The sequence below is a fragment of the Neopsephotus bourkii genome, unplaced genomic scaffold (genome assembly GCF_033783945.1).
Source record: "Neopsephotus bourkii isolate Nb327-2 ecotype Australia unplaced genomic scaffold, CSIRO-AGI_Nbou_v1 NB_593, whole genome shotgun sequence".
NCBI lineage: Eukaryota > Metazoa > Chordata > Aves > Psittaciformes > Psittacidae > Neopsephotus > Neopsephotus bourkii.
Genome location: NW_026901094.1, coordinates 582313 through 1694699, shown reverse-complemented (window position 1 = coordinate 1694699; position 1112387 = coordinate 582313). Strand labels below are relative to the sequence as shown.

At 49.9% G+C, this 1112387-nt stretch overlaps 47 protein-coding genes and 9 long non-coding RNA genes across 129 annotated transcripts; 29 read left to right on the top strand and 27 right to left on the bottom strand.

Annotated features, from left to right (window-relative positions):
* Positions 1 to 12335: 12335 nt before the first annotated feature.
* On the bottom strand, positions 12336 to 31750 carry LOC133211343 (multiple epidermal growth factor-like domains protein 6). The gene is made up of 5 exons (XM_061351645.1): positions 31200 to 31750; positions 29180 to 29314; positions 25827 to 25936; positions 19331 to 19435; positions 12336 to 12974 (listed from the first exon to the last, which is right to left on the bottom strand). The coding sequence occupies exons 1-5, from the start codon at positions 31283 to 31285 to the stop codon at positions 12904 to 12906; spliced, it is 507 nt and encodes a 168-aa protein (XP_061207629.1). The 5' UTR covers positions 31286 to 31750; the 3' UTR covers positions 12336 to 12903.
* A 1321-nt stretch (positions 31751 to 33071) lies between these two features.
* On the bottom strand, positions 33072 to 33863 carry LOC133211270 (uncharacterized). Its single transcript, XR_009725167.1, has 3 exons — positions 33769 to 33863; positions 33549 to 33690; positions 33072 to 33315 (listed from the first exon to the last, which is right to left on the bottom strand). It is a non-coding gene; the product is annotated as an uncharacterized LOC133211270 (long non-coding RNA).
* Positions 33864 to 34303: 440 nt separating this feature from the next.
* Positions 34304 to 38370, top strand: TPRG1L (tumor protein p63 regulated 1 like). Its single transcript, XM_061351643.1, has 5 exons — positions 34304 to 34522; positions 34616 to 34707; positions 35429 to 35605; positions 36338 to 36491; positions 37042 to 38370. Exons 1-5 carry the CDS (start codon positions 34334 to 34336, stop codon positions 37234 to 37236), a joined length of 807 nt encoding a protein of 268 aa, XP_061207627.1. The 5' UTR covers positions 34304 to 34333; the 3' UTR covers positions 37237 to 38370.
* A 680-nt stretch (positions 38371 to 39050) lies between these two features.
* Positions 39051 to 89927, bottom strand: WRAP73 (WD repeat containing, antisense to TP73). 2 transcript variants are annotated; one of them, XM_061351640.1, is made up of 13 exons: positions 89924 to 89927; positions 52241 to 52355; positions 51629 to 51781; positions 50974 to 51090; positions 44941 to 45013; positions 43992 to 44095; positions 43303 to 43389; positions 42350 to 42484; positions 42181 to 42258; positions 40989 to 41094; positions 40308 to 40433; positions 39479 to 39670; positions 39051 to 39392 (listed from the first exon to the last, which is right to left on the bottom strand). In XM_061351640.1, the coding sequence occupies exons 2-13, from the start codon at positions 52307 to 52309 to the stop codon at positions 39283 to 39285; spliced, it is 1350 nt and encodes a 449-aa protein (XP_061207624.1). In that variant the 5' UTR covers positions 52310 to 52355; positions 89924 to 89927; the 3' UTR covers positions 39051 to 39282. The 2 variants fall into 2 exon arrangements, with proteins under 2 accessions (XP_061207624.1, XP_061207625.1); XM_061351641.1 differs by lacking the exons at positions 42181 to 42258; positions 89924 to 89927 and having other exon boundaries at positions 52241 to 52354.
* TP73 (tumor protein p73) lies at positions 53750 to 78670 on the top strand. Of its 3 annotated transcripts, none has more exons than XM_061351636.1 (14): positions 53750 to 53834; positions 56848 to 56943; positions 57315 to 57438; positions 62465 to 62710; positions 73163 to 73349; positions 73421 to 73536; positions 73922 to 74031; positions 74442 to 74584; positions 75019 to 75107; positions 75373 to 75497; positions 75692 to 75846; positions 75921 to 76053; positions 76840 to 76933; positions 78330 to 78670. In XM_061351636.1, the coding sequence occupies exons 2-14, from the start codon at positions 56885 to 56887 to the stop codon at positions 78648 to 78650; spliced, it is 1902 nt and encodes a 633-aa protein (XP_061207620.1). In that variant the 5' UTR covers positions 53750 to 53834; positions 56848 to 56884; the 3' UTR covers positions 78651 to 78670. The 3 variants fall into 3 exon arrangements, with proteins under 3 accessions (XP_061207620.1, XP_061207619.1, XP_061207621.1); XM_061351635.1 differs by lacking the exon at positions 53750 to 53834 and adding an exon at positions 56231 to 56325; XM_061351637.1 differs by lacking the exons at positions 53750 to 53834; positions 76840 to 76933 and adding an exon at positions 56231 to 56325 and having other exon boundaries at positions 78330 to 78493.
* On the top strand, positions 81836 to 84563 carry CCDC27 (coiled-coil domain containing 27). The gene is made up of 6 exons (XM_061351642.1): positions 81836 to 82233; positions 82693 to 82823; positions 82949 to 83023; positions 83277 to 83489; positions 84089 to 84193; positions 84309 to 84563. Exons 1-6 carry the CDS (start codon positions 82101 to 82103, stop codon positions 84468 to 84470), a joined length of 819 nt encoding a protein of 272 aa, XP_061207626.1. The 5' UTR covers positions 81836 to 82100; the 3' UTR covers positions 84471 to 84563.
* On the bottom strand, positions 84819 to 89961 carry LRRC47 (leucine rich repeat containing 47). The gene is made up of 7 exons (XM_061351638.1): positions 89293 to 89961; positions 88402 to 88848; positions 87663 to 87779; positions 87334 to 87449; positions 87034 to 87136; positions 86515 to 86604; positions 84819 to 86116 (listed from the first exon to the last, which is right to left on the bottom strand). Exons 1-7 carry the CDS (start codon positions 89959 to 89961, stop codon positions 85889 to 85891), a joined length of 1770 nt encoding a protein of 589 aa, XP_061207622.1. The 3' UTR covers positions 84819 to 85888.
* A 995-nt stretch (positions 89962 to 90956) lies between these two features.
* CEP104 (centrosomal protein 104) lies at positions 90957 to 104237 on the bottom strand. Its single transcript, XM_061351634.1, has 21 exons — positions 104054 to 104237; positions 103383 to 103556; positions 102950 to 103088; positions 102215 to 102280; positions 101758 to 101834; positions 101421 to 101589; positions 101064 to 101222; positions 100217 to 100465; positions 99155 to 99385; positions 98459 to 98626; positions 97634 to 97807; positions 96882 to 97058; positions 96382 to 96588; positions 95931 to 96041; positions 95705 to 95741; positions 95132 to 95213; positions 94613 to 94721; positions 94173 to 94311; positions 93858 to 93925; positions 93392 to 93473; positions 90957 to 92273 (listed from the first exon to the last, which is right to left on the bottom strand). The coding sequence occupies exons 1-21, from the start codon at positions 104164 to 104166 to the stop codon at positions 92137 to 92139; spliced, it is 2868 nt and encodes a 955-aa protein (XP_061207618.1). The 5' UTR covers positions 104167 to 104237; the 3' UTR covers positions 90957 to 92136.
* A 602-nt stretch (positions 104238 to 104839) lies between these two features.
* On the top strand, positions 104840 to 108288 carry DFFB (DNA fragmentation factor subunit beta). 3 transcript variants are annotated; one of them, XM_061351632.1, is made up of 7 exons: positions 104840 to 104991; positions 105056 to 105182; positions 105261 to 105449; positions 106109 to 106188; positions 106348 to 106521; positions 106704 to 106804; positions 107269 to 108288. In XM_061351632.1, the coding sequence occupies exons 1-7, from the start codon at positions 104878 to 104880 to the stop codon at positions 107477 to 107479; spliced, it is 996 nt and encodes a 331-aa protein (XP_061207616.1). In that variant the 5' UTR covers positions 104840 to 104877; the 3' UTR covers positions 107480 to 108288. The 3 variants fall into 3 exon arrangements, with proteins under 3 accessions (XP_061207616.1, XP_061207614.1, XP_061207617.1); XM_061351630.1 differs by having other exon boundaries at positions 105056 to 105449; XM_061351633.1 differs by having other exon boundaries at positions 105056 to 105449; positions 107015 to 107407.
* LOC133211335 (uncharacterized) lies at positions 106104 to 107067 on the bottom strand. The gene is made up of 2 exons (XR_009725179.1): positions 106873 to 107067; positions 106104 to 106839 (listed from the first exon to the last, which is right to left on the bottom strand). It is a non-coding gene; the product is annotated as an uncharacterized LOC133211335 (long non-coding RNA).
* Positions 108289 to 109132: 844 nt separating the features above from the next.
* Positions 109133 to 141900, bottom strand: CUNH1orf174 (chromosome unknown C1orf174 homolog). Its single transcript, XM_061351706.1, has 5 exons — positions 141823 to 141900; positions 134395 to 134524; positions 111720 to 112030; positions 110718 to 111200; positions 109133 to 110296 (listed from the first exon to the last, which is right to left on the bottom strand). The coding sequence occupies exons 1-5, from the start codon at positions 141898 to 141900 to the stop codon at positions 110174 to 110176; spliced, it is 1125 nt and encodes a 374-aa protein (XP_061207690.1). The 3' UTR covers positions 109133 to 110173.
* Positions 141901 to 154021: 12121 nt separating this feature from the next.
* On the top strand, positions 154022 to 164738 carry LOC133211269 (uncharacterized). The gene is made up of 3 exons (XR_009725166.1): positions 154022 to 154142; positions 159824 to 159926; positions 164287 to 164738. It is a non-coding gene; the product is annotated as an uncharacterized LOC133211269 (long non-coding RNA).
* Positions 164739 to 182159: 17421 nt separating this feature from the next.
* LOC133211268 (uncharacterized) lies at positions 182160 to 187953 on the top strand. Its single transcript, XR_009725165.1, has 3 exons — positions 182160 to 182224; positions 185836 to 185955; positions 186113 to 187953. It is a non-coding gene; the product is annotated as an uncharacterized LOC133211268 (long non-coding RNA).
* Positions 187954 to 197730: 9777 nt separating this feature from the next.
* Positions 197731 to 232243, top strand: AJAP1 (adherens junctions associated protein 1). The gene is made up of 6 exons (XM_061351629.1): positions 197731 to 198064; positions 212119 to 212792; positions 222219 to 222306; positions 225808 to 226050; positions 227019 to 227148; positions 231706 to 232243. The coding sequence occupies exons 1-5, from the start codon at positions 198036 to 198038 to the stop codon at positions 227089 to 227091; spliced, it is 1107 nt and encodes a 368-aa protein (XP_061207613.1). The 5' UTR covers positions 197731 to 198035; the 3' UTR covers positions 227092 to 227148; positions 231706 to 232243.
* Positions 232244 to 278513: 46270 nt separating this feature from the next.
* Positions 278514 to 286889, top strand: LOC133211267 (uncharacterized). The gene is made up of 4 exons (XR_009725164.1): positions 278514 to 280229; positions 281606 to 281811; positions 282276 to 282423; positions 286151 to 286889. It is a non-coding gene; the product is annotated as an uncharacterized LOC133211267 (long non-coding RNA).
* Positions 286890 to 322309: 35420 nt separating this feature from the next.
* Positions 322310 to 340629, bottom strand: NPHP4 (nephrocystin 4). Its single transcript, XM_061351652.1, has 29 exons — positions 340541 to 340629; positions 340093 to 340268; positions 339614 to 339745; positions 337837 to 338009; positions 337459 to 337523; positions 337048 to 337203; positions 336831 to 336967; positions 336170 to 336336; positions 335969 to 336095; positions 334068 to 334250; positions 333675 to 333804; positions 331569 to 331615; positions 330751 to 330965; positions 330475 to 330666; positions 329670 to 329857; positions 328919 to 329079; positions 328347 to 328527; positions 327314 to 327442; positions 326993 to 327195; positions 326695 to 326921; positions 326412 to 326601; positions 326195 to 326278; positions 325950 to 326106; positions 325630 to 325715; positions 325014 to 325099; positions 324461 to 324632; positions 323791 to 323970; positions 322903 to 323046; positions 322310 to 322822 (listed from the first exon to the last, which is right to left on the bottom strand). The coding sequence occupies exons 1-29, from the start codon at positions 340554 to 340556 to the stop codon at positions 322682 to 322684; spliced, it is 4245 nt and encodes a 1414-aa protein (XP_061207636.1). The 5' UTR covers positions 340557 to 340629; the 3' UTR covers positions 322310 to 322681.
* A 284-nt stretch (positions 340630 to 340913) lies between these two features.
* Positions 340914 to 357224, top strand: KCNAB2 (potassium voltage-gated channel subfamily A regulatory beta subunit 2). Of its 10 annotated transcripts, none has more exons than XM_061351622.1 (17): positions 340914 to 341003; positions 346104 to 346222; positions 346473 to 346514; positions 352803 to 352846; positions 353327 to 353364; positions 353512 to 353591; positions 353969 to 354013; positions 354114 to 354158; positions 354230 to 354273; positions 354380 to 354466; positions 354743 to 354787; positions 355451 to 355536; positions 355707 to 355827; positions 355960 to 356054; positions 356187 to 356307; positions 356385 to 356473; positions 356844 to 357224. In XM_061351622.1, the coding sequence occupies exons 2-17, from the start codon at positions 346146 to 346148 to the stop codon at positions 356931 to 356933; spliced, it is 1149 nt and encodes a 382-aa protein (XP_061207606.1). In that variant the 5' UTR covers positions 340914 to 341003; positions 346104 to 346145; the 3' UTR covers positions 356934 to 357224. The 10 variants fall into 10 exon arrangements, with proteins under 10 accessions (XP_061207606.1, XP_061207607.1, XP_061207608.1 ...); XM_061351623.1 differs by having other exon boundaries at positions 340971 to 340982; positions 346100 to 346222; XM_061351620.1 differs by lacking the exon at positions 340914 to 341003 and adding an exon at positions 342675 to 343094.
* A 2240-nt stretch (positions 357225 to 359464) lies between these two features.
* Positions 359465 to 382965, bottom strand: CHD5 (chromodomain helicase DNA binding protein 5). Of its 6 annotated transcripts, none has more exons than XM_061351646.1 (42): positions 382831 to 382965; positions 382006 to 382133; positions 378943 to 379119; positions 378512 to 378630; positions 377766 to 378001; positions 377558 to 377682; positions 375412 to 375535; positions 373596 to 373762; positions 373299 to 373517; positions 372981 to 373190; positions 372691 to 372902; positions 371181 to 371312; positions 370644 to 370752; positions 370171 to 370362; positions 369882 to 370082; positions 369392 to 369529; positions 368873 to 368994; positions 368159 to 368332; positions 367569 to 367710; positions 367288 to 367419; positions 366797 to 366914; positions 366494 to 366618; positions 365860 to 366091; positions 365666 to 365791; positions 365394 to 365566; positions 364642 to 364816; positions 364422 to 364508; positions 364000 to 364088; positions 363685 to 363818; positions 363443 to 363587; positions 362954 to 363107; positions 362757 to 362836; positions 362508 to 362637; positions 362177 to 362266; positions 361896 to 362033; positions 361635 to 361743; positions 361367 to 361499; positions 360726 to 360921; positions 360428 to 360591; positions 360215 to 360329; positions 360050 to 360099; positions 359465 to 359611 (listed from the first exon to the last, which is right to left on the bottom strand). In XM_061351646.1, exons 1-41 carry the CDS (start codon positions 382892 to 382894, stop codon positions 360092 to 360094), a joined length of 5844 nt encoding a protein of 1947 aa, XP_061207630.1. In that variant the 5' UTR covers positions 382895 to 382965; the 3' UTR covers positions 359465 to 359611; positions 360050 to 360091. The 6 variants fall into 6 exon arrangements, 5 of the variants coding, with proteins under 5 accessions (XP_061207630.1, XP_061207633.1, XP_061207632.1 ...); XM_061351649.1 differs by having other exon boundaries at positions 382006 to 382130; positions 382831 to 382955; XM_061351648.1 differs by having other exon boundaries at positions 359465 to 359608; positions 382831 to 382945.
* Positions 382966 to 383069: 104 nt separating this feature from the next.
* On the bottom strand, positions 383070 to 385597 carry RPL22 (ribosomal protein L22). Its single transcript, XM_061351653.1, has 4 exons — positions 385455 to 385597; positions 384761 to 384865; positions 384020 to 384144; positions 383070 to 383301 (listed from the first exon to the last, which is right to left on the bottom strand). Exons 1-4 carry the CDS (start codon positions 385464 to 385466, stop codon positions 383157 to 383159), a joined length of 387 nt encoding a protein of 128 aa, XP_061207637.1. The 5' UTR covers positions 385467 to 385597; the 3' UTR covers positions 383070 to 383156.
* Positions 385598 to 386208: 611 nt separating this feature from the next.
* Positions 386209 to 390994, top strand: RNF207 (ring finger protein 207). Of its 3 annotated transcripts, none has more exons than XM_061351617.1 (18): positions 386209 to 386327; positions 386822 to 387012; positions 387095 to 387227; positions 387305 to 387449; positions 387613 to 387694; positions 387766 to 387841; positions 387927 to 388052; positions 388337 to 388383; positions 388501 to 388573; positions 388644 to 388712; positions 388789 to 388857; positions 388927 to 389048; positions 389811 to 390000; positions 390077 to 390262; positions 390336 to 390387; positions 390460 to 390577; positions 390652 to 390732; positions 390817 to 390994. In XM_061351617.1, exons 2-18 carry the CDS (start codon positions 386822 to 386824, stop codon positions 390947 to 390949), a joined length of 1893 nt encoding a protein of 630 aa, XP_061207601.1. In that variant the 5' UTR covers positions 386209 to 386327; the 3' UTR covers positions 390950 to 390994. The 3 variants fall into 3 exon arrangements, with proteins under 3 accessions (XP_061207601.1, XP_061207600.1, XP_061207599.1); XM_061351616.1 differs by having other exon boundaries at positions 390784 to 390994; XM_061351615.1 differs by having other exon boundaries at positions 388789 to 389048; positions 390784 to 390994.
* Positions 390995 to 392247: 1253 nt separating this feature from the next.
* On the bottom strand, positions 392248 to 394817 carry ICMT (isoprenylcysteine carboxyl methyltransferase). The gene is made up of 5 exons (XM_061351614.1): positions 394593 to 394817; positions 394406 to 394494; positions 394152 to 394321; positions 393270 to 393487; positions 392248 to 392805 (listed from the first exon to the last, which is right to left on the bottom strand). The coding sequence occupies exons 1-5, from the start codon at positions 394815 to 394817 to the stop codon at positions 392623 to 392625; spliced, it is 885 nt and encodes a 294-aa protein (XP_061207598.1). The 3' UTR covers positions 392248 to 392622.
* A 410-nt stretch (positions 394818 to 395227) lies between these two features.
* On the bottom strand, positions 395228 to 400509 carry ACOT7 (acyl-CoA thioesterase 7). 2 transcript variants are annotated; one of them, XM_061351612.1, is made up of 10 exons: positions 400402 to 400509; positions 399578 to 399695; positions 399062 to 399218; positions 398506 to 398597; positions 398271 to 398385; positions 397980 to 397994; positions 397402 to 397488; positions 396746 to 396862; positions 396372 to 396556; positions 395228 to 395841 (listed from the first exon to the last, which is right to left on the bottom strand). In XM_061351612.1, the coding sequence occupies exons 1-10, from the start codon at positions 400452 to 400454 to the stop codon at positions 395737 to 395739; spliced, it is 1044 nt and encodes a 347-aa protein (XP_061207596.1). In that variant the 5' UTR covers positions 400455 to 400509; the 3' UTR covers positions 395228 to 395736. The 2 variants fall into 2 exon arrangements, with proteins under 2 accessions (XP_061207596.1, XP_061207597.1); XM_061351613.1 differs by lacking the exon at positions 400402 to 400509 and adding an exon at positions 399783 to 399817.
* A 917-nt stretch (positions 400510 to 401426) lies between these two features.
* Positions 401427 to 411830, top strand: ESPN (espin). The gene is given in 16 exon segments (XM_061351607.1): positions 401427 to 401720; positions 402348 to 402541; positions 404576 to 404762; positions 404848 to 405030; positions 405117 to 405248; positions 405330 to 405549; positions 405622 to 405751; positions 405753 to 405873; positions 407180 to 407356; positions 407359 to 407453; positions 407455 to 407600; positions 408709 to 408854; positions 408941 to 409222; positions 410992 to 411071; positions 411153 to 411164; positions 411263 to 411830. Coding segments are annotated over 16 exon segments (2547 nt in total). The 3' UTR covers positions 411411 to 411830.
* Positions 411831 to 411951: 121 nt separating this feature from the next.
* On the bottom strand, positions 411952 to 417092 carry TNFRSF25 (TNF receptor superfamily member 25). 2 transcript variants are annotated; one of them, XM_061351609.1, is made up of 7 exons: positions 416703 to 417087; positions 414254 to 414437; positions 414029 to 414160; positions 413191 to 413343; positions 413041 to 413122; positions 412911 to 412972; positions 411952 to 412823 (listed from the first exon to the last, which is right to left on the bottom strand). In XM_061351609.1, exons 1-7 carry the CDS (start codon positions 416730 to 416732, stop codon positions 412234 to 412236), a joined length of 1233 nt encoding a protein of 410 aa, XP_061207593.1. In that variant the 5' UTR covers positions 416733 to 417087; the 3' UTR covers positions 411952 to 412233. The 2 variants fall into 2 exon arrangements, with proteins under 2 accessions (XP_061207593.1, XP_061207592.1); XM_061351608.1 differs by having other exon boundaries at positions 414029 to 414437; positions 416703 to 417092.
* Positions 417093 to 417186: 94 nt separating this feature from the next.
* On the bottom strand, positions 417187 to 427291 carry PLEKHG5 (pleckstrin homology and RhoGEF domain containing G5). The gene is made up of 23 exons (XM_061351605.1): positions 427028 to 427291; positions 425119 to 425195; positions 423556 to 423685; positions 423318 to 423420; positions 423177 to 423237; positions 423008 to 423099; positions 422799 to 422935; positions 422608 to 422732; positions 421880 to 421951; positions 421036 to 421221; positions 420752 to 420922; positions 420581 to 420676; positions 420443 to 420493; positions 420186 to 420335; positions 420001 to 420111; positions 419774 to 419923; positions 419555 to 419692; positions 419287 to 419406; positions 419072 to 419204; positions 418884 to 418999; positions 418673 to 418806; positions 417824 to 418600; positions 417187 to 417743 (listed from the first exon to the last, which is right to left on the bottom strand). Exons 1-23 carry the CDS (start codon positions 427158 to 427160, stop codon positions 417734 to 417736), a joined length of 3273 nt encoding a protein of 1090 aa, XP_061207589.1. The 5' UTR covers positions 427161 to 427291; the 3' UTR covers positions 417187 to 417733.
* On the top strand, positions 421215 to 707328 carry CAMTA1 (calmodulin binding transcription activator 1). Of its 16 annotated transcripts, none has more exons than XM_061351579.1 (25): positions 421215 to 421218; positions 484917 to 485024; positions 494296 to 494414; positions 531495 to 531562; positions 547955 to 548090; positions 595917 to 595988; positions 650915 to 651068; positions 660606 to 660746; positions 663042 to 664897; positions 667384 to 667510; positions 668260 to 668394; positions 682912 to 683051; positions 683286 to 683482; positions 683824 to 683902; positions 684269 to 684584; positions 684762 to 685285; positions 685884 to 686071; positions 686468 to 686714; positions 687182 to 687253; positions 688162 to 688182; positions 691113 to 691306; positions 691472 to 691546; positions 695966 to 695996; positions 699582 to 699652; positions 703757 to 707328. In XM_061351579.1, exons 2-25 carry the CDS (start codon positions 485000 to 485002, stop codon positions 703818 to 703820), a joined length of 5052 nt encoding a protein of 1683 aa, XP_061207563.1. In that variant the 5' UTR covers positions 421215 to 421218; positions 484917 to 484999; the 3' UTR covers positions 703821 to 707328. The 16 variants fall into 16 exon arrangements, with proteins under 16 accessions (XP_061207563.1, XP_061207564.1, XP_061207570.1 ...); XM_061351580.1 differs by lacking the exon at positions 421215 to 421218 and adding an exon at positions 472286 to 472289 and having other exon boundaries at positions 484918 to 485024; XM_061351586.1 differs by lacking the exons at positions 421215 to 421218; positions 484917 to 485024 and adding exons at positions 472466 to 472597; positions 475506 to 475599 and having other exon boundaries at positions 699628 to 699652.
* On the bottom strand, positions 428968 to 434770 carry NOL9 (nucleolar protein 9). The gene is made up of 12 exons (XM_061351600.1): positions 434547 to 434770; positions 434253 to 434478; positions 433956 to 434083; positions 433738 to 433876; positions 433230 to 433326; positions 432661 to 432758; positions 431895 to 432056; positions 431436 to 431700; positions 430652 to 430763; positions 430248 to 430425; positions 429596 to 429729; positions 428968 to 429271 (listed from the first exon to the last, which is right to left on the bottom strand). Exons 1-12 carry the CDS (start codon positions 434739 to 434741, stop codon positions 429143 to 429145), a joined length of 1863 nt encoding a protein of 620 aa, XP_061207584.1. The 5' UTR covers positions 434742 to 434770; the 3' UTR covers positions 428968 to 429142.
* On the top strand, positions 434847 to 439089 carry TAS1R1 (taste 1 receptor member 1). Its single transcript, XM_061351598.1, has 6 exons — positions 434847 to 434986; positions 435064 to 435373; positions 435589 to 436356; positions 436691 to 436903; positions 437169 to 437289; positions 438125 to 439089. The coding sequence occupies exons 1-6, from the start codon at positions 434847 to 434849 to the stop codon at positions 439051 to 439053; spliced, it is 2481 nt and encodes an 826-aa protein (XP_061207582.1). The 3' UTR covers positions 439054 to 439089.
* ZBTB48 (zinc finger and BTB domain containing 48) lies at positions 439075 to 443095 on the top strand. Its single transcript, XM_061351606.1, has 10 exons — positions 439075 to 439516; positions 439608 to 439804; positions 440372 to 440483; positions 440793 to 440885; positions 441191 to 441277; positions 441500 to 441654; positions 441971 to 442107; positions 442354 to 442518; positions 442625 to 442713; positions 442790 to 443095. Exons 1-10 carry the CDS (start codon positions 439100 to 439102, stop codon positions 443078 to 443080), a joined length of 1743 nt encoding a protein of 580 aa, XP_061207590.1. The 5' UTR covers positions 439075 to 439099; the 3' UTR covers positions 443081 to 443095.
* Positions 445730 to 450968, bottom strand: KLHL21 (kelch like family member 21). Its single transcript, XM_061351599.1, has 5 exons — positions 450707 to 450968; positions 449149 to 450192; positions 447666 to 448071; positions 446354 to 446426; positions 445730 to 446097 (listed from the first exon to the last, which is right to left on the bottom strand). Exons 1-5 carry the CDS (start codon positions 450957 to 450959, stop codon positions 445804 to 445806), a joined length of 2070 nt encoding a protein of 689 aa, XP_061207583.1. The 5' UTR covers positions 450960 to 450968; the 3' UTR covers positions 445730 to 445803.
* On the top strand, positions 450817 to 453922 carry PHF13 (PHD finger protein 13). The gene is made up of 4 exons (XM_061351603.1): positions 450817 to 450996; positions 451421 to 451522; positions 451755 to 452307; positions 452683 to 453922. Exons 1-4 carry the CDS (start codon positions 450958 to 450960, stop codon positions 452907 to 452909), a joined length of 921 nt encoding a protein of 306 aa, XP_061207587.1. The 5' UTR covers positions 450817 to 450957; the 3' UTR covers positions 452910 to 453922.
* On the bottom strand, positions 457386 to 472481 carry DNAJC11 (DnaJ heat shock protein family (Hsp40) member C11). Its single transcript, XM_061351602.1, has 16 exons — positions 472325 to 472481; positions 469331 to 469460; positions 468521 to 468594; positions 467277 to 467378; positions 463347 to 463475; positions 462600 to 462722; positions 462324 to 462397; positions 461501 to 461690; positions 461076 to 461161; positions 460546 to 460662; positions 459624 to 459779; positions 459275 to 459344; positions 459108 to 459165; positions 458382 to 458524; positions 457835 to 457964; positions 457386 to 457625 (listed from the first exon to the last, which is right to left on the bottom strand). The coding sequence occupies exons 1-16, from the start codon at positions 472394 to 472396 to the stop codon at positions 457600 to 457602; spliced, it is 1680 nt and encodes a 559-aa protein (XP_061207586.1). The 5' UTR covers positions 472397 to 472481; the 3' UTR covers positions 457386 to 457599.
* On the top strand, positions 501972 to 505775 carry LOC133211325 (uncharacterized). The gene is made up of 2 exons (XR_009725176.1): positions 501972 to 502055; positions 505407 to 505775. It is a non-coding gene; the product is annotated as an uncharacterized LOC133211325 (long non-coding RNA).
* LOC133211326 (uncharacterized) lies at positions 660620 to 663097 on the bottom strand. Its single transcript, XR_009725178.1, has 4 exons — positions 662990 to 663097; positions 662101 to 662238; positions 661445 to 661695; positions 660620 to 660754 (listed from the first exon to the last, which is right to left on the bottom strand). It is a non-coding gene; the product is annotated as an uncharacterized LOC133211326 (long non-coding RNA).
* A 695-nt stretch (positions 707329 to 708023) lies between the features above and the next one.
* On the top strand, positions 708024 to 711964 carry VAMP3 (vesicle associated membrane protein 3). The gene is made up of 5 exons (XM_061351575.1): positions 708024 to 708095; positions 709451 to 709532; positions 710221 to 710379; positions 711054 to 711105; positions 711826 to 711964. Coding segments are annotated over exons 1-5 (315 nt in total). The 5' UTR covers positions 708024 to 708093; the 3' UTR covers positions 711846 to 711964.
* A 488-nt stretch (positions 711965 to 712452) lies between these two features.
* On the top strand, positions 712453 to 731131 carry PER3 (period circadian regulator 3). Of its 4 annotated transcripts, XM_061351597.1 has the most exons (21): positions 712453 to 712860; positions 713833 to 713984; positions 714533 to 714648; positions 715318 to 715519; positions 716555 to 716603; positions 717360 to 717496; positions 717867 to 717945; positions 718659 to 718765; positions 719011 to 719167; positions 720125 to 720230; positions 720702 to 720827; positions 721116 to 721242; positions 721689 to 721833; positions 722478 to 722605; positions 722981 to 723184; positions 723797 to 724048; positions 724533 to 725269; positions 726369 to 726546; positions 727106 to 727280; positions 727909 to 728059; positions 729532 to 731131. In XM_061351597.1, the coding sequence occupies exons 1-21, from the start codon at positions 712610 to 712612 to the stop codon at positions 729631 to 729633; spliced, it is 3681 nt and encodes a 1226-aa protein (XP_061207581.1). In that variant the 5' UTR covers positions 712453 to 712609; the 3' UTR covers positions 729634 to 731131. The 4 variants fall into 4 exon arrangements, with proteins under 4 accessions (XP_061207581.1, XP_061207578.1, XP_061207579.1 ...); XM_061351594.1 differs by lacking the exon at positions 712453 to 712860 and having other exon boundaries at positions 713602 to 713984; positions 723800 to 724048; XM_061351595.1 differs by lacking the exon at positions 712453 to 712860 and having other exon boundaries at positions 713603 to 713984; positions 723002 to 723184.
* Positions 731132 to 734488: 3357 nt separating this feature from the next.
* Positions 734489 to 739408, bottom strand: UTS2 (urotensin 2). The gene is made up of 4 exons (XM_061351604.1): positions 738320 to 739408; positions 735964 to 736074; positions 735349 to 735392; positions 734489 to 734777 (listed from the first exon to the last, which is right to left on the bottom strand). Exons 1-4 carry the CDS (start codon positions 738420 to 738422, stop codon positions 734661 to 734663), a joined length of 375 nt encoding a protein of 124 aa, XP_061207588.1. The 5' UTR covers positions 738423 to 739408; the 3' UTR covers positions 734489 to 734660.
* LOC133211324 (uncharacterized) lies at positions 734773 to 746454 on the top strand. The gene is made up of 4 exons (XR_009725175.1): positions 734773 to 736105; positions 737479 to 737595; positions 739380 to 740739; positions 745581 to 746454. It is a non-coding gene; the product is annotated as an uncharacterized LOC133211324 (long non-coding RNA).
* A 1908-nt stretch (positions 746455 to 748362) lies between these two features.
* On the bottom strand, positions 748363 to 750874 carry TNFRSF9 (TNF receptor superfamily member 9). Of its 2 annotated transcripts, XM_061351569.1 has the most exons (7): positions 750741 to 750874; positions 750540 to 750656; positions 750209 to 750346; positions 749440 to 749506; positions 749141 to 749277; positions 748785 to 748919; positions 748363 to 748644 (listed from the first exon to the last, which is right to left on the bottom strand). In XM_061351569.1, exons 1-7 carry the CDS (start codon positions 750853 to 750855, stop codon positions 748517 to 748519), a joined length of 837 nt encoding a protein of 278 aa, XP_061207553.1. In that variant the 5' UTR covers positions 750856 to 750874; the 3' UTR covers positions 748363 to 748516. The 2 variants fall into 2 exon arrangements, with proteins under 2 accessions (XP_061207553.1, XP_061207552.1); XM_061351568.1 differs by having other exon boundaries at positions 750540 to 750863.
* On the top strand, positions 750632 to 760152 carry PARK7 (Parkinsonism associated deglycase). 4 transcript variants are annotated; one of them, XM_061351574.1, is made up of 7 exons: positions 750632 to 750652; positions 754282 to 754417; positions 755441 to 755542; positions 756174 to 756233; positions 757060 to 757129; positions 758711 to 758797; positions 759700 to 760152. In XM_061351574.1, the coding sequence occupies exons 2-7, from the start codon at positions 754328 to 754330 to the stop codon at positions 759858 to 759860; spliced, it is 570 nt and encodes a 189-aa protein (XP_061207558.1). In that variant the 5' UTR covers positions 750632 to 750652; positions 754282 to 754327; the 3' UTR covers positions 759861 to 760152. The 4 variants fall into 4 exon arrangements, with proteins under 4 accessions (XP_061207558.1, XP_061207554.1, XP_061207557.1 ...); XM_061351570.1 differs by lacking the exon at positions 750632 to 750652 and adding an exon at positions 750966 to 751095; XM_061351573.1 differs by lacking the exon at positions 750632 to 750652 and adding an exon at positions 752040 to 752060.
* Positions 760153 to 761843: 1691 nt separating this feature from the next.
* Positions 761844 to 778454, top strand: LOC133211310 (uncharacterized). The gene is made up of 3 exons (XR_009725174.1): positions 761844 to 762714; positions 775201 to 775271; positions 778318 to 778454. It is a non-coding gene; the product is annotated as an uncharacterized LOC133211310 (long non-coding RNA).
* Positions 769000 to 779064, bottom strand: ERRFI1 (ERBB receptor feedback inhibitor 1). The gene is made up of 4 exons (XM_061351567.1): positions 778953 to 779064; positions 772361 to 772557; positions 772166 to 772242; positions 769000 to 771553 (listed from the first exon to the last, which is right to left on the bottom strand). Exons 2-4 carry the CDS (start codon positions 772480 to 772482, stop codon positions 770355 to 770357), a joined length of 1398 nt encoding a protein of 465 aa, XP_061207551.1. The 5' UTR covers positions 772483 to 772557; positions 778953 to 779064; the 3' UTR covers positions 769000 to 770354.
* SLC45A1 (solute carrier family 45 member 1) lies at positions 779031 to 835530 on the top strand. 6 transcript variants are annotated; one of them, XM_061351562.1, is made up of 12 exons: positions 779037 to 779170; positions 788261 to 788362; positions 813942 to 813993; positions 814124 to 814252; positions 827914 to 828326; positions 829252 to 829344; positions 829796 to 830020; positions 831072 to 831811; positions 832926 to 833079; positions 834088 to 834264; positions 834952 to 835157; positions 835231 to 835530. In XM_061351562.1, exons 5-12 carry the CDS (start codon positions 827927 to 827929, stop codon positions 835510 to 835512), a joined length of 2277 nt encoding a protein of 758 aa, XP_061207546.1. In that variant the 5' UTR covers positions 779037 to 779170; positions 788261 to 788362; positions 813942 to 813993; positions 814124 to 814252; positions 827914 to 827926; the 3' UTR covers positions 835513 to 835530. The 6 variants fall into 6 exon arrangements, with proteins under 6 accessions (XP_061207550.1, XP_061207546.1, XP_061207544.1 ...); XM_061351560.1 differs by lacking the exon at positions 788261 to 788362 and having other exon boundaries at positions 779069 to 779170; positions 813932 to 813993; XM_061351561.1 differs by lacking the exons at positions 779037 to 779170; positions 788261 to 788362 and adding an exon at positions 811749 to 811862 and having other exon boundaries at positions 813932 to 813993.
* A 4681-nt stretch (positions 835531 to 840211) lies between these two features.
* On the bottom strand, positions 840212 to 840842 carry MRPS16 (mitochondrial ribosomal protein S16). The gene is made up of 3 exons (XM_061351473.1): positions 840764 to 840842; positions 840424 to 840684; positions 840212 to 840354 (listed from the first exon to the last, which is right to left on the bottom strand). The coding sequence occupies exons 1-3, from the start codon at positions 840774 to 840776 to the stop codon at positions 840212 to 840214; spliced, it is 417 nt and encodes a 138-aa protein (XP_061207457.1). The 5' UTR covers positions 840777 to 840842.
* An 11907-nt stretch (positions 840843 to 852749) lies between these two features.
* Positions 852750 to 873076, top strand: NADK (NAD kinase). 5 transcript variants are annotated; one of them, XM_061351549.1, is made up of 12 exons: positions 852750 to 852935; positions 856892 to 857105; positions 860797 to 860880; positions 863795 to 863924; positions 864455 to 864563; positions 864798 to 864883; positions 865178 to 865280; positions 866075 to 866226; positions 866742 to 866841; positions 867366 to 867523; positions 868693 to 868775; positions 869819 to 873076. In XM_061351549.1, exons 2-12 carry the CDS (start codon positions 856933 to 856935, stop codon positions 869964 to 869966), a joined length of 1326 nt encoding a protein of 441 aa, XP_061207533.1. In that variant the 5' UTR covers positions 852750 to 852935; positions 856892 to 856932; the 3' UTR covers positions 869967 to 873076. The 5 variants fall into 5 exon arrangements, with proteins under 5 accessions (XP_061207533.1, XP_061207534.1, XP_061207535.1 ...); XM_061351550.1 differs by lacking the exon at positions 852750 to 852935 and adding an exon at positions 853158 to 853378; XM_061351551.1 differs by lacking the exon at positions 852750 to 852935 and adding an exon at positions 855266 to 855514.
* A 1454-nt stretch (positions 873077 to 874530) lies between these two features.
* On the bottom strand, positions 874531 to 885186 carry LOC133211307 (uncharacterized). Its single transcript, XM_061351559.1, has 9 exons — positions 884881 to 885186; positions 884504 to 884576; positions 883842 to 883995; positions 880876 to 881021; positions 880443 to 880619; positions 880182 to 880295; positions 877534 to 877620; positions 875806 to 875953; positions 874531 to 875364 (listed from the first exon to the last, which is right to left on the bottom strand). The coding sequence occupies exons 1-9, from the start codon at positions 884898 to 884900 to the stop codon at positions 875333 to 875335; spliced, it is 951 nt and encodes a 316-aa protein (XP_061207543.1). The 5' UTR covers positions 884901 to 885186; the 3' UTR covers positions 874531 to 875332.
* SLC35E2B (solute carrier family 35 member E2B) lies at positions 884737 to 894364 on the top strand. 4 transcript variants are annotated; one of them, XM_061351556.1, is made up of 10 exons: positions 884737 to 884910; positions 886398 to 886628; positions 888203 to 888731; positions 889070 to 889205; positions 889347 to 889474; positions 889943 to 890063; positions 890380 to 890433; positions 891058 to 891130; positions 891313 to 891458; positions 892062 to 894364. In XM_061351556.1, exons 3-10 carry the CDS (start codon positions 888407 to 888409, stop codon positions 892306 to 892308), a joined length of 1230 nt encoding a protein of 409 aa, XP_061207540.1. In that variant the 5' UTR covers positions 884737 to 884910; positions 886398 to 886628; positions 888203 to 888406; the 3' UTR covers positions 892309 to 894364. The 4 variants fall into 4 exon arrangements, with proteins under 4 accessions (XP_061207540.1, XP_061207539.1, XP_061207541.1 ...); XM_061351555.1 differs by having other exon boundaries at positions 884737 to 884916; XM_061351557.1 differs by lacking the exon at positions 884737 to 884910 and adding an exon at positions 885691 to 885705.
* Positions 894365 to 895713: 1349 nt separating this feature from the next.
* On the top strand, positions 895714 to 910215 carry LOC133211303 (cyclin-dependent kinase 11B). 7 transcript variants are annotated; one of them, XM_061351538.1, is made up of 19 exons: positions 895715 to 895925; positions 896089 to 896204; positions 896733 to 896857; positions 897450 to 897588; positions 898147 to 898277; positions 899434 to 899556; positions 900709 to 900804; positions 900915 to 901043; positions 901839 to 901904; positions 902472 to 902647; positions 903372 to 903462; positions 904764 to 904885; positions 905191 to 905296; positions 905811 to 905932; positions 906822 to 906929; positions 907645 to 907761; positions 908037 to 908185; positions 909275 to 909464; positions 909755 to 910215. In XM_061351538.1, the coding sequence occupies exons 1-19, from the start codon at positions 895815 to 895817 to the stop codon at positions 909845 to 909847; spliced, it is 2310 nt and encodes a 769-aa protein (XP_061207522.1). In that variant the 5' UTR covers positions 895715 to 895814; the 3' UTR covers positions 909848 to 910215. The 7 variants fall into 7 exon arrangements, with proteins under 7 accessions (XP_061207526.1, XP_061207525.1, XP_061207522.1 ...); XM_061351540.1 differs by having other exon boundaries at positions 895716 to 895925; positions 902478 to 902647; XM_061351537.1 differs by having other exon boundaries at positions 895716 to 895925; positions 900706 to 900804.
* Positions 910216 to 911911: 1696 nt separating this feature from the next.
* Positions 911912 to 928508, bottom strand: MMP23B (matrix metallopeptidase 23B). 4 transcript variants are annotated; one of them, XM_061351547.1, is made up of 9 exons: positions 927251 to 928508; positions 927026 to 927128; positions 919110 to 919255; positions 917823 to 917962; positions 916273 to 916440; positions 914343 to 914507; positions 913630 to 913740; positions 912936 to 913062; positions 911912 to 912315 (listed from the first exon to the last, which is right to left on the bottom strand). In XM_061351547.1, exons 2-9 carry the CDS (start codon positions 927086 to 927088, stop codon positions 912141 to 912143), a joined length of 1095 nt encoding a protein of 364 aa, XP_061207531.1. In that variant the 5' UTR covers positions 927089 to 927128; positions 927251 to 928508; the 3' UTR covers positions 911912 to 912140. The 4 variants fall into 4 exon arrangements, with proteins under 4 accessions (XP_061207531.1, XP_061207532.1, XP_061207529.1 ...); XM_061351548.1 differs by having other exon boundaries at positions 927026 to 927124; positions 927364 to 928508; XM_061351545.1 differs by lacking the exons at positions 927026 to 927128; positions 927251 to 928508 and adding an exon at positions 922174 to 922936.
* Positions 928509 to 928621: 113 nt separating this feature from the next.
* MIB2 (MIB E3 ubiquitin protein ligase 2) lies at positions 928622 to 965375 on the bottom strand. Of its 2 annotated transcripts, XM_061351535.1 has the most exons (20): positions 965256 to 965375; positions 964678 to 964796; positions 954429 to 954779; positions 953805 to 953976; positions 947685 to 947791; positions 945284 to 945478; positions 944346 to 944488; positions 942549 to 942656; positions 941237 to 941341; positions 940344 to 940506; positions 939343 to 939476; positions 937292 to 937440; positions 936549 to 936705; positions 935692 to 935846; positions 934993 to 935119; positions 934655 to 934885; positions 933135 to 933313; positions 931974 to 932158; positions 931197 to 931262; positions 928622 to 929808 (listed from the first exon to the last, which is right to left on the bottom strand). In XM_061351535.1, the coding sequence occupies exons 3-20, from the start codon at positions 954673 to 954675 to the stop codon at positions 929567 to 929569; spliced, it is 2865 nt and encodes a 954-aa protein (XP_061207519.1). In that variant the 5' UTR covers positions 954676 to 954779; positions 964678 to 964796; positions 965256 to 965375; the 3' UTR covers positions 928622 to 929566. The 2 variants fall into 2 exon arrangements, with proteins under 2 accessions (XP_061207519.1, XP_061207520.1); XM_061351536.1 differs by lacking the exon at positions 941237 to 941341.
* Positions 965376 to 974056: 8681 nt separating this feature from the next.
* On the top strand, positions 974057 to 1000425 carry LOC133211300 (Golgi integral membrane protein 4-like). Of its 2 annotated transcripts, none has more exons than XM_061351532.1 (14): positions 974057 to 974543; positions 980224 to 980298; positions 980483 to 980532; positions 982150 to 982203; positions 985588 to 985738; positions 987812 to 987894; positions 991048 to 991203; positions 991312 to 991596; positions 992222 to 992379; positions 996097 to 996305; positions 997522 to 997589; positions 997875 to 998039; positions 999122 to 999206; positions 999894 to 1000425. In XM_061351532.1, exons 1-14 carry the CDS (start codon positions 974357 to 974359, stop codon positions 999908 to 999910), a joined length of 1743 nt encoding a protein of 580 aa, XP_061207516.1. In that variant the 5' UTR covers positions 974057 to 974356; the 3' UTR covers positions 999911 to 1000425. The 2 variants fall into 2 exon arrangements, with proteins under 2 accessions (XP_061207516.1, XP_061207515.1); XM_061351531.1 differs by having other exon boundaries at positions 974059 to 974543; positions 999122 to 999193.
* Positions 1000426 to 1005376: 4951 nt separating this feature from the next.
* FNDC10 (fibronectin type III domain containing 10) lies at positions 1005377 to 1008587 on the top strand. Its single transcript, XM_061351534.1, has one exon. It carries the CDS (start codon positions 1005953 to 1005955, stop codon positions 1006613 to 1006615), a length of 663 nt encoding a protein of 220 aa, XP_061207518.1. The 5' UTR covers positions 1005377 to 1005952; the 3' UTR covers positions 1006616 to 1008587.
* Positions 1008588 to 1013409: 4822 nt separating this feature from the next.
* SSU72 (SSU72 homolog, RNA polymerase II CTD phosphatase) lies at positions 1013410 to 1032990 on the top strand. The gene is made up of 5 exons (XM_061351530.1): positions 1013410 to 1013638; positions 1019418 to 1019561; positions 1029926 to 1030065; positions 1031263 to 1031381; positions 1032395 to 1032990. Exons 1-5 carry the CDS (start codon positions 1013559 to 1013561, stop codon positions 1032494 to 1032496), a joined length of 585 nt encoding a protein of 194 aa, XP_061207514.1. The 5' UTR covers positions 1013410 to 1013558; the 3' UTR covers positions 1032497 to 1032990.
* Positions 1032991 to 1038926: 5936 nt separating this feature from the next.
* Positions 1038927 to 1055912, top strand: TMEM240 (transmembrane protein 240). 6 transcript variants are annotated; one of them, XM_061351528.1, is made up of 5 exons: positions 1038927 to 1039074; positions 1039344 to 1039391; positions 1040169 to 1040275; positions 1050584 to 1050792; positions 1053605 to 1055912. In XM_061351528.1, the coding sequence occupies exons 3-5, from the start codon at positions 1040184 to 1040186 to the stop codon at positions 1053751 to 1053753; spliced, it is 450 nt and encodes a 149-aa protein (XP_061207512.1). In that variant the 5' UTR covers positions 1038927 to 1039074; positions 1039344 to 1039391; positions 1040169 to 1040183; the 3' UTR covers positions 1053754 to 1055912. The 6 variants fall into 6 exon arrangements, with proteins under 6 accessions (XP_061207512.1, XP_061207513.1, XP_061207510.1 ...); XM_061351526.1 differs by lacking the exon at positions 1039344 to 1039391 and adding an exon at positions 1039675 to 1039937 and having other exon boundaries at positions 1038949 to 1039070; XM_061351525.1 differs by lacking the exon at positions 1039344 to 1039391 and adding an exon at positions 1039675 to 1039937 and having other exon boundaries at positions 1038949 to 1039074.
* A 6103-nt stretch (positions 1055913 to 1062015) lies between these two features.
* On the bottom strand, positions 1062016 to 1083852 carry LOC133211289 (ATPase family AAA domain-containing protein 3). Its single transcript, XM_061351508.1, has 16 exons — positions 1083683 to 1083852; positions 1083157 to 1083233; positions 1082925 to 1083026; positions 1081645 to 1081704; positions 1081309 to 1081378; positions 1079873 to 1080038; positions 1079065 to 1079134; positions 1077057 to 1077212; positions 1076784 to 1076840; positions 1075771 to 1075896; positions 1074897 to 1075021; positions 1072620 to 1072671; positions 1071681 to 1071751; positions 1068910 to 1069077; positions 1068239 to 1068347; positions 1062016 to 1062331 (listed from the first exon to the last, which is right to left on the bottom strand). The coding sequence occupies exons 2-16, from the start codon at positions 1083199 to 1083201 to the stop codon at positions 1062155 to 1062157; spliced, it is 1554 nt and encodes a 517-aa protein (XP_061207492.1). The 5' UTR covers positions 1083202 to 1083233; positions 1083683 to 1083852; the 3' UTR covers positions 1062016 to 1062154.
* A 3682-nt stretch (positions 1083853 to 1087534) lies between these two features.
* VWA1 (von Willebrand factor A domain containing 1) lies at positions 1087535 to 1102128 on the bottom strand. The gene is made up of 6 exons (XM_061351502.1): positions 1101508 to 1102128; positions 1095295 to 1095858; positions 1090997 to 1091275; positions 1089524 to 1089796; positions 1088563 to 1088832; positions 1087535 to 1087949 (listed from the first exon to the last, which is right to left on the bottom strand). Exons 1-6 carry the CDS (start codon positions 1101578 to 1101580, stop codon positions 1087909 to 1087911), a joined length of 1500 nt encoding a protein of 499 aa, XP_061207486.1. The 5' UTR covers positions 1101581 to 1102128; the 3' UTR covers positions 1087535 to 1087908.
* Positions 1102129 to 1112387: the final 10259 nt, after the last annotated feature.

The following is a 1112387-nucleotide window of genomic DNA, read 5'->3' as shown; positions in this document are numbered from 1 at the left end:
TTAGAGAGTGACCACTCGCAGGTTTAAAGGGAGGAATCATTCCCTCTCTCATTACCTACCCACAGGCTCCCTCCACTCCTCAGCTTAGCTGGGAACCCAAATGAACCAGAGCCTGTGCATCCCTGACAGCACCGGAGCAGCAGAAAATCCATCTGTGAATCCCTGCTCCCATCCCTGGGAGAGATACAGAAAGCTCAGCCAGGATCTGCCTCCGAAGCGGCAGAGGGACCAGAGACTGGCAGCGGGATGAGGAGCAAACCTTGCACCACATCAGCATCAGGCCATTCCATTACATTCAGTTACAGATCAGAATCAACCCCTGATTAGGAAACGCCAAGTCTGAGTTAAGCATGTGGAATATATGGGGAGGCTTCAGAAAGATTTATCAGTTGCTGGCAAACTTCTGACATTTGGCACTAAGCAAAGCACTCTAGAAATGTATCTGTGCTTCAGAAGCTGCTCCTTTTCTTGCTCTGTAAAGAAGCATTTCCTTCTAAAAAGAAAGTAGAAAAATGGAGACAAATACTGGTTTAAGGCATTTGGTCTGGAGGGAAGAATAATGAGCTGTGGCTTTGCCAGGAGCGCATGCCTCAGCCATACTGTGCTCTGTACATTTCCTTCTGCTACTGCAGATAAATCTGGGTCTCTGCTGCTCACCCAGAGCTCGCTGTCTGGCAGGAGCCAGCCCCATTTCCAGCTGCTCTTAGCTTGGAGCCCAACTTAAGCTCTCCATGGCCAAAGCCAGAGAGAATCCCTTGTCAAGCCATAGGGAAGCAGCCAGGTGAGACAGCACACACTGGTTTAGATGAGTGGTTCCCAAAGTGGGGACCACAGAGCAGTGCAGACCGCCCTGGCACCATCCATGCAGGCATGAGGACACAGAGCATCAAGGGAAATAGGACTTTAGATGCAAAGAAAAGGGGGACATGGAGCTGGGGGCTGCCTGAGCCAGCACAGCAGCACACACACGGCACTCATGGCACAGCAACCAGCAGGGATAGGGACAGGGATGAGGACAGGAATGGGATGGGCAGAACCACCGCCATGCCCTGGGCATCCACTGTTGTCTCCCAGCAGCACTTGCCCAGGAGGCATCCCTTGCAGTGATGATTCGGTACAGAACAGGCCCTAGATCGCTCCTGTGAGAACAATAATAAGAGGTGGCCATGGGTAGCACAGAAACTTGTCAAGTCACAAGGAATTAAATGTGTTACCAGCCAAGAGCAGAGTCAGAGAAGGACAGTGATCAAAACAAGGCTGCTGTGATCAAAGAGAAGCAACGTTTAATTCCCTCAGCCTCTCCTAGTTCAGCCCTGTCTGGGCTCGGAGCTCTGTAGCTCCTTCAGGAACACCAGACCGTGCAAGTGCTGCTCAGAAATCCCAGGACCTGCTGGAGCTTAGCTAAATCCCACGGGTTTATATCTGCCTAATCCCCTCCCCGCAGCCGCCGCCAGCGCTGGGAGAGCCCCATTCATTCCAAGTGCCTCCTGTAGGGCATGTTCCCGGGTGGCTGGTGGCACCCGGTGCTTCCCTGCCTCCTCTCCAGTGATGGATGCTCACACCTTGGGTGTTCACAGTGTGAACAGTAAGAACCCCAGAAACCTGAGCCAGACTTTCAGGTGCTGTGGCTGCCCAAATGCGGTATCTGTTTGACAAAAGGTGTTGCTCTCACAACTGCAAGAGGAAGAGACTCTTAAACCAGTGCTGGGAAGTAGCTGTTCATCAGTTAAAGGATCTTCTATCTGCACCAAAACCTTACATCTCTTGTCCCACTGTGAGCTGCTTTCAAGACAGATGCCAGCTCCAGCAGCTGCACTAATGGGTGGCAGGATGGATCCTGTTTCATGCGTCACAACAAAAGTGATTCTAAGTGAATCTGTGACTGATGCTCACAAACACAACAGCAAATCCCTGCTCCTGCTCTGCCCCTTGCTCCTATATCTGTTATCACACAAGTTTTCTCCACACAAACAGTTCTGGTGGATGGACACATGGACTGGGCAATGCTGTATTTCAAAGAAATGCTTCCTGCTTGCTTATGGGGAGCAGAGGGGGAATTGGGAAGTGAAGGCTTAAGAACCTGAAACCCTGATGCTTCAGGAGTTAAAAGGGCAGCTGGAGGCACTGAAACCTGTCACACTGTTAGCCAAGGGAGAGCAGTGAGAAAGGCCAATGGGTTTGAAGGTCCTTGCACAATGCAAGCAGCCTGCTGGGAGCATTCAGGGAGAACTTTATGATCCAGAATTTGTCTGTCTCAGTCCCACTCATCCCCATAATGGTTCATGGTTTAATAAGCCTCTTGCTCAGCCTCTCACACAGCAGCACCTTCAAGCTGCGCCTGTGGCACCGATCTCTTGCTGCAGAGGAGACCTTTCTGAGGCCATAAATCCAGATTATGACCTTATAAAGGATTAGACCCATAAGGGGAGAGAGAAAGAAGTCTTAAGCACCAAGGCAATTTGGGCAATCTGAAGTATGCTTCCTCGAGTGAATGCCGGCAGCAAACAGCAATGGAGAGGAGTCAGTCACTGAGCTCGAAGGGTGCTATAGCTTTGCTGGGTATGTGCTGGGTGCAGCTGGACTCCAGCATACTCGATGGGGTTTATTTTATAATTATGACTATTTTTTAACAGCAGCTTTTGTATGAAGCTCCCTTTAATCTTTAAATAGCCACAGTCTCAGCAGCCTCCCCATAGCCCTACGTTTCCCCTGAAGATGCAGCGAGAGCAGGAGTACTCTTCTCTCCACGTTCTGTAACAATAAGCACTGTGGTTAGGCTCTGCAAACACTGCTTTCCGTTCCTGAGAGCTTGCATTTATCAAAGCATTATGAAACTTCCTTCCTCCCTGCCTGAAACACGCGATTCATAAACAAAACACGGAGCGTCCTCCATCCCAACTCACCCCACACTCCAGCATCACCACTAACACCCATGCCTCCATCCTGGCTTCCCATGGAAGAGCAGCTCTGAGATACAGCCCCCTCTTGTTCCGAAAAGGGGAAGAGGCTGATGGTCACTGCTTTGCTATCGTCCGTTCAGGGTGGTTTGGCCATCCTGAGCTAGGAGACCTTTGGACAAAGGATACCTTGAAATCACAGCGCACCCCCAGCACAGAGTGGGAGGTTTATTTCGCCAGGCAGCAGTGAATCAGCTGTCACCACCAGCCACATGTCACGGGGAAAGAGCAAGGAAAGGTTGGTCCCTAAATCAAAGCTGAACCTCCCGGAGCCGCGAGCTAACCAGGAGCAGCTGTGCTGGAATCGCTCCTTGGCTCCTACGCTATTCCCGGGAGCTTGTTGTGCATCTTTGAAGCAGCCCATCAGTGCTTCAGAGAGGTGTGAGGCTGCACGGTTCCCTCACCCTCAGTGCTTGGCTCCCACCGAAGGATTCAGGCAGGGGTGCCAGATGCCGCCTAAAGGTACCAGTGCTCCCCTCTTCTCCTTTCCCCTAAGGAACAGCACATCAGGAGCCAAAGGCAGAGCTGTGGGAAGCAGGAATTGGGGCAGGTTTTGTCACTGACCTACCAAACCACGCTGGGTGCTTGGAGCAGCTTCACTGACCCAGGCTGGCCCATGTTCCTGAAATCACTGCCCTGCATCAATCATCTGCTACAGCATCAATCCTGCCTTAAGCCTTACGTTCCCTGACAAACCCCAAACTCGGTTCAAGTCCACTGAAAGGACTGAGATTCTTTCAGTGAAACCAGCACTGGGTTTGAGCAGGAAAAGAGCCAGGTTCCCACTCCCCACAGAAGCCACATGGAACTTCATGCTTCTCATAGGGAATCCAGTCAAAGCACATCATCCTGCCCAAACCCCACAGTACAAACTCAGCCTCAGGACTGTGAGCCCCACTTGGCCTTGGATATCGCACATTTCCCTACAGGACAAGCCTGGGGAAGGAAAGAACACAAGGCTGCACGTGAACAACTGAAAAGAGAGGATAACCCTGGCTGGGGCCTGCATGGGGCTCTGCTCGCTTCTCACTGTAGATTCCCTGCACACCCTGGAAACCAAGTATGGGTCGCCTGGAATCGCACCTACAGGCTCTACCTATACTTGATTTCCAAGATGATGCACAGCAAACATCAAGGAGCTCACGGGAGCCTGTTCCCTGAGAACAGCTTCTTCCTGTCCTTAGTTCCAGTTGTCCATTCACTCTGCCCCCCCCAGAACCCAAGAGCACAGGCACATTCCCATTCAGACACTGGTTATCAGCTCACTTTTCCAGCTCTGTGCCCCCTCTGGGCAGTAATCCCTATGGGCGGTAGGGTGTTGCAATAGCTGATACCCACATTCATTATCTGCCCACCTCTGCAGTGCCCAGGCAAGCCAGAGACAACCCTCAGAGTCCTGTGGTAAAACCACCACTGACCTGTATGATCCATCCCAGACACAGCCTCACCTTTGAACGTTCAGGGAAGCAGCCCATGACTTGTGGGGTGGGCTGTGGTATCAACAGAAATACATCATTTCAGTTAAAAGAAAAGAAAAAAATGAAACTCCATGTTGTTTAGCAGCTTTGCAGAGGAATACTGAGGCAGTTCAGTCACACCCAAGTAATCCCTGTGTTTCCATGAAGCTAAATGCATGCTCTCTGAGCAAGAGCTGTTTCAAACATATCCCCAGTCCCCAGCTGAGTCCAAATCCCTCCCAACATCAGCAAGGGCAGTGACCAGCTCTCCTCTGCACCATCCAGCTCTCCTCACCTGCACTCATCATCATCCTCCCAGCACCGCAATGGCTCAGAAGTGTCCTTTGAAATGCATCACGGTGCTGCCCCTGTGCACAGCCAGGACTGACTGACCTCTTTCTGCAGGACCTGCATCGTTGTGATGGGATTTGGAATTACAGGTAAACCTGGCTTAATGCAGAGCTCAGAGCCTCAGGAGCGAGGCTGAGCAGGATGGGGGTGGTTCCCATCCTGCAACCTCTGGCATTCACAAACTCACTTTGACACCTTTAGCTAGGAAAGGCTTGAGATAAACCACTGATACCTGCAGGTATTCCTGAGGAGAGCCCTCGTGTCAGTTTAAGGAGAATTCCAGCACATCTGGTATTTATGGAAGTTACACACTCCCACTCAAACCGATAACAAAAACCCCACTTTTCCATCTGCCTTCGGGCTAAGAGACCATTAATATTCACAGCCTATTGTCAAGCAACTTTACAAGGTCTTGTAAAAAGCCCTGAAGGAAGCCTACATGCCAAGAGGCCCCGGTTTTGAAGTATCTGGCTTTCCCTGGAACAATGGCTGTCCCTTTCCAGCACACCAGGAAAACCCACCGTGAAGGGACAGAGCCATCTCCCAGCTCAAAGGCACACACATCAGCTCAGTTCTGGGGACTCAGGGCAGAGAATGTGACCCCTGACAGAACAAGGCAGGGTCTTTGTATGTTATTCTGATGACCCACAGGAGGTCAGTGCGCTCCAGGCCACACAAATCATCTCAGCTGTTCCCAGCTCCCTAGGAGGGAGATCAGGGCCTTTGGTGCCAAGGTGCCAACCTCATCCTTATCCAGGTGAGGTTTTACATGGCTTCATTTCCCTTCATTGAGTAAAAGCACCAACGTGCCAGGTGAGAGGAGCTGGCAGGACGTTTCCTCACGCTCCATCGCCAGCTCTCCCCAGCTGAGGATGGCAAAGCTGGGAAGTGCTGCGGTGGGAAAGCTGCATGAGCATCACCTCCTCTCCCAGGAGGGAGGGCAGATTGGGCATCGCTCACTGCAGCTGGGCTGCATCAGCAAACAGAGCGCCAGGAAAGCACGACCGTGGGATTCAGGCTGGGAACGCGACGGTGCCAGCACCAAATTCCCTGTGGGAATTAGAAAATCATGATCAGAATTTAGGCTGTGATTCTCATTGTGACTTTTCTGCAGAGCCAAAAGCCTCCACTGTGCCGGTGGGTTTGACTCTCTTCGCTCTCTCCAGTCCTTTATGTCCATCTTTTCCCCTTTCAGCATCCAAGGAGGCTCTGGCTCTGCCGGGATTTTTCCCACGAGCCGCAAGAGGGACCCAGACGCTGCGGTCGCTTTGCCAGCAGCGGGATGCTGCACCTGGACCGAGAGGGAGCAAGCGGGAGGCAGAACCTCAACTGAAGCAGCCCAGGCTCTGCTGCCGTCTTCATTCTTGTTCCTCCTGCTTTCGGCAGCCCATTTCCTCACCTCGGATAGGGTTGGATTCCTTCCCAATGTGCATGGAATCTGCTGCTGGGACTCTTCCTTCTGCACACGTCTCAGCAGCTCACAACCTCACAGACAGTTGTCCAAGAGCTAAGTACTGGCAGCTCCCTCTACTTGTTCTTCACTGTAGCACATCCTTTGTTATAAATACAGGGGGGTGCATCTCTGAGATGGGCTGCACACTCCAAGCAAGGCATCTGTACAGCCTCCACGCTCCTCCCAGTGAACCATCATCCCAGGAAAACAGAACTCCTTATCTGTAAGATGCAAAGTTCACATCCTCAGCTGGCTCAGCCCCAAATACCTCTCAGCGATGCTGACCCGGTGTGAACACAATCAGCTGGTGGGATGCGGTGTCACAGGATGCCGGACACTTCTGCTCCATGATGCTCCAGGGGACCTGGAGCCAGCGCATTCCCTCTGGCTACAAGAGATCCAGTGCCAATCCTGGCTTCAGGAACCATGCTTATTGCACTGAATGGGTCAGTAGAAGAGTGGGTTTGATTCTTGGTTTTGGAAACTGCCTGTCCAACTTGCCAGCCCTGGGACAACCGTCAGCTGCTGTGTGGCCTGCTGCTATCTAGTGAGAAACAGCATCGCTGCCTTTTCCCATCAGCAGCTTCTCCTTTTTTTTTACTAAAAGGATTTTTAACTGCTTAATTATTTATTACTGCAGAGAGAGAATTCCCATTCCCTGAGCAGTTCAGACCCCGAGAGCTGCCTCCTTCCTCTGCAGCATGTACAACTGCAAGCAAGCATGAGCTGGCAATGCAGAGAACTCCATCGCAAACCCCATGTCAGGTGGGGAAGGGACCTCTCACAAGCCAAAACAATAAACGAAAGTCACTTCATTCTGTTTCACCAGAAATACATCAAAAAGAAACCTGCTAGAGTTTATACAGATGAAAATGGTTAAATTTGGGTGGTTTTTTTTCCCTAATTCCAAGGGGATAACCCTGCAGCTCTTTAATGGGAAGAATTCTCATGGCAGAGGAAGGATGAGGCAGGCTCTGAAGGATCTGCTCCTGAGCAGAGCAGAGAGGCTCTATCTCCTCCCTCTGGCCACAGTGCAATGTAACGGGCTCACAGCGGTTTGGGAAGCTTATGTATTTTCCCATCTTTCCACAGCTCCTAACCACATCTCACCCTTTCCCACCTCACCATCGATAAGCTCAGTGTCTTTCCATGGAGTATATCAAATGCTCAGACTGCCTACGCCCGTCTCCTCCTGCTCTGCAGTAGCAGAGCCCCAGTAGATAGCCAGGACAGGCAGCACAGCCAGGAAATCCCTCTTTCCTATTTTCCCCCCCCAAAAGAGAGCACAGCCTCTCAGGAGAACATGCCTGATGGGATCTGCCGTGGTCTGCAGGGAGCAGATTATCTTGGATAGCTCTGTAGCTTCCTGCAGTGCTCAGATAAAACTTACTCAGTGCAATGTTCATTGCTTTCCACAGGCTTCTTTGTTCACCCGCAATTTCTTCTGCGATTTTCTATCCAAACTGCCATCATTTGCACTTTGCTGCTCACTTACATGTACTTTCTTAAACACTTCTGATGTGTCTGGTCTTTACCATAGTCCTTATCTCATAAGCCACAGAGCACAGGCTGTATCTGCTGCGATGGGAAGGGCAGGTCATTTCTGCGATGCTTGTTAAGACATGTTGAGGTAGGAAACACAACAACGAGCACGAAGATTCACAATGTACGTGCACATACATCTATATTTATGTGCACTGCCTGTTTTAAGCCAAGGCTTGGAGAGTTCCAGAAGGAACAGACTGGGGACCACAGGTTCATGTTATCACAGTGGTGTCATTCCCACACATACCAACTGCGCACGTGCAACCTGAAATCCCCTGCTTAGCAAGAGCCAACTTTCCAGAGCAATTGCAATATCATTTTTGGCTCCTGTTAAACTTCTCACAGATATAACTATGTGAGAAGGCCACATTACATTCAATCAATAGCACAGTTAGGGCTTTTTTGAACTTAAAGCTGCTTATGGCAGTGAGTTGACCAACAGTGACCATAAACTTCACAGGTCTTTTTAAACTGGACAGGATGGGCTGTGCCATGACAAACCCCAAAGGATTCTGTCTGCTTGTTAAGGAACATGAAGCTCCAGCGCTCCAGTGGTTCAGTTCAGGTAAAACACAACAGAGATGCATTTGCTTCATTCCGTTTTCAAGCTGCTCCAGGACAAGGTCTTTCCAGTGAAGCAGTGACCCAGGATCACACCCGGGATCTTCCCTCTCCAAGGCTGTCCTCCCGCTCTCGAGACCTGCTCCTGCTGAAGGCGGAGGCAGCAGCCTGACCAGAGTAACCTTAGACTCCGTGCTTCTGCCATAAAACCTGATGGACTATAAATACCCCTCGGAGTGGAGAGAATTCTTTTTTGACACATTATATATAATGGTTGCAATATAAAAATGCACTGCTCTTGGCAGGCTTTCCAAGGCTTCCCTTCGGGAGCTCCGCAAACGGGCTGGTGTTTGATGGGGTTTTTTCCCTACTCTGCAGCCAAAACTGCATTTCAGGGAAAGGCGGGGAGACGGCTCTCCTGGGATGGAACCTGTATGCCTCTTACGGAGACGCTGAAGAGGCTTTCTTCAGAGTTTCCAGACCCCTGAAGTGACCTCAGCTCCATGAGCTCACGGATGCGTTCGCCAGGGCTGAGCTAGGAAGGTGTGAGTGTCAGCAGCGGGTTTGTGCTGCTCTTCGTTGCTTCTCAGGCCAGGGTGAAGCTCTGTGCTCACCAGGCAGCCAGTGACCTTCAGCCCTGTGTCCCCATGATGTGCCTCTGAACAGAGCCTGGTTAAATGGGTCTGCTCTCCTGCTCCCACAGCAAAGCATCCAGGCTAGGCCAGACCTAGTGCCACACATCTGAGGAGGTGAGGCAATGAGCAAGGCCAGGGCTCTGCTCTCACCAGTGACATTGCCCTGGTCCAAAGCCAGTGAGACCCACACAGAGTCAAGCTAAAAGTGATCCAAACCTAGTGGAAAGGTTTAGAAGAAACACTGGTGCAAAGCTGGGCTCTAAAGAGCCCAGACAGGGACTGGAGATGAGTGGAGATGTGGGCTCCAGATACACCCCAGCCTCACCGCATTGCCTTCCCATGGCCCAGGCACGTAACCTGCCACTCTGGTCTCTCCAGCCAAAGCATCAAAAGACATACCTACCTCACGAGTCCTGCTAGCTGTGCTGTTTCATGCATCCGAGTCTGTCCATGGCTTTATGAGCTGCTACAGGGATGTGGCAGAGCTGCTCAGCTGTGGAAAGCACCCTCCTGCGATGGGGATCAACACTTGTCTCTTAGCAGAAGACTGACCAGGATAAAGAAATCAAAGTTCTCCTCTCATTCAAAACAAGAACAAAGCATTCACATCAACATAATGATTCCTATTGCCTCCGCAGATGACAACCCCAGTGTAGGTACCAGGGAAATGCACCCACTGGTGGTCACAACGATGCTGCAGGGTGAGTGGAAGCAAGTGAATTTCAAGAGAAATGAACAGACAAGGTGCGGGTGTTAGGCTAGGAAGCCCCAGCTACCCCTACAAACAAACCACAGCCAACCAACGGAGAAGGCTCCGCTTCCAAAGTAGGAAGTGAGAGGTATGGGCACGAGAAGAATTGGATTGACATTCAGACATTTCACTGCTCAGGTTTAAACTGAATGTGAATCCTAAACCAAGCATCTGTCAAAGCTCTGAAGCATCGGCCATCCAGATACTGCCACTTTGTGGCTGGAACAGAGTCAGAAGTGCTCAAAGACCATAAAGCAGACTCTGACCTGGGGTAGAAAGGTTGTAACCAGAAGGGTCAGTGAACACAGTTGTTCTTTGCCCAGTCTTTCTAGGCACTTGGCAGCATTTTGACTGTTCAACGCCAACACAGAGGGTACCTCTCCCTTGGGACTTGCTCACTCAGCTCCTGATGCACAACGGGCAGTACACATCTTACTCTGAACTGGCAATGCCATGGGAAAACAGAATCCTCTCCTAGTCTCTTTGTCTCCATATAATTAAGTTCAATATGACAAAGCATCCAAGGGGGCAAGCATTTTGTAAGGTTCTCAAGAGCTGCAGTAACATTAATGTTCTAAAACTATTGATCACTGATCCCGTCATTTATATTCCACTACAAAAGCACCTCACATCCCCAGATGCACAATAGGTGTCAAGAGTAAGAACCTTGAAAAATACATTGAAAAAGTTACAATAGCAAATGCCTTGTTTATGCCATAATTGGTATTAGGCAATTAATGGTGGGATGAAACATCACATTGCTTCTGCAAACAAAAAGCAATGCTGTTTAAAGAACGTTTAATGAGCGCGTTTTATGTTGTCCTCAGCAAGTTCACTGCCAAGCCACAAAAGACATTTATACACGCTTCCTTTTGTCTCTAATGAAAGGGTCATTGCTACCGGCCTCTTGTTAGATTCACAAGTTGAAAAGGGAAGACAGAAAAAAGCACAAATGTGATGCTTGAAACTTGAAATTCACCTCTTGAAGAAGCAGTTTCAGTTCAAAGCTCTTTGCTCGACAGGGACATTCAGCACTGTGCAGGCCATCAGAATGAGAGGTGAACCAAATCAGAACCAAACACCTCCGTGCAGCTCAGTGACCACCTCACCAGAGATCCATTGTACACCTCCGGTACCCAGATGCTCCAGATATTTGACATTCCCAAGTCTTCACTATTAATGAGGTGAGATCCTGAGCAACCAGCAAAAACGAAGGTGGAAATAATGTATTTATTTGCTAGGAATAAGTATTCCTCTGTGCAGATCAGGGCCGTTTCCCAGACCGCAATGGAGGGGGATAATGCCTAAATCACTTTAAACCAGAACAATTACCTGATCTCCTGTTTCCCAAAACCCATTTTCTACATCTGTTTCTCCTACACATTTCAAACACCACCGCTCTCCATGGGCACATTTAGAAAGGACCAGGCCAATGCACTGCACAGGAATTGGTGCTGCACTTCCAGCTATGTGAAATGGTAATACAGGCATCTCCAAGTACTTCCCTTGTAGGAGACCTGAGTTGTTTATTCCTTGTAAGTGCCCAAAGTAAGTCAGTGGCAGGGTTTTCCTCATGAACCTCTTGTCTAGGTTTGAGATGAAATGACCTTACAAACCTTCTCAAGAATATACATTTCTGAAGCACTGTGCCTGGGAAACACACACAGGAAGGAAGAATCTGAAGAAGCCTTAGAAAGTGGGGAATTCCCAGAACTAATTCATACACAGACTAAGAAACTAACACAGTGTGCTACAGAGATGCACCAAACACCACGTATGAAGTCTCGCAGAAACCTCAGCTCCTTTCTGATGAACGGCCTGTGTAAAGCAATAGCATTTTGATAATGAGTTGGGAATAACGAATTTATCCCCAGATATGCCACGGTGCATTCTGCATTCATACTGTCTGCACGCCTCAATGGTCTCTTTTTAGCCATCTCTGCAGTTTAAAAATGTGTGGTTTTAAAGAGCATATCCTGTTACACTGGAGACCGTAAAGTGAAAAGCCATGTCTTACTCTCACATAAGCACAAAAACATCTCTGGCATTCCTTCAGTGAAATCCTTGGAGTTTTCTAGGGATTCATTTTACAAGTTAAATGCAGAATATAATTTTCTGGGCAAGTTTATCAAGGCGAAGCGTAACAGAGCTCCTGAACAAATACAAATCAAACGCATTATTTGCCTTTTCCACTTGTGATTGGCTTGGGCTGCTTAAAACCATTATTTATCAGTTAAAGAGAAGCCTGATAACATCTGAGATACCAGTAAATTGTGGGAATTCAAGCTTCTCACGATGAAATGTACAGCAGAGGAAGTGATGGACAATTTGCAGCTGGTAAAAAGAGGTATCCTCTAATGACATACATCTGGCCTCCATTATCTCAGCATCTGCTGTACTGAAACCCAACCCGCCTCACGAAACACAGTGGTATGCTGAGGAAAGGCACCATATCCACTGGATTCTCTTCAACAGCTTAAGACCCACCCATCCCCTTTATCCACTGCTCACCATTCCATTAAAGCAGCAAAAGGCACCCAGCAGCCTGCCCATCACTCACATTTATTACACAGGGCTGAATTATTTTGGCTCTTTGATCTTCGACGATCAGACCAGGACCACGACTCAGCATGACTGACTTCCATTATCATGGATTCAAAACAACTGCTTTGGACCTCTGGCAATGATCTATCCAGCCTTTAAGCGAGCCCTTAAATCTCTAAAGAAAAAGAATCCCTATTTTAATTGGCAAATATGGGGGTTTCTACTTCTTTGTTGTCACTGCTCATTTGTATTGCTTGCAGCAGAGTCCCACCTCAAATCAGTGCAGTAAGAGTTAAATCACTGCCACCTACAAGACCTCTTTGTGAAGCCTGGATGAAGGCATCCGAGCAAGGCAGATGCACATAGTAGGGTGAAAAACATCCACTGCAAAACTCCCAATGGCCACGGCCTGTGTGCAGCCAGAACTGAGCCAGCCGGCCAGTGACGTGCACAGGGATGTGCGAGGCAAAACTCAACAGCAGTGACAGTGTCCTAAATGCCAGGCTTTTCAGCTTGTGTTCCAGCATAAAGGGAAAAGCAAAGCAACACGATGTTACTTAAGAGAGCAGCTAAAGGCCAGCAGCCCCAGTGTCTAGCCTGTGAGAGATGGTCCATGGAGGAGCATGGAGCTTGGTGGGACTTCTTGGCATCACCATGCGGGGCCGCCTGCTGCTCTGGGGTTGAGTGGAGGGTTTCCAGATTCAACTGAGGGTTTATTAGCTTGGGGAGGCAGAAGACAGACAGTTAATATGCATTCACATACAGCAAACTAGAAACACCTGCTGGCCTTCAAATACACTTCTTGGCTGGTTTATGGAGACAGAGGGTCTAACCCCTCCATATTCCCATTTGAAAGGGGTTACAAAGGCCCCACGAACACTGAATTATGCAAAGACAAGCTGTCTGCACAGCTACATACAGCACGTATCTGCGTGTGCATGCAGAGCCACTTGGCTTTGGTGAAGTGTGAGTCTGGGTGTGCCAGAAGGGTCTGTGTGCTCGTGTATGGCCAGGATGATAAAGAAAATAGGGAAATAGTCACTGCGCTGCAAATCACTTCCATGTTTCCAATGAGGGAGCTGTTAAAATGCAATATATGTTCTTAAACAATAGCTGGTGGTATTAATATACTCTAAGCCACGTATATACTATTATATCCTACTGTTCATAAACCTCCATACTCATATATATGCACAACAGTGTGGATTCCCGTTTTCCAATATGCCATTTTTCACCTGAAGTTTGTAACATATTTCACAGTAAAAAGTGACTGTAACAAATGCCTTTGCTGGCTGTGCCACCCTTAATCTGTCTGGGGGGGATGTCAGTGGGAGATTTCCCTCCCCTCTGTTATCAACCAACTTAGCTGGGTCAAGGCAGCACAGAAAAACAAGCTTATGCCCCAGGAAAAGACCTGCATTGCACAAGAGGAATGCACAAGCACTTGAACTTGGATCAGGGATGTACAGAAAGTGTCCTCCCTTCCTCAGATAACTCTCATTCATTAAACCTCTGGAGCAGGAATCCTCTGAGCACCTTCCTGGAAAGAGGAGCATTGGTAATGACTGGAATCTCAACCTAGGCTTTCTTGAATTATCACACAAGTTCTACAGTAGCGCTGAGACCAAAGGAGAGGAAACAGACTGAAACACAACAAATGAAGCAAGAAATGAAAGGCAAACCTGCGGCTGAGGTGGAGATAAGGACTTTCAGAGGCTGGTTAAAAGATGTTATCACCTGCTAGAGAACACTGCTGTACAAAAACGCTTTGGAGAAGGCAGCACATAATGAGTAAGAAAATATTTTCTCCAACCTTTCCAAACCCAGAAATTGGAAGCACAACATTCCAATGATTTATTACAGACCGTGCTATGTATGCAAGCATGAATTAATCCTGAAAATCCCAGGAAGGTTTTACAGCAGTGCTTATCTTTTCTGCGTTGGCCTCCACTCCTCGTTTCACTCACTAAACCCCCTGTTTGGGTTGGAACCCGTTCCCTTGTGCCTATGGCCAGTGTGGATCCCGCACCGCCAGTTTTCACGAGATCCCCAGGAAACAAGGGAAGATTAGGTTAACAGTTGGACTCGAGGATCTGAAAGGTCTTTTCCAACCTAAACAATTCCATGACTATTACAGGTCCTGAGCATTAAGCTGTCCTGGGTCACTTCTCTTCCATTACACACGACAGCCAAACGCAAAAGGGTGAGTGGCCAAGCACAAGCAGACAGAAGAGGCACATCTCAGCCATGCCTCCAGAAACGGTCCTTCCCTAGACTGCACCAGTCTGTGGTTTGTTATCAGTCTGTCTTTTCGAGGAACCAGCCAGCTGGGTGAGCAGTTAGAAGCTTGGATGGCCCTTGGCTACCAAACCTGGGGGATGATCTCGTCCTCTCCAGTAACGGTCCAAGGATTCAGCATTAATTCAGTCTACTTGGCACTCAGGTATCCAATTCTTCCTATTGCCAATTACACGATGGGATCCCAGTGCTCCTTTGTGAGACTGGAGTATTTTTCATCACTTGGAAAACAGTCTGTTGCCCTATACAAATATCCCCTGTCTCGGCTCCGTGCTCTGTTACTTTCAACCGATAGTTTAGGAGAAGAAAATGCTTAAGGTAGGCTACACAGCTCCCTAAATGCAGAGCTCTTCGGACCCCTGTCAGCTCCGAGAGCTGCTTTGCAAACACAACCCCCTTTTTAATTGGTCACAGGCGGCTGCAGACATTCCCGGAAATCCTTGCAGGGAGATTAGCGCGGAGCCGACATTCTGCCATGGTGCTGGCACTGCAGTAATGAAGGATTTGATCACGGGAGGTGCTGAGGAGTTTCAATCCTCACTAAAGGGAAACAGACCCCATGCGTCACTTTGAAGATGGCATCGAGAACTTCACAGGGCTTGGTCCAAGGTAGGAATCCCTCAGAACAGAGTGGAGATGTGGTCTTCTCTGCATGGCACACCAGAAATCCCCTTCCAAGCTTTTCTTACCCCTGACAGACATTAATGCAGGAGCAGTAAAGATCTACATGGAAATTTCAAACCCATGCAACGTCAGCGAGAGGATTCCTCTCTCATTTGTTTGCCAAAACCTTAGCAAAGAGCTGCAATTCATCTCAAGAACTTAAGCCACACATTTTTCTTCCACTGAACACAATCACCTCTTTTAAATTATAATGAAATCCTTAATTCTTGAGTTCAACCCAAGGAAAGCTTGAAGAGGACAAGTAAGCCATGTTTCAAATCCAGTAAGGCCCTGAAGATTTTAGTCTCTTTTTCACCCACTATCATATTCCTTTAAACAAGCGTGTCAGTAGTATTTTGTATGTGCATACACTACATCACTCATCAGTGATGCTGGACAAAGCTGGACAACTTTAAATGTGAAAGCGTACATCCAGAGGGCTGTTCACTGTACTCCAGTTAACCTCTGGAAACTCAAATCATATGAACTATGAAGTTATTCATAGAGTAACTGCCCTGCATTTACGTCCAGGTTTCTATCCAGAGATCGTGCCAGGAAGCTTGCAAAGAACACTGCGTTGTGCGTTCCGGTCAGGGATCCTGGGCCCCAGGTTTCCCAAAGGATGGAAGTCCAAGGAAACTCATTTCTCAGGTACAACCCCAGCTATTCCTCCAGCTTCAGCACCTTCCCTCTTCCTTTAAAGACTTGCTTCACAAAAGACTTCTTTTTAACTGAATAAGCCCCTGCATACCCTTGGCTTGTTTCCTGTCACCGACTTCTTCAAAGAGTTCAGCGCTACCTGTTTGCCAGCTATTAAATACCTCGTGTTTGGCTGATGGACAAGCAGATAGCGCAGGACGAAGCAGAGCTCTGCACAAGCTGCTCTTGTTCCACTGCCTTCCTGAGCCAAAAAGAGGGAAAATCCCGGCAGGCAGAGCTGCACGGCAGTGCCATGGACTAGCAGAAACCTCTGGGCTCAGGCTCTTCTCCCCTCCACAGCAGAAGGTTAAACCTTTGCATCAGGAGACTGCTTATAAAAGTATCCAGACTTGTTGGCTGTTGGAGAAACGCTCTGCTTAATTTAGCCCTGGCATCGTTAAATGTGTCTTCTCTCCAATAAACTGACACCCGAAGAACCATTGCTGCTATTTCATCCCACAAATGGGCTTTAAATCAGCCTCATGAACTTTAAATCCATGCAAGACCAACACAATATCTCACTAGTGTCATTCTGGAATCAGCACTGGGGTCTCCCTGGTCCAGGGAAGTCACCTGAATCCAGCCAAGCATTGTCACCCATTCACGCTCTCTGGGGGCATCTTTCCAACTTGGAAAGAGGCTCCTGGGACCAAGTCTACAAGGTGTTTTCCCCTTTGCTCCCAAAGACAAAACCTTTCCCATTCCATCTCTGTGTGCTCTGCAGGCCCCTCTTTGGACACCACCTCTAGCCACAAGGCTGCTGCAAACCCTGCTCTCCCCTGCCTCCACCCAAGCAGCCCATGCCCTAACACATTGCAAAGGCTTCAACTGAACAGCTCCAGAGATCAGCAGGAGAAATAGGGTCGTTAGTCAATCAAACAACACGGAGGGCATGTCAAATGCTTGTGTAAATGAGGGCAGTGCTAGGAAAGAAAGAGACAATAATGGTCTCCTGAAGCGGTGACAAAGCCATTTGAGCTGCCCTTGCAAAAGCAGACACTAATCACGGGCCCTGCTTGCTTACAGTTGACCTCTCCTTTGTGCACAGCTAAAGAAGATTTGGGCTGGCCGATCCTTCAAAACGCAGCCGGGCTAATTAGGAAGGGTCCTGTCCCTGCAGCAACATTCCCACAGGGAGCCCCCGAGTCTGAGTGCTGCTGAGAGGATCCACTCCACCAGGAAAGGTTCCATAAGCAAACGCTGAAGCCGAGCAGCTGATTTGCAGCACGAGAGGCAGGCAAATAACAGCAAGCTTTATGCTCCCCATCCCTGCCACGAACGTTCCACCCCCCCGGTGAGTGAGGTCTCGGGCAGCACCGGAGCTGCTCCGCTGCTCGGGAATGCTGAGTTCACCTCAACCGGACCCCGAAGCCTCGGGTGGTCTGAGGATCCCTTGGGAAGGCTTGGAGCAGAGCCCAGGCTCCCAGCACCCCCTCCCTCCCAGCAACCAGCCCTGTGCAGAAAGGTCATTTACATCCAAGCTCAAAGAGGGGAGCTCCTAAAGAGAGCCTCAGCCCAAACCAAACCTCAAACACTCCATTTACAACCCTTTCATCTACCAGACATGGAAGATAACCAAGGAGTTTGGGACAACCCAGCTGCTCCCTCCATTCCGAAACAGTCTCTGCAGTCACTGTAATATTGCTCAGCTCAACCTCCTCTTTTTTACTCCACTATGGCAGGTTGGCAATGCCACACTGGGGGGGAGATAAATCCCAACAGTGACAGCACTTTACTGGATCAAAAAGCCAGAGAGGCAACAGAAAAGGTGTTGAAACCTGGATGGGTAAACAAGAAGTAGTGCAGACCTGCCTGAAAGAGCTCTCATGGCCCTATCAAGAGGTTTGCCTTCACAGTGAGAGGATTTAATGCAGATGGACAGTGCTCAACACTATCACTTCCAGCAGCTAGGGAGCCCAGGAAGGACAACGTCTCCCCCCTGGGAGCCAGACTGATGGGGTTCCGCCTGCTCTCCAGCCAGGGTAAGCACAGGACTGCTGCTGCTCTAGGCTGGCCAGTAAAAATATCCCATGCTGAAAGGTATGATAAGAGCCTGGCCAGAGCAGAGAGCATCCTGCCTTTAAAACAAACACACCCCTATTTCCTCCAGGAAAGAAAAAGTGATACCATTAAGATCAGACACTGAGATTTCTGGAAGATGGATGACACCACAGAATATCACCATGGAGCAACTCCATTCCCTCTGGGTTATTTTCACACTGCTTATTAAACAGCCTGTTTATCAAAGAGCCCCAGTTCAGCCCAGTAAATGCTGCATAACTGTTTTGGGGAGCTGTTTCTCAAGCAGGCATCACCACCTCCAATACCAGGATGGCTTCTTTTAGAGGTGGCAGGTGACAAAAAACCTCCCATCCTTAAAACCCAGCACAAATGCTGGCTGGCACCACAGAAGTTAACCACCCTGAGTCCTTTGAGCAGTGAAGGAGAAGATGGGAATGCAGACAGGTAGGTTTCCTCCAGGAATGTGTTGAAAAAGTATTTACCAAGAAAAAACATTTACAGGAGTCAGTAAGAAATGAAGCGGAAGGGAAGGATGAGTTTGTGGCAGGGATCTTCCCGTATCCTCCATCATCACATTCCCTGTGGCAAGGACTGTGGCTTTTGGAAAATGCTATAACTAATGGAAAGCCTTGCAGGGGTTGGACTACCTGACCTTCGAAGGTCCCTTCCAACCCAAACCACTCTAAGACCTTGCATCTGCCCTCTTACAACACAGTGCCAGGAGGCACAAGTTCCCTGAGCTGCTGAGCTCTGGTGGTGACCTTCCCACCCTGTGTCCTGGTCACTCTGGGGCTGGAGGGTTTTCTCTGACCCTGTGTGCAGCAGAGGGAACCCTTCCAGCTCTCAGGGGCTGTTTGCTATAGACTCTTATGGTACCAAATCAGAACATCTGTGAACCACCAAACACGGGAATCTCAATCACCTCCGGCAGAGCATTTGTATATCACATGAAGGTTAACTAAATAAGGCTTAGCCACCCCCAAATGAAGGCTAACCAGGACATCACTGATCCACCTGTGGCAGCCCATCGCCACGCTCCCCCAGGCCGAGCTTCACTCCGTAGGCCACGACCCCGGGGTTTCTTTGTTTGACCCAACTTTAATCAGCTTCCTTCTTGGATTCCAGCAAATCCCACTGCTGATGGCAGCCAGGAATAAAGGCTATTGTACAGTGTGGGGCTATGCTTCACAGCAAGTCACAATAAGCATTTCCTTTCCAAACATCCAAGCTCCCCAAACGTTACAAACAGTGGCCAAAACCAGGAGAGAGCAGATTATTGGAGTTCTGCAGATAAAACAGCGGCCAGGATAAAAAACACCACTGGGGCATCCCTTGTCTTTATCCTCTCCCCTTCCACCTGAAAATGAAAGGAAGAACACGCAAAGCCTCCTTACCGTACTGACAGCGGGGTCCTTGGAAGCCAGAGGAGCAATGACAGAGCTGCGATGATCCCTCTGCGCAGTTCCCACCGTTGAAACAAACCCCGTAGCCGCAGGCAGCTGCAGAGAGGAGGGATATCAGAATTCCCGAGATCAAGATGGGAAGCGTACATGCTCTAATAAACACCCATTCCCTGATGAAGTTCCCACTTAAAGTTCAAAGTATAGGAGGTAAAATACCTTGGGCAATGTCTAAGGGCTTTTTTTACAGTGCAGCTATGTGAGGATTAGCAGGAAAGCATCAGCAGAGCGGCAGGGCTGTTGATGGAATAACACTTTTCCAGCCAAGAAGTGGGCAAAATAGTCAGAAAATGGCTTGTGCAGAATCATATCAGGTAAGTTATTTAGTTTGAAATGGGATATACCTGTCAGGAATAAGCCCCTGGAAGTTGCTTCCCACCTCTCCACTGAGCTTTCCCAGCGACCCAAAAGCGGCGTCACCTTCCGAAGGGATGAGGGATGAAATAGAGCTAAACTGTAAGGAAGCCTGAGCAGCCACGTTTCTCTGTTCTCACCAAGTGAAGTGTAAAATGTACACAGAGACAGAGAATGCCCAATTAGGCTTCTGAAATCCACCTTTTCAAATCACCCAAATAAAAGCACAAACAAGGATGTGTTTTTCCAGTGAAATGTCTATTTCTCGTAACTCACACAACGCAGCCGAAGGTTTCGATTTCCACTAGAAAATGATCATCTTGGAAGGAGAAACACTGTGAACAAGCAGTGCTGTCATGTGTGCCGTGCTTTGTCAAAGTGTACGGACACAGAACAAGCTCCTATCTTCCTTTTTCTATGGGGAGCATGTGAACATGGTGCAAGAGATCCCACGGTACCGTCCAGCACTTCTCACTGGGAGCTGGTCCAGCAGTTCCCAGTCACCTATCCTGAGGTGCCTGTTCAGCCCAGGCTGCATTGCAGACAGCTCTGGTCCAAGAGCAGCAATGGGGACTGATGGATTACAGCTTAAGCATCCTGGCAAGGAATATGCTGCAACTGCCGACAGCATCACGGTCACCTGCGTGTTATTGGGGCCCTTGTGTCCTATTGATCCAGCTGATGGATCCAGAGAACACAATTATTTGAAGTATCTGAGATTACAAAAGTCAGACCAGGCAATCCAAAACCTGTTGGCCCAGAAACACAGATTGAGGAGGAGAAGCACAGAGCAAGCACTGATGGAGCTGCCAGTTACGGTGACTGAAGATGCTTCTGCCCTGCACAGAGCAACCTGCCAGCAGAGTAAGCCAACCATCAACCTGCAAACACATGCTGCATCCTTAGGAAAGCATCCTCTGCTGAAGCAGAGATGAGATTTGGCTTTAGCTTTAGTGGAAATAATAGGGGGAAAGATGACAGCAAGGTTTGTCTCCTGCTAGGAGAGTCAGGGTTATCCCAGTCCCAAGGCACACACTACTGGGAGCCAAACTCCTCAAACTTTGCACCTTAGATGCATTAGAGCTGAAATACTTGAGCCTCAGCTTTGGCTCCTTCAAGAACCTGATGATTTTTCAAATCCTGCCTCCAAAATAAAAGGATTATTTAGTAATACAAAGGTAGCATTGAAACTCAAACACTCACCCCCCTAAACTAATGAAACAGTGATGAAATGCTGGTTCAGAAACCCACTATCTTCTCATCTAATGTTTTAGTCTCTCCTCATAGCCACATATCCCTGGGGACCGTGGTGATCCCGTCTCAATCCCGTGCTGGGCTGCTGGTACAGAACACTGGAACCTGGGAATCTCTTTCCCAAGCTGAGCCATGCACGTGATGATCCCAAACCCTTCCCTGTGCCTGTCCTCCCACATGGCAAAGCAGAAGGAGCTCTGGGCAGTGACTGTTTCATTGCAACTTCCCATCTCCAGATGTGCACCAGGATCTGCTGGAGCTGCAGCCTCAGGTGTTGCTGGCTGTAGGCTTGCAAGAAGGGCTGCCTTCTGCTTTATGCCTTTTCTTCAGGCCCAAACACCGTTAGACAGAATTGACTCTGCGGCCAAACTTCACAGTGAAGTGATTTGGTTTTCCCTGACTACTTCACCTTGATCCCCTAAGAACCAGGTTTTAGGCAGGGGCCCAGGGAAGCTCAGCCTGTCTCCAGCCCTGTGTGCCAGCATCACTCAGCCCTCTGAAGCAGTTCAGTGAAACCCAAAGCACAACAATGGAAAATATGAGGAGCAATTGCAGCAACACAAACCAGGGATTAGAAGATACGGGTGTTATTCTTGGCTGTGCCCCAGAATTCCTGAATGAGCCGGACAATTCCCTGCTCTGTGTTTCAGGCTGGCACAGCCAGAGTGGAAATCACAACAACCCACTTCCCAGCCCAAGGGTGCCTGGGGGCCTGCGAGTCTCCCTCTCTTGTGTCCTCCAAGCCTTCTGCAAATCAGCTCCTAATTCAGAGCGACAGAATTTAATGGAAAGAAATTTGGGACTAGGGTAATGGCACTGTTGTGGGAAACAGGGAAGACAGGATAAATTATGGAAAGCATCACCGCCTTCTGCTTGAAAGGCCAGACAACACCTTTTGTGAGGAGTTAGCAAGGTGGGGATCTTGGGAAGACAAGAGATTGATTTAAAAGGCAGAGTGATGAGGAAAAGCACTTTTCCTTCGGCGTATGGGCTCCCTGAGGTACAACGTGGCCATCCTCTGCGTGGACAAAGATGGTCTCTTAGGGGAGCACACGGTAGGAGTCCAACCAACACCGAGGTTCAGAAGTTCAGGCAAAGCCTTTCAGCTGACACAACAATGAGCCTCCAGGAGCCAAGAGGTGAGACACAAAGGGAAGCCCTAACAGGGAAATTAAATGTTAACCCAACACGTTTCCTGCCGAGCCTTCCAACCTGTCCCCAGGAACAGGGCTGCTCCCCCAGCACCGGCTCCCAACAGCCCTGCTGCAGGCTCCTTCCCTAAGGAAGCCCAAAGCTAAGCAGAGCCGGCAGGAAGAGCCTCGGCTCAGTGCAGGGCCCTCGGTTCCAGAGCCTTTTAATGGCCCATTTGTGACTACTGAAAGTTTCTCTTTCAATGAGGCATTAAAATGCAGCTGCTTTCAGGGATGCGCGGAGGGGGTTTCATTGTCTCTCATCCTCCACGTCCCCACCAAAGGAGCATTAACTCTCTTTCTTTACCCAGGGCCAGGCTCTACCCTTGCCTGAGCTACAAATCAGAGCAGAGCCTGATCTGAACAAAAGACAACCGGGAACGGTGACTGAAGCCTTAGACCAGCAGCTCAAACCAAGCTTCTCCAGCAGCTACATGGAGGCACCAAAAGAGCAAACTACGCTGCTCCAGAAGCAGCTATCCAGCCACACAATGGCCAAGGTGCTTCTTGGCCAGGCTGGGCTCACTTAGGCTGCCCCGTTTCCTTCAGCCTGCTCATCAGAACTGGGCTTGGGTGTTCCCACCCACCTCTGCAGACACACTGAAAGGAGAGGCCACAAGGATTGCCAGACATGCAGGCCCCTCATCCTAATCAGCAAGGGCTTTAACTGCATTATTGAACCCATGTGGAATTTAAGTAGCATCTCAGAGGCCACTTGAAACTGAGAAGCTTACTCTGGAAGTCAATCTATCAGTAATCAAGCAGGGAAAGAACCTGATGCCATGCTAAAAATGCAGAGGGTGTCTTGGCTTCTGACCTTTTTCATTCCCAAAAGGACCGAGAGGATGAATGCTCCAGGACAGAAGGCAATGGAAGTGCAATAAGCCCTCACGCTCCTACAGAAGGCTCAGCTGGCCTTGGCCAGCTACACACAAGTCTACAGTGGTGAAAATTGCCCCTAAGAACACATGAGATGAGTTGATTTCTAAGTATTTTAAAGGGAAAGTGATGAAGAGGCCACAGTTTGGGGTGAGGAGAGCGCTGCAGTGATGGGATGCCAGCCTCCGAGGGAAGGCAAGATAAGATGTCCTTACTGGAGCGATTCCATCGTGTGGCCTCCGACAGCTCTAATTAAACTGTCAGCAGCAGCAGCCTTCCCCACCTTTGTACTCCTGGAACACGATCAATGATCTCTGGAGACAGATAGGAAGGGCCACAAATCCTGCTGACATATTTTGGCACGGCTTCGCTGCGTTCAGCACAGCTACACCAGTGATCACAGGCTGCCTGGCGGCTGCTGTGTGCAGAGTAGAAAACCCTCTAACACACATCATGCCCTGGGCCGTGTCCCTGCCTCAGCACTACACTAATACTTGGTGACTCATTTCCCCAGCCAGTCCTTCCTACACCTTCTTCTGGCCCAGGAGAACAAGCTGGTCAAGGCCACAGCAGGAAAAGCCATCACACCCCTGCAACCCGAAAGCTGGGAGCTCCTCGGGATGGGGGTTCAGTTATGCAGAAACCAGAAGCATTCCTTAGGAGAGTCTGAAGATCGGGATAGAAACTCCTGCATGGGCACCAGCCAGCAGAGCCATCCCATCTGCTCGGTCCAGGCTGTGGGATGCTCCTCCAGCTACGCTAGAGCAGCGCTGTCACGCTGTGCCATGGCACGGGATGCATCCGTGTCCTTCCTCCTGAAACACCATTTAACTGATCACATCACCCACATTCTCACTTTGAAGTATAAGGCTGAAAGGGTGGAAGCAAGGGAAAAGCCAGGACTTTGCAACCTGGCCTTCAGCTTACTCTGCAGCTGCAAAACATCCACTAGTTTGCCTGCTCTTGGGAGTAATACACAGCAGTGTAAACAAGACCCATTTAAAAGAGAGCAGCAGGAACTACCGACAGAGGCACGACAAGAAAATGAACACCAGCAGCACATCAGCACTAGTGTGACATTAACTGGGAGACTCAAAGAGCTGCACCTCCCTCTTGTCTATTCTTCCTCTTTCTGTTCTGACCCTGCAGCGAGCAGCCTGTGGAGACCATTGTCCAGCTTCCGCGTGCTGGTCCCAGTGATGAGGATGATGAGTTAAGAGCGTGCCCTGAGCAGCTTCATTTCCTTTTCCCTGCTTCCTTCCTGGATGGAATTACTCACTTCCTCAGCAGGAAAAGCCATCACAGCCCGCACTGGTCTGAGTTCATCTGAGGTGGTTATCCATGCGCTGACAGCGGGTTATTGGGCACCCATGGAGCTTCCTCCAGCACAGTGGGGTTGCTCTCCTGTGCTGCAGGCTTTTGAATAGGAAGAATAAAGATTGGCTGCTAGACACACCTTTTTCTTCTTGCCTTTCAAACCTTTGCTTCAAGCATCACAGCACACGGAAGGCATACGCAGCTTCTCTATGGAACAAAAGGTGACTACCCGTGGGAGACATTTTCCTACATTGTGGGTCAATTACAACCTAAATCACCTTTACAATGGAGCTGGCCACAGCAGCTTTCATCCCCTTGCTGGCAAGGCAGGTTGGATCCCAAACCCTTTGTTGGTTTGCCTGCCTATTACTTAAAAAGAAGCTGCTTTTCTATAGTGCAGGCAGGAGCACACCTCCAATAGTGTAATTGAGAAAGGATCAGAGCTCTAGTATGCAGCCAGGCAGAGAATTAATAACACAGCGCAGGGAGCCTGGGTGATTCTGCCTTGATGGTGACATTTATTCCTACACACATGCTCAGATAAGCCTTTGTTTGAGTCAAGAGAAGATTTTACTTTGCTCTCCACACCTGAGAAGAAAAGACCAGAATTTCCCCAGCAGGATGTGGCTGATGGGATGCCTCAACATCCCTTGCTGGGTCCCACAAGGACCAAATGCTCACCCTTTGGCTATGGAGGGAGCAGGTGATGGAGAGGACAAGGTGGGTCTCGAGTTCAGCGAGTATTCAAGTAACAGTTATAGCACCCAACACCCCTCCCTTTCCAAAGTAGCTGAGGAGCCTCATCCCAGTCAGTTAAGAGATGAATCCCCCTCTCACCCATGGTTTGGAGTGGGAATGACCAGGGACCAGGCTCCAGTGAGGAACCAATCCTTTGGGAGTGGAGCACCGAAGCCAAATTCCCCAGCAATTGGCCAAAGGCTGCCTTTTCCAAGGAAGCATCTCTAATGAATGCTGAGTAAAACCAACCAGCCGGCACATCATCCGTCACCGGCACGTTCAATCACACAGACAGCAATTACTGGCTTTTATAATGACAAGCCCACTCAGGGCTTGGAGTAGAGCTTTCCAGAGCTTCTGCCAATGGCACTACTTGAAGCACCAGTTTGGGCCTGATTTTATGCATTTAGTAGCGTTTGGCAATGGGAGGAATGAATGTGACTGAAAACCCTTCCGTGCTGCAATGAGGAAATGGGAAAACCAGGAAGCAACACACAGCACTTCCTGGGAAGCCAGAGAAAACCCCCCTGATGCACAGGTGAAAGGAATACAAACAACAAACCGCCCACCCCAGCTCTTTTTAAACCCTTTTTTATACCATTTACTGCAGGGATAGGGCTTGGACTGAGCATCCTCAGCCAAAACCCAACCCTGCCAGCAGCAGATGGAGACTCGCACCCGAGGAGCACCATACTCACGGTAGAGGCAGCCGGCATCGCCTCCAAGCTGGGACCACCCTGGACAGCACTTGTACGTGGTCTGGTACGTCACCTTGTAGACCTGCCTGTAGCCCGTGTAATAGCCAGTTCTGAAAGACAACAAAGCCAGATTCCACCCGGCCAACGTGAATTCCTGCGGAACACGGGAACGGGAAGGCTGTAACTCTACCTGCGGGTGCACACAGAGGCAGGAATTAGGTTTTCAAATGTGCTGACATTTTTGTTCCACCTGGTCTAGCAACAACTGCTGATGCCAAGGAAACACTTATTAATGTGCTCCAATTGGGAAGAGGAGAGATGAGCGGCCAGGTCCTATAACACCCCTGACTCTTCTCCTTTGCTAAGCGGTTTCACAGCTCCGAGCTCCTCTCAAGCTACTCATTCGTAAAGGAAATGTAAATGTTAAGGTAGTTCAGTCCGTTCTGGTGAGCACAAGGGGGTGTCTGAGCTAAAAAAGCATCAGAATCCTGATGGAGATATGAAAGACTATGAGGGTGCTGAGGAGCTGGCACAGGGCGCCCAGAGAAGCTGTGGCTGCCCCATCCCTGGCAGTGCTCAAGGCCAGGTTGGACACAGGGGCTTGGAGCAAGCTGCTCCAGTGGAAGGGGTTGGGGCTGGAGGAGCTGTAAGGTCCCTTCGACCCAAACCATTCCATGATTCCATGACTCAAAGCTCATCACTTAGTTGTGTTTTCCACAGCCAGGCTCGGCAGAGCCAGGACACTGCGCTCCACTGGGGGCTGGAGGTCCCTTTAACAACTCCTTCCAGTGACTTCCAGGGTGGGATTTGGGGCAGGGAAGCAGGGATTGATCTGAAGCACAAATAAACAGACGCGACCCTTTCCCCTCCCCGGAAATTCGCTGTTTTGTGTCTGGGAAACCTGAAACAGGGACCACGTTTGAAGCTGATTCTCAAAAAGCTCCTTTGGCACAACATGAAACCGAGTGCACCAAAGCGAAGCGGACAAACAACAACAGCTCTTGGGTGCCGCAGATGTGTTGTACGTGTCCACTGGAAGCATTTACCCCAGCTCAGTCTGGCTCTTTGGGTTTGCCTGGATGCTTGCACAAACCCCCCCCACTAAATCACAGCGAACCATCAATCCCCATGCAGCAGCCCTGTGGCTGCTCTCCTGTGCCAACCAGCACATGGAAGCACAGCTGACAAACAGGAGCAGATACCGATGCTTCCCTGGACGAGCTGTTAACTAATTCAGAAGGAAATAGTTGTGTCCCAGAAGCAGCTGAGAAAGCAATTTGCAGTCCCTCAGGCACCAGAGCAACCAGCAATTGGGCCTGGGTCCATCTGGACTCACATGGGACTCTGAGTGATCTCCCAGCCCAGCCCATTATGGCAAACACAGCATCCTGGGAAGCAGGAATGGACACAGTGGATGCCACAGGGTGAAAAACACCATTCTATCCATGCATGGCAGTGAGCAGCCTGTTCCATAGCCCTGTGTAAGGTCAGAAATGAGGAGGAAAAGGTACCGCAAGAATGCAGCTCAGCTCAGGGCTCCCTTCTGCTCCCTCACACCCTCATCTCCATGAGCATTTGGACACTTTACATCCTTAACTCTGCCCAAGTGGGTTCTCGAGGAGATGCAAATACTTTGCCAGGCTCAGCTGCCTGCAGGTATCCGGATGCTGCAGACTGGAGAGAACTGCAGAGGTTCTTTATCTTCAGTGGTTCCGTTTTCCTTTGTGCTTTAAGGAGTCCCTGGCACAGAAAACACTGAACAAGCCAGAACTAATGGAACCCAGGCTTGAAAATCCTGCTGCTGGGAAACCGGCATCCAGCCCCTCCGGGGCAGTGCTGCTGCTCCTCCAAGTTCCATTACTTCAGGGGGAGCAAAGCTACCTCCTGTCATTACCTAATTCAGGAAGACTGCACAATCAGTAGCAAACCCATCACATTCCCAGGAATAGCGGGATGTGCAGCCCAGGGGATGCTCTGTTCAGCTGCCGAGGAGCAGACAGGCAGGGCCCACATCCTGGGATGGTGCAGAGCAAGGTCTGTGCTCACTTTTAGGTAGCATTGCAATCCCATACATGCAAGTCCTCTAAAAGCAAATGCTTCTGGTTGCAGAATGCACAAACTCAATAGAAAACCACCTCCTGTCCCCAGTTCACCCCCTACACTGCACTTACAGGCACAGCGATGGGGCTATGGCAGAGTCCGCAGCACTCTGAGCATGCCCATGGATTTTAGGACACTAAATACACATAGGACACATAGCTCTAACACCTATGGATATGGCACATCAGCAACTGGTGCTGCTCCTTGCCAAGCAGCCAAGTTGGGCAGCGGCACCGAATGATATGCCAGGAAGGGAAGAGCAGATGCTGGATTTTCCTGGCTGCATCCATGTCCTCAAAGGCACCAGGAGCAGTTCCAGGCCAGCCCCGTGTGTGTCAGATCCTGAAGCTGTTAATGTGCTTCCTGCTCCCGGTGCTGCCAGAGCCGGGTCCAGCTGGAGCAGCTCCAGAGGGAGCATCCCTGGGAATGCTGAACCCGTGCTCTGCTGCCCTCGGCCGCTCAGCACAAGGGAGCTTGGCAGGAGAGCTTCCACCTATTGGGATAAGTTCAGAGGGAGGGGATATGGGACAAAGCCCTGCCTGGGGGAAGTCCTGCTCATAGTCCTTTCTATTCTAAATGCTTTTGGAATTCCTTGTGTGAAATCCCCCGTAGCACCTCCAGGCTTCACCTCTGTATTCCCACCAGGAACACAGGTTTAGCACTAGGCTGTTCTGATCTCTATAATGAAGCACAACAGAGGTTTTTCACTTCAGTCCCTTGACTTACAGCCTCAAAACCAGACATGAAAGGACCAAAGGGGCATCTGGCTCTGAAGAGTTCCCAGCCTTTGAAGCAGGAGCAGACAGGGCACCTCCCATTTCAAAGTCCCCTCTTTAAACACAGCCAAAAGAGGGACTCTGTTTGCTCCTCTGGAACCACCACACAGATATCATCACCACAGTAATTACCGGCAATTACAGGTTAGGAGGAATTCCTCAGGCCAAGACTTTAAAGCTGTCTCTAGTCCAAGATGCTGCTTTGAAACTACTACTGCAGTGAGTACTTTGGGAAGGCTTGTAACCGGCTGCTGAGGCCGGAGGGGCAGGTGGAGCAAGGAGAAGATGGGGCACAGCAGTGTGCCCACTGCGGAGGTGACAGGTCCATTATTTGTCCATTATTCACAGTGCTGCCCACGCTCACAGCCCCTCCTGCTTGCTACGACTCCTCTGAGGGTACCACACAGTTACCGGGGCTGGTCCCCCCCAGGCACACCATGGGCTCCCCCCAACCCACACCGGGGCAAGAGCACTCACCTGCGCTCGTAGCCGGCGCATCGCCGCCGTGCGCCACACTCCTGCTTCCACACCTGGACGCTGCGGGTGAAGGCCTGGACACGCGGCTGCCGCTGCCCCACGATGAGCAGCTCCGGCTCCGCGCAGACGTTTGGCCTGGACAGGGAAGCAATGGTGAGGGGGCCGCTTCCCGAGGGCCAGGCTGTGCCACGCACGGGAGCCGCCTCCTCGTCGCATTGAGTCAGTGCAGGGACAGGGAACCTGCCAGGGCAAGCGGCTGCCAAATGCAGCCCATGCACCCCCCAAGGCACTGCGGTGCGATGCGCTGCTGAGCAGGCTGCGCTACCAGTGAAGCACACAGAGCAAAACCAGCACCTCAGTCTCTCAGGAGCATGTCTTTAGGCTTCAATGAATCAATAAAACACCACAGAACCACACAGCGAACATCACAAACCCGTCCTTACAGATGGAAAATGTCCATTCCATGCACTCTGGGTTAATGAAGAATGCATGTGCGCTCTTTGCACCTAGGGGACTGGTTTCCTGACTGTTTTCAATGCAAACACCAACGACATCTGCATCTCCTGACGGGTTGGAAAACAAATTATCCTGCCACTAGAAATGAGATATTGTTTTGTTAATAGTGCTTCAGATTAGAATTCAGTCCGCTTAGATGCTTTCTCACTCATTCAGAGCTAAGGGCTGTAAAACTAATGCCATTAAGTAAGTGAACTGAGGGAGTTCAGGAAGAGAATGAAGGAAGCACCACTTGCATTTTATTTCTTTCTAAACCTAATGCTCTTTCACCATGATTTTAACTAAGAGGAGGGAAACGTTTGTCTCTGACTCTGTAAATTACGAGCCATTCATTACTCGGGATCATTCTTGTTGCTTCCAATCCTTTCACACAAATACTCCTATAGGAGAGGTTTCACTCAATGCCCTGGATGCATCCAGCACATGGGGCTGCTGCAGGGCATTCGCTGCCTCTGGCAGTGCCTGTGGGATGAGAGCACATCTCCTACTCCCCAGCACTGCTCCCCTCATCCCCATGCGTGGCCACGGCTCCACACACATCACTTGAGCAGCACAAGGGCTGCAGTGAGGCTGTTTCATGCCCCCAGTGTCTCCACACAGGGATTGCTGTGAGCTGATGCTGGGGGGGCCTCACCTCCGAGCGTCCGCGCATCCTAAACCAGGGCTGGAAGGATCCCATGGGCCCGTCTGGCAGCAAAACCCTGCGGGGGTCATTTATTACAGAGAAGAAAGGGTCCTGTGTGCCCCAGAGAGTGGCTGTGTGTGCAGCGGTGCCCTGTGGGAAGGGACAGCACTTCCCAGGCGCTGCTGCTTTCTTTTCTCCAGTGCCTTGGCACGCATCCCTAGGGGCTCATCCAAGAAGTTCCTAAAAGGAGCTGTCGAGGCAGGAGCACAAAGGGAGAGAAAGCATCTTCCTGTGGGACCTTTATCTGCTGAAAAGGGGCCCTTATCAACCAGCAAGTCAAAGCCATCCGGAGAGCAGCTTGGAGCTGGCACACGGCGCGATGCCGCTTCATTACCCAAGGGATTAGGGCAGCCCCCCCTGCACGGGGAGATCCCCTTCTTGCAGGGGAGCAGACCCACAAGGGAGCTTTCCAAGAAGCCAAAGGAGTAGCACCCAACGGTGACTGTAACGGGTAACTGAACGGAATGGGCTGCGTGCTGCTGCCGACAGCGAAAGGGGGAAGGACCATGCGTGAGGTGCCATAAACCCAGCAGGCCTGGGAGGAAAGGTCACAGCATTCCCACTACAGTCACCTCCTGCACTCACACAATAGGCACCGTGGCTGCAAAGAGCGTTACAGCAAGCAAAGACTCTGGATTCTCAATGTCTCTTCCCCATTCTGTCCATCTGCCAGCAGAGAAAGCAGCACAGGACCCCCCTCCCCTCACTCTCCTGCTCTTTCCTTCCCCCTTAGGCTGAAAGTACCACATTTAGCTTCTGCTTTACACTTCCCTGCCCTACAACCTCCCTCCCCTCAAGGATGCTCTTATTGCTACTTACATATGGGGCTGGAGCTTGCTCCCAGAAGCAAGAGAGGACACTCGCAGGGCCAGGATGAATGCCAGTGCTGCTGCATGAGACCCCATTGCACCCACAGTGCTTCCAATGCCTGGAAAACCTCGGAGCCCTCTCTCCTGCTCCTCACAGGACACTCCTGCTCCCAGCTCGCTGGTGTACTCCTCTTCTAAAGGGAATGCTATAGGAGCACACGGGAATTCTCGCACAGGGAGCTCAGGTTCATCATTCCTGGATGCTTGCTCCTGCACCGTTCAGCTCAGCAAGTTTCCTGGGTCCATGGGAAGTGATCACAGCGCAGGCTGTCACCGGGCTGTCCCCCAGACCAGACCTGGCTTCCTTCCGATGCTCATCTGCTCGCAGTGAAGGGCACAGGAGTGACTTCTCCTTCTGGCATTTGCTTCCTGACAGAGCCCAAAGAGCCGGGGGCTCACAGGACCCGGGTTCCATCCAGCAGCGAAGCCTCCTGTGGGTCTGGAGCCGGTTTGGAGCCGTGATCCTCTTCACAAGGCAACGTCAAAGTCAGCACCCGGGAAGGGAAAAGCCTCTCCTGGGCACGGAGCACTCCAGCTCCCGGAGCAGGCAGAGCTCCTTTATCCCATCTGCATCCATGGAGCCATCCCCTGCTGCTCCGCAGCTCCCACCTTCCTCTGGAGCCGGGATGGAGCCCCGCACGCACTGAGAGCAGCTTCCCAAGGCAGTAACTGAACTTCCCTCCTGCCCTTCCCAGGGCCGGCTCTGCTCCCTCACATGCTCTCTTGTTTCTCCTCTTGCTGACAGCCACAAATCCCTCCCACCGGAGAGGAGGGGGAGACCCTGCGGAGCAGTAGCAGCCTCATTCGGGCTGCTTTCTCCAAGGCAGCTCTTTTGCACTACCCGAGGCCAACGCCGCGCACACCCCCCAACCCTTGTCCAGCAGCTCCAAGAATACCCCGCAGAGCTTGAATCTCCTCCTCTGTGCTCCAGCAGTAACAGAAAGGACCAGTTCCCAAGGAATAAAGGCCATAAACGAGCCAAGGACACATCCGACCTGTGCTCGGTGCTGTTAACAGCCAGCTCTTGGGGTGGTGGGGAACACACCAGGCAAAGAGGGACTTGGGGAACAAGGTGAGATTCCTGCCTGCCTTTCCCCAGCAAACTCCCTGCTCCATAAGGAAACAGCACGAGCAGAGGCACTGGTAAGGATGTTGCTGGAGCTGGGAGACAGCCCACTGGCCCCTGTGAAATAGAGAACAGGAGGAGAAGTGCCAAGCCCAACACTGAGCTGGTTCACTGCAGTTTCCTCTTGCAAAGAACTGCCATGAGCATCAGTTGTCAGGCCTGGCAGAGGGCTCCTGCCATCCTTCCTTCCTTCCTTCCTGCATGGAGGGATGGATGGCGATGGATGGGGATGGATGGGGATGGATGGGGATGGATGGGGATGGATGGGTGCGTGGCAGCTGGGACAGCAGGATGGGGAAGAGCAGGGCAGAGCAGGGGTGCTGCACTACAACTCTCCCACCTCAAGAGCATGCAGCACCCTCTCCCCAGGGTGAGGAGGAATCAGTGCAGCTGCAGGCCTGATCTATGGCACATACAGACCCTGCGAGAGCAGGAAGGGAAGGTCTGGGTCATTGCAGTGCCCACACCACACATTTTGCCACCATTCCATCAGGACTTAATGCCACCAAGGAGCTGGGCCCAAGAGCTGGCAGCTCACAGAAGGAAGCAGGCAGCTCCTTTTTGCACCCCAACCCTTCCCAAGTCACAGGACTTGCACAGATCCCCCGGGTCGGAGCAGAGCGTGGGTAAGAGGGGCTGATGCTTCCACTTAAAGTGAAGTATCTGCCAAGCAGAGCAGATGGGAAGACAACACCGTTCATTCTTCCTAGAGAAGAAAGGCAGCTCCATCAAGATGTTTTATAACGATGGGAGAGCTCCAGGGCACAATAAATTCAGGCCTCCGCCTTCCTGTCCGGACGTTGAACGTCAGGACTCCTCTTACAGCAGGGAATGCCAGGACTGCTCCCAGGGACTCTTCCAGCCCTTACTTCTGCTACCCAAGAGGTTTCTTTGCACTCGGCCGTCCTCGCTCTGGGTCCGACCTTGCTGAATGCGGTACCTGGAAGTGCAAGAGGTGAAAGCTCAGGGCCCTGCAAGGGGCAGGGCACAGACCCTGACCAGATGCCCACCGGCACGAGGGGTCAGAGCCGTTTGTGCTCCTTGTGCTCGGAGGGAGCAAGCACGGAACAGGCAGAGCCTGGAGTGTGGCTCCCTCTCCAGGACACAGCCGGGGATGCGGATCCAGCCCCTCCTCAGCTCCCACGCTGGGCCTCAGGCAGGGCACAACTTAACCAGGCGGGTCCGGGCTGGTCTGGCTGCAAGGGGCAGTGGCGTGGTCACCCCCCGGGCTGTGGCCATCCCTCGGCCACCACCATCCATCCCCTGGGCCAGGACCGTCCATCCCCTGGGCTGCCTGCAGGGAGAAGAGGACGCTCTGATGCAAGAGCTGCGCTTTGCAGCGTTCAAGGCTTCCCAGCATTAAATCCAACCCTGTAACGCTTTTATAAGTCACCTTAAAGAAAGCCGCGATGCTCCCCATGTAAACAGGCTCGTGTGAGCACGGGCTGCAGCGAGCCCAACAGAGACCTCCTGTAGCACGCGTGAAAGATGGGTATCTGCGACCCCAGTGTCAGCGAAGTCAATTTCGCGCGTTCCCAACGGGGTACCACTTCTCAGCGCTGCGGAGGGCGGCACCCTCCGCCTCCGGGTCAAGCAGCCCTGGGAAGCGCTCAGACAGAGCACGAAGAGGGCCAGCACGTTCAGGAACGCCGGGCACCGCAGGACAAAGGCCAGCGCGGCCTCCATCCCCCGCGCTCTGAGCTGCAGGATGCGGTGGGGGATGCGGTGGGGGCCGCGGGGTTCCGCAGGGTCCCGCCGCCCTCCTGCGCTCCCCCCCCGGAGTTACCGCGGGACTCGGTGCTCCCAGCCCCGGTTCCCTCCGGCAGCGGAGCCGCTTCCCGCGCCGCTCACGCGTGCCCTTTGCGTTCCCCGGTCCCGCCCCCGGCGCGGGGCGGGCTCGGGGGGGGTCCCGGTGCCGGTCCCGCCCCGGAAGGCACCGAGGGCCCGGCACGGCCGCGATGCTGCAGCTCCGGGACGCGGCCGAGGGCGGCGAAGGGGACGGCGGCGGGGACGGGGGCAGCCCCGCGGCCGCGGTGCTGGTGCCGGGGGAGGCCGGGCCGCTGCTGCCGCCCCGGCAGACGCTGCGGCCGGTGTCGGTGCGCACCGCGACCCGCGGCGGCCGCCTGCGGGAGTACTTCGTGTTCCGGGTACGGCCGCGCCGCCGAGGGGGGGGGGGAGCGGGGGGAAGCGGCGGGGAGCGGCCCCGGCAGCCGGTAACGTGTCCCCCCCTTGCCCCGCAGCCCGGCACCATCGAGCAGGCGGTGAGCGAGATCCGCGCGGTCGTGCTGCCCGCCGAGGACGGGGAGGTGCAGAGCGTCTGGCTGCTGGCGGAGCGCTGCCCCCCCCCCCCCCCCCCATGGCCTTCCCTCCATCCTGCCCCCCCCGGCTCCCAACCCGCACATCCCCGCTTTGCTCTGCTTTAACTGCTCCTGGTTACCTGCAGAACAGCAGCCCCGCAGAGGCCGAGGCTGGCTGCATCGTGCTCCTGTCCCCATGCAGCCCAAACCCACCCAAGGGTGAGATGAAGACCCTGAGTTAACTTGCTCCAAAATCCTATGCCCCTAAGAGTTAAAACATAATCTGCTCCTGGGTTGCCCTAACATTGAGACTGTATTATAGCTGTGATGGTTCAGCAGCAAGTAGAGGTAAAATCTTTTATCCATGAAATGTGAAGAAACAGACAAGGTTTTCTGTGTACAGGCTGTTCTTACAGAGGAAAAGGCTGTCAGACCACACACGTAAAGGAAACTTTCCCCTGAGCATGCACCACTGCAGTTAATTCAGCCAGCATGGCAGCACACTAATGGTGTGGTGTTAAACACTCTAGCACTGGTGAGGGCTCATCTGCCCTGTTTAGGAGCATTTGTTCTCAAATAGCACCTCCAAATCCTCAGGCTTACTAAGAAAATCAGAGTATTCCCTTTTGTGACACTCCTGCTCCTGTCGGACTTGCTGACTCAAAGCAAAGGCCCTGATGGAATGGGTTCATTCTCCTTTGTGATTCCTCTGCCCATGACCAAGACCACTAAAGCTCAGTCCTGTTGCCTTGCCAGGATCGATCACTGGAACAACGAGAAGGAGCGTCTGGTTCTCATCACAGACTGGTCCCTCCTCATCTGCAAATACAACTTCATCAGCCTGCAGTGCCAGCACGTGACGAGGATCGCCCTCAGCGCCGTCGATACCATCTCTGTCGGGCAGTTCGAGTTCCCATCTAAGTCTCTGAACAAGTGAGTTGATGCAGTAACGCTGCAGTGGGATTGTAACTCCTGTTGTCACTGTGATAAGTCAGAGCTGTCAACCTTTGCCCCTCCCTGATTGCTGGCCATGGCTGAGAGCTCTCCTTTTGCTCACCTGACTTCACAAACTATTGCTCAGCCTTACTGTAAGACCTCGGAGTAGCTGCTATTTTGCAGGGGCAATCAGCAGTTATATTAAAAGCAAGTTGCTCAAGGACTTTCAACGTAAGATGAGCAGATTTGGGAGCAGAATTTCATTGCCATTAATATTCAAGGCCAGGCTGGACAGGGTCTAGTGGAAGGTATCCCTGCCTGTGGCAGGGTGTTGGAACTGGCTGAGCTTTAAGGTCCTTTCCAATCCTAATGTGATTCTATGTAGTGCAGGGAGTAGTAGCAGTAGTAGTACCACCTTAGCATTACTAGAAAGCCATGTGTAAATGTCAGGTCATACATCAACACAGGCTGTTACAGGCAGTGCAGTTCAGATGTTGGGTCCTGGGCATCTAACAAGCATCACCTTCTTGCCTCTACCTTATAAGAAGGTATCTTTGCGTATTCCAGAGGCCAAATTCTTCTCTTACTGGTCTAGAGAAAACACTTACTACCAAACTTGTATTTCAGCTTCCAGTTCTAAGTCTGTCTGCTTCAGACAGCACGTTTCCAGCTAAACTGGCCTCAAAGAGTCCAGTCTCACCCTGTTACTTCTGCTGTCTTCAACATCAGGCGAGAAGGTGTCGGGATTCGAATTCAGTGGGACAAGCAGAGTCGCGCTTCCTTCATCAACAGATGGAACCCGTGGTCCACCAGCATCCCATACGTCACCTTCACTGAACACCCCATGGCAGATGCTGATGAGAAGGTGGCCTCCCTTTGCCTGGTAAGGAACTGGCCCCTCCTGCTCTAGATGGGTTGTTGAGCTCCTAGGCTGGGCATAACTTGGATGATTTTGGAGAGATACAGCAGTTAGAGAGAAGCAGTTAAGCCAAAGAGATGGATCCTTCTCTGATTTACCCAACTTCTAGGACTAACAGCTAAATAAACAGTTTAATTGCTGACTGCAAACCTTCACTTAGGTGGTTCTCCATTTTACTTGCAATAGTTGCTTTCCCTTAAAACCAGAACACTGTAGTAATCTATGGTCAGCACATCAGTGATAAGGGCAATTAGAAATAAACAGCATTAAGTCACTGGTAAATCTTTACACATCTAGGCCATGCATTTCAGTTACACATAAATAGTGTCCTGGTATTAACTGTATCATGAAGGTTAAATGTCAGAACATAAAGTTTATCATGGCATGGCATATACATAATGACAGCAGTGGCATTCAGCCCTTACAAGTCAATGCAAAGGCTGATGAGCACTAGCTGTTTATCCAGCAATCTTCAAAACAAAGGAAAAACACCAAGGTGACTTTTTTCTTTCAGCTGGAGAACTTCAAAACTCAGCTCATCCAGGCTGTGAAGAAAGCCCAGAAGGAGTCTCCATTGCCAGGAAGGGCAAATGGTGTGCTTGTGCTGGAGCGTCCTCTGCTGATTGAGACCTACGTGGGATTGATGTCCTTCATCAACAACGAGGCCAAACTTGGCTACTCCATGACAAGAGGCAAAATTGGATTTTGAAACTCATCATGGGGCATGTTTTCAAGGGCAAGTGATTTGGTATGGGGCTGGGAGAGCAGCAAAACATCAGATAATCAAAGTGAGGAAGTCAGGGGAGCACGAGGAGGGTGGAGAACTGGAGGTTCATAGGAGGCCTGAGTTGTTCTGAGAACACACAGGCCAGGTTAATCTGACACAGGTAGTGTCACTCATACCGTGTATTGGATTTGCACAAGGCTAGCTAGCAGCAGTTATTTTTCATTTCTAACTATGTGTTCTTCTAACTAAATGTTAATTAAGGGCAATGGGAATCTGCAACAACCACTCTGCAGTTTCCAAGACACAGCAAGACATTCATGCCATGTTACAGCTGTCTCCCTGTGAGTGCTGTCAACCACTGCAGTGTGCTTGGGCTTGATTCACATTGTTTAAAGAGGTGGTAGTGGTCACAGTTCCAGGTACCTTAGCACTTAGATTAAGGCCTGTGAAGTCATCCTGTAGCTAAACAGTCAGCTAACAGTGTTAAACCCCCCTGTTGCATCGCTCAGAAGCAGTCCACACGAGCTATGCCTGAATAGGACTTTATTGGCTTCCTAACTTGTTGTGTGTGTGCTTGCTGTAGCCACAGAATAAAGACTTTATTGAGAGAATATTGCCAAAAGCCCTTGCCAACACATCTGCCTTCAATGCTATTATTTATAAAACTGAAAAGGAATTCTATTTTGATTAGATTTATATTCTTAGCAGTTTTTCTTAAGTCTGGGAGAACAGCAGGGCAGGACTCATCCTGGAGCCCAGTAAAACTTTGGTGCTAACCTTGATTTACACTTCACCTAATATAGATGTCCAGTAATGAAATGCAGAAGCAGCATAAGAGACTGCAAAAGCAATTGCGCCCGAGGTTACTCTGACCACCTCTTCCATTGCGTGTGACCTTCTAGGTGTGCTGTTTATCAGAGCATTTCTCTGCACAACTGCAATGCTGAATAAATGCTGTGCTGCAGTGGTAGCTTTTGGACTAAGATGTGCTTTTATGAAACCTCTGTAAAGCTGAAATCATGATGAAATGCAACAAGCTGCATGCCCCTCAATGCATTTTCTATGATACCTGTTTAATTATAATTAATCTTGCAGTAAAGTTAAATTTTAACTCAATTTGATTGTTTTTCTTCATTGTGGGGAGACTGAGCTGTGAAATTAAGTAGCAAAGAAAAAACATGCAGTAAACTCCTCAGCAGTGGGCTCCCTTCCTCTGATGGATCCACCAGCCAGCTACATGGGTTACAGAGACAGGACAGAGCAACTGCTCTTTCCCTGCCCAACCATCCACTCCTATCTGGCATTAGGCAGTTGGGTCAAAAGCTCCCATTTCAATTGCCTTTAGTGCATCATTCTAAAGTATCAGTTATGATCCCTCTTATTAAGTATAGTAAATCTATGGTAGACCAGGTGCAATTATAGTCACCTGTTAATACCTTAGTCTGGAAACTACTGCAATGACTAGAAAGGACTTGATTTGCTTCTGAACACAGAACTTGCTCTGCTTTAACACTAATTGATTCCCTAGAAAGTGTGTTCCTGGTGTATCTACTTCCGTTACAGTATTTAGTTCTAATACACCAGAAAGATCTGTTGTCTTACCAGCCTGGATTTATTGGTGTGTGCAAGTAACTGTCTTCTTGTGCTAGGATTAATCACCTCACTAATAACAGAGAAACGGATTTCAGGATGGAGTTAGAGTCATTGCAAGTCTGTAACTATTAAAGCATTTATTAGAAATTATAAAATTTAAATAGCTATACATTATATACACACAGCTATAGTTTTAGGTCCAAGAGAAAGTTCAAAGACATAAGTACTACAGTTTTCTTGCAAGCCACATCTCATTCTCTACACACAGTTGCTACATCACTTCATTCAAGTGCAATCACAGTACTTCACACACTGGAGTTTGGGTAGGCTCCTTCAATAAATAATCCATAAATACAAGAACTCACACTGGGCAAAAAGGTTTGGCCCCGTCCTCATTCCTCCTCAAGCTTGTGAGCAGTTTAATGCACAGGGTTGTTACTTTACCTCTTCTCTTTCCAAGTAACAGACACAAAAGTTGTCCTTACTTAGAAGTACCATGGAGTCTCCACTGGAATGCCAGGACAGAGACACAATTGGGAAGTCACCTACAGAAACAGATCAGCCTGATAAGTGGGAGAATAGTTAGTTAAGTGAAGGTGCTGATGGCTTGTGAAGCTCCCACAGACCTTACCTTCCACTGGGACCTGCACAGACACACAGCCGGCTGCAGACCACAAGTAGACATTACTATTCCCTGTGCATACAGCCAGGCGGGGTTGTCGGGGGTCCCACTGGAAGCACTGGATGGCACACAGCTGCTCCAGGACTACAAACAGCTTCAGCTTTTGAATGTCCCAGATCCAGACAGCATTAGGAATGTTATCTGTTGGAAAAGGAAAAGGTAATCATGTCAATACCCAAAGGATAAAAAAGTAGTGCGGTCTTTTTACAACACGGGCACTACTGATGTCTAACACAACACAAACCATTTGGGTACACTATGGGTGTAACACCACTAAAGTTTTGCCCAGCACTGCCTTCAGTTTTGCCTTGGAAATACTGCAAACAGGATAAAAAGTGACTTAGTTTGTCTTCCAGAACCACAGCTTCTGTGACACAGACACAGGCAGCCCTTTAGGAGCAGAGAAGGGAAAAGGTTCAAGTTAAATCAATGACTCTCACCATTTGAGGTAATCAACACCCCCTACTACAGGTTATGAAGAATTCTACCTTTCAGTAAACACTGCTGTAAATGGAGGAGGAAAGTTGCATCCTTCATTTTCTAATACAGCAAACTCACCTACATTTGAAGAGATATAAAAAGCAACCTACCCATTAAATACAAAGCCAAGGCCGAGTTAATGCACTGATGAGCAGCTCTGGCAGCTCACAACACTATGTACACTATAAGACATAGGCTGAACTTCCTCTGTAGTTGCATGTTTGCACAGCAGAGCTGATTTCAAACCCCACATGCAGTGAGTAAGTTCTCTCTCCAGTGTAGGGCAGCAGGAACTCACCATTTTTGGTAGCCAGGAAGCAGTTATCCGGACTGAATGCCAACATCCCGATGCCCATTTTGGGATTTGCCCGGTCAGCAGCTGGTTTGACATGGTGCAAAGAGAGCGGCACCTCAGATACAGCATCTGGAATTTGAAAGAGAAGTAATCAAGCCTGAATGGACAAAATCTTTACATTCCAACTGTTAAGCACTCCTTATTTCTGAGATGACAGGGCTGTATTTCACTCATCTCCAAGATGTTCCTATCAAAAAACTTCCTCTGTCTTGAGATAGTGCATCTTCACATACAGAGTTCCATGAGAAAAGGCTGGAAATCCAGGCAAGCCTGGGATTAAACTAAAATAAAAAAACAAACAAAAAACAGGGGATCAAGTTTTCTACCTTTTTGCTACTATTTCAAACACCAATGCAAACCACGGGTGATTTACAGCACTGCAAACAGTGAATAAAGAATACTAGTCATCCATTGCCTTCTACAGTATCCTGCTGATCTTTAACATGCCTTCAAACCACCCTGCAGAGAGCAGCCCCTCTGGCAGTGTGCAGCACTGATTCACTGCCCTTCAGAGCACCCACCAGAGCCATTCAGTACCAAAGGGGCAGAGTTCACCTATAGCGCTTACTCCTAGAAAGACTTAATGTGGCAAACTCAAGCATCTTGTAGTAAACTTTGGCTTACATTTACTTTGTGTGCTGAAGAGAGAACTAGCCAATGCTCTTGTTGGAGGGAAAGAAAGTCTCTCTGTTTCAACAGATGGGGATTTCTCCACTTCTTTATACACAATCTACAAAGAAACAAGTGAGAGTTCTACAGAAGGGCCTCAGAGAATTTGAACATGGGCTATTACCAAAGCATTCATATCCCATTATCTCATTTGTAAGCGTGTTGTGTCTCAGCACCCCCTGGTTCACCACCAGGGCTTCAGTAGGCAAATACCAAACTCAGTGAATCATCTGCTGTTTGGAACCATGATCAGGAAAACACTCCTGTGATATATAAATGAACCTTGAAGTCTATGAAGAGCGAGTCTGCCAGAGCACACCTCATCTGTTATTCCCAAGAGCTAAAATCTGGCAGCACAATAAATCACCTTTATTACAATGGGAACATCAGTTTCATTTCTGCAACAAAGACGAGAAGTTTTGCTGAGGTGCATTCAATGGATCACTCCTCACTTCTGGTTACAGGCATCACTGGAGTCATGGGAACATTGCAGACTTCCAGTCTGCACACGTGAAGTCTCCCAGGATATCTGTGCAGACACAAGCCTGGTCTCCCTCTGCAGCAGCACACAGCACTACTACACTGTGTTCTTTTTACCTTGATGGATGGGAACAGTTTGTGAGGTTTGGAACAAAAGCCAAAGCTCTCTGCCTGCTGCCAACTACCCAGAATCTGTTGGGCCCTGCACATACATGTATGCAATGGTAAAAATAAACCCTGATAGATGTTTACAGGAAATGCTCTTTAGGTGAGCTGGAGGAGCCTGTACACACAAGATGTAGATCTGACCACAATCCAGGTCCAATGCTGTTTAAAGTCATGAACAGTACAAAGCCGAGACAAATCTCTCCTGTTGTATCCCTGTCTGCCATACTCTGCACATGCACATCTGTAATGTAATCCCCATCTACATCAAAATACACTGGCATGTGACAAGGCACCTGAGAATCCGTGAGTGCCAAAGCTGAGGGGATCGTACACACGTTCTCCAAACTTGAAAGGATTCCTCTCTTACATCCCCAAATTTTAATGGGATTTTCCAAGCCCTTTACATATTAGAGGGGAAAAGCAAGGTCTCCAGAATGACATCTCTGGGATACAAACAGCAGCACCAAAGCACTGCCGTGGATTCCAGATCCATACTTACAGTCTTTGTGTTCACAACAGTTGCTGGATGCTCAAACTCTGTGATCTTCTTCCAGGTTACATGGTTCAAGATACGCACCTAGTTGTGGAAAGCATTGCAAGATAGAACCAGTATGACAAAGTTCTACAAATGGTTCAGGTACCAGAGAGAAAGTAAACTTATTTGTTACCTTTTCATCATAGCTGCCAATTGCCAGAAATTGACTGCTGGGACTCCAGGCCACTGATTTAATGCCGAGTGACCATTCATAAGCCCGATACGTGGACAGCAGTCTGCCGTCGAGGGAGTACAGCAGTATTTTATACTGAAACAGAAATGGATTATTCTGAAGACTAACAATATTGTTTAAAGTCATAAGCAGCTAAAACCATTCCTTCCAAACTCTCCCTCACTGAAAGGCAGCAAATTAAATACAAAGGGGCTGGCCTCTTATCTGTGATTTCAGACAAGAGGCTTGAGGCTCCCAGCTTGGCTCTTCTGGCTCTCTCAGACCACAGCCACCCTGTCTCCAAGAGCACAAATGCCACACTGAGCCAGAGCAGTGGCTCCTCCAGCCCACCACTCTCCAACACCATCAGCAGGTGACACTATGGAAGACCCTCATCCTCCTTCAGCATCTGCCAGCCCTCCAATCCAGGATGTTCCAACCCTGCCCATTCCCAGGGCTGTTTTGACCACACAGCCCATACAATCATGGCCACCAGAGGCTGTTTTCCTATACCCAGATATTCACCTACTCAGAGCAGAATGACAGCAACTTAGATATTCCTTGCTAAATGTTTGGGTCAGTATTTAACTGAAGTATGATAGTAGGAACCTCAGAGCAGAATTCCTTTGTTATTTCAGTAACAGCTTCTGCACCACTTTCAATCAATTTTTTTTCAAGCTAAATCAGAAAGCCAATAAGATAATTTGCTGTCATTGAAGATTTACACAACAGTTTGCCATACACTCATGAGAACATCCATTACCTATACAAATGTAGCAGTTAAAATGGTTCAAGTTCAGCTTTCACATTTAAAGGAAAAGAAATAAAATTAACTATTTTAGTTAGTGCTTTATACACAGCAGGTAAAACTCAACTTTGACCCTCCAGGAATACAACCATTTTTTTCTCCATACCTCCAGACACGTATCCCACACTGCCAGGACACAGCCATTAGGAGCCCATTCAATCCCAAACAGATCTTGGGTTTCAGTGTCAAAATGCTGTCCCCAAAAGAGAAAACACAAAGCCATTTGAAATACTGCGCTAACAAACACTGTTGCATCTGACTGAAAATCCTCAGTTTTATGCTATTAGGTGCTACCACAAATGCAAGAGAGCCATGCTAGCATGGAAACAGAAGTGTCTGCTTTTGCAACAGTATGCTGAATTCCCTGTTTCTTTGATTTCCCTTTACAGAAGAGGCAAAAACTTGTTATACCTTAAAATGAATGTAATTTCATAAGGAAGGAAAAGTAATTCCACTGAATCAGTCAAGAAATCCAGCTAGGCAAATTCCTTGTCTCAAAGACCAGTACAGGATCATCATGGAAGTGCTTGGGAACACAACAAGCATTTAATGGTATTTCCCAAATCACGCCATCAGTTTCTAAGGAGCCCCAGGACTCCTGAGCCCAAGGTGATATCAGGTACAGAGTAGATCTTATTAGGTTTTAATATCAGATCCATCCAGTCCTCTACAACATGCTAGTGTGCATCCTTCACAGCCTAAAATCAAGCTACCAAAGTGACCGAGTTCAAAGCAGCCAGCACGCAACACATGCTTGTAGTTTACACACAAGGGGAAGACAAGGATGTATCTTACTCTCAGTAGCTGCCAGTCACTGCACACAAAGATGCTAATGAAGTCCTTGCAGTCACGTCTTTCTGCTACTGCCATGTAGCGGCCATCCTTAGTGAAAGCTATCCCTGCAATGAGACAAAGTTAATTAAGAAAATGAGAGTGAAAACATGACAGAATAGCTGACAACTCCTCCAGGAAGAGCAATCACTTCCAATTCAAAGGATAAATGAAAAGAGAAGGAAAAAACATCTTCATAGATCATATTAACCAAAATCAAGGCAATGCATACTGTCACTAACTTCCTTGTGTCACAGTTCTTCAGCTTTCCATGTGCTACTTCTAAGGACACAGCTTCAGAGCTACTGCGAACTCCAGCATGCTTCAAAACCCTGTGTTTGATTACTGACAGACAGTTGTTATATAAAAGCCACAGATTTGAAATAAGCAGTTCATTAATCTAAGCTAAATGGATTAGTTATGCAACCATTGGTACTCCACAAGCTTCCAGGCATCGGTCCCCATCCGCTCTTATTTTATATGGGATACCTAATTGTTTGTGTCATACACGGGATACAAGCCTCAGGCAGGATACTGCTAACCACAGCTATGTGGCTAAACAGGCCTGACACAGCTTCCCTTTAAAATCTTTTCATGTGCAAGAGATGGCAAAAGCCACTTTGGATTAGTGTTTTCATCACCAGTGCATCCAGCTTCATTTGATGTCTTAAAAAGGATCCTTCAGAGGCAAATGCAGCAAAGATGTAGATTTGAAGAACAGGCACATGGATTGATGCGTTCACAGTGAGAGCGTGACATCCCCAGAGCACATCTTTGTGCTGGCAGCCAGTGGAACACGGAAGGGGGCCAGGGCCCACCCCAAGACCTGTTTTTTGTCATTACCCACCACATTCCTTTTCCCTTTCTGACATGTTAAACAATACCATTCTGGTGTTAGATATGTGCCACCTACCCTGCTGACAAGCTTTGGGATACTTGATGTAAGATACAGACTTGGTACACAAGGACCACACTGTTATCCGCAGCTGTCAAAGAAACAATGACAAGGAAGTATGTGTTTAGTTCCGTAGATAAAAAAAGGTAAGTAAACAGAAACCAATAAACCTACTTCAGGCACACAAAATAAATCAATGTACCCTCTGTGATTAAACTTTGCAGCTATTCTATGTAGCTTAAACAAAGCCTGAGAAGCAAGGGTGATGAATTCTCCTCTCCCAATTCCCTTCAGGTAGCAGGTTACTTATTGCAAATCACCATGACACACTGGACACAGCAGAGGGGTATACAAGATGCGGAACACCAATATGGAGAAAAGCTCTTCATCAGCACAGAAGTTACTGATAGTGGCATAAATCTAGCTACATGTATCATACATAGGCACTCTTCAGCTGGAAAAAAACCACAACAGTTTCATCTCAGGATCTAGAAGAGAGGTGAGAAGTTTCTTGAATTTAAGAGTGGATGAAAAGTTATAGCAACTTAAGAACATTGTACCTCTTGGCAAAGAGCTACCAGGTATGAAAATGTAGCTTTATTTTTCAACTCTTAGACACACTCTGCTTTGACAGCTGATTTCTTTTGCATTTTGCTCTTCCTTCCTCAGCGATACACCCAATGCATCCTACATCCTTCCTGAAAGCAGGAGAAAAGAACCAAAACATGCCACGCAAAGCAAGGCATTAAACATGATGTTTGGGGTATTTCTGGAGGCCTGTGCATCCCTAAGCCACCCAAACAGCAGAGAAGGCAGTCAGCTGCAAAAGAAGCCTCTCCACAGCTCTTCAAGGTCACAGCCCACATTCTGGAAGCTCTGTGTTGCCATCTGCAGATTATTCAATTAAAAACAAATACTTACTCTCCCTTAGCAACGGCAGCCCCACCAGACATATGTGCATTAATCAGGATGGCATGTGAATCATTTATAGCTGCAGCAACGAATGTTCCCAGGATAGTATTTTTCTTGTGGTTTCCTACATGTTATTGCACCGAGGTAAGAGATTCTAGGAGAGATGCAGGTAAACCTGTTTCTCCAAGAAACCATCTTTCCCAGAACTATTGAACAACAAAACTAGCTCAGATTCATTACACAGGCAGTGCTGAAGTCTTACCTATCACTGCATCCCAATACTGTATCAGATGAATCATCAGCTTCACCAGCACCCTTGGGAGGAAGTTTCTGCTATGCTTCTTTGCATGTTTGTCCTCAATGCGCATTTTCCTTCCCTGAAGTAATCAACATTGCTCAGTGGTGACAAGGGATTCTCCAGGGCAGCATCCTATGCCACTGTTCTACCTGGTAATGCTACAGACCATGTGTTTCAACAGCCCTCAGAGGTTCTCTCTTGCTGACACTACCATTTTGCTAGACAGCACGACTCCCACAGTTGACACGGTGTTCAAACCAAGCTTCAGAATCCTCATAAGCACTCTGAAGATGCATGAAGTCCCAAAGCAGAAAAGCTGCTCTCCCTACTGCTTTCTGTACACAGAAGACATTTCTGAGATTGTAGGAAAAGAGGAAATAAATAGTTCTTTAATTTATTAAAGGAAAGAGCAGAGTCAGGTCAGATTCCTGCCCACTTCTATCCAAAGTTAGAGAAGGTATTGCACCCTATTTCACCCAGGGTTTATTATTCTCTTTATTTCATAAGTATGAAATTACCGCTAAGCATCTACAGTGCCTTTAAGTTTATCAGGTCCTAGGGGAACCCTTGAGCTGAAGAACATTAATCAAGTTTTATCCCTGCGACTGCTCACTTCCGGACCCACAGAAATACAGCACTGTTAGTCTGCTCCTCATGCAAGATTTACTTTAAAAATACCAACACAATGCCTACTCGCATTCTTCTAGCACAACTGCAATAGTGATATGCTGCTTGCTCCTATTAATTGCAGCGTTAAATGTACTTGCTGCTGTTCCTCCCCCGACCAAAACACGCAGCCTACACAACACACATTCTGCAGCCACTTAATACAAGCTTAGCAGCTGCAAGCTTTGAATGCTGAGGTCTGCATTGTAATTTTTCCCAACAAAGGCATCCAAGTTTACACTTGTGCTGCTGCTTGGCCTCAGGATCAACTTACCTGGCCTGCTCTGTGTCAAGCACTTCTACCCCAGCCTGTGTTGGCTGACTCCGAGGCAAAACCTCACCACTCACGTCAAGCTCAACTGTGTAGGAAGAGAAGAATCTCTACAGGTGTGAAGCTGCACATGATGTGCAGAGCTCTCACTGTAACCTCTGCATTGTCTGAGACTCAATCAGAGACTGGTTTGGGTTGGAAGGGACCTTAAAGCTCATTCAGTTCCAAGCCCTGCCACAGGCAGAGACACCTCGCACTAGACCAGGTTGCTCCAAGCCCTGTCCAACCTAGCCTTGAACACTGCCAGGTCCTCCATTTGCTGCTCAGAACCTTCTCTAAAAGGATCAAGTTTTGTAATTCCCCAGAGAAGACACTGATAATGGATTCCCTGTTCATTCTCATCACATTGTACTTAAAGGCTGAGCATGTGCTTCACCAACACAGACAATCCTTTGGTAACCAAAGCACTTCATCTTCAGACTTGATCTCCATCAGTCACAGGACACTCATAACTACTAAGAAGGTCCTCTACTCCAGTATCTTTCCTGAAAAGGCTGCAAGCTGGTAAGGGAAGCGCACAAAAGCAAGGCAGATACCACCAATATGCTCTGCCCTAACATCCTTACAACCTCTTGCCCAAGTTACAGAGCAGGAGCCTGAAGGTTTTTCCTTGTGTTAGAAACACATAAAAGGAAATTGGTTTGATTCAGCAAATCAAATCCCCAAAGGATTCCCTTCAGCTGTTCTATTTGTGTGCACTTCAGCATCTATAAACTGAGGAAGTTACATTAGGTGCTTAACCTATGGACTTCACACCTATATTACACAGATTAACAACATGCTTACAATTAAACTGAGACAAAAAGGGAAAACCTTCATATTCCCAACTGGAATTGAAACATTCCATAATCTGGCCCAACATAAACTAGCCTAAAAGTGATTATTTCACAGCTATCAGATATGAGACAGAAACATATTGCATTGAGTTTGCATTGCTCTTATTTGCTTTTCTCAGGGACTTTGTGAAGAAGATACAATTGCTTTCACAGCAGGAGACCAGATCATGGCCAGCCAAGCCTGCAGCACTGAGCACTGAGGGGTGCTTTCTCTTTAGTACAGATCCATTAAGTGACATTGTCAAACTCAAATCCTAATGATAACAGTGTCTGAGAAGTTTTCAGCTGTTGTTTTGCAGTGGAAAAACAAACCAAAAGCAGCAGCATTTTTAAAATAGCCTAAAAACAGCTGAGAAATAAAAAGTATTTAGATGGTAACGTGATAAACAGTCTCCAGTGCTGGGTTCAGGACTACAGTCCAATGTTGACAGCTACAGGCAGGTGTAGGACTGGTGATTTTCAATGGATAAAAACACACTTTTAAACAACCTTGCATCTCAAATGACCATCAACTTTTGTCCCAGACTTGACTGGGTCACAACGCCTCTTTACATAGCAGTGTCTGTCAGCACTGGATTTCAGAAGATTATTCAGAGCACATTCCTCGACAGAAAGCATTTTTCAACCACTGCAGCCATTTACAGTTACTAAGGATTAGCTCCAATATACAAAGAAACACTTATTCCCCCTGCTGCTGTAGTTTGAAAGAAGCTCCTCAGTGTTCAGTACCTAATGCAGAACTGAAGTATATGTAGTTTATATTATGGCTCTTGAAAGAAACACTCAGTGCTGCTGATCTTCACACTATTTATCACAAAACATGAGTCACAAGGAAGAGGATCCATTTGCTTCCTCCACATCTTTTATCTGCAGCTCACAAAGCTCTACACATGTCTGTAAGTTCAGGCACTGTAACTGGAGAGATACATGGTACAACACCTTCCACAGAACACACCAAAAATGTGGAAACTTTTGGAAATCAACTAACTAGATATACATACACTTCTGCAAATAAGCATGGGGAAGTCCTCTGTATCTGTAACATGGTACTGTTAAAAACAGTTCACCACCAAGTGATCAGAGTCTGTGTACTCCCTCCAATAAGGCTGTACCACTTGGCTGCTCTGTGTATCATGCTGTTTATTGCAGCAATTGTGTGAAGACTTGGACAGGTACCTCTCCCATACAATATTATGTGTGTTGTGTAACAATTCTAGGACCCCAAAACTCCCACATTATTATTACAGATCCATCTCCAATAAAATGATCACATTTGCAGAGCTGTATTAATATTAAATGCCTATAGAGCATTGCTGCCCATCTCAAAAGGCTGAACAGAGACAAAATGGATTTTGGAAACATGTGCTGCACTTGAGTTGATGCACACCAGTCACATCAGAAAACCCACAGCATCATTCACTGTAACACTGACCACAAAAAAACTTGACTGCAAGTCAGCTGAAGAATCATTTCCTGAAGCATTAGTAAGTGTGGGTTGCTGGAAATAAATTAGCACAACTATATCCTTTAAAATATTCTAGGAATAGGGAAGTTTTCTGGGAGTTACAGTGGAGCTCGCATATTGACCTGAAGAATTGCAAGTATGAGTAATTACTTGTGCTACTTGAAAGCATCAGGCAACCAAAGTCTGGCTGATAGGGAAGCCCTAAGCCCTCCGAGCAATCACTGTATTCAGTAACATATATAATACACCAATATTAAATGTCCTGACAGTTTCTGTCTCAAGCACTACTCCATCTGTCCCACAAGACTATGGATTTAACAGAGAGAGAGTAAACACAACTCAGACACCAGCATAACCCAGGCAGCTGTCTGACAAAAGCTAATTTAGCAACCTGTTTACAGCTGGAAAGAAAACTTATCCCAAGACAGATGCCAACTTGGCAAAGGCTTAATGAAATCCTTTAAGGTCAAACCAAGTTCTGTTGGAGGCAATAAATACTTGCTAGTCCACCCCCACATGCACATGCCACAAGATACTCACACTTGTAGCACATAGCACCAGGCTGCAGTGGGGGTTACTGCCTACACCTCTCCCTGACTGGCAGGGGATTTAGCAACTTCAGGCTGAAGTTCTGAATGAGCTCTGAAACTCGTTTTAGTTGACATCAGGATGACTCACTGCTAGGAAAATTAAGGCCTAAATTCATCACTCCTCATAACCCACTGTCTAAAGGGGTAGGGGAATGGAACAAAACTGCAAATCTTTACCCCAGCCAGCACTAAACATCCTTGCCAGACAATTCTGCCACGTGTAGTTCTTTGCTATTCTTCAACCATTCATCATTGCACTGAACATCACCAATCACCAGCTCTAATTCAAAGACCACAAACAGCAGAGTCAGACTTCCTCTGGCCTCCCAACAAACCCAGTGCCCAGAAGCCACATCTGACAGGGATACTACCCTAGGGTGGGTTCCAGAACAGGGCTCTTCATCAATAAGCACTAATAAGCAATAGAGTCTATGATTCTATGAGGTGTTTTAATCTCCCAAGTGGTTCCACGAACAGCAGCCCAACTCCTATATGCCAAATCAAACAGTTATGAAAGTATTTCTCTAAACTTCATCTCATACATCAATAAACCTAAGATCATATTTTCAAATTACACAGACTCTTAAATGTTGATGGTTTGGAGCTTTATTTGGTTTTGCCTGAGCCTTCCCTGAGCGATGAACAACACATTTGATTTCTAAAATCGTTTTGATGAATACCAGTTACCCCTGTGCTTTCCTCAAACATATAATTTTACCTTCAAAGCCAAGTGCTCACATTCTAGCTGATCATCAGAAGCAAGAGGATAAAGTGTTAACAGAATAGCTACCATCTACACTGGAATTAACCTAGATTACATACATGGATACAGGAAATCTATATCCATGCTCTTCACCACCATCACAGCTTTAAGAGCTTTAGGTTATTTTAAGAGGCAAAGTGCAGACAGTAACATCTGATACCAGGCAGAGTAATCATGACTTCACACTCACATGGAACTCGGTTGTGTTGAGAATGTGACGACCATCCGGACTCCAGCATGAGGCCACCAATCCTGCTGACCCCTCGTCTATCTTACAGTGCCAGTCCGGCTGCTCTAGGGACCAGACCTAGGTCAGAGAGGAAACCAGAGAGGCAACACTGGGAACCAGCAGCTCACCACCCCCTCTGCTTGTGAGCACACACTACAGCAGCAACGAGGTTCCGCATCGCACATCAGAGACGTCAGGAAACCACTGCGAGCTGTGGCCATGAAGGACTGGCGCTGGATCCCACTACAAAAGTAAGCCCCACAGCTCTGTGTGCTTATACAAGTTGTAGAGTAAGGTGGCTTTTTAGCTGTGACAAATTCTGAACTTAAACCAAGTTTTAGTCCATTTAACAAGTGTGAATGTATTTATTTCCTACTGCACTGAAAGCTGGTAAGCCAGACTTCAGCTTTGAGTTTATTTTTATTCTAAAATGAATTTGTTTTCAAACTAAGGCATTTGTTTTAAAAATAACAGCATGCTTGGTTATCCTCAAACCCTGCATTACCAGGAACAAGGTCAGTTGCTGTAGCAATAACCCTGCAGTGGTTATCAAGAAACTTGCCCAGAGCACACACGAACCCCAAGCAGGAACCCCCCTGCCCTGTTTGGGTCTTACCTGCACAATCCCTCGCTTGTACATGGCACACAGTATGAACAGCGAGTCGGATGACCACTCTATGTACTGGATCTGGTCCAGGCACGTGTACACATGGAGGATCTGCAGGCTGCCCGCATCCCGGACAGCCAGGCGGTACTGCATGCACGATGCCTGGGCAAGAGCAAAGCCAGAGCTGAGCTGGCCTCAAAAGCCACAGCTCCCACTGCACCGTGCAGTGCTGTGGCTGGTTTAGGGCTAATTTCGGAAGAGCTCCAGTAGGAACAGTTAAAGCAGGGGGAAAAGGGGGTATGTTAATACATGGAATCCTCACTTTATCACTGCTCATAACTACGACTTTATTAAGTAACCGCAGTCTGGTCACCATTATAAAGGCCCCTGGCCACTAAAAGCCCCCCAGCAACCCACCGGCCCCACGCACACGCTTGTCCTCGTAGGACCAGCGGCAGCATCGCTCCCCGCACCATCCGGCCTGTGAGGACAGTGCTCACCGGGCCTCCCCGTACCACACGAACCGCGCCGACTCCACGGCTGCGGGGGGAGCCCGGCCCCAAGGCCCCGCGCTGCCGCTTCACCCGACGCTCCCCTCAGGCCGCGGTTCACGCTACTCACCAGGCAGCGGCCGTCCGGGGAGAACCGGCCAAGGAGCCCCGAGAGCTTAAACAGCTCTGAGAAGTTCATGGCGGAGCCGGGGCGGCCGCGATTCAAACCCGCCCGCGCCGCCGCCACGGCACCGGCCCGGCCCCGGCCCGCGGCGGAAGTAGGGGAACGGGCGGAACCGGACCTATCAACACCCAATCATAGCGGGACAGCGCTGGCCCAACAGCCAATCGAAGCAGGGAGGGCGGAACCCCAGGGCACGCCGGGAGTTGTAGTCCTAGTGCGGCGCGCTCTGCGCGGGGTCGGCAATTAACATGTAAATGAGCCCCTAATGAGGCGCGTAACGGTGAGAGCCCCCCATGGCCTCAGCGAGCCCCCGCGCTCAGCGAGCCCCCCCCCTCCCGGCGCTGTTCCGCGGGCAGCGTCCCGCGCCCGCCTGCCCTCGGTAATGACCCGTCCCGGCTAATTGCTGATGGCAATTAGGGGCGCAGCGAGGGCAGAGGAGCTGCTAATTGCAATAGGAGCTCACCTGTAAACGGGACCGTAACTGGATTGGAATTAATAAAGAAGTAAAGGGTTTTTTGGGGGGGTGGGGGGACATTCTCCTTTAGGGGGTACAGACACGGTCATTAAAAAATAAACTTTGGGTCAGAGCAAGTATTTGAGTCTTGTTTTCATTATGGATCATGTATTTGGGCCCCCAGAACTGGTTACAGCAGCTCCAATGTATTTAGGGGCTGGTAGATCATAGAATCATTGAACAGTTTGGGTTGGAAAGGACCTTACAGCTCCTCCAGCTCCAGCCCCTGCCATGGGCAGGGACCCCTTCCACTGGAGCAGCTTGCTCCAAGCCCTGTGTCCAACCTGGCCTTGAGCACTGCCAGGGATGGGGCAGCCACAGCTTCTCTGGGCACCCTGTGCCAGCGCCTCAGCACCCTCACAGGGAAGAGCTTCTGCCTAAGAGCTCAGCTCAGTCTCCCCTCTGTCATCTGAGTATGCCCAACAGATAATCAGAGTCTCATTGCTGATGGCTCTTGACCAGAAACACTCAGTCTTCACCCACTGCCACTCTATGTGTATCTTGTCAGGCCAGTTTTCCCACAGCGTGGTGGGACCTTGCTGATCCCCTGACCAGGCTGCCCCGCTGCTCTGACAGCCCAGTGCTGCTGAGCCGGTCACGCTGACCAGTGCAGGCACAGAACCAGCTCAGCCCATCAGTGTGGCGAGAGGAAGATCCCCCTTGGGGTCAGCCCACATCGAGTCTCCTTCCCTGCTCCTTCGCTACTAAAGCCCAGCCTCGGGCGCAGTGCTGCTGGGGGCTGCCGGAGCCCCGACAGCCGGAGTCACTTTGGTGACCAGCTTAATTCCCCGGCACGCTTGGCTGAGCATTCCCCACCCCCTTGCAACTGCCTCCTACTCCAGGAAGGAGCGCGCAAGCTTTTGCCTCACTTTTCACATAGCTTTCAGCAGCTCCAATGTCATTGCCTAGGCGACCAGGACGCTACTTGATTGTAGGGCAGTAAATAACATAGATCCTCAATCCCAGGCCGCTCCTGCCCGCGGGAGACCTCCAGGGGAACTCGAAACGCTTGGGGAGCCAGAGCAGGTAGGAGGAAAAACGTGACAAAAGGGAATCCCTTGCTGTTTGTGTGCGGGAGTTACTCGGCACGACCCTCTCGAGTGTTGATAATGCAACTGGAAGATGATTTGTGGCTGCTTTGCTTTGTAGGCTAGTTATGCAGTATTAAAGTGTTGTGGAAAGTTTGTTCCCAAGTGCCTTAGATCTGGGGTTAGAGCACTTGTGGAGTTAAAATGGGCCATGGGAATGGGAATAGGAATGGCAAGGGCAGAGGTGGGGATGGGTACGACAGGATGCTGAGACTGGATCCTTCCACACGGCTGATGCTCAGTGGCAGGCAGGGAGGGCGGCTTGGCTGGGTTCGCCTCCTGCCCATCAATGAGTCTGATTGAGCTGGTTTATATCAAAATTCCTGTTCTCTCCTTGGAAAGAAAATTGATAGGAAACTGCTGGATCCCAAAGAGGGCTCCTGAGATCCAAGCGTGCTGCATTGCAAAGAAACTTGCTCATTCTTGGTTGCTTTTACAAGCCTCGGTTTCCAGTGGGAATTCAACAATCTGGGACAAATGAGCAGTAGCACGGGGTAGTGTTGGCACCTCAGGAGTTTGCAAACGTGAAGTTATTTGCTGTGGGCTGGGGGAGCCGGATGGGTCTCCTTTTGTGGAGGACATGAGAAAGTCCAGGGACCAGTGCACAACCATCACGCAATACACAGCAGCTTGGTGTGGGAGTTGGGAATGGCTCTCACAAGTCATCTTCTTCTCTTAGGATGAGCCAAGAGTCTTTAGGAATTAGGCATAGCCGCATTGTACAGGGTCTGTGCATTTATGTTCCTTTAAGGTGGCTGCAAAATGCTGTCACATTCTGTTGCTTGGTGTTAGAGTGGCAGAATAGTGGTGAATAGGTTATTGACAGTGAAACGGGAAGGGACAGTTCTAGGTGCCTAAAACTGAGGCTTAAAGTTGATGGTGAGAGCAAAGATGCTCTTTCTGAAGAGTACGGAAACTGAGCTCCAGGCATCGCTCTCAGCAAGGCTGCAACCCCCCCATCACACCTGTGGTACCTTCACCTCTTATAGTGATGCAAAAAGGAAGTCAGTTTACACTAATTCTAAGAATATTTTCGGGCTCTGTGGTCAAACCCGTGGGTTGAACGAACCTGTGGTTGCGTACGTGTGAGCTCATCTGCTCTGCTCCTCCAGAGAGCTGTTCTCCCATCTCTGGAATCAGTGGGAGCTCAAAGGAAAGGTACTGGACACTCCTGCAGCCCCCATGGTGGCAGCCCCTGCCTGGGTGCTAAGCCCCATGGAGCAGAGGTAGTGGACTGCCTCTCCCCAAGCTCTGTATTACTACTCCCAGCCTAGTTTTCCTATGTGCACCTTCCCTGCAATGCCCTGGCCAGCAACAGAGGGAAGCAGCAACCCAGCGAATGCTGGAACTGCCCGGGGAAGCCGGTGGAGAGCGGCTCTCGCAATGAAACCAAGCACACCAGCAGCCTGCAATAAAGCCGGTGTGCATCCTGCTGCAGGCAGCAGTCCCCATGCAGCCGCACCAAGCACCCTTCCCTCAAAGAGAGCTTCACTTTAAGAAGCAGCTTTTGGTCTCTGGAGGTGTTGAATCCTCCTGGGGTGGGTTTGACTTGAGCTCTGTGGTAGAAGTCGGGGTGATAACTCCAGTCCGGCGCTGGGAAGCTGGTGACATCAGGGAGCTGACGCAGCTATGGCAGAGGGTAAGAGCCTCCAAATGGATCTGAGGGGCTGGAAGGGGCTGGGGCTGCTCTGGAGCTCTGCCACTGCTGCTGTGTTTAGCCCCAGGTTAGTCACTATAGGCACTGGGAAGGTAATTACACCCAGGCCATCTAGCACTGCTTCTTTAGCAATGTGGAAATAAGCTCTTCCCTGTCACCTTTAATTCAGCTGCGCCACAGGGCCTCCCTCCTCTCCTTCTCGTCCTTCTGCTGGACATCCCCATCAGAGTGGTTTCCCACTTTCCCTGGATGTGAATGCCTCCTTCCTTCCCTGCTTAACAGGACTCTATCCAGCACCTTCTTTTAGAGTAAATTAGTCATTGGCACATTGGGGAACCCTGTTTGGAAGCCTTTTGTGACTCTGTCACCCCAGACATCCATCTGCCAGGCTGGCATCCTTGCTGCAAGATGCTTTCCTGGGATGTGCAATGACCACAGCAGCAGGGATGTGCTTTAACATCGACAACCCGAGCTTCCCTTTGTCCTACGGCTTTCAGAGCTGGGATGTGCTGTGCCACTGGCCTGGCTTTGCAAGCACAGCTGATGCTTTGAAAGCGAAAAGGAACCTCCACAACGCCCTTAAAATAGGCAGATCTTTTTCCTTTCAACAAGGAGGGTGGCTACGTGGTTAGAGCTGGTGTCACCCATTGTGACCGCGCACCCATCGTGCCCACGCAGCGGCGCAGAGCTGCTCTCTGTGCTGAAGGGAAAGGCCTGGCTCCTTCCTGAAGCTCCTGCTGCCTTAGGGCAGGGAAAGCAGCATGGAAGCGGGGTAAGGCCATCCACAGGCAGCTCTAGGCTTTTCCTTTTCCCATAGCGGATGCGCAGGTCCTTTCTCTGTCGCACATGGGACGGGGAGGGGTGGGAGGACACCAGGCTCTCACTGTAGCTATTTCAGCCCCTGTGGCCACCCGGTCCCCATCTGAATCAGAAGGACCCGAGCACCACTCAGGCAGAAAGCGCTGCCCTTGCGCTGGCGGCTCGAGCCCCGCAAGCAGGAAGTTCTCAGGCTTTCACTCTTAGCTGTCGGGACGGAGCTGACACGAGTGCTCAGGCTGGGCTGGGGAACAGGAGCAGCCTCAGAGCGCACATCCACGTCAGGCGGGGCAGGGGAGCGACCCCGCGGCTCCCAGGGAGCGGGTAAGGGAGGAGGAGGATGGTTGCATGGCGGGGCAGAGGAAGGCAGCGCAGGGTCAAGATGGCTCCGAGCCATGTGCGAGCTGGGAAGCTCCTGCCTGTGCGGACGTGGGGCTGCACGCTCAGCGCTAACCTCGCTGTGTCTCCTTGCTCCTAGAGCGGTTTATCCTCTGCCAGACTCCCCCTCCGGGAAGATGTCCCAGTCCTCGCCCGCTGATGAAGGCACAACGTTTGAGCACCTCTGGAGCACGCTGTAAGTGATGGCCGATTGTTTGCCTTGAGGTGTAGTGGGAGCAGAAGTGGCCTTGGCTCTGCAATCCATGTTAGTATATATCATTACTGTAGCCTGAGGTGAGGCGGGTTTCTTTATCATGCTCCACTTTCCCCATTCATCTTTCCACACTGAGAATTTAGCTCCCAAACTCTGATCTCCATGCTCAGACCATTCCGTTTGCCAGAGCGCTGGTGACGACAGGCAGCTCAAATTCCATGGAGCATGTATGTCCTGAAAGCAGCAGATGGAGAAGTTGGGAAGGGGCCGAGGTTCAAGGGAATGGCAGGTTGCTGGTGGTGGTGTGGGCTGTGCTGGAGAGCCGAGGGCTGACTGTGCTGTCCCCTCTGCAGGGAGCCAGACAGCACCTACTTCGACCTCCCTCCATCCAACCACGCCAGCAGCAATGAGGTCTCCAACCGCACGGAGGTCACGATGGATGTCTTCCCGATGAGAGGCATGAATGACTCGGTCATGGTGAGTGTGCTCAGGCTGCACGGGAGGGAGAAGCATCACGCAAGCATCAAGCCCCTGCAGTGGGCTGGGGGCTCTGGGGTAGGAAGCGGGATGTTGCTGGTTCATAAACCACACACAAGCAGTACAGTTGCAGCGCTGCTGGTGGTGGTGCAGGGCTGATAACCTGTGACTGCAGCTGGATGGGGCAGGGGGCAAACAGTGGCTACTTGTTGAGAGATAAGAGCTGCATGCAGCAGCAGGGGCTCTGTGCTACAATGGCAGTGACGCTTTGGTACCTTGGGAGCAGGGGTACCCAGTGAAGCTTGGGACAGGAGGGGAGTGTAACTCGCTCCAGTACAAACACGCTGTGCAGTGAAAGCCGGTTGCAAGCAGAGCGGCTGGAGGGGCACACTGTGCTCCCAACACCCAGCTCTGCTCCCACCGCAGTCCCCTTCACCGTTGCTTTTCCTGCGGGAATCTGGTGGGCCCCTCTCTGAGGCAGAGGGTTTGACAGGCGCAGCGGGTGTGTGAGACCCCCAGGTCACTGCATGTGTTCAGTGCCCGGAGCAGCGCTGCCTCCCGGGAGCATCCCTGAAGCAGCTCCGGCCGTTGCCTGCATCTCCCTCCAGAAAGGCTCCGTTTCGCTCCTCTCCGCTTTGCATCCCCTCCCCCAGTCCCTTTTCCCTCCCTTTCCACTCGTTTTCCCTCCCTTTCCCGGCCTTTGCCTGCAGGGGCAGGAGCCTGGCAGCGGGATCAGGTGGAGGTGGCAGTGCTAATTGGGAGCTGCCCCTCGCTGAGCTTGCTGCTGCTGTAACCACAGTGAGCCCAGGCCAGCACTGGCCTCGCAGGGCGCTGAGTACAGGCAGCTCCTGGTCCTTGTTAGGGATAATGAACCATAGAAAACATTTACACGGGCCCCATGGTGTTCCCGGTGGAGCCTCGTCCAGCTCTCGCTGGCTGACGTGTGGAACGAAAAGCAGAGATAACGGGATGCCACTTCCTGAAGGGAAGGCAGGACACGGGAGCTGTGGTGGGGGCTCTGTGGGATGAGCCCGCTGCTCCCGGTGGCAATGAGCAGGTCACCCAAATGCTCTGAGAGCTGCCCTGGGTGATGCTCCCTGCATGGGCACTGCCTTGCTCCTGAAAGCCTGCTTCAGGGTCCTGCAGGAGGAGATGCTGTAATTAAAGATGGGAGCAGCTCCTCGGCCACCCTTTTGCTTAGAGATGCCAACTACAGTGGTCGATTGTGCAGAGCTTTATGTATGACACTGCTGTGGACCTCCTTGTGTGTGGGTGATGTACGCTGGTTCCACCTTTCCAGATATGCCACTCAACTCGGGTCTGGATGAAGGAACACTGTTCCCCGTCTGCCTCGAGTTGAAAGGAAATCTGTCTGGTCACTCCATCTATCTATCTATCTATCTATCTATCTATCTATCTATCTATCTATCCATCCATCCATCCATCCATCCATCCATCCATCCATCCATCCATCCATATCTGTCTAGATATCTATCTAAACATCTATCCTTATGTACCCATATCTATCCTTATTTATTCCTATCTAAGCATCTAAAGAGGGATAACTCCATATCTCTGAGATATGGAGCTGTCTTAGAGTCACTGCATCGTCTGGTCAATGCAAGTGCAGCCACCTCCGTCTGCTGGCAACAGGCTCTGGCCAAATGGGTTTCCAGCCCAGCTCTGCTGGAAGCAGCTTTCCAGCCAGGAGTCAGGTTGGATGCTGGAGCTGGACCCCCGCTCTCCCTGCAGTGGGAATGGTTGGTATCGCCCGGTCCATCACTGGGCAAGCTGGGGCCTGCCCTGTGCTTTAATGAATAGTCATGAGGGACAGAAGGGGTGGGCCCCGTTTTGTTGTTGGATGCAGCTAGTTGACAGAACTAAGGGAGATGAAAAAGGCAAAAGAGCCTACAGTTGGCGGCACTCGGGTGGCCGGCGCAGCATCCCTGGCACTGCTGCTCCGGCCCTGCTCCTGCGCTCCCTCCTTCCTCCTGCCTTCCTGCCCCGACCCCATGACTCCCGTGGCAGGACGCTTCCCAGCGCCCCGTGAGCCCCGAGACAACTAAAATGCTGTACGTTAGCGACCCGATGCAGCATTACACCACGGTAGGTGCTCCTTGTTGTTAATGGGGTTTCTCTTGCTTTATTGGAATCACCCTCTGCCGCCGAGTGCATGCTCCAGCTGGGATGCACCAAGGGCTTGTCCTGGTGTGAGCCTTTCCCCATCCCATGGCCGTCATGAGCAATGAGTTGTATCTGTGTGGGATGCTGCAGCTGTGGTGGCTCGGTCGGGTTCCTCTCTTGCTTTGCCCAGTACGGTGCTTGCAGAGCCCAAGGTATGATTTCAAGCTCTGGTGTGAAGGGATGCAGGCTCCTTCACTGCGGACAAGAGCAGCATCAGCCTGAGCATCCATTCAAGGAGCGCCCTTGCACCACAAGTACCAGTTTGTCTTTCACTGGGGACCTCCTGGGCCAAGCCCTCAGCATTACTGTGGCCCTAGGCAGGCTTCCTGCCCTGCTTTGGAGCCTTTGGGAGGCAGAGAACCTCCAGCGCTGAGGTTGCTTTCCTAGGCAGAAGGGTTTGTGTCTGCTCTCTGGCATTATGGAAGTTAGATACGGGCAGAGACACAGCTGGAGACAGAACAGAGCAGTGCTGTGCTTCCCGACCAGGAATTCTTCATTCCTCCCGTTTGTCCTATGTCTGCTGGTCCAAAGCATCGGGATTGTTTCGTAGGGTAGCGCTGTTGCTTGGGAGGTCATTGCTGCAATCATGTGAACGTTTCTCTGTGTGTGTGGATGAGCATACCTGTGTGGATGTGTATTCACAGGCAAAGACACACAAGCCTGTGCTGGGTTTGCTGACACAGACACACAAACACTCCCACTTCCCCTTTCTCTTGTAAGGGAATGTTTCCAAAATGCGGTCAGTTTTACAACAATCCGGGTGTTTTCCATGCACCTGCCTGGGGGGGGGGGGGGGGTCTGTGCCGGTGGATTTCCAAAGCCTGGGATTAGGGACACTGTCCTTGCTTTATGCTGCTGAGGATCCCGGCTGGGGTGGCCAGCCCGGCTTGTCAAGGAGATGCGCTGGGTCTTGTACCTCCTTCATGCACAAAGCGGTCACTGTTTTTCCCAAGGGAAGGCTCCCATACAGAGGTTGGGATGCTCTTGGATGTGTGGGGGTGGTGCTGCTGGTCCCCTTGTTTGCTCATTCCTAACAGAGGCGCGTGGCAGGGCACAGGGTGTGTGTGCAGTCAGGTCCCAGCAGCCCATCCCTGCTCCTAGGAGAACAAACCAGCTCAATTGGGATACTCTGGGGTTATCTAGGCTGTGGGTCAGCCCCAGTGAGCAGCAAGCCCTTTTTCCCATTGCTGTTCTCTCCCTGCTCCATGCCTGAGCTTTGCTTCCCGAAGATGACTTGGCTGCAGTGTCCCAGCTGGACAACAAGGGATCTCCATGGGTGTTTTGAACACCCATTTTGCCAGAGTTTCTCACCTGGGATTGTGGATAGTTTGGATGGGGGTGGCTTGTTTTCAGCTGGGCTATTTATAGGGCGGCAAGAAGGAATAGAGGGGTTTACGCACATATTTTAGGGGAGAATATGGCTGTATCTGTGTAAGAACAAGCCGGATCTTGCTCAGCATTCCTCCGGTTAGTCACAGGCTCCAACGACCTTGGGAGAGATGCAGACAACAGGAGAGCTTCCCTGCAGAAGGCTGAGTGCCTTGAAACCATCAGACATCGCAGCCGTTTGGGTGAGGTTGGGATCCCAAGTTAAAACACGTCTCTTGATTCCTGAGCCGTGAGCCCTTCGCAGGGGAAGGCAGGTGGCAGAGTGGGGTGGCCGGCCCCAAACCGCCTCCCGGGAGCACTCCGATCCCGGAGCTGCCAGTGCTGGGTGCTGCGGGGAGCAGGGATGACGAGGATCAGTGCAGTGACCGCTGCACGTGGTCATTGCAGAGCCCAGGCTGCACGGGTCTGCTTGGAAACGCTGCAGATCTGGGGGGAAACCCATCCCTATTGCTCTGAGAAACAATTACATTTGAGATTTTTGTTGTTTGTTTTTTTTTTAATAGTAATTTATTTCCCTACTATAGAAAAAAAGTGATTTTTTAGTTTGATTGAGGAGAGATTCAGGCTGCTTGAGCCATGCAGCTTTTGAGAGAGCACCTTAGCGTAGGCTGTGCCTGCAGGTAAAACCGCTGCCACTTTACTGGAAGACTCGGACAGTGGCTGTTCAGAAGAGGAATAGGAAAACTAAACAGCAAAAGGTCAGGATCTGGCCCAGCAGGTCTGGAATAAGAGCCAGAACCAGCCCAAAGAGGCGCGTTTGCCGGGTGACCTCCCTGCATCACAGCTACGCGCTTTGTAGGTTTGAGGTTTTCCCCAAATTAGACCTGCCTGGGTGGAAGCTGCTGACAGCAAACATCCCATGTGGGGAGCATCACCCAAACCACCATTCAGAGCCGGCTCTGCGGAGGGAAACGCTTCCAGAGGTGCCCTGTGTGTGCACATGCGACACGGGAATGCACGCGGGAGGTGGATGGAGGCAGCTCCTGCCTCGGTTGGTGGCAGTGGGAACTATGCCTCATCCAGGGTGGGCGGTCATCCTCCTCCTTATCCTCCCTGACCTCGCTGCTGGGATGGCAGCACCCATCCTGTGCGCAGGACGCGGGACGGGGCCATCTCTCCCACCCCGCAGCAGAGGGACATCTCCCACAGCATCCCTGCCTGGTCCCCTATGACAGAACCCATGCTAAAGCAGGGAATCTCAGCTCCTCGCTGCCTCCCGTGCGGATGGAGCGGGTGGAAGGGGATGGTTTAAGCTTGTCGAGGTCTCCCCTCGCACAAGTGGTGACCTGTCCGAAGCCCCAAGCGACCCGTCGGGGTGTTCCACCGCGCTCCCGCACTGTCCCTTTAAGGAGGCTGTAACAGGACACCCGGAGCGCAGCACCGTGGTGAGGTTCCATGTCTCAAACTGGCTGGTGTTTTCTTTTTTCCCTCCTCCCCTTTTCCCTTCCTCCAGTCCCAGTTCAATTTGCTGAACAACAGCATGGATCAGAGCATCGGCAGCAGAGCAGCCTCCACCAGCCCCTACAGCTCCGAGCACACCTCCAATGTCCCAACGCATTCGCCCTACTCGCAGCCCAGCTCTACCTTCGACGCCATGTCCCCAGCTCCCGTCATCCCCTCCAACACTGACTACCCTGGTCCCCACCACTTTGAGGTGACCTTCCAGCAATCCAGCACCGCCAAGTCGGCCACCTGGACAGTAAGTTGTTGCATGTCTTCTTGCCTTCGCTAGGGAGATGCTTGCCATGCCCACAGCATTTTCGGCTCGCACACAACTGAATGACTTGGTGGTGATTTGCAGTAGGATGCAGAGGGTTTGGTTGCATGGGGTGGATGCAGGATGCAGCCACTGTCCTGTGGAGACCTCACTTGCACGGGCTCCCCTGGAAAGCGAAAGGTGCAGTTCCATCAGTGCTTGCTTTCAGCGATGTTCTCTGAAGGGCTGTGAACAGTGGGTTGAACGTAACTTTTCCCACAGCAATTCCCTAAACTGAAGGTGAACACCCCTGAAAATCATAAAGTGGGAGAAATGTCCTGGGGAAATACCTGCCTGGTTCTCATGGTGCTTCCCTACCGCTGTCAGAGGCGCGGCACTGCGTGAGACGGAGCTTTGCTCGCATCCACCGGCACCAGTCTCAGCTTTGCCATGAATTGTTGCTTGTCATTTACAATCCTTTTTCCTCTCATATCAGAAGAGTAACTTAATCCCTGCAAGTCGTGGCACAGAGACTGGAGGTGTTTAATCACAGAGGGATCGCTGCCCAGCATTGCGAGCGGTGCGCAGCAGTGCGGTCCTCGGGAGCAGGGCTGGTCCCAGTCCGTGCAGTCCCCTGCACATCAGGGACACAGGATCCGGGCAGAATGAACGGGGACTGCTTTGCTTTTTGTGGTCCTAAATTCACATCCTGACTCCTGACTCAGGGGTTTCCTCCGGGGCTGTGGTTTGACACTATCATGGAACAAGCAGAGCAAACCAGGACCGATAGATGAGCCCAGGGGTGATAGCGACTTGGCCATAGGAAGCTGATGTGTTTAATTGCCAAGATGGTCCTTGCCATGGTAGGCAGAAAATGTCCTTGGATGATTTCATGCTGGCAGCCCCCAGGCTGCGGGTGCTGGGTGCTGCTCTGCTCACCGCTGCTGGTGCAGCACAGGGGGCTGCCCAGTGTCATGGGGAGGGTGCAGGGGGGACAGGCTATGGCAGTGGGTCTGTGACAACCACAGGCAGGCAGAGTGGGCAAAGCAGCAGGGAGCTGAGGTTTGAATGCAGCCCAGTTCCTGGCTGGGACAGCAGAGCAGCTTCCCGGTGTCCAAGGTTGGAGCATCACAGCTTCATTGCTGAGTTGTGCTGACCCGGCCGTTGGGACCAGCTCTGTGATTAAACACAACTTGTCCTCATAGGAGCGGTTGTCCTCACTCTTTTCCTCTGTCTTTCCTTGAAGATGCTGCTAAAGGATGCATTTCTTTAGGTATTGAATAAATAGGTGCTCAGGGTTGGATGTGATTCCAGCCCAATTCCATCCTTACCAGGGGTAACTCACTTCAGGCCACAGTGAAGCTGCGCAGGACCTGACTAGGGAAAGGAGGCATTCGTGTGCCACGAAAACAGCCAGATGGAAACTGAACCCACAAAGTCTTGTCTCAGCTCTCCAGGGGTGGAGACAGGAGAACTGGAATGTGCGATTGCCACTGTTTCTAGCTATTGGCACTGGGGAGATGGCCATGGGATGGAGCAGACACAGCTATGAGCAGGACACCCTCAGACAGTGAGACAGGGGGTACCCACACGTGTCAAAAGACATGAGAGAACACCTACTAAAGGTATGCTCTGTGCTCACTGTAATTAGCAGTAGGGAAATACCCTTCTCTCCTGCCAGACGATGCTTGTTGCAGCCGCAGAGAGCAAACTGAACAAGCCACTAAGGTCTTTGTGGGCAGTTATCCCCCGAAGAGCAGAGGGTTGTACCCCAGAGGCAGGTTTAATGCTTGGCAAGGCAGTCAGAGATGTGTAGACCCTGCACTGCAAGGCAGGGCTGATGGAGCATCCCCCGAGAACGGGCTGCCTGCAGGACCAGCACCATCCAGCCCGCATGTGACTGCAGTGGAGCTGAGCCTTGTGAACAGACGTGGGTCAGCAGCATCTTGCACCCTGAATTGTACAGGGGATGTTTCACTTGCAATAGGAATTCCTGCAGGAGTGCTGATGGTGCAGAGGGCCCGGCTCACCGTATGAAGAGTGGTCCTGCTCGGTGACAGCAGATTCACTGTATGTCCTCCTGGCTGAGGGCTGTCACAGCCATGCAGCTGCATGTTCTGTGCTGGAAGATGGGCTGCTGCCTTCCTCCTGACCACCTTGAGCTCTGCACTGTCACTGCCACGCTTGGAAGCTTGTCCTGGTTAAATGGGGAAAGGAATTCAGCAAAACCCCATCTGTTCTGTGTTGCCAGTCCATGTACAAACAATGATGTACCTACACAGTGTGATTCCACAGACGCAGTGTACAAGTAAGACTAGGAAAGCTGCTGGGAAATGCAGGCACTTGGGAAGGAGAGTTAAGTGTGTGGTGAGTAGGGCTGGGGATGGTGACACCTGACAGCTCAGTGATGCTCCAGCCCCGGGTGTCAGAATTAACCATCCTGGTGTGCTGAAGGACATGCATGGTTTGATTCAGCCCTTTGGAAGAATCCACGCTGCCTGCCTCATCCATAGCTCGGGAAGCCTCGTGGCTCTTGAACAAGATTAACTGCACCGAACCATGCGCACCGGGACCGGTGTAAGTGTTGAGCAGGGATTCAAGAGCAGGAGCCCTTCACCCTGAGGAGGACCCTGCCAGCCCGGCAGCTCCAAATGGCTCCTGCAATGTGGGATTGGATCATGGAGAACCAGCCAAGGAGCGGACAGCTGATGCAGAGGCAATGCCAAGCCAAACAGTTTGGTGCGAGTCGTCAAATGACTTGGCATCAGCTTTGGTGGATGGAAGCGAGCAGCCCAATGGACTACTGGTTTTGAAGGGTTCCGACCAAATCCCTCTGGGAAACACAGCATTATCCGTTCTCCCACGCTGAGGGAAGGAGGCTCATGGCCAGAGACCACCAGATGAGCTGGCTGCGTGGTGGCCCCCTCTGCAGCGCCTGGGCAGGGGGAACCGGGCATCACAGAGCTCCCTGCCCTCCTGTGCACATGCAGCTCTCGTGTCCATGCTCCAAACCCTCTGCTGCCAAAACAGAAAAGGTTTGGGAGGGAGATCCGAGGAAGATGAAAGGTTTGGAACTGATGAAGGGTGATACCAGAAACGTTCTGCGTGAAAGGTCTCCATGAGAAGAGCAAGGGTGGCTCGATCGCAGCCTGCACTGGAGATGGTTTCTGATAGCAGACAGCTCTTTAATCTAATAGCAGAAAGCATAATGAGATCCAGTGCTTGGAAGCTGAAGCCAGGCAAATTCAGACTAGAAACAAGATGGGATTTTTTTAGCAAGGAGGATAATTAACCATAGGCACAATTTACCAAGGAATGCAGTGAATTCTCCAACTCCTGAAGTATTCAAATGAAGAGCCTGCATATCTCTCAAAAGATAAGCTGTACTTCAGGCAGGATCCATGCAGAACAAGTAGGCAGGGACCAGCAGAGTAGGGAATGGAACCAGAGGACCATCATCTGCTCTCTGTAGCCTTAAACCGCTGAATTTCTACATTAGAAAATAGGAACATGGAGAAGAGGTGAAGCTTTGGGGTCACATCACCAGAACCGGGTCCGCCCTTGCGGAGATGGGTGACATCCCGGCTCCGAGCAGCGCACGTTATCCCAAATCCAGCAGGAAGCCCCCCCCACCCCGGCTGCCTCCACCTCCCTGTTCCTTTTTAATGGCCTCCTCATCAGCAGAGAGCAGCGGGCAGGGATGCTGCAAATGAGGTTTTCCCTGTGGGTTGGAGGCCGTGCTCCGCCGGGGCCGGCGGGAGGGAGGACCGGGAGCTGCGGCACGGCAAGACGGGGCACGCCGGCCTCTGCCTGCTCGCTGGGAGCGCGCAGGACTCCCGGGTCCCCGGCGCTGCCCGTGCACGCTCGAGCTGCGAGCCCATCCCGGCGGCTCCCTCGCGGGCAGCCCCTGGCCCCGCCGGCCAGCTGGTAACTGATGGATAATTAGGGCTGTTCTCAAGTGGGGTTCGCGGCGCAGCCCGGAGCCCTCCCCTCTGAAAGGCTCTCGGTGCGCCAGAGCCGGCTGAAGCGTTAATGGGGTCTTTGGCCTCCCGTGGCCTGGCTGAAAAAGGAGGTGGGGAATCGAACCCCCCGCGTGGGGCAGCTGCCCGGGCTCGCACAGAGACCCTGCGGCTGGGGGAGAGGGACAAACCTCTGAGCTGAGCAGACAGGGGGTCCCTGAAGCCAGGGATGAGCACAGCGCGGTCCCCATCCAGGGTTCTGCCTGCTGCCTGTGGGAGCAAACAGCCTGCAATGGAAAGGATGGAGAGGTTCAAAGAGGAGGTGAGATGCTCCTGCTGCGACGGAACAGCCATCACCCACAGCAAACCAGTCACCCACAGCAAACCGGTCTGCATCCCAGTGCTTGGCCAGTGGGAAACTGTCATGCTGAGCTGGGTCCAGCAGCTCCATTGATCTTGCAGCCAGAGTGTGGATACTGGGGGAGCTGAAATGCTTTGTCTGATGCTACCTGAATGAGGAGGGTGGGAATAACTGGTGTGGCAGGAGGTAAGCTCTCCCTCGGTCACTTGTTGGGGTAAAGGGGGCTGTAAACAGAAGACAAGACCTTTAGCAGCATCTACAGAAAACAAGCCCCTCTCTCTGGCACTTTATGATGTTTTAGGGAGGCACCCATCCAACAGCAGCAGGCTGGGGATGAGCAGGGGGATGCGTAGTGCAGCACAGAGCCACAAACACCTTTGTTTGCACCAGGGAGGCTGGGCAGAAGAGCGTGGCTATTTTGGTGTGCCAGGAGTAGGAAAGCAGCCTCAGCATCAGCGCGCTCCAAGGCCCATTGAAGCCAGCCCACTGGAGGCTTTCCACCAGCTTTCACAGGGCGTGGATGGGGCTCCGGGAGCTCCAGACACAATGGAATTAAGGAAAAAAAAAGGCAAAGGAATTCGGTGTGCAATGTTCCAACACGATCCCGCTATCAGCTCCACTATCTCAAACGTGTATGGTATGCACAGGTCAAGGGAACGACTTACTGGCAACTGCTGCTCCAGTGGGAAGGCAATGCTCTCCTGTAGGAGAAGTGGGAGAGGATGCACCAGGGAAAGGGCTGCTCTGGCCGGCTCCTCTCCACTTGGATCCAAACCATGCAGGGGAGGTAGGGACTGAGGGACCTGCTGGAGGGACTGAGATAGTAAATAGGCTGCAGGAGGAAATACATGTCTGTGCTATCACAAGTAGTGGCCCTACTAAGGCCTTTGGGAGGAGATGTCACTGCATCCCATGCCACACATTCCTGGGAAGTCTGACCAGTGCATAAAGGATGGGGAGAGACGGATGCTGCGTGTGCCCCTTGCAAACCGTGCTCTCTGCCTGTGCCCACTGCAGGCAGGGCTGTACAGGAGCAGAAGCAGCTCCCTGCTGCTTGCCAGGGATGCTGCGGGTGGTGCTGGTCTCCCCCAGGTCCAGGTCTTGCCACTGTAGCTTTTGTATTTACCTTCCCAAGCCCAATTCAGCCTCTTCTCCCCTCCCAGCTTGCTCCCTGTATCCGATCTTGACAGCGCAGCATGGAATAACTGCCTTGCTGGATTTTCAGCTTCCTTTTTGGATGTGAAGGACCTCCAGCACCGGCTTGGTCAGAGGACCCGAGTATCCAGACACACAGAAGGAGTCAGACTTACTAGAAGTGATTAAACCAAGCTCCGTGTGTGCCAGCACTGGCTGGCTGCTCGGTGACTAAGAACGGCTGCAACCCTGGCTGGCAGTTATTGTAAGGATGTGCACACCGGGGAAGGAAGGGAGAGGACTCCTTTGGGGGTGAGCAAAGGGATTGTAATCAGCAATAATAGCACGATAATAACAGTAGAAGAATGTAGGCTGGAGCACACAAGGCTTCTCTTGCTGTGTCTGCTCCAGTGGCAGCCCCAAGGCATCACTGGTGGCCCCACTGTGTTGCCTGAAGGTGACATCCACACGTGTCACCACCACGGTGCAGGCACTGCCAACATTGGGCAGCCAGGGCTGGGGCATCCCTTAGAGCTGCCCTGGGGCCGCACCTCTGCTGCCCAGCCCCTCGCATGGCTCAGGCACCAGCGGATGCTCTTGGGCATCAGCGATGCTCTGGCCGTGTTCTCGCAGTGAAGGAGGCACAGAGCAGCTTGGGGAAGAATTTCCAGCTCAGTGAGAAGTTCCAGAGGCCGGTGATTAAAAACTGGTTATTAAAGAGAAATTAGAGAGAAGAAAGGCCGAGCTGTGCAGCCGGCATGTCTTCAGGATCTGTCGTAACAGATTCGTCCGAGCCGGTTAACGGTATTTGCGGTTTGCAAGATGCTACATGTCTGAGGGAGATGACAGACACGTTATTATCACCTCTCGGCTCCGATCTGTCCGAACCTGTCCCAGGATGCAGCTCCGCAGCTGCTTGCTGGGGAGCGCAAGGAAATTAGCAGCCGGAGGCAGCACTTTTCTTCTCTCTCTCTTGCCAGGCTAGTGGCTTTATTGGGATCCATTGACTGCAGTCCTGGACACGTCTTGAGTAGAGCTAATGAGGAGACTGGAATGTAGGAGAGGAGGAGGAGGCTGGTAGGGAGGAGGGGGGGGGATTTGTGGAAAAAGTAATTGTTGAGCAAATCATTTCCTTCAAGAGGGAAAGGAGGACTTGGCTGCGGCCCTCCCGGAGCAGGCAAGTCTGGACGCCGCGGTGTCAACAGTTGAAGATAAATAAGATTTTATCAGCTCCGAATCTGTTGGGACACATCCTCGTAGCGGTTCTGCTGCCCAGGGAGGGCTGGGGGAGATGGACGTTGCCAGTCAGTCTTCCCACACAGAAGATTCACGTTGTGAGGCTGTCGCCATCCATAGGGAAAACCCATAGCTATGGGTCCATAGCGCAGTGGCCTCTTTTGGAGTGGGTGCTAAGGGTGCATCACAGCTCGCATTAGTCATCGTGAATCGTGGGGCATCAGCTCATTTGGATCTTGTGATGTGTGAAGCCCTTCCTTGGATGCAGCAGTGGCGGTGCGGGATTGCCTTGGCAAGCCCCAGCAGTGGCCAGTTGCCCCACGGGCTCTGTCTCCCATGTGGGTTTATTTCCCATTACTGGTGCAGCACAGACTCTGTCTCACCCAAGCAGTAGCTGCATTTCAAGCACAGAGGTGAAAGAAACCCCATCTAAAGACACTTTGGGGTACCACATCCCTAGAGAAACAGAGGTGGATGCTGATTTACTGCTAGTGTCTAAACAATCCGGCTTTTCCAGTTGTTCCTAGCGCTCTGGACTTGCACTGCAGGACAACTCACAGGAGCAGGGAAGGGACAGTGATGGAGATGGTGTTACTCTTTCATCCCAGCAGATGGGGGCTGGCACTGAAAGCTGCACAGCTACAGAGAAACCCAGGGGAACAAATGTGCTGCAAGTTTATGTAAGCATCATGTAGATTGCTCAGTGCTGTTACTGCTCTTTGACACAGAACCAGCACCCACAAGCCGCACAAGCACATGAACCCGTTGTGCTCTGCAAACAGGCATTAACAGACGCTCTCTGGCTTTTTCTATGGGCAGAGATGACCTTGGCATTAATGTAACTGGGGCACAGATGCTAAGAGCCCAAAGGGTAGAGCAGGAACTGAAAACACAGGCAGGAGATGCCCAGCGGCAGAACGTAGCCAAGCTCCTCTGTAGGTGTGAAAGAAGTCCTGGGGCTGAGGTCTGGATGTGCTGATGCCCCAGCCCTGGGAAGGGTTAATGTGCAGTCGGTTTTGAGAGGTCAGCTCATCCAAACACCATGGAACAGGCAGGATAGGAGTGAGCAGCCTGCAAAGCATCAGTAAAACACATTGTGCAGCACGGCCCTGCCCAGAGATGCTCACATGGAGGGGTATTAGGAATACAGATAAGCACGTAGGAGCAGAGGCTCTGTGCTCGGTGCCCGAGCAGGCCATGCATTTTGCTGTCCCCTATGGAAAGCATACATTGCCAATGGCTTTTCCTCAGCTGGGGATGCTGAGCCTCCTCCTGGGATCCTGAGGACATCCTGGGTCCATGGGAGCAGGGGCACTGCGCACTGAGGAGCCGGGAGCGCGGCCGCACAGGGCACAGCCCTGACTTTGCTCCCCCAGGTTATCAGCACTGAGCTCCTTAAGAGAATCGGTTGTTGTTGTGGAGGGATCTTTGAAGGCAATCCTGGAGCTGTTAAGACACGATAAGGTTATCAGCGGAGGCATGCCTGCGCTGAGCGGCAGCCTTTCCCCCTGCGGGGCAATCGCTCTGCTATTTAACAGAGATTTATCCATGTCATAACATGGTATAATGAGAGAATTTGTTACCAAAGAACTTGCCATAATGCACCTCTGCTCTTCCAGAGCAGTTAGATTTCCCAGGCATGTCGAGGGCTGCCCGGGAATGCCTACATGAAAGGATCCTTTGACAGGAGTTGTCAGTATTTTAACACCTGGCAAGGAAGAGCCCCCCTCCGAATAACCCTTGTTTTGCCATGTGGGCTCCTCGAACGAGGGTGTTCAGCCCCCGTCGCGCTGTGGGTGAGCAGCTTACATGGGCCATGGCCGAGAGCTTCCTCCCTCCAGCCAGGCAGAGGGGAGTAACTGTCTCCCGAGCAGAACCCATGCTTCCAGTTCCAGCACAACCCTCCTGGAGATGCAGATGGCACCCAGGAACCCAACCTAGCCATGGAGTCATCAGGTTCCAAGGCAAAACATGGGTATTTCAGTTAATGGTGATGTTTCCAAGCATCCCTTCCCCCTGGGCAAGCCCACATACCTCCAGTACTGAGGGTGATTTCTTGCTGCCAGATTGAGCTTCTTGTACAGCTCCTGATTGCAGCCTCAGATGACCACAGCCTCTTCCTGCTGTCTCTAGTGCTGAGCAGGCTCTGCCCACTGCCTTATCCCTCTGGGAGACAATACCAGCATCCAACCACCCTCACTGCTGCACTTTGCCTTGGCAGAAGCTTCTCCCCTTATACCCTCCCTGCAGAGACCACCTGGAAATGGTTTATCTCGTTTCCCCCTTCAGCTGCTCCCCGGGGCTGGGAGCTCCTCCAGACCTGCAGGCTCCAGCAAGGGCAGCGAGGCCAGAGGCACAGCTCCCTCCTGCAGGCTGGGCTCGTGGCATTGGGAAGACAAGGGATGACCCAGTGACAGCCCTGTGTCAGCCCCACAGCACCCTCCCGGTGCGGTGCTGAGCCCTGCATCAGCATCCCCTGCCCCAAACAGCTGGCAGCAGGAGCCTCGCTGTCCCCTGCCCACCCGTATTCGGGTGGCTCGGGACAAGCGTTAACATCCCAGCAGTACCCTGCACGGTGGTAGTTTGTTGGCAGCGGGCATCTCGTTGTGGGGATGAGATAAAATCCTCTGAGCAGGAACATGCCCTGCCATGCAGGGACTGGCTTCTCCCTGTGCGGCAGGGGTGGGCTCCTGTATAGCAAACACATTCCTTGCAAGATGGAAAACAGCGTGGCAGCGGCGAGGTGGAAGGGAATCGCACAGCCCCACACCTGGGCGCTGACACACGGGGTTCCTGCAGCTGAGGGGCAGGCTCTGCATTCCCCAGCTCTGGAAGCAGGGTGCAGCCCTCACTGGGGGTGTTGGGGTGGTCAGGAACCGCAGTGTCCCCTTTGCGAGCCACCCCTGCCGCTGCGGCAGCCGCACAGCATCTCCTCATGGCCAGGACAATCCCTGCCCCTGCCACACGTGCTCCATGGAACTGCACTCCCAGGTCGTGCATCATGAGCTGCCATCCTGTTAATGCCATTAAGCACGGTTCCCTCAGGCTGTGGTGCATTGGTGCCATCAGTGATGCCAACCCTTGGCTCAGCCAGGACTCGTGTGGGATAACAGACTCAGCGTGATGCTCCCAGTGATGTCTGAAGGGGGTTATGCTGATTTGCAGCAAGGTTTCCTCCAAGTCTCAGTGGAGTCACTGCTCCTGTTTGCCAGAGCACTTGGGCTGGCTGGGAACCCCTTCCTGCAGCTCCCAGCCCTTGACATGGAAGCAGATACGAGGCAGCACGGGCAAATACGGACATATGTAAGGATTTCCAGGGGAAACCCAAATACTGATCCTAGAGAGCAGTTACCATGAAGACAGGCTGAACATGCTTTGGTCACCATGCCCTATGACTGCAGCACCAGTTTGCAATGCTGAGATCCATCATGGAGCTAGTGGGATGACTCTGTTTGTCAGCACCTGGAGCAGCCTTGCCCTGGCACGGCCCCATTCCTAGGAATGGGGTTTGTAACGCTGATTTTAACGTGCCATGTTCATGCTTCACATGGAGCAGTGAGGAAGCAGGAGGTGGGTGGCTGGGAGCAGCCAAAGGGGTGGAAATGCCTCTTGGTGCAGTGGGACCATCATTTGGAGGCCGGTGTGAGCCCCGTGCAGGGAGGAAGGAGAAGGGAGCAGCAGAGGAAGCCGAGGGCGGGCAGGGGAGCATCCACCACCCCATCGAGCCCGGTGCCGCTCACCCCATGGGCATCTCTTCTTCTGCAGTACTCCCCCCTGCTGAAGAAACTCTACTGTCAGATCGCCAAGACATGTCCCATCCAGATCAAGGTGTCCTCGCCGCCTCCGCCGGGCACCATCATCCGGGCCATGCCCATCTACAAGAAGGCAGAGCACGTCACCGAGGTGGTGAAGCGCTGCCCCAACCACGAGCTCGGCCGCGACTTCAATGATGGTGAGTGCGGCTCTGCCCCTGCGCCGGCACCGGCGCTGCCACGTCCCCTAACTGGGAGCTTTGCCCTGCAGGGCAGGCAGCCCCGGCCAGCCACCTCATCCGGGTGGAGGGCAACAACCTCTCGCAGTACGTGGATGACCCCGTGACGGGAAGGCAGAGCGTGATGGTGCCCTATGAGCCTCCACAGGTACCTCTACCCAGGGATGGGGGGGCAGGACCAGCCCCTGCCTCCAGCCGGGATGCTGCTGGTGCTGAGGGTGAACCTGCTGGTGATGGGGCTGCTGGGTGGGAGCATCCCACTTGTCTGTGCCCATTAGAGGCCACCCCTGCCTGCCTCCCAAACCAATGGTGGAGCATCTGCAGCTCCCAGCCGTGGGAAGCATCTGAGAGGTCCCATCCATGGGAAGTGGGGTGCAAAGAGAGTTCCCCCCCAGTCCTGCCCTTGGGGGCCTCAGGAACCCTTGCACAGTCCCCTCTTCCCTCTGGCTTCCCCCAGTGAGGGGCCAGCCCCACACCGGGGGTCCCCTCCCTGTGTCCCCATCACTCAGCGCCTGCTTTCCCCTCCCGGGCAGGTGGGGACCGAGTTCACCACCATCCTGTACAACTTCATGTGCAACAGCAGCTGCGTGGGAGGGATGAACAGGAGGCCCATCCTCATCATCATCACCCTGGAGACACGAGAGTGAGTGACTGTCGGAGCAGGGATGGGCAACCCTCACTGCTGTGGGAGGGCTGGAAACCCTCGGGATGAATCCCCCCCTCCAGGGAGCAACCTCAGGGGAAGGGGATGTGGCAGCCCCAGCACACAGCAGGTAGGAAAAGGGCTGGTACAGAGGGACTGGGGACCAGGCACAAAGGGACCAGGAACCCCGGCCAGCATCAGCTTTTCCCGCTGCAGCTGGAACCTTCCTCTGCGCAAGGAGCCCACTGCTGCTGCAGGGCAGTACCCTGGGGATCCACTGCTCCCTGAGCGATCCATTCACATGGAGGGATGGGCAGGGTCTGGTTTCCGAGCTGGACCATGATGCGCTGGATGCGCTGTGGTGCACTTCCCAAGCAGAGGCAGGGTCACTGATCTCCTTCTCCTCCCAGCGGGCAAGTCCTAGGGAGGAGATCCTTCGAGGGCCGGATCTGTGCCTGCCCGGGCAGGGACCGCAAGGCTGATGAGGACCATTACCGGGAGCAGCAGGCCCTGAATGAGAGCGCAGCCAAGAACGGCAGCACCAACAAGCGCAGTGAGTCCCTTGCTGGAGAGGGAGGGGGGCTCAGGGAGCTGCTGTGCTGCAGCCCAGACTCCTGCCAGCTCCCTCACCCCTTTGTTGCTCACATGATGCTTCTGCTTGAACCCCTTTCCCATCCCCAAAATCACTGCACTCCAGCAGCCTGGGCTCAAGACAAGGCCCAGCCACAACACTTTGACCTTCTCGACTAAATCTGAAGTCTCATAACTAGGACCCCCTCTGTCCTGCCCCCAGTGCAAGGCTGCTTGTGCAGGGCTCTCATGTCCCAAAGTGTTTGTTCATCATTATCACTCACCAAGGGACATCACCAATACCAGAACCCAGGTGAAGAGCAGCATCCCGCATGGCTCTAGGTGCTGTCCAGCTGTGCCAGCTGTGCCCTGCCTCCCAAGGACAGCAAGCCAATGCTCATCCTCTCTCCTTTCCAGCGTTCAAGCAGAGCCCTCAGGGCATCCCAGCACTAGGGGCCGGCATTAAGAAGCGACGGCACGGGGAGGAGGAGATGTATTACGTGCCTGTAAGTGTTGGTGAGCTGCACTGGTTGAGAGCTTGGCTTGGATGGGTGGTGAGAAACACCTTGGGGATGTGGTGTGGGGCGGGATGGGGATCCTGAGGCACAGGTGATGAGAACAGGAGCAAAAGCATCCATGAATCCGTGTCCGAGGCAGTCCTGAGTAGCCCCTGGGGACAGAGATGTGCTTGGGTGGAAATAAGGGTCCATGGGGAAGGTGGCCGGGAGGGATGGGAGCAAGGCGAATCCCTGGGCTTGTTCCCTCCTGCAGGTGCGAGGCCGGGAGAACTTTGAGATCCTGATGAAGATAAAGGAGAGCCTGGAGCTGGTGGAGCTGGTCCCGCAGCAGTTGGTTGACTCCTACCGGCAGCAGCAGCAGCAGCTCCTGCAGAGGCAGTGAGTACCAGACCTGGGGTCCTGGCACTGAACCCACCCATGGGTGCTGAGCGCTCTGATCGGTGCCTGCAGCCTCAGCAGGGGGTTCCGATCGCCTCTGGGATCGTTAGGGTTGGAAAGGGCCCTTTGGAGATGACAAAGGATGGGGCAGGGCGGCTGCAGGGACCAATCCGCTGCTTGGTTCCCCCACGCAGGACCCAGCTGCAGACTCCATCCTCCTACGGCCCCGTCCTTTCACCCATGAACAAGGTCCACGGCGGAGGCATCAACAAGCTGCCCTCGGTGAACCAGCTGGTGGGGCAGCCCGCACAGCACGGCACCGGCTCCGCGCCCGGCCTCGCACCCATGGGTAAGAGCCTCATCCCACTGCGGCACCGCGGGAGCCCCTCACTGTGATGTCTAATGGGTGGTTGCTGTGCCCAGGACCCGGAATGCTGAACAGTCACCCCATGCAGCCCAATGGAGAGATGAATGGGGGCCACGCGTCCCAGTCCATGGTGTCCGGATCACACTGCACCCCCCCACCGCCCTACAACCCCGACCCCAGCCTCGTCAGGTAGGGGAGGCAGCCGGTGCCCTGTCTGTCTTGTCCTCTGGTGTTTCTTGCTGTTGTCCCTCCCTCTAACCTTTGGATCTGTGTAGTAACTGGTCAACCGGCCACTGGTCCCAACTGAGAAGTCACTGCTCAGGAAACCACAGACCATTCTGAGTCCAGAAAGCAAAGCCCAGCTACTGACCAGTTAGGAACCCCTATTGCCATCACATACCCCTATCTAGGAAAGCCAGCCCTGCTTAATTACATTTCCTTTCATTTTAATTACAATTTAATGCAAAAACTAAATGCACTGGAATGAGGCTCTTTTCCTGCACACCAAACTGGCCCACAGCTTTGGGAACTGCCCCCTTCCCCTTACCAGAAACAGCTCCACGTGCCTTCTTCCTGTCAGGAGCACATCAGCAGGTCTGCAGCCACTTCTGTGCGCTGGTGTTTAAACAGACCATGGGTGTTTGATGGGGGCCCTGCTGCTCATGGGCAGGGTAACCAGAGGTGCACGGTGTGATGCGACACCGCCTCGCTGCCCAAAGCCTCCCTCCCAGCAGCTCCATCTCCCCTGAATCATTCCAAGGAGGTTACTGAGCTGAAACCTGACGATGAGGAGGAAACCGTGGGGAGCCTTAGGAGTGAACACAATCCCATGCTTCACTCTGATGGTGGGCAGCTGAGGGGACCCCCGGGGTGGCAGCAGGACCGCTTTGCCACCGCAGCACCGCCTGGGAGCACAGCTCCCGGTTCACTGCTCAGGAGTTAACGGCACTTTTGTCTTCCGACTGTTTTCTGCAGTTTTTTAACAGGATTGGGGTGTCCAAACTGCATCGACTATTTCACCTCCCAGGGCTTACAGAACATTTACCACCTGCAGAACCTATCCATAGAGGTAAATGCTTCGGGGAGATCTGTTCTTACCACTTGTTTCTGTCGGCTGCTGGTCTGAAATCCCTTCGAAAGGAAAGGGAGACCTGGGCACCAATGTGCTCACAGCGTTTATGCCCCGGATTTACCCCTTCCAGTCACACATCCTTTGGGTTCAGTGGTAGCTCCGTCCTTGGGAGCAGCCACAATTGGTCTGCACTCTCAGAAGCAAGAAAGGTCCCCAGAGCAGAGCCCAGGTGGATCTTCCCCTAACACAGGAGAAGGCTGAGGTGCTCAGCACAAAGCCCATTGAGCCACGTTTTAAATCTGATCCGATCCTGCACCTTCCCCTCTTCATCCTTAAGTCAAGAGGAGATGAAACAAGGGAGTCAAGCCCAGGGCATCCATATGATGGGAGCCCTGGAATGCAATAGCCCAGGTCAGGCAAAAGCTGCTATGAAAACAGCAGATGGGATGCTAAAGGTGCCTGAGCTTGCACAGCCTCAGCCTCTTGGTGCTGACAGCCCCATCAGGGCAACAAGAAGCGAAAAACCCTAAGAACCTGCAACCCTTTGAGGCACAGCAAGCCCCATAAACCCAGTGTTGGTGTTTGGGCTGGAATGAAGCTCCTGCCCCATCCCATTTGCCCCCCGCAGCAGGCAGACAGAGTGATGGGACATGGGGCCATACAAGACCCAATGATTTTCCATTAGTAGCTGGGGCCAGTGGTGTGACCTTAGCCTGGTTTGGGACCCTTCTCTGAACTAACCCCATGGAGTCTGTAAGCTGCGCAAGGAAACGCTGGGTATGGCCAAAGCCTGTGCCAGAGCGTGCGTCCGAGCGGTGTTTGCAGTTACTAATCACATCCTCACTGTCTCCTGCAGTTAACGCTCCCCTGAGTCTCTGTGTTTGGCATTAACCTGGATCTCTGGCAGCTCTTTGCTCTGACTGTGCTCGTTGTGGTGCAGGGCCTGAGGCTATGGACCTCGCTTGGCTTTACGAGCTCAGCCCATGGCCTCCTAAGCACTGGCTGCTAACTCTGTACTGGGGCACGACCTGGGTAGGGGCTGCTCCAGCCTCCTGGTCCAGGACCAGAGGAGAATGAAACCCATGTGAGCAGGCAGGAGGATGCTTCACATCCTGCTCTGCAGCCTGGTCCGAAGGAGAGGTCCCATCCCTCCCATTTCACATCAGTTCAATGTGAAGCCACCCCCAATGCAAAGATTGTGTGGCCACCGGTTACATGAGAAATTGCCTCTGAGGGGATGTGCCATGGGCTTGCCATGACCACAGGGGGTCCAGCCCCACCACCACGGTCACTGGGGGCATTGGGACCACACACCCCCATAAGCACAAGCTGGGGTGTCCGGGCCTCCCTCCCATGGGTGCAGCCCCATCTCTCAGTGCTGTTGTCCCTGCAGGACCTCGGAGCACTGAAGATCCCGGAGCAGTACCGCATGGTCATCTGGCGAGGGCTGCAGGAGCTCAAGCAGAGCCACGACTACGGAGCACAGCAGCTCCTGCGCTCCAGCAGCAACGCCTCCACCATCTCCATCGGCAGCTCGGGGGAGCTGCAGCGGCAGCGGGTGATGGAGGCCGTGCACTTCCGCGTGCGCCACACCATCACCATCCCCAACCGCGGCGCTGCCGACGACTGGGCAGACTTCGGCTTCGACCTCCCCGACTGCAAATCCCGCAAACAGTCCATAAAGGAGGAGTTCACGGAGGGGGAGATCAACTGAGGGGCTCCCGCGAGCCAGAGACCCGGGGCGGGGGGGGTGAACCCCGCTGTGAAAGACATTATCCGCCTTGGGCGGCTGGAACAGTGTGACGGTGGTGTCTGGAGGGGAACTGCATCCCTGTGCCACAGCACGGCCCCATGCGGTGCTGGCTTCGGTGGAGGTGATGAGGAGGGCGGCTGATGCTGTCGCAGGATGGAGCACGGAGAGGAGGCACCATGGGTCTTACCGCAGCAGCCCCACAGTGGTGGATGTGGCACTGCTGTCCTCTTTGGAAGACCAGCCTTTGGCACCGCTTGCCCCCGTTCTGTGCTCTCCGTGGTGTCCAGAACTCAGAGGTTGTCATTGTTGTCCAAGGACTCAGCCCTGCCCCGTCCCCTGTTCTGCACACTTGTCAGCGGGATGCACCCGCTCTGCTTTCCCAACGGACTGCCAGGAAGTCCCCATCCCCTTCAGTTCTTTGTAGAGCCAACCCTGTTTGCTCCCCGATGTGTTCATGTACTTAACTATTGGTGTATATAAACAGAAGCGACTGTACATACGAACCCTCATCGTGCTCTAAGGAGAAAAGATTTATTTTCATGTAAGCTATAAAAATTGATACTTACTCCTGAGACACTCGAGTGTCAAGTAAATTAATTCCATGTTCTAGCATGTAAACATGCAGAAGATCGTGTCTCCGGCCTCATGTATTCCACAGTCAGTGTTCCCCCATTCCCTCCTTCCCTCCCTGCCCATTTCAACAGGCAATGTCCCACAACAGGCAATGTCCCACAACAGGCACAGGAGCATCTGCCCCCCGGGGTCCCTCAACATTCCAGGTGGCCTGAGGGAATCCATGCGGGCACAACGCTGCCCAGCACATCCCCACTGCAGCATCCCCTCCCTGCGCTGCCTTGGGGGTGGAGGCCACCAGTAGGCAGAGCTCCAGCTCCATCCCATCTGCCCCCGGTTGGGAAGGAGCTGGGAGACCCTTCACAAAGCCCTGGCTCCTCCAGTCTGTAAAGGGACAGAGCTCAAGTTCCATTTACGGCATTCCGGGCTCACCTCGGATGCGTCTTCCCCTCCCCATGGGGAAGCTCTATCCACACACGAAGGGAGGATCATGAGGAAAACCAGCAGGAGCCTGTGTCCTGTGGGAACAGCCGATGAAAGCACTTTAATGCTTTAAGGGGTCTGAAACAATCACTCGTGTTCCCGATGTTAACCGAGGCTTCTCCCAGCAGCATCCCAGCACACGCTCCCACCACGGCAGGAAGGGCATCTCTGGAAACGAGTTGGAGCTGTGGTTTCCCTCTTTGTCTGTTTGGTAACACAATAAAAGCACACGTGGGAATTACAGCATCTGGCAACCAAAGTCTTGCTTCTATGATAAGGAAAGGGTCTTCCTAAACCAGTGCAAACCTCAAAGGGCCTCAACCTGCTTTGCTTCATCCAACCACCACAAAGCTGGGAGCTGCAGCAATCTTCATCCTTAAGACACAGCTTTGAGTTGGAAGAATTACACTGTTAAAAGCAATTCCCAGGAGCAAATTGGCTTTAGTTATAGACGTCAACCCTCTTTCTAGCTCTAGGAATATGTATTCCATCTGTAGGAGCTGGGAACTGATTGAACTGCAGAATCCCGAGAGCCAGAAGTGTCATTTACAAACTAACACTCGAGGCAAGAACCTGATTTTAATACAACAGAAACGGCTTTCGAAAGCTTTTGGGAAGTGGTGTGTGAGGAACAGCCACAACAGCTACCTTTGGAGCTTATTAGAGACACAAGCAGGCAGCTTCCAGCACGTAGCTGGCATGAGGCAGATGGTTCCACATCCTCCCAGGGGCATTCTGCTCCTTGCATATCAAGGCGTTACCACACATTAGAATACTGCACACTGCACCTTCTCTAACAACAGCAGCTGCAATTACCTTCATTAAAACTTTGCATTTCCATTTAAAATCCAGCAGCTTCCAGGTTTACGGTTGGTTTAAATTAGTCTGGAAACCCGGAGCGTGTCAGCTTGGCACAAAGCTCAGTACATCCACATCTTTAACTGGGCTGAGATCAACAGGGAAGTGCCAGGGAAATAAGAACCATGGAATGGTTTGGGTTGGAAGGGACCTTAAAGCTCCTCCAGCTCCAACCCCTGCCACGGGCAGGGACCCCTTCCACTGGAGCAGCTTGCTCCAAGCCCCTGTGTCCAACCTGGCCTTGAGCACTGTTGCTGCTCAGAGAGAACCTTCTCTAAATGGGCCAAGTTCTGTAACTCCCCACAGAAGCCATTAATAATGGTGGGGAACTGAGAGTTCAGAAACCAAGACCCCATCTACAACCTCTTGAGAAACTCGGTTTCTGTTTCCACTGGCCCATGATGGAACACTTGTCATGGCTACCGTGGCTCTCACACACTCGCTCTTCCCAGCTGCAGTATAAAGTGCACAGGTCCACAGTAAACAATCACAAGATTGATTCCTACCTGCACGCCAGTGAAAAGAGGGGTGAAGAGCAAACAGCATCCATGCTGTGCATGGCAGCATTGTAAAGAGTTCCACCTGGAAGAAGCAAAACCGGGTGTTAAGGGCTCTACACTTAACCCTCCCCCAGTGAACAGACATCTCTGAACTGCACTGAGATTGATAAAGACGGTCCCCATAGAAACTAATACTAAAAGCAAACAGGAAAATGCAACAAAAATAAAGACTGTAAAGAAAATGCCATGGCCTCGAGCTCTATGTACAAGGTTACATTCAGTTGAGTGCTGCCAAAACCTCAGCTGAGGTCCAGCCTCAAGGAGGCTACAAGTGCAGCCCCTCTGTCCAGCCTGCTTTGAGGCAGTGGCAGCCCTCACGTAGAAGGTGGCAAGCACCAAGTGGTGACCCGTGGAGACCACTGAGTCTTCCCTGAGGGTGTCCATGCTCATGGGGGAGCTGTCGGCAAGATGATGGTGGGGAACCAGCAGCCTGTGGTAGGAAGGCAGAGAGGGAACCATGCTGTAGCTGGTGCTGGTGAGGATGGGCAAGCAGCATGGGCTCATCGCGCTGCAGGGTGGCAACATCAGGACCTGCGCAGTGGGGCGAGACAAGAGGGTTTGGGATGAAGCTCTGCGATCCCCACTGAGAGGTGCCACGGTGCCAGCACTCACCGGAGCCGGCAGCGGTTGCCATAGCAGCGGCTGGAGGAGATGCTCAAGGAGGCGGTAGCGGTGCAGCCGCAGGGATGTGCAGTTCGGAGCCTCCATCCCCACAGCCCCGCTCCCCGGCCCTGCTGCTGCACTGCCGGCCCTCAGAACTCAGCCATGCGGCCCGGCACCCTCCTCTCCCCCCGCCCATGGCGCAGCCCCGGAAGCGGAAGGCGCGGCCCCGCTGCCGTTGCCAGGCAGCACCGGGGCAGGACGCGGCCGCTGCGGCGGTGCCGGCACCACAGAGCCCCGGGGCCCTGCACCCCGGCCCCGGCCCCAGCCCCTCGGGATGGAGGCGGCCGCAGCCCCCGAGGGAGCGGTGAGGGGCAGCGGGGGCTGGCGGGAGCCGGCTGAGCCCATCACCGAGCAGGAGCTCCGTGACGAGCTGCGGAGGGCAAGGGATGACTACAACATGGCCACAGGTACCGGGCAGGCATCCAGAGCACACCCGCACCCTGCCTTCATCCTCACACCGCTCTGCTCTGAGAGCTAGTCCCAGGCCAGGCTCTCACCAGCACAAAGCTGACTTGAAGGCCACCTGCATCAAAACCACTCAGTTTCCCCCTCCTCACCCAATAAAACCCAGCCAGGAGGGTCCCAAGCACCATCCTGGGGCATCCGGCAGCACCTCTGCATGCTGGCAGGCCAGTTACCAGCTCTAGTAGCTCCCAGAGCAGCACACAACAAGATTAGTTTAACAGATACCAAAGTACTGCAGAATGCATCACCAACCAGCATCACCGCAGCTGCAGCATTAACTTCACCCTTTCCACACTGAGACGGTCACAGCTGCAGCTCTGTGTGTGCTTACCTGAAGGAAGGAGCCGTGCAGCTATGGGCAGGGATTCGGTTTGTTTAAGAGTCCTTCTCCAACCCTACAGGAACAATCTCCTCCTTGCAAAGACAACTGGAGATCAAAGAGTCCCAGCTCCGGAGAACCAGATCTGAAACCGAAATGCTCCAAAAGCAGCTCAGAAAGCAAGCAAGCCACTTACAAGACATGTCTGCCAAGGTACCACCCGAGGGCAAGGTGCCCATCCTCAGGGATTCAGGCCTCAGGCTGCAGCTCCCCTCCTCACAGACAGGAGGTGCACCCGTGAGCTGTGAAAGTGAAGGGTAAAATAACTTCTTCTTGAGTTTTGCAGTCTGAGAGAACAGAAATGTGAAGAACTGATGGTGACAATGGAGGAGGAGAACCGCAGCCTCCGACAGGTAAACTCGGTGCAAAGCTGCTATAGGGAATGCTTGTACTAGCTGCTTAGCTGTGCTTCTTTCAGGCTCGGGGGGAGTTTGCCACTTAAAACCCCTACTCAGTCCAGAAGTAACAGCAGCCACCGGTGCTGCCAAGGCTGTCAGTCTGCTGCCCAGGAGATAGAAGCAGCGTTTGGACCAGACACAGGGAAGATGCAGCCAAGCCTGCTTGTTCCTTCCTCCCAATCCGGGCTTGGTTTCTGGATCTCTTCAGGTCCTCACAGAACAAGAATCCAAGCTGGCCGTGCAGAACAAGCTCATCAGTGAGCTACAGGAGACCGTCAGGCAGCTGCAGGCAGAGGCGCGCTCCCACCGGTACCACATCCACAAGCAGCAGCGGCAGCAGGAGGCAGCCCAAAGGGAGGTTAAGGCACTGCAGCAGAAGGAGCTGCAAACGCGCGTGGCGCTGGAACTCATCACCAGCAAGGTAACGCGGCCTCCGTGTCAGCATCCTCCCTCCCTCCCTCCCTCCCAAGCAAAGAACATGAGAGCACATAGGCATTACTCCTGGGCAGAAGCACAGCAGGAGATGCACCAGGACACTGCAGTCCTGGCTGCCCTCCACAGCCACAGGGCCACAGGGCCAGAGGAGCAGGAAACTCAGCCATTTCCTTCCCAGCTTTGTAGCATGCAACTCCTACATCACTTACAAAGCAAACAGGCCTCCAATACCAGAAGCCCTTGAGAAACTCGAGTTCAGAACAGTTACATCACCAGGTTTCTAATAGCCTTCCAGATTCAAAGTAAAAGGTAATACCTTGAAGCCACTTCAGGGAGGCACAGGGTGGCAAGCACAGAGCCCAATACCTGGGTGAGGGACTCAGTCCACCCCAAAACACATCATTATCACAGCACTTGCAGCAAAGCCCAGTCAAACCACCTGTAACTTCACACAAACAGGTCTTTCATTTCACCCTTCACTAGCACTGTGCCCAAGTCCAACAGCGTAGTCTCTGTGAATCCCTGTGAACACCAAAGAACTCTATACACACACTAAGCACATCTATTCTCACCTTTCATCAACAGTTTGAAAAGTATCGAAACAAAATAATCCAGGCTACATTCAGCACAGCAGGCATCAAGCCTCCGCAGGCAGAGATCACGGACGAGGAGGTGCTGGAGGCAATGCAGGTACGTGGTTCATGGGAACTCTGCTTCCAGCAAGGGCCTGATGAGGTAAGAGACCGCTGCAGTGCTGCTCTCCACCCAGTGCATCCCCACCTCTTTACACACCCCTCATTTGCAGAAAATCATTAACGACCGGATCGAGTTCCATCAGATGCTCAAACAGAAAGGCATCAGAGTCCCACCGCTCCACGGCACCGACACTGCTGCATCACCTACTAGTAAGGGAAGGAGAAGGGGTAATGCAAGGCAGCAGCCTATCACCCCCGAAAAGAAGCCCTGATGGCTGAGCAGAGCACATCACCAACGTCAGGCTCCTGCTCCCTGGGTTTGAGGTGGACATACTAACAAATTAAACTCATCCTCCTGAAACCAAGTCCTGCAGGAATCCCTCATTCAGTTGTGTCAACCAACTCACACCACAAATCACTGTAAAACACTGGTGTGTAGAAATGCTCAACTTCACAGGGAAGCTCAAAGCACTACTAAGGACTGCTTGCCTACAGCTAGAAAGCACCGAGTTCTCATTTTTGCAGTGTTCAATAGCTGCTTGGGCAAGGTTGTATGGTTACATGATTAGAAAACTCACCAGTGCCAAAATCCATCAGTGTCCAAACACATGACAGTGACATGACTGTAAGAACTGGTTTATTTTCCTATTCATAAGCGAGTCCCAACACATGGATGTATTTGACACAGTATCTCCAAGTTCAGTTAGAGCTCTGGAGCATCACTTTCAACAGCACAAAACTCCATCTCTAGGTCACCATTGCTTATGAAGAGGTTTGCACTCATAAGGTGGTAGCCTGGATGTAGCTGCTACCCACTCCAACCAACTACCTGTGCGCCAACACTCTTCACATGGAAGTGTGGGAGAAAGCACTCTGGGCACAAGTACTTGTACTCTGGGGAGACAAAGAGCTTTAGTAGTGTCAACACTAAGCAGCATCAGCCCTCTGAGTGTAAATGAACTTCACAAGCACGAATGAATTCAGTGCTCCATCAACAGTAACTCAATGGGTATGCAACAGGGTCACTACAACCGGTGCTTCCACAGGGACGGGCGATGGCTCTGCAGTGCACTGAGACACACAAATCCCTGCACTCAATTCAACTGACTTGGCTTGGAAATGGAAGCTGTGTTAATGTCTGAACACAGAAACCATCACTTTAAAACTCACTCCTCGAGTTCTGACAGCAATTACATTGTCACAATTACTCCAGATAGAAAATCACACTGAATGAGATGTTAGCAAAGCCGTTTGGCATCCCATCCTCGGTACGGGCGTGCAGCACGTGGCTGTTTCAATGCTGTCACCGACTGACTTCTCAGTTCAGCTGCCAAAATAATAACCCAGCTGAAACGCACCAGGAAGAAGCAGAGATCCAGCAGAAAAACACGACTGCATTCACATTACAGATGCTAAGACACAATGGTTTTCTCTACAAGTGAACACATTCTGACTTCCAGCTTCTTCTCTGCCTTTCAGTTCTCCCTACCTAGTCAGAACACTGATGGCTTTCTATTAAGGCTGAAGAACACAACCCTGCGTGCCACAGCCTATCAAACGTGACAGTAGCAGGCGGGATGCACCGCATCTTGTCCTTACAAACCCAAACCACCTCAGTGCATACAAGCTGCATTGTTGAATATGGCAAAAAGGAAAGGAAACGGAATCATTCTATGAGCTCTGATAGCTGCTAACGTATTACAGTGAGGAGAGAGGACACTGTGCTTAGGTCAGTTTTTGAAGGATAAAGTACTTTCAAGTTTCCATCTGTGTCCACCACTCGAACCTGCTCCACAAGCATCGGCTGAGCATTCTGGCTGGGATTCAAAGCTGCTGGTCCACAAAGAGCATCAGATTCGTTATCCGAGCCCGAGTCTTCCTTGTTTTCCAATGTAGATCTGTTCAGTTCTGCAATTTTCTGTTAAAAGCGAAATACAGAAAACAAGATTAATTCTGTGGCTGAGAGCAACGCCAGGCTGCTTCCAACAGAATTTGCTGGCAGCAACTGAAGCCATAAGAGCACTAAGAAGAGAAGGTGTTCAAAGACAAACCCTACATTTCTAATTGTGGTAACGCAGTGTTATTTACCTGGGTGAGTTCTGAGGTCTGCCAGGGAATCAGGATATAAGAATATGAAAACCCTGTGTGATGTGGAGATGGAAGGGTGCAGGCATGGAAGCCAGGATGGGAGAGCAAGCGAAGGAGAGGGCATACTACTACTACTAAACTAAAAATCAGCTTCTGTGTTCTCCTCAATGCACGTGGGCACTACACATTCTGTCGAGAACAGACAGGATTATTTCCTGAGCTACTTACCAGAATGAGTGTGTCCATGACATCTTTGCATATCTGTAAGCTGGTATCACTTGTCACCTCCAGAAACAGATCCCGGGTGTCTTTCCTGATCTGGAAGGATTTCACAGGTAAAGCCAGTGAGGATGGGAGCACACTCGCCCACAGTCACTTGGCAACACTTCGTGCACTAACTGAACAGAAGATGTTCATTCAGTGCAGCTGGAGACAAAGTGCTGCCTTGCCTTACAAGTCAAACACCATACTCCTGCCCTTCAATAAAGCCATCCCTGCAAAGGCAGGCGGTGCCTTTGGAACAGAGCTCTGGCCAGAGGCTGCCACATCAGCAAAGGTGGAAATGGCACTCCCAGATCCAGCTCAATCTGACCACCTAGCAGGCAAGACCCAGGTTTGGAGATATGTATGTGGAATGCAATCACAACTGTCACAGATTTGGGCCTATCTCTGAATGTGGACTTCAATCCCAGAGGAAAAAAAACCCTCACTTTAATTCTGGTTAACAGATTTCCACCAACAGAGTACCTTTGTCTTCTCGCTGTTGGTTATGGGTGGGAAAGAAATCACGACGCCTTCAGCATCCACCAGACAGGGGTAGTTGTCTTTGCCATCCAGTAACTGGAGATACCTGCCAGGAAAAGTAAAGCAGCAAAGAGTGAGCAATTGAACCAGCAGCAGGATGCAGTGGCACAAGGGTGTGACAACAGCAAATGAGGGTGCTCCTGGTCCACCACGGAGCAAAGCCAGGAGTCAGAACATGGAAACTCAGTAAAGGTGTATCACGGTGATACAGCTGAGGAAAGCCACCGGATGTCACACACTGACCTATGCAATCCAGAGACATTCTGACGCTTCTTCTGCTTCCTCTGCTCCTCAGCTTCAAGCTGCAGCTGGCGGAGAAGATCCTTTGCCTTGATCTCCTTTCGACCCAGAGGTGTTACCTACACCGTGCAGAACAAACACCTGAATTTAAGAGCCGCTCAGTCACAGGGGTTATTCAAACTCCTGTAAGCAAGACAATAACTGAGTTTAAACCTTTGTGTGAGCTGCAACACCCACTGGAAAATCATTTGCTAGCACTAATTCCATTCTGTACCTTTCCAGAAGACAAAAGGGAACCAAGTGGAAAGGCCCATGGATGCTACGGGCCCTACCTTCAGCGTGTCAGGAGGTTGAACATCATACATCAGAGGAGCTTTGACCAGCTGCAGGTCATGGGTGGCAATAGTGGCCAGTGTCCGCTTTTCACAGATGTCTTCATGCAGTTTAGTCTGAAACAGAAAGAAACCTATCAAAGCAGAGCCAAAACATCCACTTGATTTCTTAGAATTACTCTCCACAGATCCTTCTGTATGTCGTGTTTGTAGCTACTCAAGTAACTCTTTTGCATTAAATAGAGCCTTTCTGCATAGTAATTTTACCTGAATTGCAACTGAAATGTAAAGACAGGGAGCGTAACCCATGACATATCTCTCAACTAGGAAACAAATGGTTTTAAATCAGAAAACCATCACAAATAGAGAGTCTTGTAATCTGAAACCACCTAACCTCTGCCACCTAATGGCTGTGCAGGCCATAAATCAGGGGTGACAGGCTGTGATTACCGTACTGTTGGTTTCAGCATAGATCAGGGAACCTGGAGCCAAACCAAGTACTTCTAATGTGGATGTGGGTTCATTAATAGCTCTCAACAACAAGCTGCTGTGACAGAGCAAATGCACTTGCGTGTGCGCTCATCTCCCTCTCATGGTAACACCTGAGCTCCTACTGGGTTCCTCAGGAAAACCAGTTCTGCTCATTCCAGAGGGACCGGGCAGCAGCTGCTGCACCCTCCCCAGCTCCTGGGTGAACAGCTCCCTCTGAGCTCACCTAACACAGGACTGCAGCACTGACCTGTGCGGACAGGAACCTCTTCAGAGCATTTCCTGGCTTTAAGTTCACTCCCCGCAGCACGCAGCACACGATGAAGGGTCGAACATCCTTGATACCCGGGCTCACTTTGACCACCAAGGGCGCCGGGTTCTCAGAGACGTGCAGAACCTTCACCAGCAGCTTGCTCGCCTCTTCCACCTCGTCCTGCTCCCCGTCCCCACCATCCTTCTTCTGCTGCTTCTCCCTCTTCTTCTTCCTGGCCTCCTCCCTGGTGCTCTCAGCCTTTCCCTTCCCGCGGCCCCCGGCCCGCAGGTAGTCCAGGATGGCTTTTGTCTGGCAGCCATTGACCATCTTCTCCAGCCGCTTGTCCTTCAGTTGGTTCCCCCTGAAGTTGGCTTCCTTGAGGCGGGGGCAGTCGGCCAGGGCAGAGGGCAGCTCCCGCAGGTGGTTGTTGGCCACGTCCAGACTCTGGAAGAGACAGAGATGGGGGGGGGGGGGTCAGTGATGGGGACCCGGGTGGGCTATGTAAGAGACAGAGATGGGGGGTCAGTGATGGGGACCCAGGTGGGCTATGTAAGAGACAGAGAGGGGGGGTCAGTGATGGGGACCCGGGTGGCCTATGTAAGAGACAGAGATGGGGGGCCAGTGATGGGGACCCGGGTGGGCTATGTAAGAGACAGAGATGGGGGGGCAGTGATGGGGACCCGGGTGGGCTATGTAAGAGACAGAGATGGGGGGTCAGTGATGGGGACCCGGGTGGCCTATGTAAGAGACAGAGATGGGGGGCCAGTGATGGGGACCCAGTGGGCTCTGTAGCAGACAGTGATGGGAGCAATCAGTGATGGGGACCCAATGGGCTCTGCAGCAGACAGTGATGGGGGGCAGTGCTGGGGCCCCGGGTACCCCTCGCACCTTCAGTGCCGGCAGGACGGCGATGTCAGCGCCCAGCTCCTCCACCTCGTTGTCCGCAGCCTCCAGGCGGCTCAGCAGCGGGAAGGGCCCGCCCGGGACGGCGGCGGCGGCGGCGGGGGGGGGCAGGAGCCCGCCGGGCAGCGCCCGGAGCCGGTTCCCGGAGAGCAGCAGCGCCTGCAGCTGCGGGGCGGCGCGGGCCAGCCCCGGGCCCAGCTCCCGCAGCCGGTTCCCGCTCAGGTTGAGGCTGCGCAGCTGCGGGAAGGCCGGGGCTGCCCCGGGAGGCTCCGCGTCCGCTGCCGCCGAAGCCCCGCCCAGCGCCGCGGGCAGCGCCTCCAGGCCGTTACCGGAGAGGTCGAGGATGCGCAGGGCCGGCAGCGCCCCGCCCAGCCCCGCGCCCAGCCCGGCGGGGCCCAGCGCGTTGCCGGCCAGCACCAGCGTGTGCAGGGCGGGCAGGGCCGCGGCCAGCCCCGGGCCCAGCTCCCGCAGCGCCGCGCACCCGCTCAGCTCCAGCGACTGCAGCAGCGGCAGCGCCAGCAGCGCCGCCGGGAGCCGCCCCCCGCCCGCCGCCACCCGCTCCGCCACCGCCGCGCCCGGCAGGGACAGCTCCCGCCGCCGCTCCCGCGCCGCCGCCTCCAGCTCCGGCCACGCCGCCGCCGCCGCCGCCGCCATGGTGCCGCGGGGAGGGGCCACGGAGCGGGCCCGCCTCGCCCCGCCGGAAAGGGCCGGTCCGGGGCCGCCTCCGAGCGCGCTCGGGGAGGGGCGGGTTTAACCCAGGGGGGTCCCCTTACAGAGAGCGAGAGCATCGCTAACGATTAACCCCCACCCGTACTCATCCCAAGCCGTGAGAGTGCCTCCGTTCCTGCCTTGGGGTCGGCCAGGTTCTTGCACACGGGGCAACGGCTGCTCCAGGCTCGCCTCTGCACCTCGGGTGGGTGAAAAGCACCCGGCTGGCGTGGGGCACAGCAGGAGGAAGCGATCATACACAGAAAAGGCCTTGAGCTCCGGCCTGCGGTCTGGTCACTGCCATTGCTGATTTAAGCTTTCCAGTCCGAGAGTTTGGAGAACTTTCCTCTTGCTAGCCAGGCCTGCCCCTGTGCAACGTCTCTGCTCTGGGATGCTTTGCAGCACAGGAATAAGCATCACTGCGTGTTTCACACCAGCTTTTATTCTCCTACTGCGGAAGACACAAAGAGTGAGCAGGCGCTGGGACAGGCAGGGTGATCATAGACTGGTTCGGGTTGAAAGGACCTTAAAGCTCCTCCAGCTCCAACCCCTGCCACGGGCAGGGACCCCTTCCACTGGAGCAGCTTGCTCCAAACCCCTGTGTCCAACCTGGCCTTGAACAGTGCCAGGGATGGGCCAGCCACAGCTTCAAGACCCAATAATACAGTGCCCTGGACGACCCAACACACACAGCAGGCTTTTGCTAACAGGGCTTTTCCAGTGACCTACACAGGGGAAAGCTCACAGTTGGATGTCCAAAAGGGAGGGTGCTCAGGGCATAGCTCACAGCCCATCACAAGTGCTGATCCCCAAGTAAGATCAACATGTGTTTTGCCTGCATAAGGAATAATCAGGTTCTCAAATAGGAACTCGTGTCACTAAAGAAGAAATGAAACCACATATATGTTAATACATATTTCTCATGTATATGTATATATATATTTATGGATATATATATTTTGGAAGAGTTAAAGAAACTGTAGAAAGGTTTCCAAAGTAAAAGCACACTGATGTACCTGTGACATCCATTCTCTTGCAGAGAGGCTGCCCGCAAACTAGAAACCAAGCGTATTACAAAATCAGTGCAGAACATACAAAATTCACTCCATGGTAGCAAAAACCCCAACCCCCCAAAAGTCTGTCATCATCCTCACCCATCCTTGTACCTGTGCTGACACAGACCACCACTGAATTCTGCCTTGGAAAGCTCTGGCCTAAGTGTTACAGGTTGAAACATCGGGGTGGTTGCTTTAGGGATGAAGCTCCACACATTGTGCCTGAGCAGAATCTGTTCTCTGCAAAGCTGTTAAATGGTCACATGCTGTATCCTACAGATGCTTATTTTAATCAAGATCTAACTGGAGAAACTCAGCATTTAGGATTATCTGGATATAATTCTGGATTTAGAAGCGAGCGAGCACACTAAAGCAGGAAAAAAGGTCGAAATGGTAAAGTCAGGCTTTCCAAGGCCCCACTAAGGTTTTCTTTTCTTTGAGGGGCCATTTCTTGGGGTATATTTTGGAATGAGCTGGGAGGTTATAAAGAATGACTTTGATTGCTACAGTAGCTCTGTGGGGCCACTCTCATGAACCAAAGGGCACGCTTAGGGTTGAACTTAACCCTGTGGTCAAAAGGCCTAAGGCACTTGGTGTGCAGCAAGTGGCCACAGAGATCAGCCACTTCATGTTCATGTGGTGGCGGGTCATATGGCAATATCCAACCAGCCCTTTGGCTTTTTCCTTTGGTGCTAATTCTTGACATTAACAATATGCCTGAACTCATCAAATTACAGACACTGGTGTTAGAAACAAGAGCAAAGTGTGTTACCACCACTCTCATCAGGGAGACGGTGTCCTATGAGGAACCGACGAGCAATGCCTGGCCTGCTTTGTTCCATTAGGGAATGTGGCAGGCTGGATCCATCCCCAAATATCTGTGTGTTTCCAGTGGAAGCATTTCTAGGAGAAAGCCACTGCTGCACAGGCAGCTGACACAGTGCTGTGGGTATCAGGCTGGCAAGTGCTGCTCAGCAGGCCCGTGGAGTCAAACAAATAAGATGATCTGAATTTCCCACACCTTTTAAATACCTACTGTAAGCCAAAGGAAAAAATACTTGTCCTGTCATCGCTTTGTGTATGTTTTGCCACTGATTTTATTTGGGCTCCCTCTTGGGATTGGGATCTTGCTTCCTACAGAGGGTGATCGAGCTTTTGCTCCTGGAGGACCTGGTTTCCTCAAACACTGGCCACCCATTTTGCCTGTGAAGAGAAAATACAGGTCGTTATTGCAAGGACATCTGGTCCCAGCCTTGAATTTTATCTACCATTTTGATTCTCAAGAACTATGAGGTCTGAATGACTGATACTGGCAACTAAAACTTGGTGGGCATCCAGTCTGAGGTGCGTCTCACAGGACAATGGTCAGCGTTCCTTTCCTATCTCTAGGAAATCACCCTGGAGCTTTAGCTGTATCCAGCCAGGATTTAAGTTCCTTCTGTGTATCCAAATTCTAAGCAGCAGCAAACTAACTAGCATTCTCACAGGCAAATAGAAGACAGATGGACAGACATTCACTTAGCAGAGCTGAGAAGGTTATGTCCAGGATGCTGGAGTAGCTGTAAAATGCAGGTATGAGCAAAGCAAATACCAGACACAGAGATTAACTCCAGCAATGACCTGAACATGCAGAGGACTAAAGAGCTCTGAGAAAAGTGTGAAGGAGGAAAGGCTCTGGATGTTACTGACCAAGAGAGTTTTAGTGCTGCAGGCAGGGAAAATAGCTTTTTTAACTTCTGTGTCCAGGAAAGAAAAGGATTTTGCTTCATAAATATAGACGAAGGTTAAAAAAAGCCACCTGACATCAGCATCAATTTCTCTCTGTTGGTGAAGACGCTGCACATCATAGATTCTGCCTAGCTCCTGGGTCTGAATGGCAAAGGAAAAGCAGTACACAGCACTAACTATTCAATTCATCTCATAATTAGGATTAGATTAGCATCCTCTGATTGGACATTACAAGCTAAATTGGGCTCTCAGTTCTCTGTGTCAGCGTTCAGGAGCTTGCCAGAATGTTAACTGTTTCCTATCACACTGGTTGTTCTATTCACACTTGTACTGTCATGCAGAAAAAGCCCCAGACTGATCAAATACACCAGCTTCCCAACCAACTGAGCTAATGCCTTGGTTTGAAACAGGATTGTTATGGAATGATTTTGAGAGTTTGCTCCCTGTGTATGCTGTAGTTAGGTTAGGTTAGGTTATGTAAAAAACTGAGTTGAACGAGTAGCAGAGTCTGCTCTCAAGGATGAAACACTCCTCTTAAGTAAAAGGAACACAGTAAAAAGCATAACCATTATTATCATAAAACAGTATCTTACCAGGCTGCACCAGAAGAGTTTTATTTAAGATGGAGAGCCTCCGCTGATTCATTTTACAGCCCATCAAGTGAGATTTCCAGCCCTGAAGTCAATAAAAAAGAAGTGATACTACAACACCAGCAAAATCAGCCAAGCTCTCAGGTAGTCACTATGTATGCACATAGATGCTGAAACCATGAGGAAAAACAGGGTTGTGAACAGACCTTTTTGTGACAGCATTTGAATCTGCTCACTCATAAAAGCATCTTATGACTAAGTGAAATAGAAATTAAGCTATGCAAATCTTGATATGATACCAATAGGTATCTTCAGCTGCTGAAAGCACATTTTAGATGTGCCAGAGATTTCCCAGAATTAGGCAATAACAGGGAACAGTTCTGAAGTCATTGGTATAAGGCAGTGTTAGAAGAGGACATGAATTCAGTCCCAGTGCCATAACATCAGAGCAGTCTGGAAGGCATCTTACCTCCTCTCCTGGAGGAAAGTTGTCATGGCACAGTGGGCAATGGTTTGCCACGTGTTCTGGCTTGGCAGCTGAAATGATGAGAAAAAGAGTGCAAGAATTGCAAAGACAGGCTAAGTTCAAATACAAAAGGAGAAGTTGCACAACAAAGAGCGTAAAACTACTCCATGGCTAAACCAGCTCCACCCCTTTTATCATTAACTGCTCTCAAAGTCCCATGTTTAATCACCTACACTGAAACAAGATCAAAAGGAACAACGGGGCTTAATCCTTTTGCTTGACGTTTGAAGTTCAATCCTCCTGTTTAAACCTACTCACAATTGCAAGTCTTGCTCTTAATATGTTTGGGCAACTCATCTTTTGGAAGGGCTTCACCACACTGTTGGCATTTCCCAAAACTGTCCTTTTTATCACAATCAGTCAACAAGTGCTCTGTCAGGCTGGGTATTTCCACCACCTGCAATAGAGCAAGAGGCACCCAGTGAGCCTTGTGCTGTGCTGAGTAAAAGAAGAGTATTTAAAACTCTGCTTATGTGATTTTTGGAAGTTACATCGCACTTTCCAAAATGGCACAGGGAAAATGAAATTTTAGTCCATTAATACAATTTATAATGCTGCTCTATTCAAAAAGCGCTACCCAAGATCACACTTGTGTTCAGCATTTGTCTGCCTTAGCACTAAATATATCATATAGCACCTTAAAACCAGAATAACAACAGTTAATGTCTTGTAGTAGCTCCAGAAAGTTTATGCCTAACCTGTTTGCAGTGCTCACATCTGGTTAACATACAGCAGTGCTTCCAGTAATGGAGATCCAAGCCTTCCTCTGTGAAGGATTCGTCCCTTTCACCACAAAAAATACATAAGCTAGGGAGAAAAGTACAAGCATCAGTAACATCACAGAGTGAAATGGACTAATACTGATACTTCTGTTAGAAGCTATTCTGAATAACAGCTACTACCTCAGTACACCTCATTTTCTTTACTCAGTGCTTATAATGCGTTAGGGCATGTACAGATACTATCACATAATTTATGGTAACTACAACTGTGAAGCATTTGCTCACATAGAAAGATGTAATTCCCCAGAAACACTGAGAACAGCTCACTGAGGCTGGCTGTCATGGCTCCAGAGTTTTCTAATGCTTCCTCTGAGCCCTTATATCCTACACTACACACGACAGCTACAATACATCTTTGATCCACTGGAAAAACATTATTAGCTTGCAGGTTATACCAAGTGCTTAAGGTGATTGGAAGCTGCTCATCTAACTTACTTATCCGAGTAATCTGCAACAGAGGAATGACTGTCTGGAATCTCCACTGTTGCAGACTGTGGGCTTTCCTTTACCTGATAACCTGTAAAAAGAGAACTATTAAAACCAAAATCACATTTTAATTCACTTTCTTGCATGCCTAGAAATATTGTTTCTCTGCATCTTCCCAGCAAAAACAGCAGAAGCACACCATCACCATCCTGGTAACAAGCACCAAAAGCCAATGTACCTGCGGGCAATGGGGAAACTACTGCTTCAGTCATTTACAACAGTAAAATATTCCAGTGGTGATTTTTACATGTAGTAGATGATCTCCCTCAGGTTGGGGAGAAATCTAAAGTGGTTTCAAGCCATATTAATTGTTATTAGAAATTAACTGGCTAGGTGGTGGCAATTTTTCTTCCGTGAATTTACTGATTTCCTTTGTGGCAGGTTGAGACTCAGCCAATCTGAAGCACTCTGGCATGTTTTTAAATAAGACAATTGTGTTTCAGAGACATCTTGAAGTATCTTCACATTTCTTAACACTTTGAAACATCTGCACATTTCTTAACAGTATTTAAAACCACCTACCTTGAGCTTTTAGCTTCGGCAAGTCAGAGTCTTTCTCCTATTGAACAAAGAAATTTAAGTCAGAAATGTACTTAATGACTGTGATGCTTGCCAGGAAGAACACATTATATCCTGATTTTTCTCTGTCATTAAAAGCTTAGAAGCAGAGCCAATGCATTACAACGTTTGTGCTTCTGCTCCTACAGCAAATCTCTCAGGTACTGAGGCAAAACCAAACCACCCTCACCTTTCCAGCTTGATCTTTTGCTTGCATCTCCTTTGCCAGCTGACCTTGCAGAACCTTCATTTCTTCCTTCTTCTGTTTCTCTGCTTCTTCTCTTGATGCCTTTCTCTGTGCCTGTCAAGAAACAGTCTTTCAGTTACAAAAGATTTTGAACCATCTCTCATACAGAAGAGACTGCAAAACACATCAGTGTGGAACAAATGGGCAATGCAGCAAGAAATATCCGTCACGGTTAAATGTTGCTACAGCAAAACCTCCTTCCCCCTGAATTCCTCTGTCCTACCTGAAAGGTAGCACTACTACTATAGTGGGTAGTACAATCTGTTAACAGCACACCTTATGATGCTCTGCTACGTGTGTCATCCAGTGCCTAATAGAGCTGGGAAATCAGTATTTTGCTCAGTTGGATGCAATGTTTAAAATAGCTATGTGGGTCTGCAATCTGATTACGTACCCTGATTTCAGCTTCAGAAAGTTTTCCATCTATTTTGCTGAATCCATCAAAGAGTGTTTTATAGAGAACAGTCTTACGAATGGTTGCATCATCTGGAGGCAGATATTCCAGTACAGCAGCCCTGTGCTTCCTGTACATGTCAAAGATAATCTGCAATGCCACATCACGGACTTCAGAAACTCGGTGTTCCAAAGCTCCTGTTGCAAACTGAACATAATAATAATAAGGCTCTATTTCCCCACATTTTTTAAGGACTTCTTTATTAGTCTATTATTTCACTGCAGTGGCAGAAATCTTCAAGCAAATAGGTTTTTACAAACACTTTCTGACACAGTGATTCTTTTTCCCCATATTGGCATCTTGCTTCCTCACAGGATTGTGTGTTGTCACCTCCAAGAGGCTCAAATTCTCTTCAGTAATCCACCAACCACTCCAAAACAGGCAGCCCCAATAAGACAGCAACAGAAAAAGCTTCCTGTGCTGTAAGCTCAGGCTCCTACCTCCATGACATTGCTGATGGTAAATCCGGAGTTTTCAGTTCCCATGTCTTTCAAGAGGCATTGCACTAATTCCACTTGACTCATTGCCAGATGTGTTGCAGAGTTGGGTTTTAACGGCTGAACCAAATGAACTGGAACAATCTGAAGAGGTCTGACCTCACTGCACAGTGCCATTTCCTAGAAACATGCAGAGAGGCAGCGTGCATGTAGGAATCCTGAACGAGGGAAGTTAACTGTCTTTGCAAAATAGAGGTATATTCTAAGTTACTTGTAATAAGTAAAATAAAATAAGTCTTCCATAAGAAGTAGCTGCTTATTTGTTACTTTAGCAGCGAGAAGCTGCTTGCAAAGGTTTTAAAGAGAAGATTATCCCAGGTTTGGTTTCACTTTTGGCAGCAGGGAGAAAGCTACTGAGAAATCAATAAAGTCTTAGACATGCTCAGATGAGTTATAGAACTGGACCATGAGAAACGTTTCAAGAGCTGATCTTACACTGAGCTATATGAAAAGGTAGACAAGAAATGTTACAGAGGATACAAAGTCCTGACATTGCTGGACATAAACAGCTGGAAAACACACTGCAAAGATGCCAAGTTGGTTTTACCACTTTGCCTTCCATATTCGACATCATCCTTCACAGCAGCAAACTGGTCTCAAAGTCAGGCCTGGTTAGATGTTACCTACCTACCTACCTGTGAGCCCTGTGAAATTCTTAATGCAAGTCAAACCATAATTTGATGTAAAACACTTACCTGAATGAAGTTATAAGCCACAAGTCGAAGACGAGATGAACGTTCTCCTGTTCTAGAAAGCAAATTTGGCAGCGTTTTTTCCACACAATGAGAAGTCTCCAGCTTTCCCAGTTTATGTTTCGGTATATACTGGGTAATGATCATTTTTAGAAGTTTCAGGGACGCTTGAAAAACCTGAGTTAAAAAGAACAAGAAAACAGTGACCAAAAATAGCACAGAGATCCCAGTGTTCAGACAGCATTGAAGACTCTTCTCCGTACTAAAGAACAGCAGCAACAGGAGCCTAGAATTACAGTGACACCCCTAATAGAAGCTACTTCAGATACCTCTCTCCCAGAAAACATCTTGCTAGGGCTTAGGTGAAAGGCTTCTTATAAAGAGAAACACAGCTCTTGAGTTTTTTCTCTTCTTCTTGTTTAAGATTTATTTGAAGCCTAAGGCTCCTTAGGCTGACTGCATTCTCTCAGGTTGGAAACCAGCGGTTACTTCATTGCTCTATTTCAACTTGATAAAAACAAACAGGATCAACCACACTACACATTTATTGTAGCAGCAGTAGCTCCTCAAGCTCATTACCCAGCCCAGGGCACTATTTTCTGTGCTGCTGAATGACAGACATTGCCCAGTCCTAGGGCCCAACTAAAAACTGATATTCCACTTGTCTGGGGGGTTTGGATGGGCTTGTTTGCTTGTTGGTTTTAGTTTAAACTTACTTAACAGTAGTTTTACAAACTATTTGTTCAAAGCATCTTAACCACATGGTTCTACAATTTTGGCTGCTAGATCTGCACTGGAGTATTGCTTACCCAATAAATCACAACGTACCGAAGGCACTATGTCTTTGATGGCTCTCCTCACAAGGAAAATAGCAGCCCTCAGCATGTTCTTTAAGTCCTCCTTTGGAGTGGTCATTGACACTTCCATCAGCTTCTTATACACAGCAAGCAATGCATCTTCTCGATATGACCAGGTTTTGGAAAATGCTCCTGAAACCTAAGCACAGAACAAGTTAATCTCTTAAAATGTCAGTGCTGATATTTCAATATTTACTCAACATTAATATACAGAAACTGCCTCAAAAGAACACATGAACTTCAGCCTGAAGTCCCCAGGTGTTTCCAACAGGAATCTGGCTTTTATTAAAAGCTCAGATATTTGAGAAACTATGTGGGAAATGGATTAACAAGTCAGGCTCAAGCATTCGTTTCCTGCACAGCAATGGCTTCTCTCCCTACAATAGACAATGGCAAGTTATGGGTATTCTGATAGGGTCCATACCCAAAAGCAGTCTACCACATACTATCTGCTTAATAGCACACCAAGTAATCAATCATAAAAGCTACAGCACCATACAAACATTGCAAACAGGCACCCGTACGTCCAAGGTCAACTTTTAACCTCAGATTTTCAAGTAACAGCTCTGAACAAGTGAACATCAGTAGGTGTTTGCTGACAGAGTGTGTATCAAATCAACTCCACACAGATCACAGTAATCTATGGGCTTATTTTGGTGTTCTTTACCAAAGCTTCTCCAAACACTTCAACAGTGGGGCTGGCCTCCCTCAGTGCCTTCTCACTTAATGGTTCTGGTTCCCCAGTAACGCTACTTCTTGGAGTATCATCAATATACTCTTCAGCCATCCCCGGCTCAAGGTACGCGATGGCTCCATCAGATTGTTTCCGGATGGCTGGAAGAGGTGTCTCATCATATGGTAAAAACTGAACGTAACAAAGAAGATAAAAGTTGCTGTTCTAGAAATGACTTAGATGTTAAGTTGTTTCATCACAAATTGACTTGATTTCAATGCATTTTTCCCCCATTAAAGCAGTATTGCTTTACAATTACATCCAGGTGTTGTAGTTCCCATAAAAACATCATGAAGAAATGGAATCAGTGCCTGTGTATGAAACTTATTTCTCATCTACAGAGTACAATAACACACAAAATGTCTTTTGTGGAAATGCATGCACGTACAGAAGAAATCACCTCCTGATAGGAAGCCAGCAAGTCATAAAGCTTTATTTGTTAACTAAGTCAATATCCTGGTAAGAGCAAATACTGCTGCTACTACAGACAACACAAGTCTTCCTTAGCTTTGCCAAAAGCAGGAGCAGCAAAACCTAAAGATTAAGCTAACCAGACACTGTGATTTTCTTCCTCTCCTTAAACACAACACCAAGACTCTTATTCCACAACCACATTCCAACAAATTCCCTTGGTACTGTAGATTCACCTGACCTGATCTCTCAGAAGGAGATTTATTAAGCCACTAATGGAGCTAGCAGAATTCAGCTTCCACTGTATTGGACACACAATCCCTGAACAGTCATTTAATGTCTATTAGCTTCCAGTCATCTGTTTGTAAATCAGATATAATCAATGCCTTTTTGCCTCAATCTTGATGAACATTTCCAAAAGCTTCCAAAGAAATTAAGGAACAGAGAAGACCATTGCCAATTAGCAGGGTTGATTTCCAGTAATGTATAAGCCATGAGAATAACCACAAAGCCCTTGTTTTGAAGGCTGAATGCTCAACCCCTTGCTCTAACAGATTTCTATAGTAACAGAGGTTCACTACTCACATTTTCTTTGGGAAACACTTCCCTAGAGGTTGTGGGATGAGTCTCAGGAGGAGGAGGGGACTGATGGAGAACAACAGGCTCAGCAGAAGCAGGATCTGCTGACCTCTCTTCCAGCAGAGGCTCTGCTCTCCACGACTCTCCTTTAGGGGGCTCTGCATGCTCACAAGGAGGTGAAGTTGCACGTTTGTTGGGCTGAAGATTGTCAGTGTGAGTTATAGGCTCCAAAGGCAATTCAGATGGTTTTTTAATCTAGAAAAGGAAGATTTTGCAAAGCAAGGCTTACAATGTCCTAAAATCAGAGTTGGCACAGCCCCAGCTCTGACAGCCACCAAGATTCTCCTGCTTTCAGGTAATTGTCAGACCCCACTCAGAGATGTGTAATCATTTCCACTGGATGCAGCTTCGTGGATCAGGAAATAATTCTGTGTGGACGCGTGTCAGGAGATGATAAAGCTTCCTGTTGCAAGAACAATATAAAACTATATGTATCTTATCACAGTAATTCTGTCTGGTCAGCCTCGATGCCAGCACAAGCCTCTTACACCCCTTCAAAATATGACAGTTTCTTACTCATCTGCATCAGGTAGCCCTCAAATTCTGCAAAACATTCATGATTCTTATGTCATTTGCTTGAGACCTCAACAGTCCAATGTAATGCAGTTTATGGAGAGTTAATCATGTTCATAAAATGCAAGTCTTTGGTTAGGGAAATCCACATAGAAAACTTAAAATCCTCACCTAATTGTCATAAAATGTCAATGTACCAACTCTTATTCTTTGAATCTATTAGGCTGCTCTCCCACTTCTCTTTACACAAGCCTCCTGAATTAGGAATAGCAGTACCCACCATCAGCTCTGCATCCAGCAGGTCATGGAGCTCCAGCTGCTGATACACCTTCAGGCGATATGCTTCCATTTGCTGTTTCTTCTTTTTAGCAAGATCATAATCCTCTTTCTCCACAGCACAGCGCTTCTCCACCTCATACCTCCCAAGTCTTTCCCCTACCTAGCAGACAGCATAGCAGGCTAGTTTGGAATCACATTACTGTACCTGTATTAAAGTTATTCAACTAAACTATCTGTTCTTAGAATTACTCTTTAAAAATATACTGGAAATCATGATGATTCCACATGAACACAAGGGTCTCCAATGGGCTGCTGGAGTACTGTTTGGCTTAAGAGACAAAGAGCTTTTCCATAATACCTTCTGCAGGTCTGCAATAGCTTGTTTGAGTTTCTTGGCATAATCATAGTGCTCGTGATGGACAGCTCCCCGCTTCTTCTCATCTAGTCTACGTATTATCTGAGCAACTTCTGGATCCTGGTACATGTCAAAAGCCAGATCATCCAGAGGTGAAATGGAGTCGTGTTTCCTGAAGATATATAAGGAATAAACTAAACTTTCAGTTCATCCCAAATAAGCCAGGCTGAGTGTATATCTTCTCTTTCCACTAGCAGGGAACTAACAAAACAGAGGGACCGAGAACTACTTTAGTCCAAGCAGATGTTTTGCAAGGGCATACACAAAAGAACATCCTTACCCGAAGTAAGTTCCATCTAAAGCAGGATCATCCGATTTAATTCCTAAGTACTGATCTATCAGCTTCTCCCTGGAAGGCTTTGCAAGGGGAAAGAAGAAATATCTTAGTGTGCATTCATCAACACCAAGTGCATGCTCAGGACAGAGATTCTGACTTGCCACAATTGACATAAGCAATGTAAATTATAACCCTTGTTTATGGTTAGGGTTATCCTGAGACAAGAGAATTTGGGCAGGCTGGAAGTGCAAATGTTCCAAATGACTGTATTTTTAATACCCACATATTAGGCTCCATTCTTGAGAACATCATTAAAACATTAAAGAAAATAAATAATTAACACGTGGCAGCTGTGCTACAGCACAAAACCAGCAGAAGAAAGATGCACTCCATTACCCCAGGAACCCTGTAACTGAACACGTGTAGCAACAGTGAAAAGACAGGGCTGCTTTGCACTTACACTGTTAGTGCTGTCATTACTGTAGTCTGCTGGATCTCCAATAATGTTTATAGCTACTAGGGCGACCTGGGATAGATTTAAAGCAAATGTAAATGCATAAGGTCATTACTTTTTCAATATCTTATGAAAACTGAAACAAAAAAAGTGGAACAAAAAGACAAAAAATAGAGCTGGTGGTCTCCAGAGTGATATGGAAGCAAAGAACAGCACTAAGTGCCAAATGTACTTCATGCTCCATTAAAAATTTATTATCAAGTCTCCAGACCACATTGCACAGCCATCATTGCTCCCTTTCCTGGTCTGGGATGAAAGGGAAGAGACTCGCTGTAGAACTGAGGTAGGTATTTGCTGTTTCTGTATCAGGGTGGCTGTATAATACCTTCACTTAACATCATCTCAGATCCTATAGACTAAGAGTGCCTTTGTAAGGACCAGAAAGCCGTTTTCAGAGGAAGCCCTTTGTCCTCAGAGCAGAGCTTCAGGTGCTGTCTGCAACTCAGGACAAAAGGCAGTAATGGAATGGGCACTTGACTTGCTTGTTCTGGATAAGTTGCATGCACTTGGTCATGATTCCAAGTCACTTAGAACCTCTTATTTGTATTTGCTGGTTAAAAGAAACCAAATATAAATCCCACTGACATTTTTAGCTCCTGTAATTCAAGGGAGCAGATTTCATTGCCTATTCTGTACTACTGAAGTGTCATCTAGCTTACCAAGTAAGGACTTGTAACTCACCTGACCATATAGGTTGTATTTATTGGCATAATTTTTATGGAAAATCAGCTTCAAGTACTGGCCAACTGCATCCATGTACACAGACTTTAACTCTCGTGCTTTGAAATCAGTCTTTTCATTGTCTGAGAGAGGAACATAACTGAGAAGGAAAATGCAACAAGTAAGCAGAGGAACCATACAAATACAGAACTGCATCTTTGCTCCTCAGGTGAGGATGTTGCTAAGGTTTAAAACTCCTAAGTGAAACATGTGCTGTGACCTGACAATACTATTCATGTCTCTTACACCTATATCTTCAGCTCTGTTACCCACCTAAGCAAATACAGAATCTCTTTGCCGCTTCCAGCATGCTGTAGTCATATTATTGCACATTATTTCCTCCTGAAGACATTTTGGTTAAGGTAATAAAACCATTTAGAGCTGTTTTACTTACCCTAGTCTGTGAAATCTCTCTGACTGATAAGGAGCAAAGTATTCAGGCAAGCTTTCGCTGATGTAGAACTCAATTTTGCTTGAAATCATGTACTGGTGAGCAAGCAACTGCAGCTTTCGTATTCGACATCTCTCTACCAACTGCAGAACAATTTCCTGCGGATACTGACAGTGTCTGAAAACACACACGATTTCTGAATCATCCTTTTATAGACTATTTCACTTCCAACTTGAGTAACAATTACAAAGCTTTCCAACGTTATTATCACTTACATCAGCATTGCAAATATCATGAAAAGAAACCAAGGAGGAGAAACTTTTCACTTCACTGCATGCATGTGTGTGTTCAGGTGTCCATACATGCCTAGAGAATATGCTGAGAAGACTAGATTTTTAATACTAAGCCAAAGCAGTTGCCAACTCCAAAACTGACAAGAATACAAACAATTTCCTTTCCTTCTTTCAAAGAACCTTTCTTTAATGCAATGTGATGCCTTTAGGTGGTAACTAAGGCACTTTTTTCCCTCCAAGATAAGGATTCCACAGGATTAAAGTAACTTCTTTTGGTGGGTTTACCATCACTTTGGCCTGGGATGCTGTGACTACCCTGACACAGTACATCATCTGCTTACTTTAAACCCAGTGCATGCATGTCCCAACTCCTTGAGATACCTGGGTGATCGCCATCCATTCACTATCGGTGCGTGAACCATCAGCTCCTTCGCGCTGAAGCCATCTTCGTGTCCTGATGAACTAACAACTATAAACCCGATCTTGTGGGGCATTCTGCAGAGGTGAGCCAGTCAAAGCCACGGTGTTTCAAGCTTAAGGTAATCCCTGGAAAGGCAAAAGAACACTGAAACGCTGCAGTCAAAGAATTAAGTCCCATGGGCCGTCAAGTCAGCAGATGATGATGGCAAATCTAAGTTTTCTTTATCATATCAGCACCATAAACCACACCATGTTCTCATGCTGAGCATTCGGCTTGCACTTAACGAGGGGCTAGGTAACTCGTGTAACAGCCAAAGTTATAAATTAAGCAATAATGAGGAACTGGGTCAATTTAGCACCTTTCCACAGCTGGGACGGCACAGGGAAGGAACAACGGGAAACACAAACACCAGAGACCACCGCTAGCCCTACCCTCGGTACCGCACCAATTTCGGCCCCCTCCCTCCTCCTCCTCCTCCTCTTCCCGCTACCCCCGGCCGCTGCAGCACAGGCCGCGGCGGCTCCCCGCCGGCTCAGGGGAACGGCCGGACCGCGGACAAAGCCGCGGGGCCCTCGGGGTTGGCTCTGCCCGGCCGAAGGGAGCGGGAGGAGCAAGGGAGAAGCGGCCAGGCCGGAGCAGGCCCCACTTGCCTCAGCGCGATCCCACCGCCGGCTCTCATGGCAACGCCGCCTCAAAGCCGCGCATGCGCGTCCTGCCGGGCCGGGCCGGGCCGGAGCCGTCTCCTGCACTCGGGGCGCCTGCGCGGCGGAGGCCGCAGCCGGGCATGGCGGAGCCGCTGCGCGCTTTCCGGGTGCGCGGGCGCTGCGCCCCGCAGAAGTTCGGGGTGGCGGCCGGGAGCCTGCGCGGGCTGCTCCGGAAGAGCTGCCGGCTGCTGCAGGTGCGGGCCGGGGGCCGCGGCGAGGGGCTTTGGTCCCGCCCGGCCTCACCCGCCCGCGGGGCAGCTTCCCTTGCCAGGCAGCCGCCTCTGTCTCTATGAGGACGGGACGGAGCTGACCGAGGGCTACTTCCGCGCCCTGCCGCCGCAGACCGAGCTGGTGCTGCTGGGACCCGGGGAGACGTGGCATGGCTGTGAGTACACCGCGGCCGGGCGGTGGGGTAGTGCCGGGGACCGGCCGCTCAGCCGGCGCCGCTTCGTCCTTATCGCAGGTGCCAGCGATATCGAGCGGTTCCTCGCCGCCTTCTGCAGCCAGCGGGAGGCCGTGGTGGAGGCCGCTCGGAAGCTGCTCAGCGATGAGCGGGCTCCCAGGAGGCAGAGGCTGCTGGCGGATCTCATCCACAACCTGAGCGAGAACATCCTGGCCGAGGACAAGGAAGAGGATGAGAAGTGGTTTGAAGGTGCGTCCGGTGACGGCAGGGAGCTGCCGTGGGGCTCCGGCTGGAGACACTCACTTCTGTCAGTCCTGCTGTTCCTGAAGTAGAATAATTCTATCATAGCTTAAAAACGTGGGAGCAATTCTGGCTGGAGCGGTTTGGTACCCTGTCAGGGGAGGAGTGATCACATTTCAAGGTTTCTGTACAGTATATGCATATTCAGCATCAGAAAATGGTTAAAACTACTCCAGTGTTCCCTGTTGCTCTGTCCAACAGAGCATCTGGAATACGTTGTTTTCCCCATTAGTACAGGTGTGCATTTACAATCTGTTAAGGATTTGCTACTAGCATCCTAATTGCAGGTACCAGCTAACCTTCCTTTACATTTTCTTTCACCCCCCTTCACAAGCTGCCCTTCCTCTTCCCAAGTCGTTGTTGTGGTTCTTCCTAACAATTGCTTTCTTTTCACAATCTCTTTAGCAAGTAACAACTGTAACATCGGCTACTGCTCTCAGAGCTGGTGCTCTGAGTGGGCTTTTAAATGCTAAGAGCAGGGTAGTCCTGACCCAGTAAAGTAAAAATAGGAACGAAAACATCTGAACATAGGGAGTTTGGAAGGAAGGGGGAAGGCAGAAGCCCTGCACTAAGCGTAACTAAGATACAACACACTTAACTCCCTTTAGGTCTAGAGTCTCGCTTTAAGAACAAGTCAAGCTACATGCGATACAGTTGTGAAAGCAGAATACGGAGCTACATGAAAGAGGTAAAAGGTTCTGTTGAAGTAGCTTATTTTCAAGATGCAAGTTAATTCTGTGATCACCTATGAAAGACTTCTATAGTATGTCATAGTGATTGTAGAAAAGAGCTTCAGGCTGCTACAGGCACCAAGGAATAATTGGTTTGGGGTTTTTCCCTTCTCTAGGTTAGCAGCTTTATTTCAAATGTTCATCCTACAGCAAGAGACGAGTATAAAAGGATCATTGACATGATGGCAGATAAACTGAAATCTGTGAAATACAATGGATGCTACTTTGACAGAAGGGAGGAGGAGGAAGCAGCCCGCCTGTGCACCACAGAGGGGTGGTTCTCTTGTCAGGTGAGTTCAGCCCTTTCTAAAGCAGAGTCTTGGTTCCAGCAAGCAGCACTCTGACTTACAGCAGAGGAAGAAAAGAGTTAGCTGGATGTGTGCACAGTACGATATTGATCCAGGCAGGGCAATGGTGTGGGTGATCTATCTTGAGTCAGTCATGATGAGCAGGGCACCCTCTTGTTTTATAGGGACCCTTCGACAGAGATGACTGCCCGTGTAAGCATTCCATCAACCCCTACAGTAACAGGGAGAGCAGAATCCTCTTCAGTACCTGGAATCTCGATCACATGTATGTACAAAGTATTAATCCAAGCTGCCCTTCATCTCAGGCAGGAAAAGAATAGCCAGAGTCTTTACTCACCCCACTGTGCAGTTAGCTCTGCCATGAGGAATGCACTGTGATAAAAGATGCTTGGGTGCTGCAGCTGCTTCTCATGACATAAAATCCTGAAGGCAGATGATAATGCTGTCTCTCATTAGCTGCTTTGCTTCTGTTCAGATTTTTCTTGTACAGAACATACCCCTCCTCACTGCATTCCCCTTTGTGGGGACTCCTCTGGCAAACTCCAGGCCTCTTTTCAGGCATTGTGCAGTCGTAAAGCAAATGGGATGTGCTATATTTCCTCGGGTTGGGAAGCCTAGTTACAGTGAAGGAATTCACATACTGCCTGCCTCTGAAATGAAGATGGATGCTCAGTTATTATGAAAAAAAGCCTTTAACAGCAATATTGTTTTCTCTTTTGTGCACTGAAGAATAGAGAAGAAACGTGCTGTTGTCCCAGAACTGGCAGAAGCTGTCAAAACACAAGATGGAAGGGAAGTGAACTGGGAATACTTCTATCAGCTGCTGTTTACTGTGGATAATTTAAAACTTGTACATATTGCTTGCCATAAGAAAACCAATCATAACCTCAGCTGTGACAAAACTAAAATTTACAGAAGAAAGCACAATCACAGGATTTGATAGTGCATCTCTGGAAGTGACTTCTGCTTCCTTCAAAATCGTGTTGGTTTTAAACAGCTCTAGTTTGCTAAAGGACTTATTTCAGAGTCCCTGCCAAAAGGGACTTGCCAAGTAATTCAGCTGCCATCTCACAAAGCATACAGGTACCTCATGCGTAATTCTGCTCTCCTGCTTTCTCACTTCAAGCCTGCCTTCCATCACACTGTTAAAATACAGATGCAAGTCAGTATAAAACTGAGGCCAGAGGCTGACAGGGATTAAGCTCTACTGCCTCTCTAGCCATGACAAACATAGGTCCAGAAAACTAATACTAGAAGTGCATGTCTCTGAACTTTAAGCCAAGCAGAGTACTTTAGGATAACTATTCTGCTCCATGCCTTTTCCAGGTGATAACCACTGTGTTTCAGGTGTGCTAAAGGGTGGTTCAGTGACAAAGCTGCTGGCTCTTCTGTGCTGAAACACCCACGCTCATGCATGACCACTCTGCTGCTGAAGAGCAAGGCCCATGGCACATCTTTGCTTCTGCCACCTTGGTTCTTTACCATCTTCCCCACTGGTTTCTCTATTCTTTCGGTTTCTGCCTCTGTAGCTTGAGTTTACTTGAAGCAACAAGGAAAATAACTGCATAATCAGTTTTACCTGGTGCTCCAGAGAATACTGCCTTTGTAAAACACTTCCTACCTCAGGTAACAAAACAGGAATGGATCCATTTTTACTTGATTTTTTAAATACCAGCTGACAGCAACTGAACTTACAGGGACTGTCAGTGTAAATGATGGGAATTTCTTCAAATTAAAAAAGTGACACCATTTTCCTGTGTGCTTATGTGGAGGCAGAGGAGCAGGAGTGGTTAATGAGGTGTAACATGGCATGGCAATTCAGGATGGAAAGGCTGAGCACAGGGAGATTGCTAGTAGAGCACTAGCTGCTGACTGTGAATAACTTCACTCTCTTTCCCCCCATATTGTTGGTCATCTTCTCTACCTGAGTAAACCCAAGCTAGTCCACACAGAACAGTGTAGAGGTGTAACTGATGGGTGATCCGTGACCTACTATGTCTTGGAAATGCAGGAGCTTTACTACAGAGAGTAGCAAGCTGCAAACAGCAACTCAGCCCCCTCAAACATTTCAATATAAAATTTAAGTAGGAGCATTTTAAATACAGAATTTTTAACACCAGTGCACTTAATCGATCCTTCCATATCGCCTTACTGACTACACATCACTGGTACCCAAAATACAAACACTCACTGCACTGGTTTGACATTGGGATGGCATCACAGCTAAGCCCCTGATGACAAAACAGTTGTCGTCTGTACGGTGCACTTCCTACAAACTGAGAATCACTGTTTTGCACAGTGCTGAAACAACCCCAAATGTCTGTGTGCGAAGCCGTATTTGCTAGAAAGAGACAGCAGCAAATAAAGCATTTAAGGAAGGGTGGGAGAGCTGCTTCAAGCTGGAGTTGTGCTGAGAACCATGAATATGCTATTAAAAAATTAGATTTTTCTGTGTTAAAGAATTAAGAGTGAAAAGGAGCCAAGAAATATCGTTGACAGAAACAATGCATCAGCTGGAGTGGAAATGTGAATAAATTAACATGTCATGCATATACAATTTGTTTGACTTACAACTTTTGAATGTTTAACAGGCTGTAGCTGTAGAAATTAATATTTATTTAAACCATCTGCTGATAACATTTTCTCTATATTTTACAGAAAAGGAGAAGAAACTGTAACAATAAAGATCTGGGAGCTTATCACATAATCAACCTTTCAAAGATGTATTATCATAAACACTGGGGGAGTTCACAGTTCCCAAACCATCTGAAATTACTCATTACTGGGTACAAATGTAGGCTAGAACAACAAATGTGGTGGGCTGCCCCCCATCCTTAATGGGCAATACTCACTCACCTACAGATCCAGCCTCACACTGAGCAGTTTTATTCCTCCTTTATCACCACTGATGCATTTGTGTACAAAATCCCTATTCCTAACCCTGGGAAGTCAACTGAAAATACTGCCTATGTTGCCACAGGCACTGCTCACAGCTGCTCTAGTGGAAGAGGGAGGCAGCCAGCTCCATGTGGTGGTTATTAAGAGAACTGACATGCAATAACAACTACTTGACTTCCAGAGATTACCATCACTGCCCTCACACCAAATCCATGTATTTAGCTTTACCAACAGAACAACATTTCAGAGGTTTAACTGGTTCTGGTTTAGATACAAACAGTGCAGCACACACAACAGAGGTGTCCCTCTTGGTTCTGGGGAGTCAACTGGCTGCATTACTAACAGGATGCCACAAAGGCAGACACCATAGAATGGATAGCAAAAGGAACTTGTTCTAACCTGGTTTCATTGGCTATTTCTGAAAAAGGAGTGAGACCAAGTGTTCACCCTAGGCAGGGCCCCAAAACCATAAGCAAGCTCTGAGAGCTTCCATTTTCCCAGGTTTTTTCCTAAACATTAGTGGCAAAACGCTAACTTAGAATTTCTTTCCAAATCACTGACAATTCAGTCAATCTTAGCCCCAGACAACTGTGGGAGAATCCTGTATCTGCCAACTCCAGGAAAACAAACCACCACCTCTCTCTCTGAGAAAAGGCAAACGCAGACACCTTATGTTAGCAACAGCCAACCAGCATCACGTGGTTGCAATGAGAAAGGGGTTATTTACACTTTGCTGTTAGACAACATCCTCTTCCTCCTCCTCCTCCTCCTCCTCCTCCTCTTCCTTTGCAATGAAATGGAGCTTTCGGAGTTCTCGCCTGCTCATCGTTGTGCTTGGGAGAGCAACTGCTGGGAGATCCTTTAAAGAAAGGATAAAAGCAGTGAGGAAAGTCTGTTGTGGCAAATGGCAGACCTCCCGCCTCCCCAAAGGTTCACATCCTGCCATATCAGATACACCAGGAACCAACACACAGTGAGAAAACACTGTGACGATTAACACCATGTTTCCATAGTACAGCTATGTATGTCTTTGGGAGTAAAAATACCTGTCTTATAGAACTGGACTAAATAATTTAATATGAAAGATTTTACATTTGAAATTAATCTGGCTGGGCAATTACTTCCAGCTCTGATCAAGGCAGTTCTATCTACGGGACAGGGATATGATGCCAGATAACTACAATTATGAGTCCTGCCTAATTTAATTTGCAGCTGTGGGACTTGAGTGGAACAGAGCTGAGCATCACCTCATCACGGAACAGAGTCGGTCATCATCTCACCTCCACATCTCCAAAGAACCGGTCCATGGGCATCGGCTGGTTGCTGTCCTCATCCAAGAAGGCGCTGCTGTCCAGGCGCATCGGCTTCGTTGGGAGAGCAGTGTCCTCCGAGCCAGACCCATCGGAAAGGGCACTCTCACAGCTGCCCTCTTCACTGCAGACACAACCACACGCATCTTCACCACTCTCCGTTTCTGAGGCAGCTGAGGCAGCATCGCTTGATTTCACCGCATGTGCCTTGGGAGACGCTTTATGCTCCTCTTCCTGTTCCTCTCTATTAGCCTCTGGAATGCTTTCACCTTTTTGCTGTTGAATTACATCATGGTCTCCTGAATCCTCTGACCATTGATCCTCATCCGCTGTTGGAAGCATCTGCACATACGCAGAAAGGACGCTACTTCTACGTAGAAATTCTAGCTCAAATTCCACTGGACTGGGATGTTCAGTTTTTAGCCTCTTTGAGGGCTGTCTCTCAGCTGCTTTCTGTGAAGAGCACCGGTAGAAGAAGGGATAAGATCCTAAAGCTTAACTGAAATAAAGAAAACCACCCTATCTCTTTAGCTGCAAGGCTGGACATGGAACTGAAGGGCTTGAGCAGCACCTTGACGCACAGCTGCATCACTACAAGAAAGAGTAGGAAAGAGGAGCAGATAGCCTGCACTAAGGCACAGCCCACCGCCAGGAGCAAGTTACTTCTTACAGCATAAACCAGCCCCGTATGTGGCTAATCACCGTTTCCATGTTTTCCTAGGGCTGCTGTAGATGGCAATTAATGTAGCAGGACGGGCTATGGCTAGGCTAACATCCCACCACCGGCTTTTAAACAGTAAAAAACCCCAGAGCACACAGGTATGATCACGGGAGTGTTAACGAGGCGGAGAGGGAGGAAGAAAGGCGACGAATTCACGCGAATTCTCCAGGTAACTCCCTCATGGCGATGCTCCGTTTGTAGCTGTTAACCATTACCCGCACCCCCTCACCGCTGCCGCCCGGCCCCGCAGCCCGCCCCGGCCGCCACCCTCTTACCTGGCCTGGCTGCTGGCTCTGGGCCGGAGGCGACGCTTCCCCCGCGGGCTCAGCAGAGGCGGCCTCCGGGCTGCGGCCCTCCAGGGACCCCTCCGCGCAGTACCCGAGAAGCCGCTCCCGCCGCCGCCGCCCCGGGAGAGGCGAGCCGGGGCTCTCCGTGGGGCTCCCGCCTCGCGCGGCGCCACCCGCCGCCATCTTGGGGAGGCCGGAGGAGCCCGCGGTCGCCATCTTGTGGAGCCGGTGGGCTGCGGAGGGGAAGCGGCGGGCCAAAGGAGGTCGGGTCGCCGCTGGACGCAAGTGGGGCACAGCCCAAGCGCATCGCAGAGGGCCTGCCCTGCCCCGCCCCGCCCCAGGCGTTAAATAGGCAATAATTAACTAGCAAATTGGAAACAGGAGTTTGCCTCCAAACCTGCCTAATGGGCTTCTGCCTGGGGGCGCAATTCTGCCTCCTGGCTGTACAGGTGATGAACGGTTCAGACCTTCCTTCTGGAGCAGGGCTTGCGCCCGCTCCGAAATGCGCGGCCAGGGTCTCACTGTTCAGAGACGCCTCAGTTCATCTCCACAGCCTTCAGGGAACAAATAATGTCAGTAACTCAAATCCCTCATTAACTGCAAGGGCTGCCAATAGCAGAGGGACTCCCGTGTGGCAGAAACATCTTCATTGAGGATGAGGATGAGGAGATGAGTGCAGTGTTTGTCCCCCTGTCCCACGGGTGAGGCTGCACCTCGAGTCCTGTGTTCAGCTCTGGTCCCTCACTACAAGAGAGACATTGAGGGGCTGGAGTGGGGCCAGAGCAGGGCAATGGAGCTGGTGCACGGCCTGGAGCACAAGGGTGATGGGGAAGGGCTGAGGGACCTGGGGGGTTCAGATGGAGAAGAGAAGGCTCAGGGGGGACCTGATGGCTGCCTCCAACTGCCTGACAGGAGGATGGAGCCAGGAGGGGCTGGGCTCTGCTCCCAAGGAACAAGGGATGGGACAAGAGGAACCGGCCTCAAGCTGCACCAGGGCAGGGTTAGATGGAGCTGAGGAACAATTCCTGCCCCAGAGGGTGCTCAGGCATTGGAACAGGCTGCCCAGGGCAGGGCTGCAGGCACCGGCCCTGCAAGTGTTCGCACCCCATGGAGACGAGGCTTCAGTGCCATGGGTTAGGGGTGGCCTTGGCAGTGCTGGGGAATGGTTGGACTGGAGGAGCTTAAAGGGCTTTTCCAACCCCATTGATTCCATGGCTCTCAAGCAGCCCAACACCTGGATTTAATGTGTCATTATCTGCACTTGCTTTATCAGGCAAAGCAGCGCTTGCCCATTGTGAGAAACATGCCCTGATGGAGGAGGGATGCAGCGGCCCCGGGGGCTCCATCCATCACATTAAACTACAGCTCTCCTCTGCTAATTCCACGCTTTGAGGACGCTGGGGGGACTTTTGTAATTCTGTGTAGCTGAGGGTGCAGGAGGTTGTTTCTTTATAGTTATAAAGCAGCCTTTAATGGTCCTGCTCATTCCGGAGCCACGAGCCTCAGTGGTTGGAGAGTATCACCTGTGCTCCTCAAGCCAGCTGAGCTGATCAAATGCTTGCCCGCTCATCCCAGCCTTAAAAAACCCATGAGCAGCCATTTAAATGGCTGAGCTAAGTGGCAAGAGCGGCCCTGTGGGAATACTCAAGTAAGAGGTTTTTGCTCAAAAGCAGAAAGTCTCCTGGTTAAACTGCGGCGCTGGAGAGCGCCTGGCGGGTTGCTCTGCAGTATCTCCTGGTGCTCAAGGGTCCTTCTGTGCTTTGTTCCCTGCCCGAGATAATTCGTATTCTCCTCCAAAAGCTTCTCGACTTGCTCCACTCCCTGCCAGTGCTGTTGCTTGCAGCCACGGAATACAGATGATTGCTTTTATTGGGCACTGAAAACTTACACTGTCTCGTAAAGAGGAGAGGGCCAGAAGGGGCTGAAGAACAGCGTTTGTGCAGCTGGAAGGCTTGGTGGTTGGTTTAATTTCCTCCACGAGCTCAAAATAGCAAGGAAAATTAAATGGTGAAGATCTTAATAAATACTTTCCACAACGCTGTACGTTCCCCATTCTTTATGCTCTGTAAAATCGATTGGAGTGGTGAGGGAAGGTGGCTGAGCCCTACAGCAGCATCATGTATGTGTGGACACTGTGTGGCAGCGCATAGCGGTGGAGATGAAGGACCACGAGCACTTGGGGCTGCAGGGTGGCCTTGGTCACTTCCATGGGGGAAGCCAAGATGCCACAGGGCTCCCTTGCACACCTCCTCTATTACCTTCACCACATTCTCCCCTATAACCACATTATTTAGGGGGAAAGCGGTGCCAATTCCCTCACTGCAGATGCCGCTGCGTTTCCCCAAATCCAGCTGATCCCTCTTGGAGAAAACAACAGTCGCCCAGTGCCGAGAGGGCTGCGAGGGCGCAGATCCCCCCCTGAGAGCAGCCCACATCCCAGCAGCAGGCTGAGCCTCCTGAGCGACTTGGAAGGCTGCGTAGGGACTGCTCCCAGCCACGCAGCCCTTCAAGGGAATCAGAGCAGCACAAAGTGTTTACATTAAGCCCACATTTCCACATAAAAGAGGACTTATTTTCAACAATATTAAGAGGGGTTTTTATTAGAATCTCTTGTCTAAGCAGGCAGCAAAAAGGAAGATTTTGAGAGCTCCCTTATTTGTATGAAAGCTGCTGGCGGGTACAAAGCGGCAGCTGAGGAGCTTATTGAGCAGGAAGGGAGGTTCAGGCTGTGAAACTCGATGTGTAAATTAGCTTCTCGCAGCTCTTGTCTCTGCGCCTGTCACTTGCACCAGTGTCCCTGTCTGTTACAATCCTCCCGGTTCATTTGGATAACTATCAGCGACATGCCAGGGACAGCAGCCAAAGCCCGCGCTGCCTGCAAACACAGCGCCTGTTAACTGGGGAACGCGAGGTCTACCAAAGGAAACAGGCATGCAGCGGGAACGCCGGTTGGTCTTTTCCTGCTTTGGGAGCCTTATTTTTAGTGAAGGGGCTGAATGCTTCATTAGTAGCACTCGGGAGAAAGCAGGAGGAGGATCCGCTTCCTACTGGCTGGCACAGGGAGCCTCGCTCCCTGCCTGGACCGCGCTGCAGCATCCTCCCTCCTCGGCACAGCCAGAGCTGCCAGGATAATCTGAGGACACAAGTTCGTAGTGGCTGTTCTCGCTGCCATGATGGTGTTGTGCCAACTCAGGTATTGGCAGCAAAGGGCCTGGTTTGGGCTCCCAAAAGTCTCCTGGCTCAGTTTCTGATGAGTTGATAGCTGAGCTGGAACCCAAGCATTCAAGGGGGTCTGCCACCCTCTGATGTGGCTGTCCTGGACAGCTTTGCACCAATGAGACCTTTGTTTTCATTACTGAGGAGCTAGGGACATGGGAATAGCAAGGAATTTATGACATGTAATGAAACTAGATTCTTGCCATGTGAGAAATCTCTCCTTGAGTGTTATTTTGGATTTCTTCCTAATATCAAGAACAAATGTAGAAAGCCAGTATCTGAATATATTAATTAACACAACTGAGCAGAGTACATAGGCTTTGCAAGAAAGAGCAGCAAGGGGAAAAACTATGAAAGTCATTAATGGAAATCCTTAAGGAACACCTTGGAAGGAGAGGATACAGAGAGTTGGGATGCTTGCCTGCAGAGCTGCATGGCCATGACCTCCTACAGGAGGTCCAGCAGGAAGTGCCAGGCCCTGCTGGTATCAACCACCCCCTCTACTGCTGCACAAACCCACTTTTCCTAATGATCTCTGGGATGCTTTACAAAGGAATGTAGGAACAGGACAAGGGAATGGCTTGAACCTGCCAGAGGAGAGACTGAGCTGAGCTCTTAGGCAGAAGCTCTTCCCTGTGAGGGTGCTGAGGCGCTGGCACAGGGTGCCCAGAGAAGCTGCACCTGCCCCATCCCTGGCAGTGCTCAAGGCCAGGTTGGACGCAGGGGCTTGGAGCAAGCTGCTCCAGTGGAAGGGGTCCCTGCCCGTGGCAGGGGTTGAGACTGGATGAGCTTTAAGGTCCCCTCCCACCCAAACCAGTCTGGGATTCCGTAACAGGCAGCCGCTTTGCCCAAGCTTTCCTTCCCTTCCAAGGCCCTGAGCTGCATTGAGCAGCATCAATTTTTCCAGCGTTCCACCAAAGGAAAGTCAATCTCTGCCAGCACAGAGCATCCCGCGGGACCGTTACCTCTGCTCCGGGAATCCCATTACACGGGCAGCGGCACCTCAGCCTCGCCGCTGCGCAGCAGCAGCTTACAGAGAGCTTTTCCGGACCTCATTTAGCAGCCGCGTTAGCTGCGGTCACGCAAACTCTTCCCCCTCTCGCTCTGCTGCAGCGCGATGCTTCCGTTCCGTTCGCACCGCGGCTCCAGCCCGGCTCGGCTCCTCCCGCTGCCGGGCGCTGGGGGTCAGTGTTCCCCCGGCGGTGTCGCCCTGCCCGGAGCCGGGTCCAGCAGCTCGGGCAGCCCGTCCTGCCCTGCCCGGAGGGACCTCGGGGGCACACAGCCTTTCCCCACCTCCCCCAGCCCAGCTGTGAGCTCTCCGCCCGCCTCAGGCAGCGGAACCACCCATCCTGACCCTGCCATCACCCACTGCGCTCCCCGAGGCTGAGCCCCATCCAGAACTAGACCCAGGCTGCTCTTGCCATTAGGTAGATTAAAACACAGCCAGCCTCCCCCAGGAAGCTCCCAACCAACCCCAAAGACCCCCTTCCTCTGTTAACCCCCAGCAAAGCCAGGCTTGCCCAGCCCTAGCTCGCTTTGCCACCAGTGACAGGTAACATTTTGTTAAGTGCTGTGCGTTATTTAACAGAGTTTCTTGAGGGAGATTAAAAATTCTTTGAGTAAATGCAACTCTTCCTCACGCACCTGACAATGATCGAAGGGGCTGTTTTACACAGGGCTCATTAAAAATAAAACCACGGTGTTGATTTCAGCAGCTTAAATTACTTAAGCCACTGTAATAGGATAAATATTTGATGGCGAAGTTTAAATTTCCACCACCATTATGTTGCTGCTAAAAAGATAAAGGATTCTTTAAAGCCTGCTTGGTGGTCTCCTTTCAAAGGGAAATGGTTGGAAACTTGCCTCAAAACCCGCCTGCAGAGATTGCTTTGGGGATGGGAATGAATTCATTTCTTCCCTCTATTGTCTGCAGGTAATAGAAAATTCTGCTCCCATCGGTAGGGGTCAGTCCCTGCTAGCAGTGGGAACTGCACCCAGCTCTGGGGAAACAGCACAAGAGGGACGTGGAGCTGTTGGAGCGAGTACAGAGGAGGTCACAGAGATGCTGCGAGGGCTGGAGCAGCTCTGCTCTGGAGCCAGGCTGAGAGAGCTGGGCTGGGGCAGCCTGGAGAAGAGAAGGCTCCTGAAGGGGAGACCTGAGAGCAGCTCCAGTGCCTAAAGGGGCTGCAGGGAATCCCAGAGAAGCTGTGGCTGCCCCATCCCTGGCAGTGTTCAAGGCCAGGTTGGATGGGGCTTAGAGCAAGCTGCTCCAGTGGAAGGTATCCCTGCCACCTGGGTGAGCTTTAAAGGTCCCTTCCCACCCAAACCAGGCTGGGATTCTGTGATACAGGGCACCCGCTCTCTTGGAGCTGGTGGTGTGGTGCAGTGTTCTGGGGTAGGGGCATCTCTTCAAGCCCCCGTCACTGCACAGGTCATCACCAAACAACACAGGCAGGGAATTCTGAAGGGCTGAAGATCCTTTTCAGTTCTGATTTTACAACACCTTACCTGAGCTGACCACATCAGCAGATGCTTCTGGACCCAGTGTGAGCTGGGACTTACCTTCAGCAGAGCTGCAGCCAGTGTGACTGTCAGAGCCCGCTCCTCGAGTGCTGCTCCGGGCATCAGCAGCACATCTCGTGTCAGAGTGCAGCAGCAAGTTTCACACTCCTGAGCCTATAAATATTTCTGTTTGCCTTTGAAATGATTGCTCTGCAGTGGCACTTTCCTCTTTACCACAGAATTAACTCCTTTTCTATCACTTACCTTGGGGTAATGCAATACATGAAAGCTTATAACACCTCAGCAATTTAATTCTTGGCTCCCAAGAGTCACCAGAGCTGGCCCAAGCAGGGGGGCTGTCCCCAGCAGTGATCACCAGTCTGACATGGAGAAGGTGGCTGGGCCAGGCAGCACCTTCTTAGGAGCACAAAAAGCCATCAGCATTCTCCTAAGAGGCACCTTTCTCCCTGGTCGCTCCCAGGAATGTTATCACAGTTCAGTAGCTCCCCAAATTAAAGAGGGATAATGACAGTTGAAGCACCCTAGAGCAGCACCACGAAACATACCACTGATGGCAGTCTGTTGTCCAGTGTCACAAATGCCTTCCAGGAAAGGAGCAGACTTCACCCAAAAAGCACTTAGATTTGGTTTTTTACCCTCCATTACCAGTGCCAGAGGTTACGGGTAAAGAGCTGTAACTGTACCTCAGAGAAGACCTTCTACCAGTGGGGATCCTCAGACAGCATCTATCTCAAAAGAGCAGGGAAAAACAATCAGAGGAGACATGTTCTGTTCATGCAACAGCAAGCAATATTGTTCCGTTGGCAGGATTCACGCTAAGACAACTGCTCCAGTGTCCTAGAATGCTGTGCCTTTATGCATTCCTTCCAACTGGGGACTTCAGAGCAAGAGGAATGATTCAGTTATCAGCCCTGAGAGACTCCGGCAATGAAGCCAGATCTTCATTACAATCTGGTTAAGTATTTCCAGCATGCAGCGTGCCTCCATCCGGAGCTCTCTGCTTGCTCTCTTGAAGCTGGTTTTCCAGCAGCAGCTCATTACACAGCACTGAAGTCACCTTGCACCTCTTTGCAGGGTCAGCTCGGAGCTTTGCCATCCGCACCGCTGGCGTGCTGTAAGGAAGATGCTGCACGACTGTCCAGGCACTATCCAGGGTGTAATAGCTGCACTTCACAGGCAGATTAACCATGTAAGTGAGCAAAGACCTCAGCCAAGAGCTCCTCCACAAGCAGCGAGTGTCTGGGGCTCTTTTCTGCATGCACTGATAGCGCCTAATACTTGAACAGACTTGGAATTCAATTAAACCAAGGAAGAAAGCAAAGAGCGTGGAAGCGTTCTGTTAACTCATATAGCTGCCAACCCAACTGCACAGCTCTCCTTGGCTCCCACTGCTCCCAGGGCTGGTGTGTGGCAAGGCAGGCTGCATTCTCCACACGGGTGGTGGCTGTCCCAGCAGTGTCTGCCTATGGCCAGGCATTCCCAGTGCTTGCAATGGCTCTGCTGGGGATGCTTGGCACAGGGCAGAGCCGCAGCACACAGAGGGGGGGCTCTTGCAGTTCCAGCCCTCTCAGATTCTAAGTTTTGCATTAGTTTCTTCCCATCACGTTTTCTTCACTAAATAACCCTTGCTGGTTATCCTTTACAACTAACTATCTGCTCCTGAGATGGCCCTTGAGTGGCCAAAGGCTGCTGCTTGCAGACCAAGGATGTTATTTTGACACTTGATTTGATGTGAGGATACACAAACAGAAAGCCACCGATGAATAGAAGAATCTCTCAGTATTCCTTGCTGTCACTCCAGCTAGAAAGCAAAGCTGGCAGCTCTTGCTCTTAGGGAATCTGAGATTATTTGGACAAAGGCTTCCCATGGGTAGCACACTGGCAGGAACAAAGCAGTAGGATTCACAGTATGAACAAGTGTCCTACAGCCAGCGGGATCAAAAGCAAGCCCTGAAACAGTGTGTAAAGCAGGTTGGGTAGGATGGATTCAGCAACAATCAGGCTGCATGGGAAATGTGTTCGGATAGCAGGTTCTGTCCTGTGCAGACAATAGCAATGCTTGAGAGGCTGTTATAACACATGGCTGTGATTTTGTCATCCTGCTTAATAGGAAAGGCCAGCAAGCTCCCTGGCAGTGCTCAGAAATGCGCCTGACCAGCTCATGGTCCCTGCACGTGGCCATACCCTCCCCAAGGCTTGGCATTGCTTCATGTCCTGCAGAAAACCAGCCACAGCATCCCCAAGGACCTCCGCTCCTGTGCTTGCCCCAGTGCATTTTGATGTCAGAAGGGTTTCGGGATAGATTTTAGTGTTAGAGCAGCCATTGGAGCTACACTACCCCCAGCTCTGACTGGCTTGGAGCATCCCACACTGCACTCTGTTCCAGGGCAGCAGCACTGGGCTGGGCACTGCCTGTACCATCTCTGGCTGCAGCAGACTCTCCCCCAGTGGTGCCAAAGCCAGCAGAGCTGCTCTGGCCCTGCTCCTTTGCCACCCAGCACCCACATCAGGGTGAGCCTCTCAGAAACTGAGTTCTTCCTGCAAGAGAAAGGCTCAGCACACAGCGAGACACTGCCTTCTCCTTCCCTCCGGGCTCTCCAGAGGCAAACTTCTCCAGCCCAGAAGCTAAAAGGCTCATCAATAGCTGTTCCAGCCCCACATCTCTCTGTTCCCTCGGGACCACATCGTTCTCACCTCTGCTTGACCTCCCTGCGTTGCCGAGGCCAAGCTCCCTTTGCTCCATGTGCACTTGACCCGTGGCACCGCTCTGCCTGTGCAGCCGCACGCCTCGCCCCGCTCCGCTCTGCGTGTTCAGTCACGCTCCCGGGGGAGACGTGCGAGTGCCTCGGTTTGGTCTCTGTGCTCGGCAAGCAGGGAGGAAAAAACCCCTCAGAGGTGCCGAGGCCGCCTCTTCGGGGAGCAGAGCCGTACAGGTGTGCACTGCCATAAACACTGCAGGAAGGGGCTGATTAGATTCTCCTAACCCGGCAAGTGCTGCATTAGAGATGCCGAGCGCTTTGGAAGGAAGCCAGCCACCAGTTTCCTAAGGAATATTTGCATTGCCATGGCACTGTGCTGAGCAGGGATCCTTCTCCTTTGAGTGCCAGTAGCTGGTCAGGGGGATGAGAGGGGCCACCACAGTCAAGTTGAAGCAATTCTTCTGCAGTTTAATCCTCTTCCCTCCTCTCGATACACAGTTTATTTAATTGCAGAGACAAGATGCATTTCTTTCTGGAGGGATTGTGGGAGAATATTTGTAATCCAAGGGCTGTAATTGAGCTCTGTAGTAATAATTATACTTCCCTTCATTAATATGTCTTAAAGCTCATTACAAACTATTTTTGTGCCAGCATCTTTGCTAAATCCCTACAGGGTGAGAGATAACTTTCTATTCCACTACAGCAGCAACTTCAGAGTTCTCCTACTCTCGCAGGGTAGCAACAACAGCCAAAGGAAATGCTTAGATTGATGCTAAGGCCAGGGAAGCCTGGTCCCAAGTGGTATAAAATGGCTTAGGAAGGGGAGCTCCACCACTTTCTACCATGCAGCCTTTAGCACCTTCAGTGCTCCTCACCAGCCACCCACTGCACCCAGACTGGGGCTGTGCAGGGCAGGGCCCTCTTGCACATCCCCACAGCACACACTGAAAACACCATTCCAAGCTAAACAGTGAATGATAGCACAAAAACCTTGTTTGAGTTTCCCGGTCCATGGTAGGGGGGTCTTTATGGAGGCATTTCTCAGGTTTGCTGCTGCAGGGACTGCTGCAACACAACCACCACCGGAATACAGCTGTGTTTCATGAACACATAGGCAGGCAGGGACTGGGACCTGCCTTTGTCATTGCATATCCTAAGGGATGGATCTAAAAGCGGATGCTTTTCAGTACAAGAATGTCTATTCCAGATCACAAGCCTGCGATTAAAATGAAGAATTCAAACTCATTTTACTTAGACAAGAGCTAGGAGGCACGCAGTGCATTAAGACAGCTTCCAGACTCCCAGATCCCATTAGTGCTAAAGTGAGGTCCCGGTGCAAATCCCAGTGTGCAGAGGGGAAAACATTCCCTAGATTTAAGAGAACGTTAAACTACTCTCTGATGCAGGGATGCTGCTCTTTCAATATTTAAGCTCAGTCTGCGAAACATGCTGCTTATCTAACATTCATTATCCTGTTTGTGCCAGCATCTTTGCCAAATCCCCAGGGCACTGGGGAGAACCATTTTCTTGCTACAGCAACAGCACTGAGGTGTGCTGCTGCAATTACAGGGGAATAGAAATTTATAGCTCCCCTGAAATCACAGCGCTCCTATTAAAGCAGCCACTGGCTCTGTGCTAAATTTGCCCAAGCAGCAGCACGGCCGGACAATGAGGGCCTGTGGTGATGCTCCGGGATGCTCCAGGTGCCGCTGTGCCTGCTTTGGGATGAAATGAACTCCTCTTTCTCAGCTCCCCTGCTCGTAGCAGTTCCAAAATAACCTGAAAACGGAGCAGAACAAGTGGCAGCCGTCACAATAGGCTTTCTTTGAAGCAATTCTTCCAGGTATGTATGAGCTCGCTCCCTAGATCTGCGAGTAGTTGTCAGAGAAATTCAATTCATTTCCCTCAAACAATCACTGCTGCTTTCCATTGAGACCTCACCTGTGACATTTTCAGTTCCTATTCCCCAGAGCTGCTATAGCCACTGGCAGCAGGAGCTGAGGGTCCCAGAGGGCTGGGGCTGCATGGCTGGGGCACAGGGACACCCCAGCCACCTTCAGCCTGCAGAGCCACCAGTCCTGGCCCTGTGAGCAAGGAAGGCTCTCAACTGGATCATCAGCTCCAGGTGGAGTTCACGGGGACGCAAGAAAAAGCAGCTGAGAACTGTGCTTAAAAATGATGAGTTTGGGGGGCCAGTGGCAGGCATCAATGCCTGGAAAATCCTTTCCACGTCCTGTTTTGGAGCAGAGTGAAGCAGAAGACATGTCAGCAGGTATCCTGGCTGCAAGGAGATCGTTCCCTTCTCTCCATCACTGAGACCTGCGGCTGCACAATCCCGAGCTTTTAAAGAGAGCCTCAAATCACACTGAGAACATCAGAAAGCCCCAGCAGCAGCATTTCACTGGGCTGAAGATGACAGCACACAAAGCAGCAGCTTGGAAATCATTTTTGCCTGTCTTAAAGCTGCCTCTGCGCTGTGAGCAGCAAAGGCAGCACAGATCTGTATGGGAGCCAGACAGCTGGGTGCAGACGGGCACAGCATCACCGAGCTGGAGCCTGGCATCTCTTCCTGAAGGGATGTGGAGGAGCACAAACCTCCACTTCTGTGGGTGAAACAGGGGCAAGTGCTCACCCGAGGGCCGTTTCCCCCCATCATTCCCCATCCCAGCCCTGATGGGAAAGAGGATCAAGCCCATCTCGAAATGGCTGCACTCACCACACGCCTGTTCTTGCCTCTCTCTTCCAAGCCATTTACTTCTCGGAAGATTTTTGCCTCTCGGTTTCACATCTCCTTCCAAAACGTCACATAGCCCTTAAACTGACTTGAGTGTAAGCCATGCAAATGCAGGAGGAAGGTAATTAGTCTCTGAAGGCTACAACTGGGATGTAGGCAATCAAATCACTTTAGCACAGTTCCACCTAACTGAGAAGGGAAGAAAGCCCTAAAGAGCACAGTGCTCTGGGGAGGGGTTGTAGCCCAGCTAAAAGCTGCCACCCTCCTCTTGAAGACCTGCCACAGACTGAAGCTGCCTTCAAGGCTTTGCAGCCCAAAGCAGGGCAGGAGGATGGGCTCGGGCTGTAGCTCAGCAGCTCCACACTGTTCCCATCTCCATCTGCTCAGCCCCATACAGACACCCAGCCCCTTGAAAAGACCCAAGTGCTCACCTCCATGCTCAGGGCTTCACCCCCGGGGCTCCGTGTCCCCACAGCACCCAACTGTCACCTTGGAGCCCTGAAAGTCATTTCCCAGCCCGGCCCAGGGGCTGCAGCTGCAATCAACTGCCTGGGCTCATATGCTCCAAATCACCCTAATGGCACTTCAGAAAAGCAAATAAAAGTGAGATTATGATATTTTACGTAAATAAGCAATGTGGCAATCCTACACTGGCTTGGCCTGCCAGGGAAATTCACTGGAGAGATATTAACATTGAAATATGTGAGCGTGTTTGCATGGAACATTTATTGTATAACTCCGGGCTCCAATAAAGCCTTATATAAATTATTCATTTTGGAACTGAGATGAAGTGCCAAGAAACCCCACCCACCAAGGGACTGCTTTTATTACTACCAAACATCTAGCCTTAGTTAGCAACTAAGCTCTTAAGACAGCATGCAAGGTAATGACAAGTGGGAAATGAAGAGTTACCTCCCTGGTGACACATACCCTGTGCTCAGGGCAGGTGCTGGCTGTCCCCTCCACTGGGCTGCTCTGGATGATGCAGAACCAGGTCCCTGCTTAACTCAGAGCATCAGCTCCTGCCCACAGGTCCTGCCTGGAAGGGAAGCAAGGATTTGCTAAGGGAAACCATAGCTTAAGTGCCAGCTTGGCTTTGGGGACCCTCTGGATGCCCTGGAGCAGAGCAGGCACCATGGGCAGAGGAGCGGGACCGCTGCGCCCTGGCTGGGCACACACAGTGCCAGCACTTCCCTGTGCCAAAGCACAAGAAACCCGGGTAGCAGTTGCCATGGCAACTCCTCTTTTTAAACGCTGCTGTTAAACATCAAACCCACCACCAGCATCCCGGGGTCCTCCTCAAGCTGTGGCACCATCCTGGCTGCTGCATGGGCTCACACTGTTCCCTGCCTGGCTGGCTGTGGCCCAGCACTGCATGGCGAGGCACAACGACAGGCTGCTGTGTTTTCTGGAGCTGCAAAGTTATCAATTTGCTGTTAAAAAGCAGGGTTTTCTCCCCATCTCCAATACCTGCAGCACCCACAGGGCCCAGGGGCAGCTGCAATTAGTTTTCCATGCACCCCCTCCCTCCTCATACCTTCCCTTCCCCAGTTCCTTGGAGCTGATGGGTCATGGGCATGAGCCGGGGGGGCTGCAAGGACTCCTTTTTGAGCTCCATGTAACAGCCCATCCTCACCTCCTTCACCTGCAGCATGCTCCATCAGCCTCCACACAGCTCACCATGCCATCACCCTCCTCACCAGAGCCCTGTCTCCCAGCTGCAGCTTTTATAACCTGGCAGCCTTACACCTGAGGTTCATCAGGCTGCTCTGGTACCTCCATTAACCCTCTCCTGCCCTCTTCAACGGCCCTGCCTTCTGCACACAGGATGGGATGCAAAGGCTCTGCTCTGTGTTGGGAGCAGTTGGGTCTCTCCCTTAGTGCTCCATGGGCCAGCCCTTCCCTTGCAATGGAGCCAACCTGTTCCATGCTTCTATGATCCCCAAGGCACGGGTGCCACCGTGGTCTTGAGCTGCACATCCCGGCTGGCACACGGCACTCCAGGGATCGGGATCGGTGGTGGCAGCGGTGCTTTATCCACATTAGCAGCGCAGTGCTTGCAGTCACTGCCACCCCACAGAACTGCATTAACTTCTCTTTACCAGCTGCAACTTTTCTCTATCAGCACCTGCCTGCGCCTCCAGTGGTGTTTTGTGGATCATAAGGAAGGCTAAGTGGAAGAGGGGATGTTTTCCTTGGTTTTGGAAGCAGATCAAACAGCCCTGCTCAAACAGCTCCGTGTGGTCCGGAGCGGGGAGGTGGGGGGGAGCTCTGCTGGGTTCCTGTGCTCCCTAGGAAAGGTCCCATGTCCCATAGCTCAGTGGGAGGCCTTGCTTGTGGTGTCACAGCAAGCAGAAGAGGCAGGAGCCGCAGAGGGGTGACTATAGCACGATGCTCTTGTGCTCCAGCCTGTGCTTGGCTTGTCTCAGCTGTAGGATGGGGAATAATTTCATTGCAGGCAATGCTAATAAGAGGTTTGTGTGTGAGAGAGAAACCCAGAGAGGTGAAGCTACCTATCACAACTGTGAATAATGAAATTAGGAGAGTAATAATTACCAGAGCATGAGATTCCAAGCAGAACAATTATCCCGAGTGCTGTATCAGTGACTGCCTTGGGTCTCTGCAGACACCTCCCAGCCCTTGGCTGGTTTTCAGCTCCGGGTGGCCCTGGTGCTCCACTGGGGCTGCTGCCATCCATGGGGCTGGAAAAGCATTTCCCTGCCCTGCTGCTTCTGCTTGGGAAAGAGGCCAAGTAACCTCTTCCCTTTGCAACCCCGTGTTTAGAAGCTGAAGACAAACAAGCCCACGGCTGCAATTAGATCTCAGGGGTGTCGGGATTCCTCTATTGGTTAGGAGATAACCCCTGCAATGCTGCCTGCTCCAGTGCTTTCACAAGCCATCTAAAGGTGTTGGGAGCACTGGGACAGCACATACAGGTGATACTGGGCTCGGATCCTGCCTGCTGCTGCTCCTGGTGCTCAACAAGCCACCAGCACAACAGCATGGGAACAGCCCCGCGGCTCCAGCTTGGGCATGAGCCGAAAGCGAACCACATTCTGAATGCATCTGAAAAGTGCATCTGAAGCTTCAGGGGCCAAGTTGTGCCATCTCATTGTGTAATGAGGGATGATACAGTTCCACATTGTGGCATCTTTAGTGGGGATTTTATTTCTTAGCCTGCAGCACTGTGGCTTCGGGAGGGCTGGGTGTTTTGTTAGGGAGATGATCAAATGACTCTGAGGACCTGGGGACAGGCGGCGGTGTCAGCCTCTCCTCACCCAGTGCGGGTTTAAAGCCTCTGCATTGTGCTGGAACACTGATTTGACAGGGTTCTGAGGGCTGCCTCTCCCCAGCATCCACCAGCGCTCACAGAAGGGGTCAGCTCTCAGCCCCTCACCTCCCCTGAGCACACAGGGGAGCAGGAAGTGGGATCGGGATCAGGGGCAGACCACGAGCATCCCTGGTGCCTGGCATCACGCGCTGGTGCAGGGGGCTGAGTGTGCCCCACAGCTGAACGGGTTTGGGGGGGTTTGTCACATCAGTGCTACTGCTGCACATTGATCATGGACGGCCACATGCTGAGGAGGGTCTCATCCCCCCCAGGCACCTTCCCACCCAGCACTGAGGCGATTCAGCCCTGCAGAAACCCAAACAGCGAGGGGAAGTTCAATAAACATACAGTTTTTACAGTCCATTATCTTACCCTTGCCAGCTCTTAGGCTGTAATTGCACCAAGCCATTTAATGCCCTCCACGAGCGGAACATGCCATTTGGGTAACGCAGCGTAATGGGACCCACTAATGCCTCCCTCTCCCTGCCACGGAAGCATCAATATCCACATTCTCAAGAACAATCCCTTAGTTCCAGGCTATTTGCACTGAACACGATGATATTGCTAAAATCCCCCTTAAAATCAGCACAGATGATGTTAACAAAACCAATAAAGTGTATTCATTAATAAGCCCTGTGATGAATGCATGGATATAAACAGGTCTCCGCATCTATCTGTAAGCTCTGTCAGGAGCAGACTGTGATTTCTTACTACAGTCATCAGAGGACATGGAGTATGTGCAGCTGAGTGGCTGGATCAAGTCGGAGCTGGCTTGCCCTGGGAGCAGAGGACACATTACTTGCTGTAAGCCGTGCAATGTGGCCTGTGTTCACTGCTGTTCCCACTCACTGACCGTCCAGAGCTAGTTTTCTTTTCACAATGATTAAATGACATTTCCAGTTCAATGCTGGTTTGCTCTGTTAGTGGTGGAATAGAAGGTAGAGTGAAAGAGCAGAGTGAAAGGAGAGCGAAACAGCGCAGTGGATGGCCTCATGAAACCCTCCGCACAGCTCCCTTGTCCCTCAGCCCCTGCCTCTGCTCTCAGCACCAGACTGAGCTGCTTTTGCTCTTCCATTGCTCCTTGTGCCATGGCTGAGGCTGCTGCCAGGGTTTGCCAGCAGGAGGGAGCATGAAAAGCAGCAGGGGGTGTGTGGTGTGTGTGTTATTTCAACCCCTTTCTGAAAGCGCTGTTATGAGCAGGGTGACACAGGGACAGCCCTCATGGTGCTGCGGGCACAGAGCTGGGATGTGCTGGGTGCTGCTGGGCGAGCATCATCCAGAGCCAAGACCAGCCCGGGGACACCGTGCCTCGAGTGTGGCTGGTGCTGGAAGAAGCCGGAGTTGCTGCGCAGAGCATGGAGCTGGAAGCAAAGCAGAACAACCCAGAGGCATCCCCAGCACTGCTCAGCACAAGGCCCAGCCGCCAGTGCCAAGCTGGGACACGCCAGCGCCGAGCTCACATTTGTAAATGTTTGGATGCTGCTGAGATGTGTATCGACAGCAGCAATTAATCCCTGGATTTATGTGCTGACCCGCTGCATAGGAGGAGTCACAGGCAATTGAGCTGCTGGAATCCGCTGTTGTTGTCGGAGGCAGCGGCTTCACTTTGTGCCTCGTGCCAGCTTTTAGGTTTTATTCTTCTGAATCTTGGCACCGAAAAGCAGAACCCCAGGCAGCACTTGAGGCTCGCGTGCGGTGGAGCGCAGAGGGAAGATCTCCAGGGGACCGAGTGTCCTGGATGGCCAGGGGTGGTTACACCAAGAATCAAGGGCTTTACCCCTTCCTCCTGCTCCACTCTTACAGAAGCAGCTTCAGGAAGGCATCTGGGGGGGTCTTGGCTTTATCCTCGTGGATTTGCCTGCTGGCACATGCAGTCCAGGGAGAAACATCAGAGAATCCAAGAACCATGGAATGGTTTGGGTTGGAAGGGACCTTAAAGCTCATCCATGGGCAGGGACACCTTCCACTAGAGCACCTTGCTCCAAGCCCTGTCCTATCTGGCCTTGCCAAGTGCATCCCAGGGGCATCAACTCCCTACACGCAGCTGGTCCCGGCTCTTTTCCGGCTTTTTCTTCCAGCACTATCACTTAAATGTTTTCTATTAGGAATTGATTCCTAATCTCCTTTCAGAGGAAGATCAAACAAGCCCTTCTGTCTCTGTTGGCCGCTTCCTTTGCTTGGTTTTAAGTCATTACCCTGGTTTTGAAGTGCGATTAAAAGGGAAGCGAGGATCCAAGCATGGAGTGCACAGCTGGGTGAAGCTGCTGGGGGTTTGAAGCACAAGACCACAGAGAGACCAGCTCCCCACAGCTCCCCACAGCTCCAACAGCCCCTGCCCCACACGCATCCTCCATCCGGCTCAGGCCATCCCACTGCTGCAGGGAAATCAGCACCCGCATCCTTGCTCTTTGTGCTCATGTTTTATTTCTTCTGAGCAAGACTCTGTCATTAGCCTTGCTCCGCTGAGGAATTAGGAATTCACAGCACCGTGGTCCAGTGGAGCTCCCTTTCCAGTTTGTTGCAGCTCAGCTGCAGGATCTTTGTGCATCACTTGGATGGGGTGTTAGTACCTAAAACCTCTCCTTGCCAAGGCAAGACAGGGTCTGCACCCTCAGTGCTCCTCCGGTCCATGACCAGTGCATCCTAAAAAGAGAAGCAGTCAGGAGCACTGCCATGTGCACAAACCCATGTCCTTGCAAACCCACCATGCTCCACAGCAGCGAGTGCTTTATGTTAGATAACACCCAGGTTTTAAACCTTTATCCCTTCCTGTATTGTGAAAACCTGATGCTTAAACAGCAAAACTGAAACGCGCTGGAATGTGAAGGGTTTGTCTGCACACGCCGTCACCCTGCACTATTGACAAGAGCTTGAGGAGGATGGTGCTGCTTTTCTCCCTTGGCATCTTGAGGAGGAGCTCAGAAAATGAATTGTCTTGCCCAAGACAATGCCCTTGATGCACAATAGAGGATCCACCCCTGAACAATGGGGGGCTGATTTGTGTTTTGGCTTTAACTCTGCTTTCCCCACACAGGTGTCCAATTTGTTCCTGCCTGTATAAATCCCACCATTGAAATGACTCAGCTGTTGGCACAAATCAACCCAGGAGAGATTTCCCTACCTGGGGAAGGCAGAAGCATCGCTCCCATAAAGCTGCCGGCTGTGATATAGTCGTGTCCTGGAGGAGGTTTACTGGGATAAACTCACGTGAGGTTACAGCAACAGCAGCTTCCTCCACCGTGCCTTTCCCTGTGGCCTCAGCTCTGAGGGAGCTGCTGCCCAAACCCCTGCTGAGTGCATGGGCAGCGGCTGCTGATCCACTGCCTGCGCTGGCAGCGCGGTAAGTGCAGTAATGCAAGGGAGTGTTTCGGTAACCTTAGGACAAGGGTAATAAAGCTGGATGGGATGCGCCTTGTTCCCTGGAATCCATCAAGCCCAGCTCCTCTTTCTCTTTCAGGAAAGGTCACAAAACGCCCCATTCTGCAGCATACAAGAGAACAAGGGCAGCGACCCCGCTGGCTGACTGAGCCTCTGTTTAGCTGACTTGGAGGTGGAAAGGTGTCGTTCATGGGAAGCTCATGGTGAGGTGATGGAGAGGAAAGCCAGGACCTCGCAGCAGGCAGCATCCCATCCCAGGCATCCCTTCAGCCGGGCTGAGGCTCCCAGTCCCCTCAGACCCCCACATTCCAAGCTACTGTTCCCCCATTCCAACCCTCCCAGAGCCACCAAAGCCCCGTGTGCATCACTTGGATGTGGTGTTAATACCTAAACAGGTATTAGCAGCAGGAATAACTTAGGGTTGTTGTGGAGATGCAGAGGAATTCCCATCATCTGGGGCTAAGGAGCAAGGTCCGTATTGTATAATTAAACACAGGCATCGGTCCTCCTCTGATGTGGCTGGAACTGGTGGTTTATTGATGGCGTTTACTCTTTGGAGCATGACCTGGACAAGTCTAACACCACTGTAAGGTTTCACTTCAAGGGTCTTAAAAGGAGAATACAAATATTTAATGAAGCTGCTTTTTCCAGTGATGGAATAAAGAAAAGCACAGCCACTTTGCTCTTTAGCGGCCCAAAGCAACGCTGCCATCCAGTCTCAGCACCTGCAGCACTTCACCTGAGTCAGCTCCTCCAGGCAGCTCAGGAAGGAGTCTGCAATCCCACATTCCCTGTTAAATGATGCATGTTGGAGCAGGCTGTTGCGTGCTCGGTCAGGCTCAGGTGGAATCCTGCCCTGCCCTGGTTCTGCTGCAGGCAGCCCACAGCTCCCTCCTGGGCACACACTTCGTAGGATCATGGAGTCATGGGATCAGCTCAGCTGGAAAAGACCTTCAAGTCCAACCATTCCCCAGCACTGCCAAGGCCACCCCTAACCCATGGCACTGAAGCCTCGTCTCCATGGGGTGTGAACACTTGCAGGGCCGGTGCCTGCAGCCCTGCCCTGGGCAGCCTGTTCCAATGCCTGAGCACCTCTGGGGCAGGAATTGTTCCTCAGCTCCATCTAAACCTGCCCTGGTGCAGCTTGAGGCCGGTTCCTCTGGTCCCATCCCTTGTTCCTTGGGAGCAGAGCCCAGCCCCTCCTGGCTCCATCCTCCTGTCAGGCAGTTGTAGGCAGTCATCAGGTCCCCCCTGAGCCTTCTCTTGTCTATCTGAACCCCGCAGGTCCCTCAGCCCTTTCCCATCACCCTTGTGCTCCAGGCCCTGCACCAGCTCCATTGCCCTGCTCCGGCCCCGCTCCAGCCCCTCAATGTCTCTCTTGTAGTGAGGGGCCAGAGCTGAACACAGGACTCGAGGTGCAGCCTCACCAGTGCCCAGTGCAGGGGGATTATGGAAGGATGCAGGCATGCAGATTTTGATGTTCTTGTTGTTTATATGGCATGAGTGAATCCCAACCTCTTTGGTTTGCTCCTACATAATTCAGACCAATCATTGCTCCTCCTAATGCAACATGCTCTTAACTTCACCGAGCCCTAAGGCATGGAATTCAAATTGTGTTCTGCTGCTGTGAAAATGAATGGTGTGACAGTGACAAGAGGAAGAAGGAGCTTTAAAGAGAGAGAAGAAGCCAAAGAGAAAGAAAGATAGTTGAAAGAAGGAGGAAGACAGGGAGAGGAGAAGATACAGAGCAGCAAAGTGGTTTATAACGGAAGGACTGTAATGTATTTTGACACTAACCATGTATTATTCATTCGGAACAAAAATAAACCTTATTAACCAGGAAAAACAGATCTCCCGTCTCCAGCCCACGCTGTGACAAGCAAGTGGCGGTGCTCAGGATCCTGACAGCCACCGGCCCTGCTCCGTGCTGCATCCTTCACTGTGGTCCTCATCCTGCGGAGCAGCACCCGTGCGTGCTGGGGCCGGAGCAGCGTGAGCAATCACTGGTGTTAGTCACTGAAGGGAAGATGGTTTGGCTGTTGGGGGGCCAGATAATGCATTTACATCATCTCCATGCCCCTTCTCTCTTAGTCTCTCCTCATTCTTTCGAGGCTATAAACAGCCTGGTTGCCCTGTCTGCGGCTGGCACCACGGTGATGGGCCCTGCAGTAGCAGCATTGCAAAGCCCAGAGGAAAATCAGACAGACTCAGGGCTCAGCAGGAGGGAACAGCAACAGCCGGTGTGAGAACTGAGCCAGGAATGCTCTGCTGGAGACACAATGGTCCCGCCATGAGGGCATGTGGGATTTGGGAAGCAGCAGGGTGCTGCCTTTGGACAGGGTGTGCAACACTGCTGAGGCATGGAGCCCCCCAGTACCAACCTGCCTGTACAACACATGGGATGGAGCTCAGCTCCCGATATCAAGCCAGCCCTCCCTGCCTCCTGGCAAGATTTAGAGTGGATTTTAAAGCGTTATTGCTGACTTACAAAGCTTTAAAGAATATTGGGCTCTGCACATCTTCCAAATCTACTTCCTTTTAATATCCCCGCTCAGGCTTTAAGGTCTAAGCCTGGAGATTTACGGGGCTGTCCTCTCTGTACCTCAGTCACGTGTGGCTTGTGATTCCAGCATTCATGCTCCCAGTTTTTGCAGCAGGGTCTCCATCCCGCGCTGGGGTTTTACTTCACCATGAAAAGCAAATTCATTTTCCTTTTTGCTGCTGTAAGAAGGTTCCTGGGGGCAGGAATGAGAGCGAGCGGCGCGTGGTGAGCAAGCGGCGCTGATGGAGTCGTGCCCAGCGCAGGCAGGACACCGTACTTAGGGAAGGAACCAATTACAAGCGGAGGTATTCGGTCTCTGGGAAGCTTACATTTAATTCCCCAGCCAGAGCTGCAGGGGAAGGAATTAGAACAATAATTATCAATTTGCTCTTTGTATCCAAGGGCAATTTTTAGCACTTAGAGGACAGAGTTGTTGCTGGTTTCTTTATTCCCCCTGCTCTTTGCAATCCTGATTAGCAAAATGCACATTGCTGCTGGAAATGAGCTATTTCTCTCTGTTTCCATGGAAGAGGTCTTGGGTGCCTTTTGCTTAAGTCAGAGCTGGGTTGGAAAGAGTGGGTTTGCCCATAGGGAAAGCTACAGGAGATTCCTGGGACCCATCCCATTGCGCTCCCTCCACCTCTGTGCAAAAGGCAGTGCCCCTGCTTCCTCCTCCCAGGAGCAGGCAAGGATAACAGTGAAGGATGCTCAGGGTCTGGCATCTGGAAAAGCAGCTTTGCCTGGAGCCTGCTGTTGCCAAACACTTGCCAGCAGCACACAGTGCTGTCCATGGGGTGTTTAATGCCAGGGTGTAGAGGAGAGGAGCCCTCAGCACTCCCCAGCCCTGGCCCCGCGCTGCCATCCCCATGCAGGACATTCCCTCCTCGCTGCCCTGCTCACTGGCCTCCTATTCCACCTTCCTCCACAGACTTCCTGCTGCACCGTGTATTCCCAGCGCGTTGTCTCATTATCGATTCCATTTCCTCTTAATAGCCCCCGCCATAAACCACAGCGACAATAATGAGGCCCTTTATGTTGATTGTTGATCTATGGGAATTTCCAGAACTGGCATTCTTTATTTATTCAGCAGCGTAATGGTAATTCAATATTGTAGCTGTGTAAATGAAGGCTTGGGTTTTGTTCTTCTGGCGGGGAGCTGGGCACAGCGTGGCTTTCCAAAGCAGAATTGCTCCTGAGCAGAGGAATGAGGGCAGGGACCCCTTCCACTGGAGCAGCTTGCTCCAAGCCCCTGTGTCCAACCTGGCCTTGAGCACTGCCAGGGATGGGGCAGCCACAGCTTCTCTGGGCACCCTGTGCCAGCGCCTCAGCACCCTCACAGGGAAGAGCTTCTGCCTAAGAGCTCAGCTCAGTCTCCCCTCGGGCAGGTTCAAGCCATTCCCCTTGGCCTGTCCCCGCATTCCTTTGTAAAACATCCCTCTCCAGCTCTGTGTCAGGCTTTAGTCTTGTCCTTAGTGCCCTGCACCCGTCTGCTCCCAACAGGCTTTAATTCATAGGTAATGGACACTTTCTTACAGTTATTATTTGAATACATCAGTTCCTGCTTGACCTCTCTGAGCAACTTCTTGATGGATATTCAACCTCTTTCATAAACGGAGCTTATCCTTCAGCTCGCGGGAAGGATGAAACATTAACAAGACATATAAAATGTAATTCAGCCTCTTCCCGAGCAGACTCATCCCTCGCCAGGGCTGGATGTGCCAGTGTTCCCACAGGAGCACAGCATGGAGCTGCTCTGCCCAGTGTGAGGATCCTGTGGCTGGCTTGGACGGGTGAAGGCAGCATCACCTGGCGCATCCTCTCTTGCCTGGGTCAGTGGCTACAGCAGGGCTGCTCCATTGCTGGTGCTGAGCTTTCCTTGCTTATCTCTTCCTTTTGGGTTGTTTTTCAAGCATGATAAAGCTAAAGATGTCAAAGCTGTCATGGGAAGCCTCCTGGAATAAGCCACATTATTAAAAATGCTCAGTTTAATTCAGATTGATAACTGCATTAAAGTAGCATGTTTTCCCTTCCATAATTGAGCTACACCTACGGCACTGAAGTCAAAATGATTTTAATCACCGGCAGTGTTAGGTGATGGATGCGAAATTCCCGGTGCCAATGCGAGTGCCGAGAAGCATCCACTGGAGACGCTGCTTCCTGCTCCCCCCTCCTCCGTCGCCGCCTAAGGCTGTGAGCCGGGGGTAGCTCGGGCTCACCAGCGCCTCCCAACCTGCTCGCTCTGCCCTCGTTGAGCTCCTGCGATGCTCCTCGCTGCCCTCGGCCGCTCCGTAAGGATTTGCCGGCAGCCTGGGAACCTCGCATGGGATCAGCCTCACCGGCTGGAGCCTACAACAGGAAGGGAAACCCCTCCACTGGGAGCTGGGTGCGAAGCTGGGGCTGGATCCCATTCCCAATGGACTCTCCGGGAAAGCACAGCCTCAGGTTTGCATCTACTGGATGTGTTTGGTGCCTGGATAGACAGCGTGGACACACACAAACACAGAGCACCCCGGCCCGTGACAAAAGCCAGACTCTCTTTCACTCTGACATCAGATAACCTTGACAAATTCTCTTATTAAATTTAATATCTTGGATCAATCACAGTAAAAACTTGAGGAGATGAATTATTAAAATGAAGACTCGCTTTGTAGGGTTTATGGCCATTGTGCTCCCTAAATTAAACCTGTAGGTGCTGTTATTTAAAAGAAAAGAATACTCCTGCTGTCCCTAAAGGCACGTGCATCCCTTGGGCTCCAGCCAGAGATCTCCGATAGCAGAAATCACTGCTCTTTCACACACAAGTCAAGCAGCGCTCTGCTCTCCTAAGCTGTGAATTACACCATGGGGTGATGCAGCAGGTATCTGGGGTGTTCCTCACCCCGGGATGGCCCAGGAAGGTCCCCACAGCTCCGGATGCTCCCTATGTCCCAGGGGATGCGTTGACTCCCTGGGGACATGGAGCTTGCAGGTGCTTGGGGGGTGAGAGCACCCAGGGCTTAAAAGCTTAACAGCTGAGTATGTATATACAGAAAACCTGAGGACAGAGACAGTAATTCCTCCACCCAGGAGACCTCAACATGGGGTTTAATCATTCCCAGGCTGATTCCAGTGTTTGACAATCCAGGACACAAAGTTCTGGCTTTTTTTTTTTTTTTTCCCCTCATTGTAAAAAGGCATAAAACAACTTAGATTTTAGGGTCAGCAAGCAAACAAGTGCCCAGGATCTGATGGATGCTGCACGCAGCTGACTTTGGTGGGGGAAAACACCAGCCCTGGGGGACAGCAGGAGATGGGGAGATGATGCACAGCCACTCTAAAAGAATCATGTCTGGAATTCAGGAGGCTGTGGAGATACAGCTCCATAGGCTCAGGTCCTGGCATCTTTCTGTGGGTTTTTTCCTCCTTAGATTGCAGAGAAAGACAATTAGGAGGGATCAAATCAAATGTGTTTTAAAAGAAGACACTATTAGGTGCACACAGCGCTGCCTTGTCAAGATGAGCTGCGAGGGACCAGCGGGGTTCAGGGTGGATTATGTGTTTAGAGGGATAAAGAACAAATCCAAAACTGCAGTTCTGCACAAGGGTATCAGTGTGTGAGGCAGGAGGCTGAGGGGCAGGCAGGGAATCGTAATCACCTGGTGCTGCTTTCCCTGACACTTTGCGACAGCAGTGATGGGTTGTTCTTGGAGAGGAGGCACTGGATGTGATGGGCACACTTCAGCCTCGGCTGCCCTGCAGGGGGGCAGAGCTCAGGGTGTGGGATCTCTTCCCAGCATCTTTTCCGCTCAGGAGACGTGGGTGATCTCATGAGAAGGAAGGACCAGCCCAGCTGCCGGAGCCTCCAGCTTCCAGACGACTTCACCAAAGCCAGCTCCTGCATTCCTCACCCATCGCCAAGCTCTCCGCATCCTCACACCCAGCGTTAAACTGCCAGGCTGCAGCTCTTTTCCTCCCACCTCTTCCTCTGTGTTGGTTCTTGCCATCGCAGGCTGTCAGCCCTCCTGCCCGCCGCTCCTGGGCAGTGATGGATGAGCATTCCTGCGGAGCACCTCCGGCTGGAGGCAGAGCCGTGATGGATGATGGGCTCGGCACAGGTTTCCCTGTAGCACTGGGCTGGTGGGAGCTCTGTGGGAGGCTGGAGATGTGTGAGGAGCTGCTGTCAAAGGCTTGTTTTGGCCCAGTGCTGCAAGTGATGCTCACAGGTGGCAGTGGCCAGCAGCAGCAGCCCCGACCTGGAGCTGCTTTCCTGAAGCTCTTTTCCTCCTTGGGTGCACCCTCGCAGTCCTAATGCTTGAGCTGAAACAGGAAGGGAGCCGTGGCCATGGGTAGCATCACCCCTTGGTGCTCCCGGCTCGTGGGATGGCAGGAGGAGGATGCTTTGGATAGATACTGAGCCCAAAGCTTGGCTGCCCTCCACCAGGCTGGGGAGGAACCAGCCATCCCCAGGAAACATTGTTGTTATATTGACTCCTCGGTTCCTTTGGCACCTGAAATGAATTCTGTGCTTGTTTGGCCACGCTGGGTTTTAGCCTGCGCTAACAGCAAGTCTTTGCCAACCCCAGGCACTTTAATAGCGAAAGCATTTGATTAAAAACTTTAATAGCTCCAGCATGATGGAGCAGCTTCTGTCCACATTCTATCAACTTCCTGGCTCGCAGATTTATATGCAGTGTAAACTTCCTCTGTATGAAACCATTTGTTCCCTTTCCCACATCCACAGCAGCACAGAATCCTCTTCTTCATTCCCAGGCACTGGTTTAATCACACATCTTCCCGCAGCTGCCACATGCACAGCAGCAGGTTCCAGCTGCAGGTATCTCCAGGAACAGAAGGGAATGCTGTGGCAGTGGCTGTGCACACGGGGTCTGTGGCACAGTTTTCCAAGGAACCTCAAAGAGCAGCTTTCCAGTGGAAAAGCTAACGGGGAGTCTTGTGCCATCATTAATCTCTCCTTGCGGCCAGCCCAGCTCCCACATCCAGGCTTGGCTGAGGGATATCCCATTGAGTTACATGTCCATGCCCCTCTCAGGAGCACTTTGTAGCAGCCTAAATAAACTCTTGCCACTGGCAGACCCCATAAATCCTCATTACTATTTGCCTCAACCAATCTGCCCAAGGTCTCTCCTTTCCCAAAGTGGCCATAACTCTTCTGCAGGGTCAAGGAGTGAATTGTATTTTATAGCTGATGGATACATTCCTTCCTCAGCCTCCTGTTTTTAGGCAGATGTGGTTGCTTTGTAGCAGAGGGACAGCCTGTGCCTGGCACCCAAAGCAAAGAGCTGGGGTTGTCCCATAGAAACCTGGCCAGGCTCAGTGAAGGGCTGAGGGATGGACTGGAGAGCAGGAAGGACGGGGTTGCCCAAGGAAGGACGTTTTGGCAGCCAGCATCTCTCAGCATGGAAGGGCACCAGTGGACATCTCCTCCACTCATGCTTTAATTTCACATTGCTCCTAATCCTCTTACTCCTGGGGACTTTGCAGGGGTGGATTTGGGGCTGTTTGGAGCTATAGCTTCATGCCAGGCAGGAGCGTGGGCTTTAGGCTCTGCTGTGCGACTTAACAGAGGGGTTTGTCACCCCGGAGGAAGGAGATGCCCCCCCGGATCACAGTGCAGTGGGCTGGGAGGATGCTGCCGGTGGCGGCTGGCTTGGGGGTGTGCGGGGGCCAGGCACAGAACCATAAATACCCAGCCCATGCGCATGTCGTACAGTGAAAGGGAATTGCCAATTATCTTCAGCAGCACTTTATTAGTGAGGAACAGTTTGTTCTTGCGCTCTTCTGACTGTCTGCCTTTTTTTAGATGAGAAACCACATGAAATACACTGTAAAATACCTAAAGTTCCCTTTTGGGATAATCATTCATAGTCTGTGTTCATGAATTCACATTTTGCTAAAAAAAAGGAAAAAGAGAAGCAGAGATTTGGGTAATTTATAACACTGTGCTGTTCCTCCCCGGCTGTCCTGGTGCTGGTGGATGCTGCATGGATTCAGCAGTTGGATCGCAGACTTTCCCTTCCATTGTTCCGGCTGCATGAGGCTTTTCAAATCTGAAGAACAATTAGGAAAACACATAAACCCACTTCTGAGAGCTGGAGGGAAGCACCGTATCCCGGCAATGGAGCTGCAGCATTTATACCTGTTTTGATATACTGGCCAATTAAAGATTGCCAACAGAACCAGGAGATTTGCATCAGGATGTCGTTTCCGTCGTGATAAACTGGAGTTTCCTCCCTATGCTCTAGCTGGAAGCCAGCCTCGTTTCATTTATAGTTAGACTTTGTCACTGTGTGTGTGGCTTAAAGCTTTCATCACCTGAGGACAGGAAGCGTGTTTGCATCTCCTAAGAAGATTTTGCTGCGTGCTGGTGCTCAGTCGCAGCCAGGACCACAAAAAGGCTGTTTGCTCACGGGTGACTCTTCCCTAGCAAGAGATATTTCACTTGGGACCACAGCACTTACAATGAGAACAGCTTTAGTTTGATTCCTACACACAAAGAGAAGGGCTGCTGCAAGGGGCTGCTGTCCTCCAGGAGCTGTGTTCCCAAACCAGTGCCTGGCATCACTGAGGATTATGTGATGCAGTGATTGAAGGTCTCTGTGCCTGGGTTCAGAAGATGCGCTCTCAGGGCAAAGCCGGCCTCGTCTCCCGGCTCTGCAAGGGCTCTGCCTTTCCCAAGGCAAACAGCAGGACAGCTCGCTCTGTTTGCTCTCTCGCCTGCTCACAAAATTGAATTATTATCCCCTCAATGATATTCTTAAGGTTAAGAACAAATATATGGAAGAACATGGTAGAAAATTGGTCCACTTTGGAGCCGACAGAAGAGCATAATATTTAAAGCTGTCTTAACAGTTTCTTTGGCTTAACAGAAGCATTTTTCATTTCATTAGTGCCAAGTGCACTCGTCAAGCTGTTATTTTAAGATAAGTTTCTGTGCAAAATCCAAGGATTCTGCACTTAAGGCCACACGATGAAGGCTGTGGATGCTCCAAAGGGCTGGAGGATGCTCTGCTCCCAGCGTACCCCAAGAGGCAAAGCAGGCAGCAGCAAAGCCACGGATCCCCCCTCCTAATAACGCTGTAATAAACCTGAATTAGGATTTATTGAGCCAAGTAGACGTTTCTTCAATACCTCAAGTCAATGACCCCAGTGTTGGTTTTGAGCTATTGTTCGATTTGTACTCATTGCAATTTGAAACCCTGCACCAGGATCAATCACAGGGCCCGGAACGTCGCAGGCCGGCCCTGGCCGGGAGATGGAGATTAATTAGTGGTGTTTGGTTGCAGGGTTCAGCATCTCGAGTACCCAGAGCTGCTGCATCCTGAATCCTGCCTGTGCTGTGTGACCATGGCCTGCTGGAGGAGAGCTCTGTCTCTGGCTTGACTGGGATGCAAATGGGGTATCAGCACCTTCACATCTGATAATGGCTTTAGGCAATGGCTGCACCCCGTGAGCTGACACCAGGGAGCCCCATCACTGTGGACTCTATATCCTTCTTCACTGAGTTACCAATGGGACCTGCTCTGACCCTGTTTCAGCTGTGGCTCACAGGTGCCCCATGTTCTGGCCGGTGTAACCAGGATGTGTTGTGTTAATGCTAGCTGCAGCTTGCCTTGTGTCAGAAATAAAACCCAAGAGAACCGAGGCATCACCTGTGTGACTTGGCACAGTGCTGGTCCTGTCCGAGCTTCCAGGGAGCTGTTTGTGCCAAGCAGGTAACTCAAACGATGCGCTGGGAGATGGGGATTCTTTAAAAGCAGTTATTCCAATGTATTTGTCATTCAGATTTGCACTTGAAGGTTTGGAAGTTGCTCTGGATTCCTTCTGCCTGTGAACAAATCCCCCTGATGGTGCCTCAGCAACATGTTTCCCACTGAGATTTCCCTTGCAGATGCTGTTCCCTGTTGAGTCAGTGCTTTGAAAAGGAGCTCAAGCAGGCACATACCCTCCTCCCTTCCAGCCCAGAGCCAGGCGTTTTGGATGGCTGGAGTGAGAGGGAGTGAAATGTGGGTATAAGGTGTAGGTTTGGGGGCTCAAAGAAGCCTTTGTTGGTGCTGCTTTGCTATAGACAAGTATGAGTTGTCTTTTCGGTCCTTGATAAGTGTATAGATGGTATTAAATGAAGTTGGTGGTGGCCAGTGGTGCAGCAGCTGGGCTGTGGGACCACGGTTCTGTGCTGTGGTGCCTGGCAAGGTGCTGTTCCCAAGATGCCTCTCACAAGGCGCTGTACACAGTCACTGGAGTCACCACGGAGGTGTTGGGAGCTGGGATGTCAAGAGGTATCAATGAACATCAGCTTCCATCCCGCTGTTATTAACCAGATACATCATGTGCCAGTGCAGCTGAGTGGGATCAGCGAGGGCTGGAGTTATGGGGAACAATCCGCTGCTTCCTGACACCTTCAGCCACTGCTCTTGTGCAAACAGGCCATGGATCTGCCCAGCAGAAGCCCCAGCTGATGGAAAGTGTTCATTTACAGGGGCTGGCAGGCACTGGGATGGAGCATGGCACCTCCTGGTGAGGTTTGCTCTGCAGGCAGCATTCCCTGATGGACATGGCTGCATCCCCAGTGCCAGGTTTGCTTGATCCCCTGCACCTCTGTTCTGGGATGCCGGTGACTGCACAAGAGCCTGATCTTTTTTCCTCTCAGCCCACTACAGATCTTGCAAGTCTTATAAAACATGAATTCCAGGCTAAGTTAATGCACAGGCAGGATCAGAGCCCAGAGGTGGTGTCAGTCTGAAGGACTTTATTGAAGGTTTAATATTCTCTTCACCTCTAGCTAATCTCTCAGTCACTGTGACTACGAAGAGGAGAAAACCAGGCTGAGGAGGTGATCAGCATGGTGCCTGGAGCAGCGCTAAGGCCAGGGTTCCCAGCATCTTCTGCCCCATTTCAGCATACAGGGGGAGAATTGTACAAGCCAAGACTGAAGGGACCTTAAAGCTCATCCAGTTCCAACCCCTGCCATGGGCAGGGACACCTTCCACTAGAGCAGCTTGCACCAAGCCCTGTCCAACCTGACCCTGACCATGTTGACACTCAGGTGGGTTGTGTTACCCATTTACTGCTGCAAATACCATTAGGTAAATAGTCCAATCAGGATGCATTGATTTGCTGACAACACCCACACCTCCAGCAGCTCCTGCAAGGACATACACAATGGAAATGGAACTGTGCAAAACCTGATTTGCTTAAAATAAACTGTGGAGGTTGAATTGTTTTGTGCTGGAAGAACAAACAAACAAAGGAGAGAAACGGAGTTTGAGTAATGAGCGCGGGCTTCGCGTGACACTTTTTAATATGGAATTATGGATGGCATCATCGCCGGGGAACATCCTATTTGTATTGTAAAACAAGTCCCCTTGTTTCAACAATTGCAGCGCACGCCGCAGATTCAGGTCTCAATGTGGGATTATTAATGAGGGCTCCAGCGTGCCTTTATTCTGCAGAATTCCTAATAACTCTTTAATAAATATGGAAATCCATGTCCATCCATCGCAGCGGCGTGCGCCGGTAGCGCCACGTGCTCTTCCCACCGCAGTCTTGTGGAGGTGCCAGGAGTTTCCTTTGCACAGGCACTGCCAGAGGGGCTGTTCTGGCCGGATCCAGGTTCTGCATCTTCTCCCCAGCTCTTCCCTCCTCACCTCCAGGTTTTCCTTGGCAAGGCAAACGTGGTTTCCTTCCACTCCCGAAGCGGAGCTGCCCAGCGGTGGCTCCGGCATCGCCGGGTCCAGTCAATAGGTGACACAATTATGGTTTCACTGAATTGCTCCAGCTCCAGGCAGCAAGAGGCTGACAATAGAAATAATTTGTCAGAGGGCTGTTGATGAAACCCTGCTTATTGTGAGCTGTAAATTCAGCACAGGCACTTCCACCTTTATTTCCCACCCAGGGAACAATATCCCTGTGAGCCAAACTGGGAGGGGAGGGAAGGATACACAGCCATTGCTCTGCTCCACCACGACCCCATAAAAAATTAAGGAATGGGTTTTATTCAGTAAAATAAAAGCTCTGTGGTTGCCAAAAATGAAGCACCAAATTGCTCCAGCTTAAGAGTCAGGGATGGGGCACAGTGATTTTGGATGCAGTGATTTGGAATGCAGCAGTTTGGTGCTGTGATTTGCGATGCAGATATCTGGGATACAGCGGTTTGGGATGAAGTGATTTAGGATGCAGTGGTTTGGGTTCTGTGATGTGGGATGCTATGGTTTGGGTGCAGGTCTTGGGATATTTTCCTTCCATGCTGTGCAGCCATAGTTGCCACTGGTGCCCATGGGATCTAGGAGCTGGCTCAGCATCCCTAACACCCTCCCTGCACCCATGGCTGGGCTGAGCCTTTTGCCCCAAGCTTTGCAGTTCTTCCAAATGACTGATCAATTGTTCTTTATTAGGTTTATTTCTTTCATTAGTGGTTTCTTCAATGCTTTCAATGTTTCATTAGTCTCCTCTCAAGTTTCAGTGGATTTCGAGCACTGTGTGGAAGAGGATAATTCATTTTATTAGGTCATTTATTTTCTGGGTACATTTTTAAAGGTCAATTAATCCATCTAAATGGAGGAGGGAGTAGAGAAAACCATACAGTGCTTCCTTCCACCGCTGCCAGCAGGAGCCTGCTGTTAGTGCAGTCACCCAGGGACGGAGGGAGGCACCAGCACGGTGAGTACCACGTATTGAGGTGGTGTTTGAACTGGGAATTGTGTTTCCACAAGGAGCTTTCAAGGGAATATTAACTGCTCCTTTTCTAGGGATGGAGGAAATCCATTCATTTTCAACCCGAGAGCTGGCTACTGTGCCCATCCTGGTGCCATTTGCATCCCTTGGGAGCAATTTGATTTGCACTGATGCAAACGCAATCAGGCCGGGGATGTCCATGGGTTGTTTTGGAAGGGGTTATATTCTCTTGAGACTTTATTGGCTTCACCCATCAGTAACACTGCCACTGATGAGGCAAAATACTGTCATGCAGGGACTCAAACCCATCCTTTCATAAACTCTTCCACCAAGGCAAGCGAGTTACTCTGTTCTAGGGCCGTGGCCATCATGGAAACGAGCTGCTCACCCCGCTCATGTGAATCATCCCCTTACTTTCCAAATGAGTAGAGCAGGGGCAGGGCAGGAGCGATGCCGAGGAGCACGGAGGGAGCCAAACCATCCCCATCAGAGCAAGGCGCTGCTGCATCAGGCGCTGTCACCCCTGCAGCTCCCCAGCACCATGGCTCAGCAGGAGGGCTTTGAAACACTCTGTGGACACTGCGTTGTTCCTTAGAGGGAAATGGAGACCTGCCCGCCCAGCCCAGGGAGCAAAAGCCAGAAAATCCATCTCTGCCGCCGCCTTTCCTGTTTGTGTTTACATTTTTATTGAAGCCTACAGCGTAAACCACCAATTATTTTAACTGGAAAATCCATCGAGCAGTCAGATAAAGCTTCCCTTATGAAAGGGATAGGAAAGCACGAGCAGCTTGGTGCCTCTGCTGAAGCATAAACCATGTCTTTTGCTCCAGCTGGGAAATACCTGGAGATCTTTGGAAAACCAAACCCTCCACATGCAGGAGCCGGTGAGGAGCCTGGACAGCGGCAATGCTGCAGATGGTGGGAAGATGCCACTTGGCCAAAGAAAGCCAGAAAAGAGAAGCTCACGCAGGGACTCGTGTCTTTGCTGTGTCAAAGCTGGCCAGGCTGTGTAAGGCAGGGAGATTCCCCCATGCAGATCAGTTTCTGCTTGTTCCATCCTTGCTCAATCTCACTAAATGCATTGAAAAGCTTTGCTGAGGGCTCCTTACAGGATCCAGAGCAACCCAACAGACCAGGGTTTGACGCCTGCACAGCTGAGGGGGTGCTTCTCTAACTGCAAGATAAATCCATTCCTTTTCCTTCTTCCAGTGCAGGAGTGATTTAAAAACTCCTGGGACCCAAGACCGGTCCCAAACCACTTCACTGAATAATTCAGAGCAAGAGCTAGAAACTGATGCTGAACTATTGCCTTTGGGCTCCTGAGAGGCCGCTCGCCTGGGCACAGCCTGGTGTTGTCACCACTGATCCAGAGCCACAAACAGTGGGGCAGTGCCCATCATCACCCATGGTTGATGTCTTTTTCTTCATCTCCTTTCCCATCCGGCCTCGTGGGTTCACTGAGGGTGCAGGAGACAAGGGAGCAGGAGGGATGGGTGGTGTTTATCAGTGGTAGCTGTTAAATCTGAAGGGTGGGGGGAATGAAACCGGAGGTTATGGAGCTAATCGGTCACTGCAAGAATAAACTTCAGATTCCAGCAGTCAGCAAGAAAGTTTCCATCAGCAGCAATGCCAACTGTTCAGGTGGAGAGCGTAAAGCGCTGCAGAAGTGAATGATAAAAGAATTGCTTGAATACATTCAGAGCCCATTGTTCGGGAAAAGAAAGCAGTAAAGAAAAGGAAAATAGGGCTCCTCAAAGTAATGAGTGGAGCAGATGAGGGAGAACAAAGGCCCGGCAGCTCCCGTATCCAGTTAATTTGTTCCTATCTCATTGAGGAGAATGAGAAGCAGGCGAGGCAGCACCGGGGTGGTTTGAGGCTGTGGGAAGGGAAGGGAAGGGAAGGGTGCTGTTATTAAAGCTTAGATAAATAACCCAGCAGGCAGGAGCTGGGGCTGATAAAGCAGATCTGGCTCCAGGAGTGGAGTTTGGTGTGTGGGCACTTCCAGAGGGGTTCAGCATCTTCAGTGCCTGGATACCTGCAGCATTCCCAGCACCTCCAGCAGCCCTGGCCAGGGATCACTCACCCTCTTATGTGGATGCTACAGGGCTGGCCCATAGCCTCCCCTGGCACACTGGATACTGTTCTGGGCTGTGCTTATTTCCAATTACAATTCAGTTTATCCCAATTAAATGCCACTTATTCTTCACTGTGGTTATCCAGTCCGATACTCTTAATTAGTTTGTAAAGTATTAGAAGTCAATTTTAATTATTTCCAGTAGGTTTCAGGGAAATCTCAATTAGGTGCCTTGTGGTTTAGCTCCAAGCTCCAGCTCTTCCTTCACCTCCCTGAGCATCGTTTCCTTCCCCACACCTCCCTTTGTGCACTGGCAGAGCCCATCCTATGCCATGGGGGTCCAGCAGCTGGAGCCACAGGGATCTAGTGGGAAGCCTGGGAAGCATGGCAGAGGTTAGGGGGGCCACACAAAGCAAACCTGACTGGACCAGGACACCCATATCCTGGGGCAGGGTCTGAGGGGAGCATCCTACAGCTCCCACCAGCTACCTGGGAAGCCTCTGATGCTGATGTTATCACAGCCACATGGTGCCTGTGTTTTGGTAATTGCTTCATTTTGCATGGAATTTAATTACAGGAATCCCCATGGGGAAATCACTGCACGGTTCAATTTCATGTGGCTCCGTTGCATCGCAGCAAAGGCATTGCTGGGGAACGAGCATCCTCCTCCTTTGGGCAGCCCCAAGCAGTCACATCCTGCTGCTGAGAGGTGACAAGTGTTGGTCCAGAGCGCCGAGCAGGCAGCATGCTGTGGGGATTGCAAGCAGATGCTCTTTGAGGGCCCTTCCAACCCAAACCATACGTGACCCTGGCAGCCAGAGAGGGACTCTCCTGGGTCCCAAACCCCTTCATATCCACTTCTTCACTCCATGCAGAGCTGAGGCTGAACTGATGAGCCCCGGCTCCTTCTCGGCATGAGCGGCACCAGCTAAAATGAATTTCATGCTTTAATCCTGCTTTTAAACCCCAGCTTGCCGAAACAAGGAGCAGCACATTAGGAACCTCGCCGCCTCGGATGCTGATGAGCAGCTGCTTGGCACTCGCGCCTCTTCGCGCACGGGTAAATGCTCTTGGAGGGCTGGGAAAGCTGAGCAGCAGAATCCCCCCTTTAGGGTAACGAAATCACAACACCAAAACAAAGATAAAGCAATTCTGAGCTCCGAGTGAAGATGAATCCTCCTTTCTGCTCATTATAAAGTACCTATTATCTCCCTTTATCTCCTAGCCAGCAGTGTTATTTCAATTTAACAGTGTATGAGAAATGCAAGGAAATATAATAAAAGAGCCATGGCTGCACTATTTAATGTCAGAATGACAGATGCTTCAATTAGGCAGACAGGGCTATTTCTCCCCAAAATAGATAAAGATGAAATTTTGATAAGATTGCTCTGTTTGTGTTTATGATACAGCACAGTTACAAGCTTTCATTACAATATAAATTAAAGCAAAAGCTCCTGTTTCAGTGGAAACCCAAATGGATTCACCAGGAACTTTGCAAAAGCCCTACACCAGGAATTTCTGATGGTCCCACCTTTATAGCACCGTTAAAACCCAAGGTATATTTGTACAGTAACTGGGTCCAGGAATAGTCAACAGCAAAGTTATATCTGTGTTTACCCTGGAATTATATATGTATAGTTTGAATTATGCATGAATTAAGTCAACACAGCAACACAATGAATACACTGGCTTGAGGTATGGAAAGGGAGATTGGCCATGCCATGGGACCCAATGGACCAGTACCACCAGTGCCAGACCCGAACTGGGCACAGGGCTTCATTGCACCTCCACACTGGTGCTTTGCTGTTGAGTTTATTTATGGCTTGAGCCTGGTGTTCATTGTTTCCATCTCATATGTTTTAGTCATTTAGCATGTGTCTGATTTGTCACATAGTGCTGAGGATGTTTTGGTAACTAAGCGCCATAGACATTATTTATTATTATATTTCAGCCAAAACAAGCATTACTCTAATTTATTTATTAATCACTTTTCAGATTCAAAGGAAACATCTGTGCAGATTTGCAATTAAGTGGGTTTATGGCTCGAGCGAGATCTCCCTAGAATTGCTATAAATAGATGCAGTGTTTATTCCTCATTGTCTTAATATTTCTGCACAATAATAACCATGATGATAGTCCTGCCAGCCTGCTGTAACCCCTTCACAGCCCTGTGCCCCGCTGCATCCCGATGCGAGGAGGGAAGCTTCTCACAGGAGCTTGAATGGTGAAACCAGCCCCATCCCTGCGGCCGTGTCTGCTCATCCCAGTGATCCCAGCAGCATCTTGGTGCTGTGAGTGCCTTCAGGCGCTGGGAAACGTCTGTGCTGCTCTGCAAACCCTGGACTTCAGACTTCTGGCACCGTGGCAATGGTACATCAGGCACATCCATGGGAAACTGTTCATGCTCCTACCTGCCTCCTGATTAAGCCCCAGCGTGTCACTAATCCAGCACAGCTTGATTCCCTGCTGAAGCACGAGGCTTTGCCAGCCACTCTTCCGCCTTTTCCTGAGCTCCCCGAACCCCTTGTACCCATCACTGTGAGCTTCCCAAAGAGCCATGTGCCATTCACCCCTGGATGTGAGCTGCACATTTATAATCTGACAGCATCCTCAGGCTCCAGCGTTATAAATGAGGTGTTAGGACTCAGCAGTTTCATCCAGTTCTCAAACGGGATAGATTTGTTAATGATAAATACGTTAATGCCATTAGCATTTCAGAGAAGGCGAGGATGATGGAGCGCAGGAGAGACCTTGGCACATCGAGATGGCTTAATTGCGAGGCAGTGACTTTTGATGGATGGCAACAGGCTGCCAGCGCTTTAACAGCGACTCCACACCTTTACCCACAGGATATCAAACACAGCCAAGGGGTTTGTACCTGCCCCTGCTCCAGCATGGGGGGGGCATCTCGTCCCTTCACATCTCACCTCAGCCTCCCAAGCAGGCGGCTGCTGCCACCCCACACCACCAGCGATGAGCAGCCCTGGCTGCATCTTCAGAACTATCACGCCTGGAGCTTAGCTGCTTCTAAGGACATTGGGAAAGCGGCTCCGGAGTTCAATGATTTCTTCCATTTCGCTTTCAGGGCTATCCATCATCATCTTTTAGCAGGAATTTCCATATTCCAGCCATGCTCTGCTCTGCCAGTCATCCCTCCATGCCGGGCTCTAACCTGGTTTGCTACCCACAGATGCAAGTAACACGTTTAACCTTTTTTATGAGGCATATTTATTGCTTTCAGGTCTACCCTTTCCAAATCTCCTCCGAACACATTTGTCTTTTAGAGGTTTCCAGCGTTTCCAGTGCAAAGCCTGGGAATCAATACAGCTCGCATCGCTTCAGCTTTCCCTGCTGCCAGATCCAGATTGGATTTAAGCTGGGCTCCGGCCCCTGTTTATGCTTTAAGCATCCCAAGACAGCACAGGGCTTTATTGACTGCGGTGGGGGGGAAGTGTGATTTATCCTCACTGATCATCAGTGTAATTTGCCCAAAGGAGCCACTCCAAGGGATGGCTCTAAGTGGGACTATAAACGTATTTTATACCCTTCTCCTGCAGTAGAAGAAGTGAAATATGGAGGAGATGGCTCTATTATATCAGCCCCTGGTTATTCTCTCCAATATTTATTTCAGAAGTCCTGTGCAAAGCCCACTTTGTGCATAGAGAAGATAACCTGCTATTGAACTAATTGCAAATCACCTTTATCAGCAGAGAAGCCATGCGAGGGAGACATCCCCAAGACAAGGATGGGGTTGGGTTAGTGGCTGCAGCGTGCAACCGCAGCATGCACCTTGTGTGCAACGACAGCATTGAGGCAGCATGAGCAAAGCATCCATAGCATGTCCAAAGCCAAGGCCACTCAGGTGCTGCTCCTGTTGGGATGCACGTTACTGCTGCTCCATGGAGGTGGCTGTCAGCCCTTCCAGTGGCCGCTGTGCCAGTGCCGGGGTCGGATCAGATGGGGACTTTCATTGCCTGCTCGCACAGAGCTGCTGCACGAAGTTCTGTTTCCTCCCAGGAGAGGGCAATACCACACACACACACCGGGGCCATCCTCCTGGGAAGGGTCCTGGCTCCTGCATCCCGGAGATGCCCCTGGGAATGGAGCAGAACGGGATGGAGCCGAGGCCACAGCGTGCACTGCAGTTGGAGACAGAAACCTCTGCTTGTCTCTGCTGAAGATGTGAAGCTCCCGGCATGGATTTGCTCTGTCAAATGAGGAGAAATTAAACCAGCTGATTCTGAGGATGCCATCTGTGTCCCAGGTAGCAGCAGCCTCCAGCATTCCCCAGCTCACAGCCATGACTGTGCCACTGGGACATGGTGCAAGTCACTTGTGTGGAGCCGGAGGGTTCCATCCGGATGAGCTGCCAGAGTGGGGATTTCAATGAGTGAAGTCCTCTGACATAATTAACCTGTGAAGAGATGGGCCCTGCACAGCTGGAGCACCCTGGGCTTCGCAGCACTACTGAGAACAGGAGCTGGAGCCCTCCAGGCCCCTGATCCAGCTGGGAATAATGCACTGCACAGTGCTGTCTGAAGGGCAGGGCAGGCTCTCCTGCATGCACAAATGGGACCAGGAATTGCATTATCCCTATGAGAACACAGGCAGAGCCTGGACAGGGTGCCCAAGGAAGCTGTGGCTGCCCCATCCCTGGCAGTGCTCAAGGCCAGGTTGGACACAGGGGCTTGCAGCAAGCTGCTCCAGTGGAAGGGGTCCCTGCCCATGGCAGGGGTTGGAGCTGGAGGAGCTTTAAGGTCCCTTCCAACCCAAACTTCTCTGGTATTCTATGGTAAAACCCTTTTCCAGCACCTGGTGCCCTTCTCCTAGTTTTGGGGCTGGGAAGGGAAAGTAGCCTCCACCCCCCCTTTGCCATCTTTCCCTCTGATCTCTTCCAAAGCAGCACAAGCAGCCCCAAAACCATTCCCTGGAGGTGTCAGTGTCCCTGCTCCCCCCGAGAATGCTGGCACTCGGAAAGCCTCGAGCCAGCTGACTCTGCAACAGCCCTTCCAGAGCTGGTTTAATACAGAAGGATTTGGGATTGATGAGCGGGAGCCCTGAAACACGCAGTGATTTGGGATGAGGAGCCTCTGGATGCAGGCTGGGCAGTTCATTGGAGCTGCCGGCTGTCAGCTCCACGCTATTCCCCAGCGAGAGGAGTTCCTTAAAGGTCCATATTAAAGCCATCATCTTGTCTTCTCTCCCTTGGTGTGGTGACAGTTTCCCCCCGACACTGCCCATTATTGGAACCTCTATTCATGTCACGTCAGGAGGACGGATCGGCTCTCAGGAGAGTCCTCCTTTACTGGGAAGTGGCATCTCTGTCGTGTAGTCCGGAGAGAAATCAATGAGCAAACTAGTCAGGGATCAGCAGGCGAGGTGATAACTCTCCACTTACACCAGCATGCCTCGCTTTGCCTTGTTTAAGGGGAGCAATGGCAGTGTGCAGGAGACTGAAGGCAGAGAAGGAGGAACCAGCACCAGGGCTTCCTTGCTGTAGCGGATCTGCTTTTTCCCATCCCACTTTCTCCCTGCCTGCACTTTGCAGCAATATATCAGTCAGGAGGTCAGGTGTGCTTGAGGTGAATTTCTTCATGCTCAGCAAGTCTGTCTCGCAGCACGCAGCGAGAGGGGAAACAAGAAGAAAAATGATCAGATTTTCTCCTCCATTGGAAGAGTTGAATATTAGCTCCTGGTATATAAGATAAAGTGGGGATAAAGGGTCACGTTTCCATTAGATCTTCTTAATTGGGCTATTTCCTGCAAGCACAAAATCAATCTTTTCATCTACACCTACCCAATATCCCATTCGGGTCTCCTTTAATAATGCAGATCTGGCCTTTGTGCGTGCAGAGCGATGGGGTACAGGCAGGGAGATGCCATGAGGAGATGCCATGGAGATGCTCAGGCAAGGATGCGGCTGAACAACACCATGAGCAAACCAAGCACTGCGATGTGCGAGGAGCTGCCTGGGCTGTGCTGCAGGGATCGGGATGTTCCATGGGGATGGGGCTGTGCCAGCCGTTGGGAGCCCAGGCAGGCACCGGCCCTGTGTGAGTGATGGGAGGCTTTGGTGTCAGAGAGGAAAAGCCAATCGTGAACCCGCATCCTGGGTCAATATCTGCCAGTTCCTGAGGAATTGCCACCTTGGAGCAACCACAGTGACAAAATAGAGACAACTGGAAAAACGAAGCTCAGGAGAAGAGGCCGCTCGGCTCACTGGGAACGTCATCTGCTCTAATTGGAAGCTTTGTTTAATTTGGCTTTGAAATTGAACTCCTTTTTCTTCCTGGAGAACTGTTATTACCTTAATTCTCTGCTTTGAATAAGACCATTTATACGGTCAAATCCAGCTGGTTTGCAGCACGGTGAACTCGCTGAGGGCAGCAGCACTTGTGCCCTCCTGTGCCAGCTGCTGTGGGCAAGCCACGCTCCTTGAGTCCCACATTGTCTCCTCTTATTGATGCATTTCCCCCCTTTGCCTTTAGCCTTTCCTTAGTAATTGTATTCTTAATGAAAAGAAAGATCTGGTTTAACTTCCCTGCTCCTTCTGAGGCAGACACCGGCGCTTCCCAAAGGGGAGCAGCTCTAGGATGGAATCCTTTGGCTGTGGCTGGTTCGGGATCTGCTTGGCAAAGCGGGTTTTCCCATCTCCATACCGGCTCCTTTCCCCAGTTTTAGGCTGCTCGCTGTGCGTAGCTTATTTGCAGAACAGCAACAGAGGGAAGACAACAGCGTAATGAAACCATTGCCTCCCAATTTCCAAGTGTGGCCAACAAGATCAATGCGGCACTTTGGAAAAATCAAGAACTTTATCTCCAATCAGCCAGCTTTTATCTGCTTGGGAATAAACACGGCTGAGGAAGCTGGTGGTAGCAACAGCTGCATCATAAAGAAGCCTGAAGCCAGACCCTTCTGCTGGAAGTAAATAATTGATCTCACAAAAATTCTGCTTAGGCAGAGCCATTTCAATTACCTGCTGGATGGCGCCGGGCGCTGCGAGAGGTTAATGGCTCTAAAATATTTAAGGAGAAGCCGTTTGCCTGGGCCCAGCGTAGTTTGTCTTTCATTTACCCAGCGGAGGGGGACTGGAAGGCAAGCGGCAGGGAGCAGTGATGTATTGGGGTGACTCACTCACCAGGAGGGCAGTGAGGGGTGAAGGTGCCTCTTGCCACTGGTCACAGCAGCCCCAAGTGCCATTGCTGGATCCTGGAGCATGGCACAAGGTTTTCCTGAGGCAGCAGAGGTAGGGAGGTGATACATAAAAGGGAGTTACTGTAAGTGAGATGCTGCTGTGCAGCACCCCAGGGGCACTGGAAACTTGGACATTGAGTTTAGTGCTGCAGTATTTCTCCGTTGGTGGAAGGAGCAGCCTCCCAAAACCACCCAGCAGGGCCGAGCCCAGATGCTGCTAGCATCACTGGACACCAGCATCCCCTTGGGATGCAGGGGGGAGTTGTCTTGATTTTGACAACAGTCAAGTTTATTGTGGGGGGTATCAAAGAAGGTGTCGGGGAAACTCTTCATTAGGGACTGTAGTGACAGGACAAGGGGTAATGGGTTAAAACTGAAACAGGGGAAGTTTAGATTGGATATAAGGAGGAAATTCTTTCCTGTTAGGGTGCTGAGGCACTGGAATGGGTTGCCCAAGGAGGTTGTGAATGCTCCATCCCTGGCAGTGTGCAAGGCCAGGCTGGACGAGGCCTTGGGTGCCATGGTTTAGTGTGAGGTGTCCCTGCCTATGGAAGGGGGGTTGGAACTGGATGATCTTAAGGTCCTTTCCAACCCTAACCCTTCTATGATTCTATGAAGCAGCAGCTCTCCATGGGTACCATACACCTGACTGGCTTCCCCCTGCATTCCCCAGAGCTGCGGTGCATCCCGGATGATGCCCATGGGAAGGAGCACCCCAAGCCCAGGCTGCCCATGGGCCGAGGAGCACCCAATGCGCACCCGTGGCCGCCCGCAGCGCGCTATCAAAGCCGCAGTGTTCATCCCGCAGCAGGGTGCTCAGCCTTCGGCTTTGGTTTCACGAGAGCTTTGATCAAGCTACCTCAGCTGTGGGAAGCGCATGGTTCCCTTTGTTTCGGTTAACTTCCCTTTCTTCCCTTTCATCCTCATGAATTATTTATTCCTGTTTGTTCTATTCACTTTCATATTTTTGTTTGCTTCCCCATTAAAATTCTGCTTCGGTGGCTTCGGGAGGAACTTTGAAGCTCTCCCTCCTCGTCCTTAACCTTTCCGGAGGAACAAATTCCTCCTCACTGGGGAGGGAAACCCTTAAACCCTTTGCTCCCAGCTGCCCTTTGCTGGGTGCTCACCCTGCATCAGCCCCATTCCCCTCCTCCTCTGGGGTTAAGAGCACCTTTGGGTGCACATGCACATGACACAGCTCTGCCAAGGAGCTGACCGTGAAGAGGGAACTGTTCCTGGCCTTCCACCACGTTCCTCTTTGGAAATGCTGGGTCAATCAAAGCCTGCTCTCAGAAGGGACTGCTCCTCTCATGTTAAAGAGATTTTAAAGTCTCAAAGCAGAGCACAGATCCAATGGACAAACCCACCCTTGTGTGCTGCTCATCCCTGTCATGACCTCAGTGCCCCGGCTGGTTTTTCCATCCCTTTTCCATACAGCAGCTTTTTGGCTGCTCTCTTTTTACAGAGCTCTATTTTTTACCTTTTCTCAGTACTTTTTCCCCACTGAGAGATAGATTTTAGTCTGTTTGCCCTTAAATGAGCCCTCCCGAACCAAACGAGGTGCATCTGCCCTCCTGCATCACGTCTCTCACACCCACATGGCTGTTCACAGGTTTAGTAACTCCACATGCATTCATGTTAGCATCTGGGTGGGTTTTAGGGTTCCTCCTCATCTCCCAAAGGGAGATCCTGCAGAGTCATGCGGCACCCAGAAACACTAGAAGCAAATACAGGATGTGTCTACTTAACACAAACTTGGATCTGCCACCAGCTCTGCCAGACTGAGCCCATTGGGGCTGATCTGCACTGATTTCTCCATGTTTTTTTTGAGCTATAAACAGGTTTTTCCACTTTGGTAATCAGGCCTCAGGCTTTAAAACCCCCCTTTGGGCAGCTCTGCAGCATTTTGTCTGAGGCATGGGGCTGGTTATGCTCTGTCACCATGCTCGGGAGCGGAAGAGAAGATGCACTGCTTATTGCTTGGATAAACAAGTCTTCAACAGCCCTTTTACAAGACTCAGAAAGGTAATTACTCGGAGGGGAAGTGAAATGCCTTTACATTAGCAGGTATCATTTGTTCTAGGGTAGCAAATTGCTCTGTGGTTGCTGTTATTGCTTTGACAGCAGTGCCCAAGGCCCTTCTGAGGAGGGATGTGCTGCTCCCTGCCTTGACGAGCATGGTGCCTCTTGTCTCCTCTGCTTACCATCACTATCTGTAAATGTATCATGGAGAATTGGGTGCACTCTCCCGTTTGTGGTGGCTCAGTGCAATAAAGGGGTAATTAACTCTTATTATCAAACATGTCAGTGATGTGACTTGCCTCAGAGGATCTGGGAGTGCTCTTTAAGCTACCGTCCCTCATCCTGCAGCCCATGGTTAAGGGAAGGACTGTGCAAACTGACTGGCAGTGAGACCTGCCCCTTGCATGCCATGAAATCAAGCTTGCAGGGCTGCCCCTGTGGAGATCTTGCTCTGATTGCAGCTCCTGTCTGGGTTTTCTGGGTCAGGATTATTAATACGGATCATTAATTGGCCTGGCTTTGGGAGGGGTGGGGACATGGGGCTTAGTGCACATCTCAGCAGCCTGCCCTGGCTTTAGTTCTGCTTCTTTATGGGTCCCCTGGAAGATGCTGGTGCTGCTTCTTGTCCTTTTCTCTGTCCCCCTTCCACTGCTGGTAAATGCAAGGGGAGCCTCCTCCTCACCCGTGCTTGTCCCAGAGCCTGCATGGCTGTGCTCAGCTCCCTGGCTATTGCTTTGGGTGTGAGCACCAATGGTACCAGTGTCTGTGTGCAGGAGGGCTTGGTGTGAATAAAGCTGGACTGGTTTTACCTTTTCCCACAGGACAGAGAGGATGCAAACCCCCCTCCCCCCATGAAAGGGCCTGTTCATTTGCAGGGAAACTTCATATCTAGAACTCTCATGACAAATCTGTTTCAAGAGGAAGGGCTTATGGCAATAATAACCCTTGGATATGTATCTCTTTCTTTACTGCTGTGGGATTTATAACAGTCAGAAAGCAGTGAAGCCCAGGATAGCACCGTAACACAGTGTGTCAGCTCACACCATGCTCCCCTCCCTGCATATTTCCCATAGTAATCGGATTTGACTGTTCCTGCACATTGACAGCGCTCGCAGGTTGGCACAAAGGCACGCGCAGCTCCTGGAATTCGAGCCAGTTCCCGGTGTCAGGGCTTGCCTCAGTGACGAGCACTGCCAGGCATCTTGGAGCTTAATCCCATGCAGACCGTGATGGTGTTGGATGGACACGTGCTGGGCACACGCAGGGGTTGGTACATGTGTGAACGGAGGGGGGTGCGCTGCTCAAGGGATGCTCTGTGAGTCCTGGTGCCTCTGATATGCCCAAAGCTCTTGTTGACTGGGGCTGGGAATCAAGGCTGAGAGAGCTGGGCTGGGTCAGACTGGAGAAGAGAAGGCTCCTGAAGGGGAGACCTTAGAGCAGCACCAGTGCCTAAAGGGGCTGCAGGAAACCTGGAGAGGGGCTTGGGACAAGGGCCTGTACGGACAGGCCAAGGGGAATGGCTTGAACCTGCCCGAGGAGAGACTGAGCTGAGCTCTTAGGCAGAAGCTCTTCCCTGTGAGGGTGCTGAGGCGCTGGCACAGGGTGCCCAGAGAAGCTGTGGCTGCCCCATCCCTGGAATTCCATGATTCCATTAAAATGAATGGGCTTGCTTCAGATGAGCCTCTGAATCCCAGAGCACCAGCAGGTGGGAGTGGGATGCGCTGGGGTCTTGGCTGGGTTGAGTGAGGGCAGGGACAGGCTGTAGCAGTGGTCCAGGCTGTGATGTGCCAGTTGCTGGTGAACAGGTTCACTGAGTGCTGCTGGAATTCTGCTTTTGCTACCTGGGAGGTGGGGAAAGGTCTCCAGAAATACCCCCCCCCAGCTGCCTGTGAGGAGGGGTTTGTGGAGGAGCAGAGCATTCCCTGCATCCCGAGCTCCAGTCCCGTTAGGCTGTGATGGGCAAAGAAAAGGCACCTCAAGAACCAGCCTCACAACTGCAGGTTTCTCCGAAGCAACGGCTGGTGTGGTGAAAACTGGGATTTTTTAGCCCTGAGGAGGGAGGGAAGGCAACAGCCCCGGTTCTGCTGAGCAGTAATCACAGGTTGAGGGAAGGAGCTGAGAAATTTAAAGCTAATTAAAAGTATCTGAGGCTTTCTAAACCCACTTCTAAAGCAGACAAATGGAAATAACCCACTGGGTGATGATGAGCTTTGAATTTCGTTAGGAACTGCAGAAGAATAAATTTAGCAAATGGCCAGGAAAGGCTAATGCAGCCCCGGAGCTCCCGCACGCAGGCGGCGCCGGTAATACCCCAAATTCCTGACAATTACCCAGTTTGGGACAGATTTCCACTTATCTTACCCCACCTTGAAACCTTCCTATTGAGCTCTGCCTGCGATTAATCCACATTCATGCCCCCCTTTCTCTGTTCTCTATTATTGCTTTCCCTTGTCACTCAGCGTGGTGACATCCATCCTCACCCATTGGCCCTTTTTTCCTGCTACTGCCCCATTTAGGAAGGATTAAACCTTTTAATTGCAGGGAGGTTTTTTGCCTTTATATTGCTGTGGCGTTGCAGAGCTGCCTGAAGCTCTTTGAGGCTATGGGGCAGCTGAAAGGAAAGCTGCAGCCCAGTGATGTCCAGCATTCCTAACTGGTGGGATGCTCCCAACAGCAGCTCTTGGCCATGGGAGCTGATGTGAATGATGCTATCTCTTCCTGAAGGAATATGGAAGTGGGAATGTTTCAGAAGCTATTTTTTCTTTGAAAGAAGGACCAATACAGGGTGGATAAAAGGCAGAGTGAAAGATGAGACAGCCCAGCATCCATGGCCACGGCATGCAGGAGATGTGGGAGCTGGAGAATGGAGGGGGGAAAAAATGGGATGGCATAGCAAGGGAAAGGAGACAATCACAAAAAGGGAAACGAAATAAACACAGGAAAAAGCCAAGCTGCCTCTCAATAGGCTGTAGGGTTCAATGAGCAGCTGGGACAAAACACATGCAAACACCGTGGCTCCTGAATAATCCAGAGACGGGAGTGCAGGTGATAAGAATGCAACCAAAGGAAGGAGGAAAACAACAGAAAGGAGGAATTACTGAAGGGAGAAACCTGCAGGTGATGCGCTATTCTGCTATGCTAATAGAGAGATGAAAGCAAATGGAACAGGAGCAGAGACTGGCAAAAGTCTTCCTTGTGTTGGAAAGAATAAGAGGATAAACGCTTTTAACATTTATGAAGTAGCAAAATAAAGCAAAGAGAGGCTCAGAACATCAAGCTCGTAGATGAGGAAATTAAAGTACATAAAATATTTATCCCTTCGTACTTAGCGGCTGTCAGCCATGCATGCACTGGAGAAATGGTATGTTTCTAGGTACAGATTTATTCTTGCTCCTATTTCTTCCTCCTCTCCTGGAGATGAACAGGAACAATTTGGTAAATAGTAGCTGAACGCTCCGCTCGTTTTTTCCATTCCATTAATGTTTCATTTCTTAATACCCTCGAAACTAAAATGGGAAGTTTGTGTAAAACATCATTCTCCTTTCAAATCATGGTAAAAAGGAATGTGGTTCCAGGCCAGGCAACAGGACTGTAAACGGGGGTCTGTATTAAAAGGGGAATGTGGTGTTGCTGGAAGAGGCACAGAAAGAGATGTGACCCAGGCTGGTTTTGTGTCACCAGCTGCCTGCAGCCCGGCCCAAGAGAATCACTTCTGGAGGATGCTCTTGGCTCCTTGTCCTCTGCCTGTTTCACCCCGTGCCCTCCCTGACACAGGGAGCAGGTTCATCGGAGCAGGCGACTTAGGGGTTACTGCACTGAAAACACAAGCAGCTTCCTAATTATGGATGTGGGCCTGAGTCGGAATGGCTGTGGAGCACAGCGTGTCCCCGAGCTCTTTGCTGAGTGCTTCTCTCAGTGGCACCGCAGGAACCCGGGATGAGCAGCACCGTGATGCTCATCAGCTCTCTGCACCAGGAGATTGGCACAGGGACAGTGCTCGTGGTCTGCAGAGCAGCACTGGCCCCAGGCAGTGCCATGTCAGCCTCTGGCCTATTGCTAATCTTCATTTGTGTGATAGGGAATCCCGGCTGCTCCAGAGACTTGGCTGCCATCGCCTGCTGCCTGTCAGATGCATTTATTTCCCACAGCAGCACGGAGAATGCACCAGCACTGAGCTAACCTGCTCGGCCTCATTCCGCAGACATCCATCTCCTTCACATCACCGGGCTGCTGGTGCTCCTCTGCCTCTTGGTTCAGTGTCTGGGAGCCTGCTGAGCTGGGGTCCTGGAGCTCCTGGGAGTCCCAAGTGCTGATGTGGCATTGTGTGAGCACTGTCTCCCTTGGGAATAACCAAGAAGCCGCTGGGCAGCCCAAGGGAATTTCTAAACCCAGCCCTTCCATGAATGATGCTGTGGGAGAGCTGAGATTGCGCCTTGGCCAGGGTGGGAAGCGCTGGAGAGCCTGGGCTGCTGCCTTGTGCATCCTTCCCAGGCTTCTGTAAAGCAAAGAGGCATCAATATTTATTTCATTACAGACCTCAAAAAAAAGCCCCTCGATCTTGGTTTTATCAGGAAAAATAAGTTCCTGGATCATTTCTTAGCCTGGCTATGACAGTTTCCAGTGAGGTACTTGGGTGATGTAAGCTAAAATCAGTTCATTAACTTCAGCTGGGATCTGCCAACCTCAACCAGCTTAAAGATGATCTTTTTTTGTCTTCTGGTGACAATTTCAGTCCAAGTAAAGCTGACCCAGCCTGGAGGAGAGGAGAAGCTGATAACCACAACAAGCAGCTTCCTGCATCCCTCACGGTGCAGGTTTCATCTCTGCTGTGGGATCAGAATTTGCTCAGAGAGTGAGGAAAAATAGAAGCAACAGTTTCTCAGTATCACCACTGAGAAATCACTTTAACAGCTTATAATGACACCCCATGGAAGGTGCGCATGGACTCCCACATTCCCAGGATCACAGGGATCTGGAGCCGTGACGTGCAGCCTCCCTGTGCCCCATGTGAGCAGTGCCCCATGGAAACCTGCACCCGGGTCCTCCCCAGTAGGGAAGTCAAAGAAAATCCATCCACAGGGAAGGATCTTGGAAATGCAGGGGGGAAATGGGATAAAGCTGTGTGTGGAGTTAACTGCAGGGAGAAAAGGGGCTGCATCAGAAGTGCAGGGTTTCCTCTGGATTCCCTCTGTCTGATGGCAGGAAGCTGTATTGGTGTGTATGATGGGCTGTAGTGGCGTGAAGGATGCTCTACCTCTTGGCTGTGTTGCACCCTGCTCTTCTCCATGGTGTGGGCTTTGTCTTTGCTGGGCTCCAAAGCTCTCTGAATTCTCTTTGTGTGGCCTTTGTCGTTGGTGTTCTGCATATAGACTCCCTTTGCACTTGATTGAGTCACTGCTTAATTTAATCCTCTAATCTAATCAATACTCCATGGACCGAGCCTTTATTTAAAAAACCAAACAAACAGAAAACCTTCCAGTCTCTTTTTTTGATTGCCTGATGCAGGTATTATTAGGTTAATGCAATCAACGGTGATAAAGCTGCCCTCCATTTAATGAGGGAGCAGTCTCATTCTGCATGCTGGGGATGGGAGCCTGGAGAAGGAAACAACACGGAGCCAAAGTTGGGTGCTCGAGACATTTGTGCTGGCATCATCAGATTCAGAGGTGACCCTTTTATTGCAGGAGGCACCCGCAAGGACTCCACCTCCTCTCCAGATGCTCCACAAGATGAGAGCGTGAAGCAGGACCGGCTCCAGTCCCAAGAGGCGAGGAAGGGTGATGAAAGGTAGGAGGATGGAGAGCAGTGTGATGGGGAATGCAGGTGGAGGCTGTCTCAGTGGTTTGCTCTAGGCTGTATGGTTCTGGTTGCATGGTGTGAAGCTGCTTTTCCTCCTTGGAGCTCCAATCATGCCATGGCATCAGCACACAGCTCCCAGTCACAGGCTGTGCCTGCAGGTAGGTGCTGGCACTCAGCTCAATGGCACAATGCGCCTGCTCTCGATACGCATGAGTCCTCCAGCAGTTGTTCCATCTTTAATCAAATTTGTAGAGCCTCAGGCCGTTCATGAGGAAAAAACCCGTTTTCCATCTGTAATAAGAGGAAAGTTTGGCTGTCAAGGGGCGCAGGTCCTGATGACAAAGTTACCCTTCTTGTTGCGTTTTGTCATGAATTTCCTGCATCGTTACTTTGCTAAGAGTGTTCTCATGTAGGAGGCTGTTCCTGGGCTCTGTGAGAGAGTTGGAAGTGGTAGCAGCAGTTTCCACTTCCAGGGCTTAGCGATGCCTTAGCATGGGTTTAGCTTTGTACACCACGCAGCGTGAAGCAGGGCTCAGGGATCCACTGGATACTGCAGGTGCTCATCCTGGTGCCTTGGGGCTGAGATCCAGAGCTCTGTGCGAAGCATGGGGAACGAGCTGTGGTTCTGCAAACTGCTTGCCGGGTTTTTCCACCCTAGAGTGTGCATTTGTGGATGGTCCTTGCCATCTTTGTCCTCATCTTTCTGGGGAGAATTGTCCTATTTTGCCCACAAGTTGTAGCACTCTGGTTGTGTTGTGCCTTTACAGAAGAGAACCAACAATAACATAGGTAGGCAGGAAATAACCCCCAGAGAAACTACCATAAGCACGAGAAAGGTGATAAAAAGCAACAGAAACATCTCTACCACCTTGTTTTTTCAAGAGAGGTCAATTGACTCCCTGGCACCTTGGAGCCCGTAACAAAATCGATGACACTTCATCTTTAATTTGATTTTTCCATTCAATAAGGGTGGTAAGCATTTGTGTCACCGTAATTTTACAGAGTACCATTAGATAACAGGCAAGTATCAAACATGAATATTATGTGCTGTATCAGTGGCAAAATATTATACCCAGCAATGATTTAGAAGAACTTTAATGTCCCAGGCATGCTATAAGAGATGTCACAAATGGGACAATAAAGTGTCTTGTTCTTCAAATAACCACTCCTGGTGGTGTCTGGCTCTCTGGGAGGCAGACAGGCACCCATGGAACACAATGTCCCATCCACAGCCCGTGACCTGCCTAGGGCAGGCAGCTCATTCTGTTGCTGATGCTGCCCGGAGCGAGGAGGGCGATGGGTTGGAGGAGTGATGGATGCGCTCGCTCCTCGCAGGTCGATAGCAGTGGCCTGCACTGATCCTGCTATTTTTGTGTTTAATTCAGTGAATAAAATGAAACAGGTAAATCACTCGGAGGAGATGCGAGCGGATGTTAATAGGCACATTTGCAGCGCTATCTAAAATTGAGTTCTGCAATTACTGACTCACGGCATCGCTTGTGCTCCGTGCTGCTGCAGGAGCAGCTTTCCCACCAGCATCCAGGGCTGGGGACTGGGGGGACTGGGCAGCTCTGGGGGCTGGGGCTTGTGGGACTGACTGATGGCAGCAGGAGCAGAGGCAGCAGCTGCAGTGGAGGACGAGACCCTCCAGGACAAGTGTGAAACTGGCTCTGTGTGGCCGTTTACCAGTAAGTGACTGGTGTGAGAAGCTGCGGCGTGCCCGGCTCCCTGCAGAGGAGGCTGGGTTGGTGTGGAGGCCAGCTCAGGGAAAGGGGGGATGTTTGCCTTGAACAGCCCTGGAGGAGCCTCATTAGAGCATCCGGCGCTCTCAGGGATGAGAGATGAGGGGGATGATCAAATGGTTGTGGCTGTATTTCAGCGCTGTTGTCATCACCTCTGGCCCTGAGTGAGACCACCCGCTGTGCTGCTGGTTCTGCAGTGGCAGAGCTGAAGAGGCTGCATGCGGAATGCCAAGTGATGGGGAGATGTTCTGCATCCCTTCTGCTGAGTAACCCACCCCACAGCACCATGCAGTGGGGTGGACTGGGAATATCCCCAAGTGCAAGGAGCCCAAACCTGTGTGAGGGTGCAAAGAGGCATCCACAAACCTCCCAGCTACACTCCTGCATGGTGGTGGTGCCTCTACCAGTTCTGTTCAGCCACCAGATCAGAGGCAGGGTTTCTTCTGTGACTAATCTCCATCCTGCCGCACTGCTGGCTGCTGCCATGGTGGCGTTGCCGAGCTCCTCATAGAGGACACGGTGCCTTTCTCCACAGGAAATGCAGAAGCTCAGCCATGGGCTGTGCTTTTTATCTGGGCTGGGATGTGGGACCTCCGGAGCATCCGCAGCCCCGACCCTGCCAGGCCTGTGGGAGGAACAGTGGAGCTGGATGGTGCTCTGCCAGCTTCCCAGAATAGCATCCGAGGCAAGGCCAGATCAGCCCCTGCAGAGCCTCGTTGTTGGAGCAGTGGGAATCTGTCCTGCAGCACGCGGTGTTCCCACCTCTGCAGCACAAGTAAAGGATCAGGGACTTGGATGATGCAGCCATCAACCCCTTTATCTCCACCGAGCAGCCTTCATCTCTCGGATCATCAGAGTCATTGTGGTTACCGAAAGCAAACCCGAGCCAACTGCTATTCGGAGCTGGTTGGGCGCTGTGGCTAATCCCATTATGCGGAGCAGGAGGCACCGGGGGAATCGCATGGCACTGGTAAAGCTGCACGAAGCAATTACAGGGAAACCTCTGGGCTGCGCACAGGGATGTGCTGGGGGCTCAGCCCCAAACTGGGGACAGGCAGGGACTTGTGGGAGGGATGTTCCCAGCTGAGCATCTCCTGGCTCTGCCTTTGCAGGGAGCCCCTTTGTGCTCACAGTAGTGCCTGGTGAAGTGGATGCTCTTCTCCAGGTCCATCCCAGCGCCTTTCCCATCTAAATGTCTGCTCATCCCTGGTCAATGCACAGCTCGGCAAAAACCTCTGCCAGAAGCCAAACTGGGGCTGCAGGACTGGGGCAGTGTCATGGTCCCATGCCAGGCGCAGTGAACCAGGAGGCATTGGGAACACAACCCTCTTGGCACTGTGGAACAAAGATGTCTGATCCCACAAGGTGTAGAAGATGCTGATGGATAACGGTGCAGGCCGTAACTGAATGGTGTTAGATAGCGTGCTGCTACTTCTTTGTTTTTATAAATCTTAAATCATTCCCGGGCTCTTGCTGCTGCTTTAAATTGTAACTTCACTGTTAAAGAGTTTATCGTGCACTAATTCATCCAGCCCGTTCATTTACATTCTGCTGACAGGGTACAAAATTGCTTCTTTTTTCATCCCGGAGAATTCCAACTTCGGCAATTTATGGTGCCTTCTTGATTTAATCAGGATATTTCCTAAACTTCCATGGCAACAATACGACATTTCTCAAGAAGTACCTGGGAGATGGCTGGGTGTTATTATTTATATCCCTGGTGAACACTGTGTTCCTGAAGGATTTGCCACCAGTCAGTGCAAGGGGGGTGCATGGGCTGGAAGCTGTGGGGTGGGGCAGGGGTCCCTCCAGCAGGAAGGACCCCAAGAGCTCCTTTTTTTGCCATTATCCCAAATGTCCATGTATCATTCTTCCCCATTCCCACCCCAAAGAAGCCTGGAGCTGTCGGGGATTGATGGGTATGTTGCCCACCCATCCCTTGGTGCCACTGATGGAGCTGTTTGGTGCTGCTCTGCAGAGCCCATACCGTACCGTGCTGAAACGCTGTTATTTCACTCTTCCAAACACTGTCAGCACAAGTCACAGGAGGGCTTATTTTTGGCTCTGCTCAGCGTAGTTACCTAGCAATTTGCAGGAGGTTGGTATTACTGGGTAGTTTCTTGAGCCGCTCTGCAGCGAGCAATTCATTTGTTGCATTTGGTTCCTTTCACTGCTCACAAACAGCCCAGACGCCAGCTTGGAGTCTTGCAAATTTGTTCTCAGTTGGAAAGATTTCAGCCCCGTTGGTTGTTTGTGAAATATTTCCTCTGATCCTTGCTTTTGAGGGCTCGACGCCTGTAATTCCCAAATCACGCCTGGGCTCGGGCTGCCGGTGTGACGCAGTGCCTCTCCTCGGCCCTCTGAGAGGAAAAGCACAACCTGTGCTGGGTGACTAGCCTGTAGGACAGCACCTGGGAGCCTCTTCCAATGTTCCGCTATCCCCTTTCCCAGGCTGGAAGGGAATAACGGGCAAACACGTTCCTCTTCCGGCTCCTGGCTGTGCGCGTTGCCCTGCGTGCACAGCATCACCGCTCTAATGAGCTGTAAATACTGTTTACATTGGGCTTATTATCTCCAAGGTAATTTATGCTTTCCTGCTCATCCAGGGCGTTCAGAGGCCTTCTGCTGCCCGCAGAACTCGAAGCACTGTGATGAAGAACTGCTATTATTCAGCTAAGAAGCAATATTGATGCTAAAAAGCAAACGCAGTCACTGCCTTCCATCCTCCCAGCATCAGTCTGGAGGGGGAAATCCCAGGTGGTGCAGAACAGGTCAAGCAACACCCAGATGGCAAAGAGCCATGGTGCTATGAGGAATTTTCCAGAATCCTGATTAGTAACAAATCAGAGATGGTTCAATTCCATGTATTGCTACCCACATGACTAAACTATAGTGAAAGATGCATGTCTTGGCTTGCAGGTGCAAGAGGGAGGGTTTATTGTCTTCTCGGTCCCTTCTTGCAGGAGGCTGGGTGCTGTTGGTGTGTGACAGGCAGTGAGAACCCTGTGGGCTGGTGGGAGCAGCCCCATCTGCAGCGTGTTCAGACTGATGGAGCGATGGCTATGGCTGAAGGGCACTCATTTAACCCCATCATTGTGGCTGTGTCTGCAGTGGGCAGCTTTGTGCAGGTACGGCCGATGCTTCTCGGGGGAACGTGTTTATGGAAGTTCCCACCCGCGGCACATAAATGTTCATTAGTTCTATTATCCCGACCATTTTGTTCTCCAAAGTGTTGCAGAGAAGACAAAATGAGAGCGATGGCTCTCTCGGAGCTCCAGCGGGTGCTGGATGTTTGCTTTAAATAGAATTAACCATGCAAATTGAATCATGTGAGCGTAAATTAGCGCTCATTCCGCCGGTGCTCTCGATATGGCTTAACCTACCATTTACCCCAAGACATCTGCTAAGTGCCATTCTTTCGAGTACTTAAACAGCACCTATTGCTACCAAAACCGTCCCAGCCCCACCGAACAACAAAGCTGCCGGAAAGCCTGTAATTATCGTTAAAGGGCTATTGTGCTTCTGGAGATGATGAAGCCTCGGGTGAGGCTTTCCAGGCTGGCTCTCCCGCTTGCCAAGGGGAGGTGGAGCGGAGCTGGGGCTGAAGCCTTGCAGCCTCCCTTCCTCTGGCTGCTGCGGCTGGGGCTTGGTACAAGGAATTGGAAGGATGCTGTGAGAGGGGGGCTGGATTCCCCAGGTTTCTACCTGTTGTGAGGAGGCCGTGTGTCTGCTGGGAGATTCTGGCTCTATCTCTTGCTGCCATCGCATCCCCTGCAGCTGATATGGAGGGAGAGGGCCCAGGGCTGCAGCGAGCGCGGTGTTGCTCCTCCAGCCTTTGCTGCAGTGTATTATTTACACGGTTATTTAAGCCTTTGTTGTCATAGCCAGGAGAATTAATGCATTAACCTCGCAGGGAAGGTGGAGTGGCAGCAGCTGGAGGCTCAGTCCTTCAGAACGGGTTGGCTTCTGCAGGTCAGATCGCAGCTGAAAGCGTGGTGGATGGGGAAGAAGGACAGAGGGGGCAGCATTGCCGGTGTCCCATGGATGGATGCTCAGCCTGTTCCCGGCCCCTCGTGGGAAACGCGGCTGTGATGCTCATTGGCTTCATGTGGAATTCCTGCCCCCTTCCTGCAGCGTGAGAAAACTCATTGTGGTGGGTATGAATAGAGTTGGGCACAATTCCTCCACAGCAGTTATGCAAATTCCCAGCCATAATGACACATTGTCTTGTGCGATCCTGCGAACAGATGGCCCGAAGACAGGCTCAAGATCGGAATTAGTCCTGGGCTCCTGCAACGTAGCTGGGAGCATACGGTCCTCATAGATTCCTTGTTTAGCCTTGATAGCCAAGTGAACTGCTTCAGATGAATACAAGAAGAGCACAGACAACAAGACAGTGATGATTCAGTGGTGCTCAGGCTCTTTGGAGAGGCTGAAACTGTCCCTTCTCAAACTCCTGTATCCTTCCAGCAGCAGAAGTTTTGCTGCCAATGATCCACGAACATGGAAGCAGCTCTTTCCCCTGCGGAAACATAGATCCCTAAGGCAGATGCCTGCTCCCAGGCACCTCCTGGGATGGCCTGTGTCATGCTAAGGTAGAGGAAGGCCTTCATCAGCAACAAGTGTTAAAGTTGGTATCAAGCTCAGGTTGCCCAAAGCCTGGTTGTAGCAAGGCCAGAGGATGTTGGTCTCATTCTCACTGTAAAAAGCAAACTGCCACCTTCTCCTGTGTGGATACCCCTGTGAGGTGCAGATGCAGAAGCTGGGATGCGGGCAGGAGCACAGCCCCACTTTTGGCCGGGGCAGTTTCTTTGGCTCCTTACAGCATCACTCCCATCTGACAGCAGCAGCCTTCAGGGATCGAGCTCAGAGCCTGCTTCAGACCTGTTATTTATGCTACAGCTTCCCAGCCGGCCCCGAGTGTACCAGCAGTGGTTTATAATTCCATTTGGCACTTTGTTTTATTGCAAGGCTTTAGGAATGGCTCTGATGGATAGCTCCGGTCTGCTGGCTGGCACATCCACGCTGCACATGCTTGGTCAGGTGCTGGTTCCAACTTGGAGCTGTCAGGAGGGGCACCTAGTTTGCAGAATGGGGCATTGTATGTTCATTGCTTATAGCTTTGTAAATTCATGAAGTATGGGGATTCTTCTCCATTTATTTCAACCTAAAGATGTTTTTAAGGCTGTTCATCTGTGCTGCTTGGGATTTCTCCAGGGACAAAATAGAAAACAGATACATATGGTGAAAGTGCTGAGCAACGATGATTGATTCTGTCAGTTAAATGTCATACCAGCATTAAACAGCGTATGCTGCTGTAACTGCCTCCCCACTCATGTCAGAGCTGAACCCTTCCCATCAGCAGGTGAGCTGCCATTGGCACTGCACAATGCAGCATCTGGGTGAAAAAGGGACTTTTTCTTCTAAAGCTAGGCTATTTCTAATCAGCTCAGTGTCTGGGTCCTAATATTTGCCTGGGGCAAGTTCTTTTGTTCTTTCAGAAGTCTGAGTAAGTGGTCCCTGAGGATTGTGGCTGAGAAAACATGTGGGAAGGGGTGTTGGTGCCAACGTGGATCCATGGTACCACAGATGCGGCCATGCCAGGACCAGGCTCTGCCCAGCTGCTCCTGTGCTTTTTGCAGTCTTGTGTGTGTGCCCCCCCTCCCAATAATAAGTAGCAGCAGAAGTTCAAACTGATGTACTTGTTCTTTTCCATGTTCTGCATTGTAAACCAGCTCGGTGGCTCAGCTGGGAATTCCCTGGGACAAGGGCAAACAGAGCCTGCTGCTGGCCCTGGATGAGCTGTTAGGATGCTATTGGAGGAAGCACAGCCCATTGCAGGGACCCGAGCGACCTTTCATTTCCTTTTAATTGCAAAGCAGATTTGAAATTAATTGATCCTGATGTTTTCTTAAAGGAGGGATGAAAAGAGGGCAATGTGATTTCAGACTGGGCCAGATGAAATACCAGGGAAGATGATATTTGCTGGGGCTTCATCAGCCCTCAGGGGAGCTCTTTCCCTGTGTTGGGGGAGATTAGTGGTTGATGACTGGGAAATACCATGGGGTTTCTCTGTCCTGTTTGCATGTGTCCTCCAAATGCTGCTAGAAAAGGTTTTCTGAGCCCCTCAGCCTCCAAGAGAGCTGGTTCAGGGCGACCTCCTCCAGCCCCTTCTGAGGGATGTGGGTGATGCTGGTCCCCCCACGCTGATTGCCAGCGCCACCAGCATCATCGGTTTCCATGGCAACGGCAAGATGCTGTGCTGTGGAGCTGGGTACTGGTGCATGCCACAGGCTTCTGCTGGTTCCTTCAGGAAGCTGGAGGAGTTCATGGGAACCTGGGTGCAGGGCACAGAGCTTAGCCAGGGCTGGCTGTGAGGGGCTTTATTTCATAGCAGAGCTTGAGCAGGGCCCCTGTGCTGCATGGGAACACTCAGAACCCTGCAGAGAGGCACAACATGCGTATGTTTTCAGCAGGGCAGCAAGACAAATGAGCCCAGCTCTTTGAGCCATCCATCTAACTCACATCCTCTGGACCCCACAGCCTTCTCCAAGTAAATTAAGTCTCGTGCCTGGCACTATTTGCGCTACTGAGCTGGTTTGCCTTGAGGCCCAGTAGCCTCTGGTGGGTTTTGGGGAGCCCAGGGTGAGACCTGGCTCTGTGCAGGGCATGATGTAAAGGGACTGGGCTGTGTGCTGTGCAAACAGGCATTTCAGCTCTATTTCCCTCTGCTGCCAGGTACTACCGTGGGCAGAAGGTGGCTTGCAGGATCCCAGGCCTCCTTCATGCCCAGCAGGCTTATGCTAAACAAGGTGAAGAGGGGAGGAAAGTCACTGACCCGTGCAGACAGAGGTGATGGCACAGGGCTGGCAGGGTGAGGAGCTATCCCAGTGTCACCACTGGTGCTACTGGGGGGGGTATGGCCGAGTGTGGGCCATTTTTCTCCCTCTTATCTAAGCTATTGCCTGTCACTTGTTTCTGTTTGCATTGGGCAGATAAGTGCTATGGTTGCTGGGATAACATCTTTGTCTGGTGCTGTCCTTGGAGTGAGAATTTAGGGGTTTATCCCCTGCTTTAACCAGACACCTCACCTGGATGCTCGCTGTGGACCATGGCCCCATGGTGCTGCCCACACTCCCCGAGCAGCACTGTGGCTCCCACCCAGGATGCTGCAGGCAGAGCAAGGGGACACAGACTGTTCTAATACAATCCTGGTTTGCCCTGAGAGCAGCCTCCTGCTGTACTGGACTCCCTGCTGCTTCCCAATCCCTCTTTGCTGACACGCAGAAGCAGACAGGCTGTGGATTCAAACGTGCTCCCTGTGTGCCCATGGCAGGGGATGCAACACTGCCTCCTCCCTTTCCTGGGAATTATTAATGCTTGGAGCCAGGGTCCTCCAGCCTCGGGAATGTGCAAGTGATGGATGCTCCTCCGTTGTCTTAATTTTCCTGTTTGTTGCACCCGGGGCGCGTGCCCTGTGCTGCTGCAGGCTCCGGGTGCTGCTGCTCTGATATACACACCTTCCTCTTCCTCTAGATTGTATCTTTATGTGTGTTGTAACTCACTCCGCTCCTCGCTGGCTCTGGCAAGGAATTCATCTCTCCTCTGCCTGAGCCTGGTCACTGCAGGCTATGGGGGAGCTGGTTTTTAAGGTATGTGGGCGCCCTTGCTCTGTGTGCGTGTGCCTTTGGAGTGAGAAGCAGGAGGTCAGCCCTCCTTCCCATGGGTTAAGGACCATGGAGCCCACTGGAGGGGTTTTAAATAGAGAGCTTTGGCCTCTGCTCATGTAAAAGTCACTCCCTGCTTCAGCAACGTTGCCGGAAACAAGCTCTTTTCAAAGCCAGGATTCTCTTTCCATAGCCACAGCCATGGCAGTGGCAGGAGGCCTGCAGGACAGCCATGCCTAGGCTGGTTGGGCAGATGTGTGGAATGGAAGGTCCAAGACCATCTCCTTGCTCAGGTGAGGTCTGTTTGACCGGCAGGCTGCTGCCATCGGAGAGCATTGGCTCTGCAGGTAGAGGCCCAGTATTTGTCTGCTTTCACAGGCTGGATAGTGTCAGACCCACTCACAGCTCAGCGCTGAGCACTCAACAGCACTAGCTGCTAGATGCGGTTACAGTCAGGAGGCTGGTGATGCTCCCCGGCTGGCCGCGGTGCCCTGGGCAGCACAAGCTGCCTCATGTCAGCCTCATGTTCATGCTCTCTTGGACTGTGGAAGGCACCAAGTCCCACCTGGATCCCGAGAGCAGAGATCCTGTGCCGTGGCCATCCATACCAGCCCTCACCGGAGACAACGTGAGCTTCACATCCCCAGCACCGATTGCTGCTTGGATATGAGCACCCCCCCCGCCTGGGGCTGAGGAAGGGCCGCTGCAGCTGCCAGAGGTGACTTATTGCTCTAATAAAAACCGATGCTGCTTGTTTGAGCATCGTGCAAACCAGGTGGGAAGGTGGGATAAATCCACCGGGTGGCACATCCCGTCAGCACTGCAGCCCTTGTGGATGGGGCTTCACTCCCCTGCCCATGCCCTAGGCCAGGCAGGACTTCCATCTCCTCTCTCCTGCTGCTGGAGGTTGGATGCTCACAGCAGGTCAGCACAGCCAGGCTCCAGCACCTTGGCACAGAGCGATGCACCTTGTTCCCTTGTAGCAAACCCACAGCCTATAAAAGGGAATGAAATACACAATGCCACGCAAACAGCATCCCTGAAGAGTGGTAAAGCACCAAGCTGCTGCTCCCATGACATCAGGAGAGAGTTTCGTCTTTAAACAAATAACCTCAGTTAACAAAGTGACTATTCGAATGCTGTAACAGCACATTGAAGGGAGAGAAGCAGCTCCTTGCAGCAGTGGGACGTATCCTGCACTCTGCAGCATCCACAGCCTTGGGCAGCCAGAGCACACGCTGATGGGGAGGAGCAGGATGCAGCCCCACTGTCCTGCTGCTGGAAACTGCTTTAATTTCTTCTAGTGCCTCATGTAAAGTAGCCAAGCACCCAGGCCTTGCACCCAGCAGGTCCAGGCACTGCTTTTACCCCTGCGTGGCAGGAAAGGCCACGCATCAGCACTCTGCTGGCATTGCACAGAGCTTTATAAATGTTATATGAAGGCGCAGCTCCTGCGCTGCACCCCTGGGACCTTCCGAGCCTTGCAAGTCTTCAGGAAAGGAGTGCTCAGCACACAAAGCCCAGAGACCTGGGACCATCCTGGCCTAGATGAAGTTGCCTGATGGAGCTGCCCGGTGCAGCGCGGGGGGGGGCTCGGTCTCCCTGGCAATGGTTGCCATGCGATAGCTGCCGTGGCACTGCATCGCCTGACTTCAGTCGAGCGCACAGTCCTTCCCAAGGGAATGCACTCGTGCCAGAGTCCCCAGGGAAGCACAGGCACCGAGGAGCCCGGCGATGGGAGGACTCGCTGCGGGATGGATGGGTCCTGCTGATGGAGAGAGGAATAGAGGGAGAGCCCTGGGACTGAACCAGGAGATGGAGCTGCCCCAGCTCTGCAGCAAAGGCACAGTGTGGCTGTGGCAGACAGAGGGAACAGCATGTTCCCAAACCATGCCTGTGTCCTCTCCTTCCCAGGTCCATAATCCTGTGCCACCATGGAACGCAACCATCAGTCACAGCCCTGCAGGGGATGCAGTTTGCCAAACGTCACGTGGCCTGCAAGACATTTGTAACCCATCTTTTGTAGTATTCAACCCCAAGCTGTGGTCTGTCTGCACAGCCTCTTCTGTGCTCCTGAAGCTGATGGGCTAACAACTTTACAGCAGTGCTTTCTGTCTCCCAGCGAGCTCTTAGCCTTGCACCGTAAGATAACGCCTGTTTTGAAAAACACATCCTCTGCAGGAATGTAAGGTTTTTATTTTACATCCAAATGTAAAAGCAATAATTGCATTCATGCAGAAAACCAGTGGGAAGAGGCAACACCCCCAGATGAACAAGCGCTTTGTCTTTTGGCTCCCCGTGACTAGCTGAGCTCAGAGCTGTGCGCCCATCCAGTGCTGTGAGCGATGTGAATTGTGTATGGAGGGGGTCTGGCTTGGAAAAGCAGTGGATCAGTGTTTAAAATGCATTGAGAAATACACACCAGTGGTTCAGAGAACATGCCTGTATCTGCTGCACCCATTGCTGTGTAGAGCTGGGTCCTGAAGGACCACTTGTGCTGGGGTCCGTGCCTGCATCTGTGGTGATGGGAGTGTTATCCTAGCAGCAATCCCCTCTTGTCTCATCCATTACCTGCATCTGATTTCTGTATCCGCTTTTCCATGTGAACAATGGCGTTGAACCGAACGCCAGTCATCAGACAGGCGTAATTGGATTTGGGAAGTGTTATATTGTGAATTAAATTGACTGATGGGGAAGTGCCAGTTTTATTAAAAGTCTTCCTTCAGATGATAATTTTATATCAGTGAGGATGAATTACAAGAGTACTTGAAGGCATCAGCTGAAAACGATGAAGTCATTTTAATAAAGGCTGACTTTCTCTTTCGTATACTTCTTTTTAAGTACTTTATCTCTTTGTGGGAAACTCTATCAAATTCCAAACCAAATCCAGTGTCCAAAATGCCACATAATCAAGCAACTACTTTGGACCCAGAGCCTGGGCACACAGAGCCAGGACTAAGCTGTCTCTGGGCAGCCCAGGTTTGGATCCTGCTGGGGTGACCTGGCTCCTGGAGGCAATCACACATTGGCTTATCAGGGTTTTCCTCTTCACACACTTGCACCCCTTGGGAAAGCTCTGCCTGGTGCAGCCTCCACAGGAAGCTCTGGCTGTGACGCCACAAGTGCTGCTCTCAGCGTGGCCCTGGGGTGATGGATTCAGGCTTCATCCCTTGATGCATCAGGGTCTGGAAATGTTTTGCTTCATTTTTCCCTCTGAGCCACTTCTGTGGTTTGTTTTTTGCATTATTCCCATGGCTGTGGGGAAAAGCAAATGGGCCGAATCCTCCGGGTGGACAAGAAGAGCTGGACAATGTGCTCTGCTTCAGATAGCCTTGAAGAGGAATTCACTGCGATAGTTTCTGAATAAATCCAAGGATTATAGCAGCATGGAAAGGCTGGAGTTTCACAGTAAAAACCTGTTTCTGTTGTATATTATGTTAAATAGCATCATCATATGCAGATAAGAGTAAGCAGTGCCCCCAGACATGGATGTGGGATGTAGTTAACATCTGAACTAATCGGCACTGAGCCAGGATCAGTGGAAGGCACTGGCATCACTTTGCATCCTGCTCCTATGCATGTAGTGGAGCCTCACTCCTTTCCACATGCCTTCGGGGGTTTGTACCATCGCCCCATCAGTGAGATGTTGGAGGGAGCAGCTTTGGGTACCAAGGGCATTGCCACCACATTGGCCGCTGCCTCCCCATCAGCTCCTCCTCGGTCTCTGCTGCCTCCTCCCATTATCCTGGTGCTGGTTGGGTGATGAGGATGGTGAGCTGTGATTCCTCCATCACGTCAATGCTTGTTGATCTCTGTTCTTGAGGCTTCAGTGGAAATCTGAACACTGAAAAAGTCTGCTTCCTTTTATTGTATTTTCCAGAAGAAAGGAGTGGGAAATGGAGCAAGGAAAGGAGTAAGAGGGACAAAACCCAGCACTTGGAATCTTCCCTGACTTTCTCTCGCTGAAAGAAGTGTATTATTGGACTTGATGATCCTTGTGGGTTCCTTCCAACTTGAGGTATTCCATGATCCTATGGTTGGCTTTATTCCATAATTTCACAGCAAGGAGATGTTTTCTCTCCTCACTATTGCCAGTCGTGGCACTGCTGAAATCAGAAGGGCTTGGGGTTTAGATGTCAGTGCGAGTGGGGCAGCTCACAGCCCTCTCCCAAAGATGCAGGTCACGGCTTCATTTCCCTTTCCTACTTAAGCTCATTCTAATTAAAAGTGTCTTAATAAATCTTTGATGTGCAGTTCAGCTGAAATGGGGCTGGAGCCGTGGCTGTACAAGCACTGGCCGATGTAGCCTGCAATCCCTGAGTCACCTCTGACCGCTCATTCATCACCAGACAGCGTCCACTTCATTATGTCTCCATTGATCAGTTAAATACTTTGTGCTTTATTTATCCCACCGACAGGAAGCAGAAGTGCAGGAACAAAGAACAATTGGGTTGGACTGATACCTAAGGAAGAAAAATGAGCAGCTAAAAGCTGCGCTACTCCTGGCTTCCTTTTAGGATGGGGCTCTGTTGGGTTTGGGATGGGGCTTTTTTTCCCTATTTATAAGGCAAAATCAGGGAAAACCTCTTTGGTCAAAGTTTTAGTGCTCTGGCCCATGGTAGAAGGGCTGGGTGCTGTTACCACTATCTGGATGACTGGGATATGAACCCTTGTGTGTGCAGAGTCCTGCCCCACTGTTAGAGGTAGAAAGGCGCTATATGAAAGGGTAGGCTCAGATCTACCCGCTCCTCACAAGAGGAATCCCAGATTTCAAAGTACAATTAGAATTGTGGTTGTTCTTTGGTTGATCTGAAGCTGTCTTCTGCCGGAATGGTTCTGTGCTGAAATGGTTTGAAGTCAGATTCTTCCGCGGCGCAGAGAGCGCGAGGCCGGATTTGCATGTGAAATGAATCATGCCAGAAATGATTAAAAACACCAGAAAAGTTGAATTTAAGACTTTTTTTGTTACTTACTATCAAAGTTTCCCAGTAATTTTCCACCCCCTCAGATGAGCATCGTTCTGATGAACTGAAGAGAAACTTTCTCTGCGATTCATTACTGAGGGGTCTGAGGGGAATTCTTTGTGTTTCAGTGAAAAAGCAAAGCTAAAAATAAAGGGGTTTCCATCAGATAAGTTTTTTCTGTGGAAGATGAGACTCTGGGAAACATGAGGACAATGTTTTATCTTGTGAATGGTTGGTGGCAAGTCATTAGGAAGGGAGAAGGGGCAGGCAGGATGTGTGGGTGACAGGAACAGTGAGTGCTGTGCCACTGCTGATCCCAGTGCTGGACAGGCACCGTGAGCAAGGTGCAGGAGGTTGGATGGGTTTGTGGTACTCCGTGTCGGTGTTTTGACATTTGAAATTCCCATTTGGAAAAGCAGCCGCTGGGCCCAGCCCCGGGATGAAGCTGACATGCGCTTTCCCAGCCATGCTGGCACCATCAGCACGAGGCTGCTGCCAGCCCTGAAGCCAAATGCAAACACATGAAGCTTGCATGGTGCTTGTCCAGCCCTGCACAACTGTTTGGTACAGATGTGCCTCAAGGCCTGGGAGCTGCTGCTGCCTGCATCCCCATCCCACTGCATCCCCATCCCACTGCATCCCTATCCCACTGCATCCTTATCCCACCTGCACCACCATCCTCAGGCACAGCAGTTAGTCCCTGAGGAAAGATTATTTGCATGATTAAAACAACAAGGGGAGCACCATCACAGCAACAAACCTTAACTGTGCTCTTACTAAACAGAGACAGGTCAGCAAATGTCTTAATATGTCTCTACTAATGACAGCAGGATCTGTCAGTGGCTGGGAGAAAAAAGATCTCTCTCCATCTCTGTAGACGTGGGGCTGGAATCGTATTTGTATGTAGATGTGGTTTCTCTAAATGCACACTAACTTCCCAGTTGCTACAGGAGATGTTGCATATTCATGGCAGGAGAGCCTTTTACCAGAGCGGTTTTCAAGAGTGCTTTGCATGATTTTTGCCTCTTTCTCCGCGTGTCAGAGTTCGGCTCGCACTGAAATTAAAACCCAGCCAAGATGGATCATGTGCAGCTCAGCAGGGGCATTATTCTCCAGCAAGTGGCAAGGGAATGGTGGAGCAGTAATGCACAGCTTTTGTAGCCCTGCCACTTTGATGAATTCCTCAGTGCTGGCAGCATGGGGAGCTTTGTGTCCCATCAGGAGGTGCCCATGGGAGCAGCAGCACAGGCTGGACTCTGGGATGCTCGTGCAGCAGGAGAGCGATGTGTTTGCTGTTAACCAGCAATCCACTTGTTCCTTGTAAGCACAAACTGGACGTGGAGAATGTGGTTAGGAGGAGTGCTGGCTCACCCTGTGCTCTTCCCCACAAGTGGTCCCTTTGGCCATAGGGCAGCCCTGGTAAAAGATCCCCGAAAGCCAGCCCATCCCACTCAGCAAGTCATGTGACAGCACTGGCTTTTTGCACAGAGAATCCAAGTGTAGGGCATTGAGCAGGGCGATCAATGTGATCAATGTCATCATCCCATTAACCACAGATGCTGTTCCCCTAATCTGTGATTTCAAGTTGAATGCAGCCAATTGGTCTGCTCAGGATACTCACAGCTTGGTTCATGAATCATTGAATATAGAGTGGTTTGGACTGGAAGGGATCTTAAAGCTCATCCAGTTCCAACCCCTGCCATTGGCAGGGACCTCTTCCACTGGAGCAGCTTGCTCCAAGCCTCTGTGTCCAACCTGGCCTTGAGCACTGCCAGGGATGGGGCAGCCACAGCTTCTCTGGGCACCCTGTGCCAGGGCTAAATCCCGATCTCCTGAAGGTGCTGAGCGAACAAACACAGGGATCTGGGTGGTCCAGGTGCACTCCTGGGATCCCATGGGATCCCGGCTCTGCTAGGGAGGGTTGGCCGAGGATGGCTACCAGGGAGAATAAGAACAACTCACACTTGGAATCATATCTGCGTGCAAACATTTCCATGGCGCATCTGCTGCTTTGAATTGGGACCTGAATATTCATCTCCAAAATGTATAATTTATACTTACAGCAGACAATTCATAATTTAAGTGTTATTGCTCTAAATTAAGTATAACATTTAAGCTGGCTGCGGACCAGACAGCTAAAACCAAGCCACCATGAAGAGGGGAACGTGCTCTCCCTGCAGTTCATGCCACAGGGTACCACTGGGATGTGGACATCGGAACGGAGTCAGGCCTGGCTGCCTATGACACCCCTGCCTGTGTCCTCTCCCTTCTCCAACCCTCCAACAGCAGCCACTGGAGAGAGAAAGCAGAAAAAGTCAGGAATGAAAAAGGAAAATTAAACATGAAAATTTAATTAAATCACCCTTTGATCGCTCTCTGTGGAATGGACTCTGTTCGGAAGATTATTTGTTGGAGAGCAATAATAGCTTCTAATTAGGATGGGATTCAGTGGGAAATGAGGGGTTTATTATTTATTTCTTTTAATCAACCCCTACACAAACCAACACAACTCCAGACACGTTACCAGCCACATAGTGCCCAAGTTATGTGTTACAGCATGGTCATTTGCTGTTGTTTATCCACCGGAAACCTGTGGTTTAACATCACCAAAGCAGCCAATGGAGCAGCGCTCTGTGCCTTCACTGGGACAAGCAGGGCACTGGGATTTCCTTTCCAAGTCCCTGAAAGGAAGGGTGCAGAGGAGCACTTTGCCCCACCAGCTCCTCTCCATGGGTGCTGCAGGGTGCGTGGGACCATCCCACTAGTTGGGATGAAGGGCTGGGAAGCAGGAGGAGCCTGGGATGTCGAAGCAGGACTTTGGGTGGGAGTCACATTCCTCTTCCCAGCTTTGGCTCCCACACAGTAAATCCCCTGAAAGAGCAGCCGTGGCTGCCTTGGCTTTGTGAATGAGGCCCTTGAAGATTTGCATATATCATAATACATGTGAGTCACAACCAGCCAGCGTTTCAAATGCTCACTGAGAGAAAGAACCAAATATCCCCATTAGAGCTTTTATCCCCTGCTATTTCATATCACAATAAAATGTCAAAAGGAAAAGAGAAGCAGATTTCTGATATTATTACTTTGAACTTTTCTTGGCTATACTCCCCTGAAGCATGACATTTACTGAGGAGAGGGAAAAAGGAAGAGGCTGGAATATCTCCTTAATCATCTTTATTTCAGTGCTGTGGCATCAAGTGGCTGGACATCATCTGCTGCCCCTATGGGAGCAGTGGTTGGGGTGGCATCATGTCCCCAGAACCCTGCCATCTCCTTGCTACCCAATGGGATCCAGCACCTCTGGATACCTCTGTCTGCACACAGCTGAGGAGACACAACAAGCACCATTTATATCATCATCATCACCGTCACCATTATCAATATCAACATAACAAATGGTGTAGTATAGCATAGCATGGTGTAGTATCACAATATAGAATCATAGAGTGGTTTGTGTTGGAAGGGACCTTAAAGCTCACCCACTTCCAACCCCCTGCCATGGGCAGGGACACCTTCCACTAGACCAGGTTGGCCAAGCCCTATCCTACAGCAACATCTAGCATTTTCCAAGGCCGATCCCATTGTACTCCTGAGAGAAGCAGCACAAAGAGCCAGTCCCCGGCACGTTGACATTGCCACCCCAATGGCTTTGTCCTTTGCATGCTCCTGAGGCCTGGCTTTGCTGTGGGATTTACACCATGTCATAAAGGTGGCTCCAGGGGACTACATACGAATTCTAAGTCATCAAAAGTTCACAGTGCAAGGAGAATTGCGGATGGATGTCATAAAGAAGTGAGAAGAATAAAGTGTTTCTTCCATCAAAAGCTTTTATGAGTCCATTTAAGAAATCCATTTTAACTGTATTTTAATTTCATTTATGGACCTAATAAAGTCAGATAGTGTCAGGGAGATTCACAAAGGTGAGCACTAACACCACATGACACTCCCATTTATGAAATAGCCCAAGTTTAGCCATAGATGGAGCTGCCTGGAGCTTTGCTGTGGGGGACCAGGGTGGCCAGGGGTATCCCACCCCCTTGGGATGCAGGAGATGGGGACTATGGAAGTAAATCTAATTTGGCAGCTTCATCTCTTGTGTGAATGTAGCAGGGTTATAACCTGGCACTGGTGCAAGGGTCCGGGTGGGATGCGGGATTTCTAACAGGCATTACAAGAGGTACCTGGGGAAGGAAGTTCTCAGAGCAATGCTTTTCCTATGGGTTCTGGGCAGCTTTCAGGGCAATTAGGAAAACCAATCCAAGCTGCAGGCACTGCAGAACCTTGTGCAGTCGGGATTTGGTTATAAGGGAGGTCCTGGGAGATGGATGCATTGACCTGATCCGGCGGGCCGGAGCGCTGCTGAGATGCCGCACGTGGGGCTCTGGCTTTGAGGGAATGATGCCAGAGGCGGCTTGACTCCTCCGAGCTTCAGACCCAGACCCAGAGCTGAACCATCAAAGGACCATGTCAAACACTGGGGGTCCTGCTCCCGCCGGGGCCACTGAGGTTTGCTGCTTGCAGCAGGGGCAAGGGCAGGGAGAGGAGCAGCGGCGCGGGAGGAGAAGGTGTTGTTATGGTAACAAATGACTTGTATTCTCCAAAGGATGCACGACTCTGGTTTAATAGGGAGAAAGCGCTGGGAAGAAGGAAAGGATAATATGTCAAAAACATTTAATGAGACGTGAATTGTCCCTGCTTGTTCTGAGGAGGGTGCAATGGCTCAAGAGGGAGGACAAGTGGTGTTCACAGCCAGCCGTGTGCGCTGAGCGGGGCTGCTGTGCCGCTGCTGCACCGCCGAGGCACCCGGCCCTGGGACACTTTGAGGGGTCTAAAGCCTCAGCCTCTACCAAAACTGGATGCGAGAGAGGGGCTCTGCATCAGGGCCTGTAGCGACAGAGCAAGGGGTGATGGGGTCAGACTGAAACAGGGGAAGTGCAGGTTGGAGATAAGGAAGAAGCTCTTCCCTGTGAGGGTGCTGAGGCGCTGGCACAGGGTGCCCAGAGAAGCTGTGGCTGCCCCATCCCTGGCAGTGCTCAAGGCCAGGTTGGACACAGGGGCTTGGAGCAAGCTGCTTCAGTGGAAGGGGTCCCTGCCTGTGGCAGGGGTTGGAGCTGGAGGAGCTGTAAGGTCCTTTCCAACCCAAACCATTCTATGATTCTACAGAATGTGCCATGGGGAATCCAGAGCTGAGGTGCCCTGTGTCCCAGAGCTCCTGCCTTCGGCTCCTCCACACGGCAGCGCTGCTTTGCCGAGGAAAGGCGGTGCTTTGATACGGAACACAATCATTAGGAATGTGCCAGAAACCAGGTATTAATAGAAGCACTATTAGAGAATTTATGGATGATTTAAGATGCAGCCCATTCTGCTAGTGAATGCCTCGTCTGTTTAAGAGCAGTAATTGCCTATTATCTAGCAGCTTCTAATGTGCTTGGCTCGTGCTGCCATGACACACGAAGATGCAGCACATATTGAAAGAACTAATGCCAATTCAAAGGACCTGCTTGTAATTTTAAGCACAAGAACCCAATAAAATTCAAATGGCACGGAGGGAGGGCGTGAAAAAGCAAACGGTACAGATTGGTTTGGGTTGAAGGGACCTTAAAGCTCATCCAGCTCCAACCCCTGCCATTGGCAGGGACACCTTCCACTGGGGCAGCTTGCTCCAACCTGGCCTTGAGCACTGCCAGGGATGGGGCAGCCACAGCTTCTCTGGGCACCCTGTGCCAGCGCCTCAGCACCCTCACAGGGAAGAGCTTCTTAATGTGTTAATCTAAAGCTCCCCTCTTTCAGCCTCAACCCATTCCCCCTTGGATGGAAAGGAATCTTGCTGAAAGGAACCTTTCGGTGGCAAAAAGCTCTCTTGGCAGCAGAGGGAAAGTTCCTGCTGTTCAGCTTGCAGGGCTCTAGCTCGCTCAGCAAAGAATAAATGCCTTTGGAATAGCAGCCGCAGCAGCTGGGAAGCGCCTTCGCCTGTCTTCTTGGCAGCCGTTAATCTATAGCGCCTGCACTTTGACGTGTTGATCTTCCTGATTGCACAAGGAATTGAATTTGATTCAGATTTATTTGTTCTAATTTGTGCCTCCTGTTACTTATCGCTGCAGCACCGCGGCCTGCCCATGGGTTTTGTTCAGCCGTCCCGATGAAAGCCTGCGAAGTGCAAACACACACAGGAGCAGCGGGAAATACAGCGGGCAAAGAGCAAACAGGCAAACAAGCTGAACCCCCCAGCAACTGCAAAGCCTGGGCTGTTTTGGTGTGAGGTTCACCAAGAGGGGTTTGGGTCATGGAATTGGCTCCGTTACTTTTCCAGGGGCTTCTTGTCCTGCCTGTCTGTACCAGGCTGCACCTCGACCTGCCTATGCCTCGATGACAAGAGGGTGATGCTGATGGGAATGCTCACGTTGCTGGTGACTGTGAAGTGCTGTGAGGTGTTTCTCCTGAGCCATGGACATCCTCCTGCTCAGGTTACCATACCCTGCTTCCCCCTTGTCCCCTGCAGCCTTAGTTATTTAAAGCCTCATATTCAGAGTGCTCAGCACTGGCAATTCCAGTGGGCTTCAATCTGCTGCTCTGCACAAAAAGGGGACAACGAGCACAGCCTCCTTTAGAGAGTGCTTGGAGATGTGCTGATCAACAGCTGATCCAGGAGGTCAGGATCAGCAATAGGGATTCGCAGTAAAGACAGGAGAGCTTTGCCCTCTTCTGTGGCCATCCCCCTGTGGCTGGTGTGTGACTTTATCCCTCTGAGCAGCACACACAGCCTCTGCATCCCAGGCTGGTGCCATCCCTGCTCCTCTGTCCGAGCCTTCCCTCCTGTTCCAGTGCCCGGCCACTGCACCTACACTGCGCTACCAAGAGCCCATCATTTCTCTCAGCATCAGTAATTGCCCATGGTGCTATGGGAAAAGAAAGCCTTCAGAGTGAATTGGAGCCTGCCTGGCTTAAACTGCCATCCTTTGATCCTCACAATGCTCCGCTGCACCTGGAAGGTCCCAGTGCTGGACTTCCCTGTGCAAGGGAGCCAGGTCATCCCTGAGGCTTCTTCTAATAAGCTCAATAGTCTGAGCTCTTTGATTTCCTTTAGGGGAGAGGATTTTCCCAGCCCCCCACCTCTTCTCCATGAAGAAATCCTGCCTTTTACCCATGGAGCGCTTGCTCTGCTCCTGTTGCCAACAGGCAGGATTTTCTTTTCTCCTTTCTCAACCCTCCTATGTTCTCCTCGCAGGTGGCACCGTAGAAATCCATAAATGCATGACAATGCCATACAATGGTTCTGGCAGGTCACACTGCTGTACCTGGCTTTCCAGAGTTCAGGAGCATTTGAGGTCTGCTCCCCTTGAGGCACTGCGCAGAGCATCCCTTACTGCCGGGGATGTAATCCAGCTCCTCAGGCCTCCCGTGGTGCCCACAAGTGACAATGACATGGCAATCAATGGCAATGATCTCCCAAGTAGCCTGGCTGATAAACACACTCTGGAGGCTGCTGTGAGCAGCCCGCTCTGAATAAATTGGGTTGGATGTGTACAGCTCCAGGTGAATGTACTCTGAATTCATCCCTCCAGCCCCTCTTGCTGCTGAGGCTCTGCTGCTGGGGTGGATGGGAGCACTGATGAGCTCTCTACCGAGCTGCCTGTGCCTGCAGTGGGGACATAGAGGACCTGGATGCACATCACCATGCCTGTACCACTGCTCCCAGTGGCTTGGGAAGAAGAACCAGTTCCCCAGGTGCTCAGCTCAGGTTTGCAGGTGGATATCTCCCCCCTTGATGGGAGGGAGCACAGAAGCAGGTGGCAGTGGTTATCCCAGCTATTTAAAACCCATCACTGGAGGTTTCCTCTCTTTGCTGGGCTGTTCTGCTGGTTGTCTGTATGGAAACCTCAAGCTGGGAGACCCATGGACTGGGACTGCAAGCGGTGAGTGATGGAGCCAGAGCTGGAGCTTTTCCCAGCAGGTGATGGGAAGGGTTGGGCATTGTGCCGAGGCAGCAAAGCCATCGGCATCGTTTGGCTGAATGTTTTCTTTGTGTCTGCTTTGTTCTTGGAGCATGCTTGAAAAATTAACAGGCAGGTGCTAATTGTGCTTGGTTCTCCCTAGGAATTTGCCCCAAGTGAATTGTGAGTGGAGGGGAAGGTTTTAAGCTAAAAGAGGGTAGATTCAGAGCAGATATAAGGAAGAAATGTTTACAGTGAGAGTGGTGAAACACTGCAAGAGGCTGCCCAGGTTGGTGGTAGATGCCAATTAGATGGAAACGTTCAAGGCCCGGTTGGATGGGGCTCTGAGCAATCTGATGTAGTAATGTCCCTGCTTACTGCAGAGGGGCTGGACTGGATGAGCTTTAGAGGTCCCTTCCAACCCAAACTGTTCAGTGGCTTTATTGAGGTTTTCACTTCAGCTTGGGGGCATGGGGGGACTTTAAAGCTTGGGTCTGAAAACTTGCCCCTTTACATAGAGCTTGGGGAGATGCATGCACACACACTGGCCCCGTGGCTCCTCTGCTGAGCTCTGTGACTCCTGCAGCAGCACAACAGGAAAGCCTCTTAAACCTGAGGGTAGGCTCTGATTTACAGTTCTATTCTGCAGAAAATATACATTAGCCTTTTGATCCCCAAAGTGGGCTGGGGAGAAGGATTGCACTGAAGGATACAGGAGGAGAATGCTGAGCTGTGGAATTGTGCTCCCGGTAACATAACAAATGGCCGCAGCCAGCAGCTCTTGCCAGGCTTCTGCGGACTTCAGCCGCCGTTTAACACAATCATTTTCTTTTCCTGGCTATAAATATGTTGGAATTCTCTGACCTCGCGAGCCAGCATTATTCTTGGAGGCAGACTCACTTCTTGCTCTGTGCTTAGCTCTGGCCTTGAAGCTCCCTGACCCCTGACGAGTGTGTGAAGCCCAATTTATAAAGCAAACCAGACATGGGCAGCAGACCATAGGGGGAGGCAGGATGAGGAGCAGGGTCCTTTTGATGTAGCCTGTGCCAGCACCTTGGGTTTAGGGGGATGATGAGCAAATGGACATCACTGCAGTGGCCGCAGTGAGTATCATTGTCCCCAGAGCCCGTCCTCTCACCTGCAGACCTGGAAGGTGTCCCAGCCCATGGCAGGGGGTTGGAATTGGATGAGCTTTAAGGTCCCTTCCATCCCAAATCACTCTGATTCCATGACAAATCAAGACTGTCACCTCCTATATAGTTGCCACCAATCGCACTTTGTCAAAAACCTCTTTTTTATTAATCACTTCTGGTTTTACAGAGCTGTGCAGTCACTTATTAGCAAACCTGCTCTGATGTTTTACTGATCGTGACCTTGTCCCTATAAACCCCTCGCTATTGCTCTTCCCTATGAAATCACTGTGCCGTAACAGTGCTAGAGTGGAAAGAATTTATGGCTTAAATAATTTATCCGGATTTGGTACAGAGAGTCTTTTGAGGAGATTCATCAGCTAATAAAGAAAATTGATTCTGGAAGCCAAAGTCAATACAGGGTTAGAGAAATGCCACCACTCACCATGGGCTCCCTTCCAGAAGGTTCTGCTGCTACACCTGGCTGCTCTGCCCACCTTTCTCTGGTGTTTAGGGAATGGCTTTCCTCTGTGCAATCCAGAAGACAAATACAATAGCAGTTGAGAGATGGATGCATCCAGAAAATGGCTCAAACTGGCTCTCAGGCAAGGAGGTGGAAGTGATGCTATGACTGAGGATGAGGGAGGCAGCCCATGGAAGATGAAAAATAGCCAAAGGGAAGAGATATAATAGGGAATTTGGCAGAAGTATTTGGCTGATTTGTCCTTCAGGTGTGTTTCTCCAAGTCTTGCAGGTACAGGTGTTTGTCTACCCCCATGCACTTTGTGTGCCAGTGGTTGCTGAGACCCACTAAGACTACTGAGGAGCTTTAGGCTTGTTGTCCTTCCCTCGCTGTTCCTCAAAGCCATTTATCCAAACCACCTTGATCACCATAAGAAATTAAAGCCATCTTTGCCCTGATGTGGGGTTTGCCCTCTCCAAGCTTTCACCTCACTGCCTGCTAAGTGTGAAGCCACGTCTCAGTGCCACCCTGTCCCTGCTGCCACCACTGAATACAGAGCCAGGGCTGCTGCCCTTGGAATCTGGAGGGGAGGTTGGGTCTGACCCTGGACGTGGAGAGGAGGGAGAATCCCAAGTTCATGGTGATCATTCCAGCTGAACACCTCCACGTGCCAAGCCTGCTCTTGGAGAGTGATTGAAGCTGAAACTTCAGAGCCATTTCCTGGTACAGATCATCCGAGCGGGATGAAGCAGTCAATGGGAGATATAATCTGCGCCTCCTCTCTGCAGCCAAAACCATCTCATCTGTGAACACAAACTCATTAGGAGTGTGATCAATGGGGTCTGAAGGCAGGAGTTGGGGGTGGTGAAGCTATCTGTAGGCTCTCTGCTTAACTGGCACTAACGGTGCCATGTTGAGAATCAACAGCCCTGCTCTGCCAAAGCCACAGCATCCGAACCCGCTCATGGAGCCAGCAGAGGGATGAGGAGCTCTGCATCACATGAGCTACCTTAATAGCAATGTGATGCTTCAGTTTCCCAACACCTTTTTCTTCCCTTGCTGGAGGGAAGATCTTTTGCCTTCATTGGAGTCAATGGGGCCTGCAGGAAAAGTGCCCCTGGCATGTTTAAGGTACAACCAACCACCAAACCGGTGTCGGAAGAGCAGGACCAACTGTGGAAGACAGAAGAAGAGAAGTGTGACCGCAGTTACTGCTGCAGAAGTTTCCTGTGCCCTGCGGTCCCTGGAGCGCAGCCTGCCTTCAGCGTGGGCAAAATCTGTATTCAGGAGGGACCTGATTCAGTTTCTCTTCTAAATTGCCTGCTTGATTGGATGTATCAAAAGTGCACTTTGAGAAACAAAGCTCCTCTCGCTGCTGTGACCTGATATCGGTGTAAGGCATGACCCAAAGCCTCTCTGCTTCCTTGCCCTTGCTCAGCAGAAGCCTGGGCTCAGTGGTTACCCTTCCCTTGACAGCATCACTTGCTGTTAAGCCCCTCTTTGCCCAGTGCATGCTCCTTTTCCCATCGCACCCACCATGAGATATCCCTGGTACAAACCCTTCTGGGATGCAGGAGGGAAAGCACAGCCCTGCTGCCTACCCAGCATTGGCTCCATTCTCCTCCTCAGGGCTTGCAGCAACAGCATGAGGGTGAACAAGGTCAAGCAGGCTTAGAGATGCAAAAAGGGGGGGATTTGGCTCAAATAATGAGGGAATTAATTCTGGAGATGCTACGATGGCCCATAAAGTTAATGAAATATTGCTGAAGAAAGGGTAAACAATTAGGACTATTAGCTGTAAAGATAAACCAAGGCCTATTGCCCTCAGAAACACTGAAAGTAATTAAATTGAAAATTACAACATGGGAGTACAAAACCAGAAGCAAATAAATAGAGAGAAAGAATTAACTGGCTTAATATCATGGTGATAATATTATTAGCAATAGGAAGTGGGGATTGTATGATTAAAGCTGTTTATTCTCATTCCCTTTTGCTGAAAGGGGGTGATGAAGAGCTCAGGGTGACAGGAGGAGACCTGCAGCTCCAGGGTGTCTGCCTGGGGTCCTGGCCCATCACTGTGGTGTATATATGCATATGCCTTAGTGCCATTCCCACTGCCTGTAAGGGACTGTCCCCCTGGGCCAGTGGATATCAGGTTCATCTGCCTGCAAACCTTCTAGTGCCCTAGGAGAGACCTCTGTAAGAGTCATTACCACTCCAATTATTGGTTCCATTGAAAGGGATTAGATTCAAATTAACTTGTGGCTTGCCACCCAGAAATAATCCTCCTTCAAGGGGACAGATCCTTCTGTAGCATCCAAGGACACTGTGAATGGGCGACATGATGCCTGAGTGAATCAGGGATGCAGCGATTCCTGCTTCCTGGTGGGAATTACCTCGCAGCACAAGTTGTGTGTTTTACAGCTGAATCTGTCATGCAACGTTTGCAAGCATCAAATACGAGCACCCAAGCTGTGAAGCTGCTTTCTGCCAGTCTTTATACTGATATTCCCGGGAAGTGCTTACAAAAGGCTTTCAGATACATCAGATGATGCTTTCCATGTTGTCTCCAATTTGCTTTCTGTTTCTAAGGAAAACTCAGGCTTTCAACTCCTCCTATCAACTGAAGCATCCAAACAGAATTCTAAAGCTCCAAATGATTCACTACTTCATTAAATGGGGGCAATAAAGCAGAGTCTCAGGTAGTTCCCCCTCCGTTGTCTCCCTGGCAGCACAGAGCAGCCCACAGAGGCCACATCCCCATCCCATAGTGGGACATCTGCCAGGCGGGATCCAGGGCATGGCATACACTGGGATCACACTGCCTCATCACCGACTGCATCCAGCTTGTTGTGATGTTCATTGACAAGGGCTCCCCTGCAGACAAGCGATGCTGCTGTGGCGTTGGTCCAAGCCTGGCTCCTCACCTCGCTGCTTTGCTCTAGGCAGGGAAACCATTAATATGACAGAAGTGACCTGCAATGACTGCTGCTGGATTATTTAATCTGGCCAGGCTCCTTAGCTGCCATAAGAGAAGACAAACTGCCTGCCTGGTGTTTAAAGGTTTGGGGATGTAGGATAGCATTGATTCGGTGTGTCTGAGAAGGTGCTGCTCCTTGGGCTTGCTGCCAGCAGGAGTTGATGACAAAGCACCCGCTGGTGCTGGTCCTCCCCATCCATCCTTTGCAACTCATTTCCACTCAGCAGTGAGTGGCTGGTGGGTGTCAGGGATAACCCAGGTAGCAGGGAAGAGGTGGGATGAGGTGATGGGGAGGAGAGCATCTCTGCTCCTTGCCCAGCCCTGCCCTGGGCTCCATGGGCCCCTCTATGACCACTGTTGCTCTGGGCAGCAACAAGCCAAGCAGATGGAGCACTTTGCCTCTCGCTGGGAAGCATTAGAGCCAGTCCTTGGCTCTGGGATGGGGAGAAGCCTCCCAGCTTCAGGCATTTAGCCAGCCTGGAGGGCAGCCCGGTCCCTGCGGTGCCGGGCTCGCACCAGAGGCACCTCCTGCTCTCCCAGCACCATCTCACTTCTTGCCTTGACCCACTGCCCCTAAAACATCTCCATCACCCCTGCAGTGAGCTCCTGGGGCTGCCAGCCTGGAGCTGAGGCAAGGCTGGCCACCAGGACCACTTGCCCCCTCCGAAAGCCACAGAGCAGGGGGATGCAGGGCTCTGCTCCTTGCAGCATGCTGGCAACCCAAGGTGTCTGCCTCTAAACCAGGGCAATTACACCTCTGATCTCGTTTACACACAAAATAAAACCAATTCCTTGTTTGTGTTCCCATCCACAGATTCCCAGGAATAGCCCACAGAGGGAAGCTCTGAAGGAAAGCGTGATTAATTCTCGGTGGCACTTTTAAACGTCGCTTTTATTACAATGCAGCCTTTTCACGCACTTTGCCCTTTTCCAATTCATTTTTGCTCTTTTGAGGTGGAACGGGGCTGATGTTCTGCAGCTCCCTTTTCTCAAGAGCGGTTTTTAACTCTTGATCTGCTGTGGTAATGAACCTTCCCTGCTGTGCCTGCAGAATCAGGGATGCTCTGGGGATGCTCCCAGGAGCAGCAGCATCCTCTGCTCCCCCAGCACAGGACTGGATGCAGTGGGGTATAAAGGGGTGCAATGGGGTGCAGTCAGCCCAGGGCCACCACCAGTCCCCCCCCAGCTGTGCCGTGCAGTGGTGTTTTACAACCCAGAGCAACAAAACCTCAAATGTACTGGAAATAATTCTACTATCAAATGCATTCAGCTCTGTTTGTTTGCTTTGAAATTAACATGGGGGATGAAATGATTCAGTGCACTACAAAGAGATCCCTCGGCTTGACAACAGTCGCGGGCAGGTTTTCTTCCCCTTTCAGTTATCACAGGAGAAAACATTTCAACATCTTGTCTGCTCAGCGCAGGAGAAGCAGTTCTGTGCTGCGTGCCTGGGAAACAGGGAGCTTATCAGGGAAATCTCTGGCATCAGAGGGACGAGGTGGCAGAGGCAGCCAGGAGGCACCTTTCCTTTCCTATGTGTAACGTGGGGAAGGAGGGTCTCTGGGGCAGCCGAGGGCTGCTCCTGTTAATGCTGGTGTCCATCATTAAGACAGTGGGTCCCAAGAGAGCTGGAGCCAAAGGAGCATCCGCATTAACAGGGTGCAGAGCCAAGAAATGGGGCAGAGGGAAAGTTTCTCAGTGGTTTTCCTGCAGAGAGGATGGAGATGGCAGGAGAAGAGTGGGTGAAGCACACGTGGGTGCATAAGCCGGACAAGTCACACAGTTTTAAGCCTAGGGGCATAAATAGACATGGGGGCGGGAGCTGTGACCTGAGAAGTATTAGGGAAGAGGGCTTCTAATTAGGAGGCAAAAGGGCCTGGTGCTGCTTAGCCTGTTTGTAGAAGTCATTCAACTGCCCTGGATGACTTCAGTGCCAAGATGATTTGGAGGATGAGTGGAGAGGCTTTAGCAAAGCTGACCGAGCGAGAGGGGAGGCCGGGCTGGAAGCAGGGATGTGCTCCTCTGTGGTGGAAAGAGCAGCGTTTGAGAGTCCCCACCAAGAAGCTGAGGGATGTGGAAGTCTGAGCTCGTTGGGGTTCATTTCTCTTTGAGCTGGTTTGAAAGCGTCTGCCTTTCCCAGAGCCAACAAGGTTACTGAAGGATCACACTGGTTCCATCAGGTCTCTTCCGCCCACCTAATGAAAACAAATGCCACCCGGGACACGGAGCATCCTTCTCATCTGTCTGCAGGGCCCCATGGACGGGCTGGCTTTAGACTGCTTTTTATAGATGCTATTTTAACAAAGGAACCAGATTACACCCTGGTTGCTTCAAGATGCATTCAATTCCCAAACCATAATGGAGCTATTGTGGGTCTCTGGTCGTTAATCCTATTAGTGTCAGGCTCTGAATCTGGGCCTGGTGTGTGAGGTTTAACTGGCCCTAAGAAGGCCTTTTGGAAGCAGAGAACTAAAGGTTCCCCACAGCCTGTGGCAGCCCGCAAGCAGGAGGGAAGCTGGGCAGCAGGAGGGGGTATTTGTGCAGGCAAGCAAAGAGGAGCTGATGAGGATCAATCGGTTTGCAGCAGGACCTTGACCGCAGCAGCTCCTGTTTCCAGCCTCCTTTGCTCCTAAGGACCTCCAAACTTTAAGCTACTTTTCCCCCTCAGTTTTCAAGTCTCTGCTTGCCAGCCCTGCAAGTACTGTGTAGTACTGTGTGTGTGTGTGTGTGTGTGAATGTGAATGAGTGCAGGGTGAAACAAATAGCAAATAACGGCTGCTTTTTATTGTGAGATAAAAGAAGACCAGGGGAGAGTGGGGAAGGGCTTAAATAAAGCCCTGCAGCTCGGGCTGGGGTAGGAGACAGCAGCAGACATGGGAGCAGGTGATTGGTGATGTGCATCTTGGCTGCCTGTCTGCAGCCTCAGGCACTCGGTCCATGCACAAGCCCTTGTGCAAGCCATGCACTGGTGCTCCATGGTGTGACTGCACCCCTGGGGATCCCCAAGTGCTGCCCTGTCCTTCCCAGCTGCCCCCCGCTTGCCTTATTGCTGCTTTCTGGGAAAACAACTGCAGGTGCAGGGGGAAAAAGGATTTAGTGATTGTTTGGGTCAGAAACCAAATATTTGGGTGTTTCGTCTCAAACTTCTTACAGTGTTTGCCTCTTCCCTGTGCTGAAACTGTCTCTGCTCTGGAGCCAGGCTGAGAGAGCTGGGCTGGGGCAGCCTGGACAAGAGAAGGCTCCTGAAGGGGAGACCTGAGAGCAGCTCCAGTGCCTAAAGGAGCTGCAGGAAACCTGGAGAGGGGCTTGGGACAAGGGCCTGTAGGGACAGGCCAAGGGGAATGGCTTGAACCTGCCCGAGGGGAGACTGAGCTGAGCTCTTAGGCAGAAGCTCTTCCCTGTGAGGGTGCTGAGGCGCTGGCACAGGGTGCCCAGAGAAGCTGTGGCTGCCCCATCCCTGGCAGTGCTCAAGGCCAGGTTGGACACAGGGGCTTGGAGCAAGCTGCTCCAGTGGAAGGGGTCCCTGCCCGTGGGGAACTGGATGAGCTTTAAGGTCCCTTCAACCCAAACCAGTCTGGGATTGTGTGATGCTATGAAAACCACGATCTGTATCAAGCAGCCAGCACAGAGGGAGGGCATGGGTATATGGAGCAGGACATGAAGACGTGTTTTCTGGCTGCCTCTGCTGGCAAGAGGGATTTACCCTTGAGCGCTTGTGTTGCTGCTGTTCTCTGGAGCAAGACACCTGCTTTCCCCACAAACAAAGCCATAAATCGTCCTGCAGGCAGGTTTCAAGGGGAACAGAAAGCGGAGCTGGGATGACAGCGATGGGGAGCAGAGCTGGGACGTGAATTACATGAAATATTACTGAAAACTTCCATGCTATAAATACACTTCTGATCAGGGCTAATCAATCACTGTAATTATCCCATAAATAAGGGAAAGGCTGGCTCAGTGGTACCTGCCTGCTTTCTGCAGGCCTCTGGAGCAAATTTGTTAGCATCTTAAAATAAACTATTTGCTCCACATCGTTTGTTTGTACTCTCCAGGCTGCATTGTCTCCTCATTCATTTTTCATCGCCTTTGGTTTGGTCGCTGAGAACGGTTTTGTGCTTTTTTCCCTGTCTGACAAAGAGGCGCTGGGGGGGAGCGTGTCTAAAAACCAACTGGAAAGCGCTGGCTTTTCTTCTGTGCCGTCAGGGGTGCTGACAGCGGAGATCAAAGTTCCCTTCCGCATCCCTCCGGGCTGGCTGACATCCGTGCTCGCCTCTCGGCTGGGGAGGGGATAAGCTGGAGAAGGGAATGTGCTGGATGAGGGTTATCCCGCAGTGCATCCCAAACCCAACCTGCCCATCCTTGCTGTTCCCAGTGGAAGAAGCCTCTCTGGGAATGCCCCGTGGTGCTGATGCCAAGCCAGGAGTGGGTCCTGAGCCATGCATCAAACACACGGGAAATGGGGAAGGAACGAGGTTCCCATCCTCTGTTTGCTCCATGTGTTTCTGGGGGAGACCGGAGCTCTGGATAGGCACAGGCTGTGCTGGAGAGCAGCAGGGGCGCATCGCTGCCTCAGATGGCAAATCCTGTTTGTGTCATTCCGTGTCTCTTCAGTGGGAAAATTATCAATCAGCTCCACTTACCTTTAGAGCAGCGGTGACAGGGGAAGCCTGTGCGTGTGCACAAACCCTTCCTGGTGCTCCCCTGTGCAGGGAAGGAGCCGCAGGATTTATGAGTTCAGTCCAAGGCCGGGAATCCCGCAGCCTCACATCACCCATGACCTGCTCAGGAGCCTGTTTCTGCAGGAGAGTTTCATAAGAGATAAAGGCAGGATCAGTCTATGATAAGGTTTTATCCTGGGCAGAGGTGAGGATGCTGACTGCCCCTGCAGCCAAGGTGAGCGCTGCTATCAATAGACATGATGCACTGGGGTCTGCATCCAGGCCCCCATTCTCGGAGCGCTCGGTGATACGGAGTCCTCTGCTTAATGTCTTTTCCACAGGGCTATAAACTCGCAACACACCATATTTTTCTTTTTATAGATCAGCATTACTAATTTATTGGCAGTTTACTATTTGGAAATGTCCTCGTATAAATTAATGGGAAGGTAATATTAAACCTCAGTCCCTGGGGGAGGAGAAAGGCAAACAAAACCCACATCCCCGGTGCTCCAGGAAAGGCAGCCCATTAAATCATCCCCTTTGCTCTGCAGGGGCCATCGCTCCAAGGGCAGAAGTGATGCAGAGATGCTCCAGAGCTTGGGCTCTGGCTCTTCCCATGGGTCCCACAAAGCCGGCACTCAGGTTGGTGTTTATGGCTCCTCTGCATCTCCTGGGTCCTCACAATCTCCCTCTGTAACTTCAGTGGGGAAATGCACTTTCCATAGTGCCTTAGAGGCTTGCAGATACCTCAAGACACTTCAACAAGCATTTAATTACCATTGTATGAGTCTATGAATTAAAACGGCATAAAGGGTTTGTGCATCCCTTCCCTGAAGCCAGACAGGAGAGGGGGTGAGGAGCTGTTAGGAGCATGCAGAGGAGGAGGAGAACTGGGTTTTTTAGAGGCATGAGCTGCTATTGAAGACTTCTCCTTCATCTCATGCGCTTTGGGAGCAAACTGGAAGTTATCTGCCCTCAATGAGCACTTCCAAGGCCAGGTTGGACTCAGGGGCTTGGAGCAAGCTGCTCCAGTGTAAGGTGTCCCTGCCTGTGGCAGGGGTTGGAGCTGGAGGAGCTTTAAGGTCCCTTCCAACCCAAACCATTCTGTGATTCCCAGTGTCTCTGGCTCACTGAAAGCTTTCCCAGCCCCATGGTGCAGCCCTGGAGCAGGAGAGGAATGCTCTCCCCGATCCTCCTTTTGTTTTATGGAACTATTGCCATTTAGAAGGAAAGCAGATTGAGTTCCATCACTTCTCTTGCAGTAAGAGAACTGCTGTGGCTCTGGAATACTGACATGTGTGAGTCGGGATTGCTTTTCTCGCTGAGCAGATGAGGAACAGGAGTGATTATTTCGTATCACTTATGGAAGAGACCTTACAGTAATGTACCTGCTGTGCACTGATAAATAGCACCTGCAGATAATAAGGGCCTTAGGCAAAGAGCAAGGCAGAAAAAAAGCTTTTCCAACGTGTGAACACAAACGCTTTAAATGTGAACTAAATTGGCCTGATCATTCCTCAGATTCGCAAAATTAAACCGTGCCAAAGTGTCAGCGTCTCTGAGATTTATGAGACAGCCCAAGCAAAGGGAATCTATAACAGCCCTGCTAGAGACCATCGGGGGGATGAAGAGGCACGGACTGCTGATGAATCCAAGTGCTATCCCTCTGTACCAGCAACGGAGAGCTGGAAAAGCCTGGGGCAATGGCAGCCAGTAGCTGTGCTTCCCAGCTTTGCCATGCCTGGGTTTGCTAATGTCGGCGGCCCCTGCCAGGGCTGTGGTTTGAAATGAGGATGTACTTGCCATGAGGTTACTGGGAACTCGAAGTTAGCAAAACTGAAATCCTCTCTGCTATTGCCCTGACTCCACCTTGTGTCCCCCAGGCCCTCAAACTGCTGCCATAGCTTGAACCCCTGCTCCTGCAGAGGTCCAAGGAGGAAATGCACCTCTAAGTGGTGTCCTCATCATGTTTGTTTCCCACACCCTTACTGGCCAGCCAGGGCTGGGTCATCTTTCCTTTCCCCATGGGGAGCAGCGTGAAGCAGCACAGGCAGAGGAGACCTCTGCTTTAGTTGCACATCTCGGCGCTGTTGATACCTCCCAGCCCCTGGGAATGGAGCCACCTTGGCTCACCTTGCAGCAGCACAACGTGAACCTGGGGAAACCATGGCTATGCTGAAGTGGCAGCACCTTTCCAAGGATGCCAGGGATTCCACAGCACCATTACCCAAGGCAGGTGCCCCTGGGGCTGTAAAGTGCCATTTCCAGCCTCCTGCAAGCTCTGTTTCTCAGGCGCTTGCTTTTTACCCCAGTCTCTGCAGTGGAGCAGAGGGACAAGGGTGTGCAGGAGCCGTGTGACCATCAGAGCTAAATGCACCTCAAAGCTGGGGGATGCAAGAGGTGACAACGAGCACTTGAGTCCAGGTAAACTCTGTGTCAGTTGGGAACTGAGGCTCCTGAGGCTTTGCATGCCCTGAGGCTGTATCAAGGGCATAGCCAAGCCAGGCACTTCTTCCCTCTCTCATTAAGCTCTGAGGCTCCAGCTTAGTTATGCTACTGGGCTGCTAAGTCAGGGCTTCATGCTTTCTAATTTTTCCTTTTGTCTTGCAAACACATATGAGACAGATTTTGCTTCCACAAGGGATATTTATAGGACATATGTTGGAGCTTGAAGAAGCTGATTAGCAATGTTTAGCTTAAAAAAAGAAGAAACTGCATGAGAGCAGCCTAGCCAGACAAGTACTATACAAGATGTTGGCTCCAGGGTGACAGCTCCCCCGCTGCCTTTGCTGGTTGTTGGTACTGGGTAAATACAGCTTTGTCACCTCTCCTCAGCCCCCATCCGGCTCCCCCACTGACCAGCTCTGCCTCGCTATACAATCCCATTGACACCATTAGAGGGGCTTGAGACAGCGTGGGGGGGGGGGCTTTCTTCAGTGAATACAAGTCTCAGAGTCCCCTAAGAGCTGCTTAGAGGACAAAAGCTGCTCAGTGCTTCCCCGAATCCTGTTCCCTGTCAGCAGTGGTCTGAAAACCCAAAGTACGTTCTTACAAGGAGGTGGAAATTGCATTATGCTCATCTCTTCTCCGCAAGCTCTAAGTAACACTCCTGCTTTTAGCTTATGAAAGGAAATGGGTAATGACAACCTCTGTCTATTGAAGGGACAGTTTTCACTCCTCCTTGGCAAGTGTAGCCGAGGCAGTGTCTTTCTTTCCACTCGGAAGCAAATTAACAGATTTTGCCTCAAAATCATGGTGGGTGAAGTGCAGCCGATGATGTGCACCCACCACAGCCAGCAGCACCCTCAGGGTGCCCACACCTATTCATGCTCATGGTGCGTGGGTTATAATGGCATGGGAAAACCGGGAAGTGCAATTGGGATCACAGGGAAAACCCCTCCCCTCTTCCCGCTCTGGGGCTGTGTGAGCATCTGTGACCTGCATCCCAGCAGCCAGCTCCATGCAGCGCTTCCAGCTTGGCACCAGCGCCAGGAACTTGACTCTCGTGGAGAGATGACTCTGAGGAGAACAAGTTCGACAAATGAGTTTGCTAATGACTTCCTTCCCTCCCACTTCAAGGGGGGGGGGAATAATTCTCAGTTCCTGCTCGGCAGCGGGCTGCTCCATCGCCCGCTCTGCTGATGGGAGCATGAGGCACAGAAAGGGATCATGATGGCCTCTTGGCTTCACTCTGCCTCACAAAAGGCCACTAAAAATGGGGTGCTGGCTATTCTATGAGGGTGCAGAAGTGAGTGCAGGCTGTGGGCAGGCAGCAGGGCTCTCCAGAGAGCAGCAGGAACACGGCTCAGATAGTCTGTCCCAGTATCATCTCCCTCCCATGAGGTCTTTGCTCCAAGCACCTCAGACCAGCCCCAAACCCAAAGAACAGCCTATGTACAAAACCTTTGCATGCATGCTTGCTTTGGTACTGTCGAAAGCCTCAAACTCCCCTTTGAGCTCTCTTATTTTCCTGGTTTGGGAATAGTCTGTGAGCTTCTGGATGGTGGTGTTTCAAGCTCCAGAAGAGCCCCAGGGCCAGGGGGATGCTGATGGCCATGGTATGGTGCCTTTCAACATCAGTGTTTGCTTGTCTTACTGACATCTGTAGAGGTCTAGCAGATGCTTATAGCTGAATTGAGCACAACTAAAGTGTCCTGTTGGCTTCCAGCCCCACTTTCTCAAGTTCAGCCTGTGCTGCTGGCCATCAGAACTCCCTGGACCACAGGACACATCCCCCAGTGCCTGTCCCCACATTGGCTCTATGCATTCAGCACGAACAGGGAAACAATACTTTTTAAAGTGGGGCTGAGTTAAGAGGATTTGTTTCAGATACAAGATAGCGCTCATTAACGTTTGCTTGTTTGGGTTTATTTAAGCCTTAATTGATTGTCTTCTACTTAACTGCATCCCAGTATCTCTCAGGCTCCAGAACAGCCTCTTGTGAGACTGACAATTGCACGCTCTTCCCTTCTTCTCTCTGAAGATCTTTCATGTTCGTTAGCCAGGTTTAATGGATGATAAAGTCAGTGGGCTTGTAGCAAAGCCAAGCTTTCCCTTTCAAGTCGCTTTCACTTTCAAGTCACATCCAGCCCCGGAACGACTGCATCCAGGTGAGTGTTGTGCTTTGATACGCATTTTGCTGAAGCTGTTGTAATGTGCAGCTGTGAACATGTGTACAGCTGAACACACGTGCAGTGTAACACGTGTGCAGCAGAACACGCATGAAGCCATGGGTTTGCATGTGATGGACACCCCTTGTGCTGGTGGCTCTCTCTGGTCAGAGCTGGGCTGTGTAACTGCCTTCATTCTGAGGAGGACCATCACCAGCCCTGCAGACTGGGATTCACAGGTGGCTCCAAGGAAACCATCCCAACCTGCCCCAGTGGGTCTGAAGCACACTTAGGGAAAACCCAGCCTCAGCCTGGTCGTTATTTAGGATGCCGTTGTAGCCCTGGTTCTGCTTGGGCCTGGGCAGAGGAGGTTTGTCTGCCCAGTGGTTGACATCTCATAGCGTGAGCTGTCCTTCAGACCAACCCCTGAGATTTCATCCTTCCCAGAACAGCTTCCTTCTGACCAGGACTCCAGCTCCAGGAAACGCGGGGGTTTGGAAGCTGAACTACAGCACTTCTAGTGGCAGCTGGAGCCCATCCACCGGGAGCACACACAGGGAGCAGGGACCTGAGAGGCTCAGAGGGACAATGGTGACCTCTCATTGCTACCTTGTGCGAAGGAGGCTCCTTCTGCTTCTAGAATAAGTTCATAGGGAGGCAGGAAAGAGCCAGTGACTCAGAAAGGCAGCGGAGGGGGACTCGTTTCTACTCGAGTCCCGCTTTTCGGCGTGCCTGCTTTGAAGGCAGCGAGCCGCGGCGGTGGGAATGCTGCCGGCTGTCCCTGTGCAGGGCTGGCTCTGCAGACTGCTCCCTGCTCCAGGAGCAGCTACAAAGAATCCGTCCCCAAATTCACACAAAACCCGCACAGAAACCATCCAGAGAGGTTTGTCTTTTCAAGAGAGACACTTGCCTTTCCACACATCAGCTACAGGAATAATTTAGCTTCTTAACTCAGACAGCATCCCCGGGAAGAGGGAAACCGCATCGGGCTCTGCTGAAACACCTCTCAGAGCAGCCGAAGCACCCCCAGACGTTCGCTCGTCCTCTCTGTGCTCCCATGGCTTTGAGCGAGCGCGGAGCACAAAGGCACGAACTTTGCGCCGGGCGCAGCGCTCCGCGGGAGGACGAGGCTCGGTGCGCGGGACCGGGAGCGGGACGGCGGCGGCTCGGAGCTGCGCCTGCTCGCTCTGCCGGCGGGTGGAGCTCGCCGCAGCCCGGGCCGCGGGTGCCGAGGAGCGGGGCAGCCCCAGCTCCGCCCGCACCGAACACGCGGACCCTTTCCCGAGCGGCCGCCGGCAGCGCGGCGCTGGAGGCACCGGGTCCGGCCAAGGCGCGCAACTCCGCGGGGGCTCGGCTGGAGCCGCGGGCGAGGCGCAGCGGGAGAGCGGAGGGAGACGAGGAGGAGGAAGAGAAGGAGAGGAAGGGGCGCTCCGCCGCGCAGCCGAAGGGGGGGTTCGTGGCCGCCGCCGGGTCCTGCGGAGGGAGCGGCCGCTTCCCGCGGGGTCAGCGCCGGGGGCCGCGCTGCGGGGTCGCTGCTCGCTGCCTCCGCGGGGTCCCGCTCCCGTCCCGCCCCGCCGCGGCGCGGAGGGGCCGCGCTCCGCCCCCGCCTCCTCCCCGCGCAACTTCCCCGAGCCGCGGCCCCCGCCCCGCGGGTGCGCGCACAGGCGCGGGCGCGCCGAGCCCAGCGAGCCGAGCCCGTCGCGCCGAGCCGCGCATGGGGCGCGCAGCCTCCGCGGGCGCGCAGCTGCCCCGCCGGTGCTGAGCGGAGGGAAGGAGGGAGGGTCCGGGGCCGCAGAGCGCCGACCTCCCCCTCCCGCGCCTTGCGGCCCCCGGGCGATGCCCGCCGCGGCCCCGCCGCCTGCCCCGCCGCTGAGCGCTGCCGCGGGCGCGGGGCGGCGCGCCCGGATGGAGAGCTGAGGCGGTGAGCCCCGCCGGGCCGGCCGGGAGACGTGACGATGTGGATGCGACGGCTCTCGGGAAGCAGGTAGGGGCCGGGGCGCGGAGCGGGGTGGGGGGGGGCTCCGGCTGCCCGGCCGCGCTCGGGGAGCGGTCGCGGAGTTCCAGCCCCAACTTGCCGGAGCGGGTGCGGGCTGGGAGCGGGGCGGCTCGGCTCGGCTCGGCCGGTCCCGCTCCGGGCACGGTGTCGGGGCCGCCCCGTTCGGCGGCGGGCGGAGGGGATGGCTGCGTTGTTGGGGAGATTAATCGAGAATTGCGGAGCAGGGGAGAGGGAGTCAAAGTGTTACGTAACACGTTTTCATTACCGCTGCGAAGTCATCTTGAGCCCAAATCTTGTTATTTCCCTGGAACCGGTGGCTGCAGAGCGCCGGCCGCACGGCCCCGCAGCCCGGGAGCGCCGGGCATGGAGCCGGTCCCGGTGGGACACGCATAGGTACAGCGCGGCGGGTTAGGCAAGTGAGACCGTAAGGAAAAGTCCGCTGCTGTGAGGTTCACGATCCATTTCTTCTCCCCCCATCCATTACCGTGTATTGAAGAAACCCTGATTCATGTGGGCAGGGGGGCACAGCCTGCTCCAGCCTCCCCCCTTCGAGCGGGGCAGCGGGTTGGGGTCTCGCTGCTCGACGGCTCCCACGCAGCAGCCCCGCTCCCACCGGGATCTGCGGCTGCTCCCCAGGGAGCAGGACTTGGCTCCCCGGAGCGCTGCTGGGTGGGTGAGTGGGGGGATGCCACCCCCCCCAGCCCTACCCCACGCAGCAACTGGAGGAGCCCAACATGGCTGCGGCTTTGGGGTGTGGGGGGAGGCAGGCAGGGCCCCCCCATTGCCGCGGATGCTGCTTAGAGGCCTTTGTCCATCGCCCTTAGGAGCTGCCGGAGGCTTTGTCCCTCTGCCTGGGCTTTGGCTGGCGGCCGGGAGGGTGAAACTTGAACTGAGGTTTTGTCTGTGCCGAGGAGCCCTCGGCTTTTGTTCCACACTCGCGTGTGCCGTGCACAGTATTCCAGAGGCTCGTGGTAACCCAGTTCCCTGTATCCCTCTCCGATGGCAGCCCGGGCAGGCGAGCACCTTCCCAGAGTCACCCGTCCGTCCGTCCGTCCGTCTGCCGGGGATGCGCTGCTGTGTGTGGGAAGGACAGAGTCTCCTGGGAGTCTGCGGTGATGTAGTGACCTTAGGGATCGCTCCTAGGGAAGGCACCCGAGGTGGTTTGATTCTGGATGTCTGGAAAGCCGGTGCCGCTGGAGGGCTGGTTCCCGAGGCGCCGATCTTGGAGGCAGAGGATGGATGCCCTCGGCTTTCTTATTTTGCAAAGAGTTTAGCAATGAGGGCAGGAGCCTCTCGGTCGCTTCTCTCCTTGGTTTTGCCTTGTGAATTTCTTTGCTGTGTACCCTGGATTCCCAGGGCCAGGCCGTCCTCTGCCACCTCCTCGGCTTCCAGCCCCTCCGTGTTTTATTTTTAATAGGAGGTAACTTTACTGCTAACCTTGCCTGCTGCTCTCGCTTCACTCTTAATTGCTTCTGGCTTTATTTCTGACATTTCCCATGTCGTTTCCCCTCATTTTCTTCAAGACTGCTGGAACGATCGCTCCCAGAGCAGCAGCACATCCTTCCAGCTCCCATTCCACCCTGCACAGGCTGTGCTGATGGTACCGTACCGCTCCGGTCAAGCCGGGTTCTTTCTCCCTGGGGCAGCCTCGCTCTTGGGCTGTGGAGGGTGAGACCTGCAGACCCGGAGCCACCCAGCCCTTGGTCCTGCATGGAGCAGCTCAGTGCCGCCCGGTCCTGAGCGTGGGCACCGTGGGGCTTGGGTTTGTCACCTGCGGGGGGACAGCAGCGACCGTGGCTCCCCGCGTGTGCACCAACATGTATGTGCGTGCATGCGTCTGCGTCAGTGCCTGTGCCTGCCTGGCAGGGCATGGCAGCCTTCTGCAGCGTGCTGTCTGCCTGGCTTCCAGCACTGGCTGAGGACTTCCCTTCCGTCGCTCCGAATGTAATACTTGAAACAATATGCCACGATTTTTAACAGCGTTTAGCTCCGGAGTGATTTGCAGTAGGAGTGAAAACACCATGTGCAATTTCTTCCCACTTGTATAAAACCGCTCGTTAAAAGCACACATCCCTGCGCGCTGGCACTGGGGAAACTTTATGGGCCTTGTAGAGCCTGCCAAAGCAAACATTTTCCATGAATTTCACTCATCAAGTTCACGCTGTCAGATGTAGATTCAGCCGCTCGTCAAAGATGCAAGCCTTGCAGTCTGGAAAGTAATGAGAGCAGTAAGCAGTGGGAGTTAATGGCCTCCACTGAGGAGTCCTTACTCATCCTGCATCCACGCAGGGGCTGAGCTGGCTGCTCTCAGGTGAATTGATTGCCACCGAAATGCGGCTGGTGTCACCGGCTATGATACTTAACAGCCACGATAATGCTCCAATAAACTGCGCTTTTATGCAGCGGTTCATCCTTCCCAACCGCAGCAGTTCCACAGATGAGGCAGCGGGATCGCGTGGGGCTCGAGCAGCCTCTTCCCTAGAGCATGAACAATCACTGTGATAACACCAGGGCCGTCGTGTTGCATTGATGGTGTCTCAGTGGGGTGACGGGTGGAATGCCCTGTGGTCATGGAGCTGCTGCTCAACTGGGGTGCTCCAGGGGCTGCTCTGTGTCATGGGATGGGGGAGCTGCCGCCCGTCTGCCCCATGCACTGCAGCACCACAGCCTGGGTTTGATTTATCAGCTGAAAGGGAGATGCTGATGTGCCCTCAAAGCCCAGCCCACAGAGGAGAGCCACAGGGAGGTTGAGAGGAGCTCCCCAGGTGGCCCCATAACCTCGTTCCTGCCTCTCCTTGCCCAGGTTGAGCCGGGAGGTTTCCCAGTGACAGTGGTGTCTGTGTGGATGTGAGCGGCTCCGCACACAGCTCCGCGGGGTGTGAATAATCCACGGGACTCCCGACAGGTCTGAGGTTCATTATGGAAATGTATGCATGCCTGAGCCTGGAAACACAGCGAACGGGAGCAGGGCTGCGAGGAAAGATTACGGGAATCAATATGCTGAGCCGGAGGAGTGGGAGCTGCGCCGCTCCGGGTCGCAGTACTCGTGATTCCCGTTAAGGGCTGGTGATGCTGAGGGGGGTTACAGCAGTTTGGGTTTGAGACCAAAACTATCCTAGCAGGATAACTCCTGGAAGCTGAGTGTGTTGGGTGGGATCAGCAGGGAGGATGGAGTGGCCTCATCAGCACTTTTGCCCCCTCATTTAAAACACAGGGTTTTTCCTTCCTCCTTCCTTGGATGGTACTGCAGGGAGAGGGTGACCTGATGAGTCTTCTTGGGGATGCTCCCGAAGCTGCTGCTTTGCCCTTTCTTCACCTCGGGGATGTGGTTTTCACCAGAGTGATTTTTTTTTCACTGGAATAATATAAAACTCTGGACCTGAACTGCCTCCTTAAAAATGGAATCCGAGTTGTTATGAATATTTCCTGTGGCGCTTACCAGGACCTGCACCTACAGACTTTGATAGCTTACATAATTTCCCGTGATGGAGATGTACTTCATCTAATTTCACTTTGAAATGCATTGATTAAATCAGAACTGCTGGGAGATTTAAACTGAGTCTCTGTGGCCTGAACTTAACTGTGGGAGGTTTACCTGCCTTCATCCTTCAACATTAATTTGGTTTTATGAGGATTCCTCGCGAAATGAGGTTTTGTCTGCCAGAGTCGCTGCTGCTTTCCGGGTTTATCAGTTTCTTCCCATGGCCCCAGTAGCTCTGCAAGAAGAAGCTGTGCTAAAGCCTCCATCTAGCATCGTGCTGGATGCCTTCGCCTGGAGCCACACAGTGAGGACCATGGGTGTTTCTGGTGAGGCTTCAGCTCTTTCCAGTGCTTCTTGCCCAAGCTGGAGGTGAATCGCCTGTGCCGCCCATGGCAGGACCAGCGATGCCGCAGTGAAGCTCTCTCCTGGGATTGCGGGGTGCAACGCTCATGGAGCACAATGGGGACCTGCAGTGGTACCAACAAGTGGAGGAGGATGCGTCCTCTCCTCGCCACCAAGTGACTTGGCCTCTCCAGTACCAATCAACAGCAGGGGAAGGAGGAGAAATCCAGCCTGGATGGAGATGGATGAGCCGTTGTGTGGAAATAAGCAGGGACGAGAACACTGAGGTCCTTCCCAGCAGAGCAGTGGGTCGTGCATCCCAAACCTTCGAGCCTGACTCTGGTTTCCCATCCAAGACCACCGACTGCCTTTGGGCCTGCGCCCCACCAGAATTCACTGTAAAAGGCTTCCCCAGCCTCCACCTTTGTTGGCTGTGCTGGAATAATTCAATAGACTTCAGAAAAGAGCCCCAGGTACATGAAGAAAATAAAGCTTGTCATTCATAAAGTGTTCATTTTCAACTCTGATCTGCAGAATGTCTCATTGTGACTTGGGAATGATGTGTAGGCAGGAGATTACTTTGACATGCGACGGGTTTTGTTGGTCTCTCTCGGCAGCTCTGTGTTCCTAGCAGCGCTGTGGCATTCCCAGTGGCACTGTGTCCATCCTGCCCTGGCTGCTGGTGTGTCCCCATGAGTGATGCTGCCGGCACTGCCCGATCCTGCTCGGTGCTCTGGTGGGCAGCATCATCCCCTGGAGCTGTGTCTCACAGGAGTGGGCAGCAAAAGCTGCTCGCCAGTTCCTACTGAAGAAGCTGGCTGGCAGCAAGGAAAGGCAGAATCCCTGCTCCAAGCCCTGGGCGAAGCATCCATGGGATGAGACTTGGCTGTGGCCAAGTGGTGAGGTGGGAGTGGTGAAGCTTTTCCTGTGCTGGCTCCCCAGTAAAGGTTGAGTAGAAGCTGCTTTGAGAACAGCATGTAGCTGGGAGGAGTGACGTGCTTCCAGCAAGAGAAATCCAAGTCTGGACCCTGGAGGCAGAAAAAATGGAGTCTACTGGGATATGTGTCCCCTAATATACAGGGAGTGCAGAGATGGGGATGTGCTGGCACAGGGATCCATGGGAAGGAGTGACCGTGTGCCTGGGGACACTGGCAGAGCTGTGCTGCACTGCAGGAATGTGGTTTTGTGGAGTTCATCTACAGCCTCATTGGGATCAGTCCCTCCATCCGCACATGGCTTTGGCGATGCCTCCCATTGTGCAGCCTCCTGGGATGTCCCGGAGAACTTCCATGGCTCCAGCCATGCCTTATGGCCCTATAAATAGGAATCGTGGCAGCGTGATGCTGGCTTAGCAACAGCGCACCGAGGCTCTTGTGGCTGGGTGTAGGAGGGCTGGGGGCTGGCTGCTCGCAGGCGGCATTTGAGGCTCCCTTAAGAGCCAGTGGCGCTAATGGATGTCACCACTTGAGTGCGTGTCACTCAGGTTGAAGACACGGCAAGGCAAGGTCGGGGGAAGCTCGGGGGATCCCCTGGGATTTGCCTGCCTGGCAAGCAGAGCCGAGCCGAGCCGGCGGCTTCCTTAGGGACACGTTCCTCTAATTGCCGGAGCCCTGGGTGTGACCCCGGCCCTGCTCCCAGTGCTTGCGGTGGCATCCCTGCCTCCATCTGCAGGACTGGAGTGATGGAGCTCCAGTTAATTGGTATGGATTAGGACATGCGCTTCAGGTGCTGGGATCCTGGCCGTTCTCTTCCTCTCCCCAGCAGCCCCAAAGCTCAGCTGGGTGCTACACAGGGAAGCGTTGCCGTGTCAGATGCTGGCAAGTGTTATTTTAGAAATTGCTCCTGAGCAGAATAAACCCATTTTCTACAAGCAGTTGCCTTTCATGGGTTTCCTTATGAAGCTTTCTCCGGGAAGGATGAGGATGAGTTACTCATCTTCTTGTTTCTTGGCTTCATAAAAGGCTCTCTGCTCCTTTAGCATCCTCCAACGTGAAGTACTCTGGGTTCCCATCGAAGTGACATATTCTCTGGCAAAATCAATTTTGCTAATTTTGATGGGTGAGGATGGAATTGTTTCTTATGGGCAGCTCCTTTGGGATGTTCTGTTCAGGCATCCAGCGGGAAAGGATGCAATTCCATGTTCTTCCCTTTCACCCTGCTAGCACATGGACCCAGCGCAGGGGTGTGTGCAGGAAGGGGAGATGCAATAACCCACAGAGGTTTGCAGGAGGCAGAAAGGGATGCGGGAGCTCTTCCTGGCAGGGAATTCCATCTCTCCTCTGGAGATAACACTGGGGAAAGTTTAATCTCTCCCGCAACGGGGATGTTTTTGTAATGAATGCAAAGCACAGTGATACCTGACTCACTGGCAATTAGGCTCTGGAGGATGTGTGCCCACAGACAGCACCGTGGTCTCTGATTGACTTACCTGCACCTCGATCCAATGGGATTTTGCTCCTGCAAGCTGCCTGGATGCTGTTTGCATGGTGAGGTGGCCGTGGCAGGGAGAGCTGCTCTCCTCTGTGGAAAAGAAGATTGTTCTGTGCTAAAGGGGATTTAAACCTCTGTATGGAAGGATCAAGAGTCTTTGCCCCGGATTTTGTTCTCGCTGCCTTTGCTTTCTATTTTGCTTTGGCTTTTTCTCCATCTTTTTGGGCCATTCTCTTTCCCATGTGGAGTGTGTCAAGCTGTGAGGCTTGGCCAGCAGTGGGGTGTCCTGCTGCGGGGCTGGGCAGAGCTTCCCAGTGCATCCGGAGCCTTGGGAGCATCCCTGCTGCACCAGAGCCTCACTGGGCCCTGAGCTCCCCTCCCTTATGCCCCAGCTCTCTGCCTTAGCTTCCTCCAAGTTTTCCTATTGACATTTCACACTTTCAGAGAGTGCTCTGCTGCTTCTATCTTCTTATTGTATTTCTTGCTCCATCAAAGCCATCTGTCCCTCTGCCTGCTTTTAGAAGCTTTGTTTCTCTCTTCTCCTCCACTTCAGTAGGAGTTTCTGGAGCTTTTGAAACCCTTTGTGCTCTCCCTGTCTCTGTTCCCTGGGATGGCTGCTGAGGTTTCAGGGCAGCCTCTGCATCCCAGGCTGCCGGGGCCACTGGGGACTTCCCAGGAGAAAGCCAGGTTTGGATCTTGGTGGGAATGGAGAGCAGCTTTACTAGGAGAGTGCATTGGTCGGATTTCCCAGGGCTTCCAGTGGGGTCAGTGCTTGCCTTCACACCTGGTAAAGTGGATCCTTCAGGAGATCATTAAAAACCCCACTGGAAGGTGTTCCCATCGTCTGTGGTACCTCTCATTGATGTTGGTGGACCCCGGTGCGTGGCTACCGCGATGCTCTGCGCCGTGTTCCAGCAGTACAATGGACCTCATTTAATTACTTGGATTTAAAGCTTGTTAAGCTGCTGTTTTAGCTGTCCCGGGCGCTAACCGGTCTCAGGTTCTTAGATCAAAGCGTTTCTGTGTGTGCTGCAATGACACGCTTGAGCACATCAATTTAGGAAATAAGATAAGTGCTGGCTGTATTTACCAGTGAAGCAGTGATGGGAAGGGGTGGTGGAAGCGGTACCTTGTACCGTGGTTTTCCTCTCTGTAGGTCCCTCCAGAGCCAGAGTGCTGGGCTGAAATCATCGCTATCTCTTGAAATCACTGCGCCTTCATGATACGGGCTTCAGAGGAGAAAAACCCTTTGTAAGGCTGCTGCTCCAGCCTGGGGTCAGGATTATCACAGTCCTGTCCTTCATCCCTCAGGCAGGGAGAGCCCCTCTCCTGCCATCCCATTCCGCAGTGCTTCTGCACTGCGTCCTTGTAGGATGCTTTGGCCAACGAGGAGGCCTGAGCATCCCACAGAAACCTGCTTTGCCCATAGGTTATACAGGGGTAATGTGTGGTAAAGGAAGAAAATTCCCAAGCAAATTGGGGGAATGAGCAGCTCCTTTGTGCCAAGTGGAACTGTGCCATCCTCCCTTGAGCCTGTATCCATGTCAGGGAGCCACTAAACCAAACCTTAGTTACTCTGTGTGGCATTAGGGCTGATCTCTAAGCTCCTGGGCTTAGTGCTCTTGTGCATCTGTCCCTGTTCCTTCCCTTCAGCAGGCTGGTTTTTAGTGTGACTGGTAAAAGCAGGAAGCGTTCCCTGCTCCTGTGGTGGTGGGAGAGTGTCCCATGTGCTTCCAGGATGATGTTAGTGAGTGAAGACTGGCAAGGATGTGCATGAGGTGGTGCAATACAGGAGGAGGTTTGGATAGAAGCTAAAATAAGGGTCAAACCCCTTAATTTCCTTAGGTTTATGGGATTATCGCCAAGAACGGAGCTCGATGCTGTGATTATTCACCGAGATCTTAGATGGGTTTGGAAATCCGAGACAAACTTCCCCGCGAGTTGCATCTGAAGCAGAGCCCTTGCTGCTGCCTGATGCCCGATGCAGAGCTGGGGGGGGGACACGAGTGGGAGAAGCCGGCGGCAGGTGCAGGTTTGGGCTGGGAATGCAGCGCTCACAAACGCCCTTTATCCAGGCGGGACAAAAGGCGAGTGTTTCCTCCGACGGGTGCATGAAGCGCCCAGTGTCCGGCCCCGCCGCGCTAAATGCGCGCAGTGTTTGCAGCGCTCCGGCGGGACACGGAGCTGCCGCCTGCCATGGAAGGGCTCGGGGTGGTTCCTTGCCCAGCCCTGCGCGGGCAGCTCGGGGCAGCTTGCCCAAGCCCTGCCTGCCGGTGTCTGGCAGATGAAGCCGCAGCCGCGGGGTCCTCCCAGGGGAGCCAGAGCACACAGGGAGCTCCTTCTGCCGGAGCCGCAGCCGGTGAATCACCGCGCGCCCGCTTCACACTGGGATGTGCTGGAGATGAGGGTGCTCGCTGGCTCCCCAGCGCTCCTCAAACTCCATCGGAAGCAATCCTGCGGGAAGGGGGGAAGCACACGGCAGCAGAGGCACTGCCCTTTTAGAGCAGGTCAGGGGATGCGGGATGCTGGTGTCCTGGGACTGCTGTGGGGCTCCGTCCTGTTGGCATCCTTTAAATCTTTGCTGACGGAGCTGAACTGGAAACCCAGGGGGAAAGGTTGGCTCGGCTTCAGCAACAACCGGGCACATCAAGCAAACCTTTTACCTTCACAGTGCTGTGTACTCCCCATCTGTTCTATCCTTTTTCCTCTTCCCTACAAGGCTGTGGCATGGGATGTACCAGAGGGGTCCCGTGCCGGAGGGCCCCAGCATCATCCCTGAGCTGCTGCATCTGGGGCTTTGCCCTTTGCCTCTGGCGAAGGACAGAGGCCCGGCAGGCGAGAGCAGCTCTGCTGCGCCAGGGCTGTTGGCTGACAGCTTTGGCAGGGGCTGCACCTCCCGCATCAGCATATTGGCGGTACCGCTGGGTATTAATTATGCCTCCACACTCACGGCTATTCACATGTTAAAATTGTTTATTTGCAGCTGGCTGAGCTCAAGACAGAGGCAGAAAAGCAAGCGGCTCCCCTTGGCTGCCCTCCAGCCCCCTGTTCCTCCATGGGATGCAGCTCCCCAGGCACAGGCAGGGGTGGATCCGGCTGCTCTATGCCAGCATCTCCGTCCTGGGGAGGATGCTCGGCTCCCCAGCCCCAGTGACCTCTTTCTGCCCTGTTTTCCTGGGAAAAGAGGCGCTGTGTGTGGCAGCTTGGTTGGGAGGATTCAGCCTATTTCACCCTCTGCTGATTTCCCTCCATGATAAATCCCATCCCCTCCGTTGTGGGAAGTGGTGTCAGTTTAATTACTTGTGGGGAGAAGGGGGAGAGCAAAGGAACTTAGGACTTGTTTTAAGTGTCACTTTTATTAGCAGGTAATCCCGAAGATCAGTTCTGTAATATAGATAGGTAGTGATGTGGCACATTTAATTTACCTAGGTGCTACTGCGTGTCAACTTTTGTGCCTTAATTCCCAATCCCAGCTTTAGACAGGCTGGCTGCCATAGTTTCACAGATTTACAGTGATCTTGGAAGAAGTCGTGGCTGTGGATGGTGCAGTGAGCAGCAAATCCCCAGTTCCCATTGGATCTGGGTTCAGAGTGGTGTGTCCCAGAGCAAAGCATCACTTAGGAGAGAGGTGCTTCAGTCTGTGGTGCTGTGGTCCTGCGCCTCTGCTGCCAGCACCCAGGGGAGCAGAGTGGGGTGCAGTGGGTGCTGTGCACCCCACTGGGGTGGTCCATAGGGTCTCCTGCAACTTGCCACATGCCTTTTGGCACTCATCCATGCTGCCCTTGCAGCCTTCCTTCCTCCTGGCCCTGTGAGGGTCCCGTTCGAGCCCCTCATGAACCAGTGATGCTCCAATGCTCTATTGCCATGGCGATGGCTGGTGGTGTCACATAAAAGGACAGTGGCTGCACTGCAGGGATCCTCAGGCACCGAAGCAGAGCTGGAGAGTGGCTGCGGTGGGCGTCAGGTCTGTCATCCCCATCTTGCTGAGGACTCACAATTACAGGCCATGTATCTACCGCCGCCACTGAAGCTTTTCCCTCTTCCCATCGCTCCAGCGTGAAAATCACCCGCTGGGATGCAGCGGCCTCATTCTCTTGCCATACAAAGCCAGCGAGTTCCTGCACGTACTCAAACCGTGCCGTGTTCCGAACGCCTTTGTAGGACACTGCCTGTCCTACTGACAAGGATGCTTTTCCTAGAGCGTGTCTCCTGCTTCCCTGCTGTCTTGCCTGGGTCAAGCACACATCGCCCCATCCCTCCAGCCACGGCTCCTGCTTGTGCTCTGGGCATTCACAGGAGTATTTTTGCCTCTGTCTTGCTCGGCGTTTGGAGCTGGGAAATGCTCCGAGTTCGTAAATCATCCCAACAAGGACGTAACCTTGATTCCCTGTGCAGTACCGATAGATCACCGAACAGGAGGCGTGAAATGGAAGAATGGCTCCATTTGTATAATTCTGCATTAAAAATCAGCCTATTCTGCATTTAACGCTGCCTGTGAAGTGTCTCCACAGTCACAGGGAGAAAGGGGCCGGTGCTGGAGAGCAAACAAGTACCTTATGAGAGGGACACAAATAGGCACCTTGTGCTGGTGCTGCCCAGGCTGTGCACTCCAGGGAGCCAGCACAGGGTTGTGTTCTGCATTGGTCAGGGATGCTCAGAGACCATCATCCAGGTTAATTGCTTGGATGGATTACTGAACCCAGGGATTCAGTGGGTTTGGGTTCAGGGCTTGGATGCAGGTCCAGGGCTGCCTTTCCCAGGCCACTGCTTCCCATGTTTTTAAGGTAGTCACAGGATGGAGATTATCTTGGGTTTTAGCAATCTGAGATCACTAATTACCAAAGCATTTCTTGTGGGTGTTGTGCTCCTCAAGCTGCTCAGGGGCTTATGGCTGTGTATGGAGCTTCATTGGGGTGGGAAGGGTTCAGTCATCCCGGCTTTCCTGGTGGAAAGGAGCTGACTGCACATGGAGCTGGTGGAAAGAGCCACAGCATCACTGTGCCGGTCTGGGATGTGGAAGTGTCCCGGCAGCCTCTTCTGACCAGCAAAGAGCACGGGAAGCTTGTGTCCTCCAGCTTCCTTGAAGTTAATGTCTTAAGTGCCAGCTTTCCTCCTCCTCAAAGCATGTGAAAGGATTTGAGAAGGGGGTTTCCTATGGGCAGATGTCTGGTATGGTGGGAAGGCTGCGGCAGCTCTGTCTGAAACACCTTTGTGCCAGTAACGTCGCCTTTAAAGCGGAGATTGGCTCAGTTGGGCTCTGGAACCCTGGAGTGCTTAATGAGCAAGATCCTGTAATTAGCCAAGTAGTTTCCCTGGAATCTGCTCTTGCACTTGTAGGGAAGCACAGGTAAATATTTGTAGGTGTTTCCCTTATGGCGTGAGAACACAGCTGCCTCCATCCATCACGCTGCGGGAGCGGATCTCTGGTTCTTGGGAGAGAAGGCTTTGGGTGCGGAGGGCAAAGCAGGGATTTCACCTTCTCAAGTACCTCACTGCTCATTTCTTCTTTAATCCAATTTCAGAGTTTTGTTGAATTTTTCTTTGACTTTGAGAAGTGTTCTGGGATACCACTCCCATTCACCTCCAAGGTGGAAAAAGGAATAACATGAAGGTTGCTCATGCTCCCCATCTCTCTTAGTGATGGAGAAACGGTTGTGTTTGTGTTCATGAAGAGCCAAAATCCTGATTTCCATAGGATTTAGTAAGCAGTGTGATCATGGCCCTGCCTGGTGCATCCTCAAGCCCCACTCTCTGGGCTGCCTTTGGGGATGTGTCTCTTGCCACCCCTTTTGCTGGGGACCAGGGCAGCAGGAGGGGTGTTGGGGTGAGGTCCGGGTGGTCCTGCCGCTGGCACTGCCGCATCCCTCCGCCGCCGCGCCGAGCACATCGCGCTGCGTTGCCTAGACAACGGCAACTCCTACACGCTGCTATTTATTCTGAAGGACACTTGCTCTTATCTGTTGTTGCAAAGCCCTCAGAAGATCGCATGCCACGCAGAATTCCTCTGAGGTAATTGGGCTCGCTGCTCCCGTCCCAAAAGCCGCTCTCTGGAGCTGTGCCTGCTGATGGGGTGGCCAGGAGGATGCTCCTTGGGTGACAGCCGCCTGGCCAGCATCCCTTGAGGGTAACCCTCACCATCCTTGGGGCGGGATGGGGTGCTGCCCGCCCTGAGCTGTGGGTGCCCACCATCAGCAGAGGCTCTGGCCTGGGGGGGATGCCAGGAGTGAGGGACACCCATGTGTGAGGCTGGGTGTTGTACGTTGCGCTTTCCCACGTGTCCTTCTGAAGCTGCAGGGAGCAGCACAGGGATGCGCGGGGAGGACCAAACCCCCATGGGCTCAGGGCTGCTGTTGCTGCAGGTTGAGAATGTCACAAGCAGGCAGGAGGGAATGGGAAGAGGGGGGGAAAGAGAGTTTTCCCTGTGAGCTGCCCCTCCTGAGTACCATCAGTTTGGCTTTTGGAAGCTTCCATGTGGTAGCTGGGATTTAGCGAGCACCAGGTTTGGGTTGGGTGCATCTTCCTGTGCCTTGTTCAACTGCTGTTCATCAAATCGTGCCATCACCATCATCTCTTGGGTGGTTTGGCTTTTTTGAAGCTTCGAAACCCTTCCTCCCCCAGCCTGAACTATTTTGGTTTCTGTTATCTGTTTCTGGCTCTTCCCTTTCTCCTTCTGCGCTCTTCCCCTGCGTCACCTTACTCCTCCCCAAAATAAATGCTGTTACGCTTTGAAAAAACACCCAATTAGGGACAAAAAAGCCAGGAGCTCCTTTGAGCAGGAAAAGGCTGGGCCTGGGAGTATCCAGGTCAGCTCCTTTAGCTCCATTTGCTCATGCACGGAAGGGAGTGCACAAATGCCTGTGTCAAGCAGATGCACGTTTTGTTGTGCTACCAAGGGCTGTGCGGGGCGCAGCGCTGCGGAGGATTAGTCTATTTAGCCATGTAAAGCTCTCATTAACTCCTGCTGAGTTCGACAAAAGTCCTTCTTGTGTAAAAGCTGAATAAAATGGAGTAAAGATTTCTGGGCTTTGGCCTAATGATGTTTTCTGCTGGGGGAGAAAGAAAGGAAAAGAGAACAAGAGGAATATGCGTACGTGGCATTTTCTTGCCATGAAACACCGTGCTTCACATGGGGGAGCATCTTAGGAGGGGGCGTGAGTGGAGCAGAGCCTTGGGAGGTGCAGAGCCCCTGAGGAGGGGAGGATGGGGCTGCTCGTCCTTCCCTGCTAGGTCAGGGGCTGTGCTGAGGAAACTGGGTCACATTCGGAGCAGGGGGATGCTCCTGCTGCTGCGTGGGTGACCGCCGTGGTGGGAGATGGGTTCCATGTGCAAATGCAGGAGTCCAGGTATCTTCTGCTTCGGCTCATGGAGGGGTTGATACCAGTGCTCACTGTGGGCTTGTACCTTGGCTTGGAGAGCTGGGGAGCAGGGAACCCCAAGACTCCTGCAGTGTAGAGACCCTGGAGTGTGGCTCATGATGCTGGCTCTGTTTGTGCCATCTGCTTTAGGGAGTTCATCTGAAAGAGCTGGGTTTGGGCAATGCAGGCGCTGGCTGTGTCTTATGGCACAGCCCATCCTCACATCACAGAGTGACCGAAGAGCAGCGAAGTCACGGGCTCGATGGGGGTCCTTGCTCATGGTGGTGGGTTTTGCGGTGGCAGGATGCCTGGTGATGCTGGTTCAGGAGGGAGGAGGATGGCATGGCTTTGGGGGCTGTGTCGGGTGGCCCATGCCGGGGTGGATCACTGGGTTGCTCCTCTGCCTTTCTAACAGGGTCACTGTCTCTCCACAGGTCAGGTTGCCCGCTCGGAAGCCATGCTTGGATTTTAATAGCCATGTTCCACCTAGCCATGGACCTCGCCAGCTGCCAGCCCCCAGCCAGCGGTGCGGGCGGGAGGCTGTCCCCGCGCCCGGCGCTGCGGCACAGACTGTCCCGTGCCTCGCTGTGGGACACAGGGAGCACAGAGGAGCTGCGGCACCCGGGACCCCCCTGGAGCTGCGCGCCCCCGACCCCGCCACAGAGACCCCGCTCCCGCCGGCCCCCCCCCGCCACCCCGCTGCCCCCCGGGCACCCCCCGCGCCGGCCACGCTCCCGGAGGGGCCGGCGGCATCTGCGCGGCCGCGGCTTCTCCCCACGGGACGGGCGCCCCACGGCGCTGCCCGAGGTCATCGTGTGGGGCCCCACGGGCGAGGAGGACTCCCTGGAGAGCAGCACCCTGCCCGGCTCCTTCACCACTGCCGCCGCCACCACCACCACCGCTGCCACCACCACCGCCACCACCACCACCACCGCTGCTGCCACCGCCGCCACGCCGCCCCACGTGCCCCCCAGCACCCCGGCTCCTGCGCCTGGTGGGGACGTGCCCCGCAGCAGCCCCGGCCGCACCAGCACCGCCGAGCCGGCCGCTGGCCACAGCAGCGGTGGCAAGGATGCTCGCCCGCCCCGCGGGCTGGGAGACAGCACAGGTAGGGTCTGCCGGGGCGGGGGAGAGACTGGGATGTTTTGGGGATCCCCGCGGTGAGGCTCATGTGGAAGAGGTGTGTGATGCTAGCTAAGGGTGCCCAGAGGGCAGGCAGCTGCTCTGCTCCATGGCTGTTATCCGAGGCGTTTTCCAGCAGTTCCTTGTGTTTCCCATTCGCGGTATCTGGCCCCATCGCCCGTAATCGCGTTCAGCGGCGCTCGGCACAGCGGTGCATCCCCCCAGCGCTGTCTGCAGCGTGGACATGGATGGGGAAGCTCCTTCCCATTTATTTCAAATTATATTTGTTATTGCTGGTATTAAACCGTGGGGTATCACTGTGGAGTTTACAGAACGCGCTCGCTGTGCAGCGACTGCTTTTAGCCCACAGTGATTTTCTGGTTGAATCAAAGAAGAGTTTTATGGCCTAATCTTAATCCCAATTAGTTTATCTAGCCCAGCCTGCTTGGCAGAAAGAGAGGAGGCATCCGTGATGTTGTTGCTGACTTAAGGGAGGTATTTATAGTGCCGAAAATCTCCCAACCTACACACCTTTTGGATAGAAGAGTGGAATTGGCTGGACAGATTAGCGAGGGAGTACCGGTGACAAGCGCTGGTGATGAGATCTTCAGCCTCATCTGCCCACCGAGGGGCACTGAGGATGTTGCTATGGAGGCACCAAACCTGCCATGGTCGGTGCCTTGGTGGCATTGCCCGGTTGGGTGCATGGGGTCCAGGGGCCTTGTTGTGGCAGCAACACGTGGCAGGTTGGCTCCCAGCATGTGCTGGTGTGCAGTGATTGGAGTTGGCTGCTGGGTTTAGGTGAGGATGAGCCGGTGCTGCCGGTGTTGGTGTCGGCAGGGAGCCGCAGCCCCGGCAGCCTCCCAGGGGACCGGCTGCTTTAATCTGCCAGCTCTTAGCTCTCATTAGGGCCTCTTTCCAGGGCCGCAGTTTTTGCTAATTAACTTCTTTGCGCCGAGTGGTGAATGCGATAAACTCCTTCCCGGGGCTGAAGGACCTCTTTGATCTCAGCCTGGCCACCCTCAGTTGGAAAGAGCCAGAGCTCCAGATCTGCTTCTCCATCCATGGCTGGGGCTGAGCACCCAGGATTGCTGCCGTGGGGAACACCGAGCTGTCACTGTGCTTTGGGATGAGCATTCCGGTGCCTGGAAGCCCGGCCGCACCGATGCCGGTGTTGCTGGCGATGCGCCCATGCATTTTTCAGGCCGGGCTCCTCTCCGTTGTGTAAGCTTCAGCAGCTGGAAGTGTTTGTTCTCTGCTGGGAAAAACATATGGCTACAAATTAGGATTAGGTAACTTGCCTGTACTTCTGATTTGCCTCAGCGAGCACTGCCAGCCCTCATCCTGTAAAGTGCTGCACATCGCGATGGGAGCGCGCGGTGCGGGCAGAGGGAGGTAAGGAGGGAAGGATTCTGAGCTCAGTGCTTGTGGTCCTTTGGCTTCCCCTCGGGTCGGGCTGGTCCTACTTCTTTGTGGCACCCAAGGGAACTGGGGACCCTGCAATCCCCAGCAGCACCCATTCCCATTGGATTGGGTGCTGCCATCATGCTGACGAAGGCAGTGCTTCACCGCCATCCCCTCGCTTCCCTGCACACATTGCCAGAAAGGGATTTGCTGCTGGTGGTGCTGGAGGGGAGACCTGGTGATGCATGGGAGGCCGTGGGGGTCTGCAGGGTGGGAGTGCATCACGAAGGCAGCAGTGCTCACTTAGACAAGCAGCGAAAGCAATCCTGCTCACTTAGATCTTCCTCTCACCCCACTCCTCCTCGCTGAAGAAGGCAGCAAAAAAGCCAAAAACAATGTGTCTGTGAGTCATGAGCAGCGAAAAACAAGCTTAGAAAAAATCCCACGGAGTAGAAAACACTGCAGGTAGGGAGGAGAGGAGGAGGCGAGCGGATCCATGCACTTTGGTATCGCTGCTCCGTGCAGTGGGTGCTGCTGGGGATGCTCTGGGTCACCCAGTGCTCAGGTGCCTTTGTCCCGGTGCCACCTCCGCCTGCCCGGCGCCTGGCAGCGTGCGGTGGCAGTCAGATGGGGATGCAATATGTTCACCCAGGCGTGGTTTGTGCTTATGCTTTCAGAAACGTGCTTCCTTTCTCGGGGGCTGTCAGAGTCGGTTTAGGCTGGAGCGTAGAAGGAGAGGAATAATTAACATGCCAGCATGCAGTGAGAGGGAAGGGCCGTGGGGAGCTTTACTGGGGTGGATGCTCCCCATGCGGGCTCAGCTCCTCCACCAAGGCTGAGCATCCTCCGGTACCGTGGGCTGCAAACAAGGAGAGAAGAATGAATCAGAGAAGGCAGGGATTGTGCTGGCTGGGCTGTCCGAGGCTTTCCTCTCAGTATTATTAGAATAAAGCCGTCTTTAATTAAACCTTTAAAGTGCTTTATAAGGCAGAAGACTTTATGTGCCGTCTGCTGCTCTTAATGGCGATTTGATTGCTTGGTACGCAATGAGTTTGGCACCGTGCTCTGCTCGGGAAGGGGCAGAGGTGAGGGTTTAATAGGTGAAGGTGCTCCGGATGGGGGCAAGAGGCTGTGTGGGTGCTGCTGTGGGCCCCAGAGCATCTTCTGGGCACATCCTTCCCCTCCGCTGTCTGGGAGCCTATCGGGAATAAATAATCCTAAAGAGACATTAGCTTCCCTGCTGGGGGACGACCCTGCCTCCAGAAAGAGGGTGCGGGAGAGGGGGCGCGGGATGCGAGCAGATACTGGATGCAAAAGGCTTCAAAGGAATTAATTAAAGATAAAATGTGTTTAAAAGAAGACCCTGGGCGGTCGGGACGGAGCCGCCTCTTTGATCCGCCGTGCAGAGGCATGGGGAGCCGGGGGCCGGACGGGAGGTGAGGGGCTGGCTGGTACCCCCTGCAGCAGCACCCACCGGTCGCCCTCGCCGGGGGTTCCCAAAGGATCCTTTGTAAGGCTGAAGGATGAGGATGATGGCTGAAGCAGGAAAGGAACGCATCCGTGAGCTGAGCTCTCTCTGGCAAGGGAGAAGGCACTGTCTCCTCTGGGATTAGCAGATGCTGTCGTGCGTGTGTGCCCTCTCCCACGTGTGCCTGAATGAGCCAGGAGCTTTCCTCTGCTGCTCTCGCAAGTATTTATTGCTCGGTGATATTTGCTGTAGCACCTGAGCAGATAAGTCCCAGTGTCTTTAGCTTAAGCCTCCAGGATCTTCATTCTTGGCAAGAATATTTCTCCGCAGCAGCAGCAGGAGGAGGATATTCTCCTTTTATCAGTCCCAACCCCAAATACCAGGAGGTTTCCAGGAACCATGGTGGGGTTTTTTTTTGCTAAAGAGCTGTATTTCACTTCAGCTCACTGAGCTGGGTCTCAGAGCTGAGCATCCTGTTTTACTGGGGGGAAAACTAAGGGGCTTTGCCAGCCCAAATGCTGCTCCAAAGGCAAGAGGAGGGAAGCCAAGGAGGTTCTGTTGGTCAGGCAGCTCCAGGCTTTGTACCAGAGCGGGGTACTCCAGGACTCCTGCAGTGTCCCCTCCCCTCTGTTTAACCGTGGTGTTTTCATAGGTGTTTGTAATTATTTTCCTTCCAAGCTGTTAAACAGCAGTAGGGTTTGACTGATCCCCCCTGGGAAAGGCCCTTTGTGGCTGCGCTTGCAGCAGGACTGCCACAAAACGCTCTTGATTGAATTTTTCTGTCCGAAGGCAGCTTTATCAGCTGGATGAAGCTTTCAGGGATCACATGCAGTTTCTGATGGCTGGGAAGCTGTAAAGCCTCTCGAGTCCAGTTGGTTTTTCCCAGCCTCTCTGCGATGCTCGGGAAGAGTTGTCCTGGTGCCATGGGAGGGATAAGGATGGGATGCTGAGCCCCATGAGAAGACCCCACTTTGGAGAGAGCCCCTTTGGCAGCCACTGGTACTGATGTCCCTGTGTCCGAAGGCAGCTGGGGACAATGCCCAGAGCAGGCTGGTGGCCGGTTGCCAGGCTCACGTGCCTCATTGACCAGTGGTCACTCACTGCACTGGCATTGCCCACTTCTGCCTGGAGATGTGGTACCCGATGCTCAGCTACTGCAGACTGGGGAGGCTCCATGGAGCCCAGCAGCCTGGCTGTTCCCCATGCTGGGATCACTTGGCTCTTCCAGCCATATTTTGCCTGCTGGGATGCCAGCAGGGAGCCAGCCCCAGCACCATGGACTGTTGCTGAATCCCCCAAGAGGAATCCCTGGCAGTGTCCAAGGCGATGTTGGACAGGGCTTGGAGCAAGCTGCTCCAGTGGGAGGTGTCCCTGCCCATGACAGGGGTTGGAACTGAATGAGCTTTAAGGTCCCTTCCAACCCAGACTAGTCTGTGACTATGTAAGTCCTTAACTGGCTCTTGCAGGCAGCAGGTACTGACCAGCCATCATGCTGGGAGATGCGGTGGGACTGGGCTGAGGTGTTGGCTCCGGCGTCGGTTGTTGGCTTCTGTGTGGGCTGTGATGCTCACCATGGAAGTGACTTAGGGGGGTATTTTGGCCAGGAACAATTGCCATGGCACCAGTTCTGTCTGTATTTTCATTATTTTCCTCTCTATAAGATCTTCAGCCACTCCTGAGAGCCAGTCCCTTTTTGATGCTCTTTGCTGGGAGCCCATTTGCAATGGTCTCTCCCCAGTTTAGTGTGATGCTTTGCTGAGGGAGAGGTGTAAATCCTGCTGCCATCACCACTTCCCTCTCCATCAGTCCTGCGATGCCATACAGCCCCCCCCTTGGTCCCCAGTGCATGCTGGCAGACCCAGCCCTGGTTTCTGTTTGGGAGATTTCCCTTCTTTTGGCATTTTGATTCAGACTGGGAGTTGTGAGAATACTGAGGCAGAGGAAGGAGCAAGGAAGGCATCCACATGGCGCGTGTGCAGGAAGGTGCAGCAGGTATTTGGAGTGCCTGTTGTTTTCTGCACTGAAGGTAACTCAGATTACACTCTCCAGAATAAAGCAGAGCTGTTTTTCCCTCTCTTAATGTTATGCAGCTCCGAGGCCTTGACGAGGGTCTTCAAAGAGTTGCGGCTCGTAGCTGTTTTTATTGGGAAAATGGAAAATACGGGCTCCCTAAGCAGGGCTGTTGAAATAAAGGCCTTGGGGGATAGAGGTTCTCTTTGTTTTTAATTAAGAGCTTATATCTCCTGTTCGCTGCCGTTGCACACTTCTGCAGCAGCAAGACATTAGCCTCGAATGGATTTTCTCATGGAATTAATTCCGTTGATGCCGAGCTGTCCGGGAGCCGTTTCCAAAGGTGGCCGGAAAGGCCAAACCCGAGCGCTTTCATCTCGCTGGCAAATAGCTGGTCTTTAAAATAACCCAGAGAACCAAGCCCCGGCGCTTGCTTGCTTTGAGGAGATGGGGTTTTTCCTGGGATGCTGGGGCTGTGCTCTGCAGGTTACCGCAGAGCTGCTGCCCTCGGGGAGCTGAGCTTGGGTTTCTCGCTGCAGGATGGGACCTGAAGTCCCCATTGAGAGCAGAGCTGGCTCGGACAGTGCAGCAATGGAAAAACCCAGCCTTCTTTGAGTGTTTGCGAGGGTTCAAAGAGCGCCTTTGAAGAGCTTTCCCTCTGGCAGGCGACACGTGAATTTCTGCTGCACCAGCAGAAGCGCAGGGGTTTGGACACACTTTCAGTTCCATTAAATACTTCTCCTGTAATTACCCTCCTGTTAAATGGTCACTGCGTCAAATTGCCTGGTAAAAGCCTGGTGAGAGGGAGCCGCTCGTGGTCCCTGTGCAGGGATGTGGTGCTGGCAGCCGGTGCTGAACGGGGCGGCCACTCACCGATGCCATTCCCAGTGCCAGCCCTGGTCCTGCTGGCAGCTCCTTTCTTCACCGCTTATTAAGGTGTAATTAAGGGAGCACCGTGTCTGTAGCTCACTGGGATCCAAGCTTTGCCATGTGCAGTGTTTGCTACAGAGATGAGCAAACAAAACCAAGCCACCGGAATTCCTGCTTCCATGTTCTTCCCTGCAGCTCGCCCTATGTGCCTGGAGCACAGGCTCTCACTGTGAGCTACACGTGTGCCAGAAGGCTTTCCACACTGGTGGAGGAGGGTAATTTTCCTTTATGAGCTATTGATTTTTTTCCTCCAGGTCCCTTTCCTCCAGACAGATTGGGCTCCTAGGGCTGTGTTTAAAATAATGCAGTGGTCTTTGGAACCATCTCTCTTTCCTCTCGCCTTCTCCCTGCGGGTGGTGTCCCAGATGGGGTGTTCCCTTCTCCCATGGATGTCCCATCCATGAACACCATCTCTTGCAGATGGGGTGTTTCTGTTGGATTTTGCTCTGTGCAGTTCTGTACATTCCTGCGAAGGCCTAGAGGAAAGGATTTGAGATATCGAGGAAAGGATTTGATATATTTGCAAAGTAAGAATAAAGACCTGCTAGCCTTTATTGCAGTGGGCATTGCTGTAGGGATTGCTAGAAACCATCCATCAGGTCCCTTTCCCTGTTTCCATCATTGCCATGGTTAATGCTGTTGGGAAAGTGATCTCCTGTCCCCTTGAAATCCCTGGGCTCTGGTGCAGAATTAATATGCGATGTGAAGGAACTTTCTTCCATGCTGGTACATATGGCAACTTATGTATGTGATGGAGTCTAAAATTATCCAGCCCTTCTTTAAACCCATGTGTCCTGCTCCAGAGAGCTGCCATCCTTCCCGGCGCTCAGCCACCTGCAATCTGTTCTGCCTGCGCCTTCCCCATGATGTAAGTGCAGGGATTAATTGCATCCTTCGCTTCTCCTGCGTCCTCGCCGTCTCTGCCTCTGCTCCTGTCTTTGCAGGTCTCATCCCGACGCCGCTCCTGTGCTCAGAGGAATCGGGCGCTGGGCTGGGTTTGGTGTATTTTTAGAGCCTTTCCCTCCCTCTTTGTCGGCGGTGTCCCACTGGGACCTGCTCCAAGATTGCCGCAAAGGATGCGCCGGCGCCGGGGTGGGCGTCACTCCTGACCCGGCACACGTGGCGCGGGCTGGGAGCTGCTGGCTGCGCTCCTCGGCTCCATCGGGACACGGCTCCTCTCGCATCCATCCTCCACGTTCCCAAGGTACAGGGTCAGAAGTCTTCTCCATGCCTCGCCTTCAGGAGAAGGCGTTATCCCTGTGAATTCCCTTGGGAAGTGGAAGCCAGAGGCAGAGCAGCAAACTCAGCTCTGGCTTTCCAGGCAATTGTGGGGAAGCTGAGGCAGCCCAGTGCCTGCTTCCCAGTGTTGGGACCTGATGGAGCTGGTGCAGGGGTGCTGGGTCCTCCACTGTCCTCTGCCACCAGGCCCCCAGTCCTCGCAGTCACATCCTGACCCACTCTGTGTCCTGACAGCCTTGGTGGTTGAGCCAATTGAAGTGTGATGGGGAGGAAATGGAGGAAATGGGTCATTTGCAAAATAGGTGCTTAAGTTGAGGAGAAAAACAACCTTGGCCTGTTCCTGTCCCTCTGTGCTCGGCTGGGCTAGGGTGCAGGTGAGCAGCCGTCCGTCTGTCCATCTCATGGCTCCCCATGGAGGGAATGTGTGGCTGGAAGCCCTGGGGAGCAGAACAAGAACCCCCAAATACATGGGGGCTGCAGCATCCTGCGTCTCCTGTGTTTTGGGCTCTTGCCTTCTGCTGTCTTGGCACTGGGACTGTGCCAGGACCCAAAAGCCAGTATTTCAGAAACGTTTGCCTTCAGGAAGTTGTTACTCCTTCATCCTGCCTCTAGAAAACCCCTTTGCTGGTGATGTCCATCGCATCCCACTCTGGACAGCATCCTGGCCTTAAACCCAGCCAGATCCCTGCTCTCTTTTCCAGCTCTTATCCCAGATCTCCATCGTGTATCCACTGGGAAAGTGGAATAAGCACTACAGGCACTACATTTCAGGGCCCCTTCTGCTTTAGTTCTGGAGGTGAGTACTCTTGGTCTGCCGGACACCAGAGCATTGTGGTCACCAGGCGGGTTCCGGGCCATCGCTCCTGTACCTGGTAATGTGGCATTCCCTGCCGGCGAGGGCTTCCTGAGTGCTGGCCATGGTTTTTGGACACGCTCCCCAGAGGTGACCTTGGTTTTGTTGTATTAAACTGTCAAGGCTCGCATTCTGGAGCGGTTGAGTTACAAGCAGCATTTCTCCCTTGATGAGTGTTGTTGGCAGCGTGGGAGCAGGCAGGGACCCGACCCCCCGGGGCACAGGATGAGCAGAGCTGGGTGAGATGCTGTAATGAATTCCCAGGGAGTGAAAACTTGTGCCCTGCGAGAGCAGCAGTGGAGCAGCAGGCGTGATCCCAGCCTTAAAATCCCATCATCCTATGATGAACCTGGCCTAGTTGGGGCTTGGGCTGCTCAGCCTCCTGCGAGCCTGCCTTGAGTGGGGTACATGGTGCTGGAAGCCAGGGAGCCGCAGCATGGCCCCAAATCCACTGCTTGGGAGTGTGGGAGGGCACTGGGCAGCATTCCCATGGGAGCATAGGGATGCTCTGTGCAAAGTCCCTGCAGAGAGTGGCGCTGAGGGCTATGGAGGGGGCACATGCTGTCCCCGGTGTGCCTCTCTCGGGAGGGTTTTCCACCCACTGTTGCTGCTGCCAGGAAGGGATGGGTGTACATAGAGCAGCCGGGTGGGCAGCATCTGCCCACCTCATGGGATCATAGACTGGGCTGAAGGGAACTGGATCCAGCTCCAACCCGTGCCATGGGCAGGGACAGCTTCCACTAGAGCAGGTTGCTCCAAGCCCCACCCTCATCCTCACCCATGGGCAGCGGTTGGAAGCCTGTGCATGCTTCCATAGGGAGAAGCAGCCATGCACACCCGAAATAGCTGGGAGTGCTGCGCATGCATCGCACAGGTCCATGTATACGTATGTATGGATGAAACTACAGATATAAAAAGCTGCTTCTTTTCCTGCCATGCCAACACGTACTTACTTATTAAAAATACCATCCATCAGGAGCTGCAACATCTGTTTGTGAAAAATAGCACATCCTTGGGCCGCAGCCAGGAAAATCATTTCATTACGAAATTGCAACTGTAAAGCAGCACAAAATCACAAACATACTGTACATCGAGATGCTTTTGTTTCCAAACTGCTCATTAGGACTGATACACGAGCCAAAATTATACCCTGTTTAAGGTGAATTAGGAGAAAATGAGCCCGTCCGACCTTCTAAGTGAGCAGCAGTTAGTGCAGTAATTATTAGCTCTGGTTAATCCTGCACCCACTGCAAGGCTGCGCTCAAGTTTCCCTTTCTGTCCCGGAGGGGATACGGCTTCACATCTCTTCCGTTCTTCGTGCCTAATTCGGGCTGACAAGGAACATACTTGAGAGGATAGGAAATGAGAAGCTGGGCTTAAAGATTCTTCTCTGTAAGCAGGGAGAGGATCGCGTCTGCCGGGGCTGGGAGGCACCGGGGGCTTTGCTCATCCTTCCTGGGATCCCCTTGGCTCCCATTCCCATTCCCTCTCGTTTCCTCTCTCCGCAGGTCTGGCGGTTCATCAGATAATCACTATCACCGTGTCCCTCATCATGGTCATAGCCGCTCTGATAACAACTCTTGTCTTAAAAAACTGGTAAGGTCCCTCCTGGGTCTGTTGGGCTGGGGAGGATGGCGTGGGGATGGGACGGGCTGGGGATGGGGGAATCCTCTTCATTAACAGCAGTGGGTGCTAACGCCTGCAGCATCCACTGGGATGGCTTTGGAAAGGCTTTACAGGAGAAAATGGGGTTTTATAGTGGGATCTCCAAGGGGGGCTGAAGCCCTCGGGCTTGCTGTGCTTTGGGGTCAGTGAGTTCCACTTGGGGCACATGCACAGCGCTGCTCCAGGCTTGAGTCGCTGCCACGTGATGCCACATGGGGAGGTCAAAGTCATGCATTTGGCCACATCAAGAGCTCCCTCAGGGTGCCAGGACCTGCCCCGTGCCTGGTGGCATCTCCTCAGCAGCCTTGCTTAAGCAGCTTTGCTGCTGCTCCTTAAATCCCCAGCCTGGCTCAGCCAAGCAGCTGAGTTTCCCGACCTTCCCTGCGACTCCAGGGATGGAAGGGCACCTTCCGAGCCCCTTGGATGCCGCCGGATTGAAGTGTGCCCCATCCCCTGGAGCGCTCCTGTGCTTCTCCAGCTTCATTTGCTCCCGTTTATTCTCTCAGCGTGGCTGGGCGTATGGCAAAATAGGTTAGAGCTTCGCTTCAGGCACTCGTGGCTTTACCTATTTTCCCAGGGAAACTGGCCTACTTTGAGGTCAGTGCTGCCAGTGGAGGGATTCGGATGCAGCCCTGGGCCGGTGGGAGAGCTGCTGTGGTGGGTTCTCTCCTCCATCATCTCCTGCCGCCCACCCGAGCTCTCCATGGGCACTGCAGCAAATCGATTCCTGCACCCAGGAGGGAATTAGAGAAGCGGCTGGAGGAAGAAGCCTGCTCATTCCCCGGGATTAGAGGAAAACCGATTTGCAGGGCTATGGAGGCATCTTAATCTGGGCAGAGCTGGAGTGCAGCACTGCAGCCGGCCGCAGCGCGGGGTTACTTGCTTTGCTGGGAGCAAGCCCATGGGGACACGTCAGGAGTGCAGCTGGGAATGCTCCTTTCTGTGTCTCAGATGGGTTCACTTGACAAAACTTCCTCACTGGAAGTAATATTCCAGTGAAGGAACAGGGGAAATACTTTGTCAGAGGGTTTTCTCTAATAGCAGTCGTAAGCCGTAGGCATCATTGATCCGGCTGACCACAGCTTAGCAGAACAGCTCCAGTAACCTCATGCTGGAGCTAAAAAGGGCAAACAAATAAATACGGCAATCAGTGAGGAACAGAAATCGTTTACCATGGGTGGGATGGGGAAAGGAGCAGGGAACACCACAGACAGGGAACCCCATGGTCTGCGTGTCCCAGGTAGAAAGCAGCACCCCATGAGTTTGCTCAGCTCTAGCATTTGCCAAACAGCTTTGGTGTTTCAGGGCACATATTGGGCTGCCTCCGGTGCTGCTGGTACAGGCAAGGGCTGGCCGGTACTGGTCCCCTTGGGTGGGAGGTGAGTGATGGCTGTGCCACACCGGTGTCCTCCTTGTTACTGCTGCAACGTGCTGGGGGAGCTGGTGGTTATTTCAGGGGCTGTCTCTTTGGGTTGCATCAGGCAGTGCAGGGCAAGATGTGTCCCACTGCTGCTGCCGCTGCCCCCGGAGCTGCGACCTTCCCAAACTCCAGCATTGCGATAGGCGCTGTCAGTCCCGCTCAGGGAAGAAGTGACATCTTAATTAAATCAGCATCCAGCCCCTTAAACAGGACCAGCCTGATCGAGGCGGGTTCCTGCTGCCTGGTGCTCTCCTTGCTCCCTATGTACTGAACCGGGAGCGGTGATCCTAGGGGAGTTAGCGGGAGGCAGTCATCCCTGTGCTGACAGGGAGCACGTCTGCTGTGCCAGGCTGGGCTCTGAGCTTATTTGTCCCCATAAGTTAAAACCTTCATGTGCCTCCCAAACGGCAAGCATTTCACTTCGTTGTTCTCCCCTGCATCTTCTCACTTAAAAGAAGGCTTTCATTTCCTGCAGGTATAAAGGAATGAGTGCTTAAGTCATTCCTCTGATGCTAAAAAGCCCGCATCTAAAATTTAAATGTGATCCTTAAAACCAAGCCGAGCTAATTGACTGCCTGATGGTGGCTGATCTTCCCAGAACACCCAAATCCTTACCTAGCACTGAGGGAGGTGTAGCTAAGGAATCCTTACCTAGCACTGGGTGAGGTGTAGCTAAGGAATCCTTACCTAGCACTGGGTGAGGTGTAGCTAAGGAATCCTTACCTAGCACTGAGGGAGGTGTAGCTAAGGAATCCTTACCTAGCACTGGGTGAGGTGTAGCTAAGGAATCCTTACCTAGCACGGAGGTGTAGCTAAGGAATCCTTACCTAGCACGAGGTGTAGCTAAGGAACCTTACAGCACTGGGTGAGGTGTAGCTAAGGAATCCTTACCTAGCACTGAGGGAGGTGTAGCTAAGGAATCCTTACCTAGCACTGGGTGAGGTGTAGCTAAGGAATCCTTACCTAGCACTGAGGGAGGTGTAGCTAAGGAATCCTTACCTAGCACTGGGCTAGGTGTAGCTAAGGAATCCTTACCTAGCACTGGGTGAGGTGTAGCTAAGGAATCCTTACCTAGCACTGAGGGAGGTGTAGCTAAGGAATCCTTACCTAGCACTGGCTGAGGTGTAGCTAAGGAATCCTTACCTAGCACTGAGGGAGGTGTAGCTAAGGAATCCTTACCTAGCACTGGAACCCACACTGGGTGAGGTGTAGCTAAGGAATCCTTACCTAGCACTGAGGGAGGTGTAGCTAAGGAATCCTTACCTAGCACGGGTGAGGTGTAGCTAAGGAATCCTTACCTAGCACTGGGTGAGGTGTAGCTAAGGAATCCTTACCTAGCACTGGGTGAGGTGTAGCTAAGGAATCCTTACCTAGCACTGAGGGAGGTGTAGCTAAGGAATCCTTACCTAGCACTGGGTGAGGTGTAGCTAAGGAATCCTTACCTAGCACTGGGTGAGGTGTAGCTAAGGAATCCTTACCTAGCACTGGGTGAGGTGTAGCTAAGGAATCCTTACCTAGCACTGAGGGAGGTGTAGCTAAGGAATCCTTACCTAGCACTGGGTGAGGTGTAGCTAAGGAATCCTTACCTAGCACTGAGGGAGGTGTAGCTAAGGAATCCTTACCTAGCACTGAGGGAGGTGTAGCTAAGGAATCCTTACCTAGCACTGGGTGAGGTGTAGCTAAGGAATCCTTACCTAGCACTGGGTGAGGTGTAGCTAAGGAATCCTTACCTAGCACTGAGGGAGGTGTAGCTAAGGAATCCTTACCTAGCACTGGGTGAGGTGTAGCTAAGGAATCCTTACCTAGCACTGGGTGAGGTGTAGCTAAGGAATCCTTACCTAGCACTGGGTGAGGTGTAGCTAAGGAATCCTTACCTAGCACTGAGGGAGGTGTAGCTAAGGAATCCTTACCTAGCACTGGGTGAGGTGTAGCTAAGGAATCCTTACCTAGCACTGGGTGAGGTGTAGCCAAGGGCCCATAAGGTGAGTTTATTCCCCCTTTGTGTCCCGCAGCTGCGCGCAGAGCGGGCGCCCGCGGCGCAACAGCCACCAGCGCAAGCTGGACCAGCAGGAGGAGAGCTGCCAGAACCTGACGGACTTCGCGCCCGCGCGCGTGCCCAGCGCCCTCGACATCTTCACCGCCTACAACGAGACGCTGCAGTGCTCCCACGAGTGCGTCCGCACCCCCGTGCCCGTCTACGCGGAGGAGGCGCTGCGCTCGCCCGGGGACTATAAAACAACCTTCAATGGAAACAGGTAAGGAGGGGTGGGAGAGCCCTGCCGGTGCTGGTTCCCAAGGGGAGATGCCCACTGGCTTCTCCCGGCTTCCTCCGGCTCTCTGAACCATGGTGCTCATTGATGGACGTTCTCAGTGGCATCCATCCTCATTGGCAGGATGAGGTCTCCACTGGCCACATAGGCAGCTCCATCCTCAGCATCACCTGAGGATATCACAGCATCATAGAATAGAGTCTTAGAATCACTGGGCTGGGCAAGACCTTTCAGATGATCAAGTCCAACCAGCAGGCCCTGACAGTGTTGAGCACCGCACGTTTTCCAGTTCCCGACAGAGCACAAAATGCTGCTGGATCCATCGTCCAGCATCCGTGCTGTCTGCTGAGTGGCATCGCAGGAGCCGCTGGGTTGGGAATGAGCAGGGTGATTAATGGAGGAGCCAAATGAGCTCTTAGTGTGGCATGAAATAATGATGCTTTAACGAGGGGCCTTGGGAGCAGCTGGTGGCACAGGGTGAAAGCACGAGCCTTCCCTGCATGCCCCATGTCTGTCAGGAGGGGTGCTCAGCAGGCCTGGCTCCCCAGGCCCATTCACTGGGTGCTCCTGGGGTTTTATCGTGCTGTAGATGCGTGTCTCCCATCAAAGGCAGAGGGGGAAAAAGGAGGAGGGTTTTGAGGGAGGAAATGAGCATGCAGTGCTCTGCGCAGCCTGGCTGGACGTGGTGGACGTGCCACCCGCAGCTGGTGTCAACCTGCATGAAGGAGAGAAGCCTGGAAGCCAACAGCTTTTTAACCGGTGTCTGTGTGTGCATGGGGTTGTGCTTTGCACCTTGCTGGTTTCCGAGGCCGATAAGCCCATTCCCAGCGTTACTGTAGAGAGGTGGTTATTTGTGCCCTCTAAACCAGCTGATTTGTGCTGCAGGCCACCGCAGCTTGCTCCTGGTGTGTTACATACCAGCACCCGCAAGCCCCTTTTTGTGCTCACTGCAGACCCTCTTCTTCTGACCGGCATCTTATTCCCGTGGCCTTTGTGTCTGAGAAATGGTTTGAGATCTCCTGCTGACTGGCCGAAACCTGTTTGACTTCTGGGGCAGGGCAGACGCCATCGGGCTGTTTCCTGGTAGGTACTGCGCTCCCCCCACGCCTGTCCCCTGCCTGCTCCGTGCCTCTCGTCCCCTGCCCACGTGCGGTTCCTCTCCTCCTGCCTGGTGCCATCCTCCTGCTCCTGCTTCTTTCGGGATGGCCACAGGATGCTGTGGATGGGGTGCTGGGTACCAAAGCGGCTTTTCCACAGAGGTGAATTGCAGTCAGGCCAGAGCTAAAAGGCAGGGACTGAGATGGATGTGGATTTAAGAGTAATGGGTCCCTGGGGCAGCCTTGAACTTCAGCCTGATCCTGTAGTTCCAGCCCACCTCGACAAGCAATAGTAATTTCCATGCTGTGAAGTGGTCTGGTCTGTAATTAACCTCTTGTTGCATGATGGACAGCCCATCTCGTTCGTGAGTCATGCAGCTGGCATGCACGCTCCCTTGGTACCCAGAAGCTCATGTGATGATGTTTGCTGTCATAAACACTGCCATGTGAGGGTGCTGGGGTCCTCCTCTTCCTTCTCATCATCCTCTTCCTCCTGTGCCTTTCCTTGCCCTGCGGGAAGCGCATCCTGCAAGCCCACGTGTGCAGTCCCTAGCAGCCAGGCTCACACCTCGGGTGCTGCTGTGTTGTGTGATGTTGTGCTGCTCTCAGCAGTACCCTGTTGGGGATTCTTTCCTGGTTTGGAGCTGCCTTGAGCCGTTTTTCCCTCCTTGCATTGCTGTTGAAGGTGGCAGCAGGAGCAGTTAGGGTTTGTTGTGTGGGGCTCACTGAGGGGCACCGGTGCCCGCCTGAGCCGCGCACTCAGGTGATTTAATGGGTCTGTCCCACATCCCTGCTGTAATGAATCATATATTCAGTGTAAATGAAACTTGCAGCCTTCCCTGACTGCAGCTTGCTCAGAATAGCCTGCTTAACATTACACTCAGCGATTGAACCCAGAAATATAATTAGATTAGAATGGAAGGGAATAAAACTTAATGGTCTCGGCTGTGCTGGGGGCTGGCGGTGTCTGGGCAGCCCAGGTGAGGTGTGCGCAGGGAGCACAAGGCACAGAGCAAGAGCTCACCCGTCGGCCCGCTGCTGGCTTTGTCCATAGCTGCCATCAGCAGCTCTTGTGCCTGAAATAGAGGGAAGGAGGATGAGCAGCTCTGAGCTCTTGCCTGCTATGGGAAGCCTGTGCAATTCCTGCCCGAGGTCCTGTGAAACCCGGTGCCAAAGACTGCTCCCTGGCCATCTCCACAGATCTTAAATAGCCCAAAGCCATCCCATCATGCCTTATTAAATCCTTGAAATTCTCATTGACCCGTTTTCATGGAATCCATAAAACGCGTATTGATGCGCTCTGGAAAAATCTATCCGAGTTGTTCCTGGAGCATTAGCTCCATAATAGGGTTTCAATTATTTATCCAGCTCTGGACGCTAATGTTTCATTTCATTAATGTTGAGATTAATCCAAAAGCTGTTCTCTGCGTGTGTACATGGGCGTGTGTGTGTTTGCAGTGGGGTGTTTAGGGAACACACAAGCATAAGTGGTACATCATGGTGAGAACTGGTCGACTGCCAGAGATCCCTCCCGTGTGTGGGGAGTAATGGAGAGAGCATCAGCACAGCACAGGTACTGCAGAGACTGCCCTCGTCCCAGAATGGGGTCATCCAAATCCTTTAGAAGTCAGAAAGAGGTCACTAAGTATTTTTTCCATGCTGTACCATTGCCTACATCTATCATGATGTGCTTGGTAGGCTGAGGACCTGCCAGGGTCTCGGTGTCTCCTGAGGGGGCTTTGCTCTGCCAGCAGCATCCGGTTGAAGGATGCGTTTTGCATGACTCCATGTGTGCCAGCTGGGACATCCCACAGGCAGAAGGGGTATTCCAAGTTGCACATGTCACTGTGTGAGGTAAAACCTCCCCAGAGGAGAAGGCACTGGGCTAAGCTCCCTGGTAGACTGTCTCCCTGTTGTTAGGGTGGCCTTGTGCTGTCACCAGATGGATGCTGCAGGAGGATGCTGGGATGAGGATAGCTTTCCAGCTCTCATTTCTAGAAGAGAGGCTGGTGGCGAGGTTGGTGCTTTGGGCTGCACCTCTTCTGGAGGGATTGATGTCTTCCTGGCTGGCTTTTCCAACAGCAGCAGCAGCACATCCTGAGGGCAGCAGTTAGTGTTGACCCCCTGTCCCTCAGCAGAGGAGGAAGGGTGCTCTCCATCCTGGCTGCAAGGGTTGTGTGCAGCGTTCTCTTCCCAGCCCCTTTCTCTTGGTGTGTGCAGGGGATGGTGGGCAGCATGAGGGGGGACACCCCAAAGCTATGGGGCAGTGCTCACTCTGCAGGCACGCAGCCACGCACCGGGAGGGGTTGGACACTGCGCTGGACACGGTGCCAGCAACCTCACTCCATGGAAAGGCTCAAAGCCTTTTACAAGGTTTAATTGATGCCCTCCACAGCTCCTAGCTGTCTAACAAGCAAATTAGTCCTCTGAACATGCAGAGTCAGAGCTGGAGGCACAAGACGGACGCAGGGCAGAGAGGGTGTGAGGACATTTGGACTCGATGAGCACCGGGAGGCCGGTTGGAGTTTAATGTGCACTTTGCAGCTGGCAGCCCATCAGCACTGTGCTGTACCTGAATGGCAGCCTGGCATTTGAGGGTGCTGCTGGCAGCGTAAGGCTGCGCGGGTGCAGGCAGCAGATGTAAGGGACAGCACCATGGAACCGTCTCCAGCCTGGAGAGCTGCAGGCAGCACTGAGCTCGTGTCAGGGAACCCGGTGAAGCTCATCTGGTTACACGGCAAGCAGATGTTGAAGTTATTTCCTGGGGTCAGATTCATCCGGTGCCAAGAGGAGTGATGGAGAGCGTTCCTGTGCCTCTGGCATGGTCCCTGCTGAGGCACTGGCAGCTCAGTGTGCAGATGCAGCCACAGTATGGCCCGGGGCTGGTCTAGGTGAGGAGTAAAGCAGTCACTTACAGCATTTGTGCCAGGCAGCTCAGGGATTATCTGCATGGGGGTTTAAGAAGCAAAACTGCCTGTGCCCTGGTCACAGTAGATGACAGAGGAGATGCGGCAGAGGCAGGACCAGCCATTCTGCAACCCAAAAGGTGAAGTTTGCTGGAGGCTCGAGTGGCTTTGGCTGGGCACTGCAGCAAACGGAGGCAGTTTTGGTTTGATTTCATACTGTCTTTGGGGCTTTCTGAAATGAAGTTCGAGATTTCGTGTTGTTCTTGTCCTTAATTCCACTCTCTTTGACTGAAAAACCCCATGGAATGAGATTATACAAAAATCTGTAAGGTTGATCAAGTGCTGACCTACTTTGCACAAAGAGAGGCTGTTTGGGATACAATGCAAATTGTACATCCCGCAATGCATGCATCAGATAGGATTCATCCAGGACTACGTAAATGTTCAGCATTGCTGTTAGGGAAGTGGCGATCCGGGACCTGAAAAATCATCCTGGCTGCGGTAACATTGATCTGACCCCAGCTATTGCACAAGGTGGATAAAATGCACAGCGCTGTGTGGTAATTCCACACTTTGAACACAGCGAGCAGCTGCTGTGATGGCCCCGTTCTGCCTAACAACAGCAAATGGTTTGTATTAACATTAACAGATAATGAGTCATCATAAAAATCCAGGCTTGTCTTGGAGGAATAACAGCAGTCCCAGCACAGCCCCGGCGTGGGAGATTAAGGACTCAGTCAAATCTGTCTCGCTAATTAAGACTGGAGGCTTGTTCTTGGAGATGGTGAATATTGGGCATCTTGCCTTAAAATAATGCTGAGGAAAGAGCCCTGGAACAAAAAGCATTCCCAGGGCTGGTAGCCAGCTTGTGTGGACCGAGGGCACTGGATGGGGATGAAGCCCACACACGGGCAGTGGTCTGAAGACACTTGGATGCATTACAGTGTGTAACACTACACACCAAGGCATATTGCATGTGAAGCAAGCGGCCACACACAGATGATGGGGAGTAATTGCCTTTGCATGGAGGTTTCAGGATTATGTAGGGAAAGAGCTTTTGGAAGGCAGCAAATAAATAGCTTAAGAGGACTTCTGTAGGATCACTGGGTTTGATGCTTAACCAGTTCTGTATTGATCTCTTTAGGGCATCTAACTGTAGGGAATTGTGTTAGTGCTCATCACTGTCTTCTCACCTGCCAGAGCATTCTCTGCTCTCAGCCCAAGTATGAACAACCCCAGGATGCAAGGGGGATCAGAAGGAAATAATGCTTTGGAAGAGGTCCTGAGGAAAGAGTGTGTGTTCAGACCCACCTCTTCCACTGCTCATCGAAAGCATCCCCGTCCCATCACGTGTGTCCTGATCTGAGGGCTGCCTCAAGGAACATGGCTGAGAATGGGCTGGGAAGGGCTGAGGCTGAAGGAGTGATCCCAGTCCCAATCCCACCACAGACTGGGGTCTGGTCACCAACACCCTGCTTCTTCCATGCCCATCGCCAAGGGTGCCATCGATGCTTGTGCTCCTGAGCCCTGTGGGGAGGAGGGGGAAGGCTCCAGGGGATCTCCAGAGCAGCAGTGCAAGTCGTGGTGCCATTCCCTTGTCGTGATTTAATCTTTCTTTTTCTTCTCGTCCTTCACAGGATTCCATTGGTGAACCTGTAAAAAATATACAAAAATAATGGGTTACCTGTACCTACCATTTCTGTTTACCAGTAGGAGACTCAAAGAGCAGCGTTCTATGGGCCAAATCTATTTTTATACAAATGAACATGCCTGTAGGGAACTGCGACGGACAAAGAGCGCGTTTGGTGGGGAAGAGGAAGGGAAATGCGTGAGCAAAGGATGCCGTGAGGAAGAGGAGCCGGCAGGGGACTGAGGGAAGGGCCGAGCGCCTGGAGCCTGGACGTGGACGTGACTCTGAACCTGTGCCAATAATACCATTATGTGCCATGTACCGATGCAAAGGCTTGGCGAGAAGCCGAAGCCGAGTCGCTAACGCCTGGAAAACATTGTGGAGGACGAGTGGGGCGTCTCTTGTGGTGGGGTCATCCATTCCGGTCCATCCGCGTACATACATGCGATACGTGTAGAGAGAAAATATATATATATATACACACACAACCACTTTTTGTACTGTAGCAATTTTTGAAGATCTTAAATACTCATTTTTAAAGAAGATGTCATGGGCTAAAAGTCTCATTTCTTTAACACGCATAATACAAACCAGGTGAGCCGATGTTTTCTACTTTGGCAGCTTGCCTTTTGAACCTATATGTGTATATATAGGTAGACATATATACATATATATACGTGTGTGTGTGTATGTATAGACATATATATGTATGTATACATATATATATATATATATATATAGTTTTGGTTCCTTTTGGAAATGCTTTTCCAGCAGTTGGGACGTGACCATGGCGGGGTCAGCCGGGGCTGCGGTGCTGGTGGTTGCTGCAGCCGCAGGAGGGATGGCGGGATGCGCCGAGGCCTGGTGTGGAAGGACAGGAGGATGGAGATGGGCTGGGATTCTAGCTAGAAGGCTGCGTCTGGGCCAAATTCACAAAGTGCATTCCTGCTGTGGGAGGTCGGAGGAAGCGGAACGCTGCGGCGAGGGGAGCGGGCAGCAGAGGAGCTCCCCTTTCGTTCATGCGGGATGCCGCCGGTGTGGGGCGGATCCTACTCCCGCTCCCTATGGACCCTGTCTTTGAGGTAGTGCTCCCACACCATCGTGCTCCCAGGAGCAGGGCAAGGGGGAAGCGAGCAGGGAGCAGCTTGAGGCGGAGGTGAAGCTTGTTTCCAGACTTGTGTAGCCCAATACATCATTGGGGTAGGTAGGAAAAGCCCCAAAGCCTCTGTCTGCCGTTGTTTTACTGAGCGAAGTGTGATGCCTTGGGGATGGCTGGGAATAGGTTTTAGGTGTGGACTCCTGAAGGATGGGTCTCTCTTGGCACAGGAGACAAATTTCAGGAGCCGGATGAGGGAGTTATGTCAGAAAATGGCTTCTAAATTGGCCATGACACCAAAGCTTTGCTCAGCCCTTTGTGAGACACACGAGAAGAATGAGCCCATTGCCTCCTGACCCATTCCAGGGCCAGAGAGCTCCAGGGAGCCTCTTCCTTGAGAAGGGAATTTTGCCCATGGTTCCAGAGGCTCCGGTTTGGTGTGTTGCTCATCCCGGTGCTCGCAGTGGTACCAGTGGGCTGTGGCACTAAGACAGCTCCCAGCTGGGGTTGGGCTGCTTCAGCATTACCTGGGTAGGAACGACAGCAGAATTCAGACCAAAGCCCTCCAGTTCTTTTTGTAACCTGCCCTTTGTCAGTACCAGCGCTTTTTGGAGTTGTCCGGATACACATTCCTACTCATCCCTAGCTGTTCAGCCCCATTCCCGTATTATAAAGGACAAAAAGGCAGAAATCCCTGGTGTTGCACATAGCCACCTGTGCAGTCTCTTGTTCCCGTATCCTTTTCTGTCCTTTCCTGATGGAATTGCGCGGTCTGGGTTATCTTTCCTGAGTTCTTGGGAGCTGCCCCAGGAAGAAGTCTTCCTTGCCAGACCTGTGGGCTTGAACCGAGCATTTCCAAAGGCATTGGCAACATTCCCTGCAATTCCAATGAGACTCCAGCATCGCCTTTGGTGCGCTCCACACTGGGGTCGCTGCCGACCGGCAGCCAGGGAGGAGGAGAGGGGTTCCCGTTGCTCCTGGCTAGGGTTTCATCCATGTTCCTTCTGCAGAGGTGGTTTCTACTGGGTGGGCACAGGCAGCGTGCGCATCCCCAGGGCTGGGTGTTGTTGCTGGGGGTATTTAACAGCGGAGATCTGCTCTTTTTGTGCTTCACAAAGCAAACCTTCCCATGACAGGGCCAGGCACTGGGCAAAGGGGTGCTGCTGTGGGGCTCATGTCTGGCTCCCTGGGACATTGGGTGGATGTCCCCATAGGGTTGCCTTGGGGCAGGAGATGGTGTTTTGCTGGGGGAGTGCTCCCCAAAGCTTTAACCTTCCTTGATACCTGCCAGGAGCATTTCCCCTTGGGGTGTCCCTGGGGTCTGCCCTGAAACGTGGGGTCCTGGTGCTGCTGCTGGCAGCCTCACATAGACAATGGGGACCTTTGGGCTGCAGTTAATAGCATAGAGTGCTACCTTGCTTGGATTACCTATGCCCTCGCTCCACAGCAGCCCAGGGGAGCTCATTGCAGTGGCATCAGCCAGAACTCCTGTGAGAAGTGACCACTCCAGGGTGATCCATCATCTCAGTATGCCAGAGCCTTTGTGTTTTACTGATGTGCCAGAGCAGCCCCTGCAAATCTCCCTTGCTGGCACAGGGTTTGAGTTCTCCTGTGTTTGACTCTGCTGGCATCAATTCACTCCAGCTCGGGAGCTGTTGTGCTGCACCCATTGATCTTCCGATTTAGCTGTGTGTGCTGGCTGCACCCAGGAGTTCTTGCGGGTGTTCCAGTGTAATCTCAATGGCAATTTGACATCATAAAACACACCTCAGCTCCCTCGTTCCTGAGCGTTTGAAGGAGCGTTCTGCATTTCCGTGTGTATGGAACTGCTGCCCGAAGGGGAGGCGTTGGGCAGAGCACAAGCAGCAGTGATGGAGATGGGGATGGGGATGTGCCCTGCCCCAAGCCTGGCACCCAGCTCCTAGGCAAGGAAGGGGAATTGTGTGTGTGTGTCTGTGTGTGTGCCAGGAATGCAGGAGAATAACTGACCCCAGACAACAGGAGCAGGGTTTTGAGAGCAGGACTTGCACGAACTTTCCACATTGCAGAAGAACACATCCTGGTCACCAAGAGATGAGCGGTGAACCGGGGAACAAAAGTAGATGCACAATCTTCCCTTATTTATAAGGACCAACAGCACTTGCACTTTATCAGAGAAACCCTCCCATCCTATGCATGCAAGCACACCAAAGGATGACTGCCAGGAGGAAGAGAAGGAGGGAAAGAAGAAGGGAAGGGCCGGAGCTGTAAATGCTGTGATTTACGAGGCAGGATCCTTGCAGCCCAAGGTCTATCATAAGACAGAAATGAACAGCAGTTATTTCATTCCCTGCTATTGATGAAAGCAAAAAAAACAGAGAAAGAAATGGAACCAGAAAGTCACTTTTTCATGGCATAGACCATGGGCAGCTGGGTCTTGCCGCTGTGCGGGGACACCAGACTTGTGCGTGTTTGGAGAATTAAGAATTAGGGATTTTAGGGATTTTTCTGCTCTTGTTCAGAAGCTGAGCCTCTTTTCCAGCCCAATAGCATTGCACGGGCAGCAGGGAATGTTCCACCATGGGACACGGCTCTGGGAGCTGGACCCTTTGCACTGCCATGGATTGAGCAAGGGCTTGCAAGGGGTGAGGTGATGGCAGAGCCCTTGTGAAGGTCCCTGCTGTGCTTGGGGCTTGCCTCACTGTGCTGGGGAGCTGTGGGTTCCTGTGGTGGCACTCAATGAATGGGCAGTAAATCCTGAGGAGCAGCCTGGACGTGGCATCAGGCAAACCCCATGCTCCAGCGTGCCCTTTCCTTGGAGAAACAGAGCCTTCTGTGTTTTGTTTCCTTGTGGTTCTGGCAGGTTGAATGAAAACCAAGTTTTGCTCCTTGCTTTGCCGTAAACTCCCAGCTTGCTGCTTCTTGGTTCTTTTTGGTTCATTTTATGGATTTCTTAGCCCAAGTAGCTCCTAAGAAACACATCAAGGCTGCCAAAAGGCTGCCGCATCCCCCAGCCATGTAGTGCTGTGTCTGTGTGTTGCTTGTGGCTCTGTCTTAAGAGAGAGGATGGTTTGGGATGAGCCCTTCTCCCCACCAGCCTGTGCCAGGAGCCTTCTCTCCAAAGCTGATCGCTCACCATCACTGTCTTCCCAGCTCGAGACAAGGGCAGCAGGGGGCCGGGTGGGAGGTATGAGGTGGATTTGGGGTTACCTCTTCTCCATGGGCAGCTGGTTGTGAAGGAAGGTGGTTCAGCTAAAATGGTAGTTAAATAGTAGATATTCTACACATATTCTATATTTTGTACAAAAAAAAGAAATAAACTAGAACAAAAATATATATCTCTATCCTATCTCAGCCCACCCATTTCAGGATGAATGTGGTTGGAATTTTCCTTCAACCAGGTCTAAAATCTATACGTGATTTTTATCAAAACCAGCAAGAAATCCCTCCCCATTTCCAAGCCCCTGGGTCCGGTCTCCAGATCCCACGTAACGCTTCTCACACATTTGTAAGACTTCTTCTCAGCGTTTGTAGGTGCATTTTTAACAGTGTCACGAGTGGAGATAATATTTACTTTGAGAAAAAGTATACGTTGCACAAAAGATGTACACTAAGGGCACAGATTTCTGACCCAGATTCTTCTATTTTAGGTTCTGAGGGGTTTATTTTTTTCCGTTTGATAGGACATGTACACTTGGAGTTTACACTTTATTTTGCCAAAAAACCCGTTTTCTAACATGAGACAGCGTTTCCTTTGTCACCGGTTCTACATCACTGAGTGCTTCTTTCTTTTCCCTGGGAAAATCCCGCGCCGCGGGACATCCGGCACGCTGCTGCAGGGGATGCTGCGGGGCCAGGACTCCTCTTCCCGAGTGGTTCTTAATTTGTCTCTGTACTTGGAAGCTGTGTACTTGGAAGCACTGTAAATGCCACCCTATACCGATCTCCCTGTGTATATTTAGTACTCTGATGTTGCTATTAAAACTGATATGAGAACAGCGCAGCTGGGTGCTGACTGGGTTCCTCTGTGGTCCATGGGGTGGGAATGGGGGAGTTTGGGGGGCTTGGGAGGGAGAAACCTCCTTGGTAGTGCACCCTTCTGGGGCAAGCGGCTGAGAAACAGCCCTGCCTTCATCCTGGGAAGAGGGTCTTGTATATCTTGGGAAGAAGGTATTGCACATCCTTGGAAGAGGGTCTCGGCATCCCCACCATGGAAACACCCTCATCCCAGCCCTGTGGCAGAGGTGGGAGCACAGGGTCAAGCAGTGGGGACCCATGTGTGTGTGTTAGGATGGTGCCTTCAACAGGGCGTTTAGGGAGTTAATGAAACATCACTAATGAGGTTTTAAATGAACAGCTATGCAGCAAGGTGAGCAGGCGCTGCAGAATCGCTTACCCTGGGTGTATGTTGTATATAAAGAGAAACCTGGGCTGTGAGCAGTTGTGTATTAAAATGATGCTTTTTGTCTGCAAATTGGGTTTGCAGTGGGTGGTGAGGGGTCGCACTCGGGCTGTCGTGTTCCAGCCAGGGCTTGCCCTGCTGTTGCTCAATGGACAGACGGAGCTGCAGAGCTTTGGAATGCCACCTGACCTAGAAAGGGGAGGAAAAAGCTGTTTTCAGTGTCCATATCAGCTTTGAGGAGGGATGACCTGGGCAGGCAGAGCTCGGCACAACCACCCACAGCTTGTATCTCCCACAGTGCCTGCTAGCACACCAAAGGAAGGACCAGAGATGCAGCCCAGCCAAATCCCCCCAAAAGCTCTCTTCTGTGGGAAAACATATAGGAAAATGAGGAGGGACAAAGTGAGATGCTCTTCATTGTAGGGCCAAATTGCCAGCTTAAATCACTGTGACACTGTGTACAAGCTAACAGGATGCGAATGGCCTCGGAGCTGCATATATCAGCCAGAGAACTCTGTTCATTTCCAGGTACAAGTGGGATTTCAGGGCATGAAATAGAGTGTTGGGATCTCATTCCTTTCCCTGCTATTTATCACAGCCAGAAACGTACTCACCAGCGATGCTGTGAGCAGAGGAGTGCAGAGGAGGAGCACTGTGCTGAGCTATGTGGTGTGGGAGAGGGGACATGGGGAGCTGGACAGCTTGGATGGATGCTGCATGGGGCAGGCAGCAGCTCTGGTGCTGCTGCTTGGGTCACTTCTCATGTGAGTGAAATGATGCTGCAGAAGCTCCTGCCGAGCCCATTGAGCTCAGCCTTCTGCATTGCAGCCAAAGGGGAGAGCCAGCCCCGCAGTGCTGGATGTCCCTGTGCCCTCGAGCACCCATCGCACCCAGCACAGAGCTGGGAGCATCCCCTCCTCCTGCTGCCACGTGGTGAGGGCCAGGGCACAGCCACCACCCTGGGTTAAGGTGCCTCAAGCGGTCCCCTGGGTCACCGTCCCCTTCTCAGCGCTGGAGCTGCCACTCTGCATGCTCTGAGGGCTGCCTCAGCCCAGCAGCGGGGCGAGACTGGAAAATGAGGCTGGAAACAAAGCGCGAGCGCACTGATGCCACAGCTCTGCTAAAAAGTGGGACTAAGCATTATCCAAGTTTAATTATTGTAATTATACCGGGGCGAAGTAATTGCTGGAGATATTTTAAGCATCAATCAACATGCTATTTTGAAAAGCGAAGCCCTGATTTATCCAGGGCTAGGTAGTAACCATCAACATGCAACAGGGAGGAGCCCACCGAGAAAGGACTTTAAAACTGGTTGTATCTTATCATTTGGGGTGGAGACAAGACGGGGGAAGGTAGAGAAGGATCTTGGCTGTGGGGAATTGGTCATGCTGGCATCCCTGTGTCCCACACTAGGAGCCAGGCTCCCAGCATCAGGCTGGGCTGCAGGAGCAGCATCAGCTTTGGGATGAGGAGCCATGTGTGATGTGGTGACAGCACCTCGGCAGTGGCTTTGAGGAAGATTGGCTGAGGCTGGATGATGTAGCGATGCTGAAATCATTTAAGCTTGTTATTGTGGTTTCTATGGCTCTCTGGCTGGATGTAACAAATTGTCTGCATCATTTTCCAGATGGATCGTTCTTAAATCATCCAGGACAGGCTTCAGGGCTCAGCACTGAAGCAGTGGAAGGCACTTCAGCTCAATAAATGCTGGAAATGTGCTATATTGAGTGCTATTTCTTATTAAAAGTGGAAGTACATCATCCAAGCTGATGGGTCGGTCTCACAGCCAAGATCTCCGCGCTTCGCACCCCTTCTAAGCGCCAAGCTCCCCACGGGGACGGGCCATGGAGGGAGCCATGTGAGGGTGCCTGCGGCTCTGCAGCGGGTAATGGGCTCATTCCTACCCCCGGCCTCTTTCTCCATGGATGGCACCAGCCTGCAGCGTGCATCCCACTCCAGGCTCATGGCGCAGCGTTTGGCCATGGACTTGTGTGCCCAGTAAATGATGAGCGCTGAGAGAGCATTTTATTACTGCCAGGCAGTTTGTGCTAATAAGCAGTTTGAAGCAGCGAAGCCTCTCAGCAGAGGGATGAATTATGATGGCAGGAGGGCACTGGAAAGGAAGAGCCCCGAGGATGCTGCACTGGGGGAGACCTGCAGCCAGCACAGCCTGCAGTGGGGCTGGTGCATGGGGGGTTTGGTCCGTGGTGGGATCAACCCATGGCTGGGTCTCTGCTGCCCGGCAGGGATGGGGAGCACAGTAACTGCCCACAGCTTGTGCTGGAGACTCAATGGGATTTGTGTTGTCTCCTGAGGACCCAGGAGACACGTGTGCGTGCGATTCACAGGTTTCAAGTGCCAGGCTGCTGTTAGCTGTGATCTCAGGTTTTACTGACACTGATACAGCCCAGGACCCCGGGACCTGTTCAGCTCTGCCGGCAGTGACATGCCTGTATGTTTTTAATAAACTTCCCAGAATGAAGTCCTCGCCGTTCCCGTTCATCCTCCGAGCATGATATTAACTGAAAACTCACATCTATCTTAGCTCCTTGTCAGGCCAGAGCGAGGACAGAGTTTCTTCAGGGTTGTTGTTATCTTCCACTTGCAAATTCACAAGTGTGCGTAAGTGATGTGATGGGAGCAGAGGACGGAGGCAGGCGCTGGTGGCTGTCATAGGAGCCTGGTCCTTGCCTGTGCCACACTGAAGGACAACAGGAGGTGCAAATGAAAGCCCTGTGGGACCTGGAGCTGTGGCCCCACGTGAAGCCCCACGCAAAGCCGAGGTCAGCAGCACCGGGGCATGCAGCATGGGGTCCATTCTTGGCAGGGTACCACTGCAGCAGCGATGCCGGGGCAGCACATCCACCTACGCTATGAGCTGCGTCCTCTCAGGTGCGGTATTTATTGACCTGTCAAAGGGCTCAGACGTGGCTGACTGCACTTTCCCCCTGCAACAATTGATTTCAGTTGGCTTGGATCAGGGAACAGTTGATTTCTTTGCCCGATACTCGCTCTGGCGTTCGATAGTGCGAGTGTTTAGAATACATCATCCGGTTTCACAGGCTAGAGAGCATCGCCCGCTGTTTCCAGTGGGCAACGTTAATGTGCATGGCCAAGTGTGGCCTTGGGGCTTTCGTTTCCACAGGAAAAGCCATAGTTAAGCAATGCTAGTTCAGCCTCTGGTTCACACTGAGTATTTGTGAGCTCTCTGCTTATCCAGAGGACTCCTCTGTTTGTGATGGTGATATGGGGCCAATCCTCATCCCATTTTTGCTTGAGGAAAGGGATCCACTCCATGACAGCTCCATGCATCTCTTGGAGCCTCCTCTCTCCGACCTCCCTGTCTCCATGCCCACAGCACATCGGGACTGGCCATGCTTAGGCTGTGCCATGAGGGACAAAACTCCTTTGGTCTCAGCTGAGCCGAGCTGAGCCGAGCTTGATGCAGGGAGTCAGTGCCCAGCATCCTGGTCCAGTGTTTCCAATTACCAGCACATCTTTCTCTTCTTAAGAGGCTGGCCAGCACTTTGCCCTCCATCTATTAAAAGCACAGTTTGACATTTGTTTTTCCCTATCTCTTTCTCATTCGTGTTTTCCTTCTCCTTGCTTCCGACCCCGCGCTGATGTCCAGACCAACAGCTATAGACAGCGCAGTGGATCCCAGCCAGTGCCCTTTATAAAACAGTTTTGTGAAGCCATGAGAAGAGCAATATCCATGTAACAGCCCATAAACCTGTACATCAGAGCAATTAGCCATGATCACAGGCCCTGGAAGAGAAAGGCCACACATTCACCCATTTGCTGCCCATCAGCCCAGAGAGCCTTTCATCTGGGAACCATCCCGCAGCCAGTGGTATCGATCGGTGCTGTTAATGCTTTGGGCTGGGATGTTTGCACTGTTGCTCTCCCAGGGATTTCAAAAGCAGGAGCCCACATAATCTGCCCCTCCTTGGCAGGGAAATAGGGAACCTGGAGCTTTTTTGTGCCTCTGTGTCCCACATCGCCCAGGGGGGAGCCGGCTTGTGCATGCCCTTATCCCACCAAGGTCTTTGTAAGTCGGGCAGAGTGGCTGAAAAACAGGAGCCAGGGCTAATATTTAAAAGGCAAATAAAGTGTTTTCCCTCGAGGCTGGCAGGTTTTAGCACTCTCTGGCTGCAGTTAATTGACTCCTGAAGGCACTGGGGCTGCCTCTCCTTGGGAAGAGGCAAGGACAGAACAGCCTGTGCTTACTTACACCTCCCAGGCCTCACCTGCCCCAGGATGTGGGGGATGAAGCAGCCAAGAGACTAAAAACCCTCTTCCAAGCCCCCATCCCTGCTCAGTGCCAAGAGATGGGGATTGCTTGTGCCAGGGACACTGGGAGCCCCTTGGAGCAGACCCCATCCGGGATATGGCACGCTGGGCAGGGACAAAGCCCAGTGACAACTGAGTGACACGGAGCAGCAGGCACCGGAGCCTGGGAGCATCCTTTCTCCAGGGGGCTGGGAAGAGGCCGGGCGGTGCAGCCAAAACACTCAGTGCATTGGCTGAGCAAACAAAGTGGTGGGACAAGAGGCCCCAAAGCTGCAGTGCTCACCGAGGCTGTCTGAGCATGGCTTTAATGGGCTGAATTGATTTGGAAGGGTTTCCTGGCCAGGCACAGCCCTCAGGTCCTGCTGGGGCTGTACGAGGGGAGTGTGAGCTGGAGCAGGGCTCCAGGACTGCAAAGAAGAGAAAAGGAAAAGTGAAGGTTGACAAGCTCCATGGAATTCCTTCCCGGAGTGAGCAGGGCAGCGAAGCATCCCAGCAGCAGCAGGGCTGGCGCCGTGATTCCCAAGGGAGCAAGGAAATAGAGGCTGTTGTTTTGAAGGAGAAAAAGATGAGAAAAGGGAAAAGAGCAGGAGAAAGAAAGGAGGAGTCAGTGCCAGTGGGGTGCAGCAGGACTGGTACCAAATGGGCACTTCTCTACTTAAGCCAAGTTTGGAAGAGCTATTAAAGCAGGAGATCAGTGAAGGGGGAAATTGAAATGTTTGGGGCTGGAACGGAAAATTAGGCACAGATAATGGCACAAGGGTTTAAAGCACCCTCCAATAATCTGTTGTGAAGAGCTGTAAAACATTCCCATGTGAGACCATCTCTGTATCCCTGTGGTTGTGTGATCTCCGTGTCGGTATTCCCTGTCCTGTTATAAAGTGCATTGGAGTAAATCATTCCTGCAGCCTAATGGGGGCTCACACCCTCTCTCACATCAAACACAAGCACTCGTGGAGAGGGGAAGTTAACACAGAAAGCTGGTGCAGACCCTTTCCCCTGTTCACATGGGTTATGGGAAGCAAAGGGAAATCATGGACATGATGCTATGATACAATTTGTTGATAATGTGCCAGCCATGGGAGCTGGATGGAGCAACCATGTGCAGGGGGGGTGGAAGCCACAATGCAGACAGATGGAGAGCCCAACCACTGCACTCGCTGGCCAGAAGGACCTGAAACACTGTTCAGTCCATGAAGCAAGGAAACCTCTGCAAAGCAAACCGGCTGCAGCATCAAACACAAATAGAGCTGGATGCATCTCTCTAAAGCAGTGACTTCTGGTGATGCCTCCTCGCAGGGGCTGGGGACCACCAGCCCTGAGAACGAATTCACCTCTGGGATGGGGGAGCTGGGAGCTGGGTGCTGGTTCAGCCCCTTTCCCAGGTGGGCAGGCACCAGGCAGACGAGCAGGCAGCTGCCCATGGGGTGGGGGCTTGATTGGTCTGCAGGAGATGTTATTTAAGACACAGATAAGGACCCAGCACTGTCTATGGCTCAGACCCTGCTTGTGCCTCCTGGGAGCCTGGTGGCAGCTCATCCCTGGCAGGGCCATGGTGGCCTGTAGGGAATTGCCTGTTTCCAAGTGCTTTTCCACCAGCTTTTCCTTCTACCCTCCAGCTCGCAGTCATAAGCCTGGCTTAGGGAGATATGCTAATCTGGCAGTTGCTATGAGACCCACTTGACGTTTTTGATGCAGCGTGGAGGCAGGTGAGTCATTAAGGGGAATATTGTGGTTTCTGGCACTGTTTGAGGAGCTGCAGAAGTTTTCTGGTGGTTGGTGGGATGCAAACACCCAGAGCCCCGGCAGCAAGGGCGTGCATGGATGGGAATGCCAGGAGCAACGGCTTCTCCCCATCGTGGTCTCTTTTCTTTGTGGCTTTCCAGACTGTCACTCTTCAGCTGTGTTAGTACTTAAGAGGAGCACATTCACCAGGTCAATTCTAAGGCAGAAAGAGCTTAATATGTGCCTTGCTCTAATTGTGGCTCATGATGGGGTTTGGCTGGTGGATGCTGACCCGCTCCCTCCCCGTGCCGGCTCGCAGCTCCTCAGGCATCCCCTCCCAGGAGCGTTAAATGAAGCATAATCCAGTAGTAATTTGCAGTCCCATTAAATGTGATTGATGAGCCCCAGGGGTGGGGATGGGGCAGTCACTTTGGCAGCTGTGATTTAAGATGGGCTAAGGCCAGAAGATGGTCCATTTGGAGGGCTCGTTGCGCAGGCCCCCCAGCTCTTATCTATGACCCCAAAGTGCTAATTCAGGTTTTGGTTATGAGGTTTTTTCCTCCTTCCCTACTATCCCTTTATTGAAGTCTGGCAGACCAGAGGTTCAGGGATGATATTAATACTCACCTTGGCATTAGCTGGGAATGGGAGGAATGGGGCTTTGCTCCCTCACTGTCCAGGCAGCACATCCTGGAGATGCCAAGCTGAGGGGTTCCTATGGCAGTAGCACATCAACCTGCGGTGTTTTGGTCCTTGAGGAAAGAGGGATTTGAGGAGGGAAGCATTAAAATAATACCTGTTGTAAAGGAGGAATGAAAGTGATGGGTGCCTGCGCTGCCCTCATTTCTGCAGCTCGTGAGGGAGGGTGCTCCTGTGATGCAGTGAGCATCCCGGAGTCCCTGGCTGAGGTTTTGGCTTCACCTGAGCCCCAGGGCATCAGTTTCTGGAGCCCAGCCAGGTTCTGTCAGTGCAGTTCCCCCTCCAGCTCCTCACCCATCATCCCCTTCCCTGCATGGGAAGCTGTTCTTCTCTCTGAGCAATCCTGCAGGAGATCTCTCCTCGCACAAACTCTTGTCCATACCATTTAGAGTTGTTATTTTAAGGCCTGCATGGTTATCAGATTTGGTGCCATTAATATACAGGAAAGGTTAGAATGGCTGGTGGCTCATTCAGATGCTGAAGTCTCCCCAATCTTGCAGCTCTGCAAATGGAATAAGAGTGTTTCTTCCTAAAGTATTCAGAATCATTTTATTTATGTAATCTGACAAGTTGTTATGCACAGCCCTTATGTGACTTTGTGATTTATGGGAAAGAGCTTCAAGACTATATTTAAAATTACTATGGAAAAGAGTTTCTTGCCTCTTCAGCTGCCATAGAAGCACCATTAGCAGCCATTGCCCTCGAGCTCAAGTGCTTCATTAGGTTGGGAAAATTAATTTCTTTCCATTAAACTTTCCTAGGATCTGATGCTATATTTGCTTGTAGCCTTTCAAGGATAATAATTAAAGTGTTCTGTTAGTTGGGATCTTTGGTTTCCTCCTCTCTTTAAAGGGGATGCGCAGCCTGTGGCTGCATTGTTTGCCTCTGGTTGAGCATCAGGAACCTTGCAAAGTGATAGGAGCATGGATGAGGGCTCACTGGGGCTGGCCTGGGAGCCGGCCCCAGATCCCGGCATTCCCATGGCTCTGCAATGCCCACACAGTGGGAGATGCTCTGGGAGCACTGGAAGTTCCCAGCGCTCCTGTGCTCCATCCATCTGCTGCTCAAAGCCTGCAGTGAGGTGGCTTTTCAAATGAAGATTAATCTGAATCAATTTAACTTCCTCTTCATAGCCCAGAGGAAATGCCAGGGACTTCTCACTCGTACAGCTACTTCTGGCAGGTTCAGGGTGGTGTTAGAAGACACGTTACTGTTTTCATGCTCCTCCGGCTTCCTAACAAAAGAGCTGATAGCAATCGTGCATATATACACGTGCATTATTCCCAGCCTGGAGCATTAATTTATGTTCAATTCTATCACATTTCCTTATGTCTTTCTAGTTGAACTTTTTTCTCCTCTTACTTGGATGTCACTCCTACATTTTGATTCAAAAATGGATAAGAGATGGGTGCAGGTCTCCTTCAGAGGCCTCTCCTGAGGCTGCCTCCACTGTTCTATTTATAATCCCATTAGAGCTGCAGAGGTGAGGCCCTCCAAATCCAGCTGAACAGGGAGGCAGTGGCTGTGTTTGAGACCCAACCTGTGCAGCCAGGTGTATGGGGATGTGCAGTGTTCTATACTTTATGGGCAGACCAGTAAATTTCCCTTTAATAGAGCCTTAAATATTCACTTGCAGTATTTGCATAAGCACTGTAACAGCTGCACAGGAGTCATTAAGGGCTTCTCATGGAGATAAGCCCGGGTTTAGAATTCCTTTCATGTGCATTTCCAGAGCGATTAGAGCCGCATCTCTCTGGTCAATAAAAAGCCTGTGCCCCTCCGCAGGGTTCGAGGCCAGACCGGGAAGGCAATTGAAAGTAACTGGGCAAAACGGGGCTGGATTAAGCTGTGTTTGTTTCTGGCTTCTGTTGGCTTAGTCTGCAGCTGAAAGCCCTTTCAAGGGAGCGCTGTGTGTTCCAGTTAGCTACTGAGCCTGGGCAGTCCCACACGCACTGATAGCATCAATCCCTGCGCCGATAGAAGGCTCTCTTCATCCAGCTCACTCTGCTGGAGTTATCTTTGCTTTGAGGGAATGAAATGGGGTTTCCAGTCTCCCTTCAATCCCACAGTGAGAGGCTTTCAGGCTGTTTCACTTGTGCTGTATGAGCTGGGGACTGCTGCTGGGGCGAGTTACCGACCACCGAGGTGTTTGCATACTGTTCTGTTATTGTAGCTTGGTTTCTTCATTTGATTTCTGATTTTTAGGCTATCCTCAGCATCTCCTGGCAAGGGTTTGTCAGTACTGACTTCTTACTGCAGCACCGAGTGCTGCCAAATCACCGTGCTCAGTAACCCTGGTTGGGCTGCAGTGCTGCCATTCCTTGTCTCTGTTATGTACAGAGTTTAATCTTCCTTCAGAGCCTTGCTCAAGTCCCATGTGCAAGCAGGCATTCTCCATGAGGAGCCTGGTCCCATCTAAGGTAAAGGAGGCAGAACTGCCAAACGCTTTCTCCCCAGCTCGGTGTTCACCACAAGCTAAACTCTGAATTCAGACTTGGAGCTCCCGACTCCTTCCCCTCTTCCAACATTTCAGCTGGCCGTCGGTGGCGAGACACTAATTCGAGCTGGCAGCAATTCATGTTCACTTTTCAGGACAACAAGGCATCGGAGAATAGGCAGGAGCTGAAGAGCCGCCGGGAGGCACGGGGGAGGATGCGCGGGGAGCTGCTCACAATGGGCTCCGATGGGAAGAGGGGAAGTGAGGCTGCTGCTCGCTGCCTGGCAGCAGGGCTGGGCTCAGCAACGCTTCCACAGGCGGCTCCGCCGGGTTTTGCTTCTTGTTTTCCTGGAGGGCAGCGGAGCCGTAGGGAAGAGCTGGGGCAGGAGGTGAGGAGGGGCAGGGATGGAGGCAGACGAAGCCAAGGGCAGGGTTTCATCTGCAGCCTCTTCCTTGTGCGGGCTGCTCACAGACCCCATGTGCCATCCGCTGGCTGCAGCCCCATGGACCTTTCCTCCTTCCCTTACCCAATGGGAGAATTTCACTTGAAATCAGGGAGAGATAATAAATATGGAGTGTGTTGCTGGATGAGTTTCCTGCATGGAGCAGCACTTTGAATTAAGCACTGTAAAGCTCTCCTGAAGGGAGCAGGAGAGCAGTTCAGGGCTGAGCTGAATGTGTAATCACCTGTCCTTTTCCTTTCAGTCCTTTCCTTCCTCCCCCAGTCCCGTTAAAGCCTGTACCCTTCCTGCTGAGGTTCATAGCCTGCTCAGCTCTGGCTGTGGCCCAGCAGGTACTGCTCCTTCTTGGATCAGTCTGCAAGCCGGGCACTGGTGGTGTGTACTGGTACTGAACCATGCAATTCCCAGCTGCTGGGAAGGAGGCTTTGCCTTCCATCAAACCCCTCTTCCTGCAGGACACGTACTTTTCCCCATTACAAGTACTTGATTTGGGCTGGGATTTTGGGGGGTATGAGCCAGTCATCGCACTCATTCCATGCGATGCTCCCCGCAGGGCTGGCTGGAGGCAGTCATGGGTAGAGCTTGGCCCCAGCCACTTGCCTGCAGTGATTACTTGGAGTTTTACACAGCAGCTTCGATCCAAATCTGCCCATTGAGAGTGATTTCAGTATCTCTGCCCTGCCTCCAAATCCACTGAAGTTTACAGAAATAAACCTGTTTGGTGCTGGAGCCGCATGGAAACGGCTTCGCTGAATGGCCCTGCTGCTCTGTGCCAGGGATGTTTTGTTTGAAACCTCTCCAGCCCAGTGAACTTCTGCTGGCTGCGAGGCTGGGGTCTGGCTCTGGCAAAGTGCCCTGCAGCAAGGGGCTCGCTTTGGAACCATCCCAGATTCAGGAAAAATCCATTGTTTCCTGCCCAAGCAAGCCTTGTTTGCTTTCTGCTTCGCTCCATGCCCTAGAAGCTCTGGTCCCAGGCAGAGATGCTGCAGTGCTGCTCAGCAGCAGCTCCCTGGCCTTTAAGAGAGAGGATTTTCATGGGGAGGTTGCTCCCTTGAGCAGGTCCTGATGATGGGGACAAAATCAGCCTGGGGTTTCTCTGGGCAGCGCAGTGCTGTGGTGCTTGGGAGAGGATGCTGTGCATAGAGCAGACCGCAGGTGGGCACTGGGATTCGGCTGTGTTCATGGGATCCAGGAGCAGTTTGGTTGCCGTAGCCTCTGCTCTAAGAGCTTTGCTGCAGGCAGCTTGAAGGCACCAGGGACATGTTTCCATGTGGCCTATTGCAGGGACTGGCTTTCCAGCTTTCAGGTCTGGCTTTCAGGTGCCTGAGCCTGCTTCCCTCCCAGCCAAACCCTCATCCCTGGCATGAGCAAACAGCACTCCATAGAAACAGTGGTTTTCCTGGGCTGTCAAATATTGTTTCGCCTGTAATCCCGGAGGAGACAGATGAAAAACTCAAAGCAAACACTTGCAAATAGGTGTAGGGGAGAGGAAGCTGCACCCTCGGGGTATTCTCCCGCTCCACCAAGCCTGTATACACTCCTTTTAATTTCAAGAGGTATTTATAGCTCCTTCCTTCCTCTCCAATTATCGCCATGAAAAGGCGATGGAAGGGAAGAGAAAGGAGGGAATCGGCTCTGAAGTCTGCAAATGGGAGCTGGGTCTGTTGGGTGCTTCCTCCCTGCCTTGCCCATTGCAGTGCATGATGCATCCCCATTCCACATGCTCTGGAGATCCCAATAGCTGCTGGCTCAGTGCTTCCTTCTCCCCTGCAAGTGGGAGCTGGGGAGAGGGGGGGAAACAAGCACCAGAAAACAAGCTGCAATTTCAACTTGTAATTTTATTTGGTATGTAATAGCTGAAGCAATAATTGTATTTGTGGAGCCGAAAAGTGAAAGGAGACAAATGGTTTAATTTGAATCAATATTAATTTTATGCAATTTAACTTTTTATCACAGCAAATACAATTATCGTGCTTGGGATTCATCAAGGAAGAAAAAAGTCCTTTTAGCTCAGCAGATGCGTGGCTAACTAGGCAGGGTGTTCTGGGGCTGAGAGGATTGTTTATTGCTCCGGTTTTGTGAGGCTTTAACAGAGCTGGTCCCTGTGGGAGCAGGCAGCAGCTCAGCACCGGCACTGCTGCGGATAGCACAGCCACACGCCTGGATGTGCACTCCCCAGCTGCCAGGAGCAGGGAACAGTCTGGAAAGAAGGAACCAGACCCCTTGCATTCACTGAGAAACGAGGAGCAAGAATTAATGCCCTTGTCTTCCTCCTGCATAGGCACCTGGGCAAGAAGTAATTAAAGTGCTGCAGGCTAACAGGGAGCCCTGTTTGCATCTCTTATCTTCTTCTTGGCCACCCCCCCCATGCAGGAGCAGCCCAGAGCACAGGCACTTTGTGACTGCCCTGGGGCTGAGCTGATCCACCAATACCCATCATGTCCCTCACTGCAGCAGCAGGCACGCCACTGGTAATAGATGGCTTTTAGTGATGGCATCTGCATCAGTGCTGGGTTTCAGAGCTGTGTTCAGAGCTAAGCTGTGTTCTCTTTCTAGAGTGTCTCTCTTCAAGCCGTGCGCCAGTCAAGGGGCTGCATTACGAATGCACAGGCATTAATTGGGAAATGCTGGTGCTGTCTCACACACAGCCAGGACAGCTTCTTCAACAATCATTGCTGCAAAGTATTAAACACGGCATTTATCTCTCTGAAAATTGGTACAGGCTTTGAACATTGATTTTTACCTTAGGGCTAACGTGTTACTTTGGGGAAATGGCTGTAGAATAAAGGATGTTTTGATCTGTTTTGCTTTAACCTTTTTAAATACATCTTAAGCACAAATGCTGACTGCTCATTCATTACCTGGGTTTGATCGCCTGCAATATTGGGGGAAGAAAGGAGGGGGATCAGAAGGACGGAGCGGTTACTGCTGCCTATGGCAGCTCTTGTCTGTGGGTTGTGGCACACTGTGCCTATTGCTTGGGATGTGCGCACCATGGGACAGGCACCAGGTACGTGCTCAGCCTGTGACCACAGTGCGGCAGGACTGGCTGCATGTGGGGTTGATTTGGGACCCGTCTCCTCTATCTGCAGGCAGACAGAAGCCTGATGCATCGCTTAGGGTCGGCTCCCTCAACATCCCCTACTGAAAGAGAAGTGTGGGCAGGGATGCAGGGATGCTCGCTCCCGCTCTGTGCTGTGGCTCCATCCCCATCACACAGAGCCCGGGAATGGGGAAAGTCTGGGGTGCACAAAGGCAGGAGAAGAATCTCCCCTTGGGCTTCACGGAGCTCCTGGGCAGGCCCCAATGGGTTGATGTGTGCTGCAGAGGGCAGGGAGGTTGCCATAGGGGACCTTGCATGGTCCCTTCCAGCCTCAACTGTTGTGCATGTCTGAGATGCTCAGGCAGTGATGTAGCTGAAGGATTTTGGCAGGAATAGCGGGACAGCTGGAATAACGCAGGCCTGGGGGAGGCTGGTCTCTTACTTCATTCTGAGAACCAAAGAAAACCCACCAAAGACAGATGTCTGAACCTTAAGGTCTTTTTTTTTCCCCTTTTATACAGTTAAAGCATTAGCTGAGCAGAAGCAATCCTCGGTAAGTGCCTTAGGACAGAAGAGCTGGTTTAGGGAATTGGCTGTGAGATACTATCTTTCACCTAAAGTGCAATAAGTAAATATACTTTCCTCTTCAAAAAACATGGGGAAGCTATGCCATGAATCTTCTGAGAAGTTAGGAGACCTTTGAAGCGTTCTGGTTTAGACATAATCAGTCATGTTATGCATTTAAAAAGCACGAAAACTGGGAAAGCAAACTGCAGACCTCTCCTTAATGTGCAGAACTTCGGGAAAGTTTCATTTTTCAGGGTGAGTGATGGGCGGGCAGGTCCAGCCTCTTGCTGGGATCTCCATAAAGATGGCATTAGGGTGGAATTTATGCTTTGAGAACATGCCTTTCACACGCTCTACTAAATCCCTCGTGTTTTACACCTCCTCCTTACGAGCAGCGGGAGGATCAGGTTGTACAATGCCAAGGCTCTGTATTGTTAACAGGCGTCTGGATGAGCTCCTGCCTGGGTGGGCTCAGCGCCACAACGGTGACGTGTGGCTGCCGGTGGCACCGTCCTCTGCTGTTGGCCATGGGATGGGGGCTTTGGCTGAGCCCAAGGAGAGGGGTTCAAACAGCGTCTTGCACCACATCCTCTTGCAGCCCAGGTTAACTCCTGTCTGGAAGGGAAGCCATCAGGTAGTTCAAACCACAAGTCTTTGTGTTGTGGTGCCTCTTCCTATGAAGGGCTGGGTGGAGGAACCACTCATGGTTTAAACTGGGTTCGGTCTCAGGAGTGGTGCCTTTTGAACCAACGTGATCAGGATGTTCCCAGTCCCAAAGCAGGCAGGGGCTCTGGACTGAGACCCTGACCCCTGGCTTGGAGCCTGTGCTAGGATGGGGACAGGGTGACTCACCCCTGATGCCACAGGCTCCCACTGGAGCTAGGTTTCATGGATGCCGTTCCCTTACCGGGTGTCACAATACTTACACTGAATGCAGAGGCAGCTCAGCATCCAGCTACTCACAAGCGTTCTTTCCCTGCATGCCAGGACCAGGAGGAACCCTGCCAAGGGTCTCTCCCTCCAGCACTGCAATCACTAAATGACCATATTCATCAGCAAACACAAAACAAGGGAGTGGAACCAACCAGGAGTTTTCTAGGACAAAGCAAGCGGGTATGAAAGGCCATTTAGAAACAAAACTTACTTGGGATTTATTGTTCCCTTGAAGCAAATCTCACTTTTAAGTTAGAAAAAAGCCTTTTGACTAAGTGCAAAAGCATGTACCACGTTCTGCTGGAAAGAAAAATGTGTGATTTGCATTGTTTTTGGTGCAAACCCCTCCCAAAGCCATAGAACAAGGCGGCAGCAGTTGCTCTGCCTGCATGGGCTCCTTGGGAGCCGTGCCCTCCAGCTCACCCAGGGATGCAGCACAGGGCAGCGGGTGCAGCCTCTACCCAATGATTCCCAAAACGCTGCATCCTGCTCGGGGTCTGCAGGCTTCCAGAGACCAGGGATCAAGCAAGGCTCTTCCCTGCATCAATCCTGTTCATCCCCATCTCATCACTGCGCAGAGCGTGTGGCTGCATGCCTGCTGCTGGCGTTTTCATTTCAAACACAGCCGAGGTCGCAGCTTCCAGAAACAAACAGCCCGGCATCTGTTTCCCATGAAACCTCCCCAAAAGGAGGCAAAGTAGCAACACGTTCCATAGGCTTCCCACGATGTGTGAGATCTGCCCTAGCCTGTGTCCGAGCTCTGCCAACATCCCACTTGGGACCGCAGGCGCTGCCCCTCGGGAGCTCACGTTGAAGCTTCCTGATGCTTTGAGCTGGGTTATGATGATGTTTGTAGCCTGAAATAGTGATGAAACCCCACATGTTGTGTCAACAGCGATTGCTTCGTGTGCTGTTTGCTGTGCTAAGGCAGCAGAGTGCACAGGAGCTCTGCAAGTGAAATGGAGCAAGGTGAAACAGCCCGTTTCCCACAGCTGGTATTTCCCAGTGAGTTTCCCTGATTTCAATAATATAAAAGCACTTCAGTGTATTTCTGACATTTTCACATCAAAACATAATTATGTTTCAGTATTCAAATATTTAGAAGAACGTTCTTAACCAGTCCTTGCTACATTAATTATTCCTATTAATTATGTATACATTTATAAATAGCAATATAATTAATATTTAACAGTATTTTTATTAGGGAATTTCAGAAGTGTGTTAGAAATCTGCATATCTGAAACGCTACCTTTTAAGTCAAAGAACAGCTTTCCTCTTCATCTTCTTCCTCACCCTCTGTCTGCTCAGCCTAAACACTGTCCACACTTCTCCCCAGGGAAGATGTTTGGGGTTTGGGGGTTTTTAATCATCATTTGTAATAGGATGTATAAATTGCGTGCTGCTAATTAGGGCTCATCCGGTGCACGCGGTGTTCCCAGGGGGAAGCCGGCTGAGGGCTGTGCCTCTGCCCCATCCATCCCATGGGAATGCTGCACCTGCGGCTATTCCTGGGTAATTAAGCACTGTGGAGCTGATTGGTTTCCTTTGGGGAGGGCTCAGAGCAGCAGCTTCCCCGGTGCTGGGTGGTGATGAGGTTGAGATGCACAAGGGGCTGTCCTGAATCCTGTCCATCCAGCTCCTCCCTAATGCACTGGGAGGACTCTGCACCAGTGCCCACCGGGGCCAAATCACCAGGCCACACTAGGGGCTCCTCAGCATGGAGAAAGGGTGATACCAAGATCTACCTGTGGCACAAGCCTTTTGTTTAGATCTGCTGTGAGTTCAGTTCCCCCCCATCACCTTAGTGTGGGTTTCTTGGCTCCCAAAATCAGTGTGAGCATTTCTCAGGCAGTGCACTTGCTCCGGCTCAGTGATGGGTCTGGTCCTGCTTCACCCATCACTTTCTGGCTCTTTTCTGACAAAAAACAACCCTCCAGGTTTTGTTGCTGATTTTATGCAGTGTGTGAGGTCCCGGGAGCAGCACAACGTCTGCCTGGATCTCTGAATTATGGTGTTTAAGTCCCTGTGGTTGGCACCCCAAAGCGTGGTCACGGTCAAAGTGATGAAGCTGTTTTCTCAAGAGAAGGCACCTTTATCAAAAGAGAAAACAATAATCATCAATTCTGCTGGCCTGGTCTGCAGGCTACAAGAGGAGAAGAAAAAAACCCTAGAATGAACTAATGGAAAATTCCAGCACAGGTTTAAGTTGAGAAGGAAACAGACTGGCTGTGTCCCTGACTACTGTGATATCCTAACATCAGGCTCCGGGCCTGATCCTGAGCGAGGGGGATGCTGCACATCTGCCTTGCGTCTTGAATCGTTCCCAGTCTTGCATCACCTTGAGAATATCTGCATATGGTGATGACTCTTGGGTCATCAAGATTAATAGCGATAGACTTCTGCTGGTGTTTAGTCAGGGAGAAACACCTGGAGCTGCTCTTTTATGACTGATTAATGAGGAGGGGGGAAACCGCTGCAGTTCTAATTGGCGTTTGAGTTCTTTCTGAGTTTTAACATTCATGCTATGCAAATATATCAATTCCTAACAATGTCTAACAAGATCATTTGAAAATGAGTCTCCCCGGGGGATTGCAGTCATGGCTTTGGGAAAGGCCTGAGCCCGTTTGTCTTCCGTGTACCTACGGGAAGCAACGGAGGAGCTGGTCCCTGCTGATGCGCAGCCATGGGGCGCAGTCCCTGTCACCACCCCAGGCGCTGGGAGTTGTTCATCAAACACTTGTTTTAGTGCCCAACTGTAAGAGCAAAGAGGAGCTCCTGGTCCTGTTTTTGGCTTCATCTTCATGCAACTCCTTTTCCTGCAGCTTGCTGATGGGAGCTGGGAGGAGCAGGAGGCTGCGCTGTGCCTCTGGACCCAATCCTCCCCGCCTGGCACCAGATGTTTCGGCAGAGGGAACAGAATTGCCCATGATTAATTCATCCTTATGAAAAAGGCATGTCCGACTCCAACTAATAGCTGGTTTTCAGGGTGTTGCATAACTTAAGGCTCTGGAAGGGAGGCCGCCGGCGCTGTCTCACTGTAAGGTGTTCCTGGAGGTCTTGTTTACACCGGAGTGAGAAAAAAAGCCCTCAACTTGTTTTAATGTGCTAATTAGGGGTTATTACAGCCCTTTTTATTTACGATGATATTACAGATGTAATACTCCGTCTCATTTTACTCTGCACTACGAGCTTTGAAAGGATGATAATTACCTCTCGTGTAAACCTATACTTATACAGAAAAACTGACGTGGGGAATGAAAGGCCTGAAGAGACGGCATAATCTGTGTTTGCTTTGCGTCGATGTGCGGGATGCGCGCCCGTGTGCTCCGGGGTGGATGCAGTGGTTACACAGCAGTGGCTTGGTAGCATCAATAACGCGGCCACCTTCAGGTACCAGAGGCAGCGAGAAGGGGGACCCATGTCCCTGCCACCTCCTTACTGTTTGCTTGATACTAAGGCAGCCTTCTTGTGAGCGCTGGCTGGAAGGGGATGAATAATTCATCACCCACACTCAGAGTGGATGGGTTTTGCCTCATTTTCCTGCCTGGTTGAAATCCCATAGGGAAAGGGCATCACCGCCCGCACCAGAGCCTGTTGCAGCCTCTGGAGGAGAGCTGAGATGGCTGGAGAGTACTGACTCCCTCTCATTCCCTATGCGATTTGGGCTCTGAAGCTGTTGGGTTTGGATGGTTTGCTGGCCATGGCTTGCACGGCTCCTGCACAGGATTGCTTCTGTGCCTGTTGATCTCATTATGCGGAGCGCAGCGTGCCGTGGCGTGGAGAATGAGCCACGAATGTAATAAAATAAATAAATAGAAGTCCAAGCACAAAGCTGTAAAAGCAACAGGTTGGCGAGGAGCAAAGGAGGGTTCCGGGTTGCGATTCCCTTGGCAGCGCATCATTTCCCTGTGCCTGCGGGAACACAGGAGCTCCAGAGCTCACGGAACTCAGCTCTTCCCTCTCGCTGCCTTTCCTGTTCCTTTTGCCCCTTTTTTAATCTCCAAGGCCTCCGGGTGATAATTATTTTCTGACTGGAACCATAAGGCAGAGCTGTGCGACCGGCAGGGATAAGTTGGGGTTGTTATTTATTGCAAATGCCTAAGCTGATTTGCTTAATGCTCATCTCTCAGCCGGGGATGCGGAAGGGGCAGCTCAGCTCGACCTCTCGCTCTGCTGCTGTGCAGGAAAGGTAAATATTTCCTCAGGCAGGAAGTTTCTCTGAGCTGTGTGAGGCGAGGGGTTGCAAAGATGTGCAAAGGAAACGCAATGGGAACTGCAGGCTGCTGCTGCTGCGGCGGTGCTGTGAGTCTGGTACAGCACAGAAGCCTCAAGGGCTGATCCCAGAGAGAAACCCCCAGCACTCAAGGCTCCCGATGGCATCGTTGTCTTCCCCTGGGAGTGCTGGCAGTGAGGCAGAGGGGGGAGATGGGGTGTGCTGGGTCCTTAAGCCCCAGGATATGAGCATTGGTGTCCCATGGGGGAGAGGGGCACACCAAAAGCCTGTCTCTGTTCAGCAACATCACCAGTAAGGGCATCTCCTGCAGGCTGCACCAAGAACTAAATTCTATCTAAATGTGAATATTTTTCCTTCTGGTGCTGAAGTTTGCCAGGAAACTTGCTAAGGAGGCTAATGGGAGGTTTGAGCCTTTTCAGAGCAAAGCCAGCAGACCCAGTTAAGTCACCTATCCTCCTGCATAGATCTGCTAAACCCTTTGGTGCTGCAGAGGAACTGCTGTGATTCCTCCCTGAGGGCGTGTGGTATTACACTAGGAACAGGAATGGGTAATAGGGAAGCATCCTGCAGGCTTCATGTGTGGCTGTGTCCCTCCTGTCGGGTTTAGTTTGGTCCTGGGAAGGATCAAGGTCATCCCTTTACCCTCAGGCTCACCCAGAGCACTGGAAGGGGCCTGCTTGCTAGTGGGTGCAGCTCTGCTCTGCTGCCCCTCCACTGCTTGCTTGGGTTTGTTCTTACTTTGTTCTCCACAAACAAGCCCCAGGCTGCTCCAGTTCCATGGGATCCTGTATCCGGGTCCAGCCGATGCTTCAAAAGCATTTCACAGCCAAAGTGCTTCCAGCATTTGGGCCGCCTGTGGGGGGGGTTAGAGCATCCCTTCAGCACGGGTGTTACCAGCGCTGTGCTGGTAACAGAGGAGATGCAGCCACACCACCCCACCCGTGGATGTTCTACACGTGCAGCCGGGCCAGGAAGCATCTCTGATGGGAGCTGCTCCCAAATATTTGCGTTGCAACAGATGTTACTTTAAACATTTCCTTTCCCTTAAGTCTGTGGTTGTTACTGAGAGGCAGGGATGCCAGGTGGGACTCTAACTACCAAAATCAGGACTCGTTCAGTGCTTTGATGACATCAATTAGCTGCAGGGTGCAAGTGCCAAGATTCCTCCAATTAAGGCAGGTAAATCTCTCGGTCTATAATAATCTCATTTGAAGTGGTTCAAATTAGTTCCGTTTCTGTTATATGGAGACGTGCAGCCATATGCACCCATGGAAGTGAAGCAGAAAACAACTCGCTGCCCTGTGACTTGTGCCGACAGCGTCTGTGTTTATATATACCATCATTTTTCAGGAAGAAACTCTCTTTTCCATTGAAATCCATGTAAGGATTGAGGCCCCAGTGAGCTGAATAATAATGCAGTTTTTGAAGTGCTTTTGTGAGTACGGAGGGTGCTGGATGCTGCTCGCTGCAGTCCTTGAAGGGCATTGGGATGATGGGTGGGCATCCATCCCGTTGGGCAAATTCCTCCTGAGCAGTTCCACCCAAGCAGGAGGAGACAGGAGCTTCAGCGATTCATGGGGAATGACTCATGGGCACCCTTGATCTGGGCAGTGCTTCGTTTAAATCTGGTTGAGAACTGGGCCCATGGTCCCAGGCCACTGCCAGCACTGGGCACGGACCAAGCAGGAAGAAGCCTTGTTGTCCTTGGTGCAAGTGTTCGGTGGATAAACAGCCCTGTTTAATCTTCAGGGCTTTTGCTCAGACACCTTTCATCAGAACTGTATTAACTTCTGTTCTTTTTTTAATGAGAGAGTATTAAATCCGAGAGGATTTGCAGCAGAAGTGGGTTTCATATCCCAATTTCCTCACCCAGGAAATCAACTGCTGAGTCCATTCGTTGTCAGAAACAGTTACCAAAAAAATAGGAGAAGAAGAAGAAACTCCAAATCTGCACAGAAGAAGAAACACGGAGTCTTTGGTGTGAAGGGAAGAGGCGTATCTCCCTGGAGAATATGATAATTTATAATGAAACATTATCTACAGACCCATATGTTACATTTTCTATTTATGGCTAATTTGCTTAAGCATTTATAATGTGCACCCCAAGGGAGGACAGTTTGTCTTTGGGCAGCTGGCTAGCCAGGGAGGGGAGGCACAACGTGCTGCTTCATCCGAGCCCGCCAGCCGCCGGGAAGCAAACAGCTTCCCGCTTGGAAAGGTGCTCGGAGATCCCTTCGGAGAGGCGGCTCCGGTGCCGTGCAGAGGGACCTGGGGCAGTGGCGTGCCCCTTTGGTAACGCAGGATGTGGTATAGGAAAATGAGGAGGCGGCTTTCCCAGGGTATCCCTGGCATTTCCCAGGAGCATCACATCCCATCCCTCCCGGCCGGACCTGCTGCGGGTGAGGCTGAGGACAGGGCTCCAACCAACCCACCCAGTGCAGTCAGGGTAAAGCCGGGAGTCTGAGACAGCCCCGCAGCAACCCGAGCAGCACGTATGGAAATGATGAATGCTCCTCTCAGCCTCGCGACGGGGCTGAGGAGATCCTGGGATATAAACATGACAGTTTATACACGGGGTCTGACTGCTCTGCTCTTCCCGGATGATACTCAGCCACAAACATTTCAATCGCTTCCTCAGCGAGGGGCGGATAACCCAGCTGACTCGCTGAATCACTGCCTGCATCACTAAAACACTTTCAGACCTGATCCTAGCCGTCTCAACACAACGGTCACAGCTCAGCCCAGCGATGCCTCCCTGCCTCTGGTGTTCAGGCTTTGCCCTTGAGCTCTCGGAGCAAGAAACATGAAGAAGGGTTTGAGGTTTCCTCCTGCTGTTTGACCCTCACAAGCACAGAGGAGCCCACCCCCAGAAGATAACAGCGCTGCTCACGCAGGGATCGTGGCAATGATGTGCTTTGGTGCCGGCTGCCTTGCAGGAGGCAGAGTGACGGGTGCTGTGCACGGACGGGGCTGCAGAGGCAATCCATTCCCAGCTCTGCGATCCCTTCCGTGCTCGTGGCTGCTCACACGAGGCTGGGTTGTTAATTTATCAGCCATCAGTGGTAGCAGTAATGAGTTCAATCACGCTTCTTTCAGGGAACAGGAGATTACAGACCTGGATTTCTGCCCCGATGATCGTGTGTGTACATGCACAATTAGCTGGAATGCGGGTCCTTGGTGAAAGGCACAGATGCTGTGTGGAATTATGTGTCTGCCTGGCAGTAATGGGTGCTCCAGGAATGAAGGAATGTGTTACCAGCTCCTGTCTTTTCTCTGGCCATCGCATCCCGGTCCAGCAGAGGAGTAGCTCACCCTCCCTCAACACCTAGGTGACAATTCTGTGGGTACTTCACACCCCTGTGGCATCAATCCAGCCCTTGGCTTCGCCCAGGTTATTGATTAAAAGCATATTAACGATCGATAGCGGCTCTAATTGCACGCCTGCTGCAATGGCCACCTCTCACAGCTCTCCACTCGTGCCAAGGCTGCGATGCTCGGGAGCAGCAGCAGTGTGCCATTCCCCCTCCCTTGCTCCCTGGAAGCTGTGCAGCTGCCTCATGTGTGACCAGGGATCTAACATCTCCCCGGTGCAGTTATGAGCCTCCTGGAGTCTATTTCAGTGGGGAAAATCAAAGTGAACTATTAAAACTCATTACCATTTTTATCTCCAATGCTGCAGATTCTATTTGCTATAATTTTATTTGAATCTGAATGCATATTGTATTTGCATAGGCAAGAGTACCCTCTCTTTCTCTGCCTCGTTTTTGTTCTAAGGGGTACTCAGTCGTAAGCAGAAGAGGAGCAGCCACATGCATCCCTTTGGAGAGAAAAGCAGGTTTGAAGTGCTGCAGCTCGGTGGGCAGCAGAGCCGCTGGGAAGCCTGGATTGCAGAGGATTGTTCAGTAACACAGGCAAACGCTGCAGCATGCTGAAGTATTTAAAACCAGTCATCAGGTGTACTCGTGGGGGGCATTTCCTCATCTTCCTGCCTCTTGTCTTTGAGCTGCATAAGGACGAAGGGGAAAGATTGGCTCCATTGGGCTGCTGCCGGGCTGCGGGAGCCCCCGCGTTCCCCAGCACTGCCAGCCTGGGCATCTTCCCGAGCAGATGCTGGAGTCGCTTCCTCTGCCAGACTCAAAGTGTAGCATCTGTTTTTACAGTAAACCCTGACGCTCTTTCCCCAGTCCCCTTCCAAGCTTTCGCTTGGGTGAGCTCTCCACTCCCTCGGGGCTCTGTGGTCCCCTTGCTGCAGCACATGCAGTGCAGCGCCAGCTGCCAGCGGGGAGCCTCCTTCCCTCTGCGCCCCTCGAAGCGCATGGACTCCATCCCCCTTTCCTCAGCCCTTGGCACAGCCTCGGGCAGGGGATGCTGGCACTTCCAGCAAGCCAAGAAACTCAACACATCCCACCAGGAGTGTGCAGAGCAGCTGCTGGGAAGGAGGCAGCTCTGTTCTGCCTGGGGTAGAGGGGCAGCAGCAATGGAAGGATCCAGTGTGGAAAGTGCCCCTGGTCCTGCCGGGGCCCCGCAGTGCCTGCCTGGCTCTCGCCTCCCCTCGCCCACCCGGGTGGACTCATTTTCACACCCGCCCGTTCCCCGGAGCAGCCGCACGTTTCCCCTCCCGTCATGTGTGAAGCACGTTTCCCCGCAGCCCACATGCTGGATAAAGTTAGAAGCACATTAACGTGATGCTAGCACCGCGATGGCGCTGCGAGCAGCACGGGGAGCTGCAGGGAACCAGGCTGAGCCCCCAGTGGCACCCGGGGGCTGCCGAGCTGGGATGGGGCTGGCAGCAGGAGCATCCCAGAGGATGCTGGAGCACGGGGTCAACCCCAGTCCCAGGGTTCCCGCAGTGGCACCACGTTTCCCATGCTGTTATAAACGACCATCAAGTGGCAGATTAATGCACAACTGTAAAGGCGCAAGGCTCAGATCTTCCTCCCCAGCTGGGCTTTGATGTTTCACTTGAAAGCACAAGGACCAGAAAGGGAGAGCCACACACCAGTACTTTTAGAGCCCAGCGTGCGGCTGTTGCGGCTGCTGAAGCCGTGGTGTGTTTGGGGTCATTACAAACAGTTTATGCTCCACCAACAGCAGCCTGGCTGTGGGGATGCAGTGATGGCAGCCGGTCGAGCAGCTCCCCATGGCTCCCATGCCATGCCCTGAGTGCAAGCCATTCCGGACCCACCACTCGAGCTGCTGCCGGTGTCGTGGGTGCAGCGATGCTGTTGGCTGTGCCAGGCTTGCAGCTTCCTCACCCACCAGCAGCCGCTTGATGGGAAATGCTGGTAGGAATGAGGATGCCAAGATGTGAATTGTGAGAGGAAACATCACCCTGGGAACTGGGACATTGAGGAAGGAGGTGAAGCAGCAGGAATGGCCACCACTCGCACCTCTTCTGACCCGAACCCCAGGATCGCTTCCCTCCTGAAACAAACAAAACCCGGTTGCATGCTGCTTCCTGTCCCCCGGTTTCCTTCTCCTCTACCCAAGGCCAGTGCCTTGCCATGGTGTTTTTCATAATGAAAACAACATATTTCAGAGTTTGCCGAAAGAGAATAACAATATTGATTTACCCACAGCAGCACATTTCATTTGCCATCAAACTTTTACGGAGCATAACAAGCTGGGATCACTCCTGAGCATTAATGTACCAGTGTCAGTAGATGTGAGCATCACCGGTATGCGTGTTCACACAAATCAGCTGCTTCGTGATCACCAGATGCTGGATGTTTCCTGGTCCCAGGAACCTTTTCTCAGCTCCTCATCCTGCTGCTGTTTCACCATCGCGCTTTATAGCCAGGCTGAAACCAGGAAGGGATTCGGAGCAGCAAAAAGAGGTTTATTCTCAAGGCAGAGACGATGTTTTGGTGCAGTTTGCTCTGGTGGAGTGAACACTTAGCCTCTGAGACAGTTTTCCACCTTCCAGCTAAATACATGTTTCCAGTAAATGCGTGTTTCCCTGAGCCACGGCTGTCTATTGATGCACAAACATTCACTCTCTGCTGCCGTACACCGGGGCTTCATCTCACTGTAGTTAAGGCTCAGGATGCTGAGGGTGGGTTTTCCAGCCCTGAAGCTCTCTTCCCGTGAGCCACAGATGTTCATTCCAGCTGCAGCCGGAGTGAGGAACAATTTGCAAGTGGGAAGAGACGGTCTGGCTGCAGGCAGGTAACTTCCAAACCCTGCCCTAAGACATTAGGCAGCTTTCTGTGATTTCCCTTGTAATTTGTCATCGTTACGGTGCCGTAAGCTCTGCCTGGTGATAGGTGCAGCAGATGGACTGTGGCCATTTATATCTTAATGCCTAGGCCGTGCGTAAAGGTACCAGATGTAAAACCAGAGGGATGGCTGTGCTGGGCCTCTTGCTGGGGCTGGGCTGCCCTTCTGCCCCACATCCCTGGGCAGGTTTGTGCAGGAGGAGACACAGGCTTTCCAGAATGCTGACCCCCCTGGTGACATCCTACCCCCTCCCCAGGTTTCAGCATGGGAATCTGATCTCTTACAACGAGCAGCGGTTTCTCTTTTGACAGCCAAATTAATATCCATTATTCACCAGGGAAGAAAACGCTGAGCTGTTTATCGTTGCTTCATTAGATTTAGCCAAATACCAGCTAAACATAATGACTTGCATAAACTCCTGTGGCAAGGCTTGATATTTGTAGCCCAAAAACACAATTTAGGCAGGAGGGTGGGAATCTCCTTTTCTCTTTGCTTATAACCAGGGAGAGAAGAGACAGGTCCCACAGCAGCTGAGGTGTGGGACCGCTCTGGGTCTGTCTGACCATGCTGCAGCTCCCACAAGGGATGCGCTGGTTTATTTTGTCCGTGCAGCGTCACAGGGAGGCTGGACCTCCCCCATAGTGTCCCCATTGGGTTCTGTGGGTGGCAAAACACAACCTGTTTGCCCTTCCCACATGCTTAATTAAAGTAATCAAGCCTTCCCCCTCTCCACTGCTGCCCTGGCAATGAAAGCAGTGCTGGGGCTGTGTGGGCCCAGCTGTGGTATCCCACTGAAGCCCTGCTCCATCCCTGCCTGCACCGGGATGCTGTGGGATGCTCTCCAGCACGCGTGGAAGGCAGGTTGTCTCTCCTCTTCCTCCTCCTCATCCCCTGGGTCCTGACCAACATTAAATACCTCTGATAGGCACCTGAAGAGGAGGCAAAGGCTCCTCTGCCTTTCAGATCCACTTGCTAATTGCAAAGTGCGTTCATTTTAGCACCCTGCTATCCCATAATTGATGTTGGATACCTCTCACAATGAGCCTGATTTAAATGTATACATGTTTCTCCTTCTCCCGAAACCCTGCTGGCTGTGAGACACCTAATTAACAGCAGAGCTTTCAAAGTCTCCCTAACAAATGCATCCCTGTGTTTCTTAGCACAAGGACTCTCATTAGCGAGGCTGTGCCTTGTGATTATTTATCCCCCTTCTATAATTAAAAATTCTGAAAGCTAATTACAATTATCCATCAGTTTTTCAACATACCGGGACTAGAGACCTTCACCTTTTCCTACCATTGCTTTTCTTCTTTAGCATCACCTCCTCAACGGGTGCACAAGCCACTTCCAGGCTGTGGATGCTCCTGCACCCTCCTCCCTGCAGCTCTCCTCCCCTGCACCTCTCAGGTGCTGCTTATTGGCCTTCCTTAGGTGCTTTGCTTTGGTGGTCACTTTAGGCTTAGGTGTTCCCATTCCTGTCACTACCCACAAGCAGCTCTGGGTGCTGCATCCCCATCCTGCTGCATCCTCCCATCGCCTGTGGCCCCATTTGGGGACTGAAAAGGGACCATGAAAAATGAGTTTCGAATGGAGCAATTTCCCTGCACGGGCTGAGTCTGGGAAGTCATAATCTTAATATGAACATCTTTAAATATCCTTACTAATGGGCTCATTCTTTAATTTCCTGAAGCAATGACAGTTTCAACAGACTCTATATCACAGCTAAGATGGGATCTGTCACCAAATGGCTGAATTATATTTCATCCTTTATTTTTATCAGCTCTGCTGACTTATTTATTACATTCAGAGGCTCGGCTGCCTTTTGTCTGGCCCGTACTTTGCTGCTGCTCGGAGAGGAAAAAGCAATAGTTTATAAAGCCATTTTCACAGCGTCCCCATAATTTCAGGCCGTGTCTGAGGCTTCATTTTGAATGAAACTCTGTAGATAAACTGTTATTCATGGTGACGCCTGTGAAGTCCTTGGCAGCCCCCAGAGAACGCTGCCTGCCTATGAAGGGCTTTCCCTCAGATTTATGTTTGAAGAACAAAGGGCAATTTTCCCATCTCCACAGCAGCATCAGCGGCAGCCCACGAGGCAGATGCTGCTCAGGGCTTCATCTTCCTGCACTTCTTCTAGGGAGGACATCATAAAATCCCAGGCTGTGTGTGGCTGGAGAGCAGGTCCTGGGAATGAGTTTGTGGCTCTGCAGGTTGGCACTGGGAAAAGCTCCCATGGGATTCCCTGCAGGCCCCACTGCCATTTATACCCCTTCTATAATTACAAGCTCCGAAGCTAATTGCAGTTATCCATCAGCATGGCAGCCGGGTGGTTCACCCCGGCACAGGGGCAAGAAGGTGATGTCCTCACCTTGGTCCCTTGGGAGCTTTGCTCCCAGCAGTTTGTCCTGAAGTGAATCCCAGCCAGGCTCTGAGCACCAGGACGTGATGGATACGGGTGTTACGGAGCCAGGAGAGCATTTGGTGGTGTTGTCCTGGATGCGTTCCCGTGCTCGTGCGCTGGCTCTGGGGTCGCAGCGAGCATCGCTCAGCCCAGACGCTGCCAGCACCACGCCAGTGCCATGGGGACGGCCGTTTGCCATCTGTGAGTGTCACCAGCATCTCCTGCTCCCCCTGTGGGTCAGGGCAGCTCCGGTGGGGAAGGGATGAGCTGCCGGCAAATGTCGGTCACCTCTATCCAGGCACGGTTTGGGGGACAGGGAATTTTCCAGGCAGGAGAGGAGAGCAGAAGGGAGCAGGGGGAGCAGAGGCATCGCACACGTGCTGCTCCAAGAGCTTCTCCCGAGACCCGGCAAGTGCCAAAGTCAATACATTTAATACACTTTGTACGCGCTTTGCCAGCTATTAGAAATGTGCTTGTTCTGTCATTGCTCTGAGGCAATCACGGTGAAGCATTTGTCCTCTGAGTGCATAGGTGGAAATTAGAGTCCCCTGAGCTGAATTGGTCAGCCAAAAATAATGTACGGCTTTATCCTTGGGAGGAAATTGGGCATTGATTGGAGGACAGAAGTTGGGCGCAATGCTTAAAGCAACGTGACGGTTCCATACATTAGGGAAGCGTGTATGGGAGGTGTAAGTAGGGGCGTGCATCACCCTGTCCTGGTCACACTCCTCTGTGTGCCTTCATGCGTGGTCAGAGGACAGCAGCTCCCACCAGGATCCATGTCCTGGTCCCCGCTCAGCACATTGTCTGGGCACAGCGATCCCATGGGAGCATGCAGTGAAGGTCGCTGCAAGGATCAGCAATTTAGCACTGCTGTCAAACCTTGAGAGGGGATATGATGGGAAAGCTGAGCCAGCCTGTACCATGTCCTGATCCCTTCCTGCCCTCCAGTGCTGCTGTACAGCTCAGCAGCGGGATGAGCTGTGGGATAAGAAGGTACAGGGAATTGCCTCAGGTTTCAGGTGGGCAGGTTTTGCATCAACAGAGTATTTCCATGTCTTTTCATAGCATCATAGATCGGTTTGAGTCAGAAGGGGGTTCCGACCCCCTCCCACAGGCTGGGATAACTTCCACTAGACCAGGTGGTATCTTATTATTATAAACCAGGTGGTTTCATGCTATTAACAGTCTCATTAGCAAGGAGATTCCTTCCGTTCCTATGCCAATAGATATTAAGGTGTGGGGGGAGAAGGCAACTTCTGTCTTAGCTAATTATGAGATTGCTTCTCTTGCTGCTAACACAACTGTGGGAGCATCTGAGCTTGATTTCTTCCTAGAGGAAGACAAAGCAAAGACCCAGAGGGGAGCCTTTGCTAAAGCATCCTGCTAGCCCGAGCCTGCACCAGCAAGTCCTGTCACGCTGCAGGCAGCAAGCCAGGAGCATCCATTCTCTGCTCTGGAAGCGTTTCCAGCCCTGTTGTGGGATACAGGAGAGATGACCTGTTGCCACGCACGAATAAAAGGCCTATAGAAAAATTCAGTGTGCAGATTTCCCTGGGAGCTTGTCAGCGATGGCAGCTCCTACAGCCCTTAGCAGGCTGCAGAGGTCATCTCATTAGTTCCTGTGCCTCAATCTGTACAAGTGGAAGCTCAGAACTGACTGGTGCTCACAGGAGGGAATCCGCAGTCGGCCGAGCAGGAGCCGTATCCCTGTTACAGCACAGTGGCAAAGGCACTTTGGGAGCCTTTGGGATGTGTTCCAACAGCAGCAGCGCAAGCGAGCTGATGTGCATCAGGGTGAGAACATGCCCACCGTGGCCTCCCTCTGTCTTGCCTCATCGCAGTGGAAACAGCCACAAAGCAGCGGGTGACCCGGAACAGAGGCGCTTGCCCCACTGCACTCGGAGCCACCCGAACGTTCTCTCAGCCCTATGAATAATGGAAGTAACTCGCAGGATCTCAAGAGCTCCCTGTCCAGCTTGCTTAGGATGGTAATGATCTCTGAATATGAAATTAGCAATAATTACAACCCATTCATCCGCTCAGTAACGAGTCAAATCCGGCGCTCCTTGGCACAGGGTCTCAGAAAGTTTTCCATCCTGTGTGAGCCGAAGCAGTTTCACTGTGGATGAGTTTGTAGCTTTTCTCCTTGCAGCACCTCGTGGTCCTCCCGTGCCTGCAGTGGCCCCTGGCTCCTGCCCTTCGCATCGGGGCTGCCCATGCACTCATTGAGCCTCTGCACAGGGACCAGGATGGTGCTGATGCTGTGCCGCGTTGTGCCCTGGTTCTGCCCCAAGGCAGGCGATTTCCACTCCTCTCCATGTGTTTTTCTATGGGAAAAGGCATTAAGTGGTCTCCTGGTTTTCATTTAATCAGTTTTGCTGTGGATTCAATTAGCAAAAGGGGGATCAAGCTCCAGCTCTCTGGTCACGAGGGCATTGTCTGTAGCTTATTTATGCTTTCCATTTAAAGTGTGTTGCTCTTTATCTCAGTGCATTTTTCCCCTTCGCATAACTCACTTGGAATGACCTGTCCTCCTATGGGTATGATGCCTCTGTTCTAGCAATTTGGGGTTTAAAAGGCTGTTAATAGGGGGAATGCCAGAGAGACTTGGCACTGTGTGACGCAGGCTGTTGTCGGTTCTGGTGAGTGCCTCCATCCCGTAGGCATCATCAGGGACCCCAGTTCATGGTTGTGAAGCCATTGAGAATGGCACCGTGCTTTTATTTCTGAGCAAACCTTCCAATTCCAGCAGTAACTTGAGGAATTCCTCGGCACGTCCAAGGACAGAAAGCCAAGCTCTCCAGTCCCAAAGCCTGTATATATGTATATATATATATAGACAACAAGAGAGAAAAGGAGCTTATGACTAAACATTACAGCAGCCTGAAGAGCACAGCAGGTTTTTAAGCTCCTGCCTGCTGTCTTTGGACTGTGACTCTCTGATGAGTAACAAAATGTTTGCTTTTTTCCCCCTTTATAGGTCTGTCATTTCACCAGCAGCATCTTGTCCTCTTGACCCAAAGAGCCTCAATTTCAGAGCTATTAAAACCTAATTTTCTCTACCATGCTCCTGAGACAGGCGCTGAGTTCCATAGAATAATTCATTTCTTCCCTCTGAAAACAAAGGGAGAAGAGAGAGGAGGAAGATTCACAGGGAATCAAGGACCAGAGCCGCGCAGCCGGGAGGAGCTGCCTCTGTGTGTGCTGCTGATGTTCCCCTCCGCAGTGTCCTTCCAGGAGGGGAGCAGAAGCACTCAGCAGATAAAGGCTTGCTCAGGAGCCGTGCCTGTCAGCTCTATTTGCACAGGACAACTGCCGTGCGCTGATAAAGCTGCAGCCGGTGCCACTGCGCTGCATCCTGCCTGCGGGCAGGGCCGGGTACCAAGGTCAGTGCTGCTGCCGGCAGCACCGCTCGTCTCTTCCCATGGGACAAAGTAAACTTCCAGCCTCCTCCTCCTCCTCCTCCAAAACCTTTGGGTTTGCTTTATCCCGAGGGCTCGGTGCTGGGCTGTGACCAAGCCTGGAGCCCTGGGTGCCTTGCTGATGGGATAGCTGCTTGAGTCCCAAGATTCCCACGATGCTAATGGGGTTCCAGGGATGTGGTGCAAGACCTTCTAGTGCTGGTGAGTCAATCCCACATGACTGCCACTTCTTTTGCCAAAACAAAGACATAATGGGAGTGAAAGGCCTGACAGAATAATGCCTGAAGTACATTTCAGCACCCAGAGGAGGGTTTGCTGTAGAGCAAAGCATGAGTGCAAGGTCTGATGCATCTTTCCAATCAATCACAAGAGCAGATGTAGGAGACTGACACCAACTTGGCAGCCAGGGATTTCCAGTTCATGGATTTCGTTACTGATCAAAGCACATGAGGAGGAAAAGGACAGTGGCAGAGAAGGAAAACTGACCATTTTCTGGGACTGGCATCTCCTTTTGGTTACTGGAACACATCTCCCAGGGAACCAGTGGGCAGATGGTGGTGTTTTGCTGGGCTGTGCTATAGTGGGGCCATGGAGATGCCCCTGCTCTCCCCTCCCACTGCAGAGGCATCAAACCCTGCAGTCAGCTGTGCTCTGCCAAGGCACCCTTTAATATTCGCAGTCGTGATAAGGCTTTGTTGGATAAGTGCTTTTTAAACCCTACAGATAGATAGAGTATCTGGAGTGGCATTTTAACAGGGAAAATTGAGACAAGATTCATTACAGGCACCAGTAAATGTCAAACATTTTATCAACTGTGTAAAGTGCCGTGTTAAGCTGTCTTTTCCCCCCAAAGCTTGATTAGAACTATAAATGCCTTTTTAATATTAATATTATTCTCTTCTCTGTGACGCTTGTTTGGTTATTTGCTGTGGCAAGACAGGGATGATGGTTGAGGAGGAGGCAGCATGGGCAGGAGAGGGGCTGTGGGCAATGGGGCTCCTGGCTTTGCTCTGCCCTGGGGGTGCAAGGCTGATTCCCAACCCCTGTTTCAGGACCCACATCAGGAGGCAGCCACCAGACTCCCACCTAGTGTCTGTCCTGGCCTGAAACCCTCCCGCATGCATCTCGCCCATACAAGGAGAGTTGTCTCTAGCAGGGCCTCTCACTAAGCTGTATTTAATTAAAAGCTGGCTCTTTGTTGCATGTGCTAATTAGCACTCTTTGCTTGGAGGCTCAGACTCAATCAATATCTAAATCCGTGGTCTAAATCTAGCACCATAATAAATCACTGCGCGGGCTGTTTCACCAGGATCCCGATGCTGCTGTTCTCTCCTGCTGAAGGACCTCAGCACTGAGCGGGTCAGTGGGGCCAGCCCAGGGCTGGGGGCTCGGACATCCCCCCAGACCCTGAATTCCCAGGAAATGTGTGGCTTTCCTCCAGAAACGGCCCACAGTTCTGGATAGGAGACTCAGCAGGGCACAGGAGCAGGGCCCCTTCAGCACCCCTCCTGCCTCACTGCAGAGCAGAGCCAGCCAAGCTGCCTTCCTCTCACCAGGGAGGATCAGAACCAGCTTTCAAACCAATTACTCGTTATAAAAATGACTTCTGTTACATCTGAGCTGCTTAAAGGGTGCAGTTCTGGTGGCGGAATGAGCTCATGAAAAACCCATGACCTGGAGCATCTCTAGGATGTTTATTTCTCCAGCAACACTTGGTCAGGACATTACGGTGCTGCTGCCCCCTCTCGTGCTACCAACCCAGACCTGGGTCTTGGCATTTGGGACTGGCTGGTGTTCCTGTGCGCTGCCTGCAGGCCAAGGAGCTCCGAGTCACGTCTTGGCCACAGGATAAACCAGAGCATGCGAACGCCATCCTGAATAGCCAATACTGGGTCTACCAACAAGGTCTTGGGGCAGGCGTGATGCCTTGCTGAGAGGCAGCAACCGCTGCGTGGTTCCTTCTGCTGCTGGATGAGGCTGATCCAGGGGTTTTCCTGGTATTTTCCATGTGAGTTGCCTTCAGCAGGGCCTTGTCTGACAGCTTCACCCTACCTTCCTTTCCCTGATGGGGTGAATAATGCCGCCCTGCTGTCGGGCGGCTGCGCTGACACGATGAGTGATGCTGGGCTGTGGCATAGCAAGAAGGCTGTCCATTCATTTCAGAGAGATTGGTAGGGGAAATAAATGATGGTAAACGAATTAACTCTGCTTGAGGATTAAGGCTGATTGTGCACAGATGGAAAGGCTCGTGCAGGAAGATGCTTTCAGGTCGTGCTGGTGCCGGTGAGGCAGCGGGAGGATGGAATGGGAGCAATGCCTGCGGGATGGAGGGTGCCATAAGAGCCCTGCTGAGCCCCAGAATGGGTCCAGCCTCACTGAGGAGCTGTGAATGGCCCTCCAATTCATGCTGCTGTGTTACATCTATAACTTGTCCTTGAGGATCAGCACTTCACTAAAAGTGCCCCAGTTAGCTGCTAGAGATCGTAACTGGTGCCTGGTACCAGCGCTTAGACTTGGCTCTGTGAACCCGTTGGGCAGAGCCACTTAAAAAGATGTGTAAATGAATAGGAAGAAGGGATGCAGAGAAGCGTTGAGGGGAGGAGGGAGGTTGCTCCATTGTGATAAACCAGACATCTAATAATCCTGGGCAAGACCAATGAGTGATTCAGTCCCGGCCACTTGCCTTCAAGCGCTTGCATTTAATAGATGAGGTGGTTGGTCCTTGGTCATCACTGAGCAGTCTCAGTGGGTTTGGGGCACAGTGGTCTCTGCCTGGCACCATCAGGAGCAGGCACATCCCCTTCGCACCCAAGGGATAGACACTGCATGGGAAACACTCTTTGGGAGTAACTTCATCCCTGCATCACCGATCCTAACCCACACGTCAGACTGGAAGCTCAGACTCTTAAATCCCACACTGAGAGCACCGTGGCAGTGAGTTAGAGCCAAACATTTGATTACCAGAGCAAGGTTTTTACTCATTATTCAGGTCTGGGCTGGGCTGGGGGCTTCAGGCGAGCCCAGAGAACTCAGTGTTGGCAGCTCCCATCTGCGCCGTCCTACAAATCACCCGTGATTCCCAGTTACATAAAGCTTCTTATACAGTAAACAATCTCGTTAATAAAAGCAGAAGGACAAGGTCCAGTGTAATCCAGCCAGTGTGACTAACTGGATTTACAGGCTCGCTCCCAGTGCTCGGAGCAGAAGCAGAAAGATTCCTCAGATCTCACAGAAACTGGTTCTAGCAAAGATCCTCAGCAGTGATTGTGCTGCAGAAGGGGCAGTGGCATGGGAGTGATTGCCCTTTATTCATTGGCTTTCCCAGGATCACAGTCTGAGCAGCCACACCAATTCCCTGTGGATGGGAGGCAGGTCCAGTTGTGATGGATGCTTCCCACCCCATGCTCAGCTCAGCAATGCGGTGCCTCCCAGCTTGGCTCCAGCACTGATGGACCCCCTGCTGCAGGACCAGCCCTGGTGTTCTCTTGCTGGCTCAGTGTCAGGATGGAAAGCTCTTTTCCCTCTGAACAAAGCAGTGATTATGGGGTGACTGTCACCTCCCGGGGTGCTATTGCAGAGATGAATGTGTTCCCGTAATCCACAGTGCTTCGTGTCTTGCCGTAGCCGGAGCTTCTCCAGCTTTCCATGTCCAGGTCTGCAGCGTGATGAGTTGGGTCTTTGCATTCCCGTGGTGGTTTTGTTTGTTGCCCCTGGGAAGGGAACAGGGAGATGTCTGGAGAGAGGAGTGGGCTCTGGGGGGGAGCTGGTGAGAAGGAGGCTTTGGGAACAGCCAATATTTATAGACTATGACAGCAATGGCATTTGCAGATAAGTTTTGATATTAAGGGAAAATAGCAGCATTTGCTTCCCCAGCTACACAAGGTATTTGTGCCAACAGCCTTCCCTGTGCCCTCCGGATCCAGTGAAGGCACCGTGCTGTCACCCCTCATGACTTTGGTTATTCCCAGAGACAGCAAGTGGGAGAGTTTCATCCTTCCCAGGGCACTGACAGCCTCAGTGCTGCCTTCAGCATTCCCAAATGGGCAGCTCTGCATGGAGCCTGCCTTAGCTCAAGTGGAAGAAACTTGGGTAGTGACAAGAGTGGACTTTAGTTCTGTACTGGAAGAACTGGAGCTTTGGCTGTGACATTGGCAATTGCTTATTCCATCACCTGGCCCTGGCATGTGCCTTCAGCTAATGGTACCAGTGGCAGCAGGCAGCATCCCAGTGGGACCAGGCGCCCTCCCCAGGGAATGCCGCTCTGCTCTGTTTTCCCTGGCCCTACCCGTGTCGATTAAAGCATCATAAGCTGAGGAGCCATATGTCATCTTTTCCTACAGCCTTTTTAAAGTGCGAAGAAGGAGACAACTGTGCGAGAGGCATCTCCACGCTCGGTACGGCAACATATGCTTGTCGTGGATAAACTCAGCCTGGTAGAATACAGGCAACAGGTAGTGGGATGTGCTGCTGGGCTGATCCAGAGGCTTGGAAAGGGCAAGTGATGGCCTCCGAGCTGGCCCTTGGGACACCAGAACCCTGGCTCCAGCCAGCCTGGTGCTGGCTGCTATCAGCATAGCCCAGGATAGCCCAGACCCAGACACTGCACAGCTCACCAGCACAAACCATCTTCCTTCCTCCCTGTGAGGGTGCTGAGGCGCTGGCACAGGGTGCCCAGAGAAGCTGTGGCTGCCCCATCCCTGGCAGTGCTCAAGGCCAGGTTGGACACAGGGGCTTGGAGCAAGCTGCTCCAGTGGAAGGGGTCCCTGCCCGTGGCAGGGGTTGGAGCTGGAGGAGCTTTAAGGTTCCTTCAGCCCAAACCAGGCTGGGATTCTGTGATCTTCCCATCTCACTTGGCTGCAGCAGCTCTTTGAGCCACTGAAATACAAGGTCCCAGCACCGTCTGCAGGCTCCCCACTTGCCTGATGTCCCCTTTCACCTTATCCTTTCTTGCGAACTTGGCTTCATGCTCCCCAGGCTCCAAAGCCATCACAGCATCCCCCAGCCCTGCTTTATATAAGCAAGGGAGGGACCACGCAAATCTCCCTCCCTTCTGAGGCTTGTTTAATTAAAAGCCAGTTTTATGGTGCAGGCGCTAATTATAACTCCTCAGCCCGGAGGATCAAAGTGAACTTGTTGCTCATCGTTCCATAATTCAGAACTGCTGCAATGAGTTTGGACTGTTTCACAATGGTTCATCTCTATAAATGCGCTTTGCTGGTGGGATTGTGTCTCACTTGAACTTGTTCAGTGCGCTCCTAGGCAAAGGGAACTGCCTGGGGATATGTTCCTTGCAGAAAGCAGGGATGCTGATTCTGGAAACTATTCTGCTAGCGAGCAGTAATAATTATCCCTGTGGTTTTTAATACCGCAGTGTAAGATATACCAGGCAACCAAGCACTGCAGAGGGGGAAACTGCCCCGGGGAAACACCGGGCTCTTTCCTCTGGCAACAAGGGCAGTGGTTTGCCATTGGGGAGAGCTGTTGAGGCTTTGATTTGGTGTTTTCCTTTTGCCCTGTGACTCAGGGTTTGTTTTCCGCTCATGCTGAGCCTTTGGAGGCAAGCCCATGCAACAGGTTGTTCTGGCACTGGTGGGTGAGTGCTTGATGCAGGGCATCGTCTCCGATCACCACCTGCGGTGAGCACAAGAGGGTGTTTCACATCCTCCTCATTCCTTACCCTGTGCTTCCAGGAGTGCCTGCCACGAGCTGCTCATTCCGCTTCCGATGGGGAAGATGATGGTTTTGCTTCAGGTCGTTATAAGTCTGTGTCCAGGGAAATACTAAGCCAGGAATTAAATTCCAGCTGCTTGCAGGATTGGCACAGGAGCGCATCACCCGAGTGCCTCCATCTGAGGTGCCTGGAGGTGCTGTACCCCAGGCAGCTGACAGGCAGCTCTGGCTCCCAGCACAGCAGGAGCTTCCCAAGCCCCTGGGCAGGGATGCTGGGTCCTGCTGATGGAGCAGGGAGCTGAGCTCTGGGTCACATCCCTGGACAACCCCTTCCTTCCCACACACAAGGAGCTTGCATTCAAAGGAGGAGAACCCAGGAAAGCTTGTTGGAAAGGTTGCAATCTATTAATAAGTAAATTGCTCATTTAATTACCTTAATCATGCTTTCACTGAGTTAATGTTATTGCCAATACAAAGGGAAGAAAAAAGGAGAAAAGGGAAATATTCTCCTGGATTAGCAAAGCCTCAATTACAGGCAAGTGAGTAGTGCGGTTCATTTTAAAGCCTCTGTTGCTCCTTGTTGCACAGGCATTACTGGAAGGGTTATCCATGGATATTGGGCTGGAAGGAGAGCAGTGCATGCATAAATGAGGTGAGCAGCTCAGCTTTTCCAAAGGACACTTCTTCAGGGCGGGCGAGTGCTTCACATCCCTGGTCGCATCTTTACAGCAATGGCACCTTTGCTAACAACAGGCGTTCTGTCTGAACGCGTGTGTGGGCATTTTCTCCTGTCAAGCTGTGGCCGTTTGCAGTTTAAATGATGATAATGGGGATTGGGTTTGGAGGATGAGTTATGGGCAGTGGGGGAAGCACGAGGCTTGGGCAAAGCAGCGAAGAGACAAACGTGCAGGGGATGCAGGTCGCCTCATGCCATGTTCCTTCCCACCTCTACTTGACCCATCCTCATCCTGGGGAGGTGAAATAATAGATATAATAGATATATATATATATCTATATCTATAATAGATATAATAGATAAACAGTAAGCACTGTGATGGGTGCTTCTGGTGCCATTAAAGAGCAGCAACCCAAAACTGGCCAAACTTTAGGCACTCTGGAGACCGCTTTGCTGGAGGGGGGTTCTGGAGTAGCCCACAGGCACCACTGCTTCCACCACCCATATTTCACTTGCTGGGAAGCTGGGTAATCTGATTTTCCCCAGCCCCAGAGAGAACAAGCACGTCATCCATATTCATCTGCTCAAATGAAAGCATGAGCCCTTGTTTCCTCGAGTGGAACTAACTGAAAAGTGATGATAGTTTTGTGAAAAATGCAAGATTATGTGCACAGGAGCGGTTCTGTACAAACTGATTCATTATGGAACAGTTTGCTAATGAATGAGCCAGTTTCGGTCTGTCCCCCCCAATTGCTGCCAGGAAAGGGGAGCCATGGGAAGGGATGGTGGGAAGGCGGCTGCGGGCCAGGCTGCAGCAGTGCACGGACCCCTGCAGCTCCACGTTCCTGCTCCCAGCCTGGAAGCATTCACTGCATTTTACACTTCAGGAAGCCTCATTAAACATCTATAAATGGGAATAATTTGATTTTCTAATGCAAGTGAGCAATTTGCATTGATGGAACACGCATGTTCCTGGAGCAGCGCTGGTGTGCCAGAGCAGCCGCACGGTGTCGAGCCTCCCGCAAATGGAATTCCTCACTTTTAATGGAATTCCCAAACATCACAGCCCTGTTACTGCTATCAGCCCTATCTGTTTTACACTGTTAGGTGTGGGACACAGCAGCGCAGGTCCTTGGGAGGTGACAGCAGTGGTGACATTTCTCTCAATACCTGTTGTGGTGCAACTTTAGAAATCATGGAGCAGTTTGGGTTGAAGGGACCTTAAAGCTCCTCCAGCTCCAACCCCTGCCATGGGCACGGACCCCTTCCACTGGAGCAGCTTGCTCCAAGCCCCTGTGTCCAACCTGGCCTTGAGCACTGCCAGGGATGGGGCAGCCACAGCTTCTCTGAGCACCCTGTGCCAGCGCCTCAGCACCCTCACAGGGAAGAGCTTCTCCCTAAGAGCTCAGCTGAGGCTCCCCTTGAGCAGGTTCAAGCCATTCCCCTTGGCCTGTCCCTACATGCACATGTTTTTCACATCATTATGATCCATGCAGAGTGCATGGCACGCAGGGATTTGGGATGAACTAAATCCAGGAAGCCTTTCTCATTGAGCTTGGTGGGAGATTTGTGCACAATGAAAGAAGTAATAAACACTGGCAAGTGCAAATAAGAGGAGGTTCATTACTTATGTTAAGCAGATTATGGATGTTACTTACAAACAGATTACATTTGTGTCAGTGGACCAGGAACTCAAACTCCTCCACATAAGGGAGTGCATGGAATCACCTGTTGAAGCACCCCCACCCCAGCATGGTCAGGGTGAGGATTCCCAGCTGGGGATGGGATTCCAGTGGGAGCCTGGCCAGGCAGGGTGAGTGCAGCTCCCTGGGGAAATTGAGCTCAGCTGCAGAGGAGCCTGCTTTGATGGAAGCTATAAATCACCTCATTAGAGGGCAAGGTGTCTCCTAGTGCTTGCATGGCCTTTCTTTCTCTCTGTTATGCCAGACCAGGGCAGCCTTTCTCTTCCTGCAAGGAAGCCCAGGGAAAGCTGCTTTTCCCCCCTATCTGCCTTGAACTGGCCTTAGATAAGGGAGGGAATATCTCACGAAGTGAGTGATAACAGCAGTGCCTCCCTGAAACCGGGTCCTTGCTCTGCCCCATTGGGTGCTGGTGAGGATGCTGTGGCCCTTGGGAATGTCACAGCCCAGCCTGGCCAGCGCCTGGGAAGCACAGCTTGGGAAAAGACAGGAGCAGCCCAGGAAACAGCAGAACCGGTGAGCACAGCATGGAATGGCAGGAGTGTGGTGGGACGGGTACTGGGTGTCGTAGCCAGGCACACGCTCTGTCTCTGCTGTGCTTCATTGCAGAGGCACCAGGCGAGGCTGTATCTGCAGGCCCTGACAAGGGACCAATCAAGTCGTTTGCACTTCACTTCTCTTTCCTCTTCAGTCAAGAGGACACTTTAAAAGTAAATGTCACATAGATTACTCAAATTTGATATCTGCTTCCAGATCTCAGAACCAGGTTGAGGACGTTTTTTTCCCCATGAGCTAATTTGCTTGTTCCTGAAGGAAGTGATGCAGGATCTTGTTAAGGGAAGTCTGCAGAGATTGTCTTTTGATTTGGGCAAACAGGAAAGCTGTCAGGCAGTAATCAGAGCAGTGGGAAAATGATGAGGGGCATTATCAGAGATGCATCAATTCCATTGGTGTAAATGGGGACAGGTAAGGGGGCTGCTGATGTCTTGGGGTTCATTACTGGGGAAACAGGACTCTGTGTCAGTCAGGAGAACACATTCCCACTGTTCTAGTGATCATCATGAGCATGACAAGCAGAGCGGATGTGACTTATTGCAGGGCAGGGACCCTCAGAGGCAGCTGCCTGCAGCTGGGTGGGCTTATGCCATGAGCAGGCATCTCCTCTTGAGCCTTCGCGTTAAAAATCTCTTTCAAGAGCTGTTGGCAGCAGGTATTCAGATGTCTCAGTGGGAAGACTTTCTGCAGAAGATGTGTAGGTTTAGGGGGAAAAAAGCCCTATCACGTTCTTGAATAGGTATTGCAGATGAGGAGCTTCATTGCGTTATCCTGTGTAAACCAAGAAAGCTACAAAGAGGGAAATTGCCGCTGCAAGCCGCGGTGTTTTAACATGCAAATGACGGCTTTTCTTGTGCTGATGGAGCTGCCGGGGCTTCAGTTTTACACTGAGTGCTCCGTTCCGCCGCTGCCTGTGCAGACGTGGCTGTCCCACAGCCCTGCCCGGCAGCTCCCCTGTCCCATTGCTGCCGAGCGGCTCCAGGTCGGCGGTAATTTGATGGACCACCGCTATTTGGTGATCTGTGGGAGCAAGGGAGAAGAATCCCGACATCCAGGGGGTTACTTCTGTGCCTGAGCACGGGTGTCTGCTTTATAGAAGGGATGGAATTTCCTCTTTTGAAGGTCTCATTGTGCAGTTTTGTTATCAGTTGTTTCCATAGGCAAGCATCAACTGCACAGGGTAAAGGAGAAAGGGATCTGCTGGATGGAGGGTGCCCAGACATGTCCCACCTGAGCAATAGGTGAAGTTGGGTCTCGCTCGTGGGCCTGCTGTGTGTCATCACGGTTGAGATCCGGCTGAGCCCCAAGGTGCCTGTGCAAGGGCAGAGGACTGTCAGAGTTTAAAGGTAAGCTGTGACCCCGCTGCTTGCCGGTGTGATGCGTTAAGGCTCTAAAAATAGAATATCTCCAGCGGAGGAAAGGTATTTTTGGAGAAGCTTGTTACTGCAGCCAATCACACGTCATTACCGAAGCCTTCCTTTCATTTCCTTCTCCACGTAAGCCTTGGGAAGTGCCAAGAAAGAGCCAACGTGCGCCCTTGTGTAGCGGCACCCCTGGGTGAAGGGATGCCTTCATCCCCCTTCCTCACCCTGCCCTGGCAGAAGTGATGCTGGTCCATGTCTGGTGTGTCTGCAAGCCTTAACCAACCCCAGACTGTATTGTGTGCCTGGGGACATCAAACCTGGCCAAATACCTGCCTGTGCCTTGGTGTGGGGGTCAGGGTGATGCCAAGGGAAGGGCACAGCATGGAGGGGATGTGCAGCACTGTGTCCCAGCTCCCCACCAGCCAGCCCCACATGGGGTGCTATGCTTCCAGAAGCACACTAATGAGCTGCCTGCAATCAGGGAGGAGGGCGGGATGTGCTGGAGCCCCAGGAGATGCAATTAGTCCTCACTTCACTCCAGGCACTGCCATGAAGCCTGATTTGAGCCATCAGAAAACCTGATCCTGGGGGGTCACGCACGTACCCCTTAATGAAGTGATGGGAATGCCCCTGGCAGTTTATTTACCAAAATCACTGCTCACAACAGGCTTCCAGAGGGACTCCAAGTACAGGGAGTGCTGCCCTAGGTTAGAAAGCTGCTCGCAGGGAGCAGGCACAGCGGGTGTCTCATTCTTTCTGTAAATGAAAAAAGCCAAATACAAAATAGGCTCTTTGTGCTCTTGGCTCCCAGCAGACAGCTCACGCCAGCTCCCCTGGGTCTCCCTGACAGTGATGGAGTCAGCCTCGGATGTCTCCTACAAGCAGTGAAATTAACACCCTTCTTCATTAGAAGGGCCATACCCAACTGCTTCCCAGAAGGTGAACATGAAGGTGCTGATTTCCTGTTGTTAGACACGTGTTTCAGCCTCACAGCTCCAAAGGTGAGGGCAGGAGGGAGGAAAGTGCAGCTCTGGAGTTTGGTACCCAGTGTTGGTGGAGGGAAGCACCTCTGGTGAGGCCTGATCCTACAGGAAAGGTTGTGCCATGGCAGCTCCTGTGTCAGATCACTGTCTTGAGCCTTTTCAGTGCCACAAAAGGGGAGAGGAACCTTCACGGGTGCAGCCTCATCATCTGTGTGGCATTTAAGTGTAATCTGTGCCCGGTGTCTCACTGCTTCCCTGGTAGAAACCGCCTTGTTGGCTCCTCAGCTTCTGTGGCAGCTCTGTCAGAAACATGGACATGAACGGGTTTGAAGTGAGTTCCCAGAGCACTTTTACTGCTGATTTATCCATGTGGGCAAGATGCTACATGAGTTACACTGGCGGGAGGAGGGGGAAGGTGAAGTTGAGGTGGCCTGGCTGCCTGCACCATCCCATAACCAGAGTTTAAGCATCTCAGCGATGCCCTCTGCCCACACTCAGGATCCAGCCGAGTTCTCTGTGCCTTAAGTTTTCCTTTTCTTTTTCAACCATGTCCTAATTGGGAAAGCAGGAAAAGCCTTAAAAAAAGAAACCAAACAAACAAAATTAATGAGCAGCACCAGGGGAGGGGGAAAAGCATTTTTTGGCCGGAGTCCTTGGCACAGGGAGGGAAGAGCTGCTCCTCTTGGAGAGCGTTTAGTCCCTGCAAGCTGCCAGCGATGGAAGTCAAGTGAAAACCAAGTGGCTGGAAGCTGAGTTCACTGCAGCCTCCCTCTGCTTTGCTCATTTAGTGCCTCAGCCTTAGCAGGGGGTACTTGGATGTTTATTCCCAGGCTAAATCGCTTTGGGAGCTGCGACTCCTTTGTCAGTGAGAGAGAAAGCAGCCTGCCCATGGGCTAACAGCCTTCACAGCTCCTTCCCCTGGCTGCTTGGGCTCGCAGCACGGAGGCCTGCAGTGAGCATCCTCAGGCACCACGCTGACCAAACCCTGCCGCAAGGACCTGGCAGCCAGGCTGTGGGTGACAGCAGGGATGAGCATCCCTGGGGCTGGCTGCTCTACCTCCAGTTCCAGGAATCCCACAGAGCATCCCACAGGAGCAGCCCGAGCTCCTTCCCTGCTCCTTGGCAGCCAGGCAGCCCAGACCTGTTTGCCAGCATGGAGAAGGGCTTCTGGTGCTGGCAGCCACAGGAGGCTGATGTGCATGGAGCCGCATGTTGAAGCCATGGGAGAAGGTCTGTGCGTCTGAGACTGTCAGAGCTCAAAGCTCCCCTGTTCCTCCAAGCAAACATCAGCGGTGCTCACACAAATTAGGATCTGTTTGATACAGACCAGAGCAAAGGAAGTGTTGGTAAATCTGCAGCAGTTTACATACACAGCTCCTGTTTATATACATGTTGTGTGTCAGCTCCTAGTACAAGCCTCTTCCCTTTGCATAGCCCCCCCTGTACAACTGGGGGTCAGTTTTCTCACCCTTGTGTTTGGTTCTGTGTGGCCAGTGTCCGTCTGGGGGCTTTCTGGCCTCTCTTTCCTGTGTTCCCTTTCCCCAGCACCATTGCATTTCCTCCCAAGCATGGAGCAGCAAACACTTCCCTTGCGGGCTGCATGGAAAACTCATCCTTGCAGGGAAAGGACTCATCAAGCCTCATCTTCACCCTCAATGGCTGCTTCACAAAGGTAGGAGGAGGTAACTCACCAGTTCTTGCTAACGCTGTGAAAGTCCTCGCTCTTGTGCTTGTGTGTCCTTCCCCTCTTTCTCTCTGCACCATCCCAGCTCTCCAGGGATACCAGCAGGTTGTTTCTGGATGCTCAATTGCCTTTTAGCAATGGCCCTTCTCAGTCGAACTTTAGCCCTGAAGTTTGGGGTAGGAAGAACAGTTTTCTTGCTCTGGCATGAAGTTAGGAGCCCAAATGGAGGCATTTAATGCTTCACAGGCACTATTAGAAACAAAAAAAGCATCGGGAAGAAACCATGCCATAAATCCAGGCCTTTCTGTAAGCTCTAAATCTGTTAAACCGTAGTCCTCTAAAACAAAAGTGACTGCACCAAATAGAGATTGTTATTGTTTAAATGTTTCTGCTGGGAAATGCTGCATGAAGAGGAGACACAATAGCTGCCCTGACGCAGGATTTATTAGAGCAAGTTGGCACCAGCCTATTTGTAGGCAGCGGAATATGCTTGTAGAGATTATACCAGATTTACAGTGATTAATAATGGATTGGACATGGCAGACTTCAAAGGGTTTGGCTCCCTCGCAGTTTGGTGGTGGGTTGAGTTGAAATGCAGCTGCAGATTCGCTCCAGTGCCTCAAACAACTGTTTTTAACTCGGAGAGGGAGGCTTTGGGCTGGATACATCGGCAAAGCCCCGCTCTGTGTCCCCTTGTCCCCCTCGGTTTACACAGGCAGCAAAACGGATGCCGCTGCACTGGCCAAAACCAGCCTGAGGCAACTGCTGGGGAAGGTGAAGCCCTTAATTATGGGCAAGGTTCTTGGAGATGGAGCAGGGAGCTCATACCGGGGGATGAGTGGGGATTTTGTCATCAGGCTGAGGGATTAAGCGCGCTGGGGAATGTAGGACATCCCTCTCGCCCGCAGTGCCGTCCGTGCACAGACCTCGGGCTATTTTTAAAGACCTCCTCTGGCTGTAACTTTTGGTATTAAACCCTTGAAATCTGCTCCTTGCCGGGGGAGCTCCCTCTCCCCCTTCACCCGGAAGCCCCCAGGGGTGAGGGCAGGATGGCAAACAAGGATCGAGGCTCTGAGCACCAGTAATAGTGTTATTAATCATGCATCGTTATAAACACACTCTCATTTGATCCCTGTCAGGCAGTTCAGTGGTGTCCTGCGTGTGGCTGTGACTGTGCTCTGCCCAGCCGCATCCCTTCTCTTTCCCTGTCTGCTCCAGCACTCAGGGATATGTGTTCATACAGGATCTCTCAGATGAGCAAAGAAAAGGCCAGGGCAAGCGTGAGTTCCTGGGGAGCCTCAGACAAATGTATTTCCTAAGTGATAAGTGCTTTGGTGTTAATCAAATGTTACTGTGTGTTATAGGTGGGAGGCATCTTGAGCTAATGGAGACGTTTCCCCTCTATCTGCTGGAATCTGGGCGCCTGGAAGCAGAGGAGCTCTCATCCCGCTCCAGGCGGGGCTGATGGGATTTGCACCGGTCCCAGTTGCCATGGAGAAAGTGTTGGATGGCTTTAATACATCTCCGTGAATTTCTCCCCGGAGTTTTGCCATGACAGGCTGGACCGGAGGTAGTGCATAAGGAGCTGTAATCTTCCAACTCTATGAAAAAATGATTGATGGAGCAGGAGGGGCACAAACAGCTTCCTGGGGCTCTGGGAGCACATGGTGCAAGGTGATGGCTACCGGCATGGACCCCTGCACCAGGGATGCACCATGCAGCCATGAACGCCCCTGCCCCACACTTCAACAGGGCTGAGCTCCCCACCTTCCCACCAGCAGGCATTCCTTAGGAGTTAAGGAAATGAAACCTCTTGTTTTCACATGGGTGTGTTTCCATTTGAAATCCTAACATTTGCATTTGCCTGTTTGCGTTTGGAGTTAATGAAAACACAAGTGATTTCTCAACGCAAAACACAGCACTGGTTTCCAGCTCTGTGTGCCAAGCAGTGATTCACTCACCTGCCCAGGCTTTCACTTGGGTTTTTTTTCCCCCCTGGATTCATTACCCTGCCCTGCCTTTAACCATCATCAGGCACAGACCGTGATGGGATCAAGTAAACCGGAGCTGATGTTTTCAGTGAGAAAGGAGACAGCAGACGAATGAGGAGGAGCAGAGAGGCAAGGGCTGGCTGTCAGAACCCACAGAGCCTTCTGGAAACACTGGGAGCAAGACCAGGATGGTGAGTTTGGGAGCCAGCCCTGGGCTGGCTGGGGAGCTGCCTGGTGTTCGGTCAGTGCCACCTCCTTCCTCTTCCTTTTCCCCTTTTGATTGTATTATTTGTACCCTGCTCCAGCCCCAGTGGTACTTGGAGCTGCTTTCGATTCTCTGAGCATCTTCCCTTTGACAGCTCGTGGGCTTTTGAAATATGAAGTCCATCAATCACGGGTTACTGTCACCTCCACGGTAGATTCTGCTTCTAGAAGCCAGGCACAGCACAGTGAGGGGGGGACTGCATGAGCGACTGCTGCCAAGGCCAAAAACCAGGACCCAGCTCCTCGTCCTCTCCTTTGTTTTCCAGGGATTTCAGTGAGGACGATTCCCATGGAGTGCCATGGGGAGCTTGCAGAGCACAGCGTGCGCTTCAGTGGATACGCTGGGGCTAAAGAGTAATTAATTAGCGAGTTTATGGTGTTTTCCCATCTGAAATGAAAAACAAGAATTATGCAGAACACAGGAGGTAATTAGGAGGCAGCAAAGCTACAACACACCTTTAAACAGGGCTCGAAACCAGCGGGTTCAGCAGCAGGGTTTTACGTAGCAGCTGATAAAGGCTCATACCCTCCATCGCGTTCCTGGAGCACTCATCACGCTTCGCCCTTCATGTGCACCCAGGAACACCCGAATTCCTGCTCCGTGATCACATTTCCCATTTAAAATCAGCTGGCCAAGATGGGAAAATTGGTTCGTGGTTTATGGGCCTAGTTTAGCTGTTTCTTTTTCTCCCCTCGCATTTACAACTGGCCCCTTGTGTTCCATCCACCCCTGATGATTTAGCTGCGCGAGACGTTCCACCAATCTATTAGAGTGGAGAGCACGGAGCGGGTCATGCATATTAAACGTGAAGTTTTTACTACAGTTGGTTCAATCAGCTGAAAGAAAAACATGTTCAGTTTTCCCCCCCTCATCTTTTACAGCGTCCCAGCTGCTGCTTTTGGCAGGGCCATTCCTCAGTGGGTGTCCAGGGATCTGATTGCAGGGCAACGATGCCCAGTGGACCGAGGGCATCCCCTGCCTGCCACTGCGCTGGTAAAGGAACCTTGGAACACGCATTGCCTCTCTGCAGTGTGATCCATATGGCTCTCCTTTGGCACTAGGAGCTGAAAATCCTCGTTTTACACTGGTTTTCCTTTTGGCCAGGTCTGCAGTGCCTGTGGGTGCCATTCCCCCTTGGTTACCCTCACCCATACCTGCACAGAGGCTTGAGCTTCCCTCCATGGTGCCTTCTCTTCTGCATGTGTTTCCAAGAGCTCCTCATTCCTCCATGGGAGATGAAGGCTCATTTTTGGGGTGGTGGGGGCATCCCTGGTGTGGGGACGTGCACGTTATTGGTTCGGTTCAGTGCCCGTGATCAATACGAGGGTAATTTTCTGTGTCTTTGGAGCAGTTTATGTGGTTTCTGGAGTGCTCGTTTTCCAGAGTAATTTCTCCAGCTTGCCCGAGCCTCTCATCGTGCCTGTGCTAAGTGACTTGAAGGGCTATTTTCTACTCCACTTTGTTGCTTCTATTTTGTTTTCTGGTAGGCTCTAAATTTACATAGAAGTGTCATTCTGTTCTGTTTTGCTGACATGGGCACAAACAGAGCCACCTTCCCATCACCTGGGCACCCCAATGAGGCATCAGTCTTCTGGGCAGCCTGCTTAGCTCCGGGGGTTCTGCTTCCTGCATCCCAAACCCTGTTCCTCTGATTGCTATTGCCCTTCACTGGGGCAGTGCTGGGGCTGTAGGATGCTGTGTCCCAGAACTGTGCTGGTCCCACGCCCCTCTAAAACCCAGTAAATCAAAGGATGGCCCATGAGTGCGAGGGAGGGAGGGAGGAGAAAGCCTGATCTTTGCAGATGACATTTAAGCCTGCAGAAGGCCGATGTATTTTCCCCACTGTCACATTTAAAAGGCACTGTGCATGCATTATACCGCTGAATAAATCAGGTTTTAAAGAACATATTTATCCAGAGATGAGCCAGTCAAGAGCTTCTCCTGTTTGGACAGAAGCTTCCAGTGCAGGAGTGAACAACCCAATGCTCTCCTTGCAGCTGGTGCTCAGGCCCTTCCACAGGAGCCAATGCTGAGGACTGACAACGCTGCAAAGTGCTCGCACCCCTCCCTGGTGATGGCTGCAAAGGGTTAAGTCGCCGAGATGGAGCTTGATAAATCAGGCAGGAAAATAATCAGCTCCCAGTTGAGGTGAGGAGATGCTTGGTATTTTACAGCTGCTTTCATACACTTTACAGAAACTAATGGTTACACAAATAATACCTGGGGGATGATAGCAGCCTATAAATAATGCAGGGTTTTCTGAACACAGGCAGGTTTGAGGAGCTCCTGGGGAAGGCTCGGGTCCTGCTCCTTCCCAAAGGTCCAGGGGGAGCAGTGGCCTCTGGCCATCCCAGCAGCCCCTGGGGCCATGTCCCTGTGTTTTCCCAGCCCTTTTTCCCCTTTGCACCCACCTCACCCCCTCCCCTGGCCGCTGGGGTGGGTACCAGTGATGCTCTTTGCAGATGGCGCTGTGAGAAGCCATGGGGCCATGCTCCTGCCTTCTGCCAGCCACGGGTCATGGCCATGCACACGCAGGGATGTGGCTCTGCCTGCCTCTGTGGCACCACTTTTCACGTTATTTGAGGCCTTCTGAGAGCCATTGTGCAGGATCCCCCATCTGTGGATGCGGTGCATTCAATTTACCTCTGCTGCTAAATGTTTTGACAGCCTCTCTTCTCCCAGCCTAGCACAGCGTGTCACATCGGATGGTAACAGTCCCTGCCGCGGCACACCGTGTGCTCCGTGCTGGCACGCTGCATGCTCCCTGCACCAGAACAGGGGGAAACATCCAGGCTCAAACCCCTGAGGTGGGAAAGGGGGTCTGGAAGTGGGGGGCTCACCCTGTATCCCCCCCAAGGATCCCTAAGTACAGATCCCCTGGCTGGTCACTGGGTACCTTAACATTGAGCACACGAACTCCTTCCTCCCTTAATGAGAACAGGACCAGCAGAGCTGGTGGCAGGACCCACAGCTCAATCAGCCAGGACAGAAAAACCTTCCACGGTGCCATTTGGAAAGGAGTTTTTCCTCGGCCCGTTTCTCAGGGAGCAATTGATCTGTCTAATCTCTTATCTGTGACTATGAAATTGTATTTCCCTCTTAATAGGCCTACAGATGTTACAGATGAATAGGTTGGGAGATGCGCTGTGAATGGCAGGAATACTAAAAAGGGACAGCAGGTTTTGCTGGCTTTGGGGTGAAGAAACCCGTGTGGAGGAATGGCTTCAGCCCCACTGCTCAAGGACCTGCCTCAAACCCCCACATCTGTGCCCAGTCTCTGCTTAACTCAGGCTGGGGAGGTCTCAAAGAAGGTGTGTTTGAGGCATCACAAAGCTGTCCTGTCCCCTTGTCGCCTTGTCTCTGCACTGCAAAGGCAGAGGAGATGGTGGCAGACCCCACTCTTGCTCTGCAAATCAGAGTTTCCCATGTGGAAAGGTACCAAAGCCTGGTGTTTGGGTGCCTCAGCCATTTCAGCTCCTTACTGGAGCAGCTATTGCTGCCTCCAAGGTGGCAGAGGGGGCTCTCAATGCCTTTGCCCTCTCCTTTGCGCTCTGCAGCTCTGTCAGTCGGGTTTTCTACTTTCTCTTGCTTTGGTATTTGGGTTGCAGAACTGAGCTGACAAAGTCCTTTTAACCTTCGTTCCTGCCTGACAGGGGCTGCCTCGCTTGGCATGGATGTGATGTGCTGATGTGAAGTGCCTGCAGCCCTGTCCATCCCCTCCGCTTCCATCACTGGAGAGGTTCCTGGGACCGAACAGACGAGGTGAAGCAGGGATGTGAAACGTTCACTGTGGGGCCCCCGCAATGAAGCTGTTTGATGGATGAATATGGAGTGGCTGAGGTGACCTTCTCAGGAGGTGATGGATGCTCTGCCTGTCCCCTGCATCCCTGGTGCCTGCTGAAGGGATGGAGCCCTTTGCAGGGCAGCGCTTGGCAAAGCCCCCACCAACGACAGGGTGCTCATCACCAAACCATCACTGTAAGTAAATACATGGGATTGATCACTTTATCATCCAAGCACAGGTGGATTAATGCCCTCTCTTAATACTCTGTTTAAGCAGCCTATTTTTAAAAAAGCTGAATAATTGAGGGGAATTACTGTAAAATCAGGAAAGTTAACAGTTTATTTCCTGCTTATTGTCAGATTTGATGGCCAAGAGAAGCCGGTAGGTCCACGCCATGGCCCAAGGGATGGCCAGGACCCGGGGGGGGATGGCAGGCATCAGGGGGATGCTGGTGCTATGTAGCCCTGGCTGTGGAAAACGGGAACACCAGAAGTGGCTCCCTCTGTCTCCCTTTTAGCTGCTAAGGAAGTGTTTGCAGTGACTGCTCCGGCTGCTGCAGCCAAGTCCCCTATCAAAACAAGACTGAAAAAGCAAGGAAATAATTAAAAAAAACCAACCCTGAGGCACCGTTATTTTCTGTGGATAAAAATACTTCTTTTGGTAGAAGTGGCAGCAGAACACTTCCATCTCAGCCCATCTCGCTGTAACAGCCCATCTGCTAAGGCAAATCTGGTGACCGCGTGCCTCGTGTTGTGGCTGTGCCCAGGGCAGCCCAATTACTCGGGAGGGGTTTGGGGCTCAGCCCCTGGCTCTGGCATTAATGGGCAAAGGCATTGCTGTAACAGGCCCTGATGCTGCGAGTAGAGGCAGCTCCTCCACGCCGTGTGGTAGCAGGAGATGCATCCTTAGGATAAAAGCCACTTCCTTGGCACGAAGGAACCACAGCCATTGCCAAACAATGGGGTTTGTGCCCTTTGCATTGGAAGGGAATGGGACAAAAAGCTGGAGCACCATAGAGGGTGAAGCCCCTGTACCCCCTTCTCAGGCAGCAAGAAGGGGATGCAGGAAGATGGTTCCTTGCGGATGCCTGCCCAGGGCATGGACTTTGTTGCTGGAACCAAGGCTCCGGGTCCACCACTTGCTCCAGAAGCCTTTTGGTCTCACCAGAACACAGCCATAGAGTGGGAAGAGGCTCCCAGAGCCATGGCTGAGTCTCCTGCCTGAAGTGAGCAGGGAAGCGTGAAAATCCCCCTGTCACAGGGAGAAGTGAGCTTCATGTCCTCTTGTTTTAATACAGGAAATGTCACCTGCTCCTCTCGTAAACAGAGAATTTATCTGTCAGCAAGCTAAACCAATGGAAGTTGAATAATATTTGGTGATTAATGTAGTCGACGGATTTCATATTTCCTTTAAAATATTTGCTGCGTATTTCTGTAAATTATTCATCTGCTTTATAAGGCAAAGCAAATATTTGTGAATAGATATGAATTACGTGATTTATAAGAATGAAATATTCATGAGTCGTTTTCATTATTCACCTCGTCCTGGAATTGCTACATAAATCTGATCAAGCAAATAGATTTGAGAAGCTCAGGCTGAATTTACAGGTATCCCGGAGCTCCTGAGGCAGCAAACCGGAGCGGAGCCGGACCAAGGGCTTGTGCTCCACCAAGGCCGCTCCGTTTGGCATCCCCAGCTTCCAGGAGAGGCAGGGATGCAGCGGTGGCTGAGCCTCATGTGGGAATCAGCTTTAACCTGGATCTCAGCAGAGACAAGGGCAGGAGGAGGAGGCTGATGCTCTCCTTCCCTGCCAAGGACGTCGGTGCTGCTGGGAGGTCGCACAGCACCGCGGGGAAGGATGCTGGGAGAGGCGGTTTGACAACTACAGCAGGAGCATCAGCCATGTAAAATGAGTGGAAAACTGGATGAAAAGCCCTGTGCGTGGCTCTGAACCTGCACTTCCAGGTGCCCTTTGCCAGCCCTTGGACTCAGCATGGGAGCACCATCATCCTCGTGAGTGTCCCTGGCATCCCAGACCCCTCTCTTCCAGGCTGCTCGGCTCATGTGGCTGCAGGGTCTGAGCTTCAGGAGGGCAGGTTTTGCCCTCTGCTTGCTGCCTCTGACCACTGGGGAGCTCTCTCCTTCCGAGAGACCAGCTTCACTCCACGTGCATCCTCCACAACATCATCTTTTCCCCCCTACCTCATGAAGGACACGCTTGATGAGGCACATTCATCTCAGCCTCAGTGAGGCGAGGACAAGCAGGGAACATGTTGACATGTTTGATCCCAAAGGAGAACCCTGGGACAGGGGGGAGCAATGGGACTCGTGGCCACAGGTCCCTTGCAGGGACAGGGGGAGGTTGGGAACAAGTCTGGTGCCAATCTTGGTGTTAAAAACTTCATTAAGCAGTTGTTTAACCTGTAAGGATGCAACAGTGCCCCCAGCTCCACTGGGACCATGGGTGTGCTTAAAGTTAGGTGCATGTTAAGCTCTGTCAGGACCAGAGCCGCCCGGTGCTTGCTGCTCCTCACAATGAGCTCTGCTTTTCGGGAAGCTGCAGAATGAGCACTCTAAAACTCCTCTTTGGGGACCTTCCTATTTTCCAAAGTGTTGATGTGCTTTCTTTTTAAATAGCTAGCTGCCACGTAGGAAATAGACTGCTCCATAGATAGCGTTATACATCTTCTGCCACTGGGGTGTTTTGCTCAACGCTGCACAGGGATGTCATAAAAGCCATGTGCTTAGCCAAGTGGAATTGCTGACTCTATTACCCTGGCCAGGGAAAAACGTCCGTCTTCTCCCTCCCTCGTATCCATCAGGAAGGGGTCCTTACGTATGGCTCATCCCACACCTGCAGCCAGAGCCCATCAGGCTGAATTAAGTGGAAACTCTTTGGGGATGCAGAACTGGAGGCTGTGGCATTGAGGGGGCACCCAAAGGACCGCATGCCCAAGGTGAGGGGTGGGTGTGTGGGGATGCCCAGGCCATGGGGCCAATGGCCACACTGAAGAAGGACAAAGGGACTTTGGATCCCAGGCTATTCCCTCTGCACTGCTGGCTCCTGGCACGCTTTCTTGCAGCGCCTGTCCCAAAGGTCACATTGCAGCCTGCAAGGCAGCAGCAGCAGTGATGTTTTATCCTGGCCGAGGCAGCTCCTGAGGTGTCTCACTAAACACCAGGCTTGTTCAACCGTGGGATGGCATTTTTCCCCTTGCTGGCTCTGGAATAGTCACGGAGAAGTCATTTATCAGCACCGTGTGTGCAGCCAATCTCCAGGGCTCTGCTTCACCTCCCGTTATCGACCGGCTCCACTGCTCTTAATGAAGCAGTGATTTTGAGGCGATGGTCTAATGAATTTGAGGAGGTTTTGACCCTTTTATTGCAACATCTCAAATATCAGGTGCCTGGAAAATAGTTTTAATGTTGCATAGACGATTATGGGCTGATGTATCTATTCTAGGCATCCTGCTCTCAGATGTTTCGCAGAGCTTTGGGACAGCAGCCAGCAAACTGGAGTAGTGGGGATTCAGCAGGTAAGGCTTTTCCTTGTCTCCGTTTGGTGCATTGGCCCCATTGGCCATGGGGCACCAAGAGCCAAAACCTCCCAGACCCGGGCTTTTGGTGGGTTAAAACCCCATGAGGTTTTGGGAAGCAGATGGAAGGGGATGCAGGGAGGCCATGGAAGCAGCAAGGCCACTGGAGGAAGTGAGCTGGAACTCCCCAGCATCACCCGGCTGACAATGGGAGATGTTTCCTTGCTTTGACTCCAGCTCAGTAACAATACATGGGTTTAGTAACAGAGAGAAATTGCCCCCTCGGGTGAGCACAGCAAGAAACACACCCGCCAATATCAGCCCATGTTTGTCTGGGGTTTCTTCCCTCTGGCTCTATGTGGTCTCGACAAAATGAAGCAGAGCACAGCAGTGAGGGACCTGAGCTCAGGCGGTGCTTTGCACTCTGTTTGGGTAACAGCGTTTTACATGAGCAAGTCAAGGGTTTGGTGAGTTAGAGGCGACCGAAGCATTCAAGGGCAAGGCAGTAAATTGTTCCTTGTTCACAGGAGAGGCTTGGGCTGTGTCTGCAGTGCATCGCTGCTCCGGGGCCAGGGGATGCTCGTGGCAAGTGTATCTCAGCAGATAGAGGATCCCAGTGTCCCATCGGCACCCACTGGCTCCCTCCTGCACCCACAGGCAGCGCAGGAGCAGCTCATGGATCTCTTCACGTTTCTTCTTCTCCCCCATCCACTTTGCCAAAGGACTTTGTTCCTCGGTCATTTATTCTTTAAAAGGAAACCAAGATAAAAATCTCCGCTCTTCCATAGGACATCAATTGCTGCTACTTTAGAGCATATAGGGCTGGTAATGATGTTTTTGTTCAGCAGCTGATAGACTGGAAACTGCGTTTAACACTGAAAAGGAAGGAAGAGGGGCCCTCTCCCAGATACCATCAGGTACTGTCCTCAAGCACTGGGAAGGCACCTGCCTTCTCCAGGAATCCCATAACAAGGGCTAAGTGGTGGCCTCAAAGCCCTGCGGCAGCCCTGGAGGCACAGGGCCTCTTCCCCCTTTCCCTCCAGAGCTGCTTGTGGCAAATCCATTCCCAACCATTCCATGAATCCTCCTGGCCATCCCTTGCTGCCTCCTCACACAGGACACTGGGTTTGCCAGCACCAAGAAACAAACACAGGCAAAGCCATCATTAGCTCTTGTCAGCCGTAATTTTAAGGTCTGTTAAATATGATTTAAATATTTTTTTACTCATTAGCAATAATTTCGGATGATTCTCCCTCTTTAGGAAACTTCAAGTGTGATTGTAATAGTTTTGTAATTTGGGGCTCTATCATTAAAATTAATGATGTCCTAATGCTCTCCGTGCACTAGAAAAGTCTGATCAGTTTTGTCCCCTTTATATATCATTACTAATAGAACATTTTAATGGCTGTAATTTCCAGCCCTGTAGATTGGGACCTAAAAATAGGAAGAAAGCCTATTTCATCACACCATGCCAGCCGCTAAATAATTCAATTACACAGACCGGAATATCTGAAGCTGGGTGTGTTGCCAGCTGCAGATAACCAAAAGTACTTGATATTACTTTTAGAGCAGGGCTATTACAAGGTCTCACTCTCTGGCCCCTGACAGGGATGCCAGCGTGCAGCCACCAGCCATGTCCTCATGCAGCCATCAGGGATGCCGTCAGCTGGAGATGCTGCTTGGGTCTGCTCACATCCTGCCTCTGGAGCAGACGGGCTCCAGAGGTTCTTGGGTGCCAAGTACATCTCTTGGATCCCCAGTGTGGCGATGCTGAAGACCCAGTGCGTGGTTCGGTTTGTCTCTCACACTGAAGTTTGGGTGCCCAAGGGAATTTGTTATCACCTGAAGAGCAGCATCTACAGCAGCGAGCAGAATAATCCATGGATTTCAAATTGGCAAGAGCAGGCTGAGTAAAACAAGTTCTGTTCCTTCTAAGAAGCTGATTTACAACGCATCAGCCCTGACCCTGCCGACACTTTCCCTGCCAAAGGAAACGATCGTCTGCTTCCAGCCCTCCGCTGAAACACAGAGGAAGGAACTTTCCCTGTGATATTCTGTGTTCCAATTACCCTACCAAAGCGCCTTGCCCGAATTCCTAAGTGATTCTGAGTGTGCTTCATTATAAAGCTGCTGGTGTTCATCAGGCAGGAGCAGGCAGAGGGGTTTTGTGGAGGGACATGAGGAGGGATGGATGGATGGATGGATGGATGGATGGATCTGCTGCTGCTCTGTTCCCACCAGGTTGTTGTATTGCTCCTTTCCCCCTTGGAGATAAGCACAAGCAGAAGGCTTTCCATGCTCTGCAACAGCTCAGGAAACCAAAGCATCCGAACAGTTGGACTTGTTGTTCCCAATCTATTGGTGCATTACAGGACAATTAATACACTTAAAGGTACAGCTTTTAAAGGCACATGTACCTAAAAGCACCAGGGTTATCTCCTTTCCTCATTTGAATGACACAGGTCTGAAAACATGGCATTCTGGCTGTCAGAGAGGAAGGATTTCTTCTTTATTCCATTCATATTAGGGTACCCCAATGCTTCTTGCCTGCCTGCCCTTGCCTCACTGCCTCCCCCCTGCAGTGCCCAGCCACTGGTGTCTCTGCATTGCAGAGTTTTCCCTGTGCACAAGGACCAGCATTTCCTCAGAAAATAAGGATTTTCACCCCACTTTTCCCCCTGGTTTTGGCACCAAGAGGTTTTCCTGCCCGGCATGGGGGAGAGCAGAGAAGAGCACATGAGATGGTGGCATGGCCTGCTGCACCCCACATGTGCTGTGAACAGGCCAGGACAGTCGAGCCATGACTATAGTGCTTTTCTACGGTGGTAAATTCCACATCTGTGCTCCAAACCGATGCACTTCCTATCTCCAAAACACTGATCAGTTTTTATCGGTTCCATCGAGCTCCTCCATGTAAGTACCGCTCCGCTATCAGCTCGGTAAGTGTTACAGTGCAATAAAAGATACTAGAACGTATTTAAAGCTGTATTTTACTGCTCCTCTCCTTTTGGAAGGTCAATTCCCAGTGGGTTGTTTCACCACCTCCATGGTGGTGCCACAGCCCCATGGAACCTATTCCCACAGCACCGAGACCCAGACCCAGCTGCATATCATGCACCAGCTCTGATGGCCCTCTGTCCCCTTTAATGGGTTCCCAGTTCCCAGCCAATGCTCTTTGAAGGAGATTCCCAAGTGCAGCCGCCTCCGAGCCCATCGTGCTCTGTGTTAACTCCAAAACTTCTTTTCTCAGGACTGCAGAAAGTGCTCAGGGCAGCTATTAAAGTGGAATCAATCAGTGTCAAATAAAAGCCATCAGAATATGACTAAGAGTCTGATTGCCTGTAACCAACATAATTAGACAGTGAGGATTTTCTTTCTTTTCCGTTCCTGCAAGAAGGCTAAAAGCCTCCAAAATTGGAGCTAATATCCTGTGTCTGCAGAGGGTGAATTCACATTTGACCTATTGTTCAAATAAAAATTCTCCTCAAATCCAGCCCAATCACCGCAGGGGCTTCAGCCCAGACCTGAGAGCCCTGGAAAAACCCATAATCCTTGAAATTTGCTTCCATTTCGTATGCGTGATCCGAGGGTGACAGGGAGGAGGGAAGGTCCTTGTCTCGCTCATTAATCACCCAGCAAAGGTGAGCATCACCATGGAAGTGTTTGCTAAATAAAGCCACGTGTGCACAGGAGGACTGCGGTAGGGGGGGAAAGGATGAGCTCTGAGAGCAGCCCCATGGAGCTGCGTCCTCTGGCCAGGCTCCAGCACACCCGCACGGTGCCGGTGCTGCCATCCCAGCCTGGGCATCTCCAGCATCCTGTATCAAAGCGGTTGCCTTCACATCTCTGGGAGCACCGTACAGATCTCCTCGGGCTGACAGAAATAGGCCGTGTTTCCATATTCCCTGTCATCACTTATCTGTATCCTCTCACTCACCAAATCCTCTTTCCATTTATATTGGCTTTAATGAGGAGCTGCTGTCCCACTGCGCCGCTGCCCCATGCACCAGCATCCTGACATGGTCCGGCTGAGCCAAAGGCAGCGTTGTGGCTCTTCTCCCACCTTTAGCACAAGGATTTCTGCCTGGTTATCCCGATTACCTGGCTGCTGGTTAGGTGGGGGTTTTTCCCTTCCAATTATTTCTTTTTTATCAGCTATTTGATGTTTGTCTCCTGTTATCCTGCCTCTAAGGCAATCTGCAAAGGAAGCAAACAAATGAGGTTCTCATTATTTCGGCCTTTTTTTCTTGGCTCCTTGAATGTTTTATTGATCCATTGTTTCCTCACCTCATTTGTCTGTTTTTTGGCATGGAGCTTGTTTGGGCAGGTTTATGGGAGCGAAAGCCTTTCCCAGTGTAATTCTGCTCCTGGTGAAGGTGATATCGCTGGCGGTGGCAGGGTGCTGTGGAGGGGCTGAGCATCCTAGTGGGTTCCCTGGGGTCAGGTGAGGTTAGAAGCCATGGGGATGCTGATATCCCTGCTTCCACTTTGTGGGACCAACCAGTGGCTTCACCACCAGTCCCCAGCATCACCCTGTGCCGAGCATCACCAGGCTGCCACAGCCAGCAACCAAACCATCCAACTGCTCCACTTCCCTAAGCTCCTGGTAATTAAAAACACAGCAAATGGAAGTAATTCCCACTTAGGAGGAAGGACCTGCTGGAATTCGTGATGGGCAGGAGGCATTCAACAGATGTGCATTAGCATAATGTGCAAACGGCGTGAAGCACGATGCTATTTTTCTCCCCAAGCCGCTTACAGTAAGCGGAGCTGCCCTCCCCTCGGCTGCAGGTTTCCCTAGGGAAAGGGAAAGTGGGAATAACTGAAGCCAGGGAATGCTGTGGCTGGAAGTTCAGCTCGGGAAGGACCAACCTTTCCCCCAGGGCTCCCCAGCATGGATGCGACCCAAGCCAGTGCAGGCAGAAGAGGTTTCCTCCGGAGGTGGAAGACAGGGGTGAGCCCTCCCCAGGGCACCAGCCCCCTGCAGCCCCCCCAGGTGCTGACATTTCTCCTCGGGCTCTGGCATTTGTTCTAATCCATCTCGGGTTTGCACTGCCTGCTCAGGATTAACCGGCGGAGCAGCAACACGTTGATACCTAAGGATTAATTCATCCCATGTGGGAGCCCCTGCAGCAGCCACAGCCTGCAGGGCAAAAGGGGAAACTGAGGCAGGCTCAGCATCCCATGCAAAGCCCAAACCAACCCTGTGGGGCAGGATTTTGTGCCTCTTGAATGCGGGCAGAAGTGGTTGAAGGCTGTGCCTGCTGCTGGCTTTTACTGGCATCGCTGGGCTCGGGGCTGTCAGCTCGTGTGTGTGCTTAGGGCGGGAGGGCACATATGTGACATGCACAAGGTCAGCTTGCATCGCAAAGTGAGACAAGTCAAGGCAAGCTCTCCCCGTTCTGTCTGGACACCAACTGTGAGGGGCACAGATGGGCAGGCAGACAGGTCATTCTGCATTGGTCCCTGGGCAGCCCTGCGGGACAGATGGACAGGCACTGTGCATGGGGCAGACAGAGAGCACTCACACCAGCATCCTCCCAGCACGCATCGTCTGCCCACAGGCTCCATCTTGTGGAAGATGCTCCCTGAGGACCACGAGTGGGAAGCCCCCCTCGGCGTGGGAGCCTGTGTGCGTGGATCCACGGGCACACGGCAGGAGGGTCCCCAGCGGGCTGGCGATGCTGGCACCCCACCAGCACCGGCTCCCCTGCTCTGCCTCCGTGGGCTCAGTGGTGCATTACCCCCTGTTGAGTTAATCAGAGGCACAAACGCGGTGGGATGTGCTCCAGCAGATGGAGGGCAATTTTCTTCTCGGCACTGAAGCGGCACCCGGCGCATCCCTGCGCGGCACGGCGAGCCGCGAGCTGTGCCATGCTATAGAGACAAGTTCTGTCTCCTCATCCAGGGAACTGAGATTCAGCAAACAGGGGGAAGGAATGGAAAGTGGCAGCAGGTCCTGCTGTGCCATAGCGATGCCTTGGGCTGTGGCATCCTGCAGCTCGGACCCCAGCACCCCATGCTGCAGCAGGGTTGTATCTTGCCCTCATTGTACCTCTCAACAGAGCTCTAGGATAAAAGTGGGTGGTTTTCAGTCTGCAGGATGCTCTGCCTTCAATGTGGTTTATTCACCATAAAATGGGACACAGTAATTTCACTGTATACCATTTAATGACACATTAGGAAAGAATTAATCATGCTGGAGTGCTTCAGCGAGGTCTGGGGAGAGCTGCCGGCACCATCTCTGCCACCTTCCTCGCCCCATGGCTCCTTGGCGATCCCATTGCTTGGTGGGAAAACAAGATACACAAAGCTCTCAGGAGCACAACCAATTTGCACTCATTAAGCCATAATCTCCATCATTTTAATTACACAAAAGGCAGATAGATGGCAAGTTTGTTCCTACTTGTGCCTTTTCTTTTAATTATTAGTCCTTTGCACGGGCCAGTTTGCAATGAATCAGCCTTTAAACAGGGTTCAATCGGAGCATGTTCTGCTTTATTGGAGTTATCTCGTTGGCCCATCATTCCCCAGAACATAATAAAACAAACATTAATTACTACTTCAGCGGGTGTAATCTTCTTGAAAGCACTCAGCACTACTCAAACTCCACTGTAGCCTCCTGCGTACCCACTTCCAGGCGCGTGGATAAACCAACTCATCCGACAGGTCTGAACATGGGAGCAGAGCAAGTGTCAGGTCTGGAAAATGAATGGGTGTGGGAAGGAAAGCGCTGAGCTGTTGTGTGCAAATAGGATGGGAGATGGGATGTGGGATGGGATGCAGCAGGGCTGGACCATGCTGTGTGCTGCAAAGCCGTGCTCCGGGCGCTGGGATGGGCTGGGCTCCATGCCGATGCTGGCGTTTTAAGCTTGCACAAGGCTTACTTGGGTCTTGCCTTGAGCGACTTGGAACATTTTGTGTTTGTGTAAATGACAACTCCTGATCTCCCTTGGTTCCCAATGCCATTTCCAGCACTGTTATTAAAACACTCCGGGTGCCACCTCGTGCCAGGGGACTGGTGCTTGGTGAGTGCCAGTGCCTGCTGCAGCCCGAGCTGATGGCTTGGGATGGGGGCACAGCCCTTTCCCAGCCTCAGGAAGGGCAGCCTGGGGGCAGGAGGATGGGGATGCTCACAGCTGAAGCACTCAGCTCGCCCATAAAGGGCTGCTGCAGAGCCCAGGAGGGCTCTTGGCTGGAGGGAGAGGGCACTGGTGTGAGGGTGCTCAGCTGGAGTCACTCTGCCTGATGAAAGCTGCTGAGGAGAGCGCTGATGGGGTGGCTGCAGGCTCCTGTGTGTGGCCGGGCTTTGAATCCCCAGGGATTTGCTGCCCTTGAGAATGCCTTTCCCACCAGCAAAGTGATCGGAGAGCTGGGAAAACCCCAGTGTGGGGCAGGGAAGAGGATTTTCCCAGAGCAGTGAGTTCACTGAACATGCATGAAGGATGCTTATGGTCATCCAGGCCAGCCCTGGAGACACAAGGTGGGTCAGGGTTTGGGTTTTCCTGGCTGGGGAGCACTGCCTTGTAGGTCTGGTGGTTTGAATTGCCAACACTGAGGTTTGAAGACTTTGGGGGTTCCTGCTCCCCAGGGAAGAAATAGAGTGAAGGGGAAGGCAGGGCTGCACCCGATGGCTGCTGTGATGCTGATCCGAGATTCAGGCCGTGCTGAGCTGGTTTCTGTGCTGCAAACTGAAGGGATTTGTTCTGTTGGGGACTTTTAAGTGCAGAGGAAAGAGGAATAAGCCTCAGTTCTCAGCACCCTTCTGCCATGCTGGCTCGCAGCAGAGCGGCCACATCCGCCTAATTAGGAGCAGTTCCTCCCTTGAAGGGATCAGGGGGATTTCTTCCAGTGGTGCCTCCTGAGAGCATCTTAAACGCTCCCTGCAAAGGGAGCCCTGGATGCTCCCGTGGTGGTTCCTGGGTGAGGAACCATCCAAGCTGCTGGTGTGCAGGGGTCGGTGCGTTTTTGCATGCCATTTCCAGCCAGCCAGGACCTGGGGTGTCCCTGCTCCCACCAGCCAGCAGATCTGGTGTTGCCTCTGGTGTCTTGGCTTCTCTGCAGGCAAGGAGGGACTTGGCTCCGTGCTCTCCGGTTGTGTTTTAGCTGGGAGAGGGAAGAGCCGTCTAAAGCCAGGCAGCTGCATGACATTTTCCAGCCGGTTTAAGTTCAACACCATTAGACATTCCTCCTACACATCCCGAGGCACAGGAACACGCAGCAAGGTCTTTTCCCTGGCAGGGATGGCTTCTGGAGGCTGCTCCCCACCTCCCTCCTGCTCTGCCACCTGCAGCCGCTCAGGTTTGCTATTGCAGTTAGTGAAACCCTTAAAACCGAGGCGGTTTTCCTTGCCCCACGGCCGCCGGCAGCGCGGTTCCAAGCGGATCTGTGCGTTTCATTGGATGCAAAGCTTCTGTCAGAGGGAAGTCAATGGTGGCCTGAATCTTAAAGGCAAAAATCAATTGTGACTCTGCTTTCCAAGCGGGGGCTTGTACGGGTACATCGATTGAAGAGGCTCAGGCAGCCCCTAGGTCCAAAGGGACCCTGCTGGACTGTCGTCTTGTCGTGTTAGGCATCGGCAAGAATAGATGTGAATGCAAAGGAAGCACAGGCTCCTCTCCAGGGTGCAGCTTGTTTAAGGAGCTGATTCTTGTCAGTGCGGAAGGTATGCCGATGCAGTGTGAAATACATCATCTGTGAGGGTTTCCATGGAGAACTCCGTGGGCATCGAAACCTACCCTGTGCCGATGCGTTCTCAGGTGTAGCTGCTCAAATACAGGTATATACCGAAAAGGATGTATCTTTCGGTATGCTTCGTATTTAGTACTTTTAAAGTCTGGGTTTGCATCTGTGCAAGGAAAAATCAATGTCAGTATGATTTTAAGTAAAAAAGTTTCATGTCATTTTGTTGATACCAAAGGGCCCTTTCGCCTCTACTGCTTCACCCAAACTGGGATACCCATGGCCAGGGTAAAGGGGCCCTCCCCACGCTCGTGAGGGAGGAGGCGATGCTCCGAGGATAGAGCCATATGTTGTCAAGTTAATAAAAGCCCTTGAAAAGCATAAATCCTCTGTGTGCTGGCTGCTGGCCCAGGTGCATCATTCCCTTGCCGTTGGAAAGGAGCAGACAGCAGCTGTACAGCTCCTGTGTTGGAAGCTCATGAAAAAGCCCACAGTGAAAGGCTCCATCCCTGGGTACCACAAGGATGCTCTGCACTCTCCTTCAGAGCCAGTATTAGTGTTGGAAGGTGTGCTCCAGCAAGGCTTCCTCTGCTCCCTATGGAGCACCCAGGGGTGCTGGGAGGCGTGGGACGGTGAGGGGCAGCTCCACAGCGCATCCCACTGGATGTGTGCTGGGAAACTGATGTTATCAGTAAAACAAACTCCCAGTGACCAGCCTGAGGCCTGGAAGGAGCAGGGAAGCTGCTGCTTGCATGCCTCAATGCAAAGTTATTTCCCTCTTCATTTGCCAACCTGCACATTCAGACATAGACAAATTAATGAGTATTATTATGAGCCTCATTAAAAGAACTGTTCTTTAGGGGGAGCCAGCTTCCCCGGTACAAGCACCGTGTTCTGTTTGCTCGCCTATTAATTGATGGCAAACTGTGAAAGTCTGGGTTTCATTACGATTCACTTGTGCTGTCTGGGGCTGCTGCCTGGTCCCATTCCCAGTGTGAGCAGCGTTGGAGCGGGATGCAGCACATGGCTCTGGAGGCAGAGCTGAACCTGCTGCTCACCAGGACCTGCTGGGATGAGCCCCATGTAGCCAAGGCTCCTGCTTTGCTCCTTGTGGTGCTGCTCCAAGCACAGCCCCACATTGCCAAGCAAATGCATTTCGCTTCCCACCACTCTGGTGAGGATGCCGGACTTTGGGGGGAATAAATACCATGCTGATGTTTTCCTTCTCATCCTCATATGGATTGATCCAAGACAAGTGCTCATCCTGGCCTTAAGTAGGGAGCCGCGGCTGCATCTCAAAGCCTCATTTTGCCTTTTGCCATTAAATTATATTAAAAGGGCTTTCATGTTATCTCTTAAGCAGGTGCTTTTCATTCCAGCCACATTCCCTCCCTCACTGCCAGGCTCCTTACAGCAAGAGCTTTCCTTGTGCCTATAGAAGCAGAAAGCATCACTGCTATTTCTTCCGTGCAGTTTTTGGGCACCTTCACCATGATGGGGTGTCAGGATGTGAGTGCCAACCTCTCCCCCATGGGCACGTAAAGAGGTGTGATCTGCTCATAGCCCCTTGCTGGGAATTGAGGTGCTCGTGGTGATGACCTGAACCAGCACCTCTGGAGTCCTGCTCGCTTGCTGAGGCTGAGATGTGCATTTTCCCTGCGCACCCCTGTGTAATAGAGGGGCTGGACATGGATCCTTCTCATTACAGGTTGTCAGAGATTATCCTCCTGGAAAAGGCTGTGCTTTCCCTACAGGCATGCACAGTGGGGTGTGGGGAAGCTGATGTGGTGCAGGAGGGTCTCCCACTGCCATGCTTTCCTTCAGATGCATCCATCTCTATCTCAGAAGCCAGGAGAAGATGCCAGCTTCCCCAGAATGCTTCCCACAGCTGATGCTGTGCTGTGACCCTGAATTCCATCCCTGTTTCCCAAGAGGCCTGTGTCAGCTGGGGGACCAGGAGCACCACGACCATCACTGGTCAAGTGGGCAATTGAACTGGAGGAGGCATGGCCAGCCCATGACCTGACAGCGGAGGAACCCTCACATCCAGCCATCCCTTGGATACCAGGACCACCACTGACTAATTAGGAGCGATGTTTGGCCCAAGCCCCATCTGAAGCCTCGAGCAGGTTTTTCTTTTACAATAGAGGGAAAAACTCAATTTTCAAGAAGTGCATCAAGTCCTTAATTGGGATTTTAATTCGGAAATGGCAGCGGGTGCAGCAGGCCTGGCTCCCCAGGCTAATGCATCCTGGTTATTAGAGAGCAGATACCCCTGGAACCAGGCAAGCGGCAGCATTTGCATAGCAATGAGGTGTTCTGGCAGCCCCCAGAGCCGGAGTTGATTTCCTTTTGCATCTAAAAGCAGACCTGAGTGGTACTTATGAATTTGAGTCCACCTCTGAATGCACTTAACGATTCAAGTCCAATTAGTTTTCAGAGTGCCCAGGTAGGAAGTAATCATTAAAAACATGTAAATTAAGTTACTGGGGAGCTTAATAGATTAGTCATTGACTTTCTAGCTTATGTTGGCTCTTAACCTTCAGCTTAAATTAATCACCAACCATTTCTCTGATCTGGTTACAGTAGGTTAGAGCCTGGGGCTGCGGCACTGCCGAAAGGAGAACCGATCCTGCCAGGGAGCAGAGCTCTCCCTTGGTGTCTCCCCCCTGGAAAAGGGGCCAGAGATGGGGCTGGAGACCCCCTCTTGCTGCCACTGCACCCAAACCATTCACTGTGTGAGAAGTGATCGTTTGATTCATTACAGAGAGCAATGCGGGTCTTGGAAATCAGTGCCTTGGGGATGAGCTGCTCAAAGGGCAGGCCTTGGACTAATTCTCTCTTGCTGGGCGGCTTTCCCTCCATCTATTTCCCATCCTGAAGAATCTCAGTTGCAACTGGGCTAACAGCTAATGTGAAGTTGATAGGAATCTCCTAATAGATAAGGTGAGAGCCCCTGTGGTGGCACAAACCTCTTGGTCTGTGATGGGGAACCCCCCTCCAGATACCTCCTGCCCAGGCCATGCACCACCTTGGGCAGCACCTTTATCATGGGGAAGAACATGAAGGAAATATCTTGTAAAATGATATCAGGCTGTGAGCGTTTGAGAAAAGCTATTTCTAAACTTGCAATTACCAGGAAAGGGAACAAATTAGCACTTCAGGGACCGTCGCACTCGGAGAATCAGAGCTTTGGGAAATAATCAGAAGAATATATTCACAGAAGTGCATTCTTTATATTGGAACGTTTTAAAGTAAAGGTCACGAGGAGAGGCTGCAGATTAGTAAATAGGAAAATGCAGGGATCACTTTGCTGCTGCAATGACTATGGTCCATTCTGATTATGTCTGCATTAGTCACATAGGGGATGATGATGCATAGGGGATGATGGATCGTCATGCACCCCTCAGCAGCAACGTTGCTTATTCCTACTCCAGATCAGCACTTGGCCATTGGCCTCCTCCTTGTGTCCTCTGGGAAGCATCACCTTCAAGAAGGGGACTTCCCTAGGGCTCCCATGGCTCATGCACTTGTGGGTAACACACACATGCGAACACCTCACCCTGCATCAAGGACTTGGCATTTACTGATAGCACCATCCACCTTGACATAAAAATCCCAGGCGTGGAGAGTTCTTCTCCCCCAAACCCAACAGCCCATACAGGTCTCTTAGTCATGTTCCCTTCCGTGCCTTTTAGAGGTCACTTCTTGTAAGACAGAGGTCTCTTTTTCTTCCCCTTTTAATATCATCGATCATTTTTAATACTGTACCAAGCTGTCAGGCTTCCCCGGGCTCCATCTAAGCTATTGCAGAGGACTCAAAACAGACATAACCTGCATGGTGCAAAAGCCTGTGCAAGGCAGGAGGCAACAGCACTGGGGTGCTGAGCAATGCAGGCAAATCCAGGGGCTTGCAGCCACTGCCTCCCTTATGCATCCTCCGTGGGATGGAAGAGCAAACTGAGCTGGACCACGAGGCTGACCCAGCCCCAGCGCTCCTCCTTCCATGCTGAAGTAGCCCTGAGAAAATATTTCCCTTTTATAAGCAGAAGAAATAGGATTGATTTACTGTAGCGACATCTCCGAGCATGAAGTGGCGTTTTTACACTCACATCACCCATTAGACATCTGAAGGCATCAGCACAGCCCATTTCACTTTTAAAGACACACAAAATGCTCAGAGGAAACCATTTGACATCCCCATTCTGGAGCTATGATAGCGTGCTGAAAATGATACAAGTGCATCAGGAGTCTTACATCGAGTCATTTCATCCCCTGCTTTCCCTTTGAGTTGTGTCAATGCGCTGCTAAAGAGCGGGATGTGTTGCTCTGTAACTTTCCTACGTGCCACAGCTGATGAGAAGCTGCCTGTGGATGGTGCATTTAAATCAATGCGGGGCTTGTGTCCACTTCTGGTGGCTGCTCCAGCGCCATGCATGGGGAGCATCTTATAGAGGGTGCAGCTGCAGCAACATCCTATGGGAGATGCTGGAGCACCTTTGGTGCTTTCTGCCATGCCTGGGAGCAGTCCCTGCAGCAGTTCAGGCAAGGAGCTTTCCTGCTCTTCCCAGCCTCCCCAATCACTGCCCTGCATGGGGTATCCCGTCTGTGTTCAAGCGTGGGGTGCAGCACCTGGGGGTACTCTAACGGTGTGCGGCCATTTCTCACCCTCGTGCTCCAGGGCTTTTCCCTCTGGACCCAGCAGCTCCATGCTGGAAATACTCACAGCTTTTAGTGATTCTAACCTGTCCCTGTGTGCCGGAGGGGAAGGAGCCTGACTGGGTTTGTGAACTGTAATAGCTGTGTAATGAATAGCACCAGCCCTGATTTATTAACAAGGAGACTTCACAGGTTCCTGGCTAGGACAGCCTTTAATAATAATTTTATCCTCTCCCATCAATACCTGTTAATCAAATCCAATTGCAAATCCAAATTAAGCGTCCAAAATAACCCCAAAAGTGCCGGGGGTGCCAGTCTCAGCCCAAGCCAAACTAATGGTGCTGTTTCCCTGGTGTCCAGCTTGGCCCAAGCAAATCCAAGGCACCACATCCTCCTGCTGGGCAGGGACCTCCTGCCTCTTCCCAGGTTTTTCCTCACTGCCCACTGAGACCCAGTGCCGCTTACAAGAACAATTCTTGTCGCTGCCTCTGCGTTGCTCTCGCGCTTCCGTCTTGTTTGTGCACCTCCCTCATTGTTCCTTGGGGTCTGCTCTATTCGGCTGCTCACGCTTCCCCTAAGTTTTAGAGCTATTTCTGCGTATGAATTATTCTCTGACATAATTTTGCAGCACTGGTTATATTTAGAGCGCTCGCTCATTGGGCGACGCTCTCTCATTTTCCGTGTGGTTGGGCGGGCGGCGCTGATTTCTGTATTCCGTATTTCAGGCTCCGGTTGATGCGCGCTAACTAATTACATTGTGGGATGCCAGATGAGGCCCAGCTCGTGCTTCCTCTGTGGGGTTTTTTCTGCAGTGATGTTTATTTGTGATAAGGCAGGATCCAGCCGTGCAGAGACGCATCCCCCTGCGTGCGTGTTACAACTGTATCAGCTCACGCTAGAGCGGCTATGAAAGGCATTTTCACTGTGGAAAGAGAAGAGCTGCTGCAGTGGGACCCAGATTACTTTATTATGCTTCCTGACTCCTAGCAGCCTTGCTTCCATTGCTCTCTGTGTGTTTTGTGGCCTCGGCCGAGTGTGGCTCTATGTAGGGCTGTCCCAATGGCTTTGCGGCACAGCCAGAGCCTCCCAGTGGGGTTTGTCCATTCATCCCCACCTGGATGGATGCTTTCCCTTCATCCTACCCTGCTTCTTATCCACCGCTCCTCACACAGGCTCTCATTTCCCCAGCCTCCTCTCTCACCCCGTTACCTTGATCTATTTTTAATGCTGCTCTAAGTTTTCTTCCTCATCCTTCTGCCTTCCATAAAGCACTTGACTTTTCACAGTGTAATTGGCATTTTATGGCTACTTCTTGCACATGCTCTCCTACCATCCATCCATCTGCTCTCAGGAGCATCCCAGCGTCCCCATTCCCACCTCCCCAGCTCTGGGCACTGCCAGTATGCCCCATGGGGCTGTGGAATGACTTTATGGCATTGCTCCTGTCTGTCCCCTGGTGACGGCTGCAGTGACCACCCCCTCTCCTGGTGCTCTGCTGTTGCTCCTCATCTGGGCCCAGCATCCCAGCGCATCCCAAAGAGGATGGCTGGAGCCGCGCCAGCCGTGCCAGCTGGAGCCTGGCAGATTTAAAGTCTTAATTGCCAGTGATAATTAAAAATCTGAGGAAGTTTCCCCAAAGCACGAGGCTGTGTCCTGGCCCCAGCCGAGCGTGCGCAGACACAGGCGGCCAAAGGGCGCCTTGTTGGTGTGTGCACATCGGTTTGGGGGTGATTTGGGATGGGTTGGCGATGGTTTGTGTTGAGTTTTCACAGACTCCTGCAGGCGACAGAGGTGAGGCTGCCGGAGCCCTTTTCCCTGGGATTTGATCCAACCTGGACCAGTGATGCCACTCAAGCTTCTGCAACTGCATCAGCATCCGGTCCAGCGGGTCCTGGGAGGAGCCAGTGATGTTCATTATGAGTGGTGCCAGCCCATGGCTAATTAACATCTCTGTTAATTAACACGTCTCTGTGGGGGCACAGGTATCCTGGCTGCCCCAGGGGGATCCAGCCCTTTGCCAGCAGTCTGGGATCCACACGCAGTTGATCCCATGTACCACAGGGAAGATGCCATCAGGAATGAGTTTAACAAGTGAGGGCCGAGATGGTGCCAGACATCCCAGTGCCCGCCTGCGCGCACCAGGACAGCTCTTGGCCACCAGCACAGGAGATGATGCAGGGAAGACTTTAATAAGCATCTCCATTCCTGTGCATGCAGTTAACCGCAGCTGTAGATTTACGATTCCAATTAATTGTGCGAGTAAATTAGAGGCACCCAGGTGAAACTATAGACAGAAGACAGCTCCTACGTGCTGCTCCTGCCTTGGTGCTTGCACATCCTTACCCGCTCCTTAGAAGGAAGGGCAGGCGGCTGCAGAGTCCTGCCCCACCGAGGAAGGTGTCAGGGATGCTGCAGGGTGGCCCCTGTGCTGCAAGCCCCTGCCCATGGCCATGCTGGGGGCTTAGGGACCAGACCAGTATCCGCAGCACCCTGCAACCTCACAGCTCTCTTCCCTACATCAATACAAGGCAGAGCATTCCTGCCGCACAGGATGACCTTGCAGTCCAAGCTCCTCCGCTCCCTGTCCTCGCCAGCCCTCGAAGCCACCACTTCCCGGGAGAGAGTTCCATCATCCCTGTCGACAGAGCATCCCAACTCCCAGCCATCAGGCAAATCTCATCACGATCCCTCCTAACCTTTGTGCAAAGGTTGTGAGAAATGCCAGGGCTGTATTTCACAAGAAATATGAGTCCAAGGGATCCCAGGCTCATAAAGACTCCAGCAGGAGATTCAGTGGGACCAGCCCTGCTGCCTGCAGGAGGAATCACCGGCTCTGGTACCCGAGTGCTGCAGCATCCATGTGGGGATGGCTCGTTTAGAAGAGGCCAACCCTCTGCATCAGGCTGTGCTGGATTAGGAGGGCCAGGCTTGCCTGCACTGCTTTATCTGCCCAGTAATTGAAGGGAATAAGCTCTTATCTCCCTGGTCAGGCTTTTCCCCTGGCAGGGCCCTTATCTCGCAGCCCTTGGAGATTGTGAGCAGCTGCCGAGCCTCTCAGAGGGATGCTGTATCCATCTGCTCCTGCTGGGCTTGAGCATCGGTGGGGACACAGCTCCTCCTCTGCCCCTCATCTTGCAGTGGAGATGCAGGTCCTGCCTAGGAGCTATCCAGAAGGATGCTCCAGCCGGTGGCTGCGGGAGTGAGGATGTTGTGGAAGGAAAGCTAAGGATGCTGTGGTGCTGGGGACTGCACGGCGGGGCTGGAGCCCTCTCCATTTGGGCAAAGGAGGAATTGAACTCTTGGAACCACATCCAGATACTTGGAACATACTTTTTGTTACTGAGCACCTCCTTGGATTGTCTTTGATTAGCACTGTTTGGTGCAGGCACCCCTGGGTCTGTCAAGCAGCTTCATGCAAAGATTTGGGGGGAGGATGAAATACTGAATGCTTGGGTCATATATCTTTGATTAGTATCGATTGCATTAGAAAATAGAGGATAAAAGGCAGCAGTGAGTGATTGCCACTAGATGGCAATGGAAATGTCAGTGTCTGCGGCTCATGGCCCTGGACTATCACTAGAGACATCCCCACATGATAAGGGCCCTTCTGGGCTGGGGTACCCCACAGCCTCATGCACATCCCAAACCCCCCCAGAAGCAGGACAGCAGCCATCCTGCTCTCAGTTTTTCCACCCAAAGCCTTGAATCGATTCCCATTCCGTGCGTGACGCCAGGGAAGAGCTTTGCCATGGAAGCAGTCAGTGCAGGGGGGTTATTTGCAGTGTTCAGAGTCAGCCGCTCGGAGGAGAGCAGTAATTGGGTCTCTCAGGTAAACTGCACCAGCTTGAAGGCGGCTGCAGCTATCCGAGCTGATGGACCACTGAGGAGACATTAGCATTGGAAATGATGACCATTAACTTGATTAAAGAAAGGACACAACACGCATTTTGTTCTTGTATCGGAGCCGCTTCTTCCCATGAATCGTTGGTTGGGGATTTTGATTTCCTTATGCCAGGAGATAAAACACCTCAGAAACGATGGGTAATTGCTTATGGGCTGAGTTTTTCTAGGCTAACCTAATCTTGCCAGGGATTTGCTTTTAGCTTCAATGTGAGGATGGATTTTCTTTAAGATCAGGCTGTCGTGTATTGGAAGCAGAATAAATGACTTCTGAGCACTGGATTTACACAGGCTTTCCTTAAGTGATGGCTAACCTGAAAAAGGCAGCACCAGTCCTATCATGGGATCCTGACCATGACAGTGACTGGGAATAGTGGTTGGGCACCCGAGCCAGGGTTACAACACCATCCAGGGCTCACTATGTCCCCACATCCCTGGAGAGGGGTGTCCAGCAGCATGGAGCATCCTTCCCTCCCGGGTCAGCAGGGATGCCGCGGGAGCAGGCAGATGTGCTGGTAATTAGGCTGCATCAAATCAGTTAGGCTGAAGACAAAGCAATTTAGAGAAAATGAAGAGGAAATGAAACGACTCGTGCTGATGCAGGAGGAATATTTTTAGTCCTTCTAAGTCCACGGCGTCTGTTGTGTTTGAAGAGTCCACGCTGAATCCTCCTGGGAATTGCTTCCTTTCAATTGAGGTTGCCATCTCCCAGCGCTGCAATCAGATGTGTCCGCACAGCTTCTGGTTAGTGCAACCAAAGCACTTAATTTTCATTAAAAAGATGACTTTGTGGGAAGTTGTGAAGGGCAAAATTGGCCGCCGGTGCCTGCATTCCTGAGGATGGACCCGGGGACATGGATGTGTAAACTGTCAGGCTCCTTTTCCGGGCTCCTTCTGCTGCTGCTCTGCAAAGATTGACTCAACTGCAGGTGTCTCTCCTGAGAGCTCTTTTTAAATCCTATTTACACTTGTGTTTAATAATTCACTGTACCCAGAGTGTTGAGCATCAGTTGCTTTATAGTGTTGTATATAATCCCCGCTCCATGTGCCTTCGCAGCCCATACCAAGATCTCCAGGTAACATCAAGGAACCTTTCCTGGGCAAACACTGCTGAAGAGAACCCCAAAACCCCTCAGAAACATTCTGTTCCTGGCAATTTCTCACACAATCTATGGCTGTGCCCAGAGTGATGCTCGGTGACCCCATGTGTCACTTCCTGCCCAGCACTACAAAGCAGGAGAGAACAAAGCAGCGCTCCACAGGAGGCTGTTGTGGGAACATGTGTCTTTCAAGAGCTAAGTGAAGGAACAGGAACTCATCTCGATGGAGCTGCTGTCTTATTAGCCAGGGCACTGGGTCACCGCATAGAGCTGTACTGGGGGCTCCTCTGCTCCCTGCCTTGCACCGCTGGCAGGTTGTGCTGTTGGATGTAGTGCTGCAGATGGAAGTGCTGAGCTTCCAGAGTGGGATGCTCCCGCCAGCAGGGTCAGGATGAGGGCCCAAGTCTGTGCCTCCCGGCTGGACCGCTATCGGCTCCTGGCAAGAGCACAGGGACTGGGGAGGGATGAGAAGCTGCTCTGCTGCCCAAACAGAAAACGAATGCTGGTTGCCCTCTCCTCGGCATTAATCTCTGTCCCTCCTGGGAAATTATGCCACAATAAATCTTTATTTCTCATGATGGCTTGCCAGCTTTAATAATGGTTTCGCTGGGGACGGGAGAAACCGGTGAGCCAGAGCCGGAGTACGGGCTGGAGGATGTTCCGCTACCCCTGCAAACACCGATGGGCCAGGACTGATTTATCCTCCTTCCCCAAGCCCTGTTTGTCCAGCCGTCATGTAGGGCCAAGTGAATTACTGCTTCCCCAGTAAATTCAGCCTCTTCTTAATCTCCAGGCATCCGTGCTTCCCTGGAATTTATTTGCTACCCGCGTGGAGCTGGAGGGCGAGGGATGCAGGCCTTCAAACCCCCGTTTTCATCAGTGTCCACCTCACTTGCACCCTCAAATGTGGGCAGAAGAGCTGGTCCCTGGTGGTGTGCTCCTGAGCCCAGGGTCCCATCACCGGCAGTGGGATGCTCTGTGCCCAGTGCAGCAATAATATCCCATTGTGCTGGCATAGGGAGGAGGACACGTTGCACTGCAGCACCTCGAAAGGGCGACTTGGTTGTTTTTACCTGGGGATGTTGAGGTGTTGGGGATCTTTATTGTTTTCTAACTCAATACAAACCATTTGCAGAACTGCGCTGGAGAAAAATGGGATTTGTTCTGAGTTCCCCCTGTATCCGACCGGTGAATGTAAATAATTGTGTTTTCCCTTATTTGTGCAAGTAACTGAATGGCCAAATCCAATTACTCCTGGAAATTCTGCTGCGGAGCAGAGCGCGGTGTGAGCCCTGAATCAGTTTTCTCTGACCCAGGGTTGCCGGTGCTCGTGCTGAGCCTCCTTTCCCACCTTCCCAATGGCATTTCTCAGGGAAACGCTGCCAAATGAGCCCCAAAATGACGATGCTGCCTCTGCAACCGGTCCCATCCCGCAGCCACCCGTATGGGGCTGGTAATGGCTTCAAGTGGGTGCCGAGATGGATGGAGACCACGAGCGCAGGCGCCTCGTCCAGCTCTGCAGCCAGAGCTGCTCGGCTCATCCCAGCAATCCAATGGCAGATCCACTTTAGCCAGGGCGAGTATGAAATGTTTTTGCAGGGAGTTACTATAGAAACTGTCTCAACTCTTCGTTCTGTGCAGCCTTGTTGCTGCTAATAAATAGCCTCATTATGGTGCAAGAAGTGCGTTGGAAACCAGCAGCACCACAGCTCGGGCCGGTGCGCAATTAATGGTCGAAAATAGCAGGGCCATTCTTTCTCCCTGTAGCTTAAGGAGCGGGGAGGCCGGGGCTTCCATTAGGGAGAGTTATGGCTCGTTTCTCCACTTTTTGCTGTATTTATGTTTTATGTATTCGGAAGTGATTTCAGCCGCGATCACAAATTGCTAATTCCCACATTACATTGAATGCCTGTGAGCGGGAACCACTCCTGCCCATCAAAGCAAACCAGTGATGGCACTGGCAGGGACCTGGCTCCTCCTCCTGTGCAGCTCCTTTGGGTGATGCTCCTGGTGCTGCCGTCCCAACCGATGTCTGGTACCCAAGGCAATGGCAACCCTAATTCCCACCATGGATTTCTCCCTTCACCACCATCTGCACTCACAGCCACCCCTGGCTACTCAAACCTTGCAGTTTTGGTCTCATTTCAAGCATTTTCAATGCTCTTCTCTTTGCCCCCGAGCAGCCCAGGAGAGGATAGTTAAAAATAATGACGGAGATAACACAACCCTCCAGAGAGAAGCAAAACCACGCACTGCTCTTTGCTAACAGGTCTCATGGTTCATCACTTTTATTGCCATTCCTCTCCCAACATGTGCTGGGGATCATATGGACTTCCAGCATTGACACTGGAGTCTTAGGTGTTTGTGGACATCAGCTTTGGTGGGTTGTACGCACCCAGATCTTAGCAAAGCAGGTCCCTGCTGGTCCCTTCAGTGCTGGAGGCTCCCGTTGCTGGAGATCTGAAGCTCTGGTGTTCCTCAGGCTCTGAGATCAGCTCCGGATCTGGATATCAAAAGCTGGAGCATTTTGATGCGTTGCAAACACCACCCGCTTGCCCTGACTGCATGCATGTGTGTGACACAGGCAGCTCCCAGCCCATGATTCCTCTGATGGATTACCTGTCCTCTGTGCTGTGGGAGCACAGCCATTCCAATGGGAAGGGCGGCTTCTGGCTCTGTGCATTCTGCACTGCCCTGCCTGTAGCTGAGTAAAGTGAATATTCCCATTCCTGCATCCAAGAGGCGAATATGGCCCAGGAGAAGCTGAGTTCAATATTTACCCCAGGGGGAGGATGGAAGCCCATACTCACCATAAGGAGCCCTCAGCACTAGCAGCAGGTTGCGGTGTCTGCAGCATCGCATCCACGCTGCCAGTTTGCAAACCGAGTTCTCCTTCCTTTCACAGGAGAAGCTGGACATCATTGTTTGTGTTCTCCTGCGGCTCTCTGTGTGTAGGCATGTTTGTAAAGGCCTGAAAGAAAGCTGGAATTGATCACACCGGTTTGCCCCTGGCACAAATCACCCCGTCGTACAAATAGGAAACGCTGCTCTCCACGGCTCTTCTTGGAGCTCACGTTAATGACTTTCCGTGGCGCAGACCCAACATCTCGATGGGAGGCAGTGAGGCATCAGAGAAAATGATGGGGAATATAATGAATCATTTGTCTTCCCTCTAGAAGGAAGAGTGGCAGTGGAAAAACAGACCCTTAACCCTTCACTGCTGCTGATGCCGGCGTTCCCAGGGCAAGCAAAAGGAAAGAGCACGGCAGAGAGATGAAAGAGGACTTCACCCCGCTGGCAGTGCTCAGTTCTCAGTGTTCAGAATGGAAGCAGGCTTGCTCTGCAGCACAGCCTGGATGTCAGCAATTGCTTTTTCACTGTTAACAAGGTAGGAAAGGATTTCACTTCCTCGATAACGCAAATAAAGTAGATTTGGCTTCTTGTGCAGGCAGCATCCTTTGTGCGAAGCCAGGGATGGGTGAGGGCTGTGGTGCCCGGCCCCTCGGATGCAGGCCCTGGGAGGGCACCTGAACTGCTGATGGATGGGAATGATTTGCCAGCTCCCATTTAATCAACTCTGCTCATCGCTTCCCGTTGAGTGCATTAAAAATCCCTCAGCAGTGCACACAGACCGCTGCCCAGGCTCGGGACTGATAAATGTTCCTTTTGAAAGGCAGCACAAAACGGGACCTGATTCAACTTTAACTTTTTTAATCATATAAATTGTTTAAAACATATTAACTGAAAGAAAAGGCAGTGGAAGAGGCTTTTCCTCCTCGTGATTTGCTTAAGGGGAGTCGCTGTTAGAGATAGATGACACAGTGCTAGGAGCTCGCCTTTGTTGTTAAAATTCAAACCAAGTCCCACAATTCGGGCTGAAAATGCCAAATTCCAGTGAAATCTGGGATTTGGCCAGGGCAGGAAAGTCTGGCAGCATTTAAGCATTATCCCATGGTTAAATGGACAGGGACCCATGGGGCAGGGCTTGGAACAGGGCACCGATGGCAGCGCTGCACCTCGCAAGGGGAAATGCAACCAGCAGCTCCCCTGTCTCTGTTGATTAAGGGATTAGAGTTGTTTCCCTGATAAACCACTCAAAAGAGACATAATCGATCTAAATCAATTTCATTAATACAGACATGATCATCCTTTTTCCTTCCAATAAAACCCGACTTGTCTGCTTGCAGGCCAGTTCTGCATGTTAACTGGGCTCATGCTGGGATGAATAAGCCCCCGTCACCCTCAAGCCTGGCAGCATAACTAGTATTTGCAATTTAAATGGGGTAAGTGCTTGTGGAGCATGGAAGGAGCCTTACACAAGGAATCACTGCCCGGCCCCGCTCCCAAGCATAAAGCCACCATCCCATGGAGCATTCCCGGCCCTATGGATGGGTCTCATTAACCACTGCACATCCCAAAGGGAATTTGCCTGTAACAACACAGCCTATGCACGCACCACAGCGCAATGAGCTTTCTGTGATGATCATTATTGCCATAATTACCAAAGGAATTAGTAATGATAAATGATGGAGAGTTAACGCACTGGAGGCTAAGGAGCCATCTGACACATTGAGATGCTGGGAAGCACTTTCCTAGTTAAAAGCCATAAAATATTTCCCTGGGATGACAAAATTGAGAGGGTGGTGGCTATATAGGGCACTTGGCATGGGAATTATTGGTAGGGCTCTTGGGTCAGAGGATCTGGGCTGCAGTCACACCGGTGGGTGTAAGGGATGTAGAGGGGCATCTCAATCTGTTTGACAACTTCATCTTTTTCTGTTGCTAACAACAATATTTGTAGTTGCATCCCTTGGCAGATCAGATGGAAAGAGCATTCCAGACAGTGCATGGAGTAAAGGGGACTGCATGGTTCAAGCCCAGTCACTTCCCCTGCACATCGCTGCAGGAGGATGATGCTCCTGCTGCAGGCAGGCCCTGAGCAATGGCTGAACTTTCCCAGCCACAGATCATTGGCTTTAAATCCAGCGGCCGTGCTGGATCCCTGTATGTCCCATTAGCTCCAACACACACAGGCACTCCTGGGGCTTCCATGCCCTTCCATTTTCAGGAATGAGGACTGGCTGAGCGGCAGGATGCTGAGCAATCGCCGCCTCCTGCGGCCTTGTTGCCATCTCATAATCAATACCCCTGCCAATAGCTTTAATTCTTGATAAATAGCAGGCGTAAAACTGAGCTATTGTGTTGCTAGAGGAAATTTAATTAAGGGTGAACAGAAGGGATTCATCACTTGGCAGCGGAGCTCTTGGAGCCGGCTGCTTGTCCAGCCCCCAGCAGTGGCCTTTCAGCTCCTGCTGCAGCTCGTGCAGGTAACAACGGGTCCCTGGGTGCTCTCTGCGTCCATCCCCGCTCCTGAAACCAGCCTGTTCCCATCACACGGTCAATGCCTCTCATTGCTGCACAACCAAGGAGTCTCCAAGACCCTCAGCATCCTCCCTGCATCACCCCCCATATCCCTCCTCACCCCCCTGCATTAGGACACATCCAAACACTGGGATTCAGCATCATCCGCAGCCGCTTGAATCCGCAGGAAGGATTTTTGTCCCTATTAAGGTTTAATCGCAGCCTTTTCCTTGGAACGGACCCTCAGTTGTGTCTGATCATTTTCCTTAGCGCATCTTGTGACACGATCAGGGTTTCCTCTGCACGCACAGGAAGACTTTCTTCATTAGTTATTAGATTTCAGCCCCCGAAGAGCAAATTAGGGGACATGAATATGCAAAGCTAATGCTTCTAAACTGATAGCACAGAGCTTCCTCCAGAGGGGATCGAAGCTGTGGTGACATTTGGCTTCCAACTCAGCGCGTTTGGCAGGGGCAGGGTGGGTGTTATATTTTCTGTAATATGTTTTTTTGCACTGGAGAGGGCTAAAAATAAATCTGCCACCCAAATTGTTCTTTTTTGCTTGCTTGGATGCGTTTGGATTGGGTTTTCTACGGTAAAACTTGCACCACGCAGACAAAGCTGGCCAGGGGCTGAGGCTTGGGAGCTGGGTGATGCTGGTCCCCATTTAAGGCCACAGCAGGCACCGTGCGGTGACGCGAGGGGCGGCTCAGGGCTGTGCTGGATGGCACGAACCTCGCAGCATCACAGATGGCTGCAGTTTGGGCTGTGGCTTCCCCAAACAAACCAGTTTCCCCCCTGCTTTGAGCTTTTCCAGGCGCTCCCATGGGAATCCTGCAGCAAAGTCAATTAAAGGAGCTGCCGGCTCCGCTCTGCCTCCGCAGCCCACACCGGGTCGGGCACTGTGGGATGCCAGCACCTAACACAGGAGGCTTCGCTTTGCAGCCAAAGGAGTTCTGCCCACTCAGGCTTCCAGACCAAGGTGTTTAACACGGAGCCAGCCAATGATGGTTCCATCCCAATGCTGGGGTCCAGGACATCCCCCCCCATTGCCCTCCATAGGGTAGCAAACCAGGGAGCGCTGTCGATGGGGACAGAAAGAGGCGGAACATCACGTTCTGCACATGGGGAGCGGGTTATTTTTAACAGAGACTCCATTAACTGCCAGCAGGATTTCATATTTCCTTTTCTTAGCATGCAGAATGCTCGGGGAGCTTCAAATGGTGCTCGGCAGCAGCTCGGCTCCTCCACCCCATCTGTGCAGGGCTGGGTCCGGATTAACAGCTACACCAGAGCATCCCTGGCCCCAGAGATTCTCCCTGAGCATCCTGCATCCTCCCACTGCTGGGATGGGGAGCAGGCAATAGTTTTCACCTCCAGCCTATTGCTTTGTAAGAGGAAAACCACCCTTTTTGTGTCTCCATCAGAGAAAATCACCCCTCTGCCTCCTGGCCTGGCTGGCACCGAGATCAGTGCCACCACAACAGTTATCAGCACAATCCCCAGGAGCAAGGGGAATTTGCAGCTTCTCCTAATGGGGACTCAAAAGTGAGCACAAGAAATGAAATGGATCCCACTGCAGTTAATGACCACCCCATTTTCCTCAACGGATGAGGGAAGGGGGAGGCTGCATTGGACATCTCACCCTCAACAGCAGAGCAACCTGGGAATTGCATTGGGAATTGGGGGCCAGCAGAAACGGAGGCAGGAGTTTATCCAGCCTCTTTCCTCTATGTTCTGTTGCACAAAGGCTCCACAGAAGCCCCCAGATTATCAATCTCTGGGAGGGAGCAGGAGCTCCCAGGAGCTGGGGGGACACTTACCAGGGTAACTCGTTAGTAAATATTGGGAATCCCCCCCGATAATAGGAACCCCAAGGAATTCCCTGCCGGAAGCCGCTGTTGGTTCAGGTACCACTGCCCAGGGCTGCGAATGCCCTTGGCTGGCTCTTGTCCTGATCTGCACCAGCCCAGCCTCTGCTAAGGAGTAATTAGGAGCTAATTAACGTTTGTATCATACAGTGGGAAACATCTGGGGCTGATACCATGCGAGGAGCCTGCCAGTGGTGACTGATGGGGTCTGGAGGAAGGAGAGCAGCGGGAGGCTCCGCAGAGCATCGTGATGATGGGGATAGGCCCGGTCAACCCCGGGGAGCTCTGGGGATAGGGATGGGGATGCCTGTTCCCACCCTCATCCCAAGCAAAGGTGGGAAAGTGACATCATTCCCCCGGGAAGAGGGATTCTCAGACCCAGACCCAGAGGGAAAGCTGGGATTTATTTTGCATGACTCCCAGTTAATTAAGTACTTCATTTGCATACCCCCGTGCAGTAACTCACTGCTGTCACCATGAAATCCAGCCATGTGCAAACAGTTAGCAAAAATAACACACATAACTCAAACTCACGTTGGGTGCAAGACTGGCCTTACACGACGCGGCTATAGGGGCCTGGTGTACAGCCCAGCACCATCCCTCCTTCCCCTTTATAGAGGGAATACATCTCTGCATTGATTTGGGGGGAGATTACTGTAGATTGTGCTGAGCTCCATCACCTCCTCCTCTGATTTCTCTTCCTGATGCTCTGCTGCGAAGCTCAGCCATGGGGGGGGAGCCTTTGGGCTCCCCACAACCACTCACACATTTATTTCCCTGTAAATTAGCAAAAGGCCAGGCTGAGGAGCCCTATGGCCCCGTGTAACCTCATGAAACCTTTCCCTTCCTCTTAAAGGTGACCATGGCCAGGTGTCCCCAGCCCGGCAGCACACGTGTCAAGCAATGAAGCAGCCAAACCTCCACGTGTGCACATAGGGACATGCGTTCCGAGGGCCGCGCTGACCTTCTGCAGCTTGCTGCTGTCCTCCTGTGCCACCAGCAGACAGATCCCTGCTGACACTGCCTGCGGGACGGGCAGCAAACCCAGCTGACATCTCCCAGTGTGACACCAAGGAAGGTGGGATGGAGCCATGGAGGATGCTCCAGAGATGCTGCGGGAGAAGCCGGAGCATCCCTGAGGATGGGATGGGGGCTCCGGGGTCCAGCACATCCTGCCCTGATGCTTTCTTCTCTCACCCGTGGTGAAGCCATGTCTAAAGCCGCATCAGCTGCAGCCACCGGTGTGTGGGTGAGAAGCCGTGCTCCAGCCTGGCATCTCTAAGGCATCCACTGAGCAGGACTCATTAAGCAGAACCCCCTTCCTCCCCCGGAGCCCTCATCTCCTTTCCTGCATCACCAGGGGTACCCACACTCATTGCTTACGGCAGAGAAAGAAACATGTCTGTCTATTGCAAGTGTCTATAAATACCCAGGAAGGTAAATGCATTAACCTCATCTTGATCCCAGAGTGTAATTACATAAAGCCAGGCTCCCGAGTAAATTAACACATTAATAACAATTTTGTTCCTGTAATTACTATCATTTCTTACATCTCACAGCTATTTGCTCAGTGAGACACGTGTGAGTGAGGGCATTTGCTATGCCAAACCCCTGTGACAGCCTGGCCTTGGCCAGACAGCTCCGGGTGATGCTCAGTAAAACTGTTATCAGACCACAATGGATGAAGATGCTGCGAGGAACCAGCCTGGTTCCTTGTGCTGGATGGGTTCACCGGCTCCTGCGGGACCCCATGGCCGTTCCCCACGAGGGTCCCTCTCCATCGGCTGGCAGGAAGAAGGAGCATCCGCTCGGATCTCCATGGAAACCCACCCCGAGCACAGGGAAGGCTTTAATTGGAAGTGCTGATTTGGCTGCGGCCCTGGGAGCGATCGGCAGGAGATGAGCTGCATTAGGAAGCAGCAGGGGTGGAATGCTACTTCGAAAATGGGTGCCAAAAGGGTATCTGATACCATTAGGCTTGAAAACCTGCTTCTGAAAGGCAGGGGGCCGGGCCGGGCCAGCCCCTGGCAGCACAGGATTGATTCCGTTCATTTGACCTCTTTTTTCCTGTGAGCAAATTATCCATGGGAAGACTTTGATTGGTTTTTTTTCGCCCTGAATTTGTTCCCTAATCCCAAGTGAGGGGCAGAGGGGCCGTGCAGCAGAGCTCAGAGCATCCTATCAGCACGCACCCTAGCCCAAGGCAAACCCCATCGCTGTCCCCATGCTGCAGGGACCTCACCACCACTGAAACACCCAGGTTTGCCAAAGCTGGACTGGAGAAACACAACACAACAGTCTCTGGTTTGGGAGCAGCAATTTCAGGGGCAAAGCACCGAGTGTCTATTCCATCAACAGCTCGTGGGGCTCAGCTGGGAGGTGAGAAGCCAGATGGATTGTTTCTGGTTTGAGTTAATGGGATTGGATGGGATGGGGTGAGGAGCTGCACAGAGCCAGAGCCCAGGAGCACTGGGGATGCTCAAGCACCCACCATCCAACAGCCCGAAAGGCTTAGCAGAGGTTCCCTGCTTCAAATGCCAGGGTCCTGGGGCAGCACTGGGGTGTAGGTGCCACTGTAGCAGCAGAGGAAGGGGTACCGGGACAGAGAGCCCGCGCCTGCAGCCGGGTGAGGGCTGGCAGCAGGTAATCCTGGCTTTATCCCGCAGGAGCAGCTGTAAATGTCAGCTCCATCCCGAGGGGAGCCTAAACCCGCGCTGACGGCAGAGAACAGCTTTTATGAGCAGTTCTCATAAACACACTCACAGCCCTGCTCCAGCAGAGCGGGTGACCTGGTCCCAAGCACGAGGTGACTCAGCAGACACTGTAAGAGACCTCCAGCCATAAAACCAAATCCCAGCCCAGCCGGAGGATAACCTGGTGGGTAACGTGGTGCCCCAGGGATGTGCACAGGGCTGGTGTCCAGCAGAGCCTCAGCTCTGGCCTTTCTTGAGTGAGAAAGGACTCAGCTTTCTGTAGGGCAAAACCAGGCAGCACAGAGGTATAAGGATGCTCCAGACCTATCCTCACTCGCTGGCATCTCCCGTTCCCATCTCCCGCTCCATTCGTGCTTTGGAGATAAACAGAAGGCCGTAGCCTCTGAGGTTTTTACTCCAGGACTTTCCATTCACTTCAATCATTGAAGTGTTTCCCCGTGGATAAGATCTGTGTGACAATTGATAAGCTGTACCTCCGGCATCGTTCACTCTCCTCACGCATCAGGCACCAAACACCCTTCCAGAAGCAAACAAATGGGTCTTAGTGCAGGAGGCAAAGCCGAAGTCCTTGGGAAAGGACCCTCAAAAGAACCATGGAATGGTTTGTGTTGGAAGGGACCTTAAAGCTCACCCAGTTCCAACCCAACACGGGCAGGGACACCTTCCATTGGAGCAGGGGCCATGGATCTGCTTTAGAGACCTCCACGCTGGACTCCCCAACGCTGAGCCGAGTGATCTGGTCCAGCTCCCACTCCAATGGGATCTGCTGCAGGAGCTGGACCCTCACCAGAGGGCACTTCCCATTGCCCACAGAACCCATATGGCTCATTGAAGAACTTGAGTGGCAATTGAATTAATGGAAAGCCCTCTCTGCTGCTGACCTTCACTAGGGTGGACGCCGCTTCCCCCCTCTGTACCATAAATCAGTTGGTAAATGAACACAAAGCCTCAATCCTTCATCAAAGGTCAAGCCTGGGCCAGGAAGAAGGGAAATGATTTAAAAGCAGTTTACAAATGCTGCACATTTCTCATTATGTAGCTGTGAGTTATTGTTAAGCCCTGCTCTGCACTGAAGCACCGCTCTATCAGGGGCAGAGGCCTCACTCCTTCACCCCACAGCTGCAGAAAGGCCCATCAAGGACCCCAAAACCCCTCTGGGCAATGTAAAAGCCATTGGACACTAAGCCCAGGAAGGAGATGAGCTCCATAGGAAGCCTCCAACCTTCCTCATGGTGGATTCTGGACTGTGTTGAGGAGCACAGTCCCCAGCTGAGCATCCTGCAGCATCCTCTGCCCAGGCTGCGGAGTGGGTCCCATCACCCTCTTCCAACAGGCCCCCACCAGGCATGGAGGACATGTTTTGATAACGCCCTTCATGTCCCATCCATTGTGGCTGAACAAGAGCACAGCAGCCACGGTGAGGATGCTTTTCATCTCTGCTGCATCCTCTGCCTGCCGGAGATGCCAATGAACCGCGCTTCCGACAGCCATTGTTTCACTTATGGAACCTTCAGCCTGGTTTTGATTGAGTGCACTTACTACAGCTGCTCTTGTTGTAGGAAGGATTTTGAGCCGGGTATTTGACAGCCTTGATCTTCAAGCAATCCATTAAGAGCAGCTTTATCTCTGGGTTCTGTAGCCGTTAAATCGTTCTTTATCAAGTTGGTGCTGTGCTTTCAGGGAGACGCATGGGAAGAGCAGGGAATAAACCCCCAGACTCCAGTGCTGGGATTGCTGCGGCATTTGGGCTACACACTAATAACCAAAAGGGGTTTTTCCCCTGCAGAACAACATCTGACCCCAGCTCAGAGAAGCACAGGGGACAGAGAGGACTGTAACCGACCATAGGAGCCTGGCTCCACGATCCGCTGTCACCTCCAGGGCCTTAAAGCTGATGTATCATCACTCCTGCTGGATGTCTTCAGCACGAAGCCCCATGGCTGCCTGCAGTAAACTGCTCTGGGCTTTCCAACACACTTTAATCAGGAGCAAGCATTTCAAGTGGTGCTGCAGGACGGGCTGCAAGCACCCACAGCACCCTGCACAGTCACCGTGCGCCTGCCCAAGAGCGATCCCACTGAACTCAGCTCAGGGGAATTAAAGCTTTTCATTTAGATTTTGACCTTTGGGAACAAAACACAAAACGCATTTCAATATAAAAACCTCATTTCAGGCTCTGGAATCAAAACACTTCCAGCTGGGAATGCCAGAGCGATGCATTACAGCACCAAAGCGTCCTGCACTGGGAGCAGGTCCGGTCCCTAATGGGAGCTGAGGCACCCCAAGAGGCTCCTTGAGGATACCCAGGAGTTTTTCCATAGGGCAGAGCCCAGCACAGGGTTTTCCCCAGCCCTGAGGCACAGTGATAGGCTTGTCATGCCCATTTGCTGCACTGCAAAGGGGGTCATGCAGGAGCAATTAAAGCACTGCAGAAGTTAATCAGCTCCAGCAACAGCCACAGCCCAATCCGCCTCTCCCAGCTGTGATCATCCCATCACTTAGCCAGTGCCAGCCCCAAGGTGATGTGTGCTCCATCCATGGAACTGTGACTGCCATAACAAGGTGCTTCATCACACTGGGGTGGCAACACTACCTGCCATAGCCCAGGCTCATGGGCAGGTTGTAGAAGCCTTTGCTCTACCCTGCAAGTGCCACTTCCAAATGCATCCATCGCCTTTCAATTTGGCAGAGGGTCCAAGTACTCATTTCAGCTAATAAAGATACCCGGTAATGTCATGTTACAAGGCTGGCTGGCTCCCAGCAAATATTATGCGAGCCTTTGTTTAATTAGAGGCTGCTCAGGCTGTTGCAATTTCATTCTCTTAATAGGAAAAATCAGCTGGGTATACAGGTTTGGGCTGGAGCCATCACCCCCTGCACCTCAGGGGCAGGAGCTCCTGCACCCACCTCCCTTTCCCCCATCTATTTCTAGTTGCCCTTTATCAGTGGCCTGTTTGGCACCGCTGAGCCAGCCCAGCCTGCTCCTGCCTCCCCAGCCCCAGAACTTGTTTGTTCTGAGGATCAGTAAAGTTCAGCTCCTGCAGCAAAGTTCAGCGCCACAACAAGAGCTCCTGCCTGGGTGCGTGGATGAATGCTGATGGGTTCCCCCATGCCCTGCTCAGGATGGGAAGGGCCAGCGCTGGCTGGTAAAGCTTATGGAGAGGAAGCATTCTGGGGAGAGAGCAGGAGCCATCCCAGTGCATCCACCCCATCCACCTCCTTCCTCACAGCACAGAGGCACAGCTGCCAGCATCCCTCTGGGTCCCCAGCATCCCTGTCAGGTGAGAGGAACCCACATTCCACAGCAGATGCCTCCAAGCAACAGCTACAAACCCCACCAAAGACACACATGCGGGGTGAAGCGAAGCAGGAATGGAACCAAACAGAGCCAGGGGTACCCAAAGCACCTGCATGATGCAGAGAGCTCCAACTGGGCAACCCACCCTGACCCCCATCAAAGAGCTCAGTTAAAGAGCCACTTCCCCATCTTTTCTTCCCTGGGCACACCGGTGAGGAGATGTGAGCTGAGATTTCCACAGTGAATTAACTGTATCATCACAAGAATCCAAATTCATTCCTGACGTGAGTAAAATGGGAAGAGAACAAGGAGCTGCCAACAGTGAGGAGAGCCAGGGCACACCAGCACATCATTTACTGGGGCTGAGGCAGCACCAGCTCCTCCACAAGCCTCAAGCAATATCACTGTATGAAAACAGAATGAGGATTATCCAGTTAATCTACTGCCACAACCCAACTCGGGGCCTCTCGTGCTGCAGACAGAGCAATCACTTGTAAAAGATCAGCTGTCATTTGCCATCAGGCAGAGGAACTCTGCAACGACTTCATCAGGGCTCCTCATGAACCAGCCTTAGACCCATGAAGCCCTAATGCGTTCCTAAGGGGGTTTAGCCAGGGTGTGATGATAGGGGCACAGCAAGGGCCAGAGGCCCCCTTCTTTTGGCCTTGGCTCCTTGTTTTCTCACCTCTTGGTGTTTCCTCCACAGCCTGGACTTTATCCCCCCACACCACTCCCATCCCAAGTCCCTGCACTGAGCCACAGGATGCTCCAGGGAAATGAGGGGGATCCAGAGGAGCCCCAGCACTCCCCACCATGGGACTGGTGCCACTGCAGCACTCGCCTCTGCAGGATGGGGACTCCAAAGGCTTCCGCCTCCCACGGAAGAAGACGCTGCCACGCTCTGCAGTGCTGCACAGCAAGTTTAATTGAGGAAGGATGAGTACAAAAATACCCAAAACTCCAGAAAACGGCCCCAGTGCGTACAAAACTCACTGCAGAATATAAAATACTTTAAAAATACCCCGCAGACTCAAATCTGCAAACTTTTTATGTTAAAAAAAAAAATAAAATCCAAAAATGCCTAAAAACGTAGTAACACTTGACAAAAATAAAGCCATCCTGTGTGGTAACAAACACATTCGCTCTCCCTGCTTTGTGTGGATGGAGCCACGTGGCACCACCAGCGCTCCCGGCAATGCCTGGGGATGCGGGTGCCCTGGTGGCTTGGAGAGGGGACCAGGCTGAGCCCCCCTGCAGAGACACAGGGGACAGAGCAGGCTCACTGGTACAGGACCTTCACGCAGAAGGTCTCCTCATTCTTGTCCTCGTGGTCATTGATGTGAATCAGGATCTCCTCCTCACCCGTGCTCTGGCTGGGGGCGAAGCGCAAGCCGATGGTGTACACCTCCCCACCGGCGACCTGCGGGACACACAGACCTGCACCACACCATGCAGGGCCCGGCTGTGTGAGGGCAGGGCTCTGGCACGGGGGGCACGTACCTCAAAGGAGTCCTCCTTGAACTGGAGCAGGTCGGGGCGGTTGGTGCACAGGAAGTAGAGCCTGGGCGAGGGGTAGGGGTTGGTGTAGGTGATGCGCTTGTTGCAGCCTCTGCCACCTCCTGCAGGCAGCGAGATCTCAAACGCCTGTGGGATGAACACCAACCATGGCAGGAGCAGCACAGGGAGCCCCAGTACAACCACAGGGAGCTGCCTCCCATGCCAGCACACCATGGAGAGTGCTCTGGAGCACACATCCCCTCCTCTCCCCTTCCACACCTCCCATCTGTCTGCCAACAGGTACCAAGAAACCACCTCCAAGCAGAAGCATCCTCCTCACGCTGCTGCTGGCAGTGCTGTACTCACAGGAGTAATTACAAGCCCGACTGACCAAGGGCCAGGGAGCAGCTGGGTCCAGGCAGCTCATTCTCTAGCTCATTAATGGGTGTCCATGGGTAGAGCAGAGGAGCTCCCTCAGCTAACCCCGCAGCACTTGGCCGTGTGCTGGGGCATCAGTTCAAACTGATCTGAGCTCCCCCCGGTCCCGAGGGCTCCAGGAAAATGTTTTAAAGGAACACATTACCAGGAATCTGATCTCCCACCTTTGAGGCAAGGCCTCATGGAAAGCAGCAGGCTGCAGCCTCCATTCACAACCGGAGATAGTGACAAGCGGATGGGACTGCCTCAGAACAGCCCAGAACACATTGTACCGGGGATTTGGGTGAGATTATACAACCACAACGGGGCTAAACATGTCCTCAGGGTGACAAGCACCAAAACACCCGTAATGGAAAGAGAGGGAGAAGCAGGAGCCTGCCCTGGGTTGTCAGCCAGACTGCGACTGCTGGTCCAGCACTAGCACTGCATCTTCCCATCATGGGACTGCTGTACCTTGGAGATGAGGGGCTGCCTGCAGGCCAGGCAGAGCAGCCAGGAGGACACGAGCTGGTGGGACTCCACATCCACCAGGTTGAGGTAGATGAACCTGCTGCCGGCCCTCCGCGGCCTCACACCGACGTACAGGTCCTGGATGCCATTGGCAGGGAGAAGGAAGGCACCATCCGGATCCACCTGCAGAAACCAACATGGAGTGGCCCTGTTGCATTACATCCAGCTTGGATCATAAACAAGATCCCATTGCTCTTAACCTGCCCACTACACTGAATCCCGCCTACGTGACTACACAACTGGCTCTGTGTTGGGAAGGACGGGAGCTGGCCAAGGAAAGCCAGCTCCATCCCAGCCTGGGGACTCCCTCCCCTCACAGGCTTCCCCATGGAGACCTTCCCTTTTGTTTCCAGGACAGTGCTGGATGGTTTGTGCCTTTTATTATTCACACCCGCTATTAGGGCCAGAGGAATCCTATAGAAATTGTTAGTCTTGACAGTCTCATTAACGCAGATAATTTGCCCTTGGGGGTTTCGTGCCGATGATCCTACACATGACAGCCCTAATCAAAAGATAATTATCACAAACACTTTGCCGCAGTAGGTTATTGGCTGGCTCCCCCAGCTTCCCAGAGGGAATTCCATGGCCTGGCCCAGCCCAGCTCCAGGGTTACCTCCAGCTCCTGCGGGTGGGAGGTGAAGGCCTGCACCCTGCGCGGTGCTGGTGTGCCGCGGAGCAGCAGCGAGAGGCGGGTGAGCTGCCCGGTTGTGCAGCTGACATCCAGGCGCTGCAGGGAGTGCAGGTAGAACTGCCAGATCTGGATGGGTGCTGCCAGCCAGGGGTCCCTGCAGCCCAGACAAAGCAGTGAGCTTCCCCTAAGGAAACCAGTTCAGTCCCACCCGCTCCTGAAGCATCGCCCGGGGCTGGTGCAGAAGGCACTTGTCTGCATGATGAGGATGCACTGGGCAGAGAGTGTTCAGGGGAAAGAGAACCTGAGCTGCAAACAGTTCATGAAGCCTCCTGCCCAGCCTCTGCAATCACAGCATCATAGAATCAGAGTGGTTTAGGTTGAAGGGACCTTAAAGCTCATTCAGTTCCAACCCCTGCCACGGGCAGGGACACCCTCCACTAGAGCAGCTTGCTCCAGCCTGGCCTTGAACCCTGCCAGGGATGGGAGGGCAGTGGAAGCTCCATATTTCTCACTGTTCTGGGGTTCCGGTACTTACGTGTAAATAGCAACAAAGAACTTCTTGATCTGCGGGCTTGGTCCTCCAGCTACTTTTAAGAAGATGTCCTGTGGCTCCCCAGGCCCCTGCGTGCAGAAGGCAGAGCATCATCCCAACCTCAGCATCGTCCCAGTAACCAGGGCTCCGGGGCTTCCCTCCCATCAGAGAAAGCCGCTATCGAACGCAGATGCTGTCTGCATCTCATTAAACCAAGTTATCAAGTTATTATAGAGCTTGGCTGAGCTCTTCCAGTATTTTTAATTACAAAAGAGGACACAAACAACTATCGCATTCCAGGTCTGCATCTGTAATCAGATTTTGGCAACGTTTCCCCAAGTTTCCTAACAAGCCATAATCCAATTCCCATCCTAACGCGTGTCAGGCAATCAGCAGCCGCCCTCCATGGCCATCTGCAAAGCATGTACCCACGTTCAGTTTCCCTTCCTAACCCCCCCCCAAGCTCCAAAGCAAGCCCAGGAAGCCCATGCTGCATGTTCCAATGCAGGGGCTGCACATCAGTGTCACTGCACGGGTGTAAGGCACTTCTCTGCCAACCAAACCGACCCGAAGTGGGAGGACACGAAGCACAGGACCAGTGCCAAAGCAGAACCAGTACCATGGTTTTGGTTTCACAAATGATGTCTGGGTCGCTGCAGCGGACATACATCTCAGGCTCGCCACCCTGCATCCCCACTGGTGTGCCTGTGGAGAGACCCAGAGATGAAGCTATATTCAGCACCTTGTGATTGCTACCTTGCACCCCATGCAGCCATAGACCTGGACCCCTTACACTGCAACCGTACCAGTGCATTGGTGTACCAGTACAGGGAATAGGGTATAAAACTAATGCTGGCAGCTCTCTGGATGCTCCTGCACCTCAATGCCACATCCCTATGAGCCATGGGTGCTGGATTAACAACAGAGGCACAGGCTCACCAGGGAGGGTGTGCCAGGGGGGCAGCCGAATGCTCTTCTTCAGGAAGGTGAGCTCGGGGTGGTAGAAGCGGAAGGTCTGGTCCACCACATGGGGCTGCGGCTCCACCTTCACCCGCAGCAGCGCGATGGGCTTCCCCCCACTCACCTGGAAGGAAACCTGTCCCAGAGGGCGGAAGGAGAAGGATGGAGTTCTGCAGGAGTGATGCTGCTCCTCCTGCACAGCCCCTTTCCCCCGGCTCCCTCACCTGGATGTGCTTTGTCTGCCCGGCCCCACTTTTCCCTATGGGATGGACGGCTGTGTCAGCACCGGCACCCAGCCCTGCTGGTCCCTGCGGGGTACAAGAGCGGATTGCCTCGGGATGCAGCATTACCATAGCTACACAGTGCTACCGGAGACAGAACCAGTGCACAGGAAAACACAGCTAAGGGAAACACTTCCTCCAAAGGGGGCTCAGCACCTACCTGTGCTGCCACCACAGCAGGGTCTGCAGAGAAGGTCTGGTATTTAAAGGGGATGCGAACCGTCTCGTTGGGGCGCAGGTAGACCTGAGGCCTGAGGTCATCGCGGAGGTGGAACATCTCCTCCTCCACCGGTGTAACGCTCTTGGTCAGCTCCTTGAAGTGCCGCCATTCCCTTGGGTCCAGTATGACACTGGGGCAGCGAGTGGCAGAGGTGCTGGTGAGGAGCCAGTGTCACCCTGGCATCGCCCCACACACAGAGAGGAGACCCCGCTTTGGCCCCCACCTGAGCTCAGGGTGGTCAACCTCAATGGTCACAGTGTGCTGGATGCCATAGGGGTTCTTGAGGGTGAACTCAAAGAACTCCGCTGTCCCCAGCACAGCATGCACGGTGCGGGTGACGGTGATGGCCTGGCTGAGCATCTGAGAGATGCTCTCACCCTTGGTGTGCTCCCGGTAGGCGTCGATGATCTGCAGGTCCCGCATGAGCCGGGCGCGCTGCTCCGGCCAGCCCTGCTGGGGAGGGAGGGAGCCATGAACCCGGTGCCCCCGCAGCACCCCCAGCCCCTGGGGTCCCTTCTCACCGTGAGCTGCGGCGTCCTCCCACCACCAGCATCCTCCTGCTGCCGCACCAGTGCCATGCGCCGCAGCTTGCGCCGGCGGGCGGCCGCGGCCTCGCTGGCTGCTGCTGGAGGGGCCACCCTTGCCTCCGGCCAGCGGCTGCGCAGCGCGGCCGCCAGCTCCGCATCCACATCCACCAGCCTCCGTGCCCGTGACACCCGCCCGCCTGCAGCGGAGAGCACCGTGAGGGACCCCTGTGATGCTGCAGGGCCAGGAAGGGGAGCAACAGAGCGGGGCAAAGCGCTGGCACTGACTGTGCCCACCCAAACCCCCCCAGGACTCACCACCGGCAGCGTTCAAGGAGACCCAGCTGCCAGCTGGGACGTTGCCAGCACCATCCGGCATGGGCACGATGCGGGAGCGGGACAGCAGCGGGGATGGCAGCTGCCCTGGGGTGTCCTCGCATGGGTGACCTGCCACAAGCAGAGGCGAGGTGAGCAGAAACCATCCGGCTCTCACTGTTACCCTCACTGCAGCCCTGTAACGGTTAAAGCAGGAGCAAACTCTGGCTGCCAGCGATGCTCTGTGAGCCCAGCAGTGCTCCCTCCAGAGCAGGTACCACCATGCAGCCCAGAGACAGAGCAGCATCAGCACAGTGCCACCCACAAAGGCCATGCCAAGCAGAGCTGGACAAAGCTCTAAACCTGACAGGTATTTCCCCAGCCAACAAATCCCATCCCCATCCTTCAGGTGCTTTTCAATCCTGTTTTTAACAGCATTCTGAAATTAAAAGGACGCAGGGGAAAGCACCCAACCAGCAAAGCGTGGCTGCTGCCCTGCTGCAGCATCTTTGCTTCCTCTCTTTCTTTCACGGGGTGCAAATTAAACCTCTCCCTGGGTTTGGATCTCAGATTCTCCTTCCCAGGAGCTTATCATCCCTTTGCAGGCAAGTATGGAAATGACGATTTCAGGTATCTCCTAATGGAGCTAATCTTTCTTCAGAAGATAAGATTTTAGTCACATTTACAGGACAGGGAATTAAATATATAAAATAGAGGCAGCCAGCAGTCTCTGGGAAGACCAACGCTCTTACAAGCATGGTTTTCCATCAGGTACAGCCGTGTGTACAGCACGCTTCTCCCTCAGCCCCATGCTGTTTGCTAGCACCTAAACACATGGTGTTGTGCCCACACCACCAGCCTCCCCACAGCCTTGTGCTGGCACTTGCAGCCGAGCAGGGACCACAGGCACAACCAGGAGCCTTATGCCCTTGCCTACGGCACTATACTGATGCTGGGACAGGAGTTACCCAGCAAGGGATACACGCCACCAGTGCAGCATTCAAGCCTTTTGGCTGTGTGAGCAGCAGGCTCTCACCAACATTGGCCAGGCAGAGGTGAAGGCGGCCCCTCACCACCACATGCACACCGAGGGGCCGCAGGGCACCATGCCGGAGAGCCTCCTGGCCCATCACCGTTGCATCTGGCTCATACTCGGTCGTGGCCACCTCCAGCTCATGGTGTGTCCTGACTGCTGCTCGGCCCTGGCGCAGGAGAGGCTGAGGACAAGGGGTAATGAGTTACTGGGGAGGTCTGCAGGGTTAAGGGGTCCGGGTAGGGGTATCTCCATGCCCTAGGTCTGGGGTTTCAGCCCTAGGATACTGCAGGAGCTCCGGAGAAGTCAGAAAATTAACATCCTGCCATCACTTTCAAGGTAAAGATGACAAATCCTGCAATCAGGGGCTTGTCAGGCTGACATCAGTCTCAGTTACACAGAGGAGCTGACAGCAACTCGATTACTGAGGACGCAAGGGAAATGCAACAGCATCTCAACACAGGACCAAAGGAAAAGTCAGGCTCTTCCTTAACACCCCTGCACACTAAGGAGAGGGTCTCCAACATCAGCAGTCCTGAAGGCTTATGGGGAAAGACCTCCAGTTTAACCAATACCTCCAGTTTAACAGCAGCAGACCCAACGAGGAGCAGGGAGTCTCCATCCCAGACGTCGACCTGGAGGCTGTGCTCAGCCAGGTACCGCAGGAACCAGCGCTGCTCCCCAGCACGCAGGAAAGCAGGATCCACCATGTACTTGAGCTGCAGGCCCGGCAGTCCTGCGAGACACAGCATCACCATGGACATGGAGCTGCCCTGGGCACATGAGCTGGGACACGGAGGCTCTTCTGCTCTGGGGAACCTGCGTGTCACACACCCCATCTCCTCTGCTTAATGAACCCGTTGGTCAATTAGCAAGGTCCAAGGTCCCCTGGGATTGGCATCCTCCCACAAACACTTGGTCTGTACAGACTCCCCCTCTCATTGCCATTAACAGCCCCACATGGAGAAAGAGCTTCACCAGCCACAACTGCTTGTGGTGTCCCTTGGGAGCAGAATTGAACAAGGCACAAAGAAACAAAGAAAAGCCTTCAGCCAGGAGGAGCAGAGCTCCTCACTCTGAGCAGAGCAGAGCTCACGTGTTGCCTTTCCTATCAAAGGAACTCGGCCACCAGAGCCAGCAGCCTCAGGATGCTGACTGCATCCCCAGCACCTACCAGTGCTTTACTTCCAACACAGGACATTCAAAACGCTGGTGTATTAGCAAAGGCTTGCTATTAAAGCAGACACCAGCCCATCCCTCAGCCCAGGGGCAAGCCCAAATCTGGCCGATGAAGAGGAGCAGCCACATGCTCAAACCAGAGCTTACCAGTGCTGGGGGTCCCATCCTGGTTCACCCGGACAAGGAGCTGCGCTGGCACAGCCAGCCCGGAGCCCGGTCCCCCTTCCCTGCTGACCAGCTGCAGCCGTGGGGTGGTGACCGGTGGGAAGCGGTAGAACTGGAATGTGAGGAAGATGGTCCTTGGCCACGTCCACTCCACACTGCCCTGAGCATCCCTTGAGGAGAGAATGGGGTTGGGTTAGTTCATGGCATGGCACTGCCTCCCCATCACGAGCTCCTTGTGTGTCTGGCATGCACCCAGAGGTAAAAGAACAAGGGATGATTGGCAGCATCACAAGTATTTGGACTCCTCTGAAGACAGCGGGCATACGGTTTGCCTTGCCTTTCCAAGAAGCTTTGTAATTCCAGCTGTCTCCTGCCATATGCTACGACAGTGGAGCCCAGCAAAGACAACACTTTACCTTCACACAGCATGCTGCCATGCACAGGAAAACCACAAGCGCAGCTTTATCCAGCCAAAGCCACCCCATAGGTGCCAACTTTCTCAACTCCATCTGCGTTTATGGAGAAGCCCTGCATTAAGCAGCTTTTACACCACATTGTGGGTAATGGACACAATCGAAGGAACTGGAGTGTGATTTAAGAGAGTCCAGGAAGGACAAGAACATCATCAAGGACAAGAGCTCTCCAGGGCTCTGCCTCCATGGCAGCTGCTGGAGGAAGCAGCTCCTTTGCAAGGACTTCTCCTGTTCAAGGAGGGCAATGGCCTGGGGGGGAGGACACTTCCCAATGGGCTCTGCCCACAGGAGGCACCAGCAGCGCTGCACCCCACCTGCCGAAGGCCAGGAACTGCAGGATTATCTCATTCCCTTGCAGAGGGTCGGCTTCCTCCAGCTGCAGGCTGACACTCGCCGGGTCCGCCGGCTCCGAGACCTCCACTGGCTCCTGGTTGCGGTCCAGGATCTCTGGGAAGCCGGCAGCGTGCAGGTGCGCCAGGGAGGCACGGGACAGCACCGTGTGGGAGCTGATGGAGGAACAGGGGGGAGCTGTGCAGAGGCAGACACAGGGGAGCCCAATGGGCTGGGCAATGGGGGCACAGGAGCATCACCTGCCTGCCTGCAGCCCCACGGCAGCGATGGGCACCTGCAGCGGGGTGAAGGGCACTGCCTGCAACTGGTCACCAGTGCAGTGCCCCGGGTCTGGCAGGCTCAGGTCAGCCTCCAGGTGAGTGATGGCACCGTCCTGCCGGGAGCCGCGGGCCGGTGGCACCAGGGACCGGCGGCCAGCCCGTGGTGGGGACACTGATAGCTGGGACATGGATAGCTGGGGAGGAGAGCAGAGAGGATGAGAGCCCTGCATTGGCCTCTCTATGGTAAAGCAGCTCTTCTGTGCCGAGAAGCAGCACAGCTTGGCCGCCGGAGGGTTTGCACCTCTGCTTCCTCTTGAGCTGCTGCGCTTTCCCTGGCAAATAGATGAGAACATGCAGCAGGAAGCTCAAACTGCTTAATGCAGACTCACAAAGCATTTCATTTCATCAAAAAATATTTGTGTGCATTGATCCCTGCATCAAGATACAAGAGAAAAAGGCATAAAGAGGGATCTCTGTATTCACAGCTCTCCTTAAATCCCGGCAGCTCCACAAGAAGAAGTCATGCATCACTGTCAGCATGTACCGGGGAGCAAGAGTACCCAGCAAATCTGGGCTGACACAAACCAGAACTGCCCTTACAGGGACATCTGGGGCATGAAAAGGGCTCAGGGAATCTTGCCCACCATGTAGGCAGGATCTGTTCTGCTGCCCTGGAGGAGGTGGATTATGAGCAGGGGTTTACTGCCTCTCGGCTGCAGGAGCCAGGGAAGAGGATGGGACTGGGAGCACATCCCCTGGGAATGCCGTGACCCACCACCTGTGTCCATGGCACTTACCCCCGGTCCCCGTGGGGAGGCCACCGTCGTCGGCAGAGCCACCAGACCTGCAGAGAGGGACAGGACTGATGCTCAAATGAACCCTCTGTCACTGCTGTCCCCTCCATCACCGAGCACCCCCCAATCTCCCACCAGCCCATCTGAATGTCGGGGGTGAAGCCAGCTCAGTAAGGCAGCCAGCATCGCTCAGCCACTGCTTTGACTTATTTTTCCAATAACCCTGTTGCCTGCAGGGGTAAGTAGCACATTTCCAGATCCATCCATTATTTTGCCGGGAATTAGGCTAACTCTGCTGCAAAAGGCAGCCAGCTCCAGCATCCCCAGACGGTGCCGCAGCTCCCTGCGGCCACGCAGCGCTGCCTAAGCGGGATGCTTAATGAGACGTGAAAGTTGGAAGATACTTTAAGGTTTTCATCGCTCCTCTGTTATTTCTTGTCACTCTCTTCAGCCTTTTGTGCCCCAGAATGGTACAGGCACCATCGTGTTTGGATCTGCTCAGCTCGTGCGACAGCGCAACAGAGCTCGCTCTGCCGCGGGCCTTCAGAGCGGACCAGGGGCACAGATGTTCCATCTCTGCATCCATGTGATGCACAGACCTCATTTTGCTTCCACTACTGTGAGTATTCCAGCTATCTCATGCAGACTGCTGTGCAAAGGAAACCACCCTGCCTTCCTTGCATCTACAACAGTGGTTTCCTTCCATGAGGATGGCTTGGGTCAGTGTTCAGAGATCACTGATGGATCCATCAGCACCACCGGCAGCTGAGCTGATGGATGATGTGCTTGGCCTCCCCTGGCCAAAGGGGCCAGATGGCAGCAGGTTTGCCAGCAGAGCTCTATAAAATGTTCACCAAGCACTCCTCCAGCAGCTCGGGGTGCAGGCTGGCTCTCACCTCATGGGATCACCACTGCACTCCCCAGTGCCACCAGTGCCCCAGAGACAGGAAACACCTCTCAGCTCATCCCCTAGAATCACCTTACCAGAGCATCTCCCCTCACTGGGCATCCCATCCATGCTCCAGTATGCCCTCCCCAGGTTGGAGCATGTGAGCCCAGGGCTGGGCTGGAAGCACACTTGTTTCTCCCTTCCTCACACTGCAACTCCCCATCCTGGCCACTGCCAGCTGAAAGGTGCCCAGCAAAACCTTTCAAGCAGCACCAGGAGGGCACCAGCAGCAATGCCACAGGGAGCCTAAAGCACAGCCCCAGACCCCTGCACTTCACCTGAAGCTTCCTCCTCTAGAGCCCTCACACCAGCAAACCCAGCACCGGCTGCAGCAGAGCCATGGTGCCACTCTGCCACCTCGTGGAAGGCGCGGCAGCACCAGGGCTGGCATGGAGCAGACATCCATGCGCCATCATCGCCCTGACCCGCAGGCTGGCACCGACGGCTCACCAGGAGCTCGATAAGCCCATAAATGTGTTTAAACAGTGCCAGGTACCTGGAGCATCACAGCAAGACCTGTGTGGGAAGCAGAGCAGAGCAATGCTGCAGAAAGGAAGCTGGCTTCCCATCGGTCACAACAGGCAGGATTAGATGGAAACAAGCCAGAGAGGATTTCCAGGAGCCCAGGCTCAGCTCCATGCCCAAACCCACACCAACAGCAGTTTTCTCTCCAACACAGCCAGCAGACCTGGCACCAGGGAGAGACGCACTCCTGCTCACACACACACCTCCAGCCAGCTTTCCCTGGAAAGGCACTGGCAGCGCCATGACAAAGTTTCTTCCCCTCACCCTATAACTCACATTTCTCCTGTCCTCATGTCTGAAGGGACCCTGAGTCCAGAGGGATGAGCAGCAGCACTGCCAGGGAGCAACTGCTGCACCCAGCCAGCTCCTCCAGGTGCTGGGCACATGAGCCCAAATGCCATCAGTGACCCAGAACAGGAGCAGGCTGGAAATCCCTGAGGATCCTGCACATGGAGCAGCACAGGGGACATGGGCAAGTTAAAGGGAGAGCTGAATGCACCTCAGTGGGAACTTGGTTCCTCCTGGTAATTCACAAGCTGCTCACTGCCCCTTACTGGAGCCGTGTTTCCCCCCCCCCAGCAGACACCAGCACCACACTGTGTGTTTTAAATGTCAGCGAACTGGAAAACACTCACTCGGTGATGGCGTGGGAGGCTTCTCCACCTCGTCCCCGTCCTTACACAGGCTCTGTGCAGCAGTTACAGCGTGTTCTTCCGAACCAGTGGAAACATGGAATTGGACAGTCCCGGACTCCATGTGCTTCCCCTGAGATTGGGAGTTAAACACTTCTTACTGTATGCCTGCAGGAACTGAAGTCAGGCAGCACTGGACACCAAGCACACTTCCACCAGTGTAGTGATCACTGGAGGTGGGGGGCAGCAATGGGGGATCAATCCTCCTGCCATCCCTCTCCATCCATCCCCAGATATGCAGGGAGCTGCCTGGGCACTTACCAAGGCCTTGGCAAAGAGCCCCCCTCACACCAAGCCTGCCCAGGCCCCATCAGCATCCCCAGAACCATCGCTCACCTTGCGGGAGCTCCTGCTGCCCGGCGGGGCCCGGTACACCAAGGTTTGGCAGGGGCCGCGGCGGGCACCCCCACGCAGGGGCAGCACCACGTCCGCCTCACCAGCACCCAGCTCAGGGCTCCAGAGCGCCCAGCGCACGGAGCGCATGTCGGCTGCCTCACCGCGAGCACTGCCAGCCAGGGCCTGCAGAACAGAGCGGCAGCAATGGGCACCCCACTGCCTCTGGGATGGAGGAAGCAGGGTCTCACCTCCGATGCATCTTCCCACCCCACAGAACCCGCTCCCCATCACCCCATCCTGCAGACATTCTGCTTTCCCCCCAGTACAACTGCATCTTTCTGCTCCCATCCCCTTCAGGCTCCCAGGAGGACCAGGAGTGCTTCTCTGATGGAGAGGGATGTGGATACACCCAGGTTTGCTTCTGTTCCCTCTGCCAGCAGAACTGGTGCCCTCCTATGTGATTTCGCCTCTGACACCTGACCACAAACTCAGGGCACACAGGTATGAACCCCACTTCTCCCTGTAAGCCCTAAGCCACCTTACCCCATGGGTGCTCTGGTTTTCCTTGCACTTACCCCCTTTACCCAGCCCGCTGCTGATGTTATTCCCTCCCTGCAGGCACCCACACCCCAAGTAATCCTATCTCACCCCTGCACCCACCTACACAAGGGACTACACCTCTAGGTTATGGATCACCACAGAACCATGCTGCTACAAGGTAAAAGCACAATACGATGCTTTTCAAAACCAGCAGGGTTTTCAGCCCTTGCAAGTATTTAGCACACATAAGCTCAGACAGAGCCACCAGCACCAAAGGGCTCTAATCCCCCACCTCAAGCATACTGCATTAAGGGATATATTCGACCCCCCCATTCCTGCCAGATGGGAAAGGCAGCATAAAGGCATCCACTTACCACAGCCTCCCCTCAAACCAAAGGAGAGGTGCACAAGAGAACCGAGAGGTCTTTGCCAGCGCCTGCAATCACCCTCACAGCCTGCTAAATATAGCACTGAGGACAAGGGGATCAGCTCCACAGCGGCCTTGGGATTAACTGCTCTGCCCACGGCACAGAACTGCAGCTGCAGCCCCACATCTCTGTGGGGGCCTCGGCTCTCAGCTTCCTACAGGAGTTGAGCCCAACACAGAGCTTCCAACAGCAAAGCTCTGCTCATCCCTCCTGCCTCGACACAATCCCTCTGGCCTGACAGTGTCCCACGTTACAGGCACCCATTTCTCCCCCAAGAGAGGTCACTTCCTGCAGTGAGCATCTTAGCAGGGACATCAGTGAATCCTAACGAACCAACAGCCATGGATTCAGTGGCACCAAGGAGGTGATGGCTCCGACAGCAAAGGGGCTCTGGAGGGCACACCTGAACAGCTCTTTAAGCTGGGTTTAGCCTCCAGCAAGGTTAAACTGAAACACATGTTAATGATCCCTAAGTAGGCATTAACGAGCCTGGCCTCCGCAGTCAATACAGAGGCTTTGTCTGGCTTTAACATGCAGAGAACCTCAGGCTGAAGCACAGGGGTTAACTTCTTCTCAGCAGAAATACTAAATTCCAAAGAAAATCCTTTTTTTAATAAAAAAAAAGCTGAAATGTTCTGAATTAGCTTCCCAGAACACGATGGGACTGCTGCAGGCCACATTTCTCCATGTACACGGCAGAGAAATGGATCCACATGTAATTAAAATGCTTCAACAGCCCATTTGCAGGATATTTGCTGCAGAAAGCACCTGGACACTTTGCAGGGCCGTTTGTTAGGCAGCAGGAGCTGCAGTGCCCTGAGGGTGCAGGATGTCAGAACAGGGGCAGAGGATGGAGTTCCTCAACGGGGATTCACTCCCCAGCAGCACCTCTCCACGTTTAATACCGGATGAAGTGCACGCACTCTGCCCTACCTTCCCACCGGCTCTCCCCGCGCTGCAGAGGACGTATTCCAGCTGGAAGCAGATCCCGAACGCCGGGTGAGGCACCATCTCACTGAGGTGGATGCGGCTCCTCAGCACCAGGGCTTGACCTGCACCCCTGCACCAGGATGGAGAGGAACTGCGGCAATGCACAAGGGAAGCAGCACAAGCAGTGGAGGGCCTCCCCCTTACCTGGCTCCGGAGCTGGGCACCCCCATGCAGCCACCCCGTGCTGCCTCTGCCTCTGGCACCAGCACAGCCACCTGCGGTGCCTGGACGAAGCACAGCCCGTTGTGGACCCCGACGTGCAGGCGCCGCTCCCGAACCACCATCCCATCGCCATCCGGAGCGGCGTTAGCCTGCGACAGGCAGGTTCTCAGCTTGGGTAGTGAGGAGGCACAGCATCCCTCCCCAGGCCGCCCACAGCCAGGAAACTCAGGCAATCCATCGGAAACTCAAAGAGCAGGATCCACCCCCGTGCTGGCTGATGAATATGAAAATCCTTCATCTTTATGGCAGAGCTGGTGCAAATCTGGCAAATAAAGGATGTGGCCAGCGGTGCTGTTCCTAAAGAGACATACTCAGTGCACGCTGCATCCTGCCTTTGCATTTTCCCAAACTCAGGTTCTGCTTATTAGTGTCTGGATGTTCAAAACAAAGCCTACAGAGAGCACCTGTGTGCTCAGCCAGCAGTAAAGCAAGGAGAAGGCTTGTACTGGCAAAGAAAATCAGGGACTTCAAGCAAAATAAATACCATTTAACTGAACCACTCCACTCCACCCATAAATGAAGCACCAACATCACTGTTCATGCATCAGGCTTGCTTTCCCCTGCTTAACTGCACCAGCAGTACCTGCAGCAAGCGATCGCTGTTCAGCAGGTCCAGCAGCTCCTCCTCAAACTCCTCCAGGGAAGGGTACAGACAGACAGACAGCCTCTCCAGGTAGCAGGTCACCGGCTTCATCAGCCGGGGCTTCTGCAAGCAGCCACCTGAAAAGACAAAGGCGGTGTCATCAGGACCAGGGGGGCACCAGAGGCAAAAGCAGCAGGGAAAGGGAAGGAGCCCTTACTCGTGTCTCCGCACACTGGCAGCAAGCCGGGGATGTTCTGCAGCCCAGACACTGGAAGGTTTTCAGGGAGGAGATGAAATATCGTCTCCAGGGGCTGGTGGGGCTTCAGGGTGTACTGCAGGTGGCTCTTCTCCATCACCGTCAGGTATTTGTTCTCTGAAGAAGAGAAAACAGCCCAAAATGATCAAAGGTGTGGAGAGAGCCTCACAGGACCACTGCTGAAGTTAATACCCACAAATGCACGTGCTGGGAGCAAAGGAAAACCTGCGTTTGCCCAGCCAGGCTTTTCCTATCTGGCAGTAAGGCAAGTCCACTTGACACTACATATGGACCACATATAATATCAACACTCATGTGGGTAAGAGAGGCCACCAAGAAAGGAGCAAGGCACCACATCCTGCTGCTGCTTACTTTCCATGGGCTCCTGAAAGCGTGGGTGCAGCAAGGCACGGGGCGTCCCATGGTACAGCTTCAGCCTGAAAGCAGAAAGCACACAGTCAGTAAATCCACCCTGAAGCATACCTCCCTCTTCCACAATGCCTCTGCTCCCCGTCAGAAACCACCTGCCTACTCTGCACCCATGCTAAAATCCTGTCCTTTAAGGAAAGGGCACGCATCACTTACAAACCCACTGCTGCTTCTCCATCAGGGAAGAACTCCAGGTTTCTAAATGCTGGCTTTGTTTCTGCAGCCCCAGGACCACCCTTCCTCCCCTCAAAGCAGCCATGCACGTTGTCACCCCAATGCCCAGTGTCCCCCGTCACATAGCAGCAAGGCAATGACACCTACACTCTGTCCTTGGTGGCCACGTCCTTCACCTCCGATCCACTGCCAAACAGAGGGATGACTCCAAAGCCACAGGAGAGATGCTGAGAGCTCCCATCCTCTTTCTTGGTTGTCGCCACCACTTCCACAACAGCAGCAATGCCAGGGTGGCTCAAGGAGGTGTGGAAGTAAATGGTCTGGGGTGGGAAAGGAGAGAGAAAGGGTACTGCAGAGCTGGTGGATCCCACTGCAGAGCAATGCCTGTGGCACTGGGACAGCCAACAGCATAACCAGAACATCCACTAAAACTTCCAGACAGAAGCTCATGGTACATGAGCCCAGATCTCAATCTCCTTAAACCTCAACCATCATCAACTTTTGTTTTCCCTCCTTTCTTTGTTGCTAACACCCGTTTTCCAGAGTAACTCACAGGCTGCAGAGCCAGCCCCACACCAGGGCAGCCAAAGGAGTCAGAATACCCCAACCCAGTGTGGGGAGCAGACAGGGGTGGCCTGGACCTGCAGGCAGGAGGGGACAGGACACAGGTCACCTCCTCAGGACAAGATTTAAGGCTAGGTTCATCTTTCTATTAAAGACTCATTACTGCAGTGTTCCAGGGAAAACGTTTACCGTAATGACCGGCTGTCAGGAAAGGATAACGGAGAGAGACATTACCCCATCAACCCAGGGAAATAAATCGCTATTCTATTATCTTTTATTGCAAAACACTGCAATAATGACCTCTGGTTGCAGAGCCAGGGAGCCCCTGCAGCAGCTCCGTTGTAAAACCAAGCTCGCTGTCCCCACTGGGAGCATCAACAGTGGCTTGTGACAGCGTAGTCCTCTCCTCTAAACCCCACAAGGGCAATGCAGCACCGGGGTCACCTTGACCAGCTGCACATGCAGACCCCGTGCCCCTGCCCTGGTTTTTCTCCATCCCTCTTCAAAAAAGCAGGGGTCAGATGAGAACTAAAGCAGTTGGGGAAGAAGTGCACACATCAATGCCTCCCAGATACTGCTACTGACATAAATAAACGAAGGAACACAGCACTAACCCATGCTGAACCCCACCTGCACCACTGGGGAGGCGGGGGCTCCCCGATAAGGGGCACCCCAGTTTGCGCTGTCAGCAGCACCATTGGATGAGTTTGGTTCCCAGGTAAGGAGAGGGAAGCGCTGTGCCAGAGGGTCCCTTCCTCCCCACTCGTGAGCAAACACTGCTCTCTGCTGCCAGCCCTGCGCGCAGCAGGCAGCACGGGGCAGCGCACCGCGGCTCCCAGGCTGCCCTGGAAGCAACCCAAAGCCTCAGCTTCCCCGTTCCAGCAAACGCTTAATAAAGCTTGCCATTAAATAACGGTTAATGAAGCTTTCCATTACATAAAGCTTAATAAAGAGTGCCATTAAAACTTAATAATTGGGCAGTGTCTGGGTGCAGCCTGGGCAAAGGATTGAGTAGTGCCAGGAAGGAAAATGGGTTGGTTCCACTGCCTGCATGCAGGAGAACAAATCACTCTGCAGTCAAGAATCAGCAACAGACAGGGGACAGAGCCTGGGCATGTTTCGTGCTCACTGCATTTAAGGACTCCTGGCTACAGCATGCTGGAGTGGGACCCCAGAGCCTCAGACTGAAGAAGGAAACCAGCACCAAAGCAGAGCAGCTCTGGCCTCAACTCCAGCAAAAGCAACTTTTCCCTTCATGCATTAAAAGCCTCCCTCCATGGACCCTGCTCCTGCAGCTCCATCCGTTCCCTGATGGATCGCTGCCCATCCCCAGGCCTGCTGGTGCTTCCCCTGCACTCACCTCATTGAACACCGCCTTGGCCAAGCACGATGGGGCAGCGTGGGCAACTCGAAGGCTGCTCCTCCAGGTCCTGCCGAAGAAGTGGTGGTAGGTGGCATCGAAGAGGGAGAGGCGCAGCTGGTACGCAGCTCCCTGCAAGGGAGGGCAGGATCAGCCCCACTGCAGAACGCCCATCTCAGCACCCCCAATCTGCAGAACATGCTTTGGTAAGGGCAGGGGGGAACAAATAATTCACTTTTAAAGTGTTATACAGAGGTTTTAGCTTAAAAACAAGACTGGTTTGGGTTGAAGGGATCTCAAAGCTCCTCCAGCTCCAACCCCTGCCACGGGCAGGGACCCCTTCCCCTGGAGCAGCTTGCTCCAAGCCCCTGTGTCCAACCTGGCCTTGAGCACTGCCAGGGATGGGGCAGCCACAGCTCCTCTGCACAAAGCACTCACCTATGCTATAGATAAGGCTGTAACTGAAGGCTCACACGTACCTGGCTGAGGGCGGCCCCTTCGAGGTGCCTCAGGCCGCAGCAGAAGGCCGCGGGGCGCGCCGGGGGCACCCTCCTGCGCCGGTCGTGCGGCGGCACGGCGAGGTTCTGCCGGAACACCCGCTCCCATTCACTGCACCGCGGGGCCCCTGTCCCGGCCGGCGTCCTCGGGGCCGAGCCTGGGTAAGGGAGGACGGAAGGAACCGGGAGCTGCGGGAACGCGGGAGCACCGCAACCCAACGAGGCCCCGCGCGGGCACGTGCAGGGCCGGGCACACCTTCACACCCGCACGAACCGGGGCACCGCGACCGAGCAGGGACCGGCCCGTGGCCCACCGCGAATAAGAGCGGAGCGGACACTCCGGTGTGGCCCGGCCCGGTCCGGTCCTGCCCAACCGGCCCCGGCCCGGCCCAGCACGCACCACCCGCGGGATCGGGCCCAGCGCACTCACCGCGCCCTGACGCCATCTTCTCGGGCCCGACCAACCCCGCGCCGGCACGGGGGGGAGTCAGAGGGGACACCGCCGCTCACTACCCCGCCATCCGTGCTCCCGCGCCCTTTCTCCGGTGCGTACCGGAGCGGATCAGCAGCGGTGTGATAGCGGAACGGCGCGGAGCTCGGCGGCAGCGGCGGAACGGCGGCGGCAGCGCAGGCCTTCCCCCCCCGCGCGGGTGGTCGCGCCCGACTCAGCATCGGGTTACTAGGGCGATGGTGCCGCACCGCGGGGGGCGTGGCCTCGCCGGTGGGCCCGGCCGGCACTGCAGCCAATGGGAGCAGCCCTGATCCTCCGTCATTTGCATGAGCCCCGAGCGGCGTTCGGCGCAGCCAATCAGCGTCGGGCGGGGCGGGGTGGGGCGGGGCGTGCCCCCCACGAGGGCGCCGCGGCGGAGCGGTGGGAACGGCGGAACGGGCAGGTGGGGCCGGGACCGGGCGGGACGGGGCGGGAGGGGAGCGGAGGGCGAGGGGGCACGGCCGGGATGGGGATGGGGGCGATGGGGGCGGCGGGGGCGGGGATGCTGGAGCCGGGCGTGGCCGCGGCCTGCGCTGCGCCGGGGGAGGCAGGCGGGAGCCCCGGCAACGCGACGCGCCGGCGGGAGAGCGCGAACGGGGGCAGCCCGCGGCATCGCGCCCCCCCTTACATGACCGGGAGCGGTTCGCTTATGGCGGGGACCGGATGGCCGCGTTCGCTGTAGAAGTTATTGGCTTCACTCCAGCGGTCGTTGGGAAGGGGAGACCCCTCTGCCCCCTCCACTGCCCCACACATTCCCCCAACAGATCCCCCACAGCGCCCGCATTCCTTGTCCTCCACGGCCCACCCCCTGCCACGGCACCCATCAGGCTTTCCTTCAACCATCCCCAATACTCAGGGGCTTTGGCCCGTGATCCCCCTCCATCCTATAATTAGGGGTGGGTCCTGTGTGATGGGGAGTGCTGTCAGCCCCATACGCATTTAACGGGGACACCGGGCTGTCATACCTAACACAGGCATCCTGGAAGCTCTGGGCCTTAATCCCAGTGATAATCTCTTGGCAGAAGAGCAGAGCTATGCTCCACGCCACTGGGAATTGAGACCCCGTCCCAACGGGCTTTGCAGGGGAAGGGCACCCAGCAAACCTTGCAGAAACCACAGGTTCCTTCCAAAAGCATCACTGGGAACATCATGAGTGCCAGAGCTGTGCAATGTCTGTCCAGTGTATATTGCCTATAGACAGGCATGTTGCATATAGGCAGTGATTTTGAGGCTGGCTAACGAGAGATGCCTCTGCTTGTAGCTGCTAATGGAAGATGTGATCGAGCCTCTTTTCTTATTAGTTGTAATTATTAATTGTAATGAGGAGGGCAGAGGGGCTGGACGTTGCTTCCCCACTCTTGGTGCTCTCATCTTGGAATGAGAGCGGAATGACTCGGTGCTGGCTTCCACCATCACTGGGTTGCAATGCTGATGCCAGAGAGCGCTCTCCCACTGGGACAGGGTTATGGCCTCCTGCCACCATTGAGCTTCTGCAGCATGGAAAGCAGGAAACCTACTGGGATCACCCACATGGGCAATGCCAAGCGGTCCCAGTCACTGCCGGCGTGGTTCAGAGCAGGCAGCATGCCTGCTGGCCCCATCACTGGCAGGGTGCTGCTGTGAAGCTAAGCAGGACTCAGCTCATGGCAAGGGACTGGGTTTTCCTAATTCCTAAATGATAAAGCACTGCTGTGCGTTCCCAAAGCTGACCCTTTTTACTGCCTTGGCCTCTGGTTTTTGTGCCACCACCACACTGGTGGTGTTATCACTGCAGGATCCCAGTGCCATGCTACTGCCAAGGACTGGTGTGCTCCCATCACCAGAGTGCCTCCAAACCAGGCTCTCCAGGGCGGGTTTGTTGCCCAAGATGGCTAGAAAGCAAAAGCCACAGAGAAGCTGTGATTGGCACAAGCAGACGGTGGCCAGCAGCATGTAGTGCCCGGGCTGGGAGGCAGCATTGCCCATGGACACCCCTGTTTGAGTTCGTAAGACAAACACCCAGTGATGTATATATAGCATGGAAACATCCTGCCCCAGGCTCCCTATGGGAGACGAGCGTCTCACCAGCGCTGCGCAGGGTCAGCCAGCAGCGGGTGGCAGCCACTCACTGCCCACGCGTGGTGCTGCCGGTGCCGGGCTGCGGCGCCGACACGGTTAAGGCACCGGTAGGATCCGGGAGCCGGGCTGCACGCCACCGGCAGCCAAACTTGCCGAGTCAGGATGTGAGAGCAGCAGGAACGGCTCTGCAGCATCCCTGGGTGCTGCCGCATCCCGAGGTGCGGAGGGCTCGGCTTTCCCCTCCTGCACCGGATGCCTCTTCCCAGGGACAGCGCGGGAATGGGGTAGGAACCGCATCCGCTGTGTTTGCCTCCGGCTGCCGCAGCCGCCCTGCACCGGCCCCGCTTCCCAAACCCGCAGAGCCGCCAGCCCCGCTTTTACCCCATTGTTGGTTTTGCCTCCTGACCGCGCATCTCCGTTCGAGCACCGGAGCCAGGTACGTGCGGTGCCGCGGCGGGGGCTCGGCCGCGCCTGGCCGGCAGCCGTGGGCACAGTGGGCTCCTGCCCACCGGCGCGCTGGGGAAGGGGCAGGCGCTGGCGGGTGCCGCACGTCGGGGACCCTGCTGGACCCCGTTCCGTTGGTGCTGGTGGTACGTGACGGCCATGCAGGGCGAGCCCGCCCGACGTGTCGTGAGTGCTTTTGGGCTGTGTCATCCACTCGGGAGCCTGCGCTCCGGCACACGCAGCACCATCGCGGGCGACCTCACGTGTCGCAGCGCTGAGCCTTGTCCTGATGCCCGGGTCTAAGCACACCTGAGCCCACCGGGCACGGGCAGAGCAAGGCATGAGGAGGGGAGGGAAAGGCTGCTCTGCAGCAGAGGCTTCCCTGGGCAGAGGGAAGGGGCAGGGCTGCTGCGCTGCGGATCCTGCGGCGCCGGTGCTGCGGGCAGGGGGCTGGGAGCACCGGGGGGGGGAGGGTTCATGGCACCAAGCAGTGCAGGGCATGGTAACTGTGCCAAAGTCACCTTTCCCGCGGCGTGCTGGGGGGGAGCTTGTGCTGAGGCTGCTGGTTGGAAACCCGGTGGAATAGGGATAGAAATACAGGGATGGGTACCCAGAGCGGGGAGATGCTCGGTGCCGTCCTCACCTGAGCAGCGGGGAAGGACACCGGGGTACCCAGGGCAGGGGTCCCGCTGCTCCCTGGTGCCTCACCCGCAGGGGCTCAGCAGAGCTTCATCCCCTGTTCGGTTTAATTCCATGGGCAGTTTGACCTCCTCTCGCTTCGGCAGCAGCATGTTTGGGATGCTACCCAGGCAGAAATGCCCTTTGTGTCTCAGCACCCACACTTGCACCCCATCGTGCTGCTGGGGATGCAGATGGAGCCCGGGGGGAGCACAGGCTCTTGGGGTATCCTCCACCTGCGTCCTGCAGAAGAAAACACTTTTCTTCCCTCTCCATCACCCCACAGAAACTCCTGCGATTGCGGACTCGCAGCTGAGTTTTGCTGTGAGGAAGCTGAAGGTGCAGGAATGGTGCTTGAGGAAGCACCAAACTGCTGGCACAGAGGGGTGCTCCAGCTCCTCAGGGTGCTGAGCCCTGTGTCAGTGTGCCGATGGTCCCGTGGTGCTTCCCGGCAAAGTTCCTCCGATGCACCCCAGACTTGCCAGCCAGAGCACTCGGGCCCCAGCATTACCCCGAGTTAACAGATGTGAAGCACTGATCCTGATGAAAACTGGGGAGAGCTGAGCCCATGGCAATGCTGAGCCCATGGCAGAGCTGAGCCCATGGCAGAGAAGAGCCTGTGGTGGAGCCAAACCCATGGCAGTGCCATGCCCATGGCAGAGCTGAGCCCACGGCAGAGCTGAGCCCATGGCAGAGCCTGTGGTAGAGCCAAACCCATGGCAGTGCCGTGCCCATGGCCGAGCTGAGCCCATGGCAAAGCTGAGCCTGTGGCAGAGCTGAGCCCATGGCAGAGCAGAGCCCACGGCAAAGCTGAGCCCATGGCAGAGCAGAGCCCACGGCAAAGCTGAGCCCATGGCAGAGCAGAGCCCATGGCAGTGCCGACCCCATGGCAAAGCTGAGCCTGTGGCAAAGCTGAGCCCATGCCCGAACTGAGCCCATGGCAGAGCAGAGCCCATGGCAAAGCTGAGCCCATGGCAGAGCCGAGCCCATGGCAGAGCCGAGCCCATGCCCGAACTGAGCCCATGGCCAAGCTCATCCCACTCGCATCCCCCGTGTGCACTCCCTGAGCCGGTCCCGAACCACACAAGAAGTTGCAGTCAGTTTGCGGCAGGGCAAGGAAGGAAGCAGCAGGGCTGCACCCTGTGCTGGGGCATGGGGGGTCCCCCAGCCCGCTCCGGCTCCATTGCACTGCCTCTGACAAAGCGACCCTGCATGGGCCTGCGGGGCTCGCAGGAGCGCGCAGGCAGCGCCGGGGCTGGCAGCTGCGCTGTTGGAGGCAGGGACACGGGCACCGTGAAGGTGACACTTGCAGCAGCCGGGAGGAGCCGGGAGCTTGCAGAGGCCCTGGGGGCTCGGCAGGGTCGCAGGGGAGCAGAGAGAGCCCCGGCCCCCCCGAGCCTGCCCGGTCCCCATCCCGTGCCTGCGGCCAAAGGCAGGAGGGAGCCGGGGCCGGGGCTGCGGTGGGCGGGCGGGTGGCTCCGCGGGGACGGGCTCGGCTGCCGCAGCCGCTGCCATTGGGCCGCGTGGGCTGCAGGGGCTGCGCCGGGCTGCAGGCAGGCCGGGCAGGGATGCGGGATGCGGGAGGGATGCGGGATGCAGGCATGCCCTGGTGGGATGCGGGCAGGATGTGTGATATGCAGGCAGGCAGTGCTGGGATGCGGGAGGGATGCGGGATGCAGGCATGCCCTGCTGGGATGCGGGAGGGATGCAGGATGCTGGCACTCTGTGCCAGGATGCAGGATGTGGGAGAGATACAGGATGCAGGCATGCTGTGCCAGGATGCAGGCAGGATGCGTGCCAGGACATGAGCACGCTGTGCTGTGCCATGCTCCCGCTGTGTCCAGCTGGGGAGGGAGCTGGAGGTCTCAGTCTCCCCAGAAAGCTGTTGGTGACCTGAGGTGTAAAGATGAGCCTGAAGGAAGGTGGCTTAAATGGAACAATTTGCCCCATTTGTGCAGGGAACCGTTGTGGATTTCTGGGGTATGGGAAACTGCAGATGGTGTTGCAGGATGGAGAATGGGAGCAGGAACACAGCTCCCTGGGGAGACATGCGGGATTATCCTGGGCACGGGGATGGGGATAGGAAGGGTCAGGGTCCCTGCACTAAGCTCCCCCTGCACTGAGCCCCCTGTCCCTCAGGGCTCCTATCTGGGATGGGTTTGGGATCAGTGGGCGTCTGGAGCAGGCAGGGCTGCCCTACCCTGCCTGCCGCTGCCTGCACCGAGTGCCCATCCGGCCCCGAGCTTCTGCAACAGGAAGCGCCGTCATGCGCGTGCCCCAAAAACCCCCATTTCTTCCTCATTTTCTCTTTCCCCTGTGGCAGGGGTGAGGCAGCGAGCGGCTCCGGGGAGCCCAGCCTGGCTCCATGTATCCCGAATCCACCACTGACTCCCCAGCGCGACTCTCGCTGCGGCAGACGGGCTCCCCAGGCATGATTTACAGGTAAGGATATGGGGCTCCAAACCCGGGGCCAAGGCACCCCAAAAACACCTCGTGCCAAAACCTCCTGGACTGCAAAGCCCCGCATGGCAGCAGCAGCGGGTCCGGGTGCCATGGGGTGAGCGGGTGCTTTCGGGGAGCGTGCCAGTGCCCCATGGGTGCCACCGACCCTTCCCGCGGCCGCCCGGTCCCGCTCCCCCTCTCTAACGGGGTTTGTGGCATCTTTCTTCTTTCTCCCCTTTGCTGTCGGAAGCGCGAGGTACGGGAGCCCCAAGCGCCAGCTCCAGTTCTACAGGTAACGCGGCCCCTTTCCCTCCATAACATGCCCCCCCGGTAAGCAGACATGACCAAAACCCTGCCTGTGCCCAGCGCACTGCTGGCACAGGGTGGGTATCACCAGCATCACCAGCACACGGTGGGCATCACCGCGTCTTTCCCTGCTCCTGGGTTTGGCACTGCGGCGTGGGGCTCTGTGTGCGTCTGGGTGGGTTGGGGCTGCCCTCACCAGCTCCCCAAGCCATGGAGCATGGCTGGAGGGCTACCGGGGTTCAGCTGCCAGAGGGATGTGGGGCTCGGATCAGCTCCGGAGCATCCTGCACCAATGCTGCTCCTGGAAGAGCCCGCTGGCTTTTCCCGAGGGCAGCTCCAGGAACCTGGCCAGCTGCTCCGCTGCTCCTTCCATTAAGAGAAGCATCATTAAGCGGTACCCAGCAACACTTCCCTGCCCTCTCCACCCTTTTACCATCTGAGGCGAAGGCGGCACTTCTCCTGTGCACTGTGCCAGCAGCAGCCTCAGTGTTGCTGGGGCTGCAGCAGCCCCAGGCCCAGCCCAGTGCTGGACCCAGCCTTGCTATAACAGGCCAGGGGATGGGGGGCTGCCCCCAAGGTTGCTGCAACCCCCCTGCTCCATCACCTCATGTGGCAACAGGAGGGGCTGCCCCGCACCAGGGTGGCTTGGTGGCACCGCGAGGGCTCCTGTCCCAGCACTGCCAAGCCACTGGTGTGTTTTGGCTGCTGCGAACCAGCACTGAACCACTGCGCCGTGGGGACCGAGGAGGGATGGGCTCCGCTGCGCAATGACCCGTCCATCCCCGGTGCTGGTGGTGCCAGACCTGTCACCGTGGGGCGAGGGTCGGCTGCGGGTGGAGGCGGCGATGCCAATGTCGAGAGAGCAGCGGCACGGCCCCGGCTTTTAGCAAAGAGGCCATGAATAATTTAGCTCCCCTTCGCGGGGAAGAAAATCCCCTAATAGGGCTAATGGAGCGCGGCGAGAAAGCTGGGCTCGGGGGGACCGGTGCAGCCGCCAATTGCTTTGGACGCTGAGCGCCGACACTCCCCTAACGCAAAACCACCCGGCTCTTAAAGCTGCCCGGGGCTGCCCACAGCGGTGCTGTTGGTGAGCAGCAGCCCTGGTGTGCGGGTGAGTCAGGCCTGGTGGCACGGGGATGGGCACTGCCTATGCGGGCAGCAGGGAGGGTGCTCTGCACGGGCAATGTGTTGGCTTGGGGAGGTTTGGGGGCTTGGGGTCTCTTTGGTTTTAGGCAGGCTGCTGGGTGCCGATAGAGTCCCAGCTTGGTTACAGCCTCTCCGAGCAGCTTCCCTGTGCATCCACTTGTTGTGCCCCTGGTGCGCGCTAAGGGTTCCCTGTTGTTGCGCAGAGCTGGTGTCCTGCTCCCATCCCTGCTCCTTTCCTGCTTGGGCTGCAGCAGCTCCTGCTTCTCATCCCTCAGGCAGTGCCAGGATTTCTCCTAACGATCATGGATGAACCCGCTCCCCCCGTGCTCTCTCCATCACCCCATAACGGCTCAGACGAAAACCAGAGAGGTGTCGAAATGAGGCAGATTCCTCAAAGCAGCCCAGACCAAACCCGGCCCTGCTCACTGCAGCCATTCCATTGAAGCTCTAGAGCAGCCATGCAGCCGGCTTAGCCTTTTCCTGGCTGCTGCCAAGGAAAGGGATCCCACTGGAGCTGGATGCTGCACCCATGCTCAGCAGGAGCTGCCCCAGTTCAGACCAGCAGCCGCAGAGAAGGGCTGGTGCCGGCAGTGCCAGCTCTGGGCTCAGCTTTGTGCCATAGCAGGAAGAGGTGGCCAGGGTTCTGCTTGGCTTTGCTGCAGGAGATGGGTCCTTTTCCCCTCTCTTCCCCACACTCCCAAGCCCTGGCTGCGGAGCAGCAGCGTTGGTGCTGCAGGAGCTGCCCAGGGGTTTGGTCTCCCCTTGCCTTTTATCTCCTTGGGTTTCTTCTCCCCTGGCGGTCCCACCTCAATGGCAGAGAGCGCTTTGCAGTCAGCTCCTGCTGCTGGGAACCTGAGCTCCACGGGGAAAGAGAACACCACCGGTGGGAGCGCGGCTGGAGCCTGATCCGGCGCAGCTCCGGCTCCAAGCGCTCCCCGCTCCCAGCCGCCGCTCCAGCACCAGCGCCGCAGCTTTGGCTCCGGTCCCCGCTCCTCTCAGACACTGACTGCGAGGGAAATCGATGCTGGTGCGATCCCAGCCAGAGCGGCGGCGAGCGCCTCGGGTGCGAGGAGCCCACTCTGCCGCAGCCTATTTTCGGCAGCCCGCACCGGCTGGGAGGTCGCTGCCGCGGCGGTGGGGAAGGGGCCGGATGGTGGCACAAGTTGCGGCATCGTGCCGCAGGCATGGCAGCCATCGGCGAGCCACAGCCCCTCTGCGGATGCCCTCCTTCCATAGGAGCCCCTTTTCCATCATGACCTCTCCCACCTGCCGGGATTCAGTGCCAGATTCTCACCAGATTCTCACCTCACCTCTACCAGCTCCCAATTGCAACCCAACTGGTGCGAATGGGAGGCTGCACAACCAGGGCATTGCCCATCACCGCATCATTCCTTGCCATGCTGCCATGCTCTCCCTTTGCGCTTCAGCTTCCTACCAAGGCTTTCCTCTGCTGAAGCGCCTGGCTTTGTAAGGGTCCCTGCGCCGCAGCTCCGGCATCATGGCGCGGGCAAGGCTTTGCCCCAAGCACCACTGGACCCCGGCGCTGTGCCGGGCGCTCTCTCCATAGCATCACCGAGCGGTCGGCAGCGTGCCCGGCACACGGAGCCCGCGCCGCGGCAGCGCGATGCTGTCCATGACGTACAGCGAGAGCCTGCGCAGCGTGGCCAGCCGGCACCCCCCGGAGTGGGGGCTGCCCCCGGCGCCCCGGCCGGCCGATGGGCTGGAGCTGCGGCGGCTGCGGGACGTGCGGGCAGCGGCGCGGGCCAAGACGCTGGAGGAGTTCCTGCGGATGCATGGGCTGTCCCTGGCCGACAGCACCGCGCGCGCCACCGGCATGAGGTACAGGTAAGGCAGCGCCGGGGCATGGGATGGAGCTTAGTGCTGGGCTGGGACAGGCGATGGTGGCTGATCTTCATGGTGTGCGTGGGGGAGGCAGGGCAGCGCCGTCGCCTCTTGCTTGCTCGATGATCTCTCAGCTTCTCACTTGCCATCCTCTTTCGCTGCTGGGAAGTTTGCAAGTGCAAACGCCCCCCGCGCCTGTGAAGAGCAGGCAGGTGGAGCAGATGGCTCCAGAAATGCTCCACCAGCCTGAGGAGCACCAGGAGCATCCCCTTGCGGAGCCGGCGCGCCGTTTGGTTGCATGCGGGATGCGGGTGCAGCACGAGGTGTATCAGGGGTTCAGGTGACTTTGGTCCTTCTCATCACCGCTGGTGCAGGGAGGATGCACTGGGCAGCTGGGCACGGGGCTCTGATGAGAGCGTGTGGCTGTTATACTCAGCACACCCTATCAGCTCTCCCCATCGTAGATGGGGTGCAGGGATGGGTGCCCCCATTATGTTTGGGCTGGGGACAGGCTGATTTCCCTGTGACAATGCAGGGGCTCTGTGGCTCTGCTGTGCCATGCTGTGCCACAGGTCAGGTTCCCCTCTGCTCACAATGGCAGAGGTAACATTTACACAGTGGCAAGAGCCCATCTAATATTCATGGGCTCGTTATTTATTGATGGGCAGAGGCTGGCACAGCACCCCCAAAGGTGCTCCTTCGGGCTGGGGCCCCTAAAATCTCTGTGCTTGTTCCTGCTGTGGGGAGCTGCTGATTGGTGCCAGGTGCCCCCGCAGCACTGGTGGCATTACCCAGCTAAGGCGCTTTGCGGCAGAGGGAAGCGGAGGAGATTACAAGATTCCTCGTTAGGTCAGGGCTGAGCACACGTCGCTCCTCCAGCGGGAGGTGCTGGGCTGGGTTTTGCCTCAATCCCCTCCACGGATGCTGGGTGAAACCTGGGGATGCGCTGCTGTGGCTGCAGCCCCGGTGGGGTGTGGGGGGAAGTGGTCCAGCTTCGGCAAACCGATGCGCTGTAACCCCAGCAGAGCCGGTGCCATCATCTCTGCCTGTGCTCTGGTGCGTTTGGCGCCGTGCAAGCGCTCCTGACGGCAGCTTGTGTTTGGGTCCCGCAGGAGGGACGCTGTGGCCGGAGGGAGCCCCCTCACCCCAAACCTCAGCCCCGCGCTGCGCCCGTAGGGGATGCCCGATGTGGCGCAGGGAGGGGGTGGCAACGGGGGGGACCCGACCCCGTGCGCGCTCCCGCTGGTGCTGCGCTCCGCCGGTATCGAGGGCAGGAGGGCTGCCGGAGCCGCTCGGTGCCCGCAGCCCCCCGCCGTCACGTTGGCGGAGCGTCGGCGAGCGGGAGGAGCTCCCGCCTCACCCGGGGCGCCGGCTAAATTTAGGCATCTGTCGCGGCTGGCGGCCGGAGCAGCATGCAGGTCTCCTTTGTGTGCTCCGAGCACAGCATCAAGAGCCGGAGCGCCGAGGACCGCTTGAACAGGCAGAATGCCGGCAGCCCCAGCCTCGGCACCCGAGGCAAGTTCCGGGCCGTGGCCATGGTGGCCCGCAGCCTGGGGCAGCTCTCGGTGCAGAACGCTCCCTCCTCCAGCGAGTCCAGCGTCAAGCAGCCGGGGATGAAGTACCGGTAGGACGCGGGCGCGGTGGGTTTGCCGCTTCTGCTGTTCCTGAGTGAGATGCGCGGTGCCTGGGGGGGTGTGGGGGGGGACCGGGTTGTGCCGCGCTCCCCTAAGCCCCGGGTTGTGTTCTCTCGGTGCTAAAAGTGCTGCCCGTGCGCATCGCGCTTCCCTCGCTGTCCCCTCTCCGGCTCTGAGCCAGTGGGATGGAGGGGGGCAGCCCTGAAACTAGGGTAGGATTAGGAGCATCCCAGTGCCTGCCGAGCCGGGGGGGGGGGGGGTCTGAGAGCCCTGGTGTGCGTTAATCCGTGGATGCTGTGGCATCATTGCCACACTACTGGAGACTTACCCCCTGCAAAGCCTGTGTGGAGCCGAAAGCCTGGATCCGGGTCCGGGTCTGGAGGCGAAGGGCAGCTTGTGTGCGTTGTGCCCCCCGGGCCAGCATCCATCGGGTTAATGTGCTCCGTGTCCCCGGCGCTGGAGCCAAGCACGGGGGGGACTCCCCCCTACGGAGCAGCTTCATGCCACGGTTGAGCTGCCCCCCTGTAGCCCAGATGTGACCGGCACAAGGCACAAAGTGCCTGGGATGAAGGCAGCATCACCACCGTCAGCATCCGCATCAGCCGAGTCCCCTTGCACAGGTGCTGGGGCGGGCAGGAACACCAAACCCCTGCGGCAGCAGCAGCACTGGGGCTATGCACGGTGGCATCATCCAGACTCAGTTCTCCTGCCCCATGGTCCTGTCCCCATGCCAAGGAGCACACCAAGGCCACCCTTTTGCAGGCAGTGGGTGACTGGCAGCTGCAGAGAAGAGTGGCACGGGGGATGCTCCATGCAAAGGGATGGGATAGGAAAGTCTTGGCACAGTGCTGGGGGATGCTCGGCTCCCCCAAGATCTCTGTTGAGCTCAGCACACTTGAGCAGGAAAGTGCCAATCACCAGCCCAGGAAGACCCCGGCAATGCTGGAATGGCTGGGATGGGGCTGGTGCCATCCCCACCAGGATTCCCATCCCGGGGACTTGAGCCACCAAAACACCAAAACCAACTCAGGGCTGGGGGGAGCTGCTGCACCTCCAGATGTTGAGCAATAACGCGGCGGCGCGGATGGAAGATGCCCTGACCCACGGTTTGCCAGCGTCGGGCCGGGTGTGCTGGGTACCCCGCTGCCGGTGGCGGTGGTGGCGGCGGTGGCGGTGCCTCCCCGGTTGCTATGCGACACCCGCGGGCGAGCTGCCGCGGCTCACCTACACTTTATTTATTTTAACGCTCATTTCTGGAGCCTTTGTCATTCTTAGCAAGGAGCTGGTTCCCCAGCGCCGGGGCCCGGGCCCCTTCCCAGGGCTGGGATCCAGGGATGCTCCACTTCGCCAGGACACCCGAGCATCCGAGCCCCGCACAAGCCCTGTTCTCCTTGCAGAGAACAGGCACAGCTCGGGACACATGTGGGATGCTCCAGGCACGATCATCTCCCCGTGTCCCATGGCTTGCTCCCCCTGGTGTGGCTTATTAACCAGTTGTGGGGGGACCATCACCGTGGGAGCATCTGAGGTGGGAATGGGGATGGGGACCGGGGATGGGGACCAGGGACCATGACCTCGCAGCCCCACGCGGATGCGTGAGATGGCACTTTGGGGCTTTCTGGTGGTTTTCCTAATGGGTTTCTGCCTTCCAGGAACCTCGGGAAGTCTGGGCTGCGCGTGTCCTGCCTGGGCCTGGGTAAGTGCCAGGGAATGCCGCAGCCCCTCAGCATCCCCTAGGTCCCCTGCCTGCTGCCGGCGCTGCTGTGCGGAGGGAAGGAAAGGGTTTTCCTCTGGCCCCGCGGCGCTCTTGAGAGGCAGCCCAGAACTTGTCGAGTTCTTTCCTCTTCTCCTCCTCTGACATGATGGGAAGTGACTGGGCGATGCTGGGAGCGCCGCGCTGCACGCGGCGGGGCCAACTGTGGTCACCGCATGCTGGGGCTGAGCCGCAGGAGCCGGGGTGGGTGGATGGGGCTGGAGGCTGGGGCAGGCGGTGCTCACCATGCTCACCATTCACTGTGCTCACCATGCTCACCATGCTCACCACATTCACTGTGCTCACCATGCTCACCATGCTCACCACATTCACTGCGCTGACCATGCTCACCGTGCTCACCATTCACTGCGCTCACCGTGCTCACCATGCAGACTTCATTCACCCCGTCTCTCTCCTCCACAGGAACATGGGTGACATTTGGAGGGCAGATCACAGACGAGGTAAGGATTGCACCCCTGCACCCCATCCCTTCCCAAGTGAATCAGGGAGCGGACGGGGCCGGCACAGCCCCGGTGCTGCTCTCGGTGCACATGGTGTGCACAGGTGCTCAGCATCCCTTCAGCTGATGCTCCTGCTCTCCCCTGCAGATGGCGGAGCAGCTGATGACTTTAGCCTATGACAACGGCATTAATCTCTTCGACACGGCAGAAGTCTACGCCGCCGGCAAGTAGGTACCGCACTTATGGTAGTGGCACAAAGAGCCTCACCCTGCACCCTGGCACCCCCGAACTGCGGCAGTGCTGGGTTTACCAGCACCAAAGCGGCTGCCAGGATGGGGCTGTGTTTGGTCACAGGGGATGCCGGCTCCCGTGGTCCCACACTGCCTGTGCCATGTGGGTAGAGCCATGTGGGTACAGCCATGCACCCTCCCGGTGCCGCGGCTGCGCTCGGAGCGCGGTGGCCCCGAGCATCGCAGGGAGCCCACACACCCGCTTAAAAATAGCAGCTCACGTGTGGGGAGCAGCTCGGCTCCGGGTGCTGCAGCCGGAGGGGACGCGGTGTCCCCGCAGCCACCGCATGCACCGACATCCCCTTCCCCTGCAGGGCCGAGGTGGTGCTGGGGAACATCATCAAGAAGAAAGGGTGGAGGTAAGGTGGACTGCATTCCTCTGTGGCCAAGCCATCGCCGTGGTGCCAATGGGCCGGGAAAGCTGGCGGAGCAGCCGGTGACTCTTCTCTCTCCCTGCAGACGGTCCAGCCTGGTCATCACCACCAAAATCTTCTGGGGAGGAAAGTAGGTACCGCACCCGCCCCGCGGCAACGGAGCCAGGGAGCGCCGGGCTCTCACCACCTTTCCTTTTCCAGGGCTGAGACGGAGAGGGGCCTGTCCCGAAAACACATCATAGAAGGTAGGGATGCTCATGGGCGCCACTGGCCACGGTGCCAGGCTGTGTGGCACCGGTTGCCCCAGCAGCCTATGGCACAGTGTGCCTGATGGTCCCATCTGTACCGCAGGGCTGAAGGCATCCCTGGAGCGGCTGCAGCTGGAGTACGTGGACGTGGTGTTCGCCAACCGGCCCGACCCCAACACGCCGATGGAAGGTGGGTGCCGCGGCGCGGTGCCGCGCTGCTCCCCGCTGCCGTCCGTCGCCATCGCGGTTGGTTTGCGCCAGGCTTTTGTTTCAAGGGCATTTTCCCTTCCCGAGCAGAGTCCGCTCCTCCGCCGCCACGGTCAGCCTGAGCTATGGTGAAACCTCTGCCCCCCCCAGCCCGGTGCCAGGGCAGCGATGGGGACGGGTTGGTGGCGCGGCGCAGGCTGCTGCCCCCGGCCCGGCAGCGGCCGCCTCCACTCTGTCTAAATCTCTCTTTTATCACCAGGGGACCCATTTAGTTCCTCCAAGTCCAGGACTTTCATCGTAGAAGGTACTCCCTGCCCGCCCGCCGCTGCCTGCGTCCCAGCGGCACCTCCCGGGGCAGAACCCCCGTTCCTCTCGATTTCCACCCCTGTCCCCGAGCAAACCCCAGCATAAACCGCACAGGCAGCATCGGCACAACCAGAACTCCCGCTGCCCCTCAGACCACCCCCAGGACAGAAGCAGAGCAGCTCCCAGCCTCCCCAGGGTCCTCGCCACGGGGCGCCCTTTGCCGCCGTGCCAGGACCGCGGCGGGTGCCTCCTCGCCGGGTGGCTCTGAGCATGCCGGGTGCCCGCTCTCCCCGCCTTTGGCTGCAGGAGCGCGCCTTGGCTTGGCCCCAGCCCGCATGGCTCAGGGCCGGCTGCCCCCAGAGCCCCCCCTTGCATGGGGTCCAGGTCTCCCTCCCGTGCCGCGGGTGATGCTCCAGGTCCCTGCACCGGGTCAGTGCCGGGAGCCTCCATGATGGGAAAGCCCCGGCATCACCAGCGGCATGCCAGGGTCAGCTGTGGTCCCCGGCACATCCCGAGCGGCTGCTCCCTCAGTCCCTGTCCTGCTCCTTCGAAAGCATCCTCCGGACACAGCCCAGCTCCCACCTCGCATGGGGAGCGGGATGCTCACGTGTGCGGCACCCCCCTAACCCCTGCCTGCCGCTCTCCCCTTCCCTCCCGGCAGAGACGGTGCGAGCTATGACCCACGTCATCAACCAGGGGATGGCCATGTACTGGGGGACCTCGCGCTGGAGCTCCATGGAGATCATGGTAGGGGCCCGGGGGGACGGCGGCGGAGCAGCCCCGGTGATGCTGATTTAATTGGGCAGCAGCTGTCGGGAATCAGGCGCTTGCAGATGCGCTTAAGCCTCATTCTCCTCCGGCTGGCTGCTCGGGGCTGAGGAGCAAAGGGGGTGCTGAGGGTCCTGGCTCTCCGGCAGGAAGCGTACTCGGTGGCCCGGCAGTTCAACCTGATCCCCCCGATCTGCGAGCAGGCCGAGTACCACATGTTCCAGCGGGAGAAGGTGGAGGTGCAGCTGCCCGAGCTCTTCCATAAGATAGGTACCGCAGCAGGGGTCCTGCCCTGGCCCCCCATGGGGCTCCCCAGAACCCAGGCTGGGGGGGGGGCAGAGCCCATCTCCATGCCGCAGTGATGGGGGTGGCAGCATCACCCTCACTCTGATCTGCCCTCAGGTGTCGGAGCCATGACCTGGTCCCCGCTGGCCTGCGGCATCGTGTCGGGGAAGTACGATGGGGGGATCCCCCCCTATTCCCGCGCCTCACTGAAGGTGAGCCTGGGCCAGGGGTCACATCGGGACAGGCAGGGCCATGGGAGCGGAACCAACCATGACCCACGGAGCCTGGGGATGCTGCGCCCATGAGAGGGCTCCGTACACCCCAACCCCGCTCCTGCTCCCCAGGGGTACCAGTGGCTGAAGGACAAGATCCTGAGCGAGGAGGGCCGGCGGCAGCAGGCGAAGCTGAAGGAGCTGCAGGCAATCGCCGAGCGCCTGGGCTGCACCCTGCCCCAGCTCGCCATCGGTAAGGGGACAGGGGGACACAGGGACATGGGGGGACACCGGGGCCCCGCTCAGGCTCTGCTCTCCCTCCTGCCCCAGCCTGGTGCCTGCGCAACGAGGGCGTCAGCTCCGTCTTGCTGGGAGCCTCCAACGCTGACCAGCTGATGGAGAACATTGGAGCAATACAGGTCAGTGCTCGCCACCGGCACGGTGCTTTGCTCATGGGGCACAACGGGGCAGGACTCCTGCTGCAGTGCTGCAATGCACGCTCCTGCAACGCGTGCGCCTGCAGCAGTCGCTCCTGCAGCGCAATGTGCAGGGAAAAAGAGGCTGCAAACGTGGCTCCAAACAGAGTACAGGGCTTGCTTCATCTGAAGCTGAGCGGAAGAGATGAGGCTTTGCTGGGCTGAGCTCGACCCAGGCTCCCTTAACTGGGTCGCTCATCCGGAGAGCTGGGGCTTGTAGCATCGAGGTCATGGGATGGAGGCGGTGAGCGCGGCTGCATCCTCCCGCCTGCTCCCACGGCACGATCCCGACGCCCATCATGGTCCCCCGCAGGTCCTTCCGAAGCTGTCGTCTTCCATTGTCCACGAGATCGATAGCATCCTGGGCAACAAACCCTACAGCAAGAAGGACTACCGCTCCTAAGCGCCCGCCACGCAGCCCGCGCCGCCCCATCGCTTGCTTACGCTTTGTGGGAGCAAAGTGTTGAGCGTGGCTCACACCACGAGCCCACCGCGCCACCCTGCCCCAGCCCGGCCCATTGCACCGCTGCACCCGGCGGGGCTCTGGCGCGGGGGCACAGGCGCTGGCGGGGCGCGCACCGGGGCCAGAGCCGCCACGGGGACCCGTTGCATGCGTCGCTGCCATCGGTGGTCGCGGCGGCGCGAGCGGGTGCTGTACGCCCGGATGAGGCCGACAACACGAAGCTGTTCCCCAGCCCTTGGCGTGGTGTAGCCCATGGGAACACTGCTCCTCCCGGGACAGGGGTGGGAGGGGGGATGATGGGTACCCCCATGGGCATAGGCACCCGATGAGCGAGCCAGGTGGGTCCCCAGACACATGTCTACATGCAGGGACACACATGCATCTGCACAGTGTGTGCACAGGTACACGTGTGTAGGTGCAGCACTGCCTGCGGTACCCGCAGCCACGCTCACACAGATGGATGTGCACACGGGGCTGTGATCACTCAGAGGTGCAGCGATCTCTGCCTACATCCCTATAGTTAAAACCAGTCTACACAGGCCTCAATGCCTATTCATACATAGACATAGATGCATGCAAGGGTAGATGCACACATCTATGAAAATCACATATTACATATACCAACATACAAATGTAGACATGTCTTCATGTATATACAGACACACCGATCTCTACCGCTGTATGTATATATCCATATAGAGAGATGTGTACATATCCCTGTGAATATATTGATTTGTATGGATATATATGCACACAGACACAGAAATAACAGATAAATAAGGAAATGTGTGTATATACAGCTACATGTGCAGACACATCGATAGCAATAGCTAGATATGTACTATCTGCTTCTTTCTACACCTCTATATAGATGTGTAACTACATATACATGAACATAATCATATTTGTAATTTAGGGCTTATAGGGCTGGGTGTGTTGATATCCTTACCCTAAAGGCATGCTTGTGTGTGTGTATGTGTAGAAACACAGGGGTTATGTGTACACACACACAAGTAAGACATTAAAACACGTGTCTGGGGGTCTGTGTACACAAACACCCACACATACATGCACATCCCTCCCTTAGATGTGCTGCTTGCTCTGTAACTATCCCTATGGCCCTTCATATATATATATATATATATATATATAACTACATAGATGTTTGTATGCATATATAAACATATATATGCTCATATATGTATGTAAAAAGTTACAGGTACATATATCTATATACACACATCTTGCACTATATGTGTAGCTACACCTCTACACCTTTACCTGTATTTATATCTACTCTTATGTGTAAATATATCAAAATTGCAAATACAGATGTGTCTGTGCATATACACAGATCGATACACCTGTGTATCCATACAGATATATCTACATATGTATATATGTGCATATACACATATAATTTACAAGTATGTGTATATATATACACACAGATACAGATCTGTGTATGTACACCGATGTAAAGACAGTTGTATACATCCATAGCTACATGTATATATGCATTTCTACCCATACCTATATACACACCTCATACATGACTTACCCATATACATATGCATAGCCACCTGAACACACAGGTACTAAAATTACACTATATACACACATGTATAAATATAGACAGTGGGTGTATACCTATAGCTATACCTGCGTACCTGCACCTTTAGCTATACCTACACATCAATACCTATTTATAGCTAACCTGTGATATCAGTGTAGATCTATACATACATACACACGTTTATGTTGCCCATACGTGTCCATGCATAAAACACCCATGGAGGAGCCAGGGCTGGGGGAGCACAGCTCCACTGGCTGCCCATGGACCCTGCACATGTACATGTGTGTACACGTGTGTGCAGGATGATGCAGGGGCCGGGACCGCATCCTTACCCCCACAGCAGGACCCCAGTACCTCCCCCCCAACCACTCACCCCAACGAGGCTCCTGCTGCGTCCTTCCCAAGGGATTTATTAAAACACAGAGAACAGAAACCAGGACACACGGAGCACGAAGGGAACGCGGGGGCATCGCTCACAGCTGCCGCCAGCCTCGGGCACCGGCATCACCACGCTCACGGGTGGCCCCATCCCAATCCCAGCCACCTCCTCCCTTCCACCCATTGCACCTCCATCCACATGCCCAAGCCTGGCACACGTGGACCCTGGGGCTGGGCCTCCCCATGGATGCACCAGTGCTCCCACTGGGCTGCCCGGGCTCCGGCCATGGGGCTGGCAGCAGGCATGCACTTGCTCAAACACACGAGGACGTGGAAATGGACCTGATGGGGAATCCCGGGAGCCGGAGCCAGCTGGGATGGGTGCCCCATGCCATGGGCTATGCCATGGGCTATCCGGCCTCCCCGCTCACACACGCACCACCAGAGCCAGCGCCGGTGGCAGCGGCTCCCCTGGCTCCGCCCGCCCTGCCCACACCAACTCTTCAAGTCTGCCATAGGAAAGAAAGTGCAAAAGAATGTACAGGAAATGAAGGCCGGGCCCAGCGGCGCGGGGGGGCCACAGCGCTTGAAGCACACTGGAAGCGGGAGCACCCGGCAGCAGCTCATCCTCACACAGCCTTCCCCTGCCCTTCCTCCGGGGCTGCTGCAAGGAGAGGGGAGGGAGAGGCGCCCATCAGGTGGGTGCAGACCCCCCCTGTGCTGAACAAGGGGCAGGGAGTGCAGGACCCCCCCTGGGCAGCAGCAGCTGGCCCAAGGGCTTCCAAAAGGATCCTGATCCTGGTACCCACTTGAGGCTGCACTCAGACACCAGCATGAGGGGGACACCAGTACAGCCCCTACCCCATCATGTGTCTGCACATGTCATAGGATCATAGAACCATGGAATGATTTGGGTTGGAGGGACCTTAAAGCTCATCCAGTTCCAACCCCTGCCATGGAAAGGGACCCCTTCCACTGGAGCAGCTTGCTCCAAGCCCGTGTCCAACCTGGCCTTGAGCACTGCCAGGGATGGGGCAGCCACAGCTTCTCCTGCATCCCACAGACCCTGGCGAATGGAACACGGAGCAGGAGCACATCTTACCTCAGCTGGAAACGGGAGCTGGGGGCAAAATCATGGGAACACCTAAATATCTGTGGAGAGAAGGGGAACCAGCCTGCTCACCCAGCAGCTTCAGCGGTGCTCCTGCCCTCAAATCCACCCCCGGGTTCCTCTGCCGGGGAGCATCTGCTCAAAACCCCGACCTACCGGTCACATAGGGCCCCAGAGGCATCTGGCTGTAGTTGACAATCCCGCCCGGCCCGGGACCTCGGAAATTCGGCCCAAAGCTGCTGCTGTAGATCTGGGATGAGCCAAAGGAGCCCTGTGGAGGCAAAGAGGGAGGAGGGAGGCGGCCCTGCGGCCCTGGCCCCACCGCTGCCCCGCCCCGAGGGGCTCCAGCCCATCCCCGTCCCCACAGACCTGCTGCACAGGGGGCTCCCCGCCGCGCGTGGCCAAGCGGCTCAGGATGCTCCGCTCCGACATCTGCAGGCGGGCGGCCACGGGCGGGATGCGGGACAGCATGGAGGGCAGGCGCGTGACGTCGGCCTTCATGTCGCTCAGCAGCTCCTCGAGCTGGTTCAGCACTGCAGCACAGCCGGGCAGGATCAGGCCACGGGGGCACCCACCGGACACAGGCACCCCGTGTCCCGGCAGCGGGGAGACAGGAGATGGGGACAAGCTCCCGGCTGCATCCCCAGCCTGCTCTGCCCGCACCTACCCTTGTGCAGGACGGCGTTGGCAGGCTTGTTCCCAGCCAGGGACTCCTTAGAGAGGTGCTGGTGGCTCTCGGCAAGGCACTCCACTTCAGCCAGCCGGGCGTTCAGGGCCATGGCCGGGTGACTGGGGTCTTGGGTCATGTTGAGGTACGCTGCCCTCCGCAGCTGCTCCTCGATCACCAGGGCCTGCTCCAGCAACTGGGAGGCACAGGAGGGGAAGACTGAGGCTCAGACCCCGCTCTGATGTAAATCAGTGCTGCCCACAGGCTCTAGGCTGCCTCTGCCCTTCTGTGCTCCATCTGGCCTTGCTCCCAAGAACCACTGGTGGAACAGGCTTAGCCCTTGTGCTTTCTCATCCCGTTCAGACACCGAGCATCCCAGAGAGGGATGTGGGCAGCATTCCACAGCAACACCCAGGCAGAGCACTGACCCATTCACAGAGAGGACCCCATGGCAGCCATCCACAGCCCATGCACCCCAGTGCCCATGAGCTCCCCGGGACCAAACTCAGCTCTGCCCCGGCAACCACGAGCCCCTGGCAAAGCCTGGTCCCAGCGGCACTGATTGGCTCCCCGTGGCTCTGCGGCACCGCTCTGGTCCCCCCCATTGGTAAGGACTCACCAGCCCTGGACCTGCAACTCGCCTTGAACCGCCGGGCAAGGAACTTGTTCTTCATCTCCAGGTAGTTCCCCTTGTGTATCTCGGACTTGAAGGGCTCGTTCAGGATCACGTAGCGCGGGTCGTTCTGGATGTCCTGCCAGCGGGCATAGCCGTGGCTGGTGCCGAGGGAGCGTCAAGGGGGGAACTGGCCAGCAAAGAGCATCCCCACCTCAGCACCAAACCCCTCCCTGCAGAGACCCCCCTGCCCTCAGTGCCACCCGTCAGCACGGCCCCCCCACGTCAAAGGCTACGTGACGATTCCTGCCAACAGCCAGTAGTCGTGCCGGCGGTGCCAGATGTCGTAGATCTTGCCGGAGGAGATGGCAGCTCTCTCCTCGTTCTGCCACAGCGTGTGCAGCTCTGTGGAAGCAGGATGGACAGCAGGGTCAGGCACTGGGGCTGCACCGCGCTAGCAGGGAGGGCAATGGCATTGCCCGGGGGGACACTGAGCTGTGAGCCAGCATCGTCCCACTGCAGCCCCTTCACATCCCTCCTGACCCTGCTGCTCCCACCTGTAAAGCCACCGTCGGCGATGTTGAACATGAACCGGAAGTTCAGGTTTCTGTCATCCTTCTTCCCGTCCTCCTCCTCCTCTTTGTCACCGTTTTGCTGAGCCTCACCTTGCTCCTTCTCCTCCGCCTTGGGGTCCTCTGCGTGGCAAACACAAGGAGTGGGGCTGTCCGATCACACCCCACTGAAAAACCGAGCAGGGGCCTCCCTTCCCGCAGGAGCTCCTCGCTAACATCGCTCTTGGGAAAGCCACTTCTTGCCCCAAAGCCTCCTCACCCCTCACCTGCTTTGACTTCTTTGTCCTCCCCTTTCCCTGGGCTGTTGTTTAACTCCGGCTTCTCCAAAGGCTTCTCTTGCTCTTGAATCCCCTCATCTGCAGAAGGAACAGCACTATGAGGAGAGCTCGATGTGGAAGTGCAGAAGGGAACAGGACTATGAGGAGAGCTCCATGTGGAAAACGCTTTTCTGGGAACAACTCACCCTTAGGGCACGGTGATTTTATTGCCTGTGTTCAACAACTGCTCCAGCACAGACCAGTGCTGGGTGCCACAGCCCCGCAGGAGCCCAGGCCATGGCCAAGAGGGGATTCCTTCATCCTAGCCCCAGACACTCACCTTTCACCAGGAGCTCAGGGGAAGGCGCAGCCCTTTCACTCTCCTCTTGCTTCTCATCCCTTGGTTTCTCATTGCCATCGCAGCTTTCTGGGTGCTCTTCACCTTCCACCTTCTCAGCACTCACAGGCACCTTAGCATCAAGCACCCACCCAGGTCAGCGCAGCCTTGCCCCCTCCCTGGGGAGCTCTGACTTTCCCCATAGACCACCATAGGGTCTCCCAGGGTAAACGCTGAAGGAAGCCACCCCACCTGGCTCTCAGACACCTTCCTGCACTTCTGCTCCGCTTGCTCCCTTTCCTCCTGGAGCCCGAGCTGTGTTTCTATTTTGTCTGCAGCAACAGCAAAGTGAGGAAGATCCTGAAGAGGCTGCAGAGGGCTCTGCCTCAGCCACCCCCTTCCCAAGCCAACCCGAAGCCACAGCCCCCAGAACCCACAGGAACACCTACCAGTGAGGGAGATGGGTCCCGTGTGCGCTGGGCTGGCCGGGATGGGGGTGTTGGGATCTGAAGACACAATCTCACTGCACTTCTTGCTGTCTGGGCCATCGAGAATCAGATCCGGCGTGCTGTACTTGCCATTGACGTGCTCGAACTCCTGGACCTGGGGCAGACACACACCATGGAGTCAAACCCAGCAGGGACACTGCAACTGATGGAGCAGCAGCATCGCTCCCAGCAGGGACACTTCACAGCCCAGCGGGTCCCCAGTGTGGTTCCTCTGTTTTGCCAGCCATTAAACACCCACTGATGCCGTGGCCCTCGCAGGAGGGAAGCAGCGGGTGTGAAAGGCAGTTTGCATTACCCCTGCACGCTGACAAAGCTCCAAGCCTGGAGACCCACTATGGGATCCCTGGGGAGCGGCTGTCAGCAGCCCATGAGCCCCGCAGGTCTCCAGGACGCACCCGAAGCAGCACACATCAAACCCTCCTCACCCACCTTCTTCCTTACGAGGGACATGACCCCGATCCGAGTGAGCACGTGCTGCCGGGACAGCCCTTCCCTGGGAACGCCATCCGCAAAGGTTTCGGCACCGTCGGCCCCGGGCTCACACAAATGCCGCATGAAGAGGGAGACGTACGCCCTGCGAAGGGAGGGAGCCCTGAGCCCAGGCTCGGGGGACACAGCAGGACAGGAGCCAGAGCCAGAGCCAGACACAGCCCCCTCTGCCCGCCCCGTACCTGAACTCCTTCTCGCTCTTCCCTCGCAGGTCCCGCACGAGCCAGTGGGAGTTGAAGGCGTCCTGGGGCGGCATCCCCCAGCGCATGATGGCGTTCAGGAAGGCCTTGCGCTGCCGGGCGTTGAAGCCAAGAACCTGCAGGGGCAGAGGCACCACTGGGGTCACAGCGCGGCCTCGGTGGCAGGCGGCACCTCAGAGCCTCACAGCTGCTATGGAAAGGCTGCACCAGGACCAAGGTGCCTGAGGCTCAGCACAGAGCACTCCAGGGCAGCCCCAGGACTGTGCTGGTCATGCTCCGGTTGAGGCCAACACTCACCTCGATGTTGCCCCCAACTCTTGCCAGCAAAGGAGGGAGAGGTTTGTCCCGGTCACTCTTGAGCTGCCTCCGGGATTGTCTCCTGCCACCTACAGCCAAGTAGCCCCAGTGATGGACAAGCCCCAAACTTCCTGCATCCACTCCAATCCCAAAGCTTCCAGTCCCCTCCACCCACCCCACTGGCCTCCAGTGCTCCCCATCGCTCCACGTAAGGACCAGATCACAGTCCTGCAGCGGACAGCAAAGGAAACAGCCCATCGCCTTCTCTGCTCACCTGGCAGCACAGGGGGACACCTCCCTCTGTATGCAGGCCCAGAAACACAACATCCCCTCCAACCCGGAGTTTCTGCTGCACTGGGGCACCAGCGGCTTCCCACAGAGCAAAACCCCATGGACTATCAAACACATCAGCTCACTCTGACCTTCTGGCCTGTCTTCGAAGTCTTCATCCTCATCCTCGGAGCCGATGGAGTACTCTGACTGGTTGTCAGAGAGCTCGTCCTGCCACTCTGCGGATGCCAAGGGAAGACAGGGTAGGAGATGGCCCCAAGCAGCAGGCCCCTGCCTGGGAGGGAAGCCCCAAGGCAACAGCAACTCAGCCAGTAAGTCCCCTGGGCACCCGGAGCAGAGCAGTGCCTGTACCTTGGTCCTCCTGCGAGGTGTCGTTGTAGTTGACCTGCTTGCGGATTCTCTTCCCTTTCCCCAGGTTCCTGGCCAGATCCTCCTGCTGCTGCTCATAGTGGTGCCGCAGCAGCTTCTCCCAGTAGTCAGGGTCCACGTTCTCCTCTTGCTTGATGATCTCACGTTCCACCTCCTCCTGCAAAGCACGAGCCAAGAGGCTTGCGATGGGGCAGCCACAGACCTGCAGCATCACCCCGCTGCCCATCCTCTAACAGCACTCCAGGGAGAGAAGGGGAAAGGCTCCAAGCCCCTGCCTGGAATTTGGCTTTGCCCAAATGGACTGACCTCAGTGCAAGGCTCTCGAAAGAGCTCCTCCAAACCCTGCCACCCATCCCACCCTGCAGTGTTCATCAAGGGAGAAACCATGCACTACAGAGACCTCCCCAAGCATCAGCCTGCCATCAGCTCCCACAACATGAAGGAAATGAGGCAGGAAAACAACTGACAGCAGCACAGTACATCAGCAGCCCCATGTGCCACCAGGGACAGGGCCTGGCTTGCACCATGGGTGGCCCAGGACCAAGACAACTGTGCTTCCTCACTGCAGTGGCCCCATCAGCCCCAGGACCCCAGGTCTGGAACGATCAACAGCAGTCACAGGCAGAGCAGGAGGAGCCCTGCCCCACGCCCCACGCTCACAAGGAGGGAAAGGGAACACAACAGAGGGATGTACATAGAGGTGCAATTGTAAGACATGATACTAGTCACATTACCACACCGTCCTCTTCTCTCACAACATACTGGGCCACTTTAAAGGAGCTGAGATACTCGTTCATGTTCTGCAGCTCTGTGTCATCAGTTGCATCCTGATTTCGGTCCAGCAGCTTCGAGATGGCAGCATCGTCGTAGTGGATCACGCTGCTGTCATCCACATCCTTATTGTCACCTGGAGAGCAAAGCAGTGGAAGCTCAGATCACCGAGTGGAGACAGCTCTGGTGCAGGCCAAGGAGGGGATGGGGCACCCAAACACGGGGGGGTACAGACCTGGTGGGGTGCCACCGTGCTTCTTCTTCATGCCAGGAGTCACTGCACCCCCTTTGGTTGAGAGTGTGTCGGAGAAAGGGGGGACAGCATCCGGCATGGCGATGCGCTGTCCCTGCGACACCATGCCTGCGGGGTCAGAGAGTGAGCCCCAGCCCTGCCACGTGCACGGCAGCCCCACTCCTTCCCGACCTCACCTTCCACATCATCCTTGAAGAGCTCTTCTGTCCCAAACTTGAGGATGTCGTCCAGCTCCTGCTTGGTCATGGAGCCCGACTTGGAGCCGAGCCCCGGGCGGACAACCAGGTGCGTGAGCATCATCTTCCTCTTGGCCACCTGCGTGATGCGCTCCTCAACGGAGGCTCTGGTCACGAAGCGGTAGATCATCACCTTCTTGTTCTGCCCGATGCGGTGAGCGCGGCTGAACGCCTGCGGGCAGAGCATGGAGCTGCTGAGGGGCTGCAGGTGAGGGCAAAGCAGGGATACACACTGCCCTTTGCTTTCCCATGACATGTGCAGGCACTGGCTGCTTGCCCACACCTGCTGACATGCAATCCTTAGCCAGGGTCTGCCCCAGGCTTTGGGAAACACGAGTGGAAGCTCCCCAGACAAAGAGGGGGCACCTGGTTGGGAATAACCAGCAGGAGAAAGCAAGAAGAGAGCCGGGTTTAGTGCCAGCCCATGACATGGGTGCAAGACTGGGGCTGCTGAGCAGAAACATGCCCCCCAAAGAGAGCTCTCGAGGGAAGAGACCGCCTGCCCTGCTAACAGAGCAGAGCCCCAGAGGTACTCACTATATGGGAAGGAAAAGGAAAAGTCAAAGTTAGAAACCTGGATGTCATTGTGGGGATTCCAGTCAGAGTCATAAATAATGACTGTGTCGGCCGTAGCGAGGTTTATGCCCAGACCACCGGCGCGGGTAGAGAGGAGAAAGCAGAACTGCTGAGCACCAGGAGCTGAGAAAGACAAACCCACAGGTGGCAAGGGGTGAGACTGGAAGGAGCGTGGTGTGCATGGCAAGGTGCAGAACTGGGCTTTGGGGATGGAGCCATTGGTGAGGGAAGGCAAGGAGTGACCCCATGGCTTCTGAACCCACCCCACCTCCTCCCCTCAGACAGGCAGAAGCACAGGTACCATTAAACCTGTCTATGGCCTCCTGGCGCAGGCCGCCGGTGATGCCCCCGTCGATGCGCTCGTACTTGTAGCCTTCGTACTCCAGGAAGTCCTCCAGCAGGTCCAGCATCTTCGTCATCTGCAGGGCAAGGAGAGCCTGGCACGAGCAGCTCCACGTGGCCTGGCTCCCTGCCACCCCCGGCAGCCCAGAGGCCAAGGTGATGGCGGCACCACCACCAACAGAGTACGGCCAACAGGAAGCTGCCCACGGAGTGACACTCGTGTCTCATCCTTTACAAGCAGCTTTGCCAGCAGGAGGGAACTGGGTCTGAACTGCCCTCCCCAAAGGCAGCACTGATACTGTTATCTCCTCTTGATCCATAGGTGACAGGGGTTTGAAACATCACTGTTGCCACCAGCTATTCCTACTATCTCCATCCACGCCAAATCCTCATACAGACAAGAAAAGCCCTTTATAAATGTATTTATGGTTACTCTTTCCCTACACTCACCTGGGAGAAGATCAGGACTCTGTGACCCCCATCCCGTAACTTCTTCAGCATCTTCTGGAGCAGCATCAGTTTGCCAGAAGATTTGACCAAAGAATTCCCATCGTAGGATCCATTGGGCAGAACCGGGGCTTCCTAAAAGGCATCCTGGTCAGAAATTCATGTGCATCCCAAAGACAAAATCCTGGGCCTGCAGACCCACACCATTAACCACAGCAAGATCATGGGCATAGCTCCCAACACAAAGCTCAGAACCACATCCACAGTGCACAGAGCTGACGTACCACTGCGGCCACAGGGAAGAGGTAGGGGTGATTACAGCACTTCTTCAGGTCCATCATGATGTTGAGCAGCGAGACCTGGTTCCCACCGCCCTTAGAATTCAGGGCTTCAAAATTCCTCGTCAGGATGAATTTGTAGTACTTCCTGCAGGGACAGGGAGGGGAGGGACACCCCTGTAACCCAGCCAGGCCTGCGACTAACATAAGCAGGGCAGCTCCAAGCTAAAAGCCACTGGAGCAGCTTGCTCCAAGCCTCTGTGTCCAACCTGGCCTTGAGCACTGCCAGGGATGGGGCAGCCACAGCTTCTCTGGGCACCCTGTGCCAGCGCCTCAGCACCCTCACAGGGAAGAGCTTCTGCCTAAGAGCTCAGCTCAGTCTCCCCTCGGGCAGGTTCAAGCCATTCCCCTTGCCCTGTCCCTACAGGCCCTTGTCCCAAGCCCCTCTCCAGGTTTCCTGCAGCCCCTTTAGGCACTGGAGCTGCTCTAAGGTCTCCCCTTCAGGAGCCTTCTCTTCTCCAGTCTGACCCAGCTCCAGCCCTCACAGCAGCTTCATTCCATAGCAGCCCCCCAGGAGCTGCACTGGGGTTACTCACTTCTGCATCTGGCTCAGCTCCACTCTGACGATCAGCTCCGTCTTGGCCGGCATGTTCTTGAACACGTCTGCCTTGAGGCGCCGCAGCATGTGGGGACCCAGCAGGTCGTGGAGCTTTTTGATCTGGTCCTCCTTGGAGATGTCTGCAAACTCCTCCAGGAAGCCCTCCAGGTTACTGTGAAGGCAGGCAGAACCACAGCGCTGAGCGGTAACGGGACACGGGAGAGCACAGACGTCTCTTCTTGACTTAGAAACAAGGGCAGAGCTCTCATGGCAAAGAACAACTCCTGTGACCGTACCCAAGCAGGGCAAAAGCCAAACCAAGGAGCTGCGCTGCTGGCCGAGGGGAAAGCCCCACTAAATGCACTAATATGAGGTGTGGTAAGTTCCCCAAAGCACCTCTGCCTGCTCAGAAAGGGAACAAAAGGCAGGGTTTAGCTCCTCACCCACAAAGCTCCTGACTGATGGCAAGGCAACAGCCACCAACAGGACCCAAAAGCTGGAGTCCACAGCACTAACTTTGGGGTCACATTAACCGTGTGCGCAGCTTTGCCACCCGCCTGCCAGTGCAGACTGGGAGCACTGGCACACCAGGAACGGGATCCAGCTCCTCTTTCCCAAACAGGAGTCCTGGGAAACCTCTGCTGAGCAGCCCCAACAGGAGATCGGGTCCCACCGCTCACCCTCGTTGGAGCAGGGAACTAAAGCAACTCACTTAAACCTCTCGGGAGTCAGGAAGTTGAGCAGATGGAAGAGCTCTTCCAAGTTGTTCTGGAGCGGGGTCCCGGTGAGCAGCAGTTTGTAATCGATCTTGTAGCTGTTCAATACTCTGAAGAACTGGGAAAAGAAAGGAGGTGAAGGGAGCTCTGAGGAGCTGCTTGCTCACGTGGGGACTCTGCAGACTGGGCACATGGAGACTGAGACATGGACCACAGCACAGCTCCCACGTCCTCCTCCAAGCCGTCCCCGGAGAGCACAGGCAGCAATCCTGAATGTCCCTGATCACCCCATCTGCCTCCTGCACTGGGGATTGTGATGGTCCCAGGGGCTGGAGGCTGCATTAACCCCAGGGAAAGGAAGGGGAAGGGTCAAGTCCCTTCCATGACAGCCCATCAAAGCCCTGTAGGGCAGACACCCAGGCTGCGGTCCCTTCTCAGCTGAAGGATATTTAATGCCAGGGGATGGTAAAGGGAGCAAATCCACCAAAAGGCAGCTCCAAATGCCTGTTACCTACTTTGGACTGGTTGTTCTTCAGCCTGTGTGCTTCATCCACCACGAGGCAGGCCCACTCTATAGAGCCCAGCACGGCCTGGTCAATAGTGATCAGCTCGTAGGAGGTGAGCAGGACATGGAACTTGATCTGCGCTTCCTTCTGGAGGAGCAGAGGGAGAGAAAAGCCAGGATAAGTGAGGAGGGAATGGGACAGCCTCCACCTTCCCTGCATGGGACCCAAGGAGAAACAGGTCAAGGCATGAGCTGTACCAGCAGAACATCAACACCCATCTGAACGTTAGAACCGAGCAGGGAACTACAGGCACAGAGAAGGGTCTGGCAGAATCCTTACAGCTCATCACAAATGCCCTGCATGTGTAACAGCACCAGCTTGCCCCTCTGGGAAAGGGCTGGGCCAGGACCTAACCAGCCTCCCTCTCTGGGGCTAATTGCGCTCCATCCCCTTCTCACTGCTGGCCAAAGCTGCTGGGCAGGGCAGACTTGGCTCCCACCTTCATTCTGAAGACCTTCTTCCCACTGCGGATGGCATTGTCTTCGAAGGAAAACTCATTCTCCCGGATGACCGACCGGCTTTCCTTGTCCCCCGTGTAAGTCACCACATAGAAGTCGGGCGCCCACATCTCAAACTCACGCTCCCAGTTGATGATGGTGGAGAGAGGGGCACTGACCAGATACGGCCCCTTCGAGTGGCCCTGCTCAGGAACACAAAGTCCAGGCTGTTCTTTCCCCATACAAAGCAGCTCTCGGCCTCCTTGGGGACCCGTCTGATGCTCCACTCACCTCCTTGTACAGGGAGTACAAGAACACAATAGTCTGCACGGTCTTCCCCAGCCCCATCTCATCAGCCAGGATTGTATCTGTCCCTTGGGCCCAGGAAAACCTCAGCCAGTTCAGCCCTTCCAGCTGGTACGGATGGAGCGTGCCGCCCGTGCTGTCGATGTACCACGGCTGCTTGTCGAACTTCACCGTAGGCTGGAAAGGACAAGAGACACCACAGAGCAGTGAGGACCAGCTCCCTCTCCTTTCTCAGTGGCCAGGCACATCCCTCTTCAGCCTTGGGTCACCCAACAGCCCCAGCAGAGATGCAGGTATGGTCCCAGCACAGCACAGCCCTCGGGCTCCTCATAGCAAAGCTACCCCAGAGCTTTGGATGAAAGAAACCAGGAACTAGAGGAGCCCAAGGTAACAGGATAGGCCCCAGGCTGCCCTCCCTCCCACTTGCCGTTGTGTTGCCCCTTGCCATTCTCACTCACATCCACGAGAGGTGTTTCTGGAGGCTTCTCCAGCTTCTCCTCTTTCAGCTTTTTCCCTTTCTTGTTCAGCTTCTTCAGAGGGCGCGTGTCCTCCCCCAGCATCAGCTCCCTGCAACAGGAAGAGGCAGGCAGGTTTCCCCTCCCAGCTCCCAAACACAGGGATAGAAATGCCTCAAACCCCACTGCCCTCTCCCCACAGGAGCTGCCCTGGCCCAGCTAGCACAGGCACACACGGCATATAGTCCTTCCCCTTGCAACATTATCCAAAATGAAGAGCAGCAACTGCATCAGATTACTGTGGCTTCCCCCCAGAACAGAGGCAGCAGCACCTTGGAGCTGCTCCCAAGTGCAGTGAGCCCATGGGGAGCACAGGCTGGAGAACAGCAGCCCTGGAAAGGCCTTCCCAGGAGGACTGGCTTCCCAAAAGCACTCGGCCACGGCAGAGGGGTCCCTGTGAGCGATGCTGGCACATTCCAAACCATCCCTCACCCTCACAGGCTGCCCTGGCTCACCCGGGCTGCGGATCCACCCCGGTACCTGTGGTTCCAGTAGAGGTGTTTGAGGTTCTCATAGTAGGGGATGTCGATCTCGTCGATCTCCCACGTGCACTGGTCGTAGGGCAGGTCCTTCCACTTGATCAGGTAATGGACATCTCCCTTTTTATCGAAGCTGTAACACAGGGCATGGGAAGTCCATCAGTGAACTGAGAGCCCTGGGAAGCAGGTATCCATAGCCTGCTGCCACAGACCTCCTCTGCCTCCACCTGCAGACCACAGCATCCACCACAGGCAGGAAAACATGCAGCAAGTATCCACCTTTCCATCAGAAACGCCTGTTAATCTGCTGCAGATGTTAACTGCTGAGCTTTACAGGCTGCTCATCCCTTCCACTGACCAGCCCCATGTTCTGGCTTTACCAGGGCTGGATGGATGCCAGCGCTCACCCTCTTCCTCCTGCAGCATTCACTGCTATGTGAAGTTCTGCTTCGTGAATAAACACACAGCCGAGCCTGACTGTATGCCCACAGGGAAAAAAGCCTTTGAGTGCCGAGCAGACAATGTAAAGCTCACATGAACATTACCCAGCAGCTTTATTCGTGCTCTGCCAAGCTGCCTTCGAGCCACTTGAAGTTTCAAGTTGCCACTTGAAATGGAGAACTCCAACAAAAAGGAGCCTCTGGCTGCTCCGTGGCAAACCAAACCACCTGCACGGCACATTTCACATGCAGGAAATTCCTTCCACAGAAAAGAAATGCAAATGCCAGGGCTCCATAAGGGAGTGAGGCACCTGCTCAAGCTCCTTTATCCTGAGCACTATCGGAGGGAGAAGTGGGAATAATGTTCCTTTCTGTAAGTGCTGTACCCAAACCCCTCATCCTTGATGGGGCTGCGGAGGAGCTGCCTGGTTTCCGAGAGGAAAATCACCGACATGGAATGAGGCTGCTGGTCCAAAGCCACAGGGCACGACCAATGGAAGCCAAACCCATCACTGGGCTGCAGTAGAAAGTTATGGAGTGATTGAGCTGTAACAGGGACCCAGTAACCTGGGAAGGGTGGAACAACTCCATGCGTCCACCTTTGGGGTAATTCACTGTATTTTGTAACGTGCAACATAGCAGAAGTGAAAATAGGCAGGCATTGACCCACTTGTGGCCTTGGCTTCGCCTTGGGAACAAACCTTTGAGGCAACAGAGACCTCAAAACATGCCAGCAGCTGAAACTGCACCAGCCTGAGCTTTTGGCTTTGGCCAAGGACAATCTGAACCCCCCAGCCCTAGGGGATAACAGAAACCCTGCAGGAGGCAGGCCCAAAGGCTCAGTGAACCATGCAAACCATCAGCGTGAGTGCTGAGAACGAAGAGAAACCTGCAGAGAGGACAAACACGCTGCTCCAAGCCTCATCTGCACAACTGTAGGCACTCACCATTGCGGTCCCCCTCCTGGCTTGCAACAGCACCACTGAGAGCCAGCACTACTGGGGGCTCTGGCACCCTGGCACACACCTCCCCATGGCCCATCCATGTGTCCCCCCACACAGAGCCCCTCACCTGTGGTTCAGGATGCGGTGGATCATCATCCACTCGGGCTTGATGCCGTAGCGGTAGAACCGCTCCTCCATCTTGGCGTAATGGGGGTCTTTGTTCTTCCTCTTCTCCCTCTGGCTGTCCTCGTCCCCGGAGCCGTAGTCGAAGGCCGGCGGCTCGTCCATGTCGTTCTTCCGCTGGTAGTTGCGGTACATGACGGTGTGGTACAGCTCCAGCTGCAGGAGGAGGGAGCCGCGCTCAGCCCGCAGGGCAGCGCGCAGGGCAGGGGCACCACGATGACACCAACCTCTCACCTGCAGTTCCTTCACCCAGGAGCAGTGCCAATAGGAGAGTCCTGCCCACTTCACAAAGAACTCGCGCTCCGGGATCCCCCCCAGCACCTTTGGCACGGGCAGAGGCAGCTCCGTGCCCGGGGCGGGCAGCACGGGCGGCAGCGGCACGGCCGGGGGCTCCTTCCAGGCCCAGTGCAGGATGCGTTGGACTTTGCCCTTCAAGGGAGGGCACTGGGGACAGAGAAAGCAAAGGGGCAAGAGCACAGCTTGAGGTGAGTCCCTGGCGCAAGGGGCAGTGTGGCCGGAGCAGGGATGGGGCAGGAATGCTGTGACACTCACGGTGCAGCGCAGGCAGAGCCATTCCCCGTTTGGTATCTCCGGCAGCGGCGGGTTCAGGCAGTGGAGGTGGTAGGAGGACGGGCAGGTATCGCAGCACAGCAGCTCCCCTCCATCCTTGCACACCCGGCAGAACTCCATGTGGTCATCCTCCTCCTCCTCACCGCCCTCCTCTTCCTCCTCCTCCTCCTCCTTCGGCTCCCACTGGATGCCCTCCTTCTCCTGGGGGAGCACAACCAGTGTAACGCTGAGAGCTCCCACAACCTGCCCGCACCCTCCCAGGGGCCCGACCTCACTCACACAATGGGGGCAGCTCCACTTGCCCTCGGGGGCCTTCTCCAGCTCAGGATCCAGGCACACGAGGTGGTAGGCACGGGGACACGTGTCGCACAGGATGATCTCCCCTCCCTGCTGGCACACCTCGCAGTAGTCCTGGTGGTCGGTCTCATAGCCGTCCCCTTCTTCCACTGCAAGCAAGGACAGGCACACGGTCAGAGGGATCGGGAGCTGCCGGCTATCCCAGAGGGAACGGGACACTTGCTCCTCTATGACACAGGCAAGGAGATAAGGAAAGCGCTTCGCCTCGGACCCCTCCTGTTACGTCCCCCTACCTCTCTGTCCCTCAGCACCACAGTTCATCTTTGCACACAGCATCATCTCACCTCTGTCTCTCTTTCTCTCTCCACACTGTATCATCCTTTGGTTCCTTCAGGCTCTCAATGGAGAATGCCAGAACCTGGAGAGGTTGCAAGGGAGGCCAGTCAGAGAAACCTCCCCAGGCACCGGCGCCACCAACTGCAGACGCACCATGCACGGGTGACACGGCCGAGGAGGACGACTCCTCTCCCGGGACTACTCTGCCCTTCCTTGGGGCTCACTGCCAGAGGCAGGAGCTCTCTCAGCTCAGCACGGACGGCAAAGGGGGGAACGAGGCCTTGCAGTGCCACCAAAGCTCATTTAATGCCGGCTCTGACACAAACTCCCAGCATCGACCTCCAACCTTCCACTCCAGCGACACGCAGCGGGAGCTGCCGGGCTCCAGCGCAACGGCAACGAGCCAGGAGGAGAAGCAGCAATGCTCCTCATATGAAACCCAGAGCCAGCCCGGGCTCACCCCCTCAGGGGGACACTGGCCAGCATCACGCCCTGACCGGCCACCAGCCCAGAAGCTGCCTTGCTGCTTCTCAGAAACAAAAACCCATCAGCAAAGCTAAGAGGCCCCAGGACACGCCTGGATCCGAAGCAGCTCATCCTGAACAAGGACACAAGGCAGGAAGGCAGCGCATGTCCTCCGTGGGCAGCACTGGGCCCGGCAGCACTTGGAGCAGGGCTCGGAGCAGCACAGCACAGGGGAGCTGCTCTCAACAGCAGCACAGGGATGGAGGTGCCAGGGCACAAAATCCACCCGCAGCCTTCCCAAGGGAAGGGAGGAAGGAAGACGGACACAAAGGTGGCCACGCAGCCCCTGTGAGACCCGACAGATGCTTTGCACCACTGTTCACGTGCCTCCCTATTCCTACACCAACACCACAGATCCACCAAAGCCTCCTGCCCAGCCTCACATCTCACACAGACAAGAAGTGCCCTGACTGATCGCTTCTTCACCCACAGCCCGTCCTGCTCCACTGGGAGCCTGCCACAAGCCATGTCCCTCCAGGGGCTGCTCCTCACATCTCTTCCCTGGAAGCCCTATAAATCCCTGCTAGAGAGCAAACGCTGGTGGGGTCACACATGCAGGTAGGTACCCCGCTGCCTGTGAGGCAGCCCTGGTGCCCAGAGCGCAGGCAGGGGGCTAAGCTGTGAGCAGGCAGCAGGACGGGACAGGGCAGCAGATCCTTTCCAGAGGGAAAGCCGACTGGACCAATGGAAAAGCCCTGCCATCAGGCAGCTCTGCCAGCACCAGCACTGCAGGGAGAGCCAGCACCCCATGGCAGGATGTGCTCACTGCCTCCAGCAGGCACAAGCCCACTGACACCAGGAAAGCGCCTCACACACCGCACACAGAGACAAGCACAAGCACATCGAGGCAGTGCCAGGCACAGCCCGGGGCTGCAGAGGCCAGGACAGCACCAGCTGAAGAGGGAAGCCCCAGCTGAAAGAACAAAGGATAGCCTACTCCTCTTTTTCTTTCTCCTCCTCTTCCCTTTCTTCCCCAGGCCAGCTGAGCACTCGGAGCGCACTGAGGAGCTGTTGATGCTGGCACTGTCGAAGTCGGATTCCTCCCGTTCCTCCTCTTCGCTCTGCAGAGGGAGAAACCAAAGCAGGGGCAGCCCAATGTGTCCCAGGAACACCGCTCCACAGCCCAACAAACCCAGCACCCACATAACCCCATGGGATCACCGAGCAGGGGCAGCCCAATGTGTCCCAGGAACACTGCTCCAGAGCCCAACAAACCCAGCACCCACATAACCCCATGGGATCACCGAGCAGTGGCAGCCCAATGTGTCCCAGGAACACTGCTCCAGAGCCCAACAAACCCAGCACCCACATAACCCCATGGGATCACCGAGCAGTGGCAGCCCAATGTGTCCCAGGAACACCGCTCCAGAGCCCAACAAACCCAGCACCCACATAACCCCATGGGATCACCGAGCAGTGGCAGCCCAATGTGTCCCAGGAACACCGCTCCAGAGCCCAACAAACCCAGCACCCACATAACCCCATGGGATCACCGAGCAGGGGCAGCCCAATGTGTCCCAGGAACACCGCTCCAGAGCCCAACAAACCCAGCACCCACATAACCCCATGGGATCACCGAGCAGTGGCCGAGCTCCTTGGGGCACCCTCTGCTCCTCAGAGCAGCAGGGTGGTGGCAGGGTGAGTGCCACCCCAACAGGTTGGGCTCATAGGAATGGCCTGTGAGGCATTAGGAAGCAGGGAAAGCTCCTTTGATCCTCAGATCCCAGGCAGGCAGGCAGTAAATGGAGGTCTGGGCTATCTCTACAGCCCAAAGGCACAGCACAGGGACAGCTCATGCAGTTCACAGCATCAAGGTGCAATCACTCATACATAAATCAATGTGCCAAGTGCCTGCTCAGCCCCTCTGACAAGAGATGGGCTCTGGGTTCCTGCAGCCCATCATCCCCACTCACAGGGTGCAGTCCATCAGGCACGTTGGGAAAGGCTCAGCATCTCCCAGGCACTGCTATGCTGCAAGAGCTCTCTGCTGTGAGCACATTGTGCTGGGTGCAGACACCCAAAACAGGCATGGGGGGGGGGACAGCCCCGACTCCCAGCCTTGCACAGTTGGGGTAGAACCCGTCTCCCTCTCCCAACACTCATTTCAGCCTGTGTCCGCCTGTTTGTGCATGTGCACAAGGGGATTCACGCTTGAACTTCCTTCTAAGATCAAAGTTATTAGGCAGGCAGAGCATCCAACAGCATCAGAACACAACACATCTGGATTCTTATCCTGGACACTTAGGCATGCAAATCCCTGTTGTGCACACTGTTAATCGGGTACGTAGTGCTCCAGCTGCAGGAGCAAGCCCAGCTCTTTGCAGCTCTCAGAAAGGCAAATGCACTGAGCAAGAGTGTACCCAGAGACAGGATGAACTTTCCGTGCTGGGTGACTGAACACCTGCAGCAGCAAGTGGCTGCCTCTCATCGCTCCTCTCGCTCCAGCCTCTGACGCACAAAATGACTTACAGACAGATTGTGTTACATGAAATGCAGCTATAGAGCCAGGGATCTCCAATAACGATGAGCTAATGGGTTTTTGATCAATAGCATTATCAAGCCCTATGGAGTCCCACCCCTAGTCAATAGTTATTTGTGAGATTTATTCCTTAAAAAGCTCTGCTATTTAAAACACAGCCGGGAGTGGTGTGCTGGCAGGAGCACAGCACCCAAACTGCAGCACGGGCTGCTGCTCTGCTCTCACTTGGAAGCTCTGGCAGCCCTGGGCTGTGCTGTGGGATGGCAATGCTGCCCAAGGGCAGCTTCACTCATGTCATTACAGCAGGATAATTCCCTCTGATAGAGGGTTCAGCTGGAGTGCAAGCCCTGAAGAATCCTCTTGCAAACCAGGTCCGAAGCGGTGGCACCACCAGCCTCACCACTGGAAGTAAATGTGGTGATTGGGTTTAGCAGAAATTGTGCCCAGACACAGCATCTTTACAGCTCTGAGCCTGGACATGGCTCCCTACCAAAGGCGTGAACAAAGGTGCTGTGACACCCCTATGCAAGGGAGGCTTCTATGGCAAGGCTTGTCCTGGCATTTCCCTGCCACATCCCCCCCCCCCAGGACCCCGCACACTTACAGAGGAGCCCTTTTTCCTTTTGCTGGGGATTCCTCCAAACCGGAATTTCAAGCCTGCCATCTTTTTCCCCTTCCCCTTTTTCTTTCCATCTTTGGAGCCCTTGATTTTCTTCTTCACGCCTGGACCTGGAGAAGCAGAACACTCATTTGGTACCCTGCAAACCCCCACATTGCCCCCACCCCAACCCACCCTCCACGCTGGCACCTACCCTTGCCCTCCTTGGTCTTTGCCTTCCTGATGATGGGGGGCAAGGCTGGTGGGGGGCTGGCAGGGAGCGGCGGGGCCACGGTGACGGTCTCCACAGCTGCAGCAATGGCTGCGGCCGCCGCGGCCGCCGAGCTGCCCTTGAATGGGTTGTTGGCGCTGAACTCTCGCCACTTGGCACCCAGCACCGTCATCATCTTGGACATGGGGATCTTGGGGTTCTTCTTGGCTATCAGGGGCCTGGAGGGCAGAGGGAGAACCGTGCTGTAACAGCAATGCTTTGTGCGTGTCCGCTCCTGTTTGTTGTGTGCCGGTGCTGCAGCCCAGGAACCCAGCATGTCCATAGAGCATGTTGATGTGGCCCACCGGGAGCAGCAGAAACCAGAGCACATACACAAAAGGGGGCACACCTCATCTTCTTCAGAGACCCCAAAATACCTGTGGTGGTTTGAACAGCTCACTGTCCCCACACAAATCCATTGCTGATGCTCAGGTTTAATGATGCTCATTAAACTTTTCAAACAGGCACACACAACAAAAGGGGTTTGGAGAGAGGGAGAGACAAATATTACAGCTGTTCTCCAGTCAATCCTGCAACTGAAATGGGACCCTGAGGACTGAATCAGGTGGGGAGAAGCAACAAGGAGCTTGTCGCGCAGAGATGACTTCAGAACCTCACCCGCTTGGCTGAGCAACACCCAAGCCTCAGCTGGGACACACGAGGCCCCGTCCAGACCTACGGTTCCCTACCTGAGGAACTGGCTGAAAGCCTTGTAGTTAGTCAGGGTATGGTAATCATCTTCTGAGAACATGTAATCTACATCGTCGAGGCCCCATTCTTCCATCAGCTGAGCTGAGCTCTTGGGCTCCTGCAGGTTTAGAGAAGATCATTAACTAACCGACTGCAGCTCTGCAGAGGAGCGACACGAGGCCGGGTCTGCCACATGCCGTGTATCAAACGCTCTCCCCAGTCAGTCACACACAGGGATCTGCTGCTGTGATTTCACAGCTTGCCAAACCCAGGGCAAACACACCAGGGCCATGCCTTATGCCAAGAGAACTTATCCACCAGCACAAGGAGACTGGACAGGAAACATGGCTGGGCTCTGAGCCAGGTAACTCGCAGGGATCTGGCTGCACCCTGAGGTCTCATGCTCAGTACCAGCCTAGGGGGAAGGTACCTTTAGACTTCCATCCTCATCATCCTCCTCTTCATCCTTCTTCTTCCGTTTTGGCTTTTTCTCCTTCTTGTCCTTCAGTTTTTTCTTCTTCTTTTTATTGGGGGAATAATCACTCCCTTCGCTCTCGGATTTCTCCTCAATCTCCTCTTCATTGTCTGACATTTCATCATTGCTCCCCTAAAAAGCAAAGTGACACTGGAGAAAGAGCAGGCCCTGTCCCCACCTCCACTCTCCTCCAATGACCCTCCCAACTAGCACAAAGCAAGTGCTGTCACCAGCCAAAGCCAATGCTCCCTCGAGTAACCCTGCCATTACACTGGGCAAACCAGCATGAAAATCAGATTCGGGAACAGGAAGAAGCACCTGCCTATGGGAGACACAGGCAGAAGGAAAACCTTGGATCATCTGGAACCATTTCTCCAGGGCCATTGTGTGAAGCCTTATCCTCTGCCCCAGGTCCCCACCTGCAAACAGAGCCACATTCCCACTCTCCAGGCTAGGAGCACTATAACCACACCTGCTCACACCAGACAAGCCATGCCTGAAGGAAGCACTGGGAACAAGAAGAGACAGTCATGCCACACAGATAGAACCGTGTTGTGGAAAAGCTCATCTAAGCCAAGGTATACGGGAATGGAGCCTTTATGCTTTTGCCTCAAGACCCGCTCTCTGAGGGGGACAAGCAAAGCAATGCTGAGTCACAGCCATGCCGCTGGATGCCAGCTCTGCCTCCACACTGTAACATGCTCCTCTGGAAGTGCCCAGTCACTGCGATACCACAGGGTGCCAGTACTGCTCTGTCCAGTGGCCGTGTGAACAGAAAACCAGAGGCCAAGGAAGAGGATGTGCGTGTTAAAAAGGGCAGTGTAGTAAATCAAGTCTGCTAGAAGATCCTAAATAGTCAGGTAGGCAACACTTTAGCAACACTTTTGATTGATATAACACAGGGAACGTATAATGTTCTGTCCTGTGTTTGCTTATAGTTTTATGTGAATAAGGTTGCAGACTTCAAGTGCAGGGTGAAAGGGTGAGAAACTGAAGGCCAAGAGAAGGTCTCTTTGCTCACGTGTAATCTCTAAGCTCACAGACAGATGTGGTGCCCAGGTTTTGCTTTGTTGCTGTTTTGCTTTCCCTCCCAGCTGGACACAGTGCTGCAGCAGAGCTGTGTGACCACAGGAGGGTTCAGCTGCCCCATGAGCCAAACAGCTTCGGTGGATGCACAGAGAGGCTGGCAATGGGTGCTAAAGCAGCGCAAGTTGACAGGAGGCCATGGGGAATCTCCATCTCCAGTGAGACTCGGCCGCAGCAGGCGCAGCAGGAGGGTGAGAAGATGCTGGAAGCCTGGTGAGTGTTGCTGCTGCCCGCAGACAGGAGGGACCGCGCTGACCGCGACAGGACCATGGACAGCGCCCGCTCAGCACCGCGGACAGCCCCGGCCGCCCGCACCGCTGCGCTGGGCACAGCCCGAGCCCCGGGCTCGGCACGGTTGTCATTTGGCAGGGTAATCGGTTGCCATGGTAACTGCTGCAGTACGGGCTGAAAGCCCCCCTCTCCGCTCCCTCATCTCCCCACGCCGAGGTCCAAACCGTGGCTTCACCCAGGTTTCATTGGGGTTTCAGCACCAGCTCCCGCCAGCGTCACCGCACACCCAGCGAGTCCCACTGCCGCTGGCGCAGAGGAATTCCCACTCCCGCCCCACGCTCCAATGGCCACGCCGCATGGGAACACCGGGCATCAGCCCGCTGTGGTGGAGGCACGGGCATCGCAGCTTGTACCTCACTCCCACCCTCCTCTAGCAGGGGGCAAGGCCATTGACCCCACAAACCTCCTGAGGAGCAGCTCAAGTAAAGGAAGCCCCGCTCGAGATCCCCCAACCTTTCATCTCCTTGTCCAAACAGCAGCCTGGGTGCTGCTGGGTGCCTCCTAACTGCTTCCCACTGGCTTTGCTGGACAAGGGAACAGTCTCCATAGGGAGGGCCAAGGTCAGTTAACACTGCCCACAAAAGGCAATTAAAGCACACTCAACATTCAGCCTCTTGGTTCCTCCCCAGCCCAATAAGGCAGCAGTCAGACTCTGCATGAGCCGCACAGGCTGCAGGGCTCAGGCAGGCTGGCACTGCCAGAAAATGAACAGAGGGGAAATTACCATGGGGGGGGGGTATTTTATTCCCCCCCACACCTTGCAGAAAAGCAGCATAGAAAAATGCATCCATCGATGGACGCAGCACAGGGAGGCAGAGGGCCTGAGCCAGCTTTGTGTGCTCTGCAGAAAGAGAACATCATCGCCCATCACCATGGCCACCAGGGGAAGAAAGCTTCCCCAGGGCCAGGACTCCTGGAAGCGGCTGCAGGTAATGCCACGCAGGCAGAATGACAAGCTCAAGGCAAAAGCAGCTCAAGGCACTGCCTCATCCAGTCAATCTGTCTGCACAGATCCCTCGGGGAGCGGCTGGAGATCAGCATCACCGAGCCCTGCTTTGGCAAGGGAAGGGTGGGAGCACCTCGGGTGTGCGAGGAGCGACTTCTCCCCAAGCACAGCATCACAAGGAAGGAAAGGGGCTGAGGGACCCCCATCCCCACACTAACTCAGCAGTGCAGCAGCCAGCCCCGCTCTGGGACCACACTGATCCCAACCTTCCAACCAGACAGTGAACCCTGCACAGGCTCAGGAAGGATCCTCCAGGACACACTGCCTCGGCTTTGTTTTCCCATGGAAGCCCCAACAGCCCTTCCACATCCCAGAAGCCCCAACACCGCCTCCCTTGCAAAACACCCTGGATGAGGGTGGCCAACACCAGCCTCTGCAGAAGCTCCAGTCCCTGCCTCGGCTGCACCCTCGGTGATGTGGTTTGTATCCCACCTCCTTAAATCACCGGACCCAGGCACTGCATCAGCACAGGATGTGCCAGAAGGATTGACTGCCCATCCCCAGAGATGACAGCAAGGAGGTGCCACTGCAAGTGCGTGCCCGAGGGCCTCAACATACAGGGATGGATGGTACCATCCATCGCTCATGGGCTGCCTCCACCCCACAGCCAGGGCATCTCCCCATCACAGCGTTACCTCCTTCTTCCGCCGCTTGATTTTGGCAGTTTTGCCATCCTTCAGCTTCTTGGGTTTCTTTTTCTTCTGCACGACTTGCTCTTCTGCAAAGAACTCCTCCAGTCCTTCCAGCACCCCATCGTCTTCTTCTGGGGACAAAAGGGACAGCTCACGCAGCTGGACCGCATGGGGACACCACCATCTTCCCACTGGGACAGCAGCTTCGGGCCACGACGTGGAGCTCCACGGCCTCTCCTGGAGACCCTCACACCAGGAGCTGACCCAGTGCTGGGCTTTTACCTTTCAGGTCTCCAAGCCCGTTAAGGGGGATGCAACAGGAGGTGAATGGAGCAGAGGAAGACCTCACATGGGAGGTGTGGCCATGGTCACACACTGCTCTGCTGTGGTTCCAGGCTCAGGGAGCACCATGGGCACCCGGCCAGGGCAGAGGTGCCGATTCCAACGTGTGCTCCCACCTTCCCACCACCTCCAACCCCAGTTTGCCCATTCCCGGCCACCCATGGCTGCCCGCAACGCCAACACCAATGCTTCTACTGGGTATTTCTACCCTTATACACGAGCAACACCCGCAGCTGCTCGCAGAGGCTCTGCTCCCTTCTTCAGCTCCAAACCATACCCCTGGGGCTCCAAAGGAAGCGGCTTTGGACCGGACCCGGCTCCACGGAGGACCCGCATCACGCCGGGGGGAAGCCGCAGCGGCCGGAGCCGCCCTGGCAGCGGAACCCGCCGCGACCACCGCCCGCTCGGGAGGCGCGGGGATCCCAGAGCTAAACCGGAGGGGGGAAGCGAAAGGACCGGACAAGCCCCCCCGCCGCCGACGCCTACCCGAGACATCGTCCTCGTTCTCCGCCTCCTCCGGCAGCTCCCGGCCGGGCGCCGGGCCCCGCATGGCGGGCGGCGGCACCGGCCCCGCGGCCCCTCCGCGCCAAGATGGCGGCGCCGCGCCACGCCCTCCCCGTGACGCACCTCCCCTGGCCACGCCCCCCCCGCACCACGCCCCTCCCGTCTCCGAAGAGCCCCGAACGGTGCCGAGTCAGCCCGAGGAGCCCTCAATGAGCCGCCGGTGCCGCCGCCGATCGCGGGCAGCGACATCGCTCCCCGCCGTTTATTGCAGGCAAGCTGTAACTGTACAAAAAGGGCCACAACGCGGCTCAATCCTCCTCCTCCTCCTCTTCCTCGTCCTGGTTGATCTGGAAATAGCGGAGCTCGTAGCTCTCCTTGCTGTTGGCCACCACGCGCAGCCAGTCACGGAGGTTGTTCTTCTTCAGGTACTTCTTGGTCAGGTATTTCAGGTACCTGCGGGGACAAGATGGCTGAACACCGCTGTGTGACCCCCACACCTCCACAGAGCAGCTGGTTTTGGGGGTGCTTCCCACCACCACTGCCTTCAGGAACACCAATCCCTTCTGCCATGGGCCTCCACTGGAGCAACGTGTCCCATCGGGCACAGCAAGGCTGCAGCCAGGAAACAACACAGGTAACCGTGCCTCTGCCATATAAGGCCTCAGCCCTCATAGGCTGTATCCACAGTGCCATACCCTGACCCCACCAGCTCCACAGGCCATGGCGAATCATGGCTGAGGGTTGCCAGGACCTGCCATGAGCAGCACCGACATGCAACAACGACAATGGGTGAAACATGGATGCTTACAGAGCTCCGGCTGCCTCACCGTGCCTACATGGATGTGGCAAAAACCACATTTGCCAAGGCCAACCAAAGGAATGGCAGTTATGAGAAGCTGATGGAGGGCCGGAGCCCAGCAAGGCCACTGACACAGGAGTGAAGAGCGAGGCTGCAGATCAACCTGAACCCCAAACTCACCTTTCCACTGCACCCCTGCCAGTCTCTTCCCCTCAAAGAGCAGTCACCAAACCAAGCGTCACGCAGCATTTAAAGAGGAGGCCTGGCATGACTCCTGCACCAAGACACCTCTTCCCTACAAGCCCCACTGCCAGCCAGGCTCCCCTCTCCACACTGGCAGCTGCAGGACACAGGGCAGCCCCATCGCCTCACCTCTTTGAGAAGGGAACCTCTGACGTGACCGTGATCTTGCTCTTGCTCCTCTCGATGGTCACGACGCCTCCGCCCAGGTTCCCTGCTTTGCCATTCACCTTGATCCTTTCCTGCAGGAACTGCTCCTGCAAGAGGCACACGCCACTGAGCCAGGGTCACCAGCTCCCACCGGACAAGGCCTCCCCTGCTGCCTCATGCCCGAGCTTTAGCGTTTCTTTAGAGCTGGGGAAGAGACCCATGTTATGCCCAGAGGAAGCAGAGGAAAGCTGCCTCCCCGCAGGCCAGAAAGCTGCGAGCCCATCAGTGCCCCCCACACCCAACCCAGCCAGCTCACTCAAACCATGAGCTTCTCCAGTCCGAATGCACAAGATGAGCAGGACAGGAACACATTTCCTGCCTTACAAGGGGAAAGCCAGCCAAGGAGCAGCTGGGCTCGGATCCTCCGAGGACACCTCAGCCACAGCTTGAATGAAATCAGGCTGAAACAGCCTCACCATTCCCCACAGTGTAACAGAGCACTGGCCCCACGACGGACGAGCAGCGCTGCGGTGCCGCAGGTAGGGAGAGCGCTGGCATTTTAACTACAGAATGTTTAAACACAACCATGAACCCACGGGCCCCCTGCTCTGAGGGTGCTTCCCAGGGGCACAGGCTTTTACGCTGCACCATGGCAAGGCGCAGAAGCAGCGCTGGGGGGGCCGCGCTGGCAGCACACTGATGGGAACGGAGCCCCACACTCACAAAGTTGGCAGCGTCCATGATGCCGTCCTCCACCGGGTGGGTGCAGTCCAGTGTGAACTTCAGCACCTGCTTCTTTTTTTTGCCACCTTTCGCTGCGGGCTTCTTCTGCAGCAGAGGAGAGAGCCGTGAGGGATGGGAGAAGGCAATGAGGAACAGAGAGAGGAAAGGGCCGAGGACAATGAGAACAGGCAGGGGGCCAGGCCAGGGGCCACAAGCCCAGGCCAGGGGAAACAGGAACGGGCTGGGGTCCAGGCTGGGGGCAACGAGAATGGGCCGAGGGCCGGGGGCCAAACTGGGGGCAACGGGATCAGGCCGAGCTGCGGGTTGGTAGCAACGGGGCCGAGCTAGAAGCCAGGTTGGGGACAACGGGAATGGGCCGAGGGGAACGGAAATGGGCCAGGAGACCGGGCAGGAGCAACGGGAACGGGCCGAGCTCCGGGCTGGCGGCAGCGGGCCCGGGCCATGGCGGAGCGGGGAGAAAGGAGGGCCCCGCGGCCGCACGCCGGAGCTCGGAGGGATGGGCCCGGCGGAGGCCTAGGCCCAGCTCCACGCGCTGCCCCGTGGCCGGGCGGCGCGGAGCCGGTGGGGACGGCCCGGAGCAGGAGGGGCGGCGGCGGGGAGCGGGGGCTCGGCGGGCCCGGCGCGGGGGTGCCGGGGCAGGGGGCGGCCCGGGCCCGCGGCCGCAGACACTCACCACAGGCGCCATGGCGGCTGCAGCGCAGGGGCAGAAAGGGAGCGCCGCGCCGCGCGCACGCGCGGAAACACCCGCGGGCGCGCAAAGCGCATGCGCCGGCAGCCGGGCCGCGCGCCGAGCCCCCCAGCCGCGCGCTGAGAGCGTCGATGGCGCTTCCGGCCCATCCCACGCGCGCCGCTCGACTGCTCCGCGCAGCAGCTAGTGCTGCCTGAGCGGGGGGGGTGGGGTCTGGGCGGGGGCATGGGGCGGGGCTTACAGGAAGGAGCGTGTCTCCTGGGGTGCGTCACTTGTGGGGGGCGTGGCTTGTGGATATGGGGTGGGGCTTGGGGAATGGCGCGCCTTCGGCAGAGGGGTCGCGGGGCTCAGCCCGGCGGGGTCCGATCCCCACCGGAGCATGGGGTGCACCGGGGGGTCCTCACCAGCCCGCGGGGACCAGAGCCCTGAGCCCCGGGCACTGCCCATGGGAGCACCCCAGGGCGCTGTGCTGCTGGTGGGGTGCCCCAGTGCTCGTGGGGCGCACGTGTAACAGCTCCCCAAACACCACCCAACGGGTGCTGCCCACCCCAGAGTGCACCGTCCCCGCTTGGAGTCCCCACCAGGCCGCGTGGGTGCCCGTGTCACCATAGGTGCCCATGTCCCCCCAGCCCTGGTCCCACACAGGCCCGTGTCCCTCACCCCTGCGCCCCGCTCACAGTCCCTGCCGCAGGCACCGAGGAGCACACAGGGGCTATTTTTGGGCCGTGGCGCGGTGGCGGTGCCAGGGGCCCCACGTCACGGGGACAGCGAGGCCCTGCTGCCCCGGCAGCGCTCTCATTCCAGCCGGAGCACGGGCAGCAGCAGCACGGCCGATCCCCCGGCTGCAGACAGGGAGAGGTAAAGCCTTTGCCCAGCCACGGTGCCCCAGTGCTGGGACAGGGACTCCCCAGTGTGTGGGGCTGGGCTATGAGGGCGGGGGATGCCCCATTGCAGGGGATGCTCCCTCCTGGGGGCACCCCTCTGCTACCCTAGGGTATGCTCTGCTGCAGGGGACACCCCATGCCTGGGGATGCTTCTGCTATGGAGACACCCTATCCTAGGGAACACCCATCCCAGGGGATGCTCTTCCCCTAGGGTCACCCACACTGGGGGACACCCCATCCCAGGGGATGCTCCTGACATGGGGACACCCATGCTGGGGTCACCCCACTGCACGGACCACCTCACCCATGGTGCTGGGGCAAGGGGTGCGTTCGGGGCAGCCTCGTGCCATGCAGCTCATAACCTAAAAATAGGCACCAGCTCACAGGCCCTGCAGGGAAGGATTTGCCTTTGCCGCGGTGCCGTGTGGGGCTCAGGGGGTGACACGGGGCCCTCCCTCTGCCCCACAGATGTCCGGAGGCATTTTCTCCCCATTGGGGAGCTGCTCGGAGCTGGAGAAGGCCAATTGCCACCCACTGGTCTGCCTGCTCTGCCACGAGCCCTACCAGCACCCCTGCCTGCTCGACTGCTACCACAACTTCTGTGCCAGCTGCCTGCGGGGCCGCGCCAGCGACGGCCGCCTGCGCTGCCCCCTCTGCGGGTACGGGATGGACCCTGCCATGGGGGGACACCGGGACCCCCATCACCACCCCTGCCCTGCAATCCCAATCCCCACCCCACAGGCACCCCTCGGTGGTGAGGGGGGGCACGGGGCTGCCCCCCGTGGACCGGCTCCTGCAGTTCCTGGTGGACAGCTCAGCCGACGGCGAGGAGGATGTGCAATGTGCCAACTGCGACCGGCGCTGCGCCAAGGCGGTGAGGGCAGCGGGGCGGGCATGGCGGGCAGGGGACCGCGATGGGGCCGCGCGTGCCAGCAGCATCCCCCCCCCCAGGAGCTGGACACCATGTACTTCTGCAACACGTGCGGGCAGCCCCTGTGCGCGCCGTGCCGCGAGGAGACGCACCGTGCCAAGATGTTCGCTCGCCACGAGATCGTCTCCCTCTCCAAGCGCACCAAAGACATCCACAAGAAGTGCCGTGAGTGCCACACCATGCTGTGCCGCGCTGCACCGTGCCGTGCCAGCCTGCCCTGTGCTGCACCGTGCTGTGCCAGCCTGCCCTGTGCTGCACCGTGCCGTGCCAGCCTGCCCTGTGCTGCACCGTGCTGTGCCAGCCTGCCCAACGGCCCCATCCCTTGCAGCACTGCACGAGGAGCCCTACATCATGTTCTCCACCGAGAAGAAGTCCATGCTCTGCATCAACTGCTTCAGGGACATGCAAGGGTGAGCAGCCCCGGCCCCATGCCCACCCTTGTGCCCCATCCTGGTCCATATCCTGACCGCTGTGCCCGCAGGGAGAGCCGAGCGCACTGCATCGACATCGAGACGGCGTACATGCAGGGCTGCCAGCGCCTGGACCAGGCGGTGATGGTGGGCACTGCCAGCAGGTCTGGGGGGTGCAGCAGGGGGCACGGTGCTGCTGCAGTGCCACAGACACCCCATTGCCCCCCGCCAGGCTGTGAAGGAGCTGCAGACCTCCACGCGTGAGGCCATCGTGCTCCTCAAGGCCATGATCGAGGAGGTGCGCAACAGCGCCAGCGAGGAGGAGGCAGCCATCAACTCCCTCTTCGGCCGCATGCAGGTGCGGGGCCGTGCACCCATGGGTGCCCAATGCACATGGGCATGGTGTGGTGTCCGTGGGACATGGGGTGTCCGTGGGACATGGGGTGTCCGTGGAACATGGGGTGTCCATGGGACATGGGGTGTCCGTGGGACGTGGGGTGTCTGTGGGACGTGGGGTATCCGTGGGACGTTGGGTGTCCATGGGACATGGGGTGTCCGTGGGACATGGGGTGTCCGTGGGACGTGGGGTGTCCGTGGGACATGGGGTGTCCGTGGGACATGGGGTGTCCGTGCTGTTTGCAGGAGCAGCTCTCCGAGAGGAAGAAGGCGCTCCTGAAAGCTGTGCAGAGGTGAGGGGCCATGGGCTGAGCATCCTCCTAGGGGTGTCCCTCACCCCCAGCCTGTGTTGGGGTGCCCTTGGGCCGGATGCTCCCTGGTCCCCCATAAAGGCTCCTGCTCTGCTGCAGCCAGCACGAGGAGAAGGAGAAGGCGTTCAAGGAGCAGCTCGCCCACCTCGCCTCGCTGCTGCCCACCCTGCAGGTAGGGCCCTGGGGTGGGCAGGGAGGCCCCTGCCCCATGGATCACTGCGATCACACCCCCCTTTGCACAGGTCCATCTGGTGACCTGCTCCGCGTTCCTGAGCTCCGCCAACAAAGCCGAGTTCCTGGACCTGGGCTATGTGAGTGGTGGCATCGCCATGGGGCGGGCAGAGCACCCTATGGCAGCACCGGGCTCACCACACCGCTGCCTTCCAGCAACTGATGGAGAGGCTGCAGAGGATCGTGAAGCTGCCGCATCGCCTGCGGCCGGCGCAGACCAGCAAGGTAGAGCCCTGCCACGGCCGAGGCCTGCCCATGGGCACCGCAGCCACGCTCACCCCATCTCACCCCCAGATCAACAGCGAGTACCGCGCGGAGTTCGCCCGCTGCCTGGAGCCGCTGCTCATGCTCAGCCCTCGCCGCTCCGTGGTGGGCAGCGCCAGCGGCATCGGCCCCGGCATCACCGGCACCAACATGTGAGGCGCTGGGAGCGCATCCTGCGGCGCGCCCCCCGTGCCCTTGAGCCGCTGAGCTGGGTGCGATGGGGACACCGCGGCTGCGCTGATGAACGGCAGGCGCGGGGGCTTCAAGTGACACTTCTGGGAAGCGGGGGACGGGCAGGGGGGCCCCGGAGCTGCTCCCGCAGCCTCTGTGCCCGCCACTATTTTTAATCAGAATTCCAGGGAAGCGCCCGCCCGTTCCTGGCCCGGGATATATTTAGGCCCGTTGATGTCACGGCAGCACCGGCGCTGCCAGACACAACCGGCCCGAGGGGACAAACAGGCGCTGGCACCCCATGGGGACCACTCCTTGCCCCCGGCCGGGCTCGGTGCTGTGGGGTGGCTGAGCTCCTGGGGGCTGCACGGTAGGAGCGGTGGTGTGGGGCAGCAGGGATGGGGCGGTGAGAGCATGGGGAGGCTGTGGAATGGGGGGAGAGAGGGGCCAGGAGGTACCCACGATGACAGAGCAAGCGGCATCCTTCCCTTTAGAAACCAGAGCGTGCCGAGCTCTGCTGCCTTCTGGTCCCGAAGCCATGGGCACTGGGAGAGCAGCCCATGGAAAGCTGACTTTAGGGTGGTATAAGGCGACCCTGTGTGCTCAGGGAAGGGTGTATGGGGCTGCTGTGTCCCCAGGCACACTGGGGGCCAGGGGCTATGGGCTGAGCCGGTGACAGCCCCCAGCACCTTGCCCTGGCTGCTGCTCTCATGCAGCACCGCACTGGCACCCTCTCCATGCAGGCTCCCCGGCGGCCAATGCTCCAAGACCCTTATGGTGCCCAGCTGCCCCCCCGACGGCGACAAGATGTCCACGGGCCCCCTGGTGCGGAAGCCGACGATGCACCGGTACATCAGCACCAAGGTCCTGCTGGCCGAGGGGCGCGAGACCCCCTTCGCCGAGCACTGCCGCAACTACGAGAACACCTACCGGGTAGGGAGCGCGGGGCGGGCGCGGCGCAGCGGGGTGGGACGGTGCCGGTGATGCTGGGGTGATGCCGGCCCCGCAGATGCTGCAGACAGAGATCCAGGGCCTGAAGGACCAGGTTCAGGAGCTGCACCGCGACCTCACCAAGCACCACTCGCTCATCAAGACGGAGATCATGAGCGAGATCCTGCAGAAGTCGCTGCAGATGGACGTGCAGATCGCTGCTCACTACTCGGCCGTGGAGATGATGCGCAGCGTCTTCGAGGAGGTGCGGCCGGCGCATCCCGGAGCAGGGTCCCTCTGGGCTGTACCACGGTGTTCTGTAACCCTCTGCCTTCCAGGTGTGGGAGGAGACGTACCAACGGGTGGCCAACGAGCAGGAGATCTATGAAGGTACCAGTGATGCTGCCCCCCCTTGCCCTCTCCGGGCTGGGGCCGTGGCCACAGCAGCTCCTCTCGCCCCAGCCCAGCTCCATGACCTGCTGCAGCTGCGGCAGGAGAACAACTGCCTGACCACCATCACCAAGCAGATCGCACCCTACGTCCGCTCCATCGCCAAGGTGAAGGAGCGGCTGGAGCCCAGGTGAGGGGCACAGGGGGGGATTGTGGGGCTGGGGGGGGCACACACACACATGGCTCACCCCCATCCCGATGCAGGCTGCAGGAGCCCCGGGAGCCCAAGGAGGAAACAGCACAGATGCTGCTCAAGATGTGCGAGGACAGCGAAGCAGCACCCAGGTGGGTGACCGGAAGCGCTCGGGTGTTGAATCCCCCCCATCCCTTTCCCAGCCAGACCCTGCCGAGGCGCCTTCCCCTCCGCAGGGACCCCTCGCCCGGCGGCAGGGAGGGGGCTCCAGCCAGCACCGAGGGGGGCTCCCCGAGAAGCAAAGATTGCCACAGGGGCCAGCAGGAAAGCAGGGCTGAGAGCGGCACCCGGACAGAGCCCGCGCCATAGAGCCCAGCACTGGGTGCATGGAGCTGCTTTGTGCCATGAGCAAGGGAAGCGTCTGCAGCGCACCAGGAGCCTGCCCTGGGGAGGCGGTGTTGGTCTGAAGACATCAATGTCCTGATGCTGTCCCTCTTGCGTGTTACAAGGGAAATAAAAGGGCACAAAGCGCAGGATCTGCTTGGTTCTGCGGCTCCGGGCACAGCTTGGGGCTGCCATGCAATCATGGGAGGGAAAACCCCAATCCCTGGTGCAGGACAGAGGCAGGAGCTTGGCCCAGGCTTGGGAGCATCCCATCACCCAGCACCGCAGCATCGGTGCTGACAGCATCCCAACGAGCAGGGCTAGGAGGTGATCTCTTACTGCAGCTTGTCCTGTAGCTTTGGCCACCGTCCCTGTGCCTGCTGAGCTCCTGAGCTTCACCCTAAATCATTCTGCAAACCCACTGGGGTATAAGGCAGGAAGGGTTCCCCGTTTGATGGCCGCCGGCCCCTCCAGAGACCCCCAAATAACCACCAGACAGAGCTTGGCAACATTTTCTCTTGGTTTTTATATAAAAAGAAGTCAAAACCAAACCAAAGCCATTTCCACCAGCACCCCCCTTTCCTGAGCCATTCCACAGCAACCTCCACCAAGGCACCCTGCAAGCCCCAAGCATGAGCTGATGAGCAGCTCGTTTCCATTCCAGCTAGGAAGAATTAACGTAAAACTCAAGAAAACAGTGATCCTCTTTGGTATATAACGACAGGGTAAGTTATACCACAACGCTCGAGTAGGAACCATTTCCAAAATGGTCACGTCTAAAACAGCATTAGCTAGCCAGACTTTATCCCCCTTGGGAGAATTCCCCTAGAAGCAGCTCCTACCGGCGCCGCCATCCCAGCTATGGCCCATAAAAGCAGGCAAGGATCTGGAGCTCTGAAGCCCTGGGTGAGCCCAGCAGCCGCCATCCTTTCCCCACCCAGACCCCTGGGAGCCCTGCAGGACGGAGCAGCCCGGCAGGAGAGGAAGCAGCGCGATTTGGAAGCGAAAGAGGGAACAGAGGCGGTGGGAACAGCGGCTCCCGATCCACAGCAGCAGCCAGGGAGGAGGGAGCAGGGCCCCATCTCCTGCTATGTTTAAGTGCTTGCAAGGGTTCTCCCTGGGAGTGCTGATGCCTGGGATGGAACCGGCCGGTGCCGCGGTGCCGGGTGCCCAGCAGGCAGAGCGCAGCTCCCAGTGCCCGAGGAGCCAGAGCCAGCTCCTGCACTCACCCCAGCAACAGCTTGTGGAACGGGGCCCATAGAGATTAACGCTGTGCCACCGGCTCACAAGGTCAGGAAGCTTTAAAATGGGATTATGCTGCAGGAAGGACCTGCTGCCCGGCGCCTTTCCTGCGTGGGGAGGGCAGAGCTGCGCCCGGAGGCGCTCCAGTGCAATTCCACGGGCAGGAGGGCTCTGCTCTCTTTAGGGTGGCTACAGGCTAAGTTATCTGAAAGATCCCTGAATGTGCAACAAAGGACTGATCTCGAGGAGAACGAAGGAGCTTGTGATCATGTATTGACCCGCAGCCCCTCGCCAGCTCCTCCTGGGCAGCTGGCATTTGCCATCAGGCTGCTCCCAGCACCGGTGCCACGCGTCCTCCCTCGGCCCGCGGCGCCTGGAGCCCAGCGTCCGCTCTGCCAGGCTGGTTTTCACCTGCATTACAGCTCCACTTTGACTCCTTTAATAAAAGGGAGACCCGATGGCACCTTCCTCTTGTACTCCAGGTACTCTTCTCCAAAGAAGTGAATGAGGGTGATCTCCTCCTCCTCGATCCGCTCCCGGAAGAAGCGCCAGGATGCCAGGGCATAGCCCACCACGCAGATGGGGTTGCAGAGCAGCACCTGCCAACAGACAGCACCGTTGTCACCGCCAGGGAAACCAGGGCTGCCCCCGTCCCCACACACTGAGCAGTTCACCCTCTGCCCAGGGCTCTTAGATGGAGTTTTCTTTGCTGTCCAGCATAGGAATGGTGTTTGGGAGGGGTAAGGTTGAGCCTCACCGCTCACAGAAGGCATTTTGGCCCTAGGGGTGTGAGGGAACACCAGATATAGGCAAGCAGAAGTTCACACCCCGAGCTTTCAAAGGTGTTCTGCCTCAAACCCTGGCCTTACCACCCCCGCATATTCCACACATAAAATCAAGGTGATGGGGTCCTCCCAACGATCAGTGCTATGTGCTGGTGGGAGCCAGATCACCCCTGCTGCTGACCACCAGTGGTCTGCATCCCATTTGGGGTGTAGGGCAGCATTAAGAAGGAAAACCCAGGTTATATGATGAGAGCATCTGAGTGTGCTGTATACAGTACCTGTGTTCCAATACTCCAGTAAAACCATCCCACATAGGATGGGTGCCGAAACCACCCGTAGACCCCGCTGGTCACCAGAGTATGAGTCTCTGACTTCTCGTTCTGCACAATGTGGTTGAAGTTGGAGCCGGCCGTGAGCATGGCTGCTTTCCTCAGGCAGTCCCCGAAGATCACCATCAGCAGCCCCACGGTGCTCAGCCAGGTGATCTGCTTCAGCTCTGCAAGGCAACGAGGACGGGTCACAGCGGGGCTGCACTGATCATGGTCGTGATGCACGGGGTGGGGTGGGCTTTTCCCCAGATCCCAAAACACAACCATGGGTAAAACACAGCCAGTGTTCCGTGTGCTGCCATCCCAACACCAAAACACACAGCAGCAGGAGCTCCTGGCACCGAGTCACCCCAACACAGTCTGTATGACCTAAAGGGTGTATGGCTCTCCAGTGTGGAGTCAAGATGTGCTCAATGTGGATACAGGGAGCTCTACAGCTGTTACGAAGCAGGGAAGGAGAACACCTCCTGTCTCCCAGGCAAAAGAAAGCCCTGCAGATTGACCAAGGTTTTGTTGATCTGAATTTATCCCAGGTCAAAAGAAGGCACCCAGATATAACTGGAGCATCCTTCTTTGTTCCACCGAAGCAGCTTGACGTGTGCAGGTGTAAAACCCACTACATGGCAAAGGCAGCCTTACACGTGAGAGCACAGGGGGTGCTCCCTTTGCCCCCCAGGTCCAAACCTGGCTTTAAGCACAGGGACACCAAGGCTGCAGCAAATCCCCGCCCTGCTGTCAGCACCGCTCGGCTAAGCAGGGCTCACGTTGCTCCCAGGCACATGGGGCCGGGCAGGCAGGAGGGGGGGGGCTCGGAGGGACACAGGCACCGACCTGGGAACAGGATCTTCTCCAGCGTGAACTCCACCCAGGAGGAGAGGGCGGCCAGGTTGTACTCGAAGCTGTGGTTGAGCAGGAAGGAGTCCAGCGAGAGGCTGCGGGGGTTGTTGATGGCCGTCACCAGGTACTCGGAGTAGTGGAACAGGGACAGGGAGCACATGTACCTGCGGCGAGCAAGGAGGCAGCGCTGGGCCGGGCCCCCCCGCACGGCCGCGCCGGGCCCCGCCGCCGCTCTGCCCGCCCCTTACCAGCCGAAGTGCCGCCAGGCGGAGCGGCCGGCGCTCAGCAGCAGCCCGCAGCCGAAGGCGAAGCCCAGGAAGCAGGCCCGGACGGCGATCTGCGGGCACACGGAAGGAGAAGGGAGAAAGAGCCGGAGGGGAAGCCCCGCCGCGGCCTGCCCCGGTGCCCCCCGCCCCGCTGCCGGTCCCCCCGCACCTTGTAGAGCGGCCGCGGGTAGAGCAGCAGCAGCGCCGCGTTGACGCCCGCGCCGTGCAGCGCTATGGCCATGCGGCCCCGCAGCCCCGGCGAGCCCAGCAGCGCGGCGGGGGAGCCCAGCGCCGCGGGCAGCGCCGACACCGACGCGCCCAGCAGGAACGCGGCCAGGCTGGCGCGGGCCTCCCGGCCCAGCCGGCCCCGCCACCCCGCCGCCGCCGCCATCATGGCGGCGCCCGCTCCGCCCCGCGTCGCCGGGGAAACGGGGCCCCGCCCCGCGCATGCGCAGTGGGCGCAGCGGAGCGGAGCGGAGCGGAGCAGGGTTGCCTGCGGGCACGGGTGCGGTGCGGTCTGGCCGCCGGTTGGCACCGAGCAGGGGGTGCCCGGGCCGGGCTGGCTGCGGTACCAGCCCAGGGGAACGGCGCTGGACCCGAGTCCCGGGCCTCAAAGCATCCCCGGCTGGTTGCGGCGCTGCAGTGCCTCTTGTATGATCCCCGTTAAAACAGGCAGATTTCCTCCTGGTCCGTGAGGAACCAGCTTAGGGACACGTGGGGAAGCGGCACATCGCTTTGGAATCAAGCTCCTAAGCCCAGTTGCTGCTTCTCAACCCAAAAGCCCCCAAAGGAACACCCGTCTGATTCCAGTCAGCAACAACAGACTTTATTTATGCCACAGGATTCCTTAAATAAGTTAGATGTGCACAGAGAAACTACCTAGAGATGTCAACGAAACGGTCCCAGACATTCCATACGACCCCGGGGCGCGTTCCTCGTCCCAAGGGTCGTACGTGATAAGCTTTGGTTCAGGATGTACCGGCACGTTTAACACAGCATCACACAGACCCGCGGCCTCGCGCGTCCCTCGCGCCACCACGCGCCTCCAGCTCACTCCAGCACGGGGAAAGGGACCTTCTCTGGTGGGATTCAACAGTGGGAACAGCTCCAGAGGTGAACGGCGAGCGATGGGAAAGGCTCCCGGGGTGCGCTGAAGCCACCTAAAAGCACAAGGTCTACGGTGCTAAACCGATGAGCGGCGAAGCAGCGGCACGGCCGCGGCGGCTCCGGCGGCAGGCAAAGGGCGCGAGGCCCGGCGCGGGCACGACACGAACAGGAACCGTGGCTGCGGCGGGGGCGCGGGGCGGGGTGGGTCACTGCAGGGCAGCCTGCTGCAGCTGTGCCTGCCGCTTGGCCTTGGTCTGCAGGTACCGGCCCTTGCCCTCCTCGAAGCGCCGCTTCTCGTCCTCCGTCTCCGTCTGAGGGGGACAGAAAGAGAGCAAAGGCACCGGCGTGAGCTGCCCGGTGGCCACTGTCATGGGAAGCCCCATGCTCTGCACAGCGCGTGTTGGGGCAGGTACCGCGCTCCTACACAGAGCAGGAGCAGACCTGCACGGGGTGGAATCTCCATGAGCAGCCCCCAGCGCCGCGCCAAAGCCCTGCTGGGATCAGGAGAGCTAAAACTAGGCTGGAGTGGGGACACCATGGGGAGAGGAGCCCCACTGCTGCGCAGGGTGCCCTCCTCTGTGTAGCAGGGGAAGCTGGAGAGCCTGCACAGTGCCTGTCCTCACCCATGGGAACGGGAAAAACCCTGGCAAGTTTCACAGGAAACGGGTGTAAAAATAGCCAAAGCAAACCCAACCAAGCCTAAGGCTCCTTCGCACATACTTTTGTGCTGAATAATTCAAGGGAAGAGGATCTGTTGAGCAGAACTGCCTGGGCTCTGCCCCGGCGCAGCAGGAGCAGGCCCGGCCCCACTGGCTTGCAGCCCGGTGCAGAGAGCTCTTACCAGCAGCTGCGGGACGGGCAGGGGCTTCCCCTCCTTGCTCAAGGAGACGTAGGTGAAGAAGGCGCTGACGGCTCGGTACCGCTCCCGGGACTCGTCCACGAACGGGTCCGCGTCCACAAAGACCTCGATTTCCATGGATTTATTGCTTGTGAAGGTCATGCGCCCCGAAATGGTGATGACGCTGCCTGCGAAGTGCGGAGGGGAAGGTCAGGCGGGAGGGCGCAAGGGGGCCCCTGGGCTTTATGCTTAAGCCTTGAGCTGAGCTTCTCCACACAAGGCCAAGTCTAACAGGGAATAAGTTCACTGCCAGAGCACCCAAGGGAGCCGGGATGTGGCACTGCGGGAGAGCAAAGGGCCCACCGCCACCCTGGTACCTTTCTTGATCTTCTCGTGGAAGTTGATGGCATCCACGGAGGCAGTGACAATGTTGGTCTTGCAGTGACGGGCAGCCACAATGCCGGCAACCTCATCCATGAGCTTCATGGTGACACCTGGGGGAACAGAGGGTTCTGCCTTAGGGAAGCCGATGGCTTCTTTGGGGAAACTTCACCTTTCCAAGGCAAGAGCAGTCACACAAACTTCCCGCTTGGAAGAAGCTCCCAGATGTTGTTTGCACCTGAAAGGACACGGATAGATGAAGAGCAGCACCCAGCATCATCCTGGCCCTTGCCAAATGCGCCTCTCCCTGGCTCACACCACACACCCTGCCCAGGCCACGGGTGCTGCCAGCCAAGAGGAAACTGCTCCAGCAAATCGCAGTCACTGTGCATGGGTGCTCGTAGTCCCAGATTTGTAACTTGAGAGACAGTGACAAAACTGAGGGATTCATGGTCTGAGCATCCCTTTTCAGGGCCTTTTTTCAGCATTGGAAAAGACGAAGCTTTTGTCTCAGCTGAAGCAAAGCTGAACTTTATGGACGGTGGAAGTGCCTTCTGGCCTCCCAAAAACACTGAGACAACAAAGTCACCCCCAGGCCGTGCTTCTGCTCAGGGGACGAGCCAGGGCAGCCACTGGAGGGGGCAGCACTCACCTCCATGCACGAAGCCCAGCAGCGTGCAGTCGGAGGGTCCCACCAGATGGATCAGGCTGGACTGGCTGTAGCCAACAGTGTGCGGCTCTGCGTGGGGGAAAGAGAGCAAAGCAGAGGTCAGAGCCGTATGCCCCCATCTTCAACCGTCTGAAGGAAGAAAACATGGAGCTAGCTTGTGCGAAGCTGAAGCATGTTTAAACCAGCGTTTAAATGGGAGCTGGCAGGTTCCAGGAGCAGACTATTCACCACCTGATGGGCTGCCGCCTCCCTCTGCTGCCCATCACCAATCTTACTGCAGCTCAGCTCTTTTTAGCTTTCAAATAGCCCATGGCTGTACGCTTTCCCTCCTCCCCAACCCTGCTGCTTAGTGGCATCTCCAAAGAGCCACGTTTCCCCCTGGGCATGGCCCCCCAGCCCTGGCACACGCGGGTGACATCCGACTTGCCACTAAATCCATCCGACAGAGATCACACTGACTGCCAGCAGAGGAAAACTGCCCTCAGTGCCTGCATCTTCTGTCTAGCGAGAGATGCTGAAGGTGTTAGTGCAGGAAAACCAGCGGCGCTGCGGAGCCTTACCTTTCGTCTGCCTGTCTGTGAGCAGGGAGAACAGAGGGGAAAAAGCATTTGAGCAACTTCCATCCCACATCACCCCCCCGTTGATCCCCACACGCCACCACCTCTGCACCTCTGCCCAAGGATCCCACCCACCAACCAGCAGGTTCACAGCCCACCCAGCTCCCCCTCCACACTCCCATCCCTGATGCACTGTTTAGAGCACACGTGCAGCCACACCTGCCCAGGGATGGGTGGACTTGCCTCAGGGACCAGTTCATCCTCCCAGCACAGGCCGTGCACCGCCTGCGGTACCTGGATTGATGATGGGGAAGATCACGTCTCCATTTCTCTGCTTAGTTTCCAGCCGATCCAGCTTTTGCTCCTCATAACGCTTCTTCCCCTCCTCCTCCTGCTCCTTTCTTGCATACTGGAAGGAAAAGCTGGTAAGAACTCACACCCTGGGGTTGGAAAAGCCACCGGCACTGCCGGGAGTGCCAATGGGGCCGGGTTAGCTCTGGTTATCAGCGACCAACACAAGCTGTCCTACCTGGATGGGGGGAACCTCAACGACCTTGTTCACGTTCTTCAGGGACAGTGGCACATACCACAGCGTCGCCTTGTTTGTCACCTTCTTTGCCCCTGGAGGAGAGGTGGCAAAGGGTGACTGTGCCAACACCAGCAGCGCTTCTACCACCGGCACTGCTGCGGTACAGGGCTGGCCATACCCTGGCGATGCCACTGGCACTGGGCAGGCCCCTGCCCTGATGGGCTCTGGCTCAGAGCGGATGTGGGAAGGTGTCCTGGCAATCTGAGCCGGTTGCCACAGCAACAGCAGGAAAAGGGCCTTGTTCAGGCCAAAGGCCTCCACGAGCTGCAAATTAGGCAGGAGGAGCCGGCAGGGATTCACTGTTCTTCCCTAAAAGCCATCAATGGAGCTGCAGTCCCCAGGGACCAGCCTGAATGCCCCTTCCCTGCGCTGCCCACAGCCCTCTCAGTAAGCACACAGCACCTCCCTCTGCCCGCTGCTGCCGGAGGACGGGGTCACCACCGCGAGCTCTGGGCTCATGGCCGGTATTCCCAGAGCGCTGGGACAGGGCTCTCACCTGTGAGAATGTTTTCGGACATGACGTTGACCTGGACCTCCACCGAGTGCCGGGAGGTGTAGGTGATCTCAGCGCTGACGTTGGCCACCTCGCCGATGCACACCGGGGAGAGGAAATCCGTCCGCTCCACCCGCGCCAGCGCGGCCACGCAGGGCTCCTGCGGATGTGGGACAGCGAGGGTAGGACCGCAGCCGTGCCGCTGGGGCCGGCCCGCGCCGCATGGAGCTCCGGCGTTTCAACCTCCGCCTTATCAGCCCATGGCCGTGTTTCCTTCCCCACCCATAACTGACACCAGGCTGCTTCCAACGAGCCCTTCATGGCTGTTAAAGTATTACCAGCAGCATCGTTTCTGCTGGGATGATCCTGGAAACCACGGCCATGCTCCAGCGGCAGCCGTGGTTTGCACTCAGGAGCAAATGCTTCCAGTGCAGGGGGGCAAATGGGAAGGCCCCCAGACCCCTGAGGCACAGCAGGGGGGTCAGAGAGTCACCGAGCCAGAGCCCAGCGCCAACTCACCCCATCCTGGGAGTTGCAGTGGCGGGTGCTGATGATGGCTCCCGCCTCCTCGATCATCTTCAGGATGATTCCCCCATGGACATTCCCAGCGAAGTTGGCATCATCCGGTCGCATGATCCTGCCAGGGGACAGACATGGGAGCTCACACCCCGCTACCATGCCCCTGACCAGGGTCAGCCACCCATAGGCACTGCCATGGCCCTACCGGATGAGCTGCTGGGCCATCTCACCACGCTGATGCCAGCAACGTCACCGGCACTGCCTGCACGTGGCTTCCTGCAAGCGGCAGCGGAAACTGCCCTAAATTACTGCTGGGAGTGGAAGGAAGCATCGCTCCTGTGCCGGGGCAGCCGGCTCGGCCAGGACAACAGCATCCCAGCAGCTGCAGCTTTTGCCAGCATCAAATAATCAAGCAAAGGAGGAAAGGAGAGACATGCTGATTATGGGGCAATGGCTGCGTGTGGGCCTAGACAGGACCCACGCCTTGGCAAGAGGGAGTCGCAGCTGGAAAAGGCAGAAAAACCGGGACACACCCTGCCCAGCTCACACGCAATGGGGCGAGAGAGCAGCGCTGCTTTGCTGTGCCTGGTGCAGGCAGCATCACTCGCACAGGCAGCGATGCTGGTGCCGGCAGCGTGGACCAGCGCAGGCAGTGATGCTGGTGCCGGCAGCAGCGCAGGCAGTGATGCTGATGCCGGCAGCGTGACCAGCGCAGGCCGGATGCAGGCAGCACCGCCGGTAGCATCCCGGTTACAGAGGCCGGTCCCGCCCGCAGCACCCCCAGCCCAGCCCTGCCGGGCCCTCCTGCTGCCCCGGGGCCGTACCTGGAGACCTGGATGGCGGCCGGGCCCGGGCCCGCGGCCCCCCGCTCCGACATGGCGGCACCGGCGCCCCGCCCGCAACAGCGCTGCGGCAGCACCGCGCCCGGCCGCGCCCCGTCCGGCTGGGGACACGCCCGCCGCGAAGCCCCATTGGCCAGCAGCGCCTGGCCACGCCCCCGAGCCGGCAGGGTGGGCGGGGCCAGAGGCGGGGGGCGGAGCGCCGGTGGTGACCGGGGGGGGGGTGTCCCGTGGGGCTGTGGCCCCGGTGCATGGATGGGGATGGACGGAGCGGGCTGGCAGAGACGGAGGGGCCGAGAGTCCCGGGGGGAAAAGGGGTGTCCCGGAGGTATCACCTTATGGAACAGGGCAACGGCAGGGCCCGACGGGAACATAGCGCTCCACCGTCCCGGTACCGGTTCCGGTAGCGCCTTTATGGGCCTGAGGGGCGGGACTGGACTGGAGGGGCGGCCTCGTCGCTGTCCGCGGTGCTGAACGGGCGGTGCTGCCTCTGTCCGCGGTGCTGATGCGGGCAGTCCCAACCCGCCCGCGCCGCTCGTAACCGGTAGTCGCCGCCGCTGCCCGCCGTCGGTTCCCGCGGTGCCGGCTCTCCCGCGGCAGGACGAGGCAGCTCATCGCGGCCAGCGTCCTTCCGCTCCCCCCCAGCGGATGCTCCCCGGGTCAGCAGGCACACGTCGGGCGGCGGATGGAGACACTCGTGGGGCAAGAGGGGAGCAGCTCCCCAGGGCCGTGGAGGGCAGCGGCGGCAACCGGGCATGGGCCGCTCCTGAGGTCCCCGGGCCGGTCCCGGTCCCAGCTGCAGCGCAGCAAAACGCGACCGCCCTGGGCAGCGGGCGGAGAGCTCCGGTCAGCGGGCAGCCGTCGGGCGGGGCGGGCGGAGGGGCGGCCCCGGGCAAGGAGGAGGAGGAGGTGGAGCCGGCGGGGCCGGGGGGCGGCGGGGCTGGAGCGCCGCGCAGTGCCAAGCGGCGGCCGGGGCCGGCGGGGCCCGCTCCGGTGCCGTCGGGGCCGGGATGGCGCTGGAGCGGGCGCTGCTGGCGGCGCGTCAGGGAGACGTGGAGGCGCTCCGGGGGCTGCGGGCGGCCGGGCTGCTGCGGCCGGGGCTGCGGGACGCGCTGGGCGCCTCCCCCGCGCACCACGCCGCCCGCGCCGGCCGCCTCGCCTGCCTGCGCTTCCTGGCGGCTGAGGCCGCTCTGCGCGGGGACGCGCGGGCCCGCAACGGGGCCACACCGGCCCACGACGCCGCCGCCACCGGCAACCTGGCCTGTCTGCAGTGGCTGCTCACGCAGGGGGGCTGCGGCGTGCAGGTGCGAGCGGGGCGCGGGGGGGGCGGCGGGGGGGCACCGGCGGCGAGGGGAACCGGGGCGACTTTCCCGGGCCCCTCCTGGGCGGGGCGGAGGGGAGGTCACGGCCAGCACCGGGCCCGGAGAGCCTCCGGTGGCCCGGCGGGGCTGAGCCCCGAGGGGCGCTCAGAGCCTCCCTCCCGGGGTTACACAACGGCGGGACCGGGGCGGTAAGCGGCTTGTCCGGGGCCGGCCGAGAGCTGAGGACATGTGACGGGCTGGAGGAAGAGGAGGTGGCAGAGGGCCGGGGATTAATCGGGAAGGACGGGGTCAGCACGCTTGGGCAGGCTCCGGTCGGCGGCACAACGGGGTTCTGCAGTGCGCTCGCACAGGCTGGGCTGCCCCACACCGGCAGAACAAGGGGGCTTTGCCCACCCCTTGCTGGTTGCGGGTGCAGGCCCCACTGGACAGCCAGCACACTTGCCCCATGGTCCTTCGGATGGTCCTGTCCCCCCGTGGTCAGCATCTCCACCCCAGCCAGCCCACCCTGCTGGGCCAGCTCCTCTGGGTGATGCCCAGCAGCCCCTCACACGCTTCATTGCAAGGGGCTCAGGTTCCGGGTGCCAAAAGCCACCCCGCTTCCTCCTGCAGGATACAGACAACTCCGGTGCCACCGTCCTACACCTGGCAGCCCGCTTCGGTCACCACGAGGTGATCGAGTGGCTCCTCCGCTTCGGAGGCAGCGACCCCACAGCAGCCACCAACACGGGAGCGCTGCCCGTCCACTACGCCGCGGCCAAAGGGGATTTCCCTTCCCTGCGACTCCTCTTGGGACACTGCCCCAGGTAACGGCCCCCGCTGCCAGCAGAAAGGGGCAAGCAGGGGCGCGGGTCCTCACTGCTGCCCCATCCCTCCCTCCGGCCGCCGGGCAAGGAGCCAGCCCCGGGGACAAACAGCGCAGCCACCCGCATCCCGCAGCTCCAAGGGCAACGCAGCGTTATCAGCGCAGGCAGCCAGCCTCACCTTCTTTATGGCCCTGAGAGAAAGGGCGAGGAGGAGAGCGGGGAGCGCTGGCAGAAATACTGCTGCCGGCCGCGGTGCTGCTGGCTCGGGCCGATAACACAGCCGCCTTTGTCCGCGCGTTATGTAAATGGATTGGGCTGCCCGCCGGGGAGAGGCCGCTCCCCGCGCCGGAGCCGACCTTTCCGCCCGCCCGGTGCCGCGGGCACCGCTGGACGTGAATCGTCCTCCCCGCTTCGCCTCCCGACGGTGCCCCCCGGGGGCGCGGCGCAGCAGCCCCCCGGGCACAGGGGGCCAAGCCTGGCCGAGGGGCCGCGGCAGGGATTAGGTGGCCCCTAATCCAATTTGCTGCTGCGGTGGGCAGAGGCCGCTAGAAACAACCCCCAGGCACGGGGGGCCACGCTGCTGCCCCACACCACACCCAGCAGGCTGAAAGGATGCAGATGCAAGGGGGACACGCGGCACCCCCACATCCACAGGGTCCCAAGTATGCAAGAGATAAACTGGGGCTCAAGAACCCCCTGTCCCTGGGGTCCGCGATGTCAGCCCCCCATCCTTCCCGCCAGGCAGAGCCCATTGCAGGCCCCTATATACCCATGGCACTCACCAGCACCACCACAGCCTCCCCAGCCCCAGCCCCGGCTCTTTATCCCCTTCCCCAGGTGTGTCAGCTAAGCCCCGGCACCTGGGGAAGGGGGGGGAATTAACCCCCCATGGCCCACAGCCCAGCCCCAGCCCAACCACAGCTCCTGCTCGGTGCCCGCTGCATTGGCCCCGGTGAGCGCGGCGCTGGCGTTGACTTTCACGCTTCTTGCCGGGGTTGCTCTGCTGCCGTTGACGCCTTCCCCCTGAATTATTTAGGGCTGGCCCCGCTCCCGGCCCCGCGCCCGCCCGCAGGCTCCGTTACAGCCACGAAATCCAATCCCCAGGAGCCGCGGTGGGACGCTGGCACTTCCAGCCCACCTTAGCACCGGGCTGTGGGATCCCAGCAGCCGGTGGCCCCAGTGTGGGGTCGAGGCCATCTGGCAAAGCAGTTTACCAGTGCTTGTCCAAGAGGCTTAACCCCTTCCCGATTAGTGGGAAACAGGACCCAGGGGCTGAACGTGTGCCCATGCCCCCATAGCTCCCTGTTCCCCAGCCCAGCCTCCGTCACCCCAGCACCGGCCCTTGCTTGTGCCCTCCCGGTGCTGTGGCACGGTGGGAAGGCAGCGCTGACCACGGCCCGTCTCACAGTTACAGGGATCAATTATTAAGGGCCCACGATCACTGCGATAACAGAGCAGAGTATTTATTGCTCTTCCTCTTTTAAATATTCAACAGGGGTTTTTATGGGGCGCTGAACAAAACAGCTTCCTGCACGGCAGGGGTTGATGCAGAATATGGGGGGTGGGATGCAGGGTTGTAGGATACAGGCTGTGCGATTTGGGATGTGCAGTTCAGGACCGGGAGCAGAGGGGGGATGCTGGTGCTGATCGGTGTGGTTTGGGTCAGCGTGGTGCAGGTCAGCCTTCCCCTGCCGGCTGCCCTGCAGCCGGTGCTGCCTAAGCTGCTTATTTAAGAACAGGGCTAAATTGCAGTGTCCAAAAAGAGCCGGAGGAAGGAGCTTAGCCTAAGCAGGCTGATTAACTTAGTGACCTCCCACCGCAGTGGCCGCTGCTGTGCTGGGACCCAGTGGGGAGCTGTGGGGTGGGTTGTTCCCAATCCACCCTGCCTGGACCAACCCAGCATCCCCTCTGTGCTCCTGCGTGTCCCTGTGTCCCGCATATCCCCATGTCCCTGTGTCCCACACGGCTCCTGCACCCTGTACCCTGGTCCCAGTGCAGTGGCCATGGGTGACTGGCCCTGTGCCCTGCTTGCAGCACGCTGAGTGCCCAGACCAAGACGGGGGCCACCCCGCTGTACCTCGCCTGCCAGGAGGGCCACCTGGAGATCATCCAGTACCTGGTGCAGGACTGCGGGGCCGATCCCCACGCGTGTGCCCATGACGGCATGACCCCGCTGCACGCTGCCGCACAGATGGGCCATAACACCGTCATCGTCTGGCTGGTAAGAGCCGGGTGCGGTGGGGTGATACAGCACTGCAGCAGGGCCTGCGGTGCTCAGCACCCGTGCTCGACCCAACACCCCGCAGATGAGCTTCACATCGGTGAGCCTGTCGGAGCGGGACGCCGAGGGCGCCACGGCCATGCACTTCGCCGCCAGCCGCGGCCATGCCAAAGTGCTGAGCTGGCTGCTGCTGCATGGCGGGGAGATCACCGCGGACGGCTGGGGCGGCACGCCGCTGCACGACGCCGCCGAGAACGGAGAGCTGGAGGTGGGTGCTGGTGACCGGCGCGGTGCCGGAGCACGCGGAGGGGGGAGCCACCCTCCAGCCCCCCCATGTGCCCCCACTCTCTCCAGTGCTGCCAGATCCTGGTGGTGAACGGCGCCGACCTCAGCATCCGCGACCAGGACGGCTACACTGCGGCCGACCTCGCCGAGTACAACGGCCACAGCCACTGCGCGCAGTACCTGCGCACGGTGGAGAACATGGTACGGGGGTGCCCTGGGGCTGAGCACATGGGGAGCGCCGTGGCTCCCACCCTGTGCCTGACGACGCGGCTGTGCCGGCAGAGCGTGGAGCACCGCGTGCTGTCGCGGGACCCCTCTGCGGATGGGGAGTGCCGGCAGCCGGACTCGGGCATGTCCTCACCCAACACCACGGCGTCGGCGCCCCAGGCGCGCTTCGAGGTGGGCTCCCCCACCAGCACCCTCTCCAACTACGACTCCTGCCACTCCAGCCAGTCCAGCACCGGCGACAAGAGGGGCGGCCCCCCGGGGGCCCCCGCCTCCCGTGAGTGCGGGGCCGTGGGGCGCGGGGCGGGGGGCACGGGGCCAGCCCCCCCTGACCCCCTGCCCTGCGCAGGGGTGCCCGAGCCGGCGCTGGCGGACATGCAGGCGTACATGGACATGCTGGACCCCGAGACGCGGCCGCGGGGACGGGGGCCCGCAGGGGAGGGTTCCCCCCCACCGCCGCCCCCCACATTCCCCCCACCCCCCCCCACCCCCCCCCGGGTACCCCGCTCCTGCGCCCCCCGCCGCGCCCCACACCGCAGACATCTACGTGCGGGCCAAGAACAACCTGCGGCACGTGGAGAGCCAGGCGCTGCGCCGAGAGGTACGGCCGCTGCTGGCCACACTGCTCAGGGGCCGTGCCACCGGGCACCCATCCCCATGGGCAGCCATCAGCTCACGATGGCACCGGGAGGGGACATTGCCCACTGAGGCCATGTGCCCGCGATGCTGGCACACACCAGGGTGCCCAGCGATGCCCCAGCACGGCACTGGGGGCCCCGCTCCACCGCGGTGCCAGGCTGGCGGCACCGTGCAGCCGCGCCCATGCGGCCCGGGCGATGCCGCCGGCACCGTGCTGGGCGTGCGCAGCCGCGCAGGCTGCAACCCGAGCGGCCGGCTCCGGTGTCCCGGTGCTGCGGGTGTCGGGTGGCACAGCCGGCGCTGCCAGCAGCTGAGAGCGCTCAGCCGGGTGGGCACAGGTAAGAGGGGTGCAGCCCCCAGGGCTGGGGGGCAGTGGGGTGCGGGGGGCTTGGGGGTGTCCTGACCCCCAACCATGGCTGTTGGCACTCCACCGGTGGCAGGAACCCGGTGTGTGGCCATGGCCAGGGTGCTGGCATAGCCCAACACTAAAGGGGACAGGGGCATATGGGGCAGGGGGCTCACAGAGCCCAGTGTAGGCTCAGGACCCCGTTGTACCCATTGTGCATGGCCCTGGCTCAGCACTTAATGAGTGGCCCCAACCGCAGCTGCCCTGAGGAGATGCCAGCCCGGTGCCGGAGCGGCACAGGCACCCCATGCAATGGGGCTGGGCAGTGCAGACCCCACACCAAACCAGGGCTGGGGCTGCTAGGGCAGGAGCCGGGCTTGGCACCGTGCCCGCGGCACCCAGAGCAGGAAGCGCTGAGATGGCGCTTGTTGACTTGGTGCGAGGGCTGCGGGCGGAGATGGCGCACGGGGAAATGCAAATAGCAGGGCCCCCGGCACGGGGCTCGGGGCTGTGCTGCCGCAGCGCCATAAACCATGGAGCGGGTACAGCCCCTGCAGCACAGCCCTGCAGCAAAGCCGCTGCGGTATGTGCCGGGGTGAGCCGGGGCTGCGCTGCCTGAGCGCCCTGTTCAGAGGGAGGTTTGGCACCAGGCCCTGGCCCTGCAGGGGATTAGCTCCCGATAATCCACAGGGCCGGGGCTTGGCACTCCTGTTCCCACAGGGTTATCCCAGGGGAGGCTCCTGGACCCAGGCTGGGGTGGGGGTCACAGTGCCAGGCACTGGTGGTGCGTGTTGCCAGCCTGGCACACAGCCCCTACTGCAGCCTTGTGCCAAGGGGAGCCCCGGGGCATGCTCCTGCCGTCGCCCCAGCCTGGCATCTGCCCCATGGCCGTGCCCGTGTTAAGCCGCGCTCCCCATTGCAGTTGGCATCACGTGAGAGCAGCCCCGAGGGCCTGCGCAGGGTCGACTCCAGCCGGCGGTCGAGGAACTTTGGCAAGCAGCCGAGCACCGGCGACTACTACAAGCACCTGGGGCACGGTGCAGCCGAGCAGCCCGGCCCCCGGCGGATGGCGCACAGCGAGGAGGTGAGACCGGGGCCCTGTGCCGCGAGCCTGCGCGTGGCTCAGCACCACCGGCACCGCTCGACGCCTGCCCCTGCTCTCCTCCAGGCATCGCCCATCTCAGCGGACACCATGCGCAATGGGGAGAGCAAGCCCGGTGCCGAGCTGCCGCCACCGCCGCCACCGCCACCACTGCCCGATGCCGCCTGCCCCACGGCTCCACCGCCACCAGCGATGGCCGAGACCCCCGCCGGTGCGCGCCGCTCGTCCTCCTCCACGGGAAGTAAGTGGCAGGGATCCCGGGCACTGTCCCATTGGGGCACCGGCACATCTCCTCCTGCGGCACCGCGGCCGCGCAGCTCCTGACGGCCTCTCTGTCCTTCTCTCCTCCGGTGTCGGCGCGGGGGCTCCCCTGCCCGCCCGCCCCTGCCTGCTCTCACTGCTGGCCGCTTCTCTTCTCTCTTGTCTCGGGGTGGCCAAATCCTTCCTCTGCCGCGCGCCCTGCGCCGCCTCTCTGCTTCTCCCCCTAGGAGGAAAGGCGCTCAGGCAGATGAAGAGTAAGTACCGCAGCCCTGCGCGCCTCCCTGCTCGGGGGTGCCGGAGGGGCCAGCCTGGCACTGTCCCATGCCAGAGCCATGGGACATCGATGACCAATGGGGGCGGCACCTGCTAGCAGTGGCGGGGCCCACTGAGCCCTCGCCACGGCATCACCAGGAGATGCCATGCGGCTCCCGAGCGACGGTGCGGGGCTGCCGAGGCCACCGGGCAGGGCTGGCAGCGCCGGGGCCCCGCACACAGAGAGCCTTTGTTCGCGCTCAGCCGGCCGGCGTGACCCCGCCACGTGAGCACCGGCCGCTCCCCCGAGCTTTATTAGCGCCGGCTCCCGGGGCCGCGGGGTCTCGGCGGCGCTGGATGGCAGCGCCCGCAGCACCCGCAGCCCTCCGAGCGGGGCGAGCCGCGGGCACCGGGGAGGGGGCTCTGCCTTGGCGCAGCACCATGGGCCGTTAGGGACCCGCTCATGGCTGGCACGGACGGTGGGTGCTGGTGGGGTGTGGGCATTGCCGCCGGCGCTGCTGTGCAGCCGTGGGGATGGTGCAGGGCTGGAGCAGGGTGCCGGTGCATTGCTGCTGGGGGCTGTAGGGTGTCCAGTTCCCCGGTGGGGCAGCACGGGTCTGTCCTATGGTGCTGGACCAGCCAGGAACAGGTCCTTCCACAGGCAGATCACTGCTCTTGCAGTGGGGGGGGGGATGAGAGATGCTGCTCTAATGGGGCTCCCAGTTGTGGGGGGGCAATCAGCCAACCACCCCTGTGCCCTGCCAGCCTGCAGTGCACCCAGGGCATCAGGGGCTGCCAGCAGCAGGGCTCTTATTGCCCACCCTGCCTCCCACCAGGCACCAAGTCCTTCAACATGATGTCCCCCACCGGTGACAACTCGGAGCTGCTGGCCGAGATCAAGGCTGGGAAGAGCCTCAAGCCGACGCCACAGAGCAAAGGCTTCACCACCGTCTTCTCCGGCAGCGGCCAGGCAGGGGCCAACGTAGGTGGTGGTGATGAGAGGGGTGCCGGCGGCGCGGTGTGGTGTGGCTGGGTGGACACCTACCACTGGGCTCTGTTTCCCCACAGGCAGAGTCGCCGGTGTCCTCCCCATCACCCACCAGGACGCCCACCCCACCGGCCACCCCTGAGGCCACCGGGCCACCGCGCTGCCTGGCAGGCAGCTCCCCGGAGCCGGTGCTCAATGGGAGCTCGCCGGTGCCGGCGGCAGGCGCCGGGGCAGCGGTGGAGGCGGAGGCGCTGGTGCCGAGCCACGATGAGCAGGGCCGGCCCATTCCCGAGTGGAAGCGGCAGGTGATGGTGCGCAAGCTGCAGCTCCGCATGCAGGAGGAAGAGGAGCAGCGCCGCAAGGTAAGGGGGGCCCTGGGTGCCGGGGTGGCGAGCACGGCGCGGGCACGGCCCAGCACCTCCAGACCTGGTGTCACGGTGTGCGTGGCACCACCTCCAGCCCCAAGGCAGGGACCACCTTACCCGCACGCAGGGGCATGGCGAGGCGCACATGGCACAGCCTCAAGAGCCCCTTTGCCCTCTCTCCCGCCGCAGCCCGGGAGCCGCTCGCCGCCCCCGTGCCGGCACGGGCCGGGACCCGCCGGGCAGCCGATGCGGGAGGAGGATGTGCGGCACGTGGAGCGGCGCCTGGGGACCCTGCGGGTGATGCAGGAGGCGCAGCCGCGGCCGCTGCTGCCCGGGCGGCTGGAGCAGGAGCTGGGGCCGCTCCTGCCGCGCCACACGGCCCCGGCGCCCCGGGATGCGCCTGCCCATCGGGATGAGCCCGCTCGGGGGCTCGGGGCGGGGAGCAGCCCCGGCACCCAGCTCGATGCCCAGCGCGAGATCCGGGGCTGCGGTGTGTCCGTGCGCAGCCTCAAAGCCAACTACGAGGGGCCGAGGGGGGCCCCTGCGCCCCTCCCCAGGGTCCCCAAGCGCAAGCGCTCGCAGCCCCCCGGCAGCAGCCGCCGGCCCGTCCTGGAGGAGGAGTACGGGGCCGGGGCGCCGCGGCAGAGCAGCCCGCGGGAGCGCGCCGAGGCGCGCAAGGAACGCGCCATCTGCCTCTTCCTGGAGCACTGGAGGAAGCGGGTGCTGGCGGCGGTGCCCGGCGAGGAGCGGCTGCAGTGGCCGGGGGCGCGGCGGCGGGCGGCGGGGCGGCTGCTGGCGCGCTGGAGGAGCATCGCCCGCCGTGTGCCGGGCCGGCAGATCCGGCGGCTGAGCCGCACCGCGGTGCTGTACTGGCCCCAGCACTTCCTGCCCCACGTCGGCGGCTCGCCCATGCCCCACGACAGCCTCCCCCTCGACCTCTTCATGCTGGGCTACTTCCAGCTGCTGGAGATGCCGCTGAGCCCCGAGGAGCGGCGCTTCCGCCACCTCCTCTGCTACGAGATGTTTGACCGCCTGGGCAGCCACAGCTGGCACCGGGTGCGCCGCTTCCACCGCGCCGCCCTGGAGCGGGTCGAGGCCGGGCACCGCTGCTGGTGCGACGGCTTCGAGGACCTGGTGCACGAGTTCTTTGGGGACAGCCCCGCCGCGGAGGCCCCGAGCCCGCCGGAGCCCCCCGCCATGCCCGCACCGCCAGGGGAAGGGGCCGCAGCGCCGGCACCGGTGCTGGAGCTGGGCGAGTTCAGCGAGGAGGATGTCTGTCGCTTCATCGACCGCAGCTTCTCCTTCTGGAAGGAGAAGGAGGTGGAGATGTTCGACACCTGAGCCCGGCGGGATGCGGCGGGCGGTGCGGCACGGGGCTGGCTGCGAGCGGGTGCCGGCGGCGGCAGGAGCCGGTGCTTGGGCTCAGCCCAGCGGTTTGCGCTGGGCGCAGGCTGAGGTTGCGGTGTGCCGCTTGCTGTGGTGCTGTGTTGTGCGGGGACGCAGCGCCGGGGCTGCGCTCCCCTCGGGAGTGGTGTTTGCGGTGCCGGGGCGGTGTGAGCCCCCGCGTGTCAGTGCAATAAAGCTGTGGTGTGCTGCGAAGGGCTGGCCACGCCGCGCACTCCTTCCTCCTCCCCGCGCTGGCAAAGGCCCGTAGCGAGGGGCAGCGTCGATGAGCGGTGCCGTGTGCCGGGTGATGCTGCTGCCCCGTGGTGCCGATGGTGAGGGTGGGCAGCCGGCAGTGCCGGTAACACGGGTGTCTGTTGCAGGAGCAGGAGGAGGAGGCGCGCCTGGCCAGCATGCCGGCCTGGAGGAGGGACATCCTGCGCAAGAAGCTGGAGGAGGAGAGGTGAGCCGGGGCCGCGGGACGCAGCACGGGGTGGCTGCATCCATGGCTCCGCTAACCCTGCTCTTCCCTTTGCCTTCGCAGGGAGCAGAAACGGTGAGTGCCACGAGCCCCTTCCCTGGGCAGGCAGGCGGGCACGGTGGCTGCAGCGGCTCTGGTGACCGTGGCACCCCGTGCCCTCCACTGCCGAGCAGGAAAGAGCAGGAGAAGCTGAAGCGGGAGGAGGAGGAAAAGGAGAAGGAGCAGTCGGAAAAGCTAAGGACTCTCGGGTACGATGAGACAAAGCTGGCACCCTGGCAGCGGCAGATCATCCTCAAGAAGGGGGACATAGCCAAGCACTAGCCACGCCATGCCGTGCCCTGGCTCTTCGTGGTGGGAGGAGGCCAGCAGGTCCCACCATGGACCAGGACGCCCTCGGCACCCTCCTCCCGCCGCGGACGGCCCCATAGCCCGACCCGGAGGAGCCCCTGCTGCCATCCATAGCCCCGTCCCGCTGCCACCAGCCCACAGCCACCCCGTGCTGCCCTGTGCACAGCGAGCTGCCACGGCACAGGGCACCCGGCTCCTTGTGTGCTGCCCGGCATGACCATGGCGCCCGGGTTGGCTGCGCTGCCGGCTCCCCACTGGCACTGCTCGCCGCTGCGGCTGCAGCATCTTCGGCTCCAGTCCTGCCCCTCCCGCCTCCGGAGCTGCTCCAGGCCGGCTCCCAGCTCCCCTCGCCCCGGCCCGCCTGCCTTCCCAGCCATTAAACCGATAAACCCCGCCAGCAGTGCCCCGCGCCTTCCTGGGGCTGCCCACGCCACCCCCTGCCCGCACCGCGCTGCCCATCACCCGCAGCACCCCAGCACCAGCATCACCCGCGGTGATGACCCTGACCGGCGGATGGAGAACGTGCCACTTTATTGGGGTGGGGGCACGTGCCGCCAGCTGCGGGCGGCCTCGAGAACTAACCCATGGGTTCAAAGGGGCTCAGTGCCCGCTCATCCCGTGAGGGGCCCGGCAGCTGGTATGCGGGGCGCGGGGTCCCCTCTGCCCCCATGAGCAGGGGGATATAAATAGGGGGGGCCGGCGGGCAGGAAGGGGACATAAAACTGACATAAAATGTCTACACGGCATAAGTAACAATACTTAGGGGTATGGCTCGGCTGAGGCGCAGCACCAGGGGTCAGGGTCCCACTGAGAGGCTCCGGCGCAGGGCCTCGGCACAGCCGGCCAGCTCCATGCGCTCCAGCGCGGTGAAGATGCGGTCGAGTGTAGCGCTGGTCTGCTGGCACCAGCGCTTCAGCATCTCGTACTGCTGGTCGCGGATGTGGGCCACCTCCAGCTCCACCAGCTCAATCTCTGCCTCCCGCAGCTCCAGCACCCGCATGAACTCCTTCCAGCGCCGCACCGGCACCGCGTTGATGACGGCGTAGAGCTGGCTGCCCTGCAGCAGGGCGCCGCGGGGCTCCGGTGGGGCAGAGGGCTCCAGCTCGCCGGGCTGTCCCCGCAGTAGTGCCTCGCATATGGGGCTCTGCCTTGCCACGCCGCTGGCATGCTCCAGCACTGGTGAGGAGCATGGCTGGGTCCAGCACCGGCTGTCCCACCCCTGGGCACTGACCTGGCACTGCGGTGTGGCCACAGGGCTGGATAGTGGGGTGAGGGGGCTGCCTGCTGGGGTTCTGTGCCGAAGACGCTTCCTCTTGTGGTAGATACCGAGGGCACCAAGGAAGAGGGGCCCAGTGAGTGCCAGCAGGATGTACTCCAGCCCTGAGCCTGCAAGGAGGAGCAGGAGCATCACTATCAGCCAGCCGGTGCAGTGTCCCCTGTGCCATCACCACCCCGGCACTGCCAAACCCTCACCTTGGCCACCACTGATGCTGCACACGCGCTGGCACTCCTTGCCACACGTCTCCAGGATGCTCCTGCAAGGAGAGGGGAGCCATAAGCACCGTGCAGTGCCACGCATGCCATGGGGAGGGTCAGCACTTACGCGTGGCACGGCCGGCACTCACTGCCCTCGGCGTAGAAGTTGGGTTTGCAGCCACCGCAGACGGTGTCCTGCGCCTCCGAGCCTGGGGAGAGGGGGGCTGTCAGAGGCGGCAGCGCCAACGGGAGCGTGGCGCAGCCTCAGGGCACTCACAGGGCTGCTGGACGAGCCGCCCGGCGCAGGGCTCGCACTGCCGGCACGAGAAGTCGCTGCAGGCGCTGTTGTGGCACTGGCGGAAGTGGCCGGGCTCGCAGCCGCAGACGACGTTGCTGGTGGCCGAGCAGTTGGTCAGCACCGTCTGGAAAGCTGCAGGAAACAGGCAGTGAGCAGCATGGTGAGGCACGGCACAGCCCGGCACAGCACAGCACGGCACAGCCCGGCACGGCACAGCACGGCACAGCACGGCACAGCCCGGCACAGCCCGGCACAGCCCGGCACAGCCCGGCACGGCACAGCACGGCACAGCACAGCCCGGCACAGCACAGCCCGGCACAGCACGGCACAGCACAGCCCGGCACAGCCCGGCACAGCCCGGCACAGCACAGCACGGCACAGCACGGCACAGCCCGGCACAGCCCGGCACAGCACAGCCCGGCACAGCCCGGCACAGCCCGGCACAGCACAGCCCGGCACAGCACAGCACGGCACAGCACAGCCCGGCACAGCACAGCACGGCACAGCACGGCACAGCCCGGCACAGCCCGGCACAGCCCGGCACAGCACAGCCCGGCACAGCCCGGCACAGCCCGGCACAGCACAGCCCGGCACAGCACAGCACGGCACAGCACAGCCCGGCACAGCACAGCACGGCACAGCACGGCACAGCCCGGCACAGCCCGGCACAGCACAGCCCGGCACAGCACAGCCCGGCACAGCACAGCCCGGCACAGCACAGCACGGCACAGCACGGCACAGCCCGGCACAGCCCGGCACAGCACAGCCCGGCACAGCCCGGCACAGCCCGGCACGGCACAGCCCGGCACAGGCTCACTTTGCTGGTCGCACTCGTAGCAGGCGTGGCACTCGGTGAGGGTGTTGGGCTGGGTGAGGAAGGTGCCGGTGGGGCAGGAGGTGCAGACGCGGTCGTTGGCACTGCTGGAGCAGGGGGTGCTCAGGAACATCCCTGTGGGGACAATGAGGTGACAAGGAGCGTGACCCCATAGGGCCACAGTCCCGGTGTGCCCCAGCCGCGCTGTGCTGGCCAGGCAGCTCTCACCTGCAGGACACTGGGTGCAGCACCGGCGAACCTCCTCGACCCAGTTCATGCCGAGGGGGCAGCGCGGTTTGGTGATGTGCCTCTGCAGCCGCACCGGCACCCGCTGCCCCCATGGCAGGGCGCAGTCCCGGCAGCCTGGGGGCTGCGGTTCGCTTGCTGCGAGCCACAGCGCTGCCAGGATCACCTGTGGGCAGGGAGAGGGCCGGGGGTCAGGGAACCGAGGCACCTCGGCTGATGGAGCCGGAGCCGGAGCCGAGCCTGCGCCTGCAGCCCCGTGCCGCGGAGCAGCGGCTGTGGGGCCGGGGATGCCCCGCAGTATCCCCTGCGCTGAGCTTTCCCCGCTGCCTGCTGGCCCCTGCAGGGGCCATCGCATCACCCCTGTGCATGGAGGCTGCCGCCGGGTGCCCCCCGGGTGCTGGGGGCCGGATGCCGAGCACGGAGGTTAACGCTGACGTTCCTGGGGTTTATCTCCCCGCAGAGGAGGCGATTTCCTCCCCCGGAGGAAGCCGTGCCCGGCTCACGCTCATCCCGATGCTATCGCGCCTCGTACGTGCGTCCAAAGTAGGTCACGGCTCCCCCGCTCCGGGGCACCGGCGCTGCAGGCAGGGGAGGGGAGCCCCGGCTGGGGGCCAGGGGGTGTCCGCGCCAGCACCCCCAGTGCTGGGGCCAGGGATTTCCTCGCCGGGGGCTGGATTTCCCAGCGCCGATGGCACCGATTGCGGCAGCTGAATCATCCCAGCAAGAACAGCAGAGGGGCAGGAGGGCTGCTGGCTTACAGTAAATATCTGGCTCCTTCCCCATCGCCTCTGCTGGTTCTCTGGTGAGCTTTGATGGTGCGAGACGTCAAGCAAGAGGAAGATGGGCAGAAAACCAGGGCTGAGCTGCCCCAGGCAGAGGCCACTTTCTCAATTGAGTTGGAGAAGAGCTGCTCCTGTCCTGTGTTTAACTGTTTTTCATGCCCAAATGGTGCCTGGGAGGGGGGTGACACTGCTCTGGCCAAGCTGCCAGCCACCAGAGACTGGTTTGGGTTGAAGGGACCTTAAAGCTCATCCAGTTCCCCACGGGCAGGGACCCCTTCTACTGGAGCAGCTTGCTCCAAGCCCCTGTGTCCAACCTGGCCTTGAGCACTGCCAGGGATGGGGCAGCCACAGCTTCTCTGGGCACCCTGTGCCAGCGCCTCACCCCTTTTCATCCTCCCACCCCTTTTCAGCTTCACACTCCCCTGCCCCAGGGCACCGCAGTGAGGGTGGTGAAGGGGTGCCAGTGCCAGTGCCAGCACCCCCGGTGCTGGGGGCGAGGGGTGGGCTCGGGGATTCCTCGCCGGGGGCAGGATTTCCCAGTGCCGATGGCCCCGATGGCGGCGCCTGAATCATTTTCCACCAGACCCACGGGCAGACTGAACCCGCGCACGCTGCGGCGCTGCCGGCACGTCGAGGCGGCTGCCATGGCCCCGGCTGCCGTCGGCACCTCTGAGTCACCACCGGAGCTACGATGTTCCCATGGGGGCCCTGCCGCGTGCAGATGCTGCCGCATTCCCAGGCACGGGAGCGGGTGCCCCGAGGCAGGAGCCATTGCAGGCACAGGAGCCGCCACCACATCCTGTGCCGCGCAAGCACCATCCCTGCCCATAATGCAGCCCTGGTGCAGCCCCGCTCCTGGTGCCTGTGTGCCAGCACCAGCCCTGGCTGTCGGCACAGGCAGCCCCTATGGCTGTGCCCTCCCTGCAGCCTTGTGTCCAAAGCCACCGCTCCCATGGCTGTGCCTGCCGTCTGCACGGGCAAGGCAGACCCCAGTGCCAGGCCGTGTAACAAGCACTTGGCACACTCAGTGCTGTGCTCATCCAGTACCCACCCCGCTCCACATCCCCCCAACCAGTGCCATGGGCTGGGAATGGCTGCACTCATCCGATACCCACCCTGCTCCACATCCCCCCAACCAGTGCCATGGGCTGGGAATGGCTGCACTCATCTACCCACCCTGCTCCACATCCCCCAACCACCACACATACCCACCCCGCTCCACATCCCCCCAACCAGTGCCATGGGCTGGGAATGGCTGCACTCATCCGATACCCACCCTGCTCCACATCCCCCCAACCAGTGCCATGGGCTGGGCATGGCTGCACTCATCCGATACCCACCCCGCTCCACATCACCCCAACCAGTGCCATGGGCTGGGAATGGCTGCACTCATCCCATACCCACCCTGCTCCACATCCCCCCAACCAGTGCCATGGGCTGGGAATGGCTGCACTCATCCCATACCCACCCTGCTCCACATCCCCCCAACCAGTGCCATGGGCTGGGAATGGCTGCACTCATCCAATACCCACCCCGCTCCACATCCCCCCAACCAGTGCCATGGGCTGGGAATGGCTGCACTCATCCGATACCCACCCTGCTCCACATCCCCCCAACCAGTGCCATGGGCTGGGAATGGCTGCACTCACCCAGCCTGCGCCCGGGCAGCAGTGCTTCATCCTTGCAGGTGACGCGGTTGGGTCATGCCGGGCAGTGAGCGCGGTGCAGGGTTGCAGTGGGGTGTCGGGGCAGCTCAGCGCCCACACAGGGGGCCCCAGCACCCCATGGGCGCTGCCAGCAGCGCGCAGTGAGTGAGCACCAGCCCTCCCCACGCAGGCTTTTAGCGCGGCCGTGCAGGAGGAAATGCTTTTATGGAAACACGTCCAAGGGGTGCAAACCACCTGACGGGAGCGCCGGGGGTGGGAGGGACCTGCCCGCCCCGGCACAGGCCACCGCCTCCCTTCCTGCTGGCACAGACCCAGTGTGGCCGGGGGGGGGGGTGTGTATGGAAGCAGTGGTGACCCCCGCCACAGGGCTCCATCCCCACCATGAGGCTGGAGCTGTGCCGTGTACCCACCATGGTGCTGCAGATGCATGGTGCCACCAGGGCCAAGGGAGAGGCGAGGCGGAGCAAGCGTGCACCAGCTGGGTTTATTGCTTGGCCGGGACACGGAGCGCAGCACGGGACAGCAGCCGGTGCTCCGGCCACCGCCGCGGCTCCCACGCTCGGGTCCCAGGCGCTGCCACCCGCTGCCATCATCCCAGCCCCATAGGGCAAACCTCGCCCCAGTCCACCGCCATCCCCTCCTGCCCCAGCCTCCTCCCTGCGCGCCCTCGGCACCGTGCCCCCGGCGCCACAGCCCTCTCAGCACCTTCCCCACTCACCAGCACCAACGTCATCACCCCCTCCTCGCCCCCCCACGTCTGATGCACCGTGGGGCAGCTGGGCCCCAACCGGCAACCCTCATCCCTGCAGAGGAGGGATTGGCATGAGCCATGTCCCTGCCCCCAGGAGGTGCAGGCAGCCCCGTGCCATGTGCCCAGGCTATGTCCCCGCTGAGGGGACTGATCTGCATCCCCATCCGTGTCCCCACTGGCGCGACCTCCCATCGCCCGGCCTCAGCGTTCCGCTCCGGTTGGAAGCGCAGCCGTACATCCATCCCCACCGCTGCGGCGGCTCTCAGACCTCCCTGCAACACAGGGAGAGACGCCCTCAGCGCCGGCACCCTGGCACCAGGGAGCGACCGAGCATCCTCCGGCAGCCACGTACGAGGCGGTCAGCGTGGAGTTGAGCAGCAGCGTGGTCCGGATGCGGTAGAGCTGCGCCAGCGTCAGCTTGCGGTGCTGTGCTGACTGCGGGTCCGAGAGGGTCCGGCGGGCAGCGGGCAGGGGGCTGTGACCGAGCTCCCTCGGAAGGGACACCGGGCGCTCCGCCGGCTCCTCCGGCTCCGAGAGCTCCGAGGTGGAGCTGCCGCTGCTGCTGGGGGCGGGCGGGGGGCCGGGGGCTTGGTGCGGGGTAGTCCGGGGGGGCCCAGGGCACAGGTCAGAGAGGCTGCGGCTCTGGCTGAGGGGGGCCGGGGGGCCGGGGCACAGGAGCTGGGGCAGGTTGGCCTCCGACTTGGACTTGAGCACCCTGGCGGGGCAGGGCAGGAGCTGCACCGGGGTCTGGCGGCGCAGCCGGGGTGAGGGGGGCCGTGGGGCTGGGGGGGCAGCGTGGGGCTCGCGCCCCTCCTCGGGCTGCTGGCCAAAGTCCCGCAGGGAGGTGGGGGAGAGCGTGCCGTAGGCGCTGTCGATGGAGGACGAGCGGCAGCCGCTGGCTGGGGAGGCCGTGCCATGGGGCAGGGGGACAGGCAGGGCACCCGCAGGCAGCTCCCGGGGGGGGGTCTCGGAGGAGGTGGGGGTCCCGGCGCTGATGGAGGGGCTGGTGCCGATGGAGGAGCCGTCCGAGGCTGAGCTGAAGGGCCCCGTGTCCCAGTCCGGGGAGGAGAGGGCGTCACCGCCGTCCGTGGCCACCACGGCGAGGGTCTCGGTGGAGCCGTCGGATGGGCTGTAAGGGAGAGGGTGGTGAGGAGGGGGCTGTGCTGGGAGGGGGTCGCGGGCTCCTCCTCCTGGCTCCTACCAGCGCTGCGAGTCGGGGCTGGCGCTGCCGCGGCGCAGGATGGTTGGGGAGCTGGCAGCCGAGGCATCGCTGTCCCCATCCTCCTCCTCCTGCTCCTCCAGGCGCCGGCGCTGCCGCAGCCGCTGCAGCAGGTTCTGGGCACAAGGAGGCATCAAGGGAGGCTCAGGGCGGCCGCAGGACCCCCCCCCGCCCAGCACTCTGCGCCCCTCACCTGGGCGTTGCGCACCGCCTCGACCCAGCCGCGGCACAGCGACTGCCCGCTGGCCTGGAATGTGTAGGCAGCCACGGCGCTCCCCAGCTCGTTCAGGTAGATGAGGAGGAAGGAGCCTGTGGGCAAGGGACATCAGCAGTGCCCAGGGACCCCCCCTTGCTGCCCCCGTCACCCCCGGTGCTGCTCACCCGGGTCCCTGAGCTCGCGGCACACCACCTTGTCCACCAGCAAGGGCTGCCGGACCACCTTGGTGCGCTCAGCCTTCTTGAGGGGCTTGGTGATGAGGAAGAGGTCGGTGAAGAGGAAGCAGTAGACGTCCATCTGGGGAGGGGAGAACGGGGCTGTGGGTGCCGGCCGGGGCGAGCGGGCAGGGGCCGGGGCTCCCCGTCCCCCTTGTCCTCACCTTGCTGTCTTTACCTTCCCGCATCCGCAGGCTGCCCTCGAGCAGGAGCTGCCGCGTGTCCTCCGGGGATGTGCCGGGGATGGGGGCCGTCAGGTCCAGCCGCAGGAACTCCTTCAGCAACTGCCGGGATCCCCGGTGTCAGCGGTGGCGTGGGGGAGCATGGCATGGCACAGGGTGGCATGACAAGGGATGGCACAGGGTGGCCCAGCATGGCACGGCATAGGGTTGCATTAGGTTACAGGGGGTGGCTCTGCCGTGCCCAACCTACCTTATCCACCTCATCCGTGCTGCCCTCCACCACCTCATAGGCATCAATGCGGCTGAGGATGGCGGCCAGGCGCTGCCGCTCCTGCCGCTGGCGCATCCGCGAGTTGACGTCGTTGATGAAGCGCTCCACGGAGCCAATCTGTGCCCGGTGGTGGTAGGTTCAAAGGGGGGGGACACCCCACAGCGCACCCCACACCACCCCGTGCCCGCATCCCCTTACCATGGCGGTGATGGCGTCGCGGGCACGTGGGTCATCCGTCTTCTTCAGCACGGACTTGAGCAGCAGCGGGTACTTGGTGAGGCGCTGGTGGGGTTTCACCAGCATGTCGCTCAGCTTCAGGCGGCTGCACTGCTCGTGCTTCTCGGCCCACTGTGGCACGCAGGAGTCAGACCCACACCGCTACCCCACACCGGTACCCCACACCGGCCCCTGCCCGCTCCCCTTACCGTCACATAGGCACGGAAGAGCTCGCTATCCCGCAGCAGTGTCCGCATGTACTCCATGCAGCCCTCCTCCTCCATGCAGTACCGCACATAGGGCTTGAAGAGGGACCCGAACTGGGGGGCACAATGCAGTCACCGCAGGGCACACCATGGCACAGCCCCACCGCGGCACGCTGTCCCCCACTCACCGTCCTGAAGCCGTCGAGGAAGTCGACAGGGTCAAGCAGCGCCCCGGTCCTGCGCGCCTTGGCCAGCACCGGGGCCATGACTCCGCGCCACAGCTCCCGGTGCAGCCGGATGATCTCCCCGATGTTGCTGAAGAGCCGCTCGGCGTCCACCTGCAGTGAGACCGCAGCTGCGTGGCGATGGCACCTCACCCTGCCGTGGCCAACCGCGGTCCCAGCCCTGACCTGGGGGTCCCCATCCCTGCAGCCCCATCACTCACCTCACAGAGCAGCCCCGACTCCTGCAGGTTCAGCAGGCAGCAAAGGAAGAGCTGCAGGGACAGAGAGGGAGCCGCTGGGGTGCAGCCGCAGCCCCAACCCCGGCCCCCCGCCGCGGCACAGCCACCACCATCACTCACATCGGTGATGACTTTGAGCTTGCGGATGTAGGTGGCCTCGGTGTGCAGCAGCTCCCAGATGGCTTCCTGCTGGTGGCACTGCCGGCGCGACAGGGCCTGCGGGGCTGAGCGTCAGCGCCATGTCGGTGGTGGGGCAGCGCCGCCGCGGCCCCCGGTGCCCCCCGGCCCTACCTCTGCCCCGTGGATGATCTGCTGCCAAGTGTCCTCCAGCGCCAGCCCGGCCTCGTCCCCGTCCTCCTCCCACGAGTCGCGGTCGAAGCGGAGCTGCGGCGGCAGCTTGGGCAGCCCGAAGGTGCCGTAGGCGTGCAGCCGGCTGGCCAACTGCTCCAGCTTCTCGCTCTCCTGGCCAAGAGCAGGGGGCACAGCAACCAGTGCCCAAGTGCCACGGACCCCTCACCCTGCGCCCTGGAGGGACCCATCCCAGTGCTCCCTCCCCATGCCCACGTCCCACCTACCCGCCCGAAGGAGCCGGCGCTGGTGCCGGAGCCGAAGAAGCCGCTGAAGCGGCTGGCGGCGCGGTTCTTCCAGGTATCGGTGCCATTGGCGGGCAGGGAGCCACCGGCGTGCGGGGACGGCTCGGGGCTGGGGATGCTGCTGTCCCCCAGGAACTCCGTCATGTTCTTCCTCCGCCGGCCCGGAGCCTGCAGTGGGGACACAGCCGGTGTCCCCGTGGTCAGCGCCCGGCACCGTGCCCAGCGCGATGCCTCGAGCAGGGCTGACCGTGAGCACCCATGGGGCAGGCAGGCACCCGGAGGGCACCCCCGGCCACGGTCCCCTGCCCGCACTGACCTGCCTACCTGCATCCCGGGGGCGCAGGGCCCCGGGTGCTGCCCGGCGGAGCCCAGCTGCTCACGGGCAAGTGGCGCAGGGGCTCAGGGCATCCCAGGGGATGCAGGAGCCCCTCCGAGCCGCCCAGCCCCGCTCGCAGCCCGGACGGTGGAGCCGGACCCGGGCAGGCTCCTCCGAAACAAAAGGAGGTGGGGCCAGTGCCGAAAAACCGATTTCCCTCCTCGGCAGATAAGCTAACCAGAGCCAAACAATTCACCGGCCGACATCAAAGCCCCCGGCTGGCCGCGGGAGCTGGGTCACGGCCAAGCGGCTCCTGCAGCCCCGGGCACCGCTGCACCGGCCTCCTCCTCTATCCCCGGGATGCGGCCGTTGCCATCGCCCCGCACAAAGGGCAGCAAAGTGGGGCTCCCCCCTGCCGCCAAGCCAAGGTCACGGCCGTGCTGCTGCCACCGCCGCCGGCACAGCCCCACGCCCTGCCACGGCCAGCACGGCCCCATCCCTGTCACTCACCGTGCGGCCGTGTCCCCAGAAGCCCCGGCTGCCTCCTGCCCCACGGTCCCCGTGTGGATGCCCCCAGGATGGCTGAGAGCCCTGCACCCATGGTTGGTTGCCCGCTGGCCCCCTCGCCCCACTGGGGCCGTGCTGGTCCCGCAGGCAGGCATTGTAGTGCTGGACACGGGAGGCCACCAGCCCTGGCCACACGGCCAGCGTGCCACGCTCTGGGGCTGCCGGTGTGGGGCCAAGCACCGCGTCCCCACTGCAGCCTGTTCCCACGGGGAGTGGCAGCGAGCCCAGCCCCACGCCTTATCTGGGGCCAGGGTCCATGGGGCAGGACCGAGCTGTGCTCAGCAGCTGCCAGGGGCCATAATGAGAGCAGGACCAGCAGCCAGGGCGAGCCTTGGAACCAGGGCGGCACAGAGTGGTTGGCATCACCAAGGGGCTCCTGCTTGCTCCGGTGCCAGCCTGTACATGGCACAGCCACAGGGCTGGTGCTGCCGGCTGAGCTGCCACACCTAGCACAGAGCACTGCCCGTGCACAGCCACCATGGCACAGCCAGGAGCCAAACTGGCTCCTGGGGGCTCCAGGGAGGTTTTCAGTGACACCACGCAAGGCTATAGGGATGACACCATCCCCATGTAATCCTATGTGTCCTATCTAACCAGCAAGGATGGCTTCATGGGGATCGCCTGCTCCACCACCCCCTCCCCAGGTCCTCCCCTCCGTGGCTGTCACCAGCACTCACCAGGCTGTCAGCGCCCTCCCGTTGTCCTGGCGCCGCGCCGGCAGGGTGCCCGATGGGCAGAGCGGCCAACCTGGCTCCCTGCACTGCCTGCTCCACCTTCAGCTCATCCCCGGGCTTGGCTGCGGGAGCAGGGGGTGGTCAGAGCCCCGCGGCACAGCCGAGCCCCCCGCCGGGCCCCGGCGCACCTCTCACGCGCAGGTAGTGCCCCCCGAAGCGGAACGCCTCGAACTGGAGCGAGAGCGGCGTCTGCGACTGCTCCAGGTACACGTCCACCCTGCCCGGCTCGATCGCCTTCCTCTCCAAGACCGGCAGCAGCACCTCCCTGCAGGGACATGAGCCCCGTGTCCATCTCTCCCCCCGCCGCTCCCCGCATCCCCATCCCCAGCGCGCTCACCCCAGGGATTTCTTCTTCGAGGCCGGCACGATCTCTGCCTCGACGTTGATGCTGAGGTCAAACTTGAGGGTGAAGCACTCCTTGCTGGGGTCCTAGGGGAGGCAGCATCACTCACCCATGCGGCCCCCCTGCCCGCTGAGCACCCCAGGGAGAGGGGCCGGTGCCTTACATCCGTGTGCCGGCGCCGAGCCTTCTTCTTGGGCAGCTTCAGCGCCGAGCTCCTCCGCTCCCTGTGAGCACAGGGCACTCAGGGTGACAGGGACAGCGTGGGTTGGGGACACGGAGGGGACACGCAGGGCCGGGGGCTCACCCTCTGCTATCGGCCGGTCCCTCCTCCTCCTCCTCCACATCAGAAGCAGGGCTGGTGCGTGGTGGGCATGAGCGTGTTGACATGTTGCGGGCCAGGATGGAGCCTGCAAACGGGCATTGGGGTGGGCTGTGTCAGCACCGCAGCCCTGTGCTGGCCCCGGCTGCTTCCCACTCGGGTCCCTGCACCGCGCCGGCCCCAAGCGCATCCCGCTGGGATGAGGAGCCGGTACCCAGCTCACCTGGCGGGGGCAGGTCAAAGCGGATGTGCCCATCGCAGTGCATGGCGCCATGCAGGCGGCTGTCACAGAGCTCACACAGGCTGAGGGGGCCGCTGCAGCTCAGCCGCCGGCACTCCGCATGGTGACACACCTGCGGGTACACCATGAGCAGCGGGGACCCCCTTCCCACCCCACTGCTGCTGGCTCAGGGGCAACACCGAGCCCAGAGCGGGCCCCGTGAGTAGGAAACGAGAGGCTCTGCCCCACGGAGCGCCCTCCCTGCGCCACCGCACTGCGCAGGGCGCTGGGGAAGGCGGCTCATGCCCAAGCACGGAGGTGACAACCGGGGCACAGGCACCTGCGCCTGTGGCTCCCGCACCTCCCGGTGCCCGCAGCCGCCCCTCGGCGCTGACGGGAGCCGCGTCCCCGCGGCAGGACGGAGGAAGCGGGTGTCTGCAGCAGAACAATGCTCGAGCCCGGCGCGTTTCCTCCCATTGTGTGCCGGCCACGGCCCCGCCGGGCATTCACAGCGGGTTATTTTTAACCCCCCGGCAGGGCCCCCAGCGCCGTGACCCCCGCACAGCGCCCGCCCCAACGGGGGCTCCAGAGCCGCGCTCCAGTCCCTGCGGTGCCAGCGGCCTCTGCAGCACCGCCCGCGGGGTGCGGTGTCACTGGGGGACCCCCATCGCTGCGCAGGGAGGAGCCAGCCCTGCCCCGGCTGCGCGGAGGAAGCGCCAGGAGCTGCGGCCACCCCCGCTTCCTGCCCCCCCTTCCCCGGGCGCTGCTGAGGTCAGAGCTGAAGCGCTCCCCGAGGGGCCACCAGCCCCTCCAGTGCACCCAGCACCAACAGCACCCAGCACCGTCCTACCATGGGCCACAAGGCAGCTCCCCCCATCAGCCCTGCCCATGATGCCCCGTGCTCCTGGCCCCAGCAATACTTCTCTCCCCCCATGTGCCCCAGGCCATCCCCATCGTGGCCGTTGTGGCACCTGCAAAACGGAGAGCGTGGCCATGGGCTCCAGGCAGCGACCACTTCCTTGGTGGGCACCCCCAGGACCTTCAGCAGCTGCCCCATAGTGAAGGGGATGCGATGCAGGACAAGCCCCCAGCCCAGCCAGGACCCCTCACCCCACGCTACCTGCTGGTCACCATCAGGAGGTCTCTGATATCAGTGCTGGGGTGTTCCTGGTGTGCCCCAAGGCAGCCACAGCCCCGTGCCACGTGTGCCCTATGGCACCGGCTCTGCCACCCCAGCCGTGCAAACAAAGCGCCGCTGCACACCTCCAGCACAGCTGGGCTGCTGCTGTGCCAGAAAGACACCGCCCGCGGCACAGGAACACTGGGACTCAGTGGGAGCCGCATCCAGCCTGGCCCTGCATCCAGCCAGCCCAGGGGGGAGAGAAGGGACCCTAAATCCGCTCTGGCATCACGTTAGCGAGGGCTGGAACAGACGGGCTGGAGAGGATTAGCCCCAATCACAGCAGCCACAGGAAACAGGGCACAGCCACCCGCTGCCCCTCTGCATCCATTCACACCAACACCATCGGCACTGCTCGGCGCTGCCCAGCAGCCCACGGCACCCACCTTGGCCGCCCTCCTCTCGCCGGAGCAGTCGGGGTTCTGGCAGCGCAGCACTGGTTCCTCCGGTGGGCACGGCTCGGCTGCGGGAGAGAGCAGGGGTCAGCGCCAGGGTGAGCCCCTGCAGCCCCACGCCCGACCCTGCCCATGGAAAAGCAAAGCACATGGGCTTAAACAAGGCTGAAAGGGAGGAACCCCCTGCCCAGGAGCCAGCGCTGCATCCCCGCACCGTGCATCCCGTGGCATCAGGACCCGGCACCCCCTGCCCGGCACCCCGAGTCGCAGGATCAGGACTCGGACCTGCCCCAGTTCCCCTGAGGCTGGCACAGACCGGGCTGCAGCAGCAACACTAAGTCAGCCACTTGCCAGCCCCCAAGGGGGCTTTAGGAGCCACTTTAAGCTTTGACAGTTAAATCGGCCTTAGGGACAAATCCTATTTTGAAGGCTTTTGCTATGTGTCGCGCCTAATCGTTTAAAAATAACAGGCTCCAGGGTGCCTGCAGCAAGGGAAGAGCAAGAACAGCCCCGATGGGAGCCAATACAGGGGCCGGGCTGCACGGCCAGCACAGGGGCTTCCCCCACCGCGCTGCTCCCCTCTCCCGCATCCCTTCTGCCAACACCAACACAGGCGGGACCGTGGCCAAGGCTGGGGCTGGACGCAGCCTGCGGGAAAACCTCCCTTTGGGGCAGTGCTGCTCCTGCCCGGAGCGGGGCTCACAGCGCGGACACCCCGGAGCGGGGCCGGCAGCCCCAGCCCGCGGCCAGGATGCGGTGCGGCGCAGGCACTGCGGGATGAGGGCGCAGGAGCATGGGGCAGGGGGAGCCGCTGCGGCTGCCCCCGCGGCGGGAGCACAATGAGGGCTCTGTGGCCGCGGCCGCCCCGCAGCGCCGCCGGCCCCCGCCGCCGTTTCACTTGACCTATCGGGAATAATAACGGGATAAAGCGAACTCCTCCGTGCACCGGGGGGAAGCGTTCCCGACTCGCCAGAAAACCGAGGCCAGGCAGAGCTGGCGGCAGTGCCAGGGGACAGCCCCACGCCGCAGCCACCGGCACGGCCAGAGACAAGGGGCTCTTCCCCAGTGGCTTGGAGCGGGAGGGGCTCTGGGTCCCCACCACGCACTGGATCCTTCCCCCATCAGCTCCTCTATGAGACAGCCACCTCCTCCTCCTCCTCCTCCTCCTCCTGCCAGCTCTGTTCTCGCACCCGGCTCTCCTGGTGATGGCAAATGAGTTTGGAACTGAACCACCCCTGCACCAACTCACTGTTTCAGGTGCCTGCCTTGGCTGGGAGGGAGCAACGCCAGTGGTAGGAGGCTCCCTGCTGCACCTGCAGCATCCTCACAGCATTCCCTACAGCAACCCCACCGCATCATCCTCGCAGCATTCCCTACAGGAACCCCACCGCATCATCCTCACAGCATTCCCTACAGGAACCCCACCGCATCATCCTCACAGCATTCCCTACAGCAACCCCACCGCATCATCCTCGCAGCATTCCCTACAGGAACCCCACCGCATCATCCTCATAGCATTCCCTACAGGAACCCCACCGCATCATCCTCACAGCATTCCCTACAGCAACCCCACCGCATCATCCTCACAGCATTCCCTACAGCAACCCCACCGCATCATCCTCAGAGCATTCCCTACAGCAACCCCACCGCATCATCCTCACAGCATTCCCTACAGGAACCCCACCGCATCATCCTCACAGCATTCCCTACAGGAACCCCACCACATCATCCTTGCAGCATTCCCTACAGGAACCCCACCGCATCATCCTCACAGCATTCCCTACAGGAACCCCACCGCATTCCTGCTCCAGCTCCAGCTTCTCCTGGCCCCTCCCGTTGATGTCAGGAGCATTTAGGCCAAGCACTGCTGCCCGCACCCCACGGGTCCCCAGACACCTACCCCCGAGCTCCTCGCTGATGTCCAGGCTGGAGCTCCAGGAGAAGCGCTCCACTGCCCCATACCCCAGCCCCGCCAGCCCGGGGGGCAGCGCCTCCAGCTCGTAGGCACCGCGCTTCTTCCAGTACAGGAACATCCCGGGCTGGCAGCCGGGGGAGCCCCCCGGAGCCGCGCCCGCCCCGCCGGGGCCACCGCTGGCACTAACGGGGGGAGCCCGGCTCCGGCTTTAAGAGCGGATCGCGGGGTCCGGACAAGCGCCGCATTGAGGCCGGCGGCCGGGAGGCGCGGGGCGGCGGAGGGTGCTGCTGGAGGCTGCCCAGCGCCCGCGCGGGGGGCACACAAAGGGCCTTTCTTCAGCCTCCTACAGACATTGCACGAATTTCACTTTCGGCCGCCTGTGAAAGGCATCGGGCGCGGGGACAAGACGTGCTTGTGAGGAGAAGAATATGCACCGAGAGGGGGCTGTGCAGCGGCTCCGTCGCCCCATGGCTTTGGGGGGGGAGGCAGGAATGTGCCGCCCTGAGGCCTGGATGCACCCCCGCAGCCGTGGGCATGGGAGAGGGTCCCCTCTGCTGAAGCCAAGCAAACCTGAAAGCACCGGAATGGGCTCAAAAACCCCATAAAGGACCAACCATTGCTCTGCCCCACACAGAACTCCCTAAACATGGAAAACCAAAACCATCAGGCAGAGACCATCCCAGCCCCAAGCCACTAGCATTGACAGCGGCTTCTTGGATGCTCTAAGTGCCCTAACACTGAGTGGGATGCTGCAGCTCCAAAGCTCCTGGACATCCCATCCCGTTGGCCCTCTCCCCCTCAGGGCAGAGCCATGGTGAGCGCCAGCAGCCGTTGTGGTCCCGTCCCTGTATCTGGGAGCCACCAGTGCGCTTCCTTCCCTGGAAAGGTCCAGAACTGGACCCTGGAGGCTTGGCACAAGCACATGGGGGTTCCTCACTTGCCCCTCAGCTCCAAGGGGCAGTGCAGGGTCCATCACCCTCACAGGAGCCCTGCAGGGTTTCACCATCACCTCTCGCCCACCTCACCTCTCCTGGTGCCTTTTCCAGCCGCGGCTCCAGCTCCCGCCTCGCTGGGATCCTCCTGCACAGCGGCCCCTGTATTTGTTTAGGCGCTGGTCCGGTTGCCAGCCAAGTCCTTCCTTCACCGCCAGACCCAGCCAGATGGGGATAATTAGGCCTAGATTAAGTTAAAGCTTTAACTCTTTGAAAGGCAGAGCCCGGGCAGCTCCATCTCCTCCCCGCTGGTCACCCCCTTCATTTGTCCATTTACAGGTACCAGGAGCTCTATGGAATGCCCTCAAAACCCAGATAAAGGCATTTTGGGGGATCACTCACACCCGTAGCAGCTGCTAGCAGCCAATACTCAGCACAAGCACAGTGCATCCCTTCCTCCTCCAGCCTCAGGTCGCTCAGGAGCACATCACTGCCCAACACTGGAAAAGAGTAAAATGGAGAGTAAAACGAATGAATGAAACTGGAGAGTTTCAGTGGGGACAGCACGGGTCAAGAGTCAGGGGGAACCAGCTCCTCCTGCTCCTTTCAGCCTCTTCCCATAGGCACAACCCATTTGGGCAGAGCTGGGCAACGCACCCGAGCTCTCCCCAGAGCTGAGCTGAAAGTGCAGGAGCAGGGCTGGCAGCCAGGGCTGCTGCGAGGCAGAATGAAGCAGGGCCATGGGCAGAGCCCGGTGGGAAGCAGCCGCCTGGCTCCAGTGGCTCCACTTAGGGAGAGAGGGGTTTGTGGTTCACTCCTTCCTTCCCAAGCACCCAGCGGTGCTGCAGGGACAGGGTTAGGGTTAGGGTTAGAGCACAAGCAATGCCCAAACCACACGCACAGAGCCTGGGGTCACACTCCTGTCCCCATGGACTGCTCCTGCCAGCAGAGCTGAAGGAGGCCGGGCTGCAGCAGGAATTCCAACCAGAGCCGTGTTTAAATAGATATTTATTACAAAACACTGACATACAAATAGCAAATATAAAACAGTATCAAAACCAGCCGTGCTGTGCATCCACAGCAAGAGCTCGGTGGCACCAGCGCTCGTGTGACTGCTCCAGGCTCCACACAGAGCACAGTGAATCCCGCAGGCTGAGCCCATGGGGCTCTAGGCATAATCACACTCGAACGCGTACTCCCTCCTCTTGAAATGCTTCTTCTTTTTCAGCTTTCCAGAGCCGAGGATGCTGTAGTTATAATCGGATGTGACATAGGGGATCTCTCCCTCAACTCCTTGCTGGGAAGAGCGGAAAACAAAACCAGAAACAATTTAAGAACTCAAGTCTTTAACAGGGTACTCGTATCTTAACGTTCTCGTTCTGGAATGGGACACACTGTCCTCTGTATAGACCGACAGAGCTGGCTGGTGGAAAGCAACAAGCTGTCACCAAATAAACCCTGCTCTGGTATCTGAAACATGAGAGGAACGCTCTCCTCTCCCTTGTTTCTATGCCTTAAGGACAGTTTCCTATAGAGATAACCATCTGCTGATGCCCAGACATGTCAGGAAACCTGCCAGCCAGCGCTCAGCCACTGCTCCCTCTTCCCATGCAGCCCCTACCTGGCCCACAAGAATGCAGTTGGGAATGGCGATACTGCCGAGGAGCAGACAGTTCACCAGTCTCAGGCTCTCCGGAGGCACCGGCGTCAGGATGTGGTACAGCTTCTTCTCCATGTCCACCCCTCGGACAATCCCTGAGGAAAACCCATGCATTATTCTCTTACCTCATCCCTCTTGCTCAGTTGCTTGTCAAAACACAGGCAGCTCCATCACCCCAACCTAGCTGTCACAACATGCCCCAGCTTTGGCTTCATTTTCTTCCTAGCAGCTGGTGCACTGCTGGGCTTTGGTTTTAGCTGAGAACACACTTCTGTGTGTTGCTCAGTAGCACTTACCCTGATAAGGAACGTCTGGGAGTCACACAGAAGGGACTGATCACTGCTTGGGTCAGGCTGGGTATCACTCAGCAGGTGCTCACTTGTGTTCATTGGTTTTCCTTTTCCCTTTTGATTTTACACTCTCTCATTTCCCTCATCAGCATTATTGTTAGTATTACACCGTACTTTAGTTACTGTTCTTATCTCAACCCATGGCTCCTACATCCTCTCACTCCTCCCCATCCCACCTGCGTGCTGCTGAGCTCCTGGCTGGGTCTCACTCACACCACCACGACAGGCACGCACAGAGCCCAGGGTTTCCCATGCTGGCTCACCGAAGCCAAGGCAGTCACAGACCGGTGTCTGTGTCAGCAGCACTGGCCCATCAGTTTGGCATCTGATCTCATCTGGTATCCTGCAGAGCCCAGCCCAGCTGGCGTTCACAGCATACATGATGTTGGTAGGAGCAACGTCGGTGTGAATAACCCTGAGGGCAACGGCACTGAAAGGTACCTGAGTGGGTTAAAAAGAAGGAAAACCCAGTCGTTGTCTCAATGGCTCAGCATCAATTTAACTGAGTGCCGAGATAAGGCAGTGCCAAGCACAGGAACCCTGGGAGCTCCCAGGCCTCTCCTCCAGGAGTTCCCTCTGTGGCAACCACCACCAATGGAGCACACAGAAGACACGTGCAGCAGATAGCCCAAGCACCACCCCAAGCCCTCCAGAGCCACCCATGTACCTGATAGGGCACGAGGCTGTGCAGTGGGAGCACAGCGCCCACGTCCGGGGCCTGCAGCTGGCCCAGGTAGCCCAGCATGGCCATGTCCCGCAGGATGCCGCTGTGCACTCGCCTGGAAAAGCACCACAGCGCGTCAGCGCAAGGCAGCTTCACAGCACAGCTCCCAGTGCATCCCCCGGGGCAGCCCTGCACCACTAGCTGCTGTTTCACACCGGTTCAGCTCTCAAAGCTTCCACTGCTGAAGCGAACACAGAGCTATGCTTTCATTACCTCTAGGAAATCACAGGGTTCAGGGCATTGTTGCAGCTTTAAGGAGGCATTAATTAGCAGAGGAGGTGGTTTGTTTTCCTTTAAACAGAGTCTGTTATTAGGTAATGGCTTCCTTTGCCAGCACTGATGCCCACACACCTTTTAGTCAGTCAGCTGGGCACCCAGCAATGCCTTTGTTCTCTTAAGAGAGCTCATTAGAGAAGGCAGAGTGAAAAAGGCACTTGAAATGGGCAACAGAGAGCCGAGGTTCAGGAAGGGGAACATTTCAGAGCTGTTCAAAGCATCAGAGAAATCACAAAATCAGGTGATCATCACGTAGGTGTGTAAAAATGGCTAAGGAGCCTCCCAGTTAGAAATGGAAACGCCATCATATTCAATGATTCCAAGTGGAAACACCAAACACAACCCCCCAGTGAGCAAACCAGCGAGCTCTGACCAACCTCACGGACCAGAGCCCTTCGGGTTTTGTTAAGCCCAATGCCCACCACCCCCCAGCACCAAACTTTCTACTTACGCTTCACCTGCAACCCCTGCTCGAGGGAATTCCGGATGGACGTACAGCAGCTTGTACTCGGGAGCCGAGGCGTCTCCCTCCCCTCCATCCGCAGCCAGCTGCTTGCACTTGGCCTGCTGCTTGCCCTTGGTGTAGAGGCCAGGAGTGAGGTGAACGTACTCGGGGGTGAGCGGAGCCATGGCCTTCCAGTCGTACACATCCATCTGCACAATGTGACTGGGTGACGCCAGCCGGATGACATCAATCAGAAGCAGCAACCCCTCACCTTTAGGGAGCAGAGAAAACACGATTGCTGCTGCCACACAAACAGCTCCCAGCACTGCTATGGAAGAGCAGCACTAGCTCCAAGGGGGAAGCTGTACTTCCTAGTTCCACACTCTACAGAAAGCATGCTAACGTAGCACTGTGACCATCACCTGCCTCTGCACCACCTCTTGTGAGCACATTTATCCTGGTTACCTTTCACCCAGCCCATGGTGTTGATGACTAAAGGCACTTCCTTCTTGTAGGAGCTGAACACGTACTTCACCACGTCGAGGTACCTCTCTGTGTCCTGCTCGCAACTGGTCTGCCCATAATACACCATCTTGCGTGGGGTCTGTTGGTGGGTGAATGGTGGACCTGGAAAGGCAAGCAGCAAACCCCTAGTAGTTCCCACAGGTCAAATCAGAAACTCCCACCCCTGCAGCACCTACAGAATCCCTTCCAAAACAAATCCATTCTCTTTTCACATGCAAACAGCCCTGCTTGTGCAGCTTCTTGATAGCTGACAAACCATACATCCTGGTCACATTTGTGACCCAAATGCACCAGACCACAACCACCAGTGATTCCTCTGGCCCTAGGGGATGTTTCCACACCCCTCATCTACATGGATCCGCTTTGTATCCCACAAGCTAGTTTTATTTATGGATCCTAACATCTGGGAGATGTTTGCCCAGAGACATTTTGAACGGGAAAGGCTGCAAATGCACCTTGCCACGCCGCAGCCTCTCCTACCACCTCCTGAACAACGCTCTTCTCCCTTTCAAGCAGGGAGAACAGCTCCATGGCACTCAGTGAGCCTTTCCCCTGGAGCAAGACAACTTCAACAGCCTTTGGTTTATCTCCTATGGGCAGCCTGCGACAGAGGCAGCGACTTCCCCTAACGCAGGGGCTCTGCTCAGAAGCACTTGTGGCAGGGCAGCAGCTCTGTGGAACGTGCAGAAAACAGCAGAACGCTTACCAAGAACCGGCTCCGTCACGCTGCTCAGCGACACGCAGCCCGGCGGCGTAAACTCCGTCTGACCTATGTCACATTCCATGTACTCAACCGAGGGAAGGCTGCAGCGGGAGGAACCCACACGTTAGCATCCCCAACCTGATCGCCATGGTTAAGGCACTGAGCACCAAACCACCACTTGCCTCCCTGCCTTTACCCAGTAAGAACACAAAGGGCTCACTTAGCGCTCAGTTTTACACTGCAATAGCTCCAAACCCAGCCAGCTTTAAGGGACACAGCTACAGCAATAACCAGAGATGGTCACAATCAGGGTCCCCCTCTCCCACATTAACTGAGACCAGCCGTTTGATGAGGAACTTCATAAGCTGTATTTGAAGCGTGCAGAGGGCAGGTGAAGCAGCTTCTACGCCTTGTCCTGCCAAGAACCTTCAGGTACCCCCAGGCTGTAACTTCATGCCTGCTTCTCAGTGTTAAAGCTGCGTTCCCTACTGAACCCTAACTGCTGGGTGTCCAGTTAGCTCACACACCCCCCAGTAACCACGCAGGACGTTCTTACACACACAGAGACTCACCGGTTCAGGAGCAGGTTAATCAGGTATCTGTTAAACGTTGACTTCCCCGTGTTTTTTGGGCCGCACACCAGGACCACAGGAACCCCTTCATCTTCCTCTGGGAACACAAGCAGGCTGTCAGACACACTGCTGCCGGTTACCCCACTTCCCAGCAGCGTGGCATTAAGAGAAGCCCCCAGCCCTACAGCCCCTGCGCTCTGATGTGCTTCAGCTACATGAGGAGCATGTCAAGTGCACCAGTGGGAAGAGAAGAGGCTGCTGAAGTGAGAAGCAAGCCCTGGCACTGCAACCCAGCCCCAGCCCCAGCCGCCCACGGTACTTTAGGTGCTGCTGGGTAAAGGGATGCTTTTGCTGCCTACAGATGAGTGCTTTGACACCAGGCCGGGAAGTGAGCGGCAAGGGAGGCCCAACCCCATGGAGGTGATGCACAGCCTCGAGCCTCCACATCACCCTCAACCCCTGCCTACCGTGGGGCACGCTCCCCGAGAGCCTCAATGCCCCTCCTCACCGCAGCACGCCTGGATCAGCTCCTCCAGAGCCAGCCCCATGCTCTCGGACACCAGCAGCCCGCGCTCGGGGCTGCACTTCACGATGCCCACCGACGCCAGCACCGCATCCTCGGCCGTGAAGCTGGGCTCTTCCTTTTTCTATGGGAGACGGGACAACGCTCAGGGCCTCGTGCGCAAGCGGCTTGTACCGGTGCTGCTGGGCACGGCGGAGCCTCACCTGGGGCTCAAAGAGCCGTGACAGCGGCGGGTGGCTCAGCAGGAACCGCGTCACCGGCGTGTCCAGGTGCTCCAGCAGCACCACGGCGCACTCGGGGGAGAACCGCGCCATCGCCTTCACCCGCGCCTCTGCAACGGGGCACAGCGCCGCGCTCAGCCCGCGAAATGGCGGCCGCCCCGCACCGCGCCTCGCGCGAAATGGCGGCCGCCCCGCACCGCGCCGCACGCGAAATGGCGGCCGCCCCGCACCGCGTGCGAAATGGCGCCGCGCAGCCCGCCCGCCGCGCCCCGCACTCACGGCGGCGGACGCGGTGAACCCGCATGGCTCCGCGGGCCGCGGCCCGCAGCTGCCGCAGGTCGGCGGTGGGAGGGCGCTCGGCGGGCAGCGCCTCCAGGGTGAGCGAGCAGTGGGTGGCCGGGGAGAAGACCGGCAGCGCCGGCTGGTGCGAGCCCACGGCGAAGCCCAGGAGGCGGACGGCGCCGTAGAGGCAGCGCAGGCGGCACTTCCCGGTGAAGGTCAGCGCCTGCGGAGGGAGACGATGAGGAAGCGGCGGAACCGGGGCGCGGGGCCGCCGTCCCGGTGCCCGCTCACCTGCCGCGGCGCCAGGAGCAGGACAGCGGAGCCCTCGGCCGCCTCCACGGCCGCTAAGCCCGGCTCCGCCGGCGGCACCATACCGGCGCGGGCGAAGGAGGCGGCGAACTCCCTCCAGGCCGCCTCCACCCGGCTCCTCCCGCGGGTCGCGGCCCGGCGGGCTCTGCGGGCCTGCGTGCTCCGCCGCGCGGACATGGCCACCACGGCGGCCGCTCCCTCCGCCTCCTCCGGGGCCGCCCCCCGGCCTGGCACCGCCTGCCCCGTTAAGAAGCGCCGCCCGGCGCCCAGCACCGCCCCGCCATGCCGCTGCCCGCCCGCCTCTGCCTCTGCCTCTGCCTGTGCGCGGCCGCCGCCGCCGGCAGCCCCGGTGACTACCGCCTGGCCGGGCTGTTCCGGCTGCACGGCCCCGCAGCGCGGCTGCTGGGGCACGGCTGCGATGAGTGAGTGCCCTTCACCCGCTTCCCACCGCCATCACCCCAGCACTCCCCTCCCTAAACACTGCCTTGCGTTCGCACAGCTCCGCCGCCCCCTTCTCCAGCCACTTCCACTGCCTGGCCCGGACCATGCGCTTCGCCGTGGAGGAGATCAACAACTCCAGCGCCCTGCTCCCCAACATCACCCTGGGCTATGACATCCACGATACCTGCTCGGAGCCCGCCAACCTCCACGCCACGCTGCGAGCCCTGGTGCGGAAAGGAGGGCAGGAGGTTGAGCTGCTCTCCTCCTTCCTCTGCTATGAGACTGATGCCGTGGCTGTCATCGGGCCGCACAGCTCCCAGCTTGCCCTCACCACTGCGTCCGTGCTCGGCCTCTTCCTTGTGCCACTGGTGAGTGTGGCCGGGGAAGGGATCCTGAGGAGCAGTTTTGTTGGGAGGACGGGGTTGGAGATGAGTAGAGCTGCATACAGCCCCTCCATGTGTGCTGGCCCTGGTGCTGTGGCTGGCTCGAGACCAGCTCTGATCCGCTGTCTGCCAGCCCCAGGTCTCTGTGGCTGTCACCGAGCGGGGAAGCACAGCCCCCTTTCCCCTGGCTCCCTTTGCAGATCAGCTACGAAGCCTCCTTGGAGACGCTCAGCCTGAAGCGGTTCTACCCCTCGTTCCTGCGCACCATCCCCAGTGACGGGCAGCAAGTGAAAGCCATCTTCCAGCTGCTGCAGCACTTCGGGTGGACGTGGGTCGTGCTGCTGGGCAGTGACGATACCTACGGCAGGGCGAGCTCGGAAGCCCTCTACACCCTGCTGACTACCAGTGACATCTGTGTTGCTTACCGAGGCACCATCCCCACCAACAAGGATGCGAGCAGCCCGGAGCTCCACAGCCTGGTCAGGATCCTCACGGAAGCCAGGGTCAATGTCACCATCGTCTTCTCCGACGCACAAAGTGCCCGCTCCTTCTTTGAGGTGGTGGTCATGAGGAACGTCACGGGCATGGTGTGGGTGGGCTTTGAGGAGTGGGTGTTAGCCCAAGCCATCTGGCAGGTGCCCGGCATCCAGCGCATCGGCTCGGTCATTGCGATGTCGGCTGAGAGGGCAGAGTCCACGATGCTGGAGCGCTTTGAGTCGTGGGAGCCGGCAGAGGGAGGCGCTGGGGCTGAGTGTGCCGGCAGCACGGGGGCAGGCGAGGGGAGCGAAGGGAGCCCCCAGCCCAACTGCACCCAGTGCTGCAGCTGGCTCACCGCTGCCCACAGCGTGTACGATGCTCAGTCCTCCTTCCGCGTGTACTCGGCTGTGTACGCCGTGGCCCACGGCCTCCATGACCTGCTGGGCTGCGCCTCGGGGACGTGCAGCAAGGGCCCCGTGTATCCCTGGCAGGTAAGAGCAACGTAAGGAACAATATTCCCTGTAGGAGAGGATCCATGGGGATCCTTGCACAACCCCTGTGCCTGGGGTTGGTTCGTCCCTCTGAAATGCCCATGCCCCAGCTGAAGAGCCCTGTGGCTTCAGCTGCTCATCAGCATCACAGCAGTAAGCACCTAGACCCAGACCCTGCCCTACATCACTTCTGTTCCTACCAGCAGCCCCCCGCAGAAACCTGGAAGGGCCTTTCTGTTGGGGACTGAAAGGAGCCAGAGCAGGGCAGGGCCCCCTCTAGCACGTCTCCCTCCCAGGCAAGGCACTCCTCCCCTCTGACTCTTCTGTTTTGCAGCTCCTACAAAAGATCAAGCAAGTAAACTTCACCCTGTACAAGAGCCACATCTCTTTCGATGCCAGTGGGGACATTCGCCAAGGCTATGACATAGTCATGTGGAACTGGACTGGCCCAAGCTGGGCCTTTGCTGTGATAGGAAGCTTCCATGTGAACCCCGACAGGCTGAGCATTGACAATGACAAACTCCCGTGGCACACAGAAGATGGCCAGGTACTGTTCTGCATCCAGATCTCATTTATTGCTTCCTGCCAAGCCAGCTACGTCCCCAGCACCACCCGTTCTGGGGCATTCCCCCATGGCAGGACAAAACCGAGGGCACACAGAGGCTGTACGGGGGCAATTTGTGCTCTGAGCTTTTGTCCTTGCAGAAATGAAGCAGGGCACACAAACCACGAGCTCTCCTACTCATTTCCGCACCGTCTCTGTTAGAGGTACAACACGGGGAGCTCAGGGGGTGTCCCACTGCTCCCCACAGGCTCCCACCTCGATGTGCTCTGAGCCCTGCCAACCCGGGGAGAGGCGGCTGCAGACCAACCGCCACCGATGCTGCTTCGCCTGCGTGGCCTGTCCCTCAGGGACCTTCCTGAACAGATCCGGTCAGTGCACCCGGGGTGTGCTCCCTCCCCTTTCTGCCCACTGGGCTCTCTTCCCATCGGCCAGTGCCTTCCCTCCCGCTCTTCCTTGCTCCCTCAGTTGGTCTGAGTCCCATTTGCTTACCCATGGGCATGCAAACCCTGTGTGCCCCGCACTTCCCGGGAGCGCTGCCCGCAGGCAGCAGAGCCCGTGCTTCTCCCGTGGCCCGGGCACATCCGGCCCGGCAGCTGCTGCCCGCACCGCATCCCCCGGCAGGGAAATCGGAGCCGGTGGTGCCGCAGATGGCACCCGGGGCTTCCACACCGCGCTCGGCAGCAGCTGCCCTATGGGAACGTGCCCTGCCCGGGACGGGCGGCAGGAATCTCCTCGCTTGGAGCCAGCAGCCACAGAGACAAACCCCTGCTAACAGCTTGTCTCCACGCAGCTCTGGCACACGCTTGGGCTAATGGGGTGGGTGCAGGTAACGGTGGGAGCAGAGAGCCCCCAGACATGGCCAGTTCTTCCTGCCCCATAGCCCAGCCTGCGGGAGGGGGCTGCTGCAGACCTTTTACAGGTTACTGCTGGCTGCATGAGCCCCTTCCCACCCACAGCCCTCATGCCCTCAGCCTCAGCTCGCTGCTGAGCTCCTGTGGGACTTGGGAAGTCCATTGGGAGGCCTCTTGGGAAAAGAGACCCCTCTACTCCTCAAGGCTGGGAGGCACAACAGGGGAAGGCGAAGGCCATAAGGAGCAAGCAGCTCTCACAGGAGCCTGTGTGCAGGGTGCTCCAGCGCAGCACATCTCTTACCGGGGTCCGTGCTGGGCGAGGTGCCTCTGTCACCACTCGTGTCCTCCGCAGACCTCTACAGCTGCCAGCACTGCGGGGTGGAAGAGTGGGCTCCAGAGAGGAGCGAGGTTTGCTTCAACCGCACCGTCGAGTTCCTGCCCTGGTCCGGGCCCGTGTCCTGGGCACTGCTCATCCCCACTGCCCTGCTCATGCTGCTCATGGCAGGGCTGGCCGTGCTCTTCGCCCTGAACGCCTCCACCCCGGTGGTCAAGTCTGCGGGGGGCAAGATGTGCTTCCTCATGCTGGGCGCTCTGGCCTGCGCCTGCAGCAGCCTCTTGGGCTACTTCGGGGAGCCCAGGCAGCACACGTGCCTGCTGCAGCACCCCCTCTATGTCATCGGCCTCACCACCTTCCTCTCGTGCGTGGCCACCCGCTCCTTCCAGATCGTCTGCATCTTCAAGCTGAACGCGCGCTGCCCGGCGCTCTACGAGGCGTGGCTGCGGCGCCGGGGCCCGGTGCTGTTCGTGGCCGCCAGCACGCTGTGCCAGGCCGTGCTGTGCGCGGCGCTGGAGGCCGCCGAGCCCTCGGTGCCGCGCAGGAACTACGGCATCAGCGCGGAGCGGGTGCTGCTGGAGTGCGTGCCCAGCTCGGCGGTGAGCCAGGCCAGCACCGCCGGCACCGTGCTGCTCAGCGCCGCCTGCTTCGCGCTCAGCTACGCGGGCAAGGACCTGCCCGCCCCCTACAACGAGGCCAAGTGCCTGACCTGCAGCCTGCTGCTGCACCTCGCGGGCTCCGCCGTCTTCCTCTGCACGCAGGACGCCTTCTCCGGCCGGGAGCAGGCGGCGGTGCAGGCGCTCAGCACTCTGGGCACCGTGGCCGCGCTGCTCGCCGGCTTCTTCCTCCCCAAGGCGTTCGTCATCCTCCTGCGCCCGCACCGCAACACTCCCGAGCACTTCCAGGACGCGATCCAGCGCTACACGCGCCGCCTGGCCGCGACCTGACCGGCCCCGCTGCGGACCCTCCCCGCGTCACATCCGGCGCGCTGCCATGGCGGCGGCCGCGGCGCACAGCGTCCGTGTGCTGCGGGAGCTGAACCGGCAGCGCGCCGCGGGGCTCTTCTGCGACGCCACGCTGGGGGTGGGCGGCCGCGAGTTCCGCGCGCACTGGCCCGTGCTCGCCAGCTGCTCGCGCTTCTTCCGCGCCCGCGGGCCCGGCGGCCCCGTGGCTCTGCCCGAGGGCCCCGTGGCGCTGCCCGAGGGCCTGGCCGACACCTTCCAGCTGCTCCTCGACTTCTTCTACACGGGGCGCCTGGCGCTCACCGCGCACAACCGCGCCCGCCTGCTGGCCGCGGCCGAGCAGCTCGGTGTGCCCGACGCCGTGGCCCTGTGCCGCGCCTTCCGCCCCGCCGCCACCCGGCAGCGGCCCCGCCGCGCCGCGCCCCGCCCGGCGCCGCCCGAGCCCGCGGTGCGTGAAGGGGGCTGAGGGGTGACGGGGTGGGGGGGGGAGCCGGGCGGGAGGGGCGCCCCGCGCGGTGACACCGCCGGTTCCATCGCAGGGCACCCCCCCGGGCCCGCAGGAGGCGGCGGCGGGCGGCGGCAGCGAGGCCGTACCCGAGAAGAAGGCGCTGCGGGGGAAAAGGAGCCCCCCGGCGGGGAGCGCGCCCGGCGGCGGGAAGGGCGCAGCGGTGCCGGTTGAGTGCCCCACGTGCCATAAAACCTTCCTCAGCAAATACTACCTGAAAGTGCACAACAGGTACCGCTGCGGCTCCTCCTTGCACCGCGCGTCCCTGCGCCGCCCCCGCATCACTGCTCTGCCCTCGGGGGGCGGGGGGGGGAGAAGGGGGTGCCCCTGCCCTGGGGAGGGTTGCTGTGAGCTGGAGGGGGGGAATCCATACCCAAACAGCGGCTGAGCAGCCCGGGCCCACAGAAAGTGCAGAGGGGATGCACTGCCTGCGGGCGGATGATGGGAAACCGGCCTTCAGTGCTGTCAGCATCAGCAGTGGGGGAACGTGCCCCCGGGTTGTGGGAGCACGGGGTTGGTAACGGAGAGCAAAGGGGGTGCCTGCAGGGAGGGCAGGAGCTCCGGCTCCTGAGGAGCCCTGTGGAAGAGGTGGAGGTGCAGTGAGCACTGACGGCTTGACCGCGCTCCACCGGGATCAGCAAACCTGGGGTAAAGGCAGGGTTTGGGTGACTGAATACTGGCACTGACATTGGCTGCCTGAACGTCCCCTCTCTGTTCCCAGTTCCTTACCCGTGTCCTCACCAGGCCTCTTTGCACATCCCTGCCGTGACGGATGCTCTCCGGTTGTATTCCCCCTAGGAAACACACTGGAGAGAAGCCCTTTGAGTGTTCCAAATGCGGCAAATGTTACTTTAGGAAAGAGAACCTCCTGGAACACGAAGCCAGGAACTGCATGAACCGATCCGAGCAGGTACACCCGGGACCCTGCCACCAGAGAGCTGGGAGGTGGCTGCTGCTGTGCAGGGCTGGAGCTGGGGCCTGCCAACCCCAAACCCCACATTGCCCCTGCACCCCACACATCCCACAGCCAGGACCCCACATCCACTGCGGCTTGCGGCTGCTCCCCCAAACGAGGATACTCTTTGTACCTTGAGAGATCCAGATCCGATGGATGCGGGTTAAACCTCGTAACCGGGTCCCAGCACCCTTGTGCCAAGCACTGACCTGAGCTGTGGGCTGCGGGGTTGCATGGAAGCTGATGCCTCCCTGTCTCTTGCAGGCTTTCACGTGCTCAGTGTGCCAGGAGGTGTTCAAGAGGCGGATGGAGCTGCGGCTGCACATGGTGTCGCACACGGGGGACATGCCATACAAGGTCAGCGGTGCCTGCCTCCAGCATCCCTACAGACACTGCCAAGCGCTGGAAGAGGGGCAAATCTTGGTGGTGTGGGGCACCCAAACCTCCTTGCCTGGTCCGCAGCAGCTCCCTGAGGGCCATTCCCCATCTGTGAGCTGGAACGTGCTGCGGGGGGGAGGCACCAAACCCAGGCACCGTAGCAGGGATCCTGTGCCAGACCAGCGCTCCACTGCCCGGTGTGCGGGCACGGTGCCGGTCCTCAACTGGTGCTGAAGTGGCTGTGGGGGGCAGCCGGGAGCTGAGCCTCCTCTGCTGTCTTGCAGTGCTCCTCCTGCGCCCAGCAGTTCATGCAGAAGAAGGACCTGCAGAGCCACATGATAAAGCTGCACGGCGCACCGAAGCCCCACGCGGTAAGGGGGGCAGGCAGCCGTGGGTATCCGGGAGGGAGCTGTCCCATGCTCAGGGTTAGAGCGGCACCATTGCCCTGTCTGGCTCTGATCAGCAGGGCGTTACAGAGCTCCTGGCGACAGTGGTTTTGGGTACAGGAGCATCCCTGCATCCCTTTGGCTGACAGACCCAGGCCGTGGCGGGCGTGGTGCCTAACCCCTGTGCGCTCTCCTGTGGCCTTGCAGTGCTCGACCTGCTCCAAGTGCTTTCTGTCTCGGACAGAGCTGCGCCTGCACGAGGCCTTCAAGCACCGGGGAGAGAAGCTGTTTGTGTGCGAGGAGTGCGGGCACAGGGCCTCGAGTCGCAATGGCCTGCAGATGCACATCAAGGCCAAGCACAGGTAGGATGCGAGCGGGTCCGCACTGAGTGTACAACCACAGTGGCACGGGCCCTCAGCCTGGCTAATTCATGTTGTTGAAGTGGGACGCGTGCACCAGCGGCTGCTCCCTGCACACATCCTCGGTGTTCTGTTTCCTGGGCTGGTTATAACGCCCAAGGGGGGGAGGCTCCAGTGTGGCAGCAGAGCAGCGCCTGTGGGCCTCCAGAATACTTTGGATTGAAATGGGTTGAAGCAGGGTTTACTCGGGAGAGCACTGGGGGAGCAGCAGCAGCAGCAGGGCCCCGCGGCGCTGACGGTGCCACCTCCCTGCCCGCAGGAACGAGCGGCCCTACGTGTGCGAGTTCTGCCACCACGCCTTCACCCAGAAAGCCAACCTCAACATGCACCTGCGCACGCACACGGGCGAGAAGCCCTTCCAGTGCCACCTCTGCGGCAAGACCTTCAGGACACAAGGTACCCCGGGCGTGCTGGTGGTGCCGAGCACCAAGCGTGTGCTGGCACGCGGGAAGGCACATTCCTGTTACCGCCATTACCCTCACGGCACAAAGGATCCCGATATTGACCCTTTGGTTGATTCAAAACTGAGCTTTCCCCTTCCGAGCCTCCCTCACCCGCCCGGCGCGCACCGACTGCACCGCGCGTGCCCCGTTCTGGAGGTGCCGATGCAGAGCTCTCCCCTGTCTCCCCCGCGCGTGGCAGCGAGCCTGGACAAGCACAACCGGACCCACACCGGGGAGCGCCCCTTCGGCTGCGAGTTCTGCGAGCAGCGCTTCACGGAGAAGGGGCCGCTGCTGCGGCACGTGGCCAGCCGGCACCAGGAGGGGCGGCCCCACTTCTGCCAGATCTGCAGCAAGACCTTCAAAGGTAACGGCCGGGCACGGAGTGCACGCGGGGCCCCATCAGAGCCCGCCCCGGTGCGGGTCAGGGTCACTGCGAGCCGCTGCCAACGGGCTCTTCGCTTCCCTTGCAGCCGTGGAGCAGCTCCGCGTCCACGTCCGCCGGCACAGGGGCATGAGGAAGTTCGAGTGCACCGAGTGTGGGTACAAGTTCACCCGGCAGGTAAGGACCCCCTGCTCCAGGCCCGGAGCCGGCACTCACCGAGCCCCTCACCGTGCCCCCATCCCTTCCTTGCCAGGCTCACCTGAGGCGCCACATGGAGATCCACGACCGCGTGGAGAACTACAACCCGCGGCAGCGGAAGCTGCGGAACCTGGTCATCGAGGACGAGAAGGCCGTGGTGTTGGCACTGCAGCCGCCACCGGAGCTGGACGTGGGCTCGGCCGAGGTGATCGTGGAGTCCCTGTCCCGCGGCACCCTGCCCGAGGACATCCCCGTGCAGAGACTCTGCTCCAATGAGAACTTCCCCCCAGCGGATGTGATGGAGCAGGCGCTGATCCTGACAGACCCCGAGGGCTGTGGCACATAGCGGGACCCGGCGCGCAGGGAGCTCGGGCTGGAGCTGCTCTCTGCCACGTTTGTTCCTCTGGAGCTCTGCATCCGCCCCTTCCCCGCGCATCTCCCAGCCCCGGCTGCGGGAGGGGAAGCTCTGATCCGGTGTCGGATGAAGCCGCTCCGCGTGACTCCTTAATAAACACACGCAGAGTGTGCGGGGTGCAGCCATGGGCTCTGTGTGTGTAACCATCGCCTCTCACTGCTGCTCGCCCCTTGCCTCTGAGCTCCTGATTAAAGCTTACCTTCCCCAGAGCACGGCTCTGCCCTTCCCTTAAACACTGCTTCCCAAAGGATTGTCTCCTCCTTAGCCCTGGGCCTGCTTTCACTTTGTTTTGTTGCACTTGTAACGGCTGTTCCTTTGCCCCATTGAAGGCAAGGCACGCCTGGCATCTCACCACCGATAACTGAGCTGTTGTGAATGGGAAACACGTTATCTGAAGGAGCTGGAGCCGGTGAGTGCTCCCTGCTCCTGCGTTTTGGGATGGGGATTTCTCTTTGTCTGCAACACCATGAGCCAGGGTCGCTGTGACCCTGAGAACTACATCCCTGATGGGGGAAGGCCATTGGATGTGCCCACAGTCACAGCCCTGCTCTCCCCTTTCCCACACACCAAGGCAACAGAATGTCTCCAGCTGGAACACTGGGCCTGGGATGAGAACCCCAGTAAAACCCTACTGCCACCATCTTCCCTTGGGAGGCGACCAAGAGGTTCATGGAAGGTGTTTTATTTAACTTGACTGCTGCAAGTAAATTTAAAACTATGAGGATAAAAATACATTATCTGTAAGGGAGATGCCTTTGTTTCAAGGCATTCAAAGCACTCCAAGAGCCGGGCACAATGGGCTTTAGCAACAAATAAATACAGCTCGGCAAGTGTTGAGCCTGTTGGGGACTGGGGGGGGCAGGTCCAGCAGCGAGCACTGCAGCACAAGACACACTGCCTTCTATCTGTAGTCTGGCATAGATAGCTGGGGCTGCAGTGCACATTGTGCCGTGCCGCCTCGAACGGGCTCCGTGCGGTGCTGCGGGGACATGGGACATGCCCCGAGTCCCTGCATTCCAGCCCGGAGGGTTTCGATCCAAGAGGCTGCCACGGCACAATCCAGCTTCAAGGCACTGTCATGGAGAAGAGCCGGGAGTCACCAGCGGCATTCCCGGCCCCGCAGCCGAGGAGCGGGGCATGAGGCAGGAAACGGCGTTCAAGGCAAACCAGATCCGTGTTAAAGCTGTGAAGCCGCTGATGCTGTGGAGATGGGGCCCTGGCGCTTTCCATCTCCAGATGAAGTCCAAATGTGAGTGTTTTCTCTACTGGTTGAAAGCACAGGAGGGGAACAGCCCCAGCCTCCAGCCCCGCTCTCCCGAAGGATGAGCCTTGGCCTTTGGCTCCTGGCTTGTTCACCAAACATTCCACAAGTAAACTGCAGGCAGCTTCTCTTCACCAAGGTAGGAGGAACCCAGCCCAAGCTCCCTACGTCCCTTGGGCAAGGGTAAAGGCAACTCTTAGGCCAAAAAACCCCGCAAACCCCAAACAAAAAGAGCAAACAAAAGAAATAACTACCCTAAAGTCCCTACTGCTCAATCCACAGCACTCCAGGCACCTCCTGCACCTCCGCCAAAACAGCTTTAGGAAAATAGGCCTTTTCCTATTGCTCACACCCCGAGAGCTGTGAGCAGGAGGCACGACAGGCACGAGACCTCTCTGAAGGTCCAATGAGTTCATTCACACAAGGGAGGGGATGGGTTTGACAGCGGTTCTGAGTCAGGGTATTAACTGCAAGCCTGCTCCCCACCGCGGCTCCTTTAAGGTGGTGAAGAAATCAGAGCTCACCCTTGCTACGTGGAGCCCGTCCCGGAGCTCAGCACGGGAGGACCGACAGCAGCAGCAGCTTTTCCTGCCCTAGTTGAGCCCTGGCACACCGGGAAGGGGGAACAGCTCCCGCGGGCAGCAGCCACCAGCCCCTTGGGCTGGGTAAGAGCAGGACTTGCTGCTCCCCTTCCCTCTGAGCTGGTGACTGGAAATGAAGCGGAGGAGCTGTCAGCATGGGATGAAAAGATAAATAAGGGTGTTTGTCTGCTGAGGAGGAAAGCGCCTTGCTAGGGAGGGCTGGAGAACAAAGACCTGCTGGAGTCTGAAATGCTCCAACTTAGCCCCCCGGAACACAGGGAGAACTGAAGTTCTGAGGCAGATGCAGCTTCATAACCCAGCCACAGCGAGGGCCTGGCCATGGGGCACCCGTTCCTCCCGAAGGAATGAACAGGGATCGAGGAGCATGGCCACAGGGGAGGAAGCTCCATGTTCTCACACCAACCTCACCCTGACAGACCTCCAGCTTCCCTTTCCCCCTCTATCCACGCGCACATGGAGCCTGTCCTCCTCCGAAGCACGGCACAGAGGTGGGGGCCCAGTTCCCTGCCCCACCAGACCCTTCTAAAAGCAGTTTGGTGGCAAAGGAAGCAGGAGCCCCCAGTGAAAGGTGTGACCAAAGCCATGAGCTGCGGTGCTGTTCGACACGGCCGCTTTGCTCGAGTTCAGCTCCTGGGTCTCTGTGAGCAGGCGGAGCCTCCTCCCGCGCGGGGAAGGGCCAAGCAGCATCAAACATCAGAGCTTTCCCTCTATGCCCAGTTCAGGTTTGGCTCCCAGCACCGTTTTGCCTCTCAAAGCAACCCAGGTTCTGGTTCATGGAGCTGCCGTCCCTGCTAGCGCAGCTCGTTCAGGTTCTGGTTGTGGAGGCTCTGGCGCTGCCTGTTCAAGTTGATGGTGTTGTCCAGCGTGATGGCATCGTCCTCCGGCGTGGTTTCCGGCATGAACTGCCGGAATATGCTGACGCTGCCGTGCCAGAAGATGGGCTCGGGGAGCCGGCCCACCACGCTCCATGCTCGTGTCTCGGGGTCATAGGCTTCCAGGACATCCGAGAGCTCAAAGGTGTTGTCGTAGCCACCGGAGACGTAGAGCTTCCCGCCGAGCACGGCCACACTGCCCCCAACGTGGACCTAGAGGCAAACACAAATGCACCCCATGGTCACAACGGGGGTTCTGGCACTCCAGGGGATGGCAACGGAGCTGGTGCTGTCCTACAGTGCTGAGCACCTACCAGCGCTGCCCCAGACCCCAAGGAGCCGGAGCTTCCAGCTTCACCGGCTCAACCCCCAGCCACAGTCATGGTGACACTAATGGGCAAGGGGTTACAACCCCAAGAATCCTTTGGGAATGAGGCAGCTTTTAGGGCGGGAGGTTGGTGTGTCCTACCTGAAGCATGGCTGGGATCTTGTCCCATTCATTCTTCGCTGGGTTGTACACATCCACCTCGGCCGAGTCGTCTCTGCCGGAGAGAACGCAGAGTTATCCCCCGTGGTCCAAACCCCCCTGCCCTGCCAAGCCCCACTTCAACAGCCTGAGATGCTACCGAGAGCAGACCATACTGCATGTGTCAGAGAGCAAAGGGGCTCAAGGCAGACCCCAGCCTCCAGCATGGGCCCCTCTTGCTGGGTCCCAATCACTGCGCAGCCCCGAGGGCTTTGTCAAGTCCGGTCTTTTTGACACCAGCATCTCCAGTGTATCACAGACCAGCTCCCTGCAGGTCAGCACTTCAGGGGCTGATCTGGCTTCAGGCCTGGAAGCAAAGTTACTGCTATTCTGGAGAGGCTTAAGCCTCCACATGCTTCCAAGTAACAGCATCCTCCTGCTTGGGGCTTTCATCAGTGCCAAATTTAGATGGGCTGAGGACGCGAGAGGAGAGGTATTTGGACAACGTGATCCCCCCAAGGGGGTGCTTTAAAATGGGTAAGGAAAAGGAAACCCTATAGAATCAGCAGGTGACAAGCGGCTGAAGACCCAAACCACCCAACCAGGTCTCAGTGAACACCAAGCGAGTCCAACAAACAGCCAGGAACCAAGACCCCAATGGGTCAAATACAAGGGCTGGAAGTTGCTGCTTCCTGCAAACCCATAGGAGATTAAACAGTGAGGAATGCGTCTGGAGGCCGTCACAGAGCTCCCTGCTTGCTCAAAGCCAGCACAACGGGATGAAACGCTCCGGCGCTCGCATGCCTTCCCGTTTATTTTTACTGAGGTGGATAACTGGAGCACTCGTGGCACCAGCACCGCCTCGGATGGGTAATTAGGCCCCAGTTTGGAACGGCGCTTAAAAATAGTGACCAATCATTTCATCTTGAGCCTCTTATCTCTGCTGAGAAGGAAGACGTCCTCTCCTGCGCCCAGCTTAACGTGTTCTTGGAGCCTGCTCGCTTATTTATAGCACCAAGGGGGGTTGAAGCCAAGAAAACAGAGACGTCTCTTTCCAAGCAGCGCTGCTGACTTCAGCCCCATTTATACCTGGCTGCTCCCAGCCCCTGGGCCAGGTTCTGGTGGTTTTACACAGTTTAAGCACAGTCCTTTGAGGTCTGTCTACAACAGAGGAGGAAAGAGGGGCAGTGGTTCACAGACCCAGCAGAGGAAGCACTGCTGTGCCTTCCCAATGCAAGGCTCTCTTACAACATGCTTTCCAGGGAGACCCTGGTCTTGCCTCACAGGGAGGGAGGCTCCCACTCCCATTACTCACCTTATGAAGTACATGAGGCCATTGAGGGTGACAGTCTTTGGGGCGAAGGACCAGGGGGGCAGATGCCCGCAGTTCACAAGGGTCCAGAGATCGCTGTCGGGGTCGTAGCACTGCATCACCATGGACTCTTTGCCAGCCAGGGAGCCGATGGCGAAGAGCTTGCCGCGGCAGGAGGTGGTGGAGCAGTTGTCCATGGGGTAGAGCATGGGCTGCAGGGCCTCCCAGCTATCCAGCGCGTGGTCGTAGCGCTCCGTGCTGTCCGAGGCGATGACGTAGAGCAGCCCGTCCAGCACCGTGGAGCTGTGGTATTCCCTGGCCTTCAGCATGGGAGACACCTCCGTCCACTCGTTCACGCTGGAGTTGTACCTCCACACGCAGTCGTAGAGCCTGGAGCCGTCGGACCCCCCTGTGGCACACACAAGGGTCAGAGCAGGGGAGCGCCTGGGGACCGCGGCACTGTCAGGGTTTCATGGAGGTTTTGCACTGTTTCCCTCCCAACAAGCCGGGAGGGTTCCCCCTGTGCTGTCCCCTGGCTGTGACTCAGAACGACTCTGCCAGGTTTGAGTGCTTACATCCTGCCAGATGACCACCTCCTCGCCTGTTCTGCAACCCCTGCCCCATCAGTGACAGCACTCACCCTCCATCAGAGGCAGCACTCACCCGTGCCCAGCCTCCCAGCCCTCCCTCTGCCTGGCCTATGAACCAACACTAACCGGAACAGCCAGATTCCCCCTTGCCAAAGCACCAGGCTCCCCCGGCAGCATCAGCACCTCTGGACCTGCCTGGGATTGCTCCCAAGGGCATCCATACAAACACACCGTGTGGCAGCCCATCATTGACACACCTCTGCCTGTAGCAGAGCCTCGTTCTGTGCTCAGGACCAAAGCACAGTTTGCTGTTTGCCTGCACCTGACCTGTCCTGCACACCCAGGGCAAGCTGCTCTGGTGCCTTCCCGGCTTGGCTTGCTCCGGCTGCCGCAGGGATGCACATCAAAGGAGGCACCTCCATGCGGATGAGCAGCCAGATCTGCGCACCCGGGTCACCTTGAGACAAGGCACTGCAGCCCCAGCGGCTGCGGGAGCAGGATTCGTGCTGGGGAAGGCACCAGGTGACTCAGGGGCACTGCCCGGCTGAGGCAATGGGGGCTCCAACACACCCCTGCCCCGAGCACCCGCCTGCGCCGTGATTCACGGGGCTCTGCACCCAAACACCAACCCCTGCCGAGCCACCCCCGGAGCGAGCGGTGGCAAAGCCCCACCAGTGCCGGCTCTGCTGCCTGCGTGCTCGGGAGCATTACTCATGACAAAATACCGCCTGGATTAAGACCAGCTGCTAAATCCAGCACCGACTCCAGGAGCCCCTCCGCCCGCCTTGGGGCTGGAGCCAGAGCAGAGCCTCCAAGTCTCCGCTGTCTGGAGAAAAGCCAAATGTGGTGCCAGAACCCGCCTGCTCCCAACGGAAACCCCACCGCCGGTGCCTTACCGGTGACGTAGATGTCATTGCCCAACGCAGCCACGCTGTAGCCCCCTCCGAGGTGCTCGGGGAACTCGGCCAGGTAGCGCCAGTGCCCGGTGCGCGGGTTGTAGCAGTCGACGGTGACGAGCTCATCGCAGTCACGGTCGCAGCCGCCGACCACGACGAGGATCTCGGCGAGGCCGGTGGAGGGCCGCGGGCGCATGCGGGCGCAGGGGCCGTGGTCGTGGCGGTCGAGGCGGGCGGCCTGGAAGTCGCGGGCCTCTTGCAGGAGGCGCAGGCAGGGCGGGCAGCGCGCCACCAGCGGCTCGCCCTCCACGTGCGCCAGCAGGTAGAACCGGCGCACGAAGGGCAGGCGGACGTGGGCCAGGAGCTGCGGCAGCAGCGGGGCGCGGGCAGCCGGGTCCGCGCGCACCCAGCGCAGCGCTAACTGGAAGGCGGCCTCCTCCTTGGGGACGCAGAGCCCATCATCGCGCAGGTAGGACAGGAGCCTCGGCAGCGGCAGGCGCTCCAGCTGCGCGCCCAGCTCCCCCACGTGCCGCAGCACGAAGCGATGCGCCGCGGCCGCCAGCGCCGGGCAGGCGAAGGCCTCGGCGAAGTCCTGCATGTCCAAGGCGTTGGCGGGCTCCAGCTGCCGCGCCAGCCAGGCCCCGCAGGCCTCCTTGACGGTGGGGAACTGCAGCAGGTCGGCGGCGCGCAGCAGGCGCTCAGCGATGTCAGGGCCCAGCCGCCCCACGCGCCCGGTGTAGGCGAAGTCGAGCAGGCGCGCCAGGCACTCGGGCTCCACGCCGTGCAGCCGCACGCGCTCGGCCCGCGCCTCCCGCAGCGCCCCGCCGAACATGGCGCGGAAATAGCCCGAGGCGGCGGCCAGCACGGCGCGGTGCGCCCCGAACTCCCGCCCGCCCGCCACCACCGTCACGTCCAGCAGGCTCCTCTCCGCCCGCAGCGCGCTCAGGCCCCGCAGCAGAGACACCGCGTGTGCCGGTTCCCCCGCCGCCGCCGTCGTCGCTGGTGCCGCCGTCCCGCCGCTGCTGCCGGTGTTGGCCGCCATGCCTAGGGGAGAGCACACGGTGTCACCACGCACGGAGCCGCCTGGGTGACACCGGGAGCGGGTCAGGGGAAGCAAGGCGGGGATAAGTAAAGGCAAGGAGGTTACCGCAAGGATAAACGGCGCCCGGGGAGGACGAGGGGAGACCCGACAGCCCCAGAGCCACCCGCGGTGCGGAGCAGCGGCCGTTGCATAACGAGCGGCGCTGGCAGCTGCCCCCCCCCGCCCCGGCTGATTCCATTCCCCGGGGCCCGTCCCGAGCTTCCCCGCACAGCCGCGACCGCTCCGCCCTTGCAGCGGGTACCTCGGCCCGGCCCCGCCGCTCCCCGCGGGGGGTACGGGAGTCACTGAGGCTCCCGGGGGGCCCGCTCGTTACCGCGGGCGGAGGCCCCGGGGGTCGAGTCTCAGGAGGCGGCCGCTCTGTCCCCCCCCCGCGGTACCGAGCGCTTCCGGTCCCGCCGGGCTGAGCCCTGCAGCGGGTCCCTGCCCCGGGGCCGCCGCTCCCCGGGCTCCGCTCACCTCCGCTCCGCTCCGCTCCGCTCCTCCCGAGCTGCCGCCGCCACCGCCCCGCCCGGCCCGGCCCCGCCCCGCTCCCGGCGGCCCCCGCTCCCGCCACTGCGCACGCCCGGACTACGGCTCCCAGCGCGCCCCGCGCGGGCTCCCGGCCGCCCCCTTCGCCGCCTCCCGCCGGTACCGAGCGGCTCGCGGGTGTCGGCGCTGCCCGGTTGCCGCCGCCGCCCTGGCCCCTCCTCCGCCGCCCGCGCCGGGACATGGACTCCGACTCCTGCGCATCCCCGTTCGCCCCGGAGGTGAGGGGGGGCCCGGGGGAAACGGGAGGGGATGGGGGGGGGGGCATCTCCCGCCGCCCGCCCCGGCCACCGGTGCCCGCTCCCCTCCGCGGGGCCGGGGCCATCTTGTGCCGGCGGGGCGAGGATCGGCGGGGGGGCGGCCGTGCCCTGCCGCGGGGGGCGGCGCGGCTGAGGTCCGGGACCGGGGGTGCGGAGAGGGGGGGGAGGGGCTGTGTGCGGGGGGGGTGCGGGGTTTGTGGTGGGGGAGGGGTGTTGTTGGCGGTACCGGCGCTGCCCGGCCCCGCCGCTCGCCGCGGGGGGTGGGGGTGGGGCTGCGCGGGGAGCGGCGGCGGGCGGGGCTCGGTGCGGGAGCGGCGGCGCGGGGCCGGGCTCGGCGGGAGGAGGCGCCGCCGCTGACCCCCCCCGCCCCCTCCCGCTCCCGCAGGACTTCTCCCCCGCCGCCCGGCGGCGCCGAACCGTGGAGGACTTCAACAAGTTCTGCACCTTCGTGCTGGCCTACGCCGGGTACATCCCGTACCCGCAGGAGGTGAGCGGGCACCGCAGCAGCATCCGCGGGGCTTCACCGCGGCCCCGCCGGTCCCTGAAACAAAAGGGAGCTGCGGGGAGGGGGGGGGGGGAAGCGCGGAGCCGGGATCGCTGCAGGCGATCGCTGCCCCGGTGGGGAGGGGATCCCCGGGCGCTCGCGCTGGGCCATGCACCCCGGGGGATGGGCACAGCGATGGGCGCCGAGTTAATGCCTTGATCCGGGCCTCGAGCAGGAAACGCCGCTGCGGAACAGCCCCAGCCCCCCCAACAGCACCGGAGGCACGATTGACAGCGATAGCTGGGATCCCCGGTTCAATGACATCCCCTCCTCCGTGTCCCTGCCCGCAAAGAGCAGGAAGAACTTCAGCCAGCTCAAGCGAGCGAAACCCTACGGTTCCCTGTTCCAGCGGGCGAAACCCGGCAACTTCCTGCCCGAGAGAAAGCAGATCGATAAGATCAGGAAGAAGAAGAAGCTGAAGAGGAGGGAAACAGAGGTGTCCGCAGAGGAGGACTACGAGGAGAAGCTGCTGGAGCTGGAGGCAGAGGACTCTTACGTAGAGACACCGATGAGCCCCTCATCCGAGGGCGATGCGCCGTCGGCCGCCGAGCACTGCTCGGTGTGGGACTCTGACACCCCCTCCAGCGGGTCCTGCCCTGCCGGTGCCCCTGAGCCGGCTGTGCAGATCCAGAGCGTGGGCAAGCGCACGGTCATCCGGCAGGGCAAGCAGGTGGTGTTCCGGGACGAGGACGGCACCGGCGACGACGAGGACATCATGGTGGATTCGGGTAGGTGGCCTGGCTGCGCGCGGGGGGGCAGTTGGTGGTGGTGATGCTGCTCCCTTTGGTACTTCCCTGTCAGGTGAGGATGATGCTGAGGTGCAGAGTGAATGGCAAGTGGGGCTTTGGGGGAAAGGAGGGGCTGCTTTTGTAATGAACTAAGTGAAAAGCTGCAGCTTTATAGAAGCAGCTGCTTCTCCCCTCCTGGATTATGGCCTCCTTTGTGTGCTGAGAGTCTATTCCCGTGCAAGAGACCTGGAAACAATGAGCAAAGTGCCTGTCTTTGAAGCCCAGGTACTTAATGTAGGGTAAATGTGGGTAAAAGGAGAGTGAATCCCCTGGGTGGGCGATGCGGTGGCTGCTAAAAATGCTGTTTCTCTGCAGATGACGACTCGTGGGACCTGGTCACTTGCTTCTGCATGAAGCCCTTTGCGGGGCGGCCGATGATCGAGTGCAACGAGTGCCACACCTGGATCCACCTCTCCTGCGCCAAAATCCGCAAGTCGAACGTCCCCGAGGTCTACATTTGCCAGAAGTGCCGGGACTCCAAGTTTGACATTCGCCGTTCCAACCGCTCCCGGACGGGCTCGCGCCGGCGCTTCCTGGACTAAGGGGGTTTGGACGGTGCCGGGGCCGGGGGGGGGGGCTCCCCCGAACTGCTGCTGCTCAGGCTGAGGGGCCGCCCGCCGGCCCGCGGTGACCGGGATGAGGAGAGGCCGAGTGGTCACAACTGCTGCTAGATACGGATTAGCTCAAGGACAGACCAAGCGGGGCTTTGCCCGCTTCCAACCATGGACTGGGTGATGGGGGAATGTATGGTACCTTTGCCACATACGTTTCCTCATCCCGTCGGGAGACTGCAAACCTCCTCCGTGCTCTCCAAAGAGAGGGGAAGAGGAGGGAGTCTGTGTGAAGAGTCTGAGAAGTAAATGGCCATGTGTTTTAATTTCAGTGTAATATTATCCCTGCCCGTTTGTCTGTACGTATCAGTCTCAGATATTCTAAGGCTCTGTAGGGGTGTTGATGTGTCCCAATGTGCTGCCTCCTTCCCAGGCTCAGGCAGAGGGGAGTTCTGGGATTTGGCATCATCCAAGTGAGAATGGGACTTTGTCCTGCGCAAGTTGTAAGGAAGAGAGCAGCCCTGTTCCATTTGGGATCAGCAGCATCGGGTTCCTCCCTAGAAGGTCTCTTCTGATGGTGCTTTCTCATGACTTTGTTTTGCATGATCAGCTCGATGTAAGGGGGAGGCTGTTTCCTCTGTTCCCTGGCCCTTTGTTAAACTCTTAAGGTGCTGTTTTAGGGCAGTGATGACTCTCCTCTTCCTCAGCCCAGAATTCAAACATGGACTGCAAAAGGGGCCGTAGTAAACCTAGAACCTGGCGGGTCTGCTCTGGGACTCTATCGTTTCCATCCGAGTGCTGCAGCTGAGCTGACTTTTCTTTTCACTTTTGGTTTTGGAGACTGGATTTGTAATTAACCCCCCCAAATCTTTAACCTCTCGGTTGCAAACGATGCAGATAAAAGCAGATGCGGCTCTGCAGGCAGCAGGGTGAAGTGCAATGAAGATCCAGCCGGTGTGGGGGAGTCCAGGAGAGTGCTGAGGCCCTTGACGGGACTTCCAGGGGAATCCTGTTGAGGAGTGTGATGGGAGTCAGGCCTGTAGGTGAGGCCAAGGTGGCAGTGCAGTCCCTCTATGACCAGCAGTGTGCACTGAGCAGCACAGAGCCAGGTTCGCTCCCCTGATGTCTGCCATAGAGCTGTGGGCAGAGCAGCACCGCAGCGCCCTGGGGCCATGCCGTATGGGGTGCCAAAGGTCTGACAGCCTGGGGCAGAGCAGGAACTGCACCCTGTCCAGCTGCTTCTGACCTGCTTCTGCATCCAAACCCCGTGCCACCAAGCTGCACCGACGGACTCCGGGTTCTGAAACCAGCTCCTGGGCGATCTTAGGACCGTGGTGTGGAGCCCTTCAGAAGCTGCACGGAGCCACCGAGGAGTTTGCCAAAGACTTGCCCCCGACTGCTCTTTCCAGCCCGCACAATAACCAAAGTTCTCCAAAGCTGCGGCTCCACTCTGCCAACAGAAAGGCTTTGGGCGATGCCGGTGGCGAGCTGCACCAGGCTCGGACCTGCTCTGAAAGCTGCCATCCCTGTGGTTACTGCAGCTCAGCCGGACCTCGGTGGAACGGGATCCTGGAGCTGTGATGGGAGCAGTGGTGAACTGCCAAGAGAACTGGCTCTTTTCCCCTGAGGGTCGATACTAATCAATGTGACTGACTCTTGTTCTGTTACCTTTCCAGATTTATCCCCTTGGATGGTGTCTGACAAGTCCAGCACGTTACAATATCAGCAGAGAGAAACAAACAAGTAACATCTCCATTCTTTTAGTTGATCACTTTCAGCCATGTATAATTATAGTTTAATTCAGAACTTTATTTTTTCATTAAAACTGTTTTAATGAACCATGTTTTTTTTTTCCCCCTCTTAACTGTGAAACAAGTGAACAATGATTCTGTTTTATTCCAAACTCAGGACTCTGCTGTTATGATTTCCCAGTGTGTGGAGCAGTTGTGCCGGGTGGCTGCAGGACGTGATGCCTCAAGCGCTCCTCCCTGAGCGGTACACAGAGCCAGGTAGGGATGGGAAGTGCTGCAGACACCTCTCATGCACTGATGGGTGTCCCCAGCCCTCCTTGCACAGGCTCTGTTACAAGGTAGATTGTGGGAGCAACAGCCCCCAGTCCTGCTATGGGGCTGCACTGAGGCCCTCAAACCACCCAAGGGGTACCAGTGCCACCTCAGCTCCTGTACATGCTCAACCAGGCATGCTCAGAGCAGCAGCCTTAGACCATGGCAAGGGTAAAAGATGGCTCGACTCCTCAGAAATGGCACTGGATCGTAGTAGAAGCCAATCTCTGGTTGGTTATAGCTTCTATTTTAATTTTATCCGTAATTTTGGGCTAAACAGAGGCCCCAGAGGAGCTGCAGCTGTAAAATGGCAGCTTCTCAAGCGAGCAGAAATGGTGGTAGTGAAAGCAGTGGTTGTGTTTTTAGAGTCCCTTTAAAACTGTGCACTGGTAGGAAACGAGGGGAGGAGGAGGTGGCTGGAGTGTGTTCAGCAGGAGAGACCGGCCCCAGACCTGGCTCCGAGGAGGAGATGGGCAGGATGGGGCACAGACTCCACGCATGGGCACAGTTCAGCAGCGCTCGACAGCCACAAACACTGTGAGGAGGGCCTGAAGTGCTGCAGGAAACCTGCTGCAGCAGCTTCACGGGTGGGAAGGGCACTCATGATACCTGAACGGAGGGGAAGAGCAAGAGCTGAATCCTTGGGGGGTGATCTGGCAGGAGAAAAGAAGCTGCATCTCACCATGTGCAGCAGGGCACAGGGGAAGGCTCCTGTTGGTATTAATTGTGAGGTATTTTACTTTAACAAGAGCTGCAAATTCAGGTGTTCAAAGCTAAGGTTCATCTGTCCCTTGCATAGAGGCTCTGGCTGAAAAGATGAGCCTGTGTTCCCTGCCCCTTGTTCAGGTACCTGAAGCAGTTCTGGCTCTGTTACAGACGGATGTGCCACCTCCCTTTCTATGGCATCCTGCAGTTTGTACCAGAAGATGCTTCTCTTACAGGACATAACGGCTGGAGCAGGAACAACGTGCTCTGCCCCTCCGAAATGTTAATGTTCAAGTGCAGAAACACCATGGGGCACCTCAAGTACCAAAGCAGCTTTCAGAATCACAATGCTGGCTCTCTACATTTTAATGCAGACTCTGCAAGCAAACACTTGTAACAGCAGAAACTACCTCCGGAAGCTGTCAGAAACAGGGACAATTGTTTTATTGTGCAAACCTTTTCCATGAGAACCCTCCCCACTGCCATTGCTCTGATAGACACGGGGCCAGGCTGAGATTCCTCTTTGTCATTAGCAGTAAATGTGTTGTCCTATTTTGCACTTGCCTATCCAAAACACAGCTCTCAGTCCTCCTCCTGGGAGTACTGTGCCATGTCCTAGTCACTGCAGGCTGGCTCTTACTCTTGGCCACATGCTTCATGCAGTGACAGGACATGGAAGAGGAATTTCTCATTCCAGTTCAGCTGTTTCACACACAAGCCATCAGAGGTCCATCAGCAGGACGGGACAGGGTGCTACAGAACTCGCAACCCTCGCCTCTCAGGACCTGGTTTTCAAGAGCATCCTCCAGATGCAAAGGGAATGTGGGCTACTTTTCAGCCGAGTATAATTTATTGCACATTTTACATTTGATTTCAGATGAACAGAACACTGGTGGCAAGCACAATAATGTCCTGCACCAGGAGCTGGTCACAACTGAAGAGTTTTGTTCTTAATAAAAACACCTGAACACCCCTTTGTTGTATGAACTTGTTCTTAGAGGGGGAGCATCTCTTTCAGACTGGCTCAAGCCAGATTGCCCAGAGCAGACTCTCCTGCCACACTGAGTTGAGCAAAGGGAACCACAGTTGCACAGAAGCAGGGGCCAGGTATGTCAGGGAATGACCTCTGGCAGTGGCTGTCAGAGCCATGCTGCACTGCCCAGGCAGCAGTAGTGTAAACTACATTCCTCTTTTCCCTAGAAATAAATTAGATGGGAAGAGATAGTTGCAGCACCAGAATCAAATTAAATGAATTGCTTTCCTTCTTCCCACTTGCATTCCTCTATTGAAAACCCCGATAGCACATGATTCTAGGTGGCAAAGGAATTAATAAGACTTTTCCAGCCGGTGTCCTTGTCTGGAATAGTGTGAAATGAGCAGCTGAAGAGCTCCTCTTTACTACAAAAGGCAAAGAACTTGATTCCAAACATACTTGTTCTTAACAAGAACATCTCAAATGCAGATTTGAGACGAAACATGATCTCTGTCCTCTTCCCAACAAAGGAATTCCAGGTGGTGGCCAGAGAAAACTCCCTCTCAGGAGCAGAAAAAGGCGTTACCTACCCCAGGAGGTATGTGGAGGAGTGAGCACAGGTCCTCTTCCCTGCTCCCTGCAAGGAGATAGGCCATGGCCAGACAGCAGCAGGAGGGGTGGTGCTCGGTGCCCGCTCGCACACCCTCAGCACAAAGCACTGCGCAGTCAGAGCCACGTTGTTTTATTGGTTACTGAGCCACAATTCAGAGCAGTATTGCCGTGGAGCCACCTGGAGAAGCAGGTTCTCAGCACTGGTAGGACACCACCTGCTATATGGGGAGTTAAAAATAAGAGTGTCTCTGTTCAAGCTTGCAGTGTCCGGGGGAGGCTGTGGTTTCCATTGACCCAGGTACTGTTACGGACACACGCTGGCACCAGATTAGCCATCAGCATCGATTCTGTGAGCTGTTGGGTGAGAACAACACATGGATACACCCCTTCTGGTGGACAAGACACCCCAGCTTGAACCCACCACCAGCCATGGACAGAGTAAAGAGGGGTCTGTGCCCTTTAGCCAGTAACTGAACCCCAGTTCTGTGTGCTTCACTGCTCAGAGCTAAAGCAATCCTCTACTGGTTCCCAAAGGAAGAAGCAAAGCAGTGCTGGCTACTTACATTGCTTTGGTATCCTAAGGGCCTCATTGTCAGCTGCCATCACTTGGTGCAGAACTCCTCGGAACTGATAAAGCACTTTCAGACTCTTCTCCTCACCCACACAGGGGTCATAGAAACCTGGCAGCCCAGCCTTGAACCAGAGAAGGACACAGCGAGCATCAGGGAATGGACTTCCACAGCTCTTCAGCTGACAGAGTCATTTATTAGTGCCAGAATGAGGCATCGTTAAAAAGGAGTTTGTTGCCAAGGAGGTAAGAAACTAAATGCAGACAGGAGCGAAGCAGGGGGTTGTTACAGCCCAGAGTCTGTACCACACAGTCTCACACTGAAAACACAGAGATGCTGTTTCTTTGGCACTGGAAAGGCCCAGAGAAACAGAAGCTCCTGGAGGTTCATACTGGTATGTGAATGGCTTCTGTAAGCTGGTCTAGGCACTGGCTTCAGCACATGGGAGAAATCCCCTGTCAGCACAGCCTTTGGTTCAATGGGAATTCTGAGTCACACACCCAAGCCCCTGAGCCCGGGCCTTGACAGAACAGCCTCGTACCTTGGATGCCTCTGTGAGGATGAGTTTAGAGTCTTTCACCAAGCACTGCAGGGGCACTGTCACATCTATTACTTTCACCTTCTCATTCTTCCTGCTGTTGTCATTCACAAACTTCCCGTACCAGGCGTTCACCACAATCAAACCTGGAGTCATGTGAAATCACAGATGTGGTGAGTGGCTTCCCATTGCCTACAAGGCAGACCCCCATGGAAAGAACACCCCAGCATTCCCTCTTGCTTTCAATGCTATCTGAGTCCTCCTTGCCTGGACCCATGCTTCTCAAGAGAGAAGAACATTTCTACTTGGCACTAGGACAGAATGACACCACTTCAGTGCCACATTGATGTGACAATACAAAGGGATGTCAGTTCACTTTGGAACAGTTTCTTGGAAACTGTCAGCAAACTGAACTTCAGACTATCACTCTTGCACATTTATACACACACCTCTCTTGTGGTGAGGTGACTCCAGACTGTTGTCTTCAGCCTGTTGGATCGACCTCACAGCATGGCCCAAGGTAAGATTCAGTGGATCCCTACTAAGCTCAGGCACCGTAAGCCGAATCCTGATGGAACTACATGTGCAACAGCAATTACGCTGTGCTTCATTAGGAGTGGAAATGAAGAAACGATACCTTGCATTTCTCCCTCTCAACCACCCAGCCTTTGCACTGCTCCTTCCTCTCTCCAAATTTATGGCACAAGTAAATGGTGGTGTAATCTTTACCCATTCTGGCTTCCTCCGCTTCAATTATCCTCCGGACAGACTCTTGCATTAACCGGACCTGTCACAAGAGCAAACAGAGGCAGTGTCAGACAGTGTCCGAAAGAGAAAAGCCAGGAGTGCAAACAGCTTCCTTGAACCAAGGGGACTTAGTTCTGAGAAGCACTTACTGCAGCTTCAGCCTCCTGCTTCTTCTGAAGGATGTCGCTGGCTGTACTCTCCCGTTGCTTCTCCAGCTCCCTGCCACGAGGAAGTCAACACACATCAGGTCTAGGCAGTGGATGGGATGCAGCCAGAGTGGCAGATTTCTGCTAGCCCACCCCAATCACAACTGACCCCCAAGCTCAGGTTTAGGGTTCTTCCCCACCTTTCAAGGTAATTCTGAAGGCTGCTCTGCTTCCAGAACTCAGGAGCACCGATGGCTCGTGAACCACAGTGCCTCAGCTGGATATCCCAACCTTGGCATCCACAAGCACTCGAGTGGGACTTCCCAGCTCTGAATTTAAACCACAAGCTCACCTCTCCTTCTGTGCCCTGAGGTAGGGTCTGATGACCAGCCTATGCATGGCGAAGTAGACAACTAGAGGTCCCACAGTGGCATAGAAGACAGCGCTGGGAAGCAGCTGATCTGTCAGGTGGACAGGGAAGAAGTAGGTCTGGCTAGCCCTGTTCAATCTGCAACAAAAGGGCACAGTGGCAGGTGAGAGGAAATGCAGTGCTTAATATGCTTCATTAGGTACACTTAGGGCAGTGTATGCTGCTGAACAACTGCTGAACTGAAGGAGTGATGACTGATGAGCTCAAAAAGGTGAAAATCTGATAAACTGAAACAAAGCGACGGTGAGATGGACAGCTGTTCTTACACCACCCCTGACACAGAAAACACCAGTTTTCATGGGCTGGATTGGGCCAGTTTCAGAGCAGTTTCAGCATCCTGGCGCGCCCTCTGTGGGCACTAATTAAAAGTGCACCCCAGTACAGAAACCCCCCCGAGTTTTGCCCCACTTTCTGAGCTGCATCCTGTTAAAAGCATAATCATCTATTAGTTAACAGTTAACTCATTAATTCGGGTATATACTGTGTACAGTGTTATAAAACAGGAATGAAATTAAACCCACTTCTACTCATAACATCTTCCACCCACTTACCATAGCACTCCTTTAAGCTGTATGTACTTTAAGCTGTGTTTTCAGAGTATTTTGATGTCCCCACACCCTCCCTGGTCCTGCGAGAGGCAGCTCAAGCTTACAGTAAAGCCAGCAAAAGGCACACATTGCTTCTTATGGGCACTACTGTTATTAGAGGGCAGCTGCGACCTGTCAGTGATTTATCAGTACTGATATCTGTATTGTCCTCGTAAGACTGGGACAATCCCAGCTGAATGCCAGAAACAGAATAATGCAGGTTATGGTCAGCCTCAGAGCTGTAAACCTGAACTGACTTGATTTTCAGAGACACTCCTTGGGGAACACCAACACTGACGGTGGCTCCTAAAATGCTGTGTCTGGAAATCTTCCTCTCTGCTCCGTACTCCACTATGGTCCCGAAGAAACCCGCCCTAGAAAGAGAGAACCAAACCCATGTAAGACAGGGAAGACTCCTGAATTGCTCTTTGCTGAATCCTGTAATTCCCCAACAAGTAAAACATGGAAATACATCTGTGTGCAGCACACGTTGGCTACTGGAAGATTCAGTGTGTACCTGGCAAGATGAGATTAGCCTTTTTAGCTTGTACAGTAGTACACACAGTACAAGACCTGGGTTTCTTACTGGTGATGATACAGAGATATCACACACAAGTTTATCTGAAGAGGCACACAGCAAAGCCTTCAAGTCATTCACTTGAGCGTTTACCAGGTTTGATTAATGAAAACCAGATCCCCAAAGACCACAGAAGCTGGAGGCTCCCAACAGCAGGAGAGGACAGATCCTTCAGCCATGAGCAATGTGAATTTCCTCTTCTGCACTTACTTGACAGAACCTTTCACTCGTGTTTGATCCTCATCCTGGAACTTATGCTGATAACTGACCATCACGAAAGAGTGGGGGATTCCCAGCTGAAACACAAGAGGCACAAACAGTGAAAATGTACCCTCATGAATGCTCCCCACACTTCCTTTCTCATCCTTTCAGTGGCACAGAAACCTAACAGTGTTGCCACCTACAGGTCACAGCCTGCAATCTCTGCAGCCTGTGTTGTGTATCCTGGCCCTAACCTGAGCTGATCTGCATTAGGTATGACAACACTGGGTGCAAAGTGTCATGCAGCTGGTTCCCTACATTACATGTTCATAGCAAACAGTACCAACTGCTCGTTTATCCACAGCCAAAACACTGCAGGGGCAGGAAAGCAGAGGCACTTCTCTCCCACCCCTGGTGTACAGCAAGAGGCTCACCTGTAACGCCATAGTGAAATGGCTGGTTTTTGTGTCCCGCACGATGCTGGTGTTCATGGCTGACTGGATGCCCCAGCGCCACTGCAAGTACCCCATCGTGTTCTTGTCGAGGTTGCGGGCCAGGACCGTGGTGAGGCCTGGGCGGATCCCTCGGGATGAGAACTGCAGCGCACAGTTTGTAGTGATGAAACTAGGAGACACAGAGAGCCTCATCAGCCATGAGACACAGCCTGGCCTCCAATCCCTTCCTGCCCAGGAGCCCTGCTGAACATGCAGACACTACCCTGCATAGAGCATGATGCCCGAGGGCTTCAGGAACAACTCAAAACCGACCACAACATGGCCCAGAAGAGCAGGCTCAGGCCCTGGTTTATGGGTCTGTAAACAGACACCACACTAGTGGCAAATTTGGCATTATTTCCTTAAAATCTGACGTATCACTTCCTCTTTTGCTGTCAGGAACTCCATCCCACACATGGAAACCCCAGAAGAGCTCCCCCGTTTTTTGTTCTGCCCCCAGAGCAAACCTCTGCTGCTCTCACTGTGAGATCATGGCTCATGATCACAAATCATCACAATTTCAAATACAAATCTAAGGATGTGGAACACAGACTTCCCTTAAACTGTAAGTATGAAAAGGGAGGACACCAACACAAAAAGAACACACATTCTGATCAGCACTAAAGAGCGACCTGAAATCTAAAGAAGAAATACCTTACTTGTAGGATAGAAAACAAATCCAGAATTAACATGGTAGGGAATTCAATCTGTTTAGGTCCTTAGTGTGCAATATGAACCATGAGACCATCTTCCTAATATTTACCATTTTGGTGTAAGATTACGGAATATCTTCAGACCGAAGAGGGGTCCCTGAAGGTCTCCTGCTCCAAACTCCAGCTGTTGAAATGCACAAGGCCAAATTGTTAGAAGAAAACATCTTTTACAACAGTGACAAAATACTTCACAGGCTTCTGAGTAACCAGAGCTGAAGTCCCTTAAAGGAAATATCCTTTATTTCCTTTATCCAAGTGGCCTCAAATAGATTGGATGTAAATCCATTTAACAGGGAGTACTCTATGCGGAACAGGAGTACTCTTACCTCTCCCCATCCTTTGGCAGATGTCACTCGTCTCAGAGCAAGATTAATCGATCCACCTCCGTTCCCATTCTGGGTGGAAAGGTTACCAGACAGTATTGCTGTGTCCGTGGCAGTCAGTGGTGCCTGAGAAGATGAATGTGTTGTCACCAATCACTCTGAGCCTGATTCACACACTGAATGCATGTTCTGCAAGGATGTAATCATGACTGCAGAGAGTGCAAGTGCAGGGACAGGTAACATTCCAGCTGACTCCTTGTTATTCACTAAGCCCAAGTGTTTGAACCAGATTTGGCCACATTTGCTCTGAATTTTGTAATCAAAGATCAAGCATGGCAAAACCCGAGATAATACTTACAGTATGAGACATCTTCAATGTACCTCCTTGAAGCCCTGACCCTGAGCTGCAAACCCTCTAATCTCACCAGCAGACTAAACTTCTTCAGCTCTCTGGAACATAGGAAACTCTCCCCCTCTTTTCCTTACCCACACCCTAAGGACTGGGTGCCATCCAGCCTCATACACTAAATACTCCACATTCAGTGAGAACCAGAGACGTGTCTTCAGTCGTTACAGAGCCTTGCTGCAGGCAGGACCCTCACAGCCAACACATTCCCTGCTGGAACCCTCCTTTTCCCACCCCTGTTGGGGATCGTGCTTTTCCACACACCAAGATGAGAACCCCCTGTGTCATTCTCTGTGGCCTCCTTAGCTTGGCCTCGCTCCCCCTGCAGCAGCATCTCCCCTCACCTCGATGGACTGGGAGATGTGCATTTTGTTGATCTCAATCTGGGGAAAGCTGCTCCCAGGCACATCCTCGTATTCTTCCTCGTAGCGGTCAAAGAGGTCGGTGGCATCTATTCCAACACTAATTGTTCCCTAAGGAATGACGAGAGAAACAAGTACTTGGCATTAACAAACACCCAACACAGGCCAAATCAGCCTTGGTTATGAGTAAATTTTTGGCGTTTTTTTCTTGTTCTGCACTTTTTCCAGTCTAAAATGCATTTCTGCCATAAACAGGGCAAACAAAGCAAACAATTACAATACCCTAAACCAGCAGTGTAAATCATGAAATAAACTGGACAGAAGACAGTTTTCCAGCAGGAATGCAGCTCATAGCACTAGCAGGTAACTCTTCCACTGTGACACATGCCAGAAGTAGGTGGAACACTTACACAGCAGGTTTCTTCTTCCCCCACAACTGACTCTGCTCTGTCAGTATTTTAAACTTGAAGCAATATGTTTTAGACATTAATTTTCTTCACTGGAATTTGGCCAGAAACCTTCTCAATTCCTTCTTCTTAGGAGTCACCTGAAACACTTTGTTTTGAGCTGCATCATTCACTCACAATTGTCCTTGTTAGCCAGAAGTTTTCTTTTTCCTAGTTTATATCTTGCAATCAGAAGAAATGCTTCACAAAGAGAGACTTTTAGCAAGGGGTAAATATTTCCTTTCTCAGCTTATTCCTGCATAAAACTAGGCCACAGCTAAACAGTCTGGCTACCTGCTGCTGTGCTCGCTCAGACGAACTGCAAGAGCAGGTTTCTTTGAGAAGGGCATGATTAGATCCTTGTCTGGGTCATATAACTTCAAGAGGCTTTGGAAACCTTCCCTGTAGACCTATTAAACAGCACCCCAGCTCATAGAAAATGTACCAATTGCAATAAAGAAACCCCTCTGTGCACAAGCACAGAATAAACTTGGAGCAATATGTATAAAGAAACCCAAGAGCTGTTTAGGTACAACCCCCCTTTGCACAGAGTGCAAGCATGGATGGAATAAATTCCTATTTCAATCCCTTGCTCCCCCCACTGTAATCAAATGCTGAACCATAAATACAAGAAGAATTGTGGAGTTGACGGGGCTCAAAACCTCCCTCTCCTTTGACTCCCAACTACTTATTTTCTGTGGAGATTCCCAACCTCTTTTCCATGTTTATTTTCTGATTCCTTAGGCAGCAACAACTGGATAAATGTTTTAACACGGAGAGGGGCAATCACTTCCCAGAGGATTCTGAACAGCAGGGAGCTCCTGCCCTTTCTGCAGAAGGCCACTCTCCAGGAACCCTCTGCAAAGTCACCTTCAAGGGATCTGCTTTCCAGACGCTGCAGCTTCTTCAGTTTCAGCCCTCTCCTACGCTCTGCTGTTCCTTGAATCAAGGCCAAAACAAGAGGGAAGCAAAGGCAAAACATCAACTGTGAAGGAAGTAGCGAGCGCAGTCCTGCGCTGCAATCCAGCCCTCTGGAAAGACATGGAGTAAAACAGCCAAAGAGAAACAAAGGCTCCAGCTGCACTCAATGAGATTCCAGCAAATGTGCTCTAGATTGGCGGATCAAAAGCATCTAGAAACAAGTGAGCATTTATTTTAACTAAAGAGAGACTATTTCCATTTTTCCTGGATGCTTCCCGATTCAAGGAAGTGTAAAATTCAAGATCTTTGTAACAGAGGCAGAGCAGAAAGAGTGTTTTCCATGTGGAACACCACATTCAGAACATTTGTCAGACAGCAACTTGGAATTCCAAGTTAAACATGTTGGAACTTGATGATCTTAAAGTCCTTTCCAACCCTAACCATTCTATGATTCTATGATTCTATGAAACAAGGGATATTAAGCAGTGTAGTAAGCATGAGGAATTTGAATGGCAAAGGCAGAAAACTCTGTCTTTTCAACTCAGAACAGGACACAAGCAGCAATAAAGCTTTCTCAAGAATTTGCACTAAAAGACCCACTGAAACCATCTTACTGTGCTGTGTTTATTGGTACCACAATGCTTATGCCCTTTGTAAAGATGCACCAAGGGCCACGGACAACCCCGGAATTCACTGCACCTCCTTTCTTCAATCATATTCAAAGCTTACAATTTCCTTTTTCACACCTACAAACATCCCTCCCAATGGAAAAAGAACACCTGAACCTATCTATGAAAGACCCACTCGGAGGAAAGGAGCATCTCCGGTCCTTCCCTGTTCCTCAGCGGGTCCTGTGCTGAGCCACCTTTGGCCGAGGGGAAGGCTGGGCTCCGTGCAGGCATCTCCCCTCCTGCCTGGCAGGTGAAGTCACCCTCAGAGGTCTATAGATCCCAGCAAAGGAACTGGCTCAGGCACAAGCACAGGAAAAGCAGCAGATGGTAAAGTTAAAAATATCCCTGGAGAACCAGAGCACCCCCCTATGCCACCGGATGATAGCGGGGGACCGCTGCTGCTCGCAGCCCCCCATCAGCCACCTGCTCAGCCCCTTGGGAATGGAGAAGCCCTCCCCAAGGAAAGAACAGCAGGGAAAAAGCCACAAAGCTCTGCCTGGAAGTCAGCAGCACACAGAGAACATGCTGTGAACCAGCCCAGCAGGGCAGGAGGCTGAGGAACAGGGCTACAGAACCATCAGAGTTATCTGGGATTGACTTTTACATGCATTTGCTGTCCTGTGAATGTGAAAACAGGCTTTGCTGATGGGATTAAGAGGTGTGGCAGAGAAGAACAGACCCCTCCTTGCCTTTTTTCTTAGGGGGTTGCCTTCGAGAAGGTGACTTAAGAGAAGCTGTGCCAGACTAAGCCCTGAGAGACCTGCATTGACCTTCTGCAGCGGGGAAATAACAGGGTTTCATTTCTCCTCACAGGATGCAGTTCTTCTCAAATCAAATAATGAACTTTCCAACCCTTCTGCATGTCTTTGAAAGCAAAAACAAAGCTCTAAAAGCAAACAGAAGACTCGATTCGAAGCCTGCCAAATTGCCTACATCTGGTTATTGCTCAACATTCCTGGTTAAAATGCTTTATTTTGCTGAAGCTGTTTTATAGACCTGACAAAATGTTGGAAATTTAAACTAACTTGCGCTTGTGTATGAAATGATCCCAGCTGCATTACCCCATTCCACAGGAACACTGCCTGGAGAGACGCTTCCATAGGCTGCCAGTCAGCAATTGCTGTTATCACCCAGATGGCTGATTTTATCCCAGGACTCAGAGGCTGAGGCTTACAGTGCAGCTCCGATTTTTAGTACCACATACAGATAAAATATCAAACTCCAAAGCACAAGGTGGAGATAACCCTGTCCCTCTCCAAGAACACCCTGTGCCCTGATCACCCTCATCTCCAGCAGAGGCATTCAACCTGGAATGGAATACTCCATGAGCCTTAACATGAGCAAGCTTTGCTGCAACAGGCTCTAGCTGTGGCATTGGCAAGCCCCCAGCCCTGCTCAGGTTCGCTTTGCTCATGGTGCTGCAGCAGAAGGGTTCTGCTCTGCAACTGCTTTGGTACCTGCCTTGCATTTTTCACTGGTTTCTAAGCTGTGTTTGAATAGCTCCCTGTGCTGCTGTGACACTCCAGCATGTCCAAGGGAAGACCTGTCAGGTGCTGCAGGGAGTTTCATTTCGTCTGGAATACTTGGAAAGAAATCACAAACATTTCAGTGTTAAGTCTGTTTTCTTGAAACTGCTGAAAGAGATATTTTGCTCACACGTCTCAACAGAAAAAAGAGCTTTCAGTAGAGGACTGCTGTTCAGAGAATCATCTGTTTTCCCTACACTGCCCAAAGAAACTTCATGTTCAGAAAAGGAAGAGTAACTCACTAAGTGTAGCTACTTACTACAGCCCCTCACCTAGGCTCGTCACACCCTGCATATCCGTAATGATTTACAGATTGACTCCTCAGACGAGGATGAAGTCTTTCCTTACCTTTGGATTAGTTCGCTGCTGCAGTCTTCTCTCTTCCCTCTCTCTCTGCAAACGCTCAAATTCTTCCCTGATTTCAGCTGGAGTTCTCTTCCTTTCCACAACCTGCTCGGAAAGAAATGAAACCCCAGAGATTACCAGAGAGAGGATGTTCGGGTATCACCCTTCTAATGGGATGAGCCCCACTGCCCTGCTGTGCTCTAGCATGTTGCCCTGCTTGTACTGTAAGCCACTCTGCACCGACCTCCATGCTCAGAGTTTGGAAGCAAAAACCTGGGCCAGATCAAACGGCACGGATGAGAGAAACCCCCATGCTTTGAGAGAGGGAAAGTGATCTTGTTATTTCTATTCCCTTGACAAAACCAAGCCAAAAAGCTTTCAAACCACAGGTACAAGATACTGCAGCACAGCCACTGCCAACAGCTCTGTTAACTTCTCTGCTAGGTGGAGACACAAAAATGAGAATGACTGCAAGTTTCTGGCCTAAGGTAACTGATGGAGAGATTTGGGATTTTAGGCTACACTGTTTACCTTACATGGCTCAGGGAACAAGGGATTTCAAACAGGTAAGGCTCTAGGTATGGATAGAAAGAATACTGGACTGGGCTTTTCAGAACAAGATTGAGCCTGCCACAAGCAGCTCAAAACTGTTACACGCTGCCACTGCTCCACATTTCTTGCTACTGACTCCGACCTTGACCTCGGTACTGACCTGACCCAATACAACATGATTCTGCAGCAAGCAGCCTTGTGCAATCAACTACGACTGGCAGAGGGTAACAAGGGGACTTAACAGGAAAGCCACAAGCGGAGAAGCTCTCTTTCAAAGCCCATAAAAACCAAATAATAATAACAAAAAACCCAACCCCCAAAAGCCCAGAAAGAAAAAGTAATTTCAAACTCAGAGGCAGCTAAGGCTGGGAAAAAAAGGATTTCAGAGAAAAAGATGAGACTCGATGGACAATAACAACACATCTATCTCAGACAAAGATGTTGCCTGTCACGGTAATATCCTATTAGGGAACTCTCAATGTCAGGCTTATTGTTCTCTTGTCAAGTGAAACCCTGAAGTATTCTTTGAAAATCCATCACGGTGTTGCAGCAGAGACAGAAATAACTGAACAAGGATGCTGCAAACAAACAGGCATTTGTTACCATCGAGGTGTCGGTGCAGCTCGATAGAATAGAATGTCAGTAAAGGTGAGTTTAGTCGATTCCACTGCCCATAAGGTGCTACATTCTCTCACCTCCCATCCTTCCATTTCCAGTCCTCTCCTCCCATATATGTCATAGATGGCTCTGGTCTGTGGATCACTAAGCACTGCAAGTTAAAATCAAAAGAGAGGAGAGAACTCAGTGCTTGGTCTTCTCAGACCAACACTCTAGCGTTATTTGCAGTCCAAGCAGAGATCCTGGAAACATGTTGCTCATCCAAGTTTTACATTAAGTTCCACGTGTATTAACAGGACACACTGACTTTTCCCCCAGCAAATTCCTGGTTTCGGGGGTTTTCTCTTACTTCTAAAATCAGAAAGTGAAGACAACACAGGAGACATGCAGACTGAGGGGGTTTTAATGTTGCTTCCTCTGACGGAAGTGGGACACAAGCCCTCTAAAATCAATAGCACTATTAGCAATTCCATGATAGCAGTCCCTGCAAACCCTGTGGAGGATTGACACCCACCTCTGCCAGTCCCTGGGCTGTGATTTCCATCGTCATCCCTGTCCACTGACCCTTTCCCACCCAGTCCAAACATGTGGGACATGCCAAACAGTAACAAAGGCAATGCCATGAAGCAGGTCATGCCTTGCCAAACACCAGCTACAGGGGAACTGCACAAATGCATGTGGAATTTGAATCTCTCAGAAAGCCATTGCCTTTGTCATGCATTGTTCCTCTGATTTACAGGGCAGGGGAGGAAACAAAGCATCGCTAAGTGTCAGCAAATTTAATTACGACTTTGGAACATGATAGATCTTCCTCAAGAAGCATGGAGACACAGCCCTCCTGCTAAACCCCTGAACACAGTTTCTGCCAGCCCCAGACTTCCACTGACCTTCATAGGCCTGGTGCACGAGGTTGAAGAGCCGCTCTGCTTGCGTCTTGAGCTCCGGGTCCCTGTGCTTGTCGGGGTGGTAGAGCATGCATAGCCGGCGGTAGGCGGCCTTCAGCTCCTCCTGGGAGGCCTGAGGAGAGCAGTGAAACTCAATTAAAGCACAACCAAAGGTACCTGAAAAAGACCATGCTCAAGATCAGCCCTACAAGAGAAGATCAGCAGCCCATTACACTGCTTTTACTGACACAAAATGAGGAACGGACTTCTGTGTCATTACATGAGGCAGGAAAACGTTCACTTATGTTCACCAGTATCGTCCACACTACTTACAGTGCAACAAATGACAGCAATAGCTCAGCAGCGCTTATCTAGGTATGAAAAGTTGAGTAAAGAGCCCCAACAAACATACCTCATTTTCATTAGGCAACTACTGTCTCCTCAGTTCAATGCAGAACAAGAGCAAATAAAATCATCCAGCCTCCTTCCAAGGACACGTGATGGAAATGCATTTGTGATGGCTCTTTCAGAATCAATGCAATAACCTTCCCTGGGCACGGGGAACAAGAATCTACTTTGCTGTGCCAGGAGGCATGCACAGAGCACAGTAACTGAAACACAACAGGGACCTGCCTGCCTCCTGCAAGGAAACACTACCCCTCTGCTACAGCAGGGCTTAGAGGGGCAGGAATACACCAGCGAGGAGGGGGCACCCAGAAAACACGTTTTGAAAGCAGACTTTAAAGACACATACTCCATTTACTCTTAATGCTCTTCAGCAATTGAGGCTGTTACAGTTCCCAGACTTTCACTGTGGAAATTAAAGCCCCAAAAGCTCGTTTCTTAAAGTAAGACCTTTTTTCCCAATCCACGGTAAGCAGAACATGGGTTTTCATCAAATAAATCCATTCATTTGTGCACCAAAGACAGAAATCCATTTGATTTTGAGGACAGCTTAGAATAAATGTTTTCTTTGCACACTTGTGCTATTTCAAGTTAATATTTCTAAATGATACAGCAAAATACCTGCCAAATTTGATGGGCCCAGGACAGCAAGGATAGCTACAGATCGGCTTTTTTCTTCTTATTACCTTGTGCTTTCTCAGACATAGAATTTAAACTCGGCTGGGAAAGCGGGGGGATGTATGGGCCTCAGACAGCCTTCTTTAATCAAATTAATGATAAATGGTTTAATGTGCTATTGATTATCTAATAGAAACAAGCAGTTTCATTTTTCATAGATGTCACGTTCAATAAAACACTAGCTTGGGCATTTCATCATCATCGAATAGCTTGGGTCACTGGTTCAATATTTCATGAGCAATAGCCTCTTAGGAACCGCTGAAGGAATCCTGACATCCTCTCAAGCTGCAGTGAAATGTGCAAGTCAGGAATAGTCACATATAAGTTACATTTTCATTACCAAAATCCACAGGCACAATTCAAAGGTGTCCCATCTGCCTACCTGGGGCCCAAATGGCTTCATTTAACACCTCAAACACACCAGCATGGCTTTAGTGCATTGGAATCTATGGAAGATGAACCATGCCATGCACGCAGAGCAGCGGCATGGGAAGGCTCAGGGCTCACTGGTATTTTAAGCTGCTGCATCACACCAGGCTGGCTCAGCACACGGAAATGTGAGCGCGCTGCATTCCACTGCTGCACGCAGTAGTACTACTGAATTTAATTAGCAAGGGGTAATTAACAGAGCAGCTACTACTACTCTCAGTTGGAATCGCTCACTTGAAGACCATTTTAACTTGGTTTCCAAGTCCCTGCTGACCAAAGCTGCCTTTTCTGGTCTGCCAAAGAACTGCCAGCTTTGATAAGTTAACTATTCAGCCTCTGCTGTTAACCTCCCAGGCAGTCCCAGCCCTCGTGGGGTTCCTGCCTCTGTTTTAACCTCCATGGCTGCACACTGCAGGAGGGTGAGTTACAGATGCTGTCACCCAGCCGCTGGATTTCAGTGAGTGAAACACAGAGTTTCCTAAAGAGAGCCCAGTGCTCTGCCCAGCATCAGGGAGTTCTGCAAACAGAGCCACTGTCGGACACTTTCCCCTTGGAAATGGGGATTTCCACAACTCCTATTACACACAGTAACAGCGCTTCTGTAAACCCCTTCTGCAGCTCAAACTGACAGAACCACAGACTGGTTTGGGTTGGAGACCTTAAAGCTCATGCAGCTCCAACCCCTGCCACGGGCACGGACCCCTTCCACTGGAGCAGCTTGCTCCAAGCCCTGTGTCCAACCTGGCCTTGAGCACTGCCAGGGATGGGGCAGCCACAGCTTCTCTGGGCACCCTGTGCCAGCGCCTCAGCACCCTCACAGGGAAGAGCTTCTGCCTAAGAGCTCAGCTCAGTCTTCCCTCTGGCAGGTTCAAGCCATTCCCCTTGTTAACATCTAGTCTGACATGCTGGAAAAGCGAAGTCTGTTTATACACACATGCACACAGTACATATATAGAGAGATATAGACACGTATATAGAGTGCTCTTGCATTCAACAGAATGAACTACTGATACATTGATACATATCAATATATTGATATACATACAGTACACATTTTATACATCTGGCTGACATTTTTAGTACTGCTATTAAAACAGTAATTACTCCTAACAGCCAAACACCTCCAGTACAACGCAGCTGCACCAGTTCACATCTCATTTAATCTCAGCCACACCGAGGACCCCGCATCCTCCCACTGCTCTGCGCCTGTTTCCACTACGGGGCATTGGGAAGGCGCAAACAGCACAGAGCAAACCGCGAAGACCACGAGACAACAGCGTCCTGCACGGACCAGGCTCCCTCCGAGCCACCGGGAGCGCGGCGAGCACCAAACCGGGGCCGCCTCACGCCCGCTGCCGCCCGCCAGAGGGACTCGCTGAGGACGCGGCCCGGCCTGCCCCGCGGGCACAGGGGTCACGGCCCGCGCTGCCCCAGCCCACCCCGGCCCGGCTCGCGGTGGAGCCCCCCCGCCAGGCCCCGCCGCACCTCCCGCCGCACGTTGAGCAGCGCGTAGTAGTCCTCGTTGTCCGGCACCTCCTCCGCCAAGGCCGCCGCCATCTTCCCGACCTCTCACCTCACGCCGCTAGCGCGGCTGGGCGTGCTCAGAGGCGGGAAAGGGGCGCTACTGCGCCCCCCAGTGGCGCGGAGGATTGAGAGAGCCTGCACATGCGCTCGGATGCGCTGTGTTATTTGCGCATGCGCGGGCTGCTCCCGCCCAGAGCGCCGTGAGGCGAGGCGGCGGCGGGCGCGGGACGCGCGGTGAGTGCTCGGCGTGGGCCGGCTCGGCCGGGATCCGCACGGTCTGCTCCGGCCGCCGGGGCTGCGGGACCGGTGGGTCCGGGCCCCCGTTGGGAGCGGGGCTGTTTGCCGCGCACTGGGGTGTTTCTCACGCCCCATAGCACCTCTGTCCCGGGTTTGGGGGGGAGTGGGTGGCCTGCCTGGGTGAGCGGCCCTTTCCCACGTTGCTGAGGTGCTGCAGGCGCTGCCCGGCACAACCCGAATGATTCCTGAGCCTTGCTGTGTCTCGGTCCCATGAGCAGCTCCCTGCTCTCACAGGGTGACTCGCAGACCCATGCAGCGTTGTCCGGTCAAATCGGGGTTGCACGGGCTAGCTCAGCCGTCTGGAGCCCGCTGGCTTGAAGCAAGGACCCCGCCTCAGGGTCAGGGCTCGTTTGGCACCAGGAGAAACGGAGCTGCTTTGGCTTTTCACTACAGAGAACGTGGCCGCAGGGTTTGTGCTCCAAGAGCGCGGTCTTGGCGGTGGGCTCACCACGAGAGGGCACTCGGCGAGTTGTGCCCAGTAGAGAAATAGCGGGAAATGCCCCAAAGCGTGGCGAGCGGACAGTTACTCGTAGAAGGGGTTCCCGATCTGTGCTCCAGCCCGTGCAGCCTTACAGAGCACGCTGGCAGGTCTCAGTGTTAACTGGCTTTATTGCTGCCATAAGGAGTTATAGCCTTTCCTGGCTTTAAAATAAAGCTGGAGGGAGGATGTTCCCTGGTGTCTAGATGTGATGTTTGTGTAGGAGATGCTAGTGATGTTGGAGTACTGCTGTCCTTGAAGAGCAGCGATTGAGGATCTCTCACTAACACCAGTGCACTCTATAGAGTGAAGCTGAAGCGGTATTTTCCCATCCCAACACTCAGCGGATCCATTTTGGATTTGATCTTCATGTAACTTTTGTTTGAAAACAGGAGCGTTTTAATATTTAGTAAGTTGTTTTCCAATCCAAGTGTAGTTAACATGGAAGTATTGATCGTGTTATGGAAGTTCCTCTCTGCTCGCAGTGAGGTGAAGGGCTGAGAACACAGGAGCTGGGAAACCACCTAAAGATGGGTTTGTCTGGTGGGATTCAGGAGCTGTGTGGCCCTTGGCGCTGTGGCAGTGTTACCAGATCCCTCCCCTGCTGCAGCACTTGTTGCCAGCTCTGCCCACTGTTCCATGTGTGCCACCAGGGATCCAGGGAAAACTTTTGGGAATGGTCCACAGATCTTGGTAGGGAGCTACAGGACGGAAATACGACTCTGGGGAGCTAAATATGAACTGTGCTTTCTAAGCATGTAGAAAGAGCTTTACATTTACCAGTGGAAATGTAATATCCATGGCAAAGAGCAATGTGGGGGAAAAAAAAGAAAGGAAAAAAAGGGAAATACTTGTTTGTGCTTGACTGCTTTACCTGGTTTGCTTCAGGGTGAGCATTCCTTTTGCCCGCATTGCTACGCGCAGGTTCTACATGTGGCACAATAAAGTGCTGTGGTGCTGTGCTGAGAATCTTGTGATGAGGGAGTAAGACCCTGGGTTCATTGGAAAGCATCTGGATGCATTGGAAGAGGATGCATGCAGAGTTCCAGTGTTTCTGAGCTCAGGGAAGTGAGCAGTGCTGTGGGGTGAGAAAGGGGCAGGAGCTGTCACTGTTCCTGTCTGGAAAACCAGGTTGGGAGCTAAAAGTTGTTTAAAGCTGCAGAAAACATCAGTGTTTGTTTCTCCAGGGTAGTGGCAAGGGGCAGAGGTGCCCAGGCTCAGTTTTGCTTCTTTACAGCCAGAACTACCAGTGAGTCCTTCCATCTCCTGAATCGTTTCTCTGAGCAGGATGGCGAATGGTTTTCCCTTGTGTTGTGCGAGTGGCCTCATTCAGCAGATTTCCTTAGGAGCTGGAATCACATAGTCATGGCTGGATTATTGCCCCCACACAAAGTGTTTTCTTGCTTATATTAACTTTAGTTCTATCTTAGCTCAGTGGAGGGAAAAACTGAAGAGTGCCATAAATTGAGCCGACCTTATCCAAGCTGTCACATTAGCACCTGAGGGAGCTCCTGCCTCCTAATGACCAGAGGAGAGTGTGCTGGGGGGGTCAGTGTAATCTGGGCGCCCTTTGGTTGCATTCACTGCCCCTCTTCATAGCCAGATTGATGCCGACTGCTGAATTTTAGCAGAGGTCGTCTTGGTCCCATTTGTTAGTGCTAGGAGTCCATAGAGATAATGTCTTTTCACGTATAAAAGATGCTATTGATTTTCTGTTACTGTTGTCCTGAAATGTGCACAGTGTGTCTATGGAGCAGTGACAATCCTCCATCAGTAGCTTTATGGGAGAAGAATGGTTATTGAATCTCTTCCCATAAAATATAATCTCTTTCTCTCTTCCAGAATTTGCCAGCTCCTGTGGGAGTCCCTCATGTTATCTCTGAGAAAATTGATTTTTTTTTGTCTCTGCTTTGTACACTTGTGTTTAGTTTTATTTTTAATTTGGTTTGTGTGATATGTGGAATGAAGGATTCCCTAACATTGGGCATGCTCTCTGTGTTGTACTCCTTCTTTCCCATACGGATTGACACTTCCTGAATGTTTTAAAATCAAATAAAGATGTTGGCTTGGCACAGGTGTCTCTTGTTGTTGCTGGGAATGTTTTCACTCTGGAAGAGTCACTGCCTTGCTCTTTCTCTCCAGGCAGGTCTGAGCTTTTCAGCTGCTTACAGGTAAATCTGGGGTAAGTTTCTGGAGTCAACACAGGCTGATTGGTTTCTGATGAATGACACTGTAGAAGAGCATGCAACTCGCAGTGCTGCTCAAGGAGCAATTGTCTTTAAACTTGAACAGTGGCAGAAATACTCTGTCAAATTTGTCCTTTCCTCAGTGCAGCAAATGACTGACTATGGGACTTTTTCCTTTCAGGGAGGAAACGGCAACATGAATTCATAGATGATGAGTAGGATGCCAAAGCCAGAGATGACAGTGCTCTTGAAGAAATGCTGGGTAGAGCAAAAAGGTAAAAGGAACAGCTAATTGAGTGCATTTTGGAGCCTTCCTGTGGGACTTTGTGGGGTAACTCCCCTTGGGAGGCAAAGGCCACCCCTCAGACCTGAGCTGAGTTCTGTGAACTTCCCTCTCCTCCGTTTTGCATGAAGTCCCAGTGGTGCCCCTCATCCTGACCCACACGCTCTGTGCTCGGGTCTGTACCTAGAACCCCTGTGGGACTCATGTGTTTCACTGTGTCCCTGCATGCACCCTCCTGGCCTGGCAGTTGTACCAGGCTCTGCTTCTGTGTGTGGTAATGAGAAAAAAGAGAGAAGGGAGAGATGCACTCATCCTGCTCAGGTGCAGCCAAGGCCATTGTCCAGAGGTGATGGTTCAGGGTCACGTTTGCTTGTACCGTGTTGTGCCTGAAGCCTGTGTGGCGGCAGCATTTGGAGTGCACAGTGATCAGGTTGCCTCCACGAGGGCTGAATTGCTTTCTGCTACTCTGATGCCTTTTACTGCATTTTGTGTTAATGCTGTTGAGATGCCCAGAGGAATCGGTGCTTATTGGCTCTTTCATTCTGAGAAATTATCTCTGTAACTGAGGCATGATCGTCCACTTGGGGACTTGGGGAAGTAAGAGGCAGATTTAATCACACCTGCAGAGAGCCGTGCGGTAGAAAGGCCTTTGCTACTCACTCACTTTACTACTCATCCAGTGGCAGCAGAAGTGGCTGAAGCCACTGACAAGCAGCAAGAAAATCCTCATTAGTAGCATAGCTCTCCTTGGGATATCTTCATGCTTGTTCTTGGAAGGCTGACTTTAATCCCCCAAAAGTCAAAAGCAAACTGCCCTTGAAAATGTTCCTGGTTGCAGTCTGTGGGTTGCCCCCTGCCCCTTGGCTCTTCCTGGCACCAGCTATAGGGGCAGAGGGCATTTCTGTGTACCAAGATCTTGGTAATAGTAGGAGCAGGAAGAGGTGTGAAGGGTGGGTAAGGTGTGACTGGTTGGCAGACATAAATATCAGTTCTTTTCTGCTAGGTTTGAAATACTTTCCTGTTGTTGCCATAAGGAGCTCTGCGTGCTACAGGACGCCCTAAAATCCTTGTTAAGTTTAGGCCACATGTCACAGGAGAGGAACAGCACCAGGTTCACTCTCTTGATGAAAGAGTTACAATTTCTCCTTTGTCCTTTGGGAAATGTGCACGTTTGATTTATTGTATAAATAACATGAAATACTGATTGTTTTTTGAGGTGGTCGTAACTGGTATAAGCTCTCATACAGATACAACACAATGAATTGATACAAGTTTTAGTTTAATAACACCAGAGCTGAGGATCCAAGCATACTTAAAATAGTACATAGCAAATTTCTGCTGCTGTCAATCCATATTTTGGGGATCTGATAGTTTTGTTCCTTATTTTTCTGCATGTGTGTTATTGAGCTATTCCTGTAAACTCGGATGTAAATCTGTTATGCTCTTTGAGTTTTGAAATCCTTCCCCATCAATCTGGAAAGCTGTAGGGTTGCTAAAACTGGAGTACAGTCAGCGTTGGCAGGGAGCTGTGTATCCTCATGGTCATGCTGGTTCCCCAGAGCTTGCAGCATTCCCAGTACCTCCTGCTCACTGGTGGCAATGCCAGCAGGGTGCTGTGTGTTAGAGCTCTGTGTCCATGTTGGTTTATGTTGGTGCCACTGAAGGTTAGTGGTGTGGTGCTGTTGCTTTAAGGTGGCTGGTGGCCATGAGCTGTGCTGAGCGTCACTGTTGCCAACGCCGGCACCGCAGCACGTGCTGCCTGCTCAGCAGTGCCTGGAATGCGCAGATAGGACCAGATTTGGCATCAGCACAATCACTGCTGCGGGTGCTGCCAGCTCCTCGCTCTTTCTTCTTCCCTCCAGCATGTGGTATTTTATATGACCCCGAGGACAGACAGTTGTCTACTAGACTGGCTTGTGGGGGTTTGTTGTGTCTCAATCCTGTCAGTGTTCAGGTTTCAGTGGCAGGGGAGCCCTGGGAAATGTGTGCTCTGTTTTGCTTGGTGTCCCGCTGATGCTCCAGCTTGCCAGGGTGAGTGGTGGCAGCAGTAGGAGTTAGTGCCCTGGGAGTGATTCAGGTGTCATGGTCTGGTAGACAGAGCTCTTGAGCTAGCAGAAGAGGGTGCTTAGCTGAGAGTCACATCCTGTCAGCCAGGATTGTAGCACTTGATGCAAATTCTCAAATGCAAGTGGAGCTTTTCAAAGCACCTAATATCATGTTTGTGTTTAGTCTGCGTCTTGCAAGCGAGCAGGAGAGGAAGGTGAATCACTGACTTGTATACTTTGATCTTAAAATTCAGTATCACTCCTTTGCTTGTAAGTGGTTTGTCAGACAAAATTTCGTAGTCATTGTATTTGCAGATCTTGACCTTGGTGTCAGAGGGATGGCAGCTGCAAGAGATATGGTTGGAACCATGACTGTGTCATGAAACATTGGCCATTGTATGGAGCTGATGCCACTATGTCACTGAAACCTCCTTGTCATTCATGCAAACTGCAGCTGTTTGGACTGTGATGGGTGCTTGAGGCTGGGGACATAATTTCATGCCCCTGACTTCCAGCTTAACTGTAAGGGCTTAATGCAGCATGCACCAGAAGTGCATTTACTCCAGACCCTGCAGGTGCATGTCTGAAACCTGCTCCTCAGGCTTGTCATCCAGGTGACTGCCCAGTTCCAATAATCCCATGCTAATTTCTGCATCCAAGATCTGTTTACTCTTTATACTTCTAGTTGATGTTGACTAATGGGTAATTCTACATCAGGATTAACTTCTAGTTTTAATATTATTAGAAATATACTTGATTTTTCTTTTAAGCAGGAAGAGGCGCTATAAAAGTTGACATTGTGCAACACTAGGTCACGAGTTTTACTGTTTAGTCAGAGATGGGAGCTGAAAGACATCATGGCAAGTATAAAAGTTAATTCCAGTATTAATAGTTCTCTTCCCAGCTAAAAAGAAGTAATTTTATGCATAGTTCTTTTCTTTAGGAGCACTTGCTAATTTTGAATGTGTCTCCCACTCCAAGGAGTCAGTGGGAGTTATTTTAAGCTGCATTTTGTGGTTACTATAGGTGAGTTGGTAGTATGTATCTAATCCCGGCTGGTGCTGTAGTGTTGCTCAGTGCACGGTAAGGGCTTTTTGGCAGAAATAGCCCTTTAGATAAACATTAAATACAGACACTGTATTTAAATCAAAGTGATTTGCTATCATTTAACAGCTTGGTAAAGACCTGTTTCAATTCATAGTGCAGTGAAAAGGGTAATCAGTGTAGGGATGGTCTGGCCTTGCCCCTGTTCTGCAGTTCTGACAGGATTACCTGCCTAGTTTTATCTGTGTGCTGTCCCAGGCTGAAATACTTTACATTTCACACTGTGGGTATTGTAAATAATTGTTATGCCTGTCTTAGCAGCTGCAGATTGTGGTGTTGTTGAATAATAGGCCTCTTTCATGGTCTTTACTCTTTTACATCTAAATTTTCACTCTACTGCTGAAAATGTAGGAACTGATTTACTCCACTTGGAGGGGGGGGGAAGGTATTACTGTTCCTGGCCTTAAGGGGAAGAAGTTGAGGGGAAAGTCAAGAACTCACAAATGAAACCATATAAGGATGGTTTGGCTGTTCCTGTGTGTTTGCTACATGTGCTGTTTGTGCAATTCTCCTGGGTCATATGGGAAAGAATAGTTTTCATGGTTGGACAAGGTTTAGGCAAATCTAGGAAGAAAACCCAGCTGTGTAGCTAAGGCTACTGAGAAGATATTAAACCAATCATTTTTGTTCATAAGGACTGCTGTGTATCCTTGATGACAAGGAAGAAAAGGTTTTGTCTAATAAGGCACTGGGCTGAAACCCAGGAGAGAACTGGAGTAGCTGCATTGTCATGGTGCTCCTGCAAGCAAAGTGTGAGTCTAGCTGTTGATACTGGGATTACACTTCCACTGGTTTTATCTATTCTTAAATAGGGATGAAAAAGTTCCTTCTTGTGAATGTGTAGCATGGTGGAGCCCTTTACAGACTGGAATCCACTTTTCACAGTGATATTCTTCAGAAGCACAAGTGCTCTTGTTTGTCAGTGGTGCTTCATTTGCTGGACACAAAATAGATCACAGGAATGTGTGAACTAGAACTTGGTTTAGGAACTCCAGGACAGGCTGTTGGGCTGTGTCAGCACTTCCTCTGGAGCAGACTGATTCACTTTGGTTTGCCTCTGGCTTCCAATTCCTGAATCTACATGGCTTTGAACACCTTCTGCCACTGCTAACAGCATCCGTTCATTGTCTTCCATTACTCATTCTTCTGTTTCCAGTGCCTGAGGGTGACATTTTCATACCTTGGTGACTAAAATCAGGCTCCTAGATCTGTATTTATTCAGTTAATATAGACAGCAGCCCAATTTCAGAGGAGTTAAGTACCCTGGAAAAGATACTTGTTTGAAAGTAAGAACAGAAATTTAGGAGCATACCTTTAGGGATCTGAGACTTCAATGTACTTTTCTGTTACTATTTGCTTCAGCTCTCGCTGGAGATCTGATGTCAAACTAACCCGGAGATTGCTCTGGCTCCTATGTGCTGAGGGGGAAATTGGAATCCCAGACAATGACATTTTCCTGGAGCGCTCTTGGTCACTGTGGGGGTTTCTGTGTGTGCTGTTGGTGGCATTCAATGAGCTGGTGCTGTCCCTGTTGTGGGGCAGCATTTCTGGGCAGAGAGGTCAGGATGAGGGGGGGAAGCATTCCCAGAGAGCAGGAACCAGGCGATACAGCTCATTATAGGATGATCACAGCTTAAAAAAGAGAGATAAAAAACAACCATTCCATGTTCCCTACTGAAGACTGCACTAAAGTTATAAGTGGGGCTACGACGCATGACAATCACATTACCTCTTTAAACTGAATAACTGGATTGTCTTCTTATACCAGAAGGCAAAAAGAAATGTCCTGAATATACTGTAGGAAATTGTCTTTACTAAATGGAGCCCAGCATTTATGTGCACTGTATATATTATTTGATTCTGACAGAATTACATAAATGGGGGAGGGAGGAGGAAATATTGTTAATGTAAGTTGACTACCAGAGTAAATCACAGCCTAATTATTCTTTTTTTTTTTTTTCCCCTGGCTAAAATTAGAATTTGATATAATGGTCAATAGACATTTTCTTTAATTTTTGAGACAGAATTTCTAATAGCTAATCCAAATGAACTGGAGAAAGTTGCTGCGGAATGATAGAAATAAATTATGTGAATTCTGTGGTGACTTACTGGTAAATCCCGTTAGTTGGAAGCTTTAATTTACCTCATATTTCAGTTTTCTTCTTCTGTAACTGGTTTATGGGTATATATTAGAGCAAAGTAATTGTTATTTTCTTAGTGCCACCAGGGTGCTTAGAGCATGAACCAAAGTGAAGACAGAACCTGGCTTGTCCTCATAGGGAAATAAAGGACTGAGGACACAGATCTGCAGCAATGTGCTGGAACTTGGCACCTCCTAAGTCAGTTCTGAAGCTGTTGGATGTGGTATTGGTGTAAATGGGGCTCCAGCACAGCAACCCCCCAAGGCAGGTATCCGCTTCCCTTTGGAGTCGGTGCCAGTGTAGAGGAACAAAGCATGTGCCTGGTTAAACAGGTAAATAGAGTGTTTCTGTCGAGACCACTGGCTTCAGTACCTACAAAAACTTTATGAGGCTTTGCACAGCAAAAACATCTTTCCTCCAGGGGCCATTAAAATGGCGTCAGCTCTGGAGTTACGCTTCGGCTTAGTCTGGCATGAATTCCCTGCAGCCAACAGAGTTTTGCCGGAGATGATTTGAATGTAGTGTTTCTATTTCGGAGAGAAATAAATGGGCTTGGAACGGCAGCAGGAGCAGGGAGAAGAAAGGATCTGAAGCCTGGGATATGGAAGATGAATGAGTTCAGCCTCCCACTAGGGTAGTATAGAGCTTCATTCGTTCTGAGAATAACCTGGTACCTTTAGTTCCTGGTCATGTCTTCTTCAACTTCCACACGTCATTCTGGGCAAGTTGTGTGGCTGGCAGAGACCTATATTGGGACTTTGGTGGCATGCTTGATGAAAAGTCCTATGTTCAAATAACATCCATAATATTCCACAGAGTACATGTCTCTGGAGAACCTTTTGTAGAAATGTGTCTTTTGGGATGTTTACCTGGTTCTGGTGAACCTGGGGATTGGCAGTAGCCCTTCTCAAGGGCAGTGAGATGTTGTGCAGTAATGCTGGGGTTATGTGCACATTGACTTGGTTAAGTCTTGGGCTCATTCCTAGGAGAAGCAGCTCTTGATTCTGTAAGTGGTGAGAGGAAAGGACAAAACCGTTTTCATTTCTGTCATTGTGAGGGATTCTTTAAGCATCTGTACTCACAGTTTTGAGAGTATTTTTGTGAAAACACTTGGCATTCCTTGCTTCTAAATCATGGAGTGACTGTGCAACCAATTCAAAGGAACCGGGTTCCAGCCTTGTCATTACAGCTATTAAAACTGCCTGAACTGTTTTGCTTTTTGATGCTTGCCATAGCAACAGTGGATGTGTAATTTGCTGAATATCCGTAACAGGGCATTTGAATATATTCCTTACAGTTTTACTCCCGCATATAAGTAAGTGTGCCAAATGGGCACGTTAACCCACTTAACCAAACCAGAGCCACAGCTCCTGGGGAATGACAATGAAGAGATTGTTTTTTAAAGAACTCTTTTATTTCACCTCTTAACAAAACCTCTCGAACCCCAGATGTGGAAGAGCAGCACCTTTATCAATGTGCTGTTATCACTCCTCATGATTCACATTGCTGAGACTCTGGCACATCTTCTTCCTTGCTGCTTATCAGCTGGTGGCAGCTCTGTGTGTGTGCCCCTGGAAAGGTAAGAGCGACCCAGTTCATTCGGAACCCCCCACGCACAGGATCTCTCTGCCTCAGTAGTGATCAGACCTTTGATATTTAAGCAGTGAGGAGCTGGGAAGCTTGAAAGATACCAGCAGCCCTTCAGTTCAAATGGTTTCTTTCTTATCATTTTATTGCACAAGGAATTAAATTAAAATATTTGGGACTTTGCTGGCACACTTGATGAACAATCCATGTTCCAGTAGTATCCATAATATTCCACAGATGCCATTGCCAGTATCACCTATATGCTACCATTAACGTTATGTATGGTTTCAGGTGTACAAGGTTCAGTTTGTTAGGGTTTTTTTAGTCCTGGTAGAGAGGTTTATATTGAGGAAGAGAAGCAGTTCATTAGCTGCGTGAAGCAGAGTTCATACGCTGCTTCAGTAGCCCCTTAAGAACACTGCTTTTGTCCTCATCCTGCACATTCTCATTGTCTTTATGGATCAGAAGGATCTAGAAAGCCAGACAGTGCTCCTGAAGACACTTGACAAAGCAGGTCACACACTGCTGTAGAGCCAAGGGAGGTTGTGTTCGATCTGGAAGTGGAGCTGCTGCTGCCCCATTCTCCTTCCCCAGGCTGCAGGGGCTGAGGGAACATTTAACAGCACCAGGAACTCATCAGCTGGAGCACGTGGACCTCGTTGCTCTCATGAGCCATGGAAGCCAGTGAGAAATGCTTGGAGAGGACAGCGATGGACTGTGTACACATGCAACTGATCTGAGTTTAATGGTGTTTCTGGGTGATCTTATGGTCCAGCCTATGTGGAAAGCCTCTGGTTGTCTCTTCCCATAGCATGTAAGGGAGTGACACAGTGAGGGCTGTGCTTGTCTCCCTGGAAAGGAGGGAAGGACATTTGTGGCAGCAGTTGCTGTCTGATGCTTGCATCAGGAGATCAGCTTCCATCTCTTCACTGCAGAGTTTCCCATCTTCAACTGGTATTCCTTGTTTGCCATGATGCAAACTGTAAGGAGCGCCAATGATGCAGTTATTTCATGTCTGCTCAGCATCCTGGAAGGATATCCAAGGGCAGACTTTCCCTAGAACTCATCAAGAGGATGATGGCTCCTTGCAACTGGAAGAGCTTCCATCATAGCTTGGACAGCTGAAGGAAACGATTGTCTAAATTGCACTAATGCCTGTGTGTGTTTATAGGACAGAGCGTATGGGATTAGCTGTGTGACCGCCGGGAGCCAGTCATTCTGGAGCCTCCTCCAATGTGCCTTTCACGCTCCATGAGATTAGCAGCCACTGAAAACAGGGAAAAGGAATTTTCCTTTCTTCTGCCTGAGGAGAGCCCCATCACCCTCCACCTCTTTCGTCTTGGCTCAGAAGTGGCGTAGTCCTTAGTAGACAGGTCTTCTTTAACAAGTTCTGCTCCCATGAGGATCGGAGGGAAAATATCCTTTTTGGTGTTTAGTCACACACATCAAAGGAGACAACCGCTTGGATCCTCATTTGCGTGGCGCAGGCATTAGATGTGGCCCAGTTACATGAGCTCTGTGTGTGAAGGGATGTGCTGGGACCGTCAGGCTCCGGGGGAGCGGGACAGGAGCGATTCACTTGGGTCTTGGGCGGCTCTTTAGAAGCCCGTCGCACCTCACCCCACCCCACCACCCGAGCGGGTCCGCTCCGCACAACGGGACAGCCCGTAACCCGAGGGGCTTCCTCAGGCTTTACACCTCGGCTCTCGTTGCTGTCACCAGCCCGTACCGAGCCTCGAGCGGCGCGTTCAGCCCCGCGTCAGGCCTCCCTCCACCGAGGGCTCCGGCTGCGGGGCAGCGCTGAAACACCGGGGAACCCCGCGGGGTCCAGGCTCGTCCCGTCCCGGCTCCGCCGCGGGGCTGCCCCACCGGTGGGGGGGCGGAGCCCGCGCGGGGATTGGCGGCCGGGCCTTGGGGCGCGCCAATCATCGCCTTTGTTTAGGGTCACAGGGCGCGGAGGGGGCGTGCGCCCGCCGGGACAGCCCGCAGCCAATGGACAGGGCAGGGGGCGGAGGCGCCCGGCTCGCCCTCCCCATTGGCCCCGCGCACGGTCACTCCGGCGGGCGGCGGTCGCTCGTTGGCTGCGGGCGCTGGCGGCGCCGTGCGTCATTCGGCGCGTCCCGCTTCCTGCGTGGTGCGATTGGCGCCGGTGCCCGTCAGTCGCTCGGCGGAGCTTCCTGAGTGGCCGCCGCGGCCGTCAGTACAGCGCTCCGCGCGGCCCGCCTCCTCATCCCGGCGCCGCCGCTGGGTGGCTGCGGAGCGTGTCGTTGAAGCGCTGCCGCTCTCCGGTTGGCGAGACTCACTGTCAATCGCGCCCATCCCCTCCGAGCACCCGCCTCCCGCCCGCCGCCATTGGCCGCCGCGGGTGTCAGTGCGGCGGCTCCCCCAATGGGCGGCGCGGGGTGTGCGCCGTGCGCGCGGGGTGGCCGGCCCGGCGGCGGCAGCGGGAGGAGGCGGCGCGCGCCTGGGTCCCGGTCGCGAGGAGGCGGAGGAGGATGTGGCGCGCGGAGGGGAAATGGCTGCCGAAAACAAGCCGGAAGGTGAGAGCGCGGCCGGGGCCGGGTCCCGCTCCGCGCAGCCGGAACGCGCCCGGCCTGCCCGCCGGGCCTCCCCTGCTCCTGCCCCCGCCGCGGGGCGGTGGCGGCGGAGGCCGGGCTGCGCCGCGCGAAGTTTAGCGGTGGCGGCGGCGCCCCGCGGGGCCGGGCCGGGGCTGTTGAGGAGGGGAAGTGAGGGGGGGAGGAAGGCGCGGGCGGGCCATGTGCGGCAGGCAGGCCGCGTGGCGCCGGGGCCGCGGCGGCCGGGCCGGGTGTCGGGCACGCCTCCCGCCGCCCGCCGGCACGTGCCCGCCCGCCGCCAACATGGAGGCTGCGGCGGCGCGGGGCGGCGCAGGGCGCGGCGCGGGGTTCGGGGCCGCCGCTTGCCGCGGACGGGGCTGGGCCCGCCGCCGCCCGGGGTCACGCCGCGCCGGGCCGGGCCTGCTCGCGCCGCCCCCGCCGGCCCCCCCCCGTTCCTTTTCTTCCCCTCCCCCCACGGCGGCGGCGCACGTGCCTCGCGGGCGCGCGCCCGTCACGAGCGGGGCGGCCTCGTCCGCGGCCCCGCACCGGGGCCTCCGCGCCGCCGGGCACGAGGCGGGCCGGGGGTGGGCGCTGCCGGGGCGGGCGGAGCGGCGCCACTCGGAGAGCGGCGGCCCGGAGGTGAGCGGCGGCGGAGGGGGGGGGACCCGGCCCGGTGCTGCCATGGGAGGGGGTAAAGGGGACGGGAGGGGTCCCGGGTGCCCAACTCCGGGCGAAAGTTACCGGCGCGGCGGGAGCCGGGGCGCGGCGTGTCCGCAAGGGGGAAGCGCTGCTCCGCCCGCGGGGCCCCCCCGGCGGCATCCCGGGACGGGCGCGGGCGGCTCCCACTGCTGTACGCGGTGCTCCGTGGGGGGGTGACCGGAGTGTGCTCGGGCTGGCTGTGGGACGCGCTCCGGGCCTGCCGGTGCGGCTGCCCCGGTTCATGGGCATTGCCCTGGTTGACGGGCATCACCCCGGCGTCGGTGTGAATGGGGGTCCGGGGCTGCCCGGTCCACAAGCGGTGCCCGGTGTCGGGGCCTCCATCTTATGGAGCAGGAGGTGGGAGGAAGGTCACGGTTTGCATCCCGCAGCCCACTGGCTGCCTGACCGAGGCTGGTAACTCAGGAATGCCTCTTGTATGCATCCAGCACCCTTGGGCGCCCCGGGGAGCTGCGCTCATCGCACAGATTCCATAGCAAATGTAGTTCCTCTTTACCGGGAAGCCCCTTCCCAGGACACGGTGTACTCATCCCATCTCCACTGGGCGTTTGCTCCCAGTGCTTTGGGAACATCAGGATTTTGGTTCATCTCCTGTTCCAGCAGCAGTGGAGGCTCTGGCTGCAGGGTTGCACCTTGTCCAGCACGACGGAGGCTGAGTGCTACAGAAATGGACATTCTAAGTAGTGATAGTGATGATGAACGTTGTCAGCTTTGTATTTTATGAATCTCTTTGATGCTTCCAAATTCATTAATTCCATCTTTCCTGTGGTCTGGAAAATGCCGGCTTCATTCTCTTCACATTTGAGCTGAAGTAGATGATGAAGTGCACCGAGGTGGTGCGAGGCCGCTGCTTGGCAAAGGGAGGGAGGAAGGAGTTGGTGTCTGTCTGGACCTCACAGCTCAAACCATGGTGTTCAGTTCTTCCATGGACAAAAGTGCTGCCATCGAAGGACACTCGGGCTCGAGTCTCGATTTGGGCTCCTTGTGCCTGTGTACAGTGACATTTTTCCTAGGTAGAGCTGTACAGAGCCACGCAGGTCAGTGCTCCTTGACTCCAGAGGTGATTTGTCCTTTATGCTCATTACTTGATGCAATATTTGGCATGTTCTGTGTTGGTAACTGGCTTTGGTGGGCGCAGACTGGTTGTGGTGGGCTGCTGGTTGCTCTTGGCTGGGCAGTGGTGGGAAATGCTGGTGTTCAGGCCAGTGGGGTTCCCGTAGTAAGCTCCTGGAGCAGCTCCTGTGCTGACCTAGTTCTGTGGCCTGCTCTCAAGGAGGTGAGATACAAACCATTCATTCCTTGCACTTACACGCCTCCTGTCAGAACCTGAATCCGGAATCATTCCAAAGCGTGATTCAGGACAGGAGTTTCAGCAGTGGCACGGGTACTGAGGAGAGCACAGGCTGCTTTAGGTCTTGGTTGCTTTCATAGTTACAAGCCAAGTGTAACTGGCAGTGGCAGGTACCTGGTGTGGAGCAGCACGGCTGTTCTTGGGGAACATTGCCCCATCCACCTGTGGGGCTGTGATGGCAGCAAGCTTCATGAGCAGCTCTGCTGGCCTACTTGGTGTTGGGGGCTCCCTGTTGAGCTGTGGTTGAGGGTCTCATCAGTGCCCTTGGTACAGTAAAGGCCTCTGCATCTCTGGAATGGGGTGAGTTTCCGCTTTGGTCCTATTGGGTGCGATGGCCAAGAGCCTCTGGCTGTCCTTGGCAGAGGGTTTGGGGCCTTGTAGCTTCTGTGTGCACCTAAAGTGAAGCATGAGGGTTTCCCCAGAGGTGCTGGCTCAGCAGCTGTAGCGCCCTGGACTCAGTGGGTTGGGGGTCTCCTTCCCATTGCAAACGTAAAGTGTTTTGAAAGCTCAAACTGGAAACAGTGTGCAAAGAGAACCTTTGTGCTTCAGGGTGCCCAGAGAAGCTGTGGCTGCCCCATCCCTGGCAGTGCTCAAGGCCAGGTTGCACACAGGGGCTTGGAGCAAGCTGCTCCAGTGGAAGGTGTCCCTGCCCATGGTAGGGGTTGGAGCTGGAGGAGCTTTAAGGTCCCTTCCAGCCCAAACCAGGCTGGGATTCTATGGTTTTACTTCTGCATGTTCTCATGGACTGGCACCAGTGATGCCCTCATGTTCACAGCATGCCAGGCTCAGGTACACGCAGTTGTGAAGTCTCTGCTGATTCAGGCTGGGGCTGCAAGAGGTGGAATGTCTCCACTAGAGCCGAGGGGTTTTGGCGGCTGCTCGGGGTTTGTTGTGGAGGCTGACCGAGGCACTGGTTCCAGCTTCAGATGTTGGTGAATGCTGAGAGCCTGTTCGGGCAGTGTGCCGCTTGAAAACAAAACAGTCCCCATTTGGTTGTTAAACAGCAAATATTTACTTCCCTCTGCGGAAGTGTTGCATAACGGTTTATTGCTTGGACAAACCTGAGCTTGTTGGGAGCGTGACGGATGGATGGGTTCTGCCGCGCTCGCCGCTGCTGTCCCATGCTGGGCTGTCGGGAGGAGGCCGGGCTGGGTCCACAGTCTGCTCGGTTCCAGCACTTGTGTTGTCAGGGGTGGCAGTGAACCCCTACCAGTGAAGGGTCTGGTTCCTCTCGGTGGGCTGGACAGTGTCAGAGAGCGGACTTCAGTCACTTCTTCCAAACAGCAAGGAATTGTGTGTGTGAGCTCAGTTTGTTTGAGTACTGGTGGTGTTGGAACTGTTTGACACGTGAGATTCCTGATGGAAGGCATGGGGCTTGTTTCAAACTCCATTGTTACATCTGATTCCACATCTCATTAATGATGTCCCCAAAAGCTGTGGCTCAAAGGGTTTTCAGGTTCTTTCTGTGTGGTTTTAAAGCTACCTCTGTAGAAAGGCTCCTACAGCTGTTGTAACTCAGACTTCGTTTCCTGGCTCAGGAAACAGCGAGAGGATTATGTACAGGTTAAAACAAATGCTTTTACAATTTAATCTTTAAGGAGTTGGTGCTAATTTTATGTTTCGTATGTTTTTAAAGGGCTCTTCTCAAACAGGAAGTCTTTGAGACCCACTTGCAAAGGTGTATGTTGTCAGAGGAAGGGGAAGCAGCACTCTTACCTCTCTGTCCAGCCAGCCTTCAGAAGGAGGCAGCTGGAATGTGACCTTCCTTTCCCAGTGTCCCTTCTGTCTGCTTCAGTAAACCAAATATATCTGCAGGGATATAAAGCCCCCAACAAACCCAAACCTTCCCAGCGTGCGAGATGAAGGGGGTACAGCACATTGTGGAGTTCTGTGCTGGTTAATTAAAGCCAACACTTCAGCAGCTTCCTGCAGCTGCGGGGTTTCCTGCCTCCCTCTTCCACACCTTGCTGAGGTTTGGCTTTTTGGCTTTTATCCCTTATTCGTGTCCTGTTTCCACCCGCCTGCACCTCATCAGCTCTGCTGTGTGTCTGAAACCCCATGGGTTTGGGAAGGTGAGTGCTGGTGTCTGTGTTAGCCCCAGGTTTTGGGGTGCAGCACATGTCCTCTTCCTAGGGCAGTGCTGAGGGTGCAGCTACATGCTGAGCTATGACATTGGGTGAGCAAGAGCAAGCTCCTGTTGTCACCAGGAATGGAAAGCCCAGCATCCTGCATCCTTCCTCTGCTCCTGTGACATCTTGGGTTCAAAGGGTTTGGGGTCTTTGCTGCCAGGTCTCTGGAGGGCTTCCAAACTCAAACTGTCCACAGCATAAACAAATCCCAAGGATATTTTCTGTGGCTGGTGGCTGCCTGTGTGTAGGCTCAGAGTAAATTTCACCAGCCTCAGCCAATACTTTGGGACTTCTGGTAAATGTGTTGTGGTGTTGAGAACATTTACAGGATGGAAAGCAGTATAAGGAGTGGTTAATTTTTACTGGGCACAGCTAGGAATACCCACCCCCCCTCAGCTTCATTGTGGTTGGTGAGGTCGATTTTTGCTGGGCCTCACTCACTCACAACGTTCATTTTTCCTTAGCTTCACTGTGGTTGAATTTGGTGATGGAATTCCAGTGAAGACCAAGGGGTGAGGGAGTCAATGGAAGGGCTAAACCAAATGAATTGCTGGCGACATTTTGTACAAAAGAGCCTGTTTGTAACGTTTAAACACCATTTACCTCTCTTGTGAGGCAGTGGGGAAGGTAGCCAGCCCTAAGTCATTACTTCATCATAATGGGCTTATAAAACTTGTGTTTGTGGTTTTATAGGCTTATTCTTTATTTCCAGTGTAGAACTGTGCACAAATCAGCAGCTGATCAACACCCATTCAGCCCATTCTCCAATTATACGTTCTATTGATAAAGTGTGCTAGTTAAATGGTCCACAGATCCAGATTCACCTCCTGGATCACAGAAGATTTAAGATCCAACTGAAGAAGGAAGGGGGAGATTGTTTGGAGAGGGGGGTCGAGCACAGACTCGCTGTGTGATTTGCTGTTGTGTGCTTTAAAGCTTTATGGCCCGTGCTGCATCCCTTGGGAGGATAAAGTGCAGGGAGCATGAAGAGACCCATAAAATCACGAAGGGTTTATGTGGTATAATTAATATGGAACTTTCCATGAACTTCGTAATAGTTGTACTTTCTTAATTTCACATGAGTGTCTGGTTTGATAGTAAGTAATCGTGAAGATTGCCCATGGAGCTTAAATTTGGGGCTTAAATACTGAATTTCTGACAAGATGCATGGCAGGCTACTGTATTTTAGCATGTAGTTTCTGTGTTGTAGTTTCTAGAGCAGGCTGTGTGTGCCTTGGGAAGTGTGTTTGAAACACCCACCCCATGTCAGTGCAGCTTTACTGATCCTCCCATGTGAGTGCAGCTCTGCTCGCACAAGCACTTTGTGCTGATGCTGGGTAGGTCACCCGTGGCAAAGCTAATACAGGAAAGCAAGCTCAGGTGCAAACCTGGCCTTTGCACACTAACTTAGGTAAGCTTTGTGGTGGTGCAGGTACTTAACTACAGAGGAAGTTTTAGCTCTGAAGAAATGTAAAGTATTGGGCCAGCGTGTGCTGGCTGCTCCAAGTTGGGTGTGGGTGCTGAGCAGTGTCTGTCTTGTCTGGCTCCATCAGGAGATGCTTTGGTAGGTGAATGGGTACGTTGGGGTGACTAAAAATGACAGACTGGATTCAAGCCACAGGACAACTACTTCTTTTTTGCTCTACCTCCCTAAAGGTGGTTTAATTGGAAGGGTTGTGATGTTACTAGTGAGGGACACGGCTCCTCTGGAGCAAGGTGAACTCTTGGTAGCCAGCCCATGGTGGGGATGGCAGATGCGGTGCTTGGGGATGTGCTGATGGTGAATGCTTTACAAGGGGAGCTGAGTGGCAGAGTGGAGGTGCTGGGTGACCACAGTCTGCTGGTAGCCTTAGTGCAGCCGGGAGAGCAATCCTTCTCCTCCTCTGTGCACGGCTTCCACTTCACCTCCATAGACCTTCCTCCATCTGGGAGCAGATCAGGAATGGTTCTGACAGGTGGAGAAGCATGATTTATTGCAAATGTATATGCATCACTTGGGACCAGGCGCTTTCTTGTTCTTATCCCTCATAGCTGGTTGGCCAACTTTGTCCTTTTCCAAGGTCAAACCTGTTTTAGAGGTCGCTCAATTCAGGATGCACTTCCTTTCTTTCTTTCCTGACTTTGTGTCATTCTGACTACAAGGCTGGAGGATGCTGTAATGAAAAGCCCATCAGATCCGAGGCAGTTGTTGTTTTCCACGTTGGGGATTATTTGGAATGAAGAAATGTCATTGCTGAACACAGGAGAGGGAAGGAAATGTGAGATGTAGTCACGTTACAGACTGAGGAAGATGACCTTCCATGGCTATAATAACATGTCCAAGATGCCGACAACAGGAGTTGGGAGGTTTGGAGTCAGCAAGTTCTGACAACTTGCACCAAAACATTTTTAAGGGATCTATTATCCATAGGCGCTTTCTGGATTAATAATACTGATAATTGATGACAGTGGAAGAAAGTTAATAAAATGAGCTGAATAATTAGAGGTCTGCCAGCCTTGCACAATAATGGAATGAGTGATAGAGGACTTGACTGATACGGAGGTAAGGGAAGTAATACAATTAATGTCAATTAAAATGTGCCCATGGAAAATAAGCTGATGAGATGTAACTGGGGATGTAGTTTGGCTGATAAAAGCAATAATGTGTGCTGTAAAATACTTTGCTGCCTTAATGAATTGAATGTAGTGCAGTGCAATATTTTGAATGAGAAATGAAAATGGAATAAAATTAACATGGGGAATATAAAGTAGGTACCACCTGAATCAGGTGGTGGATCTGCACATAGAGGTGGGAATGGCTGGGGGCTGCTGTCGTGGTGGGGCTTTGTCCAGCACCATTCTTTGCCTCAAGCAAGTTTGGGTCTTTGTGGATAACCCCAAGTGTTGCAGTGTAGGTGTTAGTGAAGCTCTGAGTGGCCAGGGTGGTGGGAAGTCTGGGGACAACAACACAAGAGGGATGTGGAGCTGTTGGAGAAAGTCCAGAGGAGGCTGTGGAGCTGCTGCGAGGGCTGGGCAGCTCTGCTCTGGAGCCAGGCTGAGAGAGCTGGGCTGGGGCAGCCTGGACAAGAGAAGGCTCCTGAAGGGGAGACCTTAGAGCAGCTCCAGTGCCTAAAGGGGCTGCAGGAAACCTGGAGAGGCGCTTGGGACAAGGGATGGAGGGACAGGCCAAGGGGAATGGCTTGAACCTGCCCGAGGGGAGACTGAGCTGAGCTCTTAGGCAGAAGCTCTTCCCTGTGAGGGTGCTGAGGCGCTGGCACAGGGTGCCCAGAGAAGCTGTGGCTGCCCCATCCCTGGCAGTGCTCAAGGCCAGGTTGGACACAGGGGCTTGGAGCAAGCTGCTCTGGTGGAAGGGGTCCCTGCCTGTGGCAGGGGTTGGAACTGCAGAGCTTTAAGGTCTTTTCAACCCAAACCAGTCTGAGATTAAGTACAGAGGTGATGGTCATGCATCCAGAACACTGACTGGTAAAAAAGATGTGACTAAAACGCCCTGAGGTGGTCAATGTCAAGCTGCAAATGCTGGAGTGACAATTAATGGAGAGACCCTTCTTCCCAATTTCTTGATCAGGTCAGTGAAGATCAGCACTGGCATAGGCAGAAGGATGGATTTTGTTGATTGACTCTAATGCAGTCGCACAGGAAAGTTCCCAGTAACTCAGGGAGCACCCAGGACTCATAAATTACAGAACAGCTCACGTTTATCATACACATCGCTGCTTTTCTTGTAAACTCATCTGCTGTGCTTGCACGAGTAGTTGATTTAACAGCATGTATATTGTTGAACTTGACACATCCAAGAGTATAATCAGGCTTTAGAAATACGAGGCTGTCTCGCTGCTGCTGCTCTGCTCCCTGCTTGCCTGGGTGGTGTGGGATGGGGCCTGGGGTTGCTACAGATCACGGGTAGTGTCTGTGTCGTGGTTAAGTGCAGAGGTTTATTATGACACCAGCATCTGTTTAATGACATGAAATGATGAGATGTGTAAAAAGAAAAAGTTAATATCCTGTTGCTGTGCACTTCCAAATGGGAGATAACTGTACCTCAGTTTTGCAGGGTAAAATGCCAGTGAGTAAGGGGACTTCTCATGTACCGTTGCCTGATGGACCTCATGTGAGGTGTGAGGATGGTGCTGGGAGGCAGAGATGGTTTGGGAAGGAGAATGAGCAGATCCCTGGTGTCTTACCCTGCTGCTCCAGTTCCCTGTTCTGCAGGGACCAGTTTGGTCTGTAAACATGCACCGTATGTGTGGATGCTCTGATTCCTCAGGTGGTGGCGGAGGGGGGATGGAAAGAAACAATCAGGTTAAGGCTTCTGGGGCTGTTATTGGACTGCAGGGCTTTTCGGGTTGCCTTTTTGGATGTTAAGAGGAACTGATGCAGTTTCTGCGTCTTTAGCAACAAAACAAGGAATAGTTTTGTGTTCTTTAGTATTTCTGCTTTTGACCCCTGGGGTACAGGGGGGTCGGGAGGTTTCCATCCCTCTACCTCATTTTCACATTGAGGAGCTCCATTCACTTGGAGCGGTCCATGGAAAGAAAAGTAACCAGTTTGTAATGTGGTACAGTGCATTTTAGTGATAAATGAACTAACAGACCTTGAGTTGCATTTCTGCTGCAGCTTGACAAAATTATAGCAGGTGCTGGGGCTCTGTGCTTATTTACTTGCAAATCCTGTCGAGTGTGAAGTTCATTTATGCCTTCCCTGGCGGGTCGTGCTGCTGTGGGCGCTGCTTCCCTGACATTGTGTCCCTATTGCCTGTGGACTTTGTCACAGAGGGAAAGAATAAGCTAAAATAAGCAGAGGTAAGCACACGCACAGGCTCCTCATGTACAGATGTGAGAGGGGTCAGCTCCAACCTGACAACCACAAGGAATTAAACTGTACTTCTATTTCTGAAATAAAGGTGGTGTTTCAACAGAAAGCCATATTCCTGTGTGCAGTGACCAGTTCCCTGCTCTCTGACAAGGGAACCGGTGGGTTTATAGGGCTTGTTGTATGCAGGTCTCCTATGGGAACCACTTTTTCTGCCGTGTGCACATCACATTTCTCCTCTTCTTTCCAGATGATCATGGGAACAGCAATGGCAGTCATGTAAAAATCTTTTTACCGAAGAAGCTGCTTGAATGTCTCCCAAAATGTTCAAGTTTACCGAAGGAGAGGCACCGCTGGAACACTAACGAGGTAGTTAAATCTCTTCTTTATCCTTGAACCTACCGGCTTGCTTGATGCTTAGGGATTGGTTCTGGAGTGTGCTGCGTCAGTAACAGAATCTGAATTCCCTGGCTCTGGAACCTGTTGTGCAAATAACAAAGCCCTAGCACATGTTGCAGGTGAACTTTAAACCAACTTGGAGGCAAATGTGGAAGTTGACTGCTAGTATAGTAGGAGTCTAGTGCTCGTGTGTGTGTATGTCACTTGTCTCAGAGTCAAATCTTGTATCTTACTGCTGTGACTCAAAACTGTGTCAAATTAGATAGGTGTTTCGGTAGTGTGTTAAACAAGGTGTTATCTTACTGTGCCTAAAGACTTGTGAGCGGAAAGCTGGCGAATGTGCTTTATCCTGGGAGAGAAACAGCTGACTCCTGTCTGAGAAACCTGGTTAGGGACAGGGGACATGTGGAATTGGGTGTTGCATACAGGAATCCCATTACCCTGACTGGCAGTTTGCACATCTGCTGTTAATGCACCATGGTTAGGTTCACTGAAACTAAACCAAAGCATTTAAAATCCAGGTGTGTGGTGGGCTGATGCAGAGCCAAAGAACAATCCAGCTAGCTGTGTCATCCCTGCCCTTGTTCCTGCTGGGCAGCAGGGCTGGAGGTTACATAGCAGTGCCCACAGTGGAGCTGTAGTTTTCAGTAGCACTGTGGGGAATCACTTAATAACAGAAGCCATCATCTTTGAGGAATTCCTGTAAAACTCCATGTAGTGTGTGCCTGTTGCAGAGCAACTGTTCTGGTCCCTCTGATGGAGTGTCTGTGACATCTAAACACGTTAACAAAAACTGAGCTTACTGACCACCAGTGCCAAGGTGAGCACAGAGTCAGGTATGGATCCGTTCATCTGTGTGTTTGCTGAGTGCAGATCAAACATGCATCGCTTTATATGGGTGTTTTCTAAAGCTGGAATCCTTTCACCCCCACTTTTTCTGTCTATGAGTTGAAGTCGAGCATCTATTTTTATCATACCAAGTCCTGTGACAGGATTCATTGGGTCTTTGGGGGAGTTGCTGGTGTTGGCTCTTTTGTGTAGATGCTTTTTGTCTTGGGTCATTCAAATTGAAATGCAAATTGTAGAAAATGTGGGTTGCAATTTGTTCCGTGATGGCGTTTATACTAATGGGAACCGAGCATGGAGTAAGAGCGATTCCAGCGGCTCCACAAAATGATGTTTTGACAAAGACAGCTGAGGAAGAAAGCTCCCTGCAGAGGTTTGGCAGAGTGATGCTGCTCCTTGTTATTGGAAACGGCTTGTTGGGTTTTAGTCACATTTCTGTAGTATTTCTGTTGTCCTGGTTTAGAGCATTGTGTTTGGGTTTATACACACGGGCTTTCAGCTTCTCTTTCTGAGCAGTGTTTGGGCCGTGCAGCCTCCCAGAGTGTGGAATGTGGCAAAGGAAGTTCATGTAGCTGGAAACCTTCATTATTCATAAGCATAATGCAGACGGGAAAGTGTAGGAGCTCGGGAGGCGCATCAGGCCAGGGGGAAGGTCTGGGAGCCTGCCTTCTGCAGGAAGGGCTGGCATTCCAGAGAGGCAAAAAGTGAACTGAGTGGCACTGCTGGAGTCACCTTAACTCTAGCTGGGTTGTTTGCTGCTAACCCCACATCACCACTGGCATGTTAAAATCCAAGACCAGCCCCCTTCTGTCCTCCTGGGTGTCAGGTTTGTCACAGCCCTTGTGTCTGTCCAGGGCCTGTCACTGCCCCGCTATGGGGACGAGGAGCTGGGTCTGTACCCGGGTTGTCTCTGGCACTGCCTCTGCCACCGTGTTAGGTGTGGGTCACAGTTGCATTATTTAGAAGGAAGAGCCCTTCTTGTGGCCAGAGTTTTGGCTTTGTGAGCTCGGAGAGAATAAAGAAGAAAAAGGCAGAATCTTGTGTCTGGATGAAATCTTGGCAAATCCGTGTTAATTACGGGGGAGGAGGGAGCTTAGCTTGCAGATTTATTTCCCTCCCCACCCCCAACCTGAAAGTTTAATTCTGTTCCCTGTTACAAAACTGGGATTTTTCTTAGGTTATAATTGAATAATAATGTTGGACTACATTTCAGAGTCATTCAGAAGGGAATCTGTTTTTTCAGCTGAGTACACAGGTGTTCAGGCTGTGCTGGTGAAGGCACGACATGTAAGAAAAAAAAGATGTGTTCTGTACAGCAGTGCTTCCAGAATCTTTGTGTTAATGCAGACCCGCTGGCACCGCTTGTGAGACATCACTGGGGAGGTTTAGTGAAAGAGAGGAAAGAAGGAAAACAAATGCAGTAACTTATGGATCTGAGTGTCTGTGACATTGGTGTCCTCAAGCCGTCGGAGAAACCTGAGTGTCCCGTCTCGCAGGGCTTGTTCCTTCCTTTACCAGGGCATCGCCATGGAATGCAGCAAATAACTTATTTCTGAGCTCTTCCATCTGCATCATGGATCTGTGCTGCTGTGGATCAGGTAATTGGGATGGAGAAGGTGTCCTCTGAGAGCCGGGTAGATGGTGGTTGACTTTACACTTAGTAAAATAACGCAGTGAGCAGCGAGAGAAATGGAGCATTTCCAAATGCTTAGAACACGTTATCAAGGTGTTTGCTTTCCGTCAGCTTGTGCGGTTTTAACTGATATGTTTGATAGAACAAGCTGTCATCTCGTCTTAAATCAAGTTTATAGTGGTTTTATATTTCCTGGAGAAGGAAGTGCTCCTTCTAATTCAGGGTTGTTTTTTCACATGAGATAGAAAATCATAAGTTTAGCCAAGCAATTTAATTACAGATGTACATTTTCTGAGGTGCCTGTGAAGGGAACGTGTGCTTATTCTTCTTTCTCGGGGGGGGAGGACACACAGGGGGTTTTCATACAATTCCTCACATTAGGCTAAATCAGTTCATTGCCAGGAAATTCTGCTGTGCTCTTGAGTGGTGCTTGTCCTTTGCTCTGACCACTTTAGTGCTTGTGAATGTGGATCTGGTTTGGATGCAGGATGCAGGAAATGCATCCTGGGTCTTCTGGGAAGTGACCGGGTTATCTGGGAGCAGCGGTGGGTGCCGGGGCTCAAGGGTGCTGGGGTAACCTTGTTTCCATACAGCGCTTGCCAGGTGCGGGATTGCAGCTTTGAGCAGAGCTGCCTTTCATTAATGGAGTTGGCAGCCGCAGTCATTAATCATCCTGGTAAACACTTAATGACACGGGACGAGGAAGAAGAAAAAGTTAAACATCGGAAATGGAAAATGCTACCTAGGGCTTTTGTTTCTGACAGGTTCTGTATTTACAGGCCCTCTTGGGCAAAGCCCAGAATTTCCACTGTAGGAAAGCCAAGTTGTAATTGCTTCGTGTGCTGAGGCTTTTCTGGAGGGGCGAGGCAGCAGTGCCCCAGTTCCAGTCTGACATCCAGCATCAACCTACTACATATTTTTAGGCTTAGCTATTGCTTGGTACTATGCAAATAAATGCAACTACAAAACTGCATGGAGCATTATTTACATGGGAAGGGATTCCATGATGATGCTGTGCTGGGCCTTGAGTCGCGTCCTCGCAGACATCTCTGATGTGCTCTCACCGTTTTGCTTTGCTGGCAGAATGGTGACATTCTCCTCTTCTGCTTGACATCAAGCTATTTCCTGCCTTTTCTCTAAAGCACAGAGAAGATGTTGAAGGTTTGGAGAATTGCCTGAGGGCTGGACTGGTTTGGGAAGCATTCACCCACACCAGCAGAGAGTGGGTGCAGGCAGTGCGTTGTCTGTCGCTTGCTACCCCAATGCCACCTCAGCCCCAGTAGCTCAGTGTCACAGACAGCTAGTGACAGATTTGTTCATCAAAGTACCACTCCAGGTGGGGACCAGTCAGTGTGACCTACTGCTACTTCAGTCTGGGTTTTTTAAATGCTTTAAAGTGCCTTTTAGAATTGCCTGTGTCTGAAGACTTAACACACCTCTGTTTTAAGGCTGCCCTGCACAGTGTGGTGTATTGTAACATTTCCCTGTGTTACCAGTTCATCCCTTACTTACTGGAGTACCGTAATGTGTTCTGAACTCGTGGGACTGGCTGTTGCCATCACCGTAGTCATGGTGAGGAAGTGTCCAGGTCACAGCATCCCCTCTGCAGCGTGCCAGCAAGATGGCAAAGCTCTGGCAAGCAGCAGCGCTCGCTAGTTTCCTGAGGACTGTAAAGTTACTCAGTGTGTTTTGTTTAATGCTTTCCATTAGGCTGGAGTTAATTCCAATGTGTTTCTCTTAAGCGCGGTTTCCTGAAGGCAGAGGCCGCCGGAGCACTTAGAGCTGGAGCCTCCTCGCGCCCGCATCGGCTCAGGGATCTCTGCAGAGCAGTGGGAGTATTTAACTCTGACTAATTGCCTGCTGCCCTTGTGATCACAGAGTAGAAAATATTATGGTGCTGTTGGGGAATGCTGTTATTAGAAGTTTGTTGCTCCACTCCTGGCACGCGGGGTTGCTCTTGGGTTTTGCTGAGTTGGGGCTGGAGCACGTTAACATCAGGGTTTGCGGGGGACAAGTGCCTTTCCCACATCCCACCCGGGTTTGTCATGAGCTCGCTGGGTGCTTGCTGCACCAGCTTAGGGTACCGCACTTCCCAAAGCGTGTCCGTCCTCCCAGCTGTCAGCAGGGATGCAGGAAAACCCAGGTTCTTTAGAGCAGAAGAAAAACCTCTGGAAGTGAAATGAGAAGGAAGCAACGCTTACACGTTACTGGGGAGAGCAGAGCTAGGAGTAAACTGTTAGTACACCTGACTGATGCCGTCTGGCAGGCGCGGGCGGCTCTCCTGCGCCTGTGATGAGGAGTTAGGGAAGGAGATGGAAATTCCTCTCTAACAGCAGCACTTCATTATGGGTTTATTTTGTGAAATTAATGAAATTCTGCACTTTGCTTAATGCACAAAGCAGGAAATGTGGCGCTGGCTTTGCTGCTGCAGCTTCTCAGCCGGGTTTGCATAATTAGTGACTGTTGTGAGCAGGCTCTGTGGCTCTGCACAATGGGAAGGTTGCCCTTCCTGGCAGTTTGAAACAAGAGCACTGATACCTGCCACTCTGTCTGTGCTCTCAGAAAGGAGATGCCTCATCCTCCCCTTAGGAAAGCCCACTTTTTTCCTTCCCTTTTGTCAGTGTTGGGACTGACTCTGTAATTCTGTAATGATAAGTCTGGAAAAAGGGCTGATTTAGCAGTTCTGTGCAGTTGCTGCGACCAAGCTGAATCCTGTTAAGCGCAGCAGACAGATGAAATGCATTGTTTTGGGTAATGTTCTGCTCTCCTGATTTGGTGGGGTTGCTTGTTGGTTTTTCTGTATCCCAAATAAATTCAATTGAATGAATTAAATTAACTTCTTGTACACTCAGTGATAGCTGAGGAATCTTAATTAGTTTTAGTATATTATACATGCAGGATAAAATGCTGCTGGTATTTAATTTGGGCTGTTTGATATTAGGAACCTGCTGAAATACCTCTGAATATGTTTAACTCTTCCTAGCTGTTGGGTTGGAGCCTCAGGCCTGTTTTGAGCTCCCAAGGCCATGTACTGGTACTGGCTTTGTGGTGAATGTGCCTGCCCATGGAGATGGAGCCGCCTGTGCTGGTGTTTGGGACATGGCTGTGCTGGTTCATGTGCTGAGTTGGTTAGGACAGTCTTTGGGATCAGGGATAAAACCTCTTGGGGTTATTGCCATGTCAGGCACCTCTGGGTTCCTCTGTTCCAGTGGGTGGGCATGTGGGTCCAGGTGCCTGCTCTGTACAAGCAGCTCTGAGCGCTTTGTCTGTCGTATATTCAGCACAAGTAAAGCACAAGGCATCATGGATTGCTCATGGAATGCAGGGGAATAAGGTGGAATATTCTTCCCTCCAGTCGATTAACCTGGTATGATTTTCCTAACCTGCATTGTCTGTTGGGGCTCATCCTTAATGGCACGGGGTTACTCTGAAGTGTAGTATCAAAAGAGAACATGGCATCTGGTGGAGGGGGAGTCAGAAGCTGGAGTTACCAGCCATGCAAAGCCTTCCTCAAACATGAGGGAGTCAGCAGAGTGCACTAACTCAGTGGTTATTGAGCTGATCATCTCCAGAACACCCCCAGCAGTGGTGGGTACCGCTGCATGGCATGTTTGGTTCTCTGCCTTGCCCAGCACTGAGTAAAACACTCACTGCTGTGCTGCACGAGTTGTACTTTGTGCTGCATTTTACAAGGGAAATGCTACAGCAAAGTCAATTTGCAAAGTCAGTTTTAGTGTCTCTCTGCGAGGGGCTGGTGTGTATAAACACAAATGAATTGGTCTCTGGTCAAATGAATGGGAACTGAGGATATTGTATTTTGTCAGTGGTTGAAATCTCGTCTTCTTAGTCTCATATTTTCTGCTTTCAGAGGTGGCTGTTTCATTTTGAAGAGAAAAATTGGGATTTAGAGGGAAAAGAAAAACTGGATATGGAGGAAAAATCAGTGCCAGTAAAAGCAAAGATTTTATGTAGGATAGAACTGAACAAAAAGGACTGAGTGAAATGGATTTGTGTTCTGCAAAGGCAGTGGGTGCTGGGGAACAAGGGTTTCCAAATTGCTTTCCTTCAGTATGAGTCGTCTCCAAACCTGTTGTGTAACCCTTGATTCATGGATCAGCCTCGGCACACGGGGGAAGTAACAGAGAAAAGCTGGATTGTGGGTTCGGGTCACAAAACCTGGGACTGGGAAATGTTGGGAATAATGGTGAGAACTTAGGTTTAACTCCAACATGCGGCGGTGACTTCAGCAAGAGAGTTTTGGATGCTGCTGCTGGGGATGTTACAACCACAGAGCTGGCTGTGGTACCAGTATGTTGGGCTTGAGATGCCATGTGCTCTGTGGGAACATGTGCAGGCAGGTCCCATCCCTTCCCCTCTGAGCACAGGGGTTTGCCGTTACCTGATGGCTGCTTTGCCTTAGGACACAGTTTTGGGGGGTGGTTTGTTTCTTGCCTTTGAGCTTGAAGCTGGTTTTGGCCAGATGAGAGATTCCCAGAGCTGAATGCCTTGGCTGGCAGGGAAGAGACACCAGAGTGAGGAGGGATGTGGTGCCCTTGGTGCTTGTCTCTTCCTAAAGTTATCTGATGTAAATATGACGCGCTCTGCATAAATTTAGGATAGATAATTGACTGCATCTCGCTTGGAAATGGGTACCAAAGGTTGTTTTATAGCTTGTGTGTAATTGAAATTCCAGGAGGAAAGGCCTTTGTCTCGGTAACCACATTTGAATTACTTTTTTATTGTAGCTTTAAACCCGTGCGTTGGGATGCTTGGGGTTGGTGTGCGTGGGGGCAATAGCTGCAGGGACAGAGAGCAAGGCAAGAGCAGGGAATGCAGCGGTGATATCCTGACCTGAGCAGCGGTCCCCTGCCCCGGTGGGGAGGTGCAAAACCTTCCCCAGGCAGGTTACAACACAGAGTAAAGCAGGATAAGGTGCAGGACGTCGGGGGGGCTGACGGCGCTGCCGGGGGCTGTGTGTGGTGCGAGAGCTGTGATGTGCTTCCATGGAAGGTTCCAGTTGTACTCACTGAAGCTCCTTTGTTTTGCAGAGATCTTGATGCAGACGCCCTTTTGGATTTCTTTTTAATAATGTGTGACCCTTCACCTTTGATCCCCTGACCTGCATTACTTTGGTAACCATTTCATTTTTTTAATTTCATTTCATTTTTAATTTTTGGTGTGCAAGCTGTTAACATTTCATCGTTTTAAACTGTAGCGTTCTGTGACCTCCCCAAAGGTCTCTCTTAGTTTTTCTTTTGGAAGCTCTGTAATGTTGGCTTTTCTTGAATAAAAACCTGTTTCAGTTGTTAAAATAAAAGTATGTCATTTCCATTGGCTTTTGTTTCTTTTAAGTTGAACTGTGTCTTTGTTTCCTGTTTATTACCTTATTTTTGACCTGTGTTCTCCAGTACTTTTAGTTTATTTTGATGTTTCTGTACATCTTTGGTTTTCATTTGCATTTCTCTGCTGTTCTTTTGGTCAGTCAAAACATCTGCTGTCCCCCCCTCCACTGCCCAGCCACATCTTGATAGCTCAGACAAATAGAGGAGCATTTAAGATGCTCTTGTGACTAGGAAATACTCTTTACTTGTTCCCTGTCCTGGAGATAACTTTTCCTGACCATCAGCTTGAAACGGATAGCTGTTTTAATAAAAGATTAGGCTTTAGACCAAAACGAAAATCTCCATTGAAACTCAATTTACATTTATTTGTACATTAGCACTGAAGCCAAAAGGCACGTTATGGATACTCCGAGCTGTGCTGTAAGCACGGGTGTGCTCAGAGCAGCAGTGTTGTGTGTACATGGGGTAGTAAAGCCCCTGAAGTTTAGGAGCTGTCTCTTTCCATTTTCCTATGGAAGGGGTACCAGCACGTAGGGCAGATTTTGGCCAGATCCTATTTTTGTCTTGTAAATGAACACATGAAACCCACAGAGCACAGCCTACTGAAGTACAGATTATTTTTTAAGTGTCTCATTATTTTATTCTCTAACATTTAATGCTGAAGTTTTAATTGCACACAGATGAAGCTGCTAAATGAGCACTGAAATGGATTTAGGTTTTCTCTGAGCCTTGTTGATGCTTATAAAAGTTTATGTCGTTCATTAGAGCTACAGATTAAAATGGCAGTGAGCTGTCCATGTGCTCCATGGTGGCTCCACTGACCCTGCTGGCTGCTGCCTGTGACCCAGAGCCTGTCCCTGCTCATGCCTTAGGGCTCATGGGGCTGAGCTCCTGGGCACTGGGGCTGCACCAGCATCACCAGGGGCTGCTTCGAGAAAAGCATCTTCTAGTTTTAGTTAGCATCCATGCGTGAGAGAATGGTACTTCCAATGGTACTCTTGGTGCTTCAACAGCGAGCTCTCTGTTTTTAGACTGCCCTTGGTTGTGTTTGCAGAGTCACCTGTTAAATAACGTGGCAGGCAGTGTTCCCAAAGTGCTGCTGAGCAGCAGCTCCTCCGTGCTGGGTGTACGTGTCGCTCTGACCCAGTGGTTGGGAGCTAACATGGGCGATCACAGCCTGCATCAGGGCTTGAAGCGTTCAGGTGGTTCTTTCCTTTACCCCTCCTCTTCCAAATTTTAGCTCTTAAGAGCTTTGTAGGCCTGGAGTCACCAGTTCTGGTGTACAAGGCTGCTGCTCCTACATGGAGCGTGTTATGGATAGCTGGGATTTGGCTTTTACTCTGGTTTTAATGTCAGCCTGAGAGGTGCAATCCTCCAAAGTCACCTCAAGCTGTTTCTCCACTTCAGAACTGGTTTTTAAAACCCAGTGGAAAAAAGTACTTATTTTGCCCAAGAAAACTCCTTGCAGAGTGTTTCCCCTCCCTGTGACACCCATTTCACAGCAGCAGCAGCAGCAGTCAGATGTGACTTTCCAGGAAAGCGGTTTTCAGCCCCCTTTTATTTCGACATCTGGAAGCCGAAGGGAATCTCCCTGCTCTGTGCACAGGGCTCGTGTCAGCTGCCTCCTGCTCCAGCACAGAGCAAGGGGGAAAAAAACTGTCTGATGCTGGGAATTGGAGTCAATAGTATAACAGGGAGGTTAAAAGATGGGTAGAACTTCTTGTTTCAGGAGATTTATCACGTCCATCCTGCCTGCTTTCCATAAGGTAAGCGCTCTTAGCGGTGGAAGTAGTTGGCTCTATCTCCCGAGGTGTCGGGGTGACACAGGCTGGTGCATGCTGCCTTTTCTCTCATCTTTCCAAGTGTTCTGTTAGATGCAGATGGTTATTCACAGAGATCAGTGTAATGAGTACAGATGATTTCTGTTCAGCTATTGCCTGGGCTCCCTGGGTGCTCGGGCTGCTGAGGAGGGAGGAGGTAGAGCCCTTGGAAAGGGAAACAGGAATTGTTCTGTTTCCTGCATAAACAATAGTAAATATTAGTAAGAAAAGCTGCTTCATTTACATGCAGTAGCATTGCCATTTACCCAAGCTTAAAGTCTGGTGCAGTAGATAGTATCAGCAACAGTTGTCCCTTCTATGGCAAGGGCTGATGGAGCCTCATTCATTTCACTGAGCTTGTTTTTCACTGAACTAAAATACATGTTTGCTTCAGACATTTAATCAAAGGACTACACAAATGCTGCACAGTGTTGGTAAAGCAAAACATTTGTCTGTTTAAATATTAAGAGAATACTGAGAGATTTGTACTTGCTTACGAGGTTTTTCTGTTATTCAGAGCCAGAATATTGATAACATCCATTCCGGAAGCAAGCCTTGGTTTTGAAATGAATGCAGTGCCTGCTTCTGCTGGAGGGGTTTCTGTGCTAACCTTGGCATAAGCTAACGGCTGAACTGAAATACTTGGGACCTTTACTAGCCTTAGACCATTGCATGTCTTGCAGCTTAGGTATTGCAGCCGGGGCTGGATTAACGTTAATCTGTGTGTGCTGTTCATTTCCTAGAGCAGTGGCACTGCAGCCTGGACTGCTGCAGAAAGCAGCTGGACCAGTCACACAAACCAGCTTTTATGTTAATAAACTCATCCAGGATGAAGTGTGCAGGACAGGTCCCCAGTGTGTGCCTGAGGACCCATGGGTTTCTGTACCCGTACACTGAGCAGAGGGGCAGCTCTGCCCCACTCCTGTGCTTTAGGGCTGGTGGCTTCCGGGGAGAAGCTTGGAGGGAAGGGGAGGAATGCTGCGGGGTGGGTTTCCCAGGCTCGTGGCCCTGCTTGTGCTCTGTGTGTGTATTGTCTGCCAAGTCCTTCAGTAATTGAGTTACTGCTCTTGCTTTAATCTTTCTGTTCTGGAAACGGGTGAAGGTCTTTGGTGGCTGAAGGGGGGAACCTTCCCTGGCTCCGTCCTGTGCTGCTGCTTTTACTCTGCTTACGGAAGTAGAACTCCTGTAGCCACCCAAACCCTGCGTTTGGCTTCCTGTGTGTGCTGGAGCTTAGGGCCCTCTGCCTGTCCTTGGCTTGTAGCTGCAGACCTTGGGTGAGGAAACACTGGGTGATAAAAATGTGTTTTTATTTCTCCTTCAGGTCTGGCTTGTCTGCTTTTCAGCTCTTCTAGAGATTGGAAATCCCAGTTTGTGTTTGTTTTCTCTGGATTCCTTCCCACAAGACAGAAGTGAATTCAGCATGGATTGTTGGGGAGAGCCTTGGCTGGGAATAAGGATAATTGCAGTCTCTGGCTGTGCCACAGATTTACTGATGATTTCTTTTTAAGTTATTCACCTGCACTGTATCTGTTTCCTCAGCTGTAAAATATGGGTAATTACCTCCATTGTAAAATGTTATGGGGTCTGCTGGTAATTATATGAATGAAGTGCTAATTACAGTGATTATTACTTGGACCTAGTCTAGATCTGGGTGATGTTCCTGTTGTGTTGAACATATGAAACAAATACTGCAACTTGTCTCCATTCTTTGTTAGGGGCTGGGGGGAAGGTGCCACAGCACTGGGATGTGAATCCCTGAGGGAAGCACTGCTGCTTTCCCACCCAATCCATTCACTTCCCGGCCTCGTCTGTCCTCGTGCGGTAGTGGGGCAGTGGGCTGATGAGAGGCGAAGGAATTACTAATTCAGAGCTTGGAGCCACGTGTCATTAGATAACCAGGGTTTGTGCTTTCCCTCTTGGGGATGTGTAGAAGAAAGCAGATGGGGAGCAGTGCTGTTGGAGATGCCGCTGGGCTGGGGCCAGGCTGTGCTACCTGATGCCCTCCGTTCCTCTGGAACATCTGACCCTGATGCAAGGAAGGGCTCTCCTTCCAGATGTTGAGGTTATTTTGCTCCTGGTAAGAGACTGCAGCTTACAAGGCTCTGTTACCAAACATTTTCTTTGCCTTTCTCTTCTCCATTTATTTAGGGTGCATTTTCTTGGTAGCTGGGAATAGTTCCACTATCCCTTGAGCGAGGCTGGGGTGTGGGGGAAGAACTGAAATTCCTTAAGGTGGAAATGGAGTGTTCTCATCCAGGAAACACTGCTGCTGCTCCCTGGGTATTGCTCTAGCTTGATGGTAATAGTAGTAAGAAATGTCTTTCACCCATAAGGATAAGGGGTTCCCACCCAATACCAGCCTTCCCTGGACACAGGGACGCCAAAACCCATATTCTTGGCTCTTGCTGTGGTTCCTGCCTGCTTTGGGTCCTGCTGGACCAATTCAGCATCAGCATTGGCCTTTCCCTACGCTGGAGGAGCAGCCATGGATCTTGGTAATGTCTTCAGAGGATGGCAGTGAGCTAGATAGAGGTGAGAGGCTGAGCAGCGCTTCCTTCCTTGTGGTTTCATCACTGCAGTGAGTTGAGGAGGGTTTAGTTCCTGTCCAGGGCCACAATGTGGAAAGGTTTTCCAGCAGTGAAAGTGCAATCTTTGGTTGCAGTTTTGCACTTGAATATTCCAAAGTCGATGCTCATCTCCAACAGCTTCTTTCTGATTGATCCTACGTCAGTCTTTGATTTATCCAATGGTATTTCAGTAGTTGGCATGTGAATCCCATTTAGTACTGCTTATTGGGTTGTTGTTCGGTTTGGGAATAACTGTGATTCCAAGTACAGGTTTATTCTAAGGTTTCTAGGTTTAAAACTTTAAAATCATAACTGAAAGTCCACCGAATATTTGTATTTTATGGCTCTCTAGATGTGGGTACACCTATACTGACACATCCATCCATATTTCAGAAAGCAAAATCTTAGTTCATTCCTACAGAAGTGTTATCTTTTAATCCTAATTCAGTGTGAGGTGCTTCAGGAGTGAATAATGCCGTATAAATTTCTTGCACGTTGCACAAGTGAATTGACTTGTGTGCGCTCTGCCAGGCCGGTCTGGTGTGAGGCATGTTAAATTACTGCCTAACCTGAAGGATAATCAATAAATCAGAGCTGAGATTTATTCGGCTCTAATTTTACAGTGTTCTTGTGGAAAGTGGGAAGGTGTTTGCTATCTGTGGGATTGCAGTATCTCAGACCCACTCTGAATGCTGTAAATCAACGTTGTAACTCACATACAAGCTTTATTTCTTTTTAGGTTGATGTTTAGCAACATAATAATTAGAAATTTGAGTTTTCCTCCTCTTAGAAATCAGGGAACCCTTTGGTTTTCACTGCGGTGGCGAAGTGTTGCATAAAACCACTGTAGCTTATGATAAAAATGCTTTCAACTATCTCAAAGTGTAGCATCACCACAAAAAGCATTAAAGCAAAGTGATGCCACGGTAAGGTGCTGTAAATGGAGATGTCTCTCGTTTCCAGAGCAGGTTTTAGAACTGACATATCCCCCCTTCGGGCAGCGATCGGTGAAGTGGTCGAGGCACGTTTCTGTTTGTCAGTGGTTACAGCAGGAAAGCCTGCTCTAACGTTTTATGATGTATTTAATTACCTGTCAGGCTCGGCTCTGTGAGGCAGCACGGCAGAGAAGCGCCTGGGGTGGGTCCAGGATGCTGGAGGAGCACAGCCGCATCCTCATGTCAGCCCCATCCCGCCTGGCGGCTGCGGTGCCTTTGGCATCGCCCATAACCCGGGGCGGCAGCGGCAGCGGCAGAGGCGCGTTGTGCTGCTCATCCGTGCTGCCATCGCCGGAGGAGGAGGATGAGGGTTTCCTTGTGCGCCCCATCTCCAGCTGCCCCTGTCTCTGTACGGACGCAGAATCCCCACAGGAGGGTGCTGTGAAGGCATTTAATGTGCGGAGTTTGCAGGGAAGATCCGAGTTTGGAGGAGACGGCGATTACAGGGAAGCGGGAGCGATGTGGTTGGGTGAGGGCAGCCTGAGCTGTCCCACGAGGATGCAGGCGGCCGGTGCTGATGCTCACTCGTGTCACCCTCACCCATGGGCTTCTGTGGGTGATGATCACAAGCTGATGTGCTCGAGCTCACAGTAACCAGCTTGGGTACCAAGCAGAGTATATTTGGATGTAGGCAGATCAGGGCATACATTGGTACAGTGATGTGCTGTGTGATCCGTGTCACCTCTGTGCCCTCCAGCTGCTTGCTGGCAGCTGCTAAACTCAGTGGCTGGGGCCCTTTCTGTATTCCATGGGCTCTCCTCCTGCCACCTCAAATGAAGAATAAACAGAGAGCTTAAGCAGGCGCCGTGCTCCATAGACGGATGAGCTGTGAAAGTGCTTCATGGGGAAATCTGGGGCGCGAGCTGTGTGCTGCAGCGAGGCTGGTGGCCTGGCACAGGAGGGCTCCGGGGGCGTTCCCAGGGAGGGATAACTGAAAGGCTCTTTCCAATGTCTGTGCATTAGTTGCTTTCCCCATATCTGAGCCGTTTCAAGCAATCCCTCCCTCCTTAAATTGATTACCTCGGCATCAGGATGCCTTGGCTTTAAGTACCTGCTAAGCCGCTCCTGTGCCGGTTTGACTTTGCCTTTCTGTCAAATGTAAAACAGGGTTTAATCTTCTCATTTAGGTGTTTTAATAGAAAGTAAATGTTTAACTTGCTTTGCTGTGGCATCTCAGTCTTTAATCCGTGGGCACATTCAGAATGGAAGGAAAACATGCTTTTGTGTAAAGCAGGAGTCCCTGGGCATCGGGGATGCTCTGAGCAGCACTGGGGGTAGGGGGTGTACACACATGTCTTGCTTTCAGTCCTGCAAAGGGCAGGAGGTGGAGGAAGCCTGCTTATGTCAGGTAAGGCAAATCACTGTCTGTGAGCTGATTCATGGTGTTTAGGAATGTGATGGGAAGTTTCAGCACAGATTCCCACTCTGGGAAGAGTCTAAACGTGCTGTATGTTAGGTGTTCATGATGACTTGCTGCAAGGAGCAGGAGCATCCTGCAGCATCCGGATTTGGACCTGATTTGTGCATCAGATATATAAAATAGATATATAAAATAAATCTATTTTTCACAAAATAGTTTACAGCTTGGGAGAGTGAACGATGGGATTAAGAGCTTCATCTGGAATAATATAAACTCAGGATTTCAACTGTTCTCATGAGCTCCTGCATGAGAGATCCCCAGACTTGACTTCATTTCATGGGTATCTCTCGCCGTGCTTTTCTCCCAGGGAGAAGGAGCTTGTGTCTGCCTTTGGCAGGGCTTGTGCCAGTCGATGCCTTTGCAGTGTCCATGTTTCGGTGTTAACACCTTCCCAGGGATGCACTCACTGCAGAGCGGTCCCTGTGCTGCTGTCAGAGGGATGCAGATGAGCTGCCTGGTTTAACATCTGGAATGTCCTGGCTGAGTTTGGGAATATGGGGGGAGGCAATAAACCGACATTTGGTCCCACATTTGTCTGAGTGCTTTTGCCATAGTGGATAAGAGAAGATCCCTGTTTCTTCAGAGATGGGATGCACTGGGAAGATGACGGAGGCTTCGAGCTGCTGCAGCTGAAGTCTCAGTGCTCTGAAAACATGCCCTGACATGGCAAACAGCCCATGGGGGGGCTTTGGCAGGTGAGGGGCTGGGGCGTCCAAGCTGGTTTTGTTCTGCACACACACACAAATTCCTGCTTTTGTTATCCTTCCTCATTTTGCTTTCTTTGTTAATGGGAATTTGTGGGGGGGGGGGGGGGGAAGTTTGGAAGTGTCTTTTTCTGCCATTTTTTTGTTACTATCAACATAAGGGGCAGAAATCTCTCTTTGACCTTAAATGAAAAGTCACATAGGCTGCAGCACAGCACATGGAGCAAAATGAAGCAGTTCCATCCAGGACTTGCCCTGTCCCACTGACCAGGGATGGTACAAACAGCAGTGTGTCAAAGAGATCCATCCATCTGTGGGCACAGGCACTGCGCCCAGGCCCCTCTGCATTCTGGATCTCATTTCCAGTGTGAATCTTGGACCAGGGTCTGCAGCATCCACACGTGTACAGGCTGGTGTGGCACCGCAGACAGATGCTCCTGGAGGGTGATGGCTCATTGATGTCCTGGCAGCATCTCAAGCGATGCTCTCCATGAGATGAGTTCCAAGGGGTTTGCACCCTTCCTCACGGAAGCAGAGCTGCTCCTTCAGTGCTGTGGATTTACAGGTTGGATTTACAGCATTTCAGATGTGTAACTGGCTGAGTTGTAGTCATTCTAATTAAACTAATTTGCACATTCAGCCTGTTTGCCTTTTTCCCTTGACTTCGTTTCCATTTTGACCAATGTCCCTCACTGGCTTACAGGTGCTCTAAGATGCTGGGAAGTGTGAGGCACTGAGGAGAATGGTGCCAGTGGGGACATCAGTGGTGTGTATGTTCCCTATAGGAACAGGTTGAAATGCTGCCTCAGACATGTCTATCACCAAAATCATAAGTATCAGGAAAGCAATCATGTCTAAGGTACCCCTTGGCATGTCGGAGGCAGCTCCTCCCCATGCAAGGCCAAGTGACTCAGAGTTCATCCCCCAGGATTTGGCTTTAAAAGGTGTTTCCTGCCAGCTGACAAAAGAGTCAGGCTCGGATCCATTGCACCGGCACCTGCAGTACGTGATGGCAGATGATGGGGATGTATTTCATTATCATTCAGTGCCACGTCTCTGCTGCCCCAGTCTCGGTGCTGCAGCTGCTGGCACACGCTCTAGTTTAAAGTCAGTGTGTTTGGGGGGACAGATCCCCCCATGTAACCTGGCTGGGGGAGCTGGGAAGAGGAATCAGTGGTACCCTCGCCTTCGCTGCCTCATCCCTGGACTTCCCATAAGGAAGCTCCATAAGGAAGCACGCTTTCCCCAAGGCTAAAGCCAGAGGTGCCGGGCAGCACCCACCCTTACTGTGCACAGGCAGATGCAATCAGTAAAAACCATGTGGTGGAAACTGGCTGCTGGGGAGATGCATCTCCAAGGCACTGCGGTTTGCAGCAAGGTCGGGGGGACAGATGTGCCCTCGCTGCAGCACAGGCGCTGCTCATTCTCCCTTCAGCTGCAGTTCTTCCAGTGTTGGCTTTCCTGTGTGTGACATGCCATGCATGGCACCGGGGGCTGTAGTGTGTATCATGTATGTAAGTCACACACACACACACATACATACATGTCTGGCCCATGCGGTGATGGGGGCTCAGGTGCTGCTGCCCATGGCCTCTTCCAGCTGCGGCCAATGGAGCTGATGAGGCTGAGGGATGGGTGGGACCGGCCCTAGCCGGGCCTCATTCACTTGGCTGGAGCATCCCTGTAGTGCTGGTGCCTCCCTTGTGTCCCCCCTGCAGCTCCCTGGGTACTGGTGAGTGCTCCTGTTAGGGCTGTTTTGGGGAGAAAAAAGGTGATTTGGAGGGTGAGCTGGGCTGTGTGTTGGCTGGCCTTGCTGCTCTGCTGCAGGATGCTGGTTGGTGTCAGTGCTGTGCTCTGGGATTCCTGGGTAATGGACTATTGTGTCTGTGGAAATTGTTGCTGTATAAAGTGTTTCTCCATTCCTGGGAGCACAGGAACACTGTGTACATGGATGGAGGCAAATTCCTTGCTCTTGTCAGCAGCTCACAGAACTTTCCAGAAAGGCCTTTGGAAAAACCCCATTAACTCCAGGTTTTAACTGGCGTGGGTTTAAAAGGGAGCTTGTTGGTGATGGATCCTCAGTCCTCTGGGTTCCTTCTCCTTGTCTCTGCATTCCTGTGGCTCAGCAGGGGCTGCTCCCAAGGGATGCTGAGGAATGGGATCCTCCACATCTCTGTGCTTTGAAAGGACAGTTACTGTCAGGGCTTCGTTATTTCTTGGGGGAAAAGGTTTTCTGGGAGTCTTAAACCATCTGGTTCTCAATGGCTTCTGAGTAACAGGCAGGGAAGGAAGGTTTTGGACATGAACCACATAGAGGGAACAGTAACTGCTGAGCAGAGGTGGGCAAAGGAATCAACCAGAAACCATCAGAAAAACAGGAGGTTTTGCAAAGGTTCAGAGTTAAAGCTGAAGTATTTTGATGTTGTGAAAGCACTTTGGCACCTTCTCTGGTTTTAGTCATGGGAAACAATAGAAGTTGAAAGAAGCAGTCTGGAAGAGAGAGATGTTTTCTTGACTGCCCTTTCACAGAGTGCAGAACAAGATGTTTGCTTCTGGGGGAGGTTTTGCCTGGCAGGAGCATCTCGCACACCAAAACTTGTACTTTTTGATGGATGAGGAGGTTTCCCCTGAGGTTTCAGCTGGAGGAGCTGATGGGTGTGTGGGGCTGTCTGGGTGGATGCTGCTCTCCATTCACTGCAGTAAAACCCACATTTGAAAGTGGAGCAATTGGCTTGAAAATGGGGGTTTTTGGTGTTTCTCACCCAAATCTGGAGTTTTGGGGGCCAGGGCATCGCTCTGAGCTGGGCTGGGGGAGTTTTGGAGCAGGTAGTGAAATGAAATGGATTTTAGTATTCATGAAAAATGCTTATGACAGCCTTACCCCCAGTAATGAGAAGCCACCTGCAGTTCGGAGCAGTACTTGATAATGCCGTAATTAGATTGGAGATGCAAAAAAGCTCATTAAAATTAAATCACTTATTTGTCACTGTTTTAAGAGGTGCAGATTGCCTCGAACCATGCTGGTCTCTTGACCTTGAGTATTTTGATGTAGTCCTCGCTGTCAAGAGAGCAAAGATAACACCGGAGCATCCCAGGGCATTGTGGCTTTGGGGTGGGGGGGTTCAGAACAGGGTTGCAGGTACTCACTTGCCCCAGTCCCATCATTTGGTGCTGTCTGGGTTTTGCTGCCCTCACCCAATGGGGCTGTGCTCTGAGCCTGGACAGGATGCAGGGGGATGGACTGGCCCTGGTGTTTGCCCACTGGGGACTGTGGGAGTGATGGGTGAGAGAAGCAGGGCATGGATCTGCTCTGCTCTCCCCCTGTATCTTTATGTGTTTCTTGCCTCATAGTCGGGGTCTTGTCCCTTGTTGGGTGGAAAGGGTCCTTCCCAGCTTATTCAGAGCAGGTGCTGCCTTTTGATGTCCAGGGTGCAAAGAACTTCCAGGGTTTCATGGAATTTGGGGTAACTGATGGAGCACTGACGGTGTTCGGGCAGGGGGAATTGCCCTCCCTTCTCTTGTATTGGAAATCGTCTGAGAGCTCCCAGTGGAGCAGAGCTGGCACTGGAGACCCTGCAGGGTCAGACACTGACTCCCTAGAAAGCCCAGCATGTAACAGGGAATGAGACTGAACCATGCTGAAGCATCGCGAGCTGAGGGATGGGGATGCAGTGTGGGAGGTGGGAGAATCCTGCAGTACAGGGGCTCTTCCTTCCCCATGGCAAATGCAGCTGCACTGAGGTGGTGGATGTGTGAGTTCAGGAGCTCGGGCTTCTGAGGGCATTTGTCTCTTCAGTTTTTGATGAAACACAATACAAAGTGTGCTAGAACGTGTGTTCAACCCCTTTCCTCCCTCCTGCCTGGGCAGGAATGTGCAGAGCCATAACGGCGCCTATTAGCAAGATGGTAATTTTCCAAAATTAATTTTTAATGACTAATTTGTCTTGTTTTCAGATGTTTTATACAACACCTATTGTTTAAACCACATTGTTTCTCCACAATGTCACCATGAAGGAGATCAGCCTTGGCTCAGGATCTCCAGCTGGAGCATCCATCACTGGCCTTACCCTCGCTCCCCAAAAAGGCTCTGGGGAAAGGCAGAGGCTGCTCTTTACAGAAGGGATTTCCCCTTTTCCCACCCCAAAATGCTGCTAAGAGTGTTCCCCTCGCATGGGGTCTCCCCCTTGCCTTGCTTCCCTTGCAGTAGCTTTCATGCAGAGAGGAGAATTGAAAACAAGAAGTGGGTTTTTCTGCCTCCTCCTCGCTGGTTGTGAGTAATCACACGTAGGTGTGTTGGAGGGGGAATGTTTACAGATATTCCATGTTTTGGGAGCGTGGGGATTTTCCCTTGTGGCGCTTGCATTGTGAAGGCACCAGCAGCACCGCAGCTGCTTGGCCTGAAGCTTGAATCATCTTAAATGAGGTGTTCCGGGTGTTTTCTTGTTTGGGAGACAGGGAAAGGTGAATGTCTCCGACCTGCCGAGGGAGGAGCATCCTTGGGGACCATTGCCCATCACTGTCTGTGCAGGAGGGCAGCTTGTAACATGCCTTCTGGAGCCTTCTAGAGAAACTTCTTTCTTCGTGATGCATCCTTTTTCCTGCTTAGGAATGACATTGGAAGGGTTAAGAATCGGCTGCTATCAGCTTGTGCTGCTCTGCAGCTGGGCACATTGCTTGGGTTTGCTTATTGCCCATCATGTCAATGTTTTCTTTTATATTCCTGGCACCAAGTGGGATTTTTTACTTCGGAGCTTGTTCTGACTAATGTTGATGAAAGGGCAAAAATTCATTATTAGAGAGAAATAGCTGCTGCTCGGCTGGTGTTCCCCAGGCGCTGAGGGAATGCTGGAACTTCTACAGCGAAATTCCTTCTGCAGCATCTTGCTGGTTGCAGACCCTGTGCCTTAAATCAAGGTGTTTCCATAGGCACAGGTTGAGGTCGCACCCATCCTGGGCTGCGGGCTTGATTAACAGCAGGATAATCCTCATCCATCTTCCAAGATGTGAGCAGACAGGGCTCACTGATAATGAGTAGTTCCGGATAACACGGGATGTGTGATTCCCATTGGAGCAGAGGGTTTGTCCTGCTTGGGCTCCAGCCGGATCCATGTGGGTCCTTTAAGCATCTTAAGAGGGAAAGAAAATCGCCCCCCAGCCCATTGAGGCTCTGTGGGGATGGTGGGGAAGCTGCTGGCAGAGTGAACCCGGGCAAGCATCCTCAATTTGCTGCCTCCTGAAATGGAGCAGCTTTTAGAGTTTGGAGCCCCAATTTGTATTCAAATGAAGGTCATTTGAAAGGTGTAACATAGTAAACAGCCATTATTTCATTTTGATAGTGGTACTAAAATTATAGTGTTGGTTGAATTATTTTAGTATAGGACCATTACCATCTCCCTAAAACACTTACAGGGATTTTTATATCAGTGCTGCAGTCCTGAAATTAGGGGAAAATTAAAAATCACACGGCTGTGGTGGGGAAGCAGTTTTTTGTGCACATGCCTGCCTTTTATTGTGCATTCTCTTCCCTCACCCCTCTGCCTGGAGGGATATGTGTCTTCTGTCAGGGATGCTGCTGGTCCTCTGCTGTGGATCGCGCTGGGGCAGGGTCTGTGCTGCTCCTGCCGCACATCCATGGTATGGAGAATAACACATCTGGGAACCAGCAACACCTCAGCAGCCATCGGGCTTCATCGGAGAAGGTGCTGTGCAACAAACAGATGGGAAAGGGTGGTGGGATGCGCTGGGGTCACTGTGGGGAGCTCCTGCAGGAGTATGTGATATCCTAAGCATCCCGATCCAGAGGTGGAAGCATCTGTGGCTGGTGCCTCCAACCACACAATGATTTCTTGGTGCATTCAGCTTCCAATTCGTCTGCCAGCCACAGTGCTGAGCCTTGTTCTGCTTCCTGTGGCAATGCTGAGCCTCCAGTGCATCCAGCCCAGAGCTGGGTGCTCAAATGCCAAGCGTGTCAATGTTCACCTTGACAGCAGCCACCATGGCCCTACAAAATGCATTTATTTACACTAAATGTGAAGTACATGCAAGGAAAGGACAGCCCTGGTAATGCACTGTACACATCAAGGTAATCTTGGTGATAAGCAGAAGACTTCAGGAAAACTGCTGTTTTTCCAATGGGAGAGTTGACCTGTATGGTTTGGCATCCATGGGGTACTGGTCCAGGTCAGCAGCTCACTGTCCCCCAGGGTAGGGCATCCAGCAAGGTCTAAAGGCTTGGTTGGAGCAGAAGGAAGATGCCTGTTCCCCCATGGGTCAGGGCTTTTGTGAGCCACCTCCAAAATGGAGATCTTTCAGTGGAACAAGGTGCCTTTGGTATTGCCTGTCTTCAAGGCTTTTTGCCAGCATGCTGTGTTTAAAGAGTACTCATTTAGGGGAGTAGATACACACTGCAAATCCCTCTGCATTTCTTTTCTGTTAGGAATACATGTAATAAAAGTCGGAGTTAATGGAATGAAAGTGATTTCCCCCATCAGGGCCACCGAGTGAGGGTGGCTGGACCAGAGCACGGCAGTTACGGCTGAGATTGGGTGGAAAGGCTGATGCTCAGGGGGCTGTGTGTGAGCAGGGCTGTGGGATGTGAAGGAAATCTTAATGGTGAGATTCCCATAGATGGATTCTGCTTCCTTCATTAACATTTTCACACTCGGCTGGCTAACAAATGAGGAGAAGGGCTTTCTGTACCACTGCATTTACAGCGCTCTGAACCCGCTCTGTGCCTTGGAGTGTGCCAGAGGTGTGCGCCCTCGCCCTGTGGTGGTTGAGCAGGAGGGGTTCTGTGCCCTTTGTGGGGAAGGCAGGAAAAACCAGGTGTCTGGGGAGTATTTTTAATGAAAATCTTCCTTGGTGATAAGCTGGTTCTCAATAAAACAAAGGCATAACGTGCAAATAGAATTCCCTTCATTTATAGTTCTTTCAAGAATTTAAGATGTGAAATTCCTGTTTTTCTAGCCACATCGTTGGCAAAGTCCAGATTGGGTTTTGATCTGGTTTTCTGATCTGTTAGTGTGTAAACCCCGGGATTTTTTTAGTTCCATGAGGAGGATGCTGGTGTTTATCCACTGGGAAAGAGCAGAAACTCTGAAACCTTGGAAGCTGTGCTGCTTTAATGGTACCAAAGCTGACACAAATGGTGCACCAGCCATGGAAGCTGCTGCTGTGGAAGGCCTCTACGTCATGCCTCCTGTCTCTTCCCCAGGCTTACCTGCCCTGGCTTGCTCCTCATGCACTTCTGGAGCGCTCCACACCATCAAAACACAATTTCATGCTGCAGTCGTGGGGCTCTCAAGCACAGGGTGGTACCAGGGTGGACGGTCCCCATCCTCAGGTGAAGGATGCTCTCACGGAGCATAGAGGTTTCACATGAGGGGGAAACAGGCAGCTGGATTGGGATGCCCTCAGAGATGAGCACAGCAACCTGTTCCATATTTATTACAGGCAACAATTTGACTAAGGGAGAACTTAGATTAATAACATTCAGCCCAGAGAAGTAATTTCCTTTGGGAAAGCGATTTACATGCACTCTGCCAAAAAGAGCCGTCACCGTGCGCTCCGTCGTGTCAGCTCCAGTAATGAAGTTGGAAATAACATGGGAGGTTAATAGGTCCTACTTATCTCCTTAGCGCCGGGAAGGAAGATTTACAGTGCAGAGCCTGGTTTGCATATTTCCATTGGAAACAGAGAGGTTTTTCCCAGCTGAGATGGATGTGGCAGGGTGTTGTGGTGTCTGTTGTGCATGGCTGAGGCTGTAAACCTGCGTCCCATGCTGGATGGAGCCGCCTTTCCATGGGTCACTGGCCATGGGCTTCATTAGGTGTCTGTGTGCTGTTCCAGCTTGAATTGTTCCCCAGCTATATCTCCTCTAAGGCTGGAAGCTCATACAGATGTAGCTGCCACATGGCTGTTAAAAGATGGGTTGAAGCCAGGTCTGTTTTCCCTTGGAGCTGCCCATAGCGTGCGAAGAGGAAAGTGATGGTGGGAGGAGGCGGCGGTGCGGAGCACTCCTGCGTCACCATCCCTTGGGCACGCAGCAGAGTGAGTTTTGTCCTGCCTTCACCCCGGGGAAGGTGATCCATGGGGCTGGGAGCTGCCAGGCTGTGCCGGTGTGTTAGCCAGGGCCCGTTCCCTTCATTAGAGCTGGTAATGACCTTGTCACCGCTGACGAGGACGCTACTGCCTTGGCTTTCCAAGAGGCTGGAAATAGCTGGAGCTGCCCCTGTAATTGCACCTTCCCCCCTGTTCCTCCTGCCTGTTCACGGATCCTGCCACTCCAAATTACTCCTGTTAAACTCCCGAAGGGCTCGTGGCACATTACGGGCTATTGCAGGAGCTACTTCCTTTCAAACAGCAAAGCTACCTGTGAGTTACAGGAGCACAAAAAGCTCTCAAATCCTTGTGCCTTCCTCCTCTCCCTTAGCTGTTTAGAAAATAGCTTTCAAAGCGCTGCTTTCTCCCAGTGGATTTATGGTTGGGTCCTTGCAGGTTGTTGGGCTCCTCCACACTGGGAGTGAAATGAGATTTAGCAACAGGATAAAATCATTCCCTCTCGACAGTTTAAGTCACAGAAGTGCTTAAAACAGTAACTCTGAAAGGGATGGGATTTCTAAGAGAAGTTGTCTAGCACAAACTGTAAAATACTCCTTTAAGTTGGTTATTTCACACCAGTGATGGAGTGTGAGAAGAATTCACTTTCTGAAGAGCTTAAGGTACAGTTCAGTAATAACCTGAGCCGTTTAATGAATGAAATATTTAACATAATTTGCATGCATTAAGTGAGGGGATACAGAGTGTGACAAATGTAACTCCAGGTCGGGGAGGGAAACTGGGAGAAACAAATGGGAATTCCTCAGTGTGAACCCACAGAGCCCTTGGCCGCAGTGCTGGGATGGGGATGGAGCTGAGCCCAGAGGCTGTTGCATGGGGCAGCCCCTGGGGTGGAGGATGGAGCACATCTGTATGGTGGGTCTCACTCGTGTCTGCCAGGGCATCCCTCCCCATGTCCAAAAACTCTTGGTGGGTGGGGGTTGCAGAATCCCAGCCTGGTTTGGGTTGAAGGGACCTTAAAGCTCTGCAGCTCCAACCCCTGCCAGGGGCAGGGACCCCTTCCACTGGAGCAGCTTGCTCCAAGCCCCTGTGTCCAACCTGGCCTTGAGCACTGCCAGGGATGGGGCAGCCACAGCTTCTCTGGGAACCCTGTGCCAGCGCCTCAGCACCCTCACAGGGAAGAGCTTCTGCCTAAGAGCTCAGCTCAGGTTCAAGCCATTCCCCTTGGCCTGTCCCTACAGGCCCTTGCCCAAAGCCCCTCTCTGGATGCAGTATTCCAGATGGAAGGAGAAACCTCAACATCTGACTTCCCGGGATGTAAGTTTTCTCTTCCTATGTACTCCTTGTGTGTCTGCAAATAGCTGCAGCCTTTCTGCATCGCCTCTTCTCATGGGGCTCTGCTCCAGGCTGGGGATTGAGGAATGGCAGCTTCTGACTCCCTTGTGAACAGAGCACATGGAAACGACTCTGCCTGAAGGCAAAGGCAGGAGCCAGCGTAGCCACAGTGGTTTCCTCTGGGCGGCTCAGCTCCCTGGTAAATACTGAGGGATGAGAGATGTAGGCTGAAGAGCGAATAGGAGGAGTTAGACAGGGCATCCCCATCTAGCTGGGAGCTCCTTAATGTCAAAGCTCATTTGTGAGATCTTTAAATGCTTAAAGATGGAGAAGAACAGAGTAATTCTGAAATGCATTTCTGCCTTTGTTAAGCAAGATAATGGTTTTTTAATGGTATATATCTTTAAATAGTTATGAAATGAGCCCACTAACAGTGAGCCCCCCGTTTCATTTAGGGGCGTAGAGCACAGACTCAGATGAGGTCCCCTCTCAGTGGCTGGATTTGGTTTTGGACTGCCTTAAAGAGGGAGGGTTGTTTTCCTCGCTGCTGCTGATTTGCCTTGACAGCATGTTCAAGTCAATATTACCCTAAACCCGTTCTGCTTTCATAACAGGCAATTTTATTTGTGTTGAAAACGCTTTGTTTGATTTCTGGAGCCATTCATTACAGGATCAAGGCTTCAAATTGGAGCCAATTAGGTCTAAGAGCTGCTTTTAAAAAGCTTTTTCCAGACACCAAGAGCTGCAAGGTTAAGATGCAGTGAACTGAGCACCCAGCCCCATGCATGCAGCCTCTCTTGGGGCAGTGGGTCCCACCCGCGCTGTGCCCTTGCGGCAGCTGGTACTATGTACAGTGCATCTCTCTTTCTATATTTAGTAAGAGACGCATCAGCATCCCTTTTCCTCCCTGAATTCCCTCTGGGAATGGAGCTCGTAAATAGCTGTCGTGCTAAAAATAACACCTGCACCAGCCCCTGCAGCCTCTTTCCTTTCTCTGGCTGAACACGGACCCAAAGGGCTCCCACCCCGGGCGCAGAGGTTTGGGTGTATGTTAGTTCTAGTTTATGTTAAGGAAAAGCGGAAAGCAGCCACTTTAAAATGTAGAGAGCATGAAACCGCCTGTGATGCTTAACCTTTGGGAACGTCAGTCGTGCTCTCAGCATCTCGCTCTGTAATAAAGCACAAGCACAGCTGGCAGTGGTTTTCTCAGCCACTGGTAGCCCAAAGGTGATGCGGGTCCCATGCTCTGCCCTGGGATAGAGGCACCATCCCTGATTTTACACCAGCCTGCTGGTTCAGCTCCTTTTGCAGGAGAAATGCAGGAAATCCTGGCACTGGCACTGCTCAGAGCTGTAAACAGCTTTTGTCACACAAATAATGTCCCTTTTTTGTGGTCATTTTTGGTCATTTTAAGTGTATTTTTCTTCTGAAGTGTTTTCTCAAAAGCAAGGAATTACTAAAATCTCAACCACCTGAAAAGAGCTTGCAACTGAATGATCCATCTGTTTACTGGGAGGGGGGGAACCAGCAAAACCACCAACCCATCAGCACCAGTGGGAACTGGAAAGTGCAGCTGGGTTCCAGTACTCCTTTTGTTTCTAAACATCAAGCAACAGTTAAAAGGAGGAGGAAGAAGTTAACAAGTCGTGAAGGAAAGGGTGCCAGGCACTCAGATCTATAGTGCAAATGGCTCAGGTCTTCACCTAGGCTGGGAACAGAGCTCTGCCTCTGATTTGTTTTGGGTTTTCTTTTCCCTTTGCTATTGTGGTTGCTCCTCATGGGGAGGGCTGGGAGCATGTTTCATAATTGGTTGTGTAATGGGATCGCTCCTAACGTTCTAGGTACTGACAGCAACCACCTCGAAAGGTCTCTTTTATCCCAGTGGCACCCAAGGTTTTGTTTGAGGTTTATCTGGATTAATTGGGCGGATGTTTGGGGAAGAGAACAAATACCTGCTGGTGTTTGATTTTGCTCACGCAGCTGTGTGATGAAGAGAAATGGCAGCAGAAGACCTTAAACTCCATTATACTGTCTCTGGGAAGATTTGTGAGGGATAAGTGGGACACAGAAACAGCATTTCGGAGCCTCATCACTGCAGTTAACTGGAGTGCTTTCGGGTCTGAGTGCTGGGTGACCCCCAGAGGCATTAATGAACAAATGGGTGCTGTGTTTTGTATCTCCAGAGGCTGCACAGCACAGAGCTCTTGGCTTCTGCTAATGGCTCTGTGGCCTGTGAGGAATGAGCAATTAATTATCTCAATATTTGAATAACCTTTGTTTCTGCCTGTGTTTACTCTGTTTGATGCTGGTCCTTCTCCCATTTAGATTCTTATACTTAATGGAGCAGTACAAGGTTATGGACTCTTACAGGCAGCTTGGTGCCTGATGATGGAGTGCATGCACATCTAGGAAGGATGACCTAAAGCTGTCAGTCTCATAGGCCCCTGTTCTTTTGGAGTCTGGAATACTTAAAAATCCACTTGGGAATTGCATCAGTGCACTGCATGGCTTCATTTCAAATGGGTCTTTGTATAAACTTCATGAACCCCACTGTGTGTGTTAACGGGGCTGTGATGCTCAAGGCTTGGTCAGTATGATTTCATCTGCTCACAATTATGAGGCGTTAAGGATGATTATAGGGCTGATAATAATGAGTAGCATTGGTCATTTTTAAGATTAACTATTGTTTGCACAATGATACTTGTGCAGTATTTACAGAGCACCTTGGAGAGCTGGAAGAGACTTCGTGTCAATAATACTACTACTAATAAATTATGATTAAGACTACTAATAAGTTATTAGTATTAATATTAGTGGAATAAAACCATTAACTGATCATTGAAGGTAGAGCAGCTCCTTTATTTAGCGAGATCTTTGGGAGAAGGGAGGTGCTCACACTTGGAGGGCAGGAGGGGGGGAGATGAGGCATGAAAGCAGCAGCATCCAGGAGTCCATTTTGCAGTGATTAAGAGATGGGGACTGAGTTCATCGCAGGACAGCGCCTGCCGAGGAAGCAAAATGTACCAGGCAGTGCTCTTTCCAGATTGCTGTGCTTTGTGGCTCCTGCTCTGACCAGCATCGTCACTCGAGCAGAGCTTTTATCATGATTTAGGATGTATCTTTTAAGAAGGATTTTAATTCCCTGTTTGAAATAAGAAAATGCCATAAATCAGGGGCAGAATCTTTTAACATTTACAGTTTTAAATGAATTCCTGTTGAGAGTCTCTTAAGCCAGATTTATATCTGGTTCTGCATTGAACTGTGTCGTTATGTGGGACTGAAAAACTCTTACAAAATTAGGCATAATGCAAAAACATGCTGAAAAGACAGTTCTGCAGGAATGTGGAGCATTATTATGTTAGAGAATATTGGAGTGAGGAATATGCAGAAAGGGACAATTACCCTGGATATTTTCCTTTTAATGAACCTTGCACAGTTCTTTGGAAGGGTTTGCTGCAGGCTCAATGCAGGATGAGGCAGATGGAGAAGGTGCTGGTATTTTCACCTCATCTGGCAATCAGCACTGACTGCGATTAGGGCTGCACGTGTGGCAGCTTAGAGAAGAACAATTGCAAATCCCAGGCAGAGTGGCCTGCTCTGACCAGTGCTGTTCACTTTATGACCATGTTTTACTCTTTGACTCCCAAAAGGAGGAAATCCCTGTCAGTTCCCAGCCAAACGATTATGGCAGCAGATTGCAAAGCAACAAACCTTAAGGTTTTCCCCCAAATGTGCTCATGGGAGCAGCAGTCCACATCCTGGCAGCTTAAAATCCACCAGCATCCTTCAGCCTTCTTGTTTACTGGAGCTGGAGAAGTTGGACTTGGCCAGTCTTGGTTGAGGGTATGGAATTGCCTTCATATGGCATTGATGGAAGGTAGTGGGAATGGCTCCATGGGTTTTCCTCTCTGCAGAAGTGGAGATTTTGGTAATTATGCTGTAATTATGCATCATAAATACATGTATCTTACTGACTTCCCTTTTTTGATCCCACTGCATACGTGACTCAGACTACAGAAGAGCAGTCCCATTGGCAGTACTAAAGCCAACAGTGACAGCAAGACAATAGTCCATGTGTTTCTTTTAAGTTGTGGGGTTTAGTCCAGGGTCATTTAAAAGCAAGAATAATAAAACAATAATGTAATGATCTGTGGGTATTTTCCAGTAACTGAAGATTGGGTGTGATTTAATATTGCTCTGTTTTACTGACTTTCCCTCAGTTTGGGGCTTAAGTGGAAGATAAAATCCATCCTAATCCCATTAGGCACTGCCTGACTCAAGGTCTGACTTCGCTGATACTTGCATCTAGTGGTGTTCTGAGCGAGTGGGTCAGGACAGCCATTGCTCAGTGTGTGCAGAATGGGGGCCCTGCTGTTACAGACCCATTGCATGTTCAGTTTGCTGTTTTCCGTGGGTATTTGGCAGGTGAAATTGCCAAGCAGATCCTGTTTAACTGTGCTGTCTGTTAACTGCTGCTTATTCACTTGATTGGGTGTTCTCCTTTCCATGTGTTTTAGAGAAAACTATTTCTCAACCCAGTTTCTTCCTACCAGGTTTACCCTTGAAAGTAAAGCATTGAAGGTGTCCACTTGCTACTTCAGGGGAGTTCAAGAGTGACCAGGACTAGCCACTTTGGGCTGAGCTCATGCTGACCTGGGAGGAATGCCTTGATTTAACTGAGCTGAGCCTTACAGATCTGTAACACCTCAAATGTGCCCGGTGCTGCCCTGGCATGACTGCAGAATGCCTTCACTCAGACGCCTTGATCGGCAGTGGGAGCTCAGGATTCCTAAATGTCATCCTATAATGTCTAATTAAGGTTGCAGTTTGAAGACATCATGTACTTTAATTGAAAACTGTAAGAGTAATCTATTCCATTTTTTTCCTGTTAAATTAATAGTGTGGACCTTTAGCAGATGGTTCCTGAGACGCTGTTGTTAATGAAAACATCCCACCGCCTGCAATCCAGCCGCACAGCTCCCCAGCCAAATGCCTTTTCCACTCGGTGGCTTTATTCTCCTGCGGTGCCAATTAGTGGTCCCTGGGCTGCCACTGAGCCTCTTTGGCAGGATTTAAACCCTGCAGAGGTGTGTTCTGCTGGGTGATGCTGGTGGAGCTGGCAGCAGCAAAGCAGGAAATGCTTTGGGCCCCAACATGTTCTCCATCCATTAGGGTGCTAGACCAGAGGGTCTGGTTCAGGCTGTTTAATGGTATTTTCAAGTGCCTCTGTCTGTGAGCATGCACTGCATTCAGTAGGGGTGAGCTCTGCCCCTCCGTCCCTGCATCCTCATGTTCACCAGTCCCAGGTTTTGGGAGCAGATCTTTTGTTCCCCCCTTTATACTTCCTCCCTCCCTCCCTCTCCCCCCTCCTATTGCTTTGCTGCTTCCCAGGGGGACACGCGGCAGCAGTGGGGACTGGGGAAAGCTGGAATATTTATCGCTCTCTCCTACTCAGAGGCTCTAAAACGGCTTCTGCAGAATAAATCTCCTTTAAGACCCTTCTGGAGTGGGGTTTGGCTTATTGCTCCAGGAATAAAGAAAAGCCTTCCCTTCGCCAGGCAGCGAGCTGGGACCCCAGCGGTGATGGCTTGGGAGCTGCCGCATCCCGGTGATTTGTGGGGTTTCTGTGTGCAGGAGCACAGGCATCTAAACCCCAGTGTTTGCTGCAGGAGCTGAGGAGGTGGAGCACAGGGCGAAGCAGTGTCCTTGTGTAGGTACCACCAGGCAGCTGACGGCAAAGGGTGTCCCAGGGTGAGAGCATCACTCCGGGAGGGAGGAGCAGAGGGATGCAGGGATCCATGTTTCCCACAGTGCCTTTATGGAGGAGGAATTTGCATTGGCTCTGAGGATGTGAAGGTCGAGTCCCAGTGAGGCAGGGACCTTGAGACAAAGCAGATCTCTGCCCCTTAAGGGTGCTAGGAATATTTGGCTCTATTCCCCTTGTCAGCTGCGGGATGTGCAGCCCAACACTTCTGCTTTAGGAAGGTGCAGAGAGGTAACACTTTGAGGCCAAAATAAGCGTGGCCTGCCAAAGGCCAAACAGCTGGGCAGATGAAATGGTTTTGCAGGTTTCGTTCCAGTGATGCTGAATGGGGTAGGGAGAACTTGCTCTCTGTGGCTTTCAGATCAGTTTGTAGTTGGAATAATCAGAATATTAATGGCTTTGAGAGCGGGGGAAGCTGGAAAATGGCTTAACCCAGCTGAGGAGATGCTCCATAATCAATGTGAATTTGTGTTTTCATTTTGGAGCAGAAGGATGATGAGGAAGAAATGGGCTGGAATTTGTCTTATAGCAGCAAGGACACAACGATACCCTCAGAGAATGAGCCATGCTTGCTTGAGAGATCACAACTGCATTAGCTCTGTGGTATAAATCCAGAGATGCGTACAAACTCTCCTGGTTTCTCTTAGAACATGCATATATTTCAGGCTGATTAATTTGGGTGTGTAGGATTCAGAGTAATAACTTGAAATTCAGACTTCACTTTTGTTTTTTAAAGTAATGATGTTACTGCTTTGAGGCCAGGGAGTGCCTTAAGCTGCCACTTCGGGTTGCGGTAAGGGTTCTGTCTGACACTGCTGGGGTGCTGGATCCCTGTGCACGGCTCCATTCCCTGCCTGGTGCTGGAGCCCTCCCCAGTGTCTGTCCGTGCAGGCACACACACATCCCACAGCGGCTGTGCAGGGCGTGCTGGTGAGCACTGTGCTCCCTGCTGCTGCCTGCGCTGCAGCGGGGCCATGGGGGTGACATCAGGGCACTGCTGCTGCAGCTCCGGGTGCTGCCCTGCTTAAATATTGAAGTGGGCAAGGAGCTGCAGTCACGTAGTGCTGGGGGGGAGCTGGTGCTGCCCAGCACCCCGGTAATGCCTGCAGCTCCTTCCCCTGCCTGCCTCTCACCTGCCTTACATTGAGCTGAGCTCTTAGGCAGAAGCTCTTCCCTGTGAGGGTGCTGAGGCGCTGGCACAGGGTGCCCAGAGAAGCTGTGGCTGCCCCATCCCTGGCAGTGTTCAAGGCCAGGTTGGACACAGGGGCTTGGAGCAAGCTGCTCCAGTGGAAGGGGTCCCTGCCCGTGGGGAACTGGATGAGCTTTAGGGCCCCTTCCCACCCAAACCAGGCTGGGATTCTGGGATGAACGGTGCGAGGTCTGCTGGAGTGAAACTGGAGGAAGAGCGATGGGGCCGTCACCAGTGGCACATGTCTAGAGGCACTGTAGCCCACTCATGTCCTGTCTAACACAGTTAATGTGGATTTGCAGTTGATGGCTCTTCACGTGCAAACTGAATCATCTTAAACAGGAGAATGCAAAACAAAAACAAATGTTCATTTATCTAAAACACTGTCAGCCCAAGCAAGAGGGTATAAATTAAACCACTGAATTATATGGCCAAGCTTAGGATGAAACAACTCACATGATCTGAATCTTAAAATACCTAATTGCTTTACAGGGTGCTTCCATTAGCTGATCAAATTAAACCTATTTCCCTTGTTCAAGCTATGAATGTAGGGCTCATTTCTGCAGGCTCTGCTTTAGGTGGGAAAGCCCTGCTCTGAGCCTAGCCATGCAATCAGCAGGCACGGTCAGAAGCAGAGCTGGATCTGCACAGCTTTCAGTATTTCATAGAACAGTTTGGGTTGGAAGGGAATAAAAGCTCATCCTATTCACTTTTCACTTTAAAGCATCACTTGCTGATGTTGTTCCCAAAGCCGGGCTCGGAAGGGACGCGGGGCTGGGTGAGACACTGGGACCAAGGGGCTGGTGCCCTTGTGCACAGAGATGCTCCTGGGTGCTCTTCGGGTGCCATGTGCCCTGACAGTGCCTCCGGGACTTGCTGATGGGAGGGTGTTTGTGGGGAGCCTGCGTGTCCCTTCATTTCCTTCAGCCACTTTATGATGACAGAGCGGAGGCGAGGACGGCGCTGGGGCTCGCAGCATGGCGCTGTCTCATCTGACCTTGCTGGTGCCACGCTGCCTTTTGTTTGTAAGCTCGGGCAAGAGGCAAAGCAAAAAGGGTTTGATAGGAGACAAAAGCAAACAATGGGCTCTCTCCAAAGATAGGATGAATGGGATGTAATTGAATGTTTTGGTGAAGACATTGACTTGACCCTCTAAGACACACAGAGAATCATTAGGGGAATTAACGCGCATTAAAATGCAGGGTTTTTATCAGAGGGCTTTTATTGTGCCTATAGTTTTGGTTTTAATTATTTAATGACTTTGTGCCTTCTAGTGATAAATCTATTTCTGCTTCCCTCTTCAAAAGGAAGGAGGATGTTGGTGTGACAGGGGGGTACATGCCCCGAGTGGCTGATGAGCACCAGCCTTTTGTGAGCAGACAGGCAGATGCCTTCAGAGAGCATCTCTTGCAGATAAAACACCAGTGTTGCTCTGACCGCTCTCTTCTGGGCCCTTCAGGTTTACTTTTCCAACCTACATATAGCAGAAGCTCTGTAGGAATTCTGTACTGTCAGGAGCTAGGTGGGATGTGGGGTTGGGAAGAGGAGTTCCAGAGCTGGGCTGCTTGGGGCGCAGCACTCCTGTTTGCAGCTCCTCCTGCACTGCTTTCAGGGCTCCTCAGTAACCTCATCAGTGTATTTGGCATCCCTCAGGTTGTGCTTTCCTCACCTCGCCAATGGACTTGAAACAAAAATAGCTTTTTTAATAACTTGAGCTGCTTGGTTTGGGCTTTGCTGAGATTTATGACATGTGTCTGTGTCATAGAATCATGGAATAGTTCGGGTTGGAAGGGACCTTCAGAGGTCATCCAGTCCAGCCCCCATCATCTCTTCCCCAAAATCATCTCCTTTGGCCTCTGACCTGGGAGCATCCACTGTGACACATGTGGTACCCAACTGTTGCTGCCAGCCCTGGATGCTGTGATTTGCTGGGACTGTCCTGGGCAATGGGCACAAAGCCGTGTAGTTACAGAAAGCAGAACATGGAGAGAACAGGATTTAGATGGGGTTTGCTGCTGACAGCGGGGAAGCCTTCTCCAGTGCATCCTCCATAAGACAGGCTTTCTCCATCCAAAGCTCCTCTGCTTCTTGTGCCCACCGATCTCTCCCTTAGAAACGCAACATTTCCTTGTGCATGACCAGTTTGGGGCTCACCCTGGTGCCCAGGATATGTTCCTGGCCTCCAGACTCGCCTGTTTGCCTGTGTCCATGTGCGTGTGAGCACCGCTGAGCATCACCGTGTCATCTGTTCCTCACAGTGCTGCTCCAGTTTGAGGTGGCAGACGGGAGATTTCTTGTTCTCCCCGAGCCTTGGTGCTCATACAGTGACAGAAGCTGGCACACGGGTGTCAAACTGCAACCAGACATCTCTGTTGTTATCCCTGCGTGGCATAGGGCTGCTCTCCTCACACCAGCTTGTGATGCTGAGTGTGCTGGTTCCTCCTCGTGGTGAAGGATGTGGCTGGTGCTCCAGGTGCTGGCATTGCAGACAGGGCCAGCAAGTGATGGGAGGGTTTCCTTGGCTTTTTGTGTCTCTTTTCCCCTATTTGTGTGCCAGTCCTTGTAATTGTGAGGACTCGGGGCAGGGAAGGCAGCGGCAGGATTCGCTGTCTCTCTGCTGTGTGTGTTAATTTATAGCGCTGCTGTGAGCTAGATGTTCCTTGTTATCCAAGGTATTTCCTCTGGAGGAGGGAAATCAGGCTGTAATATATCATTAAGCAGAAAGCCTAGGGGAGCTCCTATCCTAGTTGATGTGGATCCTTCTTTTAGCCTGTTAGAAGAATTGAATTATACGTTTTGAGTTGTCAGAAGACCCAGTGTGGAGTCTGGCTGGCTCTGTGCTATGGGAGCAGGGCTGGGAGCTGGCAGGCATCACAGGAACACTCATGTGTTTGATGGGTTGGTGTGTGCCCACAGCATCCATCTGCACCTTATCCTTTAGTCTGCCCAGATCTGCTGGTGAGGCCCAGAACAGCAGCATGGAAACAAAGGTTCTGTCTCCAGCTACTGCAGCTCCTCCCTCTGGGGTAGTTTTGGGATGGATGGATGAATGGATGGATGGATGGATGGATGGATGGATGGATGGATGGATGGCCATCTCGAGCATGCAGGGCATAGGCCAGCCGAAGGAATAGAGGGAACAAGCCTTGGGTAAGACTGACGTTTGTTCACCTGAAGTACTTTAGGTTTCTGACCTATAGCAAGATGCTTATTCAGCCATGAAAGTTAGAAGTTGCTTTATTCCATTCTGGCAGGTTGGTTTTTCATATGAAGAGGCAATATCCTGTGCTAATCTGACCCCCCTAAACCTGCCCATTTCTGCAGGGTTTTGAGGGCGAATCAGCCAGATCTGCCTCTGCATGAGGGGGTTTGTTTCTGTAAGTGCTTGTGTGCCCAGCCATGATGGTCCTGGGTGTGTGGGTGCTGGAGAGGACGTGGGGAGCTCCTCGGCACCCACTGGGGCTCATCTCTTGTTATCTCCGGAGCTGTAAGGTCTGAGATGATGCAGATTTGTAACAGACATAACGTGGGATGGGAGTAAAATTCTGCAGACCATAGCACATTTGGTGGAAATACTGTACTGGCTCCAAGGGAAAAACCCAGGGATCTTGGTTTATATTTCCTGAAGGATTTTAGTTCCAGAGTGTTATATATATATATATATATATGCATAAAATCAGCGATTGGCTCCTACAACTCGCACCCTGCATCAAGCTAGGCTCATGGAGCATCGGTGGCTTGTGTAGGGAGCAATGGAAGTCTGGGGCCAGACTTTCTTAGGCATGTAGTGTCCAACCTTTAGCACATGCATCTGGTTGAACTGTGGCTCCTGTTGAAGCCCATGCTTGGTGGGTTCTCTGCAAGGTTGTGAGTGCAGAGCCATGCTGGTGGCCCTGTGGAGGGCTGCACCAGGGCCTTTCGGTAGTCAATTTGACACTGGAATTAGGCACAGATTATAAAGAGGTGTGTTTGGAGCTCGGTGTCAGTGCTGCTCCTCCTGGCTCCCGCAGAAGCGGTGCCATTCCCATCATCTGCTGCTGCAGTCATCACTTAGAGCTGCGGAGTCGGGCTTGGGAAAGAGGGGATGCGGCGGTGGATTGTGGGAGAATTTATTTGCAGTGTAAACATGTTGGTCAGGAGTCATTAATATGACATTCACACAACCCTAATAAAGTACATAACACAGAGATCTGGCACCGCTGCAATACCCAGAGGACATTAAGTATGAGTCTTAAAACCAAGAGTATTGGAAACAAGATATTTTTACGTCTCGTTTGGGAGTAATATAATTGCATTTTGTGGCTCTAGCAGATGCTTGGGCCAGCTGGTTGGAGAGCATTGTGGATTTTTTTAGCTTTGGTACTATACAGCTACAGCCCTTATATAGATCTGTCTTCCTTTTAAACAGAAAAGGCAAAAAAATTCATCTCCTGGTCAAAAGACTCATTTCTTGTGTGATACCTTCATGGTGGTGCAGCCTGTGTGCAGTAGCACTGGAGATTAAACCACACATGGGTTTGGGGTCTAATGTGAGGCCGCTTCACTGACCTCTGCATCGCTCTGGCTGTCACAGGTCTCTGAGAGGGAGACTGGACCCAACTGGGAGGCAGTTTTCGGCAGAGAACTATCAAATCCCTACTTATTCCTCAGTGTCTCTTTGGGAGAGGGGGGAAGCTTGTTTCCAGCAGCCTGTGGCCTTCAGCCCTGGGGGTTCTTTGCCATCTCCAGGTGTTGGGATGTTGCTGATTATTATAGCAGTGGCATGGTCGTGGTTGCTTTCTAGTCCCTGGTCTCGTTGCTTGCCCCACAGCTGCTCTGGGTTTGACCCATGGAAGTGAGGAGCAGCCACCCCCTATTCCTCAGGCCTGTGTACAAGCACCAGGGTGAATTATCTCACCAGCACCAATAATTTCCTGCAAACATATCGGTCCTGATCTGGAAGTAATCGCCCGTATCATTCCTGCAAGTGGGAGCGATGACTTACGTTGATGTCACCCGCTGCCTTTTTATGGCAACCATTAATAATTCAGTAATTCTCTGCAGTGATGCTGTTCTATTTATAAATATTTAATCCTGCTTCCTGGTGGCACTGCCCTCCCCTTTGCCTCCCAACATGCCACCGGGTGCTCAGTGGTCACCACAGTTACCAGCAGTGTCTGTGCTGGAAGATGCTGATGCTTTTCCTTGCCTTCATTACATTACTTCAGTCTGGCTTTGGTGTGAACAGGAGCCCTGGCCAAGTGTGCCATATCCAAACCTGACTTCAGCTGCTGACCTACAGCTCCTTGCTGTGTTATAGAAGTTCTCTGTTATAAAACTTCCCCCTTCCCAACGTGGCCATGCAAGTGACTCTTTTCTTTCTGTGTTTCTCTTTCAGGAAATTGCAGCTTATTTAATAACATTTGAAAAGCATGAAGAATGGCTAACAACCTCCCCTAAAACAAGGTAACGTTGCTCATGCTTCAGCCCATGGACTCATTCTTGCTGGTGACTTGACTTGCTCATTGATGCATTGGCCACCTAGTGTAAACTTGTGCTCCGTGGCTGGTGATGCCAGACTCTCATTAATTGCCTTACTGAGCGTTTCATTGACTGAAATCGGGTTGATTAAAAATGGAAGAGCTGCAATCTTGACAGGTTAAAGTTGTCACCTGGTTGCTCAGGGTTTAATTGTACCCCTCAGCTGCGCAGGCTTGGAGGCCTCTGAGCGAGGTTGCGGGCTGCTTATCCTGAGAGCTCCCTGCAGCCTCCAACTCAATGTAAATGAAGAGGCACAGAGCCCTCCCTGTGCTCTGCTGCTTAACGTGCAGTCGTGGGGATTGTTTGCCTTTTGGTGTTTCTCTTGCTGGGGTTAAGTGTTTGATGGCGAGGAGATCCCAAAAAGCCGCATTAACAGACATGTTTGCAGTTTATTATTCAGTAAATGTCATGTCTTCTTCGCGCTGCCATAAATGTTTAACTCCTGTGCTCCCCTGGGACCCCAGACGTGAAGTTTTGCCTGCAGATGTTTTCCTGCTGTTCCGGCTGTGCTCGGGCTCACAGCGTTCCCATACGTTACAAAAACCAGCTCTGCCTTTCCAATATTGAGGGGGTTTTCCTTTTCTTCTTTTTCCCAACCTGCCCCTTGCCTGTTGAGCAGGGTGAGGACACTGGGTGAGCCTGCTTAGCACCAAGGTGGGAGAAAAGCCTCTAGCATCCTGCATCCCATCGCCATCCGCTGCAGGGATGCAGTGCCAGAGGCATCCCAACAGCCTGTTGCTGGGCTTGGCATCACCTCCCTCTGTAACCATCAGGGGCAGAAATTCCAGTGAGACACAAGGAATGATGTTGCACCTCATGGATAGTGCAGGTTAATTCCCTGAGTGTTTCCTGACTCCCAGAGAGGAGAGGATGGAGGTGGAGGAGGAGGGGGTGGGTGAAGGGCCCTCGGGGTCTAGCTTCCCCACTGATGGAAAGCAGGGAGTCTCCCTTTGGTGAGTGCATACGTGCCTTGTTCCATTGCCCCTCTTGGTGCAGGGCAGCAGGTAGTTTGATAAAGATTAGAGAAGGCTTTTTCTGACCTGGTAATCCCGAACTTCAGATTTAATGCAATGCAATTTCTTGCTGACCCTTTGCCATAGAAGCCTGTTAAGAGGTCAGAGAAGAGATGAACCAGTCTGGATATATATGGTGTCATTAAACATGAGATTATACATGTGTTTGTAGCAGCACCTTATGGTTTCAAGAGTTTGGTTTGCTAAAGGCAAGGCATGAAAGTAATTTTCTGATGAATATTACAGTACCTTCCCCTGTGTGTTCACACTTGAGGGAAGGAATGTCCCAGGAGAAGGAGGGTTGTAACAGCTCTTCAAGGACCTTCTTAAGTCGTGGACTTGGGTCTTTTCTTCCTGTTTTTAAATATAAAAGTCAATAGGGAGAGTTAAATGCTGAGTTCATACAATGAGGTGGTGCAGAATTGATGCCCTCGCTTCAGCGCTGAGCTGGAGCACTCCCTGGCCTTTGTTTGCTGCTGCTAATTCAGCTCAGAAATGAATAGAGGTGAATTGCACCCTGACACTTGTGGAGTTCCTTAGTGAGGTGATGGAGCACAGTGGGGTTTGAGGACCACTGTGGTGCAGTCTGAGTGGTTGGGGCTGTTGGCCAGTAATGGGTGTTGGCAATGGCCCATAGAGAAGTTCCCATGTTCATGACACAGGACAGGGCAGGGGTTGCTTTGGCCATGGATGGCGGAGGAACCCTCCTATGATGCCATTGTGGTGGCAGTAGGGGGGCTATGAGGAAGCTTTTGGCAGTCTCCAGAATGGCTTTTTTTGGGAAGCTTCTTGTGGAATGACTCTCATTGGTAAACTGTGCTGATACAAATGTACTGGGTGTTATTTACAACAGTCTTTGAGTGCTCCAGTTTACCAGCATGAATTACCAAGCGTCCTTCGCAAGACGCCGACACTGATGCTTCCTTGGAATGGTGTTTGGTTGCTGGCTGCAGCTGTGGAGTGGGACACTGATGCTTCCTTGGAATGGTGTTTGGTTGCTGGCTGCAGCTGTGGAGTGGGCTGGGAGGCGTTCTGCTGGTGCAGGCTCTGACATTTCCAACTTAAATGCAAACTGTGACACCAAACCTAAATTGCTTGACATTTGTGTATCAAGTAGAACTTAACTGCTGTTTCTATTGGAATTTCAATGACAAAGCTGGCTTTGAGTCCCCTAACACTGTGCTAGGTGAAGATGCTTTGCTGCCTGTTTCCAAGTGCCTTCTGTAATTCTCATTTCAGAGTATTTTAATACTAAACATGAGTGACCTGGTGTAGCTTTACCTGTTGTGTTTCAGAAGAGGGGCTCAGCAACAGAAAGCATGGCCATGCCCAGAAGCTGCAAGGTTAGTTTTCCAGCTGGGAATGCAGTTCGGATGTGTTTATGCTATTGCTGCGTTGCAGTTACATTTCTGCTGCATGTACAGCAAAAGCAGAGGTGTTTGGGCCAGCAGCGGGTACCAAGCTCTCGTTTCCTTCCTCAAAGCCCTGAAGATAGATGTTTCCTGGGAAGTGCTTTGGGATGCTGATGCTGTGATAAGCCATCACTTGTACTGATACACAGCGCGGCTGGGGGAGCTCCCAGGTGAGGGATTTTCAGCCCGGAAAGAGCCCCAGTGCTGTTTGTAGGCAGTGAGACTTGGCAGTGATTAATATTTCTGCAGCTCGGAGTTGGTGGCAGTCTGCCCTTTCACATCAGTAGCATTTACATACCCCAGACATGTCCTGACAGTGCAATTCGGTTTCACTTCTCCTACCCACTGCGTTACTTCTAGTGTTTTCATTCCCCTTCTCCTGACTTTGGGAAAACAAGGGTTGCTTTTGGTGTGATGGGCAGCGACAGTAGGTGCAGGAAGGTTTCCCACTGATAAATCCTAACGTGATAAATCAGGGAGTTGTCCTGGTGCAGAGCTGACAGCAGCAAGAACCATCTGAGCTCTGTGTGACTGGGTGCAGTGGAAGTGCTATTCCCTTGCTCCAGGGAGTAGCAGGCATGGGATGCAGAGGGTCAATGCATTCCTATGGTGACTTAGGGAAAACTGGACCCAGCTCAAGTCCCAAGGACGTGCCAAGGTAGCAAAAAGCAGGTCAGTCGGTGACCCATCTTGCTGCCATCATAGATACGATGTCCTGGGACAGGGCTGTTCCACCGCTCAGTCATCTCAACTTCTGCTGATGCTGGTCGCAAGAGCTTGGATACAGATTGCATTAGACTGGTTAGAAATCACTTTTCCTGGTGGGAAATGCACTCACAGCGATCACTGTGTTCCTCTGTTACTTTTTTAGTGACATATTTTTATATTTTTTTTCCCCCCTGGCTCCAGAGTTTTGAAATTTCCGGAGAAATTGGATTTGTTCAGTTAAATGTGGGCTCGTGCCGAGGCTGGAGTGGAGGGCACCGGCCCGCAATGAGATTTAGAGGGAGCAGGGCAGGAAAACCTAATGCAGTTACTGCTTCAGCAGAGCAGCCCGGGGGGATGTGACAGTGAGAAGAAACGCGCCTGGCTCCCGGGGGAGCATCACTGTGTGCAGTGAGTCTGAGCCCTGCTTCGAGCCTGACCCTGCTGTGATGGGATGGGGTCAGCATTGCCCGGTCCCTCTGACACAGGGGAGCTCCATGGGGACGGGCAGGATGAGCTGTCACCTCAGCTCCTTGTCATCCCACTGCCCATCGCCCATGGAGCACACCCTGCTTCTGACCTGTCCATCGGTCCAGCCTAAGCACCACCGTATTTCTTGGATATCTTTATCAGGGGCTTCTTAAGGACAAGTTAGGACCTTGTATATTAATTTTATTAAATAATTAATAGCAAAAATAATTGGATTGTTCCATTTTCAGGTAAAAAATAGGGTGATAAATATTCATTGCTTATTTTATGAAAGGAGTTTCTGTTTCCTATGCCATTAAGGTGAGATTAACTAACAGTGGGTTTAAATGGAGGCTGAAAACAACTGTGCTTTGGAGTTGATTCCCTGCATTAGGTGGCAGGCAGCTCCCAACGGGCTCTGTGCAGGAGCCACCCTGCTGCCTGGGTACCTGCTGCTCCCAGTGTGCCTTGGCACTTGTGGGATGAGCCAGAGGCTCTGTGTTGAGGAGGAGATGTTGTGAGCCGAAGGTGGTGGAAAGGCGACTGCCTGGAGCAAATAGAAATACTCTGGAGACTTTGTTTAGATGTGAGGGTCCTGCTGCCTTACATAGCTCCTACTGTCCATGGGGCCCAGGACCATAACCCTCCCCATGCACAGTACTGGAACTGGGGGTTTGCTGTCATTGCTGCTGCTGGAATCCCTCTTCACACGGCTGGGGTGGCTGTGACCTGTTTTTCCTTCGTCAAAGGCAATGTGTGTGCTGTCAGCTCCTCCTGGCTTAGAATGCTGCTTGACATAATCCCTGCTAAATGTGGCACATCTCTCTTTACACTTTAAAGATTTCATGACTCTCAACACTTTCTTCTCGCTGCTCTCAGTATTTCCTACTCTATTTTTTGTCTTGTTTTCCCCTGAAGAGGATAAACAGTACAGAGATGGTTTTAAGAGGCATTGATTCATATAGATTTTCATCCGCTGTGGTCCAGGGGTGTTGAAATGCCAATAATAAATTCCTTCAACAGCTCACCCCGTTTGTTTTAATGTGACCTAACGGGAGCCATCAGGATGCCTGTCCCAGAGCAATCAACAGGCTTCAAGTATTTCATGTGAACCCTTCCCATGGCTGGTCCAGGCTGGGCAGCAGGTACAGGCTGGTGCTCCTGGAGAGCTGGTTTCCCTCTATATGGCTCAGGAGAGCTGCATCAGTGTGCAAGACAGCACTGGGCAACCAAGGTGAGATGTCCCTACTTCCATTATAGATGGAATTCACTTGGTGTGGATGCTGAAGGTTGGCTCCTCCATCCCACTGACCTCTCTGGAGCCCATGTGTGGTCACCATGCATCAGTTGGGTACAGTTCCAAAGCTGTTGGCTCTATAGCTGGTCTGTGCACACGGATGTCTTCTGTCCCTCTGCCTGGCTTCGTAGGGGATGGCGGTGCTGGAATGCGAAGGCTCCCACTCCTCTTCACATAGCCTTGTCCCTTGGGGAGGCAGAGAACCCTAGAAAGCATGGAATCCTCAGAAAAAGCAATGATTTGCTAATAAAGTGGTTGTGTTATTCAGCAAAGTACTGCCTGCCTCCAGCGAGCCCTTCCCATTGATAGAAACAGCCAAGGAGAGCATGTAGAGTTTGTTTTGGACAAATCTTGGTGTTCAGGATTCAGGCAGGCTCTGCCTATTCCCACATCAGACACTGAGGGAGGGAGGATGCTCAGTTTAAGAGGCTGCTTGGTGTGGGTGAACCCCCCATGCTGGCTGCCCAGTCTGGGTGTATGGGGCTGTGAGCCAAGTGAGAGAGGAGCTGCCTTCGTCCTGGGTAGAGCAGGAGGAAGGTGAAAATGTGCCAGGGGAGATGTTGGGTTGGGGCTCCTGATGGCCAGCACCAGCCCAGCCAATGTTTTCATGTACTTTATGCTCCCAGGCAAAGGGAATCCAGAAGGATCAGGGCTTAATTGCTGTTGTGGGGCCACTTTGGAGATGCTCTTTTCCATGTAAATGGGTAGAGGCTGCAGAAGGGCTGGGAAAACTGGGATTTGTTCACACTGCTTTAAACACCAACAGAATTCAAGTCTTAGTCACATTTTAAAGGCTTTGCAACTTAATTTATATTCTGGTATGGTAATGAAGAAGCATCCTTTGTCCAGGAGGTGAGATATGCAAAACTAACCTTTAAGTTGCTCATAATTAACCTTTAATGATATTCTCACATTTTTTTCCAATGCATTCCCTGCATCAGAAACAACGTATGGGAAGAGTGCCTGAGACTGCTCGTTGCATCTTAATGGCCTGCAAATATCAGCTGATTAAAAATAAACTGTTTATGGGGATTATTTATCAACAGAGTCGTTTCCCTCCAGGGAACCTGGCACTGAGGTTACCCAGTGGGGCTGGAGCCAGGCCCTGCAGCCCTCCCCATGCTCCATCCTTGGTCAGCAGAGATGAGGATGCCTTTGGTCCAGTGGAAGGGGGATGCATTGTGTCTCCACATAGGGAAATTCTAATATTTATGGCAAATACAGTGAGATTTAAATTGCACATTGGTGGTGCCAGAAATCTGGGATTGGGGAGAGGATTTTTGCACCCCATGCATGTGAAGCCATTGCATACATCCCAGGGGTCCTGCTGTTCGTATTGGAAGGATGGGGGCTGATTTGTGTAACAAGCTCTGTGTGTGTCAGGAGATGAGAGCTGGGTTTCTGGTTTTGGGGTGTATTTTGGTGCTGGAGAGCATTGTGTTGGTAACGAGCAGGGTTTCCTCTTACTGTGGTGTGAGGAATGTTTGCTGACCTCATCACTGCGGTGTCCCTATGCACGCTGCTGGGCTTGTAGAGAAGCACTGGGGACGTACATGAGCTTACACAGTCCAAATGTGGAGGAGCCTGGGGGTGAGCAACAAATACAGACAGAGGGGCCAAGATCTTCGTTTTCCTTTGGTGTTCTCCTTCCCAGCCCTGAGAAACCCAAGTTTGCAGGGATGCGGCCGAGGCTCCCCAGGGGTTACTCGGTGCCATTCCCACACTGCAACAATACTTCACTATCATTAAATTTAAAGTTCCGTGTAGAATCTGGTGGGTAGGCAGATGTACCGGGGCGTTAAACTTTATGTCACTTCAAAATGGTGTTCAGGTACATCAGGGGGAGCCCATCCAGCTGTAAAATTATCTGGTTTATGATGCTGCATCGCAGCTTTGGTCTTTTTGTGTTAATTAAAAATGTACCTGAAATCTCGCACCGTTGGGTAATTGCCACTGTGCTTTTTGGTTTCCTGTAGCTCCCTGACTCAGTGTGAAAGGACCTGATTCTTCTGCCAGGGTTTGGTACTGTTTACAAGGGGAGAAGAGTTTGCTAATGGGATAAACACTTCCCTACTTTCCTTGGTTGGTTCAGTGCTGGGTTTGTTCTGGCCTTCCCCTGGGCTGTCTCCAGGCTGGGAGCAGGGAAATGTCCTGCTGGAGTTTGGAGCTGCTGTTTGCTGGGTGCAGGAGTGGTCCATTTCCCACTCATGGAATCCCAGCCTGGTTTGGGCTGAAGGGACCTTAAAGCTCATCCAGTTCCAACCCTGCCACGGGCAGGAACACTTCCACTGGAGCAGCTTGCTCCAACCTGGCCTTGAACACTGCCAGGGATGGGGCAGCCACAGCTTCTCTGGGCACCCTGTGCATCCACCTGCTCTTGAACCAGAACCGACATCGCTGTGCTCGGTGTGCATGGGGATCCCCAGCCCCATGAAGCAGGAGTCTGCTGAATTGCTACCATGCTGCTGCTGGAATTAAATAAGAGGCCTCGTCCTGAGGCGTCCCACGTGATGATGCGCTGAGTTTTTGCAGCGTGATTTATGTTTGGCTGTAGGATTATTGTTTTCTATTGATTCTGAGGGAAATAAAGCAGCAGTAAAAGCTCATCATGAGCCTCCTGGTGCAACGTGAGAACTGGAAGATTTCCTGCCAGAAATCCTTGTTGTCTCCTTGATGGTGATTCCTAAAGCACCGGTACAGCTGGTCTCAAAGAGAGCATCGCCTCACACTCATGCTCCTCCTCTTAGCATTGCCTGGCTCAGTCCATCAAGGATGCTCTGGTGCTGCTGTGGCTGCCTCATGGCCTGACACGTAGATGGGTTTTGAGTCCAGCAATGCTGTAGAGGCTTCCCAGGCTGTGTATCTGCAGGAGGCGATCCCTCCCTCTGCCGATGTGTGAAATTAAACCTGTTTCTCCTACGTTTCAGGGCTTCTTTTCAATTCTGAGAAATGAAGTTTTGCCCTAAAATGATTCGGTTTACCTGGAAACTGCTGCTGCTTTCCATCCTCCCCAGTGTGCTGTCGTCCTGGAGCATGTTGTTTGCTTGCTACTCACATGCCTGGCACTTGTACAAGATGAACAGTTAAATTTATCAACTCTGGCCGAGCCGTTGTGCCTTTTCTCTGCAGAGCCAAAATGTGCTGCTCTGTACCATCTGAATGGGTTTTTCCAGCCTGATTTAACAATGCCACATGCAGCTGAACACCAGGGCTCTCATTTTCACACACAGAGCACTGGTCAAGTGATGGAAACAGGAGGGCTGGTACCAGCAGGGTACTGGGGCACCTCGTTTGATGGCATTTTGTGATCAGAGATGTAGAATGAGTGGATGTGATAAATGTGGACCTTCATGTCCTACAGGCTGTTAACTTCCATCTCCATAGATGAACCTGCACACTGAGGCCAAGATTCCAGGCTGCAGGGAAGTGTTTAGGTGAGAGGGACCAGTGGATCCCTTGGGGATCCATCCGGCTCCCTCCCAGCAGGCAGCAGCATCCCTGCCTGTGCTTCACCGGAGCACGTGCTTCCTGCTGCTGCCAGCAAGAGTGAATTGTGCCCATAGTATTATTTCTGTATTTATTTTATAAATGTCAATGATGAACTAAATTAAGATAAATAAGGCTGTTCCCTCTCGCTGTTTAATTTACTAAATTTTAATGAGACTAATAACATCTGTACTTGTTCCATCTTCTGGCTGGCTGGGAGACGTCAGCGGGTCTGACAGCTCTGCTCCGCTCCTCTTCCATGAATGTTTATGAGCAGAGCATTTTACAAACGTGGCATTAAGCTGTTTGGTTTTGTCTGTGCTTCAGCTTACACCAGTGGAGAAGCTGAGGCAGTGATGCAGATGATGGATGAACACCATCTCTGTGAGTGAAATGGGGGTGTTTTCAAAGGGCTGTTGTAAAATGCAAGCAATGGGTACGAGTTGCAGCGATGGAGATGGGCAGAGGTGGGAGCAGAGCTGAGATGCCTGTCCTGGAAAGGGGATACTGTTCTCCCATGGTTTCCCCTGCTGGCACAGCTCCAGTGGGATGTTGGTGCTTTCCCTCCATTCTCTGTGGTTCATGTGGGGCTGGAGGACCGCTGGCTTATGGAGCATCCCTGTGCCATCGCGCTGGTGCCCTCTGGAAGGTGACCATTTGTTTCTCATCAGTTGAGCCTCTTGCACAGCAAATGGGTCATGCAGGGGACATCTTCCTGCTGGATAAGCAATTAGCTAAAATAAACTACTCAAAGGACAAATTATGCAGGACTCTTGCTCTGTAACAAATGGATTAATTGACTTTGGTATTTGTGGGATGTTCCCTCTCATTTACTGAGCTCTCTCTGGCTGACAAAAAGGTCGTGCCTTTCTCAGCAGCATTTCTGGTGCCAGGGTGTAGGGAACAGTCCCTGCCTGACTTCTCTATTGACTTGGCTTGGTGAATAACAGAGGAAAGAGTAAACCAGGAGGTTTTCATCAACTGCACTTGGGCAAACACCATCGATGCCTGGTGCTGGGTGCACTGGAGGGGTGTGAGAGGAGGCTTAAAAGAGGGATTCAGGCAAACTTGGATGGTCTCAAATTAGGGCATGATGGAGAAAGGCTTTTCTGTTATCAGAAGTTAGTTCAGGCTAAATTAATCTGAAAATGTGTAATTTCATCTCAACTAAAAATACTGTAATGTAATTAAATTCAAAAGTAGGATGAGCTGGGAGGGTATAAGGAAAGATAAGCATCGGAATGAGACAATAATTGAGTTTGTATTGTAAACACATTCCTAAAGGAATTTGGGATGTTTTAAGCTGCTTCATTATAAATTTTAAGTCAAGAGTGCTTAACAGCTTTGGCGTATTTGGGGAAGTGGTTGACTACCTTTGTATTTGTCTGCGTTCTTTGTTTGCAGGATTTTCTATATTGGGGTTTAATTTTCTCTTATCATCTATTGGTTTATTAACAAGTTTGAAGGCGAGTAAGGCTTAAAGTTGGAAAATGTGTGTTTCCACGTGAAACTGGTTGTTTTGTGGATATATATAAGCTTTTAATCTGTTTTTTTTGTACTAGTTGGATCTTTAATCTATAAAATCAGGAGATTAGTATCATTAAAGCACTCAATGCATTCCTTCTGAAGGACGTCACATTTGATACTGGAGCAAGTAAGTCACTTCTATGCACAAGTCATTTATGTAGTTCTTCAGGCTGGCAGCTTAGGAAAGGGGTCAGGGTCGGGTCCTTCCTTTGGGCTGTTTGTGAGAAGGATGAGCATCCTAAAGCCATCATTTGAATGCTTTCAGCTGAAAACTTGGTTATCAGGTTGTCTGGGGACCCTGCAGTTGGCAGTTTGAGAGTCATACATAGCATCTGTATCTTTGTGCAGCGAGTGTTGCACAAGGGATGCAGAGAATGGGCACTGTCTTGCTCTTGGCTTGATCCAGAAACCAAACAGCGTGAGGAAGGGAGATGCTTCGTAAACTGCCTTGTGTCTCATGGTGATAATGGCCAATGTAACTCCTCTTTGGTGATGCCGCACAGGCTGCTGTGTTGTGGCACTTTGTTCTTTGAAAAGGTTTGCAGGAAAAATGCAGAAACCTTTCCATTTGCTAAAAATCCTTTACCCTTAATTCTGAAAAATGACTTTGTGGATGTTCATATTTCACAGGCCATAACTAGATTACTGCCTTTTACTGGAATACTTTGTGTTAATGAAGACCGCCTGGGATTACAAAATAGATTTCCTCTGCAGAAGGCATTATGTGGTTATTTTTTACTGTCTGGCATTCTAGTTAATCGCCTTGTCATCATTAATTGATGGGACTGGATTGATAGAAACAAATAGATTCTATTCCTGAGGCTCATTTGAAAGAGAGGAGGGGCTTAGAGCAGGGTGCTGCAGGGTGTTTGAGCACGTGCCTCGAATGCAGTGTGTGAGTGGTGACCATCGAGGAGAGCTCGTTCACTGAGGGTGATGCTCAGGCTCAGTTGGCACCTTGGAGATCTCTGCCGTGCTGCAGCCCTTTGGCTGGAAGTTCGACTGTTGAGTTTCAGATCCCAGTCTGAAGTGGCTTGCAGTTAGAATTGATAATTAATGAGTTAGTGCTCAGTTTTCAGGTATTTACAGGTTTCCTTAGTGTCTGCAGTCACGTTTCCATGGAGCAAGCGGAAGGGCTGGTGGCACCGGTGGCTTTGAGCCCTCCGGGTGCACGTGAGCACACGGATCGATGGGGGCTCGTGGTACGGTGCAGACATTGGGATGATTAATCTGGAAACAGTGTAAAGCATTCAGGAGTTGTAAGAACTGCTTCCCAATAAATCAAACAGCATCCCTGTGGGAGTAAGGAAGGGAAATAAATGAGGGCTAAAGAAATTGATAAAGATCCTTGAGCAATAAAGAGATGAACGCCAGTGCTTTTAAAATCGAACAAAGTTGATTTAACTGTCTTTTTTCATACCTTGTACCAAGATTTAAGTCTATAGCTTGTCATTATATCGAGAAATAATTTGCCAAAAGACTTTTTAGCATTTTGTGTGCATTCCACTTAATGGCAATTTTAATATTCTCGCTTTGGTCCTGCGTCGTTACGAGGAGGTTTCAATTGCTCGGCGCACTGAGGAGTTCATGAAGATTGTTTCTAATTTCTTTTTCAAGTCTGGTATAGAGTTCAGAGCCATCAACACAGGAATTATCACGCTACTCAGTGGAAATGTGAGCAATACTATTGTTAGCTGCTTAAACTAAATACCTGTCTTTGGTACAGCGCAGCTTCCAGAGGACATTCCTGCTTAGGCTGCTCTGGACAAGGTCTGGCTTCCTGTATTGGTAGGAGGAGAAGAGCTGCTCTCTCTGGTCACATTGGGAACACCACACGTGAGCTGTAGCTGGTTTCCCAGAATGGATGGGAAATACCAGCCTTGGTCTTTATCCGTAGGGTATTAAAGTGATGCTTCAGAGGAGTCTGTGCTCTCGTGATCGGAGTGGTTCCCTTAGAGGTTATTTTGCTGTCAGTGCACCTCATTTCTAGCTCCGGGACCCTGCTGGGGTTTTCTCTTGTGTTTTTCTCCCCTCTGCCCTCAAAATGAGAAGGATTTGGTTTGCCTTTTGTTTTTCCCTTGGTTAAATAACTCTTTCTTGCTGCGTTACCCCAGGCATAAGGGGAATGGAGGTAGCTGCTCCCAGGCAGAGCCTGACAGCACCCAAATTTACCTGGGACAAGAACTCTCCCTGGGTTCCAGAGCCCCCCGAAGCTCAGGGCAGTTCTTGAGTGCACAAAAGTGATTTAAAATAGCACATAACTGATAAACTCCCTGGAAACTCCCGGCCTCAGTCAGGAAGCATTTCCTCAGCAGGTTTTATTTTCTCTTTGTAGATATGTTTATGGTCCTGAGATAGAGATATTTGAGTTGAGAAGCAGATCTGATAAATGGAGGCACAGGAACAAGCCAGGATGGCCCAGGATGTGCTGTGGCTTTGCCAATGTGAGGCCTGGCAGTGGGGCTGCCTGATTTTCCCATTTGCCTCCTCTGGGAGGTTTTTAATACTCAGTATTTTGGGCTGTTCCAGATCATTATGGCACAGAGAAATGGTTTCCTGATATAAAACAACCCTGTCTGACTCAGAGTTTGGCTGTTGATATCTTCACAAGCCTGCAGTTTCTAACTGGTGTGCCTTAAGGTGTATATCAGAGAAGGTCATCATCTAGATGATGCTGTTGAGGGAGGCACAGTGAGGAAGCTTCTAGAAACAGAAGCAGGGACGTGGGAGGATGGTCACATCTTGCATTGAAAGCATTGATGATACAGGTTTTTCTCTGTATTGTTTTTAATTGGCTCTATATGTTAAAAGTAGAAGGATTGTTAATGGTTGAGTTAATCAGGATGACTAACTGTGATGAGCAAAGATACTGGATGAGTCTTCTGTGGAGTTCACTTTTGGCAACAAAACGTGATGCTATTGAACGTGAATGGCAGCAGAGTAAATGTTTACTGAGAAGTCAAATCCTGTTATTAGTTGTATTACTATTATTAATGCTGTTATCCCTGTTCCCTGTTTTCTGGATGTGTCAAGAACAAGTATGGAGAGGAAAACCACGCAGCACATTCATAGAAATAAGCCTTAGCACGGGAAATGTGGTACTGGATGGAGTTGTTCAATGAAGATACCTCCTCCATAGCTGCTCCATCGCTCTCCATCACCACAGCCTGTGGAGGACACCACAGGGGCTATTGTCTGCAGACAAAGCTGCCATGCTTTGAACCTGGTTGCATTCTCTGCAGAGACTTTGCCATTGGGAAGATGGTTTAGGGCAGCTTTTGGTCCTGCTAAGGCAGCAGAGCCCCAGATGTTGCTTGGTTTGACCTCCGCAGGCATGCACTGTTCAGACAGAAGTATCTGGAGGATGCCCTTTTGCAGCACTGGCATCTGATCAGTCCAATATAGCCCCAGAGGACTGGTTTTGGGGTAAGACTTTGTCAGCAGGTGCCCAGTGCTTTTATAGTGCTTTGCAGGCTTCAGATCTGATCCTGATCTTAAGGAAATGCTTTACTTGGCAGCCCACAGCAGTCCTGTGATACGGTACAAAAGCCAACTTTGCACTGGCACACGCTTGTTCCGTTCTGTTTGTTGGAGCCGCGGGTAATTACTCCCATCCTTAATGAATAGCATTACTTTCACTGATGAACACGAAGGCTACATGCTGGAAGGAGGAGGTAAGGATTAAGTTTTATGGCCTACCGCTGCTATGAAAAAGAGCATCTAGGTACCAATTAATGTCCCCTTGATGGGATTAGCCATTGCGCTAACTGCAACTCTGGATGAAATTGCTAAGTCTGTTATTTTAGACTTTAACTTCTTAAATATTGTAGACACAAAATAAATGAACTTTCATCTTAAATGCAAATGACATTCAATTCTAGAGACAAAAAAATCCATTCTATTTATGTTTCCGTGTGATTTATACCTCTTCCTACATGGATAAGGCGGCTCCTGAAGTCTTTATTTCATCTCTGCAGAGTTTAAAGATGAGGTGAATTTCAGATGTAGTCTGGGTTTCCTTTGGTTGCCATGCTCATCATCTCAATGCTAAGTGAGGACAGGGGGGATTTTACCAGCAGTGGCCTCTCCCTGCGAGGTGACACATTGCTGTGTCCTCAGCAGAGGACCCATGCTGGAGTCTGAACATCTCTGTTCAGTTCATGGGAAGCTTCTCCAGCCACGCTCAGCAGGGCAGCGATCACTGTCCTCTCATAGGAGGTGTGGTTAACCAGGACTCCTGCTGTAGTGTCAGGATTAGCTGGGATGCAGGTGGGAGTGATGGCAGCGTGCTGGACCGTGACACCATCAGTTGGTCCTGCTGTGCTCCGGGATGCAAATGTGGTGCTCTGTGAGCTCTTACGTGGCTTTGGTTTCCAGTCAGGGTGTCCTCATGCTTGTCACTGGCTTGTTTTACTCCCGTTGGAGGAGTTACAGCTCTCAGGATGAAGGCATTTTCAAGGACTTCATCCTCTTTGTGTTCCTTGGGAAACAAGGGCAGAGATCCAGTGCACTGATTTCCTACAGGGCTCTGTCAGCCTTTAAGGGTTTCCTTCAAGACTCCAGCCAGTTTTCTGCATCAGTTGGTTGCTCCTTTGGGGGAGTGGAAGTTGATTTCTCGTTATGGCCATGCATAGACTCAGAAGATGGGAGGTAACCTCTTCTTGCTGTCTCCTGACCCTGTGGTAACTTTGCAGCCAGAGAAAACCAAGCTAACAGTCACGCAGGATAAAACCCACCATAATCCCGACCGTAAGCTTATGCTCCAGCATAAGTGGTAAGATAAAAGGTGAATTTTAGAGCCATGGACCTTCTCAGGGAAGGGTTCTGGCTGGTCTTATTCCATTGTCCTGGAAAAAAAAGAGTTGCTTTTGGCTTTGCAGTATTTGCAATTCCCTTTTGGCAAGCCAGGCTCCCCAGGCTGTAAATCATAGCTTTCATTAAATGATACATCTGACATTTACCAAATCTTGCTGGGACAATTCAGAAGGAGCCAGTTGCACTGAACTGCCTTATTAATACTGCAGTAACGAGATTAAGGGAAGAGCTCGGTCGTTCAGGCCAAGGGGACTTGATGAGCACAATGGAGAGGCAGATACAAAGCATCAGTTGACCAAAATGTCCTGATCTTAACTTGTTTTGTGTTAGTTCCTATGAGAGTGGCTGGGATGGGTCCGGAGCTGGAGGTGAGCATCCTCAGAGCCTGGGCAGCCCCAGGCAGGAGCAGCTCCCACCAGTGTGCTTGTTCACTTTAACAATTAGTCTGAAAATGGAATTTAGCATCCTCTTCCTGGCTGTAGCAGGAACAATTCGGGCAAAAATAGCCCTTATGCTGTTGTGGCTGTTTGTGAGAGCTGCCGTGGTAAATAACAGGGGAGAGGCAGGGAAGCATCACAACTCTCATCAATACTTAAGACAAAAGGCTTTCTGCTTTGCAATTACTCTTCTTGTCCTTTCCCATCCTTCCCCCAGGCCACATGCAAGGAACCTAAATAGAGATCAGGCAGCTTTTAAATGCCACAGGCTCATAAAAAAGGAAATTCAGCATTGTAAGGTTGCTGCCTACTTGGGTCTGTAAGCAGTGCACCATCCTGCAAGCTCCACACAGTGGGACCAGCAATAACTGCACTGCTGGTGCCAAGAGCTGCCCTTGCCTGGGGCTCCTGAGCATCATTTGGAGGGGACAAGTGATGTGCCTGGGCAAGGGCAGGTCCCCACTGTCACACCCAGGCTCATGGGGATTTTGGGGTGCCGTGTGGATGGGGCAGCAGCAGTGATTGTGCTTTGTTGTTGTGATTTGCCTTTTGGTGTTCCCAGCCTGAACTGGATAAATAGAGTGAATTATTGTACATGAGCAAGGCAAAGTACGTGTCTCCCCTGCTGCTGGGGGGTCACATCCTAGGGTTTGCGCCATTCTCCTCCTCCCGGTTCCTTTGCTGTAGTTTGCTGCCTTTTTTTGTTACAGCAGCAACCCCTTTCTTGTCTCCTTGCAAATAGATTTGAAATGCTATTGCCCTTCCTTTGTTATCCCAGGAATTGGCTGGAGGGAGAGAAATTGCCTATGCAAAATTAACAACAACCCTTTCTTCCTTAACTTCCCTTCTGCTTTTCAGCATTTAGCTGAGCCCGATCACAATAAATCCTGTGAAAATGCTGGCTTGCTCTTGACAAGATTCCCTCTTTTCTTGAAACCTGGCACACTTCCTTCATTAGCTACAAGGTTCTCAAGTGAAATCTTGCAGATTGCAAAGCATCCGTTATCCCAGCAGCAAAAAGTGAATGTTTCTATCGCACCAAATACAGGCTATTGCTTTTCCCTGGAGACTTCCACTGGCCTCTAGCACTTTGCTTCATGAACTCTCTTAGGGTGTTTGTTTTCTTTAAGTAATCCAAACCTGTTTCTTGTTTTCAGACCGCAGAATGGTTCTATGATCCTGTACAATAGGAAGAAGGTGAAATACAGGAAAGATGGGTATTGCTGGAAAAAAAGGAAAGATGGGAAAACCACCAGAGAGGATCACATGAAGCTGAAAGTCCAAGGAGTGGAGGTAGGAAACCAGCTGGGGATGGTTTGGGTGGTGGCTGGGTTGGGCTGCCCAAAACACGACACGATGGGGCTATCCACACGTTCAGGAATGCGCTGAATTCCAGCTTCCACACATGTCCCTTGTTACTGCTTTGGTCAGAACCTGAAGATGGCTTCACACTTGAGTGTGTTGCTGCTCTCTGGGCGTCATGAGGTTGTGCAGCTGCAGCATGGAAGACAGACATGGAGGTGTCTTCACCCCAAGCAGCTTCTGGCAGAACATGTGCTGGCTGTAGCAGGTACTTTGGGTGACCAAACATTTTGGGGGGGGTGTGTGTTGCTAAGATGCTTTATTATTATTCATGTTTTATACTGTGTAAACTATGTATAGATTTTCACAGTTAGTTTTTGGTAGTGATTGCCATGGTTTTCCTTATGGTTGTGAAGTGTTGGCCCTACACTGTGCAGAAGTTGAATTGATGTTGAATTCATACCAGAATCAGACTCTGGTTCAAGAACTGTTTGGAAGGAGGCTGTTGCTCTCCCCATGGTGTGTATTCATTCAGAGGGATTCGGATGGGTGATTCACCTGACAGGGGTTTTGGAATGAGCCTTTTTGTTCTAAAATGTCCTGTTTGACACTATCGTTCTTCCTTAAACTCCTTCTGTGTGAGGAAAGAGCTGTTTGAGTGCTCTGATCACTTCTGGTGTTAAAGGTCTGCACCGATGCGGATAAGAAGCACATTTACTTAACTTCTTCAATATTTTATTCAATGGGAACTACATTTTCTGATAGAAGCCCAACTGCAGAGCTTTGCCTCGCTTAGTTACTAAGGCAGTAGGACTGCATTCCTGCATTTGATACTGAATCCGGGGTCAGAATGATAACAGGGTTTTAAAATGTGTAATGGTGGCTGTGTCATCAAAACATACTCTGGTTTCAGCAAGCTAATAGTGAAGCCATGAGGGTAGACACTTGTATAAGCTGTGTTGATAGCCACAGCACCACCATGGACAGGAGGCAGCACACGGGTACATGGTCGTAGCACAGAGCATAGCATAGAACAGTGGTGTTCAGTCACAGGCAAAGCTTAACCTGGATCTCGAGGTGCATCCAGCAGCCTTCAGGCTGGACTTAGGGCTAAGCTGAGCTTTCCAGCCTCACCCCTGGCTTGTCTTGGCAGATGGTTTGCATTGCATTAACCCTTATGGTGATGGGTACCGCACTGGGGTTCGATGCCTGTGCAGCATCACCGGGAATGGGAAGCGGCCAAGTGCCTGGAATCCACCTCAGGCTCCAACTTCCTCCTGGGCAATTTGTCATTCTTACGTTCTGTCTGCTTTAATGAGGTTTTGGGGTTTAAAATAGTATTAAATGGATTGCATTATATTACACCAGAGAGGCATAACTTTGTTCCATAATTTTTACATCCAATAACAATGTTTTATTATGACAAGCACAAAAAAAAACCCCAAACCCAGAAGAAGGCAGCAGAATAGGAATTGTGCATTGTTTTGTTTCGGGTTTGCAGAGCGTGATTTCATTAACTCCTGTGAACCTTAATGATGCAGAATACCAAAGCCTGCACTGCAGGACTGAACTGGAGGGGGTTGTTAGTGACCACTGGCCACTGCACGTGATAAGATAAAGACTTTCTGGCCTGTTTTGTCAAAGCTGGAGCCATCAGCCCCTAGATCTAGTGCCTGCCCATGCGTGTGGCCATCACTTTGAGCTCAAATAGCCCTGCGCTGAGCCCAGTAATTTCTGTGTTATTGAAGTGTGTCTTGGGGAAGGTAAGCAATCTGCAGTTGAAGATACTGGGGCTGGAGAGCCTCTGCACAGCGCTCAGGGTTTCCTCCTCTGGCTGATCGCATTCGCCACTTAAGAAAATAAGTGTCCAGGTACTTGCTCTGTGATGTACCCGTGTTTGGCCATTCATTCTTGCGTTTTTCTTCAGCTTAAGAGCCCTCTAGTCCCTGGTGTTTTATCTCTGAGGAGGTACTTACACCCTCTCATCAAGTCCTCCCTCAATCTTCCCTCTGAGAAGCCAAACAGAGCCCGCTCTGAGCCTCCTGGCTTTGGTGGATGTGGGATGCAGCCAGCTCTGGAGCTGACAGTCTTGCAGCACTAACCCAGCTCCTGAGCCAGCACTGAACAGCGAAGGGCAGTTTTCAGTGGAGGAACACAGCTCCTGTGTGGATCTGTGTGTTAACTGCCACTAAGGGTTATCAAAACCTGGATAGATCATCTGCATGCTGAAAAGACATTGATGGGTTTATTTTCCTTGGGTATCAGAGCATACAAAGGAACCAGTGATTCAGGTTGTCATACCTGAGGTGTGCAAAGGCAGCAGAAGAGAAACCAGCAGGGACAGGCAAGTAGAGATTTGGGTCTAATATGTACCTCCTGCATAAACCTGGGTCTGAAGGCATTGGGTCCGTACTCTTGTGCTGAGTGTGCCTGCAAGCCTGCCCTTGTTTCCCAAAGGCTGGAGGGAAAGCAGTGGAGCTCTTACTCAGGCAGAATTATGTATTTGTGACCTTCTACACGAGTGACTCGATCAGTACCGTGCTACTTCACAGATAGCCTCATGGGGTTATCTTTCTGATATCATCCTAATAGGAAGCGATGTTCTTTACTTGGACACACAGGCAACAGATCAGATTTAAAATAATAGAAAAAGGCTTTTTTCAGAGCTGGAGTGATAGTGTAGTTAGCCACATTAGGGTTTAACAGGGCATGAAATAACTGTCTGCCTTGTGGCACTGCCAGGTCATCTCCGCCGCTCCTGCAGCCAGAAGATAAATAGGTATCATTGTGGCACTGATGGAAAAATACTTGCAGAGCCGAGAGCCAAGAGCATCGACAGCATCCAAACAGCTTTGGAAGCTGCAGCTCACAGGCAAGGAGGAGAAACACGTTGTTGGCCCATGAAGCTACTGACCAGCCAGTTCTGAAGAGGGACTTGTGCTTGCAGGTTCAACAATCAAACACTTCCCGAGCATCATCAGTGGGATATTGCTGCATCTTCCCCAGTTTTGGGTCAGGAAGAACACCCATTTTGGAACAAAAAGTTTCCACCAGATGCTTGGAGATATTGGTGTTTAGCAGTACTGTGTTGAAGAATTAAATGAGCATGGACAATGCAGCTAAAGCAAATTTAGGACATAAATAAGGAATAAACTAATTTGAATAGGAATACAGTCATTTAAGTGAGGATTAAGAGGAATAAACTAATTAACAAAGCGGACATTAAATGATAACTGCCTAAAATCCTCAAGCTGTTGTCTTGGTTAGCATCCCTGTGCATGAGGGGTTTGGATATTACTTGGTTAATCTGATGCACAATCCTGTTAGAAAATGCTGGATAAACCAGGAAGGAGAAGTTAATTTGGCCTTTCCCTTAATATACCTCTGTGCAATTCTTTGTGGAATCCATTCAAAATCTCCAGTCCGTGATCCTTTTAAAAATCCCAATTAATTAGGATCCCTGGTGATGTGTTCCTCATCAAGTCACATAATTAAAACTTTTAACTAATAAATAATAGTGATGGGGATGTTGGAATGGCTTTAACGTCATTTGGGATGGTGCTGCCCCGGCGGCAGCCGGTTGGCTCAGCTGATCTTGTTGGGTGAACCTTTCCATGTGCCTCTGAATGGGTTCATAGTTAATGGCAGCTAAAAGTGAAGTGAGGTCTTACTTTTATAGTGAATTTCCCTCTTGTCGTCTGTGGTTGGGAAGGTCAGGGCTGATTCTGTTGCTCTTTATCCTAAATTGAGGATCTTCCTGTCTCTCCAACCCCAGTGCTGAACAACAGTTGGGGACAAGGGTTCTCCCAAACCTGGGTCCTCTCTCAGCTTGAGCACCACTACCCATGATGTGACTGCAGAAGGACTGCCAGGAGCCTGGTGCTCCAGAGAAATCCATCAGCTTTAGCAGCTGCAGCACAGGGATGCTCCCATTCCAGCACCGAGTGTGAATGGGACTGGCTCTGCCAGTGGAGCAGTGACCAGCACCAGCAGCCCCAGCTCATCCATCAGCCTTGATTTAGTCTGACACCACTAATTTCAGATGGGAGAGATCAGGGGACAAGAGGAATGAGCCAGGGCTCACATATTTGACATGGCTTGTTCTCCCATATGCAGATGTATGTTACCTCAGTGCAATATGAGCATCTTTATAAATTCCTTAGGAAAAAAAAAGAAAAGGAAAACTTGATTTAAGTCTTATTATGAGAGAAACTTCCCTGTGGAGATGGAGATGCAGAGTATCAATTTTGTATGCAGGACTTGTATTTAATTAATATCCTAACAGTCCCTTAACACTATCACAGATTAGTCCACAAGGACAGGAAGGAAAATTTTAGATTATTCAGTTACTGAGTAAACCCTGGGACATCCCCATCAGAGCAGGCAGGAGGGTTCTGCAGCATCGGGGTCTGCAGACCCCATGGACCAGCCTTGGCTGCATGGCTGTAACAGTGAATTCACCCTTGGAGCACATGAGGTGGGGAGACGCATGACAAACAGGGACTTTTCCTTTTAGTAGACGACCAAATGGGCTTCTCTGTGTTGTGAAAAATAACCCATCATGGAATATTGAGCTGCAAAGTGTTTCTGTATCTCTCAATTCCCTGCTATTGTCAGTGAGGTTTACTTGTAAGTTATTACTGGAAGGTGACAGCAGCTTCTGAGGTGGCACGCTCCAGCAGCACTGATCTGGAGAGCTGTTCCTGGGATGCTCTGATCCAATTCCCTCTAATTTACACGGGCTTTGCTCGCCCTCAGAGGTGAGCTGTGTAGTTTGCAAACTAATTAGGGCTGCAGCGTTCACTCGGGCTGCTGCTTAATGCATGCCAGAGAAATGGCTTTGGAGGAGAAATGAGAGTTTAATGTGGAAGGCTTCCTGCAAATATGACACACACGTGTGCATACATAAACGCAGCCCTGAAAGTGAAGGAGAAAAACTGCTCGAGGAGTGACAGGTCTTAGATGAATCTATTCTTTCTCATCATTGGTTAACAGTATTTTCCTCGCATCTCTCTGACTATTTGACTATTTGCCATTTCTAACCAGCCTCTCCCTTAATCTCCCATAACTCATTAGAGGGCACAGAGTCCAACAGCATCTCCCCACTTGCCCATGGCATGTCCATCTCTACAGTGGGCTCATACAGAAATGTGGAAGGTGCTGGCTCCTCATCAGCTGGAGCTGGATTTTATCCTCTCACCTATTTTAGGTGGTGTTTGCAGCATCCAGAGCGTAGGGTTGTGACTGCATCTCAGTGATTCATACGTCTCTGGTAGTCCTCGGAAATCAGAGGGATGGTTTACCGTTCCTGAAGGGGAATATGGATTATCATTAAATCTGGAATGGGTCTCCTGAGAGTCTCCTCTTGAAGGGAACATACATATCAATAATTCCTTTTCTATATCAGGATCCTAATGTATTCACTTGCAGTAACATAAATTCACAGCAAATGGTCGTGGGCTTTGGCATCTTTTCCTAACGTCCTACACATATTGAGGAAGTTTTATTCTTAGCAGACCTGTAACGTACCTAATCCTTTAATTGTCGTAGCTTCTTTTACAGTGTGCAACTTCAGCAGTAAAAGCTGTCTTCGTATCTGGGTGTCTCAGAATGAAGATTCAGCTGCGATCAGGGCCACTGCTGTAAGATACCAAATGGCTGCACCCTGTTGTAGTGCATGATACCTCTGGTAAGAGGCTGGTGAAAATAGCAGAAAGGCTGAGAAATGGGAGCTCAATGATGGATACTGAGGATGTGATGTAGCATCAGGTGAGGAGCCCTCAAAGCCAGCCAGAAATGGCAGGAGTAGGGGATTCATTTGAGTGTATGTGGGGGTCCAGACCCCTTTATGGGTGATGGGCAAGTGGCCCATGGGCAAGCTCTGCACGAGGGAAGGTCACCATCCCTTCAGCACAAGGCAGCAGGTTTGCAGTAGTGGTTCAGGTAATGGCTTTGTAATTGGCTGCATCACTTATTTTTTCCCTGTTTAATAAATAGCGTGAATAAAGCTGAGCCACATGTGGTAGGATTGTAATTCAAATCCCATTCAGTAAAGCCCGAGCATTTCTCATTTAGCATGTAAAGGCAGCTTCAACGTAAATTATTCCAAAAGGATCTCTGTGGACTAACGACATTAGCGTCTGGATGGATTGAAATTGTTGGGAGTAATTGATGCTGCAACTGCACCACAGATGAGGAACTGGTGCCCTGCTCTAGTGGAAGGTGTCCCAGCCCATGGCAGGGGGTTGGAACTGGATGATCTTTAAGGTCCCTGCCAACCCAAACCAACCTGTGGTTCTGTGATGATGGGAGTTTGCACATTTGGATGAGGAGGAATCAGGAGGCTGAAGGGGTCTAAAGAAATAGGGTGAAAAGCATCAGCTCCTGCATTAGGCTCTGTGCCTTGGGATGGAGGCTGTTCCAGTTTCTCCATCTTCCTCTTGATTTGTCTTCTGCGTGCTTCTGTCTGTACCACTTCCCAAACCAAACCAACCCAAATGTAACATATATAGACTTGTTTTCTTTAGTAAGGATGGGTAAATAATCTACATTAGAACAAGTGTGCAGACACAGAAGCAGCTCACAGACACCCCTGTCCCCCCTCTAAAACAAGAGGTTTGTGTCACTGCAAAGGCTGCTCGGGGCAAATACGCATTGACATTTATATTGACTATTTCGGTTTAGAGAAATCCAAAATGAAATATATTTTCTGCCAGCTCTGTGGGAAAATCCATTTATGAAAACAAAATCCAATCGGAGATGTACAGATTGGTGGCCAGAAGTGGAATATTTTGAACATAAAATAGATGGAGATTGGATTGCTGGCACTGGGGTCTCGGTTGAACATGCTGGAGTGGAGGTGGGAGTGGAGGTTTATCCCCCAAACTTGATCCCAGTGTTTGCAATTTAGATGAGTTTCCAGCAAAGCAGAATAAGCATGGATACCTTTTGGACGGAGGCAATGGGCTGCATCTACTCTTCTGACTATGTTCTTACCCTTGTGCATGCACAGAGAAGGGCTGACTCCAAGACTGAAGCCTTTAACCACAGGTCGCTCATCCCAGGGCTCCCGGGGCGTTTCCAGTGGGATGCAGCACGGTGAGGGTGAGGTAAAACCATTGCCTTTCCTCACAAGATGAAGAGGTTTCCTCTTCCTGTGGGGATCGCTGTGATTGCACGGAGGATCCAGATGCTGAAGCAGCATGTGCCTTGTAATCTTGTAATTGCATTGTGGGCTGTGACGGAGATAAGGGCTTCCACTGGAAGCGAGGAGCCTCCGTGCCTGCGTTCCGCACCCAGGTTTTAATGTGTTTGTATGTCTGTCTGTCTTTCTTCCTCTCTTTCTTTCCCGGGGGTTGGAAGGGAAAGCAGGTCTCGTTTGCTGGATTGCTGCTAAGTTTGTGTGCAGCAGAGCTGCGGTAAACACGTTAATGTCCTGAGTTCCTGTTGGAAGTGATGGGTGCTGCTCACCGAGGTGTATGGGGAAGGCTGTGGGAGCAGTCGTGTCAAGGGTTTGAAGGCAGTGGCGTTCCTAATCAAAACCTGGTGTTGTCCCCAAAGGCAGCACAGACACAAGAGCTGGGAAAACAGGATTTCAGGCTCCGTCCTGCACATGTGTGCATTTTAATGGCCACTTTGTAGGATATTATTTACTCTTTTTATAGGCAAGAGATTGGAATTAATCAACCCCAGTGTTTGTACAGCTCTTTGAAAATGAAAAGCGTTAATGGCAGTGCCACCCTCTTGTCAGGAGTGGAAGGGAAGCACAATGGGATGGAGCTGACGGGCACAAGATTGTTGCTGTTCTCCAGCCACTGGATATACTGGGTTTGGAAGTGTGGTGCAGCTTGAGCAAACCAGTGCTTGGTTAGAATGAAGAAACTGATGTTACTGGCTTGGGTGAACTCGGTCTTTGCCATTTTCCATGGCGCAGGCAGTAAGCTCATAGCCAAAGCTGAGATAAGTCAGTTTTCCAGACCCCAGGAATGAGTCTGAAACAGGCGCTGTTCTCTGAACCGTGCCCTGTCTGCTGTAGGTCAGACGAACACTGTGAGGAGTGAGAGCTGTCTTGTCTCAGTGCTACAAGAAAGCACAAGTGACCCTGCTGGCAATTAAAATAGCAGAGCAAGTGTAAATTACTGTGTTTCAGAGGGGGAAAGCCCGTCTCTGTATTCTGTGCTTGTCTCGGGGATGTCACGGCTGTTGGGTTGCGTTTGGCAGCCGCCTCATCTTCACAGAATCTCTTTTCATTATAATTGTATGCTAATGTATTCCTCCATTCGGTGTTCCCATATTCCTGCTGCCATCGCGTGGCTGCTGGGGATTAACAGCACTGGAGCGTGCGGCGCTGTCGGACGCTGGGCCATGGCGATGCTCTCAGCCATCCCTTCCCATAGGAGCATCCCTCCGTCCTGCTCCCCTCGGCTTTTCCAGCCCTGCTGCCGGGCTCTCTGGGGTGCAGCAGTTCCAGATGCGGCTCCTCAGCACCAGGGAGGACTCAGTGTTCATCTGGAAATGCAAAGCTTTGCAAACCTGCACTTGGTTTAGTGTTTTGGTGAGCTCTTACAATAAGGTCCAGTAACCCAGACCGTGTGTAATGGGACTGGGTTTGACCAGGTTACAGATTCAGACCCATAAGTTAATAAATCATGATTTGGATCTCCAGATGGCAAGTCTGAGTGCTGGCATTGGCACATCCCCGTGAGTCGTGGCTGCCTGGCAGCACTGCATTACACAGTGCTTTTGGTAGAAGCTTGGTGAGAAGGGATGTGGTGGATAAAAATCAGTTTTGAGCATTGTCAGTGGTTGTGTTCACTTGAAATAGCTGAGGAGCATAGTCTGAAAATGGTCCATTTCTTTTCCCTTGTACTTTCATTTCAAGAGGCATGTTTAGACCTCAGTGTCTTTCTAATCCCCCCTTGTTGGGATAATGAAAAACCCAAAAGCAGGATCAATTTTTGTGTGTTACATCAGGAACTTCCTTGGGAATCTGTTCAGGTTCCTGCCCTCACTCCAAGCCTTGTGGTTCCAACCACAATCCTGCCCCATCTCCATCCTTAGGGATGCCGAAACCCCAGAGGCCCTTCAGTGCCCAGCTCATTGCACTGTGAGCTGGCACCTCCTGAGCTACAGCGATTGCATAAAGTGTATGAAAGGGTTTTGATTACAAATCCAAACCCTGAAGGTTTATTAATGGCTGGAGGGCACTGGAATTCAATATCTCTGTGTCGTCTTGTCAATTCACAGCATTTTTAAATCCAGAAGCAGTTGAGATGATTCTATATATAGCAACTTTATTTGAATAGTCTGCATAGCTTTCCAAGTAAATATTAATTCCATTAAGCTATAAACTGTTATTTATCATGGCACAAAGCCATAAACTTACTTTACTTAGAATATAGGCAGTAAATTGCATATCCTGGATGAGATACAGCACGCATTGAATTCCAGCAGCAATTCCCAACATATTTGACACGTGTCAGTGTTAAACACGCTTGAACACGAGTTGCAGCTGAAGGTCCTGTGCAAAACCCGCCATAGCTGCGACCCGCAGGGCAGTAAAGCATCACGATGCCAGGGCCAGTGAGCAGAGTGCCACGGAGCAGGAACTCGGATGCTGCTCTGTGCATGTTGTATGTTTGACTTCCCCAATTACCTAAATTACTCATTAAAAGTGCCTCATAATTGCCTGACTCCAAGGCATCGCCAGAAGTCAGGGTTTTAATTATGCTGTTATTCGGTTTAATCTGTACTGCGTTCAGTCTGGTTTCAAAAGAAAGCTTTTCACCAGTTGTTGTTCAGGTGTCTCTGCCAGAGGTGTGGGATGTGGTGGCAGCAGGCAGGACTTTACCTTCATCATAAAGCACATGCGGGGTTAAAGCGGCTGCATCGGCAGGGCTGCTTTGATGCGTGGATCGATTGTTTCTCATGCACAAGCAGCGGTGCAGAGCAGAGCTCCCAGCTCTGCAAGCTCCTGGGCAGAGGATGCATCAACAGATACATCGGGGGATGTTGCACAGTGTTACAGCTTTCAGTCGGGCTTGTGAGCACTGTCACTGATTGCAGCCCTCGGTGCGGAGTGACCTTCAGCAGAGATTAGATCTTCCATTTTATAGCAGAAAACAATATCAGGGAAACATTAATGTTCATCAGCAGTTGGATGTGCTTGTGCTAGCAGAACAGTGAAGGCTATCTGCCAAAACTTATTGACTTGCTGTTGACTTTTACCCACAAAAATAGCTCTTTCTATATGTATGTATATATATAGCCTATGCGAGCTGTGCGGTGAGCAGTGTTGGAGGAAAACCCCAACAGAGTGTTAAATAAAGTAATCAGGGTTTAATAATTTTAGGGTTCGTTTCTTTTCCTTTAACAACTCATAAATATCAGCCAGTTGTTGCCCTAAGCAGATCATAAAGTTCATTATATCATTTTCATAAATGTGTATTTGTGTGAAAAGGGGGGAGAGAAAAAGGCTTGTATCGTAAATATCCATAAGATCAACTGGATTGCCTTCAGTACCAGCCAGATTGAAGCTGTGAGGTTGTCATTGCAGGACTGTTCGGGTATCAGAGGATCTGCTCAGTGTGCAACCACCCAGAATTTGAATTGTAAAAACACCTTTGAAATTGCTCAGCTCCTGATTAAACCAACAAAATCGGAAGTGGACTGGGGATAATTCATGATTTTAACGTTAGATTATCAAAATCAAAGCCAAATGCGTAACGATTGTTGAAAGTCCATTTTAGGAGGAAGAACCCCAAGCAGGAGATTGTTGTGATAGCTGTAAGGTTTCTTGATACCCTGTATCCACGAGGGTACATGAATTAAAATATAGATTGCAAGGTCAAGAGGAACGACTGTGATCATCTGATCTGCACAGCACATGTTGGAAACTTCCACCTCCTGATGCCTGAATTCAGTCCTGATGTCTCATTGAGCCTTAATCTTTCAAATAGACATTGGTCATGATTCAAAGATAGGAGGAGATGGAGAATCTGCTGCATGCTGAGGAATGATGCTTCGAGGGGCTGTTGCTTGTACTGTTCTAATGCTTTGGTTATCGCTGGGCTGGCTCCATCCCATCTCGGTAACCCAGCTGTTGGCAAGAATACCAAGCTGGAGACAGTGTACCAGATACAGCTTAATAACAGGAGGTTGTGGAAACATCCTAATGGGAAATCTGGAAGGGATGACAAATGTGTGCCTGGGGTAGAATCGGTGGGGCTGAAGAAGCCAAAGGTCAGGCTGGTGGGTCTGCATGCAAGAGGCAGAATGATGATGAAGCCATCAGGATATGCAGATAGAAGGGGCTGGGGCAGAGCATACATCCCATCCTATCCCATCACTGAGCCATTTCCCAGCCCAGATGACCGGGAGCCACTCGAGTTTGTTGGTACAAACAAGCTGAGATGCCCTGAACACTGGGACAACACAAGAGGGAAAACTCCGGTGTCAAAGGCCGCTGACACTGGCTTTGGCAGCAATGCACATCCTGCTCGGTGCAGCCAGGGACCTCAGTGCCGGCCAGGAGATGAGTGCAGGCCATGCCCTCAGCCGTGCTCTGGGCGAGAGGCACAAAAGTGAGCCGGGAGAAGCGGCTGACACAGAACCTGACTGTTAATTGTGTTCCGAAATGCTCCTGGTGCCGCGTGGGTCGGTTCCCTCCCTGCTGTGCCACGTTGCTCCTCATGCATTATTTCTGATCTGAGCCCTCCTGTCCCTTCGCGTGCGTGAGTTGATTTTAAACATCATTTCTGTTGCTCTTTCCTGCAGACCACTGACATTCCCCTGTTCCTTGCACCAGCATGGCCTTCCCACCTTGTCCTCCCAGCAGCTGCCCTTGAGCCACTGATGCCTGGTCCTTGCCTGCATCCTGATGCTGCCACCTTTTCTTTGGTGATACCTCGCCTCTTCCTGCATCTCTTTTGGGGCCCTCTCCACCTTTACTGCTTGTAGAGTTTTCCCTGGTTAATGTGGTCTTGTCCTGATTTCCTGCTTGGTTCTATAATTCCCCTTACCCCTTGCGATCCATCCCCTTGTCCATCACCTCTTGCCTCCCAAACCCTGTTCATCTGAGGCTGGATCCAAATATCTTTTCTTCCTCTGCCCTTGTTTGCCTTCCCTGTACTACACTGCCTGTTCTGTGGGGCACGCAACGGGCCTTCATCCTTTTCAGGGTACTGCCTGCGTCTGCAGGGCTGTATAAATGATTAACCACGCTGATGATGAAATGTAGGGCATGGTGTGTTTTTGGATAGGAGCTACATTGCCAGCAAGGATGCATTTTGCTTTGAGAGATGTAAATGCCTTTCACCAAGCAAAAGAATTCCTAGGACCTTCACAAAAGTCCTATTTTTATTGCACAAGGCTCAGAGTAACAAGCAAGGCCTTGAAATAGCTCATCTGTATGGGTGAGGGGGGTTTATTATTGCACATAAACAGAAGTAGCTCTGGCTCTGGATTTTGTGATTTTCCTCCCCAAAACCCTGGACGAATGTGTTCAAAAAGCGCACTCTCAGGAGGGTACAGACCTCTTCCCATCCTCGCTTCTTTGGGGTCACCATTTGAACTGTTAAGCACATAACCATCGTGTTTGTGGTGGAGGAATTCCAGCAGCAGTTTGCTCTTTCACTAAACACAGCAAGTCTCAAGGTGTGCAAGTTTTCCACACTGGTCTGTGGTTTTCCATGCTGGATAAGAGAGAGCAGGGCTTGGCTGGGAAGCAGCCACTCAGCTCAGCTGTTGGCAATTCCCTGTGTAGTCTGGAAAATACAGGGAGCATCCCTGTGACAGCCTGGTGGGGAGTGCAGGTTGAGGGGTAAACCAGACACGGGACAGTGAAAGGAGTTGGTGCTTCCCCAGCCACTGCGGTGCATCCATCAGGCTCTGCCCCATGGATCGTGCCTGGAAGATGTGGGCTGCCTGGCTGCTTCCTTGCACCTTCCCCATGTATTCAGTCAACAGTTACAGCCTGTCAGTTAGGCTAAGTAGGGAGCAACGTGTTTCTGTCATTCCAGCAGCTTCAGTTGCAATGGGCTCCCGTGGGTCGGGCTGGAAGCGTGGTGTGGTTTCCTTCCCATAGCTTCCATCCACTGGATGGAGATGAGGGGGTCGGGTGCAATGGGCAGAAATAGCAGACCCCGAGGGTGGGCAGGAGCCACTCTCTGCTTCCGGAGCTGGGGAAGGTCCTGGGTAATGCCTAAGGGAAGTTCCAAGTGTCGCTCGCTGCCCTCGGGTGGGCTGAGGGAGAGAATCAAAGGGGAGAAGTGAGAAAACTCGTGGGCTTTTGGAACATCAAGCAAAAGCTGTGCACAAGCAAAGCAAAACAAGGAGTTCCTTCAGTTCCCATGGTCGGGCAGGTGCTCAGCACCCCCAGGACATCACAGGTAATGGTGACTTACACCATCAAGACAAACACCATCACTCGGAACATCCCACCCTTCCTCCTTCTTCCCCCAGCTTTACATGCTGAGCATGATATCCTGTGGTATGGAATATCCTTCGGGTCAGTGGGGATCAGCTGAGCCTGGCATCATTAAACTGTGCTGTGAAACACGGAGGAGCCAAGTGAGGAATCAAACCTCCCCCTCCCTCCATACTCTGGTGCCCTGATAAAGTGTTTTCTAGCGAGGATCTTGGAGGAGCATCCTTGTTTTATGAATGACTTTAGGGAAAGGAGCAATCCCCACCAGGAAAGCATCGGGGAGGCTGGATTTTATTATATTTTGCCAGTAAACAAAACCTGGAACATTTAATCCTTGCACAGGTCCTGTGGGATCCCTGTGACGAATGTGAAATGACAGTTGTCACAATATTCTGTATAAATACCCGCCTATTTGCAGGTGTCTGTTCTATTTTTAATGTGATCCCACCTTTCTTGCTGTGAGGGAGAACGGGATGATCGATGGACTCAGCACCTATGTCTATCATTTATATTCTTTGGTTGTTTATAGGATTTCATGGATTTCGATGCCCTGGCTTGCTCGGCACAGTGATTGTTATTACACAGTTCAGTGTGGATTGAGGGGGTGATGCTGAGCTGCTCCCATGGGTTACCGGGGGCTAGCACACAGGTCAGGCCAAGGATGACACATTGAGTTTAATGGGAGTGGAACTCAAAGTGGGGAAACGTATGTATCTAACAACGTGAGGATTTACATGCATGTGGGCCATGCTTGGATCAACCTACAGGCTGTTTCTTTAGCTATAGTTTTACATGTTTGATCTGGTATTAAGCAAACTTTTGTGCGTGGCTGGTACTTTCCCTCATGGATAACATGAGCCCTTAATGTTTTGATTTGCATATATGCATATCTGTTTATACCCATATATATATTTACGTTGCTATAATTTACTTGCACATGTCCAGTGAATTATTCATGAGGGATATTTTGGATTTAAATTCATCAACATCTTGCTGAACGCAGGCTGTAAATGTATTTCTGAGCTCAAAGGTAGGGAATTCACTGTTATATTGGACTTGAACACTTCCTTCTATCTATAGCAAGGGCTTCATTGGAGCCAGTACCCATTGAGCCTCCATCCACTCACTGCAGTGATTCCTGATGTCAGGAACCCAAGTGGGAAGAGCCCATCGCCAGCGCTCATGGCTCTAATGCCTGTTTAACCACAGTACTGACCTGCAGTGGCACACGCCAGCGGGTGGATTTACATCCCGCGCGGGTTTAAGCAGCCTCAGCTTTGGCTATTGAATAAAGCATTTTTGTAGCCTGCTCAAAAGCTTGGAGCTGTGTTTACATTTTAATGGGCACTGCTGCAGAATGGAACATATTTTTATTGCTTACATTTATCAGGGAGAGCAAAAAGCAAGTGCCTGGTTGCAGCTTTGCAGAGAATGCGCTCTTCCAAGTCATCAGTGCATGAGACTATTGAGGGGGAAGCACCGTAGGATCTTTAACTTGTCGGATAACCAAGCTGGGCCCGTGTTTGATTGCCAATATATATTACCAGAAAGAAATGATATTAAAGAATAAAATTTTAAGCAGTGTCCATGTGGAATGAACCAAGCAGGAAGCAGAAAGCTGCATCTCTGTGAAGGGAAACCTCTAATACCTTCACTTAAAACAGCAAAACGAAGCCACACGCACCAGGTTTTGAAATGGCTTGTTCAGAATAGGTGGCAATTGAAGGGTGGTTTGTCTTCATAACAGCACTTGAGGCGTTTTGTCTGGTACTGAGGGAAGCCTGGAAGGGAAGGCAGAGGTATCCCAGTTTTCTGGTGGAACTCCTCCCACTTCAGTGGGAGAATCCCTGTGGATGAAGGAGCAGTTCTCAGTCTGGGTGGTGCCCCATAGGGCTGGTACGAGCAGGGAGGTCTGCCTATGCCCCACCAGGGAGATGCTGCTCTATGGTGGTCCTGCCATGCACCATCAGACCAGCCCCATTCCCTGGGGAAGTCTCTCCATCCTCTCCTGGCCTTCCCAGAAGGCAGCTCATTAAACCCACAAGTGCCATGTAAAAACACACTTGCCGGATGCTTGTGGAAGAGGATGTGTCACTGGCAGCAGGAGCAGAACAGGCCAAGGGTGAGTGATGCTGTGACAAACAGCTTTGTCTGTGAAGCCCAGCGTGGAAACGTTTCAGCCCTGATTGGATGGAAAGCATGGTGCTGATGGATGGGCAGCATCCCATGAGCCACATATTGCCTTAGGAAGTTAATCAGGTGCTTCAGAAAGCTAAACCAAAGTTTTGGGATTGAATATTGAATTGTTATTCAGACCCTGTTTTCCATTGGAAAAAATGAATCTAATGCTCTCAAATCGATTTCTTTGGAAGCAAATTGACTTTGTGTTTTGCTTAGCATGACAGTTTGCAAACAGCAAACACCTATTGGCACATTTACCAAAGGAATGGATTAAATGGTAGTTGAAATAGAAGCTAGTCCCCAGTACATTGTGATCTCAGGCTGTTTTGGTAGCTGGTGTTGGGCAGCTTTCAGCTTGTGCTCCTGTGAAGCATCCAGCTATTTTGAGCCAGTCTGTGACACGTAGCGCTGCACTGTGTCCTGAGATAAATGTGTGTTCTTCACCCTGGGTAATGCACAGATTGGCAGCAGGAATTAGTGCCTGTTTTAATAAGAGAAAGGAGGAACTTAGGGTCAGGAAGTTATCCAGATTCTTCTGGCACACAAAGCACATATGGTGTTCATTGAGCAGGTGATGTCCAGCTCCCAGACCAGGAAAGCGATGGCACAGGAGGAACTGGAAGATCCAATTTCTGACAGTCCTTGTGCTCACACATCCCCATTTGTTCTGCTTCTGCAGCAGTGCCTGGGCACAGAGAGCCCTGTGTGCTCCTCAGAGAGGCCTGTGGTACATCGCCTTTCCATAGGTTTTCCCACCGGTCGCCTGTGGGGATGATTTTGCTGTTTCAAATGCAGATAAAGGGCCAGATCCCCCAGCAGAATTCCACTCTCTTTGTTCAAAAGCCTTGTCTGGCTGTACCGAAGGGAAGGCAAAGACAAAACAGCTCCCTCGGTGCTTAAATCCAAGCCTGAGTGTTTTCCCTGCCACAGTTCCAGCATCCCGGGTGGACCCAGCTCTCCTTGGACCAAAGTGACCTTGGCAATGCTTTCAGTTTGCCCTGGTTCCTCTCTCGCATCGTTGTAACTGGAAAGATGTGGGATTAGAGACTGGTAGGGAAATAAAAATATAACTTAATGGGGCTTTAAAGTAGCGGTAGCTTTGACCTTCAAGGTGAACTCAGCCAAATGACCTTGCAATAAGCCGTTCCCTTCCTGCAGGCACAGTGACATTTTCGAGGCTGTAAAGCATTAAAGAGGGGCAGCTTTCCTGTTTTTACTGTTTTAAAAGCCAAGAGCATGACTTTAAGCAGGTTTCCATGTCCTGCTGGCCGTGGGCAGCTCCTGCTGCCCTCGCTTGCTCTGTTTAGCCAAGAGCTTCCTTGCTCCAGGGGTCCCTGCCCCTTCCTCGAGCATCCTTTGTGGATGCTTGGTTGGCATTCAGTGGCTCCTCTCTGAGTGCTCCATCACAGCTGTCTCCATCCAGGAATCCTGCCCTCTCGAGGGGTCCAGAAGGGACAAGCATGGTGCCTCACACAGCAAAATGAAGTTAAAACACAGCAATCATAACAGAAGTGCTTGTTATAAATGGAGTGCTGTACAGAACAGGAGGGGTATCATCTGCATTTCTGAGCTCTTTTCATGTGCTCCTTCTGCTTCGCAGCCTTTCAAGTGGTATTTTCCCACCTTGGTAAGGATAATCCATCACGTTCCAGTGTGCCACACTGTTAAGGCTACGAGGCAGCCCTTTGAGCCTGGCGATGCCGGCCGTGCTGCCCAACGCACACATCCCATGGCAAGAGTCCTGTGGATCTTCTTCTTCTGACCTCTTTCACTGCTAAAATAGTGTCCTGTGGATAGCAAATGAAAAGGGTACAACCTTATTTCTTCAAAGATCAGCTGGTATAGCCCAGAGGCGTAATAAAATCCCCCAACTTTGCTTTTAGGAATCATCTTTTATAAGTAATATTTTTCAGAGCTAAGTGGTAGGTACACAGTTGAGAAATAAAATACCAAGGCTCAGTGCCTTGGAGCTGTGTAGGCTTTTATGTTGTGGTGATGGCTTGGTTTCATTAGGAGAGTTACATGATGTAAAGATGTTTTCCTGTGGAAGGTGCTTCAGCACTGGTTTAGTTCAGCCTTGCTGCTGTTCTACTCATCACTAGAACTGGTATATGGGTCTGCAGTGCCGGTTTCATGCACATAAAGGGTTGTGTGTTGCCAAAACAGGCTCTCACCATCTGCCTGTGGGTCTTGTGCCACCCACAGCTGCGGTCATGGGGAGGTTGTACAGCCACGTGTGTCAGGCACCAAATCCAGACTGCCACGTGAATGCATTAGGATGCTGTGCTCCTGCCTGTTAATGGTACCGCAGAATAGCGATAATTACATGAAGCACCATTTAACATCATTGCCAGTGTGCTCTGCGTTTATTTATACCCATCTTCATTCACAGGCAGCAATACCCAGGCTCTAAAAGGCTCTGGGTAAGTAGAATATCCCATGGCTATTACTCTGTTACTAGGCTGCAGGTATTGTCATTCAGCTCGTGTACCACAGACCATTTTCTGAGTTATCCAAGGGGACCCTCCGTTTCTTCTCATTTCTTGGCTCACCCTTATGATCTTGCAGGACCAGTTCCCAAAGACAGCGCCTGCTGCTGCTCTTTCCTCCTCAGGAATCCATTAAAAGTTCATTAAACTTTTTATAGACATAAATTCAAAGTGCTGGAAATTGCTGGAGTTTAGGAAATGTGGGGAGAATATGAAAAGCTTTTCTAGTTCAGAGAGTATTTAGTACTTCTTGGAGCTTTTTTAACAGTTATGGGTGAAACTGCAGTGTTGTGGGATAAAATACAACTGTTATATGTTATTTTGGCTTGACATTTATGGCAAGTCTAACATTGTGCTGTTACAGCCAAATTATAAGGCTTAGACCAAGGCAGAAGGCGTGCTGGAGCGTGTGAAGAACAGGAGCCTTTGTACAGGGAGCAAAGCGAATGCCCTGGCTTTGTACAGCCCTGGCTGCAGAGCAGAAAAGCAAAGAGCAGAGCAAGGAAACAGTCAGGAAAGCATCAGGTCAGTGCACACGTGTAGGGTCAGCACGTGGCCAGGGAGCCTTGAGTGTGTTCCTCTCAGGGATGCTTTGTGGATCCTGTGGGATGGAGGCATTGCTGCCTGTTCACATCCTTGAGCCTAGAGGAGCAGGGCATGGACTCGGATGAGTCCATCATAGAACCCAGCCTTAGCTCTTATAAGTAGCTCTTATTCCCCCATTGCTGCCAGTGTCAGTACCTCATGTGCAGTTATTGAGCAGCTGCTGCTTGGTCCTGTTGTTCTTGGATAAACACCCCCGGGTATCCCCAACAATTTGAGACTTTATAAAGTCCTGAAGATTCGTATGTAGAACTTACCCTGTCTCTGAAATGAGCTTCAGTGTCTACTTGTTGATAGCCACTTACTAAGGGGGAGGATAAAAAACGCATCCCCATCAGTACTGGGGGAACCCGGTGGTTCCCTACATGTGGTTAAAACTCTTACTGTGTTAAATGAGACAGGAGCCTGGCAGTGGGTTTGGCTGTTCTCTGGGAAGCTGTGGAAGCAGAGATTAAAAATGAACGTAATTGTATTTTACAAGGAGTCAGGACATGTCACACTGCTCGTAATTAGCAATAAACTTATCTCTGCCTGACTACTTCTGATGATGTTTTTATTGCTATAACCACACTTATGCCGGTGGTTCCTCGGAGGTAATAGAGAGCTCACTGTAACAGAAATGGTTTCTTGGTTTGGCAGTGGGATCTTCCAGGTTTCCTTTTGGTCTGTCAGTCTTTAGCAGTTTAAGTTCATCTTTCTGATTACTCACACCTAAAGCTGGTAAAAACCAATTGCACTTTGTTTCCTCCAGTAAAGAGGAAGGAGTTGTAAGGCTCTGGCAGAATGCATCTGCCTCTTCTGATTTTTACCTTAAAGCAGACTGCAAATATAACATTTGCAAAGAAACATCCTCAAAATGAAACAAAAAAGAAGCAGGAGAGTGAACAAATGGAGATGTTACTCCATGGGCTCCTGTCTCTGAGCTGTCAGCCGTGCTGCTGATGTACCCAGCCTTAGCACTGGGGCCAAGCCTGAAAGTGCAAACTTTTTGCTGTACCTGCAGGAGAGCTTAAGCCATAAAATAGCACTTTATTATCTGCATAACACTGGACCCTTGCAGTAATGCCAATGTCAGAAGGATTGTTAATAAATAATGAAGAGCAGAATGAGCCAAGGGTTGACCTTTTGTAGAGCACCATCTGTCACTGGAGCGTCACTTGATCTTTACTTCCAGTGTTGATTTCTTTTCCCATCCCCTTTGGGGATATTGTAGGTTCACTTTTATTAATAGCTTTTGTCTGACTTGTAAAAACTCCTGTAAAATGGAGAGGTTTCTGACTTCCATGGCAGACAAATACTTGGGGAGCAAAACCACGGATGTTTGTGGAGCTGCCAGTGCCTGTGAGCCACCCTCCTCGCGCCAAAGACGTGTGGCAGAGGAAAGCTCCTGGAAAACCTTCCCAGATCCCATTAGGGAGAGTGTCCAAGAGCATCCTTGGGACACTAGATCATGACCGGAATTTGCAGCTGCTGCGTTTTCCACTTTCTACATTGTCTGGCAATGGGAAGGAAACAACGAAGGCAAAATCCAGGGCAAGAGTTTGCCAAGTGCTTAAGTTAGGGCTTGCTCGTGCCCTCTTAAGACATTGATCCAGCACCTGTTAAGAGGGTACCTGGGGGTGAGCAAATGAATGGCAGTGAGCACAAGCTCCTGGTGCACTGCGGGGCGAGCATCCTGTGTCTTGTCACCTCATTTGGGAGGAAATTACAGGGAGATAAACGCCCCAGGTTTTCCAACTGTTCCGAGCTAAGTACTTGTTAAAAGCGTGCGAGCTCATCCCCTCGCATTGGGACATAAGTGGCCCCTTTGGCAATACGGTTCCGGTTTGCTCCCTCCCCGCTGTCCTTAGGAAGAGTGCCATCAATTCAAGGAAATCATAATTAAATATGATCTATATGAAATTTCCTTCTTACTTCTCTGTAATTGCAAAGCCCTGAATCATAAGAACCAGATGCAGGGAAAATCTATTAAGTGATTTCTCCTGCCTTTTGAGCCAAAGGTGGATTATGCCCCGCAGTATATTTTCTAACGTTGTGCAGAACCTGAAATGTTCCAAATGATGAAACTTCCGTCACTGGGCCAGGAGGTGATTCTAAAACATAATAAATCATGCTGCCACCACGGTTTCCTTGGTGTTCTGCTTGAGTTGAGGAAGAGTTTCCTTGTTTCTACCTGCTGTAAATCTTCTACCGTCCACAAAAACACTTGTCTTGATCCCTGGTGGTTTCTTGTCTGTGGCTTTCCAGCTCCATCCTCTTCCTGTGGTCCTAGCAGGGTGGTGGGCCGGGGACAGGCTCCTTGGGGAGGTTGGCTTCTTTATTTCTCTCTTCTTCCACGCTGGTTATTTTGAAGGTAACTCGGATTTAACTCATTTTAGCCTCTGCGTCCTGACTGAGTTGGAAGGAGGAATGTCTCTGGTATGATTCCCTATATTGTGGCTTGAAATTGAAGGATTTCCTAGTTAAATGCCTTGCTGGATCCTGTTTCAGAAGTGTCTCTTGCTTTGACTTTGCTACAGTTTGGGTGCAGATCGTTTCCTTTCCCATACATTAGCACAGGCCGATGGTTGTATTTGTAGCAGTAGAGATGCTGCAGAGGTGGGTCTGACTGCAGGGATCGCAGGAGTCCTCCCTGAATGATGTTGCTTTGGTATCATTCACCTTTTGGGCAGGCGTTTGCTAATTTAAATGTAAAAGTGCTTGAACTGGCTGGAGATGCAGCAGGACCATGGGTGAGCCAGGGGGGCTCTGACCTCTATAAGGGTCCCTTCCTTGGCTGTGCACATGCAGCATCCCAGGCTGTGCCGGGGTTGGTATTTCCAGGGGTTCATTTTGGACCCAGCCATGCATCAGTAGCTCTGTAAAAAGCACCTTTGTCTGCATTTCCCCTGTCCCTGTCCTCTCCTCTCTCCTGAAGAGTGCTGACGGGAGCTCTCTGCCTTCCTTGTCATGTTTGGGATCGTCAGGGAACCCTGCAGAGAGGTGACCTCCATCAGGAGAGCGCGGCCGGCTCTGGATGCAGCCCAAGCCAGAGCCCTCCTCTGATGGACAAGGTGACATTGGGCTTCACAGCAGCTTTAATGCAGCTCCCTCTTCTCAGAGAGCAGTGATTTCTTTGGAGCGAAAGGGCTGGGAGCCCCAGGCCCACTCCTGTGCTGCACTTCACGCTCTGCTCACATCGGTGTTCTGTGTCTCATTTTCTTGGTGGTGTTTTATCTTAACTGTAGCTGGAAAAGCCAGATTATTTTAGAGCGTTCCTACTTTGTCTCTGATGGCCACTGGCCCTTTTAATTGAGTATCTGGACTTCTGCTCAGGGAACTGCTTCTCATCAGGATGAGACATCCCCCATATCCTCCTGCTGGGCTGCGGAAGCAACTTTATTTGATTCAAAGTACGTGGAAAGATAAAAACTTGAAAGTCAATTGACTTCAGTGTGGAGGAAAAAAATGCAGCTCGGTTATTATGGCGTATGCTAAATTTTAATAGCATTTAGGAAGTGTTTTGTGGGGTAGAAAGGAGAAGCAAACCCATCAAACCTCAGCTGTGTTCTGGTTTATAGTGCAGAACACTTTGCTGCTGCCATCCAAAGGCTTTAAAATGTAATAAGGCACGGATGAACCCAGGGGTTTCAAGATATATGTAAAAAGCATGCATATAAAGGAGCAGAATAAAAGGTTCCACTGCAGAGCAGGTGGGATACAGGCAGAGGAGCTTATAGTGGAAAAGCCTCTTTGACCTGTTCTGTATTTACTAACATGAATGGCTACTTAAAGAATAATATTATTTGAAGTCTTGAAGGCCTGGCTTTCACCTGTAACTTCAGTTTTCATTGTTTTAGAGACCCTGGCCTGGCCTGCACAGATTTGTATAAGTCTTTGCATCTTTACACACTGATAATACATTGCTATGTGCTTTTTGCAAACTCCTGCAGAGAATTAAGCCTCTTAAGTCTTCCTTGGTATCAGTTGAGGGGTTCTCTCCTTTGTAAGTGCAGTTCAGTAACCTAGTGCTGTTTAGTAACCCACTGGGAAAAGAAAAGAACCCTAAAACCAAGTAAAACCAAATCCAGACCTAAGGGGACTTTGCTTTCACTTGTAGTGATGTAGCCAACCATAGGAATGGCTTTCCCAGTTCCCTCAGGGGAGTTATTCCCCAAATCTTTAACTTCAAAAAGGAAGCCATGAATCTATCTTTTCCCATTGGATGTAAATGCATGTGGCCTGCCTGGAGAATTGTGTTAACAGGTTACAGAGTCAGTGTTTCCAGGAGTTTCCAGTTAAAAATGGGAAGCAGTGGAACATGCTGATGCGCATCAAAACTAGATGCTAGAGATGAGATACTTTGATGTGTTTGTTGCAGCATCATTTATTAAAATGTAAGTTAGAACTGTGTAGATAAATCATGTTTCTCATAGATCTTATTCTTTCTGCCAGCGAAGGAGTGACAGGGTGGAATGTTGCTTAGGATTTAGGGTAATGCCTTCAGAAGCTCCTGATGCAGAAGCCCTTCGCCTTCCTCTAGTGCACTGCATGCTGGTGGTTGTCAGAGACAGGAGCAGAGGCTCAGGAGGAGTGGATGCAGTGGGATAATGTCTCTGTTGCATGTCTGCCAGTGGGTAATGCCCCATAGATTAAATTCTGAGCATGTTTCCATGAAGGTTTGTTTACAGACATACTCCAGTGATCCTCCCTTATGGAGACACACATGAAGCACATGAGGAGATGCAGTTGTCCCATCAAAAGCTGCTTTTCCTTAGACTTCCGTTGGGTCTAGCTAGGGAAACCTGTCCATTGTCTGAGGAGCAGTATTAATCCTCAGCTCCTGAACAAAGATGCTGCCCTTAATAGAGCTTGCTTTTGAAATGTAACTCCTGGAGTTGTGCAAATACCCCATCAATAGTGGAGCGGCTCATTGCATTGTCCCCAGCGCATGCAGTCTTCATTATTTGCACTGTTGGGAAGAGGCGGTGTTTCCACCAGATCCGCACTACTCCATTTAGCTGAGAACAATGATTTATTCCCCCCTCACCATCGGCCACCCTCTGTTTCCCTGGCTAATAACAAACCTTGCTGCACAGGAGGGGATGGGAAGGTTGCGGGGAAAGGCAGCTCAACACAGTTGGGAGGAAAAGCTCCTGCTCCTGTTGAATGGAGTTAAACCACGTCTGTGTGGCTTAAAGCCCTGAGTCACGTGCTGATGTAGACATTACTAAAGCAGGCTTTAATTCTGAGTAGCCTGGCAGCCTGAGCAGGGCTATGGGTGGAAGGTGCTATCTTAATGCAGGTGGTTTGGGGCCATACACTCCCTTCTTATCTACTGGAGCTGCCTCTCTCTCTGCTGGCACTGGGCTTGAATGGGTATGGCAGGTCTTGCTGCAGACTGTCAGTCCATCTTCATCTCCTTGTGTGGATGCCCTGTCCTGTGCTTGCCCCTTACCAGCTTTCCCTGCAGAAGGTTCTTTGGGCAGATGAGAGGGAAATAATGCATTGCTAGTGGGTGAAAGCAGGGATGTTCTAGTGCCTTGCTCTATCTGTTGCTGAGGTATGGAAATCATGTTGAATTTCCAAGGCTCAGCACTCTGGGCCTTTGGAATAACCTGCTGGAGAGGAAACGCAAGCTGCCACCCATCAGAGCATTAACAGGGGGTCGTTAGCTCCTCCGTGTGAGCTAATGTGGGGCAGGGCTGAAGTGCAGGCGGGGAGGCAGCTCTTCCAGCTCTCCAGGAGTCCCTGAGCATCCATTGATGATGATAGAAAGGAGCAAGTACCGGGGACCTCTGACTGCTGGGTGTTTCTGCCTTTCTGACTCCCCACCAGTGAGTTCATGTGTGGGACGATGGATTCAGGTCTCCAGCTAAGGGCAGAACTAGCCTTTGGTCCCATGTGGCTGCTCTGACCTGGTGCCATCAAACAGCTTGTGCCTGCTGAAGCATCCGTACCCCAGGAAAAGGAGAGGGAAGGCATCCTTGCTGCGCTGCTTTGGACATGTCTCCTCTTTAAACTGTTGTAAGTGCTACAGCAGAGCCGTGCAGTTGTCACTTGGGCAAAGGAAGAGATCTCTTGGTATCTCTGGCTGTCATGCAGAAACCTCCAGCAGCCACTTCTCCCCACTGCAAGTGCCAGTCATGACAGCAGCTTGGTGCCTTGGTGTCATGCACGTGTGGGCTGAGTCATTTGTCCACTCGAAAGCCTTAACTCTTCCCGAGTCATTGCTTTCCAGGGTTCAGCCTCCTCTCCTAAAGCTCGCTTTTCAATTATAGGTCCCAGTTGACCGCTGCTGTCGAGATCTGACAGCTAGCCAGCTTTTAATCCATTCAATGTGCGTGATACAGATAATGTATAGCGGTGGGTTTTTAACATTAGAATGCTGTTTGGTACTAAATCAAAGACTGTACAAAGTGTTAAGTGCCTTACAAATATGTTGGCTTTGTCAACCAGACTTTGAACCCCCTGAAAGAATGAAATCAGGTTTGCTTGACGAGCTGTTTCCCATGAAACCAGGTTGATGAGCATTAGTTGTAGTCACATCCTTTAATTCGCTATTAATTGAATCTTACATCCATTTTTCCACTGCTTTGCCTGGGACTGATGTTAGACCAGTCAGTCCAACGTGAAAGAATGAGAGGTTCGTTCTGCTTGACCTTTTTGGATATTGATTAAGAGAGGAATTATACAGACCGCAGGTATTACATCCTGCAGGTGTTCAGTGTGTGCATTGTTACCTCTGAGTCTGAGAGAAAAGTTGGTAAAATAGGGTTGGTGGCAAAACCAGGGCATGGCAATAACCGTGGCATTTGGGAGCTCTGGGTCCTTAGGTGGCACCAGGGGAATTAAACAGGTCAGTAGTAAAAGAGCATTTGGGTTGTACCTAGTAGGAAATGTGTCGAACGAAGTGCATCAGGTACATCAAGGCAGGTAACACCACTGTGGTTTCATCCTGGTTTCATGAGGGAAACAAAAAGACCTGTAAGCAGATTAAATTTTTGGCTTCATCCAGAAATATATCAGGATAAACCACCCGAGAAGCTTGCAAGTTTGCTTAATCCTAGGAAAAAATGTGGTGGGGTTTTTCTTTATTTAAACATTCTTGCTTCAAGCTTTAGAGTGTTCTTATTTGGGAATATGTTTCCAGTTATTTGCAATGTGCTAATTACCCAGTGGCAGAACCTAAGTGGGTGTAAATTGTCATATCTCTGCTGACTTCAGTGGAACTGTGGCAATTTGCACTTCGGGAGGATCTGTCACCTAGATGCCTGCCAAATCCAAAATCCCTCCGTGCTAACTTGGCTGGGGAGCCTCAGGCTCGTGGGAATACAGAAGAAAGCAAGCGTTTTGCAGGGCTTAAACCCCTGTGTGTCATTGATTTGTTAGCGCTCGTGTTTGGTATTCAGTCTGCCACAGGGATGTGTAATGGATACTTGAGCCATCTCAGGCTGATGAGGAAGGAATCCTGCCTCAGCTCGCTCCGTTGCCGTGGAAACCGCTGTGGTGGTACCCAGGCTGGAGGGGGGCACCCGGTAATTCCGTGCCGGGGAGGCAGAACACGCACAGCCTCCAAAAGGCTCTGATGAGTTAGAAACCTATTAGAGGCTTCTGCCTTTTCTTGTGTCTTCCAACGTGACCGTGCAGCCGGCCGGGACCTCGAAATGCCGGCGCCGTGGCTGGGGCAGCAGCAGTGCCCTGAGCCCATCTTCCCTCTGAGCAGGCTCGATGAGGGATGGCTCAGGGTGACGGTAAATAGCAAGTGGGGAATTCCAGGCAGAAGGGCATAAACACAGATTTGTTTGGCTGTCTAGCATCCTGACGTTTCCTGCCGTAATGGCCTTTTAATTGATCAGTCCTAATATAAAAGATTCATGTTATCAGCTCCCTCCACAGCTTTTTCAGGTCAGTGTCGTCTCAGAAACCTACAGAAATGGCTCTTGTGGTGATGAGAGCCATGGAGGAGATGGTGGGGACAGCAAAGAGGGGAGCAGGAGGAACTGGAGCCTCTGCAGCAGCCCGGTGTAAGGCACCTTACCTGAGAGCAGAGTGCTGTTGGTGCACTGGTTGGAGCAAGACGAAGTTGTTCTGCATCAGTGATGGAGACCAGGGAGGACACCAAGCTGTGACTGGTGAACTGCCCGCCCAGCCCCATCTCTTCCTTCCGGGCAGGTTGTCCTCTTGGTCTAAGCTGTTGATAGGGCTTTTTTCTGGCTGATAATCTGACCTTCCCCATAAATCCTGTGGTGCCTACGAACCTCCTGAGGGCATTTCTCCTGGGATGTCACAGGAGGTGGTCAGCTGGTTTTCTCTGTCTACCAGGGCTATAAAAATGTTGAAGTAATGATATCACTGGCAGGATGATACCCAAGAGCCTCGTGAAACTCTGCCCCTGCATCTAGATGCATCATGCAGCTTCATCTGGAATTTTTCTACTGCAACAAGCAAGAAGAGAAAGCAATCCTTGTTTTCCCTTGCTCTGTTCGTTCCTCAGTTGCATCAATGTCTTAAAAACAAATGAAGGGCTTCCCTAAAAATCACAGTTTTGTGAGTGCTTCTGAGATTTCCTACGCTGTTTTTAGATATATACATCAGTGAAGTGCTGTGATTGCCTCCTCTGAGGCATCCTTTCCCATCTCTTCTTACGCCTTCCAAGGTCTCCTGCATGGCCCAGCAGAATCCTGTCCCCATCCATCCTGTGTCACACCCGCAGCAGTATTATAATGTTATTTATAATCCCAGTGAAGGACCCGGGGCCATGTTGCTTTCCTGCATAGTTAAATAAAGGTGGGGTGAATAATGAGCTTCTCACTCCCCCTGGGCTTTAACTCTTGGTATTGTTTTTTCACCTTGTCTGATGCTAACTGTGTTTATTCATGTTAGGTGTTACCTCGAAGGCAGGTATTGAGCATTCATTGGAGTCAGTGGCCCAAGGGATGCAACCCTTTCTGCAGGTGCATAGCAGTGAGCACAGCAATCCTCTAACAAACTGGGACTTTCTTAAGGAAGATAAATCCACAGGCAGTGAGAGATTTTTCTGGATTCTTACTTATCCACCATCTGCTTGTACGCCTCATCCCTTTCCCAATCAGGGGAATTTAAAGACTCTGAGAACCCCATTTCCAGATTAGAGAGGAGCAAGTATTGATGGGGGAGAGCAGCGTGGGCTACAGGAGTGGCCTGTTGCCAACATCTGTGGATTAACCCTACCTGCCTATCTCTCACATATGAACTACTGAATGTTAAAATCAATGCGCACATTGATTCCATAAGCAGGTGTAACGTACCAGGTAGCAAATTTTATTCTACTTTGGGCCTAATTCATTAACATTTTGCTTGTACAGGCATATCATTATCTTTATGTGGTTTCTCTGGTCGGCCATATGGGTTTGTTGGCTGCATAGTATTTTTCAGCAAGGATGCAGCAAACTTGCCATCTGGGTGATGTTTGCCCGACTACTTGAAATAGTTTGGGGTTGTTTTTTCTCAAATATGGCCATAAGAAGTTTCTGTTATCCCCCATTTTTCCATGCCTGTGCACAGTTTGCTTTCCTCAGCATGGGAGTGCTGGTGGTGGTGTTCGGAAGAGTTTCCTATGTGGGGATACAACAACCTCTCTGTGTTGAGGTCTGCAGGGTCTCTGCCATGTTATGTTAAAGGTCTGTAGGAGAGAGGAAGCTGGCTTGGGAGCTAATGGAAAAAGCTGTTTCTTTGCAAGCAAATGTTGATATTCCAAAAATAAGGATGTATTTTATTGCACTGTTCTGGGATTGGTACCTTGCATAAAGTTGATTTACAGATGCAGAAGCAATAGCAAGGGAACTGCAGGAGCTGTCGGAATGGGGGATGCGAATGTACTGGGATATGCTGCAGTTGTGGGAGCAGGGAGGATGCTCCTCCTGCATCCTGGAGCTCATTTACTTCCCTGGTGAAGGCTGCGCCCACTCTTGGTACCCAGACACTGGTGCCAGGTGGCTGGTGAGCATCGGCTCCGGTCTGCATTGCTCAGCTCGGTAGAAGAGGAGGGAGCACACAATGCTGTGTGTTACTAAGCAGCATCTGGAAGATTGCCCTGAGGTCTTACATTCATGTCTGTAACCTTTGTAAAAATATTATTTCCCATAGCTGCCTGGTTTCTCTAATGTCAATGTACTAAGCTCTACCTCCCAGTCTTACATCTTACACCCGGCGCTGCCTTCTCTATACCCTAGAGCACATGTGTTTTCTAAGCTGGCTTTTAAAAATAGCTGGTTTAAAACCAGCAGAAATCAGGGGAGACGTTGCTGTTGGCAGGGAAAGAAGTTTTATCATGGTCTGGAGTGAAATGCACAGTGGATCTGCAATTGAAGTTCACCTTTAGCGTTATGGCCTCTTCGGGCTCCCATTTGAAAGCCGTTGCGGTGTATCGGAGGTGAGCTTGCCTTTGGGACCTCTTTCTGTGCTGCAGCTGCAGTGCATAGAGCCAGAACCACACACGTACCTGCTGGTGCTGGTGGTGGTGTCCGGTTTTCCCTTTATAAAGTGCTGGGTTAAAAAGCAGCATTTAGATTATGGGAAGAATTGCCCAAATGTGCACGTCACCAAAATGCGCAGTTCCTGATCAGTAGTCACAGCTCCAGTGAAGGCAATGGCAATGCAGTTGGTTGTACAGTGCCACTGGAAGTGATTGAACTCTGTGGAGTTTACTGGAGTTCAAGGAAATTAATACAAATCCTGTATAGCACTGCTAGAATACCAAATCCCAGCATCTTATGTTTTGACATGTCTATTATTTATATGCAAATTCAGTCTTTTCTGCAGAATTTCCTTGGAGATAAACATTCTATTAGGAAGTAAAGGAAGAGGACACAATATGCTAATAGAAGATAATCCACACGTTGCTTGAGACTGGGAATACAACAGTGAGAAAGAGGGAGATAGCTTTTAGATCAGTTTTACTCCTTTATTCCATGTTATTTGGAGTTTCTTAGCCTCAGACCGCGTGTACTGATTGCTGTTATGGCACGTGCAATGCTGGGATGCTTCAGAGAAGGAGTAATTGGTAGCCATAGGACACGGTGAGGCTCCTGAGCAAGGTGGCATTACATTATGTACAGCACTGTGGACCGTGGAGGAGAGCAGTGTTCAGGAAACACCAGCAGCAAGGAGAACAGAAGGCGGCAAGTTGACCTGATCAGGAAGATGGGTGGATTTCTGCTCCGTGGCAGGTTCATCCTAAGACACAGGAAAAGCCGCACCTTCCTGGGGTGGCACGAGTGATATTTAGAAGGCTTCAAAACCTGCAATTATCCCGGTACTTTATAAATACCTGTCTACATTACCCTCCAAATGACTCCATTTCAGATGCTGCTGCTGTCACCACGATGAATCATTTCACGTACAACTTGGAGATGATGACTTCTAAATTTAGGGCTTGGCATCATGAAACCTCCCTGAATGCCTGTATATGATGAAGAGGAATCCTGCTCATAGGTGCCTAGGCCGAGGTGGATGGATGGGTGCTCATCCCTCTCCAACAGTTGAGGTTTTGCTTTTGTTTAAATAAATAGTGTGTGGTTGTATAAACCAGTGGATAATCTGTACTTCATTAGCAAACCCAACCAGGCTAAGTCAGTACCTTCTGCAGTGAAAAGTGCCTCCTGTAGTGAGAAATGCAAGCTAGAAAGGCAAAGGATGTTTTCTACTCTAACACCATAATGGCACTGACAGTGTGAATTTAGGTGAGTTATTTGAGCTTGAGTTGTCATTTCTGATAGCAAATCCTGACAGCCAGAGGATGTGTTTTATAGTGCAGGTAACCAAAGGGTATGGTGGTCCTGATGGAAATGCTCAGCCCTGTTCCCTGTGCTGGTGTTTGGGATGATGCTCTTCTCCACTTGCTCGCTGTGCTGGTGCTCCTCTGACCCACCTTTTCCCAGTTGCAGTTTCCCTCAGTGCTTCTCCTGCTTAACCAGTTCTGCCAGTTGTGTTTCCATCTCCATTTGCTGGGTGTATGTGTTACACTGAGAATGGTTCTGCTGAGCTTGTTTCTTGGGTTTTGGACTGTGTACCTTGCAGGTATATTTACTTCAGGTAAATGACAAAGTAATGGAGCTCTAGCTGAGTGTGCCTTCATTTGTTTTAACTGTCAGAACCTGAAGAAGATCATTTAAATGGCAGCAAATGATGCCTGTGGTCCACAGAAGGTAGTGTGGGTCTGTGTCACATGCTGGGTGCTGGAGGCTGCAGTGTCTCCCTTGATTGGGGTTCAAATGCTCCATGTCATTACGCCACCCATGCTCTGCCCATGGTGATGGAGGAAGGAAGCCTGCGAGAGGTTGTACAACTTTAACTCAGATGTGAGGGAAATAGGGTGAAAAATACAGAGGATACTTTCAAATGATGAGTGAAAGAGGGGCTGATGCTGTGCTTGGACCATCTACTTGCTAAGGATGCAGTCCAAGACTGAGACCCCACTGGGTAAGGAATATCCACATCTCAGTAAATGCTTTTCTAGGAATTGCTTTAAGTAAAGAGTCTGGAGACAGTCTTGGATTCCTGTAGGAGTTAAGTTTAAAAACAGATGTGTAGACGTGGCACTAGACATGGTTTAGTGGTGGACTTGGCAGTTCCAGGTTAATGCTTGGACTCAATGTATCTTAAAGGTCTAAATGATTCACTGCTTCTTTATCAGTGACTGTCTTCCATGTGAGAGCATTTCTCCTCTTCCCGCAGTACTTATGCTGTTATTCAAATAATAAAGAGCAGTATTATAATTAAATAAGTAAGTATAATTAATGAATAATGGTCATAGCTTGCTTTACTGGTTTACCCTTGACTGGTCCCCCAGAAACAGATGCCTGCAGCTCCCAGGCAGGGGAAGCTTCAGGCCAGATCTGCTCAGGCACGTGGTGTGCAAGGTAATTTGCCTTGGTTATTAGGAGTGCTGTGGAGGGAGAGCAGACGAGCCCAGCAGCACAAGTGGCTGCCACCCCATCACCCTGCAGCTCCTCGTGTCCTGCCAGTGGGTGCATTCTCATTGAGGCAGAGGGAGGATGAAGGAGGCAGGACCATGGTTTCCCCTTTCATCTGGCCTCCTTCTCTTTCTGCCTGAGTCAGGTTTATTGTGACTATACAAGCCCCGAATGGGCAGATATAAAGGTAAGATTAATCAGGCTGTGTAGGTGGGTAAAGTACTGTGATGGGTGCTGCTGCTCTGCAGATTAAGGCAATCAGCCGGGCACTGATGGTGTCATCACTCCATATCCTGCCTGAGCTGATGCTCTGGGTATTTGATGAGTACCCATGGATGGAGGAGAACAAGCCAGTGACCAGACCTGTGGTCAGCCCAGCCCTGGCATTGCAGACATCCTCTTGGCACCAGCATGGATGTCCTGGTCCTGGTCTGATAGAAACCAGCTCCTGTTTATATCAACAGGGTAACCTCATGGGATTGTGTCTGCTCATGGTTCTCCTGTGCTGGCAGGCCATATAGCCTGGGCAGGGGGCATGGTCCAGGGATCCCTTCCCACCCATGATTCAGCCTTTCTCTCCCTCTCCATAGTCAAAAAACAGTTTCAATATTTTATGAGAATTCAGTCTGCTTAGAATAAGGTAATTGATACAAGCAATTTCAGTTCCTTTAATATAACAGATCTCAAGTGTGAAACCTCCTTAGTTAATGATCAGCATAAAATAAAAGTCTTTTTTTAGTGTAAGTTCTCAGTTAATTTTACAGTTCGGTTGAAGTGAAAATATCATTAAACAGGCTAGCATTAAACTTTATACTTATTGGACCTCCCCTACTCTGCAAGGGAGAGATAAGTTGGTGTCTCAACAGTCACTCTGGTGAATCCAGTGCTCTGTGGTCCCTGTTTCTTGCACACATCTGGCTCTGCCAGCATCATGAGTGTGAAGATGCAGAGCAAAGAGAGGCATGAACATCCCTCCTGGCAGGGCAGGCTCCATGCAGGCTGTGAGGGGAGTAGGAGCAGGATGGGTCTGGTTTGTGGATGTGCAGGAGGAAATCTGATAAAATTGCTATTTCTCAGCCCTGAATCCCCATCTCTGCTGTGCGTCACGTAGGGCGAGACTCAGACGTAGGAGACGCTTTGTACTGCAGGGTACATCGATGACGGCAAAACCACGTCCCACGGGAAGCGTTTGGGATCCTAAATTGCTTTGTTCGCTGGCACTGGGAGACACTAATGGAAGGGACTGGCTGAAAAATGCATGTTTGGTCTGGGACGGGCAGCTTGTGCTGAATGGTGCAGGGTTTCCGTACCGGCTTGGGTTCCAATTGCTTCGCTGACGGATGTGAACGTGGCCGCCCTGTGACAGGTCTCTGCCTAATGGTGTTCCTCACCAGCTCCCCTTGAGCCCATGGTAACAGAACAAGGTGACTGCTGTTTTGGTGCGGTGCCCAAAATCAGCTGCGGGAGAGCACTGGGGCACTGGTCCTGTTCAGAAGAGTCTCCAAGGGTACCGTATCCTCCCCAGACCCTGCAGGGATGCTCAGCTGATAGACGCGGTCAAATCCAGCCTCAGCACGAGTCAGACCCTCTCTTTTCCTTGACATCTTCAGAGAAACACCTTTTTATTCCACATTAAACTTGCAAGCAGACCTTGAAATAAAGCAATGATGCTCACACTTTATACAGGTACTGCTGGCATGGGGGGGTGGCATCCTTAATATTGACGAGGTAATGCCTAATTTATTAAGAGGGCATACTGAGTGTAAAGAACCCAGGGCTGGAGATAACCTCTGTTGATGTTCCTTTCAGCTGCAGTGCTGCTCAGTTCAGTGCTGAGCTGGAAGAAGTGCTCAGTGCTGGTTGGAGGCTGCGTGCATTCACTGTGTGAGGACGGGTGAGCTGATGAGGAGGAAGCACCCGCAGGTCCCCTGTAATTGTTTGCCATCCGCCTGCAAAGAGCAAGGAGCTTTGAAGGGTGCGGGAGCTGCGGAGCTTTGTGCTGCTGACAAAGGGCAGGGGATGTGGTTTCGGCTCCTCATCCCGCTGCTCTCCCTTCCTTCAAGGAGAGCATTAAGTACAGGTTGTGATTGATTTGCAGTGAGCCAGGTGAGAGCCAGCTTCCTTCCTCGAGGCAGGGGAGGTAAATAGCCACGTTTGCTGTTTTTAAAACCAAACTAGGCTGGAAGCTAGACCGTGTCAAAATCCAGCCTTGCAATCAATGAGCTTGGGAAAATGAAGGCAAAATAAAAGCCTTTAATTTAAAGGGAGAGTTTAACACTGAAGAGATAATGAGGAAACAAACTGTTATTTACTTGAACTCCGGGAGACACGGTTGGTAGAGAAAGAAACATGAAAGAGGCTCTGGAGTTTGGGGGGGAAAAGGTGTTTGGGAGTCAGAAGGTTTTTGAAGGAATGGTACCTTGTGTTTCCCAGTGAAGGGATGCTTTTCTGTCCTCTGAATTAACATTCAGTACACAGTGGGGTCTTGCCAGGGGTGGTTTCACACCGTGATTCTTCTTGCTAAAAGTCCCACTCTTCTGGCACGTGGCTCTAAAGCCAAATACCTCTTAGTTGAAAAGGGAGGTGATGGTGACAAAGCTCATGGGAGGCTCTGCTTGCATCTGGGAGAGTGTCCCCGTCCTTCTCCCTCACCTTAACCAAGCGACACCTTCAGCAGCCGCCCTGCTGCTGATGGAGATTAATAGAGAAAATATTCCCTAAACACTTCCCTGTGTGCTTTCATTAATGTGTGCTCACACAATTAATCTTGTGGGGCAGCCTGCAGGAGGTGGTAATTGTGCCTTCAGGGGAGGATTCATCCCGAGGTTGAGGAGGTGCCGCAGGCGGTGGCAGGGGAAGGTCTGAGTCCTGCAGAGCCTTGGATGCAAATAAACCCATGTCATTTTAAAAGCTCTTTGAAGGCATGTGTAGCCTTGGCTCTGTGGGGCCGTGTGGCCCCTTCAGGTTCAGTGTGGGATTAGAGAAAGAATAGGTGAAGAGTTGCATTAATATCCATCCTTAATACTGCATCGTTAGGTTGAAGACTGCTCAGGTGGGGAGGTTTTACTGGGTTTGGGCTTGGTTTTATAGTTACCAAGAATAGCAATTGGCATGAAGCTGGAGCCGTGTGTGTTAGGTGAGTGGCTTCGGTGTGGTGATGATTTATTGTCCACTTGAACATACGAAAGCACACTTGGTAAATTCCTTGTGATTTGTAAACCTGGAGGCAAGGTATTGGATATAAATGATGAATTGGGCAGCTGAGGGAACAGATTTCTGTCCACTCCTGGGACTCATTTGTAATGACACCTTTTGTGGTGTTAACGTCAGGTTAACATTGAGCAACCCTGAGTTTTCTGTTTGCTTTTGCTTTTCCTTGAATCCTGAACTTGGTTCCAGTGACTGAGAGGAATTGGTTTTCAGTCTTGTGCTGTGGCTGCTTTAAGTAAGACTCAGTGTACGGTCAGTCTCAGTGAAGCATTTGAACTTGGCAGTAAACCAGTGTATGAGCGTGTGTTTGTGCCTTTTGTCCCAACTGCTGTAGGACTGCTTAGACAGATGAGACAAACAGTGTTTAACTTTACACGTGGTGCTGTGGATCTTCCGTGATCTGGATGCTGGGAGTTACACGTGGAAGCATCGATCTGCTCTTGAGCTGTGTTTAGCCAGGGAAGGCTTTAGAAAGTGGAGTTTCTCTGTATGGACACTGGTTTAGTAAGAAGGGACTGCTCCCAAGGGGCAGCATCTCACCATTTCAGTCTTGAAACCAGCTGAACTGGGACGTCATTCCATGGTCAGGTAACGTTTCAGCTCTTGCTCAGATGACATCCGTAATGACATGGGTGCATCTCACCTCTGGGCCGTGGGGAATGAAGAGCAGCCCTCTGAAACAGAAACGTCAGCCTTACAGATGGGGATGTGAGGACCTCAGAGCTGCTCTTGTAAGAACTAAGCTATTTGTTGTGCTGGGCATGGAAAGAACATGGAAACGCTGTTCTCCAGCAGTTCTGTTTCCATCCCTCAAAGGGACAGAGGGTTTTCGGAGCACCTTGTCCAGAGGAGCAGGGGTTCAGCTGCTGCTGCTGCTCTGGAGGCAGATGACTTCTCTGTTTGCTTGCATCACTTGCATTGAAGGAACAAATGGGTTGGGTTGAGAAAGATGCTGATGTGCCACACGCAGTAAAACACTTTGAGAACCAGGGGTGTGAAAACAACAGACCTAATGGTGTAAAGGGTAAAAGTTTGTTTCATGCAGTCTCATGGTCTTTCCCAAGCACTGTCAGCCTAGAAGAAATCGTCTGGATGTTTTAATTGCCTGTGATGGGGAAGACAGAAGATTCCCTCTGCGTGAGCAGAGGTGATGCACTAGAAATGATTCAGCGTTCTGTTTTGTCAGATACCTCATCAGCGCTGTCTTGCTTCTATTGAGAAAACATGCAGAAAGCCCTTTAGAAGCAGAGCTGTTGAAGCTGCCAGCTAATCAGTTGACTTTCATTTGTCAGTGCCCTATGACCACCTGGGTCTCACCCCATCTGCCCTGTCCCTAGCTTCTGCAGTGCCCAGGGCCGTGCCACTGTGGTCACCCTCCAAGCAGTGAGGTCTGGGTCACCTCCGTGGATGTGGGGTGCTTCCCAACCCTCAATACCTGCTAAATGACCTGCATTCAAGTGATGCTGTTTGTAGCATTTACAGGTTCTTAGTTAAAAAGTACAAAAGGTTGAAGAAGGATGCCTAAGATCCCATCTGTGTGAGCAGAGTTTATAAGATTAATTTGTGTGAAGGCTTGCATGTAGTTAATCCATAATTAATCAGCAAAGCCCACCGGTTCTATAATTGGATGCTAGTGACAAGTTAGTTAAAGCAGAATTAAATCCCTTCGTGTCACGTTCGGGTATGGGAGACATTGCAGGTTGTGTACTCGGTGGATGCGCCCTGGCTGAGGGCCATTGCCACACCATGCAGAAGAGTGCGGACACAGCTCCTTGTGGTACAGCATGTACCTCTTCTGTCCGTGTGTTGGCTGAGCAGCCCAAAGAGCAGGAGGAAAGGGACCCTCCAGACCTGAGGTCCAAGATGCTTCCACCTTGAGGTCTTATTCCACCTGAAAGAATACAAATAAGCCTTTTGTTGGCACCGTGTAGACAGATCCTTTTTAGACATCTCTACTTTGATTGCCAGGGGTAGAAATTACTTTACAAATGTGAAAACGATTTGCTTTTCATTTATAGGTTTTGCTTGTATTCTCCAAAATATCTCAGGGCAGAGGGAAGACACTTGCTTTTACGTTCAGAGTTGTCATTTCCTTCCTCAACAGCCCAAGTGTCATAAGTGTTAAACAGTCCTGGAGAGCCCTTCACAAAGCAGAGCAATAACTTGTAAATTCTCACAGATAATGTCACTCAGGAAGACAGGAGGAAGGGATCATTGTTCAGACAGAGGATGCGCTGATCTTGTGTCTCTTCCCATAGCAGAACTCTTCCAACATTCATTATCTGCTCCAAAATCGAGCTTTCCATTCTCTGATAAAAAATTAATACAAGTAAAACACTGACCTTTTTTGCTGCTTCTTGAATGTCAGAAACGCTCAGCTGTTTGCTGGGGGTGAACTTCAGGAAATTTAAGCACATTAATCTTGAGAAATGAATGGTTTGGGGTTTTGGGGACAGGAATGAAATATTTAGAAGTTGGTTGCAAGCAGTAGGAACTTAGTATTTCTACAACAGCTTGTCCAGGAAGGCATTCTTAAATGCTTGCTAACTGTAGCTTCAGCTCTTGGTTGTGAGCAGTAGTGAAGCTCTTTGCACAGGGATGGGAAGATTTAGTATTGGCATATGTGATAATTTTAGGTTCTGTAAATGCTTTTTAATTAAGGGGTTCACTGGGAGGAGGTTTGAAAACTCTTCCAAGTTTTCCATGCACTTAGGTTCAGTTTTCAGAAGTCAGGAGTAGCTGCAGAGCTTAAATGACTTCCTGAAATGGGGAGTGCCAACTTCTGAAGCTTCTGTGCTTAATGGGGTACAGAGAGCCCTGCCTCTGTCTTTGAGATGCTCTAATGTGAGTTAAGGCACCTTTGTGAAGTGCCTGAAGTGAACAGACAGGGAAGACTGCGTGTTGATCATTGAACCACTGACTTCAGTGGCTTCTGATCTTAATGTAAGTAAGCACTATAAAGAGATGAGGTCCAAGAAAGCGGGTATCTCACAAACGAGCTGAATGTGTCACTTTGCAGGCACACTGGAGTGTGTCTGCTGGTAACCCCAGGGCTAATTCTGCACAGGGGAGGCTGCCAAAACAAGATTGCGGCTCAGGCTGCTGGTCCATTCCAGCACAAAATCACTCCAAGTTCGAGCTGTGTATATAATTAATAGCTCCCAAAAGTTCTTCTGTGCATTTATATACGTGATAGAAGTTGTGTTTGTTAGTCTTTAGGTCCTTACGGGCCTAAACCATGAAAGATGGTGAATGCATCGCACCCTCTGCCCTGTGCCCCACCGTGGTGTCTGCAAACAGCACTGGCTCAGCTTGCATTGCCCCAGGGCACTGTCATTTTTGTCTTGTTTTCCCATGCTGTAATGGTCTCTTTGTTCCTGAATGAGAGATCCAGCTGGATAATACAATCTTTTCTAACTTCTGCCTGCATGATGGCCTCAGTAAAGGCAGCTGGGCCTGAGAAGGTGATGGATATTTGACATCCTCACCCCAAGCACATCCCGGTCTCTTGTCCTACAGAGCTGGTATTTGCTTTTCACCCTCCTGCCCCCCACTGGGTATCCCATAGGATTCACTTCCCTGCTCCCTCTTGGTGTCCCTGTTGAACAGAGCACAGGTGGGAGCATCCCGACAGAATCCCAGGGTTGAAATCGAGACCCAAGGTCAGGTGGGGTACTGACACTCTCCCTCTTGATGCCTGTTACCCTGGCTCTGGGTCTTACATTCTTCAGCCCTTTGCAATCCATCTGTAGCATCAGCTCCCCCTTTCCCGTGGTGCTGACTTCCAAGGCCTGGCTGTCCCCTGGCAAAAAGAGCATTCCCTCTTTGTTCGTTCTGAGTTTATCAGACATTAATTTAATGAAGAAAGCCTTTGTTCTTTTCTTGCAGCACATGCTCAAATGCAATGACTAATCACTTTCTAAATCTCTTTATAATTGTGTGTTTGCCACCTCAGTCGTGTCTCCACTAAGACCAGCTCCGTAATCCTTCCTGTGTGCAGGGTTTCCTCAGATGGAAATGTATTTAGACCTCTACCTATCTTCATTAACCTCCACCAAATCTGTTCGGTCTCAGCTCCTATAACAGCTGAGACAACCAACACAGACATTAATGGTTTGAACAGGTGTGTATCTGATTTTCCATTTACGTTGCACTAGACATGATTAAAGCCTTTGAGTAAAGTCACAGCTAAATCCTGTCATAGCCTAGCCCATTATTTTTTTTGTTCTCCTATTAGGATTTTAGGCATTTCTTTGACGTATTTTTATTGCCAGATTAGGAGGAAAACACTTGTTTGCAGTGTTCTCATTATATTGTCTTTGTAACATTTCTAAAAGAGAATAAATATGAAATACTTGTGTGTATAGTGGTCATATTTCAGGATGACATTAATATGCTCCATGATTTTCCAGCTCACAATTCTTCTAACCTTGTGGTGACAGTCAAGAAACCTCATACCTGGGGAAACGTGCGGCTGCACAAGCTGCTGGAGTCAAGATGATGTGCAGGGACCTGGGTAATGTCTCTGTCCTGGAGGTTTTATGTATCCCACTTAGGAACTGCTGAGGATTGGGTTGGAAAACCATGGAGCCAGGCAGCCTGTTGTACCGCTTTTCCTCTTACTAACCCCCCACTGATGCTGGTGTTGTTGGGCTTTTTCCCTACCTGTGAAATTGGGAGTCTGGGCTTTGCATTAAACTTAAGTCCCCCAGATCTGCTCTTAACCATCTCTTTTTGCACTTGCACTGTTTCATCCTCTCCAGAGCCATCATTGCCCTCCAAGAAATGTTCCCTCATCTTGGAGAAATGGTAACCAAGGCACTTGTTTCCTTGAAAGCAGTTCATCTTCCCCAAACACCCTGTTCCTGGCTCCTCCACGCTCCTTTGGTCACTTGTAATTCCCGTTTGCAGCAATTCCCCGTTTGTTGTCGGATCAGTGATGCAAAGATTTAATAATGCTGGGCTTCAGTTCCTGAAGAGCAGGATAGGGAGGCTCTGAGCTTAATTTCCAGTGAGTGGCCATGAGACAAGGCTTGGCAGGAGGACAGCTCTGGCTGATTTGGAAGCAATATTGACTGGTGTATTCACAAGATGCCTGTTATCTTCATATTCATGAGGAGCGCCTGCTGCTTTGTCATAGAGCTCAGCTATATCTTGTCTGCCAGCAAAGAGTGGTACTTCTCTGTCAACTTTGCTTTCATGGAACAGAAGATGATGTTATTCCTGTGGTTCAGTTGTTCTGTAAAGGTTTTTGGTTTTACCATGTCATTTAGGGCATCCACAAGATTAGCTTCACTCTCCATGGCCTCTGTTCTAGGTAATCCTCCTAGAAGTTAGTGATTTGTGCTCAAGCTTGCCTCTTTCCCATCATCTGAAACACCTCTCTGGTCTCCTGAAAACCCTGGAGATTATTCTAGAGCATTCAAGACAAGCTCTAATGAAACCCCAAGTGGGTGTTTTGTGGCATGGGAAGGTGATGGATGGGAGCTAATTTGGAGCAGCATGCTGTGCAGGATGCCTGGCTGGGTTATCATCTCATCCAGAGCACTCATGGCCTCCAGGATGCCCGGCTGGGTTATCATGGTCATCCCCTGTGGTTCCCACCAGCTCTAAGGAAGCTTTCACCTCCTGGGAATCTCATAATCCCATTGAGGATCCCATGCATGCTCCCCCCTTGCGTTGTTCCCATTTTCCTCCTACGTCTCACAACTTTGTCCCTATCCAGGCAGCATCCCTCCCCTCCGGTTCTCACCCTGGCCAGAGTGATTAAGCACTTAAATTGATTAATCAGATTTCTTGTGATGAGAACTACTGTCATTCATTAATCTGAATGGGATTATAAATAAGAGTTGGCAGATAGGGGAGACAAACATGTTGACAGATAGACCTGCTGCTTTGAATACAAATCACACCGCTGCATCTGGAGGGTTTTAGCTCCTGGCAGCCTTGGGATATAGCTTCCCTAAAGGTAAAATTAGGCTGAGATTAAAGTTTCCCCATATTAATAAAGAAATATGCATTTATGAGCAGGCAGCTACTGCAGGTGGGTGTGTGGGGCTGCATATCAATGATCCTACAGCAGGACCAGGCTCTGGATTTGTGCTTCCTATGGAATTCATGAAAGATTTTATGAAGTTAGTTGTAGTCAGAACTCAAGGATAACCCAGTTGCAAGTGTGTGGCTAATACCAATTTGAGCAATGAAGTAGCAGGCTAGCGTGGGCAGTTCCTATTGAATCGTCTCACAGTTGACAGCATTGCAAACAACAGAGAATTCCTATTGGATTTTGTGCTTGTAGAGACGCTGTCTGATGCTCACTTGTTGGAGAAACAGCACCTTGTGCCTTTCACTGTGATTCCGTGCAGGATGTGGTGCAGGTGATTCGGGAATGGTGTTGAAAGCCTCACCACGTTGCAGTGGATGGCACAATTCCCACCAGGCAGGGTTGCTGCCACGCACACCGAGATTAAAGCTGTCGCTCCTTGCTGAACTGGCCTCCTGCTTTGCTTTTCATACATAATTAAAGAGTTTTTATTAAAAGAATTACCAGTAGAAACACTGAAGAGGCTGGTGCTGCCTGCACCGTGCTGCGGTGGTGTCAGCCCGTGGTGCAAGGTCAGGGGAAACCCCACACAGGTACTGCGAGAAGAAGCGTTGCAATCCGGTTTCATGCATCAGCACAGTACATAGAGAGTCCAAAGACCAGACCTAAAGGAAATGGTGTTCACTGGAAAACTCTAGGGAAGAAACACGTTGCTTTTTAGGGACTGCTCACCTTCCTGCAGTGAGGAAGATGCAGCAAAGTGCCCCAGTGATAGGAGGCGTTTGGGAATCATTTGAGTGAGGAGTCTGCAGGTGAAGGTCCATAGTCTGGGACAGAAAGGTGTGAGGATCAGATTGGGGAGCGGAGGGATGTCTGTCAGGCAAACAGTTTAGGATTGCAGGCATGAAATGTAGATTTTAGAATCTGGGATACTGAAGTTTGGTACTCATAGATGCAGATTCCTGGCAATTAGCCCATGTCATCAGGAGCATCATTTCTAACAGTAAGAAAGTTAAACCCGCAATCCTTGCAGTGACTTCAGAACTCCACAGGAGGAAAACAGGGTTTGGAAAAGAACCCATTAAACATTTAAATATTTCATTAAATATTGAACATCTCAAAAATTGCTTTCTAACGAGTCCCGAGGTAAAGAGAACAATATTGGGTAACAAAAGCTTCCAGAAGTGACAAGGTCCTGCAGCGAACAGAGCTTGGCTCTGGGTCTGGAGGCTGCGGTAACCTCTCCTCCTGTGATTAGCCATCAAATGAGATCCCTGGGCTCAGTCCAGAAGCCGTTATCTAGGTGTAACTGCTGGTGACATCAAGGGCATCGGGAGGGTTTGAGGCACGTCAGATAAGAGCCAGTAGGATTCAAACCAAACTCTGGCAGCTGGAGCCGCAGCCAGGCGCCGGTGCTGCAGCCCTGCAGCAGTAGCCCAAAAGGAAGGGTCAGGTTCTGTGGGACTTTGTGACCACCTAGAGATGGTGTTTGAGATCTCCTGTTAGTGCACAGGGACTCCGTGCCCAAATTGGCGAACTGTAAGCACTTGCCTAAGTTTTGTTGTGGTGGATAAAAGGCAAACAGCAGCAGCAGCACAGAGCGATCCAGCACCGAGATCTGAGCAGGGTTTCGTGCTTTACTGAGTCAAAGTTACCATCTATACACATCAGAGGAAAATCCAACCCATCTAATGTCTGTGTTTCACTAAGATCAGGAGTGAGAAAACATGTTTAGCAGTGTTTTACTTGAAGATTTGCAGCAGTGACGGGAAATTTTGGATGCCTCCTTATGTTATGACACTTTCATCTCTTTTTAGATCAAAACAGGACCTCTGGGTGCAGCCTGCCTCCCCCCCTGGGTGATTCCTCAGCGCCACACAGTTCACCCACAGTTACACCTCCCCATATTCCCATTTATAAAGCTGAACTGGGGCTGATCTGTGCGGAGGAGCATTGGGGCCGGTGTCTCCTCGCATCCCTGTCAGCTTGGTGTCACTGAGCATCACTTTGCTGTCAAAAACCTTCTTCTCCTGCGCCTGGCCGAGCCCCCGCCGCTGCTCCCCCTTTCCCCAGCCACATCTCGCTGTCAGGGGAGGAACAGGAAGATTGATGGCTCAAGGTTCCCCGTGCGTGGTGTTGGCACCGAGTCAGGGGGTTTATAGCAGCACGTTGCCTTTTCTCGCTGAATGTTGATTAATGGAGCAGGCGGGAGCCGCTGCTGTCTCCCAGCTCCGGCGGCTGACAGGGGCAAGCCTAATCTGATGTTTAAATGGATTTGGAACGTGTCCGTGGCTTTAGCATCTCTGTCCTGAAGGAAGGCCCATCTGCTGCGAGATAACCCGATCTCGGAGGGTGCTCACTTCCAGTCTGTTTGAGAAGAGAGGTGATACACATAAAATCAGAGGGGTTTCCCCAATGCTTCTAATTTGGTGGCCAACAGGCAGCTCACGTTAGAGACCTGAGGTTTTCGCTTGCCTTGCTTTTCCACCCGTGCTCTGCCCAAGTGAAAGAAGATTGGCAGAGAATTTAGTGGGTACTTGTTACAGACCTGGATGGGAAATTGCTCCTGTGTGTAAAACAAATGAATTACTACAAAGAGCTCACAAATTTCTCTGATCACAATCTGTATGAAATCCAGAGAAATCGATTTCAGGTAGATTGGGCAGTGTCTCTGCTGGGATATGAGGAAGTTGGTGACATGAATGGGGTAACAGTGGTATATATAAATGGATAATGGAAATGTCTGTGATAGGGATGGGAGAGTTGGTTTTCTTGTATTTTGACTGGTATCTCTGGAACTCAGGTTACTGCATTGAGAGCTTACAAGCTGCTTTTCCACACTCTTCTCTCCATCTGAGAAGCCTGTACCAGGGCAGCCTGAATGCTGTCGCATGGCTGTGCTGCACCTCTCCTGGTGCAGCGGTAATGGGCAGGCTGAGGGTGAGGGCAGAGCTTGATTGGGCTCAGACAGAGCTGCTAATTTAGGAGACCTGTACCCTGTCATCAGCATGATGAGAAGAATGAAGCTAACGCCTCACTCAGCTTTCCCGGGAGGTTTGATCCACAGTGGCAGTGCTGCAGCTGCAAGCTGTGTGCTGTTCCCTATGGAAAGGGGTGCAGAAGCTCTGAAGTCGCTGGTGTAATTACAGGAGGAGATCCTGAGTGGTGTGGCGGTGTAATGGGGATGGTTTAACAGGGTGGTGTAATGGGGATGTGGTTGGAGTGCACTGCTTGGCACCACAGCAGGAGATAGGAGTGGCGGTGGTGGCTTTCCTTGCCCGTGTGCTACCAGCATCCCAGGGCATCAGGGTGGTGGTGTCCCTGTTCCTGGTTTGTTAAGCATTGGCATTATGTTCCTGCTGGGGGTTTTGATGTCCTGCTCTGGGCTGTGGGGAATGTGATGCTCTGGCACCAGAACCAGGCTCCAGAGATGTGTCTGCCTTTGCTCGCCATCCATCATGGAGCACAGGACTAGGCAGAAGCCAGCACGTGTTGGAGCACAAATCCAGGCACTGCTTGGGGCATGATCCTTCCCTTGCACTGGGCTCCTTGGGGTATTTGGTGGCCATTTGTATGTGGGCTTTGGGCTCTTACCACATCTCAGGGGGCTGCAAGCAGCAGCCTTGTCTTTTGCAGGTGTATTTGCTTGATCCAGGAGCCTTTTTCTGAGGAATTTAACATCCCCTATTGTGGTGATTTCCTGCTTTCTTCTTTTTACTTTTCTTTTTCCAACATACTTTGGATTTCACTTGTCTCGTAGTCACATTCCGTTATTTGTGGCATTTTTTTACTGCTGTTGCCATGAGCACAGTGCTTTGAAAAGTCTGTTTCATGAACTCGGTGCAAATCTGAGCTGTTGGGGTTCGCACATGGTCCATGGTGCTGAGCAGGAGCCTGCTCCATCCCATGCCTGCCGGCACAGTCCTTTTTCCCTGGTAACCTGTGGTGCCTGCTCTGGCCCTGCGGGCTGATGGGGCGTTAGAACTTGAAGCCTTACACCAGAAAATGACTCCAGTATATTTGAATAATTTAGAGCCACAGGTCTTACGTGATTTGTTCTCTAAAGATTGATTTAGCTCCTTATTAAGGGAATTGGGGCTCAGTGTGAAAATCTGAACAAAATCCAGGCAGTTGTTATTTCTTTTAAATATCCACTGGGGTAACTCACTGGGGAGGAGAATTTCAAAGCCTGTCCAAGCCTATCTTGAATATTTGATTCTCTCGCTTTCCAATTCCCGTTCCCAAGGTGTTCTCGTTAAGGAAGAACACCTCAGCATTATTGCCTTATTTTTAAATAAGCCACAATCACTTTAAGGAGCTCAGGATTAAAAAAAATCCACCAATACTTTGATTCCCCCCCTCCAGTTCCCCGAAGTTTGATAACACAAGATGTGGACTGCATTTCAATGGAGGGGTGGGCAGCTGTAATTGCACAGCTCCCCTCTGCTCTGAACATGTGCAAGGACAAGCACAGCCCTCCCCAGAAGGTGGCTGCAGGAGCTGATGCTGCAACCCTGGACCACACGGCAGCAACCGTGGGCATCCCTGTCCTGCCATGGCAACAAGGATGGGAACGATCCCATGGCCCAGGATCCGCATCCCCTGGCTTCCGTAGGGGTCGGGCTGATGCCTGATGCTGGTCCCGGCGCTGGTTCCTGCTCCCGTCTCAGCTCTGTTCTCAGAGCAGCAGTCAGGCTGCTGGAGTGGTGTTTCTCCTCAGACCCCTTGGAACTGCCTTCTCTTCTCTTCCCTCCTGGAGATTTGGTCAACTTGAAAAAGGGAATGGTGAAAAATGTTCTCCCCTGTCCAGCCCATTAATTCCGGCTGCTCAGGACGGAATTAACCTTGGCAAGCCTTCCAGAGGAGAGAGTCATTCTAACCTTAAAAATCTGCTGATTAAAGCTGGTTTCAGGAATTCGATTTCACTTAATGCGTTGGCTGAGCGCCCAGCCTGGCATTAACATAGCCACAGACACGCAGCCCTGTGCTGCCTCGCCCTCCCCAGTAAAGACCCGATAAAGAAACCCCAGTTAATGAAACCCCTTCTGCCTGTTCTGAGCAAGGATTCATTTGAAGACTCCTTTAGCTAAAGGCATTCCACGTTCCCTCCATCCAGTCTCCTAAGGCCAGCCCGGCAGGTAATTCCCTTCTCCTAATGAATTGTGGTGTGGTGTGGAGCAGCTGCCACTGGCTCTTGGTGAGGCAGAGGGACCATCCCTGTCCTTGTTGGAGGTGAGGATGCACCCGCTTCTGTTAACCCACATGTGCCATGCTAGGAGATGTCATCTAACAGCCCTTAACTCATTAACCTTGAAAATCCTCCAAAACAGGGAGGCTCGGACTTCTGAGGTTTCTATTTATATCTTAAACATTTTTTAATGCCTTTTTATGTGAAAATTAATGTAGCTTTTATTGCTGCCATCACTCATTCCGTCCTTCCTCCAGAAGCTGGGTTTCTGGGGTCTCTTTCTCCCACTCCATCTCTCCACAGGCTCAGTCCACAGTGAAGAAAAACCCCTCCTGTCTCTCCAAGGCCAGGGGGTTGCTTACACGTGGATCTCCTTCATCTCAGCTACCCAAGTTAGAACATCCAGCCCCAAAGCATCAACCCAGAACTGGATTCCCATGTCCTGATGTACATTCTGTGAGCCATTAGGAGGCTTTTTGTACCGGTTTGCAGAGATGTTGAGAACCAGTTCTGTGGAGGTGGGCAGCTTTTATGTAATTCATTATTGACACCTCTAGAATTATATGTGAGACAGATCTGGAGGTAGAGAGCAGCTTTCCTACCTACTGACTGCAGGGAGCTACCAGGAGCTCAGCACTAGTGCCTGTCATTACATGTCTTAATCCTGGTGCAATGTCAGTCAGGCTCCCAGCAGCAAACAATGGGTTGCTGGTGTGTATTGATGTGCACTGTACGAGGTGCTGGGGATGTTCATGGATGCTCCTACCTGCTCCGGTGGCGTGCCCCAGACCAGCTTGCCCATCCTCGCTGGGAAGCTGGTCGGAGTGAGAGATGCTGCACCTTCCAGTCCGCTTTCCATAGCAGGGACCAGCTCTGACTCAGCAGAACTGAACATTAAAGACCTTTAAATGCAGCCCCTGGTGCCATGCAGCCAGGAGTCGCTGTCAGGGATTATCTTCAACAAACAGCATCCGCTTTTCCTCAGGCTGAGTGCTGGGATTTAAGTGTTAAGCTTTTCTTTGGATTATTTTCTGCAGGTTTTTCCCCTCTGTTTTCCTCGCTGGTTTTGTGTTGTGGATGTACCCTTGACACATTTAAAAACATTATTAATCTTTGTCATTTGTATTTTAAAAATAACTCCGTGATAGCAGCCAGCAGCCCTTAAATCCTTTTTAATTCAGGCTGACCTTGTGAGCGCAGATCTGGGGAGGAGATGCTGCCATAGCGCCGTGTGCTCACCGGCAAGTGCTGCTGCTTGACAACGCACCGGCATCACTTGGCACTGAGCGTGGGCACCCCCACGGCACCGGTAAACCCTTGATGCCACGTGTCACCCTTCACATCACTAGTGATGCTGTGGCATGAAATACCTTGACAGGAGCTTCCTGAGGTTATAAACCCTAAGTTTTCAGTTTACATACCCTGGTGATGAGACAGAGATGGGTGTGTTGGGTTTTAAAGAATAAAACCATGCTGAAGTGAAGATGCAAGTGCAGCTCAGGGGAGGCTCATGGGTGGCTGTGCTGTGGTGGACTGCTGGGAGGGTGATTCCGTAACCTGTGGTGATGCTCAAATAACTGGGGGGTGCCATAAGCTGCTGTTGAGTGTTCCCAGCCCTGGACCGACTTCAGAACAGCATCCTCTAATAGCAGATAACATGCTGCCAGTCTCTTCCCTGGTGCTGCCTCCTGGGTGATGGTTTCCTTTACTAACCCAACTTTCCTTCTCTGTTCTGTCCCTAGTGCTTGTACGGCTGCTACGTCCATTCCTCCATCATCCCCACGTTTCACAGAAGGTGCTACTGGCTTCTGCAGGTAGGATGATGACAAGTTCCTCTCTCCAGGGTCACCCCGTCAAGGCTGTGTTTGCCTACTGGAGCCTGCGCTTCCTGTTTGTGGGATTTTCTTTGGAAGGAATATGGATTTTGGTTGTTGTATATCTCTGTTCAGAGGCACAATATGTTTTCTCTAGCAGATGTAGAGCTGGTGATAGCTCAAATGTTCCCTAAATAGAGTCAGCTCAAGTGAGACTTTCTGGAGGCTTTTAGTTGTCTTTTCCTGTTCCAAAGCAAGGCAGGCACAGGAGATCGGGAAGCAACTGCGGTACCAGCATGCGATGGTGCGAGAGGGAATCAGCCCCGTGGCTGTGTCTGAATTTGGGCTGAGCCCTGTGGCCAGAGCTGCTTTCAGTCTCAAGGGAGTTCCTGGGGGTCACTCAGTGAGTTTTCTTGGCAGCTGTGGGCACAGTGAAGCCAGGTTTGGGTAGTGGCCTGATCCCCCTCATGTCTGTGAGCTGCGGTGGGGGAGCTTGGGTTCACATGAGGGAGTTTCCCTGGGGTGGGTATTTGCTGGGCTGATGCTCACCCCACCGCTGCAGAGCAACGTTATTGACTGGGTACAGTTGTTACAAAGGGGAAGCAATTTGTTTTGTTTTGTTACAAAACAGCATTTGACAGATATTGTAATGACATTATTGTTTTAAAGATTAAAACCCTGCAGTCCTGAGAGCAAACAGGTCTGAGGGAAGGGACATCTGTTTCAAGAAGCAAATGGAAAATAATCCCTTCTCCTCCCCCGGGTTTTGCAGTTGTGCTTCTGTATCAAAAAGATGATGCTGCTGTTGTCACTGCTGCGTGAAAGACACACCATGACCCTCAGGGGATGGTGCCCACACCACGGATGTAATCAGATGGAATGTGCACAAAATGTCGTTGTCCTCTGTGATGTTTATGTGTGTCTCAGCTCTGTTTGTATCCTGTGCATGTAGTTGCCATGTGGAAGTGAAGGGGAGGATGCTTTGCACCTATAGAAGTCATTAAATATCCATGGTTCAGTGCACTGAGCCGAGCAAACCCTCTGAACTTCGGGTCCTGTTTGCTCAGGGAGCAGACAGTGCTCACATCATTGTTCAGAATCCATCTCTGCCAGTGCCGTGGTGGATGCATTCAAGGAAACACAGGCATTCAAAGGAAACTAAATTCCCACTGAGCACCCTACAGCACCATAGGATCTCCTTACCTGTACCCTGAGGTCTGGCTTGTTCAGGTTCGGAGGGTGTGTGTTGATGTTCAGGCATCCTCTTTGCTCTGATAACTGCTTTGGGTTGAGATGGGTGGGTGGGAAGTACCTTTCTCATGAGGCTGTTTTTAAAACACGATGCAGAATGTTTGGGATGTAGCATACTGGTATTGAGAAACAAGGACACAGTGTGCATTTGCTGTGGGAGGAATGGGGGTCTGTGATTCATGACAGCAACTCCCAGGCATAATGGGCATCCTTCAATCATGCGCTCAAGGTTATGCAGCCGGAGAGGAAAGAGCTGGCCAGGAATAGATGATGCTTTTCTAACATCTGCACAATGTCTGTGTTCAGATCCACAGTGAATTTAGGGGGAGTGAGACCAGAAAGAGAGAGGGAGAAAGTACTTTGTGCATCTGCTTCAGTTTTCTACTTCAACACCACCCAATAAATGACTTTGATACTCCAAAATGGGTACAGAGAGAGCAGTGTCTAACATTAACCTCCAACATAATGTTGGGCTTTTTAGTTTATGGAGCAAATGGGTGATTTTCACTGGTTTGAGAGATAGGTAGCACCTTCCTGGGGCATGGGGCGCTCTGCCTGCGAGTCTCCAGTCAATAGAAAGTAAATACAATTAGTTGGCGATGCCGCCTGTGTTTTATGGGATGATCTTCCTCCAAATCCTATTGTCAGGTTAGATATTGATTAAAAATCCCCATGCAATTGTTCTTGATCTTTTCTGACTAGCAATTGCAGCGTAAAGGCCAAGACTCAAACAAGCCACAGAGACTGCCAGTCTCTCCCCTGCATTTATACTGTGCTGTAGCCATTAATGCCATTACAGTGGTATCCAGTTTCTTACTTAAACAACTTTGCACTGCCATTTATGATGGACACAACGTGCCTTCTCCCTGCAGACTGCTCAAGAGGATAAGAAATGAAATCCAGTCAGCTTGAACTGTCTGGGGGCAAAATGCAGTTTCCTGAGTCTCTGCTATGAGAAGTTACCCTGCCATGGGCAGAGACCATGGCACGGTGGCGGGTTTGCAGTGCAAGGCACCATACATGAGGTTTCCTCTTCTACATGCTGACAGGGGGTTACGTTTTTGAGACATTTTGGGTGTTCTTGATAATGAATTTTAACCGTTGCCTTTCCCCAGACACCTTTAGTGTTTTCAATAGATGTTGTAAATGCTGAGCAAGCGTTGTAGTGTCTGCAGGAGGCAGTCCAGCCCTGGGCACTGACATGGACCTCTTGGAGCTGAGTGAAGGAACCGTCACCGGGGTGATGGTGTTCTCCTACATTGGGTTCTTATAGTTTTCTTTCAATTTCCTGATACCAGAAATAGAGGATCATGCTCTGAGCGAAAGGCAGAGGAGGAGATGGGGCTGAGGATGCCAATGACCTCTCCAAGGGGCGCTGCGAAGGGCTCTTCACTAGCACATCTTTCTTTTATTGCTTTGCATTACTTTTTAGCATCCTAAAAGCAGCAGTGCCCTGGCTCTTCACAGTCAGTCAAGCGCAGAATGGTGCTGCCGAGGCCTTTTTATAGGTATGAGGGATGGCAGGTCCCCAAGCTCCTGGAAAGGCTTCAGCACACATCATGCCACTGGGATGCTGGTTCGGCTGCCAGCAGGACACGCATGTGCAAACAACCCTGTGTGTATTTAGACCTTCACAATGGCACCAGATTTTCTGTCAATGAAAAAAGAGGAAGAAAAAGCCCCTGTTTGTACTCATGATGACTAATGCAGGGAAAACGTGGAGTCTCAGATAGAGACAATTTTCAAACATTGGCACAGCTGAGTAGCACAGTGCAGCGTGTTCTTCTGCAGCGTGGTAATTGGCACCCCAGGCACTCAGAATTACTCTAGTGCCAGGCTTCAGGGCAGGCTGCTGCTTGCAGAGGTTACTGGAGGAGAGCTTCATCTTTACTAGTGATGTGTCTCTTGCTCTCTTCCACTCCTGCGCCCTACAGCTGGAGACTGAGTTTGTTGGACAGGCATCGCTTTCCATCCTGACGTTCTGATACCTTTTTAGTGCTGGTGTTACGGTGCTGGGGTTATGAGAAGTAATACATTAGAAAGGGTATTGCCCTTTTTCTTAATTATGAAGTACATAAACTGTGCTATAGGATCATACTAAAAACTTCTTGTGAATTTAGGCAGGAGCTGAATATTAGTTCTTCATGAGTGGGACAGAGATTCTCCTATCACCGTCTTCCCTGTGATTGTTTGCCTAAATGCGGGAGCAATGTGCGTTTTACACACTCAGGTTTCATTCATGTTAACGCAGACATTTGGTGTTAATTCTGTATATTTTGCCTCAAATTTTCCATTATGTCCTAAGCAAGAAGAAAACCTTCCCGTTTCCTTTTGGCAGCGCCCCGGCAGGGCAGCATTCCCTGTCTCATCACTTGTGCTGCATCAGCAGCATTTTTCCCATCCCTGGCTGGAGGAGCAACAGCCAGCTTGAGGATTTTGGTCTTTTTCAACCCAAATTGGAAGCATTACAATCTCATCAAAATTCCTGAGACTTTTGCTTAGTAATGGAGTTTTATTTTTCATGTGGGTAAAATAGAAATGACTGGGCAATAAAGCACTGGGGATCGTGCACTGCTTGCGGGCACTCCAGGCCTGTGTTGTTGGGGAGCAAGGTGTCAGTTAAGCTCTCAGCATAATGAACCTCTGCACATTTGCTAACGGGAATATAAACTGTTGCTGCTATGACAGCGCATTTTCTCAAAGTGGGTTTCAGCCTCTCTGATGAAGTAAGTGTGTATTGGAGTACAGTGGTGTGCCACACGGTGCCTAACGGCGCCAGCGTGGTTCAGCATCCTGAGCACGCTGCTGGGGTGACCCTCAGCATCACAGAGCAGATGGGCTGGGTGACCCTGAGACAGCAACTGGCTGGTCCAGGGTCCAGGATCCCATCCAGGAGTGCCAGCACTTTGGGATCTATGGCCTTTAGCACTCTTTACCTCTGATGTGTCTTCATGGCCAGTCTGTGCCCCCTTGGAGAGGCTCAGAGCTGCCACAGAAGAAGTGCTTCCGATACCCCCTCTGGCCAGACGTTGATGGCAAAGCTCTGTTTACCAGCGTGGTGAACAGTTAAATAGGTTTAGAAGGTGCCACATTGTGTAAAACTCAAGTTCTGTTTAGCACGAGTGCCCCAGGACTTCATTTTAACTATCATCAGAGATAGCTTTAACGATAACGATTCATGTCTTGCTCTTCTGTACTCCAGTGTCTTAGCGAAATAAAGAAGCAGCAAAAGCCACGGCGCTGCAGTGCTGGAAGACCTCTGTCCTTTGCCTTCAGCATCAGAAACCTGAGAGGAGCCCTTCCTCTTTGATGGGAGCCAGCTGCTACGGCTCTGCTCTTCGTCATCTCCATCCCAGTCACTCCTGAGTCTCCCCGAGGCATCCAGGGCCGCTGTCACTGCCAGCGCTGGTGATGGGCACTGAGAGTCACTCGTGGTGACAGCTGCCCTCTTCTCCCCGCACTTGCTGCCTTTGCAGTGTCTCCTGTTGAGGTTGGAAATGCTGCTCCCAGCTCGTCTCTCTGTCTCCAGCCTGTAGCTCATGGATGTGCAGCTCCTCTTGCCCAAGATGCTCACCTGAAGGTGCTTGGCACATGGAACTCCTGCCAGCTTGAGCAGCCCTGGCAGCACGGGGTTGGCCTGGGCAGGCCAAGGAGGATGGGGACAGCAGCACCCAGCCATGCCAGGGCTTCCAGAAGGGGAGCAGCCCCGGTGATGGTACTTGGGTACAGGCAGTGGTTTGCCTGGGGGTGGTCCCCGTGAATACTGTTTCCCACTTGTTTTCTTGTCCCCTGATTTGCATCCATTGAAACCCACCTCCAGTCTTGCAGTCTTTTTTTAGTACAGGCACAGAGAGGATCTGTTCCAACTGAAGGCTGGTTTTGTTTGATTTCTCCTCCCTCAGGTTGTACTTGCTCACTAATGTTAGCTTCCCATACAGTGTTCACCTTCAGTACAACTAACTTCCATCTGGCCCTGCTCATCACAGCCTCTCTTCCTTCTGACAGTCTCCTTCCTAAGAACAAAACGGTCCTGTGCAGTGTGCTGCAAGCCCACCCTGTTCAGCTTCACAGAGCATGTCCTGGGGAAGGACAAAGCGCTGGAGGGAGCAGCTTCCATAGGAGCCCTGCTTCCTGGAAGAGCCAGCAGCACGGCTGCCTTTAACATCCATCCCCACGCTCAAGACCATGAAATAAATCAGGATGTTGCTTTCCTGAAAAACCCTTTTTTATGACAAAAATCTGCAGTAGATAAAATTGAGCTTGTGACTCAGGCTGGGCCATGCCCCTTTTATCTGTCTGGATACCTTCAAAGCAGAGATGTGTTTTGACACCTGCAGGATGAGTAAGATGGGGATGCAGAGAAAAGCAAGCAATAACCCTCTGCTGATGTTCCAGCCAAGGGGAGGCGGAGAGGATTACAAATGAACTGGTATGTCGGAGGCTGGAAACATTTGAGCAGGAGTGCTTTATCTTTTGTAATGTTTGTGTAAATTATTTATTAACACACTTGCTGCCTTTTCCTGAGGAATTGGATGGGAAAGCAGAATGGAGAGCCGGTGGATTATATGCCAGAAGAAAGACGCCAGTGATTAAAAAACAATTTCCAACCCTTTCAAGCACATAACTTTATTTTCAGAGCAGCTCTCTGCTATTTTTGTCCATCTCTCCACCATTTTAAAGAAAATCCCGGATTCGTTCCCTAGATATATGAGGAGACTGACGTTAATGTGAGCACGCTGGAAAGCAGTCGGAGTGCTTTAGTTGTTGCTTAAATAATCTGTTGTCATTTAGAGGAGAGATGCGTTTCCCCAACTGCTGTGGGACGTGCTGGGGTTGCTGATAGAAGGGAGGAATTACAGGGGTGATGTGAAACAGTCCAGGACATGGACTATCATGGGAATGGGAAGGAGCTTCCGTGCGTGGGCTCTCGTGCACTTTACACCATTGATGGGGAGCATTGACCTCTTCACAGCGGCACCCAGAAGTGACACCACTGAAGCTGGATGGCTTTTGCTCAAGCATACACCCCTGTGTTCACCCAGGAGGACCCCAGACAGCAGGACCCTCCCTCCTCCTGTTCAGCTCTGGGTTGGAGCAGCGATGCCATCACCAAGAGATCCTGGTGCAGGGATCGCAGTCAGGCAACAGCGCAGCTCGGCTGGAAATTAAATCAAAGCACAGGCTCCAAGATGCTTATTAATATGCTCTGTATATGGAGGATTAGGCTTTTTGTGACACTTAAATTGAATTCTAATGCTATTTTGAAATGTGTAATACGCTGAATTTACTTCACCTCAGGTTTGAGTTAATGGTTTATTAAATTATGCACCTTGCAGGAGCAAAGCTGTTTGCTGGTGTAGGACACTGAAGCTTGCAGTAGCAATGCAGCAGTTTTGCTGATCTCATCCACATCCTCCCTGGTCAATTATTAGGTCTGCAGGTGTCGATGAATGTATTATTCCTTCGGCTGAAGTTTCACCCTCTCCGGAGAGGCATAATTGGGGATTGGGCTGGAAATTCTGTAGTGAAGCAAATTGCAGTTTGAGTTTAGAGATTTGGAGTTCGTTTTGGCGTGGGCAGCGGGGGACGTGCAGCAGATGCTGCCAAGGCTCAAGTCTCTCCTCCTAACGCAGGGTATTTTTTGACTCTAATGTGCAGCATTCTGGCCTGCAGGGATCTGCCCCATTTGTGTTTGATCTGTTAAGGCACACTTTTGTAAGTGTTTCGGATCAATCACCTCCCGGGTGCCTGCAGTGCCCAGTGCTCCTCTCGCTGTCCTTCTGCCGGTGTGAGCACCTCCCTTATTACCCCAGTTGCTTCTATTCTCAAAACCATCTTTTATTTCTGAAGGAGTATCTGACTGTTCCCTTCCTATCGAATGGCTGCCTTCAGCTGACACTGATGTCTTGTGTAGGCCCCCCAGTTAATGACCACTGATGCCTCCTGTGTCTTGCCCTGCATGAGGACCCATCCCGGTCACCTCCTGCAGATGCCGCCCATACCACCACATCCCTCTTGCCTGTCCATGGCCACTCATTCATTTAATGCATTAGTGAAGGGGCAAAAGCTGGAGGAGAAGGACCTAAATGGTTTCCCCCCCCGAACAAGTGCCGTACCTCAGGGCATCATGTTCTGTGTCAAGGAAAAAGTGCAAGGTTCTTCTTGTCATGCATTTGTTTCAGTTAAATGTCAGCCTCTTTGCATCTTCTCCTCGTGCTGCTGCAAGACGTATGTCATCTGACAGCCTGCTAGCTCGCGCTGGAGTTGTTAGCCATCAGCAGCAACGAAAGCACAGTTTAGACGCAGAAAATAGAGGTTGAGGTTTTTATCAGTGTAGTCTCTGTAAAATGGGATGGCCTCTTCCCTGGAAAGTGGATTTCCTGATAACGTAACCAGCACAAAAGAAGTCTGTTGGATTGAGCATGTCTTCATATTGTTCTCCTTTTACAACCAAACAGTGCAAACAGCTCCTGAGGAATGCTGAAGGCATTTCTGATCTCCTTTCAGCAAGTGAAACCAGTGCACATAGCGGCAGGGATGGGTGCTGTGAGCACAGCCCAAGTGGTGGTCACTTTGCCCATGACCCAGTGCCACGTGTGGAGCATATTGCATATGTATTGCCTGCCCATAGTCCTTGGGACATGCAGGACAGTATTCGTGTTGGACAGATATGTTTGGCTGGCATCACTGGTACTGGGTTTGTTAGGAACAGCGGCTGTTAAATGCTCTGACTGACCTCATGTAGCCCCCTACAACAAGCATCACAGACTAAAACCTGCAGAATAATACTTTCTGAAGCACATCAGTCAAATTATGCTCATCCTGTGCTTCTGCACTTCACACATCTGTCCTGCTAGGAATCTGCATCACATGCAGGGTGTAAAACTTTGTAGGAAAAGGAATCCGCATAGAAAATAAATCCCCTTCTCAGCCTACAGTGAAGAGAATGGAGCTGCGGCATCAGTTTTGCTGTGAATGGGTTGAGCGAGGTGCAGAAATCAGCCCTGAACTCATCCTGCAGTGCTTGGCACTTGCACAAATAGCTCGAGCCTCAAATGCTGTTATTTTTTTCGGGTTTATTGAACATTAAATCCATCACAAAAAATATGCAGAAAGAAAAATGAATGCAACATCTTTCAAGGTCACTTGTTTCCGTGGAGGCGATGTAACTGCGCGGGGCTTTCTGTACTGAAGCAGTGTCGGTGCAGGAAACCATACATTTCATACCATCCACTCCAGATCCTGTAGCAACCTGCCTTTTTCCATGGAAAAATCCAGCAAACGTGTCCTGTCACCTGCTCCCTGAGCAGTGGGGCACTCGGATCAACAGTAATTATACCTATTAGGGGCTCTCATCTCCTGTCTGCCATTTATTGACCTCTTCCTCAGTGTCATTTTCTGCTCAGGAGCCCAGGTAACTGGATATCCAGGGAGGACCAGCCATAGGAGCGTTTAGGACGGTGTCAGGGACCCGCTTGAGTTCCACAGGGTGCTTGTTTCTAGACCCATGTGATGTATGCATTATGCTGACAGATCTGGAAACCTTGGAGAAAGGAATTTTTCTCTGAGTGGGATAAGAAACTACAACTGTAGGTGCTGGGAAGCTGCTAAAACAAATTCTCTCAAATAGCTTTTCATTGTGTAATACCCTTTTAGATCCTAGAGTCCTTCCAAGCTCAAAGTGACCCACAGTCTTGTACATTGTCTTTTCAGGGAGCTAAACCCTCATTTTTGGGTTTAGAATCAAATAACAATGGGTGGAATCAAATATGAAGTCCAGTAAGGATTCAGGAATTAATGTGACTGGTGTAACTGGAGGGACAGCTCTGAGCTTGGGGAATGAAGCGGTGTCAAGTTTGGGGTTTAGCAGTGATTTGTGTGAATTAGCATCGGGAGAAAAGAGCATCAGTGGCTTTAAAATGTCAGCTTCATCATAGCTTTACTACACGAGATACAGGCCTGGGCATCATCTTTAGGCATGGCAAAGGGTGGATTATGTGTGTGTACCCCCTCCATGACCTTCAGGCAGAGCATCCCTCTCACAGAGGCTTCCCAGGGGCTCAGGTTTCCAGCCTGCTGGAAAGGGAAAGGAAGGAGAAAGTGTGGAATGGGCTTGATTAAAAAGTGTTTTGGCTTTTTCTTTTGAAGGGTATTTGCAGTGGAAACTCTACATGAAATTTATGCCCCTCTCCTATGATTTTGACTGGTTTTAGTGCCCAAATTCTCAGTAGAAAATGTATTCAATAAAAATTTGATGTGGAACTATAGCTCAGCAGAATCTTTTTTAAGAAATCCAGCTCTGGGATATTTATTTTGTATCTAGTTTCAGTTTTAGTGCCTGTTCCTTCTGCAGATGCCCTCGTTAGCCTGCTAACAGTTTATGAAGAGCTCAGCCCCTCGCATGCCTGGATCCCAGCATCCCGGCAAGCCCAGAACATTCCTGCAGTGTCTGAAGGTGAAGTCTGGGGGGAAGCAGAGCTTCTGTTGGCTTCTTCTGCAGGCAAAGCCATGCTTTTTGTTCATGAAGAGATCCAAGGGTTTGGGGCTCTCTTGAGCAGGAGGGATAAGCCTGCAGCAGGTAAAACGTTACCACACCATGGGCAGTGATAGGGGCAACAAGAGCGCAGTGCGCTTGACTCACAGCGAGTCTACTGGGAAGTAGTTTTAGCAGGATAAGTGCAGTAAATGTGGATTTATTCTCCTGTGGTGCTCAGCGTGCAAAAGGAGACTGTTTAGAGGAAGCAGGAAAGAAATCTGGGATGACCACAATGGAAATTGCAGGATAACCCAAGAGCTGTGAGCCCCCAAAGTGTCGCACCTGCTGTGGGATGACATTGGGAACAACTGGGATAATCCCAGCACCTAGAAAGAATTAATTCTGATGTATAGGGGAGAAGTGGTTTTTTTGCAGGCTTTGGAGCAAGTGCTTTGAAGGACATCCCTGTACACCTTGATTCCTGACCACTGTGCCAGGAGTTTCCGTTTGCTTCCCATAATTGCAAGCGAGCATCACTGTATTACACAGCCGTTTGTCCAGTTCCCTCCTGCTCCAGGCTGGAAGAGGCATCCCAGGGTAGTGATGGGCAGAGAGGCCCAGAGTGACTCTCCAGACATAAATCCCAAGGTTTAAACCTCTGCTTTAGCCCTTCAGAGTCGCCATAAAGATTTCTAACAGGTTTCTGGTCCAGCGTACTGCGACAAACCGCATCCTGAGCAGGGAGCTGCCCTGTGAATTACCGCCTCCTTTAACACAGAGCTGGAGGCTCCAGGCACCGAGAGCTTTCTCCTAAGCTTTAGTGATGAACTTGTGTTCTCCTGTGAGTAAACAATCTGCTTTGCCACTTCTTTTCAATTTAAACAGGAGTACACTGAAGCCCTCTTGCAAAAACATCTCTTGTGTCAACCAGAGCGGAGGCTTTGGGTTGTGTTTCTCTCGTCTTCCTATTTTTCTCTTTACTTCCAGTGTTCTCATATCAAATACTCACTCGGAAAAATACAGCCCGCAGGCATGGGAAATGGCACATGGCTCTATGAAATATCCCCCTGTCCTAGGATACACCATGTTTTCATTTGGTGACAGGCCAGGATTCAGTGCACGGCCTCAGTGTTGTGGCATCCGATTTGATTTTTGCCTCGTTGGATGGACGAGACGCTGTAGCTCACGGACAACACGACCATTTTTCCTTGTGGTTTCCCCTTTCTCTAGATTACTGTCTGTACGTTTCAGAATGGAGCAGGATTCCTCCGCGCTTTATAAATTAGGGCCATATTACAGCAGCACCCAGCAGTGCTGCTATATTTCACACGGTGTCAGGGTTTCTATTACAAACCTTATTTTTCAGAGGTTTATAGCTCAGCCATAAAAATTCACTGGATGCTGAGGCTGGGAACGTAACAGCTGCATCTCAGCCATGCAGAGGATGTGTTTGCATGGGGGTTTATAAGCAAAACAAAACAGGCTTTGTGTTACATTTATACACAGAGATCTATATGATTATGTTAAAATCAGCGTAAGTTTATCCTAGCTGTGATTGCAAAGTTAATTGGATGGAAGTTAGGAAATGCCCTGGGTTTGGCAGGTTTATTTCCTTCTGTTTGCCAGACAGGATGCTGGCTGAGGAGTAACAGGCTGGGGGGTAATTAAAGACCATCCTGGATTGCTTGTGCCCACAGAGCATCCCGGCTGGCATTGGGAAGGGCTGTGTCATCAGAAGCTAAGTCACTAATAGCTTTTGCTTACTTGGAGCGGTCAGCTGGTGGCACTGTTAATCATAATGGCCATGCTTGCTTGCTGAGGGGTATCTGGCTTGTGCCATAATGATTGCCCATAAATTCCCACTCTACAGAAAAGAAACCCTGAAAAGAGATTTGTGACTCAGGCTATGCCTCCAATAATTAGCTCCAAGGGCATGCAGTGGTAGGACAAGGGAATGGCTTGAACCTGCCCGAGGGGAGACTGAGCTGAGCTCTTAGGCAGAAGCTCTTCCCTGTGAGGGTGCTGAGGCGCTGGCACAGGGTGCCCAGAGAAGCTGTGGCTGCCCCATCCCTGGCAGTGCTCAAGGCCAGGTTGGACACAGGGGCTTGGAGCAAGCTGCTCCGGTGGAAGGGGTCCCTGCCCGTGGCAGGGGTTGGAGCTGGAGGAGCTTTAAGGTCCCAGGCTGGGGTTCTATGATTCTACATGCGTACGTGCCTTTGAACGTATATAATCATTATGTTTGCTTATGTTGACATATGAGTAAGATACCAACCTCCTCCTTTTAATAGCCTTCCATAATGCTCACACCTGCTGTAGTGTGATTTGCTGCATTTCAACAAATAGGCGAGCTCAGATGAATGAAGAATATCTTTCCACAGGGCTGCAAGCAAGCCTGTCAAAAGAAAACAAAAAGGGGCTATTTGTGGCCCTGCACTATATGCAGCCATCACACAACTGTGGTTGTGCCTCTATACGTGCAGTTCAAACAGTCATCAACACAGAAGCTGTTTCATATATACAAACAGTTAAGGAATGAAGGACACGGATTTAGTCCGAGTGTTAAAAAGAGAAACCCCTCCACAATCTGCAGGTCAGTGTTAACCTAACACTGTGTCTTCTGTGACCTCCTGGCTGTCGTCACCTTTCCAGCTGCATGAGTTTTAACATCGATGTCACATAGGCCTGTCTTTAAGCTTGTGTTTTCTGTACGTTAAGGCATTTTGACCTTAGTGCTGTTGGCCTGTGTTAATTCTCACTCTGATATTCTCACTGGTAGGAGGCACCTGACCAGCTCTGTAGAGGCACGAGGACCACACGGGCTGGTTTAGCTTTGAAAGTCTGGTTGGGTTCCTGCAGGGAGCACATCTTCACCACCTCCTCCCCAGGTGCTCCTCAGTGTTTCTCGTGTGAATTCAAAGCTGAGCAACACCACATTGCTGTGTGTGTAAGATACAGTGACAGGGAACTTCCTATTGCACAGTGATAGGGGTGTTACGCTGCAGCTAACCCCTTATCTGGCTCCCTTCCACGCGTGCGGAGCCAGGCTGCTTCCATGGACACACCTGCACAGCCTCATTAATTAATACCATGTTTTACATTTCATTTTAATAAAGCCTTTTCATTACGGAGCTTGTTCCCATGGCAGGAAGAATTGAAATTCCTTGCAAGAGCATTATAATTAAGCTGTAAGTGCAGTGGGGAGGAATTCCTGCTTGGGAAGTGTATCTGTCTAAGCTGGCTCGTTGCAGGGGTGATCCCAGCAGACTCGGGCAGGGCTCCCTTGACCTGAGCTTTGGAAGGTTTCTGTCCAAGAGGTGCTGTGTGCCCAGGGCCTTTCCTCAGAGTAGGTTTCAGGTTCAGGTCCTACTTCACAGGCTGGAAGAGATGGAGATCAATCTCTCCAGGGCAGTAGTGCCCCACTTTATGGCTTGCTGGACCAGTGCAGCTCCCGATGCGCTCGCGGTCAGCCAGGGCAGCAACATGGGAGCAGCTTTTTTGCTGAGTTTGGTCCTGCAGTTATTTACTTCCTCACTGTTGGCTGCATCCGGGGTTGTTCCCAGCCAGCACTGCAGCAGAGATATAGGCTGAGATGTCTGCCCTTTGGGGCCAGTTTGGGCTGTTCGTTCTGTTTGATAGCAAATACCAGGAGTGGCAATAGAGGAGGTGAAGTACTCTGATATCCTAGGTCTGTTGTGGCTTGCTCCTCTGGTTTAAAAATCGATACACCTCATGTATGCACAGCTGATCATAACATGGGGATTCATTTGGATGAGCAGAAGGAACCTGGGGTTCACCATGACCTTAAAGCATCACTTTCAAGGAAGGCAGCTCAGCAGAAGGAATTAATTCGGTTGTGTTAGAATTACTTGTGAACTTAGAAACAGATTACTGTTTTCTCTTTGGCAAAAACTAGGGCTTATAAAATGAGACAAAGCCTGCCCAGGAGGAACAGTTGTGTTTCTGCCTCTGACCTCAGGGATGCTTATTGACGAGCTATACAGCAAGAAGATGGAAATGCTTCATTAGCAGGCATGTTATCTGGAGAAGATCCTAATGGAGTAAATTAGGAGGGAAACATCTGTTGCTTTCTGTCTCGGGTTTTAGTGCTCAATCTGATGCTAATTCTGGCCTTTTGCGACCTTTTATATGTCCCTTCATCCTAAATGGGGGACGTGTTTTGTTCGTTAACTGTGGATGTGTGCTGCAACCTCTGAACTTGAATTGCTTCAGAGTTCATCTCTATCCTCTAGGAGAGATTGGTCCCCTTCTTATTTTCCTGCATTCCCAAGGCCTTACAGACAAAAATGTTAGTGGTGGGAGTGGGGGGAAAGGAGGCTGAGAGGCAGTAAAATCCTGAGCCAGGCAGAGGAAGAGATGTGTGTATATACACTTGTGTGTAGATAGAAGATGCCGAGTTCTCTGCCTTCTTCCCCCTTTTGTCTAATGATGTTATCATTAAAAAGTAGCTACAGCTTGTAACAGAAAATTACAGGTTTGGTTTGCACAAAATTCATGGCATTTTAGGAAGAAATACTCGTCACAGCTACACGTCTAAAGATCCAGGTTTGGAGCTCCCTGGTCCATAGGGAGGGGATGCAGACCTGATGCTCAGGTCTGTGCTGCTCAGCACCACGTTGCAGTTGCAGAAGAGTTTTGTTCAAGGCTTAAAACACTCGCTCAAATTAATGACCAAAAATGTCAAATGTGTCCGCAGCTAATTATTCATTAGCTGCATAATTAGTGTGAGATGATCATGACATTTTACTGTGAGTAATTTTTATACTCTAATAGGAATGAAATCAGGCTACGATCGCAGCACAGCAGTTTGAACTCTGCACTGGAGGTGCTTGTTGCTGGGCTGGGGTTTAGGCTCAGACGAGCTCTTGCTGCCCAAGGCTGTGTGTTGCAGCCTGGAGTGGCGTTATCCTGCCTTGCTTCTTAGCAGGGATGCAAATGGGAAGCATTGTCCTGCAGGAATTTGGGGTGAGGCCGTGGGCATCACATGGGCCGACAGCTTGCAAAAAGGGTACAAAATTACAGTGAAGGAGCTGGGATTTCATTTGAGTTTGCTCTGAAGGGAGTGGAAAGAACTGGCTTTGGTGGAATCCTCCAGCCCCCAGTCAGTTGTCACGCTTAGGTCATTTAAAGAGGGGTAGCCTCAAGTGTATTGCAAACAGTGCACAAAATACTTTGCATTATAACACACTGTGTCCCTCAACAGTATATTCTAACTGACCACCTTCTCCCTCTTCTGGCTAGATAAGTCTTCGAGGTGGCTGTGGTTTCCCTAATTGCATCTTCTTTCAGTCCTTGCTGGGAAACACACCTTGCAGATTCAGTCTTGTGATTAATTTATGTGAAGGGTGCAGTGTTGAGCTTCCTGCCTTCCTTTCCCTCACAAATATGTTCATTCCTCAAAGGACATCCCGAGCTTTTACACCAGCAGAAATTCCAGATTCTCTAGCAAGTATAAGAACAAATGAGTGAGACACAGCGTTTCTGTTAATAGTATTTGTCCATGCTGTGCAGTGCCACCATCAGTGCTGAGGTACATCTAAGGAGACGTGGATGGTTGTCTGTATCCTGGCCCCCTTCATTTCCCATCAGAAGAACGTAAGAGATAACAAAATGGGAACCTGGGCACCTTTCTGATTTGGCCAACCCATCAATCTTAGAAGAGAGTGCATGGAGGCCAGCTGCTATTAAGGAAGGGCTGTCTCTCATACATGAACTCCACTTCTTTCTTGAAGAAAGATCCCTTGAAATACAGGATTTCCTAAGCATGTGGCTTGGCAAATCCTGCTGCTAAAGAGTCATGGTTCTGGGGAACATATTAGAAGATCTATCTCTGCAAATGGTACTTGCTCAGGCAACCGGAGTTTCTTGCATGGATGTCTCTGCTGACATGGGGAGCAGCCCAGCCAAGTGAGCAGTAAGTGCCATTGCAAGCACAGTTCAATGCATTAACTACAAACAAGCCATTATTTCTGCACTTGATGTTTGGGCATTTTGTTCTGAGAAAGTGTTGATGCTGTTGGGTTTCCTGGGATCAGTTTTTAACTTCCTACCACATCTCTGCTCTAAATAGAGAGTTGTGGGATGCAGGTAGGAGGCTGAGCCTCCTAAATACCCAGCCTGGTTGTCTTCATTAAACTCAAAAAGAGCAAAGCCAAACATACTGGGTTCTGTTCATTAAGAGACTGGCGGTTTTCTGGCTTTGTTGCTTTTCAGTACACCAAGAACAGATGCAGTTGACAAGTGGCATCAGCCAAGGGACACGGCTTTATAAGGTTCTGTTGAAGCAGGGCTTGGAAATAGCCAGCTGAAATCTAATTTGTAGCCAAGTGGAATAAATTGGAACTGATAGTTATTCAATTAATGGCATGGGCAGCAAGGTGAGGTCTCCTCTCAGAATAGCAGAATAAGGCTGCTTGATGGGGAGCTTTGGGAAAACGGGGCATGGCACCAGGTTCTCAGTCAAATCCAGCCACTAATCATCTAAGTAGCAGGAGGGAGATGTGATTATTATGGAGAGGCTCAGCAAAACGGTTTGAGTGAGCGCTTCCCAAAAGCATGATGGAATCCAGACCCAGTGGACGTGCCCTGGAGCCGAGGATTTCCTTGACAGTGCTGCATGCACCAGTAACCTGTGTCCTGCAGGAGGCAGCAGTTGGGACCAGAGGTATGCTGTCCTCTGCTCCTGGGGTTCTTCATAGGCACCGATGGCATCTCTGGGCACAGAAGCTTGTTCTCTTCTGTCATTCACCTGCTGAATTAGAAGTTCCTTTTGTATCTGAAAAGGTTGTGTTTGCTTGCTGAGGAGTTCAGAAAGAATGGGCAGCTTTGCTGTCTTTTAGTCCTTTCTGTGCATCCTGTGATGCAGAGTAGGTGGTTCGCTAATGCAGTCGCCACACTCCATGCGATCTCCCGCGGTGCAGCGTTTCACATCCTTGGATAATTGCATAGTGATGAAGCTGCCATAGTTCTCTCCACGTAAGCAGACCCAGAAACGTAGAAAAGCTTTTTCTTTTCTTTTTTTAATCAAAAGAAAGATTTCTTCCCATGCAAATGGCCTCTGTGATAATATTATCAGTGTTGCCTCAGGCTTGCACAAGCTGAATGGAGTTTATGGTTTTCAGCAGAATGGTTTCATGCTTTACCAGTTCAGTTTATAAGGAAAAGGATGACTAGTTTTACCTGGAATAATGGAATTCTTTGGTTGCATTTAAGGGCAAACAATATAACAGGAAAGTTCGTATTCCTGGCTGGAAGCAACCCCATGGGTGAGCACTCCTGTCCCCGTGTGTGCTCTCTGCTGTGACCCACACACTGTGCCCATCCCTGTGCACTTGGGTGTTGATGAAGTTTGGGGTCAGGCTTTGCCTTACAATGTAGAGAGTGTGAAGGTTGTTGGCAGCAAAGGGCTGGTTTGCGGTATTCATGTGGGCCACGGGCGTCTTGTTGGGGCTGCGGGACACGTGCTGGGCTCTGAGCAGCCTAAAGCAGCAGCAGGAAGCAAAAAGCTGGTTTGAGAACATGGTTAATGCCCCCAGCCTGCGCTCTGCAGTCACTGCATTACTGAAGCATGAGAGCAGGACTTCCCTCCTGCAGCACTTGGCAGATCCCCAGTACTGCTGCATGGCAGCATGCTGCAGTTATGCATCGACTGATGTCCTCCTGGCCAGAGCCGCAGCGCACACTGGCACATGCGAGAGACAGCAAAGCAAAGGGTGACAAGGGTCTTTCCAAAGCCTGAAAGTTCACCTTTTGGTGATGTGTTGGTGCTGAGGTTTGGTTTGATTTGGTTCTGGTGCAGTGCCCTGTGCTTTGGGCTCCCTTTGCATGGAGCTGGGCAGCAGCACCCTGCAAGCTGCTTTTCACAAGAACCCCAGGGTGCCGGGTCTGAGGCTCTCTGATCTGTGCTGGCACTTCTCTGTGCTCACAGTTATGGGTGAACAAGTAATGAAACGTGCTTCAGCAGAGCTGTGGTGGGCTTTCCCCGTAGCAGGTCACATTCAGGTGATGGCACCAAGATTGTCTTGGTCAGTGTGAATGGGAACAATAGTAAATTTATGCAGATCAGCTCATATACTGAGGTCAGCGTAAATGAACCACACAGATGCAGTCTGAACTATGGAGCATTTCTCAAGTTGTGATATAAGCATAGTCCAACATCTGTGGTCTTCCATTGGAGGCAGAGCCATGAGGGTGAGGTTTCAGTCAGCGACACTGATTTGGTGCCTGCGGAATCATTGACAATTTGATATTGCAGCTTTCTCATTGGAAACTGCTGCAGGAAAGGGGAATTAATTTTCCTGTGCAGTCAGAAGTTGTCAGAGGAGATCCCTCCCTTCCTGCATAACCGGATCAGAAATCCCTCCCGTATGTGCCTTGCCCCCTCCTCTCTGGGGACCACATTAGCTGAAGTTGCACTTCTCATTAAACTGCTGCCGAAGACGAGCGTAAAAGTAATGCAGGGTAACAGTGGCAGGCCTGGAGGAGTGTGGAGGAGTATTAAGCAAGGCAGAGGGTGATACATCAGGCTGCCTTCAGATCCGGACTCCAAAGAGGAGGCTGCCCAGGGCAAATCTTCTGTGCTTGTACACAGGACGTTTTTCTGTAAGCAAGAATGTAAGGGCAGTCATAGGATCCTCTTATTGCGGCAGCATCCCGAGCTGCCTCTTGACGTGCAAGCATTTTATCATCTCGCTGGGACACAGAAGCTGTTCCAGGATGAAAAGTGGTTCCCCCTCCATCTTCATCCCTTCTGCTCCCTTTGGAGCCTGTTACCACGTGTGCACCTTCCCCTGCTCCCTGTGTGCACCTTCCCCTGCTCCCTGTGTGCACCCAGCGGTGCTGGAGCACGCCCCACGTTGAACCACTGGCGAGTAGCACACAGACCTGCTCTTGTTTCCCCATTGCGTGGCAATTTGTTATCTTCCTGACTTAGATTAATGTCTGCTCAGAGAGAGGTGTAAATTCAGCTCACCAGACCCGTCTGACAGGCACACGGTGTTCCTGGCTGCTGGCTATGCTGGGTTTGCTGATGGATGCTTCTCCCTCTTCGCATTGTGCCCAGAGCCAGTGCTTCGAATGCAGCTTCTGGTGAAAGCAAAGGAGGTTGGCTCCGTCTGGCTGGAAGTGTGTTCCCTGGGCTCTTGTCCCCCATCATAAGCACAGATAGGGCCAGCCTGCACTGCTGTCCCTCATCCATTTGTCTTTCACTTAGGATGCACATTAGCACCTCCATAAACAGAACAGGAGTAATTACGTTGTGAAGAAAGCAACCTACATAAATAGGGAAAATGGCAAAAAGTGCAAATGGTCTTACCTGTAGATATGAAATCTAGAAGGTAGGCAGGACCTGTATTCTCAACAGTGCTCCATCTTGACATAGTAGTGATGAGTATTTCTCTTTGGCAGTGTGATGCTGACAGGGGGATTCACTTTGCCTTGATTGTGTTCTTGGAGAGGTCCATGTGTTCTCTCTTCAATATTGCAGTGTTGGCCTCATGGCTTCTTGCTGACAAAACTTCCCCACTTCTTAATATCAGCCTGTCTGCATTCATCAGCTGCAGAGGTTTTCCATCCTGTCAGATACCAGAATTGCACAAGACAGAGGATGGAGAGAACCTGGGAAGCCAGTATGGTAATTATTTAATCTAACCCTCCTGTACCAGTGGCTGTGCTGTGATGACTGCAGGTTGTGATGCAAAGCTAAGAAATACCTGATGTTGTTGTAGTGAAGCCTGGGGAAATTGTAAATGCCCAATTACCTGAGCACTCTCTTGATGCTATTTTGGCACTGATGTATGACACGGTGATGGAGAGTGCAGTGAGAGCCCTGCCCTGGTACCCAGTTTGCAGTAGACCTGACCTATTGGCAGTCATCCTTTGTGAAGCATCCGCTTTGCACCATCCAAGAGCATCAGAAGGGGGTCCCAGATGCCTCAGGCTTCAATACTTGTGTTGCCACTGTATTTATTAAATAGATATAGAGCAATTAGGAACGAGTCTAAACCCAGTGCATTGCATTGTGTATCGGTCTCACTTGGAGTTTCTGGGATGTGAATGTTCTTTTAAGAAGGCATGGATGGGTTTTTTGGAACAAAGCACAACCTTCTGGTTTTCTCTAAAGCACAGTATTTAGATATATGTACACATATTTAAAGCTATGCCACTCAACTGATACTAATATTATGGGTGAGAATCAGTATTCAGAGAGAAAGATGATGCTGGTGGAATGATATAAAACGTCCTTTTCAATACACACAGAAAGCATCCCTCTGGCAGCTCAGGTGGCACCTTTCCTTTACGGTTTCACGTTTGAAAGGAACATGGTGTTAAAAGAACCTGATGGTTTTAAATGTGTTTCTGTGTCAGTGTTGAATTTACCTGATGCAGGTGATTGGCAGTGTATTATTAAATAGGAGATGGGTCTGTTGGGCACAAAGTGAGATCTCCATTCGTGGCAGTGAAGCGTGCGCTCGGAGGAAATGCTGCACAGAATGCAGCTTTTTCTGCTGCCTGAAATCATTCCTCTTCCCAGAGCCAAGAGGTTGGGGATTTACCTCCTGCCAGCTTTCCAGAGAGATCCCCATGTTCCTGTCACACGGAGGAGATCAGATCAGAGGAGGTACAGCAGGAGCTCGGGAGGCTGGTGATATATGAGCCTTTGAAATGAAGTGCTTGCATATAGTGGTGGTGGAAACAGGTAGCCAGTAACTCACACGCACACCCATGTGCTCAGCATCTCTCTAGCCTCTGGGAAAGCACCTGCCTTCTGTTTCCAGCAGTACAAGCTATGCGACTCCAGCCTTCCCCCCCCATGAAAAGCAAGGAATGAGATGACATGCACAAGCATCCGACACAACGGGAAGGACCATGGCATCCTGGTCAAGCTGGGCAAAATCATCCCATGTAATTTTTGCTATGCTTTCTGTTGGGAAAATGGGGTAGGGATTGAGCCTTGTGATGGAATAGCTTTCAGGGCTGTGTGCAGGCTTGATTGCAGCTCTTTCATTAGCTGTTCGGTACAGCTTGTCCCTCGGTAAAAGGATGCCACCAGCGGTGGGCTGCACACCAGGAGAGCGGCGCTCGGTGCCCATGGCATTCAGGTTAAAGCCTGGCATATGTGCAAAGCAGTTTCCTTCCCAGGGAGCACTGATGGGAATAAAGACATTCCCCATGTCCCATGAATATCTGCTGATCTCTGGTGCCTCGCTGGGTGTCTGAAAGCGGTTTGAAGGCGAGGTGCCCATAAAAGGGAAGCTGCATAAAACAATGCCAGCAAAAATAAATGGAATCCTTTTATCTGATCCCTTGGCAGTCCCTGGAGGATCCCGAGGCGTGGGGTGGGGGGACTGCAAGGTCATCTGTAAAGAGGAAGCTGGAAAGGCTGGGTTTGTGTCTGCATGAGCAGTTAAGTGGAGCGTGCCACAGTGTTTACAGCAGGGTTTGGGCTTCACAATGGATTAAAGACTTTCAAACCCCTCTGCAGAATGGCTTGAACTTTAGCAATGCACGCTCAAAATAGCGCTGGTCCTTTAATGTTTGATGTGCTGGGAGCCTTGAGGGGAATCAAAGCATTTGGAAATGGAAGGAGAAGGGGAGGGTGGCTCTTGGGGTCAGTGGGTCCTTCCTGAATCCATGGCATGGGACCCACTGCTTGGTGGTAAGCTCAGGGACCATCCGCACAGAGCCAGTGTGTGAGAATGGCCAGGGAGATGGAATGCTCAGCTCCAGCATCCTCAGCCTGTGCAGTGCAACCTCCTTAACAAGGAAGATATTGAGGCTGGTCTGCTCTATGAGCCGAGGCTTTCTGTAGAAGATGCCCTTGAACTTACAGCATGATCTTACATGGGAGTGTGTTGAGAAGGGCTCTGCCTATTGCCTTGTGTTACAGTTGGAGGTAGCCTGGTGTTCAGAGCATCTTTGTGTGCAAATGCCTCTTCCCTTTGGCTTTGTTGTCCCTCTTGCAGAAGACATCCTTTTCCACACTGGGTAGTGGGGGAGCTGGAAATGTGCAGCAAGAGGAACAGTGGCCTGGCATGGTTGAACTATGGGCACAATAGAGGAGACTAAGTTTGCTCTGTCTCAGGGTAGAACTCTTGCTCCATCTTCCCTGGGGCTCATGTGTATTTGGGAAGCCTCTTTTTAAACCTGTTTTCAGAATTATTCAGGATTATCATCAGAATTAGTGCCAAAGTCCCACAAAAGCAAAGTGAAGCAGTCAGAGAGAACATGACCTGGCAGCTCTCAAAGGCTCAAGTCCTGCTGCAGTGACTTGGGGCATTGGGATGTGCACGTGTCTGGTGCTGTCCTGGGACAAACCCACTTCCACCACCAGCTCCTGATGGCCTCCCCTGTCACGGGGGACCTGCCAGTACAGAGCCACGCATCTGGAGCGGTGACAAATCGCTTTTTAATTGCCTCAAGGAAGAAATCCATTAGTCTTCCCTTTACGTGAGGATCATAACAAAATCCTGCTAAACACGAGCAGATGATGCACTCCAAATCATGCAGGCTCTGCTGCTGTGCTCACTTTACATCACTGTCCAGTTCAGAGCATTCATTTTCAATCTGACAAAGCTGAACTGGCTGAGCCTCCTCCAAGAGATGCTGCAGAAAGCTCTGCTGACACGGGGGACGGCGTTGCAGTGATGCATTAATTGCCAAAGAAATTCATCTTGTCTTAATCCCAGTTCCGTGGTTTTTTCCCTTGGTTTGGGAGGTTTTTTAAGCAAATGAGAGTTGTTTCTTTTCTTACAAGTGCAGCCATTAGGCCCTGGAAGGTTTTGAGCCTCCTTTGGCTTGCCCCGTCTCATGGTGGCAGCACACAGGCAGAAGCCCCAGTGCATGTTATAATGGCAAATCCTTGCCCTGCCATCCCACTTTCATGTTACCCCCGAGCTGCTGGCGTTGTGGCAGTCACAGTCCATTTGTGCTATGGCCATTGACTGTTTCAGCCAGGTTTGTTGTCGCTTTCAGGTATCTTCTATAGGAAGAAATCCAGCTAATGGCAGCATCTGAATCTTGCCAATCTGCCATGGGATTTTTCTCCCTGGACCTTTCCCATTTGGTGAGGATTCCCTGCATCCTGGCACAACTGGAGCAAGAATAAAACCCAGGATGTGGGAACACCTGTAACACCAGCCTCTCTGTGTGCCTTTCCATTGATAGCTGGTGATTTAGCATCAGAGGTTCCCTTCATCATGCTCCTTCTTCACAGCATCTGTTGTGGGTGGGAGACCTGGCAGGCCGGTGCATGACACGGACATCCCAATCTGCTGTGAATGTTCCCACTGTTTAAATGGTTGCCAAATCTCAGTTAGAACAGTAGCAATAGGTATTACTTCCTACCACACTGTCAGGACATACAGTGCAGGGAGGACCATTTTTCCATGCAAGGAATACCACTGTTGGATGTTTGAATGTAAAAAGCAAGACCAGGAAAGGTGACTGTAATTGAATTTGATGTGTAGGAAAGGATTGGTGCTAAAGGAGAAATGAGGGGTCAACAGAGGGGGTTTGCCAGCACTCTGCAGATGTGACTCTGTTGACTCTGTTACTTAACTCTATTTCTAAGTTATTCTATAGAAACAAATGTCTTACTGCTGCTGCATTTGCTCTGCTCTTATAAGGAATATGTATCTTTAAAATTGCAGATTAACATTGCACTGAAATTCATGATTATAATGTGCTCAGGGAAATTACACTTATATAAACATTTATGATGGAGTGTAATTGTTGGAATTTCAGTAAGTAGTCCCAGTTTAGTCCCCAACCTGTAACATGAAACACTTCTCTGGTCACAGCTCCTTCTTGCTTATGGGACCAATAAATGAATTCACATCTGCAAGTTAGATAAATCCTTTGAATGTATTATTGATGCAAACAAATGAGGATTGGGGCTCTAGACAATACCTAATGAAGCTGACTCGACACAGGCTGTTCCTGCTGAAGGGTGCCAGGTTTCGGTGGGGGAAGATTGATGCCTGTTTCATCCCATAATTATCCCGTGGCTTATGCTCTCTATATACATTCCTTGGCGAGGCACAAAGCTAAGGGCACCACGATAAGTCATTAATTACTGAGGATCTGGTAGCAGCTACTACAGAAAGCTCATGCTCGGTTGATGGTTCGTGACTGAATCTGCCTTTGATCTGCTCGTAGGCTCTCTCAATTATTTTTCCTGATAAATACTGCTAATTGAGGCTCCTTCGGAGGAGGTTTGTACCTTTCTGAACATGGGTGCCTTTTTCACTGGCAGGCCCCAACTGGGGCTAAATAAACTTAGTTTAAAAGCCCTGCTCTATCCATAGACTCATAGGAGGGTCGGGGTTGGAACGGCTGGGTTATAAGTGATGTGTGCAGCATTGAAATGAATGCCAGCTGAAAGGCTGCAGCAGTACACAGTGGGAAGCCCCTTTAACCTGATGGAGAACTAGCCATTTCCCTTCCCTGAACCTGAGAGCAAAGGCCACTGTCCTCTGTGTGATTAAGGAAGGCATTGCCAGCTTCAGGACCGAATCCAGGAAACAGATCAGGTGCTTTATGCTGTAGAGTGGAGTGAAGCTGCTACATGTGCTTCAGAACTACATCCATGGGCTGCAAGAGCCAGTGATTTCCACACTGACAATGAATGGAGGTGATATTGTAAGATGGACTCAGCTCAATAGGATCCTGTTTCTCTCCAGCCATTCCTGGTCTTGGCTTGCTTCTCCCTGCTTCCATATCCATTCACGCATGCAGCATCATGCAAGGTGCAGAGCACAGCAGGCACCCATCAGCCCTGTCCCACCAGCTCCTGCTGCACTTGGGTTTGTAACCTTATTTGGAGCATGGCCATTCATCTCCATTCCATGTCTTTGCTCAGAGACAAGTACAATACCTAAAGCAGAGAGGCCAGACACCTTTCACAGTAGGATTGTTTCTCCTCCTCAGGAGGGCAAGCACGATTCCAGCAGATAAGGCTTTTCTTTCCTAACATAATGTCGAAAGCAGTCTCCATGCCAGCCAAGGCAGAGCAGCACCTTCTTTAAGATACAGAGGTCGTTTGTACATGTAGCTTTTTGGCTCTTGTGCTCTTTAACTCTCCTTTTAGCACTGTAATTCGGGTGTCTCGGAGAGGTCACATCCCAAATATCACCCTTGACGGGCCACAACCGTGGTGCTTCCGCAGGCTGTACTGCCTGAAAGCCCATTAACTGCAGACGGTGGCATTGTAGGGCTGGAGGGATGATGCTGGGGTAAAGAGAGCCCAGATGTGGCTCCACTCAGTGACTCTCCTCTGGCACAGTGTGGCAGATGGTGTTGGTCGTTCCTGTGCTCCTCTGAACTGTACCTGTGTGGTGCATGTCAGAGAAACGGGCATTTACTGGGCAGCTTCCAAGGAAGAGGAGCTCAGTGGCGCTGAGCTGGACTCTTGTGACCTGGGGATAAGGGAGAAAAGCAAAAGTTTGCTTTGAAACCCTCCATCTAGAAGTGGCAGCTGGAGTTTGCCTGTTCCTCGGCTTTAATTGTCACTGGCAGCAATCTGCATGCACAGAACTAATTGGTGGTTCTCTCTTCTGTGCAGGTGGCAACCAACTGGCCGGTTGGCAATGAATAATGCATTGGGCTAAAGGCTTCAGAGGGACAGTTACATGGTCAGAGAGGTCACAGAAACTGTTGTCAAGGCCCAAGCAGCAAACGGAGCCATAGCAACTTGATTAATGGGCTAAATTAGAGAGGCTTTGACCTGCCTCGCTGAGTTTAATGAATTAGTTGGTTACTTACAGAAAGTTGTTTCTCCACAGCAAAGCAGGGAAGGTCGCTGGTCTCCAGGAATGACCTCGGCTGGAAACAGCTGGAATAATGCTTTTCAGGCAAAATTCCACCCTGTTGGAGTGCATGAGGTTTCCAGCACGACAGAAAGGACCCTGTTAAACCCCTGCGAGTCCTGCAGTGCATGGCTCCTCCTGTTATTTTCCAGCATCCCAACACTGGCTTTCCTGTTCATGGCTTTGTTCCCATTTTCCTCCCTTCTTCCCACCTCTTCATTTGCTGCGTTGATGCGTTTGGAGAACTTGCCACCCTCCCTCCTGTTTTGTGCTAACTCTGCATTATATTCAGTAGGAAAGCTCCTTCTCATTGACAATGACCTAAACAGATCATTTCTGACCATGAATTCAAATCTGATTATATCTCCAAAAATCCCTCTATCAATAGCTGCTTATTCTTAAAGAAGGATGTCATCTCTTTCACAGCCAGTGCCGTTGGGCAGGAACTGTGAGTTGGGCTTGGTAGAAGGGTTGGTACCATGGCCCTCCAAACTGATTTGATCAATAAAGCCAAGTGCCTTAAGTGAAAATTGAACAGCAATTGTAAGCGTGTTAGACAAATAGAGTAATTGCAGCCTGTTGTACATGAAATGAAAATCCCGGTTTCCGTGTGAGTTATTAGAAAATGTTATTGATTTCACAAAAAGCAGATCTTTTTCATTTGTATTTTATTAATTTGTGAGACGTTTAAGACCTGCTTCGTTGCGCCTAAGGAAAACAAAGGAGTTGGTAGAGCTTTGGTAAGCGTGCATTGGTGATGCAGTTACAGTTTTCATTATGAAATACCCCATAGCGCTGCTCCTGCCTAGGTTTCAAGGCTTGGTGCTGATATGCACTGCAGAAGGATGCTGCAGATCTGCTTTTGGTTTGGCATACTGCAGTGTGGTGGAAACAGTCTGAGGTTAATCATGCTTATGATATAACAGCTTTATGCGGGGATGCTGAAGTGCAGTAGTGTGAGTTTGGGCTTCTGCCTGTGTTGGTAATGTTGGGGAAACGCACAGATAAAAGTGGGTACGGAATGTCTGCTGCAGCCTCAAGGGAGGCTCCTTCCCTGAGATATGAGGGGAGAGCACAGGATGGGAATGGAGCAGGAGGATGCTCCTGTTTGGGGCTGCACTGTGAGTGCTGCCCATGCTCCGACCTGCCAGTGACACAGCAATGGAATGGGATCGGGGTTGATTTGCTCAGCCCCAATCCTTCCTGGCCAGTTCCAGACCACTGCTGGGATGTAGTGGGAGCCTTTGTGTAGCTGTCAAACGCCTTGGTACACCCCAGCACAGGGAAATGTATTCTCTTCCCTCCAACACACCCAGATACAGTTCATCATCAGGAGCCGAATGCAAAGGGATTGCCAGGATTAGCTCTTTGGAGCTTGCTCATTGCAAGTCATTGCACTTTTAAAATGAGTTTCCATTTACATTTATTTTTTGCCAAAAGGCAGCTGTGAAGAAGCCCTTGGACTAAACTCTCTCCATAGGGGGTAAAGCAACCTCCAGTCTGTTTTAATGGATTCTTGTCAAATTACTGATCAGAATAAATCCGAGTGCTCTTGGAGACTGAATGTTTCTTGTTAAACTCTCCAAAAAAGAATAGGATTGATTTGGAAATGTCACTTGTGATTTGAAAGCTTAAAGGTGAGAACGCAGGGATATAATTAGCAGGAGTTGGTCTGTCTCTTATTTACTCCTTGTTGTCTGTGTGAAAATGTGATGCCCCCCAGTGACTTTCCAGCCACTCCAGACTGTTGGCCAGCACAGGCGGTAGCTGAAGGTACAGGTGTGAGCTCTCAGTTGCCTCCCGTGGGTCAGGAGAACCAAGCACATTCAAGTGTGCGATGGACACCTCCTGTGCTGCTTTGGGATGAAGCATTGTATTAAAGTTATTGCAGAGTCTCCCAAGTGGCTCCCTGTGTTTCCAGGCAGGGATATCCTCACTCTGGAGCAGCCGCTCGTCCTTCACCTCTCAACACCTCGGCTGGCACATTCAAAGCCTCTTCCCCTTTCCATGTCTCTCTTTGCAGCCCATGTGAAGCTGTGATGAGCTGTGGTCCCCGTGCGACCATCACATCCCAGGCTCCCTGTCTCTTCCCAACCACTTGGGAGCCCAGCACAAACATCTCTGCTTGGCTGGCTCAGGAAATGAAAGAAGTGGGGCAGGGAGACCCGTGTGTCCCTGAGGAATCCCCAGCCTCGCCCCTCCTGCTGTGTTCCCTGTTGTTTTCCCTTTGGAAGACAAACCAGACATGAGCCATAAGGAGTCTCAGTCACCCCCTGCTGAGGCACATGGATGAGTTCAGCCTTTGCCTGTCAGATGCTGGGCTGCCCTTCCCTTCCCAAAGGAAACCCATTAACATCTATTTAGGGACACTTGTTTTTCACCGCCTTGCACAGGCAGCTTTAACCTTGCCCTTGCTGCAGGGCTGAAACTGTGGAGCCAGGCAGGAAGGATCATGCCCTTGCTTACAGGGGCAGCTTCTGAGGCTGCATCCTACCTCCTGGTTCTGCTTTTACGTCCATGCATTGAGCAATGACCTTCTGCCTTAGTGGGCTCGTTCTGTGCAGGGGAGGGTGCACGTTACCAGTTCTTGCTGGATTAGCAGTTGCAGATGCAGTTGATGCTTTCTGAAATGAGATGTGCTGCAAGTCCACAGTTGTCGCCCTGATTTAAGAGACTCCTCTGCCTTTGGAAAGCCATCTTGCAGCAGTTAATTGTAAAATTGCATTCATGTGAACAGCTTACATCAGTTTAGAAAGTAATCCTTCTGGAAATACGATCTTTCATCACCCTAGGTAGTACTTTTGAAATAAACTCCTTTATTTCTCACAAATAGAACGACGGCCTATAAATAGAAATCATATTGTGAATTCAGATTTAAACTGAAATCACCGAAAGTACTCAAGATGCAGTCTTTGAAAACGCCTGATTGTGATAATCCCACAGCATTAGGGTGATATTGTGCAGCCAAAGGTATGAAAAGACCCAGTCTCCTTTTTTCACAAGTACAGTAAGTGCAGCCAATTGATCGGGATCACCCAGCCCATTCTCCAGCCTAGCTTGCCCTGATGATGTGCATTTCTTCTGCTCATATAATCTTTGTGGAATTTGAATAAGATTCAATTTCCTGGCATCTAAGGCTCTTTGTACCTTGCAAATTGTTATCCTTAGTTAGAAAAGAGGACACATTCATTCTGCCCTCCGATAACTGTGGACCAAAAAAGCATGCCAAAGGTGCAGCCTGTTATTAGTGTAAGGCAGGTGTGATGCTCTGCAGGTAAGTGCCACGTGCCTGGATGGGATGCTCCTGGGACACTTTAACCATGGTGTCTGTAACGTCTGGATTTACATGAGGGGGGCATGTGAATCCCACGCCGAAGGCTTGTGGTAGCAGAGGTCAAGGAAGTGTTGGATGCTGTGCCTGGAGCAGAAGGGAGAAACCCCTGGTTTTGCTGCTGCTGCCAGAGCACACAAACCCATCCCCAGGCATCCGGGGAGCCATCGCTCTACAGTTGCCTGTGCTCTCCAGATGAAACAAGAGACTGGGCAGGAAGAATTGTATGTGCAGGGCTGAAACCAGCTTTACTTCCCAGGTACTGGCAGAAAACAAGCCTGTGTCCTACCTGTGCCTTTTTACCAGGTAAACCTGTGCTGCCAGCCAGGTACAGCAACACCAAGGAGAAACAGTGGTGAAGGAAGGAGGCAACCCAGGGGCTGACGGAATCTGTAGCTGGGGGAATGCAGTGTGATGCATTCGCTTGAGCTGCGGGGCTTTGGCATCAGCCCTTCAGGGAGTGTGCGTCTTCCAGTGCCAAATTGGAGTGATTCCTGGAAACCACATCCCACTTGGATTCTTCTTTTTTCTTTATGAAGGGAAAACCCCATCTTTGAAACACGTAAGAACGACTGCGAGCAACAGGGGGAGAACGCTGATGTTCCTCTGATGGGAGTAATGCAGCATATGGATAGCGTGAGGCTCGCAGCACCTGCAGGGAGCAGACAGCAATATTAATGCCTTTTACGTCTGCCCAGGCAGTTGCTGGAAAAATCCTTCCATGAGTCCTTGCTTATTGGCAGGGCGAGGAGGATCTTCGGGGCAGGAGGGTGCTGAGCTTGGCAGAGATGCTCCACTGTGCTTGGCCGTCAGTGTCGGCTTTGCTCTGAGGACAAAGCTGAGGACAGAGTAACTCCATACACAGCAAGCTTGAGGAGCTGGGCTCCGCTGTGCTTATCCCAGGCCTTGTGCATCCCCTCCATCCCTGCAGGGCTCCATAAGGGAGTCAGGGGCATGGCCTTAGTGTAACCGGCTGCTCTTCTTTTACATGGCAAAGCAACAGATCCCACAGCAGAGTCCCTGGGCTGGGGCATGATCTGCTCAGTTCTGCTATGGCCGATCCTTTCATCCCTCCATCCTGGTAGCACGTTACCTGCTGTCTCCTTCCCAGCCCCAGCAGCATCCTATGGAGGCTCTGGAAGCATCCTTGCAGAGTCCTTCATCCGTTGGTGTTTTCCTGGTGCTGGTCCGGTGACATAATGAGCCTTTGTCGAGGAGTAAATGAGTTCAGAGGAGGAATGACCCGACCCAGCGCTTTGCAAGCGAGTAGCAGTGAGTGCTGCTGCCTGGGACGGAGCAGGACATGCCCATGGGTGCTGAACAGAGCTCCCTGTTCCACACCCTGGCCTGGCTTTCTCTGCAGAGCAGTCAGTGCAGACAGAGGGTGGGAAGCTGGAAATTCCTGCAGTCCTTTCCTTGCTAAATAAGGTTGAAGTGATTAAGAGGGAGAAGCATCTTTGGTTTCCCTGGATAAAAGCTAGGCTTTCCTGTGGTCACACGCTGACGTGTGGTTTCCCTTTAGTGTCCTTGCAGCCACCATGATCCTAGGGAAAAGGCTGCAGAGGTACTGGTGAGGAGAGGGTCTGGCTCTACTGTAGCTGCAGAGGATGTGAACTCTTGGTGCTCGCTTGCTCAGCTTCTGCTGCCTTTGCCATTTTTAAGAAGGAAATCTCCATTAGGCAGCTGTTCTCACCGTATTTTGTGGTATTTTGCCCTGGTTTGAGTGTGTGAAGTTAACTAAGCTGTTGAATTCAGCACTTTTCCTATGTAGTTGCACAGCATAACTCGGTCTGAGGTCAGCAGCGTGGAAAAAGGACAGTTTGGGGAAACTTGCTCTTCGATCTTTATCTTCCCGATAGCTGACCTGTACTCACCTGAAGAGCAGCTCAGGGGCTTGGGGTTCTTTATTCCTCTGGTCTGTGCCCTTCTGGCTCACTGGCTTTAACTTCTTCCTTTATTTCTGCGTTCGCCCAGGGAGGAGCAGCATAGCCCCAGCAATAGCCAGAGGGTTCTTAGCATCACCTCCAGGTTTGCTCTCAAGTGGTCTCTGAATGGATCTGACTGTGTTGCATCTAATATGTGCCAATAGTAAGATATTTAGCAGGAAGCATCCCATCTTTTACGCGCCCATCTCTGTATTCTCAGGTATGTGTCCAGCCCTCAGGATAAGGGCAGAGATGCACAAGTGTATGCATGCTGCTCCAGCTTGTCCATGAGCACCTCCAGAGCAGATACCTCCTGTCTGGGACTGGTAACGGTGCTGTTTCCTGGGGTGGCAACCGGTGACCATGTCTGGAGCAGCAGCAGAATCCATCCTGTTTGCAGTTCAGAGTTCAAGCTTGCAGCAAAAGCCCTTTGTTGTATTGCTTAAAGCAGAAAACAGTTTCTGTCAGTTCCTGCAGGACACCTTGGGCAGGACTGGCTCTCACATGGGCCTGCCTGCAATGAGGGGCAGCGGTGTGGTGAAGCAGGAGTGACAGCAGCTCTGTCTCACAGCAGTATCCCATCTCCTTGGGTCTGGTGGGCAGGGTGATGATGGAGTGTGCTTTGGGAAGGGTCTTCCCAAGGCATCCTCCTGCCTCCTGGAGGCTCCCTGCTGCAGCATCTCCTTCGTCGCAAAGTCTTGGTGTTTGAAGAGTAAGCATGAGGCTGCCCTGATTAAAATGTAATGAGGCTTGGTTTTACTGAGGGCTTTTTAGTGCCACTTCTGCCTCCTCAGCAGATAAATACATCAGCCAGTGGTGTGGGGCAGCGGGGTGATGGGTGAAGGGAGGGCGGCTCAGGTGAGCTGGGGCCTGGGTGGCTGCTCTTCCCTCCGGCAGCTGCTGGAGCAGGGGTTCCCTTTTATTTGTTATTTGCATACTTTAGCCATTGGAATTGAATTTGTGCCCATTAAAACTAAATTAGCACTGCCTGGAATTTTAAATAGGCTCTGGCAGAGCAGCCCATTAACTCTATCGGAGCGGTGTCTGCAGATCCCTCCTCTCCACGCTGGAAACCACTGCAAAAGGCTGGTTATTTGCACGTTCCCAAGGATGACTGGTGCTGATATTAGAGACCCTGAATTAGGGGTTTGATAGCCATCAGCATGGCTCAGAGCTGGGTTTAGCTGCCTCTGCTTAAAAAGGTACGGTGTAAAAGTCTCAGCACATCGGTTTACAGTTCCTTGGGTTTAATGCTATATTAAAGCTATGACCTCTGGGTCCATGTGCTCTGCTCTTGCAAGCCCATTGCCACCTCTTGAGGTTGCCCTTCTCCATCCCTGCCAGCTCCACTGGCACCCCAGGCCCCAGCTTCTTATCCTCATCCCCCCAGCATCCTTTCTGCTCTCGTGGGGTCTCTGTTGATGGCACACCTGAGACCTTGGCTGCTCTGACCGTGGGTTTGGAGCTCTGTTGACTGGGACCCCCGACCCCTTGCTGTCTGAAGGATGATTTGTGCCTTCCTCTCAGCCCTCATCCCCCTCCCAGCCATGGGAGCCCCATGCTGGGTCGTTCCCAGCCCTCTCCTGGAAGGCAGTCAGGACTCAGGCAGCCTCGCCAGGTCTGGCAGCACGTCTTGCCCAGCAGCTCTGGGAGTAAATGGATGCTACGTGTTGGACTTGCTATTAAAATAATGTCTTTTGTTCAATAGTCTCTAATGAGAAAAGAGAAAACACACCTGAGCAAAGCGGTGCCTCTTGTTTACAAAGAGGGGATTTAATTTAAAGCTTAGTATTTGCAGAAAGAAACCCTCATGTTCAATCAGCCAGAGCTACTAGAGCAGAGTTTATGAGACAAGGCTTGGCTCTCTGCTCCTGGTCCCAGCCAGGATCCTCAGATTCTGTTGGATTATGTATTGGATATCTTTAATGATTATGAAATAGTGAATGGAGCATCACACTGGTGTTCTTCCAATGTTACGCACTTCTCAGCAGTCCCTGCTCCAGACAGTTCCCAGGCACTCTTCCATCAGGCCCTCGTGTTGGCTTTATTTTGCTTGGCTGCGTGCGTGTGTCTGTGCATCATAAAACAACCGCGGAACCTTCTCGTTTGAGCGCAGAGAAATGGGGCAGCACGACACAGACACAGAGCCTTTGTCAGCCTTTCATTCTGCTCCTGCAGTGTCCACACATGCTTTGTGGCTTTCCAGGCTGAGGAGATCGCACAAACGTAGGGCATGTAGTCCTTGAGTACGGAATGATGTGGTTGCGCATCTGTTATTACTGCTGCATCTCTTCCCTCCCATCCTGTGGTCCTTCCTCATCTATTACACTACAGGCATCGATCTGCAGCCAACAAATTCAGCTCCTCTGCTCCTGCAGAGCCCAAGCACAACCTGCCCCGTTGCCTCTTGTCCAGGCAGCTTGGGGGGAGGATGGGAATTGGCCCTGGATCTGGGAGCATCACAAAGCCAAACTTCTAGGATTTGATATAAAGTGGCCACCATGACTCCTGTGTAATTGCTCTGAATCCAATTAATGCTGCCTGCGTAGATGTTAGGAATTACAAAGAGGAATAAGAGTCTGAGCTTGTCACCTGAACTAAGATAATATTCCTTCAAAGGAGGCACATTTGCAAACATTATTAATTACCTGGGGAACAGCTCAGGGTTTAAACTGAATTAAGGGGGGATGTGGTTTTGTGATTCCGGGTTTGATTGAGAGACGTTGCCATACGCTCCAACACTGGAGCATTTCTTTGTTACAGACCTGGCAGCAGAGGCAGGAGGGAGTTCATCTGCACCGAGTCCCCCGCCCCCAAAACCAATTTGCCAGCAAGGATATTATGCCAGGAATTACCTGGGGCCAAAAGAGCTTTTAAGTGTTCAGCACGAGCTTCTCTGATAGAAAAACCCAGGAGTACGTAGCTAGAATTTGGCTTTTGTTCTGTGAGAGCAAGACTCAGCCCCTGTTAGCCAGGGGAACACCTCGGAACTCACTTCTTTCATTCCCTATTAATCTTCCTGGTGTCCTGCCCCAAACATACAGAGATCAGCAGCTGGTCCAACAGGAAGCCATCCTGAGCCAAACCTGCCAGGCAGACCCACCTCCATCAGAGGCCTGCTTGTCTGAGGAGGCACCTAGAGCTGCTTTCAACCCCCAGTTTTTCCAGCATCGCCTCACCTCAACAGGATAGAGCATTCCAGAGATGTAATTCCTGTAATACAGAGCAGAGTTGTGTGAGTCCCTTACAAACCCTGCCCTGGGGGGGACTTGGCAGGTGCAGTGTTCCTCATTGTCCAGACCTATGTGCCAATAGAGCATCTATCCTGACATTGAGATGACTTCTCCTAAAAGCCGCAGGAATCTGGCACTTCCTCACTCGCAGTGTGCGAGATGCGCTTGAAAATACCCTCAGAAAGTATTTATTGCTTGGCTCAGCTACGAGCTGAGGATTTCAGGGATTTCTGCATGGGAATCGCATCTTCCTTCGCCCCCCGAGTTGCTGCTGTCACAGAAGGTAAGGTTTAATTCACAGTGCTGAAAGCCCCAGTGCCTTTGGTTGCATCCCTGCGCGTCGGGAGCCGGCAGTCACGTCCCTTGAATTGCTAAGCAACTGCGGCCCATTCGCTCTCCTGGAGCAAATTGAAGCATTGATTTATCTATTTGTTTTGCAACCAACACCAGGGCTCCGTTGCGCTGTTCCCTGCGGACACAGGCCCACGTGCTTGGGTTGGGAATTAACTCCTCTTACCCCAAAGGCTGTGTGGGTTTAAGCCTGAAGGAGGGTCCAGGAGTGCAGTGTGTGTGTGTTTGCATGCGACCGTGGGTTGTTTCAGGAGGAAAACATGGAGTCTCCCTTCTGTGGGCTGCTGGATGCTGGTTTCACATCCAGATCTGATCCAGGGTGTCGTCTGAGCCTCCTGTGCCATCTATAGGTCTGTGTGCACGCTGCTCACAACTGTGCTGCAGCCCGGTACTCGGAGGCGGCTGAAGGCAGGATTCAGCAGCAGTGCAGGGAGAACTTCAGGATGCTCATCCACTTGATGGAGGGAAGCAGCATCCCCAAAACAGGCAAGGAGCAGGTGAGCAGAGGGATGCAGGTGCAGGAACCTGCTTGAGAATCACAGAATCCCAAGGGTTGGAAGGGACCTCAAGAGATCATCTAGTCCAACCCCCCTGCAAGAGCAGGGTAACCCAGAGTACCTAGAGTACTGCCAGACTTTGTGCAGGATCCCTGGGAATATTTTCCAGGAATTAGCTCCCCACACACATGTGTGAATTTGCATTGTGTAGGCAAAGCACAGCAGCCTTAGCTTCACAAAGGGTGTCAAAGCATGGTGCTGCTTTCTCATGCTCTGTGAGGTGGTACCGGGTTGTAGGGACAGGCAAGCGTGGTCCATGGCAGAACAGCTCTGAGCCTTCACTGTGTCTGCTGGTTACCTTGCACCTCGTTGCAGGAGGAGAGGTTTGAGACCTGGACTGTGATCTGTTGCAACCAAGCATCCCTTCGTTTGTCTTTGCTTTCCCTCCTGGAAACATCACAGCTAAACTCTTCCCTGCCATTGTGGTGTTGGCAGCTCCCTCTCACAGGGAGACCAGAGACCAAAGGGATGCTGCAGAAGGACTGGCTCTGCTGTGCCTTTTGGGTAGCTCTGCTCTTCAGAAGTTCTCTTTTGAGCCAGAAGGAAATGGAAATACATGGGGGAAATAGGAAGAGGAGGGAGGTGAGAGGGTAGGTCAGGTTTGAGGAGTCTGGCATAATAAACCAACAGATAAAGATGCTGTGTTTGATAGTGTGGAACTCGCCCGTGTCAGTGAGCACAAAGTGGTTTGTGTTTTCTCACTGAGCCCAAACCATGCCCACAGTTACTTTTCAAAGCGTTTTCAGGGCACTAACAACAATAATCCTGAAGGTCTGTGTGAGTGCTGCTCATCCTGAGATTCCCTTCTGGACTCCCTGTGTGTCCAGCTCCCTGGCCAGGCTCCGGCTCGCCGCTCCTCGCATGCAAAATGCATTAGTGAGATGCACTTAAGCAACACACAGCAAATGGCTTCCCATCTCACACAGAGCAGAGCTGGCTGCCTCTGCTTGTACCCACGACAGTTAGCTGCTGAAAGAGGGGAAATGATGGAGTACGAGGTTATTTAAGGCTCAGTCTGCCTTGGTGGAATGTGCTTAAAATGAAGATGTTGCTGATGAATAGGAAAAGAAAGAGGAGTAGAAGGCCCTGGGCCAAGGGTACTTTGCAGCATGGATGCTTTGCCTGAAGAACTTTATAGCCAGGGTCTGAATGGTGTCTGGCACCTCATCCAGGAGCTTTGGCATCACGGAGGGCAGCACATGGTAGCCTAAGACTGAGGGGGTCCCATGCTGCGCATTTCTTGCCTAAGGCATCCAGCAACACTTGCAGAGCCACAGGTCACCGTTTTGCTGTATTCAATCTAAGTATGCAGGAGATTACTGCTGAGGGTTATGTAAGTACCATTAGGGCTGTTCTCTGGGTTTGGTGACAGTTGTCATCACAAGAGGATGCTCTGGCAAAACCACTGCAGTATGAGCGGTGCCCCCTGCATTTGGCTGGCAAAGGGATTCCCAGTAGCGAAGGGGAGGCATCAGCAATGTCTGCATGTGGCCATGCACCCTGAGGAAAGGTGAGCTTGCTTTTCCTTTTCCCCTACCCATCTGCCATCAAGTTATTATAAGGAAACATCACTTCCCACAATGGCAATTAGCCACCCATGCTCTATGTGATGCTATGTCCCATTAGTACAAGAGTATTACATGTGCTGCCTATCCCAGGGCAGCTCTTAGGAGCTGATAAATGGTGACACCTTCTGTTTGCTTTCCTTTCCCATGGGGATGCTGCAGTGCTGGTGGAGATGCTTTAATCCCATTGTGCTTTGGTCACAGCATCTGGGATCTCATGTCCCCCAAGGGCACTTCCCTGAACCATGCAGTGAAGCACATGCCTCCCTGACATGCAGAGCAGCAGCCAGAGCTGGCAGTTGCACTGCATCCGTCCCTTCTCCAGAAAACAAAACAGAAGATGGGCTGTTTTTCCTGCACTTGGAATCAGTTATCCAGTTTAATTCCAGCTGAGAAACCAGGGCAAGGAATATGCATCAACACCGTACAGACACTTTCTAAATCATGACAATCAAGCTTAAATTCTTCCTGTTCTTCACTGTAAACCTGTCCTAAAGTAGGTTAGTGGATCAGAGCAGATCTGCTCTATATTATTTATAGGTTTCCTTTTGGTTCTTGCTGCTTGGCTGGATGCTGCTGAAGAGGACTCCATGTTCAAGCAGTCAAAGCATGCTCAAAGTCTTTCATCGTGTGCCATGCCAAGGTCTGACTGCGGTGAGGGCTGAGCACGGGTACCAGGGGCAGCACTAGCACCTGCATTTGCCAGGCTCTCAGGGCCAGCATCCTTCAGGGGACACTTCTAGGGGAAGCTGCTTTTGTCTACCAAAAGGATGCTTTGATGGGATACTGCTGTACAAGCGCTTTGAGCCACACAACCGTTGAGGAGCAGTTGCAGCACCAGCAATAGAAGTGTTTGCTGGGCCACTCCAGCAGCCCGGCGCAGGGCAGGAGTCCTCATCATTCTCCAGGAGCCACGGAGCTGCTATAATTTAAAGCCACTGTCAGGTGAAGAGGCTCTGTGCAGCAGCCAAATGTGATAGGCAGGGCAGGGCTGCATAATTTATGAAAGTGCATCTCTTTTTGATGAGGTTTGGAGTCTGAATGCTCTGGGAAGGGTGCGCTGCCTTTATCGCATCTCTGAGCTCACGTCCTGTCAGGTTCTGGGGGCACAGGCTGTGCCTGTAGGAAGGGAAAAGGAAAGCACAGCCTGAGATTGCTGTGCCTGTACAAGGCAAAGGAAAACAGCTCCTTGAGCATCTCTCCCATGGGCTGCTGGGGATTAGTCTCCATGTATCCAAATGGAGACGGGCTTTAGTGGCGTGCCAGGGATTAGATGCATGTCCCCAGCAGTAAGGAACAGGAGGTTTGGGTGGCCAGGGCCCAGTTTGCTCCCAGGCACTCTCTGCTGTATCCAGAATTGCAAGGTCCAGCTATGTGCTTCTAAATGAGTTGGCTTAGATCGCCCTTGTGTTCAGTATCTTGGTGTCCCAGGCCCCTTTCATGTGTATTGCATGATCTGGCTGGAATCCTGGGTCAGAGAGGGGCTGAAGCAGGAGCCAGGATCATCCTTCCAGGCATTCTATGGCCCTGGCTTGTACAGGTCATGAGTTAACTCCCAGCCACACCATCACCCCTGAAAGGATGGAGGTTTGGGGTCACTGTCTGCTCTTCTGCATGCTGAAGGTTGCTGTGTGAAGGGTGTGTGGACAGTCATTGCTTGGAGGAAATAGGAGCACATCAGCCCAATGAATTAATACAATACAATTAAGACAAAGAGCAACAACAGTCAAATCTGATGTAGGAAAAGGAAATACTGTGAAGCTGCTGCCAGAGGTCAGTTCAGATGAGTGACTCAAAAATGGAATGCAAATATGTGTGAATAGGGAGGAGGCTGGGATTGGCCACCCTTTTGGGGCTACTCCGGGTTTTTTGTCAGTGTTTTACCCCCTGTGACATCTCCCTCCCTCACCATGGCACTTTCTCTGGCTCCATGGTTGAATCTCCCAGTCTCAGGTCCAGCCTGCTGCCATCCATCCCTTCCAGTTGGCTTCAGATTCACCTCCTGGGGCCCACAGCAGCCCTGATGTGGATGTGGGCAATGGAGGAGCATCCCTGGCGGGACAGTGCTGGATTGACCTGAACTGCAGGCCCTGTGCTCCCTGGATGCAGCCTGCCAGCCCTTCCCAATTAGGGTGATGGTTTTCCTTGCGAGGCTGGGGTGTCCCCTGGAGACCGAACTGAGCTCCCGAACCTGGTGCTGCGGGGAGCGGTACGGAACTAATGCAAGGCGGCAGCACTGAGGGTCCATCGGCATCGCTGGAAAGCGTCCAGGGGAAGGAAAACCCTGTTCAGGCGATGCTGGTGCTGGTGCTGGGCTGGAGCAGGCTCAATCACAGCCCCTTGCAGTGGGACCCCACTGCAGTGCCTCCTCCCCAGTGGCAGTGTGGGTTTGCTGGGAGATGTCCTTACTCTGTTGGGTATTCCTTGTTAACAGGAGGCATCCCGAAGCATCAAAGTAGTTTTCCTATTAGCTCTGGTGGTGGCGTGAGCAGCATCAGAAGTCATTAATGCTGAAACCTGGACTCCAGGGGACACTTACAGCAACTTCAGCCACAAACAAACCTTTCCTTGCTAATGCTTCTCCTGTTAGGAAGGTGCTGGGCTCACAGTCACCACATACAACCCTCCTCAGAAAGCAGCTTTTCTCATGGTCCCCTTTCTGCACCATCCTTCTGAAGCAGAAAGGGCAGAAGATTCCCCAAGCCCTGGCAAAGCTCTGTTTGTCCCAGGATAAAATACTCCTTCAGAGGAATATGGCAATGATGCAGTCGCCTGATGGGTTATGTCAGCTGTAATGCTCTGTTGTTTTTGTTTTCTGTTTGTGGCAGCACATCCTCAAACGTTCTTTCTAATGTAATTTGGGTTTACGTGCAGGTTCAAACTACCTAGTTGAGGCTGCCTGTTCCAGTGAGCAGCAGTTGGAGAAGGGCTTTCTGATCTGATGGCTTTTGATTATCAAGCAGGGAGGTAATACCTAATACTCAATAAAAAGCCTGGATCCAGCCTATGGAAAGGAATGAGTTCTTTCCAAAGTGCTTCAAAGTGTTGAGATGCATCTAAATCAAATTATCAGGCGAGGGGGTGGGTTTCTGCCATGGGGCGAGCAGCTTCCCTTAAACACTAACTGTGTGCGATGCCTGAGCTGAATACCCTTCAGAGCTGCTTAAGAGCTTCTCTTTTCCATTTTGGTGATATCTTTCTAAATTATACATTAAACTTATCAGGGTGAGTAATGCATCACAGCTTCCCCGTGTCAGCCTTAATGTTACTTACTCAGCTGTAGCTTTGTGTTTGCCTTTCCCTTCCGTTTATCTTCAGGCTCTGTGCTAGGATGGAGCAAACCCTGGGTCCTCCTTGCCAAAAGCTGTCTGCTGCAGAGATGCTCTGCAGGAAGCCAGGACGTGACTGATGTCCTGAGCACTTTAGGGGGGTGAAGAGCTGCCCCGTACCAAGGCAGAGCTGTTTCATGGGAGCAGGATGAAACCACGCTGTAATTTCTGTGTTCGATCGAACCCAAGCTGCTGCTCCATGGGATGCAGGCGCTTTGCTGCAGGTTGCTTTTGTGCCTGGGAGGAAATCAGCCAGAGCATCCAAAGGATTTGAGCTGCTGCCCCACAAGGCAGCGTGAACAGATACAGCAGCTTATCAGCCCTGGGAGCAGTGATTTTGGGTAACGAGGATCTAAGATGATAGCTGTTGTAATTTTAGGTGCCATAGGAGGAAGTGATTTGCTCCTTTTCCTTGCCAGTATGTCTGAGGAGGGATGGTATTTGCTTAAGTGCAGCTTTAGGTTTGAGACCATTTGAAGTGCTGTGCGTTAACGCTGGTTTCTGCTCTGAATCACCAGGCTTTGTTGCTGAAATCCCGCACCTATTGGCCCCTTGTGGAAATCATATCTTGTCTTCAGGCGCTGATGACAAGCGTGTTTCTAGGGCTGCTGCAACCTCTTCTGTGAAATGTTGATATTGCACAAGGATGACAAAGGAGGAATTCCTGATTTCAGGGGATTTTTCCTCTCGCAGGCTCCTTGCATTGCTCATGTCTTTGACTTCAGCTGGCTGCTGAATAATTCACTCCCAGGAAACCAAGTGGAGGTTCCTTTCTTCCCACGCTGCCTCTCTGTAGCTCCCTCTGCCACAACCCCCTCTTTGAACTGCCTGTTTCTTTGGCCACTTCAGTATGCAGATGCTCTGCAGGACTGATGCTGTTTCAAGCAGTCATAGAATCATAGTCCTTTCATATTGTCCCACTCGGTTTTATTCTGATGTATATAGAAATAATTGGATCCCAAGTCATACACCCACCACTTTTCCTCTGCTTTTTCCTTCCCCCCCCACCAGAAATCAGTAGGCAGATGTGGGAATTGCTCTTTTCCTAAATGCAGTCACTCAAATGTCTGTAGCACCTGAGTGGCTTTATTCTGAACAGCAGTCAGCTTTTACTGTTTGTGTCACCCTTTCACCTTACCATGTTTATGTTTCTATAGCAAAACACTGTATGTTTTCAGCAAAATTAATCAGTGTAATTATATGTGATTTCCAGTGTCAGGTTCAGCTGAAACACTGATTTAGGGTGGTGATTAGCCCTATCAGAAGCAACGAGGATGGAGAGCTAATCTGTGCCTAAAACTGTTGTTTTGAAAGATGCCATTTATACTCTATTCATAAATGGAGTATTTCCTCCGAGCCCCCTCAACCAGTTTGAATAGGAAAGGGATTTATGTTAGATGGCAGTGCACCTTGTTTGGTTTGGACTGCTGCTGTTTGCAGAGGGTGCCGTTATTCAGACAGAAAGCGGCTGAGCTAGGGGTGGGCATTGACTACCGGGACCTTTGCACCTTTGTATTTGGCTGAGGTTGTACCAAGTGAAATCTTGAGGTTATTTACATCTCGGTAGTCTTAGGGGATCACCCTAAGTAAGAGCAGGCACATCCTGAAGCGTGCTCCTGCCATGCAGAACTCCTGCAGTGTGGCTTGTGCTCTTGCCATGGGAAAGCCCTTGAACCCTCACAAGGTTCATGAGACAGGCTCAAGGCTCATTACAAACGTGAACAGGAAGGAGTGGGGAACTGTGCCTTTATTCATTTCAGCCATGCCGCCTTTCAGAACGAGGAGCATTTAAAAGGTTGTGAGCTCCAAGAGCGATTAATTTGCTATTTCAGTCCTTTAGCAAGTGCAATTAAAGAGAAATGAAGTTTCTGCATCATAAGAAGGTTCAGATCAATTAAAACTATTTACTTTGTTGCTAATGATTTCAGACCATTGTAATTTATTGGTAAACAAGGGACTTCAAAAGCACGTTCATTCCGTGAGTGCACAGAGGACATGTTAATGGGTTCTTGGATAAATTAAGGCTGGGATTTGGTAACAGGCTCTTACTGCAAACCATTTAGGGTGGGCTCCCTGCACAGCTTGATGGATGCCAGCTCTGGGAGGGCAGCTAAAGCTTCCCATGGGTGTTCAGTGTTCAGGTAACAGGGAACAGTAAAGGCTGGACTCCTGGGTAGCCAGGGTTCCTGCAGAGGAGGGATGCGCTCTCTTCCCTGCTGGCTCCTCTTGGGGATGTGCCCCTTCTCATGGATAGCAGCAAAGGATGCGTGAGCACATGTACATACAGGTGTAGTCTGTGAAACCTTTTAGATGGTCTTTCAAAACAGGCCTTTTTTTGGTAGCACTGAATGGCATTAAAAAACTGGGAATCAGTGCTGGTTTTGTCAGGGTCTCACTTATCCTGTGGACAAGTCTGCTGCAGCTTCAATTTGCCTGCTTGGTAAAATAGGCTGTCACATGCCAGGGACAGCCAGATCTGTCAAGCTCCACACAGTTTTCCTTTATTAGTTCTATTGGTTTTATTGCCTTTCTTATGCTCTGAGGGATGATGGTTGTTTAGTGACAAGAACCTGGAAAATCATTCAAGTTGACAATGCTTTTTAGATTTCGTTTTTTCCTTGTGTCTCTATCCATAAAAAGGAATGACTTGATGACACAGTGAACTTAGCGGGGAGCTTGTGCTATTACTGAGAAGCTGCCTTCAAGTTCTGGGGTCTGCCTCTGCTGCCCTCCCCACATCACATCTGCACTATGGTGACATGCAGGCTTTTACCTGTCCTACTAGAAACCCTGGCTGGTAGCTCACAGCTTTTTCTATGGCAATGATGTGCTTTGTTTCATGGCAAACAGTGACAATTTGGCTTTAATATCCTCAGGTGTGGTGATGGTTCTGGTCATTTCCAAATGCCCCGTATGCATCCGGAGGGGAGATTTCTGTGGATGTTTTCCAGGTTCTTGCAATACTGAGTCAGGTGAAATGCTTCTGACGTGATGCCAAAGCACCAGGAAGCCTGGAGAAGACAAACTTCAGGCTATGTGTGATGGAGGGGCTCCTCCAGCTGTGCAGGGGTTCTTCTCATCATTAAACATCCTCTGCCTAAAGAGAGGGATGCCGTGTTCCTAATGCAGAGCCAAAGGGAGACTCCGCAGGGAATCTGCATTCACCCACACAGCTTGTGCTGTTTGTAGTCTCATTATGTATTCCTTCACAGGTTTCTTTAATACTCCCTTATGTGGCAGGCAGACAGCACGTATGATGTGCAGTACCTGCCCTTCAAGCGGGCAGAGCAGGATGTGGTCTCCTTCGTGCTTTAGTATCACAGCATCTTCAGTAGCCCTGGGATGGGCAGTGCTGCTCCTCCAGTCCAGGGTTTAGGAGCAGCACAATCAGCTTTTGCATGTGTAGAGAACAGAATCCCCTTTGCTCTTCTGCTGCTCTGTGTCTGCCATGGGGGGAAGCAGAAGGGTGGTGATGCTGGTGGAACTGCTCCAGATGGATGGTGGTGCCAGTGGAGCCAGTGCCACGCTCTGAGCAGGCACGGGGAGAGCAGCCACTTGTGCACAGGGTGTCTGCTCTGTGGATCTGTTGTTCTGAGAATGAGCAGGCAATAGCTCAGGGAATCCCAGTGACTTCCCTTCCTGCTGGAGGTGATGCTTCTGCTGGCTCCTGTGCTCTGCAGCCGTGGTGGGTGACAGGAACGTGCCTGCTGGCAGCAGGAGCATTCCTGAGGAATGGGATAAAACAGGCACAGCTCCTGTGCCCCTGCCAAGGTGCAAATCTTTCCCACTGAACTATGTGCAAGGAGGTGCAACTGCAGCCACCCCAAATCACACTGTTGCTGGGGGGGCACCAAGTCTCCATTCTGGTAACAGAGGGTAATGATGTGTGGCTGGATGAGTGAAGGCATTCATACCTAGCAGCAAACAGGAGGCATCTGGGCAGGATTTCTGCCTCAAAAAGGAAGTCTTTGCTGGTGAAAGAGAAGTGTTCCTATATGAAAAGCCTATGCAGGATGTACAGATGCTAATTACTGGCATTTTCTGGCTATACACAGCACTGGGTAGCTCAAGGTAGGTCATGCTATGAAGATAACTGCAAAAGCCTTTTGATGAATTCTGTCTCTTAATATAAGGGGTATAACTGTGCCTTTAAACTGGAGTCTAGTGGTGTTGAACTGGTACAATTTGTCCCAGTGAAAGGGAATAGGAAGTGGAGCAAAAGAGAAGACGCTTCACTGTGAGTGTCCAGAGCATCCGTGAGGGAGGCACAGGGGAACACGGTCAATATCCCTCTCAAAAATAATCTTATCTGCAGAAATATGTGGGCACTTGACACTCAGATCAATTCTCTTGCTTTTATATTCCTTGAGGTGCTGCGTGGTGAAAAGTGACCTATATCCATGTTGAACAACAGCCAGAAACTAACTGTAGCCACCCACACCCAGTGTTTGCCAGCAGTTACTGCTGGGACCATGCACGCCTGTGGAGCAGTGGCTTCCCTCATGGCAGCACCAAATCATCATGTTCTGTTTCTCCTGTGTCCTGCGCTTGCAGGGGAGGCATTTCTAGCTATTAGTACTAATTAATAACACTAATAACTCTTTATAGTAGTGAAAAGGTTACAACAGTGTGTGAGAAATGCTGATTGAGTTCAAGATCTGAGATGTGCAAGCTGAAGAAGAGAAACCGGTGCATCCTCCTGTAAAGCCCAGTAAGAGAAGGGGCTCCATTCCTCTCCTGTGTTCTGTGCAGCCAGGAAGAATATGAAAGCAGTAAATTAGGCAATGCACAGAGCACTGTGGGGCTGGTAATGCAGAATAGTGCTGTTCCTGGCACTTTAGGACTCTTTTCATAAGCTGTTCATTCCTTGGTGTTACCTATTTCTTAGATGCTGCTTTAGATGCATCGGTGCCTAAGCTGAAAAACCCCCTTTGATGTGTGCTCGCTTCCCCCAGCATTTACCAACTTAAAAGTGCTCCTGTTAAACTTTAATTATTCCCGTGTCTGGCACTGGATGTTCCGACTGCTGCTGCTTTTTTGGGCTGTCTGGGAAGATGCGGTGTATGTAGCTGGGTCAAGCAGCTGATGGGTAAAATGAGTAATGACTTGCTGTGTGCTATAGGCTGCATCTGTTGCTGGAATTTAGAAGCTTCCCTGCTTTTTCATATTCTCTGGAGTGTGCAGTGTTATGGGCCTTGCGTGTTCCTTTCTCTTGCTAATGGGAGTGCACACCACAGGCAGCAGCACTCCATTTCCAAAACACCTCCACTTCACAGACACTTCTGGTGAGTAAACTTGGGAAAAAAAAGGAAAAAGGAGACTTTCTGTGTATAGCAGCAGATGCATTGCTGCTTGTTATGTTCTTCCAAAGGCGTTTCCAGGACTCCTCTATTGTTTATTAGAGCATAGTGTGAAATAAGATGGGGGGGAATCTCCAAAGGAAGAGGCTGAGACAGAGCCATGGGGTTGCCAAAGAAGTTGGTACCTTGCTTGTGCCATCTCTCCAAACACCCACCTGATGGGTCCGCTCTCACTGCTTACAGATCTGATTGGATGTAGCGTTGGCATCTGTCATCTGTCACCTGCTCAGATGCCAAGGGCTAAACAAAGCTCACCTTCTTCTGCTTAAATAACACAGCTTCAGAGGTTATCAGTGCCCTGTCATGAGGTGGGAAATCACCAGCCTGCTCCCATGCGTGGGATTTGAGACTGATGAATGAGGCTGAAGGGCAGTTTGCTCTGCTTTGGCCAGGCTGGAGCAGCCCTTCTGCTCATCACAGCACTTGTAATCAGTTAGCAGCCAGGTTGAGTGTTCTGCGCTGGGAGTTTGAGGCAGGATGGGCTCATTGTGCCAGTTTACCATTCTCAATGTATGGAAGAGGCACCTGGGAAAGAGAGCCCTGATTCAGGGCAAAAAGGGGCCAGGAAGGAATGTGGGCTTCTCCTTTGAATTCAGAGTTGTTTGTCCACCCTGGGAGTGCTTCTGTGTTTGTGCTCTTGTGGGACATAGAGAACCAAAGTCTGATTGTTGGATGGTGTGAGAAGAGCTCCCCAAAAAAGCCTGTGTGGTCAAAAAGGACTTGGGGTCCTCAGAAGGGTCGGGTAAGGAGATAACTCGGCTCTTGTGGCCCCTCTGAGCTGTACAGCAGTGTTGGTGGGATTCATGTTTCCTTTTAAGATGCCAGGGCATTCGCTTGGGAGTCTAGAAATACACATACAGCAGGCCTTGAGAGCTGGGCTCAGCCTAACACAGCCTGCAGCAGGAGCTCTTAGATGCTAATCTCTGTTTGTTAATCTCCTCTGTCTGGGGACATTCGAGGCTTCTGAGTGGAAGTGAAGAAGAAACGAGGGTGTCTCAATAATCTTTCCCTTGCAATTCAGATGAACTTCAAGCCTGATCCTTGCTTTGCCTTAGGATTCCATGTTTTCAGTTTCAAATGGTGCATCAGATCCCAGCTGGCTGCTGTGAGTCACGGGTAGGACACCATGCCTCATGAGTAAAAGCCAGCCTGGAGTGAGCAGGGAAGAGTCCTGCATGTCCTTGATGTGGCACTTTGGTGTATGCCTGGTTCCTGCGCCCTGGGGACAGCCCCCATGCTGCTGGCCTCCCTGAGCAGCTTTAGTCTGACCCTCACACAAGGTACAGTTGGGCTCTGAACCATGGAGCAAAGAGGAGAACTTTGGATTTGCTGGCACTGGGGGTTACTCTTGTCTGTAAAGGTTATTCAGGCACAGCAAAGCCTTCAGTGACTAACCTGGATGCTATATAGCGGTGTCATAAGGGTTATGCCATAGGAACAGAAATGTTGCAAGACTATCAAAGCCAACATTATGAAAGTGTTTTGAAGGTTATTGATGTTCTTCCCCTGGGAATTGTATTACCAGTCACTGATATCAAAAGTAACAAATTTAAAGAAGCTATAAATGACAAAGCCCTTGGAGCAAGAGCAAAGAGTGAAAATAAAAAGGACTTGTTGGCTTATCACATACCATATAAGCTGCATGGAACATTAAATAGCATTTCTCTCCTGTTCCTCCAGGCAGGCGGCACGGTTGTGCTTGCATCCTTTGCAGGCACCCACAGCCCCAGTCTCCACACTTGCTGTGCAGATGGATGGGAAGGAGCCAGGGCTGGTGAGCACTGGGTCAGGGTCGAAAGGAGTGGAACGTGCTGCGAGGGGCAGACCTGTCAAAGCCATTCCCCTGATGCAGATGCCAACCAGAAACAGGGGGTAGTCGAGTAATAGGAACAGAATGGTTGTATGTGAATAGTGAGGGATGGAGAGTCCTGCACTGTCCGGCGGTGCATGGCTGCTGGCCGGCAGAGCTCCAGCCCCTGGGATGCTGCAGGAGCGGCCACCACCTTCCAGTGCTGAGAAAGCTCCTTTTCTGGTTGGCCCTTGTGCGGACCAACAGCCCCCTGTGAAACACCAAGCTGCTGGTCTGCTCCATCTCTCATGCACATACAAAGCCATGGACACATCCTTAGTCCTGCATCCTCCGCTCCTGGATGCTGATGCTCACACACTGCTGCTATAGGGACTGTACATGGGCTTTGAGGGGCAATCAGCTTCCAGATGATTTTAACTCATTTGCATACATACAAAAATAGCTTCGAGCTTGATGAAGCTTTCTGAACAGCACCAAGGGACAGCGTGTCCCTGAGGGAGAGCTTATCAAGAGCTCTGGGTGCGTTCTCCTGGGCTTTTCTCATGTGGCATTTGGAAATGTCAGCTTCCTGTTGCTCGGTCCAGCTACAGTAATTCCAATTAAAAACATGAAAAGTTGAGGTATCTTCAGGTACACGTTGAACTGATCCTAATTCACAAAGTGCATTCGTATTTAAAAGTTAATGGTGTTGTGGAGGCAAACTAGGCCATCAGCACATGAGAGAGAAAACGCGCACCATCTGCATTCAAACCAGAAGCAGTGCATTCTGTTGATATAAACTTTGAAAGCACTTGGTGAATGTCAGTGGAGCTTTGAAATTAAAATTCCTTCTTATTCCAGACCAGCTATTGTTGCATCTCTGGCTTGGGTGAGCTGGCAAAGGATAGAAGCCACTTGGGGCATGCTTTATAATGCTGGCATTTCTGGAAGGCAGTGGGGATGGAAGTGTTCCGAGCTTAGCTCTGAGCCTGTTTGAAATGCAATGACACAATTCCCATGTAAAGGTTGTGATAAAAGCAGCAAGAGGGAGGGGGTTTGTGTACCTCAGGATGAGGCAGATGTCAGCTGAGGAATCTCTGGCTTGCACTTACTGGGGGAAAACCATGTGAATGTGGTAGCAAACCTTGCAGAGTGGCCGGCTGCAGGGGGGCTGGCACCACTGCATCAAACTCAGTACCTCCATGCTTACGTTTGTATGTGCTAGTCTGACACAGCTTTGTGTTTGCATGGGGAGCATCGTGTAGCTTTGAACTGTTAATGCAAGTGCAGGGCAGAACTCTGCAGCTTTGGTGGCCTTTGGTGAGGTTCCTTACTGACACTGTGGGCACTGTCAAGCATTTGCTTTGTTTTCCCCTAGAAAAAACTCTGGTTTGCTTTAAATCAAGTAATCCCTGTGTATAACTTCGCTAGGAAATCCTTTGAGATGTTCTGACAATGAAAAGCCTAATTCAAGTGTAGGACACTTTGAATTATAAGATGCTCTCCTCTACCCCACTTTCCATGCAAAGCAATTGCACTGTTCTGGAAGTGGGTGCAGTATGCAGGTTTTCATTAAACAGAGGCATTGTGTGAGTGTCAGTCTTCAAAGGTGGCGAGTTGGAGCAGCAGTATATGCACAGGACAGCCAGAAATTTGTATGGATGTAATAAGCCTCATTTGTCAGAAAGAGTAACTCAAATTGAAACCAAAGAGACCTTTGCTTTACCCTCATTTGAAGAGCCTCAAGGCTTTTGCAGGATGAGTTGTAAAACCTTGGGCAAGGCTTTGGCAACAGAGAGAGTGACAGAAAGGAGGAGGAGATGCTTTGGTGATTGCCATGGCGATCGATACTGGCATCCAGGTTAAACACATCCATTTCTGTTGTTATGTGGCTTTCATGAGCGCGGTGTGTTACAAAAGGATGTATCTAAGCAAGGTGAAGGAGGGCAAGTTGCTGTCTTGAAGTTTTCTCAGCATGCTTTTATCATGGTTATGCTTTTATGCATGAGCAATGGCATAGCTTTAGTTATTAAACTGACTCAGACAGCTGCCCAGGCACCTTCTGTGACTGTTCAACAGGCTGGTCTTTCAAGAATACAGATGCGCAGCCATAAAGGACTGAGTGAGCAGTCAAAACCATGGCTGGGAAACAGGGAAGAGCAGCTTTGGGTCCCTCAGCTCCTCCCTTTGCTCTGTGTTTTGTAGCTTGGAGCTGAGCTGGTCCGTGCCCCTGAGCAGGGTGTTACCAACGCTGCGTGGCCAGGACTTGGGGCTCCCCAGCCCTTCTCAGCCAAATGCTGTTGTGCTCTACAGTGGGTTCAATGCTCCAGAGCAATGAGCAGAGCAGGAGACTCCCCTGCTTGCATTTCTGTCCCCAGGCACCAGGGCATGGGACTTGTGCATCGGCACCAGTGGCTCCGCTGCATGTTCCTGGATGAGCACAAGCAGTCCCAGCTCATGCCAGCATTACCTTGTCCCTGTCAGCTGCCCGTGGGAGTTAAAGCTTCCATCTGCGACACAGATGAGAAGAAATCTCCATTGTCCAGAGGAATAATACCTGCAGGAGAGGGAGAAGTGCCTTTTGTTTTGCTGCACGCTTCTAGTTGTGCACTGTTGTCCTTCTGTTACACCTTTCATTAGCACAAGAGGTATTGCCATGGAAGATAATAAGCAACTCGGACATAAATTCCTCCTTGGAACTTTGGAGGCCAGGAATTATGGTGCTGTGTTTTTGGGGACCTGTCAAAGTGCATGTTAAATAAACATGATCCTCGGGAGGATTCAGAGACAGCTCTTTGTGTATAAAATGTCCCCAAATACATCACGTTTGATGATGGATCAGTAAGTGTTTGGTGTTTGTTCTATATTAAGACTCTCTGCTGCTCGCGCTGTTTAAATGCTGCCTGGGCTGATCCGTGTGCTGTTTGTAACCCCATAGGATTGCTGCCAGGCTCACCTACAGAGAAAAGCTTACCCAGAGACCTCATGACTTTTCCCTGGACTCTGCTTGTTTCTGGGGGTGTCCTGGGGCAATTCAAGTCAAGCCTCCTGCATTGCTAAACCCTGAGCATCACCCTAGACCTTTCTTTTAAGTGGGAGCAGAAGGCTTCAGGCCAGTTTCTGCTCCCCTGCTGCCTTCTAAGATTGTCCAGAGCAGCATCCTCTGCCTTTGGCTGTGCTGGAGGTCTGCCAGTGGCAATGCTTCTGCAGGCCTCGGGGAGAAGGTGCTCAGGATGGGGCTCTTGCTCCTCTTTGTATTCAGGTGTTGCTGCCAGCACATGGAGGATAAATCAGCATCTCAGCCAAGGATGGCTCTTAAGGACCTGAGAGCAATGCTCCTGAGGAGCAGTGGGGGTCTGACTGTGTCAGTGGTGTCATAGGGATGAGACAAGCACTGTTTGTTATTGGGAGAAGCATATGGATGATCAGGGCAGGGCAGGAAAATGGGGGGAGAAGAAAGATGGGGATTAAAACCCAAAATAACAAAAGGAAAACCTGCATTTTCCCAGTCCAAACCCTGCGGTGGCTCTCTACCCCCTCATCATCCTTTGGAGATGTAAAATGTGGAACAGAGTGCAGTTACTTCCCTGATTACACTCTTGTCTTCCCTTACCAAGCTATTGAAGAGGAACTGGGGAGCACATTATGAAGGATACAGCCCTGTGAAATCTGGATTATTCCCTTTAAAACAATCGCAGGAATCTCAATCTTGTCATTCCATGAGGGTCACAACAACTTCACAGCTTGCCAAGCCCTTCACCATCCACCATTCCCTTGTTGGGGGTATGTGGAGCTCTGTGGGCCTGTCCCAGTCTCTTCTCAAAAAACAGTGAATTTAAACAGAAACCCTCAGAAGGGTTTGGGCTGAAAAACTGGGAAAATTCCTTGTTTTGGAGTTGTGGGCATGGAGTTTGGAAGCACACACGGTACCCGTCCTGTGCCTCCAGACATGGCTGGGATGCGGTGACAGTGAGGATGGAGGGGACAACCACAGCCCCAGAGGGGATCTGATGTTCCTGTACCCAAACAAGGAGGATGACATCTGGTAACGGGTGGTGTGTATACAGGTGCTGATTTAACCAGGTTAAATCTTGCCCAAAGCGAGCATTTAGTCTCTGGAAAAGAAAAAAATCCCATTACTTGCATGTCTGGGTTGTGTATCTGTGCTTTGTACTTCAGCTATGCCGGGCTCCGCTCTCAAACCATTAAAAATCCAGAGGAAAGCCTCCAGAGAGGCACTGCTATAAATAGCAGGAAATTCTCTCATCCTCCGTGTGTCTGGGAAGGGTTTCATTCCTTGGCTTGTTCTTAAATAATATATAGATGATACACAGGCACTGTCAGTACCTGTCTGTGCATTACCTGTGGGTACTGAAGCATCACTGCAGCCTCTCAAAGCCACAGCAACCTTTTTGTATTATCTTCTTGTGGGTGATAATCTGTTGGATATTAATGCAGTCACCCCACAGTGATGGATGTGAATTACATCCCCAGGAAGCTGAGATTCCTTTTCAGCCTTTTTGGATGGTTTGAGGAATACAAAGTAAACCTTGTGAATGAACAGGAAAGAAAGATTGCTTTTATAATTTTGGGGTGAAAGGAAAGGGAGGGGGGCACAGGAGCTGCCTCTGCTCCTTCTGCCCTTTTGCTTGGTGGTTTAGCCATTAGGACCAGAAAAGGCTGATTTCACCGTGTTCTTATGATGTGTGGTACTTTGCACACAACAGAAATAAGATGGGTTTCTAGTGATGGCCAGGGTGATGGGATGCACAGCACAGTGCCTGGGCTGTATTTGGGGGTAATCTCCTTGTAGGGTGGCTGGGATTAGATTCACGGATGCTTCTGGTGCCTGAGGATGATTTCTTTCCAGTCATTCTTCCATCAGGGAGCAGGAATACAAAACTTTCAGTGGTACCTGCCATTCCTACATCCCAGCACTGGTGGTACCTGCCATTCCTACATCCCAGTGCTGGTCGTACCTGCCATCACTGCATCCCAGCACTGGTGGTACCTGCCATTCCTGCATCCCAGCACTGGTGGTACCTGCCATTCCTGCATCCCAGCACTGGTGGTACCTGCCATTCCTGCATCCCAGCACTGGTGGTACCTGCCATTCCTGCATCCCAGCACTCCTGAGGCTGTGCTTTGCTTTGCATCCTGCCCTCCCCTCCTGCCAGCCTGGCTGTTTTCAGCTTTGTGTTTCTGCTAATGTGAAATCCAGGAGCACGGGGTGGGCTGGTGGAGCAAACAATACCTGATTTACTTGGTTAATTTAAATAGTGTCTAGTGGGTAGCACAGGGAGGCTGCACCGCTGCTCCAGCAGTCACGCTGGGAGGCAGGTCTGCAGCCCCATTACGTGCTATTATTGCTTTCAGGGTAATGTATACATTTTCTTTCACTATCACATAGTTTTTCTCCTTCATTTTTCATGAGAACTGGCATTAGATTAATGGTTAAGCCATGGAAGAAACGTAACACCGTGCCAGTCTGATTTATTGACCACTTAGTGCTGATGAAGCTGCAAACAAGAGTCAGGCAGATGTTGCAGCTGCATTTTTCTTTATCAAAGCTAACAGCTTTGTGTGTCTTTTAACCACTTGTTGCACCATCTCCTGCTTACCCTACAGCACTAGGGACAGTGGAACAAATCCCTCCACCACCCTAAGGAGACTGCTGGGGTGCAGCATGCCCAGGAGCCTGGACCAGGCCAGGGATAGGCAGCAGCATCTCCAGCTCTGCAGATGCTCTGGGCACTGAAGTGATGGGTGGCTTTCCAATGGGCACAGTTCCAGAGCTGTCTGCAGCCCAGTCCAGTGCTCCCTGTAGGACTTCCCTCCACTGTCCTGGCTCATTTCCCACATGGAAGTTGCATTTGTCATGTTTTGTTTCAGTCTTTCACATTTCTCTTGTTCTGCTGGTAGGTCTCCAAAAGGAAATAGTGATTCTCTGCTGATGTAGAGTTGTCCAAAACATGCGTGTTCTCTTCATTCGTGTTAAAACATCTAAGTTCTCCAGGTAGATGGGCATTCGTGAGACTTGCCAGTCTGAGGTCAGCTTCTGGATGTAGACATAAGGAGCAAACCTCTTGATTTTGTGTTTATTTTATATGCTTTGATTTATCAGAAGTATAAACTCCAGTGCCAGTCTGCTGCTGAGGTCCATGTGCTACTGCTGCCATGAGCCCCATCGCCCTAACGTGCCTGGTGACAATCAGGCACTGTCAGGCTGTGACAAGCACAGTTAATCTGAACTGAAGGAAGCAGCATCTGCGGATCAGCAGAAGGCAAATGTGGCACCATGTGTGTGCTGACCACAGGATTTGGGGTGGAAAGAGAGGATGTGGTGTTCTCCTGTGTCCTCCTCAAGTTGTCTCTCATCTGGGGCAGATGTGCCCTGTGAAACAGAAGGTTTGGAACACACAAAGATTGAAGATAAAAGGGGACTCTTGAGAACAGATCTGATGGTTTGCTTTGCTTTAGCACTTTCCAGAACGACTCCGGAATAGGTTGTTAGCAGTTCCTCACTAGTTTCCTTGCCTCTTCCCTGTGCAATGCAACTTTTATCTTCTGGGAGATACTGCAGTCTCAGAATCTGCACTGAGAATCGCCCACTTGCAGTTTGCATCAGTAAAGGGGGGAAAATGCAAGTTTCTGCTTGCATATCTTCCTCATTTAAAAGACAGCTTCTCCAGATAAAGGGACATCTCAGGGTGCAGAATGAGGGATGGAACTCTCAGAGCTGTGTGTTTTACCTGTAGCAGGTTACCTTCCCCTGGTCTTCCTTTAGGGCAAGTGTCCATGGGCTGCTCCAGCCTTCTGCGGGTTTCGTAAGCAAGCACTCCCATTAGCACAACCTTTGCAAATGAATGACGGCTCGCCTTCCCTCTCCCACTCAGAGCAGGGCTCTAGCAGCATTAATGAAACATTAGAGTTTTAATTACACCATTATCCTATTTATTTTTATAAATAATTCCCAAGCAGTCATTAAGTTTGTGAACTTCGGAGTAAACGACTTAAGGGAGAGAGATCAGCTTCTCCATCTCGTTATTATCTATTGTACAATCTCGCTGGGATGCTGTTGGGGAAAGTAGCCGAGTTGTTGCTGTTGCTGTTGTTAAGATGATTCATTTACTCACAGGGTGGTAGCACACTGCTCAGCTCCCGACTTGAAGCGGCTGTGTCAGTGGGACGGCGCCGCAGTGCGTCAAAGCCAGCTCCATCCCTGTCTCAGGCCCCAGACAGCGGTGCATGGGGGGAGAGGGGAGCATTACCCAGCCCTGCAGGAGCCTTGCAGTCGTTCTGCAGCACTTCTGCAAAGGACGCAGTCTCTTGCAGCCCTGACCTTCTGCAGCTTGCTGCTTTCCTTGCAGAGCTGCAGGGTCTTCGCAAGACAAGGAGTGTTGGGATGTGTGGGAAGAGCCCATCCTTGGGGCACTCTGAGCCTCCTTGCCTCTTCCCTCCCTCTTTCTGCTACTATAGAGAAAGCATGGCTGTTATTGATGTTCCAGGGTGAATTCCCACTTAATCGAAGTAGCTTTATGTGGACCAGAGCTGACAAAAGCATTGGCTCAAATGGACTGCAGGTCCCTTAAACCAAAGCAAATTACCTGGTGTTTGTTGCAACGGCTGATTGCAGAGCTCCTGCAGGTCTTCAGTGTTTTATGGGCTGGAGGAAAGGTTCACCCTGAGCACACAAGGGGAGCAAGGGATTTGCAAGCAAAGGGCACTTAGGATGGGAGGAAGCTGTGTGCAAGCTCTGTTGTGCGTCCTCTTAAAGGACAGCTCTGATCTTGGGAAGATGTGGTCCATACTGGGATCTAATTACGGTGCTTTATGGCAGGTTTAGGAGAACATTATGAGGCTTTCCTAGTTCTAATTAGGAGGATGAATACAGAGAGGCCCAGTGGTGTAACTTTTGCTGTGCTCTCTCTGCAGAACCCAGACATCGTGTTGGTGCACTACCTGAATGTCCCTGCCATCGAGGACTGCGGCAAGCCGTGCGGCCCCATCTTGTGCTCGATAAACACAGACAAGAAGGAATGGGCAAAGTGGACAAAAGAGGAGCTCATCGGGCAGCTCAAGCCCATGTGTGAGTATCTGCTGGAGGCTCTGCTGCTCTTTGGCTTTATGAAGGGTTAGAGAACGATGTCTCACTGCCACCAACTGCCCCTGTGAAGGAGTCATTTGTCAAACTCACCTTGCACTGCATGCGCTGTCTTTCTCCCAGTGTTCAACACTTCTGGAATGCATGGGCTGAGGGCTGCCCAGGCTGGCCCAAAACAGGTCCTGGTCCAGAAAAGGTCCCTTCCACACACTATAAAAACTGTGCCTTTGGTCTTACGCTTCCAAAGCCTTTTGTAAGCACATAGTCATCTGCAAGGAGCCTTTGTATTATTAGGTAGGTTTCCCCCAGGGGCACTCCATGTTTGTGTCAGATGGGAAGGGGTTGCTGTTGCTCAGATGGGCTCTGGAGCTGGGTGCCTCAGGGTGGGTGTCGTTTACCACTGTTCTTTGCAGTGTAGTAAGAGGGCCACTTCGGTGTGTGCAGTGATGAGGAGGTTTGCTCTGCAAACAGACCTCTGTGCATCTGCCTTGGACTGTGTTTTCCTTCACATCACAGCTACGGTGTGTATCTTCCCCTGGAGAGCAGGTCCCAGTGTGCGTGCAAACATCTTTTGTGCAGTGAAAGACAGGTTTGGTGCAATGTGGGTCTGTAAGAAGGAGAAAATTAACCACAAGAGCCACAATACCCAATGTAGGTGCTTGCATCTGAGTCAGCAAACCCCAGGTCTGCTTTCCACCCTCACCCCTGCCCCAGCCAGACGCTGGTGTCGTGCCCAGCTCTCTGTAATGAGAGGTCAGAGCCGTGAAGTCCATTCTGATGTGTCTCAACCATCAGAGGGGGCTCAGTGTCGCGTTGTGCTGAGCACAGCATTAGTGGTCCAGGTTTGCATCACTCCTTTGTTGCATCCTGAGCAATGCAGCCCCATGTAGTCCTTTTCCATGTAAAGCTGGGGGGGTGGAGGGCAGGGAGGGGGCAGAAGACAAGCACAAGAGAAGAGAGAACATGACACATTTGCTAAACAGAGTATTGCCCCCGGGACCAATAACCTTAGACAGAGATCCAGGATGCTGAAGGTGTAGCTGAGGCTGGACAAGTACCTTACCATTAAACAGGAGGGAAGTGGCAGCCTGTTAAAAAATCTGCAGTGCATCAAGAAAATGATGTGAAAACTGCAACGAACTCCCCATAAATTTAATAACACTTGGCTCTTTTATGTCTCAGGAGGGAAGAGTGAAACTCTGCGCAATTATTCAGAGTATATATGCATGTACACGTCTCTGTTTATGGGTACATATCCTGGGAAACGCATCCTTAGAAATGGAGCTCAAATAAAAGCTTTGGATGCTGCTCAGACCTCGGAAACAAAGAGGACATGGATAACCGTGTCTGGGGAGCGCAGAGGGGCACTGCTCGCCAAGAAGCCATCAGATTTGGTTCCAGTATTGCGTGTGCCATTAAATCCTGTAGCCAAGCACATTAGTTTCATCACATTTTTGCATTAATCACATTCTTTCACAGACTTCGCAGTTTGATTGCCTCATGTTTCCAAATTTCTCTGCCCTAAAGCAGATTTGTCAGTGACTTAATCAGAGCGTTGGGCATGGTGTCACTGGGGAAGCGACAGTCTCACCCTTTTGCCTCTTCCATTCTGGGGTTCTCCTACATGTGATTCCTCTGGGCTCGGAAGCTGTGAGAGGGTTTTTTGGTGATTCTCTGGTTTTCTTGGTTGCTGTTTTTAGTGTTTCAGACAAGTTAGTGCTGATACAGCCAGGCTGTTCCTGCAGGGAGGCTTGAGCATCCTGTTTCATTCCAAACTGGGAGAAGCCAATTCCCATTCTACCTTTGGGGACAATGCAGAGGGCAGTGTCCAGGTCTCAACTGGCTGAGTACAAGTGCTGTTTGTTCAAGCCCTCCTCAGCCTGGACCACAGTCAGATATTAAAGCTTTTGACCCCTGTCAGGTATTAAAGCTTTTGTATCAGAATCTGGGCTAACAGAGCGTCTGTGGTGCGGCAGCCAAAGGCTGGGAACATGTTCTCTTGGCCGTGTGTGCCTGGAGAACTGCAAGTGATGTGGCAGATGGCTGGCAGAGAGAGAGGCATCAGTCTGAGAGCCCGAGCCAGACAGATACATCAAACTGGTTTTCCTGAAACGCAGAGAGCCCCTGCCTGGGATGAGCAGGAATCTGCTCACATTGCCCGCATCCGTAACTCACCCTGCTCCTTCTTCCTTCCCTGCTGCATCATCCCAAAGTCAGTCCAGGCCTCAGAAGGCATCTGGGACAAGCACAGGACCCGGGTACCAGACTGTGTCACCTCTGTGGGCAGAGCAGCGTGCTGAGGTCTGGGATGCTGAGAGGGGGCTCCTGCTGTCCTGGTTAGAAGGAGACCTCTGCAGAGGTGGTTTTTCCTAATGCCCTGACTGTGCTTATGCTTATGGTTATGGATGAGAAGATGCCTTTTCAGGGTGGCCACAGAGCTCTGAGAGCTTCATGGAAACACCATTAACTTGTCCTAGCAGAGCTGCTCTGTGAGCTAATTCAGAGACTGAAATTAGCCCATTTGAGCATCCATAGAAGGTAAATAGTTGATGCGGATGCTCCGAGGGTTTGGGGTTTCATCAGCATCTCCAGCTGAGACTGTACATAATGAACTGATCAGCCTGACTTCAGTTTTCACAGCTTTGGGTTTCTGGTTTAGTTCTGATGTATTTGTTACCTGCATTCATGCTGGGACATCCATGACCTCCTGATTGTCCTTTCTGGACTATCACTGGTGGCTTCTCAGGCCTCAGTTCCGCAGTCCTTGAGACTGAATCAGACGAGCCTGGAAGAGCTCTGGATTCATGACCTCCAGCAGGATGAGTCCCCTCTCCTTTCAGGCTAGGAGATAGGGCACCGTGTCTTAGTCATAGGCATGCTTAGGGAGCACACAGAGGGCTGTGAAGCCTCCACTGAAACATGCTGCTTCTGCTGGCAGAGCTGCGATAATCTGTGTGTCAGCAGCATCCTAACTAGTTGTCTGAATCAAGCGGGTCATCGTGTGCATTGCTCCTGTCTGAGTGCAGCTTTTGGGGACATTTGTGCAAAGTGAACAGTGATAATACATGGAAATTGTACAGGACCATCATCTGAGACACCTGTGAGTCATTTCAGGATGCCTGCTATGAAAAATGTGTCTCAATTTGGCCTTGCTTTCCCTTTCCCCCCCTTTTGTGCCCTGTTACAGTCTTGCTTTGAGATTTCTGTGAACAGATTTGCAGATGTCCTTAGAGGCATCTGGTGGTAAAATCAAACCGCAGCGGCCGAATCCAGCACAGCAGAATTCTGTGTATGAGCTCCATATGATCAGCAAATTGCGGCCAGCTCATGTTGGGGGTTTCTCCAAATCATCCCCTTTCGGCTTTCTCATCCCTCAGCTGGCAAAGTCTGAGTTACAGGCTCACAGCTGGTGCTCCTTGGTTCAGGTCCATTGTAATTAAGCACTTTCGTTTGGGGGGAAAAAGAAGCTTTTCTTCATTCCTCTGCTGCCTGGAAGCTGATTGCTCCCACCACAGCTGGGGATGCTGGGGCTTCACATGGCACCCAGCACACTCAATACCTTTGGGCATAGGCGGTGGTCCTGTCTGGAGTCACCAATTCAGTCTGTGTAAGTGAAACCATCGGGGATCTTGGAGCTCACCTGAAACAGCATCCCTGTTGTCACAGCTGGAGAGGGCTTTAAATCCTCCTAACCCAGAGCAAAGTCTGAACAGCAGAGATGTGCTTCAATTGAAGAATCGATTGTTGGGTATTTTTATCTCGGCTTAAATTTACATTCAGTTTCAGTGATTGTGGGTGAGGTTTGGGGTTTATAAACTTAAGATCAGTTGCACAAACCTGCCCCATGGGATGATTTTTACCGTTCCCCAACCTGTTTGTCAGAGCTGCAAAGTGGAACTGAAGTTTGCCAGCTCAGCACCAGCTGAGGGCCAGGCAAAAAGTGACTGAGTCTGTGGAAGAGTTTGGGTTTAGTAATGCAGGTGTCCAGTTTTGGACAGGTTCTGATACCCCAGTGGCCACTTGGACTTTGAGTACCTCCCATTCACATCCGCAGCGGAGCCAGGATCAGCCACCTGCTCCATTCCCATCCTCTCACCACGGTGCAGGCTTTCAACTGCAACTGGAGATACCCCAGTGAGATAATCCCAGCAGCTGAATCCGAGCGTTGACAGCAGTACAGTATGAGCTGGACTGTTGGCAGTGATGGGAATTAACTTGAGGAGAGTGAAACCAGTTCCCCCTGGAAGCTGGGTATTGAACCAGGTGCAGCAATGGCAGAACTGAGGATGCCACGGGCACACCAGCCCTTGTTTTCTGTGCCTCCCCTCTTAGCATTCAGCTCTGCTAACAGACTCAAGGCTGTGGCCTCTCTCCGTGGCATCTCACTGGGATGCTGTAAGGTTATAACCAGAGACCCTGTGGTGCAGCCCCAGCCCGGGAGGGGCTGGGAGGCCGGTGGCAGGCCGGGAATGCTGGGCTTTCTCCTGTGCTAATGAAGTTTTGTCTTTTTTTCCCAAAATCGCCCAAAGGGAGGCTTTTGCCGGAAAAAAATGGGGGAAAAAAATAGCTCAAACACGGGATGTTCCTGCGCGGCCGCGGAGCCGGCGGGCGCCGGGACCTGCGCGCGTTCCTTATCCCATGGCGCCACCTGGCGGCGGCCGGGCCGGTGCCGATCCCGGCGGGATGGAGGTGGCCGGGTACCGAGCCCTGAGGGATGGAGGTGGCCGGGTACCGATCCCGGAGGGATGGAGGTGGTCGGGTACCGATCCCGGAGGGATGGAGGTGGCAGGGTACCGATCCCAGCGGGATGGCAATGGCAGGGTACCAGTCCTGGCAGGGTGACGGTGCCTGCTGTTGATCCCAGCGGGATAGCAGTGGATGGGAGCCGGTCCCAACGGGGTGACAGTGGCTGCGTACCGATTCTGGCAGGGTGGTGGTGTCTGGGTGTCAATCCCGATGGGATGATGCTGGCCAGGGTCTGATCCCGGCAGGGTCTCAGTGCCTGTGAGCTGCAGATGAAGAAGGGAGCTCCCACCGGTGGGTGCAATTGGGGCTGGAGGAGCAGTTAGTACCGTGGTTGTTCCCTGTGGGCTGCCCAGTGTGGGACTGTTCCCTCTGTTCAGCTTCCAGCACCAGCAACACTGGAATGCAGTTGGGACCAAGCACCTTTGCCCCACCACACACAATTCCAGAACTCAACAGCAGGGCTTTTTAGCAGATCAGGTCAGGTATTTGGAGTCCTGTGGGTGGGAATGGCCCAGCCGGTGATAGCAGCTCTGTCCTGATTAATGTTATCAAAGGCAAGAACCCCCCCAGTGCAATTTGCTCTCCATTATAGGTTACCACATTGGTGGCTTAGGAGAACGATTTGCCAGAGTTAGCTTCAGCTCTGGTCTTTCATGTGTGAGCAGCCTAGAACTTCGGGTGGCTGTAAGTACAGATTGCATTAGCTGTAGGTAAGAGCTGCAGAAGGCTCACTCCAGGCAGCTTCAGAAGAGTTGTGTCCCTCTGGTCCCCTCCAGGTAACTGAACCCTATGTACTTCCCGCCTGTGCATCCCGTGGCATCTGGGCAAACCTTTAAGGAAGGGCCTTATTTGGGAAGAAAGGCTCGTCTGGAAAGAATGGTATAGAGTGAAGTGTCTGTATGAGTCCTTAGGAAGACATTAGGATTCAGGCAGTGTGATGCAGCAGTGGTGGAAGTGCAGGGTGATCTTCCTGCCCGCATCCCTGGCAGTGGGGCTAAGGAAATCTGTCCTTTGTAACCAGTGATGAGTGGAGGTGGAGGGCTGGAAAAATCAAAGCTGAATTGCATGTGGATGCAAGAGGATAAATCCAATGGAAATCTCCTCCAGCCGAGCTGTGAAATCAGAACAAGGCCTTTACTTGTGTCAACACCAACGCAGTGAAAATTGAAGGGACAAGGCTGCCATTTCCAATTGACCATCACTATGGAAACAGCCTCCCGGTGTCAACAGTTGGTGGAGTGGGATGTAGGAAGCGAGGCGGCTGTCCTTAGGGCAGTAGGACAAAGGACCAGTCAGTGCTTGTAGGTTTGTAGAGCAGCCAAGGGCAGGGCTGATGCAAGGGTTTGCACGGGGCCATCCGAGATGCAGCAAGAGGGAGAGGCAGACAGGAACCTGGCCTTGATTATTCCAAATACTCCAGCTGTGTCAGTCCAGCCACGTTATCTGGTTAATGTGGGAGATGCCATCGTTGTTATTCAAAAGGCAGGTCCTTACCTGTCAGAACAGGGCAGAGGAGCAGCACACAGGGCATAGGGAATGGCTTCATTCTGTACGATACATATATGTGTTAAGAGCTTTGGAATAGAAACAGGAAGCCTAAAAATGGATGAAGTTGCAAAAAGGGATGTCTGAGAGCATTCAGAAAGGGTGGAATGATCAGATTTAAATGTGAGGAAGTATTTTAGGGACAAGTTCTGCTTTGGGTGGAAGAAACCACAAAGAGGGAGATGGTCAGGATTTTAGCCATTGATGGTGTTTGATCTAGAGTGAAGGTGAGAGAGCAATGTAGGCTTTAGGTGATGGGGAGGAGGAAGATCTCTACAAGACGTGGTAATTGTGGAAGACCAAGTACCACCAGCAGGGACAGAAAGCAGAAATAGCCGGGGTGTTGTAAGAAACCTGGACAATTGTATGACTTTCCTTTGCCTTCTAAGCTGCCTTTTTGCTCATAATCCAGCTAGTTTTTCATTCCCATGCTCCTGATGCTCAAAGTCCTGACAGCACTCATGAACAGGGACCAACATCAGGTCATTTTAATCACCTTCAAAAGGGAAGAAAGAGAAGAAAGGTGTGAGCCCGTGCTCACAGAAAGAGGGTAGAGCAGCATTAGCATCGTGAATCATGGACCTTCCTCCAGCCTCAGTTCTCTTCTTCAAGCACCCAGTGAAAGAGCAGTAATTCTCCCCATCTCCAGTGTGCAGAGGGTGCATGGCAAGAGGAATGTGTTGCTGCTGTAATGCAGCGGCTTTTAGACCCATTTGTGGTCTCACTGGAAGGGAACATGTTGGAGCAGTTCACAGCTTTCATTTTAAATTATAAGGAAAAGCAGGAGGTGTCTGAACAGAAACACATTAAAATACTTCCCAGAATTTCTGTTAAGCTTCAGTCTCCCCCCCTCTTTGTTTGTGTTCCTGCATTATGACTATATTTAATCAAACATAGTTCTACAGTGGTTTCACTTCTTGAACCACTAAGAAACAGGAAGAACGTGCATATGCTTTTTATTAACCTCCCTTTCATAATGCACTTTCTTCCCTATAGAAATCTCCTTTCCTGCTGATTCATTATGTGTCAGGAAGCCAAGCGTGACATGTTAAAAGCCATCTTGATAGTATTTGGTATTCAGGACTAACAGCTCAGCAGCTCACAGGAGTTCTTCTTTCAAAGGGGGAGGGAGAAGATGTGCGTGTTGGATGTGCCAGGATAGTGGATAATTTGCATTAAGCATCCAGGCAGTCTATTTTTTTGCAATCTGTCACCCTTCACTGGCTCTTTTTATTTTATAACCTTTATATCATAAGGGGAGCAGAAGCACTAAAAAAACTTGCACCACGTGGACAGAAACTGGAATTGGAGCCATTTGGGATGAGCTGGAGCAAGGCTAGAGAAGGACTTTCCTCAGCAGCAATAGATCCACAATGGGACTTTGTTATACGGGAAGCACCTGAAAATAATAGGCAAGGCACTCTAAGTATCCATCTATAAAGCTGTCTGTTATTGCTTAGCTTCCAGCTCACAGCTGGATTCCGACTTAGGAACCATCATCATGAATACACAAACCATGAGACATGACTCACGTACCAGCCTTGCCCCCTGTAATATGCTGCTCATCGCAGGGTTTAGCAGCAGGAGGGTGCAGACTCTGTCAGAGTGCTGTAGATCAGCCTTTCTGTACCTAGCAGCATGTGTGCCAGCTCTTTCCTGTAGCAAAGCACTGCTGAAGTAACCAGAAATAAGTTAATGCAAAGTTTCTCGGTGATAACTGCAGTCCAGTAACTTCCTATACTGTAGCCAAAAGTATTCCAAATGCATGACTGCATTTTAATCTCCCTGGCAATGTATTTTCTTCACCAGTGCTATTTGAGCATCACTTATTAGGAATAATATCACATGTGACAGAATAATGCTCCTAGAACAATAAACCGAAAGCGAGCAGAGGTACTGAAGCAGTAAGCGTCTATAACCTTAAACGTAGACATAACAACAGGAACTGAGTGCTAAGAGAGAACTCAAAACTGTGAACATACAAGAAAGCAAAATCTGTTGGGTACGATAACAATAAATGTGGCTGTCAAGCAAGTACAGAGGGACTCATTACTAAGCTAACTGCAGCACTTTAAATAGTGATACGAGGAGGAATACTTGTAAATCTTATTTACCATTATTTCTGCAAGTTAATCCCAGAAAGCTGAAGTCTGTGGGACTTGTAACTTTGCTTTGGTGTATCCTGGTTAGGGATTTCAGAATATAACAGGCAAGGAGCCTGCTTTGATAGAGTGTGACAATGGAAAAAGCAGCTCTTCAGGCCTGAGCTGCCAGGCACAGGGACAGCTTGGAAATGATGCTGTCATCAACCATCACTTCCCAAAATCTGCAAGTGAGCTCTAATGCACACAAAGGATAAATAATACCTACGTATAAATTGCTGAGAGAGACGTTAAAGGAGACGAAAGATGCTTCGAGTCAGTTATTATGGAGAAAACATTTTACAAATGCTTTTCCATTGTAAGTCAAGTTGGGAGTATCATTGTTGTGTGAAGTTCTGCATCTAAAAATGCTGAGCTGGAGCCTTTATTCAAGTAATACATGTGCATGCAGTTTAGCATTCTTATTTAAATAGCTAACAGGCCAAGGGAGTCCCCAAGAGACCTGCAGTTTGCAGTGTGTTCTGCAGTGTTACCCCCTTGTTCAGGTCAGTGGAGGAACTTGCACAGTGTCTGCTAGTGACTCCCCAAAACGGAGTCAGTCTTCCCTGCTGCCAGCCAGGATCTGACAATGAAGACAAAAGGCAAAAGGTTTGTATTTGCTATTATCCTGGCATATCTTTGGCTGCTGATTTTATTATAAAACTAACTCATTCTGGTTTCATATTAGACAGGAAAATATTCCAAAATGCTCCTTGGAACAGTACTGTTTTACTTTAATGAAACACAAGCATTTTGTTGCCTTCAGGTTACATGCACTAGTCATAGTCCTTACAGTTAGCCTAGTTGGAGAGCCACCATTAACAGCAAACTGACATACAGCAAGATATTCTACTGAGGATTTTTTCCTCTGTATGTACTTAATCTAGGAATTGCATTTGGAAGCCCATAGGTATCAGGGAGCAGAGAATAGTAAACCAATAACCATTACTGTGGCTTTTTATAGGTCGTCTTCAGTTCTGATACCGAGCAGCAGGACTGGGTTTCTGCTGGTTTTTTGCAGCAGCTTTTGATGGTTTCTAGCATGGTTTTGATGGGAAACTGATGGGAAGTTTTACTGTTATCTTTGCAGTTCATGGCATTAAGTGGACATGCAGCAATGGAAACAGCAGTTCAGGGTTCTCGGTGGAACAGCTCGTGCAGCAGATCCTTGATAGTCACCAGACCAAACCGCAGCCTCGGACACACAACTGTCTCTGCACTGGTACCTTGGGTGAGTACCTTGGGAGGGCACAAAATGAGCACAGACTTGGAGGAGGGTTTGTGGCACTGGAGGGCTAAAAATGCTGTATCATGAAGCACTGAGACACAGTGAACTCAAAGGTGACAGAAGAAGTCTTGAGGCTAAAAAGATAGAGCTGGAACTCCTGGAAAATACGTCACTACTTGTAATGTGCAAGTTCTGATAAATGCTCTCCATATGTGACCTGCTCAAAAAGCCATGTTTTCTTCTTCATCCTCAAATTTTGTTACCGAAGCCTCAGAACTTAATGTTCACCCTCTCAACTCCTTGCCCTGCAGCCCACTTTGCTGAAGACAGTGGATACAAGTCATTAATTGCAGGGCATCACCAGGATGAGGCAGGTTTTATTTAGGTATCATGAAAATACAGGAGGTTTCTTTCCTGGTAAAGAAGGTGGCTTTGTTTTGAGTGAGTCTACAACAGCAAGAAACAGCATCCTTAGTGTTACCTTTATATGGAGAGTGGGAAGCTGAGCGATTCGCTTTTCCAACTCATCTAGCCACCCTCTCCTAGTACTTTGGTCAAGTAAAATGTATGACATGTTAATTAGTCTTTAGCAAAATGTATAAAGGAAAGCTGTCAGTGCTTCAAAGGGGTTATTTTCTTCTTTTTGGGGCAGCTGCATTATATAGTCAAGGCTTAAGTAAGAATTATGACCTCTGAAGTACCTGAGTTTGGATTAAAATTCAACCCTTAAGGCTCAGCATTTGATCCAGGCTTGCAGATCTGAACATAAATCCTTTTATTCTTCCCTTTGATGTTTTGTCTTGTGCTAAGTCTACTGCATGCTTTTTAACATAACAGTAGCACTTTGTTTTGTAACGGCTTGCACATTGACACATACATCCCCAGTTCCTTACTGTCATCTGCAAAGGCAGCAGCATGAAAGCCTCTCCCTTGTTCCTGCTCATCTCTATACCTAGGAGAATAGAGAGATTTAATATTGCATTTGGTCTCAAAAGCACTGTCCTGAACTACTTTAAGTGACCTGATTCAAATCTTGAGCACATAATAGAGAAGTTCCCTTCCAAGGGCAAGGAACAAAAGATTCAGCAAATTGCAGCAGCTATACAGAGGCTTTATGTTACCCAGAAGATGGCATTTATAATTGTAGCCATTAGCTATAAGGAGGAGGTTTCTTTCCCCCTTTAGTCATTATACAGTACCATAATTAATGTTCTTACCTCATTCGAGGGAAAATGAATCAATTAAGGAAAGAAACATCAAAAATTCATGGGCTGCTCTTTAAACAACCAAAGCAGTCCCTGCACCAGAGTTTGTGGCTCAGATGCCTTTGCAGGCAGAACTGTTTACTTTGTCCTACCTGATTTCCAAGCTGCCAGGAGCTTGGGTGATGTCCATCTTCTGCTAGGCCAGTGAAGGCACCAGCTGGATCAGTGCCATGGAGGGGTGTTTGCTGGTGACCTTTACTTGAGCATTCTTCAGTCACTCCAGTACTCAGCTCTAGAAGTACAGAATGTTTATCTGTCAGCATATGAATGCCTTAGAACAAAAGAAATCCATTGCCATCCTTATGGGAGGGAAAGCTGCTTTGTGATGGTTAATGTACTACTACTTTAATAATTTGATTGGCAGCTGTAATAGATACAATGATGACAAAAGATAAGGGTCGCAATCTGGGCAGCAGGATGTTGCTAAGGACAGGAGCATGGTATGGCATCTGTCACCTCCAGGTTACCAGTCAGCATCCAACCTGGGTCTGACAACGGGGGCTGTTGTCAAACCACCCGACATCAGCCAGTGTGAAGAGCTGAGCATCTTCACGCTGTGTCACAGGGGGCTGAGGTCTTGTCTGTGGTGCAGATGAAACGGGGCCTGCGAGGCAGAAACCCCCTACCACAACTGGCAGCAGCAGCCCTCCCTGTGCAGACTGTGCTGACATTGGCCACGTTTAAAGAGCTTTGAAGCTCATCACAGATGCTCAGTCCTCTCCTGTTGTCTGATCAGGGCAGGGAGGAAGAGGTTGGGTGCTCTGTGGGTGAGAGGAAGAGTGCAGATGTGTCTGTTTTGAGGTGGTTGTCCTTGCATGCAGTGTATCTGTGCATTAGAGAGAAAGGGAGCTGTGAATCTGGCACTGGTGAGAAACAGTTTTATTTCTAAGGTGTATTTTCCATTCTCTGTGTGCTCACTCACTCTCACACACGTGTATGTTCATAAGCACAGCTCTCCTGTGCTACAGCGAGATACACAACTGGCTTAACTTTGTTACGTACTGAGTGGCAATGTTGTTGTTCTCTGGCACAGGGGCAGGAAGCAGTGTGCATCACAAGTGTAACAGTGCCAAACATCGCATCATATCACCAAAGGTTGAACCAAGGACAGGTGGGTACAGCGCTCATTCAGAGGTACAAAATAACGATGTCTCTGAAGGCAAGAACGAGCACAGCCACGGCAAGGCCTCCAGCCGAGAGAAGAGGAATGGCAAAGTGGCGAAACCAGTGTTGCTCCATCAAAACAGCACTGAGGTTTCTTCCACCAACCAAGTGGAGGTCCCTGACACGACCCAGAATTCTCCGGTGTCCATCAGCAGTGGATTAAACAGTGACCCGGATATGGCGGATAGCCCGGCCGTCACTGGTGTGTCCAGTATGGCTGTAGCGTCGGTTATGGGAAGCTTGTCACAAAGTGCCACCGTATTTATGTCCGAAGTCACCAGTGAAGCTGTGTATACCATGTCACCCACCTCCGGCCCAAATCAACACCTTCTGTCCTCAGATGCAGCTGCACAAGGACTGGTACTTGCTGTGAGTTCAGATGGACACAAATTTGCTTTCCCAACCACCGGCAGTTCAGAGAGCTTGTCGATGCTACCCAGCACTGTCTCCGAAGAACTCGTGCTCTCCACAACTTTAGATGGAAACAGAAAAATTCCAGAAACCACCATGAATTTTGACCCAGACTGTTTTCTTAACAACCCCAAGCAAGGGCAGACTTATGGTGGAGGAGGTATGAAAAGCGACAGCATCAGTACCAACATAAGGCAGTCTCCCACAACAGAACGTAGCTTCAACTTCAATACAACCCTCACGAAAGAAATTAAAACTGAGGACACATCTTTTGAACAACAGATGTCCAAAGAAGCATTCTCCTCCTCTTCTGCATCTAACACTCTCACCCTCACTACTGGTTCAGGTTTGCTTCCATCTGGAGGAGGTCTGAGCCCAAGTACCACCCTGGAGCAGATGGACTTCAGTGCCATTGACTCCAACAAGGACTATTCTTCCAGCTTCAATCAGACCGTCCAGAGCCCTCATGTTCATCAGACCCCTTCCCCCAGCTTCTTTCTGCAGGATGCCAGCAAACCTCTTCCCCTTGAGCAAAACACTCACAACAATTTGAATGACACAAGCGGCTCATTTGTGAACACGTTAGGAATCCCCAGTGTGAAGACAGAGTCCTCCTCCCAAACCACTTCCAACTGTAACGGCACAGTGGAAACCAGAATAGAGTCCACCTCTTCTCTCCAGCTCATGCAGTTCCAAGCAAACTTCCAGGCTATGACTGCAGAAGCTGAAGTTCCCATGGAGACCTCCCAGCAGGCAGAAGGGAATGAAAATCTACTTAAATCAGGGGATCTTCAAGCCTGCAGCACAGAACACTACTTGCAGCCTGAGGCCAACGGGGGTATTAGGAATGGCAACAATCTCCCTATTCTCCAAGGAAACATGGTACAAGGACTCTATCCTGTGGCCCATCCCAGCTTAAATAACTCCTCCAACATGGAGCTTAACTTGGACCACTTTGACATCTCCTTCAGCAACCAGTTTTCTGATCTAATTAATGATTTCATATCGGTAGAAGGTGGGAGCAATGCTCTCTATGGACATCAGCTGGTGTCAAGTGACAGTGCTGGACTGTCTCAGCCTGAAGACAGTAACAGAGCAACCTACAACCAGGCTGAAATGTGCATTCCTTGCTGCAGCCCTCAGCAAGCCAACATGCAGCTCAGCAGCACAGAAAACGGAGCCAGCACCATGGCGTACATGCATGTGGCTGAGGTGGTCTCGGCAGCCGCGGCACAAGGCACTTTGGGGTTGCTACAGCAGAGTGGGCGCTTGTTCATGGTGACAGATTACTCACCAGAATGGTCTTACCCTGAGGTAAGTCCAGGGCTTTTGCTCCTTAACGTTTACTGCCTGATCTTTCATTGCTTTGTTAATAAGGGCTCCCAAGACCTGGTTTGTTAAAGCTTTGACAAGGCTTGTAAAATACTTCTCTTAGGAGTCAGAGCATCCAAGGCCATTTCCATGTCTGAGTGTGCTTTTAATTACTTCATTACCCTGACAGGCCCTTTCTTCAGTTAGGAAGCATCCAAACACAAATGTTTTCTTTCATTGTAAAGCAAAGCGTGTCCCAGGTGATGGCTTCGTGATGCTACCTGGCCACATTAGAGCAACAGAGTTTGCTTAAACCTGGCTCTGATGCTCCTGGTAGAATAATTCCTGACCTGCACTGCCTTAATGAGTTCAGCATTTACCTTCATCCCAAATTCGCTTGCATGCACCACAGTTAAAACGGAAGCAGCGCAGACTTGAGCCAGAAATGGACAGGCAGGTTGCTTTGAATGAGAAAAGTGGTCCTTTGTGGTTTTGTAAGCCTGGCCTTGAAGTGCTGTTGTACCTCTTACCTTCAGAAGGTGTCTGATCAGGAAAAGATGTAGCACACCCCAATTGGCAGTCCTGTGGTGCCACCCCCAGTAAGTGTGCATCTGACACCACTGCATGGCAAGTTTGCCAGTAGGCGAGGCAGCAGAATATGCAGTAATAAGCAGAGGAGGTGGCTTCACCTTCAGCTGAATGATGCCATGACAGCTCCGGGAGCACAGTGTGAGGTGATGAGGTGGTGTTCAGCAGCTCTAAGAGTTCACATACTCTGCAGTCTCAAACTTGGTGTGAAAATGTGGGTGCTTGCTCTGTAGATGGAAGAAAGGCTGTCAGCATGCAGGAATGGCTGGTGGGCACTGGCAAAAAGCCTCCTGCAGGAGTTTCTGCCCTCTGTTTAGCTGATCTCTCCAACGAGTCCTTTGTGCACAGGCGCAAGCACGGGGGGCAGCTGAAGGCATCCAGAGTTACACAAGCTGAAGCGTGAGCGCTGTGTGGGCACTACCAGGGTTACCATACCGGCTGTTTCACGTGCAGCAGTAATGGAGTGGTGGCTGCTTTGGCAACAGAACCCAGCTAGGCTTCATCTGGAAGCAGTGTGCTGGGGGCATTTGGCTGTGCTGGGCTATGATACTGCTTCTGCCGTGCCTGTTTGCTTGCGTGTAAGGTCCCAAAACTCAACGGAGAAACCCCACCAGCCTCTGTGGTGCAAACCTGCCTTTTTTGGGGGCTACCATGGAAACACTGTTGTTGCCCATCGCTGCTGATGAGCTGCTGACTCCCGCGGAGCTACCTGTGTCTCACACACCCCAGGGACGGATGCGTCTGCACAGCCTCCCCACAGCGCCTTCAGAGCCAGCACAGCCCCGGGGTCACTTCTTTGCCTTGGGGGGGGGGTTCGCTCCCGGAGCCTCGGTTTGCCTTGGAGCAGTGCCCGGCTGTTGTGCTGGGGAAGGGTCAGACCAGCGGCCGCAAGGAGCTCCCTAGCAGGGTCCCTGCCCCCGGCCGGGCTCGGGGTGACTTCGGTTTCTCCCCGCCCCGCATCTCCGGAGCCGGCCCCCGGCTCCCGCCGCGGTGGATCCGGCTCCCTCGGCCGCGCAGGCCGCGCTCCCGCCGGCGGCCGCCCGAGGGCAGCACGGCCGCGGCGAAGGCCACGGGAGGGCCGGGGCAGCCCCGCTGGCGGCGCGGGGTTCGGCCGGCGGCTTCTGGCCCGGCCTCGCCTCAGCGCAGCCGCTGGCAGCGCGCCGGGCCCCGCGGGCCTCCGGGAGCCGAGAGGCGGCCGCTGGAGGCCATGAGCCTGGCACAGCCCTGTCAGGGGAAGGACGGGGAGAGGCGCGGGCAGGCTCCGGGCGAAGGAGCTTCCCTGCAAGCACAGCCTGGGCCTGGGCCGTGCTGCCCTGTCCAGCCTGGTTCCCGGGACCCAGAGAAGCACAAGTTGTGTGGCTGCTGGTTTTAGCCGAGCTCTTCCTACATCACGGGCTGTTGGATTCGCGGTCCGGTGGTGGCTCTGGTTGACAAGCGGCACTTTTCAATGGCCAGGAGGCAAGCGTGGAACCTGCGCCAGCAGCAGCCATGGTGGGCATGAGGTGGGGATGGAGCGCAGGAGCTGCCTGGTGGGAGGGAGGTCTGGCTTGCAGCGTGGGTGAGGTTTGCCATCGCTGGTCACATTCCCTGAGCGGTCCCAGTGACAAAAGACAAGCAGTGAGGGTCACACGGGCAAGGCGGACACACGCTGACTTGAGCGCATGGGCAGGAGTGGGGAACAGAGCAAGTGAAGAGAAGCAGGGATGCTCCACTATGGAATACTGTTTGCATTTCTAGTGGTGGGAGACTGGGGTATCAGTGTTGACCAGTGCCAAGGATCTGTGTTAGCTTGGCACTTCTGTTAGCCCTCATGATGCTGTTTGTCATCCAGCCATTTGCATGCTTCTCTTTTGGGATGACTTCTTCTGTAATGCTTTTCTTTTCCCCTCTTTTCTTCACAGGGAGGAGTAAAAGTCCTCATTACTGGTCCATGGCAGGAAGCCAGCAATAATTACAGCTGTCTGTTTGATCAGATCTCAGTGCCTGCATCTTTAATTCAGCCAGGGGTACTGCGCTGCTACTGCCCAGGTAAGGAACACTTCTATCCTAAAACTGCTGGTTTCAGAGCAAGTTCATAGCCTAATAGTGTCATGTGTATGGCTTGCTGGACCCATTGTGAAAGGCAGTGCATAAACATCAAGAAGCTTTTCCTTTTTCTTTGACCTGTTTAATGTGAGAACAGCAATTTAGGATCAGAATGTATCACAAGAAATCTTGTTTAGGAGTTCTGAATGAGCTTTAAAAATAATGACTTAAAATAATTCTAAGCATTTCTTTAGTTTTGAAGTAGCAGATTAAAGAGCAGCTTTATTCAGGGGCATGCTCACTGCTCTGCTGACTCTGTCTATATTCTGCACTTTGTCCTTGATGCTTACAGAATGAGAACATCTCCAGCCTCTCTGCAGAGACTTCCAGTAATGCTGGCCCTTAGCATATGACTTCAAGCAGAATAACTTAGCTTCATTGTTAGGCCCCAGCTTCCAACTGGAAACACAGTGAGGCTGGTTAATCTCTAGGAGCACGCGATTCCACCTCCTGGCAAAACAACCCATTAGCTGACTCTTAAGCTTACAACCTTCATGTTTGAAAATACAGATTGTCATTTTGGACTCCTTCAGTTGTCTAGTCACACAAATATTGTCAAACACCCCCTCTCCTCTCATTGCATCTGCTCCCAGCCTGACGCTTGGCACATTTGGAGATCCATAGGATAATTCCTAGCCATGCATTTCTCTGCAGGGAGGGCTCTTGTCTTACCACATGCGCTTTCCTTTTAGCTCATGACACTGGGCTTGTGACTTTGCAAGTTGCCTTCAACAATCAGATCATCTCCAATTCTGTGGTGTTTGAATATAAAGCCAGAGCTCTGCCAACCCTGCCTTCCTCCCAGCATGACTGGCTGTCCTTGGATGGTAAGAAGCATGCAACATTCTTTAACAAAGCTCACTGAATGGTAGGAATGTGAGTGAAAGGAGCAGCTCCTGGTGTGGCCGAGGGATGTAGAGGGATGTCGTGCTGTGGGGAGGGGCTATTGCATGTAATCAGAGATCTCTTGCAGAAATTTCTTACTAGTTCTTTTGATGTGAACAAAATGTGGCTGCATTTGATGGGAAGGAGACAAAGGGGTGCTTTCCTTGTCTGAACAGAAAGCTGATTGTTTCCCCAAAACAGGGGCTACCCAGTCCAAGCCAAGCAGTTGGCAAAAGAATCCATGTTCTCAGGTACCTAAATGTCAGACCAAGGGATGGGAACATAGGCTCTGGATTTATATGGCAACTTTGTGCGTGCAAGTTTTAGGTTCAGGTTTACCTGGTCACCGTGTGCTCCCAAAACACTTTTATAAAGGAGCAAGATGAGAAGGATGTTGGAGAACTTAGGAGCCTGAAACATTCATTTCCCTTCCTGAGTGTGACTGCTAGAGAGAAGCAGCTTCCAGCTTGGACCAAGGAGATGCAGGGAAAGAGCTGGTTTGTGTGACAAGCTGGGAAAGGACACTGCTTTCATCTTTCTTCATCAGAGAGAGTCGGCTGCGGGGGCACTGCATTTTGTGCAGTCTTGACAAGGTCCCAGCACTCCTGCTTGGTGTGAGCATTTTGTTTTCTCTGCTAAATACAGGAGACAAATATGGGAAGGTCAGGTCCTTAGTCTTCACAGATTTCATAGCTGGGAAATGAATACTGATGTTACAAAGTGTTACAGAAAAGGAGTCACAGGAGTAGTTGTTTGCACAGGGCCATACTGAAGTCAAAAGACAGATGATGAGCTAATACATTGATGCAGTTTGTTCCTCAGTCAATTAACCTCATGCTATTTTGCCTGTCAGCTGCAAACATGGTAACTGTAATACAACAACACATGCTTTGGGAAATCTACCGTGGATGTTACTTCTGATACCAGCTTAATGTCTTTAAAATATTGCTATCATTACCAAGATTTTAAGCATATGTTACTGTGTTGTTGTTGTTATTTTATACCTTTGATTGACATGGCAAATCCTTCAAACTGTTTTACTGGATAAATGTTGAACAGTTTCTAAATCAGGACACCTACATGTCAGCGTAGGCAGGTGGTGGTTGAAGGGGTTTGGGTGGGCTCCCTCATTCTGTCTGGGAAGCCCTGACAGGAAAAGCTTTCTTCATTAAACCATGCACTGGAAGCTTTCTCCATACCATAGCAGTTGTGAGCCTAGGGACTGAGGACACAACGCTGCCATTGAGCATCCACAGTTCATCTGTAAAGCGTGAGTGCCATGGGCAGCTGAGGAGGAGCCATTCCTAGCTGGATTCTGGTGTGTACGCGTGCACAGCCTGAGCTGGGAGACAACTGGGGGAGAAATAGTAAGAAAATAGGGTTTCCCTCATAGTAGCACCAGACGTTACTCCAGTGGCACAGAACCTGTATCTTCAGTTGTTCAAGGTTATCCACTAATATTAGCAGCAAACTGATGCATCCTTCCCTGGCTTCCCCTCTCCCTGTAACGTAACAGAATGCAAACGTGTAGTTTGTCTCCTCTTTCTGATCTGTGGCTGCTTCATTTCTCGTGTCACATACAAGAGAGACAAATCAAGGTGTTCGGGGGGGCACTGCTTCTGATGCTCATAGACAGGAGTGGAACAGAGACACATCCCTGTGGTTATTGTGGAGTAAAGGGAGGTTTGTGACTTGGCTATAGAGGCATATTCTGTGAACAGAAATAGAAATAGCTCTTAAAAAGGAAGTGCTTGTAATCATGTTCAGCATCAAAATTGAGTTTGCTTGACTTCTGAGTATCCTAAGAGTCTGCAGGTGCTTTTCATCTGCTGCTGAGGCTGCACACTGCATGTGAACTACAGCTGATACTGATGTGATGGAGATTGATATTCAGCTGTTAGCAGTCCCTGCAGCGAGCATGCAAAGCAGATAGGTTTTAAAACGCTTGTTTAACAACTCCCTCAGTGCTGGTGAATTCGGAGGAGCTGCAGAAGGTGGCTGTGAGCGCTGTCTGTGGCGTTCCTGCAGTTTGGGTTAGCAGGCGAGCTCTCACAATTAGAGATCGTTATGATGTGGTGATGGTGGAAGGAAGGGGGACTGCAGCAGAGAACAAACTAGGGCATTGCTAACATGGAGGGCTGAAAAAAAAGTAAAAGGACCGCTGCATTGCAGAGGGCCTTCAGGGAGAAAGCCTGAATAATTATACTAACCATGCCTTATCAGAAGCCTCTGCCTTGATGCACTGTGTTCCAAAGGGAGCACATTACACTGTTATTTAAAGGACCAGAAACATCTTTCTGTTTATTCTTAGAGAACAAATGTTAGCTTAGCTAGCTAAGGTGTAAGCTAATGTGAGTTGATTCTATCAATAGAATATATATGCAAACCACTGTCTTCTCTGTTTGCTTCAATTGCCCTGATTCAAATCCTTGCCCTACTGCCTATTACATGGTCTTGAGGGAAGGTTTTCAAGGAATACTTGTAGTCCCAAAATATTGACTGGAATTTTAAATTGTCTATAATTAACTCAGTGGAACACCTTGAGTTCCTTCGCACTCCACTGTTAAAACACAGTGAATGATTCCAGCCCGTATGGCCACTGCAAGGGAAGCAGGTTTAACAGTCAGCTCCACCCCAGGAACAGCATGCTAAAAGAATCAGCAATTTCTATCTCCCGTAAATTTAGACAAATATTTGTCATCCACAATCTCTTTAAAATAAAGATAGAGGCATCCTACATTGAACTGTGTATTTCTGGTCATATTAAGACAAATTAATCTGCTGCTTTTGTTCAGTTCTGCAGGTAACTGAAAACCTTCAGTCTCTGTTTCTTTCTTCAGGGGGCAAATCTTCAGCTGCCTGTCCATGCCCAGCTCACAGCATATAGTGGCTTTGACTTCTCTGCAAGCTCCTCTTGAGAATTTACTGTCCAGTTACAGGACCTGTGTAGTTGTTACGTGCCTTTGCAGCAACAGGCTGTGCTACGCAGGGTGTAGCTCAATCATGAAAGGATATGGCATAAACAAAGCCAGTAAATAAAATAGATGTGTATATACAATTGCCACTCTCAGGGATGGATGGCTCACAGTCAGTGCTAAGGTAGTAGGCACAAATCACAACTCTATAGAAGTTTTCAGATTTTAGCAAAGAAGCATCAGAAACCAAGTGTGCAAAACCAGAGCTCCACAGTGACCACAGGAAGAAGTGAGCACAAACTTTTTGCATGGTGAGCAGCTCCCAGTGCAGGCTGAGAGCTCATGGTAATGCCATGAAATCCGAGCATATACCTGTGCAGTGTCACAGCAGGATCTGTTTCCACCTTGGTACAATGGGAATTGTGTTTCCCAGAGAAAAATGTTTAATGGAATCATAGACTTAATCAGGTTGGAAAAGACCTTTAAGATCATCAAGTCCAACATTTACCCCAGGACTGCCAAGTCTACCACAAACCCATGTCACTTCATAGTTCTGCTACTCTTTGAAGTGCTGAGCTTGGGTCAATGATAAAATCCCACTTTTCTGAGCACAGACCAAGTATTGGCCTTTGGGACCAGGGAGCAGTACTGCAAACAGCTGACAAGTGTTGGGAGACCATATCCCTCCATGCCTCCTGTGTCAGGCCAAGTGAAGGAATGTGCAGAGGGGGTTTTAAGGGGCAACACTTTGGGTGGTTGTCCTCTGAAGGGCTTCTTTCTTTTTCAGTGTCTGTACTGTGCTCTGAAGGATAGTGCATCCTTTTCTGAACTATACATAGCCACACTTGGTTTACTCTGTTTTTCCTTATTTTACCCAACAGATGAGATAGATCCTTTACAAGTGGACAGTGGACACCAGTTGCTGATGTTCTTGCAGTTTTGTTCTAGTTAGTTAGAATATTAATGTTCTTTCCTTTCAAAGAAAGCCTTTCTTCTCCCAAAGGAAGCACTCCCACATGATCCTGATCTCCTGTGATAAACTTGGCAGCCTCTTTTTTTCTCTATGAAGCTGAAAGTTTTCAGAAGCTATCGTGTGTTTCCATAGCCATTTGACGTCTGCACAGAGGTTCTCTTAGAACAAAAATCAGACAAGTGCCCTTCTGAACTGAAGGACAGAGATCTCCTAGTGACAGATGTGTAACAAACTAGAAAGGCCTTTTAGTACAGATTTCCAGTGGGAAGCACGTATGTTTGCCCTCTCCTGAAGCCTTTGCTGCTTTTAAACAGCATCTGTAGAGATGACGTTTCCTTGGCATGGGACATGACCTCAAATCCCAGGGAGACTGGTGCAAGTGCTCCTTGGCGTATCTGTTCTGCAAGTGCATGAAAGAGGCTCAAGAGGAGCAAGTGCTGCCACAGGGAGTCCAAACAAGAACTTAAAATACATGGGCAGGCAACGTGTGAACTGATGAGTCAGGCGTGTATGGGATGGACAAGGGTGTGACTGGTACTGAATGTAAGTGGTGCTGACGCAAGAGAGCATGACAGGCAGCCTTTCAGCTACTCTTGGCTTCTCAGTTCAAGATCTGGCTGTCTTTCCCAGCTGGGGTGTTGGGTGGCTCACTTGCGTTAGCATGACGTGGCCATACCTGTGGCACCCAAGCTCTTGTTCTGGCGTGCTGGAGGTAGATGGGGCACATGTATTCAGGTTGTCTGAGACCGTACAGTGTGTGCTGCCTGCGGCATTCCGTGTTTCACAGGTACGTGATTCCTGCAGTGCCAGATGCTGGATGTTCATTACCAAAATCCACGGTGGAGGTCTGCTGACCGGGAGTGGGTACCCTTTTTGGCATCAGGAGATGATGTAAGAGAGATGTGTTCAGTATCGGTGAGGTCCTTAGAGTGTTTCCATAAGAGGTAGGAAGGAGTTTGTGAGCAGTAGTGACGTGTATCGCTCCTCTTCCACTCTGGGTAGAGGTGACTGGATGCTTAACTTTACATCTTGGATTTTACCATAAAAAATATATATTATGGTTTCCTCAGGAGGAGAGATGAAAGTTCTGTGCTGTGTTACGGGGCTCACTGGGATGAGTGAGCCTTGGTAGAGGACGTGCTTGCTCCTTACTAAGAACTACACTATGAACGTTAAGTGTTCCATTCATCCTCCTCTTCTTTACCGACTCCTGACTTTGTGGAGGCTTTGGCTGTTCTGTTTATATCCCTGTGGAGATTTGTTTGGGGTTTTGCTTTCACAAGGGATCCTTAAGGACAGGCTGCTCTGTTGCCTGTCTTCTGTTGCTTTGAGTGCATATCCAGACTGTCCTTTCTATTCTGGCTCTGTTGTGCCTCAAGTGAGGAGCGTTTCATTTTATGCTCTGGATGTTGTCTTTCGAGCCAGCCTGACTTCCCGCTCACACCCCCGCTGCCTCGGGAAAGCCTGTGCTTGCTCCGAGCTGCATGACGGACCGCGCTCCGTGCGGGGGGGGCCTGCAGTTCCTCCCGGCTGGGAGCGACTGCACAGGCGGCCCCTGGAGCTGCGTGCCGGGGGTCCGCGCTCGGGAGCGATGGATGAAGTGTCCTTGTTCGCGGTGCAGCGGGATGGGAACCGTGAGGGCACGTGTTCCGGAGCCGCCCGGTGCCCGCCCGGTGCCCGCAGGGGCGGGGCCGGGTCCTCCGAGCGTAGGGCGCGCGCTTGTAAACACGGCGGCGGCAGCCAATGGGAAACCGGTGACGTCACCGCGCGGGGCGGGGCCTGGCGGCCGGCGGCGGCGGAGGGGAGCGGCGCGAAGCGGGGCAGGGCCGCCCGCCCGCCGGGCCGCGCCGGCACAGACAATGGAAGGCGGCGACCGCAGCCGCTTCCCGCCGCCCGCGGCCGTACCGGGCCGCCGCTGAGCGCTGGGGCGGGGAGGCCAGGCCGTGGGACGGGGCTGCGATCCCGCTATGGCGGCGCCGGGCGGCCCCGGCGTGGGCTGAGGGCGGTGGCGGGACACAGCACCCCCGAGGCAAGCCTGAGGTGAAGCGCCCGGCGGCGGGGTCTCGGGGCTGCACTCACACCCCCGCTGCAAGCGCCCCGAGCCCGGTGAAGTGCCGCAGCTCGGGCCGGTACCGCTCCCTACGGGTGCGAGAGGGTGTCGGGCGCGGCGATGCGCCCTGGGGCGCGCCCGGGGTAACCGACTCCCAGCCCCTCGCCTGCGCCGCCGCACGGGACACCGGTGCCTTTGTTGGCCGCCCGCTGCCGCGGGGCTCGCCCGCAGGCTCCAGCGCGGGTCCGTCCGTCCGTGATCGCCCGGGGCTCTGAGGCAGCGGCCGCCCGTGGCTGGAGAGGGGTGGCCCATCTCCGCGCAGAGGCTCCCCCGTCCCCCCATGCTGGACCGTGCCGGAGCCCTTCGGTCCTGCGAGGCCGCCCCGAGGCTCCAGTCCCCGGGCACTTGCGTGCCGCGCCATGCCCGCAGCCGCTGAACCTCCCTCGGTGTCGTCTTCCGCTGCGAACGGCCGGACTCTCCCGCTTCCGAAGCATGCCGGTGAGCGCTAGCCAGAGCGGGCAGCGCTGAGCCTCCCGCCCGCGCCGCGGTGGGCGGAGGAGCTCCAGCCGGCTGCGAGGATGCCACAGACGCCAGCCAGGTCCGTGCGGGAGCCCGCTCTGTCCGCCCCTGCCGCAGGGTCTGCACCAGATGCTGGCTGGAGCCTCCACTGATGCCTCTGTAGACTCCCAGGTCAGTCCTGTGGTGCCAGATGTTGTTTGGTTTATGTCCCGGGAAGCAGGTAGAGGTACTGCAGAGGGGTCCGGGACCCCCGTCCTATGCAGGTGGCTGTGCAGATGTGCCAAAGTACTGCTTTCAGTAAGTATTACAGGACGATGTGTTGTGCAGTAGTTCGATTTAAATCTGCATGCTTCTGTGTTGTCCAGCACCCTGCTGTACTTAGGACGTAAACGCGCGCCTTTTCCAGCTCACTGTTCCTCCCACTTCTCCCTGAGCCTCCAGCTGTGGGATGTGGTTGCATTTCCATCTGCTTGCCCTCCCTTGTTGGTCCCCATCCCTTCCAGAGGGACGTTAGGATGCAAGTTTAGAGTTACGACAGCACTTTTATTGTAGTATCACGAGTGCATCCTCAACCCTCTAGCTTCCAGTCTCTATTCTGTGTTGCTACAGTGTAGGATGAGGTCAGCAGCCCAGACCTTCCCTGGGGAGCATAGGGATGCTTGAAGCACACACCTTCTCTATACCTTGCAAAGCTTGTTTTGCAGGGTGCTTCATCAAAGAGAGTGGGACATGAAGGAGGCTTTAGAAAATGATGTAGGCCACTCCCAGTTTAGAGATGGGGTAAACATGAGTGATGTCTGAAAGCTCCCGGTAACGGAGGTCTTGATCTCTTTTGCTGACCTGTTCTAGTGCTTCACAGCTTTGTCGTTTGCAGCAGTTCCTGTTCATCTAATTTTGGAGCAAATAGAAGCTGGTTTAGATCATTCTGCTCCTAAGTCAGTGATTGCTGAATATTTTGATGCTGGAGTTCGCAGGTTTTGCAAGAGGGAGTCTCTGTGAGCAGTGGGTAGGTGAGCAGCAGCACGGCACGTCCTCCTAGGTTGTTGCTCTTCACACACATCCACAAGCACATCTTTTGTAGTTGGTACCTGTGGGAAAGTACAGCCAATTTCTGACCTGGGGTGCAGAGAGTGACCTTAGGCAACTGTTTTTATACAAATTACTAGGTAACACAGGAAGTGTTGTCTTGTGTGCCCTGCTTAAAATGCATCAAGGCTTGGCTGAAATCTCCCCTGCTTTGCTGAAGTAGCTGTTTCTGGATAGTGTGAAAATCTTGCCATCCCTAAGCTGTGGGGAAGAGAAGGCTGAAATGAAAAGGCAGCAAGTGCTTTTCGGTGTTGGTACAGAGACTGTCGCTTGGGAAGAAACCAGCCTGAGCTACCCCCATTCTCCTCTGCTCTAGTAATGGCATGATGAAAGTAGGGAAGGATCATCTTTGGAGAGAGCACTGACTGCTGGGAATGACAGGGAGGAACAGAGGAGTCCCAAATGGCATGTGAGTAATAGCTGAAGTCCTACAGCTTTAGAAGAACCATGGGAAAAGTGTGGCCAGTCAGAAGGCTTGCTCTGGTAGGTGGATTAATGGCTTATAATCAGAGACAGTGGATGTGCAGGTCTGGACTAGTTCAGTATTCCTGCCCATGCCCAGTAGTGTTTATTTCTTCTTTGACACACACACTCTCTTCAGCTGTCACTTAGGTTCACAGAGTGAATACAGTGTTCTCCTCATCTCATGCCTCAGTTGTTGTGGCATTTCTCAGTAACCAGAAGGCTTGGAAGTGACCTGCCTCACTGGCACAGGTATGCATTTGTCTTAGAATACTAAGGAAAAATGCAGAGTGCTTCCATTTGCTGGTAGAGACTATGACCTGTAATAGCTCACTGCTAAACAGCTTTTTGTAAGATGCATTGAGGTTGCCACAGCAGTTTCATTTCAGAAATGTGTATTCCTGCAATGATGACACCTCAGAATTAAGAACTAAACCACATGAAATTGATACTGCAGCCTGAAAGGTGTTCAGGGTTTTTACATAGAAAAGAATTGGGCAGGATTTTTATAGGCAAGTGACAGATGATTTATAAAATAGGAGCAGCACAGTGGCACTCAGGAAGGGATGTGTCCTTAGGCTGCTTCCATCCCCACCCACAGCTTGCACTGGATGAGAAAGGATGGTATGTCTGACTTGCTCTGCAGAACAGCAAAATGTCTTTGCACTGCAGGGGTTTTTACAGTGCTCAGCTGTTGCACTTGTTAGATCCAGTCTGTGTGTGCTCATGGAGTGACTCTGTAACACAGGCACTGCTGTTAAAACTGCACGTGCTGAGAAGCCAGTGCCCTCAGAGTGGCTTCCTATCTTCAGAGTATTTAAGCACACTACTTGGGACACGTGAGGATGCAGGTCTCACACACTAGCATTAGTTCAGTGGTTAGAAGTCCGTGGGGAAATAATTATTTCCTGTACAGATAATGCCCCTATGGAACGTGCAGGAAACCATGCACCTCATCCTTTAGTCCATCCTAATATTGTTTGTTATTAGATTGTGCAAAACCAAACCCAAAACCCAACCAACTAACCCAGACCTCAGGTGAGAGTGTAAAACAGAGCAAGTGGTCTGGACACATCACTCCATGCCTGGACCGTAGTGGTGTTCCAGGTACCCCACAAAGGAAGTGCAAGTCCTGAGATTCCGTGTGTGCTGGAGTAGCTTTACCACGTGTTGTAGTAAAGCATGAGCAAGGGGCAGTGATTTGAGCCGATTCCCATTGGGAACACTGCTTACATAGCTCCACAAGAGAAAGAACGCAGTGTTTCTTCTTCTTGAGAAGAGGGTTAGGAGATGGGAAGGGCCGTGCAGCAGAGGGGCAGGTGAAGCATTGAATGGAAAGCTACACTGCAGCAAAGCCACACCTGCTTTGGTCCCTGTTTCTCTATATCATTTAGGATAGGAACTCCACCCTGACTCTCACCAAAGTCTCCAGTGTCTTCTCTCCTAAGGGCAGATGAACTGGCTGAGTGAAGGAATGTAGAATGTCTTGTGGTGATTCTTCAGGCACTTGCGTCTAATCACATGTGCATCCATTACCCTTTCAGAGTCTCACTTAGGAAATGCAGTATTTATTAGAGGCCACTAAAGGAGAAAATGGAGGTGTGACTTCCAGAGCCAGGGAGTTCAGTTTACCTCCTCTGCTGCATGTTCTATCTGCTGCCTGCTGTGGTGGCTCATAGAGCTCTTGGTACAGCTCTGCTTTAAATTCATCAGTGAAGGGATCAGGGCTAAGAAAATGCCAGTGGTTTGAACCAGCCTGTTAATGTGAAACTCTATCCCCGTTATCTGCCTGTAACTCTGCAAGTGTGCTTGCTGTAGCTCTGTAAAATGCCAACTGAGTGAGTAACAAGGCATTAAAAGTCTTGTACCAGAACAGTTTTGCACCTCAAGAAATGTTCTGTCCAGAACCTCCTGTTGTTACTGTCATCAGTAGTACAAATTACAAGCAGCTCAGTCTGCACTCAAAGGATGGTTCATGTTTTAGGGAAATGAGTGTAAGATGCAAGCTCGTTTCTTAATACAGGTCAGTCTGACCAAGCAGCTCTATCCAGTGTCTCCCAGTCAGGCTGCCCTTGGGCTGCAGGGCAGCCCAGCATGACATGACACTGGGACAGCTGGTTTCTTCAGGAGGGCTGAATCCTGCAAATAAACACCAGCAGGAATAGAGCTGTTTCCTCTGCTTGGTTTTGAATCCGTGGCACAGCTTCTCAGCCCCCTGTGAAGGGCTGAGGACAACAGAAGTGAAAATGGCTTTGTGTGTGATGGAACAGATCCCTAAATTACACGTGATCTAGGGGTACACTTGGGGATTGCAGATTCACAGGAGGTGCAGGGTGAGAGGGGTAAAGCATGAGTGAGTGGATGCCTGTAGCTCCAACAGATCCCAAAAGCTTCAGAGCTCCCATCAGATCACAGCAGCTCCATGAGACCAGGCTCGTGGGGCTCCTCTGTTCACAAAACAAGCCCTTAGGGCCTGAAGCCACCACCTCTTCATGCTGTGCTAAGGGATAATGGTGAGAAGCAATTCTGATGTTACATTTCTGTTGTTAAATTTGAACAAGAATAATTTCCAGGGATGATTGAATGTTCAGAATGGTTTTTGTGGATTTCTGAGGTGTTTTGGAGCTGCAGGAGTGTGGTCATTTCCACTGCCTTCGGTGGAGGCAGCCTTGAAGAACAGCTTCAGAAACCTTCGTTTGGGTTTCTTAGAGAATATTGTAATGTTTCTTCAGATTTATATGCAGTGAAAAACTCAAAAAATGGAAACATTTACAAGTCTAATTTTTTGGCTCATAAATCTGGAATTTCATCGTCAAAGAGCAGTGTCCTTGGGTAAAACCTTAAATACGTGGAAATGTTTGTATCCACACACATCTTTGCTGCCTCTGAAAAGAGATTGCTTCCAGTGCAAGACATGTGCTTGTGCTGGGCTGGACATGTTTAGATTTCCTATATATAATGTGACAGGAGAAAAGCTGCTTTTGATGACAATTTGTATGCTGCTGAGCTCTCATCGTCAGTGCACTGCGAGACAGATCCTTGTCGTGAGATCCTCTGTTGAATATAGAAGACAAGAATGTGGAAACTGTGTTTCTGTAACTTCACTGCCTGCTAAGCAGCGTGGCTCTACACAGACCCCTCAAGTGAGAAGACAGGAAAGCATGTGGCTAGCAAAATAATTAACAAGGGATAAAGGGTCTTGAACTTTCCAGAGTGATACCTGTAGTGTGCAGCCCTATGGCTCTTATAGCCCATCTCTTAAGTATTGTGAGGTAAATTGTGTATCTTCAGCTTGTCTGTTTTCGTTTACACTCCATTTTCATCCTGTTTGTGGGAGGTTTTCTTCCTGCTCCACAAACAGATGTTCTGATCTTCCACTCACAGAGTGATGGATGTTCTCACTGCTGCTTCCACATGCCGTTAATCTGGTGTGCGTCCAGGCCTTGCTGTGTAGATTCCAACTCTTGAAGCACAACCAGTTGCTGTCTTCCCTTCCTGTACTTGTGATCAGTTGCTTTTGAAGGGGACTCCTTGATGTACTTGGTACCATGGAATTGATCATGGAAACAATAGACATAAATACCTTTGAACTTGCCATCAGCTGTGGCTTTGTTCTAGCTGCTTTAGGTGACAAGTTTGATCCCATGGGAAATGGGCAGCACAGAGATATTTTCCATCACTACCACCCCAGGTACCTTGTTTGCTGCCTGGAGTTTTCTAATCCTGCTGTTGGGTAAGTGGGCAGTCTCTGCTACACATGGAGAGGGCTCTGGTGCTCCAGGATGCTTGTTTCCGCTTCCCATTTTACTAATAGCAATGTATTTCCCACCTGCTTGTAGAGTGAGCAGTGATTTACAACCGTCTATGAAAAGCATCATTGTCTTGGTAAGATGCTAAAGGTACAGGTTTAAGACATTGTTGAGTTTATAAGGTCTGTCCTTCATACTCCTGTTAAGTCAAACAGAAACCCTTTACTACCTAAAATCAAGTAGTCCTGCCCTAAATACTTCATGGGAACAGTGTCAGTTGCCTGAATAGGAATACGTGGGAGCACTAGATGCTGTTTCCTAAGAAAAGTTCCCTGCTTTGCTTGCCTTGTTTCAGTGTTCCCATCTGGGGACAGTGGTGTTCGACAGCACCTTTAGTAGCTTCAGTCCTCTGACAAGAAGTGCCAAGAGGTGCTTGGTATCGGGAAAGATCAAGGCTTCACTCGTTAGGGATCACAGAGCTTAAAGAGCCTGGAAAATGGACACAAAGATGGGGCTCTCCAGTTCTGTTCCACTGGTTTCAGCTTAGAAAGAAAAAAGGGTGGTGGGGAATAGTATTCTGCACAGTGTTATTCTGCATCTCACTGGGATAGTTTTCTCCTGCTGTTTCTGGCTGTACAGAATAATTACTCTCTTTTGACAGTTAAATGGGTAGGAGTAACTCCCCAGTATCTTGTAGCCTTGAGCTTGTTGTTGTGTAACATCAGTTCAGGCCACATTTCTTCTTTATAAAGGATGCTGCTTTTGCTCATGCAAGGTGTGCTACCCAGGGTGTGTTGGTACTCAGCTGTAACACAGTGCACATGCTGGACACGCAGGGAGAGTGGCATTGAACATGCAGAGCAGCACCATGAGCCTGCATGGCCGCTGCTCTTGGTGCCCGAGGTGCAGCAGCTCTGTTTGGCACAGGCCTGCAGGGTGCGGGTGGCTCAGCGGTGCCAGGTCTCTGTCAGTCTCTGCAGTGTACGTGCTCTGCCTGGCAATGGGGAAGGAGGAGACAGCGACATGGACTGCACTGCAGCACACTGCAGCACTCCTGGAACAAAGACGTGCTGGGATAACACGGCTTCTGCTGCTGCTGCTGCTGCTGAGGGCTAACAGGGACACAGCTCCATTTCCTCATGGAGCTCAGCCGCTTGCCCAGAGGCTTGGCAATTAACAGGACAACTCAAGTATTAATAAGGGTCTAATAATAAGTAGCAGTGGTTTGGAGTAGGTAGGAAAAGACCCTAGTGAGCTCCCCTCTGAAATGAGGTGAGGCAGGGTGCTGGCTGTGCTCCTTTGTCCCTGGCTCTTGAGCAGTCAGACTGGGATGCTGCGTGACACTGCAGTGGGGCTGGCCAGGAGGGTCTCCTATCAGACCACAGCATCCTCTTGGAGAGAAGGATATCTTCAGCCAGTGGACCTGAGCTGTCTCTTATCAACGGTCTGCAATATGGGTCCTCAGTGCAGTACAGCAGAGAGATTGTCTCTCTAATACCCTCTAGTGAGCTGTGCTTTGCAGAGTGTAGTATACAAGTACTCCTGTAACCTTCCAGGGAGGATTCTGCATGGAATCAGGTCACTCAAAGAAGACTTTCTGGTTTAAAACTTAATCAGTTTGTTCATTTTGATGTGTATGACTGTCAGTGGGCTTTATTCTGTGCTTATCAGTGCTCTGCACCATCACATCAACTCCATGGATGCATGAAACCATGCAGGATGAGGGTTGTCTTTTCCCCACAGTTTCTTATACGTGCACAATAGCAAGGTTCATTAAATGTTCCCTATCCACAAAATCAGGCTGCCCAGCTGTACATGAGCTGCATGAGGCTTGTGGGTCACAATACAGAAGGAGCCCTCTGTGTTTGCAGCCACTTGAGCTGCACTGACTGGCTCTGAACACAAAAGGATTGCTCTACAGTATCAGGTTTAGCAATGTCCCATCTGAATTTCCCTGCTCCACAGTTCAAGCATTCATCACTGTTTTGTAGTGCTAGGTTACAATGGAAGGAGGAGAAAACAACTAATACAGCCTTGAGACAAGGCCCCACAGAGACAAGGGGGCTCAGGAGTTGTACTTTTCAGAATGACGTTAGTGGATTATCAGTACCCATGCTCTGATTTCAGGTACTTCTGTTTCTGGTACTTGACTGAGGCTGTTTCCCAAGAAAGGGAGTCTGTCAGTGCCTTTCTAAAGGCTCCTTTTGCTAAGCACAGAAGGAAGCAGAGGAATCTTTTCCTCCGGGTACCATTCCTGCATGGATTCAGGAGGCAAGGCAGGCTGAATTCAGCACTCTCGTCAAGTAGATTGTCTCTAAAAGGAAGAGTATTTTGCCAGGTATGACCCTGCTGAAGTGCTGTCTGAATGGTTTATACTTGCTTAGGGTTTACTTATGTTCATAAAGAAGTTGAGTTATGCTGGTGCTTTACTGTGTGCCTGCAGCTAGAATCACTGTCTTCTGCCTGCATTTTTCATTTCTCTGCCTGTTTTCTTTAAGGAATTTCTCTGGAATTGCAGTCAAAGGGCTGCTGCAGGAACTTGCAGCACTAGGATGCTGCAGGGCAAGTGTCCCTGTGCATTGCCAAGCAGAGCAAATCTCCTGTGTGACTTCCAGGATAGCTGTTAGTGGCTTCCTGCAGTAGGCTGCCAAAACCTGAGCTTTCTTTCCATGGCAGTATCATCATTCTGGCTTTCTCCAACCTAGATAACCAGTTCAGGATGTCAATATTGGAGCGACTTGAGCAGATGGAGAGGAGAATGGCTGAAATGACAGGCTCCCAGCAGCACAAACAAGGAGTAGGAGGCGGGAGCAATGGGAGCGGGAACGGAGGAACGCAGGTACAGGTACGAACCTTGCTGTGTCCAGACACGGCAGCTTTATGCTTGCTTTGGGGGTTGGTGGTGGTGAGAAGGGCTGTAGTTTTCCCTAAGCAAGCCTGGTTTTGGGTGTCTTTAGGAGCAGTTGGCTTTCACTTGCATCTGCCACTGTCTCAGTACTTCTAGGAGGGCCAGGCTGCCTGCTCCGGGCAGGTTGCGGCTCCCGTCAGTGGTTAAACTGGGATGTGTGTGGTGTTTCAGTGCGTTTCTGGGACTGGGACACTGGGCAGCTGCTTTGAGAGCCGCGTGGTGGTGGTGTGTGAGAAGATGATGAGTCGTGCTTGCTGGGCAAAGTCCAAACACTTGATCCATTCAAAGACCTTCCGAGGAATGACCCTGCTCCACCTCGCTGCTGCCCAGGGCTATGCTACACTGATCCAGACCCTCATCAAATGGCGGTAAGACCCAGCCCATTGGGCTCTGGGGTGTCAGTACAGGCATGGCAGAAGCATGTGTGTGCTCTGCTTGGTGGTACAAACAGCCAAGTCCCTGAACTCGTTCCTGTCCCTTGATCTGATAGGACCTATCTGATGGGACCTATCTGATGGGACAGCAAGTCCAATCACTGGCTGTAGCATGCTCTTAAAGTCTCTGGGGGGGGCACTATCTGTAATAAACGTGTCGTGGACATATGTGTGACCACTTCTGTGTTGTGTGGTGTGCTGGGAAAAGCTGTGCATTTAGGCAATGTTCCTAACATAGCTACAGAGCATCATTTGTTCTGTTGTTTCCTCTGCAGCACCAAACATGCAGACAGCATTGATCTGGAGCTGGAAGTTGACCCTTTGAATGTGGATCATTTCTCCTGCACTCCTCTGGTAAGAGCAGGGACTGAAACTTCTGGGAGAGTCTGAGGACCCTCTGGAGTTCTTCCTGATGTGTTACTTTCCTAATGTGTTTCACACTCTGAAGAGTGGGTGTTTCTTGTGTGTCCTTGCTGTGCAAACGGTAGGACATGGCACTCTCAGCTTCCTGGTATTTTGTTGAGAGAGACCTCTCTGATCTGAGAGACTCCTTTGCATGTGAGGCTGCTCTGTCTTTGCGGGGATGCTAGTGTCCAGCCATGTTATGGTTTTGCTTCTCAGAGGTGTTTTTCCATGAGCTGGGGTCCAGACTCAACTGCCTGAGCGAGAAGGAAGGAGAAGGAAGGCTGCCCAATGGGTCAGTTGTCTTTTCTTTTTCAGATGTGGGCATGTGCCCTGGGCCACATGGATGCAGCTGTGGTGCTGTACAAGTGGGACCGCCGAGCCATCTCTATCCCTGACTCCCTTGGGAGACTGCCACTGGCCATTGCCCGGTCTCGGGGCCACGTGAAGTTGGCAGAGTGCTTGGAGCAGCTACAGAGAGATGAGCAGACTCAGCTTGGGCAAAACCCCAGGATCCAGTGCCCTTCAAGCACAGACTCCAACACAGAAAACTGGGTGTCCCAGTGGCAGAGTGAGCTTATTGCCTCTCAGGAGCCTCAGAAGGGAGTCACTGTGATTTCCAGTACAAACACAGGTAAAACAACGCAGTGGGTAGTATCATCCCTAGGTGATAGTTACCCCCTTTGCACATACTATCTTAGAGCATGGCACAAACCTCTGCCTGTAGCTCTGTGGCAGAAGCTGTTGTAGTTCCTGCAGCAGTCATGGGTTTGCATCTTTCCATTTTGACCATTGATCTGTTTGTTTCCAGAGCTGAGACGACCAAGATCAGAACCTTCCAGTTACTACAGTAGTGAGACTCAGAAAGATTACCCTGCACCCAAAAAGCATAAGTTGAGCCCTGAGTATTTTCAAGCCCGGCAAGAGAAGCTGCTTTCCACTGCGTTGAGCCTGGAACAACCAAGCATCAGGAAGCAGAACTCCAGCTCCAAGCAATCTGCCACTGAGACAATCAGCCCCAGTGAAGGGATAAGGGACTATGGCCGAGAGCTCTCCCAGCACATCCCAGAAGTTACGGGGTACCGGAGCTCTGGCAGCCAATCGGGCATCAAATGGAACCCAAAAGACATTTATATTGGTGTGTCTGCAGTGCAGGTGGCAGGGAGCCAGAAGGGGGCTGTGCTGGGGAAGGACACGGTAACCCATCGGCTACGCCAGCGGGAGCAGATGAACGTGCTGATGATGGCTGACAGGGAGATGGTGGATGCAGAGCTCTTGTCCTATAGGGACAATGCAGGGGATGAGGACTGCTTACACCAAATGGATGACTTGCAGGTAAACATACCCATAACAAGCAGCTCAGCAGACTAAGAGAGCAGTGACTGCACAGAGGAGCCTAAGTGTGAGAAACTCTGGAGGCCTTAAGGGACTTTGTGTTGTGCTTTGTGAAAGGAGGTGCTCAGTGTATGGTTTGTTCCAGTTTCAAAGGGTGTCCTTCCAACATGGACACACGGGTTCATGGCTATCATTTAGGGTCATGCACTGGCATATACTTCAACCATGTACAGAATGCACAGAATTGCAAGGGAATTGCCAGTTCTCTCTCGGCAAAGGAGTGGCAGGCTTGCTTTTCCTTTGGAAACAAGATCGCAGTGGCAGCTGTCAGTGGCATACAGCAAAGGCCCAATGACATAAAGCTTTCACCAGGTCCCTGTGCACTCAAAGGGGTGTGGGGAATAGGAAACCTCTCAGTACTTTGTCAGAAGAGACAGAAAATGAGCTTTAGTTAATGAATTTCCCTCCAGTGCTGAGACAAGCAGTAGACTCCAGCTACCACAAGCTGGGGGGAAATGGGGCAGTCTGAAGCTGGGCTGTAACATGCGAGCTCCTGCTGCCAGGCAGCCAAAGTTTGCTCTCCTCTCCCCCTCCCCAGGTGAACATGATGACACTTGCAGAGCACATTATTGAAGCAACGCCTGACAGGATCAAGCGGGAGAATTTTGTGCCAATGGAGTCACCGCTGGTGGAGAGAACAGACAGTGCTGCCATGAGCACCACAATGAGCTGGCTGGCCAGTTACCTTGCTGATGTCGATCATCTGCCGAGTGCTGCACAGATAAGGTCAGTAAGAGCTGGGGAGTTGCTCTGGGTTTTTGAGTGGACCGAATGCTGGGCAGCATGCCCTGATTCTTTAGCCTGCAGATGCTGGTTCTCGGTGGGACTCGGTGCTGGTGTTCCAAGCCCAGCCACACTCTCATGGTCAAACATAATGCTGCCAGCACAGCCACAAATGGGAGTGCATGCAGCAGGAGGGGCAAGTGGCCACGAGGTCTGACTTGTGACTTCTCTTGAGGTGCCAAGTCTGTGCAGTGCAGCTCAGGAATGTGGGACGTTGCTTGGAGAGAGGGAGGGGAGCATGAGCTTCTACCTTGAGCTCAGAAGTGTTGTAGTCCTTATCTGTGATGCCAGCCCAGGTGCTTTATGAGCCATTAATTCCTGCTGTGATTGGTATTTCAGAAGTCTGTATAGTGAACCCCTGACCCCTTCTTCGAACACCAGCTTGAGCCCTGCAGGCTCACCCATCAGTGAAATAGCTTTTGAGAAACCCAGCCTTCCCTCGGCAGCAGACTGGTCTGAATTCCTGAGTGCATCCACCAGCGAGAAGGTAGAAAATGAGTTTGCACAGTTAACTCTGTCTGATCATGAGCAGAGAGAACTCTATGAAGCTGCCAAACTCGTCCAGACAGTGTTCAGGAAATATAAGGTACGTGGCCAACACATCCAATGTCTTCCTTGTTAGGTGTGAGAGAGTATTTGTAACACATGGGTAATACATCCTTCTGGGACAAAGATAGACTTTCTGTCATCACCTTTTCAGTGATTCTAGCATTTGCTGGTCAATATTTACCCAGCAGCTACCCTACTGGAGAGAGCATGCCATGCCATAGCATGTCTTCCGTGCTGGAACAGCACTCACAAAGTGTCTCTTCAAAATATACTCTATGTATATGGAGAGAAATTGGTTGCTCAGTTGGTGTAAAGCTCCAGTTTCCAGGGTTTGTCCCTAAGTGAATTGATGGTAGAGACATATCCTGGAAGTGCCTAGGCCTGAATGGCACTGATAGGAGAGATTTAAAAGTAGATGCTCTGCAGGATGCTGTGAACCAGTTACCATCGCCTGTCCTGGTTTTCAGTGCACTGTGCTTATTGCTTCTTTCCTTCTTGGCACAGGGTCGTCCTCTTCGGGAACAGCAAGAGGTGGCTGCTGCCGTCATTCAGCGTTGCTACCGAAAATACAAACAGGTAATGAAAGAAGTGAAATGTTAGGAAACACATGTAAGTGCCATGGACACAGCCCTTTGTAATGGGAATTATCCCACTGTTCCTCCCAGCATGCTGTAATGAAATAGCCTGCTCAGGCACAACTGAAAAGGAAGGAAAATTCATGTCCTGAGTCTTAATTTTGGAGGGAATCCTTAAAAGTATTTTGTGTTGATGCCTGCATTTTTGCTGAGACAAGAGGGCAGTGATGTTTTCCATATTGGCCTTTATGCATGCTATAACCTGGTGAGACTATTCTCTGACTAGTTGCTTGCCAAATTTCATTGTGAAATTGAAGTTGGTTTTGCCTTTGCTAAAGGTGAAGATGAAAACTAGGTTGTTTTAGTTTGCACATCCTAAACTTTTAACCTATGGGAAGTCCCGTGTTGTAGCTTGATGTGAGTTGTTCCAGGACTGAGGCTGTTCTCCAGGCTCTAGTTGGAGACACGCTTTTAGGCTGAGTTCTCAACCCCAGAAAAAGAAGATACCTTTTTGTTTCTCTGGTTGGGTTTTGGTTGGTTGGGACAGGGGCTGGAGCCCACATCCCTCTTTTCACTGTACCTTGCTAGACTCAGGCTGTCTGATGCCAGGCAGCATGCTATGTAAAATAAAAGGCACGATGCCTATGCTCTTTCATTACCTTTGGGAAGCTTTTCTAGTGTTAGGCGACTGCATCATGATTCACATTCAACCTATCACATGGCTGTCATTCTGGAGTGAAGCTTCCTGTAATAGGGAAGCTTAATTCCTTTCCAAAACTGCTTGACAGTCTGCTTTGTCCTGGATCCTGGAATCGCTTCTTTTAGAAAGAAGATGGTTTGGGGTTTTAGTTTTTCATTCTTTATTTGCAGAACTAACATTAACTGTGTATTTTTCTGTTTCTTCCTAAGCTTACTTGGATAGCCTTGAAGGTAATACAAATACAAACACTATTTTGGAAACGATTCCCTGTGGGTCACTAAGTTTCACATTCAGTATAAACCAGGAGAACCTGGCATTTAGTGCAATGTTTTAATGGTATCCACTAAGAAATCACTATAAAACGTTATGGGAGCCATGTAGGGGCTGCCCTGCCGCAGTGTGTCAATGTACAGCTACAAGAAGCTCAGTCTCCTCCTACAAGCACTCATATAAGCAGTGATGGGCTGAGGTGTGGGGAAGGTTTTGAAGCCAGTTTCCAGAGGACAAGTTTTACTTTTGGCTGCTGATTTGCCATCCCTCAGTGATCTTTGCCTTGGCATTTGGGGAACACAGGAGAACATTTATCCCCACCCATGTAGCCAATGTCCTCTGCATTCTGCCTGCCTGCTGAAGTATTTGGAACCTTTGAAATACCTGTGTCCTGAATTCCTAAGACCACCATCTATATTCATGCTTATACTGGAGGCATGACTGTTGGTGCCAGTCTTAAACTGTTCACAGCCAATCATTTTCTATTGTAAAGATGGATTTCTGTGCTGTGCAATGTCCTGCTTTCACTGGAGAGTAGAGTGAGCTGAACTCTTCTCAGAGGTACCCAGGAGGCAAGGTGTGCACTTCCTGTCAGCACAAGTGAGCTTGGGATCACTGCACTACCTGAGCCTTAGCACTTCCCAGAGGTTAGGTGACTTCTGTTTATTCTCTTCCCAGCTGGAGGGGAAAAGGAGAGGGAGCAGCTAGTAAGCTAAGTGGGTCTTAGAGGTGAATGCAAATATATTGGGATCTAGCCTGTCCAGTGACTGCTATTTTCTCTTTCACCTGCCTTATTCCTCTATCATGTACTCCTCAGATCAAGCTTATGACTAGATTGGAACAGTCATAGCTCACATCAGTTTTGTATTTGAACCCTTCTATTTGGGGGTTTGTAACTCAGCCACAGAGATCCCATCTGGGCTAAAAATGTGCAGGGTAACCGTGACCACCCTGTGAGTGGACTTATAAAATAGCTGATTTAAAATCAGAATCTGATCCATTTAATGAAAAATGACAAAAAGAAGAAAAAAAAAAAGAGGCAATTACGAATGGCAAAATAGAAGTGCATCTGCTGACTGCTTCAATTCCAAAAAGTGAAATTTGGTAAATGGTGGTCTGTGATGGTATTGGAGGGGGTTTTGCTTTGGGGTGATGTTGAGGGGTGGGGAGGTGTTTGTTTGCCTTTTGGTTGGGTTTTTTTGTTGTTCCCTCCCTCCCCCATTAGACAGAAAACTCCATTGGGATCTGTTAGGACATTACCCTGTTCAGGGCAGTGGCTGCACTTTCTGTGTCTCATCTGTCTGATAAAGGGAGCAGAAGTCATCACAGATAAAACATCCACGAACAGCAGACACATAAGTGTTGAAAGTGTTAAAACTTTCAAACTGCCATCAGTAAAGAGGAAACCTCTGCTGCAGCGTTAGCTGAGAGGCGTGAAGTCTGGACATTATTCTACATCTTGGGCTTAAAAAGGGCTTTTAAAGGCATGCATGAATGCATACAGTATCTGTGAAGCAGCCATCTACTTGCATGAAAGGAAAAGGATGTAGAATAAAGACTTTAAGAGTTTGTGCCTGATTTATTTGGAATCATGGGCCTAGAAATAATACAGTGCTAGAGGGAGATTTGGATGCTCATCCAGATTTGCCACGTCAGTGGATGCTTGGTACAGACTTCTAATGAGATTTAGCTTTGCTTGTGACTTGGGCTCAAGATTAGGCTTGCTTAACTAACTGTTGTGGGGTTTGGATCATGTTATTCCATTTGGAATGATTGCGTTTACATGGCTGTGTGAGCAGTCAAAACTCCTGCAGTACTGTGCTGTGGCACAGGAACAAGAAATGAGCTGTTTAAAAGTTATTCCTCCCAGGAAAGTGCAATAACTTGTAAATGGCAAGTTCAGTCCTTATAAAAGCAATTTGTTTAAAAGCTATTTTCAAATGAAGACACAAGTGTCTTTTGGTTTTAGTTATAGTCATTCACACTGCTTTATCCTTACAGTCACTTAGTTGGGCATATTTTACTCCTGGTATGAGTCTTTACAAACAGTGGCTGCATAGAAATGAGCATCCTATACTTTGTAAGGGAAACAAACAGTTCCTCTGAGTGCACTCAGTTGATTCATCTCTAACACAGGCCCACTACAGTGTCAACACCACTCGGGATCAGCTTCAGCTGTTCCAAAGGTGTCCATAAGTAATAGTACCACTGGATCTGGTCATTAGTGTATCATGTAAAGCCTCTGCAGACTAGGGATTAAATGGAATCTCAGAGGGATGGAGCACCTCTTGTGTGAAGACAGGCTGAGGGAGTTGGGATTGTTGGAGGAGACTCTGGAAAGACCTTATAGCAGCCTTTTGATACCTAAAGGGGGCTTTATGAGAAAGATGGGAACAAACCTTTTATCAGGGCCTGGAGGGATATGACAAGGGGTAATGGGTTTAAACTGAAAGATTCAGATTAGTTTTAAGGAAGAAATTCTTCATGATGAGAGTAATGAGACACTGGAAGAGGTTGCCCAGAGAGGTGGTAGCTGAAGGTCAGGTGTGACATGGCTCTGTGCAACCTGTTCTAAAGATGTCCCTGCTTATGGCAGGGGGGTTGGACTTAGGTGACCTTAAAAGGTCCCTTCCAACGCAAACCTTTCTGTGACTGTGAATCCTGTCAAGGGGTCAGCAAAGCAGGGAGTTGCTTTCTTGATGCAGACCAGGTTCTGCACCTGATCTCACACTTGGTCCAGTTTGCCATCACCCTTTTCTCATACAGCTCCCAATCAGCAAGTCAGAAACCTGTTTGCTTCTCAGCATGCCCTAGTGCCACAAGACCCTTTCACCACAGGAGCCTGCTGGTTTGGGTGGACTGCCTCAGCTGCTTTTTGTTTCTCTTGCAGTATGCACTTTATAAAAAGATGACGCAAGCTGCCATTCTGATCCAGAGCAAATTCCGAAGTTACTACGAGCAGAAGAAGTTCCAGCAGAGCCGCCGGGCCGCCATGCTCATCCAGCAGTACTACCGCAGCTACAAGGAATGTGGGAAGAGGAGGCAAAACCGTCGGGCAGCCACCATTGTACAGCAGAAACTCAGGTGAGCTCTTGGGCTCTTAGATGCCACCACTACCTTTATATGTTGTTTTGGCACTGCTCAGGGCTGTGCTGTAATACACAGATGGATATAGGATAATTACTCTTGCATTTAGCGTTATTCTCCCCAGTTTTGCCTACACTTCAGTGTTGGGTTTCTTGTGTTTAGAAGCAGTCTGCTTACCAAGAAGCAGGATCAAGCTGCTCGCAAGATTATGCGGTTTTTACGACGCTGCCGCCACAGGTATGGCACTATCTTCTGGTATCTGCCCTTCATTAGAGCAATGCAACAATGTTCAAGTGTGTCAGCAGTGAGTGCGGTGTAAAGGATAATAGAATCAGCTCATTACAGATCTGTTAATCAAATAACAAAGCCCAGCTGCTTCCAAGTGTCACTGACAACAATGGAATCTAACTTGGGGCTGTTGCTGAAGGAGAATCATGTTTAGATCCATTGCTGGTATGGTAAAAGAGCCCTGGTTCTGTTGGGCAGATGCAGAATAAGGAAACTTTGAGCAAAGCAAGACATATGACTTTGAAAGTTGGTCTTAAGGAAGTGTGGAAAAAAAAGGCTTATTGAATCATAGCTACAGCTTGTAAGTGCTGCACAAAGCAGTCATGGGATGTGGGAAAGTGCAAAGTGTGACAACGTCTGGTGTACACTGGAAAACCCTTCAGTTTGGTCTCCTGATCCTATGGTGAACACTCATCAAAGGCAGGTTCTTTTTAATGTGGATATGTGCCAGCAGAGCAGCAGATGAGGTAATTCATGTCAGCCACCCCACATATACCTCAGAATGGGAGCACAGACACAGACTTGAAGGTGAATCATCTCCTGCCAGCAGGGAACCTCTGCCAGCTTTGCCAGAGTGCTCCCATGTGGCAGCTAGCAGTACTCTGCTACAGGCAGGGCATTTGATGTTGCAGTGGAAGGATCCCATATATGATCAGGTTGCAAACAGGGACTTTGCCTAGACAATACAAATTCAAATGTTTCCAACTCTGCTCCCTCCATTCTCACCACACATGCATTTCATCCACTCAGGAACTGGTCAGACCTGATGCATTTTGAAGCGTGTCTAGTTCAGCCCAGTGATGTTTGAACAAGGAGAGCTCTGAGAGGCAGAGAGGCATGTGATAAACTTGATTTTAGACACAGAGTTGTTCCTTTTTGCAGGGTTGCAGAGCTGCAGCTTGCAGGAGGTCAGTGTAGCTCATGTTGTGGAAGGACTCCATACCTGCAGGTCCAGTGGGAAGTAACATGTGTGGACAAGAGAGAGGGCTTTATAGTTTCCAGGGCAGTTCCAAATGCACTTGAAACAGTCGCAGTTGTTCATGATGAAGCACGTGGCTTCTCGCTCTCAGCAGGGCATGTGGAAGAGACCAAAAGGATTTGTTGTGTCTGTTGGGCAGCATGTCCCACTGAAGCAGGCAGAGGCTCAGGACTTCTCTATCCTCTCAGACCTACTTGAGAGCCAGGCAGTCCCTGGGAAAGCCACATGCACTTTGCAATCCATGGAGGCTCTGGGGTCAACCTGCCAGAGGTTCTTCCAGCCCACTCTCACACACAAGCCCAGAGAATGCCTCACAATAGCTGTATCCCTGGGTTTCCCACCAGTTTCCAGGATGTGCCATGCACTTTAGCCATGCTCAGTTAAGTCTTCAGCTATCAAGTAACTTAGTCTCTTCCAGAGCTTAAATTGCCCATGATTCCAGCAGGTTTTCTTGCCTTCACCTCATTGCTTTCCTGTTTCTCAGCGTCTTCTTTGTAGAGAGAGATCCTCCTCATTTGCATCACTGAAGTTTGCAGGCAGGACCCTTCCCTTTGCTTGTTGTCTGTCATCTCCTCTCTCTTCAGCAGCTGTGCATCTCTGGGAGGTGGCTTTAGGTCTTGGGTGTGTATAGAAAGAAAATGAAAACTAAGGGGGCATCCATTCTCAGTAGGCTCTCTTGGCTTATGTCACACTGCACAGTATTTGAGTTTCCACAGTAGTAAAGTCCTGTCTGTGCCCATAGGCACTTTGTTAGTGGTTATGGTTATTTCGGAGCTCATCCATGGTTATTGGCTAGGATGCAGCAAAAGGAAAAGGTAACTTATTTCCACTGAAGATGTTAACTGTGTTTCAGGACAGCCTTGCCTTTCCTTCTGAAGTAACAATGATCACACATTTGTGGTCATGTGCCTTCTCCCAGCAGTTGTAACAAGAGCTTTATTCTTGGCTTTGAAGACAGATTGAAGTCTTTTGCTTGTGTAAATATCTGCAGAGGAAGAGAATAATACTGGAAGTGATAGGAACCTACTTATTCAAATAGAGCTTCTCTTGCTTTAGCATCTCAGCTGACTCTGACCTGTTTGCTTCCTCGCCCCCAGCCCAAGGGGGGGGAATCCAGGCACTTTCCCCAGCACAGCCATATCCTCTAGACCACCTGCACTCGTTCCTTTGCAAGCTTGGCTCTGCACCCCCTTTCTGGGCTGCCAATTTGTGGTGCATGTACACAGGGGTACCAGGTGGAAGATGAAGGAATTGCTTCCTTCTTACCTGCTCTCTTCAAGCATCCTGAACTTTCAGTGTCAATAATTGCATTTATTCCTTACTGCTTTTCTTGCTTACCTCCTTCTAAGGATAGAGTAATAAAACTTGGGATGTTAAGTAAGTTGAAATCCACCTCTATACAAGCCTCCTAATTATTTCTCTGCAGTCTACTGTGTGTGATGCTCACACAGGATGCTGGTGTGACTGGTGCTTAGGGTAACAGCCCCATGCACTGCTTGAGGAGTACTACTTGCTGGAATCCTACTGCAGACACCTCTTGAAACGCTCAAAATTAGCACACTGCTGCTATAGACAAGAAATTAAGAAAGCCACAGGCTCCATAAAGAAATACTTCAGCCATCCGAGCTCCTGAGCATCCAGGGGAAGCCGTAACAACTGACATCTAGTATTAAATGCCCTGTAGCATGAAGAAGGCACTGTGGAGCCACTTGTTAAAGCACAAATGCCTTGTCAGTACAAGGGATGGAAATGATGGATATTTTTGGAATATCTGAGGGAGTGAGAGAGAAGAGAGCATGCACAGGAGCATCGAGGGAAGAGGATCTTGTAGAGTTCTGTCAGCTGACAGACAGAGGTGGGGAGGGGGCTGTAAAAGCCACTTGCAGTCTGTTGTGAAGATAGTGAGCGAAAAGAAAAGACAGTCAATTCTTAGGAGTTCAGAAATTCAGCCATAAGAAAGAACAAGAGAGACACTGTTTAACCCAGGGGTTTGTCCACAGGCAGATTCTGTTGCTGGGCCTATAAATGGCTCTTACTAAGAGCTTATTCTGTAGCCTTTAGGCAAGATTTACTCAGGCTTTCCCCTGGCAACCATCTGGTTGGTTGGTTTTTTCTTATGTTAAATTAATCAAAGCCTACTTTCAGCCAGTGATGAGAGCACCTTTTCTGCGAGCACTTAGAACAGCTCAGATGGTCATCTTGTCCTGGTTTGCTTATAAGCTTTTTGGCACAAAGGCTCAGTGCACAGACTAGCGGTTTCTGTCAGCTTGAGGATCTAGGGCGTGCAGGCTTGTTGGTCTGGTGTTTTCTGAGCTCTTAGACTTAGGCTTGTTGCCTGATCAGACAGGGAGAGATCCTGTGGTCAGAACTCTCAGTAATGGATGCATAGACATTGAGAAACTTAGGAATGTAAGTTTTGGTTGAGTGTATTCTTAGAGAAGATACTTGGGCTCTAGTAGCTGAATATTATCAGGTGTCACGGAGACAAAAGCGGTCATTCATCATTTTGACAGTCAGAGCATGTATTGTTGTTTCCTTTTGGCTTTGAGAGAAATGATGTATTTGTCCATCTATGCTCATATTCCAGAAACTCTGGTGAAAAACATGCATTAGCCATAACATGGTATCAACATGACTTGTCACCAAAGTGGTGTTTGTTGAGAATGAGAAGCAGGAACTTCTCTGAGGAGAGCTTCACCCATCTTCCCATGGTGCCCGCTCCTATTGGGTGGCCCTTGACTAACTTTGAACCTCAAACTTGCCATTACACCTCCTGTGAGTTGAGCTGTCTCCAGGCATGCTGTCCTGTGTGAGACACAGTCAAAGGTTTGTGTATTTAATGGGTTTGGAAAGGCTCCACCTTGGTGATCCCCAGATGTGACACACGTAGGAAAATCCAAGAGCTCTGAAGTGGGTTTGGGTTTGCTGAGCTGAATCCATACATGGTCCATAGAGTCAGCTTTCACTGGGAAGGTAACCTCCTATGTCCTGTTCTTCCTCTGGCTCTTAGGAAGCTTCTCTGAGAGATAACGACACCATTGCTAGGCTGTGATTATGATCTGCTGTGTTTTTGTGGAGGAGCATTTGAAATAATATAGAAAACAAATGCTCACTGCAAGGGAGGACAGGATGCAGGTAGAAATGCCACAGGGATCGACAGTACTGGGCTTATTTTACTTGCTTACTACTTCCTGCCCTACAACACCTAAACACAGGACTGCTCTTCCCTGGTAAAGAGGAGGAGTCCAGTAGGCAGGAGCGGGAAGGGTTCTTTCTCTCCAGGCAAGCAGAAGTGTTGTCTCCTCCTCCTTGAAGTGAAGCTCTTGGTAAGGTACGGTTATTGCCATGTGTGTGCTAATAGCTCTTTGGTATTGTTTTGCAATCTGAAGCCCACTGGTGGACCATAGGCTGTACAAAAGGGTGAGTGTAGCTGCCTGCTAGCCAGTTCCTCTCTTCCATTTTAAATATTTTTGCTTTCTGCTTGCTTGCATGGGGCTGCAGCCAAGATATGCCAGTAAGTTTCACCTCCATTAATGATCTCAAACAGAATCCTGTATAAACTAACCCTACTGCAATGACTAACACTGCTGCTTTTGTAACAGGACAGAGCTCTGCAGTAGATGTTACCAGTGCATGAATGTGTGAAAAAGGACATGTATATTCATCATGGGCATGCTTAGGCAGCGTTGTCGGTGGGATATTGTTTCAGTATCCACAACGGCTGTTGGTGGACCTTGGAACTTACTGGGGTCTGCACTCACACACACTCTATGAGTAACGATGTCCCTTGTCGAGGGGCTGCAACAGCCTTCAGGCTAGAGTGTAGGAAGCTGCAGTACAGAGGCAGCCTACATTTAGAGTATTTGTTTGTGGGTATTTGTTTCTGCCTGAGCCAGGTTGAAGCAGAAGAGCTCTTCACACTGCTTTTCACTCCCTAAGGTGGTTAAGTACCAGCACTTGCCTTCTAGAAGTTGGTCTTCGGTAAGTTACACGTCTGGTTGCCTTACTAGGACCAGCTTCTGACAGCTGCTTCTCTCAGCTGTTTACATAGCAGGAAGGAAAACAAAAACCCTAAAATGAAGATGAAGCTGCTGTGACTGCGTTATAGTAAGTGCCACGTGAGCTTCTGTCAGGAGCTTCATTCTCAGCATACAGAGACTCCCTTTGCCTTTGTGCTCAGTCACATGAGTGGGCTGGTTTGCTGCCTGACAGCAGGGAGGGAATACTCCAAAGCATTCCCATAGCAGGTTGAAGGGAATGCCGAGGCTTTCAAGGCACACGCTTGAGTCGTCAGCAGGGCTGCTCGGTGCCATCCTGCACTTGCGAGGCTGTAGGACAGCAGGGTGTTTGTCAGCAGCTGCAGTCAGGAATAACACCGTTTGTGTGCTCATCACTACTGTTTCAACAAGGGGGGAGAGGCAGGGGAAGGGGTGACCTGGACTCCTGCTTCCAGGTAGCATTTAGAAAAGAAAACTGAGTTGCTGATCACAGGGGTTTGCTGACTTTGAATTGCACAGATGCCTTTTATGACTTAGGAGTAAGAGTATGAATCGGGCTAAAGCCTGCTCCTTTGTTAGGCTCAAAGAAGCAATAGCTGATGACATTTCTTAACTAACTCTGACTTTTGTGCTACCATTTTACCCCAGTTGCAGACACAGCAATGCTGTGAAGTTGTCAGCTGGAAAAAGAACAGCTCCAGGTCTTGGCACGTCTGATAATGTGCTTTACAACTAGCGCAGGTTTATTCAGGAATAATGGTGGACTAGCTAACTGGGTGACTTGGTTTTACTAGCCTCCTGCTTTGTGTATGACTAGGACGGATGAGTTTTGGTCTGCAGTTGTGTGTTTGGTTACAAAAAGCCTCTTGAAGAAAAAACATAATTTGTTTTTGAAAACTAAAATTCACTGTAAGTCACTTAGTCATTTGTATTAGAGCAGCCTTCCTCTGTTGTAAGGACAGAGTAAGTATCTACTTCGATATGAAGAGACGTTTGCAAGTTCAACCGTTTTTAGTCTTTGGGTCAGTCACTGTATCCATGGGACAGTAATGAATGCTGCATACAAATGACCACGTTTTAGTCATAGAATCATGGAATCAACCAGGTTGGAAAAGCCCTTTAAGCTCCTCCAGTCCAACCATTCCCCAGCACTGCCAAGGCCACCCCTAACCCATGGCACTGAGGCCTTGTCTCCATGGGGTGTGAACACTTGCAGGGCCAGTGCCTGCAGCCCTGCCCTGGGCAGCCTGTTCCAATGCCTGAGCACCTCTGGGGCAGGAATTGTTCCTCAGCTCCATCTAAACCTGCCCTGGTGCAGCTTGAGGCCGGTTCCTCTGGTCCCATCCCTTGTTCCTTGGGAGCAGAGCCCAGCCCCTCCTGGCTCCATCCTCCTGTCAGGCAGTTGGAGGCAGCCATCAGGTCCCCCCTGAGCCTTCTCTTCTCCATCTGAACCCCCCAGCTCCCTCAGCCCTTCCCCATCACCCTTGTGCTCCAGGCCCTGCACCAGCTCCATTGCCCTGCTCTGGCCCCGCTCCAGCCCCTCAATGTCTCTCTTGTAGTGAGGGCCAGAGCTGAACACAGGATTCAGCGTGCAGCCTCACCAGTGCCCAGTGAGGGCACTGACAGGCCAGTTCTCAGCACTGGAGGAGAAATAGTTGTAGCACGTTAAGGCTTTGTGTTTGTAACAACATGTGAGAAATCAGCAGGAAGCAGATTCTGGAAGTTCAGTAGTATTTGCAGGTTTTGCCTTAAGTGCCAAGTGTGGGATTGATTGGGAAATCACGGAATTCTCTGCTTACCTGCATGTTTGCAGGTAAGCTGTGAACTATCACTAAATGTCTTAGCTGCTGTTCTGCCCAACCAGCTCTATTACAGCAAAGAATCCTTTGCTGCTCCGCATCCTGATAGCAACCTATGTGCATATGCTGCTGGAGTATATGCACGTAAGTGTTTCTGATGGACACAAGCTGACGTGCATATATGCTGAAGGAACGTATGCAAGCACATGTCTCTCTGCAGTATACAGACTTGGTGAATTCTGTACACTGACACTGTGCTCAGGTAGTCTGTGCAGGGTCAGATAAATGATCACAGCATTTACTTCCATGTTTCAGTTTGAAAACCTCTTTTCAAATTGATTCCACTACTTTCAGTGTATATGGGATACATTACATCAGGATCAGGCAGGAGGGAGAGGTGGGAAATTTGTGTGAGACATTTGATGTAGGGCATGGACAGCCTTGAGCTGTGAGCCTCTCTGCTGTGCTCTTGGTAGGCAGATGATCTGCAGCCATGACAAGGAGCGAGTCTTCTCACATCATTAGGCCAGGCAGTGGCTCTCTGCCTACAGTGAAACTTCCCTCTGCTCTGGGGCAGAATAAGTGCCCTTGTTACCTGCAATCATAGTAATAAAGAACATATTAATTCACAGCATCTTTCATTTAAAATAGATTCCCTCACACCCACCCTGTTTCTTAATGGTTTGATTGAATGCTTCTCTCCAGTTTGGGGAGTGTGCATGTAGCACCTGAAGTCAGTTTCTCTGGTAAGTACAACTTTATTTCATACCTGAATAAAGAACATCTACTATATTTCATTGTTGCTTGCACACCCTTCCCTCTCAGTACTTCAGCAACAAACCCTTTCCTACTCCTGTGCACCCAGGACTTGTATTGTTTGTGTGTTTTAATGTGTGCTATGCAGAGGCCATTGCATTTGAGTACTTGGTTTCTTACAGCTCTTAGTGAGATTGAGAATGGGGGAGAACCTTAAGGGATTGAAAAGTCCCATTCGTTCGAGTTCAGGATGTGTGAGAAAATGTCATATTGGGGTATGTGTCACTGTACCTGCAACGAAAGGTTTCCAAGTAATTTCTTTCTTCATTTACCTCTTGCAGGGGCTGAATGTATTTGGAGCTCAAATGTATGTGTTAAATGGCAGACCGCATGCTTGGGGGTGTCATTCTTATTGGGCCTTTCTGTCTTTTTTGTTTTGCTGCCCAAATGAGGTATCTGGAAAAAGGCAAGAGCTCCCTTTTCTTAAATGTCCCACAGGCCATTTCAGCTCTCAGAGCAACAGGTAACTCGCCAGACAGCCGCCTCTGGCTCCTGCACCCTGTCCTCTATACGGATCTTCAGCATTCAGATTCATTAAACATTTCCCTGGCTGGGCATTATGGAGTGGGTTTGATGAAGCAGCTTTGTGTTACGCTTTACTCATAAAGCCATTGTTTGCTGTAACTTGGTCCAAGTAGGCCTAATTCATTCGCTGACACACTCCCATACGAGACTGGGGAGGGTGTGCTGGGAGAGGAGCTGCTGCTCGCTTCTGGGGCCGTTGCTTTCTACATTGCTTCAGCACATAATGATGCAAGCTCCTGTACGGTGTCCAAGTAAGTAACACACTTTGAAGGGCAGAAGCTTTGTCTGGCTGGAGCAATCTGGGAACCGGGACACAGCTCCCGAGCATCAGGGTTCAAAGCTCATTGTTGAAATCATCTTCTTTTCCCGTTCTATGTCAGCACCAGGGCTGTGATTCAGACAGCTTATCAGTGGTCATCTCTATTGCACGTGCTTTTTCCTTCCATCTGCTCTTCAGCAATTGCTGAGGGAAAGACTTTGTACCTTAGAGACGCTTAGTGTCTAGAGGAAACGTTATTTCAGGAGGCTTTTGTTGAAGGCTTCATCAGTGCACAACCAAATACGTGGTCCTTGCAGTTCTGTGCATGGTTTTAGTAGCTGCTGAAGTAGGACGGTGCTTCTTGTTGGGAGTCTTGCAACAGCCACAACCTGTTTCCCTTTCTGGGGCACTCTGGCTTGCAGACGTGTGTCACCTCCAGTCCCCATCCCACTGGAGGCACTTCCAGAAGTGATCCAACCCAGCACGAGTGCTGTGGGCCTCTGGAGAGGTTTGTGCCCAATCCATATAGTCTCACTGCAAGTCTGCCAAACTGGATTGAAACATCTTCTCTAAGCACATCCTTTCTGCTGTACCATCCTACAAATTCCAGTAGCGTCCCTTTTCTTAAAGCACTTTATTAATGCTGTAACTACAAGGGCTACACTTCAGCCCTCTTCCCCTGCCTGAATTTACGAGTGGAAGAATAGGAACCAGCGAAGATTCCTTCTAGCAGGAAGGCAGTGCCATATTGTTCACTTAAAAGCTCTCCTAGCAGCATTTACTCGGTGGATTTCTGTTTTCAAGGGTCCCAATTTGTCTAAAATTCTCCCCTGGTCAAAGTGTATTTTAATTGCATTTGAAAACCTAGTGGGTTTATTCCAGCAAACACTAATGAAGAGGAGATCTTAGCCCCAGTACAGTGGATGGTCATCTTGAAGCTGAGGCTGATAAATTCTGTGGAACGCAGGGTTTGTTTTAAGCCATCTTTCAGGAATGTACCCATGACAAATGTCAAAGTCTGTAACGCTGTTATAGGGCAATCCTGTACTAGTATGTGCCTGTGTTCTAAAGCAGTGATTATCATTGCACTTGCAACCTTTTTCAAAGGCTGAAAATCTGTAAACCAATGTAAAGCACACTTGAGCAAGGCAAGTGTGCGTGTTTCTGAATAGAATCTGTACTAGTGCAAATGTTGAGTGCTGTAGTCATGAACTTCTGTTGGCATGTGTGTTCCAGTTAAACAGATCTGATAGGTCTGCACCAGTACAGATACTGCATGCTGTAGGTTGAAGTTTGCAGCAAAGCATGTCTTGCATTCTTCCAGCAAAAGTGCTTTGTTAGCGTAGCTCTTGCATGTTGAAGTGCTAAACTAAGGTATAGCATGTGTCAGTGAAAGAGCTACCAGCTTATCTAACGTGCATGTTGTCAGTAAGAGATCTATAATAACAGGTTAATTTTACATTGCAGTGCTGAAGTGCAACAGAAAACACCTGGAAGTTGCACTGCAAATCATGCTTTAATTGATGGTGTCTTGAATGTAGCCTACCTAAGCCTTAAAAATTGCCTAGTGCACAGAGGCACACTGCTTTTTCCTAGCACTGCAGGGGCTTTGGCTCACCTTCTGCTTCTAAGTGGTGCAGTAACAGAAGTGTTAGTAATGATTTCAAGGTAGAAGCTGTTTTCCTGCTGCAAGAAACCTAAATATACTGCAGATGGTCAGTTGGTCATTTGTGAGCCTTTTCAGTTCACTGTGTTGGCTGTAATGAAAAGATGCTCTGGACTTACCCAGCAGGTAGCACCCTGATATGCATCACCCACTGGGAACAAGCAGGGGCTCACTGCTGCCTCTTTGCTATGCTGAAGCCCCAACTCCCCTCATGTCAGCAACATCTGCCAGCTTGTGTAGAGCCAGAATACCTCTGGAGAAAGCTGCTCTGTAAAGCTGTAGCAGGCATTTAGGCTCAGCACGGGGCTGCCCAAGGAGGAACCCAGAAGCAGTGATGCTGTCAGCTGCCTTGCCTCTTCCTCAGCCTGGGGACCAGAGCGCTTCTTGGCATCTGGGAGATGCCTCTGCACTGAGGCACCCCTCTGTTGGACTTGCTTTCAGAGGAGTATCATGGCTCCTTTTGGATGTAGGTCTTGCAGCTCTGAAAAGGGCATGTGCATTTGGACTAGCAGAGCCCTCTGTCTTTCCATACATGGTATTCTCAAACTGCTCAGTGGAATTCAGGTAATTAGCAAAGGTCTGACCTGCATATGCGTTAGTGCGATTTAGCCACTGATTCCTGTTTCCCCCAGTTTCACAGAGAACACCTCTGAGTGCTAGAGCTTTGAGTCAACTCAAACAAAGAGTTAGAAGCAGCCAGCTCCCTTTTGGTTGTGATTCTGAGTAATAGTATGTGCAGAAAACCTGATAAATAAAACAGTGAAGTGGAGATATATTTATAGGGAGATCAGTTTATAGCCCTCATCGTATCCTTATATTAGCAAGCTGGTGTAAGAGCCAAAGGAGGATGTGTGAGTGGAAGCCTACTACAGAAGCTATAAACTGACATTGCTGCTGCTTAGCTCTCCCAGCATCCTGTGCTATCTGTATTTACCTAGGCTTTGTTAAATTCATCACTCTTAGTTGGGTTCTGTTACACAGAGTTGCAGCTCTGGCACAGTTCTTTGTACCATACCTTTGCTGTTTGTCCTTTCAGGTTTCGCTGCATCAGTTGGGCATGTACGTGCTTTGTTAAATCACCTCCATTTAGGTCCTTTTGGGGGTCCTTCTCTCACAGTAGCAGGGGAAGGACATGTGGAGGCATGTGACAGAGAGGAGCTCCCTGCTGGGGGAGGCAGAGCCGAGCTGCTCCTTGCTGAGTCCAAATCCAAAGTCCCTGTGGATTTGCTCTGGCTCCTTTGCAGGGAGCCCTCACTGACACACAGAGGATTGCTGCTGCTCCAGCACCGATGCAGCTTCTGCTTTACTCGATGCGATTGAAATGATTCCCTTCTCTTCATCCTTTTAATTACTTCAGCTTTTAGGGATGGTTTAGTTCTTACCACTGACAAGTGCTAGAGGAGGTAATGTATTGCGTGCATTTTAAAGAGCTGAGAACTGAAGCGTTAGGCTACATTTAGGGAGAGTGACTCTTCCATGTTGTAGGCTCATCTCCCTCGTCACACAGTGTCCTTCACTGCTTGCTGGGGGAACCTGGGAATCTACAGCTAACACCATGCTAGAAAACACAGGCTCCAGCCACTAGCAGCAGCTGGAGGAAGTGTGAAGTAAATTGCCTTCACACCCATACCGGTTCTTCTACTCACACATAAACACTTTCTTATGTGAAATTGTGTATCGGGATCAATCTTCCCGTATGGCTGACTGATTTTCCCTACTGCACTGGGCACAGCATCGAGTTGGCACTGCTTCAGAGATGAGTGGAGACGAGCTCAGTGCTGAGCAGCCCCTTTGCCATAACAGCTGGAACAGCAGCAGGATCAGTTCAGGAGCCCCCACATGACTATAAACAGGCTAATTCCAGAGCAGAGTCTGACCAAGGTCAGGGACAAACAGGAGCTGGAAATAGGTATTTCCACATGCATTTGTGTCAGGTTTCTAGCGGCCCCTCTTGCGCTTCCAACTGTTTATGGTCTCAGGAACATCTCCCCCTCCTGTCATTCCTCTGGGAGCTGGCTCTTTTGCACGGGAGTTGAGAGTGAGGAATCATTTTGGTTTGTCTGTGTGGAACGAGGTTTGCAATGGAAGTGTTACATAGCTCCTCTTTGTTTTTTCAGAGTGAAAGAATTGAAAAAGGCCAAGGAACTTGAAGATACGCAGCAGCATCCCGTAGCAATGTGACATTGCTTTTCAGACTGTTTTCATTTTCTGTTTTTAGCAGAGACATGCAACAACAACAACAACAACAAAATACCCACTGCAGGTCTGGGAATACCAGCTGCAGGATTTTAACAGTAATGTTTTGGTCATTGCATTTGCACTTTCATGGACAACTTTTAATTTGTTCAGCAAGACATCTTGGAACTCAATCTTCTGTTGGATCATGGGGAAAAACAAAAGACACCAGGAGGAAATTGTGAGTTGCTTCATTCTCCGAGAAGGAAGAAGCGATTAATTATCCTTTTCATATAGGGCTGTATTAAACAACATGTGGAACTGTACAAATATTATACCAAAAATATTGTTAAGAAAAGGTGGGAATGCACAAGCAACACGAGAATGCTGTTCCTGCACCTGTCGGTCATCTCCAAGCAACTGAAGCTTTGAGAGTCTCAGTGGAGGGGCTTTAGATCAGTCCATCTTTATGGGGTCCATGCATCCTCATTTCCTTCGCACTTCTGTCCTTTGTGTTTTATTTAAATCTCTACAGCACACTTAATGCAACTTTTTTAATCTGCAGGTTTTTAATACATCCCGTGGGAACTTAGAGGAGGGGTTGGTGTGCGAGACAAACGGGTAACGCGAGGAACGGAGAGAGCAGCTTAAGCAAGTTTAAACACTTCTTGTTTTGTTCTTGTTTTACTAGAACCTGCAAACATATCAATTGTCATGTCCTTCCTCTCATGTTCAGCACTTTATTTTCTAGCCTTACTTTCATGGACTGTTGTTTTAATTCAGTTCTCCAAATGGGTTGTGAAACACGTAGCTTTTTATCTTGAGTACTCGTCAAACCTCTTGTCGTTTTGCAGTCACACATACGTTGCCTGGACATTTTATACCACCTAAAGATCAGAGTGGTGCTGCATTCTGGCCAGTAACTTTCTTATTTTGGCTACTTCATCAAAATCTGGGCAGTTTCTGTATATATAGAAGGTAGAAATGGAAAATGAGAAAAAAAAACTATTTGAAAGGGAATATATTGATTAATTACTAAATATTTTATTCACAAAGGGTCAATAACTTGGCAAGATAAAATTATTATTTGTATAGTTTTGTCTGAATGAACGAGCAGAGTGTGGATGTATTGTTTGTACATACTGTATATAATAAAACAAAGAGATATGTGCATGAACTCAAGACAAAGAAATGAACAAAGCAAAGCATTAGTGGCTATGGTCTGTACAATGAAACAAAAAAAAACTTTATTTCACTATAAAAATCTTTATTTTAAATGTTCTTTAGAAGAACATTTTTGCTAAAGCATGACTTAAATGGCAAAAAAAAAAAAAAGAGCTGCTGTATTTAGACTTAGGAAAAAAAAAAGGCAGAGCAACATTAATTAAAAAAAAAAAAAGGAAAAAAAGAGAAAAAAAAAAAAGGATCTGTTTACATTTGATTTTGGCTACCAGGACCTTGGGTTGGTTGGTTTCATTTCGTTCTTCCTTCCTCCTTCCTTCCCCCCCCCCCCCCCCCCGTCTTTTCTTTCTGGGTATATTTTATTTTGCCAATGGTGCCAAGTAATGTGAATGCTGATATCGCTTAAGAAAATTGAGTTACTTTTGCAAAGCAGATAATCATAAGAGTACAAAGAAACCTGTATCTAGCTTAACACCATACACTCACTCCAATAAAGAACACTTAGAATGAACATAAAACCTTAAAAAAAAAAGACAAAAAAAAAAGACAAAAAAAAATAGTACAAAAGTAGGAAATATGTTTCACACGTTCATCTCTCCTGCTGGAAGTCCGAAAATGTCATAAAATTGCACAAAAAATTAAAAAAAAAATTCAGTAAAACTTAAAAAAGATGCAAACTGATCTCGTAGGGGTGTCATGGTATATTATTGCTATTTCCACATAGTGAGGAGCCAAAGAAATTAGGTGGTTTGTAAATTGAACTACGCACTTAAAGCTGTCACTCACGCAGTTCTTGGCGATGGGAGCCAGGTTCTGATCTCCAATACACAGGAATGTAAGGGAAGGAACCTCTGAAGTGCGCGGCGTTGCGGTGGGTTCTGTCCGCGTGTCTGAGCTCAGAAGCTGCTCCCGTGCCTTGTTCTGCTCGTGGCAGTTGGCATGGACCGGTGTCAATTTGGGATGTTAGGTTTGGAATCGTTGTTCTTGCTTGATCCCGGCCACCAACGCAATGTGTAAATGCGAGGCTTGTTGTGAAGCCTGAAAATACTCACACACAAGAAGCTTTTAAACTGGTGTCTTTAAAAAGAAGAGTAAGAAACAAAGATTGTTGGGGGGGGGGAAAGGAAAACTGGGGTCAGTGCTCTTGGTGCCTTTTCTATAATTGTACCTGTTTTTAATTACTTCTTTTCACTGCCAGCATTGAATTACAGTAGATGTGCTCTAGCTCATTATCCGAATTCTCGTGTACATTTCTGAACTGCTGCTTTATGACCTGATTCAATTGGAAATGACAAGGAATTGGCCTGGTGCTCACACCTGCCTGTGGGCAGCCTCCGGCCTCCATTCACTGGGTGGAATTGGGACCTGAACCGCTAAATTCTCCTCTCACGCAAAAAGGGAACAGGAGACGCCGAAGAATTCCCTTTGGAATGAATTGGAAATGCTCTGTATTAATACTGGAAGAACTCGTTGACATTTTGAAAGCAAAATGTTGCTCCCATTCACCAATACGTGACAATATAGAATCGACCTTTTCCTGACAAGAGTAGTGACCTCAGTGGAAATGTTTGAACTCCCTGTCTTTACAGCAAAGTGTTCAGTAATATACAGAGCTATTTCAAATTACTCTTCCAGATCCATGGGCCTGGTGGTGTATCTACCAATCTAGATCCTGCTTCAGCCAAACCTGTAAGCGTGTACTTGCTGTTAAACATGCAAGCAATTCCATGGGCACACTGGAACTACTCGCATGCTTGGGGCTAAGTACGGCTTCGAAGTGCTTTGTTGTGTCGGGCCATAACCCTTCAGTGTACCACTGGGGAGTTAAAGACTCCCCTGCAGTGAAGTGATTCCGCTCACCCTTTTCTTGGTTGTGGAACTTAACGTTTTCATGGAAGATGAGTAAGTGCAGCTTTCCAGGAAAATTCGAATTCCCAAGTGCTAGGAGCCAGAGCTTCTGTCTTCTGATCATGGAATTGCTCCTTTGTGAAACACATTCGACAGCAGAAATACTGTGTGAAAGAAATACAGAATATAACATGAACCCCCTCTCTGGTTGCACGCTTATGGCAGTTCCACACAATAGCTGGTGCCCAATGGGGGGTCCCCAAGACTTGCATGTAAAACTAGTATAGATGTCTTCTCTTTTGTAAGTTTTATTTTTGTAACCGTGCATGTAAAGCATCACTGAATCAATGGATCTGTTGAAGAACTCAGCTGCTGGAACCATGCAAAATGTTTTGAATTGCCCTTAAAATATGGAAAATGTTTTCTGAATGCTTTATATTCTTTCTGCTGTAAATTAAAAACAAAGAAAATTTCCCCATACAAAGCGTGTGCCTTTCTGTAAGCACGTCCCTCGCATCCTGCTGAGTGCTGGAGTGTCCTGTAGACACTGTAACCGTGACAAAAGGGTGTTTCTTCTATTACATGACCTCTCGTAAGTACAGTCTAGTTTCTTATGGGTTGTAATCTGAACAGCCCACACCGTGCCCGCAAGCAGGGGAATGGGGGAAGAGAACTGAAGGGTGAACATGGATAGACATACCTGGGCTGAGATAAAGGCGGTTCAGTGAGCGATGGGGCGAAAGGAACGGGATAACGTAAGAGCAAGCGATGCAAAGGCGGTCGCACGGCACATCCCGGAGCCGAGCGTTCGCGGCGCTGCTGCACCGCTCCCAAGGGGCTGCCGCATGGAGCCGGGGTCCTGGGCGCATCAGTCCCGCACCGCACCCGTGTCCGCCCCGAGCAGGACCGGCCGCGGCCGGGGGGGGAGCGCCCCTTGCGGCGCGTACACAGCAGGGACCCGGGGCGCGGCGGGGCTGAACGGGGCGCGGGGAGGTGCCTGGCACGGCGGTAACAGCCCCACGAACACACACCCCCCCTCGTCCCGCGCGCCCAACGGCTGCGTAAGGTCCGGGGGCGTGGCTTATCAGGCTCCGCCCCTATGGGCTGGTCGCATGGCACGCCTTGCTTGGGGGCGTGGTCTCCATGCTCCGCCCCGACCGCGCCCGGGTGTGTCGTCATTTCCTGGGCGCTGCCGGCCTGCGCGCAGCAGAGGTTGGGTGCTGTCTGGGTGCTCCGAGCCGCCGGCAAGATGTGAGTGCGGGGCCGCGGCCCGGGGGGCTGCGGAGCGGCGCCGGGCCTGGCCGCGCCGAGCCGAGCCGCGCCGAGCCGAGCTGAGCCGAGCCGAGCCGAGCTGAGCTGAGGCGGCCGCGCCCGGGAGGGGGTGGCGGGAGCAGCCGCGGGCCTGTTGCGCAGCGCGGGGTAGGCCGGGGCCTCTGGTGGCTTCCGGGAGCGGCTGTGTGGGCGCTGCGGTGGCTGGAGGCCGGGCCCCGCCATCACCCGGTCCTCACGGCCTGAGGCGCGGCCCCGGTCTGTACCGGAGTGCTCGGCTCCCGCTCGGGCGGGCGGTGCCGTCCCGTCCCGGGGCTCTGTGGTGCCTGGGTGGAGTCCGGCCAGCCCCAGGCGGCTCTGAGAGCACTGGAAGCGCGTTCTGGTGCCTGGGTGGGGGCTGTGTTTGGACCCGCTGCGCTCAGGAAGAGGCTTCATTTCCGACCCTCCAGTCTGGGAGCAGCGGTGAAAGAGCGGCTTCAGTGCCAAAACAGAGGAGCGGTTGTATTGTGTTGTACGTGCGCTGCTTTTGAGCCTTGTCACAGGCTTCCTGGTTCCCTCGTGTGTGCGTGTGCGTGCGTTTATTCTTGCTAAATGTAACCTAGAAGTCAGCCTGTAAACGTAGCCAGTGCTCAGATTCGGCCCTTTCGAGTGTGCACTCAGCAGTAGGTGCTTCTGATGCAAGAGAAATGAAAATGTGGGAAAGCAAATTGAGTACAAATAAATCTGGAGGGATGCAACGAGCACGGTGAAAGTGGTGTGAGAGGCACATGCAGAGGTTCGTGCATCTGTTACAGAGATGCAGGGTGTTGTAGCTGGTAGAGACAAGTGGATGGCCTGAGCTCAGAGCTGAGCAGAGATCAGTTCTTGTCTATGCTGAATGCTTTTTCTTTCTTGTGCGTTCTCTTGTTCCGTGTTAACTGCTCAGAGGAGCAGACAGAGGCAAGCACTGTTAAGTGTATGTAGTCAGAATTACCGTTAAGCTTCTGTATTTAATATTTTGTAGATTTCTGTAGCTGAAAACTTGGGCCCTGTGAACCATTGTAGTTGTCACATGCGTTACTGCAAACCATAGTATTAACAATCCATGTGGGGCCGTCTTTCAGCATGTTGAGCAATTCAGTGGCAAGATGTCTGGGACCCTGCATGGCTTACACCTCTTCTCTGTTGTTAAAGCATCACTTCTCCAGCAGGAAACTGCCCCATATTTATTCCAAGGCTGCAAGTTCCCAATGGTCAGGAATGTCAGATAACTTGTGTACAATAAAGGTATTGACTTGAAACCAACACCACAGCCTGTCCAAAGGTGAACAGAATAATGGTGACTTTCTTTACTGCAGGTCAGCCAGCGTTCCTGGGGGCTCAAATGTGGCTGCTGGCAGTAACCGTCGTCTTCAGCAGACTCAACACCAAGTAGATGAGGTAAAAGTGTAGTCTGATATCAGCATAACTGTTTTACTTTCAGGGAACTGGTATAATTTACATTGGAGGGGATGTTTTGGGTGGTTTCCTCTTCATTATGTGAAGGAGAGGCCTGGCATCATTCAGCTTGCTTGGTTATACGCATGCCATCTTAACTCTTGCAAAGGTTAAAAAGGAAAACCCATTCAACTGGAGGAGAGGTGGAGCAAAGTTAACACAGTCAAGCATTAGCTGCAAATCTAATACTTGAGGATTTGGCATAAGTAAAGATAAAAACCTTTGTTCTTACAGAGAACAGGCTTGTCTCTCATCAATAGCAATGGAGGCTGACTGTCAAATATGACTGACACCTATGGATTTCTGCAGAGCCCAGAAGCCAGGCTGGCTACCAACAGTGGTGTTTGACGTGTGGTTGACTGTCATGTGTATATGCTTCACCTCCTTCTGATGGGGATCAGGAATTCTGCCCCATGTTCAAGGGAATGCCAGCACTCCTGGCATTTTAAAGTAGGCATTAGGGGCTTGCAGCACGCAGTTTTGTGTAAGCTTATGGCTGGGTTTACTAAAGGCAGTAGCTCCTACTTCTGAGAAAAGCACATGAAGAGTATTGTGTGTTGCTGCCTGTTGCCTGCAGTTGAGTTCCACACTGGTTGGTACAACTGATAACTTCAAGTATTAACTGATGCAGGTTGTTGACATCATGAGAGTGAACGTGGACAAGGTACTGGAGCGAGATCAGAAGCTGTCTGAGCTGGATGACCGTGCTGATGCGCTGCAGGCAGGAGCTTCCCAGTTTGAGACCAGTGCAGCCAAGCTGAAAAGAAAGTATTGGTGGAAGAACTGTAAGGTAACCATGGCTTGTCTACTATACAATACTGCAATGAAGGCTATTACTATTACAGTCATCTCAAAGGGCAGAAGTGGCTTTATCCAATGTTACTTAAGTTATGGCATCTGTTTTTTACAATGTGGCATGGTGGTTAGATAAAGTAACCAAAAGCTGGATTACCAGGGGTGCTGCTTGGTGCAAGACTGTATGATGTGGTAATGGCCAGGGGGAAACACCTCAGTAATGTGAGGCTTTGGGGAACAAGAAGAAGGCAGCCAAAAACGCATGGGTTGAGTAAAAGTGCAGGAGGTATTAGAAAGCAGAAAGAGCTCACTCTGACTTTGGAGCTGTTGGCAAAGGTTGGAATCATCTTCAGTGAGCAGCAAAGATGGTGAAAGAGACGGTATAGGGTGAGTGGAAATGGTGTTTAATAGTTCTTGACTTCTGCTTGTATGGTCACCTGAGCCAGGCTTTGCATGGAGGCACAGTGGAAAAGGACTTGCTCTGCTTTGCCTGTGTGCACAGCCTGCTTTAGAGTGCGACTTGAGCTTGCTTACTGAAGAAGTGTTACTTGCTGTGTTGGATCTAGCACTTGGTGCAAAAGTACCTTTCAGTGGCTGTGTTTTTGTACCCTGAAAGCCAGTTAATGCTGCTGCCTGCTTTGTAGTAAGTGTGTATGGCTTTTTTCACAGATGTGGGTGATATTGATAGCTGTTGTTGTCATGATCATCATCATCATTGTTGGTAAGTTTCACCAAAATGGGGATTTCTCATAGAGCTGGAATAGGTGGTGTTAATTCACTGATGGGTACAGCTTAGGTAAAGCCAGGATACTCAGCTGGAAGTATATAAACGTTAGTTTGAAATAGCAGTCAGTGGTGAACTGTGACCACTGTGGGGGCTCCAATAGCTGAATCTCAACCACTTGCACATTGAAAGGGGTGACAGTGAGAACAGCAAGGACTTGGAAAGCAGGAGCAGCCTTGGTTTTGTACAGCTGTGTGTTGCAGTAGTGTAAAGAGAAATACAATTTCCCTCCCTTGTCCAAGAACTGTTTTTTCATGTCCCCCAGCTTCTGGCTAGATAAATCCAGGGTGGCAGTTCCAAGGGTGCTGCTGTGGTGTTAGAGACTTTGCTGCTGAGTGCAGTGAGACTAATGCTGGGTCATGATAGCAGACCAGTGTTTGATCTGAATTCTCCTTGATCCCCAAGCATTTCATGGGAGGACAAAGTTTCTTTGTGCTGTAACACAGTAAGAAACACTGCAGTAACCATTGCCAACAGGTGTGTAGTCCTGGGTGAGAAATACTGGTGTGCAAGCACAAAGGAAAGCTAAAACTAGGAAAGCCACTGTGGGGCACTCTTAAATCTCTTTAGTTATCTCTAGTAGGAATCTCTTCACCTGCAGCACTGTCAGGGCTGAAGGAGACTGTCCTTTGTCCAACCTCTTTCTTCTTTTTATAGTCTGGAGCATATATTCATGAGTTACAGGAAGAAACTCGGATCCCCTGGAGGTGCCTTATCTTCAGCCTCTCCACTTGAAACCCGCTGCCTTTTTCAGCCCGTTTACTGCTGTTTAAAGCCAAACTGTTTTCATTACTGAGATGTTATCGCTAACTTCACCTTGTTGCCTTAAGACACTCCTGCCATTAATCACTAACAAGCACGGCCCGGCTCACGAGGTGCCTTGCCTGGCGCTGGGCTGGCCCCGCTCGGTGCCGGGCTCCGTATGCTGCCGTTACCGGGACCAAGCAGCGCGGGAGCCCGTTGGGGGGGGGGGGGGTTGGCACCGCCTACCGGGGAGGGGCGAGCGGTGCCGCACGTGGCGGCGGGGCAGGCGCGCGCACGGGGTCCGCGTGCGGCGGCGCGTGAGGGGCGGGGACGGACCCGCCCCGCCGGGTTCGCGCTGTCCAATAAAAGAGCGGCTCCGACCGTGGCTCCGCCTCCTCCTTCCCGCGGGGCACGCGGCCGCCGTGTGTGGGAGCGGGGCCGCCGCGTGCGGCCGCCGTTACGTAACCGGGGCGGGGGGCGGTGCCTCGCCTCACGGCGTGCCGGGGCCCGGCGCAGGTAGGACCCCGCGGCCGTGGGGCGCGTGTGGAGGCAGAGTGGGAGGGCCGGGCCGTTCCGTCCCCGCCGCGGTGTGTGTTTCCCTGCAGGCCCGGCTCCGCTCCGAAGGGCGAGGGTCCGACCGCGCTGAGGAGCGAGAGGCCGCCGATGCCCCCGCGCTGTAGCGGCCTGCGGGTCGGAGATGGACGTGGGCAAACTCCGCGGCGCCGGCTCTGAGCGCGGAGCGAGTTGGTCAGCGGAGCCTGCGGACGGGTCAGAGGAGGTGTTGGGCCCCGCCGGCAGGCCGCGGGGGGAGGCGGGCGCGGGGTGCGCCGGGGGTCGGGGGACCGGCTCTGGCGGGACAGGGTTTAATGGTCCAAACGCCAAGGAAGCGGATTTCTGCAGCCGGGAGGCGAATGGCTGCTCAGCTGGAAGTTTCGGCAAGGTTAACAGGTAACCTGACAGCGCGGAGCACCGACTGGCCTATTGCTTGAGGTGATGTCCTGACCTGAGGGCTGAAGTCGCAGTCGGGGACCTGGGGTAGCTGGGATGCAGCGTCCTCACTTACTTCAGTGCAGCAGGGAAGCCTGTATCACAAATCGTGACGCTGATGATAGCCTCACGTGTAGATCACGCATCACTGTTGCATAGCTCCTGATGTTTGTCTCGGTTTTGGATTGGCTGAATAGATAAGCCGTTGCCCTTCTGTGGCTTCTACATGTGCTTAATCTAAAGACTACATTGAGTAGAAGTAGAGCAGAGAGCTATAGTTTCTGCAATGTTGATCTAGCATGTGAAGTTAACATGCAGTACTTGAGCTCATTTACAGATTCATGCAGTCACAGTATACTAATAACAATGCCAGATGGCCAGAAGTTATTTAAACTAATGGTGTTCCTATCCAGTCTGTAGGATTAGAATCAATCAGTGTTTTGAGGATACTGGCCCTTAGTAACTGCTTATTATTCAGTTAAAAGAGGGAGATCTTGTTACTAACCTTGCTGTTGAAGCCTCCCAAATCACATGAGGAGTGAAGTCTGCATCAGGTGTATTTTCAGTACCTCACGTTTCCCTGAAGTGCTTATATTCAGTTGCAGACTTCAAGGCTAGAAGGACTTGTATGCGTATAGAATTGGCGTCTATTTGTTATTTTAATACCAGTGACATTTAGAGTAAACATCAACTTATTTTAATTGATCATGATGTGACTTTGCCATCCATGACATGTCAGAATTGGAAAGGAGGAAATCAGAGGAGAAAAGATCAAGCATCAAAGAAGTGAGATACAGCAGGAAGTGTTTCAGGTTCCTCTGTGACCCTGCAGCTAAGGCTATAGAGTTAATTTAGTGAAAAAATTTAATTACTTGACAGAAAAGAAGCTCCTATTCCAGAAATCTCTGGTAAAGTTTAACCTCTGTTTCCCAGTGAGCAGCTGAATTGGAGCCAGTCTCACAGAGATATGGTGATGATGATCCAAGAAATGAAGAGGTGTTTGCCTGAAGACAAAAGGAGTTCCAGCAAGCCCAGTACAATCAGTGCTCTCAACTATGCCTTGCGGTGTGTCCAGCAAGTCCAAGGTATGTGGAAGAAGTCTAACAGCATAGAAGCTATACAGCAGCTTCATTTGGATAGATGTGTTTGGCAACAAATAGCATTAAAACAGTTATCTGGCAAACACTTGATTTTCTGAAGCACTGAGAATTATTTTAAATAGTCATGGTATCTTTTTTTGTTGAAATGCCCACCTACTGCTTCTCTTCTTCAGTATCCTATAGCTAATAGGTGCCTGCTAATAACTTTCTGTATATGTTGAAAAAATAGCATTGCTGTTCCACTTTGAAAAATTACTGATAGCCTGTGTTTTGCAACACAGCTAAGTAGCTTGAATTGTTCTTTTGCCATCCTGTTCTGTCCTTTCTACTTCCTCATGCTCGTTTTCTGTAAGATAAGTCACTCCAATAGTATAAGCACTCTTCCCTTTGTCACTACACAGACTTTCCTCATCTCATTTGGACTTCACCAAAAAGATGACAAGAGTACAGGGGCTGTAAGAAACACTTTCAAAATAGTCTCCTTACTGACTTCCTTGTGTTTGTTTTGCTTTTCCTGTTTTTCTTCAATTTAGCAAACAATGACTTTTTCCAGGCCCTGAGTGACCGAAGAGTGTTTCAGACAGATGTGATGACATACAGCATAGAAGAGTTGGTGGCAGTTGCATCTGAACACACTCCCAAAAACACTGTAAGGAGTTCAGGCATACTTAAGGGGTTCATCACTGTTTCACTCACTGTTTAGTCTCCTTACATCAGTTTATGGAAATAGCGTCTCTTAAAAAGCCTTGAAGTTTTAGCCAGACAGACCTTTGTGTTTTTAAAAGTAGATCAGGACTGTTCCTTATCTGTGCTGACTCAAGGTACCCAACAGCAGCAAGTAAAAAAAAGACCTGGGTTGGTTTTTTAGTCCCAGAAGCAACAAATAACCTCTTTTGAGTATGTCATTTGAGAATCCAGTTACAGCATAGTGATCTCTTGAGACCCACTTAGAAAGCTTTCGAAGCTGATCAAGTCCATAGTTGTGAGGGACTTTGGTTTTTATTTGTGCTCCTGGACTTAGTTATTCTGTTGTTTGGGGTTTTTTTATAGCAAATCATTCTGGATAATTACAAGCATCACTGTAATCTGTTTCGGTTTTGGTACTGAAGTTTTATTAGCATTTGTAAATCCTGAGTAAGCTATCTACAGCATTGGAGATTGGAGTGGCTCATGCATAACTTTAACTGGATGCTAAGTTAAGAGCCCATTTTTGAACCTCTGTCTTAGGTTGTGGTGGGTTTGAGTTGATTGGGTTTTTATCCTTACAACACTGGTGCCATGTGTTGGGGGTTATTTTTAACAATGCTGTTTCTTCCAGGACACGTTTGTGGCTGTATTTTCCTTGCTTTCTGGACGCATGGTGCATATTTCTGAGCAGGCAGCATCCATTCTAAACTGTAAGAAGAAAGTGTTGGATTCCTCCCGGTTTGTAGAGCTGCTTGTCCCTCAGGATGTGAGTGTGTTCTACACACACACGGATCAGTCCCACCTGCCCCTTTGGAACATGGAAAGTCAAACAGGTGAGGCTTGGCAATGCTCTTAAATGCTTTATGTGTCTTTCTGTCTTTGCAGAATGAGGATAGAATAGCTGTTCATTTTAAATGCTTATGCTAGCAATATACATTAGCAACACTTGTTCCCTTTTCACTTTGAAAACTCAGGTAGCTATGCAGCTAGTCCTAGCTAGTCTCCCAGAGGCTTAACACTTACTTTGGGTAAGTAAAAGGCAAATAGATCATTGTTTCGTGCATCATCTTACTCATTCCAAGTACTGCTGGTTTTTAAAAAGAAACTAAAGGTCTAATTGTGAGTTTAAAGTTATTTAATCTACATTTTACGGTTGCTCAGGTGCTTTGTGGTCTGCTTGCAGCCTGCTGTGAACATAGCTCACTAAACCCAAGTTATAAGCTGACTTGCTGTTTAGTGCTGAATGTGCTTAAATTGTGTCTTTTGAGTCCTATATTATTTGTGAGCAATTCAAGTGTAGCTTGCATGCCACAGCCATGGCTTTTGCCCACCTAACCATGGGGCTGTTCTGGCATCAAAGCTGAGAAATCCAAAATCCTTGCAAGCAAAGGATGTAAGATCTCAGAGGCTGCTAACACTGACATGCCAGGGATTACACTACTTGAAAGCTAGTCTTGTGCCTACCCAGCACAGCAGTGGTGCCCCTAGGGAGGAGTTGTTTTTTTGCTTTGAACTGTTACTGAACTTTCCTCTCCCCATAACTCTTAGCTGTATATAGGTTTTGGTCCATGACTCCTAAAGCCAGGAATTTTCTCCTATCCTTCCCATAATGATACACTGGAAAGGAGGGTTTTCTAAAGATCACAGGTGTTTCCTTTGAATTTAGTTCCAGGTCAGCTGTTTCTCCAGGAGTGAATGGGGTGGATTGGAGGGAGAACACTTAAGGTGGAAGCAGACTGTTGAACAGCTAATTAAGAGCAGGGTCAGAGACTTTGGTCTAGGTCAGGAAGTCTGGAAAATGCAGGGATTCAAATAGTTCTTATAGGTCTTCATTAACTTACACTTCCAATGTGTGCTTTTCTTACTAGCTTCTCTGTATGAATATGCCCAGGTGAAGTCCTTTTTCTGCAGGATCAGGCAAGTACATTACCAGTGTGTTGAAGGTTTGTATCTTTCTTTACCAGGAGGGGGAGCTGTCAGTAATAGTTTTTATGACATTGCTCTCTAGAAACATGTCACAAAACTAAGAGTGGAATGAGAAAGTAACTTTTAGTGTGATAACGTCCAGAAAGTTATCTCAGTTCTTTGTCAGAGCTGGAGTAGATACTGAAATCATAACAGGTGAAAAGAGTCATTACAAAGGCCTGGTTGAGATCTTATCTAGGATGTTGCATGCAGCAGCTGCTCACACATGTTCTAGGAAGACAAACTCTCATGGGAAGTCCATCCAAGAACAACAGCTATTTGTGAGCTGAGGCTGGAGTCTCTCGTGGGTCAGTGAACTAAAGCTTGAGAGGGACAGAATTCTGTTTTTTTTCCTAAAAATGGTACAGAATAAACAACTGTTTAACTGGAGGAGAGCACAAAAACCAAATGGGTGGTTCTCGTGAATGCATTTCGGACTGAGAATTAGAAGGTTAGAGTAATGGCATTTCTAGAACAGCCTCTGAATGCAGGTATTGGAGGCAAAATACCTGCTTGGTTTTAAGGGGAGTGAGAGCAGTATTGCTGAATGTGTTGGCCGTTGATTGCAAAGGAGTGTGCTAAGGACCTCAGGAAATCCTGATTACCAGGGTCTGTGCTTTAGCATGACTTCTCTGCAGGGCTCTAAGCCCTGGCATAAAGTACCTGAGTCTTGAAACCAGTGCATTAATCCCTTTTACTTTCCCTCAGGAGTGGTAAAGATCAAGAAACACGTTATTACCCCTTCCGAATCACACCATACTTAGTCCATGTGTGTACTTCTGTCCACGTGGATACAGAATCCTGCTGCTTAGCTTTGGCTGAGAAAATTCACTCTGGATATGAAGGCAAGTCAGGAGACTGCAGTCAAGAAAACCAAGCCAACATTAAAATGCAGTGTATGAAAGTCTGTTGCCTTTGTTTAGAACTTGTGCTTGGGTAGGATCACCCAGGTAACTTCCAATCTGTGTGTGTTCATGCATGCAAATCCAGAGCATCCGTGCCTTCTTTGCGAGGTCCCAAAGAATCTCACTTCTTCTCACTTTATCTATTTTTGAGAGAAGTCTGTACCACCTAAAACTGTGTAGTGTGATGTTTCAGAAAGCAGTGAGCCATTAAAAAAGCTCAGGAGCTAATAACCTTCTGTCACGAGCAAAAGTAACAGGTTTTCTGCCTTAGTGCATATTTTGTTTCAATAAATATTTCTTTTTCTATTAGCTCCTCGAATCCCTATGGAGAAAAGAATCTTCACCACCACTCACACCCCTGGATGTGTTTTTCTTGACATAGATGACAGGTGAGATTTGAGTCTTAAGACCTGTGAGGTGTGTATGGAGAGGTAGCAGAAAATCCTTTGGTGATGGAGCTGGAGACACAAGTAATGTAGTTGAGCTGTGCAGCTGGCAGTAGTGAACTAAACAAAGTAGTTTTGTGTTAGTAGACTCATGGAAAAACATCTAGAGCTTGACAAATATCATCTTTGTTGACTTAACATGTGAATTAAACAGAACTGCAGTCAGATTTTGTTATCCAGGGCAGTGGGGGGTCTGTGGGAACACAGAGTGGAAAATCTACATAATGCAAAGCTCTGGGGATTGCAGTGTGGAGATACAGCTGGGCCAGATTTGGCAAGACTAAATCTGTCTGCTGCTGAGCCATGAGTGTTTTTACAACACACTTTCCAGCCTCCGTGTCAGATTTCATAGTGACACTTATTCAAGATCCTTTTTAATGTTATATTTTCTCTTTACATATGAGGCAGGCACAAAGCTGCCTGCAAATGTGAAAATCTACCAGATCTCCAGGCACAGAAATGTTTGTCATTAGTATTTACATATCTGCATTGCAGTGGATGATCATTAGAATGATCATACAGAGCTGGAAAATGTTCTGTAGGCTTAGTTCATGCCTCTGTGGATCATGCATGGGAACTTCACTGACAAGCAAAGGGTTAAGTATTTAGATACTCAAAACTGTATTATAATCAGTGATAACGTGTTTGGGTTTCAGAGCAGTGCCTTTGCTGGGTTACTTACCTCAAGATTTAATTGGAACGTCCATTCTGATGTATTTGCACCCAGAAGATCGCCCTTTGATGATTGCTGTTCACCGTAAGAGTAAGTACAGTTGTTTTAAGAGGGATTTCTACTGCTTTTAGCATTCTTTCATTATCCTATTGCTTGGCATGTGACTGATTTATAGTGCAGACAAAAAGAAACTAATGAATTAAAGCAACCAGTTTGATCAGAGCAAATTCAAGCCCAGTTTTAAAGGAGCCCATTGTTAGTGTTTGTGCTTGCACTCCTGTGTCGTAATGCAAACTAAACCTTGTTTCTTGATTGGTTGGGTTTGTTTTTTTCAGTCCTGAAGTTCGCTGGTCAACCCCCTTTTGAACATTTACCTATTAGATTTTGTACTCAAAATGGGGATTATGTCATACTGGATACCAGCTGGTCCAGTTTTGTGAATCCTTGGAGCAGGAAAGTAGTGTTCATCATTGGCCGACACAAAGTCCGAACGTAAGTCAGCTGTAGAATTGATCTCTTAAAGTGCTTTTCGTTGAATGCTCTGCAAAACAAAACAGTCTCAGTACTGAACTAGAGACCTGGTGTTGCTCCTGCAGTCTGTGACAGCTATCTAGCATCTGTCTTGCAGCCCATTCCTTCAGAACAGCATTCATTTTGTTTAAGTATAAAAATAAGTAAATTACTTTGAAGTAAAAGGCAAAGCCAACTTTTTGGGGTTTTAGCATATATTGTTGCACGTGGCTGATGTCCAAATACCCTGATAATGGACATGTCTAAATCAAATATCAGTTATAGAAAGCTGAGTAAAAGCTAAAATGCCATGTAAAAAGTAGATGACTTTAACAAATGATTAGCTTACATTCATTCGTGATTGGCTCACCAAAACAACAGCAAAAAACTTTACTTGAGAGACATGTAGCTGAAATGACCTTCTGATCTTTCTTCTGGAACATTCACTTGCTACAGAATTTAAGTATTTACCAAGATAGCCTCTTTTAAAAAAATGCAGTTAGTATTGAATGTGCAAGTTTATTTTTTACATGTTTCTCCTTAGTTTCCAAAAGATTTGGAATACGACTGTCTGCCTGCCTCTTACCTGTTTTTTCTAGGAAATGGCTTTTTGAGATGGCCTTTTGGCTTTTCAAAGTGATCTTTTATGGGGTGCGAATTTGTCTTCTGGGTGAAGGAGACAGAGGTATAGATGCTTGTCAACCTTAACTCCTGTCACTGTGCTGGTGTGCTGACTTCCCTGGGGCTTCACATGAAGCACTGCTCTCATAACACTACCTCACTATCCTAGCAGAGCTGCTAGTGGAACAGAAGACATCCCCTTGTATTGATTCAGTGAAGTAGTAAAAACAATGATGATAAAGAATCTGTTCCAACTGTTTTAGCTACCTTTTCTCATCAAATTTAAACGAGTAGTGAAATCTTGTTGTCTCTCTCCAGAAGCCCTCTGAATGAAGATGTCTTTGCTGCAAGAAGTAAAGAAACAGGCCATGTTGAGAAAGAGATAAGAGAATTGCAAGGACAAATTTACAAGCTGCTTCTGCAGGTAAGGAAGGTGAAAGACTTTGGAAACACTGGCTGGCCTCAGTGAGGGGCTAAAGCACCTTGTGGTGTTTAGCAAACTACTTTGGGGATGATCTTTTAAAAAGCTCTGAAAGGAAAGCTCTAAATGGAGACACTCTCATGTGACAACATTAGAAGTATGGCTCTGGGTAGCCTACCTGATTAGGAAAAAGTAGTTTGTTTGCCACATTTGCCATGTCTTTAACATAAAGAATAAATGTAAATATATATATGTATGATATAATTGATAGAGATAAATCTGTATCCTGAAAGAGCTTTAAGCATGGTAAGGAATTTTTCCCAAGCAAGGGGCAAAGCCCAGAGCAGTACTGATTTTTCACTTAATGTTTTTGTTTAGTTGAAGTTCTGTGTCTAAGTCTGTTTTTTTCTTCTTTTTTGTTCTCTAAGATGATGATTTATTTTCTTTAATTACTATTTTTCTCCCCTTGTACAGCCAGTTCACAGCAATGTTTCCAGTGGTTATGGAAGTCGTGGAAGCAATGGCTCTTATGAGCACTATATGAGCATAGCATCTTCAAGTGACTCCAATGGGAATTGTGCAGAGGATATACAGGAACCAGTAAGCCCATAAATGTGTCACTGCCTGCAGAGTAGTACAAATACGGTTTTAAAAATGACAGTTTTTACTGTGTGCATGTACAGAACTCACTATGGATTTAGTTTAATTAAATCAACCATGATAATTAGATTAATTAAGTTTACAAATACCAGTAGATGCTAGGCTTAGGCTCACAGTCTGCTGGAGTTTGTAGCTCCCTCGCAGTTTGGAGAATACAAGACTCCAGACCCATTTTAATGGTCTCATTTTATTCATTTTGTTCTGACTCCACGTTTCACTTATCTCGAGATGACATTGCAGCAGATTTGTGCAGATGTCAACCGCATCAAGAACCTGGGCCAGCAGCTGTACATTGCATCAAGGAGCAAGCCACAGAACGGAAACGAACAGGCTGTGAGCTCAGGAATACTAGGAGGTAAGTTAATGTAATTATGATCTTTATGGTAACGTGAACTCTCTGTAGATCGATAGCCATGAGTTTCTAGCATGGCTTAAATGTACAATAACTTTGTAACTGCTCCCTAAGGTACAGAGGAACATATCCAGCTCTTTCTAGATTAATAGAGTTTTACTTCTTTAACATTTTCTAGTGAAAATGCAGGCTTACGTGTAGCAAATGTCAGTCTACTGGAGTAGCTTCCCAAAGCTACTTTATGTGGATTCTCAAAACATGTAAATTGAGATGAAAATGCAGAATAACTTAGTAATGAGAGCTGTGCTGTCATAGGCCATATATCCCTGTATAATATATATGTATCCCAGTATGTGTGTGTGTATATATATATATATATATATGTTTATCAGTGGGGGTAGTGTTTAAGTGCCTCTGAGAGGAGTCTTTGAGGATTTCTTCTTTTCTAGGGAAGAGGCACACTGCTGCCTGTTCTCTTCAGACAGTGAGAAGTGATAGCACAGAAGAACCAGGCAATGTGTTTTATAATGATTCAAAGAACACTCCACGTGTGCCTTCCTATCAGCAGATCAATTGTGTTGATAGCATCATCAGGTAATAAACTATAAAGTGATTTTAGTGATACAAGTTTAAGAATAATTGTTGCAAGGTAAATATCTAGGCAGTTTATATTGGTCTGTACTGTTTGGGGTTTGAGTTGTGAAATAAATTTGGGATGTATTGGGATAGTTTGTAAAGTTTTCTGCCCCTCTGAGCAATCCATCCCAACACTCAATCAGTCTGAATTACACAGTAATGAAGTATTTAGGGCCCAAAGATTCTGTTTGCTGCTACTGATGTTTGCCTACTGATAGTTTCACCACTGGTGCATAGGGGTTTAGGAGGATTTCAGTGGTCATATTATATCAGTGTCTTCTCAACATACATCTTGAGAATATCCGTGTAAAACAGTTGATATAGTTTATAGAATGTTGGTATATTTTAACCCAGAAGATAACATTTCTTTTTCTTTTTTCCCCTTTTTTCTCTTTTTCTTTTAAAGAATAAATCAGAGAATTTGTTTAAAATACTCCCTGGAAAGCACGTATGTGCCCAGAGCTTCCTGCAGTGAATTTAAAATACTAGTTAACAACACGTGGATCTCCAGTTTGGATTGTTCAAATGTTTGTCTCTCCAAATGGAGAAAAAAAAACCCTCACAAAGTAGCAAGAGCTTCCTGTGATATGCTTTTATTTCAGATATCTAGAGAGCTGCAGTATTCCAGCATTCAAAAGGAAATGTAAATCTTCTGCAAATACATCATCGTCATCTTCAGAAGATGACAAGCAAGTCCAGCAAAGTCAGCAGGAAGCTGAGGCTCTGGAAGGTAACACAAAGTGTATTGACAGTCATAATAGACAACAGAATAGTCATACAAACAGCACAAATATTTTGGTAATGTGAATAGTTGCTTATTTTGTTTAGATCTCACAATTAAGCTACGATATTAAGTCTTTGAACATAGAATGCATCAAAAGACCCTATTTTTTGTTGTTGCTAAATAAACCTGTCGCTCACTCATTTTATACCATGTTTAGTATGTGCTGACATTGCTTTGGCATATGGATTATACATTTAATTGTACATAAGACTGTCTTATTTAATAGTCTGCATAGTTACTTTCTGTTTCTGAGCCACCTGATGAACTGGGAGCATTGCTTGGAATTAAATTCCATGTAGAAGCTTTGTCATTTACCCACAGATACTGCTATACTTTCAACAGTTAATTCCCAAACTCCGGTGTCTGCTGATCAGGAAGAGACACTGAAAGACAAGGCAGCTGCAGGCATGGTTGGAGCTCCTCTGGCAGACCTGACCCTGTCCAAGAAGGCTCCAAGTGTGGTGTCTGTCACCAGCCAGTGCAGTTACAGCAGCACTATAGTGCATGTCCCACACCCTGAATCAGGTACTGTGCACACTCACAGAACACTGACTTGTCTCACTGATTTTTCCATCTAAACTGTTTCCAGACTGAAGTAACAGCATTAGAAAGTTTTGCCCATTTGAGAGACATTCTCATGAATATGAGCTCTGAAATAGCTGGGGTTTATATACCTGGAAATTTTTACAGTATTTTAATAAACCTAGTTTTAACAGAGTGAACTATTTCTTTTCCCCTTTAACTTAATCACATATCTCAAACACAACACTGTGCTTTTGGCCATTGAGGATTAAAAGAAAAATGACTAGTGGGCCAGTGTTACTTCATTTTAATGCAGTAGGAGCTTAAAATGAGTGTTTAACTGCTACTGTACCAAGAAAATATGAAGAAAGAAGTGCCTCTGTAATTTCAAAGTGAATTTGAAGTTTTCCAGGCCATGCAAAGTAATTTGCTCAGTTGATGTTAGTGTAACTGTATTTGATTGTGAAGGGTGTATTCTGCCCCCACCTCTGCAGCCTTTATCTGCTCAAGTAGCTCAGACTAGATTCTTTTGTGTGTAACCCTCTGGGTGTTGTGGGAGTTGATACCAGAAGGACAGAGCAAAGAGTGAGTAATTATTTTCTTCCCTCTTCAAAGAAGTGACTACAATGGAGGATACTACTGTTGGAAGTGAACAAATTGAGCTGCCTCCTGTGCATGCTCAGAATCTCACTACAGTGCCAGAGGACTTAAAGCCAGTTGGGCTAACAAAAGAGACATTGTCAGCCCACACTCAAAAGGAAGAGCAGAACTACGTTGACAAGTTCCGCCAGAGGATCTTGCTTTCTCCATTTAGGACTTACCTTCAACAGGGGAGCAGAAATAACAAAGGACATTCCTGTGGCCAAGGTAGGAAGCAGATCTGAGACACAGAGACTTAGGAGATGACTTACAAAGACCAACCTAGCAAGGAGTTTGGTTTTCTTTTGTATGATTTAGCCAGTATCTTACTGGGGCCACAAACAGAATACTTCCTTTGAACTGCCAGGGCTTGACAATAGCATTGCCCACACAGAAGGTCTGCTCCATCTTGGATGTTGCTACCTTGGGCTTTTCACAAAGCAGATAATTACTGCAAAAACCCTGCAAATCCCAAGGAATGTAAAAGATGTGATTGGGGTAGGCCAGAACGATGGATAAGAAAACTGATTACATGAAGGATAATATTGCAAATATGTTAGCAAATCCATCCTTGTAGTGTGTGGAATGGTTATCCAGAGGAAAGTCAGCTCTGAATAAACCACACTCAATTGTCTGGGTATTTTTTCTTTCTCTCCCTCTTTTTTCTTTTCTTGTCATTTCAGTGAATGTGTCTCTTTCCCTTCCTCCTTAGGAGATTCCACTTCAAAGCAGATGAGCCCATCTACCTGTAAAAAAGGCAAACATGGAAAATTCAAGCGCCAGAAACCTCAGAGAAAATCCTCAGATAACCAGTCTACCAGTAAAAACAGAAATGGTCTTCCGTGTGTGAAGAGAACAGTTCAGAAACAGTCCTTCTCTCCCTCAGAAGTGTCCTGTTTGAGCTCCTCCAGTATGAATGTCCTTCCTCCTATGGGATTTCCTGCCTGTTCGGATCCCCTGTCAAGTTTTCCAGCCTCTTCTTTAGGAGAGGAGTTTGCCATTCACTCATTAAAACCTGAGCCCGTGTCATCATCACAACTATGCTGTGAAGCTCAGTCATGTCCAGTGTTTTATCCCCCAAACATAGGCACGTTTATGGCTGTATTTCTTCAGAGTTTCCCTATGTATGGTCAGGTTCCTCAGTATGTCTTTCTTCCTAGCCCTCAGTATGTTTATCTCCCTTTTTCATATCCATGCACTGTACTACCTCCAGCCCCACCTCCTCCTGCTCCATCACCAATAGCACCACACGCTGTGGATCAGCCCTTTCCAGTCTCTTCTGCCACATCCGTGGAGGACCGGCAAGAGGGACAGTGTGACCAGGCCCTACTGCTGAGTAGCTCACGGAGCAGCTCCCCGCTTCAGTTGAATTTGCTTCAAGAAGAACTGCCAAAACCGATGGAGCTTTCCACTGGTACTGATGTTAAAGCCCATACCGAAGCTAAATGTGTAAGTAGCATGAATTTTTAATTTAGAGACCCTGACTTTGATGGTGTTCAGTCACAAACCAGCAGTGATGATCTCTGTTTCAGGGTCATCAGGTTTTGTTAGCTGCTTTTTCCAGTGGCTGTGCTATGTAGACTACAAGGCACAAAACACAGGAGGTGGAGAAAGCTGTTGATACTTGCAGCCGTGGGATCTTGTAACAGTACGGTGTTGGCACTTAGCAAATGGCAGAAATGTGACATCTTCCAGTCTAGGCTGCTACGAGCTGCTTTGAGACAGCACTCTGGCATCAGCCTTTTCAATTGTTGGCCAGAAGTTTGGGTTTGGGGCTCTTATGCATGTGGAACTTGGTTAGTGCTGCACAGTTCGCATCCTTTTTCAGCCAGTCCCACAGTCTCTGTGGAGAACCAAAACAAAGGGAAGATGCACTTCTAATTACTCCCTCTGTCTCCCAGGGATGCAGCTAATGACCGAAGAACAGGGATCCGTGTGGGGCGGTTTCCATACTTGGGCATAGAAAAGGCCTCTCCAACTTCCGCGGTAAACTCAGAGGCAGGAATCTGAGCTCTGCAGGCAAGGAAAAAAATGCTGGCTCCTGAATCCAGGTTGGGCTGGAAAGGCTGGATCAGCTGAAACTGCAGGGTAGGGTCCTGGAAGGGGAGTTGCTGTACCTGTAGCCACTGAAGCTTTGAGCTTCACAGAGTGAATCAGGGGAAGACTCTCGTACGTTCATGGTAGTGCACCATTGCCTGGCACGTGTGACTGCTTCATGCCATCTAACAGGATGTGAAGGGAACTGACTCCTGCTCTCTTGTCAGCAGAAAATACTGACTTAATGCAACAGTACAATATCTTGACCCAGTGGGGAAGGATCTGCAGCAGAAACCAGTAACCTAGAGTGCAGGTGCTTGCTGATTTCACCATGAAGAGTTGTTACCCCCAGTTTTAGACTGCCTTGCGTTTTCAGAGTAGAAACTCCAAACCTATTGAACTGATCTGAGAACTTGGACAACATGTGACAAATTCAGTAAATGCATGAAGTTCCCTTGTCAAACTTAAATGTAATTGCCATGGATATGTTTGGTTTGATTTTTGTCTGCAGGACAATGATCCAGAAGACAGTGTTAGCAGTGCTAACCATTGTGCTTCTAGTGAATTTACTGACCACTCGCAGTATGAGGGGTCCCCCTCAGGTGCAGGTTCAGCAGCATCAGGCAGTGGATCAGCTTTGTCTGGTTCTTCAGGCTGTAGCTCCAGTGAGACTTCTGGTTCTGCCACAGGTAGGGAAATTCAAGATTTGGATGTTTGGTGCTAGATGGCTTGCTAACGTGTTGGTAATTCATAACAAGATACTGGAATGGGAATGGAAAATTTCAATAAGAGGATCTGTAGTCTTGTCACCAGTTTCGCTGTTTGAAGCCAAGTTTGTTTCAGTCACTGCAGTTGGAAATGGCAGTCTAAGCCATTCCTTTAAGCTGTAAGTCACTCTTTTGCTCATTACTACTCTTATCTGCATTAGATACTGGCTTACATCTTATTTGAGTAAAGGTAAATCTGCCTAGAGTATGACCTCTTGAAACAGAAGTGGGGAAGTTAAGCCAGTTAATTTTGAGACGAATTAATAAAGCTTTGGAGATCTTAAGTTACTTAATAGAATGCACTTTATCTTTGAATTCTCAATAGTAGTATACCACTTGCTAGAGCAATCATCTTGGGAGTACCTGTGTTCGTATTACAGAACTAGCTTGCGAGAATACACTGATGTTTTATTTTCTGTGCTGAATTATTAGGATTTCTCCAGACATCTGCATTCCTTTTCTTTTTCATGGTAATTCTCAGGTAGTGGGAACAGCATCAAGTATTTTCCCAGCAATGATTCTTCTGAAGCTTCCAAAGAAAAGAATGAGGAAGCAGAAGAAAAAGGGACAGCTCATAAATCCAGCCATGAGTCAGCCTGGATGATGATGGATCACACACCTGAGCAAGTTCTAATGACTTACCAAATGCCAAACAGGTTGGAAAACATGAAAAATTTCTGACATGTGGTTTGGAATTGTGCATAGAACTGTAGAATTTAAAATGAGACTGTGGGAACAGTGCCCATTCCAATGGAACCCCAGGAAGGGGTATTTTTGTGTATTTTAAGCCCTAGTTATCTCCTTTTGTCTGGATTTTTTTGTCTTCCTCATTTCCCCATCAGTTAAAATGTTATAACATGTAACTTCTTTGCTGAAGTGTTAAGGGGATTGGTTTTTGTCCTGTACTTTGAATGCATAAAGGGCTAAAAATACTTGCATGTTGTTGTCAAATTGCTTACAATTAGTGCTTATATTTGCAACGAGATTCCATTACAAAATCCCAACCAAACAAAACCATAAAACAATAAAACAAAAACTACACCAAACACCCAAAAACTCCAAAAATAAAAAAACAGCAAAAGAACCCCTGACAGTTAGACCACTGTTGAAAGGAGCCTTACAAAGCAAATAAGGTTTAACAAGCTCTAGTTACTTTTCAGTGGCTGATGCTCTCTAGACTTCAGCCATAGATACTGATGAAGAGACTCCCCCAAGGTGATTGTATTTGGTGCCTGCTTTGCTTCATGTAGTGCAGCTGTAGTCACAGGTGTTTGTTTCCTGCAGAATTACAGAGGAAGTTTTAAAGGAGGATCTGGAGAAGCTGGCAGTCATGCAAAAGCAGCAGCCGTGGTTTTCAGATGGGCAAAAGAAGGAGCTTGCAGAGGTACACACATGGATCAGGACCCAGACTGTCCCACTGCAAATCAGCACCCAAGTAAGCAGTTGTGAAAGGGATCTGAATCTTATTGATGCCTTGGCTAGCCAGTGGCAGTGCCATTACTAACCAGTGAGATCTTACAGTGGTGGGGTCACTGATAGTTATTTCTTCTAGATTATATAAGGAAATGAGCTCAAGTACATTAGACAGATAAATGTGCCAAAATACAGATCTTTCCATTGTATTTCTTTGCAAGATGCTTAAATTCTTTGTAGGGACCACCTGTAGCAAAGTTCCTTCAGTCAATGATTGGATGAACAGGAATAGTATTATACTGTCACATAAGAGTCCATATCTAGTAATGTTTTATTCTGTTGGCATTAGGTCTTTCACTCTTTTTCCTACAAAGCTGATTGTTGCTAGGATTGCGCAGCAGGTAACACTGGGCTGTTAGTGGAGATTAGAGCAAACACAGAGGAGGTTTAGGCATATGGTAAGAGACACAGAAATAGCTGCCTTTTGTAGGTGGATTCATTGTTTGAGAATTTTGGTCTCTTATGCCTGGTTATTTTACCTGGCATTACTTTTGGCTACTCTGATAAACTAATTCTGAGTTATATTAGTGTATGTTGAAGAATGCCCTAATCACTTTAAAGTGCTCCCAGGTACAATGGAGAAGAAAAGAGCAGGACAGAACCAGTCCCACAAAGATCTAGAGCTCCAATGATGTGTTGTACAGAGCATTTCAGGACAGAGTGGATTGTATTCATGTCCTCATGCAGCACAAAAATCAAATATCTGCTATAGCACTGTCTGTTCTATGTGCTGGGATTTTCAAATGTGGTTTTCTGAGCTGTGGTATTTATTCCTGGAGCAGAAAAACTGAGAAATCTATGTCATTGGCTCTGGAACAAGACCAGAAAATTAGTGTTTGTTTGCCCAATACAAGAGGCTTGTGTGTGTCAAATTGTGGTTAGGACCACGTGTTTGATTCGCATAGCAAACTGATGTCCAGTGGTCTTGCAGAAAGTACTGTTGAGTGTTAAGATCTCAAATGTTCTGAGATGCATTGGTATGCAAATACAAGTATTTGATAGCAGGATTTCTATTTCAGTACTTGATTTCAGTATCATACCGTTTGTCAAGAACAAGAAAAATCTGGTCTGTCAGTACACTCGGGCACCTCAGCCTTTTGTTGTCGGTCAATAGTGTTGCTGTTCAGACTGCAGTCCAAATCCTTAATGAGCATCTGGGTTGTAAGGCTGAAAGATAAGGCCTTTCAATTCAAGGAAGTCATATGCCTTTTTATCTCAAAGCTAAAACTGTGTTCCACTAACCAAAGAATTCATTTCTGAGACAAGAGAAGTTGGAGATGAAAGTGCTTCTGAATATATCTGTATAATTTCTGCTTGTAGAAAGATTTTGAGCCCGGGGTGAGAAATTTAAAGAGTTTTCAATGTGCAACCAGGATTTGACTCCTCAAAATATAAAAAGAATTTAAATTATTATGTTCTTGTTCCTTTTCAAAGGGCTGTGTTACATGTGGCATCAGGGATGCAAGTTGTGAGGCTGCAATGGCTGCTGACAATATGGAAAACAAGGGAAAATTGCCTCCGCACCTGCAACACTGAAGTCACCAGCACTTGTGTCAGTAAAACCACTTGGTGTAATTCTCATCCTCTTTTCCTCTGCCTTCACTACGTACTAGTGGTGAATCTATCTGGCTATCTCTTCCCAACATGAACAATCACATATGTGAAACTGAATCTTCCTCCATTACCCCATCGCTCCTGGCGTGACTTTGAAGACAATCTTTCACTGTGAGGCTGTTTCTCTTCCTGACCTCACAGACTTGGTGCAGAATGGATTATGTTTCTAACTTCTGATTGCTCAGTGATGAGCAAAATACAAAGGAGTTCTGGGATGTGTTTGTATATTTGGGCTTGGCAAGTAAGAGTCTGAAAAGATGCAGTGGTTAAGATCTACAGTGATGAACCTAACAGACTGGAACATGTAGGCTAGATGTGTTGAAACCAGCATTGAAACCAAGGTCTTAGTTTTCATCTGTTCAACATTTAAAGATCTAAACTGAAGATTCTGATGCTCTGAGGCTCTGTAGCTGGTTCAAGAATCCAAAAAGCTTTTTGATGAGCAGCTGAAAACTGGCTGAATTATTCTGCATCAAAATGCCTTTCACCAGCTTGTGCCCATCAAAAACTGAAGTGAAAAGAAGCAAAGCTATTCCCTATGTTCTTCATGATGAGTGTTTTGGAACCAAGTTGGTTATAACTTTTGCTTTTAAAGCTGTGTTTCTCAAGATGGGTGTTTAAAATGGATTGAGCGTAAGTGGTTTGCAGCTCCACTACAGATGAGATTATAAGTAAAAATCAAAAGAAAAAAAAAGTAATTCAGGAGTTATTTCCTTGTACAGGATCTGCTTTTCAATAAAGACACATGGAAAACCTTTTCTATGAAGGCATTATAGCCTAATTACGAGTTCAAGTAGCTAAGGGCAGTCTTTTCTGTTGCTAGTGCTCTGGGCAGCAGATTTGTTTCTTAGTTTTTTTGTTGCTGATTTAGAGTAGTTGTATGAGCTGAATCCAGATGTAATGAATAGGAAATTTTAAGCCATTTCCCTGGTTTTTGTCATGGTGATGCCAAAAAAAACCCCAAAAGATGAAAGAGATTGAGCTTTATTTCTTCTGCTTTCTTGAAAAGTCACATGTTGTGGAGCCAAACTTGAACATCAGACCACAGATTTCTTATCACTGTTGACTTCCTGTACAAGTTTTAACCTCTTTCTTTATAATGGTGGCTCTGGCCGTAGAAATCCATGGACAAAAATGTAGTTTGTGCATGGTGTTAGTTTGTGGCTCAGAAAGTGGTAACCACTTTCTCTTTCAGTGTGTAAAAGGACTTGTTCTCATGTTAATACTTCTAGCTTCAAGCTGAATGTCTCAAAGTGCTCTTCAAGCAGGACACGCTTCATAAACCTAGCAGGTTTTGTCTGATTTCCCCTTTGTTTATCAAAGCTGGATGTAATCAGATTTTCTCTGTGGAGTTCATCACCTCAGCCTTCTCAACAAACACTGTTGGAATGTAACACATGATTCATCCTTTTGTTCTGTGTAGCTCTTCTTTTTCTGCTATGTGTAGGTTTTTCACATTTTGTTTCATTTGCTGATGAGCTTCAGGTGGTCTGACTGAGTTACAAATACTGTGATCTGCAGAGCTTTGAAGGAAAACTATATTTATGTAAAGAGGTTTGTTCTTAGAATCAACTCAGTGACAATCTTCGTCGTTCAAGCCTATTTCAAAGAAAGGTATTTTTACAGAATTTCAAGTCTGATTTGACCCAGGCAGCATTCTTTGGCTTTATTTTCTAAGTGTGCTCAGTTTATGCCTGTTGCTTTCTATTTATTCTCAAGCTGCATTTCATTGTCTTTCAGTTTTTCAGCTTGAACTTGTCTTCTCTTGTGTTGTAAATCAGCAGAGGTCCACACAGGGTCAGTAGTTTTTGTGTTCAAACAGCTCCTAAAATAAGAGACTTTGATGGGTATTTACATATAGCAGATCATGTACTCAAGCAGGAAAATGTGGGCAATACCTTATACCTTTCCTAGTCTTTTTCCAGCACTTTCCAAATAGAGTATTCTGCTTTATAACCACACTGTCCAAAGTATTTGCTCTAAAACATGTAATAAGATGTTTTCTGTTACAGGTTCTTTTCTTAATTGGGAAGTTTCTTAACTAATTTAGCTGTCAAATTATGCTTATGCACTAGAATCCATTCTAGTTAGATGTGCTTACATTGACTGCTTTAATGTGTTTTGAGACTTGATGAAATAGATCAATGTGAATGCTCCAGGTAGGGATGGCTGTCTCCTTCAAAACAGGTAAAGTGGAAGCCAGAAGGGAAGTGCAGAAAAGCAATTCTTGCTGTATGGCATTTCCTGAGTATGAAAATGAGATGGTTTGCAATGTGTTAGCAGGCATACATGTCATCCACGTTACAAACAGTAGGGCTTAGTTTAGGAGAACGGTACTAATGCACCTAACAGTTGAAAGATGCTTTTCATCCATAGGTCTGGAAACATGTTGGTTGTGTAAAGAGGCAGAGAGACAAAGGGCTTGCACAATATATACCTCCCTTTCAAACCAAATCCAGGAGTATAACTTATGGAGCTTCATTCACTGTATCCTGTGCTGTCTTTGCTACAAGTGGTCAAGTTTCTGATCTTTATATAAAAACTTGATCATATTATATGTGTTTCTTGTTTGGAGATGTTAACCCTGTTTGTACCACTTGCTCCTGTAAATTTGTGCCCAGAAAGATCCTACAGCAACAGAAATCCTAGACATCCTAGTTTTTGAAGTTCTGTGAACATCATACTCTCTGACCATACAATAATGAAGGTGCATGTGCTAGGAGCTTGAATTCAAAGTTTGTAATCCTGGCTAAATCTTAGGTGCAAGTCCTTGTCTGGGGCTATGTTAGTCCTGGGTTATAGAATAAATATGGTGTGGGAGAAGAAAATAAGAATGAAGACGTGAATCAGTGCCCTGTGTGACAATGAAACTAAATATTTGCCCAAAAATCAAGTGGCGTTTGCTGCAAAACCAGATTTAGGACAAAAACCAGTTTCTCAAGCTACTCTTTACCCCACTAGAATCACATCATCTTGCAGTCAAATGCCTTATCAAGCTGTTTGGGAAGGACCTCATTTCCATAAGGTTTCAGGAACTGGTAGTTTCTATGTCGGTTTATATTACTCTTTCAGTCTCTCTAGTTTGCTGGAGCAGTCAAAGTGAGATCCAGTTCTGTTCTGAAAGATCAGTGGAGTAAATAGTGCAGCCAGATTGGCACATGGTATTTTGCTTATGTGACTTTGTCTTACCTGGCATAATTTAAACACTGCAAACAGGTTAGAACTGTTGGGAAGGTCACTTCTTTGGTGACCAAAGGGAAAACATGCAAGTGCAGTAATGATGCAGTTAATACCCCCTGTGGGGGCAGCAGCAGTTTAGAAACCCTCGGTGGATTTCTCTGGCAATTTCTTTTTTGTTGTATTCATAAAATACAGAATTCTGTTCTTAAAAGAGTTGCTGTGCAAATATTTTCATGGCATTGTGAGGAACAGGAGGGACCTGAATGTGTTTTTCCAGTGCGATGAGTATTTGCTGAACGAGTCAGGGGTTGGTAAGTTTATCTTCCAGCTGAATCAAGTTTTAAATCGCAATCAAATGAATTTTTACATCAGGAATATTTTATTGATACAATAATCAGCTGGGGTTGAATTTCCAGGTGTGATTTTTTTCGCTGTAGACTTCAAAGGAGCTTCTGGTTTTATAAATAAAACTGAAAATATGCTGCAAAAAAAAAATGTTTCCAGGGTGTGTTTACTTTTGGTGGAGTAATGTCTAGCAAATAGACTTGTACGGAAATATTCATTACCTCTTTCTGATTGTACATAGGTGCTCTTGTGGGGCTTGCTTATTTTGCTTTATGTTTGCAATATTTGAAGCGCAACTGATCAGATTTCTTTTCCCTGCACTGTTTATAGGCTCTACCCCTTTCCGTGTCTATGAAATAAATCTGTCTTGGATGGTTACTCCTTTAGATAAATTTGGAGTCTTTCTTACAGTTTTTAGTGACTGATGAGGAGGCAGGAAAAGAGGAGCTTCCAGACAGGCACTGACTGCTCCGTTGTGTAAGGATGAATGTTCAGAAGACTTCAAGTAGCTGCACAGTGCATCCAGCTGCTGTAAGGACGTTTTTCTTTGCTATAACTGCCTTCATCTGTCTTGCAGTGTATGTGAGGTGAGCAAGCTGCATCAAGCCTTGTTTAAACAGCACATTCAGAGATTTATGATGTATATTATTGCGATTGATGTATGTGTATTAAGTGAAGTTTGTTTCAAGCTTTCTTTGAGCCTTGATTGGCATGAGATCCATGCAGAGCATGTATTGAACAAGGTAGGGCTTCACAACTTGGACTCAGAATGTGCATACTGTCGAGATTGCCATCCCATGGAGGGGGATCTTTAGTTTTATTCACTGCAGATATTACTGGGAAGTACCTGGGATTGAGCAATGATTTCTCTCCAGTGGTAGTTGGAGCAGATGCTTGATCCTGACACTGAAATGTGCTGATGGTTTCCATGGTGCCTTGTGGATGTCAGGAGGGGATTGGGCACTGCTAAGCTGCCATCCTTCACTGGCTCAGCATCATCAGGGAATGCAGCAATGACCCTCTCTCCCTGGCATCCCAAAGCTAAGTCAAGAGACCAAGCAACAAAAGAGAAAGTCTTCTTGCCTCTGGACTTAGATGCAGCTGAGGCATCTTCTGAGAGGTTTCATGGGACCCCATGGGAATCTTACTTCCCCTGCCCGAGTTCTTTTCATGTTGCATGTTTATCTCCCTGTCCCATTACTTTCTTCCTGTTGTGCTGTAGTCTTAAGTAAATACCACACTGCTCACAGCATCATTGCAAAACATCAAGAATTTATTAATTTCCAAGTAGCATAGAATGTAAAGTTAGGAGCTGTCTTCATGTTTCTTCATTCTCATTTTAAATCAAAAGCAAATCTATAAACATGTTTTCAGACATCTGTATAAATTATGCAACCAAAGTCAGGGGGACTTTCTTCTCCTGCTTACACACAATATTTCCAGAAGCACTCGGAAAGATTCCCACGTTTCTTGTACTGTTTCCTATCCTTGGTCAAGAAGCGGCCCAGCAAAGCAATTCGAGGGTGATTTCCATAGGAAGTCTAAAGTCAAACACCATTAAACAGGTTACTGTTGGATGATAAATGTTCCCAGTGGGAAAGTCCATTCTCCAGTGCCCCAACTGACTGCACAGCCCTGTGTTCTGACCGGGGGAAGGCGAGGCGACTGCCCCATGTGCCCTCTGATTTAGGTGATGCACTAAAACTGGTCCCTGTCTTCTCCCTTTAATTCAGCAGGAATTATGTTCTCTATTTATCTAATGGTTCTTAACAAATATGATAATACTGTGTAGCCTATGTTGTAGTGTTGGGAGGAAATGACATGCAGCTTATACTGGTTAATGGCCTGGCCTGGTGAAGCTGGAAATTGGCCTTTATTTAGTAAAGCAGTTTTTTGGGGTGGGCTGAATGAAGAGCTCTGGATTATTTGCTGTTTTCCCCACCTCCCACTTACCTAACAGCTAAATGATTCCTGCTTCAAGAACACTGTGGCATGTTTTACTCTATACTGTTTATGAAGTCTTTGGTTCTTAAATGATAATAACAGTTCCATGTATTTTAAAATGTGGGGTCTTGTTTTTCTTGTTTCAGTGACAGATGGTCATTTGCTTACCTCTTTGGTATTTTCCCTTGGGTTGTAGCTACTGGGGCTAAGACCTGGAGAGGGGAGACATAATGAAATGTTTTACCATTTAGAAATGAGGAACCTATGCAAGGTGTCTTGTGCCAGGATGCTGAAGCCAGCAGGAGTGTGGAATGTTCAGTGGACCAAACAGAAGACCCTTTTGATGCAGCAGGGCCAGTTAGCCTTGCAGGATCTGGGATTCAGCAGATGCAAACTATATTGTCCTCTTCAGCAGGCATCTGTTGCCCCCAGAACCATCTGCTGCTGTTGATTCTGATTTTCTGCAAGTACTGATGGTTTTTAAGAGACTGCTGTTTTGTTTTGTCTGCTGGCTCCTTCTAGGCCAGTTTCTGCCTTGCCCTGGTTTTGTTGTATGGAGGTTTTACTAAACTGACTTGGAGACTTTTACAGCTAACACTGAGCTGCAAGCATGGCTGCTCAGCAGGTTTCCCCAAGGTCCCAGTTCACTAAATGTCAGCTATCTGTTGCTTGCACATAATGCTGTATTCCAGAAAATACCCAGGAGTGGGACAGAATATTTATGGAAGCTGGACATGCAGATCATGGGCACTCCTCCATATATTGTTGTGGTAAATTCCTCACCTCCTTTATTGTCTTCAGTCAGTGTGCCCAAGAGCTCTGGCAGGAACTGAAGCAGGGAAGTGCTTCCTAGGCTGCCCAGCCTCTCCAGGTTTAATCTTGGATCTTCATCTGCTGCAAATGGAAGATGACAAACAAGCATACAGTAAGAGGGTTTTTTGCTTTGAATCCCTGTTTCAGTCTCTCTCAGATGATTTCTCATCAGGTCTGTTGGCAGCCTGATGAAGACTATAATGAAATTGCTCATCCTCATTTAATGAATATAATAGGGATACTTGTGTGTTTTGTCTTGGGTTTTTCTCTTCCAAAGCTTTGAGAAGAGATACCTTCCTGATGTTAATGCCAGGTCCTCATTTCTCTTGCAGATCTTTCTTTAAGAAAGTTTTTTGACCCAACAGCACCTGCTCCCATTGCTTGGGGAGCTCACACACCAGTTTTTAGTCCATTTCTACATCAACTAATTCCTATGCTGGAGCTTTTTCATGAATAAAGACAAAAACGTCCTGTTCAAGGCTTACTAAACTGTTTGGTTTCCCAACTATTAAATGCAATAAAATGAGGTGAAGGGCAGGATAAAGGTAGGAATATTTTGGCAGCTATGCTTCTCAATGCATTTCAGTCATCTCTCTCATTTAATGTCTGTACCAGTTACAGATACTGCTACTTTCTCTGAAACAACAGATTGCCGATACCTGATGGAATTAATTTGTAGGTGCATAGAGAATTTGGATTCCTGTCACTAGGCTGTGCCCCAGGGCAGGTCTTCAACAGGAGCCCTTCGTGGTGTTACACTGGAGGTAAATAAGGCTTTTGTAATCTGAGCAGTAAATTTCATGTTTGCTAATATATAGCAGACATTCAAAACTGGGGGCAATGAGAGGGTGCTGTTGTCAAACTCCGGTTGTGGAGATGAGTGTTGTTTTCTAGTTGTACTTTTAGGTGATACTATGGCATTCTAGTTGCTTTTACCTGCAGGGTGGGTAAGAATCCCTAGCTCCTTAATAGGGTGTATAGATAAGAAAATAAGCTGCTGAAAATAATCCTTCAACACTTCAAAATCTTAGACAAAGATCAGGAACATGAAGGCCTTTGACGTCCACATTGTTAGTTTGCTCACTGTACAAATGGACAGTTGCAAAGGACAGTGGGGATTTCAGTGAAGACATTCTATAAGTTTTGTAACTTCCCAATAATGTGCTATGTGGAGATAATTCCTCTCTCTAGCCTTGTATTATTTTTTAATTCAGAGCAGTGTTGGCAGGTAAATTGATTTTGAGATTAAAAAACCCAAACCAACAAACAACAACAAAACCCAAACCAAACCACAAAGCCATAAATGACAGCCCTCTTTAATACAGAGTTCTATCTTATCCAGTGCACAGACTTTATATTAGCAAGGAAGATTTAATAAGCATAATGGATGTCTTCAAACAAATGCAGTAATGTTAGAGCCAGCTTGTTCACCCTGTGATGTGATAGATGCTATCCATACTGAGTCATGGTTGTCTGTAAATGCAGGTTACGTAGAGGAAGGCTTAAGAAGATGCTGGCTTAGTGAGTCCAAGATGTTCAAAGCAAGCTAGGGACTACTGATACCTATAAACCAGCACAACAGCTGTTGTACCTGAAAACCAGGTAAGAACAGCCACTTCTTAATAGTCAGCTTTATGCAGTAACTTTGGGTTTGATTTGCCTGGCTTTTCAGAACTCATTTCAGAAACTCTTCAAGCATAAGTCAGTTCTGATGACAGCAACCATCCCAATTGTTGTGCATCTTTACTGAGCTCTTTCAATCTTGACTTATGCTATAATGCCAAACTTTGAGGGCAGCGTTTTCAAGCCAAGATTCATTCTTCCACTGGACTGAATGGAATTTGCTTTAGCACAAACAAATAGCATGCTCAATACACTGTTTTTGTAGTATAAGACAGATTTGCCTGTTTTTGATCTCAGTAGGAATGTGTCAATCTCCGCAGTAGGTTTCCCCCTTTTTAAATACAGCTTCAGCTAAATATCACTGTACAGCCAAGTTTCTTTAAGTCACTTAAAGCCTACTAATGCTGCTTCAAAGACAGACGCTGCACATGCCAGCTTACATTCAGTTCTGGAAGGCTCGGATACCTTTGTCTCCTGGATCTCAAAGCAGCAGGAACAAATATTTAGGGCACCCAGTTTCCCCCATTTTAAAGGAAAGCCTTCACTGATGATGTCATGTGTGCTGCCAGTGTTGGGAAGAAATTCCCACCTTTGCTAAGCTGGTCAGCACAGACGAAGGCCCCTCAGAAAGCATAGCTGCTTCTCTTCTGGGTTTGCTGCTTCAGCTCCTGCTTTCTGACCATTAAAATCAAAATGCTCTTACCTGAGAGTTGATACGACATCTCACTGGCATTGATGATGGGGAGAGATGAGAGAGGACAGGAGAAGCCAATAATAATGAGACAGCAGAATACCAGCTTATGCATTGTTGCTGTGTTGAATGGATCTCGTCTTTGCCTACCCCTGTATCTCCAAACTCCTGTCTGTTGCCTCTGCTCCCAGTTTCACCGTTATATAGCTGCTCATGACCTCATAAATATCATCATGTTCTCTCCCCCCTTCAGAAAAAAAAAATCCAATGAATTTATTGCCCATTGATTCTAAATGGAAACCACTTTGCATTGATGTAATTTTTCAAGGTAACAGTTCATAGACAATAAATTTACTGTCTTATAGCTTGGTGTACAAAATGGATATTATATCAAACCAAGCACAGTAAAGTTTATAAATCTGGCATTAAAAAAAAAGTAACTTCCAGTTATAAATCATGAGTTAACAAAAGGGTCAGACATTAGTTGAAATGACCAGGGCAATCAGACAGCTGATTTATGAGCCTTAGCAGCCTTGACGCAAAGCATCTGATATGAAATTCACTGTTTTTTCTTCTTGGGAGATGGATGGATGTGTTGTGTTGTATTTGGGGTTCTTGTGCCAGAAAAAGTACAAGAGAAGGGGAGTTAAAATATCGAGTTCATTTACAAAGGGAGTGGAAGGGGAGTTTGATTTCTGAGCTCCCCAAGCCCCCCAGAGCATTTCACATCTATTTATTTGAGAAGACCTCATCCAATGTTGCCCTAGAGAACTGTCTTGGCAGAGAAAGCACAGCTTCCATCTGGAGACTTGCTTGGTACATATAAACTACTTTGGTTGATATTAAACACAGGTCCCTCGCTAGACTGGGAGACCCTTTTCCATTTTGCTTATCTTCTCCTTCCCCCATTGGAACTAGCTACCTAATTCTGTGTGTGTTAGCTAAGGATTTTTTAACTTGTTCAGCTTTTGCTTTTTTTTAATGCTAGCACAGTAGTTGCTGTATGTAATCTCAAACTTAGTTTTCATTTCCCTCCATCTAGCATATTTTGTCTTCTCTACTTACAATTTAGTATCAAAGAGAGAAGACTAACTGGACTGGTCCCTCATCTTCATTCTCTGTGAAGCATCATATCCAACTGTATAGAGCCTTGTAAGTAAGTTATGACAATTTTGTTTCCTTCAGGTGGTGAGAAGGTTATGGCTGTTCAGGTTCAAAAGAAATTAAAGTTTAGGTAATTTTCTTTCTTGCCTCTCTAATCAAACATGCCTTCAAATGCTCTTTAATATACAGTAAAATCCAACTAATGTTACTGAAGTTCTTTCCCTCTGCTGAATTATGTGATTATTTTAAGTTGCAAAAGGAGTGATCTGCTTGCTTTTTCCTTCATTAACATTTCCTGTTGAAGATTAATTTTTATGTTATAAATTCTGTGACTCCTAGGGTTAATTGCAGGTTCACTACAACCGGCATCTAGAACAGGGCTATTTCTGCTGCAAGTCTAATTCAGAGAGCACACCCCATGTTAACAGGTTGTCCAGAGAAGCTGCAGACTCTGTCAATCTGGAACTCTTCTATTCTAACCTCCCCTGCTCAAATCAGGGTCATCCAGAGCAGTTTGCCCAGGAGTGTATCCAGTCAGGTTTAACAGCTCCAGGGATGGAAGGGGACTGAATTTCAAACCAAGGCTTTGTCAAGGCCGTGGGCATCCCCATGTAAGTTCAAATGTTCTGCTTTGAGTGTAAAGGTGGGAGAGGTAAGAGAGGACCTGCTGAGGTCCTTTTAACCTAAACTTCTCTGCATCCTGTGTGTACAGAGGTCTAATACTGACTTACAGGACATATGCTGCATGTGTCTGAACTACAGATCCTGTTTCTTGGGACTTCTCTTTGCTGAAGTGAATGGATATGACAAAATAATTTCTCTACAGAATTAACCTAATTCCTATATTTTATGCACCTCTTTCCCTGTGTGTTCCTATGAGAGAAGTATCAAGAAAGGAATTCTCTCTCCTCATCTGAGTCATGCAACTCTTCATTCCAAAACTGCAGACAGTAATTAGGTCTGATTTGATGCATGATCTCACTGTTGGTGCTGGATGCCCTGTACAATGCTTCTCCTTCAGTGAACTGTCAATGACAATGGCATTGTCAATATTCACTCCGAGCATCCTCCAAGGAAAGCTAATGAAGCACTCTTCACAAGCAACTGATGTCCTTTATCTTCTGTCAAGGAAGACTCAGTCTCTTAGAGCCATCATGAAGTGCGTCATGTGGAAGTCGGGCAGCTTGCCCACAGCTTATTGCCTTTACTCAGATTTGAAATGGTCACTTAGACACTCTTTCCTCTACCAAAATGTCAAAGGCATTTTCCTCAGGGGACAGTGCACACGTCATCATGCAAAGCAAAGAAACAGCTCATCCTAAACAAAGGTACAAAGCCCTGAGCACATGGGTGAGGGACATAAGTGTGAATTGCACTTTGAAAACTTGGGAATTGACTTAATTTGTATCAAAACTGTTTCGTGGGCAAACTTAAATAAGTTTTATTCTCATAGACTTTCAGGTGCTTCAGTGTAACATCAGAGAGCAGCAGTAGTCCAGATAAATTACTGAGCAAACTCTAAGTAGTAAGTATGTGTTATCCTATCAGAAAATATTATTCTTAATTATCAGAAGAAACAGGTATTCTTAGTTTAAAATGATGGCTCGTGAAGAGTAAGTTGCTGATGAAATCACAAAAACTTTAAGACACAACAAAACCACCCACCAAAATGATGTAAAAATAGGAAGGATTAAATCTAATCTATGATGCAAAAGCTCTTTCCCCTGTTTTAAAGTGCATTATGATAAGTAAGTATAAGTTGTTGGTTTAGTCCAGTATTGTGACAGTTGGCAAGAGCAGGAATTTCAGAGAAGATGCGATTTACCAGCAGCATTTGCATGAGGGACTTTTTCCTTGGTATAACTTTTGATGTAGCTTTTTGGCTTGAATTTAGTAATTTGCAGATGAGCTTGTTTGATATAAGTTTCCAGCTCTTCCTTGAATTTTACTAGAATTTTTAACTTAACCTCTTGTTTCAGTGAGTTACATATATTGGCTGGTGCAAGAGAAAAACATACCTGTAGTATTGCTTGCTTCCCTGCTAGGGTCTAGCTTATCATTGAGGCATTTTGGGGAGGGGGCTTTGCTTTGCTGTCACTGTTGCCTTAGCAGATTGTGGCCTCATTAACACCAAAGTTGTTAACACTAACTTAAAATTTCCCATTTTAGCTAATTGCTCAGCTTTGTGAGATGATTATTAAATCATTGTGAAATCATATGTGCAGTAAGGCTTTTTGCTGCCGTTAGTTTGCATTGCTTTATGTATACTCTACATTCTAGAGTATGCAGAAAACAGCCTATTGGGAGACTCAGCAGATCAAAGGAACAAAAACAACCGTACTTTGGGCACTTGCAGTTAACTTCCTTCTTTGAAGATGCTGCTTCTGCCTAACTGTAATGTAGCCCACGTGGTATATGTTCTGAAGAATCACATAGCACTCCATGGTGTATTTGGCTGTGCATAGTAGCATTTCTATCTTCTGAGTTTCTCTGAGAGGTTCTGACCTAGGTTTTCATGCTCTCTGGTGGGCTGAAGTGCCATAGGTGAGTACGTGTGCTTCATTGAATACATACCTGTGTGTAAAAGAAGATGGCAGCAGGTCCATAGGCCTTTCTGAAGATGTTTTGCTGCAGAATTGGCAAATTGTCTAAAAGTGCTCTGGTAGAGAATCACAGCTGCTAAAACACTGCTCCTTTGTGGTGGAGTTTCCACCAGTTTGGGAGGGAAAAACCCTCTTGATTTTTGGCCCTGATGAGCTGGCAGACTGTAGTCTGGGTATATTCTCCAAGTGAAGCTTGACAAACTGGTCCTTAAATCCCTGTCCTCTCGGCACTACAGAATTAGAAAACTTGACGCTTCACACTGTTGGACATGAAGGAAAGTAAGTCTGGCATGACTGGAGCTTGGAAATACAGCACATCACATGGGAATCGGGTTCTGGATAATGCAGCTGCAAACAGAGGAGCAGAGACCAGATCCTGAAATCAGGTTTCTTCCACCAAAAATGTAATGGAACTAACTATGCAATTGCAGTTTATTTTTAAAACTGCAATTATGAGAGCAGGGAAGTGCTGATTCTTTTCTTAGTAGTTGGGATGGGGGGGGGTGGGCAGCCCAGGCTGTTTTCTTGCTCTTGTTCTGGCTCAAGGGGAAGAAGTGCAGAAATATTAAAGCAGCAAATTGCAAAAGATGGACGAGGTATAAGAGGTGTCTCCCATATCTCCCTGTTTGAAACTGCTTTATACCCTGTCAGCTGCAGGGTGCAGATATTGGACACCTATGAAGAGTTTCCCATCTCTGAAGATGGCCATCTTTCACTGTCTGCAAAGCAAGAGGCAAACAGCTTGCATCTAGAGAGGGCATGGAACAAAGGCAGTTTTGTCACAGGTGTCCTTATGCTTTTCTGTATTTTCTTGTTCAAATGTTCACCTTTGTGTACTTATTTTATTCACCACAGAGTCTCAGGATCACTCTCATACCCACAACGGATACGAGAGGACAAATTTCAAGTAGCTCTATAGAAGTTCAGTGTGTGGGCAGGAGCTATGGACTAATCCAAGAGGTATCCTAATGATCACTGGCATTTAACTGCCCTACTCAGCGTAGGCAGTAAATGAATGGCTCGCAAAAGCAGACTTTAATTTTTTACTTTGCTTTCCGAGTGCATAATCCCTTTAATCCTTCACTACTTGGAGGTTTTTTGTTAATTAAATGGAATCTCTGCAGGCTCTGTGATTCATACTCCAGGACAAATACGTGTACTTACCAGGGGGAAAGTTGGCATAGGTCTCATTGGGCACCTTTAAAGCAGTTCTTTCAAGGTTATTTTGTAAATGAATGCATGTTTCTTGGCAGTCAGCCATGTGGAATCTTCCCTTCACTGTTTGAGGTGGATTCCACTTTATCAAATAATTCCCACTACAAGCAAGAACTGGTTTTCTCTGTGGTGACTTTGTCTGATCCGACTAGAGTGGAAAGCTGTCCCTGCGGATGGGAGTGATCAACGGGATTAGGAATTAACAAAGGGGAAGGAAGCTGATAGCAGATCCTTGTCTCTGATTTGGCAAATTGAGTGTTTCTTGCTATGCTGGAACTTAGTAATGGAAGCAAAGTCCTCCTTCCAGCAAGAATTCCCAGAGCAGATTGGTGATACATGAGAGTTCTGAAGTTGCTATTTAGCTGCTATTTAGTGGTTAAGAAGATTCCTCACATAGCAGGAGGTGAAAGATGTGCAAGACCAGGAGAGGAAACGCTCCAGGTCTTTTGCAAAGAGCCAACACCCAAACTAGCTTTTTAGATGCTCTTTATGGTGATTTTAAGGGTCTTTTCCAATTTAAACAACTCTGTGGTTCCTGTTCTCATTCCATCTGTTTCTCCACTAGGCCTTGTGGCAATCCTCCTTCCTTAAACTGTAGAGGGTAATGGGGAGGTATTTCTGCCTGTTTGTAACTGCTCAGCTGTATTCTTGGCCTCTTCAGCTGAGAAAGTGGGTTGCTTTACAAAGGCTAGAGCATGCATATCATATTGTATAGCTTATCTAAAAATCCTCTACGAGACAAGCAGGCTTTATGCTTAGAAGGAAATAATCCAGTGACAACCACAATCTGTGGACGTAGGGTAGTGCAGGAAGCCTCCAAAGTAGTCTTCATTTACTGCTTGTTTCTGCCACCATACGAATGTTTTATTTACATGATGATCTCTCTGTGTCATTAGGAATGGCTGGGAGAAGGTGCAGAAACAGTTATACGAGGAGGATAATTAGTAGTGCCACAGCACAGTAAGTGCTTTTCCTGTTCTGTAATTCCCTGAGGCACATTTAATCACTTTTGAAAAGCACAGAAATGTTCCATGTTCCAGCTTCACTGTTCCATGTGAGAAGTGTTCTTATTGTAGCCTACCCTGTTGATGAGAGCAGATGTAGTGAGACACAATGACAAGAGAATATGTTATTGTCATATCCAGTGGCTTCCTGACAGCCTGTTCAGATTTTCAAATCCTCTAACTCTCAAGTTAAAGAACAGCAGGTTCATTTTCTCTTATTAGAGCTCCTAAATATGAGGGAACCATCAAGCATGTTCCCTGGTTACACTTCTGCTGTCTACAATACTGCACTTACTGAGGTGTCCCACAGTAGTTCAAAAAGATGCATTATTAAGGGTGGCTGTAATGCTGATAATGTGAATTGGGGAGGGGAAACCTCAGGCCTTCTGGTGACACTGGAGCTTGGTTAAACCACTCTGGTGCTCAACTGTAGTGTTGCAGCTCCTCTGGAATCAATGTTTCCTCCCACCACTCCTTTTATATACCTTTTCACTGTGCTTTCCATTCCAGATTAAGAATAACATGTTATGGTTTAAATACTTCAGTAAAATTTGCTTTAGGCATGTAAATGCATGTTCTTTGGGTCGCTCTAGAATTTGTATAAGGCTGCACCGAGTAAAGCAGTGTGATATCTGCCTTTGCCTGGATCGTGTTCTCTTCAGGCTAAATGGTTGTGGAAGGAGTAAAAACAGCAATGCTGTGTATATTAGAATATTTTGTTTTAAATATAGATGTTTTTGAAGTCTATAGTGTTGTAGCTAAAGGAAAGTGCCTCTTTCACCTCTCCATCCACCTTCCTCTTGTTTTCCAAGATTGTGTTTGTTCTGAACCTGCTGCAGTGTTTGTCTCCAGGAGAAAAGTGAGCTAATGTAATGGGTTAAAACTGACTTAAATGGGTAACTCAGAGATTCTATTTTGCCTTTGAAATGTCTTGTTTCAGTTTGGCTTATGTAAACTGAGAGTAGATTTAACAGGTTTAAGATCCTTAAATTGAAGTAGGTGTCTTTGTATGGGGTTTTGCACTTGGTAAATCAAATAAAACATGATTTGTTTTCTTAATACAAACAGGAGAGATTTTCCCTGATTTCAGCTGGTGTTCAGCGGGTGGTTTGGGGTTTTTTCATTGAAATACAATCCAGTTTGCTTCAGAGTATTGCAGGAATATTCTGCTGCTTTTACTGGCAGGCACCCAGGAACTAGAAGGTGAAAGGAAAGAGTAGGTGATATCATAATAAACTCTTGCCAAATTGAGGTTAGAGGGAATTTCCATTTTCTTTGTACATGGTATTAAAAGTTCTTATTTACAGTGAAGGTAATGATGGTATCCAACAACCTTTTTCATTCCAGGGATGGAAGGATGCTCAGCCATCTGTTCCTGATGCAGAGCTAAGACAAACCTGTGGGATGGAGAACCTCCTTTGACAGACTCTGAAGAGAGCACTGTATCAAGGAAGGCTTGTTCATAGCTGAGAGTAACTGAGGTAACATTTGGTGATGGAATAAGGCTTTGAATTATTTTAATAGTGAAACTTACCTTGACTTTTAGTCACCTGTTTAAAATGCAAGCAAGAGTGGTACAGGTTCCCTGTTTAATACTATTTCCCATGTGTTAATTGTCTTCAGAGTGGACCTCTTCTATGGAGGTTTTCACATTGTTAATCTTAGTATCAGAATGATTATCAAAAAAGACAATGCTTCTATGAAGGATCTGATAGGAAGACTGAAAATAAGACATATTCTGCTTTGAAAAAATGATATGATGTTTGTGTGTTTGAGAGGTTATTATTGTTTCAGTGTCTCAATCATCCAGGTGCAGAAGCATGCCTGTAGAAGAGAGGGAGGTGAGGGGCAGAAACCTTTCTGTTTTCCTTACCCACACAACTCTTTCAAGAAATTACAAAGCCAAGACTTGCAACAAACAGTTTTGATGTCAGTAAGTGTGCTAAGAAATGGTGCCAGTTCTGGAAGCAATAAAAAAGCAGCAGGCTCCCCTGCTTAAACTTATCTATAAAGAGGATTTGTCTCCTTTTTCCATGCCTTCAGAACTCCACCTGACATCACCCGGGCCTCTGCACAGTCTGGCTAAGAGGACATTTTCTGGCTTCCAAGAAAAACAAATGGAAATGCAAAAACTTGCATCTGGCCTGTTACCTCATCCCCAACCACCAGGGTGGTTTCGGAGTCATCCTGGCATTCCTGGTTCCTTTTTTACTTGCTATATAATAAAGATTATTGAGACATGCAGAGAAAGCAGACAACACTTAGACCTCAGTTAAGACTGATCCTGTGTTATTTCCACATGAACTGGTAAGTTTGTTCAGGTATTAAAGAATCTGTTCAATAAAAGCTCCTGTGAAGCCAAGGTGCACGTTTGAATTATCCACATAATCCACTGCTTGACAGGAGGATCGCTCCTGATGTTTTACTCAGAATGTATTTCCTTTCTGTGAATGACTGTCCCTTGAAACAGTTCAGAAAGCCAGTTTTGGTGTAAATGTGTCCCTTATTCTCAGAAACCAATCTGCACTACTCAGGATTATTTGGTTTCCCTTCCACAGGCTTTGTTTTGATTCATGGGAATTTTAGGCCACTCCTGAAGCTTTGGTATAAAACAGCAAGATCAAACTGTCTGGAAAAGCTGTTGTAATGAGCACCTCACTGTTCAGTAAGTACCTTGACTGCTTCAAGTACAGGAAAGGAAAAAAAAGGGGTCTGCACTTTCTTTGGAGCATTTCAAAATATATACAGAAAGCACTAACAAAATATAGAACTCCAACTGCTGTCTCTCCTTTCCAAGGAGAAAACACTGGATGTTTTGGTATTTTTACAGAACGTAGACAGCAATTCTCACACCTTATGTATGGATTAGAAACTGTTCACAAGCAGAACTATTTTATCCTGTCCTAAGATATTGTCCACTGGTGCAAAGGTTGCTTGTTTGTCCTGTTCATGTCTTTAAGTTTGTGAACTTGACATAATAGTCACTTAGTTCTCATGGTTGAAGGTACTAATGAAGAGAAGACTTGGGCTAGGGATAAAAAGTTCACAGTTCAGGCTTCAATATGATATTTTCTGACGTATGGTTTTATATTTACTGTATACAAGTTTATCAGAATATGGAAGTGTGGTCTGATGAAACTAATCTGCTGTTGTAATCTGCTGTGTGGAGAGATGGGCTGTCATTCTTCAAACCCAAGAACAGCGTTCTCCAAGCTGAAATCACACAGAGGGGAAGATCGCCCTTTACATGACACATTGGTGAGTTTTCATTCTATTTTTTTAATAACACTTTCTGAAGAAATAAATGATTTGGTTTTGTAGAAGGTCACAGACGTGAATGCCACGACTCAAACATGCATTTCTTTTTTCTCTTAAAAGACGAAAGTAACATTAATTGAAATTGATCAAAGAGATAGTGTCTGAAGTTGTAACCCTGAGGTTGGAAAGGTTTTAAAAATAGTACCAGATATGTATCACATCTGCAAGGTACAGAATGTCTGCATCGCCTAAAAGATCAGAGGGGAATGATGTAGGGCTGAAGGTGGTGCAGTCTAGCTCCACAGTAACATCTATTGGTAAGACCAAGTCAACCACAGCTTTTCTCAGTGTTTCCACTGCCTCTCTGAAGCCTGTCAGTGTAGTACAACAGGAGATGAGAGCTATTATGGAACACTTCACAGCTCTAGATCTTTATGGCTTCCTCTCTCCTACATATAAGGTGTGCAGTGGTCAGGCCAGGTATCTGCTTTTAGGGCTTATGGGATCTGAAATGAGGTCTGTTTGTTTGCACATGAAACCCAAGCCTCTTGGGTTTGAGCCAAACTTTAAGAGGAGCTCAAGCCCCAAGACAATGGCTGGAAATGGTAGTAGAGACCACAAGTGTTGCATGCAGCTCCACTATGTGCTACAGGTCTTTTCAGTGTCAAATGCTGCATGTAAATTATGGTTCAGGCAGCATTTATATGAGGGACCACAAAGCCATGGCACCTTTCTGTTACTTGTTCTGCATACAGACTTTTTCTACATGTAAATCAAGTACCACTTCTTATAAAAACAATTCCTAGTTCTAAAATAAAGTCAGCAAACTGGAGTTTGTTTTGGGTTTGTTTTTTTTTTAAAGTATTTTTTATTTGTTTTTTTGAGATATGGAGAAGATCCACTTTTCCCTCAGTGGCTGCTATTTAACCCTCAGAAAATCACAAGTTCTGATACCCTCTATTTATATAAACAGGTCCCTGTTCCAAAAGGAAATCCCAGTGTGGATGACCTCGACAGTCCAGTTCCTAGTTCACCAAAAGATCTCTGAATTCCATGGATTTGCCACAATCCTTATATTCACCTTGTTCTTCCTCAGGGAAGCGGCAGCTGCAGGCATCATCTTCCTGAATTGACTGTTCAGATACTGTATGCACTGAAGAAAAAGAAAAAGAGCAAGTGTTTCTGACTTACAAGGCCAAAAAAAACCCACAACTATTTTCAGCTATCTTTGAAAGCATTTAAAAACCTGGATTTCTGATTTCAACAGTAAAAACAGACGAGCATTTCTCTTACTTTTCTTGAAGACAGCACGTAGTTTCTTTTTCTGCCAGATACTGAAGCATATGCATGAAGGCAGCAGAAACACTATGCACAACAACCCAGCTACAGCAAGAGAAACTCTGACAATGTCCATCTGGAGGTCCTTCCCTAGGAAGCAAACAGTATTCCCTAAGAAGTGTTACAGAGCAGAATTCTACTGCCCTTGAATCAGCTGACAACTTTGTCTCCAACTCTGCTTCTAGATAAGTCAGCAACACTGGCAATGAACAGAGGACAGACTCTCGCTTTAAATGAGGTGAGGGCTATAGAATGTTTCAAAGTAAGTCATAATTCTTTAGCTCTATAAGCAATATTATACAATGACTCACCTGGCACAGTGATAGAAAATGGAATTGCAGGAGCCGTGGTAGATAGAGTAGTGACTAAAGTGGGATTATCTGAATCGTGTTTGCAAATGACATCTTTTGCTTCAGTTCCAGGCTCCAGGACTTGGTTTGCAGAGCACCTAAAAGACATTTAAAGCAAAACAGGAGGAGAGGGGGAAAAAACAACCACAAAACAAAACAACAACAACAAAAAAAAAGCAAACAAACCCACAAACCAAAAGCGTGGCAAAAAGTACAGTCCAAATGTAATAGCTGTAGCAGTTCTTTTTTACATGACTTACTTGGTCCAGTTTTTACAGGAGCCATCAGGCTGATCATTAAAAGTTCCATAGCGGCAAGCTCTGCAACCTTCAACAGACAATAGGACAAGGGGTAATGGGTTAAACAGGGGAAGTTTAGATTGGATATAAGGAGGAAATTCTTTCCTCTTAGGGTGGTGAGGCATTGGAATAGGTTGTCCAAGGAGGTTGTGAATGCTCCATCCCTGGCAGTGTTCAAGGCCAGGTTGGACGAGGCCTTGGGTGATATGGTTTAGAGCAAGGTGTCCCTGCCCATGGCAGGGAGGTTGGAACTTGATGATCTTAAGGTCCTTTCCAACCCGAACTATTCTATGATTCTATGACAAGGATGCGTAAACTTGTACAAGGTAAGCATTTAAATCGGCATGTGAAACATTTTTGCCTGCTTCTACAATAATTATACAAAAGTGGATAATTACTATTCCATAAGCTGCTCTAAGTATGCGAGGCCAGTGTGAGCTATGGTCCAGTAGGGTAGTCACTACAGGGCCAGTTTGTTGGCACAGGATGTCACAATCGTGTCTAAATCTCAGGGTTTCCAGCTGTTTCCCACATGGTGATGACAAAAGAGCCTTCATGCGACAGGAACTCATTAGTGTATGATCTGAGCTACAGTTTCGTGGGTTTGTCTGTTTCTGTGCAAACTGTTTATAGCAGTGACAGCTTTTATCTAGTGTGGTCCTTACTCTAATTGTTCCCATGCAGTGCAAGAGGCAGTGGTGCGTCTGGTGGTGGGGAAAGGCAACCTTACCACTCCTGGTGTTCTCCTGGCCCACGCCGCAGCTCCGGTCGCAGCGGGAGCAGCTGTCGCCACTGCAGCGGTACCCCTCCTTGCACGTGCATACAGCATCACTTTTCGAGGTACATTCTTTTAAATACCTGAATATTCCTGAACGGTAGAAGTAAGGTTTGGGTTACCTGCGCGCTCATGCCCGGTGTGGTGCAGCAAAGGCTCCCGACCTTTGCTCTTACAACAATTTGGCTGGTGGCTTCAGCGAGCAGCCCCGCGTTGTTTCGGCAGTGCCACTGTCACTCGCAGGGCAGCGCCAAGCTGCCGCGCCATCTGTAACCCCGCCCGGTACCTTCGCACTTCCGACACAGGGTGCAAACGTCGAGTCCCGCCTCGCTGGAGAACGTGTCGGGAGGGCACGGCCGGCAGCGGCCGCCCCGCCAGCAGTCCGTGCTCGCCACGAAGGTACCTGCGGGCCGAGACACAGAGTGGCTGCCGCGGGGCCTCGCCCGGAGCCCCGGCCAGTCCCTGCCCCGCCTGGCCCGGGCCTCACCCGCTGGGCAGGCAGCGCCGCACGGCACCGCGGCCGCGGGATGCGGGCTCAGCGCCAGCGCCAGCACCGCTGCCGGCAGCAGCGGCAGTTGCGCCCGCGCTGCCGACGCTCCCATGGGGTCAGTGCGCGGCGGCGCGGCCCCGGGCACTGCGAGCGGGGCCGTCGGTACCGGCCCTTAGGGGGCCGCCCCCAGAGGGCCCGGCTGCGTCACTTGGGGGCGGTGGGGAAACCCCGGCCTGGCGGGGGTTTCCGGTCCCGTCCCCCCCACAGCGCGACCCCCGGCTCTTCCGGGCAGCGCCCGCAGCCAGCTCAGCGCTGCCGGGCACCGCTCGCCGGTCCCCATCGGGGCTTCCCGGTGAGTCCTGCACGGAATCCCCGCCGTGGATCGCCAGGCCGGGCTGGCCAGGCCGTGCCCCCGAAAGGCGAGGGTCAGAGTGAGGGTGGCGGGGCAGAGGCAGACACGGCTGCGGCACGTCGGCCGTGCTCGGGTACCGCCCCTGGGACCGAGCGGGACCCGAGCGCTGCGGCCCGGGAAGGGGGAGGCCCGCTCATCCGCGCCCGGTGACTGAAGCTAGAGAGGGAGCGCCTGCTGCGCACGGCCCGCTAGCGGGGCCGCTGTCACCCTCCCGCTCCCGGCGGCCCCGCCCCTTCTGCGCGGTCGCGTGGCCGCGGGCGGTGCTGGCCGCTGTGGGCCGGAGCGGGAGGCGGGAAGAGGCGCTCCGGGGCGGGTTGTAGCGGGCCGGAGGCCGCACCGGGGCTGCGGCACAGGGCAGGCGGCAGGTCCGGGTCCGGTAACCCCCGGAGTGGGCAGCTCAAGTAAACCTCCCCGCGTCGGGAGCAGGAGCTCAGGGAAGGCCCCGTGAGGTCCTGGCCCATGACACACAGAGCCACTGCGGCTCTGAGGGGCCCAGTCAGCAGCTCGGTCTGTTGCACAATACTGAAACTTCCCAAAGCCGGGGGAAACTGCCCCGGAGCCACGGTCCCGGGGAATGGGTGCCGGTGAGGCAGAGCTTGGTTCAGCACTGGGGGTGCGAGGGCCGCTGAGGAACAGCAGCGGCAGCTCCTGTCGCAGGTATGTACTCGCCCTTGCTGTAGGAGGGTGACACGGTCATGGCGGAGGGCACCGGAGCGCGCTCTGAAGCGGCTCCAAGCGAACGGGATAAACGCAGGGCGCTGTGCGAACGGAGGGAGACGACAGCAGAGTGCCGGTGCCGCCGGCAGAGAACGGGGTTAAGCGGGGAGAAGGGGGCGGGCGGCGGCGCTGAGCGGGAGGGCGGGGCCGGGGCGGGGGCTGCTGCAGTCTCCCGCGCCACTGCTGAGGTGAGTCGCGGCCGCCGCTCTGGGCCCCGGCGCGGGCCGCGTAGCGCCATGGGCTCGGCGGCTCTGAGCGGAGGAGGCCCCGGGGCGCCGTGGCCGTGGCGCGGGGGGTGCTTGGGGCCCCGAGGCCTGCCCGAGCGGGCGCTGCGGCGGCCGGGGGGAAGGCCGCCTGTTTGGCCTTAAGGGACCAGGCCTCCCGGCGTGTGTGCGCCGTGCGGTTGCAGGCCCTGCAGCCTCGCTCTGTGCCCCTGCTCGTGGTCTTCTGAAATCCCCGCTACGTCGCATGGCGCCGTGTGCTAAAATAAACATGAGCGTGTAGGGCCGTGGCCTTTCCCAGGGATTAGCTGAGCTGGGCAGCGTTAAAGCCTCCCTTTCTGCGGCAGTCTGCTCGAGGCACTGCAGGGTGTGATTGCTTTAAAGCCGCCGCCTTGGGGTTTCTGATTTAACTGCCACACGTCACCCTCTCGAGAAATGTGCATGTAACTCCATAGGGGGGGAGTATGCGTACCTTGAAGGTTCGAAGTATCCTGAGCATGTGCTGGCACTGAGAAGCAAAGGAACGGTTTGTATTTTGGGTGGGTAGTTGGTTAAAACGGGGTGGCTGTTATGGCAATATAACTTGGTTCTGCCTTCTCTGAAAACATTCTTGCCCTGGTAGCGTAGACCGCATGGCAGCTATGTACATATGCACCCACGTAAAGAGCAGTACTAATGCTCAAGAATTTGCCATGTCTAGGGGCAGTAGGGAGAGACTGCACTTTGCTGGATTAGGGGAAAGAGAAAAGCTTTCAGGGTCAAGCGCCTATTTGCTTCTAAAGAACTGATGAGAGAGGGATACAAACTATGATTACAGTATTTTGCTGTGATGAAAAGCAAATGCAGTATTTCCACATTATGGCTATTGATGTCTGTTGGTAGGTAGTTAAATTCATACATATTTATGGATGAATTCAGATGTGTTCATACAAATTTATGAAAATGAATTTTGTAAATCAACATACACCTTCAAGATGAATTGCTAAAAAGCTCCATGTTATCCTGAAGTTATTGCTAATACTTACGATTTCATTGGACTTGTTTGGTTGGCCTTGTGTTGACAGTATATAAAGCTACCCTAAAAGTAGGGTTTGTCATACTGAATTAGTCTGCTTGGGCTGGTTCTGCATGTTATAGGGTGTTCTGCTGTATATTTGTATATTTGTCCTCATGGCATGGGGGTTGGAACTAGATGATCTTAAGGTCCTTTCCAACCTGAATTATCTTATGATTGTGTATTACTGCGTTTCAGAAATAGTATCTTTATGAATGAGGAAAACAGTAGGGAGTGAACCTGGAAATAGACAAAGGTGAAGCAGGATGAGGAGATGGGTTCCTTTCAAGTAGGCAACTAAATGTGGATCTCGTTTTATGAAGAGTTCCCAAGTGCTACTTGCATTTCCGGAAGGAAAGCCCCTACACAGAGAAGAAAAGTCCTGTGTCACAGGGTGGATGACCTGTAAAATGCCTGGTTAAATCACAGATGCTTTCACCGTCTTCTGTCAGAAAGTATAAGTTTGTAAAGTTACTTTAACTTAACCTGCAAATGGAAATCTGGACATTGACCTCAATTTCTATTTAGGAGCTAAAAAGAAGTCTAGTTTGTTCCATTTGCTAAATGCTGTGCTCTGCTCCCCCGTCACACATGCACTCGTGTTTCTCCCCCACAAAACTGTGACATACCCACAAAAATCTGTTACTGAGGTTTTGTAGGGTCAAGTCATTACAAGTCACAGGAAACTTTACTCATGCTATGTGGAAACTAAATACCAGATATGAGGTCAAAGCTCATGTAAGCCCTTTCTGTAAATGCTGACCTGGGTAGGAGTCAGTAGTCTGGGTATGAGTGAGGGTGTGCAAACTGAAAACAGTTCTACCACCCACCTTGAGCCCTACTCTCTGGCACACTCAGTCATGTAAAGACTTGATTAGGCCATTGGTGCTGACGTGCTGTGCTTCCCACTGCAAAATGCCTTAATCCCTCAATACCATAATGCATTCTTTGTAAAAAGATTTTTATTTAAGTGGGATTGCTATGATATGAATTGAAGTTAGTGAACCATTGAGGTGGCTTAAATGAAAGATAACACAAAAATGCAAAATACTCATTGTTAAATGTTTGGAAGGATTTGTAGTAGGGGATTTGCCTTCTTACCACAGTGTCTCTTTCTGTCTCCCCTCCCTTCAGCTCTTCCCTTCACAACCATCTCACCTAACAACAACTGCTCAAGATAATGGCTTCAAAAAGAGCACTGGTGATTCTAGCAAAAGGGGCAGAGGAAATGGAAACTGTAATCCCCACTGATGTTATGAGAAGAGCTGGGGTGAGTATGCAGACAGAGAAAAGCTTTTTGTGAGTGCCTGGTCAAAGGAAAACCTTTGCCTCAAGTTGATGTTTACTGCGAGGAGTTCAAGGTGTAGCCTGTTGTATAAAGTGAAAATGTGTCTTCCCACTGTTAGCTTATATGTGTGCCCTGGCCCAGATAAGCATGCATAACAAGTGACATTTGTGCAAAAGATGGCCTTTTAAAATACAAACCTCATGTAGAGTAGAACAGATGTCTCAAGTAAATCTTACTCTGTCAGAAAACATGGCTACTGCTATGCACAGTGGCAGGACGTGCTTTTCTTTTGTAGGGGTCTGAACAACTCTACATTACAGCTCATGATATTACATAGCTTTCCTTGAGCTACGTTTAAAATCCTGGTATTAACTGGAGTTCTGTCTGGAGGGATTCCTCATCCTCTTTCTTGCTATTGCAGCTGTAGAGGTGTCATCTGATTAGGTGTGAAAATAAGATTTAACATAAACACACCTATTTCACAGGTATAGAAATGGCTAAAATAAAAATTACCTGCTCCCAGCGCACTTGTCATTCCATTAATATACTCCCCATTTTGGCTACCATAAAAAGAACAAACTTGCCTCCTTGTTTAGTGAATGTGAGCTGTGTGATATTATAACCAGGGATCTAAAAGTCAAGGGAGAAAACTGAAGATGCTATAAGTGTGTTTGAGAATAGCTTGAGCCTGCAAAGAGACTTCAATTCATTATCTGGTCTACTTAGTCCAGCTCTCCTGGGTTTTATTTAAATCCTGTGGGATCAGATATTCCCTGAATGTCCTGTTTGAAAAGTTGAATTATTAGAGGTATTTGTTAATGTTTAGTGAAATCACTACTTACCTTGGACATTTGGATTTAATCATGGTTTGGGGAAGGTTAAGTGTTCCCGGTTCTTGACAGTTTTCAGTAATGCTTTGCTTGTTCTGTGTTCTACTTAAAAACTAACAGATAAGTACAATTCCTGAGTTCTTGAATTGTAATGATACAAATATTCTTCTGTTAGATCAAGGTGACTGTTGCAGGCCTCACAGGAAAAGAACCAGTACAGTGCAGTCGAGATGTCTTCATTTGCCCTGATGCCAGTCTTGAAGATGCCAGAAAAGAGGTTGGTCATCCTGATCTAATATAATGGCCAACATTTCTCACAGTTTCAGAGGAATTTGGAAAGCTTATGCATTACCTTTAGAAATACGGTGCATGTTATGGTAGCTCTGTGCAGTAGTGAATCACAGAGTTGTACATCCCGCAGTGCTACCCTTCAGTGATGTCCTGTTTCGTAGCATGTTAGGATCAGACAGATTTCATTCTGCACAAGTATTTGGTTTTGCAAAGCATCAAGCATAGAACTTTATTTTGCATGTTAGTCACCCCAGCCAAAACAGCTGAAAAGTTCAGATGGGAAGCTAAAGGATGCTGCAGTTAGACCTGTGCAGTAAGATTATAGCAAAACCACTTGTCCTTACAATGCAAGAGCTGCATTTGCTTGGTGAGGCAAATTCACTTGGCTTAAAAGGTGATTCTGTGACAGACTTTGTCAATAATATGCTCTCCCTAGAACAGGAAACGGTATTTTGTTCCATGACTGAAACTGGTTCTCTGATTGTAAAATGTTTTTCAGTGAAAGAAAGGTAGATCCTTTTGCTTTTCACTCCACTCAGCTGTAGTGGCCTTAAACCAGTGTAATCTATGTACCAGCCTCTCTTCAACAGAATAATTTTATCTTATGTTTTTTTTAGGGACCTTATGATGTCGTGGTCCTGCCTGGGGGTAACCTTGGAGCTCAGAACTTGTCAGAGGTAAAGTTCTGCTATCTTAAAGATTTATGGGCATCCTCATGAGTAGTGGGCGGTCTACACTTGCTTAGTAATTCTGCAGATTCAGTTCATCTTCTGAATGAAACAGGAAACTAATCGTCTTAAGCCTTTCTTGTCAACATATAGGTGGGAGAACTGGGTAAATTCTTGAATACCTAGTTAAGCAGCATAAAGATGGAAGGGTGCTCTGTATTGTGGGAAAACATCTCTGTTCATAATCATACGAAGATGAAACAGTTGCAAATGAAGATGTAATTCCATGAAATATAAACCAGGCTGAACCCACAGGACTCTGCTCAAGAATTCTGTCTCTGGTGCCAAATTGTTGTAGTGGTAGTATAAATACTTTGTGGAAGGCAGGCGGACAAACGAGTTGATCTATCAGATAGGATTTAGATGGTATCACAGAGTTTGTAAGCGCTGGAATATGAGTCAAGTGTCCCATATAAATCTTCTTAAGAGCTGTAGAGACTGGAGGTATCTCATGAATCTTTCTTATTTGCCTTGCAAAGATTTTAAGCAATGACTTTCTATAACTGTGGATTAAACTAGCTTTGTCATGGGCCAACTACTTCCTTGCAGTGCCTTCTGGTTTCCTTGCTCATGGCTTGTGGGACAAGTACTTACTGGTTTCAGTTTTTCTCCTTAGTGTTTTCATTGTTGTGTCTCTGTTGTGAGGCAGGATGGGGAGCTGTCAGCTGGTTTTCTTTGTAAAACTTGTTTAGGAATTTTCAGTGGGAAAAAAAATCAGCCATGCTTCAAATAATCAACCCCGAACAATGACCTGTGAAATGATCTCTTCATACAGTCTCCTGCTGTGAAGGAAATTTTGAAGGACCAGGAAAGCAGAAAAGGCCTGATTGCTGCTATCTGTGCAGGTGGGTTAACAGGGTGTGTTGATTTGTAAAGCATTTGGGTATTTTGAAGGGGCATGCAGACAGTTTCCTGTCTTAGAAATCAGTATTCCTGGAATTGAGTAGCAGGGATTTGTACTGTACATGCACCCATCAGCATCTAAATGTAATAGAAGAATCTCTGAATTCCTGTGAACACTTAACCTACCTACAAGTTCTGCTTGGCATCTAGCTCTTTTGAAGCAGTTGTATTTAAAATAAAAAGTAAAAGGTGACATGCTAAGATTTTGTACTAAATATGTGCTTATTCTGATGATCTTTCTGTGAGGACACAGTACTGGCAGGACATCACTGCTATAAATTTATCTCACATCTCCTCTCCTGCCCTTTAACTTCAGAAGGAAGGCTGTATATATAGAATTACAGGCTCATCCTTCCTCATCTGTGTGGCAGTAAAAGATGGAATTACCCTGAGGAGGGGGTTGTCTGCTTATATACTCTGCACAGCTGGCTATCCAGTCTATTTCTTTGTAAGATTTGTATGGAACAAAGCAAGATGAATAATTGCCAGTGCTCCCAACTGAACTAAGGGGCTGAATTAGGTACCTGTAGTTGAGAACAAGGAAAGTGGCAACGAGTGTGTAAAAGGCAGTCTAACAAAGTGTGTTTGTGGAGTGTTCTCTGGTACATTGACGGGGGTTTTTTTGCTTTCTTCAGTTAGATGAAATGCATAGAGAGATGTGAACACTCTTGACCTTGGCTGTGTCAGTCTTCTGCTTCTCTATCTCTCTCTCTCTTGCAGAACAATCTCAAATTCATGGTTGCCCAATAAAGGCCTTTCCTTGTGATCAGCACAGTTTATTTAGGCATGATTCTTAGACCTCATTCCAGCATAACACAAAGAAGGTTATTTCCCAGACTGTATCTGAAGCAAATCAAATGTACAGAAATGAAATTCCCTTTAGGCAAATCTTCCCTTCAGGTTTTTTTTTTAATTTCCGTAAGGATTTTTTGGTCAGATGACCTAAGACGTCTTGAGCTAAAGTCCTTCCTCAATTCAGGCCAAGAAGGAAGTATGAAAAGAAAAGGGAAAGACTGCTAAAATAAAAAACTTACCAGTTAGTCCACCATCTGTCCAAAAAACTGCTTGGCACACAACTGCAATATGTAAAGACTTTGTTTATCTGTTAAGTCTCTGAATTCAAGGCTTAACAGGGTCATAAAGTAAAAGGACCTTGTTAATGTCTTCTAGTTTCAAGCAGTGTTAAATAAAATGTATTATCTGGATGTGAAGTGACCAGTGTTCTTGAAAGGCAGCACAATCACATGTAGGATGCTGTGTGCACTGGGTGCTCCCTAAGCCTCCTCTTTTCTTTGTGTGTTTCTCTGCATAGGGCATTTTGTGTGATAGAACGGGAGGGATTATGCAGCTGTGTTCTCTTTGAGGCCTTTTGCTTCAGAGGTATGGCTGGCATCAGTTTTATGAGAAGTAGTTTGTCCACTGTGAGCTTTGGCTGCTTGAGGGCTTAGTGCCTGAACATGTGTTCTTAAAAGTGTTTGTAGCAGGAAGCAGTTTCTGACTGGTGCAGCTTTGTGTCCTTACAGGTCCTACTGCCCTTCTGGCACATGGCATAGCGTTTGGGAGTAAAGTCACAACACATCCTTTGGCCAAAGATAAGATGATGAACGGAGGTATGTACTGACTTTTCAAAGTCTTTCTAAACCCTTCTCAGATTTAATTTAATTTTTTTAGCTGAACCCTTGGTTTCAAGATAATAGCTTTTGTATCGTATTTTGTATCTCTGAATTGCCATAGTGCTTTCCTGAATATAATCACAATTCAACTGAATATGGTAAGACTGTATTTCCAAGTCTGTTTAACTTGATAATAGAGGGCTCTACTGACATTCTCATCCTTGGGGAAAATACACTGCTGCTGTCGTATTAGGAGCATTTTTTTTCCCCATTATCCTCTTGAGGCTGAGCCATCTCTTGCCCTTTGGCTTCTCTGCCTCCATGCTGCCAGCAGCAAACCCCAGTAGCACCTTTCCTGCTCTCCTATGAATAGTGCTTTCATGCTGGGAACAGCTCATGGGTCTACACTTCCTTTTCATACCTGAAGGAAGAAGTGGTGAAGTACTGTTAAGAAGTCATTCTGTGAACATTAACAAATCTGAAGGGGAGCAGGAGATGGCAGGGTTCCTCCAGTTCCCTCTGCATGCTTTTGAAAAAAAGAAGATTGTGAACAGCTATACAAAAGCGGCCTGACTCCCCAGAGTAACCTCACAGGAGCTGACAGACACAGTGAGCACTTCTTGAGGAGCTTGTAGAATCCAGAGGTGCATTCCCATACTGCTGTGTGCCTTTTTCCTCTGAGGACTGCAGGCAGTGAGGAGCTGCTGGGTTCCAGAGGGGCAAGGGTGCAGAACCCAAGGCAGGCTGTGTCCTATGAGGCATAATGCTTCTGTCACTGCATGCTGACTGACATCAGGGCCTACAGGCAGCAAGTGGCAGTGTCCTGGCAGGCAGGTCTGAAGCATCTGTGCGCACTCTGCTGGAGACTGACCCTCTTTCTGTTGTGTGTCCTCCCCAAGCACATTACAACTACTCCGAGAGCCGTGTGGAGAAAGATGGGAACATCCTCACCAGCCGCGGTCCTGGTACCAGCTTTGAATTTGGGTTGGCCATTGTTGAAACACTGATGGGGAAAGAAGTGGCCGAACAGGTGAAAGCACCCCTAATACTGAAAGAGTGAAATCCTAGTGTGGGCCAGGGAGTAGAATTTCAGATAGAGAATCTCATCCTTTGTGGAATAATAGTAAGATGCACTGTTGTAAATGCAGTCTAATTGAGGTGAAATTAGCAACTGTACTTCCCTAACCTGGGACACCTTAGCAAACCAGTGGTCTATATACCTGGAAAAAGAACCCGTTAGCAAAAAGCTTCATCACAAAAAAGCAGTCAGCACCTAATAATCTTAGTTAGCTCTTGGCATTTAAATCACATGGGAAAATGTTTGAATAGTAAATAAAAATGAAGCAACCGTGCTTGTGTGTTTTTTTTCTTTGCATGTTTCCTCCTAACCCAGACCTGTGAAACCTTTTTTACCACTATGGTTAGTGCTCCCTTTCTTTTACCAACTAACTCTGTTGTTACCTGGCACTGTCATCTTACATGACTGGCACATCGTGCTTACAAGGTGGCACCTCTCTGGACTACCCCAGCACCTGGAGACGTAGTTCAGCATACATCTCAAGTGCACAGTCAGAACTTCAGAAAATTATTTCATAGGTGCCTTTTATGATTGCTTATTTTAATGGGAACCAAGTTCATTCTCAATTACTGCATTTTAGTAATGAAATACATAGGTCCTTTTGCAAATTTAGAATGAGGTAATGTCTACGTTATTAGTCTCTACTGGAAGAACTGCTTTAGCTGTGTGCTCTGCCTCTAATTTGTTTAGGAAATCTTCCATATGTTTCTCTAGCTTTGAAAGATGCTCAAGATATGCAAAAACTTGTAATCTCTGTCAGATTGGACATGTTTGTTCCTTAAATCTGCACATTTAACTGGTATTGCTGTGCAAATGTAAAGCAAATGATGGAAGGATTCTTTGTCCTAGAACCTGGAATAAGCACTTTCTTTGTAAGTGGGCATGATTCAGAATACAGGCAAAGCTGCGCATTCCTGGGCTGTAGTACTGCTTTATAGCATTGTCAGGCTTTAGTTTAGGAGCGTATGGTGATTGGATATCTTTTGCCACAGAACTTTGCTTAAACTGAAGAGGGTGCATCCACTCTTCCCTAACTAGTATCTACCGCTTTGTTCCCTGACAGTTGGAGGATTTGGAGGGTGCATTGTTCAAGAAGGTAGTCCATTAGCATTGTCTGTATGCCTTGTATCATCTCTCAGGAAGATTCTGGTTGTTGTGTAGGCTTCAATGCATAGTTAAGAGTGAGCACTTTTACTGAATTGAGATGTATCATATGACTTAGGAACAGGAATATATACAAGGTGGCATAGATGCTAGTGCCAGCAGTAAATACTTTAAATGCTGAAAACTATATTCCTTCAGAATTAAGGAGTTTACAGATGAAGCAGCAGCTCTGAACCAGAAGAAACAAAGAGCAGGTGGAGAGTGAGCAGTCTTGTTCTGCTGTAGTTCTTTGGCAAGTTTCTTTCCACAAAGGAAAAGCAAAGTACACAGGATGGCACTGTGAGCAGGTGGAAATCCTAACCCAGGAATATGTCCCTCGGAGCAACAGAAAAAGGATGCTCTTCTAGAGAGAAAAGCATTGCCTTTAAAATAGGTGGAGACAGAAACAACACGTAACAGATGCAAAACAGCCTGAACTGTAGTACTTACAGCCATAAAAGTACACAATGGAATATGCTTCATCCAGTAATTACAAGCCCTGGACAGCTTGCTAGCCATTTTGAATATGCATCTTATTTGCTATGACCTAACTACAAGGCATGAAACCCACAGTGACTGTCAGAACAAAGAATGGTTACTTAATCAGATCATTTTCAACAAGAAGATGCATTGTGATGCGGGGTACAAAAAATGATAGAAAATGGTAAAAGACAGTTACCTTCCAGCAGCCTGGATGACATGTAACTTGTTTGGAAAGATAAGCATGTACCAGAAAAGTAGGAAGGTGCCAACTAGAGAATCACGAGCATTGCATCCCTACCATCACGTATGTTCACAGCCTGAAGAAAGGATGTATTGCTGTTCTAGACGTATCCACCACTCCTCTGCATGCACGGACACTCAGCAGAGCTCTGTATGCAGAGCAGGTCCAGCCACACAACCCAGAAGTGAGGGAATAGTATCCAGTTCTCTTGAATCCCAAGTACTCTATCCACTCGATCACTAGTTAAGGGAGTAGGCAGCATTATTGGTTTGTCTTTTGCTGGCCACAGTTTGGGAAGCAGGACTGACATACATTTTAAGCTCCAGAAGCAGGTTCAGGCTTGTAAAACCCAGTACCCTATTTTTTAGGTAACTCATTTCCTCTATATTGTCTAGGTGCACTGAGGGCTCCACTTATTGGCACAGCACTTAGGTAATGCTCACAACTGTGTGTTGTACTTAGTCTCTTTAGTGGCTCTAGAGCCTTTGTGCTTTCTACAGGACTGTTCAACAATTATCCCTTTGTACAACCTTAAATAATTCCTCTGTACATAGAGTTTACGGCACTTCTAGTCCTGTAGATACTCAAGTACCTTTAGCAATTTAATTCAAGGCCATTGCACTAATGGTAAAGGGAGGAGGGAATAAAGTTGATGTAGAGCAGTGACCATCATTCCTTCAAACAGCTTGGAAACAGTTTTACCAGGGTTGAGCAGCAGCTGTGGGCCCTGAGTGCTCATCATGGTCCTGATGAGCTGCTCCTGTGCCCTCTCAGCACCCTCACCTGTGGCCCAGGAGCTCTATGTAAGTTGAAGGTTGGGGCTAGCTCTGGTCTTTGATGAGTTGGAGTTGTCGAGGGGCTTCTGGTCTGGCTTTGGGCTTGCCCCTGCTCCAGAGCTGCCGGGTGGTCAGCTGTGGGGCTGCTGGCTGAAGGTGTTTCTGCAAGACATGCTCAGCTCTCCTTGCTCAGGTATGGTGGGGCTGTGCCCCTCACTGCTGTTGGTGATGCCCTGGCTGGCATCACTCTTGCTTTTGGCTCTGTTTTGCTGTTGCTCTCTGCTAGTCAGTACTGCTGTGTTTGCTATTAGAGAATACAGGATTTGGGGCTGAGCAGTACAGCATCATTTGCTGGCTCTAAACCTGGCAACAGTGATACTTCAGTTCTTACAGATTCTATTCATGGATCATGCTTCTGGAATTCAGGAATTTCTGAATTGCTGTCCTCATGAGAGGTGTATTTCTATTGAGGCTTTTGCAGCTGCAGTTCTTTAAATTAGGTGCTTGGTTTCTCTGTGCTGTTCAGTTCCAGTTAATTATTTTGGGAGACTGGTCTCTGTGTAGTTTCAGAACCGCTTTCTAAGTTGCACGTGTTGCTCTGTAACTCTGGGAGCTGCCTGCTTTTGTACATCGAAACATTTTCAAGTTATAATGACTTCTCCTAGGAAAGCGTTGCTTACTTTGGCACACACGCAGCTCTAGCCTCAGGCTCCCACTTCTTCCTGTATTACTTTGTATATGACTTGGAAAAAGCCCTCTCGTGCTGGAGTCCCCAGCTGGGCAAGATGGTGACTGGCAGGTCGGAAGCTGCCTTGAGTGGTGGCAAATCTGACTGCTGATAGACACTGCAGTTTTTAAGAGGAACTCTCCTGTTGGGTAGTAGGGAAGTGCTGTTTCCAAGAGAACTGGCCACAGAGGATGCATTTATCTGTGTTAACTTCTCTCGTTGCCACATCTGATGTGTGAATTGGTTGCTTTCCCACTGTGGTTTGTAAAGGCGTGCTTTCTGTTCCTTTCAGTCGTGCAGAAGGGGAATGAGTGCTTCCACTAGGAAAGTCTAGGAATAATGCAGCTCCAGCATCCTGTATGGGCTTATGGAGACGTGGGCTTTCCCATCAGCTTCCAAATAAACACTTGGAGCAAAAGGAAGCGGGTTGGTTTTGGGGTGTTCTCCTCCTCGGGGAGCTACAGCCCGTTAACCAGCCCATTAAACCCAGGAGCCCAGCGCCGCTGCCGGGCCCTGGTGGCTGCTCCCGCGGTGCCTCCGGTTCGAGTGGGCCCAGCGCGCCCCCGTGCGGCGGCCGCCGCACACACACCCACACCCCCCCATCCCCGGCCTGGATTCCGCGGGGCAGCGGCTGGGCCGCGGGTGCGTTACTTTGCGCGGAGCCCCGGCTGCTCAGAGCTTGGTGGATCCGCACAGCGAGGCCGTCCGCGGCCGGGCGGGGTCTGTGTGTGCCGCATGGGGCGCTCCCTTGTGCGCGATTGCACGTCCCAGTGTAAAGTTCGGGTGTTACGGACTGGACTGCTTGTAAACCGGCCGCCTTACTCGGTGTGCTGCTTCAGGGCGTGCAATGGCATCCTGGCTTACTGTGGAGACTGCTTGTGATTGTGTAGGGCTGATTAAGCTCAGATGACAGGAGAAGCGTGGCCTGGGAGAGGCAGTAAATGGCCTGTTCTGTTATAGCAGCCGGAGAGGCTGAGCAGTCATGAGCCACGTCCTGTGTGCCACGTTGTGTAACCTGAAGCTAGGACTGGACTGCTGCCTGTGCCTGCTGTCCCTGGCTCAGGGGACTTGTTGTCTGCGCCTCCAGTGGAAAGGCTGCTTGGGGAGTGATGGGGTCCTTGGTCATTCCACAGAACAATACTGTTGGGTGTGTGACTGATAAAACCTCTAGACGAAAATAGCCTAACGTGGTCTCTTCACTCCTAAAAACATGTATGTTTAGACTGTTGGTCTCTACAAAACACTAGCATTAAGCCACTTAAAGCTAGGAGCTAAACAGTTCATCCTTCCTTCAGGCTAGTCTTTCATCCTCAGCTCCATGCCAGTTCTCTATCAGCCTCTGTTGAAGGCAGGAGCTCACTGGCATCCATTTTTACAAGAGCATGTCTCAGGCAGGGCTGTCTGTTGCTGTGGCTTTTAAGGTAGCGACCACTTCAGTTCGTTGGGCTTTTACAGCATGATGGGAAAATACTCTGTGCAACGGCAGCCCTCCCTCCCAGCAGCAAAAGCAGTTCAGGCTATTTAAATCCCATGAGCAACAGAACGTGTCAGGGTGTGTGCTGTCATTTCACCTCCGCCCTGCGTTGTTAGAGGCCTCTGCATTGCCACGTGCCGTGATACAGATTCTGCATCACAAGAGCACAGTCCCAATTCAAATTGCTTAAGCTCTAAGTTCAGGGGCGTGCAACCAGGATGTAGGGAAACTTTTCTTGACTAACTTGTCAACGTGAGAGATGACAAATGAAGTCACCAAGCGCAGCCTAATATGGATGGAGTCTCGGTTTTCCTCTGGACGTTGCTTAGCAGCCAGTAAGTGACAACGTAGGGATTGCAAGGCAGTGAGTAACCTTGCAAAGGTTCACTGGCTGTTTGCTTATGTCTCTCTTGCACCTTGCCATGCAGCACTTGGACTTGACATGGCATGAGCTGATGTGGTCCTTAGTATGAACTTCCCTGAACTCGCTGAGCTCCCAAAGACCCTTATGCCTAAAGACTGCAAAGTGTATAGGGCTGTCTGTGTGTTGCAGTTGCCTTCCAGAAGGGCACTTGCTAGTGCTATCTGTGCCTTTGACATTGTGAGCGTAATAAACACATTGACAAAGTTAAAATGAGTATTTTTGATTACAGAAACATGCCTCTCTGTCACCTGGGTTAGGCAGTGGGTAGAAGATCATCCTTCTGAGCCAGGCTTCATGATCCTATGCTAGATGCAGGACTTGGTACATGGAAGAAGGCCTCTTAGTATTTTATCACCATGGCCCAATGTGCAGTGGTGAGCATCCTCAAGCAGATTCAGGGTGGTGATTGTGGGGTAACCTGGCATGTTTTTTTCTCTGGTGTTTCATGGCAGTATATTTGCTCTCTTCTTTTCTTTTGGCTTTCACATGATAACAGCTTTTGGGCAACAGTTTTAATCTTCAGCAAGAAGCTGCAGGTTTTACACACAAAAGCATCTCTTCCTCTGAATCACTTTGTAAGGAAATGAATAGCAGTGCTGGTTCCCATGTCTGAGTGGCATGCCACTTACAATTTGGAATACCTAACACCTTCTCCAAAATTAACCACAACTGGGATCAAGGTGCACACCAATATATAAATAATATAGCACCAGTCTATGAGCAATCACGGGTGTGTCTTCCATATGTGATTCAGAAAAAATAATGAGCTGTGTGGATGAAAATAGGCATTTGGGTGGGGATTATGCAAGGCCTGAGTTACAATGCAGGATGGGTGGGGGTAACACCTCTTGCAGCTTACAAATGCTAATCACCAGCTCAGCAGCCAGAAATCTCTGCAGCGCCATGAACAAGTATTAATAAGTATATTTAACAAATATTAATAAGTATAATTAAGCTTCATGTGCTGAATTTTCAGTGCCAAGGAGCTATGAGAAATTTTGCTGAATGTTTTCAATTTTAAATGAATAGAAGTGCTTTTGTAAGCAAGCTAGCAAGAAAATAAAAGATTAGGCTACTTTAAGTTTACCCCAGGACCACTCCATACACACACACACACACACACACACACAAAGTCAATGAGTTTCCTAACTGCAGTGACCCTACTAGAGATGAAATTATGCATCTTATTACCCTTAAGTTTCCTTCTTGATGGTAATCTAGAGACTCTGTATTTAACATACAGCTTGTCATAGTGTTTAAAGTGTTTATAAGGGCTACAGTCTGTAATCATGAGTTTGAAGGGTGGGAATTCCACCATGACTGATCTGGTCATCATCTTAACCCTGAGTTCCTGACAAGACTCAGTTTGAATTCCATCAGCAACTACTCCCTGCTGTAATAACTGCCCTTGCCAAATTGGTGGCTGTGTCCTGGACTAGATGGATGCTTTCCTTTAGCATGTCAAACCTACCACTTTAGAAGTGTTTAAAAACTGCTTAAGAAGAAACCCAAGGTTGGAGCAGGAGGAAACACAAGAGCTCTTCTGAAGTTTCAGTACAGGGGCAATTGCACCTATTTCAGTCTGGGAGCAAATGGAAAACAGCTGCCTCCTGGCACCCATGGATGGGTGATCACAACAGTGCTACTGAGGCAAGAAAGAGACTGCTGGGAGTGAGCAGTAACCCCCTCTTTCAGTGAGGAGGCTGAGGGAAGCTTTGCCTTTCTCTAGGTGTACATCTCTCTTCCCTGCTGGAACTCAAATTCCTTGACTCTTCAGGCCTCAGTGTATCAAGTTATAACAACTTTGAAGTGTGATTATTCCAGTCAACTCTATCTGGCAAGGGGCTTCCTCCTCAGAGGCACTGTCAGGCCTTGCCCAGGTGAGCCCAAGCTCTAAATATTCAAATGTGATCAGGCTGTTGCAAAAGCATGTTGTGTCCTGACAAGTCTTATCATGTGCCAGGGAACGAGCAGAGAAATGTCTTCTGGCCAGAACTTGCAAAGCTTCCCCCACAGCTCCACAGCATTAATTACTTGCTTGGAAAATGGAATACACTCCTTGGATCATGCAGACTTTGTCCCCCAGAGCACAGGAATCTGGTGTCCAAGAAACACACAAGTGAGGCTTTGACCTGACTTTGTCAGTGACGCCATCACCATCACCCAGAGACAACTATGGAACTGTGGAGTGAGTCCTCAGTGAAACCTTATTGCTTTGAATTGTTAAAGGGAAAACAGGGAAGCTGCTGAAATGCTCAAGACTTGCCTATAAATTACTTTCCTCATAGTGAAGAGGCATGTGAGTTCTGTAACCTGCTTGAATGTCTTGCTCATAGCCAAGCAGTTCCAGTTGCTCTTTTCAATTCAGGTTCGATCTGCTTTACTTCAGTTACAGTTGCACTAAACTTAGATTCATAGTTTAACTTCTGGAATGAGCTGTAACTGTGCTGTTCCTCAGCTGACCCAGCGGGAAAGAGCTTCCCTACAGACTAATTATATTTATTTAAATGCTCAGGACTGAGTAGACAATACCAGAACTTTCAGGAAAGGAGAATGTAGCTTTTGCTTCTGACAAAAAACTGTAATAGATTAAAAGTCTTCTGGAATTTGGAATTTTAGGAGAGGTTATGCCAGACCATTCAAAAGCACAAGCTGTACCAGGTTTTTAAGCACTGTAAATCTGAAGTTTGTACTCAGAAGTAGCTCTTATTCTGAGGAAGCAGAAGGTGTCTTGCTGCTGCATTAGCAGAAAAGATTTTAGCCCAGTGGCTGGGGAACTTCCACTGCTAAGAGAAATGAAAGTGCATTGCCAGGGTGTGAGCTGGGGAAATTGTAACAAATGCCCCATTGGATACCCAAGCTGTCTTCAGCTGTTAGTCACTTCAGAAGTGCAAGTCAGTAAGCAATACCATCAGGTGTGAAGTGCAATGAGTTAGGACAGAAACCTTATCCCATCGCTGTACTCACAAAGAGAACAGGAAGAGAGACCTGGCAGCAAGGGCAGTGGCTCAGACTCGCTGTTTTACTTATCCAAATGCAATGCCTTGTACATCCAGGAATATAGAATGCCAGGTCTGGCCTCCTTGTCTTGTCAAGAGGGGTTAATTTCACAGCGTGGCTTTTCCCCAAGCGCCTTAAGCCAAACCAATCGCACTGAGAAAGCATGAAGAGCTTTCTGTGGGGCACCTGCATAGGGAAGCTTTCTTCCATCCAAGAGTGGCTTTGCTACTAATTTGAGAGTAAATGCCATTAAGAGCCAAACTGAGATTAGGGGTTTGGGGAATTCATGTGCTTCCAGGTAAGGGGGAAAGAGTAGCCTGTTCAAGAACAGGCACCTAGGCTGAAAAAGAGGGTTCCAAGTATTGGGAATGGAGTGGGACCCAGAAGCAAAAGCTGGAATAAAATAACAGGGCAGTTGATTCGTTTTAGGCTGAGTTCTTCTGAAATGACAACTACTGAGTCTGTGCCAAGCCACAATCAACAAGGAACAAGCTGCAGCTTAGCAGTGTCAATCTGTAACTGAGAAAGTGTTATTTAAGGCATTAGGGTTAAAGCTGCTCAGCTTTAAAGGGGAAGGTTGCAAGTACCCATTTGACATTTTCCACCTTGGAATGTGGTAATGATAGGCTGAATAACTCAATCTTGCAGGATGGTTTATTGCCAGCACAAAACTATAGGCACTGTGCTGCCAGGTAGGAAGGAGGAATTAAAATGAATGGTGTGCAATGTGAGCTATTGAACACTCCTGCAGAAATCTGAATTAAATGCATGCTGAATTCAACATTTGCTACACATTTAACATCATTTAGATGCACAACTGCATTCACTGTTCAATAAAGCAAAACCCAAAATGTATCATAAATATTTTATAACTTTATTAAATTCAAGACATGACAATATTCAAAATACAAAGTGATTTTTTTTATTCAATACTGTACACAATGCAGAAATATCAGTGCATTTCTATAGCATGTATTTCACCTTCATTTAGTTTGTACTAAAACAAATAAAAATTAAGCTTTAAAATAGCTCAAACACCTCATTCAGCAGTTTAAACTGTAAACAGCTTGTTTCTTTCTGTGGAGGAACACATTCATCTTCTGCACCTCCGTTAAGGAGCACCCTGTCTCTTGTGCTTATCCGCAAGAGGATAAATGTAGTCAAAATGAGCACGAGAAACTACCAATGCACAAATGTGGCACCTCAATGAACAATGGATTGCTGAGGCACAATGAGGAAAAACTGAACAGCACAAAGCAGCATCTGAAGCAGCGAGAGATGGGACTGACACTGTTCATAAATGGAATCATGTTTTCCTCATACCTTTCTTCTCCCTTAAAATACTGAACAGAAATCAAACCACAAGACCAGCTTGTGCTGTTTCTGTATTTAATACAGTCAGAATTCCAGACTCTAGGTAAGCATGTTGGTGTTGCTGCCTGCCTAACAGCAGCTGTTGAGCTGCTCGTATCCTCTGCCACTTCCAGGCCACTTTCACACATTTTCAGGATCCAGCAGGAAAAGAGCAGCAGTAGAGGCTTAGCAATAGCTGGTCCAAGTCTCTCCTAGGAAAAACTGCAAAATTGAGCCAAGTGTTGTCTAGCAACTGAAAGAATCCACAAAACCTAACTCACTTTAGAAGTCTTAGTGTCAAATCAAGTTGTAAAATAGGTTAATCTTTCGAAATGCACTTCCAATATGCTTGCCAAGTCTTGAAGTGGATATCAGATCTTGCAGCTACCTTCTCACCAGGTTGGCATATCCTAGCCAAAGAGGACAGAGTCTGTTCTCAGCAGAGCTCCTGTGTTAAAGAACTTTTGGAAATGCCTGATGCAAAACCTGTACTGCATTATCTGCCCTGTTGTATCTTTGTAAGTGACTCATAAGCAAAGCTAGATTGATTTAATTCTTAAATACCATGACTACCAAATACGTTCATCTAGGTAGCATATAACTGGCCAACTGTGACTACTACCCCTCCATATGTTTCTATGGAATCTCTGTAGATTTTCAGCTATACATACCAAGACAAAAAAAGTCTTAAGAAACATATCAGAGATACGCAGCATAAGAGGACTTCACCATCCACTTTCCAGTTCTCAGGGACAAACTGGTCCTACTTCATTATCTGAGAACCTGAAGAACTTTGTAACATGATAAAGTTGAGCTCCATCCTGAACAACTGAGCCGAGACCCTGCTTCCAGAGACTATGGAGAAACCACATAGGACAGATGTTTCCGTTTCAGATGACCAGCTATGTCCACTCTAGGTTTTGAGTCCAGTTTTGCTGGGGCTGAAGTAGCTGTGCAGTCATCAGACCACGACTGAACCTCTGTGCTAGAGCTACTTTCTTCTGCTTCTCTGAAGAATTTCTCATACTTGTCCAAATAGGGAGGCCTCTCAGGCAGCAGGTAGTAGTGCGTTGAACTGGCCTTCTTACCATTTTCAATGATTGGAAGAATGCAGGGGACCCTGTTGGAAGATCCTTCACTATTTTGTCTTTGTAGAGCTTTGCTGCTGACATACTTAGGATCAGGTGCAAAACTCTGGGTGGGGGGCATAACCCCATTGAGGTATGATGGCAAGCTTTTAGGACTTGGCGTGCGGGAATTGCTGCGTGACAAAGGTTCTCTGGGGGGCACTTTTGGTGGCCTGTCTTCATCACTGTATGCACTAGAAGCAACTTCTGCTGACCACCTTCTGTAATCCGGTTTGAGAGCTCTTGGAGGTATAGGAACCCTTGGTGGAATCTCTGGTTTATCTTCATCAGAGTTTGGAGAAGACCTGTTTAAGTGTCCAGATAGTCTTACTACTGGTTTGTTAAGAGATCCAGCTGGCCCAGAATGGGACCTTCGCAAACGTCGATGCAGCTGCTGTGGAGGAGGATAAATACTGGATATATATCCACTTAGGCTTTGTGTAGGGTTGGCATCTTCTGGTTTTGGTCCTGTTGGAGTATCAAAGTATGCGTAGTTGATCTGTCCACAGCCCCTAAAGCTCCGCCGGCTTGGAGCACTGGATTTAAAAGGAGGAAGTTCATAATCTCCTAACAAAAAGTCAGTGTCTGAGCTAGTGAGGAACTCCACCTCCCTGTCAACCTCATCTGGAGTAAGGTCTTCAGAAATAGGCAGAGGGGGCAGTGGCCTGGAACTCCGGTCACTGGAAGATGCAGACAGAAACTGAATTGGCCCATTTTTTATTGGCATGTGAGGAGGTGTTTCTTCAGAAACACAGCCCATGGTTAATGACAGTTTACTAAAGCCAGGAACGAGATGCTCTTCATATCTTGAAATGGGCTGTTCAGTTTTGGGACTTACAGGAGGTGGACTGGATTTCTGAGATGGGACCTGGGTGCAAGTTTCAGCAAAGCTGTGGTCATTCACAGAAGCGTGGCTGGAAGAGTGCCCTAAAAAAGTGAGAAAGTCTTTAGAAACACTCTTCCAAGTAATATTCTAGTGCATGACTTTGCCACTGCACAGATAACATTTAATTCCTTCTAATGCAACAATAAATAATGTCTGCTTAACGCTCTGATAGCAGAAAACAGCTATTACGGATCTTTTCTGGTCATGGATTTATGTATTCAGTTAAGAGAGTAGCTGATTACTTTACTATTTCAGGCCAGTCCTCCGGTTAAATAATGTAGCCTAAGAGACCCCAAGCATCAGCAATAGAACAGTTACAGCTACAGAGATCCCATAAAAGGACTATGACAGAACAACTACTATTTTACTAAATGGCTTTTCTGTTTGAAGCGTAACAGCAACTCAGAGGCCTCTAAGGACAAGGAAAAGAGTGGGTTGGTTTGTTTTAACTCGATCATGTTATTGAAAACCGTTTGGGTTTTCTGTTGGGCTTGAATAGCAGCATTTTCTTGCATCCTATCACCAGAGGGCAGCCTTATATCCAGAATGAGAAAGCTTTTAGTGTGGTGAAGACTTGAGGATTTACCTTTTTTATCCCCAAGACAAATCCAATAGACTAAGTAAATACCAATGTGTTATGTCTTTATACTTACCAATGGATGGTAAATGTGGCTCTGTTGATGGATTCAAATTATACGCCACTGCTATAGGGTCCACGTTAAAGAAAGTACTAAAAGAAAAAGAAGTCTTCACTGTAAATAAACCATCGGTCAGCACTGGTATAAGTATTCGTAATGCTCATCGCATCTGTATGAAGATGCAATAGATGCAATTTTAGCCTCACTCACTTTTCAAATCCACTGTGGCTACCCCAGCAGGTTTTCAGACTCCCCATGCCTTGACTAGTGTGAAGAAATCCGGTTTTTAATGGGACTCTCATCTCCTGAGCAGCAACTCCTGCAGTTGACATTGTGCACTGCTCCCTGGTGATGTCTCACAACCCTAGAAAGTCAGTCCTTGACGGGTTTCCTGAAGTTCTCCTTCCCTTCAAAAGAGAGGACACAAATATCAGAAATGCAAACTTGAGGAGTTCATCTCTCAGCTGAAATGTCAGTATTCTGAGGATATTCCAGCTCTCTGGAAAGGCCTCTGTCCTGGTACCTGCCAAGAGGAAAACTTTGCCAGACTACTACAGCATAAAAAATAGGTAACTCTACAGAATTCAACTGCATAGAAGAAACAAAACCACGTTCAGTAAAGCTATTAATGACCACTGCACATCAACAACTTCAGTTCTTGCACATACACTGCTTAGGCAAAATTCGTCCTCCAAAACAACCTCTAACTTTCTAGTAGCCATCTATCTTTAGTTGTGTCTTTTTGCTAGCAAGTTGATGGTTTCCAGTGTAGCCAACATCTAACAGTCTAGTCTGGTTTAACCTTCAATAGCATAACAAATGGCCTTTGCTCCAATAAACAGCATTACTGACTACTTAAATCAGAATCCAAAACTTCTTTCATATAAAGCAGTCACTATTACTAAGCACTACGATCCTTAGATCATCCTTAAGCCTTTTAGCTATTTCAAACAAACTGGAAAACTAGTGATGTAAAAGAATCTCATCTTAAACTCTCCTGCTGTATTCACATTTATCTGGCCTATTTATGACAGAAAAATGTGTTGGCAACTGCTTTATATTGAACACATAATCATAGTCTAAGGAACAGGTTGACACGTAGGGCTTGCTTTGGGACATTCAGAATGGATTGGGGAAGGGGGCAGTGTAAAAGTAGTCAACGTGCTGAAGACAGGAGATGTTAAGGCCAAGACTATAAGCAAAGTTCTCTGGGTCTGTGCTTCATCTACCCAAACATCCTAAATTCAGCAAGTACAATATAGTCTTGTATGGCTGCTTAAAAAGCCCACAACCTACAAAAACCCCAACCCACCCAAAACAGTTTTCTATCTCTTGAGAATCAAGGATATGACCATTTTCTTTTTAGCATGAGCTTCCTTTTTCCTATCACCTGAAAGAAGAAATTCTACCTCAAGAAAAGTCAGTCAACAACTGAGGGGCTACACTTGTGTCAAGAAACCCCTTTCACAGTATGGTACTGCCAGAAAATGGGGTACAGAAAATAAATGGCTTATGGTAAATCTGTTCAAGACCAGGCATCCTGTGGGGATGTGTAATCCTCCTGTCCTTTAAGAGGAAGGATCCATAATACTTATTTGCAACACTGAGGGATGGGCAGACTCCTAAGCAGGGCTGGAAACCAGGTGCCCCAGGATTTAATTTGCAGTCTGACACCACTATTTGCCTTTTATAAACAATTGATTGAGAAAGAACAACTCTGCTTTGCTTTCCCAAGTGTGAACTGTGTCCAGGATTGATCATTCAAGCAAAACAGCTTCTAACTATAATATGGCATAATGTGCAAGAACTAACCACATTCTTTGAGTCTGATGGTTTTTTTGATCCTAACTTGATCCTGTGATTGCTCTTGGGTCAATGGAAGTGGGATTATACAAAGTGTTTTACCCAGGCATTTAAGAACTCTAAACAGGAGGCTGTTAACTTCCTTTCATAGAAGTGAACAATGGCTAAACTGGTGTTCTGTCTGCTGCAGCAGGCTATTACAGCCCTTCCTGATTTTAGTAAAGACTATGTTCTTCCTTTTCAGACAATCTCCTTAAAAGCTAGCTTAGCCTTGGACATTTTCACATTACCCAGTCAAGTTGGGCCCTTCCCAGAAAGAGGAATTGTAGGTTTTCATAGTAAAATGAAATACTAGCACACAGCCCCAATAAGCAATACCATAGTCCTTGATTAGCAAATGACTTCAAAATCTCTAGCAGTCCTTTAACAGCAGTTCTTCCTTCCCATTCTGTAAATGCAAGCAGAACCCTTGTTTAGGGGGGACAGAAGACTGGAGAAATGCATTTGTCAGAACTTAAGCAGCACCATACAAGCACAGCACCAATTCTAACATGACTTTGTATCACGTTAACTCACAAATAAAACATCCATCACATCAGCTCACACTGTACTGAGCACAGATTATTTTGTGCCTCACAGATACCCTATTAGCAATGAATCTTCAAAAGAAATGAAAGAGAAAGATTCATGAACTTAAGGCTGGTGCCTGTGAAGGAGTTTGTGCTTCCATTTCAGTGTATTTTTCATGTCAAATGCAAGTCCCAAGTTGAAAAATCACTGGTACAGAACACTGATCAGTCAGCAAACAATAGCACCCCATCTCAGCACACATACAAGATGGCCATGAGCAAGACATTGATTATGATATTAAAAAAATCAGATGGGGGGGGGTGGCAGCACAGCCACTCAGTTTGAGAGCACATGTAATGTGCTTGCTGTGATAACCCAGAACCCTTGCAGGGCTTGTCCTCCATCAGATCCCCCACCAAAACCACTGCTAGTAATTACTGTGTCAGCTTTCTGAATGCTGTCTAAATCTCAGCTCTCAAGACTGACAGTTGCACAATCGTGCCTCTGAAATCTGTCTTGAATGCTACGCTCGACTTCTGAAATGGACTTAAATATTGACTTTGGGAAAAGGCAATATTCAGTTATTTCAGTCAACTCTGTGTTTTTTAAAAATAGTGCCAGATTTGCAGCCATAAAACTTGCTGCCTTCTAACAATACGCTCTTTGTGAATCCACAGAAGGTGACTTGCCTCGTGAATGGCCAGTTATGAAACTGCCCTCCATGCCTTCAGCTAGGAGTATCACGGAGGTAAGGCATGTGCTCTTTCACTAAATCGTCTAGTTACTTTTGCACTGGAGTCTAGAGAGTTGGTGCTTGTGTTTTAAAACATGCATAAGCTTGTTTGAAGAACCAGTGTCTTACGAGGGAGCCATGAGGACATGTAATCGAGGAGTACAAACTCTGGATTTTATAGACTGCTCTTGCTAAAGCTAAGCTGTACATACTTCAGAAGCTGCTATTTTCTAGTAATTGGCTTAACATTTTTTCTGAAGTCAGTCATGAAGATAAAGACCAACAGTTTTCACTGTAACCGTTGGTCCAGTCCTGCCTCCCTTAAAGACTTAAGGATCTAAACTTCACCAGAAATCAAATCAAGCTATATTTGCTAAAGAAAATGGACACTGTGCAGTAAATGAAGCATTCTGAATCTCATGCTTGTTTGCACAAAATGGGTTTCCAGTTCCACTGCTTGTTTGCCCAGCTATGGATAGAGTGTAGCACTTGGAAAGATGGAAGCACTCTGAGCACTTTTGAAGGTGTTACAGCTTCAGTGTTACTCAAAAGAAACAGTTAGTTCAATCTATAGTTAGTAATTACTACAGGGCAGCTACAAGCCAGGGCAGTTCAAAGGTTTGTCGGTGCATTAAGAAGCTATCAACACCATGCACTGTCAGGTAACTGCAAAGGAGACACTTTTTAATCATTCATGACTGCTCACATTAACAAATATGGTTTATATTCTAAATACTGGAGATGAGATTGATCTTTTTAATAAGGCTAAATATATCTTCAAACTTGAACTGATGAATGATGAATAACAGGATGGAAATGTCTAAGCTGAAAATGGTCAAATGTATCCATAAACAGTAGGGTAGCTACATAGTGAAGAATGTATATGTGAATATATGGGAAAATTTTTGAGACAAAGTTGAGTTATAAAACATCACAAATACACAATTTTCATATGGATATGTGTCCCTAAATACCTGTTATAGAAACTAAGCAGCATTTAATGTATTTTAGCTCAATGCCTATCACTGATCACACAGAGACTCTTACTCTGTTCCCTGCTCTTCCAGCCCCAGTGCAACCAAATATTTGAGGTCGAGTCAGGTTTGTAATAAAGAAAACCTTTCTGGTATGCACAGTAGACCAAAGCATGCTCTAGAATGTTTCACTTAATGGCTATGGAACACAGCAATTTGCTGTACAGAATTCTGAATGCCTGCACTGATTTTGGGCAGCTTTTAGATGTCTTGGAAGAAATGGGAAAGAGAAAAGGGGGGAACTAAGACCTAATTACTGTTTTTGGGAGGGGAGGAAACGTGGCCACCTTAAATCCACCACCTATTTTTGCTCACCTTGCCACCACATATCTTTAACAAATCTCAGAAGCAATTCACAGGAGGAGGGGCACATTTTTGCACTACAAGTCATCCACTCCAGCTAGCTGTTCCTTATTTGACAATGTGATGTAATTTCCTTTTTTCCTTTGACTTTCTATTTAACGTAAGCACCTAAGAGCCACCTCTTTTAATAGTGAAGTATTTTGGACTTCTAATTTAACTTTAGACAGCCCTAAGAGCTGTTAGTGTAACTTTCAGGAACTCCATATGCTTAAAATACTTATATCTTACTTACTACACACCAAACCTCCACAGAGCAGTTCAGTATCCATCAGTGTCACAAACCTAATCGTGCTCAATACAGACCTTAGGAGATTTTTCCATGTATAGGAAATACAGTTGTATAAATGAGGCATAATCTTAAGCTTTGAGAGATTCTTCTACACGTTCTGCCAACCAGAAATAGACGGCTCTGTGGTACAAAGTTTAAGACTACTCACTTAGTAAAGATGGATAAAAATGCTTCTCAAATCACAGGAGGTTGCAAATAATATTAATTCTGCAGGTATACCCCAGCTGATGATAAGCAGAAATTTAAACAGACAAATGAGCTGAACAGCAGACAACTTACTTAGATTACAATAGTTATTTCTGAATATATTCAATGAACCGCAGTTTATCAGGGAGTTTAAGTTCAGTTAATATTTGGGCTGCCATTTCACGGTCCTACACAGCAACTGGGAGGAACCTGTAAATTGCCAGTAGAAAACTAATAATTAAATAGCAAGACAATTGCCTTGCCTCTGCTTGTCAGATTTCAGATGCATGCTTAAAGTATGGTACTTCACCCTCCTGAAAATTTTAATGTGAATATATCCAGCTTACATTCAGGAAATAAAAATTCCTGTATAGCTGACTCAGTCACAAGCATAGCATTAGCCACGCTGTGATAAGTTTTAATTCTGTTTTCCACTACAGAGAAGTGGAATTGTTTTCTTCTGGAATAATTCCCCTATTATAGGGGATGGCAGACACAGGGCTTCACACAGAACATATGCCCCCTCAAAAGATGGGTTTCTAGTATCAAAAACCAACTGAACAAAAAACTGTCCCACGTAGGTAAATTGCTAAGGAAGGATAACTAGCTCTGTGCATAAAGTAACAGGGGTGAATGAGCAGTATGGTTTCCTCTTCTTTAAAAGCTTGACCAGCTTATAAATCCAATTCAGAAATGTTTGTGAGGCAGAGGCATCATTCACCTATCATTCTTGTATGACAGATTCAGGTATCCCCAAACTGAACAAAGAGACCTTGCCCCCAGAGCCTTTCCCACCCAGTTTATCAAGGTATACTTAAGTACTGTTTATCTTTAGATCAAGCCTAGCAAGTGTTTTGCTTATTGCTTCAGCATAGGGTCCTTAGTTTATGCACTTGTGACACGAGACCACTGAAGCCTAAGAGTCGCTCTGGACTGCTCCCTCTGGGTAGCCAACACGGGGCATGTCTGCATCAGGCACACATGCTCAAGAGAGGCACTGAAAATACTTTAGGGGTACAGTGCTATCTCCAGATTTAAACACCACAGACTGGCTATTTTAGAAAATCGAACAGGAGTGTGTACTGGGGTATTAGGTCATGAAGAAATGTTTATTCTAAATTAAGCCATCCTAAATTAGAGTGCAAAGCACAGAGCCTGAGCCCGCAATGCGGTCTCTGTTTACTCACAGGAGCAGGAGGAGCAGCTCCGAGGCGAGTGAGAGAGAACACTGATACTGGGTTCGGGGCTGGCAGAAAACGCGTGGCATGCCACGTTCATTTCCAGGAATGTGGCTCCGGGCGCCCCTGACCGCGGGTCCCACCCGGAGTGGCTTCTGCCGTGCAGGCGCGCTCCCCGCCGCGGCGACCCGAGATGCGACCGCGCAGGTAAGCGGCTCAGCGGCGGGTCTGGGCCCCCGGTGCCCCTTCCCCACCCTCTCGACAGCGCAAGGGCAGAAACCGCGCTCCCACTCCTCCCCAGCGCTCCTCCTGGGCCGCGGCCCGCCGCCATACCCCCGCCCGCCCCGCGCCCGCTGGCGTGGGCCGCGCTGGGACCGCGGCTCCGTGCCAGGGGCTCGGCCAACCCTGGCGCTGCGGCCCGGGCGACCCGCAGGTCTGCACCCGCTCTTTTCCTCGGCGGCGGGGGCCCGACGCGGGAGGTACGGGGCGGCCCCGGGCCGCGGCCGAGCCATACCGGGCGGCTCAGGTGTGCGGCGGGCGGGAGCGTCCTCGGCAGGCCGCGGCGGAAGGGACACCCCACCGCCATGGCAACGGGCAGCGCGAGCGCGGAGCGGCGGGAGGTGCCGCGGCGGGGGCCATCACTTACCCCGACAGTGTCGCGCAGCTCCGCATGTCCCTGCGCGGCCGCCGGCGCGACACGCATGCGCCGAGCCCCGACAGCGCTCGGTCACTGCCGCACCGCGCGCGGACCGCGGCTCTTATACCGGGGGGCGGAGCCGCTGCAGAGCCCGCCGCGCCCACCGCGCGATGCGCTCCAGTCGGGAGCTGCCTTAAAGGGGCGATGGCCGCGCGTGGGTGGTAAAGGTGCGGTGGCGGGTTCCAGGCGGGCGCTGCCGGGAGGGTGCGGGCCTGGCCGGGCGGGGAGCGGGGGCTGCTGCGGGCTCCGGTGGCGCTGTCCACTTCTCCGGGCGCGGCTGTGGGAATGGCCGTCGGTGCGCCTTCCGGGCAGCGCTGCCGGCGCGGTGCCGCCCCCGCCTCGGCGCCCTCCGCCCGAGCCTCCGGGGCCGGACGCCTCCGGGCGGCGCGCGTTCGCCGAGCGGGCTCTGGGCGGGGGTGACCGGGGCACGGGGCAGGCCTGGGAGCTATCGCCCATGGGTTGGCCTGACGGCGCGACTGAGGAGCCGCTGGGGACCGGGGCCAGCGCAGAGGCTGCGCGGCACCGTGGGAGATAGCTCTCGGTTCCTTCACAGCGGAGTGGGGAGCACACCCCGGCCGGCAGAGGCTGTGGGGCACCGCTGGTGAATCCCTGCCGGCGCCGAGCTTTCCCCGCGGCGGCCGGGTTCCCCGAGCACCCGCCTGGTTCCCCAGCTCTTCGGCGTCCTTTCCTGCCCCGGCCGGCTGGTTCCCGGGGCACGGCGGCGGTTCTCGTCCCGCGGCCCTCCTTTCCCTTGGCTCGGGAGCCGCTCCACGCCACCCGCCAGGGGGCGCTCGCTCTCCCGCCCCACGGGCCCTGAGGTGGTGGGGAAATGGCGGCGGGGGCTCCTGTGGTGAGAGCGGCCTCGCGGTCGGTGTCAGGGTGTTTTACAGTCACAAACGTTCACAAATAGTGTTGTGTCCTTCGGTGTCTCCAGAAGGAAACAGTCACCAACGCTTTTCACTGTTCGCTGCTGTGAGTGTTATTTTTTCCTGAGCTTCACGTTGAAATAAATCTAATCATATGTGGGTTATCACAGATCTGACAGTGAATCTTGTGTCTGGACTTGGCATTTGTGGTGGTAGAACACAGTGGTAGAGCAGCAGGTTCTCAGTAAAAGCCACTGTGTAAAGGATTGTGAGTATTTGCAGAGGATACTGTTTATTTACAGCATAAACAACGTGAACCTGGTCTGGTCAGTTTTGCTGCGCAATACAATCGTTTCTTTGTTGGACAAAGGAATGTCAGTTGGGGCTCTAAAACCCCCAGCACTGAGAGCTGCTAACAATAGGATTAACCAAATGTGTCTGCTATGTGCAGTTTGAGCTGCAATAGTTATTAATACTGCTAACAAGAATGCTTGCTTTCACTGCAGGACGTTGTGTATGTTTGCAGGTTACTTCTGCTTTCTCTTTTGGGGTTTCTGGTGACTTGTGGTGAAAGTTCCCCATTTGCCCTGGTTCTTAGGGCCTGTAAGCTCTCCTACTGCATATTTGTCTCCTAAGAACTGCGGTGGTGTTTCTGTGGATGAACCGCACACGCAGCAGGAGTTATTTCATGGTTGCATAGATGTGTTAAAGTAGGGTGCTGGGGGTTTTGGTGGTGGTTTGGGTTTTGGGAGTTTTCTGCCTGGTTTAAATTCTGGTGTATTGATGTGCCCGCTGATGGTGCAAATACCGAGTGTTACAGATGGATACAAAGGACAAACTTCTTCAGAGTGTTGACATGCCTTCAGTAAGACAGACTTCTGCTGTGCCTCCATGGTGTAACGAGGAATAATAGATGTTTGGGTTTGACTTGTTTGTGTCTGAGAATCTGTGGTCCAGGCAAAGGCCATTCTGGTTTCCCCTGCAGATGCTACCCTATGGGCTCCGTGCTTCCATCAGGAGGCCTGGTTTTACTCAATTAGAGAATTTAGGAGTCAGTTCATGCGCGTTGAATTTTTGTCTCTCACTATTAAATGATTTTTGGTCACAAAAACCCACTGCCTTAAATTTCTGATTGTTCTACTGAATAAAAATGTTTAGTAATTCTGTCACTTGTTATATTTCTGTGTTGACTTGTGCACAGAGGCAGTTGAATTCTGAACCAACAGTTACATTCTTATTTCTCTCCCTTCTTTGCAATATGAAGTTATTTCAGGACTCTTAAACCAATTCACAGTTCTGCAGGCATGTGTAAACCACTCTTTGCAATTTGCTAATTGCCCTAGAGACTAACTCCTAAATAATCTTGGACATCCAGGTTGGTTAATAACAAGTCTGCTGGAATAAAAAGCACGACAGTTCAAGTAGTATTACAAGATGATTTAAACCTCTTTTATACCCTGTTTTGTCTGTATTTAATAAATGAAACATCTGAATTTCTTGAGAAAATACTGTTATGGACTTTCATTCATGATATTCCTTTGCAGAGGAAATTCTTGTGATAATGGCTGTCCTTTGATCAGAGCTGTCCTATTACTAGCTTGTTTTGCAGTGTATGCCTCTCAATAATCTCAGTTCCCTTGATACTTCCCATTTTCAACACTTAAAAGTTTTCAGTTGCTATTTCCGTGTGTCTTGAGAGTGACAAGGCACAAATGTCAGCAGTGGGTGCAGAAGTGAAAGGCAAAATCTCTTCAGAAAGCTAGAAATTTAATAAAGCAAAATTTCACACTGAAAGATAACATGGGAAGATATATATTTTAAATACAGAACGTCAGATACTGCTCTTGTACGGTCCTTCTTTAGAGTGTCATGATTGTTTTGGTGAGCCAGCTTCTATAAATATTAACTTTGTTTTACAGTAGCTGCTGTATTATTGCTTAATCCTGATTATTCACAGCAGCTGCTCTTGAGCAGGAAGCTTAGGGTTTTTCCATGTTTTCTGGCAAGCGTGCCTCTCGTCTGGTTACCTGAAAGGGAGGGAGTGAGTAGCTTAGATATTCTTCTGCCTTGTTAATGACTAGAAAAGGTAATTGTGGTAAGTCATCAGAGAGGAAAAGCTTTTCTGAAGAGAGGTAAAAGTGTAACTTGGATGCTGTGGTGGTAGTTTTTGCATGACTAGTTATGTTTATGGGGGTGATGTAGATAACGCTTCTACAGCACCTCCAGAGGTGCTTCTGCAGAGCAGGGACCATCTGTCACATTAGTTAGTTCAGATGGAGCCTTTATGGAGCCTTTAGTAAGGGATTGCTTGGGAAAAGCAAACCTAGCAAAAAGCAATGCAAAGAATGGTCTATGAATAAATATTTCCATCATGAGAATTCATGAATTCTGTAATTATTTGATAACTTAAAATTCCACCCACTGGCCTTGGCTTGGATACTGACTTCCAAAATGAAATAGTTGACATGTCCAAATTCCCTCTTTTTTTAAAAATCACAGCCTTTACCTCAAGCAGAATCAAGATGCACACAAGTTAAACCGTGTGTGATAGTTGAAGTTGTTGCATTTTGTAGGTTTTGTGCAGGTCCTTTGTTTTGTGGTAGTCTGACAGAATGGCTCTGCGTCTGCATATTGAGGTTAAGAAGTCTTCGTGGCACTCCTGCTGTGGTACTGCATGCTTTATGGCAGTATGCAGAACATACACAGGTAATAACATTCTTAGTTGCCTGAGTTTTGAACATCCATTGCCCTGAAGTGAGGGAAAGCAAGTTAATTCAAGGGAGAAAACAGTACATACAGGACACAAAGGAACTGCTGTAGTCTCACTGAACTGATAGCAAATCAGAGACTGTGGTACAGTGGTGTCAAACTCGTGTGTTCAGACATAGAGAAATCATATTGCCCAAATTAGGAGTTAAACTTTTTCCTTCTATTCTTGTTATACAAGGGATATTGTACAGTGTACTGTGGTACTTACTGCGAGGTAGGGAAGGATGTGTAGGTATGCAAGGAAGGGGCAGAAACAATGAGTTCGAGTGTAAGACGTATCCATAGATTAACAGTGCAGACTCTCATTGCAAGGGTAACAATATACTACTGTGCAGATCGGATGCTGAAATTCAGCCTTGTACAAGGGCCATTACTCAGGCTTTGTGCAAATTCACCCTATACAAGACTTAAAAGCAATTGGATAACACTAAATTGCCTCTTAAGTCATCATAGAAACTGACACAGATAGCAAATCTTTTATGCTTCAGGCATATGGAAGTGGTTTGTGATGCAAACATACTATCTAAACGGAAGTACAGCATGGCTTTTGGGAACTCTCATCTGTGTACCTTGATTACATGTCTGTCTGAATGCTGCAAATGTCCAGAACTTCTACATGGCTTCAAAAACCCCATGCAGAGAACCTGGTGAAAGAAAAATCCATTCAGGCTGTAGAGAAAGTGCCTTGTATCAGACTGCTGGGAACTGGGAGGACATTGCCCAGTGCCCTAAACATCTCATTTCCTTTTTCCCCCATGCTATAGCAGTACTGGATTTAATTGGACCTTGGGATTTGAGGCAGTACAACTGCTGTTAGGTTAGACATAAATTTTGCTTTTCCTTTCGTATTTCAGTCAGACTCTTCCATCGTTTCTTGCCTGTGTAATTTGGTACACAATGATTTAATTCTACTTACAAGATACAGCTCTGGTCTTCTGTCCTGAATCCTTCCAGGAAGGGACTCCACTGTTCTTTGAATTTGGAGACAGCAAAGAAAGGAACAGGATTAGGAGAGTGCTACAAAACTTTTTCAGTGTAAGGATTCATCATTGCTGTGAATGAGGAATATGTGCTTGCTTCACTGGTCAGATCTGTATGAATGCAGTTACACCAGGCAGGTATAGGGCAGAATGAGTGTGTTGCATTTCCAGTTTAGCCAGAAGACCCACAAAAGGGAGGAAACTCATGGGTCAGTAAAGGAGGGCTAAATTAGAGGTTAGCATATTCAAGTGTCTAGACAGCAAATACAGACATACTGCAAAAGTCAGTCTGTCAGGGAGTGGAGAGTCTAGATTAAAAAGCCATTTCAAAGGCATGTTGCCTGGATGGGGTAATCATGTGCTGAGACTTTTTCAGTACATAAGCATAAGTTGAGTGAGGGAAGAGATCAAAAAAGGACACAAAGATTGACACAGATTCTGTAGGAGCTTAGACTGGAATGGAACTTGATAAATTAAATATAGCTGGTTGTTCACACTTGTGTTCCCCAGAAATGGCTACAGCTACATCTGTTTTCTGCCATCCGTTCTGTAATAGCTGAATGCCTCGCAGAAGTGTTGCATCCATGCTGCTGCTGTAGGGACACTGTTATGCAGTCCTCCCAGGCTGAGTTCATTCTTGCTCTTAGGCATGTAACCTGGTCATCAGGAAGCTGAGCTTCGGTCTGGTGAAATAACCCAGAGTTCACTTAATCCGTTATTGGATGTTTTTAGAGCAGTGTTGAGAGCTGTTCCACTGCAGGATACTGGGCTGATCAGGAGAAACAGAGGAGCTGACTCAAAGCCCAGTCTAACTGCCCTGTTGCATCCCATCTCCTTCCTTACAGAGCCAGAGGGCTTGCTGTCAGCTGACTGGCTCCCCTGTTTTTATGCCCTTTAGGCACAGTGTTTCAAACAAGTGCAGTGTTATACATAATGACAGTTTGGGGGAAGCTCCTGGAATCTCCGGACATGCAGTGGTAGGGTCTTGCAGCACTGCTTAAGTTCCTTCTGACCCTTCCCCAGAGTGTATCATATTCTTTTACCTTTGTCTTTTATGCTCTTTCTTTCTCAGTGTGCTTTTTCTGCCATGGTCATCTCACTACACAGTCATTGTCTTTGTGGCAAAGCTAAATGGCCAGAGAATGGTAGGATATACTCACACAGTATTTTGCAGGTATCTGTGGTAGCTGTTCTTCAAAACAACTAGAAGCTATGTGAGTAGTGGCATAGTGCTCAGCTTGAGTTGTTATACCCGACCTTGTATGCTGGCTTTGATAAACAGCCAAAGTGTACTTGTATCTGAAAGCTGCAAAACACCTTCTGTGTATGTAGTGTTTCTTATCTCTGCCAGGGAAGGTTTTATGTCTCTTTGCTTCCTGAAATCTCAAAGGGTTTGCTCACTGCAAGAAGCTTATCTGATGCAGGGGCCTCTGAACTGGTCCTTGCAGGAGGTAAAGGTTATATATTACTCTATCAAAGACACACAGGTAAGGGACATGAATGAGATCAGGCAGTTTGTTTGTGGAAGGAGCCAGTCCTGGGTGGTGTGGGGCACTGCAGCCACTGAGCTAATCTCAGCCACGTTGCATTGCTCAGTCTGAGACTCATCAGTTGCTGTGGCCAGACCCTTGTTTGTCAGGACCAAACATGAACTCTTGAAAAATAACTAAATTCACTTAATTTAGAAAGAACTATAGCAGTCAGCTTTTTGCTTTCTTCCTTTTACTGTGGCTTCTTCCATCCTTTCTACTTACTAAAGGTAATGCCATAGTTCTTTTGATAAAATTGTTTTTTTATAGAGTATCATCATAGGTGCAGCTTATGATCTCTACAAAATAAATCGTAAGCAAAACTGACAGCCTAGAAATACAGCATGCCACTTAAAACATAACCCAGGGAAGCTTGGGATGCCTTATGTATCAGTTGGGTCTTTGGGAGACCTCTGAAACCTTTGGAAGGCCTCTGAAACCTTTGGAAGGAGATTTCACACACTTTAAAAGATTGGCAAGTGAAATAGTGTGTGGCTTCAATGAGCTGGGGAGTTAAGAACAGATTGAGAAGGAAGGACAGCGAGGGTAAAGCTCAGTGGGTTCTCATTCTGAACCAGTAATTTCAGTTGAAAGGTTTTATATATAGAGATGGTATTTGGAAACAGTTGTGTGTCATTGCAGAAATTAATAGTTTGGTAACTTGATTCCCAAACAGTGTAAAATTAATTTTATTCATACTTGAGATTCTTCCTGTATAGGGCATGTGGAAGGGGACACAACAGTCTGCTGAGCATCTATATTTTGAGATGTGTACTTGTATTTGCACTACTAATGCCTCGCTACAGACATCCCCAGCAAAGAGACTGTGCTGCTGACCTTGCCTCTGTTTTTTTTTTTTGTCATGTCCAAATCTGGCATATCATTCATAAAAAGACATTAAAAACACATCTTTAATGCAGACCTAATGCTTACTTACCTGAGTGCATCTTTGTGTCTACTAATGAAACACTGATTTTCCGAGAAGCTAAGCACTCTAGGACCTAATGATTTTGCTGGAAAAAAAGATTAGTCAACATCTCTGCATTTCAGCTCTTCCTTGTGTCTACACATGGAATTAAACAGCTGATATTTGAAGTATTTATTTAGAAGTACTTTTAAATTTTGGTGTCTCTGGTGCCCTGTCTCTAATTAAGGTTATATCTGCTCTTAGGAGTGAGAAACAGGAGCTTTTGAGGGTCTTGCTCTGCTGTTCACCGTCTTCACATATCACATAAACTTGGATAGATTTATGGAAATACAGATTAAGAGAATAATGTGATTCTGTGTTTCCACCCCAAGAAAAAAAAAAACCCCAACCCCCCTAAAAAACTGTATTGTCCTCCTTTAATAAACTACACTGAAATATATCGAGCACTGTTTCAAATGATCAATTGAATTCCCTTCTGTGGTCAAACTTAAGAAATTCATGAGGGGAAATGAATTTAATCAATTTGTTGGATTTACAGTGCCGAAAATTCACGTGAAGTGTTACACAGTTGATTTGAGAGATTAATATAAATGATGGTGGAGGTTTTTGGAGCAGCTAAATAGCTTGATTTTAGCACATCTTCGATTTGAACTACTTAAGTTATATGGTTTGTCCTGTCATAAGCATCACCTAACTGTTAATCAAAACCACTGTCAAATATGTAACCTTTAGTCAGTTTGGAGGCATTTGAGTTTTACATTTTTAGTGTAGACTTGTGGTAATGAGATGGAGCTGTTGAAAGTAAAAGTGAAGAGTAAAGTATGATCAAACTGAATTTGCTGTTGAGCTTAAAATATGAGGAGGAAATAAGTATTCTCATTGCATGGCTTGAAGTGCCTTTGCAGGAAGAGCAGTGGGGCTAGGGCTGGGTGTTGAGGCTGCACCTGCATGGCCTGTGGCATGGGCAAAACCAGCATCCACAAGTCCAGAAGTCACCGTCATCTTGAGACCAGACTTTGATGGGAAGGGGCTGGGAGGTGGAGGTGACAGTGGAGGTGGCCTTGGTATGGCAGCTCCTCTCTGTTTTGTTCTCCCTGTGGTGCCTGGGCTTTCTCCTTTCTTGTTCCTATGTTCTCATGAACATAGGAAGAATAATTTTCTTTGTAATTCAGCAGCTGGGAATCCTATCCCAGATAAACTTTAACATTTCCAGGAAGTCATAGGCGCTTCTCTTTAAAACATAATGAGTTTGTCTTTGTTTTCTCCTTCTCTAATTGGCACTTTCCATTCTAATAAACCAACACCCACAAACTATGCAGCCACATGATCTTTTCAGTTAATACAAATCGTCATTTCCAGTCCAATAGACTCTGTTAATTGTGTAAACCTGCAACACACCCATAAAGTGGCTATCTAGTTTGTTATGCAATGATGAATCATGAAGGAAATGTGCAGTGTAATTAAATACAGTGATGCAAAGATAGTAGTATGAAGCCAAAATCAAAGTATAAGTGATAATCATCTGTATTAAATGTTTGTTTCTGCATATTGTTTTTAGAAATTACTTAAATTATAAGTTATCTGCCTGCTGCACACATGCCTGGCATATGTTTTGACAAGTTAAAAAATTACCTGCAAATCTGTAAATAAGTTGAACCAAGTCTGCTATCAAAATAGTATTTTGAAGAAGGAAAGGTGCATGGTTCCATCTCAGACTTGGCACGAAGATGCTTTCTAATTCTGGTGTGATCTCACAAGTTTTCTGGTCTCACTGGAAGCAGTAGTTTCAAAGTAAAGGTTTCATGAAGCTTCTGCTGAGAAATGTTTTCTATTAATACAGGCCTTATGTCCAAGCTACTTTAGTATCTCCTCACACTTGCAGGGGAAGATACTGTCTGTATATTGATGGAGAGCTTTGGGCTTACACAGAGGACAGGTTTTCTGGTGATGGGTTAATGACTTTTTATAACTTTGGAAATAAGCTTTCCATACAGAAATGCACATGTGCAGAGGAGTGGCTGTACAGCACTCTGCAAATAATGGTATTTTGCCCTTTCCCAAGCTGCTCACTATATGAACGCGTTTGCTTATTTGCTTGTCTTCCACACACAGCAAACACTGGTGATAACCTCTGGCACACTGGTGGTAAACACCTTAAGAACTGTTTTCCTTGTCTGTCTTCCAGGGCAGCAGCTGACAGCAGCAGTTCAGCAGCCTTGCCTTCTGAAGTCAGCTGGCTGGCTCTCAAAAGACAGCCCATATTTGAATGGAAAAAGGTAATTGAGAAGTATGTGTAATGAAAGTAACATCCATTTGGGATCTTGTGTGTGTGAATATCGAGACAGTGCACAAACAGAAGTTCTTTATTTGAAGCTTCTGTTTGGGATGTGGATCCCCTTAAAGCTGACAGATTTGCGTGTGGGAGTAAGAATAACATGAGAATTCACCTAATGGATCAGACCAAAGTCTGTTTAGGTGGTCAGACTCCTGTGGGATCAATAGGACAGTCTACTTTGGGGGAAGCTTGCAAGCCTAGACACTTGCAGTCCAGACCTCCTGCACTCCCTCAGAAGCCACAGCTGTTGTAGCCAGGTTCACCCCTGCCTGCTCCTCTATTTTCTGGTTGCAGATCAGTTTTTCCGTGTGTTTTACCTGGTCTCATTTTGAACCTGCTGAGTGTGAGTTCCTCCACAGGAATTCCTCTAAGAAATGGCACCAGCTATTGCTTGTTTGTGATTACTGTGTTACGGGTTGGAGGGAAGGAAGATTAGTTTATTTACCTTTTTATTCAGCTCCTTCAAGCATTTTCAGTGTGAAAAGAGATAGCTGAGGGATCAAAGTGTAGTGGGAGCAGCCAGATAGTTAGTTTGGACTAAATGGGTCAGCACACTGTTATGGTACCACCGCTATTTGAATGCTAAGCTGGCAGATTCAGTCAGTTGGCATGGCAGCTGCTTTCAGGCTCTTTAGTTTACTTTCAGGGTGTTTGTCCAGGATTGTTGGAGGATATGCATTGCATTTTAAGGCTTGGAGGTGTTTAAATCAGTCTATAGCATGAGTTGATTATAGTTTATTTTAAAACAAACACACAGTATGAGGAAAGGGTGACTTTAAGCAGCCTGTGTGCTGTGTCCCAGTACAGTCACCAGCAAAGGTGCCACATTGAGTGAGGTGGTGTGCATCATGTAAAACAAATTTACAGTAGAGCATTAGAACACATTGCCAGGTTGTGATAAAATGGTTCTTCAGTAGGCAACTCCACCACAGGGCGCTTGAGGAGAAGGATATTAGCAAATATCCCAGAGAAAGAGATCCCTACCTTTCTCCTTGCTGAGGAATTGCTGTGTGATACCTGACACTCTGCCTTGAGCCCTTCATGCTTTGAAATTGCCATTGATTGTAGGATAGATTAGGCTCATCTTAGATAAGAGATATTATTTTAAGCTTTCTCTTTCCTCTTTGAGGTAGCATGAATTGCCACAGTCTCCATCAGTATCTGTAAGACTGACTGGTCTGTAATTCACTTCAGCACCAGATGGCTGGGCAAGACTGGGTAGCAAGGCCTTGTATCTCACCTCAAAGCTCCAGGATACCTGCGATTCTCCAGGATACTTTTGCAACATGGCATTTTCAGAGGCCATTTTGCTTATTTTAAAATGGAGATGCCTAAGAATATTCTGTGCCATAAAAAGTTTAGTTAAATGTATTTAATCAATTGGATTTACAGTTTCTAGGAAATTACTTCAATGTACCATTGCTATCTGTACCTGGTAGAAGCTAGAGCAGTTACTTGTACATCAGGTTCTAGTAGCTGGTGTTTATTTTGTAAAGAAGTTATCAACGATGTTCTTTGGCAAGCAAGTGAACAGGAAGAAATGTCACGAGAGTCATTATTTCTTGGTGTCAAAGTGAAAGGATTGGCTTGATAATTTGTCCTGATAGCTGAGTAACCCTGAGTCACCTCAAGTAAGGCTTGCCTGCTGAAGTCACATTTAAGGTAGTTGGGATATCCCAGTCTGTAATGGTTTTGTTGTTGTTGTAAAGTTGAAATCCTTTTTCGCTTGGGTGGGGGTGGGGAAGCAGTTTGTCAGCATTTTCCATCTGTTACTGTGAATTCACCTGGAATTCCTTCAGGGGTGGCTTGTACAGCTGGGCTACCTCTCTCATCTGCCTCAAGTTCTGTAGAAGTTAGCACGTGCCTTCGGAGTTGTGGTAGCATTGGCCCACTGTAGAAGTTGTGGCTTCATCTGTACTGCCCTGTCCAGTAATCTGCAGGGCAGGAGCTGAAAACAGGGTAGTTGCTGTTCACAGTGTCTGTGTATGTGACACCCTGAGGAATGCTGGAGAGGAGAGGAAGGAGAGACTCCGGTGCAGCTTTGGAGTGCAGTTACCTGCAGGGTGGAAAAGTCCTGGGCATCCTTCATCTTGCACTGAGGAACTGAAGCAGAAGACGTGACATGGGTTCTTTCTTTGCAGAAGCTAGAGTAAGGAATTAAATATATTAATGTAAGGTTTTTTTCTATGGTGAGTAAAGCCCTCTTACAATTTCATAAGAAATCATCTTTCCCAATGAGGAGCTAAGGTCAGAAACTCCTGAACAGCTTCTGTGTATAAAGACAGTGAGTTTCACAACTGCCAGACGCAGCTGATGATGAGATGTCCCAGGAATTTGCTTGAACACTTAAATTAACTCTTCTTTTTTTTTTTTTTGTCAGCTAGCTGTGGCATGGCTAAAGAAATGTTTATAAACAGCTCCCATGAAGTTCACTTTAGAACTGAAGTGTCTAAAAGTAAGTCTGTGCAAAGAACCTGGAGTCTGTGGGTGTGTGTGAGTCTGCAGACTCTTAACTTGGACCAAATAGTAAGAGGGAAAAGGACGTTACCCCCTTGGCTGTTCCTTGAGGTCGAGGCAGGAGGGGTGGAACAGAGTTAGCCAAAGTGGGGGTGCTGCTGAGCCCCCACCAGACCCTGGTTGAAGGCACTTGGTGCAGCAGCCTCTGGCCCTGGATATGCTGGGGAGACCAAATGCTTTAAAGATGCAGCCTAGCACCTGAGTTTTTAAGGGTATGTGCAGATTGCAGTGCTGCAGAGCTCAATTGGAAAGAGAAATAAAAAGCTGTGTTTGAAATCATCTTTGTTGCTAAGATGCTAATATATCTGAAATGCATTCTGGCAATGTGGGAGGGAAAAGGTTAAGCAAAGGTACTGCATGTAGTGTCACAGTTGCAGCCTCACCTGGGCCTCTGGCCAAGAAAGCCAGTATTTCAGGTTGGATAGGATTTGGAAGAGGCTAGCCCTCCTCTTAAGTATGTTAGATCTGACTGCTGTCTCTGAAGAAACCAGACTGGAAAACAGAAGGAAGAGAAAAGCTGAGCCTAAGTGTTACCTTCAGTGCTGTTTTTCTGTGGAAACAGGGAAAATGCAATTGTTCTTCACCTGTGTATAACCGAGTGACAAAGATTGTGCTACACACATTCTTCGGGGCTGCTGCAGACTTGGCTTAAGTGGATTCCAGGGCAGGTACTGCCACCCTTGCTGGCTCTTGGGAGCCACCAGTTGTGTCAGAAGGACAGTCCATGAGGGCTCTGTGCTGCTAGCACTGCTGAGCAGTCTGCCCAGAGTCCTTTTCACTAGGCTCTTGCAGTGCTGTGTATTTAAAGCACCATTATAAGGAGTCAGTAGAGTTCCTAGAGAAATTCCCTTGTGGGCAGGAGAGCATCTTGCTGAGCCATATTCAGTCCCAGTGTATCTTACCTGTGTTTGAGAGGCTGTTATCTAAAACCCACATTAGAGGATTTCTAAAGTACTGTTTTTTCCACCTATGGTCAGTCATGCCTCACTGCTGTTCCCCTTTTCTGGTCACCTGCTGATAGTCCTTGCTGAAGGATTAATTTTCCTCAGTTGTAAAACTACCAGCTCAGACATTAGCCACAGTTGTGAAGTGGGAGCTGGCATAAGTCTGTTGGTGGTGCTTTTCCACATCACAGAGGCGCATTGGAGCCAGGAGGATCACTTAGAGTGCAGTGGGTGTTGTAGGCCTTTTTGGCTCAAAGTGATGGGGCATGGCACAAAGAAAACTCGATAACCAGGTTAGCTCTTTCTCTGTGAGGAAAGCACTTACCTGTAGGGCTTTTTTTACATCCTGCTTTAAGGAAATTGGTATTGGCAACTCCCTTGGGCAAAACACAGAATTAGATCTTTTTTTTTGTTGTTGGCCAGAATATCTACTCCTTCATTGCTACTAGCAATGGAGAGAGAACCTCATTCTATGCTTATGCAATGAATGCAATTACTCATCGTGGTGCTGTTAGGAAGTTAGAGCAGTTATTTGCGTTGGGCTCCACACACAGCCTCTGGAGTTGTCAGAGCAGGCAGCTCAAGTTGCTTTGCAGCTTCCCCTTGCTGTGACAAATGCCTTCCCTTCAGAAATGTCCTCGCCTCGTGGTCTCTGCTGTGGTTAAGTCTTTCACAGAACCAGGAAGGCTACTTCCATTGCTCCAGCTTCTAACGCAGATGTTTCTTAAGCAACACCAAAATGTGCAGCGCTTGCCATATGTAAACTTATGTATGTGTGTGTTAATCAGAGGAAAATGAAAAAACCCTTTGTGGTTGATTCCTGTGCTTGGAATGCTGAGAGGGAAAGCTGGAGTGTTTCTTGAGCCACCAGTGGATCTGAGGACAAACCATTTCTACTTCCTACTGACCAAAGAGACTAAAGGAATGGAGAACTTTCATAAGGAGTAGTTAGTGTGAGGTTAATGTCATCTGTTGTTTTGTTGGAAGTTGGCAAGGTAAGATTTTAATATCTGCCTCCTCCAACCCTGTCTAAAATGCTCTCATGCCCACAGTGCAAAGGTCTTGATCAGATTTTTATGAAGCTGAAACACTGTCAGTTGTAGTAATTAGAAGTTAAAAGCTCTTGATGCTTTGTGTGGAGAAGAAAAGTGGAGAACTCCTGGGACCAGAAAAAGCATTTCTAGTTTTGTCAGACTAACCATGACTTGGAGCAGCAAAGGATGATTCTCAGTTTCCAAGTGCAAGGGGAAGTCATTGGCCCTCAGCAACATCCTTTGAATTCCTGCATTCAGTTTAGCACTGGGCCTGGATGGGAAGAATAATTGGAAAGAAAGAAGCCAGGGACAGAATTAACTGTTCTTTCCTAACTTGTGTGTTTCTGAACTAGTGGTAGAAGCAGCTTCAGCTTCTGCTTTCACACTAAGGGCTCTCTAAAAATCCTTTAGAAAACAGCATTTCAGTTTTTTACTAGATTCCTTCATGGAATAACGTGTTGCCTATTTCTGCTTTTACTGTCCTGTGCCTCTTCCATGAATGATTACAAAGCAGTATATGAATCCAGTTACTGTAGGTAAAGTACCATTAGTATTGTTGGTGCAGATTGCAAAAGAGCAGTTGTGGTTTCTAGACACAGAGATGGACGTTCCCTCTGCAGTGCATCCAGGTACAATTACAGTAGCACAAAGTGGAATGGGAAATTCTCTCAGAATGCCAACAGCTACCATGGATTTGGGAGGAAACAGGGGAGTTCGCTCTGCAAAGAGCCAGCAGTTTGGATTGCAGATCACATAGCCAAGGCTTCTGCTTGCCTTGATGATACACCTTGTGTTCTCCTCTGTTCTGCTTTTTTCACAAGAGCTTTTTGCACAGAGTTAGCTTGCATAAACTTGCCTGCTGAGGGTGTTGTGGGGATCGCTGCAGTCTCAGTCTCCATGTTGGTGTGGGTGATGCATGCAGAGTAACACAGCATCAGAAAACTGGGAGGGATGGTAAACTTTTGCCTTTATGTTTTGTATAAAGAGAGGAAGTTTTCTTTAATTAATTGTCATTTTTAAAGCTATAAATTCTTATGTGTGTTCATTGAGAACTACTATCTGTAATGATTACGACAAATAACCAACATGAAGAATGCTGCATTGGCAGGAAGTAAACATCTATTCTAGCTGGCATTCTTTGTCTGGTTTGGAGATGCTCATGCTCGACTCCCGAAGCAGTTACCAGGCAAACTGACCCCATGTTTTCAGACCTTACTACCAGTGATACATTCGTCTGAACACTGACTGAATCTGTTTGAGTCTGCAGTTACATACAACGGGTGATCCTGCCTTTGTTTCTTAAAACTATTAATGTTGTGTAACTGTGGCATATATTCTGCATTCCTAGAGGCCCTGCTTTCCTAGACACTGGCACTTGTCTCTAGCTGTATTTAGTGCTTAAGTGAATTGGAAACTTTCAAAAGGTTCAGTTGGCAGTTCCTGTAGGGGGAGAGCTGTAGGAAACAATTTGGTGAATATTTGGCCTTGACAAATATCCGGACACTTTGAGCAGGCCTGGTGTTAATCTATGGTGCATACTGCTGGAAGGAGAAGCTTTCAGCAACATCTCCCAAGACACTAGGGTTTGAATTTTGCTTTTAACTAAAGGACTGAAAAAGCCAGGGAAGACTGCATTGAGAAAGTGGGTAGATCTATTGGGAGGCTGGAAATGAATTCTACTGGTGCAAAACACCTACAGGAAGCATAAGATTCAACTGCTTAACTTAGACGCTCAAATGGAGACACTCAGATTAGCTGGATAAAGATCCAATGCAGAAATGTATCTATTCTATTAGATAGATGTATGTAAACAGAGTAGCAGAGATCAAGGAGTACTAGTTGATGGGGCACACTCGGATGAGTCACTGACAGGATGTAGTGGGGATGTAGCCAGCATCACGGATGTGCTCATATTATGTGCCCAGTTTGGGAAACATTGGCTTGGAGTAGAAGAACATGAGGAGGAGGGTTACACAAAGCTGTAAGAGGTGCCAAGTCTCCTTTGTTCATGACTCATAAAGGCAGTGGCAGCTTGTGCTTGCTGCTCCCTGACTAATGCAGGGGTTATTCCTGAGTGTTCAAAGAATATTGGAGGTTACTAGTTCAGATTTTTTATGCATTGCATCACTTAGGTGCAATAACTTACACGTTGGGTCAGTTTATTTAGCAGGTAAACAGTGGTAAGGGAACAGCGTATGCCTGCATTGGCTTAGCTGTCAGTACAGTTTGATCCCTGTTCTAATGAATACTTGATAGGGTTTATCTCCTTCCCTGGAGGCAGAGCACAGCAGTCCCTGCAGGCAGTCTGTCTTAAACAGAAAACCATTTGGGGGGGGGTGTGATTTATTTTGTGGATTTAAAAAAATAAATTCCATTATTTCCTGAAATCTCTTTTTCCATGGCTTTGTGTACAGGAAGCTGTATCTTTTATCGGTAAAGCAGCATGCTGTAGGCTGCATGGAAAGGAAAAAGGCCAGCCTCAAAGAATGAGGCTTTAGGTGTAACATGCACACACTGAGGCACATTTATCCTTAAATATCTCACTTTTTTTCTGAGTGCAAAGTAGGCAGGCACTGCCCAACAAACAGTTAAATACAGTTCTAATGTCTTTTCCCCTAGCTGCTTAAGTCTTGAGTGAGTGTGTCAGTCACTAGCATCAGGAACAGAACATTGCCTGTAGTAGTTAGGAACACTTGAATCATCAGGAAATACATTTGCTAAGAGATAGGATTCTGATAGGGGAAGGCACGGTTGAGAAAGTAGTAGAAGGATTCCCAGTTGTATTCCTCCAAATCTTTTAATTTATAAGACTATTCACTTCTTGTACATTCTAGTTAGGTACCATACAAGTTCTCAAGTCTGATGAAACTGAATGCTTACAGATTTTCAGTAAGACTTCAGAAATATGATACAATGCAGAGTGCTTTTTTTACCTTGGACAGAACTCTTCATGTAGAATATAGGTCTCAGGTTGTGTGAGTTTGTCCTGCATCACCACATAGGTTACAGCAGATTCTAGACACTGTTAAAACCTTGTTAAAAGGATATTTATTTAGGTATTTAAAAGCTTGCCCATGATGATACTACCAGCGCTTGAGTTTGCTGATGCAATCTGGCAGATCTCAGTGTGTTCAAGACTTAGGACAGATAAAGGTCTTCCATACGCTATAATGTGTTAAATCGTGAGGAATTCTGCTATTCTGAAGCAAAAAGAAGCTATCTTACTTCTAGTTTCACCAGGACATACTGAGTTTGATCTCAGCATGTAAAAATGTTCTATGTCCTCATGTCACTTCTATTGTCATGAGGTTACGGATGCTTTCAGCATCATGCAGCAGAAGGTTGCAATCTGGAAGGATCTGCAAATAAAGAACCATGGATCCATCACCTGGAGCAATAACGCAGGTGGAATTAGACCTTTGTAAGAAGAGAGGGTAGAGAGAATCTGGGGTATATCTATGGATTTCCTGTACCAGTGAAAAATCATGCAAGGTAAGCTTCCTTCAGAAGGGATGTGGCATTAGAACTGTTTTAGCATTGACTAGAGGAACTGATTTGGTTGGAATTGATGCTACCAAGATGCTATTAAGGTGCTGAAAGGTCATGGGCTTTTAGAGGGCTTATCTCCTCTTCCTGCCGCAGGACCCACCATGCCTTTCGTTGTGTAAGCATTAGGTGAAGAAGGCTAAGTCACTGAGCTCCTTGATTTGCAGTCCCTCAGTTTAGAAATTGATTTAGAAAGCTAGTTCCCTGCCTGATTTTAGCTCTTGTCAGGCACAGGATCTTTCTCCTGATGTGGAGAGAAATACTGTTCCAACTGGAGCCTAAGGCACTGCTGATTCATGTACCTTATCTGTCTCTTGCAGTCTGAAATCACTCAACACAAGCAAGATTCTCCTGCAGCTGCCTGCCCCACCCCAGTGAGGCCTTCTAGAAAATAGCCTCTTGTAAAGAAAAAGGTAGCCTTTGCCTTCTAATTTCTGTAGTGATACAGAGGAGTCAACAGCTTAATGTGAAGGGTTTGAACAGGCAGTGTTTCCTATGGGAGAGCCCTCCCAGTGGTAGGACTTGTGGCAAATTGACTGCCATGTTTTGAGGAGGAATAGGGAAGGCTCTGTGGACAGTATTGAACACTTGAAAGCTAGTAGAAACAGCAGAAATCTGGCTGAGAAAGGGAACAGTGGAGAGAAGCATCCCTGTTTGATGATCAGCAGAGATCAGATGCTGTGCTCAGATTAAAGAGCAGACGCTTCAAGATCTTGCTTCTGCAGACATTCAGGTCAGCTACCTAGAGTGTGCTCTATTTCCTAGTGCATATATTCCTTTTACTGCCTGTGTAAATGAAGCAGGGATGGAAAATGAATTGCTAGCACATGCACAACTCTTACTTCAGCGTAGAGTCAAACTGTGGCTGGAGCAAACACATGCAGAGACTTAGAATCACAGAATCAATCGCAGAATCAGCCAGGTCGGAAGAGCCCTTTAAGCTCATCCAATCCAACTGTTCCCCAGCACTGCCAAGGCCACCACTAACCCATGGCACTGAGGGCCTCGTCTCCATGGTGTGTCAACACTTCAGGGATGGTGATTCCAGCCCTGCCCTGGGCAGCCTGTTCCAATGCCTGAGCACCCTTTGGAGAAGGAATTGTTCCTAATATCCAATCTTGGAAAAGTTTCTGTGAATGTTTTTGTATCTATCCTTGCTTTTATTGCCTAAAAATCCGTGCAGGAAGAGAAAATTCACTGTTACCTGTCATTATGATCAGGATAGCTCTGGCAATCAGGAAACTATTTGTCATTTTTGGCCTTTTCAGTTGTTTTGTAGTGTCTGTTTTAAACATGGAAGTGCTTGAACCATCTGCTTTCTCCTTAAAGGGACCACTGAGCTTTTTCTTCCATCAGCTAAGTCATTATAAGGCTAGTGGAGAGGAGTATAGATAATTTCCTTTCAGCAAAGGATGGCCTAGTAGATCAAGTGACTGTTAAGCACCCATTTTGCTTGAAGAGTGGGAAGCAAAATTAAGAGCTTGGTTCTTGTTTTATTCATTCTCTGAGTTTACTCCCAGACTTGTTTTGTGGAGCCATGCTCTGGCAGCTCTGCATCTGGCCAGACACAGTGACGTGGAGGTGGGCACTGCTGTTTCCAGACTGAGAGGTTTGATGAACTAATATTTGTAATGAGAATAAAAAAGCATAACCTAAACATGAAGCATTTTCTTACCAATTTTGCATTAGGCTTTTGTCACTAGTACAGGAAGTGCCTGAGGGGTAGACAAGGCTTCTCCTGGACTTTCTTGTTTGTGCTTCCTGTGGTCAACTTAAAATACAGTGCTAAATGATGTTTAGAAAGCTTATAAAGAGGCAGGGTTAGCAAGAAATTACTTTGAACTTCACATAGATAATTGAGAATCAGCCTCTACATTTTTGTGCTGCTGCTGTCTCAGTGAAACTCCTACTTCATTGTAAAGAGGAAACTGATAACCACTGTTAGTGGACAGAGCCTAAAAGCTTTGATTCAAGGCTGTAGTTAGTTATGCAGGAGCTGTACTCTGTAAACTAGATTAAACAGGCAGTACCCCAACCCATTCTGCTAATGTGGTGGTAGTGTGGCATGGCAGTGAACTAGCAGCTTGAAGAGCTGTGAGAATACATGGGAGAAAAGCAGTGATATGGTAGAATTTTTGTCATCGTTTACTACATCCTTGTGGTTCTTTCCTTTGGATTTCCACAGATGGTGTGAGGCTGTTTATTGTACTTACGTACAGCTGCAGAGTTTGCAAGATGGGCAGCACAGAGTGAAGTATTGTATGTATTCCTCGAGTAAAGGAGAAGGCAGTGGGGTGAATAGGCTCTGTTCTAGTCTTGACTGCAAGTGCTGCACAGTCATCTGGGAGTGAAAGCCAAGTCAGTCTCGGTCTCTAGCACCGCACAGTGGTGTGCAGAACTTGCTCAGCACTATCTTTGCTGCTCATTGTGAGCCTGATGCTTTGGTCTGTTGGTTGCTGCAAGCCGCAGATGCTAAGACAGCTTTTCTAGCATCTGTGTCTGAGGAGCTGATTGACAAGGTGATTGGTATTTTCTATGTCACAGTTTGTGCTCCAACTCACATTGCTTGTTTCCAGTTCAGTTTGCCTTCAGCTGCAAACATGCCTATGAGGGTATGAAGTTACATTTCAAAGGCATTGCTTATCTCTCATATATAGCTGTAATTGTAGCAACTACTTTTTAAAACAGTCCTTCTCTGGCAGTTCACGCTAAAAAGTGTAACCAGACTTGGCTGATACTGTTAAACACCAGAGTTCTATCAAGAGCATGACAGTTTACTGCCATCATGCTGTGGTTTCTAAAGATGAGTAAAAGTGTGCTATGTGTGTATTAGTATTGCCACATGAACCTACATCCCACAAACATCAGAATTTGGACCACTGCATTCTTCTCCTGTGATTCATGACCATCTTTTTACAATCTGAAAAATTAATTCATGAGTAGTTTTACTCTGATTTCATTGTAACAGGAGACAATGCCCGTTTGTGGTTTCTGACAGATGGATAACGCTTCCCCTTCCTGACAATAAGAAATTAGCCCCATATGAAAACTACTAGAGAGTCTGTTTTATAGTTGTGCCCATATCCATGTGGCTTCCTCTGGGAATGCATGAATAATGCAGTGAACTCGGCACACAGCATAGCCACGACTGAGGAGCAGCCTTTCGTTTCCAGATTCCACCTACATACTATCACAAAACACTTCCTATAAAGAACATGCATTAAAAGACTGAACAGGAATAAAGCTCTGGGAAGCATGAAGTTTACTTTTAGCTTGCAGAAAATGACTGTAGCATATGTCTGTGAATTATATACCATTTGGATGATGTTTGATCTGTAGCAGTACTCCAGTACTTCAAGAAAGAAGTTTAATACTGATATGCCTTTATTAGTACTCAGCTAAGTTCCTGAGAGGTGAAAAGAATCCAAATGAAAACCCCAAGCTCATAAGGTACCTGGAAAACCTTTACAGATATAAGTAGTGTTTTAAAAATATTTTGCAATATTCATTCCTTGGTGTTACCAAATGATAGATAATGTTCATCTTTGTAATCAATAATTTTCAGTGTTTATGCTTACAGACATAACTGAGGGGGGGTATTTACTGTCATAACATCAGCAAGCTGATATTTGCAGTCAGTTGTGTGGTAATAAATTCATAATGTACGTGTAGAAGAAATATGGCCAGTGAAACAGCATGTGTGTTTGTCCTCAGTACCCTGAGCCTTACCTCTCTCCTCCTTGCAGTGTCCCTTTAATCAGCTGACCACAGAGTTTGTGTCACAAAGCAGTCAGTCTTGTGGGAATCCTGCTGAAAGACTCTTAAGGGCCACAGAGATGGTCTGGAATACGAGTCACTTCCTAGTGACTCACCCCCCAGATGAACAATTTTATGACTTTTAAATAACTGCTTATGAATCATCTGGAGGGCTGTAAAAGAAGATGTGTGGCACTTGTTTTCATGCCAGCACTTTTCTCTGACTGCCATAGGATATTAGTGAATCGTAGTCAAGAGGGAAGAGCACTTCCATGAACTGAGATCTCACAGAGCAAAATGTGAAATTTCTTTGCTTTCTTGTAAAACTTTTTAGCTTTGTGTTACCTTTTCACATCAGTATTTCTTTCCTTTACTCATTGACCTGTTATTTATGTCTTGATGATTACATTCTGTCCATAATTTTACTTTTTCTTACCTTTCATAGCTTTAAGCTTGTACACATCTTAACAGCAGTCTTCTCAGCACAACAGAGATGAGGTTACACATGTGTGCTGTATTAAATTAGGCCTTGGATCACAGCCTGAAATGCCATGCTGAGAGTTACAGAGGGCAAGAAGGAAGTTTCCGCACTACACTCTTTGTTTTAATGTGATCTGCACCATGAGAGGAGCACAAGATCTCTGTGCTCTACAGAGCTGAGGTTTCTTCAGGCTCTTCACAAAATATATTGGATATTTGTTCTGTTCTGCTGCTGCTTGTGCTCTCAAATTTCCCTTCTGAGAAGGTTCAAAAGATGAGGAGCAGTGTCCTGATGAAGCACAGCTCATTTCTGTCACTGACTTTTTGCTCTCTTGTCTGCATGAGAGCACGAGTCATTACAGTTCACTTGGTGTCATAAAGCTGTAATGATTCAGCTCTGGAAAGCTGTATTTACAGTCAGGCAAATGAAGCACACAAGTACGCATAAGTAAAGCAGAGGGCTTGTCCTGATTCTTGGAATAAAATACAGTAGTATGTTCTACAAACCACTGTGAATGTTCTTGTTCAAATTCTGTGTTAGCCAAGAGCCTGAGATAAATGTAATTCTTGAGTAATATGGCAGATGGCCAGTATTCCAAGAAATCTTGCTGACAAATATTTTACTGTGTCATGGTCTTTTCTGAGTCATTTTGAAGAAAAAGGAAATACCTTTCATGTTGTACATGAGCTTAGCTGACATGAGCAAAATGTAGATTTTAAATCCACTTGCATTATTTCTCTGACAGGAGCTCGGTACATTCTTTATGCACTATGAAATTACAAATGCAGTGCAGTGCCAGTGGTTTTGCATTTCAGTTTCCTATTCTATAAAACGGAGTGGTTTAGTAGAAGCAGAATGGAATACAGTTATGTTGTTGAAGCACTATATTATATTACCCATTTGTGAGTGGTGTATTGGTCTCCAAACATAGCTTAAAATGCTGCTTGAATAGAATAGTATGGGATATAAGATTGTATAGGGAAGTGTTTTCTCTGCTCATGTATTAGTATTGACTTGGGAATGAAAATCCTGCTGATTTACCAGAATGTCCCCAAGGTCATATGGGAACTTGAAGATTATTTGAAGACTTCTGACCATTTTGAAGTGAAGAGCCTGGTCTGGCTGCTCAGTTCTGATCTATAAAAAAACTGAGCTTTGCCTCCTGATCTATGGGAGTCAGGAGTCTGCTGGCATTGGGTTGCTGTGAATGACCAAGCTCATATCCAGTGATGGGAAGAGTACTTGTGGCCAGAATAGCTGGCCAGGGAATGTTCCTGTCAGATTTGTGAGGAAGAGTTTTGAGTCTTGTCCAGGGGTTTTCTGTGCGCCACTGGGTGATGTGGCTGACTGTTTATAGACTGGACAGTCCTCAAGAAATCCGTGCTTTTCCAGGCAGATGCGTAATCCTGCCGCCGCCTTGAGTCAGTGCTGGAATTTTCAGCCTTTTTAATGAGGCTGGGACTTAGATACATGCTCACTCTTTCAGAAGAGTGCACAGATTGCTTTCCAGTTAGAATGGGGCTCCCATGCTTTTAACCAGCTGCAGAACAAGGACACACTTCACGTATAATCAGCTTAGAAGGGGCAAGGTTAATAAATGTCTGCTTAGTCAGCTATGGTGGGGATTTCTTCTTTAGTGGGGTGGTTTGGTTTTTTACTTCCCTCTTCCCCTCCAGATTTGGGATTCCCCTTGGAAAAGGTTTGACTCTGTGGTTTTGAGGTTATGGTCTTTGAGGAAGATGAAATTTCCCAGACTCTGCAAACACATCAGTCTCTTCAGGTCCTATAGTTAATCCGTGAACTGCTTGCTGTGCTCCAGGAAGAGACAGAGCAGGAGGGATTTTCCTGTCCAAATATAGAGTCCTGCTTTGGAGCTGGTTTCCTTGGCAGGCACTGGAAAGAAGCAGGTGTTGCTGGGTATGACTCACCCCATCCAGGGCTGTGTCCCAGGGACTGTCTGGCCGCTCAGACCATCAGAAGCAATGTGGTCAGAGTTTCATCAGAGCAGGACTCATTCGTGCCAGGACTAAATATTCCACGTTTTCTTCACAAGCTCAGAGCATGTCAGCAATTAGCTGAAAATTACATGATGTTTATTTGACCCATGTATATTCCTCTTGAAAATAATGGCTTGATTACTACTGTGATAGGTTTTCATTGGCTAAACTCAGTGAGGCTTTCCCCTCATGTGAATTGGGCAGAGGAGGGAAACACATACAGGTTAAGAAAGTTTTTGGCTATTTTTAATGGTGTAGGTGGGTAAGTGGCTCTATGAGTGAATTCATTGACTGAGAGCAAACCTGCAGGTTACCCGTTCACAACAAGCCAAGAATAACAGTCTCATTCCTATTAAATGGTTGTTCTTATTTTACCGTCATGCTGTCAAATGTAACTTCTGAAGGGCTCTGAATTTGAGTAGGGTCTTCACCATTGCAAGGGGAGAGAAGTTTTGTGTCGCAGGAAATTCTGCACACTTAGGGCTCTATCTTTGGTATAGCTCTTATTTTTCAAGTGTGCCAAAAAGGCTGGTCTTCAAGGGTAGTCTCAAGAGATGAATCTTTCTCCATTAACCAGTCTTGGTGAATAAATCCTGGCAATGTTCCTCTTTCAGGGTCTTGATAGAATACTCTCAGACTTCTAATGTTGCTTCTAGGGTATGTAACTAGACAGAAGAATTGCTGGAGTGTTAATTTACTACCTGGTGTCTGTCTCCTGGAGGAAGAGGAAAAAAAACTGGAAAGCAGTAGTCTCCCACTGGAATCTTGGCTTGAGGTGAATAGATGAATGACAACATCTCTTTTCTGCAGTGGGGCCTCTCTGACCTTTTGCTTCCTGTTCAGTTGTGAAACAACAAAGTAAATATTTAACTGAATGTGGCAGCCTGAGACAATTGGCCCTATTGTAGAAGGAACACAAGTCCCTTCTCTCTCTGCATAAATTCTCTTTGCTGTCAATGCTAATAGAGCTGCAGTGGAGGAATGCCAGGCCTTTCATTGGGCAAGACCCAAGTTTAAGCAGCAGTGTGTGGTTTGGTTCCTGAAGTGTCCTGGATGAAGCAGAGCTGCTGAGGATCGCCCACAGGCAGAGCCCTTTTAAAGTTATTTTTATTTGTAGCATAGGAAATAGATTTGAGATACTGAAGTCTTCAAACGTCTGCCATGGAGGGTGGTGGGAGTGGTTAGATGTGGCATGATTTTTATAACTGATAGAACCATTCCAGAATGGAATTGCTGAGATGTGTTCCTTGAACAAAGAGGAGTCATTCTGCAAGCACATTGCCTTGATCTCATGGCACTGCCATCACTGCATTCCTAGTGGAGGTAGGCTTCTCAGTGTGAATAAAACTATGAGTTGTAAACCACTGTAAATGTACCTGAACTTATTGTTCATTCAGCTCAGATGTAAGTAACCTGTTCCCTTCTACCAGTCTCACCAGTTCATGCCAGCTTTCAACTGTGCTTTGTGACGAACTGTCATAATGTTGGTGCCTTCATAACTGACTTACATCGTGCATGCAGAGTTGGAGTATTTCAGAGAAGATGTCAAAAAAGCAACAAATAGGTGGTATATACACAGCTGAGACCTGTCATGTTGTGAATGGGAAAGTCTTAGTTGTTTTGGACTCCCTGTGTCTACTTTCTTTTTCTCCAAGACTGTGTTCACAATCATATATTTCCCAAGCTGTTTTTTAGGGGAACCTTTCAATGTCATGAACTTTGATCTGCCAGGTCCTCAGCCTGGCCAGGCAAGCCTGCCACTTCCCTGCTTGAAAAATAAAGTGCTTTAAAACTGATACTTCCTCAGTTTGTCAAACATATTTGCTCCGCTCTTTACCCTTCCAGCACCACCCAATGTAAATGAGTTCCCGTTAGTCACAAAAGCATTTATTTATAAGCCAGCATGCAGTGATGCATTCTCAGTCCAGTGTTCATTAAATGGTTGTACCTTTGTGTTCATAATATCACTGTGTATCAGTTCTTTGTCGAATGGGCACCTATAAGCTGCCTAGGAGATCTCTTGCACATCTCTTCAAATTCTTGTGACTTAGACCTGCCAAACTTCTCATGTCTTCTGTTTTGTGAAGCTCAGTTTGAATGAAGATGAACTTCAAGAGCTGCAGTTCAGACAGTCTGAAATTACTAAGCGCTCATTGAAATTCATTATTTTCAAGGTTCGTTGCTTTCTCACACTTGCCACCATGATCACTGCTGTGCTGAGCACTCCTAGTAATTTATTGCTGCCTGCTAGTGGATCTTTTAGATGGGATTGTAACTCGATGGGGTTTTGATAGGTATGTTACCAGTGGATTGTGCAGAAATACTGTCATGTGTACTGATCATAATACTTATTATTTCTGCTGTTTGACTTAAAATGGATCACTGTGCTGTCTAAAGAGGAAAGGAGCTTAAATAGCTGAGCTGCTGGAGCTGTCCGACTCAAAGCAGTGAATGTTAGAGCCTAAGGCTGGCTTTGCTGGAATCTCAGACAGGACAAAGCCATTCCTGCATGGTCTTTTTCCTTTGTAGCGAGCCGATTAATTCCTGAAGTAGAATTCAGGCTGGTCGTGGAATTCCTATCTTGTCTTTGCTTTGTGTGGAAGAAGGATTCCGGGGGGAGCTGGTAGTGCCAATAGAATGCCACATCCTGATTGATGCTTCTTCCATTATAGTAATTTAAAACTTTTTCAGCTTTATGCCGATGAGCTGCTGTGCCCTCTTGTTTTTACCACAAGTGAAATAAAGGATGAATTGACTTTAGAGGCTAGAATGTAAGAGAGGATTCCTCTCACATGGAGATAGTGAAAAAAAGTGGTGCCCTTTTGTGCCTTTGGGAAAACAGGCTCTTTGCTTCTCATGCTAAGTATTACCTGTATGCTGTGTGGGATTGTCCATCAGTGTGTGGTGACCCTTCCACATGTGCGCAGTCAGGTTGAGTGGGTTTGCTCACGTGTTCTTTCCCTGTTTGTTCCAGGGACTCATTCTCTATGCTTTAGTCTTTCATCTCCAAAATTTATTTAACTTCTCAGAATGCATGGAAGCCTGTGAAGATGGAGGGCTTAAAAACCTATTGTTCAGCTCCTTCCCTCTTGGGAAGGTTTATTGGTGTTCTCTTGGCAAGCAAAACACAGCTCTTTTTTCCACAAGCAAAATTTATGAATCTTCCTGTTTAAATTGACTCGGTCCTCCTGGAGTTCAGCCAACCCAGAGTTTTCAGGCTTGAAACAAAGCACCAGCACTGGTTTTTTTAGACCTATCTCAAGGAGGAGAGTTTTAAAGCTGGTATTCTAAAAGTCATTTCCTGCTTCTTTATTTAAAGAGTTTCATGGAACTGACTCCAAGTAATTTTTTTGGGTACACCACAGCATTCCTGCTGAACTTCTGTGTTGTCTCCAGCTTCTCCAGGAAAACTACATGTCAACTGTCAGGATCAAAGGTGAAAAGACATATATATTTTATATCTATGTATACACACAACCATGGAAACAAAAATTAACCAACCAAAAAACTCTGTGAGCCTTTCCTAGAAGAAAAATATTTCATTTGCTAGTTCTAAAAAATTATTAAAGGCAAGGTGTTTGAAAAGTGAAGAGGATTTGTCCTAGTGCTTCTTATTCTGTCATTTGACATGTCTAAACTCTGGGCTTCTCCATGAGGATTTCATCCATGTCTCACTCACTCTTTGCCTTCAGAATTGACTGTGTAAAGCTTTAGGTCTCTGTGGTGTCAGATCGCTGCCGAGTATCCCATTGGTCTTCTCCAGATTTAAATTCTAAGACTTTTCCTTTTCAAGATCCACCTGTCAGACAAGTTTGTTACTCACAAAAGTCAGCTCTGTCGAACTTTGGAGCGTGTGTAGCTTTTCAAGTGAAGTTGCAGAAACCTTTTGGAATCTAAAAACATTAAGGCAGGTCAGGAGACAGATAAAAGTCTTGCACTGCACCAGAACCTCACAGGAGTTCAGAGCTGCTGGAGAGAAAGGGCTGGTATTGGGACAGGGGAAGAGGGTTTGGATGGTAGGACTGTGGAGAGGAGAGGAAGCAATGAAAGACAGGGACTGTCCTCTCCTGCAGCTCACCTGGAGAGGAGAGAAGGTATGTTCTTCTGCCTGTGAAGTTTAACGTTTATTTTTACTCCTGCCTTTTCCCCAGTCTTCAGCAGTGCAGTTGTGTGTATGTATATCCTGCTGCTCACCAGAAGCAGCTGCTCTGTGCTGCCCCAAGGATCTCTGTTTTGTGGAACTTCTGTGTCCTGCAGCTCTAGAAAAAGAATAGCAGTTACAGAAGGTTTTGTGCAAGCCTAAAATATGCCTTATGGACAGGAGTATTGTGCTGTTATTTCTTAAGGTGGCTTTACCTTCATGAAATTTTCACAGCAGCTGCAGGCATATAGGCTTAGGATGGATGGTGTCTCTCATACAGGCTGTAAAAGACTTAAAAAGGAGTACCTTCGTTTCCATTTTCTGTCACTAACAGGGAGAAGATTTTTACTAGAAGTGAGAACTGGGGTTGTGTGAGGTAAATTTCTTTTTTCCTCAATAAATATCATTCCTTTGGATAGCAAATCCTGAGTTTCCAGACCACCTATTTAATATTTTTATATGTCCTAATATTTGCCTTCAATTGAATTGAAATATTAGCCATGAAGGTGTAATGCTTTAGTTGTATTTCATTTCTGTGTTGTGAGCATTACTTGGGAAATAGAACAAATGCTTTTTAGATGGGTATTTGAGGAGGTGAGGATGAGTACAATCCATCTATGACTATTTCTAGCAAACTGAGAAGGACTGTAGTCCTAGATTTATGTTCATACACATTTTGGAAAACAGGGAGCTGTTGTGCAAGTGCTCTGATTCAAACATTGTCAAGTTTGTCTTTCCACACTTCTTGTCAGCTGCTTTCACTGTGCAAATGCGGCATCTGGTGTGTTACTTCACAGGAGCCTTATGACAGGAAGAAGAGAATTTTATCAGTCTGAGTTGAGGACAGCAGAGAACTGTAAATGAAGCAGGAGCTGCAAAATCCATTTAAACCTGGGTTCTGCTACTACTGCTCAGAGCTGCTTCCTTTGGTAGATCAGTAAACTGTTCTCCACTAAAATGGCAGTGTAACAAGCTGTGCAGTGTGCACTCAGTATTTCCTCACTGGTCAAAAGAGCATCCTTTGCCTGTGAGGGCAAGCCAGGTAGAAGTCACACAGGAAAATCAAACTGACACAAGTGCAGCATCAGCAGAACAAAACTGGGTGGTCAGGAGAGATGCTCAGTGTTAATAGCCAGTTCCTAATACCTGCCTCTCTACAGCAAACTACATGTGTTAGAAATGCCTTGCAGTTACTGTGCTTTAGGAGCTCAGTTTGCAAATACAGGCATGCACAGAGGTAACAAGAGTTTGCCTTGGAGTCACTTCCAGTTGTGTCAGTTGGAATGGCATTCATTCACAGTGATTTCAGTGGCTCCAGATAATACCACTTCATATCCATCCTAAATGAGAAATTTTGGGACATAGAAAATACCCACAGTGTTTCCATATTAAGTGACACAAATGTCCTTAGGAGTGCTGCATTGCAGTTAGCAGATCCCTTCTGATTATTGCCCCAGCATTCCAGCATCAGCATTCTTACCGGATATACTGTGTGTCTTAATCAGCATTAGCCTTTTGAAATATGTACAAGAAATAGTGTCCCTGATGAGAAGAAACACAATTTGTTGCTCAGAAAATCAGTAATCAAATATCCAGTTATTTTTGTGGAGGATAAATAGTCTGTTATTAGGATTATGTGCTCATGCTTCTGCAAAGGTACAGATTTAATCTGCTTTATGATGAAAGACTAAAACCACAAATCCTGTTTAATAGTGGATCTCCACCAATAAGTAGCTATGTCATTTTATAGCTAATGTCCAACATGAGAGTTAATAGTAAGGACACTTTTGTACCTGTTCCAGGGTAAAGATTAACTTGAGTCTTGCCTGTAAGACAGGAATCAAATGCTTGCTTATATGTGGGGAACATGTCTAAACATTCCAAATGACAGCACTTAGTCTTGGAATGGATAAATTATTTTACACTAATTTTGCTAATTATTATCTGCTTACTTTCCAAAGAGATCTCTTCAGACAAATTAAAATGTCCCTGAAGAATGTTTTATTGTCAATTCCTGATGGTCAGTCTTGGTTCCTTTATGTTCCAGTATTTGTTTGTTACAAATAAGATGTGCATTTGAAAAGCATTTGTCAATTTGTCCAATACATTTATTTACTGGCTCGTATAAAACACAACTCCACGTTAATATAGCTTTTGAATAACAGCTTATTCTTATTTTGGGGATCTGGAAAGCTGAAGGTGGTTTTGTTCTTGTGTTGGGTTTTTGTGTTTGTCCTTGTTATTGTCCCCCATCTCCACCCTCAACCTCCCATCCCCAAGTGTGCTGACCCAGTTTCAGTAATCTATCTGTTAGGTATTACACAAATGGGGCAGAGGGAGAAGCATTGAGATGCTCTGTAAACTTTTAAGCAACGTGTTAGAAATCAAAGTGACTGAATAAAAACCTGTTATCCAACTTGTGAAAGCATGTATTAGCTACATGGGGCTCGAAAGAGGATTTGTTGCTGTTGGAATAGTCTCTTCCCCAGTGAGCATCATGAGTTCTCTCAAGGTTGTGTATAGTTCAGGAGACAGCAGTGGTAGAACCTGGAATTCTTGTGAGAGATTTCCATGAATTTGTAGTCTTAGCAGTATGTTTATTTATAACATGTTCTGCTCATAACAACAGTGATTCAGAGCCATATTTGATGGTTTCCTAATACTTGGAAGTAGAAGCACAATATGAGGGTTTGAGATTAGCTTAACATGCCCCAAAACACAATACCTTATGCACAAACCAGAAAAAACACTTTAGAATGAAATATTAATGCTATGACCTTAGCATGAAAATACAACAAAATAGTTGCCACACTTGCTGATACATAAGAAACATAGCAGTAGCAATAGGTGAATAGCTTTTTATGAGCAGGTAGTCTTAAATTTATCAATTGCTAGCCTTTCCCCTTCAGTTTTTTTCCTGTCTTTGGAGAGGCAAAGTGTTTCCTTTGGGAGGGGTGGGAAGGGGGCATATATGCCTGTTCGTATGTCTTACAAGCAGGTTCGTACAATCACAGAATGGTTTGGGTTGGAAGAGACCTAGATGACCTAGGGTCATCTAGTTCCAACCCCCTTCCTTAAGGGAATACCTTGTACTACACCAGGTTGCTCCAAGCCCTGTCCAACCTGGCCTTGAACACTTCCTTTAATTCTTCAGGAAATTACAGTAATACAGATTCTGGTGATTTGGTTTAAGTTGACATAGGGTTTTCAGAGCGAGAGAAAAATCCACGTGTAGTCTGGATTCAGTCCAAAGCATCTTTACCTCCGAACTGGTTTAGGCCAGAGAGACAGGATGTTCCACAGAGCAAAAAACCATGTGATTAAAGAGCATGAACAAACACAGAGTATATTATTAACAAAACATCAGACTGCATTTCATGTTGGGTTTTCTGGCTGGTGACCCAGGGAGTTGACTCAAAAAGTTAACAGACAAAGGTCCAGTCTCTTCTAACATAACTAATAATCACAAAAGACTCCCTGAAGCTGTTCACAGTGGTACAGATACACCACAGTTGAGACTCTCTGCTCGGGAATGTGTGCTGAGAGAATGTTACAGCATCTGCTGTGGAGGGGTTTTATCTTGATTCACCATTCTGTACGTGTCTAGCAATTAGGCTGCCTATTACCTCCAGGCTCCTCATGCTGTCGACAGCATCTTTCGTTTCTCCCTGTGTTCTGACTCACAGGTCTGTCAGTGCCGTTCTGTCTGTCCCACCTTGTGGCTCCTTCCATTTTCAGGATGTGGCTGATACCTCCACATCCTGATCAGCAGCTGTCTAGGCCATGATCTGTATGGGCAAACTATGAATCACTCTGCTTTGTGGTGAGGATGCATGTAGTTGAGGCATGAGGTGAAGTGTATACAGTGTTTGGAGACTTGTGGAATACTCGACACAGCTGACAAGAAATTTTGGTCATAAAATGAAGTACCTTTGGTTGGTCTTGTGCATGGAAGAGAATTAGAAAAAATTAACCCTTTTGTGGCTGTTGATAGCATTGGGAGACTGCTCCTGGAAATTTGCATGACTTTGACTCCAAAAGACATGATGAGATCTGTGAATCATCACCATGCAAAAGCTTCTTCAGGAAATTCAATCAAAAAGTGTTCGAACTGCTCTGTCCCATCCCGTCCATGTGTGTCCTTTTTCCTAGGAGCCTCTACTGCTCTCCTCCTCTGTTAGCAGAGGGCTGAGGTGCCAGTGAACATGTCTGGTGTCTTACAGAAACGGCTTCCTGCTCCGTGGGCAATGTATGGGGATCCCTGGAATCAGGCATTTACTGAAGGTACCTTTGTTACAAATGGACCTACATATTCTGGGTTTTCCTTTTAAGGGCTTCAGAAACGCCATCAGTTTTGCCATTTGTGTTTAACGCTTTTAGCTGTAGTTTAACTCCTCTTTAGTGTTGCAGGCTCATCGTATTTAACATGCATTTTAGCCAGGAGGGAACAGAGCGTTTGGTGCTGTGGAAGCAGTGGGTGTCCATACCCGACAGGAAACGCGTTTCTGGTGAAGCTGACAGCTTTTCCTGGACTGCCCACAGCATCACTCAGGAACATGTCTCCTCCCTCACAGAGATGCCCGCTGCCTTCCCTTGCTGTCCGTTCCTGCTATTAGTCAGCAGATATACTCCACTCCACTCCTGCGGATCCAAAGCAGAAGTTGTTTTCGCTAACGCTTCCTCTTCCTCGCTCTTTGTTAACAAACTCTCCTTTGTTACTGCTGAACCTGAGGTTTCCCGAGGCACCGGGCACGGGGCTGCTCCGAGCGCAGAGGGAGGTGCTGTGGAGCAGCACGTACCGGAGCTGCCAGGGGAGGCCCTGGGGCGCTGCCCGGAGCCGGGGGCGCAGCGTGAGTCAGAGCCCGCGGAACCGGGCGGGCCGGGGCGGCAGCGCCCTTGGCCTGCGCCACTCCCCGCAGCGGGCGCACGGCTGCGGCCTGGGGAACGCTGGGGCTCGCCAGCCCGTTCCGAAAGCGATCATCTGCATTTCATCAGCATCTTGAGTTTTCTCTCTCAGAAATGGCATTCAGTTGCAGGTAATTGGTAGTGCTTCGGTTTCCTGTGGCTTTTCACCTAGTCATTTGTGTTGGGTCAGCTCAGCTGCTCTATAAACATGGAGATGTGCTTGAAATCTGATGAGCTGGCAACACAAAAGAAAACCTACGGTGCAATTAGATCTCAAACGCCAGAACTGGTGGACTTCCTATTCCTAGCAAGCTTCAGTTCAGGTTTGTATGTAATGGTGAAATTAAAACAGCACTTTTTTCACACTCGGTTGGAGAAATCATTCCTAGGTACTGCGAACAGTTAAAGCACCACAGTATTCACTGCTTGTGGTCTTCAAAAAAGCCAAATCTGTAGGAATCCTGTAGCACTTGAGAGGAAAGAGTGGTACCAATAAGGTCAGATGGCCTGGAAACTGTTTCATGTGTCCTTGGAATGAAAAGGCAGTGAAGTTTCGCAACAAAATGGCAAACAAGGTAGTACTGTGACCTGTTTTCTAACCCAGGGACAAGATTAAATTTGAACTGGTGATGGGTATCAGAATATTTGCCTAAGCAAACACGGTAAAAGTTATGTTAAGCCTTTTGGAATGTTCACCCACTTCTGCATGATTTGCATGATAAAATCTCAAAGAATGGAATAGAAACACTTTTCATATGTAAAGTACCAATTATCAGGTTCTTCCAGATGGTTCTATCTTTATACTGAAATATTCTGCAGATTTTTTCTCTAAGTTAGGTGGAGTAATAAGGCAAATTTACCATCTCAAATGCGGTTTTCTGATTGTGTCCCAAATACATTAAGCTACGATTGTGTTTCCTTAATCCAAAAGTTTTGAAATTAAAATTGCTTCTCCGTGAGGTTCTGTCACTATTGATGTCACAGCTTTTTGTTTACTATCAGAGAAGTTGTAATCAAAGGCCATACATTACAGGCTTTTGTCTCTTCATCTGTCCTTGCAAGATCCCTCAAGTTCTTTATGACTCTTAAGAATACTTCTGTTTTTTAGTAAACAGTTTTCCATGGGGCAGACTTAGAGGTATTTTAGCTATTTCCTGGCTGTTGTTTCCAAATACTTGAGAGCTTATTTTGTCCAGTACCCTACTGCACTAGTACTGAACCTTTTTATAGCCCAGCATCCTCCTAGCTCCGTGCTCATCCGTGAACAAAACTCTGCCACCTTTGACACAGGTGCTCTGTGGAGCATCTTTGACCCAGTGCAGAACCGTGTGCAGTTCTTACTAAGGTATTCAGGGAAATCGTTGATGCCTGAGGCTTCCTGAGCAGCTGAGCAGTGTGGTGAGGGTGTGATGGGTGGTCTGCCAGGTCGTGCCTACGTGGCACCTGCTTGCTTTTGGAATGCCCTCCTTCCACAAAAAGGGAGGTCCTTCTCCCACTGTTGACTGGTAGTGAGCCCGTTTATCCTTCTAGAGATCAGCTTTCTCTCTGATCTGTGGAGCTTACTTATTTTTCCATGACTTGCAGAAACTTGGTGTCAACAGTCAGACCTTCAGCCATCGTGTAGGGCTCTAGGGTGCTATTTAAATATCAATCAGAGTTGTTGGGTTTAAGCTATGATATGATACACATTGTCTTGCAGTCCAGAGCAGAAATAACTAGGAGAAATATCTACCTTTTCTGTATTACTGTTGGCAGATGTTACTCTATGACTGCAGTAATAGACAATCTGATTATTACAGATGTTTTAGATTTGCTTGTATCCTAATGTGTTTTAAACACTTGTGATTGTCTTTACTGGAAGGTGGGTTTTGGTTTTGGGTTTTTTTCCCCTTCCTCACTGCCTCTTACTTCCGTTATCTGTTTCCAAGCTGGTTATGTGTCATATATAGTTGCTGCTATTTTTAGCTCCTTTCTGGCTTCCATTAATGTTGATTTTTCAAGATTGTCAATACCACATTTGGGCCAAGTGTTTTCTAATGAAATCCCTCTCTTTTGAACTGCCCTGATTTATAGGATTCAACCAAGAAAAGTTGTATTTTAAATAGAATTTCTGATTGCCAGAGATACACCTTTTCCTGCCACAAGTAGAGCTGGCAGCCCAAGGTTTGGCTGCAAACCTACTTGGTTTCTTGTTTTTCAGGTCAAAGTAGCATCCAGTCAGACTTTGCATGGCATGAGGCAGAAACAGGATTTTCTAGCAGGGTGAGTACTTGCAGAATCAACGGGCTGATGATTTCTAATGACCAAGAATTCAGGAGACACTGTATCCTAAATAAAAGCAAAAGGGGGTCAGTAATCATTGACCAGATTCTGTTTCACCTCTGTTTTATAGGTGGCTTCAGGAAGGAATTTAGGAAAGGAGCATGACTTAATGTGAGTGCTCATGATGATCACAAGGAGTGCTACCATGGGGAAGTTCGTAAATGGAGTTTTGAAGGAACTGTTTAAAATTCTAATATAGGTAAGGATTTAAAGAGGGCATTCATGAGAAAACCTTAAATAGATGTCATGCAGCAAAGGATGTTTTTTCCTTCAGCACTCACTGTCTTTGACTTCAGTTGGAAACTTTTTTGTCACTTTGTTAGATGTAGGCTTTTCAAACCTCCCTTGTCTTTTTCTGCTTCCACAGCTGTACACAGATTAGAAGTGTCTCCTCTACCAGTTTTTAGTTTGCTGCTTTCCCAGGCCATTTGCATTGAATAGTTCCAGACAAAGCTAGGAAAGACCTTGCAAGGTCACAGATTTCCTCTACTTCATCTCCTTGGCCCAAGGCAGGATCGAATAACCCTAGCCTGCTTCCAAGCATCCCAGCAGATGATCTTAAAAGCCTCCAGAGATACAGACTCTCCCTAAGCAATTAAAAATTCTTTTTAATAGATTTTTTTGCCCCTTGTCTAACTTACAAATAATAAATAAATAAAATAACACAATTTAATTAATTTTATTAATTGTACAGGGGCACTCAGGCTTTGACATGGGCAGCATAGGGAGAGCACTGTGAACTTGACTGTAGCTTCATTGTGAGTTCCTGTGTGACACAGCACATGAAAGAGGGCACGATTAAGGTATGTGTAGTTTGCTGCAATAATGCCCCCCCTGCTCACCTCTTGACCTCTTGGTTTGCTTTAAGGTTCTGTACCCTGAAGAGTTCTCATTTATTCTGACATGTTTTTCTGCTCATTGCTCATGTTGGCGTAATGAATAAAAATGTATTTCCTGTACAGATGGGGGAGAGACAGGAAAGGAACTAAATTAGACCCAGACAATACACAGATATGTGGTGTGCAGATTAGGGTCATATTTCACAGCAGGGTTGCCATATAGTAATGATGTGCCTCGGAAGGAATAATGCCTTAAAAGACACACAGAGAAAGTGTATTTACTAATATTGTTTAAGCCCCCAAGGCAGCAATGTGAGTTGGAAGCCTTTGGTTGGATCAGCTGTTTAGCAGCCCTTGATGTGTATCTTGTTCAGGAATTCAACAGTGAATGCCTGTTATTTTGTCCAGATTCTGGGTACTGTCCATTTGGTACTTTTTTCTTTCAGTGTAAGCTTGGGATCACTGTGATCCAAATATAGGAGTTTGGGAAAGGCACTATCCAGAAAAAGCTTCAAGTCACTTTCAAGCTGTGAGGGAAAGAAGGCAAGTGCCAGTACACGTGCAGAGAGTGAGTCAGGTTTTCTGGTCATGGATTGGATCAGTGGTGGTGAATTTATGAGTGGGCAGAGGCAGGCACCCTGGTGCAGAGTGCAGGGCAAGAACCTTTTAGAACTGAAATGTGTCTCATATTTATTCAGGGCCAGGCTGTTCCTACACAGTAGGCAGTCTGTTAGGTTACAAATACAGATTTCTCTGGTAGCCACATGTTCTTTTGATTTCTTTGAATGCGATGATATGCTAGTTTCTTGTGATCTAGGTGCCGGAAGTACACTCAAAAGTGGCTTCTGCAGCAGAAGTAATTACTTTCTCATTAAGTCTAAACAATTAGTTATAAAGTCCATCAAGTTGTACCTACCTACAGGCCATGTTCATTGTGACTGAACCCCTCTGTGCTGTGGTCTGTTGATGCAGAAGTGCCACATCCACAAGGCCCCCTCTACCCCAGGATGATCAGCAAGTGCCACTTTAATGGCATCTTTTCCACTTACTTCTTGTCAAAAGGAAAGCAATCATATAATGTTCAGTGGTGCAGCAGATGTTTCCTTATCAATGAGGAGATTATCCTGTTAGCTGAATTAGGCATATTGTAGAATTTCACAATTACGAAAATAAATACCTGAGCTGAGTTTGAATCAGCTAAGAAAGTTTTGGGACTAAATCGTGTAGTGGATCCTATGATCCTATATCCTATGATACTGACTTTTGACCAGAATTTTATGGTCTTTTATGTGTCTGATTCCTGTTCTGTCCCTAAAAGACTAGTGCAAGGAGCAGATCAGGAGAAAAAATACAATTGGCTGATGCATTTGATTTGCTATAGAGGCATCATTTACCTTTGCATTGCTTGCTTGCCTCCTGTCTTCTGATTTACTGTGACCTGCAAGGGAACATTCTTCTACCGTAGCCAAGACATTCAGGTGGAGCTAATTGAGCAATTAAATTATCAGGTGATGGAAGTAAAAATCTCATCCACAGTGGAGGGATTTAGCAATCAGACTGCTTTTAGTTTATGACTTACTGTTATGTAATGTGTGTGTTGCTACATAGATGCACACTGTGCAAAACAAAGGTTAGCAGCTGTTTTGACGTACGCTTCAGTTGACGTGGGGGTCACGGCTCCTGTCAACTGACCACAGAAGAAGGGGACAGTTGAGGTTTATGAGAATAAACTGTGAATGTGGACAGTCCATGTAATAAAAACTCCCTTCCCAATTCCTCATTTCTTGAAGTCTCCTGCCAGGAGTTTGTAGCTCTGGCTGAGCTAAAAAACACATGAAAACCCCTTTGTTTCAAGTCAGGTGCGTTTCACCTCTAAGTATCCATGAAGGAGTGTGCAAAGCTGGGGAGTGTCTCAAGTGCTGGTGGGTTTAGACAGAATTGCAAAGGGACGCAGATTCCATTTTGGTGAAGAACAACAAACACGACAATGATCTGGCTGAAGACCATTTGTTGCGGCATGTATTTTCTGAGAGCATCCTGGAGATGTGACTTCTGTCTATGCCAGTGGTCCGATGGCGATTCTGGGAATGATGTATGTAATAAAAGCACATCAGAATTCTAGCTCCCTCTTCCTGCACAGATCTACTACTACACAAATTGTTGTTTTGGCTGCAGGATCAGTGATGATAAAAAACACACCTGTCTACAGCAATGCTGTTGTTATTGAACAGGTAGAGGACAGGGCATTAGAAATGCTGTTGCAATACAGGGAAACCTGAAACCCTAGAATGGAGGCTGAAAAGGATGCAGCATGATCATGGGAACAAACTTACACAGTGAAGTTAGACCAGGGTGTAAAGGATAAAAAAATGCTGCTATTGGCTATATTTGCTTTGCTCCCATGCAGGAGTTGTGTGTATTGGTCTGATCACATAATCCCAAACCGTATTAGAACAGAGGAGTGGAGAGAGAGAGGGAGTATCTCTTTTGGCTTGGTGGAAAGGTGTGATCTTAAATCAAAGGGACATTGCAAAAGGTCATGAACGTTGACACTGCAGGTTAAAATAGGCTGTTTCCTTACTTTTTATTGGCAGTGTGAAGGTCTTAAAGGAGTGTACATCTTTCTGCCCTGTTGACATTTTCAAGGGAAGGTAATTCTGAGTGGATGTCCAGACTCACTGTGGTCCAGTATTCCTTAAATCTAGGGGAAAGATTAGCCCTGGTCATCAGTTTTGTTGGGAAGAATGCATAGTATGCATGAAGTTCCTGGGATCAACATTATAATAAGACTATGTGATCCTGTATCAGTGATCTGGATGTCCAGGCTTTGTTGTTACTATTATCCATGGGAAGTAAAAGGCAGGGCCTGTCTGAGGTTCATGGGCTAAATTGGGTGGCAGGAGAATATGATCTGTTTGAATGAATTGATTTGAGGTTATCATGTCCTTCTCTCTGACTTAAGAAGGAGGGGTTTTTTGACTTTGCAAGAGATGGTAGATTGTCTTAGTGTGGAGTGGATGTGATTTAACTCTCTCTACTGTCTTTGGAAAGAGGTGGGTTAGTGCAAAACTCTCCCTTACAGCTGTGAAGGACTATTAGTCTGAGCTCTCATATAGCAAAACCACCTTCCACCCATATTCTCTCTTCCTTCAGTTATCTCCATTTGACTGACGCATGTGTTCCACAGGACCATGCATGCCTACTGCTTCCTTTGGTACCTTATTGCAATTGTTGATCTCTTCTGACCATGAAAAACATGTATTTTACCTGTAATTTGAATTTGTTTGACTTTAGTTTGCAGCCTTTGGTTGGACCAGCTGCTTTAGAAGCCTTTGCTCTGTGTTACATTCAGGAATGCAACAGCTATTATTCTTTAATTAGATTATTGCAAAATGTTTTCCATCTTGTAAATAATTTCTGCTATTCTTCACCCCAAGGCTTTCAACACTATCTTCAGTTGTGGACCCCAGAGCTAGATTCAGGCTCCAGTGTCATTTTCATCTGTCCAGACCTAGAAGGAAAAATACTCCCTGCTGCTTTAGGTATTCAGGGCTGTGGTCAGACCTCTGTGTGGCTCAGCCTCGGCAGACAGGAACCAAGTACTCATTTTCTGATTCCTACATGTTTGGTCTTCAGACCTAAAGCTGACCTAGAAGTTGCACTAAACTTTCATAATAGAATCAAACCTATGGATTCTTGGCAAGCTCTGCTAGTCCTACACCTGAAGAGCTGATAATATTACTGAGAAAGTGACTGCATACTTGCAGAAATCACTTCTCATGGGAGAAAAAAGAAAGTAGAGAAGTTAGACTAACAGCAAGTCTGGTTTTATTCTACCAGGCAGGAGATAAATTAGATTACTTGGAGGCCTGACCTCCAATTTTGTATCCAAAGGTTATGGCTGCTCTTGGAGAGATCAATTAATATGTCAGCATATTGGCCTCAATGCAGAGATGCCGTCCAGTGTACGGGGAGTCTTTGTGTGCTGTGTGTTTGCCCTAGCAGATTGTTAATCTGGGTTACCGCTTACTACCTGTTCCATTCCTCTTGCTCAAGAGCATTAGCAAATGTTTATTTGACAGAATGTTCTGTTCCTCTCCCCCTCTTCCCTGCCTCTTCTTTTCTTTTTTTTGTCTCCTCTCCCCTAAGAAAATGCAGGCTAATCCCAGAGGAACTCCAGGCTGCAAACATCATGTTACAGCCCGGACTCTGGTCAGAGGAGTTTCTTTACTGCTGAAGGAAGAGAGTAGAAAATGTCTTGAAAATGATCTGCCAAAAAGGGAAAAGTCCTTTAACCAAATGGTAAGAAATCAGAAAGGAGATTCTTACAGCACTTTGACTTACCTGAACACACTCAACCAATTGAGTACCAAGGCAAATTGTCTATTTAGAAATGTAGAAGCAAAACTCAGGCTTGTGAATAGCAGCAACCAAGTGTCCAGGAATAGCCCCTGTTGGAAGCAGGACTGCTATCTGATCTGATATGACTGCCTTCCTGTTGGTTTAGTGGGAGGCTGTGTTTGAAAGGTGCCACTAAAAGATCTCCAAGGGCCTACATGCTAGTCCTGCAGGCATTGCTTTCCAGTATAACACTTGATCAGTTTTCTTCAAATGCTGTTCATACACTGTCCTGAAAGAGTAGAGCACTATACAAGTCAGGATACACAGCCCCTGCTTGTTCTAGCACTCTCTGGAAGCCTGCTTATGGCTATACTCTGGTGTTTTGAGGGTTGCTTTGGTGTTTTAGGTCCTGAAAGAGACTGTCAAGCTCCAAGAATGGCTTGGGGTGTCCTTTTACTTCATCTGTGCCCTTTCTCTGCCTCAGTGGATGCAAGAGGCAAGCAAGGGTGTCAGAGTGGCTTTGAGGCCATCCAGGAATATTAAAGTACTTGTCTGCATCTGTGTACCAAGTGGCTGTGCCGCACCCCAACATCTGTCTGTCTCCGTAAGGTAACTGATGGTTTGGGGTGGCACGTAGACATGCCTATAGTCTCTGTCTTGTTGCTAGACACTTTCAGGCAGAAAGGGGATGACAGCCCCTGCCTCTCTTGTCTGACAGGCACTCTATATGGATGGAAGAGGCTAAATTAAAAACAGCAGAAGTAGACTTTCTGGTTTTTCTTGGTAACTGATACAAAGGAGAGAAGGGAGCAGTCTGTGCCATGCAATTAAAATCAAGTGCTATTGCAACTCATTCTGTAATGCGATACAGATACAATCTCAGCAGAAAATTGAACGCTACACTGAGTCAGAAACATAGAGCAATGCTGGATTTTGAAGAAAGTAATTAGCCCCAGGGACCTGGTGGTTTCTCATTTCCCCTGTGGTAAACACAGGGAAGTGGAGCAGTACTTCCCATAGGCTTCCAAAGCCAATTTAGACAAGATACGGAGCCAGTTAATAAACCAAAGTTTTAATGAATGCTTAGCAAGAGGCAGGTGCACCTCCAATCTTCTTCCAGTGCCCACTATGCACCACTCAGTGCCATGCTGCTTTTCTTTGCTGAGCTTCAAGTATCTCTGCTCAGTGCTGAGCCAGCCTGAGCCCCTGCCAGTGCAGCACCTCTCTGGGGCCCTTCACCATTTCTCCCACCAAGGGTGATGCTGTGTGACAGCCCTCACCATCACCATGCTTGCCTGCAGCTGGGTGCAGGGTGCCTCACCCAACCTCCTCTTCATCAGCGCTTGGTACAGTGGTTGCCTGGCACTTCCTTGTGCTGCCCTACACTTGGCCTTCACAAAAGCAATGATTTCAGGTTTCCAGGTCTCGCTAATCACTAGTTCTGCTTTCCTTCCCCAATAGAAGATCAGAAGTATACTGAATCACAGCAAAAAAGACACCTGGTAGACAAGAAAACTTTGGTCTTACTCATAATAAGATCTACTGGCTGGAAGCTGCAGCTTACAATTATTATGAGAAGCAAGGAACTGAGCTATTCATATAATACATCAGGGATGACAGTAGTGTCTATTTATGCTCCATCTTTAAATGAGAATTTAGTTCAGTTCTACAATATACATAGCCTGTGCTTGCCCTGGGTAACCAGAAGTTCCTGCATCCAGGAAAATCACTCCTGCTTTCCTGACATGCAGCTTGTCATCTTTCTGTGGCTTGTCAGATCCAGAAAAAGAACCTGCAGGGTCTTTGGGGCATAATCATATCCTTGTCTCTTGTCAAATGCATAGTCCACTTGAGGCATCACAATGAAATGAAATACTGTACTTCAGTGGGTTTGACACACTGCTTTGTGTGTTTCTGCACCAATATCTTGCATGGTAAATATCTTACACGTCTGCAGTTAACATTTTTGTTCAGCATTTGTCCAGAAGTGCATGATCAATGTACCTTAGCATGCATGTTGCCTCAAGAGGATTTTCCTCAGCCTTCTTTCATTCAGTTACTGGAAAATTGAAGATTTTAAAGATCTTATGAAATAGAATTATTTCACTGGTTCTGTGTTTTAATGTGTTGGTTGCAGGAGCTGGTTAGGAAGTAACTGCAAAACTTGCCATTTGGACTCTAAACTGCTTGTAGGACCGTAGCATTCTGATTCCGAGCGCGTTCTCAATCTTCTGGATTCCGTTAGTGCCCTCTAGTGACTAATTCTCTGAACTGTGCTGGGTTTTCATTCGAGAGAGACATTGAAGGGGTGGGTGGTTGTCTGCTGAGGGCAGGAGACAGGTAAATGCTCTCATGGTATATTTAGGGCAGCACAAGTTTGTCCCGCAGAAGCAAGTAGAAATGCTCATCGAGCAGTAACAAATGACTGAATGTATGCACAGTGCTACTGTGGAAACTGCATGTCTGAAACTAAGCATGAGTCAAATCAAGTGCAGATCAGTCGAAGAAAAGCTACTGGGCTGTCTCTGTGCAACACTTGAATGGTTTCAGTCAAATGTGGCATTAGTGACATTTTCCTGAATAATAATCCGCTGAGGCTTGATAAGGGGCCACAGCACTTTGGTTTTCATTCGATACAGCAGCTGTAGGCTGGGCTGATAGATTACTGACATTTCTTTAGGATGGTGACAGCATGCCAGGTTTTAGAAAACCAGATTGGTTCTTTCCTAAAGACTATTCTTGTTTAAAAATCCCAAAGCAAAATAACACCCATTTTGCAAAGCAGTTTGAACTACAATCCAACACTGTGTCCTGCTGCGTCTATTATTTGTCGATAGTGGGGGCATTTCTGTCTTTTCCTATTATTAGAGCTTTACACACAACATTGTAGTTGCTTGCACGCTTGTCAGGGGGCATCCTGAAGATAATTCTTGATGGATTGTTTCAGAAGCATGGCCTCACCTTTACTTGAAAGCAATATGGTAGATTTGTTCTGTTCCTGGAAAGGATGGGAGCAGTCACAAACTTCTTTTGCACTTTTTGTTATATCCACACAAGTACAGAGTTAGGAAGTGCAGAGGCAGTTGTCAGAATACACATACTTGTTTCTTTAAAAATCATGTTCTTGTGTAGTAGTTCTATATTAAATTTCTCAATGAATTGACAACTCGATTTTAATGCAAATAGATCAGTGCTGTTACCATTGCTGTTCATTCTGCAGCATAAAAATACTGTGTTTAGTTTCCGGTGCTGGTTTTGGTGTTTTTTGGAGGAGGAGGGTGTTTGCCTGTGTTTTTCCTTCTTCTAAGTAAAAATTCAAGTGCCCTTTTAGGTGTTTAATTGCATCCATTAATACAGCCAGCGTAGGAGTTTGGTGAATCCAGGTTCAGGAACTGATTTATCTGGACTATTAAAATCTTATGACAATATGCTGAGGGCCAGATATGGAGGTGGTGTGCAAACTGGCATATATGAGACTTCTTTATGTTCTTACATTGTATTAACCTCCCACTGGCTTCCCTGCACCTACTCAGTTGGCATGTAAGGGCTGCTAGGGCGGTGTAATTTACGTGGTAAGGTCTTCTTACCATATAAGCATTAAGAACATGTAATTGAAATGCATATCACCTTGTTTGAACTCACTTCCTTTTTTCCTTCTTACTCTATATTTGTACTGACAATACCACAGGACATAGACTTTATTGGCATGATTGGCATTTATAGAAATACAAATGTACTTCTTCAACTGATATCTGTCCTGGTTGCGGCTGGGATAGAGTTGATTTTCTTCCTAGTAGCCAGTGCAGTGCTGTATTTTGGCTTTAGCCTGAGAATGTTGATTACACACCAGTGTTTTAGTTGTTGCTGAATAGTGCTTACTCTGATCAAGGACTTTTCAGTCTCTCATGCTTTGCCAGTGAGAAGGGGCACAAGAAGCTGGGAGGAAGCACAGCCAGGATAGCTGACCTGAACTAGCCAAAGGGGTATTCCATACCACAGAACATCATTGAGCATATATTAATCTTTGCTGCAGGATTCATGTGGCCTTTGGGTCTGAAGCAGCAGCCGCTGAGCACAGAACAGCTTTCACAGCGTGTCTGTTTGGTACAGACTTTGATTCTCTCCTGAAAAGAATTAAGTCATGCTTGGAAAAAAAAAAAGGTGCCAGTTCTGGGTGAATCACTGTGGTTTAATGACTGAAGGACATTGCAGAGCCACTGAACCTAACTGAGAAATGTTTACCTCGATTTCAAGATGAAAAAAGAAAAAGGAATACCCAAACGAAACTGTTCAAGAGACAGAGCAACATCCACTCTTTGGTAGCTTGCACAGAATTTCACTCAGCTGGAGCTAATGTTTATCTCAGAGAAAAGGACTATAAGGGGATAGAAAAGAGGTTTCCAAGAAACGGGATGGTCCTGATCTGAGTGAGGCAAGTATGGTCTTCTGGCAAATGAAACAGCGAGCCTAACATGAATCTGTAAACAAGCAGAGAGATGAATACGCTGTCAGAAGCTGCTGCGTGGAAAGACTTAACAAGAGAGTTCAGTGAATGAAAAACATCCTGCAGGCAGAGAAGGCAGTAGGGAACAGTGCAGATTCATAGCAGTAGGCATTCATCACCAAAACTCACTCTTTTGAATGCTGTTGGGTTAAATTAGTACAAAGTAAATTAGTATCTTTATGTTTCAATTCCAGTTTATGTGTGAGCTCACAGGGAAGAGGAGATTTTTGATTTCTGTTTTGTCTAAAGCTTAAAAGGCTGCTGATAGATGAAAGCACAACAGGAACTGCTTTTGTTCTCTACTTTGTTGCTAACCGAGAAAGGAGTAGAATGCCTTGTCCCACCTCCCCAAGCAGACAAACTGTGCTAAAATGTGTTAAGAGTTAATCCTTGTGAGTTCTAAGCAGTCAATTTTATTTAATTGAATATTGAGTGAACGTGAGTTTAATGTTTCAAAATGTTCACAGGAAAAATCAGTGTGTATGATGACTATGACTGCCTGACAGCATCAATAATGTAACATGTTCTCCGTGCCCAGGTGGAACAAAAAGTCATCCTCAGTGATGAGGAATGGGGCTCTTAAGTGTTCATCTGCTCAGTGTTTGGAGAACCTCATAACACATGGATGGTGGGTGGGACTGGGGCTGCTACAAAAAAATTCTGCAAGAGCTAAAGAACTGAGGATTCATGCAGTGTTATAACCTCTGGAGATAAAGTTAAGCATCCTCAATGCTTAATGCCCCGAGTCTGAAGTTTTAAAAGAATAGACAGAGCAGGCTGCACTACATAATGACATCTTTGTTTGAAAGCTGAGGAAATTTGAAACATGAGTACAGAATATGGCACTGTAAACCAAAACTGCCAAGTCATCTTACCCAAGGAAGGGGAAAACTTGTGGAAGAGAAAGAAGTGCAGTGTCACCTACAGCATCTACCCTATGGGCCTATCTAAAGCTATCTCCGCTCTCCCTAAAGCGCTTCCTATCCCAGCCTACTTCCCCTGCAACTCCAGTGCCAGTGTGGGATGAGTCTTTGGAAACGCGGGAACGGTGACCTGCCTCTGCTGGGGGCGAGCGTTGCTACCTCCGGCAGGCGCTGCCCGCCCGCAGGAGGAGCGGCCCCTCACGTCGCTCTTGGCCTCGCCGAGGCCCTGCGGGCTGTCCCGGCCGCGCTCCGGTGAGCGAGGGGCGGCGCGGGGAGGTGGGGGGCGGCCGTTTCCGCCGCTCCGGGCCTGGCTGCCGCCGTGCGGGACGACGTCACTGGGGCTGGGCCGGCGGCGCGGCGCAGTGCGGGGCCGGGCCGGGCGCCGCTGTGGTGAGGCCGCCGGGCGGGGCAGGGCCTGCGGTAGGTGCCGGTGCCGACGGGCGTGTGAGGGTCGGTCCGTGCGCGCCCAACGGGGGCGGGGGGGCTGCGGCGCGTTCTCGGCTGACTCGAGCGGTTGGGAGCCGCGGCCGTGGCACCGGGCAGGTCCCGGTCAGGGCCGGCCCTTCACTCCATGGCTGGTGGCTGCGGCGTGTTGGGTGCCACCGCAGGGAAACCGGGACCAGGGTCTGCCACAGGAGAGACCTTTCCCGGCGTAGGAGGTGCCCAGGCGGAGCAGTGATGGCCGGGCCCTGCCTGCCACGCACGTCTGACTGCAGGTACCAGGCGGCAGAGCCAGTGTCGCCGAGGCCCTGCGGATTGGGATGCGCAGTTGTTGGTATAACAAGCATCAGGTGCCAGAAATCACGGATAACTAGTGATGGTGTAAGCACCACGTTACACTGCAGGAGAGGTTTCCTGCTGTGAAGCCATTGCCATCACTGGGGGGATTTACCTGAGGACAGGATCAAGTCCTCTGAAGATGTCCTCTGGTGAACAGTTCCTAAACTGAGAAGAATGGGCAGTCAGGAATATTAGCCTCAGCTCACAGTTTTAGGCTGACTTGCTGCTGGTTTGGTGATCTGATACGCTGTCAATAGTAGCCTTTTGTTCTAAATAATTGTAGATCCCCATGTGTATTTTTGAGCCATTCTTCTCTTGCTAAAACATTGTCACTTACAATCTCTTTTTAACGAGAGAGGAAAATAAAGGGGGTTCTAGTAGGAAGTGAAACTAATAGCTTAACATAGGGACATCAACACTGGGTGCAAATGGTGAGGTGTTCAGGCACTGCTGAAGGAGAGTGCTTGCACAGCTGTCTTGTGTCTGTGTGCAAGGGTTGTTAGAGCATCCATCATGAATCTGATTGGGTTTTTGTTATGTTTCAGGTATCTCTCTTCTAAGTTTTAACAAATTCTGATTGTGAGGGCATTTGACCTGAAAGCTGATAAAAATACTGCAAAGTAAGTACTCTGCTTATGAAAGACATGGGTCATATGAAATTCTCAGTAATTTGTGAGATCAGTGTCAAGGGCATCTGTACAGTCTGCACACACTTCTCCTTCTGGTGGCCTCTCTAGGGACTTTGTGTCTAATGAGCTTTCCCAACAAAATGCTCCTGCTGCTGGTGCCTTGTGGGGGGGGGCATTGTCAAGGCCCATGTGTAGTTAAGAGTTATGCATTGCTTGTTCTGCTCTCTTACGTGGTATGCATCTTGGTCTGAAGAGGAGCAGTCTTGAGGAGACCTGTGGTACAATGTTAGCAATACTTCAGTAGATGTCTTCTCACTCCCACCCTTCTTTCTTACCCTCAGGCTCCAAATACAGTTAAAGTTACCCCAACTGCAGTCTTCTATGAGGTGCTTGGCATTCAGTTTTTCATTGTGCAGTGTCTATCTTTGGATGCTTACATGTACCTGGGGTTTGTTCTGTGTAGGGCATCTTCCCACAGCTGTGCTGAAGCACACTGAAGTGTGATGGTAAACGTGGGTTTATGGAGTTCTGCTTTTGATCACAGTGGGAGATAGGCAGTGAAGAATGGCATTGCATGGACTGAGTGCTACAGGAAGAGTAGAGCTTGAAATGTGCTGGAGGAAGTAGCAGAAAATGGAAATTTGGGAATTCTGTACAGCCAAAGTAGCAGAACAGGCAGGAGATTTTTCCCTGGGAAAAAAAAGCCAGATATTTGTTTTGGTGACTAGTGTGTGGCTGTGAGGGTTTTCCTGAAGAGGTGTGGGGTGATGTGGAGCCATCCTTGTGCAGCAGCAGCCTTTGGTCTTAGGACAAGAGTGAGTAAAGAAAAGATCAGACTTCACTTATGAGCTATTTCTGTTTCTGGCAATGAGAGGCAGGACATTACGTGTGGTCCATTAATTCAGCAGATCTGTTGGGATCTATCCTGCTATTTGAAGCATTTGGCTGGTTTATCTACCACAGTATGCACACTTTGGCTACAGGATTCTGATGAGACCCAAGGAGGCTGTTCAGCACTTGAATGGCACTAATCTGTGAGCAGGGAATAGTCATGCAGAGGGTGGCTTGTTCTCAGGAATTACTTCTTCTCAGGAATTACTTTGAAACTTCAATTCCTGCACTGAAATGGTATTAACTTCTGGTTCCAAGCCCATTTGTCATCAGCTGATTTCATCCAAGTGTTCAGTTTGTGTAGTCTGAACTTTGAAACCACATTCTTTGGGTGCTCCAGTAAAGTCTTGCGGAAATAGAACCCGCAAGAAACAGAGGATCAGACCCTGTCCTTGCAACATAGTGTCTCTGCTGAATTCAGGAATGTGAATAGGAAGAAAAACTCAATCATTGTGAAAACAGTTTTGCATTGAGCCTTAGCCTCAGCACAGGCAGCAGGAATGGTAGGATCAGTACTGGAAGGTGACTTCACATTGCAGCAGGGGTCTGGATGTGCTTTGTTGTCAACTTAGACTGAGGTCATGATTCATCTTAATTTAGCTTGAGTGAGTTGCAGGTAAATGTAAGCTCATTGCTGCTCTTGGAACTTCTGTGAAGTGTGACATGAGTGACTGCTAATGGTGTTAAATATTTCAGTATCAAAACCCAGTGATGGTAGGCAATGCCCAGGTAACCAAGATAGGCTCTCTGGTGTCTCATTTGTCCAAAGGCAGAGGAGATGTGCCCGTAAAACATATATGCCTTGTGTTAAGAGATGGAGAGAAAAGGTTATAACTAATACGAAGGCTGCACTCAATATGTGAAATGTTGAGGAATGGCTTGAACTTCTGTAAATGGAATTAAGCAAAGATTTTCTTACTCAACCATATTATTCTGAGCTCTTTTTCTTCCAGACGCCTACCTGTGATGATTCCACCATCTACAACAACCCCTGTCGGTGATGCTGCACTCTTGCCAAATGTGGCTTCTCAGGAAATCTGGAGGTCACAAGTGCCAGGCTATTCTGGATCGGTCACACGGCACATAAGTCATCGGGCCAACAACTTCAAGAGACATCCAAAGAGGAGAAAACACATTCGCCCTTCGCCACCACCACCACCAAATACTCCATGTCCTATTGATTTGATTGACTTTGGGGATCTTCAGCCTCAGAGGTCTTTCCTAGAACTCCTCTTTAATGGGTGCATTCTTTTTGGGCTTGAGTTCAGCTATGCCATAGAAACAGCCTATGTTACCCCTGTGCTGCTTCAGATGGGGCTTCCAGACCAACTGTATGGAATGGTGTGGTTCATCAGCCCTATATTAGGTAACTTTTCACTATTTCTTCTCCCTTGTTTTTTTTCTACTACACAAGGTGTATGTTCTTGTTTTCTCTACCTCAGCTGTTCATACGGTGTATTCTGTGTGCTCTCAAGGTTAAGAAGCACTAGCTATAATTTTAGACAGCCAAATGGAGAATAATTCTTGCTGTGTCTTGCTTGAAATGGGCTTGGTGTGATCAAAAGGTCAGTTCTTTTAATGGCTTATGAACCTTTTAGATTTTGTGCCAGGGTAAGCTTTATTTGCTCTGTTCTATATTTAAAAAGTAGCAAAAGAAGATCAATGTATCCATTCATGTCCCTAGGGAAAAAAAGCATACACAGACAGTTCCCTGGGATGTGTGAAAAAAGCACAGTGGTACTGCCTTTTCCTGTTAAACTTTTTAAAGCAAAGCCTTCTGGTAATGAAAGGTCATCAGCCACTACTGTTACAGGCCTTAGCCCACAGGCAGGGGTGGAAGCATATCTATTACTACAGGAAGAACCATAGGATGGGCTGTTACCGCTTGGAAACTTCGTTCTGCCTGTTCCTATACTTGTGCAATGTGCTTCAGGAGTAGATAGGCTTCTACTCACAGGCTGGCCCAGGGTAATGCAAGTACCTTTCCAACTTGCCTGTTTGCTTCCTGCTGTCTTCCAAGTTAATTCTTAACGGGAGTTCCCATCTAGGATGGGGTAGATGAAATAGTGTGCAAGGAACTGCCATGGCAATGAGCAGTGGCACATTATGTTATTCAGTCCCTGGCCTGGACAGTGCCAAGCAGTATGCTTTTTGTGCATCTGGGGGACTGCTACTGACTGGGGATATTGCTGTGGCATGGTGTCCTGTCTTTACTTGCCTTTTAAGGTTTAACTCCCCTGTGAAACAGGCTCATAGAAAAATGCTACTTATTGGTGATTCCTTTTTACTAGGATTTTTGCTACAGCCTTTGCTGGGAGCCTGGAGCGACAGATGCACATCAAGATTCGGGAGGAGACGACCTTTCATTCTGGTCTTAGCAATAGGTGCGTCTTTCAGAAGCGATGGGCATAACACTTGGAATGTAGAGCCAGCTTCCTTCTGTGACATCCCCTGTGGCACTAGGCTGAACAAAAAAATGTTGGATATTGTGGATCTGAAGGTGGTGAGTGGCACCAAGGTGATGCTTTGGCGGCTGGAGATCCACACAATAAAACCTTGTCTTGTCAGAGTCTGAAGAGGTGATGTTTTGAGGGTCAAGGATGTTTTTCTGGAACCAAAACCAACTCCAGACATTTGTTAAGTTTGAACAGTGGAAAAGGGTTATGTATATCCTATAATCCATGCTCATCCGCCAGACTGTATGGTCTGAACAAGGGCAGTTGTGCTTGCTGCAAAGCTGTGCAGGTAGTATAATGCTTTTAGAGCATGGAACAGTGGAGGTTTCTTTACTTACAAGCAGTCAATTGATTGATTTCAATTTGGTTTTGTTCCCAGGAGCGTTGCTTGGGCTCTCGCTTATGCTTAATGGCAAAGATATAGGAAGCACCTTGTCTGACACTGCGAATAACCACAAATGGGGTATCATTCTTACGGTCTGTGGTGTTGTCCTCATGGACTTCAGTGCAGATTCAGCAGACAATCCCAGTCATGCCTACATGATGGATGTGTGCAGCCCAGTGGATCAAGACAGGGGCCTCAACATCCACGCTTTGTTAGCAGGTATGCTTTGTTGGTGCTTCCTGGGTGACACGAGACCTAAGTAAACAAGCCCTCTGCAAGAAGGCAGAGTGTAAATCACTGGTCTTTTCCCGTATAAGCCTAATAACCAAACACTTGGAGAGGTGACACTAGTTAACTTTGAAAACAAACTCATGCTTACTGTAAAAGGCTTTTGTAACTGCCAGAAGTCAAACAAGACACAGTCTTGGGTTGTTCATCTGAAGGTCCCTCAGCATCATTTATAACAACTATGGAAACAAAATCCCTTGAGGGGAGAGGTTCAGCTTCCTGCAGGTGTGGAAAATACCTTTTTTAGTCACTCTGTTGGAGGGGAAAGCACGTATTGGGCACTATGATCCCTCGCTGCTGTCATCTTCAACTGCTGTACTGTTCTAGGCTAATTTTCGTCACCATCAGGAGACTGTTTCACGCTTGAATGTGGTCATAAAAAAGAAAGGATAGTGTCATAGGCCTTCCTCCTTTTTAATGGAGTGAGAGTGGTATCCAATGCCCTCAGAACATCTATGTTCATTGGTCGTAAATGCAGTGGCAGTTTTGTACGCTGTCAACATGTTGAATAATGAGCTTGCTACACTTCTGAAGTGATTCAGTCTGTCTTGGACACAGTTAGATCTGTGTTCCTCTAACTGAGTGAGGAAAATGGATTTTCACTTACTTTCAGGAAAACAGTCTTAGCTGACTGGTTGCAGAGCCTTGCCACGAGGCTGGTGGACACTTCTGTTTTACGGACTGAAATAGCTGAAGGTAAAGTGGTTTGTTCATGGCAAAGAAAGAACTATAGTTTTTAATTATCTGTACCATCACTTTTACAGCACTGACCTTCTCCCTCTTTCTGTACTATGTTCGTACATCAGACTGTCCTTGTGGCATGGATAACTGTGTTTATTACTGCATTTGAATTGAAAAGGGCTTGAGTAGTAAACCAGAACTAACACGTTGGATTCTACTCACTAATCATTAGACAAATAGTGCTGTTACTGACTTCCAGGATTGGCTAGGGAAGATAATCTTGGCTCTGTTTTTCCACCAGGTCTTGGAGGTGGCTTTGGTTATGTTGTTGGAGGAATACACTGGGATAAAACCAGTTTTGGAAAAGCTGTGGGAGGGCAACTTCGTGTCATCTATGTCTTCACCTCAGTTACACTGACTATCACTACTGTACTGACTCTAATTAGCATTCCAGAAAGACCCTTAAGGTCCTTTGTCAGGAAGAAAAAGGTGATGAAGAGTCCAAGTCTTCCTCTCCCTCCTTCTCCACCTTTCTTCTTTGAGGAGGGTGTAAATGAAAACTTTGCTTCTCATAACTCAGCTCACTTACATGCAAGCTTTACGAGCCCCGTTTCCCCCCTGAGCCCACTCACACCCAAATATGGCAGTTTTATCAGCAGAGACAATTCCTTGACAGGAATTAATGAGTTTGCATCATCATTTGGGACTTCAAATATTGACAGTGTGCTTATAGACTGTTTTACAGGCGGGCACAATAGTTACGTAGCACTTCCAGCTAGCCTGCCCAGACAGCCTGTCAGTGTCAGCTTTCCTCGGGTGCCTGATGGCTGTTACCAAGGACAAAATGGAATTTTGGAGCAAGGGGAGAGCAGCATAACACCGGGGCCTGACGGCGAGGTGCTGAGGGTGGGCTCACTGGATACGATAAAGCCACGGTCATCAGGGATCCTGAAAAGGCCTCAGACCTTGGCCATTCCAGATATCGTAACAGGACACTGTCCAGAAAATAGCAGAAGAAGAAACGTAACCTTCAGCCAACAGGTAAGGGCAGAAAATCAATGATATGACCATGTAAACCTGAGCATTCTTTTAATTTCTTCTATAGTTTTAAGCGTGTGATGCACAAATTTATCATTTCAGACTGCTTGTGACAGTTTGCTTATGAAAGTCATGGGAACAGCATACCTGCTATGACCTTATTGGTAAAAGAGGGGATAGGATGTGGATTATGACTGGCAGTCTGTCAGCTGCCTTTGTTAAGACAGCAGAAATGGGAGCATTCTTCTCTCACTGGGCCAACATGTGAAAGTTAGGTTGGTATATTAAGCCCTGGTTCATGACCCAGGGAGCTGCCACACAAGAGCAGAAAAAGACACATTTTTATTGAGCCTGTATCTTCCCTTTTCACAGAAATACCTGCAAGATAGGGCCAGGGATAGGATTCTCCTATGAGCAGTCATGCTATCTGATTCCAGCAGGGAGGTGAGGTTTCCCTTGCCCAGGCGTAAGACTGACCTCACCTCCCACTGTTGGTGAGAACTTGGAATGTCTGAGACCTCTGTATGCTGGCCCATTTTTTTATGATCCAGGATGAGGTAAACTGTCCTCTGTTTGGGTTTGGGGTTGTTTTTTTGGGGGGTGTGTGGGTTTTTTGGTTTGTTTGTTGCTGTTATTGTCCTTAGACCAAGTCTGTGAGAGCAGACTTCCTTAGGGCCAGGATTTTACATAGTCTGCACACAGAGATTCGCATCAAGGTTAGCAAGCAATGTGTTTCAGTTGAAACCAGCCTCTTCTTCCTTGATGTCTCCAAAACTTCAGGAGCCAAATTCACCTGGCTGTGGGTACAGCCTTCCCTATGCTAGCATCTGGAAGTGGTTGCCAAATACCCTAGAGAAATGAAGAGTACTGTTTGAAGTATTCTGAATGCTGTAGCACAGTGCTGCCATTTAACTCTTGTTCCATGGCTGAATTTACAGTTTCTAGACTGTTCTTAATCTCCTGAATACACTGTTCTTAATCTCTGAGTCAGTGTACTGCAGTAGCAGAGTTTAACTTTCAGATGATCAGATAGGCGTGTAATATTGCATAAGTTTGCTCAAAGGATGTTTGTGTTTTTCTTACTGTGTGTGTTGACCTGGGAGTTCTTATGGTGCAGGTTGCTAATATCTTGCTGAATGGTGTAAAATATGAGAGCGAGCTGAATGGATCCAGCGAGACCACTGAGCAACCACTCTCCATGAAACTCCTTTGTTCCACCATCTGCCAGATGCCCAAGGCTCTCCGCAATCTCTGCATCAACCACTTCCTAGGTATGCAGAAATTGTTGTCTTGCTTTCACTCTGAAGTACTCTACCTCGGGTGAATGCTTTAAAATGTTTTATCTATGGCTGCTATCTTGAGAGGACTTGATTTGTTCCATATACACTCCCCAGTAAGGTACTTTCTGGTATTTAGTTTCTTGGAACACTGAGAAAGGTAAAAACCCAAACAACAAATCAGTAAAGCCTACATTCCTGTATTTATTTGCTTTTTAAAACCACTCTGAAGCTGGCACTACCAAGCAGAAAGATGAGAGTAGTTGTATTTCCCTCCTTACACTTCCCTCCCTTTGACAGCATGTGTATAGGGGTCCTAGAACAGTCTGTGTGGGGGTGCAGGAGCGCTCAGAACCTGTGCATTGTTACCTTTACTTTTGCCAGTGTGTGACTGATGCTTACGAAGGGCTTGCAAGCAGTCCAGTTTACATTAAATTGAGCTAAAGGTAACAGGTAGTTAATATGCATTGACTGTGAAAGGAATCAAGATATTGCCTGCATCAGGGCATGTGATGCTTGTTTGTGAGTAGGAGGTTTTTAACTCTGTCAGAGGTGCTCTAGACGCTGCAACCATGACATAAGAAGCACTCCTTCCAGTTCTATGTGGGAGGACAACAGCAACCTGAAACGACTACATGATGAGCCACTCTGAAACTGAGCGTTGTCCTGTCAAAACCTGAAGGCAGCTCAGGCTGCTGTCATCTATTTTTCTGTCTTGCTAAACCAGTACGCTGTGGCCTACAATCAGCCTCCAGAATTCTGCTTAGGAATTCAAGGGATAAACTTTGGTCTTTAAAATCCTAATTGTCTTTGACAGACACTGTAGCATAATGCATGGGGAGCAACAGTCTCAGATAAATGTGGCTGAACCTTATGTAATACTCATGTTGTCCAACCTGTCTTCAGTTGTGATTTGTAGTATAGCTAATAGCATCCTTGTGAGCTTGCAAGGGGAAACAGATACTCTGCAATCCTAATCGGTGACTTTCTGGCTTCTTTCAGGATGGCTTTCGTTTGAGGGGATGTTACTCTTCTACACTGACTTCATGGGAGAAGTAGTGTTTCAAGGGAATCCAAAAGCGCCTCACAACTCAGATGAGTACCAGAAGTACAACGCTGGGGTCACCATGGGCTGCTGGGGAATGTGCATCTATGCATTCAGTGCTGCTTTCTATTCAGGTACTTGGTAAAGCCATCTTAGTCAGTGCTGTGAGAAGGATGCACCCATTCCTTAAGTGGTGTTTCTGCAGCAAGTAGTCTTGCATTTATGTTGCACATAGCCTGTGTGCAACTCACGTGGCATGAGTGCTGAAGCAGATTATTCTTATTCACCGTATATCTCAGCTAGTTAGCTTGTTTTGCTAAGCAGATCCAGTCAGCAGTCTGGTGAAAACACATCTCTGTTAGTGTACAGTTCCTTTCACAAGTGGCCTTTTAAATGTACATTGAATCCAGAAATACATGCAGCCACCATATGCAGAGTTCTGGCACAGCAGCATTCAGTGCCTATGTGCCCCTGGCAGAGTACCCCTCGTCGTGCACCACCCGAGTACCTTGTTGTGTGTATAGTGCATCTGCCTGCTCTGCTTCCTGCTTTTGGGGAGGAATTCCCATTTACTCCTCTGGCTTCAGCTCTGCCATGTCCTCCACACAGATAGGGCAGCAAGGCTGCATCATGGCAGTGGGATTTGGAAGGAGTCCTTGGTGCTCATGTTTAAGCCACCAGTTACTCAACAGTTTAATGGTTGCTGCTGAGATGTGGCTACCCAACAGGTAGGGCCCAAAGGTGCACCCTTTGGGTCCAGTGACAGGCTAGTGGCAGGGAGGGCTGCAGTTCACCCCAAATGCCATGCCATTGTCTTGCAGCCGCACTGGAGAAGCTGGAGGAGCGGTTCAGCACACGGACACTGTACTTTGTGGCATATTTGTCCTTCGGGCTCGGCACAGGTCTGGCCACCCTCTCCAGGAATGTCTATGTGGTGCTGTCACTATGTGCTACCTACGGCATCCTCTTCGCCACGCTCTGCACGCTGCCCTACTCCCTGCTGTGCGACTACTATCAGAGCCATGAGGTGAGCCCTGGGCCAGGGAGGGAAGAGGGGCTCCCACAGCACCGCCAGCCCCCTTATAGTGTGTCCCTCACAGTTTGTAGGCTCACAGGCGGAGGGCACACGGCGTGGGATGGGCGTTGACATCTCCCTGCTGAGCTGCCAGTACTTCCTGGCCCAGATCCTCGTGGCCCTGGCCATGGGACCACTGACAGCAGCTGTGGGCAGTGCCAGCGGTGCCATGTATTTCGCCAGCCTGATGTCCTTCCTAGGCTGTCTCTTCTCGTCCCTCTGTGTCACCTATGAGCTGCCACCCACCGAGGAGCTGCCTCCCACGGAAGAGCAGCGCCCGCTCTTGCCCCACGCGCGGAACGAATAAATGGGAGAAGCCACCACAGCCTCTGCTGCCTCTTTGTGTCACCCTCAGCCTCCCCACCGTGGCGTGTTAGGCTCTTGTGCCCCCAGCCTTGCAGCAGTGGGCCTGGCAAACAGCAAGAAGGTCTGCACTGCTGCACCAAGCTTTCCTGTGCTCACGGAAGGGCGAAGGGCAAGCTGGCAGCACGTGGCACTGCTCATCCTTCCCCTGAGGTGGCAAAGGCCTATCTGTGCCCCCATTCCCTCCACCTGTGCCATGGTACCATCATTCCTGGGGGGACAAGTGGTGGTGTCCAGCCTGAGGGAGGGGATCTGGAAGTCTGGTGCATGGGCAGGGTGACCATGGTTTCTCAGGTGGCAGCAAGCTGCAGGGCTGCACGCGCCACTGAGGGCACTGCCATGGGCAGAAGGTGATGGGCAGAAGGTGCCATCATGTGGCCAGGCAGAGCAGCCCTGTCCTCGATCACTGTGGCCTTGAGGAGCAGTGGGGCCAGCCTGCAGGTCCTGGCCTCTACCTGTGGTCAGCCTGGCTCTGGAAGATGCTTTTCAAAGCTTTGGAAGGGCTGAGGGTGACTGGTCCTGCTCGTGGGGTGTGAGCACTGCCAGGCGCCGTGTGCTCCTCAGTGGGCAGAGCTTGCACCCGCAGAACTGTTCCAGGAAGCTGCTGTGGGGTGAAACTGCAGCAGCCCAGCTCCCAAACCCTGCTCTGTGAGTTCTGGCTGTTCATGGTGTTGGTTGCATATTTCTTTCCACGTTAGACTCTAAGACTACAAGGGCTTATGATGAGTTAGCAAGAGGATGGGCAGTTGTCTGTAACCCAGCTTTGGGGAGAAGAGTTTTTGCATCAGTTTCCCTTGGGCAGAAGCTTACTCTCAAGTTGGTAATTTAAGAAAAATCATTTGCGTGAAAGCCTGCAAAACACCGTCCTTATTTTTTCATACAGTTGTACCTTGAGACAGTCTGAAATCTGCATGGGGATCAGTGACCAGGTACTCGTCAGCTGGAGCTGCATCTTCTGTATCTCACTGAAACTACTAAAATGGTTTTGGGTTCCATTTTGGGTTCTGTGAAAATGCTTATTCTGATTTTGGAAGGTGGTAAATGGGTGAGGTCTCTTACCAGTTAAGCCCAGGAGTCTTTTGAGAGCAAAGGCAAAAATGGAAATAAAGTCAAAACTATTTTTAGGGTCCCTGTTAGCCTGCCTCTCTACTGGGGTAAGCAGCCAAAGTTTACCAAGCCTCATGGGCATTTTGGTACTATCTGTGCTGTGCATGGCATCCCTGTAGAGGTTATTTTAGGTCCAGAAGAGGGATTTCTCTGGAGGGTCTCTTTTTTGGAATGAGTTCTACTTGACTTTTTACCTAAGTTCATTCTGATGCTTCATCTGTGATGCCAAGATGAAACAACTTGTATACATGTATATACAAGTATACTTCTATCTGTAGCTGTTGTGGCTTACTACACTCCAGTGCAGAAAGCATAATGCACAACTCCTAAGATTCTCTCAGTCATCTGCCCCTGAGCATTACTTTTCTTATTTTAGAAGCAAGTCTCATGCTACTCAGCATTTACTTAAGTGGAGGAACACCACTGAAGTTACAAAGTCAAGAACTCAAGAGGTAAAGGACAGTCAGATTGATGAATCTGTTCATCTTCCTTTTCTTTGTTTGGGTTTATGTAGTATATCTGCAGGAATATCTGTGACTTACCATTTCCTTGATTATGGGACAGCTCTATCCAAGACTGTTCAGGATGAAGCTGGAACAGAATAGCATAAGAAACTGCACATTTGGCACTTCTGATTTCTGACAATCTAAAGACTTGACTTTGGAAAATTGCTTTCATGTTGCTCTGCTGTGTAACCTTAATTTCTGTTTGTTATCTCACCAAACTTTTAAACTAAAAAATATGTGTGGTTTTTCTTTTGGTCCAGTGTTAGAGTGTTTTCTCTTACGTTTTGTAGCCAGCATTATTGCACTAAATGGATCGTAAGCACTTTCCTTTTCCAGGCAGCTCCAAGTTGCAGATCATTTTATTGCAAGCAAGGATCTTCAGAAGATTCTTGATGAAATCAATGTAGTTGATGGTAACTTTTGTCTTTGCTTCCATCTATAAATAATGAAATACTTTTATATAGTGATAAAACTATTGCTATGCCCCTGTGCATTGCCCTATAGGATATACATTACATTTTCTATTTTATGTGATACAGACTTTATTTTGCAGATATATTTATGTAGTGTTCACACACATAGGACTTGAAGGTCAACATCAGTGTCTGCTAATTTGGAACTCTGAGCAATACTGGTGATACCTGAGAAAACCGCCAGAGCCTGCCACCACCATGCAGACTTGGAAGTGATACCAAATCCATAGAAATAACTTGAATAAGAGGCATTACTTATTTACTTGATTACTTTCTTCCTTTTAATACTTTGTGTTTTACAGGACTGACTGTGTGCGGTCACTGTTGAGCTGCGAGTGCAAAGTGGTGTTTGGGATGTAAACGCTTCAAATACTGTCTAAACCTGTGAGCTGCTGTTTAAGATGCATGAGTTTAGGCAGGAAAGTGATTTTATGCTGTGCTGTAGTTTGATCTCTTCAGTGGTGCCTAAAGGTTAATTTTGATGAAGTTCTTATCATTAAAGGTTGCTTGGTGGTGATGATTTGTGCATGTTCATAAATGGATTTAGAACACCTGTACAGAAGTAGGGAAAATGGGACGAGGAACAGAGAAAGAAAGTGTTATCAATTGTCTCATGTAATGTAATTAAGCAGCATGTGTCTGCAGTTCACTTTGCCTCTGCCGTGTCTCTCAGAAAAGACAACCTAATGATTTTGGAACTTCTGCTGCATCTCTGAATGAAGAGAATGAGTCTTCTCCAACCACATCAAACTTGCATGACTGAATATATATAAAAAGAAAAGTTATATTGGGAACCAGCTGAAGAGAGTTGTGTAGACAGTTTATTTTCTACTAAGGAACAGTCATCTTGAGCTCCATAGGAGATGCATTTTATTTACTAAAAAAGGAATTTGTCTTCTGGTAAAAGGTGGCTTCCTTAATGTATATGTTGTCCATCCCTCAGACTGGAAGACAGAGACTTTTAGATGCCATTAACACAACACGCAATGGGCTGTATTAAGTACAGCATCTTGGCTTATGCTCACTCCTTGTGTGCAGTTGTTAGGGTTTTTAGCCCACACATCTTCTGGGGGAACAGAGGAAGGTGACAGTAACAGCTGAGTAAGTTCAGTAGCACCTTCCTATCTGGAAAGTTCTTGCTCCATTTGCACTAGCCCTTGCTGCAGGGAGGGACAGTATTTAGTGCAGTGCCTACAGTGACACACCCTTGAACCTTGCAGGGGACTTGGTAGACAGGGCAAGAGAAAAGATGAGAAGACCCCACTGTGGGAAGCACAACCTCAGCACCAGCAGGCTCTCCTCTTGGTACTTCTTTATTTACCTGGCATTATTACTGTGTCTTGCAACAGTAGTGTCTGATAATGGTCACTCACCCTATTGCATTACAGAGCACCCCCACAGCACGTCGGGATTCAAAAGGACATGAAGCAACTCCTTTCCTGCCTTCTGTATGATTGTGGGATGTTTTATTTAATAACAAATTCATTCTTTTTTCCTTTTTAATAGGAAACTGTCACAAAAGAAACCTTGCACATCTACCTTCTGTGTTGGAAGCAGAAAGCTCCAAAAAGGAAAGCTGTGTGGTACCTTTAGATTCTGACAGGAGAAACAGGGCAGATGCAAACAAGTCCAGAGTAACCTAGAGATGAACTTGCTAGAAACTCTGTACCAGAGTATAGTCACTGTTCTGTATAAAATGTGACTCTCAACATCAGCTGTATGGCAGAATGGGAGAGGGAGTATTAGAAAAGCAATGCCACCTTTCACAGCCTCACCCACTTTATAGTTTTTAAAGCAGCTTATCTTTCATCCATAAGCAGAAATGAAGGCATTCTCAGAATCGTGATGTTGTTAAAAGCAAGCAATCCCTCTCTTTAGAGTGGTTTTTCTCCTCTGGCTCTCTCAGGGCAGTTACACTACAAACCTCAGTGCATAACTGAAAACTTGTCTTTGCCTGACCTTTGTAGTTGTGAAAGTTACACCAAAGGAAACCCCAAAAAGCAAGAGGTGCATCTGAGGTGCGAGAGCCTACAGTGCATTTCTTGTTTCTCAGGTAGGTTCAAACCTGATGCAAGTGGCAAGATCTGTATCTTGCTTCATGCAAACCTTGCTCCCTCTTTACCCAAGATGGAAATCTTTCCCTTCTGCCTGTAAATGAATAAATAGGTGCAGAAACTGTCTGGAGAAACTTAAACAGAAACGCAGCTACACAACCATTTGCATTTGTTTGTGTCAGGCTTCTCCTGGACCCCTGCACTGTCATGTAATAATAAATCATTGCCAGGAGTCAAAACACTTGAGCACAGCAGGCAAATGGAAGTAATTGTGCCATTGCTGCAGAAAGTGTGATGCTGGAGCTGATGGAAAGGCCATGAATGCCCGGGAATGGTTCTGTACCTGCAGGGTAGCAGGAAAACCCCTTTTACAGCGCGCCAAGTTTTGCAGCAGGAGTAAACGTTCCAGAGCAGCACAGCGGAACAGAGCGCGCAAATGACACTTTAATGCACTCGGAGGGGCAGGGCGCGACCCCGCTCACAGCGCCCTCGGTCGGGGCCTCTCACGGTTCATCGCCGGACACAGCAGAGCCATCCGCGGCCTGCGCGGCAGCCTCCTTCGCGGCAGCCTCCTGCGCTCGCTGCCGCCGCAGCCGCTCGGCGCCGGTCACCGTCATGGGGTGGAGCGGCAGGAACCCCGCCAGACCTGCAAGGAGAGGCGGTGAGCAGCGGCCGCCAGCCCCGGGCCCCGGCCCCGGAGCCCGCCCGGGCCTACCCAGGAGCTTCTCAGCGGGGGGGGAGAGCTGCGCCCCGCAGCCCAGCCAGTGCCGCAGCCGCTCCAGGTTGAGCCCCGCCACCTTCTCGCCGTGGGAGTTGGGCAGGGGGTCGAGGCAGCCCAGCTGCTCCAGGTACTTCCCGTCGCGGGCGCGCCGGCTGTGCGCCGCCACGAGGCGGTAGAAGGGCCGGTTGGTGCAGCCGCCAAGCGCGAAGCGGATCACGACGTGGCCGCCGCGGTAGCCCTTGAGGAGGCGGCTGCCTGCGGAGAGAGCGCGGCGGTGACGGGCACGGGCACGGACAGGGCCAGGGCCCCGCGGGCAGCGCCCCCGGGCACTTACCGAGCTGCACCATGGCGGCGGCCGGGCCCTCTCTGCGGCGCGGAGTGATGACGTACGACGGACCGGAAGCTGATGCGGGGGAGGGCAGCCCGGAGCGAGAAACCGGCGGAACCGGAGCGGGGAGGTGGCGGGGGGGTGTCCCCTGTGCCGGGTGCTCGGGGGAAGCGAGTTCCGTTTCGCTGAGGTGCTTGTACATGGACGTTAACATAAAGAAGGCGCCCAACCTCCTTGTCTGGGTTTCATTTCCGAATGGAAATTTAAGTATAAATACCTCATGCCTGGTGTGGAGAATGTGACGCCCGTTATGGGGAGAGTGCCCCCCCCCAAAAAAGGGGGAGAACAGCTTAACTTGGGGGCGATTTCCCCCACAAAAAGGAATTTTTATGACAGGCTGCTGCCCTCCAGTGGCCAGAATTCGGTACTACGGGGTGGGGGGGCGCTGTGTGTCTAACTGTTCCCTTAAATACTGCCATCCAGTGGCCAAAATTCGGTACTGCATGGGGGGTGCTGTGTGTGTCGATATTTTCCCCTTAAATACTGCCATCCAGTGGCCAAAATTAGGTACTGCATAGGAGGGTGCTGTGTGTGTCGACATTTCCCTTTAAATACTGCCATCCAGTGGCCAAAATTAGGTACTGCATGGCGGGTGCTGTGTGTGTCGATATTTTCCCTTTAAATACTGCCATCCTGTGGCCAAAATTAGGTACTGCATGGGGGGGTGCTGTGTGTGTCGATATTTTCCCTTTAAATACTGCCATCCAGTGGCCAAAATTAGGAACTGCATGGGGGGCCGCTGTGTGTGTGGACATTTCCCTTTAAATACTGCCATCCTGTGGCCAAAATTAGGTACTGCATGGGGGGGTGCTGTGTGTGTCGATATTTTCCCTTAAATACTGCCATCCAGTGGCCAAAATTAGGTACTGCATGGGGGGGTGCTGTGTGTGTCGATATTTTCCCTTTAAATACTGCCATCCAGTGGCCAAAATTAGGAACTGCATGTGGGGACGCTCTGTGTGTCGATATTTTCCCTTTAAATACTGCCATCCTGTGGCCAAAATTAGGTACTGCATGGGTGGGGTGCTGTGTGTGTGGACATTTCCCTTTAAATACTGCCATCCTGTGGCCAAAATTAGGTACTGCATAGGGGGGTGCTGTGTGTGTCGATATTTTCCCTTTAAACACTGCCATCCAGTGGCCAAGATTCGGTACTGCATGGGGGGGTGCTGTGTGTGTCGACATTTCCCTTTAAATACTGCCATCCAGTGGCCAGAATTAGGAACTGCATGGGGGGACGCTGTGTGTGTCGATATTTTCCCTTTAAATACTGCCATCCTGTGGCCAAAATTAGGAACGCATGGGGGTGCTGTGTGTGTCGATATTTCCCTTAAATCGCCATCCGTGCCAAAATTAGGTACTGCAGGGGGGGGCGCTGTGTGTGTCGAATTTCCCTTTAAATACTGCCATCCAGTGGCCAAAATTAGGTACTGCATGGGGGGCTGTGTGTGTCGAATTTCCCTTAAAATGCCATCCGTGGCCAAAATTAGGTACTGCATGGGGGGCGCTGTGTGTGTCGATATTTTCCCTTTAAATACTGCCACCCGGTGGCCAGAATTGGGTACTGCAGGCGTGGGGGCGCTGTGTATCGACATTTCCCTTTAAATACTGCCATCCAGTGGCCAAAATTCGGTACTGCACGGGGGACGCTGTGTGTGTCGATATTTCCCTTTAAATACTGCCATCCAGTGGCCAAAATTCGGTACTGCAGGGGGGACGCTGTGTGTGTCGACATTTCCCTTTAAATACTGCCATCCGGTGGCCAAAATTCGGTACTGCATGGGAGGGCGCTGTGTGTGTCGATATTTTCCCTTTAAATACTACCATTCAATGGCCAAAATTCGGTACTGCACAGGGGACGCTGTGTGTGTCGATATTTCCCTTTAAATACTGCCATCCGGTGGCCAAAATTCGGTACTGCATGGGAGGGCGCTGTGTGTGTCGATATTTTCCCTTTAAATACTACCATTCAATGGCCAAAATTCGGTACTGCACAGGGGACGCTGTGTGTGTCGATATTTCCCTTTAAATACTGCCATCCGGTGGCCAAAATTCGGTACTGCATGGGAGGGCGCTGTGTGTGTCGATATTTTCCCTTTAAATACTACCATTCAATGGCCAAAATTCGGTACTGCACAGGGGACGCTGTGTGTGTCGATATTTCCCTTTAAATACTGCCATCCGGTGGCCAAAATTCGGTACTGCATGGGAGGGCGCTGTGTGTGTCGATATTTTCCCTTTAAATACTACCATTCAATGGCCAAAATTCGGTACTGCACAGGGGACGCTGTGTGTGTCGATATTTCCCTTTAAATACTGCCATCCGGTGGCCAAAATTCGGTACTGCATGGGAGGGCGCTGTGTGTGTCGATATTTTCCCTTTAAATACTACCATTCAATGGCCAAAATTCGGTACTGCACAGGGGACGCTGTGTGTGTCGACATTTCCCTTTAAATACTGCCATCCGGTGGCCAGAATTAGGTACTGCATGGGGGGGTGCTCTGAGTGTCGATATTTTCCCTTTAACTACTGCCATCCAGTGGCCAAAATTAGGTACTGCATGGGGGGGGTGCTGTGTGTGTCGATATTTCCCTTTAAATGCTGCCATCCTGTGGCCAAAATTAGGTACTGCATGGGGGGGGTGCTGTGTGTGTCGATATTTCCCTTTAAATACTGCCATCCAGTGGCCAAAATTCGGTACTGCATGGGGGGACGCTGTGTGTGTCGATATTTCCCTTTAAATACTGCCATCCAGTGGCCAAAATTAGGTACTGCATGGGGGGACGCTGTGTGTGTCGATATTTCCCTTTAAATGCTGCCATCCTGTGGCCAAAATTAGGTACTGCATGGGGGGTGCTGTGTGTGTCGATATTTCCCTTTAAATACTGCCATCCAGTGGCCAAAATTCGGTACTGCATGGGGGGGCGCTGTGTGTGTCGATATTTCCCTTTAAATACTGCCATCCAGTGGCCAAAATTAGGAACTGCATGGGGGGACGCTGTGTGTGTCGATATTTTCCCTTTAAATACTGCCATCCAGTGGCCAAAATTCGGTACTGCATGGGGGGACGCTGTGTGTGTCGATATTTTCCCTTTAAATACTGCCATCCTGTGGCCAAAATTAGGTACTGCATGGCGGGTGCTGTGTGTGTCGATATTTCCCTTTAAATACTGCCATCCAGTGGCCAAAATTAGGAACTGCATGGGGGGACGCTGTGTGTGTCGACATTTCCCTTTAAATACTGCCATCCAGTGGCCAAAATTCGGTACTGCATGGGGGGGGTGCTGTGTGTGTCGACATTTCCCTTTAAATACTGCCATCCAGTGGCCAAAATTCGGTACTGCATGGGCGCTGTGTGTGTCGACATTTCCCTTTAAATACTGCCATCCAGTGGCCAAAATTCGGTACTGCATGGGGGGGTGCTGTGTGTGTCGACATTTTCCCTTTAAATACTGCCATCCAGTGGCCAAAATTCGGTACTGCATGGGGGGGTGCTGTGTGTGTCGATATTTCCCTTTAAATACTGCCATCCAGTGGCCAAAATTCGGTACTGCACGGGGGACGCTGTGTGTGTCGATATTTCCTTTTAAATACTGCCATCCGGTGGCCAAAATTCGGTACTGCATGGGGGGTGCTGTGTGTGTCGATATTTCCCTTTAAATACTGCCATCCTGTGGCCAGAATTAGGTACTGCATTGGGGGGTTCGTCATTTTCCTTTAAATACTGCCACCCAGTGGCCAAAAATCGGCACTGCGGGGGGTCGCTGCTCGCTCCTGCCATCCTGTGTCCGGACTGCGGTACTGCAGCCCCGGCTATGCGCATGCGCAATGGCGCTTTTATATTCCGGAAGTAGAAACGCGATTCTGTGGTGCAACCGAGATGGTGTCGAGCCCTCGCTCCTGCTTCCCGGTAAAGAAACGCCGCCTCTGCCGCCGCTGCTCCATGTTCGCGACACCGGCGGGAGCTCGCAGGCGCTGCTATCCCGTTGTTGCAGCCCTCCGGTCGCGCTTAGGGTTTTGGCCCTTCTGGCGTGCCGTAGGCGTACTGCGCATGCGCATTTTCCTGGCCTCAATATGGCGGCGCCCACGGAGTGGGTTCCGGCAATGGCGGCGGCGACAGCATGCAAGGCCAGAGGCCATCGGGGAGGGTAGCGCGCACCTTCCGCCGGTGCAGGGGTGTCTCCTCCCGCTGGTTGCCAGCGGTGGGGACGGGAAACTTCAAATCCCCCGTTGCAGCAGCTCCCGGCCTGCTGGAGGCGAGGCGGGTCACGATAGCCCCTGGGAGTTACCAGGGAGCTGGCAGGAGGGAAGACGGTAAGGAGGCGGGCACCCCCCAGGGCTCTCCTTGAGCCTGCCCTGGCCATGCTCACCATGTGCAGCAGCCGCGGCTCCAGTATCCCGGGCGTTTCCCCCCCCACACTTCCCAGGAGCCTTTTCCTTTGCTCCAGGCCTCCCCCGATCCCTGAGGTGATGGCAGCGAGCTGTCGGAGGCACTAGTGGGAAAAGGGCCTCTGGCCAGAGGTAATCTGCATTAATAAAGGTTACTGCTTCTTTCCCTCTCCCAGAGGCCACGCAGAGAACGTGGGTGCCCATTCCGGGATGCTCTTCACTGCACCTACCTCAGGCTCACATGGGCCTTCACTTCCTAGCCTCACTCTGTGTGTGGTGTGGTGGCAGAGGGAGCACTCATTGGCTGTGGATGGGAGCTGTTGGGGCTGAAGCTGGAGAGGCCAAAGAAAGGTAAAGAAATCGGACGCTATCCATCCGGCAGCACCCTACTGCTGCAGGCAAGAAAGAGCCTGTGTCTCTGTGTGTGCAAGGATCCCTCTTCATAGCTCAAAGTAGGCTGGAGCGCTGAAGTGCGCTGAGGGGTGTGTATGTGTTACCTACAGCCATGCGGGACATGTAGGCATGTCTGGGAAGAGCTGTGAGATACCAGTGTATCCTCTTAGGTGGAGGACAGCCCAGTGACACGAGCCATAGAAGAGCTTTGAGAACTGGCTGCTTAGAACTTACCCTTTAGAAACAGGATCCATTGGTGAAACAGTCTGAAAGCAATTCTGATTTGTTTCCTACCCTTTCCAGAATGGCTCCATGCACTACTGCTGACTGCAGTCAAGAGAACTGTGATCCCCACAGGAAGCATGTGCATTAAGAACTCACTCACAGGAGTGCCATGCATTAGTTAGGAACTTTATGTGCATGACTGATCTGGTGCAGACTCTTCAGCTGCTGGGAACTGAAGATTATGCTGTATGTGAACACTAAATACCCCTTTTCCTAGGCTTGTATGACACTTGGGGTCTCACTTCTGACCTTACAGTCATAACTGTGTAATTAACTACCATGTTACTTCAGTAGTTTGATTTCAGGGCGGTTGGAACTTGATAATCTTAAGGTCCTTTCCAACCCTAACTATTCTATGATTCTATGATTCTGTGTTGAAATTTGAAATGTTGGTTTGAATGTCATGTTCGACAGAATGTGCATGAATTTCATGCTGTATTTCATGAAAGGAAACAAATACAAGAGATGCCAGGGCACAACCCCCTGAGGTTCATCAGAAGCTTTTTAGCTATGAATTTTGATGACCTAAAATCTTACTTGCAGGGAACTGTCTGGGAGAAACACCAAAATGAGTTATTTCTGACTGATGGCCAGCCTGCTGTCACAGGCTGTGTAAAGCAGCATTACTGAGCTTGGTTAAAAGCTCACATTTTGTGCTTGAACCTTTTGAGTGTAAGTAAAAAGCTCAGTTAAGGGCTTTGCTGCATCCCACAGACGCTAGAGGGCACCGCTGCAGCTTTTAAGGCAGCTGTTCCCTGGATTCTGCGATTTAATGCTCCTTACTCCCCTCTGTGCAGGCTCTGGAGCAGGGTGGATAGGAACAGCACCTTCGGCCACTCCCTGTGTCACAGACTTGCTTGAATACCCCTGGGGGCAAAGAGACACCTGCTTCTTCTGTCCTCAAGTGGCAGTCCCACATCACAGTGTATAGAATCCCAGACTGGTTTGTGTTGGAAGGGACCTTAAAGCTCACCCAGTTCCAAGCCCCTGCCATGGGCCTTCCACTAAAGCAGCTTGCTCCAAGCCCCTGTGTCCAACCTGGCCCTGAACACTGCCAGGGATGGAGCAGCCACAGCTTCTCTGGGTAACATGTTAAGAAAATAACTTATGGATAGAATAAAAGGTAATGGGAGTTCAGAATGTATCAAGGACGTTTTGCACTAGAAATAGCTTTAATGTAAAAGCACTGAAGTAAGTAGCCTTAATTTGCTGTAGTGTTTCTACCATTAGCAAGCCTAAATAACTGTTTTGGTAGATGTCTGCTAGATGTGACATGGATAGCATTGAGCCTGCCTTGGGGCAGACAAATGTATGTCCTGTTTGAGGTATCACTAAGTCCTATTTTCCTGTGGTCAGGAGTTGTTTAGTAATAGACTTAAAAGCATTATGTTGCTTGCCTGGTTACTGAGATGTTTTCTGGATAACTAATTTGCTGTTTTGCAATAGGTGAATACTTAAGAGAAAAAACAGGAAGTGAAAAAGTAATTTGGGATCACCCACGCTTACTGGGCATCTCTGAACGTTAGTGAGGATCACTGCCAGAACTGGAGACGCTGGAAGGCTTGTCCTCTAGCAGTAGAGGAAGAAATCAGCAAACAGGAAACTAAGACGTGTCTTGAAGAAGAAAACAGTCTTTTAAAAGAAAACACTATCCTTAAGAAAAAGATAGTTACCTGGTGGAAGAAGGTGGAGACATAGGGTGGTGGGAGATGGCAATATGCATAGATGATATTTTGATAGTTTTTTAGATATATACAGCTGCCTGACCACAGAATTGTGAAAATCATCTGTGAATGAAGAAGGAAGGTAAACCAGTGCCTAAGGGTAGCTAGTTAGTAGTCATGAGACATGAACATGCTTCATTTTGGTACTTTTCTAGAGCAAATGTATCAGGGAAAGGATGGGTTTCACTGGGGCCTACAGTCACTGTAAGCCTCTGCCTGAGGTGGTAGGATCAGTAATTTCACTCAAGCTATTGTAAATGCAGGTGCAGATCTCTTGAGTGTGGCATTCTTTGATCTGAAAAATTACCTTCTTCTTTTCTATGAAGGATCATTTAACTATAGTGCAGGCTGCTATTTCAATATGGGGTGTTTGCACAAAAGGAAATATACCTACCAAAGGAAAAGGATATCTTCATCACCTTTCTGTGGCTTTCTGTGAACTAGAACAAAGGTTCTGAATGGGAAGGTTTTCAGATGCATCTGTGATCTGAACATCTGCAAAACACAAGGGAGCTGAATACATGAAAAGGAGAATGTTAATAATGCTGGGGTATAGAGAATTCTGATGCAAATGAAGCAGCAGTTGGCAGAGACTAGTGTCATTTCTGGTTTTGACAGTTAGAAGGGTGTAAGGCTTATATTCTGACTTAATACAATCATACAGTGAAGCTTTTGGACTCCAGACTGGTTTCCTCTGCGTTTGTGTTGTACTGATCACATCAGCTGGTTTTATATGTTTCTGCTGTCTGGAATATATGTAAGTTTTCCCTTTGCATACAGTTTTGCAAGCATTAATTCTGTCTCTTCAAGTCCAGGTTGTGTTGGCATCAGCCTTAGTTTGGCTCATGTCTTGCTCAAATGACCTTCCTCAGCAAACCAGCATTCAGACACTTTGAAGTTCTTCTATCAAGATTTTAGGTTTATTAGCACACAAAAAAAACCCCAAAAAATCCCAAAGAACCCAACAACCAAAAAGCAAGTGTCATGGTAATACTAAGTCACTTCCTTGTGCTATTAGATAATTCCTAGGACAGCACAAACCTAAAGGTCAGAGGAACAAAGACCCTCAATTACAAGAAAAAAAATTACAGAGGAAGAGTAACTTTTTAATCTAGGGACAGATTTGTGTTGTTTTGGTTTTCACAGTGTTCAATACAAGAGTACACTGTCTGATAAGTCAACCATTGCAAAGGAATGCTGACTTCCAGGGACTTCAGAACCCATAGTAAGATGATGGGAGTAACTTTGCTGACGGTGGCCATGGAAGCTCTTGGACTTACAAGTGGGCTGGAAGGACATTTTTTCTTCATGAGCAAGCTGCACATTGGCTCCCTCCTGACTTCCAGAGCAGAAATGTGTTAACTCACGATGAGTTAACAATCACCATCTGCATCGAAGTCATGGCTGTGTGTGTTTGCACACATATTATCGTATGACTACTTGGTGCTTACGGCAGTCAGCTGGGATGTGATAAGGTTTTGTTGTGGTAACCTAGGTAGAAGAATGAGTTTTCCATCTACATTGGAACAAGAGCATGATATTTCATACCTGTACAACACTTAAGCAAGAAAAGCCTGCAGTGATAATTCTTTCACTTGCTTACTCTTGTTAGTGACAAGAACAGGGTTTGGCCACTTTACTTTTCATGTCACTTGTTCAACTTGTGCCTCTTGCTATTTAAAATCATTCTGTGGCTGCATAACAGTCTTTACATGTCAATGTGATTGATAATACACGATAACAAACATGAATCAAATGTAAAGGAACCATCTTACTGGTTCTTTGTTGCTGCTGTTCGAACTGTTTTCAACGTCCGGGCAGGTCTGAAAGCTTGTGACCCAACTTCCTCCTTCATTGCAACAGGGTGTTCGTGTTACTCATTTGACTTGGGTGGCTTCTGGCAAGTAAAGGACTAGGAACAACCAGCTTCCCCATTATCAAGAGCCAACTAGCAGCTAAAGTTGCAATTTCAGTATCTTTTAACTGTTTGTTATGGTGATGAGGTGTGTTCCCATGTTAGTCTAGGGGATACAAATAAAGCAGATTCCTGGAAACACTGAGAGAACTAGAATTCTATAAGGCTGGATCCTGACATCTCTTCTATGTTCCTGTCATAAATCATAGAATAGTTAGGGTTGGAAAGGACCTCAATATCATATAGTTCCAACCCCTCTCACATGGGCAGAGAATCCCCCCCCTCATATGTTCCAATGTTGGAACATAAATGTTGGACAGTGCTGCAGCAGTGTGCTTGCCTAGCAAACACCTTACTCTAATTCCTCTGGAGTAACTGGAGCAATTAGCTTTTAAATGTTCTAATTCATAAAGCTGCTTTCTTACAAATAATCAACGTCTCCTGTGAATCAAGGTCTTCCCTAAACAGAATCACCAGGTTTCCTGTGAACAGTAAAATGGTGTAATAAGTAGACCTGTTTTTTAATTCTTACTTGTATTAGGGTAGCAACTGGAAATGCATAAAATAAGGACTGTGTGCTCCTTGGGTGTGTGCCAAGAGGCATTTCCTGTATCACTCCTGTGTAGTGAGATCTCAGTATTGACAAGACTGATAGAGAGGTAAGTAATTATTTTTACTCGTTTTGAAGGCAGATAAACAGAATCCATTAGTCATGCAAGGAGAGAGAGGAACACCTCCCAGAACACCCCGAGCTGTATCCCAAGCCATTCTCCATAGGTCTGGCTCTTCTCTGAATTCTGCTATGGGATAGGAGGTAAATCCTGGGAGCTACTCCTTGATACAAACCCTTGGTACTACTCTTCACGTGTTAGATTTCTCCAAAATCTCCCCACTCTCTATTACCTAAGATTTCTTTATTGGCTTCCAATAGCTTTCAATCATCATCTGACATTATCAAAGAAGATCTGTATTGTCAAGTGGATTGAGTGTGGGGCTACATGCCAACATTCCTGATGGCTTATCTCAGCTGTGCCCAGCACAGATTCCTTAACCCTTGTGCAAGTCAGTTAATCCAGTCTTTAAAATTGGGATAATGATATTTATGTAACAACTAGAGATGTTTGTAATCAGCCCCAATAATGCAATGCTATAGCATATATTTCTCTGCCTTTATGTCAGTGGCTTTGTAGTTTGTGGCCATTGATAAATAGCTCATTTATCACACTCATGTGCCACCATTTTGATGAGAATTTAACCTTTGTGGTCCATTTTCACTCATTGTGATTCCTCAGGAATTCTGAATCACCAGAGATTGAAAGGAAGCTTGAGAGGTAAGAGCTATGTTCATCAACCTTCTTAGGTGCTAATAGAGACAATCTGATAATTGTTTCCTGTTCAACAGAAATACCTTCTGCTGAACAGGCTTGAGTTGTAGATGGAGGCTGAGCAGAGCCTCTCTCTATCAGGTCCCAGTCTTCTGTCCAATTGGTCAAACAAACAACATTTTTATAGTTTATTAATCTAAACCTAGTCAAATTATATTTCACAAAACTGAGAGCCTTAGTAGAAAAATGCAGTGTGGTTTTATGCTTATTTTTCAGTGTTTCTGCCAACATTTCTCTTTATTTTTCCCCAGTGTCTTCCCTGAAGGAAAGGAAGCACAACCTGGGATAGAGTGCTGAGCTGCACTGTTCTGATCATGCTGTTAGGGAGGACATGCTCAAAGGCAATTTAAGACTCCCCTCTCTCTCATGGCACTTCAGTTTGTGAAGGACAGAAGAGATGTTACCAGTCTGCCTCTTACATTTGTCCAGACCAGCAAACAGAACTTCCAAGGTCACTGCTGAACCTGGACAGCTCAGATTTGCTGTTATAACTGTAGCTCTTTTATAAATAGGATAGGCTCAGCTGATTAGCAGCCTTATCTCTACCGATTAATGAGGATAAGTGTTCATTATGTCACAGTTCATGCCTCTTGCAAAATGTTAAGCAACGGCATGAAGTTTGTGTGGGAAAAAACTCTCCCATTTGGAAATGTTAACATTTTAACAACCAATACATATCCTTCAGGAAAATGGCTCTGGTGGCGATTTCTCACTTTCATCTTAATGAATTTGGAAAAATCCATCCCAAGAGCCAACTCAAATGAAAACTTACTCTTTGGTTAGCTTCTGTAGTCAGTAATAGGTATGGACAGTTAACACAGGCACTGTGTTCCTCTCTGCTGGAACATGTTGTTTTACTGCAGCTCTTAAGATGAGTGCTTTGAATCTGTAAAACTTACTGCTATATTCCTTCCTCGTGTTGTCCCTTTATGGTCTGAGTATCACTTTTCAGCACGTAAAGACATTTGAGTCTCCAGGATATCATTAACTGCAAAAACCTCTGTATTGTTTCCTTAATTCCTTGTAGACAGGGCTTTTAGCATTGTCTGGAAGGAGGATTAAAGAGGAACTGGGACTGAAAAGACTTCAGTTAGAAAGTGGTGTAGCACTGCTACGGTATTTCCCACATGTAGCAACTGCTTCCTCTTTTTCAGGTTTGTGTTGCCGTTTATTGACTGATACTTCTTGGCAGCTCCCCAGTTTCCTGAAAACATGAACTTCTACATAAAGGAAGAAGGACAAAAAATAATCCCAGATTGCCACATTGTCAAATGGTGTGACTTGCTCTCACTTTGTGGGTTTCTCCTGATCTAAAATCCAGTGAGCTGCGCATATATGATCTCTTTAAAGTGCTATTGGTTGAAAATGTAATTGAGAAATTAGAAAACCTGACTGGATTTGGTATGTGTGCAGGATTTTTTTCTTGTTGGCATCTATACAGGGCCCTCAACCTACCTCTGTTGAAGTTTGTGCAAGTTCTTGATGATTTCGAGATCCAGTGACTGCTTGGCCTTGAGTGTGTTTGAGGCCGATGTATCCACTTCTCCTCAGCAAGACCACCACCCGTCAATGCTGTTACGGTGCATTTTGTGTTGCATGTTTGGGGGGGGTTGCCCTTTTCTTCGCGTTTCTTGCTCCTTTTATTGCGATTTTCTGCTGATTCAACCTCACATAATTTATAATTAAAAGCAAGAAGAGAAGGGAAAGGAGAAATCCCCTCACACAAGCCCCTCTCCACACGCACCACGCATGCGCAGCGGCTCGCCCGTGCCCTTCCGCGCTGCGCAGGGGCGGGCCGCCGGGCCGGGAGCAGCGCTGTGGCGCATGCGCACTGCCCCGCCCGCGGGCCCGACGCTGCCGAGGAGGCGGGGAGAGGACGATGGAGGCGCGTAGGGTCCGCCGGCCCCGCTCACTGTTCAAGAGCCGCCGCGACCGCCGCCACCACCACGGTCGGGGCTGACGCTCCGGCCTCTGAGAGGGCAGCGGGCGGGACGCTCCGCCGGGCCGGGCAGCAGCCGAGGGCACGGTGAGTACGGCGCGCCGGGCAGGGTGTTGCGCTGAAGGGGAAGCCCCCAGGGAAGCACGGCCGGGCCAAGCGGCCTCCAGCCACGGGTTGGCCGCTGCGTGTCCCCGGTTCATGTCCCCGCGGTGGGCGGCGCCGCGACGACCGGTCCCTGGAGCCAGCGCGGGGCGGGCGGGAGCTGCGGCGGTCCTGGGGCCGGCCCGGGCCGGTGACAGCCGGAGATCTGCTGCTGCCGGTGACTCGCTTGCAACCCCGGGATGAGGCTGCAGCGGGACTGTGCCCTCCGTGCCGCTGTTACCGTGAGCGGCGAGCAGCCCTGAGATGGGACACGTTCCCGAAAGGGTAAAGAGTCAAACCGCGTAATCTGCCCCGCGGTTTCTGGTCATACATGAAGTGTGTGCGGTCCGGCTCCTCGTCTGTTTAACACAGACATTGCTGGCTACAGGGTGAGTTTTGGGTTATTAATGCTAGTTCTTTGCTATCGTCGGTGCGTGTGTTGGTGTTTGAAGCGGCAGGGCTAACAAATGAACTTGTTTTCCCTGGGTATTGAACATGTGATGGTCATACTGCCCGGTTTTTAGTAGAAATAGCACTGGAGTATGTCATCAAAAAACCCGCTGCTAAATTTCAGCCGCTGTCAGACCGCTGCACTTCAATAGGGAGCGTTACTTTGCTGTTTTCCCTATGCGCACACTAGAATGTGAAGTTACAAACTACACCAAAAAGGAAGTTTTGCCTACCCGCTTGCAGTTGTTTCTTCTTTCGGGGGTGAGAAAGGGAGGTTAGTGCCTTAGGGGTGGAGTTATAGGCATATAACCTCTATTGGAGTTCTTTCTGCAGCAGAATACAATAATACACTTCTTTGCAGAATTAAGTGATTAAGCGAACAGGGATCTGTAGTAATAGGGCATGTGATTTCATTTCTGGGTATAACACTGTCCTTTTATGCCCTAACACAAGACTGATAAATAATGTACAAAAGGAGAAGTGCTGAATGGTTGATACAATTCCTGAGAAATTCGTAGAAATGCTGCAGTCCTGAAGATGTGTAAAAAGTGGTGTGAGCATCATACAGGAGAGAAGATGAGTTTTTGAGATGTGAGCACACATACCTCCTACCACCTGCATGTGGATTATGTGTCTATGGAAGCTTAGCAGAATTATTTCAGATTTCCTTTGTACTTAACGCTCTTGCAGTTGACCTGGAGAGTGATTCCTTAATGGCAATTGAACAGGGAAGTAAAGCTTGGGGGATGTTACGGTCCTGTCTCCTTTTACATAAAGATGGCTTGATGAAAACTCTGTGAAGTTTTGATTCATTTATAATGACAGAAGTTGAAGGTGGGAAACTGCAGTGAAAGGCTGGGTATCTGGCTACTTTATGTCACTATCACAGGCAGTTAATGTTAAATGTTAACACTTCCTCGATTGTCCTTTGTCCTGTAATGCTGAACATCTAAGTCCTTTTATTTTTTTCTTTAGATTTTGGACATGATTTAGACCAGAGCAGCCTTTTTGCTAGTTTGTTGACATGTGCTTGAAGTTTTTGGATCCAATCCTGGGAGCTGTTCAGTGATAGCTTTGTCCTTATGTCAAGTCTGCTTATTTAATAAAGGTCTTGTGAGGGAATGTTAATAAAACAATTGTAGTTAAAGCATCCTGAATTGGAAAGTATTACATAGAAGGAATATCAAGTTCTTAGGCTGTATTTAGTAGGTTTGTACACCTCCTTGCTTCCAGTTTTGTGCTAATCTGATTTTCTTTACTGGCAGCACCTGTCAGATTAAGATACTTCAAAGTCGCCTGGAAACACACCTTATTTATTGCTTACTATATCAATTATTGTTCTGTTCATCTCATAGTTATGGTGATGGTGTGGAACAGGACACACATCCATCAGCTGCTAAATTACTGAGAACCAATTCTCCATAAACTGCATTCACAGATGTTGTACTTCCATACACTTGGTTTATGGTTGTAATTTTTATTTTCCTAGGCCCAGACCAAGATCTCAGTGTTAGGATAAAAAGGAATGAGGTGTTTATGACCTGTGTGGTGGTAAAGCAAAGGAAAATTATGTAGTGTTAACTACCCGGACTTGCACATTTTTGTGTGTGCTCATTTTGCAGTGCAGGTTTAGTGCAGAAATAATTACTTGTAATTCTGACTTCAGTGAGTGGATGCATAGTGTGCATATGTGTATGTGGATACATGAATATCCTTAAAAAACATGCAGGTTGTGATAGGGAGGAGGAGATGAGACATTGCTCACTACTGATTGTCACCTTCAATACTTCTGAAACGCTTTGGCAGCAGTCTGACTCAGTATAGATAAACCCAACTGTTTTGTATAATTTCCTAGGGTAGTTCTGTGAGGATGGGGTTTCTTTTGGAAATACCTGGTTTCTAAGTCTTGCTCAAGTTTCTAGACTTGTTCAGGCCTGTTTGGGATCTGTGAAGTGAAAATGGTGGGCTAATTTAGATTATGATTTAAAGAACAAACAGGGTAAGAACTTTCTTCATGTGCACACAGATGCTGAAAGACCCTTTCCATTCAGAGATACTGAATATCTCATTTTAAAGTGACTTCTTTTCTGAAGCTCAGTTATCTAAACAACTTGTTTTCTGTAGCTGGTTCAGAAACAACCAGCCAGAGATCCATTCCTGAAGCTTGGTGAGGTTGTGATAAAAGGTAATTAAAATAAACACCTACTAAAGATAACTTATGTTGTTTGAGTCAGAGTTTAGTCTGTTTCACATATGTGCCTGCACTATCAGGCATTGTGTACATAAATCAACTAACTGGCACAATATTTATACTGAGCTTAAAGTTGTCTAAAAATGGAGTTAGATTTTTCAAATTTTAATGGTAAAAAAAATCATCAGTGTGTTGAAATGACCGTTTCCCAAGTAACGGGCAGGAGTGATACTAAGCAATGAGTAATCAACAACTACACATTGATATCTTTACAAGTGCAGGATCTTACAAATTATTAATGGATGCCAGTAATTGTACCTCTTTGTAGTGGTGTTCTCTCAGGGTAAGTGTAGGAGCAAAAGTATTTTCTAATTTGGTTAGGTGGTGGTTCTGTCTAATTTAGTAATGAGTCAGTGCTCATTCTGAAATTACAGCTTCACTTCATTGATGCTTTTGTTATCTGGAAGCTGGGATGCTGTGAAACATGAAACTTGTGAAATTGTGGTCATTATCATCCTCTGGTAACTTTACACCCAAATATCTTTGGGGGGATGGTTAGTTAAAGTTTGGGGTTTGGGGGTTTTTATGTTGCAAAATTGCTGCCTAGCCAGCTGTTTATCTTTTATTTGTGCTGCTTATTCGTGGAAGTGAAATACTTCACATTTGTCCTTCTTCCATTTTATTTGTTTTGGACCATCTCCCCAGTTTGTCCCAAATGGTGTAAGAACTTTGGTGTTGTTCTCCAGCTTGTTTTTGCCTCTTGTCAGCGTGGAAATAACGTATTTCTGAAGAGCTAAAGGTTATTAAGGTTATCTCTATTGCATTATTTTTTGCTTACTTTGGCAGGGGGCTTTCTGCTATAGCTTAGGGTATTGTAGTTTTATTTGTTGAAGATATATATCATATAATAAGAGACTTTAACTTTTCCTAAGTCTTAATTCCTTGGCAAATACCTAAAGCTTTCCTTCCTCTTCTGTATCTAAAATAAATATATCTTATCCCATTTGTAACTGGAGATGTGAAGCTGTGCTGGTTTTGAAACAGCTTTGTCTTGAGCCTCTTATGAATCTGAGAACATGTGTTTTAATTCTCATTGCTTCAGATTACCTTGAAGAACTTCTCAATTGCCCAGATCCTTTTGAGAAGTTTTTATCCAAGTGTGTAAACTCAGTGTTTAATACTTACTCTATTAGTTTTGCTGATACTGAAGGTTTTTGTTCTCTTTCCTCCCTGTCCCCTTTCTCCTGGTGTTTTTCCACAGGAATTGAATTTCTCTCTCACTGAGGTTACTTCACTTCCAGTATGGAGATGAATCGAGAAAAACTGTGTACCAGTAAGGCTGATGTGAGCTCAGAATCTGCTTATCATTGCTCAACGTGTCACGATGATGAGGAGTGGAGCAACACGAGCCGGGGACGAGCCAAGTCACGAAGTTTGTCTGCTTCACCAGCCCTGGGAAGCACCAAAGAATTCCGGTATGGCTCTTGGCTCTTCCTATTGTTGCTCCCTTTAAGAAAAATGACAAAACAACTATAGTCTGGGAGCTGTAGCAAGTGATAATGAAATAAAAATAGTGTTTTGTTGTAATAAGTAGAGAGGGAGATGATCAGTGAACCGTCCTATTGTGGGCCAAGCTGTGAAAAGAACTTGATTTTCTGTTGTCGTGACCATGTAGGTGATGGGTTCTAAACTGGTGTTCATGTAAATAGGATCTAGCTGCTTCTGGCCTGTCTCTTGTTTCAGTGTTTCTTGGAAGATCTTAAATTGCTTTTTCTAGATATTTCAGCAACATTATCCATGTGCATATACAGCTTCAGCAAGAGAGCACATTACTGATTTGCTCTGTATATGCCATTTAAAGGTTGTCTGAGCCTGGATTCAGTAAAGTGTTTGCATTTAGAAATAGGTATGTGAAATGTAATAGATCTTTTTGTTTTGAAGACGAACTGTACATAAAACTGTTATTTGTAGTGTCCTGTATTGAAAGCATTTCCTGGTAAGGAGGCTAGTTAAGAAAGTATGGGTTTATTTCCAGCTAGGGGAAGTTCTTAAAGTTTAAAAGCTTTGAAAGTTACTGTTTATGAGCAGATAAACACAAAATACTAATTTTCAAATTTGAGGAACCCACTGTGCCCAGGTACTTCCAGGGTCTGGGGGTAGATTTGAACTTTAAATACTGTGATATTTGTCATATTTCAACCTAGCTTCAGAAGTCTTTAAGTACCTTCCAGAAAGAAAATACAAATGCATCTATACTGAGCTATGTTAACTCATAGATTGATAGTAGCTCGGGTCAGAAGAAAGGAACAGTTCTGTCCTTTGTTCCAGATCTTTAATTAGTAGGGAGCCCTTTACCACTTGCTCAACAAGTTGCTTTTAAGGGATTCTTAAATTGCACTTCTGAAGGTTGTTAGTCCAAAATGAAGGCAGGAAATTAATGGTGGGGGGTAGACGAAGAGCAGACCTGTAATCAAAATGCCATGGCTGTCAAAAGAGGTATCTGTGGAGTTCATAGCCTCTAAGAAGAACCAGTCAACAGTAGAGATGCTTCTGCAGACTTCTGCTAATGCTCTAGTGCTGCGTGTTAAAAACCTGTATGAGTATCTGGGTTATATGATAACATGGGGCAGCACAAAGTAAGTTTGAGCTTGCAGATTGTTTGTTTCACAGCAGTGAGAAATGCCCATTTTTATTTTGAGCCAAATTTCTAATCTATTTGCAAGGCTCTTGTCATGTGGACAGCTTGCATGGAACTTTAGATTTTGTGATCTTTGGACCTATTGCAAATGCTGAGTAACACGCTGTGGTAGCAGCCAGTCATGATCTGTGGGATGTGTTAGCAGAATTTTACCTTACTTAGAGTAAGGTCAGAATTTACGGACAAAATCATGGAGGAGTTACTCAACAGATGAAATTCTCTTCCAGAGTTACTGCTTTGCTGGTAGGAATGCTCTTGCAAGGCAGAGCATACATGGGTGAGGCTGAAGGTCACAGGGGAAAGCTTTATGGTGAAGGGAAGCATAAAAGAAGCGTTTATCTGAAGAGGCTAAAAGGTTAGGAAAATACTTGTATGTATTTCAGAAAGTCAGTGTACTTGAATGCTTTTGGAAATGCTCACAGAGGATTGTGCTCTGACTACTGTTCTAGCTACTATGCTGTGTGCTATAGTCAATATGTAAGGCTTTATGTTGAAAGTGTGCTGTAAAACCGGTGATTTTTCCCTAATCAACTTAAACCTTCAAGAATGTAGACTTCAGGCAACCTGTGTAAAAGACCATGTTGGGTAAATTTTTGTGTATTATTATCTTCTACCTGAATAACTGCTTTTACACTAGAAATGATCTTTGTAGATCTTACCCACTGTGGGTTACAAGGTTATTTTCTTTCTCCATTAAGCTGCTGTGCATTCATTCACTAGCTGCCTTCAATTCAGTGCAGAATTGTCACAAAGCGTTTTGCAGAATGTCAGAAAATGAACTCAGGCTTGCTGTGTAATATTCAGATTGAAGTAGTTGCCTGTCTGCTTTGAACTGACACATATATTTACCTAAAAGATGTATAAGTTCCAGGGCATCGCTGCTTATTCTTAGCAAAGGCAGTCTTACAACAAATAACTTTAAATCCTGTTCACTCATTTTGCCTTCCGCTGATTGAATAGTGCATAAACTGAGTGCTAATAGAATCAGGTAAAATCTCAATGAAAATATATGCCAATTATTAATTAGAACTTGCAAAGAAATGTTGGAATGTCATGAATGTTATGTGCATATTTTAAGTAACAGTTGGAATAAAAAATGGAAAACAGGATATGCGAAAACCAAGTATCACTTCTGTGTGTTAGATATGGGAAATTAAGTACTCGTTTTCATTACTGGAATTCAACTTTTATGCATATTTTACTAGACATAGAACAAAGATGTTGCTGTTACTCCTTAATTATATTTTTTTTTAATCTGTCATCTGGTTTTGATGTTTATTAGATTTCTGAGGGGTTTTTTAGTACTGAAAGTGAATCATCAGGCTGGTCTGAGTTATTTTATGATATACACAGTAGAAGGCAGTGCAGGAACGATTTGTTACTGCCAAGCAATAGGTTATTTCCCAATTCCTGTGTTAATTGAATTAAGCACAGGAAAGGCATATTTCCTCCTTCCTTTAAATTGAATAATTCTAATAGCATTTACCTAGTATTTCAACAGTTCCATGACTTGAGCAAGTTTTACTTCTGCTTATAGATTTGCTGGAGGAGGTGGGAGGGAAGTAAGGCAGAACAGTTCTGACTTGCTCCAGATAATCTCATCCTAGGGCTAGGAGTAATCCTGTGTTCTGTCTGGGATTTATGTTTGGGGATAAATGACATTATGTTTATTTGAAGATAAAGATGGTGTTAGATAAATAAATGATAAAAGTTAGCATTTTTTTCCTACCTATTCAAAACTAAGGCCTGGAACTGCAGATGCATATCTCCATATACATTAGAATTGAAGGATATGCGTTTTATTAAGTGCAAAGATTTAAACAACCAAAAAAAAGCATTTAAGTGATCAGGACACCATTACTGTGACTTGACTGTGGCTAAAACATCTGAAGGAGTTGTTTTGCTTTTGGAGATTGTAAATGCTTGGCAAGACTTACACTAGGAAACCTAATTTATCTACATGTTTTTGTTGTCTCTGAGAGATGCATGTACTGTTCTGTACTGAGTGTCCAAAAGAGCTGAAACTAAATAGAACCTCGACGTGAATTTGCAGAACCAACTTGAGAAAACTTGACCGTATCTTCTCTGAGGCTGTGATGCTTCCTTTGTGGAAAGTGAAGGTGAAACAAATACAAGAATATGCCTGGAAAATATTTAGGAAGTGATTACTCACTGTATGGAGGGGATGTGAACTGTGGGGCTTCAATTAGATTCACTCTCAAGGAGTAGGGATGGGACGTAAATGTTAGATTTGAAATGTGTGAGTTATTATGTATAAAATTACCTTGGCTGGTCAACCACAAATGTAGGTTTAAGATGTGTTCTTAGCCCTATATTGCTTAATGTGGCTTTTTTCAAAGAAGCTGGTGATCTGAGGATTTGGTTTGGTGACTGGGGAGCTAATTATACCCAGTGTGCCATCACATTTCTTTTACTTACTGATTAACTTTTTTCATATGTATCTTCAGGAGAACACGTTCCTTGCACGGACCATGCCCAGTGACCACATTTGGACCAAAGGCCTGTATGCTGCAAAATCCTAAAACGATTATGTAAGTAATCAAATGAATGGCCTTGTGCTTATTCTGTGTGAAAGAGAAAAGCTTGCTTTTACGCTATTCACCCCCTTAATCAGCACTGTTTGTGTTTTACCTGATACTTAGAGACTTTCATGTTGCTCGATTGCCAGCTGGAGTTCTGCATTGCCAAAATTGGCAATTTATCACACATTGACCCTTTAACAAGTCAGTCTAAGAGCAGAATGGATAGCACTGCTAACTATTCTCAAGTAAAACCCTGTTAGATGTGCATTAGGTTGATCTGCAGGCTGAAGGTTTGAATATTATTGGGTACTTTTCCTCCCAAGGGATGATAAGACATAAGCAGTGTTTCTCTGTATGGATTTGTAGTGGTTTTGCCAGCTGGAATATTTCCTGCAGGGTAACAGACATAAAAGGAAATTAATTTTGCTGGTTTTACATTACTAATTCATGTCGTATTCTTATGCCCACTGTTCTACCTGAACAGTATATCTATTTTGGAAGAAAAAATAATAACCATTTCACATACAAGCACTGCAGGGCATGTGAATAGTGCTGGTAGTTTGAATTTGTGTATTTGGTCTATGGCACTTTTGCCATATGAATATCATCAAGGTAAGTTTGCCTTTAGACTGCTGATAAATTTAATGTGAGAATAAGGGTTGCTCTCTGCTTGGCAGGCATATAAACATTTTAATCTTGTAGTTGGGTGGCATAAAAGTGTTGCCTTTTACACCATGTATTTATACTTAATAAATGGTGTCTTGGTCAGACAAGGTATGTTGGGGTTCTGCAGATTAACCAAGTTAGTGGTCCGTACTAGGGTGTATTTCATTGTTCTTTCAGTTAAATACAAAGCGTTTAAGTATCTATTTACCTAATCCTTACCTAGATAGTAGCAGTCTTCCTCCAAACAGGTTGGTGGTAGCCCAGCTTTTCCTCTGAAGGCGTGGCAGAAATCGTGCAGTGTGAAGTAAGTCTGGGCTTCCTCGTTCTTTCTGCCTGTTCTGAAGTCAGGGCTTGGAGAGCTGCGGTTCATCTGAAACCCCAGCTTGCCTCACGTGTTTACCCCGTCTGGTTCCATGCAGATGCTCCTCCCCACAGGGTGGGTCAGTGTGGTACAATAAAATGATAGTGTCAAGATCAGTTGGGTGCAGAGGCTGCGAGCAGTACTTATGCACACTACCTGCCAGGGAAAGGACTACTTAAGCAGTGTTCAGAAGCTTAAGCTGGGGAGTAGAGGATGATCTGAGATCATTGAAGCAAAGAACTGCTTGAAGACCAAGTTGTGAATTATTCTTACCACAGCTAAGGGCTTTTTTCTTGTGGCTTCTAAAAGCTTTTTGGTTGGGTTTTTATTCTCTACAGACAGTAATATTATTAAACTGTCTTCACTGGAGAGATTCTTTTTAACAGAAAATTTAGGTTTTATGTGCAGGCATAAGTTAGCGAAGGTCTTGGTGTCTCTTTTAAGGTCTTGATGATTGTATTGAAAAGCCTGCTTTCAGAAGACTGTTCTGTAGGATGACCAGGTGAATTGAATGACTAGCCAGTGAAAACAGAATCAAGTGCTTGTGTTCTTGAGGAGAGGGGAGGTCAGATGCCTGTTTTTAAATTCTTCCTGGAAATGGAATTTTTCTTATGAAATCTTGCCTTTGAAGATCTGTAATAAACATTTTATGCAGGATTTTCCTCACAACTTTTTATTGGGAATGATTGAAATATTTAACTGGGCAGAAAAAAGGCTTTCAGAGAAAAATATTTCCTTCTGAGGCAGCACTTTATTAATAAGTGAAAAGCCTTTTTTTTCCCTTGGAGCTGTTACATTTGCTTGATTCCTGGAAGAAAACATGAAGATCTTAAAGCAGGTTATGAATAACCTTTCATTTAGTAGAACTACGGGGAACTGGTGAGTACAGTTGGAGTAGGCAGAGTGTTCTGTTTGAACAGAGAGATAGCATTGTTTGATAGTAAATGTTACTTGTAGTAACTACTTCATTAACCTACAGTTTCTGCTGTGTTTATATGTAGAATATAGGCGGTTTGGAAAGTAAAACGAACTGTTTTTTCCATCTCTGGCATCATCATCCGTTTTATTTTAACCCTTGCAGTGCAAAATCCAAATCTCTGTGAATTTGGCTTGTTCAGCATTTATACTAATGTGCTTTGCTTTTATGGGCTATATCTGTACTGTAGAAAATGGTGGGATACTTGTTATACGTGAGATAAAACTGTGAAATTAGGTAGCTTAGAAGTAGGTACAAAAAAAGGAAAATACAGCTGGGTATTCCTAAAGCAGCTAAGTGTATTATAGAACAGCTTGAGGGTGCTGTTACTGAACTCTATTGAAAGCTGCAAAATTACTTTAGTTCTTGAGCTTCTCAAGTCTTAGAATGCTGTCTGACAATAGGCACACAGTAGCCTTAAAATACTTTTTAATTATTTATTTTTTAAAACATTTAAAGTAGTTGTTGTGCTACTTTCAGCAGATAAACTCCTTTTGGGATCAGTACTAAAATCTTAATTGTTTGCCCTTCTCCCATGCTAGTTAGGAAAACCTGTAGAATTTGTGTCTACATTTGCAGGCTTCAAAATGCATTGAGAAGACTGTGAAGATCCAAGAGCTTTTGTAGTGCTTCTGTTAACAGCCCTTTTTGAACATGCTATGAGCATGGTAGCAGTTACCAGAACGGACACCTTCATATTGTGTTACTGTCTTAACAAAGTAAAGCATTGATTGGTTTCATGGGGGAAGAAACATCATTACAATGATTATTGCATTCAGATGCTTATTGCATACGAACTATTGCATTCTTCTTTCTGTCCTAGGACTGCAGGCAGTTAGACTGAAAGAGATATTCTTAACAGACCAGAATGTTGTCAAAGCAAACTGTAGTAACATTGTCTTTATTTTTCTGTTCTCTAGGCACATTCAGGATCCAGCAAGCCAGCGGTTGACATGGAACAAACCTCCCAAGAGCGTCCTTGTTATTAAAAAGATCCGTGATGCCAGTCTGCTGCAGCCTTTTAAAGAGCTTTGTGTGTATCTTACTGAGGTAATAAAATGTAAATTCCATTTTTGCTGTGCTTTAAAGTCTAAAATGGTTTCAGTTACTGATTTTGTTGAATATGGAATGAACAGAATTGCACAGTGCAAACAAATCTTTATACTCGCTCCCACTGAAAGTAGTAAAACTTGTTTCAGAGTTTAAGATCAATACTTAAGTACTTTAGGTAAAGAGCTTAAGGGGGAAAAAAAAAAGTAAAGTAAAAACTTTCCTTCATTCTATTTTCAGTTCTGAGTTGCAGGGAAAGGGATATAAAAAGCTTAATCTTTTAAGCCCTGAACAAACATAACAGCGTTACTGTATCATGTAATCTGTGTTCCAAAGTTTAATTAGATGATTTGTGTGCTGCAAAACTCTCATTAGAATTGACCACACATTAAAAATAAACAACCCAACCAGCAGATGCAGACCTCTCCTGTAAAATATTATTTGTATGTTTGAAACTAATGGAAATTATGGAGTCAAAATATTTTATCCTTTTAAGAGGTTATTAACAAGCTTCTTTTACTTTTCTTAAGGAGAACAATATGATTGTGTATGTAGAAAAAAAAGTATTGGAAGACCCCGCTATAGCTAATGATGAGAATTTTGGACCAGTGAAGAAGAAATTTTGCACCTTCAGAGAAGGTATAGTAATGATTTCTTGATAGTAGAGCTGAAGTATAGTGCTTATTTGTCCTTATTTCCTTACTGGTTGAGTTAAGTTTGTTAAACTAAAGTGTCTTGCAGTTTGCTGTTATTAGTTTCAGTTGGGTTTTTTATACTTGAGTGAATGTTGGCATGCTGCACTTAATTTATGGTAGGAAATTACGACTGTTGATGAAACTTAATTAAGAACTTGGATTTCAATGTTGCTTCTAGATTATGATGATATCTCCAATCAGATAGACTTTATCATATGCCTGGGAGGAGACGGGACCTTGCTTTATGCTTCTTCACTTTTCCAGGTTGGTCTTTTTGGGAAATAGACTTAAAGATCTCTTTTCTTCTTGAAGTATTTGAAAGTTGTTGGGGTTTTTGTTTGGGTTTTTTTTTTTAATTCAGATTTGTCCCTTGCTGTTCATTCAATTTTTTTAATCAAGCCTGGTTTACCTTACATATTCTGAAAATAATGTATGTGCTGTGTTGTTTTTATTATGCACAGTTGAAGTTACATCAATAGTCAAAATATTAACAGGCAATTAGTTGAAGTATGAAATGCTTTTCTTCAGTGGCTTTTAAATTCTTTTCTTTATTGATAGGGTAGTGTACCTCCAGTTATGGCTTTTCATCTGGGATCCCTTGGATTTCTTACTCCATTTAATTTTGAGAATTTTCAGTCCCAAGTCACTCAGGTTATAGAAGGTAAATTGAAGGGGACAAGTTGTGGTGTTTGTTTGTTACATTTTCTGTAGCTTTTTCCAAGGCTAGTAAATTTTCTTAACTGACTCATTTAGGTTGTCCCATAAGACTGAATCTCAAGAAATATATATTAAACTGACAGAAGTATTGCATTGCATTGACTTATCCAGTGCTGCTTTCCATACTATTTTGTAATGGAAAATGGCTAAGAAATTACTTTGTCGTTTGTGGGGTAAATGAGTATAAGGTAGTGCAGAACTTTCCTTAAATTGCAGCTAAACATACAAATAGAGAGTAAATATGAAGTCTGTGATAGTCTCTTTCTCTAAACAGGACACTGAGAAGTGGGGCAAATAAAATACTTGAGGAAAAAAATACCTTATTTCTTCAATACTGAGTTGAATCCAGACTGGATTCCTGAGAAGAGATATAAAATTCTCACATTCCTAGAATATTGTCTTAATAGGTATTGTTAATGCATTTTCTTTAAGCTTAGCTTTTGTCTTAGTGAAGATCATGTAAGCTTAACATTGTTTTCCAATCTTGATCGTGTCCACATAAAACTTTCAAGAGGAAAGGGAAGAAAGACTGAGTTCAAATTTGACTTTCATTCTGTTCATTAATACTAAAAATTAGTTTTAAGCTTTAACCAAGTGTAGACAATTATCTTGCGAATGAAACCGGGAATGTTGGGCAATAGGTGATGGCATTTCATACAGTTTGTTAGTCATTACAGGGTTATATTTACTATACCAGCATATTGGTTTTGTGAACTTTTTCCTCTGTTTCACTTCTAGGCAATGCAGCCCTTGTTCTACGAAGCAGGCTGAAAGTGAAAGTAGTTAAAGAGCACAGAGAGAAAATGACAGTACAAAATGGCATAGAAGAAAATGGAGTAGTGTCTACAAATATAGAGAAAGAAGTGGGCAAGCAAGTTATGCAATATCAGGTCAGAGGGGAAAATAGGCAAAAGAACTAATGAAGTGTTTGTAAATTGCTTTGTACTTGCTTTATTACAACTTTCCCCCTTTCATTAGTTTACTTACATTAGCTCAGTGGTGTGGGACTGATCCATATTGCTCTGATTCAAAATATGGGAACTAAATAATGAGGAAGTGGTGTACATTGCTACTTTCTGCAATCATAAGTGCTAATATTGTATTTTCCTGGAGTAATATTTTCCTTCTATTTTGTAAACGAAGAAGTAGTTCTAAAATGGGACATCCTAAAGATTTGTGTAAGTGGAAAGAAAAACCCTCCACATTGTTGGTAACCAGCTTCTGGAATGAATCTTAACATCTAAAAACTCTGCTGGCACTTGATAAGGCAGAGGTGTAAAGAGAGTCTAATTTGGCAAGGACTAAATCAGCATGATTCTTTCAAAGTCAGCATGTTTCAGCTTGTTATTTGTTATATTGCCAAGTCAGCAATAATGGACTGGTGTAATGTTTGATGTCATGGCAGGTCTTAAATGAAGTTGTAGTGGATCGTGGTCCTTCATCTTACCTTTCCAACGTAGATGTCTTTCTTGATGGGCACCTGATAACAACAGTGCAAGGAGATGGTGAGTCTACTTCTTGAGTTAAATTGCTTATCAGTTCATGTGTGGACCTTTGCTATTTTACTGGAGGATTTTTTCACATGGAAACAAAGTCTGAAGCTTCAGTTCTCTGTGACAGAAATCAGTGTGCAGTGAATAGGTGTGTGTATTCACTGGTAACATTCCACAGCGGAGTGTTGTAAGCTTTGTTTATGGACTTGTGAAGGCAAGCAACAGTTTTATGAAATACAAAAGCTGATCTTTAAAACTCTTACCCTGAAAGCAAATGAATGTCACTGTTACAATTACCTAACCTGAGATCTAGATGTTTATGCAACTTACATGAAGCCATAGAACCAACCTGCTTTGTCAGGATTAGAGGAGAGCTGCTGACTTTTTGAGTATTAGGCTGCAATTCTCCTGTGAAGTACAAATTGTGTTTTGTTCTGTGCCTTTTTTTTCCGTAACAGTGCTATTTCTTAGTTATCTTCCAAAGTAACACATTGATTGTAATGCTAATGTAAGTGAAATTTTTGCTTCTTTCACAGGAGTCATTGTCTCCACTCCGACTGGTAGCACTGCGTATGCAGCTGCAGCAGGAGCTTCTATGATTCATCCCAATGTTCCTGCAATAATGATCACCCCAATCTGCCCTCACTCGTTGTCTTTCAGACCTATTGTTGTTCCTGCTGGAGTGGAACTCAAGGTTAGCTTCTGTTGTGTTATGTCTCTGTCTAAGTTAAAAAACTTCTGTAATAACCACATGAACCAGACCAAAGCAGAAGAGGTCAGGAAATGCCGTGTATCTCTTGCATTCTTTTGTTTGTAGGAGGATCAGATCAAGTCTGGTTGAAGAATGCATCTTTGTTTAAAATAATATACCCACTAGCAGAATGCTTCACACTGCTTCCTACTGGACTGTAGTTGTGTAACATTCTGCAAAACGGGAATGCATACATTAGCATGCTGACTGTAAAAATTTTATGTCATTTCAGCTAAAGTGTATGTAAATCAGTGTTCAAGGGAATGAAGAATTCTACTTTCATGGCTAAAACAGCAAATATTGCAGATTTTGAGTGTATTGGTAGAGTTATCTGTAACTCATTAATCATTTTTAATGCTGTCTTGCAGAAAAAAAAAAGGCATATATTACCTGAATATGAAATGGACTTAGTTAATGTGTGTTTTTAACAAATACCTATGTGTAAGAAAGAAACCTTTGCTGCTGCTTGGATCTGTTACAAGCCTTCAGTCTGTTTCAGTTAGAAGAGAGGTAGCGTGCTTAGAAGCACTCCTCTAGGGACGTTAGAAGATTAGCATTAAGAAACAAGTGTGCACTGGGGCTTTACAACATAAATCAACTGTTTATTCATGGCACTGCTCTGTCTGCAATTACTTTCATGTCAGTGGGTGTTACTGGCCCATATTAGTCAATTCTGGGAATGTATATTAAATATGAACAAAACTTCCTAAATTTGGCAGTTTTGGATTCACTGTGTACTAAACTGTATTTTTCTGGATTAACTTTATTATTTTTATTGAAAGAGATGCCAAGTTAACTCATGCAACTGAATTAAAGTGTGCACTGGCTGTAACTGAAAGGTTTTTCTGGTTTATGACCTTGTACTTATAAAAGGAGGTTTATTGCATGTAGAAAACTTATGTATGCATATATATCGAACACAAAATGAAGATTTGGAACTTGTGTGGCATGTCACTGTACAGTTATTATGGACAGATTACCAATATCAGTGCAACTGTAATGTTATGGAGAGCCAATTCTCCACTCAAAAGAGAGGATGGAGGAGCTGTTTGTTCCTTGCCCCTGAAAAATAGGGTTTGGACCTGAAGTTTAGTTCTTTTTCTCTTTTTCAGATTATGCTCTCCCCAGATGCCAGGAATACAGCGTGGGTTTCATTTGATGGAAGGAAGAGGCAGGAAATATGCCATGGAGACAGGTCAGGCCTTTTTTTTTTTTTTTTTTTTTGATTGTATCATTTCTCTAGAAGTATATAAAATAATGATTCATGCACTTCTCTCATTGCCTAACATGTCAAAAGTATTGCAAACAGTGAAGAAACAAGCTTTTATAAACCCTAACACCTCTAACATCAGAAACTGCACAAAAAGTATTTCATTTCCAACAAGTTTTTTAGATCTGCCTATGAAAGCAAGTGAAGTGTTAAGATAAAAGCACATAAACATTGCGTGCTTAGCAAGGAAGATGACATGTCTTTAGAAAATTCTATATACTTAACATAAGGTGTAAACCAACAGGAGCTGCATTGTACGCAGTGGCTCTGAATAATGCCACATGGCTTAAACTGTGTGAACTTGGTGAATGGTTTTGGTCACTTGTGATGCTATTGCCTGGAGTGAGCAGAATGCAGTGGCTGAAGTTTCCTCAGTTTTTATGTGCAAAATATGATGGCTTTTCCTAATAGGAGGTGATTTGGGGCAACTGAGATGTGACTGTAGACTTGCTGTTCAGGATGACTTTTTATTCTTGGTCCATACAAGTTGCTAGAAAGGAAAATATATAGCTGGTGTGACACCCCATCTTGAGCTGATTGTATTTCGTGTGATGTTGAAAGATCTATAAATCAGGAGACTAGCAACGATTTAAACATGAGCTCTGTCCCTTTGTTAGGTGTTGGACTTAGTGCTGCTGCTTTTAGTTGAAACTTAAAGGCTGAGGTGGTGACATACATTTTTCCTTTGTCCCTGAATTGTTGGTGTAAAGACCAGCAAGAGACTGCAGGATGTGGAGTGGGTTCAGTATTCTGACTGTGTCAAAGAATGCTCACCACAGTGTGTCTGTTAACCATTTTAAGCTCTTTAGATGAGGCTGCAGGCTTAGTTATTGCTTGATTATGGAAACTTGCTGCTTTACCAACTTGGCTGAGCCTAGCACTGTGTTAGCTAGTGACTTGAAGATTATTTTTTGAACAAATGCTTTTGATTGCTCTTGACTGACTGGGGTGTTCCTGTGTTGTTGCAGTATTAGCATCACTACCTCTTGCTATCCCCTTCCTTCGATCTGTTTCCGAGATCCTGTGAGCGACTGGTTTGAAAGCTTGGCTGAGTGTTTACACTGGAATGTTCGGAAGAAGCAAAATAACTTTGCTGTTGAAGAAGAAGAATTTTGAGTGTCTACATCTAACAAGACTCATGGGAATGGAAAGTGGCAGTATCCCTTCTGTATGCTTGGATTTTAAGGTTTTTGGCTAACAAGCGTGGTCACCATCTCAGACATATATAGTGATTATAGTTTATATTTGTCTAATCTGCTGATGGCTGGAAATTATTGTTACTCCTGTCCACCAAGAGTAGAAATGGAAGAAATTAGGCTCTGATTGTTGTAATTCAGTGTGAATTTCCTTCAAATGAGCAATCTGAAGATTGATTCTTTCTGATTGGTATTGACAACTGCATCTGTAGATTTGATTGTAACCTCTAACTTACCAGTAACATGGTAGGCTGAATGTAGATACATAACAGAAAAGTGGTATTAAAATATTCTGTTTCATTTGGTACATTTGTAATTCCATTTAAGACTGCTATGCACATAAAGGCTCTAAGAAATTTTCTTGAAGAGAAAAAAGAAGCTCCTCTTTGTTAGCTTAAATACATCTTGTCCAGAACAGCTCCCTGTCAACACAGTGCTTAAAATACTTTCTCCTTACCTGCCAACGTGACACTGTGAAGAAACACCCATGAAGAATGCTTTTTTTCATTAATAGATGGAATTAGTTAAGTAAAAAAAAGTATATTTTTTTTAAATATATATACATATGTGTTTCTTCCATTTGAACAGCGTTTGACCTTGGGCTGCCCACAAATAGCATGGGCAAGCATTAGTGTGAACTGAGTTGATTATTACAGTGATCTCCATTTCTGTAGCTGAGCTAGTTTATAGCTCTGCAGTTCCTGTTGGTGGGAATCATCAATGTGTTGTTTTTTCTTACCATTGTTGTTTGATTCTCTGGAATACATAGTAGCATTAGAGACTATAAAATCACAAAAACCCAATTCTCCAAATCTTCAAGAAGAATCTGGACTTCAATTACTACTACATTGTCTAGTTTCACTACTGTCTTGAATAAAGAGTATCCTATACTAGGCCCTGAATGCCCTCAACTTCCATAGGTACCTTCCAGCTCTTGGTGCTGAGTAATAGAAAAAGGGATGCTGCATTGATACACAGGTAGATAAATGAGAGGACACATTCCCAGTAGAGTAGCAACGGTGCCTTCAGCACACTCAAGATATTCTAAGTCTCGTATTTACTTTTGTAAGATGCTTTCAAATGTTTCTAACTTCTCTATGTACATATTTTATTGTATGTGCTTTTATGAAAGAAAAAACCCAACAAAAAATCTAGTTGGGAATAAAGGGTTTGTACTGTACTTTAACTGAAAAACATCAAACCCAACTATAATGTTTACATTTATGTTCTCTGTTGGTGCAGTCTTACGATCATACTATTCAAACTTCAGCATTTTCAAAGTCTTGCTGCATTGGTCATTAAAGGAATGGACATTATCTGTTAAATCTAAGCCTGTGGCATAATACTGTGGAGGAATTAATTTACTGATTAAGGTGGGATTTCCTTGAAAGTGGAGTGAGAACTTTTCATGATTGTCTTACGTTGTTTATGTGGTCCAAAGTGGTAATGGGAAATGTATTAATTTCCAAACTCTGCCTAACCTGCTGTCCTCTGATGGTTTCAATAATGTCTCTTCCATTTTGGATGCCGCCCCAGTTTGTCTGATTTTGCTAAATCCAGGTGAGAGCACTTTTGCAGAAAATAGAAACAAAACTCTCCATTAGTGATACGAATCACAATGAAAAATGTGTTAATATAAATTAATACTCAGTTTGTAAATTTTGTAAAATATAATATTGGTTTGATTTGGTCTAAATAGATGAATTTTTGTGCTATCTTGGAGAATATCCAGGTAGCTTTTGTGATTTCTCTTTCACTTGAATATGCAGTAATTGTTTTATCACTGTTTTGAAGCTGCTTACGGGTTTCCTAGGTGAAGTATTCAGTTATTAAATAACTGTTTACTTTTTGAACTATAGAAGTGTCAGACTTTTTGCTTTGAAACTATTTTATTTAAACATGCAATAATTGAGAAAAGGAACAGGGTATGGTGGCTAGGTAAAGGTATTGTTAAGTGGGATAGCAGGCACGCTAGGAAGTGGAAATCATTTTGCGGAGGTGAGGCGAAATGGTTAATGAGCCTTATCTAGTATTTTTTAAAGATAAAATTATATTCAGCACTTTTTATTTATGCTTTTTATAATAGTAAAGCTATTATTGACTAAATTGCTGAACTTTGATTTTCAGAGTGCATAGTTCATGAGATCTGTAATCACAACTTACCTAACTACTTTCTCTAGATTAGATCTAGATTAGGAGTTGTCTTTAAATTTATCATGTACTGCAATTGCATCACTGGCTTTGAGGCTTCTGCAGTTTTGCTTGTACAACTATTCCAGCTCGATAGCAATGTTATTTGGATCATTGATCCGCCAAGTAGAGAGCTCCAGTCGCCCACTAAAGGAAAGAAAGTCACACGATGACTTTAGTCTTTGCTTTTTCTTCAAAAAGCTGTGTTGATTATAATTGTACTAGCTGCTTTATAACAAAACACAACCCAAACTGTGTTAATACATTACAAATTTATCTAACTGTACAAAGTCCCTTTTTGAGGCCTTTAATCTGCAAACCAGCAGCTCACAAGCAGGCTAGTGGGGTTTAAACAGCACCTAAGTTGTGCATATTTAACTGCTTAAAGTGTGAGTAACGTCTGTGCAAACCACAGCACAACCAGGAAAAAAACAGCTGTAATGCAGACTTGGTTATATTGGCAATAAAAGCTCATTTTGCAGATGTAGCTTACTCAAAGTAACTTGTTTAAACTGTACTGGTAACATAGGGGTTTGCTGATTAAGAGCTGTGTTTCTAAGGGTTTGTAAATGTCACTATACCTGCAAATCCTTTCCAGTCTACAAAGGGTCAAAATGGATGCTAGGAAAATAATTTGGGGTTTCTTCCCTTTAAAAAGTTATTCTCTACTAGAGAGTTTCAGAAGTTACTAACAACTGATGTAGTGTGGAATAAAGCAGTGTACTGAATTTTTAAGAGGTAAAAATCCTGTTACATATTGTTAATGCTTTGAAAACTTGTTTTAAATATTGTTGAAGACAAATATTTTTCAATCCTTTCAATAAAATCTTTTTGTAAAGTTGGATTTGTAAAGCAGCACTTTGACTGTTGAGAGTATAAAATGAGGGAATTAACTTGCTTGGAAGGGAAATGGGGGGGGGGGTGGTACATTGCCTCGGGGGACAGGAGCTTTTGTTTTCTAGGAATACACCGAAGGCTTTTTGAATGTACATGTCTGATACCAGTCTTTTCTCCAAAGTTTCAAAATAAAAGCTGGATTTGCTGTGCAAGCTGAAACAAATCTTCTATACAACCAGCTGGGCTACACTAACTGCTTGTTTGAAGGCCCAAGAGTAGAAAAAAGAGGAAAGAAAGAGGTAAGGGTAGTAATCTGCAATAATCTTTTGAATATTTGGATGCCCAGTATTTTAAGATTGAAACATAATTTAAATGCCCACTGTAACCCTTGCCTCTGCACATTGTGACCAAGTTCTAGACACTTCTTCCATGAAACTTCTAGCTAATGATTGTGATTGAGTCTTCTTATGAGTCTTCTGATTTCTTAACAGAAAATGTGAAGTTGGTTGTGTAAACCAGTTGGTTTAATGACTGTGTACATCTAGGATTAGAGTGGCTGAACAAAAAATCAAGTGCTTTAATTCAGAGTAGGCCAAAGATACTGGCTGCAGGTTGTATCAGGAAGCTTTCGCAGATTGAGCCTAGTAGCTCTTATCTGCCTAAGTGTTAACTTCAGGACCTTGTGAAAAGAACACGAAGATTTCCACAGAATTAAACAAGGCTTTAGTCAGGAGTAAGAATACTTTTCTGTGAAAATATGAAGGTTAATTCTTCAAGATATAACAATCCATTTCTCCTTTTGAGGAGATAAATGTTTGAATGTAATCTCAACCTTTTTTCTTTTAATGATTGTTTCTGCCATTTCTTTACTATGAAGATAAAAAGCATAGTACAACCTTGCTTTCTTCAGCTAATTTTGGCTAAATACAGGCTTACTACAAGATCAAAGTGTTTCCTTACTGGTCCTGCTCTAGGGAAGACACGTTTGCTTGTTTTGGACAAGGACTGAATATACTTTTAATTGCATTCCTTCATTTCAGTAACAGTTCATAGTCACATTTTGATTTAGGGAATGAAGTCACAGTCATCAGCTGGTGCTCTGGTGCTTTCTTTTGATGTCAGCAGCCTGCAGCCTGACCATAGACATTTAACCTCTTCACACCTCCACTGTGCTATCTATAAAGTAGATCTGTTTCAGGTTTAGAAGACACAGATGAGAAAAATACTTTCTTAATAGAAATTTTGAGATAATCTTTGTAAATTTCCTTAATAAACTGCAATCAACTGTTTGAACTACTTTTAGCAGTGTACAGGTATCTGCAAATTAAAGATGTAAGTGAAGAGGAATGTGATGGCAATGTTCAATGTCAATTGCTGTTCCATCCTTCCACACCCAGTTTGTAAAGATGCTTCCCACTGAACTCATGCTGTTGATAGGAGATACAATTATCTGTGTGCAAACTGTGCTTGTACTTTATTAAAAAATAGCCAGTAAGTAGCTAAAGGTTCAAATGAATAAAATACCAAACTTTTAAATTACAATATTAAAGGCTTATTTTAACAGTCACAGTGGTGAATGAAATGGCACGTTGGTTAGATACACTATAGGGAGGCATGAGATTACATTGTGTAGTTTTCAGGTGTAGCTGGTATTTAAGAAAAATAAGTATTCTGAAGTCAGATGAGGAAGAAGAGCCCCAGCCATTCTGTTGGGGTTAAGCCATCACACAACTGTGGAGTCAGGGAATACAGCTGCTACCAAAGCAGCTTTGGGGCTTGACTTCTGCTCAGCAACAAATCTGAGGTAAGAAATGATGGTAGGACGATCCACTTCCAGACTCAGGTCTGTTAGATGGTGTGCAAATTATTTTCATTATGTTTGTATATATCCAGAAAACAGCATTTATATTAATATCAGTCTCTACTCACATGCATGTTGTGAACCTCCTGTGGTTACAAAGCAACATCAGGAAAACAAGGAGTGAAAGATGCATTGTCCTGTCAGCAGAACTCGCTGAACTGAGTGGATTACTGTTAATTTCCCGAGAGCACTTTGCTTTTTAAACTAAGTTACCAGCTGCACTGTTAAAGTTCCATAGCACAATATGAACCAAGAAATGTATAGACATTTTTCTGAGCAACTTCCTCTACCTCTGTGAAAGAGACCCATTGTCTTACATCCCAAATGCAAGTACTTGATCAGAACTTCCCCTGCGATTTCACTCTGTAAGAGCTGCAGATAGGACACAAGGGGGATGCTCAGGAGTCGATCCTTCCATAGGAAGAAAACACTGTGGGGAAAAAAGAAGATCAGTCAAGAACCAGTGCCTAGCAGTATTTATGTCCTTCATGCAAAAGAAGGTTTGTGTAGTTTAAGAATAGTGGCTCTCTAGGTCACTTTACTATCTCTCTTTTCATTATTGTAAGCCAGTTAATTTTACAGTGTGATAAAGAAGAAAAATTATATATATCTTACATAGAAGAGATTTTTCCACACAGGTCTTTTTTTCTGGTTAGCAACAGTTCTTGCATAGGTTGACTATACCAGTTTGCTTCAGGGAGAAATCACATATATTTCATCCAAGCTTCTGAACTTTGTCACACCAGTAAATTTTAAGGCTGCACTAGTGACAAATTATTAGGGATCTGCCTTGGTGCGATTATCTCTATTTTCCTGGCTCAACAAGCTCTACTTAATCTTCATAGTGAAGTGAAATTTCTTAAATACTTACTTCTTTCTCTCAGCCCCTGGCCAAAGCTGCGGTAGACATGAATCAGTGCCCAAAACAAAACGGATTTTATTGCAACAGAAATGAAAGAGCCGATAATGAAAGCAGCTTCTAGGGTGTAAGAATTCCCTTTGCCCCACTCTCTTATCACCTGCAGCAAAACAGAGACATACAGCAATTAACACCTAGTGCCACAAAACCTTGAAGCTATAAAATGCAATCAACCGCTAAATCTGTGAAAGGAGTCACTAGATAGTATCTGGGGGGGAAAACCCATTCACTTTTAAACCATCTTGCTTTCCTGATGACATGATTCCCTGGCTGCAAACCGACAGGCTAAATGCATTATACCTTTTGATCTCTGCATCACTGAAGTCATATGAAACAGTATTGTGCCCAGACTGAACAAGCAGTTAAACTGGAGATAAGGAAACCAGACTTCATCTTACATCTCAGCTTGTTTCTGCTGGAATGGAGTTATGTTCCCTGGCTGTCATTGTACTGTTACTGTCATGTGTATGGGGGGGGACAGCTTCATGATCCTGTTTTCATTCCCTGCTGGCCTGATTACTGTGCTTATGATGTTAGTAATTGCCTCACCTGTGATCTGACACAGAGAAAATGGCAAATTTTAATTAAAAGCAACAATATTTATATCCTGCAGCTATCTGCTGCATTGAAGAAGGATCACTGCTCCAACATGGAGTTGGAATCCAATAGTGATTATCAGGATGAGATTTAAAAAAAAACACAGTTCTGACTCCTTTGATGTTAGCAAACCTAATACTGTATCCCAAGTCAAGATGCTAAAATAATTGGGTTTGGAGAAGTGACTATATTACAGATCTAGCATAATTGCATTGCGTGTCCATGTCCTCATTTGCTGGTCACTCCTGTGTGTGCATTAGCATGCAAAAAAGGAAGGAGACTGAGCTACTTTCAAGTTGTTACCTTATTCTTGTATCAGAAGTCATCCTCTGTGCTTTTCTTCCTAACTGCAGTACAAGTATAGCCATCAAAGACAGCGTGTGGTCCTTCCGTGCTTTGCCAGATCAAACAGGCCCATGAGTAATTGGAAGAGCCTGATTTGACTACATCCTTCAATAAATAAAACCCCAAGACTGGATGGACTTTTATCAGTATCTGGAGATTATTTATGTGAAGAATGAAAAACACTGGCTCCTCTCAGCATTCAAACCCTTGCTATGATGAACAATCTGCTGTGCCCTTGCCCTTTTTCCTTACCTGCTTTTATATGTGCTGTGGGAGGTGCTGGAGTGTCCTGGTGATAAGTGCTTTATCACTATTACAGTGCCAAAAAAAATGCCTAACACTAGAGTTTGTTTGGCTTACATTGTCTTTTGTTTTGGCTACAATCAGGATGGAGAGCTGGAGATGCTGCCTAAGAAATTCTTTCAAATATAATGACTTGAGGCCCTGCAGATGGTCAGATGCTCTGGCATCACTTCAGACCTCTTGTGAAGGAGGGGAGGCATTTTTTAGGAGCTATGTATCTTCTACTGGAAGATTTTGTGGTATCTTTCCCTAATCATTCTGGACACTTTGCCAGTTGCAGAGACTTCCAGAGCCTCTCCCTCTGACTAATCTGTTCAAGAGCACTTTGGCCTGGTTCCTATGTCGAAAAGTTGATCCTGAAGAGGTAGAACATGCAGTAACAAAGAGGCCTGAGCCTTGCTTCTCATTATTGAGCAAGTAAGTTGCATGAATTACCGTGTAAAGCAGGTAGATGAGAAAAGCTACTTCAGGTATGTTCTGAGTCAGAAAAATCCACACTAGAGGCTTCAGTTCTTTTAAAATCTGTAAAATAAGATGAGGTATATACAGGTTTATAACTTGCTATATGCTCTATAAGGCTACATATAGTTGATTTTTCAATAGCATTTGAAGTGTTGGTCTAGCTGAGCTCTCAGTTACAGCTTTGGTCTCCACTTGCCTTCCCTACCTATGTTTTTAGCAGGAAATGTGGTCTCTGTTTTCCACTGATGTACTCTTTATTTGGATTTGCTCAGACTTAAACAAACTAACATTTTCATAGCTAACAGACTGAAAGTGCTCTATGACTTTGTTTCTAACACAGAGAAGTCACTGAGAACCAAATGTGGGAGAAGCAAGAGGATTTAACTGTCAGGAAAACTTTGTTTCACAACAAACCTTGGGACCTTCCTGCAGGTAGCAGCTTGCAGCTCTCCTAAACTGGAAGGGCAGGTCTGAAGAAAGGAAAGAAAACCAGCTGAGTCACTGGGAATGAAAGCAGTGACAGCACCAGTGCTATGGTAAGATTTGATGTATCTGATCAATCACAGATTTCCCCCTAGACCAATACTGATTCTTCTGCAATGGTCAAGATGCAAACTTCTACAAAAGCATCAAGGGAATTATCCGTCCCCTAAGGGAGTTTGTTCTCTGCCACCTCTACTGTTTCCCATTTTCCATGGTACTGCATAGTGCTCCTCTTAGGATAAGACCAAAAGGGAAAGTTAAAAAAAAGGCTGAGAAACAAGAGGAGGAAAGGGAGAATTAGTAATGAATGGGAAAAGAAAGAGAAATAACAGAGATAGGAAAATCCACTAAAGTAAATGGGGGAGCACATATATAAATAGAATTAAAAATAATAAATAATCCACTTGTGAAATAGCATCAACTCAGAAATAAGGGCACATGAGGTTTAACTCTGCTTTCAGGTACTGCAGTTACCAGAAACAACCGGGTATGAGGCATTTCCAAGTTTTCCCTTCTATTATGCTTATATTTTCTGGTGGATTATGTATTTGTCCATAACTTTCTTACCCAATAACCTCACAGCAGGTGCAGCTTCTGAGAGCACCAAAATAGACCACAATGTATGTTTCTTTACTGCTGCATCACCTGCAAGAAGCTAATTGTGGAAAACTTGTCTGAACAGGGTAAGTAAAAGGAGTTCTTATTGTCACCCCTCTGTCAAGCTGTCTACATTCTCTAGTCTGAGACAGAATCTTTTACCTTGGCTGCAAAGCTACTAGACTTTCATGAAATGTATCCACCTGTAAGTTGCTGCTGCCCTGCAGTGCTGCCACTTACTGAAAAATAATTTAATGCTGTATTTAATAATTATGCACTTCCTATTTCTAGTTAGACATGAAGCTGTTAACTTCTTCCAGTAGATAAATCAGTAATATACCTAGACAGGGTAAAAAGTAGCTTTCAAGTGGTTCTAACATGAGCAGTTTTGAGCAAAGGGCAAGAATATGTACTTATCCCTAGGACATTTACTACTTGAACTATTAAGAAATACATTTTCTATTGCATAAGGAATATCTGTTAAAACAGAAGACTACATAACTAAAGCACCTCTTTCTTTAAAGAAAGTGTCTCTTTTAATGCCTAAAAGCAAATCAAGGCAAAGCAAAGAATTTGTGAATAGCAACTGGTCAGATCAACTTTGTTTCTGATGGTGGAATAAAAGTAGCTGAAAGGTTTACATTTTAATCCTAGCAGGAAAATAGACCTGGTTCTGATTCCTCCCTTCTTTCCACACATGCTACAATTTAACTGAAAGCAAAGCTCCAGTACTTCACAAAAGCATACAAGGAGCTCCTATTCACCTAACATTACCAACGTATTTGAAAAGCTCAGTGCTTTGTGCTATCTCCATTTTTAGCAAGAAAAGTCATCAAAGTCATCAATTTACCTGAATGCTTAAAGCAAATACTCCAGGAGCCTAAAACAAACCTCCAATCCCCCTAAGCTCCTTCCTGGTAATAAAAGACTGACATATCTATCTGATGTACTTTGGCCCTGCTTCTGCAATCGTTCTTGCAACAGAGTTCTCAAGATATCAGAGGAAGTTGTCTGATTGGCAAAAGAAATCCTTATGTTAACCTGAAAACTGTCACTGACCTTGAAAGAAGCTGCTCCAGTAAAAGAACACTCATCTTCTTGGTCAGGTTTCCTAAGGATGTAAGGCCTATACAGTCTCACTGTGTCTGTATATCCATCTTCTTAACAGTTTCACCTAACCTTGTCAGGTAGAAATACTGAAGACACTGTAATCCTATAGGTTTCATTAAAGTAGGTGATCAAGGACTGAGAATAAAACAATGTCCCTGAGAAAGGAATGATGACAGTGTGATGTTTCAGCCTGCACGCTTATTTGAGAGAAGCAGATTTACAAGAATCCTGACTTCCTTGTTGTTGGTGCTCTTGTTCTCTGCTGGGATCCATTCTGGAGCCCTTCTAGTTAGCAGTGTTAAGTAGAATAGGATGGCTGTGCCTTCCCAGCCTGTGGTAATTGCTCAGGATGTAGTAGTCTCAGAAGTTGACTTGACTTGCTAGTCAACAAGAAGTTGACTTGCTAGCGTTGCTGTTAGCTTAACACTTACTGCGATGATGCTGATGGACACCTTCAGGCAGGCCCAAAGAACCCCTGTTGCTGAGATGATGTTATGTAGAAGGGTAATCTCATGCAGGCTTATCAGAAGAACACACAAGCAGAGCTGAAGGAGAAGAGGCAAAGATTTTGCAAAATTACTGGTTTGAGACAATACAGCCCACCAAAAAAATATCTGACACAAACTAAGCAGTCTTAAGATATTCTCAACAGGAGAGAAAAAAAGAGAACCCAGGGGGAGAGAGATCTATACCTGCGCCTGAAGATCAAAGGTCAACATAGAAAAGCAGAGGTTCATCATGAAGTATTGTGACTGCAGGCTTTCTAGAGCACCCCCTACTCGAAAGGCCATCATGCTTTGACTCTGGATAAGGATGATGGCACAGATCACATCAAAGGAGCCAACCAGGAGGATCAAAATGAAGCGGGCCTGATGGGAGAAAGAAATAAGGATGTGACTGGCCATGCAGTGAGTAAATTATTTGACATTCATGCTACTTTCAGATACTGTCATAAAGAAGCCCATAGAATAGATCAGAGAAAGAGCTGCAGTTGCGGGAGTGCACATTTTGTTACTCAATGATAGGAATAATTCAGCCTGATTTTTATATTATCAGGTATCTTGCTTTTCTAAGATTTTTAAACCCAGAAAGTGGAGAAAAGTTAATTAAAAGAATGAGACTAACCAGGAGTTTTGGCTTTTGCTCAGCAGAGAGAACTGTGAAGTTGACAATGGACCGAAACATCACTAGCAGGATGGAAAGAACAAAGACGATGAGCTCCTGGCGATTCTCCTGCAGGATTCCTCTAGTCACATAGTACACACAGAACACTGGGAAGGAGAAGAAAGGGCAGTAGTTACCAGGTGCACACAGACTGCACGTGGTGCAATTTTTCAATGTACTCAATCCAGATGACAAAATGGAAGTATTAAAACTGTAACTTGGGCTTCTCAGGCAAGAGTGTCATTATTCTTACCAAGGAGACTGAATCACATATTTAAAATGAGTACTCCCCTGTGTTTAGCATGCAAAAAAAGCCATTTGTGCTATCCAAACTGGCAGCTATGGGATGTTACTCTTAATACTCTATTGAACATTGTGTTGAATAGTGTATTTGAATGAAAAGAAGCAACAGCGTTAAGAACTGTAATTGCATAATCCTCCCAGAGTAATTCAAGTGACTAACAAGCAATTTATTACTCGTACACGTACCTTTACAGCATTGTTTGTGTGGTTCTGACCACTGTAAATGGCTTGTGTGTTGAACGGAACTTAAAGTGGACTCCTAATAGCTTATTTCTATTGTGGAAGTTTTGAAACACCCCACCTGCAAACTATAGTCCAGAAAAGAACTGGTTCAGGAAAGTTCTGAGTTATGTTTTTGTAAAATATATTGCTATCATTGCTGAAGTCCACATTGTTTTGAGAAAGCTTAAATAAGGAAAAAGCTTTCCTTTCATAAAAGTAGGAATCAGTTCTTTGTTCTTATCTAGGATGCTCCTGCAAACACTAGTTAATTCTTACTGTAAAGAAAGTAACAATAGATTTATTTTTCCACAGGGTTACTTCCTTAATTCTGTACATCAATTTCCTTTTGCTAGGCCGGGACAAAGTATTGTAGAGGTTTTCAAGGTAACATCATAACTTGAGTCTCTCTAAACAAACCTTCCAGTGAAAGAACTTCCTTTTGGTTTTTTTTTCACTTTTATTAGCAGCAATTGAGAAAACTGCAAATGATTGGGAAATCACAAAGCAAATCATGGGATTTTTTGTCAAGCTTATGACTTCAGGAAGACCTCACGGATTTAAGTCAGTATTTCCTTGTTTTGCAAATTGAGCTCCTAAATCAGAGGAAGACTGTACAAGTAATTGGAAAATACAGCTTTTACTGAGCCTTAAGATTTTTTTAAAGACAGCAAATGCACATTTCTGAAGTCAAGGACATCCCCTTGGTTTTAGTAAGTGAACAGTTTTCAACAAATGAAATCCCAAACCCTCTTTAAACATCTCAAGTGGTAAATCCAAGAAACTCTTACCACCAGGGCCTCTGTTTTTCCTTAAAGAGCTATCATCAGTTCTGTCTGTCTGCCCCATAGAAAACATGGGTTTTGCATGCTTATGGAGGTTAACTTACACATCTCAAAATCTCAAGGTAGGCATATCACAGTTTTAACATGTTTGATGAATGATATTATCTTTACTGACTAAACTGTTGAAACAACTTCAGTTTACATTAAAGCTTTGAAATCTGAAGCAATGTGTTAAAAATACACATTAAATTTTTCTTCTGATTTAAACCAGAGGTTTGTGAGAGGGATGCATGTCCTCCTGCCTGTGCATTGCAGCATAAAATACTAATCAATGGAAGGTAGGAGGGGGAAAAACAGACTAGCAAGCATGCTTTCAACTTGCCCATTTATAACATCACAGGATTCATCTGGTTTATTACAAAGGTTCATTTTCCTTTGAAGCCCAAAACAGTGGTTGCTAACAAAACCAGTGTGTGAGAGGGGAAGCATCAATGGTCTGTTCTAACGTAGCAATTTGTGTTGGTAGGCTGAGTCCTGTGTGAAAAGCTGCTAATCAAAATGGTGTTTTGGGATAAAAGTATTGTTTGGATGTGGCTAATTATAGAATCTAGAACAAACCTATTGTCTTTGTTCCCTCTGGATGAAAGCTGGGAAACTGACTGATTATGATGAGTGTGCCCTGCTCCTTCCTACACTCCCAGTGTAGGAAGTACTCCCATAGTCTATTCTTTTCTACACTGTTTTGGCCAGCAAGCCAACAGCCAAGACCTGCTAAAGCCACTGAAGAGGACTCCTGAAAATACTTACAGGTGTACTTATTTTAATGTTAAGTTTCATTTCTGCTTAATGGAAATAGACCCAGGAATATGAACATCAGTTTCTATTGAAGCTCTAATGGGAAATATCAAAGGAAGTTTGGCTTTTGTTTCCAGTACGGCAATAATGATCAGACAAAAAGAGAGCTTTAAAAAACCAAGGTCCTTATTCTCTTTTATTAAAGTACTTCAGGTGAAGCGACATCCTTTCAGGAGCTTAACACAGAGAGATGACTTGATGTTTTCTTTTTCAGATCAAGCTATGTACGTTTGGTTTCTTGCCATGTAAGAAGGTGCCTTGAAGCTAACTAAAACTCAGTATAAGCATGGCTCATGTTGGAAGATGTATGCTCTATGACAAGCCTTGGAGCTTGGATATCTCTGAATTCCCCAGCATATTATGGCACAGACATTAAAATGGAAAATGGTAAGCTCTGAACATTCAGTATGTTTTACATGAAGTGACAGCAGTCTGAAAGCAAAACCATTGCCACATCTGCCTGAGGAAAGGCCAATGAGAAAGCAAATTAGAGGAGAACTCCCTAAAACCTGAGTATTTCTTCATACTACTCACACATGAATCTACTGTGAATGACACCACATCTATTAATGGTCTTTTCACTAAAATACCACTGGGAAAAGCCACAGTGGGAAAAGCATCTAGCTTCTTAGTGCTGAGCTATAGAAAATTCTATGTGGAGCGCATCAGGCCAAATGGACTGAAATAAGAAACTTCAGTTGCTGCTTAATGACTACCCTGGGGAAAAATGTATTTGTTTTAAAATACAAACAGTGTGTTTCTTACCAACTCCGATTAACTGAATAAGAGAAATGGTGAAATCTTCCTCAGTCTGTCGAACCAGTGTCTCTATGGTTAGCCCTATGACACTCAGCAGAGACAAGATAGTGACACAGAAGTAGATCTTCACAGGAAACGAGAGCTCTGAACAAGGCTTTATCTGTAAAGGAAGAACATTCTTAAACATGTAACACAGTACAAACTAGTTGCTGTTCCTTAAAAGATGGCACCAGGCCAGCAACGCCTGCTTTGCTTCCACCTGAGGTTGGCAGTGACAGGACAAAGGAACTGGAGTTGCTGGGAGCTTGGGCTGAGCCACGGCTCCATTGGGATCATTCAGCATTGGATTGCCGTGCTTTTCATGGACATCAGGAATGCTGCTTTCTGCACATGCAGGAGCTTTTGATGAGTTACATGTGGGCTATTGGAAACCACAGGTTTATTATCATTATTAAACAGGTTTATTTAAGTAAAACGAGCTGGTTTTGAGAACACGGCAGTGCTCGAGTCACTGCACAGTCGGACCGAGGCACCAACAGCGCCGTGGCTGTTTGATAACACCGTTTTAACGGGCATAAACGCCGTTTGCCCTCACGTCCCCACCTTCTTTCGGACTCTCAAAGTTGGCTTTACCGGGGGAAGCAGTCACCGCGGGACCGTGTACTCACTGGGCCACAGGGCGTGGGGATGAGCTGCCGGTGCCGGGGGGTGAGGTTCGGCTGAGGGGGGGCTGCGCTGCCGCTGCAAAGGAGAGAAACTGGGAATGGGAATGGGACCGGGAATGGGACCGGGAATGGGAATAGGCACGGGAACGCTCACCAGAACCGCCCACCCTCCGGCAGGGACCACTCGCGCCCTCACAAGTGGGCCGTACCAACCGGAGGAGGGGGCGGAGAAGTAGCCCAGGCCCCTCCCCTCTCCGGCTCACGCCCTCCCGGGTAACGGGGCGGGGGAGCGCCGAGAACCACCCTCTGCTCAGCGCTTGGTTCCGCCCAGCCTCCCCTCCCTGCGCCGCTGATGGAGCTCAGCGGGTTCCCGCCGCTACCTGTCCTCGACGCCCTCCATGGCCGCTCCGGTAACGGTAACGGGACCTACATGGCTGCGGCGGCCAAGCGCGGGTTCCGGGCAGCGCCCGCACTTCCGGGGCAGGCCGGGCGAGCGCGGGACGTCACTTCCCCGTCGCGGGTAGCGGGATGCGACGCTCCGTTGTGCCCCACGCTTCGGTGCGCTCCTCACGCGGAGCGGCCGCGCCAGGGGCAGGCGGGCCGGTGCTTGCGGCCCGGCTCGGTGTGAGACGTGGGCCTCGAGTGAAGCGCCTGGCGGAGCCGTGTGTGGGCTCAGCCGGCTGCACCCGGAGCTGCGTCCCCTGTAACCTCCCTTCCTTTGTGCTCACTGTTCTTTTGTGGTGGTTTTCTCCCCAAAATGGCGCCCTGTTGTCCGCATGTCGCGACAGGGCGGCAAACGGGTGCTGTGACAAAGGGGCCCAGGCCCCAGCTCCCTTCCCGGCACAGGGCGGCTGCCGGAGATGCGCTTTGCCCGCCGGGGCTGTTGCCTCCGGGGAGCGCTCCCGCTCCATCCATCACCCATCCGCGCAGCTCGGCGCTGGGGGCGGTGCGCGGCGGGGGCGCTGCCCCAGGCTGGGGGAGCTCCGCCCGGTGCGACCGGGAGCGCCGGGGCTTTGGCAGCGGAGCCCCCCGGGGGCGCTGCCCAGCTCTTGGGAGGGAGCCCCGGGGCCGGGCTGTGCTGCAGGGGAGATCCGCAGCCCGAGTGCTGTCTCGGCGGCGGCCGGCCCGGAGGAGGGGTGGGGATCCGTGCTGCTTCATGCAAAGGAGGTGCCCTCTGCAGAGGAAAGTCGGGTCTGAAGGTCGAGGTACAGCACCGCTCCCGGGAGGGGATCTGAACCGCCGTGAAGCCGCTCTCCCATTCGGGATGCTCGGCCGGCCCCGAAGGCTCCGTGATACGGAACAGCCGCGGGTCTGCCCGGTGCCCGGTCCGATGAGGGCAGGGAAGGGTTTAGGACTGAGTGACTGGAAGTACAGCTGGACTGCGAGAAAGTACTGAGCTATTTCCATCTTTTAGCATATTTCTCATTTTATTTTTCACTTAAAGATCTGTTTTAGTGACAAGATAATGGGGAATGGCATTAAAATGACAGAGGGGCGATTGAGATTAGTTATTAGGCAGAAGCTCTTCCCTGTGAGGGTGCTGAGGCGCTGGCACAGGGTGCCCAGAGAAGCTGTGGCTGCCCCATCCCTGGCAGTGCTCAAGGCCAGGTTGGACACAGGGGCTTGGAGCAAGCTGCTCCAGTGGAAGGGGTCCCTGCCTGTGGCAGGGGTTGGGGCTGGAGGAGCGTCTTAATTTTTGATAATTTCTTTAAAAACAGGGTTAAATCTGCAGTTTCTTATGAGAAGGAAGTTGAAGTGAATACCATTACGAGGTTTTTTGACATGTGTCGGTGATAATTACACTGAAACAGTTCAATATTGAGTAGGGTTTATCTCTTGCCAAGCTTATTCTCTATATTTTTCCACCTTTAATGCAGCATTCTTATTCCTAACATAGTTAAAAGTTGGAGAAGATACAAGGAAGAGTGCAAAACACGCTGCAGGCTGCTGTTCTTTTGAGCTGCGAGACTGATTCTGTGTGTGTCATCCAAGAGCCAACCACTGCCACGTTTTCATCTATTGGTAAACATCAGCTGCGAGTTGGTCTTAAGGGAGGATGACTGAATTGGTTCCAGATGGAAAACTCTTTCAGCTCATTTAAGATCTTCCAGTTGATTTCAGACAGCAGGTCAGTAATTCAAGTGTGTAGTGTTGTTCTCTTTTGCTGTTGTGCTTCCTGCCACGTGTGGTATCAGTGCTATCAAATATGATACCAATGCTGCTGAGGGTGGGAGTTTTATTGTGCATAAGTGCTTTTGGTTTTGAGTAGCAGAAACAGTAAAAGTATTACAAAATTGTGATAACTGTTCTGAATGTGGAGGGCTTTTAATACAAGTATATGGTTTTAACATGAGTGTGTCAGAGGGGCTTGTACCTCAACACGCTGCTGCCTTGATTTCCTGGTAAAATGTCAGGAAATTAAGGGGATGGGGTGGAAACCTTCTGTGCACGGCTGTCATACCAGAAACAGAACCAGAGGGATGGAAAATTTCAGTGTAAAGTAGCTGCTGTTTAGGAAATCAGAAGTGAAACACTATGTTTAACTCTTTAGTACACATTTATGATTTACTTCAAGATGCTGTGTCCTGTTCACATGCTGACAAAATCAGCAGCAGCTCTTGTTATAGCTCCTGTATTTTTGCTTGCCTTTGATTAGTTCTTATGCTGCCACTGTATGATGCACTGTAGTGCTATGATCTCATTTCAGGCAGCTTTTCCAAGGTGTTCAGTGATCCCCCTCCAGTGATTACTTTTTAACTGCATAACATTCTCCATCTTGTTTATCCAGCAAATTTCCTTCTGGATGAAGGTATTTCAAGTGTAGTTTCTCCTAGTGTGTATTTGTTGAGGAACAGAAGAGGTCCTGTCCATCCATTCTTATCTGACTCATCCTGTTTTCTTTTGCTCCTAAAACATAGACTGCAAAATAGGAAGCAGGAAAGCCAATGGTGTGTTTTAGTGTTGTAGATAAGCTGCTTGCATGCAATTTCTTTCTTCCTTAATATGGACTTTGAATCTGTTAGCATCATGATACCAACCAACATTACATGACTTAAGAGTAAAGGTCACCATATGTTTTTGTTAGTCCCTGTACTCTTCTACTGTAACTGGTCATCCTTCAGGTAATTTACAAAAGGAGAAACCCGTGGTTGGAAACGATTTGATGCTTTTTCATCTCAGATCTTTTAAAAAGGCTTTAAGAATTACTGCAAATACTAATACTGAATTACAAGCTCACATTTACCAGGATAACTGTGGTTATGATTACTAGAACTTACAGTCCTTGATTATTGACTCCAGTTGATAACAGGGTCAGTTAGTGCTAAGGGAACAGGCTCCTGCCCAGGTTTTCTGGGTTGTGAAGATTTTTCTGTTGAGTGGTTATAAGAAGACCTTAGACTGAGATCAAAGAAACTGTAGAATCTTGAAGAGGAGCTAACTGTAATTGAAAAGGCTGTGTTGATGGGTGAAGCCTTCTGTGTTTGTGCATGCTATTTTATATCTCCCTTATCTAAGTTCGTGCTTAGTCTTGGTATCATATTAGGAGTGCAAACTCCAGTCTGACAGACAAGCTACTGAAGTCTTTTTTTAGCTTGTGTAAACTGCAGGTAAAATGTGGTATCTTTGCTGCATCAGGAATTTCAGATGTCACTATGTTCAGAGCTACATGCTTTTTTACTTCTTTGGTTTTTTTCATTCTAGGCAGAAAAAATGGAATAGACCACACAAAGCAGCATGTGAAGTTCACCTTTATGCAAGATGTAATTTGGAGGACCAAGTACACTTCTTCAGGCCATGGGAGACGAAATACTGAGCACATGATAGTTTTGTTTCATCCAAGTGCTGTTCTGTGCTGAGTCAATGTTGGTTTGTATTAAGGACAAGTACTGATTTCTTCAGGTCAGCATGTCGACTGTGACGAGTGCTCAGACACCAGAGGAACCTAATCCTCCTCCCCTTGAAGAAAAGCCAAAGGGAAAATCACTGTTTCAATTGGGTTCGCTCTTTGCTAACAGGAGTGAGAAGTTTGTAATTGCTAGGAGTGACAGTGTGCCAGAGGAGAACGTGCTGAAAATAACCATCACAGAGACCACGGTCATTGAGTCGGACTTGGGCATCTGGAATTCTCATGCTCTCATCTACCTCACTTTGTGGTTTTTCTTCAGCTTTTGCACCCTTTTTCTTAACAAATACATTCTTTCATTACTGGAAGGAGAGCCCAGCATGCTAGGTAACCGTATCTCTGTTACGCTTTAATTCCAATGAGATATTTGACAATACCACCTCCTCCAATATAAAATTGAGAGACAGAATGGTTCAGCTGAAGTGAAAGAGACCTAGTTAGGAGGTGTGGGTTGGATCTCTGGGCTGGGAACTCAAGAGTTGTGATCTCAGCCTGTGAAGGGGAATCTGACACTGTCCTTTCCTCCGCTTCCTGAAAGATGGTGTCTGAGAGCTAAGAGCCATAAAGCAAAATGCACTTTTTTTTCTGTGTTGGAGGGTAGTGTGGGTTTTTACAGAAAATAAAATCTTGTGATTTATGCTTTTTTCCCTCTCATCTTTCTTTAGGTGCTGTTCAGATGCTTTCAACCACCTTCATCGGCTGTATCAAAATGTTTGTTCCATGCTGCTTATATCAACACAAAACACGCATCTCTTATCCACCCAATTTCATCATGATAATGCTGTTTGTTGGATTAATGAGGTGAGTGGGTAAATAATTCCTAGAGATCATTCTTCTGAACTAAAGAAATCATAATGCAGTTCTTTTTTCATTCTAGATGTCTAAGAGTAGCTCTTAAAGCATTGCTCTTTCTGCTTCATTTCATGTGGTGTTCCACTCCAGATTTGCAACGGTTGTCTTGGGTCTTGTCAGCTTGAAAAATGTGGCAGTTTCATTTGCAGAAACTGTGAAAAGCTCTGCACCTATTTTTACTGTTATCATGTCTCGGATGATACTGGGGGAATACACTGGTGAGTACTTTTACATTGAAATGTGATTTCCACTTGCAACCTCATGCTCTTTGCTTGAAGAGATTTTGCTTCTTACAAGATATAAGTCATAGAAGTAATACAGAAGCCACATATAGATTGGTTTGTGATGCAAATGGCAGAAGGCCGGAATGAGCCAGAGGAAGAAGAGTTAATTCAGTCACAGAATAAGCAGGGAGATTGTAATTTTTTCCTGCCATTTGGTGAAAAAAGATCCGTTTTCTTTCTCCAAGGGAGATTTATCAGAAAGCACATGTCCGTATCGTTTTCAGGAGCACCCTGCTCTTGGCTAAGATCTCTGTGCTTTAAAATTCAGTCGCATAAGTTGCTCTTTCTTTCAACTAAAGAAATTAAGGTGGAATATAAGCTTTCAAAAACTACAGTATCTGGTACCTGTAACTGGAAGTGCATGAATTAAACTCAGATTTCAATTTTTCCTTTCCTTTGCAGGATTGCTGGTTAATCTCTCCCTGATTCCTGTTATGGGTGGGCTAGCTCTGTGTACAGCTACTGAAATCAGTTTCAACATTCTAGGTTTCTCGGCAGCTTTATCTACTAATATCATGGACTGGTAAGGCAGTGATAGTTTCACATTGTAGAATAGAAGATAATTGTTAGAAGACAATAGTTGCTTGTAGTTGGGTTTGTACACTACATTAAAGTCATGGTATTTAAAGTTATTTTAACAGAAGATAGAGTTTCTCTATCATGTCTGCTAGCATTAATGTGATTAAAAAATAGTACAACTCTTAGTTTAAAGGAGTTAGACCAGACTTCTTTCTGTAGTTGTATAATGTGTGGCAAACTTATCTACCCATCTATGGGAAACAACTTCCTGATTATTTGTCCTAACTAAAATACAGGTAAATGGTGTTTGTGTTTTCCAGTTTGCAGAATGTCTTTTCCAAAAAACTACTCAGTGGAGATAAATACAGATTTTCGTAAGTATTAAAAGTATTTCAGGATTGCTTATAGATGGAACCTGGGCTGCATAAAAAAGCATGTCTTTATGATTATAGTGCACCAAGATTTTCTTAGACTGTTTACAGACTGTTTATCATTTTATTAGGGAAAGAAAACCCCTATCCTCAGATCCCACTGCAGCAGGTTTGAGTTTCATAGCTGACTAGAACTCTCAGCATACCCACAGTGAGTTATCTTTGCACAGAAATAACTCAGTACTCTGTTATCATTAACCATCCCTTAATGTTATTAGGCATGTAGAAATGGACTTAAGAACTCACTTCATGTTTTAAAACATAGGAAACTTGAGCCAAGAGTCAAAACTTGGGGTAAGATACACCTATAGCTGTGTGTATGTACTTTAACACAGGATAAAGTGCTAGTTTTGGTCTTGAAGGCACGTGCCTTTTATCTTCATCTCGGCCAACACAAAAAGCAAAACACTATCTTTGCAAGAGACTGCTAAATTGATTGTCCCCAAAGCTTGGTAAATGGCATTTATTACTTTTGATACCTGTAAATACAATAATGATGCAGCTTTCTTCAGCTCTAAGAAAGAGGAAGCTTTTAACCATTTAATGATTGTTTCTTTAACTTTGCAGAGCCCCAGAGCTTCAGTTCTACACAAGTGCTGCTGCAGTGGTTATGCTTATTCCAGCCTGGATATTTTTCATGGTAACATAGATTTAGGTTTTCTTTTTGACTTGTGATCAGAATGTGCAACTGGGGTTAGGTTTTGTTTTGCTGATATTTAACTGTAAAACTCTCTGCTTATAATAATAATGAGTTGAATGGGAAATCACTTTTAGATTTGCTTATAAACTAAACTCTTGAATTCCTCTTTTTTTGTTGTTCAGGATGTGCCTGTGATTGGGAAAAGTGGGAGGAGTTTCAGCTACAACCAAGATATTGTCATACTTCTCTTAATAGATGGCGTCTTGTTCCACCTACAAAGTGTTACAGCCTATGCCCTGATGGGAAAGATTTCTCCTGTGACTTTCAGGTAAAACTGTTCCTGTGTCAGGAACACTGTTTTATTTTCTCTTTTTCTTGCTTAGTATTGCTCTTGAGAACTAGGCAGTAAAAGCATTGTGCAAAGAAAGAAATAATGGAAATGCATAAATGCATCAAGTGAAGAAGAAAACTTTTCACATCTGGATGGCAACACTTTGTGATTGCTCCCTCGCTGTGAGGAGAGCAGCATTTGAGCCATGCTGTTTTGCTTATGGAACAGGGATACTCTATTCAGGTTTAACAGCCATTCCTTAAAGCTGGTTAATAAGGAACCCTAGATCCAACATTGAAGCTGCCATTTGCTTCAGTACAGAGTATGAGCAATTACTTCTGCCTTCCTTTTTTCTGAAGCATGACACGTCTCAAGCTGTATTTACTGAATTATGTGTAATTTAAAGGCAGCTTCCACTTACATTGTCAGATATCAGCAGCTTTGTTAGGCTGTTGCACAATTCTGATTCAATAATTGCTCTTCTGTATGGCTAGCCCTAGGGCATCTGGGGTAACCCTAGTCCTAAGCTCTGAAGGTCTTAAACTTGTATGTGGGATATGAGAGCTTGCTTTGGGCTTAATTTCTATATTCCTTTTCTAGTGTTGCCAGTACTGTGAAGCATGCACTGTCGATCTGGCTAAGTATTATTGTGTTTGGTAACAAAATCACAAGCCTCTCAGCCATTGGGACTGTTCTAGTGATAATTGGAGTTCTACTATATAACAAGGCAAAGCAGCATCAGCAAGAGACTATACACAGCCTGGCAGCTGCAGCCCCACAGTCGGCACAAAGTACAGCTGAAGATACTGAGCCACTGATTTCCAAGGATTTGGAACCGTATGATTAATGTGGCCGTTCATTCTTTCAACCTAGCATAACTCAGAAGAAGGAACTCTTTCTGAAAGTGGTTGTTTCTTCAACTGTTGATGCTGATTCAGTACCTTTGAGTTCATGGCAGGTCAAGCCTGGGACTTGAAGCAGAGAGAAAACAATGGGAAGAATGCAGTAAACCTGGATATACTGAGAAACTGGTGGACCAAACAGAGGACCTAATGTCATATAACGTGGTAAATGTGGGCTTTATTGTCTGTCTTTGACTGCAAGTAACGTACAAGCCTTTATTAAAGAAAGAACTTCAGTGTCTTGTGGGAAAACCATTCCTTTCTCCCTCCTCATCAAAATACTGTGAAAACATAGACCCATCACTGTAATTTACTTGCAGTGGAATGAGCTCGGTACAAAACTGATATTCCTAGTTGGGTGTTACTGTACTTTGCCTGCACCCTCCGTCATCTGTGTACGTCATAGAGCTGGAAGAAGGAAGCTCCTACTCTCCCAGCAAGTGACTTATTCTGGTATACATTTAGTTGAAGGGAACTCAGGCAATGAGTCCATGCCCCAAAGCAGTGACGAGCAGCTATTTCTGACCACAAAGCTAGGAATGAAAAGTGATTTTTCTACTGAACTATAACATGGAAATATTGCATCCTGGTTGCATTGACAATATTGAAATGCAAGTGTACACACCTATACCTACACTGTATAAATGGAATGTGGAATATCTGCAGTTGCTTAGAGGTAAAAAACACTGAAAAATTGTGGTGACAAAGGAAAAAGGATCTCTGCATTTCCACAAGAAACCATTTTACTATTTTAATTTCTTGCATTTTATTGTGTATTTCTGTTATGAGGAAATATCTTGGTATTATTTCTAAAAGTGCAACAAAATGCTGCCTTTTAGAAACTCAGGGTTATAATTGTCACCTATGTGCGAAGTATTTCTGTCATTTGTGCTTATGTAAAGAAGCTCAGAGCTATCTGTGACAGAGATGCAAGAGGGGTCATGAAAGGGAGGAACATTAACCATAAACTGAGGCTGATCTTAGTTTCTACTGCTCTTAAGTTTTCTTTTTGAAGGAAATTCTGTTTTGTGGTAGATTAAAGTTTAACTTTTCAGTAAAAAAACCCTTAAGTATTAGCAATTAGGTCTGGAAAAAAAAAAAAGCACAAAACCAGTCAAATGGACTTTTTTGGTGACAAAACTAACAACTAAAATGACCTGGTTCTTAGTAATTGCCACTCTTCTGACTGCAACGTGGAGTTAGAAGCATGGATAAAATGGTCTTTATGGTAAAAACAATTTCTAAGGGGAAGTTACCACTGGAGTTCCTGCAAAGTCTGAAGCTCAAGCTTAACATTTCCACATGTGAAACGTTGTTAGCTGTAGCAAGCTGTTCCTGTGGAGCAGAAATGTGTTCCTAGAGTCTGAAGAAGCCTGTGTTCAATATTGTGTGCTTGTTTTGTCTTAGCCTACTTCAGGTCACATTCCTATAGGTGACTGGTTCCCTGGGGCATATCCCTGGAGATGTAAGCGGGAGTGAGATGTCAGATGTTTTTCATCACTGTGTATGTGATGCCTGTGGATATTTTGTTTCTTTCTATTCCTGTCCCTTCAGTAAAAGCCCTGGACTGTGCGGTGGAGCTCTGTGGTTTGTCTTGTAGTTAGGCTTTCAAAACTCTCACTGTAGTTAGCAGAAAACAGAGGGGTTTGCATCAGGTTCCTCCTCTTGCTGAAAGTGAAACAGAGGTGGTTTCCGGGTTGCCCTGCTCCATTCTCATGTAAACCCCTTCACCAACGGATGGAGCTTCATTTTGAAAGCTCACAGGCTTTTGCCTTTCCTATTGTGGAGAACTTTGTGTGACCCTAGCAGCTGAGAGGATTTTAACTTGTTATTTCTGACACATGTCCAAGCTATTAGTGGCTGGTTGAGCCCCACCTGTTCTGTGGCAGCACAGTAATCCTCTTTCACGTGGAGTTTGTTTGCACAGGGTTGATCTTATGTACTTTTCTATGCAGTATCATTGGTCTTTATTAGATTAAACAAACCAACCTCTTCATTGTCCGTCCACTTGTCAGACCTTTCCTTGCTCCAGTCACAAGAGGAATTCTCTGTTGTTGTTGTTCCTGTTGGGTAAATGAGGGTTTCTGTTCTTTGTATCTGCCTTCCTGTTGCTTTGCACGATGGCAGTAGTGCTGATTTCTTCTGGAAAACAGTCTCTTGGAATGCTCTTGGGATTCTTTCAGTGTCCTTTCTTGCAGCCTCACCCCGATGCTCGAGCAGTGAGCCCGGAGCTGCACCTCTGTGGGTTATGTGCTTTACATTTGTTAAGTGCATTCTCATAGGAACAGCACCTCTTTCCTGAAGAATTCCTTGCTGAGTGGCAGCCTTGCAAATGTACAGTGACTTGCAGCAGCCAATGCTTCTGAAATGGCATTGCTTCCCAGTAACGAAGTAGCTGTATGTGATGATCTGTTCTATGGCATGCTGCGTTGTAACCTCTGGTCACCATTCAGTCACCTCACCCCATTCACAATAAGCGTGTTCATTGAGTTCATTCAGTTCTGTCTTCATCCTCCCAACTGATTTTCCTGTATAGGAGTTGCCCTTCTCACACTGAATGTAAATTGCCCCTCACTTGTGTTGCCATTCCGTGACGTGTTTAAGCGACCGTTGGGATCCTGCGTTATTCAAATGAGTAATAAACGTTAACTCCGGTTTCTCTCTGTACTTACACGGGTGATCCTATGGGGTGACGCGGGTGGGGGGGGTCACGTCACGTCTCGGGCGCGGCCGCTAGCTCGTTAATTACGGCACCAGCTCATTACCGCTATCTGCCACCGCCTGGGTGCCTGCGCCTGACGTCATCAGCCGGCTCCGGCGGGCGGAAGTGACGTACTTGCCCGGCGCTGCCAGTCGCAGTCTCCGGTAGCGGTGAGTGGGCCCGGCGGCCTCTGCCTCCGGGCGGCGGGGCCCGGGCAGACCCTGAGCAGCACCGGGGCTGAGCGGGAGCGGGAGCGGGGCGGGGAGGGTCCCACAGGTGAACTCGCTCTTTGAGGCGAAAGCGGCGGTGGGCCGTAAGGCTGTGTTATCGCCGCGGCCGTTGACGATGGGCAGGTTCCGTACCGGGCGGAACGGGGTCTGCTGGGGGGTGTTGTGTCCAGCGTTCCGTGCCGCAGCCGTACGGACAGGGATGGGCCGGCGCCTGCCGCCGCCGCTGCGTGCTCCTCGGTGGAGAAACGCCAGAGCCTGCTCGTAAACGGCGTTTGTGGTTGACTGGCGCAGGCCCCTGTGCTCAATAGTGAGGGTGGTGGGAGCTGCCGGGGGTAAAGCGTCTCTTGTGGTTCAGGCTGAGTCCTGCTTCACTTGACTTGAATCAGGTGTATTCATAACCGAACTTCCCTGCGTACGAAAAGCCAGTGTAAAACTGATGTAGTTGTGTCGGACCGTGTGGCTTGTGTAGGTTTCATTGACGTTGTTCTCTTTTTCAGAGGTTTTTTTGTTTTAAACTCCAATGGGTGATGAAAAGGATTCTTGGAAAGTGAAAACTTTAGATGAAATTCTTCAGGAAAAAAAACGAAGGAAGGAGCAAGAGGAGAAGGCAGAGATAAAGCGCATGAAAAACGTAAGCTGCCCTTTGGTGTGTTTGGGATGAAACTTGAGTTTCATTCCACGTCTGTATCTTCATGTCCTCATGAGAACAGGGCTTCTGAGTGTTGTTTTTTTCACTGTGTGGTATAACAATTAATTGCATTTTGGTTTCCCCCTTTCTTGTTCTCCTGTGGCAGTCAGATGATAGGGACTCAAAGCGGGATTCTCTCGAAGAGGGGGAGTTGAGGGATCACCGCATGGAAATAACCATCAGAAATTCACCTTACAGGAGGGAGGACTCTATGGAAGACAGGTAAGGCTAAGAGCATCACCTTGTTGTCTTGGGAAGAGCTACTGAATTTAACCTTAGGAAGCTGAGAAGAGGGTTTAAAAATATCCGAAGGGAACAAGTCTAAGTTCTTTAGCAACACAGGTGTGCCATGTGCTGCTTCTAGAACATGCCAGGATATCTTTTGAGGTACTGATTAAGGTTTAATGGTGTATTGTGTCCCAGTTTTGGCCACTGCCTAGTAATATTTCACTTAAATAAAGCTTAAGTTAGACCAGGCCTGCTAAGTTCTCTTCAGTGCTTAATTCACCCCTAGTTGCTTGTGTATTCAGAATGTGCTTATAGTAATAGCTTAACTTCTCCTCTATGTGACTATGATTCTCTGTAACATACTGTTAATGCCTTGCTTCAATGGCATTATGGAAATAATATAAATTAATAAAAGAGGGAAAAATGTATTCTTTTCAAAATGGAGAAGAGAGGAACTGACCCCCACTGTGCTTGAGAGTCCGTGAAACCTTCCTGAGTTTGTTACCTTGCCTTGTGTTTTAGGGGAGAGGAAGACGATTCCTTGGCTATAAAACCACCGCAGCAAATGTCACGGAAAGAAAAAACCCATCATAGAAAAGATGAGAAGAGGAAAGAGAAACGCAGACATCGCAGTCACTCAGCAGAAGGTTCTTATTCCTACTTTTGGATAACATTCCTGGTAGCTTCCTGAAGTGAAGCCAAACAGGGGCTCTGTTGGCAGTAAATAACAGTGACTACAAACCAAAGAAAACCTGACAGTGGATAAGGCAGAGGAGTTTAAACTTGTATTATTTCCTTGGTTCTGTTTAATGCCCTTATGGGAGCGACAGGGGTTTGTGTGTGTTTGAGAGGACAGAAATCACTTTGGGATAGGGACACCGAGTCTACTTTTACTCTTTGAAATCTGTTAAGCTTCTTTCCTGGCTTCACTGAGCGAGTGAGCTGAGGTATGATCTTTCTACCTGACTATAACACAGAAAACACTCTTTCTGGGAACATCCCTGTTGTATTCCTGTTATTAATGGCCTTTTCCTATTTTAATGTCAGTATTTGTGCAAGATCTTCCAGTCTTTAAATTTTCCAACACCCTTTCAGATCAGGTTTTTTCTATTAAGAAAATAGCAGAGAACATGACAAAAGGTTACCGTAAGCTTCATCCTTTCTAGTTTTGCTTTCTAAAAATAGGAGCACTCAATATTTTGAATAGTAACACTCCAAAATTCGTTTTTGTTTGTTTAGGGAAACATGCCAGAGTGAAAGAGAAAGAACGGGAACATGAGCGTAGGAAGAGACATAGAGAAGAGCAGGATAAAGCCCGTCGTGAATGGGAAAGACAGAAACGGAGAGAAATGGCAAGGGAGCATTCCAGGAGGGAGAGGTACATCCATCCCTCCCTGCCCTGTGACAAAGCAGCAGAGATGAACAGCTTCCTTCTCTTAATCTGTCTCTAACCTTTCCTTGTTCTGAAATGACAAGTTCAGAGCAAAAGCTTGCAAGCTGTGGTGCCAGTGCCATGTTCTTTGAATGTGTTGCCTAATGACGATGTGTTCTTGGCTTTAATGACCTTTGTAAGTGGCTTCATTACAACAGGTGAATTCATTGCCAGTGGTGAATTTGTAGGTGAACTCATTGCCACTGTTATAATATAATGAAAAAAGTGTGAACCAGGGGGTTTATTAACAGAACTTGCTGAAGTTCTGTGTAAACCCTGGGAAGGTGCTGAAGCTTTTGTGTTAGAGTTCATGGACTCTGTCTTTGAAATGCTGCGTTTAAAGCATCAGCTGAAAAGCTGTGTGTCATTTTGACTGATACACAGTCAGTGTTATTGTTGCTAATGAAATCAGATGGCCCTGTAGTTTCTTATAGCAAGAAAGTTTTCCTTCATAAGCTGAGTTTTTAGTGAGCTGTAGTGTAACAGCGGATAATTGTGTTCTAGAGATCGCCTGGAGCAACTTGAGAGGGAACGAGAGAGAAAAATCCGAGAGCAGCAGAAGGAACAAAGGGAGCAGAAGGAACGGGAAAGGCGAGCTGAAGAGAGACGTAAGGAACGGGAAGCCAGGAGAGAAGGTAAGTGTCTGTGTTAATGTAGTTTGGGCTTAATATCTGCTGATACAGTGGGGAATGGAGGTGTAGAAAACATCTTTTACTTAGGTGAGTGCCAGAGTAAAGAAAGAATGTTAAAGTGGAGGGGGGCCTTCTATGTTGGAGGGGAAAAACCCCAATCTGTTAAGTTGTACAGTATCATGTACCTTAAATGTTGCAACATAACGATCAGTTAGTGGGTCTTTGCCACTCTTTTGGCCTGGTTTCCTATGGAAACAAGCTTTAATTGACATTGTCTCTGTGTGTGTGCGTGTGTGTGTGTTCATCCCAATCCCAGTTGCTTCTGAACTCTTTGGCTGAGTCTAACCCAATCTGACAGAGACTGAAGTCTCAAAAGTAAGTGTTTTAAGGATTTGGGGAAATAAATTACAAAGGGAGGGAGAGAGATCATGTAAGTACTCCAGCCATGGAAATGGCTGCAGTGGGAGTCAAGTGGGAAAGATCTGGTAACTGAGCAATTTAAATCAACTTCTGTGTTCAAGCCTCGCTTTGCATAGCACAGAGGATGCTTGCAGTCTAAGTTCAGATACATTCTGGTCAAAGGATCTCTGTCCCAGCTTTCAGAGGTAAAAATCAGTGCCCATTCACATGGTCAAGTGACAGAGACTGTTCCTGTGGAGCAGACGAAGCCATATTATTGCTGCTATTTCTTGTTCAGCTCATACCAAACAACTCTTTGTGCTTGGTATTTGCACTGATACTGCTCAATCTACTTAGCCTTTCATTTTAGTCATTCTTATTGCTCTAAATGTTCTGTCAGCTCCTTCTAAACCTGGTTTTATTCTTTTATGCATTTTCCTGGTCTGTTCACTTCTCTCTTTGGCACTGATGGCTTAGTTTCAGGGTATTTACTGTATAATATGTAGGGCATCTTGCTTCCTTTTCCCAAGTATGGCAGCACCTTCCTCTAAGTAGTACAAACCCATGGATTTTTGTGCATGAGGTAAATCATATTCCTTTACTCTGCTACATCTGGTTAGGCTCTACTTCCACACCTCTCCATTACCCTTTAGTTGTAAGGAAAAACCTAAAGGGTGCAAAGCAGGAGGTTGTGGCAGACAGAAACATTCTGCTTAGGGCAGGGAGATGTAACAATTTCTTCCGGTTTTGTTTTCACTAGTTTCTGCACACCATAGAACAGTGAGGGAAGAATATGGAGACAAAGTAAAAATGAGACCCTGGAGTCGCAGCCCATTACGACAGCAGAGAGACAAGCTTGAGCAAGGAGATAGCAGGAAACCAGGTAGCATTTGCCACTTTATAATGTCTTTGCCTGGGGGCTAGGAGGTGTAGTGTTTAATTTCTAGTAGCAAACACACATCCTTGGTACTCTGCTGAAAGTGTTGCCACTGCATTGGTGGTAAAACTCTGGACTACTCATAAACTTGTACTGCCTTCTAAAGCAATGCTGGGTTTGCAGGTAAATATGCAGGTGACAAATGGAATGAATCTTTCCTTAAGTAACAGAAGTAGTAGTGTAAAAAGTTTCCAAGTGAGTTACTTTGTTCAGTGATGAAAGAAGCAGCTGACTGCAATTCTAAATGTTGCAGTTGGATTCCCTTGCAGGTGAAAGGGATTTATACAGCTCCAGTTGGGTTGTTGTTAGGAACTAAGCTACCTAAAAAAGTTACCTTACTGGGATCAGTAGAGTTTAAGCATCACTGATACTGTCATCTTGTAGAACACAGTAAGTGTTTAAGGCAGTATTCTGGTGAGATGGTGAATTTTGTTTTCTAAGCCAGAAAATGGGCCTTCCCATGCCTAGGAGGTCCTGACTGTGAGTAGAGAACTTGCCTGATTGACAGTAAAGTGTCTTTGGTTAAAGAGGAAGAGCTCTGTGTCTGCCCTCTCCATGTGTGTAGCTGCAAAACTAAGTGTAACTGTTTCAGTGCAGCTGATTGCAGAGTGTAATGAGCTGCAGTTCCAGGTGGAGGCAGAGGCAGCAAGTCCTTGGAAGCTGCTGTCTAATCGATCAAGTTATTCACACATCCTGTTTCATGGTGATCCAGAGGGACTGCATTAGAATAGTAAGCACTGATAGAAGGGCTCTGTGTACACACATTAGTGAGACTGTGTTGTGGTGATACTTGTTACCATATTACTTTTTAATTTACTTTTTATTTTTTAATCAGTCTCATTGGAGCTTTGGCATATATCCTATTTAAAATCCCCAAGGGCAGTATTCCATGGTTTTGGCTGTTGGTTCTGCTCTGCTGCAATTCATAAAAGCTGTTTGTCTTCTGAGCAGAGTGTAGAACTTTTTTAGCACTCTGTATGTCCAATACAGCACCTTCAGCACCACAGAAAGTAAAGCAGTTATCTGGGTGTTCAGAATCGTGTCAGTAGAAGCGATCCTCAGTCTGCACCCTGTTCTTAATTTTTGTGCTCTCAGCAGTAAAAGAAGAGAAACCAGAAGAGAGAGATCCTCTTTCAGACTTGCAAGATATCAGTGACAGTGAGAGAAAAACCAGCTCAGCCGAGTCTTCATCAGGTGATGAAATGCAACTTAGTAGATGTAATTAATTGTACCGTTGTCTGCTGAGGAAGCTCTGCGCTAGAGTGTGTGCTTACTTAGTTATGTGTTTCATCATCCCTGAACAGAATCTGGATCAGGCTCAGAAGAAGAGGAGGAAGAGTCTAGCAGTGAAGGCTCTGAGGAAGAGGGAGAAGAAGAGGAGGAGGAAGAGGAGACAGGAAGCAATTCTGAGGAAGTGTCCGAGCAGTCAGCTGGTGAGTTAATATGAGACAGGCCATAGAACGATGTGTTATGATTTTGTTTCTCTGCTGTATTGTTTTATTTGAACATTTCCCTTCTCTCCTAGCCTAGGATAGGCTGAGACCTCACAGGTCAAGATAACTAAAAAGAAAAAAAACAAGTACAAATAATATTCTCTCCTTTTATATAGTGGTAATACCAGTTATTTGATTAGAGAACCGAAAGCCATTCTCGTCTTCCTCAATGGTGTTAGGCTACAGTTTGAGTGATTTTATAACATAACCATTACTCTATAGAGAACAAGTCTGCACTAATTTGGGGGGTGGTGAAATACAAATGTCTCTTGTCATTTTGAATTATTTTCTGTTGCAAATTCCACTTTGTTTTTGTTTTCCTGCCAGTACCAGTAAATGAACATAAAAAGTTTAATAACAAAGTCTATTTACAGCCATTTTTTAAATTGATTAGTAAAGGCACAGAAATGTGCTCTAATGGCTGGTATTTTTCTTTAAAATGAATTACAGTTCATAAGCAAATATTCATCAGTTTCCTAATTTTATTTATTCACCTGCCCCCTCCCCAAATTCCCAGATAATTGGCAAGAATTGTATTCCCCTTTGGAAGCTGAAAGGTACAGTTTTCTTGAGTTAGGGGAAGCATTTAAGGGAAACAGAAGTATAAGGCCACTAACTAGATAGTGAAGAAGGTGAAGGCCTGGTGAGTTATAAAAGCTTTTCAGTAGTGATCTGCCTTACAAAGAACCTCAGAAGTGTTGAGTTTATTCAGTTGAACTTGTTTGTGTTTTGCAGAAGAGGTGAGCGAAGAAGAAATGAGTGAAGAGGAGGAACGGGAGAATGGAAACCACATCCCAGTTGGTACAATGCAAACACTGAATGTTTAAAGATGGGTTGGGCTGAATTTTTGCAGCCATAGAAATCTTTCTACAAGTATTGAAAACTACTTTGAAGTTATTTCTTGTTGCAGTTTTGCCATCATTCCAAAGCAGAATGAGAAATTCCTTGCAGTCTGTTCCAAGGTCTATGTTAGGAGGAAATCAGTTCTTAGTCTAATGGACTAATGTTTCCTTCTTTTTTATCTGGGTCTCTTGTCCTGTCCTCTCATCAAAAAAGCTTTGCAGTCAGAAGAGAGATGCTGGGTCAGTTTTCTCTTTCATTCTGTTAGTGCAAAGGTTTATTCTTCTGACTGCTGTATTTAACACTGGAAGTTGTATGTACATGACTCTAAATGAGTTATTAAAAGCATCACCTCTGCAAAGAGGAGAAATTTGGCTTCTTATTGATCTTTATTGTTACAGGAGTTTAAGTTGCAAAAGTTGCACACCTGTACCTTGTAATCAGAGTTTTACTATCTTTAATTGTTTAAGGCTGAGCCTAATTGTCCCAAGGGCTCTCTCTTTCCAGAACTGATTCTGACTTTTAAAGTTACAGAGTCGAGATTTGACCGAGATTCAGCAGGAAGCGAAGTAGAAGAGGAGGAAGTAGGGGAGGGGACCCCCCAATCCAATGCAATGACAGAAGGAGACTATGTTCCTGACTCGCCAGCTTCCTCCCCCATTGAACTGAAACAAGAGCTGCCCAAGTATCTTCCTGCACTTCAGGTAGAGAATAGCTTGAAGGATGCTTGAAAATACCATAAGCAAATGGATTTCTCTAGCTGCTTTAACAGCATAAACACCTTCGTGCCTGAGACAGTTTATGGGCAGAATATGCCTTAGTGATTGAACATCACAAAATACACATTTCCGTGTGAAATATTGCTTTTTTGACAAGGTTAAAAGTGTGATTACTCTCTTAGATAGTGCTAAGAATGTGACAATACATTTGACACTGCTATCTTGGTAATGCTCTCTGAAATTAGATAACTTGTGAGAGGAGAGGTTCTGTTAATGTGGATAGAAACTGATGGGTGGTTGTTCTTTTTGTAGGTAACAACCAAGTGTAGAAATAGGAAGAGAAAGCATGTTTTTATTAATTATGTGAAAGGTGTCAGGCTGAGGTGCTGAGCTGCTGCCTTTGCCATTGTGGCAGCCTCTTTGTGGCAGTTTAGTCTCTGCAAAAAGGGAATGAGTGATGAGTTAATGAAATGATTTCATTAATGTACTAAACCACAGACTCTGTCTGGGATTCCTTAAGACATTAAAGGCATTCCTTAAGTAAAAATTAACCCCAAAGACACCTTTCTCATGTGGTATAGCCACATTGTTGGATTATCTTGGTAAATGTTAACTATTTCTGTGAAGGTGTTGAAGTTTACTATATGTTGTTTTAAAACACCCAGGCAGATGCTGGAGGAGTAACTGGTGTCCATCTGTCTGTTTTCAGGGATGTCGTAGTGTGGAGGAATTTCAGTGTTTGAACAGGATCGAAGAAGGAACGTATGGTGTGGTGTACAGAGCAAAAGACAAGAAAACCGGTTAGTACAAGCGGACTCCAGTTGTTGTCTTCATGGTATTTAGGACTGCAAGTTAGCTCTGCATTTTTCACTGATGAACAAAATATGTCTGTAAGATTTTCTTCTTTATCAGGAATAATCTAGGCTTCTTAATAGGATGTGGACTTTGACATACAGGCTTCACTAGCAGCTCTTTGAATTCAGAAGTGATCTCTGTGTTGGCCATTGTGGTGTAGGATACTTTCTGGCTCCAAAGGCAGTTATTTCTGGATTGGGATCTGCTCTAGATAGTCACCTGGCTGGAATCTTTCATAATTTGCTCTAAGTATTCCACCAGGAGTCACTGTGAGCGCAGCTACCAGTTAGAGAAGTCATGAAAGCAGTGAGGATACACTGTACACTGCAGTGTTTTGTTGTAGAAAGAAATTTCACTCTTCTCAGTTTTAAAGCTCCTTCTCAACCACTTTTTGTATATACAAGTAGATTTCTATTTTTTTAAACTCAATCTCTTTGCTTATCAGGTTTGTAGAGGCAAATGTCTCGATAATATCTGCAGTTTGGCAGGATGGTAAAGAGAGTTGTGCTAACAACTATGTCCCAAAGCAGGCCTAGACAGAAATTAGGGTTATTGTCAGGTTCCAACTGACAAGCTCGTGATTCTGGTGGGAGGTTTAATTAAATCCTGGATGCCTTGGTGGTTCTGTTTGTTTTAGAATAATAGGACCATTTGGTTTCTTCTGGGGAGTGGAAGCACACAGCTGGCATTGTGGTTTCTCTGGGTTTACTTGTTTACTGGACAACTACCATGAGCTTGTTTTTCTTGTCCCTCTCTGACTTGAGGTCTGTTCCAAGACTAACACAAGCATTATTCTCCACAGTATCATGCATAAAGCAGGTATTTAAATAATGCACTTCAGTAATGTTTTGAGTAGCACCTTTTGAGTTGGGTCTTTAAACAGAGTTAAACTACATTTGAGGCATTTCTGTCTGCTCTGTCCTTCCCAACTATGGCGAGGAGTTTAGAGTTAAATATACTTTTAGTTCCTTTCCTGGTGAATTGTATTGGAATACACTAAAATGCGTTGGTTGTGTTGTTGGATTTTATTCTTTAAACTTGGCAAACCTTTGGTGGTTGTGGTGGGGTTTTTTTTCTGCTTTTACTTTGCTAATGTGAGACTGACTCTGCTTCTTGGTTCAACATTATGTCTTGACTTAATGGTTTTCATTCAGATCAACTTAATGAGAGAGCATTGTGGGACCTTATGAAGTGTATTTTATTAACTGTGATGGGAGAGCTGCAGTTAATTCTGTTTCCTTTGCAGATGAGATTGTGGCTCTGAAGCGACTGAAGATGGAAAAGGAGAAGGAAGGCTTTCCCATTACTTCTCTGAGAGAAATAAACACTATTCTGAAAGCACAGCATCTAAATATTGTCACCGTCAGAGTAAGGCTCAAATCTTCTGTTTCAAAAGTAGTTTTGTTCTTGGCTTTTAAAATGCCCTATAAAGAAGGTAGCATCCATAGCAGAGCTTGTTTCTGTAAACAACTGTATACTGTCTGTAAAACCATATAGACATGACTCTATGTAAATCTGAGGTTTAGCAAAAATGACTTGGGTTTTTGTTGATTTTTCTCTGGATTTCACCAGAGGCAGCTCCATTTATCCTCCTGCCAGTAAATCTCTAAACCTCAGTTTTGCATGCCTTAAAATCCTGTGTGCTTGTTTTGATATTTGCTTCTGCGTTACAGGAAATTGTCGTAGGCAGCAATATGGATAAAATCTACATTGTAATGAACTACGTAGAGCACGATCTCAAGAGTCTGATGGAAACCATGAAGCAGCCATTCCTACCAGGTACTGTTTGCCATAGTCTCCTATAATTCTCACAACTGGAAAACTGGCCAACACAAACCTCAGTGTCCTTGGGCTGTACTGACATCAGTGAACTAGCTTTGTACAGTGACGTGTATTGCCTTGGAATGTCCTATGAGTGCTCTTTGGAACAGAGATTTTTGTTGCTTTTTCTCCGTTCAGTCTGATTTTACCAACACAAGATAGGGTTGTAGGTGGGGAGTGCTGATACTCATAGTGACACTTGGCTGATGAATCCAGTTTGCTTAGGGTGGAGGTTCAGATGTGAGATCAAGGGAGTTTCCCCTGTGCTAAACTGGAAAAGAACACTGGGGTTTAAATTTGGCCACTTCCTGTGTTTTTGAGGCATTGATTTCTGAGCATTGTTTGGAGCATTCCAGTTATCCAGATGAATTCTGCTTTATTGGCAGCTCTCTGAGTTTAACTGCTTTTGTTCTGTGACATACTCTTATATACTGTGCTTTTAAATGCATTTGGCTTCATGTCACCATTTCAGGTGAAGTGAAGACCCTGATGATCCAGTTGCTGCGAGGAGTCAAGCATCTGCATGACAACTGGATACTTCACCGGGACCTGAAAACTTCCAACTTGTTGCTCAGTCATTCAGGCATTCTAAAAGTAAGAATTACATGAGATCCCACACTTGTACTGCAGAATTACACTGCATTAGAGCTAGGTGAGGAGCTGGGCGGGATGTTTTGCATTAATCTGTAGGAGGTTTGAGGTGTAAAACATATGGTTGTGAAGAAGTGAACTTCACTATTGAAGAGACTGCTTTGCCAGCTGTAAGATCTATGCTGAGATGTCACCAATAAGCATGGCCTAGTGAATACTGAACTCTTTATAGTGTGGTTATAAAGATCTGTGGTGTCTCTTCTTGGTGATGCAGCATGTGTGTGACAAAATTATTTACTTTTTCTGTATCAGCATCACAGTGTTTGAACTGGGGTTGCTCTTTTCAGCTTGAGAGATTGTAAGGCTCAAAAAAGAACCTAAGTCTCTACAGTAGTGCTGAATTGTGCAGTTACCGGTGGAGGTGGAGATTCTAAACCTTCACTGACTCACAGAAATCTAAGAGAAAAGCAGTACTAAGATGAGGACATAACATTTCAATTTTTACATCTGAGTTCTAGATGCCAGTTGTATATTGCCATTATTTACATCTTGCAGCTGCTGTTAAGCCTTTCCCTTGCCCAGGAAAACTGGACTTCGAATTTTTCCCTTGCTTGCAAAATTGAAGTCGGCATCTGTTGTTGGTTTTGGCTTTGTTCTTGCCCTCCTATGCAAGCTTTCTGTTGAGATGATCAATAACAGGAGCTCTTACTTGGCCTCAGGCAGGGAAAAATGTTTTTTCCCCAGCAGTGGAAAAAGACAAGGAAGGGCCATAAGAAACAGCAGATTCTGTGTGGCTGTTTCTGGAGGCTGGAAGCTCTGCAAGAGCCAACATGGCCAACACAAGCTGGCACTGGAATGTTGGAAATGTTACTGATCACCAGTTTTCATTTAGGTTGGAGATTTTGGACTAGCCCGAGAATATGGATCTCCACTGAAGCCCTACACACCAGTGGTTGTGACACTTTGGTACAGGGCTCCAGAGTTGTTGCTTGGAGCAAAGGTATGTTTCTCCTTGTTCCTCTGGCTGCTAAAGGAATGACTCTTCAGACTATGTAATTTATGAACAGAGTATGCTTAATGCTTTATATTGATTTAGAGGTGGAAATTCTGGAACTTCAGTGTTATTTTCCTAATAACACAGCTAAAAAGCTTCCATCTTCCACAGGCAGAAGGTGGGTGGGTGACAGATGAAGTTTTCTCTGTTAGAGTGCTGATGTGGTGGTACTGAACTGGTGCAAACTGTCCCTGGCACCTTGGGCAGCTGGATTTGTATTTTTAATGCTAGTGTATAAATTGTGACACTGGAGAGCAGAACAAGGTAACAACATTCTGACAGTGTTCCCTACTGATTACCTGTTTTATAATGGAAATCCAGATGAAATCTATGGGGCTTACAATGGTGATTTTAATAGAAATTGTTGCATTTAAGAGATGTACCATGGCGACCAGGCTTTTCCCATAACCTGAGATTGCTGTTGTGGCAAAATAAGGGGTAAAGGTCTCTGCAAGAGAGTGCAAGTTAGAGTGTTTTGTTGGTTGTGATGTTGTGATGCCCTGTGTGTGAGTGAAAAAGAAAGGCAGCATTGTGGAGACTTGTGTTTCATCCCGAAGTGTTTGTGTACATGGGTATTACTCATAATTCACAGTAATTTTAACTTTCAGATGCAGAGATCTGTGCCTTGGGTATGGGAATGTCATATATCCCTTCTTTTCAGGAGTATTCAACAGCGATAGACATGTGGTCAGTGGGGTGTATATTTGGAGAGCTCTTAACGCAGAAACCCCTGTTTCCAGGGAAGTCAGAGATCGACCAGATTAACAAAGTTTTTAAGGTAAGGTTTTTAACACCAGTGGGTTCTGACTGACTAGGTTAGAGACAGGTACATGAGAACAGTAAGATATAAAAAGTGCTTATTGCTCTTTTTAGATTCAACCTTAAAGAATGACTCTTTACTCTGATTCTTGTTTTACAATATACAGTCAGACCATGGTTTTTGGTTTGCTTTGTTTTCTCTGAATATGTAACCAGCTCCTATAACTACCTAATGAGTAAATAGAAGAGTTTCCCTCTAGAATGAGTTTAATAAAGAGGTGTCTTAATTGGCAGGACCTGGGTACTCCAAGTGAAAAAATCTGGCCTGGTTACAATGAGCTGCCAGCAGTCAAGAAGATGACGTTCACCGAGTATCCCTACAACAACCTGCGCAAGAGATTTGGAGCCCTCCTCTCTGATCAGGGGTTTGATCTGATGAACAAGTAAGTAAGTGCTTCATTGCATCACTGGGAATTGTACCCATATGCTGTGACAGTGATAGAAAATGATTCATAGTGAAACATGGTATTTCAGTGCATCTGACCTTGTCAAAACATGCTGATGTTGCTGAAGTCTGTCTGAGACATCCCTTGCAATGCTATTCCTCACTCTCTCTCTCACAGCAGCTTTATTCAGTGTACCATAACCTGCTGTTAAATCTCAGTCCAAGATTATTCTTGCACATCTATATCCTAGAAGAACAGAAAAATGTTTTAGTAGTAGTTTTAGTTCATTCACGTCATGTTTAATTACATGGTGGGTCTTCTCTTATGGATCTTGTTAAAAACAATTCAGTTGTTTAAACAATTGTTCCACTTTCCAATTACAATTGGAAAAAGAGGAAAAAAACCCAGTACATTCAGAAATTTAACAGAATTTCCTAATTCTATTAAAGAATTAGGAAATAGCAATTTTGGGTTTGTTTCCTACATTTTCACAAGTTCTTGAGTTCCATCATATCTGATACTCTGGCAGTTCTTTCTAACTCTGCTGGTGCATTCTGAGTACATTTCAGTTTTTCTTTACAAGGTTGACAGTGGCTTGAGAGATTTTTATTCTCCCCTAATACTCCCTTTAAATTTCAAGACATGAAGTAAATGATTGTTTCAGATCTTAGAACTTTACTAAAAAAATAGAGATGTTTCACTCTTCCCCATTTTTAAGACTGAGGTTTTAAGGTTTTTGACTGAGTTGTGAATAATTTATTGGCAGTTAGATTTCCTTTCAGAAGGTCCAGGTCTTCTTAACAAAGACAGACATAGCCCTGTCATAACCAAAGCAATTAAAAAGTAGATGACACTGATGTGATGTCTATCTGTCTTCATTAGTTTGGGTAAGAAAATAGTGTTGAATGTGGGTCTGGAACTTGCAGAAAGATGTAAGTGTAAAATACATTGCTGTGTGGAATGAATAGCAGAGTAAAACATGTTTCTGTATTGCAGGTGGTTTAAAATACTCAACCCCAGGGTGTCCAGTTACGTTAAACTGTGTTTCAATATTCTTTTATGACTGTCTTCCTAATTTCTTCTCAGCTTTTTGACCTACTACCCAGCACGAAGAATTACTGCTGAGGATGGGCTAAAGCATGAGTATTTCCGGGAGACTCCACTTCCCATTGACCCCTCCATGTTTCCCACCTGGCCAGCAAAAAGTGAACAGCAAAGGGTGAAACGTGGCACCAGCCCTCGACCACCTGAGGGAGGCCTTGGATACAGTCAGTTGGTGAGTACAGCAGCTAACATCAACATCACAGAAAGGTTTGGGTTGGAAGGAGCATTAAAGATCATCAACCCTCTGCATGTGGACTTGTGATGTCCTTAGACATGTCCAAATGCTGCTTTAGGAACAGTTCACATGAGCTGCACTGGGCTGTGTGATGCCACTGAATCAAACATTTATTTCTCATCTCCTAAAGATACTTTGATGGGGTTTTTTATTGTCATTGTTTAGATTTTGGGGTTGAAAAAGTAACAGACGTTTAGTGATAAATGAATTGTGCTTGGTGTTCACAGGGTGATGACGATCTGAAAGACACAGGTTTTCATCTGACCACCACCACTCAAGGAGCATCTGCTGCAGGACCTGGCTTCAGCCTCAAGTTTTAAACTCGATGTGAAAAGAGGATTAAAAAAACAAAGAAAAGAACCATTCACGTGAGTGGATTTCTGAGGGCCCCAGTTCAGTTCTTCACATCAGGGAGACTAGATGTTTTTCACAGGGGAAAAGTCTATCATCACAGATGCAAAGGCTCTTGCTGGGTGTGGAGTATGACTGCTGCATTCCATTAGAGGACTGGAATTAACCTGAAAAGCCAAGGATCATTACAAAATTTGACAAAGCAAAACTTGAAGTTCAATCCTGGAACAGTCTCTGGTTTATTTTTAAGTTTTGTTGGGTTTATTTTGTTGGGTTTTTGTTTTTGTTTTTTTTCCTTGTAAATTTGTAGAATTAAAATACATTTTTAATTGTTTAACGGTGGGAAAGATTTCATTTCTTCACATGCACCAAACTTGGATGGTGGTGGCATTAAGTCTTCTAGAACTATTGCAGCATATTGTCAGCCTGGACAAACAACCCTTTTGTACTGTGTTTGGTGTTAGTAAATTGGAGGTGTTTGAATATAGTTCAGGACAAAAACTCCATTCCAGTCCTGAGGTTTCTTTCCTGTTAGGCTTTTGATACTCCTCCCTGGCAGTATTTTTGGGTGCTCTGCTGAGCTGACTGTGGTTTGTTGTGCTGTATACATGTATTTACAGTGGCGCTGGTGCAAAAGGAGTACTCTATTGTTTTGTAAATCAAAAAGATTTAATATGGAGACTTTGAAACTTTATTTTCTATAGGAAGTTCTTTTAAATACACCCCTTTTTCATAAAAAGAAGAGCTCAGCTTTACCAGTCCTTTCTCCTGAGGAATCGCATTGGAGTATCACATCCTTTTGAGTATCTGATTTACAATGCTGCTGTTCTTTTCTGGGAACAGGAAGATCTGGAAAATACTGAGGTATTTGTGCAATCAGAGCTAGGCACCAGTCCAATAAAAGGATTAACTTAAAATGTACTGAAACTGATAGAATGTTTATAATTTAAGAGGTTTTTCCTGGGTAAAGGCCTTGGAACTGGAATTTGGATGTACTAAAACTGTGGTAAATTTTGGAACTAGTTGGGTTTGTTTGGTTTGGGGTTTTTCCGTGGAGGAATGCAGAACTGTTGTCTCTTTAGACCCAACTGCTTGTCTGGTGCTGAAGGAAAACCAGTTTATTACTGGTCTGTTAACTGAAATGCGCATGATTTCAGCAAGATTTCCTCCTAGGTGGAGATCAGTAACACCTACTACGAAGCAGGGTGTTACTGCAACATCTCCCAGAGTACAGGAAAAGAGAACCCGTGGGCTGTGCTAAGAGCATGTGTATTTTGTGTTTCAGGCTGTGCATCTTTCTTGCACTCTGTGAAGTTATTTATTTCTTTCCTAGCTTCCTTGGCATTGCTGTGGTCAGGGAAAAGGCTGAACTTAAGGAAAGAGCAATGCAGGTGCTTTAATCCTGCTAAATGTCATGACTGTCAGGGATTCCTTACTGTGAGGGAATGCTCCACCACTCCACTGTGGACACTGGAGTGCACTGGGTGTTGCCAGCCAATACTAACACAGTTTTCCTGTTGGATGTGGCACATTTAGTTCATGGTTTGGTGACTGGGGGAGGATAGTGATGGAAATTACTTATGGAAATTACCTCATCTCTGTTGCACCTGAAGGATATGTTAGAGCTTTCAACAGAGGTAAACAGCCTCAGGGATGAGATTACATGAGTAATAAATACAAACCACAGGAAAGTGGGTGGAGGGACAAAAGGTGTTCTGTGGATACTGGAACTAAGTATGTCAATATGTGGAATGGCATCATTAGAAAGGGTTTGGGGACAAATAAAAGAAAAGGTAATACTGGATCTTATACTTTTTCTCAAGTTCTGCTATTGCTATGTACCAGGATCTAAAAAACAAAGGTCAGCAAAACACTTACAGAGTATAACTGATTGTTTTCCTTCCACAATACCTCTGCCTCCATTGCAGCAGCTGGGCCAGCAATCCATCCATCTGTTCCTTTGATGAAGTGACATTCCTATTTTCCAGCAGTCTGTGGAGTTCCACACTTTAACTGCAAAATCTGACACTTCATAAAAAACAACTCTTTTAATTCTCTGTACAGCACATACTTGATAAATTCTTTATCATTAAAAGTAATTTGGAAAAGTTTTACATTCCAGTAATCGAGTCTCTTTTGCCCAAGGTATGGAAGCAGCTGATGTAGAATTTCAATTGCACAACTGGAGATTAAATATAAAATGCCAAAGAAATGTTCTGAATTTGAAACAGAACAAGCAGAATTGAAGCTCTCAGTCCTCTGTTAATGCTTCAGTCTGATCCTCCAGGAATAAGTAGTCAAGATTCTTTCTTTCTTCTTTACTATGCAAGTGTAAGTTCCTTCATTAATTGCATTTGCAATGATGCTCATGTGATCTTCATTTAAGGATAAGTAACCTGGATATGAGTATTCCAGAAGCTCCTTATCTTTATACCAGCTGTTGCAAGGAAAATAATAGAAATTAAATTAAACTCCAGAATGCATTCTACCAGTTAATATGTGGGAGTGGTTCTTATAGTACATTTTGCTGAATAAGTGTACAGCAAAGATGGGACAAAACAAGGTCAAGTTACAACAGGGCACTAAACTGAGTAATTCAGGAGCTTGAATCTTACTGAATGTTAATGGGAATTTGGGTCCTCAGGCTAAAGTAACCCATGGACTTCCAGTTTTAGATGCATCCAGAAATAACACACTTGTTCATCAGTTAACAGCTAACAAACTATTAACTGAAAGGGTAAATGTAAGACTTACAAAATACAGGCCAGGGAATTTGAACAGTTTTTAAGAATTACCTTTGTGCTATAGGTAAATTGGATCTTATCCTTTTTCAACCCAGCTCTGCTTTCAGACTCAATGCTTTGCAATGTTGTGATGGTATCTGTAAGCTCCCTTCTCACAGTGAGCCTCTCTACTCTGGTATCAGATGGGACAGTGACATGCTCCAGAAGATAAACTCCATTCTTATTTACATGGTTTTGCTATCCTTTCTCCTCATTTTTGGTATGTAAACTGTAAAGCTTCCTAAAGGACTAGAAGAAATGACAGAGCACTTACTAAACTTTGCCTTTCTTATGAATGATCTTCTGTCCACAGCGGAAGGTGACGTTCCTGCCTTCAGAAACAGTCTTGGTTTTTGTCCTTGGGGGGGGCAGAGTGGGGGGGACTGTTGGAAATGGGAATTCTGTCCACCAGAGATGAGAGAAAGAAATGGTAAAAGTCAGCATAGCTCCTGGCTGAGCTCCTGGCATTCCAGAACACTCACAGTTATGTTATCACCTAAGGAACCATAGAAGTATCAATTTATAAATATATATATATATATATATATATAATTCCTACTGAGCAGTTCTTGGGCAGACATGTAACATATTCATGTGCAAAGGTAACAGTTTTGTGACATGTAAAGTGACAGAGGTAGATAAAAATCGACTTGCCCATTTCACATATATGGAAGAATATATATTCAGTGTATGAACAGTTCTGTAGACTATATGGTTTGTAATTATATGACTGCATCTTTAGCATTAGTCTGGTCTAAAATAATACCTCTGTCCTGGAGAAAGCAGTGCTAGTTAAATGATCCATCTTCTTAAGGTGTGTAGGTATTATCTGAAGCTGAATTGCCCAGATGTGCTCTGAGCTCATGTGGAATTAAGATCCTTTCTACCCCTGCAGCAGCCACCACTTAACTTCCCCCTCCTCCCTCTGTGCAAGCCCCACCAAGAACAGCAGAAGACAAGTGCCATACCATAGCAGAAGTCACAAGTAGATGGACAGTGCTTTTTCATCAACTTCCTGCGCTTCTCACAAAATCCTTTTTGTGCCCACGATGGGCACATAAATAATCTGTCTTTACATCCTGAAACAGGAGGAGACAAGGCATTGGAGGGACTAGGGTAGACTCTTCCTTCTGAGAAACAAACGGACATTTCACCTAAATCAGATTGTTCAAGGTAAATGGTAGAGCTGGGACAGGAAAGGATCTAAACCAGGAGTACAATAATGAATACAATAACTAGCTAGAGCAGGGTGCCATTATGGTATGCATAGCAGTCTCAATATTGAGCAGTAGCATCAGTGGTTGAAGAATATCCTTCTACATCCTACACTAGGTAATGTTTGAAGAGTAGCAGGCAAATATGTCAGAGCTTGAGAGAATCTTGCCACAGCCAGTTTGGTTTACAGATAGTTTTATCATCTTGTATTAATAAATCTAAGTCCAACCAAAAGAGAACACAGAGTGGACTGAAACCTCCTGTCCATCACATTTGGAGTGAGCAGTGCTGGAAACAAACACTACACCTCCTTTTAGCTTTGCATAAAAAGAAGTATGCTTGCTGGCTTAAGGCCTAGTCCTGCCAAATGCTGAGGGTCTAACAATATGACAGCTCCACAGGATGCAGCTGACATCAGATGAAACTTTACACAGCACAGCCCAGAGCAGAACCCTGCTTTGCTTACCATAAAGCCTGTGAATTCCCCAAACTTCATCCTGAGAGATGGTCTTTTTCCCAGTCAACGTGGCATTGATGTGCATGAGGGCATTGGGGTTCAGGGAGTGCATGAGACCCAAGGCATGTCCTATTTCATGTGCTGCTACATGCACCAGATCCGTAAGCCAAACACCTGGAAGAGACATGGAAAACCAGCTGTCAGTGTGTGGTGAAGTACGTTTGCCAGTCCTGCTGTAGAACCAAAGGAAGTATTTTAGACTAGAACCATACAGTCTTATCAAAGGTCACCCAGGTTTCATCATCTCTGTAGCTGTTTGGGTGCAAGCAGACGAGCCAATTACTTCCACATGCTTCTCATTTCAAACAGCAGGACAAAAAGCAGCACTGCCAGACTACAGGAAAACTGCTCCAAATGAGCCATGTCTGATATGAAAGCAAGTGGCCTGTGTAACACTTAACTCTTGTCAGCTTTCTGCTAACTCTGCTGTAACTGGAAGTGGCTGGTAGGGAATGAGATTCTTAGCTGGAATATTCCAGTCTGAAGGAGCCTCCAGTTGACCTCTGCATGCCCCATAGCCTGTAGATCAAACTCGAGGTTTGCAGTAGCAGCTTGAAGCCTCTTTCCAGCAGAGAGGGCTCTTAACTGAAGGATGACTCACAAGAGGTGCTATTGCTGACGTCTGTCTTGGTATCTTGCACAATTATAGGCCATGAGAATCTCACATGATTGGGATGTTAAACTGCTTATGGAAAGATATCATCTGGAAGGGGCAGCTTGCACATGTAAATTATCAGTGCATTAAACAGGAATCCCCAGTGGGTGGATTTTTTAGGGCTCTTAAACACTTCTGCTAAATCTCTCCGACGTGATTTAGAAGAGCAATGATTTTGTTCTGCTTTGTTCCCATTCTCTCCTTCATGCCAATAAAAGAGCCTAATTCAGTTTGGAAAGAGAATCAGGCATTGTAAACAAGTAGCAAGGTCTGCCACTGGCCTTCTGAAGTCAAGGAGCAGTGTTACTGTTTCACAGAGGTGACTGATCAACTGCATGACTGTCTCCATGTAAAATGAATGGAGTTATATTGCCACAGGAAAGAGGATTCTGATTCATTTCATAACCTTGGTAAAACTTGCCCAAGAATCAAGTTTTGCAGCTGCTGGCAGAGCAACACAGCCTAGGGAAATACACTGTCCCCTGATAACTGTAACTTCAAGGCACAGGTTTGTTACCAAACTCCCTGATTTTTATTATCCCTGACAAACACTGATTGCCACTTGATATAATGAGCAGACTTCAGGAGTCTGATGGAGAAGGACATCATTTCAAAGCTGAGTACTTACAATATGCAATCTAATCAGTTCTTTTCTTAACAGACACTGACATTTCCTGCTTTAAGAAATCATCTCCTAGGTCTTTGTCCCTAGATCTTACATGGAAAACAAGGACAGGAGAAGTCCCTCTGTGTCACCTAAAATCTCCTCTCTGTTGAAAAGCAGAATTATCTTCCTTTCAAACAAAGTACTGAGTTGGCTGTACAGTATGAACTTCATTTGCTAGTTAGCCAGGACCATCTGCTTTTCATTTAGAGTTAGTTTTGATACTGCTTTAAAAAATAATCAAGAAGAAAATAACCCACCAAGCTGTGATACAGACTCCAAGATGTCTATAGACCCAGCAGAACTGCAATGCAACAGCCATGCCAGCCAGCTGAAGTAATAGAACACGGGGCTTTCTGAGAGATATGTCAGGATTAAGTCCACTAAACTACTCAGAAATGGCACTGCCACCAGACATGGTTCAATCACAGAGACAACTTCCAAAACTACAGAAAATCACAACTCTTTCTGCTGTGTCTTTCCCAGATCAGGTAAATCCCAGCACAAGAACTCATCTAAATCCTACAGGCATTCATTATGTGCTCCAAGACATGTGTTACCTTTTTTCCAGCTGAAGCGGGTGTTCCCCAATATCCAGTATTCGTGGTCATCAAAGTGGATTTCCCCGTTGGGTGGGAAGAAGGCATGGGCAAGCTCCCCCGTTGTGCCATCAAAGCAGTGGTGAATGAGGGACTCCAGACAGTCCGTGTGGTTGATAGAGTAGAAGCCTGTGGAAGATGAGGATTTAGTGTATTTAGCAGGGTAAGCCCAGCAGGATACAACATCTGTAAACCTGTGGTTTACTAAAAATCCCAAGCTGATATCCTGTATGTTTTCCAACCTACGGAGCCACAAAAGGAAAAATAAATGCAAGCCATTGTCATTGCTGTGATGCAAACTGTACTCAGTCCTGTGAGACCCTAGACGTAGGTTTCCAGTGGTCACAAATGAGGCTGCTTTTCCAAAAGGAACACTGAGCTCTTTTTGCAACATCACTTGGAATTATTTTTCATTTGAAGAGGAGTTGCACAGCAAGATGACAACTCCAGGGTGGAACCATTCCCCGTTTACACGTAGATAAATAGATAGCCATAGAGCCATAGCTGCTTCCCATCTTTTTAATAGCACTGTGATAGCATCACAGTGTACCATGCATCCACTGGGCTTTGGCCACCTGGACTCACATGTGGCAACAGGACAGGCCCCTGGGAAGGCAAATCACACATCTGAGGAGCATCACACAACATGAGAGTGAAGAGTGCATTGCAAAACAACAGTAGATGTGCTGGTTCTGTCAGTGCTGCTGCCATCTGCACAGGAAATCATCATTTCACACAGACCATAAATCCAGCAAGAATTTACATCTGGGCTTGAGACTGAGCAGATAATTTTTCCTAGGCCCGAGAAACTTGGGAGTAACTACTGGATAGCAACACAGGGGCAGAAGGAAGGGTTTAGATTAGGTGTTAGCTAAAAATTCTTCCCTGTGAGGGTGCTGAGGCGCTGGCACAGGGTGCCCAGAGAAGCTGTGGCTGCCCCATCCCTGGCAGTGCTCAAGGCCAGGTTGGACACAGGGGCTTGGAGCAAGCTGCTCCAGTGGAAGGGGTCCCTGCCTGTGGCAGGGGATTGGAACTGGATGAGCTTTAAGGTCCCCCTGAACCCAAATCAGTCTGGGATTCTGTAACAGATTAAAAATGGTGCTTCAACAAGAGCAACAAAAGGGAGACTGAAGCCATAAAGAAGCTGTTCTTTGGCTCTGTGCAACCCTGCATATGTCATTCACCTTTCAATATTCAGCTTCCCCACCTGTGGAATAGAGATAAACCTGTCCCAGTGGCAGATTCTGAGAATGTCTAATGCTTGTCAAACATCTAAAGCTTCCTGACTGCAGAAAAGTGGTAATTCTGATACTAACATTTACTCAGAGCAACTGAAAGTAGCTTCTCTACCTGACTGAGGGCAAATGATGCCCCAAACATTAGCCAAGTGGCCCTGCTGAATCCACACAGCAAAGACAGACCTCTCCTGCCTCCAAACTTCTGGTTTATGTACTGAAACCCTACAATCCTTGGTGGAGTTAACACACACAGTGTCCCCAACCCAGCCTTACCTATTTTCAAGTCACTCTCCACGTGGCGTGGCACCTCTCTGAAGCTGAAGGGTGAAACTTCACTCCACATTCGGAAAGCAGCCGCCAGTCCCCTGCGTGTGTCCCTGGCGTTTATGAGGTTTCTTGGGAAGGACAGGATTCTGTAGGGACATACAACAGCTTCAGGGAAGTGCTCTTCTCAAACATCAAGGCAATCAAGGCTTTATATTCACTTTAATAGGTTCAAAACAGAAGTCTCTTGAACTCAATATTAAGAGGATTTAATAACCCCCCCCCCCAAGGACTAATATATTAGTGATACTCTAATATCACATGCTCTGGACTACGGCTTTTGTCCCTCCTCAAGATCATCATTTTAGATTAGATTCTTCTGGAAAACTATCCTACCATCTCCTGTCTGTTGTGCAGTGCTGCTAGAAGAGGAAACAACTGCATGTCAGCAGCAGGGAACTCCTGTTCATAACACTGAGACTACAATGAGAGCCATGTATGTGCACACACTCAATTGTAACACACTCAGGCAGAATATCAAAGGTCTGCTAGTAAAATAAGTTACTTTCTTTGAGACAAATTGGGAATAATGCTCAAGAGAGGTTTTGCTTAGGCCACAGGTATAGATACAGCTGAACCGTAAGAATACTACTGGTACAGGGTGGCAGAACCCCTGTTTGTACCACGGAAACATACAGATGGCTCCTAGAAACTTACCTTGTCCCCAGTGAAGATCTGCATTCAGGAAACTGCCTGAAGTGTAGCAATTGGGAAAAGCTGTGTATATTCTGCTATCCCCTCTGGTTGTGTTTTAGCTATGCTCTTTATGCTCTCCCTTCGGCCCAGCACATCCTAAAGGGAGCAGAAGGTTTCATATCAAGCCAGGCTGTTAATGAGTGTAAACCTGGACAATTCAGATGGGATGAGTGTAAAGGGAGATATATTCTCTGCTCGCTGTGAAGGAGTTGGGTTCATGCCAACCACTTGTTCGTCTTAGAGGCAAAACTAACCTCTGCTGTCCATAGGAAGGTCAACATGTCCTGATCAGCACTGCAGCATAGAATCATAGAATGATTCTAGCTTCTAACATGGTGACAATGCTTCATGTGATCCACAGCTGAAGTAAGACGTGTAGCACTTGAAATTACTCCTACTTGAGAGTGGCTTTAGCAACAACCCATTCACTAGCAAATGGATTAGCAATACTCATCTGGTTAATATTTACACCCATGGCAGGAAAACTCAAGACCCCGGCATCGCTTAGTGCTACCTCTTAGTGCTAATACAAATCCATACTTATATGTCAAGTTGAAGTGGTCCCATTTCAAGTGTCCTGGGGTGATTGTGTATCGTTTTCTCCGTGCTGGAGGCCGAGGAGGGAAAGCTGCACTGTGCAACGCAGAGGCACTCTCTCCATGAAGCCCAGGTGATGTGGCATCTTCCTTAAAAGACAAAACAGGAGGATTGAGCAGTTCAAAAGAGAAACTACCAGGTATGGGGCATGTGGAGGCTGGGGAGAACAACTGGTACTCCCTTAAGGGTGTCTAAGGGACAAGACTAGTGCAGCAGCTGGTAGTGCTGTGCAAAGTGTGACTGTTCCAAGTGTGCTGAATAAAACCAAGGCAGGAGAGACAGACAGAAAGGAGGCCTCAGTAGGTTTCTGGCCACAGCCAGTGCTGCAGCTCTTCCTGGAAAGTTTTCATTTCCTCTTCACTTTGCTATTGCTCTCCAGCTTCACCACAGGAAAAAATGAAATACTGGATAAATGAGGAAAACAGGCAACTCTTTGTGCACAGAGTTCTTTATAGAGCTACACTGGTGATCTGAAATGCTTTCAAAGTAAATCGGAAACCTGGAAACCCTGGAGTGCATTTAAAGCCACCGTACAGTAAAAGACATCAAATTTCATGACACGTCCAACTCAAGCTATAAAAGCCTTTTTGCCTTGGGTAACAGAGGTTAAAGAATGGGACCCAACATTGTTCTCTGGAAGCCTACCTGCTCTGCCTCCCCTCTTCAGGTCTAAGACACTGTGTATCTCTGAGTCATCTTTGCTCCAGAGGCACCAAGACACCTACTGATACATACAGTGCCAACATTACAAAAGCTGCACCAGTATGAGTTTGTTCAGCCTCACAGCACATTCTACAGAAAGCAAGAGCTGTCTTTGTGTTACTCATGGAAGAGCTGAGGCTCTGAGAGTCAAAATAGCATCTCTCTGGCCTCACAGCAAGCCAATGGCAAGAAAAGACAAGGAGCCCATAGCAGCAGCTGCCAGGTACTGCTCAAATCACTAGCACCTCTCTGTGACTACAGCTAGTCATCACTGGCAACAGCCTGAGGGACTCCAACAGGCCACCAGGCTCCTTTGCTCCCATCTCTGAGCTGCACTAGTTTCTACCTTGTTCTCATCTCAGTATGTTTCTTTTCTAGGACAGTCTTAGTTTTTCTTCCAGCTCAAGCTGTGATTCTGACTCACAACGCGAAGTCAGCAGAGCCCTGGAACATGAGGAATGCAAACACCATAGAGCATCACCTATGAAACAGAGAGATGTTACTTAATGCCTTGACTTGTAAGCTGCAAGCTTTTGGCAGAGTATTAGATCACATTTGTGGGAGCCTTCAGATGCCAATTTGCTCTTGAAAGAACACACAGGATCACTTTTCCCTTTTACCACTTTGCTGTATTAAGGGATCTGGCTGAGGAACACATACTTGTAGGTCTGCTTAGCTCAAGGCCTGGCCCCTTCTTCACCAAGGCACACATATATGAAGATAAACTGCCTGATTCCTCTTTCCCTCCATTCCAGTGGCTTTTTACCTCTGATTCTACTCTATGAATATCATTTTGCCTTGATATGAAAGGAAAATTGTGGAGCACAGGCAAGGTGGTGAAGGATCAGCTAGTCTGTGTCTCAATGATCTGCTGGAGCCGAAAGAGAAGCCATTGACCTTAAAACTCTGAGGCCATAAGTGCTGAACAAGTGAGGGAGAGAAAGTCATGTGTCCCTCAAATACAGACCAAAGTAAGGGTGACCCAGGGCCAAGAGCAATCACTGCAACCTGTATCTGACCCGGTCACTAGATCAAGACGGTTGAGTTCCCTTGCTCAAACATTCTGTTGTTCTCTAGCCTTTGTTCTACCTCCCACTGGTGCAAAAGGATGCTTTTAATTAAGGAAGTCTTGCAAACTGAATTGGGAAGGGGAGCAGAACCACACATGCTGCAGCTCAGATGTAGGATTCAGACAGAAATGGGATGACCTGGTTAAAAATTTCACAGTGTAGTTTGGATCAAAAGGGTCTGCCTGGATGCCAAAGAACCAAGATTATGGAAATACTGGAGAAGAGGTCAGCTGCTCCCAGTTGGAAACTCATGTGATTGTGGGTTAAGGTCTCAAACATTCACAAAGCTTAGAAGGTACTAAAGGATGTTTCGATTCTCCATCTCAACCACTGCAATAAACACCAACACATATAAAGGCAGACACTGTCCAACATCCCTGCTCTACACTATTCACCTTGTGCAGTCAGACCTCCAATAATTTACTTCATGGAGTTGTGATGAATGCAATTCATTCCCCTCTCCTCCCCCAGTCATGCAGTTCCACTCAAACTAAGCAGTAATGTAACTGACTTAGCACCAGTTAATAAAAGTCCTGAGCACACAGTACAAACCAGGGGTGCTATTGCCAGGATCTTCATCGACACCAACAGCAGGAGAGGATGTGAGCACCTAAAGACTGGGCTTAGTTTTTTTTTTAAATCAAAGGTAAAATTAAGCTAAAAGCAGAAGTTAAGAACAGTTTCTGAGAGTCCCAGAGCTTTAGTACAGCTCCTCCTGAATCCCAGTCAGTCTGTCCTGCAATCTCTTGCTGAAGATGGACCTTGAAAGAGAGTTAGTATCAGTTAATGGTCTCTGTAGGCTCAGCGCTAACTCCCAGTTTAGATCTTAGAGCATGAGTCCTGCCTCTGGAGTTCCTAGGAACTGCTGCTGCAGATATCGGAATACATGCATGCCACATCACACCAAGCTGGGGAAGCAGAGGTACTCAGAAGAATAGCCAGAGCTCTGAGGAAAAATATCCCAAATCTTTTGTGCATTCACTGTGTGGCTGCCTGCAAGCTGCACACACACCTCTAATGACCTGGCTCTGTTTAGATGCATAATTACCTTTTAGGATCCTTTGCAAAAAAGGGACTCAAACAGCCACAAACAGATCCTGTTGCCTTTAGAGCTATTTATATACTGTTTAGATTGCTTCCTGAATGTATCCATCTTCTAAAAGAATACACATGCACATATGTTTGATATCCCCACTCCCTTTTCAAGCATTTGAGAATCAGATCCTTTCTCCTACCTGACTTTCCTGAAGCGCAGCTCCAGCTGGATCTCCCACAATAGCCAGCAAAGCCACCACAGGGAATATGCATAAAAATCCCACCATGGTTTTACAGCCATTACTCTTTTTCTTGTCAACCAAGAGGAAGCTCTTCCTTCTGTTTGCAGAAAGCTCTTCTACTTGATCCATGTCTTTCCTCAATGCTTCTTAGAGGGAGATGTGACAGATACTAAGACATTCTCTTCACAGAATGCACTGGTAATCCTTTTGCATTTGAAGCATTTGTGAGCAGTCCTGCAGTGACTGTCAAAGCTGTGCAGAAGCACTGGAGTTTCAATAAGCTTTAAAAAAACTAAGAAATAAGAGAGTAGACTTTACATTAAGGTTCTTTCCAATGTGCCAAAGATTCTCTCAGCCTCTGCCAAGTGGAATCATGTTACTGCAGCTGAAAGTTGGGCTGGCGGAGGAGAAGCAGCAAAGTGAAACAAGCTGGGATGGATATGAACTCTTTTCTTTAACTGACTGTAATCAACAGAGGACAAATGTGCAGTTGCCAGCTTTATGTAATGAAAAGAATTGGGGGAGGGGGTAGAAAAAGGAATCCAGAAGCCAGCATCACGCCCCTGGAATGTTGCATTAGGGATGCTTAACACTAGAAGAGCTGTCATTAGTCAAGGGCTGTCTTCTGGAGGGAAATGAAAAATGAGATGCTGTGAGGGAGCAGGGAGGGCTTCTCTGCTTGGGACATTCTGCTCAGGGAGTTTACAAACTCAGATAAAAGTAAACATGAGGTTTACAGGCTGAGAGAGTTGTACTTGTTCAGCCTGGAGGAAAGGCAGCTCCAGGGAGACCTTATTAACAGTCTCCCAACACCTAAAGGGGCTGACAAGAAATCTGGACAGGGACTTGCTACAAGGGCATGTAATGACAAAGGGGAATGGCTTTAAACTGAATGAGAGATTCCCTCAGTTCAGGACTTCTTACAAAGCTTACTCAGAACTTGTCAGGTTTTCAGAAATAGCATCATTTTTCTGTCTGGATGCTTGGTGCTCCTGAGGGGGGGTGTTCTCAGCTGAGCATTCAGGCAGAGGAAAAGGAACTGTGCAATCTCCTGGTTTCACAAGCAAGTGGCAGGGAAGAAGTAGCTCTGTTGCCAGCCACTGTAAAACATTCCTAGGGAGTATCTGAAGCATTTGGGAGGTTTCAGAAAATTCCTGCACTGTTAACAATGAAAAATGGGTTGATTTATTTCCCCTAAAACATAACCAAGTTTGCAACATTTTGTTGAGAAACTGGTAACACCAACAAACCTAAACTTACCAATGTCTCAAGTCCCCTGAACAAGTTTGTCAGTCTCTGATGAATGCAGCTACTAAAGGTGAGCACACCAAGCTCTTTCCCATGAGTTACTGAAGTATTCTGAATGGGGAAAAGGACAATATTGTACATCAACTATTTACCTTCTTGTGCCACATGTGGTGGGTGAATGAGAATCTTTACCTGTAGAAATGATTCATAGCCTCTGTGACACATTTAGGATGCTGCTTTCCAATCAAGATATCAAGCAAAGGAAGCAGGTTAGACCTTGATGGATCAGAGTGCTGGGTTTCTTGGAAAGCACAGTTTGCTTCCCCCCATAAACTGGGAATGCACTGTGCCCATCCACACAGAAATTCAGCGCCTCTGCATCCAACTTCACCAAACCCCTGGCTGCAGAATGCCTCTAGAACTTTAAAAACTGAAGCCAAGTATTTGCTCAGAAACCAGCTCAGCAGTAAGGCCAAGATAAACCTCAGTTATCGTGGCAATGAGAGTCAGATGAGGAAAGCTCTTATGCTGAGGTATTCAGAACTTACAGATGCAACTTGGGGAGCTAAGGGAGACACATGAACTCGATGCTGTGCACAGTAACAATGCTTCTGATAAAGTCTCTGTGCATGTGGATTCCTTGGTGTACAAGCTCTGGCCAGAATCCTCAGTGACATGCTGCTGATAAAAAGCAGAATTTCAGGATTACACCTAGCTCATTAATACTGTGGTTGTTAAGTTTCAAGCCCAGCTCTTTTCCATAGATATTTTAAGGATTACTAGGACCAGAGCGCACATCTATTGACACTTCACCCCTTTTCTCTGCCCTGGGTTAAGAATCTCATGGCTTTCCCAAGAGATACTTGAGCTTAAAGGACTCTCAGATACAGCCACCAGTGGCCTCAAATCTAGAGCACTTATCAGCATTTAAGCCTCTCTCAGATGCTTCAGACATCTCCCAGGAGGACACTGCTGCCCTGTGCCAAGGGCAGGTAGTTAGTCAGAACTCTAAATTCATTTCATCTCTGTCTTTTCCAAGAGCTGACAATACCCTCCATGAGGGCCTGAAGGCACTGCTTTTACACAAGGGCAGAGAACTGCTGCTGCTGTGACAGAACTGAGTTCTGATGGCTTTTAGAGGTCTCAGGTTCTCAAGTACGGATATTTGGTTTGGACTCCAGGCGAGAACTGTCATCCTGACTATATTTGGACAGAAAAACATTCCTGGCTTGGGTTTCTGCACAGTGTCTAAAAGCAATGGAACACATTACACTTTGAGGGAATCCATATGGTGTAATGGGGAACAGGAAAGGAAGGCAGGGTGCAGAACTGACTTTGCTTTGTCTTCATGCTGTTAGCAGCAGTGACCAGGACCTGGATATCATCTGTAGGGAGATGGGATTTTCTAAGTAGTCAGGGGGGCATATCCTGAAATCCCTCTGCATGCAATAAACATCACATGAAAAAACAGACTTTAACCAGCTGTCAGAAGGGAATGAATGCTACATAATGCTGCATAAAACCTACAATGGTCAACTAGAGACTATGGGGAACATAAAGCATTGGATCATTTGCACAACACAATATGCTTTCCTTGTTAAATCACCTGAGTCTTGTTTTGCTCCTTTCAATCTTAGTTGCTGAAATGTTTAAAGGGGGGCTGCTGTATAACACACAACATGTGGCTCCATTCCCAAGGGTAAGCTTTAGCTCAAAAATAAATACTTTCCCCCTTCCATGATGTATTCTTAGCATTTCTCCCCTTCCCTATATTCAGCATTACTAACAGTAAATGTTATTTTCAGCACTGTTTCTAAACATCTCTGCTGTGTTTGCCAGATTTAAGAGCAGAGTTAGCCCTGGTGCAGCAGGTCAGGAAGCACACGGGCACTGCACTGCTCAAGTTCCCCAAACACCACAAGAACAATCTATTACAATATATATACTCATGCTAAGAGGTGCTACACAGAGAACAACCATTAGTGCTACAACTGCAGCTGTCTGACTGTCTAAAATCAATCTTGCCTCTTACGAAACCTCTTTATTCACAGATTGTGTATTGTTCAGCATTGGAACAAACTGCTCCCATTAGCTTCCCCTGTTGTGAAGTGGGCATTCTCCATGGAGGTGGGCAGACAGGGAAAGAAGAAAGACCTAATATCTCATGGCTCAAGGCACGAACATCAGCATTTCATCTCTAGGGCACCAGTCCAAATACAGGCCACAGGCAGGGGAGGGAGAGTGCAAGCAGCTGAATGTGATTTACCACATATTGGCTCCTTGGTGGCCCATGTGAAAAGAATTAGCAAATCCTCATATAGCTCTTTATTTTAAAAAGCACTTACATATTTATCCTCTATCTCACAACTTGGGGGAAAAAAAAGGCCCACAACAACCCAACATTCCTGCATGGTTCCTGTGGGAACAGCGGTTAAAGCTTGTACTTTCCTCAGTGGGTCATGGACTAAAAAGGATTGTATCTGCTGTAGCAGGGAGCAGCACTCCCTAGGGAGAGGCACAAGAAGAACGTTCTTTAGCCCCCAAGCATTCTCCCACTTTCTATCATGCAGCCCCTCGTGATCAGCATCTGCTGGTGTTCCTAGAAAAATCTATGGTCTGCTGAATAGCAAAGGAGCTGCAAACAAGGGCTAGCTCCAGCTGGCAAAGAAAACGGAATATTTTGCTTAACTGTCAGTTTGGAGCTGCAGCTCACACAAATGCCTGTACTAGCCTGACCCTGTGTTACCAAAGAGACATGGGCTTGACCCTGCCCTGAAGTCTGTCATGGCCACGTAGCGAGTAGAATTTCAGGAATTAAATGAGGGAGAATTTTTTTCTCAGCTCTCCTCAGGAGGAAGAATTGCTTCCCTGGGTGGGAATATCTTTGTTGTTGCTTTTTGGTGGGCTCCCTTCATGATCTGTAATTCATTCGTGGATGCACCAATCCTCCTGAAACCCTGGGAGCAGCAGGGACTAGTGGGAACATAATCAAAGGAGAGATGGGTTCTTTTCCTGACTCTGCCTTTCAACAAGCCATCTCCCTCCCTCTACTCCCTCAGCCTCATGCTGACTGTAAAACACAGAGTTTTGGCCACACTTCCAAAGGAAGTGCTTTAGAAACCCTGGTTCTGAGCATGAGATGAGCTGCTGCCTCATAGTTAAAGTTTTAACCAGAAAGACTCAGCAAGAGCTTCCCCTTCCAAAACCACTGCTGCATATTGCTGCAAGGAACAGAGCTGCATTTCAGATGGGAGAAGTCCCAGTGAAAACCAGGAGCTCCCCAGCTCACCTGCAGAAGACCTGTCATTTGTGAGAGAACAACTGTTAAGAAACATCAGGCAGAAAGTTACTGGCTATCCACAGACCAGATTAGACATGAACCAAGCAAATTAGCAAGTAGGCAAAGCTAATCACTCACTGTGGTACTCCACTGGCCACAAGTCACCCCCTGATCCTGGCTCTCCACATAAACAGGCTTATCAGGAAAGATAAAACAGCAGATCCTTCTTTATTTTCCCAAAGCCATGGAGGTGAGCCTGTCATGGGCTTGTCAAAAACATACCTGGCACATATGGGCATCTGCTTGCCTTCTGTTATCTCTTGTTCCTGTAGCTCCACTGACCATCTTGCTTCGCTGTTGTGGTGCAGCAATTCCCTTCTTCTTACTAGGAAAATGAATGGGTTAAAATAGGGCTTAACAGCTCAATTCTTGCTCCTCAAAAGCAACCCTAGCAGGCAAAGGGAAATGAAAGAACACATTCCCAACCCACATTCTATGTTTACAAACCATTTCTGTAGGTCTTCAGCTGGTATGTTACACTGTGCAAAATCCCATCTTGATTTTGGCCATACCGTGAATTTCAGAGATGAAAGTAAGATCAGGAGATACTAAAATGGAACTTGCCTTTTAAAAAGAATTACAACATTAAACTGAGGTGAACTCTTGGTTCCCTACGAGAATATCTTCATTAGCCAGAGGGAGGAAAAAAACAGTCTCCCTTTTCTGCAACAGCTGCACAGCTTGGAAGTCAAAAGTTGGTCTTCCTACAACTTCTTTCCTTTAGGGAGAACAATCACTTGGAAGCTTCCCTTCATTTAGTAGCCAAAGAAATCATTAAAACCAAATGAAGCAGATGCTCCCTGATGGTTTTTCCTGAATAAACTGACACCTTAGGCAGATCTAAAGAGATGAGAATAACATAACAGGTACTGAACAGTTTGTCACCCATGTCCCTTCTTCCCCAAGTGCCAGCACACATACACGTTTAACACACATGATGAAGCACTGATCAGTTTTACCTTCAGTAAACTGCTTCTGGATTTGATGTAGAGCCTTGGGAGAGAACTGTATTTCAAAAGGAATGCTTAGCATTAATACGTTAGATGGGGTGATCTATAATCTGGAAAACAACTGACTAGCAACAAATAGTGGTTAAAGCAGCTCTTACGATATTTGTCTATTGCTGCCCTACAACAAACGTTTTGGGCAAATGTCTGCTTTATTCCAGAGGAATTTACACTACCAAGAACTTCTAGGATATAAGTATCTGCCCCTCTGATAATGGATTAGATGCCTCAGCCTTGCACCTTTTGAAAACAGCCTTTGCACAGTAAATACTTGGTTAGATTGTATTTAACACCCATGGAACCTAAAGCTGATTTCAGAATTAGCTTTGGTAACAATCAGAGATGCAGATAAAGACTTAAATCTGATCTATTTTCATAGCTCAAAAGGCCACTGAAATTAAACAGCCTCAGGTGAGTATGTTGACAAAGATTATCTATAGGAGTCAAGGGCTGTGGCACAAAACCACACCAAGGGACTATGAAGTTGCAAAAACCACTCCTGTAACTCCCATATATTCCACAAAGTTAAACATTTCTTTAAAAGATTTGCCACCTCTTTGCTAATGAACAAAGACAGGAGAGAAATCCAATGGTTTGTTTTAAACAATGCTTGCAATATGTAACAGACAGTATGCTTGTGTATAACTGTGTCATTAAAGATGTTCACCACACACAAACACCTATGTACGTACACACACAGCACGCTAGCCCTACAGGTTGCCTCTTCCAGCAACACATTACAGGATGGACTCAGTGGATAATATTCCTTCAGCCACACAGTTGGAAAACACAATACAGCTGGATCCATATCTCAGCTACTGTTTGTACATTCATTTTAATGCTCAGGAAAATATAGATTTTATTTTATTAAGTTTTACTGCAAAACCAAGAAACAAAAATGAAATCCCTTTTTCTCATGTCTTAATTATTACTATTTATTTTCTTTACACTTTGATTGGAGTATTTAACACCTGCCTTTGGCATTATGGATAGAAAGCTCAGGAGTCTCTGAACACATGGTTGTGCCAAAAGAAAAACTAAAAATGGAAGAAGAGTGTCACTTAGAGGTTAGAAATATCTGTTGTAACATTTTCTCCAATCAGTGTTCACTACTTTATCTCTAAGGCACACACTCTGTCTTTAGGACCTCATTACATCCAAGATCTTGCAGAGCCCATATGTACTAGTGCAGAGAGCATGCTGTCCTAGGACATTACCCCCCTACCACTGACAGGCATCTGGCAGAACTGATGCCGTGACTATCTCTGGCATCTCACGTGAAGTACAAGGGTATGCTTTGCCATTGCCTGCCAAGGTATAAGGTACATCCTTCTACAGCATCTCCCTTTGGAGCAGTGCAAGGCTGACACTGCAGGGCACTCAACACGATGCAGTCACTGGAGCTGGATGCCACTGAAAAGATCTGCGTATGGAAGTCTATTTGCATCCAGTCTGGAAGTCTCTTACATCTTCAGTGAACAGGCCAGTGTCCTTTACTTCAGGTCTCTGTGATGGATCAGCAGCAGGGGGTGAGGGGGCTGCCTGCCCTCAGGCACCGCTCCTTGACTTTTTGACATTACATGTAGAGGGGACTCCTACCTCCACCCAAGTACCATCACTTCTTGGCTTCCCTCTCTTTCAGGATGGCTTTCCAGGTAGCCAAACACATCAGCCTGACTAGCAATTCTCATCTAAAACGCAAACAAAAAGGAAGGAAAAGAGGGAGGTGGGGATGAGAAGGGAAGCAAGCGTATCCTTAGACAAAGATCTGAATCCTTTCCCGGATAGCCTGCCTGCAGATGGGGCAGACAGTAAGGGCTGTGCTGCAGTCTGGGCAAGAGCCATGTCCACACTGGAAGACCAGTTTGATTTGGTCATCGATGCAAATGGGGCAGGTGATGCGCTCTTCCATCTGCCGGTAGCGGCTCTGCAGCTCCTCCATGAGCTTCTTCTGATCTGTGGATTCAGAGCTGGGGCTGCACTCCACCTCAGTGCTGTCTGCAGGGGTGGAGAGCAGGAAGAGAGTTAGTCCCTGTGTGCTCTGCCTCATGCAGTGTCTCTTTAGACTGCCCTTCAAAAGCAGCAACGAGTTCAGGCTAAACTCTCTTCACTGAGCCTTATTCAAAGATTCCTCAAGTAATAAGCCTGAGATGATGCTTTCTTGAGTGTTGCTTTTGTCCATTTAGATGCTCAGCTGGTTTGTGTGTGTGTGTGCTTTACTTTGAGTTTGTGTTTCTTAAAGAAGCTGTCTGAAGCGTCCTGCCTTCCAGAATATCCTGTGCTACCTGCAAGTCAAAACACTCAAAGCTGGTTGAAGTGCTGTACCATACTAGTCCAGGAATCCTGACAGTGCTGTGAGTACTACGTGTTCTCAACCTCCTCTTCACAGTTAGGATTCAAATTTCTGGTTGAGTCTTTCAGGACGTACATGGTAAAACAAGAAGAAACTATTTTACATCACTTACACTGACTTTGTGTATTCTCATTTTGAATTCCCACCATTACCTTGTTGCCAGTCTGTAGCCAAGACAAATGCTTCTGCCTACTGTCAGGTAAACGTCCTGTTTTTTGCATTATGGAGTTCTAAAGAGGATTTCTGGTTTTGTCAGCTGTGTATGTCCAATACTATGAGAAAGACCCTTGCTTCCCCTATGCTTCTGTACAGGTATCAGGTCACAAGACTGTTGCCTGACTCCAACAAAGGAGTCCACAATACTAAGCCATGAGCAGCAGGACATCTAATTCATTTCCACATGCACTTAATCCAAGAGTGACCTCAGCTAGAAAGAGATCAGCTCTCATAGCTGCTATAGAAAAAGCTTCAGTGGGCAACACACATTAATTCTAAGGCAAGTACAAACCTGCTTCTGCCTCCTGACATTGCTCATTCTGGACACTGACTGATGTGGATAAAAAACAATCTGTTTAAAACCAGGCTAAAGAGCTTTATGAAAACAGTCCAGTCTAATGATTCCTGGCTAGCTGGTTAATGCCAGCCCTGCACAGGCACTGCAATTCCAGCCAAGGGAGAAGCAAGATGTAGTTTTTCCTTTCTCATAAATTTTCACTGTTTAATTACCAGCTGTGAAAATGGTTACACTGACACATGGAGAGCCTCATATTTGCTTTCAGTACACAAAATAAGCCAGGCACAGGACAAGCTTCCTCAAATGCCCTGTCTATGCAGCTTGAGCTTGGTCCATGACACCCGAATCTACCTTTTCCTCTCTAAAGGTGGTCAATGCAACAGACAAAAATAAAACCTCAAACCAAAACCAACCAAACTCCTTCCTTACGCTTATCTCACTGGGAACATTGATGCTGCTCAAACTAACACTGTACAGGACCCTTCCCACAGCACCTGATAGTAGGAATGGCAAACATACCTTGTTTCAGTTTTTTGGTTATTGTCACTTGACATTTGATGCACTTCTTCATTCTCCTGGAGCATTCTACCATGAACGATACAAGAAGAGATTACAATTAAGCCCACTGAGCCAGACTCAAAGAGGAAGACAACAAACTCAAGAACATCACCTTTGAACAGCCTGAGACCTTCCTGGATGATGAAGAGATTGTTTCTGCATAGAAGTGAGGACACTACCTTCTTTTTGATCTATGTCCTAGTCTCTTGGTTTAGTCTTTCCTACACTAGTAGCAAATACAACACTTATGTCCTCAATGATCTGTGCTACTGCAACTGTGGATCAAAACAGCCCTTTGCTCCGAGGGAAGAAGATGCAGCTCTGGCACAGAGTCCTTACCAAATTCTCTGTGATCAGACTGTGAGTGCCGTGCAAGATAAACTTGCTGACATGTTTGAGCAGGCTGCCATTAAAACAATTGAAATGCAAACGAGTAACAAAAGCCAGAGAAGATGGAAATCCTTCTCAGGAGGCTTTTGATGGATAAAGCACTGCCAGCTAGAACTGAAACATCTGGCTTGCCATCTGAATTATCCAGGGCATCTGTAAGCACAAGTAAAGCTGCCTGAGGTAGTCAGACCATCTTGCTTTTCATAGATAGCTTTGGACATCTTAAATAAGATGGTGGCACTGAAATCATGCTGAGGTTGTTTCAGGACACAAACAGCACGGTAGCTTTGTGTCTAAACAGAGCTTGATTTATGAGAGTCCAGCTAGAGAAGCGAATGATGGACTTACCTTCACACACAATACTGTGCTGGCATGGGAAGAAGTGGATGAGCAAGGCCAGCTCTGAGCAGACCAGGCACTCTGTGGGGACCGCCACACTCGAGACACTAAGGTTGGTCATTGTGTTGGGGGTGGTGTGCACACGGCGAAGGCTGCAGGTGATGGCAGAGCTCTCTGAAGAAACCTGCTGTTCCCTGCAATCATGAACACAGAATAAGATCTGAGCCACACACTCCAGGTTGTCCTTCAGCAATCACATAACACTGTACTGATCCCTGGAAAACAGTACATGGAGAGCAGGAGATGCTCAGGTAGCAAAGACTCGTGAACCTTCACTGCTTTGGTGGGACCAACTCAGCCTCTAGTAGCTGGGATTCTGACTGGATCTATCTAAAAAGAAAGGAAAGAGCAGGGATGACTGATACTTAGACAAGCTGAAACTGCTCTTTTGGAGGGGTAGTTTTGGGTCATTTGATACAAAGTCAGTAAGTTTTGGGGGGAGGGAAATCTACCGTGCAGCTTCCTACCAAAGCGGAAGTAGCAATTCCAGCAGTAATGTGACTGCGGGTCTGTGCCCTCAGATCAAACAGAACTCTGCCTTCATGTTTGCAAAGTCAAAATCCAAACAAGTGTTTCTCAGAACCAGAGATAAAGCCAGCTCTGACTTGTTGCTCTCCCTTGGGCATTTTCTCAACAATCTCTTTATCAGTTGAAAAACAAGCATTTATCCAGCTCTGAAATGAACTCTGTGGGTTTCGGTGCCACTCTTTTGTCGCACTTCCTCTCTGTTTAGACTTTAAATATCTGTAACTGCAGAATCCAGCAAAAGTAAAACAGAACCCAGAATTACTCTGCAAGAGAGAAGCTGCTCTTGGCTTCAGTGGCCCGTCTTCTCAGGGCTCTCTGTAAGTTTAGAGGCCAAGTCTGCACCGAGCAGTATTAATCTGCTTTTCCCAACTCTTTCAAATGGCACTATGCAGCCTTAAATAACCCCTGGTCAGTAACCAGCTCCAGATGACACAGGAGGTGCCCAGACTGACATCCAAAGTGATTCCAAGGTGCTTCATCCCTCCTGGAACAACAGCTGCAGGAGTGACACCCGCGTGCTGTGGGAGTACTCTGTATTTGCAAGGAACTACCTGTAGCCAGTTTCCAGAGGACACGGTTTACCTGAATTTCTGTGAGAAGTCCTTGACAATCTGGACAATCCTTCCATCTGTGATGAGGTCTAATGGAGCCTTTCCCCTGTGGTTTGCATAATTGATATCTGCTCCTTCTTGTGCTAAGTAACACGCAATTGCAGTTCCAACATTCAGTTCCACATTTCCAAGGAAGCCAGAAGCCTGCAGCTAAAAGATGTGGAGAAACATTCTCTGTTAATGGAAGTTTCTGTTATGGGCTTTGATGTGTAGCAAATTCTAAACAACGTCTTAATCCTGGTACTTACAATTTGAAAGTGCACGTTAGTGTTCTTTAACGCACAGAAAGATCCTTCAACATGTAAATAGCAGATTAAAATCTTGCCTTCAGGACCAAAAGTGCCTAAGACTGGTCCTCACTTGTACCAATCATTACTAATCACAGTCATAGGTATTCACTTCTTCAGGTAGTGAAAAGGAAGTACATTGAAGATACCACAGTACTTCCCAATAGATGAACAGCTGGTGTATGGAGCCCTAAGGGACAGCTAGTTAAAAAGCCAAGTTTGTGTATATTATCCAAACAAACATCTTCCATTGACTTAAAAGCCCAAGGCATGTAGATCAGGGCAAGCAAAATCAGACTGGAATGAGCAGAATGGATGAGCTTTTCAAGCACCAACAGGTACAAAATAGGACTGGGTAGTTTGGCACAGAGTATGCAGCCCTTCAGAATGGATCAGGATTTATTCTGATCAGTTTAAAATGCAATAAAACCTACGCCAGGTTTTCCAGTGTGCTAAATCATCTCTACATGGAATCATTCTCACTCCATCCATAAAGTATAACCAATGTTTGCATTCCTGGTTTGCGCTGGTGTGTGCACATGTTGGTATTGACATGGATGGCAGAGTCCACTTTGAATGTCTAATTTCTTTGCCAAAAAGCCAAAGTAAACTCCCAGTCCTTGGCATATCATGCACTGATTTCTAGATCAAAGGCATTTCCTCAAAGGCCATATGTATCCATGAATACAGAGCAACATAGTGAAATCCCCTTCAGGCTTTATAGCAATGCTCAGCCTGATGTGTCTCACCTCTCACATTCTGCTCTACATCTGCAGATAACTGGGCTGTTCGTGGTTAACTCTCCTCATATTTTCCATACCATCAGACAGAAATGAATTGCTGTGGTTCTGGGGCATGAATTAAACCCAAGACTCTTGGCTCTGCAACTGGATTCATGACCTTTCCCATGTCAAGAAAGAAGCACACAATGCTAATAAAAAAATATCAGGGGAGACGGTATGAATTGTTGTCTGACTATGTGAAGTTTCATGCTATAAATTCAAGCATACCCTCAGAGGCCTCAGAAGCATCTGTTCTTGCTTTCCAACAAGCAGAAAGGTTTGTTTCCATGCTCCCCATCTGGATTGGCTTTAAACTATTTTCCTGCCTTCCTTTGCCCCCTTAGATCCCGCTATCTGCTGTCATTCTAACATTAAGTGTTTTCCTGCCCTTGGTGCTGGAATTTCTCCTACTCCCAGCTCACCTTGGAAAGGAGGGTTAGCCCCATCTCCCCTTCCCGCTTCTCCATCATGACAGACATAAGCTGCTGCCGTTCCAAGGCAATGTGCATGGCTGTGTCTCCGTCCTCATCTTCAGCATTGACATCACTGCCCTCACTGACCAGCAGCTGCACCAGCCCTACGTGTCCCTGGATGACAGCCAAGTGCAGCGGGGTCTGGTTACGGTTGTTCTTGAGGTTGACATCACAGCGACCCTTGAAGAGAAGAATTACATCAGTGAGCTGTTACTGCTGATTTTGGCTGAAGAGCAGCCTTGTTATAGTGGTTTGGGTCCCCTTGTGGTGGTGATTGAGGTTTTTACCTCTTTGATGAGAATTTCTGCCACTTCTTTGTGATTATTGAGAGCAGCAAGGTGCAGGGCAGTGAAACCATCTTCCTTCTTGGAGTCAACCAGCTGCCGAGCTCTTGCTAGAATCTTCTTTATGGCTCTAGAGTGTTGGAGTTTAACAGAGACAGAAGAGTTATTTTATCAGGCCTGCCTCTTCTCAGTAGTTCTGAATGGTCATGTTTTAACAGGCAGCACGATGAGCTGGCACACGACAGAGTGCTCTATCTCTCAGGCTGAATTGCAAGAATAAAACAAAAGCCCTCAGTTATAATTTAATAACGTAGGGTAAACTCAAACTACTATGAAAGTAACAAGCACATTTATTCTTGGAAGAATTCCCAAGGCTCTCAGACAGTCTTTTCAAGTACTGTTTACTACAGACCTTACGCTGTCCTCCCATGTGTGAACCCAGACATCTAAGAAGACAGAAGCAGACAGATTTCTTAGCCAAGCTAAGGAGGTATGAGAAAGGTGGGATGTGGAAAACAGGCAGCAGTTTCCTGTAAATGCATGAAGGAGGGCAACAGCTATACCTAACCATACCTAAACCAAGGAAAGTATAACCAACCATATCCTTTCTAGCTATCTAGAAGTGTATCTGCTCCTTTCTTGCTGTTGAGACAGCAAGCAGGAGTTAACATCTGTAAAAGCAGTAAAAATGAAGTCACTTACAGCTTGTTGCCCTTCAGAGCAGAATAGTGGAGCAGGTTGAAGCCTTGACAGTTCTGGATAGTGAAGTCTATGTTGGGTACTTCAGTGAGAATCTCAATAATAACTTTGTAATCTGCAGTGATAGCATAATGCAGAGGGGTGTCTCCCTGGGAATCCTATACAAGGACATCAATGCAGAATATCAATGCAGAATATACGTTACCTACCTCAGAATATCAAATCAAACAGCTCGCCCTGAGAGACAGCTCAAGACAAGAAAATCTGCAGTGTCACCAGGTCACATCAACTCTAGATCAAACATCCAGATGCCACTGCCATCCATGGCAGTTGCAGAGTCTTTTGAAACCATTTCCCCCAGGGCTTGAAACCAGCTGCTGAGTTGCCAACATTCCTACCTAGCTTAGAGACTGACCCAGCACCGTCCAATCCCACCATCCTACAAGAACACCCTAGAAAATGGGCTGGCTCCAATTCCCTATCACTGCCCTTCAACTTCCTAAATGCCAGGCTTAAAAATCTCACTACTCCTCACTGCTGGGAACAAGAGTGTTGCAGCAACACACAGGTCAGCTCTCACTGGAAGCCTGAGTCCAGTACAACAGTGCTACTGAATTGAACTGAGCAGGCTGATGAGGATGAAGGAGCAGACCCAAACCTGGATTTTCAGAGTACTAAGTTGGAGGAATATTTCCTCTGTGTAATGCACAGCAGTGCATTTTAAGGGAATGACTTCGAAATTGTAGAAAGCAGCAAATAGTGTAGGAAATAAAAAAAGCACCTCCCAGCCTCAAAAAAACCAACAAACCCAAACAACCCCAAACACACACATCCCAAATCCCACAAAAACTAAAACTTACTGGGAGATTGACATCACAGTTGAGCTCACAGAGGGTCCGTACCACCTCTATGAATCCCTGACTGACAGCAACATACAACGCTGTGCACTTTGCGTTGTTCAACAGGTCTGGACTGGCTCCTTTACCAATAAGCAGACGGGCAACCTCAGCTTGGTTTCTGATTTAAAAGCAAGGAATAAAGCAGATTAGATTCAAGCCTATGCAGACATTAAGTTCTTCCTTCTTGCAAGTCAACAGAACTTCCTGCATTTTGTATCCTCTTGACCTCATCTCACTTCCTCTTAGCAATAAAAAAAACCCCAAACCACACACCAAAACCTTCCTAATCTGTACTCAAGAATCTGCTCTCTCTTCACTCTAAATCAACAAGAACCTCCTGCTCTTAATGACAAATTCTTCTCTGGTAACTGATGACACAATTCTGTAACTGCAGTCCCAACCAATCAAACCACCCTCCCAACCCCCTGGAAAAATCTGATCACCAAAACCTTATCATTTATTCTGATCCCCCCCTCCCAGTTCCTAACATGGAAACCAACCCAGCTGTAGAGGTTAAATTAGTGTACTAAGAAACATACCTGTGGCCCTGAAGCTCCAAGGCCAGTTTTTAAACATAAGGAAAATCAGAGAAAAGCCTCCATCAGCCACACATCCTTCAAAACAGACTGCCCATTTATATCTAGAAATGTCCTTTTGCAGCCCTTCAGGTCTTGTATTCGACAGCAAGAGGAAAAATATCTTACCCAAAAGCTGCATAGTGCAATGCCGTATCCCCCTCTTCATCCCTTAGGTTGACACTGGCATGTGCCTGCAGCAAAATCTTCACAACATCCAGATGCCCCTGATAAGAGGCAATCTGCAGGGCAGTTCTACCTTGGTTCTTTGCATCCACCTACAGGAAGGGCAGAGATACAGCAAACAGCTTGGTTAGGAAAGACCTGGCCTTGGGTTCACGCCTTAGCTCTGTTCTAGAGCAGGCCTAAAAGGATGGAAGTCACTACCTGTGGAACAACTGAAGGCTCAGAAGTGCTTAACAGTATCTGTGCCCTGTTGGCTCCACTTTATGCCCATCAACGACAAGGCTGACCTTGTCCCAGAATATTTCTGAAGGAGGACAGCACATGTAGCCAAGAAGGGAGAAGCAAACAAACAGAGCTAGAAGCCAGGGCTCTAATTGCAGCTCTGATGCCAATCCCTGTATGCCTGCAAGCAGAATACTCTTGACATCTCTGCCAACAATTCCTTTCACAATAGGAAAATGTGTGAGGAGATCAAATTAGCTTTGCATACAGCTTTGAAGATGCCAAGTCCCCGTTGTTTATGTTACTCCAGGTACTTCACAGAGCACAATGGCTGGAGGATACATCACAGCATTGAAGTGCTGCAATGAGTTTTTGAGAATTAAAAAGGACTGAAGAACAAAGAAAGGCTGCATAAAAGGCAAGGGGAAAAGAAAAGAAGAAGCTACTGAAATCAGTGGGAGGTTAAGGAGAAGAGATGAAGGAGGCAGCAAAACCAAAGCAAACTGTCAATGAAAACAATGGTTTTTCCCCTGCAGCTGGTTCTGTACAGCAGCCAGAAGAACAGAGAAGGCAACACTTTCCTTGCTTCACCCCAAATGATGGGGAAGTCATTTAGGCAAGGAGGCATTAGAGGACACTGCGTCATTCTGCCATTTATGCAGACAATGCTGATAAGCTGGAAAGACCTTGGGAAGCAGTTCCAGCTAAGTGAGTCTTGAATCCAGGCTTCTGATGCTGTAGATAACACTCTAATAGACATGATTTATCAACAGAAGTACTAGAACAGAAACAGAAATCTAATAAAAATAACTAACAACATAATTGGTTTCTGACTCCTGGCACTCTTATCTGGGATACATCTGACAACTGCAGGTATTTGTCTATTCCTCCCATCTCCAGAGACCCCATTAACTTTGTAAATGAAGGCCTATAATAAACACCAGACAACAAAGGACTGAATCAGCTTCACAAGGGTCCCTTCAGAGTTGATTCTAGTTTTTCTGGTTCACACATCCCGCTGCTCTTGCCAGCCATGCAGACATAACCTCAACAAAACTTATGTTTTGGAACCAATGCTGAAGTACTTTGTTCTCTGCTTCTCCTTTTTTAACCTGTTCATAAACCTGCATTGAAGGAGCCTGAACCTTCAAAGAGGCAGCCTGAAAGAGCAGTGATCTCAGTAGATGCGATCCTAACAGTCTGGCACTCTGCAAGCACATAAATTGTTCAGCACAAGTCAAGCCCAGTTCCCTGCTCCAGTCAGACATGAGATAAGATACTGCACAGACACACACAGGATCAGGATCTGGGCAGCTTTTCTTTTTCCCGACTCCAACATACCATTCTGCAAGGGTCATCTAAGGACAGACACATTCAGCCAAACACAACCCGTGGCTTTCTCTTCAAACAGGCTGGATATTTGGACATCTTGCTACTGGTTTAATATAGATCAATACCTCTTCTCCCAGTTCTAGACACCTCTAGCAATCATACAAGAAATCTGGGAAAAGCCAGCTCTGGAAATGTGTGGTAAGGACTTAACACTAGTCAAGATGTAATGCCACAAACTGGTGCCACAAAGTAGGCACATTTAACACATATTTAATCTTAAATTGCAGCAAAATAATTTTCCAGCTGTAAGAAGCCAACAGGCCTGAAAAAAATCTGTTCTTTTTCTCCCATCCTTTCCCCAGCTTGATTGCAAGTTTTTATGACAGCATTTTAAAGAGGAGTAACAAAAAGTACCCATTCAGGGTGGCTTCAAAACTCACCTTGTCTGGGTATTTCTGCAGGAGCTCCCGAACTTTAGCTGCGTTGTTAAGTGCTGCACAAATGACCAGGCAGCCTGCATGCTCTGACTCTGCCTTCTGGGACAACAGTTTCTCCAGTACAGTAATCAAAGTACCTGGTAGGAATGAGAAACAGCCACAGGTTAAGAGGGCCAAAGAGCATATGTACAGTTGGCATACTACAGCTGAATAACCACAGTATTGGCCTGCTTTACCTGTAATACTTAGCTCACACAAAGAGCTCTACAAATCTGTGGCTTACACAGAACTTCTGCTTCACAAGTCTGATGTTTTGAGAACATGAGATCATGCTACAGCAGATCAACACAGAGCAATCACTACTAAAAGGCAACTGATCTGAAGAGGAATGCATGGGTTTGGAAAGCATGCTGTAAAGGGCCCATCTGAAAAGACCCTTAATAGAGTTCAAGTGCTTGACAGGACAGAGGTGTTACAGTCCTCCAGATAGAGCAAAGTTTAAAAGTTTGGGCTCATATGAAAGTTCTCCCTGAAATCTAACTTAAGCAAACAGTTTAAGATCATACCATATGAGCACATGTACAAAATCTCTCAACACATCTTGTGTCCCAGATTCAGTTTTGAAGTCGACTGGGCAAAACAATCGTTGGTTTGACACCACTTCCATACAAGGACCTGGGAATAATCCATAAGCATTCAAGAACTGGTATATTCCTACAGGAAATGCAGCAGGGTGGAAGAAGAAACTGGGACAGATCAAGGCAGCAGCTAACACTGAACCTAGGGCCATGCTAGAGTTAGCATTTATGAGCCCCAAGTTTTGTATTTTGCTGCTGAGGCCAGCTTTGCTTCCCCAGTAAGGCACTGCTTGGTTCTGAAGCTCTGCCCGAGGAAGAACAAGCAGCTGGAGTTTAACACTGTCCAAAGAGTGCTGCTGTTGTTACAGTAAAGCAACCATTTCACAACCCCAGAGAGATCAGACATCTCTGTTCTCACTATCTCACTTTTTGACTCCTTTGCATTGTCCGTTGTCATGAGGTTTGCCTCCTCATCTCTCTGGTAGGCAGTCAGGCAAGCTGGGTTAAATGTCCAGGACTGCCCTCCAACTGACACTCGTAGATCTCCGTCTCCATAGACTTTGATCACTTTGCCAATATGCCCAAGGGTCTGCAATGGAAAGAGAAATGATTTTTACAAGGTAAGACGCAGTAGGCTTTGCATCTCAAGAGCCAATGCAATGCTTTAAGAGTGGCTTCGCAGGCGGCACTCCTGCTGTGTGAAAAGAAGCACTGAACAGTGACACACTCACAGACAGCTCCCAATTCAAGGACACCAGAGGGTTCTCAGGAGTTTCTCTATTACTGGTTTTACACAGGAAGGGTTTTCCAGACTCATTACAAATGTCTGGAGAAGGTGATGAAACAACATGACATGGTCTGAGAAACCCTGAGAGAACTGATAAAACTGGAACTAGGAAAAGGGTCCTGTGCATTTAACTGCACCAGAGAACACCTGCATTCTGCTTTTTAGCCATATTGGTCTGATCAGGCCATTTTTCCACTTGAATACTTTCCTGCCTTGTTCCAGAAAATTAGGGGTGGTGTAAGAGGACTTTGGTTTTCACCTTGGTTAGTGAAACTTCTCGTCTGACTTACTGGTAGCCAAATCCTTTGTCAGATTCCCCATTTCCCCACTTTGCTTTGGATGCTGCAATAGGATTGCGTTATTGCAGCAACAGCACTAGGCAACGTTCATTTTGCAAGGCCTCAGCAGTCCTGGAAAGGTCTGTGTGCTCACTGACCAGCAGGAATGCTGGAAGGCAATGCAAGCCCAGTCACTAATTGCTTGGGAAAACTCAGGAAGTTACTGGACTGTCCTGGAACTGGCGCGCACTCACAGGTGCCATTTCATCTGTCCACTCCCCATGACCAGGTTGGAATCGCTTCACTGTTTCCATATCATCTATCACTCGGACAACATCACCAACCCAAAAGGTGTTGAGCTACAAGAAAAAGAAAGTCATAAGCTTTTGGGGGATGAAGCCATAAAAAAAAAAATAGCCATCAGCCACTCCACATCACCCCCACCCTCAGAAACCCAACCAAACAAGAAGCCCATTGACTCAAACACCGAGACATTACAAAACTTAAATACAACCACCAAGAAATCCGTAAGCACTGCCCTACAAAGTAAGTGTAGCTCCAGGACTGGGGTATTTTCATACCCCAGTGCACATTTAAGTAGGGAAATAATTTGGGACAGAACTTCTTTGTTCTTTTCTTTCTTCTTCAAATCATTTATAAAGAATACCAGTATCAAGTGCATATGAAACTTTCCTCGCTATACCTGACTTGGCACAGGAGATTTTAATTCACTTTAATAAGGAAGTTAAATCTGTTTATTATTAAGACAGAAAAGAGAAAACAGTTTATCTGTACTAGTAATTTGGCAGATGTTTCCTCTGCTCACTGAGCTAAGAAGGAAGCACTGTCAAAACATACTTTTCAGAGCAGACTAGTTCTGCACAAAACAGTCTGACACTGCATTTTCCATTGGTGTTGGAAGCTTTTAGCACTGTGATCTTGTTCAGGTCTTTCTGAACTCTGTCTTCCAGCAGCTGCTTCTATACCTATTAGCTCTGTTTCTAATCATCCGTCTTTCAAGTCCTGAAACCTCTGGGGAAAGCCAAAACTACAAGCTTTAGAAATGCAGACACAAAATTAGAAGAGCTGGATTAAAGACTCGGGTCACCCAGAAGAATTAGAGAGAAGCGAGACAAAGAAAGATGTAAAAAGGAGCATAACATGAAGACACAAGAACAAGGAAGAAAATCAAATGGAAATGATGCAGAAGTAGATTCATCACAGATGACAGGTAGCTGCAGAAGGATGAGCTACTGTAGGTCTACTGGTACCACTCTTATCAAGCTGAAATTGAGAAATGGAATTTACCTTAAGAACTTACAACATTTCAAATGCAAAGGTTCATATAACTGGTCAGCCTAATAGCCCAACTTCACTGTCTGCAACCATCTGTCTTAGCTCTGATGGCATGCAGGAAATTCTGCCTTGAACTACTGCTTTTAGAACACCAGTTTATTTCTTCAGCACTTGCTAGGACACAATGTGTCTCAAACACAGCAGGTTAGATTAACAGCTACTCTCTGAAGCATTTCCAGTCATGGCCAAGCTCACTCATCAGGCACCTACCTTAGTCAGAGCTCCAGGATGGAAAGTCCAGCGCGTTTCACTGTTGAACTGGACCCTCACGTCCCCTCTGTCCGTGATTCTGTGCACAGTCCCTGTCTGGCCAATGAACTTTTGATAGGGAAAAAAAAAAAGTAGGGGAAACCCCCTAAATAAATCACATTGTTTAACAGTGGGGAAAGCATAGATGGCTAAATCACGCATCATTTCCAATTCACAGACTAACAGTTCTCCCAACCCTGCTGAAAATGAGATGCAGCCATTGTTTTTCTGCAAAAGGAGGGAAAAGCTGCTTAAGAAGCCCCCTTAAAATAGCAGCACACTGGGGGAGTAGAGTGATAGGAATACAAAGTGTGAAAACCCTTGAAAATGCAGCACAAATTGTCCTTCTCTTTCCAAGTGACAAAGATGGGCAGAGATTACAACATTGTTCTGCAGTATAATATCAGCAAGGCATGCTTTGAGAGGGAAAAAGGAGCATGGCAGAGGAGACTACAGAAAACAAGTATAGTTGTGTAGTGCTCTGTTCTATAGCTGTGATTCTGGCAGGTCCTGAGAGTACTGAAGGAGACAAAAAGTACCTATTTCTGAGATGACAGGCGAATCCCTGCCTGCCAGGCTAAAAGAAGAGGCTGATGCTCAGTTAATAGATTTCCAGATTGAAACTGAAATGATAAGAGTTTGTCTTGATATTTTAAAGTCTTATTTCACAAAGATTGCTCACCTACAGGGTGGGCTTGGATAGAATATATACAGAAGGTATCCTTATCATTTTACAGCATTGCTTCATGTATCAAGGCTTCAGACAGCTGCCTCAGAATCAGACCTGCAAGCTATTCATTTACTGAGTCAAGTGCAGCAGGCATTTGGGTCACTTGTGGCTATGTATTTCCTTCTCTCTCCAAAAAGTCACTTTTATACAAGTTACTAATACAGGCTTAGAGACAGGTTTTATTACTGGACTGGTGAGTATCAAAATGTGATTTGATTTTGTCTTGCAAATCTACTATGTAACAGCAATAACGCCTTTTTCAATACGTGAAGGTAATTTAATCTATTTGGGGCAGTATCTGAAGTCTATGAAAAGCAAAAAAAAAAAGTTGACTTGTGGAGAAACGAAAAGCACAAACCTTTTAAATGGCAAATTTATTCATTTACCTATTATTATTTCATCTAGATATAAGCACATCCCCAGTGTTCACAACCCCTTGAGATGCTCCACTACATTAATAGGCATCATTTCTGTCTTTACTTCCTCTACTTTTTAGATAACAGGTGACAACAGACTGACGGCTCTTCAAACTAAAGCCAAGGTAACAGGCCAAGGTCCAAGAGACATTGTATGGGATGAGAAATTTTAGCCCTGGCTGGGGATAGAGCCCACTATTGACAAAACACATAACTTTTATTAGCAGCAATGCCAAAGCAGTGAATGGATCCAGAACTCCAAAGAAAAGATCCATGGCTCATTGCAAAACAAACAAACCAGCCCTTGCTTTTTATATACTGACTTCCAAGACTTTTGAGCAACTCTTTAGACGCATCAGAGATTCTTAGGAATTAAGCAGGGCTCCCCAAGGCAATTCTCATAAAACACAGACTTATCTGTGCCCCAAAATAAATCCAACTCCAGTGTCCTATCACTAAATTTGTATTTGTGATTCAGTCAATACAATATACATGTAAAAGGTAACAATTTACACAAAGATGTTCTGCTAACTTCCTAGCCAGGGCCTACTTATGTAGGCTGAGATAGTGACTATTACACTGCTGAGAGAACAGAAGCAAGCAGAAGCATACCTCAGCCATTTTAGGATTCCAGCCACCATGGCCTTCCTGCATCTCCCGCAAGATGTCAATGTCCAGAAGGCATTTCACTTTGTCCCCATGCTGGAAGGGATGCCTGTCTGTGCTCTCCTTCCGCTGCAGTTCAGCTGGCCTTCCTAAAGAGAAGGACACCACCACCCATAGAGATGAAGGATGCAATAACACACTTTATGTCTCGTTTGGCTTTATAACAAGGGTTGCAAACTAATAGTCTTAACTGGGGCAGAATGGCTGTGGGGCAACCTATGTAAAGAGTTCAAGAGAATTTAGCTCTCACTAAATATTGGTACGGTTAAGGACGAGTTAGCTCTTACAAGACAATTTTATCCCTTCTCAGACAGAGGAATGCCTTTGAATGATGCCTCTCATGTCATGTCAGACATCAGTAGCTGTTCTTAGCAATCCAGTCACCCACACCAGTTGTTGAGCAGGCACACCCACACAGGACTCGAAGTTCTCTTCCATAGGCAGCCATATAGCCTGCTTCATCCTCCCAGTTTCCTGTGTAGCAAGAGGCCATTCCACTGGAAATAGGCTCCCCATCCAACCCTTCCCTTCCCTCATGCTCTTGCCAAGCTGCTCAGGGAGAGAAAAGAATGAGAAAGACCTAATTCTGCTGCTGCAAACTCAAGAACAGACCTCCCTGTTTTCCCAGGGGAGCAAAAGATGGTCCCTGCACCTCATTAAAAAAAAATTACAACTAAATTACACCTTAGTAAAAAGAATCCAAAACCACAAGTAATTTCCTTGGTGTCATCAGAGAAAGGTGAATTGCAGCAAGTTGCCCATACAGACATCACCTTTTCCCATTACTTTTCCTAACAACCCTGCTGGACAAGTATTTGGGAGCTCCTTTCTTAGACACCTCCCTTTTGTCACCATTTCTCAACAAAAGACTTATGTCTACGTACCTAATTTTGGGAGATGCTCTTTGTAGTAAAAGCCACCAGATGCCTCCACAGTACATTTCAGGTCCACTTTTCCCTTGTGTCCAACTCTGTAGACATTGGTGGTACCATCAGACCACGTTACACTGGCCACGCTGCGTCCGGTCTCTACATCCCAGCCACGAATATCAACCACTCGTCCAACTTTACCTTCTCCACCTGATGGAAAAAGAGGGGGACAAAGTGTTCAGTTTGCATTTTCACTGAGACCAATACACTTCCTGTATCACCTGACACCAAGATGTTTGCTGAGATACAGCTTAATGAGATTTTTACCTTAGCTAACTAAAAAAAAAAAAGGAAAAAACGGTCAGTTCTCCAACTATTCACCACAGAGGAGTAGGTACAGAGCCACAAGTCAACAGCTGGGAAGACAGTATTCTGACAAAGAGGATGCCACCAGGAAGGATTTCTGTGGGGGCCTGTCCTGGGCCAGTTTACGTATTAAACAGTAGCACACTGCTGCCTGAAGCAATGCCCTGCAGTCAAGTGTTCATATAAACAAAAGGAAACCACACCAAAAATACCCTCAAATTATTCAGCAACTTATACAACTTCCTCAAAGCTTGCATGATTCACCTTGATTTGCAGAAGGCACAAGAGATCTTAGTCACCTTTTTAATTAGGGAAATTACACCATGAGACAACTCAGTTTGACCAACAAGGACAGAATCTCTGCATTAAACTCACTGAAAGCCAGCCAGCCATTTACTTAGGAATACAAGTATGGAAAAGGTGAATTCTGTGTAGGAACAGCCATCCCTCAGTGTACAGAAACACTGCCTAGCTAGACAACACAGAGTCACGGCACCACGCTGTGGCAAGATAAAAACACAGCAGTGGTGTAAAATCCACCCAAAGTCTTTAATCTCTCCCCAACAGTGGCCAGGCGGAGGAACACCAAGTTTGTCCTGGTTCTTCTCTTTATCTGCCCAAGCAAGGAAGTGTACTACTGAACCATCTGGACGTGGCTGGGCATGGGGAGCATACATCCAATATGCAGTTATTGACCAGGGGAAGGAACAATCTCTGGACAGTATCAAGGTTCAAGTACAGGAAAACACTCATCTTGCATCAACACTGTGTTCATTTGACCATAATAACATGGACAGGATGTAGTAGATGACTGTCCTCTCCCTACTCTTTCAGTCTGTAAGAAACCTGGTATGCATCACTGGCCTCAAGTTAATGCTGACAGAAACTTCGCACCAAAATAACTTGAATGACCAAAGTGACACAAGAATTTATGTTTGTCTGTTGCAGCAGGGATTCAGACTGAACAACAACAAGAAGTAATCTGCTTCACCCTGTTCAGATGCTTTTCTTTGAGAAGGGCACCAGCTTCCACTTCCACAGTGTTTGGACTTTGGGAAGCGGTAGTAAGGAAAAACATGTATTCAGTGAAAAAGCTGAAGTGGCTGAAAAGCAACACCATCTGATCAGATTTCTCAACTAGCTACTATTGCCCCTACCAAGTACACAGATTTACCACGACCCTATCACAGAGTTTGTAAGGTTATTTATTACCAATCTTACATGTTACCTCCTTAAATGTTAACAGAGCTGATGTGTTAGTGCTACCAGGAAGCTAAGTTCAGAACAGCAAATGGCTGTGGATGGGGGCAGCTCCATCAAAGACGAGGCAGTGCTCATCAGAGACCAGCTGAGTGGCTGACCTTATGCTTCCTCACTTGTCTTGCACATGTTAACTGCTTTCAGGTCACAATCATTGTAAGCAACACCAGTCTCAGACGTGTAAATGTTGATCTGATCTCAAAAGGATGGATAAGCTGTACTGAGCATAAGCTTCTTTTGCTCTCATACCCTGCAAGTGTCCATATGCCCTGCACTAAACTCGGAGCTGCAATAAATGGTGGAGTCAACACTGGAAACCTTTGGACTTACAATGTAATTATAAAAGGGAAAAAGAAGCTGTAAAAGGCTCTGGAATAGAAATGGACAGTAACACGTCCTTAACCCTGCAGCACTACACAGAAATTGTCATCAGCGAGTTCAACTGAGTCATACCCCAAAAGCAGCTCTAGAAAAGGCATCTTTTTTCTTCTTAGATTTTCAGCCTGAAGTCACAATTCATGCAGAAAGCAGAAACAATCCACCAGCAACCACAGCAAACAGTTCTTCATTAAAGCTCCAGGGGAAACACTCCTAGATCATTTCTCTTAACTGTTCTTAAAAGTGTGCAACTAAGGATATTCCAGAGAACTCCAAAGTTAAAATGGAGTACTGCACAGGAAGGCAGACAGAGCCTGCTCCTCCTGTGAATGGAAGCCTTTCCAGGAAAAGGTGGGATGCATACAGCTTATGTCGCAAGTTTGTTTTATAGGACACCTCAAAAGCAGCTTACCGTCCTGGTTACCCCACTCCCAGTCAGGGCCACGCACTACTTTAGCCCCCTGGAAAGTTCCTTTGAGTGTGATGCGAGTCAAATTCTGTCGAGGGCTCACAAGGACTCTGGAAAAACAAAGAGAAAACACATGAATTTGTTCCCACTTCATAAAGCTCTTTTCCAACCGAGCTCGTGAGGACCAAGTGTACCACACACAGAGAAAAACATGGCTTGAGTTCTGAAGAGCATGTAAGAAGTGAAAGAAAACCATAAAACAGAGGGTCTTTGACCCTAAAAGCTGGTCCCCCAGGAAGGTCAGAATATTCAGGCACTGTTCCACTGATGGCAGCAAGACAACTAACGAATAATACACTGGGCTAAGGATGACACAGGTTTTATCTTCAAATGTTACCAAAAATTGTGAGATTCATGCTACAGAACTTAAAAAAGCTGTGTCTCTCTCAACTGTGAGATGCAGGTATTTGGGGATGGAGGCTGCCATGAGGAACAGGCACACTTCAGTGACAGTCTGTGGAGACCAACACAACCTATACACAAGCAGCAGGGCTGTGGTGGGGTGTCTCTCTCATGCTGGTAGCCACCAGAATTGCATCTTGCTGATTCAGGAAGCTGAACACATACAACACCACCCAAGTCAATTAATTTGTTTCGCAATTAAAAACCAGAGCCTCTGAGAGGAAGAGAAAGAAAAATCAGAGGAATAAGAAAAAGTCATTTACACAGGAAGTCTGACATCATGTCATAGAACAAAACTGGCACTCAGCTGCCCTTGTATCCCATTGTTAAGTTTAATGCAACAATGGACATCACTAAGATGTACACAGCATGGAAGCATTAATGGCTTAGGCAGTCTCCTATTTGATAAGGAGTTCAGCACATTTCATAATCTAACCTGCAGACTGCACAGCCCAGTTCACTGGCTGAAAAGCAGAGCAGATTAGAGCAGCAGTGTTGTGGCTAGACTGCTTCCAGGATAACAGAGACCTTTCTGTCTGCATCACAGACACACACTGACCCAGATAAAGAACAAAGACAAGAAATACCTACGTGATAGTAAACAGGGGGTCTGATGTCCTGTTAAAGCAGCTTCCAATTCCCATAATGTTACAGCAGCTCCTCTGCTGGTTTTGTGCGTGCTGCTCCTAGTCCCTGTTCCCTAGCAGAAAGCTGTCTCATGAGACACCAAGCCACCAAATTCCTTATGGACCAATTTGTGTTGCTCACTCAGGTACAATCCACTTTGCCAGGTGACTGCAGAGGTGCCACAATCCATACCCATAACCATGCACCTCCTCCTGACAGGCTCTTGGCAGCTCCCAGAGCAGACAGTGCAAACCCAAGCTCAGCAGCTGCTCCAGCCCAGGGAAGGGGAGGGGAAGCCTGACCTCAGAATGCTGTATTTATTTTCCATCTAATACCTAGAGAGAGAAGGTGGAGACTCAGAAGGATAAAAAGCTTATGCCCGAACTGTTTACTTATCCATCAAACGCCTATGTTTTTTACCTTCCTTAACTTGGGAACTGTGCTTTACAACCTAATGTGTTTTTAAAGAGGGAGAGATTATTTACACATGTTCTTGTAATAGCTGAATGCTTGTTACCCAGACTGTAGCTCAACAAGAGGAAGATGGAGATCATCTTCTGAATGACTGCGATTTTGTCTGTTTTAAACACCATCAAGGCTGGCAGTTGTTATGAAAGAAGATAATGAAAGAGGGCCAGGAAAAAACTCAGCTAAAAAGAAACACTGATCAGCATTCATTTCATCACAGTGTCATCCCCTATAGATTTGCTACAAAACCCAGCATGGATCTGTGTGCTACAGCTGAAGCAACTCAGCTGCAACATCCTATTTTCACAGTATTCTGCTGAATGCTTTTCTAGCAGTTTATCAAAGATGTCTTAGTCGAGCCCTGAGACAAAGTGATAAAAATACACTTCTCCTCCAAACCCTACTCTCACAAGGGGTTTCAATGCAAAGATTTTCAGTGACAGTAAAATAAAGCAGCAAGATGTTTCAACTACAAAATAACCACCATTCCTTATATTCCAGCACCATTTCCCTTTGTGTATGAATCATATAACAGCAGCAATCTCCTATCTCAACAGCTCTCATATTAACTTGCCACTTTGAGTGGAATTTGTGGGTAGAAACCAGGAAAACAAAGGTGCCCAATTCAGAAAACTGATCCTTAAAGAAGTGTAAGAAACTCCATCTCCCATTTTACTTACATGCTGGAGGCACCCCACTGTAAGTGCCTTCTTTCCTCAGCCTCACAAAAACATTGACCGTGGGCTGAACCACACACCGCTGATCAGCAACACCAAAGAATGATGAGAGAACCAAATGCCCTCAGCCAATACATCTTTGGTTTTCATCTAATTCAGTATGTTTTGCTTCAAGTACTGGCTAACAACCAAAGTCACCAGCATGTTGCAAAAATACCCAAGGGATAAACTTAATCATTGCAGTATTGCTTTTAATAACAACTTCAATTATGACAGCCAAAGTCTGCAGCCACTGCTGCCCTACAAGTTCCAATGGTATTAAATTACTGTAGAGTGCAGAAAACACTTAGGAGTATGTGCTGGACAGAATGAAGCTGTGTCTCCCCTCAGCATGCTGGGAACCACCCCATGGGGATATTCTGCCTGTGTTCAGTTTTCACTAGGTGCTCACCTAGCCTTTCACATCACTGAGATCTGTGCTCCAGCCAGCTAGAAAAATAGCATCATCCATGCTTTACAGATATTGAGACCCAAAACGACTGATCTGGAGTTTAAAAAGAGTTGTACAGCAACAATCTGAGGCCGTGCAGAAGGCAGAGCCTCTTCATATCACACACACCTAACATATTTTATAAGACAGAGACTTCCTCACTGCAGAAAATTCTTATCTGAAGAAACAAGCACAACAAACAGGACTAGAAAGTCAAAGAGATGGACACCCTGCAAGGTAGCAGCCTGTAAATACTGTGTCAGTCTCTTCAGAAAGGCACTGCTGTAACTAGAATCTCAGCTCATGGTGGGTACAAACTCCTGGAATATATAAAGATCTACACATGCTACACCTCAAGCCAACACAATATCCTGCAGAAATTGTGGGTATAACCAAGCTCAACACTGCAAGAGATTCCAGATTCTCTAATCCTCCCTAGCAAAGCTTTTACTGAAGCACTTCCAGCAAAGGATAAAGGAAGGAAATTCTGACAGATGGCAGGCGGATGCTGATTGCTCAAGTGTGAACCAGACTAAGACAAGGATGCTGGTAAGCGAGGGATCAGGATCGCAGGAACCTATTTCAGGAACTGGCTTTACCAAGAATTTCCATTGTCAATCCTATCCTTCCTTGCCCAGGCACAGTTCTTCACAAAACCAGCTACACATTTATAGCTTACACTGCAAGGCCTGAGCTGGGCTAAATGCTTGTTGTCTTTTTTGATAACCTCCAAAGCTAACCTGTGTCAGACTCAGTTCTGAAAAGCCACATGGGCAAGATTTCAGACCAAGGCTACTAAATGTGTACGAAAGCATGTGTGTGCACTGAAGACTCAACACCCTACTGCAGACAGAAGGTTCTCTCAACTATGCTCTCACAGAGGAGTTCTCTTGCTTGAAGTTTTGATCCAGAAAAGACAAAACACATCAATGAAATTTAATCTCTAATTCCACAAATCAAACAGAATATCCCAAGGGAAGCCTAGTGTGGGGACATTCTCTAGTGTTCTACAATCTATGTGGATTTTAAGGAGGCACATTAGGTAACTTATCCAGTAAATCACGGTGGCTTTTTTAAGAAGTACAATTATTCATTAATTCATACTGATAAATTCATTAATACTTACTGTGCTTTTCTTTCCCAAAAAGTTAGGAAACAAGCACATCATCACATAAGACAGATCTGGTCCAGGATGTTGCTCATCAACAATTCTTGGTCTAGCAGCTTAAATGACACTGCATAAATAACACACATTCAAGAGGCTACTAAAGTACATAAACCTGCATCCTCTATTGACTAGTAGTAAAACAGCAGCAGTTATCACTCAACTACTATATTAGTTCACGTTTATAGTAGAAGCCATCACAGATGGCATGCTGCATTATTAAAGCTGCCTTAGATGGATCTGCACTGCACATGCATACCTACATGGTACCATGCATTTGTTCTTGTATCTGATTCAGAAATCCTACTGGTAACTAGAATAGACAGAGCTGGTTTAAGAACTATGGCTGAAAATAACAGCAGACTCTGTTCTGAGTCCAGTATAAAACACAACACATACTGAGAAAATTCTTGAGTTTCTTATGCTTGATTACACAGAATGTTTCCCTGTGTGCTTTGCTGGCTCCTCAAACTCCATTGTTCTCCAGAAAGAGAACAGGACCTTTTCAAGTGTTAAGGTTGTGATTTATTGGTGAGAGAAGTCTAGAAAACAGCCTGGTAAAATGCACCACATACCCTACTGAAATTCAACTTCGCATCATCCCTGAGAAGAGGAAGCATGCAAAATGCCACTGCTGCTTTTGCACTTCAATATAATGCTATTAAGATTCTGGATGACAGAAAGATTATCTCAGACCTGATTGAGTGTGCCTGGCTATTCCTGCCCTAACCCTGGTAAGTTTTGCTTTGCACTCTGCTTACAGACATTGATTTACCTTCCAATTATTAAGTGTATATTTAGCAAATGGATACACAACTGCCAAGAAAGGTCTTCAGTGAAATTGAGCAGTCCACCCTTTTAAACTAAGGATGGGAGCCTCTCCCAGAACAGCCATTAATTTCAAAGCAAACAAGACCAATAAAACACATCAGCAATTGGCAGATGGCAGGAAAAGATGCCTTCAAATGGCACAGTACAAAAAACACAGTACTTCCAAACTCAGGTTGAAACTCAGGTCACCGAAGACCTGAAATAGCCTTCAGGTAAAGGTGTCTTCAAAGCCTCTTTAGGAAACTGATTGGGAACCCCCTGCAGTGGCTGTCTGGGCTTAAGGCCATTTAAATCCTAGGATTAGTGAGCAGTCTTGAAAGCAACACATTGCTGCACTTGAGGATCATTGTGAAGTGAAAGATACCCATTCCCTGTCAGAGAAAGGAGAGAATCTCAAGACTCATCCTGTGTCACAGCCACTCAAACAACAGCAGCTAGCAACAACATCTCAAGCAAACCCAGATCCACACAGCAGTTACCATGTCTTTTTAAACACACAGCTTTTTTTGGTCCTTGGGGAACTGCCAAAGGTTTTCTCTTCTGTTTTATTAAGCTAGAAAATTGAGATGAGTGATTTAAGTAATAGTCCTAGTGAGTCATAAGTATGCAATTTTTGTTCTCAAAAAAAGATGCTGCATTGCCTAAGGCAATGTAACTTTACAGCTCAGACCTCTGTTATTCCAAAGAAATCCTCTCTGTGGCATTGTTCAAAGGTGATCTCCTTCCATGCCCCTTGTTTCACTTCTTTTTAAAATCAGAACATTCTTACATATTTATATGTATTATTTTTGTATCTAGATATGAAATCACAAAGCTCATTTCACAATAGGATCTGGCTTACTTGTCATACTAACACAAGCTCAAGGAACATCTTAATCCAGTGGATAAACATAAGGCTCAATGAGCATTCTCTGGACAGCAACATCTATCCCTTTGCTAGCACCAAGAATTCTGGCACAACCACACTGACAAAACTGTTGTGATCAACTTCAGTGTGAGCATATGGGAGGAAAACCAGCTGCAAATCCAGCACCACTGTCTTTAGCGAAGTAATTACACTTTTCATTCTGCAGATGGATGCAATGCACAGTGATGTTCTCAAGGGGAGGGGTAGGAGGGAAGTAAAATATAAGAGACAGTGACAAGAGCTGATTTCCTATTACTTTTCCTAAAGGCAAGAGGATTACAAGATTCATCTTCATGTCTACCTTAGTAGGTGGAAATTAAACTGCTGTTTGAGACTGCTTTTCAGTTGTTCCTCAGGACAGGAGAATAGACTTCAATGTCTTGGCACATCACCAACCCCTGGGGCATACACACCCCATTTTGGAGACCACTATGACAGAACAGTGACCTCCAGATCCCAACAGGATTAACTGGACTTCCCCTGCAGCATCACTTACGGTTGTGAGTGCGCCGTCTCGTAGCGCTCGAAGGAGTGGGACAGATCATGCTTGTTGTTCATGTAACACTGTGTGCACAAGTCGTAGTCGAAACACATTTTGCATTTCCACCGCATTCCCCGTATCCCATGCTTCTTGCAACAGTCACAGATGATGTTAGGGTGACGGACACCTAGGAGAACAAAAGCAAAGGAATAGAAGATCCAGAGAAAGCAGGCTGACCAGGCCCTTAAGAACTAAATCAGCATGTTTTAAAGAAATAAAATCAAGCACTGAGCATTGAAGATGATGCAGCAACATAATATCAAGTGATGTGTAATATGAATTATCCATTTCCCAGCTTAATGGACTCTGATCCTAAAAGCCATGCCAGAATTCAACAGAATGACAGTCAGCAAAACCGTTAGGCTCACAGACATAACAGAAAGAGGAAAGAAAAGCCTTTGCATAAAGGCAAACAGGAATTTCATTGCATGAATTGGCGGAATGTACACTGCTGCTCAGCATCAACCCAAAGGCAGCTGCCAAAGGCTTAACATTCCAGCTAGCATATGAGACCGGCGTATGCTAGAGGAGACGGGTTTACAGCACTAGTTTTGTGCTTCTTGTCTGTGCTATACTTACCTATTTGAGCGTTATCATACAGAAGAAGGTCGTAAGCCCCTTGGAATCCAGTCCGATAGTTGGTTCTGTTGCCTTGATCCCACTGCACAACCACAGTCTTGTCTGGAGTGGTTGGGCTGCCTGTCCGACCAATCTCAACCACAGTCCCAACATTCCCTTCTCCGTTGTCCTGGTTGCCCCACTTCCAGTCCACTCCACGAACTACCCGCATTCCAACCTGCATGCTGGCATAGGGGTCCACGTCCATCGATCTGCACAGAGAGCCCTACAGTTCTTCCACGTAGAGGGTCCTGGAGACAGGCAGTATCATCAGCAACACAGTCAGCATCGCCAGCAGCATGGTCAGCACACCTAATAAGGTAACACAGAACTAAGTGACGCCACTCAACACATCATATTTTTCCCACAAAATGACATGCCTACAGAAGAGGCCTGACCTGCTGAGCAGATAAATCTGTACTTTATCGAAACGGGGATCCTCACAGCTTTTGCAGATACACAAACTAGCCAGACTTCCATGGCACGGAAACATCTGTATAACAGCCAGGACACTTATCCCAGAGCACTGGGCATGAAAAAAGAGAACTGGGCAAGAAATCTTTACAGAACTCCAGTACCAGCCCTTGGTTTCAAATTCAGGAACGTGTGCCCAGAGAAGCTGTGGCTGCCCCATCCCTGGCAGTGTTCAAGGCCAGGCTGGACACAGGGGCTTGGAGAAAGCTGCTCTAGTGGAAGGTGTCCCTGCCTGTAGCAGGGAGTTGGAACTGGATGAGCTTTAAGTCCCTTCCAACCCCAACCAGTTGTGATTGTGTACAACAGCTACTAGAGACACAATGGCAACAGAAGCAAAGGAGCACAGTAAAGAGAGTTGAAAGAAATGACCAGGAAAACACCAGCAGCATAATTTTAGCAATGAAAAGCCAATATCAGTCTACTTTTCAGGAAGACTCTCTATACACATCACATCACATGATACTGCAGTGTTGAATTTCACTTGCCCAGAAAGTTAGTTCTAGGTTTGATTTTGGGATACAAGAAGTTTTAAAGATGCATATGGGAAAAAAAAAGTTTGTTCTCCAAAAGTAACAGCAGTTTTAAAGTGCCAATGTCAGAGAAATGTCAATTTTTGCTCCTATTTATCAATGGCAGGAACAGGGAAGTGGAATCGCTTACCTGCAATAAGCATTGCAGATTTTGTGCTGGCATCATTAAAAGCTTGCAATAGCCTTTACAGCTGTTGCCATGACAGGTAATAAATGAAGTGATAAATAAAGTGAATACCACATGCATGCAGCATGTCCACCACTTGGAATTAAATCAGAGTTTCAAAGCCTGGTTTACCTCTTTTACCAGAACAAGACACAGTGTGGCTTTCAATATGTAGGACCAAAATGCTGGTTTGACTTCTGGAAAAATCTACTGCAGCACCCCTTTATTTTTGGGCATCTGTAACATGAAGAATTTTCTGCACATTTGAAAGAACAAGACTCAACAGAGTGCCAAGGCTCAAACAATGCAGATTCCCAAGGTATAGCAAACTTCCCAGAGCAGGTTCAAACCAGGCTGACCAACCTGGTTTAGGTGACAAGCTAATAGGATGTGTACTCAGACCCAGCAACAGCAGCAGCTCTGTGCCATGTGATGTGTTTTTAGCACCACCACCTACCAATAAAGCAACTGAACCCACCGAGGCCTAAAAATAAGGCTCTTTCTCCAGCCAAACATTCTCTTTTAAATGTATGGAGGAGTAACTGGATGCAAAAATCAAGTTTCCAGCATGCAGAAAGAGCCTGATTTCTGTCCAGCTTTAGCATCTCTCTTTTCCTGCTACTCATCCCTGCGACATCCAAACACCAGCCATATGAGAGCAACATCAAACCCAAATGTCCTTGTGAATTTCATGTCAGCTTCATTCTCATCATCACTAAAAATGCCTCAGGCAACACTTGAATTTAGGCTTCCTTTGTGTAGGTGGATGTGAAATTGCCAAGTTTAAGGTGCACCAGTGTTTACTGTCTTTATGAAAGCAAAAGGAAAGAATATGCTTCTTAGAAGGCACTGCAGAGCCTAATGAGTTGTACAATCCCCTCTCCCTTCAGATCAGAGATTAATAAAATGGGCAATTTATTGCTTTAACTAAGAGGCAGAACTGCTTTTTCAAAAGGCTGCTATCAACCAGTCAAGATAAAGCCACTGCAGAGAAAGCAAATGCAAACATTCAGCAATACAAAGGTACATTTTCCACACAAGAAGGCACCAAATGCAGCCTGCATTTCCATCTAATACGCAGGGGCGATGCGTAACAAGAGCAAAGAACCATTCAAAATCCTGACAAGATGAATTACAATGCTCATGCAGGCTGAACCTTGCCAGAGATCAGCATTATTTACTTCCTAAGTGGAAATGTTTCACTCATTGAAGCAAACACTCCTCCCTCAATGTTTTCTGGGTCACAATTGCTCTGGAGAAGGATAGGTAGAGCTGCCAGAAATGATTCACAGAGAAAAATGTCAGTTTCCCATGGGATTTTGAAGTAACTAGGAACAAATAAACCACTGTGACCCAAGCATGTTTCTGAATCCTGACCTAACATTTTGACCCCATCGACTGTGACAAAGGAAAGAACAGCCCAAGTGTAACCTAGGAGTCCATTCTTAGGAAATCCCAGTAATATTTAACTGGAACAAAGGGAAAATACTTTAGTGCCTTCAGTTCACACGTTAATTGCAATAATTACTGCCATTTTCTGCCAACATTCAAACTGATGCTGGTAAAAGGGTGCTCTAGAGACAGCCTGGCATCTGCCTGGCAAGAGGCAAAGGTTGCTGCTGCACTGGATACACAGCAAACAGAACCAACCAGTGGTGCAAGCAGTGACAAAATCAGCACATGTCATTCAGTTATCACGTTGTTTGAACAGTTCAACAAACAGAGAAAGATGCAGGTGATTTTGTTTCTTTTTCTTTTTTTTTTTAAGCAATGCTGTTTTTCTATCTCTGAAAGTGAGATCTGCAGCATCCAACAACTACCGAAGAGCTCACGTTGTCTACTTACAGAATCCCAGAATGGTTTGGGTTGGAAGGAACCTTAAAACTCACCCAGTTCCAACCCCCTGCCATGGGGTTGCCAACCTTCCACTAGAGCAGGTTGCTCCAAACCCCATCTAACCTGGTCTTGAACACTTTCAGGGATTCCTTCTTTCATCCTTTTACTCTTAGGTGGTTTTCCAAGGAATACAAAGCTCACAGAGGCTACAAGCCCCTAAATCTGATACAATTCAATCCTCGGGATGCAGCCCTGGTACATACCCAGCCTTACCCTTCACCTTTCTTTCTTTTCAGCAAACAGTAAGCTCCCAGGACAGCACAGCAGCAGACACACAAGTAGTCTCACTAACAGGAGGCAATGTCATTTCTCACAAGGAGACACCCAATTCCTCACAAATACAGTCACTATTAAGTGAAAACAGACCAAAAAACCCAGCAAAGCACACAGTAAATAATGCTTTTTGACTTACCACCACACAAAGACCACTTTGTAGCTTTTGTACACTCCTGGCTCCCAGGTAAGGCCAGGAGTTATCATCAGCTTTTATTGCTGCCTTCTGGAACTGCAATCCCAGAGGAGGCCTTGGCTGCCATCACACCTGAACTTGATGTACTCAACCTCCAGCTCCTGGTAGAGGCCCCATCTGGAGACTTTTGCCTATGCCATGGCATTTTACCAACTCCAGTTCACATCAGTTCAATGCCAAGCTCTACCATTTGCAAATCTCTCTCCTTTTGCCTTTCTACACAGCCCAAAAGTCCTTCAGTGGAAGTTCATATTCTAATTCGCTCTCATTTCTTCTGAACCAAGTTTATCTACCCCACACCTCAGTCAGTCTCTTACTTTAAACTAGCTCCCCCAGCACTCAAAACCCTTACCTTCTTTAGCAGGCCTCTTAAGGAGCTCCCTGGTAATAGTGCCTTCTGTTACCTATACATAAAACCCTACTAAACGAGAAAAAATTAACATATGACAAAGGAGTTTTTTGCTCTCAGAGTAGTTTCAGTAAACTGTTAATTCACAAACACTAAGCTTTCATATTACCTCATAACACAGCACTAGTACAAGCCCCGCTTCTTGATGTGGAAAAACAGGCAGGCAGGCCCATCTAGTTGTTCATTGTTCTCCAGATCTCATTCCACAGCCCTTGCTCATAAAAAGAGCAGCACAAGTCAGATCAGTCACTGGGACTGAAAGTCTGGTAAGGTCCCCCTCTCCATTTTGGAGAAAGCAGATTCCAAGCTCAATCTTTCATGGCTAAAACAAAAAAGGCTTTAAGAGCCCAGCCCCATTGCAAAGCCACAGTGCTGAATTACAGAACAGAAGACACAAACTCCTCATTCCCAAGCACTAGCAGATCCTCTAAGGCACAGGACTGACACTATCTCAGCTACTCTGTGACAAACTTAACCACTAGAAATTAGACTAAACCCATGAAATCCCTATTCCTCTCAGCCCACCAAAGGATTTGTTGCCCTGACTGAATAGTTTAACATTCCACTGCGAAGCCACAAGGTCTCAATGATCCTTTGCTTCACTTTTTCTTGTGCTGCCAGGATTTCTGCTTAGTCTAAATTTTACGATATGGCATCACTGGCACAGAGGAGGAAAGAGCAGATGATGTTTCTGGGGCTTAAATATTGATAGCAGATAAATGAAGCCATTCTGCTGACAAATTGCTCCCAGAAGCAAGAAAAATAGAAATGGGGCAGCTGCCACTGTTAAAACCAATCAATCAAGAAAAAGCCTGCATGAGGTTAAATCATTTCCATGCCCCAAACCTCACCTGCTCTCAGAGTATATTTAACTGTATTATATAAACAGAATAAAGCAGGTGATTAATATGCCTTTGCTCAGGGATTAATATCTTGTCATCTCAGCTTTGCTGTGTTAAGAGCAGGCACACGTCCTGAAATACTGGGACAGAGAGTGAGCAAGTGCTAAAAATAACTAGCCAGGCAGGCACTAGGTGCCATTGGGTGCATTTTACCTCTACAATCAACACTTGTCCTTTACAAATGCCAGCCCATTGATCTGTTTTGCCTGAACTGAATTTTACATTCAGTTCACACCGAGTGTAATCTAGCACTGAGTTGTTATGGTGAGAGGGGAAGGCTGCCTTCCCTTTCAAGTCGCAGACTCTCAGTGGCTATCACGCTGGTTTAGTATTTATGCTTTCACCTTATTAAAGGATGAAGGCCTAAGAAGCTCCAGCAAATGTATTAATATTCAATACCATTAGATCTGTGCAAACCCTTCTGAGAAGCTTGACCCCAGCATTCTGATTCCCTAAAAAATGTCAGACGATCTCAGAACAGACTCTAAAGATGGAAGAAGTTATAGAGAAGTTACACACTTTACATTTTTGGGTTCATGATGTGCAAGTAATCGTCTGGACTGCAAGGAGGATGCACTAGGACAAAAATGGCTCCATAGCCCAAGAAGGTCAGCATCCCATAATGCTTCCAAAGGTTGAGACGGTATTTAAAAACCTCTGCAGGTTTATCTTCTATCTTCCTTGTTATAAGATTTAAATGTCTTGAGTTTAAGTACATGGGATGAGTATTCTTTGTGGTTATACCTGAACACTGTGAAGTCCTCTCTACTTCTGAGGTTAAACACACAGGAAGTACTGCTGACCTCTGGATCCAGGAGCACCACAACTGAAATCTCAGCTAGAAGACACCTCAACCTTTATTTTAATCACAGATTGGATCCAGAAAACCCCACATCTTCAATATGGCTGAAGTCTCATGAAAAATACTAATCACAAAACTTCCTCCAGTTGGGTACAAAGGCATACAAAAAAGCTTGTAGCCTTCTAAAGCTATCTAACCAGAGCTGAGCTGGCCTTGAACCTTCAATTCTCACTTTACTCAAACTTCAACCCACCTGTGATGACAACAGAGACAGAAGAGCAAACCTGTTCCAAAAACCAAGCACTCATCTGCATAGCCTCAATCCAAACTGGTTTTGTCACCAAGTTCTATAGACCAAAAAGGGATTTTTGTCAGCAACGAGTAACAAAATAAGTTAAATAGAAAGTGACAGTATCAGGCACATGATCTACCAGGAGCAAAGACGTAGCACAGTATTTTTAATGAATCAGCTCCATGTTAACTAATGGACTAAACCCATGAAATAAACTGGATTGCAGAGTAGGTCAATATTTGCTTTAAACCATACAAATGCAAACACAACCTTTGGGAAACACCACCAGCAAGCCAAAAATAGACAGCTGTCACAGGCTTCCAACAACAGAGGTTCTGGTATACTACAGTGTGCTGGGTTTGACTGGGACAGTGTTAATTCTCTTCACAGTAGCTTGTACAGTGCTCTGGTTTGGATCTGTGACCAAAGCAGTGTTGACTGCTGATAACACACTTGTGTTTTAGCTATTGCTGAACAGTGCTCAATTTGACCCTTCCAGTTCTCCTCCCTATGCCATGGGATGGAAGTGAGCTAGCAGCTGTGTGGTGCTTAGCTGCCCACCAGAGTTAACAACACACAGAGAGGTGGGATAACTTCTGCCAGGTCAGGGATGCTGAAAAATTCAGATTTACAAGTCAACATCAGTCAAGCCCTACAAAAGAACAAGTTCCTTCTACCACCTTCTACTGAATACAAAAGCTTCAGGCTTTAAACTGGTGAGATCAGCACTCATGTGCCCACTGGAGAATTAAGAATAATTATAAGTGAAAGTTCACACTGGGCATGTGGTGGATCTTTCTTATTACATCCCACAAGATAATTGCTCATGATCCCAATGATATTTCCTTCTGGCTCTTGATGAACTGTGTTCTCTCCAGGAGGGAGAAAAACAGCTCCAGCCATTTGCTTTAATTGGACCTGACAGCTTGCAGATTGCTGCCTCAAGCCTTGAAAAGCTCAGCAGCTGGGACTGATGAGAATCCACTTTTTCCTCAACAGAGATTTCAGAGTTAAATTTACATTGCATTACAGTAAACACACACACACCCTGCCCCAAAACACACAAAACCACCAGGTGATGGTTTAAAAAACAAACCCCAAACAATTATTTGTTAAGACTGAACTAAGGTCTTTTTCACTTTACATGGAAAAAATGGTATTTTAACTTTCCCATACCCTTCATGGATCCCTGTGGCATAAGGAAAGCAAACAAAAACTTGCTGACACTGTGTTAAATTGTGCTCTTAGACAATGCTCCAATATACCTCTGAGGCCAGATCAGAGCTGGTGGTATTGAACCCTTAAGTAAAGCTCAGGTCTACATCCCTCACACCAGCTTTCAAATCCTATTTACCATGAAAATCTGGGATAAATCACTTAAAAGTTTAAAATCCTCCGATCTAGTTACACAGTTGCCTTGTCTGTCCAGAAAGGCAGTAAGTTTCCCTACAAGTCATTCCAAAGCAGAAGACTAACATCACTGCAGGAGTGAAAAAAAGTCAAGAGGAATTAACACTAATGTCCTGCTGGTAGGCATGTGGTTGGAGAAAACACAGTACGGTGGTTCTGTGATAGGCTGTTCATAGGAACTCACACAACAGGATTATAAATCAGCTGAGTTAGGAACACAACTTCCTTCAACTTTTCGAAGTGAAAAGTAGCTACTTCAGACTCTGGCATAAAGCAAGCTAGAGCACAAAACCTGCTGAAGCTCCTTGATAGGTCATCCTACCAACTTTCAGATTCCCCTTCAGGCTTTCAGAATGGTCAACACCACACTCCTGTCATTTTCCAGCATGGAACTTGCCCTTTCTGTGCTCTGAAAGCAGATCAAAAGGTTTAAGTCTAATCTAACCTGACATGCCTTTGGCTAGAGAGACATCAGCTATATAGGAGCAGAATGAATTGAGCTCTGCTGTTGTTTTCCTCCCTGGTACTTAATGAAGGTTTGAGGCTCAGCATGCACACCAATTCATTTACAAAGTCTGTACATTCTAGAAGTACAGATGTTATCTTTCAGCTCTGGATAGCAAGTAGAAGGTATCAACCCATGATCCAGCGTGCATCCTTGCCTTTGTCTCCCTCCAAGCACACTATATTACAACACCCTGGCCCCTCCACAAGTGCCCTTGATAAGCCATGAATCAGAATCCTTGCAAACCAATTAAGATTCAAATAGTCTGCTTCCAGGACTTTGCATTCTATTCCTGGATCCCTGGAAAACAGCAAATCAAAATGAAAAGGCACGATCAGCACTGTTGCAAGTGCTATGGTCACATTCAGCATGACCCTGAATTCTACCAGAGCCCAGGAGCAGTTCTGCACCAGAGATGATGAGTGAGGAGAACAGATTTGATGGGAACAGGCAGGCAGGGGCAACATGACCTAGGAGAGCTTAATTACCAAGTTGGAGAGAGCCTTCAACTTCAGAGAAACCATATGAAACCAAGCATATGCATGAGCAGCCAATACTAACGCTAGACAAACACAAGGCAAGAGACGAGCTCTGAATAGCCCATGGTGGTCATGTAGCCACACACTTGTTGATCAAAGTAGCCATGAATATACCCTTTTCCAAGTAAAAATGGAAGGAGACAGTTTCCACCTCCACACTTGCAGTATTTCCACAGTTCTTGCAACTTCCAGGATATTTGTTGAAGTTTTAGTGGTAAGAGGCTATGCATGGCCTCCCAGTTCTCCCAGACAATCCCAGCAGTGGATCAGCTGCCACTGCCAACCAAAGCAGGAAACTAACCAGTTCTTTATACACTAATTGAGCACAGGATAGTCACAAAGCTTTAAACATACACCCAAAATAAATATTAAAACATAGGAAGCTACAAGCACTATCATAACAAGCAAACAATTAACCCAAATATCATACAGGTATGAAGATCCTTCTCCTGTCAGTGGCTCACAGAGGTATGCTGTACAAAGAGAAAGGGATGGGAAACATCTTTACCCTTCTGAAGCCTAAAAAGAGAGGAATGATTCAAGAAAACAGAAATGGTGGTGACACTGTTAAACAACAACTAGGTAACTGTTTGCTGACATGCTGCAGGCACTAAATGAAATCATGTCCTTCCACCACAGGAACAGACAAGAATAATATGGAAAACAGGTATAAGGTACTCAAGATACATCAGTGGTAGAGCTGGGAGTAGAGCATGAATTACCTGGCACCCAATCTACTGCCTTGTTAGTCAGCTGAGTTAAGGAGGAACTTCTTGAAGGGAACCAGCATCCACCAAATGGAAGTTAGCTTCTCCAGACACAAACCTAGACACCTCTAACTCATTTTGAGCTTTGCTTTCTGCTCTGGGCAAGAGCTTCCCCAGCTCTGCCGAGGCTATTGAAGCTTTCTTTTTGTGATTTCTATTATCAACGTGACACACAGCATCATTCCAATCATAACAATGTGGGTAATTTAGGGTAACTGCATCCCTTGAGAATTCACTTGTCTTTATCCTGAAACCACAGATGAAAAATTCAACAGGTAATCAAGTATGGAGGAAGGACCTAGAAGGATGCACAACTGCGTTGTTCTTCATAGGAAGCAGGTTTAAGAAACCAAGGAGCTGTTAAACAGACAATAAATACAAATTGTATCCCATTTGAGCCAAATAAACTCTTCCTATAGCAACAGAGAAGTGCAGAGGATGTAATGAGGCTCTCAGCCAAAAAAAGAGAGGGTTGAATAGCAAAGCCAAGCCCAAGTGACCTCCATGAAGGTGAGCCAGAGCTCCCTTGTTTCGAACTGCGTCAGAAATTAGGATTTGCTACGTTCAGAAAGTAAGTTCTGGAGTTGAGCGTCCGCAGGGAAATCAGAACAAGCACACGGACTGCTTCCAGCGCGGCTGTACCACCCGCTCTACGTTTAAGTCTGCCCCTTGTTTGACTGATTCTCAGTTCTTGCACAGAAACACAGGAGAGAGAAAGCCGCATGTGCTTCAGCTCCCTCTGGACCTGAGCACACCTGCCAGCGATACAAAATGCCCGGCAGGAATCACTGCCAACGTTTCAGCTCTCACCTTAGCACGCAAGGACTGACCTGCAGTACCTGTTCCAGAACAGGAAGACAGGATCTGTGTTTACACCCTCCCGGGTACCCAGCACTCGCCACCCAGAAGAAAAGAACAAAACTGGAGCAGGACCAAGCAGACGCACCCTATTACAGCCTCAACCATGGCACCAAGAAAACCGGCCACTTCCAGCAGACCTTGTCACAGCTTAGCCCAAGGGAGGAAAAGGATAAAAACCAGGCACTTACCTGACAGATATGAGAGAGAACGAATTTCGGACAACACTTCACAAAGCCACTGTCCTTAGCCAAGGGCTCTGTCTGCTTCCTCCCCTCATTCATCCTCAGCACAGACCCGCTACAGTGGCCTAGGGAGAAAGGAGAAAACACAAGCAGCGGCCCAGGTGAGCACCGCAGCTGCAGCCCATGGCCACCGGCTCCTTCCCTCTTCAAGCCCTCCGCCGGACGAAGACACGAACCCGGCACCGGACCCCACAGTCGCGGCTGCTCCGGCCCGGCCGCAGCCTCCCCCGGGAGGAGGCGCTTCCCCACCGCCGCCGGCAGCAGCAGCAGCGCCGCGGCCGCCCTTCTCCTTCCCCCCACGGCCCCCGGAGGTACCGAACACCCCGGGCCCGGCGAAACCGCGGCGCCCAGAGACCCACCAAAGGGACTGACAGACCCCGCGGTGCCGCCCGGGCCCTGAGGCGGCCCCGCGCCCGCTGAGGCGGCCCCGCGCCCGCTGAGGCGACCCCGCGCGCTGAGGCGGCCCTGCCCGCGCTGCCGCTGCTCTGCCCCGGCCCCGTTCCGCCCGAGGCGCCCCTGCTTACCCCCGGGGAAGCGGCCGAGGAGCCGGGCCGCGGACGCCCCCCGCCCCGCGGGTGTTGCAGCGGCGCCGCTCGACCCCACTCCCCCGGGGCCGCCCGCGCGCCCCGCCCAGGCCTCCCGCAGCCCGGTGACAGCGGCGGGGCACGCTGGGAGACGTAGTCCTGGGCCTGCCCCGCTCCCCGCCCGCGGGGCGCCGCCGACTACAACTCCCAGGAGGCCCCAGCGGCGCGGCGCGGCCCCGGCCCCGGCTCCGCCCCCGCCCCCGGCTCCGGCCCGGCTGAGCGTGGGGTGGGGTGGGTGCTGCGGCTGACGTGCTTGTGGTGCCGGGGATGATCCAGGTTTGGGAGCGATGCTCAGCGTGAGGGTGCTGAGGCGCTGGCACAGGGTGCCCAGAGAAGCTGTGGCTGCCCCATCCCTGGCAGTGCTCAAGGCCAGGTTGGACACAGGGGCTTGGAGCAAGCTGCTCCAGTGGAAGGGGTCCCTGCCTGTGGCAGGGGTTGGGGCTGGAGGAGCTTTAAGGTCCCTTCCAACACAAACCATTCCATAACTGATTCCTGTTTCCTCTGTGCCATTAAAACCCGCTGGAATGAATGCACTCCTTTTTAAACACTCAAGTGTTCCATTTTTGGGGTGATCTTAGGATAATGTAGGGAGTTTCGGGAATGCAGTGTAACTCCTTGCAAGGTGCCATGTGTCTTTACTCAGCAAATAGCCAGGAAGGCTTTGAAAGCCTCTGCAGGGTAAGATCATAGCTCGGGTATTGCCTGCATGGGATCATTGGTGTGAGAATCTAACAGCATAAGGTAATACTACTCTATAATGACTTTCTCCCCAACGAGGCAGAGGCAGGTTAGGAGTTTGTATCACACCTTAAACCACTCTTATTACCCTTGCCTGGTCCATTCTGTTGCTCCGTGGCACATCAAGCATGGCTCTGTTGAAGCTAATGGACTGGAATTCTGTTTTACATGGAGTCTTTGCTAATGTAGACTGGCAGAGCAGAGCAAGGGTTAAAAGTGCCCTGTGTTGATAGCGAAGAACAGCAGTGAAATTGAGTAGTGTGTTTATGGCAAGCCCCGGCAGCCTCGGAGTGATAAGACAAGAGAACAGGACTTGCCAGTGTCAGACCCTGCACTCACAACAGCAAGATGGCAGCAAGGCCATAAAAACCTCACATGCCATCCCTGTTCCCACTATCCCTTTGGGAATACTATCTAGAGCCCTAGAGGAGGAAACAAAGACACCAGGCAGCAGTTACCGAGGGCTTATGAAGGCTGAAGAGAGCAAAATTCTGCTTCCACTCACCATAACTCATACCTACAGGGCACAAGGGATGGGTCCAAACCCACGTTTGTCATTGTCACTTGATAAAAGCCAAATTGAACGACTCCGTGCCCCTCGTCCTCTGTGTTGCACCAAAGTGATGTTGCCCAAACCGCTCACACGCATGCATGAGGGGGATTGGGAAAACATGAATGTGAAATGAGTGAACTGAATGCGCCCTGGTCCTGAGCAGACCTGCAGTGCGTTTTACCCTTTGGCCAGAAGATGGAGAATGAGCACTGTTAAGTGTTTGGGAATGTGGTAAGCGGATCTCAGCAGGCAGTGATGCTTCCTCCCTCTGCTTGCTTTTTACCAGGCAGATTTATATGTTGGCATAAACATAGAAATACATTGGAGCCAGGGGAGCCCAGCCAACAGCAACTGTCTGAAAAGAGCCTTTCACATTTAAAGTAGCTTCTTTTGTGCTCACTCAACAAATACCAAGGTAACTTGGGCCTTACTTTTGACAGTGCTTGTAAACGTGACCTTGCACGCCCAGACCAAGTCATACAGCATCAGCAGCTTAGTCCATGGGCAGCGTAAAAACTTCACTGTGATTATTCTGATGGGATTTTGCCTTTGTTTGAATGTAACCGCTTTGGAGAGGGGGTATTTTGGTTGTACTGAGCACCAAAGGTACTGCAAACAGCAGACCTCTCCGGTGTGTAAATAAGCGTGAGCTCCAATGAATCCCATCTTGTGGGAAACGTTTGTGACAAGGAATGAGCCATGCAGGGATGTGTAACCCAAAGGCAGCCTGCGAGATGTAAGGAGTTTTCCTTCTGAGGCTTACAACTGCAAGACAGATGTAGGAAGTGCTGCATCTTAGAGAAGGGAGGACTTGAGAGTACAGAAGTGCCCTCATGCACTAGGCTGATACTGAGCAGAAAGAAAGAACCTGGTTTGTGTGCTCAGGGGGTACACCAAGAAGTAATGGGTCAAAATGCAGCCATGAAAACTGAGGTGGGATGCTAGGAGAAGCAGGTTGTCCAAAACGTGTCTTTAGGTGATGTACAGATGGACATCTTCCTCAACAACTCTGTCCTGCAGTGCCTGTTTTGCATGCTTAGTACAGGAATTTGTGTGTGGAAAGACTGTTTCCGAGGATTCTCTCCCTAAAAGCAAAGCCTGGAAGTAGCTTTCCCTAGCTCATGCGCTGCAGATGTGCACTGATGTTACAGTTACACCTTGTGGCACTGCCTTCAGACGCAGTGACCTGGATACAACAGAAGGGATACGTGTGGATTCCACTTTTTAGGGAAAACTGAACAGTATTTCCAGCTCAGCTGAGCCTCAGAACAAGCAGAAAGTGACCTACATCCAATACCCAGCTTTGGGAATTACCTTTGAGGAAGTTCAGTTCCATATCTAGGTCTCCTCTGGAGCAAATGGAATCACAGCCTAATAGAATCCAAACCCAAGGGAATTCCTTTTTCTTCCTTTCCAACAATTTTTAGCACTGAAAAACAACTATCCTGGTTTTTAAATCCGTATTTCTTGTTGGAAAAATGTATGATTCCAAGGTAAAGGAAACCTTGAATCCTTCAGATTGTAACAACTGAACTGTCCCCTGCTGTCTTGAGCCATTGGCCTTTCAGGAGCTGCTCTGAACAGCAGGAGATGTGAAATAAGCCAGGAGTTGTGGCAAAGATGCCGTGACAGTTATCTAACAGATGTATACACTAAAAGGCCTGCGTCTGGGGGCACCATCTGCATCCAATAAACATGACAGCAAATATTTAACTGATAAATAATAGCAAAGCGCGAGTCCAGCTTTGTGTGACTCCCAGGGGTGTGAATCCAATCACTTTGGAGTTCAGTGGAGTCTTTCCCCCGAGCCATTCTTGTGTGTCTGCACAGGCTCCTGAATCCCTCAGCTGCCAATCCCTTGCCATCTTGCTCTTTGAAGTGTGATGAAGAGTACTGGCGACAGCTTGGGTCTTCACCCATCAATTGGAGCTCTCAGGGGGAGCTTTAAAACACTTGCTACCAAACTTTGGCAAAGCATCTGCGGAATGGAGCCTGCCATCAACAAGGCAAAGGGCAAACAAATACACTGGTGGCAGGTATTCAGCCTGGGGGCTGCCAGAGGTGTCCAGAGGAGCACTGCTTTCTGCTTCTGAAGCAGCCCCTGTCTTGGTTTCATCTATAAAATGACGTGAGTGGGATCTACCCTCTTATCCCATTCACTTCCGAGTGGCTGAATAGACTGAGTAGAGGATTCTAATAGGGAAGCTCTTAGTGAATTGCCAAATAGGGAGTTCTTCCCTTGCCTGCTGTCCCATTTCGGCATAAGCACATGGAGAAGCATGAGGAAATGAGATATAGATACAGATATATAGAGATAGGGATAGAGATACAGAAATATAGATATATAGATATATAAAAGGCAAATTTCCATTGATTTCTTTAATATATTTCTAACTTTAGGCTTAAGGAATTTCAAAATCACTTTAATATGGTTTATTTATTGTGCCTAATGAATATGGCATATGGAATTCTGCAAGGGAAGTCTGTCCACACTGCTCTAAGTAGCTAGCAGTGGTGACAGCAGGCATCTTTGCTTCATTAGTACTTTAACATTCTCAGTGCTGTATTATGGGATGAATTTCTACCCCATCAGAATGTTAATGCTTGGGAAAGCCTCCATCCTGCTGCATTAATGTAGCTTTCAAAATCCCAAAGTGATCCCAAGTGTGACTGCAGTGAAATCAGCAGGATTAGAGCAGTGATGAATCTGGTCCCAGCCAGAGAGCAGACATGGAAACTAATCCTCCTTTTTTCTGCTGCTGCAATTATTTAAGCAACTTACTCATGTACTGGGGGTCAAGTTGTTTGTGGCTGTAAATGAAGGTTTGGCATCGTAGCTCCCTGCACCAAGGGGAATTAGGTCCTTAGGCCTGTCTGGCTGTGCTGGATACACAATCTTGTTATGGAATAGTTCTCTTGCTTTAAATGTTGCCAGATCCTGTCTTAAAACTGTATTAATCTTTAGAAGTAAACAGGCACAAAGCAACCCCACCCTTTCAGTCCTCAAACAAAGGCCTTTTGGAAGTCCAGGTTTAAGGATCTTTGCACACACTGGCTCATGCAGCACACGGAAGCCCAGAGCATGAAATCCCGTCATACACAGGGAGCTTGATCAGAAGGGACAGTACCTCTTTGCTGTAGGACTGCCTGACTTTTCAAGGCTGTTGAGGAAGGAGACCTTGTAACACTGAACATTTGCCACTTCTCTCTTTTTCCTACCAGAAGAGTAGAATCATAGAATAGTTCGGGTTGGAAAGGACCTTAAGATCATCCAGTTCCAACCTCGTGCCATGGGCACGGACACCTCACACCAAACCATCTCATCCAAGGCCTCGTCCAACCTGGCCTTGAACACTGCCAGGGATGGAGCATTCACAACATCCCTGGGCAACCCATTCCAGTGCCTCACCACCCTCACAGTAAAGAATTTCCTCCTTCTATCCAATCTAAACTTCCCCTGTTTAAGTTAGAATGCGTTACCCCTTGTCCTGTCACTACAGTTCCTAATGAAGGGTCCCTCCCCAGCATCCCTATAGGCTCCTCTTCCAGCTGTGCATGGGGGGCAGCTGGTGCCCAGGCTGGGTTGGCATTCCCTTACAGGTATCTCTCTTCCCTATCCATATGCCAGATACGAAGCCTGGTGGGAGAATGCAAGATGCTGCAGTGAACCTTTGTGCTGAACTGGAGGTAGAGAGGCCATGCCAGTGGGAGCCAGAGAGCAGGCAAATAAAGAGGGAAAAGGGAAGTAACTGGCAGACTTGCAGAGATAAAAGCTTGAATATCAGCATAATTGTCCTGTGCTGTTCTCCTCGGGGTGTTCAACAGTGCACTGTAGAATGAAGTCTAAGAGGCAGTGCACTAACCATCATGCTCTCATCATCTGGAGAAGAGAGGCTTGAATTGCTTTGCCCTAAAGGGGCTTTTTTTCTTGTCTAAATCCTATAAAGAGGGCCAGGAGAGTCACTTTCTATGAGGCTTCTTGTTTAGTGCTATGTAAGAAACAGAGTTTATGCTCCTTGAGGTTGGGCTTTGCAGGCAGTGCTGGCTGGAACAGGCATTTTTGTGCAAGAGCTGAGTGCCTATGTGCCAAAGTGGCTGTTTGTGCTCACAGGCACAGCAGCTATGAGAGTACCAGGCACTTCTGCAGGCTTTCTGTACAAGGGGGGGCTCTGGTATGTGTGCAGGGGGGCAAATGAGCAATAGGACTTTTAGACTTGTGGGCTGGTCAGGCATGTGGAGCTGGAAATGGAGGCAGGTAAGAGCCTTCTGTGTTTAAAGGTCTCTCTGTAATTAGCTTAGTGTCAACTTGATCGTTGGCCATGCAGAGGATTTTTGACAGGTTAATATAGAACAGGAGCTGATTTCCATCTTTATAGCTCTGGGTTGTTCTCCCTGTTGAATTCTTACTATTAAACATACCCATTCCATGCTAGCTGGAATACCTGGAAGGAGGCTGCTGAGGGCAACTACCTTAGAAGGATTCCCAGGTAGCCAATCTGGGTGGTAGATGAGATACTCATGTCACTGTTCTGCAAACAGATGTGGACCTCAGAATCAATAGAGCATCTCTCTGGCAAGGCCATTTAGATTATGTTCCCATTATCTCTGTGCAGGAGTAGTGGGACACTGAATGAAATTTGCAAAACCAAAGACATGATTCAGGGAAATCTATTGTGTTTTAAATCAATAATTTAGAGAATCTCAGCCTAAATCTGTATCCTGTCTGCTGATGGGCACAGCGAAGAGACAGTGGCAAAGCAGAGATGACGTAAGCTCTTGGCTTATGGGGGTATTAAAAACCAGATTGAAATCTCCCTGGCTGACACCCAGTGTGCAGGGATGCCAGCTTAAGTTCCTCATAAATGATCTTTCCAGCTTGACGCTCAGAATGCAGCATGGACATCTGGATAGCATAAAACCAAACTTAAAGTAAAACAAAAAGGCCCTGTGTCCTCACTGATTCCAAGAGAATGCTTGTGCAGGCATAAAGCTTCCCCTGGAAAAACACTGCACTGTAGAAGAAGAATCCACCTCTCTCATTCCAAGATGCTGCATGGGGCAGATAATCCCTGTGGCACAAAGCATTTGGAGTTGGAATTGAAGAGAGCTGCCACCTATGGTCAGTTTGTTCAGCTCAGGGCACTTCTCTGTTTAGGCACAATAAAAATGATCGCTCTGAAGATGGGGTTTGTGCCATGGGTCCCAGAACAGACTTTAGTGGTGGGGCCCTTATATTGTTTTGATGTGGAAGACCAGGAGCAAAGTGGAGGGGTTTACCCCTGACTGCAGGGGATGTGGGATCAGCTCTGTTTCCTGGGATTTCACTAGCAGGCCACATAACAGAAATCCTGGCAAAGCATGAGCAAGAAGCAAACCCTTTGGCTCTTTGCTGGGCCTGTGCTGTTCATCTGGCCCTAGATGTGGTGCAGAAATATGGAGCTAAAGCTATAACTTGAGTTTATTACAGCATAGAAAAGTGCTAGATTGCAGAATCTTTGTCAATCAGATCTCTCTCAGATAGGCATTCCCTAATTCAGGATTTTAACCTTTTCCAGAGTCAAAACCACAGAAATTCCCAGTATTTCTCAGGCAGGAACCAGCACATGAGGAAGTAATTAATGAGAGCAGGAGGGGGAAAAAGAATGTCCTGAATAGAGGCAAAACAGACTCAGAATCCTCATCCCACAGGCTGCCTCCTCAGTCCTTGAGATGCAGACAAAAGACATTCCAGCTCCTGACAAACAGCCTGGAAAGATGCTGAAGCATCCAGCAATCCCCCAGGACATTTAGGTAAAGAGACAGTCAGTGTCTGTGTCTGTAGGTGGAGTGTCTCTTAAACTGGATATGGGAATCAGCAACAAGATTATCCCTGTCCTACATGCAATGGATCCACAGCAGACACAGGCTGCATGAAGCATCCCTTTAGTGTTATTCTGGCTTTCAGAAAGAGCAGAACAGGGAGCCTGGAATAATCAGTTAATTCATTAAGGAGAACCTATAATGATTTCTGGAAGCTGTACTCTGAGCCAGGACCGGTGGCCAAATCACCCGGTTTCCAGTAGGCTGAGTCTCCCCTTTGGTCTGGCAGAGACCTCAGACAACATACCCGATCCACTTAAAAGGCTTGGGTTAAAAACCCCACCATAAAAACCTGCGTTACTCTGGATCCTTACAGGAATGCTGTGCCTCAGTTTTCCCATCAGAAAACGAGGGGGACAGAAACGCCATTCAGCTCATTCCCAGCAGTACTGTACTGCTCATTGGATTAACATTTATAAAGCCATGCATGATTCTTGGAGGGGAATTGCTGCTGAAGAATTAATTGTTATGATTTTTGCTTGCTCCCCAGATGCCTGAAATACAGAACTTGGCAGAATTCCTGAGGAAGTGTCTCTGTGCGCACAGATAAGAGATGAGCCAACCTGACAGCCAGGCTGCTGGTGCAGGCAAGATTCATTACAGATCTGGGATTCTTCCATAGCGGATCTGAGCTCAGAGCATGAGCAGGGCTCCGGAAAGCTTTCTCTGTCCCATGCAGTATAAAATGATAAAATGGTTTGGGTGGGAAGGGACCTTTAAAGCTCATCCGAATCCAATCCCCTGCAATGAGCAGGGACATCTTCCACTAGACCAGCTTGCTGAGAGCCTTGCTCAGCCTGGCCTTGAACACTGCCAGGGATGGGAAAGTAGAACTAACAGCTTTAAAGTGGCAGAGGGTAGATTTAGATTAGATCTTAGGAAATACTTTACTACGAGGATGCCCAGAGAAGCTGTGGCTGCCCCATCCCTGGCAGTGTTCAAGGCCAGGTTGGACACAGGGACTTGGAGCATCCTGCTCTAGTGGAAGCGGTCCCTGCCTGTGGCAGTGGTTGGAGCTGGATGTGCTTTAAGGTCCCTTGAAGACGTCCTTGTTAATGTCCCCATTTGTTACCGCAGGTGTCCCCAGCAGCAGCAGGTGCCAGCAGCGGGTTTGTCCGCTGCTTTGGAGAAGGGAGGGGAAAACAAACACGTGGGAGAGCCTGGGGGGGGCTCCGCTCTACCGGCGGGGACACGGGCCGGTGCGGCGGGGGCAGCGCAGGGCGATGGGTCCGGCATCCCCGTCCGCTTCCCGAGGCGCTGCGGGTTGGGTACCCCGGGCACTGCTCCCATCCGCCGGTATCGGGTTCCCTCGGGGGCTCCCCCTCGGTCCCGCCGGATGCCGCCGCCGGTTTCCTGGCCCGTCTCTCGGCCCCGGTGCCGCCGCTTCCTCCCGGAGCTGCCGCGGGGAGGGGGCCGAAGCGCTCCTGGTCCCGACGGGTTATTTTTTCCGGTCGGTGCTGCGGCGAGGGAGGTGGGAAGAGCCAAAGGCGGCGGTGCCCCCTTCCCGCCCCCCCTGCGCTGCAGCACATGGGAAGCAAAAGTTTTCCTCCTCCTTCTCCTCCTCCTCCTCTCTCCCCTCCGCCCAGGCGGCCCCGGGCCGGTTCCCCGGAGCGGTTCGGAGATGAAGGATGCTCCCGCCGGCTCCTCGGCGGCTGCTGTCGGGTACCGGCGCTGTGCTGCGCTTCCCTCCGCTGGGCGATGAGGAATAAACCGCTGCTGGAGCGCCTGAGCCTCCCTGAGGGCTGGGAAGGAGCTGAGAGGAGACTTTGATCGCGCCTTGCCGAAGGATCTGCGGATCTGCGGAGGAAAAGGGCTGGTGGGCAAACCCGAGCAGATGCTTTAGCAACGCCGGAGAGGCAGCGCTACAGCATCGCTGTGCCCGGGGCCCATCATGGGCACCAGCATGTGTTCGAGGAGGCAGAAGGGGCTCCTGCAGACCGGGTTTTGCCTGGTGACCGTGGCGTGCCTGGGCTCGGGAGTTTTCATCTACAGCCACTTGCAGCAGAAGGTGCAGAACGCTGAAGCCCTGGCCCAGAAATACAAACAGCAGCAGGAAGCGCTGTCTGCCCAGCTCCAAGGTGAGTACTGACCTGGCTGCCTGAACTTCCCTCCTTGTGCCTCTCTCCCAGCATAGCCTGCTGTCAGTTCTGCTGCACAGCCTGCTGACGAGCAGGGTGCCTTTGCGGTTCAGCTTTTGGCTTTAAAAAGCTCCAAAAAGATGCTGTCATGTATTTTCTTTCCCCCTTTGCTGTCTACAATGGGAAGAGCCTTGAATCCAACTCGCTGCTCACAGCAGTAAGGGGAACAGAGGGTGCTGGATTGGTGAGTTCAGCTGCGTCACATCTATTCTGTTTCTTCTCCCTGTACTTCTCTTTGGCTGTGAGGACTAGTCCTGTGTCACTGCCAGCAGGACTTGGGGAAGCTGCTTAGGCAGGCTCCGAGATGTGGCTCTGCTCTCTGGCCTGCAGGAGTGTCAGGAAAGGGAAGAGACAGGCAAAGGATCCTTTCAGAAAGTTTGTCATCATGCTGCCTATTGCCTCTGCAAGGAGACAACCCTCAACAGCCCACCTGCTTCTAAAGAGACTGACCTGTGACTAGGAAAGGCTTGCCTGCTTGTTTGGGGCTGGCACACAGCTCCCTAAGAAGGGGCGAGGAGGAAGAGGAATTGGCTTTTTTGAGCCTGTTAACCAGCACTTGGTTCCTCTGGCAAGAGCTGCCAAAAGGGAAGCATAATGTGTACATTCCCCCTTCCTTTTCTGCCCTCATTTGTCCTCCTTACAGATGTGTTTAACTGTGTGAGAATGGCATTTAGGCCATGGAGAGATCCCAGCAGGGAAGGCTGAGGACATTACTCCCTTGCTGAACTCTTCTTTGTCTTGTCTATCATCCCAGCCTTACTGCATCTGCCAAAGTTTCCAGCATCTGTCACTAGATTTGGAGTCTCCAGAGGGTTTTGCTGAGGTCCCTGTAGAGAGGTTTGGTGGGAATCAGCTCTTTGGTAGCCAGTGGTTGTGTGTGGAATGCTGAAGGTTCCGGAGTGCCCACAGGATGGATTCTGTGTGGACAAAGTATGTTTGCCTGTGGGTCTAGTGAGTCAAGGTCAAGAGGTTCTTACAACAAGTGGGTTTAGACCACTGTGCTTCAATGCAGAGCTCTTCCTTGTGCTCAGGGCTGTGTATTTCTATCTGTAAACTGGGAAAGCAGTGTTGTGTATGTGTTTGGTTTGCCTCCCAAGGAAACATGCCTTAAAAGAGCCAGTCAATCTTGTGGATCGATGCAGTGTGTGTATAGATCACTGGTATGATCTTATGTCTTGTTTCTACTTCTTGTTGCTCTATCACACAGCAATCAAACAGCTACAGCTCCTAATGTGTTGCACAGTCCCAGCCACAGCAATTCCCACCTGCATCCTGTGTTTCCGAGATGCGAAGATCAGCAGGGCTGAAGTTAGCTCACATTCCTTTCTGGTGTGTCAGCATCTCTTGCTCCTCTTGGAAAGAGGGGCTGGTTCTTCAGAGGATAAGCTGACAGTGGTAGCCCCTGGGTACCCCAGTTTTGGGAACAGCAGGCCCAAGCAAACAACTGAGAGAGGCTCCTGTGTTTTTGGACCCAAATACGTTGGAATGGCAGAGCTGCAGCCTGTTGCTGGGATTTCTAACCCTCTCTCAGTCCTCCCATTCCTAAATACAGTTGTTGCCATAGCTACCCCCTTTATTTTGAGAAGACACTTACTTGTCCAACAGTTTTAACAAAGGCAAGGCTTCCTTTTGGATTTGGCTGGTGGGAGACGCCTGGTGACTGGCAGACAGGAGCCACACTCATGGAAGTCTCACTGTGCAGTGGCATCTTGCACACATGGCCATGGCTCTTGTGCTGCTGGTCCTTTGGTGCGGGGAGTAGGGGCTCTGGGCTCTATCCCTGCCCCTGTGCTGCCTCGTGGCCTGATTTATTGTTGTGTCTTCTGCATCCCATTTCTGTCTTTCCAGCTCTACAGAGGGAGGATGTGCTGTTCCAAACGGAATTCAGTGCTGTTTAACCAGTGCTTCAGGTGTCTCCTTTTACCTGTCAGCTATTTCCTACCCTTCTTGTATCCGAGTACAATATTTGTGAAATTAGGGAGGTTTAATTTGGTCAGTTCACTAACCAACAGCACTCCTTGAACACATGGGAAGGAAGGTGCAGTTACAGTGCACTTCCATCTGACATTCCTGGTGGGGCTTGACAACATCAGACTGCTGTCTGGATGGGGCTTGGAGCAGCCTGCTCTAGTGGAAGGTGTCCCTGCCCATGGCAGGGGGGTGGAACTGGATGAGCTTTAAGGTATTTTCCAACTTAAACCAGCCTGGGATTGATTCCATGATTCTTTGTCACAAGAGGCTATCATTGCACGCTGGCTGAGCCTGAGAATGCAGCACTCCTGTCCTCACCAGCGGGTGTGTTGTATTCTGTCCCTGTCCTTTGCTGTCTCTCTGGATCAGAGAGGGAGGTGTGATGAGTCTGGCTTTCATTCTGCTCCCCTTGTCTCTTGCTGTGGATGATTCTTGAGCCTGAGTGACTGATGTCCATTGGTGATAGCTGTGATGGGACTGAATGGAGACTGGCAGGAGTATCTGATGCTTCTAACAAGGAGAATAAAGCTTTTTCTGAGTGATGAGCTATGGTAGGGGAAGGAGCACGGTGCAGTCTAGGAGTTGGTGTGGATCTCTTTATGCTGAGAGCTGCTTGGAGCTGTGAGCCATGGGCAGTGTGGGGACTCTTGCCACAGCACATATTGTTGGCATAGAAGTGGTCTAACGAACTATGTGCATAAACTAGCAGAACCAGAGCAACACATCTGATGCCTCTGCTGCCCTGCTCCATGAAAGCAAGGAGCTAGCACATGCTCATGGCTTACTCAGGCAGGGGTAAATTGAGGACCAGAAGAGTAAAACCTGAGACTGGTGGCAAGACTGGAATCGCCCTCTCTTTATGGATCAATCAAACATCTGCCAGGGAGAGTTCATCTTAGCACTGTGGGGGTTAGGAGGCAACCCATACACACAATCACCCTGTGCTCTATGAGAGAGTGAGAACAAGTCAGTGCAAGACCTGACCTGTTCCTTCCCAAAGGCAAGGCCCTGTCTCAGCAGACCCAGTTCTGCATTTCAGCTCCTTTGGCAGCAGGTGACGGGGCGTTAGTGCTGAGCTCTGGCTGAATTCCAGCCTGGATTTAGGCCCTGACCACCCTCCATTCTCTCGTGTAATTGAAAATTGTTAAGGACTTCCTGGCTTCCTGTCCTCTGAAGCCACACTGGACCATTTTGCTGAGCTGAGTTGTTGCTCTATTCCACCACAGACATGAGCAGAGAGAGCGCTGACTGCTTTGTGTGAAGCTGAACCCACCTTTTCTGGGCCCTATCAACCTGGAGGAATGGCAGGAGAGAGGACGACTGCATTTCTAGGTGCTGGAGGTAACTTCAGCTTGTCCTAGTAAAAAAACAAGTGTCAGGGAGAGAGATTTTGTCCTAAACTTTGCAGTCAACAGCTTATGGGATGGAACTGTTCTTGATGACTCCTCTGGGTTGTGATGCTTGCATTAGGATTTGTGGTTATGGGTGTGTTAGCATCTACAGCAATAGGCTTGTGCTTTCCTATGCTTTAGTTTCCCATTTACTGTGTGAGACCTTGTGGCTTGGGGTCATCTCAGCAGATATTTCTGCACGCAGCAGTTATTTCTTTGCCTGGTCCCTGCTGGGGGTGCTTGGCTTGTTTGAGTGAGGCTGTAGCTGTTGAACTTGGCCCACTGTGCACTTTGTTCTGGGTGCCACAGCCACAGCTGTGAGGCTGGTGCCTGCCCCGGTTCTTCTGGGACCTGGAGGGGTGGAAAACCTGCTCCTGCCGGGGGGATCCCTAACCCTGCTCTTCTACCAGAAGAAAACAGAGTCTACTCAGGCGACTGGGAAACAACATGGAATGCTTGCAGGAGGAACTCCTCCAAGCCCAGGACTGCTGGGGCAAATGCAGACTTGAAGCTTGGAGTACATGGAAGGGCGTGGTAAAGCCTGGGAATTGCTGGGCATCCCCAACAATCCCAACAGCTGTGACTTTTCCTTGCTGGTGTGAGGTCCCCATCACATCAAAGGCTTGTCCTTGGGTGCTCTGCTAGATAAGACTGCAAGAAAGCGATGCGCTTGGGGCAGAAACAAGTGCCCAGAGCCCACAGGTCTTTTGGGAAGTGGCTGATGTCCTCAAGATGACAATTTCATGGAGTAAAGCTTTTTATCATGTACTGAAGAAGCACCCACAGTCTCTTGGGTGCTTGCTGGGCTGGGAAGCTCTCAGGGTGACATCTGAGTAGTCCCATGGGAAGAGTGTTTCTAAACCTGAAGCTGTTATGAAGCAGACACTTGGGCAGCTGCAGTGATGGGTTTGCTGCTTTGCAGTGTGCTCAGCAGGGGAAAATGTCCTTCCTGATGGAAAACAAGTATTTCTGCTCTAGTGGATTGGAGAATATGGTAGTTTCCTCACTATACACTGAGTGCAGCATCTGCACTACCATTAGTGCTACTGATGATCAACACTGTGAATACTAGATATGCATAAGGATGTCTTGTGTCTCTTATTTCTCCAGATTGAAGTATCTGCTCTTAGGCAGCAAGCCATCTGATAATGCAGGACATGCACTGGCTTTGCTGCTCCCATATAACCTGAGTGGAACTGGCTCTCTCTCTAGATTCACTTGTGAGAGCAACAAGTCACTTGGGGCTCCTGGAATGGGTTAACACTTGTTTTATGCATGCAGATATCATCCCGCTTTGTTCCTTTTCCTGGACACTGCATCATGGCATAGCCTGACCCCAAAGATCTTGGCTCTGGAGGCAAGTTTCTCCCATTCCTCCTCCCCTCTGAACTGCTGCCCGGTGCCATTCTGGCATGGTGGCAGTCTGTGGAGGGGATGGAGGAGCCCGTTGCGGCTGAGTGCTGTGTCTCTGGGAAAGCTCGTGGGTAGCATTCAGCCATCAGAGTGGATTAACATCACCATCCATCAGGAAGCTCCTCTGACACTTTCATTTGTCATGTGGCTGCTGTGTGGTGCAGCCTCATTGCTCTCCCTTCCCAGCTCCTGTGTGGAGTACAGATGCTCTTTTGTGTGTAATGGGAGAGGGAGCTGCTTGGCTCACTTTGCCTTAGTGGCCTCAGGGCCACTGAATGGCTGGGTTGTGGAAGGGGAGATGTCTCTCCTGAATGCTGCATCCCTGGCAGTGTTCAAGGGCAGGTTGGGCAGGGCTTGGAGCAAGCTGCTGTAGTGGAAGGTGTCCCTGCCCATGAAAGGGGGTTAGAACCATGCTATGGTTGTATGATTTCTCTGCAGAACAGATGACCTGAAAGGCTCTGACTGTCTCGAGCCTGGCAGCGGATTTGTTCCACAAATACAGAGTTTAGCCACTGGCCACTAAAGCCAGGTTTGCAGCTTTGCAGCTTAGGCTCCAAAGCAAAACCCAAGCACAGATGCTCACAAGATGCACCTGACCCTTTCATTGTCTAGAACATCAGGTATCTGCATGTATGGCAGGACTGTTGCTTTCTTGGTGTGGATTTTACACATGAGCTACCGCATGCTCAAGCCTGGAAATCCAGAGTGATGCAGGCCATTGGAAACAGGAAAAGCTCCTTGGCAGTCCCAGGCAGGATCTGAGGTCCACTTATGCCCATTTTGGGGAAGATGTGGGAAGAAATCTCAGGGTTTATCTCACGCTCTGCCTCTTTCTGCTTCCCTAGTTGTGTATGAGCACAGATCCCGGCTGGAGCGATCCTTGCAGAAGGAGCGAGGGGAACACAAGAAGACAAAGGAAGGTGAGCCTCTTGCATGGGTGGCAGAGGGGTGGCCAGCCAAGCCGCAGCTCTTCTGTGGGGAGGTGTGTGTTGTACACAGAGTGTTTCCTGAGCTGCAGCTTTTTGCTCAGCACGAGGCTGATTTCCTTATTCCATCCCGTTAAATCCCAGCTCATTGAACTGTTTTCTCTTCTTCCCCCTCTAGATTTTTTAGTGTATAAGTTAGAGGCTCAGGAAGCTCTCAACAAGGAGAAGGTAGGTTCGCTCTATTCCTCAGAGTTGTGTGTGTGATAATGGTAAAGATCCTTCTAGTACCACCACAATCATGAGGCCAGTGGTGTCTGGAATGTGTGAGACTGCGAGTGTGTATGGTACAGGGTGAACTTTGGCTGACTCCACTTTGCAAGGCTGTTGGTGTGTGAGGATTTACTTCATCTTGGGGCACGGCTCTGTTGTGCTAGAGCTGTTCTGCCTGTTCTCCCATGCGTGACAGCAGAGCAGCTCGTGGGGTAGCAGGGAGTCCTGTGCTGCAGTCTGGAAAGGGAATTGCTGTTCCATGGTACAGAAGAGTCCTGGGGAACTTGAATGCAAGGCACACCACAGGGAGCATGGAGACAAAAGGCCATGGTGGTGTTGGGAAGCATATCCATTGTTTTCTGTCTCCAGGGATTGTCAAATTCTTTCCACCAGCCTGTGGCCTTCTCATTCTGCAGGAAGAGGAGGCCTTCCCAGTGAGGGTTAGGAAGAAACATCCCTGGGTGACAGCCTGTCCCCTTCACTTCAAGTTATAAGGCTGCTTATATTCCTTTCTCAGAGCATCTGTTGATGAGATGCTGGAGGAGTTCTTTTAGCCTGCTCATCTGTGAGTGAATGTCATCCTGTTAACAGAAACTCATGGATGAATATCTGAATGCTCTCACGGCTGGGCAGCTCCCTTGCAGTTTGTGCTGGTAATATTTCATGCCATAGTGAGTATTTATCCTATCAGTTACATTGTGGGCTGTAGTGGAAATCTCTGCACGGTGGTTAGTTTGCACTGCCATGGTGCTGCTTAGTGTTTCAGCCCTGTTGCTTTAAGCTACTCAACCACAGATCCCAGCAGATGGTTGTGAAACTGCCTGTAACAGGGAGAGCTGCAGTGTGTTCTCTCTGAGGTGGGTGCCACTGCTGCTGTGGGAACTTGCCCTGTGAGTGCTGGTGGCTTTCACACCTCCTGTGTTGAGATGCGACAGTGAAGAATGGTACCCTGGGCACAAAGGAGATGAACGTGACCGTTAGCAAGGCATAAGCACATCCATTAAACTGGTGCAGACCCATCTGCTCGTTTGTGTCAGTTGAGCTCAGTTTAACTGTACCTGGTGGCAGGAGCTTCCTTTAGGCTTACCCAAGTGCTCAGTGATGGGTTTTGGTTGAGTGGTGCAGGTTGTGTGTGTGGGGGTGAAAGCCTCAGCTCTGGTGCTGGTGCTGGTGCCTCCTCCTCCTCCTCCTCCTCAGCTGCTGCAGAGACTGCTCAGCCTGCTTTGGGGGGAGTTTACTGTGCAAAGCTCTTTCAGCACTGGGCCTGTCCTAGATAAAGGACTGGGGATAACTACTGGGAATGTGAACCAGGGGTGTGCAGTTAATTAGCTCATTGTTAGTTAATTGGCTGGGTTGTTCTGAAAAGGTTCTCTTCCAGCTGTGCCCAGCTGCCTGTTCTGCTGGCCACCCTGGTTGGCTGGTCCCAGTCAGTGTGTGTGTGTGTGTGTGTGTGTGTGTGAAGGACCAGCAGGAAGCTGCTGGGGGTGCAGTGGCTGGGCAGGTGCTGGGCTCTGTTGTTTCCTGTCTTAGGTTTTCCTGGGGTTTAATGACACTGTTGGATCTTTTTCTTTCCAGCAAGATTCTATGAACAGATACGGGGCCCTCAGTTCCCAGCACAAGATACTTAAGGTAAGGGAGGAGTCTGGTGTTGCATCTGCATTAAGGAATGCTCCCTGGAAGGAGAGTCAGTGCCTTTGCTGACCAGAGGTGCCTAGGAGAGACCCAGGGTTTCCTGCAGCTACTGCCAGCACAGAGGGAGGAGACCACACCATGGTGTTGCTCTACATTCCTTCCTGGCTATTCAGGTTCTTGGGAGTTTCCTACTTATCCTGTTGGGCTTTGTATCGGATTACAGCCTTCACCTATACCTCATTTCAATGGAAGTCTTTGTGCAGTTTATCTCACAGGAGTTCTGTTGTTCAGAGTGTTCTTTTCTGGGTCTCTTTGTGTGAAAATAGGTCTATTCATTGTAACTTGCCCTTTTGGGCTAATACAGTGTATTCCAGGCCTTGCAAAAGGCTCAGAGGCAGGCAGCTTATAGCATTTGATAGCTTATCACATGCTATATCTTGATGTTCTAAAGCATATCTTGATGTTAAAGTTTGCTTTTGTTAGAGCAGTGCAAGTGTGCCTGGTGATGGTGGGGGTGAGATGGTTGCAGTTAGAGCACTGGCAGTGAAACGGTAATTTAATTCTGGGATGGAGAAAGAGGGCTATGTTCCAGCAGCCCTTAGCACCACTGGGTTGTATTTCCTGAGCAGAGCTGGACCTCCAGCTGCCTGGCTTTTGGATTCAAGCGTCGGGAAAAGGGAAGTACAGTTCTGTCTCTTGGGTATTATCCAGCACTGCGGATTCTGGGAACGCTTTGCAATAGTAGTGTTCCTCTTCATAGCAACTGCAGTCTGAGCAGAATGCTCTGGCTTGCTTGTCTCAAGGGGACACTGGGAGCCGTTTGTCCTGGATCCCTTTCTCTTGCTTCCTCCTATTTTTTTTGGGGAGAAATCTGGGGTTTTAACTGTATTTACAGCTGCTGTATTTACAGCCCTTGGGACTGCAGGGAGGGAGATTTCAGCCTCCTCCCCAAGCCACCCCCCCCCTCAAGAAAACCAGTATTCAGCTCAACTTCCAGCTAGTTCTGAGCCTGAGTAACACTTCTGTTACTGGAGCATAGGTGAAAAACGCTTCCCACTGGTGCTGCCTTCCTCAGGAGGAAGACTGCTGCCGGCAGTGGCATCACCTAGGAAGCAGGCTTATGCTGAACAGAAGCATCCGATTCTATTACGCTTCAGGTCCCAGATATGACCAAAGACATCCATGAAGCCACATCAGCATAACTGGCTTTGGTGTTTCTGGCCACTGCTCTTACTCTGCTCTGTTCTGAAGTCATCTATGTCTGATGAACATCTCTGCTATCTACAAAGCTGCTTCTAAATCATGGCAGCAATACATGGTTTTGAGGTACTCTTATTATCTTCTTTCTCTTTACCTGCCCATTGCCCCAGAGATCTCAGTGAGATAGAGCTGCATGGCTCATGCATCTTGGGCACTACATGTTGTCTGAACAGCAAAGGGGAGGTGGGATGAGAGGACAAGCTGGCCTGAATTCATACAGCTCAGCTGAAGGACTCCTGATGTTTGGAAGATGAGTTGGCATCCTGGATGAGATGCTCCTCTGGAGGAAACCCAACACAGAGCATGTTCCAGACAAAACCCAGCACCTGCAGAGTCCTCCTAAATCTTGCATCCATTGGTCGCATCCATCCTTAGAAACCAGCAGAGTGAGGATGTTCTGTGTGCTTAATGAGCTGCCTGGGCCTCCGGTGCTTTGTGTGACCTTGGTCAAGGCACTTCAGCTTCCTGCTGCTATCAAAGGATGAACATTCCCTCCCTTCTTCCCGGCTGTGAGCAGTCTGGGGACAGGCATTACGCACACCCCTGCCAGGCAGAATACGGGCTAGAAATTAATTGACCTGAGCTGATGAGGACTAAAAATGCCTTCAATTGTTTAGTTTAAGAAATCAATTCTCACTTGCTAATGCTGGTGGCTTCTGAGGTGTTCAGTATCAGAATGATTTCAGGGATGTGGTTCCTCTGCAGTGCTTTCTGCCAGTGGCTCTGATGAGAACAGTAAGTACCGAATGTCTCTGAAAGCCGAAGCAGGAATCTTTTATTGTCTCTTTTCCCTCCTGATCTGGTGATGTGATTAACCTGACATCCCCCTCTCACTTCTTTGTTCTGTCTCTGGGACCCCTCCATACCGATAGCTTTTTCCTCTGCATTGCATGTATTTTTGGAGTACAGTTAGTTCTTTTCTTTTAGTGGAGGATAATTGCTTCAGGGGAGAATGCCTGGGCCACAGATGCTTTGTTTTACTGGGGATAAATGCAATCACTGATAGCACTTAGAGGTTTGGGGCTTCTAGAAAAGAAGATGAGGTGGTTTTTACAGGAATGCTGCTGGAAATCGCAGCCTGAGTCCTGAGGAGCTGCTGTGTGGAAGGGCCAGCGTTCACCTGCAGCCTGTCCATCTGCATACATGGTTGGTGTGGACAAACTGAATGTGGAAGGACTCTGGGGGTTACCATGGGAACAAAAAGGGAGGTGAATTCTGGTTCAGTGGGTCTGAGCAAAAGGATGTCTCAGCATGTTTTGTTCTAGGGCTCTGCAAGAGAGAAAGGGAGAAGAGAACAGCCCTTCAGCCCACTTCTGCCTGGTGTATTCTTGGCCTGCTTGACATAGTCTGTGGTCTTGTGAGAGTCTTGTTATCCTGGCATTTTATGCCTGTGAGCCCCACGTTACTGGGTGGGATGGGAGCTCTCTCTGGTCTCATTATGTGAGAGGATGTGATATCCTTGCAAAAGGTTCCTCCCTCCTGTTCTAGCAGCTTGGAGTGGTGGGTGGGAGAACAGCCAGGCGAGCAGGAAGCGAGCCAAACAGGGAGAACAACCAGAGTGGTTGGGTGTCCAAAGGCAACGGGAATTGGACCTTAGCCCTACTTAAAGGTGAACTACTCCTGTAAAGAGATGTGCAGAATGATGCTACACGCACCAGGGAAACTCTCTTGCAGGCAGTCTTGTCCTTCAGCATGTCTGGGAGTCTGGAAAAGACCTTGGCTTTGTGCTGGATCAGCCTAATAACACACACAGAGCAGGGTGTGCAGGGAAGTTGGGAAGGAGTAGGAGTAGTTCTTGGCTGTGTCCCAGAATCTCCATCTCTTTTTCAGGCAGGAGTGGACTTGCCATCACGTTCTGCTTCCAGTTTAGTAGCTTTCAAGAACACCTCCCAAACTGTTTCACGCAGCAGAGTTTAACTGGCATTTCACATCCCTCCTGAACCACTGAACACAAAGACTTATCTCACTGTATCTGGGGTTTCTAGCTACCTCATTGGAGGAACAACCATCTCTTCTGCCTCCCCACGCAACTTATTAAACAGGCACTCGAGTAGCACTTGGCAATAGCTAAATCACTCTTCTTCACCTTGTACTGACTTTGTGCCCTCTTTTCGTATTCAGAACCAGCATGAAGATGTCAAGAAGCAGCTGCTTGACCTGCAGCTGCAGCACAACAGCTTGAAACTGGAACATCGCAAGACACTGGAGACTCATAGCCAGAAATATGCCCAGCTGCAGCAGGAGAAGGACAGCGAAGTCGCGAACTTGCAGGGTGAGTGTGATGGAGAGCTGAGAAAACACCAAAGAACTGGGTTCAGGAGAGGACAGTTTCTTCTACAGGCCCCCAAAAGGTCTGTAAAGAGTGTAGGAACACTGTAGGACTATGAGTGTGCAGTGCCTTAGCCCTTCTGTACCCCAGTTGGAGCTCTCTGGGGTTCAGAGGTGCCTGTACTGTTAGACCACATGGGGCATCCCTGGCTCCTGTCAACACCAGCTTTCACAGTGTTCTTTTAAAAGCGTGGTTGACTTTTGCTGTGCTTACTCATAGTACGTATTCATGCTGCTTATCTTGTGTAGGATTTGTGTAGAACCAGGTAAGAGAACAAATCATTGCTCCAGATGTTGATGGTATTCAGCCTGTGAAACAGTCCATGTCCCAAGGAGGTCACACTCAGGATAAGGTAATCCCAAAGTAAAAGGCATGAGGCTAAGGTAGAGGTGCATGCCTGTGGTTCCACAGTAGGCTGGAGAAGAAGCAAAGGTTCATCCATCAGATAATGCTGCCTTACCCTATCCTTTCTCTGGTGGATGAGTGTAACTAAGCAGGCATGGGGCTCTGTGGCACAGATAAAAGTATTGTGACATTTAGGTATCCCATCTGGTTCAATATACATTTCCCACTTCTCTGTACATTTTTGACAATAGAAACCAATTTCTACACTACTAGAATTCTGTAAATGCTAACATTGAAGCAAATTAAACGTACTTTTTGTAATTAATGGTGTAGCTCTATAAAATGCATTTACTATTGCAAATATTGCAGAGAATGCTGATCCCTGTAATTCCCAAAGAGCAGTTTCTATTTAGTCTGCTCTTTAATTAGATTGGGGGGGTTAAGGTTCACATCTGTTCTTACTTATGCTAGGTCTGGGAGATGGAAATCGGCTCCTGTTTTGGGTGTTTTCTCTGAGCACTCCTGGGTTCGAAGGGAGGAACTGAACACAAGGAAATGAAACCTAAATATTTGATTGTCTCTTTCTTGCAATATGCAGCCCCCAGTGAAGAAGGAAAAGAAATTGTGCAGAGGAAGGAGAATAAGGATCAGAAAAGGAATTCCAAGAGGGAAGCTGGTTGGGAAGGTTGGCTTAAGGCTGAGATACTAACATTCGCTGTCCATCTTCCCAGGCACCCAGCCTCAATGGCAGAATGTCCTGTCTCAGGGATCACTAGTATATAAAAAGATGTACCACTATAATCAGAAATATCTATAATCTAGAGCTGGAATCTTGCATGGAATTCAGCATATGGCAAAGTGACCATCCTTTTTACAGGGAAACATTCCCATCCCTGTCCATAGTGGCAGATGCAGCTATGTTTGCAAAGAAATCCCAGTGCATGCAGCAATGCTGATATTGTGAGAGAGCTTCAGCATCCCAAATAAGGCTGATATTCTTTGACAGTCCTTATTGGAGGATACACAATTATGTTCCAGGCAGTGAAATGTAAGCGCATTGTGTGTCTTGTCACTGGAGTACTTAGTGTGCACAGAGCTTGAAAGGAGCCCAGCCTGGGAGCTGCAAGGCACAGGCTTGTTACTTAACAGCATAGGGAATACATGTGCCTGAGGACCAAGCTGTCTTGTGATTGCTTTGTGTGTCGTGGGTCTTTGTGCCATCCTTTCAAGAGGCAGCTTCTCTGTGCAGTAGGGGGGAACCTGCTTGGATCTGCTGTGGGTTCAGGAGACAGGACAGACCTCTCCTGTAGTTGCTCCTCAGCCTCCCAGTTACCACAGGTAGGGGCAGTGACTGTTGCTCTCCTGGTATTCAGCTGCAATGGGTAAGGGAAATGAAGAAACACTGATAGCAAGCACAGCCAGAGCCTGACCTGATGGTGATAGCAGAGACACTCTGGAGATGAGGAAGTACCTTGGATGGGCAGGACTCCTGAGTGCTGACAGGAAGGAGGATTCAGGTTTGTCAGTGTGTTTGCCTAGTCCCTAGCTAGTGCTTCACTGTAATCCCTGGGCTTGGAGAGATCAGTGAGGATCAAGAGGAATTGATCATAAGGAAGAGAGACACTTGCAAAAACAGCTCTCTTAAGTAAGTATCTTCTTCTCCTCTTGCAGATACAGTGTTTAAACTCAGAGAAGAGAGCAAGCTGCTTCGGAAGGCCCATCAGGAAGTTCACTCTCAGCTCCTTAATGCCCAGGTAACCAACAAGGGGCTGTTTGTGGCCACATGGGACAACCTTTCACTGGGGTCTGGATGCACCATCAAGTATTCTCTAAGTAATAAATCTAGTTATCCACTGTACCTCAGTGTGGTCTGTTGCCAAAATGGTGCTGGTTTTAAGATAAAGTTCTCCATCCTGGAATCTATCCCAGTAGCTGAAAATATGGATATGCTACACAAGCCACTGGTTCAAGTGAGTGTGAACCAGCATATTCCCAACCCTTGAATGCCTCCTGCCACTCACACACATCTCAAATACTTCCACCCCGAATGATGATGAAATGTCTCTGTTTATGCCCATAAGTAATTGCAGAGAGGATTAGCAATGCAGAGGTGCTTGCTGAGACTACAGACACTCAACAACCCTGGCAACAAGGTTCCTTTCTACAGCTCCATAGTAGAGAGGGAGCTCTATAAGGAATCTGGAAATTGGAAAGAGCTAAGTAAAGAAGCTGGTGTTCAGTTAGTAAGTGTTGGAGCAATACAAGTGGTGGTGGCTTAAAGCTAGAGAGGCAGAAAGGGGAAAAGACAAACCTTTGAGCCTCTTCAGCACACTGCAAGTCCCAACCTCACTGAATTCTGCTCATCCACCTGAAGCTGGGAGATTTGGGAAAGGGAGAAAGGGAGTATGCTGGCAGAGGTAGGAGGATTTAATGTCTTTACCGTGCCGGAGGCTCTTGAGCTGAGCCAAGACACAAGCAGCTTTGTAAATATACTGTACAAGTCACTTTGCAGTCTGAATTAGCCTTTTCTGTTGTTAATTAACAGCCTTCTGTCAAGCACTCCCTGGGATTATAGGATAAGCCCAGAAGCAAGGAGCTGGTTTTGGTTAGATGCTGTTGACAACTCATTCCTCCCCTGAACTGGATGCTGAACTTGAACTAGAGGTGGAGGGCGCAGTGGGCTTTGACTCCAAGATTGTTCTTGAGTTCTGCCCTGCAAAATAGGAGGGATTTAAATGGCTCTGACAGCTCTCTGGCTCATGTCAGATGTGGTTTGAGGGGTCTCGGGTGCACCATCAGTGTGTGTGACTTGTCTGCCTTAGTGCCTTAGCACTGAATTGCTCTTTTACCCTGCTCCTCCACACGGCTGCTGGGATTCTCTGCAGTGATGCTGCCTGCAGTGTACTTGCTGGAAGCTAAACAAAGACTTCTAGTCTCTGTAGGGGTCAGTCCAGCGAGCCCAAACCAGGAATTGAAGCAGCATGAGATGATAAGCTTCCCCGGTGCCCCTGGCAAGCCCACATTCATTCACACCTCCTCAATTCCACTTCAGCAGAGTACCCTTAAAATGCTGTTTGCCTGTGCTGTGTTAGAGAAAGCAATCAGCAGTTCAGCTGGGCACACTAGCGCACACTGGGAAGGAACAGCATCAAAACCCCTTGGGCAGAGGTGGTTGAGCCTAAAACATCAAGCACTTCAGACTGGGAAGTGTGGTGGCAGCTTTTAGGCCCTTCAGCGGTGAGCCCAATGGGAAAAGTGGTTTGTAAGAAGCAGCTCCCTCTCATTGCTTGCCAAAGTTAAGAATGAGTAAAAGGATTTGCCCTGGGTGAGGGAGACAGGGCTCTGTTGCCTGCTCTGGGTGTACCAGACAGTCGTGTAATGAAGTTGTGCTCCAGCCATCTGTCTGCCTGCTATTTCTGGCTCCTACAGAAGAGGCAGTGGTTGATCCCAATGATTTCAGAAAATTCCTTGGATCTTTGGACAAAGAGCCTAGTGTTAAAGCATTCTGTTTGCGTTTCTGATGAGTCCTTTGTGGCGTGTAATCAGTGATTCCTATCACAAAGACGACCGGAATCGTGGTTGCCATCAGTGGGGTGAGGTGCCATGTGGAGGAGCAGACACCTACAAAGGCTCCAGGCTTCTCTTTGCCATGTCAGTTTGCTCTGTATCCTGTCTTGCTTCCTGCTGGCAGGTGAAAGTTTAGAGGAGTAATTTGCATTCTAGACAACACATTCCCCTTCCAAGGATTCTGACACGTTCCCCAAGCCCAGCCTGCAGTAGCTGTTGCATCAGTTGCTCTGCCAGGTAAAATGAGGCACGGAGGCATCAAGTGATACAGGCACAGCTTGCTGTGATGGGGTGCAAACGGCGTGTGGGAGGCTGTGCACTAAGCCTGGTTTGTAGCTTTCCCTCTGGGCTGACCACCGTAACAGGCTTTTGCTGGGTACAAGTTCTGCTTCCATCTGGTTTGTTCTGACTGGAAGCAGTCTCCCACTAGCTAGGGCTATATGCCATGAACTTGGCTTCCTTTTCCTTTCCTCATTCCTTTTATGTTAGTGTTGCTGAGTGGTTTTGTTGGGGTTTGGTTTGTTTTCTTCACGTTAAGGTCAAATTTCAGGGGGAAGATCACAAATCAGCAGAGCCTGCTCAGGAATTCATTTCCTGCTGCACTTTCCTTGCTGCTTGGAAGCTTTCCTGCTCTGCCCAGACCCTAATTTGGTCCCTTTCCAGGTACCTTTGGCAAGCATATGAAAAGCTTTCCCCGTCACTTTCCTATAAATAGCTGGGGTGGGAGTGAGGAGCTCTTCCTGAGTAGCTTTCTCAAGCCCTACTTTTGGGGGTTGGAGATGGAAGAAATAAGCTGCAGTAGAGAGAGAAGCGTTGCATTTGCTGAGGAGTCCCAGAGAATCGGTCCTCATTTGTCTTGCAAAGTGAATTGAATTGTCAAGGAGGATTGTGCCAGTTGTTGTCAGCCCTGCTGAGCTGAGCACATCCATGGGGAAATGTCTCCAAAGGAAGGGAAAGAGAAAAGCTGACTTGGAGGTACCCGTGTGTGAGCACAGGAGGAGACGGAGCCAAACCTAACAGGACCTAGGACACAGCTCTTGTGCAGAGGCGGAGTAGTGTCAATGGCTTAAGCACTAAATGCATTGGGCAAAGAATGGGTGTCATGGGCCAGCACTTCCAGAGTATGCAATAAAGTAAGATGCAAGACTGGAATCTGGAGGGAAAGCTAAAGACTAAACATTAATGGTGTTATCTCCAGCCTTTCATATACATGAAATTCTATCTTCTTTAGCAGTGTATCCATGCTGAGCAACTGGCTATAAAGAGTGGCTCTTCTCAGCAAGGAGTGGTTTAACCCTGTTATTGTGTGAGGTTTCTCTGTACACTTCTCATCCCCTCAGGCCCAGATGGAAGAGTTCAGGCAGCTCAAGGAAGCTCTACAGAAGATGCCAAGTTTCAAAGGAGGAGGTGCTGGGAAGGGGCAGCAGCAGTTTCAGGTGCTGAAGGAGCAGCCCATGGTGCCAGCCAACAGCCAGTTGCAGCTTGTGAGGCAGAAGGTGTGGTATTCCCAGGACACCCCAGGGAGAAGAGTTCTACAGGGGTTTGAATGGGAGGGAATGGAGCTTGTTCCTTCAGAGTTTGTTCTCATCCTTTCTTCCTTGCAGGCTTTTCCAGTCAACCAGGAGAGCCGCCCCTTTGGGAACCCGCTGGCTTCACAAGTGGCCGGGGCTCAGAAGCAGGCAGATGGCCCTTTGCTGCAGGGCCAGAACTCGTACAGTAACGATGGCCCAAGGCCACAAGCCAACGTGCTCTTTACCCATCCACATCCAGCCCCAAGGCAAGATGCCAACTCGCTGCCGGATGCTCTGCCAGCCTGGCCGGCGAGACACGGGGATGGGCACGTGGTCCGGTTCACCCGCACCATGAACAGTCTGCCAAATGGGAACCCTGTAAGTCCTGCACCCTTGTTTTGTTAGCCCTTGCTTCTGAAGCTCAAAGCTCTGGTATTTGTAATGACCTCCATGTGTGCATCCCACTTCCCTGATGTGGAAACTGTCCTGGCCTCAGGCCTCAGACTCCTGTGCACTCTTAAGGGTTTGTGGTTTCAGATGAACGGGTTCTTGTTCTGGATCCTGCTGGACCTGCAAAGAGTAAATCGTAAAAGCAGCTCCCCTGACTCCTGGGGTGATAGAGAGGGAGCTTATGGAAAGCAGATATCTAAAAACCAGACAATTGCAGTGTGGTTCCACTGGAATGACAGTAACTTTCCAATGGGAACCTGTAGGATGTTTTTTAGAGGCAGTTTTGTTGTTCCTCCTCTTGGAGATTCACCTACCCAAGGAATGCTTGGGTCAGATAAATTCCAAGTTTTCCTCTTGGCTGTGTGGAAGGAGAAAGACTTCTCTTACTGCAGGCCAGCTGGGTAGGGCTGTAGATCTGCTTTGGAGCACTTCTGAATCTGTTATTCTCTGATAAAGGCTTGCCCTGGCCCATAAACCTGCCTGACTGCAAGGGAGATGCTCAGGTATCACACTAAGAGCTTGTGTGTACCCCAAACATGTGTCTTTTCTGCAGGATCTGAAGATGGTGATGCGCATTCATGTTCAAAGCAATGAGGAAAGCCGGGCTCCTGGATTGGCACCCTCTGACCTGAAACAACCCTCTGCAGCAGAAAAACCTCAGGCACCAGACAGCCACCACTCTCCAGGGAGCAAACAGGTCCAGATGCAAAGGTTGGTGAAGTAAAACTCCCTTCTATTGTAGTATTCAGGCTCAGAGGTACATTACAGGCTCATCCCTGACTTCTTGTGCTTATTGTGGTTTCTACTTGAAAGGTGGTTAAAGAAAGTGTTTGTTCCTGGTTCCACTGCCATCTAATGCTTGTAACCGACTTGCTGCCAGGTCTTGATCTCAGCTGAAGCAGAACACTACATGTTGCAGGCAATGTTGTGTGGTTGAGCGCACAGACTGCTGTGGGTGCTGTGCTGCAAAATAAAAGGCCTTATGTTGACGGTGCATGCTCTATTGGCTGCCTTTGTATTTGAACTGTTTAGTGAAGTGTGTGTGTGGGGAGGAGAGAGAAAGAGGAGTTCCTGCTGAGTGAGATCAGGTCACCGTGCATTTCCTGCTAGCTAGAGGAGAGAGTGGGATGGGAGGCTGAACTCACTGGAAGAAATTTCCTCCCTTTCATAGATGGTGACTGAAATACCCTGTTTTGTTTAGCAAACTGGAGATACTCTGCACCATATGCAGCAGCAAGGGTGGCTAAAAATTCCCTCTGTTTCTATGAATGAGAGGCATGAGTTGTACATTAGAGCTGCGATCCATTTTTCCCACTAATTAATTAATCCGTAGTGTGCCAAGCTCTGCAGGAACAACCAGACCTTGAAGATCTGAGAGCTTCTCATCTCCAAGGTTATTTGGTAGTCTACAGGCAGCTGGCAGCCAGCCCCAATTCAGGTACTAGGATGTTTTCTTTGCTTCTAGGACAAAGACATCCCAAACTCTGTATTCTCTCTCCTTTGTTTTCTTTCCTCCCAGGGAATGGAGCTTGGCTTCTTGTTGCCAGTGCATTTCTGAGGGATGCTAGGGGTTCTCCTTCACAGAGCACACGAAAAATCACACAGGTCTGAGACCTCTTGTCCTGAAACTATTGGGTTTTATCCAGAACGGGGTAGAAGAGGTTACAGCAATAGAGGACATAGCAGAATCCACACGACAGCCCAGGCTTTCATCCTGTCTGTGTTCCTGCATATCTGCAGTTGAGATGTTCATATAAACTTTAGCTTCATCTAGACAGGTCAAACAAACCAGTTCAATCATATCAATACAAGGATCAGGGTTTACAGTAAGAAAAGACTTGGAACTGGTACAATCTTCTGAGCTTAGCTGAAGCCTTGGCATTAAAATTCTCTGGGATTGTTGCTCCTATCTGGCACCCTCAGCACAGTGTGTTCTCCAGACCTGTTCTTAGTGCAAGAAGAGAGAGCTCTGTGGAGGTGAGTCCCTTATAAAGGGCAGAGGTTTAGAGAACAGCGTGAGCCATTCCACGCAGGTAACAGAGTGGATCATTCCTACAGTGTACTTGTATTGCTGTAGTACTTGGGAGTCTAGTCAGGGACCAGGATCCTGCTGCTGTGGATGCTGTACAGGCACAGCAGAAGCTGTTTTGCGAAAGGAAGAACATGTCTTTCTCAGGCTGCAATTCATCAAAGCCTGGCCATGCTCCAAAACCTGGCTCTGAAAATAGTGCTTCCTTATTTAACTTGCTTATTCCCTGTTTGTGTCCAGGCCATATCTGTCCAGTTCACTGCAGCAAATCAGATTTCATTTCTGTTTTATCCATAGAGGAGGCTTCTGGATTTAATTCTAGATTCAGCCTAATCCTTCCCATTCTTCTCTGTCACTTTTGTTTGTTCACTTAACCTGAAATGTTCCCAGGTCAGAGATCGTGCTTTGCATATTCCTTCAAAGGAATTTGCATGGACCCAAGGACTAACAGCACAGAGAACAGTCTGCCTTTTTATAGGGAGAGACTGGTGTGGGTGCAGCTGAAGGTGAGGGTTGAAACTGTGATGGCAGAATGGCCTCTCCTCAGCCGTGTAGAGCCTACAGACGATGCTGTCCCTCCTCTGTGAAACAGGAAATGCAAGTGTTGGATTTGTTTGGCAAGGACAGAGATCATGGTATGTTTGTTTGATGTGCTTTTCTGTGCCTGGATCTATCATACCGAGCAGCTGGAGGCTGTTACTTAACACTGCATGAGCTTGGTGATAAGGAGTGCATAAACCAACCTTCTCCAGAAGGTGTCAGTGCCAAGAACAACAGCAAACCACAGCACAGTACAAAGGAGACCATGCAGCCAATGCCAAGAACCGCTGCATTGGGTGGCTGAGACCAGCAGATTCCAGATGAGCTCTTGATGGCCGGTTTGCATTTTGATGGGTTTGTAATGGGGAAAACTGGAGTGAAGGTTATGATTTTTCTCACTGAGGGTTTGGTGTGGTAGTATGCTGGCTTTGAAAAGCTGCTAAAGCAAAGGCCACTTGTTCTTTCTCAGCACTTCAAAACTCAGGTGTCTTAGGTAGACTTCTAAATCTCAGCTGGCTGAGGCTGGGCCAAGCAGTAATCCTGCTTGAAACTGGTGGTAACTTACCCAGGTTAAAACTTTTTGTTTCAGTCACTTTTGAGAATCCCCATTACTGTGATTTCATCCCTTCCTTGATCCTTTGTTTCTAAAGGTGTCCTTGAGTAAGGATATTTGGGAAGAAAACATTCCTTGTGAGGCAGTGTCTGGGGCTTTTCAGGGTTTCATTCAGTAGTATTTGTTCTCTGACCTCCAATCCATTTCCATGCAGCAGAATGGTGCTAAGCTGCAGAGTCCTCTGCTGCTGAGCCTCTGGGTATCTGTGTGAGCGTGCCATTGCTGCAGGCAGAGAGGCATTAATGAAAGATGTGCTGCATTTGGCAAGTATCTTGATATCAAGTACTTGTCCCTCTGGGGCACTCCTGCTATGAAGGAAGGAGGCATAGATATTGATGTGGACAGCAGGAGAATGTGAGGTGGAAGCGTTACAGAGGAAGCAGTTCCTGAGAGTGGCTGCCTGAAAGGGGTTGCCTGAACTCTCTCAGATAGAGCTGTGTATGAATAATTGATTTTTCAGGTCAGTAGATGGATCAAAGTACTTGAGCAGTGGTGGTAGGAGAAGCAGGAAATCACACTGGAACGTGGCTTCCCTCTGAATGAAGCAGTGAAGCATTTTTCCCATGTAAATCAAAGCAATATGCAGATGTTTTCAGCTGGTTCAGTTGTCACTGTTTGGGTTTGTACAGTGCACAGATGCTGTGGAAGAGTTTTATAAACATCTGCTGCTTTAAGTATATGCATCCCAGTTGTGAAGTTTTGTGAGGACATTGTAGCTTTGAAACAAACATCATCAGACAACGGAAACTGTCAGCTCTGCATTGCAGCTTTCCTGGTTATGTGGAAAGGGTTTTCCTCCTTGCAGGCCTCAATTCTACAGTTTTCCTTTAGCATCTTCATTTTAAATGAAGTTGGAACAGTAAAGAGGACTTTTGGGTTTGGTATTTTTTCAAAGACATCATTTCTGTACTGAGGTATGTGTGAGGCATGAGTATCTATTTGGAACTGGAGCTTATTGCTATGGGGATGTGTTATTGTATCATATGAGTAATATTAAAGCAGTTCTACAATAAATCGTGTTTATAAGGCATAACTTTGTACTTCTGGCATATTAAATACTCAGTTTCAGGCAGTTATCACAGTAACTAATGCAATCTGCTAGTCCTGCCAAAAAGTTAAATTAAGGCAAACTTCTGCTTATGATGGAGTTGTTTTTTTCCTCTGCCATAATAAAACAGCAGCATTGTGAAATAGCTCTTGATATACTGAAGCAGAAGAATTGTTTTGTTTCATGCCCTTGTTGCAGCTGGAAAGACATTGTTAACAAAGTGAATGCCCAGATGGATGAACAACAAGCGCACAGTTACCCCAAGAGCCTTCATTTTGAGCCCAAGCCTAGGCAAGAGATGCAGAAAGGCAGCTCACAGGCACCCAAGCAGAAGAGAGGGGAAGAGCATCAGATAGCTGATGAGGAAGGCCAGAAGGAAAGGACAGATGATGAGGAGCTCGAAATGGGTATGGTTTCCCTAACCCTGTGCTGTCCAGTACTAACTTACTGCTAACCGAGGTGGGTTATGTATGTCTATGAGTGGAAGAGGGAAGCTGCAGATTTCCTTGGGAAGCAGATAAAGACATCAAAAATGTATTACAGTAAGCCAGGCAGGCAGGGGAGAGCTAAATTGGGCTTTGAGCAGAGGCATCCAGTCTGAGACTCTGTGCAGAGATGCTCTGCTGTGCTCAAGGGGCCGGGATACAGTGTGAACGCTTTGTAAACAGACTCTGCCATCAATTTCTCTTGCACATGTGGAAATAACCTGTAAGATCTGGAAGTCAGCTAGTTACCTTTGTCAAAAAGACACTGAAATGTAGATGTGACTAATGCTGTTCTGTGTGTTGCCAGGCTGAGGGGGAATGACTAAGTGCATGGCTTTTCATGTAGCTAACATTTTGCTGCAGTCCTGAAGGCAGTGAGACAGGGAAGCTGAGAGCTGAGGCTCCTGTGAGGATCTCATTTGAAATGCTGACTTGCATCCTATTAAACATTATAAAGATGATCTCAGCCTGCTTTCTCGACAGTTGATTTTTAGCTCTGGATTTGGAACCATTGGCTCAGTTCACTCTGTGCAGTGAAGTCCTCCCCTCCAGAACAGTGACACTTAGGTGACAGCTATGGTGTGTACAGATGCCTGTTTGGAGAGGAGGTTCTGTATCCCCATGCTTTCCCACAGCTGTGTTTAGTTGCTATTTAATGTTTTCCTGACCTCATTTTCAACAGGCCCCTTTAGAGGAACAGAACTAATTGGTTCACATCAAAGTGAATTCTACCCTTAAAAGAAAAGGCCTCATGGCAGGTATAAGGGAGGGTGAGGACCCATAGCCCTTGAACTCTGGATCCTGATTGGAATGAAGAACTACAGTAATGGCTCAAATGCCCTGGCTGTGCTGCTGGCCCATTGGAACACTGCTGTCACACAGATGCTGTAGGGAGAAGCATACAGCCCGTGGTGGCAGGCATATGAGTACCAGAGCTGGACATGTATCATCAAGTTATGGGCAGGCTTCAACATGTGCTTATGCCCCAGCCTTAGGGACAAGGAAGCAGCTTTGGCAGCTGTAGCAAGCAAATCCTTACTTGGCATAGAGTTATACAGCTGTTCCCAGCAGTGGGAATCCTGACTGGTGACACTGGCTTTTGAGAGAGTACACTGGTAACTGTCCCTTTTCCTTGCAGATGCAGGAGTGATTGAGAGGGAGGAGAATTTGCATTCTCAGAAAGAGACTGTTGTCCAGGAACCAGTGGTGAGTAACACTGTCATCTGGATGCAGCCCTAGCTTGGAATAAGAATCCAGCTGTCCCATTTAAGTTGATGCTTTCCATAACAAACCAAACTCCTTGGCTCTGGAGGGATTCAGAGGGATAGCAAAGACTGGGGGGGGTGGTTTTAGAATCACTGACATGCTTGAAGAGAGGTGTGACTGAAGTGTTACCAGCCAGCGCTTCCTGCTTGCTGGGGAAGGCAGCAAACCTTCTGTCTCTCAAGGGGATATGCTGCTGGGCATTTACAAGAGGCTTTTCTTGTGCAGATGCCAGATGATGCTGCAGATCCTGCCCAGGATCCCAATAACCAAGGTGAGGACGAGTTTGAGGAAGCTGAGCTGGAGAGACCTGACTTTGAAGAGAAGGTGGGAGGTTTGGAGAAGTTCAAGGAGCCCAGCGTGAAGGAAGAGTCTAAGGAGAAGCCACCCAAGGTGACTGACATGAGGGCAACCAGCAGGGGCCAGGGAGAGATCCCAGCTATGAATGGGGGGAGGCAGGGAGCTTAAGGACCCAAAGGAAAACATCATGTTCCTGAATGGATCCACAGTCCCACTGCAAGGATATGACAGGCAAGAGAAACCTCTTTCTGAGTGAGAATCAATGGGTTGCTCAGTACCAGAACTTGTTCTGGCCCTGCTGTCTGCTTCTTGAAGCCAACCCTTGCATTTGCAGCGTGGCTGGAGAGACATTGAATAGGAGATGGCTCACTCCACAGCTATTACCTTAGAGGTGCTGGGTCTCTTCAAGCACTTGAGAGACCAAAACCAGAGACAATACCATGGCCCTAAGCTCAGGGTCTGGTCAGTGCAGCCAGTGCTGTTGCTGGGCTGGGTGTGCAGCAGTGATAACGTGAGAGCTCTGCCTCTTTGCTTGCCTGCTTGCAGAGGGAATCCATTTATCCTGCTAAGTGCTGCTTGCTGTCTGAACCCAGCCTCTGCATCAGGGAGATGTTAGCTTGTTTTGACAAGCAGCTGAGTGTTGCTTGTTTTTAAAAGGAGTGTTTTATCTGTCAGGCTCTAAAATCATGATTAGTAGTGAGGTTTAAAAAGAACAAAAAGACATGCAGGCCAATGAAATCAAACAAGAGGAAGATGGTGGCACCAGCTGAGCAGCACTGCTTGAAGATTAGTGAAAATGGGGAAAGAATTAGTGACATAAATACCTGACTTTCAAATAGGGCTATGCTGTGATCCCTAAAGCTCTACCCTAAATGACTTGTATATTGCCTGCAGTCCTAGGGCTTGTTGCAACAGCAGCAAGTGCAGGGGCCCTGGGTCCCTCTCTCCACAAAGGAAGGAGCTGGGCAGTTGCTGCCGGGATGTGCGCACAGAGACTGGGTGGAGAAAGTACAGATGGAGTTTGGCTGCCTCATTGTCTCTGCTGTCCCCTGATTCCTGATCTGTTTCCCAGTGTTCCAGACCTGGGGCTCTAATGCAAGACAGCTGTATCCCCGGCAGGGGGTGGGAGTGGGCTGGGGCACTGTTAGCAGTGTCTGATTCCCTGTATTTTCCAGGATGCTGGCAGACCTGCCAAGCCCAGGGAGGACCCAATGGATGACTATCAAGAAGATCAGGAGCAAGAAATTGTACGACACCAAGGTTCTTCCTCTTTCCCTCTCTGGTGTGATTGTTACCTGCATATGTTGGTAGCCAGGAGCTGAGCAGGACTCAGCTGTCAGGAAAGCAGATGTGAGCCCTGACTTCAGGTTTGTCTCTGCTCAGTGAAGGGGGATCTCCAGAACAAACCTGGACCCATTTACCTCTGCTCCCTTTATTGAAGAAAGGTATTTGTGGCAGAAGAAAGTGATGTCCCACTCCTGAGGCAAACAAACATGGGAGGTGGTGTGCAGGTTAGGCCACAGTTGTCAGATAGCAACTGCTCCCTCTGTTTGACTGAAAACCAGGTATTGTTGCTGTATGTCAGAGCTCCAGGACTACTGTAGCCAGTGTCAAGTTGACAATCCCTCTAGGAGAAGGACTGGAGGCCACCAAAGCTTGAGAGCATAAGTACTAGAGAAGATCACCCTGGTGCCTTCTGGGCAATAAGGGATGGAGCTCTGCCCGTGCCCCCTCTGTGTCTTGGCTAAGTAGCGTGCTGATAATACCTAAAGGTCCCTGGCAGAGATGGACCTGGTTTACTTCCTGATTCTTCCCTCTTTTCCTTCATTTCCCAAACTGAGCTGTGTAGTAGAACAGCTATGCTCAGAAGCAGCATAGTGTGCTGCTTAGGGTCTCCTTTTCCAGCCTTTGCTGATTTTTCCTTCCTGGCTGTTTGTCTGCACGCAGGAGGATCATGGAGGTGAGGTGGATGATAATGATGACCTGGAACTTGTCCAAGACCAGAAGGATCGGGCAAACATACAGGGAGCTGATGGCAAAAAGGATGACTACTACTGAAAGACGCTAAAGGAAAGTGGAATAAGCTGGGAGTGAGGGGTCAGGAACCCCTCCTGGGAACTGGCTCCTGTACTGAACACTGCCCAGACCAGACAGAGGCAGGAGGAGGTAACGGTCTTCGCAGGCACTGAGCAGGGTGCTTGCAGATGTGCATCACACCTGCACGTGGGGGGCATTGCTGCCTCTCCAATCAATAGCATGGAAGTGCTCTCAGACTGTAGGGATGGGTTTTATCCTGCTGCTTTTCTTAGAAGCACTTTTTGATGTGTTGTGTTCTTCACCTTCTCGTTTTCCCTCTCCCCTCCCAAGCTGGAGAGTTTTTCTTAAGTTTTTTAACCCCCTGGGCAGCAGAGGGGAGCCTGACCTGGTCCCTGGACTGACTCGACTGATTGCTAATACAAAGGAATCTGTCTTCATAACATACTTTGCTCAGTAGTGTTTCTTTAAAACATCCTTTGCTCCCCTCAGAATAAGGTGGAGAGGAAGTTAGCTTGCTTTTTGTCTGGAGTAATGCAAGGGTGATAACTAACCATGAGCACCAACAGAAATGACCACGTGCCAGCCTGTGTGTGTCTGTGTGTGTGCATGTGTGTGTATGAATGACTGGATCCTCTTCCTGGTGCAGAGATGCTTCCCAGTGACTTGGAGTAGAACCCCGTAGAGGGCTTTCTTTGCCTTTGAAATGTCACTGTCCTGCTGGGCTGCTTCAAGTCTTCAAATGCAAGCAGCAGGATGGGAGCATACATCCATTTCTGTGATGGGTATGCTCCAACCTTTCTGCTATTTATGGTGCAGCTGCAGCATCCTAGCAGAGCTGTACCTCCTCAGGCTATCAGCAGAGCGTATCAGAACATATCCAGCCCGCATCTGCCTCTGAGATCCGTAACCTCCTCCCTCCTTATCCTGCTGACATACACTCAGCTTTTGGTACCTCTCTAAGTTGTTAGCATCAAGCAAGCATGTGAGGCTTGCTAAGGATGGAATTTGGTGCACAGGAGGCGGAAAAAAATAAGGAATAGTACTCATGATAGTATGGAGGAGTATTTGGAGCCCAACTAATGCAATTCCATCCTGTTCAGCTTCTTTCCAGTCTCCCAGCATTTGTCAGGGAGCTAAGATAAATCTTGTTCCTTCTGGACAGGTCTGGTTTTTAATCAGGGTATTTCTGGTGTTCTGTTGATTCAGTAGATTGAAATCTGCAGGACTTGGACTTCAAGGCAAATCTTGCCTGACCTCAGAAAGAAGGAAAGGAGGAATGAGTCAGCTGGAGTCCCTGGCATTTAAAGTGGAGGCAGCTAAACAGAGAATGATATCTCAAAGCCTGGACTGGCTTAGTCATATGAACAGGGCAGAGCTGTCACATCTCCCACCTTGTGCAAGACCCATGCATCTGAACTGCCTCCTCCTTACTCATCACCATGAGCTCGCTCATCAAACACAGCTTGTGGTTGAAATGTTGTGACCTGATAAAGGACCAGGGGAGAGCTCTTTGTTCTCTCTCTGAATTAGTTATGCTTCTTTGAATCCCTTGCTTTGAGCATATTTTGTAAGCGCTTTTAGACACTTGGGAGAACAGTATCTCCCAATAAGCTGGTGTTTATTCACTCAGATAGTATTAATTATCTTTCTTCCACTAGTTCTAATGGAGCTTGAAGTTAACAGGTCATAGCGTGTTTTGGTTCTTTGTTTTTACTCTGCTTGTGTTTCCTACCAACAAAATGAGCTCTGGGCTGAAAAAGCAAAGGTGCCAGAGGCAAAGCAGCAGCCAGAGGCTGTTCCAGTGAGTCTAGGAAAAGGTCTCTTAGCCAAGTGCCATAGCTGCTCACATAGCCCACTAAGGAGCTCACTGCAAAACTGTAATGGGTTTAAGACATCCAGAGTGACTTGAAATGGTTAATGCTGCGTTAGTGCTTTCTATTGCCAACCTTGCTGTATGATGCAATCCATCTCGGCCTCCACTGTCTGCTATAAATAGCACACTCGGGATGGATCAGCTGGAGTTGCAGTTATCATTTTGGATGCATCCTGATCAGAAATGCCTCCAGTTCTCAGCTGGGCTGGCAAGATGCTGTTGTTTCACAGCTCAGTGCAGGATCAATGACCAACAGTCTGTGGCATGAGCTTCAAACCTCCCTGCCCAAGCTGCCCCAGTGGGATATGTGGTACAGCTCTTGGTCTGCTGAACTTCATTCACTCCTCTTTCGTGCTTATCTTAGCCTTTGAGTGTCAGAGTACATAAGTTCAGACCTTACTGGAAGTGAATCAAGGGCTGGAAATAGACCTCCAGTGGGGGTGAGACTGCGTGCTGACTCAGAGAGGCTGCAAGCAGCTAGCTAAATTAGGAGGCAAATGCTCTGCTTTTGCATGTCTAGGATGAGTAATCCTCAAAGTGATGACTTGGAGGCAACTGTAGCAACCCGGCCCTGAATGTAAAGCTGCCTGCTAGGAGAATGCTTTAGCAACCATATGTCGTGTGCTGCCCTTAGCTGAGAGCTGAGCATCTCTCCTCTAGGGAGTCTTTGCCCTGGATGTATCCAAGACTAAACTTAGCATGGTGTTGCATAAATGGTAAGCTGTGGGTGGTCAGTGCTGCTTTATCTGCCCTATAGCAAGTTGCCCCCATTTTAATACTCTGTCATGGTTTCCTCTAACAGGAGATGAAACAAGAGACAATAAACCCAGTGGAGGAGAACCAGAAAAAGCAGAAAACCCATGGTGTTGTCTCTGCAATATGGGCTGTTACTGAGTTTGATATGCTGCCTGGGGGTTCACTGCTTAAAGCAAATAATAGTGGTTTTCCTGAGCAGTGAACTGTTGAAGCAATATATGTGAGAAGTCCAGGATGAGTTTTATTGCAGGCTGGGGCACTGGAGAAGGTCTTAGAAAACAGCTGGATTACTAAGAGCAAACAGTAAGACAAAGTACTGTCTGAAGCCAGTGCTGGCAGACTGACCCAGCCAAAGCATGTGTTTCTGGTTGTCTCTTGCATAAATAATTGTCTTTTGCTTAGAGACTAGGCCAGAGGACACAGGGTAAGTTAACCTGTAGTGGTGTTACAAAGGTTGTGATGGGTTGCTCTTTCTTTTCCTTTGGGTTCCAGCAAGATGCTATAGCTGAGGGTTCTGCACACAGGGTTCACATGATGTCAAAGTATGAAGGGATTTGGCCACATCTTCAGCTGGATAATTAGAATTAATAAATAGTACATGCTGTGCCCTCACAAATAAAGGCACAGATGAGGAAAACATATGCCTGTTGATTAGTTAAATGGAAGCTCTGTCTAATGAAGCCTACTTCTCTGTAATCCACTTCTTGGAAGCCTGTTTAGGATTATTAAGCCTATTCACTTACATGGCATTTTTTAGGGGTTAAAGTGTGACAATCTAATAGGAGTTTAAGGAGATGTTTTTCTCTAAGACAGCTGAAAATAGATGGAGGACAAAATGCCCTGAACCAGTGTGAACTCTCCCCTGGAGTGAGCTGTTCTGAGCTCTGTACTACTTTAGTGTTAGAGAATATCAATATCCATGGAAAAGATGAGTTATGTGTTAAGTATCCCTGACAGGGGTTGGGGTGTTCACTGTTCTGCTCAACAACAAACCTGCTCCAGCCTGTAACCAGAGAACCAGTTATTCTGACCATATGTAAACGGCTAGATAGAAGTGAGTGCACAGGTATACTACTGTCTTAGAGGTTCAGGATGTGAACCCAAAGGGAACAATGTGATTATTCTGATTTCTGGTAAACTTGGCAGTCATTCTGGGAAAGAGGAGGCTCTCACAGCTTCTGGTTAACTTGGTTTTGCCTCTTCTGCAACTTCAAATGCAAGTTTGGAATGAAGTCCAGAGCCAAGTGATGTGGCATGTGCCATCAGGTGCCTTCCTTCACCGCCATGCCAACCATTTTCCTTTCCTGTACTAAATGCCAGACCCTGCTGGTGGATCTCTCGAGAACTCAAAGCAAATCCTAAGCAGCATCAGAGGCTGGTGTCAGATCTCGCCCCTGATCACTGAAACAATGACAGCTCTGGAGTGCAACTTGCTCTTGGTAGAACTGCACAAAGTTCAAGGATGGAAACTTGTTTGGTTTGGCTCCATCCATCTCCTCAACATCAACAAGTTTCTTGGGAAGGGCTGTCACATCTTCAGTTTTGCATCCTGGCTGGAACTTCCACAGGTAAGTTTGCCTCAGCCACCAAGAAGTGCCTTCAGCAGCACAGCACGTCCTGTTGTTGTGTGATAACCCAGTGTTTTCCGAGGAGAGCAGCCATTACTACAGCTTCAGGGTCCTTTTCTATGTTGATCCTGGTTTTTCTTTGATTCCTGTTGATGCCTTCTGGTATCAAAAGAGATTTCTAGCAACTTTATACAGGCAAATAGACAACCTCCTCCCCAACACTGTATCTGGTTTTAAAACTACTTGGTATTGTTAAATTATGCTTAAAGATTTCCTTAAGCAAACCATACACTTTTAAAAGGAAACTCTTTCAGACAGGAAAAGATGTCCTGACATGAGACTGTTGAGTCATGTTCATGTTCAATGCATCAGAAAACAAAACTTAAGTAAATTCCTTATTGCTGCAAATTACACTTTGAAGGTGTTATTTGCATGTATGTAATGAAGTGTGAGGTGTATGATTTGGGTTTGGGTTTTACTATTTAGGCTATGAAATAAAAACCAGGCTTCAGAATCTTATTTTTGTTATATGAAGGTTACAATGTAAGCCAATAAACACTTTTGAAGAAACTTACACAGTCATCTGCACATCTTGTATTTCCAAACAGGTAACACAGTGAAGAAACAGTACACCAATGTGTTCAGGCACGCTTCTGGGAGTGGTAAACATGTAATGTGATAATTGGTCTGCTTTACAAGTCAAATATAGATAAATGCTTCTGTTCTGCTATAAAACCTACAACAGGACACTATGTAAAACCTGATCAAAAGATAAACCAGAAAGAAACAACCAGAAGAGGTAGGACTTAAGACAGCTTTTGCCTATTTAACTGCTCAGAGACTCTTCAAACATTGCTTAAGTATGCATTTTTACTTTTATTTCATTAGAGATCTCTTGTGCCACATTTAGACAAGTCTGGTGTAAATCTTTCAAGGGCTGGGAAAGCGTTATGGTGTAATGCTGGGATGGAGCACTGCTCTATCTCCTCCAGCCCTCTTCTGTGCTGCATCATGAATGGCTCTAGAGCAGGTGGATGGATTATGGGTTGGTCCTGCTGCAGGGAGGGGAAAACGGCATGTATTAGAAGAAGGGGACTATCTTTTTCCTTTGGTCTCACAGACTAGTGCAGCTTCCTCGCTCCTAGCAGCAGTCCTCATGGGGGACTCAAGCCTTTTTCCTTGTATTACATCCTTGCAGAGTTTCTGTGAATTCCTGGTCTTAAGGGGTTAACGCAGCCTCGGTCTGTAGCCTCACCCATTAAAAAAATCCAGGTGCCCCGCAGTTCTTTGACCACACTCGGTGACTTTCCCCAACCCTGTCCTGGACCAGATCCCTGCCGGTCGTGAGATGCGGTGGCCCGGGACCCTTCCGGAGCACCGACGTCCGGCATCTGTACGCAGTGCCTGGACCCGCGTTAGCCTGATCCCCTGAGGACGCGGTCCGGGGGGCTGCCCGGCACAACGGGGAGGAATGGGGGGAGCTGAGCCGACACCGTTCCGACCCTTGCAGGCAGCGCAGCGCTCGGAACCCCCGAGAGCCGCCCGCCGGGGGCTACGGGCCCCCCCCGCACGGAGGGGCCGGAGCGGGTGCGCGTCCTGCGTGCGCTGCCCGGCGCGGCGGGTGCTCCGCAGCCCAGCGAGAGTTAACGGCGGAGCCGCCTCTCCATTGGCGGCCGGCGGAGCGGCTGCGGAGCCCGCGTTTATAACCGGCGCACGGGACGCCGCAGCCCTCCGCCGGCACCGCGGCTCGGCTCCATGCCGCGGCAGCCGGCATGCCCAGCCTGCTGCCGCCTTTCCTCGCCCTGCTCTGCCTCGGGGCGCCGGCACCCGCCCTGAAATCACCGCCCGCCGCGGGGCCAGACGGGTCCGGGTCGGAAGAGCCGTGGTGCCCCTACAAGGTGGGGGCCGAGGGAGCTGCGGACGGGCGGCTGTGCTTCCGTCCGCCGGCCCGCGGCTTCCAGTGCCAGGCGCGGGCCTGCCGCGCACACCGCTCCCCGAGCGGCGCGCTGGTGGCCAACGTGCTGCGCAACGGCAGCGTGCTGCTGCAGTGGGGGCCGCCGCGCCCCGCCGCCGGCCTCCGCGGCTTCGCGCTCAACTGCTCCTGGGACGGCACCTACACGCGTTTCCCCTGCGACAGCGTGGAGCTGGGCGCCGCCTGCCGCGACTACCTGCTGCCCGAGGCGCACGGCAGCGTGCGCTACCGCCTCTGCCTGCAGCCGCGCTACGCGCCGCCGCGCCCCGCGCCGCCCGCACAGTGCGTGGAGTTCCGCGTGGAGCCGGCCGCCATGCGGGACATCGTCGTCGCCATGACGGCCGTGGGGGGCTCCATCTGCGTCATGCTCGTCTTCATCTGCCTCCTGGTGGCCTACATCACCGAGAACCTCATGAGCCCGGCGCTGGCCGGGGCCGCGGCCGCCGCTCCGCGCCGCGCTTAGCCCCGCAGCGCTGCACGGGAGCGGAGCGGCTCCCCCTGGAGCTCGTTCAGAGGACGGGGGGACGGGAGGGGGGTGTGTGGCTCCAAGCTGTGCTGGGAGCCAGGGCTTTCCATTCCCAAACTTGCAGGATTTGGGTTTTCCTCGCTGTTCGGAGCTTTCCTTCCTCGCAGGGTGGCTTTTCAGCCCTACGTGGTTCCTGAATCCGGTGGATTTAACATAAAAGGTCCACAAGTGCCAGGGAGATGCCTGTTTTTAAAAGCAAGCAGCAGATCTCACAGGGGGCCCGCTTGAGAAGACAACAGAACACCCCAGTTTTAAGCCTGAATCTCCTCGCTTGTAGACGTGCTTGAATTTTTTCTTGAGGGGGAACGTGTGAAGGCTGTGAGAGAACAGACCGGTTCCCACACACAGCTAAGTGTGTGTTTGATCCAAAGCCCACCTAAATCTCGTGACTTAAGTGGGTTTTGTATCGTGCCTTATGCTGCTCACAAATTCTGGGACCTGGACTGGCTGCTGTCCAAAACAACGGGGGTTTTCTGGTCAGCTTGAGCGACCATCAACATCCTACACCGGCTCAGCCTGCTTTTCTCCCACTAGAACTGTCACAGCGGTAGTTTCCAAAAAGGGCAATGCTAAAGGGATAATTTTAGCCTGAAAATTCCGTTTTGTTGTGCAAGTATAAGTTGATCCTTAATTATAAAGTAAGTACAGTGTAAGTGAGCACCATCACTGAACCCCGACATCCCACCTTTCAGGAATGCTGCGTGCAGCTACGCTGAAGTAAAGCGTCTTAAACACAGAACTCACTGATGTTGTAGCCCAGCGTTTTGAGCATAGGAGCACTCCCTGTTACCTGCTCACCCAATGCTGTAGTAAGTAAGGTTTTAGCCATACTCTAGTATTAATTCTATTGTGCCTTAGTGCTGAGAATTTGTCCCCTTTATAGCAGTATCTCTGTTCTTGTAGTCTTCATAGACAACTGTATCTCCCCTGGTGTTCTTGTCTCTGAAACTAGTGGTTGTTGGTTGGTTGTTCAGTTGTTTGGGTTTTAAAACCCACAAACTTCGGCTGATCATTACTTGAACTTTAATATATACACAAAAATAGAGCCGGTTACTATCTGAGAGGTGTTTATTTAGTGTGCTAATTTTTACTTAGTGTTATTTGTGTGTAGTTGACTGCTGTAACAGAAAATGACTTTATATCACCAAGCACCTGAAGCTAAAGTAGGGGAACTGTTCTTCTGTAAAGGGATACTGTTATTAAAATACTTCAGTATTATATGCAGTCTGTTTGTGTAAATGTTCATCCCTGGTGAATGATCCCTGTGCTTTTCTTTGTGAAAGTAGTTTATGAAGTAGAAACTTGCTAGTAGAGGGTAAATATAGAAAGTGTATGGAATCCTTCACAAAATGCAGTATTTGTACTAATAATCCCTTCAATAATGTGAGAGTGGCTGAGAAACCGAAGGTCTGTGTTTCATCAGGCAAAACCACCTTTTACTCGTGCATTATTCTTACTTCGTTTTCTTTCTCACATGCAGCTGACTCTTTAAATTCAAGTGTTCTCTCTGTATTAACTGCCAATGTACTTGATTTAAGCAATATCGAGCAACGTGGCAACAGGAGGATGGTGTCATTTGTTGATACTGAAGGACAATGTCATCATTTTTACATGAAGGCAAATTGTACCTAGTGGTTTTGTTCAACTAATTTATACACAGAGTAACTCTGGGACAGAGGTCTTGGATCAGTCTTTCCTGTAGCCAGTTCTTCACAGGGCTATTAGAGCGGCACTGATTTTGTATATCTCTCTCCGCTTCTGTCAACCAAACATTACTCTTCTGTTCTTCATCTTGTTGTGAATTGCCAGATGTGCGAATGAAATGTATAAACAATGAGCCTTGTACCACCTTGGCGTTCACCTTAATAAATGAAGAGAATAATGGAAAGAAATTAAAACATCACAAATATGTACTGGTTCAAGATCTTGTGTGACTCGAAGTGACCAAATCTGCCTAAAGACTGATCATAATGGAATTTATTCCATTGCCTACTGTAAAATTACAGCATTAATGGGAAAATGAGAAGAGATTTATTCTCTGAATACTTGATTTGTTTTTGCGAGAGGTTTAGGTGATACTAGTTCAAGGTGGAAGAGACCTTTGGAGGTCACCTAGCTCAGCCTCCTGTTGGAAGCAGTGTCAGCTTGGGCTAGAGAGATCCATCTGGTGCAGCTTAAAATACTCCTGCCAACCAGGAGGTCATAGCACCTGGTACAAGAAGCTCATGATTTTATGTGTCAAAAAACAGGGGAAAGAGGCACAACACTATTATGATCACTTCAGTCTTTCACCTATTGGAAGCCTCATGTGAAATTTTGTATGCAAACTCACTGAGCCAAACCCATTTATTCCATGTCTTTGGTTGGAATATAAATGATCCCTATTGGACCTTTAGCTCCTAAATCCATCTTTGTTACCAATTCAAGCTACTTCCTTTTGTATGCAGCCAGCACTGTTCAGTGTGGTAATATTGATGTAAGTCTGAGGAAGCTGAGCACCAAGTCTAATTTACAGTTCTGTGTGTCACTACAGACACCTCTGCAGGTATTGGTAGGGTACAGTTACCTGCTAAAACAGCAGCTAGCAGATACAACAGAGATGTTATTTGTAGTCATCCCCCATCTTCACACATCTGTCTCTGGATTGCATTGCAACAGCATGCTAGGCAAAGGAGAGACGAGCAAAATAGTAGACAAGAATGTAGATCCTGATGGAGGAAGTTCTGTAATTCTCTAGAGGATTATTTTTGTCATTTTTTCCCCTTATAAATGCATTATAAATGGGATGTGGGAAACACTATCTCATAGTTTCTCATTCATTTTCGGTGGGTTAAGGTTTAATTGAGCATACCTTGGTGTCTGGAAAAGAAAAATGAGAGTATTCCCTATTTCATTTTATGTGTCATTAAGCAAAGAATTTGCTGACCCGTTGATAAGAGGGTTTTTCCTTCCATCACGGGTATAGACGTTTCAGCAATAATGGGGAAAATTCCACGAACACAGACGTGCTGTTAATTTGACTCCCACAAGCCATTGTGAGACTGCATAGTGAAAGAAAGCTTTATCCAGTGTTTGTAATTCCCCAAACATGCAGAGTAAGTACCTATGGGGTTACAATCAGATCCTGTAATCTATCAATCAAATGGCAGTATGCTGATCCCTAACTGCCAAGAAGTCAATGCTTTGGGGAGAAGTGGAAATAGCTTCTAAGGCAACTACTACATATACAAGTACCTGGGTATTAAAAATCCATCTGGTACACTCTTATATACATATGGTTCTGTGTTTGCCTAGCGATTTCCAGCACAAATATCAAGCCCTGCTTCTGCAGGAGTACAAATCGAGGGATACACTTGTTAACAAGCCTTTTTTTCCCCTTGCTTTGTGCTAAATAGGAGCAGCCAAGTTCAGCCTGACCCCAACTTTGAATCTTCTGGAGGAAACAGCCTGTGCCTCAGGCAGAGCATCTCTCTTAATTCAATTATGATAGTGCTCTTTGTGGGACATAAAAGGCAAGGCTGCTCAGCTTGCTTTGGAGGTGCAAGTGAAAGCTGGTGTTTTGCTTCCATGGAGACCTGGAGTCTTGCAAGACATCAAACTGCTGCTCTCCTTTGGCACTGCGTTCCAAAAGAAAGGTTAGGAAGAGTGGGATGAAAGGAAGAGAAGTGGCAGGTAGCAGTTATCTGTGTCACCTTCCTGTTAAAAGGCTTAGGGATTATAGCAGTGATGCTTGGATGGGGTCTTTTTAGCCTGAGTGAATCTACCCTGACTGCTCTTGTTCCATCACGGTTCTGGTCACTGCATCTCCTGTCTTTACACACTGATCTCATCTAGGAAAAAATTGCTCAAATCCCTTGTTTCATTTTATTTTCACCCAAAAGGATTTGATTTTGATGCAGAAATTTTCATAGCACATATTTGGCCTTTAAAATTCACTGGCAGTATTTTCAGCCTGCTTTGCTGACACATACTTACATTTGATTTAAATCTGATAGCGTTTGATGGCACAGTATAGTACGGTATTTATACAATGTGCCTCCCAAACTGATACTGGTGGAAGACTTTTCCAGGCGACATCTCTGGACCTATAGACCCTTTGTAAACGTAGATACGCACATTCAGGCAATTAATTCAGGTAACTAATTCGCTAATTAAATTGTTCCAGAACTACCAGATGATTCGCAGGGTGCCTTTGCAGAGTAAGAAGTGAGGAAAGAGCCGGCACTGCAGCCAGTGGGGCAGGTTTAGCGGGAATGGCCGAGGGAGACCTGAGGTGAGAGGTTTTTGCAGGAAGGGCCGGACAGAAAGGCAGATTTCCATGGGGAATGCAGAAAGGAGAAGGATAGGTGGGTAATGTGGAAAAGCAGGGAAGGAGAAGGAGGAAACCCGACGTTTATCCGTGCGGGAGGCCGGCGCTGAGGGAGGAAGGGGAAAGGCTTTCCTCATGAGGCTCTGAGGGGGCGCGTTTAGGCGGGAAACGTGAGGTGGGAAGAGGTGAGGGGAGAGGTTTGCCCTAACTTCTGCGGGGAAGATCCTGTCGGGAAAGTCGAGGAATGCTGAGGAAAACAGCGGGGAATTCGAGGGGAAAGCGGGACAGGTTTTCCCAAGCGCCGGGGAGGGCCAGGCTGCTGAGCGCGGTGCTGAAGGGAGAGCGGCGGGTTGTGTGAGGAGGTGCGGAAGGACGGGAAGGGCTGAGGTGAGGGACAGAGGAAGGAGTCGTCGGGAAGCGCCGGGTGTGTGAGGGAGGAGAGGTTTGCAGGGATGTGTCAGTCGGCTGTGGGGAAAGGCTTTCCGTGCAAGGTGCTGGAGGGGAAAAGCTTTTGTGCAAAGCATAAGGGAAGGGAGGAAAGAATTAGCTGGGAAGGGGGAAAAGCATTAATGGGAGGGCAGAAAATAGTGTTGGGAAGCACTGAGGAGAAAGCACCCCTTCCTGGGCACAGTCCTGCCTTGTTTGGTGGAGTTCAGCTAGGCTAGGAGTAGAGTTGTTTCTTCAATGTCCTGATCTTGTCTTCTGTATTTGTCTTGCTCCCAGTTTTTGTATACACCAAGAGATAAGCTTTCACCTCACCAGGCTGCTGATGTGCTCTCACTGCTCAGAAGGACCTTTTCTGGAATGAAGGAGGAAGCTTCTGCATCCTGCTGAAGCCTTGGCTGCTCATCTCTCCCGTTTCGTTTCTCAAGCACTGCAGGGAGTGCAGAACTCCATTATTAAGCACAACGGAAGGCATGTCTTCGTTTGCCTCATCTTCACAGTCCTCAGAACTGAGGTTTTTTTTGGGAACAGACATGGAGATGGGATTGATTCTGGGTGTCAGATCCAGTTGATTTCTTCTTAGGGGTGATTCAGCTCTCCATCCAAATGCTTCTTAACCGGGATCTGTCGTCTATGGCCCTGCAAAAGGGACCCACTACAATATTCGGTTGCCATCTAGTGCCGAGAAAGAAAACTGGCCAAAAGGCCGTTTTTCAGGAATAAAGACGGATTGCTTGAATTACATACTTCTGAAAACAAGAACGTGGCTTACATTGACGGGAATTAACTGCTGTGAAGTATGAAAATAGGGCACATTTTGGAAGAAGATGGGAAGACCCAAGACCTTACATTGTAAATTTGGAGTAATTTCTTCCCAGATGTTGGAAAATTGCCTATATATTTAAGTGACACAGGGTTGTCTAACACCTAAATTAGGGGACTTGGAACTGGGAGCCGCTAGAATGTACAACATGAGGTCACAGCAAAATACTGCATTCCTGTGTCTGTGTTTGGCATGTGCAGATGAAACCTAATAGCACATGAATACGTATACATATGCCTGAGACTCGGAACCACAGAAGTACTAAGCAGGAAAGCTGCTATTGTCTCTGCTGGCATTGTTTAACTGTTGTAGTCAACGTGGAAAGAGCCACAGGCTGACAGCAGCAGTACAAGGCTGTGGTTAGTTGTGAAGACACTACTCCAGACAGGTATGTCACCAAACATTTCCTACATCCCTATGTTCGTGCTTGATTTACATGAGATGTGTGAATGTATATCTAGTAAAATATATATGCCCTTGTGTACAGCAGAGTCGTACAAATCTACAGCATTTAATGGCAGTTGATAGCAAAGCTGGACCTTTCCTCACAACCACTCCCTGTTGTGCACCAGCCCTAACGTAGTTTCATACGATTGCTTCACAGCTGCACGCGTGGAAAACACCCGGTAGCTGGATACTCCCTCAGGACAAAGTTTTATCATTGAAGGATAAGAGGCTGTGTGCTAATAGCGGGGCTGTCCTGCGGGAAATCAGAAAGTGGGTCAGGAACCGTTTGTGGAGCGCTGTTTCCAGCCTCTTGCTCCACTTAGAAAACCGGGAACGCGGTTGGATGGGAGGAAATAAACTGAGTCGCGAGGGAACAGCCGTGTCGTGGCTGTTCTCTCAGCAAGCGGCTGACAAGTCAGGTGGTGGTTTCAGTTCAGCATCAGCAAGATCCACGAATTCAGACTAAACGATCTGCTTTTTTCGATGCACCCTTGAGCCCGCCGGTTCTGCCTGGGAAGCTCCGGGGAAGCAGTGTTAACTGCGAGCAGCCCGAGGCCTGCCCATCGCTACTGGGCGCAGGGGGACACGAAGCCGGTTCCGCAGACGATCGGGGCCGGCCCGGAGGCGACACCCGCCCCCAGCCGCCCCGCCCCGCCCCGCCTCTCGCTCCGTGCGGCGGCGGCTCCCGCCCCCTGACGCCCGCTCCGCGGTTGGCCGCGGCGGGGCTGCGCGGCCCTGGTGACACGTCCCGGCACCGCCCGCCGCCGCGCTCCCGCCGCCATTTTGTGCGAGCCGCGGCCGGGGCCCAGAGGGTTTGGGAGCCGCGGGGAGGGAGCTGGGCTCTTCCCTGCGCCGCCATGCCTTCCTCGCCGCTCCGCGTGGCCGTGGTGTGCTCCAGCAACCAGAACCGTAGCATGGAGGCGCACAACATCCTCAGGTAAACAGAGCCTGCCCGACCGCCCTCCTTCCTCCGGCCGGCTTCGGCGTGGCCTGATCCTCTGCTGCTGGGCCCCGCGACTACGTCGTAGGCCCCCTCCGGCCGCCTTCCTTTTCGGGCCGCCCTTCCGGACCGTATCAGAGCCGCTTCCTTGGCCCCACTGGTGCGGACGCTGGCTGCTGTGCCTGCACTGGAGCCGAGCTCGAGTGGGTTGTCGGAGCAGTAGGGCGCCGTGCCGGGTGCGGCCCGAGCGTGTGCTCGGGCCCCGCGCCTGTCCTGCTGGTCCCATGGGCTTGGGGACTTGGTCCTGTTTACATCCGGCCTCCTCCGGACCCTGCTTCAGGTTGGGTTCGCCGGAGGGGTCGGGGCCGTGGCCGTGGGCTCTGCTCCACCGTCGCTGGCACAACTCCAGATCCAGCGCTGCAAAACACGAGCTGGGGAAATGGACACGCGCAGAGCAGGCCTCGTGTTTCGGCATCTGGAAACAAGTGTTTAGTTCAGCGTACTAAATATCTTTGAGATTATGAGGGTTCATCTGTTTAGCACTGCAAGTATTTTCAACCTGGCTGAGCTCAAAAGAGGGGAGGCTGGGGACAGACTGATGGACAGGAGAGACCTAAACCTTGTTCTTAAAGCTTCCATATACATTGCAGGAACACGGTGAAGATGTTCTGGTTTTCTTACATTTATGCAGCATACCATTCACATTAGGCGATACATAGTGCTAGCATAGTAAGCTCAACCACTGCATGTAAATTGTGTGCTATATTTAAATAAAACCAGCAGCGTTGAAAGGAATAAATAATAGAAGCATCTGGTTTGGCAGCCATTTTACTGTGAGCCGCGTATGACGCTGTTAATCCTTAAACTTGGCATCGGATGTTACCTGTGACAGTTCGTTGAAAACATAATGTTACCAGTGGCTCTTTGGGGGGGGGGGGAGGGTGCTCTTTTTTTGTTGGTTTCTTTCTGCTAATAATACTGGAGCTGAGTTTTAATCAAAACCTGAGTAGTAAGGACAAAATTACATTTACTTCTGATGTCTGGCCTTTTTTCTTCCTCTGTTTTTGCAGAAGTAATAAATCACTTCCGGTGTGACTGTTTCTTTGGCAAATGTGACAGGGAAATGTGGTGTTCTTTTTAAAAGTCTCTTCTTCCGTAAGACTTTAATTAAAAGGAGCAAAACATTTGCATTCAGAAAATTTTTATTTTGAGTGACATTCTATGTAATTATAGCAACAATAGCATAAATAGCAAAACAGATGAATTGCTCTTCTAAAGAAATAACTAGCCCACACAATGAGAATGGTCATTTGCCAGTGAATCTCTGGGAAAGGCAGGCTTTGAGCCAATGCAGGCTTCAATTCAGGGTAATCTCTTGCTCTATGTTGCACTGCTGTTGGAAGGAACACTATTAAGGAGGAAAAAGAGTTAGGAAGAAATGAATCTTAAAGGCATTTCTCAACAGATTACAAGACTTTAAAAGATATAAGTCGTGTAGAACTGCAGGTAATGTTGGAAACAGAGTCTGGAGTGCAGTCTTCAGTGTGAACATCTTAATGAACATTTATAAACAGTGCTTTCTAATGTGTAGCCTAGGGTGTTGCAGAAGTATTTTATATAGGCTTTTATTTTTGCACATATTTATGCTAGAGTATGTATAAAAATCAGTATTTTTGTTGAAGTGACTGTCTTGAGTCTTTTACATTTCTGTAATGCTTTAAGCCAGAATTAACTCCTCTGGTCTATTCAGTATTTTAATGAATTACAGGTTTTAGTGAAGCCAGAGTTTTCATGTAGAATTTTTACAGTAACTGTGCTTAATCCATTCCTCAATTCACAGAGAAAAATATTTAGCAGTAAGGTGAGCTTATTTTACTTTCCTAATATTAGGCCTACCTAATGCCTACTAGAAGTTGCACTGAACTGGATGCTAATGCCTTTTAAAGCAAAAATGGTCTTGCAGAAATGTCTGAATTTTAACTTCTGATCCATTTCTAAAATATCAAATTTAGCCCTCTACATAGAACATCCAGGTGAAATGTTCCGCTTACCTGGTAGGCATCTCTTGGAAGTACCTGCAGTCCGTCACTTCTTGCTTTTATGCTTCTTCTTGGTAGTTTATCCTCTTGAATATACAAACTTATGAAGTGGTTTAAGCAGGCTTGATTTAACATCTTGATGAATTTACATTTTACAGTGTCTTTACGGTCTTTCTCCTTTGGACTCAGAAAAGCAAACCTGTAATACTTTCTTCACACACTTCAGCAGTTTGGGGGCTGGTGGTGTGTATTTAGGTTTATTTTTCTTCTTTCAACATAACATATAATAAGAGTTGCTTTTTTTTGGACACTTACAAACTTTTTGTCTTTCTAAATTCCACTGGTTCATTCCAATAATGAGTCTCATTTCCAGTCTGAATTTCTCACTCATCCATTCTGTACTTGATACTTCCATGTGGCCAGTTGTGCCTGTGGAAAACAAGCACATGTGTTGGATCTCTTTCATATCTTCCAATTTCTGGTGTTATCTTGGTTCAGTAGTTCTCATGTGCTTTGTAGTGTGTTTACATATTTTTCTAATTAACCAGGTTTTAAACATTTCATTCTAATCTTCCAAAAGAATTCAACTGAAGGTCTTTTGAAGTTTGTTGATAGAACTGTTACCATCACCATAGGGGTATTTTGAGACATTAAAGCACGGGGAAAAGAGGAAAAGCTGTAAGGACTGTGGAAAGGCATAATCCTTCCCTTTTTAAAAGCTGTCAAACTGGATGTCTGTCTGTAACTAGCCCCTAAGTCAAATCTTACTCACCCAACATTGCTTGCTTTTATAAGTAACTGTAATCTCTGTATAGGTTTTGGGGATTTTTTTGCTATAGATTATGCAGATTTAGGCCACAGTTCCTCGAGCATAGAGGAAGGTGAAATGCTAACACTTCTCATTACCAGTCTTTATTATACATCAAGTTTGACATTTCTGGTTGTGTATATTTATTTGGTAGTACACTGATGGCCTTAAAAGGAAGTTATCATTTCAGACTCTCCCAGTGTATAGGAGGTGCTCTGATAACTTTGTATTTTCAGGCTGTTAAGGTACAGATACTGTATCTCGGTCTTCTGAGTTCAGGGTCTGTGTGTCACTACTGATAATGAAAGCATGAAGGGTACCGATACATGCTCAATATATATTAATGTTCCTTTGTTTTAGGGAATGAAGTGTGTTAAGAAATTAGGAGTGTGAATAGGAGATCTGTAGTGACAGCAACTAGATTTAAATACTGAAGTCCTCGTAGCTGAAACTTGTATTTCATATTGGTGCCAGGATTTGTAGTTCAACACTGACCACATAACAGAAGTTGCAACCCTCACAGTTGACGTAAGTCACTAGACAGCTTCTCTACTGACGTTATCTGTCAGCAGCTGAATGCAGTGAGGTATTGGAATTTGCATTCCTTAATTTTAGAAACCTTAAATTGTATTAATCAACCCTCAAGAAGAAGGAAATGTTTTAACACTTCTATATATTAAAGCACTTCAATTTGACAGCTTATCAGTGATAATGCAAATTACAGCAAGGTCTTAATGTTTTAAAGATTTCATAGTCAAAATCAGTTAGCATTGCTCCTGTTTTTGCTGTTCAATACTATGGGTTTTTTTGGGGGGGTTGTTTTTGTGTTTTCATTTGTTTTGTTTTGTTTTGTTTTGTTTTTTACATTGGTAACACAAGGTATTTTTTAAGGAGTCTACAGTGAGAGGGGATTGATGCCAGTTATTTTCCTGCTACATGTTATGGAAGGCGATGTATTAAAATTAATTTGTCCTGAAGATCCTCACCGCTCCCAGCTTTGGTGGTCCTGCAGGGTTTACTGCATTTGCTTTAGTGTCTAGTAATAGTTATTACTGGCTATTATAAGAAAAGAAGCAGCTCTGTCATGTGTTAGTGCTTTGTTAGTGTAGGTCCTGTGCTGAGCTCTGCTTTCAGCAGCAGTTGTGTCCCACATCAGAAGCACTCTTTGCTGTGAGATTCTCTGGAGGGTAATGCAGTGACTGTTTACAGGTTCTTCAGTTAAAAGTCTATAAACTCATGAGCATGTGAGTAGTGCGTGTGATCTCATTGCAGTGAGGTGAGTGTACCTGCTGAAAATGAGATCTGTGTACTGGCTTGTATTTACTCACTGTGTTGATAGTTTACACATATTGGTCTTTATCAGGTTAATAGAAACACATTCCCAGAATCTTACAGCATTTACAGATCATTGTTCAAGCTTCACATTTTCAGGAGTCAGTGCTAGGACAGGATAGCGGTATATCTTATCCTTTTTGTGGTAAAGTTGATGCTCATTATTTTCTATCTTCTGGATAGTTTTGCTAGGCCAAGAGGGAACACCACATAAACATTGTCTTGTAGAAAATATGCATTGTTAAAGGCTGTGTGCCACAACAGATACTTAATAACTCGCTAAACTAGATCTGTCCAGCTGCTTAATAAGAGCAGGCTCTGTTGAATATGGTTCTGTGCGTTCTTCCCTCTCCTCCGCCCCCAACTGTTGCAAGAAATGTGTTGAAACATCTTCAGAATATTTCATAATAGTACAGCTAGTGCATAAATAGTGTAAAAGCTGCACCCTGGCTCCTGCTGGTGTCAAAGCATGAAATTCCACATGAGAAATGCATATCAATCAATTTGAAATAGCAGTTTCTTCTGTGCGTGTCACGGCTCTTTCCATGTCTACACAAGCAGTAGAATAAAAACTTAGGTCTGGAAGTATTGCAGGGAAAATAAATGGATTTTTTTTGGTGGGGGTTAGGGGCTGTGGGTTGTGTGCTTCTTTTTTCATTTAACGTTGCTTGCTCTATTCAGTCTGCTAAATTACTCAAAGTGTGAGTCTAAAAAAATGAGATTAAACTGTGGTGCTGACCTGTTTCAGAACTTAGATTATCATTACAAAGGCACATGTTTTTTAACGTAATTTTGTCCATTAGGCCACCAGAAATAAGTATCATTTTTGTCCTGTTATTTAACAAACATCGTAATGTTTTTTAATGTTACTGAAGGATTTTCTGAAGGTCAAATAAGTGTTTATAGGTTAATCAAAAATTTTGTCATTATCCTTAAAGGCAGGCAGGTTCCTGCCTCTTTTTTAATTATAATTATTAAACATACAGTTGTTCATAAGAATGGAATGAAGCTCTCCCTGGCCTTAGCTACTAGCCAGCAGAATATCTGCCCCACTTCTGTAAATGACATGGCATGTTTTTCAGTCCACTTGAGGCACACACATGTTTGTACTCAGCTAATTAGATGACATTAGAGGTAGTTTTGGCAACATAGTAAGGGGAATAATGTAGTTAGTCCAGCAACTTAGCAGAATAATTAAGTATTGAGCAGTTGGTATTGTTACTTTCTTCTATGGGGACAGAAACATCACTGCCTATAGTGTATTGTCTGAGAGTGAATACAGAACACATGGTTGTTGGAAATCCAAGATCCCTGAAAGGAAGAAGAACTAACTGAAACTCTATGTACAGTAATTCTAAGAAGATTTAATATTTTATGTGTTTTCTTCAGAAATAGTTTAAATTGTAACTGCAAAGAAATGTGCACACTGGCTACAATTGGCAACTTAGCTGATGAGTTGCCCATTTGCTTGTTTGTGACTTGGCTGATTGCTAAGAGGTGTATTTAAAATTCAGTCTGTGTTTTTCAGCACTTTGGTGTTTAAAGTCCATCCACTCTAATTGCCTCTTCTCTCCCCCTTTCCCTTTCTGTCTTCCAGCAAACGAGGATTCAGTGTCCGATCCTTTGGAACAGGGACTCATGTGAAACTGCCAGGACCAGCACCGGACAAGCCGAATGTTTATGATTTCAAAACAACATATGATCAGATGTACAATGATCTGCTTAGGAAAGACAAAGAACTGTATCCCTGTCGCATGGCCTCTTTAAAAAATCCAATATGGTTCATCCTTGAAAGGTGTAACTCATTATTTGGCATTATGCATTAGGAATATATAGTTGCTTGACTGGAGAACTTAAAATGTTTTAAGTTTATAGGAGGGTTTTGGGTTTTTTTTCCTTACAATGGGCCTCTAGTGCTCCCTTGCAAATTGCTATTGAGTTACAATGCACACATTCAAAATGCTCTTTTTGTAGTGTGTTACCATGTTTAGCTCTTGAATGAAAGCACATTAATACCATCACAGATTGTCCATTACATCCACTGCACTGTGGATGGTATTTTCTCAGTGCAAAGACTGCCCTGAAATGGATACGTGAAGAGCGAGCCACCTTGCCGTTAGTGTTGTATTTAGCTCAAACTGCCAGGTAAGGTTTCCTGTATACTCTTCTCTGAGAAAGAGGATACTTTCATTAAAGAGCTCACCCTTCTCACTGAGAATTTCTTGATACATTATTTGATTTGTGCACTGAAAAAAAATCCCTCTAGAATATGATAAAGAATGGGCATAGGAGAGCTCAATAATGTGTTTAATCCTGACCAGCAAAGTGATCAAGGTTATTCACACTACTTAAACCCATGAGTAGTGTCCAGCTGCATGTTTTGCAGTTGGATGCTAAAAAAAAAGAATCAAAAAATTTAGAAATCCAACTTGAATTTTCATTTGGTTTTAAGAAAACCCAAAGACCCACTAACTTGGGGGACTCGTTCTGGATACTCTTTCCTCAACAAGGGATCTGATTTAAATTTTTTAGTGTTAAATATGATGGAGAAAACTTGCCCAAAATAAGGGATTTGGGATATGCTGAATTTATACTTAAAAAGATAGAAACCCTTTAGAGTAAAGAATCCCAGAAATGAATCTAGGTAGTTTAATAGAGCAGTCTCTGCACTTCTTAGTGCTGCAAGTTTTTTTCCTAAAATCTTAGGTATAGCCATCTGGAGATCAAGCAAGAATGTTAATATGGCTTAAATGTCTTCTTTGTGCTCAGATAGCCCAGTTTTCTCACATGGTTTTGGGGAGGAAAAAAAAATGGAGTAAAACTAAACAGGTTATCAGAGACTAGAAAACTCGTCACATGGTGGAAACATTCAAGCTCTTACCCAAGGAGTCGACAAACCCAGGAACTTTTGGAAAGCTAACTGTACAGTTGTTGGGTAGCACACGTGATATTGTGGCTTACTACTCCTCAGCAACCTGTTGTATCTGCTGACCAGAAATAGTCAGTTTGGCTCCTGATACTTCAAGGGTGGTGGAGGGTTTTCCACTTGGCATCAAAAGGCTCCTGTTAAGGAGGGCTGGGCTGTTTGATTAAAGCTGTAGAGCACAATGAGAACTGGTAGAACATTGCAGTACCTTTCTGAATGGTGTTCCACACAAATAGTGTCCCTTGCAGGGTGTTTGATTCCTAATATGTAGGTAGAAGTCTTTTTAAACAGAAAATCAAAATGTAAGGTGTAGTCTTAATGAATCCTATGTGATGTGCTGGGTGTTTGGGGGTATTTATCCCTCTGCCTACAAAGAAAAGGAAAACCTTGCAAACCCATCCTGGTCAAAAAAGAATTGCTTCAAGATAAAATTATTTGAATTGAGAAGTAATTTTGACAAGTACTAACAACTTGTAAATTCCTTGTTGCATTCCTCATTGCTGCTGTATAGAATACAGTGATGCTTTGAGAGAAAACCATCAGAAAAACTACCTACTCCCGCCCCTTTCAGCATATTTTTGAGCTACCATTTTTATTCTGCTCCATGCTGACATATGTATATGCAGTGTTACAGTTAAACCTTTTCTCAAGATAAAAGACAGCAAGTTCAAACAACAGCTCTTGCATTTTTGATTCTCAGATAATATAAGTTAAGGTTTCCAGAGTCAAAACTCTCAGCACAGAAAGCAGCTCCATTGCCAGAAACAGGTTTTGGGAGCAAATACTTCTGTGGTAACCAAAACCAGGCCTACTCTCATCACGGGGTTGTGGAGTAATTTTTTGTGAACCAGGGTCGTGGGGAGCATTCCTTTCTTAAAGGTGATGGGCAATGCAAGTGCTACTTGCTACTGAAGGGTGGGAGGGTCTGCTGATGGGCTCTGAGTGAGATGGAGAAACAAAAGAAGGTGTGCTTTTCTCATACAGTTTAGCAGCTTGTTCTGTTCCCCACCCTTGCTTCCATCAGCTCAGTGAGATGACTCAGTTGTAGCCCTTCCATGGGGTATGAAATAGTACTTCTTGGTGACAAGCTGTCTGTGCTCCCATATTGCAGTGGGAGTGCTTCAGGAGTGATGTTCTTCCTCCAGTTCTGTATGCCAGTAGGGGCCCAAAGATGCTAGATACTCCATGAAGTTGTGGCTGTGAGAAGCTTTGAATGTTCTCTGGCCGGCCAAATGAATGACCCCTGTTGTGGGAACCAGTAGTCTCTAACAGAAAGGAGCTTCTGCAGTATTGGACATAAGTCAGGGCAAGGTTAGGGAGAAAAGATCCACTGGAACTCTCCTATTCACTTGTGGAAATGGGGGAGAACTGAAAATCCCACTCTGCAGAGACTAAAAGCACCTTCATTGCAGTAATTAGTGAAATACAAGCTGACATATCTTGAAGGCATATGTTGAATTTCAGAAGCACAGGAATAAGGAATTAATGGAGCCAGGCATACAGATTCAGTTGAGTAGGTGGTTGCAGTGTATCTAAAATGGAATTACTTAAGCAATTTAAGATGTGGTAGTTAAGCCTTACAGTTAAAATAAGTATCCACATCTACCACTGCATCTTTAGAATACAGCATTTAAATTCCCCAAGTCCTAATAGAGGGCTGTGACAAAGCCATTTAAGGCTGTTCTGAATGTGACTTCTGGATGCTTTTAAAGTCCTCCTTTTTTATTTCTGTATCAGCAGAGGGTTCTACTCACCTGCAGGAGACATGACTGCACTGTGCGGTTATCTCTGGAGTTCTGTGTGCATAGTACAGATACACTACATTGTATTTGCATGTGTAACTGGACCTCTCAAAGACAGGCCACTGTGATCACTTGGCCCTTAAAGCTCTGTGAAGGATTTTAAAGACTTGGTTCTAGTTATATGGTGGGGACTTTAAACAAAAATAGAGGAAAAACAGGTGAACTTTGCCTCAATTGAATGCAAAAACTAGTCAGGGATGGAACTTCCTAAATGCCACCTTAAATCTGCAGCAGCAGTTGCATTTATCCTCAGGGACAGGAGCTGTTCAAATGGTAATCTGTCCAGAATTCTGCAGCAGGAGCTGCTGGATTCTTTATTAATATTAACTAACTTAATGATTGATTGCTTCTATCCCTTACCCAACACTGATCAATCTGTGACCCTCAGCTGGAAGATCCCGAGTGATTTCTGTGGGTAGGGGGCTTTGTTAGGATTTGTAGGCAGCCTACCGCTTCACGTTTGGCCTCCTCCTCTGGTTCCTACTTTAACCTCCTCTTTAATTTCACCTGATCTCTTAACTGTAGATAAGATTCCAGTTTTAGCTCCATAGTTACATGATGATACAAAATTGGAGGGAGGGGGTTGGAACATGCCTCCAGAAGTTACTAAAGGTGTGCTTCAGTTAGCATGAAAATGTTTAGGAAATTGAAGAAGCAAAACTGGCTTGGTACATCTCACTTGATATCTAGGTGATTCAGATCTGGTTTTCTCTGTGTGAACTCCATGTTTAAGCTGGATGGCCATATGGGAACGTTTGTGCTATTGCTGATGTGTGGTGGTTGGTTGGATTTTTAATAGTACCCTTCAGGTTCAGGACAAGTGGAACCATTTTTCTCTGCCATATACAGACCTCTTTGCCAGGAAATATTTGTTTGCAATATTGCATAATGTTATGGTTTTCCCATAGCTGATGCTTATCCTTGGTTTATCCCAGCCTTCCCTGCCCAAGATGATATGCTTTATTAACTGATGTATTGTGGTAGAACATTAGTAGAGGAAAATGTCTCGGCTTTGGAGAAAGCGTTAGCTTGAGGGATTGTATACAGCAGTTCCAGAATTGAGGGGAGTGGGAATCTGAAGTATGTTCTGATGCACAGGATCTTCACTGGGTTTAGGTGAGCAAAATGGGAATCTTTATTCCCTACAGAAGAAGAGGAAGGCCAACAGAAGTGTATCATTGAACTAGGTTGGCCTTGCTGTAGAACTGTGTGGGAGAGATTCTATGCCTTTCCCAAAACTTTTCAGTCCAACTTGAGACACCATCTTCTGTGCCCATGAAGAGGAATAAACACAAAGAGGATTAGGACTAGCTGAGATGAGGGGGCACCCAGCAGCAGTGAGACTGTAGGAAGGAATAATTTTTCTGTCTTTGTAGAGTGGTGATGAAGGAGGATCTTTTGGTGCTGAAATCTTGGTCAGGCACCACTGCAGTTAGGTTTTTCTTGCAGAGAAACTGCATTTCCTGTCTTGGAGCCAAGCTTAGCTTTTAGCAACAGTTGGAGTATTAAGTCATCTCTTCCAGAAGGTTTCCTCTGCTTTCCTTTAACATCCACTTCACATCTCTTAAGTTCTTTGGTTATGTAAGATCTTTCTTCCACTGGTCTTAGACTTCCATTTCCTTAAGAGGGTTGTAGTATCAAATAAGATCTTGGGTCTTGCTTCTTGGTTGTGCTTTTTTACTTTCAGAAAGTGGCATAAGATACTGCTACCAGATGATTCATGGCCTGAGCTAATGAGCGCAGGCACTGATGGGGAAAAGCTGTTGGAAGGAAAGTGGGCAGTGACAGGAATATCTTGCTCTAAACCACTTCCCGGTTTCTTTTGAACACCATTTGTTTGTTGCAGAAACTTCTGCCACCTGTAACAAAAACTCTAGGGTCCATAATACTTGAATAGTAATTCCTGACATTCTGAATCATTGAACTACCCTTGAGTTGCTTGATGGGGGAAGTCACAACACCTCCTGTGTTGTGGGGGTACAGGAGGACTACTGAGATCTGTGAGCATCTGCACGCAGCTTGTTGGGGCTATGTAGCTCCATCTTGAGGAGTAACTTAAATGAAATTCTACCTCAGGTAAGCTCTTTATGCATGTATTTATCTTACATTTCCATTTGGTTTTCTTTGTGGATTTTGAACCGATGAACAGTTGTCAGCTTCTGTTCTGAGCTGTCATGCCAGTGGCCAGTGGGAGAGCAAGTGAAACTTTGATGCTTCGTCAGTTTTGTTTAATGATTCTGAACTTTACAGTTTCTCAGTTCTGCCAAAGATACAAATCGTAGAAATGAATTGAACTGTGTCAATCTTCTCTGATAATCTACAGTGGAGATGACTTATGTCACCTGCTTTTATGAAGCATTTTGAAAGCTCACTTCTCTGTAGCTTGCCCACGTAGCATGGCAGAATACATCTCTCAGCAGCTTACGGAGGAGCACTTTGAAACCCCCTAACAGGTAGAAATGAAAGACTGTTTGGATGTGTTTGGAAATATGCTCAATAACCCACATCTAGATAGATGGAAGATCAGGAAAAGGTGAAAGGTAAGAGAAATCCAAATAAGGTGGCTGTTACCATTTTACATTGGTCATACTCCTTGTACTCTTAGATTACACAGGAGTGCGCAGGCACATGCTTCAAGCATTGGCAGAATTATTTGGGTCACTGTTCTGTGAAGGACAGAAGATCTCCTCCTGTATTTCAAATAGAATTGTTTTGGCAGCTGGGGAGCCAGGTGCCAGATTTATTCAAGTGGAGTAAATACAGCCAGGTTTCAGCAATGGCCCAGCATATGAAGAGGCATTTAGCAGTGCAAACTGGAAGTTTAGCATGGGAATGGCAGGAGAGGTCTGTGCCAGTTTCTTGTTTTCCATCTCAGTAGAAACAAGTTGGCTGACACAGCTGTATTTATAAAATCCCACTTGATGTAGAGAGCAGTTACTGGCATGGAATGCTCGTTGGAAGATCTTGTTTATGTGTGCTGCTCATGTACATGCAGGAAGTGTCTGAAGAGCTTGATATCCCAGGTAGAGCTCTGGCAGCCCTGAGAAAGTCATATGCATGAGAGCTCTTGTCAAAAAAAGCCTCTAGTAAGTTTCTGAAAGTCAGCAAAAGGTGGAATTTACTAGAAATATGCATTTAAGTGCTCTCCAAAAGTGATGCTGCTGCTTTATGGGATACTTTATTTTGACTGATTGGGTACAAGGTAGTAAAAGTAGTGTTAAAATCAGTAGTATTAATTACTGAAGTCCGCTTACAGGATGTGTGCAAGAAATTCAGACTGTCTTGCTGCCATGTACCTCTAATTGACATAGCATAGAGATCATTTAGTGGAAAACCCTGAAGTGCTTAAAGTACTGTATTTCCCATAGGTAGTAAGTTGGGGTGGGGGGCAGAAGCTGTTACAGCTTTGTTGCTGGCCAGTGACAGAACTGACAGCCTTCAGGATCTTTAGTGCAAGAACAGAGACATCCTGATGACCCCTGTAAGAAGTGTTTGCCCAAGGCACACAAGCTGTGTGTGTGTAAGCTTTGCAGAGCTGGTTGGTACTCAGACTGTGGATTAACCACATCCCTCTGTTCTTCAGTCCTGTTTATAGTGTTGCACTAGAAGACCTCATCCAGCATGTTTTTTGCTCTGCATGCTGCTGTTTAAAAGTGGTCCTGCTGTCTTCATGAATGTGTTCTCCAGGTTCCCCAATGCGTTAAATGAAACGGCTTAATTGATTTCAGTTTGTAATGCTTGTGTTTGGCTTTATCAGTTACCCTCTCCACCACAACTGTTATTTACTTCAGAATTACCTTTGAGTTTTGCAGTACAAAGCAATGGCAACAACAGAGACTAATTTGAAAATAGTTGTTGCAGACCCCGTTTCTCTGAGACATGAAATGCAGTGACTAATGTTTTTCTCACAGACATCTCACAGCTACCTCAGTACTTCCCCCCACCCAATCCTACAACATTTGCTGCTCATCTTCTGAAATCTGGCACTTGTTTCTAAGACTGAGAAGAGTATCCAAAAGCCAAGTGGGATACTTAGGAACCCTCTTAGGAACCAGCTGGCCTGCTGGTCCCCATAATGATTTCTGTATTCCTTTGTTACATGTTTGTGTCATGTGCTGGAGTTCTCAGTACTGTGAACTGTCTTGCTAAGTGACCAGACACTGTAGATTCCAGCAATCTACAGCAAGCTCCTCTTTCACACTTGGATCAAGTACACAAGGTTTGAATGGCATAACCAAACACTCCACATCTTTGAGACCATCTTGTGTTCTGTCTCTGGTAAGTCTGTTCTGTCTTCAGTAAGTCTGTAATACCCCTTCTCCAGCTCTTTGGCAGTGGACTTAGCCATTGCTCCCGTTCTTTTCCTCTTTGACAGCTTGTAGCTTTCCAGTTTCATCCTCAACTACGATTTCAGCTGTTTGGCAGTGACAAGTCATTGTCTATCTCTTGAGCTCTAGGCTAAACTAAGGATCTTTGCTGCTTTCAGTGATGTGTGGGTATGTAGCCTCCAGCTTCGGCCCCCACCAGACTTGAGGAAAAATCACAAGTTGTGAAAGCCTTAGGGTTTTAATCTAAACACACACATACATATTAGAGTAATATCTTCATCAGTACATTATTATGTGATATCCTTAAGTAAATGGAGAGAATGCACAGTCAGTAACAGTAGAAATAGCTGGGTGTAGCTGTCTCTGTAAGAAAGAGGAACAATGCCATGTCTGTTGGCAAAACTCAACTTGAATTACACCATCTCCTTTTTATACCAAGTCTTTCCAACAGTGAGTTGTCATGCATACATTTCATTATGTTGTAGGTCTGTTAAGCATAGTTACTCCAATAAAGGTGATACCTGAGTTGGACTCGGTGTAAAAATTTGACTGATTTACTATACTAATAGTTTGCAGTAAGTGAAGGCCTCCTAGAAAAATGGATGCATTTCTGAGCATGGTAGTGTTAAGAAGGCTGCTGTGGCCAGACAACAAAGCATCACTGAAAGCCAGGGGAAGATTTAGTGAGTACCTTCTGAAGAAATGACTGCTGAAAGAAAGAGCAGAGGTGCAGGAGGCAGGGAGCATGGAGCAGAAATCTGTTGGAAGGAAAGCAGAAACTCACTGAAATGCCTCAACATCTAGCACTATGGTGGAAGCCATTAATAAGTTGTCATATCTTCGCATTCACCTGAGCTCATGAAGAGAAAGAACTGGGGTTATGATTATGCATTGAAAACAGTGATGCAGATCACATCCCCTGCTTGCTGCAAGGATGGTATGCTGTTCTTTTTCCAGGTGGAAAAAATTCCAGAGAACCAAATATGACAGTGTCATGAATCTTAACTGCTTATTTCAGTCTCCTTTTATAGGCAGATGGACCCTTGGAGGAAAAAAAATAGCTGTAAGTTGGCAGCAGCAAGCTTGACTGTGTGAAGCAGCAAGCTTGACTGTGTGGGTTTGTGAATATGCGTAATCCTGTCTCCAAGCTCAGTTGGAAAGCTGGGGGACAGATGCCAGCAGTGTTATATCCTAGAAAGGGAAAAAAGGAACCCAAAAAACTGTGTGGGACGCTGTGTAGTTTTTTTTTCCCCTTGAGCTGCATGATGTAGAAATGAGGCCTGTAGAGCCCAGGGCAAGGCTCACCTTGAAAGTGAACAGAGCAACAGAACCAGATGTTTGTAAATGGCTCTTGCAGTCACTTTCCTGCTTTGCAAATAACCAGAGGTCTGAAATGGCTACATTGAAGTGGGTTTTCTTCCAAGTATGACAAACCCAGTGAGAGTTTTACAGGGGTGCTGGTGTGCAAGAGCTGCTTGTGAGGTAGCTTTGGGCTATAAAAGTTACATAGTTATACAGGGAGAAATCTTTTGGGAAAGAAGAAAAAAGGCTTGGTGGGGACCCGAAGAAAAGAAACACAGTAGTAGCTAGTTGGCTGAGAGAATTGACACCATATTTGTGATAAACAGTGTATCATTCAAAACTGAAATGTCCTTAAGAAGTTTAATGTGTCTGCACCATTGCACTTCAAAAGCTGAACATATTTTCCATCAAGTAGACTCTTCCAGGTAGAAAAAGGGGTTTAATTTTGAATGGAGCTTAAACACTTCAAAGATTTAAAAGCTTTGGAGGCAGTTTGCTTGAAAACTGTCGAAGAACACCTTGAAGCATATAGATGGGCAGGGACATATCTACCCAGGGCAGTAGAACTGAGATACGAGGGGGACTGCAAACAGGGAGACAGAAAGTTGTTGGCATTTTACAAAGGGTTAGGACTGTTCTCTGAAAAGAATTAAGATACCTGCTAGGTATGTATATGGCCTTTTCAACAAGGAAATAAGCCAAGATGACCTCTTACATATGTGCTACTAATGATGAAGGTTTTTTATTCAATTTCCTTCTGTTATCTCAAGAAATTAGGCTGTTATCCTTACCGCTATTTTAATTTAAAACTATATACTTAGATGGCTAAAAATACTGCTGCTTCAAAGCAAGGAAGAGATGCATCAGTTTCCAGGCTTTCTTTTTCAAAATCTTTCCTGCTATTCCTCATTTAACCATAAAACTTCGCCCTTCCAAGTTTGGTTTTGGTCAAGTGAGCAGATTTATGTGACAGTAAACCCTGGTGTGCTCCTAATGAATCTGCATGTCGTTGAAGGCTGAGAAATGGTGGGATAAGTGAATCCACTTGGAAAGGGGGATACAGCATGTGCATTTGAGCCTCAGGGTTACAGTACCAGCATAAATATAGCTACCAAGCAGCATAACAGATTCCTTTCACACAGTGACTGAAGCTCTGACAGGCATAAAGTCAGTGTTTTTCTTCATTTCCATTTATATGTATCTTGGGATATTTTTAAGGGACTATGCTCCTGTGATTTATTGAGCTTGCTTTGGAAGCTCAGTTGCATAAACCTGAGCCCTGAGCAGGACTTGATGCAGATGTGCAGTGGACAATAGAAACGCCATAGAATTGACTTTGAAGACAGAGGCCCCTGGAGTGAGGGACAGTGACTTAAATGAATGTAGGACATTCTGCTCTGACAAACAGTGAAGCCTGCATTCTAAGCGTTATGGATATAAAAATAGTTGCCCAAGGAAAGTTGTTTTTCTGAGGAACTCTGCTCTTATGAGTTCCGTTAAAGCTGTCTCTGCTATTGTACTAATGCCAGTGACAGGGCTCTGAAACCCAGAAGCTGCACGAATTACCCTGTGGGGATTGTGCTGCTACCTTAGGAATCTATTTTTAGCAGTCACTGATCTTTATATTTGCAAACATAAATGATCTGGTTTTAAAGATACAGTAATGATTTGACTTGTTCTGGTCATTTGCTCAAAAACATGACTTTTCTTAAAGTAAAGGTACTTTACTTAACCCAAGCAACCTCAGATACACACAGAATGGGATTTTACACATGTTGGACAGAAATAAGAGAATCAAGCCACGACCAGAAAGATTCCAGAACTGCAAAGATGTTTTTGATTTGATCCTAACGTGTGAAGAAAGAGTCTATGATCAAGTAGTAGAAGGTAAGGACCTTGAACTGATAAACCAAGTTAACTTTGAGTGCTTTCTCCCCCCTCCTCCTGGAGTGCTTCACAAATCTGGAAAGATCTCTCTCCTCTGACTACTGCTGCTGAACACCAGCAGGGACACGAGCTCGCCGTTCACTGACGTAGACTTTATGTACCAGAGAAGTGGTGGCTGAATACTTATTTCTCAAAGATGCTGGTGTTGGCGGCTACACAGAATGGCAGTTTTAAGGGATGGCATAAGGAAATAACAAGCATTTGGAGAAACTCAGATACAGCTTTGTTTGGAAAATGCTCACGGACTAACAGGTTGTATGTGATGAGCATTTTTCCACCCTGGGTTGATGGAGAAATGAAGTCTAAGCTGTGTTCCTTATGCACTTTCCCTTCTCTGCAGACTTGTGATCTACCAAGCAGTTTATCCATGACAAAATCCTCCTGTACAGGTGGAGAAACTGTTATTGAGTGTGCTTTACACTCTGCAAACATGCAGCAGCTTTGCCCTTATGAGAGTCAAAGCGAGATATGCTAGAAGAATCTCAGGGTTTGGGTTCTGCATGAAGACAATGCAGCAACCTTGATGTGAACTCACTGAAAGTCATGGGGCTTCAGCAGTGATTCAGCTCCTGGGCTTAGAAGCCTTTCTCTCTGGAAATACAGGCTTAATGTGAGGTTTAAGGTGTTTCCTTCACTTTGGAAGTCTAACCAGCTGAACTAGTATCATACACATGCTTTAAAAGGCGGTTACCTTGCCTTTTCCGTCCTTAGTGGTCACATCACAAGCAAGAGAAAGCATGATCCGCTTGGGCTTCTGCAAGCTGAGCAATTAGTGTTCTGAATGTTTAAGTGGAGTGTTTGAAATGTATTAGTAAGTTCTGAGGACAGCTGCCCTGGTACTTGAACGGATCTTCAGCAAGGTGAGCATGTCTCACATAGAAAGCAGCTTTCACTCGAGTGTTTTAGGTGAATATCCTGAGTAAGAGAGGTGAAGAACAACCACTTGCTAATGTTCCAGTGGTGCATCTCTCAACTTCATGGTAATGCCCAGTGAACCAACGAAAGGAAGAACCTTAAGTGGTTCTTCAACTGAAGAAGGTTTACACAGTGTCTATATACTTTAAAAAGAATACTCTCTAAAATATGGTACCATTCCACTCAAAATTTTGCTGTTACATCTATTTTGTTTTCAAATAGATTTAAATTCCAGAGAGCAGGAGACGTGTCAGCCAGTACATGTGATCAATGTGGACATTCAGGATAACCATGAGGAGGCAACGCTGGGTGCATTCCTTATCTGTGAGCTCTGCCAGTGTGTAAGTAGAGAGGGCTCATTGCCTATGGGTTCCTTGGACCCAGCTGACTGCACAGAGGTTGGGGCTTGCTTAGTAGTCTTTGAAGATGCTGCATATTGCAAAAGTTAAGCAAAATCCTTGTCAAAAGGTGTAAGTTCCCAAATTCTTTAGGTTATTTTTGGAGCTGTTGTCTACACAGAGGAACTGTGATGAAGCTCGTGGCTTCCAAAGTGGATTCTGTGTGTGTGTGTGCATTCAAACCAAACCACTGATGAAAAGCAGTGTCACAGAGCACTGTGTGTAACCATTGCACAGGTTGAGCCTGTACTCAAAACACTGTTTATGGGAAAAACAGTGTTTCCAAAGCAGTTGTGATACGTGGGGTTTAAGCATCAGAGTTGCATTCTGAATCATGATACACTTGGAAAAACATCCTATGTAGGTGTATTTTGTAGTACCACTCTGTTGCATGTATGATGTGGAAGAGAAAAATGATACCTTCTGTTATCCACATTCAGGGGCCTAGTCCTTTAAGACTGAAATAAGCTGCACTCAAAGCAGTTGATAAAACTGTCAGGAGACCAGAGGAAGGATCCGAGTCCTTTTACAGCGTGCAAGTTGCTGAGTTCACCTGTTCCAGTGTGGCAACGGGCTTTGGTTTTTTTTTACTCTAGCCTGTTTGATCTATTCTGGTCTTAAATCCCTTCCAGATTCGAAAAGCCTAAAAGGGTTCAAGGACTTGCAATTTTAACCATCTGTTCAGTGTGCTTGTAGCTATTCTGAAGCTTCCATTTGTTACCTAGCGAGGATGAATGTTGCCTACTCAACAAAGTACTAGTTAAGTGCCAGTTCAGTGGGTTGGAGGAGGAAGGATATGCAGATAAACATGATGCAGAATATATGTATATTTGGGAATCACACTAAAGCACCCAGTTTAGATGGCACAGTAAGCCACAAGCATTGAATTATTACAGTTTTCTAAGCTACATCATGTCCTTGGAGTCTGGTTGCTTAGTATTTTTTTTCTTTTCTAGATACAGCACACAGAAGACATGGAAAATGAAATAGATGAGCTGTTACAGGAATTTGAAGAGAAAAGTGGAAGGACTTTTCTTCATACTGTCTGCTTTTATTAAAGCACATCTGTCTCTTAGGCCTTAATAGAGATGAGGGAAGCATGTGTTTCAAGTTCTGACTATACTGTATTTTCCTGGAAAATGACTATTGTTCTTTTTTTGGTTTAAAAGCTCCTTTTCAGTGTCTTTTTGTTTGTTTCAGGTATTCTGTCACAGGGAGGCAGAGATACTGGTTGGCATTGTACATATGAGATGATTAAAAGTATACGCAAAGGCCACCTATTTAAAAATGCAAATCAAGTTTTTCTTTAAATCCTACTTTAGTTATTACAAAGTAGGGTTTTAATTATAAAGAGAATGTTTCCTGAATATTAAGTTTATAATGAATTTTTCCAGCCTACAAATTTATTTTATTTCAGTTGTGCTTTTTCTGTTTTTTATTTGAATGTGACAGAATGACTGAATTACGTGAGGATCTGAATGGAACAATATAAAAATGAGTATCTGTATATTATTAAAGTTGGAAGCATCCAATAAAAGTGAAAACCCTGGAAGTCTGTCTATTTCAAAGCAGCAGTGTGACCGTTGTCTGGGACGTAAAACACAGTAGCTGAAGTAGCACAAGAATGCTTGGTCAGTGTCTTGGTAGTGACAAGAAGATCTTGATGGGATTCAAAAGACCCAAACTTCATCTTGTGTTCAGAGGGGCTGGGTGTTTGGGCAGCTTCTAATGGTTTCTAATCCTATATTGAACTAAAGTGAGCTCTTTTCTCTGTATGAATTTTAGGGCACTACAAGGAAATCTTGCATAAATGCCTTCTATAAGGAATGTGGGGAGAAAATGGCAAAATCACTGTCAATAGAAATAGTTTAAAGGGATCTTTACAGCTTTATCTTTTTAATAGAATGATTTTCCTCCCATACAGCAACATTAAATGTGCTTGTCACAACTCCAACTCCAGAAACCGAGTATGTGTATACAGAGCAAGAGGTCAGATTTGTATTTAACTGATGGAAGTTAAAAGTGTAAAAAAACCAAACCATTAGACATTCAAAATGTGGATGTTAAAATGTTACTGCTTACAGGCAAGAGCAGATTTTACAAGTTTTGTTAAAGGAACGTGAAAACAGCATGGAGCAGATGAGGTCTGTGTTCTCTTCAGTACTTGGATATGCGAGGACACCTTTTTAAACATTGTGTTAAAAGCGAAGTAGCATGAACTTGGGTTTGAGCTCCTGGCTTCTCTCTCCCATTCTATCACAGGCCTCTGACAGATCATATGAATCACTTAATTTACCTGAATCATTGTGCACATGTAGGATGGTAATGTGAAGTATTTTGCCTCGATTTAGGGCAATGTTACCCATCCATGTGGACAACTGCTGCTGTGTATGCAGTTAGTTACATGGCAATGCTGCTTAACCTCTCATTCAAATCTATTAAAAGGCATCTGCTTCCCATCTGAAAACTGCAGGTCTGTATCTGAAAACACTTCTTTGCAGTTGCAAAGCCTGAAGTCTGTTGAGTCAGGCACCCAAAGAAACCTTGTATGTCTCTGCCTCTGAGATCTGGGGGCTGGCTGTGGTTTCAGCTGCCTTGTGGGAAACCTTAGACCTCTGCCAGCTTGGTCTGTGTCCTGAACAATGTCCAGATGGGTTTTTGCATCATACTTGGGTCCCAGGAATGTTTAATATCCCTAAGTTACCTGTGCTCGTTTTCTTGTCTGTTAAAAATACTTAAAGCAGAAAATTTGTGTAGAATGTATGACTGGATTAGAGCAGTTAGGGGATGGGGAGCTCAAGCAGCAGCTGTGATAAGGTTTGCAGAGTTCATGTTTACTGGGTGGCTTGTCCTGTCCCATTTTGGTTCTGGAGACTCCGTATTTGAAGGTTTCCATTCAGCCTCCTCTGCTTCTTCTCATTTGTCTGATAGCATTGCTTGTTTCCATGGGGATATTTACAGCCAAAGGAAGAAAATGATTCTCTAAGGACTGACTGCATTAGTTGATCTCTTGAAAAAGACATTTCAAGCAAGAATGATACAGAGTATTTTGAGCAGTTTTCTTTCCCTGTACAGTGTCAGTACTGAAGTCTACTTTGTGGCAAGGTGGGAGTTGGGGAGTGTTTGAAAATGTTTTCTGCTTCCAACTTAATCCATCCTGAACAGAACTCTTCATTGTTATTTTACAGAAATGCAGTAAAAAGCCAAACGGGATGTTTTAACCTGTCTATGTGGAGATTTACAGCAGTGTCCTTTCTGTTGCATAAACTGTGCTTTTCATATGTGTAATTGGCAGAGGATTGTGGTTGCTGTAGTGCCAAGTAGGGATTCATTAGTAGAACTTAAATTCACTGCATCTCCTCAACTGAAATGAGAAGTCTTGATCTAAAAACATGATATAACATACAGGATCTTACAGGATTGTTCTTTCCATCCCAAATACTCTGTTCATAAGCAAAACCAATGCTCTTGGAGCTGGTAATTTGTCATTTTGTTTATTTACCAGTATGTGGAAGGATGTTTGGATAGATGGATGCACGGATGGACAAGCAAGTATTCTGGGTGATCTACAGTCCAAAGCATTTCAAACTGCTGTGAGCAAAATTACTTCACCTAAAGCTGTTGTTATTCTGACACATTACTTCTTGTTTAACTTGCAGGTCAGTGAAAAATATATGCATTTATATAGTGGCTTTGTCTCTATATGCTTTGTTTGTATTGAAATCCACAATGAAGCTCAGTTTATAAGGAATTCTGTGGGGTCCTAGTCTTGTTTGGGATAAATACTTATACACACAGAAATACATATGTGGGTATAAAATGAAGTTATTTTCTGTGTCAAAAAGAAATTCCAAGAGAAACTTTGGTTTAAAGGAAATGGGGGAAAAAGAATGTACTTTTCCTTTAAGAGTGGGGTGGCATATATATCATGATGGTTGTTTATCCCTTTCTTGTAGATACACTGACACTCCTTTTGATGAGTATTAGTACTGAAAGATGGTCCATTTCTTTTGAAGTCCCTTCATTCTGTCTAATGAAGGAAGGAAAGCAATGAAGGGTTTAACACCTTGTGAATAGAGTGCGAGTATTCAGAACTTGGCTGTGATGGGAGATTGCTGCTGTAAATGAGTTTTCAGCTGTCAAGGCTGCTCTCCCATTTCCCGTAAAGGTGGCTTTAAAATGTCAGTATTTCACTCATTTTTTGACTTTCTATGAAAGGCCACATTGATTACCAAACAAAGTGTGTTTGTAAGGTTTTGCTCGCTTGCTGCCACTTCCTGAGCGGGCAGATCTTTGCCAAGAACTTCTTGAGGTTTCCATCTCACATTCCAGCCCTCTGCTGATCCTATCTATTCAGTATGGAGCAGTGGAGCCCTGTTCACTCCTAGTTTGCAGCCTTTTTCTTTCACACAAATCCACTCTTGACTTTGTGTCAGATTTCTGCGTTTCTCATCTTGCTTAAGACCTTCATAACACTCATGAACATTCTTTTGTCAGAGACATCAGAATGTCTTTAGGTTTATGTGGATAAAAACCCCTGGTGATTTAAGAGCACTGCTGGTGTCTTATCCCTGAAGTTCTCTGCTTATTGGCTTCCTTCACTTGCTGATAACACTCAGTGCACAAAGTGGTGCAGATAATCCAATCGGGCTGCATATGGTGGCAAAAAACATTCCACCTAGGTTTTCATATTGCTGGATCTGACTGCAAAGATCAATGATCCCAGTTAGATTTCCCCAATGCAGCAGCCTAATTAATTTGTTGCTAGGCAGATTACCCAGCTTCAACTACTACTCATACATGTAGGAGCTTAGGGGAAGGTATCAGTTAAGGACACACATAAATGTTTGTACCAGGAGCTACGAAAAGAACAGGGGAATGAGAAAGTGGAGTATAGGGAGGGTATAGGACAGCTGAATGGGTTCTTGTGGAAGAAATGCTCTAGTTCTTGTCCAGACTCCAAATTCTGACCCCTGTGAGCACCCCAGAACTCCAGTTGAAGGCTATGCTCCCTTGAAGATGAAAATAGGGGGAATCAGTTCCTGTGACTTTGGCTTGTGATAATATTCCTACCTGGGCTGCATGCTGATAGTGCAAAACCTTCAATCCTGAGCTGGTTCCCATATAGGTGTCTCTGAACTTTTTTATCATCGTGTTGCTGGAGCTTAAAAGATATTTTATAGAAAGGGGAGGATATGTTTACTGCCTGCCCTCAACTGCTAGAGGCTGGGTGACAGCAAAAGGTCATTCTTGGGCTAAAACAAAGGAAAAAGGCAGGTGGACTATGGACTTCTCTGCATGAGGATGGTGGTGACAGGACAACGTGGGACTTGAAGCTGAGCAGGAGCCAGAGGTAGTGTGGATGTGGATGTGGATGCTTGTTTTACAAAAGGAGAAGGTTACTTCTAGTGATACTAATGCAATTAGGAGCATGTTTAACAAACATGTCGTAAAGTATTGTGGTAGGAACCCAAAACTGTCTAAGCACCTGTGTAGCACAGCATTACCCACAGTAAAAAAGCAGCCTTTGCTCATGCATGTGTAATGTCACTTTGCTCGAGTACAGTCAGTGCCTGCTGCCTCTTTGCATTAGGTGGAAGTTCCTAGAGAAACTTTCCTCAGTCTGAGACACTCAGATGTGCTGAACACCATGCACAGCCTCAGGTTGTTCTTGGCTCTCTAATTAGGCGGTGAGCAGCCCAGAGTTCACTGTGTGCTAGCCCTGAAGGGATTTCAGTGTTGCTGCGGGTTTGTTTCTGCTGAACAAGGCAGCCTTCAAGTACCTAAAGGGGCAGACAGGAAATCTGGAGAGGGATCTTCATCAGGGACTGTAGTGATAGGGTTGGGGGCAATGGGTTCAAACTGAAACAGCAGAGATTTAAGTTAAATATAAAGAAGAAATTCTTTACTGTGAGGGGTTGAGACACTGGCACTGGTTGCCCAGAGAAGCTGTGGCTGCCCCATCCCTGGCAGTGCTCAAGGCCGGGTTGGACACAGGGGCTTGGAGCAAGCTGCTCCAGTGGAAGGGGTCCCTGCCCGTGGCAGGGGTTGGAACTCTATGAGCTTTGAGGTCCCTTCATCCCAAACCACTCTGTGATTTTATGATCCTCTAACAAAACCTTTCTTTAGTGCCCCAAGCCCAGCTGAGAGCTGACCCAGCCTAGTTTGTGGCAATGGCTGGAAGAGCAGAGACGTCAGCTGATGGGCTTCAGCTATGCAAAATTCCTTGCTGCTTCCCTTCAGATTGTCCATGCTCTCCTGTGACTTCATCTGGCTGTTACTTTAAAAAGGCCTGTGTTTTCTACCACTGGCAGAGTAACCAGCTGCATTATCTCTGCATTACTGAGGTCTGCATTCAGGCAGCAGGAGCCATCCCCCAGCTCAGTGAGAAGTGACAGCAGCTCAGGGAAGAGGGAACCCTCAGGGGTTGGACAGGATCGTGGTGATGGGCACCTTCCCATCCCTGCTGCTCTTTGGCTTATCAAATGCTTCATATGCGTGGCTTCATTTAAGGAAAAAAGATCTGCACTGCAATCTGTGCTCTAATTTGAGGACACCATTTAGTGGTTTTAATTGTGTGACAGTATTTTGGTATTTTCAATACCCGGTAGTAGGTTAATGACTGTTCCTTGAAGAATGGAGTTTATATAACCCAAGTCATTACATAAGGCAGCTGGTTGTGGCCTGAGGAACAGAAGGAAAAACAAATACGTGAGGATGCAAAACCCAGGGCAAGCAAACTCCATGCTGATGACCCTGAGAAGCCTAAACTTAGAAATGTTCCTTGAGTTCTAGCAAGGTGAAACTCACCTTGAGGAAGGCTGAGGGCTTGGAGATAAAGGCACGACACGATAGCCATCAAGCTCTGTGCTACCACGCATTTCCCACGTGGTGGCTATGTGGTTTACATTAAAACAAACAGCAAACAAGCAAGCAGAAAGTTATTCCTGTGCTCTGTTATTTTTCCCAGAGCTCGGAACCATGGCCTGAGGTGGACTGACCCAGTGGGGAAACAAAACCATGGGAAAACCTCAAGCCCAGACCTTAGATCTCAGGCTTGATAGACAGGATGATGCGTGGGGTAGTTTTAGTTCAGTCCCAAAAGTGAGTGGGTCTCCTGCATCCACATCACCCCAGCTATTCTTAGGGTGCTGAGATGTCCCAGGAGGTGGTGGGCAGAGGTGGGAATCATTCCTGGTTCTGATGCCAAAGAAGGGCTGGGCGCCCGCAGCCTTCCTTATGTGTCCCTTTGGGCATCTTCCTTGGGGCAAGCGGGTGCTCGGGCCCTGCCATGAGCAGAAGGGGCAAAGGCTGGAGCTTCCCCCGGTGGGGCCGCGGCTCTCGGAGCGGGCAGCGGCTGTCGGAGGGAGAGCGGCGGCAATCGGGGCTCCGGTGTCCCCGTTCCCCGCAGCCCCGGCTGGGGGGGTCCCGGCGGTGCCCCGGGGCCGGCCCCGGCCGGGAGGAAGGGCGGGGTGAGGATGGCGTGTGGGACTCGAAATGCGGCCAAGCGCCGCTGCCGGGGCTTCTTCGCTGGGGAGAAGCGAGTGTGTGCGGGGCGGGGGGAGCCCCGCACGGGCAGGTCCGCAGCGCCGCCGCCCGCCATGAGCCGCTCCCGGAGCTTCGCCTCCCCGCGTAGGTAAATGCCCGGGGTGGGGAAGGGGCGGCCGGTTCCGTGGGGCTCATCCCCCCCCATCCCCGTGCGGAGCCACTCGAGCCCGGTGCGGGGAGGGGGGGGACCAAGCCGGGGGCTGCCAGCGCGGAGCCGAGCAGCGGGGACACGCAGCCCCGAGCCGGGAATGGGAGGGGGGGTGTGGTGGTGTTGCTGGGTTATTTTTGGGTATCGTTTTTTTGACGTTTGAGGTATTTATTTATTTATTGTATTTTTTTCATTGCACCGATCGGGAGGGGGGTTGATTTCGGCGAAGAGGATGCAATGAGGCTCCCCCGGACTGGGTGATTTTTGCAGCCTGCCTCCTCCTCCTCCTCCCCTAGCCTTCCTCTCCCCCCCCCCCCCCCTCCCCTCTTTCCTCCCCGTTTTTGGCTGGCTCGCTTTCCAGTTGCTGCATGAAGGGCTGTGCTTGTGGCGGTGCCTGCCCGCTCCCGGAGACGTGGCGCACCCCCCTCGGCCGAGGGGAGGCCGGGGCCAAAGAGAAGTGGGGGGGGTTTAGGTGAGGGGGGGGTGGGTGTATTTTTTTTTATGATTATTTTTATTTTTTATCTATCACATCTGTCCTAGACAAATAAAAACATAAAGGGGGCAGGGCGCGGGAGCCCGCGGCATTCCCGGCGCGGGGAACACGCGTGTGTGCGGGGGGCCCCCCGCCGCACCGCAGCGTGCGGGCGCTGAGCGCGATGCGCCCCGGGCTGAGCTCTGCGGAATAGCGCGGCCGCCGCTCGCCGTCCGCGGGCTGGACGGACCCGACCGCTGGCAATTCCCTATTGATGTCCATGAATGCAAACACCATGATTTTCATGATCCTGGGCGCCTCTATCGTTATGGTAAGAGATTTTGCTTATTTCCCTCCCCTCCATCCCTCCTCCTCTTCCCCTCCCCGCACTGTCCCTCAGCCTGTGCACCTCTGTGTGTGTGTGCGCGTGTGCATGTGCCCCATTAAACACCAAAGATTATTTTTCTTTATGACTGCTTCAGTCTTTGGCAATCAAACTCGAGTCAATGTTTTATTCCATCATCCAGAGTTGACCAGATGCCTTGGTTATGGGCTCTTACAGGCAATAGCTTGCTTGATGGACATGAATGCGTTGTTGGACAGATTTCACAATTACATCTTACCGCATCTGAGAGGGGAAGACCGAGTTTGTCACTGCAACTGTGGAAGGTAAGTTCCCTGCATTAGAGCTCCCACCCAGCCCCTTCCCACCCCATCCCATTGGAAAGGCACAGCGAGGTGGTGGCCAGCGGCGGGGTGCTGCTGGCTGGGCTACCATCTTTGCATTCTGGCTGTGTCTCACCTTCCTGCATGAAGGGAGGGGGGGGCTGTGTGGTTTTTCCGGAAGAAGAGTTTTCCGAGGGCCTGGAAGTCCATTTTCCTTTGTGTGCATGTTGTGTATGTGCATCTGGGAGCCCTGGGAAAGTAACTTTCATTTAAACGCTCGTGATTCTGCTGTTGTCGTCACTGGCTGCGTTGCTTCTCGGTGTGTTGGTGGTCCTGGTGTTGCAGTTGGTGGCTTAAATGGAAAGGGGTTTGGAGGCTCTGTGTCCAGGAGGGAACGTTGCTGTCTAGGACAGAGTCACTTTGAGGCTTTGTGATCTTTGATCAGCGTTTAATTCTCCGTGGCTTTCCTGCTGAGAGTTGTGATGGTGCTGGACAGGGGTAGCTGGGCCATGCTTTGTGGAGCATTGAGGCAGCTCAGAGCGCCGGGGTGGACCCTGTGCCAGGAGTGATGCCTTTGCCGGGTGCGAGTTTATGACTGGACAAATACCCACCTCTCCCCACGGCTGTTTGGCACTGCTTCATCCTCCCGAACAGGGTTCACTTCTTGTGTCGTGTGTCAGCGCTGGAGAGCTCAACCGGGCTTTGGCTGCTCTCCTGTTAGAGCCTGGGGACTGAGTGCTGGGGGGTGAATGTCTCTCTTTGCTATGGGACTGCTGTCAGTGACCCCTTCGAGGCCTCACTCCCCTCCTGTGCCTGCTGCTGCCGGAGAGTTTCTTCTCTGTGGGGAAGTAAAGCAGCGTGAGGCTGTGCCAGCCAAAGGACGTGCTGGGGAGCCCTCCCCTGCCACATCCAGCATTCAGAGTGAGCTTTACCCCTCTCCGAGCATCCTCTGGAACCAGCTGCATCCCGTCTCCCTGGTGTCGCATCCCTCTGGTGTCCCTGGTGTGGAAGCAAAGCTGAAATTGGGATGTGTATGGTTTAATGAAGGAAAACTGCTTTGCCCTTCCACTCTGCTTCAGTCACTGATGGTGATTGTTAATGTTCTCCCCATGGTTCCTCCTCAGGTTCCTGTGGCAGAGCAGCAAAGAAGGTACAAGCCTCTAAGGCCAGATGCAGCCAGGCCTGAGGGACTTAGTGAGCAAACCCTCAATCCTGGCTCCTTGGGCTCCTCAGGCACCTTGTGTTGGGGTCAATGGGGAAGACTGTGGGCAAGAAACATCCACAGCATCTTTGGCTTTCTTTTTTGGCAGGGATTGGCTTTTTTTAGGGAACCTTTTGGAGTCTTCTTGATGTTTTTCACTAGTTCAACAGTCTTCCCCTGCCTCTTCAACCAATTTCCCTTTTTGCTTGTCAAAGCCGTGTTCAGTGATAGTGAAAATTGGCTGCTGGTAATAGACTGGTAACACTGGAGTGGCTGAGGTGTGTCGGGTCTCACTGGTGGTGTTGGCAGTGCCCCCTCTGCCCAAGGCTGAGGAGGTGACAGGGACCCTCCTCTCTCCTCTCACTGTATGTCGGTAGAGATGCTGTTGAGCAGGTGAATTAGCCACAGCCCTCTCCCCATAGCTAGATCCTTTCTTAGAAAGAACAAACCAGCTTCCAAATCATCACACAAGGATCTGAGAGAAGGCACAAAGCAGTTTACCACTTGCCTTAGGTGTGTAGAAGCAATGGCTCTTGCCAACAGAAAGAGCATGCCAGTCTCTGCCCCAGGCATCACTCTTGTTGTGCATGAGGATTGGTTTCAACACGTTCATGCTCTGATGGAGAGACCCTTGCACAAAGCATCACTGTGCTGTGGGGCTTGTGTGGCCTCATGCTAAGGTTTGGTGTGAGATCCTCACTGTGAGCTCTGACTGCTGCCCAAGTGCCAGTGTTTTGAGTTCTCTGATTTATAAGGCAGGTGTTGGTGAATGCCTCTTTTGTCAGCAGTCCAAGTGCTCTGGGTGCAGCTCTTGAGTGCACATAGATGAGCCATAAGCAGTGCTGCCTTGCACTAGGCAAGGATGCATCTGGGAGCAGCGGTGCCAGGCATTGATACAGGACTCTTCATTTGCCAATAACCAAAGGGAGTCCTTGGAGGAGGGAACTGGCTGCAGTTCAGTGTGTTGCAGGGAGGAATGGGGAAAATGAGTAAATGGTGCAGAAATGGAAGGAAGAATTGGAATAACAGAAGATTGATGTGCAATAGGCTGAGCTGCTGCGATGACTGCTCTTCCCTCCTGCCCTCGCCGAGGTTGTGATGTCAGTTGCCCCCTCTAATTCATTCAGAAAGGTTTTCCTACTCTCCTATCCTGGTTGTATCTGTCCTGAGGGTACCAGCGTGGACCCCATCCCCAGGAATGGTCTGAGCATCCTGGGCCGCACCGGGATGGCATTGGGCATCCAGTGCACGGCAGGATGTGCTCTGCAGGAGGAATCAGAATCTGCACTGCTGGTGTGAGGGGCTGGGAGCTGTTGCCTTGCTGGTGGTGGCTGTGCACAGCCAGGGCTGACCATGTGTGTCCCAGTCCCCAGTGCTGGGAACATGGGGCTCTGCCTGTCCCAGGACACCATGTCCCATCTCATCCCTGCAAGGCTCTAGGGAAAAGCCCAGCCTTAGCTCTTGGCTGTTCCTGCTGCTCTTTGATGCTGGAGTGCCCCTTCCCAGGCAGAAAACTGCAGGCAGCCCTGGAGTTCTGGCTCCGACCACGGCTGGAAGAGGCCAAAGGCAGATGTGCCCATTAGTGCATCTGTAGCTGGATCTCTTTGGCAATGGGATGGGGGCCTGGCTGTTTCCAGCTCCCTCTCCTCATGTTTTCCTGCCTGTACCTGCTGCCCCCCTAGGAGGGGTGTCTGGGACACAGTGAGCGTCCGTCCGGTGCTGGGCTCTGGTGGGAGCTGGCAGGCAGCAGTGTGAACCGTGCCATGGTGGCTCTGGGCTCGCTAGAATCCCCTGTGTGCATGGACAGCAAGGCACCGTGGTCTGGCTGCTCCTCAAATTGCTCTTCAGGTGCCGCGGAGGCTGTGGCCAGGATAGCTCCTCATGGGCAGTGAGGTCTGTGCCCATTTTTCTCAACACAGGCCTAGCAAGAAGGTCCCAGGACAAGTGGGAGGAAGTGCTGGCTTATGGCATCATTCCTGCCTCTTCCTGAAGCACCCTCTGCCAACCCTTGCCTCACAGACAGGGCCTTGTTTCCTGCAGCTGGGAACATACTTTGTGCTGTTATCATGGTCCTGAGCACTTGGGGTGTGAGTGGGGAGAGTCACTGGGGCAAGACATGTGGGGAAGAAACTCATCCCCATCTTCAGGTCCTGCTGCATCTGAACACTGCTACCCCTGATGTGCACATCCCTGTGGGTCAGGGTCACTGGAGCTCTTTGAGGCTGGACCTTTTCAGGCCCATGATGGGAGAAGGGAGCTGTGGCTGTGCTGGGCCAAGGTTTCAGTGACTGCCTGTGGCTGCAGGGTCCAGACCCCTTGTTTGCCTGGGGGTTATGCTGCTGGAGTTTCATGTCCAAGCCGCCCTTCTGCCCAGTGCAAGCTGTTGGTCGAGGCTGGTGCATGTCTGTGCTCTGATCAGAGCCGCTCTTTTCAGTGTGAGTGAGCCTGGGCTGCGCAGCATTGCCACTGGAGTGGTCCTCCTCCCGGAGCGGAGCCGGATGGTCCTTGAGCTGTGAGTGGGAGCAGATGTGCTCATCCATGCAGGGGGGATATTGCTGCTAGGCTGGACCGGGGCTTTCCCACTGGAGCCAAGGAGGGCAAAGCTGCCAGAAGCCCTGAGGCCAGGAAAAATGCATCCACAGCTGCCTGGTGGGAAGGGGAGCTCGTGTAGTGATGGTGCATGGAGAGAGATCATCAGCAGAGACAGGGCTGGCCCTGGCACCTGGTGCTGACACCCAGCCTGCACAGACATGCTGGTATGACAGGGACTGTTCCTCTCTTAACATCTGCCTTCTCGCTGGAGGAAGAAGGGGTGACAGCCTCATTTACACTCCTGCTGGCTCCTGTTGATGCCGTGCAGGAATGTGCCTGCTGGAGCAGATCCCTGGGGGAGCTTGGCACTCTCTGTCCTCAGCATGTGGAGATAGTCAGGCTGTCCAAATCACGGTGTTGGGGCCTGCTTGCATGCGGGCAGCTCACCCCTCTGGCTGGGGATGTACCTGTTCCCAGGAGAGAGCAGGGGATGGGCGCTGCAGGAGCGTAGCACTGCCCTAGTCCGAATGTCTCTGTCCCAGCCAGTAAAGGGTCCTCTCTGGAAGCAGAGAGCTGGCAGCAGATCAGGAGCTGGGTGATGTCATGCAAAGGAAAAACACCAAAGGGCGTCCGTGGAGGCAGGGTGAGATGGAGAGAACAGATGACACCTGCATGGAGCGAGGGCCGGCCAAAACAGCCAGAGGGGGGCTTGGAAGTCCCGTGTCTGGGAATGGACAGGGAGCTCAGGAGCTCTGGCACGTATTCTCCTTGCCACTGACCTTCTGAGTGACCTTGGCTGAGTCTGTCCTCCCAGGCAGTGTCTCTGACCATGAGCAGGCTTGGAAGGGACTGAGAGGGGTGTCAGCCTTACCTAATGCCAGCACCTTGCAGCAGAGCTGGGGCCTGTCCATCGGAGGGGTGCTTCACACTGTTCCCACTGGGATCTGATCCAGGAGGGAATATCTCAGGACAAGGCTATGCCGGGCCTCTCCAGAGCAACTGGTGCACATGGAGACCCTGCAGTGCCATTTGGCTGAGCGCACAGTGTTGATGTGTGAAGTGGCTGCTCCCTGGGGCTCTGCCCTGATGCTGGCTCACTGGCAGCACCAGTGACCAGGGAGGATGGCTGGGGGTGCTGGAGCTGTGTTGTCTGGTGGCAGCATGGGTTTGGATAACGCTGCTGGCTGGGCCCTGTCCTGGGCTAGCAGCACTGCTGTTGGGGGTACGCAGAGTACAGTTTTGCCCTGTTTCCTCCTTCCCCAAGCACTCCAAACAAGTCATTAAACCTCCTTGTCCCCAGACCCACTGTGGATGTGCTGGGAGCGCTCACTGCCTAGTGCTGGAGACCTCCAGGCCTTTCTTAGCCTTCCAATAGCTGCTCCAGTGCCAAGGGTCCCGGGTCGGTGTTGTCACTCGTGCCACGGTGCCATCCGCACCGGTCTGCGGGCTGGCTCTGCTGGCAGAGCCTGGGAGAGGCTGCTCGGCACGTTCGGAAGAGGCTGCAAGGTCAGACAGGGATGCGGAGCGAGGAGGGCTCTTTGCCTCCCTCTAGCTCCGCTTGCAGCCCTGTGCAGGGCACGCCTGGGGGCTGCCTGTGCCCGGGGGGCAGGGCAGGGTAAGCCCCGTTCCCCCGAGCCCCGCTGCAGGTGCAGGTGGGGATCCGCTCCCTGCCAACGGCAGCGTGAGCCCGGGAGCGGGGGGCCACGGGGCCGGGAGGGAGCCAGAGCATCCGCGGGTGGATGGAGGCAGCGCTGGGCTCTTCGCATCTCCCACGACCGCTCAGCGGCGCTTGTTCTGCAGGCTCGGTGCTGTGCCTTGGCTGCTGCAGCCAGCACTCGCACAAGGTCACTGGAAGGGACAATAGCGCTCGGGGCAGCTCTGTAGGGAAACCTCCCAAGGCTCTGCTCCTCTTGGCACAGAGGTCTCCCCTCTTTGTCACACAGACCGGGAAAGGGGACAGGGATGCTGCAGCTCAAGCACACGTGCACAGACATCACTGTGCTGCCTTTGTCCTGCAGCTTCAGCTTCTCACCTGGGCCTGGACCAGAAAATCCAGCCTCTCCCTTGCTTCAGGCCATCACCCACTCCTGCTTTCGAGGCTGTTTCTGGCCTGAAGAGGGGTTACATTGACTTCCCTACAATTACACCAGCTCCACCACCCCAAGGGTGAGCATCACTGTGAAGTATGGCTCAAAGCCCACAGCTGGTGAAGGGGGGCACATGATTAACCTAGGAGGAATAATTTGTACCCTGGATCTGTTGTGAGCAGCCCGAACAAGCTTGGCCAGCGCAGGAATTAGCCCCCAGGTTACGTGGTACATCTTGTTCTTGTAAAGAAACATGCTCAGGGATGGATTCACCTTTGGAGGACCGCATGTACTTTGTGACAGCTCTGTGCTGTGAACCCCAGAGCCCTCACTGCCACGTCGAGGTCTGGCTGCTGGCTAAGGGCAATGCAAGGATGAAGAAAGGTTTTGTCCTCTCAAAGGCCTTTGGTTGGTGGAACAGGCACTGGCTGGAGGGTTATGGCAGCCCCTGGGTGGCCACGTTCTGAACACAAGGTTTGGCCAAAAGCCTTTAATAGATGTATATCAGAGCGAACAGACACATTTACACCATCATATGATGTATGTCTCATCATACACATGTATATACATCAGCTGTTACAGCTCTCCTGCCAGGATGTGGTCTCCAGCACTGTCTGCCCTCCCTGGAAGTGCCCTGGCATGGGGCTGGGGGTCTCTTGCTGCACCCCCGTTATGCTCAGCATAGAGGTGATGTGTTCCCCCACTGGGTGCAGCCCCCAGAGCCATCCAGGCCACGTTCCAGTTTCCAATTCCCTTGGTGCACACTGGGGACACCGGACCTTTGCGCACTATTAATAACGTGCTGAGATGTGCCCGTGCCTCCGAAACACTCCTGTAACATACCCAAGGGCTTGAGCTGCAGCAGGAAATGGTTGCACCAGCACGTCCAGCTTCCCTGAGCCTTGCTAAAGCCTTTCCAATGAGAACCTGGGGTCAGCATTCCACTGCAGAAGGCACGCAGGGGTCCCAAAAGCTGCCTGGACGGTGGCAGGACAGGGCCTCCAGTGCTTTCCTGGGATGCTTTAGTGACTGGAGGCTCTTCTGTTAAGGAAGTTTGTAGCTGGGATCCAGCTTTGCCTTCTGAGAGCTGGAAAATTCAGTTGCCACTTCCAGAGAGGTCAAAGTTTCCTCTCTCTGCTGAATTTTGCCTTCCAATGAATTGCCTTTGGACTTTGTGGCTCACCATCCAACGAGGGCCGACTCCTTTCTCCCGTAGCACTTCAGGCTGTACAGGCACAGGGATGACACAGGGGTGCTGTGAGGACTGAATTCCTCTTTATGGAACGCTGGAAGCCAATGGTCACTTTGTGTGCCCAGCCTCAGCCCCCGGAATGGGGCCGTGTCTGCCCCATTCCGCTCCAGCCTCTTGATCTAAGTGACCCACAGACCCAGACCCATCGTGCTGTGGAGCCTGGAGAAGGCTCAGGAGGGATCTTAGTGTATATAAGTGCATGAAGGGAGGGTGTAAAGGCAGAGGCAGGCTCTTTGCAGCGGTGCCCAGTGCCAGGACTGGAGGCACAAACCGAAACATGGGAGGGTCAAGCATGGTTTTACTGTGAGGATGCCTAAGCACAGGGGCAGGATGTGCAGAGAGGCTTTGGTCACCCTCCTTGGTGATGTTTAAATGGCATCTGAACGTGGTCCTGGGCACCTGGCCCTGCTTGAGCATGGGTTGGAGCAGGGATCCTTTCCAACCTCAGCCACCCTGTGACTGTATGGAAGCTACAGCCCCAAAACAGGGGCTCCCATCACCAGCCTCTGGGGACAGTTCCCTGTGCATGGGGAGAGAGCCACAGCCACAGAACGAGCGTCAGCCCCTCACTGCTGCCCTCAAGGTGCCATTCAGCCCAGTGGTGACCAGAGGAAGCCAGGAGAGCTGGAGGAGATCCCACTGCAGTGTGCAGAGTCAGCCCGCGCCGGGCAGAGGGACGAGGCAGGGAAGAGGTGACTGTGTCCCTTCCCTCAGTGCCCTGCATCATTTCCATCAGGAAACAGGGTGTGTGGTGGGGAAAACCTCTTGTGATGCATGTGAGGAGAGTGCTATGGCCCGTGGCACCTGCATGTGCGTGTGTGTCTGCACATAGATGGGTGCTACAGGCACATCCCTGCTCCCGAGTACTGGGGGAGGCTTGGCAATGGGAGAACTGGGCTCTCTTCTGGTGCAGACCCTCCATGAAACACCTCATACAGAGGGGGGTCTCACACACGTCCTAGGGACGGGTCTGCCCTGGGTGTGTGGAAGTTGTGCTCTCCCAGCCCCAGTGATGCTCTGCATGGGGAGGCTTTCGCTGGCGCTGAGGGCTGTGATGCAGCGGTCCAGAGGAGATGCATCCGGCTCCTGCTCAGGCGCCTCCTGATCATTTCAGTCTTGTTTTCTGGAGGTGTTTGTGGCCTCAGCCCTTAGGCTCTGTCTGTACTGCAGGAAGCAGAAGGGATTCAGTTATCCCTGGCGGTGATGGGAAGCATGGCACATGGGAGGTATGTGTGAGGCCTTCTCCCCTTCTGCAGAGCTGCTTGGCTGTTCATTAATGGGAGCCCTCCCATTTGTGAATAAGAGCTCCCTTTTTGGGAGCCTCCCTCACAGAGCCTCTGGATTGTTCCCTACCCAAATTCAGTTAAGAAACCCCTGGTTGTAAACCACCAAGGGCCTGCCCTAAGCCTCTGAGATCACTTTGAGATGCCATCAGAGCATCTCCTTCCTGCTGCTGCCCCACTCTGGCGCCTTGTACTGGGGCCTTTGCTGGGTGCAGTGGGGAGCAGTACCAGGCAGCCAGGGGTGGGTTCCCATCCACACCCCATGGCACCACGTTGTCCCCCAGCCCTGCTCTGCTGGGAGCCGGTGCCTCGGGTGCAGGTGGCCTCATTGCTGAGATGAGGGCTGCTTTCAGGAGGTTCCTTGGAGTGGAGCTTTGTTTGTGTAAATATTTGGACGTTCCTGGGGATGATTATGGAGCAACCTGCACCTCATGCATATTCAGAGGCCTCCAGCCATCGCCTCCTCTCCTGCACGTGGGAGCAAGGCTGGGGCCCTGGATGTGGGAGAGATGTGTGTGTAGGTGATGCTGCTATGGGCGATGCTGGGGGAGCCCATGTCAATGTGCCCATGTCACTGTGCAGGCAGTGCTGTCCCCAAAGCAGGCAGTGGGAGGAGGTACAAGGGCTGAGCACAGAGCCTGGGCAGCCTCATGGCTCCGCAGGGAAGGTTAAGAGCCATTTAAAGCAGATGCAGAGGCTCCAGAGCTGCTTGCTTCCAGTTCTGCTTTGCATCATGCATCCCCGTCATCTGGGATCCTCCTATCCCCCATGTTCAGCCCACACGGACCTGCCTTCCTTTTTCTACCCTACAACTCCCCCACTCCATCCCTGCCATTTAACTGCTCTTCCCAAGTTAACCCGGGTCTTTCAAGCAGTTCAGCATCATCACAAGCTCGATCTCCATCACCTCATTGCACAAATGAACCCAGTGGAGACTTCTGGCTGCTCCTGTGCTGGGATTTCTTGCTGTCCATCTGCTACAGGCAATAACTGCTGCCTGTTGCTTGACAAGGGTAAGGGACCCACATCCCATCTCTGCCAGTTGCTCCCTGAGGATGGGTTCAAGGCATGCTTTTGGGTGCTACCTCCATGGCTGTAAATATGTTCTGCTTTAATGTAGAATCCCAGACTGGTTTGGGGTGGAAGGGGCCTTAAAGCTCATCCAGCTCCAATCCATTGCCATGAGCAGGGACCCCTTCCACTGGAGCAGCTTGCTCCAAGCCCCTGTGTCCTTGAGCACTGCCAGGGATGGGGCAGCCACAGCTTCTCTGGGCACCCTGTGCCAGCGCCTCAGCACCCTCACAGGGAAGAGCTTCTGCCTAAGAGCTCCCCTGTTTCAGTTTGAACCCAGTCCCTGATGAAGATCCCTCTCCAGCATCCCTACATGTGAAACAGTAGGTGAAAGTATGTGAAATAAATAACATGTGGACAATGTGATTCTTGTTTTACCCTGAGGGATGGGCCACGAAGCAAAGCAGCATCCCCTGGGGCAGCACCATGCAGTCACCAGCATGGGCAGTGCTGCAGGGAGGACTTCTCTCGCTCCTGTGAGGCACCACGTTCCGATGGCACTTGGTGTGCTCACAGGAGCAGAGCGTTCCTGACCTCTGCCTGTGGATGTGAAAGCCTTTGTGCCCTTTACATCTCTGGGCAGTGACAGCTCCGGCCTCACGCTGCCTGCCCTTCATGTTACTTCCCATTCCACAGCTGATGGGCTTGGGCACAGCGATGTGTCCGGAATGTGGCACGAGTCCCAGCCGTGATTTCAGGTTTCTGTACTTCTCTACCTCACTCTTTGCCAATTCCTCTGCTGATTTAAGCCCCCAAAAGCCCCTCTGCTCGCAGGGATGCTGGTAGGAACTCGAAGGAATGGTGTTAAAGCAGCCCCTGCTGCTGGACGGGCAAACTCTGCTCTTCTCCGCTGACGCTTTTCCCTCTTTCTGTTCCCTGCAACAGGCATCATGTCCATTATGTTATCCCATACGACGGGGATCAGTCAGTGGTGGACTCCTCGGAGAATTACTTTGTGACTGACAATGTAACCAAGCAAGAGATTGATCTGATGCTGGGACTTTTGCTGGGCTTTTGTATAAGCTGGTTTCTGGTGTGGATGGATGGGGTTCTCCATTACGCAGTGCGAGCCTGGAGAACCAGCCGACGGTATGGTAAGTGCATCCCTGTGGGCTCCCTTCTCCTCCCTCAATCCCTTGCCCTGTCCGCTGAGGCTGGTGGAAAGGGAGGAGGTGGTCTTGTTCCATGGGGATTTTCCTGAGCAGCCACAGCCCAGCCTTCTTTATCCAAGCAGGAATATATCCATGGATAGAGTGAGATCCTCGCCTCGAGGGCTGTGCTTTGGGAAGTGTGAAGCTTGTGTTGGTGCAAAGGGGGGTTTGCTGGAAACCAGCATCAGCAGGTTGGCAGATGGTGGCTGTGTGTGTCTGCACATGTGGGCAGGGTAGTTTCAGGCCAGACAAAACTTCCCTGAAGTGCGGATTTTTCCATGCATAGGATTTGCAGCCAGGCACATCCTTATGGAGTGCAGCCTCTGGTTGCTTGTATAAACTGGGAACAATGTGCTGGCAATGACAGACACGGCTGTGTTGTGGCAGGAACACATCAACTGAGGTTTTCCCATCCTCTCTGCTGTTCCAGATGTGTCTTCTTTTAAGTAGTGGCATCAGCCTGGGTGTTACTGTGCTAACATAGAGTGTTAGCTGTACTGGTTAGCCTTTGGACCAGTTAGTTGAACTAAGATCCTGGGAATGACCAACAGATGCTCCTTCAGCGGCCCTCTCTGCCCTCTTTGCTCCCTTAGCCTCAGCATCCCAGGGACTTCAATCGTTATAGGGGGAAAAAGACAGAAAAACTATTGAAATAGCAAATTACTTATAATTCCATAAGAGCTTACCTGCAAATCTCAGCCTCTGACTCTGACGGATGGCGTCTGTCAAAGTGCAACTCAGAGGAAAAGGAGAGCAAGCAAGAGAAAGATGAATCTGTAGGAAATTCTCATTATGGAAGGGGACAATCTCTTTCTAAAAACCCAGCTCAAAACGCTATTAATTCCTCATTAGTCTTCCCAAATCCCCAGCAGCTTGAGCAGCCCCTGAAGCGGGGCTCTCTTGAGGCTGCGCTGCTGTCGTGGCCCAAGCAGAAGGCCAATTGCCAGGCTTCCCAGTGAGATCTAAGGTGTCGGAGCCAATCTTGAGGCTGTGACACCCGGTTGGCACCAGACCACCCGTGGCTGCGACCTCATCCCCCTCATGAAGTCAGTAGGGCCTTGGGTGAGATGCTACGGTGATGCTGCTCCTAAAGGCACTAAATGCCTTTCCTTATGGCTACATCCATGCTGTCACCCTCTGACCTCCCTTCTTGTGTATGGATACTGCATAGACTTTTAGTTTTAATAATTAATGGTAATGCTAGTAATTAATTTAGTAGTTAAGATGAATGATCTTTTTTGCTTTCTCCCTGTGCATGCATATTCTAAGGGTTTAAGAAGGGGTTGGCCAGCACGCCGCGCAGATACATCTTACACAAAGAGAACGCAGTTTTACTTTGCACCCAGCTTTTTCCTCCCTTCACAACCCCATTGGCAGTGCCCCTGCCATGATGCAGAAGGCTGACACCCCTTCTGCCCTGAGACATTGTCTCTGAGTGCTGTTTTAGGGGTGTTGCACCAGCCACATGGGCCCAGTCGGCTCTTAAACCAGGTTGGTTGTTCCACAGCCATGTGTTTGCACTGTCCCCAGCTCTGTTGCCCTCACAATCAAACATGTGGCAGAGGAGACCCTGGAAGCCCTCCTCATCTGACCTGATGGTGAGGTTTCCAGTGGGACATGATGTTTTTTCCCAGTAAGGGTTTTTAAGGTACATTTCACTAAAGACAGGCTGAAAAATCACTGGGGAATGTCAAGCTTAATAATGAACCTTGAGCATTTAGGTATTGCCTGTTCATTCAGATCAACTCCATAAATCCAGCCGTTTTAAAGGCAATAAGCAGGAAGGGTAACTACTTCTTTGTTGAACAAGTACCTAAGCCAAGATTTCCCTTTAAAGCAAGAAATGATGCTGTGAGTGTGAGAGCTCGGGGTAGGGGGAGTGCAGAGCACTGTGCTGGTACAGGATGGAGAGCCCTCCCTGAAAGATGCGAGTAGCGCTCAGCAATGACTCAATGTCACGTTGTGGCCTCATCAGCTTGAATTTTGGTGTGTTCCAATAACCTATAGCTCCTTCCTGATGGAAGAGATGGCTTAAAATAGAAAACATTCCACAGAAACTCGGATGTCAGGTTGTACCTCATGGTAACTGCAGTGCTGGTCGGAGCAATCACATATCACCTCATGCTAGTTGAAATAGTTCAACTTTACACAATCTATTGCTCTTTGGGACTTGCAAATGCTCCTCTGTGGGTGCATTCCTGGGTGGAATGACCCAAAGCCCTCATGGCACTGAATGGCAGCTGAAACATTGCTATAGGGAAGGGTTTGGAGGCTGAGAGCTGACACAGGCTGTGGGACAGGCTGTTGTGTGAAACTGGCCCGTGTTTCAGAGGGCAGAAGCAAAGAGGAACAGGGATGCTGCTACGTGTGCAGCGTGGTCCCCAGAGCTGCTCCCTGCTTGCTACAGCGGGGAGCAGCCATCACTGTGAGGTTACTGCCTCTGCTGAACCTTGTTCTTGCTGCCAGCCTGGCACAGAGCATGAGTGAGGCACAACGGGGGCTGGAGAACAGGGCTCAACACAACGGGTTGGCTCCTACCACGAGTAAGAAGCTGGGGTTTGCCTCTTCCAGCTCCCACCCTCCCTGTCCTGATGGGGCTCTTGAAACAAGCTGCTCCTTGTGTTCTGCCTGCTCAGGGCCACATCTGAGGTGTGGATGTGGTTGTGTTCAGGGCTCCAGCCAAGGCATAAAGCCTGCTGGAGAAAAGGGCCTTGCCGTTCCCATCATCCTCATCTCCCTTCTTTCTGCCTTCCAGACAATTCCTGGTCTTGGATTCCCAAATTTTGTAACTTAAAGGAGTTCAGGAAACGTCACCACAGGCAGTACGAGGAGGCCACCGGGAACATGGTGCACATCAAACAGAAGCTGTACCACAACGGGCACCCCAGCCCACGGCACCTCTGAGGAACGCCTTCCCCTCCAGAGACTGCAGCGAGCTTTTGAAGAGGACTTTGCTCTTTTGGCAGGGGAACCAGCTACAGGTTTGCTCCTCTGTGGAAGCCAGCTGAGAACACGGTTCTACTCATCCACCCCGTGTGTCCCCGGGGCACACCAGGATGCACAACTAAGCCGGTCCTGGATGCTACGCAGCCAAGACATTGCACTGTGTTCCACGTTTTATTGTCAGACTTGTGTACATATGTAAAAAGCAAACAGACACAAAAGAGAAAAGAGATTTGCATTATACTGTCAGCCCCCTTTTCCTGCCAGTCACGGCTGTCCTGCACATCCAGCTACCCGACAAGGAATGTTGGCTGAGGGTATGGAGCTGGGACAACATGGAGAAGATGCAGAGTTTCTCATCCAGGAGCTTGAGTCCCCCTGTTCCTTTGGTCCTTCAGCTTGGTTTTGCTCTGCTCTGTTCCTTCCCTTGACTAGAATGGCTTGGCTGGGCCCAGGTTTGGAAGGGGACTGCTGCCCGCTGGTTGTGGAGGCACAGCATCCCTGTTGCTTTGGTTCCTGGTATGGGGCGTTGTTGGGGGGGGAAGGAAGTCCTGGGAGTGTATAACTGATCTGTTGTTTGCATTGCTGTACACTGAAACCTGCCTTAAGCAAGCCAAGACATCTCAGTACCAGGGGAACAGCACTGTAAGGGATCGGTCTGTCTAATGGGGCTGGTGCTGCCTGGTTTCCACCACTTTTATACTGGTGGCACCTGGCTGATGCCACTGCTGTTGTTCTTCACCAGTGCTGCAGAGGAGATGCTCCTGATGGGGGGGAGAAGTGTATTGAGTTGAACAATGTTGGATCTGACTCACACCCTGACCATACCCCTCTGCTCCATAAACCACCACCCACCCCTTGCCTGGAGGAAAGGAGCTGCTCTCCCCTCTGCTTCGAGGGTGAGCCCGAGGCCCGGGTTCGTACCACCCTAGGAATGAGGATAGAGAGGGTCCTGTTACCAGTCTTCACTCTTCCTGCACATGAACAGCCACCTTCTTCTTGTGTTCCTGCTCCAAGCTGAAATAACCTCAGCACCAGGGTGGGCTTGGCTTGAGGAACACAGAGAGATGTGGGCCTGGAGCTAAACTCATCCACAGAGCCCGTAATGGGTGGAATCAAAGAGCGAGGATGCTCTAACGTGGTTTTGCCTTTGCTTCCCCTGGTCACAGCTTAGGTGTGGGTTTCAAGGTAGCTCTCCAGTGTCTGAAACCAACCTCAACAGCCGGAGACCTCCTTCACTTGCAGTAAGAGTTGGCTGAATGTGTTGCTAAAGCCCATGTGCACCAAGACAACGGGGTGGTATCTGATTCCTGTAGCAGTCCTGTTCTGCTGGGGGACAGAAGCAATGCCCCAGCCTGCATTGCTTTGGCACAGGCTGGGCAGCAGGCAGCAGTATCCCTGCTAACTGAAGTGGGAAGAGAGGGATTTCATGGAGAGGAATAAGGGAGGGAGATGCTAGCCCCAAATATTGAAGGTGGTAGCCCTGCATCCCAATCATTTCTCCTTCATTCATCATTCTGTATTGAGTGGGCTTGTGTTTAAATGGGGAAAACATCCAGAACAAAGGGATGAGGAATACTACCAGATGCTGCTGTTTTCTTCTATGGATTCCTTGAATCTGTCAGTGGCCTCCTATTGTTTGATTGCTCTCCTGCTCTAGCAACTGGCCTTAGCTGAGCTATCATTAAATACGAGATTTCCAAGGTTAAGTCTGATCCATACTGGAACTGCAGAAGAACAGGAGGCTCTGGAATAGCGGGAAGAACATCTGGTGTGATATTCCCATTGTTCAGAACAGATTGGATTTAACCTGCTGTGCCTGCAGCTATTACCCTCTCTCTTGGTTGCACGTAGTCAGAAAATCAACCAAAACACCCTCTCGGTGCAATTGGGTTTACTGGGAGTAATTCCCTCGTCCTGCAGTCAAAGGAACCAGAGATACCCTCATAGGGCAAGGTTGTCCCAGCACTAAACCAATGGGATTAATCCTGGGGAACTGAACAGGGCTTTGAGTCTCATCCTGGATAAATAAGGGGAAAGTTGCTTCCTGTGCAGTAAGGTCAGGTCCTATTCCTGACCCGAAGGATCTGGTGCATCTTCTGTGCAGGAAGGATGTCAAGCAGATTCCTGGTGTGAGGTGCCCTAGGACACTGCTGTAGGTGTGACCCTCATCAGAGATCAGAATATGCCTGTTGCTGGGGTGGGATAACCTGACACACCAAATAAGGCTGCAGTATTCAAGGCCAGGTTGGATGGGGCTTGGAGCAACCTGCTCTGGGGGAAGGTGTTGGGGTTGGATGGGCTTTATTTAACCCAAACCAGTGATTGTATGAGCTCTCCCTGCACAGGGGCAGCCCAGGTCCCATGTGTTATTTCACCCATGGTGGTGTGCAGGAGACTGTTCCCAACAGCCAAGTGTCTGCCAATGGCTTCTCCATGGGGAGCAAAGCCCATGGAGCAGTTGTGTTGGGTACAGCAGAGCCAGGACCAGCACCGCATCCTGCTCTCTCTCTGCTTCACATCAGCACTGCTGCCCCTACCCCATCCTGCTCGAGGTGTGAGCCTCTCTGACGTGTGGCCTCTTGTTCCTGTGTCCAAGTGAGGTTGCTCCTGTTGCTCGCAGCGCGGTTGTCTGTAGTCTGCCGTCTTCTCCTGTGCATGCGTGTTCGTTTTGCTTCTGTCTGGTCGTGGGGGTGTTCTCTCCTTGTTTAATTGTCTGAGATGTTCTCGTGCCGACTCGTTTGTTGTTCTCCTGCCTCTGATCCAGTCTTCACACACAGTCAAAGAGAAACAACAACAGCAACAACAGCAACCCCCGAACCCAGCAGCAACCCCAGACAAGCAGGGTTCAGCTGGGAGGACGTGACTTTGGCATCAGGGAGTTGACACAACAAGGTCAGGGCTAGGCAGGCGCATGGTCAGGACGTGGGCAAGAGACAGCACAGGGATGCAGAGCATCCAGCTGGCAGCTGTGTCTGCAAAGGCAGCTCCATAGGGACAAAGGAGTGGGAAGCGTGCGCCACGTCTCAGCACTCATCCAACCAGATGCTTTGAGGGAGGCTTCTGCAGCCTCGGTAGTGTGTGTGTGTGTGTGTATGTGGGGTTTGTGCCGCCTCAGGAGGGGCTATTTTTAGAGCAGGGATGGAGCTCAGAGCTGGGATTGGCACTGGGAATGTTCTCCTGTGTGTTTGGTGTGAGGAGCCCAGGTTCGGCTCCCTGCACCCTGAACAGGATGAGCTGCATAGGAGAGGTGTGGGAAGGGAAATCCATCCTGTTAAGCTGGAGATCCTTTTTCCCAGCACTGCTGAAGGACGCCTTTACCCCTCAGTGCGATCCCTGAGGGCATCATGGAGCTAAACCCATTCCACACCGGCCTCTTTCTGTTCCTGCCACCTCCTTTCTCCCCAGTCCCGCTCCCGTGTGTGTGTGTCTGTGTGTTCAGATCCATGTGTGTCACTGCATGAGGCCCATTCCTCCTCTTTAGAGCCTCCCCTTCATTTCACTCATCTTTCCCAGCCAGATTGCCAGTTCCCATCCCTTCTCCAAGCTGAGCCCTGGGGTTCCCATGGAGGGGGGACACCGCAGGGATGGCTGCGAGGCGCTGAGCACCCGCAGCTCACAGTGACCAAGGCAGTGGGAACCCTTGCAGGGCAGAGCACATGGATCAGGAATAGGTGTCAATAGTGCTCTGCAGTGGGAATACAAGGACAGGACTCGGGGATGCTCTTTCCCTTGATCCTTTTACTTTGTTCTGCACTCAGACCAGGTTTGCATGCATCAGGCAGGAAGAGCTACAGCGCACGCTGGTCCTCACAGAGAAGGGAGGTGATGCTCTGCTCCAAGCCTAATCACAGCATGACCTTTGCTGTGATTGCAAAGCAATAATGGCCAATTTCTCTTACTCAATACACTTGCCCAGGCAAGGATCACCCACAGCAGCCTATGCTGGATGGGGGGGTGGGGGGGGGTGAGTGCTGTGCTGAGGCGAAGGGGAGCAGCGGAGAGCTCGGGGTGGTGGGAGGCAATAGTAAAAGCACACTGTGATTTCCCTTGGGTCAATGGGGGAGTGTGTTGGAGCCGGTCCTTCCCTTCCCGTCGGGTTGTGCCATAGAGGAACCGTCCAGCGCCGGGACCTTCAGCCCCGTCCTTTGCTGTTTGTCAGTAAAATAGTTTTTTGCATGTTTTGCATCTGAGTGGTTTTTCCAACCCTTTGGGGGGGGGCGTACCAAAACCTGCCGCCAGGAACCCGTCCGTTAGCATCCTTCATCCTGCTTCTTCATCCCCTGGAAGAGGACCTCGCGTGCACAAACAGAACAAGTCTGACACCGAGGTGAGCTTCAGTCCTTATGCACAAAGATGCTGATGGATGACTTGTTCCACTCGTGGAGATGCTGCATGAAAGCAGAGCAGCAGCAACCACCCCAAACCCAAGCAAAGCACCCCCCCAACAAGCAGAACCCCCCCAGCAGCAGCAGCAGGGTGCTAAAAGCACCCAGGCAACAAGGCAGGGAGCTGTTGTCATGGAACTGATTGACGGCTGCAGAAATGGCATCTCAGATTGTGTCTGGGGGTGAAACGTGGCCAGCAAGAGAGACGATGTGATCTGCTGGGATAGGACACTGGGAGGGAGGGCAGAGGCAGCCTGGGGACTCTGAGCCCCCTGCATGCTACTCCCCCAACAGTGTCTCATAGGCCGGTGATGCTGCAGGAGCTTCATTGCAGGAGATGCCATTTATCAGGAGGCATCACCAAGACTGGGTAGGGCTGAGCTGCCTTGAATCAGGGGAAAGAGAAGGAAAAGCAGCCCGGCTGCCCCAGGTCGTTCAAAGCAAGATCTGACCCTATCGACCCTTCACCATGTGCCCAATCTCTGCTGCTAGAGCTTGATAGGAAGAGGCAATGGGTAAAGCATCCTGGTGGCACCTACTGAGCATCCGGTTGAGTGAAGTCCTTTGGGTGCTCTTCTGCTGCAGCTCAGATGGGCGAACATTGCCTTATCCCAGTGCTTGAGTGAATCCAGAGCTCCGGGAGCCTGTGGAAGCACTGGCTCAGAAAGGCCCATCAGGAGAGCCCGGAGGCTGCAGGAGAACGGGGTGGGAAGGGGCATCCCCGGGCAGAGGATGCCTGGACCTGGCAGGCTGCTCCTTGGGAACACGGGGACGAGCACCCACGGGACATGGAAACTGCCACGTTCTTGTTGGGATCCCTCCAGCTGAGCCCCATCACTCACATCCGGGTGCCAGCAGCAGATGGGCTTCCATCCATCAGCAAAGAGCCTCCTGGTGCACCCAGGGGCAGGGGCTGCGTTACAGAGTGCACAAAGTCACCAAATTTGCCACTTTTAACATTAAAAACCACATAGGGGGAATAATAATGTAGCAATACAATGGGAGCAGGCACAGAGAGAGGGTTATAAAAGAACCCGAGTGGTTCTCCATCCAACACACAAACACAGGCTGGCAATGCACCGCGGCACCTTCCTCCCAGCCAGAAGTAAATACTTCAGCGATGGCAAGTGAGGATGGATGAATGTCCCCGCTGTAAATCTGCCTCCCAGCTGCAGCACTGGAGCCCAGAGCACGCTAGCAGGGCAGGGATGGGGGTGATGGATGCTTCCTCATCCCTCTGCCCTCAGGTTTGCTCTCCCATAGAAATCACTGCTCCAACAAAGTGCCATCAGCTCGCAGCTCAGCAGCTGCCATGGGGAGAGCCTCAGCCTGGGGTTGCTCCTCAGCATCCCTGCATGGAGCTCGCTGGGTGCCACCTCCACAGGGACATCCTTGATGCCGTGGGCTGACGGCAAAGCGAATGCACTGCGGAGGCTGGCAGGGGAGGCAGGGCCCTGCGCTGGAACCGGTGCTGAGGCTGGACCAGCGCTGGGTTCTTCCCTGCTGCCGTCCATGGGCAGCAGCACTGACAGTGCCCATGCAGCAGGGCATGAAACCCCGCAGCGAGAGGGGCAAGGAGTCAGGGCAGGCTTCATCAGCCCCATGTGGAACAGGATGAGGAGGAAGGAGGAGGGATGTGCAAGCAGGGAGAGAATGGATGGAGAGCTTCATTCCCTGTCACTCTTGGTTGAAGCAGCACTTTGGAGCCTGGCACCTACGGTAGTTCCAGGCTGTAGAAGTGCAGAGCGCATCAGCTACCCTTGCTCCCAACATTCCTGTGCCATGAACCACAAGGCTGTTAAGCTCCAACAATGGGATTATTTGGCTGGAACCTATCCCACCAGCTCCCAAAGCTCTGTCAGGAAAGAAACGGCATCAGCGTGTACAAGGAAGGAGGCACTCCATGCAGTGGGAAGAGATGGAGACAACAGGGTTGGAGGACAGGACCCAAGCAGAAGCTGCCCGCACCACCTCTACCACTCCTTCACCACTGGGGGTTGATAAGGGATGCATCCATAGTGCTGGGCTGGTGCAAACAGGCATCTCCTGCTGCCAGGGGTTGGACACAAAGCACGAAGAGCACGGGTGTGCAAAGCTGGTTGAGGAGTCTGAGGGCACAGCAGCAGCTCTGTGGGCTACAGGCCTGTTCCTAGCAGTGAGCTCCAAGTAGGAAGCACAGAAACATCTCTGCTCACCCCATCCCTGCTTTGAAAGGGCAATAAAGAAACCAGGTTTGAGTCAGGAGGGAGCAGCATCCCCTGGGGATGGGGGAAAGACCTTGATCCCTTGGGACACAAACAGCACCGAGCATCTCATCACACTCCAGAGCCACCGGAGCACCCATGTGTCCGTCTGTAACACACACAGCCCCTTCCATCGCACGGCCATGAGCAAAGCTCATCCATCCTTACGAGGGGCCATAAAGAGCCCTTGAAGCCCAGCTGAAGAGCAAAGAGCGGCCCTGAGGGCAGCCCCTGCTCCCGCTGTGCTCCCTGCTTGGAGCTCATTGCATCCCTGGAGCTGCAGCTCATCCCTGCTGCCCAGCGCTCCCTCTGCTTCCATGCAGGGTGAAGGAAGCATCACAACGCATTGCATGGCATGGCATGGCTGAGCCAGTGGCCACCTCTCCACAGCTTTCCAGCAGGATTCTCTTTCCCATCTACCCGCAGGAGCAGCACAAGGGAAGGACAAGACACTGCTCCCCTCCCTCCAGCTCCTTCTGTGCTCATGGAGATGACTATGGAATAGAAGGGAACGGTACTGGAGGTGTGTGTCACAATTAAGAGGTTTCAATCACATGAATCAAGCTGCTCGCTCATATAATGCATTAGGAAGGGGTTTTTAGCAGAGAAGGGTTCTGCTTCCCTCCCTCCCATCTCTCCGGGCTTAACAGCACTGTGATTCCAGTATGATCCCAAATAGCACATCCGTGGACCAAAGGACAACTCCACTTAGGCTGAAGGAGAGGGGATAAAAGGGCATTCAGGTTTATTCTGGCCATTGAGGACATAACGTGAGCACACCCAGGCTGGGGGGCAGCTTCAAGGCACAGCACAGATGGATCTGGAGAGGTGGTGGCCCAGGACATTGACTATGGGCAGCCTCAGGGGTTGTTTCATCCCTGCTGTACCCAGGGCTCCCTGTTGTGACCAAGCCCTGGTCTGCTGCTGTCAGGGAGCATCTCCCCATGCTCTGGAGCAGCCACCAGTGGAAGAGCCGGAGCAGAGGCTGCTGTCGGCTCCTGTTGGAGGAGAGCATCTCCATAGGGATGAGCACTGGGGAGAGCCAGCTCCCATCCTCTAGGAGATCCAAGCTCACAGAAGGCAAAAGGCAGCAGCCAGGCCCCAGCAGGAGCAGCCCCAGCACCAGGGAAGTGCTGATGTGAATCAGCCAAGCCCCTGCACAGCTCCAGCAGCTCCCAAGGGCTGAGTCCAAGTGACCCAGGCGGAGCTGACACCTCCGTAACACAAAGTTAGTCCTGAACCTGTGAAGGGGCAACAACCAAAGAGCAGGAAGTGATGCTGTACAGAGATGGGAGCAAGGAGGTGGCCATGGGCAGAGAGAAACGGCTCTGCTGGAGCCTAAACCCTGCAAAGCTCAATATATGGGAGTGAGAGGCTTGGACACAGCCTGGGTTCCCACAGACCCATGGCACTGGGACACTCCAGTGCCAGATGGCTGAAGAGGATTTGGAGTCCTGGCCTCTTTAGCAGGACAGGCCTCACAGATGAACACAGCCACCAGCATTTCACCAAGGGGGTCCTTTAATTCACTCCCTTCTGCTCATTGAAACCCTTTTGGTTTCTGGTGCCCTTTAAGGCCATGAATCAGAGGCAGACCGAGGCAGCGCTCCCCTTGCCCCAAGGGCCACATTTCTCTCACCAATGATTCCACCAAACACTTGCTCAAAGCCCCTCCCGGGTTCCCCCCATGCCCACAGCCCCACATGTGCTGGTCTGAAGCCTGCAGCCTTCTCACACGGGTGTCCCCTTGGGGAAAGGCAGAGGGGGGGTGCCAGGCCCTTTGCTTGCTTCAGCACCCTCTGTTTTCAGCCACTCCATCTTCTGTTTGTGCTGCTGCACAGCATCAGCTACCCGGGCATCGACCATGGCCTCTGTAAGAACCCCATCCTCTGATGCGTAAGCTGCAGCCTGCAGAGGCAAAGGCAGAGACACACAAGTTAGTGCTGGGACCAGTGATGAGTTCCTAGGATCAGTGAAGAGCTCACACTGGTCCCTCTCTCATCTTCTCCATGCACATTTGTCCCCACCTGACCCAGTACGACATCCAGTCTTGTTCCGAGTCAGTGCTGGTACCCAGTGTCTGGCACATCATTGGAAGATGTTCCTTGATGCACTCAAGTCTGTCTCTGAGCTACTAACAAGCACCTTTCCCTGCCTCTGGAGGTCCTGGGGGACAAGATCTTTGCATTTGGAAGAGACAAGGCCACAGGTTCACGCTGCTGAACGTTGCCAGCATGGGGAGGCTGCAGCCACACTTGGCTTGCTTCAATTTCCTCTCCTGCTTTAAAAGCACTGCACGTATGAAGCCAAGAAGGTAAAGAGCAATAGGTGCATGTGGGGAGCGAGTGACTCCATGCAAGGCAATGGAAAATGCTTAAACACTTACACAGGAGAGGTAACATCAGTGCCAGGGTGAGCACGGGCAATGTGGCACCTCTAAAGCAATGGCTCAGGTGCGCTCACCTTGCTTTCCTGGCTCATTCTGCTAGGAACCAACCCTGCAGCACTCCTGGGCTGTGTCAGCTACCACCCCACACTCACCTACTTGTGGGGCCTTCCCTTTCCTCCCTGCCCCATTCATACCCCAGCTCCTGTCTCTCCAACGCTGTTGCCAAACCAACACTGGGTTGAGAGGCAGCACAAATCCATCACTGCCCCTTGCAGAAAGGGCTGAGAGCTCTCTCCATCCTCGCCAAGCAGCCACAGCACTGCCGGTGGCAGCTCAGGGGAAACAGGACTGGTGTCATTGCTCTTGAGCTGCAGCACAAGGGTTGTCACCGGTGTGCAGACCCACAGGGCAGGCAGGGCTCAGCCCATGGCCATTCTGCAGATGGCAACACAAGCAGCAGTACCTCCAGGCAAGGGGAGGATGCTTACGCTGTGAGCTGTGCCCATCTCCAAGGTAACACAGCAACTCCAAGCTACACATTGCTAAATCTGGTTCCTCCCTGTGCAAGGGCTCCTGAGAGCTCAGTCCTGTGGTTCCCTCTGCAGCTATGCTAAGGAGGGAGCCTGATGCTCAGCAGGGTGAGATCCCCTCCAGCTTCTCCCACCCATGCTGCCTGCACCAAGCAGCCCCACGCTTCTGTCCACAGCTCCATCACATCCCAGACTGGTGCGGGTTGGAAGGGACCTCAAAGCTCACCCAGCTCCAACCCCTCCCAGGGGCAGGGACCCCTTCCACTGGAGCAGCTCGCTCCAAGCCCCTGTGTCCAACCTGGCCTTGAGCACTGCCAGGGATGGGGCAGCCACAGCTTCTCTGGGCACCCTGTGCCAGCGCCTCAGCACCCTCACAGGGAAGAGCTTCTGCCTAAGAGCTCATCTAAACCACAGATTGGCACAAGCCAACCCTCCTGTGTGCAGGGCATTCCCCAAATCCCAGTTGGGAATATGAACTGGCTTTCACAACAGGCTGAAGTGTGCTTCTAAGGGCTCCATAAATCATTAATGGTGCAAAGCATCAATTACACCAAGCAATGAGGTTTCCTTCAACAGCACCACAGGAGGAAACTACAGTGTGACCATTTTATGCACCAACTGATGCAGACAGAAGACAAGCCCCAGGGTAAGCTCTTGCACTGATCTGCAGCATCACGGTACTGACTAGCCCAGCACAGTGCCTGTTAGATCAGTGCTGCCTCACTGCAGGAGGAATCAACACATCAAGAAAGGAGGAAAGGGTTACCCTGGTTGGTTTCCAGCCCCTGCTTGGTTAAATCACAAGAGTGGCACACAGACCCACAGAGCTGGCAAGCACTGGTTTTCACTGCAAGCAGCATCACATCCTCTGCCTAGATCCTTCCCTTTCTAATCCTTCCTTAAGGCAGAAGTGACAAGTTAAGCTAATGCTCATACTTCAAGTTCAGAGCAAACACTGGCTGCAGGCAAGGAGAGCAGAGAAATAGGTCTGCAAATAGAGAATTCACTTTGCATAAAGGCACTTGTCCTCTGTAGGCAGCAGCGGAGCAGAAGGCATCCTGAATGCAATGAGGCAGTTAGTCCCACAAGCAGCAGAACACTGTTTCCATCACCTGCCTGCTGCCACCAGCGTTCATCACAACACGACCTGCCTGCCCTCACCACAGTACAAGTGGTGGGGGGAAAGGTCCTGTTCAGCTGAAGCATCCTCTCTGACCGACCACCATAACCCACCCAGCTCCCTTTGTGTGTTATTTCTTCTTCAGGGCATGACTGGGCACTTCAAACCAAAGGCATCCAGCCCCCTTTTGTCAATGCATCCCTCCAGCCAGCAGGATTTGGTGGTTTATAATGGAGCGAGTGCTTTCCTGGGTTGTGTTATGTGGGTCCATGGAACAGAGAGGATATCTTCCCTTCCTCCTGCCACTGCATAGCCCATAAATTCCACTGTGGAAACTCCTGCAAAGCTGTGCAGTTCACGCTCTGTTGATTTTCTCAATGACTTTCTATTTATAGAAAGCCTTAGGCCCTCGCTGTCAAGAAAGCAAATGGGAGAAGCAGCTGCCCCTTCTGGGAGTAGCTGCACACAGAGAGAAATGGTTCTGAGCTTCATTTGTATTCAGACCTACACCTTCTGCACGGCCACATTTTAACCCATCTTCTCCAGTGCAACTCTTTATGGTTTATAACTGAATCCAATGATGAAATAAGCTGAAAGCAAAGGGGGAACAGAGGGTTGGAGCAGAGATGAGATGCTCGGTCACTGAGGCTGGACTTGTCATTTCAGCCAGGAGCCATGGTTTGGTTTAACTTGGCCAAACTAACCTGTATTGTTTGAACCACATCTATAATGAAACCAGCCTGCTCCAACCCCTCACTTACTTGTGCTGCCCTTCAGCTCAGCTCACTGCAGGAACATGGAATTCTATCCATAGCTTGCTCAGGCAGGTGAATTAAGTATAAGCAAGGTTCAAGGAGCAAAAAGGCATCCAAGTCCGTGGCACAAGAGGCAAAGCCTGGCAGGAAACTCACCTCTGTCATTAACACTGGGCCATAAAACTCCTGGGGATTCTCTGCAAGTGTTGCCAAAACAGTTTTCCAGAGATTACAGCTTGGAACAGGGAAAAGTTGCTTTCCTGGTGTTTTATCTAAGGTGTATCAATGGGTGTAAGGGCAAGGTGCAGAACTAGGAAGTCTGCACATGACTATGAACAGATCTGAAGGGACTGTTTAAGTGTGTAAATACATCTAATCCATGCTGTATTCATAAAGGATTAGATGTGGGGAATGGAAAAGCACAAGGACAAAAGGGAATGCTCGGTCTTCCACAGAAGGGATTAAAACGGATTTCCAGCACACAGACTGAGCTCTGCCAGGCAGTGATGTTCTCCCCAGCACTGGAGGTTACACCCTCTGCTTTCCTGCTCCTTCTGTTTCTGGTTGGTAAATCCAGGGCAAACAGAGCCAGACGGAGCCAACAGTGAACTGAACTTCATGCTAATGACAAGCCATTGATTTCAAACCCAGCTCAGAGTGGACTTAAGCCTCTGAAAGCTGCAGCTATTGCTCAGGCTTCTACTTTAACTGAGATGTTCTTGTTAAGAGCATTATTGGCAGAGCACTCAAACACCTTCGTGGGAAAGGACGTGAGGCCATGGGACAGCAGAGTGGCCTTATGCTGCCATTCCAGGTTACTCTGAGCCGTGGTGGCTTCTCCTCCTGCTGTTTCAGCACTTTGCTTTTCCCCACATCACCTCTGAGGTTCAGCTCAGGCCGTAAGAGATGACCCCATGCAGGCTAAGCAGAGCTGATGAGGATCCTAGCAGCAAAAGTCTCCATCAAGCCCATGATAAACACCTTCCTGAGCTCCCTGTCTGCTTCCAGCAATCCCACAGATTCAGGAATGGAAGCAGGAGTAGCAATGCAGATTCCCCACCGCCTTCCCCACTACTACCTGTGCCTCATGGGTGCTTTGATTAGCTTTCATCTCACAGAGGTTTAGGGCTAAAACTGCAAGCAACAAGGCTCCAGGCAGCTTGAGGCAGGGGGACAGACACCACCGATGAAGCCTGCTGCTCTGCAGTTATGGCTGTGACACAGTGTTCCTGACACTGGCTGAAGTGCTGGTCCAAGATGTGTCTACAGAGGTACAATGCACACAGACAGCAGCACTGCAAATGCTGTTGGAAGAATAAACTAATGAAGCAAGCACACATTCAAAGCTGAGGGGAGGTGAGTGACAGGCATGTTGCAATTAAGCCTACACTTGGAGGATGAGCTCCAAGTCATGCCAGGCCACTGTGCAAACTGTGAATGCTCCAGCATTCCCAGCCCGTGGTTTTCTTTAGGGCTTTGTGCCGTGATCTTCCCCAGAATGGGTCACTTGAATTCATTTATTAAGCAGAGACCTCAGGCACATTGCACTGCAGCAGCTGTTGTGATGAGCCTACCTAGAACAGTGCTGGAAGCTTGAATATCTCTAGACATAGGTGTTTCAAGTCTAAAGCACACTGGGCTCACAACATCTGCTGCTTACCAGCTCTGCAAGGGGCTAAGATCAGAATCAGACTGTTAAAGAGATACCATGTTTTTCCCTGCCCTTCATCTCCTCATCTTCCACATCATCTCTAACTCTTCCTGTGTTGTTAGCTTGAGACAATGCTTTGGGTGGAGAGAGGAGGGGGAAAAAGAAACTGCAAGCAGGGAACTGAGTAGGAAGTCCTGATGTTCGTCTTAACTGGAGCCACAGAAAAGGCTCCCTAAATCCTCAGGTTAAGCCCTTTTGTAGCTTCCCTAGCTCTGCACACAAGGTGGACCAAACTGTAGCTTACAAACGGATTACAATGCAAGTGTGCCCTCGTAAAGGTGCTGCTCACATCCGGTTATTGCCCACATCAGCCACCTTTGGCATGCAGCATCTTGAATCAAAAGTTTAAAAGGAGCTTAAAAGACCACTAACTCAAGAGTTAACAGTCCTGTCTGCAGGATGTAACCACTTAGAGCTGCTGCATCCAGCTGAGGGAAGGCTGATAAGCATTTTCTTGTGCCAGTTACGCTGGTTCATAGAGCCCCTACCTCCCCTGATCCACCCCTCCGATGTGCCAACCCAGCAGTGCAGCTCTGCAGTTAATGTCTTCCCAAGCTATTTTTAACTCTGATCAGCCCCCTGACCCAGTTCATACTCCAGCCATACAAAGAGGTGTACCAGTGCAATGAAAGCATAGCAGGAATATGAGGCAGGACTGACGCTGGCAGAAACGCTTGTCAAACTGCAGCATTAATCCTCCCCTGATCAGAAGGATCACTGCATCAGCTACAAAGCTACTCGTAACAAGCTGTTAGTGCTGATCCAGACACAAAACACCAACCTGGGTGATGAGTACTTAAAGAGATCAACCTAGGTTAAGAGTACTTAAAACATATGTGCTTAGAGAGAGGCTCTTAACCACACCTACTGAAGTGCCATTCCCTTAATGCTTTACATAGGCAAAACCAAAAGCCATTGTTAACAAGTCTTGCTATAGGTTAAAGGCAGTGAGATAAAGATGTTCTAGTATCCTAATGCTGACATTCCTATGGGCAACAACATTGGGCTTCTCTTCTACTGAGCTTCTTGGGCTGGAACATGAGTAACGGCCAGCATGATTCAGCCAAACCCATTCCTAACTCACTTGCTCCACTTAAATTCCATAAGGGATTTCCCATTAGTGCTGATAAAAACTGCTCCTCTTTATGAGATGAGGAATTATGCTGATATTCTGATCCCCACCTCAGAGCAAGCAGCATCCTAGTACCACACTATGGACATAACAAAACTTCCAAAGTGAGACAAGGTCACTCAAACCTTTGAGGAAGGGAATAAGAACCAAGAAGCCCTGTGATAAAAGCCCTGCTTACCTGCCATGCCACAGCAAGCTGAGAGATCTCTCGGCCAGACATGCCCTCTGTCAACCTGGCAATCTCTGAGCACTTCTTCCCATAGTCAAACTGGGCCAGTTTCAAACGTCTAGAAAGCAGAACAAGGACTGGTTTACACGACAGGACAGGAGGGTGAGGGAGTCAGGAGTAGGCTTGTAAAGACCAACACTTACAATGAAATCAGAGATCAGATTGGATCAATCTCTGCAGAAAGATCCAGTCTGAGCAGAGAAGCTGCTCTCCTGGGCCCAGAAAGCCCAATTCAGTGGCACAAAGAAATGTGCATACCTGGTTTAAGACCGAAAAGTACAACACTGCACAGCAAGAAGGAAATGAGTCACTGTCTGATTTGTCTCTGTTAAGCCAAGCAAGGACAAGTACTTGGATATGTGGAGTTCCAAGTGTTCCTACTTGCATCATTGCCTCCAGTACAGTAACTGGTCTCCTAAATTTTAGGGGCACAATAAACCATGGCATGCAATTCAAGGATGGCATCACATCCTGTTACAGGATAGCCAGAGGCATCTCTCCAAATGTACAAAGTGGGTTTACAGATGATGTGGCAGAGCACACAGAAAAGGAGATGAAGAAAAACCATAAGAGAAAGAGAACCCTATGTGGTGGGAGAGCTGTGCAGGGGGCATACTCACTGTTTGCCCTCTGTGGCTGGCTTCAAGACATGCTGATCAAAATACATCCTCACAAGCCGCTCCCTCTCTTCTAACTGGGGCAGATCGAAGTTCACCATCTCATCTATGCGGTCGTTGATGGCCCAGTCAAACTGCTCAGGCTGGTTGCTTGCTAAAACAAGCATAAACCTGGAAGCAAGAAATGAGGGAAAGACTGAAACCCCATACAAATAAAATCCATGAACCAGCCTGAACACTGGGAACTGCCATGGCTAGTACCAGTGACATTTCATCACCCAAAGACTCCTTAGAAACAGCTTTGTAACAGCATTGCAAGCGACATGCAGTGCTGTTTCAGTTTAGAACTGAGGTTTAACTCGGTACTTAGCTTTCCATCATCAGCCTTCCCCAGTCTGCCATAAAAGCCTGATTTATCACTTTACCTCAAGTTAGGAATACCACAAACATGTATCAAGAGTCCCTTCCAGAGACATCTGAAACCTTGGAACAAGGCAGGACAATACGGAGAACGTTCTCTGGCACATACGTAACTCCAGTTTAGATCCCAGTTTGGGGAACTGACATCAAGCTGCTAACTGCACAGCACCCTGGAATCACGAGGGGCTGTCTTAGTCCTGCTCTGAAGGTATGAACGGCTGCCAAACAGAGCCAACAGCACTACTGAAGCCTCAGCCAGCAAAACGAGCTGTGGAGCATTGAAGGGACTCATCCTGGACTAAGAACAAGGGGAATGTACCACTGCTGGGTCTGTGCATGGGAAGGTAAATTTGACTTGTTTCCTTCAAGCCAGACTGAAAACACATTCCTGCTACCTAATGTGTGCAGAAAGACGCATTCACAGTGGGTACCATGAAACAAAGGTGGTTTGTTTTACCAAGCTTTGCTCCATGGTTCAGATATGCCAGCTTCCAGCTCCTGCTCTCTCCTGCTGCATTTTGAAGCCAGAAACCCTCCCTTTTGCTTTTTACTGCTGCTACTTCCCCGTGCCATCCTACTTTAATGCTTTAATTGATGTTACCAGCTTAACAGTGCATCAGAATTTGAAATGGGCTTTTAACCACACTATTGGAATATTGACATTCTTGCAGCCTATTTAAATCCCAGTCTACAGGGGGCTGTGTTCTTTGCTGTCATTTCTGAAGAGAACTTTGCCAGCCCAAGAGCCACTCAGGCATGAAACTAATCCTTTTCTACCAACAAGGGTTTTCTCCAAGCCCCTGCAGAAACAGAGCTTGGATCAAGGACTGATACACAACCTGGCATGCAGGCCTTGAACACTGCCATCATGAACATGATACAGTCAGCAATCAATCCAGCAAGATGCACAAAATTCTTTGGGAAGCTGAAGCCAGCAATTCACAACACTTGACAATTCACTGGTGAAGTAACTGCTCCTCAGGGTCTCACCAAACCAGCTAGATTTACATGCATGATTAGACTTATTCAAACGAGCTCCCATTCATGGGTATAGGAATCCTTACTGCCCAAAGCAGCAATAAGGCTATTCAGAAGTTAAACAGCAGAGCATGACTCACAGGGACATCTTCAGCCTCCTAGGATGGCTCACAGCTGAAATTAGAGTCGAATTCAACATCTGACAAAATGAGAGCCCAACTGAGTGAAGGCATTGCACCCACCAGCACCAAGCAAGCATGCCCACAGCTCTCCTAAAGCAATTTAACATGAGGGCAAAGAACTGTCCCCCTCACCACCCCTGCCAGTCACTGCCCTGCAGCATGATTATAAACTGGGTCAAAACCATCACTAGATCCACAGCAACCAGACATCACAAGTGTGAAATAGGCAATTTCCTAGAAAAAGGGAACTATCTAAAGCTAAAACATGCATGTTATTCTTAAAAGGGCTGCAGCTCCATCTTAGCATCTTCATCACCTTTTGCAGGTACAGGGTAAAAGACTGAGGAGCTCAGGATATCTGGTTATCACCTTGGAAAAGTGGATTTCTATCTTAAGCAGCAGTATGTATTTATTATAGTTATTCTTGCAGACAGCAAGTACAACATTGTTTAATAATTATACTCAACTCAGCATTTACAGAGCAATTCCAGATCTCATTCCAGAAGAGCTTTGCTATTCTCCCAAAGGGAAAACCAAGGATCTTCCAAGGTTGTTGCAGGCTCAACAATTTGTTTCCTAGCAATCTATACCTGTTTTGGACAGGCAGATCTTCCAAGGCATCTCAGTGGGACAGAGGAGGGTACAGAGAAGCTATGCACAAGCAACTACCAGTTATAGCTGCAGTGGTTTTAACAAGTCCCCACACATGTATACATCTGTCAAGCCAGCCCTGCAGTCATCTGTGTTTAGCAAATCTATTAACAGCCATGAGGGAGCCAGCTCTGGGATTCCTACCTTTATGTGCAACGCTGCACACAGACATTCCAAGCAGACAGCTCAGGCAAAAGAAATGGAACCAGATTTAAACTCGCTCGTCTCAAGGTCTGAAACCCACCCTCAGCATGCAAACATGGACAGGAACAGCAGCTCAAACAAGCACCAGCTGAAGCGTTTTGGAAGACAAGGCGAAACATGGAGCATCAACCCTGCATTGCTTTTGTGACATTGATTTTCATGGGCCCAACACTGTTCCCCTTTGTTCTACTGAAAAGGGATATTCTATGAAGATCTTTTCAAGTCCTTAGTAGCCCAGATCATGTTTCCAACCTTTATTTGCATACCACAGACCCTTTACAGACTTCCCTCGATTCAGAGAAACATCAACCACTGTAGGGGCTGACACGGGATACTTACTTGTTGCTGTGCTGCCCTGTTCTGTGCAGGAATGCATTTAAAGTTGCTCTGAGATCTTCACTGATTTTCTCCTGCAAAGATGAAATCCCAAGGAAAATCAACTGCTTGGGGACCTAAGACAGGTCACAGCTTTAAGCTTTGTCAATATTGTCAAGCATTTGCATTACAGCAGAACCCAGAAGCACTGTAATACCATAGGGGAAAAAGGATCAATTTATACACCCAGGAGAAAGGTTATGAATTAAAGCTCCCAGCAGAGACATTAAATATTTACCCACAGTGATTCTCCTAATTTCAAACCCCAGGCTCTAACCATTGGCCCAGGTGCCTTTCCCTGCTAAACACTATTTTAGCTGGGAAGTCCAGTAAGATACTTACAGGAAGATAAGCCACAGCAAAGAATTCACTTACACATTCAAAGTAACCTTCTAGGGACAGCTCTTTAAACAGACCATTGGGGTTCAAACAGCAGGTCCAGATTTAATGTGCAATATAGTGACTGACTTTGAAAACATAAATCACTTGTATAGGGGAAGATGCTACTGTAGCTTTGTTAATGTAGTGAGAAGCAGTTCTGTTCTGAAAACCTCCCCAGGTACATGAGCCCTGCAGGGTACCAGCTTTGCAGAGTGAACAACCATCTCTTGTTGTCAAGATACACCACCTCTTTCCTACTGCCCAGCCACCTGCAAACCTCCAAAAAGATTATGTCACCCATCCTTTGCAGGGAGGAATTCTCAAGTCAGTCTTGAGATGCTCATTCCATTCAGCTGAAAGATGCTAATGTCTTGTCTCTGCATCACTTCACTGGATGAGTAGTAAGGCACCTGCCAGTTTTAATCTTGTGCCTCTTGAAGCTAGCTGATCATGTTAAGCACAAAGGCTGTTGGCTGACTAACTCTGCAGCATGGACAACTAATAGACAGAGAAAGCACTTACCGTTGCCCTCTTCCGCAGAAAGGCATCTGCTTCATCCACAAACAGCAAGAGGCTGTAAAAGAAAAGCACTACACAGTAATAGGAGACAGGTAAGTGAGGCTCAAATGGCTCAAGAATTCTCTTGTACCACTACCAGGCACCCAGAGCTGTGACCAAATGTCAGCCCAAAGGATCCCACAAGCAAGTTCATTTCCTAAGGCAGCATTTGTCAGCTAAGCTACAGCAAGTCTCCCATTGCATGCACTTAGCCCATCCCAACAGTTAAGAGAGAAGTATTAGCTTAAGACACCTCTGGCCATAAAACTGACTCCAGGCCTCTGGAGTTTTGTTTCCTGCTGTTCAGGAAGGGCACACAACCTTAACCTGTTTCAGGGTTTTAAATATAGATGGGACTGTTCACAGACATGGTTTGGCAATGGGCTCATGTCTAACAGTGCTGGCATGCTGCTGCCAACTTGGAGTGGATCTTGGAAATACACATCTGCTCCCCAAGAATTAGTGAGGGCTTATTTTAGCATTCCCTCCTATTCATAGAGATGTGTGCAAGGGCAACAAGACCGCAAGCAGACAAGAAATCTTGGTGACAACAGCATCTTCCTGCCATTATTCTTCCCTATACCATCCTGAAAGCCTCAAATCCTCCCCTGCGATTTGGTGGGGCTTTTCCCTTCCAAACCACACCAGCAATAAGGTGATGGCTTTACTACTGTGGAGAAGTGAATTAATAAAGTCAATGAATAATTCACACAAATAAATTCACTTCTAACCCAGGGGTTGTGCTTTTCCCAAAGGACAAAGCACAGGAAGATGTTTATCAATAACAGAAGCAAGCTGCTCATAAAGCTGTCACAATTTGTATTACCTTCTTGCCTAGCTTCAAAACCAGCTTTCTGTCAAGGCATTTCAGGGACTATTAACATCTTTTGCTCAACTCTAGCTTGTCTGATAATATAATCAGTGGCAGTCTGTGCAGAGAAGTGTCTGCTATCACAAGGGCTTTCAGCTAATAAAGCCAACACTACTAATAGCTAACACTGCTGGATATCCAGGATAAAACCTGCTTCAATACCCCAATGTTACTGGAAGTTAGAATGCTGATGTATATAGATACATGTAATCTTTGATCATGACTTCCATGAGATGGCTATCTAAGTGTATGAAATTCAAATGCACAGAATATCAGGACAGAGAATAAATTCAGACCCAGACAGTGCTGTGAAAGAGAATTCTTGAGTGGAAACATGCAGTTGGGTATCCTCCCATCAATTCCTACTTCTTTTTCTAAGCTCACCTAAAGTTCTTACCCCTTTCCTTCTACAGCTCCTCAGGGCTGGAGAAACTTAAAACTCTCAGGGCATTTACTCTGCCTATTTCTGGGGATTTTAAAGGTGAAATAGAAACGCTTTGATGATGAATGCAGCGAAGATTAAAACAGACACTGAAAGATAATGTCCATCTAAAGCAATCAGAGAACATATAAATCACCCATTAGCCACATTCAGAGAAAACCTCGGATGAAAACAGCACAAAACCCCAAAGTGACACCCACTGCAAGTTCTCTATTGCATTTTAATATCCTGGCTGGACAAGCAACTCCTTGGGTACCTCTGCACTGCAAAAATCCATTTACACTAGTGTGAACAGATTAACTACGTACTCTTAGAAAACAAAGGAGTCAAGATTAGCCTCAATGAATGCTCTTCTGCAGATGAAAGTTTGCTTTAAAAGCTGAATAATCACAGCAGCTTGTGACTTTTACACCTACCTAACACCTTGAGGGTCTGTCTCCCCCTTACCTTCTTATTTCTTATAATTCACTACTTCTGCTTAAGACTCAAAAGTAAACCAAAAGCAAGATCCAGACACTATCAGAGTCTAAAATCTGAGCAATTGCAAGAGGGAACATAATACACAGAGAGCATAAACACTTGGTTGCACCTCCATTCATGCTAAGTCTTCTAACTGCAGTCAGAAAACTAATCACCACGAAAGCAATGTGTCCCAGCCTTTAAAAGGGCAATATCTGCACATGCCTCCTGAGATCAGCAGAATTAAGCTATGACTGAAAACCTTCCAGTCTTTTAAACATTACCAGGCAGCAAGAACTCACTCATTCTAGGAAAAGTAGGAGATATGATGCCTGGTTAGCATTGTATGATACACCTCATCTGTGCAGGAGCATCATACAGTAACAGAGATTAGGCACCTGAAAGACATCATTGCAGCGAGTCTCTGAGCAAGAAACCACATTCAGGGTTCAGAGGAACCTCTACTTACCCTCTCCTACTGGTGTTTGCCCAGTCGAAGAGTTTATGCATGGCAGTAACTCCTTCCCGCCCCATGGGGGCAACATCGCCACCCGTCATGATGGCATAATCCATGCCCGAGTGCACGGCTAATTTCTGGGAAGAAACAAAACCAGGGAATTGAGCGCTCCAAGATGAGGATAGAAAGAGAAATAGATTCTTCCTATCAGCGTGTTTCCTTGCAGAGGGTAAGTATGCTCTTAGAGAATGCTAATTTAGTCACCTAAAGGCTCAGAAGTGGAAGATTTAGCGTTGCTCTGAATGGGAATGAACGATGGAAGTTTAGGCTTGTGGAAATGCATGAAATTTTAACGCTCTCAGCAGTGCTTAAACCTTCATCTTTGTGGATTGTTCATTCCTTCCACTGTTTTCCTCACGGTCTAGTGTATAACAGGATTCTATCCTCCACAAGACACTTCACTAACACGACTCAAAATGCTATTTGCTTAAAAAGAAGTTAAAAGCCTGGAGTTAAGTGGTCAGTGAACCAGCGAGCATTCAGACAAAAACCAGACTTTTCCCTTTGTGTTTTAAGCCTTGTTTAGACAAGAGCACAAAATTAACAGAGGTGGGAATGAGCCTGCAGGCTGGTGTTGGGATTTCACAAGTGGCAGTTGCCAAGTGCCTTTCCCAGATGGAAGGGCTCTTCTGCCCACGCTTTGCACTAGAATCCAAGAGACTGCACGAAGTTAGAGCTGATGCCCTTTCCTCCTTTCCCAACAAAGGGACACAGTGTTAATGCAATACTACAGCAAAAGACTTCAGACTAGAGCGGGTGATTAGACCATGATGTTTTCAGAGCCTCCTGCAACATGCAGGTTGTCAGAACCTTGGCAGGGTTTTACCTTGGCAAAGAGCGTCTTCCCAGTGCCAGGGGGACCATACATAAGAATATTCCTGTATAGGCTTTTGTTCTTTTTTGTATTTCTTGTTGCTATGGCAATGTCTCTCACACGTGCTTCTAACTGCGGCTGCAAGAAAAGAGTTAAACTTAACAAATAGAAAGTACCCAGAGATGTGCATCTATCAGCTTCACAGATCAGTACCAGTGAGAAGCAGGCAGCACTTCCACAGTCTCAAGCTTTAAGCCTTAACTTCAGCTGCTTATTACTTCAGACCAGGGCCATTTCCTGTTCTGGGTCAGGATTTACCCAAAGTTCTGTCCACTTGGCTACAATTCCTTCATAAGAAGCAGCAGCAGTGCAGGAAGCAGCGCAGTAACTACTACCAGAAATGGTAACACCTAAATATTCACTTCCTATTGGATGCCCTAGGAGGGATATGTCAAAACATAAGTAACTATTTGCAGTACTAATTCTTTTTTAAGTCACAAACATGTTCATACTTATTACTGCATTTGTAAAGATATTGCAGAAATCTATTTCTGCAGAAGCATCTTCTTTCAGCAGCTTCAAGCAGCACTTATAGCCAGGATATCCAGGAATCCAATTCAGAAGCAGCCCTCTTTAGCACGTGAAGAACCATTCACAAGATGGGCAAATGCACCTGCTTCTTGGCTTTTTGGCTTACAAGTAGATCTAGGTTCAGTAATCCTAGATCATCTGAGACAAGAGGAATTCTGTATATTAACATGCTGACTACAGAGAAAAACTGCAGCACAGCAATGACTGAACTAAGGCTTCCAGCTGCTTTCCGCAGAGGATAAAAGGTTAACAGCGTGCTTAATGCATGTCACACTGAACACAGGAGTTTATTTATAGTCTCAGTGCCCCAAGGGTGCTATGACTCCAGAATTACTGGAATTACAGCTTTTGAACTGAGAGTGAGGAAACAGCCGTTCTTATTTGGATTCTGAAGACATCCTTCCCAGAGCAAGACAGCAAAACAGAGTACTCACACTGAGAACAACTCCTTCAAGGGCATCCTGAGCCTTGCTGGTGAGACGTTTACCCACCTAGAGAGGACAAATTCAATTACTGACATATAGGAATCAACCACAGATTTGACAACTCACCTGGACATGAAGGTCATATGAAATTGCAACGAGCTCAGCCCACCTAGGCTCTAATTCACAGACCCACCAACAGCTCCCTGCCTGACACAAAGAGCTGCTGAAGGAGCTGTGCATCCTCATAGCTGAGTGCAACACAAAGCCAAAGCTAAACCTTACCGTGAGGGGATGCTTCAGTGCCTCCAGCACAGTAATGCGTGAGGTTTCTCTCACCAGGGAGGGTTTGCCCAAACGTGCTTCTATGTATCGCCCTGCTACTGCTGTGGCATTCTTGGCAGAGTAAACCCCCACTGCCAGCAGGGTTAGGCCAGCCACCTGCAGAGAAAGGGGGAAGGAAGGAAGGAAGGAAGCTCAGTTGTGTGTAGCATGGCCTATGGTAGGGAATTAAGATTCAGGACAGATGCTGACCAGTCGGGGTTCATTTCTGTTGAGGCGTTTTATCCCTGTTCAGACAGTCAAGGTCTCACAGTCCCTATTCATAAAGCATCTAGTGTTCTTGCAGTGTGAAAGGCAGAGGAAGCACAATAATGCATAGAGTCATGTGCCCAGGAGTATGTACTCCCTAATCAAATGTGTGTGGCTTTGCAGACATTTAACTGAGTATATATATAGTCTATAAATAACCACCAGGGTTTGCTACAAGCCAAAGGTATAAAGCTCCTATGAGAAAACACTATCTCCCATCATGCTGAAGCTTTAGCTTCCAGTGTTACAAACAAAAGAGACAAAAGAGCAAGCTCCAGCAGCGGCTTTTAAAGTAAGCAGACTTCTACAAGTGCAGATCAAGGTCAAACGCCTCAAGGACAACAAAGATGGTGTTGTTCAATAAGCCGTGAGACACCATCTGTTCAGTTTCACTCTGCTTAAATGTGTGACATGACCTCTGTTTTGGGTGGAAACATGAGCAGTTCAGAACTGTGAGCTCCAAGATACAAAGAATATGATCACCTGATTCATCTCAGTTTACACACACTTTAGAATACAAAAGAGACTCCACCTCTTTAGCAGCCTCCCTCTAAGAACAAGGTACCATGACAATGATCCCATGCACTCTTACACAGTCTGCTTTAGCAGCATCCAGTACTAAGCAGTTAAAGGTTGATCCACCAGATCCATCCAAGCAGAGATTAAGTATTTCAGCCTTTTGGACTTCACTGACATTCATGTTACAAGATACAGGTTTAAGACTGTACCAAAAGAGGAAAACTACTTGCCTTTCACACTCAGACCCACCCACTTACTATGCCAACTCCAAAATTCAGCCTGCTAACAGTGCCTATCTGTTTATCATGAAGTATCTGGCAAAGGGATGAATTTCTGACTAAAAAGAACCCCAAGAAACCCCAAAAGCTTTAGGCAGAACCTTTGTGGGCAAAGAGGCAGGAAAAGAGCAGCCCTTGCAGCAGGCAGGAATGGCTGAAAAGCCAGGGCTAGTTTAGAGGAACCCTAAAATAGCTGGCTAATTCTTATCTTACAGTCATTTATCAAAGCAACAGAAAGCAGAAGCTCCAGCTGTGCTATCTCCTTTCCAAAAATACACCTGCTTTTTAAGCTAAATGTCCCAAATTCACAAGACAAGAGCTTGTCAGATGCAAAAATGACCATAATGCAGGAAACTGCTATCTGGGTCAAGAGAATATGCAGGTAAAAGCACCAAGCACTGATGTGCAAAAGGCCCGGAGGGCTGCAGGCATTCCAGGTACAGCCCACAGATGACAAAAGGATCTGCTAAAAGCACGTCCTGTTCTCCCAGGGCACTCAAGCAAAGTGTTGTTTGCATCAGTCTGTGTGTCTAAAAGCAGAGGGTGGAGCAGATGGTGGTGACTGACTTAAAGCAAAATGTCCATTTTAATAAGCCAGGATACCAAAATGTATTTTCCCTGTGAAGTCTGGGTGGAAGTAGTAAACTAAGAAACAACTTAATGTCCATAAGAAGTCAATGCCACGCTCCTTTGTCCTGTGAAGAGATGTTGGTCCAGCTTTTAATCAACTTATTCAACAGTTCTCTAAATGCTTCAAGCTACATCAAAATCAGATGCAAAGTTGTGAGATGAGCAGCAAAGGGAGCTTGAGATCATGTCCTGAAGTTCCAGAGGTTGGGACTTAGTTTAACATACATTTACAGACAGGCATTCCAGGAAGCTATAGACGTAGGTCACAATCTTACCGTGGCTGTAACTTTATCCCAGTCTGTTACAAAAGCACGGAATCCTTCCCCAAAGAGCATCCCAGCTGTCCTGTGGTAAGCAAGCAGCAAGGCAAGCAGGAGAGAAAGGGATTTCAAACACTGAATTGGAACAACTGACAAGACAACTTTATAATGATCTTCTTCAGAACCAGTCAAAGCTCATTGAGGGCTCAGCTGGGAACTGAAACATGAACAAGGATGGCAAATACATTTATAATTACCTGATGTCTACACCAGAGCTGGGATTAAAGCCAGAAAATCACTTGGCATTAAGATATCAGTTTCTGTCTTTACCACATCATTGGTGCTGAGCTGTAATAAAAGCTATTCACTTCTAAAGCTGCTTCTTTTTTAAATTAAAAGCCTCAGAGGATCTAATGCGAACCAAATACAAACCTAAATGCCCACCCCTTTGGATATAAACTGCTTTATACCTTTATGGCACATGTTCAGAGATTGAAAGAACTCCGAGTTTTCAGAGTCACTGAGTCTCAATCTTAGCAAATAAGGCTTGAAGTAATCTGTTAGAAAAACCGTGTAACATTTACAACACTAAGGGCCTCTTTGGTTCCCATTCAGATGATGGTGTAGCAAGGCAAGTGAAAGACAGTGTTCTCTTGCATTCCTATTCTCTACAAATCCCATCATTCCAAGTACAAGAGCACCCAAGCTAACTTTTGCTGTCCCTCAGAGCTTACAGGAATACAGAGCAAGGTCCCTGCAGGATGGCAGCGATCTGCACAGGCAGCAAGACAACCCCAAGCCCTTCTCTCCTGCTCGCACATACTTGAGGGACTCCAGCACCGTCTGGCGATGCTCAGCAGCCTTGAGGCGGATCTGCTCCCGAATGATGTCTGCGTTCTCCCGCTCGGCCTTGGCCCGGGCTCTCGCCTCTGCCTCCACACGCAGCATCTCGTTCTTGTGCCGCAGCTCCATCTCTCGCTCTACGGTAGCTGTAGAAAGCAAGCAAGGAGAGGAGAGGACAACCTTTTGGGCTGGCTTAATCCCAGGTCAAAGAGAAGCCTTGCTTCACCCTGGCCTCGCAACAGCCAGAGCAGCACACTTCAAGATGCAGTACTGTGTGCAGTTCTGGTGTCCTCAATGTAAAAAGGACATGGAACTGTTGAAACAAGTCCAGAGGAGGCCACGAGGATGATCAGGGGCTGGAGCACCTCCTGTATGAAGATAGGCTGAGAAAGTTGGGGCTGTTCAGCCTGGAGAAGAGAAGGCTGCATGGAGACCCCAGTATCTGAAGGGGGCCTATAGGGATGCTGGGGATGGACTCTTCATTAGGGACTGTAGTGGTAGGACAAGGCGTAATGGGTTAAAACTTAAACTGGGGAAGTTTATATTGGATATAAGGAGGAAATTCTTTCCTGTTAGGGTAGTGAGGCACTGGAATAGGTTGCCCAAGGCCTTGGGTGATATGGTTTAGAGCAAGGTGTCCCGGCCCATGGCAGGGGGGTTGGAACTTGATGATCTTAAGGTTCTTTCCAACCCGAACTATTCTATGATTCTAAGATCTTAATGCCCTCCCTCAAAAGACAGTCAGGCAGTATAGCATTACAGAAGACAGGCAAGGAGTTTTCCCCTCTGTGCTCAGAGGGATCACACATCAGATAGGTGGCCTGCTCCTGATGGCACACTGCAATGCACACTGCATGCTTCAGTTATGGAAGTTCATGACCTGAAAAGTTGCTCAGGGCAAACTTTAGCCAGAGACAAGCTAGACCATAAGGGATAAAGCAACAGAGAGGGGGGGGAAACTCAATGCGAGGCACTGCTGCTGCTCACCAACATCATTTCAGAGAGGAAGGGTGCCATGCTACAGACAAGGAAGGACAACCCTGGGCAAGTAACTACACAGAGCATAACACAGACTGCTTGTAAGGAAGAGAAACAAAGTGGAGTTGCTATAAAACGCCATCCCAAACAGGATTTTGGAAGCTCTGGAACTTCAGGTACACAGATTTGCAAGAGAAACATAAAGACTGACGTGAATGGAGAATGAATGAGAAAACTAAGAATAACCCAGGATATGAGATGAGAACTTCACAGCCAGCACCTCCATCTTCAGCATCACTGCAAGAAATCCTCACTGGGCCACCCAGCTACTTGATACCTTACCATTACTTGTCAGTATGATGTGAACACATAACCCAAGGAGTCAAAGATTGATACACTGAGCAATGTGCCCATCCACTCCGTAAATTGCCATCTTACCTCGCCTCATGGCTTCCTGCTTCTGCACAGATTCTTCCTGCTTCCTCAGATTCTCTTCATTAGCAAGTTGCTGTGGGCAGAGATGCCAGCAAAAGGTGTGTTAAAGTTTAAGAACTCAGTCAAGTAGGTATTTAGATGAGCTTAAGTACTACCAATGTTTCCAAGAAGCTACTAGTGCTCAGGTTGAAGTGCATTCTTCCTCTTCCCATCTCCCAGACTGATACTCTTAATCCCACACTCCTCACTGGCCAGCATGCTAGGGCAGTTCCTGATCACCACTTTGACTTAAGAAAGCTACTCTGCATCCCCAGCTGCGTTGGAGAAGGAAGGTCATACCTGCTGTCGCATCTGCTCATCATAGCGCTGTCTTGCCAACTTGTCCTGGTACTGGGCTCGCTTCAAAACAGAAAGGAGCATTCAGAATATAAAGATCATGCATTTAAGAGAGAATCTAGTCCTGAGGGACACAAACTGAAAAATAATCTCAGGTTTGAATATGAACAGAGCAAAGATTGGGGCAAAACATCCTCAGCCAGCACCACAACTCTTTATGATCAAAAATCAGTATAGTCTGGCATCATTGTCAGATGTCACACACATAAACCCAAAGAAACAAGTGGCCCAGACAAGGAGACTTACTTTACCAGGAACAACATGCTTTTCATATTCTAAAGCACATTACCTAGTCTGGTGATTGCATGTGATAGAACTGTCAATATATGCCGTCTGTCAGATATTTCTGTTTGATTTTTGTGTTCCTCATTAATTTCTCTCATTGATTTTCCACTGCAACTGGCAAATGAACCTACATCACCTAAGCTCAGCTGAAAGCGTTCTAAGGGCCCATGTCCACCAGCAAGGAGGACTCTGTACAAGGGATGATATTCTCTGCTCCAAATACAGAGGGCAGAACAGCTTGTAGGTTATCTCCTCAACAACTGTAAAGCATGGCACATCAGAAGTACATCAGTAATCAAGTTTGCTCTGACTTCAAATGAGGCCCTGTGAACCATAAGAGTTCAAGAGGTAACTCATGAACAAAGCAGATGCCTGTGAAGCCTGTTCCTGAGCCAGCCCCGTCCAAAGTCCAAACTCTGAAGGGGTAAAAACCAACACGTGCCAAACAGCTTTACCTATCTTCATAAGCTAGAGCATCAACTGGAATCAATCAATCCCCTAATATCCTATGCTCCCAAAGTAGAAAGTCACCATCTGTAAACTGTTAGCATAAAACCTAGCTTATATCTCCCCCACTTCAGTGTTATTGTCACTTCGGTAACTCATGCTAAAACATACCAAAAAGCACCAACATTGCATCATTCAGATTTGCATCACTTCCCCTCTTAAGCTACTTTTTCCAGTCTAAAAGATGAAACTTGGAAGAAGTGAGGATGCAGGCTGCTTAAGACTGAAACCCAACCAACTTAAGAGACATCTCATTGTCCAGGCTTACACATATGCTTAATAAGCCAGTAGTCTTCAACCTTTAACACTGTTAGACACGAATGTATTTAATCACATTCCACAGCACCTCCCTAAAAGTTCAATTAATGCATCGTTGCTTTTTCCATAAAGGAGGAGACAAGCAAGGACTGGCCCTTCCCTCATTCCCTTACTGCTTGATGCTGTTTTGTTTCTTCACTGAGTGTTTTCCTTCTCTCTTCTGCTTGTACCCGTATCTGCTCATTCTTCAGTTGTTCTATGGCAGCTTCATACTCCTGTTAAGGTAAAGAGAGAATCATCACAACAGAGCTCAACAGGTCACCTGATGGAGAAACGCTGGTGACAACTGCACAAGAAGTGCCTGGGGAAGGCTGGCTGCACAATGAATGACAAGTTCCAACGTACCTTAAGCTTTGCTTGCTGTTCCAGCTGCAGGGTCTGCTCTTGCATCTGGGCAAGACTGAGAGCATCTTTGGCATGGCCTGAAATCAACAGCGAGAGGAGATTATTGGCAGTACAAAGGTATTTAATCAAATAAGAAAACACTTGGTCTCATCAACCTTCAGCCCGACCTCTCACATGCTGAGGGTGCCCGATGCACAGCGCAAGAGCCAGGTGTAAACCCTCCCTGCTGACAGACGCTCACATAGACTGGTTTGAGTTGAAAGGACCTCAAAGCTCATCCAGCTCCAACCCCTGCCACGGGCAGGGACACCTCCCATTAGAGCAGCTTGCTCCAAGCCCCCTCCAGCCCGTCCTCAGCACTCCCATGACCCAAAGCCGCGCTGACAAGGTGCCCCATCCCCGCTCTCTCCCTCCCCATGCCCCGGATGAAGCCAAACACGCTGAGGGCCCACGCTCCGCTCCCACACCCGCCAGGCCGCGAGGCGCCACCTCCCACCCTGCGACCGCCCCATGTCCCCTCACGCACGGGACGCATCCAGCTCCCGCGCCGCCTTGGCCGCCCGCTCCAGGCCCGTGGGGTCGAAGTTGCTCCATTTGTCCTTGGGCTGCTGGCGCTCCCCGGCCGCTCCCCCCGTGGTCGCTCCAGCCCCGCCGGGGGGCGGCGGCAGGGACAGGCCGGAACCACCGGGGGCTCCGTCCCCGCCGCCCGCGGGGGCCGCGCCGCGGTTGAGCCCGAACAGCCACGACATGAGGGCGGCCGGCGGCGCGCACACGCGGCAGGGGAGACACGGACGCGCCGCTCCCAGCGCGACGGCGGCGCCGGAAGGTTCCTATTGGACAAGGGAGCCGTCGCGCGAAGCGCGTCACACGCACGGAACACGCCCACCTCCGGATTGGTCAGAGGGAGGAATTTGATTGGCTGTGGAGAGGGAGAGTGGGCGGGGCCGTTGGACGGAGGGCGGAGAAGGACAAACTAGGGCAGGGATGCCCTCCGTAGCAACGGGCGCGCTGTGGGGTTGCTAAGGGCGGTGAACGGGAGCCGGGGCTGCGCCTGCGATGGCGGAAACGAAGGGAAAACACCCAATAATGGGGAAATAAAGGGAAAAGGCAGAGATGGAGCGGTAAAAGTCACGGCTGTAAAGGTGGTGTGTGAGATCCTGTGGCCTGAAACGGTGTAAAACATAGAATGCAGCCGGAGTGTGCTCATCAATGGGGCACAGGCTGGGACAGTCAGTCAAGTGTCTGCCTTGAAATGGTCATAGTTCTTCCTAAATGCACACTTAACTCCCTCAAAAAATTCCTGCGGAATGCTTGGTGTTTATATCTGACTTATTGTTCATAATAATATTGTTATCATTTACTGCTGGCGACCCAGGAGGCTCGTTTCTTGCCCCAAATATATAAATAATAAATAAATCAGTGCTATTTCTTGCTCTAAATATATATATGTGTCTATATATGTATATTTATACATATGTATAGATATACACATATATGTGTATATACATACACATATATATACATATATACATACATATATATACATATATATATGTAAATAAATGACTCAGTGATTCCATACTGCCTCATTTACCAGTGCAGTGGCAGAAGCAGTTGATGGCTGCTACAGGCCTATTCCTCCTAATTAAACCATATTTTACCTGCGGTTTTCTCATTCCCATCTTTAGTTTCTCACCTTGGCTCCATGCATGGATACTGAATGGCTCATAATGATTTGATGGCAGCACTGCGAAGTACAAAAGGAAAGGCAAGCACTAAACCACCGACAGTTGCCCTTGCAGGCTGTTTATGAGCCCAGTTCGCTAAGATCAGGCTCCCCACTCAGCTTGTGCCATCAGCACCATGTCTGGATTGAGGGAATCTTTTCCTTCACCTTTTCTGTGTGATAAAGACGTTCCCTGAGCTTCCACGCCTTCAGAGTGCCTCTGGCTTCTATTTCCTAGGGAAGCTGTCAGATTTAAGGCTGTTTGTAGCAGGAAGGCATCCGCTACAGTCATTAAACACCAAATGCAGATAGAACCCTTCTCACATTGCTGTGAGCAATCAGCTCATTCATCTGAACTACAGCTGTGCTTGTACAGTACAGTGCAGGTACTTAATGTGGTCTATGTCCACACACATAGAACTGACCTCTGCCTGGGGGCCGTGATGGGTTGTGCTCTCACCCTATAGAGGTGTTTGGGTGTCATACCCATGCTATCAGTGCAGAGATGCTCAAATAGCCCTAGAAATCATTAGGCTTGAGTTAAATCAAAGTTAATTTCACTCACCTGCCCCACTTCATGTTCATGTATACAGCCAGTTCTGCCAGGATTTAAGGAGTATTTACTCTTTGGCTCCTTATTACTGAAGCCGAGACATTGAGACTGATATAGCTCTACTTAGACACTTGACACCTTTATTCAGTGGAGCTCCATGTAAAGCAGACTGTGAAATCCGGGGAGGAATGCTTTCCAGTGAGGACTACTTCTCATTAGAACACAATTGCTCAACAGGTTTGCCCTCGCTGCCATCAAGAACAAAGTAATCCTTTGGTAGCTCTTGTACTGTATATTTAATTGCCTTCAAAATGATGCATTACAATTGGGCGGCTGAGACGTTAATGCACGAGTAAACGAGGCAGGGAGCTGTGCAGAATTGCTTTGTCCTACAGCAAGAATGAACAAGATTATCTTATTGCATGAGTGATTCCAGAGGCTTTATCTTCCCCTCGACACAGGCTCCATGCACATTAATCAGTCACAAACACGCATTCCAAAGGAGAACACAAATCATGGCAAATCTTCTTATCGAGTTAATGAATGACTTGCTTCCCTCCTATCCCTTCCTCATCTACAAGAAGGCAGCCCAAGGCAAAAGCTCCCTAGACCTGGATGTGATGAATCCAGCGAAGGAGCTGCTTTAGGAAGCCCATAAGCAGAGCTACCAGAGGGTTTGCAGCATGGACACACGCTGTGTGTGGGCTCTCCAATGTACAGCACAGCTTAAAAACACACTGCCATGTGCAGGGCAGATAAGCAATAGAGCTAAAAGAGAGCAAGCGTTGCCGAGGGAAGGTGTTCCCACTGATGTGGGGTTTGTTAGCAGAACTATGGGCATGTCTTTACAGCCCTAAGCCCTCAATTTTGGAGCTACGCTGATCCAACGGCTTTGTTACTAGGTATGAAAATTGTCCTTTCTTCCCCCAGCTCCCCTTTGCAAGGAGCAGCTTCATGACAGCAAATTCGAGCCAGGGGCCAAAGGGGAAGAATGGGGTTGACTCTTCTCCCCTAAAATCCCTATTTTTAAGTATAGCTCAAGCTTAGCAGTGAGTGGAAGCTCAGGACAAGACACTAAAGATGTGCTTGGGGTTTTCAGAGGCTAGAGCCTGGAATGATAGCACTGGGTACTTACTGCCTATACTTAGGCTAGTTAACCTCCACATAGCTGCTCTGGTAGCGGGGCTTGCATCCAGTTTGATTAAACTAGTTGCAAATAGGCCACAGTAATGCAACAGTCGTGGTGCAGGCAGCCCTGCACTGTGGTTGGGAGGTGTGTATCTGAATGAGAGGCAAAACTACCTCCTGTAGATGCTCTTGCTGCCTGGCTTTTCTTGGCTCTCTGCTGCTCAATGAGTCCAGATGAAGGCCATGAGCTCTCGAGTGGAATAACCTGCAGGGGAAGCACATTCCCAAGGTTTTGCCTTTCCTGCTCTCCCAGACTGACACCGAACCCCAAAACAAAGGGCTTGGGGAATTCGACCCTTTCACAGTCCCTCTGGGATCTGTACATCATTCCAGCACATGAACCTAACACCAGTGCCACAGGGGGAAGTGGAACAGCGTTGATGAGACTCAAGAGCTCAGCAGGCAGAGCGTGAGCAAACTTCTCTGCTGGAGCCCCCGACAGCGCTCATCCACCCCAGCATGGCCGTATTGCTCACTAAGCTCACTAAGCTCTGCCATAAACCAAAGCCCAGCTGGGAACCCTGAACTGTCCTGGCACTCTATAAGAGGCAGGATGGGTTTTATGGTGTCTCCTCCGTGTCCTGGCCAAAGGCCGAGTGTGTTAACAACCGCTTTTCCTCCTCTTCCCAGAAATCCTGGTGGCTCTGACCCAATCTCCTCTGCATACCGTACATTTCTTTTCTCTTACTCCTTTTCCTGCTAATGCTTTCCCCTTCCACGCTATGCCTTTGGGATGCCTCATTTGAGCTACCTGTGGAGTACAGTGGGTGAGTTGAAGGGAAGCTGCTCTTGGTCAGGTTTCAGCTTCAAGGGCAGTTGGCAGCAGGAATGGATTTGGCCATGTGTCCCCTTTCTGAGGGCAGCTGCCCACAGGGATAAGGGCAGGGCAGAAGCAGCCTGGTGTGAACATGTTCCTAAACTGCAGGAATAAAACAGCATCAATGTTTAATAAATAGAGCACAGGCAGGAAGCAAGCGGGAGGGAGGATTCAGCACTTGGCCTTTGGTTTGTTATTTGTCAGGCATTGATATAGAAGAGGGTACAGATTTGGGGTCTATTGGTCGGATCGGCTGTTCCTTCCAGCCAAACCAGACCTTTAAGCTTTGGGAGCACTCGGCTTGAGGCCAGCCTTGAGGCTTGACAACCAGGACACCTCAATGGACAGCGCAGGCTGGGGGATGACCTGGGAGCTTTCCAGTCTCCTTCCTGACCCCTCCTTTTTGTCCAAGTCTTTGTCCAAGCAGGAGCCCTTGCTCTGCTGGGAATCAGTTCGTTCCAGGTACTGTCACTCTCGCTGTCTGTGCTTATACCCTTGGGCCTCTGTAGCTGGAGAGAACACAAGAAACATAATGTCAGCTTTATCCAACTGCGACTGGGTCAGAGACCTCATCCCTGTGGTCACCATCACCCCTCCAGCCACTTGCTGGGGAATAGGCTGTGTTCCTGCCCTGGCACACAGCATCGGAGCTCTTACTTCACTTCAGCCTGTTGAGAAACCCTTTGTGCTTCTGGGCAGTGGGAGGAGGAAACATGGGCTGTGCCTTAGTAGCTGTGTTCAACAGCGGCTAGTCCCTGCCACGTTGAAAAGTGAAGGGCAGCCAAGAGTTGGAGCGACTTTTAAACAGCACTTCCAATGCCCATGCCAGCTTTTAGCAGTCCTCCTTATCCCAAAGGAAAGGCAGCACTGCCTCCACTGCACCCCTTCCCTCCTGCGTGCAGACATAATGCCACTAGGAGGAGCATTGCTCTTAAACACGGGGGCCAGACCCGGCTTTGGGCACTCCGTTTGGGCTGGCAGCTGTGATGGAGCCCTGTTGGAAGGTAGCTGATGAGCGCAGAGTATTGCAGCAACGGGGCCCCTCTGTGCTGGATCTTCAGTGCCCTTCAACACCCTTTCCCTTGGCTAAAGTGCCCCAGGACCGCCCCAAACCCATCTCACCTGGCTGCATGCGCACGGTGCGGCACAGCCCTTTGCCTGCCTGGCTCTTGTACATGGGCTTCACGCACACCCGGTTGGTGGTACCCGCGGGCAGGTCGGTGAGGAGCACGCTGTGGATGCGGGGGGACACGCTGATGACGGATGAAGGGCCCGCTTGCCGCCGGCATCTCACCCTGTAACCCAGGACATCCCCATCGGCAGAGTCCCAGGAGGCTTTCAGGGTGTTGGAGCCCATGTCCTCAAAGCGAAGGTGCCTCACGCTGGAGCCCTCTGGAGACAGAGGATTCGTGTTACTGGGGCTGTTTGCATGGAGCGGTCCTCACTGCCCAGCTCCCTGCTCCTCCCGAGGAGAGCAGCCAGCCTGGTCCTTGCAGGAGACAACAGCTCATCCCTCCTTAACTTTGCCCTGGTACCAGCACTGTTAGGCACAGGCTGGCCACCTCCCACACTTTCAGCTGCTGTTCTCTGAGCTCCTCACTTGGGTGCTGAGAAGAGCTGGGTTTTACCTCCTGCAATATCTTTACAGGAACCCCTTCAGAGCAGAGCTTCTGCTGGTGCAATGTCCTCCCCTCTGATGCTCAGTCACACCAAAGAGCAGACACGGAGGGGAAAGGAGCACAGAAAGCTGCCTTCCCCTCCTTAGGAAGGCTCAGGGACCTCCAAACCTGTTCTGTTCATGACTACACCAGCAGCTTGGCAGCATGCACCCTGTAATACCAGTCATATTGGGCATGTCTCCTTTTCTTTCAGCCCTATGCCTTATGCATCTGCTACACCCTAATGGTATATCATGGGCTGCTCATTGGAAAGCTGCAGCTTTCCCCTTCTCTCATCCCTCCCCAGGAACTGGGCTGAGCTCTCAGGCTTCACCTAAAGGCAAACAATGTGCACGAAGGAACAGGGCTTTCAGAGACCCCTTTTGCCCACACAGCTCCCTCCCAGCCCCGTGCTGCTCCCTCACCTTCCTGGGTGCACGCTTTGGCTGACAGGGACCTCTCCTTTCCCGACCTGTACACCGCAGTCACTGTCACCAGGTAGGTCGTGTTGGCTGCCAGGTTCTCCACCACGGTGCCGTTGTGCTCAGGGCCCACCTCCAGCAGCCGCGCCGAGTTCCCAGGCAAGGGTCCATACAGGACCTGGTAGCTGAGCACGCTGTCCAGGGTAGGAGCCCAGCTCACACGGAAGCTGTGCGGGCCAGACTCTGAGATGAAAACCTGAGCCGGGCTTATTTCCTCTGAAAGCAATGGGTAAGGATGTGAATGAGTAGGGAATAGGGATGCTGGGGAGGGACGGTAGTGATAGGACAAGGGGTAATGGGTTCAAACTGAAACAGGGGAAGTTTAGATTGGATATACGGAGGAAATTCTTTCCTGTAAGGGTGGTGAGGCACTGGAATGGGTTGCCCAGAGAGGTTGTGAATGCTCCATCCCTGGCAGTGTTCAAGGCCAGGTTGGACAGGGCTGTGGGTGTCGTGGTTTAGTGTGAGGTGTCCCTGCCCATGGCAGGGGGTTGGAACTGGATGAGCTTAAGGTCCTTTCCAACCCAAACCAGTCTGTGATTCTATATTCTATAATTCAAGGCATAAGAACACCGGTTGCTACCCAGCATAAATCCAAGTCACTCTCCTGGCCCAAATGACTGCATGGAGTCTGCACAGAGGGGCTGGATTCTGCTCTAAGTGTTCCCCCTTTCCTTCCCTCTCAGACTGGGATTCCCCAGCAGTGGCCACACCTGCAGCCTCAGGTAGGAGCCAAGCATCTCCTTGTGCCCACAGCAGCTGCTCAAGCCACAAGAGTCAAACTTCCCCTTTGGCAGTAACCCACACAAGGCAGGATAGTGAGTACATGCACCAGCCTGTGCTTTACCCACAGTGGGCTCTCCACCTGACAAATACTTACAAGTTGAAGCTCCTGCCGTCTTTGCTCAGGGCAATAGGCTCTGCTTTACTCTGGATTCATACACTAAGATTGGAAGGGTTGGATCTTATGATCATCAGATGGGAACCCCTGTTCTGGACAGTGCAGAACATCTCTAAGCAAAAAGCTGCTAGCTGAGTGCCAGCATAACGCTGCCTTTATGTTCTGTCCTCACCACAACCATCTGCCTCCTTCAATGAGGCCATGAGGCTGTGGGATGCAGACCAAGGGCTGTCCCAGTTGCTTTATATATATATATATATATATATACACATATATACATGTAATAGGGCTATATATAATATATATAATAATTTATATTATATATAATATAAAGGGCTATATATAATGTAATAATTATATCTATAAAAAACTGTCCCAGTTGCTTTACATATATATACACACATATATGCATATATATATATAAAACTGTCCCAGTTGCTTTATATATATATATACACACATATATACATATATATATAGGCTCAGTACAGTGGAGACTTCCCCCTTGGTTTTACCTGCCAGGGTAGTAACCCTTGTTGTCTGTGGAGGGAAGTAGTGGACGTTGGATTCAGGAATGAGTGCCACCTCGTACGCAGTTTCTGGTGCAAGATTGCTTAGCATGAAGCTAGTGTGAGCCCCGGACACTTGATTTGCTCTCTTCCTTGCTAGATCATCTACTGGGGCATACTCCAGGGTGTAGTAGCCCGTTTCTTGGGAGAGGAGTTTGGGCCACACCAGGCGGACGCTGCTGGAGGTGATATCTACTGCATGGAGCCGATTTGCTTGGATAACATCTGGAAGAGAAAGAGAGGCAGGAAATCACTGCGGACATTACCACCGGGACACAGCACAGCCGAAACACAGCCCCTTCTGGAGGGGAGGTGCAGCCCCCAGCACCACTGGATCACAGCTGGAGTCTCCTCCATGTAACCGAGCCTCTTCATAGCAACCCAGTCACTGCACAGAGCTCAAAAGGGAAACCCATGCCCCAGCAGTGGCCAGGAAGAAGGGGCAGAGGTTGAGCACTGCCCAGATGCATTCATCCCGCCTGCAGTCACTCCCAGCAGTGTTCCACAGAGCCCCATTGTTCTGGGACATTGAGCATTCAGAGCTGCTCTTGCTCCATCTCATCTCACCCCCCCTGCACCCAGGCTTGTGCTACCTCTGAGCTCCAGCCCCCAAGTACACACAGCAACACCTCTTCTGATGCTCCGCAGCTCCCCTGCTCCCTCTGCCTCTTGGCCCTGCTGACACACGTGAGCCCATCGTGGGCACAGTTCCACTCTTCCCTGGTTCTCCAGAGGGACAAACACACAGGAGGTTGTTTCTGGATTCCCTGGTGTATGAAGACAAAGATGCTCTTGCTCTTTTCTTTAAGGATGTGAGCCTTAAAGAAGTGCATTTGCTCACTCCTGAAACCTTATGATGGTACCAAGCTTAAATACTTTGCAGAATACCCTAAACAGCTCTCACCCACAGAGTAAAGGAAGGCACAAAAGTCTGCCCAGACCTGCAAGAGAACAGGGGTTATCCCAGCACTCCCAGCCTTGTCCCGGAGCAGATCATCCCTCCTCCTCCAAGTGCCTGCCAGCTTCCCTGTACCAAACAGAGCGGCCTCACTTTTTCCTCTGAGCTGTTCCTTGGCTCTCCCAGGCAGGCAGGAACATTCCCCCTTCTCCTGCCCGCTCCCAGCCAGCCCCACTCCACCCAGGGAGAGCTTGGAGCAGGCAGCACCATGGGGCCTGGGGCACTGCACCCCTCTCTGAGCCCCACAGCCACACAGTGGCCAAGCCACAGAGGAGCAGGGAGCAGAGGAAAGGCCTCAGCCCCACAAGCCCAGCCAAAAGCTCCTGGAATGGGAATGAGGGAGTCTGGAGGCAGTGAATAACTGAGGCAGATGAAAGGGACACGGTGCGGCACCTAAGGGATGTGCAGCAGGAAGCCCGCAGCACATAACTCCATAGGTGTTGCCAGACTGTGGATGCCTTGAGCATGTAAAGAGAGCAATAAACCCCAGGAAGCAGGTGCTCATGCTGTGCTTCACAGCACCTCCTCATTCCCAGAGGGAAGCAGAAAGTTCATCTCTTGTAATAGACAGTCCCTTCCTAACAGCATTCAGAGACAGCCGTGATACATTTGCCTTCTACCTCCTTGGTGACTTGAAGCACCAGTTTGAAGCCACATGAAACAGGGATGCTGCTGCTTTCACGATGAGTGTAAGACACGCAGCCAGGCAGCAGAGGAGCCTGTTCCAGCTCTGGGGACGTGATTCCCTCTTGCAGAAGCTTCAGCTAGGAACTGGGACAAATTACAGCACTTCACTGCTCTATGTCCATGCTTTAACACGGACAGGGTCAAGGTTCTGATTCAGGGGAGGGGATCACAACTTCTCCATTACCAGGGTGGACGTTCAGGGTCTGGGATTGCCCCCTGGGCTCACCTGCTTCTGTTCTGCTCTAAGTGAGAATGTCAGAGGGTCCGGAGCCTTCACTGCAACAGAAGCTATGCAGGACCCTGGTTCAGGTCAGGAATGGGTTGCCCTGGATACAGATGGGAAGTGGCTGATGATTTGTGACTGCTCCCAGGTAGGCTCCTGCAGAACTTGGCTCAAAGGTGGTGCCAAAGGATGGAACAAGTCAGCAGTTGTTAATCCAACAAGTGGAGAGCAAGTGGATGCTAGCACAGACCCTGATGTCAGCTCCAAGGAATGCCTGGGGTTTACAATGTCCTTCCCAAGAAGCCTGGGATCATTGTGTTGGAATATCTATGGAGCAGGCATGAAACACTGTTCCTGGGTAGGAGGTGGAGGGAGGAGAGCAACTCTTGGCAAAGCTCGTCTGTGCATTACAAAAGGCTTTTCAACAGTAGCAAGAGATGAGGACAAGATAGCAGCGAAATAAAACCAGTCTGGGCCATTCCAGAGTTGGAAAGGCCTAATGTCTGCCTGCCAAGGATCCCGGCTATCCCTGCTATCCCAGGGGCCACAAGCAGGAAGGGAGTGATGAGGGCTGCCTCCTCCAGGAAGGGAAGAGTGGACACATGGGGCTTTATCCAGGCTAATTCAGGGGATGCTACCGGAGGCTGATGTTACCAAAATCCAGGCACCAGCCTCTGGGCTCATGTGGGAATCTCTCCTTCCATTCAGATCCCAGACTAGTGACTTCTAGACCTGGTGGATGCACAGAACAGTGCCCTTGGACACAGCAGGGTGTTTATTACCTCTGCAGACCTTCAAGTCAACCTTGTGCTGCAAGGATGTGCAGGTGATTCCTCATTTTGGGATGCTCTTCTCCACCCGCTGGCCTCAGGATGCACCAGAAGCTGAAACAGCCACGTGAAACAAAGCACCTGGGGTTGTGTGGTGTCTGGTCCAGTGGCTGGTGCTGCCCCATGCTCAGAGGGGAGATGTGGATGGGTGGAGAACACAGTCCCTGCCTGTGATTTGTTAGGTGATCACTGGAAATAGGAACGGCTCCATACAGAGGGTTTGTGGAAAGGGTTTTACTTGGATGCTCCAAAGCCAGCTCTAACCAGCTCCCATAGAAGCCAAAGGAGGAATTAAAGCACGGTTTCCAATGGAGGGAGAACCTCCAGGAAAGAAATCAATGGAAAGACTGCAGAGTCATAGGAACTCCCTCAGCTTCCCAAGCAAATCCAGAGGGATCTGGGAGGCAGAGGCAATCCCAGGCGCTCCCACCGTGCTGGCATTGAGGAGCTGCAAAGAGAACATGCTCTGTGCAGCAAAGCATGCACATTAGCATGAGGTGTTCCTCTTGGCTCCCTAACGCCTGCCTTCTGGCCCGGATGAGGGCTTTGGGTCTCCTCAGAGCCTTTCCTGGATGCTCTAAAGAGTGGGATTGCTGAGGATCAGCTCTGTCTGTTCCTGCTCCCTGCACAGCAACGGCCACGACCACGTTAGCAACACAGAGGTGGTGGTTGGCCTGCTCAGCCAAACAAGTCAGGGCTGGGCTTTCCTTCCAAGTCTGTGCTGGCCAAGTCAAGCTATAGATCTGGCAGATGTGGAACACGTTCCAACAGGGGAGCTATGGAACAAAACCACTCCCCTCCCACAGCCTCCATGCTGACAGCCAGCAGCATCCCTAATTGCTCTCTGTATGCCAGATACTTGTAGGCAGGAGTTAGACATCCCAGTGTGTGCCAGCCACCGGTGCATGCAGGACATCAGATCTACCCCAGACAAGAGTCTGAGGGAGCTGAGGACCAAATCCTTCCCAGGCACGCACATCCCATTGTGTGTGTGCATTTGTGACCTCCACCTCCCTCAGATGGCTCAGAACCAGACAGCACTACAGAGAACACAAACCACCCTGAACGGAAGACTCAGGTTCAAGGGACTTGGGTACCTTGCTCCCAGCCTTTGCTGGAGCCTATTCACTGCCTGTTGGGGAAGCCTCTGGTTAACAATTAACCTGTGCAGGTGGGGGCATTCCCATGCTACACTTGACTCACATGGTTGTCTGAACAGTTCCAGTTCAAAGCCCTGTGGGGTTTTAAGGAATCCAGGTAACGCACTGCCCGAGCCTCTTTACTAACAACTGAACAACTCACTACAAGCACAAGGGAATTTGTCCCACTCAGTTATGGGACACTCCAAGGGGAATGGAGATACTTGTCTCCTAAAAGCCTTGCTTTATGTTGGGCTGTGGACAAAGCACCTCAGTTTGTGAGGGCAGCAGCTGTGGCTCAAGAGGACCATTGGGTTTAGGGGACTGCCTGCCCTGCAGAGCCAGGCATTAACTCCCATTCAGCCACTCCCCAAGCTCCCATTGACCCCAAGCCAACCCCGCCATACCTCGGATGGAATCCCTTAGCTCCTTGGTGATGATGGTCAAATCATCCACGTCCACAAAGTGCAGGTGCTTCTCCGGAGGCTGGCTGGCAGCAGCAGAGAGCTCCAGGTAGTTCCCTCGTCCCGTGCTGACGATGAACACCGTTACCCCCATGTCCTTCAGGAGCTGCATGGGTTCAGAGATGTCATCAGTGGAGAAACCATCCGTCACCCAAACCAGTACCTTGGGCACATCAGGCCGGGCACCAGCTTCACCACTGAAGAGCTTCTCCTTGGCATAGGAGAGCGCTTTGCCTGTGTTGGTGTCACCCATGAGCTGCCGAGTGTCCCGGATGGCTTGCTGTAGAGACCGGCTGGACTGGTACCGGTCAAAGGGGAACTCCATGGTAGGGGTAGTGCTGATGTGGATGATGCTGGCCTGGACATCTTTGGGGCCGAAGGTGAAAGGTTGCACAAGGTCCCACATGAATTCCTTCACCCTGGAAAACTCATAGTAGGAAACGCTGCCAGAGCTGTCCAGTAAGAAGAGGAGATCCCCCTCCGAGTTAGAAACAGAGGGCTGGGGACCTAGGCAGGGGAGAGAGGGAGGTGTGTCAGTGGAATGATGTGAACGGGCGTCTGCTTGGAGAGCTTGCTCATCTTGTGCCCTATCTCAGGGTTCAGTGGGAATCTTGCTAGGCAGGGACTTTGGGGTTTGCTCCCTTTAGTTATTATCACTATTTGCATGTAGTGTGAGGGCTCCTGGGCTCTATTCCAGGAGCTTCTCACCCCATCTCCCTGGCACCCTGTTTCCCCTCACTGGGAGGCGTTGCTTGGATTCTGACACTGAAGCATTACCCAGAGGTCTGCCTGTGGTTGCTCACCAGCTCTTCTCTTAACACCTGTGGTTTTAAGGTACATGGCAATAGAGCTGTAAGAGAGATGCCCTGGACCTCACATTGCAGAGCATACTCCAAGCACTTCCACACCACACTCACACAGGACCTGGAAGCACTGCACAAACCTACCCAGCGTCACAACAGGCTTTTCAGGCACAGGTTATCAAACCAATACACATAAACTGAGAGGCCAGGGCAGTGGAAAGAGGCAGGAGCTGAGGCACAGGGATCAGGGTAGGGTTAAAAGTACAACCCACGAGTCCTGCATCCCGCTGAACGCCTCTGAGCTCCATCACTCGCACCGACACCTCCTGTTACACACCAGCCTGCTGATCCTCCCTGCTTTCTGCTCCAGGCGAGAGGTGGACGTGTTCCAGGAGCTGGGAACATTCCTCACAGTGCCCCTGCCATCTCCCTGGGGCCATGAGCAGCAGAGACAGCAGCAAACTGCTGGTCCCAAGCAATTGCCAAGGTGAGGAGCGATGTTAGAGCCTAACCTAGCTCCCAGGTTTATCCCATCTGATGGCAATGGAAGTGCCTGGAGCTGAACCGAGCTGTGTTTGGAGGAGAATGGGGTGATAAAGAAGCTTGATGAGGAAACCTGCTGGCTCTGCTTCTCAGAACTGGCTGCAGCTCGGTCCACACAAGCCGGGCAGGAAGCTCCTGATTTATACCACTGGAATGGAGGGACTCCTCCCTACATCACTTGCTAAAAGCCAGGCGCATCGGATGCTTTCCTGCTCCTCTGCATGCACACTGACCTCTGCTCCCAGATGTCGTAGCAGCAGCATCCCAGAGAGGCTCAGGGTGTCTGGGATGGGGCTGCAAGACCCATTTGTGCAGAAGAATGCAGTGTGGCAAGAAGAGCATGCTGTGAGGGTGTGACCTGGAATCCCACCCCCTTTCACTCATTTTCTTCCCATTTCAGCTACTCTGCTGCATGGGGAGCACACACACACACACACAGAGGGGATCCTTCTGCTTCTCTTAGAGCTCGACAGATTTACAATAGCTGGACTGTCAATAGTGACTTTGGAACGCTAGTCACCACCACCCAGCTTTGGAGGTGCAAGAAGGGAGAACAAGCCTTGGCCTCGAGATTCCTGCCTGCCCCTTTGAGCTCCTCTATCAGTGAAGGGATCAGGACCACGGAGTGGCCAAGCAATGTGGGCTACGGAGCAGAGATGGAGCTGGTGCAGCACTCGAGCCGTGTGGGACCCAAACCCACAAGGCAGTAGAGAGCTGTATGGAAAGGCTCCCAAACTGTTGCTAGCTCCATGGAGACCCCATGCAGACACTGCAGAAAGGCATGGCAAGGCAGGCACAGGGGTGGCAATGAGCCTGGCAGAGATGGGCAGGGTTGCTAAACCCTGTCTGGGGCACGGCTCCAGGAGGCAGATATGGGATGGCGAAGCCAAGAGGAGGGAAAGGCCAGGGCAGGGGACAGTGAGCAGGTACAAGGGGTCTGTTACATGGCCTGGCTGCTGGCAGTGGGACCTGCCATCTGCGTGGGTTACAGCCATCTCTGCATGACCCAGCCCCGCTCAGCCCTGTGTTACGCACACACCCAGTGAGCAATCCTCCTTGCCCATAGCAATGTGCAGTTTCACCACCCCATCACATGGATGAGCTGAACCTGTGACCTGCAGGTCCCTGCCACTGGTTCCTGCAGCTCCCTGCCTCCCTAATGGCATGGCAGCAGCACAGAGCAACAGGGGTTTCTGGCTGCATGAAGCAAGTCACGCACATGCAGCCATGTCCCTGTGCTTTCCCCTCCATTGGAACCAGTACAAGCCACTGAGTTGCATTTCAAGCCATAAGGAGAGATGTGAGCACCAGGACTGCTGCCTCCCAGGAGGAAATCCCTGTTGCTCCTCACCGGTTTGAGCAGTGACACCGGTGTCCCTAATGTTGCACCAAGGGGGCTGTGAAGGCTTCTGACCCCGGCAGGGAAGGGAGCAGTGGCCAAAGGACATTCACTAATCACAACCGGTAACTGGGTCACAGGCAGCAACACTTGGGATGCAGCACAAGCAGGAACCCATCACTGCCAGAGCTACCAGTACAGGGGAACATGGGGGAAAGCCAGCACGAGGAGGCTGTGCAGGAAAAGCCACTGCTTGACACCACGTTCTGCCTGGAGGGTAGAAAGCATTGGTTAACAACCGGTTAACAACCAGTTAATAACCAGTTAACAACTGGTTAACAACCGGATAGCAATCGGCTAACAACATGTTAACAACTGGTTAACAACTGGATAGCAACTGGTTAACAATCAGTTAATAACCAGTTAACAACTGGTTAACAACTGGATAACAACCGGATAACAACTGGATAACAACTGGCTAACAACCGGTTAGCAACTGGATAGCAACTGGTTAACAACCGGTTAACAACTGCTTAACAACTGGTTAACAACTGGATAACAAACGGTTAACAACTGGATAACAACTGGTTAACAACTGGTTAACTACTGGATAACAACCAGTTAGCAACTGGATAGCAACTGGTTAACAACCGGTTAACAACTGGATAACAACCGGTTAACAACTGGCTAACAACCGGTTAACAACCGGTTAACAACTGGTTAACAACCAGTTAACAACTGGATAACAGCTGGATAACAACCGGATATCAGCTGGTTAACAACCGGTGAGCAGCAGCAGCAGTTACGCCGATGGGCAGGTATGTGTTCTGGAGCTGCAGGACTGTCTGTGGGTGGAGCAGGAGGCTTCACACAGGCAAACACCATCACACTCACCTCTGCTCACCACGGCCCTGCCTAAGGTGGGAACGAATCCCATCAGGATCCATCAGATACCTTAGGGAAGGGATCTCCCCGCAGCAGGACTGTGGCAGCGCTTACAGGGAGACCAGACACTGCCATCCAGGTTTAGCTTCTCGATTCCTCATCTTTCTTCCTGCCCTTTGTCCCCCATCCAACACAAACATGCCAGCCGTGCCAGAGGTGGGGCTGCTGAGGTTTGTTCCCAGTAAATCCCTGCCTTACGCAAGCAGATGCTGCTTTCAAGCCCTTTCCTTTGCTTTGCCGAAGGAAGATGAGCTGTTTGGCAAGAGGACAAGGGCCGATTCCTCACTTGTGGTGAGATGTGGGTAGAAGGAGCATCCACCAGCCAAGGAACAGCCCTACAGAGCTCTCATTGCTGCTGCTGTGCTCCAGTACAGGGAACAACACATGGCAGTCTCCCGTTGTCACCCTCGAGCTGACACGTGGGCAATAGGCACAGATCAGACCTGCAGAGAGAAGTGTTTTGAAGGGAGCAAAATGTCCCCATGGAGTCACGGCATTGCCTATTGGAAGGCTTGGCTTTTCCAAGGGAAAAGCAGCTGGTCAGACTTCCCTGACACCGAGATGCTGACAGCAGACATCCGCTGATAGAGATCCCTGTGCTCTCGGCTGGGGCCTGAGCACACGCCTGGCTTCCATGGGGCTTGGAACTTGCAGAGCATAAAGGGATCAGCAGCCAAAACCAGATCGCGTCCTGTCTTGGTGAACTGTGCTTGAAATTCCCTTTGCCTTCCCTCCTCACTGCTTGCCCATGCGAGGAAAAGAGATCTCTCCTGAAGAGAGGCAGGTCTGGAGGTCGGATAACACAATCTGTGCTTCCCTGTGGCCCCTTGGGATCGCAGTGAGAGGCAGGAGGAGCAAGGCACTGCCTCCTCCAGAGAGGTATCCCATCATCCAGGAGCTGTTTTACACTGAGCCACAGCAGGGAGGTCTGTGCCATGGGAAGCAGCTAGATAACCTGCCCTAGTTAGGGAGCTGAGCCCCACCAAGCACCATACACTGGTGTGACTAAAAGCCCAAGCTGCCTGTGCAGGTTCCAGCTCGTCTGTGCCGCAGATGACAGGCTGCATGGTGAGGAATGGCCCTTCAGACAAATTCCTCTGCAGGAAGGAAGCTGCGCTGCCATCTCCTATGATCTTTGCAGGAGTTTCCCTGTCTCTGCTGTCTTATTTAGAGCCTCAGAGTGCTGGAAGTGTGGCATTGTGCTGAGTACTGGGCTGTGCTTCAGAGCGCGGTAAGTGCAGGGCCCTCTACAAAGCACCTATGGATGCTCTGTGCCTGGTTTTCACTTGCTGCACCCCCACAGATAGCAACACCCCCATCATTTACTGCTGGTGCTGGTCCAGGGTAACCAAGTAACAACAACTTAAGCTCCATTTATCAAAGCCCAGACTAACAAATGTTCATACTTTACACTGATGCACCAGGGATCTGAGGCTGGACCTAAAGAGGAAAGCAAGGGCAACTGGCCATGCGCCTTTGCACTAAGTCAGTGGCCATCACCCTGAAAAAGCCAATCATTCCTGAGCATGTAGAAGCACCACTGGCCCCCAGCTTGGGCCACTACAGCTGGGAATAAAGCCACAATCCCCCACCCTTAGTCAAGACCTTAGGGAACAGCTCTGAAGATGCTAACCTGCCCCCTCTGGAAAACCTTGGCTCGCTTTTGCCCATGCTCTGAAGGTCCAAGCACTGCCCCCCCCCTCCCCAATGGCAGGAGAAACGCAGGGCAATAGGAATAACTGCTGCCTGTGGGCTCATTGAGCATCGTGCCAGCACCATTCCTGAACCAGGCTGTGTCCCTGGGGAACAGCATCCAGCACCCTGTAAGGGGATCTGAGCAATAGACACAGTCTGCTCTGCTGCCAAAGCAAAGCAGTCCCTGTCTGAGCTGAGGACCTGCTGTCCAGACAGACCAGGGCTTCCCTACTCCTTTATCACTGGATTACATTGCCCAGGTGCAGGCAAAGCCAGATGCAGCCAGCAGTAGCCCTGCAGTCAAAGAGCAGAACCTTCTTTTGACTGTGAGCACAGTAACTGCATCAGCTCGGCCCCCACGGTGTGGGCTCTGTGTTCTGCCCAGTGCCACAGTGCAGGAAGCACGAGTGAGACGTTCGTCTCCTCTGTGTCCCTTTCCCCCCCATCAGTTCTGCAATGCTGACCCACAGCCATTCTCCCCGAACAGCATCCAAAAGAAAGCATTTTAAAGGGGAAATGATGATTGAATGGCAGAGATTAGCAACAGACCAACAAGGCAGGTATAGCATCAATCACTATTTGCACTTCTCTTAATGTAACAATGAGGAATGAGGAACTTTTCCATATGGTTGCACTGAAGTGCAAGTTTCTGATCAGTTTTTTTTCTGCTGGAAACAAGCAAGATAACACACGAGTGCAAGCAGACACCTAAAGCAGCAATACAACTTCAGCTTTTATTCTGAAAAGGCTTACTGAGAAGCGCTTAAGGACCAGGAGGTGTTAAAGGGAAGGGAAGCACTAAGGAACCCCCTTGTCTTTCCAGGCACTCACCTCTCTCAGGTGTGTTCTGTCCCGCAGCCAACTGCAGCCACAGGCCAAGAGAAAGCACTGTCTCGGCCAACATAGCAACGTCTGGTCCTGGGCAAACTACCTTAAATCCAAAAGCTCGGCTCTGGGAAGGCAGCTGAAAGGCTTCAGATCAGTCATAGTACGTGCAAGGAGCCACCGGATCCCAGGGTGCCACTTGTGCGCTGCTCATGCCTCGGGATCCGCCTGCTTCTGTATGTGTGTTTGGCCGGGCTGGGGTGGAAGCGCTGGCTCCTGCAGGCAGTTTTCCTTCCCCCCCCCCTCCACCTTTTAAAGCCATAAATCCATGCCGACAGGAATAGCTGGAGGAGAGGCACAAACAGCACCCCCGCTGCTGCTCCTCTCCCGGCTGCAGCTTGCCCCAGGAGCGCGGATTCAGCCTGCGTGCAGCTGGGCTGCTCCGAGGAAGAGATCCCTATAGAGAAAACTTGGGCCCTGCAAGACCCTGGCAGCAATCCAGCTACTGGGAGGGAAAGAAAGAGCAGCTCGGAGAAATCCAAAGCTGCTTTGCTCTGGAATGAGCTGGAAAGAAGGAAAACCACGTATATAGAGGAGAGAAGGAGCCAGGCTTCCGAGCGTGCCCTGCCCTGGCAATAGTGGCTAATCCGTAGGGAGGAGGCGGGCGGAGCGCTCCCCAGGTCCTAGCGCTCCCCAACGTCGTGTCCCTGCCCCTGTGCTGCCCCATGGGGCTGAACGCCACGGGTACAAGCAAACGCTGTGCCCTAGGGAGAGCAGGAGGCACCGGGCAGCACGGAGCCTGCAGGAAGCACCCCGGGGGGAACGTCAGTGCATCCAAAGGGGCATGGAGCAATGCTCTGGTGCAACTGGTGCATACGGCAGCCTGCTGTGTCCTCACCCCTGCGATGTGGCATTAAATACACCCCCAAGTCTGACTTCTGAGCCAAGGGGGATTCACAGGGCTGAAGATAAACCTGTGACCAATCTCTTAGTGGATGGAGGGGCAGAAGAGCTTGGCAGGGAGCGCATACCAAAGATGCTCTACCTTCACTGGCATGCAGCTTCTCCATTCCCCTGTATGCAGGAGACTTGCCAGAGCAAAAGAAGGACCAAACCTGGTTCACCCAGTTATGAAGACACTAATCAATTGTCCCCTCCCTTAGTAATGGGGAGTGACCCACGAGAGAGGCTAAGAAGCAGCCAAGAAGGAATGTTTAGAAGCCTGTAGGATTTCTGGAACCCATGAGCAAGATTTCCTCCACTTTGATTCTCTCTCTCCTGGAAAGAGTGAACCAAGGAGCTGTTTGGGGTGGGAGGAAAGTTGTATCCATCCTCATCAACTGAATGGAAAGTCAGAACAGGTCCAAGGAATCAGATCCCACTGAGAAACCATGGATTCCGTCAGCTTTCCTGGGCACTTGTCTGTGTTTCCCCTCCCAGTCTGGTACCCAGCTGCATCACTGAGGAGCTTCCCAACAGCAGGTTGTATGGTACCTCAGTCTCATGTAACACAACCCTACATGAGGGACAGCCTCACCCACCCATTCATGCAGGCTGGGGTAAGCGTTATCCCAGACAATTAGACACCCTGCTCTCATAGCAAGAGCATATAACTTGTGAGATCCTCCTCCTTGTCGGAGCTGTGCTGGTTTAGCAGCACTCATGGTGAAGTCAGTAGGAAGTGCAGGTTCTCTAGCAGGGAAGCCTCATCCTGGAGTCTCATTTGGCAAGCAAGCATCCAGGGAAGAGTTACCGAGCACAGCACAGCAAAGCACACCATGGTCTAATTCACCAATCTGAGCAGATTCACTGATGCCCGTTGCACAGAATCACATTCAGTGCAGCTGCTGATGTATTGCCCGTGACAGCAGCCAAGAAGGCAAAAGGCTTTCCAAGCCACTGCTGAGTGAAGTGCTTGTTCAGTCGCATCCTTGTTCTCTGCTGGCCAATGCATCCTAGTTGCTGTTCTCACACCGGTTGTGTTCCGGGTTTGGGATGTGGAAGGGATGGGCTGGAGGAAGCAAGTGTTGCCCTGCTGCAAACCATCTGCTTCCCATTAACTAACCTAGACCTCCATCTGCCCCCGTCCTATCCTATCCCCCTTCTGCTCCAGCACCCAACAACCGGTACATAGAAGTGACAGACAGCAAGCTAGAGATGCTGCAGGTCTGGCTCCCTGGGCTCACAGCTGCATGTTCAGAGCCCCTTGGTGAGGGCTGGTAGTACCTGGAGGTGATTTCCTTCCATTACTCACTTCCCAAGGAAGTCTTTCCACGGAAGGGTTGCTCATCTTACAATAATTCCTCTCTTTGTCAGTTTATCAATGCGAACACCATGCACACCCTGCAGCCTTTATCTCCCTGGGAGCCCTGCTGGGATAGGTGGAAGCAGGAAAAAACAGCCTGGAAAATCATCAGATCTTACACAATTTGGGGTTATTTTTGCACTTTCCTGTAACTGACAGATCCTGTTTCCAGTAAGGCTGGTGCAGGCACGCGCTGCCTCTTGCCTGGTGGCATCCTGCCCTCTGAAGCCAGCTCTGCCACTGCAGGTTTGCTCCTGTTTAGATGAGAGCAGAACCTGGATACAGGCCTCAGCTTGGGCTCGGCTCCCTCTCATGTTCTCCACCTTCCATTGCCTTGACTGGGATTCACTCCGGATCATCCTCACGTCACCATGGCCACGTTACAGAACAGCTCAGGAGCAATCAATCACTGTAAAAGTACAACCAAAACTCAACTGAGAGCTGCCACCCCCAATCCACTCTATTTCGAGCGTGGTATTATCAATACCCAGACATGTCCACATGCATCCTGCACAGCACAAGCCTCAGCACCACGGTTCTGAGCTCTGCAGCTGCCCTGACGTTCAGGGGATGTCAACAATACACAGCTTCTGAAGAGATGCAATATCCTCTTGGAGACAAATCCCTGCAGCTGGAACAAAGAGGCTTTTGGGAACACAGCCTTTATTCAGCTCTACACAACAGTGTTTGTTTGGAGGGGCTGTTCTATATATGGCAAGTTGGAAAATCCCTGGTTGGAAAGGAAGCAAAGCGGTCCTGGGAGAATGATGAAGGAAGTTTCCTCTTGAGCTGTGCAGCCCAACACAATGCTCGTATCCCAGCCTGAACGCATGCACCAGGGTCTTGTGCTGGAAGGCAGGCCTATAGGGATGCTGGGGAGGGACTCTTCATTAGGGACTGTAGTGACAGGACAAGGGGTAATGGGTTAAAACTGAAACAGGGGAAGTTTAGATTGGGTATAAGGAGGGAATTCTTTCCTGTTAGGGCGGTGAGGCACTGGAATGGGTTGCCCAGGGAGGCTGTGAATGCTCCATCCCTGGCAGTGTTCAAGGCCAGGCTGGATGAAGCCTTGGGTGAGATGGTTTAGTGTGAGGTGTCCCTGCCCGTAGCAGGGGGTTGGAACTGGATGAGCTTAAGGTCCTTTCCAACCCGAACTATTCTGTGATTCTATGATTGCACCGCTCCAGGCTGCCTGGGCTGCCCTGACCCCAGAAATGCCCCTGTGTAAGGCAGCAGAGAGGCTCCAGCCCCGTGTGCTCAGGTCTCAGTTAACATCTCACATCTCCAGCCTCAAGTCAGCTCTTATTTTGGTTTCACTTGGAAGGCAACCTACAAAAATAGACATGTTTACCCCCTGCCTTCACCAAAGCCACCCGATGACTGGGAATGGCTCTGCAGTGAGGTAAGGTCTAGCTTATAGATGATCTCTTGCAGCCCAAAGCATCCTAAAAGTCACCCAACGCAAATCCCCACCACTGCTGCGGTGCGGTGTGGTCTCTTGTGGCAGTGTTACACTGAACCTTAGGCTGTGTGAGAGGAGCTTACCCCGGAGCAGAGCAACCACCCAGGTTAGTGGCAGTACACTGGGAAAGGCTGCTTCCCGTGTTAACACTGAAGGACTGGCTGCAGGATTACCAGGACCCTCTTAAAACCAGCTTTAGGACAGCCAGCAGTAATAGAGCTCCTCAGAAACAGTGCCGGGGCGGGCATTCCTGCTGTTCCCCCTGCAGCCACAGCATCCCCCTCTTCTTCCATCCACATCTGCAGCAGCCTATTTCAATAGGAAGGCATTTATGGCACACACAAATGTGTCTAATGCATGAGGGTGTCTCTAGGTCTCTAAGCAGTTGCCTGCTCATGTGAAGGGCTTCAGTTCCTCTGGCTCTTGGGCAGCAGATGCTTTGCTGCTCGGGTTTTATGAGACTTGGACAATGTGTGCTTGGGTGAGCTCTGAAGGAGTCAGCTTCAGGGCTGCCTCTTGTCATTTCGAGCCTGCATTGGAGCCGTGGGTAACGTTACTGCAGAGAAATGCAATGCAAAAGGGAATGGCAACAGTGCTGTGCCAATTTACCCATGGAATTCACATCACTTCAAGCGGGGAGGGAGCAGTTTGAGCAGGATAGCAGAGAACCCTGGTAAACCCGAGGTAAATGGTGCCTCTTCACTGCATGATTCATGCCAGATTCACCAGCTGTGCCTCTGGCATCGCTCTTGGGACTCGGTCCCATTTGTCTGGTCCCTTTCTACGTTTTCCTCCCTGCTTCGGTTCTGCTAACACTGGAGACAACTGTAGCAGCCCACTAGCTCTTTGCAATGGCATTTCTAAAGAGCATCAGAAAATGAGTGAAAGGGCACACATTTGAGTCATACCCCAGCCTTTCAGGGGTGGAGGAGCATTTAGAAGCAAAATGCCTTTTCCTTTATAAATAGAGCCATTTTTCCCACTATTCTCTGGGATGATGCAGTGGCTGTTCAGTGCTGGAACATGTGAGCAAGCTGCTGAAGAACATCTTGATGTAAAGAGCATCTTGACTGCAGGTTTATAACCGGGGAGGGCTGTGTGATGTGCTGACCCCAGCCTGCAGCTGAGCACCCACAGCAGCAAAGAGCTCACGGGTCAAAGTAAGGGCAGTTTAATACAGCAAAGCAAACTAAGGACCTTCTTCAGTACTTCCCGTAGCAAACAGATGTTTAGGCACTTCCTGGAAAGCAGGGCCTCAAACCAAAGGTACTTGGGAAGACAAATGCCTTCCCACTCCCATTTTGCCATAGTTCTTCCTGCTAAACACATCATATGTTAAGGGATATCCCTGCTGTCAGTTCAGGCCAGCTGTCCCAGCTGCAGCCCTTCCAGCCTCTGCACACTCAGTGGAGGGGGTATTGGATAGAGGTGGACAAAGAAAGCCTTGACACTGTGCAAGCAAATCAGGAGACTGCTGAGTGCAATAAGGAGCCTGCACAGGATGTTGGATGGAAGGTGATGCCTCTGCATCCTTTTCCTCACAGCATCCACAGTGCCCATCAAGAAGAGCAGGACTTCAAGCCCTACGAGAGCAGTAGTTCACCAAGAAGGCCGTCTTCAAGGCAAGTCCAAAAGGAAAGCACTGGTCTTGACCCTCCTCTGTCCATCTAATCACCTGTCCAGGACCAGAACACTCCGAGTGCTGCCCCAAAAGTGGGCTGATGATGCTATGATTATAATGAGCACCGCTCTTTTACCACTGTGTTAGTCTGATCACCTCAGTGAATATAAGCAGGAACCAGAGGGAACGAGATAGGACTGGAAGGAAGAGACAGGGCCAGCTCCAGCTGGTAGGTCTTGGTGCTGCTGCATTGCTTCAGAGCTGGTGCAGAGCTGTGACCCTGCAAACTCCATCTGCTGACGTTGTCCCAGCACAGCCTGTGGAGCACAGCTGCTGATGGGAGGAAGCTGGTCTGCACATAGCTCCCAACACCAGGCACTGACATTGTCCCAGGCCTGAAAAAGTGTGTCCTGAATGAGTGGACCATTCCAAGACTGAGCTGCGTCTCATGTAATCCATACAACAGGGCAAGACATCACACAGTTATTCTGTAGGATGTACAGAACCATGCTTTAATGATACAATGCCCCTATTGTCTTCAGGACAACGGGCCCAGAGCTAACAGCAGCTGCTGCTTCTTTCCCATTTGTAAAGGCATTTACAGCCCTTTAAGAACTGCAGTGATGGGCTGGTATGGGGCTTTGCACTGTTACTTTGAGCCAGATATAAAACCAGACGTGTCTGTTAAGAGCTAATACACAGTGTCCTCATGGGCTTGAAAGGGGTGAGAGGAGGGAGAACAGACCCCTGGATGCAGCCCTTTGAGTTTCTGATGGAGCTGTGCAGCAGCCGGCCTCTGGACTGCAGCTGGGCCAGCTTTGCTTCCAAGCTCACAAAGTCCCATGTAGTTCAAGCAGCTTCTTGCTCTCACCTTCCCTCTGAACTGGCTTCAATCTGTAGGAACAAATGAGATCATTTGCGGAGTCCCAGGAGCAGGGCAACGAGCAACCTGATACAGGGAGAGGGGCAGAGCAGGAGGGCTGGATGCCAGCAGTGTAAAGCAGAGCTGAGGCCACAGCCCAGCTCTCTTACCCATCTGAACCCAGGGTACCACAGGCCCAGAGACTGCTGCTTCTCCTTGCTCCTGCCTGCGATTCACAGCTGAGATGGGCAGTAGTGAAGGGGTAAACCAGCAGAAACAGCAAAAGGCAATGGAAGTGGTTCACTGCTCATTGAGAGGCTTCTGGATTGCTCCTTTTGTCAGGGAGGTCAGACTTGGCTAAATCTCTGGTCTCTTCTGTCCCAGTTACTGCAGAGGCTCCTCCTGTGTGCAGCAGGCTGAGTTAATATCTGCTGGGCTGTCATAAAGCATCCTCCATCCCACTGCCAGAGATAGTAGTGGCTGTCCACATGCATCAGCTTCCCTGCCAGGGAAAGGCTGACAGAGAGAGCTCTCTGCTTCACTGCTTCAGTCCTGTGCATTCAGCTCACATTGGAAGTGCCTTTCATTCCAGACCCAGCACTTCCAATAAGTGGTCCCTGGAGAACCCAGCGCTCTTTATGTTGAATTGAAACCTGGTTTTCCCCACAGCCAGGCTGCACTGCAGCCTTTTGGCCAAATCCAAACCAGCATCCTCACCAATGGGACACACTGACTGGAGTGCTAACAGGACTTGGGGCTGGCTCTTCAGGACTTGCCAGCACTCAGACTCAGCTTTACATGCAGAATCACAACCCAGGAGCCCCTAAGACCAGATTCCTGCCTCCTTTTTCCCAGCTGGATCAGACTACAGCTCACTTTGTTTGCCAGGAAGCAGAAAACTGGAGCCACTTCCAAGCAGTACAAACAAGGTCTGGATGTAGCAGTCAGCTTTGAAACCAAAGGATATTCTTTGGAGTGGATCCTTTTCCTTATTGCTTGACTTCCATCCGCTATCTCTATCCTGCTGGGAAAGCCCAGACAACTGGGAACAGCCCCATTGAAGAGAGCCGTCCTGAGGCATTTCCTAAGGCATTTCCAGCTATGCAATAAGCTGCTGCTTTCCATTGACCAGCAAGTTCTGTGCCTCCCTATGTGCTTGTAGTCTCTTCCATGTCAGCCCCAGAGCAGCCTGCAGGCACACACAGGAGAGCAAGGCACAGCAGAGGCAGGTTCTGCATACACACAGAGGATGCTCATGGCTCTGGGCAGTGTTCCTGGGCTGGTCTGCCTGCAGGGTGTCTATGGGAGGAGCCAGTAAAGACATAACCAAGCCAAAGGCTCATGTCCTCCTCGCCAGGAGGCTGTTTTGCTCACTTCACCTTCTGGACCCAGTGTCTTTGAGTTGCACCAGGGATCAAGGCTGGTTTACAGCCCAATACCCCATGCAGCTCTGCAGGCTCTGCCACTGCTGCGTGAAGGGCTGAGTTAACTCTGGCATGACTTAGAGCAGCTAACTGGGACAGCAGCACTGTTCCAGCCCATCCATGGTAGGGAATAGAGGGAACCACCAGAACTGCTCCAGCCCATCCATGGTACGGAATAGAGGGAACCAGCAGCACTGTTCCAGCCCATCCATGGTAGGGAACAGAGGGAACCAGCAGCACTGTTCCAGCCCATCCATGGTAGGGAATAGAGGGAACCAGCAGCACTGTTCCAGCCCATCCATGGTAGGGAATAGAGGGAACCAGCAGCACTGTTCCAGCCCATCCATGGTAGGGAATAGAGGGAACCAGCAGCACTGTTCCAGCCCATCCATGGTAGGGAATAGAGGGAAGCAGCAGCACAGGATGGCTTCTCTTCCCATCAGCCGTGGCTGTGCTTCAGGTGTGCTCTATATTTAGAGGCTTGTCCGTATCTTGCCATGTTCTCAGTTTGGTGGCTGGGGAAGCAGGCGAAGATGCTGCTGAGCACCCATCCTGCCCACCTCCGGTCACAGCAGGGACGGGAAGCAGCACAGGGCTTGTGAGTTCCTATCAGGAGGGGCTGCTGGCCCCCGCTGCAGGCACAGCTGCAGCAGTGCTGGCCAAGCTGTGCTCACAGCCTGGGGCCAGCGGAGGATGAGGCTCGTTTTCCATCAGCCTCAATACCCAGGTGACAGCCAGAGCCTCTCCACTCCCTCCGCTGGTGGAGGAAGGGGAGCAGAGGTACCAGGCTTTTGCCCTCATGCCAGCAGCTGAGAACAGAGCAGCTTAGCTCCAGAAGGAGTCTGGATGCTGGTGTGCTTGATGGGACAGCTTCAGCACATCTGTGTCTGCAGCCAAAGAGCAGAGCTGGGCCGCTCTGGGGCTCTCACTGTAGCTGTTATTTCTCTGGTCCAGGAACATCAGAGCTTTAGTTTTAGGCTTTAGGACTGGGCTCTAAGCAGGGCTTTGCTGAGGGCTCACTTTTCATGGGCAGCTTTTCACCCCCTCTCAGTAACAAAGCACAAACACGCGGGCAGGAACAAAGCCTCAAGCACAAAGCACAATCAGCCTTTTTGTGTGAACCCAGCAAAGCAGCTGGAGTGGGAGTGGGAGGGAATGAGTCCCTGCACCGTCAGCAGGGCTCCTCCAGCCCAGCTGGGCCTGGCCGGTTCACTCTTGTGACTTGTCCCCCCCCATGCTGGGCAGTGTCAGAGCAGAGCATGGGATGAGCCCTGAGTCAGGTCTGAGCTTCTCCTTCAGGGCATGGAGTCTTCATTTTCCACGTGTTCAGCAAGTTCTTGAGATGTCCTGCCTGGAGGATGCAGGCTTCGGAGCGTGCAAGTAACAGATGGGATGCAGCACACAACACACTGCCCCACATAGCGGCTGCTGGAGAAAGGCAGCATCTTCTATCATGTGAACGCCACACATCACCATCTCCCACTCTTTCCACATGAAGGAGTGGAGCTGATCAGGATCCTGGAGCAAAGGAAGATTTAACACCAGCACGTTGCTGTTCACAGCTGCAAGAAGGCAGCTGGGGTATGGGATCCTAGGTTGGAAACCCTGCCAGCCTGAGGTTCCTCCCACATCAGACTAGGGACATAGCTGCAATTCCAGTAGTCCCGAAAGAAAGAGGTGACTTGACACATGCAAAGCAATCGAAACAATTCCCATCTATTTGGGGGAGAAGATGCTTCTGTTCTAAAGATGGGTGCTGCGATATTTGACCCGGTGATGGAAGAACAATGAGAGCAAAGGGGTACTATTAGACAGAAATACCCTCCCTGCTCTCCATCCTTCCATGGAAGCACAGGCTCCCTCTGCAGACAGGGAATTGTTTCTTTAGTCAAGAAAGGTGATGTGGATGCAGAGTCCCATCAGTGGGGGCATCACTGCAAGTATGGAGCCAAAGCTGCTCTTGTTTAGCACTCTCCTTCAAGCTTCACATCTCTCACCATGGCCTGGTCCCTACAGCAAAGACAGCCAGCACAGAGGGCTGCACTATGGGTTTTTCATAAGCCCCCAGTCCTGCACATAAGCCCATGGATACTGAATTTAAGGGCAGGGGATAACAGTCATTGCTCAGCAGTTTGCTTACGGAATACTTGCAAACACTTGGGCACACATTAACATGAACACTTGGCCCTCACATGGGTTGCAAGAACCAGCACTGGGGTTGCAATGTGTAGCAATAAGGACTGTGCCAAGCTTGCTTGTAAGTAACAGTAAATTATTCACATTTCCAGGGCTTTCCAGTTTAGTTTTGGGCAGGGTTATCCAGCCCTAGTGACACCCCTTACATCTATAATCAGACCTTGCATATAGTCAGCTTTACCAACTAATGACCTAAAGCTCTGCCACAGGCAACACTATCCCCATGCCTTGAATTGGGACAGGGAGAGCTAGAAGAGTGCTGCAGATATTTCTCACTAGATTAGTCAGTAAATAGATGCTCAGAGGCACCCCAGATCCCCCTGGAACAAGTGTATTTGTCTTGGCAGCCTCTCTGGGCGAGCACTGACTCATTGCTTTGGCCTTTGCGTTTGAACAACTACACTTTGCTTTCTACATCATCATCTGCTGAAGTCACCTGGGACTGCCACTGTCAGCTCCTGTCTCAACAGGCACATGGAGCAGCATCAAGTGGCACTAAGTAACAGATTCATGCTGACGTCTGGATCTGTGACTCCACTCCTCACCCCCTGTACAGGAGAGGAAAGAGGAATCAATCAGATAAGAAGCGTTACTCAGGTTGGCAATGAACTGAAGTCCATCGTGGGGTTTGACACAGACCCACACCTCTGTACACACTGATATCGGAGCCTGGGCTCTACTGGAAACATGGAAAACACAATTCCAGCTGCTCCTCCCCTTCCCAGCTGCAGAACTGAACCGAGTAAGAAATGAAGTAGTGCTTACCACTGCCACAGCCACTTTCACTCCCAGTTCTCAAAGGATAGGGCTAACCAAAGCTGCATAGATATATATAATATATAGAGATAGGGAGGTAGGTAGGTAGGTAGATAGATAGATAGATAGATAGATAGATAGATACAGATAGATAGATAGATAGATAGGTGGATGGATGGGTGGATGGATGGATGGATGGATGGGCGGGCAGATGGGTGGGTGGATGGATGACGGATGGATGGATAGATAGATAGATGGAT

Excerpts from the sequence above, each read along its gene's own strand:
- LOC133211343 (XM_061351645.1), bottom strand. The coding sequence starts at position 31,285 with ATGGGGTCTCATGCAGCAGCACTGGCATTCATCCTGGCCCTGCGAGTG. Across the intron at positions 29,315-31,199 it reads AGCAAGCTCCAGCCCCATAT|GCCAAACGTCTGCGCGGAGC; the intron begins GTAAGTAGCAAT and ends TTCCCTGTCCAG. Across the intron at positions 19,436-25,826 it reads CGATGCCGGCTGCCTCTACC|CTGCCTGCGGCTACGGGGTT; the intron begins GTGAGTATGGTG and ends TCCTCTCTGCAG.
- WRAP73 (XM_061351640.1), bottom strand. The coding sequence starts at position 52,309 with ATGAACTTCTCAGAGCTGTTTAAGCTCTCGGGGCTCCTTGGCCGGTTC. Across the intron at positions 45,014-50,973 it reads TCAACACAACCGAGTTCCAT|CTGCGGATAACAGTGTGGTC; the intron begins GTGAGTGTGAAG and ends TTTCTTTGACAG. Across the intron at positions 41,095-42,180 it reads CTGTTGTGAACACAAAGACT|ATTGTGTATAAAGAAGTGGA; the intron begins GTAAGTATGGAT and ends GTTTCTTTGTAG.
- TMEM240 (XM_061351523.1), top strand. The coding sequence starts at position 1,040,040 with ATGTGCCCCATTAAACACCAAAGATTATTTTTCTTTATGACTGCTTCA. Across the intron at positions 1,040,276-1,050,583 it reads TGTCACTGCAACTGTGGAAG|GCATCATGTCCATTATGTTA; the intron begins GTAAGTTCCCTG and ends TCCCTGCAACAG. Across the intron at positions 1,050,793-1,053,604 it reads GAGAACCAGCCGACGGTATG|ACAATTCCTGGTCTTGGATT; the intron begins GTAAGTGCATCC and ends TCTGCCTTCCAG.
- MRPS16 (XM_061351473.1), bottom strand. Across the intron at positions 840,355-840,423 it reads CCCCGCTGAGAAGCTCCTGG|GTCTGGCGGGGTTCCTGCCG; the intron begins GTAGGCCCGGGC and ends CTCTCCTTGCAG.
- PER3 (XM_061351597.1), top strand. The coding sequence starts at position 712,610 with ATGGACGTGGGCAAACTCCGCGGCGCCGGCTCTGAGCGCGGAGCGAGT. Across the intron at positions 724,049-724,532 it reads AGGACATTCCTGTGGCCAAG|GAGATTCCACTTCAAAGCAG; the intron begins GTAGGAAGCAGA and ends CTTCCTCCTTAG. Across the intron at positions 727,281-727,908 it reads ACTTACCAAATGCCAAACAG|AATTACAGAGGAAGTTTTAA; the intron begins GTTGGAAAACAT and ends TGTTTCCTGCAG.
- CUNH1orf174 (XM_061351706.1), bottom strand. The coding sequence starts at position 141,900 with ATGCCGGAGCCACCGCTGGGCAGCTCCGCTTCGGGAGTGGAAGGAAAC. Across the intron at positions 111,201-111,719 it reads GAGGGTGGCGGCCGGGGCGG|AAAGCAGCTGAGAGACAGCC; the intron begins GCTGCGGGGCCG and ends TGCTCTTCACAG. Across the intron at positions 110,297-110,717 it reads GGTTCTTTGGAGATGTGGAG|GATCTCCCAGCAGTTGCTCT; the intron begins GTGAGATGATGA and ends CTTTCTTTAAAG.
- MIB2 (XM_061351535.1), bottom strand. The coding sequence starts at position 954,675 with ATGGACGTGGACCCCTATGCCAGCATGCAGGTTGGAATGCGGGTAGTT. Across the intron at positions 939,477-940,343 it reads CAATGCAAAGGAGTCAAAAA|GTACTTTGATTACTGTACTG; the intron begins GTGAGATAGTGA and ends CATTCCTACCAG. Across the intron at positions 935,847-936,548 it reads ACTGTGATGTCAATCTCCCA|GATTCCCAGGGAGACACCCC; the intron begins GTAAGTTTTAGT and ends GTCCTTGTATAG.
- KLHL21 (XM_061351599.1), bottom strand. The coding sequence starts at position 450,959 with ATGTCCCGGCGCGGGCGGCGGAGGAGGGGCCAGGGCGGCGGCGGCAAC. Across the intron at positions 450,193-450,706 it reads CGGAGCGGAGCGGAGCGGAG|GCATGGCGGCCAACACCGGC; the intron begins GTGAGCGGAGCC and ends GCTCTCCCCTAG. Across the intron at positions 446,098-446,353 it reads AGATCCCAGCCATGCTTCAG|GTCCACGTTGGGGGCAGTGT; the intron begins GTAGGACACACC and ends GTTTGCCTCTAG.
- FNDC10 (XM_061351534.1), top strand. The coding sequence starts at position 1,005,953 with ATGCCCAGCCTGCTGCCGCCTTTCCTCGCCCTGCTCTGCCTCGGGGCG.
- TNFRSF9 (XM_061351568.1), bottom strand. The coding sequence starts at position 750,855 with ATGGGAGCGTCGGCAGCGCGGGCGCAACTGCCGCTGCTGCCGGCAGCG. Across the intron at positions 750,347-750,539 it reads CCTGTGTCGGAAGTGCGAAG|GAATATTCAGGTATTTAAAA; the intron begins GTACCGGGCGGG and ends TCTACCGTTCAG. Across the intron at positions 749,507-750,208 it reads CCAGGAGAACACCAGGAGTG|GTTGCAGAGCTTGCCGCTAT; the intron begins GTAAGGTTGCCT and ends TGTCTGTTGAAG.
- NADK (XM_061351549.1), top strand. The coding sequence starts at position 856,933 with ATGGAGATGAATCGAGAAAAACTGTGTACCAGTAAGGCTGATGTGAGC. Across the intron at positions 864,884-865,177 it reads ATGCTTCTTCACTTTTCCAG|GGTAGTGTACCTCCAGTTAT; the intron begins GTTGGTCTTTTT and ends CTTTATTGATAG. Across the intron at positions 867,524-868,692 it reads CTGCTGGAGTGGAACTCAAG|ATTATGCTCTCCCCAGATGC; the intron begins GTTAGCTTCTGT and ends TCTCTTTTTCAG.
- NPHP4 (XM_061351652.1), bottom strand. Across the intron at positions 330,667-330,750 it reads GTGGGGCTGCAGGCAGGCAG|CTCCCACACGGTGCTGTCCC; the intron begins GTGATGCTCCTG and ends TTCCTCCATCAG. Across the intron at positions 328,528-328,918 it reads CTGCTGCTGTTAAACTGGAG|CCTCTCCTGCGCCAGGGCCG; the intron begins GTATTGGTTAAA and ends CCTTGTCCTCAG.
- CAMTA1 (XM_061351576.1), top strand. The coding sequence starts at position 475,533 with ATGATGAGTAGGATGCCAAAGCCAGAGATGACAGTGCTCTTGAAGAAA. Across the intron at positions 475,600-494,295 it reads ATGCTGGGTAGAGCAAAAAG|ATGATCATGGGAACAGCAAT; the intron begins GTAAAAGGAACA and ends TCTTCTTTCCAG. Across the intron at positions 668,395-682,911 it reads TGACTGGCTGTCCTTGGATG|ATAACCAGTTCAGGATGTCA; the intron begins GTAAGAAGCATG and ends TCTCCAACCTAG.
- VWA1 (XM_061351502.1), bottom strand. The coding sequence starts at position 1,101,580 with ATGTTGGCCGAGACAGTGCTTTCTCTTGGCCTGTGGCTGCAGTTGGCT. Across the intron at positions 1,089,797-1,090,996 it reads AAGGGTTACTACCCTGGCAG|AGGAAATAAGCCCGGCTCAG; the intron begins GTAAAACCAAGG and ends CATTGCTTTCAG. Across the intron at positions 1,088,833-1,089,523 it reads CAAAGCGTGCACCCAGGAAG|AGGGCTCCAGCGTGAGGCAC; the intron begins GTGAGGGAGCAG and ends CTCTGTCTCCAG.
- TP73 (XM_061351635.1), top strand. Across the intron at positions 73,537-73,921 it reads TGCCCTATGAGCCTCCACAG|GTGGGGACCGAGTTCACCAC; the intron begins GTACCTCTACCC and ends CCTCCCGGGCAG. Across the intron at positions 75,108-75,372 it reads AGGAGATGTATTACGTGCCT|GTGCGAGGCCGGGAGAACTT; the intron begins GTAAGTGTTGGT and ends TCCCTCCTGCAG.
- ACOT7 (XM_061351612.1), bottom strand. The coding sequence starts at position 400,454 with ATGTCGGAGCGGGGGGCCGCGGGCCCGGGCCCGGCCGCCATCCAGGTC. Across the intron at positions 399,696-400,401 it reads GCCGCCATCCAGGTCTCCAG|GATCATGCGACCGGATGATG; the intron begins GTACGGCCCCGG and ends GTCCCCTGGCAG. Across the intron at positions 395,842-396,371 it reads TGCCCGTCCCGCAGCTGCTG|ACGGAGACGGAGGACGAGAA; the intron begins GTAAGAGCTCTC and ends TGTCCCCCTCAG.
- LRRC47 (XM_061351638.1), bottom strand. The coding sequence starts at position 89,961 with ATGGCGGCGGCGGCGGCGGCGGCGTGGCCGGAGCTGGAGGCGGCGGCG. Across the intron at positions 86,605-87,033 it reads CCAACAGCGAGAAGACAAAG|ATCAGGAAAGACACCCGGGA; the intron begins GTACTCTGTTGG and ends AAATCCTTCCAG. Across the intron at positions 86,117-86,514 it reads TCATGGACACACTCATTCTG|AAAATTGCAGAACTGAACAG; the intron begins GTAAGTAGCTCA and ends CGCTTTTAACAG.
- DNAJC11 (XM_061351602.1), bottom strand. The coding sequence starts at position 472,396 with ATGGCGGCGGCCTTGGCGGAGGAGGTGCCGGACAACGAGGACTACTAC. Across the intron at positions 462,723-463,346 it reads ACATCTCCCAGTCCATCGAG|GCACCACTGACTGCCACGGA; the intron begins GTGAGGGGAGAT and ends TCATCTTCTCAG. Across the intron at positions 462,398-462,599 it reads CTGCCAAAGGATGGGGAGAG|CTGGAGTTTGGAGCAGGAGA; the intron begins GTAAGAGTACTC and ends GCATTTCAACAG.
- LOC133211300 (XM_061351531.1), top strand. The coding sequence starts at position 974,357 with ATGGGCACCAGCATGTGTTCGAGGAGGCAGAAGGGGCTCCTGCAGACC. Across the intron at positions 980,533-982,149 it reads AAGCTCTCAACAAGGAGAAG|CAAGATTCTATGAACAGATA; the intron begins GTAGGTTCGCTC and ends TTTTCTTTCCAG. Across the intron at positions 985,739-987,811 it reads CGAAGTCGCGAACTTGCAGG|ATACAGTGTTTAAACTCAGA; the intron begins GTGAGTGTGATG and ends CTCCTCTTGCAG.
- CCDC27 (XM_061351642.1), top strand. The coding sequence starts at position 82,101 with ATGGAGGCGGCCGCAGCCCCCGAGGGAGCGGTGAGGGGCAGCGGGGGC. Across the intron at positions 82,234-82,692 it reads TGACTACAACATGGCCACAG|GAACAATCTCCTCCTTGCAA; the intron begins GTACCGGGCAGG and ends CCAACCCTACAG. Across the intron at positions 84,194-84,308 it reads AGGTGCTGGAGGCAATGCAG|AAAATCATTAACGACCGGAT; the intron begins GTACGTGGTTCA and ends CCTCATTTGCAG.
- PLEKHG5 (XM_061351605.1), bottom strand. The coding sequence starts at position 427,160 with ATGTTCCTGTACTGGAAGAAGCGCGGTGCCTACGAGCTGGAGGCGCTG. Across the intron at positions 425,196-427,027 it reads CATCAGCGAGGAGCTCGGGG|CCGAGCCGTGCCCACCGGAG; the intron begins GTAGGTGTCTGG and ends TCTCTCCCGCAG. Across the intron at positions 422,936-423,007 it reads TCGAAGAAGAAATCCCTGGG|GGAGGTGCTGCTGCCGGTCT; the intron begins GTGAGCGCGCTG and ends ATGTCCCTGCAG.
- LOC133211307 (XM_061351559.1), bottom strand. The coding sequence starts at position 884,900 with ATGGAGGGCGTCGAGGACAG. Across the intron at positions 881,022-883,841 it reads TATTCAGTTAATCGGAGTTG|TGTTCTGTGTGTACTATGTG; the intron begins GTAAGAAACACA and ends TCTCCTTCCCAG. Across the intron at positions 880,296-880,442 it reads CCTTTGATCTTCAGGCGCAG|CTCTGCTTGTGTGTTCTTCT; the intron begins GTATAGATCTCT and ends CTTCTCCTTCAG.
- ICMT (XM_061351614.1), bottom strand. The coding sequence starts at position 394,817 with ATGATGGCGGCGGCGGCGGGGTGGCGGGGCCGGCTGGGCCGGGAGGCC. Across the intron at positions 394,495-394,592 it reads ACCCGCGGCCGCTCTACAAG|ATCGCCGTCCGGGCCTGCTT; the intron begins GTGCGGGGGGAC and ends GTGTGCCCGCAG. Across the intron at positions 394,322-394,405 it reads GCCTGGCGGCACTTCGGCTG|GTACATGTGCTCCCTGTCCC; the intron begins GTAAGGGGCGGG and ends TGCTCGCCGCAG.
- LOC133211289 (XM_061351508.1), bottom strand. The coding sequence starts at position 1,083,201 with ATGCAAGAGCAGACCCTGCAGCTGGAACAGCAAGCAAAGCTTAAG. Across the intron at positions 1,081,379-1,081,644 it reads ATGAGCAGATGCGACAGCAG|CAACTTGCTAATGAAGAGAA; the intron begins GTATGACCTTCC and ends CTCTGCCCACAG. Across the intron at positions 1,079,135-1,079,872 it reads ACGGTGCTGGAGTCCCTCAA|GACAGCTGGGATGCTCTTTG; the intron begins GTATGTGCGAGC and ends TGCTTACCACAG.
- ERRFI1 (XM_061351567.1), bottom strand. The coding sequence starts at position 772,482 with ATGTCAACTGCAGGAGTTGCTGCTCAGGAGATGAGAGTCCCATTAAAA. Across the intron at positions 772,243-772,360 it reads AGCCACAGTGGATTTGAAAA|TACTTTCTTTAACGTGGACC; the intron begins GTGAGTGAGGCT and ends TTTTTCTTTTAG. Across the intron at positions 771,554-772,165 it reads GCCACATTTACCATCCATTG|GGCACTCTTCCAGCCACGCT; the intron begins GTAAGTATAAAG and ends TCACTTTTTTAG.
- VAMP3 (XM_061351575.1), top strand. Across the intron at positions 709,533-710,220 it reads CTCAACACCAAGTAGATGAG|GTTGTTGACATCATGAGAGT; the intron begins GTAAAAGTGTAG and ends TAACTGATGCAG. Across the intron at positions 711,106-711,825 it reads GATCATCATCATCATTGTTG|TCTGGAGCATATATTCATGA; the intron begins GTAAGTTTCACC and ends TTCTTTTTATAG.
- MMP23B (XM_061351545.1), bottom strand. The coding sequence starts at position 922,344 with ATGGATCAAGTAGAAGAGCTTTCTGCAAACAGAAGGAAGAGCTTCCTC. Across the intron at positions 919,256-922,173 it reads CTGCGCTTCAGGAAAGTCAG|GAAGATGCCACATCACCTGG; the intron begins GTAGGAGAAAGG and ends TTGTCTTTTAAG. Across the intron at positions 913,741-914,342 it reads GGGAATTCACAGGCTTTATG|GATGTAAAGACAGATTATTT; the intron begins GTAAGCAAAGCA and ends CTCCTGTTTCAG.
- CEP104 (XM_061351634.1), bottom strand. The coding sequence starts at position 104,166 with ATGCCCCACAAGATCGGGTTTATAGTTGTTAGTTCATCAGGACACGAA. Across the intron at positions 101,590-101,757 it reads TTAGATGGAACTTACTTCGG|GAAACACGACTCCATTTCAC; the intron begins GTAAGGATGTTC and ends ATATATCTTCAG. Across the intron at positions 101,223-101,420 it reads CTATTGCAGACCTGCAGAAG|GTAGGGGAAAGACTTGGGAG; the intron begins GTATTATGGAAA and ends GCTGTCTGCTAG.
- TPRG1L (XM_061351643.1), top strand. The coding sequence starts at position 34,334 with ATGCTGCAGCTCCGGGACGCGGCCGAGGGCGGCGAAGGGGACGGCGGC. Across the intron at positions 34,523-34,615 it reads GGGAGTACTTCGTGTTCCGG|CCCGGCACCATCGAGCAGGC; the intron begins GTACGGCCGCGC and ends CTTGCCCCGCAG. Across the intron at positions 34,708-35,428 it reads AGCGTCTGGCTGCTGGCGGA|GATCGATCACTGGAACAACG; the intron begins GCGCTGCCCCCC and ends TTGCCTTGCCAG.
- SLC45A1 (XM_061351566.1), top strand. The coding sequence starts at position 827,927 with ATGATTCCACCATCTACAACAACCCCTGTCGGTGATGCTGCACTCTTG. Across the intron at positions 830,021-831,071 it reads CATCCACGCTTTGTTAGCAG|GTCTTGGAGGTGGCTTTGGT; the intron begins GTATGCTTTGTT and ends TTTTTCCACCAG. Across the intron at positions 833,080-834,087 it reads CTGCATCAACCACTTCCTAG|GATGGCTTTCGTTTGAGGGG; the intron begins GTATGCAGAAAT and ends GGCTTCTTTCAG.
- CHD5 (XM_061351646.1), bottom strand. The coding sequence starts at position 382,894 with ATGCGGGGCCCGGCGCCCGGCCGGGAGCTGCCGGAGGAGGCGGAGAAC. Across the intron at positions 375,536-377,557 it reads AAAGGAAAAAGGGCTCCTCT|AGCGAAGAGGAGGAACGGGA; the intron begins GTAAGTGTGCGG and ends CTCCCTCTGCAG. Across the intron at positions 367,420-367,568 it reads TCTTCCCTGTGGCCGCAGTG|GAAGCCCCGGTTCTGCCCAA; the intron begins GTACGTCAGCTC and ends GATGCCTTTTAG.
- AJAP1 (XM_061351629.1), top strand. The coding sequence starts at position 198,036 with ATGTGGATGCGACGGCTCTCGGGAAGCAG. Across the intron at positions 198,065-212,118 it reads CGACGGCTCTCGGGAAGCAG|GTCAGGTTGCCCGCTCGGAA; the intron begins GTAGGGGCCGGG and ends GTCTCTCCACAG. Across the intron at positions 226,051-227,018 it reads ACAACCTTCAATGGAAACAG|ACCCTCTTCTTCTGACCGGC; the intron begins GTAAGGAGGGGT and ends TGCTCACTGCAG.
- RNF207 (XM_061351615.1), top strand. The coding sequence starts at position 386,822 with ATGTCCGGAGGCATTTTCTCCCCATTGGGGAGCTGCTCGGAGCTGGAG. Across the intron at positions 389,049-389,810 it reads GGCATCACCGGCACCAACAT|GCTCCCCGGCGGCCAATGCT; the intron begins GTGAGGCGCTGG and ends CTCTCCATGCAG. Across the intron at positions 390,388-390,459 it reads CGAGCAGGAGATCTATGAAG|CCCAGCTCCATGACCTGCTG; the intron begins GTACCAGTGATG and ends CTCTCGCCCCAG.
- KCNAB2 (XM_061351628.1), top strand. The coding sequence starts at position 349,299 with ATGCTGTCCATGACGTACAGCGAGAGCCTGCGCAGCGTGGCCAGCCGG. Across the intron at positions 354,467-354,742 it reads CCCCAACACGCCGATGGAAG|GGGACCCATTTAGTTCCTCC; the intron begins GTGGGTGCCGCG and ends TTTTATCACCAG. Across the intron at positions 355,537-355,706 it reads GGAGCTCCATGGAGATCATG|GAAGCGTACTCGGTGGCCCG; the intron begins GTAGGGGCCCGG and ends GCTCTCCGGCAG.
- LOC133211303 (XM_061351537.1), top strand. The coding sequence starts at position 895,815 with ATGGGTGATGAAAAGGATTCTTGGAAAGTGAAAACTTTAGATGAAATT. Across the intron at positions 896,205-896,732 it reads GAGGACTCTATGGAAGACAG|GGGAGAGGAAGACGATTCCT; the intron begins GTAAGGCTAAGA and ends CTTGTGTTTTAG. Across the intron at positions 896,858-897,449 it reads TCGCAGTCACTCAGCAGAAG|GGAAACATGCCAGAGTGAAA; the intron begins GTTCTTATTCCT and ends TTGTTTGTTTAG.
- DFFB (XM_061351630.1), top strand. The coding sequence starts at position 104,878 with ATGGCGGAGCCGCTGCGCGCTTTCCGGGTGCGCGGGCGCTGCGCCCCG. Across the intron at positions 104,992-105,055 it reads AGAGCTGCCGGCTGCTGCAG|CTTCCCTTGCCAGGCAGCCG; the intron begins GTGCGGGCCGGG and ends CCCGCGGGGCAG. Across the intron at positions 106,522-106,703 it reads AGGGGTGGTTCTCTTGTCAG|GGACCCTTCGACAGAGATGA; the intron begins GTGAGTTCAGCC and ends CTTGTTTTATAG.
- PHF13 (XM_061351603.1), top strand. The coding sequence starts at position 450,958 with ATGGACTCCGACTCCTGCGCATCCCCGTTCGCCCCGGAG. Across the intron at positions 450,997-451,420 it reads CATCCCCGTTCGCCCCGGAG|GACTTCTCCCCCGCCGCCCG; the intron begins GTGAGGGGGGGC and ends CCGCTCCCGCAG. Across the intron at positions 451,523-451,754 it reads ACATCCCGTACCCGCAGGAG|GAAACGCCGCTGCGGAACAG; the intron begins GTGAGCGGGCAC and ends GGCCTCGAGCAG.
- TAS1R1 (XM_061351598.1), top strand. The coding sequence starts at position 434,847 with ATGCCGCTGCCCGCCCGCCTCTGCCTCTGCCTCTGCCTGTGCGCGGCC. Across the intron at positions 435,374-435,588 it reads GCCTCTTCCTTGTGCCACTG|ATCAGCTACGAAGCCTCCTT; the intron begins GTGAGTGTGGCC and ends CTCCCTTTGCAG. Across the intron at positions 436,904-437,168 it reads GGCACACAGAAGATGGCCAG|GCTCCCACCTCGATGTGCTC; the intron begins GTACTGTTCTGC and ends TGCTCCCCACAG.
- PARK7 (XM_061351574.1), top strand. The coding sequence starts at position 754,328 with ATGGCTTCAAAAAGAGCACTGGTGATTCTAGCAAAAGGGGCAGAGGAA. Across the intron at positions 754,418-755,440 it reads ATGTTATGAGAAGAGCTGGG|ATCAAGGTGACTGTTGCAGG; the intron begins GTGAGTATGCAG and ends TTCTTCTGTTAG. Across the intron at positions 756,234-757,059 it reads GAGCTCAGAACTTGTCAGAG|TCTCCTGCTGTGAAGGAAAT; the intron begins GTAAAGTTCTGC and ends CTCTTCATACAG.
- RPL22 (XM_061351653.1), bottom strand. Across the intron at positions 384,145-384,760 it reads TCATGGACGCTGCCAACTTT|GAGCAGTTCCTGCAGGAAAG; the intron begins GTGAGTGTGGGG and ends TGCCTCTTGCAG. Across the intron at positions 383,302-384,019 it reads GAGGTTCCCTTCTCAAAGAG|GTACCTGAAATACCTGACCA; the intron begins GTGAGGCGATGG and ends TTGTCCCCGCAG.
- ZBTB48 (XM_061351606.1), top strand. The coding sequence starts at position 439,100 with ATGGCGGCGGCCGCGGCGCACAGCGTCCGTGTGCTGCGGGAGCTGAAC. Across the intron at positions 439,517-439,607 it reads CGGCGCCGCCCGAGCCCGCG|GGCACCCCCCCGGGCCCGCA; the intron begins GTGCGTGAAGGG and ends GTTCCATCGCAG. Across the intron at positions 440,484-440,792 it reads GCATGAACCGATCCGAGCAG|GCTTTCACGTGCTCAGTGTG; the intron begins GTACACCCGGGA and ends TGTCTCTTGCAG.
- NOL9 (XM_061351600.1), bottom strand. The coding sequence starts at position 434,741 with ATGTCCGCGCGGCGGAGCACGCAGGCCCGCAGAGCCCGCCGGGCCGCG. Across the intron at positions 434,084-434,252 it reads GGTTCACCGCGTCCGCCGCC|AGGCGCGGGTGAAGGCGATG; the intron begins GTGAGTGCGGGG and ends GCCCCGTTGCAG. Across the intron at positions 430,426-430,651 it reads ACAGCCTCGTGCCCTATCAG|GTACCTTTCAGTGCCGTTGC; the intron begins GTACATGGGTGG and ends TAACCCACTCAG.
- SSU72 (XM_061351530.1), top strand. The coding sequence starts at position 1,013,559 with ATGCCTTCCTCGCCGCTCCGCGTGGCCGTGGTGTGCTCCAGCAACCAG. Across the intron at positions 1,013,639-1,019,417 it reads GAGGCGCACAACATCCTCAG|CAAACGAGGATTCAGTGTCC; the intron begins GTAAACAGAGCC and ends TCTGTCTTCCAG. Across the intron at positions 1,019,562-1,029,925 it reads CTTAGGAAAGACAAAGAACT|ATACACACAGAATGGGATTT; the intron begins GTATCCCTGTCG and ends AAGCAACCTCAG.
- UTS2 (XM_061351604.1), bottom strand. The coding sequence starts at position 738,422 with ATGCATAAGCTGGTATTCTGCTGTCTCATTATTATTGGCTTCTCCTGT. Across the intron at positions 735,393-735,963 it reads GACTGAAGACAATAAAGGAG|GTCTTAGCCCCAGTAGCTAC; the intron begins GTGAGGAATTTA and ends TCCCCTCTCCAG. Across the intron at positions 734,778-735,348 it reads CAAGGGAAAATACCAAAGAG|ACTTCCTATGGAAATCACCC; the intron begins GTAAGCAAATGA and ends GTTTGACTTTAG.
- SLC35E2B (XM_061351556.1), top strand. The coding sequence starts at position 888,407 with ATGTCGACTGTGACGAGTGCTCAGACACCAGAGGAACCTAATCCTCCT. Across the intron at positions 889,206-889,346 it reads CTGTTTGTTGGATTAATGAG|ATTTGCAACGGTTGTCTTGG; the intron begins GTGAGTGGGTAA and ends GTTCCACTCCAG. Across the intron at positions 889,475-889,942 it reads GATACTGGGGGAATACACTG|GATTGCTGGTTAATCTCTCC; the intron begins GTGAGTACTTTT and ends TTTCCTTTGCAG.
- TNFRSF25 (XM_061351608.1), bottom strand. The coding sequence starts at position 416,732 with ATGAAGCACTGCTGCCCGGGCGCAGGCTGG. Across the intron at positions 414,438-416,702 it reads GCTGCCCGGGCGCAGGCTGG|GTGATCCTGGCAGCGCTGTG; the intron begins GTGAGTGCAGCC and ends CCCTGCCCACAG. Across the intron at positions 412,973-413,040 it reads GAGTGCCGGCCGTGCCACGC|GAGCATCCTGGAGACGTGTG; the intron begins GTAAGTGCTGAC and ends CTCTCCTTGCAG.